The sequence below is a fragment of the Malaclemys terrapin genome, chromosome 12 (assembly GCF_027887155.1).
Source record: "Malaclemys terrapin pileata isolate rMalTer1 chromosome 12, rMalTer1.hap1, whole genome shotgun sequence".
NCBI classification, from domain to species: domain Eukaryota; kingdom Metazoa; phylum Chordata; order Testudines; family Emydidae; genus Malaclemys; species Malaclemys terrapin.
The window spans coordinates 8,843,616-9,997,048 of NC_071516.1; the positions used below are offsets into that span (position 1 = coordinate 8,843,616).

The following is a 1,153,433-nucleotide window of genomic DNA, read 5'->3' on the forward strand; positions in this document are numbered from 1 at the left end:
CAGCCATCCAAAATGAAGGGATGGAAGTATGAAGCTGTGGAAGAAGTACAGATTGGTCGAGTTTTTTCATACAAATAGAAGTTAGACATTTCTGGCTGTGATTAACACCAAGCCCATCATTCATTAGATACTAGGTCTCTGGCTTATTTCAAACCAGAGGTTTCAGCCATTAAGCCACTGAGTAACATTCCTTCAAGCAACCAACTGTTAGCCATTTACAGGAACAAAAATGGGAGAAGTGTTAAACATATACATGTTTATTACAATTTACATTACTCCATAGCAATGGGGCAGCTCTGTTCTAATTCTTAACAATGAAGTCCTAACAAAAATAAATCCAAGCTTTTACAGTAACTTAGTCAATGCATAAATTAAAATTCTGGCTTGTAATGGGTTCAGTTATCAAAGTGCTTTTTCAACAAAATTCCCCACCAACCATGAAAGGAACACGCCTAATAACTAAGAGCTTAACCCACTTATTCATGCAAACAAGTTTATAACCCCTCCCCCCAATTCCCCCCACACCTCTTAAAAAAAACTATTTACAGTTTGGGGGTTAGAGAAAACAAATTAAAAACACCCATCCGATAAGCTTCATTACATGGGCTGCCCTTTTAGTTTAGGGAAAGCAACATTCTATATAGTGTCCCATCACAGAGTACTACTAGTGTACATAAAGCTGTTTGCAGTGTATACGGTTTACACAATCTGGTACTGTTGGGGGCAATAAGTCATAAGCCATCCCTCAAATTGCTCCTTTTCAGAGGTTTCTCCATCTTTATTCTTGCTTAGTTTACAGGTAAGCTACCGCAAGAACATTTCATGGAGTATTTAACACTGCATGTAGGAGATCACTTGCTGTTCTAGCACTCTTAATGAGTGAGGATATACAGCATAGCACTCTTCCCTACATAGAACCTGGCTAGTTAGAGGCTTTGGGCTTTTTCCTCCAAACAGGACTTCAGAGACAGCCCCAAGTGACTGATTTTGTGCCATTGCATGGAATCGTGCAGTACCCTGAAAGAGTAGTGGACTTGCAAATAACTGTACACTTTTTTTACACTATCACATGATCAGCAGCCACCCAGTATCCCCAAGTCACACTATACACAACCCCTTCAGCCGTGGAAATCTATTTCCAGACCACATGCTACTGAAGTTACGCTGCCTTAACAATGAGAGATCAGCAGCAGCAAAGGGTACATTTGGTTGCTCAGAACAAACAAGTTAGCTGGTTTACTTCCAGTGAGCTTTGGTTCGGTTTTAAAGAAAGTTAAAATAGCATGATCTTCAGGGTACAGAAAGGGAGTTTTACTTTGTTTCAACTACAGCAACCTTATAGAGTCCCAGAAAGAAGAACCATATTTTAAGTTAGCCTGCACTTTGGGGGAAGAAAAAAAAAAGACGCCAAAGAAGATAACCCTGAACACATTCCCTCTTCCAAAAATATTCCAGCTCTCAGATGCTGGTTCAAATTAAGCTGAAGCCCAAAATACAAGCAGTAGTACATGAACTTCTGTCACTGACTTTCAGACAGTAAACAAGGACTTATTCTTATCCCACATTGGTACAGCAGTTCGTTTTCATCCTATATACATAATTTTCATCTTCATGGCAGAGGAATTTAGAGCCTGCAGAGAGAGAGTATTAGGCATCAAATAAAGGAGACCAATCCCACCTCTTTCCCATCCATGCCCACAGAAACACCAATCTGAGATTAGTTCCCCTGGTCAAGCTACACTTTGCTCAACTAAATCACAAATGCAACCTCAACGTTTTGCATTCTATTATCTTGGGAGGAAGGCAAGGGCCACTTTTATTCAGACTTGGTCAGAATGTCAACCACAGCAAAGAGTAACCATGAGTGGCATGACAATGACGTTGTTAAGGCTGCTCTACCCAGATACCACCCAATATGAAGAGGATGAAAGGTGCATCCATAAGGAATCACCTTTGGTCTGCTTGCAAAACTAGCAGCCAAGGTAAAAATTGACACAGCATTTGCTACAAAACTTGCCTCCACTACACTCTTCCAGTACCAGCTCTGTGAGTTGTTTGGTTTCGCCGTGCTGCTCCACTACCCCTTCCACCTCGAAATCCACCACGAAAGCTACGTCCACGAAGAAACCTGCCAGACACGCCAAATGTCTCTGTATTAAGCTTCCTTTCTTCAGCCCATGTTGTACGCCTGGAACTGAACAAGACTGCAGTCAGGCTTGAGTCAAGCATGACCATTATTCAGAAGATGTTTTGTGAAAGTCCGTCCCACTTGTGCAGGAGCAAGGAAATCATTTTACAGAGATCTAGAAAGACTGATATGCTGCACCCTGCCTTCTCTGCACCCTTACTCAAGCCTTGGACTTGTCACATATTAAGGGACGGCTCAATGGTCATATCTTGTTAGTTACCATTTCACCCCAACTGGAAGCAGGAACCACAAGTGCCTTAAAGGGACTGAACAGTAGTTTCAATAGTGCTACAGTACCCACCACCTGTTTTCCTGAAATACTATTGGTACCTTTAGAGCAATTAAGTTCTACCAAGTTTCAATCATGACAACCAGAAAAGGAGTTCCTGTTTTAGACCAGCTTTAGTAACTAGAAAGCACTAGACTACTCCTTCCCCACAGAAAGAGTAACTGTATATCACTATCAGAGTAGCAGCCGTGTTAGTCTGTATCCGCAAAAAGAAGAACAGGAGTACTTGTGGCACCTTAGAGACTAACAAATATGCATCCCAAGAAGTGGGCTGTAGTCCACGAAAGCTTATGCTCTAATAATTTGTTAGTCTCTAAGGTGCCACAAGTACTCCTGTTCTTTTTGTGTATATCACTATACTACTTATAGTAACTGTATGGAAAAACAGGATTATATTTCTGAGTTCCACTGTCAACAAATGAGACTATCAATGTTGGGCTTGAGTGCTGACACCGATAGGCAAAGTCATTGTTTAAAGATTCAGAATTACAGCAGCCCCTAGAATCAACCAAGATCAGGGCTTTTGTGCAAGCTGCTGTACAAGAGCAGTTCCTGGAATCAAGAGCTTACAGTCTAAATAGGGAAAAAGAGGGTGCAAGGAAACAGATGAAGTGATTTGCCTAAGGCCCACACAAATTCAACAGCAGAGCCTGGATTAAAGCATTAGAAGTCTGACTTCTACAACAGCTCTACTCTACACCTTCCCACCCCTTCCCCCCCCAAAAGTGTACATTGATTACTTTGCACAATTTATATAGGAAGAAAAAGAGTGCAATTATGACTTAGAAGGATAAAAATGCATCTGTTAGCCAAGGAAGTGCAGCATACAGTAATGGGAGAGGAGGTGGTTTAGAACTTCAGAAAAAAGTTAAGGGCAATCTAGCCACCAGCTGTCTGGTAAGGACACAGGAATGGATAGGTTATCAGGGGATTTTAAAACCCGGGAGAACTTTTTTTTTTTTAAACAGACATTTAAAGGGACACAATTTAGAGACAATGTTTTAAATAAAATCCTTAAATTAAGCAATTATCTTTAGGAAATTCTAATGGAAGCATAGAACAACTTGGATTTAGACTTTCCCCTACAAACACTGCAACACTTGTGTCTGGAAGAACAGCAAGCAACTCTCCATAATCTTAATGGAACAGATTCAGGCTTGGAGGACAAATGGTAAAGAATAAGTGGAAAAAATTAGGTAAAGTTAAGGATATTTTAAAACAGTTTCTAGAATGTCTAAGATATTGCAGTTTATGATATTCCAATAGTTCACCTTTTGGATGTCTTGCGTTCAATCTGATACACCAAAAGCATAACTTTAAACTCAGATGTGAACAAGTGCTTAAGTCAAGTGAATTCCCTCCCCCCCCCCCAAAAAGAAAAAAACCCAAGACTGCAATTTGTTCTAAGATCAGATATCACTATTTGTAAGTTTAGTAGTGTCTAGTGAGCTGTCGAATTCTAGGGCCACATGCCTTCCAAAAGCCTGGTTATTGATCTAAAACTTCAGAATAGAAGAAGCCTTTCAAGATGCAGTGTTTCATTTATCCATGTTCCTATAAATGGCTAGGCTTTGTCTAGCCTAGACCCTCACTAATATACTGCCGGCACTAAGGGGTATAAGACAGGCTGAGCATCAGAAAGATAATTACCTGGATTTTAGTTCTGAAGAGATGTTGTCAAAGAAAGACTTTGATTTATCATAATAGCAATTGGGTCCAAGGAGGTCTTCATCTGCATTGCCATCATTCTGAGATGCTACTCCAGGATCACTCTTTTCTTCCCCTGCCTCAGCTTTGTCATCTGAAAATAGAAGATTAATTACACACTTCCTTGCTGCATATACTGAAGAGCCATAAGTTTTCTTGCTCCTCAAACTAGATTGATTAAAATAGGGAAGAATCTCCAGTCACGTAATTTCTCAGAGCAAGAGGTTGTCTATACACCATCCTTAAAATTAGCAAAGCCACTTACATTTAATAAAGACACAAACCTTTAAAATTCAGTTTCTTCTTGAATTCTTTATCAAGTTCCTCTCTGTTGAACTGTGCATTTGCACTTTCAAAATCAAAGTCACCTTCAAACTTTATTGTGTTTTCCTTCACAGTGGCTGGTCTATTTTGTCCTCTAGAACGATTTCTGGTTCTCCTGTTTCCTGAAAGCAGGAGAGTTTAAACACTTGGTAACACGTAGGAAGGTTAAATGACTTGGTCAAGGCCAGAGAAACCAGGATTAGAACTCAGGAGTTTCTGGCTTCCAGTCCTGTGATTATGCCACACCTCTTTGAAAGAGACATCTGATCTTCACTGTAGAAGAACATTAGAGCAATACTTTAACTTTTTGGAAAACATTCTTGGCTGTTAAGTCTTACTGTTAAGTTAAAAGAAGAACGGGAGTACTTGTGGCACCTTAGAGACTAAGAAATTTATTAGAGCATAAGCTTTTGTGGACTACAGCCCACTTCTTCGGATGCATATAACTGTTAAGTTAGAGGACTACAACCAACTTTCCCTGACACTGTTGCATTCAACTACTATAAAGATAACGCCAAGCAGTCTGTGGGGAAAAAACTAAACAATTAGTTTTCCCAGGAATCTGAAGGAATTTAAGCCCATAAATCCACACACATTGGGATATGTACAGATTTGAGGAAACCCACACAAGGCTGGAACCAGTTAAATGGTTCTCTACAATACATGAGGAAGACAACTTAGATGAGTTGAGATAACATGATCTGGCTGGTTACGGCTACCTCAAATCCCTTTTGAAGATCCTTACACAGTATGAGAGGTAGCCTGTGTAAAGACAACAATTTATAGCAAGTTTACAAGATGTACTGGAGTTTCAGGGGAGACAACAGAGCAATTCTCCCCTGGTATGTTCTCTATGGCTCTGCAAGGTTCTTGCAGAACCACCTCTGGAGCTAAGGAAGCATTACTTCTGCATGCCTGAATGCTCTTTTGGCTGTTTTGTTCCATGTGCCCTCTTTATTTTATTACTATTAACGTGGTGCTGCTCATAAGCATCTTACGTTAGCCAGTATTCTCAATTATATGGAGCAGAGAATTTGAGTTCTATAAGGCAGTTTGTCTGTTTAAAGTAAAGTTAGCCTACCCGATCTTCTCCTTTGAGGTCTTCTGTTTTCATCATTCACCTGGCCTTGAGTTTGCACAGGTGGTGGCTGAACTGTGTCTACAGCAAAGAAACCAGGAAAGGAAGACTGTTTATAACCCAAGCATATAAGAACAAAGTTAGCTTTCAACTTCTAAGGTATGCCAACTTAGAACAGTCCTTAAGCCTGCTTGATAAATTACTTCAACATTTTTCTGAAGGAAGCTCTACCAAATACACATTTGAAAACAAGACTTTGGTATACCATTTGTCTTACTACTTTGCGGAATCTGCCTTCCATTGCGTTGGATCCCGGAAACTACTTTTGCTGGAGGTGGCTTTTTTTGATTCATGTTATCAACTGGACCAGTCTGAACAGCCTGCTCCACCATGGGGCTTTTGCGTATGGGGTGAACCAATGGGAAGCCAGTACCTGGAAAAACAAAGGGGTGATTACAATAACTAGTTTTTTAGTTGCATTCCAGGAAGTACTGCATGAAAGAATTACAACAGTGCTCCTGAACCCCATCTACCTCCATGATCAAAAACAGATTTCAATGCCTGCACAGAACCTCCTAGGCACTTCCATTATTCTGCTATGGGAGTTTGGTATGCATCTCACTACATATGAGTAAGTGTTGGCATACAAGTTTTGGCCCATGAGCTCAGGTCCATAAATCAAGTCAACAATTTTACTCTTGAAGAATGCAAGTTAACAATTTGCTCCTTTATAATAATAGTTAAGGACAAAGTTAATATGCATATCAAATTAAGAAGTCACTATATATGCACAATAAGCTTCCAAAATATACAAATTCCCATTTCTCTTCATTAGGTATTCTTGTTTGTGTACGATTTTACAGAATAAATATATTTTTTAGCTAAAAGAAGCTGGCTTCAGACTTTTCCTGGAAGTGCTTCCTTTTCAAAGTAGTTGTGAGTCTCAATGTGCATAACTTTTACTGTACACAGCTTTTTGATATGCAGAACCAGATTAATGTGTCATCAATGTCAGATCTATTGTTAAAATAAATGTTTAATGGCTCTAATAGTTATGGTCCATCAAGTACAAGTCACATTTATATGCCTTTGGAAGTCCTTCCATAAGGACACTACATCAAGTAGTTGGGTACTGTTAAAAAAGACCACCACCAAGAAAACCCAGAAACAAGTTGAAACTAGTCCAGTCTCAATGTATCCTAGATATTAAAGCACAGTACAGGAGTTAGAGGGTAACATTTCAACCTTAACCAACCTCCTGGACTTGGTGTAAAAAAAGGTGTTGAAACATGACACATTTAGGAACTTATCTCGACGGTGTGAAGTCTAACAAGCCATATTAGAAAGTAAATAAATGTTCAGACAAATACTCATTCCTTATGGTTGCAAAGAAGTTAAGGTTTGGTACTTCGAGACATCTCACTTAATTCTTTATATGAACATAAAATTTGATGAACAGAATGTAGGTAGTTTTGCATAAGTGAGGACAGATATTTGCTTCCATGCAATTGGTTCAGTTTAAGATCAAGAAATGCATTGCACCATTACACAAGCCAAGTCATTGCTTATTTTAGTGCATCCTGAATCTGCTTTCTATTTCTAGGAGTCTCTATTGTGCCACATACTAATCTAGTACACACTTAAGACTTTCACAAGAATAAACCAGAAATACCCTTAGAGTAGGTCTGGATAGTAAGTACTGGGAAGGCTTAATATCAGCAAGCATCATTTTGAAGCTTACTTTAATTGGATCTTTGATATGGTACACAGAGATAGAGATGGGCCAAAAAGAGGGGGGAAGCTATGCACGTTTGCTTTCTAACTTGACCCAAGCATTTTTTTTAAAGTGTAGATTATAAGCGGATTCATGACAGCTACTTGCACATGTGGATTGTACCCACACTATTTGCCCTGAAAAACACTGCAAAGCTCTTCAACCTAGTTTTCCCTGAACCTACTTGTGAACTGGATTCACTATAGTGCATAAAATTTAAGCTCGACCAACTGTCATGTCTTTGTTCAGATATGATAGTTTCCATGAATGCAGATTGTCAAACAAGAGGTTCAATGAGTAAAGCACGAATGCTGCATTCATGCACCACCTACTGAAGCAGAGAGCTATTTGCAGTGGCCCATGTCAAGTGTGGAACACATTCAAAAATTCCTCTCCAATCACAAATGGGAGAAGGCTCTAGTATTTCTTTAAGGACCTAGCTAATTAGCAGTTACCCCAGAACTTAGTACCATTATAGCCCTACCCAGAAACAAAATTTGTATCTGCATCTGTGGATGTCCACAGATATAAAGTGGATATCCATGGATTTGCAGGGCTGTAAGCATCATTCCTTCCTCTACTGAAAGGAAAGGTCCATTTCATGCCATTCTGTAAGCTGGCAAATATCTATTGTTATGTCCCAACAAGCAAACATCTTCTGCAACCAGCCTTCCCTATGAAGACTAACCACTATCCTGTACTTGTTCTCCTTCCCCAGCCAATTATCCTAGAGTAGCAGTAAGCCAGAGCTCTAACAAATGGTCCAAAACAAAGAACTAAGAACGATGTATCAGTTTTGCTAAAGTTACACACAAGTACTGTCATTTTGAGAGGGTTAACAAGCAGAATAGAATGTTTTGCAAACACCATGCAGGTTCTTCCAAACATTTGGAGTCCTCAAACTGCTGTTACCCTTGGAAGAGAGCTGATGTGGCTCGGAAGACATGTCAGGTTCTGAAACAGGTTGTGGAGACGGAGAAGAGCTAGGGCTGGAAGCAGCTGCTGATGTTGGAGGGCTTACCAGTTTCTCTAAAGAGACAGAGGGGAGAAGAGAAAGCAAAAAAGGTACACAAATAAGGCAAGGTAGCTGAGACACTGTGAGGACTTGGAAAGAGATACAAGAAGTTACCTAGAATAGTATTGAGATGCTACCTATTTGGAGTCCTTTCCTACGGTACTGAGAATTTTCTTTATCAGAGTGCAGAATCTGCAGGTCATCTTAAACTAGAAACAGACTATGTCCTCATTAAGTCAATAACCAAATGTTTAAGCTTTTTTATATATAAACTTCCAAACAGATGCTATTAGACTCATTTACTGTTCTTACTGTCTCTATACAGAGAAATTTCTTTAACATTTTTTACAATTAAGCCTCATTTCATAAGGCTGGTTGTATCCTCTGTCAGCAGTTAAAGCAAACAGTCAATTCAGAAAATGTAGTTATTAGTAACGCTAGGGCACAAACCCTTGTGAAACCACGCCTTAAAGACGGGGTACAATTTCAAAGAGCACATCTTCAAGCTTTTACTCACCTAAACCTAAGGAAGCTGCATATTGCTGGCTAAGTAAAGAGCTGGCAGCAAGCTGGCTGTAGTGCTGCATGCCTCTAAATGGACTATAAGGCACATGTGGCTGGAAGGATGATGTAGAGGCAGAGCCCAGTGAAGACTGCATAACAAGAGAATAGTGTAAGTACATTTCCACTGACAGGACCCAGCAGTTTCTGAACTCTTGCATTTCCTATTTCCCCACTGTCCTTGCAGTTGAGGATTTAGTGCTTCTAGTACTAAACACTGACTGTTTAAAATGTCAATTTATGAAAATATTTAAAGATCACTTACAGCAGTGATTTCACCTGGGTCAATTAAAATCTGGACTGCTTACCAGGTTTTCAATGCTGCAATACTTTGGCCACAAAGACTGAAGAAGGTATTGGGTTGAAAACCAGTGTTTCCACTTGAATTATGAAAGTTCTTGGAAACATTTACACAGACCTTTAGTTTTGTACCACCACCTTTATAACCCGAAGCCTGGTGGTTTAGGCCAAGCTTTGAATTGCTAGTATTTTGCCTCAAAACGGTCTACCACCATTTCAAATTGAAATTCTTACTTGGACAATAGCAGGATCCTGAGGCAGAGTATGCTGAGCTTTAGGAGGTTCACATACAGTAATGTCTTTGATGTCACTTCCCCGGAAAATTATGTATTCATAAATCTCTTCTCTTGGAGGAGCAGGTCTGTCTGTGGGTCGGTCTTCAGTACCAAATGACCGCACTGGAACATTTAAGAGAGAAAATAGTAGATATTAACCTCTATTAGTACTGCCACTTGTTTCTCCAGCACATTATAGTTTTGGGTGAAGTTTAGCTTTATGCCACAGCAAAGGGCATGTACTCTAAGGATCCCTGCTACAATATGCATATACACACACACAACCACCCCCCACCACACCCTCCCCAGAAGTCAGGTCACAGTTAGAACGAACAACTCCTGACCCTCACACATTTGATTTTTCTAAAGCCCACCTCAGCAGTAGTCCATGTAAACAGGTGATTCTTAAAGTGAATGACTTGGGCTATTTTGTATTGATGAAGCCTGTTTCTAAGATGAGCTGCCACCGCCCCCTTACCCAAGACTGATCTACTGTCAGCCTCTTAAACTGGGGAATCCAGCTTGAGTTCCTCCAACCACCACAACTGTGGCAGAACAGCACAAGAAGAGGGGCCGTCACAGGCAGCGAGGTCCCAACTACAGCTGAGCAAATAATGCACTTGTTTTGTTCACTGGCAATGCCAAAAAAAGTTAATTAGTTTTGGGCCAAACATTCTCATTTGCTGAATCTTTCCAAAGAGTCAAAAACATCCCAGCTTGATCCCCCAGCCACAATTTGGGCAATCTGCCAAAAGCAAAGGAGGACTAGGTTCACAGAACACTTAGGAGCAGCAGCTCTTATAACCTTTAGTCCAGTGGTTTGGGTACCCACCTGGGCTGTTGTTACAATTGTCACTGGAATAGGAAAAAAGTGAGGATGACTCATCTGGTGGTTAATGCCCTCACCTAGAATGTGAGATATTCAAGTTCTAGTTCCTGCTCCAATGACTAGTTTCTTTAGTAAAAAAGTGAACAGCTGCAACACAAGAGACTGAGAAGGTCTCTTATCAGAAGATGTCATAGCCCAGTGGCAAGGGCACTGGACTGTAATGTGGAAGACAAGTTAAAAATCTCTCCTCCTACCCCTACAAGTATTTTGTGAAGCTAATTTTCCTTTGCTTTTGGCAAAATGCCCCTCCCCCCCAAAAAGGTCAAGTATAGTTGAAACAAAACATTGTTTTGACATTATCAAAAAACCCTATTACTTGGTCAAAACTATTTGATGACCTCAGCACAAATTCATGAATACTTCTGGTCAATCCAAATTTGTTTTTCATAGAATAAGTTAATCAATCACCAAAAAATATTTCATCCAGCTCTAGTCCCACTCCATTTAAAGCTTTAGAGTTCAAACCTTGACATTTTTAATTTTTCATGAAAGCGTGTGATAGATACAGGTAAAGTCCAAGTTAATACATACACATTCACCTCTCTCCACTCCCAGAGAGTAATGCCATTGGTTTCATGATTAATACATATACTGCCTGCCTTGCATCTTAAGCAAAGAACTCAAACACAGCTTAACTACATTTTGCGAACATTGAGCTACCACTAAACTGCAAAGTTGCACTGAATGGACTTCTGGATTTGCAGTTTCTTGAAGCACAGACTAAGATGTTGCTCATATTTCAGCAGGACTAGTGTCAGTCATTCTCCTTACAGGTCAATGCAGAGCACTACATTATGTGGCACATCCTTGGAACAGGACTAGGACACTAGTAACTGATTAATGCTCCTCTCTGTTCCAGCACTGCTGAGTCTGCAAAAGTCTTTTAAGCTACCTCAACACCACAACCTAGGAGTGCTCTGGGATCTGCAAAGGCTGCCCATCATTCTCCAGGTGCAGTTTAACGTGTTTTGATGTGTAAAAGCCTAAATGGCCTGAGACCAGCCTATTTGAAGGACTGCCTCTCCCCATGCCATACTACCATATCTGCAGTCAGCAGGGGCTACCCAAGCTGGATCCCCTCAGAGAGGCAGCAGCTGGTAGGGTGTTCTGTGATAGCCCCAAAATTCTATAGCTTGGTCCTCCCTTGGCCTGAAATAGCCCAAATGTGGTGACCTTCCAGGCACACTGCAAAAGAAGTCTGTCAGTTTTAGAGAAAATTGAGAGTCTATGTCCCAAAATGATAAGGGGGTGGGAAAGGAGTTTCTATAGATGTCTGGGTTAGTTCCTGCTGACATGATTATTTCTGTACTGCTGAGACCTTACTGATCTAAAACGTTAGGACACCTAGGACATTGGACAGAAGTCTTATTGCAAGTCTTTTAAAGGGACATAGCTAGCATTTGCTAGCTATCTGCTATTTGAGAGATTCTGTCAAGACTTCAAAATGCTTCTCTACTTCTCCAAACAAATCAAGGTCTTATTTATGAGCCACACTTCTGTCACAATGGCATGGGTCTAAGTATGACTGCAGCACTATTATTGTCAGGCATCAGAAAACACTGACATAAATCCTGTAGTTTAAGAAATCTTAGTCTTGCAAAAAAGCAAAATTTGATTTGAAAAACTTATAAAGTAGCATTTTAACAATGGAATATGAATCTGTCAGTTAAGAAATTAAGTTACAACACAGATGTCAATACGCTGCAGGTAGTGAACCAAATTAAAAAAGTGACCAACATCCAAAATACTTTAAGACTTATAGCTTTATTTCTAAGGAAAACAGCACGTATTTTTCCCTACTAATGTAATACATATGAAGACATTCTTCTAGTACCAAGGTCCTGTGAAAGGCACTCCACTTAAGCACTGAAGTAGTGAGTGCTAGGTGGAAAACAAAGGCTACAGAGGAGACTGCTGCATCCCACTCATTACAAAGGAGGCTCTGAATCAGCAGTGTAGATAGGATAAAGGTAAAAAAATTGCATTTGTGTATATATGGATGCTAGGACCTCTACTCAAAGGACAAAGCAGCCATAGCCCTGCTGTTCCAGCTGACAGACAGCGGTGTTGGGATCCAACTGAATTCCATTCTCTTCTCCTAGCTTCCTTACATACAATCTGTTACTCAGGCTTTGTAAAGGATGTGATGAAGTACATAGCTTTAGACACAGGCATGCTTATGTGGAGGTAAATCCTGCTCAGCTACATCTTATTATTTGAAGTTAGTCAGATATCTCAAATTCAAAATAAACTCATTTTAAGTAGGTTTCAAACATCCAAGTTAGATTTTCTTTATCTGCAGATCGGCACATAAGAACTGTGGACCAGGAAAGATTGCCTGGGTCCCCTGAATACTTCCCAGTATGGAAAGACAAAAAGATGAGGTCCTTGAATCTGATGCAGTAAGAGATTGCTAGTAGAAGGATTAAAGTTTGAGACACAGGCAGAGTTCAATGATTTTAGAAGTAACATTTTCAACAGACTGGAGAGGAAGGAGTGCTGATGAGGAAAGTTAGACATTACGAAGGCACGAAGTCTTTTCCCCCATTAGGAAAATGAGGAGACGGTGAAGTGTGAAGATCGAGAAGGCAACAAAATTAAAGATACATGGCAGAGACGAAGAAAACCAAAGCTTACACTGAGACAGGAGGCTGGAAATAGGAGAAGGATAGTGGCATGATTAGAAAAGCAGCATGGAAGAAATCTGGTTTGAGAGACTGTATGAGATGGCAAACAGAACTAAGATTCTAGACAGAAGCAAGTTTGGGAGTCACTTGTGTAGGTGGTAGATGAAAATAAGGACAGCCAAAGACTAGGAGAGAATCAAGATCAGTATGCCCAAGGACAGATAGCAAAATAAGGAGTAAGTGACGAAGCAGTCTGCAAGATAGGAACCAGAAAAGCAGTGTCAAAAAAACAGGTAAACAGACTAAGGATTATACATAGGATTTAAGGGCACTGCACAAGAGACTACTATTTCAGAGCATTATTCAGTTTGAACGTAGTCCAATTCTTGATCACAAGTATTAAAATGAGGAACCAAGATTTAGGGTTTGTACATTATTTTACACAAAAAATGTAATAGAAATTAAGATTCTTCTATTTCCACAAACACTCTGATCTGTTACTCACCCAATCCAAACACTGCAGAATTATTTTATCATCCAAGTAATAGAAAGCATATGAAGTAGGGCAGTAAAAATCAATTCAATTGTTAGAACTGAATGTTATGACTAAATTATTGTAAGAGAAAGAAGTGGGGCTGTTTAAGACTAACAGGTGAACTTCAGACACTAGCAACTCTTTCACAATTTTTCATCACAAAAAAAGCTGAATTACTACGCTATGCTTGAGAAATTAAACAGGTGTCCGAAGAAGGCCTTGTAATATTCCCACCAGCCTCCAAGTAAGCGGCAGTATATCCAGCAGTTAGTTCTCTTGTGAACATTTGACTTTCTTGCATTTGACCATTTGCACTACAAGCCAGGCTCACAATACTGTAGGAGATCGCTCTGGCACTGTAAAGTAATTAATCAAATGCTGAATCATGAAAGAGGCCACAGCTAAATGAACCAGCCCCGGCTGTAATTAAGGCTTTGCTCCTCAGTCTGCCTCCCCACTTGAGCTTGGGCAGGTGGGTATTTCCGAGCTGGAGCCGGAGTCTGACTGAACTAAGACGCGGGGTCCCCGGGGCTTTCGCCAGACCACCCCTGCAGAGCAGCTTGGCTCCAGCTGCTGCCTGTTTACACCTCCCTCGGCTCATTGTCCAGGCGCGTGGGGGCTGGAAGAGCATCCCAGACACGGCGAGAGATTTAACACGGACTGAAGCCGAGGTCCAGGCACCATCGGGGGGGAGCCACGGCAGGGAGGCGCTGCCGGGGCCCCCAGCCCCCGAGTCCGGGGGTGGCCAGCCGCGGCAGGGCTCCCGGCCCCAGCTCAGCCGTCTCCGCGTCCATGGGCCCGGGCACGTCGTTCCGCAGAGCCCCGCGCCGCTGCCTCCGCCGTCCCGCCCCCTACCAGCTCCCCACCGACCCCCCGCAACCCCATTCTCCCTCGAGCGGCGGGACGGCTGCCTAGGCCCGACGTCCCCGTCCCGCACCGGGCCGGGCCTGTGGGGAGAAGCCGCCGCCGCGCGGAGGATGCCCGGCCCGGCCGCCCCTCACCTTTGGCCAGCGCCACGGTGGAGTTCTCGGTGTCGATGGTGTAGAGGATGCCCTCGTAGCGGATCTGCGCCTTGGAGATGAGGCTGATTTTGCTGCCGATGTAGGGGGTGCCCGAGCTCATGGCTCCGCCGGGGCCGGCCGCGCGGCCTGGCTGGGGGCTGAGGAGAAAGCGGCAGGAGGCGGGTGGCTCCGCTCGGCGGCGTAGGCCCTGGCTAGGCGCGGGGGAGAGGCCGCTCAGGTAGCTGCACCGCCCGCCCAGCCTCGCCCCCTCACACACTGCGGAGTCGGGAGCCCCGCCGCCGCCGTCTGCGCCTTATATAGGGCGGAGGGAGACGGGGCTGGTGCGACATCGCGCATGCGCCTCTCTCCATCACTGACCAGACGGGAGAGACAGGGTCAGACGGCAGGCACGTGATCCTGCCGGCAGTGGGTGCCACGTGCTCCTGCTCCCCGGGGCAGAGAGCGCGTGCTGGAGCCCCCCCGCCTGACCCAGCTGCGATGCCGGCGCAGGGCACAGCGCAGGGCTGTGCAGGAGTCCACTGTCAGCATGCGCTCCTGCAGCGGGTACAGACACACCCCTCTTTGGGACCCTCCTGTGCTCTAGGACCACAGGGTGAGAAGCCCACCCACCACAAGCATTAAACAATTGCTAGTCAGGCCCCCCCAAATCATGAGATTCTTAAGAGGATACGTTTTGGGGTCTCTTTGTTTGCCATCTGGTGGTTAAGCTTTGAGGTGACACTTGGGTCACATCCCTCCAGCTTGTCTCTGCAATCGCAAGGGCTAGACACTTCCTTCTGAAAATTTAAATTCTCATCTTTTGCCATCACTTCAGAAGCTGCGTGCGTCTTTAAGGATGCCACAAGACACGCTATGAGATTACCAGAGATAGCAACATGGACTGTAGGTACCTGGGCCCTGTGGACCCCATACCAGCAGTGCACTCTGCGGCTGGGAATACAGAGCACTCCACTTCCCACCCAGGGCCCCACAGTGCCCCCCTCCAGTTCTACAGCACAGCAAGGCCCTGAGAGCTCTGCAGTAGAGACAAAACAGAAGCCTCCCCCAGAGAGCTGCAGGGCCACAATAGGAAGACCTAAACGCCTCAAGGTCCCGGAGTACCTCCTTGCTTAATCCTTCAGGATTCCAGTAGGCAGAGATTCCAGGGCTCTATAACAGGGGTTCTCAAACTGGGGGTTGTGACCTCTCAGGGGGTCACAAGGGTTATTACATGGGGGGGTCATGAGCTGTCAGCCTCCACCCCCAAACCCTGCTTTGCCTCCAGCATTTATAATAGTGTTAAATACAAAAAAAGTGTTTTTAATTTATGGGGGGGAGGGGGGAGGTTGCACTCATAGGTTTGCTGTGTGAAAGGGGTCACCAATGCAAAAGTTTGAGAAACACCATTCTATAACAAGGAGAGCATGGACCTCACCTCCCTAGCCAAGGTCTGTAGTGACCCCCATGCTCCCTTCAATGCCACAGTAAGCAGAGACTCACCCAGGGCCCTACAGCAGGAAGAGCTGTCCCCTCAGGGACTGTGGTGCCCTCCAGTGCCCTGTAATATGGAGTGACCTACAACAGGGGTCGGCAACGTTTGGCACGCAGCTCACCAGGGTAAGCACCCTGGCGGGCCAGGCCAGTTTATTTACCTGCTGACACGGCAGGTTCGGCCGATCGCGGCCCCCACTGGCCGCAGTTTGCCGTCCTGGGCCAACGGGAAGCCATGGCCAGCACATTCCTCGCCCGCGCCGCTTCTCGCCACCCCCATTGCCCCGGGACGGCGAACCACGGCCAGTGGGGGCCGCGATCGGCCAAACCTGGCGAGCTGCGTGCCAAACGTTGCCGATCCCTGACCTACAATATAGAGTGCACAGATCCCTCAAAGGTCTATGTGATCCCCTGCCCTCCACAAGCTCTACAACAGGGACAGGGCCTGTAGGCCCACATTAAATGGCATGCACAGATTTCTTCCCCTTCCCCAAGGCACTGCAGTGCTGTGCTCCATGACTTGGAGAGCAGTTCTCCCCCTTTATCACAGTGCTTTATGGTTGATATAGCATGGAGAGCAGAGATCTTTCAGCATGAAGAGCACAGACATCTCTTTTCTGAGCCTGGAATACACAAGTATGTGACACACACACACACACACACACACACACACACCATTTTCACTGATGAAGTCCTGTAATTAAATGTAAAAATGTACAAAATAAAAAACCTGAATATGATATGTGAATTAAAAAACAACATATTTGAAAATAAAAGTTGCTTTTAAATTTGATCAATGTTTTCTGGTATTAAAAACCTTTCTATTGATGTTTTGATTAGATTCCCATAACCTGGTTCTAAATAGAAGATATAACTATACTGAAGCACAACAAGGCTGATTTTAAATACCTATATCCTTGAAAGCTACCAATTAGAAACTTTCCTAAATGAGAATATTCATTTAAGGTGCATCTAACTGAGGTCTGTGGAAAAGTTAAAACTGCAAAAAATAGGGCAAGCAGAAATAATGAAAATTTAATAATGAAGTCAGTTCAGAGGCATCAGGGCTCATTATTCCGTATAAGATAGTGAAGAAAATGTAGCCACGTCTGGAGAACCAAGTATTTCCTCTTTCAGTCTGTGTCCCCAGTCTTCACAATACTGTTGATCCAATAGTCCTCATTTCCAATCTTACATATTTGTAGAAGTGTGATGATGGCTTATGGGCCTCCAGTTTCTTCAGTCCACCTCCTTTTGTTTCTCACGAACATGCAGACACCAGAAGACTCCTGCCATTGTGATTCCAGCCTTCCTGGAAACTTGTGATTCCAGTGTTCCATCCTGTACCAGAAAAAGTGATCACAGTATTTTTAAACTCTCTGTTTTAAAGCAAAAGAGAGGAAAAGACCATCACTCCCTGTCAGAGCAGGCATTGTCATGTGGGGGTAATAATTAAGGTAAAAAGGAATGGAACAAAGTGGCATAAGCTTCACACTGGAAGGGAGACACTCAATAATAAACTCAGTATGGCCATAAATTTGTGCTATTGAATTACCTCAGCAGCTTCTGGATGACAAAAGACAGAGATCATAGATCAGTGAAAAGAAATATGACAGCTTGCACTTGTAATGCCCCTGTAAGCTTAGTTAAGGCTATGGCTACCCTAGAGAGCTTACGGCCGCTGTAAGCTCTCTAGTATAGCCACTCTAAGCCGACAGGAGAGAGCTCTTCCCCAGCTCTTAAGTTGGCATAAGTTATGTCGCTCGGGGGATCTATAGTGTAGCCATTGGCCCCTTAAGTGTCAGAAGATTGAATGAAGCTTCCTCTCAGTGTGTGTGTTGACTGAATAGATCTGTGTGGAAGTTTGTGTCAGTTAACAAGAGTTGCAGGGAAACCCATGATAGTGGCATTAGATGACAGTGGAGGGACAGTTGTGGCAGATGTGAGTTTGACAGTATGGCATTTGGGACAGTAGGAGGGCAACCAGTGGCAGTTGATGACAGAAACAGTGGAAGTTGGATATAAGTGGTAGTTGGTGACGGTGTGGCAACTGGTGGCAAAGTTGAAAGGACTTGTGGCATTTGGTGACAGGAAGTGGTAGTTGGTGACCGTGTGGGTCACTAACAATAGTTGGTGACAGTGTCAGTTGAAGGAACACTTGTGGTAGCTGATGACAGTTAATGGCAGTTGGAGGGTAACCTGTGGCAGTTGGTGACAGTGGAAGTATGTAGGACACCTATGGCCACTGGTGTTAGTGGCAGTTGGAAGCAACGAGTGGCAGTTGGAGGGACACATGGTAGTTGATGACAATGGCATTTAGGAGGAAGTCTGTGGCACTGTAAGTTGTTGGGACATGGGAATTGCTGACAGAATGTCAATTGGAAAGAAATCTGTAACAGTGCCAGCTGGAGGAACACAAGTGGCAGCTGTTGACTGTCTGCTGGAGAGACACTTGTGATACCTAAAGACAGTTGGAGGAAAACATATGGCAACTGGTGACCGTGGAAGCTGGTGATAGCCGAAGCTGAAGGGAAACCTGTGGCAATTGGAGGGAAATCTGTGGCAACTGGTAACAGTTATAGACAACTTGGCAGGACAACTGCAATAGAGGGACAGTTGTGGCAGTTTGAAGAGAGAGGAAGGCTATATATCATAGAGCCAGTCTCTTTCCAGTGCTGCAGTATGGGGGTGTGAGAGAGGAGGCCTTAATTTCCTCAGTGCTGCTACGTAGTGATTGGGAGGTGGCTGGGAGAAATTGTAGAGATGGCCCAGGAAAGGCTGGTGGCTCAAGAGAGGGTGGGAAAGAGAAGAGCTGAAAGGGAGAGGAAGAACTTTCTTTAGGATGGGTGAGGGAAAAAGGGGACAGATAACGTATAAAGGAGTAAAGAGATGGATGAGCCCAAGAAGTAGAACAGTGGGGGAATTGAGTAATAGGTTGAAAGAAATGAAGATGCCTGAAGAGGAGAGCAAGGATGGAGAAACAAGGTTCAGTAATTAGCTATGGAGTAGGGAATGTATAACAAAGTATAGGAGTGAGGGAGAGAAGAGAAGTGTGGAGGGTAATGAAAAGAGAAAGGAAAGATTTGAAGAAAAAAAGATGTTCTGTCAATCTGTATAAAACTGAGGATTTTTTTTTTCAAAAAAGAAATGCAGGGTGCAAAGATAGAATAAATAAAATGTAGATATACAGAGAGAATAGTAGTAACATGGAAGAAAGGAAGTGGAGGGAGAAGAAGACAATGGAAGAAGGAGATGAATGGAAAGAAATAGAAAAGTTAATAAAGAAATGGAAAAAAGGGAAAGAAAAGCCTCAAACCACAGATGCTATTAGTGTCAGAGCAGGGTCATAATTGAGTGCTCAAACCACTTGGAATAATAATGCATTTAGGAAGGTGAACATTTTTATTTAATATAGGCTGATAACACAGTAATTGAAGTCATATAGGTACAGTCACCAGGCAGTAGGTCTTCGACACAGGGGATTAGATTTTACCTCTAGAACAATAATATAAGATTCCAAAATTCTATTCAGAGTAGAAGCCGTGTTAGTCTGTATCCGCAAAAAGAACAGGAGTACTTGTGGCACCTTAGAGACTAACAATAAATTTGTTAGTCTCTGAGGTGCCACAAGTACTCATGTTCTTTTTGCAAAATTCTATTGTATTCTATTAGGTTCTTGTACTGTGCTCATCATTGTAGTATCTGAGCACCTCTAAAGAAAAACAAATCTACAGCAGTTACAATTTGTAATTGTACAAACCCTACCCCTGCTCAAAAATATAATAATAAAAAAAGGAGCAATAAACCAGATTACTATCCATACATGACATACTAAGAAAACATGGTAAACAAAAACTGCCTAACTGGGTACATGAAAATATAGCTAACCTTAAGGAGCCCCAACACCTTCATCATTTTATTTATACAGCCACAGTTTATGATACCAGATTTTTCAGTGCAACATTGGGCCCAGAAGAGGCTGGTTTTGCTAAGCTTACTGAGGTCTTACTGTGTGCGTTCTCATTGTCCAGCTTGATTTTATGCAGAAATTCAGGGTGTCAAATTTCAGGTTCCTGACAATAGGAGCAAATAAGAGATTCAAGGTAATAAGAGCCCAGTTTCTCACCATAGCTTTCCCACAACTGTTTTTAAAAAACCTCAAAGGAGTATGAAACCATCCCTCTCTTTCATAGGGCGGAGGGGATTGAGAGAACCAATCAGCAAAGAACTACTGGTTCTAGACTAGTTTGCTTATAAAGCAGTGAGATAACAGTGATGAGTTTAATACCTAGATTAAAGAAGACAAGATAAATTTAGATAGATAGGAAGATGGTGGAATCTTGTCTGAGAATGATTTTATTATCTATAAATAGGACATCAGTTGCCCCACAAGATAATTTATGTCAAGGGGAGATGGAAATAATGAAAACATGGGCAGGGAATTTTGGGACACGGTCAATTAAAAAAATTGTTACAAATATTATTACAAATAAACCCAGACTATTATTACAAATAAACCCAGAGATTAGAGAGAACATATTTTTTATTTTCTAGTTTGTTTAATTTGTGGTTTTGGTGCAAGTGTATAGTTGTCTTTCACACACCAAGAGGGGAGAGAAAAAGCTTTTATTAAAATAGAAAATGTGATTGTACAACTACGAACATTGGCAGGGGGACTTGATTTTTGATACAGTGACCTTTTTTGACTTTGTATTTGTACAGTGCCTAGCACAATGGAGCCCCAATTCCAAACGGGGCCTCTACACACTATGGTGCTATATATATTAAATAATAATAGTGTCTGAAAACGGAGGTTACTCACCTGTAATTGGAGGCTTTTGTGATGGACTTTTCACATTCACATGGTATGCCAATGGTGCATCCTAGACTGGTTCAGGCTGCATTGTTGGTGCATCTTATGAAAGGAATATACCGAGACCATTCAAAGAACTACTTTTAACTTGTTCTTTGAAGCTGTTTAGATTTCAAGTTAACTATGCCCCCCTAATGCAATGGGGAAAGGAGGGACCATATAGTTACTTCATTTAATACAAATAACACTTTTTGGACATACGTAACTACCTTTTGTCAGATGATCTCACAGTGCTTTACAATAATTAATTAATTAATCCTAACACCTCTCTAAAGTGTTTATATTTATATTACATACAGGGAGATGAGGTACAGAGTGACATACCCAACTTTAACTCAGTAGCAAAGCCAAGAAAAGAACCCAGGAGTTCCGACTTTCAGTCCCAAGTATCTAAACACTGAGCCATAATTGTTGTTAAAAGTATGCAAGAATGGCAGCCTGAGCATCTTTTATGCTGAAGTTGTTCTGAATCGGGAGAGGCAAGATTGACTAAACTATTTTAGATATTTGGATGATGATTGTTCACAGGACTGGAGGCTGTTAATGTAAAGAGATCCTTTCAAGAAGGTGGGTTAATTGGTAAAATGAATGGGATATCGAAGACTGACTCAGCTGAACCTTGCTGTTACGGCGATACAGACTGAAGACAAAGAACCCGAGGCTGGAAATAATTAGGGTACGGTGATAGCTTTTCAAGAACAGTGGGGAGTGCTGAGTCTAGGCCTAAAGCACCTGAGTTCAAGGTGGGAAAACTTGCAATTGTGTGTTTTGTTACATAGTTTGCTTTGCTTTGCTCTTATGATCTTGGGCTGCAAAGTACTTGTGGTGTGAGTCTCAGTACACCTATGCTCCTCTCACAGCTTTGCTGACTTAAAAGAAGATAGAATGGAGGCAGGATTTCATGAAGTTTTCAGGCAGAAAGTGAGGGAAGAAACAAGAATGAAAGAGAGATGTGGTACCTAAGGTTGAATGCTGAGAAGTTACAAGATGATAAAATAGAGGTGGGGTGGCCATAAACTCATCTGTGGGAAATGCAATACTACAGAAGATTAGTCTGTAAATAAAGTTTCTGAGCTTAAGATCTGCATTAACTGGGATGGCAAGAGTCCATGAATTTTGCCCTACAGTCAGTTTCCAATAGCTCCACTCTTCAGTTAAGATATCTACAGTTTGTAACAGTGATAACTAATGCTCTAAATCCAATCCCTTATGTACAAGTGTCCAGATTACAAATCCACCATCACACTGGACCAGCATTTAAATTGTGTGTGGGGCGGGTAAAGGGAGTAGTGGGGTGTCACAAGGGGTCACAGAGCTGGCAAAAATGAAAAAGCAAAGTGGATTGCTGAGGTGTGTATTTAAGCACTATCTTACCAAAGCTGCTACATCTTGATTATGATAGGATGCTCCCACCACTTTTTTCAGACACCTTTAAACACTGCATTTGATGCTAATTAGTGACCTTATCAAGTAGCCTCAGTATAGAGACTAGGGAATAGAGGGGGAGTGGAGAATGAAAACTCACTCCCTATAGTTGATTCTACAGAACAAGTCAAAGACATGTTAGTGAGCACATATATATTAATCTCGCTGGAATGTCAACAGAATAGAAAGCTTCAGTATTCCATATAAAGAAGCCTACATACCAAATTCTGAAAAACTTATTTATCATTTTATCTGAAAACTCAAAAACCTTTCAAAGAGCTCTACAAACAATATTGCTACTTCTCTCTCTACATTAGACCAATGTTTTGAGCAGGATCAGTCACAGTTGCATTGAACACTAGTTCACTGGCACCAAGTTTTAAATAGAGGCCGAAGTAGGATCCTGCCACCCATTCCTCTTGTTAGAAGAAAGCACTTCATACAATAAGTGTGAGTAAGGAGAGGACATAAGGGAAAGAGAGTTCTTTTGTTAAATATTTCAGTGTAGAGACCTGAATAGCATTAATTCTCTATAATAGACTCAGTGCTGGAGCCAGAGATATTAATCTCTCTCTCTCACCTCACCTGCAAGTCACTAGTAGATTCTCTTCCTTTCTAGTCAATGGGGGAGCAAACCATCTTATGTCGAACTAGGCGTCATGCTCATTCTTTCCACACATAACACCCACTGCAAGATCCATAGCTTGACTTTTCTCTACAATAGTTCTTGGATATGTTATAAAAGGTATGTTTCAAAAACACCTTTGAGAATGTCAATAAGTTCTCATTGTTTTTCTGCCATGGTGTTCTTTTTTTTGTATTTTACACTTACTATAAAAATGCAGCTTATCTCTAAATGGGACGTGGGTTCAAATTGTTTCTCTGTTACAAGGTGCTGGGAATAGCAATAGCTCCCCAACACAATAACCGTAATAACAGGAGGGTTTTAATGAAGTTTCAGGAGGCAGATTGTTTATTTTATTTAATTCTTATCTTTTAGAAGCCAAACTACTCTAGATCAGTCTCTGATTATAATTGTATCCCTGCACTGTCTTTCTGAATTGTCAACTGTGGCTGTTGTTTCTCCCTAATGTAGTGGCACCTTATAGTTTGCATGTGCATTTGTAAGTTGTGACCTTTACTACTTCAAAGTGTTTTGTATTATTGCACTTATTAATACCTCACATTACTCTTACAGCTGGACAAGGATTTTGTGGTTAATGACCATTAAAGTGCAGTTCTGCCCTGAAAAGTTGCTCTAATAACATATGAGATTTAGTATTCATATTTTCTCACTGCTTTCCATATCAAATGTCCTTAGTTTACAAGTAAAAGGATTCCCCACACCCCAATTGCCACCCACACAAACATATCCTGGGGTCTTTCCATCTCACTCATAATCATCAGCAGTAATTTACTATGCCCATAATGCTACCTGTGCCAACTTACTGAAAGCTCATTTGGATTCACAGTTGTCACTGAGGCATCATATGAAGACACCTTTGCACAGGTATAATCGAGGGCATGAATTGGCCTGAATAATCTTAATTACTGATGATGCATGAGCTAGAAAGAACCTAATTTGGCTTTGGCATGCACGGTGGCAATTTTTTTGTAAACTGAAAAGAAATCAGTGAGAAACTGTGAATTGGAACCCCATAATGATGTTGTATAGAATCACTGGTCAGGCTAGAACTGTCCTGTAATAGAATGGCAGTGTTCCTTGCTGATGTCTACAGGTAAAAGATTACATTGATTCTACTGTCTCATTGAATAGATGGCTCATTACTCCACCCAGGTATAATAGAGGTGGGTGTGGCTCTACAAAAAAGAGAAGATATGATGCAGGTTGAGTAATCTTGAGATAGAAACCTCAGAAGAAATAGAGCATGGGAAAAAGCCTTGAGATGAACTTTATTTTATTAATTTCTTTAATATAGCCAAACCTCAGGAAGGGGGTGAGTTTTTGATTCTATACAACCTATGTTTACCTGTCCAGAAACACTGAAAATCTCTGTATTATCAGAAGAAAAGTGATGATGAAGGGAGCTTGATGTAGCCTGTCAAGGTTTTTGTAGAACTAGCATTCCAGAGTTGATGGTGGTATATAGTAACTTCAGTTTCTAGTGGACCTGTGGTCTACATCATAATTTAGCATAATTGTTGGGAAGCTCAGCGGGGGACCAAAGAATGGAGAGAGATTTATTCCCTCACCCTTTAAAGTGGTCCTTCCAGAACTGTTGTGTTAGGCTGAACAGATAGGGGATAAGTAACAAGAGTAGATTAATTTAAGAAGTTTGTTTTTGTGCCAGTCTTCCCAGTGATATAAACAAAATGGCTTACTAGAAAGGTTTTTTAAAGTTACCCAGAAGGGGTGTGAAGCTGTTACAGGTAATTCAGACACTATCTAATACAATAAGTAATTCAAACTAAGTTTAAAATCCCCTTTGTTTACTTGTGTTCTACGTGTTTTGGAAATTTAAAACACTTGTCTTGGAAGCCTCTCTCTGCTTACCAAATTCTGTTTTACTAATGACTTTAATTGTGTGTGTCTGAAATGTAAGTGTTCTGTAGTATTAAGACTATTTTATATTCTCACGTTGCAGTGGGATGCCATGGAAGACTTGACATTAACTTTTGATTTATAACTTTATTGTTCTTTGGGTACTGTGCGTTCATGCTTCAGCTGTGCCAGGCTACCAAGTAGTAAAATTGTACTTAGCTTGTTTAATATTAAGTTCAAGGAATACTAATGGAACAATAAACTTCTTAGTTCACTGAACTGATTATTGCAGGAGACCTGGATGTCTGTTTTGCTCTGTGGACAATAATTAAGGGAAACAAAAACAATTTGACTTTCTGACAAAAGACTGAGGGATATACTTACACATTCCTTATTGCTACCACCATTACTATTCTTTTTAAAATAGTGTTCTATGCAAATTACCCCCTATCTAGCAATACATACATAGACTGTTTACACAAACACATGGGTTGGCTGTCCTCTCTGAAAAATTAACTAATAGTTACTACAGGTATTGTTGTGACTCTGCAATCATAAAAGGGATATCATGAGCAACCTCATGAAGAAAAGCACTACTATAAAGGGACAATTTAGAACATAAGACTCTAAAGGTCCACCTGGGTGTATCATCTCCTTTGAATTGGTGTTTGTACCCCATTATGTATTTTGAGGGGTAAAATATTTGTTTTTAAACTTACACTTAGTTTCTTCTTTTGCTGCCTATTGTATTTTATTCTATATTTCGGTCAGTCCTTCCTTCTGGAGTTTTGAAAACGTAGGGTGTGCTAAAAGCATGAAAAATGGGGGAGGGAAACATGGGAAGATCCTCAGACTCCATCAGAAAAGGAGATGATCTCTTAAAAAATGGGGTGAAGGAGAGATGTATGCCTAAATCTGGAAACTAACACATGCCTGTTTCTTCAGTAGAGACCGGCCTAGTGTTCCAAGTCTGACCTGTTTTTGTTATAATTTACTTGGGGCCAGATTCAGCCACTGTTATTCACAATGAATAGCACCTTACTCTGCAAGTTGGCCCACTGATTATTCTCCAACAGTCAGATTCTACCAGCCTGAAAGCATGAGTTGTTCTGGTTTTTATTTTTTAAGAAAGTTATTCCAACTATTATAGGTTAAGTCCACAAACATTTTAGACCATTACAAAGTTCAGAAAAACACCTGTTTAATAGCCCTCTTATACTATGATTTTTTTTTCATTGTGTGAGTCAGCTCTGTGAAGGAGCTATGGTGCTATTATTTTAATCAATTTCATGTCATAATCACACTTACAAAGAGAAGGAAGGAAAAAAAGGCAGAGTCTCAAGAAAATTGGTATGACTTTGCCATTTACTTTTGGGGTTCCAAATTTAGAAAATTATTAGATACAATTTAATATTTTTCTCTCTCCCTCACTTGCATCTTCTAGAATTGAGTAAATGGATAGACACTATACTCTTTACCTTAGCTATCTGGTTCAACACCTCTTGCATCCACTTCTCTTCATAAGGTCACTGAAATCAGTCTGGTGCTGCCATGAAAGATTCTGTAGTGGCCCATAGTGCTTGATAAAACCATTTGGTAGGCTTATAGTTTGGTCTTGAACATAGCCGATTGATGATTTAACCATCTCTGTCACCGTCTAATAAAGGGTGAAAGGCCTGCTCACACAATCTGCCAGTTCTTCCAGCTCAAAAATTAATGGAGTCTGGATTTTGATGTAAGCATTGTAGACATGCTGAAAGCTTTGACAAAAGCTCTTTGGGCCATTAGATACTCATCAGAACCTTTCAACAGTAAGCCATAATGTGTATTTTCAGGTACAAGACTACGTCCTGCATATGCTGCCACCTATTGCTCAACTTAATTATAAGATCTTAAGGGCAGAGAATGTCTTATTTTATGTTTGTGCAATGCCTCCGTAAGTGTCCTAATCTTGATTAAGGTTCCTAGACACTGTTGTAATACGAAAAATAAAATATCAGGTTCTGCTGAATGAATTTATTCATCTACAGCAACTGTTGGTTGATGCTGTGTCAGTTATGAAACTATACCTGTTCTTAGACACTCACCTAGGAAAAGCAAGTCAACTCTTTACCTTCAATCTTTCCTAAGTTTCCTTTTTTTTTTTTTTTTTGGTTGGGAGATATGTGGGAGGGAATGGAGGATGGTAGGAAGCAAGTGGAATAAAAGGATGACCATGATCTAGAATTGGCAAAATCAGTCACTGTAGCAGGGAAGCAGGCAGGCATGTTGAGTAGAAGCTTTTCTAGAGTGGGAGGTTGGTCCAGTGGTTTAGGTACTAGCCTAGGACTTGGGAAACCTACTTTGAATTCGTGCTCTACCACAGACTTCCTGTGTGACCTTGTGCTGCTTAGCTTTTCTGGGTGTGTCTACATGGCTACTGGGAACTGCAGCCTGGATTGACAGATTTACTGTAACAGGCTTAAAAATAGCAATGTGGATGTTCTGGCTCAGGCTGGAGCTTGGGCACTGAATCCTAGGGGAGGGAGCATGGACTTCCGAGCCTGAGCCCAAACATCAAAGCAAATGCCTCCACAACTATTTTTGTACACTACCTTGAGCCCCACCAACACCAGTCTGTCCACCTTGGCTGTGAGACTTGCTCCCAGCAGTTATGTGAACATACCCTCTATATCTCAGTTCCCCATCTGTAAAATGGGGATAATTCTTCCCTAATTCATTATTCCCTTTCTGTTGTACCTTTGCATCCAAAGACAAAGTTCAAGCGTTTTGTCAATTATTGAAATAGTTAAAATTTTAAGGTCATATTCTGCCCTTTTTAGGAAAGAAATGCAGAAAGGTTAAGATTGAGCTGGGTAAGGTATTGTATCGTTCTGTCCTGAGAACTTTTTTTCTGTGGCATGAGTAGAATCACAGAAGAGGCTGGGGGAGGGGCTATGCAGAAGCAGTACACAACTGCATGCTTAAGTTTGCTTAAGATGGTGCCTGATGACATCTAGACAGCCACTTAAACCTTTCTATTTGGGTGCATCAAAGTTTGGATCTCTACCAATAGCAAGTTGATGGTATCATTAAAGTTATCAGTTTTAGGTAGTAACTGTGTTTTTTTCCAGAGTAACATATGAAGCATTTTATCCTGACAACTCCCACATTTCTGTATTACACTTTTTGGGAGGTGCAGGGCATAGGAATGGGAAATTACTGAATTTCTGCACTGAACCACTTCGATAGTTTTAATTGGTATAGCATCATGAAGGAAGTTCCAGTTTGTGTGAGAATTTGGAGGCACATTTTCTAATATGCTGACACTCTGTAGCACAAAAGTAATGGGAATATATCTATCCTAAGGTTTCATACTGCTGCTCATAACTGAGCTCCTTCCATGTAAAATCGACAGCAATAGTGAAATCCTTAGTGCACTTCATGGAACTTCTAGCAGTTTTCCTTTTTGGTGTAAATACTCTGCTTGGGGGTGGGGTGGAGTGGAGTGGGATTTCTGTTGTGGACTGACCACTTTGTAATAAAAAGTGACCACATTCCATCTGGAGTTCACTTTTTTTTTTGCTGCCAGTCATTTTCTTGACAGTCAGACTTCCAGCAAGGTAACCATAATGATTAAATGTTATCCTAACAGAAAATAGTGATCTCTTTTTGGCCCTTATAGTAAAGAGTGCAAATTGGATGACACCCTTCAATAATAAAGTGAGACCCAGTTACGTGGGTGAGTGAATTCACTTCTTGTAAGACGTTATCAGTCAAGACAACATGGTTAAAGGATCACGGTTTGGCAAGACTGATTACTTAAAGTTACCAGAAATTATATGAATTAGCTCAGAGGCAAATATTTTCAGTTTGTCTAATACTGTAACTTGTTATCCACCACCAATATCTGAAATTGTTGAAATCAGTGTTGGTGAGCTTGAGGACTATAAAATGTTGGCATGATTACCTGGATAATATTTTAATCACTTCCATGTAACATCTTGACTTCAGCAAGAATTTTTAACTGTGGATAGAGAACTTTAAAGTACAAGATAAAACTCAAATCTTCAGTGGCACCACCTGCCTTCCAGAGATAGAATGTCGGCTACTAGAAATGCACAACCTTCCGGAATTGTTGAGACTTCTGAAACAAACAAAAATCCTAATGGCAGTTTGAATGTGTAGTTGGAATCTTCTCAGGCTGGCACTCTGCTTCTTTCATTAATATTCCCAGCTCCTTCACCCACCCACCCACCCACCCGCAGAGGACTCCTGATCTTGATACTTCCTCCCTTGGCAAGCAATAAGAGAGCAGAGTGAGGAGTTAAATTAAGAGCTGTTAGAAAGGAGAAGACCCTCAGACATTTGTGTCAGCTATAAATCCTGAAGGCATTTAGGAACAACAGGTTAAAGGACTGCTCTCTAAATGAATTGCCTGCCATGATATTTTCAGTTTGAAGAGCAAGCATATGACAAAGTAAGATGGACTGCATAGGTCCCCTAACAAGTAAAGGGGAGTTGGGTGCCTAGCTGCTCTTTTTGCCTTTGAAAAATCTTCCCTAAATTGTCAGAAGGACTCTCTTTCCAGCAGTTACAGCCTCCATGCTTTATTTGTTTCTCAATTAATCAAGAGGCCTTTGTTAGAGAATTTGAGTTTTCTGAAGAAAAAGGTTCTTCTCATACTTTCAAGAAAAGGTTGTTCTGTTAAACCACATCACATCTTATATCACTGCAACTAAATAGCCTTAATGTATAAGGAGGATGGTTCTTTTAATGCCATTGCTGGAATTCCACTGAACCTTCTGTCACTTGTATGTATGCTCAACTGGCATGAATGAATGATTATGATGTACTTGCTACATCATGGCATTACGCTATATCTGTTGTACCTGATACATTCAGTTGCAATCTAAGGTGTGGTTCTATAGCTAGTAAAGTAGGCAAGTGTCCAGATAAATGCTGTCTCTAAAGGGTAAATCGGGATTGAGTGGGTGAAGTAAGAGTACAATAGAAAGGGATTGCACAGTTCACTCCCAGGAATCTTTTGTATGTTCATATGCTGTTTATTTCACAAATAAAAATTTAGCACCTTGATGGTTAGGAATGATTTGTCATATCATAAAATATGGCAAGACTGGAAATCTGCCAGACCTAGGACAGTGCGTAGAGAAGCTTTCACCACACTTGCCTAGATCATATGTAGCTCTAACCATTGCTATTTATTAATCCATTATTGTTAAGAGTGATCATTTATTTGAATTACTTTCATAGGGGGTAAAAAAAAAACAGACTGGCCTAAAGACATTGTAAAACAAAAATTCCATACCCAGTTGAATCTACATAAGTCGATACAGAGAAACAAATCTTTAATGGTGGTTGTTTCTTGATTTTGCGATCTAATCAAGCTCTGCTCCCCATGGTTGGAGGTCACCAGAGAGCCTCCAGAGCCATTATATCCTTATAATGAAACAGTCGCTTGTTTGATCTTCATGGGCATATCTATAGTGTGTGCATTTATCCCTAAATTGAAAGTAAAATAACTGTCTTTTCCTGTAATTTTTCCTCCCGTGTATCAGTATAGGGTTGTATTTCTAATATAGGTATAATAATATTCTTGCAGTTTGCATGGAACTGATCTATACACACCATACGCTTATTTGTACAGAGACTATGCCACTTGACTCGTGCAGAAAAAATCAGCACGTGGATTTTCAGGTTGGCCTACATGTAGGCATATTGGTGTACAGTTGCATCATCTTCAACAGGAGCTATATTCTTTTTGTCCCTCTTGCTTGGCACAGCACATCTAAATTTGTCACCAGATCCTCTATCTTACATGAAGATGTGAACAAAGTGTTAAGAATAAAGGTGGGGAAAAGAAGTATTTCTGCAAAAGTAGATCCCTAATTCTGTAACAGCTGAACAGCATCAAAAAACTGGGACACTGAAATCAATAGGACAGAATATTCTCATACAGTCATGGTCTATTGTTGCTAGGTAAAATACAGAGGCTTTTATAGCACAAACATGCTGAAGTAAAGCAAACATTTATTTTGAAAACAGGAGACCTTAATTCTATGACAGTTTTTTAAAATGACTAAAACCCACTTCTGTGCTGCCTGCAACTAGTGAGTTGTCCTCTTTGTACTTATTTGCTGTAAATTGTGAAATAGTTATACTAGCCCAGTTTAAGAGAATGTTGTTACCTGGATTGATGGGCTGAACTTCTTCACACTAATATATAGCAGTAAATTCCAGCTAGGTTATCAGAAATCCTCTTAATTGGCCCATTCCATTCAGTATAATACAGGTTCTAAAGAATTCCATAAACCAATACACACATCACAGGTGCAACATGTCTCAATCAGTGAAAAGCTGTATAATTGAATAGTCAAAATAGAGGACTGAGGCAGGAGATTTCCCCCCACCCCCATTCTGTTTTCAGTTCTGTTGCTATCTCAGTGTGCAACCCTGGCCAAATCACTTGAGTGTGTTTCATGATACTTTTTTATACAGAGCACTTTAAGATAATCAGATTGTAAGTGCAAAGTCTGATTGACTTCATGATGTCAATGTCAATATTAGTATACAGAGCTCATAATTTTTAAATAGAATATCTTACTAGAATAATTACACAATATATAAAGTGCCTTGGAGTGGCTCAGATCCTTTCCAGTAGATGTCAGTTGGTATTAATGAGTAACTAGTCATCAGAACCAACAAAGTTTTCCAAGGATTTGGCATATCACCCTTAGTGCTCAGTGTGTATTTTATAGCATGGTTTGAGTTGATACACTGATCCAGGTGGGTTACTATGGTCTAATTAGGTTGAGATTCTGTCAACTTCAACTGCATTTATGGACTGAATGTGTCAATGGTTAAAACCCAACTTGTATATGTTGGAAGCACCAATGGGTGGGTTGTGTGTGTAAAACAAACAAAACCCATCAGTAGGAGGTTGGCTGTTCCACAACTCACCCATTTATTGATGGGGACACTTGCTACAGCTATGATTGATCGTGTGGGTCATTTTTCACTAGGCATTAACAGATATTCAATATGTTTATGATCAGAAATTACTCCCTCTCCATTGAAACACTTGAAAATTGTATCTTTTGCTCGGAGATGTTCTCACTCCACTAATTGATCACTGTGTTATAAGATTGTTGTAATGAGCTTTAGGCCCAGGTTAAGGACGCTTAAACAACTCCAACACCTTCAGCCTCATATGGTAACGCCTATGTGCTATGATCTTTGCAGGTTGTCTGAAGGGAACTTGCTTTTAGTATTTAAAGCTTTAAATAATATAGGATCAGTCACTCTGTGCTATAACTGCAATTAAGAGGGGGAGTACATTATAAAGGTACACTTTTGTGAGCACAAAGCAAGGCTTTGGGTCAAAGATGCAGGACTGATATTCCAGTCCTTCCCATCAGCAATTTCCATGGTTCACCTGTACGATTGATCCTTGCAGACTGAGGTGAAGACCTTTCCTTTTTAATTGTGAGGTGGACTGTGTAGTTCTTTCTGTACGTAGAATTTTGGACTTTAGGCAGTGGCACCAAAAATGAGTAATGTATTACAAGGAAATTCCCACTGTGATTCTGATTTTAAAGTCTGTTTATTGTTTTATAGCATCCAAAAGAGCAGTAGGCACATCACAGAACATAGAGAAGGCATGGTTCCCTACACTGAAGGGCTCATACTCTAAACACCTGATGTAATAAATGGCTTCCACTGAAAAACAAACCATGCAGGGAGAGTGAAAGGATAGGAGCTTGTAGGATTGCTTATAGCGTAATATACAAGTTAAATGGGTTTCTATTGAAATTTTGTATTGCTGTTACTTACCCAATAGGGTAGTTATTACCATATGATAGGAGCCTTGTCAAGTGTTTAAAACAAGGCTCTGAGAATGAAGACTTCTGGATTTTATTTCTGATTCACTATGGGTTGGATCCACAAAGGGATTTATGGGTTGCAGTGCCTAACAGCATCAAAGTGCCTGTTAGGCACTTAGAAAAATCACATGAATACTGCAATCCACAAAGCCTGAGTTTAGGTGCACAGGCACCTAAGAATGTGATCCACAAAAGCCATTCCACTTGGTGGGGAACTGCCTAAGCTAGCCAATGGGAGATGCTGACCAGAGGGGGTATGTGCTAAGCTCTGCTCCTCTCTGAGATAGGCATCTAAGTCTAGACTGCAGGGGAGGTATCTGGCTCTGATTAGCAATCCACAAATGGGAACCTGCTGTCTGGAATAAAGTGGCTTAGGTTCCTAAGCTGTTTCTTGAGAGGAGTTAGGTGCCAGCCTTACTTTGCATAAAACAGCTGGTGTGTGTGTCCCACCTTAACTTTTAGTTAGAACACTTGCATAGTATGTTGGAGACCCAGGTTCAATTTCCCCCCTTTCTTCCAGAGGGGGTCCAATGCACTCACCACTGGGCTAAAAGTTAAGGTGAGCAGCACCTTCTCCTCTGGTCAGATTTTGAATGGGATCCACTCTGGTAAGCAGCCTCTGAGCATGCCTACTGGATTGGGCCCTGCCTGCAACTTAGGCAGTCATGAATCCTTCTGGGGTTTAGCGAGGAGACAGGCAGCCAGATGCCTATAGGAAGGTACCTGTGTGTATGTCCAGAGACAAACACAGATGTCTAGGAAACTTTTACTTTGAAAACTTAAGTGCCTATGTGGTTTGACAGTAGTTTTGTGGAGTCAAAACAGGAACTTAGGCACCTATGTACCTTTCGTGGATCTGGGCCCATGTGACCATAAGCTAGGGTCTAACGGCCCTAAAAACACTGGCAGTAGAAGAATGTAGAGTCCTGCTAGCTTGCCATGTCCTTAAATCAGATGTCATCTGCTCCTCCCTGGTTGCTGACCACAATACTGTCATTTAGTGATTCCGTACGTCCCTATTGCTATTTTAATTCTGCTTTTACTTAAGTTCTTCCCTCTTACCCCCAATTCTCCCCCTCTATTGCTCATTTTCACCTTTTTCCATTATGACTACAACCTGGGGCTCTACTCAGCCCAGGTAGGCAAACAGGAAGAAAAGATGGCTTTTGGCTACCTTTGTCATCCTGACATGATATGGGCTGCTATAGTTTACATCTGTCTTCTTATGTCCTTGGAGCCATTCTGGCAGCTGCTATAAGCTAATAATCACTATCCCATTTCTGGGATGTACTTGGACCTCTACTCAAGATTTCCTGCCCCTTTTTGATTAACTGAATTGGAAAGAGCTTTAATGTGGCTAATGCCTAGATGGAGGTATGCCTACCTAAGGCAGCAGCATGGGAAGGTACCATTCACTTGTAAAAGAGGCATTTAAAAGGAGAGCTGCCCTGCCACAGCATTGTTGTTGATAAATGCAAAGTAATGCACATTGGAAAACATAATCCCATCTATACATATAAAATAATGGTCTAAATTAGCTGTTACAACTCAAGAAAGATCTTGGAGTCACTGTGGATAGTTCTCTTGAAAACATTCACTCAATGTGCAGTGGCAGTCAAAACAAACAAAAGAATGTTGGGAGTCATTAAGAAAGGGATAGCTAAGACAGAATATATTGCCCCTATATAAATCCATGCTGCGTGCAGATGTGGTTGCCCCCATCTCAAGAAAGCTATATTGGAATTGGAAAAGGTTCAGAAAAGGGCAACAAAAATGATTAGGGGTTGGAACGTGCCATATGAGGAGAGATTAATAAAACTGGGACTTTTCAGCTTGGAAAAGAGACAACTAAAGGGGGGGATATAATAGAGGTCTATAAAATCATGACTGGTGTGGAGAAAGTAAATAAGGAAGTGTTATTTACTCATAACACAAGAACTAGGGGTCACCAAATGAAATTAATAGGCAGCAGATTTAAAACAAACAAAAGGAAGTATTTTTTCACACAATGCACAGTCAACCTGTGGAACTCCTTGCCAGAGGATGTTGTGAAGGCCAAGACTATAACGGGGTTCAAAAGAACTAGATAAGTTCATGGACGGACAGGGATGGTGTCCCTAGCCTCTGTTTGCCAGAAGCTGGCAATGGGTGATAGGGGATGGATCACTCTATTACCTGTTCTGTTAATTTCCTCTGGGGCACCTAGCATAGGCCATTGTTGGAAGACAAGATACTGGGCTAGATGGACCTTTGGTCTGGCCCAGTATGGCTAGTCTTATGTTTTTATTGCTGGAATTGAGCAACAAGCCTTAGGATGATACTTATCTTTAGAATACTACAGCTGTTCTGTTCAACCAATATTGATTAGTTCAGCCAATATGGATTAGAAATAAAGCTTGGAAGATGTATGAAGAAACAGGTCCTTTCTTTGCTCCTCCTTTCAGGCTGGTGTTGAAATGGTGGATGACAAGTTTATATCAAATCATTGAAAACGAGGATAAAAAGATACATTTATTCATTTCAAAGGCTAGTTAACTGACCTGTTCGGCTAGGGGAATTTAGACACTGATTAATACATTCAAATGTCTGAAGGAGTGAGAAAACCACTTTTAGTGCTTTTTAAAATTCTTTGTGAAGAGATTAGAATTCTAATAAGGGCTGTTTGGGAGGGAAGAATAAGAACCACAACATAGAAAGTTCTGCAATATGAATAAATATCTCCAACTATTAACAGGGGAAAAACTGGTGTCACTAATTTTGGAAGCAGAAGAGCAGCAGAAGCAAGACTTTACAACCATAAGCAATGTATTCCTAAGAGAGCCAGTACCTCTTAAGGCAAATATTAATTGCAAACATGCTTACTTGGGAGTAAGATAGTTAATTGTCTGTCTTCCCTTCACATGAATGTGGATAGCTGACTTTACCATTTTATAAGATTGGCCAGCTGATTTTAGGGAGGGGCATTTGTGACTAAGATACACAAAGGATTTTTCTGTTCTTTTTTCCTTCTTGTCTCCTAACAGCTAAACATTGCTCAAGTGACTCACTTCATGTAACAGAAGTGCTGGTTACATGGATCACAGGAGATATATAATGCAGAAAGTAATGATACCCTAATACTGAGGAATTTATAAGTGTACAATTCTGTCTCTAGCCTATTTGAAGTAGAGGAGCCTTGGAGAAAATTTGAGTGTCACTCTGACATGTCTCCATCTTTGCAGCCCATCATGACATGAAGATCCACACACTGTTAAACAATAATGAACTACACAGGATCCGAGTCCTATCCTAGTGCAGCAAATTTCAACATTTAAGTTCTAGCCACTCCAAGTGAGCAACAAAACAGAGGTAAGGCAAACCTTGATCTGTAATATTTAAACAAGTTGTTACTACCTTAACTTGCCTACCTTTTAATGAGTAGTAGCATAAGTGACTGGACACTATAGCAGGAATTTTATCTTGCAATTAATGTTACTCTGGACAATGAAGGTAGTGTTCAGTAAATAACTTATCACAGTTAAAGGACAGGTTGCATTTTTACCTTAGCTGAGCTTTCTTGCTTATGATGATACACAATGTTCAAATGCAATTTCTAGTATCTCTGTAAGATTAGTGATCACTAAGAAGCATATCTACTACGATTCAGTATTGTTAAAGACTACTGTCCCCTCCAAGCACTTGTGGGAAGGGTTTATAAACTAAATGGGTACTATCCCCTCCAGTACGGTTCAAAATAGATCTTAAATTCAATGCATTTCTCTGGCTGTAATGTGGAATAGCATTTCCAGTTTGATTAAGTCACAACGGTGCATTCTTTGTTAAACTGTAGCTGCTCTGGATTCAAAGCTTTAGTTTCCTCTGAAAGGCTGAAGTTGTGGATAAGATGTTTAACAGTTGAGACGTTTGACTAAGCCCCCCCGCCCCCCCCACTTTGCTGTTGAGCTTTCAACACAGCCACCTCCCAGTTTCTTTTTCCAGGATTTAAATGCAAGTACCCCAATCCCTTCCCCCTTGTATACGCATTCGCAGCGCTCATTTATTCTAGCCTGTCTGGTTGAAGGGACTGCCCACCCCGAGGCCCCCAGTCTGCTGAGTCAGTTTCCTAAATTCACTTTCAGGGAAGCGCGACAGCACCTTGCCTTGCCCATCGATTAGTGGCGCCCTCACCTTCCTAACGCGCCCTCCTCCGCTCCGTCCCACTCCCCGCTCCAGGAGCGCAGCTTGCCCAGCCCCCGGGGCAGTGAGCTGTGGCCGGGAGCAGAGGCGCTCCAGTAGCCCCGAGAGGCGTTTGAAATCCCCGCGGAGCAGCGACACTTACTGACCGAGGGGGAAAAGGCAAAGGGTTGTTGCTTTCCTGTGGAGCCCAGGTGGGAAGCCGCAGCACAGCCCCGCGCCTCCAGCCAGGCTCGCCTTCTCCCCAGGGCCGCCCCGCAGCAAGGGGAGGCAGGCAGCACAGGCGCTGGGAAAGAGCCTGCCCCATCCTCGAGGAGAGGGTCGCGGCTACCCGTCCTGCCCCCCCAGAGCCCGCCTGGGCGACGCTGCCTCTCCGGGGGCTCTTTGCCCCCGGCCCCCCAACGGCTGCTGCTCGCTGCCCCCTCCCGCGGCTGGGCGTGGGGCCCGAGGCCGCGTCTCCTCCTCCGCCCCCCCCCCCGGTGGATCAGTTACACGCAGCTGGCACAGGTGTGGGGCGCCCTTCAGACTCGCTCCAGCGACAAGGGCCAGACGCAGGGAGCAGCAGGGAAACATGCAGCCATCTTGGGCTCAGGCGGACAAAGAGCTGCCTTCTCCACCCTCCGTCCCCGCCCCGCGTGCGGCCCCCGTTCCCCCCCGCGGCTCGAACTAGCCTCGCCGCCATCCCTGTCCAGCCACCCCCTCCCCACCTTCTGCCCACGCTGCTCCTGCAGCGTCGCGTCCGGGCCGCCGCAGCCCGACTCCTAACTAAACCTTCGCAGCCATTTGCCCAGGCTTTTATAGGCGGCTGGCGGCCAATCATCAGCGAGCGGAATCCCTCTCCGGCCGGTGATGTGAGCCTGGGCCTGCGCGCCTGCGCAGTGAGAGGGCAGCGTGTGTGGGGGGGTGGGAGGGAGGAGTGAAAGGGGAGGAGGGAGCAGCTCACAGGAACCCTCCAAAAAAAAGATGGCGGCGGGCTCGGATCTGCTGGATGAGGTTTTCCTGAACACGGAGGTGGATGAGAAGGTGGTGAGCGACCTGGTGGGCTCCCTGGAGTCCCAGCTGGCGGCCTCCGGCCATCACCACCAGCACCACAAGGCGCAGGAGCCCCTCAGGGCCGCTGGGGGGCTGCTGGGGAACCATGTTGTGAGCAGCAGTAGCAGCAGCAGCCCTAGCCCTAGCCCTGGAGGAGTAGTAGTAGGAGGCAATGCTAATGTCCAAACAGAGAGCAGCAGCAGCAGCAAGATGGGACTCAGTGCCCCAGAGATCACAAAAGCAGGTAACCTGGGCAGGGGTGGGGGGCTCTCTGGGAAAGGGGCCTCCCCTCCCCCCACTCCCAAGCTCTGACTGCCTCCTCCCTTACTGCTTTCCCCCCTTTTCCCTCTCTCCTCCTCCTTGTTGTTGTGGCAGGAGCTGGAGTGCAAGGGGTGGTATAAATCCTATTGGGGAGAGCCCCCCCGACACCAGGCCCTTTAGTATATGTCTGACTGTGCTCCTCCTCCCCCTCCTTGCTCCTGGGGTGTAGATGAGGTGTTTCTTGTCATATGGGGATACTGCCCCCCATGATAGAGCCATAAACAGACACTGATGGCTTATCAGTCTCTCTTTTTTTTTTTCTTACCTTGTTGCTGGAATGTAAAAGGGTGCTATTAATCATAGGGTCAAGGGGGGGGGGGACCAGTGGGGGGTAATTATCTCTTTGGTAATGGCTTTCCCCCAGTTTGTTTGAATGTTCCTCTGCCTTCCCTGTTGCTGGTATACATTGGATTGTGGGGTTTATTCGGGGGGATTCCCACTTAATAGTGCCTTCCAATCTCTGTCTGAGTGCTCCTTCCCCTCCCCCTTCTCTGTTGCTGAAGTGCAAAGGGGTGTTATTAATCATGACACCCGTTTCCTGTAGAGGAGGAAGTGAGGAGGGATTTCAAGGGAAAGAAGCCCCTAAAAATGCTTCCCTCCATATCTATCTGGATATTCCCCCTTGCCCCTCTTGTAGCAGGAGCTTGGAGGGGGCATTCAGCACCTTTCATTCCTCTTTTTCCCTCAAGGGGGTGGTGTGGCAACATAAGGTCCTAGTATTGGGGGGAGGATTCAGGGCACAACTTCTATCCTCCTCCTTAGAATGTCTTCTCTATATCTATCTATGAACGTTTGCCCCCTTGATGGAGGAACTGGGTTATAAGGGAATGATGTTAATCGTAATATTAGGTCTCACTTTGAGAATGGGTGGGAGGTTGTTTTTAGGGAAGGGAAAAATATCCTTATCTGCCCACTATCTATCTGTGATTCTGGTTTTCCCCCCCCCACCCACCACTTTTCTCTGCTTCTTGTTGCTGAAATGTAAGAGGATGCTGACATTAATAATAGCAGGTCTGTAATGAGGATCTTACAGGAGGGTCCTCTTAGCTACTGAGACACACATTATTAGGGTTATCTGTGACCGCTCCCTTCTCATTTCTCTTTCCTTAATTCAGGACCTGGACTGCCAAGCTGGTGTTAATCATGATACCAGGCCTCATTAAAGCGGGATGAGGAGGTCTCAGGGCAGGAGGCCACGTTGTAGTGTCCTCAGTGTCCAAGTCTGTTTTCTCCCCATATTTTTCTTTATGGTTGTGGGAGCTTGAGGAGCAGAATCACAACAGCAGGCCCTGGTATGGACGAAGTCCTCTTATGGCAACTTTTTCTTTGTCAGATTGACAGCTCTCACCCCCTACTTTTTACACTGTTGTACTAGTTGAACTCCATGATACTACTAGGTTCTACTATAGGAGATGAAAGGATTGGGGGTAGAGTGTGCAAGGTATAGAGGGCATAGAGAGAACTCTTTATTGATGTTTTCCCCACTCCCCCCCCCCCCCCCCTTGCAGGAACTGGAGTGCAAAGGATGTTGTTAAACATAATGTCAGGCCCTGGAATGGGGGAGAGAAGGAAGTGTAGGGAAAAGAAGCACCCTCAACCCCCTTTATTGTCCAGATCCTATCTTGTTGTGTGTCTATCTTCCCTTTTTTCTCTTGTTCAAGGGGGTGCTATAATTAATATCACTGCTGCCAGGTGTCAGTATGGGGAATAAATGGGCCTCAGGGTAACCTCTTTACACAGAGGAAGAGGACTTGTATTTTCAACCCCTTTTTTCTTGTCTCAATGCATGCAGTATGGGGGGGTGAAGAAGGATTGGGAGGGTGGAGGAGCACACTCCCTCTACATTTGTTTTCCCCTCCTGCACATTCTCTCCTTTGAACCTTGTTGTTGTTTCAGGAGCTGGAGGAGTGCAAGGGGGCGTTATTAATCATAACACCAGGTCCCAGAGTTCAGCTCTGGATGGAGTCACTACAACCAGCACCAGCACCACCACCGCAGCAGCAGCAGCAGGAGGAGGATCTGAAGCTGCTGCTGCTCCAGGGACCCTCAGTCAGGGCAAATCAGTGGTTATCAGTACCATGGCAACTGCCTTATCCACCAGGAATGGCAAAATTGGGACCACAACGGTGCAAACTTTGAATGGGAGTAATGTGGTGATGAACTCTCACCATTCGGGAAGTGCTGCTTTCTCTGGGACTCCTGCAACTGCTAATCCTGCTGCTGCACCTGCTGTTGCCCCTCTAGTTAACAATGGACCTGGATCTGTGGGGAAAGGAAATACAGTTAATGCTGTTTTGCCATCAGCTTCTAACACTGTCATCCAGACTTCTTTCCTCAGCACTGCTGTGTCCTCCGCCTCATCCTCATCACCCACAGTAATCTCTTCGCAACCGCCACCAAGCATTGTAGGTGGGGGGCCTACTGTAGCACTGGTGAGGCCACCAATTCACACAGCAGGACCCACGGTTGCTGCAGCTGCTGCAGCCACCCAGAATGGGAGCAATACTGTGATCAATTCAGCCATCGGTGTGGGGAGTTTTCCTGCTGTTGCTGCAGTCACTGTGGGTTCTGGAGTTTCCCTCCAAACATCACTTGTGAACAGCCAGCCTGGTTCCAGTGTGCCGGCAGCACCCACCACACAGGTCATCAAATCGGAGTCTCCTAAAACTATAGTGCATGCAGTATCCCAGCAGCAGACACTAGTTGCTAGTGGCCAGCCCAGTACTACAGGGGGTAATATGATAATTGGGCAAACTATGCAAGCTGGGCTCTCCAATGTGGCCCCCAATCCCGGTGGGATACCTCCTGCAGCTCCTGGTACCCCTACAGGAATGGTTAAGGGCACTGCCAGTACAGTGGCACAAAGTCTGCCAAGGACTCCAACAGCAACTACAAGTGGTATCAGAGCAACTTTAACACCTACAGTTTTAGCACCTCGTCTGCCTCAGGCACCTCAGAATCCAACTAATATTCAGAACTTTCAGTTACCACCAGGTAAGTAAAGACTAGAGATGTTTATTTTGTGGCTGTATATGTTGTTGAGAGTAAGATGAATGATTAATATATCTAGATTTAGTTGTAAATCATGGGGAAGCTCTTATTCTCAGATATCACTTGCTTTTGGACAGTGGCATGGGATGTGGCATGATTTTTATGCTGTTTCAGGTGAAAAAGGCATGTTGACACAGAACTATTTTAGAAATCTTACTATTGTTTAGATTTTCCTTTTTACTAAAATGCAAGTGTGAACAAAGCTGCAAACCAGCACACATGTGATTAAAATGCTATTTTAATGCACCTTGCTGTTTCATTTTCACATGATGAATTTTGACTTCAAAGCAGTTTTGTCAGTAATTCATCTAACCTAGCATGCTGCTCTGTTCCCTGTCCCTGTATGCCCCCCCGTACCATACTAGGAGCATTGCTTGGTAGTGCAGCAGCAGGTACAGCATAAGGAGAGAAGCTGCCTTCTTTTACCAGAAATAACATTAGAAATCTGAGTTATGCTCTCAGATTTGGAGCTCATGATGATCTTTTATCACTGGACCTTCAATACAAAGGCAATCTTACTCTGTCCTTACCTTACCCTGTTGAGTGTAGGGTTGCAGCGCCTGTAGTAAACTAACATCACGCTTAGTCAGGGAACCAAGCCCTAGACCAGTAGGGAGTGAGTTAAAGGCAGAATAAAAAAAGCCTTCTGTTCTGAGAACTGGTCTATGCTCTGTCAAATATCCTTGATTTTTTTTTTTTTTTTTGTCGTTTTGCTAGGTGATATTACTATACAAAGAACAGCCAATTAAATTTTATTATTACTACCTAATGAAATCAATGGTGTGCATATGCAATTCATTTCAATAGGTTTTAGAGTAGTAAACATTATATCTGTTGAAACTACTACCCAACCTTAGATTGATGCACTTATTACTAAGATACCAGCAACCATATCTTACTGTACACTGTTTCTGTATAGTACTCCATTTATAGTATGTGACACTGCATGGTTCAGTTAAGTCTCAAACATTCTGATTATTTAAATCACAATTGGGATATTAAAAATCTACATTTTTCTTGCATAGAAAGATATTGCCTGGCAAGAATAATTCATATGCTGAAGTTTCAAAACTGTTTTTAAATTTATCAAAAAGTCTTAAACCCTTGAAATCCCTGTTTTTAAGTTGGAGCCTGGTTTTTGTTTGTTTGTTTTTTAAAAACTAAACTAAAATTGCATCATACGTTTCAGGATTTGAAGATGTTATCTCTTGCTGCAATATTAATCAAATTGCCCTTATGGTTTGCAGTTGATGTTAGTAACATTTAGATATATAGCTCCATAGTGGCAATATGGCAATACTACATAGTATAGCTAATTATGGAAGATATCTACTGGACATGATCAGCAGTTTCTAATAAAGTGTTTTTAAACCACTAACATTTTTATCAACTTACTAAAATGTGCCCCATTTACCAACAAGGGCCCAGTCTTTATGGTTGAGCATGCATAAGTTACTCCTGTGCATGGTCCCAGTGAAATCAAAGTAGTGCTTTGTAGGATCTAACCTTTAATTTTTAGGAGTAAGTCCTTTACATTTAAATATGACTAAAATCTCAAAAGAACTATATTTTTGGTCTGTGACTCCATATAGCATGCCTTTTTTAAAACAGAAAAATGTACATTTCCAGTAGAAATCTAGCTCTTGGAAACTGGCCTGGATTTGATTTTTTTTTTTTTTTTTTTTTTTTTTTTTTTTTTAATGGTTGTGATATTAGAGACTATTCGGAGTGAGGCAATTATATTTTTAGGTGACAAAGTTTCAACAGAACTCAGCTCTCACTTAAGCACTTAAATGAAATGGTCAGATTTTCACAAGAGCTCAGTGCTCAGCAGCTTCAGTTGAGCACGCTGGGAGCTGCTGGAGGCTGAGCTGTTTTGAAAATCTGGTCCCAGTTATGGGTGCTGAATACTTCAGAAAATCTAACCCTAGATGTTTAGGGTTCTCCCTCTCTTCCTCAATATCCACTTAAGTGCCATTAACTTTAATGGAGTTTACATGTATGTATGAGGGGCGAATAGACTAATACAAAAACATAATGAATTAGTTGACAGGGTGACCAAATTTTCAAAGGACGTTTTACCCATCTGTCAAGTTGTACCAGCAAAGTTTGTACATTCAAGTTTTTGCACGTACAAAACCTCAAATTAGTCTCTGCAAGCAACATTTGCATGTAAAAATTGGAGAGCTGTATGCTAATACGGTTTGCTCATGCAAATCTGAGGCGTTTATGCATGATATAACTAGAGAACAAAAGCTGAATGTGCAAACAGTAGTGTGCACAGAGTAACAACAATTTAGCATCCACTTTTGAAAAATTTGCCTGTTGTGTAGCACAGTGGCTTTCAACCTTTCCAGACTACTGTACCCCTTTTAGGAGTCTAATTTGTCTTGCATACCCTCTAGTTTCACCTCACTTAAAAACTATTTGCTTACAGAATCAAACAAAAAAATACAAGTGTGTCACAGCACATTATTACTGAAAAATTGCTGCTTTTCTTATTTTTACTATGTAATTATAAAATCAATTGGAATATAAATATTGTACTTACATTTCAGTGTATACTATATACTGCAATATAAACAAGTCGTATGAAATTTTAGTTTTTACTGACTTCGCTAGTGCTTTTTATGTAGGCTGTTGTAAAACTAGGCAAAAATCTAGATGAGTTGATGTACCCCCTGGAAGACCTCTGTGTACCTCTGGGGCACATGTACCCCTGGTTGAGAACCACTGGTGTAGCATATATTCTGTATTTATTTTCCAAACAAAAATAAATTGGTTGTTTAATTTCCAGTCCCCTCCCCCAAATGTCCAATTGCTGTTCCACATAAATGACACTGAATATAAAAATGTCAATATTTTTATTAACCTGGGGCTTTACAAAAAGATTCTTTAAAAAAGTGTTTTTTGAGGTAGTCTATCTTTACCTTTACAAACAGTTTAGTTGATTTACACTTCTTAAAATATATTGCTTCTAGAGTGTCACCTGTATGGTGAATCAATTTTTAGCTAGATGGAATTTAAAATGGCCAAATTAGAAATGTGTGAAAGCAGAGAGATTAATTGTTGTGGTGCTATTGAGTTCTGCCACATTATTAATTGTTTTTCCCCTCCCCAAGGAAACCGGGTTATCAACATTCGTTTTGGTTAATAATGGATTCATTTTTGTTTTACCAAAATCTTAGGAGGGTGGGAGAAGTGTGTGTATGATATATATATACACAATGTGTGTATGTATATGTAAGCAGTATATCTGCACTTTGTCTCTTCTCCAGCAGCCCAGATTTGTAACTTGTAGCCTGAACATTTGGAGCACTGCTATACAATTCCAAAAATTGCCTAAAAGACCATCTTTTTGGCTTTAGCAGAGATGCTGAAAATACTCTTGAATTGACTTTAGAAAGGATGATTCTGTCAAGTATGCAACGAGTTTATTTAAAGATGACTTATTTTGATTCATAGTGCATTTTATGAAGTTATCGTATGTTTTTAACTACTTGCATTGTTCTGAAGTAAATAGTGTGAGGAGATCTTTTATGCACTCATCTGGTAATAGCTGGGACAATTGATATTAAAACATCATGACAGTTGGCAGTTGTTTCAGATACACAGAAAAGTATCTTAGTTGCTCATAGATGGAACAGAAGTCTGCAAGTAGAACAGAACTATGCAGCATACGTGAGATAGTAAAAAGTGACCAGAAGTTATAATTGGCAGGTGCTGCAAGTGTTTTTTTAATGATTTTCACACTTCTGTACATTTTATTCCCCCCTCCCCCCCAAAGTTAGTTTTAGGATTAGCACAGCAGTATTTTCAATTGCACCAGTATATAACCGGTTCTCAAAACTGGCCACAACTGAAATCTACAATCTTCTTACCATAACTGTATTGTCAGCCTTGAGAATTTAACAAAAAACAAAACTACTCTGTTCTGCTATCTTCTTATGGCATTATAATAAAGTGTCTTAGGCTACGTCGACACTATGCGCTAAGGACGTGGTTCCCAGCTCACAGGTACGTACTCGCAGTAGCTCAGTGACAGCTAGCACTGGTGTAATAAATGAAAGTGTAGCTATGGTAGCACGGGCAGTAGCAGCAGTGGTCCAGCTTAGCCATGCGGAGTATGTATTCACAGGGTTCAGACGGGTTTGTACGTAGCACAGCTAAGGCTAGGTCTACACTACCCGCCTGAATTGGCGGGTAGAAATCGATCTCTCAGGAATCGAATTATCGCGTCTTGTCGGGACGCGACAGTCGATCCCCGAATCGACGCTCTTACTCCACCAGCGGAGGTGGGAGTAAGTGCTATCGACAGGGAGCTGCAGAGGTCGATTTTGCCGCCGTCCTCACAGCGGGGTAAGTTGGCTCCGATAGGTCAAATTCAGCTACAGTATTCGCGTAGCTGAATTTGCGTATCTTAAATCGAACCCCACTCCCCCCCCCGTAGTGAAGACCTGCCCTAAGCCGTGCTCCTGCTGCCCGTGCTACCATGACTACACTACTAGCTCTCATTGAGCTAGCATGAGTATGTCGGTGAGCTGGGAATCACACCCTAGCTTGTAGTGTAGACCGAACCTAAGAAGCCTCCTAAAAGGTATGCAGCATAGTGGAGGGGGAAAGTACTATATGCATATATTGAATTAAAACGGTACAGAGCTGGTAGATCAGGAGAGTTTTTTTCCCCTCTCCTCCCCACCGGCAAAAGTGAAATATAGAAACCCCACTTTTTTTTCTTTTGAGTGAGTTTTAGTACTTATGAAAATTGCAGAATAGTATAGCAAAATGTAGTGACCGTTAACGCTTCCCTACACACCAGTCTGCAGGGATCACCACTAGGTGATGGGGAGGGGTAGATCATTCTCTGTGCCCATTTCATCCTCTGTTCTTTTGGCTGAGACTGCCAACAAGGATATCACAGTTGTCCACTAGTCACTGATTTGAGGAGTTTCATTGTTGTAGGGTTCTGAGTAGCTAGTGAAAATGACCAATGTTAATTTTACGCTGCTGCTGCTGCTTGGTAGAGCTATAGCTCCAGTGCTCCACTGGCACCTATGTAATCTGTATACTGAAGAAGACAACATTATCCATTTATATTTCTCACATTTGGATGGTTTTCTTCACAACCATAGAGGTTGGATACTTAATTTGTTTTAAATGGAGGTTTAAATTCTACAGAAATATATGGGTTTTGGCTCTGTCACTTGCTGAAAGAGGATACTTACTTCTCTTGGTTTTGGTTTTTGTTGTTTTTTCCAAACTCTGCTTATTGTGGTCCCATTTAGAAAAGTACTTTATGCCTAACTTTAAGCATATACTCAAGTCTCATTGACTTGAATGGTGATGCTTTCCTGAACTGGAGCCATTAAAAGCAGCTTGCACACCTGTAATATATATTTTTTGGCAAACAGTCTTTTGTATTTGTCACCAAAAATCAGCTGGGCGCATCACAATAATTAAGTCATAAAATTGGCATGAAGGCACAGAGAGACACTTTGGTCCCAATCCTGCAAACCGTTTATGTACATGTGATTGTACTCATGAATGATCCCACTGACTTCAGTAAAGAGATGTCTACTAGTGCTTTTCCGAGATTGGCATCCTAGACTAGTAAGCATAAGAGGGTGGAAAGAAAAAAGGGGGAAGCTAACAGATTTTGAATAAAATGATCTAAACAGTTTTTTTCATTGTAAAACTCTGATACTTGCTATAACTGAGCACATTGCTTTTTGGGTCCATTCTTTTTTTAAGTAGGCATCTCTGAAATGCTTAATTGCCTATTTAAGTTTCTGTGAATGTGAAAACTTGCTGACTTTCAGATGAACGATACACACAAAGTATCTGAAGGAAGAATGCTAAATATTGGAATGTGTCTCCAATTCTAGTTCCCACCAACTTGTGAGCAAGTCCAAATGTTCCCACCTGTGTACAGCATTGTGTACTATACTATAGCCTACCAGTGTTATGCCTGCTAACTGTTAGCATGGCCATATTTTGTGTGGCTTTAAAAAAAAGGTATCTAACAAGCAAGGATAATAGCAGCTTACTGTAGTACTTTCACTTTCAAAGCATATTACAAATGTTAATCCTCTCATAACCCCTGTGTGTAAGTAAGTGTATTCTCTCAACTTGAAAGCTGGGTAAACTGAGGGTGAAAAGTTGTGACTTTCCCATGGCCATTAGGGGTGTCAATGTCAAATCCAAAATTAAAACTTGGAAGTTCTGTGCTCAGATCACTGGATGATATCTGTTTCCAAGAGAGAGAATTATGGATTTCCTCTGTTCTACATTTAAAAGGGTTGGGGAGAAACTACTCAAATTATATATCAGCAAAAGGAACATTTTGCTTAATTTGAAATGTCTTTTTATATGTAGATCCATCAGGTTTACCATATATTTCAAGACTAAGGGGGGAAAAAAGTTTTAGATTTGTTAAAAATTGAAAGACCTTACCTTATTATGACAACCTTAAATTTTGTCCCAGAAGAATTTAAGGTTGAGAGGGTAATTTTCTTATTTTTTTTTAAACAGCATATCATGAGGCAGAATAATAAATTGTTTTACACTGACCAGTAAAATACAAATTGACACTTTCAGTGACCAGGCTTTATAGGATGTATAATTGTGATTCTTCAAAACTAACTTGTGGAAGCATTTAGTTATCTTGAGCTGTATATAATACAGTTCCATTTTAGAGTTAGAGTAGTTATGCAAAAATTTGTATTCACGCCAGTCTTCATAACAAACTAGGATTCCCTTTTTAAAAACGTGCTTCATTTCAGTTGAAGTTTGGTGTTTGGGGGATTATTTACCCCTTCAGTTTCAGGGCCATGCAGATGCCAATGATCAAGGCAGTTGCCCAAGAGCTGTGAATAGGGGTTGGTTGCTGCTTCTGAGGCATTCTGCACACCACTGCTAGTACAGGAACTGTCCAACACAGTGTGTTTGCTCAGCGCGTCACCATAATTTTCTATTTCCATGAATCTAAGTGGGCCACTTCTGAAAGGCACTCAAACTCTTCTGGCTTGGGGACCGAAAATTTGGATGTGGCTCTCAACTTGAGTTCACAACTTAACTGCAGTACTCTATTTTAGCTAAGCTGGCAATGGAAAATGTAAATGTGAGCACTTCATATTAATCAGAAAAAATGTGCATTGGTCAACCAACATGGTGATAAGACAAATCAATTATTACAAAATCCCTTTGAGATTGTTTAGATCTATTGAGTATTTTGATCACTTTCAGTTCTAATTACTGAAAAGTCCTTCTTTCAATGCTTGTAAATAAAATTTTAAATGAGTTTTTTTAGTTGCATGAGCTATATATATAATTCATTTCAAATAAAGACCCAGAATGCATTATTACACTACTTGAAGTTCTTTTATTAAAATATTTTTAATATGAAAGGGCTCAGTTTAAAACACTCTTGACAGTTTTAGTCACCTGGGTCAAACTCAGCCTTGGTGGGCTGGGCATATCTCTATTTGCCCATGTCTGAATATCCATGTTTGATTTTGAGATACTCAAAAGTTACTTGTCAGTCATGCTAATTAGTTTATACTTTGTTCTTGAAAAAGTAACTGAAGCAGTAGCATTATAGAAACAGTTGGTCACTTGAGAAATATAGTTTTTTTTAAAAAAAAGTTTACTACTGACCTTAGTAGTGGAGAAAATATCTTTTGACAATCTTTAAGTCAGCTAAAACATCTGATATTATCAACTGTTAAGATTCTGTGTATGGTCAGGTGTACCCCTGCGCCTGGTGGAGCCTCTCTGATGTCCAATGGGGTCTACCCATGGCCACATGGGTACACTTGTGCCAAGTCAGTTGTGCAAACAGGATCTCAGTGAGCATTATTGAAATGAGGATACCGTTAAAATCTCCTCCCTCCTTCTGAATACTTTCCTTCCCTGATGCACGTCTTAAATTAAAACTAGGAATCCATTCTGACATTTCACCTAAGTTCCCTTTAAGCTGTGCAACTGCCTATTAAGCCTATGCTGCTGTAGGGAGAGGCGCCTCTCCCTCAGCATGGACCAGAACTAAAAATGTAAATTTTGAACCTCATCTACCTGGCAATCTCCCTTTTTAACTTTACAGCATTGGTTCTTGACAAAGTATTGCTGAGAAACATTTTTCAGTGATACATTGTACCTAATACAAATTCCAGAGAGCTTGGTTTGTATTATGTAAGAAGTTTGTATCATTTTAAAACACTGTCATGCTTTGCGTGGAAGAGTTCATATGGATCCATATATAGTAGCTCATTCTTCTAGTAAGAGCAGTCTAGATAACTTTTAAACAGTACTATCCTAATATATGCCCTTGCTAGTTGTTGAATTATTAAACCCATAGCATCAGTTTATTGTCTAGAATTAAAAGTATGCTATGTACTGTACAGACAGCTAAAATATTATTATCCTTGTCCCATAAGGCAATGTTTCCTAAGTGGATTGTAGGAAGGTTCTAGGTGGTTGTCATGTGCAGGGCTGGATTAACCTATCACGAGGCCCTCAGCAAACATCCACTTCTCCTGACTCAGTGCAGAGGTGAGGCCCAGAAAGGTAATTGGGGGTCGGGGTGGAGAGACTGGAGAGCAAGCTCACCCCACAGCAGCAGCTCTAGTGCCATGGGACACTCTGGGTGTTGAGACCTGTGGCACAGAGTTGCAGAACCAGTCAGGTTTGTCCTGGCTGCCCCTCCATCACACACACGGGTGGCTGGGCCAAGCCTGAGTGGTGCTGTGACCTCATATGCCTAGTCATCACACCAGGAGTAGGCAGAAGCCATCGCTGCAGGTTGAGTGCAGGGTGGGCTTCCTCTATGCCCCCACCCCTCCATGGGGGCCTTTCCTTTACATTGGGCTAGCATTAGGGTTTTGGTTCCTGGGATGAAAGGTGCAAAAAGAGAGAGAATGCAGTTGATGGATCGCCTTAGTAAAATGTTTGGGAATCACAGCCGTAGGGCATACCATCTAAATATCAATGTAGAAAGAGAGGCTAGGCGATGGGACACAAACAAAAAGCAGATGACTGACCAATGTTTAACTTTTGAAAAGTAACTATTAATAATCAAGTGTCTATATTTCCATGAAGAAAAGCTAGGACTGGTAAACCTCTTAGAAGAAATATGTTTTCAGGGAGGACTTGAAAGAAATGAGTGTGGGGCATGATGGACCTGGTCAGGGAGGGGGTTCCAGCCATAAGGAGCAGCATGGAACAAATCACATGACAGGGGAGAGGAAAATCTAAAGAGGGTGATTAGTAGAGTGTTTTGGAAAAAAGAATGAAGTGATAGAAATAAAGCCCCAAAGGAAAGAGATAAGTTGTGCAGCACATTGTAGTAGTACAAGGAGCTCAAATTTGGTGCGGTGGTAGTTACTTTGTAATAAAGATATACACTGACACATGCAAAGGGCCTACCACAGGAAACCCAAAAGGGCTCCTATCCATGCAATATGTGTCATTCACAAATACATTGTCTTGTTCCTCTCTTCCTAGTATGCCAGCTACTTCTCCTTTTCCATGGTCCCTTTTAAAAAAGAGAAAAAACTAAGTCTTTTTACTCGTTACCCCACATTGTTCCCTTGTTAAATCTGGGTCTTTTTTTATATAAAAGCTTTTTTAAGGTTTCTTAATTGATGAGTTGTTAGAATGAGAAACCTATTTACAGATGTGGAAAGAAGATTTTACTTTTTTGGTGAGATTTTGTTTGTTTTATTAAAATTAGTTCTATTTTAAAAAAAGGGATGGTACTGAATAATGTTGCTATTATGATAGACATTTTTGTATCATGTCCATGTAACAGTTTAATTTTACTTCTAATTGACAGAGATCTTATTGGTCTCTCTTGTATCTGAACTTCCAGGAGCAGTATAGTGCTGTAAATCCCTAAAATATGAAATTCTGTGCCTGCCTAGGGAACTCGAGGCAGGGGAAAAAAAAACCCAGTGATGCCACCACTGGTTCAGTTATATATTTAGTTGGCACGGTGGTAAGTGCCACAAGTCAGAGGAATCTTGTCTACATTATGGCTCCTGCCACTGCAGCAGAACAAGTAGCACTAGTGGAAATTTTAGGAAAAATTCTTTCATGTAGACAAGGCTTTAGCATGGAATGAAAACTAGCTGGTTTGCAAAACCACAGGTGCAATTTAACATATTAAAAAAATGGGCGACCCACTTGCGAATTTTCTTCTTCTTTCCTCAGAAGAAATTAGATTCATATACCACTGGGTCATATTCCCTCATGTAACTCTTTTGAAGTTAGTGGAATTACACCAGGGATAAATTTAATCCACTTGGTTTATTGAGATCAAAATTATTGAAGTAAAAATTTGTTTACTCCTTGATAGTGGTTTGCCTTCTAAGTTCTTGCCTTCTTGGACTTTGCTAATAATGTACAATTAGGGCATGTTAAGCATGAACTTGTTACAGAAAAACCTGCTCTGTGAATTTCAGAATAAAACCAAACGTGCATCAGTTTGTTTATAGCTTGACAGAAAGGTGGGTGGTGTTTTGAAAGAAGACTTGAAAGTATGTTAACACCTTTCCAGGTAACATCGCTTTCTAGAGAGGTGTTAACATAGTTTCAAAGCTGACTGTAGTTGGGGCGTTTGTTACTTTATTATTTAATTTGCAGTGGCTGGCTACCAACACTGCTCCCTCATCTTGGAAACTTTTCAAATGAGTCCAAAGTGTGGTGGTCATTTGGCGCTTTAACATTGATATTTGCTTCAACTGTTAATTCTTAAAATATTTTCATTAGCAACCCATACTTGATTCATCTATTGAATTGGTAAGCAATATAGTAAATTAAGCTGTATGGATGCAATGAAGTTCTTGTGTAGGGTTAGTGAGAAAAAGCCTTTGGCATGAAATTAGTCTACTTTTATACATCGAGCAATTAGGAATAACAAATTTATGAAAATTACTTTTGCATTATACAAACTTGTCTGTAATTAATTTACAAAAATTAGACTGAGAGTGAACTACAGTTGGGGGCCCTATGTAATCTGTGATTCTGTAGCCATGGAACTTGCCACAGAAGTCATCCTAATGCCACAGAATTGTGCTCCAGAATCTCAGCTTTCATTTTTAAAGAGCAGTTTCTAGCCTTCACAGTTGTGAAATCTAAATTGGGGGCTTGTCTACATTGGCACTTTACCGCGCTGAAACTTTCTCGCTCAAGGGTGTGAAAAACACCCTCCTGAGCGCAGCAAGTTTCAGCGCTGTAAAGCGCCAGTGTAGATAGTGCACCATGGCAGCGCTTTAGCGTTGTTAGTGAAGACCTGCCTGCGTGTAAACTGATGTGGTCGTATCTTCCTGGGTTTGCATAGACCTGAAACAATAGTTTGTAGGGATGTGAATTGCTCCATTCATTTGTCAGTCACTCTAGTTTGCCATGGATTTTTCCTTTTTGCTCTAGCCAGACACCTGATATCCTGTTTTTATATATATATTTTTGGTGTTGCTATCTTTCTGGGACTAGCTTGCAGCTTCCTTTTGCTCTCCAGGTTTCCCCATGAGGGGGAGTTAGATTCTAGTACATGCTCCCTGCACTGTTGTATGTAACCAGGAAGAAAGAGGTTAAGGGGGAGCTGGGCTGCCTGGAAAATAGCTGAATAGTCAATGCTCAGGGAGCTGGGGAGATACGCTGCAGAAGTCAGCTACGAGTTTCCCCATTCCTTGGGAGATGGGGAGTGAAGCTAGGCTGTTTGGAGAGTATAATGGAAAAACATATTCTCAGAAATCACTGTTGAAAATGTTATTTTTATAACAATGAATATTTTTTTCAATTATGAGCCACAGTTGTGTATGTTTGCATGGATTGGGGGTATTTTGAGCAGTACAATAGATTAATACTGCAGAATAATTTAGGGGTTGTTGCAAAATTTGGTCCATTTTGCCATACATGGAGTGCCTCGACCTATGTAGCATTTTCAAGTTCTTCCCAAGCTACTTCAACATGCCCAGTGTAGTTCAGGTGCCATTTTATGCCAATGTAATGGCAAACTAGGTCCTGAAGGGTCTTTGAAAGCCTCTCATTGATCTGCTAAGTTAGAAAATTCACATTCTTAGAGAGCAAGACCTTATTTATCCAAACAATTCAAGAGGAAGTTCAACCACAGAACTGACTGGGTAAGCACAAGACACTTTCAACTGGAGTTTGGGAACTTGACCAGAAAATGTCCATTCATGTATCAAAGATGTATGTTTCCTTCCACAATGCTTCCCAGGGTAAAAAGTCCAAATCTTTGGCTTGAGGCTACTGTAGAGCCAAATGTGGAGAACACATATTGTATCTTGTGGGTTGTTGTGTTTTTTGGAAAATGTCTATGTACTTTGCCTTCTAGCAAGAGTAGCTTGGAAAATCAAGGAAGGCAAGGCCATAGTCCCCAGTTCCCTTATTTGCTGATTGTGTCAATCTATGGTCCATGGCAACTTGCTGCTTATAAGGATCTGCTGAAGGAAAGCCCACTTGTTCCATGCCTCCAGAATCTCAACTTGTTGGTCTAGAACTTGAAGCAAAAGCTCCAATAGCGTGGTTACTCATGAGAGCCAACTGACTTCCATCCTTCCTGGATTTCAGAAATGGTAGTTCTAGAGTAGTTCTGATGACTTGAATTCATCTACCTTATCTAAATATTCTAGGTGGTGCAGTAGGGACGAACAAATTATTTTGTAGACCTCCCTGTCAAATATAGAGCATGCTCTTTTCATGTTTAGAAAACAGTTATGTCTCAACTGTTTTCAAGTTCCTGTGCACAGTCTTGGACACATCAAATAATTAAGTGACATGTTTGTTGTTTATCTTTTTATTTCATGAGTTCTTTACAGAAGTAGCCAGGCTTTGCTCCTTTCAGTACTCATCAGATGACTAAGAAAACAAACCAATGGAATCTTAACTTTGTCCTCTGTGACCTGATGAAATCTCCTTTTAAGCCATTTTGCACGGGTGTCAGACCATTTCTGAACTCTGAAAGTAAGTTCTTATTTTGACTGGAGCTGGGTGAAATGGGGAAAAGACCCTCCCCATAAAACTTCATGAAAACTTTATCACTGTTCTTTCACCCCATAGATTTTGGAAGACTCCAGACTTTTTTGCAGCAAAGCACACAGGACTTTGAAGTCCTTTGCCCAAAATTTCAACCAGGGGAATAGTGTAAGTTCTACAAAAGTCTTAATTTTTTAAAAGGAGGATCCTCTGTAGAAGACGTATAGCCCTAAAAGAATGATAGGACTGGCAAATTAAGTGTATTGAGTATGAATAGTTATTTTAACATTAAACTGCCCCATTCCATATGATTCCTTAGCAGGACCCTGATCTAATTCCAGGTACTTGTTAGTTTTACTCTGTAGCTGGATAGGTTTGACAGCAGGAGAATGAGTTGTGGATTACATGTTTAACTAATTCAGTGGTGTTTTTTTGCAGTAACAGTCTAGTGGTCAGATGTTTGTTTTGTAAGGCTTTGGTAATATAATGGATCCAGTTTTATGTCATAATTAGTGCTTGAGAGCAAGACTCATTTTTTAATATGAAAGTTGTGTGGATTCTCTACACTATCTTGTCCTTCTGACTTTTTTTAAGATTGGCCGGAGATGTAGCTTTAAAAACTATTTTTTTCCCCATCTGTTCCTCTGTGAATAGAAATCAAAGGCAGTTATTCATTTAAGCTGTTTAAAAGTCATGGTACTCTTCTATTTTAAAATAGAAATGTAGGGCTGGAAGGGACCTCAAAAGGTCAACAAGTCTAGCTCCTTGCACTGAGGCAGGATCAAGTAAACGTAAGCTATCTCTGACAGGTGTTTGTCAAACCTGTTCTTAAAGTCCTCCAATGGTGGGGATTTCACAGCCTTGCTTGGAAGCCTATTCTGGAGTTTAACTACCTTTATAGTTAGAAAGATTTCCTAATATCTAACCTCACTCTCCTTTACAGCAGATCAAGCCCATCACCTCCTGTCCTACCTACAGTGGACATGGAGAACAATTGAGTCCCTGTCCTCTTTATAACAACCCTTTACATATTTGAAGACTATTATCAGGGCCCCCACCTCAGTCTTCTTTTCTCAAGACTAAACATGCACAGTTTTTTAACCTTTTCTCATAGGTCAAGTTTTCTAAACCTTTTATCATTTTTGTAGCTCTCCTCTGGACTCTCCAATTTCCCCACATCTTTCCGAAAAAGTGGTGCCCACAATTGGACACACTGGTCCAGCTGAGGCCTTACTAGTGCTGAGTTATCTCCTGTGTCTTACAAGTCTTCTGTTAATACGCCACAGAGTGCCATTAGTCTTTTTCACAACTGCATAACATTATTGGCTCATTCAGTTTGTGATCCATTTATAATTCCTAGATCCTCTTCAGCAATACTTTCTCATAGCCAGTTATTCCTCTTCTTATAGTTATGCATTTGATTTTTTTACTTGTCCTGGTTGAATTTCATTTTGTTGAATTCAGTCCAATTCTCCTTATTTCTCAAGGTCATTTTGAATTCTAATCTCATCCTCCAAAGTGCTTGTAACCCCACCCAGCTTGGTGTTCTCTGCAAATTTTATAAGCATATTCTCCACTCAGTTCTCAAAGTCATTAATCAAAATATTGAATAGTACCAGACTCAGGACTGACCCATGTGGGATCCCAGTAGATATGCCCTCTCAATTTGACAGCAAGCCATTGATTAACTATTCTTTGAGTATGGTCTTTCAACCAGTAATGCACCAACCTTATAGTAATTTCATCTAGATTTTTTGAGAATGTCATGTGGGATTGTGCCAAGTCTTACTAAAATTCAAGATATCATGTCTGCTGCTTCCCCCACTTTCCATTAGGTCAATAATCATGTCAAGAAGGACATTAGGTTTACGTGGAATGATTTGTTGGCAAATCCGTGCTGGCTGCCCCTTATGACCCTATGATCCTCGAGGTGCTTACAAATTGATTGTGTAATAATTTGTTCCAATATCTTTCCAGGTGTTGAAATTAGGCTGACTGGTCTATAATTCCCTGGGTCCTCTTTATTTCCCTTTTTAAAGATAGGTACTAGGTTTTCCCTTCTCCAGTCCTCTGGGACCTCACCCATTCTCCAAGAATTCTTGCAGGTGACTGCTAACCATTCCAAGATTGTTTCAGCTAGCTCTTTAAGTATTCTAGGATGAATTTCATTCTACTCTAAAGAATATTTAGATAAGGTAGATGAATTCAAGTCATCAATCTGTTCTTTCCCTATTGTGGCTTGAGTTCCTTGCCTCTTGTTAATGTTAATTGTATTGAGTATGTGGTCACCATTCACCAGGGGTTCTCAAACTGGGGGTCGGGACCCCTCAGGGGGTCACGAGGTTATTACATGGGGGGTCGTGAGCTGTCACCCTCCACCCCAAACCCCACTTTGCCTCCAGCATTTATAATGGGGTTAAATATGTAAAGTAGTGTTTTTAATTTAAAAGGGGAGTCGTACACAGAGACTTGGTATTTGAAAGGGTCACCAGTACAAAAGTTTGAGAACCACTGCCATTAACCTTTTTAGTGAAGACTGAAGCAAAATAGTCAAACTCCTTAGCTTTCTTGATGTCATCAGTTATTAGCTCTTTTCCCCCACTAAATATAGGGACCTACACTTTCCTTCATCTTTCTCTTGTACCTATTTATTTAACGTGTGTTAGTCGTCTAGCCAAGTGATGACAGTTCTTCTAGGCCACCGTTGAACCTAGTCTTGTAACTAATGTATATAAAGAACCTCTTATTGTCTCTTAGGCTAAGGCACAAAATGAGTTACAGTTAGCAAGGGACCTTTCTGATTTTTGTCAGTAATGCCAATAAAGGTTGTGATTATAATACCAGGATACTAGAAAGTTGTCGTCATTGATCCTTAATGTTATGGATTTCAGACTTGGATTGAGTCTGATTGGTATAAATACTATTATAAATGGTTTAGTGCATCTTGTTGAAAAGAATCCCAAGCACCTTACAAACTGTGGGCTCAATCCTTCTTGGAGAGCCCAAAATACCTATTGACCTTAGTGTGTCTGGTTTTTTTTTATGGAAATCCACTGCTTTATCAGGAAAACTGTTGGGTTTCAAGTGTTGTGGGCAGAGCAGAAGGTTAGCCTTGTACCTTGTTTGACAGTGCTCTCTGGTAGTGTACCTACTGAACTGCTGTCATATTTCTGATCTTCTGCCTCCATGATCAGAAGCAGAGGTTCCTCTGAACTTCCCTCAGGCTTCTTTCTTCCTTACGAGGCAGACTTTAATTTTTTTTTTCTTCCTTCTACTAGCTTGGCTTACCTCTGATAGGAGGACAGTCTTTACACATGCACCTATGACAGGTTGGGATTAGGCCCCGATCAACACTGGCAGTGGGTAAATTGTTCCAACAGCAACTTCAAAGGGCACACCTACTGTGTACAACTTAGCTTGTCTTAAAATATAGATGCCTGGCTTTTTTGGCAAATGTTGAGCCAAGGTCTTGAAGGGAAAAAGCTCAGAGGGGAAAAAGATGCAAACAAACATCATGGCCACCAGCACAAGCTGGTCAGTCATAGGATGAAGAAATGAGGGTTCTGTGGGATAACCTGGATCGCCACAGTGGCAGGTCCCTACTACCCCTGCTGCTGTTTCTCTGGGAAGTTTTCTAGTAACTCTGTCCTTTCTCTGATTCACTACATTGAATGTTCATCCATTATGCCGCTCTGTGTAGTGCTGTCAAGTCATGCTGTAGAAGAGACCATAGTGAAACACCTTGGTTTTGCAAGTAAAAATTGGACACCACTCCATTATTGGCTCAAGTTTATTCAGTCATTCTTCAGTCCGTCATTTCTTAACTCACTCCCTGCCCCCTTCCCCCCCAGTTTTTTTTTTTTTTTTTTTTTAAACTTATCTCTGGCCTTCTCCATTCATTTAGGGAGGTGTTCCTCTCCGTTCCTGAACATTATGGTTTTTGGTGATGACTTTGTTTGTATTCCTTGTGTAATTCAGAATGCTGTTGTTCCCCACCTCTGCTTTGTTCTCACATGCATGGGGCTGTTAGCCCTTTGTGGTGATTGCTTATAAAGTAGTTTTTCTTAAATCTGGTCTACACTCAAATTAGACTGAACAGCTATGTCACCCAGGGTGTGAAAAATTTTGTGCCCTGGGCGCTGTAGTTAGTTCGACCTAACCTCAAATGTAGATGGCATTCTTTTGTTGACATCGTTACCTCCTGTCGGAGACATGGATTAACTACGTTGATGGAAAAACCCCTTCCTTTGATGTTGATAGGAAGCACATATGCTATGGTACTACAGCTGCAGTGATGTAGCATAGACGTGTCTTTAGTTTAGACTAACAGGGACTCTGGCTAACCTAGAAAAGGTTGGTTTCCCCCCTCCCCCAAGCTTGCTCTGTTGAGTCAATTTAACTTGATTGAAAACTGCATTATACACTTACGTAGACATAGTTTTACACCTTCAGCTTGATTTTTAGCAAGTTATAATAACTAGAGTCCTGTTTTGATGAGTTAAGCTAGTCCAATTGAAGAAAACCCCACACTTTTCTCCTAGTCTAGACTCCATATGAACACCAGGTATGCTAGCGTTATATTACTGATTGACTTTATTTGGTGGCTAAGATTTCCACACTAAAAGTTTTTTCTTTGAAATGTCTTTGAATAATTTTGTATATCTTCATAAATTATCAAAATACTAACAAGCAATTTTTAATTTCTGAGCAATTTCAGACACTTAGATTTTAGTATAGGAGTGTAGCAAGGTTACAACCCTGATTCATCTTACAATATTTTTCTAGTCTTATGTTGACACAGGCTGTTTCTGTAATTTGTTAATATTAACATTATTAATTTTTATAGCACCATAGATGAACAGGACAATTTATAAATAATCCTGTAATAACCCAGATACAAGGAGGCTTAACTTATATCAATACCACAGTATGTCTTTCTCTGGAGTAACTATCTACCAACTAGATCAACACACTAACTTTAGACCAGTAAGGTTATTTGAATTATTTTAAAAAGATAAACTATATTAAACTAATTCAAAAACTATATTAAACTAATTTATATTGCTACATAAACAAGCCCCTTGAATTTGCAGTTAAGGATCAAGCTTTCAACAGCCAGGTAGGATGGACTGTAATAGAAGAGGTAGTGCTTCTCCATTGTTCAGGTTCAAGGTTTTAATTGCCAAATGTGAATTTCTAGCCTTTTATACAAATTGCGCCTAAAATTTATTTTTGCCTCCATGATGCCAGAAGTCAAACTTTCTTGGTATGCATTCTGTTGCCTGTTTGCAGTATGCGTCACAAGTGTCAGTTTCAGGCAGTTAGTATTGATAGTCTATATAATGCATATGCATGTTCCAATTCTGCTGCTTGTTAGCTCTCAGAACAAGGAATTATACTTAATGGGCTTGATCTTCAGGTGAACCAGAGCTCCATTTACTGTCTTTGTCTCTCCCTCCCTTCTTTCACCGCCTCCAGTCTTGGGAATGTGAAACAGAGGAGTCTTGAGGCTGTTCTGACTTAGGTTGACAGTAGGACTGTCGATTAATCGCAGTTAGCTCATGCGATTAACTAAAAAAAGTGAATCGTGATTAAAAAAATTAATCGCAGTTTTAATCACACTGTTAAACAATAGAATACCAATTGAAATGTATTAAATATTTTTGGATGTTTTTCTACATTTTCAAATATATTGATTTAAATTACAACACAGAATACAAAGTGTATACTGCTCAGTTTTGATTACGAATATTTGCACTGTAACAATGATAAAAGAAATAGTATTTTTCAATTCACCTCATACAAGTACTTTAGTGCAGTGATTCTCAAACTATTGTACTGGTGACTCCTTTTACATAGCAAGCCTCTGAGTGTGATCCCCCCCTTATAAATTAAAAACACTTCTTTATATATTTAACACCATTATAAATGCTGGAGACAAAGCGGGGTTTGGGGTTGGAGACTGACAGCTCGCGATCCCCTATGTAATAACCTCGCGACCCCCTGAACGGTCCCGACCCCCAGTTTGAGAACCCCTGCTAGTGCAATCTCTTTATCATGAAAGTGCAATTTACAAATGTAGATTTTTTTTGTTACGTAACTGCACTCAAACAAAACAATGTAAAACTTTAGAGCCTACAAGTCCATTCAGTCCTACTTCTTGTTCAGTCAATCACTAAGACAAACAAGTTTGTTTACGTTTATGGGAGATAATGTTGCCCACTTCTTATTTACAATGTCACCAGAAAGTGAGAACAGGTGTTCGCATGGGACTTTGGCAAGTAAGTACCTTGCACTGCTGGCTACAAGATATGCTAAACATTCATATGCCCCTTCATCCTTCGGCCACCATTCCAGAGGACATGCTGATGACGCTTGTTAAAAAAGTTATGCGTTAATTAAATTTGTGACTGAACTCCTTGGGGGAGAATTGTATGTTTCCGGCTCTATTTTACCCGCATTCTGCCATATGTCATGTTCTAGTATCTCGGATGAAGACTCAGTACTTGTTGTTCGTTTTAAGAACACTTTCGCTGCAGATTTGACAAAATGCAAAGAAGGTACCAATGTGAGATTCTAAAGATAGCTACAGCACTCGACCCAAGGTTTAAGAATCTGAAGTGCCTTCCAAAATCTGAGAGGGACGAGGGGTGGAGCATGCTTTTAGAAGTCTTAAAAGAGCAACACTCCGATGCGGAAACTACAGAACCCAAACCACCAAAAAAGAAAATCAGCCTTTTGTTGGTGACATCTGACTCAGATGATGAACATGAGCATGTGTCAGCCTTTGGATTGTTATCGAGCAGAACCCGTCCTCATCATGGATGCATGTCCTCTGTAATGGTGGTTGAAGCATGAAGGGACATATGAATCTTTAGTGCATCTGGCATGTAAATATCTTGCGACGCCGGCTACAACAATTCCATGCGAATGCCTGTTCTCGCCTTCAGGTGACATTGTGAACCAGAAGCAGGCAGCATTATCTCCTGCAAATATAAACAAACTTGTTTATCTGAGCGATTGGCTGAACAAGAAGTAGGAGTGAATGGACTTCTAGGCTCTAAAATTTTACATTGTTTTATTTTTGAACGCAGTTATTTTTTTGTACATAATTCTACATTTGTAAGTTTAACTTTTGTGACAGAGATTGCACTACAGTACTGAGGTGAATTGAAAAATACTATTTACACTGTAAAAAACAAAATAAATATTTGTAATCAAAAATAAATATAAAGTGAGCACTGTACACTTTGTATTCTATGTTGTAATTGAAATCAATATATTTGAAAATGTAGAAAACAACCACAAATATTTAAATAGTGTTCTAATATTAACAGTACGATTAATCGCATGATTAATTTTTTTAATTGCATGATTAATAGCGATTAATTTTTTTTAGTCGCTTAACAGCCCTAGTTGACATTAAGGGATAGCTCAGTGGTTTGAGCATTGGTCTGCTAAACCCAGGGTTGTGAGTTCAATCCTTGAGGGGGCCATTTAGGGGAACTGGGGTAAAAATCTGTCTGGGGATTGGCCCTGCTTTGAGCAGGGGGTTGGACTAGATGACCTCCTGAGGTCCCTTCCAACCCTAATATTCATAATGGTGTCCTAGGTGCAGTTCTGCCAGCCTAGGACCATAAAAGTACAGCACACTCCAGCCATGTAATGAGCATGACCCCTATACTGAGATGGGGCCTGGAACAAGTGGGATAGAGCTGGCTATCGGCAACGTTTGGCACGCAGCTCGCCAGGATAAGCACCCTGGTGGGCTGGGCCAGTTTTATTTACCTGCTGACGCGGCAGGTTTGGCCCATCGCGGCCCTTACTGGCCGCGGTTCGCCGTCCCGGGCCAATGGGGGCGGCGAGAAGCGGCGTGGGCGAGCGATGTGCTGGAGCGAGAGCCCCCCATGCAAGGCGACAATCACCAACCACCCCTTTAGGGATGTTTTAAACCCTCTTTGCGCTAGTAGGGCAATGCCAAGAGGACCTATTATTGGATGGAATCGCTCACGGTTTTTCTTTCTGGGGGGAGGGGAACAGAAGTTAAACTTAATTTTATATTTTTTTTGGATGAGGCAAAAAACCTAGGGAGTTCAAAAGTTGTGAATTTTAAGAACTAAGTCCATCACATGCACTTGCAAGGTAATGGCCTTTGTCACTGAAGGATTTATAGTTTCATCTGGCCTTATCAGTTGGTTTAAAAAAAAAAAAAAAATTTAAATTTCATGATTTGTCACAAGACACTGCATTTGTCTTGAACGTGGCACTTGGTGTGTTTATAAAGTACAGCAGGAGATTGATTATTTTCTGTTTTAATCGTATTCAACTATACTGATTCAGTGCTTCTTTCTAGATCTGATTAGTGCAAGATGTGACAAAGCAATGGGTGAAATGGATTTGTTGCCCAATAGTTCACATTTACACACTGGAATAAAATGTCAAGTTCAGTTTGTGTAGTGACACTTGAATATATACATAATAATACTCATTGAGGATGTGAACAAGTTTGTATTGTATCATTTTTCTACTCATTCAAAAAACATTCTGAAATTGTCCATTTTTGCAGTGATCAGTATTGTGTATATAAAGGGTGATAGGAAAAATTCAATGGAGGTTCTGACAGAAGTTAAAGTGAACAGAGAATTTGACCTGGTTGAGTATTCAAAATTTCCTGTACTGAAGTAGTGTTGCTTTTATAAGAGATTGCATGAAAGTTTAGCAGTTATTTTACCATCTCTCTAAGCTCCACAAGCATAAACATAGCAGGATACACCATAAGTTATGACACAAGTGAAGGTTTAATGCTGGTTTTAATTGATTAGCTAGACAATGTTTTTCTTTGAAATCTGATGTAGAAACTAAATCCAATTAACTCCATGATTTGCAAGTTTATAGTCATGGGGAAAAAACTAGTAACTTTTCCTCTTCAGAAAAATACACTTAAAATATTCATGCTTTGTGGTATAACTCTCATTGTGTGCAGTGGTCATAACTGGACACTAGTTGAGGGACGTCATTTAAATTGGTTCCTTGTTGAAGTAAACTATCTTCAATTCTTTTTGTGCTGATTTGCTTCTCTAAAGAGGAGTAACTACATAACTCTTGGAGATCAGTGGTTTTTTTTTTTTTTTAAATTGCAGTGTGAGGATATATAGGGGAAAACCCGTCTGAATTCAATATGTCATCTTTATCTTTGAAGTCATCTGGTGGAGAAATTAAACAAGTGTGTATAGTTTGAAAGCACTAGATTGGAAACATGCCAAGAAAATGATGACAAACCTTTGTCCATATACAGATGTGTTGAATTGTTTAGAAAAGTAACCTAGAACATGACCATTTCAGAGTCTCCTCTACTAAAAGTGCCTTAGAACAGATCTTCAGCTATAGATGGAGATCTAGAATGCTCTAACTTATTTGCTGAGTGACACGTAAGGCCGAGTCTACACTACAAAATAAAGTTGACTTAAATTACGTCAATGTACAGCCACCACAGTAATTAAATTGTTTCTGCGTGTCCATACTACGCTCCTATTGGCGGTGCGTATCCTCACCATGAGTGCTTGCACTGATTTCACTGTCAGTGTGAGGTGCTGACAGTCTGAGCCCTGTCATTGTAGGGTGCTGACAGCCAGAACAGCTTGAAAGGGAGCAACGTGATGTAAACAATGCGGTGTCTATATAGACACTGCATTGACCTAACTAAATCAACTTAACCTTTCACAGAGGTAGTTATTATGTTGGTGTAGTGGGCGATTTATTGGTAGGGAGCTACATTTTAGGTAGGTTGATGTAAGGCAGCTTATGTCAACCCAACTTTTGTAGTGTAGACGAGGCCTAAGATTTAGTTTTCTAGTCCTAATAACACCTCTGGTTTTTTTTTGTGTGCAAATAAATGTAGGTGCAGTTTTTCACTTAAGCCAAAATGTTTAGAAATGTTAACTGGTTTTGTTTTGTTTTGTTGTGTGGGGGTTTTGCCACTATTTTTGGGTCCCCAACTTGACTCCTTGGGCTTCTTCAGAGGCGCTGAGGACTTACAGCTCCCATTGGCCTGACTGCGGCACACAAAATTAATAAGCACTTGGGAAATGTTTTGGTTAGATATCCCAGGCCCCGGTTACAAAAACAAACATAGCAGCTACCATCTGAAAATCTAACACTTACAGTCTGGTTTTCCACAACTATCCAGTTGGGTTAAATGTTTGGATATGTGACTGAACGGGGAATGACTGCCTCATTGCTCTCTCTGTTATTTATCTTTTGGGGTGTAATGCAGCACAGTACCATCTGTTACAGATGCACTTGAGAGAGATTATGATTTTATAACCATTTTCATTGCTAAATTTGTTATGGAAAATTAATTTAGAAGTTAGAGAAATGTTACTGTTTCTGATAACTTTTTTTAAGCCAGGCTAATGGGAATATGGTTTATTGGCAGGATTTTCTTTCAATTGAAGCACTTCACAAAAAGTGAATACCTTAAAGTCAGAAAAGAATAAGTAAGATGTTTTCAGGATTACTAGTTTTAATCTCTTAGCTATGTAGAATGGTTATGATATTGTATATTATGTGCATGTAATATTGTACCATAACTTGCTAGACTTACTAAAGAAATGTTCTTTAGTTTTAATCAAACTAATCAAGATTTTATGATGAGTGTTGGGGATATTTAATCTTTCTCTCTCTAAAATTTTATAAATCAGTTTTGTGAAAATCCAGATTACTCGCAGTTAGATATACATTCCAGTGTACATGCTAATTTCAAATTTGTTGGTCTTTTTAACGATACTTAGAGCTGATGACTTTTTGTTCTGTAGCCACTTGCATGTGCAGAATATTTCTTGACCCCTTTCTTTTTTCACAGGCATGGTCCTTGTGCGTAGCGAAAATGGACAGTTACTGATGATCCCGCAACAAGCCTTGGCACAAATGCAGGCGCAGGCACAGGCACATGCCCAATCCCAGCCCCAAAATACCATGACTCCTCGTCCTGCAACACCTACCAGTGCACCACCAGTACAGATATCAACAGTGCCGGTGAGTTTATTAATTTACATAAGTAAGAATCATTTTCCTTAAATATTTGTCTGTGAATTTACTCATTAGGAAAGTGAGGGACTAATAATGTGGTTTTAGGCAGTAATAGATCAAGGCAGTGCTCTGCAAGCTTCACCACACAGCACCACCACCGCGCCCCAACCCTAATGTATTACACTTTGGCTGTTCACTGAAACTGATATTCACTTCCGTTGACTGGAAGTAAGTTTAAAACTAATTAAAAGAAATACTTTTAGACCAGGCATAGTTAATCCATGGAGCTCATTGCCATAATAAATCATTGAGGCCAAGAGCTTTAATATGATTTTTTTTGTTTCAAGCGTTAGGTTTTTCTATGTACGAGTCCACCATGGTTACATTAAATAGGGTAAAAAAAATCCTATTGGCAGGTTGTTCCATAATAGTCCACTATGGGGTTTCTTGCACCTTCCTCTGAAGTATCTTCTACTGGCTGCTATCAGAGGCAGGGTACTAGACTAGATGAACCATTTCTCTGGTCTTGTATTGCAATTCCTATGTTCAAACTCTAACATAGTCTGGATTCTTTTGTAGGCTCCTGGAACGCCTATAATTGCACGGCAGGTGACACCAACTACTATAATCAAGCAGGTGTCTCAGGCTCAGACAACTGTACAGCCCACAACAACATTACAGCGTGCTCCTGTAGTGCAGGTGAGTTTGCAGAAACATACATATGAACAATGAAACTATGAATTGCTAAAATAGCTTGGAGTAAAATAGTGTCTGGGAATATCTCTGGGTGAGACATAGAGTACACAGGACACTTTTCTCCACTCCCTAAAATGTTTGATAATCTTAAACTATATCAGATTTTGGACTTCAGCTACTCAGCAACATTCCTTTCAAAGTCAGCTTTCTTTCTGAAAGTCCTGTTTGTTTAAAGTACCTCCTATGCTTTCCTCCAAAGGGATAGACACAAATTTCTCTTTGGATTTGAAACACTCTTTGATGCTACGGGACTATAGATCCATTATTGTCTCTGCTTAAGCTTTTTAAAGGGTTCTTATTATAAACTTCCTCCTCCCCTGTAATTCCTCTCTAACCTTTTCAAAACATTGCTTTATCTTCTCCTGCCTCCAGCTCTTCTGCTTTTGGTTTATATATCCACAGGGATTCAATACGTCTCATGGTGCCTCCTCAACTTGGGTTGGGGGACTCGGTCCTAAGTACAGTTCTGACTAATAGGGTGACCCACACTTTCTAATCACACCACCAGAAACATCTGGAAGTAGGGATGGAGTGTTGTATGCAGTGCTGATACCATCTGATTCCTACATCCTAGCCTTCATTTTTCCATGCTTTCTTTCCCCTTTAAGCTGGCAACAGATGAATCATTGAAGTGTTTTCTTAAGTGTTCCCCTTCTTTACATTGGGCACCAAGTGCACAGTTCTTGTTCTCCTTTAACCTAGTTTTAGCCTAGACTGAGGGGGAAAACTCTGTAGTGACCTTTCCAGATTTGAGCCTTTTTCTGTGCAATAGTGCCGTCTTCATTTTCACTACTTCTGTGCTGGATGAGCAAATTCACTCTGTCTTCATTGCATTTTGGAGTGAACACACAATGGTTTTCACTTCATTCTTCTCTTTTTTTCCTGACAGCAGTGTAAATTGGGTAATCCTCTCCTTCCCCTCCTCCCAAAAAACAATTAAACATTGCTTTGAAAAGTCGAGTGCCTTCTCTTGTGTACCTTGTATAGTATGGAAGAGTAACTTTTTATAAATGGGCTGTTAATGCAAGTGCTGAAAACTAGTCCTAATGTGCAGTTATTTTCTTGATGCAAAGGGATTGTCATCAGTAGTTTACGAATACACCTTGAAAGCCAACAGGCAAGTAGTGTACATGGAAGAAGGGTCTAGTTATAATGTTAGTTCTTTAATTAAAGACATTATTTCTGCATTGTTTGGTGTTTTGTCTGTTTATTTTTTAAAAAATGCTTGGAATTACTAAATTGTTTAAAAGAGCTCTTCTCCCTTTTCTGCATGTTCTCCCTAAATTTCAGAATCCGGCTGAAGGGTTCTACCACTGCAGCCATTTTTTTTTAAAAGGAATGTTCAAATTAAAAATATTATACAAAAAACCTTGCATTTTTCTGTGTGCTAGATTAATTTTAGAAGCATATTCAATGAGTTTTGTATAACTTTATGAAGAAAATTATTCTCTTCAGCTATTCAACCAAAAGGTAATAGAAACAACTGAGAGCCAAGTCTTTACCCATTATACCTTCTAAAAAAAAATCCTCCTTTCAGGAGGAATGGCAGTTGAGGGAAACAGGTAAACAACTTTGGATGTCTAGGTAGCAGAAATACAGCACTAGCTTAATAATGCTTTTGGGATTTGAGCATGTTTTCTTGCTCAGTGTTGTACTGTCTTTTATCCTGTAACCAAAAATCATGCATTCTTTAATCAACTTTCAGTATTTTCAGTTTTAAATATGTAGTGTGTTCTGCCATCTGGTGGTTCTTTCTCTGAACTGCGACAGATGGCTGCTAGTATCAGTGCCAGTTTGGGTTTTTTGTAGCAGCTTTGAAGGCTATTCCGTAGTTCAGTGATTTGGTTATTCCTTCTCCTTTGGTTATGTGGTACAAAAAGACAGATTTTCGCACACTCCAAAAGGGATAACCCATGTCTGTATTCTCTACAGCCTCAGATTGTTCTGGGTGGTACCGCACAAACAACTGCATTAGGTACAGCGACAGCTGTACAGACTGGAACTCAGAGAACTGTGCAAGGAGCAACAGCAACCTCTACTGCTGCCACAGTAAGATCATGGTTATATATGTTTAAAATTCTGTGCTACTCTTCTCTTTATACACCTGTTGTACATACATGTAAGTAAATTAACATTATCAGAGTAAGGCGCAAATCAAGACTGAGTTTCCTTCCTATGAGTTACTGGTCTCATAGAAAATAATGAAATTTAGCAAAAAAAAATATAATTTAGGATACATGTAAGCAAGAATGAGCTGAATTTTGATTTGTAACAACCTTTTTTTGATTGGTAATGTAGCATTTATATAGAACTCTTCCTTTTTCAAAGCACTTTGTCTGCCGTCTGGGACGTGGGCAAATCATTTGCTGTGACAATTTATTCAATGTCAGAATAGGATTAGAACTCAAGAATTACTGGTTCAAGATACGTATCATATCTTCAAGATAGGCAGTGAGTGATGGCATAAGAGACAGAATCAAGCTGGAGTGCCCTTTGTTCTGTAGGGAGATAATCACCAATACCTACTTGTTTCTCATATTATAATACACTATTTAAGCATGAGGTTACATGGTGTGGTCTTGACTTCCATTCCCCAAATATCTTATATACACACCAACTTCAAACATGATTGTAAAATACTATGTTTTAATAATTGAAATATAAAATGTTTCATTGCGCCACACTTGCAAACAGTCTGTCAATTTTATTATACACGTCACACTATCTAGTATGTAAAATCTTCGCTAATATTCTGTGTGTTGTGGGGTTATAGCAGAAAGATCTAAGGTGTCAGAGGACCTTGCGTCTCATAAGCCAAAGGAGTTCTTTCTTTGTAAGCATTCATTAGAGCATGTGACCACTTTGGAAGCACCCTGCCTTTGAGAGTATCACCTGCGCAGTGCTTTCATATTTCAGGGCAGCAGGAACTGGAAGTCCCCAGGTCACTTTGAAACCAGTGCTTCCCATATGACCGAACTTTTTAGTAGGAATAAACTATTTGCTGCTTGTTTTTTTTTTGCTTTTTAACTGTCATGTAAAAGAGCATGTCAGGTAAACCTCCCACTGAAGAGGCACATCTTGCCTTCCTCTTACCTTCCCTAACTTTCTTTTCCCTCCCCAATAGGAAACTATGGAGAATGTGAAGAAATGCAAGAATTTTCTATCCACATTAATAAAACTGGCTTCATCTGGAAAACAGTCTTCAGAGACTACAGCGAACGTGAAAGAGCTAGTACAAAACTTGTTGGTAAGAAAAGCTCATTAAAAGTACTGATCAATCAGATGCTGGCTAAATTTAATTAATAAAATTAAGTTTTATGAAAAACAGTTTTTTATAAAACCTAAGATGAATAGATATTCTGCATATGGTTTTTCTTATGAATTAAAATGGACTTTTTTAAACCCAACAGTTTCCTGTAGCATTTGTAATGCAGATATCATACCACTGTACTAGAACAGGGGTTCTTAAACCGGGGTTCGGGACCCCTCGGGGTTGTGAGGTTATTACATGGGGGGTCGCGAGCTGTCGGCCTCCACCCCAAACCCTGCTTTGCATCCAGCATTTATAATGGTGTTGTTTAATATAGAAAAATGTGTTTTTAATTTATAAGGGGGGTTGCACTCAGAGGCTTGCTATTTGAAAGGGGTCACCAGTACAGAAGTTTGAGAACTCTGTACTAGAATGTGCAACTGATTAGCCTAATGTCATGCGATGAGTGGAATGCAAAAAGAATGCACTATGAATGGTGAATATTGAAATTACAGTTTTAAATTCTAAAAGTTTTACTGATCTTAGATGGTATTAACAAGTATAAGGATTTTTTAATTAAAGGCCCATTAGTATGCTGTATTTGAGTGTGAAAATTAACCATTTCTTATTTATAGATGTATTTTTGGACAATAACATTGCATACCAATATTTAAAAAAGATGAAATTATTAGTATTTGTAGAGTACCTGGCAAAATTGTATAGCCTATGAATTTTAAAACTGGATGTGCTTTTTGGGGACCCAAAAGGAAAGTTGTGTGTTAGGATCTATTCATAATATTAAAACTTTCAAGTAATGTTGCAATTCAGTTTCCACACTCTAAATCAATCAGGGCTGTGGAATTTTTGATCTTGCCTAGGTTAATTAATTGTCTGAGACTGGTATAACTTGTACTTCACAATTGGATTCTACAAAATGTGTATGACCATAATACTCTCGATAAATAAAAATAGCCAGGCATGATGGAAATGACAACTTCTCTTTAATAAATTAGTGGACCTTTGGACAGTAAGGCCCACACCTATTTCTAAAGTTCATTTATTTGGTGAATTTGAATATCTATTTTGTTTCATAGGATGGAAAAATTGAAGCAGAAGATTTTACCAGTAGGCTGTACCGAGAACTTAATTCTTCACCTCAACCTTACCTTGTGCCTTTCCTGAAGGTAATTCATATGCCCCATATTCTTTTATTATCTTTCAGTGCTTACTCATCTGAGCAGGAGCACATCAATTTAATGAGAAAGATGCTCTTCTAGAACAGTATGTGTGCATGTTTTAACTGTTACCTGATCAGATTTTTAAGAAGATCCTTTAAAATACACAAATACATGTTTTGTTTCCTAGTTTCCTGAGATTCTCTCGCCCCTACCCCCAATGTTTTATTAACTGTACTAAATGAGCAAGGTTCCACTGTAATGGCTGTTAGTTTTGTGAGAAATCTGGAACATAAATATTCTTTTTCAATGATCGAAGCCATTCATCTCTCCATGGTGCAAAACCCTTCAAGCAATTGGCAGCCTTGGATTCTCTCATTCCTAGAAGTGAACTCCGGGGAACAAGCTTGAAGCACTCTGATGGAGCAGTACGGGGAAACTTGCGCTGTTGTGTTTTATGGATAAACAAGAAAATTTACTTTCCAGGGCTGTTTAAGGGGGACAGAGTTAAGGTTGCATGTGCAACTTTCACTTTGGCATTTCCTGTCTCTTACGGTTGCATAGCTAAGCACTTAACGTTGTTATTACAGCCTTTTCCTGCCTTTGATATATATATAAGGAAATCTCTGATCTATGTAGCAAATGGAAAATTGTGGTTTAGGATTCTAAAATCTTCAAGCAGCATCCAGCGACTCAGCCCTCTGGTTGGGTCACTATCTTAAGTTTACCTCCTTTGTCTTAACACAAAACAGATCCTTCTGCCCTCTCTGGGGCTGTTTCTCAGCCTGTTGAGGTTCAGCCTGCAGCCCCCTTCCCTGGGACTGGTAGGGAAACCCAGTCCCACCTTTGGCTCTGGGTTCCAGCCCAGGGCCCTGTACTGAAAAGTGACATCTGCTTCTTTACTTGTGTTGCAGTTTTTCCTAGGCCACTTCCTACCTTGATGCTTCTTGCTTTCCGTCTGGGTCTCCCAGTGTCTTTCCTGTCTAGTCAGGCTCCCTCCCTGCTAGAGAGCTTTCCTCCCTGCTCTGAGCTTTCTATCCTGCTCTGACTTTCCGTCCATCTCTTTCCCCAACTGCGCTTTATTACTACTTTAAGCCTAGATCCTTTTTTACATAGGAATCACTTCATTCCTCTTGGGTGGGGCAATTCTTCAATCGATTGGTTTAGCTCCAGGCTCACCAGCTCCTGGGGCAAGTCACCCTGTTAATCCAGGGTTGGCAGTACCTTGCTACCACCTGCCCTTAGCACAGACCAGACTTCCTCATGCTGACTCCACCAGCCTCTGGCAACACATGCTCCACCTTCCAGGCCTCGCTATCTCTGTATCAGAAAGTGATTGGGCACACATGGACTCCTAAGTCCTCAGAACATCCCTTTGGTACGCTCAGCCCCTGTTCCTCTGAATACTCACAGAACTCTCAGATCCTCTCCTCCCAAAGGAATAGTACAGACTAGCTTGCAAGATTCAACTCTGGATCTATATTTATAGTGAAAACAAGAATAAACTTATTATCAAAGAACAGAGATTTAAATGATGGAAAGAACATAGGAAACAAATGGCTACATATAAAACAAAATATAACAAGCTTTCTGGAACCTAAACTTATAAGACAATCTCCTGTCTTCTACAAGATACCCAAAGTCCTTTCCCTAGCATTTTCAACCAGGATGGCTGAGATTGCCCCTTTTGTCAGATCAAGCCTGCTGGCAGCTTGTCTTCACCAATGGAAGTGTCTCTTTGCGCCCCCCCAGATACACTGTATTAGCCCTTTGATCTTCATCTGAAAAACAGGATTTCCCACACTCCCTGTTTTACTCTTCCTGTTAATTGCCTTCTGAAGTTTCTGCAAACTTTTCGTTAGCATTTGACTCAGTATGCTAATAGACTTCCATTGTGAGACATACAGTGGTCCACCAAGGAGATGTGTCCCATTTCCTATCTGGAGAATTTTGTCTCAAAGTAGGCTACTGTTGAATGGTCTGCATTTAACTTCAAGGCCTAGAGAACATAATTTTCAGCATATATACGTAACTTCTCACATTTTCCATATATACATCTTGCAATGATTATGATGACCAGTATGACACAGGCTTTTATTAGACTTCACATGACATTTTCTTGATGAACCCAGGGGATCCTTGTACCCATGTCTTCTGCTAGATGGTATCCAGAGGTCCTTGGGTCACACATATGATGTTTTATCTGTAAAACCAGACTCCCATTTTTGACTGAGATGAAATGCACTGATTCTTTTTTTAATTTTTTAAAATAATATCTGCATAATTCCTGTTAGAGCTCCATGGTGATCTAGGATTTTTGTACTCAGAAAAATTTTAACTTAACCAGAATTCACCTTAGTTATGTGAAAGTAAATTCTTTCCTTCTCTTTTCTTCAGAGGAGTTTACCTGCCTTGAGACAGTTAACCCCAGACTCGGCAGCTTTCATTCAGCAAAGTCAACAGCAGCAGCCCACAACGCAAGCAACAACCGCTCTGACAGCAGTGATGCTGAGCAGCTCAGTTCAGCGCACAGCGGGGAAGGCCACTGCCACTGTAACGAGTACTCTCCAACAGCCTGTAATTAGTCTAACTCAGCCTACACAAGTTGGGGTTGGCAAACAAGGGCAACCTACACCTCTGGTACGTAAACCGAAGTGCATCATCTATTGGCTTTTGAAGTATAATCACTATTCTTCTTAAATTAACAGTTTAGCTCAGCCAGAGACCTTTCTGTGAACATTTAAAGAAGGTAACTGCTAAGAAGAAAATAATGTATTTATTTTAAATACAGCAGTGATTTAAAGTCCTCTATCATTTCCTAATTATTAAAAATGAGAGAATTTGCTGTTGGCTGCTTTTTTTTTTTTTTTTTTTTTTTTTTAAATCACTGCATAGCCAGGTCGTAAATTCTTAGAACTGTTTTAAACAAAGTGACCCCGTTTTTAGGCGTGTGTAATAATATAATAGTATTGTAGGGGTTTTTGTTTGTTTTTTAAAATCTAGGTTACACAATTTGTGGCTTTTTTTTTTTTTTTTAATGTAGATCATTTGGTAGCTTTTATTAACCAGTGATAGGAAAGCATATTAATATTCCATTTAACAAAAGCCCATTATAACATAGTATTGATACCATTCTAAGGGACTTGATCAACATATTGCAATAGACCAGTTTGCCACATGTCCATGTTAAACTTTGAATTGTCCATAGAAAATACAAAAGCATTCACATCTATTTTGGGTACTAACATGGCACTTATCATCGTAGTATGGTTACAGTGATAAAATATTATCTTCGCAATACTTCTGTGATGTAGGGAGGTATTATTATCTCCATTTTGCAGCTGGAGAACTGAGGCACAGAGGGTACGTCTACACAGCCCGTGGGAGCGTGCCTTCTCTGGTGTGACAGACTCTGCGCTTGTGGGCCTTGTGTTAGTGCTTTAAAAATATTGTGTAGACTGCACTTCGAAGTTGCGGGTTAGGCTGGTTCTTGGGCTCTAAGCTGCAACTTCAAAGTGCTGTCTACATAGCTATTTTTACGGTGCTACCGAGAGCCCCACTAGCCCAAGTCTGTCAAACTGGGCTGGGACACTTGCTCTTGCAGGCTGTGTAAACGTACCCAGAGAGATTGAGATTTTGCCTAAGGTCACACAAGAAGTTTTGTGGCAGAGCAAGAATCTGGAGGTCTCCAGGCCCGGTTCACATTAACACTGACAAGGCCATGCTTCCTCTTTTGCTTTGGTCAGTTTACTGGAATGTACATTCAGATAATACTAGTTTAACTCCTAAGAGGCAGATTGCAAAATTAGGGTATTGCACTCTGATCAGAACCAATATTTTCAAATATGTCCCTCAACTAATGATCTGCCTCCAACTCTATTAGCCTGTAGTCCAAACTTCCTTACAGCAGAAAATGGTAAACTCCTAGAGTTCAGCCAGAGGACTATAGATTTGTTGTGCGAGAGAAGAATCTTTGATCCTACTATACTCTCTCCATTTAAATAACTGGTTTTCCTCTGTTCAAAAAAGGTCTGACTTAAATGCCTGGCACTTCACATTTTCAAAGAGATTTCTTAAATTAAGTAATCCTCAGAATTGACAAGGAAGTAAATTTGATTATAACTAGTTTTACACACCAGAAAACTGAGGCATAGTGATGTTAAATGACTTGTTGAAGGTAATAACAAATTTATGGTAGGACTAGATAAGACTTGTAAGTTCCCAGGTATTAGATCTTCACTCGATACATTATAAGTTCTTTGCTATTCAGAATTTTCAATAACAAATCTAAAAGGGAGTTGCTTGTAACAATCCAGTAAAAAATAGTGTTATGATACTGTCTTGAAATAAATATTTAGTGGCAGATAGGTTCAGTCTGACTAACTTATAACCTGGCATGTTGGCTTTCTATTAAGGCATTTGTAGCCTACAGAAGAGAAGGCTAAATTGATCATTTAGTCCTTAATACTTGTCTGACTTCTTTTAAGTCAAGCAACTATATGTACAGTAACTGAAGAACATATAGGGGCAAAGCTAAAGCCAGAGTCACAGCATTATGGAAGTTACGATCTTGGGTCTGGAAGGAGTTTGTAAACTATCTTTTTGTGGCAGTTTGGTAGAAAAGGATTGCGGAAAACTGAAGAATTCTAGTTGCAACAAGAAAGCTCTTTCATGCTAAATCACTTTCTTTAGTATAGCGTTCTATGGTAGCATTGACAGGTTGCAGTTAGCAGGTGGGCTAAAAAGAGAAGCTTTCTGTTAAACTTGTCTTCAGTTCATGAATCCACCACTTGAAATGTTTTCCCATCTATTTTTGAGAAGGTGACAGTGATTCTGAAAGGTAGACATGAATAACTGTCTTAAAGTCAGGTTTTTATTGAAGAATCAAATTTTCAGCTACTTTAAATTTCCATGTACGTGTTCAGATTTGGGTTAGAGACTTTAGCTGACCATTTGACCCTAAATATCTTTTGCCTATAGAGAAGAAATTTAACCTGCAGCAACCGGGCTGTTCATTTTCCATGAAATAGGGTATATCTAAAGATGGTTTAATTAAGATTGTATTGCTTCTGAATTGGTTTTGCTCAAACACATCTGTCCACCAGTCTAAAGGTTGGCATAAGGATTTGGTTTATCCATTTGATTAACATCTTTTGTATCATTTTTCCTCAAATAGTTTAACATTATTTCCTCTCCCCCTATTGGCAGGTTATCCAACAGTCTCAAAAAGGAGGGGCATTGATAAGGCCTCCACAGGTAACGTTGACACAAACCCCTATGGTAGCATTGCGGCAACCACATAATCGTATTATGCTTACAGCTCCTCAACAAATTCAACTGAATCAACTTCAGACTGGTAAGAAAAGATTTTTGATACTCTTATGCCCTTTAATAGTATCATTTTTTTAAAAATGATCCTTAATACACGTCTAAAACAGGATTGATACTTTACTTGGGAATTAATATAGCTGAAAGATTTTACTTTTCTATTAATACTTAGTTGTTATGTGGCACTTCGCATCATTAGATCTCAAAGGGTTTGACAAAGGAGGGTTTTAAAACTGGGGATACTGAGAGACAGAGGTGAAAGGACCTTTTGAAGATTACCCAGTAGGCCAGTGTCAGAGTTGGGAGCAGAACCCAGGTTTCCTGAGTCCCAGTGCAGTGCCCTATCCACTAGGCCAGTGTTTCTCAATGATTGGTCTATGGATTGGCACCAGTCCCTGAGATCTCCCTGACATGGTTTAGGAAGGCAGCAAGCTGGTTCCTGATATCAAAAAGGTTGAGAAACACTGCACTAGACAATACTGCAGGTACTGCTGTGTCTCATTAAATCATTCAGAACCAAATTCTTTCCTTAGATATGTGTGAATCTTTTATCAAGTTCAGAGGAAGCCACTAGATAAATGCACTCAGTCAGAATTTGGTTATTGCTTGTTAAAGCCTCTGTCTAGTTAGAGAATAAAACTAGAAGTCAGCAAAGATCCTGGTTCTAATTTTGCACAAGGCACTGTAGTAAATTCATGTTGCCATAGCTAGTGGTTTGCTTTTGTTTCCAATACATCTCAATCTTTCTTTAACAACAACAAAAAAAAAATGTATTTTGTGTAAGAACTGAGTCTTTTCTAGTAGTGTTGCCCAATCTTATTACACAGGAGGGCCACGTAAATCTAAGCACAACCTTGTGTGAGCCAAACAGATTTTACATAGTTTAATAAGATTTAAAGTCACTGGTATTTTTTATATTTTAAGTTCAGCTTGTTTTGTATGTATTAGACAATACTGTGTGGATAAACAGCCTATTTACAAACTTGTGTAAACTAAGGCTATGTCTACACTACGCAGTTTTTAGTGACATGGCAGTGCCACTACAGCCATGTCGCTGAAAGGCGCACAGTGTAGCAGCTGTTTGCTGGCAAGAGAGACTCCTGCCGACAAAGCGCTGTTCACACTGGCGCTTGTCGTCCACAAAACTTTTGTCTTTCGTGTGGGTGGGGAGGGTGTCTATTTTTTTTAACACTTCTGAATGACAAAAGTTTTGTCTTTCACTTGCCAGTGTAGATCAACCTCATGACAAAATGCTGATGAATCGGCTGTTAGTATATTGTGTTAAAGCAGGCTTCAGGCCTTATAAAATGCTCTTTTGGGCAGTGTATGGCCATAGGATAGATACCTCTGATTATTTGTAGTGTAAATAGGGCTCGTGGTAATTAAGTTTCTTGTGTGAACATCAGTTTAAATTCTCTGACTGAACTGAAATATCTGTTACTTCTAGACTGTTTCATGCAGGATGGTTTAATGCTCGGGGTGGACACGCTTCAGAGGAGGGTTTTTAAATTCAGCAAAAATGATTGGGAAAGAGTAACTAAAAATGTCACAATATTATGTTTTTTACTTTTGTACTGCTGCCATTTTTAAAAACACCTTTGTGCCAAAGTTGACAATGAACCTACCCAAAAATAATTAAAATGTTGAGCTAAAATCTGAAGCTCCATCACAAGTGATGTAGAGAATACAAATATTGACTTTATTTTCTTTCAGTCCCTGTGGTAAAACCAACAGTATTACCTGGAAACAAAGCTCTGTCCACTGTTTCAGCACAAGCAGCTGCCGCTCAAAAGAATAAACTGAAAGAACCTGGGGGAGGTTCTTTTAGGTAAGGAACCAAAATCCTTGTTTCTGTACACGAGGCCTGAAACCACTGGGAGGCTTTGCAGTGGCTTCATTGGTGCATTGGGTCAGGGCTATATAGATTTGGAGGGGGAGGGGGAAGTAATTTGAGGAGGCTTCCTCTATGTGCTCGTTTGTTTCTTAAAGATTTTTTCCCCCTCCAAGCTGTTGTTGGCCTCTTAGCTTACTGGTACCTAAAAAAAACGCTGTCAAATGTTCTTTGTCTGGGCAGCAAATCGAAAGTATTCCTCCTTCTGTCTACTATGCTCAGGCTTCCTCCACTCCACTTTATGCTGAACACATCTGCCACCCAGCCTTTTCCATAGTAGTGGGTGCATTCTGTTGCTGTCTTATGGAAGCAATGTAATCTGGGTTTCTACAAGATGTGAAAACCTCCAGGATGATGGAAGAGAGGACCTGTGAGAGCAGCAGGGCAGGGCAAGGCTGTCAAAGCACACTCAGGGTTCTAGTTCTAAGCTGAATGACAGTTTAAGGAACAAAAAAAATATTTCGCATCCTCTGTTTTTGTATGATCAAGCCAAATTTACAGGTTTACTTTATTGACTGTTTTGCAATGTTCTTACTTTGGTAAATGTGAAGTGTGTATCATTGTATGTACTCACGGGGAAAAGACAGCTATAACTTTTGACCTATTTCTACATGCTTTGAAAGTTATTGCTACAGTGTCGCAGTTCACGCCAACTGCACCTGTATTTCTCCAGTCTGTGGTCCTGAGGACACCTACTTCAGGCTCCCCAGCCATACCTGTTTTGGGCAGAGATGTATGCCTCTCTCCCTCTTGACTGGGGTTTTGTTCTGGGGTTTAAGACTAACAGATGTATTGGAGCATAAGCTTTCGTGGGTCCGACGAAGTGGGCATTGACTGGGGTTTTGTCCTTGGGTTCCCTGCCTACACTGTCAGACTGCCAAAACCAGCTTTGCTTCCCCCCCCCCCCTCATCCCCCCAGAGGCTATAAACAGCAGAATTGCCCATAGGTATAAGTTACCACACTTGCTTTTCCTAAGCAAGCACATTTATTCACCCACGAAAGCTTATGCTCCAATACATCTATTAGTCTTAAAGGTGCCACAGGACACTCTGTTGCTTTTTACGGATCCAGACTAACACGGCTACCTTTCTGATACATTAGTCAAGTCTTCTCCCTTGAGATGTTACATAAACATTTGCATTTTTAATACAATGAACTCCTAAAATAATTGAACTTAATTCAGTAAGATTTAACTTAATTCGATAAGGTTTGTCCAGGAAATTGCCATGTCGGTCGCAGGGTGTGCATGGTTAATGTGGGTGTGCACACAAAGCTCTGACCCCGCACTCAACAACACTAGCTTTTGGCATCCACAACTTCACACACAGATTCCCCTTAGATTAGTAAGGTTTTGCAAAGCTGCAGGAGCTCAGTGGCTCTCAGGTTTCTAATGAACTTACAGAGCACTTTAGATTCCTAATGGCTTTTTAAAGTTTTTTTTTTAATATAGATAAAAAAATTAAGCTAAAACTAATCATATGCCAGACAGGGGATGTACGTTTATATTGTGCTGTCACACATCAATTTCTCTTGTCCTCATTTTTCTCTACGAGCACCCATTTTCTGTGTCCCACCTTTTTTTGAAACAGCAGTTTTTCCTGTGATGTGTAGTACTTATGTGCAGTAGGCTAGGGGAATCATGATATGTATGGTGAGGTGGATGGGTAGAGAGTAATTCTGAAGGATATGTTAATTCTAAGTTTGATTTAATTAAGCAGCAAGAAAACAAAGTCTTCTAAAATTCTAAATTTATTTTGTGGAGTAGTAGAATTGATTGGGCATAGATATTGAAAACTGAAGAGCTTTTAAGTCAGTCTGTTATGCAGCAGGGTTGTAGAACTTGTGTTTATATACAGTTGCATTGAGCAGCATGTCTATACATGTCCTAAATATGTTGTAACGATTTTTCTCTTCCCAAGGGATGATGATGATATTAATGATGTTGCATCAATGGCTGGAGTCAACCTATCAGAAGAGAGTGCACGGATATTGGCAACAAATTCTGAGTTAGTAGGCACATTAACAAGGTCCTGTAAAGACGAAACCTTCCTACTTCCAGCATCTTTGCAAAGAAGGATATTAGAAATAGGTATGTTGACACCTGCTAGTTTAATTGTTATAAACACTAATTTTATTAAATCTGATTTCTTAAAAATGGGTTTAAAAATAATTAAATATGCCAGAATAGTTTTATGCATTGGTATCTTCTGACATTCATTTTCAACTGCTATACCTTGAGATTAGAAAAAATAACACAAGCTTTTTAGGAACTTTTCAAACTGTGGCTCTTGGATAAGAGTTGCTTGTCTTTTATAGCAAAAAAAAAAAAAAAAAATCACTAGATCTGATTGACAACCTTTTGCTGAATTTTTTTTATACTATAAGCCGATCAAAAAACAGCAATAAAATTGGGGGAAAAACTGGAAAAACATTTTGACCAGCTGTATAATAATTCACACTAATTATAAATTGTAAATTACTTACTTTTGTAATTAGTGAGTAAATAGAGCAATGATACTACATCATAAAACTTCATTAATTTTATTTGTTTCTAATACTTTATAGTATACTGGTAAATCTTCTATGACATATTTTGCAGTGCTTATGAAAATTTAGTAGAGTGAGAACTTCTCTACAGCGTCACATGTTAAATCTTGGCTGAGCAATATATAAAGGCCTCTATTTTTTGTTTGTGAATTACTTACAAATTTTTGCAGTTGGGTTAGCAAAAGTCAGCTGTATTGTAAAATATGTCTTTGCAACCGAGTGGTACTAAAAGCGTCATTTCAATTTTAACCACAGGTAAAAAACATGGAATAACGGAAATCCATCCTGATGTAGTTAGCTATGTATCGCATGCAACACAACAAAGGTTACAGAATCTTGTAGAAAAAGTATCGGAGACTGCCCAACAAAAGAATGTTTCTTATAAGGTAATTTAATTGTGCAAATGGGTAGTGTTCCACAAATGATGCTTTCACCTCTGGGCAAATGCACTCAGGTCTGATCATGGACTGCACTGAAACTAGGGGCTGCTTATAAGGAGCATTTGAAACCCCCAGAACAAGGATGGGTCTAGACAGAATCTCTAAGTAGTAGTATTTTTGAGTGCCCAACCTTGTCTACCGTTACAGCTTTTGTGGGAACTGATATTGCAGGTGGTAAGATGGCAGCTCCCAATATACAAGGGGGACTGAATGGAGGAAGGGAGGAGGAAGGTTGCAGGATGATGATATTGCAAACTAGCTTGCTTAGGCTTTCATGTTGTTTGAGGACACTGCCTTGAGAATTAGAGGTTCTCTTGGCCATGTGCCATGGATCATTTGAGCGGACAAGATAGAAAGCTTTGTTGGATGACTGAAATTTGTTATAGAAAGGTTATCTATTGCAGTTCCTTTTGAAAGAATCATATATATTTTAGTGTACAAAAAGTTTAATTAGACCTGGCCTAATTTAAAAAAAATTAAAATTGGCGTGGTCACTGTGTAGACCCTGGTTAACGTACCCGTCCAAAACAATCAAACATACTTATTCCATGCAATAGTCTTTCTATAGAATTTAAAAAGAATGTTCTGCAGTAACTAACTTTTTTTAAAAATAGGAGGTTGAATATGAAGCCTGTCAGAGTTGAGATTTCCTCTTGAGAATCTAAATAAGCTAGACTAGAGTATGCACAGTGATATTTTCTTTATTTTATAAAAAGATGTTATAAATTTAAGATAATCAGCAAAGGCGAATGAAGACCCAAACAAGATATGTGGGTGGATTTAAAGTAGCAGGCTGCAACTTTATAAACTTTTTAAATGAACTGATGCAAGGCAACTGTCCCCCTTCCCACCTGTCATGTATTAATAGGGTCCAGCTTGGGATTAACTGGCCGTAAACCAAACGACCACAAGGAAAGGAGGGAAGCCTTCCCTCAGCCTAACCCTCCATACCTGGACATGAGATTCAGTCTAGCTGCTGAATCCCAACCATCTCCCAACACAAGGGGGAATTATGGTACAGATGAAGTGCTCTAACCTGTACAAGATTTAAGACCTCACTTCCACCCCACAGGCTAACAAGGTCTATGCCAGTCATCTCCTAGGTCTCATGCTCAGGTTAACTCTAGGAGCTAGCCTCCAGAAGCCTCTTCTCCACACTGGATGTTAGTTGCATGTTGCAAAAATAGCTGAGTTTATCAACTTCTGCCCCTTCTTTTCAAATTATGATTCTTTATCCTTGCTATTCTAACCAGCCAGGCCCCTAGGATGCTGTGAGGAGTATGAGAGAAAAAACACACTGGCCACCTTTCTAATTTTGCACAGGAGGGAAAACTTCATCTCCTCCCATTGCCGTCTCCCCTCCCCCAAATAAAAAAACCTAGCAGTCTGGACATACACCCAGCAAACCTGGAAGCCTAGCACTTGCATCTACAACTTCCTGTAGGGCAAGGCAGATGGGGCAGCATCTTGGGGCACTAAATTTGGTGGGCCTACTCTGGAAGGACTACGATGGAGCCATTCTGTTCCTTTGCTTTACCCCACTTGGTCTCTGAGCAGCCAAGAGAGGTGAATATTCCTGTTTGTTCCCGCCCACCCCTACACCTACCCACGCATGTGCTCCAGATGCATTCTGGGTGGGAAGGTGCTTGGAGGCTGAATGATCATCATCTTCCTTCCAAGCAAGTGATCATCCCCTGTTGGTCTGATCAACATCTGTCACTGCTGCGATGGGGTTGGAAGTGGAGATAGCAGTCAGTCTCTTATGGAGAATTACAGACTATCGGATAAATGTGAATTCCGTATATGATTCCTGTAAGAACGGATAGAACACTGTGCCTCACAGAGCGCAATTTAAAAAAACACCTCTATGAAATGTGTTTAAAAGGCCAAAGTTATGTGATATACTTAAGTCAAACCCTGATGAGATCACAGAACAGTACAGAGTGCTTGTTTCTTTTGTTTTTGTTTTTTAAATGGGTTTTAGCCCTAGTTTGACTGGTTTAAAGATAAACTTGGTGGTTGAAAAATACTAAGTGAGCATTTGAGCTTAAAAGCATCTTCTTAAACTGTACAGGACAAGCTACTAGCTTTGTTTTTAAGATTTGTAATGAAACGCATTTTTACTGCATTTTCAGGATGATGAAAGATATGAGCAAGCAAGTGATGTTCGGGCACAGCTCAAGTTCTTTGAACAACTTGATCAAATAGAAAAACAGAGAAAAGATGAACAAGAAAGGGAAATTTTAATGCGTGCAGCAAAGGCAAGTGTTTTGATTTTACTTAGATTTGCAAAGTCACGTTGGACGTCAAAAGAATAGGGTGCTTTCTCTTCTATAAGACATGCAGCGAAAGAGAGGAGTCTCTGTTTCTAATCTCAGCTTGGAGAGCACATACTTTAGAGCTCTGCTATGCTTTCCACTGTAAATCATGTAATGTAGGCCCCTCCCTGCCCCCATTTCATTCCCATAAATCAAAAAAAAATTAAATCTAAATTTTTTTTTTTTTGCACTCCTCTAAGCAAGAGAGAGAGACTTCTGCAATATTTTTATAGTCCTTGGTCCTCCGTTGTGGACTAATCTCCTTGCTTTCTTTGAGAAAAGAAGAAACCAAGAGAATAAATTTTGCATGAGGCAATATTTGAATTGGAAAATGAATATTTATAGTTAGCGGACAGAGGAAGGGATTTGCTGACTCTTAGACCCTGGTTTTTCTGTTTCTTTAAGTGAGCAGTTACCCAATTTGTGTAAGCAACTATAGTAACTGTAGTGCAAATGGCCAGTTAGCCATTTATCTGGTCATTTGCTCAAGCAGTTACCTGATTTACATTGGCAGTTGTGGTACCTACGTTCATAATTAGGTGGGTAATTGTACGCCAAAGCGGTAACATTTCACAAAGGTCAAGGTCAAGTTCCCTTTTCTCAGGCATAGATTTAATCTGTGTTTGTGAATGCAATAAATCACAAGCTCCAGTCTGTGTAGTTTGGGCCCCTACACAGGTAGCTAGAGACACGAATTTTCAGATACTTTGGATACCATTTGAGTCCACCAGAAGAGGAATGCGCTTTTTCCTTGCTGCATATTGCTATTGCATGGTTATAGTGAAGTAGAATTTTTATGGAAGCAACCTGTCTACTTAAGTCAAATGCAAAATAGGAACTCTTTTTTTGTATTAATTGGATGCTGATTCTGAATAAAGAAATGAAAGAACAGTGATTTTTCATGTATCTAAGTGAAATACTGAAACAGTGAATGTAGCAATGATTTTTGGATTACTAAGTGAAATACTGAATGAATGTATATCATCAGTAACTGTACCTCTGGTATGCCGTAGAAATCCATAGCATCTGGGTGCCATATGTGTAATGATTCATAAAGACTTGCATTAAGAGAAGAAATTCCAAACTTGGGTACCCTAAGTTACCTAAAAATAGCTTTACATGTCTATCTACAAAGTGGTCTGATTTTTCAGAAGTGCTAAGCACCCTCTACTCCCATTGAAGCCAATGAAATAATTTCAAGAAACTACATATAGTTTAGTGTCCACTTCTTTTGCAATTTTATTAACTTATGTACTTCTTCCTCCTATACCCTTTACCAATATACAGTCTCGGTCTAGACAAGAAGACCCAGAACAGCTAAGGTTGAAACAGAAGGCCAAGGAGGTACGTGTTCAGATGAGCATGTCATTTAACAATCTAAATGTTCTCAGAAAATCAGAAGGGGGGAAAAAATGAATTGTAACTTTGTTCTGAAAAACACAGATGCAGCAACAAGAGCTAGCACAAATGAGACAGAGGGATGCCAACTTAACTGCATTAGCTGCGATTGGTCCTAGAAAGAAAAGAAAAGTGGATTCTCCAGGATCTGGATCAGGGACAGAGGTACAGTAGAATTATAACTCTTGTATGCAAATATGCTATGGTTTTGTTACCCTGTCCTCTGCAACAGTCTTTCCCTTTATTATCTTCTTCCCTTGTTGCTGAAAGTTTCCTGAGCAGCAGAAATTATTTTAAAGTGCAGAAAGAATCATTTGATCCTGAGACTAGGGCTAATGTTAGCACTGCTTCCATGAGCAGAACATAGTAGAACACAATAGATCAGGCCCAAGAAAGGAAACTTTGGAACTGTTGGCCTTGTAGCATGCTTCCCTCCCAATCCCAGCCATGTTCAGCCTCCACAAGGAGGTAGTGGTTGCTTTCTGCATGGTAATTTCTCTCTACCAAGAGGCGTGTGCGTGTTAAATAAAATCCTGTAACTTTATGGCTCTCCCATAGTAGGTTGGAATCCCCTGAAAGGGATTTGGGAAGGGGAACGTTCCAGAAGTGGAGTCAGAGGTTAGGTGTCTAGGAGGATACATGTTTCAGTGATGCAGAGAAGAGACCAGGGAAGACAGTGCAGTCAGTTACCGTGTTAACAGTAGCCAAACTGTAGGCTTTCTTTACTGCTAACCTCTTTGGGTATGTCTACACAACAGTTGGAAGTGTGCTTCCCGGTGCAGGTAGGCAGGCATGTTCGCTCTGCTCGAATTATGCTAAAAATACCAGTGCAGTCCAGGATGTGTATTCAGATGGCTAGCCCAAGGTGCCATCCATTCCAGTCCTGTCTACACTGCTACTCTCAGGGTGCTAGCTGGAGCAGAGCTAGTATGTGACTGCCTACCCACATGGGAAAGTATGCTCTCCACTACAGTTGATGTACCCCTCTTCTTTGAGTCCCTATGTGTATTCCATTGTGGGTATGCATATGTTCCATGTGCCTGGAGCTGGAGAATTTTGAAAGCAGTGTCCGTTGGTCCACACATGCACCTTGGCTCACCTCATGTATCTGACTGAGGAGATAAAGGAACCAGGCAGCCAGACCAACTGCCTCTCCATTTCCTTCTCGCCACCGTAGGGTCTGGGTCAGAACCCCCAGTGTCCAAAGCTTCAGCTTTCTCCTTTATCTGTGACTATTTAGATATCTGTAAATAGAGTTTAAAGTTTTAAAGGTTTTTTTAATCTGATAGTTTGAGTTTTACGGTTAGTCAGTCTCCCCAACCTGGTACCCATTGGGTACCAGACTATGCCCATAACATAAATTTGTGCTTCTCAGTCAGTGATGACTATTAATGCTGCTCGTACTGCCTCGGGGAAGCCCACTTTGCAGCAAGGTGCAATATCTGCCATTTGTTCCCCACCTGGAAAGGATGGAAACTTTGCCTTAGGAAGCACCTAATGGAAAAGGCCATGAAGCTGCACTCAGACCCAGGCTGGGTTACCCTTCAAAACCTCACCTCCCCCCATCAGCTTGACTCAGTAAGGAGTGGGCATCTCCTGCCACAAGGTCCAATTCAGGAGAGAGGGAGTCTACCCCCAGAGATCCCTCGGTGAGGTTTTACCAGGAGAGCAAGGAGCATTCTTACAAGCACAAGGCTAAGTCTCCAGATCCACATTGAAGAAGTTGGATTAAGCCCTGCCTAAACCAAGCAAGTCTTTTAAACTGAGCTCAAGAGAACATAGGATGTACTAAATCTCAGAGGCATGACAAGAAAGCTACATATCTAGGGCACTATCAACACCAGATCACAATCCAGTGGCACCAGTGCCTCCAGTACACTACTGGGATCTGTGGGCACCAGTGAAGACGGATTACCAAGATCCTCGGTTATTTGCAGTACTGGTTTTGTCTTCAATGGCTGTGACAGAGACTGTCTCTACTGCATCTCCAGTGGTGCAGGCGAACAGGACCTCTCTAACTCCGGAAAGAGCGGAGACCTACGCTTTTCCTGAGGATGTCTTTGCTTTCCCAAACCTGGAGTTTCCTGCTCCACTGGGTCCCTCCCTGTTGAGAGAAGCTATGACTCCACCAGGGGAGCTGGCTTTTGGGTGGAGTTTGTCTCCCATTCCATCATTGAGCTATGATTTCCCTCCAATGGCACCGTCAGTGCCACCGTTGGAACCAGAATTGGTTGTCACCTCACTGGGAGATTGTCTTGCCTGATGAACCATTATTTCCTCCTCCATGACACACCTTCCCAGTCAGAAGGCCTGGCCCAGTTTGGGACCTGCTTCCACCTCATCACCTGCCTCGTAGCCATTGATACCCCATAGCATGGGGAGCTCCTCAATCCCCATTTGATCCATCTTTTTGGCCATACTCAACACAAGCTCCTGGAAGTCCTTCAGTCCTCTGGCTTCAGTCAAATAGCGCTCCCTGTTAACAAAGCCATCATGGAGCTAGCTAGAGTGGCCTGGCATACCCCAGTTACTGCGCTCCTATTCCAAGATGGCAGGCAAGCAGTATTGTGTCCCAGCCAAAGGGATGGAATTTCTGTTCTCTCACTGCTCCTAACTCTAGTCATCCAGGCTGCAGTGGAGAGATCTAGGCAAGACTGCCCAGTTCTACTGCAACTGACAAGGAGGGCAAACGCCTTGACTTGTTGGGAAGAAAGGTCTTTTCTTATTCTAGACTCCAGTTCATGATAGCTGACTATGAGGCACTTAGAGCGAAGTATGAGTTCCTTAACTATTCCAAATTCATGTACTTTACTGACATTCTCCCACAGCAGGACAGAGCTCATTTCCAGGCTCCTCAGAGAGGAAGTCAAAATGGTTGCCAGGACCACTGTACAATCACAGTAGATACGGCTGATGCATCTTCCAGGACAATGACTCCTGCAATTGTAATGCTCAGAGAGTCATGGCTCCATACTTTGGGGTTTCCCAGGGAGGTCCAGAACACTGCTGATGACCTACCCTTCAATGAGACTCATCTGTTTAATCAGAAGACAGATGAGTCCCTTATACGCTTTTAAGGACTTCAGGACCACCTCTCTGCTCCCTAGGAATATTACACTTGCCCCAAAGAGAATTCCATCAGCAATCGTACAAGCCTAGGCTAATGGTTTAACAGTTCTTCCATCAGAGACCTTATGAGAACCCATAAGAGACAAACCCATAAGAGAGGCTAAATATTTTTGATGGCAGCTTGAGAGATGCAAACCACTATGTCCAACACCACCTGATTCCTGTGTACTCTTTGGAGGTAATCTAATACTCTTTCAACACTGGGAGTGCCATAACAATGGACGGGTTCTGAATATCCTTCATTCTTGCTATATGATAGTTTATGTTCCTACCCTCTCCATAGCCCTCATTTCCACCCCCTCTCAGGGGCTGCTCTCACAAGAACATTATCAGACAAGAAGTGGAATTTCTCTGTTATAGCAAGGAGTGATTGAGTGGGTTCCTCTTCAGTACTAAGGGAGTAGTTTTTACTCAACATACTTCCTATTACCCAAAAAGAAGGGTGGTAGCTGGAGACCCATTTCAGCCTTTGCCATCTCAGCCACTTTATTTGCAAACTCAAGTTTTGCATGGTCACATTGGCATCTGTAATTTCATCCCTGAAAAAGGACCTGTAGTTTACAGTTCTCAACATGAGGAATACCTACTTTCACATGGTGGAGAGGCCTAATCAGAACCTTTCTGCCCATAGAAAGCCTGTTTCTCAATGGGACTTGAATCTTGTTCTCTCAGTACTCCTTAGCTTCCTTTTGAACCATTAGCTTTTTGCTCCATGTCTCTTCTGTCCATGAAGGTCTCATTCCTGGTAGCTCTCACCTCAGCCACGGGGGTTGGGGAGCTTGGAGTGTTAATGGCAGATCCTCCTTATGCTACATTCCATAAGGATAAAGTCTCATAATGTTTTTACCCCTAAATTCACCCACAAAGCAGTCTGTGAACCCGTTAGTTCACACTTGTGTTCTTTCAAAGACCTCTCTCATTCTCAGAAGAAAGGAGGCTGCATTCCCTCAATGTTCAGCGAGCCTTAGCCTTTTACCTGCAGAGAACAAAACTGATCAGGAAGTCTCCTAGACTATTTGTCGCTGTAGCAGAAAGGGTCAGGCTAGATGCTATGAAGGAATCTTTAAATGCATCTCAAGCTGTATTTTGCTCTATCGACTGTCTAATCTTCCACCTCCTCTTGGGGTAAGAGCTTATTTCACAAGAGTGAAAGCGATCTCTGTGGCATCGTTTCAAGAGTTGTCTACTTGACATTAGCAAGGCAGCTACATGGTGCTCCATCAACACCTTTGTTGAGACACTGTGCCTTGGTACAGGACTGCTCTGCTGATTATATCTTTAGGAATGGCAGTCCTTTGTTGTACTCTGCCATTTACAACCTCCCACCTCCTATTTGAGTACTGCTTGTCAATCACCCACAGTGGAATACATGCAGGGACTAGAACTTGAAGAGAAAGTTATTTACCTTTATAGTAACTGGAGGTTCTTTGAGATGTGCGATCCCTATTTGTATTCCACTACCTTCTGTCTTTCCCATCTGTTTTGGATCTTCTCTGATTCGTGGTAGAGAAGGAACTGGAGAGGTGGCTGGCCCACCGCACACCTTCATCTACTGAGTCAGAGGCATGAGGTAAGCCAGGGCATATGGTGCAGACCAACTGACACTGCTTTAAAAAGTATCCAGCTGTGTGTACATGGGGTGTGTAGGTACAGATAGGGAACTACACATCTTGAAGAACCTCCAATTACTATAAGGTGAGTAACTTCCTCTTCGAGCAGTTAATGCCATTGGGAACCACTGCTGTGCTAAAATGACTAAGCAAGGTAGTTTGAAATCATACTGAATTAGGCAGCAGGAACATCTATAAAATCAACATGGTTTCTAAATATTTACTAGCCAATTTTTTTTTTTTTAACAATTTTGGACTAACCCTAGTTTTTGCTGACATTAAGGACAATCGATTCAATCATTTTTTTGTAGTTAAAACTTTAACTGTTCAGTTGCGTTTTCTGCCAGGCACAGTTGCACTAGGTTTGGGGGCGGGAGGGGGGAGAAGCTGCTGGAGATAATTGTTTGACTTTGTCAGCAGTGTACTCCATTTTTGGTAACTTTGTGTGCTCTATGCTCTGGTGCATTTGCAGACTTGTTAATAAACAGGAAATAGAGTCAGTGTTTCCTGTTGAAAGTACAATTTCTGTAATTCTTTTAAGCATTACAACTTCTTGGAGTTGGCACAGTTTTAAGGGTTTGCTCTGTAATTTTTGACTTGTGGATGGCAAAGAGGTGGCTCTCTGATGGTTCATGCAAAACTGATAGTAGCATACAAACAGTTAAATAATTCTTCCTGTATATCACTTTCTGTATTAAGCATCCCATGTTCTTTATTGGTAAGTTAATTTGCATGAAAATAAGGCCTTTGTTTCAGAATAGCTCATCTTCTTTATGTATTTTATTCTGCTTTTGAAGTAATAATTCTATGACATGATACTATATTATAACATCAAATTGGTTATGCAACAAATATGATAGTAGTAAATGACATTTTGACCCATTAAAGCATAGGCAACTTTTATTTGCATCTATCATGTTAAGCACCTTTTGACAGAAGTATATTAGTGTTCAGGTTTATTAAAATACATAAATTAGGGAGAAAAGAATTTATATAAAAATCTAAGCCAATATATATGGGTCAATTATAGCAGTATAAACACAACAGTAAAAATTGCAAGATGCTACATTCTTATCTAAGACTATAAAAATTAATGTGCTCAGAGAAATATGTAATTAAAGCATATGATTGTCATGATGTGCAGGAATAGAGTACTGGCACATGCAGTTACAATGTTGGCACTACCTATTTCTGCTGTGCAACCTTATCTCTTAGTGCCACCTAGGTTATGGAATATATTTTACATTCACTGGGAATACCTGATGTATTCTAACTAAATCTGGCTAATTTAGTTGTCTCAGATTAATCAGTTACTGGTTAACCAATTAGAAACAGGTTCCCTTAGAAATCTAATCTTTTGTCTGATTAATTAAGAACCAGCTGCTTTTGATGTGATTCACAGCTGTGCCTTTGCTGTGTTTCACTTGACATTTTTAAATTGAGCTCCACTTGTCACCATTTGTATACAGTTTGTAGTTAGGGCATATTACAAGAAGTGTGGAAAACAAGGTTTGTCACTACTTAGACACAGATTTGTAAATGTGAGCTTTTGATGTCAAAGGAATTCTGAATCTTAATTACATGTAAAGTCACCTCTACGTAGTAATTGTAGTGTTACAGAATTCAGTAATACAGATTTCAGTCGGGTTAGGGATTTCATACCTGACTAGTTCATTTAATTAAAAGTTAGCAAAAATATCCTCTTAATGCCTTATATGCCTCAACTCAAACATTTGTGGCCACACCTTTTACAGTGTTAATCTCTATATATTATGTAATGTAGGTGTCACTTTCCTTACCTTTTAAAATGTGGTCGTAAGTATTTAAGAGCCTAAAAATGCAGGTAGGCACCTACTAGGAACATCAGAAGTGTCTAACCTGCACTAGGTGCCTATCTGCATTTTAAGGCTCCTAAACACCTCTGAAAATCTGGCCCTTTAGTCCTGTAATTAGGATAATTATTTAGCTGGTGAGCCAGTGAACCTGCTTGAAAAGCACAAGTCTGATTTCATGATTAGAATTGTATGGAGCTGGGAAGAGCTACACTGAACAGTATAAAGTACCTGCAAGGGAACACGAATCTCAAACACATTAGTTTCTTAATCAATAATGTAGTCTGAGCATGAATATATTGCTTTGCAGTCTAGAGGATTGTATTACAGTCCATTTCTCAGTATCTCATTCACATGGCTTTAAATTAGTGTAATTTTTCTTGAATCTTTAATGTACAACATTTTCTCCAGAACATACCCTATAGTTTCATTTTTTTAAAAAGATATAGCTGATGTTTGAACCCACCAGTGGAACATACTTGAGACCTTTGTAATGTGTTATTTGGTACTATAGTGATCTAGGAAAATGACTATTTATGTTATGACTATAAGCATGTTATAAACATAATATGCTGTTTGCAGTATTCCAATAAAACATTGCTGCCTTTCAAATAAAGTAATATGAAATGGTAACAAAATATATAAAATGAAAATCTGCTCTCTGCGTTTTTTAAAATAATTCTTAGCAAACAGACTTGTAAAAGTGTAGTGCATTTCCATCCCACCTGCAAGGTTATTTTGACGTATCTTAGAAGCATTTATTATAAAGCAGCAGTCAAGACAATAAAGCCTTTTTAAAAGTAAGGCACAAGCCGACTTCTTGGCCTATGAATGCCATCTGCTGGTCATAGCATGTCCCCACATATATCTGAATGTTTTTAGCCTGCAACAAGGAAACACTTGACATCCATCCATGTGTACCGGCCTGGTTTTCTAGTCCAGTTATTCACACAAGTGCCAGTATTTTATTTCCATAAAACTGGTAATATTAAATTCATTTGACAAATTTTTTAATAGTAAGGCATTTTATGGAAAGTTGTTTGCTTTTGCTGTTTGACAGCATAATATAAATCAGTGAGCTTTAAAATGATGTATGGCATTTTACTGTGGCTTGCTGTGACATTTTAAACATGTGACTATTCTGGTCTCAGTATTATATTTAATTATAGCATAACGTTTCCCCCTAATTTTTTCTCTACTGCAATATTTTATATAATTTTGCCTTTTAAAGCCTCTCTACATCGTAGCATTGGCACTTTCTCTGCCATTCCCAGGCTTTCTCCAATGGGGTCCTTAATTTTTACCTGGCTTCTTCTTGCCCTTTTTTCCTATTCTTATTACTGTATATGTGTCTTCATGTTGTCTTGGGTCTAAGAAGCATGCTCTTCCCACTGCAGCCAAACCAATATTTAATCACACAGAATCTCTCTATTGCAGACAGTTAGCGCAACAGCCTCTTTCCTCTCTGGAGACTTGTCCGTAAAATAAACTGGTGTTCTTTTTTAAATGTGTCAGCATGGATCTCAGGGTAGGTGTGCGTGTGTGCGCGTCATGCATGTGAGATTGGATTTTTTTGAATAGCAGTGTCTGGTGGAGCCTGACATGTTTCCAGTGCAGCCTCGTGTTTCCATTCAAGGGCCTAAGGGACAGAGCAGTCACAACCCTCCTGCGTTTCCTTTTTCCCATTGCACTGCCACAAGTGGTATCTGGTGAGTGTCCAATCTGCTACCTTTCTTTGCTTCAAACGGAATCGAGAAGATGAGGTTGAAGAAACACTACTTGACCCTCCTCTTTGATTTATTCACTAATTTGGATGTTTTCCACACACAAAAATGTGTACCCTGTGATTACTTCCCTGGACGGTGGGGTAAGACATCTCATGCCAACTGCAAAGGTAGTGTCTAAGCCATCAGGATTTAAGCCCGACCTGATGTAGAGGGGACTCATTCCTCTCATTAAAGCATGTCGCCAATGCCTTTTTTGTCTGGGAGAGAACCACCTCCGTGAGAAGTGCTTGGTGTGTAAATCTTTCTCATTGAGGACTCGCAAGTCAAGGGACACGTGGCTGAAACTACACCTGCTGGATCAATTGATGGACGTCACCTTAGACCCAGTTTCAAGGAACCCAAAGGGTTATCCTCAGCGAGTGCTCCTCCAAGCAGACACACACCACGGCATGATCTAGCAATGAAAGGAAGGTAGGCAGGACAATTCTAGCAAAACTGATACCAGCCACATCCATGACGATCACACTGGTACCAGGGCTAACTGCATCAGGCACTGCTGTCTCAAGACTGAAGCAGGCTATCACTTCCACACTCGTACCATCAGAGTTGGCTTTGGCTGCTGTGGGACTGATGACCTCATCGGATCTGACGCTGGTGCTCAGTATAAGAGTGACACACTGTGCCAAACATTAAGGAGTAATGCATCGTTTGCCCTCTAAGGTTAGGACACCTAAGTAATCTGCCAAGGGAGTGGCAATGAGTAAACTGGCACTGTAGGCATCGGCACCGATGAAAGCGCCAGCAGCTGCAAGGATTATGGGATTGAGGTACACCCTTCAAGATCCCCATCCAGAGACATCAATGATATCAATGCAGCGACGGGCCCACAACTGAAGTTGGGCATTACTCCTCAGCACAACTATTTGAGGAATACTATTTTTCATCACCAGACTGCACTTTCTCCCCAGTGTTGAACAGGGATGTTTCGCCCATTACAGTCTGAGAGCAACCCTAGACCAGTACCAGAGATCCTCTCCTAGCACAGCCACAAATTAGACAAATGACATCGGGCTGACCAGCTGCAGCTGCGCCAGTGAACAGTGTGAAGTTGCATATGAACATCCTGGAGCTCGGGGCTATTGGACTGGCCTGTGTAGGGCCCTCCTGCCAGTCTGCTGAAATTCGTTTGTGCCGATCTTCAGACAACACCTTAACTATGCTCTACATAAGCAAACAAGGGGACACCTGCCTTTTGTGTCTGGAGGCTATCAGGTTCATCAGAGAGCCATGATCTTTCATATCCCAGGAGTCTGCAACAATCTGGCGGACTTCCTGAGCAGACAATCTTTGACCAACCACAAATGGTTCCTGCACAGATCCCTCATGGAGCCATGTGATGGGGTGTACCAGACCCTTTGAGGCCCTCTGGAAGGCCCTGTAGTCCTGCCATACCATGCCCCAGAAGGAGTAGAAGAGAAGTCCTCTAAGTGGCCTAGGGTGGTTGTGGGAAAGCAGCCAATGAGGGAGGCCACCGGGAGCAGCCAATCAGGGCCCAGCAGCCTCATATAAAAGGAGCTGTAGGGCCAGAGTCAGTCGGTTCTTGGCTGGAGCTGGAGGAGTACGGATTGTGTGGCTGGCTGAGGGAGCTACAGGACCTTGGACAGCACAGTACTGGCAGAGACCCGGGGAAGCGAGAATGACCTCCAGGCTGGCTGCTGGGACTCATCCAGAACAAGGCTCTGAGGTAAGGGTGAAGAATGTGCTAGGGCCGTGGGGAAATGGCCAAAGGAAGCGTAGCCGCGATGCAGTTTAGTTAAAGGGATATGGTGGACAGCTGCTATGTAGAGGGCCCCTGGGTTGGGACCTGGAGTAGTTGGTGAGTCTGGATCCTCCCCCCACCCCGCCCCCCCCTTCGCCACACTAGCCACTGGGAAAGTGGCCTGGACCTTGATGCACCCCAGAAGGGGAACTGAAATCTTTTAGTGGTCCAGTGGGAGAGTTGGGACCCAAGAGGCCAGCGATATTTCCTCCAGGGGGGAAGCCCTGAAGTATGGCTCGATACCAGGGCCGAGACCATTTATAGACTGCGGGACTAATTAAGGTCCTAAGCCCAAGGAGGGCTACCGGGAGAGAGGGTGCAGGTAGGCACGCACTTGAACAGGGGGCACTCATGAGAGGGGAGTGTACCCCATTATAGGCCAATATTCCATCTTTGGGAATTTCTCCTCCTAGGTTAGTTTGCCACCAAGGGCTGTGCCAAGTCTCAGAACTTTAGCTCCAGAGGCAGATGCATCTGGTAACCATGCTGGATTCTACTATAATAGAACAGGGCTGCTCTATGCCTTTCCACCAATTCCCTGACTCCTAGGGTAATCTGCAAAATCAGGAGAGACAAAGCCATGGCCATTCTCATTGCCTCTGATTGGCAGATGCAGTTTTGGTTGACAGAGCTCTTGCAAATATCCATTTAGCATCCACTCCAGCTCCTGGACTGTTTGGATCTGATCTCTCAGCACTGCAGGCCCCCCCCCCCAGACCTGGAGTTGCTGCTCTTGACAGCATGGGCTGCTGGTTAACTACTATGGACAGAGATGGCTCCCTACAGGACCAAAAAATTCTGGTTCAGCATGAAGATAACTACCAGACTGATGTACTCATTGAAATGGAAGAGGTTTCTAGTAAGGTGTGGACCTGGCCCAGGACTTGATACTGACAATCCTCTGCTTACTGTAACACTTGAAACAGTAATTTAATCTTTCCACCTGCCTGTACATTAGTGATCAATCGTTCTCAACCCACAGTATCAGTTTCTCAAGAGATTCTTGTACACTTGCTTACTGGTCAGAGACTCTGCTCCGGGCAGACTGAACCAGATTTGGCAGTCCTCTAGTCAAGCTGCTTAGAATGTTTCCTACATCACCTCTCTCTGAAGATGGTGAAAGTGATCAAGATTCTAGGGAAAGGAAGGAGTGAGAGCAGCAAATAAGGATGATGGACTTCAACAAAGTCATAGAACTTGTGGGTAAGGTCCCATAGGAAGAAAATCTTAAGAGATAAAAGTAGTTCAGGAGAGCTTGCAGTTTCTCAAGAAGACCGAAGTAAAGGCACAAAACTGCAAACTATCCCAATGCAAAGAAAAGATAGAAAGAACAGTAAGAAGCCAATATGACTCCACCAGGAGCTCTTTAATGATCTGAAAATTGAAAAAGAATCCTACAAAAAGTAGAAACGTGGACAAATTGCTAAGGGGGAGTCCAAAAAATAGCACAAGCATGTAGTGACAAAATAAAAAAGACTAAGGCACAAAGTGAGTTACACCTAGCATGGAACATAAAAATCAACAAGGAGAAGTTCTACAAGTACATTAGGAGCAAGAGAAAGAAGAAGGGAAATGTAGATCCTCTACTTAGTGGGGCAGGAGATCAAATATCTGACTACATTGAAAAGGCTGAGGTGAAATATGGAGATATACCTATCTCATAGAACTGGAAGGGACCCTAAGAAGTCATCGAGTCCAGCCCCCTGCCTTCACTAGCAGGACCAAGTACTGACTTTTTTGCCCCAGATCCCTAAGTGGCCCCCTCAAGGATTGAGCTTACAACCCTGGGTTTAGCAGGCCAATGCTCAAACCACTGAGCTATCCCTCCCCCTCCCCCCCATGCTTAATGCCTCGTGTTTAATGCCTATTTTGCTTCAGACTTCACTTAAGGGCATGTACACACTACCACCTATGTTGGTATAACTTATGTCGCTCAGGTATGAATAAGCCATCCCCCAAGTGATGCATGTTACACTGACCTAAGCGCTGGTGTGGTCAGTGCTATGTCGGCAGGAGAGTTTCTTCGACCAACATAGCTACCACCTCTTGTAGAGATGGTTTTATTATGCTGACAAGAGAGCTCTTTCTCCTGGAGATGTGCTACATTTGCACTGCTGTAGTGCTTCTAGTATAGACTAGCCCTTAAAAGGTTAATAGTGATCACATACTCAACCCAATTAATATTAACAACAGGGAAGGAATGCAAGCCAAATAGGAAAAGAAAAAGTTAAAGAATATCTAGGTAGGTTAGATGCATTCAAGTCATCACACCCTGATGAAATTCATCCTCAGATACTTAAGGAACTAGCTGAAACAATCTTAGAACTGTTAGGAATTATCTTCAAGAACTCATGGATGATGGGTGAGATCCCAGAGGGATGACAAAGGGCAAACACAGTACCTATCTTTAAAAAGGGGAACAAAGAAAATCCAGGGAGTTATAGAGCAGTCAGCCTAACTTTGGTACCTGGAAAGATACTGGAACAAATAAACAATTTAATTGGTAAGCACCTACGGGATCATAGGGTTATAAGGAATAGCTAGCATGGATTTATCAAGTACAAATTATGCCAAACCAGCCTAGCTTCCTCTTTGACAGTAGTGCATAGAGGGGAAGCAGGAGGCAGGAGAGATCGATTTTTTTTTTTTTTTTTTTTTTTTAGTTAGGCTTTTGACACAGTCCCACATTATTCTCATAAGTAAACTAGGGAAATATGGTCTAGATTAAATTAATAAGTAGGCTTGGTAGAATTTGATTTTTATTTTTTTATAATTGACAGATATTGATGGTTATTTTGAAGCATTTTTATCTATTGAAATTTTCACAGTTGAGGGAAATTGAGTCTGTGACAGGGAGCTGTTAGCATCTACAAATAGAGCCCTTTGGAAGCCAGCACCCAGGTAACTTAGCTCACTAAGGGCATCAGATGGGGTTAGAGTAGGAGGGAGTTGAGTAGTTTGAGCAGGTTTGGAAGAACAGAAGTGATCACTACCTAATGAGCTTGAGGTAATTAGCTCACCACCTGGGTAGCTGTGAGAAGAAGGCAGTATAAAGGGCTGGAGGTGTTTAAAAATAAGTTGGACAAAACACCTGTCAGGGATAGTCTAGTTTACTTGGTTCTGCCTCAGTGCAGGGGGCTGGACTTAATGACCCCTCAAGATCCCTTCCAGCCCTACATGTCTGATTCCTGCTAGATATTGTTTCAGGCAGGAGAGTGAATGAGCTTCAGGTACTTACGGTTGAACCCACCACCATGTAACATTCCATAGGGACAAAGTAGTGCTGAGACCTTCTCCAAAATTTATTTGGAAGGTAGTCTTGGAACTTGATCTGAACCAGTGAGGCAAGTTGATTTGCCTTCTTCCTGAAGCCACACTTGACACCAGGAGGAAAAACTACATGCACTTGATGTTTCCAGGACTTCACTTTATTATGTTGACAGGACCAGACCATTGAGACTATGGGCAATAAGCTGCCAGGATGTAGCCAGACATTCTAAAGGTCAAGCTATCCCTTCACAGACGATATCAAAATGGTTAACACAATGCATCTCGTTACCAGCTGGCTGGTGCACCTGTCCTATTAAACATCAAGACCAGAGCACCAGCAACATTGTCTGCTTGCTTCTGGAATGTGCCAGTATTGGAGATCTGTAAGGCAACAACATGGAGTAACCCACTGATTGTTTGTCAAATACTATGCCTTGGATTTAGCTTGTAGGTCAGATGCCAACCTTGGGAGACCAGTACTACAGTCATTGTTCAACTGATGCAGCTGGAGCTCCTCACTTCCACCATCCTGAGGGCACACGTAATGCTCACTCACCACCCACTTCCAGTGGGATCCACACTGACACCTACTCAATCAAACTGTTACCCTACAGTAACTATGGTTCTTTTGAGATGTTGTAGTCTGTGTGGATCCCACAACCTGCCCTCCATCCCCACTTCTTGGAGTCCTTGGCTACCATGGGCTTCTAATTGAAAGGGAACTGGGGGAGGGTCGTGGTCACTTTGCTCTTTATGCCCTCACGTGGCATCAGATGGAGTGCCCTGCTGGATAGTGTTTTAAAAAAAACAACCCAATCTCACGCACCTGTGATGCATGCACTCCAGCAGGGGGAGCCATACTGACTACAGCATAGGAGAACCATAGGTACTGTAGGGTAAGTAACTATTCTTTAGTTAAATCTGTCTTCTGTTCCCCACTTTTGTGTTTTAAATAAATTCCACCTGACTAATCCGTACACAGGATACCAAGCAGGTTGTGATATTTGGTGGGAAGAGTTGAAGCTAACCTGACAGTGAACTTCCAAGAAAAGCTAATCTAAAAACCAAAAGCACCTGGGTGACTCGAGCCTAAATCCCATTGAGCGTCAATAGGAATTAATCTCCTAAGGGTGAGATTTTGTGCTGTACCTCAGGGGAGGAGGGTGGCAGCAGCAGTGGGCTAAGGTGCTTTGCCTTCCTGATCATGGGCTGTTCTGGTGCCCCTGGCATAACGTACACAGCCCTGGGGGCCTTTCTAAGTTAAGTCAGCCTGTCCCCCACTGACCTGTGGGCCAGGAGCTGCCCCGACACACCCTGCCTTCAGCACACCCAGGCTTGTGAAGGGGTCCTCAGAAGGCAGCTTTTATGGCAGACTTCTGTAGTCCCCGCATTTGGGGGAATTCTCCCCGCCAGACACAAGTCTTTAGGGACTCTTTACCACAAAGGTCCTTTTACCCTGTGTAAAGGGGTTGGAGTGGGGGTCAGGATCTCATCCTAAGTCAATTTTTAAAATGGGACTGCAGAGCCTAAGTCACTCAGGCACTTCTGAAAACTTTATTTTATAGCTACATCTGTGCAGTACCAGTATCTGCTAAAGAGTGTTTAAGGACATGATTTGAATAGCTTTTCCCAACAGATGATGTGGACAATAAAAGAACTAGATTTTTTTTGCAGGTTGTATACTAGAACAATGGGTGCTTCAGTCTGCTAACTGAGCTATGCTGCTGTTTTGAAAACAAAACATCTCCCCTGTCTAATTGTTACCCTAAATTTGACATTCCTGTATGTACCCCAGAATTTGAAAGTACTGCAGTCAGCAACTTTGTATGTTTAGCAACTACCAGTTGAAAACCAAACATCACATAGCTAAGAAAATCTTAGCCCCTGAGAGGCAAGGCCAAATAGCTGCATGTTTGCAGTTTTGCTATCAGAAATGGGAGCATGGGATAAAAAGTGAACGTATTGTGAAAATAGAAGGAATGTTTGGATGGCCAACCTTGGTCTTGAGCGCCTCTGATATGTAAGTCTTTTTTATTGTTTTGATAAGCGATGAATAGTTTTGCTGAAATTAGGAGAATTGGTGACTCCATAGGAGTCACTATAGGTTATGTGCTTTGTTTGAAGTTAGTTATAAAAGATTAGACGAAAGAATTTGCTTTGGAGCAGTCTGAAGACGGTTTCTTTGGGCAAGGATCTGACAGCTAAGATCCCCAGCAGTTAGATGGAAGGCCCCCCCCTAACCCCCCCCCCCGAAGCCTGGCTGCTGATCCCTCAAAATCATCTAACTTTAGATAAATACAAATGTTTTGAAATGCTCTATGCCTACTGCAACTGTGTGTGTATGTGTGCGTGCTTAAGATGTAATAAAGCAGTTTTAGATAAAAACACTCTGGCTTGTATCAATTGTATATCAGACGGATGAGCTGTGCCCCCGTTGACTTATTCCTGACTACGCCTGGAGAGAAACAGTTACGTTACCACAGTTTTAGGTTCTGAAAACCTTGGGTAGCATAATGGCATACAGTACTGGATAAATTCCTGTGAGAAGTCCCTCGCTTTATATCACACACATTTGTTGTTTGTAGAACTGTCACAAATTCTTGTCACAAAACATACTCTGTAGATGTTTAAAAGTTCTGACTCTAGCTTTTCTTCTCACCTCCAGGGGTCCAGTACAAGTACACCAGTCCCAGGCAGCTCTGGAGTCGGAACAACCAGACCGTTTACGCGACAAAGGATAACGCGGGTGAACCTCAGGGACCTCATATTTTGTTTAGAAAATGAGCGAGAGACAAGCCATTCACTATTGCTATACAAAGCATTCCTTAAGTAAAATGGAAAAGATCAAGGTATTTTTGACGGAGAGACGCCTGAGGACATTTTTTATATATTTGCAGATTACGCCTTTTTGTAACAAGCAAATGGGATATTGTTTCAAAAACAACCACCTCTTTACATGGAACAGTTTTTTATTCTTGTTTATAAAAAAAACTCTTCAGTACAAGAGAAATACATTTCTTTAACAGTGAGGATACTTACAAGGCCTGTGGATACTATAAAAGGACAATTAAACTTAACTCATCTCTTGATTGAGTGGCCTTCTTGCCAAACAAGCCATATATAAAGACTGATGGAATCGTTTAGCAAATAACTAGCTACCCTTTGTCATACCTGTAGCAGTTTCAACATTAATTGTGCATTTTAGTTCAGTTTTACTTAACTAAATTGATTATATAGGTGTATGTCTACAGCAGATGACCTCATTTCATTTAGCTTTTTTTAAACAGTCAGTTAGCAAAGCAAACTGATTTTTAAGAATATTTATCTTTCCCCAAAACGTTCAAATTCTAGAGGGATATACAATTAATTGAAACATAACCTCAATTTTTAATCACATTATTGCTTATTAGAGGCCCTGAAATCCCATAAAGGAGGGTTACTTCTGAATGTTTTTATCAGCATCTGTAAAAATGCATTTTATTTGCTATAGTTTGTAAAGCTGTAAAGTTTGAAAAAAGAAAAAAGGAAAAAAAAAAGAAAAAGAGAAAAACCTTTTCAGCATAAATATATTTTACTTGCACTGTGTTTTTAGCTAAAGTAAAGCTTAGATTAAATAAAATCAAAGTTGAGAGGAATCATCAAAAAGACTCTTTCTCAGTGTGAATCAAGTGTTGAAAAATGGTTGGTGTATTTTGTCAGTAATTGTACATAATTTTTGGCACATAACATAAAAAATGGCTATGTAAACTATAATTATTTTGCTAAAAGACTGTATGCAAGCTGTGGGCCTACTTTAAAGATGTCCAGAGCAAAGTCCCTTCTTTGTACCTATTTTTTTATTACAAATATACTAATTGGTTCTTTATATTTTCAGAGGTTATTGTATTAAATTGTCTATTGATAGTACTTTTATGACTGTAAATACTTTGGCTTTCTTCGTGTGAACTCTCATGTTAGAATTTAACTCTCTTGCGTGTAAACTGAATGCTGATCAGTATTTTTATCAACACCTGACAACTGTTACACCTTTTATTTTGTCTTTTAGGAAATCCTGTCTTTCCATTTTTTTCATGTAAATTTTGCACAGTTACTTGTTCATATGTAAATATTTTACTTTCAAAAATGAAGTTTTTAATTGCTATTGTTTTATATAGGATTGAAAGAAAATTAACTCCTTTATTAAAAACAAATTTATCTGTATTTGCTAATGCATTTTCACTCTCTATATCTTTCCTCTTCCTGGATTTATTTTTCTTAACACAGAAATAAGATCCCTCTATGTGAGGGGATGCTACCTTCCAATGATGCACTTTATTTCTCTTAAGCTTGCTTGCTTTAACCAATATTTTGAAGGCATATAACTACCCTTGCAACGAATCCAGAAATTTCACAATCAGCCTAAGGCGTTCTGTGTAAAGATCAAGGGTAGAATATCTGTAGCCGGGAAGTCTTGTATAGAGACCGTGACATTTTATTTTGACTTAGTATTTTATGAAGAACTTTATTATGTTCACATTGAGGGCCAGACTGCCCTTAGATGCACATGTGCTACTGTCATTGACATCAATGAGAGGCACGTGTGTATCTCAAAAGAGAAAGTGGTGCTAAATTTTAAAGGGACAGTGTCAGGGAATTTATTTTCAAATAGGTAGGTTTCTTTAAGTGTGTTTTCTATGCTGTAGGTTATTAAAATCTATTGTATTTTTCACTATTAATGCTGTCCATTCACTTTTTGGATTTTATTCAGCTTGGACAGTGCAAAAAGATTGCTCACACATTCCCTTTTGTTTCCATTAGTGAGGCACAAGTTCTGCCACCAAACCGATGCAGAGTCCTGTTCATTTCAGCAGGTATCCTTGCAGGTACATAAGAACATAACATAAGAAAGGCCGTACCAGGTCAGACCAAAGGTCCATCTAGCCCAGTATCCTGTCTACCGACAGTGGCCAATACCAGGTGCCCCAGAGGGAGTGAACCTAACAGGCAATGATTAAGTGATCTCTCTCCTGCCATCCATCTCCACCCTCTGACAGACAGAGGCTAGGGACACCGTTCCTTACCCGTCCTGGCTAATAGCCATTAATGGACTTAACCACCATGAATTTATCCAGTTCTCTTTTAAACTCTGTTATAGTGCTAGCCTTCACAACCTCCTCAGGTAAGGAGTTCCACAAGTTGACTGTGCGCTGCGAGAAGAACTTCCTTTTATTTGTTTTAAGCCTGCTGCCTATTAATTTCATTTGATGACCCCAGTTCCTGTATTATGGGAATAAGTAAATAACTTTTCCTTATCCACTTTCTCCACATCACTCATGATTTTATATACCTCTATCATATCCCCCCCTTAGTCTCCTCTTTTCCAAGCTGAAGAGTCCTAGCCTCTTTAATCTTTCCTCATATGGGACCCATTCCAAACCCCTAATCATTTTAGTTGCCCTTTTCTGAACCTTTTCTAGTGCCAGTATATCTTTTTCGAGAAATTTTTGTAGAAACATTCTGGAGAGACTGGCATGGAACTGCCAGTGCAGATATAATTGCAGGCTACTGTCCCAAACTCACTCTTGGCTAATAGCAACTTACTTAAGCCTGAGAGAAACTATATGCACAGGAGTGTAGTGCCATTGACCTCAATGGGATGACTCCCAGGAGTAAATTTACTCCCCTGAGCAAGTGTCGGATTGGGGCTAAAGCGGTTCCTCTTTGTTCTTGTGCTCTATTGTAATGCTGAGTTCACAAATACTGGTGGGAAATCAAACAAATCCAGACATCTGCTTTCATTGCAAAAAAAATTTTAAATTAGTTTTTAAAAACTTTGAAACTGTTTTTAAACATAGAACATAAAAACACCTATTTTAAATGTGAGATGCCATTTAGAGTTGCAAGGAAAAACATAAAAGCAGGAATTTAGGTCTTGGCAGGTAAGTGGAGAAGAAACTAACTTAGATATCACCTCAGTTTTCATGTTTAATTCTTAAAGCACAATATGGGATGGTAAGGCTTGGCCCAGAGGTTTTACTGGCAGGGTTTGAGATGGCCATGTTATTTACAAGTGGCAGATCCATATTTGAGTAATGAAAGTTATCACAAACGTACCTAAACTAATGCTGTAGCATATTTGTATATGCCATATTTAGCAGCGAAAGCGTTGTAGAAATATTCTGGAGAGACTTAAGTTGTATTGGGGAGGGAAAAGAAGTTACTTTTTTATTTCTCTCCATCCATTGAGCTCCCTTAGTAGCGTGAGTCTACTTATACAGATTACTGAAGAGAAATTTTAACACCCTCTTTAGAAAGGCCCAAAAATCCTTGTTCTATACATACAAAGTAAATATTTTAGGACTTCTCAGGGCTAGTAAATGTGCTGTTTATCTTGCTGGCAATCTCCGCTTTCCAATAGTGCAAAGCGACCATTGGGAGCTGTGAACTCTTGTAACTGAGATACCGGACCTTAAGCCTATCACGAGTGCAGAACTGAACACTACCTAATCAGGATGTTGGATTATTAGTCTTTTTTATGGGGGGGGGGGGGCAGGGGAGAGGAGGAAGGAGAAGAGGGGTTGTGGGGGTTTCCAGAATTGGGAGGAAATGTTTTTTAGTATGTTGATTACTTTATTTAAATAACAGGGGCAACTATGAAGTTGCTCAGAAGTCTGGAATATTAGGGGAAAAGTTCTGGTTGAGAGGGATTAATGGAGAAGCAAGCAGACAAAATTGTCTGAGTTGCCTAATGAATGTGACTTTAGCCCAGGGACCCACAATTTAGCATATGGCTATCAGCCCATGTATGTGGCACGTGTGTGAGTGCATATGCATATTTTGGGGATCATAAGTGGTTGAATGTCTTTTTAGAAGATTTTCTGCTCCTGTGTAGGGATTCCAGACACAATCTAAATAAAGATATGTCGTCTTTGCCCTTATGGATGGCATCTACAATCTCAAGAAAGGAATGATGCAAATATATTGCAATTCTTCCTTAGGTCTCTAGGTGTCATGTGATTGAGATGTAGGAAAAAATAAACCAGGGAAAACTGAGTTCAAGTGACTGCTATAGAGCAGTGGTTCCCAAACTTGTTCCGCCGCTTGTGCAGGGAAAGCCCCTGCCGGGGCGGGCCGGGCTGGGCCGGGCCAGTTTGTTTACCTGCCGCCTCCATAGGTTCGGCTGATCGCGGCTCCCAGTGGCCACGGTTTGCTGCTCCAGGCCAATGGGAGCCTCTGGAAGCGGTGGCCAGTACGTCCCTCGGCCCGCGCCGCTCCTAGCAGCTCCCATTGGCCTGGAGCAGCGAACCGCAGCCACTCGGAGCCGCGATCGGCCGAACCTGTGGACGCGGCAGGTAAACAAACCTGCCCGCCCCGCCCCGCCAGGAGCTTTCCCTGCACATGTGGCGGAACAAGTTTGGGAACCACTGCTATAGAGAGATCTGCAATGCAATAAAGAAATGGTAGAATGACTTTGACTTTATTTTGTTAGCCCAAGCAGCACCAAAGGCAGTATGTAGTTGTAATGGACCTGAACTATTGATACTATTCATCTGGCATGAAAATTCAGCAAAACAATTAGAATTTAATAAGGAGCTCTGAATTCAACCTGTTTTCCTAGAATAAAATAGGGATCCCATGAACAAACCTCTCAGAATGAGATGTGTAAAACTTTGATAATGTCCATAAAATGTGCAGTAATCATTAGGCTTTTTAATATGATCCAGAAACTTTTTGTCTAAGTTCAACAATTGGTTGAGCTACTGAGTAATACAATGATTGTAATATGACTGTTGTTTCCATATTCAAATGTCTGCCCAGATAGTAAAGCCCTACTTTTCTGGGTGTGTGTGTGTGGTATAAGGTACTCTGACTTGGTTATTTGCTATTCAAGTTCGTGTGTGTATGTATATAATTATATAATATAAAGGCCCAAAGTTCAGCACAATCAAGCATGGGTTTTTGGATGTGAAGATGGAGGCTCCTGAGGGCCTCCTGAAAATATGTGCCAAGCTTCAATATTAAAATTGGTTCTAACCCGCAGAGCAAATTTTAAACGGAAGTGAGTTCAACCTAATCACTCTAGTTTTTGAAAATATAGCACAGACCTACATTTTTATAATGTCTTGTTTTTTAGTTAAGGGAGGCAGTGTGGTTGCATTGATAGAACACTGGAGTGGAACCTAGAAGAGAGGGAAGGCCCGGGCGCTCCTCTGGTTGACTGGAAAAGGCAGTGGAGAAACCCTCTCGTGCAAGAAGGAGAAGAACTACTGAGTTTGGAGCTAGGCCTTTAGGAAGAAAGCCCGGGGGGGGCATAGCTCTGCCCCAAAGTGGCAGGATGACCCTGCAGAGTCTGGGACGGGGTGGAGTGTCTGTGGAGTAGTGAGCCCAGGTAAGGGGTGAAGTTAGGTTTGTTTGTGTTTAGTTTATTGGACTCCTTGTGCCACCCATTCTGGGGTAAACTAACTGTGACCTGGGCGGAGTCACGAGTCTAGGCAGACCAATGCAGAGCCAGAGCAGCTGTTGGCCCTTGTTGCTAGAGGAGACGTGCCTGCAACGCCATGCCTAGGGACAAGGGGATGCTCCAGCAGTGAGTCCACTCAACACCCCTCTAGGCACTGTACTTTGTAGGAGGAAGTGAGCAATTAGACCAAATGCTGTGAAAATAAGTTTTACTATGTGCCATTCCACCCCAATAGCAAAATTAAGCTATTGAGAGCAATCTTAGTTTTAAGGAAATTTTCTCTAATTTATTTCAGCATGCACAGAGCAGTATGATTTCTAAGACAAACCGATACATTGCACTTGGCTTGTAGGCTAAGCTGCTGAGAACAAATACCTTCAATATTTCAAGGAGACCAACACTCCACAACAGTTAGAAATTTGGCCTCTATCTTTATGGGAGAACATTGTTTTCAAAATAACCTATCGTCCATCCACACACACAGCCTGATTCTTTTACTCTAAGGACACTGGTATGGCAAAGGGGACTTAATGTGCATATAATACTCCTGAGGACATTCTGCACCAAAAAAAAAAAATGGATTCACCAATGGCAAGTCATGACTGACTAACCTGGTTGCCTTCTATGATAGAACTGGCTCTGTGGATATGGGGAAAGCAGTGGACCTTGACTTTAGCAAAGCTTTTGATATGGTCTCCCACAGTATTCTTGCCAGCAAGTTAAAGAAGCATGGATTGGATGAATAGGCTATAAAGTGGATAGAAAGTTGGCTAGATTGTCAGGCTCAACAGGTAGTGATCAACAGCTTAATGTCTAGTTGGCAGCTGGTATCAAGTGGAGTGCCCTAGGGGTCGGTCCTGGGGCTGGTTTTGTTCTAGATCTTCATTAATGATCTGGATGATGGGATGGATTGCACCCTCAGCAAGTTCGCGGATGACTCTAAGCTGGGGGGGGAGGTAGATACGCTGGAGGGTAGGGATAGGGTCCAGAGTGACCTAGACAAATTGGAGGATTGGGCCAAAAGAAATCTGAGGTTCAACAAGGACAAGTGCAGTTAGGATGGAAGAATCCCATGCACTGCTACAGATGGGACTGGCTAGCTAAGCGGCAGTTCTGCAGAAACCTCTCCGAATGAGACACATGTAAAACTTTGATAATGTCCATAAAACTTGACAAAGCCCAGGTTGGGATGATTTAGTTGGGGTTGGTCCTGCTTTGAGCAGGGGGTTGGACTAGATGACCTCCTGAGGTCCCTTCCAACCCTGATATTCTATGACCCTGTAGCCAGCAGCTAATGTCTGCTGTCTCAGACTCCTCATTTCCTCCCTCCACTTCTTCCTATCTTGGGGTAAGTCTATACTTACCTCCGGGTCCGGCGGTAAGCAATCGATCTTCTGGGATTGATTTATCACATCTTGTCTAGCCGTGATAAATCGATCCTGGATCGATCCCAGAAGTGCTCGCCGTCGATGCCGGTGCTCCTGCTCCGCGTAGCTGAAGTTGCGTATCTTAGTTCGAAGTGGGGGGTTAGTGTGGACCAGCCCTTAGCCTTCCTTCAGGCTCTTTCCCTCAGCTGTTTCCTGGACTTTTACTGTACAGCTGCCTCTCTCTAGGGGGCATCATTTCAGAAAAAATCAAGGGAGAGGGGTCAGCAGTTTATTTATGTGTGATTATATTATATCCAGCATTTGTGGGAGGGGAGGAGTGGAAGATACAGTGGAGCGTACAGATCTATGAAATGGCAGGGGGAAAACAGCCCCTCTTGCTCCATAGCAACCAATACTGCTGCTCTAGGCTTTTCCTCTACTCTGTCACCAGCAAGGTACTGCTGAATCCTTCCCTTCTCCCTGTAGCCTTCCTCTCATCTAGGCTTCCTCCCTTTATCCCCAACACCCATCTCCTCCCCACAACTGGCTTCATCTTCAGTTGAGTCTAGCCCGCTCACCCTCCCGGTGCACCCAGCTGAACTAACTGCTCCCCCATTAACTCCTTTCATTACCCATATGGAGTACGTACCGCATCCCAAAGGAACCAAGTGCTGCTCATTAATTCATACAAGTAGTCCTACTGATTTATAAACAGGAAAGCTCCCAGGGATAAGCCAAACAAGATTTGACCCTAGCTGCTTTGTGAAAAACAGGAAGCAGTAGCAAATATGCCACTGCCGAAAAAGGAAAGGGAAAATACCATTTCATGAAGGAAGCTATTTCTGAAATAGCAGATCATACATAGAGTCTAGTAGCAGCTTAAAAAAAAAAGTCCACCCTCCTGCCCCCAAATATTGGCTGTAACATAAGCAACAGCCCCCATCTCTCACTAACCAAGAAAGCATGTAGATCAAGACTGGTAATTCCTTAAACAAATTTCACAAAGTCAGGAAGTTCTGTTAAAGGGATAGGAGTGAAATTCGATAAAGGAATATTGGCTTTCACCTTTAGCTCTCTGGTTCAAATCTAGCCCAAGCTGGTGGTGAGTGATAAGAGTTATGTGCCGGCTGTTTAGTGGCCTATGTGAAATGAGCTGGTTGTGACCTCTATTCATTTACTATAGGGCACGAGTTCATAGTATAGAAAGCTCCAGGGGGGATACTGTCCTAATTTGCACACCTAGGAATAGTCTCAATAGAACCAGCAAGGAGTGATTGGCAGTCACACCCACGGGTAGTACCACCAGGGCAAGGATGAGGCAGAGGGGCAGGGTAGTACAAGCTCTAATGCTACTGCCCCTGCTCTCCCCACTCTTTGAATAAATAAAATGTTGCCTGCTCCAGGTCTGGCAATTGATTGTCTTTCACAGACACCAAAGTCACTTACCAATAATAATACCTAGCTCTGATCTATTGCTTTTCCTCCGTCGTTCTCAAAGCACTTTAAAATGGGATTAGTGATGCTGACCGCCTTTTATCTGGATGTGGCATCTGAGGGTGTCTACACAGCACCAAAACAAAAACCTGGCAGTGAGTGTCAGAGCCCAGATCAGCACACTCAGACTCACGGTCCAGGAGCAATGGGGACAATAATACTTGCCGTTCCTGTTTCCCAGGTGCAAGCTTACTTAATGCTGAGGAAGCACTTAGAGAACCTACAATGGAAAGTGCTATACAACTTTTTATTATTTGTTATCCTTTTACCTCCCAGGTAGAAAAACAGAGGTACACAGCACCTATTCAATCTTTGCTTGTTTTACTCACATCTGGTATCCAAATGGCTTAGGAATCCAATATTGGCTGACGTGCTGATATGTGATCAGAGGGCTGTGAATTTAAACATCAGCATTTCCTGTCAATATGACAGCTCAGACTATAGTGATGAGCGCATTGTAAGAACCTATATAGACAAGAATGGGACATTTCCTCCTTTGGACAGCAGATGGTGCTGTCAGCCTATGTAAAATAATGAAATTCAATATCGGGGAAAGAAGAAATAAACTGTGATTTTACAATCCCTCTAGATCGGTCTTTGGCAAAAAAAAGTCCTTTTGAATTTGCATGCAAGGAAAAAGCTTTTCTACTTTATGTAAGATATAATGTAAATTATTCATCTACCTTGCTCTAAATAATAGAAAATGGGAAGGGGAAAAAAGAGGGGGGTGGGGGAATTAGTTTAGTTGGCAAAAATCTTCAAATAAATAAAAAGTAGAATGTCCCTAAGTATTTCAGCATGCTTGGATCAAAAGACTATTTATTTATGCATTTAAGTCTTTATGCAGGTTAGAGTAGCTGAGTTTAGCAGATGTCTGCGAGTTTACAAGTGAAACCCAATTTAAAAGCTAGGGGAAATGATGAGGGTGCGGAATAAAAGGAGCACTACAAGAATACAAGCATCTACAAAACAGGATGCAAACACTGAACGGGGACACTTGGTGATGTAGAGATGTAAAGAAATCAGTGTCAAAATGCACAGTACTTACAAGATCAACATTTTAACCTCCACCTTTTAACACCTTGATTCCGTTTTCTTTAAACTAATCTAATTTCTTCAAGTTTTGAATCTGTCCGGTTGGAGAGAAGAAAATGCAAATTTCCCTTACAACCGTTTTTCAGAGATTGGAATGTAATTTGAACCAAATGGAGCGTTTGTGGCTGTCAGAGATGGAATGTAATTTCTCTTCCAAATGTCTCTGGACTATCTTTAATAAAGGCTTTTAAATGTAGAAGCAGACAAAGCCTAGACACGCAGGAAAGACAAACACGCTCCAAACTCAGTGCTATTGAATGCAGCTCCTGGGACTTTTGGGGAGTTTGGTTTTTTTTGGAGCAAAGCTGCATTTTTCTTTCTATTGACTGTTTTCAAGGTCCTTTGCAGGTTTAGATTAGCTGGGAAGTACCAGCCACCCTCTGCTTACTTTGAATTAGTTTTAATGTTTGCACTTACTCTGTGTGTGTGTGTGTGTGTGTGTGTGTGTGTGTGTGTGTGTGTGTGTGTGTGTGTGTGTGAGAGAGAGAGAGAGAGAGAGAGAGAGAGACACCGTTATCTGTAGGGTCTTTGCTGTATGTCTTGTTCATATGAAAACAAAGTTCTCTGTTCTCCCCTGTAGGAAAGCGGCAACTCACTGGAATCTCCTCCACAGTTGTGTTGATTTATGTTCTGCAAAACCGACCAGTCTCCATTTTAAATGCCTTTTATGTCTTGATTTTAATTCATTTTCTCGTGTGTATCCTAATCAGTAAATTTCCAAACTTTGGCCTGAGTTGTCCAGGGTCTTTGCCATGGGGCTAAGCAGGCTGAGGTCTCTTGACTTGAAAGCTGTGTTGTTAACGTGACCCTCTAGCTGTATGCCCTTGATGCTCTCGGCCCACTTATTCCATCAAAATGTTGTCCGTGGACAACATGGTCCACAGATGAAATCAGGGGTTCTTTCTGCCCCTTACCCATTATCCCCGAGTCCTGCAAAAGACAAGGGGTATCCATAAATACTCCTATTGCCTCTGCTCTGCTGCCCATTCCTCCCAGATCCTCCCAGTCCTACAGTTCCTGTAGGAGTCATGCTTTCAGGGGCTCCCTCTAGCATGGCTGTCTCCAAAACCACCTCCCACCTTCCTCAGCACAGGGATGAAACAGCAAGTTACCACAGCATTGTTGCTACCCAGCTGGCTGGTAAGGGGGGAGAATTGGGAGGAGCCCAACTGGCTAATGTACCCTGGCATCCCTCTTCCAACTGCGGAGCTGGGACCCTGCAGAAGGGCTTCTGCCGAGTGAGAGCAAGGGGGAGCGGAGCATGCAGCCGAGATGACCCCGCTCCTCCTTCCATGGCTGTAGGATCCCATCCACACACTGGAGAGGAGCTGAGGCCCGAGTGCTCCACCTTCCATCTGCTCATGGGATTCCTGCCCTTCCAACACTGCTGACAACCTTCTGAGCACACACAGCTCCTGCTGCGCGAGTGTAAACGCAGGTCAAAAAGATGAGAAAATACTGTGATATTAGACAACAGCTTTAGGACTCTGGTCCACCTGGAGCTTTCTGACTGGCCGCAAATGCCGTCCTGCCTACAGCGCTAATGATCTACAGATGCATCAATTCCAGTTCATAATAGCCCCAGGGTCAGTACATTGTTAGGGAATTATTTCATTCCCCAGTTTAAGGTCCATCACCCTTTAGTTCTTTACCATATACATACCCCCAAGGTGTGTTATAATCACCCCAAAATGCAAGGTCTATTGTGTCCTGTTCCCTGGCAGGTGGGGAAGAACAGGATCAGCGTAAATCACAATAATCAAGATGTTCTCTAACAAATAAACTCCAGCATCTCTGGCGGTGAGGAGGCAAAGGCACTGTCTGGCTCTCTGTAAAGGGCCGTGTTCAGCAGTAATCTTATTTGTAATGTAATCAATATGTTTACTGAAGGGGAGAATATCATCAAGTATTACTTTAAGATACTTAGGAGATGTGACACAATCCAAAGTGGAACCCACAACTCGAAATGTAAAGGTATTAGCCTGACTGAATTTGCTAATAGAAAAAAACAGCTACAGTTTTATCAAGACTGACAGAGGAAGAGAGGTTTATTAAGCCCGCTGATCACATAGGCTGTTTTAGAGAGGAGGGTAGTAGAGGGAGAAGGAACATCATTGACAGTAAGTGAAAGAGCATTGTCATCTGCATCCATAAATCATTTTCAGCAGGCCTGGAGCCTGGCGTTCCCCAGCCACAGCTTGAATCCTGTCTGAGCAGCGCAACGTGTGGCTTAGCGGGCGTAGTGGCAGATCTTGAGCTGTAAATTGCCATTCTTCCATGGACTTCAACGGAGCAACACTGATTTACATCAGCTGAGGATACAGTCCATTACGCCTGGAGCTGGGAACTAATTTGTGAAACTCGTTATCTTTTAACCAAGGAGATCTTGACTTCAGGTTTGGCTCATGATTGGACAATTGGCTTCAATACGATCCTGGAAACACTTAGGCGTGTGCTTAGCTTTGCTTATGTGTCTTGTCTCATTGAAGTCAATGGGACTGCTCATGTGAGCGAAGGAAACTCATGTGCTTAGGTCGTCGTAGGATTTAGGTACGTCTTCATAGTCCCCTGGCTCATATCCCCAGCCAGTGGGTGAAGAGACCAGTGTAATGCTTGTCTACAAGGCATTTTCTGCTTTTTCTAGTGCTTTGTCTACAGCTTGTGTGGGAAGAATCCTTTGACTCATGTAAGAGGAAACGATTTTGAACTGGGAAATTCACACTAGCCAGCCATTTTTATTGAGCTCTGTTGAGCAAAGAGGACTGCAATTTCTGGGGCACTTGGAAGAGCAAGCTCGTTAGGCAGGAGACCAAAGGCAAAGTGAAGAGGAGGTAGATATCCTATGACGTGGTGGAGACAAATGAGTGGGCATCTGGTATGATGGACAAAATCTTCACTGGAAGCCAAAGAAAGTGCATGACCAGGGTCGTATGGAAGAGGTGGGTCACCTACATGAGAGGAACTAAGTTTAAATAACTTTCTCTTTTGAAGAAGTAGAATTGTTCATACCGCTGAGAGGAAGAAGCGCTTTTGAATGCGGAAAAAATCCTTAGAAAGTCCCTATGGAGATTTTTCGTAAGTGATTAGAGAGGAGAAATTCCAGTGGTATTTGAAAGTGAACTTTCCTAGTACTTCTGTGTGTAACAGCCACTGCGGTTTAAATCTGCTGGACAGCAGGACCAGAATTTTCAGGAAGGCTCAGTGTCCGCAGTAAGTGTCGCGATGGGAACTGCTGGGTGCTAAGCTCTTCTGGAAATCTGGCCCTTATTTGAGTGCCTTAATGGGAACTGAGTTTGGAAAATTAGAGGTTCTCTGGAAAATCTGACTTCCACCGGCTGAGCACAGGCAAGGATAGTTGTTTGGGAAAGGCTAAGATGCCGCTTTATAAAAAGACTATATTTGTACAGAATGTCACAAATATACCTGAAACTACAAGTAACCTTGTTCAAGTCACTTCTAAAGAGGCTAAAACTGTTAATCTTAGAAAAGAGATAACTAAGGGGGGATATGATAGAGGTCTATACAATCGTGAATGGTGTGGAGAAAGTGAATAGGGGAGTGTTATTTACCTCTTCACATAACACAAGAACAAATGAAATTGTTAGTTTTAAACCTGCTGCCTAAGGAAGTATTTCTCAGACAATGCATCATCAAGCTGTGGAATTCATTGCCAGGGGTGTGGTTGTGGAGGCTCAAAGTGCAACTGAGCTCACAAAAGACTTAGATAATTCCTGGAGGATAAGTCCATCAAAGGCTATTAGACAAGATGGTCAGGGATACACACCCTGGGCTCTGGGTGTCTCTAAACCTCTGCCTGCTAGAAGCTGGGACTGGATATCACGGGTTGGATCATTCAGTAATTGCTCAGTTCTGTTCATCTCTCTGAAGCCTCTGGCACTGGCCACTGTGAAAAGACCGATTATTGGGCTAGATGGACTATTGGTCTGACCCAGTATGGCCATCCTTATGTTCTTATGCTACGTAAGAGCCATGTAATAATAATAAAAAACAATGATGTAAACCCAAAAGAAACGATGCAAGTTCACCCCACCATTTTCCATCCGAGTGACAGCAGGATTCATTTGTTCTGAACATGGAGGTGTACATTCTGGCAGGTTTGACATATTGACACTGGCACAATTGATAATGGCAGCTGTGTCAAAATGTCAGTCTGGATACGATGGTTTTCAAATATAGATTCTTGCCTACAGGTTGGGAGGGTGCAACAGGGCTGAGGAAAAGGAGGAGGCTGTCTTGAACCTAACTTGCCAGTGCTATCTCCTTTGAATCACCTTGTGGTAGTATTTGGTTTATAGACATTTGATATGTCCTAACTCTATTGGAGTATGTTTGGGTTCCAGACTGTGTTTCCATTTGAGCTGGAAAGGTCCGTCCCCAGCTTCTTTTCCTTTCTTGAGTTTCAACTGCCATTCTTCTGACTGAGTAATAGTGATTACTCTTGCATCTGTAAGGCTTCTGGATCAGACAAATGATCTTACTGTTAGAGACAAGATACTAATAGAAGCAGCTGCTTCAGAGGAAGGTGTAAAACTTCCATAATGGACAAGCATGCCCGTAGAGGAAGTTTCTTCCTGACCCCAGTGAATTAGTAGTTGGCTTGTATCCTGAAGCATGAGAGTTTATATCCCTTATAATTTTTTATCTTATCTAATGCAGTGGTTCTCAAAGCCGGTCCGCTGCTTGTTCAGGGAAAGCCCCTGGCGGGCTGGGCCGGTTTGTTTACCTGCTGCGTCTGCAGGTTTGGCTGATCGCGGCTCCCACTGGCCGCGGTTCACTGCTCCAGCCCAATGGGGCTGGGGAAAGCGGCGCGGGCCGAGGGATGGGCTGGCCGCCCTTCCCTGGCTCATGCAGAAAGTGCTCTAGGATCTTTCCTGGTCAAGAGGACCTTGTGTTCACATCTCAGCATGTGAACTTCCAATGGCACAGAACTCCCTACCACCATGCTGGGATACTGAGCGTCTTCTGCTTAACCATGCGGTTGGCCTCTGGGGTCACCCTAGAATGGCCCGGCAGCAGTAGCCAGTACTATCCATGAGCAGTTTTGGTTTATGATCCCAGTGCACTGGCTACTTTGGCGTGAAGGGTATGTCTGTGCTGCCATAAAACACCCGCAGCTGGCCTGGGTCAGCTGACCGAGGCGTGCGGCGTTCAGGCTGCGGGTCTATAAAACTGCAGTGTGGATGCTCAGGCTTGGGACCCTGTCAGAGGAGAAGGTCTCAGAGCCTGGGCTCCAACCCGAGCCTGAACATCGACACTGCAATGTTAGAGCCCTGCGAGCCTGCAACAGCTGCCCTGAGCCCACCAGGGGTGTTTTATTGCAGCGCAGACAGATCTAAAGCGTCTATAGGGCAACACCGACACTGGACCTAGGAACGCAGGATGAGCAATCAAAATCTGGTTTTGTCTGTGTCTGGGCAGAGCCTCCTACTACCACCCCCCTGCACGCAGCCTGCACCAATCAACTTAAACCTGAGCTAAACTGACAAGAATGCTGGTAGGGAAATAAAAACAACACAAAAAATAAACGGCACTCGTTTAATTATTTAAATTAAGACTTCTTTGAAAGACGTGTTTCCAGCAAACACTCCCTCTTTACTTTTTAATGAGCTGCAGTGCATCGAAAGGAAAAAGCCAATAAACTTCCCACTGCAGTTTCTTAACATGTTTAATTAAACAGGTGCTGCGGGGGAAACCAGACACTGCTCCCAGAAATAATGGTATTAGCATTCCTTCCTGCACAACACGCTACGCACAACCAGGGGCAACAGCGCCGTAGGGTGTTCCTTGCTCCATCGAGCAAGGCAGAGCTCCCCCTCTTTATAGCTCCAGCTACCTCCTGTCTCATTGCCATGTTGTACAGTGGTAATTTAATCGGAGACGTTTGCAAGTGCAAGGAGATTAATTTTTTTATGTATATTTATTTCTATGATTCACTGGCAGCTGAGCCTGTTAGGGGATGCTGGTTGGACTGCAACGGAAGCTGATACACACCTGAGCTACTATTTGTAGGGATGAGAATATTGCACTTCTATAGCGCCCTTCTAGGTAGGGATGTCTCCATAAATAGATATAGCCCTTCCGGAGGAAGGAGGGAAAGGGAGTACAAATAAGGGCTTGTTTTCTAGACTGAGAAATTAATTCGGATTAAGGTTGTGGTGTGAATTTAAAGTGGAAGAGCCTGTGTGAATGCTCTTATTCTGGAATAAGAATGCCTAATTCCAAATTATCTTAGGGTACATCTACACTACAGCGGGGAGTCGATTTAAGATACGCAAATTCAGCTACGTGAATAGCGTAGCTGAATTCGACATATTGCAGCCGACTTACCCCGTTGTGAGGACGGCAGCAAAATCGACTTCTGCCGCTTTTTGTCGGCGGCGCTTACTACCACCTCCGCTGGTGGAGTTAGAGCGCCGATTTGGGGATCGATTGTCGCGTCCCGACGGGACGCGATAAATCGATCCCCGAGAGGTCGATTTCTACCCGCCGATTCAGGCGGGTAGTATAGACCAGACCTTAATCCATTTCAGTCAACACTGTCTTAATTTCCCTGGGTAGGAAGATAGTGAGCTCTCGTCCTGGGCCACTGAGTCTGGACATGGTGAGTTTTGCACCCCAGTCCTCTGGGGATAACCCTGTTACATCATATCCCAGAATAACACATCAAAAGAACTATCTTCCCAGATTCTCACAATCAGAATCCCAGAGCCTTCTTAGGTGTCCATATTGACTCAGGCTCCAGGCAGAGAGATGGGATTCATCAGAGGAACTCTTACCCACATCTGCATGCCTGCCACACTCTTATTCTGGAGTAAAAGCATCCACACAGGGAGATAATCAGTAGTAGCTATTCTGGTATAACTCCCTATGTAGACAAGCCCTAAAATCCCTTCACCACTCCTGACATTAAAATCAATGGGACTACTCTCACGTTTAAAGTCAAACACATTCTTAAGTGCATTACTGGATTGGGCCCTGGGTGGGCAGCTGGTGCTGGGAAGGATTCTTGGAAGAAATGAGCGTAAGGAGGGATCAGGAGGAGGAAGGAAGAGAGGGACAACTGGAGGTGGATGGGGCAGTAGAAAGGAAGCACTGGAAGTAGAGGGATGAAATGTTGGGAGCGGTCTGGCAGCAATATGTGGTTTAGGGGCAATGGAAAGCTTGTGGTGTGGGGCTTAAGGAAGGAGGTGACATGATGGAAAAACTGGGCTTTCCTGAGAGCTCAGAGAAACTCCCAGGAGAAAAGGCAGATTCAAGCTCAGCTGGTGGGAGTGAATCAGCAGCATCTCCTCAGGGAGACTCCAGGTGCAGCCGGCCACGTCGCTCGAGCCGTCTTTGAGGCCTTTGAAAGGAGTGTCACTGACAGGGCCCTGAAGGGTTGTGGCTGTGACACAGAGGGGCTGTAAAGCAGAGGAGAGGGCACTTCAGCTCCACCAGAGAGACAAAGTATCTCCCAGGGAAATAAAATACACCAATGGCCTGATTTGGGGCAGCCAGAGGTTTCCCGTCATCGCTGACACCAACACTAGTGAGATGGGCTCATCCTCTGCCTTGTCTAGAAAAAAACTCACTGCGGGAAACATATGTCAGCTCAATCCTCCTTTTGTCATTTTAATTGAATTGTGTCACATTGCTTTACTTTGCTAAAAATCATAATGGAGAGTTAATTAGCAGTTCACGGAGTCTGTGGGACGAGAGCAGCTTGCCAGCCGAAACAGGGAGATCTCCTGGAGATGACATTACTGCAGTAACTGCAGGCTTCTCTAGCTAGCTAAAATGGGGGAGGAAAATACAATCACAAATAATCCAGGATAATAAAATCCTCCAGCGTTGTCATACACAAGGGAGCGGGAGGTCACACACACGCTTGGGAGCCATGACCCTGCATGCTAATGGTTACCACCAGTGTATCTGTGCAGAAATAGCAGAGAGACATTTTTGGGTGCAGATTTGCAAAGGCAGTCAGGGTTGGCCTAGTGCTTGTCCCACTGATGTCAGCGGTAATGGGAGTTTTACTGGGAGCAGAATATAGCCAATTCTGAGAGCTTTTGAACAATGTCATCCTATGATTTCTGGTTTTCATCCCTTTTTTAAAACCTTTGCGGATGGGGAAGAATGGATTGCTGAAGGGACTGTCTCTAACTATGTGTGGCCTGGTCTACACTGAGGGGTGGGGGGATCGATCTAAGTTACGCAAGTTGATGTACTTAGATCGACTTACCGTGGTGTCTTCACCGTGGTGAGTCGACTGTTGCCGCTCCCCTGTCCACTCCACGAGCTGGAGTACAGGAGTCGACGGGAGACTAGACGCGATAAATCGATCCCCGCTGGATCGATTGCTGTCCGCCGATCCGGCCGGTAGTGAAGACATACCCTGAGTGTACAGTGCTTAGCACAAGGAGGCCTTGATCTTGGTTGAGGCGCTAGGCACTATTGTAATACAGACAATTAAACAGACCCCTCCCCCCCTTTGTGGTCCTGCCTTCCACTTTATCAAATAAAGAGGAGCGGTGAGTGGGTGGGGTTCTTTATTGGTCTGTGGACATGAAAAGCAAAGGAACATTCTCCTTTATACCCTACATGCAAAGAAGCTCTTTATGTGGTATACGGTGGTTTAAAAGCCAGTTGAGACAGAGTGGTTATAAACCTGCAATCCACCAGCTTTTCAGCGCTGCTACAGCCCCTCTGCAAGAATCTTTCTCTTATCGCAGTTAATCACTGAGCCTTAGGCCTGGGTACTCCGTGTCGTGTTTTTAATTGAACTTGAGAGAAGGGGTATAAAATGTGACAAAGGGCCAAATTATAAATGAAGTGCAACTCCATGGAGTTAAAGGGAGGTCACTCACTGCTTACGCTTTGGGCTGAATATGGAGTAGAGAGCTTAGCTGACTGGCTTGGAATGCAAACATCAAACGTAGGAGCTGTAAAATGGAAAGTGGGCTGAGGGAAGGTCATTTCCTCATGTCAGTCTGAATGGCAAAGACCTAAGGACAGTGCAGCACGGTTGTTGGTGCTGTATGGACAAAGGGACACAGTTGGCCTTGGTAGGATTCTGTTAATCCCAGTGGAATTCCACTGGGGTGAGTCTGGCCCAATAAGCCAATACAAAGCCTACCCCTGTCCTTTCTGCACAGCTTCAGTATTGTGGGTTCTGGCTGCAGGTGTTCTGTCCTGAGTGCGAGAAAAACCATCAGGTATAAGCGTGTGGCTGGGAGAGCCATCACATTAACACTTCTCTAGCTAACCGTGCACAGCAGTACAGTATGAACTGAGGTGTCCAGTTGTGTTAGACACTCTCATTACTCTCCCACGTTGCATTGCAGCCATGTGGTTGTGATGGGAGCCAAAGTTCAACATGTGGCCTTGTCTTCACTATGGAGAAAGGAAGGGTTTTTAATCACATGCTGGTTAAGGTGGGCTGGAATCCAACTGTAGAAAGGCAGTTTTAGTTTTAACATATGTTAGCAGGTTGAAGTAAACACTAGAATGCTTCCTTTAGTTCATTTCCATATTGAAGGTCACGATGTCAACTATCTACTAGCGGAGGCTACACCTTTTCCAAAGGGCTCTCTGCTGCATAACTTTAGCTTCTGTGAGTAAAACTGGGCTCATTAGGACAGTGAAAAGAGTGACCAGCAGTAACTCTGTTGCCATGTGTCCTTGTAATGGAGACTGGAGATGGTGTAATGTCTTCTCAATAAAAGGAAATGGGAAATAAAAATGAACACGTGGGTTTGACCATGTAGGCCCAATTGTGCAAACACATAGATAGATGTTTGACTTTACCCAGATGACTAGTACCATTAAAGTCCGTGGGATTAGTCATGTAAGTAAAGTTAAGCACATGCTTAAGTATTTGCAGGATAAAGGCCTTCTCTGTAGCATCCTGCTCTCTCTCTATAATGAACAGAAACTGAAAATAAATACCTCCTGTCTCACCTTTTTTCCCCCATTCAATTTCCAGCATTGCTGCAGAAATGGAGACCGGGGCCAAACGCCTCATGTTTTCTAGGGCAGAATCTGTGACATTCCGAAGCCAAACACAGCAGTTTCCTCTGGAGCATGGGGAGTGGTTTCTAGGAAAGGCTGCTGTATCATGACACATGCTGAGGGCTTTCCCCCTGCTCTGCAGCTCCATCTTGCTAACTGTGGACGAGGGAGCAAAGTGAGCATGATATGAAGGGGGATTAAGGAAGGATGTGAGGTGTGGAGGAGTCATTTCACAGAGAGGACGGAGGCCCAGTGTTTAGGGACTCCATTTTCTATTTTGCCACAGGCTGCCTGTGTGACTTTGGGTAAGTCTCTCTGCCTTAGTTCCTCATCTGTAAAGTAGCCCTTATCTACCACCTGGGGATATTGTGAAGAGAAATACAGTACAGATTGTGAATGGCTCCGATGCCAGGGTACTGGGAGCCATTATAAATACCCAAGATAGATAGCTGTATATCCATTTGCATGCGCTTGAAATGTCCACTTTTGATGTGTGTGTGTTTAGAAAAACACAGAGGAATAAAAATAAAACCCACTTATTGTGGGTTGCAAAGCAATTTTAAACTCCATTGTTTCAGCAAAACCGATCTTCCCAGGCACTAGAGAAAGCTGCTCAAAATAGAGTGGGCAGATCAAGTGGGCTGGGTGCCCAGCATGCAAACTGGGCCGCAAAGCCACTCTCTCATGCCAATTTATGGAGAAAGCAAGAAAAAAGAAAACAGGCGGAATTTCTAGCCCCTGGTGTTGGAGATGAAACCCTAGCTGGGTCTGAGGGCTGATGCAGGGATGTCTTCATGTGAAACTCTGCTCATTAGGATGTTGTGTAATGCAGCCAGGGTGGTTCCCAACTCTCCTGCTAAGTGACGTATCACAGGGTGATTTATGGACAGTTACTCGGGGCGGACAGTGGTGATAGGTGAGAAATGAGAGCTTGCTCGTTCAGTACCCAGCATGTCAAATTAAAGCTGTGTTTGGGGTAGGGTTGCATGGCGACCATCTCCTTCGGGCAATGTCCGTGCCACTGCAGGATTACTCGCCCCTGTTCATCACCACTGATTTATTCTGCAGTGTCGTCCCCAGCTGGATATGCTTGTTTAGTGCGGTGAACAGGTAGCAGGAGCCTGGAAGCCCCCCTAGTGTCTGAATATGGTCATTACAGTATCAATGGCAGTGCCCTGCTCTGCTTTATTGCTCCCCTGGAGAATGAACATGAGAGAGCAACCCAGCAGATTTCCCAAGACTAGCCAATCACAGAAGAAAGCTGATGACAGGAATGATCACAGCTGCAGGCCCTCAGTCTGCAAAGGGAGGCAGGCTGAGGCCAGCTGTAGCGAATGATGCCAGCTTTCTAGATGCTGTAAAAAGGTCGGGATGTGTTCCGAGCAACCATTGCATTTGGAATCAGACGTCCGTAGAGACGTGGGTGAAGTCCCTTTCGAGCCCTCAGCTTAAATGCCTGGTCCTGGGATGCTGCTTTCAGTGGGGTCTGGGAAAACCTGGCTGTGCCTCATTCAACCCTGCACGTACAGGAATTGACCGTGCCCTTTTTTGTAGGGGAGCTGATGGCCCTGCTTTGGGAAGGTGCCACTGCCTTCTAAGAGGAGAAACCAGGGCAAAGGACAGAGCTCACACAGAGCAAAGGAATATCAAGAATGTTCTCCCTACCCTACAGCCAAGCTATAAAGGGAACAAGGAAGCAGCAACCTCTCTGATAAGCCAGTTATTTAAAATAGATATACTAGCACTGGCAGATAGACCAGCCCTGCGGCAGCACTCTACAGTCTCAGGTGGGAGTCTTGCTATAATTTATTTTATACAGAGTGACTTTTCAAGGACGCAGATCTTGAATACTGTGCATTTCTCTAGCTCCTTTCCTCTCAGCCCCTCCAAGGGCTGCACATACAGTAATGACTTATGCCTCCACATACAGAAGTGACTCTCGCGCTGTGGGAGGCAATCGGTTTTGTCATCCCCATTTTATAGAGTGGAAAATCAAGGAAAGGAAGCAACCAGGTCCCAGAGAGAATCTGTGGCAGATCCAGGAGGAGAACCCAGGCAGCCTAGTCCTGTGGTTCAACCACAAAATTAGTTTCCCTCTCTCAGAAACACATTATTGCCAATAATGTCAGCGGGTCCAATAACAGAGAAACTTGGGTTCTAATAAAATGTCAGCATGGAGAAGAGGGCGAACAAAACACTTGAACTTCAGGTGGTTGACAAGTATGAATCTGGCTTGGAACCAGCTAAGACAGCCAAATCTAAACACACAAAAGTACTGTCAATCATCCAGGGCTCTTTAAAACTAACAACAATAATAAAAACTCAGCTGTAATTTACACCGTCGCTCTGTTGCCTGTCTGCTGTCATATGCCCTAACCCACAGGGATCCTGTAGGATCAAGCAGATAGAGCTGATTATGTGGGTGACTCAGGCCCTGATTCGCAAAGGTACCTAGGCACCTTAACCTGAGATTTAGGTGTCTAAAACTTGGGTTTTAGGCTCCACTCTGATCCACCAAAATTCCATCATAGCCTGTAGCCACCTAAACTCACTCAGTGCCTACATTTGCTGAGTGAAAGTTCCCTTGGTGCCTATGTGTCTGCCTCTGGGCATGAATATTGCTGCCTCATTCGGGGCATCCGGTTTCCTGTCTCCTGCCTAAGCTCCAGGGTGATTCACGGATCAGGGGAAAACAGGCGTTCAGCTGCATAAATCATGTATTCAGAACACCTACCTGATCAGGTCCCATTTAAAATCTGGCTGCTGGAGGAGATGGTGCCACCCACCTGATAACTTTTAGCCCAGTGGTTAGAGCTCTTGCCTGGAGTGTGGGAGACCCACCCCCACCACTTTGTCCAACCATTTCTCTGTGGAGCAAGGCAGGCACCTAACTCATTCCCGCAAGGAATGACTCAGGTGCCTAAGCCATCTGGCCCCAGGACAGAGGTATGCGTTCATGGATTGCTAAGCAGAAAGAGGCACCTCTCTCTGGCCTGGACCTAGGTGCCTATCTCTGAAGAGGCGGGGCTTAGGACACACCCCTCTTGCTGGCCACTCCGTTGGTTAGCTTAGGAGGCTCCCTGCCTAGCACGCTTGCTTTTGTGGATCACGTGTACGGCATCTCTCTCTCTCCCCGCTCATTATACAGGGAGTCTAGGCACCTAACTCAGGCTCTGTGAATCACAGTGTTGTCCCTGTGATTTTCTAGGTGCCACTGAGCGTTGCAACACTGCAGTCCTTTTACGGATCCAGGCCTCAGTGCTTATCCCAGTTAAAGGAAGCTGTAAGTCTGGAGGCTTCTGGCCAGTGCGAATGGTATTGTTCTGAGGTCCAATATACAGTTATATTTACTCCCCAAATCCAAACAACGGGCGCAGACTTGTATTTAACAAGAGAGTACTAATTACAGGAAAGGTACAATAAGCTTAGCAGAGCTGGTCAGCTGCAGCGCCAGTTGTAGGTATTATCAGGCAAGCTAGCCAGCATTCAAACTCTTGGGGAATAACACCTGCTCGGATGAAAGCCCAAACCAAACCATCCCTTTCGGCCTCTAGCACACAGAGGCCTGTCTTTATACCTGGATAATTGACACAGATGTTATCGCTCATTAAATGGAGCATAGCTGGGATCTGAGTTATCAACCATCTGACACCCCTTCTTTCTGGTGCTTCCCAGTGCTATGCTAACCCAGGCAGCAAGCTGAGAGCCAAACTCACTGCCTTCCCTGGCACAAAAGGACTTAAGAAACATAATTAAGGTCTAGGGCTCCCTATCCCCAGGGGGAAAGAGATGTGACATTTCTTCCATGTTATCTCCTCAGATGAGGAGGGGTTTGAACCCCACAGCTGCAACAGGTGGCCTACCCTTGGACTCAGTAGATCCCCCAGGGATCTATGGTCTCTCCTACAGATGCAGCAGGTGGCCTGGCCTTCAGACTCAGTATATTGCCCAGGATTTATGCAGACCTGTGGGATATGCTAGAGGCACTGGGCCAATTCCTCTGCATTGGCTTTGCGATGCTTTGCCTCTCCCTGCGCCAGCTCCCTGGCAGTACAACTGCAATTGAGCCTCTCGGTGCCTGTAGAACTGTCATAACAATAGTAGAGGGAACAGTTGACAACGAGTGACATATCCGATTGACTTAGCCTCTTTCCCTGCTCTCGGAATGTTGACGAGCAGCAAGTGGCTGCCTCACATTTATTTGTGATTTTAAATAATTCAAATAGTTCTTTTTGGGCCAATTTTTTTTTTCAACTCTGTGGGTTGATTGCAAACAGTTCTTCATAAGTATTCTCTATTCCAGCTGTGCTGCTTGGTTGTGATAGGTCACGTCGACTTGTTTCTGCTCCCTGATTAGATGAGTGCACAAACACTTCCAGCGATAGTGCCCAACATGCAGTAATTTAAAATTTTGGCTTCTGCAAAACCTCACACTTGGATGTTCGCTGCGGGTGGAATTCACCCAGGTGCCTTGGGCCTGCTGCTGAATCTCTGCACAGAGATGAGTTCTACTCATGCCGCAAACATCTGTGCCAGTAAACCTCAGTGGCAGAAATGCTAAAACATATTAATCTGCCTCATAGGGGTGTTTGCAAAGGTCTTTGAGATCCCTGGGTAAATGGGGCTATGTAAGTGCAAACTAAGGCCTCCCGTCCTAGCAACTGTTTGGAGTGGGCAGATTCTCCTGCAGTTCACCACCAAAGCCATGGGGTTCTGTGTTGGCACAGGAGAAAAGAGGTCTAAAGTAGAGATGTTAAGGTAATGACTTACTTAAATGAGATATATGGTAAAAACCCTGTCTGCTTGTTGAATGGATTTCAAGGTTATTTCTGATGCTGTAGAACGTGCAACTCTCGGATCGTCTTGAAAAAGTTTAACCCCCATCCCCCAAATTTAAAACAATGCAAATTAAATCTAAACATTCTAAATAGTATTTAGACTTGGGCATATTTAGAATTGGAGATATTGCAATGTCCAGGTTATGAGAATGGAAGTTACTCCTTGCTCACTGGGAACGCTGCTTTTGGACTCTGGTTTTAGAGCACGTCAGCAAGCCCCCGGGGGTGAAATCCAGGCACCATTGCTGAGAACGGAGGTCGGGATTTCATCCATGGACTGTTCTGCACACTCATGCTTACACAGACAGGAACGCCGCTTTTGTCTCTGCAGGCTGTTCAGGTTATGCAAAGTATTTTGAAGACTATGGGCTCAGCACCCACTAAGTTCTCAGAAGGGCTCCGCTCCCGTTTAGGCACCAAAATAAAGGCCAGGGGCGAAATCTTGGCCCCACTGATGTCAGGATTTCACTCCTGATTTTTCAGAAGACTTCAGCTCTGCTAATCTTGCCCCTTAGGTGTCTATAAGAATGGGGCCTCTTGTTTCTCTCGGTTGTGCATGTACTTCACACTATCTTCTCCCAAGAACTTATCTCTGCTTCCACAGGACCTTCAGTGAGAGCAGCAATGGCTCCAATAGGAGCTGTGCACCTGTGCACCCATATCAGGGTGGAATTTAGCCCTGTCGCTTTACTCCTTAACTGGAAAGGATTTGCATGTGCAAAACAGTTTTAATTAGGACCCTTGGACCTGATTCTCATTTACACAAAGGCCTCTTTACTCCATGCTGGCAGTGTAACGGGACCTTTAAGTAGGTGGCAATAATATGCACCTACTTTGAGGCAGACTTTACACTGGTACAGTGATGGAAAGAGCACTTTTTGCCTGGTCTACATTTGAAAGTTATACCCAGGGCCGGCTCCAGACACCAGCTTAACAAGCAGGTGCTTGGGGCGGCCAAGGGAGAGGGGCGGCCCCTGCGGCAATTCAGGGGCGGCAGGTCCCTCACTCCCCCTAGGAGTGAAGGACCTGCCGCTGAACTGCCGCCGCCGATCGCGGCTTTTTTTTTTTCCAATTGCCGCCGCCGATCGCGATCGCAGCTTTTTTTTTTTGCTTGGGGCAGCAGAAATGCTGGAGCCGGCCCTGGTTATACCAGTGTAATCATATTGGTCAAGGGAGCGATTATTTTTTATTTAAAATGATATCGTTATATTAGTACAAACCCTAGTGTGGACACAGTTATAATGGTGCCAATAGCTATATTGACAAGCCCTCAGTGTAGATCAGAGGTGGGCAAACTACGGCCCGCGGGACCCTCCTGCCCGGCCCCTGAGCTCCTGGCCTGGGAGGCTAGCCCCCGGCCCTTCCCCTGCTGGGGGAGGCAGGGCTGCGAGCTCCTGGGGCAGTGCAGCTGCAGAGCCAGGCCTGAACCGGTGCTCTGTGCTGCCTGTCCTGCTGCGCCGCCAGCCACTGGTGCTCCAGGCAGCGCAGTAAGGGGGCAGGGAACGGGGGGGTTGGGTAGAGGGCAGGGGAGTTCTGGGTGGTGGTGGTCAGGGGGCGGGGGTGTGGATAGGGGTTGGGGCGGGGAACAGGGGGTTGAATGGGGGTAGGAGTCCCAGGGGGGAAGTCAGGAATGAGAGGAGGGGTTGGATGGGGCGGGGGGTTCTGGGGGTGGTCAGAGGACAGGGAACGGGGTGTGTGTGGATGGAGCAGGGGTCCCGGGGGGGGGAGGGGGCTGCAGGGAACGGGGGTGGGGGTTGGATGAGGCAGGAGTCCTGGGGGGGCTGTCAGGGGGCAAGAAGCAGGGGGGGTTGGATAAGGGGCAGGGGCTGGGCCACGCCTGGCTGTTTGAGGAGGCACAGCCTCCCCTAACCGGCCCTCCATACAATTTCGGAAACCTGATGCGGCCCTCAGGCCAAACAGTTTGCCCGCCCCTGGTGTAGATACATGTTATATTGGTATAAAAGCTTCTGCTGGAAAGCTTACACCTTGAGACACACAAGTAGTCTTGGCAGAATTCAATTTTTACTTGGTATAATTGACAGATAATATTGATTCTAAAGCTTTTTTAATTTAAATTTTCATAGTTGTACAAAATTATGGATTTTAAGTTGTTTCATCAATTTAAATTTTCACAGCTGCAGGAAATTATGGAGGAATCAGACCATGGGGACAGGGGAGGGAGGGGGTTCAGACAATTATTTAATGATGGGAGATTCAAATAATTAAAGCTTTATAAAACAGTAATACACAAATTGTCAACATCATATGTCAAACTACACAAAGTAAATAGCAGTAAATCAGACTAATTAGTTCTCAAGCAGCATTTTTCTTACTTTTCCTCTGTGTACGTTTCAATTATTATTGATGGAAATATTTTTTCATCAGTTTGTGCATGTATGGTGACATCAACACTCTTCGGCTGGGGGACACTCTAGGGCTTATACAAAACAAAACAGTCCACACCAGCGGTTCTCAAATTTTAGCAGCCCAAGGACCCCCGTTTTGATTTAAATTTTTTCGCGGACTCCCAAGCCTCCCACTCAGCCCCAGGCTCCGCCCATACTCCACCCCTTCCCCCAAGGCCTCACCTCTTCCCACCCCGGCTCCAACCTGCCCCTCCTCTTCCCTGCCTCTTTCTGCCCCCTCCTGTGGGTGGGCCCTGTCCCCTGCTCCTCCCCCTCCCTCCCAAAGCCTCCCGCATACCACGGAACAGCTATTCCATGGCGTGCAGGAGGCACTGGGAGGGAGGGGGAGGAGTTGATCAGCGGGGCCAGCTCCAGACATGACTTGCGGACCCCCTGGAGTACCCTCAGACCCCAATTTGAGAAACCCTGGTCTATATATAGCTATGCCAACAGTGCCTGCTAGTGGAGATGCAGCTTATGCTATTGAAGGCATTCTTTTGGCAGTATAGTTAAACTACCTCTGAATAGCAAACTGTGTTGGCCAAAATATTCTTTTTTCGATATGTTGCATCTACACTGTGGAGTTTGCACACCCTTTGCTGACAGAGGTCTGCAAACAGAATTTTCTAATATAGACTTGGCCTCACCCCCACCCGACATAACTATCCCAGTATAAGTTTTAAGTGCAGGACAGGCTTATATTGGTGTGATGATTCCGCTTCCCATACTGGTATAGTTAAAGCAGTGCAACTTTCTACTGTAGACAGGGCCGGCTCTGGCTTTTTTGCCGCCCCAGGCAAAAAAGCCTCCCGCCGCCTCCCCACCCCCCGGCGGGGAGCGCGGCAGGGGAGGGCGGCGAGCCCGGCCGCGACCCCACTCTCCCTGGCCGGCCGGAGCGCCGGGGGAGGGCGGCGAGCCTGCCGCGGCTCCGCTCTCCCCGGCAGCAAGCCTGGCCGGGGCCCCGCTCTCCCTGACTGGCTGGAGCGCTGGGAGGAGTGCGGAGAGCCCGGCCGGGGCCCCGCTCTCCCTGGCCGGCCAGAGCACCGGGGGAGGGCGGCCCCGCTCTTCCTGGCCGGCCGGAGCGCCGTCCCCCTCCAGGTGCCGCCCCAAACACATGCTTGGAGGGCTGGTGCCTGGAGCCGGCCCTGACTGTAGACAAGGCCTTAGTGTAAGTGTAGGTCTTCTTAGCACAACATAGCTATCGTGCTCAGGGGTGTGAAAAAGCCATAACCATGAGCACCATAGCTATGGCGACATAACCCCCAGTGTAGACACAGCTAGGCTGACAGAAGAATGCTTCTGTTGACCTAGCTACTGACCCTCAGGGAGGTGGTGTTCCTGTCGTGATGGAAAGACCACTTCCCTTGCTGCAGGTTGTGTCTACACTACGGGGCTATGCCAGCAGAGCTTCAGCCCTGTAGCTTTACCACTAGTGTCCTCATAGTGTGGGCATGGTCTAGGAGTGCTTGCTGCTACAGCTATCCTGCTATAGCCAAGCACCACTTTTACTAGTATAGATTATTCCAGCCCCCTCTTGAGCAAAACTAGTTATACCAGTGTAAAAAGCCACGAGGCAGATTTACCCCATCTTGAATAACTTCCTACGGTACAGTGAACAGCTGGGGGTTACATCAGTTTTGCCAGTATAATTGTGTCTATGCTAGGGGCTCTTGCTAGCACAGCTCTCAGTCAGGGATCACCCCAGTTCACACCACTGACTGACACGGCTATGCTGGCAGAACTCTGTAGCGTAGATTTGGCCTAAATGAGACTCCGCACCCTCATCTGAAGTTTGTTTATTCAGAATATAAACAACTATGAGTATTAATGAAGTTTATTAAGCCATATTATTTATAGATTTCAAGGTACATAGTATCTGGGGGCACCTTACAAAGATTAAAGCAAAAAAAAAAAAAAATCCCAAGTATGTGAAGTAACTATAAACAACATGCCCTCCCTCTGTGTAATTATGTTATAGTCTGTAATACACTGGCACCTAATTAAAGAAAATATTAAAATGCAAACATATAATAAATATGCTGCAGCTATTTATGTATTTAAACCACTGGGAAATAAAATGATTACATTATGATTGAATGTAATCAAGACATTGAGTAAGTGATATTAATTCACAACTACAGTAAGTATCACGAGGCTGTATTTGTTTAAAAAAGATTCATTTTAATGCTAACATTGCTAGCTGTCAAAATGCCTGGAAGAAACTTGTAGAATAGGAAGCAGACAATAACATAGTGGGGGTTAAACATTTAAAAATATTTGCAGTTTTAATTTAAATTTTGCATTGTGCATTACATATTTTCACTTAATTAAAAAATCTTTTCAGCATCTTAATTATTACATATATTTATCATATGTAGATTATATGTATTCTAAAATGCATGCAGTTTTTTTGGCTGTATTTACTCCATATTGTAGTAGGATTCTGACACTGAAATCTGATTAAACCAGAGAATATATTAAAAACAATTCTGACAGACATGCTTGTCGAGAATATTGTTTATAGAATGTCTGAACATCTTTAAACACTCAGAGATTAGCCACTGCCTAGTGTCGAAATAAAAGAAATAAAACTTAAAGTGTTTTGTGTAATAAACAAGAGCATTACAGGTACTAAAATATAAAGCAAGTAGAAATGTTGGTCAAGATTCTCATGATAGGACCAGGCATTTAGGCCTCAATCCTGCAAAGGTTTAAGCATGCCTGGTACCTTTAGTCATGTGAGTAGTCTTGTCAATGGGACTGCAGGATCCGTGGTTTAGGCTTATGTACTTGGGACAGCCAGTCGTTCCTGCTGGTTTTGCTCATGTGGCTACCCCATATTTTTAGTGTGTTAGGTCAATGAGAGCTAGCACACTTATGTCTCCTTGAGCTGGGAATCTCACCCTCAGCTCCAAGTGTGAATGTGCCCTTATTCTCTGTTTCTTGGCTGTTTCCACAAATGCAGTAATATCTGACACATCCCCTCAAGCTCCATCTCCTCCCCACTCTTTACTTCCAGTTGATTTTAATAAATAAAAGTACTTAAGAAACAGTTTCCGCAGCTCCCCCGCACTACTTTGGTCAGGGGCTGGCGTGTCGCCGTGACTGGGGAGGGCAATGCGCTAGACCTGTAATATTCTGTCCTTCCTCTAGACAGGTGTTTAATGGCTACTGAATGAGTACAGGGTGCTGATCAGACTGCTGGCTGGGGGATCGGTGGGGATGTCTGGGAGCCCCTACCTTGAAAACGAAGGGAAAGGAAGTGTGACCCACGCTTACCAGGAGTCTCTGCCCTCCTCTAGCGGCTACTCCACATGTAGGGGTTTGACTCTGTGGAAACAGGGATCTTTAGCTTCTGCCGCAGAGGCTGGTAGTTTTACATCTAGAGGTCCTGGGTTCAACTGCTGACCTGTGCAGGTGTGTTGTGTTGCAAGCGGGGACCTAGCCTACATTTTGAGCTGTGGTGGATCTCTGAAGCTTGGGAGGCATTTGCTAGAGGTGCCCGTATGCATGAGATGGGTCTGGCATAGCAGGTGTGATGGGTTCGGTCACCGAGACCCCCTTGGGACTGTCACCTGCCATGCTGAAATGACCTCTGAGCCTGTTTTCCCTGTCAGCTTGGGTGCCAGCAGTCCTGCTACGTGCTTAGAACCGAGCTGAGTGGGCTGGAAACCAAAGCCAAGAAACCAGGAAGAAGGCTGGAGCTGAGGCAGGACAAGCACAAGAGCAGCTGGGGGCCAAAGCGTTGAGCAGTCTGCTGATGCTGTTCGGAGCTTAAAAGCAGGTGGGCTGAGGGGAGCTGGCAGATCAGGTGGGCTGGCCAATCAGGTGCCCCTGCTGCAACCCAGCTGAGCTCATTCATCTGCCTGCAGGATGGGGTTGGCTAGTCCTCAGGCTCATTTGGAGAGAGGTGCTCAGTCCTGACCATGGGTTATAGAATGAGTCTTGCATTTTTGGGATTGACAGCGCTAGGGAGGAATAAAGTCGTATTTCGGGAGGCTGAGGAGGGCCTGGGTAACAATATTCAGCCCTTATGTGCGGGACAGTAGCTGCCTCAGTCTTGTTCGGTATCTAAATCTTTGTGAGATTACCTGCGGCATCTCTTTGCGACAACATGGGATCTTCCGTCAGCCTGATGGCAGCTTGGTGAGGTCATAGACTTTTAGGGCAGAAGAGGGAAAATTAATCAACTACTCTGACCGCCTATATAACACATGCCTGTAGAATATCTCCAGTTGCTCCTGCATTGAGCGCATCACATGCGTTGGACTGAAGTAGATCTAAATGAATGAATTGTGAGCTGTGCTATGTTTATCACCAAGCTACTTTTTAATCATAGATTTTCCTCTTAGTGAATGGTTGCCAGCTTGCTACTTAGAGATCGATATATTTTATTCACCCTGACAGGCATGTCATTCTTTCCTATTAGCCGTTTCCATTTTAAAGCCTAATTAAGGTCACCCAATCAGCAGAAGGCTACTTAGAGACAGATTTTTTTTTTACTTGCCTAACTAATAACTTTGCGAGAGACACACCAAATATCCCGTGTTAGATCTTCCCACTACCGCAGTGTACTGAGACCCAGAAAAGAGTGCAAACATATGCTTCCTCCTACTGCAAGGGGAGACTGTGCATATGCCAGCAAATACAGATCTAAATAAAGGAAATTACAGATGTGCCCTAGTAATGTGCTCCTGCCAGCTTGAGAAATGTGAGCTCAGGAAAACCCACTGAAAGATGCTCAGCTTTTGATTTGCTCCTGAAGCCTGAATTGCTTCCCTCAGATCCGGAGAGGATAAAACAAGATGCATCTCGCCCAGTCTTCCTCCGTTGTCTTTTTTCCCCAATGCAGTTTAGCTCAGGTTGGTGTCATATCTGATTTAGTTGTGAATAACTTTAAAATCCTTGGCAGGGCAAGACGCCTGCTGAACAGATTGTAGGACCTCCACCTACCTCTCGCCAAGATTTAAATCAAACTTCTTTGAATATATTACACAGCAGAGCCATTTGTTCAGTGCCACTTCCTTCTGTATCACTTATATTTCATCCTGCTATAAGCTCTCTGAGATATATGGCTGTTGCCCAGAAAAGGAACAATGGACTCTCTGGATCTTGTCAGGCTGCAGTGAGAAATTGATTTTCAGATGGTTTGATTGAGTCACAGGTGGAAATGTCACTGTTGTGGGGTTGGGGAGATGATTTCTATCAAATATCATTCATTAAGGAATAGAGGTGTTCCCTCCACCCCAAGGGCTTGGCCAATTCACCCCTTTTTATAAACCTTGGCAGGATTACAGCTGGGTTATACAACCCAGGGAATGACACCTACACTGACATTAGCCACCGCTAGATTGGATGTGTGTGTGTGTGTGGTTTCCATAGTAACAACTTAAGAATGAAACAGATAAGAAATAAAATTAGTCTTGGGATTTTTCTTTTCAAGGGAAAGTAAGGGAAGAGAAGCGGTTAAATCAAGAGTGAGTGGTACACCCCCCCCCAATCTCCGCATCAAAACCTGCAAAGATAATGGATATTCTGCAAAGAGATACACTTAAAAAAAAAAAAAGCTTTTACTGTCCCCTGTCCCTCATTCCTTAGGGACTTTCTAACAGCATGGGCTGAAGTTCGTGCATGTAAAAGGGGTTTGCTCTGCCATGGCACAAAATCAAAAGGCAGAGGCCTCCAAAAAGATGGCGAGATTCAGATGCAACCATGTCGCGTGCTCATGTACATACTTCTGCTTTCGCGTTTCTCTTTGGCTTGGGACGTGTCCCCTGGCTTGCTTTGAACCATTTGCCAAGCTTCCCTTGGTCACGCTCTGTTCTTCACTTGAATATGCCCACACTGGAGGAACCTGTGGAATGCAAACACTTCTCTTTTCAGGTGCATTAGCGTCCCTCCCCTCCACCCCCCAATTTCCTTCTGTGAAAGGCCAGGATGATTTCAGGAGGATTCTGGAGGGTGTAAGAAAACCACAACCCAGTTTGTTTCTATGGTCTCCCAACAGGAATATCTGCCTGCAGGAATCTTTTTTTACAGCACGTCCACACTTTGGTCTCCAATTTACACATTATTACTGGGTTTAATTTAGTACTGTGAGATTTACCCGGGCCCCAAGGCAGTGGGAACCTGCACTGAAATGTCTGTAAAGCATGAACCACCTTGTAAAGTAAGGGTGAGAGTCAGGCTGTCACTGGATGGGTGCTAAGAGGAGAGTTGGGGCAGCCCTGCAGTACTCTGTTCACTAAAAGCTTCTCATGGGAACGGATCCCTGCAGGTTTGCTTGGAGTTCAATAACTCAGGCCTCCATAAGATCCCTTCTCACTCCACAACAAGAAGCCCCACGGTGCCCTTCTGACGTTAGCTATCTTCACAGCAGGAGTCCTAAGGTTTATTGGAAGAATCGGCTGTCTGGGAGAGGGAGGGAAACTAGTGCATTCCAAGAACTGACAAACCAGGCTCGAATTATTAGTACCAGGATTTCATGCTCAATTGAGAAAAAATTCTTCTGGTGTTTCATTACAGACGTAAAGGTGAGTTTTCAGGTGCGGTGAGGTGCAACCTTCCTGTTGGCATGCATAGTCTGCACTAAAAAAAACCCAATGCAGACAATTTTTGGATGCCTGCAAATGAATTGCGGGCACAGATATTAGCTTTTGGATAGCCGCAGATCAGGCTGTTTGCTGTCCAGATACTACTCTTAATTCACAGCTACAGAAGAGAAGCCAGCTTTCTGAACATGTAGGGCCAGATTTTTGAAAGATTGGAGCAACCAGCTGTTCCCATTTAGCCTAAATAACTGGCTGGACTTTCAAAAGCGCTCCAGCCCCCTTTTAGGTACCTTGATGAAGCAGACAGGCTTTCAAAAATGCTCAACATCTAGCCGCTTCCATTAAGAACTTCTGAAAGTCTCTCCACTTTGCTTAGGAGCCTAAGTGGATTTCGGAAACTCGGGCTTCACTTGTGGGTGCTGGGCACTCTTTCAAAATCTGGCTGTAAGCAGGTGACCCAAAGCCCATTGAAGTCGGTGGAAGTCTTTCCATTGACTTCAATGGGTATTGGATCAGACACTTGGTAATCAGAATATTTATCAAAGTTTTTCAAGTTAAGACCATAATTATTAGGCAAGGCTGCTCATTTGTCTCTGTCTTTATAACTTACACAGCTGTCCACTTTTGTCCCTGATTTAAAAATCATGGGGGCAGTTAGAATCCTACCGATAGCTTCTGTATCTTTGCCACCTCTTCTCAACAAGTGGGCGACTTTCCACCTCTTGTCCCATAACATCCAGAAAAGACACCACAGCTGGGTTCTACATAAAGCTGAGAGAATTTTTATGCTGATTTTTATTTTTTGGCCTAAACATGTGGAGTCAGGTTGACCAAAATGTTTTTTGTGAATTGTTTGGGTTGGGGAAAAAACATTTTTTTAAATGGTTTTCAATTTACATTTCCGTGTAACACTTGGTTGGATAAAGAAACTGTAATGTGTGAGGCTCAATTCAGAAAGGGCATAAATATGTTACTGCCTGTCATGGGGGATAAATATGTTTCCTTCCTCTCTGAGTGCTAATGGAATCTGCTAAAGACTCACTACATCACACCGTCATTAATATTAATGAGCCTCTCCTGCAGATCTGGGGATGGCGCTTAACCTATACTTGTGTCTGGCAGTTAAAATGCAGCCATGTTGGATGCGTCTCTTCTCTCCTTTTACCTTGGCACTCACATTGTTTCATGGGCTCTTTAGCACAGAGTGCTGCTGACAGACGGAGGAGCTGATTGAGAAAGGCCAGCCCGTGGCTGCACAAACCCTTTCGAAGCTGGGATGACATTTTAAAAGTTCAGGGCATCATAGTGCTAGGCGCTGTACAAATACACAAGAAGAGGTGGTCCCTGCACCGAAGAGCTTACAATCCAAATAGAGAGGGTGGGAGGAAATGAATTGAACAAGGTCAGAGGCAAAACCAGTAATAGAACTCAGGTCTCCAGAGCCCTGGTCTACTGCTCAATCTACAGGACCAGGCTGTCTCTCCTGAAATGCCTGTGCCCTTGTCATTGTACTGTGATATTAACAAATGGCAGGCTGGTGTTCGTTTTGGGTTCTGCCTGTGCACTGCCTGGATTCTTGAGGACAGTGACTTCTGCAAGCTCCCTCAATAGCTGCAAAGGTCTTACTCCTGCAATGGAAATTCTCTGTGTCCCCTGAGGATGAAGAGTTGGGTTGTAACCTGAGTAGACTGGCAGCCATAGCGTGGATGGCCTGCAAACAATTCTATCTAGAGCTTGGTGACTAGGATGCATGGATAATTCATTTGATGAGTTTTGCCCTTTTCTCTGCGCATGAATTGTCAGTGAGCAGACTGCGATTTTCTCAAATATATTGGTTTTTAAATTAAAGGACATATCCTATCTCTTAGAACTGTAAGAGGGACCCTGAAAGGTCATCAAGTCCAACCCCCTCCCTTCACTAGCAGGACCAAGTACTGATTTTGCCCCAGATCCCTAAGTGGCCCCCTCAAGGATTGAACTCACAACCCTGGGTTTAGCAGGCCAATGCTCAAACCACTGAGCTATCCATTGCCACTACTTGTTAGAAGTAATTTGCTGAAGGGGTTCAGAGAGAAATTCTGGGCCTGTAGCTTGTCGGCAAATAGTTTGTGGCAAGTATTTTACATTCTAGCTGTTTTGTTTGGACACTTGTAGGTCACATGCCATGCTTCTGCTCCCCGATTGGATCTATTGTTACTCTTACAATCAGTTTTCATGGGTGAATACTTCAGCTCTGCCCTCAAGACCCACCTCTGCTGTGTTGCCTCCAGGGACAGTTTGTTTGTGCATCAATGGGAAACAAAGGATTTTATTTTATTTATTAAAGAATCATCAAGCTGTGCAATAGCTACCCGTGGAATCATTCAATCTTATTTTCATGGTCTCCTTTCCATTCCCTCTTTTTGTTTGTCAAACATACTTGTTGCATCTTGCCTCAAATTAGATTGCCTTTGGGTCAAGGAGTGTCCATTAGTAACTGTTTGTACAGTGCTTAGCTCAATGGAGTTGCTGGGCTACTCTAACTAATAATAATGCCCCATATTCTACAAGATTCTTAAGTGTTTTCCTAACTTTAAGCATGGGAGTAATCCCAGACAAGTCGTGATGGTTAAATACTTATGCTGAATCAGAGCGATTATTTGCAGTTATGAAACTAAAACTTATTTTTTGTACCTATTCTCTAATATTGACTTAAAATGCACTGTTTTGGATAACATTCCTGCCAGCAAATTCCCTGCTAGAATATTCACAAATAGTGAATGTGAAAAGGGGTGCAAGCATAGATGAAATGAGTTCATTTAAAAATTCAAAGACCGTGACTGCAGTATTCATTTAAGCATTGGGTAATTTCTCTCTGCTCCTCCGTAATTGAATCTGTGAAGTTTGCAAGTGCATTAGTTTTGTGCACAAAAAAACCTCCCTCCACATTTGAACTTGCAATCAAAGGTTTGTTCTCTCTGACTATTATTTAAATTGTTCTGTCCTCACTTCTGTGTCTTTGCTTCAGCAAATGCCTTGGTACTGATCTGGGACTGAAATTACTCTCGTTTAGGCACACTCGTACATGAACTTGTCAGAGGAATAAAGTGTGCTTGTAATTAAATGCCTATCACACCTACCTTAACCTCAGTCTTGTTAAGTCAAAGCACTAGAAAATCCTCGAAGAGACGGGAAAGACTCGTAAATTTGCAACAAGCTTCATTTTGCACCTTGAAATGCCCTTGATTTGAGAGATCAGTGCTGCTCATGTGGAACAAAACTATATGGAATGTCAAATGCTTTTTATGTAGCATCTGTTTTACATACTGAATTTATGTGTGATCATATATTGATGCACATACAAATTAATGTGAAAGTGGCCTCTTTGATATATTAGTCCCTTTACACGTGTAGCATATCTAACATAATTATGACATGCTGTCTCTCTGTGTATATATTACATAGGGGAAAAAACTATGCAAAAAGAATTACAAAGTCCATCCCCTGAAAAGAAGGAAATGCCAGGATTAAAGTTATCCGTGCAACCTTAATTCAGGCCCCTTGTGCATACACATTGTGGTAAAGTCTTAGGTTACACTATCAAATTAGTGATCACATAAACACTTGCTCCCACAAGTCTAGATCTGGGAATAAGGCCAGTCAATGAGAAAAGCTAGTTTTTGAATAATATTTCCAGATCAGTCGGAAGTGGGATTGACAAGAAATCTCACAAAAGCTTGTTCTTGCATGATATCTAACTCACTCTTGAACTATAATGTCTGGTTAGTGTGGAAAAAGTTTAAGTAAGCACCTGGCTACCAAATTAAACCAAACTTCTGTACACTCACATTCACTCATCACTACAGGTTACGTGCACTAAACCTATTTCCCCGTTCATATTGTTTGATTCTCATATGTTTGTGTGTATGTCACAAGTAAAAATTTGTTAACGTGGAAGGAAAGGGCTACTATCTTGTTTGGATTTAAAGAAAGCATTTGTTGCTGGAAGAATTGAATGCATACGTTTTGCTTACCTGCTATGTCCGCAGGTTTGGCTGATCGCGGCTCCCAGTGGCCATGGTTCACCGCTCCCAGGGCCAGCTCCAGGCACCAGCCTGGAAAGCAGGTGCTTGGGGCGGCCGCTCCAGAGAGGGGCGGCACGTTCAGGTATTCGGCGGCAATTCAGCGGACGGTCCCTCACTCCCGCTCGGAGCGAAGGACCTCCCGCCGAATTGCCGCCGCAGATTGCGATCGCGATCATGGCTTTTTTTTTTTTTTATGGCTGCTTGGGGCGGCAAAAGCCCTGGAGCTGGCCCTGACCGCTCCAGGCCAATAGGAGCTGCTGGAAGCAGCGGCCAGTACGTCCCTCGGTCCGTGCTGCTTCCAGCAGCTCCATTGGCCTACAGTGGCGAACTGCGGCCACTGGGATCCGCGATCGGCCGGACCTGCGGACGTGGCAGGTACACAGACTGGCCTGGCCCGCCAAGGGCTTTCTCTGCACAAGCGGCGGAACAAGTTTGGGAACCACTGCCCTAAGGGACAGATTTTCAATATTGCTCCACAGCCAGCATCTCCCATTGCTGCCAGGTGGTGAGCAATTTTGCAAATCTGCTCTGGACAAAAGCTGAGGCAGGTCATGGCTTGCTCTGTTTGTTGATGGGTTGGATCAGCTCAGTTGGGGGGTTCACTGTTTTTTCTAAAGAAACTATTGGATTAATACGACAGGAGCACTGAGCCTTGCCTCGATATGTATTAACATAGGAATTGCCGCGCTGGACCAGACTGGGCTTCAGCAAGTCCAGTATCATGCCTCTGACAGAGGCCAGGACCAAATGCTTCAGAGCAAGGGGTAAGAAACCCCCAGTAGCAAATGTGGAATAATTGGAACCCCCTACATAGGTTTTATTCTGATTTCTAATAGAAATTGGCTTAAATCGTGAAGCACGAGGTTTACTTCCCATCCAAAATTTTATTCATCACTAATTAGGATTTTTCTGGGTATTTTTGCTCTCCATATACATGTCCAGTCCCTCTTTGAATCTTGCTTGTCTCTGCTCCCACTGAAGTCTATAGGAGATTTTTCTTTAGCTAGTGTGGTTGCAGGCCTTTAGCGATCAAACAAAACTTCTTTTGTCAGTTGTAGGTTCTGAAAGCAGGGCTCTTACCTCTGATTGAAAGTTGTAAACCTCTTTTTCTGTGGCTTTTCCAACCTACTGACAAGTTGGAATACAAAGCCAGGCAATCAGATTGCAAGATGGCCTATTATTAAATCACTAGCAAACTATAGAAATGAAATTCTAGCCGGTTTGTTTATTAAAACGAAGACTTTTAGGTAAGCGAGTCTTGCACTGGGTGGGGCCTGGGGAGGGGGGGCGACACCTAAATGATGTCCAGAGCCTCATGTAGACACTCTGCAATAAAGTCAATTTCATCTTGGGTAAGGCACTATCTTAAGTGCTCCCATTACCTAGTTTCTAGGTGTCAGTGCATCTATTCTAATCAGAATTCTGGAAAATAATGAGCTAGTCACCAGGGAAGTATGAGCAAGTACCATTCTTCTGTGATCAAAATTCAGCCACTGAAATGACTGTGTCTATAGCAATAATTTGCTGTGTCACAAATAATATCTTTGGAATGGCACAATGTCAGAAGATCAGTGTCTCCTGCTCTTAAAATAGAGGCTTGGCTTTGCTTCAGCATTTATGTAACAGCAGAAAAAAAATCATGACCCTGTGCTAATGCTCTATTTCATGGACATTATCTCAAATTAAATTTAGCTTGTGCAAGGTAGAAGTACAGCTCAAGGCTGTGAAAGTATGTATGCATACTTTGGAATTTTCTGAGGAAAGCAGTAACTAACTAGACTATGATAGCAAAGGCAAGATCCTTAACAGACCAAGCTGGTGAAACTCAGAGAAGGATCAGTCATGTAGAACAGGCTAAGAATTTTCTACTTAGACCCAGCTTGAATTATTGACTCATCCACAGCATTGGGATGGGGGGTTATTGACCAAATGGAAAATGTAGTCTTCAGGGATAAATGAGATCTCAGCACTCATAACAATGAGTCAAAAGGAGGAACTATTGAATGAGTGAAGTCAACCGGGTGTTTTCTGATACAGAAACCTCTTGAAGACTGGAGATGATTCCTGGGAGTTAGAATCTAAGAAGCACTCTTGCAGGAAGCTCTGCAGATGAGATATTGAAGATGACTTTGAGTCTTTGAGGAGATTCATTAACTTCTATGATGAACAGTTTTGCAAACCAAAGCGATTTCTACTCTGTGTCTTGACATTTCATTTAGAAATCTCTGAAGCTGAGAACTTTGGAGCCAGGTCTTGATTCCCAGAGATTTTGTCCTCTGAGAGAATTGATGAAATTCCATAGGGATAAACTAGATGTAAGTAACTCAGTAGTGGCTAGGTATCTTCCAACCATTCCTTTGGAGCTGGATAGTTCAAGGTGAGCTCACTGAAGTGGAGCTAAGGTGATTATACTTGTGTGCAACAATAAGCATGTAACTATGGTGTGTGTAGCTTGCTCTGTGACAGGTTGTAACTTAGTGTTCGCTGACTTGCACCTCTAAATTTCTAAGTTGTCTGCAGAGGCAACTGCCACTGGGTGATAAGGCAAAAAGCTGATGTAGCATGCTGCAGGGACCCCGCTCTGTGCTTTCTCATGGAGCCTTCACATGTGCTATTTCCCTGACTCTGAAATGGAGGCCATTTTGGACTCAAAGTATGGGATTGTTCTTGGTGCATGGACAAGCGTGATAGGAACTGTTCTGAGAAGGACATTCAGACCATTTAGTTAAAAATACAGGCTTTTAAATGTCTGTATTGATGCCTTTGGCTCCAAGGAAGCAACTGAACAATGAAGACTGTTTAAATTATACAATCTGCCTTATAAAATGTCTGCAAAGTCATCTTTACTCACAAGTCTGTTTGCGGACCTTGCTTGCCTGCTCGTCAAAAGTTCTCCTTTATGTCCTAGAACTTCTCTGGGAACAAACGGAGTGGTATGTTCTGTGCTATGCTTGTGGCACAAATCCTGCCCTCCCCAGCAGGAGGTCTAGAAAGCTGATGCATGGGATGGGGGCTGCATACCCTGGGCACCATGGAGAAGATGTGCTCCACTGGGGTTTCATCTAAAGTAGCATGTAGCTGAGTTCTTAGGAGAAGGTCTTTGGCATAGTCAATGGATACGACGTAACCCTGTGTAAGGGGGTACCTGATCCCAAGGGAACTCCTCTGTGCACCATTTTCTCAGTCGGGAAGCCGGTTGAAGCCCCAGTTCTTTTCACTATGATTTATAGCGGGGGTAGGCAACCTATGGCATACGTGCCGAAGGCGGCACGCGAACTGATTTTCAGTGGCACTCACACTGCCCGGGTCCTGGCCACCGGTCCGGGGGGCTCTGCATTTTAATTTAATTTTAAATAAAGCTGCTTAAACATTTTAAAAACCTTATTTACTTTACCTACAACAATAGTGTAGTTATATATTATAGACTTCTAGAAAGAGACCTTCTAAAAACGTTAAAATGTATGACTGGCACGCGAAACCTTAAATTAGAGTGAATAAATGAAGACTTGCCACACCACTTCTGAAAGGTTGCCACCCCCTGGTTTATAGGCTGGAATTGTTCTGTTAGAGGAAGAGTTGGGATTAGAACTTGGGACATTAAGGCTCCCTCCTCTGAGCTCAGCTCTCTGGATCGTCCTGCCTCTATAACCCCTTATTCAAACTTCTGAATCATTAATATCAGACATGCTAACATGGGCTCCATTATCAAGGATGTGTCCATCCGCGTGGGCTTTGATTGCAGATTAAGATAAACAAGAAAGGAAGAGAAAACAAAACCCCAGAATGATAAAACGATCCATCTGCAGACAAGGAATGCCTGTGACAGCTGGCTTCAGCCTAGATTGTTTTATCTGAACACTGAATGGGCTTGATTTTGTTGTTTCAAGCCAAACTCCTGAAGTTATTCTCATGTCGTTCTTTCTTTGGTAGGTTGAATACATAGCCAAGCCTGTGATGATAATTACAGGGGAAAAGACATCTCCGGGTATGGCTAACTTTCAATGCCAGACTCACAGAGGACCACTCAAGGCACCAAGAGCCTGGGACAGCACTAGCAGCACAGGCACGTGCTTGTCACTTCTGGAGTGGAGATTGCTAATGACAGCTCTCTCTCTAATGGAGAACTGCTGTTCTCTTTGCTGCACTGCCTGATTTGCTTATATAATCCCATAAAATCAAAATGATTGTATATTATTAACTAGATGGAGTTTGATGGATAGCTTTGATCCAGGCAGTGCTAAAAAGGGTGGGGGGGGGGAGAGAGAAAAAAGAATGAGATAGAAGGAGGAAAATAGAGCGAGAAAGAAAGATAAATGTCTAGACCCTAACTGACACATTAGAAGGAACTAATAAGTGTGGCAAAAAAAGAATGAAAACTGTTCCCTGCAGTTGCTCAAATAAGGGAGGATTTTAGACTGCTACTCAGTGAGGACTTGCTCTTAGACATATGCTGTGATTTCATTTGATATCATCAGATCAGTCGCAGAAAGGGAATTTTGACATCAATTACCGTAGTTCTGTTTTTTCCTTGCGTTCACAGCAGCCCACATTTTAGAGAAATATATATTGGACTTGCCAGATGTTATATAAAGTAGAAAATTAAATGCAAGGTGCGTTCAATGACTCTCTTACTACTTGAGAGAAAAAGTTGCCTAATCTGCCTGTAAGCCTACTTTAACAAAACCCTGACGTTTCAAAGAAAACAGATTTTTTTAAATAAAAAATTCCATTTTGGTGGAAAACCGTTTTTGGCAGAAAAAACATTGCCAGAAAACTTTTGACCAGCAACAATCCTGAGGGCTGATTATTTGGGCTATTCTCTGGAATTAACCACTAGCACTGTCTGTCTTCATTGCTCAGCTACATCAGTTTTCATGTACAATTGTGAGTAAATGAGCAAATGAGGCATGCAACTGTCCCCTGATTGCATTAAAATAAGCTCACAATGTATATGGTATGTGGGAGACAGTTATTATACCATTCCCTGAAATTAGAATAGGAAATAAAGACTTGACATTAAAGGGAGTTTTTCTGTTTGAATTCCATGGGCTTTGGAATAGGCTCAAAGTGCAGGGTCTGATGTGTGGTCACCATTGGTAAATGCTGTCTTTAATGGCTGGCTGTGTGAGTGCATATCCACAATCCTCTGATTCTTCTTTCTCAAGTAGCACCCTCATTACGTCTGGGGGAATGCTGCGCCACTTCGCAATGCAGAATTTTGCAGAAATTAACGTGCACGCAGAATTTCCTTTCCTCCACAGAAATGGGCTGCAGTGTTGCGGGCCGCCACTAGGGGCTTCTGGACCCATCAGAACCTAGCTCGCATATAGAAGACACTGCCGGGGAGAGGAGGGGGAGCTCGAGGGTTCCTGGCAGCTGCAGTTCCCAGCATTCCCTGAGGGAAGGAGAGGGTGGTGTGCAGGAAACTCCGTGCAAGCCTGGGACCAAGCATCAGACTGTTCCTTCCTCTGGATCCCTGGGCTCAGGGCGGGCGGGGGGGGGGGGAAGAGGGTGTTTGGGATGGTGATGGGGGGACACAGCTGGGCTCTGGGGGGAGGGGGTGGCTATCTGGGCAAGGGGGGGGCCCTGTGGCTGGATCTAGGGGAGGGGGTGCTGGTATCTGTCCCAAGGGAGAGGGTTTGGGTGTACTGGCTGGGGGGGCACACCATGGCTGGGCTATGGAGGGGAGGGGTTTTCTGGTGTCTGGTCCCACGGCTGGGTTCTGGGGGCGGTGGAAGAGGGCAGAGAAACAGGAACTGGATTGTCATAGAGGTTTCTTTAACTCTCTACTCCTGGGGGAATTTTTGTGCGTGGCTGTATTGTTACAGACATACTTGCTGACAGGTATTTTGAAATAAATTACCAAAATAATTGAAACTGGCATGATTATGTAGTGTTATTTTGACAATTAAAATTTGGAGAATTTTGCAGAATTTTTAGGTACAGAATTTTTAGTTTTTTAGTGCAAAATACCCCCAGGAGTACCTCATTCTATCTTAGGTACTTATATGGCCCCCATCACTGTGTATGAGCATCCCATAATCTTTAATCCTCACAACACCCCTGTGTAGGGGATAGTGCTATTATCCCCATTTTACAGATTGCCTGTCTGGCCCCTGATTTGCCCAGGGTCACATGGGAAGTTGGTGGCAGGACCCACTTCTCTCAAGTCCCAGGCTAGTGCAGTAACCACTGACCCATCCTGCCTTACGCCAAGAAAGGTTGTTTTCTATGTAATCAAATACTAAAACTGATTCAAAACAAGCTGGGAAGGATGGGAAACAGAGCTGCTGAATTCTATGTTAGCGAAGAAGCGAGTGTAGCATGCCCTCGGGGGGCCTTGGAAATAATGAACAACAATATTCAAGCCGTGCAGTAACAAAGGAGAAGTGTTGGTAGCCTGCCTGCTGCCTCCTCCTTCCCTCCCCAAAACAAATTCACCAGCATGTCTCCTGGACGATGCAACCACACGGTGTTACTGCACAATTTTTAAGCTCAACTTCGCACATTTGGAGGTCTGCTGTTGCATAAGGGTTTTACAAGAGTACCTCCTGATAACCTGATGGGAGCTGTGTGTGTGTAAATTCCCTGTGTACTGAATGGAGAATAAAGCTGATATAATATAATTAATATGTGATATCCTCTTTGACCTCCCTGGAAAGCAATCTCATCCCTCTCAGGGGAGATCTGATTAGAGGTTTACATGAGAGGATAGCAATTTCATCTGCACCTCCCTCCAGTGTGAAGCCAGAGCCCTATCCATTACTCAGCAGGTACCCCAGTCCAGCCAGCTGCCTCTGTTTTTGGCTTGCCTTCAGTTTCATGAAATGAAATACAATCCGGGAGAGAATGTCTCTGAGGCAGATAGTAAGTCAGATTTGCAGGCTGAAGCAAAGCGTCATCTGAATCAGATTTTTTAGTAAATGTAACCTCCACACACACATTTACTTTACTACTGAGGTTTTGATTCTTCCCCTGGATGTTTAGTAGTGGAGGCTTCTAAAAAGGGGAGTTCCTGGCATTATTTACAGTTAAAAGGGCAGGTATTGACACATTTACAGCTTAGATAGTAAATGTAATTTAGAGCAAACCAATTTACTGCATTTGTCTGAGACTGTCAGTTGCCAGGGATTTGATTGAAAATTGATGGAATTATTTGTTCTAGATACACCAGGGATCGGCAACCTTTGGCACGCGGCTCGCCAGGGTAAGCCTGGGGGGCTGGGCCGGGACGAGGGATGTACCGGCCGCCGCTTCCCGCCGCCCCCATTGGCCTGGAGCGGTGAACTGCGGCCAGTGGGAGCTGCGATCGGCCAAACCTGTGGACGTGACAGGTAAACAAACCGGCCCGCCAGGGACTTTCCCTGGTGAGCCACGTGCCAAAGGTTGCCGATCCCTGAGATACACTGAGGTCTGCATTCCACTGAGGTGACTAGATGGATGCTGACTCTGGGGTGGGGATGGGGGTGCAGGGAGTGGAATGACTGCCAGAGGCAAGTATCTGATTTCTGTGCACCACATTTCCAAAGGGGGGTGGGGTGGTGCAGATGCCCAATGGATGCAGCTAAAAAACCCATACCTGCCTCTTGCACTCCTCTTGTTTGTGCACACAGGCATTTGCATATGCAAAATGGGTAACTGCGCATGCAGATTGGTAGGGGCATAATTGATGGCGGTATGTGTGTAGGCATATATGGATTTTGTCCGCATTTCTGTGAGTGCGTCCATTGCACCCACATCTGATATTAGCCCATGGTGTCTTGCCAGGCTAACATGCTAAGTTTACTGACAAACTACATTTTTTAAATGCTGTCGTTGCCTCTGAACTAGTGTGGATTTGTTGAATGCATCTAGGGTGACCAGATAGTATGAAAAATTGGGAAAGAGGGTGGGGGTAATAGGCACCTATATCAGACGAAGCCCCGAATATTGGGACTGTCCCTATAAAACTGGGACATCTGGTCACCCTAAACACATCCAGCTTTGGTGCTGAACATATCTCCATTAGTGAATCCTGGAGAGCTGTTGCCAGAGAAATGAAGAATAGAAACAGCTGCATAAACACGTGGGTGACTATTTAATTGGCTTGGGTTGTAAGCAGGGCTAGGTCTGAGTGATCAAACTCAGATCTAGGCTTTGCCCACAATTCTGCAACCAACTCTATGCAGGCAGCTACTAGATTCCCCACTGAGGTCAGTTGGGGCTCAACACGAGTACAAGGCGCTGGCTACATGGAACTCAGTGTAGGGTCAGTGTTTTCCGGATGTTTGATTGGCGATCGAGGTCCAGTTTGGCCATCAAGGGAAGACTTTCAGAAGTGACTAATGATTCTTGGGGCCTATCTCAAAGGGTCTGATTTTCAGCAAGTGCCGAACAACCAATCTCTGAGAATCAGGCCCCCTCAAGGTGTCTCAAGTTGGGCACCCCAGAATGGAGGCACCCAGAATCACTAGTCACCTGTAAAAACCTTGGCCTGTCCAGATGTAGGCTAGCCAGGATATTTGGGCCTGGATGTGAATTTCCTTTAACTAAAGGGGTGTTGAGATGCAGGATTTTGAATAGGACTCCTCTTTACTAAGTAGGACATTTCCAGACATCCTCAAACTTTTTGGATTTATTTTGATTACTTTCTATCCTTCCCTTAGAGCCAAGTTTTATTTCTGTAAACATGGAGTCCTAACCTGAATTTATCCTATAAACACGAGAAGTATAGATCAGAAAAAAGAAAAGTTAGAAAAGGCAGCTTTATTTTTATTTATTTATTTTAGCTGATGGCAAGTGGTAAGCATGTTTTATTTATGCAGTCAGAGATCTGCCAATGTTATGGGTTTTTTCCGACTGATGCGTAAGCTACAATGACAGCTTACACCGAACCGGCTGTGTGCTAGGCTTATTTACCCTAGACAGAAGGCTTTTAAAGATTGACAGGGAAATATTCTGCACACTGAACTGCTGCTCTCTTAATGGAATGCAACTTTTTTCTTTAACAGTTATTATTAAAAATGTGATTTTTTAAAAATCCCAGTGATGGAGGTTGGTTTTCTGGATGAAAAACAAATAATCCTTAAGAATATTATTAAATACTGCCCCATGGATGTCCCGCTTTCCACTAACTAGCTGTGCATGGATGTGTACACATTATCAGATCATTTTAATAATGGATGGTGCATTCCTTCTCCCCGCCCAATCCTTAGTGGAAACAAGTCAGATTTTGCAGGGTCAAGCGTGCTGCATAGTGAGAATAGTCCCATACATTTCCAGTGTTCTGCTTGCTCATTCTCCACTTGTAATTGCTAAAAGTGTTTGTTCTGTGAAGCCTGGATATCATGTGCATCCCACAGAAAACCCTTTTGAGATTCTATCTTTGATGTATGCTTCAAAGGGAGCTCACGATACAACCCAAACACTTATCAGGCACTGTTGCTCACATTACAACACTTTCCATTAATCCTCTATGGCACCGTTAAGATGCAGAAATTGACTAGCCATCCTATATCTAAATTTGATAGGAAACTGCTTTGGCAAAATTATTGCTAATGAGGGTTTTTAGCAGCGTGTAATATGGAAAGTAGCCAGGATTCATGTTTATCAAGGTAACAGCTGAAAAAAAAAAAATAGAGTAAAGATGTGACTGTGCCTTTGTTAAGTAATTAAGGAATTCAGTCTTGCTTAAAAGCCCTAAGGCTGTGCTTCTGTGTCTGATCTGGAGTTTTTGTACATAGGTAAACAATTTGCAATTCTTGGCATCTGAATTATATTATATAAAAAGGGAGCCATGAATGTTTGTTTGTTTTCTGCCACTGAACCAGAGGATCGGTATCATAACATTCACGTTTTGTCATAGATTCACTCTTATGACACTTTATTTAAAGAAATAATTAAAGTTCAGCTATTGCAGAGAGTTCCAAATTAATCAGAGCTTGTGTTCCTTCCTTCGGAGGAGGTCTAGCCAGTGTATTTAAACAGAGGGGCTTGATACACAAAACATTAATATGCTCCTTATGTATCCTGACTGTATGCTTAAAACCTAGAGATTTGCATACTAAATTTATACTCCTGGAGCCTGCACACCTCCATCAGTAATTAAGCAATGCCCTGCGTTTCTGTTCTATAGGATATGTGGATATGTGCACATTGTAATGTGCAGGAGATAATTTTGTACTGAAGTTTCCTGTTTGTTTAACTGAGTATGAAATTAACTTTGTGGGTAAGTGCACTGCCATGATAAAATCCACATACTCTATTGTATTATAGCTACTTGTGTATGTTAACAAAAAGCTGCAATTGCTTAACTAGCAGCAATGGCCAAGACTGCTTTCCCCCTGAACTCTGCAAGAAAGGTGCAGCCATCTGGGTTTCAATTACGTACATCTTTCTCCTCTTGTGACTAGCCCACCAGAATGGGGCTGTGCCTTGAACTCATTTGAACACCTGAGCTGGTGCAGAATGTGCCTGCCCTCTTATTGCTTCAGGCAGACAGTGTATTATACTGGTGCTTTGAGATCAGCATTAGTTTCTGGGTGCTGGCTTTAGACTTTTGGCCAGCAAAGTCCTAGATGCGTTGAGAGCCAGCTACTGAGAGACTTTCCTCCCCCTACAATCAGGGGAGGTGCTTGAGCAAACAACCCCTTAGTTTTAAAGGTGGGGAGGGGAATAGCAGCAGGGCATTCTCTTTGAGGGGGCGCGTGGGTCCGGAACTTACATCTCCCTTTTGCCTGATAGAGTCTGAATTTGTTGCTCTTTGTGGTATGCTGCAATGCTTGTCTGTTCCCTTGGATGTCACCAGTCACCAATGGGAACGTGGCTCGCTCAAGCCAATAAACCTCATGCCACAGCCTCGGGCAATACGGACATGTTAAAATATATACTTCGGTGTGTTCAGCATACATATGGTGTGTGCTTTGTCCAGCCTTTAGCTAGTCACCTTGGAGTGGCTGAGAGGATAGAATGATGCTGCCGTATACTGGGGCTACGGGAGGGTGTGTGTATTTAGAGTTGCAAGGTCTCCCGTCCCTTGATTTCTGGAGTAGTAGCCAGGAGGAGAGAAGGTAGGAAAGGATTCAGGCCCAACTCCTGAAACTGCAGCCATGGAGGCAAGGGGATAATTTCAGAATTTTTTGGGTGGGGCGGGGAGGGTAAGATGGATCAGCAAATAGAACATTATATGTCACATTATAATTTATAGCCCGTGCAGTCGGGGGCAGGCAACTGCTCTCCTTGTCCAATAAGAAATGATGGCCCTGCATGGATCCTCATTGACTTCCATTAGAAGGTGGTGATAATAGGCGGGTAGGTATACATTATCCCACACATCCTGCCTAGACTGGGAAAATTACATGTGTTTAGGAAATGTGGTAGTGGTGCACATGCTAATTAACCACACAACGAACAAACACATTTTTACACATCAGGGTCTGTCTAGGTGCCCCGTGGTGTTTAAAAATGTGTTAAGTAACACCTGTTTATCACCATTTGTTAAACACGTCTCATTTTCTCAGTCCAGACTGGGACATAGTAGCTTAAGAGAGGCTGTAGAAGTGCACCAACTTCACGGGCCTGCCGAAAATCTAATCTGAATTAGCAAGAGTTTTGTGGTTATTAAATGGAAACTTTGAATGGGAAGTAAATTCTGCCGTGGCTGCTAAATTGTATATCAGCAAAAAAAGGAAAAAAGCAACGTGTGCCATTCCTATTATCTTGAAATCCAACTTCCTTCTAGGTGATGGCATGGTGCATAATCCTTGGTATGATTCCTGAATTGCTAATATTTGTAGTGACAGGATTCCTAGTTGGGAATTTTCTCTCTCCCTCTCCTGCCTTTTGAAAATATTGTTTCAGACAAGCTTAAACATTCACAGGTGGTGTCTGGGGTACATTCATTGCAGCAAACCAGCTTCTAAGTCAAAGATTTCAAGAATGTATTTGAATTCTGAGTCACTTATTGTGCGTGCGGGAAATAGTGCTTTCTTTGTTGACGTTTGAATAAGTTGTCTTCTTTTGCGTGCTGTACGTACAGCTGCAGGGGATTAGGGTTGCTGACAAAGGAGGTTGGACATCTCACTGTAGAATACCAGGACTCAAGATGATACCTACAAATGACGGGGAAGTGGCAAGTGTACATACTCAGATTCCCAGTTTGCAGAAGTGCTTACTATAAATAACCATGGCAGTTGTTTCTAATGAATCTGGTCTGTAGCTAGACATGGAAATAAAATGTAAATGCAAGAAAACAGAGGGCACCAAACTTTGTAACACCCAGCATTGTATTGGTGCCTTGCCAGAAGCCCAAAGATGGCACTCAGTATGTGTTGAATATCAAAACTAGGTTCATACAACAAAATGAGTTTAGACTGATCCTGGTCCGGATATGATGGGCCTGGTTCTCTTTACATTGAAGCCCTTTACATTGCTCTGACCGCGTAATGGGGCCTTAAAGTGGGTGTAACTTATTCCCACTTGAAGGCTGCTTTATGCTGCCAGAGTGCTGTAAAGGACCTTAATGTACATGTCCAATGGGTCCATTGCACCTGACTGATCTCTTGCTGACATTGGTGTAACTTGACAGTAACTCCCTGGGAATGAGAGCCCAATTGGGCCCAATATTGGTTTGTACTTTGATCTTCCTAGATGAATCAAAGCTTCTTGTCGTAGGACTTCTCCAGCAACCAACACCTGACGTGAATTGGCTTAGGGCCCACAGCGATTCCCGGGGGTGGGTGGCTACAGCTGCCCCTCTTATCCCCCTGGGCCTATCTGCTGCTGCACTGTGGGCACCCACACTGCGCTCTACATGGATTACAATGGGAGCGATCAGCACGGTGCTGCTCGACTGAACATATTCTAACCTTTCTGAATAGGCTACTTCAGTCCCCGGTACCTGCAGTGCTCTCGGTACATGGGCATCCAGTACTTTAGAGCCTTTACGCAGGATTGTGGCATGAAGCTGGTGCCCGAGTTGCAGATGTTTTGTGTCCCTGGAAATTCCAGTAGGCATTGGGCCGGAGGATAGGCATTAAGTGCCAGCTGTAGCTCCGGGGAGAGCAACCACAGTACCATCTTTGAAGAGGGTGCAGAATCTGTTTAGCATCCTGGTCCTGTCCCTTTGCCAGGGACAAGCTGGGCCAGCTGCACTAGCCCACGGAGGCCTTGGGCTCCCTGGGTGTAACTTAAGGATCACCATTGTGCCTGTTCCCGGGAGAGGGGGGGGGGTAGAGAAGGAGGCTCCCCTGTGCCCTGTATAGCAGCTGGGCAGAATCAGGCCCTTAAGGATACCACAGATGGCAAGACTAATGTGAGAAAGTTTCATCTACAGAGCCTAGGTTCCTAACATTCCCGTTGACTTAAAGTCCATTCAGTGGGGCATTGAAAGCCCATGTTCAGGTGATGCTCCTCATTTCAACTAAGCAGGCGATTCCCCTTCCCGTCTGTTGGGGCAGTGACTTCGCTGGCTAACATTCCCACAGGCCCAAATCCCAGCCTGATGCACTGACATCTCCATAAAGTTTAATTACAGCCATAAGCCAAGTGGTGTTGGAAACAAAGTCCCAAGTCATGGGAATTAAATCAGGGACCTCATAATTAAACTTCAGGGTAACATAGCAGTCAGCTGAAGCAGCAGAGTTGCTAATTCCAGGATTTTATATAGGCTCCTTCACAACTCTGCTGGGTTATAGGACCTTTCGTTCTCTCTCTTCTTGATAGAAGCTTTTCAAGTGCAAATGAATCTGTCCCTTTTCTACTGACACTTGATCAGTATCATTTTGGTGCTAGTTTGGGGATTGATAATCCACACCGTCTGCTGCTGAGCCGTTTCTCTTTGGAGTTCAGTTCTGCTCTTTATCGTACAGCAGAGTTGGTTGGATTTGCAGTGCTTTAGCTGATATCTCAGTTACTTCCTGTGAGCTTGTTTTCTCTTGTACTTGCAGCGTTAGGGAAGAAAGTGAAGCAGTGAGGACCTTTATGAGCTTTGGAAGATTAGTAAGAAGGTAAATATCACAACCGCGCCGTTTCTCTTTAGCTAAGCGTTATTTAGAAGTTATAATGAAGTGGCGCTGCCTTTAAATGAGCAGATGCAAAAATAAATTCAGTGGAGGAAGTTGGGGAGCAGCATGCAGTGCTCTCTTCTAGACTGAAAATAAAGCCATGATATCTCCACCTTCCGTGGTCAAACTAGGAGGAACAAGGATGGTCATTGGTGAGCTATAGTGAGTCTAAACTTATTGGGTCAGGGAATTTCTCTTTGTATTTGTCATTTTCTTCTAGGGATGACAAGAAGAAATCCTGATCAGCTAAGCATTAAGGTCCAGATTTTTAAAGTTGCTCAGCATTGCAAGGCCTAAGGTCTGGATCCTCAAAGGTATTTAGGCACTGAACTCTCATTGATTTCAATGGACGTTAGGAAGCTAAATAGCTTTGAGATCTGGGCCTAAGTGACTTAGACTACTAACTCCCATTTTCAAAAGAAGCTTAAGTCACTTTTGAAAATGGGACGTGGTGTTCTAAGTCACTTAGGCCCTGCAACACTGACTGGAGTGATACCTAAGTACCTCTTATAAATCTGAGCCTTATAGACTAGTACATCTCACTGCTACCATTACCACCATTAGCCGGTCTCTGTGAAACACAAACCTTCACTGGGGCAGAAGTCCATCCTCAATTCAGGCAACTACCCTAGTCCTCACCATGTTCCTATCATACCTAACAAGTACTAATCCCTTACCTGAATATAGTCCCTTTCTTTGAGGCACTCAGATTGCTTCGCAAAAATGGGTAAGTACCATTATCCTTATTTTAGTGACGAGAGTACTCAGCTATATAGAGATTAGGGCTCAGATTTTCAGAATTACAAGTGGTGGGAGGGAAGAAATGCATACCTAATCCTGCATGCATGGTTATTGTGAATGCATATATAAATAGCAGTTAAGAGCCAGATTTTCAGAAATAGGGGTGTGCACATGCATTTGTGCACCTAATTTGTTCTTGCATTGACTGTAGTTGTACTGCAGTAAATAGCGTATAGATAACTGACGAGCTAAAGGTCTAACAGGACATTTTTGTTTGCAGTTCCAGTGGTAATTGATGTGGAAATTAGGTGCATTTTGAAAATACAGACCTAGACCTTAACTATTCATTTGTGTGTGCAGTGCCCATGTTTTTGTGCATGCAATTACATGAACTTGGTTCTGAAAATCTGGGCCAAACAACTGGTACAAGGTCACCGTGTGAGTCAGCATACGTGTCAAGAGATTCCCATCTCCTATGACCCTTACTCCCCTGCTGTACCAACTAGACCATGATTTCCTCCTTAAGAAAGGGCTAAGAAATCAGGGGAGGCGGAAGATGACCAAAGAGAGAAATATTGGGCCTGGGGGGTGGGGGGCAGGGGAGAATGAGGAGACGGCAATAAGTCATGTGACAAGAAAAATCTGGTGGTAGGGGCTATAGAACTTTGTGCACAGATATTAAAAATGAAAATCCATAAGCAACACCGCCATCCCACCCCGCCCCTACACACACAGATACACACAGCTGTGCCAGGCAGAAAATAAATAAATAAGAAGAAAGTGACAGAGTAATTACTTGTACCTCAGTGTAGTATGTACAGATTCAACCTCTCACAGCAGCCGTGTGAATAATCCGTCCCTATGGTACACTAGCAGCCCGAGAAACACAGAGCTGCTGCTATGATTCCTTGCCTAGGACAAAAAAAACAACAAAAAAAAGAGAGAGAGTTTTCATTGTTTCTTAATAATATGGAATCAGCTTGGACTGTCTGGGCTGGGAGGGGGAGAGCGTGAGTATCTGCGTAGGAGGAGGCGAGGGTGGCTTGGCTTGTAGTTCTGACGGCTTCAGAATTGTGGTTCAATTCCCCTTGCTAACCTCTCCAGTCAGGAGTCAGAACTGTGGCGATTATGAAGTTTTCAACATGGCAGGCTGGTTTTACAATCTTAAAAAGCAATAGTTCCCTAGTGCCCTTGTGTAGTGGAAATTAAAGTGTGCGTGGTGTGGAATACTTACATTCTGCCTTTTTGGACAGGTCTCAAAGGGATTGGTGTGATGGTACGTTACCCTTAGAGGAAGGCGAATGTGGGCAGAAGTGGTGGGTGGTAGTCCTGGGAAGGAAGGCTATCTGGTGAAAGGTGAGGGGTCAGGGGATGATGTTGAGTGTGTGCTGGGCAAGGGAAAGACAGGGAGAAATTAGCCCCCTCTGTTTTCTTAAAATAACTGAATAGAGAGAAGGGGGAATATTAGTGGAAATAATTTTGGAGCAATGTTTTTGTTTAAAGCCATAACTGAAGGACCCCCCCCTCTAGATCTCCATATCTTTAAGCCAATTGCTTACCAGTCTGTGACTGACTTATTGTGATACACAACAGAAATGAAGTGCATTTACTTTAAAGCCTTCTTGGCAGGCTCTGCATCAGAGCAATTGGAGAATTATGTTCAGTACACCCCCACTGTTCGCTAGCTCTTAGCATTTTAGTCTGAGTACAGTTAAAAAGGCACAGTATTTTCTGGCCGAAGAGGGTGGCCAAAAGACCAGCATGACCCAGTCAAGTGCATGTCACCATGAACTTGAGAAGCTGGAGTTTGGTGCCAGGTGGCCTCACTGGCTTGGCTGGAAATGGAAATCTTAGAACTTGGGGGTTTGGGATCTTCATTTTAAAAGACATGAATAAATTCTTCCTCCTCGCTCCCCCCAGGGTCTCAGCAAAGTAAAGGAAGTCAGTGAAGTTCTGGGGAGCTGGCACATGTGCCTGGACCTGTCTGCATTTTAAAGAAAGTTAGAGCAGCAGCATTTGCTTCTCACTACCTGGCAACACACAACCTGGAGGGGAAAGAGAGCTTTGTGTGGGATAAGATGCTGCACTCAAAGTGCAGGGGATTTCTACTGAACTTCACCAGACAGGGCATATTAGGCATTCTCGATAGAGTTCAAGGAACTGCTGAAAGGAGGAACACAAAGAGAATTTGGAGGCTCAGTACAGTTCCCAATCAACAGGTGAGCCTGTCAGCAAATCATTCAACACTACAGCACTTCTGCAGAGAGAAGCAGGACCGCGTGTGTGTTTGGGGTGGGATGGAGGCAGCCTGAAGGCGCAGCGTTGGGGACGCTTGCCCAGCTGCTATCCATGTTGCACCTGTTCTGTGCACAAACAACAGGCTTCAGTTTGCTAGACTGCCAATCTGCCACATTTTACCAGCACAAAATTCACATGTTTTTTAATAAGTAACCCTTTGCTAGTTGGAATGTGGAGACGAGAGGGCATCCTGGGGTTTGTTAACCTTGAGGATTCATTCTACAGCATTACCAGGTTTATCTGCACTAGAGCTCTGTGGTTTCCCACCGGGTGTTGGTTGTTTCCTCCCAGGGAATACATCTCCCCTCACCCACACAGCCCTTGGGTTGTGGCCATCAGCCTTCCAGTTATCCTTGAGCTTATCAATACATAGGAATCGCTCTCGAGTGACATAACCTCTTTCTCCTCTTCAGGAGCTGAGTGTGCCATCTATAAAACTCCTAGTCCTTGTTGGGTCAGGTAGTAGGGACTGGGACTGGGTCTAAGACCAGCACAGAAAAGCAAACCTGGGTCTCCTACGTGATGGTGCAGCGCTCAAATTGTTAGGCCATTGGGTTTGGTCTTAGATCTGGTTTAGAACTTGCCAATATTGTAAACTATTCAAGGGCATAGACTTGACACCTACTGAAGTGTCACGCAAGCACAGCAGCTCCTCCTCCCCCTTCAGGAGAGTGATGAAATCTGAAGCACCTTCCCCTTGCAATTGATTGGTGTTTATCAGCTCTCTTGCATCCTAAGCAGTTCTGTAAGCCCATGGCCAATTTTGCATCTCTGATATTGATGAAAACTCCAACTCAATCAGCTTTAAGCAAAAAGGAAGAGAGCCTTATACACTTGGGAAGGAGATTAAGGTTAAATGAGAGGCTGCACTTGAATAAAGGAGACTTGGCAAGTTTACAGTTTGCTGCTGGGGCTATCGTAATAACCTAATTTGATTAAAGGACCTTTTAAAAAGTTAGCTTTATGGATTGACTGCCTTTACATGTTGCAAACAAATTAGGAATATTCATTGTGTTCCCTCCATTGCTGAAAGTGTGGCTAACAAGTATAAAGTGCTGTCAGTTTTTGGGCATGTGTATGTTCTCTCTGCGTGCTGCGCCGGCTCTGGCCAGATAGACAATATCACAGACTCCGCTCGAACTGCCTAAGAAGACCACAGACTCAGTTCAGCGGCGAAAGCGCTCAGCGAGGTTTATTGCCGATAAAGCATGGCACTGGCTCCCTGGATCAAGGTCTACAGTTACACTAGCACATGTACGCCAGTGACAATGGAGCGACTCAGTGAGCGGCAGGACTTTCCACTCCCCCTTGGCCAAAGACACCACTTCTGTGACCCCTCTTTTATGCATTAAGTCCCATTGCCATTCGATGAGACTTAGGTTCTCAAGTGTCTAACGTCACTTTTGAAAATAAGACTTGGGCTCCTAAGTCAGTTAGGTGCATTTGAAAATTTACCCCACGCTGATCAGGTGTTACACTTGGTTTTTGGGAAGATCACCTTCCATATGTGTCTGTGTGGATTCACGAGAGTGTGCTGTGAAAGTGTTACCACCTGTTGTGTGCTTTTTAAAAATTGTGCAAGGGTCAACATTGGCACCTGTAAAAAACCATGTGTGTAGATTTCAGGTTTGATCTTTGCTTCAGGCGCTTCCCCTTCAGCGCTGTGTCCCACTGACTCAATGCCAGACTTGCAATAATATGCAGGCTGCCTGAAGGATGCGAGGGAAAAATAGTTCTATCAGAATGTGCAATAAAGACCAATACCATGACTATCCATGGGAATAAAGCTACGCGTGGTAATAACCATGTGACTAATCTAGCTTTAGTGGCCAATGAACATCTCAGTTTTTGGGTTTATGGGGAGTGCATTCCCATGTCATTACACCAAACCTTCATTGCACAATTTGTGTGGATAAATGATTTGATTGATTCCTCTGATAGGACAATCCTTTCTCTCTGAGAAGGGTGAGGGACGTGATATCAATGAGAGTGCCTGGTTACAGGGCTGGTGTTTCCTGGTATAATGCACTCTTCCTAAAACTCATTGCCTGACACCTTCATTTCCGAACAAGACTGAAAAATTGCAGGGCCAGCTGCTCTTGTCTTTTACACCGTTGCACAAGATTCAAAGCTAGGAAAATGGAGCAATTTGTGTAAAATTTGTGCTGCTAGTGCCTTATGACTTGCACGTTGCTTAGCTATGGAAGCAGTGAGAGCATGATGCATCTTATGTGCTAATTAGAATGCCCTTTTTGGAGCAACAGGTACATTGTGGGAGCCGAGGGAACCCTCCAGTGAAATCAAGGACATGCCAAAACAACTGGTCCGTTATCTGAAGTGAACTCCTCTGCTTGCTGCTGATTTAATTTAGGAAATAACGATGCCAACAAAAGCACTTAAGACAAAAATGGTCACACACAGATTCCCAGGAAAGTGGAGAATACAGAACGATGCTGTAGATGCAGACAGTGTCTGATGGAAATGCTGGTGGTAAATACAATAACCTTTGAGGCTGCTTGTGGAGCTCCTGATGGCTGGATACCGCTGAAAAGAAGTGGCATCTCTCCTTGCCTCATTGACTCCCTAGCTCTTTTCAAATCTCATCTGAAAATATATCTTTTTTCCCTCTGGCCCCATTCGTTCCTCTTCCCCACTTTCCTATTTAATTGTATTATTTAACTTTGTGTGAGTGTTGTTTGAAAGATCACAAGAAAACTCTATTGCATGGTGTGTAACTCTCAGAATATTGAATGTCGTTTGTCAAGGGGGGATGCATGGGCGTGACAGCCTGTTCAAACGAGTTAATGTGCAAACGAGTGCCTAGTTTGTGTCCATAGTTTCTGTGCATAATTAGGGGTGAAATTTTACCTTCCATGCAGGGCCCAGGCACTACTTAAGTCCTCAATAGTGTTTAATGGAAGTTAAGTGGTGCATAGGTCTGTGCTGATCCTCTGCTCGGGAGTGAATTTCACCCTTAAAGTGTAGTTTATCTAAACCAGTGGTTCCCAAACTTGTTCTGCTGCTTGTGCAGGGAAAGCCCCTGGCAGGCTGGGCCGGTTTGTGTACCTGCCGCGTCCGCAGGTCTGGCTGATCGCGGCTCCCAGTGACTGCGGTTTGCTGCTCCAGGCCAATGGGAGCTGCTGGAAGCGGCGGCCAGTACATCCCTTGGCCCGCGCCGCTTCCAGCAGCTCCCATTGGCCTGGAGCAGCGAACCACGGCCACTGGGAGCCGCAATCGGCCGAATCTGCAGAAGAGGCAGGTACACAAACTGGCCCGGCCTGCCAGGGGCTTTCCCTGCACAAGCGGCGGAACAAGTTTGGGAACCACTGATCTAAACTTATATTTGGAAGAAAGCAATCATTTTCTGAACCGAGTGGAGGGACTTTCTAATGTCTCAGACAGGCCTTCAACGTGGAACATCACAGGAGAAGTTTCTGGAACTGACTAGTTAGCTCTTCTGAGTTTCTATGAAATATTTGATTATATCATAAGTATGATTGTCTATTATTCTGATAACTGACCTTGTCGTGATCGTACCAAGAGAATAGTGACCCTCATCAAATCATAGAAAGGAGAGGCTGAAAAGACCCAATTTTCAGCAGCTGTCTTGCAAATGCCGCTGCAAAATTTGAAGGCACACCCTGAATGCTCATCAACTCCTGTGTGTATAAACCCATATTGAGTTGTAGGGCATGTAAGTTACCCGATCTATGTGTACAAGTGACTGTTTGCATGTGCAAATGGCAATTAGTTTAGGCATAAACAGGGGCAGTGCATAATGTGAGCATGCGCAGATCAAACGCCTTGTTCAATGCTGGCCTTGGTAATCATCCCCTTAACAATGCAGGATTATTTCCTAACTTGTATTTTGCAGTACCTCTTTCAAACAAACTTTAAGTTGCACAAAGAGACGGGCTTCCATAACTTCCCCATGTGTCTTCAAGGTTCAGTTTTAGCCTGAAAAATGACTATGTAAAAATGGCAACAGTTTAGACTTGCACCTTGTGTACTCAGAATCTCATCTTGCTGTAGTGACCAAAAAATAAGTTTTTGGTACTGTTAACCTTTCAGTGCTAGTCACAGAGTGTTTACGCAAACACATCCCGATATCAAGTGGTACTAGAACATCCCGATATCAAGAATGGTACAAAAACATTCCCCAAGGATAACAGGAGCATGCTGACTCCTCCTGAACGATAAGGTCAGGATGACAGTATGTAATGGAGATGTTTTAATCGAACCAACATGTACAAGATGAAGGGTCATAACTAGCGACGTCAGGGAGCAGTAACTAACTACGTCAAAGGGGAAGTACTAACTTGTTTGTATTGGGATATAAAAATGTATCTCAGAAGGAATATCTTTGGCCAGCCTAGGACCAGTGGAAAGTTCCACCACTGACTGAGCTGCATCCATTGTCACGAGCATACATGTCTTAGAATCCTCGTAGAGTCTGCCAGGTGCTCTTAGGCAACAATAAACCTGGTCGGGTGCCTTTGCTGAAAACTGAGTCTGTGGATTTATTGGGCAGTTTAATCGAGGTCTGCTATCTCTGCTATCTGTGCAGAGCTAGGACAGCGCACTGAATGAACACACATGCAACCAACATCTGACCACATAGCCAATGCTGCAGGGAGAGAGGAAAGTGTGTTCCATTCTTTCTTGTGCATCATCAGCAAGATTGTTTACCAAGTTCTAACCAGTCAATGCGTTTGCACAGGCATTGCTAAGAGTTTAATTCATTATAATTTATTGTTTATATTGTGGGACAGCCTCCAAAGCCCCAGACTCCAGTTTGCTAGGTGCTGTACAAACACAGAACAAAACGATGGTTCCTGACCCAAATAACTTACAGCCTAAGTTAGAAATGTAGCCTGTGGAATCTTTCTGACGGGTGGTGCTATATTGTAAGCGAAGAACCCTGCTGGACTCTGAGGCCCAGCAGAGTTTGCAGGGCTGGCAATGAGAAAAACGATATTTTTACTTGCACAAGGATCGGTTTTGATATAGAAACCATCTAGAGGGGAAGTGGCAGGGAATTCCCCAAAGTCATTTGTACAGAGTCACTTTCCAGCGTTGAAACGCACTTTAATGCCTCCTCTTCTCAGGTCTAACTTCATTTCCCACCCTTTTCACTCAGCAATGCTTCAGTGCACATTGAAGGAAATGGTGAGGACACTAGTAATTTTGTTATGAGCCAACAGCTCAGAACTCCCTTCAACAACCTTGACAACATGAAAACACTAAGTGAAGAGGGCTCTGACAATCAAAATGTTAATGCAGACACAAATGATAATATAACTGGATACCCTCCGAGTCTTTCAAGAAATGCCCCATTGACAAGTGCTGTCCCACGTCTGAAAAGAAATGTTCCTACATAAAAAAGCATGACAGACTGAATCAACATCTTCAGCAGTGACAAAATACAAATGGAATGGGGGAATGGGCTGTGGGAGGGCGCATGTACATGTGTGACTGTGTGTGAGTAAGTGTGAATGTGTGTGTGGTTTGAAAACAAGTAATTCAAGCAGCGAATAAGAGAACTGTCTTATGGACAGGGTCGGCTCTGCCGCCCCAAGCAAAAAAAAAAAGCCGCTATCGGCAGCGGCAGTTCGGCGGCAGGTCCTTCGCTCCTAGAGGGAGTGAGGGACCTGCCGCCCCTGAATTGCCGCAGGTGCCACCCCTCTCCCTTGGCCGCCCCAAGCACCTGCTTGTTAAGCTGGTGCCTGGAGCCGGCCCTGCTTACGGACATGGGAGTCATTTGACTGCACATCAGATCAGCTCTCACTCTGCTCTGAAGGAGCTGAGGCACTGCTCTCAATACCTGAATGTTTGTTTTTAATGTTACATAGGAAGGAATTATTACAAGATTTTGAGAAGTGCACCAAAGACTAACAAAAGGATGGAAGGCCTTGTAATGCTGCACAGGTGTTCCACAGGGGGCACAAATCCTTCACTGTAGGTCACAGTGCAAGGGCCAAGAGCAGCCTTCGAGAAGCCACTACTTCCACTCTGTGTGGGCTCATGGACAAGTGGGCTAGTAGAGGCAGAGCTTTGGCTCCACCCCCATCTTCCCCCACAATGTGCTCCGGTACTCTATTCTTATTTTGTACTGATGAAATTGTCCATAAAGAGACTATTATACAAAAAAAGTTTGAAGACAGAACAAAAATAATTGGAAAATAGTCACTCCATGTCATATTTCCTGAAGTTTTCATCCCATTCTCTGGCAAATTATCTGGGCAGAACTCAAGGTGGTTTCTCTAACTGCCTTTCTGTTTACAACTGCAGTGCCAAGAGATCATTAATTCATTAGCAGTTTTCCTAAAATGGAGATAGGTTGCTAGTACTGAAGTAAAGAGATCAAACCCCATGATCCATCGCTTTGTGATGGCAGGTTGGATTATCTGCTAGAGCACATCCGTGGTAAGTTCTCAGTTTGTAGTCTCCCTCTCTATGTAGGATTTTTGATAAATTGAAGGCACACTGAGGAGTAGCAAAAGCAACAAGCTACTTATTAATATTACTGCAACACATTTGCAGGCAGAATAAAGAAGATGTGGAGTAGAAGTACTTCTAATCCAAGGTGACCTTCATCTTAGAGCAAGGGGATGACTTCTACTAGAGTCCAGTGCATAAACCTTGTGTTTTTTCTCTCCCTTTTTGTGGTTAAGATAGACGCCTAACATAAAAGCAATTGGTGTTTGTACCAGTTCGATCACTTTACTGTTAAATGATCTACATGTGCTTTCCCAGCACATACATGAAAACTGGAGGCAGTAAAATTAAAATGAGTTCACAGCCTTGTGTAGCTCTCACTTTATGTATCATGTTGTGGTTGCGAGATAATGAAGAGTCATTTCCAAACTCACTCAGTGGAATGATCCCAGCTGACAGCTCCCTTCTGAAGCCCTTGTTTATAAAAGCATGTGTAAAAGAAATCTAAGCATAATGTGTCTTTCTGGGAAGTTTTTCTGCAGCCAGCGCAGACACATACACAGTCTGCTTATCTTAAGGCCTGGGCAAAGAACTAATTATTTGGACCTAAACTTAAATCTATTTCCTCAAAGATGGATTTGTGACTCTTGCCAGCTTTCCTGAGAGGATTGCAACCTCATTTTGTTTGCTGTGAACTTCTGCTGAGGTGTAAAATAACAGCAATCTTGAGAGCTAGAACCGCTGAGGGATAGATTAAATTATAATGCAACGGCTTCTGTCTGAGACTAGCCAGGACTGCTACACACTGAAGATGGGCATCCACTTCTAGATAGCATGGTAATACCACGCCTGCGTCAGTGTCACTGTCTGAGCCAGGAGACAGTATTTCAAGGGAAGAGAGATTACATTGGCTGCAAATAAATATTTATGGGTCTGTGGCCATTTTCCTAAAGACGGAATGACATTTAAAAAAAAATCAACTTGCCACCTTTGTGGCAGTGGGGTGATTGAAGGGAAAAGGAATTTAAATCACAAATGGGAAGCAAAGATTGTCAACTCTTTGGGGCAGGGATTCTCTTACTGTGCTTTGGTTGTGCATTGGGGTCCTGGTCCACGGCTCTACCGCAATACAAATAAATAATGAATCTGACTTTCAAAGGCACAAAGGGTAGTATGGTGCCCTTTGAAAACCAGTGGGAGTTGGGTGCCTGACTCCTATTTGTGCCTTTGAAAATCTCCCCCTCTGTCCCCAGTGCCGAATTGCCAACTCGTGATTTTCTTGCAGATTTGGGGACTTTTTTAACCTGTCTCATGATGAAAACATGACAGGCTCCCACCTCAGTAATTTTCCTTTATTCAAAATGGCCACTGCCTCCTCTTACTGTCAATGAGGCTGAAGCCACCAAGATGGCTGCCATTGCCCTACAGTCTATCTGCACGTGGAAGTGAGGGTGCCCTTCATAAAGCCGGAGGCCACCTCCCACTGTTTTCAATGAGATTCAAGCCAAGAGGCAAAATGGCTGCCACTCTGTGGTTCAGGGGGCTAGACAGAACACAAGGACTGTGAGGAGCAGCCAGAGACACTGTGAAAGGGGGATGGAGGGAGTGAAGGGCTCAGGAGGCAGATTTAGGGGCTTCAGGGGAATGAGGTATAAGGCGTGAGGAGGGGAGTTGAGGGGGGATTTGGAACAGGGGGAGGCAGTGCAGGGGTCGGGAGGGGGCCCCAGAGCAGCAGGAGGCAGGGGAGCAGTGTGTGTGTGTGTGTGTGTGTTTGTGTGGAGTGCTGCCCACTTTCAGGCAGAGAAAATTGGGGGGAGGGAGGAGTCAGGGTAGTGTTGGTTCTTGCAAATGGCTAAATCAATCCTATGTTGTTTTTACTGTGATAATGTGACTTATATGAATGATTGATATAAGTTTAAAGTTCTTTAATATACTTATCTGTAACTCGTCAACCTTGAAGAGTAATATAAGTTCTGGATACAAGGGTGACTCATGATGAGCTAATTAGGTCAGTGGTTCTCACACTATTTACCATCCAGCCCTTCTTTTATCAAAGGGGATAAACTAGGAGGGGAGAGAATCAAGACAGTAATAGGAACTGGATGGCAGTTTTCCTATTTAGGGATGTTGGGAGGGAAAGTGGACTCACCATCTGAGCAACCAGGGAGAGGCATTTTTGTGCACATTGAAGGTTGATTTATCAGTCTGAAATTATCACACACACATTGGCAGAGGAACAGAGGAGAGTTAAAAAGGCAAAAGACAGATTAAAAATCATGATTCAATGGTTTTTAAAATCTCATGACTTTTGAGGATCTAACTCATGAGTTTTGATCTTTTGAGGTTGGCAATACTGCCAGTGAGACCTAAACTGAAGTCCTCTTATTCCACAAAGTAGCAGCTCTGTTACTTACATTATAGGATAATTCCTGGAGGGGAATAATGGCCAGTTCTGATGTGGGTCTCCTCTCCTGGGTCCCCTGTATTGAGCTTGTGCTTGATCCATCCATCAATCCATCCATCCAACTGAACAGTCCAGCTCTCAAGAAGCTGGTAGTCAAAGCTAGGGAAGATTATGAGGGACTATAAAGAAATGTTCCCCCCAGGAATGGCTGCTAAGTGCTACATATACCTATGGTGATGTAGAAATGAATAAAATCAATATAGTATAATTAGATGCACTCTGGATGATTTATGCCTTTTTCTAAAACAACTCATATTGGCCACCATCAGACAAAGAATTCCAGGGCTTGACGGGCTTTGCTCTAGGATGGAGTGTCAACATCCCCATTTATAATTTCATTTTGTTCATATTTTTTAAAATCCCACCTTATCAGTTGCTCAATTTTTTAAATTGTTTCACAACCTTCTGTTTCTTTGTAAACGATGGAAAACAACAAATGTAGCAGTTTTTTGTCCTTTCAGTTTTTGGTTGTTTATTATTTATGTTCTTTTCCCCCTTCCCTGTTTTCAGAGGAAAAAGGAAGAAGGGATGGAGAGAAGGGGAGAAAAAAAAGAAACAAAATAACTAAAATGCGCAATTAACTCACGCGATTAACTAAAAAAAATTAATCCCAATGAAAAAAATTAATCGCAGTTTTATTGCACTCTTAAACAGTAGAATACCAATTGAAATGTATTAAATATTATGGATGTTTCTCTACATTTTCAAATATTTGATTTCAATTACAACACAGAATACAGAGTGTATAGTGCTCACTTTATATTATTATTTTGTATTACAAATATTTGCACAGTAAAAATGATAAACAAAAGAAATAGTATTTTTCAATTCACCTCTGACAAGTATTACAGTGCAATCTCTAACGCAGGGGTCAGCAACCTTTCAGAAGTGGTGTGCCGAGTCTTTATTTATTCACTCTAATTTAAGGTTTCGCGTGCCAGTGATACATTTTAATGTTTTTAGAAGGTCTCTTTCTATAAGACTATAATATATAACTACACTATTGTTGTATGTAAAGTAAATAAGGTTTTTAAAATGTTTAAGAAGCTTCATTTAAAATTAAATTAAAATGCAGAACCCCCCGGACCGGTGGCCAGGACCTGGGCAGTATGAGTGCCACTGAAAATCAGCTCGCGTGCCGCCTTCGGCACGCATGCCATAGGTTGCCTACCCCTGCTCTAACGTGAAAGTGCAACTTACAAATGTAGGGTTTTTTTGTTACATAACTGCACTCAAAAATAAAATAATGTAAAACTTTAGCGCATACAAGGCTACTGAGTCCTACTTATTGTTCAGCCAGTCACTAAGACAAAAAAGTTTGTTTACATTTACGGGAGATAATGCTGCCTGCTTCTTATTTACAATGTCACCTGAAAGTGAGAACAGGTGTTCGCGTGGCACTTTTGTTGACGGCATTGCTAAGTATTTACGTGCCAGATATGCTAAACATTTGTATGTGCCTCCATGCTTCGGCCACCATTCTGGAGGACATGCTTCCATGGTGCTAATGCTTGTTAAGAAAATAATGCGTTAATTAAATTTGTGACTGAACTCCTTGGGGGACACTTGTATGTCTCTTGCTCTGGTTTACCTGCATTCTGCCATATATTTCGTGTTATGGCAATCTCGGATGACGACCCACCACATGTTGTTCGATTTAAGAACACTTTCACTGCAGATTTGACAAAGCAAAGAAGGTACCAATGTGAGATTTCTAAAGATAGCTACAGCACTCGACCCAAGATTTAAGAATCTGAAGTGCCTTCCAAAATCTGAGAGGGATGAGGTGTGGAGCATGTCTTCAGAAGTCTTAAAACTCGGATGCGGAAACTACAGAACCGGATCCACCAAAAAAGAAAGTTAACCTTTTGTTGGTGGCATCTGACTCAGATGATGAAAATGAACATGCATCAGCCTGCATTGCTTTGGATTGTTAGTGAGCAGAACCCTTCTTCAGCATGGAAGCATGTATTCTGGAATGGTGGGCGAAGCATGAAGGGACATATGAATCTTTAGCACATCTGGCACGTAAATATCTTGTGAAGCCAGCTAAAACAATGTCAGGTGAACGCTTGTTCTCACTTTCAGGTAACATTGTAAATAAGAAGCAAGCAGCATTATCTCCTGCAAATGTAAACAAACTTGTTTGGCTGAGCGATTGGTTGAACAAGAAGTGGGACTGAGTTGACTTGTAGGCTCTAAAGTTTTACCTTGTTTTATTTTTGAGTGCAGTTATTTTATGTACATAATTCTACATTTGTAAGTTCAACTTTCATGATAAAGCGATTGCACTACAGCATGAAAAATACTATTTATTTTTTCTTTTTTACAGTGCACATATTTGTAATAAAAATATATAAAGTGAGCACTGTACATGTTGTCTTCTGTGCTGTAATTGAAATTAATATATTTGAAAGTGTAGAAAACATCCAAAAATATTAAAATAAATGATATTCTAATATTGTTTAACAGAGCGATTAATTGTGTGATTTATCATGATTAATTTTTTAAATTTTTGACAGCCCTAATATTTAGCAAAAAATGATTTGAGTAAATGAAAAAGAGCGTCTGTTTTGACAGCTAAAGCATGCAAATTACTTTGAAATTTTGGAAACTTTTGGTGAAAATTACTTTTGAATTTTTGATCTGCTGTACTGATGTTCTCCCTCCGCCTTCCAAGTTTCTCACCTCACCTTTGTCTCTTCTGCCTAATTAATTCCATCTTTTATTCCTACCAAACTCCTTTTTAATAGAGCAGGTTGAAAAATGTCAAAATTAGAAATTTTTTTGAACTGGGGTGGAAAAGGTACAATTCTCATGAAAACCGTGTCTCTTTCCCCAACCAGCCCTGCTTTTTAATTTGGACTTACTGTTTCCATCTTCCTCTCAGTTCATGGCTAACCTTGCTGTGGTCAATTAGGCTGCCATTGTGTAATTTACTAACAAGTCTTTCTTCATCTCTAGCATTTATTGCATGATATCAAGTGTGTTCAGGAAGAGGAGAAAAGAAAACAAACAAAAAACCCCAACCAAACACCTCCCCTCCTCCAAACAACCCCCCTATTATCGCAGAACCAGGTGACATGATACTGGGGTGGGATAGGAGAACTCCTCCATTAGGCCCAGTGTGGAAAACACTCCTGTCTGCAGGTTATTATAGGGTTCAGAAGTGAGGAGTTGTCCTCCTGCAAAGACCTAAATATAGGTAGTAAAGCCTTGCACTCAGTTTGCACTATTTTTCATTAGGAAAAAGGCATGTTGTAGTGCTTTCAAATGAGTCAAACGAATGGAACAGACCAGACTGAGCATGTTCTACAATTTCAATCAAATTATTTTGTTCATGAGTATTTTAAGACCGCTCCTAGCCAGCGTTCGGCAACAGTACATGCATCATTCACCCATTGGCCACCACTGTAGCACCAATTTCCACTCTAGGATTATGGGACCTTCTGGTCTTCAGGTGCACGAGGTCAGGCAGACCTCATGTGAGACTTGTCCTGGGTCTCCTGAATCAAAGCTGCCACGGTGCTGAAATGATGTGGGGTTGTTCTGTGACGGATTTTTCTTTCTGATTGCATGTCTTTTACAAGGACACAAATGTAATCTCAAAAGAAACCACTTTGCTAATGTTCTCCAAGGTTAAATATTTTATATTGTGCTATATTTATTCAACGCATTTCCATCCTGTTGTTCTTTTATATTTTGTAAGGTCTGCTGATTATGGCAAGGGCCTGTAAGTCTGAGTTCTGTTTCCAACTCTGCTACTGATCTTGGGCAAATCCCTTAATTTCTCTCTATCTCAATGCAATGAGGATAATAATACTTTACTATTCTCACTGGGCTGTTGTGAATCTTGGTTACTTAATGGTTATCAGGTGCCTTAAGACCTTGCATCAAGAGTGCCCTATTAGTGCAAGGTGTTTATGGTAGTGTACCTTCCTGAGATGAAACATTGAGGTATAGGGTTATATTTTGGATATTAAAAGGCAAGGAGCTTAGCCAACTCAGGTCCTATCTACAAGACACACAGCCACATTTTAAAAAAATTATGGCTCCTGAAATGCGTACGTATTTGTGTCCAATTTGCACTTACAATTAGCACAGTTGTAGTAATTAGGTGGTAAATGACCTGTTAAGTGGCTGAGTGAGCAGACTCACAAGTGATCGTGTGTAATACTGAAAATCTGGGCTGTACAGCAAAGTGTCTGAGAGAGAGAAAATATATCAAGCACCTTTAAGGTATCATTACCTGCCTTAAAAAAGTAAGTAGCAATGATATCATTCTGTTACAGGCACCTGGTAAAGTTATATCTTACCACACAAATATATGTGTGACATGTCATTAAAGACATTGCATGTCGCTCCATTCTGCATTGGTTAAACCACAACCATCTGTACAGTAGTAATGAGGATATAATATCCCAAATAAAATGAAAAGATACAACAGGGCCATTTATTGCTGGTGGACTGTCTTGTGAGGAAATTACATGGAATGGTTTATGTGCACGTGCTTGGTTAAATAAAGAATGATACAACATGCCCTGGTCAGACCTTGCCTGTATCGATTCAGCGTGTTTTGTTTCCGACAGTAGCATGGGATGTTTGAAGAGCAGGAAGTTTGGTAGCACTGTAAATTGATCTCAGTAATTACACACTTGGTTTACATTTAATAGGCTGGGTATTCTGAGTTAAAAATAAATCACATGATTGATAAAAGTGTTCACTGAGGTTGTAAATGCTCTCTACTTTACCTAGTGGTTGAATGCTAGCACACAAGGTTTTCATGGTATGGAGTTTGTTATGGCACCTTTCATACTCAAGGTAACTCAAAGTACTTTATCAAGTAATGAGTTATAGATAGTGTAGCATTTTAGAGATTAATGGAGTAGCCATTGTGAACTCAAAAAGAACAGGAGTATTTGTGGCACCTTAGAGACTAACAAATTTATTTCAGCATAAGCTTTCATGGGCTTCAGCTCACTTCTTCAGATGCATAGAGTGGAACACACAGACAGAAGATATTTATACATACAGAGAACATGAAAAGGTGGAAGTACGCATACCAATTGTAAGAGGCCAATCAATTGAGATGAGCTATCAGTAGCAGCAGAAGAAAAACTTTGAAGTGATAATCGAGATGGGTCATCTCGATTATCACTTCTTCAGATGCATAGAGTGGAACACACAGAGAGAAGATATTTATACATACAGAGAACATGAAAAGGTGGAAGTACGCATACCAATTGTAAGAGGCCAATCAATTGAGATGAGCTATCAGTACCAGCAGAAGAAAAAACTTGGGTCATCTCGATTATCACTTCAAAGGTGCCACAAGTACTTCTGTTCTTTTTGTGGATACAGACTAACACGGCTGCTACTTTGAAACCTGTCATTGTGAACTCAATAATAAAGCATTCATGCAACCTTGGATATTAACCCATTTTAACGAGAATGGAAATATTGGCAGGGACATGACAATTCTCTAGTCTTTCTGAAGAATCACATGAGACTTTGATCTTCTACGACGGTAGCTTCCAGGGATGGACAGAAAGGGACTTTAACCTTTCTGTGGAAGATTGGCACCTTGAACAACATAGTCTATCACTGCCTCCACATTGGGCATTAATCCTTGGATTTTTTACTTGCAACAATCTGTCTGAGGCTAAAGTGCCATCAACTGAGCCAGTGACACACAATCATAAACCAGAGGGGATGCCTCCATAGTCTGAACATTGTGTTTGAAATAATTATGCTCCTTGAGATGTCATGAATGTAATCCAGACATGGTCAACTCAGCTCATCATCCTCACAAGATGGATAAATGGAGTTGCATACTTTTAGTGAAAAAAATCTTGAAGATGGAAGTCCTGTCCTGTCTGCATGGACAGTAGAGATCTCATGATGCTTTTTAGAGAGTAGAAGGTTTGCAGCTGTGTTCTTAACCAGCACTTTCCCTTTCCCTACTGTTGGGTATCATGCTGCCTACCCATTTATTTCCACCTCCCATCCCAGAGGGGCATGAGTTTCTCTGACTCCATATGTATATAATGCCTATGAGATTCTTTGATCAGGTAGCAAGGTAGGGCAGTATAATCAATCAATTATCAATTAAACAGAATGCACTTGCTTTATAAATAGGACAATTATTGCAACTCTGGTAGATGTATCTAAGTTTAATATTAATTTAGTGTTTGATTATGATTCTTAAAAGAATTTAGAAAGAACTAAGGGGAGATTTTCAGTGAAACAAAGAACAATCAGGAGCCCAACTCCCATTGGAAGTCAAAGGCACTGACTACAAAACGTGTACTCGTGAGATAGTCTATCATACAAAGTCATTTAATTAATAAAAACTTTTAAATATCAATTTTAAATTAAATTCTTGCATGAGATCCAAATACTAACTGGTAAAAGCAGAAATTTTCATTTCTGACATTCTGCCTATATGATATGTTTGAAATACGATAAGAAACAATCCTTAGTTAAAGTGCAGTTAGCAGCTTTCTTGGAGCATGTCTCACTATATATGAATGTTTCCTTGGAAGTTGGACGCTATGATGAACAAGTTAGGCAGCCCTCATCCATCCCTTCAAAGTCAGACAGTTTTGTAACCTTTCTTGTGCTGACGCTTCCTAGAGTGATTTGACTTATTGCCTTCAGAGAAAAATAACTCTCTGGTCTTGGATCTGACACGAAGTTCCCGGAGTGGCAGTCTGAACCGTACTGTATCAATCATACTGGTGTCCATGGTTGTGAAGCAGAGCAGCATCTAACCCAAGGAGACTGCCATGTTCCTCAGAGCAGCTATCACAACAGCTAGCCAATATCATTTAAAAAATTTCTTACTGAGCTCCTTTTCCTTTTTGTTGTGGATAAGCACAGCATTTTAAAATATGCTCCATCACATTTCGTGTTGAAGGTACCTGTGAAAGTGACTCTCAAAAAAGACATTGAGGGTTTCCATATTTATTCGCCTGGTGACATGTGCACCTATTATATTGGCTCAGATGACAAGTCAAAGGTGATATTTTTCCCACTGTAGTCTTATAAACGCCACCAGGGCTCTGAACAATCAAGGTATTATTCTGTTTGCTCCTACTTCCTCACCAGGAATAAACAGTTTGCCATCTTTTCTTAGGATCAAATACTAACTCCTGGCTCAGGCCTATACTCCTCTTTGAGCTTCTCAAGAGAAGGATGGTCTAGCAGTTAGCAGTAGCCCAGGAGTCAGGAGATCCAGGTTCAACAACCTGCCCTGCCACAGACTTCCTGTGTGATCTTTGGCAAGTCATTCAAGGTTAGAGCTACAAGGGGATTTAAGCTCAGCCTTACGAGGTCACCTGTCACTCACTGGAATCCCCAGTGCTGAGTTAGGCACCTAGGCTCCCTATAGAATGCTAGAAAATGCTAATTGCCTAAGAATGGCATTCATAGAAGCCAGCAAGTTGAGAGGAGTGCTCACCCAGGATGTGCTACATACACCTGGCTCCAATCTCTACTCCACCTGATTCAAGTAGGGACTTGAGCCCAGATCTCCCAAATCTCAGGGAAGGAGGGTGCATTTGCTTGTCAGCAAACACAGGCCATGCTCTGGCTCCCACCAGACTTAGTTATTACTTGTTGGGTGACCCCCCCAACACATTCCCCTTCCCTCCCAAAGGTGTGTTCTCTACTGTGCAGCTCTCTCCTGGACAGGTCAGATATTTTCAGTCCGTTGTCCTTGTAAGAGAACAATATGCAACAACTCGCTCCTTTTAAGGCCTAGTCTCCACTGCTGCTTACGTTGATGTAAGTTACATTGCTCAGGGGTGTTAAAAAAAAATCACCCCCTTCAGCGACGTAGCTTACATTGACCGAATGCGGTGTCTACACTGTGCTGGGTCGATGGGAAATGCTCTCCTGCTGCCTTAGCTTCCGCCTCTCGGGGAGGTAGAGTACTGAAGTCAACAGGAGAGCGCTCTGCCACTGACTTATCGCATCTTCACAACTCCTCCTGGGTCTTAGTGAGGCGCTGATTCCACTGTGCTGCAGCCACCCTGCCCCTCAGGGGCTCCATGTCCCCTGGGCATGGGCGGCTTCTCCCCATTTTAAGGGGGCATGGTATACAGAGGCCAATGAACCCGTGGGAGGACAGAAAGGTGTCCAGATCCTGGGGAAGGGAAGGGGGACTAGCACAAGGGGGAGGGGGGGAGAATGGGGAGGAGAGGAGCAGCTAGGCAGAGACAAGCAGGCTGGAGGTGTCGTTGAGCTTTTCTATGTGTCATGCAGGTTCCTGGGACGCTGAGGAGGTGGTATCTGCTACTCAGCTTCCTGGGTTCATCAGTAATCTTCCTTGAGCCCAGGGAGATTACTGATGAACCCGGGAATCTCTAGCAGATAACAGTTCCTCATCTGCCCTGGAACCTGCATGGCACATAATAAAAATGCAACATTGTTTTAAAATGGAAGGTTTTAGCACACTTTTTCCCATCAAGGGCTGCTTGCTGCTCTTTAAGGCGTTGGGGTGCATAACTACTACAATTACAGGGCAGAAGGTGAAAGCAGCTTATAAGAGCTGGGTGAGGTTGGCCCTTAACTCTTTAATCCAGAATTAAACAGAATTAAACTGTTTCTGATTTCATGCAGGAAAGACCCTTTGCAAAATGAATGGAGTGCTAGTTAATTCAGAATCATGGAACTTCTTGAGGCAAGGGTCCCCTTCGAGCCTTGTTGGCTGACCATTGAAATTCCTTTAGTCTTTGGTGAGCAAAGACTGTCAGGTTAGGAGGCCATTTGGGTCGGGCTAGATTAACCCCACCTTTCGGAGTTGAACAGACAGCTGAAAGATGGCAATTTCAGGCTCCACGCCTCCCAGCGCCCGTATCTTAGTCCTTCAGGGCTGGATGATGCGCAAAGTTATTCCATTTCCCAAATGTCAGGGAAAGAGGCATTGGCAAAAGAAGCAACCTCCTTGCTGTGATGTGGCATTAAAAAACACAACTGCTGGGTTAAAAAGGTCCTCATCCCTCATTACTGCATAAAGAGATCTCCAACCAGATCATGCGTCACGGACGGCCTGTTCAGATGTGGGAGAGGTTTGATTTCTTAGGCCCGAATGCTTTCCCTACCCTTTGCTTTCCCTTCATTGCAGTCATCTGACGGGAGATTCAGCAGAAGTAACCGCCGCTTTGGAGACTTTTCCTTCATCCAAAAGAGTCATTTGGGTGAGCTGGGGGGCTTCTCTCAATGATGCAATGCAGGGACATCACAGACTGCTTGCGGGCTGGCTGCTTCCTCCGTAGGTAGGCCAGCATGAGGCCTGCTGCTAATGTGCTGAAAGCTGTGAGCCGCAGACGATGGACCGAAGCCGGAAGCGGCTTTCTGTCATTACTCACAGCCACCAACGTGCGGCTGCTTCCAAAAAAAGCATTACAGCAAAAAATAAAAATATTTTTCTCATTAAAGGGCCGGGGGAGGGAGGAGGGGGAAGGGGCGGGCGGGAAAATGTCTACAAGCAGGATAGATAGATTGGGCTGTGGAGCTGAGATGAACGCTGTGAAGCTGTGCATTAATCACCGTGGGGGTGGGGGAAGATAATACAGCTCTATCAGGAGGAAACCATGTGTTATAAAACAATGCAGACATCTAAGCAATCAAACAGCCATGTGTGATAGGGAAGGGGGCGTTTCTGTTCAGACCAGGTAGGTGCCCCATTCTGTGGATGTTTTAATCCCCAATATGAGAGGCTGGAGAGAATAAAAAAAAAATGACTCATGGCTAGGACTCTTACCTTATGAGGATGTTATTTCTGTGAGTTTCCTGTAACCCTCCTCCTCAACGCGCACGCTTTGCGTCAAAATACAAACCTTTAATGTCTCATTAACTCTATCCCCCTGTGCAAGCTCTACAGCAATCACGAGATGAGACAGTAATAAATAATAATCGTGGCTGAGGCATCGCCGCCGTAAGCTGGAGAGAGGCAAAAACTTGTAAAGGAAGCTTGCAAATTCAGTCCCCTCTGAATACCCTCACTTGTCTTTGTTTCCTTTCAATCTACACTGGTATTAAGCGAGATGCTGCATCTCTCATTAATAAGCTGCATGAAACGTGTCACTTCCATTCCCGCAGCAAATGCACTGAATTAAAAACTAAGCAACTGAAAGCCTTTCTGTTAAAGACTCAGAAGAGAGTGCACTTAAGAGTTACCGCCGACACGATTTGCAGTTTGAGCTACCACTTATAGACACGTTGGACTATCCCGATGAACAAGCATATCTTCAGGTGGGTTCATTCAGCCTGAACTTCAGCTTTGGTCCCTTCAGTGCGTTTACTGAGGCCCCGTTTCGCTAACCGATCATTTCACTAGCGGCTGTTCTAAAGGATGGGCCCTGGGTCTCAAGGATAGCACTGTAAATCTCAAGGTCTGTGATTACAGTCAATGAATTTACAGTGTTGTAGCTGAAGGCAGGAGCCGGCCTCTAGAAACACTGATGGGAATAGGAGGCAACTCGGTTTAAAACCCCACCCCCCACGCCAGTGAAATGATGGCCATGTGCTGAAAACTGGGAATGTCAAAAGTGGGCCAAAGGGCTCCACTTCCCACTAACTTTAAATGGAAGTTGGGCATCTCTCTCTCTCTCTCTCCTTGGCTACTTAGAAAATCCCAGCTACAGCCTTTAATTTGTCAGCTCTCCCACTGAAAAACGAGTGTTTTGACTATGTAATCAAACTGTGGCTTTCTCACAATTACCTACCTTGCACTTGAAGGGACCTTTCCACGGGTCTCATTATTTTCTTTCTCCACCCCACTTTGGGCCTTCAGAAATTTGATTTCTTTTTTCAATGCTAGGATTTCCTTGCGGGGGAGGGAAGGGGCAGGGGAGGAAACCAAACATCCTGATTTTTTCTTTAATCAATAGAATAATCAATAATTGTCTCACTGCGCCTGCTAATAATGTCAGTGCTAAAGACGGCTGAACGTGCCACCTACGGAACACTGAGGCAAAAATAAAAAATAAAAAAATCTTCCTTTGGACTAAGCTAAAGTTTTAGGGCCCACGCCAGAATTTTATGTACATGCTGAACTTTAAGCTTCAGTCAGCTCTTAAAGTTAAGCACCTGTCCACGTCTTTGCAGGGCCAGGGCTTTTGGGGGCAGATAAGACACTCTTACTATGGTGACGAAGCCCACACAAGTAGCTGGAGATGGTGATGAACTAGATTTTTGTGATACAACTGTGTTGTATAAATTCCTCGGGTAAAAATAATTCTAAGAAACCGAGCAGTGCAGTTTGAAAACCGGTGACCCAAGTATACACAGTTGGCTCAGGGACAGCAGATTGGGCTATAGAGCATTTTTCAGTTCGCTTGTTTGCTTTAAAAACACGAGCCAATGGGGTTCCACACACTTGCCTGAAGCAGCGCCCGAGCATGGTGGAAGCGCTCGCTTACCAAGGAGCAGCGTCAGCAAGGTTCTTAAGCACTTGTGCTACTGCCAGCATGTGCGTCATCCTCCTGAAGGCAACAGAGTAAACTGGCGTCCTGATCAATGGTGTAAAACTGGTGTGACAGCAGAGCTGGGCCAAGACTAGGCAAAAGGGCCCTGTAACATCAGTTCTTGCTTTGGTGGGTGATCCCCACCTTGAGCCTTTACAGTTTGTTGGGAAAATATTGGAGATAGTCCTGGATAAATTCTGGATTTAGCCATGTTGGCCTCGCTAAAAATGCAAATGGTTGGCTTCAAATGTTGGCACTGGAGACCAGTTGCAAATGGGCCTGAGAACGTTGGAGGAGCTCAGGGACTGATTGGGATCAGAAGTTTGTAAACGGGTGTGTGTGATTTTAGTGCTAGTTTGAAGCAGGTATTGGCCACTGCCCGAGAAGGACATTCAGGATCTTGGAGCAATGGTCTAAGCAGGTATGACAAAGCCTATGGCATGTAGTGCTGTGTTGGTCCTAGGATATTAGTGACACAAGGTGGGTGAGGTAATATGTTTTACTGGCCCAATAGCTGGTGTGTGTGTGTGAGAGAAGGACAAGCTTTTGAGCTTACACACAACGCTACTTCAGGTCCTATGGTCACACTAGTAGCACAATTACAACAGTGTGTGTGTGCACCTGGAAGAACAAAAGATACTTTGCCTTGCTGAATGCGGCTGCAGATTTGGGTAACATATTTACTATTTTTACTGAGCTCGGCTACAAGCCTGGGTCCTTCATACTGTACTTTATAGTTGGGCTAGTTTATCACCGGCACAGCCACTGGCGTCAACATATTGTCAACTGGGGCAACAGCACTTCACTTGTGCGCATTGTCCTGTTTTACACCTTGTGACAATGTCACCAGTGTCTTTTGTGTGGGTTAGGCGTGCTCTGAGACCGTGAACTGGGTCAGGTCCTGCAGGCAAGATAGGTAGGGAACCACGTAACTTGAGACCCCCACAGGGGCTTATGTGTGAGCTAGGTACTGATCAGCTCAATGCCATCAGGACGCAGGCAACTGTGTGCACACACACAGGCAACGATTTAGGCGCCTATGGACTTTACGTGGCTAGGCAGCTGCTGAACAGGGGTTTTGAGGATCTCAGTAGTACCTAAATGCTGAACTTTGCCACCTAAAGTGGCCTAAAGGCTTGTCTACACAGTGGGGTAATGCTCCCCACAGGGGTGTGATTTCTAAAGCCCACTAACATGTTGCAAATTAATTGGTCTGCATAGACCTTGCTAGCATGCACTAAAGGTTCCCTAGTGCAAGTCAACGTAGGGCTATGTGGATCTAGCCCCAAATGCTTTACTATCATAGTAGCTGTGCTTGTGTGAGTTCATGCACAGGAGTTTCTGAATGTCTCCTAGCACTGTCTCGCCACCGATCTCTGTTACTGACACACCAGACAAAAGGAACAGCTCTCTCTGTGTGTGTGGACGCGTGTGTGGACGCAGGATAAGGGGTTGGTCGAATGCCTGTTTGAGGTTCTGCATTGACTGTGAGTGTGAAGGCATCTGACGCTATGCGACCCGCTGACCTCCATCCATTCCAAGTGACAATGTGTTTGCTGGCAGTGCAAAAACGGCTGCCCAATTAATGCTCAGTGAGAGGCCCAGGAGTGGGCTGGCAGGTTTGAAGGTCACAGACTGTTGCCAGAACACGGTGGGAAAGGTTACACAGCACCTGCCTGCGTTACGCCTTGTGCTAGCCCACTGTAAAGCCATCACTCTAATGAGCACTCAAGTCACAACCACAAAACAAGTTTGGAATATCCTGAAAACCAGGGGTTTGCAAAAGAAGTGTTGACACTATTACTATTACTATTGGCCCAGTGCAGCTGCCCAAGTACGGCAAGACATGGCTACAGTTAAGCTCATTAGTGTTTACCCTTATCTTCTTGCTTCAAGAGATGATTTGAACTCTAGTAGCTGCTGTATTTTTTGCTAAATGAACAGGGGCTGTGTATATGAAAAAAACAACAAGTGAGACTATTAAAAGGGGGATTTTATTTATTACACCGGAGCTAGGCGCTAATGCACCAGTTCAGCTTTGATACACAATAAATCAGCAAAGCTGTTACTCAGTTTTGAACCAAGATTGCAGTGGCACTAAAAACACATTGAAAACATTTACTCTCTTCCCTTTTTTTTCCCTCTTTTGTTTTTGGTACAAAAATGGTACAAACAACAATACAAAATAGTTGTGCTGTTGGCGGTTACAAAAAAAGGTTTTTGAACTTGTTTAACTGATGCACTTGCTTTTGCATTTCGGCGTGAATACATCAGAACACTAGAAGTCTTCTTGAAAACAACCACAATCATGCGGGCTGCTACACAGTTTGTCCATTTTAAAAGGAAACATGCAAAAAGAAAAGAAAAAAAAAGCGCTCCAATTATACATGGTTTTTTTTTCTTCCCCTACTTCATTTGTAGCTTTGAGCAAATAACTACATTATGTACACATTGCAGTGAGCAATTGTAGGTGGGTTTTGTGTGTACTTGAGATACCTTTTTCTTTCCATGTGAAACTGAGAGGATTTTTGCCTGGGAGAAAACTACATTGGCTCGTTGCTGTTTTTAAACATATGCTTTTAACACATACATTGTTTCCCCCAACACGTTTACATTTACACTGAAGAGTTCCAAAAGACGTTACAAATAAAGGTCCCATAGTTTCAAGATAAGTTGTCTTCAATATTTTTTTTTAGGCCAATCAAAGTTGCAACTGCTGCATGTGTGTTCTACAGACCCTTCACAGACTATAGCAATTATGCATGGGTGAGATTCACCCCTGTGTGAGGGCACTATGGATTAATTAATTCCCACTGAAACCCTATGGGGTGGCTTCAGATCTGAGCAGCACTGAATCAGGCCTTAAGGGGGTACATTGACCTTGTGGTGGCCTCTGCACATGAGTGAATTTCACCCCATTGCCTTAAAACAATCAACGGTAGCTCTCCTGGTCCAAAAACAGAAACAGAACTATGAGTAGTACATAAGGACAGTTAATAGCACCAAAGGTTACCCATTTACTGTCAGTTTCCTGTAATCTCCCATTGAGGGCATCTCTTGTTTTGCATTGTTGCAAATTATTTCCTTGACTGATGCTTAATATTTACAAGCTGCATAATAAATACATTGGATACTGACAGTTATGTTTACTAATGTTGTCACTGGCCATGTTCTGGCATGAGGCAGTCCCAGGTGGGGGAGTGACCTCAGATATTTATGATCTCGGTCTCAGAGACTATATGTAACCTTGGTCTCCGGGAGGTAGGGCAGCTTCTACATTGCATTCAGCATGCCCCTTGCTGGCCTCTTCCCCTAGACAGAGGTGAGAGGTGCTACAGTGTTTATTGGCCGTTGTAAGAGGCATAGCAGGGACAATGGAAATCACTGAATGCGGATACCAGGAGAGGGTAATGCTCCATTCTTCCTGAAGCCAGCGCTCTTTCAATCATCTCCCATGTCATATGGGAAGGGGAGGATGAAGAAGCCCATTCTCGTATGTCTGGACTCCACGTCTTTCATTAATTAGCTTGTTATGTCTACTACTATTATGCAGATTTTTCAGAGAATAAACTTTCTTGTCCCCAATATATTAGCTGTTAAAAAACCCAACAACTTACAAGTGAGTCTTGATAGCTGGTAACCTGTGCCTCTAACATCCTGCTCTAAACAGAAATGGTATGTCCCATCATGGACCATCAGCATAAGGTTCAGAGGAATGGTTTGGTACTAGGCTGGATGGGAAATGTTTTTTCCCATCCCTGGGAAATGTTCACATATCCACATTTTTTCTTGTCCTGAATCAGAATGAAAATCAAAACTCACAGTTGCAAGAACCAAAAATCTGACATTTTTTGGAGGGTGTGTGTGTGTGTGTGTTTCAAGTCAATAGAAATATTTTATTTTGACATTTTCCTCTTTCTTAAAAAAATAGTTTAATTTAACAAAGATTTTGAAACAAAAAGTTGTTTTTGACTCAATTTTTGTTGTTGAAATTTTCCAGTTCAAAAATTGGGACTTTTTGCCCCCAAAACTTTTCACATCAGAAGATTTGTTGAACCCAAGCCTGTCTTGTGAACAATTTTGGTTTTGACAAATCAGAATTTTTTGGCAAAAGAAAAAGTTTGTCAAAAAATTCCCAATCAGGTGTCTTTGATACAAACATCTTTTTAAAGGGACACTGTCAGCTTAAATGTAAGCAAATTTCCTTGCCTATCTTACAAGCCCCAACTAACTTAATAAAGGTGAAAAACTGTAAAAAGTGAATTTATTTTTGCTATTTATGCTGCGTGCTTCCCTTCTCTGCATATCCCGCAGCTTGGACAATGGGTCAGATTCTTTCCACAGTTACCCCCATGGCCGTCATTGGGGTCTTATGGGGAAAGTGTGAGTCAAATTTGGTCAGAAGACAACAGATTAATTTGTTTCATGAATGGGCTCATATGCACTAACATGGGCTGTAATATTTGGAGGGGCAAATGCTGCAGGGAAATGTTTGTTTCTTTTTAAAATTTCCAATGGAAACAGGTTATTTTATTTTAAACCACTGAAAGATTTCTGTTAGTCTTCGGATCGGTAAACACTAAATGGTGTGATACGCTTAACCCTAGCAATGTCCTTTTTACTGTTGGTGGATAAATGTCTTGTTCATCTCTATTGTAAGTCCACTTATTGGGATAATCAAATTAACTTGTACATAGTTACGCTGTACAGTCTCCCTAACCTCAGTTTCTTGTTATCACAGTTCAGGATTTTTACCTATACTACTACCGTACTGTTTTTATTTTGGAAAATCCACCACCAAAGACACAAGAGGTAACACCAATCCTTCCAGAACAGATGTTTAGACTACTTGCATTAGCCAACTGGTACCAAGTGGTTTGCATAGCATAACTTAGAACTGGGGACCATCAGGTTTGACTCCTGGTTGGCTATTCACTTAGAGTAAAGTTTTCCAGGGACTGGCTGTCTGCATAGAGGGAAAGAAACATGCTAGCTAGACAGAACGGGGTGCAGCTTGCATCTCGTGTCTATAAACTGGATAACTCCCTCCCCCCCTTTTATTTCTTCCTTCTCTGATGAAAAGGAGGTTACAATAATGGTTTCAAACAACTGAATGAGAGTTGAGAAACACTAAGTGCATGTTTTTTATTAATTCATTTTGTTGCGATTGGGCAGTTTCCATGCAGGTGCATCATCCATCCTGGTTATACTCTATTCAAGTCAAACGTTTTTCTGGAAAGAAAGAGGATCAAGACAGTACATGGATAAAGACCAACGGCCAAATCTCTGCAAGGAGACTGAAATTCAAAACGGGCTGCTGTACAAGTGCCATTATTTCCCCATGTATCAGAGCAGGTACAAACTGCTTGACTTGCCAGATGCTGTATAGAAAAGTTTGCTAGTGTGTTACATTGGGCTGGATGTGCGGTGCTAGTGAACTAAGGTTTTCAGACTCTGCAAGTGGCAAGATGAAGAAGGCTGAGTTCCCAATTATGGGGTAAATATTTTTGAAAGGCATCAGATACTGAATTTGTCATGCACTGCACTTCATCCCAGATGAGGCATCTGCTGATAACCAGCACCTTTTGAACAACAGTGATGTGTTACCACTGGACTCCTCATTGTTTCCTCAGGTATTACCTGCCGCAATTTTCTCTCCTCAAGAAACCTGTATGTATGCTTTTTGTTTTGTTTTTTTCCTGGACAGTGAAAGGATAAGCCAACCAAACCCCCTCCCCCCCGGCATACTTGGTAATTAATAATATAAAAGATAGAGATTGAGTCCTCTCAAGCATACTTTTACCACATTCCATTTCAGACAAGACACATTTCAAATGCTCATTAATTTACAGAAATTGCATTTTATAGAAAATATGATACAATGAAATATAAAATGCACTAGGAGCATTTTAAAAATCTATAGACACAATCCTGCAGCCTAGTATTCCCTCTTAAACAATGTCAATTCATTATCACGCACACACTTTCTCTCACGCTTCCCCCCTGTTTAACTCTCGGCATTCAATCTACATATCAAAAAAGCATGATCATCCCCTGGATAATCACCTTCTGATACTGTGCACATTCTTGGATTTAAATGAAAATATATCTAAGCACTTCTACAATTTTTTAGTGAACCCACTGCAAAATTGTCTGCAGAATATAAAACTTAGGTAATCCAAGATTTCATAGCACATGAATTAAGTGGCTCATAATCCATTAAATGTGGTTTATATTACACATCCATGCAGTCTAAATCATTTTACAAACATTAGACATAAAGCCACTAGTCCAAATCAGTAAAGGAAAAATGTAATAATAATAATAATAAAAAAGCTAATAACTATTTGTTATTGGTTAAACTGACCCTACATATAAACTAGGTAGTATGCTACCATTTATAATACTGACGTTGTGTCTGGATGCTGCAAAACCTCTTGCTTAATTGGCAACGTTTGAGCATGTTTACCACAAAATACTTACTAGGTCCTTGTTGCTTTTCTTCTCCAAAAGACATTTACTATAGATAGAAGTGCCTACCCATCAAATATAAAGGACACACATTAGTTGGGTTACATGATGCTGTTGAGCTTTGGCTACTGATGCTCAAAGGCATTAATATTGTACTAGACCTACTTTATTCTAATGTCATGGTAATGTACTGATAAACTGTCCGAGTTATTAACACTGCCCTAGTCTTGAGGTTACTGATTATGCTCTGTCCCTGTGTATGGTTAAGCTAGGAATACAACATTGATTTTCATACTAACAAGCATCATTATGGATGCATGACAGCAACATGTAACCCAGCTTCTATTTACACTACTCAAAAGGTTGGGGGAGCCAAAAACACATCGATAGCAAAAAAACAAACAAATGGCCTTTGGTCATTTCATGATTTACTGTAGGGTTTATGCAAAGTCTGTTTGAGATTTTTTGTTGCAATAACCAAAGGCTTATCAATGCTATAGTTCTATGCAGCTACATCAAGTGTGACCAGGTTACAGGAGAAACCCCAGTCAATATTTTGCATCTGATAAAACTGAATTATATACAACAATATGACTAATTCACCACCTGCTTAGGCTTAAAGATGGCTGTTAAGATTTTTTTCCCCCACCCCAAAACGAGTCACCCACTTAAAAAAAAAAAAAAGGCAAAAAAGAAACAATCTCCACAGTTCCTTTTGTTAACTCCTTCCCAGCTAGAACTGGCTTAGGGTCATAGAGAGTGCTGCTCAAGATGGTTGAAACATTTGTTTTTGTATGTTTGTTTTGATCACTCCTGAGATTGAAGGGAATCTGATACATGTACCAAAAGGCACTTTCAAATATATATATATATATTTTAAAAACAGTGCTTCTGTTCTAAGAAATTCAAGTTAAGACAGAGTGCCTTTCACTCTCTTTAGTCATAAAGCGGATAAATGAGTGATATCCCGGCTGACATTAAAAAAAACCAATGCAGCAGAGACAAGTGTTCATGCTAGACAGCTCAATGTTCTAAAAAAACCCAACCAAACCCATTAAAAAAACAAAAAGAAAAACCTCCTAAATCACCACTAAAAATAATACAGTCAGCAGGGGATATTAATTAAAAAAGCTGCCACTTCTGTACAGTTCTTGCTTCTTCATTGTCTCTTTTTTTTCCTGTTTTCGTCTTTTTTTAAAATGTTTTTCTTCCTTTTTTTTTAAATAAGAACATGAGGTCAGTTTAATCTTCCTCGCCTCCCCCATACATGTCCGCCAGTTTCTTGAACCTAGGCCCCCAGTCGTTAAGGTAGTCGTAATCCTGATCACCGGAGCTTGAGGAGTTGAGGGAGCTGACAGAGCCTGCAGTAGATCCACTCCCCTCGTAGTCGAAGACCAGCAAGGAATCGTAGGGTGGGGCTGTAGGGTCATTATCTGCTGCTCTCAAACCCTGGGATTACAAAGAAACTGTAGTAATAGATGCTGTTTGTTACATTCAGGGTGTACACAGAGAGAAGTTAGATAAAAATATAAATATGCTTCCTGGAAGATTGTAATGTAACCCTACTTTATTTCTTAGAATTCAGAATGATAACGCACAAGAACCCAAAACCAGAGAGAGACAAAGCAGGCTGCTCCCTAAAGCTGAGAGACACAACTCACCCCACCTTACTCTAGGCTGTCTGTCTGCAGAACTGAGTGCTGCTCTCAGATCACACACTTCACTACAGAGCCCCTCTAGTCTATAAGCAGGACCAGGAACACCACTTCCCCATAATTCTTAATGTGATACCTTGCAATTCTAACACTTCAATATATCACACTGTTAACCTTAAGAGAACTCTTCAGGGACTGTGATAATGGGGACTGTAAGTACCTAGACAGACAGATTTTAATGGGGGTGGTGGCCTTAATCCAGCAAAACACTTAGGATGAGATTTTGTGCTTCAACTGTACAAGGTGAGTCTCTTGCACATTTTAGAAAGGTCTCTTTTCTGGGTCACTCTGCACAGACCCTTTTATATGCCTGCAGTTGGGGACAGGCTGGGCTAGACTAGGGAAGAGGTCCTGGGATATGGATACAGATTTAATTCTGGTCCAGTATACGGGAAAAATAACATAATGGAAAGTACCTGATCTACAGCAAAAGTTCCTCTTTATTAATCATTTCCAGAAACTGCAGTCAAGGTATGAGTGGGTGGAATTAGTTTTACTGGACTGAATAATAGTGGAAGTGTGTCTGCACGCAGAGGTGCGTAAACATCAGTGAAAAGAAGGGGAGAAAGAATTTAATGAGAAGAATAAGAAAAAAACAAGCAGAAATTGGTATATGATAGAATTAAATTGCTGTCACATGCATATTTCTGACATATGAAATGAATCGTGTTTTGTCTCAGAGGAAATAACACATTGATTGGTTCGCAAACACACAATCATTCATTAAAAAAATTATTGGATAAACATTTAAAAAGAATTAAAAGTGCAGTAAAGTTGCAATAATCTAATGTGCTCTGCTCAGTTATGAGAAGCAGTTCTCTTTTATGAAAAGGTTTTGGTGCCAAACAGAGCTTGTTGGAGATGGAGGCATGTAAACTGATAGGGGTCTGAGAAGCAGGAGCTCCTGATAGCTTTTGTGGCTGTGAATAAGTCATTTAACCCTTCTGCCACAGCTTCTCCATCTGTAAAAAACCCTCTCTTGGTCAGAACCAGATGCTGCTTTCATTTCAGGCAATTGCGAAAGTCCTAGGCACTGAAATGGGAGCAGGATTAGGGCACAGTTCTTTGAAATGAAAAGCTACATGCTCAGTATTGCATTCTGGGTGAAAGTAGAAAATAAACCTTGGGCTTCATTGTTGCATTTTGGCTCATTTTGGCTTTAAAGCCTTTGCGAGGCCAAGTCCTGTTTCCATCACGTCCATTGACTTCTGTTTGATTACTTGACTGAGTAATGGGAGCAGAATTTTGGCCCATGGCGAGAACTGAAAATGTGTTGGTAAATTTTACTCCAAGCATTTTGTATCAGTGGCATTAGCTGACTGAACAAGCCTTGAGAAGTGAGAGAGAAAGCTTAAAATAACATACCTCATTAATAAAGTCACCAATGTCCCCAGGATGGGGGATTACTGGTCTTATAGGATACTGGGGTTCAGCACCGATGGGTCTCTCATCCACTCGTCTGACTCCAGGTGCCTTGTTCAGTACATGATCCATAGTCTCCGGCTGTTGAAGTTGGCTTAAATCATAATCCTGTAACAAATGGAGATGCACAGAGTGAAACCTAGAGCTTTTTGTTGAGATTTTCAAGAAGGTGTACATTACACTGGCATATAAATAACTTGATGGGCCCAATCCTGTTTCAACTGAAGTCAATAGCAAAATGTCACCACCATCTATATGGCATCTCTAGTTGTGTTAATCTAATCAATAAATAACTCATGAAACTGACCCATGTGTGCTCCATGAGACTAACCCCATTTAAAACAAATTTAACACCTAAGTTAAATCAAATATATTTGAAACACTGTGCGTATTTCACTTCAATACCCTATATCTTTGTGATAACTTGGATTTATTGCACATCTGTGGCTGTGGATATATGTGCAACATTTTGATCAAATACGTAATTTACTGTAAGAAAATCAATATTGGTAGCTATATTACTGCAATAATGTTTCTGTATTTTAAAAGATTAAAAACAAACTTGAATAGCATGTATGGATATAGATCTTTTGTAATGAATAGGTTCTTTTCCTATAGATCTATTATGGTAAAAATGAGACTAAGATGTAACAAGCACTAGGTAATATTTCAAATTCATAACTGTAATGGTTTTGCTACACTTTCTTTGCTGATATTTTTAAAGAATTCTTCCTAAAACCACATTACAGTTGCTTGAAACCAGATTTTTCAGCTGGTTTGAATATTTATTGCTTTGTTCTGTTGGTTAACCTGTTCCTACTACAGAGAGCTGCCCTTGGATGTGGGATGCTTAAATCTACAGGAGCAGTATTTATAAATAATTTCTTCGTGATATTAAAAACAAGAAAGAAGAAAGTGAGAGAAATGCTAATTATGAGGAGTTTTGTGCTGAATAAGAGCTTGACTGTGAGAAGCTTCTTTCCCATGGATGTCAGAGGGCTTCTGTAAATGTAGGGAGAGCAGACGATTGGAGTTGACTCTGGATTCTGTTAAATGGGTCTGATTGAGTTCATAAGTCCAGTGTTTTGACATTAGTGCAGCACTGATGCTAATACTGTTTTATTGTTTCCTTGTATTCCCCTGTCTATCTGTACCTACGTATTGTCTCTTATACTTAGATTGGAAATTCTTTGGGGCAAGGACTGTCTTTTTATTCTGAGTTTTTACAGTACCTAGCACAATGTGGTCCTGGTCCGTGACTGGGGATCTTAAGCACTACCATAATAGAAACCATAAAAAAATTCCTTTTACGATAAAAGTGATGCCAGAATAATGATATACCTAAAGGAAAATGAGATTCTAGGGCAGTTCTGTTTGCCCTTTGTATTACAGTCCCTGGCCATATTCACTTCTGGAATAAAGAAGCTCAGTTCCATTGACTCTGTTAAAGTTGAATCCATTCACACCAACAGTTAATTGGACATTGCGCATCTGTATCTATGAAGTTATGCAGCCCACAACAAACAAATGCTGATAAATCATTTATACTACCTCACAGCTTTATGCATTCTATATGAACAACAGATTTTAGAGAAGATCTATTTTAGAAATGGTTTAGAGTGTTTTTAATGGGACTATTTCTTGTATATCTCCACCTGAAAAGCCAGGGACCTTAGTTGTGAGTGCAACTGGCCAGGGATCGGAGAGAAGAAAATGAATACATTTCTAAAAGTCCCTAAAATAATCTGAGATAGGCAGGAACAAATGCATAAGCAATTTACAGCTGTACATTATATATCCATGATCTATGTACTATGATCATATTATACACACACAAATTGAAAATTCCACACACAGTATCCATCAATATTTTCTTTTTATCTGTAACTCTCCCCCTTCTACAACAGAAAAGGTGGAGGAGTTGCACTGTAGGTAAGGGAGCAGTATGATTGCTCAGAGCTCCAGTATGAAACTGGAGAAAAGCCTGTTGAGTGTCTTTGGGTTAAGTTTAGAGGCGAAAGCAACAAGGGTGATGTCGTGGTGGGCGTCTGCTATACACCACCAGACCAGGAGGAGGAGGTAGATGAGGCTTTCTTTGGACAACTAACAGAAGTTTCCAGATCACAGTCCCTGGTTCTCATGGGGGACTTCAATCACCCGGACATCTGCTGGGAGAGCAAGACAGCAGTGCACAGACAATCTAGGAAGTTTTTGGAGAGTGTTGGGGACAACTTCCTGGTGCAAGTGCTGAAGGGGCCGTGCTCCTCTTGACCTGCTGCTCACAAACAGGGAAGAATTGGTAGGGGAAGTAGAAGTGGGTGGCAACCTGGGCAGCAGTGACCATGAGATGGTTGAGTTCAGGATCCTGACAAAAGGAAGAAAGGAGAGCACCAGAATACGGACTCTGCTGGGACTTCAGAAAAGCAGACTTTGACTCCCTCAGGGAACTGACGGGCAGGATCCCCTGGGAGGCTAATATGAGGGGGAAAGGAGTCCAGGAAAGCTGCCTGTATTTTAAAGAAGCTTATTGAGGGCGCAGGAACAAACCATCCCTATGTACAAATATAGCAGGTGACCAGCTTGGCTTAACAGAGAAATCTTCGGTGAGCTTAAAAACAAAAAAGAAGCTTACAAGAAGTGGAAACTTGGATAGATGACTAGGGAGGAGTATAAGAATATTGCTTGAGCATGCAGGGGTGTAATCGGGAAGGCTAAAGCACAATTGGAGTTGCAGCTAGCAAGCGATGTGAAGGGTAAGAAGGGTTTCTACAGGTATGTAGCAACAAGAAGAAGGTCAGGGAAAGAGTGGGACCCTTACTGAATGAGAGAGGCAACCTAGTGACCGAGGATGTGGAAAAAGCTAATGTACTCAATGCTTTTTTTTGCCTCGGTCTTCATAGACAAGATCAGGTCCCAGACTACTGCACTGGGCAGCACAGTATGGGGAGGAGGTGAGCAGCCCTCAGTGGGGAAAGGATCAGGTTAAGGACTATTTAGAAAAGCTGGACATACACAATTCCATGGGGCCGGATGCAAGGCATCTGAGGGTTCTGAGAGAGTTGGCTGATGTGATTGGCTGTTATCTTTGAAAACTCATGGTGATTGGGGGAGGTCCCGGATGATTGGAAAAAGGCAAAGATAGTGCCCATCTTTAAAAAAGGGAAGAAGGAGAATCTGGGGAACTACAGGCCAGTCAGCCTCGCCTCAGTCCCTAGAAAAATCTTGAAGCAGGTCCCCAAGGAATCCATTTTAAAGCACTTGGAGGAGAGGAAGGTGATCAGGAACAGTCAACATGGATTTACCAAGGGTAAGTCATGCCTGACCAACCTGATTGCCTTCTATGATGAGATAACTGGCTCTGTGGATATGGGGAAAGCGGTGGACGTGATATACCTTGACTTTAGCAAAGCTTTTGATATGGTCTCCCACAGTATTCTGCCAGGAAGTTAAAGATGTATGGATTGGATGAATGGACGATAAGGTGGATAGAAAGCTGGCTAGATCGTTGGGCTCAACAGGTAGTGATCAATGGCTCGATGTCTAGTTGGCAGCCGGTATCAAGCAGAGTGCCTCAGGGGTTGGTCCTGAGGTTCAACAAGGACAAGTGCACTTAGGACGGAAGAATCCCATGCACTGCTATAGGCTGGGGACTGACTGGCCAAGCAGCAGTTCTGCAGAAAAGGACCTGGGGATTACAGTGGACGAGAAGCTGGATATGAATCAGCAGTGTGCCCTTGTTGCCAAGAAGGCTAATGGCATATTGGGCTGCATTAGTAGGTGCTGTGCCAGCAGATTGAGAGAAGTGATTATTCCCCTCTATTCAGCACTGGTGAGGCCACACCTGGAGTATTGCGTCCAGTTTTGGGCCCCCCAGTACAGAAAGGATGTGGACAAATTGGAGAGAGTCCAGCAGAGGGCAACGAAAATTATTAGTGGGCTGGGGCACATGACTTATGAGCAGAGGCTGAGGGAACTGGGCTTATTTAGTCTGCAGAAGAGAAGAGTGAAGGGGGATTTGATAGCAGCCTTCAACTACCTGAAGGGGGGTTCCAAAAAGGATGGAGCTCGGCTGTTCTAAGTGGTGGCAGATAACCGAACAAAGAGCAATGGTCTCAAGTTGCAGTGGGGGAGGTCTAGGTTGGATATTAGGAAAAAACTATTTCACTAGGACGGTGGTGAAGCACTGGAATGGGTTACCTAGGGAGGTGGTGGAATCTCCATCCTTAAAGGTTTTTAAGGCCTGGCTTGACAAAGCCCTGGCTGGGTGATTTAGTTGGGGTTGGTCCTGCTTTGAGCAGGGAGTTGGACTAGATGACCTCCTTAGGTCTCCTCCAACCCTAATCTTCTATGATTCTACGAACACACCACACCATACACACTCACACACACAGCTTACCTATGAAGCAAAGCTTTGCCATTATCAGCTTTGCAGTGGAAAAGAAAATCCCCAAACATATTTAGACATTTCTTACAAATTAAGGCCAGAAATTAAGAGAAATTAAAGGCACCTTAGAGACTATTAAGGAAATACAGAAAAAGCCCAAGGCTCAAGCAAACCCTGGGGCCACGGGACCCAGGGGAGGGTGGTAGCTGCTATCTGATTTTATGCAGCCATCAAAATGGAAAATGGGAAAATACACAATTTTAATTATTGAAATAATAGAAATGTTGTTTATATGTTAGTGTCAATATGTTGGTTTGTCAAATTTCCCCCAGCAGATAGGCTTATGTAGATAAATGCTGCACCTGACCCACATCACTGTCCAACATGCCTGGAAATGTCCCCTCCATGGTGCATTGTCCCAGCTACATACAATGGAACATGTTGCTTCTTATATATGCTCATGCAACACCGCTGAAGCCAACAGAGTTGCACAGGCATAAATGAGGAAAGAACTTGAACCTGTGCATATAAATCAATGAAAAAAACCCCAATATAAACTGTAACTTCGAGTACACCTCTGTAACAGCTAATGCAAATCTTGTGGCTACTCCTTGGCCAGGATGAGCCTGGCAGCCACTGCTTATCTAAAATATCACACTTGGGAGCAGAATGAAGAGTCTGAGGTTTGTAAGATGCAGAAAAATGACTCTGGGCGACCTCAGGCTGAGTGTTCAGCTCTCCTCACCTGGTCTTCCTCTCCACCTCCCTCTTCATCGTATTTCAGAATGTTGTCCCGCACATCATCTTCAGGGTCGATCAGAAGTTGCTTCGTATGCCTCTCCTTTTCCCTGCGTTTCATCCACACCACAAACAGCAAGACCATGGCTGCAACAATGAAAGACACGAGCCAGAGTAGTGAGATTTCACATAGCACACGGACGAGCTGCGTCGGTTGAAGGGAGCATGTTAAAACACCCTAACCTTTCCCCTCCCCCGCTTCCATAACAGATGGGATGTGCCTGCCAACAAAGAGCCACGTCCTGATTTATACACCCGGAAGTAGCAGAGGTATGTACCATCTCTGTGCGATTAGTTCCATTTTGCTAAGGCGACATTTATTTAGCCGTGTTAGCGGTTAATGCTGTTGTAAATAGAGCTGGGGGAACAAGTGACTTTTTGGTTTGCTGGTAGTTCCAAAAAAACGAAAAAAAAAAATCATTATAGGTGGAACTGAAACCCAATCTTTTCAGCATATTTTGTTAATCAAAAATATAAAAAAAAAATTCCTGGTTGAATGAAACTTTTCATTTCAGGTGTTTTAAATAAAACCAAAGCAATTGAAGGGCTAGATTCAATACTCAATAGCCCAGTGGCTAGGGCTTTCTCCTGAGATGTGGGACAGTCAGCTTCAGATGCCCACTCTAGAACAAGGGCTGGAACTCAGGTTTCTCCGTTCCCAGGTGAGTGCCCCAAACAGGCTATAGGATGGATATCTTCCAAGCTGTCCTGTTGAAGCTGTTCCACTTTGTATAAGTAATTAAATATCCAGAGGAGCAGGGAGTGGACCCCCTGGTCTCCTCCCACCATGAGTGCTCTCACCGCTGTGTGATAGTGTCATTCCTATTCTCTTTCTCTGGTATTGTGACCACTGAAGTATTTTATACAAAATGGAAGCACTTCAGCAAGCCACCAAAATCAACACAACAAATGTCACCCAGCTCTTGTTGTGCATACCTCCAATGATAGAATCCTCTGAATGTTTCAAGGTGTACATTTTAACCAAACAAGCCTGGAATAAATTGCAAATGCTGTAACTTTTAGCATGGATTACAAACCCCAATATGATTGGGGAAGAATACTTAAATTCTACTAGTAAGCTTCATACAATTCTAACCCGTTATTGCATGTTAAGAATATAAAAGGGATAGATCAATGGGGAGGGGGTGTAGATTCCTCCAAAAGCTCTTTGCTACCCATATTCCTTTCAGCATGTTGATTGAGGCCAAGGTTGAAAGGAGCCACATGCATAATCCAAAGAAAATGAACAGAAAATGGGAGAACAGTAGCTTTCTCCAAGTGTTTATTCTAAAACGCAAATGACCGCAAGAGCTGGAGGATGAAGGAACAGGGGAAGAGGCATCAAGATGTTAAGAAGCAACCAAGCCACAGTCTAATGTCGAGCACTTTCCCATGAGTGGGTGATTTTCAGTGGCAGAACAATAATGCCTTTTGTGTTTATAAGACGACACTGCTGTGATCTTTCCCCCCCACTTAATGATCTGCAATTTACTCAGAAGGGATGTAATGGGGTGGATAACATTAGTCCATATAATTCAATTTGGACTCATTCTCATTCTTTTTTTGGGGTGGGGGTTGGGAGAGGCTTTCTATATTTCCAAAATCACATTAACTAATCAGACACATTAGCAGCACTAAGGACTCTCACAGGTCTCCACTAACACTAGGTAATGCAACCTCTCTTGTTGTTAGCTTTAAAAAAACGTCACCATTATTCTAGTTTTTACTCAAATAATTGATATACAGCTGAGAAAAGAACAATCAGATTACGGCTCTGTCACATTATCTTCACTAGGAAAAAATGTGTTCTTAACTGGTGATAGCTAACGTGCTAACTATTATGTGGTAAAATTCTAGTGAAGATAAGGCAGCTTGTAGTTTTAACACGAGTTAACACGGGGTGGTACTCAGGGGGCAGGGGTGTGGATAGGGGTTGGGGCGGTCAGAGGGCAGGGAACGGGGGTTGAATGGGGCAGGGGTCCCAGGTGGGGCAGTCAGGAAGGAGAGAGGGGGTTGAATGGGGTGGTGGGGGGCAGTCAGGGGTAGGGGGTCTGGGGGCGGTCAGAGGCCAGGGAGAAGGGCAGGGGTCCTGGGAGCAGTAGTCAGGGAAGGGGGGGGGTTGGATGGGGCAGTGTGGGGTCCGGGGGCTATCAGGGAATAGGGGGTTTGGATGGGGCAGGAGTCCCAGGGGGGCTGTCAGGGGACAGTGAGCGGGGGGTGGTGGTGGATGGGGCAGGAGTCCCGGGGGGTGGGGTGAGAAGGTGTCAGGGGCGAGAAGCGGTGTGTGTGTGTCAGATAGGGGGCAGAGGCCAGGCCACGCCTGGCTGTTTGGGGAGGCACAGCCTCCCCTAACCGGACCTCCATACAATTTTGGAAACCAGATGCGGCCCTCAGGCCAAAAGGTTTGCCCGCACCTGCTAAAGTCTTTGCCTCACCCTGCTAACTCATATTAAAACCACAGATCATCTTGTCCTCACTAAGATTTTACCTCATGTTAGTTCCTACATATTAGCTAACTCGCCTTAAGAACACATCTTTTTCCCAAGTGAAGAGACACCCGCAGGGAGAATGCAGGGTTTTCAAATTCTATTTGGAGGCTCTGGCTCTCCCCGGGTATTTAGCTGAGCAATGGGAATGAACATTTCATATTTTGCTCTGTCTCGCTGTGGTTTTTAAAACATTTTTTCTCCTTGTCTCCTCATGGTGCCTCAGCAGCACTTCACTGAGCACAAGAGGGAAAATGAGACAAACTTGGGCTGTGCGGACTCCAAGGGACTTGCAATCAAGGCGAGCTATCCGATGTCCTTTCATCTAAAGTGGTTAGGAAGCTCTGAGTTCTTCCTCTTTCTTTTCTTCTGAGCGCGACAGTATTTATACCCAACAAGAATTCACTGAAGTGAACAGAGGAGGTCTGGACAACTAATTACTGCCATTGTGTGCCAACTGCCTGCCATCCCTGCCTGCTAGCTGTGTTTCTTTACAGCGTATCCCAGATCTATTCTGGAGTAAAATAAAAATTTGAAAAAAATGTAACTCTTATCTGTCATGTAAAATCTCTTGACTATTTAGCACATGACTGAAGTCCTTTTCTTGTCATTTTTTTCAAGTCTCTCACAACAAGCTCCCTGCCTGGCACACAAAGACAATATTATAATGGTTAGCAGGGTCTTTTTTTTAATGCTACTTTTCCATCGCGTTTTGGAAAAACGGTGCCATTAATGCCTTTACAGCTACCTTGAAGAAAAGACCTTCAAAGTGTCAATAGCAGATGTCGTGCGTTCTCTCTCTCCGTCCTTTTATTCACCCGACAGAATGGAAAGCTGTATTACTACTGTTAGATCCATTTTAACTCTGCATGTAGTTTTTCTTGAAATCTATTGTCTTCACCCTTCACAATTTTTTACTGCATAGTTCTTTCCTCAAGTGTGTTATCCAGGCAGCTAATACGTCAGGTATGAAAGGAAAAAAACATTGCACCAAGATAAAAGAAAGAAACTTTCTACCGCTTGCAACCACAGCTAGCGTATCCTAGTCAGCTAGTCAGGGGGCAGATTTAGAGAGTTAGTGGTGTCCTGTGTGCAACTTCACTGTTGCCCTCCCTACCCCCTCGGGACCCAGCCAAGAAAAAGAACATTCTCTCGTATTTCCCACCCCGTTTTTCATTCTTTTTTTCTTCCTCCTCCTCCTATATTATAAGTAATGGGAAATAAATGAAAATAAAGTGAGGTACCTTGATTGGGGCAGGAGTTTGGGGTGCAGGAGGGGGTGCAAGGGGCAGGCTGTGGGAGGAAGTTTGGGTGCTGGGTGCGGGCTCTGGGCTGGGGCAGGTGTGTGGGAGGAGGGGTGAGAGGTGAGGGGTGTGGGCTCTGGGAGGAAATTTGGGTGCAGGGTGCAGGCTCTGGGCTGGGGTAGGGGGTTGGGGTATGGGAGGAGGACAGGGGGGTGGCACTTACCTCGGGTGGCCTGACTCCCAAAGCGACAAGCACACACACCCTCTGGCAGCGGCTCCCAGGCGGGGTGGGCCAGGGCGGTCTCCGCACGCTGCTGCCTGCAGGCGTCACCCCCACAGCCAATGGAAGCTGCAGAGTCGGTGCTCGGGGCAGGGGCAGCGCGTGGAGACACACACCCCAGGGGCCTCAGGGACATGCTGGCCACTTCTGGGAGTGGCATGGTGTGGAGGGAGGGAGGCAGAGTGGGCAGGGGGCTGCATTAGCCCTGCTGCTGGCACGTCTCTGTGCGCCCCTCGGAGGTAGGGGGGCAGCGGGTCTCCATGCACTGCCTGGGGTGGGGGCAATACATGGAGCCGCTTCCCCTCCCCGCCAGGGGCGTGCAGAGACGTGCCAGCAGCCGGCTGCTTCCGGGAGCGGCATGGGGCCCCCGGCCACGGCATGCAGGCAGCCTGTCTGAGCTCTGCTGTGCCACTGACTCAGAGGCCGGTTGTCAGATATTTGTCCTGCATTTTGGGGGTCCCCCTGTCATTGGGTGCCCTGCGCCACTGCACGGTTTGTTTCATGATAAATCCATTCCTGCATCTAGTGTATCCTATTGCTTGGTCTGACTTATAAAGCTTGACCTGCCTGACTCCAGAATGGAATTACAGAGCAAAAAAATCACATGTGCCTTTTTCCACACCATCATTCAGAGGTCACAGCATAAAATATATCTTTAAAAATAAAGAGGTGAGACAGTAGGACAATGTAACTGAAAAGCTCTTCTCATCGCAAATTACATTTTTCATCACCAATAGAGGCCTTTGCAGCTCTTGAACATTAAAAAAGTCAATTAGAATGACAATGAATGTAAAAATAAGCTTTTGTAATAAAAACCATAATTTAAAATGGGCTAATGTATCTGACAATGAAAAAGGAATATCTTAAATCAAGTGTCAGCTGAAGTTAATTTTAGTCAATAGAATTTTCAAGTGTTTAAATCACACTTTCGAGTTTGATTTATACGGGAGCCAGCAAAAGGAAAGTCTTGTGGTCTATTGCGTCTGTTACTTCTGGTTCAAAGTTTTACTATGCCCTCATTCTTTTTTATGAAATCAACATTAAAGGCCAACATTTCATCTGATGGGGCTTAAATCAGGCCTGCATACGCACACACATCATGCACCTGCAAAAAGCACACCTGCTTATTGCAAAGTACAGCCATGCACTGTGCATGGACACACCACTGCCTATCACTATGTGCAAATGCAGGGGTAGCTCCCTGTACTTGCAGCTTATGTTTATGTTGGAAGAGGTGGCCATAAAAAAGCATTAATAATTTAGATGTAGGGACCAGATAATCCTTTGTACCCTGTGTAGATAATAAGGGACAGATTTTCAGAGACGAGTGTGACAAATCTGCATTGCATTTTATTCTACAAATACCGCATTTTATGAGACTTTTTTCCATGCACACGCGGACAGTTAGGTGCATAGCTGGGCATGTGCAGATGCAAATACCCTGCTTTAATGCTACACCTTTGCATTTGCATGTATAAATTATATATACAACTGTATGCTCCCATCATTGAAACTCAAGCGCTAGAGGGTTGAGTGTATGGCCAATGGAATCCCACTCTCCTAATGTACCGTAGCATATATATATTAGGCAGCATTCACGGCATAAGTTGCTCTGTCTGCTCTCCATTTAAACACATTGGGGGTAAATATTAAGTGTGATTTAGCACCAGAACTCCCATTAACTTTAATGGGAGTCCCACAGTTTCATCCTGCGTTTCCTGATGAATATTTACCTCATTGTACATTTCAGTGCTTCTTTTTATCCGTCCTTACTGTGCCAACTCCTGCTTGAAGTTATAATGATATCATTTTTATTTTTAAATGTGTATACATTTAGTTAATGTTAGTGCTCATGAAAGCCCAGGAATGATGGCACTGCTAGAAACAGGGCATCTTCCCCTTAAACCATTATGATACAGCCTCTCAACTCTTTCAGCAGGCTTGTGAATAGCAAATGTTTCTTGCCGACAATATGACAACAGTGCTCAGATACTAGAGTGATAAGGGCTGTACGAGCACCTGAATTAGAACAGAACCCAACGACAGAACTCCATTTTTACCATTCCTAGAACCATTCACAAAAACTGTAACTCTGCAAATGAATGAAGGTGGTTAGCTTGCATGAGGAGTAAATGATAGTAGATAGAAATCAAGATTTTTATAGGCATTTCGCTTCACTCAACCTAACTGAGTTAGGTGCCTATGTCTCATTTTCAAAAGTGACTTAGGCACTTAGGAGCCTCTCACTGAAAGACAGTGGGATTTAAGCTTTTGAAAACGAGATTTAGTCTCCTAAATTAGTTAGGTGTTGCAATACTGAATGGCACAACACCTAAATACCTGTAAAATTCTGGGCCAAGCAGTCTAATCTTTTGCCAGATATATCAAGCTTAATTCTGATATGAAATGATTAAGTTGTTTCATGTCTAAAAAAAAAGATATGTACAAAGGAGTAATGTAAAGAATGGATCTACTTGTACACTCGCTTCTTAAAAATGTGAGTTGGAACATTTTTATTTTGCTTGGTTCAGCCAGCTTGAGGTGGTGTATATTTACGTCTTTGTCTTAAAGACCCCAATGTATGTTTAAACGATCTTTCCTGAGTGTTCTTCAAACTTGAATTTTTACAAGGGATGGGAATATCTGTCATTCTTTTGGAATCCAACACCTGAAATAGGTACAGCAGGAACCGGTAGTCAGGGACTTGGTTTCTAAATGCCACGAGCAGCAACCTATATGCACCATAGACAGACAGACAGGTGGGTGATCTGCGTGCTATTATGTATTCTGTCACTCACTTGCTGTGCGACCTTGGACAAGTCACTTAACCTCTCAGTGCCTCACTTCACTCATCTATAAAATGGGTCTAATCATATAACTCACCTAATCTGCAAAGTTATTGTGAGACTTAATGTTTGCAAATCCATTTGAGATACTCAAATGACAGGCCTTATAGAAGCACCAAAGCCCAGATCCTTAAAGGTACCTAGGCACTGCTCCACTCAGCACTGCAATGCCTAACCCTAGTGGAATTTTCAGCTCTGAGCAAGGTACCCCATACATTGCATGGGGATAGTTAAATGCCTAAAAAAGGGACTTGCAGAAACCAGCTGGCTCAGTGGGGAGCTGTGTAACCTCTCCAGGAGTGAAAAGTTGAGGAGAGGAGTGGGGAGGAGGCGAGGAGAGGAGCTTAGGTGCCTATGTGGTTAACTGGTGTGCCTGGCTGATGAGCCGCAGACAGCCCTCTCCTTGGGATATTTAGCCACACCGCCTCTCCTGGAGTTCGGCACCTAAGCCAGGTCAGCTGTTTAGGAAACACATGCCCTTGCAGGTGAAACCGACTCTCTCTCTCTGTCTCTTGCTCAGACTCAATAGCTCTCTCATGCTCCCTGTACATTTCTCTTTGTCGCCTGCGTCTTTTGTGCAGGTACTCTGCGGACTCTTCACCTATTGGTGGCCTGCCTCTGCTGATGCTGGGGCTGGTACATAACGGGTGTTAGGTGTGCTCTGCGTGCATACCTGTAGGATTGGGTCTGGCTGGCAAGACAGGCGTTCCCCTGCCTGGTTTGAGAATCTGACTTCAGGGCCTGTGGGGCTTCATCTTGAGCCAGGGCTCTGAGTGGCTCATTAGCTGGGGTAGCGGCATCAGCACCTCAGTGGCTTGCGAATGATGACTGGAGGAATGTGAAATACCTAGCGGACTTAGGTGCCTCTAGGATTAGGTGACAACTGAGCAGCAGCTTTGAAAATATAAATGACACCTAAATGATGGACATAGGCGCCTAAAGAGGCAGACAGAGTCCTAAGTATCATTAAGGATCTGGGCCAAAGTGTTGTGGGTTAGTGCTTCAGTCCATTCTGCTTTGAATCACCAGCAATGTGGTCTGCACTTTCACCCTTTGTATGAAGCTGGAATGCACCTTGAAAGATTCAGCATGTAAGAGTGAGACTAGGGAGGAGGCGGACAGGAAGGGAAGTGGAACACTGATGCTTTTACATCAATCCTAGGAGTACCTCTTTCGCCAACAGCATTTCCAGGAACAATGTCACATAAGGGTAACCTGGCAGAAGGATGGACACAGAGGTGTTTTGAGTGGGCTGCCCGGCACCAGGTATTTTCTGTTTAGCTCAGGTACCAATTCTCTATAATACATAAATAAATAATAAAGGCGTCTGAAGTTCAGCATCACGTGGACCACGATTCACTGTAAATATTTTGCACAAGAGTTTGCTTCCAACCTGTTACTTCTCATATTGTTTGATGATGCAGCTGCTAACTTAAAAGGAGACTATGTCACCTCAAATGACAGTCCTGGCTTTATGGCCCATTTTCTTGGCCACAGCTGAATTGTTAAAGTGCAGTTAATTAGTCAAATCAAAGGAGAGAATGGAATTTTGTTGCTCTGTGATCTACCGGAGGGATCTGCTCATAAACCTTTCATTTCAATCAGAACTATTCTGACTTAAGATCTCTGCACACTGTTACCTGGTGCAACACTTACTTAGTAAAATAATGATGCATATCAAGATCGCTATGATGGCACCTGTTCCCAGGCCAGCTGCAGCGACAGCCCCGATGGTAGTGCAGTCTCCATTCTCATCACATGGACACACCTTCACTTTAATGATGGAAGTGTTGTACAAGGGAGGGTTCCCTGAATCCGTCACGACAATTGGGACATCATACATGCCAGCTTCCAGATACATTATTCGCAAACTGAGCTGGGCATAGTCACCTGGGGGCAACAGAAACAGACAGAGAGGTGACTGCAGTTCTGACAGGGGTGCTAAAAACAATACTGGTACATTGGAAACTTCACTATCAGATTAGCTCAGTGAAAAAGGCTAACCAGGCTACAATACCCTACTCCACATCTGAACCACTTGAGCTTCAGACTGTTTCCCTGAAGTCTTGTTGAATGGTCAGCCTGCCACGACTAACAGGATGAACAAGATGCGTCACGCATGCTTCATTTCAAAGTAATGCCAGTTCACTATACTATTAACCCTGCTTGATGTCGTTAGTAAACCAGTGGTCAGTTGCTTGAATTTAAAAATCGATGGCAAGGAACTAGTGAAGCACAGAGGATAATGTTGAAAACTGGCTGGAGAGATTTGGGAAATCAGTGATAAAATGGCTTTGCACCTCCCCAATTCTGGGCTGTAACGGGGCCACTACGCTGGGGCTCTTCTCTCCTGCCCCAATATTTTGCACAGCCCTATCCCAGACATCCTACCATCTTATTTCTTCCTGCCTTTCCTTTCTATTGCTACACATGTAATGACTGCAAGAGGTGCTGGATTGGCAGTTTAGGAGACTGAGAGTCTACACTCGGGGGGAGGAACGAATGACACGGCTAGGTTCTCGTTAGAGAGAGTCAAGGGAGATTATGCCAGGCTGGGGAAGACTCTCAAGGAGATAGAGGCTCAGGTTATCTTTAGTGGGATTCTGCCTGTTCCGAGGGAAGGGCAGCAAAGGGCTGATAGGATTTTGAGGATAAATAGTTGGCTAAGGGAGTGGTGCTATAAGGAGGGCTTTGGGATGTATGGCCACTGGGAGGCTTTCGGGGACAGACACCTGTTCTCGCGGGATGGGCTTCACCTGAGTAGGGAAGGAAATAGACTTCTAGGAGGGAGGCTGGCTCATCTTATCAAAAGAGCTTTAAACTAGGAAGTTTGGGGAGATGGTTGGGAGATGCACAGTTAATCTCCACGCCAGTTTCCGGTATTGGAAAGCTGAGTGTAATAAGAGGAGACATAGCCGGGGAGATGAGATTGGACATAGGAGGGACAGGGGGGACGAACACAAAGAGGCCCGCAACATACAGTGCTAGTAATGGGAGACAGGCTAAACGACATACATTAGGCTGTTTGTACACCAATGCGAGAAGCCTAGGTAATAAAATGGAGGAATTGGAGCTCTTGGTCCGAGAATTGAAACCGGATATCGTAGGAATAACTGAAACGTGGTGGAATGGCAGTCACGACTGGAACGCAGGTATGGAGGGGTATGCGCTGTTTAGGAAAGACCGGGATAAAGGTAAAGGTGGGGGGGTGGCATTGTATGTCAATAGTGAAATAAGCTGTAAAGAAATAATAGTGGATGGAATAGATAATACAGAGTCCGTCTGGGCGATACTCAAGCTGGGTAAAAGTACTACTAGAGCCTCTCCGGGGATAGTGCTTGGGGTGTGCTATAGACCGCCGGGATCGACCCAGGATATGGATAAGGAATTGTTTAATGTATTAAGGGAGGTAAATACTAATAGAAACTGTGTAATTATGGGGGACTTTAACTTCCCGGATATAGACTGGGGAACAAACACTAGTAGCAATAATAGGGCTCAGATGTTCCTAGATGTGCTTGCGGATCAATTCCTTTATCAAGTGGTAGCTGAGCCGACGAGGGGGGAGGCCATTTTAGATTTGATTCTGGTAAGTAGTGAGGACCTTGTTGAGGAAGTGGTAGTGGGGGACAACTTGGGCTCCAGTGATCATGAGCTAATTCGCTTTAAACTAAATGGAAAGAGTACCAGAATTAAGTCAAAGACTAGGGTTTATAATTTTAAAAAGGCCAATTTTAACAAATTAAGGGGACTGGTAAGGGAAGTGGATTGGGCAAACGTATTAAGGGACCTAAAGGCAGAAGAAGCCTGGGATTACTTTAAGTTAAAGATGCAAGAGCTGTCAGAGGCCTGTATCCCCAAAAAGGGAAAAAGATTACTAAGCAAGAGACTTAGACCGAGCTGGATGAGCGACCGGCTGAAAGGGGCGATTAGGAAAAAACAGAAAGCGTACAAAGAGTGGAAGAGGGGAGGGATCAGTAAGGAAACTTACCTTAGCGAAGTCAGAGAATGTAGAGATAGAGTGAGAAAGGCCAAAGGCCAGGAAGAGTTGGACTTAGCGAGGGGAATTAAAAGTAATAGTAAGAGGTTTTACAGCCATATAAATAGGAAGAAAGCAAAGAAAGAAGAAGTGGGACCGCTGAAGACTATAGCCGGAGAGGAGATTAAAGATAATCTAGGCATGGCGCAATATCTCAATGAATATTTTGCATCGGTGTTTAATGAGGCCAATGAAGGTATTAGGGATACTAGCACCGTTACAGAGGGGCATACGGGATGGGGGATTACCGCATCCGAGGTAGAAACAAAACTAGAACGCCTTAATGGGACTAAGTTGGGTGGACCGGACGATCTTCATCCGAGAATATTGAAGGAATTGGCGCGGGAAATAGCAGGCCCATTAGCGACTATATTTAATGAATCTGTAAACTCGGGGGTAGTCCCGTTAGACTGGAGAATAGCCAATGTGGTTCCTATTTTCAAGAAAGGGAAAAAAAGTGACCCGGGTAACTATAGGCATGTTAGTTTAACATCAGTAGTGTGCAAGGTGCTGGAGAAGATTCTGAAAGAGAAACTAGTTGAGGACCTTGAAGTTAATGGCAAATGCGATAAATTACAGCATGGTTTTACGAAGGGCAGATCGTGCCAAACGAATCTGATCTCCTTCTTTGAGAAAGTAACGGACTTATTAGATAAGGGAAATGCGGTGGACCTAATATACCTGGATTTCAGTAAAGCGTTTGATACAGTACCCCATGAGGAACTATTGGTTAAAATGAAAAACATGGGGATCGATATGAAAATCCAGAGGTGGATAGGGAATTGGTTAATGGGGAGAATGCAGCGGGTCGTATTAAAGGGTGAATTGTCGGGTTGGAGGGAGGTTACTAGTGGAGTGCCTCAAGGTTCGGTTTTGGGACCCATCTTATTTAATCTATTTATAACTGACCTCGGGACCGATTGCAAGAGTGGGCTGATAAAGTTTGCGGATGATACGAAGGTGGGAGGAGTTGCAAACTCGGAGGAGGATAGGGATACTCTGCAGGGAGACTTGAATGAGCTTGTGAATTGGAGTATCAGAAATAGGATGAAATTTAATAGTAAAAAGTGTAAGGTGATGCACTTGGGGACGAATAATAACAATTTTAGTTACAAGATGGGGACGCATTGGTTAGAAGTAACGGAAGAGGAGAAGGACCTAGGGGTCCTTGTGGACCGCAGGATGACTATGAGTCGGCAATGTGACGTGGCAGTGAAAAAAGCCAATGCGGTCTTGGGATGTATTAGGCGAGGTATATCTAGTAGAGATAGGGAGGTCCTGCTTCCGTTGTATAAGGCGCTGGTGAGACCTCATTTGGAGTACTGTGTGCAGTTCTGGTCTCCCATGTTTAAAAAAGATGAACTCAAACTGGAACGGGTGCAGAGAAGGGCGACTAAGATGATCAGAGGAATGGAAAACCTGTCGTATGAAAAGAGATTAGAGGAGCTTGGGTTGTTTAGTCTGACAAAGCGAAGGCTGAGGGGGGATATGATTGCTATGTTTAAATATATCAGAGGGGTTAATACAAGGGAGGGAGAGGAATTATTCCAGTTTAGTACTAATGTGGACACGAGAACGAATGGATACAAACTGGCCGGGGGGAAGTTTAGGCTTGAAATTAGACGAAGGTTTCTGACCATCAGAGGGGTGAAATATTGGAACGGCCTTCCGAGGGAAACGGTGGGGGCGACGGACCTGTCTGGTTTTAAGATTAAGTTGGATGAGTTTATGGAGGGAATGGTTTAATGATAAAACATAGTAGCCAAGGAAAACCAAGCAATGGTACATGAACAGCATAATGGCCAACAAGGGTCAGGCTAGAGACTCTTGCCTATATGCTCGGGGTATTACTGATCGCCATATTTGGGGTCGGGAAGGAATTTTCCTCCAGGGTAGATTGGCTGAGCCTCTGGAGGTTTTTCGCCTTCCTCCGCAGCATGGGGCAGGGATCACTAGCAGGAGGGTCTCAGCCGATTGAAGTCACTAAAACACAGGATTGGGGACTTCAACGGTAGAGTCCAGGGAAGGGTCTTGCGGCCTGCAGCATGCAGGGGGTCAGACCAGATGATCATAATGGTCCCTTCTGACCTTAATGTCTATGAGTCTATGAGTCTATGAGTCTATGGGAGGGGGGAATCGATCTAAGATATGCAACTTCAGCTACGAGAATAGCGTAGCTGAAGTCGACGTATCTTAGATCGAATTAAAATCACTTACTTTGCGTCCTCAAGGCATGCCGCGGCTCCCCCGTCGACTTTGCTTCCGCCTCTCGCCGAGCTGGAGTTCAGCAGTCGACGGGAGAGCGATCGGGGATCGATTAATCACGTCTACACTACATGCGATAAATCGATCCCCGATAGATCGATCGCTACCTGCCGATCCGGCGGGTAGTGTAGACGTACCTTATGTCTACACTATGGAGACTACACCAGCATCGGTATGGTGCCGTAGCTATGCCGGCATAACCCCATAGTGGAGACGCAACTTACACACACGGAAGGGGTTTTTCTGTCACTGTAAAACACTACATCCCCGAGCAGCAGCAGTTGCGTAGACCGAAGCATTCTTCTGTTGACACAGTTGTGTCTATGCTGGGGGTTAGGCCAGCAGAGTTATGGCTCTTGGGGGTGTGTTTTTTCACACCCCTAACCAACGATGTCACCCTAACTTTTAAGTGTAGGCCAAGCCTGAATCCCTCTTTTCAGCCACTGAACAAGGAGCTTTCTCAGGCCACCCTGGCAGAGTGTCTCAAACCTGGTCGGAAGTGATCAGCTTTTAAGACAAGAGGATAGTTCAGTCTCCATGACACGGAAACTGCCAGTAAGTGGGCCAATTAGAGCCAACTGAAGTTGCACACCACAATTTAAAAATCCTTCACATACTGGAAATCTTCACACTTACCTAGCCCGCCCGGTTCCATGGTAAATTAAAAGGCTGCCTTTAAGCAATTATGGTCAGAGAAATGAACATTGATCGTGATTGTGGCTCATGACAATTACCCTGGAACATAAGGAAGACTGATAATAGCTTTTTTCCCCTTGGCCATCACGGATGATTTATACCCAGTTCAGTCCTGATAACTGTTCATAATTATGAACTGCATTAAAAAAGCCAAGTGCCAAAGCTCTTAGAATTATGCTACAGGTCTGATACAAATCATTCCTGATTAGCTATCTTGTCTATAATGTTGGGCATAATGTGTTTAAAAAAATCAGATGAAGAAGCAGGGAAGTTTGAAACTGTACACGGTCCTCATTAGTGCACAGGATTCCAAATGTCCTCCGGATTGCCTGCCCCATTTACCATTTAGCCTTGTTATGGTCCAGTTCTTCCTGACTGCAGATGGCACAGTTGGCAGCTCAAAGACAAAGGGCCCAACATTTGGATCGATGTCAGCATCTGCGGCTGTTATGTTGATGACATTCAGGTTTGGCTTTTCACAGATCTGTGCCTCCTTTGGCAGAAGCTCAGGAGCGTTATCATTGATGTCAATTAGATATATCTGCAGAGTTCCAGTGCCACTTGCTGGGGGGATACCTGAACAGGAGAGGCAGATTCAAACGAGTAATGACAAATACAGCACAAGAAGTGGCATGCACAACGACGCTAGCGTCCACGCCCTTGGAAAACCTTACAGCCCCATGTACTAAAGCACGGATGAGGCCTGAAGGATTTTTTTTTGTTTCCCCCTTAGATTCCTAGCGATTTCCTTGTCCCTGTGTGACATCTTGCAAGAGGTATCATTAAAATCTGCCAAGTTCTCATGAAAAATGCTGTTTTGTTCCACTGAGTAAAATGGAGCTGTTCCATGATTTTACACTAGACCCCATGTTACACAATTCCCACGTTAATTGTGTAGTTACAGTGTGTCCCCATCATACTGGGCAGGCAAGTCATTCAGTAAGAGGGAGGAAGAGTTAACAAGAAGGGAGGAGTTCCTAAGGCAAGACATTTGGTATTAACATGATAGCTATTCATAGTAATTAGTTGGTAGGAGAACAGAGACGTTCAGAATTCGGCAAAAATTAGCCAAAGTTCAGGGTCCAGGTCTCATTTTCTCCAAAGCCCTGAAGTTTGGAGACAGTCAAATAAATGGTTCCAGATTTGGCTCAGTTCTCTAGAGAAGGGCTGAAACTGCAATGGTTTCATTCTGCATAACCTGATGGGTTAGGTTTTAGTTTTTCTAAACCATACCTAGGATCTGTGTCTCATTTTATTCAACCCCCAAACCAGTAGGAGGGTGGGGTTGAATAATTTTTACTAATTTCTGTTTGGGAGAAAAGAGCGGGAGGGCTGAAGCAAGACGGCGGGGTGGGGGGAGGGGAATAAGAAATGGGGTCAAGGATGAAAAGAAGTGTAACGCACTGGTCAGGATGTGTACATGTCCCCCTCTCTGTCCAGTGCACAGATGATATGGCTTTTAGGCACAGTCTCTCTGATTGCCAGACGCTGGGACTGGACAACAGAGGATGGATCACTTGATAATTGCCCTGTTCTGCTGATTCCCTTTGAAGCATCTGGCACTGGCGGGAGACAGGATACTGGACTAGATGGGCTAGTGTCTGACCCAATATGGCCAGTCTTATGTTTTTAGTTCAAGCTGGAGAGACACCAGTGTTTAGATTCATAGATTCATAGATTCATAGATTCTAGGACTGGAAGGGACCTCGAGAGGTCATCGAGTCCAGTCCCCTGCCCGCATGGCAGGACCAAATACTGCCTAGACCATCCCTAGTAGACATTTATCTAACCTACCCTTAAATATCTCCAGAGACGGAGATTCCACAACCTCCCTAGGCAATTTGTTCCAGTGTTTAACCACCCTGACAGTTAGGAACTTTTTCCTAATGTCCAATCTAGACCTCCCTTGCTGCAGTTTAAACCCATTGTTTCTGGTTCTATCCTTAGAGGCTAAGGTGAACAAGTTCTCTCCCTCCTCCTTATGACACCCTTTTATATACCTGAAAACTGCTATCATGTCCCCTCTCAGTCTTCTCTTTTCCAAACTAAACAAACCCAATTCTTTCAGCCTTCCTTCATAGGTCATGTTCTCAAGACCTTTAATCATTCTTGTTGCTCTTCTTTGGACCCTTTCCAGTTTCTCCACATCTTTTTTAAAATGCGGCGCCCAGAACTGGACACAATACTCCAGCTGAGGCCTAACCAGAGCAGAGTAGAGCGGAAGAATGACTTCTCGTGTCTTGCTCACAACACACCTGTTAATGCATCCCAGAATCATGTTTGCTTTTTTTGCAACAGCATCACACTGTTGACTCATATTTAGCTTGTGGTCCACTATAACCCCTAGATCCCTTTCTGCCGTACTCCTTCCTAGACAGTCTTTTCCCATTCTGTATGTGTGAAATTGATTTTTCCTTCCTAAGTGGAGCACTTTGCATTTGTCTTTGTTAAACTTCATCCTGTTTAACTCAGACCATTTCTCCAATTTGTCCAGATCATTTTGAATTATGACCCTGTCCTCCAAAGTAGTTGCAATCCCTCCCAGTTTGGTATCATCCGCAAACTTAATAAGCGTACTTTCTATGCCAATATCTAAGTCGTTGATGAAGATATTGAACAGAGCCGGTCCCAAAACAGACCCCTGCGGTACCCCACTCGTTACGCCTTTCCAGCAGGATTGGGAACCATTAATAACAACTCTCTGAGTACGATTATCCAGCCAGTTATGCACCCACCTTATAGTAGCCCCATCTAATTTGTATTTGCCTAGTTTATCGATAAGAATATCATGCGAGACCGTATCAAATGCCTTACTAAAGTCTAGGTATACCACATCCACCGCTTCACCCTTATCCACAAGGCTCGTTATCCTATCAAAGAAAGCTATCAGATTGGTTTGACATGATTTGTTCTTCACAAATCCATGCTGGCTATTCCCTATCACCTTACCACCTTCCAAGTGTTGGCAGATGATTTCCTTAATTACTTGCTCCATTATCTTCCCTGGCACAGAAGTTAAACTAACTGGTCTGTAGTTACCTGGGTTGTTTTTAGTTCCCTTTTTATAGATGGGCACTATATTTGCCCTTTTCCAGTCTTCTGGAATCTCTCCCGTCTCCCATGACTTTCCAAAGATAATAGCTAGAGGCTCAGATACCTCCTCTATTAGCTCCTTGAGTATTCTAGGATGCATTTCATCAGGCCCGGGTGACTTGCAGGCATCTAACTTTTCTAAGTGATTTTTAACTTGTTCTTTTTTTATTTTATCCGCTAAACCTACCCCCTTCCCATTAGCATTCACTATGTTAGGCATTCCTTCAGACTTCTCGGTGAAGACCGAAACAAAGAAGTCATTAAGCATCTCTGCCATTTCCAAGTTTCCTGTTACTGTTTCTCCCTCTTCACTAAGCAGTGGGCCTACCCTGTCTTTGGTCTTCCTCTTGCTTCTAATGTATTGATAAAAAGTCTTCTTGTTTCCTTTTATTCCCGTAGCTAGTTTGAGCTCATTTTGTGCCTTTGCCTTTCTAATCTTGCCCCTGCATTCCTGTGTTGTTTGCCTATATTCATCCTTTGTAATCTGTCCTAGTTTCCATTTTTTATATGACTCCTTTTTATTTTTTAGATCGTGCAAGATCTCGTGGTTAAGCCAAGGTGGTCTTTTGCCACATTTTCTATCTTTCCTAACCAGCGGAATAGCTTGCTTTTGGGCCCTTAATAGTGTCCCTTTGAAAAACTGCCAACTCTCCTCAGTTGTTTTTCCCCTCAGTCTTGATTCCCATGGGACCTTACCTATCAGCTCTCTGAGCTTCCCAAAATCTGCCTTCCTGAAATCCATTGTCTCTATTTTGCTGTTCTCCCTTCTACCCTTCCTTAGAATTGCAAAGTCTATGATTTCATGATCACTTTCACCCAGGCTGCCTTCTACTTTCACATTCTCAACGAGTTCCTCCCTATTTGTTAAAATCAAGTCTAGAACAGCTTCCCCCCTAGTAGCTTTTTCAACCTTCTGAAATAAAAAGTTGTCTCCAATGCAGTCCAAGAATTTGTTGGATAGTCTGTTCCCCGCTGTGTTATTTTCCCAACATATATCCGGATAGTTGAAGTCCCCCATCACCACCAAGTCTTGGGCTTTGGATGATTTTGTTAGTTGCTTGAAAAAAGCCTCATCCACCTCTTCCACCTGGTTAGGTGGCCTGTAGTAGACGCCTAGCATGACATCTCCCTTGTTTTTTGCCCCTTTAAGCCTAACCCAGAGACTCTCAACACTTCCGTCTCCTATGTCCATCTCTACCTCTGTCCAAGTGTGTACATTTTTAATATATAAGGCAACACCTCCTCCCTTTTTCCCCTGTCTATCCTTCCTGAGCAAGCTGTACCCATCCACACCAACATTCCAATCATGTGTATTATCCCACCAAGTTTCAGTGATGCCAACAATGTCATAGTTGTATTTATTTATTAGCACTTCCAGTTCTTCCTGCTTATTCCCCATACTTCTCGCATTTGTATATAGGCATCTAAAATACTGGTTTGATCTTTCCTCCCAGTTTTTTCCTGACTCTCCTTTCTCTCTGCCAATATAGCCCACACTCCCTCTTGTTTCCGACTCATTTCCCCGGTCTCCATGTTCCCCACTTACCTGTGGGCTTTGCTCACCTGAAGTCCTTGGTTCAATCCCCCGTGTGTTGGTCCAGATGGCCACTGTCACAAAAACACATTATGATTCTACCTGAACCATGCAAAAATAGATAGTCCCACTAAATATATCCTTCTCCTTTTCAATTCTAAACCTTGTTCCAAGTAGCAGGGGTGCTGTGCCTCTCCCTGACACAGAGGTCCCAGTCCTGCAATCCTTACTCAGATGAGTAGTCGCATTGACTTCAGTTGAACTATTTGCCTGAGTAAGGCTCCGTCATGTAAAGTTATCTGGATCAGGCTCTTAGTTTTTGTTTTACTTTTTAAGATTAAAAGCTGTCACTGTCCTGTGAAATCCTCTGCAAAGGTCTGGTTCTTCTGCTTTCCTAGCCCTGCATGCGTCAATAACCGCCCCTCTAGCAAGAAAAACAGCTAGTTTTCTTTTAAATGGTTCAGTGTTTTTCATTTCCCCCCACCCCTGAACTGCAGGCGGTTTTGTTCCAGGCCTCTGCACTACTTATTTTCTCAAACAGCTCTGCCTCAGTAATTTTTTTTAAGCTTATATTTTCAATTCATAGTCCCTTCTTCCTAGTGCTGGCATAAAACAAACTAAAAAAACACCACTTTTTCCATCATTCCATGATGCTTTCTGTTTGTTTGGGACTTCTCTATCAAACAAGTTTAGGACTTCTGTCAAACAAGGACTTGCTCCTTGTTTGTTTTTGCTGACTGTGGGGTCTCAAAGACCCTGGTGGAACCCTGAAAATCCCTCTCCCATGATTCCTTCATTTTCCCTCCCAACCTTTTATCACAGACACCATCCTTTCACCCTGGAGCTCTGCATAGATCTTCCTTTAGAACAAACACCCTTAATCAGCCCTGGAGTTTGCTGCAGAGAGATGCAAAGCCCTTGGGGCTACTAAGGCTGTACATGCAACAGAGTCATTGTTAGTATCGTCTGTGGAAAAGCGCAGGTGATTTTTCCTGTTTACATGATGCCCAGAATATCTTTAGGACTGACTACAGACTCTACATGTGCTTCTGCACCTTTAGGGACACGTTTTTAAAGGGTCTTTAAAATAAGCATCCGATACTAGGAGGCAGTAATGCAGACGTGACTGAAATAATCTGCATTGGCACATGCAAAACAGATACTTGCAAGTGCATGCACAAATGCTGATTTATGCATGCAAGTGGGTGTCTCTGTGCCCATTTACTCATTCAGCTGGTTCTTGATGTCCCTGAAGTGCATTCAGGAGCAACCCCAGGAGAGATTAAAACAGTCATAATAACGATTTAAAACAATTTATAGAAATTCCCTTTACCAAACAGATAGTTTCAAATGGTTTCAGCTACTCTAGGGGAAAGGGCAGGGAGGTGTTGATGTCCTAAAAGGATCATGGGGCTGAATCCTCAGCTGGTGTAAATCAAAACAGCTCATTTTACTTCAGTGGAGAATCTGGCTCCCTGGCTTGATCTGAGAGTTAAAATAGAAATGAGCTCGTATGGAAAAGATTTGGTACCTCTAAACGCAAGAGTAGAGGTGACAACTCTACATCTAGCCACAGTGCGAGTGACCACTGTCTTTTCCTTTTCCTTGTAATGGGCGCTCTGGAAGGCCTGCTCTAGCTAACAGCATTGGAAACGCCTGCTCAACACAGGCAGCAGCTTCTGGAGTGAATAAAAATTGTGATGCTTCCCTATTATCATTTCATTGTACCTTTGGAGGGATTTTCTAGAGTATGCATAGATCTGCTGCCTGGTGGGTCTTCTCCATTCAGGAGAGGACAAATGCCTTTAAAGTGCCCTCCTATGTACAAGGACGTTTCCCTGGGGCCTTGTAACACTGAGCTGACAAATACTGGCGGAAACAAATTAAACTGAATTTATGTGACCTGGTGCTGGGGAACCATCCACCCCCTCTTTATCACTGTGTAATGGCAGACATCCCAAGAGGACCCCCCACAGAAGCACCTGAAACTAGATGGAGCAGAGGGGAGGCTGAAAAGGGAAACAACTTGAAATAAAACCATTAAACGGATTATGATTTTTTTAAATAGAAGCTGCACTTTTTGCTCCTGTGTGAACAGCTCCTTATTGTAGTTCAGGGAGAAATCATGTCCAAAGAGTGGAACAGCTTATTAATCACATACAGAAAATATTCAAAAGGATTTAACAAAACAGAATGTTGTTTCTTCCTTCAGGGAAGGAGAAAAACCCCAAACCTGCTTTGATAAGTATGTGATGACACAGCACATGGAACTTAGGAAGAAATTTGAAAGGAGTCAATTAACCTAGACAAAACTTTCGCCCTTACCCTAAGCACTCAAAACAGCATTTTAAATAAGGGGGTGTTGTATATGCATTTTGATGGCTGCACTAGAACAGCAACAGATTATTTTTTCAAAATAAAGGAATTAATTCAGATTTCAGCTCATGGAGTTGCTGAATAATGGCTCAAGTGAAGAGAGAAGGTGGGGAGCTGAAGCCTGAAGAACTCCCTCCCAGTCAACTTTTAAAGGGGGGTGTCTGCGGCGGGACAGGAAGGGCAAAATCATTTTGGTTCAGCAGCCCCAGCGAATCTGCTGATGGGGGTCGGAGAGATATCAGAGCCACAAATTCTAACCTGGTATTTTAAAGCATGGGATGGGTGCCCAGGCATAAATTCACAATAGTACTTAGGCACCTAAACCCCAGACTTAGGTGCCTACGTCCCAGTTTTAGGTTCCACCTAAGATTTTGCAGTAAAAAGTTCCCTAAGCAGCTATGTTTTGAGACTGCTGCCTCCCACTAGGCACCCTGGCACCTATCTCCCCGCCTAAGCCCCAAAGCAATTCACAAACCAAAGGAAGACAGGCATACATCACCTAACTCATGTGTGGGGCCCAGTCTGATAGGCATGGTCAGAGGCCACATGTACATCTGCCCAGGCAAGTTCACACAAAGCTGCCAGAGATAGGGGTTCCCCCATAACTTTTAGCTCAGGGTATGCACCCGGAAGGTTGTGATCCCTAGTTCAAGTCCCCCCTCCAGCTGATGAAGAGAAAGGATTTGAACAGGGTTCTGCCATCTCTCAGGGGAGCACCATAGCCATAGGGCTATGGGGTATTCTGAGGTGAGACCCCATCTGTCTTCCCTGTTGAAGCTGTTACACTGGACACTTAACAACTCAATGGAGCAGGGGGACTGGATCGGGGGTCTCCCACATCCTGGGTGAGTGCTCTAACCACCGGCTACAGAGTCCTGCTCATGTGTGTGCGCTCTCTCTTTCCCTCACCCAAATAACTAAGTGGTTATCCACAGTGGAGCAGGTTACAGAACCATTTGTGGCAGAGAGAGAGAAATACCTGTAGCCTGGTGACTAGGGCACTCAACCAGGATGCAGGAGACCCAGGAGAGTACCCTAACCACTGGGCTAAAAGTTATGAGGGAGCTCCTCCTTCCCTTTCCCCACCCCCAACCCTCTGGCTTCTTGAAAAAAGAAGCCTAACCCCAAAGAGGGTTCACAGCAGAGCATGGCTAGCAGAACATCAGAACGGCCATACTGGGTCAGACCAAAGGTCCACCTATGCCAGTATCCTGTCTTCCAACAGTGGACAATGCCAGGTGTCCCAGACGGGATGAACAGAACAGGTAATCATCAAGTGATCCATCCCCTGTCGCTCATTCCCAGCTTCTGGCAAACAGAGGCTAGGGACACCATGCCTGCCCATCCTGGCTAATAGCCATTGATGGACCTATCCTTCATGAACTCATCTAGTTCTTTTTTGAACCCTGTTATAGTCTTGGCCTTCACAACATCCTCTGGCAAGAAGTTCCACAGGTTGACTGTGCATTGTGTGAAAAAATACTTCCTTTTGTTTGTTTTAAATCTGCTGCCTATTAATTTCATTTGGTGACCCCTAGTTCTTGTGTTATGAGAAAGAGTAAATAACACTTCCTTATTTACTTTCTCCACACCAGTCCTGATTTTATAGACCTCTATTATATCCCCCCTTAATCGTTTCTTTTCCAAACTGAAAAGTCCCAGTCTTATTAATCTCTCCTCATATGGCAGCCGTTCCAGACCCCTAATCATTTTTGTTGTCCTTTTCTGAACCTTTTCCAGTTCCAATACATCTTTTTTGAGATGGGGCAACTGCATCTGCACGCAGTATTCAAGATGTGGGCATACAATGGATTTATATAGAGGCAATATGATATTTTCTGTCTTATTATCTATCCCTTTCTTAATTATTCCCAACATTCTGTTCGCTTTTTTGACTGCCGCTGAACATTGAGTGGATGATTTCAGATAAATATCCACAATGACTCCAAGATCTCTTTCTTGAGTGGTAACAGCTAATTTAGATCCCATCATTTTATATGTATAGTCGGGATTATGTTTTCCAAAGTGCATTACTTTGCATTTATCAACATTGAATTTCACCTGCCATTTTGTTGTTCAGTCACCCAGTTTTGTGAAAACAACAAGGAGTCTGGTGGCACCTTAAAGACTAACAGATTTATTTGGGCATAAGCTTTCGTGAGTAAAAACCTCACTTCTTCGGATGCATAGAGTGAAAGTTACAGATGCAGGCATTATATACAGACACATGGAGAGCAGGGAGTTACTTCACAAGTGGAGAACCAGTGTTGACAGGGCCAATTCAATCAGGGTGGATGTAGTCCACTCCCAATAATAGATGAGGAGGTGTCAATTCCAGGAGAGGAAAAGCTGCTTCTGTAGTGAGCCAGCCACTCCCAGTCCCTATTCAAGCCCAGATTAATGGTGTTGAATTTGCAAATGAATTTTAGTTCTGCTGTTTCTCTTTGAAGTCTGTTTCTGAAGTTTTTTTGTTCAATGATAGTGACTTTTAAATCTGTAATAGAATGACCAGGGAGATTGAAGTGTTCACTTACTGGCTTATGTATGTTACCATTCCTGACATCAGGAATTGGAATTGACACCTCCTCATCTATTATTGGGAGTGGACTACATCCACCCTGATTGAATTGGCCCTGTCAACACTGGTTCTCCACTTGTGAAGTAACTCCCTGCTCTCCATGTGTCTGTATACCCTGTTTCCCCGAAAATAAGACATCCTCCGAAAATAAGGCCTACTTACAGTTTTGCCTCTAGTTGTAATATAAGGCATCCCCCCGATAATAAGACCTCCCCGATAATAAGGCATCCACCGATAATAAGGCATTTTTCATTTCTGAAAAATAAGACATCCCCTGAAAATAAGACCTAGCGCATCTTTGGGAGCAAAAATTAATATAAGACACTGTCTTATTTTCGGGGAAACAGGGTATAATGCCTGCATCTGTAACTTTCACTCTATGCATCCGAAGAAGTGAGGTTTTTACTCACGAAAGCTTATGCCCAAATAAATCTGTTAGTCTTTAAGGTGCCACCAGACTCCTTGTTGTTTTTGTAGATACAGACTAACACGGCTACCCCCTGATACTTGACACCAGTTTTGTGAGATCCTTTTGTAGCTCTTCGCAGTCTGCTTGGGACTTAACAATTTTGAGTAGTTTTGTATTGTCTGCAAATTTTGCTACTTCACTGTTTACCCCTTTTTCCAGATTATTTATGAATATGTTGAATAAGAATGATCCCAGTATAGACCACTGGGGGACAACACTATTTACCTCTCTCCATTCTGAAAACTGACCATTTATTCTTACCCTTTGTTTCATATCTTTTAACCAGTCCACAATCCATGAGAGGACCTTCCCTCTTATCCCATGACAGCTTACTTTTCTTACAAGCCTTTGGTGAGAGACCTTGTCAAAGGCTTTCTGAAATTCTAAGTACACTATATTCACTGGATCCCTCTTATCCACATGTTTGTTGGCCCCCTTAAAGAATTCTAGTAGATTGGTGAGGCATGATTTGTCTTTACCAAAACCATGTTGACTCTTCCCCAACAAATTATGTTCATCTATATATCTTACTATAGTTTTAACCAGTTTGCGCAGTACTGAAGTCAGGCTTACCAGCCTGTAATTGCCTGGATCACCTCTGGAGCCCTTTTTAAAAATTGGTGTCACATTAGCTATCCTCCAGTCATTTGGTACAGAAGCTGATTTAAACAATAGGTTACAAACTACAGTTAGTAGTTCTGCAATTTCACATTTGAATTCCTTCAGAACTCTTGGGTGAAAAGCATCTGGTCCTGGTGACTTACTATTGTTTAGTTTATCAATTTGCTCCAAAACCTCCACTAATGACACCTCAATCTGGGACAGTTCCTCAAATTTGTCACCTAAAAAGAATGGCTCAGGTTTGGGAATCTCCCTCACAGCCTCAGCCATGAAGACTGATGCAAAGAATTCATTTCGTTACTCTGCAATGGCCTTATCATCCTTGAGTGCTCCTTTAGCATCTCGATCGTCCAGTGGCCCTGCTGGTTGTTTAGCAGCTTCCTGCTTCTGATGTACTTTATTTTTTGCCATTACTTTTTGAGTCTTTGGCTAGCTGGTCTTCAAATTCTTTTTTGGCCTTCCTAATTATATTTATTTATAATTATATATACTTCATTTGCCAGAGTTTATGCTCCTTTCTATTTTCCTCACTAGGATTTAACTTCCACTTTTTAAAGGATGCTTTTTTGCCTCTCACTGCTTCTTTTACTTTATTGTTTAGCTACAGTGGCACTTTTTTGGTTCTCTTACTTTTTTTTAATGTGGGGTATACATTTAAGTTGAGCCTCTATTATGGTGTCTTTAAAAAGTTTCCATGCAGCTTGCAGGGATTTTACTTTTGGCACTGTACCTTTTGATTTCTGTTTAACTAACTTCCTTCCTGCTCTTAGACTCCTAACTCTGGGAGACGGGTAGACTTAGCACACCCTCCTCTGGTCAGCATCACCCATTGTCTATCTTAGGGGGCTCCCGGCCTAGCGTGCTGGCTTTTGTGAATCACAGTCTAATGCACCTATCTCTTCCCCTTTCATTGTACAGGGTGCTTGGGTGCCCAAATCAGGCTTTGTGAATCGCAGTGCGTTCCTGTGATTTTCTAGGCGTCTAAAAGTGAGGCTCATCCTTGCAACAGCTCAATACTTTTGTGAATCTAGCCCCCAGACGCTGGAATGGGCATCCATAAAGGCTGCTCCAAATCTAAAAGAATAATACATTAAATAACAATGTGGCAGTGTCTGGGTGTAGTTCCAAACATAGCCACCTTCGCTTATTTCTGGCCTCTCCTTGGAACTAGGAGAGATGAAGGTCAGCAGAATTTAATTACTTGAGTTTGCATTGGGTCAGGATACCGGGGTTGACACCACTAATTTCATTAAAAGTGCTGTGCTATCTTTAATGACTACAAGAGTTCAGGACCTCAGCCTGACATCTCAAGAAGATGACTAGAGGTGTTAACTGTCCACCTCATTTTGAATAGTCTCTTGCAACACGTGATAACTCCTTAACTGTTCCACCTTGTATTTAGCTGTGAGTCACACTCTGAGTACCTTTCCCAGACCTGAAGAAGAGCTCTTGTAAGCTTGAAAGCGCGTCTCTTGCATTAACAGAAATTGGCCCAATAAAAGATATTACCTCCCACACCTTATCTCTCTAATCCCAGGAAGAAGCATTGTACTGGTCACTAAGTACTAAAGCACACTAGGTACTATGGTGATGACTGGGCACTTTAGAAATGTAGATAGAGAGAGAGAGAGATCAGATCAGATGAGACAGACAGTTTTAAGAAAGTTATAGCATCTTAACATTAAAACAGGTCAGTTTCTTTTTAATACCATCCCCTCTGTCCCCTCAAATTGTTTCTGATTTCCTGATGGAACGTTTCCTACATGTTCTCAGCTGCGGATTTTGGATGATAATGAAGATTGCTGTGTTTTGCAGCACCTGGAGCTCAGACCCCTTTGGTATTTCCTTAGATATAGGCTACACTGCTACACCGAACTTCCCAAATCAATTTTCCATTTGCCCTCACTTTCCCTTAATAACACTCTCTGAATGTTGTGCACATTTAATTTACTCCAGCAATTTCCTGTCCCACTTTCACATTTTTAACCATAAAACCTGGGAAAAAGATAACTTCTACTGACAACTCTGTCAGGGCATCATTCCTGTTAATGCATCACATTAGAGTCTTATTGAAGCATGAACAATGGGAAGCTTGAGCCCACCGTTGTCAGCCGCCAAGAACGTGGCCTCATAGACATTATTCTTAATGTAGACTGACTCTCGATCAAGGACAGCAGCCGTAGTGATCTGACCGTTTGTGGCATTAATGTTCAGCCAGTTTGCAGGATCTGACAGCTTGGAGTATCTACAGAGAAAGGAAATAAATACATGGTAGTCTTTTCAGTGACATGTCCTTAATACGGCTTGAAAGAAGGGTTTTTTGGACTCCTGACCCCTGTTTTGAAGGAGCTTTGGATAACTGGTTTTGTTGACAAACAAAACGCTAATTGAGGGTCTATTGCTGGTCATTTTTTTGACCTCTGCAATTATTCAATTTTCCCATTTCCTTCCCATTAAAGGTTCTGCCTTCTGCTAAGTGCCACTTATGCTCCAGCTTCCTGCTACAGGCAACAAGCCTATTCGACAGCAAGTTGCTAATAAAGATAAAAGGGCCCTTGTTAGAGTATGAAATGGTCACTACATTCATGTGTTTGTTCCTCAGGAGCTCAGACTAAAGGAGAGATTATTTCCCCATTTCCTACTCCTGCCCTCCTACAATATAGATTGCTCCAAAACTCTGGATATACCTCCCTGTCCACCCCGCACCCCATAAGGAATTAGCGCTGGAAGGACCGTATCTACAAGGTGGTACTCCTAAGACTGACATCATTCTGGCCAATCAACATATTTTACATTAGAAACAGACGCAATTACCTCAGTGGTGTATGATGGGAACTCATGGCTGTATTCGTCATGAGGCCAAACTGAAGCAATTTTAGGTGTGCCATTTTGGAGTGTCTGCGGGGAGGTGTGTGTGTATATGTGTGTGCATGTATAGGGAATAGGATGACCAGATAGCAAGTGTGAAAAATCGGGACAGGGGGTGGGAGGTAATAGGAGCCTATATAGGAAAAAGCCCCAAATATCGGGACTGTCCCTATTAAATCGGGACATCTGGTCACCCTAGTAGGGAAATTGGAGAAGAATCTCAGACAGGGAGATGGATGGTCAGGTGAAGAGTGTTTAGCCGGTATGTGAGGACATGGTTAGCCGGTGCAGCTGTGCACTGGCTGTGGAGAGTAGAGCAACAGTGTAATGATGGGCAGGGAATTTGGGATGAGAGCTCCTGGGGAGCCAGCTCTGTGAGAAGAAAGAGTTGCAATGGAAGTGCTGAAATTCCGTGACCTTAGTAGCATGCAGGACAAATGTTTAGAGCCTATGGAAGCGGATAGGGTCAATACAGTCCTGAGAACAAGAGTAACACTTGCTGGCAATCACAGAAGGAAGTGTATTTTAGTAGTTAGTGCGCACGACTGGAAATTGGAAAATCTATTCCTGGCTCTGGCTCTGAGACACTGCATCTCCTTCGGCAAGTCACATAATTTCTCTGTGCCTTAGTTTGCCCATATATAAGATGGGGATAACAACACTTACCTATGTATCTCAGGGGTATTATGAGGCTTACTTAATTGCCTGCCAGTATACGGGCAAATGATCGGTCCTAAAATATCTAGCTAAACAACATGGTCGAATTAGATCCGAGAAGAGTATTAAAACAAATTCATTCTTTTTCACTAGCTCAGTGGTGAAAGATTCACGGCAAAACCAGGAACCACGCAGGGGTCCCCTGAGTTCCTGATAGAATTGTAGTCTTGAAATTTGGACCAGGTGGTTCAGCACAGCTTCACCTGAGGCACATTTTCTGCAATCCCCAGGGGTGCTCTGTTAGGCCCAGAGGCCAGGCAGTCTCAGCTGGAGGGCCCCCAACTGTGGAATTTATTCCACCACGGGTGCTGGAACAATTTCTACAGTTGGGGGTGCTGAGAGCCATTGAACCAAACTGTAAACCCTGTATACGTGCAGCATCCCCCGCACCTGAAGTCCCAGCACCAATGTACTCCCCTTGCCAATCTATCATAGCTCAAGTTTGTTAGCATTCTACAGGGTTGGCTCTATAGAGCTTGGCACATTCCAGTCAAACCTTTTCCAAATGGCTCTAAACAGAGGCACTCTCTTTAATTTCTTTTAACATCTCTCTTCATTGCTCATGATTTCTACCGGGCTTACTTTTCTAGTGTTTGTGTTAAAATGAATGGTTGTTGCTATCTCTCATGTGTCCAGGAGTGGTAGAAAGGACCATATTTTATGTGATTGACATAAACAAACACACCTGGGCTTATTTTAGAGACAATTTGGGCTTATTGATGGTTTTTGCATCAACATCCTGCAAAATTCAAGGTCCCCTTGAGCAGGTGAAACTCCATGGCTTTGGCTGAATTTCACTCTCAGGTTCTGGTGTGTTTGAGGTTGGAACTCAAAGTGAAAATTGAGCAGCCCGAGTCCAGTCTGGACTCAAACAACAATACATTGTCTGCACAAGCCCTTGCCAAGTGAAACTGTTACGTTGCCTGGAGCTATGTGCTTTAAGGCGATTGTTTTTTAATATCATTGTTGTCACTGTGCCCTTTCCTTGCTGAAAATGATCAGTGATCCGGCCTGCAAAGCTGCCTTTATGGATTCGTTTGTGGCTAAAGAAGATAATTTGAGATGTGACATAGGCTATGATCACTGACAAAAGCTGTGGCTTGTTGGGGGATGTTCTTAAGCCCGGATCTTTCCTTTGGGAACATTATATTTAATAAAAGACTATAAAAGCTGCTTGCAAAGATATAGTGGTTGGATCCTGTTCTCAGTTAACTGAACACTGTTTAGGAGATTAGTGTATACATATGTATCTCCCATTCATTTCACTGCTTCGAATATTTACCCTCTAGCATTTTTTTTGTCTAACTCAGCAGTGCCAGCTGGGAAGACAAGACAAAAACAGACCAAAACATCATTTTGCATTGTTCACAAAAACTGCTGGGGGAAAGTCTCAACGGAGCCTAACAATATTTTGTAGCTTCTTGCAAAGCCATGGAGTCACTCTGCCCTGATGAAACCCAGGTAAGCGAGAGCTACACTTACATTTAAAAATAGTGTGTTTCTGGATCCGAATTTTCAATGAAATGTGTGTCCTGGGAATGCTATGAAGAACAGCTCAAGTAACTTGCTGTCGATATATAGAGAAGATCATGCAAGGTCCTATATGTGCGCCAGGCAGTCAGAAGAATGGCTCAGCCCAGCCGGTCATTCTCCCCAAAACCGGAGAACGTTACAACTAGCAATTTTCATTCTGGATTACAGTCCAAACATCCACAGATCAGAGAGAGTATTTGATCAGAATGGGAACTGTTCACCTCTATGGACTTCAAAACTGGGTTTAGTGGGGAAGGGAGGGAAATGAAGACCCTTCAAAGCAGTGGTGGGCAACCTGCGGCCCGCATGCGGCCCATCAGGGTAATCTGATTGTGGGCCGCGAGACATTTTGCAGACGTTGACCATCCACAGACACTGCCGCCCGCAGCTCCCAGTGGTCGCGGTTCTCTGTTCCCAGCCAATGGGAGCTGCGGGAAGCAGCAGCCAGCATGTCCCTGAGGCCCACTGATTCCCGCAGCTCCCTTTGGCCGGGAACAGAGAATCGCTGCCACTGGGAACTGCGGGGGGTCGTGCCTGTGGACGGTCAACATCAGCAAAATGTCTCGCGGCCCACAATCAGATTACCTTGATGGGCCGCAGGTTGCCCACCACTGGCCGCGGTAACTGCATGATTCAAGCCTAACCATTTTAAAAGTCAGCCCCATAAAGTTCAGTGGAATTTGAACATGCATCTGGAAGGTGCCCAGGTGCTCCTGAAAGAGGGATGAAGGATGGTCTTGTGATTCATTCACTAGAATGGGACTCTGGAAAAGTAGATTTGGTTCCCAGCTTTGCCACGTTTTCTTTGTGACATTGGGCAAGTCACTTAGGGCTGGATTTTCAAAGGTATTTAGGCACCCAAAGATGCAGATAAGTGCTTTTGAAAATCCTGCCTATCTGCATCTTTAAGTGTCTAAATACCTTTGGAAATCTAGCCCTTAATCCTTCTGTGACACCTGTAAATTGGAATAATATTACTTCTTTCCACCTACCCTTTGCGTGTCTTGTCCATTTAGACTGTAAGCTCTTTGGGGCAGAGACTGTCTATGATCATGCATATGTACCTAGTATGGCAGGGCCTTGATCTGAGGAATAATAAATATATTTTATACTGATAAAGGGACGTAGCTCCCCAAATGATGATTGATTTCAGTGGGGGTGGGTGAAGGCTCTCAGCATTGCTCAGAATTAGACCCTTTCTGAGATTCACTTATGTGATGCGGGGTCTGACAGTGTCTTAAATAAATTAAATAAATTAATGGAGATATCCCATCTCCTAGAACTGGAAGGGACCTTGAAAGGTCATCGAGTCCAGCCCCCTGCCTTCACTAGCAGGACCAAGTACTGATTTTGCCCCAGATCCCCAAGTGGCCCCCTCAAGGATTGAACTCACAACCCTGGGTTTAGCAGGCCAATGCTCAAACCACTGAGCTATCCCTCCCCCCCTACTTACTTCACAAATAGCCCCATTCAGAATCTCACCCATTGGTATGGTCCTGAATATGAACGGCTGCTAAGTGTGTTGAGAGCTTTGGATGGAGGGTGTTAGAGAAGTGCCAGGTATTATAATTTGGATAGTCTATGCAGTAGATTCTGATTGGTGCATACTGTTGCTTTGATTGTTCTGACTGATGCATGCCCCCAGCCTTCTATATCCTAACTCTTGCTCTTGATTTTATACTCCTTCCTTTGTCCATCGGGTTTCCCACCTTACTGCTTGCTGCATGAAGCGATCGGGATCCACAGCGGAAAATGTTGTCAATGCCGTCCCCCTGGGCACCCCTTCCTCCAGCCTGATCAACTTGTGGTTCGTTGGAAAATAGGGTGCCTCATTGATATCCGTGACTGAAATGGTGACTCCTGCTGTAGACTGGAAGGACATCTGGATTCCGCTTGCTAGTGGAGCTTGGTTTGACACCATCACGGTCAGCATGAAAGCCCTGTTCATTTCGTAATCGACAGCCTACAACAAACAAGCACACAAGATAACCCCAGGTGAAGAATAAATCCCACCGGCTGGTGGAAATCTGGAAGATTTAGAATGGGGTCAATACCATAGGTCACTGTGTAATCTAATTTCTGGGTGTAGGGCCAGGTTCTGCTGTCAGCTGCCAAGGTGTAAATCCAAAGTAATAACCACTTCAGCAAACAAAGTTACTCCAGATTCACACCTGTGAAAATGAGGTCAGAATTTGGCCCTTAGATTTCTGGGAAGTAAGAAAAAGGATAAAAAAATCAGAAAGACCAGGAAAGATTTTCTCTACGTTTTGGTCAGGTGCTAAGTATTTTCCAGAAGGGAAGGAGACTGACTTTAGGGCCAAGTCTACACTAGCAGTACTTTGCCAGTGTTTAACTAACCCAGTATCAGGGATGCTGGAACAGAGGGGGCCCTGCCCCCCCCACTTTTTACCAGCGATAAGGGCAAGTGACGAGGGGGGGGGAAGAGGGCAGAAAGGAGCGAGTGGGGGGCAGAGTCTTAGGGGTAAGAAGTGGCATGGGAGTAGGGCCTTGAGGAGGAGTGGTGCAGGGGCGGGGCGTCGGGGGGAATGGGTGGTGTGAGGGTGGGGAGAGGAAGAAGGGACGGCGCCTCAGGGTGGCGCGGGGTCACGGTTCGGGCGCCTCTGTCCCCCGCCCCACTTTTAAGATGCTTCCGCCGCTCCTGCCCAGTATACTATACTGACAAGGTGCTCCTAGTGTGGATGCAGCTTTTGTTACCATAGCTGACTCCAGTCCCCCCGAGCAAAATAATCGATACCAGCAAAAGTGCAGTTTTGCTGGTATAACTGTGTCTACACTAGGGGCTTCTGCGGGCACAGCTGTCGGTCAGGGATCACACCTCCTCCCACCCCTGTCCGACAGAACTATGCTACTAGACGTTCGTAGTGTAGACCTGGCCTACCGTAGCATTCAGATTTCAGCAACCGCTCCCACCAAGGGCAGCTATAAAAGCAACAAGCGTAGCCATGTTCAAAGGAATTAGACAGGTACTTAACAGAGTTATTAGCATTTAAAGCTGCTGGCTAAGTAACTGGGTCAGACTCAGTGGACTCCTGAGCCTGTAGCGTTCCTAGTTTCCTCTCAAGTAAGATTGTACGTGAAGGTTGGGTCGCAAGGTACTAAAGCTGGTTCGGTAAATCATCCTGGCTCCCACTGGCGCCTTTGAAAGCTGGTCGCGCATGATGCTTTACGGTTACTCACAAATTTCCAAAGGTACGTTTTGCCAGTGGGTGGCTGTAGATCTCATTTCAACATACAGAAAAGGAGAGCGTCTCTTAGAAGCGAGAGGGAATAAAAAAGCTTTACCTGGCAGAACTGATTGAACTGCAGAGTAATAATAATCTCTATACCGTCCCTTGTAATTATTATGAGGGTAGCTTCTAATCATACGCCAGGGAGGCTTGAGTTATGCAGAATCACACCTCTGCCCATTAAAACACGCTTTGCCATAATTTATTAATTTAGAAGTATATTAATTCCCTCTAATATGTCTTCTAATGTGATGACTATTGACTGGCTCTAGAGGCTGAGTGCTAGCGTCTCAGCTGGTGTAAACTGGCGAAACTCTAATGACTTCAGTAGAGTATTACTGATTTGCACCAGCTGAGGGTCTGTCCCCTATGTTCCATGTAAGAAACAGGAATGCCAGGGCTGAATTCAAACCATGGAAAGGCTGGTCTGAGGCTAATGGCCACAAGGGAAAAAACAAATTCCACAGAGGAAAAATGGCAAAAGGTAAAATATTGGAATCTGTGTTTGACTGAAGTGCTTGTGCAGGGTTCCCATTACTAAATGATTTCTTGACAGGCAGATCCAACACTTACTTAATAAATAAAAGGAACTCACACAGACTGATACCCAGAACACCCACCAGCACTGGCGCAGGGACTTATGCTGCTTTCAAAAAAGGAGGCACATTAAAACTTCTTACTTCAACACTATTTGAAGCCTTGGAACTGTTCAGCTAATGTGTTTCCAGCTCCGAACTCTCCTTCTAGTCTCCTTAATTCATATTCATTAATACTTCATTTTCCTCTGCACTTGCCTTTTGCTAAATATATCAAACTAAAAAAAATTATTTATACACATTCAACCCACCGTTCTGTGGGCTGTAGCTCATCAGATGAAGATATGTTGTGGGACGGGGCCCATAAAGCAGAAGACACTACACTGATATGCTACGGGAAGCAGAGATTTGTTAATGAATTCAGAGTTGTGGCCTGGCTCTTGGTTCCAAGGGAACTAGTTCAAATCTGTCTGTTCTCATCCTTCAAGCCCTTGCCAAGGATTCCTGAGCATCCCTTTTAGAACCTTCTTCCCTACCAGGCTCAGTATTGTAGCCAAAACTTCCTTAGCCTGGGCTGGAGAGGATGCCTTCAGAATGTGACAATGATCAGACTTGATCCGCTATCAGTGCTGACACTAGAGGCCACTATCAGTTCTCTCTAATATTTCTTCCACTGTGCTGAGAATTTACTGATTCTGTACTGTGTTCCACACCCTTTGCACAAAGGGAGTGGAGACCGACTGCCAAATCCTAAGCCTCCCCTGGAACGAGGGAGTCCTCAGCAGATGCAGACTGGTGTAGCTGGTTCTTATGCCTCTCTCCCTGTGGCCCCCCTCCCCAGCAGAGGGGTGCACTGGGGCTGGAGGGAGTTGTTCAGGGGCAGAGAGAGGTGGGCAGGGGGAGTGGCTGGACTGCGATACACTCTGGTAATCCCCAGCTGGTAGATGGTCCCTTGAGGATCAAGTTAGAACAGCCTCCAATCTGCACCTGAGGTTGGTCAGAGAATCAGAGGGGTGCAACTGGCTTCCTGACAGCCCTCTCAGTCTCCTGGCTTAGCAGAGAATCTGGCTTTGCTTGTTTTAGGTATGCAAAGGGAATGCTAGGCCCGAATTCAAACCATAGAAACACTGAGGCCAGTGGAGAAAATTACATAGGGGAAAAAATGGTGAAATATGGGCTCTGTATCTGACTGAAGTGCTTGTGCTAATCTTCCCATTGCTAAAGAAGTCCATAGCAGTCAGGGCCATTTCAGCCCTACACAGACTTAATACAGCACATTCCCTGGACAGCATCCATCAGGGAGACTCTTATAGACCCCTGACTTCGACTTCGAGCTGACCCTCTGTGAAGAAACCCAATGGTGCAAACGCTGTCTGCCCTTGCCCAGGGCTGCATACCCACCGGGATGGCAAGCTATGTAAACTGCACTACCCTGCCTGAACGGAGGTCAATCCAGTTTTCAGTATAATAGCTGCGTGTAAACAGAATAATCCGCTACTCTTGATATTAACCTCAAACTTTATTTCATTTCTGTATGTCTCTGGGGTACCATATGGTTTATCTGAGCGTATGGATGGCAAATGGGTATGCAATGGGTGAGCATTAATCACATGTGACGGGACAAACCTCATCGTGGTTTGTTCCTCCAGTTCTCAATTCTTCACACTGGGCTAACACTTTCCATCTTCATGTCACTGAAAATGCTACATATTGATTAGCCAACAGCAGGAGCAATAGCCCAGAAATATGTAACATCTTGAATGAGAATATGTCTCAGGCAGAATCTGATTCCTCATGTATTTCTTTTATTATATATATGTGTGCATGAGAAAGAGATGTATGTGTATTCATATGATATATTACACACATACACAAACACAATAAAAGAACATTATTTAAGATTGCAAAGTCAAACACTCAAAAGACAGGTTTCAGAGTAGCAGCCGTGTTAGTCTGTATCCGCAAAAAGAACAGGAGTACTTGTGGCACCTTAAATTTGTTAGTCTCTAAGGTGCCACAAGTACGCCTACTCAAAAGACAGGAAATTAGCCCCCTTGTGTGTCTGCATTATCACAGTCTTTAATTACATGATCACATAATATTTCCACCACAGGACCTCTGTCTCTGTCAGCGAACAGGACTGATAGTGGTCAATTAATGAGCAGCTATTGAATAATTTTTTTCTCCTCCTTGTTCAAACCTTGCTCTGAAGACAGAATTATTAATTTCATCAGAGGCTTTTCTATGGCAGTTGTCAGTATAGCTTGAGTGCTTCACAAATATTAATGAATGTATTTTCACAACACCCTCGTGAAAGGAGGGGGTATTATTATCTACATTTTGCATATGGGGAACTAAATCACAGAGGAATAAAGTCAAAAGTATTCACCGATTTTGGGTGCCCAATTTGAGCTGCCTAGGACCTGTTTTTTCAGAGGACTTAGCATTATATAGCACTTCACACATTTACAGCACACCTCCCATTGACTTCAGCTGCTGCTGCAAGTGCTCAATACTTCTGCAAAAAAAAATCAGGGTCTCAAGTTGGGTGCCCAGAAAGTGAGTAATGCACAATTAGAGTCCACCTGTGAAACGTTTGGTTTAGGTGACTTGCCCTGCATTACATAGGAACTCTGTGGCTGAGACAGGGATAAAATCCAGTTCTCCAGGCTAGAATTCAACTGTCTTAACCACGAGACAATTTTCTTCTCTACAAAACCCCAATACATCCACAGAGCATGCAGGTCCATCTTGTGCAGTGAATGAGGCAGGGGTCCTGTGGGAAAATAGTAGGTGATCATGTAATTAAAAAACAACCACAACACATACACACAGGGGTGGGGTGTGACGTAAGGTTGCACAGGCAACTTTAATTCAGGCATTTCCTAACTTCTAAGTGCTTGACTTTGCAGCATTAATGATTTTTTAATGTAGGATTTTATGTGTAATTTCCTAGGTTTTTAAAAAAGCAAACTGAAAAAACTCTCAACATTCCATCACTTTGCCAGTGAGTTTCATGGATATTTGCTGACAGCAGAAGAAAGTGAGAGTCTGGGATTTACTGTTCCATTCCAGGTTCTGGAAGGGACTGTGCTGTAGCAGGCATCTTCTGCCAATTCCTCCCCCAAGCATAACCCCTTCTGCCTCATCCTCTCCAACCTGTCCTTGTCCCAGCTCTTTTCCACCCCTGGTTTCTCATCCTAGTCCCATTCTCCTCACCTAGCCAGTCTGAGTCTCCACTCCTCAAACTTCTCCTCCCAATCCCAATCTCCTCGCCCAGTATATCCTCGTTTCACCCCACCATCCCCAGCCAGTGCTAGTTCCTTTCCTCCCAGTTTCTCATCTGATCTGTCTCTTCCCCCAAGCCTGGCCTTCAGTTGCCTCCCTTCTGCTCACATTCCCCATCCTCGCTGGCTCCCAGTCCCAATCCCCCTTCCTAGCCAATCTCATTGTCATCCCTTCACTCCCTGCATTTTTGTCCAAGTCTCTTGGCCCTGCCAGTTCCAGTTCTCTCTCCGAACCCTAGCTCCTCATTGGATATATCTCCCTCCCCCCCGACATCCCACCCCCTTCTCTCTGTCCCCAGCTCTCAGTCTGTCTCTCCTTGCCCAGCCAGTCCCAATCTTCCACCCCACCACAACTCCCATTTCCAGTTTCTGCCCTCCTGCCCTTTGGGCTCCTTGTCCCAATCTGCTTCCCCGCCCAGGTCCAGCTCTTGTTCCCTCTGCATTTCAAGCAGGTAGCTTCCTCCTCCACATTGCCTGGGCTCAGCTGTAGGTTACTGAGAGCACAGGAGAGATAGGCTTCCTGCTCTCAGTTCAGGTATATGGACCTGGACAGGGCACAGACCGTAGCAGCCCAGAGCTGACATTGCAGGGAAAGTCCTGCCCAGTCCCAGGGCCCAGTGCAGATGGAATCTGATAGGAATTTAGCTTCTAATAGCCAAGAAGTCCATATGCATGTGCAAACTGCAATTTTTCAGAGATTTATAATGTGGCCAAATTTGGACAGATTTTCACGGGGATAACAAAAGGCACATCCCTCTTATAAAGGCCAGTCCTCTGCCAAATTTCAAGTCCCTTCTCCAAAGCATGGGGGTGCTACAACTATTAAAAAAAAAACAAAAAAAAACCCACCCCACAAAAAAGAAAACAAATCCCAGCCCACCCACCCCACATTTTTAACATTGGCAAAACAATGTATTTTTCCCAAACCTTTTTCTCAGAAATGGCTGAACTGTTTTGGCTGAAATTTTCCAAAAAAATTTAGCCTGAGGCAGACATCCAGCATGGAAAATGTCAGCCTCTCAGACTTGGCAAAGTTATAAGCAACTGAAAACAGGGTCTTCTAATGGGAGCTATTGGGCAACCTTAATAATAGATACTGCTACCAGTCCTGCCTATATTTACATTTCTCTTTGTGAGCTAGAATTAACAGCATATGAATATAGTAAATGATATTCACATTAGAACCTCCTTTATCCACGAAGTTCTCTTATCCAAAACTGGGTTATGTCACCAGACATTCATTAGTTAGATTATGAACTTCCACACTTACCTCAAATTTGTGAGAGTGACTCCTACACCCCCTCACCCATTTGGTTAAACAGCATTCAGTTCTTCTCTAGTCCAGTGCAACACATAACAGCCCCGGTTTGGGGTTGCACCCATGTAACCACAGGCAGAATTAAGCCAAGCATATATTCTTTAACTCTCTATAACACTTATGATACCCAGGGCCAAATGTCCCAAAGCACAAGCAATTTATGTGCATCTTATTTGCACATGCACAACGATCAATGCTTCACATCAGGAATTTGAACATGCACAAATGTATGTGCACAGACAAACCTGACTTGCATGTGATTTGGGTGTTGAGCCTGAGCACTTCTGCATGCATACTTACATTTTAATCCCACAGAAAAACACAAATGAAGATCAGCATACATGCCAATGAGAAACAAATCATAAACACGCTACTATTATATGTGCCAGACTAGGGTACTTATGGGGCTACCCTGTTACCTGCCACCTGGGATGTTTCTCCTTCACTTTGCCACACCACCTTGGTTGTATTAAATCAAGAAATCATTTTCAGTCTTAACCTCTAATTTGCATGACAACTGCTTGCCACCAGAAAAGTGGTTCTGCACCTGCTGCGTGTACACCAGTTGGGATCTATATATGAGGGGTGCGCCCACTTTTGCAGGCACTATCCGCTGTGTGCACAAAATTTGAGGCTGTCCACAAATATGGTTCTGACATCTTGTCTTGGGACGCACAGCTCAGCCCTCCTGTGAGCACAGTGGCTCAAGTTACCTAGGCACAGCTGGTTAAAACAGAGGGCTTACAATGTGTCCTTCTCTTCTCAACATACTTGTAACTGAAGGGAACACATTTGCTTCATGCTATTGTTATGCCAAGAGTGAGATCATTAACGGAAGTATCTCCATGCAGAGTACATAATACCGCATTAGTGAGTGGCTGCACGGGGCATCCACAGCTGCTCTTGGAGATCATGTTCAGACTCTGCTGTGTCTCTACTGAGGGGGAAGTTACTCTCTCTCCATTTACAAGGCTTGCAGTGGAGAAAAGGGCCTTGCACCCTCACAGGAATGATATGAAAAGCAAAAATGAAACTGTATCCTTTGGTGATCAGACTGGAAGGGCACAGGTGGTTTTGCTGAGAGCTGGTTAAATGCTGCAGAAACAGCCTTCACAGACATTCATTTGAGTTCTGACTAGCCGTTTGGTTTGAACAGCTTTATTAGGGTTACCATACATCCGGATTTTCCTGGACATGTCCGGCTTTTTGGTCCTCAAATCCCCGTCTGGGGGGAATTGCCAAAAAGTCAGACATGTCCGGGAAAATAGGGAGGGAGGGGTCGTGGGGCTTGGGTCCGGGCTGGAGCTGCTGGGGCCGTAGCTGGAGCCGCTGGGGCCAGCGGGTGCTCGGCTGCCGGCCGGCGCTGCTCGCTCTGCCAGGGCCGGGACTGGGGCCAGGGCTGGGCTGGAGCCGCTCGGCCGGAACCGCGGCCCGAGCCGAGCCAGCCGGAGCCACTGGGACCGGGGCTGCTCGGCCGCCGGCCGGTGCCGCTCGCCCAGGGCCGGGGCCGGCGCCCCAGGGCCCGAGCTGAGCCGGGCCAGAGACGCTGGGGCCAGAGCCTCTTGGCCGGGGCCGGCCGCCAGAGGGAGCCGCTCAGCTGGGGCGGGGGCCAGACTGGGCCGCGCCTCCTTGCGCCCCCCGCCCCCGCCCCAGCTTGCCTGTCGCCTGCCTGCTTCAGGCTTCCCGCGAATCAAATGTTCGCGGGAAGCAGGGGAGGGGGAGGAGCAGGGGGGCGAAGCGTTCAGGGGAGGGGGCGGAGTTGGGGCGGGGACTTTGGGGAAGGGGCGGAGTTGGGGCAGGGGCGGGGGTTGGGCTGGGGCCCCCTGGAGTGTCCTCTTTTTGGACACTTAAAATATGGTAACCCTATGCCTCTTTATGCCTCTTTCGGTTTGTGAACATGCACAAAGACATGTTTGGGGCGGACGAGTGTGCGTCACAAGAATACACCTATTGCATTATATTTGTTACTTCCTGTAGGCCAGGATGTGAACTCTTTTACTCACACAGTTAGTCCCATAGGTGCCGACTCCACGGTGCTGGAGCAGCCACGAAAAAAAATAGTGGGTGCTCAGCACCCACTGGTGGGCCCCGCTGATCAGCTCCTCTCCCGCTCAGCACCTCCCGCCCACTGCTGATCAGCTGTTTAGCTGGAGATGCTGGGGGGAAGGGCGAGGAGCAGGGTTAGGAAGAGGTGGAGCGAGGGGGGGGTGTACTCAGGGGAAGGGGTGGTTTAAAAAGTTTCACTGGTCCAACCAGGGAGTAGAAACAATGTAATGTGACCTAGATAACCACTCAGATGCCGTAGGATGTAATATGCAGAATGTATGTTTTGGGACATGCAAAAAGATGCCTGCTTGTCTATCAAGGAAAGCGAACAGCCAGATAAAAAGATGAGTCAGCAATTCAATCAGGTAAACAACTGCGTTAACGAACTAATCTTAGTTCTAGGCAGAAAAAAAGTGTTTATACAATATATAACAAACGGCTTTGTAACAGTGTATGTAAGGCAAGCACCTGAATATGGGGGAGCACTTGCATTTAACCCCACGCTGTGCCCTGTTTTGGTGGACTGATCACTCAATGAAGCAGCGAATCAATGACATACTTCTTCAGCCCAAGAGTCTGTCTGTGAGCCTGTGCCTTCGGGTGGTGGGAAAGAACTGGCCAATAGATGCCACAAGCAGTGATCACTGAGGGATCTGAGGTCAGTTTGCACTCAATCCCCCAACAGTAAAACATTTTGTCTTAACTGAAAAGGCTCAACAGTTTTCAAAGCAGAAGGTGAAATCCAGAGTCTTTCCTTCCCCACCAGGAACAGTTAGTCAGAGGCAGTTTTCTCTCACACTCTCCTATTGAAGAGCACTGAGAAACAGGGCTGGCTCCAGGCACCAGCCTGGCAAGCAGGTGCTTGGGGCGGCCACTCCGGAGAGGGGCGGCATGTCCAGCTATTCGGCGGCAATTCGGCAGACGGTCCCTCACTCCCACTCAGAGCGAAGGACCTCCCGCCGAAGTGCCGCCGCAGATCATGATCGCGGCTTTTTTTTTTTTTTTTGGCTGCTTGGGGCGGCCAAAACCCTGGAGCCGGCCCTGCTGAGAATGTCATCCAGTTTGATAAGAGTGAGAAACTTAGGATGTACAGAAGGAGCAGGTGAGGTTATCTACTAAAGACATTCTATATAATTTCAGGCTTTGAGCTCAGTGTGACATGATAGGATTTTCGGTGTGATTCGTTGCATTGGGATCACTATTGGTTATATAGCAATGGAAAATCAGCATTGGCATCAATGGCATCTTGACAAATCTGTCCTGCTTTTTGCCTGCAATTTCTGAATAAGGGATGGTTCATTATGCAAATGTCCTGGTGTAGCAAGGATGATCATGTAAATCCCTTGGTTTTCATTTTGATGTAGCTCTAAAACTACAGTCATGACACTTTATGCTTTGCTAGATTAGGAATAAAGGGCTTTTTTTCTTTTAGTGAAAATTGTATGAGTGTTGGCATTTCTACTTCAGATCAGCTGCCGAGGTGGAAAAAAGTTAAATTGTTTCATTTTGCCATGTTGAGTTTTTGTTTTTTAAGCAGAATAACCCCCTCCCCCCAACCCAACCAAATCTGAAAAGGTATTTTGGTGTTGCAGCAGATAAGGCTGTCAGTCATCGTTAGAGAGCAATAAGAGTGATAAATAAAAAGACCTGCTGAAATACCATCTAGCAGGTAAGATGATGCTTCCTTTAAAGTCTCAGCAAAGTGGCATTTGCAGACACAAGCACACAGCCTAAGGGGCAAAGAATAGGACAAGCTCACACATTCCTACCACGGTAATGTGAATGGCATTTCACTGATGTCATTTTTCCTAATAGTCGAAGTGAATGTATTAAGAATGACTGCAATTTGTTAGCTACGAGGGAGTGTTTTTTCACCCACAGAGTCGTTCTCTAATTGTGCATCTCTTTACACTTTGGTGCTGCTGCAGCACTGTATTTATTAAAACTTTTTTGTTAAGAGAAGGTCACACTTTTCAAAAGGTAGAGGCTTTGTTCTTGACAGCATAAATAAATCTTTTCAGGTGCAGCGCGTGGTTCATGTAGGGCAAGTTCCTTCAGATCACAGCAGCCTCTTCATGCTTTTCGCTTTCTTGAGAGTCAGTGGGAACATCCGTAGGAATCTTATCTACTAACTGATTCACTGAATGTTGAATGAATGTAGCTGTGTTCTGACTGCATTTAATATCTGCAGAGGCACTCACTGCCTGGGGCTGCTGGTCTTATGCAAGTGAATGTGAAACAAGCCCTCAAATGAAGACTGAACTCGTGCTCTTTGGAAGGGCAGGGGATGAAGGGAAATGGAATTTGATATCTATTCCAAATTCTCTTAGGGTTCCAGGTTCCAAGCTGAATTTAGGACATTGTAGAAACTGGATAACAGTGGATGAGGCAGAGCTCTGAACTTCACATTGCTCACTTCCTACTTCTGCAGCAATATTGAAAGCAACAAGCTGTAGGTTAAGAATATCCAGGGACCTGTTTCTCAAGGAATCTTTGGACCAGATCCTCAGCTGGTATAAATATGTATAAAGCCATTGATGTCAATGCAGCTGCTCTGAGTTACACCAGCTGCATATCTGGCCCACAAAGTGTGTTGATGGTTTGGTATTGGTAAAGCAATAGCTCCCAAACTTTTCAGGCAACTCTACTAGAATCATAGAATCATAGAATATCAGGGTTGGAAGGGACTCAGGAGGTCATCTAGCCCAACCCCCTACTCAAAGCAGCACCAATTTCCAACTAAATCATCCCAGCCAGGGCTTTGTCAAGCTAGACTAAAACCTTTCCTGCACCAGCTACGGATGACTTCGTCCCCTTTCCTCTTTGCCACCAACAACCTCATCCCTCCTTGTGACAACAATCCTCCTTTCCTTCCTGCTTTCATAAGATATTAGGTGTCCAGGTTTTATGCTGCTGCCCATCTCACATGCAGATGGGTCTGCTCCAACCTTCGATGGAGTGTGGTGCACTCCAAATCCTAGAATACGTCAGACTGGGCAAAGCTACAGAGTACAATCTCCACTATAGTTTGGAGCCAGAAAATGGTAAGACAAACAGGAGTAGTACCTAGAAGTGCAGCTCAGAGACTGGGTCCTACGTTCATCATGTGAGTGTTTGTGAGGGCTTGTGGTGGTGCAGCCAAAGAATGAGAGGGTGGTGAACCAAGAATTAGTGGCTTGTAGTACAGTATGCATGTCACGTGCTACAGAGAGAGATGGGAAACAGCAGATGGAGATTCAAGCACTGACATTCCCAGGCAAAGAAGACATGAAATAATGGCAGACTTCTGGGAATCCTCCTGGGAGTAATAACTTAGAGGGTCACAAAGACTGACTCGATTTGGCTCCCATTGAAGTCACCTACCTTCACCACAGTTACCATGCCTTCATTAGTAATTGGATCCGTCCGAATGGTGAAATGACCAGAAGGATCTCCACTGATAATGCGGTACACAGCATTCCAGTTGGGGGAGTGAGGCTGGTCCCGGTCCATCACAGTCAAATTTGCAACCACAACTTCCACTCTGTTCTCAGGAACCTCCCCGGAATACTGCAGTCAAAAGACAGGAATTGTTATGAAGAGTTCTTAAGGATTGCAGGGCTAAATCCCTAGCTGGCTTAAATTAGCATAGCATCCTTGAAGTCACTGGAGCTATGTTGATTTACATCAGCTGAGGAAGTGGACCTCAGTGTTCAGAGACGGTACTTGTAATAAAATAAGAGTTAAAAGTATTCTCAGTGACTACACCTGCCCCTGAGTCCCGTTGGCACTTGTCGTTTTACAATTCCATGTTCTTTTCTTTAAATGTTTTTCCCCACCCTGTTGCTGTCTGAAAGACCTACACAAACAAATGCGTGAAACTGGCTAAATGGCCAAGAGAAACAGCCAAACTATTGTCAGATGTGCAAAGTAAGCAAATTGGGGGGAAAAAAGAGATTGCCCCCCCCTTAGTAATCACGTTCAGTTATAGTAATTGGAGCTGTTAATTGTGACAATAGGAGATGAAAAATGTCAGACCGAAGTGATTTTTTTTTAAAATTTGACTGTGTCCCTTTAATGTAAAACATTTTCAGATACTCAGCTTTCAAATGATGCAATCTTAAAGCTTGATTTTTATCTAATTTTTCTTCTTTCTGCTTTTGATTTGATTTTGCCTACTATTTTTCTAGTGATTTTTTGCATCAGCCTTTCCTATAGGTTAATTCTATTATTTGTTTTCATGAACCACATCCAGTTTATGCATATTATGATGCATTATCTGCCTTTCTCTCAATTTTTTGCTTTCAAAACCTTGATTTATCACATATCGGTCAAGGACCCTTGATAGTTCATATTTCCTGCCTTTAGGGCCCAAAAGCTCCCAATTAGACACCTAAACAATGCCCAAATCTTCAAATGTGCTTAGCAGACTGACGCTTCTATTGACAACAATTGCGAATCAACACTTAGATGGGCATACAGCAAATTAAACACCGGGCAAACAATGGAGCTGCTGGCTCCAGTTCTGAAATTGAAACTCAAGTCCCAATTGTGGGCTCGAACACTTTTGAAAATCTGGCTCTTAATATGTATTTATGCAGAAGTATGCTAATTACAACAAATAATTATTTTGTTATTTAGCTGAAGAGTCCCTTTAAAGTAATATTGTTCTAGTCTGACAGCATTCAACATTTTTGTTTATATATACTTGCCACCAATATATAACATTTCACATCTGACAGCAAAAAGTTTTAATCTGCCATATGCCAATCTAAATGTAGTTTTGCCCTTTAGTGATATCTTTAATGACATTTTGCTGTCTTTTCACTTATGCCCCTGTCCTAAATAAGTTTTCATTAGCAAATACAGATGGTATTTTTGCCTACGTCCATTAGGTAGTGGAGCAAAACAGTGGGATGCCACTTATTAATTCTAGTTCTAAAATATATCATAGCTCCTCTACTTCTCTTTGTTTCCCACTATGTAGCCAGGTCTTTATGTATTCTCATGCCCAATTTGGAATCTCTGCAGCATTCAGTTTAAGCAGGGGAATATCATATGGAAATTTATCAAAAGCCTTTTGAAAAATCCATTAGATCATGTCATCTGCACACTTCTATTATCAAGCTTGTCTGAAACCTGCTCAAAAGAACTCAAGAAGATTAGTTAGGCAGGATCGTCTCTTGCTAAATCCATGATGGTTATATCCCATTGGATTAGATTAATGTTGTACTGCATGCCAATGATGACAAGTTGATGGCTCTTTGGTTTGCTTGGGCAGTTGACTGTACTGTGTTAAAATCAAGGTATCATATTTGCTGTAATTCCAAGGGAACTAAGCATGTTAAACTGAGTAATGTACATATCCCAGGTCACTGCCAGTTCCTGTCTTGAGCCCATGTGAGTCACATGAAATTTAAAGATTTAATCTATCCTATTGCTCAAATCTTAAAGCCCTCAGCCAACTTTTATTTACTCAGGCTAAACTTCTATTGCCTTTAGAAAGAGTTTTGCTTGCTTAAAGACTACAAGAAATAACTATGAACTTCAGAATTTGGTCCGCTATTCATTTAACTCTTTGTGGGACCAAGTAGGATGAACTCATTCAGAACAAATCATTGATAGAACTTTTTGCTATAACAGTGGACCAAATCCTGCAAGATACTGCACATCCTTTACTCCCAGTGGGCTACATCCTGTAAGGGGCTGAGTCTTTGAGACATCCACTGAAGTCAGTCCTTTAAGGAAAAATCCTATGGAATTTAATAGGGATGAAATCAATAGAATTTTATAGAAATAGCTCTAAAAGCCTTTAGACTTTGAGAGAGAACAATAGTCTCTCTCAGAGTTATTTTAACCCATCAGATATAATTCTCTAGGATGTGTTTTGGGGTTATTATTTTATGTCAGACTTTTCCATAAGGGTGGGAGTCACAATGCTCAGCAAGTATTAAGCATCTTTCAGGATTTGGTCCATTCAGGTCATTGGGAGTTGATGGCATCTGAGGAAGCAATCAACCCTTTACAAGATCCAGGGGTTTCCGTGGAAATTGGTCATTATGCATACAGGGCCAGACCAGTTCGGGTAGATCAGAGTAGCTGCACTGAAGTCAATGGAGCTATACCAATTTACACCAGCTGAGGAATGAATCCTGAAAGATACTTAACACTTTGAAGTCTACATCAATTTTTTATCAGCTGTGGCTCATTGTAACCCACTGCCTCAGCCCTCCGGTCTATCTGACACTCTTCCATTGTTTATGGAGGCATGTGCTGTAATGTGCCCACAATTCTGTTTGCTTTTAATAAAATTAAGTAATGAAATTAAATTACATCTGGTACTGGACGGATGGGAGTTTGGAGATGCTCAAACATATTTAAGGTCATTTCCTCCCTATCTTGAAGTAACTGAGAATGATGAGCAGTGCGATATTTTACTGTGCTTTCCCCAGGCCTAGTAAGTTTTCTTTAATGAAGAGTGCAAGGGATTTTCAAATAGCGAGAGGAGTATCTCTGCTCAAACATTGTAAAATAATAAGGGGTCCAGAGAGACGTGCTGGAATAAACAAGAACAACAACTCAGTAGTGCTTGCCCTATACTTGCTGCTTTATCACGAATGTGATTTTTATGATGTCAGGTGAAAGGAGTACAGTAATTAGCAAACAAATGTTTTCAGAAAACAGACACCCTATTCCAGCTTGTCCCATGATCTTCATAATCCAGTATGCTGTACACGGACTCCACCTGACACACATGGGAGTCAACAGAGCTCATCCCTCTTGGAAACACTTGCAGGATCAGGCCCTAAATGAACTCATCAGTGCCGTTTTATGACTCTGGGCAAAATGAGGCAACTCAGACTTATCCATGATGGGAAAGTTACAGAGATCCTGTTATTTAACCTATGAAGGGAATTGGTTTTTCTTAGCAACAAAACTTTGGTCTCCTCTTCCAGGCTAGTTTCTACAAGCAGTTGCCTCCTTCTAAGGACTGCAGTCCAAATGAGAATAGAGACAGGACATTATAATATAATGTGAATCAACAGTGTGCATGAGAACAGTCTCTGCGACACCAATGTGATCACACTGGATCCATGTAATTGCAGACCGCCCTCACCCCCTTCCTGGTGTTCCAATTGATACATCTTTCAGAAGAACAACACCAGAAAGAACCATACTACAAACGAAAAAGAAAAGGAGATTTCTCAATAAGGAAGCAAGATTTCAGTCAGAAGGATGCTTGTGAGAATCAAAACAGGCCCTCATTCCCAGTGGCCACTGCTGAAATCCAAAAGTGCCTGCTGCTTCTTGTTCTGGGGTTTGCATCATCTCTGTTTGCAGGTATGAGGATGAGGTAAGTATTTTTGAGCTGAGTTGATTGTTATGAAACAGCTGTTCAAAACTTTCATTATAGAACCTGAAACCACATGAAACACACCTACATTTTAGATGTAAGGACAAACTTGATGCCCAGCTTAGGTGTGTCAAAAGCGAAGGTTTGGGAACCTTTCAAATGAACCCAGGTACAGTTTTAATTGACCCTGGACTCATTTACGATTTTAACATGAAACGCATCTATTTTGACTGAGGTTGACTTTGAGATTGTTTATGCCTGAAATTCAAGAGGTGCAAACCCATATGCACTGAAATCAAAGAAAAGGATGCACATGGCCTCTTACAAAGCAAAACTGTAGAGTTTCACCCAGCTCTGCAGCAAGCATCACATCTGACATAAATCTCATGTCAGTTATGAGCAGGCCTCACACAGGAATCATATAGCATATAAAATATTCATTGCTTAAGATATTTTATCATCATCTACATCTTCACTTTATCCTAATATTGTAACATTTACTTGTATTCATCTGTAATTTATTTTGCTTCATTTTCTATTGCTGCATTATGAAGCTTTTCATGTTCTTAGTCCTTTATTTTAATCTCTCTCTCGCTAGTTATTTTGGAATTGATTGTTATTCAGTCCGAACATACATTATGAGATAAATAATTGCTCTGCCAATTTACCATGATTTCTTAAACCTGCCCTATTCATCTGAAGTTATGTAGGTTCCATTTTTTTTTCATATTGGTATGATTGTAAACGATCCTCTCACTGGCCTCTAGAGTTGGCCTGTCTGAAGTCATATGGTGCTGGAAAGGTAATAATTCATTTTGATTTCCAGGCGGCATCAAATTATACTGAAGTCATTTAACCCTAGAGTTTATTTTTGTCTTGCTCAGTACTTGACAGCACATATGGTCAAGCATCACTCAAAGGAGGAAATGGAAAGAAGCAGGGAAATGATAAGTTCACACACGATGACTTTGCAGCATCTCCTAAATCTAGTCTGAACTGCAGAGCCAAGCACAGTGGAATAAAACCAAGCAGCTCCCTGCAGCCACTCCCAGTGTGTGCTGATGTGAGATGGCTGAATAGGGAGAAAAATTATTCAGGTTCATTTTGGTGACTGCTACAGGGATTTTCATTTCTTCCATGTTAGCCCCTCTTTGCCTTTGCCTTTGCCTTTCATGAAGATTTGCTATTGCAAAGACCTGCTCATATGAATATTTGTAAAAAAAAGTGTATTTCTGATCTCTAACCATAATTACAACACAGAATTCGTTGTGAGTAGAAGCAGTTTAGACGGGTTAGGCTATCCACACAGAAACAATGCCCTGTCATGTAAGTGACCAACCATACACCCTGAATATCGAATCACACATACCTAATACCCATAGGAATGCTCGTAGGGAACAGTTTATGATCAGTCCAGAAGCTGAAATTTGTTTCCACAAAATATTTAGCAAAGAATTTTGAATATTAAATACATTGATAAAAACTGTAGTTTGTTGGCAATTTGTGGAAAGGAAAAAGGTTTAGATTATCCTATAAATCATTAATTGAGGGTTCTTTGCCCAGCTTCAGCACTGAAACAAGCAAATGCCATGCTAATTGACTGCTCCTATACCATGTTTATATACCTGCATTTTTACTGTTAGGATTAAATGAGTCTTCTACATCTCAGACAAGCCCAGAGAAGTAAAACAACTCCAAATTGTACTCTTTATCTGACAACTGGATATTTAGATCAATAATCCTCTATTTTTTTCTCTCTGTTTCTACTACCAGTAATTTTGCTTCTCTTCCTAGCAGCCTAATTGCTGTTTTCTTAAGCCTTGCCATCAGTTCTCTGACCTTTAATTTTCAATATAATTTGCTGTATGGATGACTGCACTAGGTTCACAAGTTATCCTATCTAATCTGGTCTCTATGCAGATTGGGATCTCAATTTCTGTGCCAGTGTAAATCTGGAGCAACTCTCAAAATAGCTTCAAAATTGTTACTCTAAATTTACACTGGTGTAGCCATAATCAGAACCTGGCCCTAAATCTCCAAATTTTGAACAAGATGATCAAGTCTTGTAAGTAATGTAAATCAGATTTTTTGTGTAAATTGGGCAGATATTGCAATTTTAAGTGCTAATCAGATTTTATTAAAGGCCTTCTCAGTGACATGTGGTCTCTTTCTAACACTGATCGTGTTCTAGCTACCCCTATCTCCACAGCCCTTCTCCTGAAGAGTAGTCCACTGAACACCTCCTGCCTACCCTATCATCAAGTGACCAATCAGCAAACTCCCTTTCCTTTTTTGTGTTCATTCTTACAGTCTCTCTCGCGCTAACACACACTGCACTACACTTCTGTGTGTATTCACTTGGATCAATTCAGTATTCATTTCATGGGTACATATGACACATCAGACTAGTTATATGCCATGTGGCAAATGCCTTCCAATGCATAAACTGCAAAAGTCCAATACCATTCTGGCCAATTTGTAGTTTTGCTCCATTGGCCCAGCTGTCACACATCCCATTATGAAATGAATTACTTGGGCTGGATACATTTGCTCTCCACATGTTCTTTAATGATCTGCAGGAGTCAGCCTTGTTTTAATGATGTTCAGGAACATGGATTTGGTAGCTCACCAACTTTTAAAGGCTGATCTGGAAGTGCTAGCTTTATCTTCACCATTTGGTGCTACTAAAATGCCCGTCTGACTGAAAAGCTCTGACACCTGTGAGTGAGGTTCTAAGGTCTATTAAAAGTGTTATGTATGCATACTACCATCTTGTTTATTTACAAATGTGTCTTGATTTAGGGCTTATAAAGAGAACAGTGAGTGACAGAATTTAAAGAGGGGGAAAAAAGGCTAGGAAAGAAGCAAACTAGTCAGAGATTGGTTCATTTGTTTACTTACAGATGTTTAGGGTATCTTTTCTATTTCTCTTTCACTCAGTGGGCTTTCTGGCAGGATCCCACTAGTATGTCAATATGCCTAGCACCAATGCACTAAGCATTTCTTCCAATTGTTCAGGTCCATTCCCTGACCCTGTTTGATGCTGCCTGGTGTTTGCAGCTAGGACTGTGGGATGACTTTGTTTTCTGAGTACAGCACCTTTCAGTTTCTAAGACCACCCCTTGACTGTGTGCAGAGACAGCAACCATTTTGATCTCAGACTTGCTGAGAGCTGTTGACTTCACTGTTGTTCTTTACCAGTGTTGCTTTCCTTAATCTCAAGTAACAACTACATTTAACTGAAACAGGATGGTTTGCTCTTTGGATAAGGAAACATAAGTTCAAACTAAGAACTTGGAAAGAAGAAAATGTTCTCTTGGGAATGGCACATCCTATCCTCCTTGCTCTGAGCACTAGAAATGGAACTTCTGTAATCTCAGACTCTTACATTCAAAAGGGCCAAGCTTGGATCCAGTTTTAACCTTGCATCAATGACTCCCAGAGTACTTGTCAAGGATTCACAGACAAGAGGACAGAATGGTGGAAGGCTTTTTTTTTTTTTTAAAAAGCTTTGCATTTCTCATAACAAAAGTTATTTTTTTCATCCTTAAGATGTTACATTCTTTTTACAGTATGAAAAGATGTTACGAAAATGATGACACTGAGACACTGCTTTGCTGCAAGATAACCATTTCTGGATAAAAATATCATATGAAACGAAGCCCACATATACATTTATACATTTAATAAAAATGCTTTACAACACAAAGGAGCTTTTAACAATGTTCGCATGAAAGGTTTAAAAAGAGATTAAAATTATGTCCTTGGAAAGGTGCACGGTCTTGTAGAAAGAAAATTCTACATTAACCCCATGCAGGAAAGTTGTATGTTATCTGTATTTAAAAGGCTATAAACTACTACTTTAATCAACCTACTTGACTTTGGGGATTTTCATGTCTCACTGAAACTCACGAAGTCTGGCAGAGCGTGGCTTCTAGAACACAAAAGCCTTTAATCTGTAACCTGGCACTCTTGTACATTCAAATCCTGATACTATCACCTTGTTAGGAAGAAAAATTGTGAATTTATCCAAAATGGGATCTCATCCAGTCTAAATGATGTAGCCTTTGCAGCAATGACCTTTAACAACGGTTGTACTCAACAATAAAAGATCTTATCTCAAGATCCAATGGAAACAGTGTATGTTAAAATTCTGATCTGATAGCAGATTTTCTATTTTCAAGTTTAGATGAGAAGCTCTTGAACAGTCCATTTGCTTTCTTGTCTAACCCACCTTTGTTTCTTGCCTGAGGAACAAATGGCATGAAAAAGAAACGGGTGCATTTCTGATGAATATTTGTCAGGTTTCATTAATAATGCTACCTTTTAAATAAGGGCATAGACGCTAAAACTGCGGGAACTGGCTACAGAAACCTACAAAGCTTAATTCTGCTATAAAATAGCAATAACTCTTTGCACTGATATAGCACTTCTTTACAATGGTAGGCAAACACTATAGCCTGCATTGAACTGAAGCACAGAGAGGCTGTGACTTGCCCAAGGTCACACAGAAAGGTCGTGGTTGCGTCAGGATTGGAACTCAGGTCCTGTGCTCAGCTGTCTAGACCAGAGTTGCCTCCTGAGAATATCGTGAATTAAAGTACATATTTTACAAACACATTCAGGTCAGTCCAGGTTAGTGTGTCCATCACCACAATGCATTGCCTTATAGCTCTGTGATAGCCATCAAGCTGTTGAGAAGCAAAAGACAAGATATGAAGCCTGGAAATGAATTGCATTAAACACTGTAAACCAATGCTGCATATCAGCTGGCTCAGCAACACTTCAGTCAGCAATTTCCTCCTCAGAGTTTCACAAGGCATTGATTTCAAAGAAACGAAACCAGAAAAAAAATCAACAGAGTTAAAACCAGCCCTGGGTTATAACCCAGCCCTGTAACAACTGGTTGTAAAGTTCTGTCTGTAGTGGCTGCAGGATCTTATCCTCCTGGACTCAGAAGCAGTGCTAATGCAACTTTCACCTTGCAACGGATGGTATGAGCAAAGCTCTTCAAAATACAGCATTAGGTCCAGATTCTGCCATTATTATTTATATTAAGCATTTACCTTCCTGAGACTTGGCTTCCCATGTGCTCAGGACCATGGTGAAAGAAATGATCAAAGAGGAATGTTTTGGGGCCAGATTCCCATTCTAGTTACACAGTTGAATAACTTTTGCTTTGGTGTAACTGAGATCAGAACCTGGCCCCCAAATTCAGGAAGGCACTTCGGCACATGCTTAACTTTAGGCATTTAAGCCATCCCATTGAAGTCAATAGGACAATTCTTGTGCTTAAAGTTAAGCATATGGTAAAATACTTTCCTGAATTGGGGATTTAGTCATTTGTATGCAAACTTTCTTTTTACACAAGTCTAACATGAAAATCCTCCTTTAACTACATTAAATCAATTTTAAACCTGATGAACTCTACTAATTTGTTGGAATGCATAATTAATAGGCCCCAAACCTTATTCTTCTTCCCTATACCTTAAAGTGGCAAATCAATATGCTTCATTTGCTCAGATTTTACAAAACCTTCCCCCCCCCCATTTAGAATATAAACCCACTATGACAGACAAAGATTCAGTGATACAGTTCAAACCACAAGCCACTGAAATGCACCCCATAGATCTGACTCAGTACTTCTTGATAAAATTTGTATAGAACAAGCTGTTTTAATTCATGCAAGTTTAATAAAGTTTCACAAAGAAGGGCCTTAAGCTGATAAATCTAGTTTAGGATTTTCTTATTAACTGCCCACCTCTCATAATGAGTTTTTAATTTATTTTTTTCAGATTTTAAGGCATATAAAAACTGTTCATGTACCTTTGGGATCTGAAGGCAGCTATTTGGGAAAGGAAGACATTTAAGAGTACCGGAACTGAATTTTTCATCTACACCATAATCCTAGTATTGAGATTTATAACAAGTTTCCTCTGTAGCAAGGCTCAATCAGTCTGCATGGTGATTTCTTCTCAACCATATTCCATACTGCAATGGAAAACTCTGTTGTTTCCAGATTAGTTTCAGAATTCGCATATGGAATTTTTTTTTATGACTGGAACGGTACAGCAATACTAGACCGGAAAATCCATAAAATCTGCTGTTTATTGATAGACCCCCCAATTCAGTGAAGTATCACTGTTCAGGAAAGGCACTTAAACACAAGGTAAAAGTAAAGCACATCCTTAGGTCCCATTGATGTTAAAGGGACTTAAACACATGCTTTTACTGAATCAGTGCCAAGATGATTATCACTATTTGCTTGTTGCTACAAAAAAATGAGTGTACCAACATACAGAAGAAAAAAAATGTAGGCCCATCTGCAAAATGCAAACATAACGTGAATGTAAGGAAATTAAGTCAGTGTTTTGATGGAGTGGCTAATATAAGGGGTAAAACAATAGTAAACATGAAGGCCTGGCTACTTAGAGTAATGTGGAATAGTAAAGAATAAATAAATAGATAAAATAAATGGCAAATAATGAATGGACCTTGGAATGAGAATGAGAGAGAGAGAGAGGACTAGAAAGAAAAGGAGGACGAGGACTGGGTCTTTTCTGAGAAAGAGAGAGAGAGACACACAGCTACATTGGAAGAGATAGGGAAGAAACAGAAGAGAGGAAGGCTGTGTGTGTTGTGTCAGGGGTGCGTGTGTGCGTACGTGTATCTGACGCTTGGTGCCAGGAGAATGGTACTTTATCTTTTGCAGTTAGATTACTTTATTATTGCGTAAAGCTGAACAGTTTGAAAAGTTCTAGCGTACTTAAAAAAGTCACGTGAAACCTTTTGAAAGTCCTCTCCATTTCTAATTCTTCCTGTACTGTGTGTTCTGACCCTTTTCACTGCAATTGGGAAATGTTAAGGCATCCTGGACAGTTAGAAATATTTGATAAAAGAAAAGTCACAGCACTACTAAATCCTTTGCTAAGTTATTTTATTTAAGTATGTCACTGAAGATTTTATAACTGAAATGTGCTTAACAGAATTCTGACTATATATCCTCTTATAATGGCATCCTTGGGAAGCAACTGTTTTTAGGCCAGTTAGGTTTTAATACTAGGTCAACAGGATGTTGAAGATTTTTTTTTTAAAAGCCCAGCCAAAGAAGTTAGCATATTTCAGAAAGAGAAGATTCATTTTTAGCCTTTTAAGACTATGGATTTACTATATGCATCCAGATTTCTCAAACTCAAATCAGAATTATTAAAATAATCTATTACAAATGGGCATTTGCCTTGAATTTGTTCCGTCAGTTGTGTCAAATCTAGGCCTATAATACTACAGCACATTTTAGTGTGGTGCCCTGGTTTACAAAGCAAAGAAGCCAGGCATGGTGGAATATAAAGGATATAAAACAATGAATTATAAAATCACAAGAGATAGAGTCTTTTTCAAAATTCCTAATTATGGATTGATGCTGAAGGTAGATTAAAAAAAAGGTCCAGGTGAGGGCTGCATGGCATTTTTGAATAGGAAAATTAGGCTGATACGGTCCTCCTGAAACTGATCAAATGAGACAGATTGGAAAGAAAACATCTGAAATCTCAGCTGCTCTGTGGTTAAACTGCAAAGCAATATTTAAAAAAAATAAGACAGTTGGAAGTGCAAGGGGTATTGAATTAAGATCTGAGTTGTTGACCCCATTTGAAAATCATTTTCTAACTCTGACAAAGCCTGCTAATGTTCAGGTCAATAGCTTACTCACCCTTTCATCGAAGGTCTAATGAACTATCAATGTTGTAGCATATATTGAGCAAGTTTCACACCTGTCTTTTGATCTGGTGAGCCTAACTTAATACATGCAGTTGAACATATGCACAAAACCTGTGCATCTCTTTGGTGTGCAAACAAAGGTTTTGCACAAGCAACTTGAGCATTTAAGGGCCCAACTATTTTGTGTTCTCAAAACGTGTCCAGTTTTGCAGTCCTCATTTGCGCACAAAACACTGGGTGCACAAAATCAGAGACCAGCTGAAAATGTTGTTCAAAATTTACTGAAGAATCATATAATATGGCATTCAAGAAATTAAGATTTTAAGAATCCTAATTTGTGACCCAAATTTCCAGGCCATGCCAACACTTTGGGTCAAGGTTCTAAAAACAGGTGTCTAAGTTACACATACACAAAATATAAATGTGCATGTGCAAAATGGATAATTGAATGTACAGCTGAATGTAGCTACGTATTTTGCATGTCCAGATCCTCAGCTGGTGTAAACTGACTTCTCTCTAATGCTTTAGAGGAGCCGTGCCAATTTACACCCAAAACATGTAAGCACATGCTTAACTTTAAGCATATAAGTAACTCCATCACATTCAGCAAAGTACTTTAAAACATGCTTAAATTCCAATGAAGTTAATATGATTTAAGCACACACCTAAAGTTAAGCATGTGAATAAATGCTTTGCTGAATTGGGGTCTAAATCCCTATTTTTGAAAATCCCCATGATTTGGAGTTCTGAGATCCAGCAGGAAATATTGGCTTTATTCCTCCAATGAAACTTTCTCAAAAGCTATTTTTTGATAGAAAGAATGCACCACGGGCTGTGGTAGTGGTGTCTCGTTGATACACATCAGTTGGATGGAGAACACTGGTGTTTTGCCTCAAGATTTACCACTCAATGTAGGTAGGGTGGAGATCATTTAATTTAATTGTGGACGTTTTGTCGGCAACAACTGGTAATGTTACATCTCATTGCACTTTGGCACTGGCCTCTTTTTTACACTCTGGACATTTCATCCACATTATTACATAATGCACATTACAAGGGTATGGTTTTATGGTTTCTTACTCCAGGTCCCCTATATATATATTAAATGGAGAAGGAAAATTGTGATGAGACACTATTAAATGAGCTATCACAGTAGGAGATGTAACACAGCCAGATGTTGCAAATGAAATAGCTCATGACAAATGGTCTATGACAAGATAATGTGAGAGCTGATGTGGTGATATTATACTACAGGGGTCGGCAACATTCGGCACGCGGCTCGCCAGGGTAAGCACCCTGGCGGGCCGGGCCAGTTTTATTTACCTGCTGACATGGCAGTTCAGCCGATCGCGACCCTCACTGGCCGCGGTTCGCTGTCCCGGGCCAATGGGGGCGGCGAGAAGCCGCAGCCAGCACATCCCTCGCCCGCGCCGCTTTAGAATGTGTACGATCACTTCGATATACAGCTTTAGTGAGCAGGTTGATAATATTGAATATGTGGCATGAGCCAACAAAAACCATCATGCTAGAATATCAAACATCCCCAACAGATTACTGTGTGTTTCTAGAGGTACGTGCATGTAGTTCATTCCCATTCATGGGAATTAGATACAGGCACTGAGAGGACAGAAAGCTCTTAGTGTTGTAAACTACGGCTGAGCACATACTTATGATGTATCCATTCACTGAGGTTATGTTGTAATTTTTGGATTTCGACTACTTATGTGTTGTGAAGCAGGGAATGAATAGTGCCATGGCCTCTACCTCCTGTCTGGCATTGTAACTCTAATTGGCCAAAACTGTGCTTTCTAGTGTAGAAAGAGATGGTTGCATTATTCTTGATTTTAAACCAAGAAATACATGGGTCCAATTTAAGAGTGATCAATCAAGCATTTTTTACTGCCTTTTTTGGGGGGGAGAAGGGGTGCAACAGGGAATTGAAATCTGTAATGAAATTTGTCATTTCCATATTTTAAATGCACTGGTCTTTGGCAATTTACAACTCCAAGGTCTGAAAAATTCATTATTAACAACTTCCATCAAGGGTGTTTCTGAAACCAAAATTACTTAATCAACTCAATTTAGCTTCTTGTGTAGACCTAATTCAGAAAAACTTTATCTTCCTGAATTGTTATTGCAATTAATTTCTTTCCCCTTTTCTTTTCTGCCGCAGACTACGTTACAGTAATTAGATATTTTATAAAAATGAGTTATATTCATTGAGGGTAGCTTCACTTTTACATTTGATTAATCATATTACCACTGAGGTCTGGGGTTTGTCTCCAAGGAAAGTTTAATGACCTCATTTTAATTCTTCTTTTAACCACAGAGCAGGTATAAATGAAAAGAAATAAAATTATCTCGCCCCCCGCCCAATCTCCAGATTACATTTGATGGTTTTGCTGTGTGACTGACCCATTTACAGGGAACAATCTATCTGATTCTAATTAGATACAGGGCAGAATCAGGCTAAATAGAGCCTTGAACTGTCTCTTAGTAACCCAAGCTCAGTATAGTGGTGAGGAATCAGTGCTCCTGGAGCAAAATGGCAGCCAGTTTTTAATACCTTGGATATCTAATTTAGGAATAATTGGGCAATAAATATACTAAAAACAAATAACCAAGCCAAAAGGCACTGAATTTAGATTTCAATTAAAGGATTTTATTTGTAAGGAAAATATATCAGGGAGACCAGATGTTTGTGTGCGTGTATAATGGGATCATTACACTTATATCACTTTAATTAGTTTGGAGGCACTCGTAGTTATGGCACCACCTTGTGGCTACATCTGGGGATTAGCACTGCCCCAGTCTGATACCCCCTCCTTCAGTTGCGCACCCTTTGGTCTCTCTCTCTTAACTTGGGGTGATTCCTCTTTGTGACACTGGACATTGGACAAACTGTTTATCTGCAGTCTCTGGCAGTCTGCTGATCCATTTCCAAGTCTGTGCCACTTTTCCAGTGGCCAATAGGGGAACCCAGGCCCCCGCGTTACTCCGGGTTCCTGCCCATGAACCCTATGCTCAGCAACCACAGTCTGAGGTGGGTGAGGCGTTGCCTGGACAAACTAAATGCTTTCCTAAGGGTGTCAGAGGAAGTGGACTCAAGTTCCAAAATTTGTATTGATTTATGGAGTTTTGTTCATTCTATAAAAAGGTGGGAACATCAGTGCAGGTCAGATCAGTATATGCTTCAGATTTCCAAAGCTTTGGTGGTCAGACCTGGGGTTTTGGTTTGGGTCTGTCATAAATATAAAGGGAAGGGTAACAACCTTTATGTATGCAGTAACATAAATCCCTCCTGGTCAGAGGTACAGAATCACTTACCTGTAAGGGGTTAATCCGTTCAATTAACTAGTTGGCACCTGACCAGAAGGACCAATGGGGAAAGAAGATACTTTCAAATCTGGTGAAGGGGGGAAGGGAGGAAGGTTTTGTTTGTGTTCTTTTTGTTGGTTCCCTCTTGGGACAAAGAGAGAGACCAAGCAGGTAACCCAGCCCCTAAAAAGATCCTGAACTGATACATCTAAAAATTACAGAAATTGTAAGTAATAGCAAGGAAATGTGTTAGATTATCTTTTGTTTTAGCTTGTGAATTTTCCCTATGCTAAGAGGGAGGGTTATTCCTGTTTTTGTAACTTTGAAGTTGAGCCTAGAGGGGAATCCTCTGTGTTTTAAATCTTTTTATTTACCCTTTAAAGTTATCTTCTATGCTGATTTTGCAGGTGTGATTCTGACAGATATTGGTTGGTATATTATTCTCAAGCCCCCCCCCCCCCCCAGGAAAGGGGGTGAAGAGGCTTGGGGGGATATTTTGTGGGAGATAGGGCTCCAAGTGGCCCCTCCCTGAATGTTTGTTTAAATCACTTGGTGATGGCAGCAATACCGTCCAAGGACAAGAAAAGGAATTTGTGCCTTGAGGAAGCTTTTAACCTAAGCTGGTGGGATATAAGTTAAGGGGTTCTTTCATGTGGGTCCCCACATCTGTACCCCAGAGTTCAGAGTGGGGAGGGAACCCTGATAGGGTGCATCTCTAACTGTCCCAAAAAAAGCCAGTATGCCAATATGAAAGCTATTGTGCAGACCTGGATTTAAAGAATTTCTTAAAAACCTCTTTTTAATCAACAATAAAGATATCCTATTGGCATTAGTCCAAAGTTGCCCAGGCAAGGCTGTATGTCAGATAAGAGGAGCGAAAAAGCACATTTTTGACCAGCAAGTCCACTCTCTCCTTTTGCTGCTGGACCAACACCCTTGCTCTAATTAATTATTTATGACAAAGGGGCACCTGGAATATAATTAAGGGCAGAAAGACCATTTCCTTTTAAAAGCACTAAATTCTTATTCAGAAGAACTAACCTGATTTGCAGTTTCTAGACTTCATTGTTTGTATATTTAATTGAAATGCGCAGGAGATTAAGAATATATTCCGGTAGCAGCCTAACCACCTGGGCATACTGCATTCACGTGAATACAGTCATTTACTTAGGTTATAAGATGACAGCTCTGTGACTGCATATACTTTACAGTGTACTTTGTCCCAACTTCATTTTCAGTGAAAAATGAGTCGAAGACTACACTCAGCTGGGATTTTCCATGAAAACGCAATTGATTTTTAATAATAAATCTCATTGGCAGAACCTTATAGAACTCCCTTGTTAGCTTTTATCTATAAACTAGTGCAATAATGTAGATTTCTTCATGATGACAGAAGGTCTTTTTCCTTGCCAGCTTTGATCTGTGCTGTTCACCTCTATCTTCATTTTTGTCTCTTGGGATAACTGTTTCCAAGTTGTGCTGGTGCCACTTTGGTGATATAAATTATTATCATTTATTATTATTTTAAAATCGACCCCCAAATTTAGTCCCACATTTTCTGAACAGTTGACATGCAATCATGGTGAATGCATATGCAAATGGCCACATAGAGGGCTGCACCACAATGGCACATGCAGTCATAGTATAAGCACTGGCAAATAAGGCACGTTGTTCTGAATATCTAAATCTTTTCCAAGTATGGACACAACTGTTTTCTACCATCCCAGTCTGGGGCAGACTACTCTTTAGGATGAGACGCACTGGTCAGTGTCCTGAACCATCACTTCAGAGTTAGGTAAATGTCGTTATCCCTATTTTACAAATGGGGAACTCACGCACACATATTAACTGACTAGACCAAGGTCACACAGTGAGTCAGTAGCAGAATCAAAAACAAAAGGTAGGTCTGCTGATTCACTGTTCTCTGCCCTAACAGACCACATGGCTGCCTTTTTGATTCAGATCTCTCTTTTTGCCATCAGCCGTACTTGACATTTGATTGATCTGATTGCTTCAGCCAAGTGTGAAAAACAGGCTACTAACATAATATTACTTAGCAGCCTGATATGATTCCAATCCGAAGCCATTAATTAAATATCCATGTGAAAAATCTCCCAGTCAATTTGGCAGAACTGCCAGAGACTGTTTTTTTTTTCCAATGAGATGTTTCAGTGCACTGGTAATGAATATGTATGCATTCCCTTCTACAGCTAGCCAACTCTTCTGCTCAAAGCAGAGTGGGATTAGGCCATGCCCTGCTCTCTGTCCTGCCCGTTTTGCAGAAGATAGCAGTGTTCATCGTACTTACCTGAGGGCTTGTTGGTGTTATTCCAGAATAGCTCTTTCTGCTTTGAATTCACATCCTACCTTATTCCAGAATAACTTGCTTGTGTAGACAAGCCCTTATAACAGTCCTTGCGTTCCCCGAGTACAAGGATTCCCACTGTGAACGGTGCCTAAGCGGGGCATGCAAAGTGGGAGAAGTTCTTTGTGCCCATTTCCCTTTTCACACCTGCGCAGGAGACAGGCCGATTTGGTGTGCGGGCAGCCCCCCCAAATTGTAATCAGGGCTACGATTAGAGAGCGAGCACTGAAAGGAAAATGGTTCCAGAGGCATCCCCTTCAAATATGCTCCTTTCTGCTTTGGATTCAGCACTGGAAGAGCGGATTCTTAAAGCAGTGCCAAAGGGCAAATTTTAAAGTAGCTTTAAATAAGACCTCCTAAGACTCAGGAGCTTAGAGAACTGGAATAGCCCAGTTTCTCTCTTTCTCTATGTTCCCTCCTAAAGAACATCTTGATTGTAAGGCAAGTTTTCCCAAGAATCCACAGCTCTGCCAATCATGAGCACTTCAGCCTTGCTAAATAATATTTCCCTTCCATGGGCTACTATAAAAACAAGTTCTGCACAGTAGGCAAATTTAAAATAACTTTTAATTAACATTTAAGTCACAGAAGTCTGATCATGCAAATTCATCTGCATCTCCACTTTGTGCCTGATTGTTCCTGATTGAATATGATAAAAATAGACTTCATGTGAGTGGAGTGTGGGCATGGAACTCCCTTTACTTCCCCTCCTCTCTGATTAAGCATTTACTTACTTAAAGTGGAAACCCTTGGATGGCTATTAACTGTGTCATGGGTAGAACGGCAGAAAGGCATCCTGTCCAGTAGGTAGTTATAGATTGCATTGTAATTAAATCCAGTTTTTCAGTCTTCGAAAATCCAACCATTTCAGTGATTTACATACACCTGGGACTAGCCAACACTGTGCTCCAAAATCCCAATTCAGAAACACAGCACTCATCAATTTATCATTCCCAGAATCAATGCTAATTTGTGTGACATGATTCAATGCACCTCCCGTATCTGAGAGGAGGGTCTGGCCAGAAGCATAGTTAAGGTTCTGTGGAAATGCGTTACAATTGTAACGTTTCTGATCATGAAGGATACTGGATAAGTGGGGATAATAAAGGTCTGGGATAATATAGGGAATTTTACATATAATTAAAATATCTCAGGGAATATGACCTTGTTATAGATAACAGGAAGTTTGGATAACTGACCTTATACTGTATATTGATTGCAAGATCTCAGTTTACTGCAACTGTCTTTGTGTCAATTGTCCTGGTAAAACTCCCTACTGGACCTTTTCAGTCTTGTTCAGTTGATTTCAGTGAAGCTAAGACAATTTATTCCAGCTGAGGATCTGACCAATGGCTCCCAATAGACAGCTATCCATATATCACAAAAAACACTACTAGAATTGGGTCTAATTGCTACCTTTGTTGGCATTCCAAGCAGAAGGGACAAAGACTGACTGAGCAAGAAGATTAAAAAACCCTCTGATCCCTAGTGGAGAACCATCCAGGACTGGGTGATGCATATTGTTCAGGCAACATGGAGAATGTTACAACAGCCAGTGCTGTTCCCTTACATCTTTTGCAGACAGAAAACTTTAATCCCTAGGGCTAATTCTGTTCACCTTTCGCAAGCACTAAATTCACACGAAAAACATTTTAGAAAAAAGAATGGGTTGCAATTATCCATCCCTTGGTCAGAAGAGTTTTCAGCAGCTCATGGTACTGCACAGCTCCAGTGCATTAAAAACGTAGTTACCCAGTAATGCCTTGGGTCAATTCTATCTAAGAAGATCAATAGTTTCACGAGGTGCCATATTGTTTCAGTGTAGATCTGGCGGCTCCAAACGCAGAAGCATCCAACATGATGCACACCCACTGCCAGCTGCTTTCTGCTGCCACAATGAGAGATAAGATACAAGAGAAGCAGGTAGGGTAGGCGGTCCCCAACAATGACAAATATGCTATTTAAAGAGTTCATTCCTCCTGGAGATGGCAAATCCCTCTCCCATATGGCTTCAGAACCCTTTACAAGAGAAGACCCTCTCTCCTTTGTCTTCCAGGTGATATATTAAGGGATATGATAAATACTTTGGTCTGGTATTAACTTAGAAACCAATCATTTCTGGGTTTTATCATACCATTTTCACTTTATAGTTTTAAACAGCTCTTGCCTGACTTTACTATTTCTCTTTCATTCCACATCTAGCACAAAGCTTTTATGACAGTGCAGCTGTGACTCTTTTTTGGTGCTCTTTAACCAAAACCTTTTTTGATCATAATATAATATAACCTTTTTTGGCCTTGGTGTGTAATTCTGACATGCATAAATCTGTCAGTTGGGTCATCTGATATATATTTATAGTAAAATCAGTCTTACAAGCAGACAATTTGCCTGATTTTTGACCACCACTGTGGTTGGTTTTCTCCTCCTTTCCAGTTGTTAAATTTTACATAGTAACATTAATTCCTGCTGCTGAACACATGAGCTGTAACACCAGCATGTTGCAACGTCCTCCTGGGCTACATTTATAGCCAGAAACTATTAAGTCTAAAACCACCCAGTTTGAATGACAGGTAATTTAGGAACACTATAGGGTGTGCTTTTGTATGTTTCTGCGCTGAATATCATCCTTGATTTCCTCTCATCTGGCAACTTTCCAAGAGCAAACCACCATTTCAATTGTTCAGCCTATTTTGTTTTTGATTGTAGTTCAGTGCAGAAATATCTTTTAAAAGGCACGGTATGCGTTCTTACCCTTAAAGAAGCTGTGGATTTAGTGGAACCTTTTTTTTTTGTTTAAAGCACAAGGGAGGCATAAGAATACATTTCAGAGTTGGCCGGGGGAGCAAAGCAGTTCACTTCAGGTTTAATTAGAATTATCGGACTGATGATTTTACCTGTGGCAGCCAAAGGTAAAGATCAGATGGCATTTTTGTACCCACCGGTAATGGGATCTTTACTATACCCAGGAGGATACAGTATTAAAGATCACATTTACTAGAGAATCATGAGGTAATATCACTATAAAATATCCTCAGGTATGAATTATGCACAGTCCCACTTGGTACTGTATAAAGGGGCCTTTTTGCCCTTGCAAAACTCTTTCTTCAGTGATTGAAATTAGAGAAATGATGGTACAAATCATTCCTGCTTAGGGGAAGAGTAGAATTTTCTGATCCATTTAACCTGATTCTATGGATAATTGTCTTAGTAGCTTTTATCCCTTCTGGATCTGATGCCTGCTGAGACTTTAAATACCCAGAATTTACCTGAATGCAATTTTCCATGAGCTCCCCTCTGTCAGATTCAGTTCTGGATAAATAAAGTCTTGGTAAGATTTTTAACATATGCTCCTTTATCTCACAAGTCTCACAATATAAATACACGGTTTCCTCCAGAAAACTGTAACAGAGCCATATGGTCACTCATAACAGGGTTAATGTTCGTGCCAAGGAGTTACCAGTCACTTTAAATTTCCTCTATTAACTTTATTTGGAGACAAGTACCAGTTTTTCTGAGATATCTTTAAGACATTCACATCTGTGCTTAAACAACTTGGCCACTAGATGTCAGCACTTTTTCACTCAAATTAAGGAGGAAGAAGTATTTACCTGGCAGCATAAGGTTCCCCCAAAGCATTAGCATGCTGGGGCACATATATTTTTGTGGTGGAAAGACTCATTGCTTGGGATATTGAAAACCAGACTGGATAAGACTCTACAAATTGTATAGGAGGAAGCAATCCTACGCCGGCAGGACAATGGATTAGATAACCCAAGATCCATCTCTGCTTTCTATGGTTCTACTAGAACTGCATGTGTCATATGCTGAAATACATTCTTTAATATACTAAATGGAAAATACCCCATTAAATATATTACCACGACAAACATCATCACATACACCCTATGGTGAGCCATACTCTGTATGCTCTGGGCTAACAATCTCAGATACTGAAAGCTGAGTTACTTCCATGGCAAATGCTGGGTTTCATCGGGTGCCTGTGAAATGCTCTCTTCCCTAACATCAGTGGAAGATGAAGGAACTCAGCCCCTTCTTTGAGACACTCAGCACCTTTCAGGTCTGGAATCATGAGCCAAATTGTGCTTTCAGTTACACCCATAGAAGCCCAATGAGTTCAGCAGAGTTTCGTGGGTGTAACTGAGGCCAGAGTTTGGCTCTGTGCTAACAACTATTGATGTACCTTATAGAATAGTATCATTCAGTATCATACAGAAGTAGCATGAACCCACTCCATATATCTACAAGAGCACTCAGTGACATGATACACAGTACAATTTTGGCTTTAAATGGTGCTGAAGAAAAGGCACCGTTCCATCTCTCTGGACTCTATAGTCCCATAGCTTCAGTGATGTTCAAGTAGGAGGCTCAAGATGATTATTTAGCGCTTTGGTTGCATTTTGAGACATATTTTTCCTTTGCAACTGAAACTTTGCTTTTCTTAATAGCTGACCTTATTACTAATGTAAACAACTGAAAGCTAATAATTCATTATTTATCATTATTTCAGCATGACATCATTATGCACATTCAGAATACTGCACTTCTCTGAGTTCCTGATATATCATTAATTCCTGCATTTATTTTTGGTAAAGAGATCAATTAAATTCTTTTATTACCTTTTTATCTCCCGCCCCCCGTTCCTTACATTACCTTGTCCACTGCAATCTCTTTATTTTTCCCAGTCAAAGAAGTTAGACCAATGGTCTTGGAGCAGAATCGGATAAACACATATTGCACTAGTATATGAAGGATTTTGAGCTAATTAAAAACAGATGCACTATGGTTTAATGCATTTACTGCCTGCACAACAAAGACATCTGTTACAGTTATCAGTGAAATACGTATGGATGACTAAGTGTTACCATTCAGACTATTTATTTCTTCTTTTGAAATTTAATCCAAGCTACAAAATATAGTTCAGGGTTTAGCTCATAAGTAATGAAGTCTGATGTGTCTACAACCACTTGCTGTGACACCACTGCAACCTCCTTAGTGAAAGTAGACACTATCCTTGCCACATTCTTTGTTTCTTCAGTATCTCAGTGAAACTAGTAGCCAAACAGCATTGCTAGTTCAGGAATCTCTCTCTCTCTCTCTCTCTCTCTCTCTTTTCCCTCTGAAAGTCTTTGTTACACAGTTATTTATCAAGTTTTTATTCTGTCTGCCAAACCAGCAAACAGAGACGAGCAATATCAAATGTCCATGAGTTACAAACACATTGTGTATGCATGCATCATTGTGCTGATGTATTGATACTCACAGTGCTGGCAGTGAATTCTGGTGGGTTGTCATTCACATCTGTCACCGTAATGATTGCAGTTGCTGTGTTTGAGAGACCATAGTTAAGATTTCCTTCCATATCAGTAGCCTGAACGATGACTGTGTACTGCTGAACTTTCTGGAAGAGAAAAAAAAAAAAAAAGAGACAAAAAATACCATTTAATATGTTGAGTTATTCCACCCCACACATTTGTAACTTAAAGGAATACCAAGAGTTATTTGGACTCAAAATGTCAATCACATTTTCAGTTTTGGACAGAAAGGTGAAGTTTTTCCACTGAAAGTTTTGCTGAAAACAAAACATTTAATGTTTGTTGAAATTTTCCACAGGGAACCTCTTCCCCCTCAATTTTCCAACTAGCTCTGATAAATTGGTTTTATAAAACCTAGGATTAGAAGAAATATTTTCATTACACACTTGAACAGAGGTAAAACTCAATCACAATTGGTTTTTGGGAGTCAATCATTCTTCTGCAGGGTTTGAAATCTAAATGTTGCCACCACATGCTATTTCATGAGAAGCAGAAAGTGAAATGACTATAAATAAAAGTGCAAACAACTAGTCTGTTTTCATTGTCCAACACAAATGAAAAATAAAAAGGAAACACATAGCATAAACATGGAAGAGTAAATAATATTTTTATAATCACTTCACTTTTGATAACCTGGAAGGGGGAAACTGACCTCTCTCATGGAAAACCATGGGATGAGCTGAAAGAGAAGGGAGAACTTTCCCTCATAGAATTGTCCTCAGTCCCGTTGGAGAATAGGATTTGCCATGTAGAAACAGCAAAAGATTTCAGCCTCAGAGATCCCATGAAATCTGCACAAATCTTGGGGATTCAGTGGAGACCTTCTGAGCTGGTTCTAGGGTTCTTTGCTGGCCCTTTGGTTCATGGACAATGCAGTTTTCTCTGCTTGTCACTGCTCCTGGGACTTCCCCTTTAGATTGGGTTTTCACAGAATGGAGGAGAGGGGAAGAGTTGTACAGACTCAGGCTGCATTAACTTTTTAGTGCAGTCTCCATGCAGTTAGAAAAGAGATGATGCTTGTCCCCCAGCTTTGGCCCAGACCTCCATCTGCCCACCCGTTCTGTCCTCTGAGCCACATGCAAAGGGGAAGATACAGTCACAGAGGGTCACCTCTATGTGCAGATCATGGGTGAATGATTTTCCTCCTATAGTCAAACCTTGGCATTCTTACTAAGTTCTCACTTATTCCCTATTCAGGCCAAACTAAGTAAGGATTTCAGAATTGGACCCCTACTGAAGTGACAGTGACACGAGGAAAGAACTTAAGATGTGTTATTCTTAATCCAGCGATTTCCCTACAATAAAACTAAAGCATTTCACAATGTATGTGAGTAGCAGAGAGCTTTCCACACGGAACTGTTCTCTGTATACCTGTTTTCTCCAGTTCACTCTCTGTAAGTGACCCATTATCACTGAAATGCAGCATAAGGAAGTTTAACTTGGTTTTCATTTCAAAAGACTGGAGCATGGGAACCCAGAGTGTATTTTAAAATGTATAGTGACATTTGTATAAAGCAGCCTAGAAAAAGGAGCTTTTTTATTTACTCTTTTGATGGTAGAATTAATGTCAGCCTAAGATGCCCATTTCTTCTTAATCAAGAGAAGGGCAGTATTAAAGCAGTAGGAAAAAAAAGATATAGGACACAAACATTTTGCCAGACAAATGACAAATTTGTGCTTAGCCAACTCAGCAAGGTCAGTGGGGAAAGCATGCTACATATGAAAAAGCAATTCAAGAAAAAGCTAACATTCCCGGTAAGGGGGATTTTAACAAGGACAGGAAGTGTAATGTAACAAATCACTTATTGGTTATTGTTTTACCTGTGCTATTTTTCATTAGCAATGTGCTTTCAGTCCCATCCTTACTGGGAATCATTTAGAACTGAATTTCCACCACGCGCTGATCTGTTTCCTTTCTTAATACTCACAACAGTCATGGGTGATCAGGGAGGAGTAAATTAACATTAATAAATAAAAGTGAACCAATTCAATGTTTGCTGCAAACTCCAGTTAAACCAAACCTAAACTTTTTGGCTGTACCAAACAGTTTGGTTAATTTAAAGAACAACCCTTAAAGAACAAACTGTGAATATCAGATGTTTGTCACTTAACAAACTACTGGAAATCACTCATATTCTATGGTGATGAGATTGGTATAAGAACCTATATTGACTAGCACAGAAATTGGCCCTCACCTTATATGTGGACAAAACACCACAGGAATCATCTACACTTCTGAATACTCAGTTGAACCAAGACAAAACTCCTAATCTTTAGAGTTGCATCCAGTGATATGTCTCCATTTGGGACTGCAAGATGTATTGTTATTGATCAATATAGTACTAACAGTATCCAAACTAGGCTAGAGACAGGTATGAAAACCAGTTCCCTTGCATGAAGTGTGTGCAATCTAGATGACGTGAAAAAAATGAGGAAGTGAGCCAATCAAAATCAGTGTGACTGAAAAGCGAAGCTAAGCATTAAGCCACAATCTCTAAGCGCATCACGCTGCCATTCTTTGGGTCACACGTCTGTTCTATGGTGGGAAAGATTCTGGAATCTATAGGTCATTTGGGGAAGGTGCATTTTGAGGAGGGATGACAAGAAGGAAAAGATGGAGGCACATTGGATTGTGCTCAGTGAGCTCAAGGCATATGAAGCTACATGGAAGAAAACCAAGACACAAGGCAACTAATTGAGTGACTTGGGGAAGTAAAGGGGAGACTGAGGTGAGTGAAAGATAGAGACAGAGTGTTACACAAGAACTAGTATGTGCAGGGCTTAGATGGTCAGGACAAGGAAGGTGAGGGACGCCAATGAAGAAAAATGAATGGGGAGACGAACATTGCTAGAGCAGCTGGCATATTAAAGTGCATGTAGGTATGATGTTTTTGTGGTGAAAATGAGCTGAAACCCTGTTTTGTTTCCATCCGCTGATGTTACAAGTAGTTATTTCAACCTATTTCAACCTGTTTTTGTATAAAAACATACCAGGGAGGAATTGGTCAAGTCACAGGACTGCGTGCCAGGAAACTGTGGTTAAGCCTAAGGTTTCCCATCTATAGGGATAATAGTACCTTCCTCCCAGGTGTAGTCCATTAATGTTTGTAAAACGCTTTGAGATCCTAAGGTGCTGTAGAATAGAAGCACAGTGTCATTATTAATGAATGTGCTCTCTCTTTATTTATTATTTAGTTCTCTCTCTCCCTCTCTCTCTCTCTCTCGAATTTACATGACCGATATTAGTGTTTGTATACAGCCCAATGATCATGTGTTGACTCAGTGGCATAGCTAGGAATGGAAATTTGGGTGAGCTCCAACTTTTGGGTGGATGGGCAATGACAGACTGTGTTAGTTCAGGTTTCAGTGGTAGCCGTGTTAGTCTGAATCAGCAAAAAAACGAGGAGTCCTTGTGGCACCTTAGGGACTAACAAATTTATTTGGGCATAAGCTTTCGTGGGCTAAAACCCACTTCATCATCTAGCCCACGAAAGCTTATGCCCAAATAAATTTGTTAGTCTCTAAGGTGCCACAAGGACTCCTCGTTTTTTTTGTGTTAGTTCAGCTTCTCCCCTGATGCCACGCTCTCTTCCTAGCCCTGGTGCCTCCAGACACAGGGCTTCACCTGCTGAGCTGAGCACGGGAATGGGGGGGCTCAGAAAATGGCAGGGCAGAGCTGCTGGAGTGTAGCTTTCTGAAGGGTGGGCGCATAGCTCCGTCCTGGATTTCAGGTGCCCAAGTGACGCTCTGGGCTGCCATGGCAGCACTATACCCCTGCTCAGATTTGGGTGGGCCTGGATGCTAAGTGAGTGGGCGGCAGGCCACCCAGGCCCACCCGTGGCTATGCCCCTGGGCTGAATTATCTTTTTAATGAGGTTCAAGCAATGGAGGGAGTGGGAGGAGGAGGAGGATTGTGGGGAGGGAGATTTAAAAGTAATCAGATTTCACAAAAATTAGAAAAATCAGATGGAAGTCCATATTAAAGGCCACAGTTCAACAATGTCTGCATTTAAAATGGTGACACCACTTCCAATGTTCATCACTGCAGCGAGATGTGAAGCAATTTAAAGCATTTCTTATTTGATGGCATAGCTGTTGCACACTATTATAAAGGCTTCAGTGCCTCAGTAACATAGCAGAAGAAAAATGTTCCTTACTTTCCATGAAAGAACAGGGCGATAAAACATTCCTCATCTGTGGGTTCTCTCTCGCTTTCTTTTTTTTAAGTTGCAGCTTTCTATTTTACCTTGTTTGCAACCCGACCCTTTCAATAGCTGTTGGGCTTAGAGGCTACCACTTACAGGTTTATCCATTGGAACAACCTGGGACTGTCAGAGCTACTCACTGCTCTTGTCTTTCTGTCTTGCCTCCAGGTAGGGCACTACAAAGGCAGTTTGGTTTCTGTGTCAAAAGCAATTCAGAAACTCATGACACTGTTAATGCAAACTTTACTCTGAACTCCAAGAATGAACCAGACCTTGGATAAGGTCACACTAGGCTCCATGCTAGGCTGAAAATCTAGATGGTATTAATTCATATTAGGCCTAAACCTGCAAAACTCCTATTACCTTTAATTCTTGGTTTATTTGCTTGCTTGTTTGTTTGTTTATTTATTTAAGTTGCTTAAATAAATAAAAATTTGCTTTGAAGAACATTTCTTGAGAAAAATCATCTGACAGAATACCAGATAAGGGACCAGAAATTCTCATTTTAAAAAAAGAAGAACAGGAGTACTTGTGGCACCTTAGATGTCTATATGCATCCGAAGAAATGGGCTGTAGTCCACGAAAGCTTATGCTCTAATACATTTGTTAGTCTCTAAGGTGCCACAAGTACTCCTGTTCTTCTTTTTGCGGATACAGTCTAACATGGCTGCTACTCTGAAACCTGTCATTTTAAAAAGTTTTATTACTTCATTATCTTGCTTTTCTTTTTGTAATATAGAGCTCAGAACCTGCTATTCATTTGCGATACCAAAAGACCCTCTCTTGATAACACCAGACTGATAGCACAGTTTATTTATTTAATAAGGTGCCTCTTGTGAAACATCTACCGATAGTATAAAACATACAAACAAAACCCAAACACAGAATATTAAAGGAAGGAAAAATAAAAACAGGGATCAAGCCAACTAAATACAATACAAAGCTGGACAATGAAAAAAATGCAGCACAAGCACAACAAATTCAACAGTCAAATGACCCCACCCATGGAGAGATTATTCTCAAGCTAGGAAGAGGAAGAGAGAAAACAAAAGTGCAATGGATACAAAAACAAGGGTAGGGGATCCAAACCCAGTCAAAAACACTACAGAGCAGCTAAAGTCAGTGAGGCTTGAAGCATGTCCTAACGACAGATAGTGAGGGACCCAGGGAATAAAAAAAGGCCTGTCTTGGATGTAGCTGTCAGTCAGGGACATAGGGTGAGAAGCAAACTGCTGGTATAAAGCTTTGCTGAAAACCAATAAAGGAGACACTGATTTCCACCAGCTGAGGATCTAGCCCACTGGGTCTAGGGTAGATAAGGGAACATGTGTTGTCTGAACTACTAAAGAAAGTTTCTAACAAATGGAAAATGCTACAGCACTATGGTTGGAACCTCAAATTGTATTAAACCTACAGACAGACAAAATATAGGAGTATGTGGTTTGTAAAACCTGAGGCATTAGGTTTGGATCCATTTCCACTGGCTTCAATGGAACTACTAACATGCTTAAAGTTAAGCATATGCCTAAGTGATTTGCCTATATCTGAATTTCTCTGCTGTGCAGAGGGCCAACACAAGGCCTATTATATCATTGAAGTCCCATTGTAAACCCTATTTTGAGGGTTTGGGAGGATTTAAGTGGTGCATAGCTTGGTCGTTTGCCAAGGGGTGAGACCATTTGCATCAGTAATAGGATAAACTATCACTTCCCATCAACTTCATTCTGAAAACGTGAAATGTTCCATACTGCTTATTATACCGATTCTGGATGCTTTCTTAGGCTTAATATGACTCACTTTATATTCCGTTGGTGAAAGGTACAAGCTTTCAAGCTACACAGAGCTCTTCTTCAGGTCTGGGGAAGGAAATCCATGGTCCAGGGTTTTGGTGTCTAGCAGAGTTATGAATTTAGGTACACAGGCTCACATTTTGAGGGTGTTGAGCAGGTTTCCTCTAAGCATGAGTATTGAAAGATCAGATATGGAGTGATCACTTTGTGAAAAGCTTTCATCCATGGGCGACAGAGTGTTTTTGTCAATTATCATTTTTCTATGCAAGCTCATTTGAAAGAGTATTGATTGCCTGGTTTAATCCACACAATTGTTATTGGGGCATTTGGTGCACTGAATGGCATACTCCACATGTTGTGAGAGGCGTTTGTAGGAACCCATGAAACTTGAAAGGTATGTTGTGGGGGGTATTGATCATCATAGCAGTGGAGATATGTCTGCAGGTTTTGCATCTGATGCTCTGGCAGGGTCTAGCTTTGAGTTGGTGTGTCCTGGTCTATGAGGAGCTGGCTTCTGATGATGAGCTTGGCAAGGCTGAGGTGGTGTGTGAAGGATAGAATGGGGGTCTGGGAAAGATTTCTTTCAGTATGTGGTCCCCATCTGTTTGATTATACCCCATAGGGGTTCCAGTGACACAACAGGGACACTGGCTTTATGGATCATTACAATAATTTGTAACACAACATACTGCCTGGTACCTTTAACTGCCTACTTCAAACCCACAGTAACAATCTAGCCCTCAATTTCCCACCTCACTTCAAGTGGCCACCTACAACCTGCACTACTCCTTAAGCTTAACAATCTGTCCCAACTTGTGTTTAGCTCAGACACTCTGATTACCTTTCCCAGACCTGAAGAAGAGCTCTGTGGAGCTCAAAAGCGTGTATCTTCCACCAAAAGAAGTTGGTCCAGTAAAAGATATTACCTCATCTATCTTGTCTCTCTCATATCTTGGAACCAACATGGGTACAACAACACAGCAAACAAACTTCGTATTTCCATCCCGGTAAAAATATCACAGATCTTATGTATTATTTTAATAAGTGATTCAAAATATTAAAAACATAACAAAACAGAGTCTTTTTGGATCATGGTGAAGTTACTTGTAAAGTATGGGGATAGCAGAAAATCAGATCTCCTGGCATGCTCTATGTACAAACAATTTTGAAAAAAAAACCAGAACAATTTTCTGTCCAAAAATCACTACATGTTTTTGCAACAAGGATTTAAGTGGAGAGGTTTTCTATTTTATGACCCCTTTTCTTAACACAAATCAATATCACTGAGCTGGCAAGTTACATGGCCAAAAACAAAGGAATCTTTGACCTGAACAAAATTACAGTTATTCCATGTGGCTATCTCCATCAAGACCCAGACTGGCATGACAGATACCTTTTCCAAGAACCTGGCAGCACAAGTTATTGTTGTGAGAGTTTATAAACAAGAGTAGAATATATTTACAAAGAGGCTCTGAAGGAATTGGGCATTTTTGAGGCAAAAAGCAACAATAAATAAAACCTATATGTGATTTATGGTCCAAATTTTCAAAAGTGCGTGCACAGTTGTTTTATGCACACAACTGTGTTCCCAATATACACCTGTAATGCATGCAAATTGGGAACTGTATGTCAAAGTCCAGAAATACAGTAATTATGTGATTAAATTAGTCCACATTACTGGATAGAGTTTGCAAAATTCAGATCTACATTTTCAAAGCACAGTTAAAATATTTTCCAATTACACCTCTACCTCGATATAACGCTGTCCTCGGGAGCCAAAAATTCTTACTGCGTTATAGGTGAAACCGCGTTATATTGAACTTGCTTTGATCCACCGAAGTGCGCAGCCCCACCCCCCTGAAGCACTGCTTTACCGCGTTATATCCGAATTCGTGTTATGTCGGGTCACGTTATATCGAGGTAGCGGTGTAATTACCACTTTCCTAGGAGTGGGTGTCTGGCTAAATTTACCACCTTGTTTGTTAAAGCAATATGAGGTTACAGGGGTATTGCTTCTGAGTGGGGAATTATTGGAGAAAGAAAGAGAAAATCTATAGGTGTTGAAATTTCCTATTTCTTCTCACATCTATCCTTACATCTTCTCTTCTGATATTTATGTGTTTTTTATCTGCTTCATACTACTGCAGTAATGCTGAATGCCAATGAACATAAACCTAGTGTAATTCTCTTTGGCTAATTTATTTTTTGGGCCAATAATAACTTGCTATTTGCTTTTCAGTATAAGGTATCTTGCGTTATCCAATGGCCTTGTGAATGTAATAAATATTGTAGCCCAATCAGGAAAGTCAGATTTTTAAAAAATTGTCTGTACTGAAAATAGTTTCTGCAGAGAGATCTAATTATCAATCACTTAAATAAAGCTCAGGAGGACAGATTTTTAAAAGAGTTTAGCACACAACAGCTCCCACTTAGACACACCTCAATATAGGGCCAGGTTTCCAAATTGCTTAACTCCCATTCAGGAAGCTAAACAAAGCAGACAGATTTCAAAAAATGTTCAGAGCATCCAGCACTCTCACTGTTCTGTCAATGAATGGGTGGGTTTGTGTGTTTTAAAATCGGATCCCTTCATTTAGGTGCCTAAATGGGAACTGAGTTCCTTTTGAAATCTGCCCCAGGTTGTGGGGGAATATCAAAGCAAGTTCGATATAACGCGGTTTCACTTATAACGCGGTAAGATTTTTTGGCTCCTGAGGACAGCGTTATATTGAGGTAGAGGTATAATTCACACGAGCAATCTGAATGTTCACTCTGATTCACGGGCCAAAGCACAGGAGGGTTCTGCCCACAATACCACGTCAGTCAGAAAAAATGCTCCATAAATCTTGGTAAAGCATTGAAAACATCGTATGTCAGGGTTTCTTGAGACAGGTAGAATTCCAGAGGCCACAACCTAGCCCAGAATTTTCATTTTAACACTGCAAAGTTTTTGAGAGCTGACCTTCAATAAATAGGTTTCATCTATCAGTGTGACTAATAATCACAAGTTCTGCTTTAAAAAAACCAACACTCTCCCTCAATGATTTAAACATGTAAAACACTCTCACACCTTATATTATACATCTCTGTTTGTTTCCTAAGCTATTACTCTTTGTCTTTTAAAATGCTGTGATATGCATACTTTCTTGTTTTAAAAAACACCTTCTGAATTGACAGATACTTGATCATTTCTTTTCCTGCTTCAGCTTTTCCGGGAATAGGTGTCAAAAGCTTAAATATAGATGTGAATCCAGCTTAATACATGTGATTTAACATTAAGGATTTCTTGTGTGGCTACTTCTGAAAGCACAGTTCTTCATTCTGCTGGTGTTTATATCATCTTGATAATGTTATGTTAACTCCGGTGCTTTTGCATGAGGAAGTGTTTTAAGAGTTATCTGAAGGAAAGTGGAAATAATATGAATCTGTTTCACTATAGAGATTATAAAGTTAATAACAGAGCAAAACCCTTCTTGGGTTCTATTCTCTGGCTCCTGAGCCATTTTGGACACAATGGAGCAGATTCTCTGCCCCTGTTTGTTCCCTTTGTGCTGCTCAGTTGGTGTGGGAATGACAACCTCCTTTTAGTACACAGCTGGTAGAGGAGAGCCCCTGGCAGGCCTGGAGACAGTTTTGAGGGCTGCTATATCTCCCCTCCTGAAGTCCCCAGTACACAAGGCATGTCAGAGGCACAATGTTGCCAAATCTCATGATTTTATCCTGAGATGTATTGGATTTGGTATTTTTCTTGAAGATCTGGTTCCAGGAATCATGTGAGCATGTGAAAAATCTCACCTCAAAAAAGTACCGGTAAGTTTCTAGCCCTTGTGGGTGTGGAGAAAGCTCAGAAACATGCTCACTAAAGGCTGGAAGACAAGAAGGCAAATAAAAAGAACCCCACATTTATTTAATGTATTTATGTATTTATTCATTATAAAATTGCATGGTTTTTAAACCCATAACATGATATTGGGGGGGCCTGGCTCATGATTTTTACTGCTTGGGGTTGACAATCCTGAGGGTCTGTCCCCTGGGGAAGGGAAGTGGCTGGAGGGTGATGGACTCCAGCTATTCCCAGTTGGTATACTTCTTACAAGTGGGTTGAATTTTTCCCCTGGAATACCAGACAATAGATTAGTGCAGTGTTTCTCAAACTGGGGCCGCCACTTGTGTAGGGAAAGCCCCTGGCGGGCTGGGTCGGTTTGTTTACCTGCCCTGTCCGCAGGTCCGGCCGATCGCGGCTCCCACTGGCCATGGTTTGCCGCTGCAGGCCAATGGGGGCTGCTGGAAGCAGCGGCCAGTGCATCCCTCAGCCCGCGCCGCTTCCAGCAGCTCCCATTGGCCTGGAGCAGTGAACCGCGGCCAGTGGGAGCTGCGATTGGCCGGACCTGCGGACGGGGCAGGTAAACAAACCAACCCGGCCCGCCAGGGGCTTTCCCTACACAAGCGGCGGCCCCAGTTTGAGACCCACTGGATTAGTGTGATCAAAGTTTTGGAAAACAAACCAAAAAGTCAGCAGACACATCCTGTTCCTGTGAAACATACAAGCAATATATATATAAAAAAGGCACTTCTCTGCTAGGAAGAGGGCCTTTTGAAAAATACCACAATCAGAGTAGTCAGTCAATCCCCATACACCCGCCAAGATTTCTATCATGCTCTGACCTTGGGCAGGCACCATAGATGGCGAAAACATGTTTCAAAAATGCTCTGTATCTAAGGTTAATAGCGAAGCATGTTCTGTTTTTACCTGATACTAGCTCTAGATTATGAGTTGCAAAGGGTGGGGTTAGAGGCCACATCATTTTTTATTCTATTTGTTTGGTTTAGGAGAATGCCATTACTTGCACATGGCTGCCTGAAAAAGAGTAGACTGTATTGAAAAACAGAAGCTGTTAAACCCAAAGAATTTTTTCATCGCTTAATAGCACCTTTAAATTCATCTCATTCTTCAAAGTTGACACAAGCACCTACTTTCTAAATTGTGCCTCTATAGTTAAGTTTGTGTCAGCGTTTTCTATTTTCAGGGGTTTTATAACAAGGCCATACAATTTGTTTATTGACTGAAACTTGGCAAAAGGCACAGCAAGCATGGAGCAAATTGAAAATAAAAGGTTGGGCTGTTTTCAAATTACAGGTGTGTGTATGTGTGTGTTCAGGGAGGAGAAGAGGAGAGAGAAAAGAAACTAGTGTTTTCAGGTGCTTTTTTGTATCCTTTTAAAAATTAAGGCCCCAGTCCTGCAGATGGGTTGCCACACCTGCACAGAGCCCTGCCACAGTCAATAGGGTCTCTGTACAGTCAAATCAATTTGTCCCGGCACAATAGATTGCAAGATCTGAACCTAAACTACCCCGGCACCAGACTAGTTTAGAAAACGTCAAAGTTTTCAGACTTTGCAAATGCTAGAATTCCTTCCGTGGAACTGTTTCCAATAGGAGAGCCCAGCCATCTGTTTCATGACTTTCCAAAATTAGCATATTAGAAAATATTGTGCTTTAGAAATGTGCACTGTGCATATGAGTCTGAGACTCAAAATAAGGCACCCGAAAAGTAATAGTGCAAGAGGCTTAAATGATGGTCAACTATATTTGGTGACCTTCTTACCGCAGCAGAAAGCAAAGAGCAACTTAAATCTATGAGCTGCCACTTTCGACTGATGTCAATATTTTGTATGCTTTATGCTCAGAAGATTCCATTTTCATTTTAGAAATCACTTGAAAATAGGATTGAGGAACAAGATTCTGGCTGTGGCAATTTTTGCAAAATTACTGTATTATTTCCAGCTTTTCCAGGGCAGAAAAATACTCAACAAAAGTTTAGTATCTAGGTGGCCATACAGCAACTGTCATTGTCAGCAGATGCCCTTCAGTAAATATGTCAGAGTTGCATTCATGCTGCCGACAGTTTGCGTTTGCCTTGTTATGACAATGGCAGTGAGTGTTAGAGAAAACCTAATCAGGTGCCATGAAGAAGGTAAAGGGAATGACGATATTTAAAAAAAAAAGTGCCCTCCTCTGGAGTTCTGCAAAGCAAATCCTTCTTGCAGTATGTAACTTCTTGGAGATTACCCGAAGGCCACGCTTTAGTTTTAAAAAATCCTAGTTATGTCCCTTGCACTTTCATAATCTGCAAAACCTTTGCTGTCAAATGCTGCCAGAGCAATTTAATAAACAGGGAGAATGCCTTAATGTATTCTGAAACCTGAAAACCACCCATCATTAGTCCCACATGCTGTTTCCCTATATTCTCTGCTTTAAGCCATTTAGCTGCTACAGCTGTTTTCTTTGCAAATCTGACTTCTGTTTTTATCAGCCTGATTTGTTTTCGGGTGTATCTGGTTTGATTAAAAAGGAAAAAAAAAAAAAAAAACGACATGATTCGGTTTTAGGGAAAATTGCCTCCTTTCTCCAACTCTGTTGGCTGGGCTGCTTAAAAAACATAATCAAGAAGAATAAGATAAATCTAGGTCGATGAATGTTGATAATATTGTCCCTCTCATTTTTGTAGGGAAACGAGAGAGGCCACAATCACGGTGCCACTTTTCATGGGTAGCTGAAAAAATGCAGCAGAGTCATAAGTTTTAAGTCCCTACAGTCTTGCGTCAATGCACCCATCTTAAAAAAACACACTAAAATATTTCCAATCCATTTCATTAAATCATTTGCTATATATATATATTCTATCTATAAGATACAACCGAATTTGCTCCAACCCCTCAGACAGAGACAAACACCTACAAGTTCTTTATCAAGAAGATAAAGTCGGGGGGGGAGGGATAGCTTAGTGGTTTGAGCATTGGCCTGCTAAACCTAGGGTTGTGAGTTCAATCCTTGAGGGGCCACTTGGGGATCTGGGGCAAAATCAGTATATGGTCCTGCTAGTGAAGGCAGGGGGCTGGACTCAATGACCTTTCAAGGTCCCTTCCAGTTCTAGGAGATGGGATATCTCCATTTATTATTATTATTATTATCAAGCATTCGTAAAACTATAATACCCACCTCGGGAAGTGAGGAAACCGATTGACAGAGCAAGACGGGACCCAGAAATCACTTACTACAGGACAGGCCCAACAAGGATAATAACAAAACACCACTGGCCATCACATACAGCCCCCACCTAAAACCTCTCCAGCGCATTATCCACGATCTACAACCTATCCTGGAAAATGATCCCTCACTCTCACCGACCTTGGGAGGCAGGCCAGTCCTCGCTTACAGACAACCTCCCAACCTGAAGCAAATACTCACCAGCAACTACACACCACACCACAGAAGCACCAACCCAGGAACCAATCCCTGTAGCAAACCTCGTTGCCTACTCTGTCCCCATATCTACTCTGGAGACACCATCAGATACCCAACCACATCAGCCACACCATCAAGGGCTCATTCACCTGCACATCCACTAATGTTATATATGCCATCATGTGCCAGCAATGCCCCTCTGCCATGTACATTGGCCAAACCGGACAGTCCCTCTGCAAAAGAATAAATGGACACAAATCGGACATCAGGAATGGTAACATACATAAGCCAGTAAGTGAACACTTCAAACTCCCTGGTCATTCTATTACAGATTTAAAAGTCACTATCATTGAACAAAAAAACTTCAGAAACAGACTTCAAAGAGAAACAGCAGAACTAAAATTCATTTGCAAATTTAACACCATTAATCTGGGCTTGAATAGGGACTGGGAGTGGCTGGCTCATTACAGAAGCAGCTTTTCCTCTCCTGGAATTGACACCTCCTCATCCATTATTGGGAGTGGACTACATCCACCCTGATTGAATTGGCCCTGTCAACACTGGTTCTCCACTTGCAAAGTAACTCCCTGCTCTCCATGTGTCAGCATATAATGCCTGCATCTGTAACTTTCACTCTATGCATCTGAAGAAGTGAGGTTTTTACCCACGAAAGCTTAAGCCCAAATAAATCTGTTAGTCTTTAAGGTGCCACCAGACTCCTTGTTGTTTTTCTATCTATCTTGTTTCTAACAAAGCATCGAAGGGTCTAGGATTTTGGATCCTAAAGATTATGGCACTTTGGAGCGCACCACAAGCCTTGGGAAGTTAAGGAGCATTGACTCTGTATGGAATGAACAAACTATACTGCTGCAAATCTAGTGTCATCCAAGATGTAAGAAATTACTTCACTTTGATTAAGTAGCTTTGCTTGCTTCTTGGTAACGGCACATCGCATATGCGCTTATACCTTATAACGAATGCAGGGGGACATCCAAAGAAAGAAGGAACAAGTTACATTGGAGAAAGTAACTGACTAATTTAAATTCAGCAAAATGAAAGGTTAGTGGGAAGTAGTAAAATAACTGAACAGCGAATGTGAGGTTCTCCCTACTCTATTTCCCCTACAATTTGTTTTATACAGTATTGGCAGGCCCACGTTGGCTCCCTGGGTCGATTTGCTGAGAGAGACTGTGATTGATATTATTATTGGAAAAGAGACTAAAAGTCAGAAAAGACTAAGAGGCGCTTCTGTCAAAGGAGAACTCTGAAGGCAAGTGACCGTTTCTCTGCCCATTGCGCGGAGCATAGCCTTCATGAGCCAAATTCTCCCAGGGAAACACCATTGACATCAGTAGGGAGTCACCGGAGTAAGGTTCAGACCCAATTTGGTTCCTGGCCAATGGGAGCTGTGGGAAGTGGTGGCCTGGCCCGTGCCGCTTCCCGCAGCTCCCATTGGCTGGGAACGATGAACCACAGCCACTGGGGAGCTGCGAGCGGCCATACCTGTGGACATTTAGGTAAACAAAGCGTCTCGTGGCCCACCAGGGCTTACCCTGAACAAGCCGCAAACCAAGTTTGGGAACCACTGCGCTAGAGGAAGACATAGAAACAATGACCAACAATTTTAACACTGTAATGAATGAGGCAGCAAAGTAATGTTGAAAGTCATATTGAACAGATTGAATCGACAAGCGGAGAATATCATCGCTGAAGAACAGGCTGGCTTTCATGCTGGAAAAAGTACCACAGAGATGCTTCCCTTGAGTCCGGCCCTTTTGCAGGGTGAACTGCAGGATCTAGTCCTGGTTCTGTAGCCCTACCCCTTTTCTTTCCCCATTGATCAGGTCCACAGCCAGTCTCTCCTCCCAGGAGAACACTTCCTCTCTCACTGACTACCTTGCACTCTTACTTTTAAGTTCCTCCTGCAACCTAACTATGCCTTCTCCAGGTGTAATAGGTAAGGTCAATAGAAGTTTCAGGCTCATTTTAATCCTTTCTGGGGTGACGTGGGGTTTATACTCCCCATCAGAGTCATGTTGCACCTGAGAGATTTCTTCATGATGAACGGGACTTTTTTTTTTTTTTAATATCGGCCCGTCAACTTTAACGATGTCCCCTTCTCTAGAATCACCCCAATGGACAGGTAAGATCGTTATTCAGTGAGAGCAATTATTACTATACATGAAACAAACTGACCATGAAACAACTACCGTAAAAGAACTTAGTGTGAACAATTTTTTTAAAAGTACTCACTCTGTGTTTTGAGGTATAACGTATTAAAGGCAAGGGTACATTTATTAATTTAAAAGGAAGAAGTAGATTTAGATGGGTTTCCTTTAATTCTAAAATGTTCCAAACGTAAAGGGAGACTTTTGGCAGCATAAATTGGGCCCTTTTTATAAGTATAAAGAATCAAGCAGTAGCCACAAGCCATTTCAATAATTGAAGGCAGGATTTAATTTTCTCAGATCAGACCCTTAATCAAGCAGTATTTAATTTCCATACTTTTTGTAATCCAAGGGATGCATACGATCATTGCAAGTGTCAAAGGCTTTTAAGTGACCAGTAAGCAGGTTCCCATTTTAGCAGGGCAAATTTCATAAAAGAATCATCCATTGACATGATCCCAGAGTCTCGTAATATGGAATTAATTTCACATTGCCACAAGGTACCAAAGAGGAACTTGCCAATCATATTTGCATGATGAAATGTAATTCATGTGGATATAAGACTGGAGAAACACTGAAGTTTCCTGTTCAGTAGCTGCAAGGGGGAGTTTCTGTAGCTAAGCTTTCTGCAATTTTAGCTACCTTCATTTAAAAAAAATTAGGCTATGGAAGACCTGAATTTCATCTGGGAAGCAAAATGACCCTGAATTTTAAAGTTGAATTTAGCAGCATATATTCTAATATAGTCAAACGTAACAAGCCTAAACTGAAAAAAAATGTGCAAAATATAATTTTGACAAAATAATTAATCGAGGTTAACTCGAGACCTGATCATATTCAATGCTTCACTGAATGCTTATTAAAATGACATACATAATGGTGGTGTATTTTATTTTATTTATTTATAGATACAAGCATTAACAATTTCATCACCATGATACTTCTGTGAGGTAGGGAAGTATTATCATGCTCATTTTTCAGATGGAGACCTGAGACACAGAGAGATTCAGGACCATATTTTTGAAAGTATCCACTAATTTGGGGAGCCCAGTTTGAGACACCCAGGCCTGATTTTCAGAGGTGCTGGAAATAGTCTTATTCAATGGTTGAATTTTCCTGGAAAGTTTGAGGCAAATTGTAAATGGTGATATGGAGACCAGATGTCTTAAAGAATGTTTAATTGCAGTGTCGATGTTCTGGTTTGGGCGGCAGCCTGAGCTCTGGAACCCTCCCACCTCTCAGGGTCCATATGAGCTCGGACCTCTACACTGCAACTAAACAGTAGCCTGAACCCTGCGCGCCCGAATTAGCTGGCATGGGCCAGCCGTGGGTGTCTAATTGCAGTGTAGACATACCCTTTAAGTCTTGAATATTTTCCCATTGGTCTGGAGGGGAAATTGTGAATGAAATAATCTTCACCCTGGAGAATGCTAGTGTGGCATCCTCTCCCTCCAAATATATCTCATGTTCTGAAATCTCAACTCCCAGCATGCTAAGGGGTTAAATAAGCATAACCTTGAAATCAGAAGTCTCAAAAACCACATTGTTATTTTCTTTAGGATCTCTTTTTGTTTCCTATCCCAACAGCAATTTTGGAAGGAGTTACCTGAACTCATTAGGATTCATTCTCTTCTCACACTCATTTTAGAATACTGTAACTCCATTCACTTTAATGAGGTTACTCCTGAGATGCACAGGTGTAAGAGGAGCATTAGGCCACCTTTATAACCATATAAAAGCCTGCAAGCAATTTATACTGATGTACCATTGACACTTTTTGAGAGGAAAATAAATAAATAAATAAATAAATAAAACATACTTTAATCTTCTATAGTGCTTTTCACCTGAGGTTCTCGAAGAGTTTTACAAACAATATAGTAATTATACTTTATAACACCCATGTGAGTTAGATGCATGCTATATTTCCTCCATTTCTTGGACAAAACTATTTTGTGAAAGTACAGAGAATGGAAGCTTTACAGCAGTGCTATATGATTATGTGCTATTCTGACCTGGTAGGACCACCCTCTTTAGGTAGGATGTGAGGGGATTTAGACCCTGGGCATGGGTCTCTCCTAAGTGGAAGCTGCAGGCGGTGATAAACTATGGGTCAAGGTTTTTGCGAAGCAGATTAGCCCCCTGCAGGGAATAAGGCGAGACCATGAAATGTATTTAATTTTATCATGAGTTGCAGTCACTTTTGTATCTCAGAGGTGAAAAGGTTTTATCTTTGCAGCAACTCGGCCCCACCAATCGCACTGCTTGCTTTACTTCCGAGTTTATGGAAGCTATATAGATTTTTTTATTTCTCCTTTCTAGTAGCAAATGTCAGTACAGTCCAGGTTTTGAAATTTATTATGTGACAGAAGAAACAAAGCGCTAACTTAAATCAGCCATAACAGGTCCTTAGTTTGAGTCCTCGGGGTCTCTAACTAAACTATTAGCCCATGGAGTCATTGATTTAGATGATACCACATAAAGTTCTGTCACTTTCAGGAAGCACAAGTGGAAAAATACAATACATGAAACTACGATCCTATTTTCAACATTCAACAGGGGAGGCTATAATACAACTAAAAGTTTTACCGATGCCTATGAATGGGGGAAAACACAAAACAAGGCTTAGACGGTAGTACCACAACTCAAGATTTATTTTGGTTTGCTTTGGAAATTACAACTCAGCCTGCAAATTAAAACTCAGCCTGCTCCTTTGAGGTGCTAAGACCCTCCTATGAGGTTGGAGTCTTTGGGAGTTGAGGGTGTTCCTGTAATAATGGGGCCTACAATTTACCCTAATTGCGAGCTCAACTGTAAAAAGTAAGTGAAAGTTCATAAAATATCACAATAACCTATAATAACAAATGCTGATGGGAAAAGGTACGAAAGGGAGACAGAGACGGAATTATTCCAAACAAAAAGGCCCCCTGATCTAAGCATTAAGATCATGCCTGGTAAACAAGAGGAACTGAGGTCTGAAAATTAATACACCAAAATTGGTATGTTGGATGTTAGGACTAATTAGTGGACAGAATAATGAGGGGATGGACCATTCACCCATCGCTCTCTTTTGGGGTCCTTAAAAAAGAGACTTTGGGGAGAAAAATTGGCTACTGAAGCGAGCTTCACAATCACTGCTGCCACTCCTACCATCGCCTGTGACCCCAGACCTTCTGCTTCCTAATCCTAAAAGATATCCTGACCAGATCAGGCCAGAGAGAAGGATCTAGAGCAGGGATTGGCAACGTTTGGCTCGCGGCTTGCCAGGGTAAGCACCCTGGCAGGCCAGGCCACTTTTATTTACCTGCTGATGCAGCAGGTTTGGCCGATCGCGGCCCCCACTGGCCGCGCTTCGCCGTCCCGGGCCAATGGGGACGGCGAGAAGCGGCGCGGGCGAGTGATGTGCTGGCCGCGGCTTCTCGCCACCCCCATTGACCCGGGACGGCGAAGCGCGGCCAGTGGGGGCCGCGATCAGCCGAACCCTCCGCGTCAGCAGGTAAATAAAACTGGCCTGGCCCACCAGGGTGCTTACCCTGGCGAGCCGCGTGCCGAACTTTGCCGACCCCTGATCTAGAGAGAAGGACCACCAGGTCCACTAATTCCAGCTGAATCCTGAACACCACCTGGGATGTGAGACTTTGTCTTCCCTTCCCCACCCTGTGTCCTTTTCCTTCCCCACCTTATTTCTTCCCTTTCCTATCCCTCTCCTTTTCCCTTCTGCCTAATAAAAATCTGGCTTAGCAGGCAAAGACTCTGTATTTTGCAACACTGCTGTAAGCCTCTGACCAGAAAGAGACAACTAAAAACAATGCCCTAAACAACCTGATGCTGGTACAAGTTTACCAAGTCCCAGAGTGGCAGATGAGACTGTGACCTGTGCCTATTTTCCTCCATCAGTGAGGTTGCAAGTGAAAGTCAACACCAGAGACAGAAGCTGCATTTTCTGTCTTTGCTTTTCTTTTCTCTTCTCTTGTGTGTGTGTTTCTCTTGTTTTTTCTTCTAGGAAACAGGCTCAGACTAACAATAATAGAACAACATCAGCTCCAGCCCATCATAACTAACTTCTTCTCTTTTCCCCCCCCAAAAGGACAGATATTACCATCTATGATACCATCTGAAAGACCATCAAACAAGCTTTTTATTTTCTTCTAAAAACTCTCTCAGGCTACAGGGAAAGGGAACAAGGGATATTGTTAAAACGAACGCCTTATTTAATACTTTACATTTCAAATGCTTTGATGGGTTTTTCTTTCTTTCTGTATTTTAATAGACATCTAAAAGGATTTTTAATTGTGTGTTTGCCACTGTGCTAAGCAGGCTGATGTCTCCATACACCAAACCCCAACCTTGCTGAACATTGCTGAATGTTGGTCAGTGACTGGGTTCTGTTTACATCTTTGGGCCCCTCCATTCCATCCAAATTAATTGAGATAGTGGTTTGGTTTTTTTTAAATGTTTTATTCAAATACTTCTAAATGCTGGGCGTGATTCTCCACTGTGTTAGGCTCATGTTTAGCACAGCTGATAGATATGGGCAAAAGTGGTTCTAAGCAGTGGTGCAGAACCTAGGGATGCTGGAGTGCTGCTGCACCCCCTAGCTTGAAGTAGTAATAACAAATACATGGTTTCCATCATCAGCAACCCCACTATAAAAATTGTTCCAGCACACCTGCTTCTAAGCAATTTGTATGCCTCTCCCTATCCTGGGGGCCACTGAAGGTCAAACAAGCTCCTGGTTCAAATGACAGCAGCCACATGGTAGCTCTAATATGTGCAGGTTTGGTACCATTCCACTGGTTGGACATTGGCAGAGTTTCAGAGAGCCCTATCCTCTCTGAGCTGCATCACAACCCCTTGTCTTGGCTCCCTGCATTGGTGGTCAGCCCCCAAAACAAGAGGAATTCTACTCACCCCTTTAGGGCAGATTTAAGGTCCCTCTGCATTGCTCGCAGGGGTATGCAGGGGCTGAGGATCTGGCCTGCTGTCATTCATCAGCTCCCTTTTCAAGTAGAGTGGAGTACTAAAAACTAAACCCTGACCCAAGAGCACACCCAGTTTCTGCTGATTTCTGCTCAGAATTGGGCCCTGATTTTTTCATAAAAAGAAACAATCAAACAAAATTGACAAACGAAAGCTTTCAGCTGGATTGTGATATATTCGGTATTTCTTTAAAAGCTGCTGATGTCTAATGGAAAATGTCCATTTAGAACCTGTGAAGGTTTCTTTAGCCCATATTTTTTGCATTTCCTTTCCATCATTTTTCATAGCTAAGAACATTTGCTACTCTGCTCACTCCCGGCACCTTGAAGTGTATCCTCTGTGGCCTCAAAACTGGTTGCTGTGGAGATGACCGATGCCACAAACAACAGTTTACATCTTTGAGTGGAGAAGGAATACTTTGGGAAATGATATGTTCGTCAGCAACAAAGGTCCACCCGCATTTTTCAAATCTTATATGGGAGAATGGAGAAGAAGATATAAGCAAGACCCTCTTTCTAAACAGAATGTTTTCCGCAAAGTTTTCTGAGAGGTGTCAGCTGCTTTTCATATCACACAGAAGCAAGGTACAGCACCTTTCTAGTTTTGACACCAAAGAACATTTTCTACCTGTATTTGAATAATGCGAATATATTAATTAAAGTTGATAATGGCTGATAATGATTTCCATCAGCAGTGGAATGAGGCTATATTTATCTTTAGCTATGAGATCCTTATGCCTAATTATAATTTATACAGAGAAGATCTGAAGTAATGTGAACTTGCCATTTTAACAAATTTCCTGAAAACACCCTTAAAGCAACAGAACGTTGTTTTCGCCGGCATCCTTTGCTGAAGATCTAGAGGGAAGGGGTTCCATGCAGGAGAGGAGCTCTAGGCAATCAGATTTTGCTGCACACAGGTACACTTGAAAAGAAGCTGATTTTGAGGCCTGTCACAGCTGGGACGAAAAATATTTGCCCACAGTTTAGCAAAAATTTATAGACATGGCTTTGCAGGCAGAACCCTACAGAGGTTCGTAGATGCAATCAGAAGTGAAAGTAAGAGGAGATCAGGGAATGGGGACCATAAGCTCAGCTAACTTTCCTCTGAAAAAATCTGAGGGGCATTCCCTCTTTTCCTCTGGGCTTTGGTGAGCAGCATTCCTCCACAGCTCCCACTCTTGCCCTGGCTTGAGTGGCAGTGCTCACCACTGCATGCCACTTGCTTTGGGATCAGCATTCCTCTACAGCTCCTCCAGCTTGGTTAAGCAGCACTCTCCCACAGTCCCCCCTTCTCAAGCTCCATAGTGCTTCCTAATGTGGTAAGAACTCCCTCTCCTCTTTCAATCTGTTTTAACCTCTGGAACGCTCAATGCCCAACAGAGTTCACACTTGGCCAAAGTCTCCTGTTTTCCCCAAGTGCCATAAGGGGAAGCCGGATGTTGAAAATCTGTCCCAAAAATCCAAATCTTGTTCCTAATGGCAAAAGTTCTCTTGACTTGAGTGGAACCAGAATTCACACGAAAGACAGAGAGTAAACAGAGAAACTGTCTTAAATATTTGTTAAGGTAAATCTAAAAAGCCTGTCTAGGACAACATTAATTACATTGTACAGCAATCAAAACAGAGATATTGAGTCTAATGAATCCCTTCTCTTACCTTTGGAACAGAACTGGAGTGTCTTGTTCACCTCCTTATTAGTCCATAAATATTCTAATTAGGAAGCAACTCCAGATGAATAGGATTAGCAATAAGGACATTTTAGACTAAGTACACAAGAGATACTCAAAATTCTCATGTCTTATCTAACACTCTCCTGACATTTATAATCATGTAGAAATGCTACATTTACATAGCTCTGCCTAATTAGACATGGTTGCAATTATGTTTGTGGGCTTTTTTTCTGCCCAAGTATGACTTAGACAGTCAAAAGAGGAATTGGGAATTGAAAAGAAGTTGCAGCAGAAAAAAAATGACATGTACAATTTTTTAAAAACTTTTTTCAATTTTAAATGTACATTTAAAAATCTAAGTTGTTTAAATCCTACACAAGACCTGGATGTCACCGATCCAATTTCAGAATCAGTTCCATGCTGCCAAATTTTCAGAATCAAGCACTAGGATGAAATAAATGTAAAGTGAGCTACAATAGCACAACTAGACAAGTCTGGTGGTTATCAACACTTCAAGAGTAGGCATTAAGTTAGGCATTGATCCTGCCAAGACTTATACGTGTGAATAGTCCCACTGACTTCGATGGCACTCCTCCCATGCCTGAAGTTAATCAGGTACACAAGTGCTTGAGGGATTGGGGCCTGGTAGTGCTATGAAGGTCTATAACCATGAAAAGGAACACTAACACAATAGCGAAGCTTCAGTTTCCTAATACACTTTTTGTGGCACCGAGTGCTGATTTTACAGATCATTTGAAGCAGATAAGCTACAGTCAGAAAGCCATTTTTTCACACATTGTGTGCAACTGAGTATTCATGTCCAGTGAAGACCTGAATGGCCAATTAATACTGTCCTACTGTCTTTAGATGGCACCCTATTGGTTCCTGATAAAGGAGTCACAAAGAACTGTAGATGTAACTCTCGGAAAAGATCCCACAATATGGTGCATGCTCTAAGCTCCCATTGAAGTCAGTAGGAATGGAAGCACCTTGCAGGATTGCACAGCATCCCACAGGATCAAACCCATTGGGCCTCATACTGTGATATGCCGAGCAGCCTGAAAGCTCGCCATGAGCACACCGTCAGGGCACTCTCTATGAGGGCCCTGTGACTTTACTACTTCCACTCCTCTCCCTGTTCTGAAATAGCCTGAATGTGTTGATGCACTAGGGATGTTACAAAGTCCGCTTACTCTCCTTGGCTTTTGGAGAGGTGGTGAGCGGTGGAGAAATTTATCACTGTGCATTTTCTGTATGACAATTGTTGGCTGTATTGGGAGAGGAGTTAGATAAATTAAGGGAGTGTGTATTACAACAGGGGTATTTCTATATATCATCAAGGGTTCCTAGAATCATGCATAGGTAGGCACTCTTACCTTATCTTGTAAGAACGTCAAAATATATAATCTACACTAAAGAGAAAACACATTCCAAATGTCAATTTTCAGGATTAGACCTCGATCCTGCAAACTCATATCTCTAGGCAGATTGCCTACAACGGTATGGAGCTCCACTGGAGTCAATGGGACATTTACACAGACGGGAGCCTGTGAAGATGTCCATCCACATGTATGAACGTATGCGATCCGGGCAAACAATTCCTCTGCCAAACCACCAAAAATCCATTTTATTGTCTGTTCAAGATCTAACCCTTGCCTCCTCAAAATGCTTTGTTTATAAGAAAAACATCCTAGCTGACAACTTGCATGCCACAGTTTGGCCTCATGCGAGTGACACCAGCTGAATTATAACGCTATGAAAAGCAGGGCTTTATGGGGCCAAAGGCAAGTGACCCTAAAGCTCAAACACCACTTTAATAAAGCCATGCGAGGAATAAGAGCAAGACTCAAGAATGTTATCAGAAACCTCTTGCTCACAAACAGCTGCGGAACAGGGGAGGGAGGATGAACCAAAATGAAGTTCAGGCTGAGGTTTGTGCTGGTAAAAAATTAGTCAATTATAAAATCCCTGATAATTAATGGAACATAACAAAATAATTTCTTCTTACCAAACTGCAGAAAAACACATTGTTCCAGTGAACCGGTATTCTCACATGTCATTTAAGTGAAAGCTTGGACCCGTAGCACATATCTGACAAACTAAGGGTCTGAGCCAAAAGCCACTGCATCTCAATGGAAGCCTTTCAGTGAGCTTCAGATCAGACTTTAAATGCAGAATTAATATCAAAATCCAAGATTTTTTTTAATATTAGAGTTCAAAAAAATGCAATAATCAACTTCTAACAATGAATGTAGGTGGCTTTCTCTTTGACTGGAACATTTACCTATGATTTACTTTGTTATCAGAGTTTTTAATCTGGAGCCTTGTAAATCAAGAAAGCTGGACCCAAAAGCTCAGGATGGCATACCAAACAGCTGAAGATGAAGTCAATAACTATTCAACCCCCAACCTCCTTCATATGCTCTGTTATATTTAAGATCAATCAATATGTACAAATGACTAGCACCAGGCACATCGGCACTAGACTAGCGCATAATCAACTTTGTCTTGTCTCTGCTTAATATAATTTTCCACCATATTAGCAGTCTTTATGATATCCTGCCTTTTCAAATAGATATAATTCAGAAGAACTACATAGTTCAATTGGATTATTTTAGTTGTGTGCATATACGCGCACACACGCAATCCTCTCTTCAGACACAGCTTCTCTTCATTTCATTACCCAATGGGATTATAACCATGATTAGAATGTCTGTGATGGCGTGACACTCAAGGCAATATCGAACCTTTACCAGTACCACTTCAGAAAAATTCTACGGGTTTAAAAGGATGGAAAAAGAAATGAACATAATATCAAACACTGTGCTGTAGCAGCCATTAAAAATGTCAAACAGATTTAATGATTTGGGAGAGGGTTGCTGTTGCATAAATTAGCTTTCCATTCATATGCCTTATTTGCTATAAATTTTACACTGTAAAATTATCAGGGCAACCCTGATGGAGTTGGAACATGCATTTAGGAAATAATTATGATTTCCACTGGGAAACCACAGAAGGTCCATTGGTTTCCAAACCACCTCCAGATTAGATAATCAGTGATAAACTAATCAGAACTCTTCTTCATACCTGTGGGTGTCCATTTCAGACAGCATAAAATTAGCAGGAAGCTCATGCTAATAAGTTCTCCACCATCATCAGAACTTTTATCTTGATTCAGGGGAGGAACCTCTGTAGCATCTGTTGCTTAGACACATAAACGCAGTCAAAACAGCATGAAAATCATTTTGTCTCTTGAATTAGTATGAGACTTTGCTTAAGCCAGCTTCTAACTCCTTGGGGTAAGAAATGTCCACCCCAAGATATATCTCTGCACGGTTGTCCATTATGGAGATTTCATACCTTCCTCTGAAGCTCTGATACTTGGCAAAGTCAGAGACAGATAACAGACTATGTGGACCATTCATCTGATCTAGAATAGCAATTTCTATATTCCTTTAAACATAGAGGTCACATCTTTTGATAGAATTCACAAGGAATGTACGGAGGGGCAAAAGCTTTAACTCGGTAGTATCTAGGACAAAGTGTGGGCCAAATTCTGTCCTCAACTACTCTATAGTGCTACTTGACTAGTCTTTACTCAACTTCCTTTCGTCCAACCGTAGGGCACCCTTCACATTTCAGATGGGACCCCGAGGATACTGTAAAGCATCAATGCTTTAACTCTTCCTTCTACCCAGGATGTCCCATACTGTAGCCACCATTCACGTATCAGCTGGAGGTCTTGCTCCCATTGCTTTCAAAGCATTCCTAGCACCTACCATCACAGAGAGCAAGGAAAGGGATGTTATGCCTACTTCTTTAATCCCTCACCCCCAGAAATCTCTCATTCTCTCCTTCCATCCTTCCATCCCTCCAAACACCCCCATTTCCTTCTACCTTTACCCTATCCCCTGTCATTTCCACAGTGTTTCTATTTCCCTCTATGGTCAGGAAGGTGAGTGGCAGATCTTGTCTCTTCCCTCATTTCTCTAGATAGTCAATAGACTGCCTGGCAGCTAGGACTATCCCCATAGGCCAGTGGAGATCACTCTGCAAAAATGTTTTAAGTACATCAGAATCAGGAAGCCTGCCAAATAATCAGTGGGCCCCCTGGATGACGAAGGCATTAACAGAGCACTCAAAGAAGACGAGTCTGTTGCAGAAAAGCTCAATGAATTCTTTGCAGAGGATGTGAAGGAGATTCCCACATAGGAGCCATTCTGTTTGGGGGATAAATCTGAGGACCTGTCCCAAACTGGCCTCTGTCAATAGAGGAGGTTTTGGAACAAACTGATAAATTAAATAGTAATAAGGCACCAGGACCAGATGGTATTCACCAAGAGTTCTGAAGGAACTCAAATATGAAACTGCAAAACTACTACATGCATCCGACGAAGTGGGTATTCACCCATGAAAGCTCATGCTCCAATATGTCTGTTAGTCTATAAGGTGTCACAGGACTCTTTGCTGCGTTTATGGATCCAGACTAACATGGCTACCCCTCTGATAACTGCAGTATGTAATTTATCATTTAAATCAGCTTCTGTACCAAATGACTGGAGGATAGCTAATGTGATGCCAATTTTTAAAAAGAGCTCCAGAAGTGACCCTGGCAACTACAGGCCAGTAAGCCAGTGCCTGTTCCTGGCTGCGGCAGGTTCAGCACTGGGCTGGGTCGGGGCCAGGGGAGGGACACCGCAACAGGTCCGGGGCTTCGGGAGAGGCCTGCGCGGCACTTAATAGGCAGCTGCGCGGCCACGCAGTTTAGAGGGAACTTAGGATATGACAGAGTTCTATAAAATCATGAATGGGTATGGAGAAAGTGAATAAGTTAGTCTTATTTACCCCTTCACATAACAAATGAGCCAAGGGTCACCCAATACAATTAATAGGCAGCAGGTTTAAAACAAACATAAGGAAGTACCTCACAGAACATACAGTCAGCCTGTGGAACTAGTTGCCTGGGGATCTTGTGAAGGCCTAAGTAATAAATGGGTTAAAAGGGAATTAGATAAGTTTATGGAGGATAGGTCCGTCAATGGCTATTAGCCAAGATGGTTAGGGATGCAACCCCATGCTCCAGGTGTCCCTACACCTCTGACTGCCAGAAGCTGGAACTGGATGAGAGGGGATGGATCATTCAATAAATTGCCCTGTTCTATTCATTCCCTCTGAAGCATCTGTCACTGGCCACTGTTGCAAGACAGGATACTGGGATAGATGGATCACTGGTCTGACCCAGTACGGCCATTCTTATGGTCTTATTTTGATTTGTGAACTCTGCCTAAACAGAGTACAATGGCAGAAGGCGACTTCACAGCCTTACATTACATTCCTGACTTGCCTTCAAATTAAAGACTCCTGGGAACCTGGCCCCTCACATGGCTGAACATCCCAAAAGCTGCCTCTGAAGTTGTACCCAGTTATCAATGAGCTAACAAATGGACAGACTACACTTTTGAAATGACATATTTATCCATTTGCAGTGTGTTGTACTTGTGTTGGTCCGAGGATATTAGAGAGATAAGGTGGATGAGGTAATATCTTGGATTGGATTAACTTCCATTGGTGAAAGAGGCAAGTTGCAAGCTTACACAGGGCTCTTCTTCAGTCTCTCTGCAAGGTCAAAAGCTTGTCTCGTTCACCACCAGAAGTTGGTCCAATACAAGATATTACCTCCCCCACCTTACCTTGTCTCTCTAGTATTTATCCATTGAAGGTAAGAGGAGGAGGAATACGAGAAGGCCTTTCTGCAGCTGAACAAAAATCAGTTAATGGCAGAGACATGCAGTATTCATTCATTCATCCATTATGCTTCACTCACAACGTGTTGCAAAGTGCGCTTAAAACCCGATTTCCACCCCAGAACAAATTTCATTCTTATTTGTAAAGAAACAAAGTACAAAACAGGGTCTCTGATTTTGATAAGTGCTTCTGTGATTATTCTTTCAATAAATGCCACAAGATTGTTCTTTCATGTTTTATTTTGGTTTGGAGCAGAGAAGAGAGAAGTCACAGAGACAAGCGCCTGTGCCTTGAATCAATTGCTTTATTTTTTTATTTATAAAACCCAGGGAACCACTAGAGCATATTTCATTGGTATTTAAGGAACTTTTGAGCAGTGGATTATACTTTGTGAACTGGACTCCCAGTGGAATATAACCAATGCCCAGCTATAGAAAGTGTCACAATTTATCAGGTAATTGCATCCTGTTAGATGATAATGCACTAACAGTAGGCTTTCAATATTATCACCACTGATCATGACACAGCACTCCCCTTGAATAGAAATAATCTTGCTTTCAAAATAAGCAGCAAGCCAGCCTGCTGCTGGAAAGTCTGTGAGCAAAAGCATGTACAGTAAAAGCAGTAAAATACTCTAGACATTAGTTCACTGCACTGGAAGGGGGTGAAGAACGTTAAAGGAAATGTAATCACCTCCTCTGACTTTTCCGCTTACATTCCCATGTCTCAAGCTAAAATGTACCATAGAATCATAGAATATCAGGGTTGGAAGGGACCTCAAGAGGTCATCTAGTCCAACCCCCTGCTCAAAGCAGGACCAATTCCCAACTAAATCATCCCAGCCAGGGCTTTGTCAAGCCAGGCCTTAAAAACCTCCAAGGAAGGAGACTCCACCACCTCCCTAGGTAACGCATTCCAGTGTTTCACCACCCTCCTAGTGAAATAGTTTTTCCTAATATCCAACCTGGACCTCCCCCACTGCAACTTGAACCATTTGGTTTGTTTACTGGATGTGCTTTTAAGGTACCCATCAACATAATATCTGGAAGCACAAAATATTAAGGATGGGATTTTCAAAGATACACAAGGATGTCCAACTCCAACGGAAATTCACTGCATGTTGGGTGCCTAATTCCCTTAATCTCCTTTGAGAACCCTAGCCTATATTCAGAGTAAACATACACTGTACATATTCAGTGGGGAAAAATCTGTGTTTATGCAATGATTCAAGCCATTCCACACACAAATGGCTGCTTAGACATGAAATGGCCTGATGTGACCATGCAAACAATAAATTATATGTCCAGACTGTGCCTTGCCCAGAAATGGGAGAAAGAGTGCAAGGAACCTCAATCCCTCTCAGGCTGGGACAGTTCCCTGTTAACACGCCTTTATGGGATAATGGAAGATGGTGAGGCTGCAGGATCAAGATTTCGGTCTTCCTGTCAAACTATCAGAATACAAAGGTGTGTAATAATAATATCTGGCTCACATGTAGCCCAGCAAATTTTCAATGGGCTGTCTAACAGGATGGCAGATTCTAGAGAAATGTAGGACTTTTTGATGTCAGGTGGTTGAAACCTTCATAGAGCTGCAATCACGTTTGCTGATTCTTTCTGAGATCAGATCAAGATGGTCCTACTGGTTCCAGCCAGATATGAAAGAGTTTGAGCAGCTCTTTAAGGCAGAGGGGCATTCTAGATGTAACCCTTCTGCCCATCTAAGTTGGCAGCAACAAGGGCCGGGTTCTGTATCTAGGGGTTCCGTTTCAATAACGCAATGCAAAACCGGCTCGAGCCCCCACCCAGTGACCTGGGACAATTACATACCACCCCCTGGGCACCTCTAAGAGGCAATACTTCCCCTCTCGCAAGCACGGAGTCTGAGTGTAACAGAAAGTGTTTAATAACATGAGGTAAACAACATCAGCATTAAATGGAAAAACACCACAACTAGAGTTTTTAGACCAAACCATGAGCGAAGACCCACCCCAGCAAATTGGGCCGTGTCCTCTCCCGTTGGTTCTTGAAAGCAGCGACCCAAGAATCACCAAAGTCCCAAAAGTCCACCAATCCCAAAGTCTCTTGGGTCCAGCAACCCAAGAATCACAAAAGTCCCAAAAGTCCGACAACCCCCCAAAGTCTCTGTCCATGATCAGTGCAGCCCCAGAGTTCAAAGGGGGGGGGTGAGCAGGGTGTTAAGGGGCACCTTACGTGATCCGAGGCCAACCGGCTGCTTCTCCGTGGGGTTCCACTGCAGCCTTCACCACGAACTGCCCCACTCCACCCGCAGTCCCACAAACTGCTCTGGCAGCTGCTCCACTCCGCTCCGCTCACCGACCTGTGAGCCGCTCCGCTCACCGACCTGTGAGCCGCGCCGCTCACCGACCTGTGAGCCGCTCCGCTCCGCTCACCGACCTGTGAGCTGCGCCGCTCCGCTCACCGACCTGTGAGCCGCTCCGCTTCGCTCCGCTCCAGCCGTCCCTTGGGCCGCTCCCACAAGGCTCTGCTCTGCTAGCTGCTCCTCCAGCCGCTCTGCTCACCGACCTGTGAGCTGCTCCGCTCCGCTCACCCCCGCTAAGCTAAGTTAGCTTAGCAATATAGCTTCAGGCTCCCCCACTAGTTAACACAGCCTCAGTGATCTCAGCTCTTAAATAGCTTTAGCTCTTTTGTGATTTCAGCTCTTAGTGATTTCAGCTAGTAGTAGGGGAGCCCCAGTGCTGGGTGCACTATTGGCCCAAAGTGAACTCAGCTCAGCAGTCTGTAACTAGACTCCTAATGGAATCAAAGTTAGCTCTGACATTCAACAGTGGAGAGAGGAGGTAGTGCAATTGGTGTTTTAACCCCCTCAGGGAGGGGGCCACACCATCAGGTACAAATACCTGTCCCCATCCTCTCTCAATTCACTGGGTTTTGTAACCCATGCCCCTTGACAAGCAAATGCTACTTAGGTAATGGTGAATGACTCACTCAGTCCTTCTGTCATACACCAGTTCCACTGGCCTTGATTCACAGAATCAGGGTAACAAAACTTTATTCTTCCTGCCCCAATAACAGAGAAACTGGGGATCCCACACCAGCCAAAGTAACCACTTTGAGTTGCTGTTGTTTCCTGCCAGGCGAGTGGGTGTGCCTATGCAAACAAGATCAGCCCCTGGAGTTCTTTTCCACACTCGCCATAATTCACCACCAGATGTCAGGGTAGAGCTCATCCTGACTCTGCTTACATAGAGAAAAACCCAGAAATAGTCAAGGTTCAGGCCAGGGTGGGAAACCCAGCTGGTTACAGGCTGTACACACATTAACTGATTAATCTGTAAATGTGTGGGGGAGGGGGAGCTGAGAACATGGAAAAGGGGGGAGATTAGACACAAAGTGTGAAATTTTGGCCCCATTCAAATCCATGGGAGTTTTGCCATTGATTTCAATGGGGCCAGGATTTCACCCAAAAAATCCAGTTGCATTAATTCACAGAAGGATATACATTATTTCTTATGTCCTGAGGTGAATAGATTGAAGCTGGTTCAAGCTCATTTATTATCGAAAATTACAAGTAACACTTTCATCCTGGGTTCCTCTATAAATAGGCCCCGATCCGAGGTCAGCAGTGATATGCAGGAAATCATCTCCAAATCCATGAGAGTTCCTTCTAGATGCTAATACCAAAGGCAGTGGTCATTTAAGTGATATCAGTAGTTTCTTACTATGGACAATGGAATAGCTTTCTTCAGTTTGGCATGTGAATAATTTAATGCTCATCTAAATATCATATGGGAAGTGGATCCACTGATAGCAGCAGCAGAAACTATGTATAAAGCAGCTAAGAGGGCATCAGGACAATCAACAAAAGCAGCCAATGTTAAGTTGTTGTCTCTCCCTGGGCTGTGAAATCATTAATTCCTGTGCAGTATATGCTGATGGAGGCTGCCTTTTTAGTTACCATGTGAAATGTACAGTCAGTCCGGAGACATACACGTTTCCTATGGACTGTGATGACCACTGGGAATCCCTCTCCTATTTTCTCTTCAGTCTCTAATATGTGGTCAATCAAACCACATCCACTTGCTGGTTTACAAGGCAAATATCATGTTTTATCTTTTTGCTAAACATCACGTCTTCTGCTGTCAAAGATCAATGGGGGGAAAAGGCATGAATTACAGATCTAATAATACATTTCCAAATCCCATCATGCTCCTCAGGAATGCAATGGCCACAAAAAAGATGGAATCAGCCAAGATCAAAGCATTTCTAAGGCTAGGAGTTAGTGGCTAAAAGAATTAGAAAAATACGTATCTCCAAAACAAACCACTCGGAGAATGAGTATTGTGTAGAGAGCTCTTCTAACTACTACTTCACCTTGGCATTAAGCTCCCATGGCAGTTAAACAAATAAATACAGATACTTCAAACATAACACATCACTACAGCTACACCAATACCACTGCAATGCAAAGTAATCATTCTCTTGGTGGTGTGAATGGCACACAATGCAACATGAGAAGCATGTCCGAATGTTCGCTACATCCTTATAAAGATCACTTATGGTAGAAAGGAAGACGATGCTTTTCAAATAACAGTTTGCCTTTGGTACATGTTTTCTTATGCAATACTAGATCTTCTCTTTCGAAAGGCAGAAATTTACCAGTCATTAGCTATGACACAAGACTTACAAACTATTAAGGTATAGACTCTATGCCAGATCATCAGTTGGTGTAAATCAGATCTGCTGAATTACAACAGCTGAGGAATTGGCTCCTCTCCTCTTTTTTAAACATTTAAAATGGTTTACTGTTCCTTCTAATGGACAGGCGTTCCATATTTGTATACATGCGAAATTGCAATCCAGAAACAGATCAGTCTGCTTGATTTTTTTTCATAGATCCACAGAATTTAAGGCCAGAAGAGACCACTTGTCACAGAATTTCAACCATCCATTCTGCCATTGGAATTTGGCTGTCAGATTTAGGGTCAGCACCTGCGTCATATGGTTATTTGAACTGAAAACTACAGACATGGCACTGGAAATATAAAATGTTATCAAGTGTGAATAAACGACCAATTTGGAAATACCAACTCTCTATGCCAAGTGCTATGTATGCACATGGCATACATACCCATGATTTCTTGCATTACCTTCACACTGAGCACTGGTTTTAAAAACAGGAGTAATAGGATGATGATGGAAAAGAACAGATTTAGCTTAGATATTAGGGGAAAAATTGACTGTAAGGTCAAATGGACAACAGAACGGACTGCCTAATTGCTACTGTAATTACTCCAATTCCTAGATCTCTAAGGAAAGATTACATGTGTTTATGGAAAAAGAAGTATAAGCACCTTCATGCTTACAGCAAAAGACTAGAATACATTACTCATTTTAAACCTATTATCTAGGGACAAAATTTTCAATCCCTGGTGCCTAATGTTAAATATTAGTGTTAATTACTTATACGCTAATTGTGTATAAGTAATTCACAATTGTCCAGTGTGAGTAGTTCCATCCCTCCTTCAAAGGGCCAGATTCTGCCACTCTTTCCCATGTTGTACAGTATGGTATTCTTCAAAATCCATGGCACTTCTCGAGGAGCAGGGTACTACCCAGTGTGAGTACAGAGTGGCAGAATCCGTCCCTATAATATTTGTCAATTCACAACCATCATGTCCTCCACAACTGTATATTTCATTTTTGTAAATAGGATCAAAAAAATTCCATTTGGAAGGTCAAACTCCCCAGACATTGTAGAGTTGCAATTGCTCTTCATTGTGTTTAAGCTGCCTTTCCCCTGCATTAGGCTGAGAAAAATGTCTGCTGAACGCTGACATGGACTGTAAATTTATTCCTGTGCCACAGACAGAGTTGCAATGATAAGACCTCTATAAACAAGGTAGCCAAAGGGTACGCTTTAAATATTGTAACTCGGTATCCTTAAATATAGCTGTGGGCTACATTTTAAAGAGATTTACTATTCAAAATGAATGTACATAGCTCTAGAAAGTAAAGAGTTAACATAGCTCCGCTTTAAAATGCTAATAACAGACAATGGTGTGTGGATAAGTTAATTAGCAGAGCCAGCTTGTGTTTAATTATTTCACTTGACCTGGTGCAGATTTATACAATAATCCCTTTTGAGAGGGGAAGGGGCTGTCGGAAACTATGTGATGTACCAGAGGAAAAACTTTAAAACTGTCTGAGCTGAGTAGGGACTCTTCTGACTAAAACTTGAATGATACACTATTCTCCACTGTAAGACAAGTTCAAATGGAAAAAGAAATGCAGGTCTGAACCACAGAGATTATGCTAAGGACCCGGTATGCTTCCCACTCTGCTACTTAACTCTCCCTGCCCCATAGTCTGCTGGGATCTTACTACTGAATAAGGCATGAACCAACCCACTTTAGTTGGCGGTGGGATTTCATGAGCAACCTGAAACAAGTGCAACCAGACTTGTACCAGAATTCAGAGCTATCTGAGATCTTCTAGCAAAGAAGAAATGGAATGAGAACTGAAGAGGCTATCTGCTCAGTTCTCATTCAGAACTTGCTAATTGGAATCCAATTAGACTCAAAGGTGTATTTTGACTCAGTAGGTCAAAGTACTTTTTGTCTGGCAAAAGAAATAGTAAGGTGCCTGAATATGAGTTTTCATGAAAAATTAATGACTCTAAAGACGTCATTACAGTTTAACATGCAAGAGCATGCACAGAGCCAAAGGATGCAATATCTTAATGCCAGCAATACCTAAATGAGACCAGGTGCAGTGGAAGAGAGTCAAACTCAAAGAGAAAGAAGTGAAAAAACTGGGAAAACAACTCTGTTAGCCAGCGACTAGATTTAGACTCACTATGTGATTGGGAAAAAAATTCCCTCCATTTGAACCAAGTACTAAGAAATCATCCTTGGTGGAGATTACTCAGGGTGGATGTAAACTGGCTCTCAAGAGACCTTTAAATGCCAGCTGTTTCTGTCCATTTTCAGATGTCACCATCCTCCTCTGCTCATCATCAGAAATGACTTACAATGACCCAAGAACCTGAGCTGAAAACTTTTCTATAGAACAATCAGACTCACCATCACCATGTGAGCAACAGCATTACCTCTGCTTTTTACTCTTAATTAAGACATCATTGATGTAGCAAGAGGTGGAGGAAAAGCAGGACCAAGGGTAAGGCAGACAGTGGCATGGGAAAATCTCTGTTTTAGGGAAAGCAGCGTGACCAGGAGGCAGATTACCCATTAGCTCCCATGGCAGCTGCATGTCACTGGAATGCCCTCAAGTGTGAAACCCCTGATTGGAGGAGTCAGAGCTTTCTTGGCAACTGGTCCACAACTAATTTCTCAAAGGGATCGGCATGCACTTCTTTGACCTAGCTAACCTTCAATGGAATTGCCAATTCTACCCTGCCTCCATACCTAAATAACAAGAATTCCCACTGACTGCAGAATGGAAAGAGAGACCCTGAGAACACTGTGTGTTCACCTTGACACATGTAAAGTGCTCAGGTAGCACATCGATTGTATAAATACCTAGCTAGATAGACTGAATGTGGCAAGGAATTATTGAAGAAAAGTTCAAAATTAAAAAAAAAAAGTTACAGCAGAACACAAAATGAACCGTGGGCTGGAGATTTTGCATAGACACTTTTGATTTACTGTCTGGCTGGTGAGTGTTGTACCAACGTTGTGCCACTTCAGCAAGTTGCAGGCAGAGCGTATGATTGAAATAGCAAGAATGCATGTGATAATCCCCCATGGAAACCACCAGATTATGGATCACCCAGCGTGGGTCACATAAACCTAAAAGCAGCTCTTCTAGCTAAACCAAACGGTTGATGTACTGTTGATTCAGCATGTCCAAAGTGTGCAGCCCTGCATCTCCTTTTCATCAGCATGACCACAGGAAGTCAAGGATTAAAATGTCACATGGATCTATTGATCTAGAACTGTTCCCAAAGATACAGGCTGGCATCTAAGCAATTTCCTCTCTCAGTGTGTCCAGCTAGGTGATTGAATGTGTGTGCTTTGCTCTGTTTTACTTAGTCTTTATTAGTGTTTATCTGTGTTTGTCAATATTATTTACTTTCTAAAACCTGTAGTGATATTAGCAGCATGTGCATTTAAACACAGGTAGTATACTTAGGGTAGGTCTACACTTACCTCCAGGTCTGGCGGTAAGCAATCGATCTTCTGGGATCGATTTATCGCGTCTTGTCTAGACGCGATAAATCGATCTCGGATCAATCCCAGAAGTGCTCGCCGTCGACGCTGGTACTCCAGCCCAGCGAGAGGAGTACGTGGCATCGACAGGGGAGCCTGCCTGCCGTGTCTGGACCCGCGGTAAGTTCGAACTAAGGTACTTCGAATTTGCGTACCTTAGTTCGAAATGGGGGGTTAATATGGACCAGGCCTTTGTGAATGGAAGTAGGGCTATGGTGACCTATCTGCCCGAAATTCAAACTTCCACCAGGGCTTTGTAGCTTATATAACTAACTGTTCTTTAGCCCATTAGGTTTGTGTCCAGCTCTCCTTCTTCCTTCACTTGATTGTATGAAACTTGTGAAATGATAACTACTGATATTAGAATTGAATGCGCTAGTCTGGCCTCCCTTCTAGGCAGAAAGTGAAGTCAGGAGAAGTCCTGGGAACATTTCTTTTTTGAAGAAGGAGCCTAACTAATTTCTGTGGGTCCTTTCTCTCTCTGTTCATAGGGCTGACACAGCTTTTAAATCTCCTTTTCTCTATCCTTTCATTCTGCTTCAGTTGAATGATCTGCTTCTCCTATGATCTTCAAATCTCTTTTCTAGGGACACTTGTGCTCATGCTCCAGTTCTCTCTCTCTTTCTGACTACGTCCACGGCTTAAAGCTCCTCCAGTCTCTCTTTAAGTCACTGATTCAACAGCTATCATTGCAGTACCTGTGAAACTTCACCATGGTAAGTGACAGACTGGGGTTTTCTAGGGCTACCTTTAACTCTATGAGTCATGGCCAGCAGTCCAACCCCGACCACTTATTCTAATATTTCCAGACTAGACACACACCTTGTCAGATACTTTAGAATGATGTTTCTGTTAGCGCCTCCCTTACTTTCCTCCTCTTTACTTGACTGATCCAGTGGCTGGCGTGGTGAGTGGATAGTCACTTATCCTCCATCTTGCTCCCCCACCTGGTCTTTAAGGGGCCATTTTAAATTTGTCTTATTTAATAATGTATAAAATGTGTCCATCAGAAATATAAGAAAGAAGATAACATATTGACCAACGTCAACTAAACTGTCTCCTCCAACACCATCTCAGCACATCATCTCCCTCATCAGGCAAAAGTCTAAATAAATAGATAATACTTATGTGATTTATTTAATTTCAACCAACACAGGGTTTTCTGGACCGACAGGGGGAGCTAAATCCAGATCTGAGGATTGGTATGCCCCAAATCTAGCCCTCTAGATTTAAAATATAGGGAAGACTTACAGAAGTGTCCCAGCATCTTCCATGATGGTTCATAGGAAAGATGCAGTCTCTCCATAAGGCAGTCAGAACCCAAACCACTCTGCAATCAAAATTCTCACCTTGAACTTCACCAGAGGCAAACAGGAAGCCAGGACAGCCTTTGAAGAAAAGGTAAAGCATAATCTTTATAGCTAATATTGCTAAGTAAGCTGGCAGGAGTCTGCTACCCTTATTGAAGCTTCTAAATCATCTTCAAGGATGGTCTCACATAGAGTGCCTTGCAGTGATCTAATTCGGGGGCACTAGGATGACTGGAAAGGGCTACATCAGAAAAAAAAAGTTGCACAGCTTGGGCAAACACAGATGGTGGAAAATAACACTTCTAGGGCCTGTGAACCCAGGACTGCAAACTTCAGTGACATACCCCCAGGTTAATAGGGGCAAACTGCATTCCGACCGGAGCCTCCTTATACATCTTCCAAATATTGGAACTCCAACTTCAGAGGGTTTGGTTCTGTGGAGCAATGCTGAATGGAGAGTATTTGGAGTGGGTTCCTAACTCTTGACATCTACAGATTACTACGAATGGCTCTACACTGAGTGTACACTGTGTTTCCAAAGGCACTAAATGGAGTTAATAAATTGACCCCTCTTCACTGAGGAGTAGTAGCACTCCTCATAATCATTTGCTGACTGAAGGTCATTCTGATCCCTAATGAGAAAATGAAATGCATGTTGGACTTGCGGAACAAGTTCAAATCAGCCCTGCATACAATGTAGAAATATAAGCTCGAATCAACTACATTTACTGGCTAAATTCAGTTTACAGCTAATCAGCTCTTCCTTTGACAGATAATGCTGCTGTGGAAGTGGGATAATTTCATAAATGAATAATTTAACCCGTTTTCTTTTAAGTAATGATATTCAGACATATTAACATATAAAGCCTCAGTATTTACATTTTTGTTACCTGGACCTGCAGAATTAAAATGTATCCAGAGTATTTGGTGATAAATGACATTTATAGAGTGGCTTTCATCACACAGGACTTCTCTGTGCTTCACAAAAATCCCTTGGATGGAGCATGACAGACAATTGGCACACAGCTCACCACATGACTGCATTAGGGGAGAACTTCTATTTTAATATCGTAGACAAACTTTTCTTCTTTCATAGGTTCACAGATTTTAAGGCCAGACGGGATCATTAGGTCATTCAGTCTCATCTCCTTCCTAACACTGGCCATAGAATTTCACCTCTGTACCCCTGTTTTGAGTGCAATAACTTGTGAGCTCATCTTCCAAAGAGGCATCCAGGCTTGATCTGAAGACAGCAAGAGATGGAGCATCCACTTCTTCCCTTGATAGTTTGTTCCAGTGATTAGTCACAGCACACTGAGATAAAAAGTGTCCTGGAAACCTTAAGGCCACATGTTCAAATACAGAGACTCAAGATCTAAACACACAGAAATACATGTGCATGTGCAAGAGTGTACCAAGCAACATATCTGCAAATCTCCACCCTTGTGCATGCAACTGCAGGAGTATTTTTCTGCGTGTGTTTTTAATGCACTGACTTCAGGGCTCCATTTTTGAATAACTTATAGATTCATAGATTCAAAGATTCTAGGACTGGAAGGGACCTCGAGAGGTCATTGAGTCCAGTCCCCTGCCCGCATGGCAGGACCAAATACTGTCTAGACCATCCCTGATAGACATTTATCTAACCTACTCTTAAATATCTCCAGAGATGGAGATTCCACAACCTCCCTAGGCAATAAACTTCCTTTAGGCCCATAAAAATCGGACAGAGCTTAGTTGTTTTAGGTCTTGTTGAAAAGAAAACAACGGAGAGAAATAAAAAAGGAACTATTCCACAGCAATATCTCTTTATTTAAGGCAAAAGATTCAGATAGTACATGGAAAATACAGCTCATCTTTAATGGTGCTTGTCATAGAATGACAAGCCCTTACCAACTTTATGTCAGTCATTGCTGCTCCTTTGAGATGGCTAATTTTGGTGAGGAAAATATGAAACAAATTCATATAACACAGACAAGCTAGTTAGATGTTATTTTCCTCTCATTCATTGTCCACTCCTCTCTATACACCCTTACCCATCTGATCTGCATAGATTTACTGAGGTATACCTTGTATCATGTCAAGATCCTTCAGTATCATGTTGCAGCAGACGTTATTATAGTCTTATTCAGGAGGAAGGAGTAGGCTTGGATAGCAGCACACTGATAAGCAGGGCGAGAAATAAAAAACACAGATCCTAACTGCAGGCTAAATCCCTTTTGTGCTGTTCCAGTAGCATAAAGGGGGATTAAAGCTGCCAATAAGGCTCTGCTCCGGATTGTCCTGTCACAGTGGATTCCCTGGTGTCGTAAAGCCAGTGAAGCCAGTCTAGGTTATCTACATCCTGTGCCTAGTGTAAAGGGCTGGCCAGGAGAGAAAAGGGGCATGGCTGGAATGCACTGCATTTCGGCAAGCTTAGGCCAGTAGAATAGTGCCCAGGGCACCATTCCAGAGGGTGTAAATTAGAGCAGTTCTGTGGCTGCTCTAACTTGCCACAGAGGCTGAACTAGCCCCCAGCTGTCCCCAGGCCTGGACATATAATGTCCTTTCTGCCTCCTCCTTCTCCTTACAGGCACTGAGCAAAACTCTGGTGCACATGAGCATCCAGCCCAATAATTCTCCAAGAAAGTTAACAATGGGTTTCGAACAAAACGGCTCCTGCAGTTACCAGAAGACAACTGTTCTCAATAGTTACCATGTAGGGCACAAACGAACCCTGACACTGACCTAGCTGAATTACACAAAGAAAGCAAGGGCATTGGTTTTTAAATGCAGCTTTTCAAAATTCTGTTCTCCCAAAAAAATTCTAGTTTCAACAAAGACATACTGGGGAAGAGGGCAGCCACATTTTCCAACCAGCGAGAAGAACCTCTCTCTCACCCCCCCCAAAATCCTGCTGTTTCATTCATAAATAAAATAAGCCACAAGCTCAGTTGCTGGCAGGCGCTCCCTTTTATCTTTCACTTGGTTGAGAAAGAGACTAGCAACATCACATTTTCAGAAAGCCAAGGGTGGTAATCACAGAACTGGTTGTCATGTATTTTTAAAAGCATTTGCAGCAGCACTGCTCCAATCATTTTAAAAAAAGAATTATAAGCATGCAGAAAATTCTGAAGAAGCAGCTTAACTCTCTTCTTTACTTATTTTTAAGATGAGAAGAATGCACTGGAAAAAGGCCACTTCCAAAAGGAGATCTCAAAAAGTTAGCACCATTTCACTACAATCACAGCAGAGCTGAAATACTCATTATCTCAAATAAGCCCGGGTGACATTTGAGATGTCTCGACAATTATTGGCCTGCCAGCCGTGTGTGGAATCAGCCAGTTCCTTTTCTCTTTTTGGTATCTTTTTTTTACATGCTCAAAGACCTCATTCATAAAATATGTAGCGGGAGCTCTTCAGAGGATGATATTGCCTATGCTGTAGACCCGATGAAGGTTACTGTGCTGCTGAGACAGATATTCTGCCAGAAGATAAATCAATGTAGCTGGTGGAGTTGAATTACTGCATCAAGAACTCAGTGGTTGGCACACTGGCCTTCAGAGCGACAGTCTGGGTTTGATCCCTGGCTGGTGGGACAATTTTGAGATTCAATGAGAGTGTAGAATAAACACTCGGTGTGGTCCTGGTCACTATCCCATGAGTGCAGGGGGAAATGCTACTTGTTAGAATAGGAAAGAGATGCGAGTTTGTGGCACACTCCCATAGGATGCACTTGGCCCATTTATCTCCTGGGTGGTGCAGACAAAGAGAGAACAACGAGGATTGGAATCTGGACATACTGCTAAATTAAGCAGATAAAATGATTAGCAATTGGCTAGCAGCTTGATATAAACCAAATAAAAGAGCATGGCTTTTCCCCTACAGTTTAGTTATATCCTGTCCATCTCATATCTTTATGGCTTTTCTTGCAAATCCAAATATTCCATGCTCTAGTCACTGCCTGATTTTCCCTTGTCTTAATATGTTCTCCAACAGCCATTTACATCTGCTTCACTTTTGCCTATTTTAGAGCAAGTGTTTGATTTTAATCTGCTGATGTTAGCCTGGTGTTTCAGTGTACCTTTGAATCTTTGGTTCTTCACATTCTAAAACCCCATCATTTTCTCCTATTAGTTCAATGGGATAGATGCTCTTTTGTTCCACCTTTGGCATTTCTTACCCTTTTGCAGGCAGGAGTTTAAATCAGACTTGCTAAACTGTCCTCTAATAATTTTTATGAAGTGCAGTCCAATTTTCTTTATCTTCCTTGGGGATCCATTCAATTAAGCACAGTCATAATGAATGAATGGACACAGAGCTTTGTAACCATATTTACATCCAGATTAATGGGAACCAGGTAAGATAACTTTAAAGCCATCAATATTTTAATACCTTTGCTTTTCATTTTGCTATCTTCAATGTCAGACACATTTAGAGGCTGAGTTTTTAATTTCCTCCTCAGTTTGTGAGAAATCAGAGTTTATACGTTGCTTTAAATTACCAGAATTTGCCTCAAAATAGATTTCTTGCAGGTCTTCCATCTTGATAGTCAGCTGAAAGACTGCACATGACACAAACTGAGTTGCAAAGCTGATCATTTATTGGCGACTGTAACGAATGTAATCTATTTATCTGCATATTGCCAAGAAGCCAGTATTTATCAATATTAATATTTAAATGAAGACTCTGAGAGAGCACTAAAAATATAATGTAGGGAACATTCAGGCAACAGAAATGCTGAACTGGATGAGCTAAAATGTCTTCTCCATCTCACCTTTACCACTCACGTTTAACTAGTTTATCCAATGCAAGGTGTTGTTGTTAGACCTCGAATATGAGCCTGATTCTCACTGACACTAAAGCTCAGACAGTTACATTTATAGAGCCGTGTAAAAGGGCCTTACTGTAAACTGAAAACGAGGCTCTATATCAATACAATCTAACAGTCCAATGTCACAGAGAGTGTGATATGTACATAAACATTTGAGAAAATTATGATGTTGGTTTGAGCCCATAGAATGTATCTTTTAGGAACTTCACCCACACGGATCAGACTTGTTAACATTATAATCCAGAGCTCAAAATCCTGCTCCAATTTGGCTCCTGCTCCTAACAATGGACAGACAACACAACCTAATTTAGTCCCCTTTCTTTCAAGAATTCAACACACATTTGCGGTCTGGTTAGTAAAGTTCCCAGATACAGGTTTCTATTTAGATTTGAGAAAAAAAGATTTTATGTTGATAAATTATAAATTCTTCACTCCAATTCCAAATATTATCTTGGTGCCACCTGAAAAGCAACAAAGACACTGTGAATAAACACATTGTATTGCTTTAGGGAGCACGAAGGACCTGAGAGGTTTGGTTTCATTGTCTTTTGTTCAACCTTGTACCCAGCTATGTCTTTTGTCCAACCTTGTACCTTGTACTATGGGACGGTCAATATTCTATTTCCAACTACTTACTGCTACCGGGCCTCAATTTCCTAGGAATAAAGTCACAGGGAAGATGGCCCAAAATGCAAGCTTCTTCTGAGAGCCTTAGACCTGGTCTACATTACGAAGTTGGTGCCAGCAAAACTGTGCTGGCTAGGAGTGTGAAAAATTGACACTTCCAGGGTACATAGCTATGTGGGCAGAACCTGCAGTGTAGACGCAACTAAACTGACAGAAGAGAGATTCTCTTGGAATAGCTAATGTCATTAGGGGAGGTGGACTTACTACGCTGGCAAAAGAACTTCTGTCAGCATATGCAGAGCCTACACAGGGGCTATCCCAGCATAGCTATGGTAACACAGGCACTATAGTGTAGACATGGCCTTAGAAATATTTCACCTGCTAGCTCAGAGATGGGCAAACTATGGCCCGCGGGCCACATCCGGCTTGCGGGACTGTCCTGCCTGGCCCTTGAGCTCCCGGCCAGGGAGGCTAGCCCCCTGCCCCTCCCCTGCTGTCCCCCTTCCCCTGCAGTTTCACCGCCGCGTGGGCAGCACTCTGGGCAGCGGGGCTGTGAGCTCCTGCTGAGCAGGGCAGCAGTGTATCTAGCTCCAGCCGGGTGGCGCAGCTGCCAGACATGCTGCTCCGGGGGGCCTGTCAGGGGGCGGGGGTGTGGGTAGGGGTTGGGGCAGTCAGGGGACAGGGAGCAGGGGGGGTTGGATAGGGGATGGAGTCCTGGGGGGGCAATTAGGGGCAGGGGTCCCAGGAGGGGGTGGTCAGGGGACAAGGAGCAGGGCGGGGTTGGATGGGTCAGAGATTCTGAGGGGGGCGGGGAGTGGGAGGGGCGAATAGGGGGTGGGCGCCACGCTTTTTGGGGAGGCACAGCCTTCTCTATCCAGCCCTCTATACAGTTTTGTAACTCCAATGTGGCCCTGGGGCCAAAAAGTTTTCCCATCCCTGCGCTAGCTGATAAAGGTGGGGGGTGGGAAGCAAAGATTCTGCCTTTGTTTTTTTGATTGTTTTGGCCAGTGAATTTTTAAGTTGATTTGCTCTTCCTTTGCCTTGCACCCCTGGCCCTACGCCACTGAAATTACTAAAAAACTAGGACCTCTCTAAGACCTAAAAGTCAGTAGGACAACTGGAGTTTTGCCATTGATTTCCACAGGATTTCATCTTCAGGATTTAGGATCCAGCTTTGGGTACCTGGTTGCTGTCCTGTCATTTCTAGGAGGGCTATGAGTGATTCCTCTGCTGCCTATAACTTCTCTTCTACCACAAGTCTGCAACAGGCTCTTGCATTGCCTGGGATAAGCTATCTGCTCATGATTCAGTTAAGTTTCTGATTGTGTAAATAGAGAGTGTGGAAATGCCCCCTGTCATGTTTGCAAAGTCGCCTAGATCAGAGTGTGGAAGAGGCAAACCACAGTGCTATATTTTTTCCTCAGCTCTGTTTCCTGTCTTCACATCCAATCTCTTGAAAGTTCTTCTTTCATTTGACCAGCTCCACAGACAACTGTTTCATTGAGCCTTCTCCCTCAGGGTCAGCACTAGCTGACACTGTGCCTTGAGGGAGCCCCAGTTCTGTGCCAGCTCCATCCAGCACCCCTTGTTTCTATTCCAAATCTTTCTGACTGCCACAGGGGCCCTCTTCTGCCTGCTGTTGCTGACTTACTGTCAATGTTTCTATCGAGTTCTCTGTGTTCACCAGCGGCCACCTTCCCTTGCTCTGAGGCTGTGTTTAGGATTTCTGCTCCCAGGCTGAACTGAGATGCATGGAAGCGGCATGGAATCCTGAAGCCTCAGTGTAGCCTCGAAGCAAAAGGCAGCCTGAGGTATTTGAGTAAAGCGTTCAGCAGCCAACTCTCCACAGAGTGCGTTGGAACCTAGATGCCTTGACACACAGTGAAGGCAGCTTGTAGTGACTGAATAAAATGGAGAAACAGTGATGGAAAATTTCAGCATCCTCCCACTCCTACAATTTTGGCATCTCAGACAACCAATCAGTTCACCGGTCCTCTGAATGGATCTCTTACCCATTTAGTCTCTATCCAGAGAGACAAATGGGTTGCATAGTTAAGGGAGGAACAAGATGATAATTTAACTCATTTTTGGAAGGCGTCCATTAAAAACATGGTACACTGGGCACTGGACTTGCACTGCAATATTTACCTTTGTGGTACTGCCACCTAGATTTAAAATGGCGAAAACCAAGAACACCTTGGTAAATTTAACTATAGCAAGGTGTGGATCCTGTTGTGTTTTTTTTTAAAGAGTGTTCATCGTATTATTAGTGGGATATCACAGTACAGTAAACAACTAGCACTACCAATCTCTTTTACGTAGTTCAGAAAATAAGATTGCCATGTTTGACATTTGAAAGGTAGTAACTCAACCAATCATAGGACAATGGAGAAAAAGACATGGCATAAATTCTTCCTCCACCACCAGCTAATCAGAATGGATTTTGAGGACAGGAATCTCCACTGCCCAGGCTAACCCAGTTGGTTTTAATTTAGGGGCAAGAAATTCCACTTCCGTTTCTGTTCTACTTAGTGACTGATTCTGGGGACAGGACATCCTAGCATTTATGCTAATCTGATCATTTTTTCTGTGAGAGGTTGGAAAGCCTCCCATTGGATTCACCCTGACTTTCTCTAATAAGAAGCGCGTTTCCCAAGAAGGTGTGGGGAGGGGACTTGTGAGACTCACTTTAGCTAATCTGTGCTGGTGGAGTGTAGTTTTTATAACTTAACATAGTTTTTTTTTTCCATTTGGAAATATTTGCATATTCTATAATGACAGCAAGAAGATCTATTTAGAGAAGAGTGCTTCTCGAAACAAAAGCACATGTGCCTTAATATACAGCAGCAGACATTTTCCTAATGTTGTCAACGTAATCACTATTAAGTGGGACCACGCTGGTTCTCTAACACTAGTGGGTGAATTTTTTAATGCCTGATAATGAAGCAGTGTTTGGGATCTAGCATTATATTTAAGAAATGTTCAGCATCCTCCCACTCCTACAATTGGTGAAGGACTGTTCTCTACAGTTTATTTTCCACGGCTTTGTTTAAGTTATCCAGGGATAAGGCTTTTAAAACTTTTAAGACTATCCCACAGTTTCATAGACGGCTGACGATTAGGACAAAAGGCCCAAACCAGAACTCAAAGATCCTCATCTCTGGACTTTGTGCAAGTCACATCCAGATCTGAACCTCATGGCTTCACTCTGAATACAAATGGCTCCAAACTTTAGGACATTTGGGTGTAAATCCGAATCTGGATTTTACAGTTCAGTAAATCAGTGACAACCAGAAACATCTATATTTTTTCTTTCAAACTCACCTCTCTGTCAAGTCCAGCAGCCACTGTGACAATGTCTCCTGTTTCACTATTAATGGTAAACATGTTTTGTGATGGACTCTGTGGGGTCTGAGTGACAATCCGATATCTCACCATCCCATTGGCTGTAGTACTATCATCAGCATCATTTGCAGTCACCGTCATCACATAGGTCCCTTGAAATAAGAGAAAACAAAACATCAATATCTTTTCAATCGGCAGTAATGCGTTGCTGGTGAGTTGGAAACCTGCGCTTCATTCAGAAATGTTATAGGCAAGAACATCACATTTGAAATCTACCTAATTAGCCAAGAAGCATATTGTGAAAATACTATCCCTGTTTGGATTGGATACGCTGGAAGGACAATGATCATATATAACCAACCTTCCCCTGTTTCATTATCAACTCCAGCCTTATAGTTTTTTCAAAGATTGTATGTTTTAAGGCAACGTTTGCCCTCTGCAGCTTCCTGTGCCTTCTCCCAGAGGTATAGATTTCTCCTTCCAAAAATCAGCCCAGTTACCTTGCTATGAGACTATTTCTAGAATTTAGCAGCACAAGGTCTCCTAGGGTTCTCAGCAACTTCAGAAGGATCCACCAACATGCACCACTGCAGCATGGCTTGCCCCATGCCTCCAAATCCTGCAATAAAGAAGTCCATCACTCCAGTGCCAGCACCATTTCAGTGCAGAAACAAGGCTTATCTGCAGAGCAAACCAAACAGCTGCTGCCCAGCAGGGAGGGAAATCAATGGTTTGGTATGTGTGGCCAGCAATGTATTGAATCGTTGGTTTGTTTCTTGCTAATCATCAGCTTCTTCATTTGCCTTGCAAAAAGCCTATTTTCCAGATATTGCTAGGAGCACAATGACAGGCTTATTATCACTGGAGTTTGGCAGCAGGGTGTTCTGCTAAAGAGGGAAATTATCATGATGATAGTAGAGGATGTTGCTTGATTGGATGGACTCCTGCAGCTGCATGGTCTTATGACCCCCCTCCCCTCCCAATAGCTGATGCACTGCAGCCTAACATTTGTTATTATTGGGTGGAAAGAATGACTTAAAAGATGGGCACACACTGCTTACAAATAACGATCTCCAATAATATATGTAACTGATGATAAGGTATACAAACAAGAGAAAGGGGAAAGCAGGCCTGGACCAAGTTTACTGGCCACAGCAACAAACAAGAATCAGTAGAAAAACGGAGGGCATCGCTATTACACTCCTCATTTGAGAGTCATGCATAGTGAGGGACAGATTATGGCTGGCAATCCATGGCCCACACTGGAGGAGGCGCTAAGGGGTCTCAGCAGGGATTCTAGCTCACTCTAAATGGGCACTCCTTCAATGGTGGCAGCACACATGTCCTTCTGAACTCAGCCAGCTATACTAGCCACCGCAGTGTGTACCGCAGTTAATCACACTGCTTTGCCCCACTTTTGGATAGCTACCACCTTTGGGGTGCTAGTGGGAAGCTCCCCAACAGTATCACATCCTTGTGCAGGTGCACATAGTCCTACAGGACTCTTTCCAGCTTGCACAACCAAGCTGTCTTTGTTCTCTATGGTACTACAGATCCCTGTGAATTTTGCTATTTTAGCTTTTTAAAAAATGTGTAAGGCAAATTCCTGTGATACGCGAAAGTCCTGTTTTTCTACAATAATCCTGGCCCTCATCTGTGAAATGAGAACAAAGTATTCAACACCTTAAATTTTTTCTGATCAATAAACTTGGGCTGAAGAAGGGAACATTGACTTGGAACAAGATTGCATGAGTTATGATTTGTTCTCCTTTCTCTTGTAGCATTCCCTTTTTTTCTCCTGTAAAAACAGTAATGATGAGAAAACTGATACCAGCAAAGAATCCATCCTTAGATAAATGCTTAATAGGAGAAATTTCAATAGAAAACATGTTGCACAAGATGTTTGATTTGAAATTTATGTTATCTTAATGCATTCCATAGAGATAATAATCTCTGAGCAGAATGTCAAAACTTATGGTTAATGAAAATGGAAGAGAAAATAAAATCTATTTTAGGAGATATAATACACACTGTAATACACTCATGAATCCAAAACACCAGGCTCTAGAGAAACAGATTTCATGATTTAGTTTTCGGTGCAAGAAAACATAACAGTTCAGAAATAAAAGTTGTTTGGTACACTACATTGCCGATAGGAAGCAAAGAAGATTCTTTTATATTCACGAGAGATGCCTAGGTGTAGGAATTTACGAAGTCCCAGATTCTGCAAATTCTTACTCATGTGAGTAATTCCATTGATCTCATTGAGACAGCTCCTATGAAGAAGAATGACAACCCAGGTGAGGCTTTGTAGGATTGGGCTTCATGGCTTTTCTTTCCCTTCACCCTTGTTTCCCTCGATGCAGCACTTTGACCAATAAAATTTTATACACTGCAGTTCTAGAAAACTATGGGAGGGATAGCTCAGTGGTTTGAGCATTGGCCTGCTAAATCCAGGGTTGTGAGTTCAATCCTTGAAGGGGCCACTTAGGGATCTGGGGCAAAATCAGTACTTGGTCCTGCTAGTGAAGGCAAGGGGCTGGACTCGATGACCTTTCAAGGTCCCTTCCGGTTCTAGGAGATGGATATCTCATTATTAATTTAAAAAAAATAATAAAACTGATTATATCAGTTGTCCTTGACCTGCAACCCCATAAGGACACACGAGACATGTTAAATGTCTCTTATGATGTGAACTGAGAACCAGGCAGCTGCGGCTCTTGCTTCAATCTGCTCTGATTCTCATGTGTGAATATTATAATTTTCTATTGTGAGATCCAAATTAGCAGGAAGCAGAAAAGGTTTGGGGAACTTGACATTAATGCCTAGCTTGTAGCATAACAAGTTGCCACATGTAAGGGTGGCAAGTAGCTGGGATGGGTTCTGTAGATTTTGAGAAAGTCACATTTCCTTCTCTGGTTCCCTCTTTGCTCCAAGAAGGAAGTCAGCTGATAGCATTCCACCATCCAATACCTAGTATACACTAGTAGCAGATTACTTCCCCCTCTATGCCATCTCTGCTCTGCTGCCTGATATGTGGATGGATGCAACCAATGTGCCCATTCCCTTCACCTGCCCACTTAATTCCTGCCTGGCTCTGTTGGAGGAGAGTAACAGCTTTACAGAATCTGCTCTGCTCTCCATGCTGTAACCCGTGTGCAAAGGTGCACTGTCTTAAGGGCACGTGACAATTCTACCATTATTGTGTGTATTCTGTATTCAGTATTATACATATTTACTCCATCTTAACCAAGACACAGCTCTTGCTGGACACCTTCTCAGGGTATCGTAGCGTACAGTTAAAAAAAGGTACATTGTTAAAATATGGCCTGCTGAAATGAATACCATAAACACACACACACATATTCTGTATATATCTAGGTGGAGTGGGATGGGCATAAGCTGCTGTGGTATTGGGCATCTTTGTGATTGCAAATTTAACTACTGTCAGCGCATCTAAATAGTTTGCATAGGGATACTTATTTGTGTATTTTTAATTGAAATAAAATATATCTATTTCTACAGTACTCATCATTGTAGTATCTAGGCACATATATCGGGCTAGACTGTACAGCCCTTACTCAGGTGAGGATTCCTACGGATGTTAATGGGGGTACTCATTTGAGTAAGGATTCACCAATGTAAGGACAGCCCAATCTAGCCCATATAGTGTATGTGTTTGAATTGAGCAGAAATGGAAGTAACAGACTAACAGTGCAGGCCGTGTGCCAGCGTGCATGCAAAGAAATGGCCATTATCATCCCACTGGTCTTTTCCACCCGACGTCATGGACGGACACTGTGAAGGCTGTTCCAAGCAGCCTTGCTAAAGTGTTGCACGCCAGACCGTTCCACTTCTGGGTCAGCCACTGCCAACTGTGATGAATTACAAGGTGGTTTTTAAGATGCAGGACTAGAATGAAATGACCAAACCATTTTCCCTCGTAACCCGAGACAGGATTTGAAGCTGTCATGGGTTTCTGATAATTAATACAACTACTCAGCACTTTACTTCTGCAAAGCATGAACTTAGTGCATTTCTGATCTAAAGAGCTAGTGCACGAACACAATGCACAACCCAGACCTCATTAAAAGAGAACACATGAACTGATGAAGCACAGAACATTGACCAAACCCAGGTAGTGTATCACATGCTGAAACACATCATCTGAAAGACGTATTCGATATAATTGCACTAAAATATACACATGATCTATGAATATCTGTAGATAACCTGTTGAAATAGAAACATTTATCACTTCAGGTACAACATATATTAAATAAAATACACCACCTAGTAAATCATGTCAATATTAAATCAAGTTTGTTACACCTGTTGAACAACCCTCCCAAGCAACTGATTGAATTATCATGCGCAGATAGTGCTGACAAGAGTACTGTACATTAGCTCTTCATTAACTAATGTGCCAAGTTCATATCTCAACTGAGTCAAAGTTAACATATGACACGGCATAGCTGATCTACCATTAAAAAGAAGACACCAGGAATCTGAACTTGACAGTGCATGCCTTCCATTTTACAACGAATGCAGCCTTCTGAACATTACTTTGTCAAGTAATGCAAATTTATTTCAACCAGATGATAGTTGAATATATGAAATAGCAAGGCATCCATTGCCCCTATCTCCTGCCTACCTGAGACAGAGGGTTTGCGTATGCTAGATCTGATGGGGTAATTCCAGCTCAGGTAGACATACCCACACTAACTCTGATTGAACTAGCATGCTAAAAATAGCAATGCAGCCGTGGCAGCGCAAGCAGCAGGTGCAAGCTAGCTGCCCAAGGATGATCCCATCTGAAACCCCGGGCACATACTCGGAGCAGCTATCTTGTCCCACTGCTAGTGCTGCTGTGACTACACTGATTGATCAGAGCAAGCATGGGTATGTTTCCCTGAGCTAAAAATTACATCTCCAGCCCCTGCCTAGACATACCCTATGAGTGTCACTATGTGAAAACATCCCCTTCAGATTGATTGGGCTTTCTGTGGGATGCGCACATGATTAGAGGAAGTGATAAAGAAACCATTAAGTGCAAGATAGAGCCTTACAGAATATATGATGTCCAGAGGAGCGGGGGCTGGTAAAGATGATTAATCCACTTAGTGCAGAATGAGAGTTTCTACACAGGGAGTTAGCTTTTGTGCTTCATATTCACATCCTAGAGACTTGGCACTAACTTCCCCAAACCCTAAGATGGTTTGGTTTGGAAATGATTACTAAAGTGCAGTTCTGCATTGAAAAGTTACTATGTAAAACTGGCTTTGTGGGGTTCCTTGTATCTCAGTGACTCAAGATCATACTGTATATACCCATTTGATAAGGAAAAATAAAAGTAAAAAAAAAAAAAGATTATATTTGAATCTCTAAATACATGCATGGATGCATGCACTCAAATGTTTAGCTCTGCAAAGTCATCCTAGGATCTGACTGGCAAGGTGGATTCTTTCTGGCTCAGATGTTAACAATAAAGAACTGCAGACTAATTGCTGCCCTCGCTTTCCCTTTGTCTTCAACCTCTGATCTCTTTCTGTGCAACCTCATTTCTGTGCAGTAAAGATTGGGTTTTCACAGTGTTAAGATTTACAATTGTGCAAACAAAATCGGAGAACAGTCGCACTCACACCTCTTTGAAAAGATGGCCTCTAATGCTTTCGTGTTACAATTGCATCATAATTACCTCTATTCTAAGCTGGATAAAAACAAGACTGATGTTTATTAGTTAGACTTAATGCAGAGCTAATGGGGCATTTATCAAGAAACAAAAAGCCTTCCACGCTGTCCTTTATGCCTCATACCAATGCAATAAGTACATAAAATAACCCCCACCGCGTCTGTTCTTGTGTAGAAACAGACACGCTAAAACTCCATGCAGTTTTCAGTGATAGCATTAATTCTTTATTGAGCTGTGTCTTACAGTTTATGTTTTTAAATGGCTGGTAAATGTTACAGAATCATTAAAGGTTGGTTAACCTTCTCAGTCTAATTTTGTCTTACAAGATACTTAATTTAATCATCTCCCCATAGAAAAGGAATGAATCATTATGTGCAGACATGTAGTGATGACCATATTACATTAGATCTTCATTAACCCAAGTTAATAATGGCTTTGAACTGATGGAATCCTCCCCTTCCTCCTTATTCTCCCCCCCCCCAAATTGCAAAGATCATGTAGTGAATGTTCTACATACCAATGTTTGGTAGAAGAATAAAGTTATCACTGATGGAAAGTTCATGCTTTAAAAGTGGCACAAAATTTGTATAATACTCTCCTAAAACTGACAATTTCTCATTTAAAAGCATCCTGATAATTGCTGTCTTATACTCCCTGGGTCAGATTCTCAAACCCTTACTCGTGTTGAATAGTACCTTACTCTTCAAGCAATACCATTCATTCCAAGAAAATCTCTTGCAGAATAAGATATGGCTCGGAGAATAAAGATGGCAAAATCTGGTCCTATATTTGTACACAACGGGATCCCAAACCTGAATATGTTCTCTGGGTTCTACAGTTATATGAATACTTCTCCTCCATTTACAATAATAACTTTTAAATATTGCTTCAGTGTTGAAGGCAGCAACCATCTGAAAATCTCAAGTTCCAGGCTGAATCAGTCCATTGTCCATCTTGGATTTGTGTATGAAAATTGCACTTTGCCTTTGTTCTCCTCTCCTTGATGATTTCATTCTGATTCCAGCAAAAAGTGAAATGGACAAGACTCTTTTTCTGAGAAGCAAACTTGTCAATTTCAATCTTCTGCCAGTTTGCCAGACCAGAGCATGATTTTCATCCAGCCTCCACGCTGAGGGACAGATTCTTAATGTAAACAAAAGGCACCAATGGAGCCACAACAATTCACAGAGAATCTGGCATTGGCATTTTTGGTCCACTGAAGCTCTTGTTTTGGAGGGCTGATATTCTTTTAAACCATCCAGGGAACAGATGAAAGCAGAAAACATGCTTATGGAGGAGTAGGACATTTTGGGATTGCCACTTTTAACCATTATCCTTTACAACTGAAATAAGTGCAAGAGTTACTCTTGTCTGTAAATGGTGCACATTACAGCTGTGACCAGCTGTGTTTGATACACCAAAATTCAGGTCCTTCATGAAGCACTGTAGAACCCGAGAACAACCCCATACATATGAATATGAAACATAATAATACCTCTTATACAGCACTTTTTAATCAGAAGATCTCAAAGTGTTTTACAAGGGAGATCACTGACCGTATCCCCATTTTACAGATGGGGAAACTGAGGCACAGAGCGGGGAAGTGACTTACCTAATGTCATCTAGAAGAAGAGCTGGGAATAAAACCCAGATCTCCTGAGTCCAGTCCAGTACTTTCTCCACTTGGAGTTAACAATATATAAAATCAAATCAGAATCAGAATAGCCCTGGCTAAACTAAGCATTATATTTTGACCTAGGGACCTTCTAAACTTTCTTGGGTGAAGGAACAGGAGTCTTGTCATTGATGTCAATGGGGCCAGGATTTCACTCCTTGTATTTTGTCAGCTAAGGATGAGGGGGGCAAAAACTAAAACCATGATCATTCAAAGTTTTAAGCACAGGAAAGGACGACAGACACAAGTGCATAGCCATAGCCTGCGAGAGTGAGAAGGAAATAAAATAAACCTACTATTTTAGTCAAATAAGGAGAGGCAAGACTTGGAAGCCACTGAAATGCCAGAATAACTATTTTCAAATCAATGAAGTATTGTCTGGATAATCAATGTAATGAATGAAGAATAGGGAGAGTTGTCATTACTAAATGTAGAAGTAGTGAAGATGATAGAAGAGGCAATTTAGAAGATATGAACTTGAGGCCAGCATAGAGACAACTGCTGTAGTACCTAAGACTAAAGCTCAACCGTGCACAAAAAATGGATTAAATAGATGATAAAAAGCCATTTTTACATTCTCATTACCCCAAATGCAAAATGAGAATCAGACCCACCAAATTTATGCAGTAGTGTCATCAAAATAAATAAATAGTGTCAACTAAATGAACAAGTGCAAGGCATGGAGATGAGACAGATGCTTGAAATTCTGTTGCAGATGTAATAAATCGCAAATATGTCTAATCTAAACTGTATCCTGCATCACATAGACAGAAAAGTAAAGTAGAAGCAGCACTTTCCTTTCAGATGCCACTCCCTGGGGAGTAGCTGATAGCTCCTGGCATGCTCTTTTACCATTTTTTTTTTGTAATCAATGGCATATTTTGACCTTTCAAGCAATTAACCTAATTCACAGACGATGTCACTCCCTAATTACTGGAGACATCAGATTGTCAACCTCAAACAAGGCACAAAGAGACAACCTAATGTGAATAAAGAGAACAAGTGGGTTTAGAGAGATGATTGAAAAAATCAGAAAGGGTGCTGTCATCTGGAACAGAAGAACAAAATAAACATCTTGGGAAAGAAAACTAATGAATGCACTGAGTACAAATCACACAGAGGTATAGCCAGATTTGAGGTTAACTCTTGTATGATTTGGGAATGTAGTCTGCAGCCTGGTGAGACTGAAAGCACCACAGAGAAGTTATATGAAGTAAAACTCGAAGAAAGACAAAACAGACTTCAGTACAAATGGATGAGCCTCAGCTTATGAGGCAGTTTAGTAAATGGAACCGCTTGCTTCTCACAGTAAACTCAAAAAGTGGAATAAGAGAGATTTAGGACAAAATATTCAAAACTGTAAGCAACCAACACAATTTGCATAAAAGCATGAATGTATTTGCATGCCTAATTTGCACATACACATATTGCACAGCTATAACTGTGCATGCAAACAGAAAGACAGATGTCCGATGGCAAATGCATATGCAAATAGTGAAATTATGCAGACATTTCTTTACAAAATCTGGGCCTCCACACACACTGCACAATACCATTGTGTATCTTGAATTTTCACTGAGAAAGTGATCTATACAATTATAAAATATAGTTTCATAATTTCCAAAATAGAATAAAAAAATGTTAGACTTTTTTTCATGACAGAGTGGAAATTAAAGTGCACAGCAGAAAATCTATCCACATTACTCTGTAGAATTGAGTTATGAGAGAGGCCATTAATGCAACTAAAGAAACAAAATATACAATGATGGTACTTAATATACACCAGATTGAGAACTGGAAGAATGTATCAGGGCAACTGCACCAATGTTTTCCCTCCATGGTCCAGCAAGGGCTCCCACTCTAGGGCCCCAGATCCTCAGCTGTCAACTCTCTTGAGCAGAGACCCATATCTCTCTTGCTCCTGACTGGAGTTTTTCCCAACCTGCACTGTTCAATACCTACACTGTCATATTCTCAGCAAGCCAGACTGCCTAAACAAGCCAGTGTGTGTGCTTTACTTTCTCTCCAAAGGTTATGAACAGCTGTAATTGCCAGCAATCACAGGTTACCACACATCTCTTTATAAGCAAGCACATTTATTCTTAAAGTGAAAGCATTATGGAGAAAACATATTAAAAAACCTACTAACATGCTAATAAGCTTACCAGAGATCACCTCCCAGTTCCAACAAGGGCTCTGGTAGGAGTCAGTCCTTCAAACCACACAAAGGAGTTTTCTGTGGTTACAAGCTTTCACAGCTTTAGCTCAGAAACGGCACACCAATGAATAGATAGTCTTTTCTTTATACAGCTTAGGTTTATGAGATTGGTCTCATGTAATAGGTGATCAGCAGACAAAAACAGTCTCCTCGGGGCATAGTTTCAAAAGACTGGATTTTTGCATAACCAGAGGTGAGAGATATGCGTTAACCTCTCCTTAGGTATTTTCCAGGAACACATGTATTGTCTGAAAAGACCATTCTTGTCTGGCACATTGTTCGATATAGTCCTTTGTTCGTTCAGGCTTCTCATCACATCTCTCCCCTAGAGAAGTTGCATACAATCCTGGCCCAGAATAATATATAAACTTTGCATTTAGTACAGTAGACCCAAAGAGACAAACTTAAGACAATAAGGATATTGAAGGAAACTGCTGGATCTGTCACAGCAGCTGCACAGGATGTCTCCAGAAAAGATGCAAGATGTGCTTGACACCTATTCCATCCTTTCAATTGTATTTAGATATTTTCATTTGCTGTAGTCTGATAAGACTTGGTGATGCTAGGTGAACAGGTAGGGCCAAAGTTCACTGACTTCAATACAGTTAGGTCAGCAGAAAATTTGTCCTTTAGTCTACAAGGGAAAACTGTGTAGATTGTGCATAGTTTTCTTGCACAATATGTTACAGACACACAGTCAGTACACACACACACACACACACACACACACACACAAAACCAACGGCAGATTCAACAAAGGACCAGATTCTTGATTGTTTTTGACTATTAACTACTTGCTGGAGGACCCCTGGAAGAATAGTTATAGCCTGATTAGCATGATGCTTCACAACTCTCCACTGCTATCAACTTATTTGTTTCTATTCTTTTAAACAATGTGTCTTGATTATGTTTTCCCCTAGGTATACATAGGCATACATACAACCATTTGTGGTTGTTTGGTAAAAACATTGCAGTGGATGGGCTACTGCATTGCTATAATTTATTTCCAGACTGGTCTCAGAAGACTATTTCAACCAATTTTTCTTTATATCAACTTGGCCATTTTCTTTGAAGGGAAAAGTATCAGAGTTTTTGGATGTGGATTTTTTTCTTCTTGAGCCCTATAATTCACTGCATTGCTACTGGGACTGGCTGTTTCTATACTAAAAAGTAAGTAAGCAAACTATTTCACAACTACCCAGTTTTGACACAAAACGGAAAGCAGTACAATGTGGTTGCATATGAGAACTTTCTTATCTCAGAATGGTGCTTGGCTGAGCAAAAGACTTGAAAGAAGATATTGTCTGTCCTAAATTTAGGTGCAACGTGTCAGAGAGAGAAGAGAGTGGGTCGGATGAAGCCATTTTTAATAGTTTACAAAATGCAAGGATGAGATTAGCCTCTATCCTGAACAGACTGAGGCAGCATTAAGATATTTAAATGGGCTGTATGATGAACATAGTGATAATGCATCTGGTAAGACTGAGAAAACTGCTGAGTCATATTGTGCTAATAAGGCAATCAGATGAGTTTTTAAGTGTTATCCCTTTAAGGACATGATATTCTTGCTATTTCTATGCTTTCCTAGCTCTAGTGCTGATTAGGAAGAAAATGCAATTAGAAAAACACACTCTCACGCAGGGTAGGATCCCCCACAAGATTTCACTGTATACATAGTAATGTGGAATTTGATCATGAATGGTAATAATGACTGAAGTGAGTAAATCTGGGTCATGTTGAGAGAGGCAGATTCTTCTCTTGCTGTGTGACACCTAAATTGCATCCATTTTAGGTCTCCTTTTTCATTTGGTAGAGAAAAGGCTTAGATTTTTAAGGGTACAGGTATCATTAATTTTGTCCAAAACTAACGAGAATAATACTCCACAATTTCAAGAGTGAAAGAAGCAGCTTATATGTTTGAGATACTTTCATCATATTTCTGGGGCTACACCCACTCACCCCACACATGCGCTTTGACATACAGTTTCAAGTATAAGTCTCTCTTTCACTGTGGATCAGATCCTTAGTTGTGTCAATCACTGTAATTCCACTGAAATCAATATAGCTATATCAATTTACATATGATGAAGACCTGGCCCTACATAGTCACATATACACATTGATGTTGGGATGTGGTAAGTGGTAATTCACTGTTTCCAGTTCATGAGTATGTTCTGATGTCTTTGACTTGTATTTTTCTGAATACGCCTCATTTACTAAGGCTCTGATAGGACAAAGCACTTGTAGACGTGCTTAACTTTAAGCACATATTTAAGTTTATCCTCATTCAGCAAATTCCTTAAGCAAGTCAGATTGGCTTAAGTGAGATTTAAGCACATGTTTAAGTGCCTTGCTGAATCAAGGCCTTAAATAAAGAATAATGAAAATTATTTGCCTCCAAGCTTGTAAAACAACACTGACTGTATTAAAGTTGCGATTATTAGCTTCAACATAGTGTTTTTGGATTAATTCAAATTCAAAAGGGAAGGAAGCGTTTTTCATTTACTGTCTCCTGCCAGCATTTAAAAATGATGGTTCTTATTGCCACTGACTCTGGAACTTTACCTTTGCCATTTTCATTTCCTCTCTCAAACAATTTTACCACCTACGGCACTCCCCCCACTTGTAATTTAAGTGGAAATACAACCTTCAGGATGATGAGCATCTCTTTGCTAACTGTACTATCAGGTAATGAGAGGAAAGAGCCAGGAATTCAGAACCTCAGTGCTTCATACAAGTCTATGTATAAATGCAACTCTATGCCTTAAAGGATTAATTTCACAAGTCTTAAATTGCAGTTTAATTTGAAAACTAATTCAGCCCCATAATTGGCTTTTCTGTTCAAATCACTGAGGCTAAAGATTTAAATTCTTAATATTCAGATGACTTTCAAGTATCTCGCCCCATCTGTGCATTAGTCCATGGTGTTAATCTCTCAAGGGAATCTCTGCTAGCATAGAAATAAAATAAATAAACAAACAACTGGGGCACTAATAGCATAAGCTGCTTTAAAAAAATCCCTGCTATTATATAGAATATTTATTTTTATGAGATTTCTTTAACTCAATTTTCTACATGTAGATTTTGCTCTCAGGTATTTAATTTTTTAGGTGACATCAATATCAAGAATCACACTATCAGAATTGCATGGAGTTAGGGGGAGGCAGCAAATTTTAATTACAACATTTTTCACTTAAGGAGTATCAACTATAATGTTCCGTTTCTTTGAAGGTTTACCCATGATGCTTAGAGCTTCTTCCAGTTCATTCAGGAATAAGAAACTGGTATCAATTCTGCCCTTCAGTTTAACAATGTGCTAAAAAATCAAATGAAAAACAGGGTGAGGTGAAATTCTGGCATCATTGAAGTCAATAGGAGTTTTGCTATGGACTTCAGAGGGTCCAGTATTTCACCTAGGCCGTAGAAAGGGGTGGAGATAAGGGATGGGTTAATATTAAAATGCCTCCCACATAGAGCTAGTAGGAAATCTTCCAACTGATGGTTCTTCCAGAGGAAAATTCCAATTTATCAAAAGTGAAACTTTTTTACAAAATTTTGACATTTCATTTTGGAAAAACAAAAACAAAAAGCTGCTGGAGCGAAGCATTCGGATAAGGTTGGTACTTGTTAGACCTTTTTGGAGCAGAATGTTTTGATTTCCTATTTCAAAACATCTTTTCATTTCAATTATTAAAATATAAATTATAATATGTAAAGTCAAAATTGGAACAAAACATTTAGATTTTATCAAAACACAACATTCTGATCACACTGAAGCTAAACTTTTGCCACAATTCCATTTCATGGGAAATTTCAATTTTTTTGTTTTGTTTTCATTCTATTTTGGAAGGGAAAAAAATTCAAACTCACAGAATTTCCCATGAAATGGAAAATCCAATTCCCAGCCAACATTACTCTCACAAGATATCCCTAGGATCCCGCAATCCTGTACAAGCACTGCTGTAAAACTCTAGTAGCTAAAGTTTGTGTCAGGCAGTAACTGGTAAAAATATTTGCAAGAGGATTCTGTGAAGAATGGTAAGAAGAAGAAGAAGAATTTTTTCCCCTGGCTATTACCCAGTAAGCTAGTTTGCCCTGATTCATAGAAATAAGTTTTAAAGGTACAAGAGAATTCATGCAGCACGTACTACAGTCAGAAAAGAAGCTGTGCAATCCATACAGCTTTATTAGCTCTTGAAAGGAAAGTTCTACAGTTATGAGGGAACTAGAACTTCGCTGATTAAGGCTGCCGGAGGGACCAGGGGAATTTCAGCGCTAGCTTGCAGCAGCATTTTTTAAACTTAGCTGTGTTCTTCACATAGAGGCAAAGTTCAAAGAAGCAGAACATTATTCAATGTGAGTAAAACATGGCCTTTTAAGATATACTTTCAAACAGTGGTGCATTAAATCAAAAACAACTTGAGTGTCTGTGTGTGTGTGTGCGGGGGGAGCTGATTCTGTGGGGAAAAATATCACACATAACTATTCATGTTCTGTGTTTGTTTGGAAGGCCCTGCATTTTAAAAACTAAAGGGTTCATCTGCATACCCTTAGACTAAATAAACTAGAAACAGCAAGGAAGAATTTATTGCAGAGTATCAAAGAAGGGAAAAGAGATACATTTCAATACAGCATCTAGCACACACTTGGGAATTGTACAAGGACCAGAGAGTGACACCCCTATTCAGACAGAGTAGTACATTACTCTGCAAGGGGCAATCCCATTAATTTCAAAGGGACTACTCATGGCATATGGTGCTATTCAATTAAAGGAGAGCAGAATCGTACTCAATGATAATAATAGATTATAATTAATAATACATGAGCTCTGGTCAGCATTCCTGTCCAGGTTTGATTACAATGGTGGCTGGCACCCTTTAGACAGTATATTCTCTGGAAACCTGGGCAGTCTGTTGGACTCGGAGTGCCATGCATTCCATTAAGGCCTGTTCAACAAAAATGAGTTTGGACCGTCTTTGAATAAGTCTCTCCATCCTTCTGCACCAGCCTTCTCCTGGTTCTTGGTCAGTCTAGATGTCCAAGGAAGGCTATTGCTATGTTTTTAGGAAGTGAATCCATCTTACACCTGGGGTGACACGCAGGGAAGCTAGGCAGACAGAGTGAACTAGCCACATTGCACACTTGTAGTCCACCCACCCATCTGCATTCCCATCATCTTGAAGCTCAGCACCTTCTTTTGGATCCTTGGCACAGAACTCTTCAGGCCATCTTTTGACTGGACCTCCACCACTCACAGCAAAGGCCAGGCACAGTTTGCGGTGCCTGAGCTCTCCTGACCATATGAGATGTTTCCTCCTGCCAGGGCCAGCTCCAGGGTTTTGGCCGCCCCAAGCAGCCAAAAAAAAAAAAAAAAAAAAAAAAAAACCCCGCAATCGCGATCTGCGGCGGCAATTCGGCAGGAGGTCCTTCGCTCCAAGCGGAAGTGAGGGACTGTCCGCCAAATTGCTGCCTAATAGCTGGACCTGCCGCCCCAAGCACCTGCTTGCCAGGCTGGTGCCTGGAGTCGGCTCTGCCTCCTGCTTGTCTCCCCAGGAGCAATAGCCACCCCAAAGGGACAGGGAGTAAGCAAAACGCTAGCTCCTCCTCACTCTGCTCACTGGAGCTTGCTGGCTGTTGAGAAGGGAGCATGCTGCACTTGGCAACTCTGTGTATGCTGTGTATGCTTGAGGCACAATCCCTTCTGCAGCTCCCCCTGGGCTGGGGCAGCTCCACTCTGCCCCTTACTCAGGGATGTGCTGTAATGGCACAACAGAGTTCTTTGTTGTTTACTTCAGAGGTGATCCGCTCTAGTGATCCTGTTAATCAGCCTCACAGGGGCTTTCCCTTGTATCTCAAGGTCACTGTGCTTTGCTCATCTGCATATATTTGATTCTCTCTGGGAAATTTCCATGGGTCAGATCTTGAGTTCTTTACTATTTTCACTTGGGCAAAATTTCCACTAAGTTCAACAGGACTTTGGCCCATGGTTGTGATTGCTATTAAAGTCAACGTTTATCCAGGATACTACAGTTACTTTCCTAAGTTAAAATACTTGAACATACCGGTGGCATTCCTCTATAATGTGGTAATTGAATAAATATAGTCTTTACAATATTGACCACTGTACATGGACACATAGCAAGTGTCAGAAAGAGTAATCCAGGGGCTAGTCAGAGATGAATAGTCAAAGTCCCAAGGAGGAGTTCAATAGGAGTGAAATGTGCCTTTTATGGCAATGAATGCAGATCTGCTATATCACATAAGAGGTTTTTTTTCAGCTTGCTTGAAGCAGAACTAAACCTATAATGTAATAAATTGCTGAATCAATAGTGAGCACATTTTGCCTTTTGTTTTCTGTAGGAATATTTGTTATACCTTTCATTTGTCGATCGTTGTGATGAATAATTAGGAATCCTGGCTGCAGTTTTTTTGCATTGTACGAAGACCTAGTGTCGTACCCTCTTATTACTGTAATTTCCTGATATAACTCGAGTGAAAAAGGATGTTTCCAAGTCTCTGGGAGCTTCATGCTTAGCTAAATATGCAGTGTACTTCATTTTAGCTATATATATCTCCAAACAAAACAGTGATGCCCTAATTTGAAGTGGGTGAGGAGTGCACAGGTTCCACAACCTAACTCTACAACCGCTCCATCATTATCTCAAAGACATAATCTCACCATTATTGACATGTTTCGCAGAAAGAGGGCATCAGACACCCAAGTCCCCAGACAGGTTTACAGAGGCAAGGAACAGAAATTCAATAACTATTATAAACCTTTAAAAAAATACTGATTAAACAGGAAAGGAGGGAAAACAAATACATCAAAGGCAAATGTAATTGCTTTTGAATAAAACAGACTGCATCCCATTTACCTGCCTTAAAGGCAGACACACTGGACTGGGATGCAGAATACCAAAAATCACTGGTATAACAGAGGCACAAGCATTTTGTAGTCCTATTCTGATTTAATGGCTTATAGGCTTATCTGGATTTCAAACAAGAAAGGGCTGCAATTTACTCCTTCCCTCATCCAAATGAGCAGAGCTAGTTAAACATTTGGGAACACTTTCAATATTGATTTGTTTTAGAATAAGATGTGGGAAGTCTGATTTGTTATGGAAATGTCATGAGCATCATGGCTTATTTCAATCAGCACTTCAGATCTTGATAACTTGTATGTGGAAGCCCCAGTGTGGCCTTAGTGTAACAGAGGGGGAAAAAAACTTCTCTGTGAAAGAGTCATTAGAATGATCAGTTCAGTTTCTTTACAGCCCAAATCTGGATGAGAACTTTGAAGCTTTGGTGCATCTCTACCTCAAACATACCAAGAGGGAAGCTATGTCATGTTCTTCCCTCAAGAAATAATGTCACACTTTGTCCCCATGACATGTCACCACAAGAGCCATTCTTCACACTGCTGAAAGACAATCAATCAGGATTGCAAGTCACCTCGTTAAAAATAGTGGCCTCAGGAGACTTCTCTATGACAACTACCTCAGGCAGTAGAGAAGTAATGATAAATGTTTGCTGACACAAACCAAAAGTCATGTGATGTTTAACCCTTCTACCTGTAAACAACTGAAGATAAATTTATCCTGGGGGGGAGGGGGGGATCTCATTAAGGCTTTAGGAGCATTGTATTTTATAGCAGTTTACCTAAAAATAGTGGCAATAGTTTTCACAACACAATCTCCACTTCTTCGTTAAATAATGAATACATTCATATTAGTTATATTCAGGAATAAGCTAAAGCAAACCATTTACCATATTGTAAACTGCCTACTTATGCTCTACCCCCAATAACAAATCAACAGTATATTTCAAAGGGAAATGTTAAAAAAGGCTAAATTTTTCCAAAGACTTCTTAAACGTGCTAATGCTTGCACCATTACCTCAATTGTATGCACAAATTAGGTACTCACTGATTTTGCATGAGAATTTGCACACTTAATTTTTTTGAAAATCTGGTCTCAGATCTCTGCATAATTCACGATCGGCAGAAAAAACACGGCACGAGAGCAGACACCATGAAGTCAGTGGGAACCTTGTAATTTACTACAACGATTTTTGGATCAGGTCCCGTATGAATAAGTTGTTTTTCCACAACTTGGGACACAGACCTTACTGGACTCTGAGTGGATGGTAAATACTGAGTTTACAAATGACTGGATTACATTTCAGTCAGCCAGATATACAGTATTTCAAGCATACAGTCAGGTAAAAGTCAAGATCATTGCAGGGTTTGCTTTTCTTTTTAGGATTCTATCATTATTACTTTACTGATTACATGCTACTGTAGAACACTGTAAATGTAACAAACATTCGAGACAGGCAACACCAGGTTTGATTTTACAAAGCTTCAGCAGGTTTCAGAGTAGCCGCCGTGTTAGTCTGTATCCGCAAAAAGAACAGGAGTACTTCTGGCACCTTAGAGATTAACCAATTTATTAGATCATAAGCTTTCGTGGGCTACAGCCCACTTCTTCGGATGCAGTTGCTTTTGCAAATAAAACTTCCAAGTAGTGTGATTTGGATGCAGCTCCCATTTTATTCAACTCTACACCTCCCCCCCTTCAACGTTTATGGTAATTCAGCTAAACTGTTCAAGTTTTCACCAATCTTTTACAAAAAACAACAATCCCTGAGCATCAAGAGGAGTCATGAAACGTGTGATCAAACCAACTTGTGCTTTATATTTGAAGACTTAGACTTATCGTAAGAGCTCTTCCAACTCTACCTGGTTTAGATCCTTCATCAACAGATCCATTATAGACTTGGTTTATAAACTCAGGCCTGTTGTCATTCATATCAATCACATAGATGTAGAGGTCAATGGGGTTCTCCACCTTGTTTCCATTCATATCCACTGCATGAGCCCTCAGCTGGAAATAAACACAGTGGAAGCATAATGTCAGTGACAGAATTCGTTGGATAAAAGAGTTTTGTCAGCGTTGACTTCAGCATTTAAATTCTTTCCAAAAATTAAACTATAGGAATGTCATTTTTCCAGTAGCAACCAGATATCTGGTTTTCATCTAGGCGCTGCAGGATACATAATGTTTCACAACAGGGCCCATTATTAAAAATCATTTTCAAATAATAATAGTAAATAGAAACAAATAATTTTATCAGCTAAAAGAAACATTTTCTCCACGGCTAACAAATCACTACTTTTAAGTAGTTTAAGAAAAGTAGTAATTATTGCCTGGCAATCTCCAAAGACTAAGTTTTGCTTACTATTATTAATGCCATGATGACATGGCTTTATTTTCCACTGGTCACAAGAACTTCAGCAATGTACCATGGCATCTCACATTGCTTTGTGGCCACAATGACCTGTGGTAATTAATAAGTAAGGAGATCTCATAATTGTTGATACTATTGTTATTATTTGTATTCTGTAGCACCTAAGAGCACCAGTTATGTACAGCAACCATGGTCCTAGGCGCCAAACACTGAACAAAAAGATGGTCTCTGCCCAATACTTATTCAATTTCTCCAAAGGGGAGACCCATGTATAATTAAGAATGGGAAGCCTGTCTCAACATTAACTACAGCATCAATGATGCAACATTATAATAGCCAGCACTGTACTGCTGAGTTCTCAATTAAAATGGCACTAGGACCCCATCTTATTAGGACTAACTATTGATAATAATGTTGGAAACTGAGACCATCAGTTTTCAGAATAAAAGGGACAGATATAGCATGTCAAAATGAGTAATTAATAAAGCAAAGCAATCAACAATACTCTGGAACAATCAGTAATCAGGTGAGAAAAAATGGATAGCTCCTTCATTATATGGAACAGATGGCTGCTCTAAATGGGTCATGTGCTGAAGGTATTTATCAAAGCTGGCTTGGAAGGAGGACTGGCTATGAAAGTCTTGTATTGTGCCTGAATTAAGTTGACCAATGGAGAGACATCTGGCTCTGGGAGAGTTTTGCAGCTTTAATTTTGTCACTTTCCCTCATTTCAGTACCAGTGAGCACTGCTGAAACCCTGCACTGACATAAAAATCAGGGACAGTGTTCAAAACCTCAGGGGCAGATTCTGAAATACTGATGAATGAAGAATGAAAACGCCACATAAAAGGAGTTTGGTGAAACTGCTGTCTAGAAAAACAGGACTGTCACTTTAACACCAGATACACAAGTAGGCTTGCCCAATCGGCCCTTAGTGAATTCCTCATATTATACCACCTGCTATCATGCTTTTCCCTACAAGATTCCTAATGTATAATGGCCTCGATGTTGAGACGTGCTGGTATCTCCAGTTCCCATTCACGTCAATTGTAGCTGCAGACACTCAGCACTTCTAAAATTCAGGCCCAATGTGTCAAAGAACGTATGTCGTTCTGATGCCTAGCAGGTAAGGGTGCTAATTGTATTAATATTGATTTCAGTCTTTCGCTTTTGCCGAGACTATGATTGATGGGATTTTACCCCTTTGTGTATGTTTTCCAAGAAGGTTTAACAAATATAATCACGCTATAGTTGATAGGCTGGACTGAGATTTAATCCAGAGAAGAGAGCAATCTGCCACACAGACTGAGGGTGGACATTTAAAAAAAAAAAAAAAAAAAGGTTAAAAATCACATTTTTTTAAACATTAAAAAGGCTGACTTCATTTTTAATACAGACTATCTCATTTGTGTTTCCTGATTCTTAGTGCTCTTAATATTTGCATTTCATGCCTACGTATAAAGTGCTCTGACTTGTGTCAGCAGAGCTATCCTTCATTATGTCAGATGTAGCAATTCAATAACTTTTACAAGTCAAAGGTCAGATTGTCTTTGAAAAAAAGTAATTCTGAGCTAAAATTAAAGTTATTATCTTCAAACTGAAGCCTCACTGGACTCCTTCTTGCTGCATTTTCAGGAGCGGAAACGGCTCTATTCAGAGATAAAGCAGAGTGCAAAGCCGATATCTTTCTCTTTCAGATCTGGCTCCCCATCCCCCCCCAAATTTTAATTACATTTGATAGCTCTTGTTTGAAATCTCCAGGAGTAAGTAATTTCTCAGCACTGCACGTCTATCTGCTTGTCACACACACATGCCCGTGTACATATGCATATGTTACTGATTCACTCAAGAAAAAAATTCAATAAGCAAGACGGTAGTTATCTCCCTAAACCTGCAGTGATACACATGCATGAGGCTCCCCTGCTCCATGGTAACATCAGCATTAGAGCCTCAAACCTGAATTCTGAAGGTGAGAACAGTACTTGAGAGTATGGACAGCTGAGCTAAGGCTTGCACCCTGGTGGATTGAATTTGGTGATACGCACCCTTTGATTTAACATGCAATCCAAACACAGAGCACCACAGTCCCAACGCTGATCGCCCCCGCACCCTTCCGGTTTGCATTGGTGACTGGGTGCCCTCACAGCTCCTCTTGTGTTGTCTCCCTTGTGTGGTTGTTACTGCCTCCTTTCTGACCATTTTTTTCTCTCTCTCTTCCCCTCCTTTTTGCCTGTTTTCCTTGTCCTTTTTTGTGTATTTTTTTATTCTTTCTGTGCTCTTTTGGTTGTTCTCACCTGGCAATGACCTTCCTCCATATCCTTTTGTAGGCTACATGCTCCTTACCTGGGGGTCAGGACCATCTGCTAGCGTCAACTACAGTTGACATGAACTCCCTGGGAAAGAGACACTCAGTCTAGCAGGCTGCTGTCTGAGTCTATAACAATGCACAACAAGAGTGACTCCTGGGACTGGCTACATTAGAGTTCTTTGCAGGAGCAGGGAGGGAAGGCAGGTGGCTTTCAAGGGGTCACCTGCGGCTTTGAGGCATGTTTAAAGGAGGGACAGGGTGGAGCAGATATTAGGGAGCTTTCCTTGCCCTCTTTCATCTTCTCTTCTGTCCTGCAATCCCTCCCACCCTCCACCCTCGAACTAGTGTGGAGCTCTCAAAATGGGAAACACAAACATACCACATCATCATGAAGCCCAGCATATTTTACATTTTCTTGCTGCACAAGTATATATGACTATGACTTATTTATTCAGTATGCATGATTTAGTCTCACACAGTGCTCAGCGGGCAGGGCAGCAATCAAGTTCCATCTGCTACACGATGGATGTTGTGATAAGACAACGGATGGGATTAGAAATTGATACACTTAAGTGCTTTTTCATAGTATGTGAGCTGTTCAGGGGGGCAGGGCGAAGAAGGTGACTAAACAAGCATCAGGTTTACTTCTGACAACTGGAACGGAGCACACACAGATTCAGGATGGGACTAAAGTCTTCCAGAACTGGAGAAACCATTGTTTGAAAGGCCAGTTACCACAGCCTTGGGTAGAAGAGAAGGTGGGAGCACACAAAAACATTACATGGGAGACCATCAGGTGGAATTTCAATTGGGTGTTTGGAGGGATATTTAGTAACTGTTTATTAAAGTTCACATGAAACATTAAAGTTGTCACAAAGTGGAGAGCATGGTGTTGACTGAAGGTTAGAGAAAGAATAAATAGGAACAATGGAAAATGTTAGAATCCAACAGCCATTGTGTAGGATTCATAAATATAAATAAAGTCTAGTGGTCCAGATCCTCTGCGGTGGAATTAGTTATAGTTCCATTTTGTATCAGCCAAAGAGCTGGCCAGTCCCCTTGAACAAATATTTTTAAAAGTATGACAGTCTTCATTAACATACTTAGGCAGCAGCTACCACTGGTCTCTGTGTTTTTTCCAGAGACAATTTCTAGAGCAAATGTAGCTGTTGGCATACAAATGCTTCAGCATCATGATTATTGATGACACTGGAGGCTGGTGCTATCTGAAGGTAGTTAGTCAAAGTCAACATAGTGAAATGTGTTAAATATAAATACTACTTCTGCACTAATACAATTAATATAAATATGTATAATCAGTAAGTGACAGATCTTTTAAAAAATTAGGAATACAATTCTGTGCCTAATTTGCACACACTTTATCATGATTAAACATCAAGTTATTATGGCACAAATGACCAGAATTACACATACGCTTTTGTAAACATGGTTCAAAATATTATTGAAATTAGTACTGGTTTCTCTGGGTCAAATTCCTTGTTTTTTTTTGTCTCCCGGAGACAGGTGGGTGAGGTAATATCTTTTATTATACCAACTTCTGTTGGTGCAAAAGACAAGCTTTCAAGGTACACAGACCCAAAGAAGAGCTCGGTGTAAGCTTGCAAGTTTTTCTTTTTCACCAACAGAAGTTGGTCCAATAAAAGATATTCCCTCATCCCCCTTGTCTCTGTAATAACCTGGGACCAACATGGCTACAACACTGCAAATAATTTTTGTCTCCCACACAGTCTAAACGATTCCCGTCTCACCCTGTAACCAATCTCCCCTTGTCCAGGCATCTCTGACTGAATGATATTTCATAAAAGTGTTAATGGAAGCAAAGTGCTGGTTGAGACTATTCCAAGCTATATCTGTATTTAAAAACAGGCATATAAACGAAACATGTTAATTGAATATCGTTGCCTGACTGCTAAATATTAGGTTTTATGGTGATGGTGTTTTGTTAACAAAGCTTGAAAATATGTGAGAGACCAACCAGTCTGTTTGCCCATCACTACTGACTGCAGTTTGATAGTAAGTTCTGGCACCTGAAATAATCAGAAAAGCACCAGGAGGCACTGATTTGCCCATGAGTGCAATCAGAGAGTCATCACCTACAACACAGAGAGCTGATGGGAACTCAGGTTGACCAGGGTCAAGAGAAGTGATCCATGTTAAACACTGATATTTCCTGAAAGTTATTTGGCACTGTTTAAAAACTGAGACATCCATGTAACAGAGAAAGTACTGCTGCAACGAATCAGAGCCTTGGAAAATCCATCCCTCTGAAGCTCAAGAGAAATATTAAAAGCTGACAAGCGAGTTCTGCTTCAGAACTACCAAAATAATTAAAAATTGATATGGTTCATCTCGGAAAAAAGGTGGGTTTCATCAGGCAAATGCTTCCTAATGTGGAGAATTAAAAGATGAGTGCTTTAGAAAGAGCAATCTTGACGCAATCAGGATAATTATACAAAAGAAAGTATACATGGAAAACATGGGAGTTAATGAAACAGAACTCTGGCATGTGTCCTCCCTAATTCTCAGGAAGATTTTTTTTATTGGCTTTTAGGTTATTTAGAAATAAAATAAACATGGACAGCATGTGATGCTAACAGAGATGCCAAAAAGATTTAGCTCCATGTGGGGCTGTAAAGAAATGGAGCTGCATATATCATACATAGCCAGCACAGCTGAACTGCTAGCCTGTGGCACACAGAAGATAACCGAATATGTTACATGCTAAAAACCAGGGGCCAGATCTTTACCTGGTGTAGATCAGTGTAGTTCCACTGATCTCAAATGGATTTATACCAACTGAAAATCTGGCCCCAGGACTCTACTATGTGAGCTAAGAAGAATCTTCATTAAGTATTAATAATACCTAGAGATGAACTGAGCTGTAAAATTCAGACCCAACTCTGAATCTGGAGCCAAATTTTCCCAAAGTTCAGATGTGTCTGGATCCGAGGTTAGGCCTGTCTCTAGTAATATTGTTGCTCATTGGCAGGACCCTCAGCTACGAGAAATTGGCATAAGCCCAACCAACTTCATTGGAGCCAAAGAGAAGCCAGCCATCGATGCCAGCAGGGGCAGAAGGAACCAAAGTAGGAACTGCTATATTGCAGGGGAGGAGGAAACATGGGGCCCAGCCAGGGCCACTCCTCCCTCAGCATCTGCCTGGTCCCAGAACTGTGCACAGTAGCAGGGGTGCCAGAATAGGGAGGGCTAAGGGGCCATGACACTCCCACTTTTCACCATGGACCCGGCTCCCTGCCCCTCCTCTTCCTCCTGAGGCCCCGCTCTCCAGCCAGGCTGGAAATTTGAGCCCGACCTGGGTAAGAGCGGCCTAAGGAGCCCTGGCAGCTGTGGGGAGCTGCGGACCCTCCACCTGCCCTGGCTGGGCTGGCCAGAGGGCAGCCCTTGGCCCGTGTGCTCACCCGCTGGGCTCTTCACCCAAGGCAGATGGAGGGTCCACTCTTACCATGGCCCAGCGGTGGATCTTTGGCCCTTGAAGCCCCGCCCCCAGGCCAGCCCAGAAGCCAGAGCCGGGTTGGGGTAAGAGCCATGCGGACAGTTCTGGGGAGTTGCGGACCCTCCACCTGCACTGGGCAGGGGACCTGGGGCTGCACTCAGCCCCCGCCCACATCCTGGGAAGGTGGAGAGGCCCAGGCTCCCTGGCCTGGCTCCAGCTTGGCTGGGGGATGAGGCTTTGGGGGAAAGAGAAGAGGCAGCGGTGGGGCCATGGAGGGGGCAAGGCCTCATGCTCCCCCCCCCCCTTTTAGAAATAATCCATCACACCTGCACAGGAGACTTCCCCCCCTCTGAGGGCACTAGGACCACATGCTGTCTCCCTTCCTCCCCCAACATGTGGGGCTTGACAGAAAACTACAGAGGGCAGCCAGCCAGACACACCCGTTGGTAGGGGCAGAAGCAGCCAAAGCTGGGACTGCTGGTCCTTTGGGGAACTTTCTCTAGTTTTGACTGGACTTTCTCTGCCCTGTGCTGATAGGCTGTTTGCTTGAATCTTCCCCACCCCCTCCCTTTCAGTCTCTTCAACTGAGCTTCATTCCACACCTGCCCCCTTACCCTATTCTCCCCTGCCCGCCCCCTTTCCTCCCATGTCCCATCTCCCTTCCCATCCTCCCATTTAGCCTATCCTCTCTGCAGTATGCCCACCTAAAGGGAAAAATAAATTCTGCATCTAACACAATGTTTGCGGCCATCACATTACTTACTCTTCTGGGGGGTCACACCTCTTCCCATACCCTATGTCTGTTGCCTACTTAGACTGTAAGCTCTTCAGAGACTGTCTTTTTGTTCTAAGTTTGTACAGCAGCAAGTGGAATCCTGGTTCATGACTGGGGCTCCTAGGAACTACAATAATAATAATGGAGCCATGCTGATTAACACCAACTAAAGATCTGACCTCTGTCTTCATTGCTTAGAGAGAGAATCACAAACAGATCTAGTTATGTCCCATATAGGGAAGTCTTGCACATAATCCTTTTCTGTCTTCCTGTAACTCTGGGACATTGGTCTCACCACAGTGTTTTGGGTTACCACTTTATAGAAAGGTACATTTATAAATGGGTTACGCAGGGTTAATAAATGCATAATCTATGGTTTAATAAATCACTTATCAATTGCTTAAAAGTGCTATAGGTCAAAAGTTTGTTTATAATCATGGCTTATAATGATCTATAAATACCTTCTTCTGATGTGTTTACCCCCATTTAAAACATAGAATCACAGAACCATGGGATTAGAAGGGACTGCAAATTTCATCTAGTCTAACCCCATGCTAAAATGCAGGATTTGTTGTGTCATATACTACTCCTGCCTGTAATGGGCTTATTATATCTATTAATCATTTATTAACCCTTAATTTGGCTGTGGTTGTTTGGTTATGCCTAGGTCTCTTGCCTTCCAGAAAAGAGACTCCCATGAATGAGATTAAAAGAAGTTCTCATTGATTCCAGGTGCTAGAAATTAAAGTTGTTTTTTGGGGAAGTGATACCAGTCACTTCACGGCAGCTTTTTCCAAGCTTTCCTGAAATTTCTAGTCTAAATATACTTATAGGATACATTTATTATGTATTATGAGTCACATAAGTCATTATTATGGGAGACACAGTCATTTTTTTTTTGGTTCAGAGTGTCTTGTACTAGACATCATAATGGTTCCATCAAAGAGGTTAGCTTGTGAATTATATCACCTGAGCTATTAAAATGACCCAGCAGCATTGAAAAAGTATCGAAAACACTGAAGTGACATAGGCTCTCTCTCAAATATTCCTTTTTCAAAATAATCCTCTTCATCATTTTCACGGGCACAGCAGACAAAATAATTGTTCTTCTTCACAGAGGATAAAATAATTTTGCTTCAGATTCTTTTTTGCCCAAGGGAAATTTCTCTTTCCATCCAACTTAAGAGGTAATCTATTTTCTTTATCCCTCTACTCTTGGCCAGAAGCATTGTCACCTTGGTTAACTGGACACCTGATAAAGCTAACAAAGTGTGCATCTCTGACAGAGCAGTTAGGAATATGATAGTGATAGTGGTGGAAGTAGTCCAGACCACTGCATTGACAGTATAGCATCTCCAGCAACAACTATTATGATATCAAAGGATGTGTCCAATCCCGATAAAAAGAATCCATGAAACAACTTTTTGTAGCTGCTGTAGAAAAGAGCTAATGGACGGATGCAGGAAGTACTGAAGTTTTGTGCAACTGGCATGCAAGGAGTACTATAATTTTTGAATCAGTTTGTGAGACTGTATTTACTATTTGGTTATACTTTGTACTACTTTGTGACTGTAATTGTGCTGTAGATTATAATACAAAGACCAATTACACTGTAATTACACTGCACATAGAACATTTTGTGAGCCAGTAGAGTCTATGGAAGCATCTCCTGGTGTTACTGATATTTATTAATTCCCTTGTATTTAATATTAGTCTATCTACTGTGACAAAGTTCTGTCCTCGTCTCCGTGGGTCCTGCGTTTCCTGACGGATTTCGCTAGCCTCAGAGGCTCACTGTGACCCTCCCCTTAACCCTTCTCTCTCTCGAGACAAGGGTCATAGTCTACTGAGCCATTTTCATCATAAGCCAGCGAAGGGGGTGAGGAGAAGCTATCCTCCCTTGCACAGTCTCTGTGTCTCCCAGTCTCAGTGATTAATCAGGGGCAAAGGCGGGGGGCGGGGAGCCCAGGCCTGCCCTCTACTCTGGGCTTCAGCCCAGGGACCCTAATAGTATCAGCTATGGTAGCTGACCTTTTAGGAACAGGACATGTACAATTCCCTGGGCTACTTCCCCAAAGCAGCCCCCACTTCCTCAAGCTCCACTTCACCCTTACCTCAGGGCCTCCTTCCTTCTACCTAGTATGGTATATACAACTCAGTCTCTCCAACAGCGCAACTTCTCACAGCTCCTGACATGCGCGCCCACCTGACTAACTGGGAGGCTTTTTAACTAGTTTCAGCCAGCCCCTGATTGGCTTCAGGTGTCCCAATCAACCTAGCAATCTCCACTGCCTTCTGGAAAGATCTTAATTGGTCCCAGGTGTCTTAATTGACCTGAAGCAGCTGCCATTTACTTATCCTGGTACCAAGGATTTGTTTAACCTGGGGCTAATATATCTATCTCCCATTACTTTTCTATAGCCATCTGGCCTTGCCCCGTCACTACCTGCTTAAGATCTTATATGATCTCCGCACTGTATTGTCTGCGTCTGAAAACCTCCAGAGGATTTAAAATGAAAAATGACTACAATTGTTACTGCACGTCCAACTGCAGTAATGAATCGGTAACTTCCTATGACACCCTACTATTGATATTGGTTTCTCACATTCTTTTAGGCCTGGTCTATACACAAACTTGACCAGCTCTCAGTTACACCACTGCTACGCTATCAAGTTACAATGGCTAAACGACATCACTCAGGACTGTGAAAAATTTCACACCCTGTGGGATGCAGTTAAACTGACCTAAGCCCCAGTGTGGATATTGCTAGGTCGATGGAAGAATTCTTCTGTTGACTAAGCTAGTGCCTCTGGGAGAGATAGATTTACTGCAGTGACAGAAAACCTCCTGTTGCTGTAGTGTCTATCCTACAGCTAAAAGAAGAACAGGAGTACTTGTGGCCCCTTAGAGACTAACAAATTTATTAGAGCATAAGCTTTCGTGGACTACAGCCCACTTATCCTACAGCTGTGTCACAGCAGTTTTCTAGTGTAGATATGCCCTAAATGAGTGTAACATTGTGTGTGGACACTACATCCGTTTAAAGCAGGCTCAGGCTATGTCTTCACTAGAAACGCTATAGTAACACGGCTGCAGTGCTGTACACTACAGAGAAGGGGTTCTTCCATTGGAGTAGCAAATCCAGCTCTCAGAGAGGCGGAACTAGATTGACAGAAGATGTTTACAATGGGGCTTAGGCTGGTTTAACCACATCACAAACAGTGTGACATTTTTCACAGCCCTACCCCCTGGTGTAGACACAGCTAGACTGACGGAAGAATGCTTTGACCCATCACTCGGGAAGGTGGAGTTCCTACGGTGATGGAAAACCTCCTTCTGTCGCTGTAGTCTGCGTCTACATACCAGGGCTACAGTGGCAATAGTGATGCTGCCTATTTAACAAGGGCAAACCCCTGGAAAGCACATTTAAAACAACACAGAGAGTCTACACGTAAAGGGTATGTCTACACTAGAGCTGGAAGGTGTAAATTCCAGCTCAAGGAGACATATCCATGTCAATAGAACCAATGTGCTAAAAATAGAAGTGTAGCAGTAACGAGTGGTGTGAGGAGATAGCTGCTTCAAGAGTGATCCTATCCAAGGTGCTAGGCATGTACTTGGGGAGGTTAGCCCCTCGCACCGCTAGCACCACTATGGCAACATTTCTAATTTTAGCATGCTAGTTTGATCACAGCTAGTGCAGGTCTGGCTCCTTGAACTGGAAATTACCCTTTCCAGCTCCCATGTAGACATATACAAAATGCACCGATTTAACCAAATCAATGCAGAATCGCACCTTTAGTGAAAGCCATGCAAATCTGTTAGGAAAACCATGCCTTAGTCCTTTTCTCAGTCACAGGGAAAGGAGTTGATCTGTGCAAAATATGTGATCAATAAATTCTGAACTGGGCAACACTTGCATGCTTTCTCATTTCCTTATAAACTGGAAATGCAAACCTGGGCCCTAATTCTGAGCAGACAAGTTGGGTCCACAGTTCTACATCTAAATTGTACAAAACATTCAGTGATGAGGTGAAACCTGCTGAAATCTAGTAATTTTAATTGTTTTACTTTGACTTTGTGAGTTCAGACCCCAAACTCAGGGAAGGAGCCAAATCTGTGTGTGTATTCTAGCCACAAAGTCCTTTTGCACTATTCTAGTGCAAAGGAGCTGGGGATTAGGGGGATACATGTACAATGCATAAAAAAAAAAAAAGATATTCTCATATACTTACATGGTAGGAGGCTCTTTCTTCTCTGTCCATTGGACGTGTTACATACATTCTGCCAGACACGGGATCAATGCTGAAGACTTCCATAGGTGGCTGGTCAGCTCCTACTCCAGTGATGCTGTACCTGATATGGATCTCACTGTCCTTATCGGAACGAATCTGTATAAATAATTAAAGATAACAGTCAGTAAGCTATGGACAATGGGTTAGTGACATTGATATTCATGCTATATAGTTAGTAGGACATTAAGGCCCAATCTTGCAAGCCTTCTATATGCAATGCTGTTAAATCTGATAGGAGATCTGCATACCAACGGCCTGGAACTAGGCTGCAGAAAAAAGATCTTTCATAAACTTTCAACTCATTTTTTTCACTTTTGTTTAGAATGATCCTTTGGAACCTAGAAAGCAGAACCCTCTGATATTCTGGCCCTGATTCTCAGAAGTGCATCCGTTTTCATGCACAATTTATGCAACTGGCATCCACGGTGATTAAATTATGCATGCAAATAATTAAGGATGAGATTTTTTAAAGGAGTCTAATGAAGTTGGGCACCTAATTCCCTCAGGTTCTTTTGAAAATCTTAGCCTAGAATTCTAAGGCTGACTAGGCATACAGACCCTACATGTTCAAAAGCAACTAGTGATGATAGGGGGCATCTAACCTGAGACACCTCAAAGGGGGCCTGACTTTCACAAAGTGTCAAACTCTTGCCCTCTAAAAATCCAGCCCCTTTTAGGTGTCTGGAGCTGGGCATCTGTAAATCACTAGACACCCACTAATCACTTTTGACAAGTCTCTGTAATCCCCAGGATTGCATTTCCAACCATTCAAAATGTGTATGTGAACACACACATGCTGTTCTGAAAACAGAAGCCTTGATTTCATTCCTAATACAAGCTTGTTGGCTTGTTAATGCAGGGTTACTAATGCCTGATGGACTGCTAGCATTATATTTGAACGTCTTCTTATGGAAAAGAGCATTACAGCATTGCTTTCAAAACCCATTCCTCCCAGCCTCCTTCCCACCTTGAGAAACACACAAAAAAATCAGATATGGCATGAAGAATTACATGAACTTTGGAATCAAATAAAAGAAAATAAAAAGGCAGGCTAAGATGTTACCCTAGCAACCTTGATTGTATTGCTTTAAATCTGAAGGTAATTTCTAGACCAGCCATTTAAAGAAGTTCTTGTAATGTCAGGGCTATTTCTGAAGGAAAATGCAAGGTACAAGGTACAAATAAACAAACTACCAGCCTCAACACTGTCACAAACTGTCTTACAAGTGAAAAACAGGCATTTTTTTCTAGCCAGGTTTATGAATGCAATAAATTAGTGGGAATATCATATAAATCCATTTTATAGATGAGTGTACGTTAGCATCTCTTTGATATGGCAGTGCATTTTCTGAAAAGTCTGCACACTCTGGAATACTATGGTGTATGTAGGGGGCACAAATAACTGAATTAAAAGAAGTTCCATTCTAGGTGAACAAAGGTAGTTTCTGAAGGGGAGATGAGGGTTTGTTTATCAGATACAGGAAATTGGGAGGGGTGGCTACTATCCTGAAACCCTCCATATGTGACCAATATATATGCACGCACTTCTTTCCATGGATTTCTTTCATTAGCATTAATAAGAGTTAAACTTTCTGTAAGTAAATCACTGCAGATCCAGGAAATGAAATATACCGTGAGATAACATATGAGTTATCCAGCTGTACTAAGAAAATCTATGAGATAATTATTCTACATTGAGCAAAACAAATACACTGTGTTAAATCTTGCAAACATTTGGCAATCACTCAAAATTTGTTGTGAATCACACCCACACCCACACTCTGATAGTCTACTACTTACCTGAATTTACTTTCCAGTAAGAAAACAAAAATACTTGGTTTTCCAGAGAAATTATCTATGGGGAAGTGGTCATAAAGACTGATGATAATGAGACATAGTATGTCTTGCCACTACTGAGGTATTCCTTGTACAAAAGCACATTAATTTTGTATCAGAACATGTAATTTTAACATTTAATGAGATTTTTTAAAAAGAATACTTTAAAAAAAGAGAATACTTCCTATCTGTAACATTCTGACCATTCCGAGTGTGTAATCTAGCAAATCTTTTTGCTCTATTAAGACTATTATGTGAATACAATATAAGCTTTGCTTATTTGTCAGAATAGTTACCGAACCAGCTTACCATATTAAAGAAAGAATCACTGGTTCAGGGAATTTCCTAGATCAGGAAAGAGCAGCTTTACATCTTATTTGTGTCGGGTAAATGAGAAAAACACAACACATGCTTATGATAAAGATTTATACGATCTGAAGAGAAACCAGAGACTACACACATGCATGCCATTCACTTAGCTTACATTTATAATGATGATGAAAATTATGCTGTTTTTTTATTTACAGAACAGATGGTGAAAGGTTAGTTTTCCTTAAATTTATTAACATATTTTAAAGCGTTATTACTGTAGCACCCAGAGGTCCCCAGGATCCTCAATGTTCTACTGTGCTAGGCGCTGTATCAGTATGTATGAAGACCTGGTTAAAGTGATGTGTGCATTAAATTACCGATAACTTATGGTGTTTGGTGATAGTTGTAATGCATTCATTCTTTATAAAAGGGTTTTCACTCTCCACAAACACATGGGAAGGAATTTAGCCTTTGGGACTGTTAATCACATCAAGAAATGCACTATCAATGGAGAGTTCGTCAGACTCAGAATCAGGACAAATGTTATAATTCTGTATATCTAGGTTCTGAAATGGCTCTCCTCACCTTATCCTGAGTGCCTCACAAACACTAGTGGAGTTTTCCTCACATCACCCAATGAGGTAGAGAAACGTTATCTACAGATGGGGAGCTGAGGACCAGAGAGATTGAGTGACATGACCAAGGCCATAAAGGAAGACTGTGGCAGAATCAGAAACTGAACCCAGGTCTCCTGAGTCCCAATCAGACCTCCCTGTTGGCTTAATGAGATGCATCATTCAGTAAGCTGCAGTATGTTGTAGGGTCAACTCCTGCTGAGCCAGCCAAAATAAAGTCCAATAATTTAATTCCCAACTCATAACTGGAAAGAGTTTGAGTCTGATTCTGCTCTCTCATTTACACTATAATACATCCAGAATAACTGGAGATCAATGGAATGACAGAGATGTAAAATCAATGTAAGTAAAAACAGAAACAGCCCTTTCCCCTTTAAAGATTCTCGGACATAATAGCCAAAATACACGGAAATGTATGATGTAAACCTTGATATAAAATTAATGTAATTCTGTCATCAGATCTGATCTTGTGGTTTCTAGCATTGCTGAATTTTAATGGACTTTCCCTTTCACATGCTAAGTATCCTTTACTGATATAGGACTTTCATGTCACATTTTTAGGCAAAATCTTAAGGGACATAAACCTCCATCAAGATTTAACATCCAGCTGTATTGTTCCTATAAGTTTTACTATTGGGTGAGATTTCAATTTAAGAGCTTGTTCAAGGTAACAGACTTTATACATCTGTTTGTTTCTACTGATCATATCCCTGTAGTCCTAGTATTCCTAATTCCTGCCCTGGGTCTTGCAGTTACTAACCTTCTCACCCTACAGGGTGACAAGAGAATAACTATTCTCTGAAGTTGACAGCACTGCTGCTTTGTTATTGGGGATAAGAGGAACAGTGGGCTGTTGAGAATTGTATAGTTGGCAATTCGGGGGGACACTAAATAACTGGTAAATTACCCGATCATGTATAATCCAAGATACCATGTAATGACACACAACTGTATTTCGCTCACAAGAGCTTCTGTGAAATATACTATATCACGATATAATATGACGTTAATATGAAGTTAACTTGGACTTATTTCTTCATTGTATAATATTTGCTATTTGAAACAAAATGAGTCATTTATGAGTCATGGGCAAGGTGTACCCAGCTGGGGTTGTATCAAGGCAAAGTAAAATGATCAATTTATCCCCTGATTCAGTTTCTACTAACAAACTGAAAAATAAGATGATAGATCATCCCACAAAACTCAATGTAAAAGATGGAACTGTAACATTAATATCTGCATGACTTCCGGATACTTGAATCTGATTTTCTGTTTTACCCAGCACGGCATAATTATTAATGGCCATGTAGAACAGTGTCAATGCTAAACAATAAATATCTTTTATTATTGAGCTCTGAGCTGTTTTGCCCATTACAAGGACCAAATGGAAAATAATTGAAGGCTATATTCTCGCATGTATTCAAAGTGTTGCATGGAAGCCAAGAAATGCAAACATATTCAAATCCTTTAAATTAGCACACTTAAGAGTCAATTTAAGCATTCTAAGTTTGGCTCATTAATTTTAGTGGAAATATTTTAATCTAGCTACATCTTATTGCTCACTGAGACTCCTACTAAGGGGTTTCTTTTTTTATTAAACTGAATTTGCTGTATGTTTAAGAATCATTCATGTAAACATTTTCAGCTATAATGTCACAATCTCTTTACAAATCAGTAAAAAGGCAGATTTCTAACACCGCATCTCCAATCATATTTTTGCCTGTTGACTTTTAAACATATTTTATTTCAGTAAGCATGGCCAAAATAAAATAGACAGATAATAATTAAGTGAGAGAAATGTGGAGAACCATTGGGTTAAGATAATGTTTATTAATTTCTGTCCTGTATTAGAACACCGTCCATGATCTCAAGCTGCTACCCAGGCAGCAAGGGAGGCACTGGAAAGAAAGAAAGAAAAAATTGCAATTGTCTTCTGAGGAATTTGTCTTTGCTGGGACTTGAAAAAAGGACTCTCAGATCTGAAAGAAAAAGTGCTACCATACCTGAGCTAAAGGAGAATTCCCATTAACTACAGCAGAAGTAGTTTTAGAGCAGTGGTTCTCAAACTGGGGCCGCCGCTTGTGTACGGAAAGCCCCTGGCGGGCCGGGTCAGTTTGTTTACCTGCCGAGTCCGCAGGGTCGGCCGATCGCGTCTCCGACTGGTGGCGGTTCGCCGCTCCAGGCCAATGGAGGCTGCAGGAAGCGGCGGCCAGCAAATCCCTTGTCCCGCGCCGCTTCCCGCAGCCCCCATTGGCCTGGAGCGGCCCCAGTTTGAGAACCACTGTTTTAGAGGTAGCACTCAGGCCTTCAATCTCTAGAACATAAAGCTATTATCAGATGTAGTGTGTTCCCAGTTTCCCGTAAGGACAGTCTACAAACAAGCTGACTGGGAGGGGACCTTTACCCCTTTTAATTGGGCTGACAAACAGAGAAAGGTTGGAAATACCAAATGGAGTTGAGTTATTGATTTCTTCTGTCTCTCTATGTAGCTACTATCAACATTCCTAAGGACGAGCTCAAAACACTTAAAAAAAAAAAAAAACCCACAAAAACCTAACTGTGGAGGTCTTGTCCATTAGCCCGGTGTTCCCTTAGCCCTAGTGGCCTGATGCCTCTCATGTGAGGTTGAATCCTTTGGAAACTCTTGCCTGTAAGATTTTTTAATTGATTTAGCTTAATGCAAAGGAGAGTAAAAATATTATACTGGAGGCCTTTGGGGCTCAAGAACCTCTTTCGCCTGCATTAAAACCTTTGCTTTTACATCGCGCTCGTATGATCTGTGTATGTGAAAGGAGATGCTTCAAAACACTAAAATACAAAGAAATAAACCTCATGGCCACTACCATACTTCTCTGCAGCTTTCAAGCAACTACAGGTACTCTCTGTAAGCGCCGATAATCTAACCACAAATCTGCTTGGCCTCCAAGCTGACACTTACCAGTAGAATTCTGTTTCCTTCACACTGACTCTCTGAATGGGGTAGCAACGAAAATTTACTAAATTATGGAATCGCACCTGTGCTTCCAATGTTTTTCAGATTCTTTGGCTTCTGCCAATCTCTCCCCAACTCAGCCTCCCAGCAGGCCAATTTCTGTTCATGAGCAAGAGCCTGTGTGGATGTGCATCCCTTGATTTCCACCCCTCCTGGTTATTCTTTTTATCCATGTCTTTCCCTCCAGGTTTTTCTGGTTTGTTTATTTAGGTTTTGTCTTTCTTCCCTGTGTATGATATAGGGGAAGATGCGGAAGATGTAACACCAAGCAGAAGGGAAAAAGGAGAGTCTAAACCAGACTTAATAAAGAGACCTTAATGTGTTATTGAAAATCTCCTATTCCAATACAATCATGAGAGCTATTACAAGGCCACAAGGCTTTGTAAAGTGGCAATACTAATTGCACTGGCTATCAGCTGCATTTTAGCTTTTGCTGTAATACCGTTTGCCACTGCAGAGCACTTGTGTTTTAGCATGAGTTAGCAGTCTGGATGCTGCAGGACTAAGTGACTGTTGGACTCATATGGCATCTCAGCTTGCTGTACTCTTATCTACTGGTGCCAGAGTTTAGAGTGGAGATAGGGACCTGCAATGGCTGACAGTTGATGCCATTGGCATCAGGTCTCTTTTTCTTTACTGGCGAAGATTCAATATACTGTAATTTGCTGCATGGTCTTCATGATTAGCTAATTAAGCAACCTTCATTACTTGTTATTATGAAGGTCAAAAAGCTAATGCATCTGTAACAGGAAGTGGCCAAAGCTAATGGGTCTTCCACATGTAATCTTAATTGATACAGAAGAGTAGTTTCTAAAGCAATATGTACTGTTCTCCAGTTCTTTTGCAATAGATTTAGTTTTCACATTAACTGTACCACATTGTGGAAACAGTGAAAAATACAGGGGGGGGGGGAAGAGGACGAGGGGGGCAAATGGATAGAAAAAGAACATTATTGAAAGTTCTAGAACATAGCAGCATGTTACCAATATTTTTTACCACAGCGAGAATTTAGATACCCAAAACTGCCAATCCCACCTTTACTAGTCTGAGCTCTTATCATGGGAGTTACTAGGGCACAAAGTCCCTGGTGATGTAATTAGGGGCACCTCCAATGGCGCAACAGCCATTTCCAGGTGCAGAGAACTTGGCCCTTTCTTCAGCTACTGGGGCTACTTCATTTAGTTTGATCTCCCATCATGCAAGATACCAGGGCTCCTTATTAAATGATGGGGGCCTGGAGACTCCATCCGTTTAATTAGTGCCATCTTGCATGATGGAAGTTGAAACCAAATGAAATTGCTCTGGGAGCTCAGGAAAGAGCACTAGTAACTGTCATGATGGGAAAGTCACTGGCCTGCATGCTACAGGAGGACATTTTCCTTTATCTATTAATAATGGACTAAAACCTGACATCTTTATTCATAATTCAGTCCTGCAACCCTTCCTCAAGCAGCTAGTCAGTGACAGCTATGCATGAGTGAGGCCTAAGTAAAAACCAAGTAAGAATATTGGGATTTTTGCCTGAAGTCTTTTCAGAGTGTGTCCTTATTGTGGGTACATCCATGAGCCTTTCATTAGCTTCCATCACAAAGCCAATGTAGGAAAGAGAGAGACCAGCACTCTCCTAGGAGTGGTACTGGGTGACGAATAAAAGCACTTGTTACATGAGGTTAGAAGAATTAGCAAATACCAACCTTAACGGGGTTAATTATATCACTGTAACTAACGAGGCCAGTCCTCAGCTAGTGTAAATCAGTGTAGCTCCATTGGCTTCCACAGAATTACATCGATTCACCTCAGCTGAGGATCTGGTCCAAGCGGTTTAAAAAAATCAAATGGCACATCATATCAGTGAGGAAAGAATAGTCTTTGTACAACCAACATACAGGCATTTCAACACAAGTAGCATTCCTCTTGTGTGGGGGCAGCACAAAGGTAAACATTAAGAAACCGACACTGCTGTATCTTCATGAAGGGAAGTTTTTTCCACTCTCATGGGATATAATTTGTCTTGGTGTGACCTTTACTTTCATAATAAGCTATATCTTTTCCCCTGTTGTCTAGCTCTCCTGACCTTAAATAGCAGTGCATTTCAATTCACACTCTGTACCATGCCTACAGATATCACTGATCACACATAGTGGGATTAGAAGACACTATCCTCAGCCTTAAATGAAACTTTTAGACCTGTTTACAAGCAGCTAACAATGTATAACACTGGAAACAACAATAAAACTCTAAATTTCGAAGTTTTGGGCTACAAAATCTGCCTAGATTAATTTTGGAGATATTACACCTCTACCCCGATATAACACAAATTCGGATATAACGCGGTAAAGCAGCGCTCTGGGGGGGGCGGGGCTGCGCGCTCCGGAGGATCAAAGCAAGTTCGATATAACACGGTTTCACCTATAACGTGGTAAGATTTTTTGGCTCCCGAGATCAGTGTTATATCGGGGTAGAGGTATACTTCATGGATGCTGGAAGGGCAGGGATTAATAATCTTGTCATTGTATCGATTCCCTCATCCGTAAATGGTCTTTTACAATGAAGATTGTATTAAGTCTCTAATGATCCCAGCTATATAACAAGATACTTTCCTCCTATAGCGTATATTACATTGTGTAGAGTATATGGAAAAGTGATTTCATTCATCAGCAAAGGGACGAGCTAAACTTGAAATGGTTGAAAGTATAATTCTCCTTAAAAGAAAATATCTATCATAGGGACAATATTAGAGGGCATTAATGCATGTTTAAATCCTCCCTGTTTTATTCTTCATTGGTGCAGTTTCTGAGAGATGGCTGTGATCCCAGTGTCCTTTCATTGAGATACTATACAACTTCTCAGATGAAATATTGTTTTTCGACCGTATCTCTTAGGGCCAAATTCTGCCCTTGGATGAACATTGTGCTTCTTCGTACCAAGGACAAAGGCCGCTCAACATGGACATCCAAGAGCAGCATTTCTTCCTTAAATTATACTGCCAAAAGAGTGTTGGGACTCCAGTAACTCTGAGAACAAAGCATAAAAAGTACTGACAAATGAGCAAACGTCAGTCACAAGTCTACAAACACACATCCGTACATGTCATATGTACCATACACACACACTGTATGTCTGGTGCATAAACACATGCACGCATATACTTCATGCACTGTGCAAAAACATACATACACACTGTCCGCATCTCACACATACCACACTTGTAAACATTATATGCACAGCGTACACTAATATACACACATGCCATTTGCACCACACACACATACGAGCATGCACGTGTGTGCACACCATATACATCACAAGAACACATGCTGTATGCATCACAAGCACTCCATATACATTGCAAATAAAACTGATCTCAGGTACACCATAAGGTATACTATGAGGTATATAATAAAACCAATTTTCAGTATGACCTCTTATAGAGTGGTAGAGTGCCTCTTAGTCTGGGACAGGCAAACCATTTTGGGAATATCACTCTCCACACATCTCCAAACACTGGGCCAGACTCTCTCTTGCACCAGAGTTCTAACCATGGAAAGGGGTGGGGAGCATCAAAAAACTGGTTACAGCCGATTCTGAATCATAGAAGTATAGGACTGGAAGGGACCTTGAGAGGTCATCTAGTCCGGTCCCCTGCACTCAAGGGAGGATTACATAATAATTAGACCATTCCTGATAGGTGTTTGTCTAACCTGTTCTTAAATCCTCCACTGACAGAGATTCCACAACCTCCCTAGGCAATTTGTTCCCATGCTTAAATACCCTGACAATGGGGAAGTTTTTCCGAATGTCCAACCTAAACCTCCCTTACTGCAACTAAAGCCCATTGCTTCTTGTCCTATCCTCAGAGGTTAACGAGAACAATTTTTCCTCCTCCTCCTTGTAAAAAACTTTTATGTATTGAAAAATGTTATGCCCCCCCCCCACACCAGTCTTTTCTTCTCCAGACTAAACAAACCCATTTTTTTCAATCTTTCCTCATAGTTGTGTTTTCTAGACCTTCAATCATTTTTGTTGCTCTACTCTGGACTTTTACAATTTGTCCACATCTTTCCTGTAATGTGGCGCCCAGAACTGGACACAATACTCCAGCTGAGGCCTTATCAGCATGGATTAGAGCAGAAGAATTGTCTTGCTAACAACATTCCTGTTAATAAATCCTAGAATGATGTTCGGTTTTTTTTTTGTTGAAACCATGCAGTGGTACGCTGTTGACTCATATTTAGCTTGTGATACACTATAACCCCCAGATCCCTTTCCTCAGTACTCCTTCCTAGGCAGTCATTTCCCATTTTGCATGTGTGCAATTGACTGTTCCTTCCTAAGTGGAGTACTTTGCCTTTGTCCTTATTGAATTTCCTCCTATTTATTTCAGATCATTTCTCCAGTTTGTCCAGATCATTTTGAATTTTAATCCTATCCTCCAAAGCACTTACAACCCCTCCTAACTTGGTATCATGTCTGCAAACTTTATAAGTGTTTGCATCCAGATTACAGCTCCTTTATAACAACCGAGTGGTGTAAAGGGGCCAGACCTGATTATAGAAATACTTACAGGTGTGGGTAAGCAATGGAAATTTGTACGTCCTCTCTCCATCCCACTCACTTCCAGCTATCAACTCCTGCTCTCCTCTGAAGGCAACTGTTGCTGAATCTAGCCTAATCCCTTCCACCCATCTGCAATTTACATTCTCCTAAAATAATTTCCCCTTACTGATCTCTACCTCTTATTCCCCTATGACCCTTTCTAGTACTATTCCACTTCAACGATCTAAGGTCAACAATTATCTGCAAAACCCTCTTCCTTCCTCATCTTCAGAGACCCTTTTGGTTCCTACTGCAGTTACCCCTCTTTTTCAAAGACAATTGCTCCAGCAACCTTCCGCTCACTGTGATGCTTCCTGGGGGTACCCAGGGCTGTGAGACACTTTGCCACCCCTGGCCCTTAGCGTGAGAAAGCCTTGTCTGTGTCTGTCGTCAGTGAGCTACCCAACTCCACTGGCCACCAGCACCACAAGCACTGCCTTTTAGGCCTTGTAGGTCCTGCTGCCATCCTACAGCTTAGCAATTGGCACACTGCAACCCTCAAGCCCTCTGAACACCTCCCTAGAGTGTCCAGCCCCTGCTCCACTGGACACTCAAAGTATTTATAGATCTGATGCTTCCAAAGAAACAAGACATCCCAGGTTACATGTTCCATCTCGGATCACTGCTCTGTTTAATGCCACAGCACTTAGAAATATTTATAGTGAAATCAGTTCTGTACTTAACAAAGCCCAGAGATTTCAGCAGTAGCAAACAGAAGTACTGGCAACAAAGGGTTACATGTAAAATAAAACCATAACATGCATTCTAGAGCCTAGACTTAATTAATAAAATGCTCTTGTGTCTGATGAGTATTGCTCACTCCAAATCCTTGGCTGTGACCCTCCTTTTATGAGACAAGCACACTGTCAGTTGCCTCCTAGGTGGAGGATCCTGTGTGTTTTCTTGCACCCCAAGATATTCCTTGCACTGTTTGTTTCACCCTGAAAAGTTCCTCTCTGGGACATTTCACAATCTTTCGTTCTGCCCATTGTTCAGTATGCGGATAGGCACGTATTGTGAGGCACAGAATACACCAATGACCAGACAGGCAGATAGGCATCGTTTCCTGTCTGAAAGGAACATTTCCAAGGTATGTAACCTCCTGGCGACCTACCTTAAAACTCCAAGACCTTACAAACATAATTTTTAGCATAGATACATAACTCCTTAAATACTATCCACACATACATTTCACAGTAATTATGACGATCAATGAGCTCTTGGCAGAGACCTCATATCCCACTCTTTTGTGAACTATTGTGCATATATCTGACCCAGGGGATCCCTGTAAGTCCCTGTGTATCCCCTGTGCCCTCTGCCAGTTGTCCCCAAGGAGTCCCTGGGTCACACTCACCCAGATGCAATTCTTACATTCATGGTCTACTTTTCAAAGGTAACTTTACCCAACCAATCCCCCTTATACAGATGTCCTCAGACTCCATCAGCCTCTGCTCCTGTCTGCAGAACTGCTTACTTAATTAGGGGTGGGAGATTGCCTAGAAGTAAATTTCAAACTTAGCTGAACTTCACTGATTTGAAATGTATTCATATGATTGAATCTCTGGCAAATTTTTCTGTTTCATTAACTAATTTTCTGGTTTTTTTTATTCCCCCAGAGCTGGTGGTCCAGTTTCAGTCTGTTAGATTAGTTCATCTCTAGCAAGACTTACATTTTACTGATATGGCCCCCATCTATTTGCCTTTAATATGGGAAACAGGACTGCTGTACCATACTGCAGCATACAACCCTCTCCTTTTAAAAACATGGTGAGCCTACAGCTTTTAGAGTGTCTATCCAATCCTCAGTATCACTTCCTTTTATGAGAGAATCTCACCATTTCCTTTTCAAACTTAGAGAGACAGATTTGCAAAACATCAGAAGCCAAGGTCCATGTGCAAAAAAGCCTAACTGTGTGCCTAAACAGTACACACATTTCCCACTACTGTAGGAGCAAACCAGGTATCTGGACAAACAGATGGCCATTTAGACAAGTATTTGTTCATGCAAGTACCCAAACTGCACATGCAGTTACAAGAAATGCACTTGCAAATTAGGCATGTGTTTGCATGTGCAGCTGTGTTTCACTAACAGGCACAATGATATCCCTTACCTACAGCATGGTGTTTTGAAGCGTAGGGCTTGTCTACACCATAGGGCAATATGCTCTACAGGGGTGTGATTTCTAATGTGCACTAACATACTGTGCATTAATTGGTCTGTGTAGACTCTACTGGTGTGCTCTAATGGAGTGCTGTTTGAAACCGTACTATGTTAAAATTCACTAGGGAAACTTTAGTGCATGCCAGAAGGGTCTACGCAGTGCAACATGATAGTGCGATTTAGAAATCACACCCTTATAGAACACATTATCTCACCATGTAGACAAGCCTTTAGTTAATGTTTCAAAGATGTCTCGAGATCATTGAAAGAAAGATGCTTTAAAGTGGGAAGGGTTACTATTAATAATATATTGAAAAAGGATATACAGTAATCTACTTACACCACCTACTTCTCAGAACTCTTCCAGGGAAAGGGCATTCCAAAAATGATGACTGCTAGAAGCACTGTGATTTTCCATGCAAGTTAGATATTTGATTGTTTTGTATATGTAGAGACCATACAGTTCAGTAAGATTCAAGATCCGAATGCATTGTCTTTATAATTCCAGATAATTGTACTCTGTCCGACAGACATGTTGACTCTCTTTGTTAATATTTTTGAAGTATTTTTGCTATATTAACCGATCATTTAATTTCAGAACTGGTAAATTACAGACAGTTCCTTCACCATCACTTAAATGCCATGTTTAGAGCAGAATAGTTTAGGTAAGCAGATTGCAAGTGCTTAAGGCTGTAAAACATAATTATGTACAGCCAACTGTATAACATGCTTGAAAAAATTATAAGCCTAGTCACTGAAATTAAAATGATTTCAAGATGAAGTTGTACAAATACAACTGCAAAAAGCTGCAAAACCCTATTAATTTATTCCCATTGCAGTGGGCAATGCAATGGAATTTCAACCCCCTTCTTCCCTGCCAAAGGGAGTTTAAGTGTAACAAAAATAATCAAAGCATGAATTTTAAAATCTGAAAGTGGCACCAGAAAATATTCAGATATCATTTTTGTACTTATTTAAACTCTTGGGCATCAGCTGGTAACTTGGCCTGGTGTTGCTTTAGTGTGTCAGGGCAAACATTAAATGCTAAATTTCCATACGTCAGCTTAGAATAGTTAATGATTCTACCATATCTTGGACAGCATGAAGGTTTTTCTGAAACTGCTGTCAAACTGAATCTTTCCCCCGATCAATAAAGAAGCACAATGAAATGTGCTATTTGTGGTGTCTGTAAGAATGGATTAGCAAAATACAGTAAATGCAGCTGGCAGGGACTAATTCTAGTTCTTAGGCAGCAATCCTACAAAGACTTAAGTATGGGACTAGTTCTATTGAGTTCAATGGGACTACTCTTGGATAAAAGTTACTCACATAACGATGCATTAGCAGCATTAGGCCTTCTGCATTACAGATCTCTCTATTATACAAACTTTAACTCAAAGTTCTGCTGCTAAACTTCCCTTCCAACTCATAGTCACATGTTAACTAGTATTCTAAGGGACAATAGTTAATTGTTTTAGGAATGTTTGATCCATAGTTAGATCTTTCAACCTCAGCTAGAAGAGGTACAAAGAGAAAGACGACAGGTAAAATGTTGAGAACGAAGGTGAATCACTAGGAACAACCTTGGAAGGTATGACAATAAAATGTCTACATGTCGTAGTTAATGTAAAGGGACACTTTAACTTGGAAATCATATTTCCATGAGAATTGTTTTCTATTACTGTTACAGCTGAACGTAATATTACTGTAAGTGAAAGAGATCATAGGAAAAACAAATGTGTGCATTTGATAGCATGCGGGCCCCGATTTTCAAAACAACTCAGGGGTTCATATTTTCAAAAAAGCTCAGTTCCCACTGAGGTGTCTGAACACAGGTCAGATTTTCAGAAGTGCTCATTTCTTAGCAGTTTCCACTGAAAGATTTATGGCCAGATTTTCAAGAGATCCCCGCCCCCAAACATACTGAGCTCTTTTTATAATCTGGCTACTTATTTTGGTGCTTAAATGGAAGCTGAGATCTTATTGTCTGATTGCTTCCTTGTGTTCCCCCCGTCTGTCTGTCTGCCATATCCACCTGCTGGCTATCATCTTATACTTACATTGTAAGCTTTTTCCACATTAGCCATATGTACCAAACTACAAATGAATGATTAAATAAATAAATAAATGGTGCTCTGTTCCCTTGCAAATCTGGCCCTTAGCGCAAAGCCTGTTTCATGATTTGTTGATGATCACTTGCACTTCCCAGTCTCAGGCACTACCAAGATGAAATTACTCATGCACAGCTCTGGGTTTTTTCCAGGCACTGTAAGAGACTTCTTACTAGTAACAGCAGTTGTGAAATTGAAATTGAAGAGGAAGGGGAGGGGAAATGAGGCTTGACCAAATGTTTTGTTGTTGTTCTTGGGCACACCTACTCTCTCCTGCTAAAAAAACAACAACAGCCCTTAAAAACATCCGTGAGGGACAGAAAAACCTCTTAGAGATTCTTTCTTTACAGGAATGCAGTAAGGTGTGTGTATGTGTGTTTGTTTAAATTCAGGTCATGCTATAAAAAGGGGGCTCGAGCACTGATTCATTTCTTTTGCAGATGTCTCCAGAAACATCTCTAGTTATATGTTTAGTTATATCATTTGAACTGGAATATTATGTGGGACTAAAGTCACGTGGGTGCATCAATCACTTGTTCTCACATCCACTCCCCAGAGCACACTAACAAGAAACAGATTTTTTTTTTTAATCACACTTCTCCTGAGATACAAGTTCAGAGATGATGGTCTGACACATGCTAGAATCCTCATGGGACATTTAATAAGCTCCACAATGGGACTGATCCTCGGCTGTGGCAAATCAGTGTGGCTTCACTGACTTCAGCAGAGCTACATCAGCTTACAATAGATGAGGATCTAGGCCGGTAATTTCGTGGTGCTTAGTGTTGGCTGTCCCTTCGTGTTTATTTCTAGGAAAAAAACACAAAGACAGCCCTCATGTCTTTGATCTGCTGTATGTGGCGTTCTGCTATTTGGGGATGATGTTTTCAAGCACTCTTGTTTTTTCTTAAATAAGGGGGAGGGGGACACTTTTCTGACCCTCAGACCTATCCGTGGTTTTGAATAAGCTACACGGTATGCCTGTAAACAGAAGAAAAAAAGTTCTTACATGAAACTCTTTAAAATGCAGAGGAAGATGGACAGCAAATGGGCTGGAAGCCAAGGAACACGACAATTAGCACACAGAAAGTTTTCAGGTTTTATTTTGTCAGTCAGCACTTAAGGAGGCTTTAGTGAGGGAGGAAAAACAATCCATTTATATATTAATCCACTCCTGCTGTACTCTTCCTCTGGTCCATGCATTTAGTGCTTAGTTGCTAAACAGCCATATGTAGAGCTTTAATAAAAGAAGGTTTGTTTATTTTAGAAATAAAGACCCCATGTCCATTAGTTGACACAAGGAAATTAAAATAAAAAAAGCTGCCGTCGTGTTGGCTGATGCAATGTTCTGAGTTTCAGTGGCGTATGGCAGCTTTTCCCCATTGGAAACTGGGAATTTTACTTAAAAATCAGGGTAACAAAAAGCCGACACCTCTGAATCTGCAACTGGTGGTCATTAGCTTGCTAAAGAGTCAGGTTGTTGTGTTGCCAACAGAAAGGGAACTCAGAGTAACCAATGGGGGAAAATACTCAACATCCTCCTCCCCCCACCTTTTCTGCCTTAATGGACTTGTCAAACTTCTGAAGAAAAGCTTTACTGTTTCAACATGAAATATTGCTTTTTTTTTTTTTTGTTATGAAACAGTTCTTGGGCAAGAAGCTGGCCAGCAGCGGGAGGCTAAGCAATGCCAATATTAATTAACAACATCCCAAATGTATCACAGTTTATGCATAGCGGGATGTTTGTAAGCATGTGAACTTTTAAAATGCTGTGTTGAGCATAATGGTTGCAGTTGTTATTTTTTTTTTAATCAGACAAAAATAAGTGTTGCTTTGGAAGGGCATCCTAGTCATTCTTTTTTATGGCCCCATTCCCAGCCTTTTGAGCTTTTGGCCACCTCTTTATTCTGAGGATGCCATTGCCCTTTGATCATCCCTCTTGCTTAGAGACTATGGCTGTGGGATACTATTTTTCCTCTAATTAAGAGAATGGCATACACAGCTGCCCACACTGAACCTTATATCTTCCAGCAGGGAGTGTATTGCAGTAGACTAAACTTGTCATCTGTGTGACCTATTTGTTTTTCTGCTGGCCAAGAAATTAGGCACTCCCGAATCTGCCTTCCCCTCACTGGTGCAATGTACTGGCTCCCTGTTACCCGGCTGCCTTTCTATTTCACAGTTTTCATAACCATGCATTCTGGTCTTTTCTGCACATTGTGCCACAGCATGTGACTCCAGAAGCAGGTAGCAGCTACAGTAATAGACTCTGTCTTGGCTTCAGGAGTATATAGGGATTTAATGGAGAGAAGCTGTAATACAAAATAAGAATATGGTTTAAAAAGTGCTCCCTTTGGGGAGAGTTTGCTGCTGCTTCTTTTCAGTGCTCTGGGCACTTGGAAGGAGTGGAGAAAGAGGAAGAGAAGAGACAGAGAGAGAGTGTATGTATAAAACCCACACTACAATGCCCAGACTTCTCTCACTGTTTCTGAAAATCAGATAGGCCTGAACTTCAACCCCAGATCCAAACACCCCTGAGCATGGGGAAGTTCAGATCCAAACCTCACACACTCATCTCAGCTAAAAAATGCCTTTTAACTTGTTAATTTAGTAAAACATGATTCATAAGGCATATAACTGTAAACATCAAATAACAGACTGTAAAATGAAAGTAAAGAAACTAGCAGACCAAATATGCAACCAACCAGAATCCAAGGATTTAGCACAACAGCAAACCAAACAACTCATGGGCAAACCATCCACCTAATAAGAATCAATTCCCATCTGATACAAACATAAAATCAAAGAAGCTGGCTACATCTCTTTAATCTGTGTCCAGTTGGTCAAGTTTACTGGCAGGTGGTTTTAACTGGTCTCCCGATGGCTAAATTTTGCTTTGTACTTCATGGGTGAGCTAGTGAAGGAAAGTCTTAGGAAGCCACTATGCTCCTGCAATGCAATTGGGCAGAATTACTACCAAATGGTCCAAAGAGCACCAAGGAGGAGGCTGGGTACTGGGCTGGATGGCACAAGAGGACTTAAAGGAATATAGGGGGAGGGATAGCTCAGTGGTTTGAGCATTGGCCTGCTAAACCCAGGGTTGTGAATTCAATCCTTGAGGGGGCCACTTAGGGATCTGGGGCAAAATCAGTACTTGGTCCTGCTAGTGAAGGCAGGGGGCTGGACTTGCTGACCTTTCAAGGTTCCTTCCAGTTCTAGGAGATGGGATATCTCCATTTATTTATTATATTAAGCCAGACACGGGTTGGGCATGCCATCTATAGCAAGCATTAGCCAACATTGAAGGCAGGTCCTTTTCCAAATGTGCAGCCTCTCAGCCACTTCTTTGCAATCCTCCATGGTAATCAGGACTGGAAGAACAGAGAAGGCAAGGGGCAGTGTTCCTGGATCCCTTTAGAGCACTAGCAGGGAGGATTTAGCTATAAGTAGTGACATCCTGAGTAACCCCTGGATTTTTATATTATAGGATATAGAGGAGATAAGAGCTCAACCTTATGTATATTGCAGAAAAAACTCCTCTGAAGGCATATTATTCGGCCTCACAGCAAAGTGCAATACCCTAAAAAGACAGAGGTCCAGGTTTAAAAATTGCTCAATGGAATGAGTCCAGGAGAAAATGTAGGTGTTGTTCTATGTGTTTAGTCATTACATAGCAAAGTTTGGGGGCCACCACAACCTAAACAACAACGATTTCAGTTTCAATGCTGTAAATTCAGAGTAACTTCATTAAATATGATGGAATTACGCCCAATGTTGAAAATCCATTGACATCAATGGAAAGATTTTCATTGATTTCAACAGGCTTTGGATCAGGCCTCTACGGCCAAGTAACCAAAATCAAAATCATGTCTTTCGAGACGATCTTATATTGCATGAAAGATCACCAGGTGGGTTTTGATAGGGTTTTATTCTTGTTTAGGAAATTCGATAATTTTATAGAAATTATTATACATATTATACAAATCACCATGTATCAACACAGGCAAAACAATGTAGGTTTCAGAATCTCATTCTCAGAAACAACTAAACTGTTTTAGCAGAAACTTAAAAAAAAAAAAAAAAGAATTCTTGCTTGAAGTAGACACCAGGCATGGAAAAGTTCAGACGGAATGGTTAAAGTTTAGCGAAGTTATAAGCAACTGAAAATAGAGTCTTATAATAGAAAGTGCTGGGAGAACTTAACTAAAGGTGCTGCCTACAATACATGTATTAGGTAAAATCCGAGCTCCACTGAGGGTTAATGGAAAACTCCCTTTGTTTTCAGTGAAGCCAGTATGTCACCAATTCTGTTCATGTGGACAGACAGACACGCATGTACACACACTTATTTGTTTTCCATTTCCCACCCATACTTCCCATTTCTACAAGAAACAATAGAAATGTAAGCAAATGTAAATAGAATTATAGATTTGTTATCTAGCAAAATATTCATGTTTAATACTAAAATATAATAACAGTTATCATATATATCCCAACATAACCTAATAATCTTTTGAGATATATGAATGTATATTCATGAATCAAAGCATATCTTTAAAACATGCTTCACACGTCTTATAAGATTGGTTTTATTTAAAGCTATGTATTTATACGGAAGCCAGACATTCCATTAAAAAAAATCCTACAGACTGGTGAGGTAGTAAAAACAAAAAAAAGATTTCGTCTTTTACATTTTATGTGGGAAAACTCAAACCTGAAGAGTGGTGGGGTGTGACTTTACTGCCCTTCACATTATTAGATGCTTCACAGAGTTGGTGTAATTAAGTACTGAGTCTGTGAAAGAAAAGTTTATTTCCCATTAAAGAGGCTGAACTGAGTGAGCTCTTTAAATATCTGGTGGGGACTAGCTGGGCCTTATTGTTCTCAGCTCCAGAATCACAGTCCTTGAGCTTTCATTGATTCAAGAGGTTTAGCAGGTAAACAGATAAATCCCACTTGAAGTCTCTTGTGTTATCCTCGAATGATGATGGAGGCTGTACTGGCATTCTTGGTCATGCGAGTGTGGAAGAAAATAAAGGCACTATTTGAAAACAAGTATTTTGGGTTTAGATTCTGCTATCTTTACCCATGTTGAATGTACCCAGTGATTTCAATGGGACTTTTTACACAGGAAGGTGTGACCCAATCAGAGGGAGGCTATAAAAATCTGGCCTTTAGTATTTTTTAAGCTAACTGATCCAAAATTCTAGCAATACCATCTCATTCAAAGGACATTAGCAGATATAGCTATATATTACATAGCTAGTTATCAGAGAATCTACCACAAGATCTCTCACAGCGTAACGGGACAGAATGGCGCTCATTCAAGATTTCAAGCTAAAACTTGTAAGTTGTCATCTAATAGCACTGAAAGGCCCACATGCCAGAGGCTGACAAATGAGACTGGACACATAGGGCCCAAGTATTAAAATAGTCAGGTCCAAAATTGCACTAATGTAATGCATGCACAGACACAGCCTGTTTGCAAGTGGGAACTGAACCATGAGCTGAACCCAAAGCACAAGCCTCTGCCACATGCACTAAAGGGGACCTAACAGCTCCACCACTGTAGTAGGTTGTTTAGTTGCTGGGATAAGCCACTAAAAGAAAGAGGATCACACAAACCAGGCCAAGCATATCATATAACAGTATTAGATCAGGATATTACACAAGCATGATGAAAAGGTGACTGCATAGCTGATTTGCACAAGCAAACACAATTCTGCTAGTTGAATGTGCATGTGTGTGTGTGTGTGTGTGCGTGCGCACATGTATAGATATATTTAAAAATGATAAATATCAGTATTAGACCTGTCTTGGTGTCTTTTATTTGGAAATGTTTGTTTACATGTTAATTTGATTTGGGTCTCCTAATTTCTCCCTTTCTACCCACTGGTACACAGAAGCCATGACCCAACCCTTCCCCCCACCTCTCTGTGGCAGTTTCTTCTTAGGTTATCAGCAGGGGTCAGACCTTGTGGTTGTGGAAGAGAAAGAATAGTTGCTGATTTTTGAAATAGGCAAGGAAAGCACCAAAAGGCTGGCGGCGCAGTTTAAGATCCCTATCTCACCGGCCATAAGGGTTAGAAGGAAATGTTGCATAGTATTGTAAAACCAGGGTCCCCAGCTTGTCGACGATGAACAGGATATGTTTCTGGTGAAGGTATTTGAACTTCCCCATGGGGTCTCTCCCTTTTCCAGGACAAAGAAACAACCTCTGGAGGAGGCTGGAGTTTCTACCTTGAATTAAAATGTGAGTTGGTGGGACCCAGGAATTAGAGCAGGGGGAACAGAGACAAACTAAATTTTAAATAGCATTCTAAAAATGGATCAAGACTGAGCTATAACTCTCCACGCCCCTCAGCTGTCAGGTAGCATGGTCTAGTGGATAGGGCACAAGAAAGGGAGTGAGGCTTCTACTCTGCCACTGACTTGCTGCATGACCTTTGAGCAAGTCACTTATCCTCCAATCCACTTCATATTCTCTGGCTCCTGCCCTTCTACCCCCCCCCGCCTCTTTCTAATGCAACCTTCAGGGCTCCTGCCCCTCCCTTTCTGCTCTTATTTACCCACCTATTCTCCACCTCCTGCTCCTCTCCCTCTCTGTGCCTATACACGCCTCAGCATCCCTCCCTTCCCCCTGTCTGCACCTATATACCCCACAACCCACTTGCCCTCTGTATCTATATACCCCTCAGCTATATACCCCCACCCAACTATTTACCCCTCAGCCTTCTCTCCACTCTGCTCCTGTCCACCCCAGCCACTGATTCCTCCCCCCCCGCAGTGTCTTCATCTGTCAAATAGTGGCCAGGATGCCCATCCTCTTTTGTAAAGCACTTTGAGATGCACAGATGAAAAGAGCTACATAACTACGAAGCGCTATTATCGGGGACATCAGTGATACCAGTCATCCTGCCATTTAAAATCTGGATGTCTTACAAATGTATTTGCTGTCTGTTAGTCTTCTTTGTGCCTCTCTCTCCTGAGAGATTCCATCTCAGTGAAAGAGACGGGGGTCTCTGTACAAAGCGCGCCCAAGCTCCACGCGGCTTGGAATCGTTACAACTGGGACTGAAAAATACAGTTCAAACATCTCTTAATGACCTATTATCTATGGATCATTGACAGTGTTGATTGTAACGGTTCTAAATGACTCCACTGGACTATTGTGTCAATAGATACTTAGGGAGTTTATAATCTGTGGATGCTTCTGGAATAACTGCACACTAAAAACCCTTATGAAATTTTGGACGGAAAGTAGTGATTGCTGAAGCAGTAAAAAAAAAAAAAAAGTTAAATGCAAAAATAGCAAAACAGCCATTTTTCACATGCCAGGCATACAAAAATTGTGTCTGAGACCAGAGATTCCTCTCCCCCATAATGTAAAAATGCTCCAAAATATTTATGCCAGGATATTTGAATGACTTGTTTTCCAACCGAGTTATAATCTTGGTCAGCAGGAATGCTATTGGTGTGCCTTGAAATGAACTGTTGCTATACTATGAAGGAAAGAAGGGGGGAAACTGTCGTAATTCTTAGCTGCAACATTCCCTGTTGGTACAATGTGTGAAAGTCTGAAAATAAGGAGCTCACAGAAATGTTCATTTTCTCTCTTTGAGAAGTAGCATTGTGCACGTGTGTTTTAGTTTTCAAGAAAAAGTAATTCACAGGTTCATAGCATCAGCAGGTAGAAGGTAGAATGTGACCAATACACAAGGGCTTTCGTGGTTAGATGAATACCAAGCATCATAGACGGCGTGTGAGTCTTTCCTTTGGGGAGCCTACGGAGTGCCGGAAGCTCCCCAGAAGTGTGTGTGTGGGGGGGGGGCATCGGCGCACAGACCGTGGCCCCGCCCCCACTCAGATTCCTCTCCTGAGGCTTTGCACCCATTCCACCTCTTCCCCCATCACTCCACTGCCCAGCCCTACCTAGCCTTATGCTCTGCTGTGGGGCTCCTCACTGTTCCTCCCCACCCCCCATGGGCTCCTCACTGCCCCCCCTCACCCTCCTTACCGCCCTACCCGCCCCCGGGGTCCGTACTGCCCCCTCTCCAGGGTTCATTGCTGCCCCACCCACCTGGGCTCCAACTGAGGTAAGGTAGCGCCGCCTCCCCACTGAGGGAAGCTGGGCATGGGCCCCTAGACTGCACTCACAGCCATGCTGACACCATCCCAGCATCCGGCCCTGAGCTCCCCGCCTGGCCGAGTGCAGCGCCATGGACTACCCAGAGACGCCCGCAGGCAGGCAAAGCCGGAGCACCCCTGAGGGCAGGCGGGGGGGAAGATGAGGAGTGGGGGTAGGGCCTCATGGGAAGAGACCAAACAGGGACAGGGCCTCGGGGCAGAGCATGGCCAGGACTTCTGACGCTTCTGGCCGGTGTAAAAGCAGCGGGCCGGCAGGCCTCCAAAGGGAGGTGACCCATGTCGCATCTGGCATTTGCCCCTTGCATGGCCAGCCTTTTTTATTTCCCCATGCCTATTATACGCACCACCCATGCCAAGCTTCTCAACTTACACTGACATTTGGCACTTTGCAGGATCAGGTCCATATGAAAAAAATTACATAGTAATTTTGTGAAAAAAAAACCCACATATGTCCACTACATACTAAAGATCAAATCCTAGGCATCTTGCTCTTATGAACGTCACATTGTTTTTGCTGCTTTTTTCCAGACAGCATGAATCAAACGGACAAGATTTACAGAATTAGAACCTAAACTAAAAGTACTAATGGCATGTTCATTTTTCACTTGAGGTAAAGAAGTACAGAAGCTGCACTGGTGTAACTCAGAGCAGATTGTGGTCCCTAAATCTGCAGAGATCAAAGGCTGTCTCATGAATCCCCCAGAAGGTGCTAGCATTTCGTCAACAAGGAAATAACTTGTATGTTAAACGAATACTTGACAGTATGTTCCAAAGCATTATTTAAATAGACTTCCATTCATGTTATTAATGTCTTTAATATGGATTCTCTTCCCCTTCTCTCTTTTTATTACTTTGTGTGTCTTTCTGATTATTTAGAGAGTTGTGAAAAGAGCTGGTCAGCACTTCGGAGTTCCCACTGCTCATCAGCGACAGATGCAGACTATAATATTAAGCCAACGAAAAGAATCCCAGCATTGCCCTTTCTTACCTCTCTAGGGAGAGAAGGTAAACACATCAGTAACCTCTTCCAACTTCCTACTATGCAACAATAACAAGTCTGCAATGACTTCACTGTGTTCTTTTGACTTGGAATATGGAAGCACCAATGGCCTTATAATTATTGAACAATACATTAAACTGACCAAATCTGAAGTCCTGGGAGATTTTAGGGACAGAAGTCCCTGAGAACATCTTGCATCATCATCAGAAGGATCTGTGAACACTTCAAGAGTTTGTTTTTGTTTTTCTCCTTACACTGGGCTGCCCTTTCCTTAGGCCAACAGCTGGTTTTGACAGCCGGGATGTTTGATGATGTAGATGTCACACATGGGGAAAGGGTCAGGGTTTCAAAATCATTTGGCAGAGTAATGGAAGGAGACAGCTCTGCAGCAGCAAAAGCCAGGACATTTCAGTGTTCAGACATAATGTCAGGACACCAGGACAGTTAAAGGAAATCCAGATTGTCTCAGACTCACTAGAACATCTGGTCATCTCCTAATATATTGGCAGAGTTTTCAGATGGCTCCAAACCTATGTGGATTTTCCCCCCCTGGATGCAATTTGCTCTTCTTTATTTTGAATTCATTTAAATTATGGATCAATTTGGTGACTTTTTAGTGATCACGAAACCCAGGACCATTATAACTTTCACTAATGTAGGCAGAAGGGTGGGCAGATACTGTCCAAACTTCCACGTTAATGAACTATGGTCCTGGCTTTTAATACCCATACTATTTTCGTGCCAGGGCTCTCTTAATAATAGTTTCTAAGTAATGTTACTTAGCATTTAGGAAGCTCTGTATATCTTCATACTACTTCATGAACATTAAGGGACCTGTTGGTGAGCATTTACTCATGTGAGTAGTCCCAAGGACTTCAATGGATCTACTCACAAGTGAATAATAAGAATAATGAGAATCCCTAGTTCACATTTTTATCAGTGGGTCTCAAAGTCCTTTACAAAGGAGATCAGTATCATCATCCCCATCATACAGATGAGGAAACCGAGGCACAAAGAGGTGAAGTAACATGCCAAGGTTACAAGGCAGAGCCAGGAATAGGACACAGATCTTTTAAGTCCTGGCCCTGTGCTCTATCCACTAGGAAACACTGCTAAATTCTTACCTGGGTGAGTAAGTGCTTCCCAGCCTGCCTCTAATTAATCCAGTTAGGATCTGAACCCAGACCTCAGAAAATGCTTTAACGTATTGCTCTATCAGCCTCCTATGTATTTACCTAATTCAGAACTTTTCCTACCACTAAAAGCAGGAAAATAGTAGGAAGGGATGTTACTAATCAACATTATGGTTGAATGAAAGAACATGCTTTGCACAGCCACCTGCTACTGGATTACATCACAATCTCTTTCTTTGACATCATCTTGTCACTTCATATCAAGTGACTTCCTTCCATGGTCTCATGCTGGGTAATTCCAAATAAATTCATAGAATCATAGCATATCAGGGTTGGAAGGGACCTCAGCAGGTCATCTAGTCCAACCCCCTGCTCAAAGCAGGACCAATTCCCAACTAAATCATCCCAGCCAGGGCTTTGTCAAGCCGGGCCTTAAAAACCTCCAAGGAAGGAGATTCCACCACCTCCCTAGGTAACGCATTCCAGTGCTTCACCACCCTCCTAGTGAAATAGTTTCCTAATATCCAACCTAGACCTCTCCCACTGTAACTTGAGACTATTGCTCCTTGTTCTGTCATCTGCCATTTTATCTAAAATAAACATGTGTGACTTCTAGATCAGTGGGAGCTGAATGACAGGAATTTTATATTATTAGGATAAAACTACTAGCTACTTTATAATACTCATCATGCTGCTCCAAGATTTAATACCTGCCTTTTCAAACAGTATCAATTCACTGAACAAATGTCAGTAGGGAATGACATTATTTTATTTTATTTTCCTTTACAAGGATCATGAACCGTTTTCTCTTTTCAAAATGTACCAATTACCCACACGCCAGCTGCCATGGAGATGCTCTGATTCTATAGTACGGACATTCCGTTCAGACCCGTACAAAGCCTTTCACATCACAAGTGTGTCTGATGTCACAATGGAAACACGGTGGACTAAATTCAGGGCTGACGTAAGCGGGCGCATTTCTGCTCACCTCAGTGGAACTGCGCTCACTTACACAGGCTCCGAATTTTGCCCTCTGCCCTAAAGAAGCTGACCAAGTTGGATGGACGTTAGAAAGAAATCTTTCATGTGAAAAATATGTTATTTAAAGAATTAACAGAGGAAAGCAACAAAGAGAGGCTGGAAATGAGAGGCAAACATGCTGAGTCAGACCCAGCCATCCACGCTCATCCAGGGAGTTGCAAATTTCATCTCTCTGTGCCAGCAAAGTGCTCCACTTAGGAAGAAAAAATCACTTTCACACATACAGAATGGGAAGAGACTGTCTAGGAAGGAGTACGGCAGAAAGGGATTTAGGGGTTATAGTGGACCACAAGCTAAATATGAGTCAACAGTGTGATGCTGTTGCAAAAAAAGCAAACATGATTCTGGGATGTATTAACAGGTGTGTTGTGAGCAAGACACGAGAAGTCATTCTTCCGCTCTACTCTGCTCTGGTTAGGCCTCAGCTGGAGTATTGTGTCCAGTTCTGGGCACCGCATTTTAAAAAAGATGTGGAGAAATTGGAAAGGGTCCAGAGAAGAGCAACAAGAATGATTAAAGGTCTTGAGAACATGACCTATGAAGGAAGGCTGAAAGAATTGGGTTTGTTTAGTTTGGAAAAGAGAAGACTGAGAGGGGACATGATAGCAGTTTTCAGGTATTTAAAAGGGTGTCATAAGGAGGATGGAGAAAACTTATTTATCTTAGCCTCTAAGGATAGAACAAGAAGCAATGGGTTTAAACTGCAGCAAGGGAGGTCTAGGTTGGACATTAGGAAAAAGTTCCTAACTGTCAGGGTGGTTAAACACTGGAATAAATTGCCTAGGGAGGTTGTGGAATCTCCATCTATGGAGATATTTAAGAGTAGTTTAGATAAATGTCTATCAGGGATGGTCTAGACAGTATTTGGTCCTGCCATGCGGGCAGGGGACTGGACTCGATGACCTCTCGAGGTCCCTTCCAGTCCTAGAATCTATGAATCTATGTTTATGGCTGGGTGGGAGGTTGAGGCAAATCGCCTGGCTGTCAATTTTGAACAGCCAGACACCAGGGCAATTAGTAGAGCACAGGTAGGTGCGCTGCGCATCAGAGAGGCTTTGAAAACCAGTTTCATGACTGGCCAGGCTACGGTGCGACAATTGTGTGTGTTTCTCCTTGATGCAAACCCGCCCCCTTTGTTGATTTTAATTCCCTATAAGCCAACCACCCTCCCCCCTTTGATCACAGTTGGCAAAGGAAATAAAGTCACTATTGTTTTGAAACCACGCATTCTTTCTTTATTAATTAAAAAAAAGGGAGATAACTGATAAGGTAGCCCAGGTGAGGGAGGGTGGGGTGGGGGGGAGGACAAGGCCACATTGCTTATTATAGCCACACTACAAATCAAAACTGTTTGAATGACAGCCTTCTGTTGCTTGGGCCATCCTCTGGAGTAGAGTGGCTGGGTGCCCGGAGCCTCCCCGCACCTCCCCGCGTTCTTGGGCATCTGGGTGATGAATATATGGAACTTGGGGAGGAGGGCAGGCAGTTGTACAATGGATGCAGCGGTGGTCTATGCGCTCCACCTGCAGCTCCACCAGACGCCTGAGCATGTCCGTTTGCTCCCCCATTAGCCTCAGCATTGCATCCTGCCTCTTCACATCGCACTCACTTAATGCTTTCCTGGACTCTGCCACTGAATGCCTCCGTGCATTCAGCTGTGCCCTATCAGTGTGGGAGGACTGCATGAGCTCAGAAAACATGTAATCGCGAGTGTGTTTTTTTCACCTTCTAATCTGTCCTCAGGAATGGAGATGATAGGGGAAGCACAGAAACATTTGCACCTGTGGGGGGGATAAAAAGGGAGAGTAAAATTTAAGATGATACATTTCTGAGAATAAAAGGGAGACTCTTTCACAGTGAATCAAGCAATTCACAGCAGACAGCACATGTACTTTAGGTACAAGGTCGCATTTTGCCTTTTATATTGACCACCTGCTGGTATGGTGACACATCACACATGGCTGGGCAACAGAATTTGGTTTCCAGGCAGCCATCGTAAGCCAAAGGGTATGCAGGTTTGGCTTCTAATGCCTTCATAACATGTGGGAATGTTTTCAAACTGCAGTACCCTCCTTTCCCATAGCAAGCAATGTTGGTTGGGTTTGCAATTTAAAAGGAGGTGCTGCAGTTTTCAGATGGATGTGCAGCACACACCTCCCCACAGTCCTGCGTGGCTATTTGGGATGATCCCTTCACCCCTCCCCCCGCCACTTGGCTATTCTCAGGGATGATCCCTTTTAGCCAAGCGCAAACAGCCCAGCATGAACGGGGTCCTTTTACTGTTCCCTTACAAAAATTCCCCTATTTCAACCAGGTGACCATAAATGATATCACTCTCCTAAGGCTAACACAGAAAGATATAGACTGAATGTTGCTTGAATGCGACCAAAACCCAGGACCATTTGCTGCCATGCTTTGTGCTGCAGTGATTCCAGACTACTTGCTACTGGCTTGGCGTGGTAAAGTGTCCTACGATGGAGGACGAAATAAGGCAGCCCTCCCCAGAAACCTTCTGCAAAGGCTTTCAGAGTACCTTCAGGAGAGCTTCATGGAGATGCCCCTAGAGGATTCCCACTCTATCCCCAGACACGTTAACAGACTTTTCCAGTAGCTGTAGTGGCCGCAAATGCATCCCAAGTCTTCAGGGCAAATCAGAGATTAAACACTATTGCTTTTAAACCCTGTACTGTAGTTACAAATGTGCACTCACCAGAGGTGCCTTCTCCGCCTTCAGGGTCGGGGATCCCGGCTTGGGAGGATATTGACTCCAGGGTGATGAAAAGGTCCTGGCTGTCGGGGAGAACGGCTTCACCGCTTGCCTGCTGCGCATTCTCCTCCTCCTCTTCCTCATCCACAAAATCCTCCTCCGTGTTGCATGAGACTTCCCCCTTGCAGGTGTCCACGGACAGTGGTGGGGTAGCGGTAGGATCCTCCCCTAGAATGCCATGTAGCTGATCATAGAAGTGGCATGTATGGGGCTCTGACCCAGAGCGACCTTTTGCCTCCTTTGTCTTTTGGTAGGCTTGCCTGAGCTCCTTGACTTTCATGCGTCACTGCTGTGTATCCCTATTGTAGCCTCTATCCATCATGCCCTGTGCGATTTTAGCATATATATTAGCATTTCTTCTTTTTGATTGGAGTTCTGCCTGCACAGATTCTTCTCCCCATACAGCAATCAGATCCAGTGTCTCCCGTTTGCTCCATGCTGGAGCTCGTTTGCAATTCTGGGGGGACTGCATGGTCACTTGTGTTGCTGAGCTCACCACGCTGACCAAACAGGAAATGAAATTCAAAAGTTCCCAGGGCTTTTCCTGTGTGCCTGGCTAGTGCAACGGAGTTGAAAGTGCTGTCCAGAGCAGTCACATTGAGCTATCACTCTGGGATAGCTCCCGGAGACCCACAACATCAATTTGCATCCGCACTACCCCAAATTTGACCCAGCAAGGTCGATTTTAGCGCTACTTCCCTCGCCGGGGAGGAGTACAGAAGTCAATTTTATGAGCCCTTTAGGTCAACGGAACGGGGTTGCTTGTGTAGACACATTCATTACAAAATTGACCTAACGCGGCTAAATTCGACCTAACCCTGTAGTGTAGACCAGGGCTAAGGAGTCATCCTTGGGGCAGGGCAGGCAAAGGCTGACTCGCCATCTCCCCCCAGGGAACATGTAGTCTGATGAGGGGAAATGGATAAAGCAGGTCAGGTTTCAGGAGGGACCTAGTTTCACGAGACACCAAAGGTACAGGTGTGAACTGGGCCAGGCTGCTACCAGAGAAGCCCAAATAATCTCTTTCTTATAACTCTGCCCCGCCCTCTGCACCACTTATGGTTAAAAGAACAAGTTATGCTAGGCAATGGTAGCTTAAATGTTCTTAGGTTTCATTGCCTGATTAACTTGGCTATGCCCCCTCCTGTGCCAATACTACCAATTTGCATGCTGGCCTCCTGTGGGTTCCTCAGCAGAGGGCAGGTCACGCCATAGCTCTCAGTAACATGGCAATGCTGGGCACCCTGCAGCAGCATCTACATTATCTAACGTCTGCCACTGTAGACCCTGAAGTGAATTGGGCTAATTTCTATTTCATCGGCAGGCTTTCCTGTGTGTGCGCAGTTCTCTCCCATGCTTGCAAAGAGCTTAGTCTGCATTGATTGAGTCATGCTGTGCAAAGTGCCACATTTACTTATCACAGAATATCATATTCCGCTTCAGGAAGAGTTTACCCTGAATTTGCTAATGCTCTTCAGTAAAATATATTCACCTATTCTGCTGTTTGCAGGGGGGGAGGGGAACAACCCTTAATAAATCCCAATTCAGGAGTAGGTTTATTAGTCCAACAACACAGCCCTGGTTATGCTAATGGGAATGATGAACGCAAATGCTCAACATGCCAAGGGGAGATGTGAGCGGAGGATGCTCCTCTAAACACTGAGGGAATCATCCCTGTCCTAAGGAAACAGCAGAATTTTTATATTTCCAAGACATATTTCTGGCATATCAAATGGGACCTGATCCCACAAGCAATGCCTCAGTAAAAGGGCTTTGCCTGTGGGAATCAGGTAAGGGCTTGGTGATTTTAGCCAGGGATGCACTGTACTCTCAGTTAGGGCCAAACCTACCAGCACACCTTATGGGGCTGAGTAGCAGGCATGACCCTCCAAGCCCCTCCTGGACCTTAGTGGTCTACGGACTCTGTGCTGAGCACAGACCCACTGGCTCCCATGACCCATGTTCTAGATCCCATTGTGATTTGCTGAAACCTGCTTTAGAGATGTTCTTGGTGGTGATGTGCAGGGGGGCTGTGAGATCCCCTGTGTGGCTGGCGACTTGGCTCCCACATGTAACAGACCCAGAGAATGTAAGGTGCTCTTGTCCTGAATGACCCCGCTTAATGGGGTTCAGGAACAGAGTATGAGCGAGCCCTACTTAAAAAAAAAAGAAAGAAAGAAAATTATTCCATTGATTTTCAAATGTTCAGAGATTCCCCAGCAGTACAGACGGAATAGGCTGAATGGGAACAATATGGGGCTGATTGTGCCACCCTTACTCAGGTCAGTGGGGACTTACTCCGGGGACTATTCCTCCTTAGTGAGACTATTCCCCCTGAGTAAGTGCGCCGCAGGCTGAGTAGGAGTCATACCATCTGACTCCTTGTATATAATTTCTGGGTAAAAACAGGGTAAGTCCATTGAGGAAAGTGTAATATAACCCTTATTGGGTTAGTGTAATGTAATATGTATACATAATAATAATAAATGTGGAGTGGAGTGTAACCCTTATTAAATCATCATAAAACTTCCTGCTATATGGTGGCAGGGAAAAATAAGAGATAAGGAAAGAAAAAAATAGAGGAAGAGAGGGGAAAGGAATGATTTGGAGCAGCAAATGAAAAGATCCCACTATTTCTGAAGGATGCAATACAAATGAAAGTCTGCTAACCAGTGGGAAAGTCATTAGTGAACATCAGATCGATCTAATAGGAAGTATCACAGACAGACAGAAAGGGTTGCATGTTATCAAAGACAGGGAAATGCAGTATTTTCATAGTAAGTGCAGTAGGAGAATAAGGTAATAAGAGGTGTTTTATTTCTCTTGGACTGCAAGTAATACTTGAATACGGTATGACCCTCAAGGAGCATTCATGAGTTTGAGTTCAACCAAAAAGACTACAGCTTTTCCTGTTATTCACTTGGCAGAGCTCCCACTTGTTGTTTCTTAGTTTTGGCTGAGAATGAGGGAGCTGGGCGACAGCCCCACTAACCCTGTCAGGCAGGCCTGGCACAGCCCAGGTCAGGCAATGAAACCCACAACTTTGGAAGAGTCACCGCAGCTTCCACACAGTGTTGACTTATAGGCTATCCTGCAACCCGAGTGATTCCTGGCACATTATAGTCAGTGGCTTTCTAACAGGCTGATCCAATGTCCACTGAAATCAGTGAGGATTGGATCGGATCCTAAATGCATTTGGAATTTGAATTAAATAAAGAGAACAGTTAAGAAGAAAGCTTTGGCCCTTTTCTCCCCCCACCAGAAGAGCCAACAGGATAGGGTATAAGGCTTCCCCTGTACTCCTCTGTTTCCATTACTATGCTTTAAAAAATAAACAGAGAACTCTACCTCAAAGAGTCCTGAGGCCATCAGCTTCCCCATCCATGGTGGCACAAAGACGACACTGCCTAGAGATGGATTTCTGTCTAGCCTCAGATAGGAAGTTTGAAGGGCTGAGAACTAGGAGTAGACTCAGATGGTGATCTCTTAACCCATTGATGGCTTCCTTCTGAACAGCCTGGCTTGTCCTGGCACCAGCAGCCAACTGTCCAGGGCATGTGGTTGGATTGGGTTCTTATTTGGTTTATCAGTCTTCATTTTGTTTTCATTATAATGGAAAAGTAAAATCTGTTATCTGAAAATCCAAACATGGTAATAATTTGAGCCATAAAAGTGCCTATCTTCTCACATTATTGCCACTGTCATATACTAGGGAGTAATATCCTCAACATTATACAGAACTGTTATTCTATTAAAATGATAAACCAGCAATGGTTTTATTACACGAGTGGTTTTTCAGGCACTGAGATGTCCTGTACTGCAGACAAGAATAATAAACACACGATTCACTAACACATTAGGGAACAATCCTGTGATTTTGGAAAACTTAGTTGTTGCAAACAAATAAGTTATTACAGTGACATCCTCAAGAATTCCCCAAATCTTACCTATTGTAACTAAATATTGCTAATGTCCAGAGAAAATACTTTGCACTTCATCACTTTGTTGTTGTTAAGTTAATAAACAATCCGTAAGAAAGGTACTGGGTACTGTTCATATATGCTTTGCAATGCCTTGTAATCTAGGCTCAGATAGTTTCTTACTGAAATACATGGGAGTTGTTGGTGATTAGCATCCTCCTGGACTGTGTTGCTGCTGTAAAACCAGCAGGGGGGGAATCAAACTGACTAACAAACCCTATGCCCAAAATGGTGCTGGCGTTATTAGAGATGTTTGCCCACTAGAAAGGAAGGAATCAAAGCAGTCATGTTGGCTTCTTCCCCGGCAGAAAGAAAACGGAGAAAAATAATACCATTGCTTGCCAAATCCTCCAGTTTCTGCCAACCAGACACAGTTCTTGCTGATTTATCTCTGAGAGGGCTATAGACGGGGCTTTCACTTTTCTGCAGTGCCTTGCTATCCATGGTCATTGCTCAACCAATTGCTTAACCTTGACCTGTGAAGATAGGTTTATGTGGGAGTATGGCTTGCAAATAATATCTAGCACATATATAGTGTTTTACAACTTCAAAGCACTTTACAAGCATGTAATACAAACAAATATGCTTTGACTGGCAAACACTGAGTTCATATTTTATTCCCCTCCCTCCCCTAACCCAGCTGAATTCATCCTTATTTTCATCCTAAGGTACCTCCGACAAAGACCTGGGACACAGTTACTCCGTGTATGTGGCTAATGAATAATAGGGTCAAAAAAGTGTATTCAAATATATGTGTCTAAGAAGTCCCAGGTCACTGCATAGATGAATGAAGTCTAATGTTATAAAAGACTACACACAACACCAATATAAGAAGTCTACATTATTCGAAGGAAAGCAAGGATCACATCAGAAAGGAAAAACATGCCATTCAGCTCTTACACATTTTGTCCTTGTCATAAAATCAAGCACTAAACAAGGACCAAGCCTTTGCTCGTACACAGTGCCTAGCTGAGAACAATTCAATAACATGCAATATGCCTCATACCCCTGAATGCAGCAATGTATGATTTATATTTGTCATTATGATCAACAATAGTTCACACACCACTGAAGCCACCTGACTCCTTGCTATGTGGTGAAGATTTCAGTGATAGTGGGAAGGTATTCTCCCCTGTGGCCAGGGGTGCCCAGATGTGCCTTTGAAGGTGTGAGGACATGGACTTTTCCCTGTGTTGGGAAGGGAGACATATGGAAGCTAGACTACATATTTCACAAGCTGCCAAACTAATTTCATAGGGTCTTAGAGTGCATATACCCCAGGGAGAGTCCCCAAGCAACGTGATGGGCTTGATGGCTAATGTTTGCTTTGTAACTTGAACACTGGTACAGCTATAGAACATACATGTGACCATTCATTTGCCTTGTGCCTCCATGAAGGCAGATGCTTTTGAACAGCAGTTTATCCATGCTACAAGTGACAAAGGTTTTCTGCATGCAAAGGCTGTGGTTTAAAAAAAAAAAAGGAACAGCAGGATGTGCATTTGTGGGCCAATTGGTTAAAAACACCCCTTTTGGACCAGATTACTCGCTCTTCTGGAGATTCTTTAGGGCCAATGAAGATGTGCAGGTGGCAGAACATATTCTTTGAAACAGGGGCGCTTCTTGGAAAGTCCAGAATCTGTGCTGCAAATGAAATGAGCGGTTTTATTAGCCTCAGGTGTGCCCTACAGAACCCACAGGAGGACAGAGCCTTACGCCTGGGCTTGATTTTCAACTTTTGTGATTGCTACTTTTCAAGTAAATACTTAGTTGGCAGTGGATCCAACAGTCTGGGCCATTTGTGGTGTTTAGGTGCTCATGAACTGCCAGCTGAAAAATCCGTAGTTTTGAAACAAATAGCTACAGCTTCTAAGTTTGTATGCTGATTCCTTTGTAAGTTAGCACGGCATGCAGATTTTTTTTGGACATCCATTCTGTATTTCAACATTTTTTGTGCAGGGTGGGGGAATTATACCCTTTAGGATCTGATATTCGAAAATACACTCAGAATTTTGAACCTGCAGTTTGTCACACATGGACATCCAAGTACCTGATTTGTACTTACAAATTATGGACCTGATCCAAAGCCCATTGACATCAATGGGAGCCTTTCCATTGATTTTGATAAGCTTTTGGATCTGGCCCTAAGGCTCTCTCTATAGTGAGGTCTTAAGCACATGGCTAGCTTTAAGCACAGCTCACCTTGCTGAAGTCAATGGGAGAACTCACAAATGAAAAGGTAAACACATGCATAACCTGGTAGGATTGGGAAAGGTACTTGAACATCTACATGAATGTTGTACAATGAACCCACAATTATTCGCAGGAGAGAAATCAAAGGCTGAGTTCAGGCCTTGCTGAAAATTAAGGCCTTAATATTTTATTTGTTTTCTTGATCCTCGTTTTTGAACATTGTGGACAGTGGAATTGTTTCCTTAATATGCCAATGTGCTGCACTTTTCCAGACAGCTGCAGCCATGCTCCCCTCAAGAACTAACATGCTGCAAAGCTGTGTGGCACAGAGCTAATGTTAACTAAACCAAATTTTTTTCTTCTCTCCTAGGCACAGCAACCCGCTCATCACCATGGATATCGATCTCTTCCAGCATTATTAAACCATGGGAACCTGGCCTGGGAAACCAAGTTCCAACTCCAGCAACGTAAACCACGTGAGTCATGCCGCTAGCATAGCAAATAAACTCTTCCCCTTTTATACATTATACTTTACAATATTGTAATCTTGATGCTATTTATTCACTTTGTATTACTTTGGCTTTCCCAACCCCTCGAGAATGCTTATCAGGACCTGAGACACACTATGTAATAATGACTAAATATCCGAGCACCCAAAAAATGCATATGTATTTCATCAATATAACTAAAATAGCTTTTTAAAAAGTTTTTCCACACAAAGCTGGAAAAAAGGGTTTGTAATTATATGTGCATGCCAAGTAGTCTACACACAGTGGGGGGTTTAAGGCATTCATATAAATTATACCAATCAGCAATGAAAGGAGAAAAAATGAGGACATCAAATGTGACACTTTCTTAAAACTGATGTACACAAATACTAAATCATGGCAAAACAGTGCCATAGAAAACAGGGACTAAAATATCATAAAATGAGTTTCTAGCTCCAGCTTTGCTGCCTCTGTAAATGCATATGATCAACTTAATGATGTATTTTGAGAAGACATGATAAATCACCAAGTTAAAGGAGTTTGTGGAATATGAATACATTTGGAAATTTTCCTTTGAAGAAACGAATGGCGTATTGTAATGAATAGTGCACAGACTATTTTGTGTTAAATCATGTGGTTAAACACCATGGTTCAGTGGTTTCTGGCTTGAAGGGGTTGCACTAGATGACCCTTTTGGTCCATTCTAACCCTATGATTCAATGAGCTAAGAGCACTATTTTGTCAAATCCAGTCTAACCAGTCCTGCGGACAAGTTGGAAAGGATTCTTCTTTTGACTCTGATGGTTTTGGAGCTCCTGCCATACTTGCCAGGGGAATCAGCATAACAAATGTTTTGTTCGGAAACCACAAGTCCTGGTGCCTTAGGATAAGGGACTTTAAGAAAAAATGTAGGATAATCTTTCCAGGCACAAGTGCCATAGCCACTCTTGATCGAACCCCAAAAGATTGCCAGGATGGGTGCATCTTATAACTGCTGCTCATCAGGAGATTTTAAGATACCATTATAAAATACCTTCTTTTGGGCTCGTGAGAGGAACCTTCTAGATCAGTGGGGCAGAAAAGACGGCCATAAAATGTTATTTGTGGCTTCTATTATATTACCATCAAGCTCTATTACCACCAGCAAAGTTGCATATACAACATAAAACCATTTAGTGAAATGTCTGAACTTTTAGATATAATTCTACAATGGTAACCATTAAAATCTCACTTCTGGTAGCTTAGCAGTATGTCTGTTGCTATTTATTATTGCACAATTCCATTAATACTGTGGTAATATTAACTAGCCCGAAGACATCAATAACTACATATTTTAATGGTGATCACCTGGAAGTTATTGTGGATAGACACAACTATTATTGAGATTGTAACTTGTTGGGGCATGGGCTGTCTTTTTGTTCTGCGGTGGTGCCTAGCACAATGGAATCCAGATCCATGACTGGAGCTCCTAGGCACTACGCAGTGCAAATAAAATAATAATTAGAGATAGTAGCCCTAATGTGGAGAGATGAAGCACGTATTTTGTATATACCATTGTCATTTTGCACCCGTGCACGCAACCTGCATTTTGCATTAGCAATTCAGGTGTCTGTTTTTTGCAAACTGGATCCATGTTATATAGTAAGGAATTTAGATCTGCATTATAAGCAATGATACAGGACACTGGGGCAGCTTAAAAGAATGTAACGTGGCAAAGCCAATGCATTGCACTGGAGAATTCAATATCGTTTTCTGCTGCTGTTACAGAGTAAAGCAACTCTTAAATAGCCTTCATGGTAATACTACATTGGCTGTGTTATGGTTGTTTAAAAACATACATTTGATTTGCTATATTTTGTGCCTGTAAAATCCCTCATGATGTTGCACACTGGCATAGTTTTTGTTTTCTGGCTTGTAAAGATGGCTATTCCACACTGATGAAGATAAGGCATGTTATATAAAGTCCATTTGATTTTCTTGTCAGTTTACGGTATGCCATCTGAATGATACTTCTCTATTTATCAGTGAGGAGATGATGAAAGTCAAGCCAGACCAATTATTGCAATGCCAGTTTGAGAAAGAAAAAAAAAATCTAGCTCTTTAATCCCTGGTGCTTTTTGTACCTCTTCCTTCCTCTTCTTATTTGTACTTGCGTCTTTACTATTATAATTGTCTGGAGTTCAATAACTAACCCAAACTCCTAGCTTTCAACGCCTGCCTCTAAACTCTAGTTTCGTGGGATGGCTCCAGTGCTTGGCATGCATGCTACATTAAACACCGCTTACAACAACCAGATGTGAGGAAGCATTCAAAAATGTTATCGCTCGCCCCAAGAATTGATTTGTGTGGTGTTCTTACACAGTTCATTCTATTTTAAGATTGCTTTGTGCAACGGCCAAAGAAAACAGCTTCTTTAAAACTTCTTTTGTAAATGAAGAGAAATTACAGGTTTGGGTAAACAGAATTATAATAGAGCATAATGTAATTTTGAGGCTCCATTTATAGCAAGTGAAGGGGGCACAGACAGCAGGTTTGACTTGACTTTCTGTTTGAAAGCTCGAATAGCCCGATCTCTTTATGTCTATTTTTTGCATGTTTTCTGATGATAATTTGGGACTAGGAGCTTTGAGAATCAAAACCTAGAAGAACAAAGTTGCTTCAGCTTAAATTTAATTCTGGAATGAATCTGGTCCAATGCCTTTGAACATTTGCCAGCTGTGGCAGAAAACATCACTGAGTGGAGTATCAATGAGTGATCTTTAAGGCCCTGCATTTTTTTTTCCTTGCTGAAAAATAAAAAATAAAGGATTAGAATGATTTGTGGCCTCACCATGTTTCAAAATATTTTACTCAGAGATACTTAAGCTATTGTACAACAAGGAGGGGTTTAATATTACAGTTCATCCCTCTTCAGATCCACTAACACGATTACGTTTTAATACCGCATCATTGCAGTCTCCTGGGATATGAGAGAGATTGGGTCGACTCTTGGTCAGGAATTAGCAATATGATTGACAAGCATTCATGTAATGCACCAGTCAGTGACTTACAGGTATGCAATCTTTGATTCAGAAACTACCAGAATATAGAAACAAAATCTCTAAGAATCAATATAAAATAACATGTAACTCTAAGATATTGGTAAATACACATTTAATATACCAGGTTGCTATTGTAATCAATATAAAGCAAAAATGAAGCTAATTAATCGTGCTAATCTTTGGCTGGGAAATTTTAGGTTAGTTGCTGATTTTTCTTACTAGCGTGCCACAGACGTGCATGATTATTTAAAGGCAAATGCGCTAAGAAAAGGTCCCTATCCTCAGGAGCTTACAAATCAATGGACCAGATTCTGTGAACACTTGCACTAAAAAGTACAGTGCTCACCATCAATGGGAATACTCAGGGTAAGTACTATGCTTGGTAGTGAGTGTTCGCAGGTTTGAGCCCTACGTCAGTCAAAAGATTAGAGGAAGTGAAGTGAGAAACGGGGGGTTAATTTGCACTAGGTTGGCAGTGGCATACATCTTGTACTTCCTTACGCTCTTCCCATCTAAGCTAGAGAGTGATTTACTGAACAGCTACTGGCTAGTCCTAAATCCCGGGGCAAATCTCTTTTGCATTTTCCTCTGGAAATCTTTGCATGACTTACCACCCTCCCATCTGCACTAGGAACAGGCCTTTGCATAAAGAATAGATTATTTTCATGAGAAGAGCTGTAGAGAGAGCTGCAAACACAATCCTGCAATGCGCAGAACCTTGTGGAGGGGAGATGCACACCTGCTGGGTTGTGCATACATGCACAGCAGATGTGCTGGCAACAGCTGTACAGTGCAGTTAAAGTTGCACTGTGCTTTGAAGGATGCTCATAAGGGTCTGCAACACACAAAAGGAGGCATGTAAGTCGACACATACACACTGGATGCTTCTGTTGCAGTGGTTCTAAGCCTTACACACAGTATGCAAATAGGCACTCAGCTGCCATTACCTTGGAGAATGTGTCTGCTAGGAGACATAGATAAGGCAGTGCTGTGTTGTTCCCTCAACAATCTCCCTGGATGCTAAATTGTATTAAATGAGCCCCACCCACGCCCTAATGCATCATTTTCTGCCCCCAAGCAGAATTGAGCCCTGAGGTAGTAAATGTTAAGTGAGTCTGGTCTATGACAAACACAAGACTCACTTGATGCTGGAGCAGATGAAGATATAAGGGAGATTTAAATGTGAGCTGGGATACAACAGGAAGAAACCTTTTTCAAGTAGAATCAAGGCTAACCTTATTCCCAATGGTCATGTACTGCAGTTCCTACTGTAGAACAGAGGAAGGAATTGTACAAAGTGAGGAGGTAAAGCAGTGCCAGCTAGTTGTGCTAACAACAGCCAGTGCTATGCATTAGAGGGAGGGGAAAAAAGCATTAAAACTGTACAATGAAGAGTGAACATTAGCCTTTTATTAAAACCATCAATGCATGGAAAATATAGGATTAATATAGCCCAACTGACCTAAGCACTGTATAATCCCATAGATGGTGAAAATAAGGCAATATTTGAAGGTTTCTTCTCTATTCAATATAACATTTCTGATCATAGACTATTTAAATACTATTTTATCAAATCCTCATCACTCAAATGCAGTAGCTATTCAATTTCCAGAATAATACAGAATCATAAATGCATAAAGATAGCAATTACAAATAGCTTCAATCCTCTAAACATTTTAGGGAAAATATTCTTTATGTCATTTCTAAACATGATTTGAGTGCTTATAGCAAACGTTCTAGAAATATGGGAGCTTTGTCTTTGGTCTGCCTTGCAAACCCGATTCTCATTTTTTATTCTGAGATTGCCAAACAGGGACGCTCCTTCCACTGCACCTCAAAACAAAGGAAAAACAAATGAAACAAAAATCTAATTTCATATGAGAAGAATTCTTATTTAATTTAGCCCTTTCCCATTTGGATGAGCAGTCAGGCAGGAGATCACTTCTGGGGATACATGGGTTAATTTAGCTTTAAACATGACTATGACTCAAACCTGCCAAAACCAAGTTTTTAATGCATGTGCCAGACACTTTGACTTTGTGGCCAACATACATCCACAAACAAACAAAAAACCATCTGGCTCTAATTTCTTCCTTCCTTCCTTCCCAGGAGATAACTCCTCTCTTTTTGATAGAAAAAGTGTTTCACTAAGACCAGATCCAAAAGTGATACCACTTCTCAGAGTCACTATTCAGCTACCAGTGTTCTCAGGCAGTACTGGGATTTCAACCAGTGTGGTGACCTCAATCTATAGTGTTGTTGACACTCCACAGCAGTTGACACTGGCTATTGAGAAGATCTGCAGACATAAGGTAATGAACATAAAGGCTAAGCCACCAGGTCCCAGATTTTTAAATGTATTTAGGTCTTGCTGCACTCAGCATTGCAAGGCCCAACTGATGTAAGAGTTTAAGGCTACGGCAACACTACATAGTTTACAGCGGTGGGGCGATTCCTTGATTCAAGGATAATCTCTACCACAGATTTACATATGGGTCCTCAGATGACTCAGGAGTCCGATCCTGGAACCACAGATCCACCCGCAGTAGGTACATAAGAACATAAGAAAGGCCGTACCAGGTCAGACCAAAGGTCCATCTAGCCCAGTATCCTGTCTACTGACAGTGGCCAATGCCAGGTGCCCCAGAGGGAGTGAACCTAACAGGCAATGATCAAGTGATCTCTCTCCTGCCATCCAACTCCACCCTCTGACAGACAGAGGCTAGGGACACCATTCCTTACCCGTCCTGGCTAATAGCCATTAATGGATTTAACCACCATGAATTTATCCAGTTCTCTTTTAAACTCTGTTATAGTCCTAGCCTTCACAACCTCCTCAGGTAAGGAGTTCCACAAGTTGACTGTGCGCTGCGTGAAGAAGAACTTCCTTTTATTTGTTTTAAACCTGCTGCCTATTAATTTCATTTGATGACCCCTAGTTCTTGTATTATGGGAATAAGTAAATAACTTTTCCTTATCCACTTTCTCCACATCACTCATGATTTTATATACCTCTATCATATCCCCCCTTAGTCTCCTCTTTTCCAAGCTGAAGAGTTCTAGCCTCTTTAATCTCTCCTCATATGGGACCTGTTCCAAACCCTTAATCATTTTAGTTGCCCTTTTCTGAACCTTTTCTAGTGCCAGTATATCTTTTTTGAGATGAGGAGACCACATCTGTACGCAGTATTCGAGATGAGGGCGTACCATTGATTTATATAAGGGCAATAATATATTCTCAGTCTTATTCTCTATCCCCTTTTTAATGATTCCTAACATCCTGTTTGCTTTTTTGACCGCCTCTGCACACTGCATGGACATTTTCAGAGAACTATCCACGATGACTCCAAGATCTTTTTCCTGACTTCTTGTAGCTAAATTAGCCCCCATCATATTGTACTTATAGTTGGGGTTATTTTTTCCAATGTGCATTACTTTACATTTATCCACATTAAATTTCATTTGCCATTTTGTTGCCCAATCACTTAGTTTTGTGAGGTACAGACATTTCCTGGTGGGTCAGCTGCCTGCTGGGAGAAAGTTCTTTCTTTTTTCCATCTTCCTCTTTCTCTTTTCAGCTTCGAGGGCAAGGCGCTTCTCCTCAAAGTGGGCCACTGCCTGATGGAGGATGTGGCACCACTGAGGTCGGTTAATGGCTTGCTCCTCCCAGCTTGCGATGTCCACATCAGTTTTCTTAAGATAGGCTTTCTGTGTGTCTTTGTAGCATTTCCTCTGACCACCCTGGGATCTCTGACCATGGGAGAGCTGAGAGTAGAGGAATTGTTTTGGGAGGCGAGAGTCTGGCATCCGCACACAATGTCCAGCCCAGTGGAGTTGGTGCATGAGGATCATTGCTTCTATGCTGGTGACATTGGCTTCAGTGAAGATGCTGGCATTAGTGCGAGTGCAGACACTCTAAGTCGATGGGAGAGAGCTCTCCCGTTGACTTCATCACTCCAGCCCCCGCAAGCGGTGGTAGCTATGTCAGTGGCAGATGCTCTCCCACTGAACTAGCACCGTCCACACCACCACTTAGGTCATTTTAACTTACATCGCCCAGGGGGTGGCTTATTCCCACCCCTGAACGATAGGACTTATACGACATAAGCTGTAGTGTGCACATAGCCTCAATTTCATTTCCAAAAGAAATGTAGGAATTTTGGGAGCCAAAATCCCATTGGCAGTCGATGGGATTTAGGCTCAAAGTGCCTAAACTCCTTTTGAAAATGATACTTAGGTTCCTCAATTGGTTAGACACCGCATCGCTGCGCACAGCAGTTCCTAAATACCTCTAAATATGTGGGCCTAGGTTTATGTTCAGTGGCCATCACCTTCAGGTTGCTTTTTAGCAGGATATAGGCTTAAAAGCCTTTTATTCATGTTCTTCATTCTCCTCCTCTTTGCGAACATTTGAAGTGAATCAAAACCCGAGCAGCCAAACAAACTATATTGTTCCAATGCAAGTACTGTAATGTTGTGTGAGGGTTGTTTTTTTTTTTTTTAAACATAATCAAAGAAAGCTTCTAACAGTTCTAAAGACTGTGATCCCAGTTCTGGGGGAAAATGCAGAGCCTTTGGTATCTAGTTATAAAAGTCTGCCAAAGCGGACTTAGGCTGACTGGTAAATATTGATTTATACTGAACCCTCATTAACTTTTATGTATGTGATCCTAACATTTCTATTTTCATTGGCCAGATTCACATTGCTACAATGAGGTTTTGATGTTCATTTTATCAGGTAGCATACGAAACAGTTTGTTTAGTGAAATATATTCTTTTAATGCTTTATATTTTCACAGGCTACAGCACTTATTTAAAGGGTTTCTTCAGCATTAAAACTGTATTCATTAGCAGGGACTAGATTACAACGAGCCCTTATGCAAAGATACAGTTCAGGAGGGGAAATGAGCCAGCTAGAAGTGCAAATTCCATTGCAGGGTTGTGCCTGAACGGTATAACCTGGCCCTAAATAATTATATGGGAGAGTGCCCAGCTGCCGCTGCTGTGATAGTAAAATAAGGAAGGATTCTCTGTATCTGTACACAAGGGCTCTGCTCTCAGTTACATCAGTGTAGCAGGGATCAAAATCTGGTCCAAGTGATGAAATGATTGCAACAACATGATAAGTTATGCAGTTATACTGAGTATACCCCGCCTGAAATGTGCTGCAATGCATGAATTCAAGTATTTAAACTGCTAACTGCACTTATGAGTTACCGATTTAACAGATATGTTATGTTTACATACGTCCCAACTAGAGCAGAACATTGCAGACTAAATCTAGTTTTGTCAAAATCTGCTGTTTTGTTGAAGCTGAAATGTTTGCAGAGGCATATCAATTTCAATGACATTTTTGATGGGAGGGTTTCTGAGATCTAGGGCTCTCTGGTCACTTCTGACCAAAGTGTTTGGTAAGTTTTGTTTTCATTCCAACTTGTAAAAAAAACAAATTTTGAAACCTCAAAAGTTGCTGCTGTGACAAACATGGCACTGCTACGTAATAAGCTGAGAATACTGACATGGTATGGGATCTGCTCAGTGAGGAGAAGTTATGGGGTTATAAGACTTTCCTGCATGAATCTATTAATCTAGCTTAACAGGGAGCTACGGGGAAAAAACAAGCAGGAAAGCAACAGTCTAGCTATAGATAAGCAAGCCTCCCACAAACACTGAGGGACAGTTACTGGGCAATGGTTTACTTCTACACTCCGGCCCAAAGTGGCACAGCTGTGTTATCATGCAGGGAGCCCATACATCCAGTTAAAAAGCCTTTCCAGGAGAGAAAGAGCGGGGAAGTTCAGATTTCAGGGGCTGTCCAGGGGGACAGGCTGACAGAGAACGTTCTATGGAGGGAGGGAGAAGAAGTTGGACACTCCCCCAGATCCAGGGAATGGGTAGCCTCAGGGCAAGGCAGATGTGTAGAGATTGGTTTCTTGTTTTAAGATGTTTTCTCTTAAATGCTTTGGTTCTAAATAAATAACACATTGCTTTAAGGAGGCTGTCGGGTCACCAGTTCCCACTGTCATTGCTCCTGAAGAGAACACAACTGTGGAGTCGGAGCTGAAATCAGACCTGCTGAGATAATCATGATCGGTACCAGGAGACTGCAGCCCAAGGGCCGGTCAGTGAGTGGGAGAATTGCATGATTCCATCCCAAGAGAGGTGGTGGCTAGGGGCCCAATACCTGAGGGGAGTGCACTCAAAGAGGTCAGAAGTGCTGTTAGCCTTGTAACTGAGACAATCACAAAACGGAATTGTTATCCTCCAGCTGCCTCTAGTCCCAACCATTATATCAGGCACTGATATAATGCAAAGTGCTATAGGGAAATCATTCCCTCATACCTATAAATCTGTAAATAAAAACCCATACTTAGCAGTGCAAGTAGTTATATTAAAAAGGAGGACAAAATCCAGCATAACCCACTGCTTCTTTTATGGCCTGAAATCAGTGGGAGCTTTTCCACTGACCTCAATGAGAGTTGGATTAGGCCGTAAAGAGAGGTCACAATTCTGAAGTTCATTTCTGTTGCAGTGCAGAGTTTTTCTTTGGTTTCATGTCACATTAAAGATTCAGCACCTCTTCTCCTAATGCTCTGAAGTGTAGTACAATCTATAGGAGGGCAGAAAACAGAACTAAGCAGGAGGGGGGAACACACACCTACACTTCATTAAGATCTACAGTTTGTCCTTAATGTGCCTGTGAACTCAAAACGAGTGTCTAAATGGAGATATTTTTTTCTGCTACAGGGTAAAATGATTACAAATGTCTCTTTGTGCAAGAGCTTAGTGGTATTTTATGCAGCTGGCATTGCAAAGCTTGAAACAAATCCAAGAAAACAGATTGTATCTTTAAGGTTAGAAATCAAACTTTCTACTGCTAAAGTGCAGATTTCCTGGTAACGGGCTAAGCCGTGATACTAGAAGCTATAGCAAACAGAATCTCTACTGCTATATTAAGTGAAGTGTATTGCTCTCTTTATTCCCTATTGCCTTTTTATCCATTCATTCCATTCCCAAACTATCATTAAATGGATACTATCACATAATTTTTTTTGTTATAGTTTTTCATATTGTATATTTCTCAACATTATTTCTTATACCTTCTCAGAAGGCTTATAGGGAAAACCATAAGTTAAAAATGACTAACTTTTCAAATAGACCTGAAAGCCACCTGGTAGTTTTTATCAAGCAGTAACAATAGCTTCAGTTTATCTATAGGAATATCAGATCTGCCACAGTGGATCAAATCATTGGCCCACCAATTCTGGGGGACCCCCATCTAGGGTGACCAGATGTCCCAATTTTATAGGGACCGTCTCAATTTTTGGGTCTTTTTCTTATATAGGCTCCTATTACCCCTCACCCCCTGTCCCAATTTTTCACACTTGCTGTCTGGTCACTCTACCCCACATCTAATACAGCTAGACAATGTATTTATTTTATAAACTTCTCTGGCACCTCCCAAGAACTGGAGAGACAAACATAATACTTTGTATGAATTTCTATTCTTGCAGTTAACAGACTCCCACAAAAGCTCAAGAAACTCTACCTAACCATATCATGAGATCCCTTTGTACTCCCCAGCCCCTCCACTTATGAACCCCTAACCTTACCAATACCCTATAAGAAAGGATGGGTTTTCAGCATGCCCAGAAGGTTAACACATTTGGCTCTGTCACACTAAGGAAGGAAACCTATTCCAAAGAGGAGGATATATGCTCGCAGAATGTCCAGCCAGCAACACACTCTCATTTAAATACATTGGGCTCCAGGCTTTGTTGATCTCAGCCTTGGCAGCATGGTACAGGAAGGGAGACTGTCCTTCAGGTGATTGGGGTCCCAAACCATTTAGTGCTTTATAGGCTAAACCAGCCCCTTCAACTCCACTGGAATCCAGCACAGCTGTGGGAGCCATGGTGTTATCTTCCCTCCACACAATGCACTGCTCATCATCTGGACAGCCGCTTTCTAGTTTGAGCGCTTGAGTAGTCCTATTGCACAGCCTGTATCAGAGAGAAAAGGTTGCCTGCTCGTAGCCAGAGACAGATGAAAAATACCCGGTTTTGGCTACACCTGCTACTGTTTGATCTTTCATGAACAGATCTGATACAACTCCAAACTCAATCCTACGCAGTGGGAACCCTGCAGTGGGGAGCAGAAGGCATGGAAGATGCAGGCCAGAAGAATGGCAAATGAGTCCATGAACTGCGTGGCTTCATGACCCACAGTCCCATGCACAGTGGTTCGTGGCCAGTATTTCCTGCTCATGTGCTATTGGACCAGCTGGTTGGCTTCTGCAGGTTGAAGATGCTTTTTCAGCTCCATGAATATATGACTGAGAAGCTCCTTTGCTGGTGCTGTGAGCTCATTTGCGGAATAGTTCCCTATGTGAACAGCACGTATCGTATATTTCAGTGTGATGGGGTAGTCTGCCATCTAGGGCAGTACTGCCTAGTGTCAACCCACCCCACGACCTGGCATGTTTCTTTGAGAGACCTAAAGGAAATAGGGATAGGGAGGAAGAAAGCCCAAGAATGAGTAATGCTTGGAGAAGGAATACTGTTACTGTACTTTAAGGGCCCAGAGCCTTTCAGAATGGGCAGGGCAAGGCTCCCCTCTCACCCAGTCAATTGGAGAGGAGTTGGGGGATGTGGAACAGCATAAAATCTGCCTACTTCCTCCCAACAGGGAAACACTACCTGGAGAAGGCTGGCCTGCTGAGCCCTCCAGACTGGAAAGCTAATTGGGAAGGGTACTCAGCTGGAAAGTTCTGGCAAAAGCTTTGCAGCTGGCTAACCTAAGGCAAGACGCCTGAGACACGAACCCCAGAAAAAGGGCAGAGAGGGAACTCTTGTTTCAAGGAGAGAGATACTGACTGTCTTAAAGCAAGGGGCAGAGAAAGCCGCCAGCAGGACAATACAGTTGCTGCAGTGAAGAGCTAAGACTGGCTTTTAGGAAACGCCTCCATAGCTGGCCCCAGGAGAAGCTGCAAGGAACCACAAAGTCAAAGTGGGGGCAGCAGAATCTGCACATCTTGTGAAGATGCTGGTGAGCGAAGTAAAGGTAGAAGCAGCACAGGGAAAATGGCGGAAGGATTGAATAAAAGAAGGCGAGAATGGCAAGTACCACATAAAGGCCAGGAGATGGGCTTGAAGGCCGTTAGATTTTGAGTTTCCTATCTTCTGTGACCCAGCCAGAGGGCTAGGCCACATACGACAAAGGACTGTTGTGGCACCAGAACACCTAAAGGGGGCGTTAGATGGAGCAAACCTTGGCAACACTCCACTTGAACACTAGGAGGCACTCCGGAGGTGAGAGGCATGATTACAGTCCAGTATACTGTATCCAGCACAAGTACATACTAGATCCACTACACAGTCCTATTGCATATAATTTATACTGTACTCACAATATTAGAAACGATATAATATAGGATCAGATTCTGATACATTTACTCATATAGAGTAGTATATAACTCCATGTTTAGTCCAACTGAAGTCAATGGAACTAACCTGATAAAGAAGATATGACAGTGTAAGCCCTGGTCTACACTGGGGGGGGGAGGGGGATCGATCTAAGTTACGCAACTTCAGCTATGTGAATAATGTAGCTGAGGTTGACGTACTTAGATCGACTCACCGTGGTGTCTCCACTGCAGTGAGTCGACTGCTGCCGCTCCCCGGTCGACTCTGCTTGCGCCTCTCGCGGCGTTGGAGTACAGGAGTCGACGGGAGAGGGCTTGGGGGTCGATTTATCACGATCCGGCGGGTAGTGGAGACATACCCTAAGTCAGGGTTTCAGAATCCGGCTCATACTATATATGTAGGTTGAGTCTATACCCATCATATGCACAAACTGTGTCCGTTATATATTCAATATATGATATATATTTTAGTATCAGAGGGGTAGCCGTGTTAGTCTGAATCTGTAAAAAGCAACAGAGGGTCCTGTGGCACCTTTAAGACTATATGCTCCCAATACTTCTGTTCGTCTTAAAGGTGCCACAGGACCCTCTGTTGCTTTTTATATATTTTAGTAATAAATCCTACTGTCCTGCAACCTCTGTCCTAAGAACTCAATTGATTCCCATTAGCCCAAACTTCCACATTTAGAGTTGAACCTGAAGAAAACAGATTATTTTTAAAGTTTTCCCATTTGGCTGGTGACCTACCATATTAGAAAGCTTGGGGCAAATATATTGTTACAAAATTCTAGGTCACGAATCCCTGCTCAAATATGACCTTGACTTCATCTTTGGCAGGCATGTGCTGTTAATAACGAACAGAAAAGCAGTTATACATATTTACATTGGTTACCCTTCTCTTTACCTCTGTTCCAGGGGCTCATAGTGCTGGAACTAGGTCCCAATTAGTTTTGCTGAATGCAGTAACCTTGTGGCATTCATTAAAGAGACACATGGGGGCGGGGGGAGAGAAGCAACAAAAAGGTCCATTCCATTTTTTGACATCAGGCATGATATACCATCACAAAAGAGGGACTGATGACACTTTGGTGGTAAGCTTACCTCTCCCAGAGGTGAAATACAAAGAGAGGGAATGATTCTTACTCGCAGACAGAGCAAGTGATTCAAGGACAGAGAGGGGAAGATGAAATGTTGTCTTTAAAGAAATGCTCCTGGATAAATGTTGGAATTTTTCACATTCTGAGAGACGCTTTGTTTTGTTTTCTGCTTCAAGAAAAACAGAACCTATGGTACCAAAAGCTACAGCATGAATTAACCTGTTAGCATTTGGCAATCAGAGAGAATACCCTGCAGATTCAAAGATGCTGCTGGTGGTGGGAATTTTGCTTGTCCTACTAATGCATATCACGCATAAGGACTTTGCTGTCATATTTTCCATTTGCATAAATTGACGTTCTGTTAAAAAGGGGTATGGAGGGAATGTAGATTAAAGGTAGATTGTCAGTCTGGCTCAGCCTAGTTTGTATTTTCACTCAAATGAGTGGAGTGTGTATAAATAACACTTTTGATTGCTTGCAGAGATGGGGCTGGTTTCAGCATGGCATTCCAATCACTGTACTTTCTTTTTTGTATTCCCTCTGCCAGTCATGAACAATATGGAACCTTTTTGTTAAAGAAGTCTTTAATTTCACATAGTAATTACCTATTTGATCAGACAAAAGGTACCATGAATGAAAGCCATTTACTTGTTTGATGCGAGTGAGATGAGAAGTGTCACTACAGCTGTGAGCCTGTCAAAGACAACACACTAGTGGTTGATTAGATAAGCAATGTTGTACAAAAAAAGAGGAGTGGTGGAAGGGAACAAAAGGAGAAAAATTCCAAGTTTTACTCCATTTAAATACATGGAATGGAGTTAATGAGAAATCCTTCTGAACATAATTAGCATAATTATCCTGAGATACAGCTCCTACAACTTCACTGGGGTCAACCTTCCATCGAGTAAGCTAAACACGCGCACATGCGCGCACACACACACACAAAACTGGCTCATAAAACAACTAACAATCTGGAGGCAACTTGACTAACACCTGCTGCAGTTTCTCAGACTCATTCATGTAGCAATAGAAATTATGCTACAAAGAGGTGAAAAATATCATTTGCTTAAGCTGATCCACTACTATTCAGACAATGATTTGCATGGCTTGAAATCAGAGCTACAGTTTGCTTTGCAGAGGGATTTTTAATTTTTTTTAAATTACTGTATCCGGGAACCTGATAATAGAATGTTGAAAAACAGTTGCAGAAAGATGCTTTTGAGGGGGGGAATTGTAGTATTTATTAGAAATGGGATGAGGAGATGGTATTTGTATCGAGATACGTTTTTTGATTGTAGAAATAATACAAGAATGAACTGAGGATGAGGGGTGGATTTCAATTTGTTGACACTGAAATCTCACTAGCAGTCCCCATAAGAATTCCTCCCAAAATGTGGAAATCTATCATGCTTAGCAAGTCTTCAGGCCTATCCAGACCAATACCAGAAGCTGCTCCAGGGACCAACCATTGGACCAAAACCAGGGGAGGAGAGAGAGAACAGGTGTTCAGATCTATGGATTCTGATCTCACCCCCCTGCACCAACACTCAGAGTTGCTCAGACCTGAGATTCCCAGTCTGGCTCATCTCTATTCTTTTATGCTATTATCTGAATTTTAGAAGGACAGAACAATGTCCTAGATGGAATACCAATATCACGCCAACAGGGCAGCACTGTGTTCTCTGTTTTACACACACAGTATGAGGACTGGTGATCTGAGCTTTCTTTTCCACCCAACTTCCCTCTCCTCCTTTGCTGCAGCTAGCATAGGAGGTGGAAAGTGAAAGGCACTGCAATTTCCAGGAGTTCCTTCACAAAGTACATTTAAAATTGAACCAGTTTTGGATGCAGTCTGTCTCATCTGTGCTGGCCTCTTGGTGCTACCTGGTTAGAGCAAGACATGTTTTTAACATTAACTGGAAATATTTTATTCTGTTGGATGACATATCAAACAACACAGCCCTGACACTTTCATTGCTTAGAAACTGTGCCTGGAGGTACTTGAGGGTTCTTGTGGTCTCTTTCACCAGCATGATACCTGAGTGCTACATCAGAACACCAGAAACCTCAGGATACCTTTTTCATGTCTTTATTTGACTCATAACAGTGACTCATGTAGCATGAAAGTTGAATACTGGTATTGCTTTCCTTGACACTCCTCACCAAGATAACACACATAAAAAAAGGAAAGCACCCGGCTAGCTGACCCCAATTGAATGCCGTCACTGGTTCACCCCAAATGCTGAGATACTATCAATACTACAGTTATAGCAAAAATGTATAGTACCAGAGCAGGGCTGTGGCTTAAGGTCTTTGTGGGAGCCGAAAAAGAATTTCTCCTCCTCCAAGTGCCACTAAACCTCATAGCTCCTGTACGCACAAATCCTCCCCTCCCCCTCCCCCATCCCTCGCACGGAGGGAGAAATGGAACCCCCTGCTCCTGCTCTGCCCCCCAACCACCACCTCCGTGCACAAGAGCTCCTGCACAGCTGGGCTTCACGGTGAAATAAGAGTTTGCATCCTTGTATGTTGTGTCCTCCCCCACTCCCACCCATGGGTGGAGGAAGGTTCGCCCTATAATGCAGGTTCTTTCTTTGCAGGTATAGATGTGCGTGCGTGTGTGTGTGTGTGTGCGGGGTGTGTGTGTGTGTGTGGTACTTCTGCTATTGCCGCACCTGTCACTACTGCTGTACCATCGAGCAGGAGAATTTCCCTAGATCTGCAAGCAGCTACTGCAGATGCAATGCTAATAAATATACCTCAGAAGCAGCTGTTCTCTAACAAAGTGAATAGGTCCATTACAGTATCCCATAGTCCTCTTTAAACTTTGCCATCAAAACCTAATTTCACAGCTTGATCAGTTCCTGTGGCCGAATAATTCTCTATATTATTTAAATCATGCTAAAATGAATACATTAACAAATAACACTAATAAAATTCATGGGATCACATAGTGGAAAAAATTACACTGCATGGAGAATTGGGTTACAGCAGTTACATCACCTGTTGAATCAGCTACAATATACATCAAATCAGATAGATGATTACTTTAATTCTATATACAGGCTATTTAATTCAATGCATCCCCTAGTGCGTGTAACTGCTAAATGAAATGCACTGGATGATCTGCAAACACATAATCACCTTGTAAATGAAATACCTATGATATTAAAACGGATATAACATTTATTAAAGCCATTATGCAAAGAATCAGTTTTGAGATTTGAATGGCTGGATATGATGACTGCCTATGGTTTTTTCAAATGCTCTGGGTGTTCCCAGACTAAGCAGCTATGCTTTTCTAAAACAGCAAACTCAGAGGTCCTTTATAAAGGTGGGGGAATGTTGTCTTGTGCATTCCAACTAGAGAGACGTTGTCCCCGTTCAGCAAGGCACTTACAAAACATGCTGAAATTTAAGCAAGTTCAGAGCTTTAGCTGGTTAGAATGAGGATTTTTCTTTTCCCGGGGGCGCACCAATGTGTCTGACTTTTTCTATGTGAAGCTGATTTAACAGTATGTTAAATCCCTCACAAAGCTGAAATGTTTGGGTTGATATTGATGTTTGTCCCCCGCCCATCTATCCACCCAGGAAAAATAAGAAAGTTCAATTTCTACCAGGAAACATGGTTTTAGGACCAGACTGTGAATGGCCTATGTGGGGAGGTGGGAGAATCAGTCTCTCCTTCTTGTAGACCTTGCATGATGGCTAGGGAGAAATGCAGACACTAGATTCAGGGCCTGCTTCATCTGTGAGCCCTAAAGTGGGCCGCAGGGGGCAAGGAGAAGACCAGATGCACTGGGGAGACAAGACAGCTCTGAACACATCTGGGATGGTGCAGCCTTCTCAACAGGCTGGTGTGGAGAAAAGGAGTATGTGTGTGGGGTGGGGGGGCAAGAGGCTATCATGACACTCCCATGCACAGCTGGCTACCCAGGGTGGGTTTTCCATCCTCCTATTTACAGTGCATTTTCAAGTTGTTTACTCTGTCACTTTTACACCACCTTTTAATTATTTTAATCAAGGGTTCAACTAGTCATGAACCTGCAGGGGCTGGACCTGAATATTCTAAAACCAGGAAGTTTTATATAGAAACCACGCGTTGTATTTTTAAGGGAAAGACTCAGCATTTTACTGTACATGTCTCTTGTTTCTAGCCTCTGACATTTTTAGCTTTTCACAAAGGATGTCTCTCTCTCTGCAGAATGTTAGCAGTTGAGCTGATTTACACACTACACACAAGCTTCTATTTGTCGTCGCATTTAAGTCTTTACAAAATGAATTTTGGTTAGATGTGAACGCAAAATTCTCCTTTTTCCCCCTAATGAGCCACTTTGAAATGCACTTTAAGAGGAGTTTGACTTTATCCTCATGTAGGGCTTGTCTACACTATCCGCCGGGCAGCAATCGATCCAGCAGGGGTCGCGACCGCTGAATGCTCTCCCGTCGACTCTGGTACTCCACCAGAATGAGGAGTGCAAGCGGAGTCGACGGGAGAGCATCCGCTGTCGACTTACCATAGTGAAGACACCGCGGTAAGTAGATATAAGTACATCGACTTCAGCTACGCTATTCGCGTAGCTGAAGTTGCTTATCTTAGACCGACCCCGCGCGGTAGTGTAGACAAGTCCTTAGAGACCAAGTGGAGTGCCTACATTTAAACCATCCTGAGGGATAGACTTTGGACAAACCACTTAAAACCAAAGAATACCAGTTCAATCCAGTGGGGAACTGCAAACTCCCTTTCCTATGCCTTTCAAAAGTCAATCTAAAATAGTGTAAATAAAATGAGTTTCCAGTAGAAAGGGATTGAATGTACTAAATATCTCCCCCCACCCCACAATGTCTGAACAGCTCTTCCAGAAAAGAATAAGTTTTAAGCACCATCATCCACTTAGTCCCCAAAAGGATCATGGAGACTGAAACAGAGGAAAAATTAAACCCAAATATTGCTTGACAACACATCCCTAGTATGTTCCAGAAAATGGAATTACGTAAGCACGGAAGCAATTCCTAATACTTACATACTTATGGAACTTATCACCACAATCAATAACGGAACACCCCTCAATAAGGTATTGCAGCTGATTTCTGTTTCCTGTCTGAAAAGTTTGTCAAAATCATATTCTGTTCATAGGCAATAACACCACCAAATCGTTCGGTCTAGTATAATCTCAGAATGTTGGTTTCAGAGTAACAGCCGTGTTAGTCTGTATCCGCAAAAAGAAGAACAGGAGTACTTGTGGCACCTTAGAGACTAACAAATTTATTAGAGCATAAATTTTCGTGGACTACAGCCCACTTCTTCGGATGCATCAGAATGTTGGGTGCCCTGCAAGAAGAGGATGCATTTTTGCTGCTCAGGTACATTTGGTAACTACAAGTATCTCACTGCTTAGTATTAGAGACCAACCTGAACAGCAAAATTTGCTTCCAGGTTATTGGTTTGGGAATAATAAATGATACAGTAGCACCTAGATGCTGCAATCAAGGACCAGGGCTTTATTGTGCTATACAGTGCGTGTATTTAGATTAAAAAGACCTCAAATGTTACAATCTATGTCCTTGTTTATTTTTGAAATTGCATGGGATTAACTAAAGATGTGCTTTAAAATCCATTTAATTAAACTGGCGCAAAACCCAGCATGGGAGACACTTACAACAGATTTAAACCTGGCATATATCCATTTAGCATAATTTGGTTAGGAACTGAATTAGGTTAAATTGATTTAAGATCATCCACACTGGATTTTGCATCAGTGCAACTTTGAATATAGATAGAAAAGGGCTTAGGACAATGACAAGATGCAATAGTTGGATGAAATAAACACATCGATGAGGCCAGGGAGAAGGAAGCTGAGGTAAGAGTTATATAAGCATGTTTTTGTGTAGCTTTGCAGAGAGTATAAGGTAGCCTATAAAGGTACTAAACTCACCCTTCTTTTTTTCAATAGTTTCTTGACTATGTTGCTTGGGAGAAAATTCTGAAGACCTCACTTGAATGTTTTTTGTATTTGCTCCCTCTTCTTTTTGTTTCTCTCTCTTTCACTGGCTACCCAATCTTTATACTTTTGCTCTTTGGTGCTCTAAGGGTTTTGGGTGATGGGGGATATCATGCCAGCAAGTACCATTTCCTGCATCCTTTGTCCACCATCTTGGAAGTACTAAAAGTACATCTCAGTTGGTATCAGCTTTATACAAATTGACACCAAACCAGACTCACCAGGTTTGCATGCTAGTACCTCCAGCCAGGACAGAGTCTTCTACACATTACCCATAATTCCAAGCTAACTTTACGTGTAATCAAATTAGAGTTTCATATTTCCAAGTAAAGCTGAGCAACAGAACTAAAGTGTCTCATTTGGGGGTTCAAACTAAATTTCAGTATTGCACGTATGAAAGGTTTTTTTAAATTTCAAATATCTAAGCACCTGGAAATGACATCATAGAGAACTCACACTGCCTGTATCCTCCTATAGAGCCTCCTATAGAGCCTGTATCCTCCTATTAATTGCAGCTTTAATGAATCGCATAATGCACCCTGAAATTTTGAACACTTTATGGTCAGACAGCATTTCTAAAAAAGGCTTCAAATCTGTTCCGGAGAATGACAAGAAAACTCTGTGTCACTCCATACACAAAGGTGTTAATAAAGACTCTCACACACTTCATTAAATAAATAGATATTAAATACCTGCCAATTAATGGATTAAAATAAAGAAACAAGGTGTTGCAGCAATCAGATTTTTTTCCTTCTGTTACCCAATAAAAAAAAATCTTCTAAAAATAACTTTTTTTACATGGTATAGAACTGATAGCTTTAGATGCACTATAGGATTCTGCATGAAATCAAAGAGCTGAAGGTCAAACAATGCCACACTGCAGAGAGCATGTATCTGAGTTGTGCTATCCCCTCATAACCTTCTGCCATCCAAACATGGCAAACATATATTCAAAACGGAGTGAAGCCGTAAATGCAGCAACCTGTTCAAATACAGGTCTGCCAGTAGATAAATCTGAAGGAAATTAGCTGTGCATTCAGAAGCAGGACAAAGACGTAAAAGCACACCGAAATCTTCATATAGTCATGGAAAATAAAAACATGCACCCAAATGAACAAACTGATAGTGGCTGAGAATTTTACTATCCCTTAAAGAAGGCTCCAGGCTGCCTAGCCGTTTGTGTGACACATTCCTATGTCTTCTCCAATTTGGGGGCAGGATTTTTAAAAGTGCTCAGCATGGGCCTAACTGTGCTCCTACTGAAGTCAATGAAAGTTTTACCGTCAACTTCAGCTGGAGCAGAATTAGCCCAACACTGAGAACTTTTTTTGAAAATCCCATTCACAATTGCTGTACCATTTCATGCCATGATCTGCTGTGATCAGAGAAAGATAACATTAATTTTTAATCCAGAATGTATCAAATAAAGGGACTCTCAATCAGTTTCAACAGAAAACTTTCAAGCAGCCCTACTCAAGAGACCTATTATTTACCCACGCCTCAATGCCCAAAATCAAATACTGGATCCGCTGGTTCGGGCACTAGCCTAGAACTTGGGAAACCTGTGTCTGCCACAGACTCCGGTATGACTTAGGGCAAGTCACGCAGGACTTGTCTACATGAACAATTAGACCCCAGCAAGCTGGGGATGTGAATCTATCCTGCACTAGCCTGTTGCAGTCTAACTGTCCATGTGCATCCTGCTGACGTGCATTAGCAGTTCGTTTGAGCACTCTGATCTTTGAAACAGGACTAGCTCAAAACACATTAATGAACTGTTAATGCACATCAGCAGGATGCCCAAGGATAGTTAATGGGGTACATTCACACCCTAACTTGCCATAGTCCAATTTTATGTGGGCAAGCCCTTAGTCCCTCTGTGCTCCACCCTACCTGACAGGGGTTTTGTGAGGACAAATGTGTTGAAGACTGTGAAATGCTCAGATAATATGGTGAGGGGCTATATAAGTATAAGACAGATTTCTAACTGAGGACTTCTGACTTGGAAACCATATGTCTCTATTAGCTAAACTAAAGAAACAACTTCACCTGGAAAGCCAATAGAAGACATACGAGTGAACTAGCATATCAAATTACAGCAGAGGGCAGCTGTATATATAAAAACTACAGATATTAGGGAAAAGCTGGCACATGAGTAGGCCCAGTCCCATGCTTCATTCCAAATAGAACACTCCTGTATTCCATTTAAATGGGGGAATGCTGTCCAACATTTTCAAGGATGGCTAGTGATTTTGTGTGCCTCCATTTTGGTGTGCCTAATGTGAAGCATCTTAAAGGAGTCTGATTTTCAGAGAATGAGTGCTTGGCATTTTCTGAAAATCAGATCCCTTTAAGGCAGGGGTGGGTAAACTACGGCCCGCAAGCTCTGCTGGGGAGCGGGGTCTGGGGATTGCCCTGCTCCGGCACTCCAGCTGGGGCACTGGGTTGGGGGCTTGCGGATGGGGCAGCAGGCAGAGCCGTCTGGCTGTGCCTCTGCATAGGAGCCGGAGAAGGGACATTGTTTTCATGAGCCGATTGAGGTAAGCGCCGCTCGGAGCCTGACCCCTGAGCCTCTCCCCACGCCCCAAACCCCTGCCCCAGCCCTGATCCCCCTCCCGCTCTCCAAATTCCTTGATCCCAGCCTGGAGCACCATCCTACACCCCAAACTCCTCATCCCCAGCCCCATCCCATAGCCCGCACTCCCAAACAGAGCCCTCACCCCCTCCTTCACTCCAACCCCAATTTTGAGAGCATTCATGGCCCGCCATACAATTTCTATTCCCTGATATGACCCTCAGGCCAAAAAATTTGCCCACCCCTGCTTTAAGGGGTCTTAAGTTGGGCATCCAAAAAGCAGGCATCCAGAATCACTAGTTGCTTTAGGAAATCTTGGACAACGTAGGTTTAGCCTGGCTCATGAAAAATTTTGTGCCTGAAGTGCCTATCACCTTAGATAGCCAAGACCAAAAGTCAGGTTGCTAGAGCCCCAAGTATTCATTCTTAGCTCCACAGCTCAAGCAGCAAGTGAAATTTGCAGTTACAAAGGGAGGATGGACCTCAAGCATGTTGGAAAATTTACAGCTGAATTTCTATTAATTCCTCATTTTATATTTTCCCAGGTGTCAGCCATAATTCAGTTGCAATAGGTTTTGTGTACTTGTATTATGAATGTGCTATGCACCGTTTACAACTCAAGACCAGTAACAGCTACTTGGATTTATATAACATTTTAGCACATCTAGTGCTTCAAAGAGCTTAACAAAAGGAGATAACTCCCTGGGATGGCAAGCTAACCTATCTATTACAAAATAAATAAATCAGTTTTAAGTTCAGACTTCAAAAGGGAAGCAGTAGATGTCCTACTAAAATCTCTGTGGGCAGGGAATTCCACAGAGCAGGAACATAATGGCTAAAAGAGCAGCCTCCCAACGTGACACATCATGGTCCTTTCCCGGTATAGATTAATGAACAGCGGGAATGGAAATGTTAATCATTAAGAAAAGGTTAAAATGTTCTTACTGTGCGTGAACGATGCATAAAAGGATACAACGACTGTTAAGAAAACACCAAATCAGCACAGAGATCTTTCGCAAACTAAATTCCAACTGGGAATATATTAAGAATGAGAAACAGCAACAGAAAAGGAAACCTCAGAGTAAAAAGTCAATGCAAAAACAGCAAGTGAAAATCAATTGGAACTGTGGCATCAAGGCACCTTGCACTTTGTAAATTAAAGCACCGTTCTGGCCCAAAAGCCAGTCATTTAGGGATTGGAAATCTAATACAGTGAAACATCCGGACATGCCAAACCCAACAACTACTGTCTGAAAAATCTGATATTTTCTATATAAAATGTCTATGTCAAAGAAATGATATTGCATTAAAGTTCCCCAGAAATGCATTTTAATGGATGGTAAGTAACATAAGTCCAGATTTTCAATTCATGCCATTATACGTGCATTTATTGCACACCCAATCATGCCAAATGCTCACACAAGTAACCCGCTGCACATCTGACTGCCCACCTGTATGTGCAATGACCATGATTTCATCATCACACTCAGTGAGTGCACATGCAAAATTGGGTCAAAAATGCAGACACAATTTTGGACATGTATTTGCATGCACTGGTTACTGAAAATCAGGCCCTCATCCCGCTGTGACTCAGTTGTACATTTTAAGTATACTGATTGAAATGGTATGGCAGGTAACTGCAAAAATTGTAAAGGGAAAAATCCTGTCCCCTCCATGAGCTTCTTAGGCCTCAGTGCAGAAGAACCAATGCGATTCCTCTGCATGGGTCAGGGCAGGATTTAGGATGCTGGTGGTCCACCCTCCTGTGTGTAACAGAAAGGTGCTGTGTGGGGTCTCTCTTGCCATAGCAGATATGGAGATTAAGAGGGTGAAAGCCAGGGTCAGTGAATTCACAACTATGCAGGTCTACCAGGCAATCTCCCCATCCATGATGGAGGGACACAGCAGCAACCGTGGCCCTGAGGCTGCAGAAGCAGCTGTGGAGTCTGTCTCCAGCCAGTCGACACTTGGGAAAGATACTTCCAACTCCAGTGCCCATGGAACAAGTCCCTCTCATTCCATTGGGCTTGGTGCTGGGACCAAGACTTGGCCCTCAATAAATATGTGACAGTCATCTGTTAGAGTCCCCTTGACATTCCTCCCTGCCTCAAACTTATCTCCTGTCTGAGGTCATTAGACCTTTCCTACGTTTCTGGCAAAGTACAATGAGAACAATATCAGGAACTCCAGGCTCATCCTTTTTAGTCAGCACCTGAGTGTGACTGACCAGCAGTCTCTCCTGAGAGGTGTCTGCTTCAGATAGGCCAGAGAGCTCTAAGTTCCTTCAATAAAATATATTCAAAAGGAAAGAGAAGATCAAATCAAGCAGTACAAATAACCCCACAAAACCCTAGGCCTCAGCCTGCACCTAGACCCACCTCAGAAGGCCAAGACCCTTTTAGCCACAGGAGAGAAAACAAACGTGTCATATCTTTAAAAAGCTTGTGTTTCAGTTGCCCACCTCTCAAGGATTCTGCATGTCAACATTTCAGCCAGGAGCGCCGCCAGCTTTTCTGCCGCCCTAGGCAGCAGAAGGTCCCACCCCGAAATGCCACCCCCCACAGAGGCGGCGGAAGGACCTTCCGCCGAAATACCACTGTGGTCGCCACCCCCCAAATTGTAGTGCCCTAGGCGACTGCCTAGGTCACCAAATGGGTTGCGCCAGCCCTGATTTCAGCGTATCCAAGCTCCAGTCCCCTGATGCTAGCAAATCACTCGGTCTCTCCTCTTGGCTCTGCAGGGCTGTCAGTTATACTTGCTGGATGCTCAGCTGTTGCCAGTATCAATGTACTCATTACCATACTAGCCAGGAAAGAACCCTTGGTTTGTGCATCTTGACAAAAAGCTTGTAGTGGGACAAATGCATTAAGCTTTGTCCCCTTTCTTGATAAAATAGCCAATTATAGACCATATTTACTGGGGGACTCCCTAGGACTGCAGTTATCTTCTCAGTTTTCCTCTGATGACCGCTATAAAATTTTAGAGTCTTTTCCATCAACAATTCCTTTTTTTTTGGTGCATAAAATAAATGTAGAATCAAGTTTGTTGGAATTAAAGGGGTCTCTTGGTGTGTGTGTGGGGGGGCAAAGTAAAGAATATGTATATCTTTGAAGTGTTAGTGGAAGGGGCATCCCCTCCTCAGTTCCAGTCTTCATTGTACAGTAATGATATTTCCCCATTGCTCAGTAATGCTCTCCTGTGTCAAATATGATTCATATAAATGAAAGCATCTAATGAATAACAGATAGTTTTTAGCCTCAACATCTGCGCATAACAAACATTTAGACACTAATTTTTTACTTGTGTACATAATTTACTATAAATTAATCCTCAATGAAAATATTTTGAATAAGTAGCTAGTATTTAACATACACTAAGGGAGTGTTCTCTATAAATTACCATTCTATTCCTAGTTCTGCTACTGACGTGTGTGACCCTAAATAAGCCATGTAACACATCTGAACCTCAGTTTACCCAGAGATTGAATGGGAATAATAGTTCTTTAGACGGTGCTTTGAGATATATGAATGAAAATGTTTATTATATAAATGCAAGTAAACAAGAATAACTACTAATATAAAATATAAAGATTAACCTAATAATCTCACTCCTCTTTAGCATTCCTCAGGTAGGTTTGTAAGGATTATTTAATCATAGAATCATAGAGTTTAAGGTCAGAAGGGACCATTATGATCATCTAGTCTGACCTCCTGCACAATGCAGGCTACAGAATCTCACCCACCCACTCCTGTATAAAACCTGTGTCTGAGCCATTGAAGTCCTCAAATCATGGTTTAAAGACTTCAAGGTGCAGAGAATCTTTCAGCAAGTGACCAGTGCCCCACACTGCAGAGGAAGGCAAAAAACCCCCAGGACCTGTGCCAATCTGCCCTGGAAGAAAATTCCTTCCCGACTCCAAATATGGCGATCAGCTAAACCCTGAGCATGTGGGCAAGACTCACCAGCTAGACACCCAGGAAAGAATTCTCTGTAGTAACTCAGATCCCACCCCATCTAACATCCTATCACAAGCCATTGGACATATTTACTGCTAATAGTCAAAGACCAATCTCATTATATCATCCCCTCCATAAACTTATCAAACTTAGTCTTGAAGCCAGATATGTCTTTTGCCCCCACTACTCCCCTTGGAAGGCTGTTCCAGAACTTCACTCCTCTGATGAAACCTTCATCTAATTTCAAGTCTAAACTTTCTGATGGCCAGTTTATATCCATTTGTTCTTGCATCCACATTGGTACCGAGCTTAAATAATTCCTCTCCCAAGACCACATTAGCTTTTTTCACGGCCATATCACATTGGCGGCTCATAGTCATCCTGTGATCAACCAATACTCCGAGGTCCGTCTCCTCCTCTGTTACTCTTTGAGAAGTGCTTTGAGATCACGAAAGATAGACACTATAAGAGTAAAAAGTATTATTAAAGTCTCATCCATTATGCATTTGCTGGATGTTAGCAAACAAAGTTTATAGCATTACCAAAAACACATGGGGAATCAATGCATAAACTGCATCACACCCATATTTCACATATTTAACTGTGGAGTAAGTGCAGTATGGCTTATAAATCGAGTGATCCTAGAGATATGTTTGTCCATGGTACATTATCCTGTAAAATACTTTAAACATTCTCCCTGCTGCACATTAGCAGTTTTGGGGAAATTACATCAGTTTACGAGAAAGCTTACCATTTCTAGTAGAAAGGTATAAATTAAAAAGAGTGATGTTACCTATCTGGATTTGCACATTGTGCATTTACAACTATGCACCTACCCACTGTGGTATTTTCATATACCTGTTTGCTTAGCTGAGATTACACACTGAACCAAATATCTTCTTTTTCAATCTTGACTGTCAATATCCACCCTTATGGACATTATCAGTTGCAAGCCTCTATTTAGGAAGGACATAAGGAGAAGTCTGTGAATAGTTCTCTTTCGAGCTGACACTAGTGTCACATTAATGAGCGTCCAAAAAGAGGACATGACCTCTAGGATATGTACAGGTCATAAGGACACTGCTATCAAATGAGTTCCCAACCACCAGACTGGCAATTCAGAATTCCACCCTCCCCTCAATCTGCGGCAAGGATGCTGTTGAAACCTGCTGATCTATTTTCCCCCTTATTAAAAATGAATTCCATTTAGAGTATCTACTGCAGAAAGTAGTACTGCAATATGGTTCAAAGAAACAAAACAATTTCACTACTCATGCACTCTTATTCATAATATCACATCAAACTGCTGAAGTAGTACCATATGGCACTTGAGCACTAAGCCAGAACAAGTTGTTCAGCTTGTCATAATCTGGAAAGCTGCATGAAACTTAAATAATCTCTCTATGAAGTGGAAGATCTTTGGCTTTAGTATAACTCACTGAAAATGGTTTCTGCATTTTCCTCCTATTATTTCCCGTGTTTTCTCTGATTCACATTCCATTTTCTAGCTCTTGCCATCAGTACAAGTGGATGCTAGTAGCAACGGGGCTGAAAGGCTGCTAAAAGCATCTTGCCCATAGGAGCTCCTTGATCCTTCATCAGCAAACTGAATGGAATAAATATCTTCCTCAATCACATTCATATATATCTGAATAAAAGAATTAAAGGGGCATTGTCAAGTCTCACATTCCAACACCCCTTAGAAGTAATGTGTTCACTTTTAAAGCATTTGCCCCAAAGTCATGGACTGCTGAGACATTTTAATGTGATATATTCGGCCATTAAGACTGAGAAGGCCCATACTGAGGTGTTGCCAGCTTTCATATTTTGCCCCAAGTCAGGTGAATATGTGAGAATCTCAGCCTTTTCTTTTTAAAGTAAGTAAGTTTCTAGCCTTCATGGCAGAGGAGAAAAGAGGAGAAATTATTTTTAAGCAAATCTCATGATTTTGGTGAGGGGCCTGACTCATGTTTTTGAACGATTGGGGTTGGCAGTATTGATACCTTCCCATTCCAGGGAGGAGATGGAGAGAATTTGACATATATTAGTGGGGAGGTTGTCCTATACATATAGGTAACAAGAATGGAAGTTTGGAGATGGAAACGGGTAAGAATACTAAATGAGGGAAGAGACAGGAGCCAAGCCTGGAATGACCATAGGGAATAGAAGGAGGACAGGGGTAGGGGTAAGAACAGAGGAGGGCAAAGATGTAGGCAGAAGCAGAGTTATGGGAGAGATTAATGTGGAAGAACACTGCAGAAGTGAGCGGGTCAGAATGACTGGAGAGAATTATTATTTTAGCAGCTGCATGTTTAATCAATTGAAGAGAGATTAGCGCTGAGCCAGATATCCCAGCAAGGTTTTCTAATCTTTGCTGGCACATACATTCAAGCCTTGTTTATGCATCCAAATAAACAGGATCCTGAATTCATTTTCAAGGGCCCATCTTGAACGCCTGGCTAAACTGGAGAACAGTATTGTACAACCATTTCCTTGGGGGAAAAAATATTGTGACTTAACTTGGCCCAACCCTGTTCAGCAAAACCACACTACCGGAAACCATCTTCAAGAACGGTTCTCCAAACCTGATTCAAATCATAGCTCATTTTGTAGTGTAACTAGAGCCAAAGGGACATATTCTGTCCTCAATAAGGTGTGGAAGCAGAGAGTTATTCTCCGACAAAGGGGATAACTTTCCATTGACTTCAACGGGCATTAGATCAGGCCCCAAATAGTTTTGTACAAAGACTGACTTCTACAAACTCTCCCTGCAACCCTCCAAATATATATGATTTCTCCTGCATTTTTAAAACAACATGAATAAAAAGGAACGAATCCAGGAAACTTATCTCAGGAATGAGTGGAAAAGAGCCCTCATGCATGGGAGAAAGAGAGAAATTGTTACGCCTGTAGTTTTGATGGAGGCAAGGGAGAGCTCTTGAAACAACTGGGACATATGGAGACAGCCTAAAATAAATAAATAAATAAAATAAATCAGCCCCACTCCCTGGATGAAACAATTGAAGTGAAAATAGATATTTTCCCAGTGATGTATGCACATTAACAGTGAACAAAAGGAAAGCTGCAGCTAGACACATCACTGTCATGTAGATACAAAGTTACAGAGAGGAAGAGGAGGGGTAGAAAATCAATGTAAAATCCCTTGCTGGAGAAAAGATGGAATCTGGTGTCAGTGGAATAAAGAGAGCCACAAGCCCTTTGTTTAAAGTAGCAAGCAATGGTTTTGCAACGGCATGAAGTTCTGCCCCTCCCCCTAGATGCTTAGCTTGGGAGCACTGTCTTGCTTTCAACTGTAGCTGTATGAACTCATCATAACCATACTGACATTCTTGCATTCCCCCTACTCCTCCCATGCTCTATGGACTTGCCACTTGGCAGGTTTTACATACCGATTTTGCTCTCTGTGTCAGGCCCGTAGGGATGGGGGCAGCAAAGGAAACCAATGTGTGGGCGCCGCGTGGCGTTTTCTTGTTCACAGCCGTTATTATTTTTGAGAGGCTTGTGTTTGAATCCTTCTCCTTTCGTAGTCAATGTTCCAGGATGGATTGGGAGAACAGACACTAGCTCCATGACAAATGGTGGGGGAGTAGCCTCAGGAAGTATGATCCAGGGTGCGGGGGAGGGAGCCGTTATGCTGGGATTCACTCCTGATTTGTGGCTGGATATGGTATATTTTCATTAAAAAAAAAAGACCTTTTGAAATTTTAAAATCTGACAATAAAAATGTCAAGAAAAGCTGGTCCTGGATTTCATTTTAAATGCTGAGGGCCAATTCCCTCTCCTCTCACATAAGGAGAGCAGGTGGGAAAGATGACCCGAAGCCACACAGGGCTAGACCTTTCCAAGTATTTAAGTGCCTAATGGGATTTTGAACAGCACCCACTAGGCATCTATCTGCACCTTTAGATGGGCAAATGCCTTTAAAGAAGAAGCCCAGAGAAGATAAGGAAATCTGTGTTGGCTAAAGATCAGCACTGAGCAATATCCCTTTCCCCATGCTGTTCTGTCTAGCAAGGTACGGATTTGGTCTCCATTACCATAGTATCTAGGCTCCTCACGATCTTTTATGTATTTATCCTCCCAACAGTTGACAAGAAGGTGTGAGTAATAGCAGGGGAAAAATTAGCATGGGGAAATAATTTTTACTTTGTGTAATGACCCATCCACTCCCAGTGTTTATTCAACCTAATTTAACGGTGTCCAATTTGCAAATTAATTCCAGTTCTGCAGTTTCTCATTGGAGTCTGTTTTTGAAGTTTTTTTGTTGGAGAATTGTGACTTTTGGGTCTGTAACTGCAACTGAGTGACCAGGGAGGTTGAAGTGTACTCCAAATGACGTCTGATTTGTGTCCATTTATTCTTTTGTGTAGAGACTGTCCGGTTTGGCTAATGTACATGGCAGAGGGGCATGGCTGGCACATATCACATTGGTAGATGTGCAGGTGAATGAGCCTCTGATGGTGTGGCTGATGTGATTAGGTCCTATGATGATGAGCCCTGAATAGATATGTGGACAGAGCTGGCAATGGGCTTTGTTGCAAGGATAGGTTCCTGGGTTAGTGTTTTTGTTGTGTGGTGTGTGATTGTTGGTGAGTATTTGCTTCAGGTTGGGGGGCTGTCTGTAAGCAAGGACTGGCCTATCTCCCAAGATCTGTGAGAGTGAGGGATCGTCCTTCAGGATAGGTTGTAGATCCCTGATGATGCGCTGGAGAGGTTTTAGTTGGTGGCTGAAGGTGACGGCTAGTGGCGTTCTGTTACTTTCTTTATTGGGCCTGTCCTGGAGTGTTACAGATGGGAAACTGAGACACAGAGAAGCTAAGTGTCTTGCCCAAGGTCACACACAGGAAATCTGCGGTACAGCAGGGACATAAACCCATGTCTCTCAAGCCTCAGGCTAGTGCCCTTACCATGGGTCCATGCTTCTTCTCACATGTCCCATCTTGTCCCCAACTCCTCTATTCATGGTTTCTTCAAGATAATGAATAGCTTCAAGAAGATGAAATTATTTTTATTTAGACAGAGAGGAGAAACAGGACAGCAGAAGTAAGTGTTTTACACTGGCTGTTCTGAGGTGTCTGGGTATAGGTTTTCCCATGACATAACCTCAAGCTAGTATTATGAGCAATCCGTATAACTAAATGGTTGACCTGAATAGCCTCCATACCTGGGAGTCTTCATTAGGCCAGTTTACCAGGATCAGAAATTCAGTCATTATAGCATTTGTGGATATTTTAAATAATCTGTCAAGTCTCTTATCTCAGTGAAAAAAAAATTGAAATGAAAAATCTGTTGTGTGCAATTAGCAGCTCCCTTTGATGAATCCATTCCAGCATTACCACCTTTATGAGAACAGTTTGCTGCCTGAGAAATGATTTGAAGTTGCCAGCACAGGCAGAACTTCAGTGAAGGATCACAATGGAGAAGAAGAGGAATTGAAAGTGAGAACACTCATTAACCTGGCCCAGAAAACACACTCAGATCTTGATTAACTCCTTGAGATCCTCGAGTGTATTTGTGCCAGGAAAATAAAGTTTCCCTGACTTTAGTTTCATATTATGCCACTCAGCATTTGTTCTTTTCCCTCATCAACATACTCTGTGCTCTGTACTTACGAATACCCGCTATCCAATTAATACCCCCATTAAGCTGCACACCTGCAGTGACTTTTTCCTCACACCACTGCATAGTAACTCCATAATTACCTGACATTATGATGATGTTAGAATACAAGGGTCTGACCCAAATAGGGTGACCAGATGTCCCGATTTTATAGAGACAGTCCCAATATGTGGGGCTTTGTCTTATATAGGCTCCTATTACCTCCCACCCCCTGTCCCGATTTTTCAAACTTGCTGTCTGGTCACCCTAGACCCAAAGCTGAAACTGATGGGAGCTCATCGCCTTTGGATCAGGTCCTAAAGGCTCAGCATACCCACAGTGAAGTGAAACAGTACCTATTCTTTTAATCAACTAGGATAAGGATGGACTAAGACACCAGCAGAAATACTGAATGCTTATTTGGAGAGAACATGGCAGCAGTGAAAACAAGAGAGACTGTGGGAAAATGATGAGAGTTATATGATATAATATCACATTAGATGAGTTAGATTTGAGCCTATATATTGCCTGATCTGTCTTGGCTCTGATGGCACAATCATGTGCGTAGAAATGGTGTAATATTGATAACCTGGCTTGCCTTTAGATTTTAGTCTTGAATTTCACTTGAAAAGTAGGATACTAGAGGCTCAAAATCAGTGTGACTCCTTCTCTAATTACTGATTAATCAGGAGCTAAGTTTGCTTAAATAAAGAATCATGGGGAGAAGGAGGAAGTCTCATTAGGAACAAGAGGTAAAAAAGGGGGTGCCTTTTAACAACTGGATGGATAGAGAAGGAGAAGGAAGTGGCTGATTTCCTAATAACATGCTATCTCCTAACGTTAAATTTTGAATTCATGTCTAATCAAAAAGTAATAAGAAAATATTCTCTCTAATGCTTGCAGATTCTGTATGAGGTGCAATTCAAAGAGAATAATGGAGAAATTATTTCCCTTTAATAACTTCAGAAATATATATAGTGTCATTCTGTCCCCTGCATGCTCCAAAGGGCCAGCAGCTGTTTCATAAATTCCAAATTGCCTTTTTCTTTAATGTACAGAAAACTGCACCATAAACATAATGCTGGCTGCAAAATATTTGGTAAACCTAGACAGTTGTTGTAACGTTTGCTCTGATGTTTAAGTTCCTCTCTAATGGGAGCTTTTCTGCAAAAACAGATGCTACCCAATAGCGCTTTTTGCCATCAAGCTGAATCTGAATGTTTTCTTGCAATATTTTTTCACAGACACATTAGAATATATTTTCCATCACTGAAAGAAAACTGGCACCTTGCTTCTCAATTCTTTGCTGTCAAATGCGTAAATAACTATTATAGCCTGCAGTAAATGATTTATGTTCTGATGATGTCTGATTCTTCTACCCTGGAAATGATTTTTTTTGTTAGACACTGGGGAATGCTATTACCAATAAGTAAATTGTATCATCATTTCCCTGTAAATCACCAGGCTTCAAATGTAAAATAACTGAACAGATTTTTTTCCTGACTACAGGAACTTCCAAATAGGGTTGTATGGGGACATACGGCTGAAGCAAACATTTTGTCCATCTACTTTGCCCCAGTCTGGTAAGTATCACAGCTTCTCTTAAATTCTTGTACTCACTCACCTACCAGCTCTTCTACCAATAAAGTTCTGAGAATGAAGGTCAATTCTGGACAGGCAATGATATAACCAGAAGTATTGGCTTTTACCTGCTAAACTTTCAGGAGTGACTTGCAAATATAACAACCAGACCATATTCTTGCAGGTACGTCCCTAAGTATTCACAGATAAGTCCCATTCTGAGGATGGACATCCAGGTGAGCTGCATTTTTAGCTCTCAAACTACTGTGACTGAAAATGCCAAATGAAGATCCATTTGGTTTTGTATGAGCCAGAAGATTGTGCCACCTTACTCAAATCGAGTAGTACCTTATTTTGTGAGTGGCTCATTGGAACTACTAAGAGAATAAGAAACTATTCCCTGTGGGTAAGAGGCATAATCTTGTCCTGCAGTCAAATCTTTTCAGAGATGCAATGCCTGGCTGTGTTTCTCAGGGACAAACAATGAGACCATGCATTTCTTCCTGCTTTATTATTTTTAATCACCCCACACATTCTGAAAATAAAATTAGCTTCTTTGTATAAATAAATGTTACAGCTCATGAAGCCTTGAAGCCCAAATCATACAAATAAGTCAATTGCAAAAAAGCCTGAAAGGATTATAGAACTGAACGCAGATGCAAATGCATCTTAAGGCCATTTCATGTTTTGATTTAAAAAAATGGATATCAAGACTAAAAAACAGATTCCCTTTTATAGACTGCTAAAGAAGCATGGGATTGGAATTATTACAATGATGGCATCATTGTAGTTAAAGGTCTGTCAGTATTTCCATCATAACCCTTCGGTTTCAGGGGTTATGATGGAAATACTGACAGACCTTTAACTACATCCACAAAATCTTCCTGCAGGCTGAAACTTGGGATACAAGGTCTCATCCCATCATTGCTATAGATCACAGGCTTACACACAAAGTTTTGGGAAACAAAGGGGTGGGGGGAGGGAAGAAGCCCCACACAACAGTTAAGTGAAAGTTTGCAAAAATGCAATGTATTGTAAAATATATCATTAGAGTTTGTCTGAGTGTGGCAGTTGTTGTCTGCAGTGACTCTGGACACAGTTGGTTCTAGGTATTTTTAGCAGGGCTTATCCGCTCTGACTTTGGCCACTGCCTTAGTTTTGCCTTCTTTTCCAGTTAATCAAATTCTAATGGGAGGGTGCTTTCTCATTAACTCCTCTGTTCAGGAGTCTGGTTTATTATGAGAGTTCACAACATCACAAAATCTTCCACCCAACCTCCCAACTGGCTCAACATCCTTCACGTAGGATTCTTAGCCTCAGTAGGGACAGGAATTTCTTCTCACTCCCTTCCAGCCTTCCTAGTTGGGTCTTGCTCCCTATAGGCCTTCTAGCTAGCTTCCTAGCTAGGTTCCCCCAGGCCTTCTAGCTAGGAGCTATGAAGAGTTACACAGCATAGACCTCCTCATTGGTCTTTCCACACTATAATGAAGCATGAACACATTCCCCAGTTTGCTTTTCATGGAGTCTTTCTCTTGAATGACCACAGGCTGCCCTTATATCCTCCCGCAGGCTGGTTCTTAGTCCTTGTATTTTCGTCCGCTACACCTGGGGAGGTGGGCTAAACCTGACACAGCTGAGTCTGAACCCCAACATTCTTAAAGGGCCGGCTCACCCTGTGACAGTATTACAAGGATCTCCAGACATGGGGAGTCCATCGGCATGCTGCTAAACATACACAAAACGAGCACAAGATTCTATAGGTTAATGGCAACATTCTAAACTTAGCTTTTCCTAACTTTATGGGCATAAATCACAGCCTGAGGGCCAAATTTTCATTGCTGGCTTCTGATTGTGTGTGTCTATTTTTGGAAATGAAACTAAAGGCACTTGCTAAAGTGGGTGCACGTTTACACTGTGTATGCAAAAAAAACCATCCCTTTGCATGTGCAGATTTGGCAACGTGGTCCCTAAATCCTTGAAATGCATGGGCAAGTTATTTTGTGCACAACACAGAATGTGCTTGTGAAGAGCTCAATCGTGCCATAGTGCTGACCACATTGGCTGACACATGGTTAACTTTCAGCCCTGGAGTTGTCCTGGAGGAGTCAATGGGACCTCGTAAGGGATGAAAGTTAAGCAGGTATTTAAAAGCTTTACTGACTCATGACCAGCATGTTTAGCACTGTGCAGGATCAAGCCCCAGTTGCCTTGAGGTTGGCCACAAATGTGTCCCTTAATATAATGCAGTTGCCTGATTATTCAGTGTGTGCATATAAAGTGTCTCAAGTGGATGACATGACCAAATACCAAATTTAATCAAAAATTTGATTAGCTGTCCCACAGGAACTTTCATCAAGAACAATTGCAAAAAGAGGGAGGGCTTGTCTACACTTAAAATGAGGCTGTGGCACAGCACAGTTGCGACACTGTAGCGCTTGTGAAGACAATATCTACCGAGAGGTGGAGCTACGTCATCGGGAGAAGCCCTCCCATGGAGATAGCACTGTCTATCCCAGGGGTTAGGATTTTCCACACCCCTGAGTGACATAGTTATACCTACATAAGTTCCTAGTATAGACCAAGCCAGAGTTTTTAATCAAACCATGGCAAATGCTAGACAGCCACACTTCAGTGGCCCATCATCTAACCACCTGGCTTACAAACCTCAACCAGCCTGCATTAGGAAAGGCTGTAAAAGGATTTACACCTTCACAACTGAAAATCTCAACTGCTAAAAATAAAACAATTAACTCCAGTAGCGAAGGCTTAAAATTAACCCAAGAGTAAGTTCTTTGAATCCTAAAAGCTGACATCTGAAATTCCAGTGTGCCGGATTTAATTCGTCAGCAATACAGATTAGAAAGAAGAAACAGATGTAATAGAAAAAAGGTGGGTGGTCTCTTCTGCTCTCCCTAAGCTATACAGACACAAAACAGCACATTTCAGAAACAGTCTTGCCATCGAGGGTATAACTGCACTATCTTTCAGGTTCCTCCGTTTCTTTAAGAATCCATTTCAAGTCAGCAAAGAAATCTAATTCCACAGCAACCTGCCACCAACATGGGTGAGGGGTGTTAGAAATGAATTATTCCAACAAAGGGACAGATTGAGATTTCTTTGCCTCATCTTGTGTCTCGGCCTTTTTATTTATTATTTGGCAAAGCATCAGCAAAACAAAACCCTTTGTCTTATCGAATTAACCTACCCTCCCTCTATACACTTTGACTTTATACATTTTGAATAGCTTTTATGAGCAGTGCACATTAGCACGGACTATGCCTTCCTGTCTTTGTCTCTACACATAATGACAGCTGTACTGAATGATTATTAGACTTGTCTCGCGTTCTTAAAAGGATGGGAAATATAACGATATGTTGCAATATGTGCTATGGACTATTACCAACTATACCAACTGCTTCTCAGAGCGATTGATAAACTCTTTACAATACGCCTGATATAATTTTCTTGAGGGAGGGGTATTTATCTTTCAGCTCTCCCCACTTTTCCATTTTTCAGGATGAACTCATCTGGAACTGGATCTACCAGGCAGGGTGTGAGTGTATGAATCAGTTCAGAATAATCAAGGAATGGGCACTTAGTCATTGATCATGCTGGATAGACAGCTTTGACCTCTCAGTGAATGCCACCCTTCTGCATTAGAGGAGCAGAGAGACAAGATCTAGCAGTCAGCTTCAAAACAGAATGAGATAAATAACTGGATATACACATTATAAACCCAGAATATAGGGTTGCTCTTATCCAAAGTTCTCAGAGTGCTTAACAATAAACAAACCCATCCTGAGATGGATGTGATCTAGGAAGCTGAGCACAGAACTGGGAGCCAATACTCAGAGAGTTCCCACCATAAATGTGTCTGTGGCCTTGAACAAATCATTCAATCTTTCTGCCTCAGTTTCCTCATCTACAAAACAAGGATAATAATTGTTATTTATGGAGGCAGGTTGGGAAGATCAGCTCCTGGAGTGGAACCCTGCCCCCCACCCCCAATGAAACAGACAAAAGAGTGATAGTATGGTGATAATTTTCAGCCAGCAAGAGTGCACAGGGTGGGGATGGCATACCAGTCTATACCCCCCAATCCCAGTTTCGCTGAGGATCATTAGTGGGTGTAAAGCACTTTGTAAATGAAGCCCAATTTTTCCGTGCCCTGCCCCTTTCCCGCATGGCATTATGTGTACTTTCAACATTTAGGCCCATAGTTTGATTGGCAATGACTTTCAGGCACATATATTAGCCCTTGCATGGCATATTACAAGATTTATGCCAACAAGTTGGTTGTTAGTCATGTAAATGGATATATATGTGCCCACAAGTCATTTGCAGACACAAAAATTACATAGGTTAAATTTTGTAGGGACACCAATGTAAGCTCTTTTGGGCAATGACTGTCCTCTTTCCCAATTTGTCTGTACAGTGCCTAGCACATCGGAACCCTGATCTGAGAGCAGGGTTCCTAGATGCTACTTTAATATTAATAATAATAGGAAAAATGAAATTCTGCAATAATACATAGTCAAATTTGGAACCTCACCTCATTTATCTTTTCCCCAGACTGAACTTTGGTCCACAAATAAATAAGATATTGCATGTATTTCTCCTTGAAGATATTATTCCATTCTGCAGTTATGGAAAATTCAGTGCCCCAGAAAGATTTAGTGTCTAGGTTTCTGCCGCAAGACTTGTATCAGTGCAAAAGCATTTGTGCTCTTGGGAATCAAACTGCGAGTCACCCATTTGTGGCAGGTGTTTTAAGCACTCAGCCTAACAGCTCACCCCCGCATGGCACTACAGCAATTCAACGACTAAATTAAATCTCTGAATATTAAATTAATGATGGAAATCTGAAATATTAATATATTCTAATTGAATATTCTCCAATAAATTATCTAGGCATTCTCAGCAATTTGATTTTACTTTCATTTCTTAAGGAACTTTCAGCTGCATAAATACAGCTATTAAAGCAATTCAAAAAGGGAACATTCTCTGCTCAGACAAGAGAACTCTAAACACAAAGGGCCTAAAAATTTCTTTCATATGATTGATTAAATCATAGAGCCCAAGACAGCTGAATCATTAAATGACTGCTTTTTTCCAGTCCCTCTGGCGTTAGCAAGGACAATATAAATTCCCCAAAGGTCTGAATACAAGGAAATACAATATGTATAATTACAGTATAGGCTTGAATGCTGTTGTAAGAACATTTCAAATGGAGCATTTATGCTGTAGTTGCACTTTTCAATCTCTACCGCTGCGTGTGTGTACATGTAATGCCCGCTTGAACATTGGGCTTCTGCTTTCTTCAGCCCAGATTCCAATTCCCAAAGTGGTGTAAATCGGTGTAGCTGCATCAATTTAAACGGAGCTATGCTGCTTTGCACCAGCTGAGGATCCGGCCTGATGCTTCTGTGAAATGACGGGAAATGTAAAATGACATCTAGTCTTGGTACTCTGGGGAGAATGCAAATGGAGGAACATTTTGTAGTTTTATGAATATATATTATGGTGCATATTTAGGAACCTACTTTCTTCTGTCTTTTTTGTTTTTTTATAAGGAGTTTTGAATGGACATGTCAAAAGAAGAGCAGTATGTTAAATCACTTTTCTCTCTTCATTCAGTCAGGGTACGTCGGGTCTTATTCTGGTAACAAAACGTGCATGATACAATCCCACACCACAGCTCGGGGCTATGGCTGCCTGTGCTTAACAAAACTGAAGTCCTGCTGCTATTTATTAATCTTTTTCTGTATAGATTTTGGGCTGGATGGTGCCAGGAAGGCACAGCCCCGAGCAGCAGACGGTTAGGCTCTGCATCGCCGCAACAACAGCGGCAGGAGAGACATCACAGCACAGGAAGATGCCTGATGGAGCTTCTCCTCTAGGGAGGTGCAGCACATGCTTCCCTCCATGTCCGGCCAGACTGCGTGTAGGCATGGTGTGAAAATGGCCCTGCCTCCTCCTCACCCAGTCAGTCTGTCATAACTCAGTGATGAGGTCAAGTTCTTCTCATTATCGGGTCTGGACTGAGCTGGCTGCCTCTAGACTCCATAACGAAGACTGGAGTGGCCAAATGCATGAGTTTCAGCTGGTGACACTCACTGAAGTTACAGAAGTGCTGGGGTAGTTCCTGGCTGCAACCAGAGAGCTGGATCCATGTTTCTTCATGGCTGGCAAAGAGTAGCAAGAAAGTACTGGGTCTTCTTTCTTGACTGAGACCATCATTACCCTCCCTCAAGGGAAGCACAGTCTGATGTCCCTTTGGGAAGCCTTTCCTAGGCCTCTGTTCAAAAAACTTTCTCTTGACTGCAGACAAATGCCATGTGTTGTGTATCCCTCTTACAGCTAGAAGTCCAAATAGTCAATTTCACAGTGGTAAGAAACCTAGCTAATACAGGGTCTATTAGGAATTCTGTACAACAAAGAAACTACTTCACAAGAAGGTGCGGGGTGTAAAGTGAAGCGTAGGCTGGGGAAAAGACCATGTTAATGTTGTCTGCCCAAATTAGGGCAGATTCTTGGGTGTGGTACAACCACTTTGCACCACAAATACTGGTGGAATCTGGATTTAGAGTTAATTTAAAGCCTAAAATCAGGATCTTACACCCTGGAGGATCACCTCAGTACAGGCAGTTACTGAGGTGGCATGGACATGACACACAAGCTCTAACACCACCCGCTCTGCTGCTGGTGTAGCAGATAAATGAGAGTGAGGTCAGGAGACCTCTCTGCCACACCAGTCCCCAGATGCCTTTGTGGCCTGTTGGGGCTCTTTGCAGCAGATGTTCCCCCTGAAACAAGGGGACTGGGCTGTCAAACAGGAGCAACAGGGTCAAGGGAGAACAAAAGATGAGCTTTAATACATTGACAGTGTATGTAGTTCAGTTGAACCCCAGAAATGGGCAACTTAATTCTACCCCCTTGTGCACATACATTATGAGACAGTCTTTTATTACACAGTAACATACTATTTTTTTCCATAGGCCTCATTCAGTGCACGAGAGAGAGCACTCAGGGAACGAGGCAACTGTTTAATACTTTCTCCTCCTTGTTCAGCGTGTGGCCCCATGCCTCATTTACCACATCATCCACATATTGTTCAGAATAGAGAGTTCTTTTCTTTACAGGTTTTACTACGGCTCCCATTGCCATAGCATCCAAGCCCCTCACAAACACTAAAGAATTTATCCTCACAGCATCCCTGTGAGAGAGGGAAGAATTATCCCTATTTCAGAGGGGGAAGCAAGGCACAGAGATTAAAGCCAAGATTTTCATAAATAGGCATCTACAAAATAAATGCACCGATGATTAGAGACTGCCCAGACACAAATGGGTCTTGTAAAGGTAACCGTACAGGTTATGAATAAGAGTTAATAATATGTCTATGGAAAGTTGACGAACGTTAATAATGTTAATACCGATACAAGTTTATTTTTTAAACGTGCTCCTAAATCCACATTCAGGCCCCTAAACAAGCTTTGGTCACTTGTGGTAGGTCACACAGGAAGCCTGCGTCAGAGACAGGAATACAACCCAAATCTCATGGGTCTTCGTGACCAACCATCTTCTAGAAACCCCCAGCCTCGCTCACTATACATCAGACACTTTCTGCAGAAAATGAGGACACACAATGCAAAAACTGAAGCATATGAGGAAAGGGTGCCCTGGTCTCCGGGCCATTTCACTATGCAGCACTGCCTCATTCTTTATCCAACACACACAGTGAATACGGCCTAGATCCTGTGGAGAAAACAGTACTGTATATGCGTATCAGAGGGGTAGCCGTGTTAGTCTGGTTCTGTAAAAAGCGACAAAGAGTCCTGTGGCACCTTATAGACTAACAGACGTATTGGAGCATAAGCTTTCGTGCGTGAATACCCACTTCGTCATACCGTATATGATCATGCAATAAAAGGTTGCACCACAGTGCATAAACACAAGGGGGCAGAGTTGACGGTGTCCAGTGTTCTAATAAGGGAAAGAGGCAGGGCTCTATATCAAAATGCTTGTGGATTTGGAGGAGTTCTGCTTTCTGTATGATGCACTCTTATGTGTGCCTCGTTTCTAATTTGAACTTGCCTGGCTTCAGCTTCCAGTCACTGGTTCTTGCTATGCCTTTCTCCTCTGCACTAAAGAGCCCTCTAAGACCCAGTATTTTCTCCCCAGGAAGGTATACACACATACCTAGCCACTTCTCAATCTTCTTTTTGAGAAATGAAACAGAATGAGCTCTTTACATCTCTCCTCTTAAGGCATGTCTCTAGCCCTCAAATAATGTTTCTGGCTTTTTTCTGTGCACACTACAATTTTTCAACATTTTTTAAAAAAATGTGTCCACCAGAACTGTACACAGTATTCCAGTAACAGTTTCACTCATGCCATATATAAAGGTAAAACCATCTCCCTACTCCTACTTCCTTCTCTCCTGTTTATACATCCAAGAATATCATTAGCTCTTTTTGCCACAGCACCACATTGTGCATGTAGAGATGCTTGTCCACAATGACCCTTAGAGCCTTTTCAGAGTCACTACTTTCCAGGATACAGCCCCCTGCACCCCATTCTGTACATACTATCTGCATTCCTTGTTCTGAGATGTATAACTTTGCATTTGGCTGTCTTGCAATGCATTTGGTTTGAGTGGACTCAGCTTACCAATTGACCCAGATTGCTCTGTATAACTACCCTGTCCTCATAATTATTTACCATTCCACTAATCTTTGTGTCACCTGCAAATTTCATCGGCAGTGATTTTACATTTACTTTCAGATCATTGATGAAAATGTTGAATATTGTCAGGCCTAGTAACACTCCCTGCAGAACCCCACCAGAAACACCCCCATTCTATAATGTTTCCCCATTGACAACTTCTTTATTGAGTTCTGTCAGCTGGCCAGTTCTTAATCCATTTAACGGGTTCCTTTATTGATATTGTATAGTGCTAATTTTGTAATCAGAAAGTTGTGCAATACTAAGTAAAATGTTCATATTACATCTATGCAGTTACCTTTAATTGTTCAAACTTGTCATCTAATCAAAGAATCAAATCCTGTTTGTTTGACAAGACCTATTTTTCATAAAACCATATTGACCATATATTAAAGGATAAGAATATAATTAACTCTCTATTAATTGAATCTCATATCAGCTTTTCCATTATTTTGTCCAATACTGATGTCAGGCTAACCAGTCTATAGCTACCCGGGTCATCCCACTTGCTCATTTTGAATTTTGGCACAACGTTAGCACTCTTCCATTCTTCTGGAATTTTCTTGATATTCCAAGGTATATTAAAAATTGCGCCACAAATCTCCCTTATCCAGCTCTTTTAGAACTCTTGGGTGCAAGTTATCTGGGTTTTCTGATTTAAAAATCTTTATCCCTAATAGAAGATATTTAATATCCTCTTTGGTTAGTAATGGGCTAGAAAGTACTTCATCACTCTCATGTGATACCATTAGGTTCGAGTTCTGTCAAATGACAGTCCCTTCCCATACAACTGGAGGAATATTCATATTCCACGACTGTACTCTCCTAGTACCAGAGTTTACTCACTCCTTGTTGGCCAATACTCAAAAGACGGTAGCTAGGAACTGTATTCAGTTCTCTTGTATGGTATTGCAGTGCGCAAACAGTGAATGACATGGGCTGGAATTCTGAATGCATTGTGATCTGCAAGTACCTACACACAAAAAATGGAGTTAATATTATGGGGGTTCTTTAAGGTGACAAACTAAATAGTAAGATTCAATGGCTAGAAGCTGAAATTAGAAACAATCAAATTGGAAATAAGATCCATCTTAAACATTGATAGTATTTAACAACTGGGACAGATTACCAAGAGATGTGGTAAATTCATCATCATCTGGAGTTTTTAAATTGAGACTGGATGCTTTCAAACAGATATGCTCTACTTCCAGCCCCAGTTATTGGGTTCAATAGTGTTCGCTTACATAGAATGGAAGGATGATTCCCTTCATTGTAGGAAAGACCAGCTGAAATTCTATGGGCGATGATGCAATAGTCCCTGGTGGTCTATTCTGGCCTTAACATCTGCGAATTTTATTCACACATTCACACAGGATCAGATCAATGAACTACATGGATTTATACCAGCTCAGGATCTGGCCTATAATTTGCTTCTGTATTCCTAATGTTTTCTTAGCAGCCAAACTCAAACTAGGGTGACCAGATGTCCCGATTTTATAGGGACAATCCCGATATTTGGGGCTTTGTGTTATATAGGTGCCTATTACCCCCCCACTCCCTGTCCTGATTTTCCATACTTGTCACTCTAACCCAAACAGATATTTGTTCTCTCTTTTATTGTATTCCCCTCGACCTAAACACAATCAAACTTCTTAGTGGTTGACACATATGAACAGACATGATGTTCTTTGAAAGAAACAAAACAAAACTCTGTAGTTACCAGAAAGAATTCTATTCCCTCCTCCAGCCCTTCCCAGGAATAACTTTATAGAAGTTTTTTGGGGGGGAGGGAGGAGTGGTTCTTTTTTGTTTTACTTTTTCATTTTGCCAGAATGAAACGTTTAACGAGCAGAGAATTACAGCTGATCCCAACTGAACCAGATAGCTCGAAATGCAGCCCTACACGGCTCCCATCAAGCTGTATTCACCATTGCTATGATTTAAACTTCATTCAGGCACAGCCTTGCTAAAAATACTGACAAGTAACTAATCAACTTCCATAAAATGGAATTTTCCCCTTCACAATAGCAAGCAGGAGTAGGAGGGCACACGAAAGATTTACCTATGCATTTCAAATTAGTCTGACCTATAAAAATCCAAACAGAATCCAGCAAGCAGTGGGATAAAAATGTACATCTAGTAGGTTGGGTCTTTTTTAACGTTTAGGTTTTCATATCATTCGACACCTCATCTTGGATATACAAGACTACTCATAGATATCATAATGGATGAACAACTTTTCATTAGCTATACTTGCATCTAAAATGTAATCTCAGACAGCACTCTCTAGACCAAAGGGAAGTGCAGGGTCTAGGAACTACAGCTAGTTTTGAAAACTTTACAAAACTGATCGCATTCTCTGACACGCACTTTTTTCACACATTGGACTCAATGCTGTATTTCTTCATGTGCTCTTTCTGCTCTAGTATGTGAACAGACGGGAACAGAAAAACCCAACATCTAATCAGCAAGAGTGTTTGAAATCAGACCAGAACTGTTCACCTAGCTCCATTAGACAGCAGAATGCCTTAGGGCAATCTGAAGATCATGTGGATTGAAATAAGCACACAGTTCTGGTCTTTGAAAACATGGGGTTGTCCTATTCTCGCCAATTAAAGGGCAGAGTCTAACTGGTGAACCTTTAACACATGCTAGCGCTCACTTCACTCAAGCCCCACTTATAGGGGCTATCAAATGGGTCGAGGGACTGGATGCCGCAGATGAGACCAAACACCATCAAATATCAAACACACAAACCAGAAACATCAGGCATTCTCATGTTCAATCAAGCTGTGCCATTTGTGCTAGGCTGTGACTTTCCCTTCCATTATAATTCCTTCTTCACTTCATGAGGCAGAAAAAAAAAATCACAGTATTTTAAATCATTTCCTCCCCTCCATGTCCAAATTTTGATTTCATTTATTTTATTTTTATTTTTGTACTACTGTCTGCACAGCAGATCTTGAAGCCATGAGGGGGTTTGCGGTGTCTGGCTGGTTCTCCCCAAGGCTGGTGTTTCTTTAAGGTGTGACTATTTACTCCTCCGTACGGATATAAAAGATAACAATTGCCTTCCCTATTTGTGAACATGACTTCACATTCTGGAGTTCTACAATCTTATCTCCAGACCACGACAACAAGTATGTGGGAGATATTAGCCACGATGAACCTATACATTTGCAGTAGGTAACCTGATAACATTAACATAGGCCAAGGTTTAATAAGCTGGAGCCAAAGCCTCCTGTCACTCTTCAGCCAAACTCATAAAGAAGGCAATGTGGGGGGGATGACCTCTTTTTGCAATTAGCCTGCTTGCTGTGTAGCACTCAAACACTGACAGGCATTCAGAAGTAACCCAAACTATCCATTTTGCTTAGTGAGGTTTTTGAGTTATTGAGTTTTTCTCCCTTTAATTCATTTGGGAAACTCAAATTACAATCAATAGGACATCACATTAAAAGGCCAGAGTGTGCCCAGATTCTGAATGCCAGGGAAGGCTTCTTGCACCCTTCCCCCCACTCGTGCACCTCAGCAGTTGACAGGCACAGTTTGGTCCTTAATACTGTGTTGTACATCATGGACCTGATTTTCACAAAGAGAAGCCTATGCTCTAAATGTACTCTGCACCTACGTTCATATGTGCAACAAATACCATTGCACATGCGTATGGCTACATAAATCCTTGAGTACTATTTTTCACCCCACATCACAGTAACTGTAGTGTGACAGTATCTGCAAAAGTGTGCAACAAAGTGAATGAAATTCAAGCCTCTTTTTTAAAAACAAAATCAGGTATTAAAATATCTGACTGTCAATAATATTCTGTCCCAGATCGGCTCTGTGCTCCTTGCAGAGATATTGTACCAACAACACAATTGCACCTGATTTTTGGTGGGTTGTGAATGCGCTTCTTTCAGACATTATATGACTTATCAAGTTTTCTGATACTTCTGTGGGATTGAGCAAACTACTCTTTCTTTCCAAGTATCATGCAAAGTATCAGCTAATCAGTGTGGAACAGGTAATGACAGCAATTCATTTTAATCCAGGAAAGGGCTCTGCAAGCATTGTTTCAAGAAGAGCGGGGTGAATTTCCTGACAAGGGATGTAAATTACACACCACTGCTTTTTCAAAATTAGTTCTTAAATTCTGCAATTATGTCACAATTTTCTTCTAAAGGAAGAATTATAAAATATCAGTCAGTGAGGCTTCATTTTATTTACATTTTTTTTGACAGCTAGTATTTTTCCTTTCCGGAAACCAAAATCAGAGCTCATAAAACAAACAGTCACATGCATTTGTAATTTTGCTACATTTATCAACAGCAATCAAATGCATCCTGTAGTCCATATTTTTGTCATCCAAATGTCAACATAATGTCCCATGGGGCTATGAGCTGATCTTTACGAACACCATAGTAAGGGAAGAAACGAGCAACATGTAGTGTCGGAGCTAGTTAATGAAGGATTTCATATAGCTTTTTACATCAATTCCCTTCTGAGGCAGGCAAATGTACATCTGGATCCTGACTCTGACTGATAGTTGAGAAAGGATGCTCTGGATGTAACACCCTTTCATACTTAGGAGTCACCATTCCTGGCTTCACACCTGCAGTCATTATCCAGTTGAGAGGGTTGGCAACCTGCCATTTTGGAGAGTGGAGCCAATTTCTCCCCCCAGGATTAGCTAGAAGGAGGTGATTAAACTCCATCTGAGTTGGATTTGAGGGGAGGGAAGACTTGTATTTGCTTCAGATCGTAAGTGCTTTACCTCCAGGAGAGACGTTGGCTCAGGAAGAGAGAGAAATGAGGCTGTGTTTGATGCCAGTTCTCCCATGCTACAGACTTGGAGTGCACCTGTTATTGTACCAGACCAACCACATTATTATTATTATTATTCTTTCAATAGTTGCACTTACCCTAACCAGCTGCTGAGGGAAGGGCCCTCTTGAGTTTTCTGGCACATTGATTGGTGGGATGACCCAGTCTCTCTTTTGCCTTCTCAGCCCGTTAGAGTTCTGGGGCTGGCGCCACGGTATTAATGTGTCACTCGGTTGCGGTGCAAGATCTGTAGATGCATTTTTCTTCCCTTTTTGCTGTTTTGGCGGAAAAAGAAAGCAAGATGCAGTTAATTCTTTCCAAGTGGGAAAAAAAAAATCACCCCTTGGGACTATTGCCACGGTGATGCTTGCTTGCATGGAATGTTAATGCGTCGCTGTAAAAATTATTGTTATTAAAATGAAGTAAACATTTCTGCATCACAGAGGCATAATAGACTTTATTGGCATCTTTGCTGCCACTTCATTTTCAATAATGTATAGAATGGTCATTACCAAATCAAACTGCTTTCCAGAATATATTGTCTTCATTATACCAATTGCAGAAAGCTTTATGAGTGTCTTGGATAAAGAAGTCTGCAATTTTTGAGTAAATATAATCTACTGGGAAAACAAAAAAACAAAAATAACAAAACTCCACAAGGATGTTTTAACTCCATTGTACAACGTTAAGCTGCTCATTGGCTTTAAGAGAGTACCAATACCTTTTAGTATATGGTTTTGTGGAAGTAAGCTGCCTGTCCTAACTAATCAGGCCTAGACAATTCTTCTGCTCTGGTGTTGAAAAGGTTAATTATCACAGATCCTTCATTCTGTACATAAAATAACGTTTTTTAAACAGAACTTGATTTGGAATATATACATATGCCTTCAGTGAAGGTGTATGCGAAAAGTTGTAATATTTCACAGCCTGTAAATCATTTTCTTTTTCAGTGCGTGTGGAGGTTCTCAAGGTTTTGTGAGGGGTATTTTGTTTTATTGCAGGTTTTTGTAAAGACAAAAGGTAGCTGAGATAAAGATTGAAGAATTTTGCATTTGGCCAATTTAGGAAAATTACTGATTTTCCTCCCGGCAAACATTGGCTTTTTATTTATTTATTTTTACAGAAAATGCCATTGCCATTGGTGAAGTAGGTGGAATCACACCTGAGCGTTACAAATTCTCATTAAAATCACAGAGGGTCCATATGTGGATGTTTGTGGAGACAAAAATGATAGTTTCCCAAGCTTCTCAATCTTTTTGCCATTCTGCAAAAAATCAAATTGTAGAAAAATTATTAGAGCCAGGAAAGTGTGTGAGTTTTGAAAACAAAGTAAAGAGCTTTGTTATCTTGTGCATCCAGCTATTTTCTATAACAGGGGTCGGCAACCTTTGGCCCACGGCCCGCCAGGGTAAGCACGCTGGTGGGCCGGTTTGTTTACCTGCCGCGTCTGCAGGTTTGGCCGATCGCAGCTCCCACTGGCCGCAGTTTGCTGTTCCAGGTCAATGGGGGCGGCGGGAAGTGGTGGCCAGCACATCCCTCGGCCCGTGCCGCTTCCCGCCGCCCCCATTGGCCTGGAGCAGTGAACTGCGGCCAGTGGGAGCCGCGATCGGCTGAACCTGCGGACACAGCAGGTAAACAAACCGGCCCGCAGGCCAAAGGTTGCCGATCCTTGACTCAGGCCCAATCCTATAAACATGCACATGCTTAACTTTAAGCACATAAGCAGCCTCACTGACTTCAGTGGGACTAATTACATGCAAAAAGTTAAGCAAATGCTTAAGTGCCTTGTTGGACTGGGGCCGCAGAATATATTTACACATTAGTGTTGAGTAGCACAATAATTTTACTCCTGCCACAAAAGTTACATTGATCGGTTTACTTAATTTTCCTCACTGTGGGATGCTGCAGGGAATAAGATATATAGGGAAAGATTATAATTAATTAATTATGTGGGCAAATTAAATTATTTAGACATCACACTACTTGATTTACAGGTGCACAGTGAGTTGGATTTGCACCTGCAAGTCACTGCTGGCTTAAAAAATATGAGTGCAAATTTGGATGATGCAAATAGTGCCTAAAAATAGGTTACCATTTTAAAATCTGGGTGGATACTGACCTTGGCTGTGATGCTGTATTCCTTGTGCACCCAAAATGCCCACTGACCTCAATGATGTTTGATGTATTTGAGAGAAATTTGGAAAAAATGTTTAGCACAAACCTTAATGATGAGCTAATTTTTCAAAATATTTAGCCCATTTTCCTTCAAAAAATTTCAGCGTGAGAAAATTTTCAACCAACTCTAACACTAATCCTGGTAACTATAGTGATCAGCCTTAGGACCTGACATGGCCATGGTTTTGTATGCCTTTACTCAAAAGCACCACCACTATTGTAGCATCAGTACTTTGCCGATCACTACTGGGATACATTTGGAAGAGCACTAACTTTAGCAAGTGATGAATAAGGAAACAGCATAATAGTATGGCTCTTGGAGGCACTTCCAGTATGTTTTAGGACAGGGGTCAGCAACGTTTGGCACGCGGCTCACCAGGGTAAGCACTCTGGTGGGCCGGGCCAGTTTATTTACCTGCTGACATGGCAGGTTCAGCCGATCGCGGCCCCCACTCTCCGCGGTTCGCCATCCCGGGTCAATGGGGGCGGCAGGAAGCGGCACGGGAGAGGGATGTGCTGGCTGCGGCTTCCCGCTGTCCCCATTGGCCCTGGACGGCGAACCACGGCCAGTGGGGACCGTGATTGGCCGAACCTGTCCCGTCAGCAGGTAAATAAACTGGCCCGGCCTGCCAGGGTGCTTACCCTGGTGAGCCGCGTGCCAAACGTTGCCCACCCCTGTTTTAGGATAAAGTAGGTGCTTTTGACATTACCACTAGTAAACCATTCATGAAGTACAATATTTCCGATAGGGTCCCTTCTACTTTAGCACCACAGATGCTTTCCCTAAACCACTGATAAGAGGCAGTATTAAATAAAGAAAATATTCAGAAATGTGTGTCTTTAGAATAGGCCTATCAGATGCTAGCTATGGGGAAGTCTATACTTCTTTTTTTTTTTTTAATTTTTAATTGGTTTGCAGTTCCCAAGCGGGGTTCCTCTGAGGAGCAGGTATTTGGATCAGTTTACATAATTGGCATGTGAGTGTGGGGACAGATTATGAAGGAACGGTCAAATAATTTGTGCTCTGCTGAGTTCACACAGTGGAACGCGTCTGAACTAAAGACAGACTTGAGAATTAACACGAATCCCAAAGCTCTGTGTATACTGAAATAATTAGTGTCAGCTCGGCAAGGCAGTACCAGCCTTTTTAGTCTTTGCTGGCAGGTGACTAGACAGTGACTAGCTTCCTTGTTGCCCTGATGATGTTTTCCTACATTAGAATACATTGTTGACATGCCTCTGAATTTGCTATGCGGAATTTCAAAAAGGGCCTCACAACAACAATCTTATTTATAAAAACCCAACAACTCTTTTTCATCTTCATTTGTTGATGTGTTCTAACGGCCTTAATTTCTCTTGTGTTGTTTAAATAAGTTGAACATGTTTTTCTGCTGTTTCAAAAACTGTGAGACAAATGTTGTAACAAAGTCTGGTGAGAATGAATGCCAGACCTGTTCATTCTTCTGACTGAAATATCTAAGAATTTCTCAGGAATAGCAACAACGATCAATTATAAACGCCAGCAATCTATCATGTTCTTCTGAACGTGCAAGGATCTAATGCCCAACTCAAATGTGGAATGTAAATATGGAAGCTTAATTATACTAATTGCTAATCCAGCTCACAATTTCATTTTTTCGCTGTGAAAGAGTTTTCGCTTAGCTTACTCCTTGGGCTCGGAGATATATGATCTATCTATCTAGATATTTACACAGGCCTCATTGTCATGGTATCTGAGCACCTCATGATCAGTAGTGTATGTATCCTCACAACATCCATGTAGAGATTCTGTTACTCCCATTTTACCTATGGAGAACGAAGGGACAGAGAGACTTGCCTGATGTCATGCAGGGAGTCTGTACCTGAGGAGGAACTTGAACACAGGTCTCCAAAGGCTGAAGCTAATGACCTAACCACTGGACCATCCTTCCTTTCTACTCTCTTAATACTGAGAGTTCCATTTTAATCTCCCCCCACCTCATTTTCTTTCAGGCCATATTCTGAGCCTGGCTCTCTGTTCTACCTGAACTGCATTTGTTGCAGGAAGAGGGGAAGGTGCGATGGTGGCTGCAATGTGGCTATTTGTACTATCAGCAGAATTTATGCTACTCTACACCAGGACCTGCTGCAAGGCAACAGCATTCCACCCACACTCCCTCCCCTTGCTACATTCCCTGGAGCAGGAGAAAGGGCCAGAATGGAATGCAGATTTGGGCCCTCTTGTCTTTTATTTATGTAGGGCCAAATTATGTTGAGGGCAGAGGACGCTGTACAGCTATAAACACAGGGAGAGACATTGCCTCAGGAGCTGTCTCCTCAGCGTGCGGGCCTCTCCTACAACCAACCAGCTCTGTGGTTCAGCGTGGATGGGATGTGTGGGGGCATCACTCCACTTTATCATCCTTTATGGAGTGATGTATACCTCGTGCAATCCCTGTGTTCCCCCAAAAGCAGGGACTATGCATGTCCCTAACCTTTGTGCTTGGGGTGCATATAGGCAAATGGTCACCTTGTACTCTCCCTACTCCCAGGCAATTGAATAAGGGACAGGCACAATGTGCCACTTACTTTGGGGCCTACATTTGCAACAGTATCATCTTTTCTCCTGCTGCTTCTCTACACACTTAGTGGATACAAACTCAGTGTGACATTTGCCTTTTGCAGATCATTACTCGGTAATCACTGGATCTATTTTAGCTGTTTATAGGGTCCCTAACAGGTTGGCATAAGTGGGATACCCCCTGGTGCATTTCAGACAGATTTAGGAGAATTCCCTGTATCATGACCATGCGAGCAATGAAAAGAGAGTCCTCTGGACTATATTTACACTGCACCTCATTCTGCAACAGGAAGGAAAACACATGCCAAACCAGGAATCTAATTCTACTTTCTGCCAGTGGTTTCTTTCCATCCTGGATGTTATGAGGTGGCATTTAAAATGTGTAGTGGTGTGGTCAAGCGCTGTACATTGAACAGTCAAATTAGGGCATCAGCAACACTTAGTCGATTAAAGGAAGCAATAAAGGAGGCACCGTAATTCAGTAACGGCACCTGTTTCCTTGGGACATTGATGAATCAGAGAAGTAGGTAGGAACAAAAGCTTGGAGTTGGACCAAAGCCCTTGAGTCAAAGAAAGGACACTGAAGACAAAGTATGGGGCCAAAGGAAAACTGTTGCAGGGCAGACTAGGCTGGAAAGCAAATTTGTTATAAATTCAGAATTAGTGTGATTTGGTGCCTTAATATTCACGTTTCAGCAATAACTGTACATACGTGTAGTTAGCACAAAGGTATCAGGGCAGATTTATTAAGAACTGCTCTGGAAAGGACTGTGACGTTAGCAATGTTATCTGTATTATTTAGATAGTAGGTTCTTTTGGGCAGAGACCATCTTTTTGTTCTGTGTTTGTATAAAGGAGTCCTTGCCCATGACTGGGGCTCCTAGAGCTACTGCACTACAAATAATCAAACAGGTAAATTTTTTGTTAATAAAGTAACATTTCTTCCCCTGAAAAGCCAAATACAAAAAAATAAATAAATCACATTTTCAGTATTCACTGTGCGCTCCCGTTATTTTAAAATGGAGCAATGGTTCCCCTTCTCTTCTAAAGGAAGGGCCAGAGTCCCACATCCTTACGCTGAGTAGCCCCTTAACTTTTCAAGCAGTCCTAGTAAAATCAGAGTGTTTGTGTAGCAAAGCTGCCATCCCAGCCCACCCCCTTGTGTTCACAGATAGCGCTGCAGCAACTTTTGCCTCAGTTTCCCCCACGGTGCTTTGTCCTACTTCAGTTGTAGGAGAGGCCTGGCCCTGCAACCAGACCACTTTACAGTGTCCAGCCCCTTGTGGGGCCTCAGAGCCTGTTACTAAAGTCCATCCAAAACTCTGAAAACAACCAAACCTTCAGCCCAGCCACCTCTTCCTCACAGACACACCTCAAATGCTGTAGTCTTTCCATGCCTCATCACAGGTTCCTATGCCTGAAACATCCCCAGTACCCAGGGGCTGGCATACTCCTCCCCTTTCTAAGCAGTTCAGGCAGGTGCCGCTCATCAGGTTTCCTGCCTCCAGTCAGACCCAGTTCATTCTGGGAGTAGCCTGTCTGCTCTTCTCCCCATTCTGAAGTTCAGCCTTCTTCCAGGCTGTTCCTAGAAAATAAGAACTCCCCACTTCCAACTGGGCTCACCCAGCTCTTTATGGAAAGCCCCCAGCACTCCCCCGCCTGAGTCTGATAACTAAGTTGAGCTACCTGGACCTCCAGCAGATGTGTGTATATGTGTGGGTGGGGGAGATAGTTGATCCATTACAGGCTAAACCCTTAAAGGGCCAGCCAGCCTGTGACAGTGCATAAAGGTGGCAGAATCTGGCCCTACATTTGTAACAAGGGGAAATGTCCTCTACATTCTGTGTTTTCCTTGCAGCATATTTACTGTTAATAGGTTTAGAAATTATCCCACAATATTTTCACTTTTAAAATATACTGTTACTTGTTAAGGGCTTGATCCAATGCCCATTGAAGTCAATGTGTGTCCTTCAATTGACGTCAATGGATACTGGGTAAAGTCCTACGTGCTAACAGGGTGCTCAGAACTGAATGAGATGCAGAAGGCAGTGTCCCTGCCTTCAATCTTTAATATTAGACAAACTCCTTTTGTTCCCAGGACAATCCATGTGTCAGCGCCTGGTCTCATTGAAGTCCATAACTGGAGCTTTGTTATTGACTTCAATGGGAGTAAGTCTGGGTCCCATGTTTCCTGGTTCATTCTCACCTTGAACTTAAATGAGTGTGGATGTATAGTCTTGTCTACACTAGGTGTTCTTCTGAACACTGGTATTTAATGCTCATGTAGACGAGACTCTAGGTGACTTCCAGATTTTAAAACTAATTTGTCTACACTATGGACATTACAGTGAGACAACTGTACAGCTGCAGCTGCGCCTCTGTAAGGTCTCCTGTGTGGCCACTCTATGCCAGTGGGAGAGAGCTCTCCTGCTGGCATAATTAAACCACCCCTAACGAGCGGCGGTAGCTATGTCAGCAGCAGAGTGTCTCCTGCTGACATTGCGCTATCCACACCTGTGCTTTTGTCAGTGAAAGTTTTGTCGGTCAGGGGTGTGTTTTTTCACACCCCTGACTGACAAAACTTTTACTGACAAAAGTGCTAATGTAGACAAAGTCTAAGCAAGTTTAGATGATGCTTCTTAAAACACCAGAGGTTCCTTGGAGCTCTGGCTTTACTGGGCTTCTGCCTGTCTATCTCCTGACTTAAAGAACTCAGAGATTCCTCATTTCCATTTTGCATTGTCTGCAAAGGCCAGGAGTACCCACTAGGCTGACGGCTGTGTTTAAATACTTGCTATTGTTAGTTTGTGGCTTGTCAAACTTTAATGGGTGGCCTGTTGTGCTAAGTGTAACTCCCATTTACAAAATAGACCTAAGAAGAAAATAACTCACATAAGATGAATGGCATTAGGGATTCCAATAACCACAATTACCATCTTAGATAGCAAAGAGAAAGCTGCACCACAATCTTTTCACTTGTCCACAAATAAAATCAGTGTGTGTGAAGTAACACCAGCTTTCACCTTCCGCTACACTTAGCAGTAACCAGTCCAGCCAGCTGGCACCTCTCCCCTTCCAGCCAACCTGTCTTTGATATCTGTCAGCCTCTGGCTACAGAGACATCTGGAAGTTATTATCCAGCAGAGCGTATCACAATCCCATTTACATAATATAATATAATATATTTTGTGTTCCTGCTTAGCTGAACATTTTGGATCGCACTAACATTTGGGTAAATAAGCCGCCATTCTCTGCATATAAATAATATTGTGTCTTAAAGTGTATTCTTTAAAGATTATTAATTTTATAGCAATCAGCCCTGGAAATGAAACATTTCCCATTCAGTGCTGAAATATATTACTCTTGCTTCGTGAATAAACAATAACCATGGTGGGAGGAGAGGGAAAAGTGTTTTCATTTCCAAAATATCAATATTATTTATGACTTGCTTGTGTTTTTCTGATTTGTTAGTCTTATTATTTTCATTGCCTCTTTATAGCTTTGGGTCAGACACATTTCAGAAGATAAATAATCTGTTTTTTTGTTTTGTTTTTATTGTCAAACCCAATATTTTACTGAGGTTAGATTTTTTTAAAAATAAATGACAAGTCTCTAGAGAACAATCTTCAATCCAGTCCTCCAACATATATCTCTTCTTCCTGCACACCAATACACATTTTGAAAGGTGGCACCATTTCCTTCCTCCCAGCATATTTATTTAAAAGTATTTATTCTGAAGCATTTTAGCTGGTTTCCATGGTAGCTATGGGAATGACAGCAGAAAATGCTATTTACCAAACCACAAAATAAAACAATGAAAATATATCTAAGTTCTTTAACAAAGAGAACACGAGAATGGTGCTGAATAAACATGTGCATGAATTCTGTTCTGAGGAGACAACAGTTTGCTGACATCAGTGATGGTAGCAGAGGAAGAATAAGGCCCTTTTCTCCAAAATACACCTTTTTTCTACTTTTGATCTTTTAGCAGAGAGAGTGATTTCATTTTGTGTTGTCACGCAGCATAATGAAAGGTTTTCAGAACAAAAGGAGAATTTATTTTAGGGTAATTGATTCTTTTGTATTTAGGTCATTGCTGAATTCGCCAAAGTTGAAGGCAGGGGGGGAAACGTGGTAGACGGATGACCCTTCTTATTTTAGACCTTCTTTTACTACAGTCAGTTTAGTTTAAGCTGTTGTGTTGGAACTGTGCAGGTGAGGAATCCAAAATCTGTTTTTCTCTGTTGTTTTCCTATCGGAAGTCTATTATGGCTACTTATCAGCCATATTTACAAATAGTTGTAAGCTCTGTGGTGAATTTAATCAAAGATAGCTTCACGTCACGTCCCATTAGCATCAAAGCATAAATTGCTATTCATGAATGATTTGTGTCAAAGTGCTCTGAAAACTGGCATTTTAGCAGCACGATGCTCCAATGTGCACAGTACTTCAGCAGGGGCATTAAATTAATGTGTTGCAGAGAAGCCACTAATTGACAATAAGACGTGATTTTGGCAGTGTATTTCCACTTTAAAGATAATGTACAGTGTTCAGATACAGAGAAGATCCCCCTCTGCTCCTAAAACTATATTAATAATTTCTGGGGCAAACAGGAATAGGAGGAACCAATCCAGCCCGGATATTTCAAGTGCCAAATCAAGCTGTTTGATCATTGCTATTTACAAAAGCGAACAGTGGAATCTGAGTATTTGTGACCTTTATCAAATCTGGCTACACACAGTCAAGAATGTTATGTTTGGTTAGGAACTCATTAAACAAAATTACCTCTCAGTTTATAGAAACCGTACAATTACAGTATAAAACATTTTTAATTAAATCAGCTAGTTAAGCAAAAATTTATTACTTTCTTTTTTTAATCTGTTAACAGTGTGGCTGTATAGAACAGATCACATTAGAGTCAATTAGTAAGAAAAATTGTCAGATTTGGCAAGTCACACAGACTTCCAGAACACATCAGCTGACAGACAGGAAAAAGTTTGAGCGAGATTCTAACAGAGCCATCTTCCCTTAACGGAGGAGATTGTGCCCTGCAAAATGCGCACACATGTATTATGCATGCCAAATCCATCACTGGCATGAGGAAACCAGTGCGCTTATGTGACCAAACCGTGCAACTGGCTGTATGCATGTACTGTTTGTGCTGTGCACAAATGCCTTGTGCATGCAAATGTAGGATTCTGCAGTCACAACAAGTGCGTGTGCATATTATGCATCTGGCGGGTTGGATAGGCTTTTGAAAATTTGGTTCCCTCTAACTAATAATGCAAATACAATCATCTTTGTGGAGATGCTTCTTAACACTGTACAAAAGCTTCTTAACACTGTAAACCAGTTTAGGAAAGAAAAGAAAGATGGATATCGGATACATCTGAAAGCACAAGAGAGAATTTTTAGGGAGGCAGAATGTCCCTCAGCCAATCTCCATGATTCAAACCCGCCCCCATCCAATGGCAGGAGTGGGCGGGACAAGTTTCATTACCTTGTTGCCGTGTGAGTTAGCCCATCCCCTGTGCATGGGGGAAGAGACTGGTATGGGAGGGAGGGAAAGAGAATGAAGCAGCATTTCCCCCATGTCCTATATACACATTCTGCGGCCCAGCGGGAGGGGAAAATACAGCAGTGTGTATAGCGCTACCCCCGCTTCTCCTGCTTGGGATCTTCCCCCTGTATTCTCCCCCGCCCCACCCAGAGAACAGAGAAAAGTGTGTTTCATTGCCCCCAGACTCATCAAAGGCACATCCTGGCTGGCAACGGCGTAAACAAGCCCTATTCTGAACAAATCTCTTCTTTCTTATTGAGGTATTTCAATCTTTTATATATGTGATCCAAGGGGTGGAAAACACTTTAGACAGCTAGCAAGGGTAAAACTCCACAGATGATAACGTAAGGGCTGTAACTCGGGAAAATAGCCTTAACAGTCAATTGGCACTGATTCCACAAGATTTTCATGTTCATGGTGTGTAGCAGCTGATTCTACATCTGGTTCCTGAAAGAATGCCAAAATGAGATAGGACGTAGCACAACGTAGGCAGGGCTTACGTGAGTATTGATTTTTTAGGCACCGATATCTCTACTTTTTTGCTTGTGCTGGTGCAAATGCATGTATTTGCAAGGTTTTAGTTGCACAATTTCCATTGACTTCACAAAATCCCTCTTCAGTTCTGAGAACTGGGGAGGACAGGGCAGGAAGACAATAGTATTTACAAAGAGAAAAACTGAAGTAAAAACAGATTTCTCCTTGGATAAGTTACTGACAGCAACAAGGGTTGCCATAACACTTCTTGTATCCCCAACCCCTTCTGCTGTGAACTCTCTTCTCTGTTTCCGTGATATCAATATTAATGTATAGAGTGATAATTACAGAAAAATTAAATACAGTAATGAAGAGAAAACAGTCTGTCACAACTGATTTCATGGGTTTCAGCACATATGTATAAGGGGGGGAAAAGTTCAGCTTGCCCTTTATGGGCCAAATCCTCAGCTGGTGAAAATCAACATAGATCCACTGACTTCAAAGAAGTGGGTGGAGAGGACTGGCATGATAGACAGCAATGAGGATCTCAGTAACTGCACTTTGTATAGACTGGAAGGGGAGGTGTGGAAGGCTAGGAAGTAGAGGGATATAGAATCATCCATAGTCTTTAGGAAGATTTCAGGGTGTGCACATATGAAACATGGGGTATTCTGAAGACTGATATCTTCAGCTCTATCACTGTTTACAAGCATATAGTTTTCATCCTTTGCATTTGGTTAATTGAATATGCATTTGATAGAAAAACATAGTACATGTTCTTAGCAAAGCCAACAATGCATAGCTAATTCCAGATAAGTAAAGCCAGCAAGCTGACTTTGTTTTCTTCTAGAATATTATCCCACTCAAGTTTATCTTTTCATAAATGCTGACGTGAGCTATAAGGGCCTAATATTAGTTCCATAAACAACAATTTCTTGTTTGCAAACTATACCCACAGGTCCCATTGACACTTTCAATTGCAACAACAGCCAGTCAGATGAGAACAGTGTGAAAAACTTTATCTTAGGTATTTACTGTTATGCTAGAATATCGCTCAGTTTCCTCTGGGGTAATTCAGCACTCCAGTGGGAAATATGTGACCTCATTTGCATTTTCTAATTGAATTGCTATCAGGTTTCCTGCAAGACTGAACAAAAAAAAAAGTTCCTACAGTTACTAACACCACTTGTACTCACCAGAAAAAAGTTTATCTTCAAGTAGTTGCTAAGAAAAAAAAATTCTCTATGGCTCATAAAATGGGTTTTATACTTACCCTGACTTTTATCATAATCTAATGAAACTTAGATTCTGTAGTTAAAAGCCTTGTATTACAGTGGTGAACACTGAAAATTTGTCAGGCCAGAGATGCCTAGGATAAATAGCTGTTACCTCATGTTTATGCAGCATTCCTTATCGATCCTTCAAGAATGAGGTTATGTTATCTCTAAGGTAATTAGCAAATTTTATGGGTGTAAAACAAATGAGAGGAAACAGAGCCATAGTGTAAGCGTTGCTCAGCTTTAAAAATGTCAGTTTTCACCAAGCGCAACCATGCTGCTGTTACTTAGGGTACATCTACACTACAGCGGGGAGTCGATTTAAGATACGCAAATTCAGCTACGTGAATAGCGTAGCTGAATTCGACGTATTGCAGCCGACTTACCCCGTTGTGAGGACGGCGGCAAAATCGACTTCTGCCGCTTTTTGTCGGCGGCGCTTACTACCACCTCTGCTGGTGGAGTTAGAGCGCCGATTCGGGGATCGATTGTCGCGTCCCGACGGGAGGCGATAAATCGATCCCCGAGAGGTCGATTTCTACCCGCCGATTCAGGCGGGTAGTATAGACCAGACCTGAGATACATGGATAATAACAAAATCTCGAATTCTCCGGTGAACAGCTTGCAGGTAGACTGCAGCAACAGCACAGTGCCCTTCTGAATCCAATGGCAGCCTCACTGCAGAGCAGCCGTCTACCAGCACGCTGTCCATTGGGAAGGCTTCTCAAACACCATGATGTTTCTGTCTAAGCACCATCTATGGCCCTGTTGTCACAATATTTGAGAGCCTCCCAATCATTAAAGAATGCATCCTGACAACACTACAGCAGGGGATTCCGGGGGCCTGGGGCAAAGCAATTTCGGGGGCCTCTTCCATAAAAAAATAGTTGCAATACTATAGAATACTCATGGGGGCCTCTGCAGGGCTCGGGGCCTGGGGCAAATTGCCCCATTTGCCCCCCCGGGCGGCCCTGCACTACAGAGAGGTAGGGCCGTGCTATTATCTCCATTTTAAGTGGCTTGCCAAAGAGCCCACACCCAGAGAGTGCATGGCAGAGCAGGGATCTGATCCTATGTCTCCTCAGTTTCAGGCTAGTGCCCTAACCACTGGATCAACCTTCCTCTCTATAAGGGTTGCACTGTAGTAACCATTAGGACCCCCACCTTTTCATGTTCTCTGTATGTATATATATATCTCCTTACTATATGTTCCATTCTATGCATCCGATGAAGGGGGTTTTAGCCCAAGAAAGCTTATGCTCAAATAAATTTGTTAGTCTCTAAGGTGCCACAGGTATTCCTGTTTTTTTTCATTAGGACAAGCTAACTTCAGAATGGTGCCCACTCCAGGTAGGCCAATAATTTCCTTATGGAATTTTAATTTATTGATAATTCTGAACCAAATTTTGTTTCCCCCTTCAATGAATATGCTGGTGGGTGGGGTGGGGGTGGGAGTGGGGATGGGGGTGGGAAGGGGCGGAGAAGCAGAGGAATATGACACTTCTATTTTGCCCAGCATACCTCTGCAAGAGTCAGTCATAGTTGGTCTGCAATACCCAAGGAGCATGAGGAGTTACAGGTCAGTGCTAACCAGCCCCAAAGGGGATGTCTGTATTAGGAATAAAGGCCAGCAAGCTCTGATAGTAGAGGGCTGGGTAAGAGACTTAATACCAGCAATTTTTAATGATCCAGGAGCTACAGATCACCTACACAAAATCGCTCACAGATTTCCAAAGTAAAATGGATGATTTTGATGGTCTACACCAGTGTTTCTCAACAATTGGTCCGTAGATCGGCGTCAGTCCCTAAAATCTCCCTAACACAATTTAGGAAGGCAGCAAGCCAGTCCCTAGTATCAAAGAGGTTGAGAAACACTGGTCTATACCGCAACACAGATCACAGGTAATGGTTTGTTGTTCTCAGGAAACATTATTGATATTTATTTGAAGTCTTGCAGGTGAATCGGAAAAGTCCCTAAAACAGTTTTTGTAAAAGCATTTTTGCTTGAGTCGTATTATACCTTATAAAAATACATTTCAAATCTTTTCCCTTAAAAGCCATGAAATGCTGTATATTAGGGTCGTGGCCTGAAACTGGATATTGTTGGTTTTTAGCACCACATTGTTATCTTTGAAAATAATCTCATGATGTTGTTCTTTTCTTTGGTAAATAAAGTCTTATTTTGCTTACAAAAAGCATAAGGATTTAAAGAAAACACAAGTCAGATGCCTGTGATGTGGCACAATAAAACTGTCTGTGACCTTGTCATTAGTCTTGTTTTCCACAATTTTTCAGCCTCAAACTATACACTAATAAGGCTTTTAGAAAGGAACGATATGAATTTTAAAAAGCTGTGGCTCGTTCTATCTTAAACCACAGTTCAGTTTATATTAACATTAGAGGAATTTCCAGTCAAATATTTTACTTAAAGCAGAAATGTGCATTCTCTGGGTTTTCCCAGAGTGAGAAGAAACTGTAGTACAGAGGCTGCATTACTTTGTTCCCCAATATTTAATCACTGTTAGAGAGAAATGGGCTTTCTTTTGCAGAGCTTTGTGATGAATAGATTTTTTTTTCAATTCATTGGCAACTCTGACTTTTTTTAAATCGCTTTTAAGCTCAAACACAAAATGAAATTTTCCAGAATTTTTAACGAATCAAAAAGTAAACCAAAATTTGTGCATCTCCAAAATGAAACATTTTGATTTGATTTCAAGAGTTTTATATATTTTTGTTTGGATTCTCTAAAATAAAATTAAAGGACATTTTTGAAAGAAAAAGTAATTTTGAACCAAACCATTTAAAATGTATCATTAGGGAAAATGTCAGAATGAAACTGTTTGATTTCTTAGGATTATTTTTTTTTTCAACTGAAACAATTCAGTGAAACCAACACAAATTCGTGGGACGTTGAGGTGTATCTGTATTTTTCTCTGAAAATTTTTGCCTAGCTGGATTCTTTTGATATAATGTACAGGGCTTAGTTATGTCTTGTACAAGACAGAGCAATGCTGCAGAAGATGGAGCAGGTGGTATATGTACATGGCTCAAAGCCTTGTAAAAGTTCTGGGTGGCTACAGAAAACAACTCCATCTAAGTGCTTTCTATCATGTCTCCCTGTAGGTGAAAACTGTCCCAAAAAGGATGGGAAGGAAGCAGGACTGTGACCGCCCAGAGAGGACTGGGTGTACTTGGGGAGGTAGAGGCACTGTCATAAAGCACGGAGAAGGACTGTGGCCTCTCTGAGCTGTCCCTGTGGTGGGGTGGCTCTGTATCATTGTCGTCTACACTACGAGCTAGGATTGTGAGTCCCTTGCTCACGTACACTTACTCACGCTAGCTCTCATTGAGTTAGCGCAGGCGTAAATAGCAGTGTCACCGCAGTAGCACTGGTAATGGCAGTGGAGGCTCAGCTGAGCCATGTGTGAAACCAGTAGGTATGTATTCAATACGGCTCAGCCATGCCTCTGCTCCTAGCTCAGTAGCTCACTGAGAGCTAGTGTGAGGATGCGTACACAAGCAGGAGAAATCACACCCCTCACTCAGAGTGTAGACATAGCCTCAAGTCCATGACGTAGCCCTCAGACTGCAGGGCAGGGACTGTTCCTTCTTTTTTAGGCACCATGCACATCTATGATGTTAAATATATAATAACTAATACACTTGAGATGCGATATCTCATGAAATTTCCCTTATGTATTGGTGGTTTTTCTAAGGCTTTGGAACTGGCCTGGGTTATTTAACTCCAGGGAGAAGGGACGTTGATGCTCAGCAGACTGAATGCCTGCCACAAAGGTGCCATGTTGTGCCTGGTTGCCCTTTTGGCCACTGAGGGAACTAGAGAGTGTTGCTTATGAGTCAGAAACAATGCTCCAGCCCTTGTTGTCTTCAAAGAAAACAAGCTAAAATCTTTTCTCTTGATCCTCACTGTGGGAGCACGCTGCATTTCCATGGGACTTTAGAGACAGACAGATTGTTCATTGCAAGACATTTATTATTATAAAATCACTGTCGAAAACTTCATGGGTCAAATTCCCCTCTCAGCTGCAGCAGTGGAAACAGAGTCAGTGGTGTTATTCCAGATTTACATCACTGCACCAGAGCAAAATGTGACCCTGGGTGTTTTGAGAAAAGGTTGCATTTAAGTTCTGGAAGGCAGTCGGTCACGGGGTCTTATTGCTATTCATTCATTCGAAGGCTTTATTTCCAGTGGAGGGACAATCTTAACTGTAAACAGCAAAGAAATTCTAGTAGGAAAAATTCTATAGACTAAAAAGCTTCTTTATATATCGGTATATCAGAACCAGGTGATCACTTAAGACTATAAAAGTATGAACTGAGGAGTTTATTCTCCTCTCTAGTAACACTAAGTGAAAGCACATGTGTCAGCAGAAGAATATACTGCTAAAGAATTGTTCACAAGATGTTGGCCATGGCTTGTGGCACTACCTATTTGAAAACCTGCCCTTTAAATACAGTCGTACAATACATGTAGTTCACATTCATACTATGTGCAACTTCTTTGAGAAATAGGCAACATAACAGGAAATAGGTCTAGGTATATTTAATCCTGCCTCAGTGCATGGAGATGGCCTAGATGACCTCTTGAGGTCCGTTCCAGCTCTACATTTCTATGATTCTATGAAACATCACAAGAGGCAATTTTAATCAAGGAAAGATAGCCTTAAAGGCCTTTACCTTGTGTCCATTGTGCTGTGTTTTCTCCCCAACCAGTAATCTGACCATTGTCTCCCATCTCTCTAGGGTTTGGTGGTCCCATGCAGTTACCATAAACACTGTCTGCTTCAAGGGGATTTGCACCTGGTGGGCAGCATATATGGTCCCATCTGTCCTTACTTTGAAGTCCAAGTTGTTGGTTTCGAACCGAATTCCGTTGTTCCCAGGACAGTCACTAAATTTCACTAGAATAGGAGGCAAGAGACAGAGAACATGCATATCAGATAAAAAAAGCAATCAAACACGAGTTTCAGACATTTAATTTTCAGCCGCATGCTCTATATCTCTAATAACCATCAAGGAAATGATTTAACTGTTTCTTTGACCTTTCAGGAATGCTCTTGTGCTTTATCTCCATCCCCAGGGAAGAAGCTGCAGGCCATTTTAAAAGTATTTGATACAGTTTCATTCGATCTAAAACACAGCTGTTCCCCATTTCCACAAGTGGATTTCTCCCTTGTCACCGTTATCTTTTACATTCAACTAGAGTCTATTACCCCACTGTGGGTATTCTTTAGACAAATGTATTTTTTTTGCCCAACCCTTCAACAATTTACCTATGAGAGAGATATGTATAGATGCTCAACTAAAATTTAAACACCTGTAACAATTCCATTATCAGAATAATAAAAAAATATTTTTTACACAAAGACAAATTTTAAATGTATCCCTCTGCTGGAGTTGGATAGAACTGTAATCTCTCGCTGATCTGACTGTTCGGCATATTACAGTCAAGTAAAAGAGTTGGAACTCTGAAACAAGCTACAAACTGCAATGTACAGTCTCCCTCTCTCTCTCTCTATATATATATAATCAGATCAAAGTTCTCTTATTTATAAATCTTTGTGTATTTTTAAGTAGAATTAATTTAAAGATGAGATTGAGAAGCACTTTTTATGCATGCCATGCTGAATATCACAAATGTTAGGTTAAAAACAAAACAAATCACCCCATATTAATTAAGCAACACAATTGACAGATTAGATAAGAATTGAACTGGCAAAGCACAATATTTTTGACTGCTCCAAGAAGCCACCAGAAAAAAACATACACGCTATCAAAAGAAACACATTACAGCAGTGAAAACATTTCAAGTGTTGCAAATGGATATACAGCTATCTGTCTTAGGTATTTATATGGCTGCCATCACTGTCCTATGTGAGCACCTCACAATCTTTTATGTATCTATCCTCCTAATACCCCCCAAGAGGTCGGACCCCTTCTTACACAGGGCATAGAGACAGAGAGACACTTAAGATATGTCTTCATAGCAAAGAAAAACCCATGCCCCTGAGACTTGGGCTGTGGGGCTGTTTCATTGCTGCATTGCATTTGGGCTCAGTCTGGAGCCAGAGCTCTAGGTCCCTGGTGGGAGGGTCTAGGTGAGTCAGCTGGCATGGGCCAGCCGCAGGTTTTTCTTTGCTGTGTAGACATACCTGTAGGATTTTGTCTAGACAGGGACACTCAGGAAAATTAATCCAAATTAACCAAAGATATGAATTTAAAGTGGATTAGCTCAGCAGCATTAAACCCCTGTGTGCATACTCTCATTCAGAACTAAATTGGCTTTAATTCACTATAGCTTAATTCATTCTGGAAGTGAATTAAACTAAACCAAATTAAGGACTCTTTAATTCTGAACTAGAGCACTCAAACAGAGGCTTTAAATAATCCACTTTAAATTCAGACCTTTAGTTAATTCAAATTAATTATCCTGAGTGTCCCTGTCTAGACAAGCCCTAAGTGACTTGCCCAAGGTCACACACAAAGCCAGTGCTGGAGCAATGAAGTGAATCTAGGTCTCCTGAGTCCTAGACTAGCACCCCAACCACTGGACCATCCTTCTGCTGCATTATGCAAAGTGCATCTCTAAATGGGTTTAGTATCGAGATCATTTCATAACGGTGCTGCTTACAAAGGCTTTCCAGATTATATATTTATTTAAACCATGTTAGTACATTTTTAAATCTATATGCTGTTGGAACTGTCAGCTAATGCTGCCATAAATTATGAGGCACCAACAGCAAGTGTCACATTTTGCCGATAAAAATACTGGATAAAGTTACCTAGTATTAAAAAAAAAAACGTGGGTATCAAAGCAATTATAGTGGGAGGATTTTGTTTTTAAGCAATTTCACTGTCACATTTTACATGATTTAATTACTGTTTATTCCAAAACCCAGGGGAAAAAAGCTCCTCACTGTTTTGTTTTATAAAGTGTGTTATTCTATGACTTCACCTTTCATTGTTGCTTGGTTTGCAGTAAATAACTTCTATGCCTGTCTCATCTGGAATATTTCAATTTAAACCTCTCCCCAGTTATCTGTGCCTCCCACCTCCGTGACACCAAATATCTTTTACATAATAGGAGTGGTCATCTTCTGCATTGCTATACGTTCAAACAAAAATAATGACTTGGTTTATCTAAGAAATAGAGTATTACATTATTGTTAGCTTTATTTTGGTTATTATGGGTACGTAACTTTGAACAGCTCTCTACAGAGGTTTGGAAAGGGAGGTACAATCCCTGCCTTTTAGAGTTCACAGTCTGCATCAAACATAGACACTGACACAGGAACCAAATATAGGAATTTTCTGCGGCCCTGGCTCTGAAGTTCTTGGTAGTCTCAGGTCCAGTCACTGATGCCATAGAAAATGGAAGATGCGCAGTAGCTTGAAGCTCAGTTCTTACTAAGGCAAAACTTCTGTTGAGATGAACAGGAGTTTTGCTGGGGTAAGGGACGAGGAACGACTACAGAATTAGGCCTTACATGATGTCAATAAAAACTGGAGGTTGCCTCAAGCCGCAAAGTTCTGATGTGGAACTGAATCACAACGTTCTCAACGTCTGTGGCTCTTTGGAGTGAGAGTTCTAATTCAGGCCCATTGCATCTTGTTAAAATCCTGGGATCACTTTGAATTACTTCATATGAATATAGAGACTGAGCCAAAACCCACTGAAATCAAGAAAAGTCTGTCCACTGGCTTTAGACTAGGCCCATAATGAGGAATACCCTAAAGTGTGAATAAGTATAAACATGTAAAGTTTGCATGGCATCACTCACAACCCAAGCTACGTTAGCACCAGAAAACCATTAAGTATTTAGCATTTTAGGGGGAGATTTCAATGCCACTATGGGATTTAGAGACTGACTTTCAATGGGACTCCTGGTCCTAAATCCATTAGGAGCTTTTGACAATCTTCCCCCAACTCTCAGCCATGGTAAATATGTAAGAACACACTCAGAGCATGTCTATATATTTAGTTTGCAGCATGCTGGAGTGTGAATCTACCCCTCACTAAGTGTCCGTGTAAACCCTGTGGACGTGCACTAACAGTTCCTTAGTGCATTTTAATCTACTCCTGTTTCAAAGCACTATTAGTGCACAGCTGGGCCCACATGGGCAGTTAGTGAGTGGCAGGCTAGTATAGGGTAGATTTGCACTCCATCTTGCTGCAAACTAAAGCTATGTCTACACTAGAGAGCTTACAGCGCAACAGCTGTACAGATGCAGCTCCACCACTGTCAGATCTCTCGTGTAGCTGCTCTACACCGACGGGAGAGGGCTCTCCCATCAACATTATTAAACCATCCCAACGAGTGGCGGTAGCTATGCCGGTAGAAGAAGCTCTCCCACCAACCTAGCGCTGTGCACACTACCATTTATGCTGGCAGAACTTATGTGCTCCCGGGGGTGTTTTTTTCACATCCCAGAGTGACATAAGTTTTGCTGGCATAAGCGGTAGTGTAGACATGGCCTAAATGTTTGTGTAGGCAAGCCCATAGTGTACTATAGCTGTATTATTGCCATTTATTTATTTTTATACTGCTCCCACCCAGCACTCTATGTACTGTACAAACGAAATCTGGGAGCATTATTAGCCCCTGATTTACGTATCACAGAATCATAGAATATCAGGGTTGGAAGGGACCTCAGGAGGTCACAGTAATGGAACTGTAAACTCTAAAATCCAAACAGGCACAGTGATAAAATTGATATATAAGAAAGAAAGAAAGAAAGAAAGAAAGAAGCTATAGTGGTTGCCTTTTATAAACAATTCAATGCTTAGTTTGATTTCATTTAAATTTAAAAAAAACACAATGTACAATGTGAAAACTCCCTTCCTATATGTACCTATTGATTCAATATTCAAAATACTTAAACATCTGTTTAAGACACAGTGCACTGCTCCAATATGCTGCTCTAGTGTCATATGTCACTGTGCCGACTTTTATGCTCCATTATCTGAAAATGGCTACCTCTTAGACAAAGTCCCTCTGTGATTCACTAATTGCTTCCATTAGTTTAAAACAAACTCGACTAGACAGAGAGAATCCTGAGAGAAATTAAGACTAATTTTTTAAACAAGCAACCTCTCTGCTCCACTTTGTTCCTCTCAGATACAACAGGTAGACAAATACACAGAGATTTATTAAACACAAGGAAGTCCTCCCCAACTGAGATCTTAGAAGGGCAAAAAGACAGAAGACTTCAAGGAGAGTATGTGGACCTCAGCCCAGCAAAACAGCCTGAGTAAGTATAGTAGGCCAAGTTCATCCTTAGTATCAGTTTATTAGCTTCAAAGGAGAGACATTAGGGCTGCAGTTAACTTATTGTGAGGACTATACTGTGAATCCTTCACTCAGACTGGTGAACAGTTACCTACTCCATTGTGGCTATCGGTTTACCAATGTCAGGGGGTCACCATCTGGCTCATTTGGGTCTCTCTTATGACTACTTACATATGCCCTAAAGTGCTGATCTAGGATTGATCTGAGAGATGCCAAGGACACTGACTTCAATGAGAGGTGTAGCCACTCAGCCCTTCTCAGGATCAGGCCCTGAGTGACTCACACTAATGCTTTTGGTAGCACTTTCATGGCTCATCATGCCCTCTGATACATACCATGTATTTATACCCTACATCTGATGACACATCATGATTGTGACAATCTACACTATTATGGTCACCATTTTTACAAAATTATGATAAATCTTGTCAAAGTTTAAATTTTCAATGATTAATTCCCGGAAGGGCTCCCCTCCCCCCAAATTCAGAGCTCCAGGCTTTAGCCCTCTAGGGGAAAGGGGAGGTGTCGGGGCTCAGGACTTCAGCACCTGTGGTGCACGGCATAGGGGCTGAAGCCCTGAAACCCGGCGCCTCCCACAGGTTTGAAAATATTTACTGAAGGTCCGCTCTGGTGGACTCTGGCTGAATTTAAGCCCTGAATCTTGTGCAAAGTATGCCCTGTGAGGTATCATGGGAAAAGTTATAATCTATTGAGCACCACTATCCTGCTAAAATGTGTGTATCATCATTGCATTTGTAGTTATGAAATTTTGTTCTATGTTTGTTACTGAAACATGTTGTGAGTCTGAGGAATGCACATAGACCAGCCCCTCAGAGGTAACAAATGATAGTGAACAAAAACCTTACATGTCAAGCCTCACATACACAAAAGGTGTTAGCAAAAGATTTGCAATTCACCTGAGAGATGCTACAAATCTCACATACAGCACAGATGGAGTGTCTGCACCCATGCGGGGGGATATTCCTAAATGCCAGGTGAAGAGTATGAATAAATGACAGTGACATCACCACTTCACCTCTCCTCCCCCACCTATTCTGAAGGCAACAAGATTGTTTGGAAGACAAAAATATTTGAATTGGGGGAGTGGTCCGAACTGGAAAAGCTTTCCAGCGAGCACAGACTGCTGTAGGCTTTTAGGTAAGAGAAGCCTTGTTGCTTCAAATTTGACTTAACCTGATAAAGTTTAGGAAATAGCTTGCATTTTTTATCTTTTATTTCCTTTTGTAACCAATTCTGAATGTCTATGTGTATACCACTTATAATTGCTTAAAATCTATCTTTCTGTAGCTGTTAAACTTATTTTAGCATTTTATCTAAGCCAGTGTGATTTTGATTGAAGTTTGGGGAATCTACTCAGGTTACAAAGGCTGGTGCATATTTGTACCCTTTGATAGTATGACGAACTAATTAACGAGCTTATTCTAGTCAAGGGGGTCTTGAGCAGTGTAAGACGCACATTTCTGGGGTGCAAGGCTGGGGTTGGGGGAATTTGCAGGTGTCTCCCTGTATACAGGGTTCAGAGTGGAAGCCGTGTCAGTCTGTATCAGCAAAAACAATGAGGAGTCCTCGTGGCACCTTAGAGACTAACAAATTTATTTGGGCATAAGCTTCGTGGGCTAGAACCCACTTCATGAGATGCAACCTGATGCACGAAACCTAGCCCACGAAAGCTTATGTCCAAATCAATTTGTTAGTCTCTACGGCTGCCACAAGGAATCCTCATTGTTTTCCCCTGTATACAGTTTGTGAGTGGCTGAGAGAGCCTGCATATAACTTTGGGTGTGCCTTCACATACTAATGTCTGTGTGAGAACAAAACCTGAAGCATCTGCTTGCCACTAGCAGAGCAGTGAGAGGAGTACTTTGAGCAAGATAGTTAAGGGGCACAGCAATTCCACAGTCCATATTGTACCTTGGGGCATGTCACAATTGTACATTACAAAAACTGCTTCAGTAAATTATGGAAAGCACAAACAACATTGCTGGGAAAAAAATCCTCTCTTGGATTGTTTTATCCGCTATTTAGATCACAATTGCTGTATAATCTCTGCTGTGGACTCTCAGGTACCTTTTCAAAGGGGTGTAGAGGGATTCAGCCAGACAAGTCAAACTTTAATGAGCGTTGTACAGCTAAATACTTTGAAAATTTATCTCACAACAATTAAATCCAAATGTCTTTAATGGAAAAGCCCATCACACAGACTCATTAAGATTGAAAGGAAGGTATTAATGTTTTATGGTCGCTAAAGAGATGAACTTGCGTGAGGGATGGATAAGATTGTCTCCGAGTTTTTGCGTTCACCTTAGGTGGAGGTTGGGCCACAGTTAAGGTAGTTTCAGGAACTTTAACAATGCATTTTGCATATTTTGTGCCACAAGGACTCCTCGTTGTTTTTATATATATATTAAAATTTTACAAATTACAGTCCATTAAAGTTAAGCACTGGTTTGATTGCTTTCCTGAATCAGGATGTCTGTATATACTGTATGAAATAATATTACATTTCAAATAAAAAATACAGCATGCACCTTATAAAATGAACTTTACATGATGCTCCTATGGAACACTGCCTCATTCAGGGTGCACTTGAGAAGACAAGCAGTGAATGCTACAATGCACTGCTCCATTCAAAGTGCACGTTACTCACAAATGAATGCAGCAGGGTGTCACAGAATCCACCCAGTCCCTAGGATTTGCAGAGTTTGTGGGTGGATATCATTTTTTGCAGGACAGCAACCTTCAGCCACCAATAAAATGCTGTGGGGGAATCTCCGGGAGTAGATCCTTTTGGATATTTCCTCCCCATGCCCAATTTTCACAGAGTTTACAGCAGAAGGAAGGAACTTCCTCGTTTGTAGGAAGTTTCAGGGAGCCAGGGGAAAATGTTTCACAGGTCATTGGTGACTGAAAGCTGGAGACTACAATGGAAACGCTTAAGCGACCTTCACCATAGCTGATGCGACTGCTCCAATCACACTATACATACTAGCACACAAAAATGCAAATATGCTTCAATGTGGTATAGCAGAATTGCTAGCACTCTACTCTGAAACCCTATTATCATTACACACACACACACTCCTCACCGCAAAAAGAGCATGCTTTTACAGGATTTTACAGAATTTCTATAGCATTTATCTTGGGGAAAAAAGCACATTACTCTATTGTAATAAATACTACGCCAATTCATCTTTTAAAATTCCTGCCTCCCCATTTTGCTTTAATTGATACAGAATTAAACTTTAAAATTTACATGATGGCCAATAACATTGATCTTTTTTTCTATAGATAGCTCTACATTTATGTCATTTGCAGTTGATGCAAATCTTGAATTAAAAAAAGAATCAAAAGACCACTGGCTATGTTTACCACACTCAGATCTCTGTGGACTTGAATCTATCTTTCTTTGACCAGTTTGAAGTCTAAGGAACACTGTATGAATTTAACATTCAAATGCAGCGGCATCAGTAATTAGGATTTCAGATAAACAGCAGAGCCCCACATCTATCATTTTTACAGGATGGAATTTTTTTTTTTAATATACTGTGGATAAATGTTCAGTGATGCTTATCGAAAGCTTATGCTGAAAACACCATCAAATGCTGGATGAAAAGAAAACCAGTAAGGCATCCTCATTAGCAGACTTTTAGGTTTAACCCTTTACCCTCATCATTTTTAATTGCTTGCTCTATGAAAGGAGGCAATATGATAAATCTGATATGGCGAAACAGGTACTGAATGCCAGGCAGAGAAGTTGCAGCAGTCTGCAGCAGACTGCCTGGAATCTAAGGAAGAAAAAAGTTGTATCTTTCTTCAAACAGGAAATGGTGTAAAAATGCAACAAGTTTATGAATTGTCCTTTTTTTATTATTTAGCTTGTTAGGCTAACTGGACAGGCTCAAATGATCACACAGTGAACATGCAAGATTTTCTGTCCACACATTGAACTTGTTGGACACCAAAATGCCTCAGAATTGGTTTTATGGGGGAAGGTCTGCTTGCATTTAATTTGGCCATGGACACTATTCACCAAAAAATTAGAATTAAGCCTTATCCTTCTGAGTTCAAAACAGGATACATTTTTCTCATTTAATCTTATTTAACTACAACTGTCACTTTTTGATAAGCCAGACAGTGCCACATGTCCAGGAATAACTCTGCGCCTTTGCCAGGAGTTGGACCATGGCAAAACAGCAATCTGCAGTTCAGGGCACCGTCCCCCAGGGAGCACTATTTTCCACCATACAGTACTGTCCAGTAAAGGCAACCATACTATCAATAAAAAGAAGAACAGGAGTACTTGTGGCACCTTAGAGACTAACAAATTTATTAGAGCATAAGCTTTCGCTCTAATAAATTTGTTAGTCTCTAAGGTGCCACAAGTACTCCTGTTCTTCTTTTTGCGGATACAGACTAACACGGCTGTTACTCTGAAACTTGTCATACTATCAATGTAAACCGTTCCCTTGGTTTTAGCCAAAGGCTGAAAAATGACAATGTAAAGCAGTCTCCTTTCTCCTGGACTTGAAAGAGTCATCTTACAAATTCTCCTACCTACACTAATATGCAAAAGTACACTCTGCCTTAGGAATCAAACTCTGATCCATTAACTGCTCCCCAAACACCCCACTTTCCCTAACAGTGACAACGGAACAGTCCATTAACTATTTAATTGTATTTGCCTCCTTTTCGTTTCAGAAGACAAGGCTTAGAAGCCAGAAGATACAATTGACAAGTTCATCTCTGTACAAACGGTGCCTTTATTTAGCACTCCATATATAGCAATCTGCATGGAACTTGTCGGAAGGAGCACCGTTTCAAGGAGCGAAAAATTTGGAGACCAGCAAGGCAGTCGGTTTGCACAAGGCTTGAATGCTAGCTGAAGTTGCAGCACCTCTGTAACAAAGTTCTTTTAATGTAAGCCAATTTCATTTTACAGGCATGGAGCGCTCTCACGTTATTACCCAGCACAAGGTGCATAAGACACTTTATAGTGTAAAGGTGTCTCTTTTCATAGTCATTCTTTGTGCGATCTTTAGCAAATCACTTGCCCTCTTGCTTTGATACTTGTAGCCCAATGCTACAATGCATCTGCATTCAAACCTCCTATTGATTTCAATGTAGGGTAACCAAAGAGCAAGTGTGAAAAATCGGGACGGGGTAGGGGGCAATAGGTGCCTATGTAAGAAAAAGCTCCAAAAATTGGGACTGTCCCTATAAAATCGGGACATCTGGTCACCCTGTTTCAATGAATCTTTGAAAAAGGAATGATGGCAGAACTGGGTCTTTAGGATATACATTAACAGCCTTTGTTTTTCATATTACAGTGCCATCCATGAGCCATTTGGAGGAGGCTAAGCTAAGAACACTAAGACTCCGTAATCAGAAAAGAGGTCACCATACATAACAATTTTAATCTCCCGTTATAGGTATTAATGGGATATTTATTGCCCCAGACAGCATCTATCTTCTGAAAAAGGTGTGAGACCATTCAGTCAAACAGGCAATCTAGCTAACAAATATTCTTGAGTATTTTATACGTAAGTACATTGTATTTATGAGTGGTGTTCTTACAATCTAGCAATGTTCATTAATCAGTAATGTTAAAAAAATTGGAGTATGTCTCATTGTAAAGTTTTATTTGTTTGAAAACAATGAGTGTGCAATAAATTTTTCGGCCAAATTTTCACAGGTTGCTTGATCAGACCTTTATTGGTGTTCATGCAATGGCATGGTACCTATATGACTAAGTAGTATTGCACCCATCTTAAATATGAGCAAACTGAGATCAAGTGAATTCCCCAAGGCCCCGTTGTGAGCCTATGGCAAAGCTAGGAACAGAACCCTGAAATTCTGACTCCCAGTTTCCTGTTCAAATTGGTAGATCACACTGCCTCATTAACTCCTTTATGATTATACCAAACCTAGGAAATGAAAGTTTGGACTGAAAACATGTTAAGTGACTTCCTCCTGCATGCCACAAAGCAAGGGGAGCAGATTTTTGCATACTGATCCCTCTCCCTGAAAAACACATTCCTTACTTAGCCTAGGAAAAAAGGGAAATGGACAAGCACCAAATATATGTTGTTTTACCTACCCTATTGTTAAGAAATCTTGCGGATAAATATGAGAAGTTTAGTTTTATGGAGCCCTTCTGGGATTGTTTGGTGTGCATTACAAAAGCTAATGGTGCCAGGTTGAAGAGAAGATGAGAACTTTGGAATGAGATTCTGTTTTCCTTTAGCCTGAGAGAATGCATTTAGCTCTATGCAATTTTTATTATCTCTAAAAAGTACTCTATACAGGTGGGACAGTCTTCTTTATAGCATTCAGAGATCTGACTGGTAATACTAGGTTTTTAAAACAAAATACAAATACTCAGCAATGCCATTCCATTTACAGCAGCTGCAATGTAAAAGCAAAATAAAAAAAACCTCTTTCTCCCTGGATTGTTTGTAATGAGTCTAATGCTATAATCTAATACCATAACTGGATTTTTTTCTCACACAGAAAATGAAATACCCAAAGCTCTCCTTGCTTTGTAGAAGACAAATCATGCATAAATAGAAAAAAATGGTAGCACTAAAACCTGATAAAAACAATGGTTTGTTAGGGTTTTTTTGCAAGATATCAACCTGATGTTACTAATTTTATGCATTACATTTTCAAGAATATCCCCATTAAAATATTGCACTAATAAACTCTGAGTGTCTTTATTTAATATTTATATCATTGTGGGCAAAACAAAGTCTACTGGTAAAAGGAAAAGCAGCAATTCAAACAACGTTGTTGGTAAGTGTGTGTAATGATCATATCCCCGGTGATCAGGTTTGACAGCATGCAGTTTAAGAAAACATTTTGATATGGTATATAAAGTGTGTGTGTGTGTGTGTGTGTGTGTGTGTGTGTGTGTGTGTGTGTGTGTGTGTAAAAGAGAGAGTTTGGATTATTAACTAACTGTCCTGAGTTTAAAAAATGCAAATGAAATATCAGTGGGTAGGGAAAAAGTGCAGTTTATGGAAGGTTATATCTATAATCGGTCTCCTTCTGAAAGTGTATTTCTATTTGAAATGTATAACTCTTATTACGAAATCCCACTATTTCCTCATCCAAATGAACCCTCCATCGCTCCCAATATCAAAAAGCTGTGCATCTTAATTTGGGTGAGTGTTTACGGAGCCCCCCGTCACCACTCTAACAACTAATGTGACAGGCGAGAATTGCAGATGCTGATCACAGAGGCTGATCTGAAATGGCTCCATCATTTACAGGGAGAACATGGTTAATTCCTAATGACTTGCTCTTGATGGGCCCAATCCAATGCCCAGTAGTGTCACTGAAATTGATCAACTGCAACAGATGTTGAATCTGGGGTGTTTTTTTCCCTAATTTTTCTTCCTGAGAGGTGGTTTAAGTCAAATATTTTTGTTACCCGTTAGAAGAAAATACGGGCTCATACTTTTAACTTGTAGGTCCAGCAGTATCCGAAAGCTGTCCCTATCTGATGGGAGGCCTGTATGAAAAACGTCAATTTCCAAATGGACAAGTGCTTCCACACACACAATCCAGTGCTGGGAACCACAGCTGGGAAGCGAAGGACTTAGTTATTCATCTCCATCTATCCTCTGACCCTAAGGATGATCGCTGTAAGGGCTAGTCTACGCCAGAAGCGCAGCTGCACCGATGATGTTCTCCATTGACGGGAAAAAGCGCTCCCGTCGGCACAATAAAACCACCTCCCTGAGAGGCGGTAGCTATGTCGGTGGGAAATGCTCTCCCACCAACATAGCGCTGTCTACGCCGGTGCATAGGTTGGTGCAAATTAAGTCTCTCAGGGGGTGACTTATTCACACCCCTGAACGACATAAATTATACTGATATAATCTAACCTAGACAAGCCCAAAGTCATTGCTGAGACACATTCCCTGGCAGGGTGGGGAACCTTTCGCTGCTGCAGTCTATGCTGCTCCTGTTCTGTGAATCATCCTCTCCAGCTGTCAATCTAGAACTTTCCACAGATAGTTAACTGATTTAAAAAAAATGTGATGAAAAAAAAAACATATCCCAGTGTATGATTTGAAGAAAACATTTGTGTGATAAGCCAGGAAATTCCTACTCTTTGCTCCGTGGGAGTCAATAATACTGTAACCTGGGGCAATCTGAACTAATCTCCTTGATCAATCTTTCTTTCTCTGTCTCTTGACAATCTCTTCCACATATGTCAATATAGGCTTGAAATATTGCATACTAGCAGCTGTCACAATGAATAATGCTTACCTTACATATAGATGGTTAGACAGCAAATTACAAAACATGGCAATATGCACCTTGTCGTGTCTTCATTTTGGCAGTTAATTATGGACATTGCATATAATCTACTGGGACAGTATGTGTAATCTTTGTGCTTATGGTCAGGGCTGGCTCTATGTTTTTTGCTGCCCCAAGCACAGCAGTCAGGCAGCCTTCGGCGGCACGCCTGCGGACGGTCCGCTGGTCCCGCGGATTCGGCGGCGTTTCTGCGGGTGATCTGCAGGTCCCGAATTGCCGCTGAAGCCGCGGGACCGGTGGACCTCCTGCAGGCATGACGCCGAAGGCTGTCTGACTGCCGCCCCCCGCAGCTTGCCGCCCCAGGAACGCACTTGCTGCGCTGGTGCCTGGAGCCGCCCCTGCTTATGGTCACTAATATTTGCCGGTCTGGCGTCAGCTTAAACCTCCTTTACACTTTAGTGTATGACCTTGTACTAAACACACTCTTATTTATGTTCTTGTAGTCTTCAGCTATAATGAATCCACATATACAGTATGCACAATAGCACAAATTGCATCACATTTGTAACATATAGTATACTGGGTTAAAGTGATTTCACCCATTTCTCAACTGGCTCCACCAGTGTTTCTCAACCAGAGATACATGTACCCCTGAGGGCATGCAAGGTTCTTCCAGCAGGTTACTCAACTTATCTAGATCAGTGTTTCTCAACCCAGGGGGTTGTGGGATGGGTTTAGGGGGGTTGCAAGTTCAGGGCCGGTATTAGGGGGTGGCAAGAGGGGCAACTGCCTGAGGCCCCACAACACAGGGGGCCCAGCGAAGCTAAGTTACATGCTTCAGCCCCAGGCGTCGGGCTTCAGACAAGGCTCACAAGTGAAAAATATGCTCAACTATCACAGTGAAATGTAAGTAAAATATTTATATTCCAGTCGATTTATTCTTTAATTATATTGGAAAAGTGACAAAGTAAGCAGCAATCGTGGGCTGTGACACTCTTGTAATTTTATGTCTGATTTTGTAAGCAAGTAGTTTTTAAATGAGGTGAAACTTGGGATATGCAAGACAAATCAGACTCCTGAAAGGGGTACAAGTAGTTTTGAAAGGTTGAGAACCACTGGGCTACGATACTGAAACAGTAAACAAGCAACAAGTAAAGGCAAAACTTATTCCATTTGACATGGCTGGTAAAAAAAAAATCACTTTTTTCTGATTGTAGAGAATTCAAAAAAATTAGATTTAAAATTTCAAAGATCATCCTCTGTTTTGAGCACACAAATTTGTGCACTCACTTTGGAGGTGCAAACATGGATGCACACCCTATACAATTTCTAAGAACCCTGTGTGCATTTTACGTATGATAAAGTATATTTTGCACCCACAAACACCAATGCCTTTCATAGGTTTTATGGATGCAAGTTGTAACCCCTGCTTATGCACAGGTGTTAACTATAAATAAAGGAATTGTGAGAGCTGGATAGAGGCCCCACTGCCTAAATCCCTACAACACCTTCTCTAGCTTTATAACTACTTTGGACAGCTCTTGCCTATACAGGATTTCAGTTCCCACTGGAATACTGTGACCAGATGCAAAGAACAGGCACAACACACTTTATCACATTGAAATTTGGATTTGGAAAGGAAACTGAACCATCCTGTTGCTCTTGTAGTTAGCCAACAGCTATGAAGAGCTGGGAGTGCATTTAAAAAAACAGCGGATATAGTTTCAGATCCAATTCCCACTTAAACAAAACCAAGCCAGCCTTATAGTAAACAAAAATCAATTCCCAGAAGGTGCCCACCTGTCTCATTCTCACCTGTGCTATTTTCCATTTATTCTAAGACAGTTCAACTAAAATAGGTGTTTTTAATGAAGGAAATGTACATTTCCCTTTGGGTTTTGGAATTGGAGGGGAATAAAGGCACCCTGGAGAGAGTGACTATAGTACATAATAGAAAAGATGAATCACAGTAGCAGCAGCCAGACATCCTCTAACTAATTTTCAGTAAGCCAGGAGCTGGTCCAGTTAATCCAGGTTCCTTGCTGTACATTAACATGCTTTATTCAGGTTTTCTTCCAGAGCGAAAGTATCAGCTGTAGACCCCAAAGACTTTTCTATTTAGGATCAATCAATCTACCTCACTGCAGTGCAAAACATATGCTGTCAGCTCTGGGGCTAGCTCAGAAAAGAACAACAGTAGAAGAATTTCTATATAAAAATTGACATGTTCTAGTAGTCGGTATGGGGATGCTTTCAACAATATAGCTTATTTTTATGGGATTAGAACTGAGCACTGGCAAAGACAGTATTTCCCAAGGTCCACACTCTCTCACTGGTATTTAGGATTCAACTAGACCTGTGCTTCAGTTCTAACCTGTGGAGCATTGAAACCAAGGGGGATAAAAAGCCTTACTCAGAGGACATCAGGGTAGTATAATTTTAAATCAAAGGGTCACTAACCCATTGTGCTGGGAAACTGTTCAGGGGCAATAGATAACATTGTGCTGGTGACAGATCAGTAAGGGATTCTGTTACCCCCTGCCTTGTAACTTTGCGGTGTCTTAATCCTGTATTGCTAGGCTCAGATCCTTGATGCCAGCAGTCAGCCTACAAGCACAAAGGTCCCACCCTGGCTATTCCTTGCAGTGTGACCCCCTTCCAGTCCTGAGTCTCCCCAAATCCTTCTACCCCGAGTTCTTAACTACCAGCACTCAGACTTTCCTCCTCTGGTTCATCACCCACGCAGGAGTGAAACCTACCCCGTTAGCAGTTCACTTTGGGATACACACTCCACACAGTTTGTACACCAGAGTACTGCTAGGGGTTTAAAAAAAAGTTTATTTAATAGAAAAATCACAGATTCAAAGATGAACTAGTAAGGAAAAGCAAACATATACAACTTACACCGAAAATAAACAAATACGCAAACTCAGGCGTCACACTTCTATATTAGACAAATTCCCTTTTCTAACAGTCGTTACCTATTGCCCCTGAACAGTTTCCCAGTTTATCCCTTGTCAGATAGAGGGGATCCAGTGTTTTGCAGACAGTGTCCCTCCTCGATGGTGGCCCTCAGTTTCTGGCTGTCCTTCACTTCAAACCTCTTATCTTTTAGGATTTCAGGTTTTTTCTTTCTCTCAGACTATGGTGATTTATGGTGGGGGAAATGTCCTACTCTTAGTTTTCCAGGACCGCGACTTTGTTTTCGCTTTGGAGTTGTTTCAGTGTTTTCCCCATTAACTTGAATGGTCCACTATGGTCTTTTCCTGGCTGGACCATGGATGGGTACTTGAAGTTAGTTTCATGTAAACAGCCCCTCCTTGCTGTCAAGTGTATTTGAAATTGCAGTACGAGTCACAAACATACTTTTCTATATACATAAATACACAGATTTAAAACCACTGTCTGTATACTTATCTCTTAGTGACCATGAAGTTCAAAACATTACAAGCTTCACAAAAGACCTTACTTGGCATGGTTTTAAACACAGTCCCATCGGATACAACCAGTTGATTGAATTGCTTACTTTTTGGGGTTCAGACCCTGTTCTCCCCTTGTGGTGTCTGGACCCTGATTGTCACACACATGCCGAATGTGTCTCTTATATTATTGAGGCCATTGCCTATCATGCTGACCAATACTGTCTCAATGTTTCCTTGTACTGCCCCATCTCTCTGTTTGTAACCACCTGCTGCCTGTCTTCCGTCTTAGGCTATGTCTACTTATGTCGCTCAGGGGCGTGAATGAGCCACATAAGTTACACCAACCTAAATGCTGGTATGGACCAAGCTTCTCCTACCAACATAGCTGCTGCCACTCTTTGAGGGTGGATTAATTAAGTTGATGGGAGCCTCTCTCCTGTCAACTTACAGCAGCTACACTAGACAGCTTACAGCAGCGGAGCTCCATTGGTGCAACTGGCCACCTAAGTTCCCTGTAAGCTGTGTGGCCATGCAGCAGCCTTCTTAGCACCGTGCAGGTGCTCAGGGAACCTGCCTGGGGACCTGCCCCTCCCTTGGCCCCAACCTAGCCCAGCCCCCAACCTGCCATGGCTGGGGCACCCCTACCCCGGCCCTGACCCCAGCCCCGGAGCTGCCGCCATGGAGAGAGGTGCCTCTCCCCACCAGCCCAGGTGCTGCTGCGGGGAGAGAGAGCTGGGGGGAGTCCTCTCTCCCCACCGTAGCCCCCAAGCATCGTCCTGCTCCCCAAACCCTTCATCCCCAGCCCCACCCCAGAGCCTGCACCTCCAGCCGGAGCCCTCATCCCCTGCACCCAACCCTCTGCCAAAGCCCTGAGCCCCTTCCCACACTCTGAACCCCTTGGCCCCACATCCACCGCATGAATTTTGTTATGTGCACCAATCTGAAGGTCATGTGTCACACAAAACCTCCATATTGGTGCACATAACAAAATTCATTTCGCACATGGGTGGGAAAAATTAGAGGGAACACTGCTGGCCACCAGATGCACCAGAACGGGGGGGGGGAGGGGAGGTCAGGGGGGCCATGTGTCATCACTTTTTACTGGCCGTAAGGTCAAGCGCCGGGGGCAGGGGGCGGAGAGGAGCGAGCAGGGGGCGGGGTCTTGGGGGAATAGGTGGCGTGAGGGTGGAGCCTACAGAGCTTGATCAGCTTGATCAGATGAGCTCCTGCAGATGAAGTGTTTGGGAAAAATACTTCAGTTTCTCTGAAGAAAAATACATCAAGTCACAGTTCATGTCATGGTACAATGAGCATAAATGACGCATAAGGGCCTGATTTACCACTGCACGGATCTCATTTTATGCAGGTGTAAGTCCACCATAGTCCGTGGGAGTTCCATTTCCATAAAGTTGGAGTAACCAGTGGTGAATCGGGCTCAGCAAATACGGTGGGCTCCATCAAAGAACCAATATATGCCTAATAGTTAACACATAATGGTAGCATATAACACATTTTCCCCTCTAGCCTGGTTTGATTTCATCTTTAGAATAGGAAAGATCTTGGTAACTCTGTGCTAGTTGTTGGCAAATGCTGAAATTTTATGGGCAATCACTGTATGAACCTGGCTCTTAAAATTCCACACCTTCATGCCATAGTATTGAAATTTACTACAGCACTAATGAGGTCATTTTGCTAGTAGAAACAAATCTCTGTCTGCTGTACAGGAAAGTTTGGGTTCTTCGATTAAGCAGCAGTAAATGAACCCACATTGCTTTTGGCCTTATTGCAGGAACTCTCTATGATTAACTCTCCAGATAAGATGGACTGATTGACCTCATGGATTAATCAATGAGTTTTCTCTGCTTCAGAGCAAAGGGCAAGATGTGAGAGCTACCTGCAGTGGCATGTGTTTTAATTATTATTACTACAGCACAGAATAAAGAAATCCCTGTGCGCTTAATCTGTAGGAAAAGACTTGAGGTTCTACTTCTTAGCACTAATTTTCATAACACTTGGTTTGTCAAGCTATCTATGCAGGGGGATGTTATAAACATCAATAGATGCTGCAGGGTGAGAAACGCAGACAGTATGGAGATGCATACTTGGGAAATAATAATTTTAATACTCTGTGGGTAAACGAAACTAATTTAACCCCAAACATCCCATGCAAAGCGTGACACCCTGTACCCCATGTTCACCACTTTTATAGGGTTATGATATATTTTGTGCAAATCATGCCTTGTGAGGTATCATTTGAAAACTCACGATCTACTGAACATCATAGTCCTGTAAAAATGGGTGCAAAAACATTGTATGTGGAGTTATGAGATTCTGCTATATGTTTGTTACTGAAACATATTGTGAGACTGGGGAATGCCCACAAACTAGCCCCTCAGAGACACAAAGGACTGCCCACAGGTGTGAGAAAACTATTGCCTGCTAACTGCAAACAAAGGATTTACACGTCACTTCCGAGACAGCACAAACTGCACGTACACAGAAAGCGTAAACAAGAATTTGCAAGTCGTCGAAGGATGGTTTGCAGAGCATGTAGGCAATGACCACAGGACCCAGCAAGGAATTTTCCAGCACAAGGAGTTGGGGTATAAAAAGGAGGAATAAGGGCTTCTGGTTCCCTAGGCTCCCCCATCTCACACATAAAAGCAAGATTGTTTGGAAGACAAAGAGAAGCATCATTGAACCGTGGGAGAAGCGGTTCCAGGCTGAAAAGAGACAGCCTGTGAAATATATTGCAGCTTGCGGTGAGATAAACTGTTTTGCTTTTAGAATTATTAGCCTTGGTAAAGTTTAGGAACTGTATTGTGATTTAATCCTTTTATTTTTGTTTGTAACCAAGTCTGACTTTTATGCCTTCATCACTTATCATCACTTAAAATCGATCTTTCTCTAGTTAATAAACTTGTTTTAGTATTTTATCTAAAGCAGTGTGTTTTGACTGAAATGTGTTTGGGGAATCTCTACTCAGGTTAACAAAGGCTGGTGTATACCCATTACCCTTTGATGGCCTGGTGGACTGATTATTGAGCTTACACTGATTAAGGTGGTCTTGAGCATTGTAAGACTCACATTTCTGGGGTGCAAGACTGGGACTCACGGATATGCGGGTTTTGCCCTGTATCTGTTCATGAATGGCTGGCAGAGCATTCATGTAACTTTGCTGGTGTACATTTACGTGCTTATGGCTGTGTGAGCGGAGCCTGGAGAGGCTGCTTTTCACTAGCACAGCAGTGTAAGAGACACCCTGGTCTGGAGAATTAAGGGGACACTGCTGTTCAAAAGTCTAGCTTGTACCCTGGGGGATGTCACACAAAGAAAGTCATCTACAGCACTAACATCACTGTTTCTAGACCCTGACCTGTCTGAGACCTCATTTGCTAACCTCATGGAGATTTCTCTTGGGTGCCACAGATGTACACCTTTTCCATCTGGTTAGTATATAAAATAAAGCAATAGAGAGCTGTAGGAACTTTTAAGAAAGGGAGGTTTGATAGAGACCCGTTTCCAGCATAGGAGTTCGGAGAAAGGGAAAGTGAAAACATAGTCCTGAGAAGGTATCCAAGTCAGGTAGCTTCATGCTTTCCTTTCTGCATCCTCTTCAAAACAAACAAACACACACACACACCCTGGAAATAGAGGATGCACAAGTCACTGAAGAAAAAATAGAGATCCAAGTAAAGAAACTGAATTCCTAGTAGATTTGTTCTACAAATAAGCTCTGAGAACAATGGGCCTGATGCTCTTCTCACTTACACTAATCTGAATCAGGATTAACTTCATTCAAATCAACGGAGTTACACTTGTTTAAATCATAATAAGCTAGAAGAGACTTGGGCCTTGTGTTCCCACCTGAAAAGGGAATGCCGACTAAAAAATACTAGCATTTGTAAACCGCCTTATCAAATGAATTAGGATAGAGTGCCTACATTTGCCATGCTGTTCAACTTGACTATGTGCACAGCGAGTAATAGTATTCTTTGACTTTCACTGTAAAGCATGTACAAAATCTTCAGGTTTCAGTGGAAATTAATATTTCACTGAATAAAGCAGTGCTCAGAATCCACTGGATTGAGCTATTTTGACATTTAAGACAACCATGCCCATAGAGCTTGCAGATTTCTTTCTGACCCAGTTGGGTTCAATTTCAGGTACGCAGTCAGCATCCCAGAGCATAACAAAGGCCAGCTTTGACTTACCACTCTATCAGAGATTAGTTCATGGATTTCAGATTGCACAGAAGAGGCTGCATCTCTCTACAAAAGGTCTATCATATTGACAGCAGTCCAAAACTTACTATTTCAGGACCAAATCATGAGTAAGGATTCAGCCTATTGGCCTTAAACTCACTTGTTGGATGTTGCAGAACCTAATATAACATTGTCAGCTACACCAAGGGAGTGCCAAAGCGGTGAATTAGAGGATGTGATAAACGTGGCACAAAGCAGTGAGATCACAGAAGGTATCTAGTAAAGAAACAATAGGAAAATCCAAGACATTTCTGAGTGTAGTGAATCAAATTAAACTGCCTGAAATTCCACATGGAATTTATTTGACAAATTTCTTTCTCCCTCTTCAGTTTTCTGTTTGAGATGAACTGTCGTCTGGCAGCTTCAAACGTCTGGCACAGTTTCAGCTTCAGTTTGCTGGGGTTGAATCCAAACAGGAACTTGAACTTTACCAGTTCTGCTCTTTTTGTAAACATATTTGCTGTGGCTGCCAAGTGCTTTCCAAAAGTACACAAACCCAGAATCCAAAAGGAAAACATTGTTTTCTCTCAATAAAGATGCATGTAAACACCTACTGGTAGCATCTACCACATATTGCATTGTGCAGCGCGGTTATATCCTGCCTCATCCTGCATTCTTTGCATGCTCCAAACAGGAATTCAGCAGGAGTTCTGGGTGCAAAAAACTGCTGGACTGGGTTCATTACTGAGCTGTGGCTGTAGTCAGATACCACTTCCAATCCTGGCTTTCCAGGCTGCGTTGTTTGCAAATTTTCTCCATAAGGCTGTGTGTTCAGCCAATAATATAACAATTAGCAGTAGGCTCATTCAGGCATACTGGATGAGACAAGCTGCAGCATATCATTCACAGGTTTGATGGCAAAGACCACTATGGATAACCTTAGTTTCCTGTTCAACTCTTATTTTTAGGTAGGTGACTTCAGGTTGAGTAAAGCCAGACACATAAATAGAGAGACGTGGTCAGGAAACTCCCAAGAGAGCAGTAAGTCACCATAAACCAGGCAGATTCTCTCTTTTCCTTTAAAAATGAATTACTGATTCTTTTTAACAACAACATAACACACATTCATAAATTTCTACTTGGCAGGATGAATGCAGTTCTTCACGACTGGAGAGGAGCTCTGAGTGGCTCAAAAGCTTCTCTCTCTCTCTCCAACAGAAGTTGGTCCAATAAAAGATATTACCTTCCCCACCTTGTCTGTTCTTCATAACAGCCAGCCATCATTCAGCAATATCCCACCTTGCAGTGCATGGCCTCTTACAAAAACCATGCATTCTGTTCTCCACCATTCTAACCCGATGAAACCAAAACATCGCATACCACTTGAGCTGTGGGAGTACCCATTTTGGCACTGGACAAAGGGTCAAATAATTGCTGTTGGGAAAACGTCCATAAAAACGTTATTATCTATAAAGGGCTGGCCTTATCTGTAAGACTCATATAAAATGCACAAAATACACAACACATAGGCCATATTTATTTTGATTTATTACACATTTATTTTTTCCTCCTCAGATTCTAATTATCTCTAGATTTTGTAATTACCATCTTACTAAAGTTTCTATCCATACAGTAATATTTTAAAGCTATTTCTTAAAAACTGAAAGATTTGCATGGGAAAACATAGAATCTATTTTAAGGTTTTGGGATGTCACCCATCACCATAATATCTCAGCATCTTTCATGTAAAATCTGTTGCAATAGAGAAGTCTCTAGTAGACTTCATGGAGTCTGTCTCTTCTCGCTTTGGGGGGGTAAACACTTGGCTTGGGGTATGTTTTTTTCTCTTTGCGTTGGTTGGTTGATGTGATTTATTGATTTATTTTGAAGGTTAAATACATGCAATGCACAATGCAAGGGAGAGTGTTATCAAGTCTTACTACTTTGCCCCAAAAATGGCAACAGGCAAAGGTCACTGCCTCCCTGAAACTATGGAGAGCAGCTGATGATCCAAAAAACTACCAGCCAAGGTCATTACAATGCATAATGCACAAGCTCTTGGTAAGGATGCTACTGCAGAGAATTACACTCATCTTTGAAGACTATAGTTCTAAAAAGCAATCTAGGTTGAGACTGAGATGAAGCACCTGCAATTGGGTAATTGCACGAACAGCCTATATCAAAACCGACTATCAATGCAGTGGCCTTTGTGCATTGTCCTTGGCATATGACATGGTTTGTCAGGACTGCCTGCTTCTAGCAGTGTCAAAAATAGCACAAAGCAGAACAACACTGCGCCTACTGACAGTCATGCTCGCCAACCACAAATTACATCTAATGGAACAGATCAGCAAACCTCGTTCACTGAGCTGCGGGCTTCCCCAGGGATCTGTCTTGGCACCATCGCTCTTGAATATTTATATCAGTGGCATGCCATCGACCCAGTCATGGACATTTGGATGTGTGGATTATCTCAGGCTTGCCATCAGGGGAGCACTTTTACCCCCGCGGAATGCATCCTCAGAGAAGATATGAAAAAACTGGAGGAGCACTGTTATGGTGGATCCTCACCTCAAGAGCACCCTTGTATCTAGTTGTTCCGGTGCAGGGGGACCTTGTCTCGAATGCCTCTGCTGGCCATTTCCTTGGCCCTGCCATGGCCTTTTCTAGGGTTACCATATTTCAGCAAGCAAAAAAGAGGACGGGAGGAGCCCCGCCCTAGCCCCGCCCCTGCCCCTCCCACTTCCCGCCCCCCCAGAACCCCCAACCCTCCCCCCGTTCCTTGTCCCCTGACTGCCCCCTCCTGGGACCCCTGCCCCTAACTGTCCCCCAGGACTCCACCCCCTATCTAAGCCTCCCTGCCTCTTGTCCCCTGACTGCCCCAACCCTTATCCACACCCCCACCCCCAGACAGACCCCTGGGACTCCCACGCCCCATCCAACCACTCCCCACCCCCTGACAGCCCCCCCCAGAACTCCCAACCCATCTAAACCCCTCTGCTCCCTGTCCCCTGACTGCTCCGATCCCTCTCCGCACTCCTGCCCCCTGACAGCCCCCCCGAGAACTCCCAACCCATCTAAACCCCTCTGCTCTCTGTCCCCTGACTGCTCCGATCCCTTTCCCCACTCCTGCCCCCTGACAGCTCCCCCCCAGAACTCCCAGCCCCCCACCCCCCCGCTCCTTGTCCCCTGACTGCCCCCTCCTGGGACCCCTGCTCCTAACTGCCCTCCAGAACCCCACCCCCTACCTAAGACTCCCTGTTCCTTGTCCCCTAACTGCCCCCTCCTAAGACCCCCCCCAACTGCCCCCCAGGACCCTACCCCCTACCTGTACCCTGACTGCCCAAAACTTTCTCCACTCCCCCCAAAAAGCCCCCCCCGGTTTCTTGACTGCCACCTCCAGACCCTCCCTGCCCCTTCTCCTGCCCCCTGGCCCCCTTACCCTGCTGCTCAGAACAGGGTGTTGGGCTCTGTGTGAGCCGGACACGTGGCTGCGCTCCCCAGCGCAACACAAAACCCGGTCCCTGGCCCTGCACAGTGCTGCCGGAGCGGGGCTGCCGGGGAGGAGGAGCTGCCGGCTCAGAATGCAGGGAGGGAGGGAGGGAGTGGGGGAGGAGCTCCTCTACAGCTGCTCCGGATTCCAGCCCGTGACTTTCCTGCAGCCCTCCCAGCCGCTCGCTCTGCTCTGCCGGGGGAGGGGGGAAATCACGGACATTTTGAGTTATTTACAAATTCCCCCCGGACGCTATTTTTAGCACAAAAAGGAGGACATGTCCGGGTAAATCCGGACGAATGGTAACCCTACCTTTTCTCACCTGTCTTTTCTCCTGAGTCTCTATCTGGTTGCTCTGTGGCCTGTTCCCCTGGCCAAGTCACAGAAAAGTTTAAACCCCTTCCTGAGTAATGAAAAGTCCACTTATATCTTTCAACTAATAACATCTTCTGCCTTGCCTCTATTCCTGGGCCCTGCAGAACTCCTTCTAGGTGGCTTCTTCCCAAGCAGCATTTCCAACTTTGCTCCTTTCTTCCTCAGGGACTCTGGCAGTTTACCTCAGGGATCTCCCTGTCACTTACAAACCCTATCTCAGGACTTCTCCCACAGGAGCCTAATATGCTCCCTGTGGCTCTCTTCCAGTCTGACTTCCCCAGGCCTTTTCCAGAAAGGACACCGTCCTTGTTTCTCTCACCTGGGTCTCCTCCCTCTGACTGAGTTCAGTTCCATTTAAGTAGTCCTCCACATCTGGGGTCAGTCATTCTAATTAAGCTCCATCACACCCATTTAGGATTACTAATTACCCCTAAATTGCTAGATCACGGGCCAGGCTGAGGGACAGCTGCTAAGTCACAACCAAGGCTGAGCTCAGCTTGTCTTAATGGGGCAGCCAGCTTATTGGTTATGGTAACTATAACCAAAACCTCAAAAACCAGCTGTCTCCATGTTCCACCTGAGCAACAAACATGCAAAGAAGTGCCTTAGTATCGCCTTCTGCAATATCAAGCTCAGGCATGAGGATTTCCTGAAATATCTCGAAGTGGTTCTGGATTGCAGCCTCACATATCGCCAACATCTGATGAAGACTGCTGCCAAGATAACAGCTACGAGCAGTGTAGTTCACCAACTAACCGGGACCAGTTGGTGAGCAGATGCTCATACCTTACAGTCAGCCACGGCCTTTGTCTTCCAAGAAGCTGAATATTGTGTGCCAAAATGGGCAATACATACAAAGTTTATCAACACACATTTGAACACTGCTATGAGAATTGTCACAGGAAAGCTGAAGTTAACACCAACAGTCTGGCTTCCTGTCCTAGCACATACCTTATTACCATCCCTCAAAAATTGAAGCAGCAATAATACAAGAATACGATAACAAACCCAGTCTCGCCCACCTATGAAGATCTCCAACCTCTCTGCCCGAGATACCACCTGAAGTCCAGGAACCCCTTCTGGTTAGTAGCCAAAGCTCTTAAAACCTTGGGTCTGTCAACAAAAGACAAGTAGCAGAGGCTGTGGGAAAATGGCGGGGGCAACGATCAAGACCTGATCACGGATCCTACAGACCAATCACTGGGCTTCAGCATGCCATGTAAGATATGGATTACAGCAAAATGCATCAGAACCTCACACGGGCATTGGAACTGCCTACTACACAAAAGCAAAATGAAGGTTCACCTGATATGTGAATGTGGAGAAGACATTCACACCATGGAATATCTAGTGAACCACTGCCCTTGAAGATCTTCCTCCGGAGGGACAGCCCTGCTTCAATCTACGTCATCAGAAGCCACAGAGTGGATGACAGATTTGGATGGCAACCTTTAATGGTGCTTTGCATGTTGCCATATGAAAGAAGATTATTTTTCAGTGACGTCTTTATGTACTTCCCTCTTGGTTCATGTCTGATGTGAGATATGAAGTCATCTCTAACATGGGCATTGAATCCTACTCTTATTTCCTGTTCCAAATACAGAGAATTAAGGCCCCAATCCTGCAAACACTTCAGCATTAATTTAGGTGCTTAACTTTACGCTTTGAAGTCAATGAGATGACTCACCTGCTTAGAGTTCAACATATTAGTGTTTGGAGGATCAGACGTATATCAGATATTAGCACTGTGTATAGATCCTGGTAAATCTCGACTGTTCAGTGGAACCACTGTGTTTCTAACAACTTGGATATAGGCTGTACGGCATACACTCACTACTAAACATTTATTTTTTTTACAGGACATGTACACATTAATTTATGCTGCAGTCTTATTTACTTTATTCTGATTTTTGATATTTAATTATTCATTCTGGACCAGTTCTCAGTTTGCACTACTATGCAAAGATAAGGAAGAATGGAGAGTTTCTTTCCACTGGGGTTTACATCACCATGCTCTCCAATTAATTCAAGTTTTTCATTAATCACACTGTTTTTCTAGAGTGAAATGGTGGGAAAAAACCCACCTGGGTTTCCTTTGTAGAAAAATCAGGACCTTGATTCTGCAACCCTTACTTGCGTGAGTAGACTCAGTGAAGTCAGTGACTGTGCTTGTGTGTGTAAAAACTACATGGGTGAGGAAGGATTGCAAGACTGAGCCAATCTGTGATTTATTTTTTTAATTACAGGATTATGAATGAACTAATCAGTTGGCAGAGTTTATGCTGATGGAATCAATACATGTCTCGTGAAGAACTTTGACCAAAAATTTGAAACCTTCCAAGCATTTGTCTCATGTTCCACACTTTCAGCCGCAGGAAATGGTAACATAGCTCACAATGTCTTTTCTAGTGGAAGATGCTATGCATGATTATTTTTTTTAAACGCAAATGAAATGTTTATTCCAAGGTAATTATCCTCTGGAAATTTTTGACATAAAACTCTCATTAAAGATTTCACAAAGAAGCAGGGACAGTATCACCCAGCCCATAAAATGTTGTAGAATTTTATTGACATTTTACCTCTGCATATAAATTAAAATTTCAGAAAGTCAAAAGAACTAAAATAGATTATTGAATTAATAAAAGAGTTAAAAAAGAAAAGCAGGAGGATTTGGATGCTTGCCAGCAAAGGACACCACTGAAAAGCCATCAGTATCCTCTCAAGCTTTTACTGGTTTCTGACATGACAAAATTCCCACTTCGAAAAAAAATGCAGCACAAACCATTGATTCAATCTTCATTTAAGTAAAACACCCTCTTGTCTGAATCATGATTATGTCCCCCAGTGTGAATTACTCACCCAGTTGTCCTTTGATTACTCAGATGTCCCAGAAACATTTCAGTTAAGTAGGGTTGCAGTGCATGTATGTTAGTTCTCTAAATGGGGGTAGGGAAACAACCTTTTTCTTTTGGACATGTGTAAATGATTGCAATAGCCCACAGCCTGTAGCTTGAAGTAATGAGTTACCAATAGATAAGTCAAAAGCAGCCACGATCTTCATCCAACAATTCAGATTAGTCCTCACTGACATCACAATTGTATCCTGACTTATGCCACGCCTTGGTACTGCGCATTTATGGATATGTCCTATCACATTTTAAAGATTCAGGGCTTGATATTTATGTGCCTAATATCGTGCACTATCATCAGGATTATATGCACAAATCAGATAATTACACTACAAATGAATCTATTAGCCATTCGTTGTTATCACCTGATTTTCGCACACATCTGGTATGCCTAATTTGTCTGAATATCAGGCCTTTAAATAAGGAATGGGCAAATCAACTCTGATTAGTCATAACCAGCTCTGATGTCAGCCCAAACCTCAAGGAATTTTGAAGGTGCAGCTCTGTGTGGCTAATTTTAAGGTTTTGCTAACCTTTATAAAAGCAAACCATTTAAAAACAATAGCTGTTCAACTGGCATCTTGAATCCCTGCACCTTGCCACATATACATCCTCCCAACTATCACTCCCATCCTTCCCTTTCACGTATCTCCTTTGGCAAGCAGATGCTGGTCAGAAAGTGGTGGGCTAATCTGATAGGGTAAAGCTATTCAGAGCTGGTTTACAGAAGTGGGTAAAGAGCAATACTGTTCTACCCTGAGGAGCTCTCATGCCCAAGGAATTGAACCTTCCTTCCCTCAGAGAATAAACTCTTGATCTGGAACCATTTTTTATTGCCTGCCATTGTTCCCTCTGTTGCCTCATTTCCTCCTCTAGTCCTTTTCTTCACCCACCCTGCCTTCCCTCTTGCTTACACCTGGCGCACACTGTTTTTGTTAACATGCATCACAGAGTCTCAGTGGTGAGTCTAGCGGATAGTTGCAAATCCTGGAACCTACCAAGACCTTCCCAGAACAGATGTACCCCAAAATACAGTGGATTGTATCCTCTGCTTTGTCCATTTACATCAGCTGAGAACTTCACACTTTGCAGGTAGAAGGGATGCTCTGGACATTTGATAAGAGCGGACGGACGCACAATGCTGAGATGCCGCCTTTGTGAGGGACTCATTCAGGATGAATGCATTCTACCGGTTTGGAGTGTGCCTGGGTTGGTGCATTTATTTCCTCATTTTCATGAGCAACAGAAAGTTACTTGAAATAATAAAAAAATAAAATAAAATAAAGGAAAGGAAAGAACACAAGTAACATGGGAAGATTCCCCCCACCTACTGATTTCTGAAAAGAAAAATATATGCTGTCTTGCTTATTACTGCTGTCAAGTGTTTAAGCTGTCCTCCTTCCAGTGTATTTGTGCTGCACAATGCGCCTGTGGAGTGGTGATATTAGATGTTATCACTATTTCCTGTTGTGCCTGATTGCTTAAGCAGCAAGTGACCAAACATCCTCTTTCATCTGTGGTCCGTTATTAGAGGAGAGGTCACTAGGCTTTCTCCCTACTACCCCACATGACTCTGTTGCCCAAATGGAGTTCTCACATGAGGTGATTATTTGTTCTGGACGTGATTAACTGAGGATTTGCATCGGGTCTCCTGGATTCTGTATTGTTGTCAATCTGAAAGGATATTTTCAGCAAGCTAACCCTCAACTTCACAAAATCTAGTGTAGACTTTGTGGAAAGAAAGCTTATTCTCCAGGTGAATTTTCTCAGGTTTACTCCCCTCCACATAAAACACCTTCTCCATTTTTCAATCATTTCCTGTTTGCTTATCTTTGGTGGATGGCTGATATTTCAGAGTTATGTATGCACTAAAGTAATTTCAGATCCTTTATAATAAAGCTGAGGAAACACTAACAATGAAAAGCCAATGCTCCTACTGGCCCATTAGCAATTCTTAGCTCACAGATGAAGGACTGTATCATCCAAAACTGTTCACTAAAACTTCATTTAAAATTAATATTATTTAAATCAGAGAGGAATGAGTGATGCTCCTGGCTTCTATCACCTCTTCTTCAATGAGAGCCATTAATTAACAGCTGTCCCTCACCACATAATCCTATTTGTGAGATCCAGACAGATTCAGATGTATAGCTCCCATTGATGCTAACATGAGCTGTGCATACAGATCTCGAAGGATGTCTGGCCCAGAAAATGAGTCACACCTCCACCACAAATCGCACAATGGAAACCCCTTCAACTATGAAAAATGATCATTTGTGCTTGTTTTCTTAATGCTGAATACAGTATCAATCAGGCCATTATGAATCAGTTCTTTATTTATAAACATAGGACTCAGAAGGATAAGCAATTTGATTTTTTTAACTTAAAAGTAAACTTTTTTTTTCAAATCCAGATTACACAGCAACAAAAAAATACATAACATAGAGGGCCAAATATCCAAAGGGTGGCAGGGGATTGATTGCATGATTATTAACATATGCAAAATAGTGGGACCAAATTTTTAGTATCCCATGCAATAGATGAGCCACAGTGTCCAGGTGTCTATTGCATAGGCAAAACCCTGAACTCTGGAGACACTTGGTATTCCTGGGAGTCTTACAGATGAGTCTGGATTCAAATATCTCTCTGTTACATTTTGCATTCATAATTGTTCACAGCTCTCTCGATTTCAAACTGAAATTATATTAGTGGGAGGGGGTATGGAAAAGGGAAGAAAAAATGCCTTATCCTCTGGTTAAGCTCTGCTCAGTGTGGAACATGAAGAGAGGGAAACAAGTTCTGTCACATCACCATTCCAAACTCTGCCCACTTCATCCTCGGTGCAGACAGGAGCCAATCCAGTGACCAGTACAATTTAGACCCACCTCAGGGCTAGTCTACACAAGCTAATAATGAACCCCACGGGGGTGTTATGCAGCTAGAGATCAATCCTTTCTGCCAGCAACACTGGTTCTGCTGCACCTGGGTATATTCCCATGCCAGGGGAATCCTTAAGACAGCTTTCCGACACTGCTGGAGTGGCCAAAGGCATAGGTGGGGGTCAGGAGCTGGCCCAAAGATGCAAGAAGGTTTCAGGATGGCCGGAAAAGGAAGCAGAAATCCTTCTAAAATTGTTGCATGTTTCCACTTCCAATTCCCCTCACATTTCAGTATATTCTATTCCCTGTCTCAGGGTTAAGGTTGGGGGGAGGTCAAATTGTGTCTGCTGACGCCAAGCCTGAATATGGCTTATTAAGACCACTCGCATCAATAGAATTATACCTGGGATGAATTTGTCCTATCGATTTTTTAGAAACAAGAAGTTAAAACATTCCGAAAAGCTTTAAGGCTTTCTAATATATTTAAGAACGTTGCTGTGTTTTTGCCCCGGAGAAAAAAAACAAAAACATCTTCATACTTGAAGCAACAAAACTGTGTTTCTTCTATTAATGAACAGTAAAAGCTTGTCTGGGGGGGAATCTAGTGATTAGATTTCAACCGCGTATTGCTTCCAAACGTAAAGCCATTTTGCCTGAGACAATATTAAGATGCTAGGATGCAAAGTTTGATCATTAATTTTGGCTAACACTACACATTAATGCTGCTGCTGCAGCCTTAGATGTTTTCTTCCCTCCCCCCCCCTGTTTTAGACAGCCTTAATGATGCTTAAAGCCAATTCTAATTGCTGAATCATATCACTCTCCACCTTCTCTAAAATGCTTGGGGCAAAAGAAATAGTGAAGATTAATGACACACGTATAATTAGAAGAAAATGTACAAATCTTTTGTTAATCATTCAGAAATAATTTGATAAATATGAATTTCTGAAAAGCTCACAGAATAAAAGATGATAAAATGAGTGCTGTAGCACACAGCTGAGCTCAGCTACAGTGCGTGGGGCAAGGGAGAATGGGGATGTATTAACATAACAGAATTCAGCATGGAAGACCATCTGTTTTAATTGAGCAAACTTATTCATACAATGCTTTGCACCACTAATCTTGTTTAGATTAATGTTAATGCTCTATTAAAAGGTAGTTTATCATCTCACAATACTGAGCTAAAGTAATCAAACACATAGCAATATTCTGCAGCTTATATAGAGGCAGAAAGCTAGATCATTACTGGGCTATTGATCTTCCTACAACACAACTATTAGGCTGGGAGCCTTTGTTGAAAAGTAACCAGGGTTCCTCTTTTTGTGTTATGGGTGAGTACACAGATGAAAACTTTTGTTTTCTTAGTTTAGAGAGGTTACTCTGCAAAAGATTTGTAATTATGTGTTTGGAAAAATACAGGAATGATCTTTGGGCTGTTGATGTCTTTCAAGTCATAAAAGGGTAGAAAATAAGCATTGTGTGTGCGTTTTCCTGTGATAGCTTATGGCGAGAAAACATTCAATCTTTCCCTAGCCTGTGCATTTAATGAGAAAGCAAAAAGTTGAGCATTACTTGGAAGCATGCCTATCATTAAAAACACAGTCAGAAGGGTAAGCCAAAGGAATCATAGCAAGTGTTGTGTCTGTGCTGTAAAGCACATTTAAGCGTTGAACCAAAACAATAAAAATGTAGGAGGCACCTGTATTTCTTGCTGAACCCAATTTTTGCAAATGTGGTGGATCCTGAAAATGTGCTCCCTCATAGTCCCTCACAGGAGAAGACTGGTACCTAAAGATTTATGGGTATTATTATGTGTTTGCCTTTATGTAACAGGACTATCCTTGCAGCAGCCAATAGAGTGATTTGATAGGTGGGGGCTAGCATCAACCAAGAGGGAAGTAGCTCATTGACAAAGCAGCCATCAGGAAGCAATATGTTTACAAAAAACCAGGGGTATCGATGGAAAAAACATTTAACTTTAAGCACATGTAGATTCCTTGGGATCACACACACACACACACACACACACACACACACCCCTAAAAAGTTAGGCACATGCCTAAATACCTTGCTGAATTGGCGCTTATACAAGGAAGATAATTTAGAGTGTGACTCATTTTTCCTTTCAAGACAGAAATGTCTTTGGAAATATGTGAGTTAGCTACATGGACAATGAACCAATGCATTGTGTTTACACATGACAAATTATGCATTCATCCATTGTTTGAAAGTTTGGAATTCACTGTTGGTGGTAAACTTTTTACTAGAACACACAGATGGTCCTGCCTGATCTCGTTAATGAAAAAACTCTCACACAGCTACAAAAACAGACGTGATCATCTGTTTTTCAATATTCTGGAAAAAAAATCTACAGAGGTGTAAGGTGCTATACAAATGAGAATAATTAGCTTGTGCCATCTGTGGACATTAAAAAAAAGGAGAATATCTGTATTCCTATGTTTTATAATGATAAGCTTTATATCTCCAGCAAAGTATGCAGTTAATAACTTTTCAATTTATAGTGACCTTCTGCTCTAATTTACTTAAGGAACTATAATACTAGCTGCCTCTCACGCCTTTTCACCTTATAATTAGCAAGTAATAAAAAATGCCATTAAAAAGTAATAAGTCTGTAGCTGTCTGACAATCCACTGATTAATTTTGCAGATTGTAAAGCACTTTGGAACTTACTTGGCTGAACCATCAGTTTTATCCAATTGTCAATTTGCTGGGGAACATTGTTCATGAGTGACCAAGTCTTCTAGCACATCTATCGGTAACTGACACCGGTGGGATGTATTAGCAGCCATTGGATCCCAGTCGTTGATAATACTATCTGAGGACACAATAATGCTTTCATGCATGGGATTTTGTACTAATTTATATTTTGTCCCTGCAAATGGGGATATTTTACTCCTCTGCTCTTTGATATGGGAGGGTGGGTACATACAATACAAGGCAGTGTGATAAGCTGATGATAAATGCAGAATCTGCCCAATGCACCAGCATCAGGGTGTGGTTGGTATGCGAGAGTATTAATGTTTATATAGTCAGTGAAGGGGCATTAGAAATAAATTGTCAATGTCTAGGAATAGATTTCACCTGGTTCTATTAAAACTCCTCAGGGGAGACCTAGAAACAAAGGATGTGCATGAGTCAAATTCAGATGTGTGTTCCATTACATTTGGAGTAATTGGGCTGCCGAGACACTGAAATCTTCAAAGCCCTGGTCTGGTTGTCTCTCTCTTTACCTCCTGCCTCACCTCTGGTTGTCAGGGTGCCATGGGTCATTCCTACATTCATTCCTTAGCCACATGAAGAGTTTGAGAACTTGTAAGCCAAGCCAGAGGACACTCCCCCAATCGTTATTGAAAGGAAGGGAACCTAAAGCCCCAGTACTGCAAGTGGTCTCCTGCACCCATGCAGAGCCCCTTGGAGTTCAAGTGTGTCTGTGGGGATTCTTTGCTCCCCCTCTGTCTGGAGAGGGTTAAAGGATGGAAAGGGTTCGCCAGGTCCAATGCAGTCAGGTCTTTTAGAAGAAAAAGTAGGGAGCATGATAACTAGCACTCTGCTAGTTCAGCCTGGTCTCTCACCTGGCCTGGACCAGGCTGGGCCAATGGAACACCAGTAGGAATGCAGAGCTTGGATCACACACACATCATCTGAATATCAGACTTAGGAAACTCAGAAAGAGTGTTCATTTTCATTCCCACCCACTATAACAACAGACTGTCATGTGGAAAAAATTCTTCCTTGTGCCATTCAGCTTCTCTCTCTGGGGTGTAATTCTGAGGTGCCATCATATTAATGGTTTTCACGTCATATTAAATGAAAACAAATAGTATGCAATGAAAAAATGCCAGTACTATGAAATGTGGAGAACAAGAATGCCATTGCTTTTGTGAAGCAACAGTAACATGGTTCACAATTCTGTATTCAGGCACGGGGTCATATATTGTTCACCTGAAGACAATTGCACATATCTTTCAAATCCAAAAAACCACCCCCAAACCCAGATTTTTTTCTTTACAGCACACGTTTTCTACACAAATCTTCACGGTGGACCATAAACACTGGTACAGGAGTCACTCAATACTGCATTTCATTTATGAATTAACATTACCATTATTTTGTTAAGAGCTGATAGTGTGCTCCATGTTGTACAACGCAATACAAAAGACAAACTCCTTGCCCCCCAAAATTTACAACATATGGATTACAATATAACATGATTACTGCTTACCTTACAATCCTAACATGCATTTTTATAAACACATGTACAGAAACCAAACCCAACCAACCAACCCAGTCTAGATTCCCCCCCCAGCCACCCCCTCACCCCCTACCCCCTCTGTTACACAGGTTTTACCACAGTATAACTCTATTGTTATCCATGGTGTTACACTGACAGTAAAGCCAGGATAATGAAATAGATAATTAGGCACAAAATCTTTATGACATAAACAAAATTGGGGACTTTTTTATGATACCAAGGTTCCAATCTTGAAGTCCTGACACAGGTAAAACCCCCACTGACTTCAGTGGGAGTTTTGCCAGGTTAAGGTGTGCACAATTTAGCATTAATATGACTGCTTCTATATCCTAATTGGGATTTGAGCAACTGTAATAATACTACACCCACCCAACGGGGGGAGGGATAGCTCAGTGGTTTGAGCATTGGCCTGCTAAACCCAGGATTGTGAGTTCAATCCTTGAGGGGGCCACTTGGGGATCTGGGGCAAAATCAGTACTTGGTCCTGCTAGTGAAGGCAGGGGGCTGGACTCAATGACCTTTCAAGGTCCCTTCCAGTTCTAGGAGATGGGATATCTCCATTAATTTAAATTTAAAAAAATGTGTTTAGAAAACACTGGTTGGCCATGATGGGCCAGACTAACTTGATAATGGAATGTTTGCCTTTAAAAGTTCCAAATGGGGCAGGCCTTGTTTATAACACAGATCTCTTCCTTGAGCCTCCTTTTGACATGCATCACTCAACTTCTAGGCATCCCATAATCACCTGGAAGATCAGTCATCCTTTGCTGTGCTGGCCCTAGGATATAGAACTCTTTGACCCTGGCATCCATCTCTTCCCTCTGTTGGTCCATCTTTCCTTCTAAATTATTGTCATTGTTGATCCCTTCCATTGATTTTATTTGGTTGAAATTTAAGGTTTTATTTCTTTTTAATATAATATTGTATAGTATTATATTTTATTTTACTGCACAGCATCTTGAGTCCCCAGGTGAGCTGATCTTTAATTTATTATTAGTTCACCTTTTTAAAAAATATGCTTGTGTTAGGTGTTAAGTGGCTTAGCATTAGTCTGAGATGACCGGGTACAGCTTGTACATACCGCAATCTTCTAAGTGCACTCAAGAAGGCAAATTGACTCACAACGTCATCATCTTAAAATAGGAAGTCATGAGAAAGGAAAGAGTTCTGTTATACAAAGACAAGGTATTCAATATGGTGCTCTAATGTAACTCTTTTCAGTTCAAGTATGTCACTGAATATACCATGCCATTAAATGCCCATATGAAATTAAAATACTAAAAGTCAGATGCTTTCTGCTATATTGTTAAAGAACCTCATAATCATCAGTGGTTTTTATTGCATGCACACTTTAGCTTGTAGAGATACCAAGAAACATTTGATTCTAATGGGAAAATGATGTTCACATCAGAATTGGACTGGCCATTAGTATCTCACCTGAGTGATGTTTTCATGGAAGTCTGAAATGCTGTACACACTGAACTACAAGGACTACAAAGATATTTTAGTTTCTATGTTGCTTTAAATGTCAGCGAGACGGAGCAATGCATGCGTTATTCAAAAACATAGCACGTAAAGGCTTCGTGTCTCTTAATACGGGCAGGCGTAGGCAATTTTTATTTTAGTTCAGTTTTTTGGCAGTAGAAACTCAAAAGTCCATTTGCCAGAATAGTTCCACCCTCCTTTAGATACTTTAGTGGAGTTTAACCATTAGGGTCTCTTTCTACCAATTAATGGTCAGAGAGTTGGACTCAGCTAGGCTGTGGAGCAGAGAAGAGCAGCAGAAGGGGTTGGAAGAGCTGTGGAAGCCTGGATCCTCTCCGACATCTCTCTGGAAATGGGCTTCCATGGCTAGAGCATTTGCCAGATTCTTGTAACCTACCTCCCTGCATTGCTTCTGTGGTGGGCCTCCTAACGCCACTGGTCACAGGAGCAGTTGATCAACATTGTTGATCCAGGCTCAGCAAACACCTCACTAGCCTAATCTCTGTGCTCTCTCTGCACACAGATCAGATATGTGAGCATACCCCCCCCAATAAACCCACCAATGCCCCACCCCACTCCCCCACCCCAGAGAGTGTACAGGCAGTCCTCGATTTTATGACGTTTGACTTAAGATGAACAGCACTTACAATGTTTCTGAATTGACACCCTGATTTGACTTACGGCCATTGGTTTCGACTTTACGATGCTCTGTCCCGCAATGAAGTGGATCGCGGTTCTGAGTTACAACGTTTCGACTTATGATGCAATTTTCAGGAACCAATTGTGTTGTAAGTCTGAGAACTACCTATATAGCCTTTTACTGAATGAAGGAACAGGTGGAAAGACCAACCAAGGGAGTGGGGAGAGGCATAGGTGCCTTTTTACTTTTACTTTTCCCCTGGAGTGCTCCAGCCCTGCTCTACCCTGAGGCCCCGCCTCTTTCCTCAAAGCCCCGCCTTCAGTCCACCTCTTACCACCCCTGCTCCTCCAAGGCCCTGCCCTCCCACTCCACCTCTTCCCCCAAAGCCCTACCTTCACCTGGCCTCTTCCCGATCTCGCTCCGCCCCCTCCCCCCAAGGCCCGTCCTCACTCTGCCTTTTCCTTTTCCCCCACTCCACCCTTCCCTGATGCTCCTGCCCACCCACCGCTCACTGCTCTCTGCCCTTCCCCAAACCCCTCCCCGAGCCGCCAAACAGCTGTTTGGTGGTGCCTCCAAACTGCTGATCAGCAGTGCCACTGAGCAGCTATGCCTGGTGGGTGCTGAGCACCCACTAGTTTTTTTTTTCTGTGGGTGCTCCAGCCCGGGAGCAGCCACAGAGTCGGCGCCTATGAGGGGATGCATGCCAAAAAGAGAGAAAAGTTCAGGGGGTGTATAGTAGTTGTGGTATGGTAAAGTGTCTGATTGTGGGAGGAGGAGTAAATGGTGTTGATTGCTGGTGACACAACTTTTCATTCCTTTTGTGGCTTAGTGTCAGGCATGTTGGATCTGTGACATCCTCCACTCATTCACAGGGAATTTTTTGTGTGTATGAATTAAAACTTCAGTGCTTCCCAATGTCTTCTAAGCTGAATACCCTTATTAAAACAATGGGGTTTATCTCACATGATTTCCAAATCTCCTGGTCTTTGCCAGTACAATACCAGCACTAGGGGCCAGATTGTCAAGAGACCAGAGCTCCAGCAGCTCCTGCTGTGTCACTTCTGTTACCTAAGTGAGGGTCAGATTTTCAAAAGCGCTCCGTGTTCCATTGTGACATACGTGGCCAGTTGTTCAAAAGAGCTCAGTCCCCAGTGTCCTGAGTTCTTGCGAAAAACCTGGCCACTAAATTAGGTGCCGGAATGGGAGCTGAACGCTTTGAAAATCTGGCCCCCAACTGTGGGCACTGAGACCTTCTGTAAATGTAGCCTTGGTTGTGAATGCTGAGCCCCTTCTGAAAATCCTGACCCTAAACCAGAGAAGGAAGAAAAAGAGCTTTCAAGCTGGTTTGAAGATGGGAGTTTGTCTTTCCAAGACAGTTTCTGCCAGGCAAAGCCGACATAGGCTTAAATGGTGTGTTTTTCAGCCTTGGAAATGTTAACAAGATTTTAGTGTTTGATTTGGGGCTTCAAATGAATGAAAACAAAATTATGGGATTTTCATGTGTGGTATTGAACACATACACTTTTGCATAAGAGATTTGTGTTTTGTAAATTATACCCTTTAGCCATAGCACTAGTCATTAGCCTAATTTAAATTTCAATAAGATTCTAAGCTTCTATCATTAAAACTAACTAGCTCTTCACTAGGAAGTTGCAATCCAGAGGGTGAGGTGAGAGTGATATTATGAAGTCAGACTATGATTAAATCCAACTTTTATTTAGCGCACCTCCTTGTTCTCCCCTGCAGTGATACAAAAGCAGCCCTTTTCTGATGGATAGCATGTCAGAGTGTCCCTTTTTAAGTGTCCCACAGGCCATTCGCTGCCTGCTGTTTCAGCTAACTGCTGTCTGTCATGTATTGCTAAGATTTATAAAGACACCGCAGGGATCATCTTACAAGCACCTTACTTACAATGTGCTCCAATGCAGAAGGTCAGTCCAGGAATTACCTGTGCAAGCGGCAAATGTAATCCTTAGAACCAAATTCAGAAAGAAGCTTTCCTACTGTATTATCCTTTGATTTGTCTTTGTATTCTTCATGTTATGGGAACAGAAAGTTGCAATCACAGGAGCTGGGTGCTCATCTAATGTGAGGCAGAGGAGGACGACTAAGGACAATATGCCTTCCATTGACGCCAATAGGCCAGGCTCTGCTCTAGGGCAGCTCTTCTACCACTGGAATGACACTGGCTGGATCTTCCCCAGGAATAAGGAGTGATACAGAGGGTGCTGGAGGTGAGGATGGGAAGGAAAGGGGTGAGTTGGCAGTGAAGGATGTGGCTGGAACAGACTGCACTCCAACTATTCTTGACAGCACAGCAGCCCATTGGGGGCTGTAGTTAGCTGCTCTAACCTATAGCAAGCAGCTCTCAGCAGGGCCCAGTGTTTGGGAGCTGAAATGGTGGCTTTGCTCCATCCCCTTGTCTAAGACAGGAAAGGAGTGTCACGGAATTTGGACAATTGTCTTTAGTGGGAGCAGGATAAAGCTCCCAGTGTCATCAGAGGAAACACTAAAAATCCCAACGTCAACTGAGAAGATAAAAACATGAAAGTGAAAGAGAAAAGTAAGCATCAGGATTTCAGGAGTGTATAAAACTTGAAGTTATTGGGATTTGTTTTTATCAAGCCTAATCATGGAAAATGAAGCCCCGTAAGTATAATTAGTCAATGACTGATGCTAGGCAGATCGCAAAAAGGAATACAGCTCTCCTACACAGATCTTGACTGTAAAGGTCCAATTCTGCAGAGTGGGCCCTCAGCTTCATGCCCTCAATTCCCCCTCCCACAGGACACGTACAACATCTTGCAGAATACGTAGCATAGAAGACACAGGCCACTAAAAGCTCATTTCTTAAGGAAAGGATGTCCTTTTTGCAAGCTTCTGTCTTCCAACAAGTAGCTTTGGAACCGCCATTTGTTGCCAATGTAGGCAACAACAGCTTGTGGAAAGACCGTCTGTCCTCTTTGTCTGACTGATTGGGCATATGTATAGGTAAGACTTTACTAGAGCTTTAGATGAAAAATGTCTTCTCTACAAAATTGTCTGAAGTGACACAGGATTCCATGGATTCTAGTTATATATTACAACATTAACAGGATTGATTATGTCATAGAGAACAGTGGGGAATTTTTTTTTAAATGTTCATTTAATTGTATATTCTTGTTCTCTTGTTATCTTAAGCACATCAACAATGCCTGTACCACTAAAGATCTACCCGGAATTAAGAGTGCTGCATTTCTTCGATTCTATTCTTGATTGAAACTTATACTAGAAATACCTTTATTCGTAAGAATAGCATATATACCAGAGTACATAAAGGACATGTTATGCTAAATGCTGTGCGGTATATTTGCTTTATGCAACAAGTGAGAGATGTAGATCAAGAATTCTAAATTCCCATCAAATGAAACTGAAGATTAATTGCAAAATCCTTCAAAGTACTTTTTTTTTTGGGGGGGGGGGGGGGGGGAATGGTAAACTGTAAGTAAGCATTATGGGACTTTTCCAAATTTCCATAGCCTATAATTAGAGTTACTGAACACTATCAAATCTGAGGCACCAGTCCAAACAAAGAGTTTTTCTTGATTTAAGATGCATACCAGATATATGAAATTTGTGTAATTATCAACAGTGGTTTTGCCTCCCCGTTTAATTTCAACAGCACTAAATAAAGGCTGTGCAAGACTTTCATATACAGTGGAATAATTAATTGCAAAATCAGAATGCCTACAAGGTTAAGCAATAAAATACAAAATGGGAAAATATTCATAAACACAGGATTAGGTAGTACTGCCCGCAGTCTCAGGATAGGGATGGGCATGCCTTCTCATTTAAAAGGAGGGATGCAACTGGATTCTATTTTGAATTTTTGCATACAGCTTAGACAAATTCTCAAGTTCTGTTTTCTAATTACAAACAGGTGTAAACAAAGGCCCCAATCCTGCAATCCAATCTATGGGAGAAGACCCTTTGTGTTCACACAGAGCTTGGTTGACTTCAGTGGAAGTCTACATAGGTGCACAAATCCACCTGCATGGATCTGATTGCAGGGTCAGAGCTAAAACAGATAATTCCTAGGATCATGGGAACTTCTGGGAAATGTCAAATTCTGCAGAACTTTTTTGTGGGGGAATTTTTGGAAGGCTATTTTTTTTTCAGGGAAATTCACTCAATCCTGCTCACCTTACTTGTGTGAGTTGTCCCGCGCACCTGGAGTCAATGGGAGTGCTGGCATTGACTTCAATGGGTGTAATATCAGACCCAAGACCTAGTCACTACTGTACTTCTCTATTTTAGAGATAAAAGGCATTTTACCCCATCAGAACACTTAGATGGGAATAAGGTACTGTAAATACCCCGATTCTGTGTTCCAGACCTAAGGTAGGAGCTTATGGTTTAATATATATATCCCATGTCTGCATCCATATGCTTTAGTGCTTTTGTATTTTTCCGTAAATGCATAATTATATATGATCATGAAACTAGAAGTCACAGCATTAAAAAAAAAACTTTCACACCTACAACTGGCAGTGACAATGTTCAGCTTCTATTGTTCTATGGAAAATATTTGCCGCTCTTGCAAAAATAACACTAATCTGTTCAATAGCTGGATTATTTTAGAATTAGCCAGAACACTTCCTTTTTGTATTATTATTGGTACTTGAATCTTTAATTTCAGAAGTGTGAATCATATAATTAAAGCTCTGTTTTGAGAAATTAGGTTTCAAACATAGCTCTCCATGCCACAATAAAATACAAAAGGCAAGATGAACAAGTGGCCACCTGCCAGGTACCCCCTCATAGCCTCGGGGCAACCCTACAAGTGTCCCCTCGCCTCAGTTTTCCTCTTGGGTCCCCATGCCAGCTTATCCTCTAGCCCATTAACTTAGTTTATTATCAAAACATAGTGCAGAGAGTCCCTAAAAAAAGTCCCAAAACATAGTCCATATTACCCCCACTGCATGGAATCCTCAAAACCTGACCTTGTTCTTACCATACCCTGGTGTCTTCTACCTCACCTCCATCCCCCTGCCAAGATAACCATCCCAGCCCTTCCTTCTGGGGTGAAAACCCACTCTTCACAGCCTCTGTGCTGGGAGCATCCCACACTACCTCTGGTTCCCTCACAGTCCTGGTCTCTGCTGCTGCCCCTACCTTCAGCCCTCTGTAGCCCTTGACTCTGTCTCTCCAGCTTAGGCCCAGCAGGCATCTCCGTCTGCTGCTCCTCCTGCCTTCAGCCCTCTGCCCCTGGCTCTCTGGCCTGGGGATGCCATCCAGCAGATACTGGGCAACAATGTGGTCCATACGGTAGCCTGGTGGGCTGCTGTAACTTAGACAGGACCCCAGGACTATCTCATAGATTTTAAGGCCAGAAGGGACCATCATGATCATCCAGTCTGACCTCCTGCACATTGCAGGCCACAGAACCTCCCCATCCACTTCTGTAATAGACCCATACCTTCTGGCTGAGTTATTGAAGTCCTCAAATCATGATTTAAAGACTTCAAGTTACAGAGAACTGACCATTTACGCTACTTTAAACCAGCAAGTAGCCTGTGCCTCAGGCTCTAAAGGTCTCTGTCAATCTGATTGGGGGGAAAAATTCCTTCCCGACCCCACATATGGTGGACCCTAATCATGTGAGCAAGACCCATCAGCCAGACACCTGGTAAAGACTTCACTGTACTAACTCAGAGCCCTCCCCATCTAGTGTCCCATCTCTGGTGGTTGGAGATATTTGTTACTAGCAGACACAGATGGGCCACATGCCACTGTAGGCAATCTCATCATAGCATCTCTTCCATAAATTTATCAAGCTCAGTCTTGAAACCAGAGTTTTGCCCCCACTGTTCCCCCCGGAAGGTTGTACCAGAACGTTACTCCCCTGAGGGTTAGAAACCTTTGTCTAAATTCAAGCCTTATCTAAGTTACACTGAGGGCCTCTCCAGACCCCGGAGCTTCCCAGGATCAATAAGGATCAAGGGTAGCTTAAAACCACAATGCCTACCCTTTCCCCTATCATCAGGCTGCATGTTCTGTTCTGCACCTCTTAGAGAACAGAATTGCACCCAGAATTTTTTTAAAGAGTAAACCTATCTTGTTCCTGTATTATTCATATTGCTGCAAAGAAATCTCTACCATTTTCTTCAGGCCCTGCCCCAACTAGAGATTTTCAGAAGCATCTTTAAGGAGAAATAAATGAACAACTAGCCAAAAAAATTGCCTGTCACTATATTTTAAAATTTTACATTGCAAAATGTGCTCGACTCAATCTTCTAGGCTCAGATTTTCAAAGGAACCTACGGGAGTTAGGCACCCAACTCCCATTGAAATTCATTGGGATTTGGGTGTCTAAATGACTTACCTCCTTTCAAAATCCCAGCATTAACTATTTGTCAGATTAAATTATTTCTCAAAGTTATATGTAAGAAAAAATGGAATATAAAATTGCTTATCCCATCTTTAAGATCGGGTCACAACCTTCTCTGCATATGGCAAGCAGACCAGCTGAATCAGTCTTACAGCTGCTTTTTGGCTTTGGCCTCTTGACACCCAGGTTATCACAGGACACATTTTATGGAAAGCCACATGCCAGTCATGTCATTACATTCAAACAATATAATGGCCTGATGCAGTGAAGTTAACCGAAGATACCTGACTTAAATTTGAGCAGCTGGCAAATAGAGGTATCATCCAACCTCTCAAACATACAGGCATTTTTGTAAGTGAACTGTTTCTACCAACAAAAACAAATCCCTTATTTAAAACCATACTAAATGATAATAGCACGTTTTCCCTTTTCGTTTATTACACTTGACAGTTCTACCCCTGCAGAGCTACTATATGACTAAACCTTTACAAACTAACTAGATCAGACCCATGGTAATGGAGGTCTGTTTATACTGTATAAGTCAACTGAATCTTCTACTCAGGATGTTGATATATTTCGCTAAATATTTGGGTACCATCTCTAATAAATTTTCAGTTCTCAGGAGCAGATTTGTAGCACCGTGTATGTGGAAATGAGAGTTAGCTGTCAGCCTAATTCTTGTCCAAGCCACACAAAATGCATCTCTGAGCTAATAACTGGGCCATCTTTCTTCCTTCCTTCCTTTCAGAACTGTAATAGGGAGATGTTCTGAGTTTTCATATGTTAGGGCAGATTAACCTTGGCATATATTTGTCCTTATGGGACTTCATACTACCATGACTGAAAAAACCCAGCTGGATACCACTTGGAGAATTTATTAAGACAGAGATAGCCCTCAGAGTCCTTCCTTATGCAGGCAGGGTAAGACACAACACCTAGAAAGGAGATGTCTAGCATAATGCAATCAGCGGGCTGTGACGTTTTACTCCATATTCTGTGTGAAAATATGCCTATGCTATGAATATGATGTAACTGAGATATAATTTATGCAAGATGGCTCATGTGAGATATTGTTGGAAAGGTTATGATTTACTGAATGTGATTATCCAATTAGTATGCCTGTATCATTTATGTATCTGAAGTTAAGAATATTAGCTATATATCTGCAGAAGAGAAGAGTGAGCGGAGATTTGATAGCAGCCTTCAACTACCTGAAGGGGGGTTCCAAAGAGGACGGAGCTCGGCTGTTCTCAGTGGTGGCAGATGACAGAACAAGGAGCAATGGTCTCAAGTTGCAGTGGAGAAGGTCTAAGTTGGATATTAGGAAACACTATTTCACTAGGAGGGTGGTGAAGTACTGGAATGGGTTACCTAGGGAGGTGGTTGAATCTCCATCCTTAAAGGTTTTTAAGGCCCGGCTTGACAAAGCCCTGGGTGGAATGATTTAGTTGGTGTTGGTCCTGCTTTGAGCAGGGGGTTGGACTAGATGACCTCCTGAGGTCTCTTCCAACCCTAATATTCTATGATTCTATGATTCTATGATCTGTATTTCAAATGTGTTACTTTAGTTGTCACCCCCAACCAGCACGACAGGTACAACAATGGAAAAGCCAGTCAAGGCTAATGGGCCATTAGCAGAGACAATGGACTATGAAAGAACTTAGTCTTCCTGTGGACACTGGGGACAGCCTATGAGCAATGGCTGCCACAGCCATGCAGAGACATGGGTCCGAGTCACCTGGTACTGGACACCCCCTCTCCCCTTTTGGAATGATAGTGGTTTTCCACTAGAAGACAAAGGGTTCTCACCTTACACAAAAGCTATATAAGGCAGGGGAGTGACATCATAATGGTTCTCCTCTGCCTCCCCACCCAAAGAGACACTGAAAAACACCTGGAAGCAAGAACTGAACTGAGGGGAGAAGGGTTGAGCCCAAGCTGGAAGGGTGTCCTGAGATTTCAAGCTGGAGACCAGTGCATCTGCTTTTCAAGACTTTCTGTAATCTGCCTGCCTGCAACAATATCTAGGGTGAGAAATTACTACTTATGTAACCAATTTCTTTAGTGAAACAAGCTTAGTTTCTGTGTTTGGTTTTATTTTCTTAGTAATCTGCTTTGTTCTGTTTGCTACCCCTTTAACCACTTAAAATCTGACTTTTATAGTTAATAAAATTTGTTTTGTTTATTATTAAACGCAGTTTCTGTAATTTCTAATGGGGAGGGGGAGGGGAGAAATTGTGCATACCTTCCTCCACATTGAGGGAGGAGGCGAATTTCCTAATATACCTTTGGGTCTGCACTCCAAGGGAGGTGGACACCTGAGTGCTGGGGCAAGTCCCTTAAGCTGAGCCTTCTCAGAGCTTATCTCATTGTCTGTATTGTTCTGCAGTTGGGTGTGGCCCTGCCTGTGTGTGTGTGCTGGAGGAGGCTTAATAGCCTGGCTCAGCAAGACAGGTAAAATGGGGGCCCAAAGTGGCAGAACAGGCAGGCTCAGTGGTATCTCAGCACATCAGGTGGCATATCTAAGGGGGGCAACCCATTACACAGGCATCCATACTTGAATTATTAAAACTGGTTTTATTAAGTGTACACCAAAATGCCAATAGCAGCGTTTGTTCCTTATCTTTTTCTCGGGGATGCTAAATAATCCCCTTTATGGTTTTATTGCTGCTACTGTGGTTCCTTTGACATTGAAGACATTGATTTTTTTAAACAATACTCTCTGTGCTCTGCAATGGTGCTTTGCCACCATTCAATGGCAAATACACCAGCTGCAGAAATCAATTACCTGCAATATCTCTTTGCTTATGTTGCCACTGCATCTAGCAACAGGCTCTGTTGTGGCTCCGTTTTCAACCTTCCTAAAAGTAACAACATTAATACACTGTGGCTAGATTTAAAAAGGGGACAGATAATTCTCTAAGCAATAATTTGCCTTTGCTGAATTAAAAACGAAGGGCAGGGTGGGGGCTTTGGGGATTGTATCGGTCAAAGGATTGGTAATGGGATAAAGAGTCCTTCATATCTTATTTTCCAGGTCATATCCAGGCTGGGTGAGTAGTGACAGAAAGCTGGTAACACCTTATCCCTATTCAGCACAATGACCATTTATGGGAAATTAGTTGGATGTCTCAGCCATTTCCCAGTGGTCAGTTTTCACACCACAGTCGGCACTAATCTCTAACCTTCAGGGTGGCTTCAATAGAAAGGGCCTGGAGAGTGAACTAACCTCAAGGTGATCTTTGCAGAACACGGAGGTGCATCATGAGGAAGCTTTAATCACCGTTACCAGTGATGGCCTCATTCTGTGGTTAGAAAACCTACTTCCTTTCCCCAGAGCTGTCAATCTGGCACCTTTCCCCAGCAATAAGTGCACAAAGTGATAAAAGAAAAAAATAACTGAGGAAAGAAGTGAAATACCAATCTGATGGCAGAGATTGTTTAGGCCACAATTGGATGTGACAAACTCCTTTCCCTTTACTCTGAGGTGGGGAGAGATAGCTCAGTGGTTTGAGCATTGGCCTGTTAAACCTAGAGATGTGAGTTCAATCCTTGAGGGGGCCACTTAGGGATCTGGGGCAAAATCAGTACTTGGTCCTGCTAGTGAAGGCAGGGGGCTGGACTTGATGACCTTTTAAGGTCCCTTCCAGTTCTAGGAGATAGGATATCTCCATTAAGTTATATTTATGAGATTAGGAAACCCATGTCTCTCCCACCCCATAACTGTAAGAAAGATTCATGCCACTTCTATTGGTTTTAAAATATCCAAAGGTGTTTCTGTCTTACCTTCTTCTTAAGGGATACAAACTCTTTTCTCTCTTGTTTCTGTGACGCTTGCATTTTCACAAGAGGTGGTAGAAATGGAAATAATAATAAAAGACTAAAGGAGTGGGGTATCAGGAGCTTTGTAACCAAAATCAGGAGAAATAAAGATGCCTACAGTGAAAGGCATATGCCTCTTCGGTCACCAGTATGACTAGTCAGTGTACGTATTCATTAGTATATTTTGTGCTGATTCTACTCTCACTTATACTGGTTTTGTACCTGTGTATTTCCATTGACTTCACTGATATTATCCCTGATTTAAACCAGGTAAGTGAAAACAGATTATGCCCTGCCTGTTTGCATAGCATCAGCAGACTCAGGTCTGCAGTAGCCTCTACAGAGAGGAATGGATTACCAACAGAGCTATCAGCCTTGTCTCAACACATGACAGATACCAGAAGACTCTGCAGAGCACAGTTCCATAACACACAGGGCTCCGTGACACGTTGCTTGGGCTCTTGGCAGCCCACACTCAGCCCGGGGAGGGGAGGAGAGGAGAGGAAGGCAAGGACTGGCCCCTAAAACTGGTATTTCTGAGTAGCCAATTGGATGACACTCAACCTATATTTTTTGTACCAGAAATATGGTAACACCAATTGATGTATATCACCACTGAAGTGCTTTGGGATCTTCCGAGCTGAAGAACAATCTATCAATATATACATGTCTATTATTAGTACTAGTCTGTAACTTAGGTGCCACCCTACTGAAATACTACCTTAACACATCTGAAAATTATTTTACTGTGTAAACAGTTGGTTAGAATATTCAGCATCGAAGTTCCTATTCTGATTGGTTAGAAAGCTAGAAAGCTGACTGGACAGGAATTGTGCAGAATCAATCTTAAAGCTATAATGACTTTATACCTTTTCCCATTCTTATTACATTCCATGTCACAACAATCCATTTTACAACAATTAATTTGTTTTCATTGCAATATGTATTACAAGATTAAGATACCAGACTTTGACCGGTCCATATATTTTCTGAATTATAGAAATGGGCTGCTCTGCTTTGACCTTATCCACATTCTGTAATTAGTTTGGTTAGCCAGTCCACTTCTCTGTTTACAACCTCTGTAACCTTTATGGAAGAAAAGAATGGTCAGCCAATTAAAATACAGAAGACTGAGAAGGTCAAAGTTCAGCCTATGCTACCATATTTCACACTAAAATTCTAAAAAAATTATTCCCATGACAGAAATTGTAATGAGAACACATAACAGCACTAAATATGTCCTTTCTCATGGCAAAGATAATGAAGAGTGGCACAAATTTAATCCTCTTCACAATATTTTGTGAAATCTGTAATCTCGTGACCCTGCTAGTGCTATAAAATAGTAAATAGTAAAAAATAGTAACCGTGCTATATTTTTAAAAGTATTTGATTTGTGCACACTGAATTGGAACATAAACCTATTTGCATTTCAAATTTTGCAAATACAAGTTGGGTACCTGTATCACCAATTTGCTTTTCCTGTGTTTATTTTGCTTTCTGCATTTGCTCTTCATGTTCTTTCTCCGTCATGTACTAAAACATCATCCCATGCTTGCATGGCTATTGTGTCTGTAAAAGCTTGGTATCTAGCTCACTTCGAAATAAACCTCAGCCAGCCAAATGCACACTTGACCTATAATGTTTCTAGTAATATTGGCATTACAGAGCATCAGTTGATCTTGAGCCATTCAAAGTAATTCCTTCATCTGCTACCTGGACTGCAGTCCTACCTGTGTGTGGTCCTTAAACAAAACAATATTAAACACATATTAAAACATACAATGGGTTCTATGACTTTGGTTTCATTCTGAAGCAAGCAGGCCAATGTTAATATCCTGAAATAGCTAGTGCACAAGGCGGCTAACAAGAAAAGATTATATTGGTACCACGGACAGTTCCAAACTCTGGAAAGGACATTTACATCGTATCTGGAATTTTTCTCCTATATAATGACAAAATCATTGTGGTACAAGAAAAATGAGAAACTTCTGACAACTGAAAGGGGGAGGGGATGTCTAATGGCTTATTTGACCCTCTTCTCCCATGTAGCCATGGCTAGGCCGGCAGAGTAAGCTGCTAATGACTCTAAGCAGGTATCAGCTGTGTTATCATTAACATTACCAATCTGGATGTCTGACTTCAAAGCATTAAATTTCTGGTCTCAGAAAACATGGCTGGTTTGATCTTGCTATGCAGCCAAGCAGTAAAAATGTTGCACACATTTTCTGTGCCTATCCAAAGAAATTTATCTTTCACACCCTACTTCATGCCATATGTTGGAAGCTGAAAGAATGAAGGATTTAGCTGTCAGTCTCTGAAGGCAGTACAGGCCTTATTCCAACTCTACAGCGCATCGGATCTGAAAGTATGACATTTCGCTTTAGCTTCTGTCAGCACTATCTGCAGTGTATCACTGGTGCACTGCTGAAAATATTCTTGATAGGCAGTTCATATGCACTGGATAAAGTGCTTGTTAATCTCTTTTTTTTTTAAAGAATTGAGAAGAGGGGTGACTAAACTCTTTAAGTGAATCTGGGATGTTTCCAAAATATAATAAATATACAAGATGTAACCACACTATATTTCTTAGCCAGTGATGAAGTGAAACTTTATGTGGTAGCTTCAAAAAGCAGCCAACAAAGTCATTTACAAGTTTTTTTTATTTTAGCTACACTTTTTTCCTGTCCTCCTATTGACCTTGGTATCACATAGACTTAGCCATGCAAATAACACCTGCTAATGACTGCCATTGTGAACTACGTAAGATAAAATGGGCTAATATTGAGGACTGAAATTCCATGTCACATATCACTTTGGAAAGACAGAAGTATTTTACTGCTCTTGTAAACTACTATTCAATGAGGCTGGTTCAGATGGGTTATGAGTCTACTACAGCTAATAGACAATGGAATTTATCCTTTGGCTCAAGTTGTAGAAGTTGATGCTTCTAAGTGCTAGAGGTTCTGAAGTCTAGGTGCTAGAGGTCTAAGTGCTAGAGCCAGGAAAAAAACATTTTTCCCCTGGAAAGTTTGAACAGAATTAACAATTAAAAATGCTTTTCCTCTAAATTTTCCACAGAAAATTTTCAGTTGAAATTCAAATACTGAAATATTTCAGTTTTGGGGCATTCGGTCTTCTGACAAAACACTGCATTTGCCACAGAAAGCAGACACTTTCTATTAAATGTTTTTTTGGTCAAAGAACCAATTTTCCAAAAAAACCCAATTCTGATGACAAATTTTCATCCAGCCCTAGTTTTGAGTTCAATCCCAGTGATGACCCAGGATGGTGGTTCTTATCCCAGCCCTTATCTTCACTACAGATAACATAACTTTATTTTTCTTCCCCCACAGCTAAGTACAACAGATTCCTGCACCAAGTCAGTCATGTTTAAGGAGTCACACGAAAACAAGAAAATGAAATTGAATAATGTATTTAATTAAACCACCCATTGCCCTAAAAATAAAATCTTTGAACATGAAACCCTTGAGATATGAAATTACTCATGAAAAGAGGCCACTAACCCCTTCTGGTGGCGATCCCCTTGTCTATATCTTACCATTTTCTCTTTGTAAGCGCATTCCTTTTGTAGGACCTGGCACAACAACAGAAGGCCACACTGAATAGTCCATAAACACTTGAAATGCTGCCTTCTGCATGAAACCAAATCTGTGTTTTGGATATAACATTCCATTAGGATTAAAAAGTTAAAGTAATTTTTAAAAAACAGGCACCCTCCCCTAGGAGGAATTTACACTCTAAACAGCATCCATGTCAAAATAATTTAGATGCCAAGTATTTTGTGTCTACTAATCTTTGCAATCAGTGCTCATCATTTATCCCACCTCACACAGCAGCGGGATGTGCAGGGCAGAACCAGATATAGTTACCTGCAAAGCAAACCAGAGTAAAAGAGATAAAAGCCTCTCTTACTCCAGCAGATAGGCAGAATCTACTTGTGTAAGAACAACTTATAGGGCCAGATGCTTAGCTGTTCCCAGCATCTGCCTGGTGGAGTAGCCAGTCGTGGCTCCCACTTCTGGGGTCAATTCAATGCTGCCAGCAGCCCCGGTGTAGAGTAGAACAGCCCAAAGACTGCACTAGTCTATGCCATCTATCTGCGCCCCTAAAGGGGCGATCCACTACCAGGGAACAGCTGCAGTGTAGCATGCATCTGGCCACGCACCCTCTCACCTCAACATGCCACCTAATCTGGGGATTGCAGGAAGGTGGCTTAGGACCTGCTATGCCAGGTCTGTGCTTGCAGGGGGCTCTGCTACACTGGGAGAATCCCCAACAGGGGAGATACAGCTGTTTTGTGCATCTTTGCGCTGTTCCAGACCAGAGAATCTGCCCTAGAAAGTTCCTGAGACTCCAGCAACACACATTCATTGGGGTGAAATGGAAGCGCCCAGACAGCATTTCACTCTACACTTGTATTTATGCCAGAATTTCCATCTCTGCAACATTCTCTGTATATTTATTTGATGTATTTATTTCAATTTGTGTAAGGCACCTGCCCTAAACTTCAGATGCACATACACTATAAAAACATACACAGGGAAATGTATCAATCTCAATAATGACTTTTTCCTCATCCCACTAACCTCTTAGCATTAACTATTAGTATCCGTCTGACCCCATGTTCACCCTCCTCAACCCACCTCATTGGAAAGACTGACAAAACAGAGCTTGCAGCAGGCCCTGAAGGTCAGCTGCTTCAGTCTGTTGCACCTAAGGGATGCTGGAAGCAAGTTCCGAGTTCCAGGGTCCTGCACTGCAAATGCCTTGCCCCCTCAGTCAGGAGGAGTTTCAACTCAAGTATCCCAGCTGCTGTGTGGAGAGAGGAGGTCTCTATGGTACTTACGGAATTGCTCCTTGCAAGAAGACACCACATTTGCGCACAAAATCACAGTAAGTGCAAGCCCAATTTTGCATGGATTTTTACATGCAAAATTGCACACATGACCTATTGAAAATCAGGGCCTAAATGTTCACAGCAGATAACAGTCTGCCCATAGCACACAGCTAGCTCCAGTCCCACCCAGAGGCGGGTCCGATAGACGAGATTACAAAATAAGTTCTCTCTTTAACCTGCCGTCTCAGGGAGGGTATAGAGGAAGGTCATTTTGGGGCATTAGGAAAAAGAACCTGTGTGAAAGATGCATACTGGGTGAGCCTAACTTGCCTGGGACAATTTAATTGTAAGACACAAAATGAATAGCACTCTCTGCCATGTCAAAGTGTGTAGCGTCACTTATCGGCGCCTAAGCCATTTTCAGTGAAGCAGAACTGAAGTGTTTATGTGAAAGCCGCTTATGTGGCCAGCTACTCCAGACTTCTCACTTTAAAGCACCATGAAATATACACCCTATAATGTTATTTTCAACCTGTGTTCCAGTCACTCTAACCAGGGCTGGGAATTAAGGATATTTCTCAACAGCTCCGGCTGGCAATCACAGGGAGACCTTGTTTCATTTGGGATTTGATTGACTTTGTGTGCCTAGCTCTGGCACGCTATATGTGTCTTTGAAAATGCAGAGAATGTCAGAGGTTTACTGTCCATCACCAGTAGCACATTATGGCTGTAACCAGTGATGTTGTAGTTATAGGGTGAGAAGATACTGTCATTTCTAAGCCTCTGTTAAAAGGCAGTTATAGTTTTATGAAAACATTACCCTTTGGGTTTAATCTTAGCCCAAAGGTGAGTGCTATTGGCATGTTTGGAAATTTGTTATATGGTTATGTTTAAAGCTACCTGATCCTATTTATCTGACATTAATTTGCTTGGTTAACTCACAATTACATTTTTTTTAAACTTCACACTTTTCCCTGATTTGTTTCTTAATGAAGGCAGGAGCCTCTGACATATTCAAAAATGTTTATTTTTCAATCATGAAGTTACAAGTGTTGGAATATTCACTGCAAGACCTGTGCACAATTCTCTGCCAACTTTCCAATATACAGCACCTAGGTGCTGCACTCCAGCTAAATGCTTTAATATACAGAAGATTCTGTTACATTTATTTCAGTGATGAGGTTTTCATATTAATATATTAAGTAGAGATGGTCAAAAATTTTCTGACAGAACAGTTTAATATCAGATCAGGTTACATAATAGATAAAGTTGAAAGAAAGTGCTTTGATCTTATTGAAACAAACCATTTTATTAAGGTTTTGATGATTCCAAAATGAAATTTTTCAGAAATTTAGTTTTGTGGGAAATTTTGACTTTTCATTCAGATTTGGGATGAAAGAAAATTTTAAAATATCCGAATTTTCTGTTACAGAAGTTATAGCTTTATGAATTCTGAGTTTCCACCAATACAATACAATACAAGGTCCAGTTCTGCCCTGATTTATCTGTATCACAGCTATTTGTATCAAGCCAATACATATTAATGAAAGATGAACATACATGTTGGAGAGCAGTCAGGTTTCTCAAGGTAAATTCATCTCTGGTGTAAGTCTACTGGGTACAATAAATTCCCGGTGCCTCCAGGATACTAAGACATAGGATTGGTGGACACATATTGAAATAGATCGTAATGTATGTGGGCATGAAAAAAAAAATCTATTTTCAGCATTTGTATTCTTCCCACATTTTTCTTCAGCATTCAGAAGCAGGTTAATCCAGTGGCTGGGGCACTGAGCCAACTATGCCAAAAAGACTGCTCTGTGACATTGGGCAAATTCTCTTACCTTTCTTCATCTCAGTTTTCTTATCTGTAAAATGGGAATATTGTAACTCTCCTTTTGATTTGTGTTTTGATGCAATGTGAGGGCTCAGTATTATTCATTTCCCTCCATTTTCAGGTGTGTTTCTTCCCCGTTTGTCTCGATCTAAGAGAGTAGTATGTTTAATGAAGGGAAAATAGCAGATTTAACAGTACTTTAAAAATACTAATACTACTCTGGTCTCGGAGTATTTTTGTCTAGTGATTTTTGTGTAAATTCAATCAATTAAGTATTACAGAATCCGTGGGAAGCAGGTAATCATTTTTTCCATTTTATAAACTGGGGAGCTGGCACAGGGAGGTGACTGACCCAAGGGACACAGTAAGTAGGAACACAGAAATCACCACACTGGGTCAGACTTGTGGTCAGTCTAGTCCAGTATCCTGTCTCCTACAGTGGTCAATACCACATGCTACAGAAGAAGGTACAAGAAAAATCCTTGTAGTAGAAACAGGAGGGGTCGGAGATGCGGTTAACTTGGAAGTTTTATAGATTGTGTCAACAAATAAAAGACGGTCAGTAACAAAGTTGAGAATAGAAGTCAGGAGTCTTGGCCCTTTTATCTAACCGTTAAGTACAATATAGACAACTTTATAAGTCATTGCACTTACTGTTGTATTAAACACAGAAGGATTTTTGAGAACGCAGGATCTTGCAAATTTGCATGGCCTCAGAAGTTTCCTGGTTCAATATGTGAAGATTTGCAATGTTGGCCTAAAATACATCTAAGCAAATAATTTGGGATTGGAGGGACTCAAATAATTTTCTTATCCTTGTTTCTCATTCTTCCTTTTGTACGCTAAAAAGGGATTAGGGCACGTTCAGTTATCTAAAGCAGATCCTTTCAGCAAAACACTGACAAAGGGGAGTTTAAACTTTTTTAAGCCCTAAAATGCATGCAGAAAAGAAGTGTTTTCTACAATATCCTAACTTCCAATAGTATTTGATGAGGCAAAATCAATTTACCTTTGCTGCATTTCATTTCATTCTGTTCTAGAATCTTCTCTGTTAAGCTGTGTCTACACTGGTTTTGTGTTCAGTTTAAAGAGCTCTAAGGACTGACCCCAAGTCCATTGCAGTCAATGACAGGCTTTCCATGAATTCAATGGGCTTTTGGATCAGGCCATTAGAGAGCCCTAAAGAGAACCGTCCTGTGCAATGATGAATTCAATATCTGAGTAAGTGCAAGTGCATAGTCTAATTAAGTTCACTGTTTTATACAGATCATAATAGGTTGAAGATGAAATGCTATATAGTATAAATATAAATCTGGAAGTCTTACACTACTAGGAAGCCAAGACTGCTGTAGATATCTGCTGGAAAATTAGTTTGTTTTCCGTTCCAGATCTATTATGAATGAAGTCAACCTCTTAAATAAGATAGCAATCATTTTAAAGGCCATATTGCTCAATGGGTACATGACTCTAGGGACGATGCTCATCTCCATTTTTATTCAATTGTTACTTGGGAGCAACAAGCCTGAACTGCTTAAATAATTGACTTGAATATTTCATCATATTAGTGAATCAGTTAAATAAGGATAACTTTTGAAGAGGCACAAGGACTAGTGTCAGGAATGATTTGTTCTCCTTTGGGATGCACTCAGTTATTCTGGAATACATTGGGAATAACGGCTTTGGCAGTCTATCCCATGCCAGGATTCAACTGTGAAAAAAATCCAACAGTGTTACCGACCTAAGCTCCACCCCCAAATGAGGCTACACCCATAGACCAGGCTTCACCCATTTGACATGTTCATACCAGGCCTCCGCTCATGGGAGACTGTGCAGAAGTTCACAGGTGAATTCTGCTGGGTAACTTGGACTTGACTCTTCAGTTGCATTCAGAAGCCCAGCTGGGCTCTTTGGGCCTTCTCCAAGGTTAGGCTCCCTTTGTATTCACTGCTGGGCTCTACCAGGCTCCTTGACTGAGGGACAGGAATGGTTCTAGGCACCAGCAAACCAAGCGCATGCTTGGGGCGGCACAATTGCAGGGGCGGCATTCCGGGAGGTTTTTTTGTTTGTTTTTTGCTTCGGCAGTTGCGCTCTCGGAGGGTTTTTTTCTTACTTGGGACGGCAAAAAACCTAGAGCCGGCCCCTGCTGAGGGGAAATAAAGTAAGTGCCCTCAACACTATCCAGTAACGTGTTCAAGAGGAGATAGCACTTAAAATAAATTGGGAGGATCTTCTTAACATGTTCGTTCCTCTCCTTTTCTACTAGCTTTGTTAGCAAGGAAATAGTTAGCAATGCTGGCATTTAAATGACCACTGTTGGGCATCTGAACTAACACTCATTAAGATGACTCAAGCAGACCTCACTGCATTACTGACACTTGATTCGTATTCTGAAGGTTTCCTTCAAAAACATAAGGGCTAGAGACTTACTTTAAAAAAAAAAAAGCTTACATTCTGGAGCACAATATACCAGCTTCAGAGAGGTGGACATATGTCATATATCAGTGTTTCTAAACCGGGGCCGCCGCTTGTGTAGGGAAAGCTCCTGGCGGGCTGGGCTGCCCTGTCCTCAGGTCTGGCCGATTGCGGCTCCCACTGGCCGCGGTTCGCCGCTGCAGGACAATGGGAGCTGCTGGCAGCGGCATCCAGTACGTCCCTCGGCCCGCGCCACTTCCAGCAGCTCCCATTGGCCTGGAGCAGCGAATCGCGGCCAGTAGGAGCCACGATTAGCCGGACCTGCGGACGGGCAGGTAAACAAACTGGCCTGGCCTGCCAGGGGCTTTCCCTACACAACCGGCGGCCCCAATTTGAGAAACACTGCCATATATTCATGTACATCCCCAATTTGTCCACCCTGTCTACTGGCTCAATCCTGCCCCCACTGAAATTACTCCAGATTTACATGCATGTCAAAGAGGAGAATCTGGCCTTCTGTGTAAGATCTGAAAGAAGAAATGAGCTGTGTGGAGCAGTACTTTGCTGATTGTAACAGAGAATACCTAAAAATAGAGGACAATAAATTGAGAATTGCACAGATGAAGAATGATTTTAAACAGATAAATGCCTTATCAGTCTCAAGAGATGTAAAGTTATGAGACTATAGGGATAAAGCCAAGAAAAGGATTTTAATGGGCATATCCTAAAAAGCACTGGGAAGGGGAAGTATCCAGGTTTAATAAGAAACTTGAAACCTTCTGGCACAGACCTGGAGAACATTAAAGCGAAGAAAATTACAGGATATATAAATATAGGTATCAAATCCAGTTCAACTGAAGTGATTATAACATTGGAGAAAGCGCAAGTGAATCACTTTGTGAATATTTGTGCTGGCCAGTTGATAATAAAATACTTTCTTTAGAAATGGGGAGGAGTAGAAGTGGCCAGCTGCAGTACACGCCTATTCTTTTCCAAAGAGTTTTAAAAGGAATCTCTTCACACACATTCCCATTTTACTTCTATTGAAAGCAGTGGTAAAATATCCAGAGACTTAAATGGGAGCAGAATTCCACTCGCAGAGAAGAGCAGACAACATGTGGAGTAAAATGCCAAAGACAGCAGCTGAAGCAAAGAATACAAAGTTATATTAAAAGAAGAAACCAGTGCAGTGCCCTGACTTGAAGAGTGCACCATCTCATGGAATACTCTGCCAAGATCTCATGCATCACTTAGCTCACAAGTCGCTGGCAAACTTGTTGGATTGGCTCATCAGAAAAGCAAATCAATTCAACTGAATATTAAGGCAAAATGATCAAACTCCATTTCCTAAAGTTTGGCACCTAAATACAAGCGGCCCGATTTCTAAAGATGCTGAATCCCTGCAGCTCTCATGGTGATTAATGGGAGCTGTGGATGCTCACCACCTCGGATGATCAGGTGACTTTTATTTAGGTGCCTACATCTGCAAAAGAAAAAGCTGACCCCAAAGCTTCATTTTTCATTGCAAATGCATTCTGCAGTACTTGAGAGCAGCTACTAGTCTAGACTCACTCCTCTGAAGAGTGAAGTCTTGCAACCTATAGCAAAAATGTTAAAAGCATTGCGAGGATAATGCTCATATATGCAATTTCCAACCACACCTCCCTAACCATTTTAAATCTTTAACATCAGTTATGGGCATAGGTGCCCAGAGTAAAGTGTGCAGGACATTGTGGTTTCCACACTGCAGATTCCCATGGGATTCAAACAGCAGACAGCTCTTTACTGTATTTGAGAGGATTTGCAGAGGGCAGGGGGAGAAGTAGAGAAAGAGAGAACTGCTGATTGGAGACTATCAGTTCTGAACGGTGGAGCAGAAAGGGAAATTTTCCTGCTCTAAATAGAATTTTCGCAAGTCAGATACACTAACATGGTGCCCACCTAAAGTGCGCATTATAACTGCATTATGGGTGGGTTTGTAGTGTCAGATATGGTCAATAAACCTTTTGTTCAACTTATCCTATTTATTTTAAGACTAGGCTGCTCAGTGAAATGTGGAGAAAAATCACTTCTCAGCAGGAAAAATATAATCAGCATACTTTGTTCTGAGACCCTGTCCTTCATCTGTGGAGAGGAATGCCCATTAGTCAAGATTGGTGGATCTGATAAGTTGAAATAGGGATTTTTGGACACCTTCCATGTACTGCACCTATATTTTATAACCATTCACAATACCCACAAAATGTTAACAGTGCTTTTCTTAAACTCGCATACTTTTGATCCAGAGGGTCATGATTAGCTGCACACCATTAATCTACTATAAAAGGCTAAAGTCAGGCAGGTGAAATTCTGATACCAGGTATGCTGCTATGAATCCAGAGTAATTGCACTGAATTCAACACAGATTTACTCCAGATTTACTGCACTGTAAATGAAATCAGAATCTGTCTCTACAGCTTTTTAGGAAAATAAGGTGAGAGTTCTAAGCAAACTATCAATTCAGAAATGTTTTAAAAAACAACAGAGGCCTTCTAATTCCACATCAGCTTACTTTAGTTTATATGATCCAGCTATCAAAGAGTCAGGTTACCCCTAGCGTCAATATTTAGGGCTTCCCTACACAGGGACGCTCAAGAAAATTAATCTGAATTAACTTTAACAATGGATTTGTTAAACTGCATTAAATCCCATGTGTGGGATGCTCTTATTCAGAAGTAAGGTGGCCTTAATTCTTTAATTCTGAATAAGGGCATCCACATGGGGTTTAATGTAGTTTAACTTATCCACTGCAAAGGTTAATTTGGATTAGTGTGTTCTCGTGTAGACTAGCCCTTATACTTTAAAAAATAATAATGTGAAAAAACATTGATCTCAGGGCAGGGGATACCCTGGTTCTAATATTGAGCATTGAGTCAACACCTGAGACCACTGGGGAATTAAAAAAAAAAAAAAAAAGAGAGAGAACAAACTAAATATATGGGGGGCACCAGTAAGTAGCTATACCTAAGAGTCATGGGATGAAATAAATTAAAGGAAATGTAGGAAAAAGCTTCCTAGCAATGCAGCTCCATTAGCCCCTAATCAACAAGGCACTAAAACAAGTCGTTTACTTTAGCGGGAGATTTACAAAGGCACAAATGGGAGTTGGGTGTCCAACTTCCATTGACTTTCAAAGAGCCTTGGATGCCTATCTATCCTTTAGGCCTTTGACAATTTTCTCCTAAACCTTTAAGTAATCCCCATTGACTTCAACAGGACTGTTCACAGGCTTAAAGTTAAGCACTTGCTTAAGTGCTTTGGTGAATGAGGGCATTAGACTGTGGAATGTTCTCCCAAAAGCAATGATGGAAGCCCAATCACATGGGACATTAAAAACTAGATTGGTCAAGGCACTAGCAAATAAACTGTAGTGACCAATCAGTCCTGCACTGGAAGACAGGATGGACAACATGACCTCCTGGTGCTTTTCGATTTCTAATTTTTACAATTCTGGGTACTTGAAATTCAGTTGTGTAACAACAACTTGAGCATTTCAAAACATTGCAAGTTGCAGCTTCAATACAAATTGAGTTCTTTCTCTAAAGTCTCCTTTTTATGCTCTAAATACAATAGTTAGTCATGTAGCTATGAACCACTGTTTTAATTTTTTTTCTTTTGCTTCATCGAGTACCTACTGAGCAGAAGGTACTACCTGTGATAAATGCTACCTGTCAAGATTTTACTTTGATCATGCTTCAAGAGGGAAGGCTTTCCAAATCATTTGCTTGGAAATTTTTAATTCTTAAGTGGGTTGTCTGTTTGCCTCAAAGGTAGCACTAACATATTTTACATAGTCAATATCTATTTTTAAACAAAGTTCTCCTTTGTACTTTAAACCTTCCCTACAAATATTTGTTAGGCTCATTTTGCAAAATTAAAATAAAATGGATGATTAAACTATCCCTTGAATCAGCAACTTGGTAGCTCACTATTTATCCACCGGCTAAGGAAGTAGGAACAAATCTTGCCAATGGCTCTGTTCACCTGAGTTAGAGTGTTGCGCTAATACTGTAATTTTTCATGGGCACTGAAGCCCCTCTAAGTGTGTCAAATCACAGACAGGAAAGATTCCTAGTTGGGCTTAAAATTCTATTTAAAGAGTTGAGTACAGAGCGAAAATGTAAGAGCCCTCTCACCAACGCTTCCACTGGTTTATATCAGGTGTCAGAAATAAAAGCAGGAAGTTTGGTATGGGAGGTGGTTTCAGGGGTCACCTCTACAGCTTACAGAAAGGCTTTGCCTTGCTTCACTAAATCCCAGACACTGTATTTCAATTTTACCAGGTAAATGTCACTTCCCTGGACTAAAAGGGAGGGGTGCGACTTATCTACTGCGGTCAGCAGAATCCATGGCACAATGCATCGCAGCATAGCATATGCAGGAACCTCATTGAGCTTGTTGGCTGATAGGACAAATTTTACAAGACGGAAAGTAAAGCTGACCATTTTCTTTTAAAGCGAAACACTTGGAGATACGCCGATTTTCTGGCTTGCATTCTTCCATTGCAAATGATGGATAGACTTTCTATTCAGGATCAAAAATAATTTTTTCAAGGCTCTACTTATGCACAAATAATAGCAGTTAGTGTGATAGACTCATTCCTTAAAAGAAATTCTACTTCTAGTATGTCTGGTTTAATCAGAAGTCAATGGAGTAGGAGAATGCTTCTCCTGGTACTGTAGCATTTGGCCAGGGCTGGCGCAACCCATTAGGCGACCCGCACTACAATTTGGGGGGCGGCGATCGCGGTGGTATTTCAGCAGCGGGACCTTCCGCCGCCTCTGTGGGGGGAGGCATTTCAGGGTGGGATCTTCCACCGCCTAGGGCAGCAGAAAAGCTGGCGGTGCTCCTGCATTTGGCATATGCTCCCCCATCTCTATGCATGTCGTCCATGTTAATGTCAATGGGAATTATATTAAGTGAGAAGGAACAGACCCCCTACTTTGCACTGCTGTGCATGGACTTAAAGATTTGATTAAAATTATCTTACGTGAAAAGAAAAATCTCTATAAGGGAGAAAAATAAGGCTGTTTTTTCATTTTATTTACAGACGTTTGTAAGTCTCCTTGAAACCTTAAGCTACTTTCACTTGATGTCTCATACCTCAGCGAAGCAGATGTGAAGAAGGCAGATATATAGCACTACAGCATGCACAGCAGGGTTGCCAACTGTCAATAAATTTATGAACAGTTTGCAGATCTACGGGAGTTTTGTGAAAATTCTTATTCTTTTAATAAAAACTGGCAAGCCTTCCTGCATCTTGGCAGAAAATGCATAAAATTACAGTCTGAGACCACACTAGTCTATTTCCACCTGGAAAACCTCCCTCATCTTCTCCCCACTCAAAACAAAACAAAACAAAAACCCACTCCTGATGCTGTTGGATCAGATCAGTTTCACTTGCTGTTCTTAAATCTGATTTAAATGTCTCTACTGTTGGGAAGGATAACTGATGTTAGAAACTATTCAGTGTATTGCAGAATTCATTTGCCACTCTGGACAATGTGAAATACGATGCAAACAGATTTTAACTAGCCATAAAAAATAGCAAAACTTTTTATTATTAAAAACAATTATCCTAAATTATTATTTTTTTTAACTCTATGGGCACCAGGAACTTAAATATTATCATCTAAAATAATCTTTATGATTAAATGCATTGGGGGGAAAAACTCTAATTTTAGCCCAAACACTGGATAGGCAGACTTTAAATGCTCAGTTTTTCACATGCAGTTATGCATTTTGTTTACACAAATCAGATTAACACAGGAAACGTGTACTTATAAATTTAAAGGCTGGGTTGAAACCATTCTGAACACTTGATCCTATATATATACAATTACAAAAGGGCAAATTTTCAGATATAGCCTACCAATTTATCTGGCATTGTTTTGTAAATGTGCCTGTTAACCAGTGTCCAACTGGGCATTTCCTTGTAATAATCAGTCAAGCTAAACTGTACAGTTGTATACCCAATGTACAGGCACAATCAGCAGACGCACACAGAGACAGGTGCAATTGCTGAGGCTAGTTTGAAAATCCAAATCCAAATACATTTACAATATAGGATACTCAGCTCCTTCCTTTTCCAGTTAAATCCTAAATGCAGAATTCTTTGCTTCTGTACATTCCAGGCATTGCAAAGACTTAAATTAGTGAAGACAATAAAGCAGGGAGACAATTGGAAGGCAGCCTTGAGCATAAGCATCCTCATAGCCATGCCTATAAATTACTATTGTAGTAGGGTGGAATTAACTCCCACTGTCTTTGCAAATGAAAGGGTACGTCTATATTTACCTCTGGGTCCGGCGATAAGCAATCGATCTTCTGGGATCGATCCCGGAAGTGCTCGCCGTCGACGCCGGTACTCCTGCTCGGCGAGAGGAGTACACGGAGTCGACGGGGGAGCTGCCTGCCGCGTGTGGACCCGCGGTAAGTTCGAACTAAGATAGTTCAACTTCAGCTACGTGAATAACTACGTGTGTATCTTAGTTCGAAGTGGGGGGTTAGTGTGGACCAGCAGAAAGTAGGAAGATCGAAGATCCTTACAATTAGGAGCAGCAGTACCTAAAGGCAGGGAGCTCATTCACATGTGCCATCCTCCCAGGAGGCTCAACACCTTGCTCACATGGTTGAAGGGATCGTGGAGTAGCTGTAAGGTGACTTCCTGAACAGGTCGACCCACCATAGAGCTAGGATCTGAGGCCCTCCAGGATTAGGACAGGTTGTTTCTGTATGATTTATTAACTACAACAACTATTACCATCATCACCGGGGGACCTAATATGACAAATGCAAGGAAGTTCAGGGTTCAGATTGAAACTCCACCCTCACTCGGGCATTCCAGGGTTTCCCATTAGTATGTGATGTTACAGTTCGTATATATACCCAGACTATCATTTTTTGTGGGAAGAAAAATTGATATAACATCAAGCTGAGATTAAATGAATTTCTGCCACTGCTGAATGACTTAGGAACTGTACTTGCTTTAATGTACTATGAGCTATCTTTCCCACCTTTATAAAAAGACACTGAGTTTCTCAAGAGCTGCATGAAAAGTATTCCTCCTTTTTTGTACTTTCCCATATTTAGCTGTATATTTTTTTTCCAGGGAAAAGATACTGCTGAATGTTAGCAGGAGCAACAGATCACTCTCGTTCTACTCCCTCCCCCCGCTTTATATATTTTATAAGGGAAGCTGGTACCAACCCCGACATTTAGGTTGCCTAACCATTTCCATTATAAAAGATTCTTGTGACCTTTTTTATGAGCTCTGCCACCTCCATTGTTTGCAGCAGGCCTTTGAAATTCAGCAGGGAAAAAACCCTGAAGGCACAGAAGTGCTTTTACTTGGCCCATGAAATTCTGTTTAGATTTGGCTGAGCTATGAGCATTTAAAAATTGCCATTTCCTTTCTATTAGGTTATCAGCAAAAGTTTGGTAAATGCCAAAATAACAACTGTACAGGAACCTTCTAAAGCGCTGGGCCACTCCCAAAGCAGAAGCTCACTGCAGTGGGGAACCTCAAAGCAGAGAGTTTGTCTAGGAAGTGGTGAGAAAGAGTGCTCAACTTTGTAACCTAACTTTCTTTTAACATCGTTTTGTAGATAACGGTTACAAATAAAAGAACATACAACTATGATGACATAGTTCTGCAATGAATACAGTTGCTTGTAGAGGCTAATGAGAGAGGAAATTATTGAGAGACAACACTCATCATTGAAGTAGGATATCACAAACCTGCAGTAACAAATGCCTTAAGAACCAGTAGCCGAGTGTGTACCAGTGGTTCTCCCTGCGTCGGTATGCATACTGTGATATTACAAAGTACAGCCGTTTCATTCACAGAGGGTTCAATTTAATTTGCCAGGAGAGGAAATTGTTTCATATAGTTTTGCACCTTCTGAGTTTGGGACAAGCCCAAAAGCAAAACTCAGCCAAAACTGCCAAGTTTCATATGTTTTGAAACAAAAATAACATAAATCCTTTCTGGCAACGTATGGAGAGACAAGTAATCACTCGAAACTCAGCGTGGGCTCATGAACCTTTCAGCAATCCTGGACTAGGCTTTATATTTGTAATGAAAACTGAGAAAACTTGAGTTTCAATAAGAACATAAGAACAGCCGTACTGGGTCAGACCAAAGGTCCATCTAGCCCAGTATCCTGTCTACCGACAGTGGCCAATGCCAGGTGCTCCAGAGGGAGTGAACCTAACAGGTAATGATCAAGTGATCTCTCTCCTGCCATCCATCTCCAACCTCTGACAAACAGAGGCTAGGGACACCATTCCTTACCCATCCTGGCAAATAGCCAGCAATGGACTTAACCTCCATGAATTTATCCAGTTCTCTTTTAAATGCTGTTATAGTCCTAGCCTTCACAACCTCCTCAGGCAAGGAGTTTCACAAGCTGTGTGAAGAAGAACTTCCTTTTATTTGTTTTAAACCTGCTCTCTATTAATTTCATTTGGTGGCCCCTAGTTCTTGTATTATGGGAATAAGTAAATAACTTTTCCTTATCTACTTTCTCCACAACACTCATGATTTTATATACCTCTATCATATCCCACCTTAGTCTCCTCTTTTCCAAGCTGAAAAGTCCTAGCCTCTTTAATCTCTCCTCATATGGGACCCATTCCAAACCCCTAATCATTTTAGTTGCCCTTCTCTGAACCTTTTCTAGTGCAGGCATATCTTTTTTGAGATGAGGAGACCACATCTGTATGCAGTATTCAAGATGTGGCCATACCATCGATTTATATAAGAGCAATAATATATTCTCCGTCTTATTCTCTATCCCCTTTTTAATGATTCCTAACACCCTGTTTGCTTTTTTGACTGCCTCTGCACACTGCGTAGACGTCTTCAAAGAACTATCCACGATGACCCCAAGATCTTTTTCCTGATTCACTGTAGCTAAATTAGCCCCCATCATATTGTATGTGTAGTTGGATATTGAGTCTTGAAATGGAAAGTTCTCACAACTCTATTTATTATGGACGCACACTAAGTGAACTTGCAATGTGATTTCTAGGAGCCGGTCTGCTAATATTGTCCTCTCCAGGGTTTCAGAGGGGAGTTTTTTACTGGTCATGTGACTACACCAAGACTTTGACTCATGCCAATTCTTTCCTCAGTTGAACCTCTTCCAATTCCTGGCTTCACGGTACAAAGCGTGCGTGCTATGCAATGCCTCATACCTGACATATTTCAGCATAGAGCCTGTGAGGTAAGTATTACCACTGTACAGATGGGGAGAACACAAATGACTTGTTTGATTACATGGGATTCAGGGTCAGTGTGCAACATATCAGGGTACAATCCAGACCAATAAGTAGCTGTGTTGCCCCTGCCCTATAAACTAGGGTGCTGTAGCCTCCAACCTGGACTGCTCAAAAACAGCCTTCAGCATGTAAGTCATTCCAAGCTATGTCTGTGTGGGTTACAGGCAGCCTTGGGTCCTACCAACCTTAAAGATTAACACAGGCTGACCCCAGCACATTCCCAGTCCCAGATTTCCCCCCCATGTCCTGGACAGCACAAACACATTAAGTCTATTATTCCTTTAAGGGGATAATATTCACACAACTTGTTACCCCAAATGGAGTTACCTAGACACTTCAACTTAAACACACTGGATTAGCTAAAACAAGTATACTAACTGCAAAGAGATACATAATGAGTGAGCACAATTAATGAGGCATAAAAGTCAGAAATGGTTACAAGAAAAATAAAGATAAGATGCTTAGTGGTGCCTAACAAACTATATTAGCTTGCTGCCACCACGTCAAAGCTAATTCCCCACTCTGGCACTCCGAGTGCAGAAAGTGGGGGCCCGCAAGAATTCTAAAAATTAATACTCGCCACTCCAGGCTTGTATTAAGCTCCCAAGGATACAGCTTTTCTCTGACCTTGGACTGGTAGATGCTGCCATCACTCAAATGCAGAACCCCTTTGAGAGCCCAGGAAGGTGCACTTGGGAATTCCTTCCTGTAGGGTACCCTCAAGCCCTTTCACCCCCCCCTTTTCCATGGAAGAGCTGAGAAAGAAAAAAAAAAGAAATCAGCTGTTGCCATCAGTTAATTAAACAATGTGCACAAACCTCTTAAGACACAAAAATCCAATTCTGTTCTTAAAAAAGGTAAATTTTATTAATAATAATAAAAAAGAAAATACATCTGGAAACTCAGGCTATTGCTAGATTTTAAAAGAGCAACTACAAAGATTAACCACCAAGAATAGCTTTCTTGAGGTTCAGCTTAAAGGTTACAAGCAAAACAAAAGCACCTGGGGGTAGCACAGAGGAATCCACAAGCCATAACGAAATAAAAGGGATAATCGCGTCTTCCTAGAAATTTCCTGATCTACTTACATATCTGGGGGTTTAAATTAGTAGTTTCTAGGTATGATACTGATGATTTTTTCACACTTGACCCAAGCTTCTTACAGCATAGCTGCTGCCCTGTCTGCCTCTCCCCGGGAGAACAACAACAGACAGTCTTCTTTTCAATTTTAAAAAGTTCTAGCCTTCCCATTGGCTCTTTTGGCCAGGTGCCCACTCCCTTCCTTTTACCTATGCATAGCAATGAGACTTTTTAACCCTTTACATGTAGCAATTAGAGAACAGCTCCTAAGAGGGATTTTATAGCTACTGGCTGCCTGGGTGTCCATAAAAGGAGATACCCCCCTCCTTCATTTAGCACAGTTTCAAAGCAAAGTTTTCTCAACAAATGTTTCAACAGGTTACTGACCAACCTCTCAGGTCAGGAGCCCTTCCCCAGAGTCCAATGGCTGCTTCCTTTGTCTTTTCAGGGCAGAGAATGCGATGGGCAGGGAGAAAGAGAGAGACACCTTGTGGTGTTTGTCCCTCTTTTTTTATCATTTCAGTCCCCCTCTTCAAAACATTTCCACCTGGGAACCAGGAGCCAAAGAGTCTCTGTGGAAAGACATTCCAAGCTGTGTCTTTGCTAAAATGTAGAGTTTTGCTCCTAGCCCCATTGCTGCAGAAGAATAACCACTTCGCAGGTAATGGTTCCTCAGTCTCATTTACACCTGGCTTAGGCATCAGCTTGCCCTTTGGCTCTGAGGAACTGGTCTGGCCACTCCCCAGACTTATCTGGAAACATACTTTTAGTCAAGATCTCAACTTGTGTTCATCACTTTACATAGAATGTTGCTACATGCCTTTTGCCATGACATCATTGATCAGGAAGTTACGAGTTTTTAAATGATACCTCGCCAGGCACAGCTTGTACAAACATTATTACAGTAGTATGTAGGGTGTGAAAACAGGGGCATATTCTGTTACACAGTGGGAATGAGATTACAGCTCAGGAGTGAATCCTTGTCCTGTGATCAGACCACTAGACCTCATCACACTCTTAATAAGATCTGAGTCTGAGTCAAGGGTTAGCTGTAGTTCTGAGTACATCAGTCATTTACAGAATACATTCAGGAAAGAACAAGAAGCACTAACGCTGGATCACAGCTGCTGTATATCTATGACAAGAACACTTTCAAAACTTTCAACTCCAATAATTCTTTCATATAGCAATAGGGACACAATGACAAATCTGATTATGTTATAATGCATCTCTTTCCTAGTTTCCCAACGTTTATAAATTTACCAGGTGATTTAATAAAAGGACAACTACATTTTTAAAAAGTAACAATTGTCTCCATTGTAATGGAGTCAGTTCTGCCTGCAAACATGTATCACTTTGTATCTTGTGAAGTCAGCTATTGCATATTCATGTACAAGCATAACTGCTTTCCCAAGGTCAAGTATTGTATCCACATGTGTATCAAAGGGTAAGACTTTAGGTAAAATTTTCCAAAGCACCGAAGTGACTTAGGAGCATAAATCCCAACTTCCATTTTCAAAAGTGACTTAGGCTCCTAGGGGAGAAATTTTTAAAGGTATTCATGTGCTTAGGTGCTTTTGAAAATACCACTAAGTGCCTAAATACTTTTAAAAATCTGGCCCTTTGTCTTTAAAAATAATAATATTGCACTAATATAGCATTACTGACCTGAGAATGATGTATAACTTTTTCATGTGCTAGAGACATTTTTGATTTTGGTAGACAACATTGATATTATTCTTTTCCCCCCGAAGGGCAAGGGTTTTCCAAGTAAATTATTCATTTATTTTATATAATGTGCTTGTATACATACACACGCACACACACACCCCATTTATGAAAATTCAGGAACTGTCTAACACATTTTGTCATCCTCATAGTAACTTAACCTTATTCTTATACGTCAGAGTAAATCTTAAAAATTCAGAGAGAACATGCTGTATGGTTTGTCAAAAGGAGAAAATTCAAACTGAGCACTGAAAATAGCTACTTAGTTGCACTGTATACAATTTGTAGGTAATTCACATCACATTAAATCACATCAAATTGTACACAGAACAAAAAGTATGCCTGGAAGCATGACAATATTACTTTTTCATGGAGAATAATAATGCACGCTCTTTCCACATATGACTCCTGGTGAAATGAACATACTAATAAAGGGTCAAATCTTGGTCACACTTAAGGGAGTTTTGCCACTGACTACAATAAGATTGAGACTTGGCTTCAGATGCTCATGTTATGTCCATAGTTGACCTAAGATTTTGAAAAAAGTTCTCTTTCTGCAGTGTAAAATTAGTGCACTATTCTGATCCTTTTTTACTTGTATATGGGTGTAAGGATGTCAGTATCAGAGGACCTTCTTCACCTCACACCTATTGTTATTGTTGGCCAAAACCCTTGTTGAGTTAAAACCTCATTGAGATTGATGCATGTGAACGCACCCTTCAGTTAATATAACTGTAAGGGTAAAATAATCACAACCCCCCACCTAAAACAAAAGAGTTATGTTAGCCTTCCCAGGACTTTTGGACGTAGTTGTGCTGATTACTGTTTTGGGTGAGAGTGTGTGTGTGTATGTGTGTGTAGGGTGGTGATTGAAGGGAGGAGGGTGGAGAGAGAACACAGAACAAGAGAGACTCAAGAAGGCAGCAAGAAAGCCAAGTGGAAGCCTATAAGTATGGTGTGAACCTCAGAGAAACCTAAAGAGAGGTTTCTAGGTTGGAGGTGTTGGCTGAAAAGAAGCTTTGGCCAGTAAACTAAGGCTTGGTCTACACTAACCCCCCAAATCGAACTAAGGTACGCAACTTCAGCTACGTGAATAACGTAGCTGAAGTTCGAAGTACCTTAGTTCGATATTACCACGGTCCACACGCGGCAGGCAGGCTCCCCCGTCGACTCCGCGGTACTCCTCTCGTCTAGCTGGAGTACCGCAGTCGACGGCGAGCACTTCCGGGTTCGACTTATCGCGTCCAGACAAGATGCGATAAGTCGAACCCAGAAGTTCGATTGCCAGCCGCCGAACTAGCGGCTGGGTATAGACGTACCCTAATAAACTACTCTTTTTGCCTTTCATTCCTCCTGCATTCTGAGAAGCAGGACTTTGTACTTCCCTTGTAAATAAACAAGATTGCTTCAGAGAAAATACCAGACTCCATCATCAATTTCTACTCCCAACTAGAACATCCTCAGGGCCCTAAATTTTGACTAGCCACTCAGGTCAAAAAGGGATAATATTATGTATATTGTTTGGTATACTTCCTTCCCAATAATAAGAAGGCAAGGTGAGTGATTATATACTGGATTCTAGGAAGGGTTTGAAGTCCTACTCATTTTACTAACAAATTCAAGTGCGGTCTTGAGGAAGAATCTGGTTTATCCTTAAAGAGGGATGGATCTTCAATCTCAGTTTGCACATACCTGCATCTGCACTTTGCCTGTGCACTAACATTTGTGAGAGCCCTTTAAAGAGTGCAGGTGTCAGCATTACCACTTGCAAAATTAATGTGTTTTGTTAATCCACATGAAGACTTTCCCACATGTAGGTGTTAAAGTATTTAAAAGGTGCACACAAGTGTTAGATATTAGCAAGTGTTTGCATCTGCAAAGTGCTGGCACAGGTTTGTGCATGTGTAATTTTCAGCACACGCATGGAGGCTGGGTAGGGGGATATTTCGCCCGTAGGTCAATGTTTAGTTCCAGGTTAAGATTCTTTTTGTCCTTCTATGCAGAAAAAAACATTGCCTCATGAACAACCTGAACTAAGTTAACTCTCTCCAAGCAGGATTTCATAAGCAGAAATGTACAGGGGTCCCTTTGTTCAGAAAAAAAATGAAAATATACAGTAAAATCTACTTACAAGAAACTCAGTAGTAGTGAATGTCCCTTTTTAGTATATGCAGTATTTTTGTAGACATGTTGATCTCAGGCTATTAAAGAGAGAAAGTGGGTGACATCATATCTTTTATTGGACCAACTTCGTTGGTGAGAGAGACAAGCTTTCGAGCTACACAGAGTTCTTCCTCAAGTCTAGGAAAGGTACTCAGAGAGTCACAGTTAAATAAAAGGTCAAACAGTTAGCATAAGTAGTTAGTATATATTCTAAGGGACCATTCAAGATGAAGTGGACCATTTACACCCCTTTAGTCAGAGGTCCAAAAGGGGGGTTAGTGGGTTACACATTGTTGTAATAAGCCATAAATCCAGTGTCTGATGATGAGTTTGGAGAAGTTGTGGGGTTGTTTGGAGGCCAGAAGTGGGGTTCAGAAATGGTTTCTTTCAGGATGGGGTCCCCATTGAGTATGCCACCACGAAGATTTTCTGGACAAATACACCATGAAACCTGAAATACATCAATGATATTTTCTTCCTCTGGACAGATGACAAACTCTCTCAGAGATTACCACCACAACTTCCCCAATCACCACCCATCCATTGAACTCTCTCTAGAACACTGCCACACCAGCATCAACTTCCCGGACACCACAATCAACTTAAACAACGGAATCCTACAGACAACTATATACAAGAAACCCATGGATCACCACACATACCTTCATAGACCCTGTAACCACCCTAACACACCAAGAAATTTGTTATCTACAGCCAGGCACTGAGATACTGCAGAATATGCTCTGAGGAGAAAGTCTGCAATATACACCTTAGCACACCCAAAACCACCTTCACCAAACAAGGACACTCCACCAGAGAAGTAGATCACATCATGGAAAAGGTATCAGAGGGGTAGCCGTGTTAGTCTGGATCTGTAAACAGCAACAAAGAGTCCTGTGGCACCTTATAGACTAACAGATGTATTGGAGCATAAGCTTTCGTGGGTGAATACCCACTTCGTCAGACGCATGTAATGGAAATTTCCAGAGGCAGGTATAAATATGCAGGCAAGAATCAGTCTAGAGATAACGAGGTTAGTTCAATCAGGGAATCATGGAATAGGCCACCATATGCTGAGAGAACCTGCTTCAGTACAGAAATAACCCCCCCTCCGTCCGCAGACCCCTATTGGTCACCTACCACCTTTGGTATCATCAAACAACTACAACCCATACTCAGTGGGGACCACATCCTGAAAGAAGTATTTCCGGAATCCCCTCCTTCTGGCCTTCAAACAACCCCCAACCTCTCCAAGTTCATCATCAGAAGCAAGCTTCCCACAGGCCAGGACACACCAACTCAAAGCTGCACCAGACCCTGACAGGACAACAGATGCAAAACCTGCAGACACATCGCCCCTGCTACACTGATCAGCATCCTCCACAACACAACTTTCAAGATCCATGGGTCCTATACACGCCATCACAACACATGGTGCACTAAATGCCCCAATAACAAGTATGTGGGTGAAATTAGACAATCACTACACTCTTGAATGAACTCACACAGGAAAATGATCAAAGAGAAAAACACCCTATCACCTGTGGTGAACACTTTTCACAAAGCGATCACTCTGTATCTGACCTATCCGTCCTCATCTTCAAAGGAAACCTGCACAACACTTTCAAAAACTGCCCCTGTGAGCTTAAATTCATAACTTTGTCACACATTAAAAATCGTGGTATTAATCAGGAAACTGGATGTATAACTTATTACAAACAATCTGTAACCCACTAACCCCCCTTTTTTGACCTACGACTAAAGGAGTGTTAACGGGCCACTTTACCTTGAATGGTCCCTTAGAAAATGTGTTAACTACTTACGCTCAACTATGTTCAAACTTGTATTTAGCTGTGATGCTCTGAGTACCTTTCCCGACCCGAAAGCTTGTCTTTCTGACCAACAGAAGTTGGTCCAATAAAAGATATTACCTCACCCACCTTCTGATCCTTCTAATATAGTGGAAGGAAAGCCCTGAATTGCTTCAGCACATTTCAGTGGGCTTTCACTTCTCTTCTACTGAAATTTCCTTCCCACTATATTTGTGCCCAGTGTGGTAATCCCCCTACTTTACATGAGGATGGTCTATTGTAGCAGACAGGCGTCACTGGCTACATTCCAAGGGGATTACCATCTCCTCCCTCTCCCCTGGACTAAACAGAGGAGGCAATGAGACTTGTCATTGTCCAATGGAGGAAGGAGTGAGGAAGAATCCATGTCTCCTTACTTTGTTGCATATTCCCAGGTGCGGAACTGCAGTTACAGCTACTTCCCCTGCCAATGGCTGCCACTGCCTCCTGCTATAGCAGGAGCTTCAGAGGGGCCCTATATTCACGGGCAGGGTGAAGGAGAAGGGAAATGTTTGTCAGGATGACCCTCTCCTATGACAGTGGAATTTGACTAAATTGCCTTCAGTGATGTTGGTCCTATTTGCACCTGGCTTGAATTTGGTCCTAAATGTCTCATACACTGCCTTCATCAAACATAAATCAAATATGTATATCCCTACATTAATGAGTGATTTGTTTCAACATCCTAATCTGAAAGAACCAAGTCTCCAAAGAGCTCTCTCAACTGGCAGATGTCTTCTGGTGTCTGATTTTCCCCCATCAAGATTTTTGCACCCAATAAGTTATTTATTTCTATTATGAGACCCCAATCCTGCAGTAAGCTCTATGGGCCAGATTTTTAAAGGTATTTCAATGGGCTTTAGGTATCCAGCTGCTTTTGAAAAATCCCTTTAGGTGCCTAAATATTTTCTAAAATCTCACCATATCTGCTTGCATCTACACAGACCTCATAGCAGGATTGAGGCCACAGAGATCATGTATGAAAATTTTGCCCAAAACATCATCCTTTTACATGCAGTTAAGCATTTCCCACTGTCTCAATGTTAAACTTATACATGGTACAATGATGTCTAGTCTTAATTGAATGTTAAAAGAAACATTTCTACTATATGGCTGCTTAATGCACACAATGGGAAGAGACAACCCTGATATAGATAATTATGTCCTACTTTGGTCTGGAGTCTATTTCAATCACAATGTGCAATCTCAGCATAGGAATGGGCATATTTTTCAGCTAGAATTGTATGTATACTCATATATAATTAATAAGGGCCCTAACAAATTTGGATTCCAGACCCCTTGAATGTTTGAGCTGAGGCAAAAGATAATGTGTATAATTGGTTTAAATGGACAAGCTGCATTCTATCAAGGCAACCCTCACTGCCTTTGTTGGATGCTCCCTCTGTAGCCTGGCATATCATATATTTATTTTGGCCCAAGACACAAGCATTTTTTTGGATGGTGGAAAATAGATGAAATGTAATATAAACAAGTGAGAGCAACAAAATGTCCAACACTCGAATACAAATCAGAGATATGTAGCATCTAGTAAGAAGTATGTTTGTAAATGCGATAGCCCTAGAGATCACTTTCAGAGAAGCGTCTAGAGGCCCAATCATGCTACCAGGTGTAGGTGTGCAATCAGGCCATATTTGATTGACCACATGTTTCTTCACTCTATTCTCTGCAATAGACCGTGCTTGACCCATCACAAAACGTTATACATCCTGGCCATTACAGAACATATAGCCTCGAGACTTGAAGCTTACTGTACATTTCTCTAACCAGGGGGCTCCCAAACTGTGATCCATGTATCTCTGGTGGTAAATGAGCTCGATGTTCTATCCATTCACTTCACAACAATTATTTCAATAAGATGATACATGAACCAATAGGGTATGGGAACCTCTGCATCTAAATCAAAACCTATCTCCATAAATAGTAACCACACTGGATAAAACTTCAAAGACAAACTATGGTGCATAGGGATAATTTTGAAATTAATTAGACATAGCAACATTCACAGAGGTACATTCTTACTTAAAACCCTCCAGCTGTCAAATAGATAACACTTAGAAACATAAATAGTACAATATATTAACAAGTTCACCAATATGGAGCATGCTGGAGTTCAGAAGAGAATTATAAATGAGTAAGCAAAATACATTACAAGTTCACTGTCTTAGGAAGCATTCATTTTTAAAGGCTTCAATGTGTTTCCACAGTGTTAAGCTCTTTAGGTGTTTTTTTTCTTTGAAAATGTACACTTTAAAAAAGTATACTTTTAATGGGTTCTGCTGCTTTAATTCAAAATCTGAATGGTGCATTAGTGTGCAATATTTACAGGAGATTTCCCCCCTATTTTGTCATATTGTCTGCAGTAGACATGTAATTTTTATTTTCCCCTTAGCAGTGAGATAATTTGCCCATGTTATTTGCTCTGTGGGCATCCTCCTAACACATTCTGAATTTATATCATGATGTCTCTTGAAAGCACTATGAATCCAAGACATGCTGAATCAAACTAATGAAGTAACCTCCATACTAACAAACCCTCCCTGCCTCAACCCCAGAAGAAGCAGAGAGGATGTAAAACCGATAGACAAATATTTAAAATATAATTCTTTTGGACTCGGTCCACAAGCTCTGCAGATAATGAGACCTTAACAAAGATGTAGATGCTCATGTGGAATATTAGAGCTGACATTTCATTTGAGGTGAAAATTGCCAGTCTTCTTAATGACGTCTTTTCTTGCCAGGTACAAGAAGCAAAACTATAAAAAAAAACTTACTGTTTTCACACCAGTGATCATGATCTCAACATGTTGCATTTCACTGAAGAGGTTTTAAATGAATACAATGGAAAGTTAGCTAAAAAAGAAAGATGCTAGTTACAATATTCACCCACATTTCTGGTTAGTTTAAAAAGAGTCACCAAGATAGAACCCCATCAATGTCACCTTTGTCTGTCAATTTGGGGGTGGCCCAGGGCCACATCATTAAAAGCAGTCCCTTTACAGACAGAATGCATTGACAGGGACAAAATGCTTTCTCCAAGTCAATGATATTTGTCCTGAGGTACTCAGGGGGTTAAAAAACAGTTTACATCAACCTAGATATTTTCATACTTCAAGTTCTATCTTCAGCTCAGTTTGTGACCTTACGATGAAATGTGTCAAAATGAAGAGGCAACTGGATATTTTATTTCAGTTGTAGTACTGGGTCGTGCATATATTTATACATTTTGTTTATGTGGAGATGTCACATCCCATTCCATATTGGTCACTCAAACACAGCTGCCAAAAAATATTTTAATTAAAAACTTTCCGTAATTGGAGTTGGGGAGGGGACTGACAGTCCTGATTGTTAAAAAAAAAAAAAAAAAAAAAGAAATAAAAATACTGAGAATGCATATGAAAAAACAACTTTCTAGATGACATAGCAGGACAACGAAATTCTGTGGTAGATGCAAACTCTGTGAAAATAAAGAGATGGCTACATGGAAAGTGCTAGTTCCTTTAGTTATTGTTCAAGAGGTTACCAGAGTTCTAAAGAAATAATTGTAACTTTCCAGAACCCTGTAGTTTTATCTCAGTAAAAAGACGGGTTCCCGGCTGAAAATGTCATCGGAAAAAGACATGAGATATCCCACAATTGGCAGCTTTTCTAATATATATCCAGACTGTAGCATTTAGCCACTGGGGTCTGGGTGGAGCTGCTGAGCACCGTGGCCTGATCCAGCAAAGCATATTCGCATGTGTTGACTTTAATCATATGAGATTTTAAATCAACAGGGTTATTCATGGCAAACACTTAAGAATATATTTAAAGTTAAGCACATCTCATTGATTTCAATAGGATTTAAACATATGCTTAAAGTCAAGCATGTACTTAAGTGCTTTCCTGAATGGGACTGAAAGTTATGCACATGCTCAAACACTTTGCTGGATAAGACTAGTGCTCAATGCCTTGCAGGCACCCATAGTTTCCAGAGTGGTGCAATCAGCGACGGAGCATGATGCAACATTAGATGAAATTTTCTTATTTGAAAGATCTCAAGAGAGCAATTTCCAAAGTTTCCATCACTCTTATTTTTGGGTTAAAATTAGGGCTGTCGATTAATCGCAGTTAACTCACACGATTAACTCAGAAAAATTAATCGTGATTAAAAAAAATAATCGCAATTAACAGCAGTTTTAATCACTCTGTTAAAGAATAGAATACCAATTGAAATGTATTAAATATTTTTGGATGTTTTTCTACATTTTGATCTATATTGTGTTCTGTGTTGTAATTGAAATCAAAGTGTATATTATTTTGATTACAAATACTTGCACTGTAAAAATGATAAACAATTCACCTCATACAAGTACTGTAGTCCAATCTCTTTGTCACGCAAGTGCAACTTACAAATGTAGATTTTTTTGTTAAATAACTGCACTCAAAAACAAAACAATATAAAACTTCAGAGCCTATAAGTCCACTTAGTCCTACTTCTTGTTCAGCCAATTGCTAAGACAAACAAGTTTGTTTACATTTACAGGAGATAACGCTGCCCTCTTCTTATTTACAATGTCACCAGAAAGTGAGAACAGGCATTTGCATGGCACTTTTGTTGCCGGCATTACAAGGTATTTATGTGCCAGATATGCTAAACATTTGTATGCCCCTTCATGCTTCGGCCACCATTCCAGAGGACATGCTTCCATGACGATGACGCTCGTTAAAAATAAGTGTTAATTAAATTTGTTACTGAATTACTTGGGGGAGAATTGTATGTCCCCTGCCATATATTTACCCATATTCTGCCATATATTTCATGTTCTAGTAGTTTCGGATGATGACCCAGCACGTCGTTCGTTTTAAGAACACTTTCACTGCAGATTTCACAAATCGCAAAGAAGGTACCAATGTGAGATTTCTAAAGATAGCTACAGCACTCGACCCAAGGTTTAAGAATCTGAAGTGCCTTCCGAAATCTGAGAGGGACGAGGTGTGGAGCCTACTTTCAGAAATCTTAAAAGAGCAACATTCTGATGCGGAAACTACAGAACCCGAACCACCAAAAAATGAAATCAACCTTCTGCTGGTGGCATCTGACTCGGATCATGAAAATGAACATGCGCCGGTCTGCACTGCTTTGGATTATTATCGAGCAGAACCCGTCATCAGCATGGACACGTGTCCCCTGGAATGGTGGCTGAAGCAGGAAGAGACAGCTGAATCTTTAGCCCATCTGGCAAGTAAATATCTTGCGACACCGGCTACAACAGTGCCAGGAGAATGCCTGATCTCACTTTCAGGTGACATTGTAAACCAGAAGCGGGCAGCATTATCTCCTGCAAATGTAAACAAACTTGTCTGTCTGAGTGATTGGCTAAACAAGGAGTAGGACTGAGTGGACTTGCAAGCTTTAAATTTTACATTTTTTTATTTTTGAATGCAGTTTTTTGTACATAATTCTACATTTGTAAGTTCAACTTTCATGATGAAGAGATTGCACTACTGTACTTGCATTAGGTGAATTGAAAAATACGATTTCTTTTGTTTATTTACAGTGCAAATACTTGTAATCAAAAATAAATATAAAGTGAACACTGTACACTTTGTATTTTGTGTTTTAATTGAAATCGATAGATTTGAAAATGTAGAAAACATCCAAAAATATTTAAATAAATGCTGTTCTATAATTGTTTAACAGCGCGGTTAATCACGATTAATATTTTTAATCACACGATTAATCGTGATTAATTTTTTTAATCGCTTGACAGCCCTAGTAAAAATCACTTTTCTGTTATGCCCATGACCCTAATATAATTGCCTGGATCAATCTCATCCCTCTGTAGCTTCCCCACATCGTTACTCCTTTTGTTTAAAAGTAATGCTCATTGTTGGCCAAAGGGATCTTAGAGGATTCCAAAAAAATTAAAAAGAGCCGGGGGTGCGGAAGGAAAAATGATTGCAGCGAATGTCAGTTAATAGTATAGTCTTTGAACATAGTAATAGTGCAGCCTTTACATTATACACTCAAAGGTCATGGACACATTTGATGTTATATGACTCCAGTGGATCATAAGACAACCTTGCTCTCCTTGGCTACACACATGCCTCATAAAAGATGAATAAACATAGGCTTGTCTGTTAGCTCTTACATACGCTCAATGTAATCTTGAGGTATTATTGTGAATCTCTCCAGACTGCCTAAGCCCCTGGAAAGGACATTTTATAAAAGGCATTCATCATTTGATAAGAGGATACATCTGGGATATTCCCTCTCTAAGGTAGCTAGTGGTACTGTTTAACAGAGGGAAGTGAGAATCAACAAAACAATCAACAGTACCACCCATGTCTTTTTACAAAGATTAAAATCAGAGTTGATTTTTAACTAAAGCCACACACACATTACAGTGATAAAAATATATTCTCAATCTGTTCCAGAAAATATGTTGACAATATGATCTGGCAAAAAGCAACATCAATAAGAAACAAAAGCAGTTTTATTGGTGATGAAATGCTGGACTTTAATTTACTAAATTGGAGAAGTTCAGAAAAGTGATGACTGTTCATGAAAAGTAACAGCATCACCCCCCCGGGATAACCATAAATATTACCATTGTCACTGGCCCTGATATAAGTCAGTATCCCTATTCAGGACAACACTTTAAGCATGTGCTTAAAATTCAGTGCTTGCTTCTTAAGTGCTGTTGCAAATCAGGCTGGACTTAAGTTTGTGCTTAATGTTCTCTTGAATTGGGGCCTTTAAAAACAACATCACCACCATGACTATTATCTTGAAAGATTTTTGACCAACATTTATTTGATAATAATAGATTTACCTTCCTAAATAGATCTATGGTATCAAAAAATACGAATGGTTATTTTTTTTTTTTACAACCTAGCAATATTCCATTTCATTTCAACGTTTATTATGGGAGAATTGTTTATCCAAAATTATAAACGGTTGTTTTGAACAGCAATTTTGATCTATGGGCAAATAGCAATTTTGTTTATTCAATACCGAAATGAACAGGCTTACAAAAGTAATTCTAATTACCAAGCCTTTGTTCAGTAATTACTTTTTTTGTTCAAATTTGATTTCTTTTGTTAATTTTAATAAGAAGTCCATTCTGTGCTTGCTGTGTCCCTCTTTTACACACGCATTTAAAAGATTAGTCTTAATTATGGATTTCAATGTACAGTGCTAAAAAACAGCAATAGATGCAATTCATGGCTTTCTGCTAATTTCTCAGCAGGAACTAACATTCTGGCATAGGAAAATAAAAGATGAAAATGACTTCTAAAGTTACAGAGGCAAAAACTTCAGCTAAAAGCAAATAATGCTATATTTATCGTTCAGAGTGTGCGTTCATTTTTCAAAACTACCTTAAGATTTTTAAAAGTATTTAGGCATTGCTCTGCTTAATGTTACAAGGGCTAAGTGACTTAGGAACACAAGTCTTATTTTCAAAAGTGACTGTGGCACTTGGGAGCCTAAGTCTAAGAGAAAATCAATGGGAGTTAGCTGCCTAGTGGGATTTTCAGAAGCACCTAGGCACCTATCTGCATCGTTCCTAAATACCACTAAAAATCTGGCCCCTAGACACTTCTGAAAATTGTACCTTTTACATTTGTGTGTCTGATCTCTTTTCAGGGTAAGAACTCTTAATTAAGTGTTTGCAAAAGCACTTTGCAGATGTATTATTTATAAACAATTCATCAATATGTGTGAAATCATTGGTCAAATGATGGGAATTTTTTCCATGAAAAAGTGCCCCTTTTTTACTACAAAATTTAAATTTTGAAAAATTTCAACCAGTTCTAGTATGTATTTACCACACACATATTATACATATATATAAATCTACATATTATACATACATAGATATACATTTCTCCTGGTGACAATTTCTAGAAAGTGGTGGCCGCCCTTAAGGACCTACACTGTCCCCCTCTTCCCCCCACCTCCAAGTCATTTAATTTATGGAGCCTGCATGTACATTTTACACTGAGAGATGTCACATTCTTCCCTCTCTCACACCAAATCCCTGTGAGTTCAGTAGCCATGCTGCCTGCTTGAATTAAACGATTCATCAGCCCCTCTCTATTTGTCCAGGATCTGAATGTGTTCATTCTTTTTTTTTTTCCTCTCTGCCCTTTTCTTCAATTCAGTTCAGTTTGAATTTCATTACAGCCTTTCTTCCCAGGAGTCTTTGTACATCCACATTCATCCACATTCATTCTGAATGGCAAAGTCTCACTATCTGCTGGGAATGCTGACAACAGATTGTTTCATAATTAATTGAAAAGCAAAACCTGGACATTCTCAGTCACCTGCTGATGGGAATTACTTTGTACAACTTCAGTAAATCAACAGTGCGCTGCAAAGAAAAACCACAGGTCAAGTTAACTACCAGCCATTTCACCGTGAGCTAACTCTACAATTTAAATTAGTGCTTATTTTAAGGAACACCTTAAAAAGAACAGCTTCTACAAAAATGAGAAATATAGAAATTTTGAGGCAGATTACATCTAGTTAGTTTAGCTAATACTTGCCTTCAGGACAAGCTTGCATAACAGTATGGATTCCACTTCGAACCAGTAAGTGCAGGTCACTGCAGATGTGCAAAATGTGTCACATGTATTTTGCCCACTGCTGTCCCCAACAGAAACCAGTCATAAACATTGTACTATATTTATGGCGCTGAATTAATTAAAAGAATTGCTAGATCACTTCAATGTGTAATGGAGAAAAAAAATACATATCCCACAAAGTAATACCTGTGTGGTATTTTGTATGCAGGATTTTTAATCTCATGTTCTTCTGACTTTGCACCAGTTTTTGGTTTCAGATACACTGGTGTAAATCTGGAATAAATTGATAGAGAGTTAATCCAGATTTACATTAGTTTATGTCAGATCAGGATTTGCCAAATAGGAATTGCTATACCAGATTAGATCAGTGGTCCATCTAGTTCAGAATCTTATTTCCAACAGTAGCCCATACCAGCTGCTTCAGAGGAAGGGTAAGAAAGCAGCTTTCAGTAGTCAATTATGAAATAATCTGCCTACTAGGGAATGTTGTTCCTAGCCCCCCCACATTTTAATTAAAGATTGGTCTGAACATGAGGATTTATTTAAAAACTCTTATTTATTTTTTAATCTTTACTGTTGTAACTTTGCCTGTTCTCATTATTCATATAAATACCTGGTTCCTTTTTGAACCCAACTAAGCTTTTTATTAGATAGGAATTTCCAGACTGGACCAGACCAGATGACAATATAGTCCAGTGGCCAGTCCCTGACAGTGGCCAGGAGCACATACTTCAGAGGCAGGTGTATGAACAAAGGTGTTCCACAAAGGGCAATTTCAAGTGCCATAGTAATTCACCACATGTTCAGAAAAGGAGCAACTAGATGTCCCTTTGAATATATACTGCACTCCACCGAAGTTTCAAACCAGGTGTGAAGACCTATATTTACAGATTTTTTTATTTGCAACAACTGACTCTTTTGACTCATTATTACCTTCTAAAGAAGTGGTACTAAAGACCGCTTTCTCTGCCTGCAGCTCTGGATTCCAAGTAGTGCTCTGCTCACTCCTCCTAAACTTGTCATGAGGAGGCACCAACAAAATACACTGCATCATCATGACATTGTAATACGTTGTGGTTGTATCACGGCTCTTTATGACTCCATTCAGAGAGGGAATGATTCTCCAGCTGTAAAAGGTGATGGTCTATACAAAATTCCATTCCCTTGGACATTCTGTAACTGCACAGAATTCATTCCACATAGAAACGAACCACAATTTAGTTTGGTGACTTTAAAAATTATTGTATTAGCTTCACCAGCCATTAAACAATTCCTTTTAAAGTCAAACTCCATTCTCCCAGTGTCCTCCAAAATCTCACATAAATAGGATATAAAATAGAGTTCCTTTTTGCTTGCAAAGCCTTCTGAACGACATATCGATGAAACTGTATGAATCCTAGAAGGTTGTAGGAGAACTACGGCTTCCAGCAGAAGTAAGCTTTTGTAGGAGGCCCAGTTCTGAAATATTTAATGCTTTGAAAGACAGACAAAGGCATCACTCTTTTGTTGAGCATGAGCTCAAAACAATTACTGCAAAGTTAGCTTCAACACCAAAAACAAAACAAACAAACAAACAAACAAACAAATGAATATTCTTAACTTCTGGGATCACCAAACTGACAAAGCTAATGACTAATAGTTTAAAAATGCTCCCTTTGTTCTGTTCAAGATGCTTTATTAAAATATGAGTTAATCTCATACTATGTAGTAAAGCATTGTGCCTAGTGACAGTATAGTAAAGGATCTGTCAGGCATTCCATTACAAAACCTCATTTTCAGCCATAAAAAGTCCCTCTGGGCTGAAACTTGGCATACAAGAAAACTTGAAAGAAATCCATTTTGTGGGTTTTGAATTATAAGAGTGAAAAGAAAATTGATTTAAAATGATTAAGGGACATTTTATGCTTTTGTAACTCAAAAATAAGATTCATGTTTTTAAACAAAATTTTTCTGGTCCCTAGTGGAAAGCACTCATTTTTGCTACTTAAAACAAGTAAGAAAGAGTTTTGATTGTAAAAAATCATCATCAACAACAACAAAATTGTGTGTCTGTGTGACAACTTAAGATTGCACAAACACTATCTCTCTGGTCTCAGTTGGATATCTGCTGTTTCTAAGTCACATTAAGGACACTCTCAAATAGGTAGGCATATATGTATGATAAAAGAAAAATAAATGGGGAGGAGGGGAGAAAAGAAATTATTCTGGGAGCCATATGAAAGAAAACTTGATTTCTGTCTCTAAATGAAGAGCACATGTTTATATAACTTGGGTAGCCAAAGATACAGCCCATGAAGTTGTGGCCTGTTGCGGACCTTTGCTCTCAACAGACTATCAAAGAAAAGCATGTTGCAAAATCGATCCATTATATGCAAATTAGGTGTTTGTGTTATTGTTCTTTCTCTTGGACTCATAGGAAGTTGCTCTGTATGCTCTGGCCCGATTCAATATACATACTGACTGCACATATAATGTACACACTTTAGGGGAAGAAAATGCATTTGTGCCCAGCAGAACTCAAAGACAAATAAAAGCTTCTATAAAAACTGTCAACACCAATAACGATTATGCCTCTTCTCTGAGGTTTCAAAACATTTGGAGTGACCAGATTAAAAGATAAAGACACTGATTATCCTCAGTGGACCAAGAGTGAAGGTCCTGACTCAGCCCTTACACAGGCAAATTCTTGCTGAAGTCAATGGGATTTTTTCTGAAAAAGGATCAAGTAAAAATGGAATCAGGACTTCAGGCGCTGGCTCTTTATAGTCTCAAACCCAAAATATTTACTGAATTCTTTCACAACCAAAACACTAATTAAAATCACTGGGCCAAACATTGAGTTACTTATTCAGTTTTTACTGTGTCCTTACTAAAGCAAATTTTCATGGACTTATAGAGCTTATCTGAGAAAGCAGCTGGAAGAAACTGAGTAAAAACTGAGCGAGGAGGTTCTGGATTTGACCCAGTGGGAGCTTTGCCTGAGTAAGGACTTGAGGAACTGGCCGAGTATCGTCTTCCCCCAGTAAGTTAAAAAAAAAAAAAAAGGGCTGTGTCATGGCTGATTGCAAAATTATTTCCCTTAAGGAGTTGCTAACACTTGCCTAGCTCTGGGTCTTTCTTCAGCTCACTGTGTCTATGCCAGTCCTGTTATTGGTTTATGTAAGGCTCTCGTTTCATTCATTCCTACAGTATGAATTTAGCTACATTTCTCTGTCATTTTTTTCTTCAGGCCTAGAAGCTCTCTCAGTGGGGAAGATCTGTAGCTGCTACTGAGTCTCTGTTTCTTCTTTCAGCGTTTGATTACCAGTGTGCTCTCTCCTCCTCTCTTTCTGCTCTCGCAGCTTCACTGTGCAGCAAGAAGTCTTGAGGTTTTTGTGTTCCTTTATTTTATTTTCCCGTTATTGCTGCCTTACACTCCCTTCAGGCTTTTTTCATCCAGGCCAGGATAGGTTATTCTTTGAGAGTGTGTAAGGCCAGTAGTAGGCTTTGACCATCTTCCTCAGTCCTGTCACATTTTATCTGCCTGTGTCTTGGGGACTGGGAGTTTGTCCCCTCTGAAATCCACTGTCCTCCTTCATGCTAGTCTGTCTTCATTTCCCACTAGCAAAGATATTAGTCTCCTGATACATCAGGTATATGATGGGGCTTACAGTGCCTATTATGTCATATCCTTTCCACCACTTCTTCTATGGGCCCTGACAGCTACTGAGAATGTCCTGCTGCTTCACACCACTCACTGTATCATATTAGATATCTGCCCCATGGGGATGCTAGCAGAAATTTGCACTACAGATTCTCTCTCATTTAGTTTATCCCTCTTCCCAAACCCCACCCCAAAAACAAACAAAAAATCCCCTCTCTTCTCTTCATATACTGCATGATCACTGGATTAGCCGATTTGGAATTTACCTTAAATAGCAAAATTTGGTTTCTGTTATCACATACAATACGAGCATGGCCCTGCTCCAGTGCGGAGCAGACTTGTCCCCTATGTTGGACAGTATCTATGTGTGATGAGCTGAAGGATGGCATTCTTGAACTCAAAGGACATTTTAAACTCACAATGTTACTAAGTGAGGAAAAAAGTGAAAGAATGTAGCAACATAAAATAGTGTCAAGGGAATATCAACATATTTTTAGGAGAGAGTCCATTCTGAAATAAAGCAACTAGTCTGTGTCAGTCAATAGCACTCTTCACATTATCCACTTTAATTTTCCACTGGTTAAGAGGATCATAAAACAAAATGATTGAAATAACCTTCTGCCATGTTTACATCTTCTCCCCTCCCCCAGAAATCAATAAGGAGTTTTGATTTACCTTGAATTCTTTCTCTGTAATGTACAATGAGCACATAACGCAAATACAGACACACACATTTCACACAGCATGCAACACCAGTGTTTTGGTTTGCATAATTTTTTTTTAAGTAACTGACTGGATATTTTTTCCCATACTGGCTAGACAGCAGGAATTCTTAGTTTACCTGTGTTATTTTGAATGTCGATATTATGAGACAAATAAACGACCATCTTTATATTCTTTGTTTGCTTTCTAATTTATTTTATCACTGAAGGACTCTTTCCATAAAATTCTCTCTTCACTGAGAATACAAAGAACAACTCGCAGGTTAAGAAATAGGGAAACATATTAATTTGTGGATTGGTTAGCTTTTATATTTTTTGTGCTCTTGCAGATAATTGCTTTTTTTTATTTGAAAGTGAAGAGGAGAATGAGCTGTATTGGAGTACTGTCCATTTTATGAAGGATCCAGGACCAGGCAAAACAGTAAATGTCTGTGAGGACACCAGGTTATAGGACCTTGCATGACAATAGAGACTATTCTCCTGACTCATCTTGTCAGTAAGACCAGATGTGTCTGATTAGTTCCCAAGCCAAGAATATAAGTGGTTGACAGTCTGTCTAAGGCAACATACTAGGAGCAGGGAATGGAGGCTTCTGCAAGGTGAAACACTAGACATAGCCAATCACACATGAATGTATGTGGTTACTTATGTTACAATAAAAGAAACCCCAGGATATGGGTACATTTGGCCCCTACTCAGTGTACATATGGTGTGTTAGAAGCAGAGGGAAATCTAGTAACTGAATGATTTCTTTTCCCTATTTATTGGTGACTTAGGCATGGTCTATATGATATTATTATTCAGTATTTACATTTTAAGTGCATTGAGAGGCCCCAATCAAGAATCTGGGTCCAATTATGCTCAGCACTGTAGTCAGAACTGATCCAGAAAGTATCTTATAGTGTAAAACAAGAGTGTTTCTTTTAATCATCATGGTGGATGAACTAAGCCTCCCAGACCCTTCCACTTAGAATTAAATATGTATTAAATAAACAATAAGTTAAACACAGAAAAATTGCATCCCATAAGCTGCTTCTTCTTGGTAGGGCTCTCCAAAAGTCGATTATACCATGGGCTTAATTAAGGAAAATAAATGATTATTCAGAATTCAGGAATAATTTTTTTTATTCAAAAACTCAAAATAACTAACAACTTCAAAGTGTGTATGGGTGAGAGAGTGAGTCAGAGATTGAATGTTCGTCTGACTGTCTGGAAATAGTGTCAAGTGGATATCACTGGAGAGAAAGGATGGTCCAGTGGTTAGTTACTAGCAAGAGACTATGAACACCTGAATTCAATGTCCGGCTCCCCCAAAGACTTCCTGCATAAGCAAGTCAATTCTCTCTGTGTCCCACTTTCCCATCTATAAAATGGGGATGATAGTACTTCCCTACCTCATGATACTGCAGTAATGCACGCCATATAATCATCTCTAGCTTGAAACAAAAGCTGCTCATAGGAGTGCCAGGATTCTAACCGACTTGAAAAGTTTTTTATGACTCTGAATAGCCTCATGAATATCAATACTACGATTGGACAAATGAGTTCAAATCTATGTAGATACAACGTGATAACTCCATGACTGGAAGCCTCTCCCGTGGATGTTTTATTTTATAAAGTGTTCCAGTGCATCACAGATAAGATATCATTGTTCTCTGATTTTCTTTTGCAGCCACTTACACACAATGCTATACGAATCCGTCAATTCCACTTTTTCTAATTGTTGTTCCAGTTACTATTCTTTTCAGCTGCCTTCAGTCCTGAATGACAGAGAGATTACAGAGTATGCAGACACACTGCATGAAAGAGGTATATTTGGAAAAAGGTATGTAGGAATTTAGCTGCATGACTCTCACTAACTTCCTGGAGGAACATGTGGCTATATCCTTAAGACCGGTTTTGAAAGGTAACCCCTTAAAAATCCTTAGACTTATGATCTCACACCAATTTTATATATATTTACTTGAGTGGAGTTACTTCAGATTTACACCTGTGTAAATGACAGAAAAATCAGGCTTTTTTTGTGTCTAATAACCACAACTACTTAGGGAACATTTACTGTCTTTTACTATCATCTTCTCTAAATCACATTATCACAAATGTGTATGCATATGACCAAATCTACTCCACGTTGTCAGAGAATTTTGTAAGGGTTATGAACTCAGGTAAATTGTAACAACTTCCCGCGTATCAGATAATAATTAATTATCAATAATATTTTGTACTTACAAACCTTTTATCCAAGCTTCTCAAAGCAATTTACAGAGATGGATGTTATCATGCCCAGTTTACAAATGGGGAAAACAGGCATAGATTTGCCCAAGCAGCACAATGCAAAACAGTAACAGTGAGAACAGAATCCAGGTGACCTCTGGTTCAAACACTACACATATCGCCTTCCCTTAGGCACACAAGTACCCGACCATGTATATATTGCACATTTTCAATGCTACTGGGACTTTAATTCCAATGTAATCCATAATCTATATGGTAAAGCTGTACTGGCTGCACCACTGTAAAGAAACAATGGCAGTTTTATTGCAATCACTGCCACCCATGTGCATATTTATATAGGGGAGGAGGTCAGTGGGAAGGATGTAAACTCCTGGAGTGAAAAAAATTAACAACATAGTAATGGGTAGGCTGATATCCATTTCTATGTTTTTCCTTCACAGAACTTGTATAATCTTCAATAATTATAAAGTTATATAAATAATTTGTGCAGTATTAATACAATTTTTCTATGTATCGCTGACAAGCCATAGAATCTGATATTTTTACCATGACCAACCATGAAATTTGTCAACTCTGCCCATGATTTACCTAGGGATCTATTTATAAAACTGTATTAAATAGAGGACCGCATCATCAGTGCTATCTGTAAACCAATTTACAGAGGAGCCTGTGTCAATATCTGATATTTACTAGATTTTATGTTTATTTTTTAAAAGGCACTGGCTTCTAGTCATTATTTTGCCTGCCATTTTTAGCATACATATAATACCCTTAATAAGGTCTTCTCAAAGAGCTGGAATCTGAAGGGGAAATCAGCAATCGACTGTTACTGTTGATTTTTTAATTTATTTAAAGTTTCTGACTTTTTTTGGTCTTTCAAATAATAATGATAATGAACATGAATACAATAGCGCTTGATGTGTAACCAACTCTTACAGTTTATCATTTGGTTTTGAGTGTTCTGTTTATGTAGAGTGTTATGATATATATATATATATATACACACACGATACATTTTTCAAAAAATGTGGCCAAAGCATCAAAAGATTGAAATGCTACATAAATAGCCATCATTCAGGTCATGACCCAGCACTTGTTAAAGACACTGGCAAATATCCCTCTGTTTTCGGAGATACTGGACCAGGGTTTAAATGTAATTGATTTAGAGGCTGAATTGACTGCGTGCACAGGACTGGGATCCAGGCTTTCCTGAATGCTAATCTCAGCTCTGCCATCGCTAAATCAGAGCCCAGTGAGGTTAACAATCTTTCCACCAGCTTCAATATGTGCAAGATGAAGCCTCTTTTCACGAGATTTATGATATTTGGTGTTCTTCTTTGGGTCCCAGCTCCAGGAGTCAAGGAATAATATGACACCTGCAGCTTTCATAAAAAAAAAAAAAAAAAAAAGTAGCTTTCTAGCACTTTTGGCAAGGGTGTTGGAGCCTTCCAAAAAGTGAGGGAGCAGGGGTCCCCACCCCTCCAATGCCCCGCCCCTCCTCTTCTCCCAGAGGCCCTGCCCCCAGCCAAGCCAGAAGCCAGAGCAGGGCTGGGGAGCCCGGCCTTCATCACCCTGACTGGGGTGCGTGGGGGGGCAAAAAGCAGCCCCCTGCCCGTGTCCCCACCCCCCAGGCTGCTCGCCCAGGGCAGGTGGAGGGACCCAGGCTCCTCACAGCTGCCCACACAGCTCTTCTGAACCTGGCTCCGGCTGGGAGGTGGGGGTGGGACCCTCAGAACCAGAGCCCGGACATGATAAAAGCCGCACAGGCAGCTGTGGGAGCCGCCGTGGACCCTCCACCTGCCCACAGTGCAGGGAGCCCTCCAAGAGCAGCCCCTGGCCTGTGTCCCTGCCCTCCAGGCCCCCCACCCAGGGCAAGTGGAGGGTCCGTGGCTCCCCACAGCTGCCCATGGCACAGCTCTTACCGTGGCTGGGTCGTGGCTCCGACCCCTCCCCCAGCTGGAGCCAGGTCGGGGAGAGCTATGCAGGCAGCTGTAGGGAGCCAGCATGGAGTCATGGACCCTCCACCTGTCCTGGGTGGGACGGGGACACAGGCTGGGGGCTGCTCTCAGCCTTTGTGCACCATGGGCAGGTGGAGGGTCCATGCGGCTCCCACAACTGCCTGGCCTCCCTGGCTGGGCTCTATGCTGGCCTAGCCAGGGGATGGGTCCTCATGGGGTCTGCCCCGGCAAAAAGCGGACAGACCAGGCCTGTCCTCTTTCGAAAAGTGGGAGGGCTGTGCCCCCCCTGGCCTCCCCTGTTCTGGCACCCCAGACTCTTGGTTATGTAGAAAAGCTTGAAAATGTGACTCATAAAGGCTCAAAAGCCAGAAGACAAATAAAAATAATCTCAAATTTATTATTTTTAAAATCTCAATACTTCTAAGCCAACCTTATAATTTTGGGGGGACTTGACTCGTGTCATAACTATAAAGGGAAGGGTAATAGCTGTCCTGTGTACAGTACTATAAATCCCTCCTGGCCAGAGACTCCAAAATCCTTTTCCCTGTAAAGGGTTAAGAAGCTCAGGTAACCTGGCTGGCATCTGACCTAAAGGACCAATAAGGGGACAAGATACTTTCAAATCTTGGTGGGGGGAAGGCTTTTGTTTGTGTTCTTTGTTTGGGAGTGTGTTCGTTCTCCGGGAATGAGAGGGACCAGACATCAATCCAGGTTCTCCACATCTTTCTAAACAAGCCTCTCCTATTTCAAACTTGTAAGTAAATAGCCAGGCAAGGCGTGTTAGTTTTCCTTTGTTTTCTCAACTTGTAAATGTACCTTTTACTAGAGTGTTTCTCTTTGTTTGCTGTACTTTGAACCTGAGACTAGAGGGGAGTCCTCTGAGCTCTTTAAGTTTGATTACCCTGTAAGGTTGATTTCCATACTGATTTTACAGAGATGATTTTTACCTTTTTCTTTAATTAAAAACCTTCTTTTTAAGAACCTGATTGATTTTTTCCTTGTTTTAGATCCAAAGGGGTTTTGGATCTTGATTCACCAGGAGTTGGTGGGAGGAAGGAGGGGAATGGTTAATTTCCCCTTGTTTTAGATCCAAGGGGTTTTGGATTTGTTTTCACCAGGGATTTGGTGAGGGTTTTTCAAGGCTTCCCAGGGAGGGAATCCATTGATGGTGGCAGCCGAACCAGAGCTAAGCTGGTAGTTAAGCTTAGAAGTTTTTCACGCAGGCCCCTACATTTGTACCCTAAAGTTCAAAGTGGGGATCTCAGTCCTGACATGGTGAATAGCGGTGGGATCATTTTAAACCCAAAAGCCAGTGAGATTTTTTTTTCCTTCTAGCTGCTTGGAAAGCCGAGCTAGAAGTAGATAGATGCATATCTTATCTCTCCTTGCCTGAAGGCAGAGGTGTTAAGTTTTTTTTACAGGTCCTTTGTTAAGAGAAGGGTTCAATTAGCAAATGACTGGTAAAAGGTATTTACAAGCTGAATTGTTTTTTTTTCTTTTTACATCCTCGGGAGTAGCTAGTTAGAAAGTTACTGTTAACTCTGCAGCAGCCAGAGCTGAGAGCTTCCCAGTTTGTCAACTGCAAAGGGGGTTACCCAGCACAAGAAAACAGGAAAATGACTACCAAAGAAGTAGCTAACAAAATAGAACTGGCCAAACTAGAAGCAGAAGAAAATGAAAGAAAACATCAGAGACTGCTTCAATTAACAAAACTCGAGACAGAGCAGAGAGAAAGAGAAGAAAAAGCCAAAGAGGAGGCCCACAAGAGAGAGATGGAGCTGAAAGAAAAAGAGATGAAGATGAAAGAAAAAGAGATGGAGGAGAGAGAAAAAGAAAGGAAGCATGAACTGGAAGTAGCAAAGGCTAAGCAGGATGCACCAGCCAATGCTAACAACCCCCCTCCAGGTACCACTTCCCATCCCAGAAGATTCCCCACCTACAAGGCAGGCGATGATACTGAGGCCTTCTTAGAAAATTTTGAAAGGGCCTGCCTTGGATACAGCATCGCTATAGACCAGTACATGGTAGAGCTGAGGCCGCAGCTCAGTGGACCCTTAGCAGAGGTGGCGGCTGAAATGCCTAAGGAACACATGAACAGTTATGAACTTTTTAAAAACAAGGCCAGACTCAGAATGGGGCTAACACCCGAGCATGCCCGTCGGCGGTTCAGAGCCCTAAAGTGGAAACCGGATGTGTCATTTACCCGTCATGCCTACCACATTGACAAAAATTGTGATGCCTGGGTATCAGGAGCAAATGTTCAATCTCTGGAAGATCTACTTTCCCTAGTAAAAATGGAGCAGTTTTTAGAGGGTGTTCCTGAGGAAATAGAAAGGTACATCCTAGATAGGAAGCCCAAAACTGTAACTGAGGCGGGGGAGATTGGAGCCCAATGGGTGGAGGTGGCAGAAAAGAAAAAAACTAGTAGTAGTTGGTGCGAATATCAGAAGGGGCAAGCCGAAACAAAACCTTACCACCGGGGACAACCCAAGGCCCCACCCACATCCCAAGGGAAACCCCAGACGCCTTCTCACCCCATCACACCAGTCTCCACCAACCAACATCGTCCCGGTGATACCTTAGCAGGGCGATGTTTTAAATGTAATGAACTGGGACATATAAAGGCTCACTGCCCCAAGAACCCCAACCGATTACAGTTCATTACACCCCAATCACACCAAAGATCCCCAAACCCAGATGCCTCTCTCATACCCTCGGAGCGAAGGGAAACCTTGAGAGTGGGCGGAAGGAAGGTTACCGCTTGGAGGGACACTGGGGCTCAAGTGTCAACTATCCACCAATCTCTAGTGGACCCCAAACTCATCAACCCAGAGGCTACAGTGACAATTCAACCCTTCGTGTCACAATCTGTAACCTTGCCTACAGCCACGTTGCATGTCCAGTACAAGGGCTGGTCAGGAATGTGGACTTTTGCAGTCTATGACAATTATCCCATTCCCATGCTGCTGGGGGAAGATTTGGCCAACCATGTGAAGGTAGCCAAGAGGGTGGGAATAGTCACCCGCAGCCAGGCTAAGCAAGCTTTCACCCCCATCCCTGTTCCTGAGCCGTCCACCAGGGCCCCGTCTGTGTTACCGGAGACCCAGACAAAGGTGGTGGAACTGGATCCTCTGCCAACGACTGCAACAGCCGTAGTGGATCCAATCCCAGAGACCCAGCCAAAGCCAGTCCCAGAACCGGAACTGGCAACGCAACCAGCACCAGAACCATTGCCAGCCCTGAGTCCAGCCCTTGCAAACCCGTCTACAACTCCAACGCCAGAGGGCACCAGCGAGCCTGAACTGGCAGAAGCAGCAGATAACCCTACCCAAGAGGCTCAGCCAGAGCCTGAGATACCACATAGTGCACCAGCGGACAGCGGTTCACAGTCAATGGAAACAGCCCCAGCACCTGCATCGCTTCCAGAGGGACCAAGCCCCAGTCCACAGTCCAAGGAGGAACTGATGTCTCCAGCATCAAGGGAACAGTTCCAGGCCGAGCAGGAAGCAGATGACAGCCTTCAGAAAGCTTGGGCGGCGGCGCGGAGCACCCCACCGCCTCTCAGCTCTTCTAACCGATCCCGGTTTGTTGTAGAACAAGGACTTTTATACAAGGAGACTCTTTCTGGTGGGCACCAGGAAGACTGGCATCCTCAAAGACAGTTGGTAGTTCCCACTAAGTATCGGGTAAAGCTCTTGAGCTTAGCCCATGATCATCCCAGTGGCCATTCTGGGGTGAACAGAACCAAGGACCGGTTGGGGAAGTCCTTCCACTGGGAGGGAATGGGCAAGGACGTTGCTAATTATGTCCGGTCTTGTGAGGTGTGCCAACGAGTGGGAAAGCCCCAAGACCAGGTTAAAGCCCCTCTCCAGCCACTACCCATAATTGAGGTCCCATTTCAGCGCGTAGCTGTGGATATTCTGGGTCCTTTCCCAAAGAAGACACCCAGAGGAAAGCAGTACGTACTGACTTTCATGGATTTTGCTACCCGATGGCCAGAAGCAGTACCCTTAAGCAACACCAGGGCTAAAAGTGTGTGCCAGGCATTAACAGACATTTTTGCCAGGGTAGGTTGGCCCTCCGACATCCTTACAGATTCGGGAACTAACTTCCTGGCAGGAACCATGGAAAACCTGTGGGAAGCTCATGGGGTGAATCACTTGGTTGCCACCCCTTACCACCATGAAACCAATGGCCTGGTGGAGAGGTTTAATGGAACTTTGGGGGCCATGATACGTAAATTTGTAAATGAACACTCCAATGATTGGGACCTCGTGTTGCAGCAGTTGCTTTTTGCCTACAGGGCTGTACCACATCCCAGTTTAGGGTTTTCACCAATTGAACTTGTGTATGGCCGTGAGGTTAAGGGGCCATTACAGTTGGTGAAGCAGCAATGGGAGGGGTTTACGCCTTCTCCAGGAACAAACATTCTAGACTTTGTAAGCAACCTACAAAACACCCTCCAACATTCTTTGGCCCTTGCTAAAGAAAACCTAAAGGATGCTCAGGAAGAGCAAAAGGCCTGGTATGATAAACATTCCAGAGAACGGTCCTTCAAAGTAGGAGACCAAGTCATGGTCTTAAAGGCAATCCAGGCCCATAAAATGGAAGTGTCGTGGGAAGGACCATTCACGGTCCAGGAGCGCCTAGGAGCTGTTAACTATCTCATAACCTCCCCCACCTCCAACATAAAGCCTAAGGTATACCATGTTAATTCTCTTAAGCCCTTTTATTCCAGAGAATTAAACGTTTGCCAGTTTACAGCCCAGGAAACAGATGACGCGGAGTGGCCTGAAGGTGTCTACTACGAAGGAAAAAAGGATGGTGGCGTGGAAGAGGTGAACCTCTCCATGACCCTTGGACGTCTGCAGCGACAGCAGATCAAGGAGCTGTGCACAAGCTTTGCACCAATTTTCTCAGCCACTCCAGGATGGACCGAACGGGCATACCACTCCATTGACACAGAACTCCAGGAAGAAATCACAGCCAGTGTGGAACCGAACATCCAACACTATCTGTGATTTGGGGGGCGTGTCATAACTATAAAGGGAAGGGTAATAGCTGTCCTGTGTACAGTACTATAAATCCCTCCTGGCCAGAGACTCCAAAATCCTTTTCCCTGTAAAGGGTTAAGAAGCTCAGGTAACCTGGCTGGCATCTGACCTAAAGGACCAATAAGGGGACAAGATACTTTCAAATCTTGGTGGGGGGAAGGCTTTTGTTTGTGTTCTTTGTTTGGGAGTGTGTTCGTTCTCCGGGAATGAGAGGGACCAGACATCAATCCAGGTTCTCCACATCTTTCTAAACAAGCCTCTCCTATTTCAAACTTGTAAGTAAATAGCCAGGCAAGGCGTGTTAGTTTTCCTTTGTTTTCTCAACTTGTAAATGTACCTTTTACTAGAGTGTTTCTCTTTGTTTGCTGTACTTTGAACCTGAGACTAGAGGGGAGTCCTCTGAGCTCTTTAAGTTTGATTACCCTGTAAGGTTGATTTCCATACTGATTTTACAGAGATGATTTTTACCTTTTTCTTTAATTAAAAACCTTCTTTTTAAGAACCTGATTGATTTTTTCCTTGTTTTAGATCCAAAGGGGTTTTGGATCTTGATTCACCAGGAGTTGGTGGGAGGAAGGAGGGGAATGGTTAATTTCCCCTTGTTTTAGATCCAAGGGGTTTTGGATTTGTTTTCACCAGGGATTTGGTGAGGGTTTTTCAAGGCTTCCCAGGGAGGGAATCCATTGATGGTGGCAGCCGAACCAGAGCTAAGCTGGTAGTTAAGCTTAGAAGTTTTTCACGCAGGCCCCTACATTTGTACCCTAAAGTTCAAAGTGGGGATCTCAGTCCTGACAACTCGTGACTTCTGAATGTTTGGAAGTTGGCAATACTGTAGCTCATTTTCTCCATCTGCAAAATGAGGTTAAATAATAATAATTACAGTATTTACCTACTCCCCAAGGATGTTGCAAGGATTAATGTAAATGTTTCCACAGTGTTTTGAATATGTAAAGCATTATATATGTTAAGTATTATTCTCATTTGCATGTGGGAGAGCAAACAAACTAGATCCTGGATCTCTATTAAAAAATAAATCTGACAAACCTAAACTTCAGTTAAAGCAGCCTACCTCATCAATAACAAATGAACCATCCATTATTAGTACTGCAGAATGTTATGGATAGTTGGACAAAAGTCACTTAAAAGAACATTTCAGAGTGTCTGAACAATCTTCATCGTCATTTTTAATGATCTCAGAAGTATTTTCTTTAACATTAGGGAATTTATCACAACAACAGTGCCATACTCCACTACTAAACACTGGTGAATATGTGGAAATAAGGCAGAGCTCTGCCATGTATCACTGCATGGAGGATAACAAGTTAAAGACTGAAGACTTGCCTCTAGCACATCAATCAGAGGAAAATGTTGTAGAAAATCTTTCTGTGTGATATTCTTCCCTCTTTAAATCATTAAAAATGGTTTTAAATAGGGTGCAATTTATCAGCCGGCCCTTGTTTTGTTTTTCCAGGATATCAACAATTGTCTAGCACCACTGTCTTGTCTGTGGCAAGACTGAAAAGAAACAGAGCTCCAGGGACTGCATGTCTGTATAGATCACAAAAGGCCTCATTCTGATTTAGGATGTGCATGTACTTCAATAGAAAACACCTGTGGGTAGCTAAAGCTAGAATATGTTTCCCACCCTGGATATACATGAACTGCAAAGTCAGAATTCTTGGCAGAGTTCTTCTATGCTTACATATATTTTACCACAATGTAGACTAAGGCTAGAGTGGAACTAGAGCTGCAAAATTTGGATCTGGACTTCCCTGAATTTCAGAGATGGCTGTATCTTGGGGTTTGGCTTAGGCTCTCCTCAAATGATTAAATATTTCTGTTTCTCAGCAACTCTGCCTTCGGGGTATGAGTGTAGAGGAAAACGAGGTGTCCCTGTACAACACTACCATTACACACAGTACATACAGTTCAAAGAGGTGGTGAGCCAGAGTGAGGGTGGGAACATTGTGTGGGTTTTGGTTACAACAGGACACAGGGGGAACGCAACGCTCTAAAGTGTCAGTGGGGGAAGGGTCACAAAGGGGAAAAGGCCCTGGGGAAGCATCTGCAAGCAGTGCTAGTGATTCCATGAAACCAAATTCGGTGCTTCAACAAGCAGGCCCTTGAATACAGAACCCCAGGGCTAGTTCTGTACATTTAAGCTTTGCGGGATCTGGCCCTCAAGCAGACCCAATCTAACAATGAGGAAAAACAGCATGTGTTTTACAGAGCATTGTGTGATGATGGTCTTCCTGGTAAGAAAACTCAACTCCCTATGTCTGTTTCAGCTTTACCTCTTTCTGTGAATATATTTTCATTTATTTATTTTTAATTACTCTTCTTTCCCTAATTGGGACAGAGACATTATGGACCTGATCCCTGGTTCTGGTTGAACGTTGCTTGGTGTAGGACCCAAGAAGGAGGCAAAAATGACTATATATCACCTTTGGACTTCCACAATCCTCATGTCTACCAGGTGGAAAGGCAGGGTTTGGTGCCCGGCTTAATTACAGCAGCCTCAATGCTGCTCTAACTTACTGTATGTAATAATAGCCCCCTAAAAGGGTCATTATGCCAGCTGGGAGTCTCTGGGATTCATTGTGATCTGGCCACACCTCTTCCCTCTGGCATGCCCCCCAGTACATCCTTTCCGGTGGCACGTGTAGGTAGCACAGAGCCACTTATGTTGGGTGTAGGCCAGACAGAGATCCTCCCACCCCAGGTGAATCCTCAAGCTGCCTAGTATGGGCAGCTTTCCAACCCCTTTGCTCCAGCATGGATAGGAAACTCATCCTCATACTTGTGGGATGGTCTTTCCAGATGAAAACAGCAGCAACATGTGAGTGTCCTTCTTGTGTAGATTACGCAAACAGGAGGCAGGCCGGGGAGCACCTGCTCTAAGAAGCTACATGTAAAATAATTATAAAATGTACGTATAATAATACAGCTCTACAGCCAAAATGCTTCTGAAATAAATGTAGTCAAACTTTACTAATTCTGGGTAACGAAAATGATGCTTAAAATTGTTGATTGCTCTAGTTTTCAAGATATGTTATTGGGTCGGTATATACGACCCTTGACTTGGGAATGGCGGAGGATAAGTGAGTTATAAAGGGAAGGGATCTCAATTTAAACCAGAAATGACTAAAATACATCTTTGACTGGATCTATGAATAAATCTATGATGGGGTTTGGACAGTACTTGCTTTTTAGGCAAAACAATGAATGATGCAATCTGAAGCTGGTATTGCGTCATACAAGATATGAACTGCATCATGTTATTCCTAGAAGTCATGGATGATGCAATCATAACGAAGCTTACATCACTCTGCTGAACAAATTGCCCTATATCAGCTCTAGAAATCATACAGTGTCATGCTCTCTTATTTGTCAGTGTTTGATTTTGCAAAGGGACACATTTCTGTTTAGCCAAAGTGAGCAGAGATGCCTCATACTTGTGTGAACAGTGCAGATAACTTCTGCTATGTTTGTGGTGAAGTTACTTTTGCATCACAAAAGCACAGTATAACCATTATGGTTAAGAAAGCCTATCACCTTTATTTTGGCTGCAAAATTGGAGATCAGGACAAGAGGTGGGCCCCACAGATATGCTGCAACACTTGTGCAACAAATATTCACCAGTGGTTGAACAGGAAAGGGAAATCTATGCCTTTTGCAGTGCCAATGATTTGGAGAGAGCCAACAGATCATACCAGCAATTGTTACTTCTGCATGGTGCCTCCAGTTGGGAAAGGTGTGTCAAAGAAGAAAAAGTGGACTGTGCATTATCCAAACATTCCATCAGCTATACGCCCAGTACCCCACGGAGAAGGACTGCCGGTTCCTGATGCACCAGAATCATTCTCACTTGAGTCAAATGAGGAAGAGGAAGAGGATCAAACTTCTGGTCCTGAACCATCAATGTCACAGGACCCACATTTTCTCCCATCCTCCTCCTCTGAACCACACCTCATAAAACAGGGTGAACTGAATGACCTTGTCAGGGATTTGGAACTACCCAAGAGTAAGGCAGAGCTGTTGGGCTCCAGACTACAGCAGTGGAATCTCCTGGCAGGTGATGTTAGGGTTTCCGTGTTCTGTGACCATCAAAAGGATCTTGTCCCATTCTTCTTCGTGGAAGGCGATCTTGTAGCCTGCAACAACATCGATGGTGTGATGGCAGCCCTCAACATCGTTCACGATCCAGATGAGTGGAGACTGTTCATTGATTCATCGAAGACAAGTCTTAAATCTGTTTTACTGCATAATGGCAATGTTTTGCCATCAATTCCAGTTGGTCATGCAGTCTATATGAAGGAAACCTATGACAACATGAAACAACTTTTGAGGTGCATAAACTATGACCAACATCAGTGGCAGTTTTGTGGCGATTTGAAGGTTGTTGCTCTCTTGCTTGGTCTGCAGACTGGATACACAAAGGACTGCTGTTTTCTCTGCGAATGGGATAGTCGTGCAAGAGATTCCCACTACATCAAGAAAGATTGGCCACTTCGACAGTCATTGGAGCTTGGGAGGAAAAGTGTTCAACATCCACCACTTGTTGAATCAAGGAAGATTTTGTTACCACCCTTACACATCAAGCTGGGTCTGATGAAGAACTTTGTCAAGGTCATTGACAAAACACAAGCAGCTTTCAAGTACCTCCGTGGAAAATTTCCAAGGTTAAGTGAAGCTAAGATAAAGGAAGGTGTCTTTGTTGGTCCTCAGATTCATGAACTTCTTCGAGATGATGCATTTGACCATGCACTGCATGGCAAAGAAAAGACGGCATGGAAAGCCTTCCAGTTAGTGGCAATAAATTTTCTTGGAAACAACAAGGCAGACAACTACAGGTTGTTGGTGGAAAACCTCCTCAAGGCATACAAAAGCCTTGGTTGCAACATGTCACTAAAGATAAATTTTTTCCACTCTCATCTAGATTTTTTTCCACCAAACTGCGGAGCAGTGAGCGACGAGCACGGCAAGCGATTTCACCAGGACATTGCAACAATGGAGAAACGCTATCAGGGCAAATGGAGCCCATCAATGCTTGCAGACTATTGCTGGACAGTGACAAGAGATGCTCCATTTAATGAATACAAGAGACAAGCCAAGAAGCGCCGAGTAGACACTGAATAGGACTAAACTATGTACATAATAGTTTTTTGCCTTTTGTTTCATAATACATTTTATTTATATAACCCTTTTGCTAATTTTTAAAGTGTTACATAAACAGGACAGGTGAAATAGTATCATGTAAAGCAACCATAAACACATGAAAAGACCTAGGTTTACAATTTATGATTAAAACTCTACTATCTACACAACATACATAGACATAAAATGTAAAAACTTAAATATCTTAGAAATAGTAGCCAATCAGTTGTTTTAACTGTCATATTTGAATTCAGCACATCAAAATACATAATAAATAGCACATTTTATCTCTGAAGCAGACGACTTCTCAAAAATTGTAGACCAGTGTAATTAGAACCGAAAGATAATATCTGCCATCTGTACCCACTCCCCAGTAGTATTATACTGTAGGCAAGAGAGGGAAAGAGAAAGGGAGAGGCAGATAGAGAGACACAAAGAGTTGTTTAGAGACAGACACCCTCGGGAATGGCACAACCACTGTGCACACACACGGGAATTCTCTCTCCCCTCAGACAGGCAAATTTCATGCCCACTAAGCTGCGTCCATCAGCAAGCAGCATTCTGCAAGTCTAGAATGGAAAATCCCACACTGCAGTCAATGTGCCAGAGAAGCTCACTGGTAAGATTGACAGGTAGCCTACAATATCATTTCTCCCTCCTCCCCCATGTTTTCATTTCTGATAATGGGATGAATGTGGTGAGTGCTATTTAGGCTGAGGACTTGCTCTACCAGTCATGTTTTACAAAAGGCTTAATCAGGGCATCCATGATTTTTCAGGCAAACACAATCATGCAGGAACCTCTGAATGAAAGGTATACAATATATAGAGCCTCAAGTTGCCACATTTAAATTAGTAGGGGGTGTGTGTGTCTTGCTTACTAGCTACATAAAGCTGAGTTACTGACAATTCTGTGTGAAAAATCCCACATTTTGGAGAAATACAGTTCCATAATGACAAGTTTCAGAGTAACAGCCGTGTTAGTCTGTATCCGCAAAAAGAAGAACAGGAGTACTTGTGGCACCTTAGAGACTAACAAATTTATTAGAGCATAAGCTTTCATGGACTACAGCCCACTTCTTCAGATGCATATAGAATGGAACATATAATGAGGAGATATATATACACACATACAGAGAGCATAAACAGGTGGGAGTTGTCTTACCAACTCTGAGAGGCCAATTAATTAAGAGAAAAAAAAAACAAAAAAACAAAACAAACAAACAAAAACTTTTGAAGTGATAATCAAGCTAGCCGAGTACAGACAGTGTGATAAGAAGTGTTCCATAACAGCACCTCAAGGCTTACATATACCATGTATATATAATAGGTTGAGCCTTATTCCTGGATACAAACATATGATCTCTGGATTACGATTCAAATCAACATTTTGCGGCGAGGACCATCTCTAGATCAACTGAATATCCCACAAACCAGGAATTCTGTGGTAGTTCTTGAACTCAGGTCACTCTCCCAAGAATGAATTCTTATAATATGCAAACCTTTTACTGTATTTTACTTTCATGTCTCTCAATCTGCAAAGGCTACAAGTGGGGTGATTAAATTGGATTCAGAGACCCAAAATGAGGAACAGAGACTAAGACGTAACAGGATCTGGGATTAATCTCTTAGCATAAATAAGAGTTTCTGTAACCTCAATTTGATTAATCAATAGTTGTAATGTAAATAATTCACACCAGTAAAAGAGAGAGAACGTCAGGTTTAACTCACAATAGAGGTTAATTTAGGAATAACATGAAGGACATCACTTAAACTGAAGGACAGTCATGAGGAATAGTTGTAGTGTACAGGGAACTGGCTGTACATATTTTATACACATTCACATGCATTGCCTATTGCAGTCCCCAGTTAAAAAAAGAATAGATAAGGGGCGCAGAAGGCTAAGGAATTGGCAGCAGACAGAGTTTAGATGCTCACATTGTGCAGCAGAAAATTAACATGGGGAAAACTGCCCTTGTGTTTGATCACTTGCAATGATACTTCATTGTTTCTTATTTAGCCAACCATTCGCTTTCATTTGCAAAGGGCAGTGACAGAAGGGTAGAATAAAAAAGCACCCCTGTATCAGATACATTGTGGTTACTCTTTATATCCACCAGTCCCTCTTTCTTATTTATGATTTCTATAACAGTAGCACGGAAGGCTCCAAATTGAGATCAGAGCCCCATTGTGCTAAATACTATACTCCAACATAGTAAGAAACAGTCCCTGACCTGAAAAGTTTACAATCTAAATAGACAAAAGGTGGGAGAAAGGAATTTTATTTTACAAATGGGAAAATGAGTCATAGGGAAATTATGTGATTTGCCAAAGGTCACATGGGAAGCTTGTGGAAGAGATTGAAATTTAACCCTGATTTCCTGAGGTTCAGTCCTATACATTGACCACAGGTCCAGCTGTCTCTATTTTTCAAAGTTTATCTAACTTTTTAATATATTCTGCACATCGGCATAGGGATCAATACTAAGTTTATTAGTATTGTATATTACATTTAAATAGCCTTTCAAATGGAAGGATCCGAAAGCACTTCGTATTCAAACACATTTTATGTATACACAAAGTATAAAAAAATAGATCACTGTTCACACAACTGAAATGCAGCCACCTCTGTGATAAAATGTAGCAACTGTATAACAATATAATGCAAACTAAACTAAAATAATAATAATAAAAAAAGTTTAAGCCAGGAACTAAAGAAGGGGAAGATTGCACTGAGCTGAAACTATGGTAAGAATTTAAATAACAGAGTGCAGAATATAATTACACAAGTTGGAATCTGGCCAGCAGTCATTAACATTTTTCAGTGTTTTCCGTTTAACTGTTATTAATTTATTTTCTTGTAAATGTTATTACAAAAATCATTAAAAAAGGAAGAGACTTTTGTTAAACAATGAGCTCTAAACAACTGAAAAACATGTGAATATGTTAGACCAAGAGAATTCTGTAGGATGTGCAAAAGGTCACATATTATTGAGGGTTGTGGGTTGTTGTTGTTTTTAAAGTAAACACAAAGTACATTATCAGCCAATAACCAATCACCACTGACTGTCACATGTTGCTCAGACTGATTTGTTCAGACTCATTTTTTCCTCTCTGTATGTTTAGTAAAATCTCTAACTACCCAATTTGACTTCAAAGGATTTTGGATCAGACCCTATGTGCTTAGTTCATTTGGGAGCTTAATTTATGAATCCTCCTGTCTGCACTTTCTTGCAATGCTATTTTATTTTTTCCAGTAACTCAACATACTGCTTCAGTTCAAGAACTATACTTCTGTACTCAGATATTTCATTGGGACATAAAAGTACCCCATACAACCTGATGTAACCTCTTGTCCCCCTCTGTGCAGATGTAATTAAGTATATTTTCCTGTGGATCTCCTGATTCTAGAAGTAGTCTAGAAGTACCATTATAGAACAACACAAAGCTAAATCTCCCTCTTCAAGCTAATTGCACCACCTCTCTAATGTTCTTGGCTCATATCATCTGAGGTACAGAGAGAACACACCTGGAGTTTGAACAGAGATCTCCTTGGTAGTAGTTCCTGGCTTTTTTAGGCCACTGCACTAATGCCGTAATGCAAAATTTTCTTGCTCTAAATGTAATGTTAAGTTTTGACAGCCCTGTTGGTAACTGGTCATGCAGCAGACTGAATTTGATACAGGCTTCATGGCATTGCTTCCTACATTTGTCTAGCTTTAACTCATGAACCAATGGATGTGTGGATCATTTCAGTGAAAAAAAGTAAAAGATGGCTGCATTATTTTTCCTAGGATCTGTTTTGAACTGATTTAGATTTCCTTTTACTATTATTTTTAAGTGCACAATTTCTTTCTGTCACTTAGAAAATGAGAGTCCCTCTCATTCTTTACACTGGGCCAAATTCTGAAGTCCTTATTTGGACAAAACACTGTGCTGGTGGAATTCCATTCTTCGTGATCTCCATATCAGTGATTTTACTCATTTTTAGAAACTGCTTTTTCTAAATACAGTGCAACAGGTCCACCCACAGTAATGCACCCCTTCTAAAAGCATGCATTTGCATGCAAAAACCCAATGCTTGTGCCCTTAAGTGGCCACAAAAGCTCACAATAATCCATTTTACCCTTGCAACATATGTGCTTGAACCATCTTTAGCAGTTTTGTAATGCTGTTTGCTGCTGCGATTGTACAGTACTTTGATATATCTGAATGGCACTTTATAAATCAGCAAATAAGAGCATATCTGTATGATGAGCAACATGAAATTTGTTATTGATGTTGCTCAGGTTCTCCTAGTAGCTTTCACATTTTCCATTCGTGTGGTGGCCTTGCTAATATATGCCCCCTCTGTCCCAAGGTTAGCTGTCCATTTAAACAATTCCATTGCTTAAAAGATAAACAGGGAGGATTGATGCCCGACCAGGTGTCATCAAAGCTGATGGGCCATCACCTATCAAGTAGCCATTTTTTGGCCAGGAAAAGGGGCAGGTCTGCATCTTGGCAAACAACTTAACAAACCTCCCCCCACCAGACTCCCTGGCTTCTTGCTTTCAGCTGGAAAGAACTTTATCTAGGGGCCACTCTCAGGAAGGTGCATTTCAAAGGGTGACTGAATTATAAGAATGAGAGGCAAAAACACCCCAAGTTGTCTCTCCTCCATCCATGTCCCTCTTTGTACCTAAGACAACAAAAGAAACAGCCATGGGATTTTGGGAGAGGGGACCTGACCTGAAAAGTTTGGTCAGTACTGCTGTCAGAAGGCTGTGGTCAGGACTTTTACTTTGTATCAAGTATAGTTGGTTAAGTTAGGCACTAGGAAACATTTTAGCTTTCTTTTTCTGGTAACCATTTCTAACTTTTACGTCTCATTACTTGTACTCACTTAAAATCTCTCTCTTTGTAGTTAAATAAACTTGTTTTATTCTTTAATTGAAACGAATCCAGTGTGTTTAAGTTAAATTGTCTGAGTAGCAAGTTGTTGTGTATTGTCCCCTTAAAGGGACAACAGACCTAATATCTCTGGATTGCCCAGGAGAGGGTTGGACGGTACAGAACATACATTTTGCGGGGCAAATCAGGGACTGGGAGTATATTGGGGTCACCCTGCAGAAGTAACCCAGGCTGGTAAAAGCCAGCGTGTAAGGCAAGTGTGGATAGTAGGCTGCAGTTATACACAGACACTCAGGGGCACCTGCATGATCGAGGGTGTTTTTAAGTGATCCAGGTTTGGAGCTACTGCAGCAAGACATTACCGGGCACCCCAGGTTACAGGGCAGGTGATGACACAGTTCCCAGAATGTCACACTGACCCATAATAATCTAGCTAATACCGTTCACCACGCTCCAAAAGTAATAGCTCCCCGACAATCATGCACAAGTGCCCAGTTATGCAGCTGGCTGAAGCTGCTTTTCATCCTCCTTAAAATGGTTGTTGATTTCTGCTAATTCAGAGCTGAACTATAAAATATTAAGACGTTATTAGTTAAAATATAGAACTGAGAGTCTCTGAAAACAGACCAATCCTTTAGCCACAGCTTTCACTGCTCTTCATACATTAATCAATGGTTCATATTTAATTAATTAGCACCAAGCTCACTCAGTGATGAAAGAATTTCTATGAATAGGAAAATATCTGAATATGAAAACCCGGCTACCAAACTGTTCTAAAGAGTCTCTCCCACTGACTTACATGTGATAATGGATGTCTCTTCTTTATATTATTAGGTGTTCTGAGCTGCTTTTTGTTCAAGGGGAAACGAAAAGCATCTTTTTTCCCAGCTAGGTAAGAAATAACATAAACTTGTCCTATAGAAAAGCCATCTGCCTGTACTCGTAATAGTTGATTTATTTGGATACACTTGTGGATGTGCTCTCAACAGATCAGCATTGATTTAAAAAAAAATTAGAATTTTTACTCAACCAAATCTTACCTTCTCAAAAGAGTACTCAGTTCTAAAATTATTGAATATTTGCCAATTAAAGTGCCAACCCATGGAGTTTATTTAAAAAAACCATGTCAACATGCCATGAAATAAACATTTCTCTGGCTGAGCAAAGCAAGTTTAATCTCAAGAGTCTATCAGCTATTTTAAGGTCTTCTCCCTCTCCCTGCAACACGAGGGCTAAGTTCAGCTCTGTTGAGTACCACTTACTCACGTGAGTCATCGCACTGACTTTAACAGGTCTGTTTGCATGAGTAAGTGCTACTCAGTGTAACCGCAACTGGGTTCCCAGCCGCTAGCTGCTCTTCTCAAAGCTGAGTTTTTAGTGTAACACAAAAATAAAAACCACCACAGAGCTATTTGTCGGACAGAGAAAGGGTGCTAAGGGTGATATATGTAAGGAAGAGAAGCAAAGGTGCCTCCATGATAAGACACCCTGCTCCCCAACTCCTCTAACATCCGTCAGTACAGGGATGTATTTTCCAAAACACCAGAAAAATAGTAGTAGCTAGGACAATTAGGGTAAATGCTGGGAGAGAAAGGACAGTTATAACATCCCCTCCTTCAGGTATCAGTGCTAATGTTTCCCAAGGGACCCAGAAGCATCTTCTGTTACGACTTAGGAAGTTAATAGATCATCATAAACTGATTTGTTGAGGACTGAGCTTTCAGTATCGACCTCATTTGTTTTCTAGGGATTTGTCCTCAGGCTCTCTCTTATTTCAGCTTTATACTTATAGTTGTAACTCTGTGTAGTAATATCCTTTATTTTCTTAACTAGAAGATACAGGAAGGTTTATGGACACTGTTGAGGAATTTCATTCAGACTAAATGTGCCATAATATTGTAATATTTTTAAAGACTATAAAGGCAACAGTTTAAAAGATTATTTTTAAAAACAATTATTATAGAAGGAAAGGTAGTCAAGTTTTTACTTTCAATCCCACCAACACTTCTAATGTAAATTAGATTAAAGTAGATGTGTGAGGTGGGGTACTTTGTAAATTTTTGTGGGCTACGGAAGAGGGCAAGGCTACTAAAAATTCTCAGATTGTTTAAGTTGTACGTAAGTGCAGTGAGTAAGCAGTTGTCTATAACCCACCTTAAGTCTACATTTTTGGTTTGGAAATTCAGAGTTTGGGGACACAGTTAGTGTTCCAATAAATCTCTAGCTTTATAAAGAAAAAAGTATATAAGTCCTTTAAGTAAGTCAGAAAGGAATTAATATGTTTTGGGAAGCAAGCCAGTTTAGCAAGCTAATTGCTGTATGTTATTTTTTTCAGGGACTATTTTTGAAAAGGTGGCTTTCGTCACCAAGTACCCCTGAGAAATGTCTAATGTGACTGATTAGTACTGCAAAGCTAAGAACAACAAATGCTGCCGGCCTTTGAGATCCACTGATTCCCTGTGATTACTTAGGGATCTTGCCATTCCCTAATTTTTGTGTACAGGGCACAAGGGTTTCAACAACGTTCAGAAACAAGTAAACATCTGAGGAGGCTAAAATGGTTTTAGGTGACATTGAGATACATAGCTCTCTTTTCCCACCAGCTCTCCCAAAGTTTTCCATCCAACATAATAACACATCTCATATTCCTTTAGGAAGATAGTGACTTCAGAACAGATTTAAGTTTGCTTGGGTAAAGTAACTGACCTAACAGCTGAAACAGTACAAAGATGATGCTGGAGAAATGTAGACCTTTCCAACCACAGTAGGGCTGCCATCTTTCGAATGGCTGGTAACCGGATCCCTGAGGCCCCGCCCCTGCTCCAGCTCTCCTTCAAAGCCTTGTCCCCCACCTTGGCTCTCCCTCCCAAGGCCCCGCACCTGCTTTGCCTCTTCCCCCCAGATAAAAAAAAAAAACGGACATCAGGGCTTGGCAAATGGCACCCAGACACACAAGCTGAAACCCAGAGTAAAAAACAAATGGGTGGCAACCCTAAGCCACATCCTGATTCTGACATTTTTAAAGCAACCCCAAGTTACTGAGAGAGAAAAAAAGAACTTATACCTCCTTGAAGATTCACTACAAGATTCTTTCCTTTAACTTGGCAAAATAAATAGGCAAGAGCAGACCAGGCCAGGAACATAGTTCCTTTCATGTGATGCAGACGAACTGGCCACCAGCTTTGTTTCACTTTGATATATTAACTGTAACATATTATTTATTGGTTAATGTTTGTAAAGGGCTTTGAAGATTAAAAGCATTATAATATAGGTTTGGGATTTTTCAAAAACACAATTTTTCTAAGAAGTTAGTTAACAAACCCTGGTTTCTTCACACAAAGGACTCATCTACACCATATGCTAATCCGCATAAGAGGAGTGTAAATTCTAGTATGTGCTAGGATGTCACGTTCTAACTGGCCCACGTGGACCCTGCTGGAGCACACCAGAAGTTCACTGGCATGTGTTAATGCAGTACTGTTTGAAGACTGTTGAAAAAACTTCGCCCTAAGGTATTACATGGGCATGGCCTGTGTGTGTGAAGGGTGGAGAATTTCCGCCCAACAAATGAAGAGCAGGAACAGGCACATTCATGTGCAGCCGGGCAATGGTCACTATTACCATGTATCAGAGATGTAGCTGAAATTCACCCTGCCATTTCGTTAGCTGGCAATTCCCCTCCAATCATCCCATGGAGAAAGCTGCAGTGAAAAAGCACCTCTGTAGGATACAAGAGCGGCAGAGACCCTTTGTTACGCAGCATCCCTGCTGAATCGTGAGCACTGTACATCCTCAGACATGTGGCTGACGTCTGGCCCATATTTTTCAATACATATTAAAGACAAGAGTTGTTCACTTGATAGAGCAGGGGGCTGGGAGTCAGGACACCCAGATATAAGGTCTGAGATCTCAGATGAGAGTTGCTACAGAAGTGAATCACATTATTAATGTAGTAAAGGCTATTATATTATAAAATACCATTCATTCCTTTTTTCAAGCATTTACACTTCAATTAACAGTGATTTTTCTTTTACCACAATATAGTGGAAACTGCAGGGCTCAAAGTATCTCACCAGGACATAAAGAAAATAATAAAACACAGAAAATTATATACAGCCATAGCGAGAAATCAATTAATTCAGGGAGACATAAGATGTTAAATTACCACACCAGTAGATAATGCCACTGGTTATTATCAATAGCCTGTTGAGTAACTGCCTATGCTACTGTTAGATTAGGATGTCAGCGAATGCACATTATATATTTTAGACACTTTACAGTCTGGATCATAATTGTATTGATTACCCCAAGTGTGGTAGGGGTCAGCTAGCTGTATTATAAATTAATGTTGATCTAGCATCTTCAATTCATTCCTTTTGATGAACTCCATGAAAAGTTGCCAGATTTTATAGAAGGTAGTAAATCTACTTAGAAATGTGCTGTGTGGCTATAATTGTTTCTGATAGTAACAACATTCTATATCCATAATCCATTCTTACGCAATGGGCAGCTTAACTTTCAAACACATTACAAGAAGCAGGCCTTTTTTTTTTTTCATTTCTATCAGTGGAGCCAGACATGACGGTGTCATTGACATTAGAGGGGAAAGCAGACGCTGCAATCAACGTTATGCTGATGTTGATTTCCTTATCAGAAAATCTAAGGAATTGCTTCAGTATCTAGTAAAGTGGGTGACCAAACCCAGTGTGACATTTGGATTACATTAGAGTATACAGAGGAAAGTGGCAACTGTGGAAGGGAAAGTAGTATATCCTAGTCAGCTGAAGAACTGGAAATTAAGAGGCAATAAAGAGGGACAGTTTTTTCCTAGCTGTATTTATGAGACTGAAGATCATTTGGAGGCAGTGGCCACTACAGGTGATTGATGAGTATAACTATGATCACCGGTCCCATAAATCAGAATATAAAAATTAAAATCTGCATAGAAGTCCTACTGAAAATATCATGGACACATACCATTCCCTTTCCCATTCCTTCTGGGTTAATCAATAATGTGGTTGAAAGCCTCCTCCAGTGCGGCATGAAGTGGGATACATGGCAATATCTTGGAACTGGAAGGGAAGTACTTCCTGGATGTTTCACTCCCTTTACAGTCCTGTTCCTCTGAACTCTCCTTTTCTGTCAAGTTCATGGGATGCTATGGCTCTCTGGAGTACAGCCTCATAGTCCTCTGAATCCATCCTGTGCTTGTTCTCTTGATATATGGTCTCAGAACCTAACAGCTGGCTCTCCTTCCAGGAGTATGCAAATTCCCTTCAGCTATGTTGCCCTGCTTTAGTTTTGCCTCTTCTCAGCGGACTGTGTTGTTCATAGTTGCATAGATTCCCAGGACAGAAGGGACCATTGCAATCATCTAGTTTGACCTCCTGTGTAACACAGGCCATAGAACTTCCCCAAAATAACTCCTAGAGCAGATCTTTTAGAAAAGCATCTTGATATAAAATTGGTCAGTGATGGAAAATCCATCACAACTCTTGATAAATTGTTGTAATGCTTAATTATTCTGACTGTTAAAAATTGACACCTTATTTCCAGTCTGAATTTTTCTAGTTTCAGCTTCCAGCCATTGGATTGTGTTATACTTATCTCTATAGATTGAAGAGGTTATCAAATATTTGTTCCCAATGTAGGTACTTATAAACCCCTTAACCTTCTCTTTGTTAAGCTAAATAGATCAAGCTCTTTGAGTCTATCACTACAAGGCATGTTTTCTAATCCTTTAATCATTCTAGTGGCTCTTCTCTGAACCCTCTCCAATTTACCAACATCCTTCTTGAATTGTAGGATGGACACAGTATTCCAGCAGTGGACACGCCAGTAGCAAACATAGAGGTAACATAACCTCTGTACTACTACTCAAGATTCCCCTTTTTCTGCATCCGAGGATCATGTTAGCTCTTTTGGTCACAGCACACCTGGAAGTGCATGTTCAGCTGATCATGCACCACAGCCCCCAAATCTTTTTCAGAGTTACTACTTCTCAGGATAGAGTCCCCCACCCTGTAAGTATGGCTTACATTCTTTATTCCAAAATGTATATATTTACCCATATTAAAAACACAAATTGTTTGCTTGCACTCAGTTTACTTAGTCACTGAATTTCCTGGATGGTCTCTGAGAGGGACACAAAATGGCATATGCACCTTCCTTCTTAATTTCTTAGGAAATTTAAGGGAAGATTTCCCCTTTCCCCTCCTTTTTTCCCCCTTTCAGCTGGAACATTTGTCCTTAGAGAATGGAAAATAGGATTCAGGGATCCTTCTAAGGCTTTTTCTGCGATAACGAGATCTCTTTGTGCCCTGTGACTCAGTGGTTCAGCAGACTGGTTTATTCAGTGGTAAATAAGACTCTCTTTAGTTCAACTTGGTACATGATGAATACTATACTTTGCTTATCCCTTTCCTACAGCTCTATCAGTGCTGGCCTGGCTGATGAAAGAAAATATTTTCGGCCTTTTTGGCAGAATGTGAGTCCCCTCACATTCCATTTTACCCTCTCCAGAAGCCCGTTTATTAGCTAGAAAACACATCATTTGAAGTACAGGATAATCAGTTTAAAACAAAGAGAAGGCAGCAGAGGCCCAACTATGCATAGAGAATTTATAATATCCATTAGACCAGGTTACCACCAAATGAAGGGCTGGAAGACCCTATTTATATTGGAGACAAGCTACCACAGAGAGCTGGGGGGAGGGAAGTCTTAAGAATGGCAATAAATGCAACACATACTGTATTCATTATCTCTACATTTCTTTTTCATCATTTTCTATCCTTTCTTTTCATTATAAAAAAACATTTGCATAGAAACCAGCCCTTAGGTTGCCTCCAGGTACTCTAGGTAGTAAGGTTTTATCATACAATTCTAACTAGAGCTAGTTGACTAATATGAGTTGAATTGCATATTTCCTGAATAATATTTTGTGGATTAAATATGTTTTTGAATTCAAAATTTCATCCATTATTTAGTAATCTGGAAGGCTCTAGCTCAAACACAGGTCACAAACAGATATATCCCTATCCAAGCTGGTCACAAAAGACAAGCTAAAAACCTACTAGCAAGAAATATATTTACACATGATTGCAGCTAGCATGGTTCTGATCCCAGTAGCAGCAAGGACCAAAGAGTTTATATGATCTTGCAGCGTATTCCACACAGAATGTTCTCATACCTCTATTTGAGACATCATAATATCCGTTGTCACAGCAGCCAATGAATATGTCACAAAAAAGGAGAATGATGATTTAGTGAGGCAAGTGCAGCAGAGAGAGTAACATGTGGCACCAATTTGGCTTGTCTCTACTAGGAATAAAAATATTAACAAAGGGGAAAAAATTCCAGAAATATCTCTAACAATTCACCTGGCATTCTTAGCTAATCTTCTGGTTCATGTAAAGTGCTCCTGGATCAAACACCAGAAAAATGAGACTCATGCAACCAATAGTGATGGATTTAGAAGGGTTTGGGATACAGACGTGAAGGGAAAATTCACAAATAATTACAAAAAGTTGGCCCTAATGATTTATTTTTAATAGTATGTCTGCTATTCCTAGCATATTAATAAATAACATAGACTATGAATAATTAACCCTTCAAACTTCTCTTCTGAGCACTAGACTGGGACTCAGGAGACCTGGGTTCCACTCTTGTCACAAGGCTGGTGGATGACCTTGGGCAGGACACTTGCATCTCTGTGCCTCTGTTTTCCCTTCTGTGAAACAGTGATCATGATACTGACCTCCTTGAGAAAGTGTTTTGAGATCTACTGATGAAAACAGCCATGTATTATTATTGGTCCACTGTAAACTGGTGAAAGGAACCAATTGGCTCAGCAATTGGAAGTAGAAGTCAGTTTTTCTCCCCAAAGTTTTATTCTTGAGAGTGTGTTGCTTGAAGAATGTTGGGCCAGAATTTCAAAAGAGCTCAACACCCAACAGCTGCCAATTTAGGCAACTAATAAGTGCTGGATTTTCAAACAAGCTTGCAGCAGTTCCCATCATTCTCAGTGAGAACAGTTTTGAAATCCTGGTAATTTCTTTTAGGAGCCTAAACAGGAGCTGAGCTTCTTCTGAAAATCCATTGCCAATTGTGGCTGTTGAACACTTTTGAAAACATGGAGCAACATGTCTTTCTATTAAAAAAAAAGAAAAACACCCCCTAGTTTGGAGAGAAAACCAGCTGTGCGACAAATGAGCATGGACCTCTACCTTCTCAAAAGCCATCCTCTGCCTCCTTTAACAATTTTTATAACATTTCTTGTTCACCCTCAGAAAGCCTAATTAGAACTTCAGTTCCCTTTCTGCCACTCCATTCTGCCCTGTAACACCTATGTGAAATCTAAGCAAGAAGTTAACACCTTGCTTGCTTGAAAACAATAACCTCTGGATCATGTTACAAGAAGAGAGCTCCAAAGTAAAATGTCTGTCCCTTCCAGAAAGCACAGTAGTAGAAGGCCATGGAGTGAAATGCTTTGCTTTGTAAGGACTATAAAGATTTCATTAGCTGCCTAGTCAAAAGCAGTGCTACTGGGAACACGTAATTCTGAGAGGGAGAAGGAGTGAAGACAATATTAAGACAAACATTAATTAGAAAAAAATTAAACCAAAAAATTAAACAAAATTAAACAAAAAATTAAACAAAAAAATTTACCTGTACATTCTACAGAAGCGACCAGCACACCTTATGCCCTTGCTTAGTGTCTGTACCACATAGCTCCCTATTAAGGTTCCTTCCCCACTCTGAACTCTAGGATACAGATGTGGGGACCCACATGAAAGCCCCCTAAGCTTATTTACCAGCTTAGGTTATTAGTAAGCTACCACCACCAAGTGTGTTTTAAATCTTAGGGAAAAGCCACTTGGAACTCTGCCTTTTCCCAAATATTTCCCAAGTCTCTAACCCCCCTTTCCTGGGCAGATTTGAGACTAATTTCTCTCCCCCACCCCGCAAAGTCCTTACAACCCTATTTCCTGGGTGAAAGGAAAGGCTTGAGAATATACCCTTACCAATTAGTTCTGGTGAACACAGATCCAAAACCTTTGGATTTTAAAACAATGAAAACATTAATTAGGTTTTTAAAAGAAGGATTTTAATTAAAGAAAAGGTAAAAATTATTTTTGTAAAATTAGGATGGAAAATAACTTTACAGGGTAATTAGATTAGAGGAACCCATCTCTAGCCTTAGGTTTAAAGTTACAGCAAACAGAGGTCAACCCTCTAGCAAAAGGAACATTTACAAGTGGAGAAAACAAAGATAAACCTAACACGCCTTGCCTGGCTGTTACTTACAAGTTTGAAATATGAGAGACTTGTTCAGAAAGATTTGGAGAGCATGGATTGATGTCCGGTCCCTCTTATTCCCAAGAGCAAACAACCCCCAAAACAAAGAGCACAAACAAAAGCCTTCCCCCCACCAAGATTTGAAAGTATCTTGTCCCCTTATTGGTTCTTTGGGTCAGGTGTTAGCCAAGTTACCTGAGCTTCTTAACCCTTTACAGGTAAAAGGATTTTGGTGTCTTTGGCCAGGAGGGTTTTTATAGTATTGTACACAGGAAGGTTGTTACCCTTCCCTTTATAGTTATGACACTCCCCCTTATTTCTGCTCTGACTAGAAAGGGTTTTATCCTGGAATGGAATCTAGTCTGATGAAGAAGTCTAACATTTAGTCTTCTCCTTGGCGGACAGGATGTGTGAGAGTCCAGGCATGTGTGAAAATTTGAGGCTGTCAGCAAAACTTGCTATTATTCTGACAGACACCCTGTGCAGCCTTCAAAATTCCTTCAGTCGATTCTCGTCTGTCAGACTGAAAAATAACCTACGTTGGTTCAAAGCTACTCACTCCCGTCCTTTTTAAACATAAAAAAGAAAGGTAAGACTGCACATTTCCAAATGGTGCAGTCTCTGGATCTCCATGGTGCTCTGTGATGCTGAGGACTTATTTTAAGCCTGTTTATTTTACAGATCACTATCTGAAAAATGCTACATATAAATCCGAATGAAGGGAATAACTTTTTCTACAAGTATTTGTATTATTGCAGTCCATTGCTGCTTGTGCTCCAGCTGCAGGTGTACTTCAGCATGGTGATAGCAGTAGGTTTTAGGTGCTTTTATAGGACACCACTGCTAACAGTAATCTGTTGATTTTTTCCCCGGTGTTGACCATCTTTCTGGGGAAATGGGGGGTGTTCTTTTTTGTTGTGTATGCATGTATATATAATTATCAAAGAAGCACTTAATGTTCACTAAGACAGATCACATCACTGAACAATTCATTTTCTACCAATGTAGCCTGGTATGACTGGGCCTTTCGGTAGTAATTGAATCCAGTCTACTGCTGTCAAAACAGAGAATTTATGAATAATAAATTGATTGTAGCCAACAAAGCTAAGTTTGAGATGGCAAGATACGTCAAGGAATCAGAGGAAATTTAAGAACACAATAAAGATTAATTTAGAATCAAACCTGCAATGCTTCCGCAATGGACAGTAAAAGCAAGTAAAGCTGTCACTCTTCTCTAACATAATCTATAGTGTCTCAAAGTAAATACGCTTTTGGCTAAAATAGGGCAGCAAAAACGTATGTATCTATAAAGTGTGTATGCTAATGTAATACAAAATGTATAAGTACGCTGGGAACATTTTGGTCTAGAATGAGACACAGTTTAAGCTTTCATAACCAATTTCACTTGAATGTACATGTATCTTCACAGGGAAAAAATACCAGGTACTAACGGGCTCTTTTACCCAGCAGACAAAGGCATAGCAAGAACCACTACCGGAAGTGAAAACCAGACACATTCAAATGAGAAATAAGGCACACATTTTTAACAGTGAAGGTGACTGTAGAATCACAGAAATTAAGGGCTGGAAGGGACCATCCCCCTGTGCTGAGGAAGGACCAAGTAAACCTAGATCATCCCTGACAGGTGTTTGTTTAATGTGTTCTCAAAAATCTCCAATGACTGGGATTCCACACCCTCACTTGGTAGCCTGTGGAACCTCCGATTAACCATGAGAACAAACTACCAAGGGAAGTGGTGGATTCTCCATCTCTTCATGTCTCAAATCCAGACAAGATGCCTTGCTGAAAGATGTGCTTTGGTCACACACAAGTTATGGGGTTCCATACAGGGGTACCTGGGTGAAATTCTATGGTCTGTGTTATACAGGAGGTCAGACTACATGATTGAATAGTCCCTTCCAGCCTTAAAAATCTATAAATATATTAGCTAAACTGGGCTCCTTAGAGCAGAGGTCCCCAAACTGTGGGACATTCCCACCCACCCCCCAGGGGGAGCAGAGGAAAGTTCAGGGAGGTGTGGATGGGGCCCAGGCCAGCCCCCACGGGAGTTGGGGAGGGAGTGCCACTCAGTTCTGCTCCTGGCTCCGACCCTGGCTGCCGGCCCCATGCCTGGGGTCCCACTCCCTGCTGGCCATGTGCCCAGGGCCCTGGCTGCTGGCCTCAGCCTCCAGCCTTGGCACTGCTCCCACCCCTGCCTCCAGCTGTGGCCCCAGCCTTGGCCTCCTTACCACTGTCTGTGTCACCCCCTCCTGGAGCCGCAGCTCTGGTCCCGGCTCTGGGGGAGGGGAACACTGACAAGGGTAAGGGCGGGTGAGGTACAAAGTTTGAGGACCACTGCCTTAAAGAAACCAGCTCAGATTCTGCAGTACAGTTGCTGGCACAAGATCTTAACAATGACATAGCTTAGCAACAGTATGATTGCCCTAATGTAAATGAATCCTCCACTAGTGTAGAACCATTATATCTTCCAGCTCCTATGCCATCCCCTCTCTCCTGCTCCCAATGACATGGGCATGGCTGAAGCTCTCTTCTCTCTGGCTGCTGCAATAGGCGCTAAATGATCACATCTGAGCTAGTTAATGGATCGGTATTGAACAAAGATCTGTGGGTTTGAGACCTGGACTGTGTTAGCTCAGTGAGTCGCTGTGAAGTACAGTATCTATTTCTGGAGCCCTTGTGAGTTCAGTACTGGGTGAACTGGTGTTTTTTCAGCATCTCTTTGACAGCTGTAGTATTTATGTTAGTAAGGTCAGTTCTATAAAGCTATACCTATTCAAACCTCTAACTCTTGACACGGCTTTTGTCACACACTAGCCAAAATCCCTGCATGCAGCCCCTGAGGTTAAACAACAGGAATGGCATACATGGACTGAGGGCAGTGCATGGCCCTATATCTTAATGGTACCCAGGAGGCCAATGGGAGGGTTAGACAAAATACGCATTAGCAACATATTATCTCGGTTTCACAAGAAGCTGTCCTCCCCCCAAGTGAGAAGCAGAAAAAGGGATCAAGCCCTGTCTTTTCTAGTTAGTCATTAACAACTGGTCAATTATTCTACTTTTAAATTAAAGGGAATAAATGAAACTCAATTTAAGTAATCAAAGCAGTAGATAAACCTTAAAAATTGATAGCGGTTTCCAATTCATCTTTCACTTAAAAAAGAAAGATCAAGTCAACTCCATGCTCAGGATACTGAATCTACTCTCTGTTACACCAGAAAATCAGAAAACAGTGCACTGAAGTCAATGGACTTACACAGGTGTAAGGTAGGTGTAAGTAAAGGAGGAAAAATTGCACCCCAGCATAGAGATAAGGTAACACCACACATTGGCTTTGAATACTATTCATTTTTTAACTTGGGGAAATTCTGTCTAATTTCTCCAAGCGTGGTACAACATGCACACCTGCAAAAATGTGCAGTCATTTGCTATGTCTGCAAAACTCTGCCTTTGCACACACAAACTTGGTAACTGCATGTGCTAATGAATGCAATCATAAATTTTGTTGGCAACACTGTCAGAAGCTTTGTAAAGCTTTGGACCTATGTTATGAAGCAGCAGATGCTTGTAATACAGACACGAAATGGCTGCTGCAAGACAACAACATCACCACTTCCGCGTGTTTATTTCCCGGATTATCCTGACAACACAGATGAAAGGACATGGTTCTCTTCTGGTAGGCCCAGTCCTGTGAGTTATGGGAACCTTGTCACTCCCACTGAGTGCACTCAGCACTTTGGGGGACATATGAGAGCTGGGACTGAGAAGGCGAGTGGGCCTATGTCTCTCTTCTCTAATTCGAGAAGTTCAAGGTTCATTCCGATGGTGAAATTCACATTTCCTGGGAAGTCACAACTACGAAGAAGCCTTCTACCATCCACCATGGACTTTGCTAAGAACACACACTCCGTCATAAGAAAGAATGAGACCTAAACTCACTGCATTTGTAGGGAAGTATGAATAACAGTCAGACCATTTTTCTCCCATCCCGACCTCTTATTTTTCCTGATCTTATTATATTCATTGTAACCTTTCTTTAATACTAGTGAGTAGTTCTGTCATGATTAAAAGAACACATTAAGTGAATGCTCCAGCATTCCACCTTACAGAATATTGAGTAGCTGTTGGGGAATTATTCCTCCTGAATGGTACCCTTTTCTTATGGCATGGTGGTGAAATTTTCCCCTGCTAAATGTTTTAAAATATATCTCATAGAACTGGAAGGGACCCTGAAAGGTCATCGAGTCCAGGTCCCTACCTTGACTAGCAGGACCAAGTACTGATTTCACCCCAGATCCCTAAGTGGCCCCCTCAAGGATTGAACTCACAACCCTGGGCTTAGCAGGCCAATGCTCAAACCACTGAGCTATCCCTCTCTCTTTCCCCTCTCCCTTTCCCCTCTCCTATGAAGTATGGAGATAAACAGGACAATGCATGGCGTATTTATTGTACAGCCCTATGAATCTGCCTTCAATTGTTTTTTCCTCTCAGATGCAGCAGTGACAAGGCATATAGAAGCCTGGGGAAGGAGGTTATATAGAGCAGCACACTTCTCTCACACACACAAACACGTTTGTCTTCACTGCAGAGAATGCCAGGGAACCCAGACATAATGGAAAAGTGGCTGGGCACAGCTGGAGGGAAGATGTGTGTCTGGAGGGACTATAACAGTAATAAAACTTGGTACATTTACAGCATCATTTGGCCGAGGATCTCAAAGTGCTTTGACAAACAAATTAAGCCTCACAAGACCGATCTCGGTTAGCTAAGTAGTATTGTGCCTATTTTTTATGGTTCCAGTCTAGTGCTAGGCCATACACACTCATGCCTCCTGGAGACTGTGGAGTATATTCCTTTAAAAAATACGTGTAACCTTTACTCAGCAAGATTCTGAGAGGTCTTTTGTCTCCTTTCAGTCAAACAGCTCTCCTTTACTACTTGCCAGCTGGTTACCTCGCTGCCTAGTGCTTAAAGTAGATGGAAACAGATAGGGAGCGCTCACTGCTTCATACAAGGAGGAGGGGAGCTGTGGAGAAATGCTGCTACTCCAAGCCAAGGAGTGGAGAGGGAACTTTCCTTTGCTTTTAGCAAAAGAGGGGTTTCCTTTCCCCGCTACTTTTAGCTCTGCTTCTTCCAGTAGCTAATGCCTCATCTCAGATTATGGGTCTTTCTTACTAATTATTACTTGTGTGACATAGAGCTGGAAGGTCCCATTGTCCTAAGTACTGTACAATCATATAGCTAGTGAAGCTTAACTAGCTGTTCACAAGTTCTCCCAAACACACAGATTGATTTCTAGTGGAGGCCCCAGGTTTAATCAACTTGTCATGTTCTCTCTAAGCTGCCCGTGGTATTTGTTCATATTACAAAAGCTGGCCAAGTAGCTGTACTAAGCCTGTGTAAATCAGAACTCTGCCTTACCACAGGATATCTAAAATGCACCTTCTGTAAATGTTCTTAATGCACTGTACCAACTGAAAACAATCACACATAATATCGCTTTCCATTAGTTTAGCATTCATCTCTTTTCGTATGCTTTAACTATGTAATCACATTGTTAGTAGTTCAGTTTGTACCCATTAAGATTTGTTTTAGTGTAATGATATTTTGAGGTCCTTGAGAAAAGGTGAATAATGAAGATATGTCTGGTAATATATCAGCCTCCTTATTAGAATTGCAGTATTAAAAGCATTACGTGTGAAATAAAATTATACATTCTTACTGTATGAGAATGATCACAGGGGCTCATCCTTGTATGAACAATGGAACAGAAATGTAGAATTTCTTTACAAGAAAATAAAACTATTCCATAATAACAAAAAAGTAAAAGTCAGTGGAACTCAGCTTTACCTTAGCCCATCATATATCTGCCCATGAACTACAATGTTGCTTGCAATGTTACTGTAGTCTGGAAACTCAAATTCATAATTCTGCTAGACACTAAAAACCATGCACTCATTACAGAGACTGGTTTGATGGCTCATTATGACAATCTAACACACTGCACTGTCTGCTAACCCTTAATTGCCCACTTCATTTTAAGTGGTCTCCTACAGCATGTGTAAACTCTTATGCTTAACAATCTAGCCCTCAATCGCCCACTTCAAATGGCCTCCCACAACAGGTGTTAACCCCTTATGCTTTGAACAATTTGTCTCAACTTGTATTTAACTCAGTCGGCCTAGCTGTCTTCTCTAGACCTGAAGAAGAGTTCTTTGACGCTTGAAAGCTTATATCTTCCACCAACAGAAGTCGGCCTAATAGAAGATATTACCTCACCTACCTTGTGTCTCTCGTGAACTATAATGTTCAATTAACTTATGAACCTATTTCAACAGGACTCATTATCTTTACTTTGACATCTGATCTAAGTAGTAGTACATACGACTGGGGGCATTCTGCATCAGAAAATTAAAAATTCTGTGCCAAAAAAATTAAAAATTCTCCAATATTCTCCAAATTGTATTTATCAAAACAACACTACATAATCACACCAGTTTCAATTATTTTGGTAATTTATTTCAAAATATCTGTCAGCAAGTATGTCTGTAACAATACAGACACACACAAAAATTCCCCGGGGAGTAGAGAGTTAAAGAAACCCTTATGACAACCCAGTTCCTGTTTCTCTGTCCCCTTCCCCACTTTCAGAGCCCAGACATGGGACCAGACAACTGACAACCACTCCCCCACATAGCCCAGCCGTGATGTGCCCCCCACAGCCAGTACCCAAACCTTCTCCCCCCAGAGCCCAGCTGCCAGGCCCCCATGGGCCAGATACCCACACTCCCCACCCCCAGAGCCCAGCCGTGGGGCCCCCCTGGGCCAGATACCTACAACCCTTCCCCCCCAGAACCCAGACATCCACCCTCCTTTTCCCAAAGCCCAGGGATCCAGAGGGAGGAACAGCCTGATGCTTGATCCCAGGCATGGAGTTTCCTGTGTGCCGCCCTCTCCTTCCCTCAGGGCATTCTGGGAACTGCAGCTGCCAGAAACCCTCTAACTCCCCTCCTCCCCACAGCAGTGTTTTCTATGTGTGAGCTGGGCTCTGCTGAGTCCTGTGGCCATAGGGGTAGTCAGCATCACTGCAGGCCACTTCTGTGGTGGAAAGGAAATTCTGCACGCACGTTAATTTCTGCAAAATTCTGCATTGCGCAGTGGCACAGAATTCCCCCAGGAGTAGCATATTGTATACTAAATGGTGATATATATATATATACATTAAGCAGCAGCATTAGCATTTATTCTGGCAGTGTAATCACTTGAAAATCATAGGCCAATTTTTCAAAGGAGCATTCTAGATTGCATCCACAAATTTGTACATGCAAAAATACTAGTAAATATGCACATAAGAGAGCACTTGTCTGCACAACTGCATATTGTGCACATGCAGATGTGCATTTGCACATGTATCTGTGTTTTTACATGCATAAACAACACAAACATAAATTTCGTTGGAAACATTTCAAAGTCTTTGTTAAAAATCTGGCTCAGTAATTCTCAACACAGGTGAAAAATACACAGACAGGTTCTTAATTAAGGATTCTGCCAGATGAAGCACTCTCCTTCAACGTTAAGTTCTACAGTTGTGACTATGATAGGTCAAATTCTGCTCTGACTCACCCCAATGTACAGTAAATCTAAGGTAAGTGCACTGACGTAGTGGATTCACTTCAGTTTTACACTAGTGACATGAGCATAACATAGCCCTATGTGTATCAAAATAAAGTGATTCTACTCCTGTTTCCATTATCACTTGATGTATTTCTGACATATAACAAATATTGGCTTTAGTCACCATACACACTGCTGATGAGAGAAATGCAGCAGACGATTGGAACCTAATTGTTAAATGATGTTTTTGATTGTCAGAAAATTAATGGCACACTACAGGCTGTGTAGTTCATGTCTTTGAAATATGGATGAAAGTTCCAAGCTTTTACACAAAGCTTGTTTTAATAAATTTGGTTTATACATTTATTTATTTTTGAAAGAAAGAAAGAAAACTTTATATGCACATGCATATCACACAAATTTCAAAGAGGGTGCTATTTTCCAGCAAATTATATGAAACGTAAAATTAACAAAATGTAAATAATATAAACAACCTAAATTAAATATTAAAACAATACCATAGCTGAATGAGTGAATTTTATTTTCATAAGAGGCTGAACCATAAAACCATTCTTACCAATGCAACACCCAGCTGTTTGGTGTTTAGCATCAGAATAACATTATTCTAGTGCAGCTGCTGTTATTGTTTGCTGTATTTCTGCCAACTTGTGGAAGCCAGAGATGTTAGTCTAGCAGAGAGGGACAGCTCTGATGAAAGCTACAGTTTGACAGATGCTCCCATCAACAACTTTGTTACTCTGATTGACTACATGGTATTTTAGGCAAATTAACCTGTCCAAAAAATTCTTTATTACTATGCTTGTGCACAGATGGAAATATGAACTTCACAATTCTGGGTATGAGCTTAGCAATTAACTGAAATGTTTCAATAGACTAATGAACTTTCATTCAAAGCATGCTCTCTGTCAGGAGGAGAGACAGGCTGTGTTTGAGAAAGTGTTATAGAATGTCAAATAGATCTTGACAGCAATGCTACTATGAAATTTGAAATATGAGAAAAATCACAGAAAGAAAATCATTTAACACCTTAGTAATCCAGAGGGATCCAAGCTAAGCCTTTATTATCTAAATCTGAAATTGTAATACATTATACATTCACTTACTGTAATTCATAATGTATATAATCACAGTGCTGCAATCACTAACATTGCTCAGTTTTTAATGGTCACCCTTTATTACCATGGGAAAAAAATATCAAGTGGTGACATTTCTAAGGAAGTTATTGGAGATGATGTTAACAATCCAACCTTAAAATTGCAGTAATCACTGTCTGAGTCCTAAGAAACTATTAAATAGAAAACCCAATTAAAGCATAACAATCCTGTGCACTGAAATGGAGGAAGAGAGAACTAGCGTATCACCACTCTACATGGATACATTTTTTTAAATGTGCTATCTGGGAAATAAATGTAACCTTTTAGGGTGCGCTGGAGAAGAAAGTGTACACACACAAAAAAGGGATTGAAACTTGGTTTGGAAAACCCAGAATGACATTTCTGGCAACATGTTTAAATTATGCATCAAGCACTCTTTATAGAGTAGCATAGCTCCAATCCAGTGTCCTATATAGGCATTCCACCCTCCCCCAAAATAAAAGCCACTGGGCCAGATTCTGAAGCCTAGTTACAACCCTTTTGCACTAATCTACTGGCACAAGGGGGCCATAATCTGGTTGCAAATCACCATCAGAGAAATCCCATGCTGGTGCAAATCTAAATCCGGGTGTAGGGAGTATGTTGGGGGTGTGGTAGTGTAGAAAGGGGCAGAGGCAGAGTTCTGCTCCATTCTCACTATATGGACCCTTCCTTGTGGCAGTAAAGGACCCCTCAGGACTACCCAGGGCCTTTCATAAAGCCTTGGCTGAATCTGGCCATGATTCTGCAAAGCTCTTAAATTTGTGTTTAACTTTAAGCACATGCTTAAATCCTGTTAACATCAATTTAAGTGCATGCTTAAATGCATTGCAGGATCAGGTTTGTAAAAGCTTTTTCTTTCTCTCTCAACATTGTCAATATACAATCAGAATGTATAAAATATATGTGCGTATATGTATTAAATATGGCCTATATTACACAGGCTGTATTACTACTCTAAACCTTTGGATCAATAAAAATCTGAGCATGCTATAACTTTAAAATAGGATGTGTCCAATGGAAATATTTCCAGTGCACTTTTATTCAAATTACAGAACATGCAATTTTTCCTCACTTGTGTTATTTTGTCTTTGTTAGAGAGGAGCTAAATTCTCCATTCCATTATGTACAGCCTTGTACTTAATCTTGGGGGAAACACTGCACTGTGACAAAATACACTTTTGCTACACAGCTTGTAAACAGCTTGACTCTTTCATAATAAAATATTAAAACCTAATGTTGTAGTTTGTTCCCTCTAAGGATCAGGACTCAGAATAGCCCCAAGCATATCAAACATGGATTGGAAATGCTACATTTTAAAACCAAAACAAGGTGTTAACTCATGTACTTTGTAATAACATGATCTAAAACCCTTGCAGAAATCTTAACATCTTTATAATATTAATTATCTGGTGAGTTAATAGCTCTAAAATAATGACTGATGTTTAAAGGAGGCATTTGGAAGACTAATGAATCTTAGAACGTAAAACTACTGTAAAGCTTCTGATATTTAACCTTATAATGAGCATACTGCTGTTCCTACACATGATGTGCAATACTCCCATTGACTTCAAAGGAAATAGGTTGGGGACCACCATTTATTAACTTATAACACGGACAACTCCATAGCACAGTGGTCTTTGTTAACATCAGAGAAATTGAGTCAAATTTTGCCCCACTCTGCTTGCACTGGTTTAACTGAGGGCAGAATTTGAACTTTTCTTCAGTGTACCTTTCACTCTATGCATCCGAAGAAGTGAGGTTTTTACTCACGAAAGCTTATGCCCAAATAAATCTGTTAGTCTTTAAGGTGCCACCAGACTCTTTGTTGTTTCTCTCAGCTGCAATCTTTCAGTGCTTGGGATATAATTCAAGGCAGCTTTTGGCTTGGATATAAATCATTTGATGAAGTTTTTATGTCGATGTTCTTACTGAATTGACATATGCATCTTATTTCTGGTCTTCCTGAGGTTATGCCCATACCAATAGCTTCTGTTAGCACAATTAGGTAGACCGTTATTATGAGCAAGACAAGCAGCATACTTACTTATCAAATTTTATGTAAAGAGCAAGTTTGTTATAAGTGACAAACTTATGCATGTTCCCAATTTGTGCCATCAAACTCTGGATAGAATTATGCAAATTTTGCAATTTCTGTTTCACAGAAGTTTGTATGAACTTGTTTGCACCAATTAATTCCAGGTAGTTTCACACGATGCTCCCATCCACCCAGTGGAATTAGCAGTAACTTTGCCTGAGCAAGGAGCAGAGGTCAAGGCACCTTACATCTAACAAATTCTGTACTATTCCTACTAAACTACTAAGATTTAACAAACTGCTAAAACCTTATTTCAGCCAAATCCAAATTCTGAATATTTCTTAGACTCCTGGGACATGATCCAACGCCCAATGAGGTCAATGGAAAGCCTTCCATATACTTTATGGGTCACTGGATCAGGCCCATGGACAGTGTTCACATGAATCTTCCCGACACCCATGTTGGAAAGCTGGTTTAAAACATTTGCTCACCTTAGTAAAGTCTGGATTAAATAGAATTAAATGAACCTTCACCTTATTTTGCCAAAACCTTGAATTATAGATTTCACATCGGGTTCTTCATTTCTTTAACACCTTGGCCAAGTTTATAAACTTAATTTTTAACCCCTGCCAAATCCCCAATGACTTTTTGCTCCCTGCGCCTGTCTCATGATCTGTAGCATGAACTCCTATGTCCACGCAGAGACCCACACTGGCTTCTCATGATGCAGGATTGGGGTCTAAATAGTCACACCCAAAATAAGATCAAGTGCTTTTCAATGAGCATTCAAAATGGCACTTGCAAAATATATTTGTGCATGCCTTTGCATTTTTCACTCTCTCTGCAAATTTAGTACAGACGAATCTTGGACAATGTAATGACATTGCTCCAGATCCTTCACTATCACCATTGCAAAGCAGCCTGAAAGCTGGCTAAACCAGCTCCCTCGTGGTTCTGCCCAGTTGGATGGAATCCCAGAGGTGGCGCTGAGTTGACATAGTGGCTCCACGCTGCCTCTCTCCTAGCATACGGGGCCTGGCTGGAGAAAGGGAGTAGAGAACACCACTTTATAGCAGAAATAGTACAGAACTTCACTCGCAGAAAGTTTAAGGTCATCTTATGCTAAAATCAGATGATATTCCAATTGCAAACACATGCGGCTGACAGAAAAAAAGATCCTGCATCCAGGAATTCAGATAGGCCTGTGAACATGATATTAATACTACAGTTAGATAGAATCTCTTTGTCTGTCAAGGCCTGGTCATAAAACAGGGGAAAATGGACAGATAGCTTCTTGACTGAGCAGGTCAATTACTTTTGTTACCTAGGCTCATACACCAGCAGTATATCAATATTTGTGGTCAAATATTCTCTCTTAAATCCGGAATGAATAGCTTGTTTTTTGAAACACTATATTATAGTAGAAGTTAATGGAAATAGTTATTGGAGCAACTCTCAGGCTGCTAAGATGGACACTATTGAGGGGCTGGGAAAAAGCCCTGCTTACAATGAAGTGGAGGTAAAAGGGCTGCTGAGGTAACTGCAATCAGATAGCTAGATTAGAGGCATGACTGGGTTCCCTAAAGTCCACACAAATTCTCAAGAAGGCCTCATATATACAATGCAAAGGCAATGTGTCGGCTGTTGCTTTTATTCTGACGGTTTCAGGAGTTTTCCTATTTCTTCCTCTACTTTACTCACATTCCACAGATGGAAGGCTTGGTGAAAGTCCGGAGTCTGGTATTTCCTGCATTACTGGGTACACAAGAGTGTACAAAAATTTTTACACTCCCATAATATAGGAGGTAAATAAAGACTACAGATTTGCTGCCAGCAGAAGACTTGAGCGGAACTAGTCGGAACATTTTCAGTGAAATTAAATTTCACCAAATTATGCTCTTTCATGAAGATGTATCAGTTTTGACAAAGTTTCTTTTGGAGATCGGGGGGAGAGGGGAAAGAGGGAGGAGAAAGACAGCCCCCTCTCACTCTCACACACACACTCAGCACATCCCAGGCCAAGTCCTAATCACCATGCTACCTACCTACACATCTTCCCAAACTGGAAAATTCAGGATTCAGTCAGAAAAGATACAACTCTGTTTTTGCAAATATGTTCAAAAGGTTTTGGAACAAAAACAAATTCTGAAACCTTAAAAGTTGACATGACATCCAATTGTCATCATCTGGTCAACTGTAGACTTAAGTCCTCATTTCAAATAGATGGAACAGAAGTACCAATAGGGGAAGTCCTGAATGTATTTTATCATGTTTTGGGTTGTTGGATGGGGCGGGGAGCATATGGAACAAATTACTTAAATGAAGTAGGTATAGCCAAAAAGGTTTTAAAATAGTGGCTAGAAGTTTTCTTAAATCAATCTGGATTTAATCTTCAGGAGTCTGAGAGCAGTGTACTCTAAACCTGTAGAACATTTTTCCTAGTTTCAACTATTACTTATTTGATATTTCTGCCTCATTCTCAAACTTCTCTATTCTCTCTAAAAATGACAGCTGTAACTTCCATAAAACCTTGATTTGATTCAAGCCACTTGCTAAATTTATTGCTAGCATTTCCAAAACAAGATTAAGGAACACCCTGCCATCCTGTTCATAGCTTAAACATAAATTGTACTTCCCGACACAGAAATTAAATGTGCTTGTTGGATAAGGTGGCCAATTGTAAGAAGATTTATATTAAGTGCAAATCTGTGACAGACCAGCATAATGAGCAGTCTTAAGTATTTATTGCTTTTTTTTAAGGACACCTCACCAATTTCACCTTTGCATTTGATAATAATTCATAAAATCTACCAGATTCCATTTTCCGGTATGAACAATATACTGTGAAGAAAAATAGCTTTGAGCTTCTATTTGAAAATAAATCTGATCTGTATCTCTTTACTCGAACTATTAACTAGCTAAACAAAACTCAGCTATTATTTAAAATTGCCTCACCAAAAATACTTTCATTTGATTCCTTTCTCACAACAGGGTTTTTAATTTGCTTTATACATTATTTCAGTTATTGCACCCACATTTACACCACAATGGTTATCACTACTATTTGTAAAGAAAGTTTCCTGTTGACGGTAAGAGTGAAATTGTAAATCTGGCAACTCTTTCTTGGCTATGATCAGTGACAAGAGAGGCTGTTTTAACTAAAGAGCTGAAAATGTAAACTTTTTTTTTAAATGCTGAATTTGTTTAAATCAAATATTTTTAGTACAGTTTTAGCAGCCAGAGCCTGAAGTTTGAACCCACACCAAGTTCAAATACAGAGAAATGTTACTCCCTTCAGAGCAACGTGGTCACTGTTAGACCCATGGGACTTCGGTAGGATCCTCCCTGTTTCATCATGGCTGGAAGGTCCAGGGAGTGGTGGCTTCATTAGCTCAGACCCTGCTCCTCCTCTGACATGCCTCTGCATCAATGCTACATCTTATGATATCAGGGTGAGCAGCTTGCAGAGCTGGGCTCTTGGGCATTAGTAGGTTGCAGATCCTCTATAAAAAATCCTGCCCCTGTGGAGCAGAACTGCAGCTGTGCCCCTACATTTAGGGCTCTCCACAGCTGCAGAGGAGAGAACATGATTGTAGCCCAGGAAATCCACCCCCTGTATCTCCACCATCTTATCTGGAGACTTGCCATTTGCTCCTTTCCCAGTAGTGCCCAGAAAGTACCTATTATAGATGCAGTACAAATTACAGGGGGCTTCTCTTTTACTATTTACCACTATTTATGGTATTTGCAGTATTCCTTACACTTGTAATGGAGAATTATTACAAACAAACAATCAGTTATGGCAGTAAACGACACGTTTTTAAGGACACCTGCTGCATTACATTTATTGAAATGTATGTTTTGTTTGGAGAGTCTTTTTTTGTCCACTGTAAAAGACTGTCTCTAATAAGCAAATCCCTGTCCATAGACTACAATACAAATTTTCCTCATTAGTGTAAAGTGAGTGGCATTTTCAACTTTCATGGGGAGAGGCATTGCAAGAAATAAGAGATCAGTGTCTGAGAGCTAACTGCCTGCTCATTACCGCTGCCCTCACTGTGGTAGCTCATCAGCAGCTCTGAGAACGGACCTGTGATAGGATGCACAGAAACCAAACCTTCCTGTTGGCTAAACGACAGCTTGAAATACATACCAGACCCCTGCACTGGAGGACAGAACCTGCTAGCTAGATGTACCATTGGGAGAAGAGAAGAGAGTTATGGACCCCATCACTGAGGCGTAGGAGCAATTAATACCCCGTCACTGCCACGCCAGGGACAAGGAAGGGGCTGGGGTTTGTACCAATGTACTCTCTCTGAACCGCATTTGAGGGCTTTGCATAAGATAACCGCTTCTGGCTAGCTTATTTCTGATACATCTGAAGCACCATCCCTCTATCAGCTGGAAAGGAGAAGGAACTTCCCCTCTGTATTCCCTCCTCCAAAACCTCATGGATACTGCAAGGGTTAGGGAGGGGTGTGTGTGCGGGGAGGGGTTGCTGGTACTATGGTTCTTCCCCAGAGCCCCCTGACTGCTGAGTGCCATCTACTGAGACAATTATCTGTTTATATTAAATCTCACTGCCAACACGACAATGGTATCATTTAACATTGGTACAGTGCTTTTCATCCCAGAGGATCCCCAAATGCTTCATCGACTTATGGCCAGTAGCTGTCTCAGAGTGTACGACTATACGGCAGTTTAGGGCAGAAATCAGAGAAGAGTTCTGCATCCAGCTGAAACTATAGGGTAGGCAAAATGTAATTATTCAAATTGCACTTTTGCCAAAATGCCCAGAGCTAACATCTCTCCACTCGCAAAATGTTGCCCTTAACAATTCTGAGGGCATTCATCTCTTGACAGAGAGAAATGTCTTTGGAGAGTCATGCAGCTTGTACAACTCAAAAGCAAACAGAAAATTATTATAAATCCTGTTCCACATTTTTCATTCATTAAAACCATGTGTGCCACGTTATTTCTAGGCATGATCAAATCGGTCTGGAAGAGCGCATTCGGTGACCATTCGCTCGGTCTCCTTATCTTTCCACACTGGACACAGTAGTTGTCTAGCTTTCCTCCATTTTGCCGGATCTCCTGGGGACAAGACAGGATTCCATTTTGGTAAGGATCATGACTGAGGGAGGAAAGTTTGGGTGAGCAGCAGTGAAAGAGAGCAGAGAACGTGTGGGGGACGGGAGGGAGTGTAGGAGGAAGAGTTGCCATTGCTACCTCCTCCCCTTCCCGGAAAAGGCAGAGGCAATGGCTGGACAGGCACCCACCTAGGGGACCACATTTCAGAGCCAACAACACAGGAGACATCATGCTATGAGAGCCTGCCTTTTAATCACAAGTACCCAAAGCCTTCACTTATATCCGGCCATCTAGATCCCAGGACAATATCACTGGGAGTGTGGAAAGAGGTTAGTAACCACAAAACAAGCTCCGTAATCTACAGCAGGAGAAGAAAAGAAGTATTAAGAGGAGAGCTACAAATGTACCTTAAAGAAGGCTTTTCATAGTAGAGAAAACTGCAAACGTCCCATGTCACAACTTGGCTGGCCTCTGTGATTAAAATAGGTTCCCATTTGGGCTAGTTAAGGCGGCAGGACTGCACCTGGGCTATAAGGGGTCAGAGGGAGTTTCAGTGAGGACAGAACTGGAAGGGAACAGACCTGGCTGAGATAGAGCCAGGAAACTGGAGGGAGTGAGAAAGGCTCCTGCAAGAAAGACCCTTACTTTGGGGGAGTTTGGAGGCCAGAGCCCAGTGAGCAAGAGGCCCCTGTGGCAGGGTTGCCAACTTTCTAATTGCACAAAACTGAATACCCTAGCCCTGCCATTTAAAATGGCCAATAGCTATAAGAATCTTGCCAGTGACATATTGTGTCAGTGAGTTCCACAGGCTAATTATGCACTGTAGAAAATAATTTCCTTTGGGCTCCCTGAATATCCCCTTATTCACAACCCAGGGGAAATAATACTTTGTAAGTGTCAGGCATTCATTATCCTCCTCCTAAATGAGCTGGCTGTAGTTAGAAACATGGAATTAAAATAATTAGCTAATATAGAGGCAATGTGTTCTTAAATTCCACCTAAAAGATTTACTGAAGGTATTTTTTGGAGGGCTACATACATCTTGGTTGCATAGACTCCCCTCCCCTTTCCACAGCACTGTTGCACCACACCGAATCACCAAGCTGTTCAACAGCCAAGTTTTAAAGTGCATTTTTGGACTTGATATTCTGCCTTTCTAGCTAGTACATGTAGCTCAATCATAGCTTCCTCGGGCTACTTGCAAATAGCTACTAACCAGAATATGAACTCTGGTGAACAGGCTCTTTTCAGGCTCACTTGGAAAATCTCACAAGCTCACTGCTGTTTTCCCCCAAGACTCAGGAGCAAAAGGAAGTCTTAACGCTGCCAATACTTATACATTAACTCCAGTTGTTTTATGTGAAACAGAGAAACACACACACACACAAGTGGGAACAGAGACTAGCATTCCAAAATAAAAATAGCATATTTAAGGGATTAATTTCAATTTTGATCCTAGTGATTTCTGTGTTGCATTTATTAATGTTCCGTGTCAGCTACTCTGCATGGACAGACTCCTTTATTTTTAAATAAAAAGATGGAGCTTGAACACTATGTGGAGTTTCCCAGCCACTCACTCCTCCATGAGCTAAATGTAGCGACATCATTTAAAGTAAATTGTGCCCTCTCTCTGCCCTCAGCCAATAGACACTGAATTTTTATGTGAAAACATTTTCAGGGCTGTTCTGCATTTATTGCCCTCCTTTCAAAGAACAGGGGAAATCCAGACCCCAACAAAGTTCAATCTTTTCCACAATGCACTCTCTGAATTCAGTCAACAAAATTAATCCATGCCCAACAATTCTGCAGAGTACAATAACAACAAGCTGGTTACACAGATGGGGATGCATTTGGAATTTAAATGAGTTCCCGTTACTCTTGCTCTCTCGAAACGTACACCGTGCTGAAGGACCCTATCTAATGCTTTTTAAACACTGAAAAAAAAAACAATTTTTTAAAAAGTATATTAACCCCTCTTCTGTTACTATGATTTGTCCTCCCAGAGGAAAGAGTATTTCTTGGAATTTCTTTTGCCACAAATAAAGGCACTCATCAAAGATACATTTTACTTTGGTTGTCTTGACAATCCCTTGTGATTAAATGGCTCAGAATAAATACCTACAGTTTATCATACATTTAGAAAAATAATGAAAACATGAAATTTTTGCAATAGGCTCAATTATTCCATCTTAATTTGGTCTATTCTGCATTTTTGGTAGTAGTATTTATAGTGTGGTAGTAGCAAGGAGCCCCACTAATGGAGCAGGGACCCCACTGTTCTACACACTGTATATGGGGAGAGGGATAGCTCAGTGGTTTGAGCATTGGCCTGCTAAACCTAAGGTTGTGAGTTCAATCCTTGAGGGGGCCACTTAGGGATCTGGGGGAAAATCAGTACTTGGTCCTGCTAGTGAAGGCAGGAGGCTGGACTCAATGACCTTTCAAGGTCCCTTCCAGGCCTAGGAGATAGAATATCTCCGTTAATTAATTTATTTACAAAACACGGAACAGAATTATTGTGTATGTTTTCTTCTTTAAGTTGCTTTCCTATCATGTATGTCTCCCACTTTGAACCCATGATATTTAATATGAGCAGGGATGGCTGGCAGTCAATCAGACTGTAGTAGCTTTTTTACTGCATAATACGCTTGAACCAGTTACTAAAAAGCTCCTTTTTATTTACAATAATCACTATAGTACAATATATTATTCCCTTGTTTTTCCCTGCCTCCAACCAGTGAAAAGATTATTCAGAATCTCACTTTGAGAAAGGCAACCATGGTCCATTCACATGGAAACTTCTGTTCAGTTACATTTCGAACCCAAGTCTATTCATCCACCTCTATGACCTCCTGAACTACAACATCAGGTTGTATATAGTTAACGTGCCTTAGACTCCCTTACTGCCTGTTTCACTAGGGAACTACTAAAATAGTGTTCATAAGGTAGGGTCCCACCCTGTTCCCAGTCATTCTTACTCCTTACATTCTTCTAAGGCCTGGTATAAGTTTTACAGACAGATGAAGGAGTCTTCCCATTGAATTCAATAGGAAGTGGGTCAGGTCTTTAAATAGATCATTCAGATATATCTGTACACAGACAGACCCACAAAAAACAAATAAATACCCAGCCTGATCTCAAGAGGGGCCATGTACTTACAAATCCCATTGACCTTAGTGTATTTTGAGAGAGAAGTAAAATACGGGATTGAAATGAAAAATTAAATAGAGATCTGAAATAATGACATCAGCTCGCCTGGTGAAGCTAAATCTTGCAGCTCTTATTCCTGTTGCTCAAGCAAAACTCCCATTAGTATCTGCAGAATTTGGCCCTAAAATTATGCCCCCCCCCAAAAGAAAGAAAAAGCATCCCAGAATCTACAGCCAGCATTTTTATAGTAAAAGCTGAGCACCACTCATGGGGGAAGCAGAATGCTTTCCAAGACCGAAATATTAAATCACATTTTCTCTGAAATCTTGGCTTTGACAATGAAAGGGAGGGGGGATCCTCACTCTCATTTGCTTGGTTCTTCCTCATGGGCTCCTAGAGCGCCTTTCCACATTTTCTTGTAAAGGAAAAAGGAAGAACTGGTAATTTAATACTTCTTCTTCATGAACCACTCTCAGCTCTTCTGTATAAATAACTACATGCTCTTATTAGGCCTAACACAGAGAGAAATACATTCCATTTGGATCAGTGTCAGTGTGAAATCCTTAGAAAAATCAACTTCTGTCTCTCACTCTTAGTTTTCCAACAAGACTCTGGTATTTTCCCCTGAACTGTTGTTTTGACAACAGGGCCACCAAAGAATCAAGAACAGAAGAGGACTGCCCTCCCCTTGGGTGTCGGCCCCCATCTTTCCTTCCATAACCAACATATCCAACTATTGCATTCATTTCAGCACAGCACATACCTATCAGCATGTAGGACAAATTCTGCTGCTCCACTGGGGCTGCTATCACTACTACCTCTAGGAAGTCTGGAGGTGTCGCTTTGGTATATACCTTCCTAGAGTGTGAGAGTCTTGACAAATCAATACATCATGCCACCATTTTTGTGTCACCAGGCTAGCCCTTTCCTTATATTTCTAATGCACCTCCATTGCTTTTAACCGAAGACTGGTCCAGGAGTTATCTGAAGAAAACTGCATTTCTCCAAAGTACCTATGACAATGGGTCAGTCGTGTTCTTGCCTAGACCTGCAACTTACATTGAGATCATTAGGAATTGCGTGAAGACAGGGACAGAACTTGACCTAGTGCATATTGTTTTCCTGCAGTTTTATAAATTAAGTACAGTAAAGAGTCATGCACTAGTGGTCTGAGCACAGGACTGGGAATCCGGAATACCTGAGTTTTAATCACAGCTCGCACGATGCCCTCTTGTCTTGGGCAAATCACAATCCTGCCTCTGTTTTGCCAACTGTGAAACAATGATGATAATATCCACTATCTATCTGAAATTAATATGTTGGGATTTATGTATTAGTTTCATAAATAAAACAACACATTTGAGTAGGACCTACAGAAATGTTTGAGCTATTGTTATCCTTTTCCATGGTATTATCCTTTCCTATAAGCACCCGAAGCCCAGTTCTGCAAGCACTCTGTCTTGATTCTCCCATTGATTTCAATGGAATTTCTATTCACAGAGTGCTTTCGGGAAGTCTCCGTGCCTAGTCATCAATGGTGTTGATAATCAGAGCAGCACATCATCAATGGGCAAACAAATAAGTATACAGTGGAAAATAAAACTTGTAAAGTGTGTTGGAAAAATCCTATAATGGGGGAACAAATCAACATTTGCCAGCAATGCTAAAGGATAAAACCAATGAAGAAAAAGTTATTTAAGTTTCCCATCCTATATTACAAACAACAGGAATTAAACAGAAAAAAACAACAAAATACCCACGTACACACAGGCCTATATTCATATATAAATGTGACTCCCTCCTTTTAAACCCACATTTTAAATTAGGAAGAAAGGCCACAAGTGAATGACTTGCTGATTGCAGTGTGAATTTAAGACTTGTCTAATCATTGCTGACATGTACACTTGTAATTTCAGCAGCTTCAATGAAAACAAAAAACAACCCCAAAACTTGACAATGATCATTGGGTCTTCCAGAGTCTCTTGTAATGTGCACTATTAACCGGCAGAATTTTTGCTTGGTTTGTTTCTGTTTATTTAACTGGTTTCATAAAATAATATCAATGGTGATGATAATACATATAAGGATAAAGAGTATTCTGCATCAGGACAAGACATGAGTGTACAGTATACAAGAGACATGGTGTTAAGTTCAAGCAGAACCCTATCTAGCTCAAGACATTTTAAATGGCTTTCTGCAGAACCTAAGCCCCACAAAGGAGCCTATACTGGCTACACAAAAGACCCAATGTGCATATAGGGGACACTTTACTGACTGCAAAGGAGGGAGTTGCAGAATGGCTTATGCACATGTACACTTTGTTCCTGGTCTCTCCCTATCCCTTCTGCTTGAGTGACACAGGGAGCAGGAGTTATCATAGCTCTAAAGCTGCTTAGCAACTTCAAGAAGAAAAAAGCAGGAGACGCGCCCACCCTAGGCTATAATCGACCCTGTTGGCTAACCTATTTCCTCAGGAATCCGGCCCTCAAGTACTGCAAATGTGGATCTCAGTTTGGACTAAACTGAACTTTTAGGACTAGACTGGGGCCCTTGGATTTTACGCCAGTACGTTCCGCATGTAGAAACAGCAGCCCCTGTGACACTGACCCCACCCTTCTTGGCCCAGAACACAGAGAGTCTTTTGCAGAGTGACAAGTATCAGAGGGGTAGCCGTGTTAGTCTGGATCTGTAAAAAGCAACAGAGAGTCCTGTGGCATCTTTAAGACTAAGAGGTGTATTGGAGGATAAGCTTTCGTGGGTGAATGCCCACTTCGTTGGATGCAAGAGTGAGTGATCCACACAGATAGTAAGTGAGAGGAGTGTTCTCTTTGTATATATGTAAATAGTTAGCTAAAAGATAAGGTACCAATAGATAGTGCTCAAGAACATGTGGTTTTGTAGGACCAAAAAAACCCCCCAAACCTTATTGTGCACCCTAAATAGAGACTGGGAGAGCGAGACAATCTTGCCCCACCAGCGTTGAAAGGAATTGCTTAGCCCCTCCTTTAAGAGGGTACATTGCAGTATAGCTTAACAGGTATAATTAAAATAAAATGTTACGAAGCATGGTGCAAAAATACATGTTTATTGGAAGTTTCTAAGGAAAAATCTTTCCCCTCCCCAGTTTCCTACCTATTCTTTGCTTCTTTTTTAAGCAAGGCATGAGTCTCTGAAGCATTTTAACTGGACTGGATCGGGGACTGTGAGTTGGCAGTCTTTTTCTGGTCATGATGCAACTTGTACAGAACAGGCTGGATGAACCTCAAGTGCGCAGCTGTTTACTTTACAATTTTATTTTTTACATTCTGAAAGTTTGTGATCTAATTAGCCATTTTATTTTATAAAAATACTTTTTGGCACCAGCAGACTCTAAATGACTCAAATGTGGGAGGAGGGGTGCGTGTGTTAGTATGAGTGGGGAGTAATGTGTGTTCAACATGAGCATTCCACTTCATTTTCACAGACATTTCAACCTGAAGGCAGAGGCAGATTATGGGTTTGTGGGGCCCTGGGCCCCTCCCCACCCCTTCAGCCTGAAGTCCCCGCTGACCCTCCCTGCGCTCCTGCCAAGGAGCTGGGTCAGGGCACCGGGGCCAGTGCTGGGCGGGGAGCAGGGCCAGCCCCCACACCCTGACCTCACTCCCTGGCAGGAGCGCTGGGCTGGGCGGGCCGAGTGGGTTGGGGCATGGGGGTTTCCATTTTTCTGGGGGCCCCCAATTGGCTAGTGCTCAGTGGTTAATCTGCCACTGCCTGAAGGCAAATCTAATCTAGTTGTGCATGGCAATTGGTGGTAGGATATCAAGCCATTAACATCCAGGGCACTGGCTTAAATCTAGCTAAGAACAAATAATAACCAACATTTGATACTTTTGAGTGGCCTATGTGAAATTAGTAGATGGTCTCAGATCCCATTCCTGGCACAGAAAAGTCTTCAAAACAAAAGGCCCATGTGCTTTTTGATGGTGCTAGTTACCAATCGCGGCAAAGAGGCCAGGGATAAAATAGGCATAAAGACTAACATATCTTCTTGCACCTAGAGCTGTTCTCTGATAAATATCCAGAAGTGAAATCCTTCAAGTCAATGTCAAAACTCCCACTGACCTCACTGCGTCCTGGATTCCACCCAAGATGTCTGGAAAAACAGAAACTTTTTGTCTCCAGTGCAGTCAAGCCAACTGCTTTTATAGATCACCAAGATAAAACTTTCTCCTGTGTGCAAAGAACTTGCACGTGGCGTGGACAATGCTTAAGTCCCACTTACGCTCAAAATAAAGTTTAAGTGGGACTTAAGAGACACACAAACCCTGGACAGGGTCTTTACAGAGTGGGTAATAACACGCCCAATGGATTAAAACATGCTCATCACACCCTCTAAGCACAACACATACATCAACAAGGAAAACCATCTCAATTAAAATAAATGAGCTGACTTTGGTGCATATTTTATTCATTATTTTCACATGATAAAACCAACGCATTAAAGTGTAAATTAGCTATAGATCTTCTGCACAGTTAAAATAATATATCTGATCTTAATTCACAGGGTCATTCCTATTGGCTGAAATCCTAGATTTATCTAGAAGGGATAAACGTTAATTTTGGGGTGAGATTTTATGGGTTTATTTATATACAAGTGGTCTGTAGAAAATATAATTCTATCACATAATGATCAGAAACACTAATTATGCTGGGATACATGTCCCAGGGCTGCAGAATTCCATTGGGAATGCAGTATTATTAGCATTCAGTGACATAATATGATTGCATTAAAAGCCTAATTCATGTAACCTGAGGCAAAATCATTACATTGGAGAGCACCTTGAAAATGAGTAAGAAGCACTTTTTAAAAAAGGCTATCTTAGTGCAAAAAGTGCCAAACCGTGTCGTGAGCAACTGACAGAAAATGTGGCTTAGCTTCAACTGACAGTGGTTGATAATAGGAATAAAGAACTTTTTCACTTCAAATAACCATCTTTCTCTCTATATAATATACATAACTTTGATGACACACAAGCATATTTCTTGATATTTTAAAAAACATCTTAGTATGTTACTTAGTACTACTATGATTTGTATTACAGTAGCACTCCAACTGAGATCAAGTCCTCGCTGAACGGGGCACCGTACAGCCATATAGTCCTTGCAAACTAAATAGGCAAGCCAAGGAAAGAAATAGTTCCGTTTTGCAGGTAGGCAACTGAAGCACAGGCGGCAATCGGTAGAGCTGGTAGAAAAAAAGCTGAATTTTCAATATTTCCCAATGAGAAAAGTGATAGAAATGTTTGTGAAAATCTTTCCCATCTTTTGATGAGCTCTGGTAACTGATTTGCTGCACATCACACGCAGAATCCGTGGTTGAGCCAGGAACTGATCCCCAGGCAGCACCTTAACTACAAGCTTCTTATTAAGGCCAGTGACCCTTCGTTACTGTTAAGACATAAAATATATTTCATAATATGTTTTAATGGCTCGATCGTGATTGGCAGAGGAACAGCTATGCTGTGTGGGTGCAGTGTGCTCTCTCCAGGGTTCCTCTAAGACACATGAACAGGGTAAGGAAGCTTGCACGATCGCTTTCCAAGGGATACAAGCTTTCTGGATAAACTGAGGCTCTCAATCTCCAGCACCCTCAAGCCAGCCACAGGGTTGTCATTGCTTAATGAGGCTAAGCATCAATTCACACTTACTTCCTCCACTTTCAAAAAGCCTGGTGGGCAAAGCTCTCAAAACTGCAATGAAAACAAAGTACTTTATTGTTAGATGCCAAGGGCATCTGAGATAGGATGTTCCGTAAACTGATATACAGTTTTTTCTTTCAGAGCGTAGGGGTGTGTGGTGTGTGGGCAAATAAACCTTTTATTGAAATTCTTATGTTCTTAAAACAGACAAGTAATTCTCTGTACTGTGAATCCACGGGAACTGGATACATTTCTCTGAGGTGCATTAATGATGCCATATCTGCTCTCATATATGCTGTGTAAGAGTGACTTCCAGCTGAGAAAAGCAGAGCATACTGCAGCTCCTGCTGGTAAAGTCAGATGGAGGATTTCCTTTAGCTCATTTGGCAGAGCTGAAGGCCCTGATTTTCAATTTCCGTTGAGGTGGCGCACAGATAATACATAAAGGGTCAAATGATCAAAACCAGGGCCTGAACTGCCTGCTCAAATGTGCATTAAACACTGTGCCCACTGCAAACTTGCCATGTTCTGAAACAGTTTTCCAGAGCCGGTCTTGCAAACGGCTTCAAGCAGCATGGTCCACTTGTCTTGAGGTGAGTTTTCAACAGTGGTTCTCAAACTTTTGTACTGGTGACCCCTTTCTCATAGCGAGCCTCTGAGTGCGACCCCCCTTATAAATTAAAAACACTTTTTTATATATTTAACACCATTATAAATGTTGGAGGCAAAGCGGGGTTTGGGGTGGAAGTTGACAGCTCGCGACCCCCCGTGTAATAACCTCACAACCCCCTGAGGGGTCCCGACCCCCAGTTTGAGAACCCCTGGTTTTCAACAACCTTCTGTCAAATACAAAGCATTGTACATCCTGACTGGCACCTGCTAGCAGTGCTGTGTTACCTGATACCATTCTCAAGATCAGTTGCTGGAAACTGATTGCAGAACCATGGCCAGTTTCCCAGTGGGGATGCAGCCTTAGGCACACAATTAATTGCATTGCATGGGTTTACATGCACAAGTTCAGCAGCCAGTTTTGGCCCACACCAGCTCCTGCCAATAGCTGGATTTCTGCCCACCATTTGTCAAATGCACTCTCTGTCATGGATGAATCCAGTACATGTTTCTTATGTAGCACTGTGCCTTTTAATTTAAGAAACCAACAACACATTTCTCTCCCACAAAAACATCATGAGCTGTATTCAGTATTTGGATACTAATTCCGAACTGAATTTAATCAACTGTCTTGATTTACTAAGCTTTAATGCCTTCTAAAGGAGGGTAATACATTCTATTCTATAAAAGGTTTTTAAACCACACTCATCACCGTAGTATCTGAGCGCCTTTCAATAGTGCATTAAGCAATGTGACTAAACATCTGTCACATGTTGTTTGTTCTCTCCTTCTCTTCCCAGAGGGAGAAACATGTGCAGTGCGGTGTTTTGTTTGGTAGGTTCTGGGTTTGTTTTTAAATATATAAATATACCTGTTACGTGTTTATGTTAGAGAAGGCAGGGGCAAAGAAATGTGCTATGCATTTGGAGTGAAAAGTGGTGAGATTTGTGATGGCCCTTGGGGGAGTTCATTCCACACACTCAGATCACCCCCGGAGAAAGTTTTGTCTCCCACTGCGGTCTGGGAATTAGCTTTTTCCTCATCTGGTGCCCCCTTCCATCAGTTGCTCATGCTATGGCCCCTCTCTCCATGACTTGGAATGCTCCCTCTTTGTGATCTGGCCAGAACTAGATAGTCCCTTTTGGGGTAACAATGTTCCACTGGACAAGCTGTCTGTATGCCGTCTCAGGTAGTCTTCTGTTCCAGCTCCAGATATATGCCACTTTGCCAGTGGATGGTAGGGGAAGCTGGGCCCACCCACAACTCTGGGTTCCAGCTCAGGGGGACCCTATGACTCGCAACCTAGGTCTTCTCAGTCTCAGTCCTGGTTGCTGTTTCTCTGGACTCCTTCCTACCCCACCTCTCCATCCCTGGGTCTACCACTGGAGCATCTTCTGCTTCATGTGACTACTTCAGCTTCTTGTAAATCTTCCTAGTCCAGGGCAGGACCCCAGGGCTTATGCTCTCCCTGGATCTCCTGCTTGCCCCCCTTAGGGAATGACTGCAGACCTCCTCCCAGCAGCCTCTTCCTCCTCTCACTTCCTGACTTTATACTCCTACCCCAGGTCCTCCTCCAGCTGGGCTACATCTGCCATTAGTGCTCATCAATCCCTGGCTTCCCTCCAGGTGCAGCATTAAGGTTAATTGGCTCCTTCTGGCCCACGTTAAGCTGCTCAGAGCTTGTGTGATATGGATACCCCATCACATCTGCGTTATTCTGATTATTGAGAGTTCCATTGTGCCAGATGAGCATAGTTGTTGAACAGGGTCTTCATCCTGAAGCTTTAGATGGTCTTTTAGATACATTACAAAACTTTCAATCCATCTTTAGAAAATTTGATCATTTACTTTGTTAAATCAGGAAAATATATAGGACTGCTAGTTGGAGCATTTGCTAATTCTTATATGCAATCGCATGACAGTGAAACATGCCATAAAAATGCATTTACTGTTTCATGTGAAACACTTAACACAATATTCTGAATGAAAATATTAGCTACAACCAATGAAAGGTCCTCTCAAATTTAGTACATGCAATAAGCTAAGAAGAAAAATATTCCAAATATACCAGAAGATTTTATACGTCAGTGATCTGCTTATGAGAAACGGAGGCCTATTCATGCAAGCTGCAGTGTTACTGATAAAAAAATGGATATCCCATAGCATTGCCAATAGCAGTGGGAACTAATTGGCCTGAGTTTACTCCTGCTGACTATCCTCTGTTCAGTTTGGCTCTCTCTGGAGGACCCAATCAATCTCAAGCCCAAGCTACATCTGACCCATAGGCAGCTGCAATTAAAAAAACTCCTGCTTGCTTAAAGGTAGGAAGTGAATGAATTTAAGATGATCTGAGCGAGGAGAGGGGACTTCAGGCTTCTCATAGTGCACAAGAGGTTATATCACTACAGACAATCCTGTTCCTTCTATCTAGTGTTTCATTTTACCTAAGACATTTTGGTAAGTAAATAGAGCAGTTTAGATGGCAATTGTCCATTGGAACAACTCCATTCAGACAGATATAAGCAGATATAGTTCCACTGTGGTTTACAGCAGCTGAGCACCTGCCCCATCATTTTAAAATAATTCACTGATACCCAGTTTAATGGAACAATACTTCCTTGACCTAAAACTCAAAGCAATGTCTATGCCCACAGGACATTGACCAATAAATCGCCAAATGGATATCAAAGTGCAACAGGAAGGCAATCCAAAAGGGAAGATCTCGGAATAAACAGCATATTATGATATATTTAGGAGATGACATTGCAAAGCACAGAAAAGACACAGGGGAAATATACATTCTCTGGTGCGAAATCAATGTCTAGTTAGTCTTCTCATGGTAGGCCAGATTTTGTTTGGCTGTGCAAAAGAGGGAGAGCGGATAAGGGGCTACTTCCCTCCCCTGTGTGTGACCTGCAGAGAATTGCAGAGACACAGGCAACTTCAACTATATCTGTGAAACACAAGGGCTGCTCCTTCCCTGCTCCCCGCACCATGGCACGTGGAAGGGGGTCAGTCAGGGAGGAAGAGAAGCCATCCTCCCCTCCTTCTCCATGGACTAGCCAGCAGAGTCATGCAGGAAGAGGCAGAGAGCAAACTTCACCTCATCTAGGTAATGGGACGCCATGTGTTTGGAGCTTTGAAAGGCTCTCTGCTCTACTGGCGCTGATGTGACTCTGCACCACCTCTTGGTAGAAGCTGAGCCCATTCAAGCCCTGTGCCTTGTGATCCTTCTTGCAAGAACTCACACTGTTTATTGTACCTCACTAAATGACAAACAATGGGCCAAAATCGGTCCTGGTGTATGTGGGGTGACACTCCACTGGAGTTCACAACAGACCCGAATTGGGCACAATGGTTGCTAAATGCACTGTAGATACAAAACACAAATAGGACTGATTCAATGATGTCAGGATGTTATTGCCTCCAGACAAAAGCTGCCCTTTTAACAGTTCAGAGGCAAATCTAAAGTAGTTAAATAGTCAGGAAAGAAAAGTATTAGCAGAGAAAGAGAAACTCAGACTATCCAGTGCATTTTTCAGAGGTCTAGTTAAAAAGTAAAATAAACCACTTAAAATGGATATCAAACTTCAAAACTGTAACCAATAACTCAGTTATGCTCCAATATAATCTCTCAATTTCAGATACTCTCTAAAATTATGTGATTTAATCCCTTGTAGGATAGCAGTGTGTCTTCTGCGGGCAATGAGATCAGCAACCAGTAATTCATATTTCGAGCTGGTCATTCCTTTGGCCAACTATAAATCCTCCTGATTGTACATTTTTATGTTTTCTCTGTTACACATAAAGCAAAGAGACACACCAAACAATCAAATAATAAATTTAGGAAGTGAAAGAACAGGAATGGCTTTGGACAGCCAAGGCATTACATATCTATGTTATTTATATAACCAAGCAATAAAACATTAAAAAAAAAAATCTAGGGATACAGCAATTGATATTCTGTGCTTAAAATGCAAAGGTTGTATAAATACATGGATTTGGCTGGGTTTATTTGCCTCCTCTGAAGCTAACACAATACATTTTCCAACAATTAAATGCTGTTTTCCATCTGCATTTTAACTACAGAGAATAAGATGTTTTCCTGGAAAGTTACATCAAACCTCTTAACAACCTGTACATGTCCAGTTTTGGAGCACTTTAAAAAATATACACAAATTCCCCTTACACTACCACAAGAAGGAAGTACGGTAATTAGCATTTAGTACAGTAGCAATAAAACAGAACAAGATGGAAGCAATTCAACTCTTGCCCAAACTAGTAAGTTTTCCAATTCAATTAGGCATTCACTCTCTGTTTTGGTGGCAGTCCCACCGAGCAGAACTCCCGGGTTTAATGGTGCAATGACTATGAACCAAACAGTCTTATTAAAAGTAGAATCCTTTCAGAGTCCAATTTCTGGGCTCTGTTATTCCCTTGAAGTTCCTTCACAGAGTTAACAACTGTATAGCACAAACTCTGGAAAAAATACAAAACCAAACTTCAAGGCTAATGAAAACGCACATTCTGATTTTCGAGTTTTACATTTCAACCACCAGTTGAAAGACAGGGAGTGACTTTCCTTGGGTTCCAGGCTCTGGGGAAACAAGATCAAATACTGAAAAGTCCACTAACACGTAAATTAATTGAATAACATCTTGCGTAGCTGAACTTGAAATTTACAAACCATGCGCACCCTGCCATACAGCCACATTTCAACAAAATTCAGCATGACAGTATGTAGCTCCAGTTGTTGTCCCCCTCCCCCTCCCTTACTCTCTCTTTGTATAGCGACTTTACTTTTTGATTCTTGCTACATCTAGATATTAGATGGTTCTGCAGGGTATTAAAGTTTCATTTAGTGGCTAAGTAGAGATATTTAAGAACAGGACAATTTGGGACCATGCTCGTGAGAAAGGCATTGTTACCACAATACACATTGTACATTGTTTCTGGATGCCTATGGCTTGTAAACAAGAGAATCACATTTTTATATCTTGAGCAGCTCAATGCAATATGTAGACATTCTATTGGCACAGCAGCATCTTGGCTTACCTCATCAATTCTGCTAAGAAAATATGTGCAAAGTTCACTTTTATCATTTTTTTAAGAGCTGAGAGAAGTGAATTTTAATATCTGGAGGCTTCAGAAGACGTCCAATTTTTATGTTTATGTCAGTCATCGGTTATTAGCAGTTAAAACTTTGTTTAAAATGTGAAAGTTCAAGTAATGAAGGTTATTACTTAAAGCAGAACCATCTCATGGTTAGAGCAGGAATTGGGGCTTTAGCACACTTGGGTTTTATTCCCAACTCTGACACCGACTCACTGTGTGACTTTAGGCATTTCACCTATCTTCTTTATGCCTTTGTTTTCATATCTATAAAAGAGGGTTAATAATCCCCACTTTTGTAAATTGCTTGAAATCGCTGGATAAGAGACATCGTATAATTGCAAAGCATTATCATCACCACATAAGGTTGGGGGAGGGATGTTTGATTGGTTTTTTATTTCTTTTTTCATGTTGGCATCCACAAAACAAATTACCAGGACTGAGGATCCACAGACATTTACAAACCAATTCTGCTTTTAATGGAATATAGCTGCCTCTATGCCATTTGGAGGTGCCCCTTACAGAACGGGACTGGATTAAGGTGGATTAAAGCATACACAGTGGGCCCACGGATCTGGCTTAACCTGTTTGACCTGCACTGGTGCTGGCACAGACCACCTGCTTTTCATTAAGGGCCTGATCCAAAGCCCACTGAAATATCCTGCAAAAACTCCTATTAATTTCACTAAAGTTTGGATCAGATCTTTAATGGTTTCCATAAAAAGATCAGTATTTTTTTTCTTTTGGTATTATCACTCATTGATTTGCTTTTACAGCCCCACTTCATTTCACTCTCACTTTGGCAACTTCAAGTGGCAAGACTGTCACTTGCCATTTGCCCATTACACACACACAGATAATCCTCTGCCCTTTTTTTTTTTTTTTTAGTTCTTTAAAAATGCACAGTGAGGAAAGGTGTTTTGTTTAATTAGCTTCAGTTAAAATTTACTTCTGCAAGGCCTATAGAACCTTGTAGATGAAAAACAAACCTGTACTTTCTTTTGCTTTCACCTGTTAAGAGGCCTTCGGGACCTCAAATTATTATTAATACACCTCTACCCCGATATAATGCAACCCGATATAACACGAATTCGGATATAATGCGGAAAAGCAGTGCTCCAGGCGGGCGGGGCTGAGCACTCCGGCGGATCAAAGCAAGTTCGATATAATGCGGTTTCACCTATAACGCGGTAAGATTTTTTGGCTCCAGAGGACAGCGTTATATCGAGGTAGAGGTGTACTAGTAAACATTTATAGTGTGACAGTTCCCAAAGATTCCATTTGGGACTGGGGCCCCATTGTGCTGAGTTAGATCCCAGTCTTGAAAATGCTTAACTTTATGCACGGTGTGTAGCCTCACTGACTTCAACATAATGGGTGCAGATAAAAGATCATCCCTGCCCGGAATGGCCTAGATCGTGCACTGCTGTGCTCACATGAAGCCCTACTGAAGTCAATGGATGGATCTAGCTACAGGATCTAGCCCTAAAATACAAATATCTTCACAACACACTAAGTGTAAGTCAGGGGGAGGGAGGTGTTTGGTTGGTTGCTTGGTTGGCTGTGTGATATGTTGTTCTGTTGTTGTTTTATTAGCACAGTATTAATCTGTGGGCAAAATCCCGCTGTCTTCAGTTCTTACTCACAATTTGGCCCTACAGTGATACACCGTGAAGATGCATTCATTAATAACCATTTCACCAATACTGTCTGATTGCAAATATCCAATCCTCTCTTAAACTTCTTCCTGGTTGGTACAAATAGTCCTGAGTTTATTAGTACCGGGCCCCCTGGGTCAGAGTGATCAGCTTGCCATCAAAGAGATGTGCGGGAGACTAACACAAACCTAAAAACTCATATAAAAAAGCCCCAACATTCTCTTTTCCAGCCCAATTGCCCTTTCCATTAATAGAAATCTGCCTTATTCAGCTGTTCTTTGTGCTTAAATCCCTTGGGCTTCTCAGCAGTGACTGCTAAATTATAAAATGATTTAGAGATGTTTTGTTATAGGAACCATTCATACACTTATGTGGGTATCATATGGGAAACATCAGGGCCTAAGAATAACAAATGTTACCCCCGCCCTTAGTCCTTACAGAATGCTCCTATACAGAAGACGTATAAGAAGTATTCACCGTGAAAAAAAAAAGGTTGGGCTCTTTCTTTTATTTAAATTGAGGAGTAGTGTCACATTAGATCTCAAAGCAAAGTGATATGAAACGTCATACACTAAAAATAATGTGTTGGAAAATGGGTCAGTGCTGAAATGTTCATGCTGTCTGCAAACCACAGATTATCAGCTTCTCCAGTTCACCAACCTAATTTTTTTGGCACAAGCATGAAAAGCAAAATGTGGGCTAAAATCTGTCCTTTGTCACAGAGCAGTAATTCAGGGGGCGTTGTACCCATGTGACTGAACAGGATTTGGGCCAATTGTGGGGAAATGATTTTGGATAGACCTGGCTGAAAACTTTTCTGACAAAACAGTTTTCCATTGGAAAATGCTGATTTGACTAAATCAAAATGGTTCATAGGAAGTCTCTACTTCTTGCACACACTAATATTGAAATGCTTAGTTTCAATAAGGTCAAAACTTTTCATTTTGACTTTATCGTTTCTATTATTATATTATATAAACTATAAAAGTCAAAACATTTTGACTTTTATATTATAGTAGGAATCCCTGTGATGTAGGGGTGTTCTTTTGTCCCACATAAGCACCCTTCGCTGGGGAAAGGGAGCTGGAATATAGCTGCCTCTGTGCCACCCAGGGAGTCCCCTTACAGAAGAGGTTGGTTAAGATGGATTAAGTAAAGCATGCGTAGAGAGGTCAAGGATGTAGCTCAATGTGTTTAACGTGCATGGGTGCTGATACAGACAATCATTGTGTTACAGCAAATCCATTGGAAAATTCATCTCCAAAATCACCGATCCCAGCACAGGCGTGTGGGAGAGTGTACTCAAGAAACAGGAACAAATGAACGAGGTCAAGGTTGGTTGCGAAGACATGTCTTCTGTGAGAGCAGAAATCAGGCTAGCAGGGTGGTGTGTGAGAGGGAAGAGAGCTGGTTCAAGCTGAGGAGAAGGGGAAGAGAGGGCTTCACAAGGTACAGAGAAGGAGATAGTCAGATAAAGAAAGGGCTCTAAGAAGAGGGAGATGATTATGATGATCTGAGGGAAGGAAAGAAAAACTGCTTTAGTACTTTATTTACCAAATGAGCTACTTACATGACAAAGGGCCCATTCAAATAAAAGAAGTGAAGGTGGTTGCCTAATGCTGGTTGTATATACATAACACAATGTACACTGAAAATATGATTCACATGGACAAAATTAAAAATACATATTGGCAAATTTGCCCAGACAATACAACATGCATCTATGTGATGGACTAAGAGGTAGTAATGGAAAAGCACCAGTTAGACAATGTAAGGAATGTGTACAATTTACCAGAATAAACACAGATTATCATATTCAACAATCAACAGTATCCAAATAGCTATCATATTTCCACAAATAATTAGCACCATCCTCTAGTAACACTCCAGGAAGTAGTTGGCATATGGATGGTGTTCAGTAACCAAACAATGACATATCCAATCCTTAGCAATAGGACTTGTGCCCATTCTAAATTATTTATTCTCTTCCCCTGCACATGCACATCCTTCAAGGAAAGGCTTTCATCCACCTGGCACCCAGAAGCATAGGAAACAATGTCATAACATTTTAGAGTTTAAAGTCCAGGCACAAAGTGCCAAATAGAGGTAGCAGATGGGGATCCAGACATTGCTAAACGCCACCTAGCAATACAACATATGCAGCTCCTGGAAATCATGACATCATCTAATGAATACCAAAAATTTGTACTGATGATGGAATTGCACAATTTATCAAGAGAAAAACTGAGAATAAGCAAGATGCCACAGTGCCCAGTTCAGGGAAATGAACGAGAAAAGAGACCCAAAACTGCCACTGGTATCTCAGTGGCAAGGCGATAGTGGGTAGTTGAGGATCAGCAATTTTTTGTGCTGTTCCAACATTCTTTGGCAGGCAAGCAGAGACAACCTGAGAGATAGTTTGTAGATACCTTTAACAGGGCAAGCCTTCATTCATTGCATTCCCTAAATATACACGGAGTTGCAAAATGTATTTTTCTTTTAGAAGACAAATAGCTATTGTACAACTAGATCTTACAGAGTCTGGTATCAGACAACAACTTATGCTGCAAAAATAGTAAAAAAAAAAAAAAAAAAAAAAACCCACACCTCTGTTCATTGTCACTGTTACCTTTTAATTATTATTTTATTTTCCTTGGAAATTAAGAAGAAGAGAAAAAAGAGGGTACAGGACATTGGGTCCCCAACCTTTGAAATTCTGGTCTTTAGTCTTGGCATAAAAATACATTATTCTGACTCAACGTTCACTTTAGAATCATGTAGTTTAATCAGATATGTTCACAGTTAATGGAACTGAAAATCCTTCCTGGCAGTGTAGCAGCTAAAACTTCAGCACTACCCAGATAATTTTTTTTATTACATTATATGGGACAGTTAGAACAGGGGTCAGCAACATGTCAGAAGTGGTGTGCCAAGACTTCATTTATTCACTCTAATTTAAGGTTTCGCGTGCCAGTCATACATTTTAACGCTTTTAGAAGGTCGCTTTCTATAAGTCTATAATATATAACTAAACTATTGTTGCATGTAAAGTAAATACGGTTTTTAAAATGTTTAAGAAGCTTCATTTAAAATTAAATTAAAATGCAGAGCCCCCCCGGAACAGTGGCCAGGACCCGGGCAGTGTGAGTGCCACTGAAAATCAGCTCGCATGCCGAAGGCGGCACACGTGCCATAGGTTGCCTACCCCTGAGTTAGAATATGCTCTTGTATAGTACAAATACAGAATATGGCCAGATTTTTAAAAAATGTGAATATGCAACTGCATGTGCAAAAATATATAATGCATGCCTACTTTGCCCAAGTAAGAAATGGTATAAAACATGCAAATCAGATAACTGCAATGACTGACCAAGCAAATGACACATGCAAATGTGTGCACAATGTTGTGCACCTAAAATTTTGAAAGTCTACCCATACTATGGGAATTTAGAAGAGATTTGTGATATTCTGTTGTTACAACCTCAGACCAGAAAATAGGCATTCAATTGTATTTTGTTGTTATGGAATTGAACTGACTACCAATGCTATTTTTTTAGTTACGAAGACAGTAACATTTAACTTCTTAATTAAACCTTAAAAACCTTTAATTAAAATCCATAAATCAAAGCCAACCATTGCAGACTAAAGTGTGTTTATTAGACAGAGTGAATTTTATTTTTAAATTCTTTATTGGCCTGTAAGAGAACAAAGCAATATAAATGCCATTCACACTTTTTAATTGACACTTTTAAGAGGGTTTTTTTGTTTTTGTTTTTTGTATTCTGCAGAACAAGCAAGGGCACTGACTAGAAAGTACCAGATACAAGATGTGTTTGGATTCTGTAAACTTCAGTCCAAGTATTCCATTATGCCAAATGATGGACAACAGTTTCCCTAGAGTTTATCTAGTATAAAGGAGTTCTAGGTGTGGAAGTGCCTAAAGCATACCTAAGGTTTGAATTTCATTCTACCCCATATTGTATTTCCTTCCACCTATAGAATTTTATTTATTTATTTATTCATTTAAGAACGGAAGTTTGATTGGCTCCCCTGACATGGCAGTGTTATTACAAACCAAGAGAGCCCTTTTGGATAGAAAGCAGGAAACACAACTGTGCTTCCCTGTGTGCTGAAGGGCAGCATAACCCTTATCTTCTTCTCTCTCTCTCTCTCTCTGCTCTGAACTGTTGTCACACACTATAGCTCAAAAGGGTTCAACATAGCCGTATATGGTTAAAAACCATGTTTTTAAAAGAATTTCACTGCAGAAAACTACAGAACGGTAAATGCAACTAAATTTACAGATATAGCTGAAACGAATGTACTCTGATTCCATATATACACTTAAGACACAATAAAAATGATAGCTGAAGAAAGAGCAAAAAATGGTATTTAAATTTGAAAACAAATTTCCAATTCAGCCATATTCATGACAGTTATTTGCTTTCCACAAACATTTAAATGCTCATGCTTTATAGCTAATGCGCACCAAAAGAGCAAATTTTGAGCCTGAACAAAATTCAGGTTATATATTTGATTTTAAATTCCACAGTTTGCTTTGTACTGGTCAATTATATAAACATATAATCCAGTAAAAGAAACAACAGTATGTGATTTGCACAGTGAACCAACAATACACAAATTGGCAATATTCACAATCCACAAATAATTTTAAAACCCAGAATTATGCGCTAACGAAATTTGCAAATAATTTTGAACTGACCAACTGTTGGAATTTTACTATTTGCTTGAGGTCAATTCTTCCATGAGGAAATAAAACAGGAAATTGAGCAAACAAAATATTTGTTATGAATTATTCGCTAAGCTCTGATAAAAAATGAATTTAAGATAGGATATTTGAAGATAAATGATATGTTTTCCTCTTTACTGAAAATACCATTATTTAGTTTGCTTTCAAATCGTAGATTATTTTCTAGGTGATTGGAATTAATACGCTGCTAACTGTTAAGTAGGTAGATACAAGCATGCCAAACCTCTTACTATCTAAGCAAGCACAATATGGGTTTACATCTGGTCTCGCGCAGTGATGGGCAGACTTTAAACAGTTTGGCTGTTCAGTTCAGATAAGTGCCCAGAAGTCTGGATACTTATCCAAAGCTTATTCAACCTACCTGAACCACTTGGTTCTGCAAAATTAGACTGGCAGTCTGGTGAGAACAGGCTTTCTCCTAACATTTCTGGCACCTCCTGCTTCCAGTTGGGCTGGAAATCCTGCAAGAACAGTCTCTCGCTTTTGACATTGCATGTTGTGGTAAACTGGAAGCGCAGAGATGCACAACATTGAAAATGAAGGAGAAAAACATTTTAATTAAACTGCACTGAAAGGCTAGTTGCAGTTTGAGGGGAAGATTTAGCCAGGATTTATCTTTTATCTGAGGCTATGTCTACACTACTGCTTTTGTCGGTAAACTTTTCTCGGTCAGGGGTGTGAATAAAACACACTCCTGGTCAATAAAAGTTTCACCGACAAAAGCGCCTGTATGGAATGTGCTATGTCTGCAGGAGACACTCTCCCGCCGACATAGCTACCGCCACTTGTTGGGGGTGGTTTAATTATGCCAGTAGGAGAGCTCTCTCCCGTCGGCGTAGAGTGGCTACGCAATAGATCTTACAGCGGTGCAGCTGCACCAGTACAGCTGTGCCACTGTAAGGTCCGTAGCGTAGACACAGCCTCAATTGCTTCACATGTTGATAAACAGGATCTACATTCCACAGCTCATAACCGGTGGATGGAACGAGAACTGACTAACAACGTATTTTCTGAAAGGAGATATCTAGCTACATGCCATGTTGTTGTAGCCGTGTCGGTCCCAGGATATTAGAGAAACTGGATGGGTGTGGTAATATCTTTTATTGGACCAACTTCTGTGGGTGAGAGAGACAAGCTTTAGTGCAGAGGTGGGCAAACTACGGCCCGCGGGAGCCTCCTGCCCGGCCTCTGAGCTCCTGGCCTGGGAGGCTAGCCCCCCACCCCTCCCCTGCTGTTCCCCCTCCCCCGCAGCCTCAGCTCGCTCTGCCATCGGCGCAGTGCTCTGGGCTGTGAGCTCCTGGGGCAGCGCAGCTGCAGAGCCTGGCCTGACCCAGTCTCTGTGCTGCGTGGTGGCGATGGCGCGGCTGTAGTGCCACCAGCCACCGGTGCTCCAGGCAGCGCGGTAAGGGAGCAGGGATCAGGGGGGTTGGATAGAGGGCAGGGGAGTTTGGGGGGGTGGGGAAGGGGAAGGGGTGTGAATAGGGGTCGGGACAGTCAGAGGGCAGGGAATAGGGGGGTTGAATGGGGGCAGAGGTCCCGGGGGGGCAGTCAGGAATGAGAGGAGAGGTTGGATGGGGCAGTCAGGGGCAGGGGTTACTGGGGCAATCAGGGGACGAGAGAAGGGGTGGTTGGATGGGGCAGGGGTTCCGGGGGGGGGGCATCAGGAATGGGAGGAGGGGTTGGATGTGGCAGCGGGGGGCAGTCAGGGGCGGGGGTTCCGGGGACGGTCAGGGGCCACGACCCTCTCCCCTAACCGGTCTTCCATACAATTTCCAAAACCCAATGCGGTCCTCAGGCCAAAAAGTTTGCCCGCCCCTGCTTTAGAGCTACACAGAGCTCTTCCTCAGGTATGGGACAGGTACCCAGAATGTCACAACTAAATACAAGGTCAAACAGATAGTTCAGTATAAGTAGTTAGCACATATACTAAGGGACCATTTAAGGTGAAGTGGCCTTGAATGACCCTTTACAATGTGTGCTAACCACTTAATGCACACTCTACTGACTTGGGCTTAAGCTACATAACTAAAAATAACTGTGTAGACTTTCGGGCTAACATGGGAGCTTGGGCTCTGAAGCCTGGCGGCATGGGAGGGTGGGCTTCAGAGCCCAAGTCCAAACATCTAAACAGCTATTTTTTAGCACTGTAGCACGACGAGCCTGAGTCTGTGGGCCTGGGCTTTAAGACTTGCTGCCATGGGTCTCTGCTTGGCATGTAGGCCGTAGCCAGAGAGCGCAGAAGAGCGCACTGGGTAGTGCTGCTAACATCTGCATCAAAAAGGTGCAGCATACATTTCTACTGATCCCGTGTCTGTTTCTAGGCACTAGCTTGGCCGGTCATGCCTTTTCGGGATCTTAAAGCCCTAACTGTGCTAATCTGTGTGGTCAGGAGGGATGCTAAAGAAATTCTGCCCGAGTCCACTGTGTGTGTGGTAAAGTTGGGAAAGACTCCCCACACTGTCCCTGGCGCAACCCAGCAGGACCAGTTGGCATACAGGTCTGAATGAGTCGAAATGTAATGGACAAAGCACTACGTGACCTTTTAACGGTGGGAAGTTTCCTCTTTAGCACGAAACATCTATGAAAAATATCCATTTCTTTGGGCAAGGTTGATATTTGTGTCAGCATCACTGAGCGTATAGACATACCCAACCTCCCCTCACAAACCACTGGGGAATGTGCACATAATGAACTGCCCCATGGCTGGCCTGAATTGACACTAATGGAATGCTGCAGAGAAGGATTTGAAATAGCATACAAACACCGCAATCCATTCTGCACCAATAGGCTTTACAAGTAGCGCATTAACAACCAACTACCCTGTGTGACCAACTAGCTGATCCTGAAAATATACGAGTAGTACAAGGTGTTCGGCTAACATTTTATTCCTGCTGTCTCTGGCAGCTCCCACTACTGGAGCTTTCCTCTGTCACAGGTTGCTGCTAAGCCTTTTCCTGCCATGGGGAAAGATTCTAGCAGTGGGGAGGCAGCCTTTCACTGATGCCTGTAGCTGCGCAACGCAGTGTGGAGACAGCTTGCTTTTCACTGTGGCCTGTAGCTACATATATCCTACACACCAGCGTGTACAGTGTAGATGGAACCTAATACGCTAATGGTCATGGAATTTTCAACAAAAATATAATCCTTCTTTAGCTTTTCACCAGTTATAGTCCTGGTGAAATAGATGTTCATGGCCTTAAATATTCATAAAGCTACTTAGAATAAAAGATACCCAGATATATAAATAGATATACAAGTGCATCTTGGAATAAATGTACAAGTGACGTTGCAAGGACAACTTCTTTGTTTACCAGAAAGAAAAGGCTATTTTATATGCTATCTATCATTTCTACATTACCAAAGAAGGCAGTGAAGACACAGCAATTCTAAATTACCCCCTAAAACCATGAGTAAACTTTGTTTAAAACATCTGGATCTAGAACTAGAGAATAAAAAAGATATGAGGTTCCAACATAGAGATGTATAAGTGACTTATCTTTAATGTTGTTTTTTTTTTTACTACAGTCCCATTGGTCTTTCTGATCTTTTGCTATGACAAATCCATTTATGTTTTCCAAAAATCAAACATGACCAGGAGTACATCCATATCCATGACTGATCTACAAAAATGAGATTGCTTTGGTTCAGAAAGCTCCTGTGTCAGAAAGACCATGGAATACATGCCTATTGCTATTGCTGCACTTCAGTCACATGGGACGAAATATTGAAGTCTTTACTCAGAACTTACTCAAGTAAAACTTTAGTGGGAGACAATGGGAGTTTGACCCTAATAAGCATTGAGCACGATTTCGCTCACAATTTGCACAATTACTTCCCTTGTGTTTGTATCCTATGACGTGGGTAATGAAGTAATGTTTAAACTCAATTAGAGTATTTAGAATGTATACATCTATTTTAATATGCAGATATTTGTGGTAACTTAGATTTAATATAGTAATGGCTGAACAAATGTTTAGGAAATTGTGTTCATAAATTGATGGTGACTGACAAAGGATCCATATTTTAAAATGTTAGCGTCTATGGTTTATGATGTGCTGCTGCTCAGAGTCTGTGTTTTGTCTGTAGTTTGTCTGGAAATGAGTAAACTGGCTTTACACTAAAGAGGGCAGTGCTTTGCCTTTATATAAATGAAAGAAGAACTGGACAAATCAAATATAGAACCGGTCCATTACACACAATTAGTTTCAATGGCCCAGATTTTCTAAACTCATTTCCACCACTGCAAATCCGGAGAAACCATTGACTTCAAGGAAGTTACTCCAGATTTGCACAAGTGTAATGAATGTAAGAGAATACATCAGCTATTTTTAAATGCCTCATCATTTACAGATTTGACTACCTTTTCCTATACTCAGTGATATGTACCACTGAACTCCATTAGACTACTCCTAATAGTAAGTACTGCTCCATATAACAAAGGGTGGCAGAATTGACTCCATATTGATCAAGAAGCTTTAACATCAAATTGACAATATCCCTGAGGAGCAAGCCAGGGAATGCAGGCATAATATGGTTTCCTGCTACACCTCACTAAATGATGACCATCAGTATTCCAATCAGTGGCTGATGGTTTTATTTCCCTGCTGAGTTTCTCCAGGTCATCCCTGACAGTTAGAAAAGTGCTTAGTCATTAAAGCTGCATTGAACAGATGGTTACTGATCAGATATTAGTACCAGAGTCTGGGGTCAGCTGGCTGCCAAAAAAAACTCATCTGAAGCCTGTCTATTTCAGTCACCTCTGGGACAGCTGTTTGCTGACTGCTATAGACAGGTGACTCACTAGGCAATGTTATTGTTCACGTTCAGATCTCTCTATGTACAACCAAAGCACACTTGCTACATAATTTATAGCCCTGTGATTTCAGTGACTGGTGCTACAATATCACTTTTGGCTCCAGGTCACTCAGACTGGACTTTTGAACGGAGGGAGGGCAAAGGTAGGAGAGAAAGAAAACGGTTTGATTTTTTTTAGTTATTCTTCATGGAATCAGAAACATAGGTCTGGAAGGAGCCTTGAGAGGTTGTCAAGCCCAGCCCCCCATGCTACGGCAGGACAAGTTAACCTAGACCAGGGGTGGGCAAACTTTTTGGCCTGAGGGCCACATTGGGGTTGCAAAACTGTATGGCGGGCTGGGTAGGGAAGGCTGTGCCTCCCCAAACAGCCTGGCCCCTGCCCCCTATCCGCCCCCGACTGCCCCCCTCAGAACTCCCGACCCATCCAACCCCACCTTCTTCTTGTCCCCTGACCGCCCCCTCCCGGGACCCCACCTCCTATCCAACTCCCCTGTTCCCTGTCCCCTGACTGCCCCGACCCCTATCCACACCCCAGCCCCCTGACAGCCTCCCCTCCTCCCCGGAATCCCATACCTATCCAACCGCCCCTGCTCCCCGTCCCCTGACCCCCCCCCATCCAATCGCCCCTTGCTCCCTGTTCCCTGACTGCCCCCCGGAACCCACTGCCCCTTATCCAACTCCCTTCCCCCCACTCCCCATCCCCTTACCATGCTGTTCAGAGCGGCCTGAGCTCGCAGCCGTGCGGCCTGGCCAGACCCAGCCATACTGCTCAGAGTGCTGGTGTCGCGTCACGCTGAGGCTGTGGGGGAGAGGGGACAGTGGGGGAGAGGCCGGTAACTAAGCCTCCACGGCCAGGAGCTCAGGGGTCGGGCAGGACTGTCCCACAGGCTGGATGTGGCCCAGGAGTTGTAGTTTGCCCACCTCTGACCTAGACCATCCCTGGCAGCAGGGCCAGCGCTTCCATTTAGGCGACATAGGCGGTTGCCTAGGACACCAGGATTTGGGGGGGGGGGGCGGCATTTTACTGCCCTTGGCGGCAATTCGGCGGCGGGGGGTCCTTCCGTGCTCCGGGTCTTTGGCGGCAATTCTGTGGCGGGTCCTTCACTCGCTCCGGGACCACCACCGAAGTGCCCCGAAGACCGGGAGCGCGGAAGGACCCCCCCCCCACCACAGAATTGCCGACAATGACTGGGAGCGTGGAAGGACCCCTGCCTACAGCGCCAAAAGCCCTGGCGCCGCTCCTGCCTGGCAGATGTTTGTCGAACCTGTTGTTAAAAATCCTCCAATGATGGGGATTCCACACCTTCCCTTGGAAGCCAATTCCAGAACTCAACTACCCTTCTAATTAGTAATTTTTTTCCTAATATCCTTATCTAAATCTCCCCTGGTGCAAATTAAGCCCATTATTTTTGTCCTACTTTCAGTGGACATTGAGAACAATTGATCACCATCCACTTTATATGAGCCCTTAATATAGTTGAAGACTGTTTTCAGGTCTCCTTCAGTCTTCTTTTCTCAATACTAAACGTGCTCAATTTTTGAAAACCTTTCCTCCAGGGTCAGGTTTCTACACCTTTGATCATTTTTGTTGCTCTCCTCTGTAGTCTCTCCCATTTGTCAACATCTTTCCTAAAGTGTGGAGCCAAGAATAGGACACAGCTCTCCAGCTGAAGCCTCACCAGTGCTGAGAAGAGTGGGACAATTACCTCCTATGTCTTACATGAAACACTCCTGTTAATACACCCCAAAATAATGTTAGCCTTTTTCACAACGGGATCACACTCCTGACTCATCTTCCATTTGTGATCCACTAGAACTCCCCAGATCCTTTCAAGCAGTACTACCACCTACCCAGTTATTCTCCATTTTGCAGTTGCTGTGCATTTTCCTTCGTATGTATAGTACTCTTGGTTTGTCTTTATTGAATTTCCTCTTGTTTATTTTGGACCAATTCTCTAATTTTCAAAGTGATTTTGAATTCTACTCCTATCCCCCAACAAAGTGATTGCAACCCCTTCCAGTCTGGTGACACCCCCCAGATTTTATAAACATACACTACATTGCATTTTCCAAGTCATTAAGGGAAATACTGAATAGTACCAGACCCAGGATAGACCCCTTCAGGATGCCTCTAGATATACCCTGACCCAGTGTGCCAGCAAACCATTGATAACTATTCTTTGAGTATGGTCTTTCAACCAATTGTGCAACCACCCTCTAGCTATGTAGGACCATAATCCCTCACAATCTCATTAAAGCCTCCTCGCGCTTTTCAAAACTTCTGATCAGCATGTCTCTTTTCATTGCACATCCCTCGGCCCGCGCCGCTTCCCGCAGCCCCCATTGGCCTGGAGCAGCGAACTGCAGCCAGTGGGAGCCGGATCAGCTGCACCTATGGACGCGGCAGATAAACAAACTGTCCCGGACCGCCAGGGGCTTTCCCTGAACAAGCAGTGGCCCGATTTTGAGAACCACTGCTCTAGAACATGGACACTGTCTACCGTGTCAAAGAACAAGGTCTGCTAGTTCAAATTCAGGATTAAACAACAGAGTATATTGGGCTATTTAATGATATAGTTTTCTCATTACCATTTTTATTCTACTTTCTTGTGTTTTAATTTCTATGTGCGTTGAATTGCATATTTCTGTGATATGTTAATGATTTAGGCCCTGATCCTGCAAATACTTACATGTCTGCTTAGCTTTATACATGCGTCGTCTCACTGAACTTAGTGGGACCACTCACGTGTTGAAACTTAACTGATCAGCATCTAATTAATTTTATTCTGAGGTTTTCCTCCTGAATAATTTCTATTATTCTTCAATATTCTGTCATTGCAGAATTTAGACGGTCATGCATTTATTTCAAAACACATATATTATTTTATGTTAAAAGGTAACCTTCTTCAGGAGTTTAATGAAATGAAATATTAATGCACCAGACTTCTCAAACAGAAATGTCTGGTCGTTGTCCTCATTTCAAACCAGCCAATTTAAAAAATCATGTCTAACCTACCTCAAGAACAATTTTATGGTCACAGCTTGAAATTTGTTTTGAATTACCTTGGTGCTAATATAGCCATTCATTTAGCAACAGTGGTTTTCTATGGCTAATATATCTCTAAGGCCCGATTTCTAAATCTCATTCCTACTTTATCATATTATTAAAAACAGTAATATTCCCTATCAGGAAGCTGTAGTTAGAGTTAATCTCCCCATCACATATGTTTGTACAGAGTCTAGCACAAGGAGATCCAACTTAGCTGGAGCCTTTAGGTGCTAATGCAATACAAATGTTAAACAACAATTAAAATGTAGATACTTGCACAGTAAAACCTTGATCCTGAAAACACGCACATCAGGAACTACTCATGTGCATGAAGTTGAGTTCAATGGGATAACTCACATGCATAACATATTATTGGGTAAGTGTTGAGATTCGAGTGTTCTCACCCAACCCCCTTGGCTGTGGGGAGGCTGTCGCATATGATTTTGCTTGTATTTAGGTGGGCTTGTGTTTCAAGTATATAACAAAGATGTTTAGATAGGCACTTTTTCACATTTTACATAAATTGGGGGGAATAAATGAAAATGACCACTGAGGACTAATTTAACATTAAAGGAATCTGCTAAAAATGTCTCAGCATTTACGAGACAGACAAGGTGGGTGGGTAATATCTTTTATTGGACCTACTTTTGTTGGCGAAAGAGACAAGCTTTTGAGCTATACAGAGCTTAGTCCAATAAAAGATATTACCTCACCCACCTTGTCTAATATCCTGGGACCACCATGGCTACAACAACACTGCAACCAGCATTTAATGTAATTTTAATCCCTTCCATGACAATTTTCAGGCATTTTGCACCTTACTCCATTACTATACTTCTGCTTGGTCTGGATTCTTAAAAATTCTTAGTAAAACTTACTGGTAAACACTGGACCAAAAAAACAGAATGTCGCATGTGACCAGTTGGATGGTTTCCACACTGTCCAGCAAACATCGTGTTAAAACCCTGACCTCTAAAGACAGCCCTGCAAACACTGCTAAGAATCCAGGGACATTCAGCTAGCTAATGTTATGGCTTCAAACAACTCTATAGCAAAGCCTATGGTCACTGGTCAGTGGGAGTTTTTTGGGAGAATGTTGATGAACTTTAATAGGCAACATGCAGCAGTAGTATAGAAAACACGCAGGTAGTTTGAAGTCCTGAAAACATGCAGAACTCCTTAGTATATTCCCACACTGGGCTTTGGCTGCACAATCTCTTTCTTTCCTTCAACCTTTGAACTACATGAATCCTTCCCCATTTACTTTTGGGGCTTGACTTCAAGAAGATTTTTCCTTTTGCAGTCAGTTCTTAAATAAACCACACATCCTTCAATTTCTGAACTACAAGTCCTGAGTAAATTCTTTTTCTACCTGCCAGCTGACCCACACCAGCTGCTGTGTTACTTGGCAGTAGCAGTATTGTTATAATACAATAATTACACAGTAACTTGCACTAATTCTAATCCCAATAAATGAACTATTTGCTTCTGTTGTCATGGCGTGCTCACTGGACCAGACAGGGGCTACTTCAATTACAAGTTCATAGAGCACTTAAGAAATTAATTGTCATTCTCCAGATAATATGGGGCAGATTTTCAAAACTCTAGCTCTAAACAGTGCCCATATGTACGCACAGAAAATGTCATGCACTAAACCAGCACCTCAGTGTGCACACTGAGTGACAGAATCTATAAGAATGACTTGTGTGCACAAAAGTGGCTTTTGTACATACAAAAGTTACTCAAAGCATATTCCACAGATCTTCATAGTATTATTGTGCGATTAGAACAGCAGTGAAATAGTAAACAATGTTGACACTTCAATTCCCATCATTATTCTTCAGAATTAAAACCCAAATGAAATGAAAAGAAGAAACACTTTTCTGTAATTTGGCTGTAATTTATGAAATACACCACTGGTGACATTTGGTTCACATTTTGAAGGTTAACTTTTTTGCAATCAAAATAACTAGTAACTTTGTAAAAAATTGTACATGAAAACTTAGATTTAAAACGACAAGTTATCAAAAAAAGTCAAAGTCCACCCCAACCTGCATTTGGCTTATTGGGCTCACGTGATTCAGGCAAGTCAGTTTCTATAGCCAACTGTACACAAAGATGCGATGTGGCCAGCACCAACATCTGGACTCGTTTCTCCTAATCTGATGTATCAAGTACCCATTTGCCGCTTGTTTGACTGGAGGTAGCCTTGCGGTGTGAGATGAAATAAGACTCAACTTCTAGAATTGCTGCTGAACACTTGAACCATGTGGCTGCCACCCCCCACAGCACAAGCTTTAGTATGTGGAGAAAAAAGTACCCGCTCATTGAATCACTGTGAATGGCCCAATGTGACCAACATAGCAAATTATTTGCTAGAACTATTACTTTTGAGTATGTCCTGTTTATATTTGGAGCTATGTACCTGGCCACCTAATGTCATATGGTATTGTTTCTGCTCCCTCATTGGGAGTGTATATTTGCAACACTTTCTTGTGCAGGAATTATCTTATGAGCAACTTGTTTGAACAAATGTTCCTGGAAGTGAATAAACGGAGGTTACAAATATGTTCAGTGATGAATATTTTTTGTTAGGTGCAATATTTACACAACTCTGCTCTCAAACCTGTTTTGAGAGTTGATTCATTCGTGTTTGTACAGCACGCCAAAGATCTAAAGCTATATATAAGTGCTAAGTATTCTTATTACTGGTATCTACTGCATGTGACCCCTATGAAATATGCATGATGAATGCTTGTATTTTTGAAAGGGAGAAAGCAAAGGTGTAGCTACAAGGAGCAGGAAAAGACATACAAATATCTACGTGCCATCTTCTTTAAATAGCACTCCAAATGTATAATCAATCTTTACGGCCTGTCGCTGCAGGGAAGGTATAATAGCATCAAGTTGTGTCATACAATTGCAAATCATGTGAATCCCCTTAAAAAATGAGATTATGCCACTCTTCATTCCAAATCAATACTGACTATTCCTTAAGGTTTATATAAAAAGTTTTTAAAAGTATACATTTCATGTGATAAAAATACACTTAATATGGGACAAAATGCTTTCTACCATACTAAAAATGCCATAACTCATTTATCAGTCTTAATTCATGAAAAACACCATTATATCTACTATTTATGTGCAATTGTTAAAATAAAGGTTATATTTTAGTCAGCTGTTGCCTCTGTTTTACTCTGTGCCACAATGACCCAGTGTACAACATAATCCCGGAGAAGAAAATCAGTGCCCAACTCAAGGTGGACACTGGGCCTGATACAAAGCTCACGGTATTCAATGGAAAGGCTCCCTTGGCTGTCAAAGGGACCAGGTTCTCTGTGAAGAAGCATGAGTGAAAAGTGAAGGTTCTCACGATGACCCTCTGGAGCTCCATCAGCAGTGAGCTGGATTTATATTTAATATTTAAAAAATTCATCCGGGAATGATTTTTGCTGGCATGAATGAAATAGGAAGTTTAAAAATTAGTCACCTGATGTACCCCTAATTTTTCTAAGCAGTAGGTGCGGGGATCTACCCATTAAAATCCATGGAAATTTTATTATTTAAAATCCCTTGCACTGCTTAGCAAATTCGGGGGTACATAATATCTGTGCGCCATTTAAACTCTCTGCAGTTCTCTCTAAACTTCTGAAATTTACAAAAAAAGAAATTTACAAAAAAAGAAAAAATCCACAACACAGCTATATTTGTGCTCTCAACAGGTTGGAGAAAAGTTACAGTAGAGTCTAGCACAGCAAGCAAAAAGTCTCTTTCATAAAGAGAGAAAATATAGAAATTATTAATTCACCAGTTTCCTCCTTGGTATGCTAATCAGCTAGAATTGTGCAGTTTGCTGAATTTAATCTAGTATTCTGCACTTGTAGCTTTATATGTGACCAATCACAGAGTCTGTTTGATCATCTGTTATTAGACAGAATGTGCTTCTGCAAAAGGAAATATGGTTTCCATTGCAATAAACCTTTCAACAGTTTTATATCACAAAAAGGACCCTTTACATTTTTTCTCTCAGCATTTAATGTACCATAAGTTTACATTTGACTTTTGATGATTAATTTTAGGACACAAAGAAAATTGTATGGGCTTTTTACCCAATCAGGACACTTACTGTTTCAAACATAACTGCATATATGGTGGGGGGCTGTTTCATTGTAAGAGAAAGACCAGTAGATGCATTAAACCTTATTTTCCAATCTTGTCATACATTGTAAATATACGTACTTTAAGAGGCAGTGTTAAGATGACAGTCCAATATTCAAACAGACACAAAGACACACTCCTTAAGACAATGTTTGCAATCAGATGCAAACAAAAATAAAAATAAACAAATGAAATAATCACTGTTTGGAGTCCAAAACAAATTGGTACAAGTACTATCAAGAATTAGTTTCGAGATTTCTTTTTAAACGGGATATCATCTACTTAGTCAGGAACAAAGTAGACGAAAACATTTGCCATCTGTTGAGAACATGGACTTGGTTTTCCTTATTACAAGAACGAATCTTAAAGCTAGGGCTTAATATCTGTAGTACAGTCACCTCTTGCAACTCAAAAGCACAATGATTTAGAGCTCTATTCATCTGAAACAATTCTCAGCCTTCCATGCAACATAAATCCATGGACCCTGGCTTTGCACCAGAACAACCTATTCATAAGGAATTTGGCCAGGCCACAGAGCCTTTTCGTGCTTTGTTATGTGGGTTGGATAGTAGAGAGGTAATCAGGAGGTGAACATTCAATGTCAACAAGTCTCTCTAGTTCACCCGTGATTGAGGAAAGTCAGAAATTGGCTGGAGGCGGCTAGGTTTTGAGTGGATTATTTTTGTTTGTTTGTTTATTTTTAACCTTGAACATTAATCTACCTCCAGCATGGATTAACGGCAATGGCAGCCTCTGTCACCAGTCAGGATGGGGACCTGCCTATATGCCAATATGTAAGATGCAGAACTTTTTTTTTGTTTTTTTTTAAATAATGGCAAAGCATACTTGACCAGCATTTTCTTTCTTCCTTCCTTTTTTACATTTTTATCAGAGAGACAGTTAAGGGTTTATGTGAATGATCTTCTTTATGGTCCTTGCTGCTCATACTTAGAGATCCTGCTCATGCTCTAATTATGAGTGAGAATGTCATACAATACTGTGATATTTCATACCTTTATGACCATAAAAGGGGACACTAGTTGGAAGAAGTGAAGTGGGGAGCATATGGTTACATCCAGCATTTGGTGGAGCCAGTGCCAAGGACACAATTAGGACCCAAAGTCCTCCATGACCAACACCCATGGAGTCAGGGAGCCTGATGGTCTTCTGATGTAACCACTGATTTTTACCTCTTAGGTAACAAAGTGGTAAATCAGATACAGGAGCTTTAGATAGGTATGTCCCTTTGGTAGAAAAAGGAAGAGAACCATCTCACCATCAGATATAAATATTTATGCATTGGAAATTATCAGGGCCAATGTTTTTGTGCATCCAGCCTATACCTTTTCAGTGGCACATGACAATTTTTTCATTGTCTGTTTTTTTGTTTTGTTTTCAATAAAATTTGTAAACAGAATAATTACAGAAAGCTGGATTTCATATTTTCAGGTATGGAAGCATAGAATCATTTACCCTGTGGTATGCAATCATACAGTACCATAAAAGGGCCAGAAAGATCATGGGTTCTCACAGATAAAAAATATTTTGAAGAACAGTATCATCATGGCTTCCGAATGGGGATGGATTCTCACATGTTTCCTTGTAATTTATTCTTATTTTTCTCCTCCTCTTTTTAAAAAAATGGTGACTTCTAATTTAAAATATTGTCTTGCAATGATACAGACACTATATTTGACATTTTACTGACTGTTTTCAAATAATTTTCCTTAAGAATTTCTAGTACAGAATTTTGCAACCATACAGTTTTAAATGTTCTTTCTTTTCTGAACAGAAATAAGATGGATTAAATCGTTTCTTATCAATATTTTCTCCAGCAACAAGGATCAAAAATTTAAAACACTTTACCTTGTCATAAACTGGGAGGACAACATATAAAGTGATCCCATTTGTTGCCTCACACAGTACATGTTTGGTTCCCTTAGTCCACTCTTTAACGATATGTACCTTTTTTCACAATTACTCAAAATAGCTTCTGATATGATGTACTTGCATATGAAACTTTTGCAGGTCTAAGTCTAACCAGCCATTTTACTGATCCAGTCTGATGCCATCTCTTCCTGTAGAAAATTGGAACCATTTGTAAATTTGAACAAGATTAATCTCTTCTGCTTTCTGAAATACCTCAACTCTATAACCATTCTCATTCATTATTACAAATAAGCCACACTGATCAACTTGTTATATGATAATGCCCCACATAGCTATTATTTATCTGGCATCACATGGCTCGCTGACATTTGGTCTTTAAAAAGTTTCCCAAGTTGAGGTATATAATTGGCAGATTATGTACTTCTCACTTCCAAGGGTCTTAAAATATGGGTCATTTTAAAAGAATACACTCGATTTGCTGAGCCTCCATTCATCTGTCTTTAAACTTTAAATAAAAATGTGGAGAGGGAATGGGGAGGTGACAGAGGGACTGCATGTTGCAATATGTAAATTGCTGGGTCCTGGAAAGCAAGATATGGGGAAAGAACAACTGGAACGATAAAAACATCTCACGAGGGGGAGGGAGAAAGTTCTCTTATCCTATTTGCCGCCTTCCATATTTTATATTGATCTAAATTTTATATTTAATCCAGTAAAGAACAAACAAGAGTGTTCCTGATGCTTTGAATAATCATTTCCCTCTCCTATTCTGCTGGATCAGATCTGCTACTTAAAACACAAATTATGGGCTATATCTTAGCTGGTGTAAATCGGTATATAGACCATTGGTGCCACTAACTGAAGACCCAGCCCATCAGGGGAAACCACTTCTAGCTTGTTTAGTGTTTTCCCTTTTCCCATCATTCCTTTTGGATATACAAGCAGCGGGTAATCTGGTTTTATAAACATTGGCACTGCATGGTTCATGGAATTGAAAATGGGATACAAGGCCTTTTTCAACTTTAGGTCAGTAGTTCAGATGCTAGCTAGACCAGTCACGACCACAAGAGGTTACTTTCTGGCAGTGATCTCAGTACATTAAGAAATTCATCATCATAACTGGCTCTAATTGACACTCGTATTGGTACACTCATCACAGCTAAATGGACCATGGATGGGATAGCTTTTCTTTTTAAAAAGGATCAGGATAGATTTCGTTTGAGCTCTGATCCCGAGCTAATAGTTGCTATAATCTCAATGAAAATACATCCTTAAGCATTGTGGACTACTGTGCCAGTTTCATGCCAGAGGTGCAAATGAGTTGGGGTGAGACATTAAAATAAGCTGCAAGATGGCATTAATTCATTTGGAATTCACTGTACTAATACTAATTATGGTGTGCTAATGGGATATTACTGAGAACATAATATACACTTCTACAGGAAATCCACTGTAATGCACCAATTAACGTACTACTATTGTGAAATGTGCTTTATCATTAGTAGTAGTATTTGAAACCCTCATTTAAAACTTCAGATTCGTGGGGTGTTTTCTGGAAAAAAAATGAGTTTTTTTTTTTTTTTTTTTTTTTTTAACATAGAGTTGAAGTCAAACATGTCGGCATAAGATACAGAACAGAGATCCTGATCTACAAAACCTGTGGGGATTGGAACGTGTGTTTTTTCTCAATATTTCAATGATCATAAATATTTTTTCTATAAGGCTTATTCTGCATCTTATACCTACTCATAAGGATCTTACAACAACAACAAAAACCCTACTTTAAATACAATACTCTGCCTACTCCCCCATTGTTACTGCCCATTTTAGAGCCACAATCCCTCTTAATATGGAAAGGTATAGATGGCTTCTTTTAGTACTTGTCAATACACCTTAAGCCAGTGGTTCTCAAACTTTTGTACTGGTTCACCCCTTTCACATAGCAAGCCTTCGAGTGTGACCCCCCTTATAAATTAAAAACACTTTTTTGTATATTTAACACCATTATAAAATGCTGGAGGCAAAGTGGGGCTTGGGGTGGAGGCTGACAGCTCACGACCCCCCATGTAATAACCTCGTGACCCCCTGAGGGGTCCCGACCCCCAGTTTGAGAACCCCTGCCTTAAGCAGCCGGCAGGTTCTCTCCCAATCCCTGTGCAGTGTATGGTGAAAGAGGCTATGAAGCATGCATTTTCTTAGTCTGAGCACAAAACGTTACCGAGAGGCCACAAAAAGTTAATTTAAACACAACTAAATCTCTTACTTTGTCTTTGCCCATCTGATTGCAAGATAAATTCTTAGAAACAGCAAAGAGAGGAAAACTAGCATTCTGATGAATGGTGAATTGCATGAGTCCAGAAACCATTAGTCAAAATTACTAACTGTGTATAGTTAAGGAACCAAGCTACATTTTTTCCTATCAGAACTAACTCTTTTTTTCTGCCTCTAATAGTTACAATAATGAGAGAGTGTATTCCTGTCTCTGAAATTCCTTTACTAGATTTAAAGGCTAAACTGCGGAAAACAAATTGACGAAGAGATTACTTTATTTCATTATTTCTTTAGCCCCACCGCTAGATTTGCTAGCATAAAATTACAACATTTGATCTCAGATCGCAAGAGTGAAGAGTTCTGCTCAACTCTTCTCTCTCTTTCACGTAGTTTATGAAAAGGGCAATGCTGATCATCTACATCTCCCTTGCCAAAAGGCTCTGCATAGCTCCAGCTGACATTTCTGCCTTTTCAGGCAAATGGACCATTTTCCTACCCTTACCTCACAGGAATAAATGCCAGTATGCCCGAAGTCTGGAACCTCACTGCTTGACACTAGGAACAATGTACTGAAATGACAAGTAGTGCCAAGGTTTTTAAAAATAAAACAAAAAAACCAAACAAATAGATCTTGAGGAGCAGAGAGGATAACAGTCTCATTTATTTCTGTTCTCAGCAACATTACCAGTTCCCTACACATTAACTTCATATCCGCAGCACTCCTAGGAATGTACACTCTTTTCTAAAACATTACCTTAAAAATAGCGGATATCTATCTAAGGCTTAAGGAACAGAGTCTCCTCTTCTCTCAAAAGAAAAATGTCTCTTCTCTGAGTGGCTTAGTATTGCCAACACCGAGAGTTAAAAAACCATGAGTCAGGCTCTAAAACTCATGAGACTGGCTTAAAAATAATGAATAAAAAAATAATAAATATGTGCCTCTTTTTATTTGCCTTCTAGTTTTTGAGCACTTGAGCCACATTTTCAAGCTTTCACCACAATCATGAGGGCAACTGTCTCGCCTTTCTTAAGGAAAGCGGAGATTATCACATAATCAAAGGACTCCAGGAGCGGGAGCTTTGAGGTCAAACATCATATACTGTGAGACTCTCAATAAATTCATGAGAGTTGGCAACACCGCAAGCTGACCCTACAGTCTGTGAAAAGAGAAGTAAATGATCCAGTAGTTAGGTTGCTGTCCTGGGACTTGAAAGACCTGGGTTCAATTCCCTGCTCTGCCACATACTTCCTGTGTGGCCTTGGTCTAGTCATTTGGCCCAGATTTTTCCACTCAACGTTTCAATGCCTAACTGACTGAAAAACCCAAGTTGCTTTTGAAAATCCTAAGTCAGTTAGGTATTGCAACACTGTGTGAAGCAATGCTTAAATACCACTAAAAATCTGGGGCTTACTCTTTCTGTATCTCAGTTTTCCATGTGTAAAATGGGGATAACAGATTTGCCCTATACCTCCTGAACACTAAATATTGTGAGATGTTCAGATACCATGGTAATTAGTTCTCTATGAGCACCTAACACGGATGGAAATGCGAAGTTCTGGGATGGGAGTACAAGCTGTAACTGTTTTTGTCTCTACTTCAGAAAAAACAGACAGATTGCAAAGTAGGTCGCTTCTTCCAAAGACACCATGGAAGCCAAACTCAACATACATTTTTTACTATCAGATTTTCTCAACATCCCGCTAACAGGAAAGTTGCCCCATAGCCTTTTGGAGAATTTTCCTCTTTTGCTCAATATTTTAGGTAGGCAAATTTATCATATTCAAGCCTGGGCCTGGAAACAGGATGAAATCATTTTACCAGCTCAGCTGCTATGTATTTAATAACTTACTCACAGTTGTAGGAGGGGAAAAAAAGTTAGATTATATGGGGGGGAGGGGACTTACCATTATTTCCTAGAGTTATAAAGGACTTTCCATAAATACTCAGATTCATAGGTGCCAGCTTCCTCTGGGCCTGGGGAGTGCCCCCTGCTCCGCCCCCACCCACCAGCTTTCCCCAAGCCACCACCCCCATCCTGCCTCTTTCTGCCCCCACTCCACCCCTTCTCTCAAGTCCCCACCCCACCCTGCCTTTTCCCACCCAGTTCTGCCCCCTACCCTGAGTGCGCCCTGTCCCCACTCCTCCCCCTTCCTCCCAGAGGCTCCTGCACACCACGAAATAGCTGACTGTGGTGGACAGTAGGTGGAGGGAGGGAGAGGATTTGACCGGTGGGCGGGAGACACTGGGGAGGAGGGGGAAGCTGGCTGCCAGTGAGTGTTAAGCACCCACTAATTCTTTTCAAGGGGTGCTCCAGCCCTGGAGCACCCACGGAGTCGGCGCCTATGCTCTGATCAACTGAGTGAGGTCTTTATACAGTAGGACCTCAGAGTTACGAACACCAAAGTTACAAACTTACCGGTCAACCACACATCTCATTTGGAACCGGAAGTACGCAATCAGGTAGCAGTAGAGACAAAAAAAAGCAAATACAGTACGGTACTGTGTTAAAGATAAACTACTAAAAAAAAGGGAAGTTTAAAAAAAAGATTTGACAAGGTAAGGAAACTGTTTCCATGCTTGTTTAATTTAAATTTTAATTTAAATTAAGATGGTTAAAAGCAGCATTTTTCTTCTTCATAGTAAAGTTTCAAAGCTGTATTGAGTCAATGTTCAACTGTAAGCTTTGGAAAGAACCACCATAATGTTTTATTCAGAATTACAAACAACCTCCATGCCCGACGTGTTCATAACGCTGAGGTTCTACTGTAACATTTTCTATAGGCTAAATTCAGAGACTGAGTTTTAATTTGCTGGTGATGGCTAATGTGTCTTGCAAGTGAACAGGAAGGAGTGTCTGTTATTAAAAAACGAAAGAAAGAAAGAAAGAAAGAAAGAAAGAAAGAAAGAAAGAAAGAAGTCAGTTTGCTGAGAAAAGGTTTTGTTTGTAGGCCAGAACGGTACTCTTGACTGCAAATGTCAAGTGTAGATTTGTCAAAAGACATGTCGAGCACCTGATGCAGTTGTCAATTGTTCCAGTGGCCAAAAATATATAGGATGACATGTGAAATGAATTTGTACAGGACTTGTGTGATGGAAATGCTTCTAGTCCTTTTTGGCGAGAAACTGTGAATGGAGTGAGGGGGCGAGGAGGGAAGCCCTACTGCACTAATAGAATGATTGACCTAATATTGGATAACCCAGTACCCAAGTGCTGATATGAAATAAAAAGCCTGGCTCCTAAGTAATTATTAAACACAATGAATTACTAAATCCTTGCATTGTACATATTCTATAATAAATTAATCATTGTGAACTCTGGAGAATACAGTTTTATAATATGAGCAGAAATAGAATAGTGCACAATAGGATATTCAAACGCTAATACAGTCAGGACAGTGAAAAGCATAGCATACATTTTAACACTGGTTTAGTGAATACTAATTATGCTCCACTAAGTAGCCATAAGTACCATTTCTATGGTATTGATCCAGCTTGTAACAAGAATAATTTGCCATAGTGTATATATCTTTAAATATATAGATCTATTATCAGATTACCAGCCCCTTTTCAAATTTGCTTTCCCTTGGATTTCCTATTGAAACAAGCAGTGGCAGTGTAATATGTGGCAGTTCAGAATCATTTCAGCTCAGCAGTATGAAATAGAGATTGAACATTAGTGTTTCCCCTTTTTGACCTGAGTGGCTAGTCAAATTTCAGGGCCCTGGGGATGTTCCAGTGGGAAGTAGAAATTGATAGAGTCTGGTATTTTCTTTGATGCAATCTTGGTTATCTACAAGGAATGTATAAAGTCCTGCTTCTCCGAATGCAGGAGAAACCAAAAACCAAAGGAGCAGTCTCTTGGTTTATAGCCCCAAGCCTCTTTAGCCAACCGACCCAAAAGCTCGCTCTCTGGCTTTTCCCAGGGTCAAACTGTACTCACAAGCTACTGCTTGGCTTTCTTGCTTATTTTTCTCTGCCTCCCTCCGTTCTTAAATAGACAAGGAGGGTGAGGTAATATCTTTTATTGGCCCATTTCTATATAAAAGATATTGCCTCACCCTCCTTGTGACTAACATCCTGCGACTGACACGGCTACAACAATAATCTCTCTTTTCTTGTCTGTTTCCATTTCTGTGTGTTCTCTCATACCCACACACTAGGGTTGCCAACTTTCTACTAGCACAAAACTGAACACCCTTACCCCGCCCCCTGTCCCTCCTCGTAGGCCCCGCCCCTGCCCAGCCCCTTTTCTGAGGCTCCGCCCCTCACTCACTCCATCCCCCCGCCTTCTGTCGCTCACTCTCCCCACCCTCACTCACTTGCTTTTTTTCACTGGGCTTGCTCAGGGGGTTGGGATACGGGAGGGGGTGAAGGCTCCAGTTGGAGGTGCGGGCTCTGGGATGAGGCCAGAAATGAGGATTTCCGAGTGTGTGGGGGGGCTCTGGGCTGCCCCTACGCCTAGGAGCTGGAGAGGGGACATGCTGCTGCTTCCAGGAGCCGTGTGGAGCCACAGCAGGCAGGGAGTCTGCCTTAGCCCCAAGGCGCCGCTGATCGGACTTTTAATGGCCTGGTCAGTGATGCTGACCAGAGCCGCCAGGGTCCCTTTTTGACCAGGCGTTCCGGTCGAAAACCGGACACCTGGCAACCCTACCACAAACACACACACACACACACACACACACACACACACACACACACGGTCACAATATGGACAGACTCTTTTAGGCCTTGCTTTAAGTGTGAGTTCTTAACTGTCTCTATGAAGGGTGTCTTCACACATCAGTTTGAATGAGGTTTTAACTCAACCCATAACAAGGTTTTACCCAGCTCATGATATTATTTCAATCTCAAACCCATTCTGCTTTACTCGACATAGCCCCCTACTTTCCACAATTTCACAACTGGCCACAGAGTATACTACATGGACTACAGTCAAAATCGAATGGCTCTACCCCAATATGTACATGGATTACCCCACATCTATCAACATTTTGTTGGTGTGTTGCTATATAGGTAACATGCATTTCAGCAAGTCCATATATGTAAGTAGTGAAGGCATTGTGTTACCCTCACCCATGTCAAGCAGTCCTTGAGTGTTCAAGCAGTCCTTTGGGGGTCATTTGGATTATTCCTGGGTATGATATTAATCAGCATGAAAATAGGGGGGGCAGAATCAGGCTCATAGCCACTAAATTTAGCTTAGCTGGGGTGGAGGTCAGCACAGAATCTGGCTCCGTGTCACAAATAAGATCACATCAAAATATGACAAACATGAAGCTGGTAAACCTCAGTAAATATATTTTAATGATAATCTCCCATTTAATTAACATACAATAACTACTGCATTAAATGCAAATTAAATATGCATACAGGATATATTTAATTTAAAATTGCTATTTTCTTTTATCTACTACATCAAAGAATATCAAAAGCATAGTGGCTTATTTTATTTTTTTTGTCTTTAAAATATAATGTTAATAGAACTGACTTAACGGGAACATGAATGCAAATGCAGATTCAACTACATTAACTTTTGCAATTTTGCTACAAAAATTGTTTTGCTTGATATTTTAATTTTAACTTGGCTGATCACGGAAAGGAAGTGAGGTCAAAACCCCTTGCTGAAGTTTCTCCAACTGCATAGGAACACTGAGTATAATTCAAGTAGTTGTGAAAAATTAGCACAGCAAGCCATGACAAATGGGTTTGTTTGTCTTTTTAATGTAACAGCATTAGGTAAAAGAAAGTACCATTTCTGTAGTTCAACTGAAATAAACATTACAAAAGGCCAATTTATACTTCCAAGATTACTTGTAATCACACAATGTTAAGGAAAGCAGCATTTTAAGGAAATTATGTGTGAGGTTAGTGTTATTTTGCTGTACAGCTGTAAAGATGCCATTTTACTTAGTTATTTAAAATGTATTTCTTAGCTGTTTTTCTTCACACCAACAAATACAGATGTGCTGTGATCTACTTTTTAGATTTATTTTTATCTCTAAAGTTAAACAGAGAATAGTGCTAGACATGCAGTGTCATAAATATAACATATTAGGGCTTTGAAATTAACAGAGGGAAGTGACACTGAGTAAAATTAGCATTTTCTCCCACCCACTAGAAGTAGCTTATTGCTAAAAATGTTACCACTGGAAGGAAGTTCCACATTTCTTTTGCTTATCCTGGTCATATTGAACTATATTGACACTCACATAACACCATTTGCTATTTGAAAACAGAATATAATTACTTTTTTAATCATTGCAAATGCATTGCAAATATCATTTAATTTGAATATCTTCAGCTCAACATGTAGTCACTAAAATATGAAAACTGGCTCTTCTCAGTTAATGTGGTAATTGAAAAAAAAATCAAACTTTAAAATATTCTCCAGCTATTTATCGTTGCATCTCACTAGCATACCTATGGAACTACTCAGCAATTCTGTATTAACCCAGATGAATGTGTCCAGATTAGTATAATTACAGTAAATAGCAAAGAAATCTAGATGAGCAGGTCACTTAAATTTTTTCCAGTTTTTCTTGATACTTTTTCAATTTGACAACTGCCTTTTCAAACTTTGAAAGTACCTGAATATACTGCAATTAACTTGATACAACAGAAAATGGTCAAATTCCCCTCCTCTCCTCCCACACTCACTTGCTTTTTGACAGGCCCCTTGATGTAACTCATTGCATAAGAAATTCAGAGATGTAATGGGTTTCAAGAGCCTGGAAAAAAGCTTTTAATGGAATGGCCTGTTTGTTTGATTATTACTATAATAGTGCAACAAAGTCAATGTAATCATTTGGAAGCCACTTAATTCTGGTACTAATGGGGAACTGCCAAAGCAATTAAGGTTACTGATTTAGCTGCTGGCAGTGAAGACATATAAAATAATCCTGTACCCAGTCACACTGTTCTTATGGGTACACACTATTGAGGGAATAATATCCAAACAACATGTTTTAAATTAGCTGCTAGAACATCTGCTGAGAGTAGATAGCTTTTGTTTGGAAGACAAAAGCTGAAATCACAAACTCATTTGTGAAAATAGTGTGAAGTCTTAGGTCCTGCTGGACTCATCACTAACTGGGCACCTAGGTGGTATCAGTGGCAAGAGATGTCTTCTTCCACATTCACCAAGGATCTGTCTACACTAGAAATGCTACAGAGGCACATTGCATTGCTGTAGTGTAGACACTTACTGCTGCGATGGGAGGGGTTCTTCCATTGCTGGAGTGAATCCATTTCTTCAAGACGTGGTCGCTAGGTCGACAGAAAAATTCTCCGTCTGCCCTAGCGGTGTGTATGCTGGGACTTAGGTCAGCTTAATTACATTACACATGAAATTTTTCACAGCCCTCGAGCGATGTAGTTAAGCTGACCTAACTGCTGTGTAGACCAGCCTCTAGTTAGGAGACTTTGCCTCTTCCTCTCTGAAAAGCCTCTGACTACAGTGGCTTAGAAGTTCACCACTTCCAGTCTCGAGACTGTGATTCACTATATCTGGGGCTGTGGATGGAGTCGGTACAGAAGCTTCAGCTTGTGCAGAAAATAGCAGATCACACATTCCACTGGCTCTCAATAGCTTCCATTGCTCATCCCAACCCTGAGTCCTAATCTTCAAAAACTGTTAGTAGGCCAGGACCTGGTTATAACAGCAATGACATCTCCAACAAGACAGCTGCACTCCTCTGGGACAGGGGCTGTGGAGCACCATTTAAAGTAGGGGGACCTGCCTAACCCTCCTCTTCCCTTCTCAGGCACCTCACCAGCACCAGCAGACTGACACCTCCCCCCCATCCCATGAGCCCCTGCACTCAACTCCTCCAACTCTGAGCGTGTGGCATTACGCCCTGGCACACAGGATCGCAGCACCACTCTGCTACCTCACGTGTGAGGTCACAACGGGTCTCACTCAAATTTGGTTCAGCCATCCGTCCGTCAAATCTGAGTGAGTGGCAGCCGGGCTAAATTTGAATGAGTGGTGCTGCAGCCTGGTGCCCAGGGTCATAGCACCACTTAGGTCTAACCCAGCCAAAAAGTGTCCCTCTGGCTCTGCGGCCTATGTTCTGGGACAATGCAGCTAACAAAGCCAAGGAAAAGCCCTGGAGAGCTGGAGATAAAATGTTCTAAGTCAAGGAGACTTCAGCACTTCAGTGAAGGTTCAGATGCTGAAGCAGCTTTTTGAACATGCTGCAAGACCCTTTCAACATATGCATCCGAAGAAGTGGGCTGTAGTCCACGAAAGCTTATGCTCTAATAAATTTGTTAGTCTCTAAGGTGCCACAAGTACTCCTGTTCTTTTTGCGGATACAGAGTAACACGGCTGCTACTCTGAAACAACTCAACATAGCTGGAAGATTTAAAAAAAAAAAAAAAACAGAATAGACAAACACAAACAAAACTTTAAAAATCTTACCCATATGCCCCACACAGTTTCCTAAAAGATGGGATGGGTGGAGAACAGAATCCTTTATGAAATCCTCTACAAGTTTCCTAATGCTAGTCCAATTTACTTGTGCAGTGCTTGCATACTACAGTGATGGTTGGATGATGTAGAAAGCACTAAGACAGATAAGCTCCTAGCTCAGTTGCATAAAACACAAGTATTTAATTTAAACGTGGGCAAAATGGGTTAGGTTAAAGAGCCAAATTCTGACAATTCCAAACCAATTTTCATTCCTTTCAATAGCATTGGTTTAAAATTGCTTACGGGTTTATTCATCCTGACCCTCTCAATCTGTTCTGTTCTGATGGGATATGGAAAGTTATACCCTGCCATCAAATTTCCCAGCCTGAATCCTTTCTCCTAATGTTGCCAAAATTCTTATGATCTCTGCTTTGGCTCCCCTTTGAACATATCAAGGTTCTTTACTTAGCACTCACTCTTTTTGAATCTGCTTCTCATTTACACAAAGGTCACTTTCCCCCATACCGGCAGCAAAAGGAGGCCTTAAAAGGAGAGCAAACATAATTTATGCATCATGAGAATCAGGCCCTTTTAGTTGACATATGGACAGAAACACACAGAATCTGAAACTATCGCTACCAGATTAGTAGATCATCCCAGAACAATAACATCAAGTGGGGTACAATCACACACAGAAGATCCCCAAAATACTGTGATACTTTCAGAGGGTTTCCTTCAATGAGCCCACAGTATTTGTGAGTACATCCATTTGTGCATGCATGCAAAAACCTGCATTTGCCTACACAAATGGGTACGCAAGCACATAAAACAGTGAAATCATGTTCAAATAGAGGAGCGCACTGCATTACACATTCTGGCTTCAATATTTGGAATTATTCTGCCTGTACACCCAGGCCAATGCAAGTTTTGGCAAGCATTTAAATGAATGCCCTTGCAGATATAATTCAGGAAGCCCTACAAATCTTAAATAATAATGAAAGATGCCTTGGATTTAGTAGGGCAGTATGCATGGGACAAATGAGCAGGTGTATGAGGGAACATGAGGAATTACTTAGGATTTAAAAATAATGTCTTTCTATTTTTAGACTGAGCATAAAACAGTAACAGGTCGGGGCTGGAGAATAGTGGTAGGGGATGGCCACATGACCAAAAAAAAAAAATCTTAAACACACACATTCATTTTGTAGTTTAATATTGCACAGGGCTACATGACTAGCAGGTCCCTTCGATGAAAGAAGGAGTGCGACTGGGCAGCATAAGAAGCTAGTCTGCTGCCAAAAATAATGGATTATATTTTAAAAACTGTGGGTGCCGAGTGTGCTGCAGCTCCAGGGCAGCAATACAAATATGCACCAGCAAGCAGGCTTTACACTGTGCTTAATATAATTATCAAAAAGAAAAAAAAAGTAAATGAGGTGTTGCCATAGCAACCGTTACCTCCTGAGGAATATGAAAGATAGGGGACAACCCTCACCCAGGGAATGCTTTTATTTACTGCTTCCTATTTTGAAGGTTCAGCAAAAGCTATGCTGCAGGACTTTGCTGTGCACTTGGTCCGCAGACCTTCATCTGGCAGCACTTGGATTGTCCCTGGCTAGGTGTGAGAGAGGGCCCTTGTTGCCATTACCATGAAGCAGGAACAGAGGGATATCTATTGACCCTTCCAGTCTGATACCCTGCCTCTATCAGCATCCTGTCCTTGGCTTCACAGGAAGGCCAAAAACTAAACAAACAAACCCCCACATAAGGACCTAAATAACTGAAAAAATGAGGGGGTAGGCGGAAATTGAGGCCCTTTCTGATAATCAAATTTATCTCTGGACTCATCAGGGTTTTTTCCCTTATCTTGGCCTAAAATCATCCAGCTTTTTACAAATCTAACTATGGTATTTGGACCCAATTTTGGGGTCCAGCAAAACTGTGCTCTGTGTAGAACCTGTGGGGAGGTGCAATCAAGGGGCAACCACCTGTGCAAATCAAAGGGCCATTCCAGCATATGGGGATAGCTGGAGTAGAGTGGCTCTCCGGCCACACCCTGGTGTTCCAGCCACAACCCTCACCCCAGCTTCACCGCCAACATCCCCCCTACACCAGAGGCTGCCACCAAGGGAAACCTCAAGAAGCTGGTTAAGCAAGCTTTATGGCCCATTTTTGCCATCAGAGCACCACACTGGGACCAATAATCTGTCCCTTTCATTCAATGAAGACCTGTGGTCATGAATTCCACCAGCTGGCTTCCCACATTTTCTTTCAGTTATTACAATTTCACTTGCCAATAATTTCATTTTTTAGGCTCTGGTGCTATATAAATAACACACACTACAACAGAATGAGAACAACCAACACATGTCTAACGAGACGCAGGTAAAGCAGAAAAAGTGAGGGATAAAGGAAATAAACAAAATCATCAGAAAGCTTGGAGAGCAATGGTCAAGCATAGACCCCAGCCTATACTCCCCTTCACAGGAGCTGAAATACCCACTCTACAGCAATGAAGCTGCTCCATGGCAACAACAAAATGTTCCAGTGTTTCCTTTATTCTGTGCCCTATGAATGTGGCATGTATTAAAGAGAGAACTACTTCTTACTACCACTGGCGTGGACATTCTGTAGCCCTACTGCTGTTCACTAAAGGATTTAAGCATGTTTTACTTATAAGAATGTGTCTACATTCCATTGACATCAACTGGACGTAAGCTTGTGCTAGTATGTTTTGCTGAACAAGGATTGATTTAAGATTGTGCTTAAAATTAAGCAGGTGCTTAAGTGCTTTGCAGAATTGTGGCCTTGAACAGTCAGATCTGGGTGTCAAATGTAGACATGAAGAAGGGCAATGAAAGGCCACTATCAATTACTGTAAGGACCAAAATATAAGGCATAAAAGGATGTTGTATTTCAAGACCATAATCAGTTTCTAGGCATGTTCTTACTATTGAAGGAGATGTGGATGCTTGTAACATACCAACTTCACTGGTATGATAAAATACAGGAGGTCATCTGAAGATGGCACCACATTTTCTGAATGCTTTATATTTAAGTGATGGACTTCCAGGGCAGAAAAGGAATGTAAAAGGAAAGCTTCACATTTTACAAGAAAATAAAAATCATCCCAGTAGCATCTAGCCTGTCTCTCAAGTCACAATCTGCTCTTCACAAAATTTGAAAATGTCTTTCACTTCAGACTTATTTGTGCTATCAAAACAGGCTGATACATCTTGTTACTTGTAGTAATTGAAGGCCAGGTTCTTCCACCCAAACTCACAGTGAGCAGTGCCTTATTCTAGGAGCATTCTCCTCCATCTTTGCTTGTACTATATCTCATACTCCACATCTGTATTGTCACTTTTCATTCCTGCTGCAGTACTCTTCTTAGATCCACTGCTAATTCAGCCAACATAGACAGTTTCACATTTATTCTTATTATCCACCATTTGCTTGAATACCAATCTAAACAATATCTGTAATCCACACAGTAATACTGCACTGGCACAGTGCAAATACATTTACATCTAATGTGTAATACTCATGTCTTCAAAAATCCATTATGTCCAGCTGGAAGTACAAACATGGTGATTATGTTCAAACACTAGATAAAGCAATTTTATTTTATTTTTTTAGGAAAAAAAACCAATAACTTGCATTATTTCATGCATTCCTAAAGTTGAACATGCTAATGGACTTAATTTAAATCCACCTAAATTTCTAGCAAATTACAAAACAAACAAAAATCCCAACCCTCTGTCTTTTGCAATAGAAACCGAATTCATGCTTCCAAAAATTCCAATTTTAAGCACAGCATACATTGAATATAGAGAGCAGGAAAAAAAACTCTTGACATTAGACGCATAATATTCACGTCGTTAGGTTATGCCGTATAAAAGAAAGAAATTCACCCTATTTTCCACCTTGAAAAACAGAGATTTTTTTCTAGCCCTATGTGATGCCTACTCAATAATGTAATAGAAGGAGACAGAAATTATGCATGTATGGAATGTAGCGAACATCAGAGGAGAGATGGTAACAGTTTCGCCACCAAGTACAGTCATCTTAAAGAAAGAAAGAGAGACAAGAAGCAGAAGTGGGGAGAGGTGGGAAGAGAGAAGGGTTTTATGCAAGAAGGATGAGTTACAGGATTGTAATACAACATGCTCTTCCCTCTAGGCAGGAGACCGTCTGGGTGTAGCAATAACAAATGTCTTGTATTGCTACAGCAGCTGTAGAAGTAAAAGCTGCAGCTTTACGACCGCCCCAATCCTGTTCTTCCTCTTCCCAGCAGGTTCCTTTCTAACTTTTTAGCCAGCTTTGCTGCCATGGCTAAAATAATATCACTCTCTACATCCCATTATCTTTTTACAGAGCACTATTAACTCCTACCGTGTCAAGCTAGATGGGAGACATAGATCTGAATATGCTGGAAGCAGGGCCGGCTCTAGGCACCAGCAAACCAAGCACGTGCTTGGGGCAGCACATTTTCAGGGGCAGCATTCCGGCCATCGTTTTTTTTTTTGGTTAGGGTGGCAAAAGCCTAGAGCCGGCCCTGCCAGCAGCAGTGCGGGGGGGGGGGGGTGTGTGCCTGGGACCGCTGTGGTTCGTGTCGGGGAGCAGCGCCCGCACCTTGTGGCTGGGTTGAGCGGGCTCCGAGCATGGGACACTCAGGCTGGGGGCCACCGAGCGGAGGGAGCTGCCTGCAGGTGCCGCAGGGTGGCCGCCCCCCAGCGCCGCAGCCGGGGCTGGACGAAGTGGCCCGAGACGCCTAGGGACTGCGGCAGGAGCAGCAGCAGCAGCAGCGGGGCCATAGTGGGGACCGGTGCCTGGGGCGCTGCCATGTGGGGCCTGCGTCCTGCTCTCCGGGGTTCCGCTCCCTCTGGGGCTACCCTGCCCCAGCTCCTCAGTCCCCTGCCGGGGCAGTCCCCCAGCTCTGCCCTCCTGGATCCCAGCCGGTCTTGGAGGCAGGAGCCCTGGCTGGAAGGGCCCTGGGCTGAGGCGCGGCCCGGGAGCCCCGCTGCTTACTCCAACCCTGCCAGCACCGGACCAGCTGGAGGTGAGGTGGGAGCGGCTGGAGTCAGCACTGGTGGGGGGAGCCCAGAGCTGGGGAGGCAGGGGCGTGTGTGGGGGGCAGCCAAAATTTTTTTTTGCTTGGGGCGGCAAAAAACCTAGAGCCGGCCCTGGTTGGAAGCAATGAGGGATCTCAGCTGAATTTTCTGAGGGGGAATCTTAACTCTCCTACGGCACACTATGCTCATGAGTTAAGGACTCTTTAGACCGTGTCCCTCTTGCTGCTTGAATGTTCAATTAATTCAGTTGCAGGTGCCCATCTGGAAGTGCTCCAGGTGTGTGGAAGCCTCTTAGCGGAGAGTTTACAGCCTATACAGTGTGGCGGACTAGAAAAGCTGCCTTGCCTGCACACTTACTTCGGAAGTGTTATCCTAATAAATTAACAGCTGTGAAGTGCACATAGATTTGGGATGGAGGCCCACTGACTTCAATCCCAGTTTATTTGTCATATTTCTAAATGGGGGAGTGTTCCTGATGCCTGGATGAAAAACACCACCGCCACTACTCTTTAGCACTCATATAGCCACATGCTGTATATCTACACTGTAGGAGGTGTGGGGTTTTGTTTTATTTTGAAAACTTGACTCTTCTGCTGTAGTTGTAAAAGCCCTCAGCTGAAAGCAGGTTTCACTCCAGTGGAGCCATCTGCAGCTTTTTACAGGTGAAGGACTGAAACAGCCTCAAGTTTCCACACTTGAGCAACACTATGGATTAGAACAAACTTTAAAATCCCAGATAATCCTTAGTTTACTAATAAGCAATTTTATCTAAATCCTTCCTTAAAATTGTGCTTCCCTGACTCATGCGAGTGGAAGAAAGTTACTATGTCCAATTTACAGACTCTATTCAGCAAGTAGGCTGCCAAGTCATGAGGCTCAATGGACCTCTCTATCTCAGCAGCTATGAAGCCTTCTCTTGATCCCTCTTAGAATTCCAGCTTCAGTTCACTCCAGGCCCCATCCCGAGAAGGGCTGGGTAACCTGAACTCCCATTGGCCAATGATGGTGCTATCTTTTCCAGGAACTTCTATGGCCCTATGCCATAGTGTCTGAATGCATCACAATGTTTAATGCATTTATCCTCACAACATCCTTAGGAGGTAGGGAAGTGCTGTTATCCCCATTATACAGAGGGTAACCGAGACAAACAGAGCAAGTAACTTGGCCAAGGTTACACTGGAAGTCTGAAGCAAAGTAGGGACGTAAACCTTCATCTCCTGAGTCTTAGGGGAGCACCCATAGCATTGGACCATCTCTTTCCTCTGCTAGCAATGGGATCTAAGTGTGCTTTTCAAGAGGGACCCAATCAAATTTAACAAAGTCACTGCATGCTAGTAGCATATGCTAATATGACTAATTAGACATATTTGTGTACAGAATTACCTGAATTTGCAGATGCAGCCACAATGATGGTGCATGCTAATCTAGGGCACACTTGGGGCATGTCTACGGTTCAGCAAAACAAAAACAACCAACTTGCAGCATCAAGTCTCAGAGCCTGGGTCTGTGGACTCATGCTCATGATACAGCACTAAAAATAGCAGTGTAGCTGTTCCCACTCAGGTTCTGAGACCTACCCCCACTTGCTGGGTTTCAGAGCCCAAGCAGGAATGTCTACACTGCTATTATCAGCACATGAGAGCAAGCCCAAGTCTGTAGACCTGGCTTTAAGACTCACTGCCACAAGTGTTTATTTGCAGTAATGTGACATATCCTCCCACGCCTCTTTTCTATTAAACCTTTATAGCAATGCATGGAATCACTCTTAGGCAGCATTCTGTGAAGAAAGTGGGTCTTCAAGGAGGAGAGTCAGGCACCTCCATGCAAGTATTGGGTTTCCCATGACCTCTTTTCTGAGGTCATCTCTGGAGAGCTCTAAATGTGATTATATTGACCCTACTTACACTGCAGAGACATGTATTGACCTGCAGCAGCCTTCATGTGTAGCTGCTAAATACATTCGCTCAAAGTATGGTAATTGGCCTACAGTCACAGCTTGAAAATGTTTTCATTGTGGAAACGCTGCCTGGTTTCAATTTTTATTTTCTGTCCTGTATGGGAGATTAACTGTGAGCCACAAGGTCGTATACCAATTGGCTCTGCTCTGAAGGAGCCAATCCAAGAGCGATATAGGACTTCTGATCTAATCCAGCACGGAACTATAATACTTCCTACACCACATGTACAGCTGTATTTTAAAACTGTGTACCTAATTTGTGAAATTGCAGGCAACAGTCAAGGTAACTGCATATATAAACATGGCTAATTGGGTGTATTTGTGCACAGAACGACCCTAATTTGCACTTGGAGTCACAATGATTGTGCATATAAATCTAGGGCATACTTTCTCACCAAACTTTGCCATTAAATCTGGCCCATAAAGAAATTACTGCAGCATGTAGTTGTAATGCAGGGTTTGAAATACACTTTCTGCTAGGGAGTATAGCATACAATTATTTTATATATTGTAATACTCAATTAGAAAATAAAAAGCAGAGGCATGGTTCATTCCTTTCCTCCTTTGGGAATAATGGGACCTGGATCTACAGAAGAGTAAATTACTGGAGTTATAAGTGATGTGGCAAGTTATATTACTGAGCGGAACCATTGGTAGGATGGGAAAATCAATTCATAATGAAAGTTCTTTCCCCATCAAAATATGCCTGTTGGGAAAATATGCCTGTTGTATGAAATTTGAAATTCTACATTAAAACTTTGTGCAAATATTTCCCTGCAATCAGGATGACTGTGAAGTCTTTGTGCCAAATCTTTGCCTTGCTCTTCTGTATCTAAAGCTGGACACATGGTATTGGTACTGCAGTGTTGCCAGCCCCAAGTAATCAAATATCATGAGTCAGGCCCCATCCCTCCCATAGACCATTAGATAGGCCAAAAAATAAGATTAAAAAAAATGGGGTTCTTTTTATTTGCCTTCTGGATTTCAAGCTTTTCTCCACATTCGCAGCGGTAAGAAACTTACGTTTTTAAAAAATGAAAACGGAGTTAATCACATGACTCCAAAAGCTGGGTCTTTAAGAAAAAACACAAAATATCCTGAGACTCATGATAAAATCATAAGAGTTGGCAACCTGATGGTTCTTTGATTGTCAGAGTAAGCAGAAGATTTATTATTTGTGAGGGCTCAGAAATAAAATGGCAGCAGGGCATGGCTTGGTACTATTTCATGTCGACATCAGTGGAGGTGGCAGAAGTGGTGATGGGGAGGCACTTTTCACTTTAACCTTCCATGTTTTCAGAGCAATAGTGGTTCTAACTGGTGGCTACTTGGTGTACGGGCCAAAGATGACAGAGGAGGGAGCAGACCACCAGTTGTTCCTAGCAAAGACAACACAAAGGAAGGGCAAGGTGGGATTGTCTGAGGACAGATTGCCATGGGGTCTTCTACACATGGCTTAGATAAGCCCCTGCACAGCCCTTTTGAAGTTCTTTTGTCATTGGCTTTACAGTTTGCCTACACTTCTATTTACAGTGACCCTGTTTGGCCACGTGATTGCTGTGCTTTGCATGGGTTTTGTTTTATTCTAAGGTCACCGGAATGAGTTAGTATTTGCCATGCTGTGAGATCCCAGTGGAAAACAGACTGGTCTACCAACGAATTACCATAAGAACAACACCAGCAATAACAGACAAACAACGCACAGCCTCAGACCTGCTTCCCTCACTACCGTTGCTAAAATTATTGTTTAAAGTCACATGACTCCTCAACGGCCACCTTTTGGGTGACTGCTGGATTCCCAGGTACTGTAGGGCAGATAGAGCAAACAGGACCAGAGGAGAAACTACGCATGATGATGCAGGAGAGGAAATACCCACATCCTCCGCCTCAGTCTCCATGGATATTCAATCAACTGCATCGTTGGCTGCACAGTGCTTGGATAGGTCTCTGCCTTCAATGAGCAGCCAAACTTCCTGGTCATTCAAGACCCATTCACGGTACTCAGTGCTCCACTCACGTTGAGTGACAGCAGCCTTCAAAACAAAGGATACTTCATTCATCTGGGCCTAGGCCTAATCCCACTTGGTGGGAAAACTCCTCCTTGTGGCTGCATGTCAGCATGGGCCACAGAACTGGCTGAAAAATGATGGGGATTCCCAAGGCACACCATGTGCTTGGTAGCTTCCATCCCCACCTGACCGGGTGTGTGTTTGTGGAAGTGTGTTTGTCTCTTTAGATATTTTAATTCATTAATTTTATTCAGAGGCATCTCCATAGTACCCGTCAGCGCAATATCCATTTGCCGTTGCGTCCTGATCTGCCATGCTACTTCACAGCGTGAATTTTTGAATGCACGAATCTGTGAGAGGTAGATTTCATAAGCTGCTCTGCAAAATAATGACAGACCCACAAAATTACACGAATAAGAGTGCCGAGGGCTCACAAAGCATATGAAAAACTGGTGGAAAGATCTGTAGGACTTTTTTTTTAAATTTTTAAATGTCAATTATTCCCAATCCTCTCAGTGGGCAAAAACCCACTGCTCTCTCCTTGCAAGCATAAGCTTAAATGATGCAAAAGGTTACACAGAATTACTTTTTAGCAGAGCCTTAAGATATCGCCATATTATTTTGTTTATTTTAAAAACAGATAAGCTGGGGATGAAAAAATTCTATCTAACTATTTACTCTATAGTCTGTTGTACAGCACCATAAAAAAGCCCTCCAGATTTCTTATAGATACAATGCATAGCATTGACACAATAAGTTAATATGACAGCATAAAATCCAATACTCACCCTGGGATCATACAATAAATAGAATCTGTTAAAGTACTCTGTAAACTCTCCTGTGAGATATTTCTCTTTGATCCAGACTTTAACAGGAACTATTTAATCATAATGAGATGGTAATAAAACAGCAGCACCTGAATAATCTGTTTTATTACCTATTTCTTAATTAGCTCCTGTTCATTATAATTCTTTCAGATATTTAAAACTTATGATGTAAGTGACACAGTGTAAAAATATTAGAAACTGTATATATCTGTTGTAAAACAGCCTTTGTACATTATCCAAAGTGTCTGAATATCTCAAAAGTGTATCGTTTTGGATCTACCAAAGTATTACACAAAAAATACCAGCAAATGAAGTGCTCTTTTTCACTAAATGTGGGGAGGGGGAGATTCATAAATCCAAAAGTGACAAAACATCTTTTCTATTTAAAAACACAGAAATGGCCAAGGTTAAATATAACACTAGCAAAAATAGTTTCAAATAACCTAAAAATAGAAAAGTCAAAAAGAAGTCTACATTGATATTATATCCAACGAAATGATATTAAAAGAATGTTAAGATTGCAAAACTGAGCAAGCAAAAATTAGGAAATGCCAGAAATAAGGTTGCCACAGTAGCCCCCGTCAGACAGGAGGAGAAACTGCAGTGAAAGCCTGCTCACCTGACACAGCTCCAGGATGGAGCATGCTCACTTGCTCTGTGTGGATGGCACATGCTGGAGCTCTGAGGCAATGCAGCATGCTCAGTACAGATGGAATCTTTGGAGAATTTAGCAGCCAAACTCTAACAAATCTTTACTGAGCATGTGCGAACTCAGATTTTTTCAGAGGCTCACAGTTTTCCCCTGTTTGGGACAGTTTCCCTAGAGATGGGAAAAGGCACATCCTGTTATCAGGGCAACCTCCCTGCCAAATTTACAATCCAAGCAAAAGTTTCTCAACAAAATGGTTGTAACTTCATGTAAGGAAATTAGTTGGTTCCACTATTAACTTTCTTTCTTTCTGGCTACATAAAACTCCCAAGTATTTCTGTACATATGCTACAAAAATTAAGAGGATTAGCACAATTATATAAAATACATTTTGATATTTCTTAATGTCCTATAGCTAAACACGTTGTAAAGTCCACCCAATTCTGTTTTGAAGACTCTCTTTGAGACTACAAAAAAGTAGTAACTGATAACTTGACAGGCCTTTGAACACTGTTGAGTTTTTAATAAAAAATTCATGCCAGGGACCAAAGCTTTTGCTGTATACATGCTAAGTCTAAGGAAAGTTTCACTCTACTGAGAGTGTAATTGGATTAAAACACATCATTTGATAATTTTGAAGTTAATCACTGAAATGTACATGTAAGTAATTTCAATTTCACAGAAAACTAGTCATCTTGGTACAGTTGTGCAGTTTGGTGAAAAGTTATTTTTAGGAAGTTTGGAAATAATACACTATTTAGAAATGTTAAAAATGTCAAATATGCAACAAAAGTGGATTTTACTCTGTTTTTCCCTTATATGTGTTCCGGTATTTCCTATATTAGGTGTAACATGTTTTTTTCAAATCATCACCTGCGCTTAGCAATTTTTATAATTTAATTCTGAAAAATGTGTAGATAATTACAGTATTAATGAAAATGAAAGCTCGGCAGATTTCTCTACAAATGTCTACTACAGTATGTCAATCTTGAACTAACACACCCTTATTATTTCAGTATTGTGCAGACTGGCACTTGTGACCTATTATATGATGACTATGGGCTGGGACCAAATAGGGACTAGGGTGAGATGCAGAAAGTCATTCTCTTTGGTGCTAATAGAAAATCTAAAATATGAATGAAATGTTAAAACTGAATGTAGAAAAATAATCAATGACAACAAACTATTATATGACATTTAACACCCTTTGCACAAATTCTAAAAGGACACTGCCAACGCCTTTATGCCTTAAATGTAGTTCTTTTGGTTACCAAATACAATGTCAAATTTTCAAAAACAGCATCCAACTTTGACCTCACAGTTTTACCTTTGCCAGTCCAAATTTAAAGGTTAAGGCCCCTTTGAAAAACTGTCAAAGCAGGGGGGGGGGGAAATCAACAAAAATGAAAACAAATTTTCTTTTTCATTTAAATATTCCCTGCAGAGCTCTAAATTAGGGTTACCATATTTCAGCAAGCAAAAATGAGGACGGGAGGAGCCCCGCCCTAGCCCCACCCCTGCCCCTCCCTCTTCCCGCCCCCCCAGAATCCCCAACCCTCCCCCCGTTCCTTGTCCCCTGACTGCCCCCTCCTGGGACCCCTGCCTCTAACTGCCCCCCAGGACTCCACTCCCTATCTAAGCCTCCCTGCCTCTTGTCCCCTGACTGCCCCAACCCTTATCCACACCCCCACCCCCAGACAGACCCCTGGGACTCCCACGCCCCATCCAACCACTCCCCACCCCCTGACAGCGCCCCCCAGAACTCCCAACCCATCTAAACCCCTCTGCTCCCTGTCCCCTGACTGCTCCGATCCCTCTCCGCACTCCTGCCCCCTGACAGCCCCCCCAGAACTCCCAACCCATCTAAACCCCTCTGCTCCCTGTCCCCTGACTGCTCCGATCCCTCTCCCCACTCCTGCCCCCTGACAGCTCCCCCCCAGAACTCTCAGCCCCCCACCCCGCTCCTTGTCCCCTGACTGCCCCCTCCTGGGACCCCTTCTCCTAACTGCCCTCCAGAACCCCACCCCCTACCTAAGTCTCCCTGTTACTTGTCCCCTAACTGCCCCCTCCTAAGACCCCCCCAACTGCCCCCCAGGACCCTACCCCCTACCTGTACCCTGACTGCCCAAAACTTTCTCCACTCCCCCCAAAAAGCCCCCCCCCCCGTTTCTTGACTGCCACCTCCAGAACCTTCCTGCCCCCTGGCCCCCTTACCCTGCTGCTCAGAACAGGGTGTTGGGCTCTGTGTGAGCGGGACACGTGGCTGCGCTCCCCAGCACAACACACAACCCGGTCCCTGGCCCGGACCGGGCTGCAGGGGAGAGCTGCCCTTGTATCAGCACAAAGTGCTCTCGCTCCCATTTTGCTACGCTGCATGGCAGAAACCGCTCCCAGTTGCAAAAGGGGAGGGCTGCACTTTGTGCTGATACACTTGCTCAGAATGCAGGGTGGATCCGTCTCCTCTACAGCTGCTCCGGAGTCCAGCCCGGGACTTTCCTGCAGCCCTCCCAGCCGCTCGCTCTGCTCTGCCGGGGGAGGGGGGAAATCCCGGACATTGTGAGTGCTTTACAAATTCCCCCCGGACGCTATTTTTAGTACAAAAAGGAGGACATGTCCGGGTAAATCCGGACGAATGGTAACCCTATCTAAATCCAACCACAATATGTATTTATTTATTTTGATCCATACCGCTACCACCACGAAAAGAACCCATCCCAGATTCTGGGTCAGTTTGGCAATCTTTTACAATATACTATTACACCAATTGTCTATTTAAATTTGTATGCGCTTTAGGGTTGTAAATCTGTTCCTATGTGTTTGCACAATGCTTCGCACAATGGAACCCTGATCTCAGTTGGTGCCTCTAGATGCTACCATAATAAAAATACAACTATTACTACTAATTATATCAATAAACAGTGCCATTGTTTTAATAGAAATAGGACAATATTTTGAGGTTAAAATATTATATTCATTTTTGACACGGTTTCTGCAAGTATAATCAATGGTTTGTAATTAAAAGATATGTAATCCTTTTTTCTATGCTACTATTAAGTTCTCCTACATCTATGACTGTGGCAATTCCCAGTAGAAGTGCCTATTCTGTACAGCTTCTGCAACTTTCCTCATAGCAGAGTCTTGCTAATGCAAGGCATTGATCCAGCAGCAATTACTAGCATGGTAGTGAAAAGTTACACTAATTCCCTGTCTTTATTTCCCCTCCCCCCCCTAAGCTGCAGGGTATCAGTTTCCAAGTCTGTGAGACTGTGTGCAATACTAGTTACTAACATTACCTTGTTCATCGGGAATCAGGGCAAACATCACAGCCTGGGTAGTAGACTCTGGGGAGGATAAGAATTAAGGAGCGGAAGAATGATCTTGTAGCTATAACACAGGCTTGGGAGTCAGAGGAACTCTGTTTAATTCCCAGCTCTGACATAGGCTCTCTCCCCGTGGGCCAAATTCAGAGGTGAGTCTAAATGAGTTAAGAGGTAGTCTAACACAGGGGTCATGCTTCAAACATTTCAATTGCTTTGAGTAGATATGTTACCTCAGTATTTGGATCATTATAAGTATTCCCTATACCAAACTCACTTCAGAGGTAACCTTATCGAAGGCAAACTTGGTAAATACTAAAGGATGGCCACTGTCCACCACCTTCTTGTGCCACAAATCTGTACATTGCAGAAACTTAGACACAAACCCTTACAGTGTGTAATTTCTGCTCCCCTTACCCTTCACTTAGAATTTGGCCCACCGAGTGAGAGTGTAAGGGAGTCTAACATGGGCCACCACCCAGTCACACATTGGTAAGATGGTGTAAGTAGATGAAAGAGAGTCTAGTTGCATCACCTTACACAACACTTATGAATTGGATTTCCTCAGTTTCTCCTTCTGCAAAATGGAGACTATAATAATTGGCCTGCTTTTGCTACCTAATATTTGTGCTCATACATGTCCACATTGAGAATAAATCAGAATAAGGTAAAGCATTCTGTATTAATATCGATGCATTTTCTCTCCCAACAAGAAAGTAAACCAATTAGAATTCAAATCTCCTCATTCCCTTGCAGAAGCCTTGACTACCCTAAAAACCCATCAGTTGTAACAGTCACTCCTGAACAGTTTATAATAGCCTAGCTCAGGCACTGGGCAATCTTAACAATGGTTGCAGTCCAGTACTAGAAAGTATTCTGAAACTTATCACAGGTTATTTTGTAGGCTTGTATCAGTTCCTGTTCAATATGTGTACCATATATCAGGACATCATTCACATATAACCAGCCGAATAAAGCATGCAATACTCTATCTTGAAGCTTACAGGACATGTAATGGCAGGCGAATTCTTGCAGCTGTGGCTCCCCGGAGCCCACACCAACAAGAGCTAGCCTCAATACTGGCTTGAATCTATGTCAGTGTTTAGAAAGGATCAGCACACAGAAGGTTAGGTGTTACCTATTTATCTCATGTATCTTCTGTGTTATAGAGACTCTCAGAAGGGGCGCAGTGAAGCAGGTTATAAGGGCACAGAGGCACCAAGACAGTCAATTAAAACAACTACTGCAGACAGTAGTGAGGAAAAAGGTGAAAAGTGCAGAAAGCTCATGGCTTGCAGCGGAACAATTTTATACAAGTGCGATATTCAAGCGAGACTGAGGGGGGAAAATGATTCCATTAATACAAATAAATTACCTTTTACCATGTTAAATAAAAGCTAATAAAAATGAAGCAGCGATGTACATGGCAGATTTATGCTAACTATAATCGCGTCATTCCAAGATGGAAACACTTTAACATGATATTAAAAAAGATCAAATTAAACTTTAATGAATACTATAGTAGGTGTCAGAAACCGCGCATTTCCTTTTACACATTTTATACTGTAAAGCATATACTTTAATACTGCCTGAACTCCAGCTTGTTAAAAAGTTGATCGGCCCCTTTGGAGAAAACTGAGTACCATTACTGCCACATTTTTTTAACATTGAAAACGGTGCACAGAAGCTAACAATCACTCTGGAGCATTTTAGGTGGCATTCCAAAATCAGAGCACAGGTTGCTAAATAAGGGAAATACTATATTTCCGCAGAATAATATGCTGTAACACCTGAAGTTGGGCCTTAATAATATATATGTGATGAAAACAGAAAACCATCAAAGAAGCCTGTTGTTTAAACACTTACAAAGCCAGCTTGACATCTTTCATTTAGCCAGAACAATGTGAGAATTCTTTTATTGGTAGAAAAGTCATAGAGATGTAGAAAACAGTAAGATTCCTTATTGCATGACCACTACCTGGGAAAAAACAGTATAATGTTAACAACAGCAGGTGCTGCACATTTAGCTGCGTGGGGTAGAAAGCTTTTGGTTATTATTTGATGGCAAACTATTGCTACTTTCAGCTTATTTACATATATATATAAATACATACATGTGTGCACTGTATTCTTATTTTGAGCAAAAACAAATCAGCAAGCAATTCTAGGGACCAGCAATGTGGTTGCCAGGAATCCATGCAGACCACCTTTAAAAAAAAAAAGAAAGACGATAAAATCAACACCAAACTATCCACAATCTTCACTCCCCAAAATTACAATGGTCTGAGTTTCTGAGGAGCACAGTGAGCAAGTGTCAGTCTAGGATCAATTCAAGGCAGTGAACAATTTGAGATCTCATAGGACTGGAAACAGACTGAGAAGGAGGTTTTTCAAAAGCACAAAGGAGAGAGAGGCTTTCAGCACCCAATGACAACTGGGAGCCTCGCTCCCCTTTGCAGATCTCCCTCTCCCCTCCTGCAGCTTTATACCAAACTGGAGATTCCAAACTTTCTAACGGGATACATGACATTTTGCTCGTTTCTGCTGAAGGGCCGGAGGTAGCAGGTCTTAAAATTACAATATTAGGCTTCAACTCTGCAATGTGCTCAGTGTGGAACTGCACAGAGCCCCACTGACTTCATGCAGCGCTCATTGCAGGATCAGGGCACTGATTTCTGTGGAAGTGCTATTTCTGATCATTAGTAGATGTTTCTAAAATTCTCTCTCTCTTCCTCTAAGGCTTGTACAATTGGATTTGCACTGTACCAAAGGCATCTTGGCTTTGCTCTGCATCAGTAAAACCTGATTGCTCCAACATTTGTAGAAAGCAAACACCAAAGGGATGCAATCATGGCCAAAGTGAATTCTTTTAAAAATTCAAATGAATACTTGTTGAACTTTTCTTTTCCTTTTTTTTGCACTATTCACCCATGTCTACCGCCAACCCTGTCTCCATCAAGAAGTGCAATGGGACTTTCAACTACTGAAGAGGGTGAGAAATCCACCAATTTAATTCTTATTACCATTTATAGCATGAGAGGAAAAAATGGAAAAAAGCAACAGTTTTTGACCAACGCCGGATCCAGCACAACACTTAGGCGTGGGTTTATCTTTTAACATGGGGTAGTCAATGGACTAAGACCTGAGATGATAAGCAAAAGATGCTCACTTTGCACACTTTAGGGGCACTTTATAAACTGCTTCCCAAATTTGCCCATAATATACAGGATCACTTCATTTCAACAGGTAATTACACATACAAATGCGAATTTACTAATGCAAAAAAAAATCTTTATGCATAAATCAGGCACTAAGCACTTACATATTACCCAATGTGGCACATAAAATTCCAATTATATGGGTGATCAAATTCTACCACCCCCAATAGTATGGGATGATGCAAACTTCACAACCTCAAGGTAGTGAATTTTTCTTTCTATGTATGACTCTGACACGTTCTCCTGCCCTCCCATGACCTCGATCCAGATTGGGACCAGTCTTCAGTTGCCCAGGTGTGAATGGAATATCCAAATTTTGGAAGGGTATACTGAGGGCAAAACTGCTTGCAAAAAATAGGCCACTATTCACCTTCCTTTCCAGGAAAGGAAAAGTCAAGTGCAATTATGTTTCATTTATTTATAATTGCCAGTAGTGCTTTTATTTTTCCCCTTGGTGACAGAAAAGGGGAATTCTGTGACCTGTATCAGGCAGGCACTGCAACTTGCTTCTGAATCAGATGGTTTGATGTAGAAGTGTTCATGAAATTTCAGTGCCAGTGACATCTCTACCTAAAACATACAGCTCAATTATATCTGCACGAAGAATACCTAGAACTGAGGAAAATATTACTTATAATTGGCCGGCATTTGGCGACAAATGGAGGAAGGGGGAAATGTGGAAATTACAACAAATCACCATTCCTCAATATATTGTGAGGTTGTTTACATTTTTGTTCATTTGTTTTGCTGATAGGAAAAAAAAAACCACCTGAGTCAACAGACTACGATTTCGATTTCACATTCTATATTTCAAGAAACACTTTGTAGTCCAGAATGTTCTAGAACAGGCTTCATTTACTGCATATTGAGAATATGATGTAGGATCATCCTGAATTACACAGTTACCATTGCTGCCAATGGTTCGTTCTGTTACTGCAATGTAAAGCCTGCTAGCAAAATTTTAACTGAAGATTTATGAGCAAATTCACAGTGACTTAAACAGGAAGTGCAGGTGCATTATTCTTCTATGGCAAAATTTAATCAAAACTGGGGGGGGAAACTAAGATCAGTAGCACAAAAAATAGCCCAGTGGCATTTTGTTCCACTGACCTTTTGCACCATCATCAGACATATGTCTACACTGCAACCAGGAGACACAACGGTAGCATGTGTAGACATGCCTGAGCTACCTTTGACTGAATTAGCTCACTAAGAATAGCAGCAAAGCCATGGTGGGACAGGCTAGCTTCCCAAATATATAACTAGGTCCTGGGTGGGATTGAACTTGGGTGGCTAACCTGTGCCCCCCTGTGGCTATACTGCTATTTTTAGCAAGCTTGCTCAATCAAAGCTAGGTAGGGTATGCCTACACGTTCTGCAATTGAACTTCCCGACTACAGTGCAGACATACCCACTGCATCAAATCCTGCCTTGCAATATGCTTGCACAGCTCCTGTTGTAATCAACAGGATTTTGCATATACATATTTGAGGGCAGAATTTGGCCCTCATACTTCACAAACTGAATCATTAGTGATCCCGCTGAAAGCAATGGGAATTGTGCAATCTCTGGGGATCTGATTTGCTTGTTTCATCACTGATATGATAAATGGCTTAAAGCAATTAATTAGAAACTGTGCCGCTATGACATTTGACCAGATTTACTGCATTCAGATTCATAGAGTTGGATTTGTATTATAGGTATCTGCGTCTGACTTAAACTGCTTCAAGCCCTAGTTGGCCCACACAGGTATGATGACTGCATGCCCCCAGTCAGGATCTGTGCACACAAAACCTACTGTGCACACAAAACCAATTGTTTGTACACACTTACTATGACACGTAAGTATGGTATTTGTAGTAATTATGCATGTACAGGGGAATGGAATAGCATGCATTTTGTGTGTGGAATTATACATGTGGAGTTACAAAAATTTAACCACATGGGCCTTGCAGGACATGAACAATCCCATGGGCTTTGTGTTATTTTAAAATGAAAATGAAAAATGTATTTTGCATAATTTAAAAAAGCCTAAATACACACACATTCTTTAGAAGTGAAATTCCCACATCCCACACAAACCGTCTAGCTCACACCTTCTGTGGAATGAGTGGTGAGTGGGTGAGCACAGCTCTCAGATCTAGCGGCCAAAACAATACAACTCCCTCAACCTAAGTAAACAGTCTTTCCTATGATATATGCTCCTGCTCACTGGGTCACCATGGAGTCTGGCAGCAGGACATGCAGGGGTTACAGAGAGCCCTTACACAGCCCCTCTGCTTCCTGGCTTTTCTATGCAATGAGGATGAGCAGGGATTCTTCTTAGCAGAGTAAGACTAGAGACTTAATCAACATTTTCTATTAAAGATAGTAAGAGCCAGATTCTGCCACCCTTGTGGAGTAAAGTGCTATTCAACAGGGCTAAGAGCATCAGAGATCATGCCTGAATGATTTTAGGAGAATTGTGCACATGATACATTTTAAATAATAGCCAGTTTGTAGAAGATGAGTAACAAAGAACAAATTCTTCATCTTTGTTCTACAGTATTTCTCTTCCACATGGTAATAATATTTTGCTCTTATAGAGAGCTTTGCATGTTCAAAGCACTGTCCAAACATTAACCAGTTAATCCTCAGATCATCCCAAAGAGTCACTATCATCACCATTGCATAGTTGGGGAAATTGAGGCACAGAGCAGTGAAGTAACTTGCTTGGGGCCAAAGAGTGAGTCATTGACAGAGCCAATAATAGAATGCAGGGCCCAGCTCAACCCTCTAGACTACCATGTTGTTCAAAGAAGCAAATACAAGTACACCGCTACCTCGATATAACGCAACCCGATATTACACGAATTCGGATATCACGCGGTAAAGCAGTGCTCCGGGGGGGCGAGGCTGCGCACTCCGGTGGATCAAAGCAAGTTCGATATAACATGGTTTCACCTATAACGCCGTAAGATTTTTTTGGCTCCCGAGGACAGCGTTATATCGAGGTAGAGGTGTAATTTCCTTCAAGACATACTTCTATAATAAGCTGCATGAAGTATTTCTTCATTTATCTTTTTAACTGAGATTTACTATTAAAAAGGGCCTTTTGAAAACTTGCTTAAGTCCATTTAATTAATCTTCTGCCAACATAAGAAATTGTAAAATGCTTATGAACACATTCATTATTACTTCACCCAACCTGTCTCCAGCTGAACGCCTACTTTTGTCTTTCATAAGGCTCACAAGAGCAGAACTGGATCATAACACAAGTAACACTGTAGTAATGTGCATTTTAGTCGACCCTGTTATTTAACCTCTCATTCTTATGTGCCCTAGACAAAATGAAGCCTATTACATGAATTGGACATGTACTGCTTGGATGAACATATGGTCAATTGAATTGATTGAATCTCATTTTTACAAAGTCTTAGTCTTTTGTGTTCATTGTGTCAAAACCATCTATGGAATCATCAGTTTTTTTCCTTAAAGTTTCTCTCTCTCTCTCTCTCTCTCACACACACACACTCACTCATCAGGTCCTTAATTTTTGCCTTTTTTGTAATCTGAGGACGGATTAATCTTCATAACAGTCATCACCACCACTGGCAGTTTCCCCAGTAAAGATATGTCAGTGCAGAGAACGCAGCTTTGTCAAACTTTGGTATGAATATGAAGTAAAGGAAATTCAGTGCATGTGAAGGGTGTTGTTTGGTTTACTGTTAAGTTTTGAAGTCCCAGAAGACAAGTCTTACAGCTCTGAAATCAAGATAAAATGAATTATATCTACTTTGCTACAGGCGGCTTATCAGCAGTGTGGAAACACTCCAGATACTCATTATATATGATATACATAAGAAAAGTGAAAATAGTTCTTTCCAATGTATTGTAATATCAATGTCCTGAGGTTATAGATTTGGTCTTTGTGAGTACTATTAAGAGCAACAGCATATGATTCTGCTGTAGATTTTTTTCCCAGGTGAAATCTCCCCCAATTAACTCAGTCAGGGTAGGTAGAAAGATACTGGCTGTTATTCAGTAGCTGCTTAAATTTACTCTCTGATGGAAATTCATCATTATGCGTGAAATTCACCCCAGTATGGAGGGTCAACACAAGGCATATGTACAGTTAGAGCCCTCCCTCCATTTAAGGTTCTGGTGAAGGCTGTAAGTGGGCTGACGTTTTGGATAAATCCGTGTTCTGCACTGGAGTGAAATTCACTTGACAGGTTCTTTACACTATTTTTCATGCATGAGGTAATATTGAAAGCATTCTGTGACGTGTCATTCCATATTATTTATGAAAATATGCTTATGGTATGACTATGACATAACTGAAATATACTTTATGCCAGATGGCTCATGTGAGATGTTATTGGAAAGGTTATGATTTCCTGAATGCAATTATCCGATTTGTATGCCTATGCCATTTCTGTATCTGAAGTTACGAATATTGACTATGTATCTGTATTTCAACTATGCTACTTTGGGTGATGCTCACTGCTAACACTTCAAGTACAACAATGGAAAAGCGAGACAGGGCGGATGCATAGGCGCTGACTCCGTGGGTGCTCCAGGGCTGGAGCATCCACAGGGAAAAATTAGTGGGTGCTGTGAACCCACCAGCAGCCAAACTTCCCGCCCCACTTCACCCCGCCTCGCCTCCTCCCCTGAGCACGCTGCGTCCCTGCTCCTCCACCTACCTCCCAGCGCTTGCCACCGCCAAACAGCTGTAGCAAGGTCTGGGAAGGAGGGGGAGGAGTGGGAACATGGCGCGCTCAGGGGAGGAGGCGAGCAAGAGGCAGGGCCGGGGATTTGGGGAAGGAGTCGGAATAGGGGCAGGGAGGGGGCGGAGTTGGGGCGAGGACTTTGGGGAAGGGAGGGGCAGGGGGCGTGGCAGGGGTGGAGTCGGGGCGGGGCCAGGGGTAGGGGAGGTCAAGCACCCACCGGCGCCAGAAGAAGTCGTCGCCTATGGGCGGATGGCCCATCATCGAGGACAATAAACTGTGAAAAGCTTGTCCTTCCTGTGGACATCCGTACTGCCACTGACTCATGGATGCTGTGATCCTACAGAGTCAGGTGGGCTTGTCACCTGATATTAAAACATTACATGGGACGACTTGTAACTTTCCACCGTAAGGGAAGGGGGGTCAAGTTTGGGAAACAAAGGATTCCTGCCTTATGTAAATCCTATTTAAGGGTGGGGAGGAAGGCAAACGGGACACCTCTTCTCCACAGCCTGTCTGCCCAAGAAGAAAAACTGAAGTCAAAGGGGGAGTCCAGACTGAGACAGGGGTCCAGTTTGAAAAGGAATCTAACTGGTCCTCTGAACCACAGAAGCTTTGCAACCTGCCTGCAATAATATTTATGGTGAGAAAAACTATTTGTAACCAATTTCTTTGGTGAAACTAGCTTAGTTTGTGTGTTTGATTTCATTTGCGTAGTAATCTGCTTTGTTCTGTTTGTTACCCCTTTTACTACTTAAAATCTGCCTTTTATAGTTAGTAAAATGTGTTTTGTTTATTATTAAACCCAGTTTCTGTAATTTCTAACAGGGGCGGGGGCGAGAAGTGTGCACACCTCTCTCCAAATTGAGGGAGGGGGCAAATTTCATACTATATCTTTTGGTCTGCAGTCCAAGGGAGGTGGACATCCGAGTGCTGGAGCAAGTCCCTTAAGCTGAGTCTTCCCAGAGTTGATCTGCAGCTGGATGTGGCCTGCCTGTGTGTGTGTTAGAGGAGGTTTTAAGAGCCTGGCTCAGCAAGACAGGTTAAAGGGGGCCCAGGCTGGCAGAACAGGTAGACTCAGTGGTATCTCAGCACATCAGGTGGCATCCCAAGGGGTCCAACCTGTCACATATTCATAAATTAATAAGTTGGTATATGATATTTAAATTTAAGGGACATGCTTAAAAATTATTAGCTGTAAAACTTAATATACTCTCCAAATGTTCATGTATTACATGTTTGGCTTTCATTGCTCCAACAATGCATTTGTAATTTTATTATTTAACAACAATATAGATGATCTGGGATGCCTTTCATCTTTAAGCATTAGCTAACAAAGCCTCACATCATGCTATGGAGATACAGTATTTTCACTATAATTATCCTTTTTAAAAAACAGAGAAGGAACCTGAGGCAGAAATGTTAAACTCCAGGCCTTAAGAAGTGTACATTTCACAGCACATAGGCATGGAAATATGCAATCCCACCTTGAAGCACTTGCATGCATCTGCCCTGTTTGCACAAAATAGACACATACATGGGTGTGCTTTTGAATATTTGAGCCTATGAGGTTTTTCCGAGGCTGCAGGAGGAGTTAGTGTCAAAGCTGGGATTAACACCCAGTTATGTCTGTTTTCTAGACCTATTCTCAGACCACCAGATCCCCTTCCTTAGCCATCCTACAAATCCCTGTCCATGGACGCTCTAGTGGAGATATCAAGGCACACAGGTCTATGGACTCTCCACACACCATATTTCCCTCACACAGAAGAACCACATCACTTCCACTGGTTATCAGGTGTTCCAATTGCATAAAGAGGAGGAGGGAGCAGTTACTTATCCCCAGTTGATCAAATTCAATTTTACATCAGGTACATCCAAACTCACGCACAGCTACTTTGCCCCACAGATTGATCAATGGGGCCAGCAAATATAATCAATTTAACTTGTTGTTATCCTTAAAGTACATTCTCCAAGATCATATCATAGAGCAGTATTTCTGGGTACAACTTTAAAAATAGAACTGCCCCCTATTTTATTTTATCTCTGATTTATAACACAGTTTTAGAGACTGATGCAAAACCCACTGAATTTAATGAGAGTCTTTTTAATTCACGCCAATGGGCTTTGGGTCAGGGCCTTTTAAACACCAAACAAGCAAATATAACTTCTTTCATGTGCCCTCGATTCACAAAAAACAATTATTTTTAAAAAGAGAGAATTAAAAACTCACAGAATCTGTGATTGTTTCTCAATCTATTTAACTGCTTAAAAATGTATCTTTTTCCCATGGAACAACATCCACACTGCAGCCTTCCCCCCTTATCATTGGTTAACCGAATATGTTTATCTGAAGATGTACTTTTTAAAACTATCTTTTTGGTCAATTTTAGCCATGCAAATTCTAAAAAGCCTCATATTGCCAGACATGTAGGAAAAACTAATGCTACAGGTGTTCGCAAAACCCAGTGATAATGCATGACAGATAATGTAGAGAAATTCATGAAATAATAATGCCACAGGAGGGCACAGCAAAATATGAATCACACGCAATCAATTCTAATCTACTACAGGTGTGACTGCCTCATTATTATTAAATAAAACCAAGCTGGGTGTGGAAAAGAAAACATGTTTTGCATTGGAAATGGAAATAGAAGCTGGCACTTTATGCTGGACTGTATTTCAGGATAGAGTCATAACTCTTAATCAGCTACAGCCTACATCCAATCCAACCAATTGTGTAATTAGAATAATAAATATACCAATCAATTCTTTTCATATAGGTAAGAAAGCAAAGACCTTGCCAAATTTAACTTGCATTGCACACGAATGTGCACCGAACATCTGCTGTCACAGTTCAGTGAAGTCAGGTTTCTATCAGTTTGGTTTTTTATACAACTTAACTCATTTAAACAAAAAATTTTAATGTTGCAAACAGTCTAGTCCATATTTCATGCATTTTGTACCTTTCACAATGAATCTTGTACACTTCAGGCCTGTGTGTAACTGCTGTAAATGGGGCTTGTAGCACTGCCTATCAAGATGGCCCAACACCATTATAAAATGCTATTCAGTTGCAAATAACTTTGCCAACACTTAACTGCTTGGGTTGAAATTTTCCATGCTGATTGCCTGCTTCAGATAAATATTTTTTTAATTGCAACATTTCAGCCAAAATGATTCAGCCGTTTCCCAGAATGAGGTTAGCAAGACATAGGTTTTGCCCACATTAAAAACATTCTGGCCACTATTTCTTTGAAACCTTCTAGTGCCTGAATGGTTTGGAACAGGGACTTGAAAGTAAGTAAGTAAGTAAGTAAGTGTGTGTGTGTGCGTGTGTGCGTGTGTGCGCGTGCACTTTTTGCTGTTCCTGGGAATATCTGCTCACATTTGGTCAAGTTATGAACCTTTGAAAAATCTCAGCCTGCTCTCAGTCGAGACTTCAAGTTTAAACGACAAACCCTGAAGATTCTATCTGCACTGAGCATGCTCCAGCCTGGACCTACATGGGACTTTCCCTGAAATTGCTGTTTTGGGCTGCTGTGGGCCATGCCAGGGCCAAGCACTGGAACTGTAAAAAGGGAGACTGTCTTTCCTGTGCTCTAAATACCCTCAGGCTGGCACCCAGACAGTGCTCAGGAGGAAGCTGCTTGATTCAAATGCAGAGGGGACACGAGAACGACCTGGGGGGAAATGGACAAAGTAGATTGGGACAAGAAGTGTATGGGGAAGACCAGGACTGGAGGCAGGTGATGGGACAAGAGGGAAACAGACTGGGAGCTGATGTGTGTGTGTGTGTGTGTGTGTGTGTGTGTGTGTGTTGGGGTGACTAGGAATGGCTGGCAAAGTCACAGGGACAAAAAGCTTGGGGGGCAGGTCATTGAGACTGTACAAAGTGCCTGGGGAGCAACGCTGGGCCTGGGAGTCAGTGGGAATGGGGAACACGGCTGGGTGCAACTGGAGGCAGGGAAGGAGAGAGACAGATTGGATGATGTATCCCTAAAGGTCTAGAATCTTCTGGCGGTTACATCAGGTTAAATCCTGGGTAGCCCAGTTTACAGGGCTGACTGAGAACAGAGTTTGGCTCTTGATTTATTCTGATGCGAGGCTCCAAAGACCCCTGTACAATAGTAGATTTTCTGATCATCTGATCAAACCCCTCTAGACACGTAACACTCCCTTGGATGCACACAAATACATCGAGAGTACTTCTGATAAGACGTAGACACCACAGACAGGGTCAATTTAATGCAAATAGTATTTTACACTAAAATGCTTTATGCCTGAATTCGATTTTGCAAAAACTTGCCTGTGCAAAGTTATATGTAAAAGACATGCCAGTGAAGATAGGCCTGACTTCTGAACTTGATAATTCACCCCTTAGTATAGTCATGGTATTATATTTTTAAAATGGAAATCTATTTCAAAGAGATTGCCTGAAGGCTATGGAATATGTCACTAGGCTAATCATAGTAAAGTAATACAGCAGACACTATTAAAAATTCAGTATGACTGACTCTCCTGGGGTCTTTGAGGTAACTGCAGCATTTTGCTGTACTGCAATCAATATAGAAAGGCCGTGTTAAGTCTTAAATGGAAACCACCCTATACTTTTTTCTCCCTGCATTTAAGAACATATTTTGTAAGGTGCTGAGCACTCTGGACCTAGTCCAGCAAAGTACTTAACCATGTGCTTATCTTTTATGGGACTTCCCCGTGCTTAAGTTTAAGCACGTGCTTTAGCAGATCATGACTAGAACACTCACTGTCTGGGCAGGATTGAGGCCTAAATGAACTAGTGCTTGTAGAATCGATTGCACAGTGAACCCTGGAGAATGAAATCCTCTGTTTACCCACAGGAAAAACCACAGCATGGATGGTGGGCATGTCTAGTGTCAGCCTCGTGTACCCCAAACCACCACCTGGATAGGATCTTCCTGCCTGCTGAAGTGCTGAAGTGAACCGCCAGCTAAATTTCATCCCATTCAATTCCTGATCTCTGCTGAGACTGCCAGTTATGTTACCACCAAAGAACCAGCAGTGGGCAAATTTTACTCATTGACCCACACTGGGTGATGCAGTGCTGAACGGCTCTGTGTTCCACTATCGAATGTAAGAAAGCAATATTTAACTAATACTGAACTGTGTCCCAGTAATACTTCAGAAATTATATATATTAGGACCAGGAGAGCCCAAACCAAAAACAAGCAGAGAAAATGTGCACAAATTTGAAGGTCTCCCAGAGTTCCAAGAATGGACCATGGCTTAGAACTCCTCTGAAACTGGCCACATAAAGCCTTATGAAACCGAATAACTTTCATAGAATCACAGGCCTGGAAGGGACCTCGAGAGGTCATCTAGTCCAGTCCCCTGCACTTATGGCAGGACAAAGTATTATCTAGACCATCCCTGACAGGTGTTTGTCTAACCCGCTCTTAAAAATCTCCAATGATGGAGATTCCACAACCTCCCTAGGCAATTTATTCCAGTGCTTAACCACACTGACAGTTAGGAAGTTTTTCCTAATGTCCAACCTAAACCTCCCTTGCTGCAATTTAAGCCCATTGCTTCTTGTCCTATCCTCAGAGGTTAAGAACAATAATTTTTCTCCCTCCTCCTTGTAACAATCTTTTATGTACTTGAAAACTGTTATCGTGTCCCCTCTCAGTCTTCTCTTTTCCAGACTAAACAAACCTCCCTGGTTGTCATGTTGTCTAGACCTTTAATGATTTTTGTTGCTCTTCTCTGGACTTTCTCCAATTTGTCCACATCTTTCCTGAAATGTGGCGCCCAGAACTGGAGACAATACTCCAGTTGAGGCCTAATCAGCACAGAGTAAAGCGGAAGAATTACTTCTCGTGTCTTGTTTACAACACTCCTGCTAATACATCTCAGAATGATGTTCGTTTTTTTTGCAACTGTGTTACACTGTTGACTTATATTTATTTAGCTTGTGGTCCACTATGACCCCCAGATTCCTTTCCTCAGTAGTCCTTCCTAAGCAGTCATTTCCCATTTTGTATGTGTGCAACTGATTGTTCCTTCCTAAGTGGAATACTTTGCATTTGTCCTTATTGAATTTCAGCCTATTTACTTCAGACCATTTCTCCAGTTTGTCCAGACCATTTTGAATTATAATCCTATCCTCCAAAGCACTTGCAATCCCTCCCATCTAGGTATCATCTGCAAATTTTACAAGTGTACTCTCTATGCCATTATCTAAATCACTGATGAAGATATTTAACAGAACCGGACCCAGACCCGATCCCTGTGGGACCCCACTCGTTATGCCTTTCCAGCTTGACTGGGAACCACAGATAACTACTCTCTGGGAATGATTTTCCAACTAGTTATGCACCCACCTTATAGTAGCTCCATCTAGGTTGCATTTCCCTCGTTTGTTTATGAGAAGGTCATACGAAAGCTTTACTAAAGTCAAGATATACCACATCTACTATTTCTTCCCTATCCACAAGGCTTGTTTCCCTGTCAAAGAAAGCTATCTGGTTGGTTTGACATGATTTGTTCAATAAATCCCTGCTGTTACTTATCACCTTATTATCTTCTAGATGTTTGCAAACTGATTGCTTAATTATTTGCTCCACTATCTTTCCGACTACAGAAATTAAGCTGACTGGTCTGTAATTCCCCGGGTTGTCCTTATTTCCCTTTTTATAGATTGGCACTATATTTGCCCTTTTCTAAGCTTCTGGAATCTCTCCCGTCTTCCATGACTTTTCAAAGATAATCGCTAATGGCTCAGATATCTCCTCAGTCAGCTCCTTGAGTATTCTAGGATGCATTTCATCAGGCCCTGGTGACTTAAAAACATCTAACTTCTCTAAGTAATTTTTAACTTGTTCTTTCCCTATTTTAGCCTCTGATCCTACCTCATTTTCATTGGCATTCACTATGTTAGAAGTCCAATCGTCACCAACCTTCTTGGTGAAAACCGAAAGAAAGAAGTCATTAAGCATCTCTGCCATTTCCGCATTTTCGGTTATTGTTTTTCCCCCTTCATTGAGTAACGGGCCTACCCTGTCCTTGGTCTTCCTCTTAGTTCTAATGTATTTGTAGAATGTTTTCTTGTTACCCTTTTATGCTAGCTAGTTTAAACGGGTTTTGTGCTTTGGCCTTTCTAAGTTGATCCCTATGTATTGTTTATATTCATCCTTTGTAATTTGACCTAGTTTCCATTTTTTGTAGGACTCTTTTTTGAGTTTTAGATCATTGAAGATCTCCTGGTAAGCCATACTTCCTATCTTTCCTACGCAGAGGGATAGTTTGCTCCTGTGCCCTTAATAATGTCTCTGAAAAACTGCCAACTGTCTTCAATTATTTTCCCCTTAGACTTGTTTCCCATGGGATCTTACCTACTAACTCCCTGAGTTTGCTAAAGTCTGCCTTCTTGAATTCCACTGTCTTTATTTTTCTGTTCTCCCTCCTACCATTCCTTAGAATCATGAACTCATTTTGTGATCACTTTCACGCAAGCTGCCATCCACTTTCTAATTCTCACCAAGTTCCTCCATATTTGTTAAAATCAAATCTAGAACAGCCTCTCTCCCCTAGTAGTTTTCTCCACCTTCTAAAATTAAAAATTGTCTCTAATACATTCCAAGAACTTGTTGAATAATCTGTGCCCTACTGTGTTATTTTCCCAACAGATGTCTGGGTAGTTGAAGTCCCTCATCACCACCAAGTCCTGTGCTTTGGATGATTTTGTTAGTTGTTTAAAAAAAGCCTCATCTACTTCTTCCTAGTTAGGTGGTGTGTAGTAGACCCCTACCATGACATCATCCTTGTTTTTTACCCCTTTTATCTTTACCCAGAGACTTTCAACAAGTCTGTCTCCTATTTCCATTTCAACCTCAGTTCAAGTGTATACATTTTTAATATATAATATAAGGCAACACCTCCTCCCTTTTTTCCCTGCCTGTCCTTCCTGAGCAAGCTGTACTCTTCTATACCAATATTCCAGTCATGCGTATTATCCCACCAAGTCTCTGTGATGCCAACTATGTCATAGTTGTGTTTATTTACTAGCATTTCGCGTTCTTCCTGCTTATTTCTCATACTTCTTGCATTAGTATACAGACATCTAAGATACTGATTTGAAACCCCCCACCCCCAGTTCTGTCTCGTCTCTCCTTTATCCCTGCTATAACAGCCCATGCTCTCCCCCCCCGCCCAATTTCCGACCCTTCTCCCAGGTCTCGATGTTTTGATCATTTACAACTGCTCAGATATCAGACACACACCATCTGAGCCCCAGCTAAATGACAATGAAGGAAATTGCTGCCAAAAGTATCTGTAGATGCTGAATACTCAACAGCACTAATAAGTATTTACAGAAAGGTCAGGAAATGTTCTATCCCCGTCTGCCATTATAGTTGCTATAGAAAGAGCTGTCCATCTTTCTGGAGATAAAAGGTCTCCTTGGCTACATTTTCCGTGTCAGCGTCTACTGTGTCAGTTACTGATGGCTTCCCCCCAACAGCATCACAAACTTTGTACTAGAGGCGGCTCTTCGAACAGAGCGAAACAGCAGCATTTCTTTGTCATGGTCATTTAGATTTCGGACTTCAGAGAAGAACTAAAAATAAAATAAAAGTAATAAAAAAAACTACGTACAAAACAGAATTGTAAAGTGCTAATGTAATGCTGCATTATCTGAAAGATAGTTATTATAATCAAGACAGCTCTGCTTTGCTCTACAATCTTTCTAATGAGCTGCACTGGCAAATGCTATTCCAATTTTTGTACAAAAATTACCTTTACTTGCTTTCACATCTGCTAATTTTTTTTTAAATATATAACCAGACAGCACAAGAGCTCACACAACCACCAGCTTTATTAGTTGTGCTTCTAAAAGTATAAGCACGCAGGCTCCTGAAATGGGTGATATTTACAAATCCTTTAATGTATTGTCAGCAACTGTTGTTATTGTGATTAAAGGCTGACTGATTTACAGTACAGCTGTGTTTAAGCAGTTAGAGGCATTTGTCTCATCACAAAAGACACTATCAGTGTTTGGTAAACTTCTAACCTAGTTTGACAAAGACTCCTTTTGCAGCTTGCTAAAATAAGATTAAAAAACAAACAAATTTAAAAACATCTTTAAATAAGGCTAAACAACATGGTGGCTTGATTATAGCATTCTGCTAGAATGATCACTCTTATAATCTTAGAACTGACAGTATATTTAGCATGCTGAGTTACAAATTATTTTGGTCTTGTTGCACATATACTCAAGGATGATGATTCTGACAATGTTATAAAGAAGTCAGAGAAATTGTTGCTGGAAATACCTGCAAATCAGCAGCACAGACTGGAAAAAAGAGAAAAGGAACAAGATGTTGAAAAACCTCTACAGTTTTTAATCTAATACTTTCAAGGATTTCTGTTGTTGATATCTACCAGAAAGAATGTCATTTAACTATAGCAGGAATGTATTCTGCAGAAGTTCCTAGCGGGGACAATCTATTTTGAAGTTCAAGTTCCATTTATCAAGCTCTATCTTCTAGATTGGCTGAGGAGAGAGAGTTTTAGTGATAGTTAACTGAAGGGTTAAAATCCATGTGCATTTTATATAACAACCTGGTATATGGATTGTGCCACCTCTTTTCCAGACCCAAAGTCCAGAGTTTGGTCTGGAGACCAGAGGCCTAGCTAATAGTGATCAGCTAAGAGAAAGCTGGGGTAAACAAGATAACATTGCCTTTGCTAAGATATGCTTGGTCAGTAGAAATGCCAGATGTTGAAGCAATAACTGAATAATTATGTTTCATCCAATGTTTCAAATTGAACAAAGGATCCCTGTTCCTATTGTGTTTCTCCTGAAGGGAAAACAGTCTTCCCACAGATCCAACCTTGAGTTTATGAAAATTGGCACATGTCAGTATAATGATATGGCATCCTTCCACCTCCCTTCCAAGGGAACAATGCCCTGCCTTAAGACATAAAGGAGACAATCTCTATTTCCATATGCTTTCACTGTTTCTTTGCTTTGACCCCTAGGAATGTACCTGTTGGACAATCAAAGGAGTTGCTCCATTCCTATGGACCCCAAATCAGAATTCAACATATATATTTTATACTAATAACATTTTATCAAAGTATTAATTAAATGTTAACTTGCTAACTTGAGACCCTGGGCGGAGACATTATGTAACCTTTTAACCATTGGCTACTGTGCTATCTTGTCTTGTTGCAAAACCTATCCCGGGGTGTGGAACTGCCTACCCCGTCACTTTCCCCCGACCATGGAAAATCTATATATTCCATTGTAATCAATTGATTGACAGTGTCTCTGAGCCTAATAAACAAGGTGACACTCCGCCAGCACTGTGTGTAATAAACTCCTTTGCTTGACCTCTACACGGTGTGGATTTACGTCCTTCATTAACTCTCCACCCCAATCCTCTCTACTAGTAAACTGGACCACTTCTGGGGTGAGAGGAGAGCATGAAAGCGGATATCTCCAAAGTGGACAGCTGTCTTTTCTATTTTCCAAGTAATTATTGCCTGGGGGTGAAAATAAACTGCAATAATCACATTTTATGTCCTAGGGTATAGAAATGAGAAGTATCCTGTATTTCGTAATTTGTCCAATATTAATATCTACATGTGGCAATTATATGCAGCAGGCCAATATTAATCTAATGTGGCTTTATTAAACTGTAATACTTCTGTGACTATATTTTTGGTGTTTTCTAGACTTTAAAGTAATTACTAGTCAGGCAGTCATTGTTTTTAACATGATGGAGAATGGTCTTGTGGTTCAGGTTCTAGAATGGTGCTCAAGAGATCTGGATTCAATTTGTGTGATGGGTCTTTCTGGGTGACCTTAGGCCAATAACATGGCATGGGGAATGAAGGGTCCAGTCCACACTGAAATGTAACAGGAGTTGGGGCCTTAACTTCACTAAGCAATTTTGATTATCCCAGCCTTAAATCTCAGTGCCCCAGTTTCCCCACTGTAAAATGAGCTGATGGAAATTTTGAAAAATTTCAGCAACAACAAAAGTTTTTGTTTCACTGGAGATTTTTCATGAGGTATTTTGTTTTTCAATGAAAAATTTTGAAAACAACTTTCATTTCATTCTGGTGGGAAAAACCCCACTCTCTTTTATTTTATTTCCTCCCGGAAAAAGGTGAAGGAGATGAAAATGAAAGTAACTAAAGGGAGAAAAGCATTCTCCCTCCCTCTGCCCCTTCCTATCTTTTTCTTGTGCAGGAAAAAAAGGGTGAAGAAAAAAATTTTCAAGTGTGATAAAGTGGGATTGTCTCACAATTCTGAAATGGAAAACTCAACAAAAATGGTTTGTGGCTTTTTTGTGAAAATTGTCATCATCAGTGGAACCCCATTGTTCAATATAAAAAAAAATGAATGTTTTTTACTAGTTCTAGAGAAGAATTATACTTCCTGTCTCACACAATATGTGTCTTGTCTGTTTAGATTATAAAATCTCTGTGCATGTACAACAACACACACAATAGGGCCCCAATTTTAGCTTGAGATTCTAGGTTCTACAATGCAGTACAAGAATAATAAAAACAACAACAATTTCCCACCTTTATTAATTTACAGAGGTAGTAAGGAAAAAAAGAAGCAGCAGCAGAAAACACATGCAGGATATAGTGAGGCAAACTTCCTCTTTCAGGTGGCCGAGTCTACTAGCAGAAGTATATTCAACAGTCTATTATTGCTTTTTCATAATGGTTTAGTGACAATCACATAAAACAGTATCTGTCCCATTACAGCAGATATAATTCAGTCTTGTCTGCTGAAATGTATCAGTATTTTTGTGCTGTTAGAAAGTAGACTCTCAGACCCCCGTAGCTATTATGTTAACTAGACCTTATGCGTCACTAAAAACAAAGTCAACTGAGAATGTGAGATTTGCATGCACTTTGAGTTACCTGCAACTTTTACATTCTCTTTGATCTGCCCACAGAATTTACTATGAAAGGCCAAGCTACCAGGGTAGGTTGAGAGCAGTAATTCTGAAAACATCTATGTTGTACTCATGATTAGTTCTGATTTTTATGACTCAAATTTGCCAGTAGTAAAATTGCAATTTCCAAGGTTCCCATGTCCAATTTCTACCCTTCCTTAGAAAAGCTCTTTTCAGTTTGCTCACCTGATGGGAACTTTAAAGTGTGATATGTTAAATCCAATCAGTTCAATACGCCTTATCGCAGTAATAGTCCTTCCAAGAATGAAAGCAGATATACATTTTAAAATAATTTCAACAATGAAAATAGCCCAAGGTCGTATTTCTTAAGCAAAATATTAAAATATAAAACAATGAATTCTGAGCAGCATAATCAAAAAGAAACACCTTCTTTTACATTAGGAATGCTCTGAACTGCTGTCTTTGTTGTTTCATCTTTTTTTCCCCCCATTAAATCAGACACTTCTTCTAAATCAAGCCCTCGGGGAGTAAGAGACAAAAGTGATGAGAATGCAGCGCGTGAATATAAAAGTGGAGCATGTGTTTTATAACTAACTCTGTTCAGAGATCAAGGGAAATGTCACTGTTTATAGCCATCAGTAAAGAATCAATGTAATTATATTTGTAGTGTCAATTCAGGTCAATATTCTAATACATACACTGTAAAGCCACAATTACAATTTACATCGGAGCTGAACTAGGGTATTTATCTCTCAACTCTTTCTTTGTGTAAAATAATATCCCAAAGCCTATTTTAAATTACAGCCGCCTGATTTCAACTGTAAAATACAAAGGTTCAGTACTGCAGCGCGATCTGTTATACAGCTTGAGTGCACACTGTACTGACTGATCTCAGAAATCTGGGTTCAAAAGCAAATGGAGAGCTTCTGGTCTTTAATCTTCTGAAGTACTACAGCAACCATAAACTCAGTCTCATCCTTGGAGCAACCCCTGTCAGATCATTCATGCCGCAGTGAATTTAAGAGCACTGGCACCAGGCTCCTCCCCCCCATTATTGGTTAGTAATATTTTGTGGAGAGGCTGAACTTTGGGAGCGGGTGCATGTGAGAGTAGTGGTATTGTTGCCCAGCTCTGCTCACAAACCAACCTCTTCCACTTGTGACACCAGAACGAGTAGATCGTGCCGATATTAATAATATGTTCATCCTCTGGTTTTACTGGATGCTTCAGTCAGCAGTAAAACAATTGAAAGTGTTGACCCTTAAATTGTAATAATTAGGCTGCATTGTTAATGACCCACACAGAGGATTCAGAACCATGCACACCTCTCAGAGATATTGTTTCAGGCTGACTGAAGCCTAAGGTAGACATCATTATATCACCTATACTCAGCTCACATTTGGTGGTTATCTTTGCAACCTAAGGGCTAAAGACTCAAACTCTTACACGGAAGCTCAAGCGTTGTAGCACCGGATGGCAACCTCCACAGAAAAGTACCATCTCAGTGAGCCACTGTTTAGCGGACCAATTCAGCCCCTGCTTTTTCATCACTAATACAATAAATATCATCAGTGTTTTGTTATGGCAGTTGGGCTGCTGGTATTTGAGTGAACAAGTTGTCTTTGGCCCAAGCACAGTGGAAGATGGAGGACTAACATTCAATCTCATAAGCGACATTCTTCACTGCCGTGATAGATGGAGTTATCTACACTTAAGTTAGCCTAGCTTGAGTGGGGGTGTTTGTATCAGCAGAACACAGTAGCTGAGTCCCCACTGCATTCCTAGCTCCTTCCAGCATCAGCAGCACTTGACCTTCCACCCCCCCACACCTGATGGGACAGCGAGCTCGAATTTAAAGCATCACTTAATTTAAGGTGGAGCCTTTTGTGGGTGCACATAAATTGGGTCAGAGGCAACAGCTGAGTTATACTTTGGACTAACAGTGCACTGAAGGCAAGCCCTCACAGTGTGAAGGAAAGAGGATGAATTGGCTGTGAATGCACTCTTTCTCTGGAAAAACAACAACAATCTGAGATGGCAACTACCACATGGCACCCTACAAAATCCCGAAATTAATTTTTTGGGGATGAACTCCTCCAGTTAATCTATTCTGGAACAAATAGTACATCTCAGCACTGAAAAAAATACTCACAGGCAGCATGCAAAACTTTGTATGCCTCTATCATAATTAATTGCCACCAGTGAAAATGATGATAGTTAACATAATATTTCAGTGGTTGTCTAACAGAAAACCCTAATGCTAGCAGCCCAACTCAGGCGAGTCACCCTGCAATAACAAACATATGATACATTGTGGAAAAAATAAACACTAGATAGAAGTTCCCCCAGAGGTTATTATAGATATTGATAACATAGTGCTAATAGCTTGCTTTGACTGTTTCTAAGATAGGACAGTCAACATCAATTGCTTTTTCTTGTTCTCTGACCATTTTTCTACCCCAGTTTGCTTTAACCAAGGAGAATACAGAAGCATTATCTTTCACTCACTATGGCTTGATTCTTGTTGCGTGGATCTCAGAGCACCACTGAGTGTACAGAGCCCTGCAGGGCTGTGGTGAGGACCTCGTAGAGCAGCACATGAACCAAAGCCCACCCATGCAACAGGGGACAGGTGATGCATGCAACACAGAGGAGCTCATGACTCTGCAACAGTGCAGGGTGGGGGATTTTGTCTGGGGTCACTTCACCAGCTTGCTGAGGTGGGGACAACATGGGCCTCTACTACATGGCAGCAGAATGCGTAGCTTTCCAAATGGTGCAACTGGGGATCTGCACCAGTGGGTCCGGTGTGTGTTCAGAACAGCTGTGGATTCCATCCATGTAGTAGCATCACCCCTTGCCCACTGGTAGGATTAAGCCCCAGAACACATGTACACCCATCCCTCCCACCTCCTCCCTCTAACGTTAGAGGTAGAGCTGGTCAGGAATTTTCTGACGGAAAATGCAGTTTCCACAAAAGCAAACATTCCCATAGGAAAATTTTGATTTTGCTGAACATCTTCAAATTTCTGTCAGGAAAATCAAAATGAAATATGTTGTTTCAGGCCTATTCAACCCAAACTGGAATTTTGTTTTATTAATTGGACTGGAAATGTTTCAAATCAGTTCAAAAAAAAATTAAGCTGCATTTTCCTAATGTATTGCCTTATGGGAGTTGCAGTTCAAGCCTATATTGTCTCCTAGGCTCCCTGAAGAACAACATCTCCCACAATGCAATGTGGACCAGTACACCAATCTGTGTGGTGCATCATAGGAGACCCAGTCAGGGAGCCTGATGCCCCCATTCTCTTTTATACTCCAGGCTCCTGTTTAATGCTGACTTGACTCAAAATTGGCCTTTCAGGTCAATTCAACAAAGTGAAAAATATCAATATCCAGAATAGCAACAGATTTTGATTGAGAAATGTCAAAACATTTCAAATCAAAACAATTTTTTTCAGAATTTCTGTTCCAAATTTTTTTTAAATTTCAACTTTTCATCCTGTTTTGGGATGAAAACAAATTCCAAAGTTTGTTCCGCTCTAATTAGAGGCTCCATTTTCAGCCAGCCTCAAGCTGGGCTCTGAATTTACATGTCCACTTTGCACAAAACATTCCCTCAAAAAGCGTTCGTGTGGAGCATACAAAACCTACAAGCTTTTGCCTGTGCACAAAATTGGAGATGAAAATATGGTCACAAACTCAGAAAATACTGAAAAACCATAATAAAAATATATCAAAACTGAGGATAATACAGGCCTTACTTCTCCACAGGGTATCCAACCTTTCAGCGCTCAGAGAACTGGAACAGTGAAGTATGTTCTCATATCTTTTGATTTACCATACATAAGGAAACTTCCATAGTCTTTAAGACCTGAGACACTTACCTAGAAATAAAGAAGAGCGCACATTAAGCAGAGCTACATTTTTTGTTCAATTTTGCTTTTTAAAATGACAAAAAACTTTGGTCAAACTTTATATTATACTTTATAATTATATACTATAAATACTTTATATGCATTATATTAATATTGCATTTATAAATGATTTATATAGTGTTAATAAATTATTAGCGGTTGTTCTAATGAATGCTTAATCAATTGTTATATTGTTCTGAAGCCCAACAAATCAGCAGGCGGCTTATAACTCTGGCATATAACCATCATTACTTGTGTGTGACATACTTACAATATTTATAAGTTTTATTAAATCTTTACTCATCATTTGTAAATGGAGACTTAATGTCAGTGTGACCACGACTTTCTTAACTGGTGCAAAGCCATATACACTAAAACAATATACAAAAAGATGGTGCTTCATTAATAGATAAGGCTGCGATTCAGGAGGCAACCCTATTCACGACAACACTTTAAAAGGTGCTTAGTTTTAAGCATTTACTTAAACTTTCACCTTTAGGACAAGACTTAACAATAGCAGACTTAATCATGTTGTTATGTTCTTTCCTGAACTGAGGCCTGCATTTGGGATATCACATAAAAAGTTAAGAGAGAGTAATGTGGGAGGATAAACCAAGAACAAAACAATATTTGGATTGTACTTCTGATTATTTATTTTAATGAAAACAGGATTCAAGGCCCAATTCTGCAGTCTTTGCTCATGTGAGTAGACCTTACTTTCAAGAATACTTCTATCAAGTTCAGTGGCACGTGTGTGGATATGGGCTACATGATCAGGCTCAAGTTTTGTATTTTGGGATTATGGCTTGTAGAACACTAAAAATGAATACAGCATTTTTGGCTTCCATTCACAAAGCCCCCTATTCAAGCGAGTACTTAAGTACCTGCTTAAGTGTTATCCAAAATAGCAGTGCTTCCCAAAATTGGGGGCAAAGTGTTTCTATTAGGGCTCTCAAACAATTTAAAAAATGTGATTAATCGTGCTATTAAACAATAATAGAACACCATTTATTTATATATTTTTGAATGTTTTCCACATTTTCAAATATATCGATTTCAATTTCAACAAAGAATACAAAGTGTACAGTGTTTACCTTATTTTTTTTATTGTAAATATTTGCACTGTAAAAATAAAAGGAATAGTATTTTTCAATTCACTTAATACAAGTACTGTAGTGCAATCGCTTTATCATGCAAGTTAAACTTACAAATGTAGAATGATGCACAAAAAATAACTGTATTCAAAAATAAAATGTCAAACTTTGGAGCCTACAAGTGCACTCAGTCCTACTTCTTGTTCAGCCAATTGCTCAGACAAACATGTGCAAGAGATAATGCTGCCCGCTTCTTGTTTACAATGTCACCTGAAAGTGGCAGATGCGCTAAAGATTCATATGTCCTTTCATGCTTCAACCACCATTCCAGAGGACACGTGTCCATGCTGATGATGGCTTCTGCTCGATAACGGTCCAAAGCAGTGCGGACCGATGTATGTTCATTTTCATTATCTGAGTCAGATGCCACCAATAGAAGGTTGATTTTCTTTTTTGGTGGTTCGGGTTCTGTAGTTTCTGCATCGGAGTATTGCTCTTTTAAGACTTCTGAAAGCATGCTCCACACCTCGTCCCTCTCGGATTCTGGAAGGCACTTCAGATTCTAAAACCTTGGGTCGAGTGCTGTAGCTATCTTTAGAAATCTCACACTGGTACCTTCTTTGCATTTTGTCAAATCTGCAGTGAAAGTGTTCTTAAAACGAACAACATGTGCTGGGTCATCATCTGAGATTGCTATAACATGAAATATATAGCAGAAAATGGGTAAAACACAGAGCAGGAGACACAATTCTCCCCCAAGGAGTTCAGTCACAAATTTAATTAACACATTTTTTTTAATGAGCATCATCACCATGGAAGCATGTCCTCCAGAATGGTGGCTGAAGCATTAAGGGGCATACAAATGTTTAGCATATCTGGCATGTAAATACCTTGCAATGCCAGCTACAAAAGTGCCATGCAAAGGCGTGTTTTCACTTTCAGGTGACATTGTAAATAAGAAGTGGGCAGCATTATCTCCTGTAAACGTAAACAAACTTGTTTGTCTTAGCGATTGGCTGAACAAGAAGTAGGACTCAGTGGATTTGTAGGTTCTGAAGCTTTACATTGTTTTGTTTTTGAGTGTAGCTATGTAACAAAAAAAATCTACATTTGTAAGCTGCACTTTCACGATAAAGAGATTGCAGTACAGTACTTGTATGAGGTGAATTGAAAAATACAATTTCTTTTGTTTATCATTTTTACAGTGCAAATATTTGTAATCCAAATAATATATAGTGAGCACTGTTCACTTTGTATTCTGTGTTGTAACTGAAATCAATATATTTGAAAATGTAGAAAAACATCCAAAATATTTAATAAATTTCAATTGGTATTCTATTGTTTAACAGTCCAATTAAAACTGTGATTAATTGCATTTGATTTTTTTGAGTTAATCGTGTGAGTTAACTGCGATTAATTGACAGCCCTAGTTTTCTTATATATATATATATTTCCTATGACATATTTATATATATATTTCTTAAACAAGTTTATAATCTTTCCCCATAAAGTACTCTGTGGCACCAACTCTACTATATTTTTATCCTTCTAAGATTGCAGGACAAGTCTTTTACAGACCAGTTATTCCAACAAAATGCAATCTATAAAGATTAAAGATTAACATTTATTGAAAAATGCCTCTCCCTAATACTATAGAGATGCCATAAAAAGTAATACTTTTCATTATTATATCATTTTATGGTACAAGAGCTTTAGTATCCCATAGTACCGGTATCTCCTTCTCAATATCTAAATGAAAAAGAACACAGATTACAAAAAGTGGTTACTTCTTTCCTCTGCCCTCCCAGGTCAGCAAATATATATTAAGTCTCTTCAAAGTGAGCTGTTTTGTGGAATGAGATAAGACCCACAGTAAAACCAAAGTTTAAACAAAATTAGTCATTGTAGATGCATTTTTACCCATTTTGACAATGTAGAATTTTAATGAGAGAATGCTGTAAGGACTTTGCACTGAAACAAGCAGTTTAATTCACTCAGCAATTCAGAAAGCTAGCCTGAGTAATGACTTTGTAATTTTTAATTATCATGGAAGAACCCTTGTTTGTGCGCTCTTTTTCTTTATTACTACTGTATATCCTATTAAAATTTAATTTCCATTCTCAAACTAGGCCAATAATATTTTCATTGTTTGGCAAATAAAAACAATAATGTAAACAAATTACTGAGGGGCACACACAGCGTGTTCACAGAATGGCATTGTCGGGTTTGTGTTTATTGTTTTGGTTTAGCATCCAAGCCATCTTATAATCGTTCAGAAATTTCTAATAGATATGTCATCCTTTATTCTATAAGAGTGAAATTCATTCATTGATGTAAGGAACATGGAAGACCTCCAGTGAAAACCACAGTGGTGTGAAGTTGAGAATGGGAACAAATGAGGAGCCTACATCTCCTGCGAATGACACAGATGGCTCAGGGCTTCATAGAGCAGTGCTGCGGTGGTGATGGCTTCAAGGTAGGGCCAGTGGCCTTCTAATTATGCAGGTAAAGTGTTCACAATGCACACCTATCTGCAGGGTTACTTCTCCAATTATTGTCAAAGTGCTGGAGAGTAGCAGACTTGTCACCCCAAGCACCTGAGAAGTTTCCTCCACAAAGGCTGTTATTTTGGGGTTGAATTTCAGCCATAAGTTTAAACTGTAGCCTGGATTTTCAAAGAGAGGTGCATCCAGATAAGCCAATTAAGGCCCAAATTTCAAAAGCAGCCTCTGATTTTGAGTGCATCAATTATTGGGTACCCATCCTGAGACACCTGAGCACCCTCGGCTCCCACCGATGTCAGCTGGAGTTGTGGGTGCTCCACCCATTCTGACAACCAGGCCAAAGATGTCTCCGTTTGGGTTCCAGAACTGAGACACTGAAAATCAGTGAGTTTGGGAAATTTTGGCCCTAACTCCCATTGGTTCTCCACTTACCTTTTGTGAAATGGGTAAAATAATTCAATAAAATGAATTAGAGTAATTAATGGCAATAATATTGACTTATCTCACAGGGGTGATGTGAGGTTTAATAGCTTGGGGACTCCTGAACAAAAGGTGGCACATAAGTGGGAATTATTATACAACACCATTAGCAATTTTGCCTCCACAACTTTTTAATAAGACTTTTTTTCACTTGCATGAGTAGATTATATACAACATCTGAGTTAAACAGCTGTAGATAACAGACAATCCATGGTTTATTTTCTCCCTGCTTCTGTCCAAATGGAAGACGGACAGAGTTTAGCACAAAAGCAGTGGATAACTGAGAACTAATACAAAGGACTGTAGTATTAATATTTATTAACTATTTGACTTACACCAGGATAAAGCTTTCTGGCATTCATTTCACAGCACGATGGGCCTGATCCAAAGCTCACTGAATAAAGGTGAGTCTTTTGATTCGTTTTACTAGGCTCTGAATCAGACCCAGCGTCAGCTTGTATCATACTGAAATCAATAACAGAAAATGTTAAAATCTATCCTAAATATACAATTTTAAAAATTGTTTAAATATTTTACTGAACTGTTTTTTTTGCAAAATGTTTCCTTATTTTTTATTTAATTTTGGAATTTACTGCTAAAATAGTACATTCATTAAAAACAATAGATTTGCTTCCTGTATACACATCTGTTACCACAGCAACTCATCATTTCCTCAGCAGAAAATGAAAACCTCCATTTGGAACACACTGAGAAGCTGGTTATTCTGAATTTCATACAGAAAGGGACACTCTTAAAAGTGAAGATGAATAATGATGCATTTGTCAAAAACCCATAAAGATTTGGATGCAAGATTTATGTAGGGCTTTGATACTCCAAATGTTGTACAGATTATATATATGCTCAGTGAGGGAAATTCACCACTGCTCCCACCCCGCATGAAAACAGAGTAAGTGAGACTAAAAAGCCAGGAATCAAATTCACCGACCATCATTAAGCCACTTCAAGCTACTCCTCTCATATCATATACAGAAGTTTTGAGACATACAGTCAGCTTATGTGAAGGTCAGAGCCGGTCAGAACATTCAAATTCCATTCTTATTTTATTTGACAAAAGAGGACTTTTCTTTTTTTTTTTTGCAAAAACTTTCACACACAAAAAAGTTTTTTTTTTTTTTTTTTTTTTTTACCAGCTCTTGTAATGATCCAGTGATCGGTGCCTGGGCTTTCACCCAGCAACGCCCTCTATTTTGTACTATTCTCCTTATTAAGGCAAATAGAGCTTGCAAGTCTGTACCCTGCACTTGGAGTTTGCCAGCTCCTGGAACTCAGGACTGAGCACTTGTCTACACACAGTTCTGCAGCTGCCCCGCTGTAGGCTTAGTGAAGACACGACCTACACTGACAGGAGAGCATCTTCTGTTGGCGTAGGTACCCCACCTCCCTGAAAGGTGGTAGCTATGTTGACAGGAAAAGCCCTCCCGGCAATAAAGCACTGTCTGCACAGGGTGTAGGTCAGTATAACTGCATCGCTCAGGGGTGTGGATTTTCCATACCCCTGAGCAACATGGTCTACACTATAGACTTATGTCAGTATAACTAAGGCTGAGCCTCTAGGGGTTCGTATTTGATGGAGTATAACAATAATGGCTACCAGAGCCCTCTAACACTTTCCCAGCAAACTTGGAGTCAGAGGTGAGGGCAGAATGGACTAGAAACTCCTGCTGAGGCCAGCTGGGAGGCTTCCGCGTGGAGTGCTCTGGCCAAGCAGTTTGCTGGGCCTGTGATGAGCTAGGCAGCTCACCTCCTGTCCTCACCTCCTCAGTGAGAGAGGACAGTCTCACTTGGGGACAAAGACTAGTTTTACTAAGTTTTCTGAGTTTGGGAGCTGTGAGAAGCAGAGCAGCTCAGGGAGTCTCTGGTTGACTCCCCCTTGCCTCTTGCACAAAGGGGGTCTTTCTGGGATCCAATACATGGGCCAGGCAGCTCCCAGCCCAGGAGAGACCAGCATCAGAGTGGCAGAGAACCAACTCAGAGAGGCAGCTGAGACCCCCATAGGACGCCAGGCCAGGAAACCAGGAGAGAACCCTGCCCCACGAGGGTCGGACACACTGTCAGAGGGACCCTTTTTGCTTAAGCAATTCACTGTGCTACAGCACTCATGTCCAGCCTCCCATCTGCCTGGGAAGGTGCTGGGATGGGTGGGGGTTGGGGGAAAAAAGGTGGAGCCTGGAAAGAGTTGTGGATGCTGGGAAGTGGGGAATTTGTTGATGCTCAGTACCTACTAGTTATCCCTAACCCTAACCCTGACCTACTAGTTATCCCTAACCCTTTCCTTCCCCAGATTCTATGTTTCTGCTCCAAATAAAGGCCCTTTTGTTAAACTGTTAATTTGGGTGTGTCATTCTTTTGCGAGGGTTAGTGTTGATGTACTTTGTTGTTTCTTGTGGACTGGGTTTTATACTCCTTGTCCATTAGGAGCATTGTTCAGTATCCCCAGGGACAGCACCCCTTGTGTCCCGGCTCAGAGGTCACCGAGGGTGGAGGTGCCGGGCGACAGAAAAAGAACCCAGGCCCCAGCCCAGGCAAGGAGCGGGGAGAAGCCACTGCAATGGCACGTGCCACGGAGGGAGCTTGAGCCTCGCACATTATTTCTATTTAATCATTACATCACTGGAACACACCAGCAAGCTGCACAGCCTCCCTGCCTTCTGTGATGCTTCCCAGGGTTGTGAGGCGCCTTGCTACCGCCCGCCTTAGCGTGAGGAAATCTGGTCTGTGCCAGCTGCGGATCAGGAACCTGACTCCGCCAGCCTCTAGCAGCACAAGCACTGCCTTCCAGGCCTCTGCAGGCCTCGCTCTCTCCATACAGGGCTGTGAGAAGCCCACACCGACTCCTGAGTCCTCTGAGCATCCCTGTGGCGTGCCGAGCACCTGTTCCGCTGAACACTCACAGAACTCTCAGATCCTCCGAAGGCACAACACACACCAGCTAGCTAGATTCAGCTCAGGGTCCCCACTCTATTTAACGCATGGCACTTGGATATATTCATAGCAAAACCAAGAATTAGTTTATTAGCAAAGAACAGAGAGTCGAATAACAGTAAGATAGAATATTGGAAACAAATGGTTACATGTAAAACAAAATCATAACATGCTTTCCAGAGCCCAAACTTAACTCACGAGACGTTCCCCTGTCTTCTACAGGATAGTTTGCCGCAAGTTCTTTTCCCATTTATGTTCAACCAGGAGAGCTGAAATCCTCCTGAGATCAAGCCCAGCGGCAGCTTTTCTTCCCAGGCTGAAGCATGCCTGGTACACCACCAAACGTTCATTGTCTTTATTCACAGGCAGGAGAACCCCTGCTGTTTTGGGTTTTTTTTTCCTGAAGCACTTGCAATCTATTAATTAGCATTTGACTCAATATGCAGTCTTCCGCTGCAAGATACACAATCGTCAACCAGGGAGATAAGTATCTCCTATATCCTCTCTGGAGATGTCTGTCTCAAGGCACGCTACCTCTGAGTGACCTGCCTTTAACTGCCAGGCCTTAAGAACATAATTTTCATTATACATACGTAACTCCTGACACATTATCTGCACATATATCTCACAAGGATTATGATGACCAGTGTGATTCATGCTTTCAGCAGAGATTTTACATGGCCCCTTTTGGTGAACTCAGGCGATCCCTGTACCCCTATGACCTCTGCCAGTGGACATCAAGAGATCCTTGGATCACACCTTCCAATGTGGAGAGACATTTGGTTTCTCCAGTCACCTCCAGTCCTTTGGAGTTTCCAGGAATTAAAAGATTAATCTTTAATTAAAGACTATTCATGTGATGAAACCTCCAGGAATATGTCCAACCAAAATTGGCAACCTGAGTCACACCTCATATTTACATAACACTAGCAGCTACTCCATGCATTCTCCAGCCTACTTGGGGCCACTACAGAATCCCCTTCTCAGCAATGCAGTGTCTACATTTAGATAGGCAATAGCAGCCATATAAATACCATCATATGCGAGCCCCTCACAATTTTTTCATGTATGTATCCTCACAACACCCCCGTGGTACTATTATCTCCATTTTACAGATGGGGAACTGAGACACATGGGCTCTGTCTATACTTTGAGCTGGGGGTGTGATCCCTACCTCAAGAAGACATATTGCAGTAGCTCCCATCAAGCTAGGAGGTTAAAAATAGAGTGGCAGCAAGACCTGTGTACCAGGGCCGGCTCCAGCCATCAGCTGAGCAAGCTGGTGCTTGGGGCGGCAGATGGTTCGAGGCGGCGTTCCGCCCAATCCTAGGGCGGCACGGCCGCTTTTTTGTTTGTTTGTTTGTTCCGCTCTAGCCGCCCTGTAGGGGGCGGCGGCGTGGAGAACCAGAGCACCCTGCAGGGCAGTCCTCTTCCTTCCCTCCCCACCGACCGGAGCCCTCGCAGCAGGCGGCAGGAGGCAGCGCAGCGGGAGGGGCTGCGTGGCCGCGCCTCTGCTGTAGCCCTGGCCGCCCCCTTCTCTCTCTCTCCCGCCCGCTCCCTCCCCCTGCCCCCCCAAGCCGGTCCCCCTGCACCTGTGCTCCGGCCGCGCCGCAGGTTTTGTTTTGTTTGTTTTTTGCTTTGCTGTTCTGGCCACCCCCACCCCTTTTTTTTTTTTTTTTTTGCTTGGGGCGGCCAAAAAGCCAGAGCCGGCCCTGCTGTGTACCCATCCAAGACCCTTGAGTGTGTTTGTACCCATCCAAGACCCTTGACAGGTACTTGGGGTGACCAGCTCCTCCCCCCTCTGCCACAGCTTCAGTCAATTTTTAGCACAGAAGCTCGATGAGAGCTATGAGTATATCTCCTTGAGCGGAAAATCACACTCATAGAATCACACCTCTGCCTCGCATTGTACCCACAGATTCTAACCGAACAACCCAAGGTCACGCAGGAAATCTGAGGTGGAGTAGGGAACTGAACTCTGGTCTTCCTAATGCCCTATCCATGGAACAACCCCTCCCCCACAACATGGCCACTACACTTGGCTTTGCCCCCACGAGCACATTGCTCACATCTAATGCAGGGCACCTCACATGTGGGTCCTTTTCACCCAGTCTGTAGAAATGGAGGATCACGTTAACGTGCAAGAATGATGGGAAATGATAGAGATGTTTACACAACCTGCCCAATGCCATAGATGGAGTTTGCATCACTTCCTGGAGAATTACTAACACTGAGGGATATTCCACCATTATGTCTGCACTGATCTGCTGTCCACCAAAGATGAAGATAGATGCCTTATCAAATACCTTGAAAGGTTGGACCAGTGATAATAGGGAAATGTTTACAGACTAACATCTTCAAAATGAAAAGTACACAGAGTTGTATTTTGTTGCAAGTTTTCACTGCTCTATCCTGAACAAACCTTTTTGTTTTTCTTTCCTCTGTATAAAGTGGAGTCAGGTGCAGTATTCAAGTTTTTTCTCTTCATAAGAGCTTGACCACAGGCTCAGAAGTGAAAACACAGACCCACATCCTGTCCAGAGATGCTGCTATGCATGAAATTTTATTGAGACAAAGCCCACAGGGAAAAGAAGCTACGTGGAACACAGCTAACTCAACCTAAAAATGTAAGTGATAAATATCAGAGCTGTTTACAGTCCAATGGCAATCCAAATGGTGCTGAACATCTCCTGTCTGGGCTATACCCAGCGTCACTCAAGCTTGTCAAACTGAAAACTTGCATAAGGATCTGTGTGCAGCATCCAAGATTATCCTCAAGATCGTAGAAATGCTCATGGTTTTGGATGGATAGTTACAGCACCATGGCAAAGTTTAACAGCCAATGATTGGAAATCTTTTAGAGTCAAAGCACGTACAGCAAATCTAAGGTATATAAAACACCCTTTTAAAGAATCAAGTTAAAGCGCTATGCAGCCTGCAGCATAAAAAATACTAATTACACTTAAAATGTCTAAATAATCCCACATTTATAGAATTTCCTGTTCCAGCTAAAACACAATTTCTGCTGTAAAGCCAGCCTCCCTTGGCCTTCAACCACATAATCTCCTTTTTAATGGGATGGTAATGAACTGAGCTTTGGTGCTACTGCGTGTTAGAGCTGTTTTGTCCCAGAGCCTACAAACAGTCAGAAGAGCAGAGCGTAAGGAGACTAACTCCCACTGAAATCAAAGGTAGCATTGGCTGAGGACGGCAGGTTTGGGCTCTGTATTTGTACGGCAGCTCTCAAGTTAAAGTACACAGATCAGAGATGAATCCGAGAACACTGTGTCTTGCAGCTTTGAAAGTGTTCTAGCATGTAAGATAGCGACTAAAGCATCAGGGGAAAGCAAAGCCTTCAGTAGTCCTACCATCAGCCAAAAGGGAATCATCTTCTAACACAACATGAACTGATGGGAACCCAAGTCTGGCCAGAATGAACAGGAATGATCTATGTGAACCTCCGCTGGTTTGAAACATTGCTAAGCAAAGTTTAAAAGGTGGAGACACACAGAGGTGCATGTGTTATATGGGAAAAAAACTCCAGCCAGGAAACAAAGCAGAGACTAACCCATTCTCTGAAGCTGCAAAGTCTGAAGAAACAAATCAATGAGAATTAAAGCAATCCTTTATTCTAATTCTTCAAATTTGTTTTTCCTAACGATGGGGGATTTTGCTACCAAGAAATAAAAATATTATTCAGATGTGTCTCTGCCCTGGAAGATCTTCATTCCCACTGTGACATGATTATTTTTATCTAGAAAGGGCAAGGTCTCTAAACAGACTTTAATCCAACAGTAATGTAGTTTCTTCCTCTAAAGAACATTATACATGGGTCCTGCTCCATTACTCTGCTTTCCTTGTGCTGATGTTTTAAGTTTAAAAGACTGTGCCCACTGTACGTGCATTAGATATAGATTTAAGATCAAATACAGGCAAAGGTTGAGCACGATTAGCAGTTGGGAAGAAGCAGAGAAGAGTAACTGAAGTGGTAGAAACCTGGATGAGTAACAATCGTAGTAACATCAGGTGGTATCAGTAAAATGTAGCCACATGTTCTTTTAGAATTATTAAACAATATTGAAGGATATTGGAACAAAATATTATATCACAAATACAACGTTTTCTGTTACCTAGAAATGTTAACTTTACAACATGCCATTAAGAAAAAAAAACACCTTACACTTACCATCTGTTAAAATTACCACAATTACAAAACCATAGCAGCTTTTAGTACTGTACTTAAGAAGAGATCCTTAAAATGAACTCACATTCCTTAAAATGGAAAGCCAGCCTAACAGAACCCTTTGTAATGAAACATTTAATACATTTACATTCTACCATAGCTACTCAGATTCCCTATGAGATGCATGTTACAAAAATGAACTAAATTATAATGGAGCTTTGTGTAGCTGGGTTACATAACATACAATTATTGTAACCTTGCCCTGAGGCATTTCACAGGGAGATAAAAAGAGAGTAATAGCCAGTATTTAATTTTTTTTTAAGGGAAAAGATAACATGTTGGTTTCCTTAGCCCTTCCTAAAAGGACAGTGGACAGTATTAATTAGGACACATCTCCATTCCTACAAAGGCATACAAAATTATGGACTTTCTTTGGTAAGTTATTAGACGTTTGCACAAGACATCCCCATGCCTGCCATTTAGGATGTTTGTTCCAGTTATAAAAAGTGTGAGCATCAGGAAGGTGACTCATAGCAAGGAATAAAGAAAGGACATAAGCCATGCCACTCAGGTCAGTCACTGCACATTGGTTTCTGCTTCTGAAGCAGCTTTGTAAAGCACATGACTGGAGAGAAGTGCAGCGCAGTAGTGTAGCGTCATGATTAGTACGTGAAAGACGCAGAAAGCAGCTACCATTCTACTGCACTGGGCCAACAAGAAACTGAACTGGCTCCTGGAGTAAGATAAGATATGTTTTAAGATATTTTAGCTCGATTGGCTCCCTAGAGACTATCCTGTGGATCTGGCACTGTCCTTGCCACTTTCCCCATGGCGCATACATTCAACCACTGTCAAGTCTTTAGCCAAGTTCAGAATTGCCCCATATAGCTAAGGGGTGGGAGAACGGATGGCACAGAGTCAACAGTGCAGCTTTATGCAGGGGATTTGTGTACAAGCGGGAACTCTCAGCTGCCCAGAATGGACCAAAGAAACTGGAAGGCTTAGGCCTTGTCTACTGCTTAAGTCAACGTACGTTACATCACTCAGGTGTAAAAAAACCACTCCCTGAGCCACGTAACTTACATACACTTAACATGGTGTCTACACCGTGCTGTGTCGATGGGAGACACTCTCCCATCAACATAGCTTCTGCCTCTCATTGAGGTGGATTGATTAAGTCAATGGGAGAGCACTCTCCCCTCAACTTATCGCGTCTTCACCAGCCCCACTAAATCGATGCTGCTGCATCGATCGTAGCGGCGCCGATTTAGCACTGCAGTGAAGACAAGCCCTTAGATATTTGTAATTAAGTAATCTTTACTAAGATTCAACATCCTGTAGAGTGCATCTACCAACAAAGACCAATCTCTGAATAAAACCAAGTTTAACTTTTTCCTTGCAAAAGAAATGTGGATATATGTTCCCACAAAATCTAACTATTATCCTTTATTCTCCTATCATCTTCCTCTTTCTTTGCCTGTTTGCGCAGGTTAGGTCTATAAAGGCTAAACGTTGAAAACCCGGTGGGACCTTTAGGAAATATGAGCAGCACGGTGTATGGAGAATTATTTATTCTCTCAAACTTTGTAGGGTCAAACACACACAGTAAAACCACTCAATTACGTTAAAACCATAACTACAAGAATTCCTGCTCAAATATACAAATTATATTTTAGAGATCATAAAATGTTGCCACTTAAAATAGCAATCTAATTACAAAGCAAACTGGCATACTGATGGGTTCTAAAAGGGAAACTTTGGCAGCTGCAGGATCCATATATTAGAGCTTCAATGCATATTATTCTTGCAGTCAGTGTCTTACTCTGTGGCAGAATTCTTGGCTGACAGTTGTGGGGACAGTACAAATTAACCAACCAAAGGGCTATTTTGGCATTCTTCATATCATTTTCCTTTAACTCTCTGCACACTACAATCTCTACAGTAGACAGCTAAAGGGAGTTTAAAAAGAACAGGAGTACTTGTGGCACCTTAGAGACTAACAAAAGCTTATGCTCTAATAAATTTGTTAGTCTCCAAGGTGCCACGAGTACTCCTGTTCTTTTTGAGGATACAGACTAACACAGCTGCTACCCTGAAACCTGTCAAAAGGGAGTTTAGTGATTGATGAGGAATTTACTTCTTTTTTAAAATCCGGCATCACAAATGCCCCTTTTCAGAGCCAGATAATCAAGGGTTTTTCATTACTTTTTTCATAGTATCAATTAATTCAGGTACTATAGAACTGATAGGTCAACTAGTCCATCTCCCTGCCAAAGCATGATTTTCCCCTGCTATACATTAGCTTGTACTTCTGTCCAATCTAATCTTAAATGTACTAAACAAATAGAGTTTCCACCACTCCACTTAAAAGACTATTTCAAAAGACCTGACTCTCTGAAAGGTTTTTCTGCTCTTTATCTGAAATATTTCACTTTTTAATTTCATCCCATTAATCCTGTTTATTCCCCCTTTACTGTTCCATTCATCTTTCTCGGTGTTTGGGTCACTCAAACATATCTAAATGTTATCACGTCTCCCCTTAGCTGCTCCTTAGCCAAGATAGACATATGTACTATTTAATCTTTCCCCATCAGTCAATCTCTTTTATTATGGGAAGAGGGGAACATTTTGCTAGGGGCTGAATTCACACATCTGTGCACCACTTAGTCCAACCTGGTGCATGGTCCTTGTCAGGTGCGGGCAATGAACTTTTAGGTTTGGTCTCAGACTTATGCTTTGGGGAGCATTATTGGCTCAGGTATTTCAATACTGGTCCACTTTTATTAGGGACTAACCTTCAACATGCCTCTGGCAATGCATGTTCAAAAGCACACAACTTTGCACCCAAATCAGTAAATGCATAGTCAACTGGCTGCTTAAGATCACAATTACTTGATCTGCATTTCCAAATGCCTCCGGAGACCTTTGAAAATCTGGTCCTTAATGTGTGCATACACTAATATATATTTTTTATTTATGTAAGACGTTTTACCAAGATTATAAATCCTTGCCACGTAAATATCAGAAACAAAACAATCATTACAACAGTTAGCTTTTGTTTAAAGACACATTATGCATGAATAGATTTTTCTATTTAACAGAGTTGCCATATTACAGAGAGAGCATCATTACAACACCTGGGTTGTTCCCAGTGATTTCATTAAATTGAGTGAAATATCTGTATCCACATATTTAACAGACCAGGTATGGTAATATTAAAACAATTGGACAGGTATGCTGGTATTTTTGTAAGTGAATGGACTTTGAGTACTGAATAAAAAGAAACCAAGTGTCTAATTATCTATCTGTTCTCTGTCCATTTTGCCGGGTACGTAACTGGTGTTAATTTTTCCATAATCACAACCTCCCATAGTTTTTGAAGCATGGTTAGGCTATTTTCTTTTTCCAGTGAGAGGCTACCAATAACAGAGCAGCTACTAGCAGGTGAGAGATTAATTTTTTCGTTTCCTTTTGTGTGACCACTTCCTTGAGGAAGCCCCAGAAGGATTATGAAAGGATCATTTGGTAATAAACATCCAACCATTTGTGATATTTGGTGACGGATTGCATACCAATACCCTCTAATGACTGGGCGTCATCACCATATATGCATAAAATCTCCTCTTTCACCAAAAATTCTCCAACATGTATCCCCATTCAGTCTATATCTATTTTTTAACCTGACTGCTGTGAGGTACCATTGAAACACTATCTTAAAGAAATTTTCTTTTATTGTGCTACACACAGGTTGCTGGTCCTCTCTGGGCCAGCGCTTCCATTTAGGCGACCTAGGTAGTCGCCTAGGGCGCCAGGATTTGAGGGGGCGGCATTTTGTCACCCTCGGCGGCAATTCGGCAGCGCGGGGGTCCTTCCGCGCTCCGGGTCTTCGGCGGCAATTCTGCGGCGGGTCCTTCACTTGCTCCATGCCCTGCCGCCAAAGTGCCCTTAAGACCGGGAGTGCAGAAGGACCCCCCCGCCGCAGAATTGCTGACAACGACCAGCAGCGCGGAAGGACCCCCGCCTAGGGCACCAAAAACCCTGGCGCCGCTCCTGGGTCCTCTTTTTCAGATAAAACTTCATTTTTTGTTTCCTAATTGACCAGATGCCATCACTTCTATTAAAGTTAATTTTTTTGTATAAAACTGGTTTTCTAGAAAGCTGAGAAACATAGTGCCCGACTTGAAAGTACTGGTATCAGGGCAGGGAAAGTGGGCCAGCTAAAATTAGTTTTGGTCTCTAAATAAGTTAGAAAAGCTTCTTTACTGAATAGCTGACTTGACATGTGTCTCCCATGGCTCTCCCAATCTTTGAAACTCTGTGGTTTGTGATTTGGGTTAAGATCTTGATTATTTGCAATGGGTCGCACTGGTGGGGGAAAAGAACTGATCTTATCTCACACTAATAATTTTGAGTGAGTATTTGTGGAGACCCTTATGCAAGACTCCTCCTAATGCAGCCTGTATCGTATAAGAACACAACATCTAGGAGAGCGAGCAATTAAGTGTTTGCTACAACAATCAGTTGTGGGGCATAAAAAAGGGCTGGAAGTAGACAGGAAGCTGGCATTTGTCCCATTTGCTGAGACAAGAAAAAATGCAGAGCAGAACTTGGTGTCTCAGGCATCACAGCATCAGCAGCTGTCACACACATCAATGACAAAGTCCTATAAAGGACATGCCAATTCATTTTGCAAATTGCACTGCTATTTAGACAAATAAGAGCTATATTTGATAACCATCACCTAAAAACGTATCTGTGGACATCTGAGATTGCAATAATGTTGCAGTACAAAAATCTCTTTAGCTAAAAAGCACATACCCGTGGAGGCTGTCAACACCAATCCATAAGTGGAGACAAGAAAACTGAGAGGATGACCACAGCCTGGTGATTTTCCCAATCAGGCCTAATTATTAAAATTAAATTGAAAATAATTGTTTTTAAGAGAACAAATCTTTTTGACTCATGTAACTTCCACATATAGCCTATGTGTCCACAGGGGATCACTTCACTGCTGAAGAACAAACTTTTGCTAGAGTCATCAAATTAAAATTAAATGTTGCCAGTTTATTCTGTATAATTGAGCTGCTCTCTGGAACCAAAGAGCTATAACTAGAGAGATCTAGTGTGACCACTCTCCGATACAGCCGCTTTAGTGTAGAGCCCTGCCATGATCGGTTTAAAATAAGACCTTCTATGGAGAGTTCCCTCCCACAGAGAATCTCAAAAAAAATCTCACCTCCTTCAAGAGGAAGAAGAGCAGAAGGAAAAGTCTGAAAATGCCTGATAACTTTTCATGCAGCATGGTTCACCAAGAATGTGTGTATGCTGAGATACCGTAGAGTGAAATAGGAATGAAGAGGACAAAATTAGATGGCGATACTGGATACTATTTCCTCACAGTGAATCTTATGGTTCCAGTTTTAACAATAATTTTGGATTCATTTTAACCTGTACTGTCTCAGGGTACGTTGATTAAGTAAAAAGCAAAAATGGCAAGTTCTTAACGTAGACCACTGTAGGTATAGTCTTTCATACGAGATGCATACCGGCAGTTCTAACCACCTCGCTCATAAAACTTTTAGCCCCGAGTTTAAGGTACAGATCTGGGACATGGGAAACCCCTGGTTCAATCTCCCCTCCAGCGAAGGGGGAAGAGTGATCTGACGAGGAATCGGCCACCTCTCAGGTAAGTACTCTGACCTTTGGGCTACAGGATATTCTGACGCTGGGTTCCCTCAATCTCTTTGCTGAAGCTGTTCCACTAGATACATAATTAAAGGGTCATTTGGGGCAGAGAGAGAGAGAGAACACATGCACAGTCATGAGAATGACTCTACAGCCTGGTGGTGAGAGCACACTCAGGTTGTTGGAGACCCAGGATTGAGTCCCCCTGCTCCAGCGACTCATTATCCACAGTGGAAGAGCTTCAGCAGGCTTCAACAGCTCTGAGGCAGAGGAAGCGGAGAAAGGCATCCAGATGTCAAGAGGGAAGCAGCAGTGTGCAGGCCCACTGGCAGAAAGGTAGGTGCCTAGTGAATTTTCACAGTGAAAATTCAAATGCCTAGTGAGTATAAGCAGAGTTAGGCAGTGGGGGGAGGTCATGCTTTGCAGTGGTGCCAAAACTGGGACTTAAAAGCCTAAATAGAGTCTAGATGCCTAACTCCCTTTATGCATCCAGTCCGTTCTGCCTGGAGTACATAAAGTTATCCGTGCAGTTTTAACTGGATAAAGTTTACATTTTCTTTCCTGAACTGTCATATAATGTTCCTGTGGCCTTATCGGTGATTTCAACCCTTTATCCCTGAGCTGACTGCATTTTAGTCTAAGTGAAGTTATTCCTATAGGGCCCTACTCCTGTATTTGTTAACCATGAGTGGAAATTCCACTGACATTAATAGGAGAGTCACAAATGAAAAGAATGAAGAATTTGATCCTATTTGGAAATCACATCATCAGACACTTAAAGATCTTTGAAAATAGCTATTTTTTCTAGATGTCAGTTATTATTAACTCTGAATTTCAAGAAATGTGACACCAAATTAGTTTAGTGTCACATCTGCAAATTTCCTGTGGAAGCCCCATTTTAATACAGTCTTGAGTTTTACAAAGCATCATGTAATATATCTAATGATCAATATTTTTGCAGAGTTAATTAAGAACCACACAGAGGTAATTTTTATTATACATGTCAGGAACAAACAGCTAACGAAGTATTTTACTGAACTTACATTTTGAAATGTATACATTATGTTGAGATTTGCAAATAAGCCTGGGGGATTTAGACACATATTTCTATTATTGGATTTAATGGAAGGTGTGTCTAAGCCCCCCAATTGCTTTGAAAATCTCATTCTATACTGTTAAATTCTGCAGATTCGCTATTTCAGGTATAATCTGAGGAAGAAACATCAGTTTCTATAAAAATATTTTTCATAGCATTAATCATTATTTAAAAGTGTATTAAAAGGAATTAAAAATGTTAACCATTTGCCTATTTTTTTAGTGATCAGACATTTTCTCACTCACTATTGTAGGAAATCAAAATCTGATCCTCTGTGCCTGTATATGTCGTTTTCACAATATGAGCAAATCAGACAGACAATTAATTGCATGGAAAGTGAAGAGTACTCTGTTTTAAATGTCTGTGCTAGGAAAATTGCAGATACCAGCCCTACTGAGCATTCCTAAACCTGTTAGTAACAGAGCAGGATATTTCGCTAGGTTTTTTTTCCAGCTCTCCTGCTGTGAATATATTGAGCCTGCTGTGGATAAATAACAGAAATGTTGAATCATCACCACACTCTGGATGATTTGCTTTTAACCTAATCAGCCTAAACTGGGTACAGGATTGTCAAAAAGTGGATATTAATATAACTGAAGCATCCTCATGCAAACCAGGTCCTGCAGATAGAAGGCTCTGAGGCACATGGTTCTACAGGAAATGAAGCATCATTGATGAACATCAGTTTTTCATTTTAAATATTAAAACAGGCCACAGGACTTTGCCCTTTTAGAGTGGGACTGAAGAGACATTTGAAAGGTTAATTAAATGACTGACATGCATGAGGGACAATAAGCAATTCCTGTAGAGAAAGGTCTACTCATAGAAGGCTCCTGTTTGAAGGGAATGTAAACATTAGGAACAAAGTTTTAGTTGTGTGGGTTTCCCTGGTGCTATCTTTGCTTTATCTTTTCATATATATCTCAGCTTTAGGTTTCTTTATTATTAAGTTTAGCTTCATCTGTTTAGATTTAGGTTTTCTTTATTTCTTGAATTTTATTTTGGATTTGAAATAATGCTGAATAATGAAATAATGAACTGGGGGTGAGAAAAAGTGGGTTCAGGCCCAACAAAATGGCTCCTCCCTCACCCTCACAATGGGGCCTCTAGTTTTCCTTCCTGTGCTACCTGCTATGTTGCCTCAGCTTCAGGTATCCCTTTGTCTACATGGCTCCCATCTCCACAGGTCATAAAAGCCATTGCCACAAATGGCATCCTTGGGGGCAACCTGAAAAGACAGACCAAGGACTGAACGAGTCACAGAGATGGAACTCCTGCTCGCATCCTCCGGTCAGGGTTGAGGCCCATTTGCAGGACAGTGATGAGGAAGCTTCCATTCCAAATATCCAGGCTGCACATGTTTAGGGCCAGACTGTGAATCCCTTACTCCCACTGGTAAGCACTTACTCAGAGGAGCAGCCCTCACTGAAGTGAATTACAACTTATTGGGAGCAGGCACGGAGTAAGATGCAATTTGTCATGAGTAAGGGTATAAGAATCTAGTCCTTAGTGGAAAGTCAGTTTCTGCAACAAGAGCTATTAGCTCCCTATCCTTCACAAGTCCCTAATTTACTCCATAGGTATGTAATAATGGGACATGAACCATTCACCTGACTTTACCATCTTTTGGGACAATGGCAGAGTAAGGAAGAATGCTTGGAGCCATAAGCTTAGGAGAGGCTTCTTTGTGTCTAAAAAAGAGGGTGAAATCCTGGTTCCATTGACTTCAATGGGAATTTTGCAATTGACTTCAGTAGGATCAGGATTTCATCCACAGACTAAGTGCCTTGAAGGATCCCCCTCCAGCAATAGGGGAGGAGCAGGTTTGTGGGGCAAACACCTGTGCCCACCAGTATTTGTGAGTGCATAGTCAGAAGCCAAAATTAGGTACTCTTGAAATTCAAGATCTTAATATTTTAAATTATTAAAAACCCCAACAAATGTATAAATATAAATATATATACACATACACATATCCCCATCAGATTTGTGCCTGTAGTTCTTTTATACCATTTATTAAAACATCTATCAAATTTTAGAGTAGACAGCCCTAAGCAATTAAACAGCTGCAAATATGCTTTAATTTTTTTGCCTGCTGGTCATGAACATTTTTAACATATGTTCTAGGTACCAGAAACGAATACTGAAAAGTTTCGTGTTCTTCGCCCTACACTTTTACTGGGGAGAAAAAAATCTATACATTTCCTGCTGGCTTGAATTCCTGCTGTGACATCTTGAAGTGCTTAATAATTTCATTAAAGCTTTGCAGAGAAAAAAATATAATAAAAATCTGCCATACAGCTACCAAGACTTTGCACTCTTGCAGCATTGGTCATAGAAGTTTTGTTAACAGAAGATATAAAAAATGCTCAAGGCATTTAAAAGAATATTTTCAAGGAGGAAAAAAGTGAATGAAATGTTGGAGGCAATCATAATTATGTTTTAAAGAGAGATTTTGATTGCTTAACCTGAGTCACCTAGGGCATAATGATTACAAAATTCATAACTCTTCCCATCTTACAGTAAATGGAAACGTCTTAATAATCTAAAAAATATTGCAGTATCTTTCTCTAGTCTGTGTGAATCAATGATATTTATAACCCTGGAGGTATTGAATTTCTTTTGTATCAAAGAACACCAATAATAATGTACTATTCCATTATAAAAGAACATCTCAGAAAAGTGAACATTTTCCAAGACCAGGAGAGTGGAGAAAGTTAAAACCTAGTATCTATGATCCCAAGAAACAGGAGAGTCTTTTTCAGCCAGTTAGAATGATCTAATGTTCTCAGTAGTTTATAGTACAGAATATAAAAATAAGATAAAAAATGTGGACTGGAAGCAAATTAGCAAGACCTGTAACGGAGTTTATTTGACAATTTAGTGGAGAGCTTTACAGTCTAAAACTAAAGAAGCATTTTGACCCAAGCTAAATAAACAGAATCGCTTACAAAAAGAATGAACAAAAGCCAACATAGGTTTGCAGTGTGATGTGATGGATAAAAGTAATCCTTTTAGAAATCGAATGGGATTAGGAGGCCCACAGAAAAGGGAAGCAGGGGGTGTCTGGCCTCATAACCTTCCCAGGGTGTGATTCCTCTGCTCATGTAAACATACTCATGGTAGCTCAACGAAAGCTACCGCAAGTATAAATAATAGCGTAGTCACAGTAGGATGGGCAGCAGCAGTGGAGATAAGGCTGGAGTGTGCTGAGTACAAACCCACCTGGAAACAATCGGCGGTAGCTCAACCAGGCCTCAGCTGCTGCTGCCCATACTACCCAGAGCCTGGGTTTCAACCTAAGTCCAAATGCCTACACTGCAATTTTAGAGCCCTGCAGCCCAAGCCCACCAACATGCGCCAACTGCGGGTGTTTAATTGAAGTGTAGACCTACCCACTGAGGTTACCTGCACACATGCTTTGTGTAGTGTCTGCCTTGGACCTGCCAGGTGTTCATCCCCACCAACCACCCATAAGGAGGGCATTAACAAACATTCTTACAATAATTAATTAGGCACAAGGGCAGAGAGACCATTCCCACAGCATGTGATATAATTTTTTATAATTTATTGTTAAGATTGTGTATTAATTATACAAAGCATAGCAGAGGAGACTGCACACATACCCCCTGAAGACACAATATCCCAATGAGCATGGTGACCATGCTAATGGCATATATGAATGGCATTTTAAATTACCCGGTTTCATTGTTGAATATCTTGTATCTTTACGTACCAGGGGTGGGATTTTCAAAAGCATTCAGGATTGGCCTAACTCGGTTCCGATTCAAGTGAACGGGAGTTTTTCCGCTGACTTCAACGGAAGAGAAGTTAGGCCAACGGCTCAGCATTTTTGAGAATCCCACTTTATGTGTATTGTTACAGATAAATATGTACCTTGCTTCCTGGCCATTAGTATGAAATTCATCCCTGTGCAGAAGACCATCAAAAGCACAACTTACATCCTGAAAATAAAGACTTAAATTATTATTGGTATTACCGGTGCACCTAGGAACCCTAGTTATGGGCCAGGAAGCTCTTTTGTGCTGGGTCCTGTACACAAACAGACAAAACCAGATGCTCCCTGCCCCAAAGAGCTTACAATCTGCGTATAAGGCAAGAGACTACAGATGACTACGAAGTGACAGTTGGGGAGTACAAGGAAATATTTAGACAATACGGATCAATTAACGTAGTGCAGGGATCGGCAACCTTTGGCACGCGGCTCGCCAGGCCAGTTTGTTTACCTGCCGCGTCGGCAGGTTTGGCCGATCGTGGCTCCCACTGGCCGCGGTTCAGGCCGCTCCAGCCCAATAGGGGTGGCGGGAAGCAGCGGCCAGCACATCCCTTGTCCCGCGCCGCTTCCCTCAACCCCCATTGGCCTGAAGCAGCGAACCGCGGCCAGTGGGATCCGTGATCGGCCGAACCTGCCGATGCGGCAGGTAAACAAACCGGCCCGCCAGGGTGCTCACCAAAGGTTGCCGATCCCTGACGTAGTGCATAGGCCTTATACTGACCCCTTGCACAGAGCAAGTTTCAGTCTAACTTTTTGGAAGGGGAGTGAAACCTTTTATTTGTTACAGAGAGGTGTGTTGCAAAGAGGGACTTTATGATGGGTTTCAGTGGAGTTTTGAGATAGATTACAGGAGTCTTCTGCGAAGGGTAGCTTATTACTTTGGGAGCCTTATAAAGAAGCAATTCCATCAGCATATACTTTGGCACAGCTAAACAGAGGACGATGCTTATATCACTGCTATATAAATAAGTCTAAAAGGTGTATCTGGTGCTTTACAGCGATAAGGAGACAAGGTCCTTGCCCCAAAATGTTTACAGTCTAACCATTAAAGAAGCACATGAAGCATAGGGGAAGGGATGTAAGAAAACAAGCAAATGAGAAGTGGAGTAAAGAAGTTATCTTGCTAGTTCCTCTGCAGCATAAGGGAATAAGAACTAAAATAAAATTGTGGGTAAAGCCATTATATGATAGGGGAAGATAAAGGATGTCTCTTCAGAAGACAAACACTTAAATCTATATGCACTAGGTATTCATATTGTCTCTTGTTATACTTTTCTACCCCTTGGAAATGACACCTGATTTTTCATCCCTATGTATCAAACTAGGAATGTGCTCTTACGTTTTGAGGCATTAAACAAGATTTAGTCCACAGTAACTTCATTCTGACTTACCGAAGGAGGATTTGCCATGCCCAGCGCTTCTGTAATAATGGAAAATCTTCTCCAAGAAATACAGAGCTTAGTGAAAAAGTTACTATTACAAATGGCTTGATACTTCGTTTTGACAGTCCAGACCATCAAACACAACTAGTCTAGAACTACTTGTAGAAAATAGGGGATTAAAGAGTTAGCACCAGCTAGACATGTGAAGAAAGATGCAGGTGCTCCTCTCAGGCTTGTTACGTGTTTAATATGTCACTTGTAGGTAAGCATAATAAACAAAAAGAATACTCTACATTCAGGGTTTTGTTTTGCATCATTGCCAACACTATGGGGTACATATTCACCACAAAGTACTTGTGAGTAAAAGGCACCAATCATCTTACATTTTATACTGGCTCTAATCCTCCATACAGTGCACTGCAAATTCAACCCTATCTGGGTGTATCAATTTCAAAATTAGCCTTTTTGATATATAGAGTCAATGTAGGTCCATCATTTCTTGCATCTTGGAGTGGTAAAGGTCAATCCTGAAGAAATGCTCTTCCCTATGCACACACCATTGTTCAGTTGGCTGGATTCATTATATTTTTGTTTTGTTTTTCCTTCTCCTCACAAGCATTAAATATTGACCAATATCAGAGGCAAGATACTAGAAAAGATGGACAAACAGCTTGATCCTATGTCCCTCATATACAGAGCTTCCTTTCCATAGAACTAATTTTGACAGCCTCGTGCTTTGCATGTCCTAATAGGATACAATAATGTTTGATTTTATCCAGCTACTTTCATACGAGTGTTATTTTAAAGGGCTTTATATAGCAATGAATGGAGTAGCTAATATGTTCTTAACAATAGCTGGCACAGCCTCAGACACTAGGGTTATCACCTACATTTGACAATTTTCATGGGAATCTTTGACTTTCACCTGAACTGTCACCAAAGAATGGCTCATAGAAGAATGAAGTCCTACTGAAGAGTGTATTAAAAAGGGAGATTTTATGATACACATTAATGGAGGTCAGAGACAAGGCTACCCTTCTCATTTATGAAGGGAGAGCACTAGATTATAACGATGGCATCAGTATGGGGAAACTAATAAAGTCATTCCCATGGTTCAGGCAGAATTAGCACATCTGGCCCCATTAAGTAAAATCTTTTTCTCCTTAAATACACAGCCTGCGGCTGCTTGTACATGTGATTCTGCAGACAGTGTAAGACTACTAACATGCATAGCATCATTTGGAGCAGGTAGCTTTTGTGAGAGAATCACAGGCAACAGACATTCCACCCAGGGAAGAAAGATTGATTCATGATTCATAGCAGTCCTTGATTAAAAGGACACCGTTCTTCATAGTAAAAAGAAAACTAAAGGTTACATGGCTGTGATCATAGGTTGTAATTCTGGGATTATATTGAGGAATTCACTAAATATACTCTAAGAAGTCATCTTTCCTGTTTAATTCAAACAGGACTAAAGTTGGACCAAGGATGGTCACACTTGGATATCTTATTTTCAGCGGCAGCACTGATGCGTGGCCAGAATAGGAAATCCTGGGCTCTGTTTTTATGAGTCTCACAACCCAACTGAACCCTGTAGATTATGCTCAGCATTTCAGACCTCATGTACATGCTCATTCATGAACGAATACCTTTGCTGGCACAGGAGTAAAAATATCTTTCCAAACAACAGCCACTCCTAACATACTCACACAATCAAAAACCTGTTTGCACTAATATTTGGGAAGAGCGAATCTCGGGGAGGATGAACGTGGTAATCTAGTATCAGGGGGTAGCCGTGTTAGTCTGTATCTACAAAAACAACAAAGAGTCTGGTGGCACCTTAAAGACTAACAGATTTATTTGGGCATAAGCTTTCGTGAGTAAAAACCTCACTTCTTCGGATGCATAGAGTGAAAGCTACAGATGCAGGCATTATATACAGACACATGGAGAGCAGGGAGTTACTTCACAAGTGGCGAACCAGTGTTGACAAGGCCAATTCAATCAGGGTGGATGTAGTCCACTCCCAATAATAGATGAGGAGGTGTCAATTCCAGGAGAGGAAAAGCTGCTTCTGTAGTGAGCCAGCCACTCCCAATCCCTATTCAAGCCCAGATTAATGGTGTTGAATTTGCAAATGAATTTTAGTTCTGCTGTTTCTCTTTGAAGTCTGTTTCTGAAGTTTTTTTGTTCAATGACAGTGACTTTTAAATCTGTGATAGAATGACTAAACACATTTGCAAAACTCCTTTTTGGAAAGTTCAACCAGCTATTCTGGGTACAGACCTGTTCTCTCCTGGACAGCTTACGAGATATAAAAGAGACCTTAAACCTTTTCCAAAATTGCATCTGTATTGATGTTTGTGGTCCACACTCAAGAATCCATTACCCCAATTTCTTTCCACGTTCAGAAATCTAATCTGAAACTATCCAGGTTAGCAATTAGAAGCCTTATATTTAGGAAGAGTCAACCAGCTATCAAAATAGCTTAAAAACCTGCCTTTCGCTGTAAGTGTTAAACATTATAGTAAAAAACAAAACAAAACCAAAACCCCTTCAGTCCAGAATAACACAGCTGGCCATGAATGGCTGAAGACACTTCATAATTAAAAAAAAAAAAGGGGGTGGGGAGTAGTAACTAAAGAGGGACCTCTTAGGGTTATGTTTACACTACAATAAAAGACCCTATGCAGGAGGAGAGTCCCTGAGCCCAAATATCTACACTGCAATGTTTAGCCCCCCGCCACCCCTGCTGTCTCAGCTCCATGAGCCTGAGTTAGCAGACCTGGGCTCTGAGACTCAGTCCCGTGGGTTTTTTAATCTCAGTGTAGACATACCCTAGGAGTCCTCTCCATAATTACTACTCTACCTTCCCCTCCTCACCCCTGCTGGGTTTTTTTAGATTATGAAGTGTCTTCAGTTGTTTGCGGCCAGCTGTGTCATTCTGGATTGAAGTGCTGGTTTAGTTATTTATTTAAACTTAACGCCGAATGCTTACAGCGAAAGGCAAGTTTTTCAGCTATTTTGATAGCGTAGGGTATGTCTACACTACAACAAGAGCTCAGGGCTCAAATTAAGACTCAAGCCTAACTCCCTTCCATCTAAACACAAACTGTGCCAGCCCAGGGCTCTGTTCCTGGATCCCAGGAAACCACAGGGCTGGAAGGTCCCACCTAAACAGTCAGGGTTGGTGTTACTACTTTTGAAGGGGCACTTTAAAGAACAGCCCCTCCCACCCCCCCACCAGGTCCCCACTGCCTCCCCAGGCTCCCTTCCATCCTCCCAGGGCACCGCTGCCTCCCCTCCCATTGTCCCAAACTCCCTCCTGCACACCCCGGGCAGGAGTGGGGGAAGCTCCCTAAGCGGAGATGCTACCAGCACCCAAATGTGGCCCTGCACCAAACATTTCCCCTGAGGCCCTGCCCCCATACTGTCCCTTCCCCCAAGGATCTGCCCACTACGCCGCCTCTTCCCCCCCTAGACCCCGCCCCCTACTTGCTCCTCTATGCCCCCTCCCCCGCATCTCTCACTCTTAAGGTCAGTAAAGAGTGGGAGGACATAGCCTTCCCACTTTTAAAAGTGATGGGGCCACGGCCCCCTGTCCTCCCCTGTTCCGGGCTTCCAACACTTACTGGAGGCTGTGGGTGAGGAAGGGACAGGACTGGCTTCCCCGTGCACCCACTGGCAGAGCTGTGCTGCTAGCCTGGCTTACCTGCTCCAGGGGACATCTAGTGGGGCTCAGTGGGATCACCAGCTGCAGTGCCTTTCCCAGGCATGTCCCTTCAGCCACACCCTGGCAGAAACGAGGGAGGATGAGCTCGGGGGAGGGAATCCCAGGGTGGGGAACCAGGGCAGAAACTGGTGGTGGTGGTGGAGATGATTATTGGGCAGGGGCATGCCCCTGTTTGTCCCCCCTTGTGCACACCCCTGCTGGGGACCCAGAGTTCAACAATTCTTAACCTGGGGTTACAAATTAGTATAGACACCTAAGCCCCAGGTTAACAAACATAGGGCCTGCTAACTCCAGTTCTACTAACTCTGGGCTTACTCCTTGAATCGTTTGTACCGTGTTTATTTTTAAATATCCTTACTGTTTTGACAGAGCGTCGTATCTCTGCCAGTACTTTGAGCTCAGTCATGCCTTGCAGGAGTGTACAGGAGATTTCCCTGATGTAGTCTCTCATAAATATACATTTTTTTCTCTAAAGGGATTTAAATTCAGGATGCCAGCATGCAGCTTTTCCCCCCACTTAAAACAAAGCAAAAAAATACCTGCTTCCCCAGCCTTCTTGCTGGGCATTCAACTTCGTGCTCCAGAAGAAAAGCCCTAATGTTGTGTCTAAAACATTCTTGTTAACTTTCAATGCCTAAAATCAAAGTTCCTCTTGAGGCTCAATGGGGATTTGGAAGCACGTTGTTTTAGATTTGAAGGCATAAAAAATACATTTTTGGAGACCTACATGAACTCTGAGAACTTGGCTAATAGGGGAATCGAATTCTACATCTCCAAGCTTTAGCTTATTAAATAGGGAGAAACATAAAATGCATGACTGGGATAAAAGAACCACTCTTTTTTGCTGATTAATTCCTACGTTTTTGAAGTCAGTATCTTTGTTCTGAGTAAAATGTGTTTGGTAGCAGCTCGGCCCCAGGGGATGCCAAGCAACATCAAAAAACTATCAAACACAAGTTGGCAAGACTGTCCAGTTCCGCTCAAGAGGTTCCTGACTAAGCATAGAGACAGAATCAAAGAAATGGAGAGCTGGAAGGAACCTGAGATGGTCATCTAGTCCACCCCTCCAACATGAGGTAGGACCAAATATACTCCTGACTCCTTAGGATGGTAAGTGGCCTAAATTGGGTATTAGATCTTTAACAAAGCTGGATACAAACATCTCACAGTACAGCTCTCTATCCTAATTCAAACTAGTAGATACATCAAGGACTTTAGTTTCTACCTTTACCCAAACCAATTAGCTCTTGACAGCATTATTCACTTCAGAGAACAAAATATAATATAACATTTTAAAGTACAGTTTAACTCATAATAAGAGTAGTTCCTCAAAGGTAATTACAAACCGATATATTCTGAGTCCCAGCATGTTACTCTCTTTACTGCTTTCTAGTGTTTACATTTGATTTCCCACAAGAAAAAAAAAAAGCGGTACCAAACCCTAGAGCCAGCATCTTATATGACAGCTGTGTCCTCGGCAGATAAGACCCATATATTTTTAAGTGGAAGGGGCAACTTGTGAGACTCATCTAGGTCAGTGTCAGGAAGGGACTCTTATCAAACCCTACGGGTAGCTATACTCCATGGAATATTTTTTCTTTTAAAAAATGAACAACAAATTTTCTGGCCCAGGCTTTACATATTCTTTGGTCTTGCACAATATGATGTAGAGCGGGGGTCGGCAACCTTTCAGAAGTGGTGTGCCGAGTCTTCATTTATTCACTCTAATTTAAGGTTTCGCGTGCCAGTCATACATTCTAATGTTTTTAGAAGGTCTCTTTCTATAAGTCAATAATATATAACTAAACTATTGTTGTATGTAAAGTAAATAAGGTTTTTAAAATGTTTAAGAAGCTTCATTTAAAATTAAATTAAAATGCGGAGCCCCCTGGACTGGTGGCCAGGACCTGGGCAGTGTGAGTGCCACTGAAAATCAGCTCGTGTGCCGCCTTCGGCACGCATGCCATAGGTTGCCTACCCCTGATGTAGAGGATGATATGCAGTGCTCATGAATGGATGACATTCATATTTGTTTATATATTCTCCCCAAATTTTGGCCTCCAGTATCAGAAGTAACAATTATTAGCCCTACACAAAGCTTGAATATGTTTATCTATGTAGGGAGAATACATGATATCTGGTAGAATAGTTTTATTGGCATGAGTATGAGGCGACCACGCTGCTCAAAAGTGGCAAAGCCCATTTATGCCTAATATCCGAATGAGTTAGAGTAAAACCTTTATACCACACTCAATATTCTCCGTTTTCCGGTTTTGCAGGAAAAGAGTACATATTTTTGGCTGATTTTTAAAAATCTGATTTGTTTAAAGATACTCAGGGGCATCAAACATTAGAATAAGTCCTTGCAAGTGCAAGAGATGAGGTAAAAGGTGCATGATAAATGGAATTTACCACATAGCTATCACAACTGTAGATGTAATATGTATGGGCCATCTCAATGAAGTTTGCTGACCAAGTACACTTTTCAGTGGTGTGTCAGAGTGCAGCCAATGAAGTAAAGTCTGCATGAGTCTGCACACACTGTGAAAGAAAACCACAGACACAAGTCAGATTTGCATCTGCAAATTAAAAAAAAAAAAAAAAAGGGAGTGGCAGGGGGAGAGATTTGGTCTTGGCCCTTTCAAAAATCTACCTCCTTAAGAATACTGTTTTTTTTTAATTATTTTATTTTATTTTATTTTATTAAGGGGCTGAGACTAAGATTGGGATCCTGTCAGCCTTGTTGTATTCCTTTAAAGCTATTTTGTTAATTTTTTCTATGATATTTCAGTTGTTCTTTCAACCCTACCATTGAGTGGCAAAGCAATGTATGCAATGTATGCATGTATAAGTTAAATATGGAAAACAACAAATCAAATTGATTTTAAGTGCAATGGTAGTAATATACATATACAGACAGGGGTGGCACGTGAACCACCCATTCGGGGAGGCTAGATATTCTACCAGATATTCTATATCAGTGATACTCAGACCTCAGTAGTTCAGGAGCCAAATTAGCTATCAACATTACTCGAAAGAGCCATAGTAGTGTGAATGCACTGTTTCATCTGCTATTTTTTAATATCTCATAGCAAAATGACTGATCAAGTATTCTACAATTGGTTAATAACATAGTAAAAGCATCCTGATTGGTTAATAATTAAATCACACCGTGTTTTAATATCATGTGCCGCAAAGCGCCACAGGAGACACATTAAAGAGGCACTTGCAGCTCCCGAGCCTCAGTTTGAGTATCACTGCTCTTTATGCATCTAGATACGTCCTATACAATAGCTATAACTAGGCAACGATATATAGTTCTGGGGATATATATGTGTGTGTGCGCGCGCGCAAAAAATATGCACTAAATAGGTGACAGACAGTGACCCTTCCTTGCTTTAATGTTTTTTCAGGCCAATGCTCATATTTTAAATCTGATACCCTCTAATGATACAAGTGGCTAGGATAATCCATTTAGGATATTCTGGGTTTTTTGTTTGTTTTAAGTCAGCTTTAAAGTTGAATTTCTAACATGCAACAACCCATTCAGCTTTCTACAGAAAATAAAATCAAGTTTCCAGTTGACCACACAGGCACAGCTAATATTAAGGGAAAAGGTGAATCCTATATGACATGTACTTTTTTCTTAGGGTTGCTGTGAAGCCCGAGGGAGTCAGAAGGACAGACCAAAATCCTTAATAAACCTGTAAACTAAAAAAAGCAATATCTGCCCCTGGAGAGAGAGAGTCTAATCAGACTGACACATCCTAACCAGTGTTTATGTATATTTCCAAAACCACTGTTCTCTGAATTTCTAAGTAAATTTCAATTTTCTTCACTTAATCAGTTTAGTATTCTGTTCTTGTCCAACTGTCTTGTCAAAAAACATTACCATAGTCTAAAAACTTTAAGTTCATAGGAGCAGTGGGGGAAGCTGAAAGAGCATCTATTAGAAAGGACATTTATTATCTTCATTTTAAAACAGATTCTACTTTTATGACTGAGGGTACAGAGCTCTGCGCCCTCAAAATTTACCCCACCTCTCAAGGCTTGGGATAGGAAAGCATGCTAAATAATTCCTCCCTTATCAATTACTAGTGAAGTGTAAAGTAAATCTGCTGCCGTTCAATAAAATCCTTCCATGAAATCACAAGTCTCTCAGTTACTGTTTCTGTCTCAGTGGCGTTGAGTATTACAGGTCACTGCACAGGTTAAGTGAACAACCTCACAAATGCGGAAATAACACAAACCGTGATTGTTCCAATTGCCTCACAGCAGCGCGTTAAAGAAGAGCGTAATCAAACCTGCCCTCTCCCTATGCTGACCTGCCCCTCCTTTTTATTTACTTTTTGGCATTGTATTGCCTCTTTTATACAACCAACTCCCCCACATCCATACATCCCCTAGTCAAACTGTTTTCTTACAAGCATTTCCATACTTCTCTAGCAATTATTTCCGAAGACCCCTTATCTCAGAGCTTGTCGAGGTTTACTCTTTTCAGGGGAATGAAAGTCACTTTTCATTTTTGGTAGAAGATATTCTAAAGAAGCTTTCTCCGACGACTGATTTGTCAAGTTCTGACACTCGATATGTTATTTTTTTACACTAATGTAGTTCATTAACCCTGCATAACTGCCAATTAAGAGATTCTCTCTTTGAGAAGCAACATCCTCTCTCTGAAACCCATTTAATTACCGAAAAATGAATAGCTTAAATATAACACCCTCCTCTCCTGTTAGTTCAGCTGTGGTGAATTTTACATACTCTTACTATTTTTGGCCACTGGTTGCAACAAAAAGTAAGGTTGGAAAAAATACCCTACTTTTTCAAAAGATATATTTTTCTGTAATGTGACTCTGAATGAGCTAAATTAAATCCTGACGGATTTACTCACATGGGGACTGTGCCCTTCCAGATCTACAAGCAGAGGGGGACTCTCTGTGCCTTTCTATCTATCTGAGGTACTTCCTTGGCCCCCATTATCATGGTTCTGAGCACCTCACAATCTAATGCAGTTATCCTCACAACACCCTTCTAAGGTAGTGAAGTGTTATCCCCATTTTACAAATAGAGAACTGAGGCACCGAGAGATTAAGGGTATGTCTACACCGCAGCTGAGATTAACTCCCAGCTCAGATAGACACATATTGGGTCATATTCTCATCTGATATAAACTGGCATTGCTCCATTGCTCCTCTGTATCTTTGCTTCTCTTTCTGTTGAAAACCCTATCAGCAGTAAGCCATGGCATTCATATATCTCTATAGAAAGAGAAAGGACAAGCATTTAATTGTTATCAAGAGCTGAGTGGAGAAATTAAAACTCGTATTTGGTGTCCTGAACTCTGGGAAGAGCTGTACAAAGTTCAGTCATTATCAAAATGCATTCTCTAAAGGAAGAAAAGAGAATTTAATTTAAATGTATTTATTCATAGGCATTGCCACTCATTACCGTATTCTCTCATTGTATGAGAAGATACAAGGGAGGCATGGTATAAACTGTTCAGCAATTTAATAAACAATATGAAATGGATTTTTCCCCTTTGCTTAAGGAATAAAAATTACACTCCCCGTCATTCCTCTGGCTGCTTATTTCCATTACATACTTCCCAATATTTTGCATCTCACCACTATGCTCACCTTCCTTTGAGACTCCCCTTCCTTGCTGTTCCATCAGTCAGGGGCTAGGGGACACTCAAAGTGATGTCTGGTCAGCATGGTCTCACTTAGAGATAAAGCAAATGAGCTGCTCAATCATGTTTAGTATGCATCCTATCAGAGAGTCCGAAGATAGTCCCTGAACTCCGGTTTCCTACAGAGCAATGCAACACAGAAATCACCAGGTGGCTCTATTATGTAGCAGTCATTAGTGAAGAACCCCAGCCACACAAGGCCTGGCTTTCATGTTTTGTAACCTTGCTTGATTACTTGAATAAAAGATGCCCTACTCTCCCTGGAGACTGCTCACTGTGACTTATACCCTGGTGGGGACAATAGAAATTAATTGAAGACATTGTTAACCTCTGAAGGATGTGAGAAAGCCCAGCTGAGGACATATAGAGAAGCGGATGACAGTGAAGACTAATTGTTTAGAGAAAGATTCCCTGAGTTTATTTGAAAACGGACTCTCATTTCAGGAAATTCATATACATCTTTATTGTCTTCAAGATACTCAGGTTCATATGAGGAACAGATTCTGACTTGAACGGAGTTCACACTGGAGTAACTGAGATCAGAACAGACCCTAAACACATGTTTAAGACTCATCTCAAAAAGACTGCACCTGTACAAAGACTATCTTGCCAATCTACTGATGAACTGAGGTAGTATGTCCTAGTGGCTAGAGCAGTGGACTGGGACTCAAGAGACCTGGGTTTTAGACCTTTAGAGCATTAGTCATCAATGCTTTGTGCCTCAGTTTCCCCATCAATAAAATGAAGATACAACAATAGTGACCTCCTTTGTAACGTGCTTTCAGCTTTACAGATGAAAAGTGCTATATAAAAATCTAAGCATCACTACTATTATTAAAGCGGTTTTATTTTTAATTTTACTCTGTTAATTAGGTTTTAAATGTTTCGCTCATTGCTACTGCAAAAGACAGGAGTTCTCATTCTGAAATGTCAGTCACGTAACTGTCCAAAGCTGCCCAGGAGATTCTCGCCTGCATTTAAAAAATCAGGTAGCTAGAATCAAAAGTAATCAGATTTGCATTCAAAGATTGTTTTGGGGTTGCAGAAACACAGGCATAAATTTTGCAGGTACAAAATTACCTCAGCCTTAGGACATGATCATAAACAGAGTTACACACATGCTTAACTTATGCACTGCGAGTACTTCCACTGAGATCATGGCACTAGTGCAGTGAGTAAAGTTAAACATGTGCATAAATCTTTGCAGGATTGGGGTCTGTGACATTGATATTATTGTTCTAGGACAGAGGTGGGCAAACTACGGCTCGCAGGCCACATCCAGCCCGTGAGACCATCCTGCCTGGCCCCTGAGCTCCTGGCCCGGGAGGCTAGCCCCCGGCCCCTCCCCCACTGTTTCCCCTCCCCCGCAGCCTTAGCTCGTTCGCTCTGCCACCGGGGCCATGCTCTGGGCGGTGGGGCTGTGAGCTCCTGGGGCAGTGCAGCTGCAAAGCCAGCCTGATCTGGTGCTCTGTGCCGCCAGCCACTGGTGCTCTAGGCAGCGTGGTAAGGGGGTAGGGGGGCTGGATAGAGGGCAGGGTGGTGGTCAGGGGGCGGAGGTGTGGATAGGGGTTGGGGTGGTCATGGGTGGGGGACATGGGTGGGGTTGAATGGAGGCAGGGGTCCCAGTGGGGCAGTAAGGAAGGAGGGGTGGGGTTGGATGGGGCAGCGGGGGGCAGTCAGTGGCAGGGGTCCGGGGCCTGGAAGCTGCAGCTGCCTGATGCAGGTAAGAGGCGGTCCCAGCCGAGTAGGGGCTGATGCGGGTTATGACGCAGCACTCCCCCCCTGCTTCGCCTGTCCTCAGGAACCAGACTTTTGGTGTCTGGTCAGCAGATCTGACCAGATACTGTCAGGTCCCCTCTTTGACTGGACTTTCTGGTCGAAAACAGGGTATCTGGCCACCCTAAACTCCACAGATGAGGGGTTTAATGCTGGAGATGCCGTTTCCTATCACTACTCTTTGGGTGCGTCACTCCTGGAAGGACTCAGACCATTTTAGTACATTACTCTGGACTTCTGCCATCTCTCTCAGCCAAAACAGCAGTATCTTGTGATCAACAGTGTCAAACACTGCAGAGAGGTTCAGAGACTGTCCTCTGTCCATTGACAGACATCTATCCATTGGACACGCATTCTTTCACACACAAATTTCAGGAGCAAAACACATGCATACACACAGTAAAAATTGCTAATGTGAACTTTTAATTGTTTAACCCCTGCACAAATGTCATGGTGCAAACAAATTCAACGTTGCAGAGATGTTAAACTATTTATTTAAAGTTTACTATTGGTTGTTTTGTTTTGGTCACATGCACACATATGCCTGCACTTTGTTGCATTAACACTTGCATTTATTGTGTGCTAGTTCTGTTATCTCCACGTGGAAGTGAATACACATACATGTGCACATTTATAAAATTGCATATGCCCAAGTGGAGCCTGGACTCTGAAAATAAAGCTCTTGATCTTTCATTTAAAAATTCTTTTAAAATGAAACTTTTCTAATATGTCACATGAAGTCATCTCTGTAAAAAAGATTTTATTAAGAAAGCAAATCAAAATGCGAAAATGAAATTTTCTGAGAACTAACCATGTCAATTTATAATAAACCACTTAATGCCAAAAGGAAATTGAAAAGTATAGTCCGCTCAGCTAAAAATCAAATTGAAGATATTATAATACACTAAGCAATTTATATGTCACTTTAATATCAGAGAAAATTAGTTATTTATATTTGTAAATCTAGGGTCAGATTCTGATCTCAGTTATATCAGTGTAAATCCAGAATAACTCAACTGGTTTGCTAGCTTTCAGTGGAACAATTATTTTTTTCATCTCTTAACATAAAGGTGCGAATCGTAACTACATGATGTTTTTCTTGTTAAATATTGGATGCATTTGTTAAGTGTATATGTATAGTATTAGACGAGTCTAGAGTGACCAGATGGCAAGAATAAAATATCGGGACAAATTGGGGGAGGGGGAAGGCATGGGCGGTGGGTGGACCCCCCCTTCGAGGAGGCTAGTCCCACGGCCCCGCCCCGCCACACGAGGCCCCACCGCCAGAGGAACCCCGGGCCGGCCCCAGCCAGCTGGTCGGTCGGAGCAGGCCCAGCCGTGGGTTGGAAGCACATGGCCCCGGCTCCAGTCTCCGCTACAAGGAGGGGGCTCAGGGCTGGGGAGGGGGTTCGGGATGCTGGTTCCAGGAGGGAGTTTGGGTGTGGGAGGGGCTCAAGGCTGGGGGTTGGGGTGTGGGTGCAGTCTCCAGGAGGGACTTTGGGTGCAGGAGTGGACTTAGGTCTGGGGCAGAGGGTTGGGGCATGGGAGAAGGTGCAGGGTGTGGGCTCTGGGAGGGAGCTTGGATCCAGGAGGGGCTCAGGGTTGGGAGTTGGGTTGCGGAAGGGGGTGCGGGCTCCAGGAGGGACTTTGGGTGCAGGAGGGGGCTCAGGTCTGGGGCGGGACATGGGAGGGGGTGTGGACTCCATGCAGGGCCTACCTTGGGTGGCTCCCCGGAAGCCTGGGTCCTAGGCGAAGGCATGGTCAGGCGGCTCCGTGCGCTGCCTCTGCCCATAGGCGCTTCCCTCTGCAGTTCGTGGCATGGGCAGCGTGTCAGGACGCAGGACAAATATCATGACAGTCCCCATTTTATCGGGATGTCTGGTCAGCCATGGTGAGTCCCTCCCAAGCTTGGGGGCAAGGGCAGGAAGAGGGGGAAGAGCAGCAAGTGATGGGAGGAGGATGGAAGAGGAGCAAACAAGTCACCCCTTGTTTACTGCACTGAAGGAAAGTGCTCCAATACTACAGTGATGAGCGCAGTATAAAAACCTATAGAATAGAATAGTATAGAAAATATTCTAACTCTGCCCTTAGAGAATTACTCATTTTAGCCCCCTAAGTGGCTGTCAAAATCAAGTCCTAAACAAAAAGCTTACCCCTTTCAAATGCTCAGGAAGAAAAGCAGTGTTTTCTTAATTTTACTGTGCAATTCCTCAGGTTTCCTTCTCACGTTGTGCAACAGGAATAAGGCTCCTACCACTGGAGTGTACACGTAATAAATTACTTTTGCAGCTTAGAAAACACCTGCGTTTCATTTTGTCATTTAATCATCATCAAAAGCTGTTTGTAGCCTCATATACTCCTCCACTATGAACATTAGCCCTTAAATATTCGTATTTTCATGCAAGGATACAAAAAGAGCCCAGAAGCTGCTTTAAAAAGTGACACTAAGGATCAACATGAGTAGACACAGTGCAAGAATTTATAGTAACCACTAGCTCATTCATCAATCATAACTCCATCATCTCAGGCACCGCTCCAATTAATGTGCCAAATAAGGGCTAGAACTAATCACGCGGCTCCGATTGTTGGTTTTTGGTTAACAACCTCTGCTGCTCCTTTATTTCAGACACTCAGCTAAATCTTCTTAGACGTTAGCTACATTCCAGACCAGTTTTGAGGTTCATACTCATTCTAATCTGTGCTCATCCACCATCCACTGTTAGGGATCTTATCATCATGCCCTACATTTGCACACAATTCATGCTTTATTGTGGTTGGTCCCAAAGTGTGGAAATGGCTTCTCTTTGAAATACATCTTAGTCTCTCTCTCTCTTTTACAGAAGTGCCTTTAGAATGACCACCATTGGTCCAATACTTATTAATTTCCTCGGTTATGCTTTTGGGTATTTTGCATGTTCAGGGTGTGTAAATGTATGCAAATATCTGATTCGCAAACACACTGAAATACTTGCACATGCAAAGTAAATGTGCTCCATTGCATGGAAGCCTGTGGGACAGCAGCCATCTGGGCCAACACAATGGGGACTGAACTGGGACCTGCAAAGCTAAAACATACAAACTGTTACATCTTGAGCTAAATCTCTCTAGGTGCTGTGTAACAGATTAATATTCTCTATGGACTGGGCACAAATGGGTAACTGTAATGTACACTGACCAGTGGGTTGCACCTATGCTTCAGCCATTTTGAATATATGACTTTAAGGAGGGTCATTTCCAGTTGTTGAAAGTAGGATTTTCAAAACTGCTTGGTGATAGTGTAACTTTGCACCACTGAAATCAATAGGATTTCACCATTAACTTCAACGGGAATAGAAATAGGCCAACGCCAAACAATTTTGAAAATCCCACCATTTATTCATTTTGATTATGTTGTACAGTGTCCTGAACACCATGGCAGGAAGTGTGGGGAGGGAACAGCCTCACAGAAGGTTTTCAAAAGGGGCTGGAGAGCCATCTGTCTTGGATGGTGTAGACACAACAAATCCTGCATCTTGGCAGGGAGTTACACTAGATGACCCTTGTGGTCCCTTCTCACCCTAGGATTCTAAATCAATTACATACCCTATGCTTACAATGGGGCTTGGCTTTGCTCCCAGGACAGAACATCACAGTGTAATAAGCACAATAAATTGCTTCAAAAATTGTTCTTTAGAGGAAAAAAAGTGGTTTACTGTATTATAGAGAAAGCTAGAAATTAGGGTACACCAAATATGATTAACATTTGTCAGAGGCGTTAAAAACAAAACCTAGGCCGAGCAATTTAAAATCAAACAACTAATAGGAGGGACAGTGCAATCTTTATTTAAAGAGTTGTTCATGCTGTGCATGTTCTGTTAATGTAATGGGGAAAAAATAAGGGAAGCAGAAAATGGTCCTTGTCAAAGAACTTGGAAAATGGGAGCGTTCTAGAACATGATTATTAAGAGTTTTAATTATTTCATCTCCTCTCAGTCTGATGGCAGCCACCTATAGCAATCTAAAGTGACTTCTGTTAAATCCGTCCTTTCCCCTGCCTTGTCCTCGTGTCTGCTCCTGAGTGTGAAACCTCCTGAGGAGCTTACTAATTTTGCAGCAAATGCTAGCCAGGCTAGCATTAGGCTGAACTCATTGTTACACTGTATTAAGCTTGGCATATTATCCTGTGGAAGCAGTAGAAGTTGACTCAACACTGCAGCATAGCAGAGGAGCACACTGCGTAGACCCCTAACTTTGTACGGTTTTCCTAATAGCAGGGCTAGCTGGAAAACAACAGTTTTGTTTTACAAATCAGGGCCTTGAACCTCTGTCTCCCATGACCCAATCCAAAGCCCAAAGCATCAGGTTTTTGGCTATTCTGGGATGGTAAATCGCTCTCTCTTCTCCCCACACTCCATTTTCAGATAATTTTTATCCCTCATACCACTGAAATAGTCTTATACCAGCTACCCCCATATTGCAATTTTCTTATTAAAGCTTTTTGATCCTAGAGTTCACGCTCTAACAGGGACATTCTCCCAGAATATGTGTAATAATGTAGAAATGAACATATTTTGTTGGCACTGAAAATTATGGTGCATTCTATTAACAAAGGGGTGAGGTGGAGGGGAGCTTTAAAACATTATCTTTGATTAAATCAAATCAATTGTTTTGTCCCTTTTAAAATACTAACAGAATTTCCAGGGAACATAATAGATGTTTGTATGCAGGCAAACTATGCAAGTATAAATGTACATACAATAACTTTATACACACTATAGGAGATTAGAAAGGAAAAAAGGCGTGTATGATGAATCAGATCTGGACAGTAACCACAAGTAACTCCATGCTGCCTTTGTGTTTAGTTCCTTTGAATTGTTATTTTGTGTGTTCTGCTCATAAAACATAGTCACGGAAAATATATACCACATTTCTGCTGTGGAAGAGCACATCATTGCTTACTGAAACCTCTTAGGGAAACAATAAAAAAAAACTATTTAAATTATGCAGCAGAAAGATAAAATGTGTTGGATTGGAGTCAGCCACAGCAATTTATGGGTTTGGAAGACTTAAAAGTAAACTTTTGTTTAGTCTGTGGCTTAACAGCAATGAGTTAAATGCACACATAGCCAAAAATAATCCTAACAAAAATTTCCCCAAAGCAATCCATTTTAAGAACCGTTACTTTAACTTATGCCACAAAACTCATTCATTTACCCAGAGGACTGAGCCATGTTGGCATCGACAGAGGATGGCCAATGCCACTTAAACAGCTTTGACAGTAAAATCATGGTTCCCTGGAAAGTGTTCAAGAATACACAGAAAAAAGTAAAAAGAAAGAAAAAATCAAATGAATTCAGATTTATCATTTTTCAGAGGAGGAGAGGCAGAAATTTAAAGAAGTGGGTGAAGGGGGAAGTAGGATTGGCCTGGAGTCTCCCGGAACTGGCTTCAATCTCCCAGTGACGATTAAAAGCAATCTGGGAGACTTTAACAGGACATTTAAAGAAACTGACATTATGTCATGTTGGAAAAAAAGATCTCCCAAAATAGCTTCAGTCAGAGTTGGCAACCCTAGGAAGGAGACAAACGCCAATATTAGGAAAGCAGTTGTGTGTATCATGGAATAAGATACATTTCTTGTTCTTTTTCAATTGTAGAAATGATACAACCTCCCCCATAGATAACCAGTCTTTAGACACTAAACAGCACTAGGCCTTAGTTCATCAAAGTACTTAAGCATGTGCTTAAATCCATCCCCACTGAGCAAAGCATTTAAGTATTTGGGTAAGTTCCATTAAAGTCAATGGGTCTTAAGAACATGCTTCAGCACTTTGCTGAATAGGAATGGTTTGCCACATTAGGGCTTTGAGAAGCAGGATAATGAAGTCTGCTTGTCATCTTTCATTTCTGTCATTCTCCCTCGGTATGCGCCTGGTCTGGAAGGTGCTGATCACTTCCTGAGATGTGCCAATAGTTCTTGGTTCCCATGAAAATCAATGGAAGATGAAGGTGCCCAGTGCCCTGCAAGGGTCATGTGTTGTCTGGTTGTCTGCACCAAAGTGCATCAGAATAGGATTTTCAGGATTCCTTTATTGTTTCAGCCATATTGCCATGCCTTATAAGTTGTAACCTATTATCTCTCTTGTCCCAGGATGCCAATGAAAATTAGATGCTCAGTCTCAGAGGGAAGAAAATAAAGGAGAAGCAAATGTGTTTACATCTAAAGCCCCTTGTATCAGGATAGGCATAAAAGGCCATTTCAGGACACCCATACAGTCTGGGTGCCACTGTGAATGAGAGTAATTGATGGGGAACTGCTAAAGCCCAACAAAAAGGGAAGGATGGTGATTTTATACCCAATGCAGTTAGCACAAATTCAAGACTAGGGGTGGGGAGGTCTGTTATTTCATTACCACTTAACACTATGGTATACCTCTCTCAATGGGAAAAATACTTTTGTAAAAAAAGAAAGAGCAATTCAATACATCATGGAATATTTTGAAGGCTGTAAAATAACCTTGTTCTCCTGAGTTGTTACAGTGGAATTAGATAGGCAGGACTCGGGGTGTGTCAGAAAGGTTTTCAGGAGATAAAATAAATAAATAAAATCAGCCACCTGAACTGTCGAGAGATACCACAGACGCTCTTTGCTATAAATCAAATGAATTTGAGTCTTCAGATATTTTTATTTTAATAACTTTGCCAGCAGGGTCTTCTTTTGAAATTAATATATCTGCTCTAGTCGTTTCAGTTTTCCTTGTAAAATAATGACAGCTAATAGGAAAGCACTGTCATGTATTCTGACTAAAGGTAATGTATATGACAGCTGTGTGATCATTAGAAGAAAGGTATTTCCAAAAGACAAAAAGAATAATTAAAATGAGCCTGCAGACCTAGCCTTGGATTTAAATGTTTAAATGTTTTAATTTGAAAGAACAATGGCTGCTTGATGCAACTTCACAACCAGTACTGACAGCCTGCCATTTATTAATCACTGTTAAATACCAGTAGTGCGGGTTTCAACACTAAAGAGTAGATTATGTCTGAGGATCTTTAAAATAGCAGTGAAGTTTCAAAGCTGGTGTATCAAATGAATGGAGTTTTCAAGGGAACCTTTTGAAATATTGACTCTAGAGACGAAGCATCTTTGGAAATGCAACGGATATGACAAGTGTGGCAAGTACGTATCATATTTTTTTGTTTAATTCTCTTGTCTGCAGTGTGGCCTTTCATGTGTCTCAGAGTAATTAGCTGACCTAGGCGTGTCTCTGAAAATAACCAGTGGACCACAATGACGAATGCCTCCTCATCAGTTGACCTGATTAACCAGTCAAAGTAAATTTTCAGCTATTTAATAAATTTCCCAGTCAGCAATCACAGTGTAATTCCTCTTTCTCCCAAAAGCAGCATGTATAGTTATTTAAGGGAACACCAATGAATCAGTTGGTACATTATAACTATAAATTTCTGGCAGAACGAAGACAGCAAGGCATACAGTTAGCTTCTATCACTGTGTACTCAGTACTCAGGGTTTAAGCCAATGTCTGATTTTTAGGGGTTAGAATGACACCTGCATGGGGAACGGATTGTGTGAGGGTTCTGGACCCTTCCTTTGAAGCATTTGGACTGGAGATTGGACTAGAGGGATCCTGGGTCTGGCAATTCCGACATACTTTGTCTCAGTGCATTTAGAAAATGTTGCTTATTGGCTATTCTCTTTGGAATAAAATCACGTTTAAGTGTGTTCAGGTGGTTTTGAATAAAAATTGGAGGGTTGAGGGACAAAATGCAGAAAGAGTCCTTCCACTTTAGGGCCCAATCCGGAATCCTTCCTCTTCTGAATAGTTTCATAGGAGTCAATAGGCCCAATGAGCAAAAATTGTCTCTAATTCTAAAAACTGAGGCACCAGTTTGAAGTCCACTTTTGAAAATCACAGCCAGCCTGACAATTCAGGTGATTATGACCTATAATGGATGTCAAAGGACCAAATTTTTGGCTATGGGTGCCCAACTGAGGAATCATACATGTAACTACCCAACTCACATGTGCAAGGGCAGGTCTTCAGTGTGCACAAGACATAAAATGACACATCCAGGAGCTTACTTTACATCTGCTGGAATGTTGGATCTAAATATCTACATATGATTTCAACCATAATTCTAGATCATAGGAGAGGTCTGAGCTTGGAAAGTACTGAACTGTCTCTCTTTTTAATTGTGTAGCATTTATCAATAGAAAACATGTATCTGTTTTGCTGCCAATATCTTCACTGTGATGTTTTCATAGGAAAACTTGTGCCAGAATATATATATATATATATATATATATATATATTCATTCTCAGGCAGAAGTGAAGGGATTAAATGAGTCCATTCCACTTACTTTATGGCATGTAAACTATTCTTCATCATCTGGCGAGCAGTGGCAGAAAACTTGGCTCTAGAGCTGGGCAAAAAAAAATTTGACAGAAAGTTTCTTCATTGAAAAATTTGGCTTAATTTAACAAATATTTTTGATGAAAGTATTAAAAACCAAAATAACTTCTGTTCTTTATGCAAATCAGAGACTTTTCTCTAAGAATAATGGTTGTGTTGTTTTAATCTCAGTTTTTTAGAGTGTGGGGGCAGAAATAACTTATCAAACAGCTCCGCCGGACAAGACAGAGGAAACAAGTTCCCGGACCCAAGACAACAGAGCAGATAAAAATGACACTACATACAGCAGCCATTCCTCTAAAGGCCTCTTCCCTTACTCCAGTATAAATCACCATCCTTATATTTAAGCTACTTGCTCCAAAGCCACAAAGAGATGTGCACGTATTTCAGAGGAGAGGAAGATGATGTTATTTCTATCTGACTGGCCTGTCACAGGCTGGCTAACCCCTTAAGGCAAGTTGGGTCCAGCATTGTCTGTGACCTAGCCACCTCAGTGATAATCAAGGTATGTCTACACGGTGAATGGCAGCGAGTCTCAAACTGAGTCTCTCCTGAGCCGAGAGACTCAGGCTTGTGAGGCTGGGGCTACTGCGCTAAAAAGAGCTCTGTAGACATTGCAGCTCAAGCTCTCAAGCCCATACCTCCTCCCTAAGCTTCTGACCCTGAGCCACAAAGTCTACACACTCTTCCAGTCCTAGAATCTATGAATCTATGAATCTATTCTTTGCACGGTAGCCTGAGCACCACAAGAATGAGTCCGTCGACCCAGGCTCTGAGACCCGGTGCCACAGGCTGCTGCTCCCCATGTAGACGTACCCTTAGTGACCCCAGCTGAAGGTTAGGGAGGTTTAATTACAATAACTAACCCCAGCTCTGGGGAGGGAATCAGGAAGGGCTATATAAACAAAGTTAAGAAGTCAGAAGAATGGTGAGGGTCCGGAGCAGCAGGGGAGAACTGCTGGGGACAGGCAAAACCAGCTGGAGAGTTGACTGAGCTCCTGAGACAAGTACAGACGCTCCCTGGGTTACGCAAAACCCGACTTATGCAAATTCGACCTTACGCAAAAAGTTCCATAAGGCAGAAATAAAATTTTCGAGTTGCGGAAAATATTGTGTAGTGTACGGGAACACAAAGTACTGTAGTGCGGTGTGCAGAGGAATACAGCAGTAGCCTCTCCTACAAGGGAAGGCTTTGAGCTCTCACAGCCTCTCAGTCCCGTGTTATTTCAGTGATACTGTATTTCTGTTATTTCACCCTATTATTTCATTCAAATCATGCCTGTCTCCTCCTTTCCTTTCTCATCTAAAAATTAAGCCCGTTGTCATCCACCACCAAAATGCAGCCTTCAGTTGCCAGGATACAATAGGTTTAAGGTAAATGCAATATTTTTGTTGTAATTGTTTTTTTTTTTATGCTTGCACAATATACTTTTCCGACTTATGTAAAATTCGGAAGGCTTTCCGGAACGGAACGATTGTGTAAGTCAGGGAGCGTCTGTAGCGTGGTAAGTCTTCAAGGAGCAGCCTGACAATTTAGAGACTACAGTCCCAGGAAGAGAGTCTTGGGAAACTCCAGCAAAAAGAGCTGGAGGAGTAGTGGGGAGACTGAGGTTTTATGTTTGGCTGTGGACAACTGACCTCAGGAAGGAGGAATGGTATCTGCCTGGTGGGGAGGCATGGAAAGACTGTTTGTCTAATGGGAGGCGGGGAAGAGAAAGATGGGTTGAAAGAGCAAAGCATCCAAATTACAGAAGACCAAGAGACACAGGCCATCACAGGGCTGAGGAAGTAGTCAAAAGGTGGCACAAGAGGTGAAGTTCTTTCTAACATCACAACTTGAAACCAGGGGAATTATGGCAGTAAGAGCAATCGCTTACATGCCGCCTCTTGTATGTGTAGACAGCTCTTGGCAAGGACTTACCCTGTTCAGGACTTTCCTATGGGATGTCTGGTCCTTCCATATACTATCACCACTAAAAAGTCAGGAAAAAGGGAATCAATAAGGCTGAAGATAGAAACGTTAATTTCATTTCAACAGCCATGTGTGTCATTATAAGCGTTGTGGCTCCAGCTCCAAGCATTTTGGGGTTTTTCCCCTTGCATCACTTCACAACAGAAGAGCACAACAGAGATTTTTAATATAGCCGAGGCCTATGAATGCACATTCACAAGGTCAAGTATTCAAAAAATGAGATTGATCATCATGTCAGAAAGGCAATGCATCACTCCTGTCAAACAGAATGAAGTGTTCCAACATTATTTAATTGGCTTTAACCGCTAGTTCAAAACAATTTTTGAGGTATTTTCTCCCTATTTTAGATTTTATGATTTTACAAACGTTGTATTAACATTCCTGTAATTTTTTTACACAAACACATTCTGATTTAGTAGATTTATGGGTGACTGAAATAAATCCATCATAGCAAAGTAAGGAGGAAAAAAATTAATTGTAAATTTGTAAATTAATTTTTCGTGAGCTTTGATTTTGACTTCAATAGATGTTTTAATTTTTGAAGCATCTCTCAATCATTTATTTCTTTTCCCCTCAACGCATACACATCATTTTTCAAAGAACAAAAAGACAAGAAACTTTTTTTTCTTACTAAACTGAGAGTCTTCTATGCTAGAACACACAGTAGTCAATTAAAAAAGCAACAAATTCACTTACAGCCCAGATATGTCAAGGGTTGCCAGGCATCCAGTTTTTGACCAGAATGCCTGGCTGAAAAGGGACCCTGGTGGCTACAGTCAGCACCACTGACCGGGCCATTAAAAGTCTGGCCAGCGGCTCAGCTGGGCTAAGGCAGGCTCTCTGCCTGCTGTGGCTCTGCACAGCTCCCAGAAGCGGCCGGTACGTCTGGCTCCTAGCCACAGAGGCAGCCATTGGGGCGCCGTTCACTGCCCCCATCCCGAGCACCGGCTCTATAGCTCCTATTGGCCGGGAACCGCAATGGCCCCTCCACCTTGGAGCCAGTTATGCTGGCCGCTTCCAGGAGCCGCCTGAGGTAAGCGCCGCCCAGAGCCTGCACCCCGACCCCCTCCCACACCCAACCCCCTGCCCCACGTCGGAACCCCCTTCTTCACCCCAAACCCCTCATCCCCAGCTCCACCCCAGAGCCTCACCCCCCAGCCAGAGCCTGCACCCCCTCCTGCACCCCAACCACCTGCCCCAGCCCTGATCCCCCTCCTGCACTCCAAACCCCTTGGCCCCAGACCAGAGTCCCCTCCAGTTCCCCAAACCCTTCATTCCAGGCCCCACCCCAGAGCCCGCACTCCCAGATGGAGCTCTCACCCCCTCCTTCACCTCCACACCCTGCCTCAGCCTGGTGAAAGTGAGTGAGGGTGGGAGAGAGCGAGCGACGGGGGGAAGGAGAGGGAGATGGAGTAGCAGGGGTCGGGGCCTCAGAGAAGCGGCTGGGAAAGGGTGTTCAGTTTTGTGCGATTAGAAAGTTGGCATCCCTAGGTGTGTCTCCAGGAACGTGAAACTCCACTGAATTCCACCTAGACTGTAATATCTGTGTGTATGTGTGCACACACGCGTGTGACTAGAGAAAGATATACCTAATAAAGGATTAGTTAATCAGTTAATGCCTGTAAAGTACTTTGATATGTAAAGCACTGTGGGCAACACACACAGAATGCTAAATTCTGTACTCAGAGCGCCCACTCAGGTCAATGGGAACCTGTTCATAACAACGAAGGTCTCTTTAGCCCACAGGGTGAACACACACAGAGAATATATAAAAGCAAAACTACAGTGCCAAAGATATATGTAAATAGGTCTTTAAGCACATTGAGATACATTAAGTAATGAAAGGTTTCAGAGTGGTAGCCGTGTTAGTCTGTATCAGCAAAAACAATGAGGAACCATTGTGGCACCTTAGAGACTAACACATTTATTTGGGCATAAGCTTCCGTAGCCTAGAACCCACTTCATCGGATGCATGAAGTGAAAAATACAGGCGCAGGTATAAATACATGAAAGGATGGGGGTTGCTTTACCAAATGTGAGGTCAGTCTAACGAGATAAATCAATTAACAGCAGGATACCAAGGGAGGAAAAATAACTTTTGAAGTGGTAAGAGAGTGGCCCATTACGGACAAGGATTCCTCGTTGTTTTTATTAAGTAATGAAAGACATATACAACCCCTCCCGACAATTCTGTTTTTTATTCTTCTCTTACAAATGCAAATAAAATCAAAAGATCAGTTTACGCTAACATTCCCACCATGTGGCTTGCAATAGAACTCACTGCATACTGAGGCTTCCTTCACAAAATCTCCTTTACTCTCTCACAAGATCTGGGGACGGGCATTTGAGTTAAATATTGATATTACTTTAGCAGCCTGACTGCCCCAGAATGCTGATAAATAAAATACAGGGTAAAATCCTAGGCCCAATACAAGTCAATACCAAAACTTCCATTGACTACAACAAGGCCACAATTTAAAAGATATGTTTCCAATCTCTTATTTTATTCCTCTGACTTTCCAAATTTATCAGACCTACTCCCAGCCAAGTATGTGGCTTAATTTACAACATAGGACAATTCCCTCCATAAAGCAAATTTTCAGGATGTGTATTTTAAATATAAATACCAGGTTCTACAATGAAGTTTCTACAGGAAATGAAATTAATGGAGATATCCTATCTCCTAGAGCTGGAAGGGACCTTGAAAGGTCATTGAGTCCAGCCCCCTGCCTTCACTAGCAGGACCTAGTGTTGATTTTGCCCCAGATCTCTAAGTGGCCCCCTCAAGGATTGAACTCACAACACTGGGTTTAGCAGGCCAATGCTCAAACCACTGAGCTATCCCTCCCCCCAGGGGAGGGATATACACTAATACAAGGCAGCATTGATAGCAAGCTATTACCATAAGCATGCCATTTTGCAACTTTGCAAATGCCCAATAAAAGTCTTCCAGAGAGTTTTTCACAAATAAAATATTTTCTTTTACAATAAAGTTTGTCCTATTGGTTTATTATGTACTTTCAAGAAGAATAAAACCTAACCTATAAAACTAAAGTTTCACAGAAAGTCTGACTAGCATCTTTAAAGAAAACACTACACAAATATCATGAGATTTCCATAATTTCTAATGAGAGTTCTTCGCAGAAGACATCCACTTGTGTTCATACCACCATAAAAAGAAATAAAAGACAAAATGGAACCACCATCTTCAAAGGAATCATACTTCTAATGTGAGGCATAATTTAAGGTAAGTTTTATCCATTAAGGAAATGCAACATGCTAAAATGCATTTAATAAAGTATTCTAGATTAGGATCTAAAACCTAAAAATAGATGTCTGGGGAAACTAGCTTCTATATTCAATAGCATGAATTTGATTTCCCACTAAAAATAGAAGTTGTTCAATATTATAGTTAGCCAGGAATATAAATAAAGTTTGAATATCCACGGAACAATGTCCATGCTGTTCTTCTGGACATTAATTTCTATTAAAGTATATTATCATCCGCTGGTACTGTTCGGTCAAGATAGGAATGCAAAGAAATTGCCAACATTTGAGAAGAGAAAATAAATTTTTTCTTGTTCTTTTTATTTGATCAAAGCCAAGTTTATAATGGTAGAAAACTCCAAAAAAATACCCCTTATAGCATGGAAAGATGTGATCCGTATTGCTGTTTTTGAGATTTATAATGTGATTACAATTGCTCTGATGATAAGAGAAGTAGAACCTGTTAATCTTGTTTAGTAAATCAGTGTGAAATTGCAAAGGATTTGTGTACCAAAAAAGTAAAACACCCCAGAGCTTTTCTATATATTCTCACTTTGCTGCAGACAGACTGAGTAGATAATATGCTACTATTGTATCGTCAAGTGAAAACTCGGATGAAAAAGGGACATGCCTCTGGACCAAAGTTTTTATGTAGATAAGTTATAAAGGCCAGCTGCAGCACCGCTTTACATATAAAATGCCCAATTATGACTTTGGTGGGAGGAATTTAGCTGTCACCACAGAGATTCAAGATGTCTAAGGCATGACTTCTGGCTCTGTTGATAATGTAGAACGTAGTGCGCATTCCCACATTTGCTGCTTGAGTACTGATTTTAACAAGACATCAGATCTACATACTGTATTTCCGATTACCTGCCCTCTGATTTCTGAGGTCTTTTTGGACACAATAATTTATGGCCAATGCAGGATGGGAGAGAAGTCTTCAGAACCCTAAACTACCTACACCCAGTGGGGAACTGATAGTTTCAAGACATACTATTCACAGATTGTGACAATTTGCTCCTAGTTGTGCCTTTCCTCAGACAGTAAGTACCCTGCTATGTAATGGTGGATGCTTGGGGAAGGCCTGACACTGTTGAGATTCCTGCTGATGTCCTTTGGAAACCGTGCTGCCTCCGCTCCAGGCTGTAGAGCCAAGGATTGACTTCTTTGCTTCCCGGCTTGTAAAAGTGAATGCTTCTTATCAAGCCTAATAATGAAAAACTGCAAGTAAAGAGTAAATCAGTCAGCAGCATTGCTCGAGAGCTAAGCTTAAGAATGCAAAAGCACATTATCTTGTATTGGCTGAAGCAATAGTTTTGCTCCTTTACCTAAATAAATAAATAAATATTTGGAAAATAGTGCCAAGAGCAGAAACCTTTGAGTCTTTGAGATAAAGTAGAAGCTGGCTCTTTCGGAACCTCCAGACAGCACAGAGGAATTAATTTAAAAACAACACTAAAAGCCTGATTGCTCTATAAAGATTCACAAAGTTTACAGGATGCCTTCTCTGCAAATAAAATTCTGAGTGCATATCCCACACCAGCAGGGTGAAGCACTATTGAGAGAGAGGGGCTTTGTGCAGTTCTTCGATAGAGATGGAGATAGACATAAACAAGGAAAAAAAGATAGGTCTGTAACTCAGGTTCATGTGGTCTCCAGCCTGGGAAGGACACACACAAGTAGGGAAGAGATAGGACTTGGGCGTAAATTTTCAAAAGTGCTTGAGTGACGTAAGTTCCTAAGTCCCATTTTCAAAAGTGACTTTGGCTTTTGATGAGATTCAGACTCTTAAGTGCCTAACTCACTTTTGAAAATGAGAGTTAAGCACTTTTGAAAATTTCTCCCTTGGTCAAGAAAGAATTTTGATGTATTGGATTCAATGTTTCTGTAATTCTCATGGGTAAAAGATACAATTGATAACTTAAATTCCTAACAATGGTATTAATTGCATAGTTAATAATAACATTCTCAATTCAAAGATGAAATTCATAGGGCTCTTGGGTGAGTTATGCAATGAAAAAATTGTTTATGGCGAATATTCAAGATTCACCTTTGGTTTTTGCATGTATTCATAACTATAAAACCTATTCACTAGAATAAAGTATTCTTAGAAGAAGAACAAAACTGAATCAAGTTTATTTGAAAGATACAAATGAATACTCACGGCATTTATTATTATTTTCAGTATTTACCTATGTCTCTTATGAGATGGTAAAAATTATTTTGGATTGCAAAGTGATCCTCCCAGCCCGACCATTCTCACCATACATACAACTGAATTGCAGATGTAAAAATGCAGACAAATTTTGTGGGTTCAACTTTGGCTTCTTTGAAAATTTGGCTCTAAATGGCCCAGGAAAAATACAAACTAACACTTAGAGCCGATGGGCCAAATTCTGATCACAGATACTCTAGTGTAAAACAGAGGTAACTCCACTGCTAATTCCAGATTTACACCAAAATAACTTCAGTGAAGCCATATTTACACTGCAGTAATTGAGTTCAGAAGTTGATCTAATTAGCTCTCCTAAGCTGTGATTGGCCAATGACCTTCATGCAGGTGCCCCTTGCAGGCTACTTAATTTTAAGTGTATTTGTAGATTCCCAATGTAAGTTAGAAATTTATGTCTCTCAGTACGCCACGTGTGTTCCATCCCAAGGATGTGGCAACGTGGGTCTTCTGGGGCCATTGCTGACACATTCCCATCACTTTCTCTCTTTGCTCTTCCTCTCTAGCAGCCAGGTGCTTCCTAGTACCGCCTGATATATTTTTTCCATGCTTCTGATAACTTCTTGGGTGCATTGGCTCTCCTATGATACCTGCTATGTACCTACATTAACACTTCGCTTTCTGGATAAGGTCTTATCCCAGGTGTAACGGAGAAAAAAAATGACACTAAATATTTTTGATACATATACTTTAAATTCTAAAAAAACACTTGCACTTCCAATTATGGAAGTTTCAATTACAAAATATTTGCAACAACTCTCCGTTGCATGAGTATCCTTATGGTAACCAGACGGTTCTGTGGTTAATTATGCATATTAATTATGCATTTTTGGACATATTGGTGCATTTAAAGGAGAAATATAATTTAGATAACAATCCTGGTTGATCAGAAGCAAAACAATGTTGGACAGTGAACAGCAGATTAGGATATACAGAAATTTCCACAGCTCAAATATTTTCTAAGTACCTTCATTTTTTTAAACATATGGTTCATGATTCCAACAATTAGATTTGTAGATACAGAACATTATAAACAGCAAGTTATTTACAGTGGTCTTTTTTAATAAAAATGAAATGCTCAGTGGAAGGAGGATTCTATCTTAACTGTTTTCTCATCCGTTACCGTTACCTCATCCGTTACCAAAATTCCTTAGTTTACTCTCTCTATGTGACGTGAAATGCTCGTCAGCCATTCATTCTCTTTGTGTATGAAAAGTAGCCTGTATCTTTAAGCCTCAGTATTCAGATTCAGTGCATTAATTACTATGGAGAGATGATGCTCAAATACATCATATGCTTACTCTAGAATGGACAGTTCTTGTCAATAACGTATTCAAGCAGCTTAAAACTTCAATAGCCTGGTTCTTATATACTGTAAGTGGTGCCGAATGTTCAGTTTTATTTCTCTGTTTCCCTGCCAGAAGCAAATAAAGAACACACTTTTAGCTAAATGAGAACTGAAGTGCATTGGAAGAGTGCTATAAATTATATGCAGGCCACCAAATAAAATTCAATTTTCAGGTAATGTGAAGGTGTAACGCGTCTGGAGAAGCTGTTTTGCATATCACACAAGACAGCAGGCAATAAGGAATGGGGAATGACTAAAAACTGATCTGTCACATGCAACTCTTTGATTGTTTCCCCTCCTTTACCTACTCTAATCGCACTGTTGCAGTGTTGATTCAGAACACGGCGGCCCATGAAAAATGTCACCGTTCTGTCGATGTTGCGGATCCGCTGGCAATTTCAGCAAGCACTGCATGCACATAAAGGGTGATAAGGCACTACATCCTGCCATGCTCAGCAGGTTTTCCATTTCCTCCTGCAATTACACATCAAACTGTTTTAGCTTCACAAGCTTCGGCACTATGAATGGCCTCAAGGCAGAAGTCTGCTTCGCACACTGATGAGCCTATCTTCAAAGCAGAGTGCAAATTCAGGTTTTGGGGAGGGATTTAAAAAAAAACAAAATCAGCCCATACAAACACCCTTTTTCCAGAGCTTTTAAGAGTGTACATAGAGATTAATCCTATCATTTTCTCCAGGTACTCCAATTAACAGGCAGTTTTATATCAACCTTAACTGGAGTTGCCTCTAAGAGGAGACTAAAGTCATGCATCAGCTAAGACTGAGCCACTATTTGCTTTGGAATTCTGTTTATAGTATTAAATCTTTACAAACCCCCATTTTTTTAAAATGAGTTAACTTGAAATTCTAGACTGACCAGGAAAATCGGCTGAAGAGATTGGTTTTCAGATATACCAAAGCCTCACAGTCCCCCAATGTTGAATCTCTCTCAGGCTGCTCCATTGCAAACAGAATTCTTTCAATACATCTCAGGCCGTTCCCTGCCCCCTGCACTGCTACATTTCATTTATAAGTGTTCTAGTAGGATGCTGCCCTTAATCTAGGCACAAGAAGAGAGTAAAACCAATATATCATGAGGGAGTGGCTCTGGCAAACTTCCCATCAGTTGTGGAAGGAGAAGAGAATTTGCAGCCACTTCTTTCCTTTCCCCACCAAATGAGAGAGAAAATGTCTCCAACATAGGGGCCTCAGGAGGTATGCAGATGGCACAAAAGAGATTACACTAGGTGACACATGCACAACACTGTACTTCGATTTCATAGCCTGCTCACATTTTGCTATTATAAAAGCAGTTCTCTCCTGCATTGTAGGCTAAGGTCTTCACAACTTTCAAAATGCATGGAGCATCTGAATTCCCATCATGCAGGCTGAAGGCTGGGTTTGATGTGGACATGGAAACAAGACACAGATACAATAATATGCACAAATCCAGAGGCCCATAACTTTATGTAACAACTAATACTGAACCTACTGATAAGCTTCCTAAAACTACCGTATATACCTGATCATAAGCCGGTTTGTTTATAAGCCGACCCTCCCCCCCACGATGGATAAGTAAAAATGGAAAAAATTTATGACCGGTTCATAAGCCGACCCTATAATTCAGGGGTCAGCAAACTTTGGTTCCCGGGCCACCAGGATAAGCCACTGGTGGGCCGAGATGGTTTGTTTATCTCGAGCATTCGCAGGCACGGAGGTAAACCTAAGTAAACAAAGTGTCCCAGTGCACCAGCTGCTTACTCTGACGGGCCGGGACAGCAACTGGTGGGGAAATTTTTTTGAGGGAAGAATTTTTTGGTCAGGGGAGTAACCCCTGTGACCACCCTCCACATGACCCCACCTCTAGCCCGGGACCCCCAAACTCTCCCCATCCCATCCCTTCCCACCTTATCTGGGGAGGGCCAGGGGAGGATGTCTCTAGCCTGGCTGGAGCTGCTCCGGCAGGCTGGACAGCGCGGCTGCAGCCTGCTCTGGCGGGTCAGACCGGGCGGCGCGGCCGCAGCATGTTCCAGTGGGTTGAGCCGGGCAACGCGGTCACAGCCTGCTCTGGGGGGCGGGGCCAGAAGCTGCAGCTGCTTCAGAGGCTTCGGAGGCTGGGGGGAGAGCAGCGTGGCCAGAAGTGGAGAGGCTCTGGCCCCGCCTCTTCCCTTCTGTCTCTGCTGGCTATGCTGCCCCTCCTTGCCCCCTCTGTTGGAGGGAAGGGCTGTGTCCCACCTCTCCCTCTCTATAACCGTTCATAAGCCGACCCCCTTCTCTGCTGCTTCCCTCTTTTACTAAAAAAATTCGGCTTATGAACAAGTATCTACTGTACTTAGCCAAGTTGTTTCCGGGTGGATCTCTATGGGCACCAATGTCTCCAGTGCACTATAAAGCAAGGCTTAGTGTGAAGTCTATGCCCCCTCTTCACCATCAGACCTGGCAAGAGACCCTAACTGGTGGCCAGAATGCTGACCCACTCCCCTCCTCAATGCCGGAGGTAAGAGAGATGAGAGAAGAGGAGCCCCAAGCAGTGTTAGAGATAGGGGGCAAGGCATACTCCCCCATATCATGCCATGTGACTGCTCAGGACCAGTGCCCTATCTCTGGGTTTTAGGACCCAACTGGACCCTCCCTAGCCCATTCTGGAAACCACCAAAGCTGTGACAATTGCAACTTAATACACACAAGCACACACACCAGACCTCCTAGATACCAAACGGAAGGTGAAAACCCCCACACAGCAGTTCGCCAAATGTGCCATAAGGGAAAATCCCTTCCAGAGTCCCAAAGAGCTGATCAGCCAAACCATGGGCATCACAGGAGATCCAGCTACTAGCTCAAGTGTAGAAAAGGTGGGGCTGAGAGAAGGAGCCTGAAATGACTACCTGGCCTGCATGCTGTGCGATACACACGCCTCCCCGGCCTCCACTTCCTCTGCTTCCACTAGAGGGGAGCCAATCACCCAGCCCTGAATGTCCTCCAGCACCTCATCTCTCAATGGCAGCAGCAGCTGACAATACAAGCCCCAGAGTCTGAGCCCACGTGCAGCATGTGACTCCCTCTTCTCTTTCCCCTTCCCACCCATGCAGCACAAAGGAACGGGGGAGAATGAAGCAGCCGACCCCACTTGCTGGAAGTGAACGGGGCGGGGGAAATGTGGACACACAGAACACGGTTTCAGCCGCTCCATGCACAGATCTCCCTCCCGCACTAGACTGGGACTTCTCTGCTCCCAGCCAATCCTGGCTGGTGGGGTGAGAATTTTCAAAGCCTAAGGGAATTAGGCACCCAATGAAATCAGGTGCCTTTGAAAATCAGCAAGATGGGTCCCCCCTCTTTACGATCTGTAAATATTCAATGGGGGGAGGTAAATACTAGCTTTCTTGAACCTACTTATGTGTTCTTCTCACATTTGCTGCCACCACGACTAATTTGGACATCTTGGGCTCTACAGCTTTCATCCCATGACAGGATGTTTTTTTTTTTTTTCAAAAAAAATCTTGAATCTACTCCTAAATCTTTGGCAGATTTTTTGTTTTTAAATCTGGCATTGCTCCTTGCTCTAATTTGAACAGAATTTACCACACACTGTTCATAATGAAATGATTATTTCCTTCTTTCTTGGCACCTTCTTTAGGTGGCATTGTTACATTTGCTTTAACTCTCAAGTGTCACTCCAGAGTTAAATCCCATCTTTGATAAAGAGTTCTTCAACTTCCAGAAAAACAACTGAATGTCAAATCATGTTCTTTCCAATGCAACGTGGTCCCAGTCCTCCCAACGTGAGCCAAAAAGTGCATAATGGGGGAAAATGAGCACCACGCTAGGCCAGAAAGCAGGTGCACATCACGAATGCCATTACATGGTGTGCAACCATCAAAGGGAAGAATCCCATGGAATGCAACGTGCCCAAATCAGCTGGACCTCTGTATTAATATATTTTCTTTAAATAGCACCAAAGTGTGCTCAGTGCTGTACATATGTAACAGCCACCAGCTTGATTAACCAGGGTTCCTCCAGAGCTAAAAGCATACATCTCTGCCACTGGAACTAAAGAGCCAGGCTCTCTCTAGCTAAGAGCAGTAACAGGCTTGCGTTCTCTGTGGACTCGTTACAGAAGGGGACAGGTAGCATATGCTGACTAGTAGGTTACACATATACAGAGGAAGACGTGGTCCCTGCCCCAAAGAGATATGCAGCCCAACAAGGAGAAAAGAGAAGAAGACTGGGGGGGGGGGCGGAACATAAAAGTAAGCATATGCAGAGTAAGCCAAGATGTACTAGCTTTTTGCAGCAGGACAATACAGACACATTAAGTAAGAGAGCGTTATTCTGTGGTTCTCACATGCGCAGTAAATGAAATTCAAAGCGATGCAGTACACCTGGGACATAGCTGAGCAGAAGCCGGAGCTTGTCACCGGGCTGCTGAACACTAACACTCTACATTTCTCAAGTATTCTATAGGAAGTGACCCTATGCCACAAGCCTATTGACAGAGCTTCTTGGGCTAGGTTGTAATTTTATAATCTACCCTAAATGGAGGGCAGCACATAGCTTCCCCACTCTAGGAGCAGACCGGAGAACAATCTCAGACACAGAGGGTTTGTCTGCATTGCAATAAAACACCCACGGTTGGCTCGTGTCAGCTGACTTTGGTTTGGGGGGCTTGGGCTATAAAATTGCAGTGTAGACATCTGGGCTCGGGCTGGAGCCCGGGTTCTGGAACCCTTGGGCACACTGCAGCTTTATGACCCCTCAGCCTGAGCCCGGCAAGCCCAAGTGAGGTGACATGGGCCAGCTGTGGGTCTTTTATTCCAATGTAGACATACCCCGAGAGTCCCCATTCCTTCTCTGCTCCCAGCTTGGGAGAATAAATTACTTCAACACTTTTGGTGGAGAAGTTTATTCCTTCCTGTGCAACCAATCTGCTATTCTGGCTGGTGAGTATGAGGGACAAAGCCAGGGTTCCACCTATTTTTTGCCTCCTTCCACCCACTTGCTTGCAGGGGGAAATAATGGGAAAGCAACCTCATCTCTCCCCACAACACATACACAAACAGCAAGAGTTGCATGCAATCTGAGCAGGGGGGAAGCGGGAAACCTTAGAAGCCAAGGAAGGGCTGTGACAATCCAGCCCCAAGTGAATAAGCAGTCTGCAATTAGCCAATTTAAGAAGAGCATTAAGAGATATAAAATAAACCTAAGGATAAGACTAAAATGAGACTAATGCTGGGAATAAAACCATTTGAGGGAATAAAAATATTACAGGCAGTAAGGCACATACCATGAGAGAGAGAGAGAGAAATCTCCTATGACAAACACAGCTGACAAACAAATACAGATACTGTGACAAATATTTCCATCAAGTTAAATACCAGAAGAAAACTGTCAAATACAGAGAGCATCAAACACAAATGTATTACCAACCTGCAGACATAAAGGGCACGTATCGTAGAGAAAGAAAAAGAAAAAAAAAGTAGGGGAGGAAGAGGAAACAGATATCCCTAATAGAAACCCAAATCTTGGTCAGATTTAGATTAGCAGCAGCAGAAACAAGTTCAGCAGTGACAAAGAGACTTTAGCAGCAGCAGTAAAAAAAGTAATACGAGGAACATAGGTGGGCAAAAGCAAATTGTCTAACGAGGGAGAGGAAAATAGATGCTCAGCCACTGATCCGGCATGAAGCCCTCTTGCACATGGCTGCCAAGCCAGAAAGAGTCAGAAATCATCTTGTGAAGTGTTCGTTATAAAATCCCCTTGCAAAAGTTTGCATGGTATTGTGGAGTCTGCTAATCAGTGGTTACATGCTATAAATAAATTAAACCAATTCAGAACCCTGTCTTCTTGGGTTTGATCCTGCATAGTGGCACAGCACTGCAGAGGAAACTTAAATCATAATCCACAGGTATCAGCTCTCACAGGTATGTTGAAGGGAAGCCTCTGGATAGCTGATTAAAGAGGAACAGTGCTGAGCTCTGAAATTGTCCTAACAAATAATATCATGAAACACTGCTGCAATGTGGTTGGAACTTAAGTGGGCATGACTCAATTTATAATCTATCACCTCTAAACAATCCCTCTTCTGCTGCAGGATGGTTCATAATGAGTTGCATTGAGATATTGCAACAATAAAAATTCTACTATACGAATTTCTACTGTAAGTGGTTTTAATTGTGGATACTGGTTGAGTTAATATCAATCAGCTGGAAAACCAGAACTGTTCTTTTGCCTTTAGAACCTAAGAAAAGCCAAAAACTCAGAAAAGCCTTTTTGAAGACTATGAAATTGCCAGCAGATCGAGGGACGTGATCATTCCCCTCTATTCGACATTGGTGAGGCCTCATCTGGAGTACTGTGTCCAGTTTTGGGCCCCACACTACAAGAAGGATGTGGAAAAATTGGAAAGAGTCCAGCGGAGAGCAACAAAAATGATTAGGGGGCTGGAGCACATGACATATGAGGAGAGGTTGAGGGAACTGGGATTGTTTAGTCTGCAGAAGAGAATAATGAGGGGGGATTTGATAGCTGCTTTCAACTACCTGAAAGGGGGTTCCAAAGAGGATGGAACTAGACTGTTCTCAGTGGATTTTGAATTTCACATGCCCTACTATTACATAAAGTGCTCTTTGGTATTCTGGTGGCTCAGACAGTATGATGATAAAAGCTTTCAGTGGTGCATGGTGTCAGCTGGGTCAAGGTAACAGGACGCAGAAGTAACTTGATTTTCATCTCTACAAGTTGTGGTTTGGAGGAGCAATAAGTATACCACAGATGACAGAACAAGGAGCAATAGTCTCAAGTTGCAGTGGGGGAGGTTTAGGTTGGATATTAGGAAAAACTTTTTCACGAGGAGCACTGGAATGGGTTACCTAGGGAGGTGGTGGAATCTCCTTCCTTAGAGGTTTTTAAGGTCAGGCTTGACAAAGCCCTGGCTGGGATGATTTAGTTGGGGATTGGTCCTGCTTTGAGCAGGGGGTTGGACTAGATGACCTCCTGAGATCCCTTTCAACCCTGATATTCTATGATTCTATGAAATACTGGGTGCAATGTAACCATGGTCATTTGTTTCTCCAAGAAACTATCAATATTGTCAGTTAAATTATGAATTGTGGTTACTTATCACATTCGTGTCAATAAGTGTTTTCAGCGAGTAGCACCATGGTAGTTGAATGTGAGATTTCAAAGATCTACCTGCAGCATATTTTATCAGGCACATTCCACCGTTCCGGACAGCAACGTCAAACATCACCACAGACAGAGGAACAGTCCAAATTAACCAGACTTGGTGTGATGATGATGTTAATGGCTCCTCTATGAATAGAACATGTTAGTAACAAACAGCACAGGTTCTGTAAAGGAAAATGGGGCCGTCTCTAATCTATTAGAATTCTTTGAGAGCTTAAATATGGTGCATCACACGCAACAAAGCTGTGGTATAGTTATTGCTCCTCCAAACCACAACTTGTAGAGATGAAAATCAAGTTACTTCTGCGTCCTGTTACCTTGACCCAGCTGACACCGTGCACCACTGAAAGCTTTTATCATCATACAACCCTATCTGAGCCACCAGAATACCAAAGAGCACTTTATGTAATAGTAGGGCATGTGAAATTCAAAATCTGGCATGCTTTCTCTCTCACTACTATCCTGTATGTAAGTTAACCTTGTAGAGCATATTCATAACATGGTACATCTCCAGCATTTTTGGACATCATATGATGTCACTAACTAAGCATGTGTAATTAGTACAATTCCAGAAGAGCTAACAGTTCAAGAGGTGAACATAAAATATTAATAAATAACAATAATGATAATAATACCATCACTTAGAATGAAAGAGTTTTCTCCCAAGCCCACCATGTGCTCCTTTGCTGCTGTGTTAGATATTGATGTGAATTCTGACAGTCAGTGAAGATTGGTATGTGTTGACAGCTGAAAATGAAAATTAATGCGGAAGGATTTCCTGTTTAAACATATGTTTTGTAACAAAGTTAAACAGCATTTCATTCCACTCAGCTGTGGCTTACAGTAATGCTCATAAAAATATTGGTTCATACACATTTTCAGTGTTTTGCATACTGGGCAATTTATATTTTCCTTACTAAAAGCTAACTGCCGATGATCTATGTATAAATTATGTACCGTGCTTGTGTAAACTTCAGTTTTAAAAAGAACTCCCATATTCCCAAATTTGCTAAAGGTGCATCTGTGTGCTGGGAAGAAGAACGGGGGTAAAAAAAAAAAAAAAAAAAAGGAAAATGGTGTCAGGAGCAAGTCAGACTAAGAAACCACACTGAATACAGAATGAGGGTAATAAAGGAGTTGACTTTTGGATGAACACTTGCCGGGTGTATTAAGAAGACGATGATTAATTTGTTTGTTTCAAAGAACATGATTTCCAATCAAGTGAATGGGTGGGTTTCCGAAAGTAAAATTTTGCTTTTGTTCCCTCCAGCCATTGTGATACTGTATGCTGCAATAAAACTTAATTGTTCAGATATGTACAAGCTTAACAATATCGAGTAATTCCAAATGCTCAACTAACCTTTCCTTTTAAGACTAAATACACACACTAGAAAATAAACAGCAGCCGACAACTTCCCCACACCTGGAAACTCCTGTTCTAACTATGACTATAGATGATGGAGCAAATGGACTATAAACGGCATCAAAATTGGGGTATTGATGGATCAAACAAGCCGTAGGTTTGGTTTAGTCCCTGAGTAAATTAAACTCAAGCCTAGAACAATAGTGATGCTTTAAAAATGCATAATGATCGCTTTTTTATCAAAACTGTTTTCTTATATATGTGGGTTTGAGGCAGGAATTATTCAGTGAGTTTCTATGGCCTGTGTTATGCTGGAAGTCTATGATCTAACACATAGGGTCCGGGGCCGCCTGGGTGGGCTGCAAGCAGACTTCAGGGGGTCCACCAAGCATGGGCAGTGTTAGACTTAGTGGGGCCCAGAGCAAAAAGCCGAAGCCTCACTGCATGGGGCTGAAGCCTGGGGCCCTGAGCCCTGCCACCCAGGGCTGAAGCCAAAGGCTGAGCAACTCAGGGCTTGGCTACACTCGCGGCAGCGCTTTGAAGTGCGAGTGTGGTCCACCTCCACGAGGGGATTAGCTTACAGTGCTGGGAGCACGTGCTCCCAGCACTGGGGCACTGTTTACACTGGCGCTTTATAGCTCTGTAACTTGCTGCGCTCAGGAGGGTGTTTTTTCACACCCCTGAGCGAGAAAGTTGCAGCGTTGTAAAGCGCCAGTGTAGCCAAGGCCTTAGCTTCGCAGGGGCCCTTGTGGCATGCAGCCTCAGGCAATTGCATTGCTTGCTAACACTCAGGGCCGGCTTTAAGCCCATTCGGCCGATTCCCCGGAATGGGGCTCCGCGCCTAAGAGGGCCCCGCAACTGCCGGCGGAGCGGGGAAAAAAAAAAAAAGCTGCGTCCTGCTTCTCCCCCCTCCCTCCAGTGCTGGCGCTGCCATACAGCTGATCAGCGCAAGCCTGGGAGGGTGGGGTGAGGAGGAGGAATGCAGCGTGCTTGGGGAAGACGCGGGGCCAGAGCAGGGATTTGGGGAGGGATCCAATGGGCCAGGGAGGGGGCGGGGCCAGGGGGCCATGGCGGGGATTTGGGGAGGCATCCAATGGGCCGGGGAGGGGGTGGAGTTGGGGCGGGGCCGGGGCGGAGTTGTGGCGGGAGGGGCGCGAGACAATTCACGTCCTGGCGTGGGGCCCTGCACCTGCTAACACTGGACCTGGCTTTTATTTGCAGAAAAACAGTTGTTGTGGCACAGGTGGGCCATGGAGTTTTTATAGTGGGGGGGGGGAAGAGGGGACTCAGAAAGAAAAAGGCTGAGAACCCCCGATCTAACACACCCTTCTGGCCTTAAAAATGTATAAATCTTTAATATATTTCTCAAAAGCTGGTGAACTATTACCATTACTTTAAAAATTTCTGGGCATACATATCATTTGGAATTAGAGAGTTATTATGTTTCATTTACTTAAACCTATAGCTCCCCAATCATTTGAAATCACATTTGAGGGTGGAGGGAGGAGTTGGGAGCGGGTTCCATCTCATATGCCCCGTCAATTAAATTCTAAGCACAATGTATTAACTTCATTAGAACTAAACACTTTAAATTGGAGTATTTAAAAAGTTAAACAGTCTTTCTGAAATTGATTCAAGGGAAGCTGCACTATGCCCCATCCCTGTCTGTCTCAACCATGGGAATCTGCTGTGATTGACTGAATGCACCCAGGAGTCAATCAGTCGTTTGACCTAGTGCTCAGGGATAGGTTACAGAGAAGAGAAGGCTGCAGCGTATTGTGTTTCACACAGAGGTGTTTCACTTTCACACACAGATATCTTATTGATGTGATGATGGGTCGTGATAGGCTCCTAAGCTAAACATTGATCTGCAGAAAAAGACAAGCGTGTTTCAAAGACAGATTGAAGTGCACTTTTTATTGAAGAAAACAACAGTATATAAACGAGATCTGCATCCCTTTATCTTTTATTTTGTAAGAATACCTGTATTTGACCTGGAATTGACTTTGGAATTTGCAAGTTAAAAGCAAGTGTCTGTTACAGTGAAAAACAAGCAGCAAGGCCACATTTACTAAACCAGTCATCTCCTTTGCTACTAGCACTGTGCAATAACATACCGATGTACTTATAACACTTTAGGGTTATTAATATTTCAGCTGCACAAAGAGAAAAATTACTCAACCTGGTGTCTGAATTGAAGTTACCTATTAGAGGGTCATTTTTATTAACAAACTGTCAATGAATGGAATTTATAACAAGGTGAATTAGAGATGTGCTGAATGGTTTTCTAATGAGTCTTTGCAGCATTAACTACTGACTTCTTTCCAGGATTGTCCAGGGCACACTGCACATTTAAATTTAATCTGTGATAAACTGCAGCTATCCACAAGCACAAAAACCCTATGAATATGACATGGCAGGTAATGGGAATCTTTCACCTACAATCAAAATTACACTCATCTCTTCTTTTCTCATAGCTTAGTTGCTTTCTGTGATCAGCAGTTGCCATGCGCGACTAAACATGAACTTTTATATCGCACAAAAGCAAAATACATTGCCTCTAAATATCTTATTTTATTGGCAATGTGCTATAAAGATCAAACACTGAGAATATTTTAAAATTCAACCTTGAGATTCATTTCAATCATACTCAATGGCCAACTGGACGCTTGTAAGACATTTCCAGCTTACCTTTAGGATTTACATTTTTAAATCCATTGTTATCGGCACTCCCACATTTGTAGAGCACTCATCTCCCATGAAGAGTGGCAGTCAATGGAAGAAACAGGACACCACAGCAGTAAGCTACCTCATAGGAGCCTTGCTAATGCAAACTGTGTTTCCAAGAGAATAAAACAGCTTAAAGGATTTTCTCCCTTTGCCTATGTGACCATAATTCCGTAAAAAGGCTATTTCTCACATATTTATATCAGAGTCTCTCTGCCACTTGGGGCTTGTCACTTGAGGAACTGCTTCAGTTTAATTAAAATCCTCTCTTTTTTGGGGGGTGGGAGGCTAATGGAGTAGCTCCAAATCAGATTCCTCCTTTTCTCTATTTTATTTTAGGAGATGCTCTCAAAATACAGAGACAGCAGTTAGATGATGTCACAGAGGAGCTCAGTAAATCCTCATCCAAAGCATGGAAGGAGGGAAGTTGTTCTTAGTGAGGAGAGACAAAAACCAATTTGCCATTAGGTTTGAGAGACAACTGGGGGGCAAATAGAGATCAGAATTAGGCTCTCTCCAATTATGAATCCACAGCCAGTGTTTGGATTTTAATGTATAGCCCCAGACCAAGTGTCATCAATTCAACTCTTACAGTCCTGTTCTTCCCCATAAAGGTATTTTTCCTAAATAAGTTTTCCAGATTTTGAAAATGACTATACAATATTTTCAACAGAGTATCCTGGACCCAGAACAGAAACTAGCTCCAGAAGCTTTCTCATGGAGCTCATTGTGAAATAATTTTTTTTCCAACCGGGCATCAGAATCTGATGAGCAATGTACAATGCTTTCTGAAAGACCCAGGAGAATTCTATTGTTTTGAGGCTTAATTTTCAATTTGCATCTTTAAAAAGGTATGATTTCATGCAAATTCACTGGCCTACTCATTTATATTTATCAGTAAGAGACCACATTTTAGTTCCTTTGAAAAGAAACACAGTAACAAATCTGATGTTCAACATTATTCTAAGAGCACTACTCCGGTTTTACTGCCGTCTGTTTGGATAAAGATGTGACTAATTTGTTGTACCCATAACTAAGGGCTTGATTTTGTAGCCACTCTATGTGCGATAATCTCACTGAGTTCCACATGTGAAGCTACTAAATACAGGATGAGGTGATGTAAGCTGGCACAGCTCTATTGAAATCAATGGTGCTCAGTTGATTTACATCAATGGAAAATTTGACTCCCCATGCTGTAGTGGAAAATATCTGCACCCTCAAATATTTTGTCCCATGCCAGACAAGTCTCTCTTTAACAGAGACAAGCGGAAAACTAACTGCAATTGGAATAAATTTAAATTAATCACAAAGCAGTTATTACCTTGCATCAAATCCCAACTAAAGGTTGTGTCTTGCAGCTTACAATATCTTGAAAATGTTCAAGCCTGATCCCTTCAGATGAAGGCTCTCCACTAATTTTCTATAATGAACTACTTTAGAACTCTAAATGCTGTTAACTAGTGATGAAGCCTTCCGGATTCACAATGGTTTGGAAAGAGAGCAATCAAATAGCTAGTTATTTTGAATCCATGTCCCTTTTTAAACTGTTTTCCATGTAGTGCATCTGGCAGAGAGCCTTGAAGGCAACCAAGAAGATGTAATGCCAATCATAAAGAGCTTTCATTACACTAACACTTTCCAAAGACCTGCACTGTTGACTATCACGAGTCCCATTAAGAAAATGCAAGTTGCTCCACTATCTTAAAACGTATTAGTTCCATGGGCATTGTGCACATAAATGAAACTGAACAGATACAGCAAGTGCAATGAAGGGAGAACTTCAGAGCTATCCACCCCTGCTGTTCTCATCACACATCTTTAGATAAATTCAGGGTCCTGCTAATGGGAGCCCAGTCCCATCTTGGCTATTTGTTGCTTTTTCTCACTAAAACTGTTGGATTGAAACAAAACAGGAGGGGGAGTGGGGAAAAGAACCCTCACAGTTCACTCAGCAGGAATGAGAAGTTTGTCTTAGTTTAACCCATGACTACCAGATGGCAAATCTAATTCTTCAAGGAAGATAAAATTTAAGGCTGAAGTATTTTCGATATACACATATGAGAAAAGAATATATAGAACGGTAAAGTAATAGTTTAACTCTAGGGTGATTTTCCCAGCACAAAATAATTTGGGAATTTATTTAATCTACTGCATATAAAGACAGAGGAAGGCTTAAATAGCAAAAAATGTTACTCTATAAAAAGTATAGCTATTCATTTCATTCACAGTTCATTATGTGTGCCACAGTTCAGGGCAACTGCACCTGTATTCCCCCTCTATGATCCAGCAGGGGCGCTCACTCTCAGCTTATGGCTCCCAGCCGTTGCATCTCTTGAGTGGAGACACATGTCTCTCTCTCTCTCTCTCTCTTTTCTGACCAGGGTATTCCCAGGCCACACAGTCCCCTCTCTATACTGTGATAACCCCACTCCAACAACAGACAGGCTGCCTAAGTAGACTTCTCTTGCCTTCTCATCAGAGACTGTGTAAAGACCATAGTTAATCTACCACAACCCTTTCTAAGCAAGCACATTTTATTCTTAAGGTAACAGCAATAGAGAGAACACATACTAAAACAATAAATAAATCTACATGCATGCTAATAAATTTGCCAGGGATCACCCCAACTCCAACATGGGCTCTGGCAGGTGAGCACTCCTTCACACCCCAACATGGTTTTCCTGTTGTTTCCTTTGCTCAGAACAAGAACACTCATGACTCTGAGTCACTCACTTATTCAGTTTGGGTCCTTGATGAGACCATGAATAGGCAATGAGTCAGACAATGGGTGTCTGCTCAAAGCACAGCTTCCGAAGGACCCCACTGCCAGAGGTGGGTAATTTGCATTCCCCTCACCTGAAGTATTTCCCAGGAAATCCATTTCAGACATATTGTCCCCAGAAGTCCACTGAAGTGCCTAATACTTCCCAGAGATTGCATTAATCCTGTCCTTTCTCCTAAAGAAGTTCTATGCGATCCCATAACAGTAAATAAAGAACTGCATTTTTAATACAATGGATTCCTAAAATACTTCAACTTAATTCAGTGAGGTTTACCTTAATTCCATAAGGTTTGTCCCAGGATATTGCAGGATATTGTCATATCCATCATAATGCCAGAAACACAATTTCTCAGAGTTTACGGCCAAAAGGGACCATTTTATCATCTGGGTATGACTTCCTGTATATCACAGGTCATTAAGTTTCACCCAGATACCCCTATATTGAACCTAATAATTTGAGTTAAGGATTTCGTTACTCAGGAGATAAAACGATTGTGTTGCCATAGGCAGAACAGATGAGACCGAGATGGTACCAATGCCCGTGGCCCCTGCCTTGATGAGGAATTGATTACGTGAGAGATGCCCGGATGATCCTAGCAGGGGATGCATACTCCATGCTGAAGAGGAGCCCGCCCTCCCCGCCCTCGGTCCCTCAATCAATGTTACCCTGTACAAGATATTTGCATCAATGCTCAAGTCCATTCTGATGGAGCATTAGGGTAAAATCCTGGTCCTACTGAAGTCAATGAGGGTTTGGCCACCAACTTCCCTATGGCCAGGATTTGAGGTTCAATATATCTGTGCTCGTGAAACATTAGATCTGGGGTTGTTCATACAATTGGGACACCAGTGACACTCCCTCCTTGCAGCTAGCCTGTCTCCATCCACAGACCACTGTCCACTCCTTTCCAACACATGTAAGGACAATCCCTCTCCAAAGACATCTCAAAAAGAGGTCCTGGGGCTTGTTACAAACTCAGCTATCCAATGAAACCTGAAAGGACTAGCTTGTCTCCAGGTCCTGCAAATACAACTGCAGGGTTTGGTTCAGAAAACCATTTAAAGAACTGCATTCCAGAGAATTCTGTTAGCCTTACTGAATATCAGTATTGTCAACTCTCTTGTAGTGAGTGTCATGACAGCTCGTGGATGTGACAGATTGCATGAGAATCTTACCTTTCTTTCATTTTTTTTTTAAAGTACATTTCTAGAATTGTGAAGAAAGGCTTTAGAACAGTGTTTCCCAAACTTGGGACGATGCTTGTGTAGGGAAAGCCTCCTGTCGGGCCGGGCCGGTTTGTTTACCTGCTGCATCCACAGGTCCGGTCGATTGTGGCTCCCACTGGCTGCAGTTCGCTGCTCCAGGCCAATGGGAGCTGCTGGAAGCGGTGCAGGCCGAGGGAGCCGCGATCGGCTGGACCTGCGGACGGGGCAGGTAAACAAACCGGCCCGGCCTGCCAGGGGGCTCTCTCGACACAAGCAGCGTCCCAAATTTGGAAAACACTGCTTTAGAACTTGAAGTGACCACACCCTGAAGACTCGGAAACCAGGAAACAAATAAGAATCACTTCAAATTTATTATTAAAATAATCTTTAAACTAATCTCATGATTTTTGATATCTTGAGGTTGGCAATACATTACAGGGGTGTGTTATAGGTCATGTCAGAATTAAGGTTCTGGTCAAAAACAAAATAAAGCAAAATAGAACAAAGATCGGTAAGATGAAATAAAACTTTTACTACTTCTCAAAATTTATTTTAAAAACTATTTTATCAACTTTCCCAGTCTATGCTGCAGCTGTGAGGGCTGCCAAATTGAGACTTTCAAGCAGATCTCAAACATAATGGCATTAAAGTAGGTGAGAACTGAATTAACAGAACTGAAGCGATCAGCAAAACCTAGCACTTAAGTCTGCCCCATCTGCTTTTACTTATTTAGGAAACAGCAGGTTTCACATATTTTAGATGAAACGAATGAGAAAACATTACAGCAACATAAGTATATATTTTCTGTTGAAGGAAGTTAACAGATTTTAAAACAGATTTCTAATACATGTAGGAAGGGTTCCCTGCTTTTTCTTTTTCTTTGTTTTTTTTAATTGGCTCGGTGAAGTACAAAGAAAATGGTTTTATTTTTCACAGGTTTACTTCTAGAACAGACATTTGCTTAACAGTTTTGCAGTGGGAATGGTGCTGCCAAATCCTGATACTTCTTCCTACATAATACTGCTGAAATTTATCCCTTCTTCTAAAAGTTTGGGTCCTGATTTTGCGAAGAGTTACACTTGTTTAACTTTACACACAAGTCACTACACTGAGTAATTCCATGAGAGCCTCACCACATACCCTGGCCTGCTCCCACCTTAATTACTGCAGCCACTCTTCCATCTCTGACACTCAATTTGTACCAATCCTCCTAATATGCTGTTCCTAGAGTCAACACTCGCCCACTGCTCTGATCACATCAGATCTGCTGCAACAAATTCTACCCCCAACTTCACCATCCAGGTTTTCCACAGCTCTGCCCTGCCTACATCTTTTCTCTGGTTTTCTGTCACTTCCCTGCTTGTCTCCCCCATCCTGTGAATTCGAGACTCTTTGTTTCCTAGATTTTCCCTAGAAGTTATTTGGTGCCTCTTTTTCCATGCTGCCTGCTACAGCTGAAATGCCCTCACTGATACTGGGTGCCAGGAAAACGCACTCTCCTCCTTCAAACCTCTTTTCTTTTGATTAGCCTTCCAATGACAACCTCTCCACCAATATGCCCTTTTGGCTGATTTGCTCTGTCTATAATATTGCTGCCCTTCTGGCCTGAGCAGTCAGCCAATATTTACAGCTTTGTTTCCATTAGGATGAGAAATCGATGATGTGAGTCAGGAATATCTTTGGTGTAATCTTGTTGGTTTACAGAAAATGTACACAAAGTCCTGTTCCCCTGAACACATAAGAAACAAACAAAAAGGCAGTTTCCTTACTCAGAAATCCCAAAGGCTGCTGCTCCATTGAGTTATGTGCCCAAGAAGTTTTGTCTATCTATTTCCTCTCAGAGTCATGTTCACAACTGCTTCTGCTGGCTTTCAGCTTCTAACACACAGGCATGCAAACCAACATCCAAGCCCCCGCATTTCCAACCAGGAAACCCCTCCGTCCTGACCTGCCATGCAAACCAGTGCCTGAGGCAAGGGCTGCCATTGTTCGCAGCCGTTTCATTACATAAAAAGGACTTAATTGCTTCTTCCATAGAACCTGAAAGAGAATGTTTGGCACCCATTGTATTAAACGAGATCTGCGATTATCTTCCAATCAAAGACCCCCTGGACGGTGGCATAGTTAGAATTGGAAATTTGGGTGGGCCCCAACTTTCAGGTGGACGGGCAATGACAGACTGTGCTCACTCAGCTTCTCTCCTGATGCCACGCTCTCTTCCTAACCCTGGTGCCTCCAGACACAGGGCTTCAAGTTGAGCATGTGCATGGGGCGGCTCAGAAAATGGCAAGGTAGAGCTGCTAGAGTGTAACTTTCTGAAGGGCGGGCGCATAGCTCCATCCTGGATTTCAGCTGGCCGAGTGACACTCTGGGCTGCTGTGGCAGCACTACACCCCTGCTCAGATTTGGGCCTGGATGTTAAGTGGGTGGGCCACCTACCCGTGGCTATGCCCCTGCCTCTTGATGGCAGCCATTAGCCCCTTTCAGCATAATATATTGACAGAAGACAGGTGACACAAGAACAAGAAGATCCAAGAAGAAAACCTCACAATCCTTCACTACCATAATCCGTGTCCTCTCCACATGCTGCCTCCCTCCTTTGCTCCGCTCTAAAACGGGTTCAAACTCTACTGGCTTTACTCATCCAAGTAGTTCCATTGACGTTCCAGTGAGCAAGATGAAGGGATTTGCTACTTGTTATTTTTACTGTGGTAGAGCCTAGGAGCCGCAGTCATGGACCAGGGCTAAGTGCTGTACAAACAGAACAAGAGAGACGATTCCCACCCATTGGAGCTTTCTGAGATGACTTCCATGCAGGGTTTTGTTGTCTTTAATGGGTGTCTGCATGGGTGCAGGGATCCATGTACTTGGAGCTCATTGCAAGACTGGGGCCTTAAAGCTCAATCCTGTGAAAATGTTCTATGTGCATTATTCCTTTGGCGGGATTGTCCATACGTGTAATGTTAAACTCAGTAAATGTTACTGAGTAATGCCTCCTCTTTGTTGACCTGTGAAACAGCACTCACACCAAGGTCACTGGAGAAATCTTAGTGATTCCAAGATACCAGGTGAAGACAAAGCAACATTTTTCCCCAATCCATCCCACGCCTGACAGCATTGCCATTTCTCTCTGTAACCACTGTCAAAAATAATCTTTTTTTTTTTTTTGCAACCCTCATAATTACAATCAAGTCTCAAAGAATGAACTCAAAACCAGGTGGTATGCACTGTTTTAATGTCACAGGTCATTTCTGAAATGTTAAGAAGTGTGAAATGTATCTGATGCTTTGATGCAAAAGCAAACCACCACTGTAGCAGAGAGTGATGGGTGTGAAAATTAAACAAATTAACCCAACCTTCAAAAGAGACGGCGTTGTTAAAGATTCTCAACAGCTGTCAGCATTGTTTTTTTAGATATTAAAATAAAAAGTGACTCTGAAAGGGAAAAAAGAATGTCTTATTGTTAGTACTATGTAGAAAATGGAAGAATGGACAAGACAAGACAGATCAGGGGGACAAAAAAAAAGCTAGTGAGCTTATAAAATAATGTGCTTCTGATTTTTTAACCCGTAGATTTCTGAGGTCCTCGTATACATCACAACTCTGCAGGCATTCTGGTCAATAATAAGGAAATCACCATGTCCCTATTACTTCAGTTTAACCGTGGTTGTCAGTCACCTAATTGCATCAATAAAATTTAATTAATTAAAAATAACATGGAAATATTTACATTAATTGAAGACTGCACACAGTAATTTCCAGATTTCACTGATTTTTTTTAAGAATCCTTCCTAACATATTTAATTATTGCTAAAACTATCAAGAGGTATTGTACAATAAACATTATTTTCTGGATAAACAAAATTTATAACTCCCTAATAGTAAAAGTTTTTCATTATGTTTTAGATCTACAAAAGTTTGTTTTAATTTACAATTTACCTGTACAAACACACTGCGTGCAAAACATCTAATATGAAAATTAATTTTGAGGTAGGAAAATTTATAAATGCATTTAAATTAGATCTGAATAAGCTGTATTTCTGTATGGTACTATACCTGAAGCACAAATATGTGACCCTGGAAAATTGAAATGATGCAATCTGACTCTACAGTTTTGTGCTCTGAATTTTAAACTAGACCTTTCACTATATATATGTAGAAGATTCTACAACTGCTATTTCTAGATCTTTGACAAGATATTCTGAATCCTGAGTTGGAAGGTTTGCAACTGGGTGCCACAGGCTAAAGAAATCTGATGTAAATAGCTTGGCCAATTTATTAGAGCTGATCAAAACATACAATTTCCATCCCATGGAAATTTACAATATTTTGAAATTTGGATTCCTCTTAACTTGGGATGAAACGCTGAAATGTTGGAATTTTACATGAAATAAAATATTCCAAAAATATTTTGTTTCAACCTTATTGAAATATTTTGTTTTGATAGGGTGAAAACACATAGCTTCCACTTTACCATTTTGGCTTTGTTGCATTACATTTCATAATATAATGTAACAGAAAACTCAAAAAGATAAAGTCAAAGCAAAAAATTTAGACCTTACCGAACTAAAACATTTTGACCTCATTTACAGTCAACCTTATCAAAAGGTCAAAGTAATTGTTTCAATAATTTGCTGTAAAAATTTTGACAAAATACATATGCTTCCGCATAACATTTTGATTGAATCAAATTAGCATTTTCTAACAGAAAAATCTGTTCTGATGGAACATTTTCAACCAGCTCTACAATACAGCTATATCTATCCAACCATCCTACATGTGGATGGATCGATGCCCTTTTTTTAAAATGTCTCTTTAATTCACTCCCATAATCTTCTAGCAAAATCAGATGGCTAATTCAAGAAAACCCCAACTTTATTGGCAAAACCTCAACGTCAATGTAATGTGAAGCTTTCTGGTGAGTCCTATTTTTATTTCAAAGAACCAGGAATAAAAAATATATTTGAATTGTAGAAAACACAGTAAAATTAAAGAATCCAAAGAATCCCTTTGAACAATAAATCAAACAACTTCGCGGGGAAAATAACATTGTATTGTTTAAAGCTCCAAAACTTCACAGGGAATCATTCTGGTGAACTCCATACAAACTATATGGGTCTAGGGTTACCATATCTCATAAATAAAAAAAGAGGACCCTCCACGGGCCCTGGCCCCGCCCATTTCCCCACCCCTAGCCCCGCCCCAACTCCGTCCCTTCTCCGCCCTAACTCCGCCCCCTCCTCCCTCCCACTCCCAGCCAGGGGGAAAGGGCTGCCCCAGCGCTACCGGCTTCAGGGTTTGCCAGGCAGCCCCCAGACCCTGCGCCCCCAGCCGGCGCTTCCCCAGCGCAGCTGGAGCCCGGGAGGGGAAGCGCCCAGCCGGGGGCGCAGGGTCTGGAGGCTGCCCGGCAAACCGTGAAGCCGGTAGCGCTCGGGCTTTGGGCAGCCCCTATGCCTCCGGACCCTGCGTCCCCAGCTGGGCACGTCCCCTCCCGGGCTCCGGTGGCGCAGGATCCAGAGGCACGGGGGCTGCCCGAAGCCGGTAGCGCTCGGGCAGCCCGGCTCTTAAACAGAGCCAAAAAGTCGGGGAGGAGCAGAGCCGCCATTTTCCAGGACATGTTCGGCTTTTTGGCAATTCCGCCCGGATGGGGGTTTGACTGCCGAAAAGCCGGACATGTCCGGGAAAAAGAGGACGTATGGTAACCCTATGTGGGTCATCACTGAAGTACTTCCAATGTGGTTTTAGGTGTAGGATTGAGGCCTGGCTGATTGGAAACATGTCTAGTGTCTACCCTATGCTACAGTTACCATGCTTGCAAAATGTCACAACTCCCTCTGTCTAAAACTGCTTTGCACCATAAAGGCAGTCAGCACAACAGATAACAAAAGCTTCAATCCTACAGCAATTTTGGCAAGTGCTGATCATTAAGCATCTAGTCAGACTACTCACAAGCTTAATGCTAAGCACATACATAAGTCTGTGCAGGATTGGTGCCTAAAGAAGCAACAATTTGCCAGTCAGTTTTTAATGGAATACGGGTAAATGTGTTTTGTACCAAACCCATGTGCTGCAGACATACAAGTACAACTGAGCCCCCCTCTCTCTCTCACATACACACATACACATACACATACACACACACACACACGATCAGGGTGGATTGTGAAGCCCTTGCTCATTCTGGTGAGCTCCCACCTCACGCAGGTAGTCCCATTGATTCCAGTGGCACTACTTATTAACCACGGTGAGTAGGCAGTTCACAATCTGGCCCCCAAGGAGCTGGAACTAGAACCTCTGACCTTCAGCTACAGAATGATAAGCCCTCTGCCTCTTGAGCTGAACAATGACTCCTATATTCTGAAATTACTTGCAGGTCTCACATCCTCTCTGACAGACATCCCCTAGACCAGTGGTTTTCAAACTGCGGTCGTGGAATGGAAGGCACTGGGTCGTGGTGGCTCTGGTCTGCACCGCTGACTGGGCCATTAAAAGTCCCGTTGGCAGTGCTGCCTGGCTCAGGCAGGCTAGTTCCTACATGTTCCTACATGTTCTGACACTGCGCTGCGCCTTGGAAGCAGCCAGCAGCAGGTCCGACTCCTAGGCGGGGACCACGGGACTCCATGCGCTGCCCCCGCCCCGAGCATCTGCTCTGCACTTCTATTGGCTAGGAACAGGGGTGGTGCCACACGGAGCTGCTTACACGCCTCCACCTAGGAGCCGGATCTGCTTCTGGCCACTTCCAGGGTGCAGCATGGTCCATGGTGCCAGGACAGGTAGGAAGCCTGCCTTAGGCCCTCCCCCTCTCCGCTCTGCACTGCTGACCGGGAGCCACCTGACGTAAGCCGGCGCCCCAATCCCTTGCCCCAGCCCTGAGCCCCTCCCAAACCCGGAGCCCCTTCTTGCACCCCTCATCCCCGGCCCCACCCCCCCAGCCCAGAGCCCCCTCCCACACCACAAAACCCTCATCCTCAGCTTCGTTGGGCCATGGGCATCAACAATTTTCTTCAACTCAGTCACCAGAAAAAAAGTTTGAAAAACCGCTGCCCTACACTACAGGGCATCACCATTCATTCACACACATAGCTAGTGCATTACACACTCCTCCATAGTTAATCAGCATCCAGACTAAGCAGCAGCTACTAAAGAGCTATGTCTCTCAAACACATACAAAGCCAGTAGTACACTGTTGTCCAGGTTTGTTCTGCCATTTTCTGCATAGTCAGTAAGTTTCAACATATATTCATCCTCCTCTTGAAATATCTTGCTAAAGGCTAACACTCATATTTATTTGTACAGACAGATATATTTCCCCACAACTGAGAAACATATTAGAGGTTCAGAAATGCATTAGTACCAAGGAAAGGGCAATTGGTTGATAAAAGAATTATGTACAGCATCAAATTTAATTGCTAAATACATTTTACTCTTCGCAAAAGGCATTAAATGGATATAATGGCAATTGATGAACTGGACAATTATTTTTTCTCTCCTGTCCAACGGGCAAAGTTCAAATTTCTAAAGCAAACTTTAATCATTTTTCTGGGGGGGGAAAAATGGCTGTAAATCAAGTTCCATGTGACTTCCTAAATGAAATGGATCATTATGTCGAGTGAAACGAGACTAAGTTCACATACCAATCCTCTCTATTAGATACACTAAATTCTCATCAAACAGAATTTAAAATTATAATGTTTCTAAGCCAGCACTCTGGCAAACCTCACAGCCTCATGTACAGTTCATCTGAAGCAAATCTATTAGCTTAAAGGAATGCTGAAAAATTACATGTAAAGTAATATAAACACCCTCATCCCCCACCACCTTCAATTTTTTTTTTAAGTTGAAGGCAGGTCTAATGGATAAATGTATTAATTTATTTGGAATGTCAGAAACGGAAGCAATTACGGTGAATTAAATAGTCATAGTACTCGTGAAAAAAAAAAGGCACTTTCTCCTTTCATATCAACCATTCCTGGGTTTCTGTAACCTTCACTCATGCCTCCCAGACCCCATCCACATCTGAAGTGGGAAGTTCCAAGCAGTTTCTCTGCATGGTAGAGCACTGAGTGGGATTTTCAGGAGTGTTCATTGTTGGCTTAATTGCTCAGACTGAATAATGGCAAAACGCCCATTGATTGCAACAGGAACAGCCTTCTGAATCCCCTTGAGCAATAAATCAAACAGCTTCTTGGGTGGAAATTACATTGTATTGTCTAAGGCCCCAAACCCGTATGCAGAATTGCAACAGTGGACTCCACACAAACCATGTGGGTCACCGCTGAAGTAATTTCCATGTAATTCTGCATTTAAAATATGAAAATGTGTGTGCTTTGTCATCGGTCCACAGTAAAAATGATCACTTACTAAAATGGCAAATAAAGCGAGATTTGACGGGATGTGTGGAATTGCACAAACATAAGAAGTGCAACCTGTCATCTTACATTCCACACACAGTAGCTATAGGAGTGACAAAGAAAGATGGGGAAATTGCTCCCATGCTACCAAAATGCATAACATTATATGTAATGTATATTACAGAAAGGAAAAATATGTTTGTACCCATTCTGTCCAACATCTCATAGTCAATAGTGAGCATTGATAAAAATGAAAAATTACATAATAAAAACCTTCATCCACATTCACAAGCATATGACAGTAAATAACATCATGGACAACTAGAAATAGCCTTGAAAATACAGGTCAATGAACCCTATATTCAGAAAGTTCATAAGCACATGCAACTGGATGTCACAGAATGAGAAGCACTTCTATCCAATGTAGCCAGCTACAAGATTGACCAAAGTGAGCCACTCACAAAGGGCATGTAGTGCTGGCCAATGGCATCTCACTCTTCTACAAGGCTAAACACTATTGGCTGGTGCCAAATTGAAGGGGGAAACCATTCTTGTAAGCCCCCTCAACTGTCAGCCAACTGAATTCCACAGAACCCTTATAAAATCAGGAAGAGCAGTTAATACATATGCATTAACGGTCCAATCCTGGTAGGTGCTGAGAGCCTGATCCCACACTTGCTGAAATCAAAGAACCCACTGACAGATGGATCAAGCCCCGAGTTTAGCACCTTGCAGGACTGGGTCACTGTAGCAATGGTATTCTGAAGTGACAGCACTTAGCAACTAAACGTCACACAACAAAACCTTCAGAATCACTTTGGTGTCTTACATAGGGCCCAACAGCTTACGCAATGAACTAAGGAGGAGATATGAATGTTTACAATCACAATATTGAAACAATTTAAACTGCCACACAAAAATGTAAAATCTGATTAATATATGAAATTTCCAAGGGAGATGTATATTCAAACGTTCAAAATAATTTATATTTACAAACGAGAACCCTCAGTTCAGTGAAGTGGAAGTAAATAAAGCATATAAGAAACATAACTGCTAACAATACACAGTAGAATCTCAAATGGGAACATGTCATGATATTTGCAATTCATTTTGTTCTAGTTCTCATAATGAGTAGATTATTCCTGGGTTCCCAATTAAATATTTTTATAGTAGTAATCAGCCTGGAGCAGCTATTCATTTAAAGGAGAAATTCTCTTTCACTTAAGCAGTAACTTTGGAGAATGGATGCATACAATCTGACCCAAAGGAAAGGCCACACAACTTTGACAACATACAGTTTTCATCTTTATTTGAATTGCTTTGATTAACCACTATTTTTCTATCCAGAACAAACTCCATCTTTTGTATCAGGCTATCACAAACCTACCTAATAGGATCTCTTCCCACTGCACAACTGAGTATGAGTCTCGACTTGTCAGTTATAGTCAGGCAGTTGCAAAGGCAGAAAACCCAGCAAGAGTTTAAATTTTCTAGCCAAGCCAGAGTAGGCTGTGTAGCAAATTTGAGAGCCTGCAAACTCAGCACCAGCTGCTACTGCAAAACACTGTTTGATAACAGAAGAGGGAAAACAAGGCCAACTAAAAAGCCCCAGTCAAATAGTTCAAAGGCAGTTATTTTTGCAAGACAAATGATAATTTAATTTGGCAGCCAAGCCAGAGTAGATTTTGTAGTGAAATAAACTACAATTTGATTACTTGCTGCAAAACACAATTTCATTTGATTTTAGAGGAAGGGCCTTTCTCTAATTCTTCGTTATAGTCTTGGAATTGCACACTTAGCTGCTTCTGCCAGGGGCTCACAATTTAATTTCCAAATCAACCCTTGATTTACACACTAGTAATTTTACATACATTGGTATAAAAGCTGTATACACCCAGACTTGGTTGATATACAACAATATATTTGAAAAGTGTCTGGAACGCACTTCAAACCACCCAGTTGGATCTTAGGGTTTAAAAAGAAAAAACCCAACCTCCATCAACTTGAATAAATAGAGGGTAATATTGAAAGCTCTGGGCTAAGTAAAAGTAAAGAACATACCACAGAAAATGTATACTAATAAATATTAAAAACTTAGAAGTAAATATACTTTCCAGAACTCGTGGAAATCTAAATAGCCATGGGTTTCATGTCAGAAAGATGAAAAGTTTTGTATAATTTGCAGAAACCATGAGCAGCTAATGGCAATCTTTTGTAACTGGAACTGATTCCTTACATGTACATGACTGTTCTGATGCTCATGTGAAATGCATAGAAGCAGAAAATGTGTAATTTTGTCCATAAGAAGACGCACTTACAAGAGTTCTCTGTAAAATGCATTATGAAGAGATCCCAAAATTTGCCACCTCATTTAAAATTACTTACACAGTCATGGAACACAATTTTAGTTTTAAAAATTTGAAAGAGCCTTTATATTGGATCAAACTATAGAGACAATTGCAGAGTCTTGGGGGAGTGTCTCAGGTTTTTTACTGTGCTTGCAGAGAGATCTACTGAGAGATCTAGGGATAAGCAAGAGTCTGCGTACATCAGTTTTGTGCAAGATGGGAAATGTACCCTCTTTATTCACACAATAGACTCAAAATATGGCACAGCTGATGGTACCACCCAAGGAATAAAGACCACTTATGGAATGGGGATAAAGGCAGAAGAACTCATCGGAGCTGGTTGGCTTGTATTTGGACGATGCAGCAACCAACAATGGGTGTTTAAGTGGCTAAGATATTACTGTGAATACAGTCTTGAGGTTGGTATTCGGGTTCCCAAAACACAAGATCATCCCTACTTTTAAAAGTTGAATCTAATTTGAAACACATTTTCAAAGTCTAATTATCCAAGTTCCAAAAGATTATGCCAACTTTCTGATGCCACAAAGATAGCTTTGAGTTAGGTGTCCATCATGTATGGTGGGTTGTTTCTCAGGCCACAGGTAATGCTCAGAATTGTGAGTGCCACCCATTTGTAACATACTGAGAACATTGAGGCAGGGGGTGAAGTACCTTGAGCTAGGGGAATTCTTAAGAATATCAAGATATAGAAGTTTAATTAAATACATTGTATACACAAAGAATTAAGCTTCACTGTGACTGAAGTTTTCCTTACTTTGTAAGAAGATGATCTCTTGTTTGAGGCTGTGCAAAAGCTAGAAAGTGCTATGCCAAAAGACACACCAATAAAAGACAAACCTGGTCTCTGGGTCTGAAAACTTACCTCTGGGGATGGCAAACTGGAAGTTGGAAACATTTCCAGGTCTACAGGCAAAGCTGCAGAAAAATCATATCTATACATGCAAATCTATAGACCCCAGTGCCAGATTCACCAGTTTTCAGTAATGCATTCATATGGGTCCAGAGCTTCAGCTTTAAACAATGATTAAGTGATTAAAAAAAAAAAAAGAATTGGCCCTTCATGACAATGAACTACTGATTATCTGGTAGACCTCTTTACACAGGTATTTACTGAGTGAGGACAAAAATAAGAGAACCATATTCCAGTGGCTGTCTGTAAAATTGCCTCAAATAAAAATAAAATCCACAATAAATTTCAGCATGCATGCATATCCAACTAAGCCTTTAACCACCAGGCCACCTATATTTCAAGATAGATACCTCTGGGTGGAAATACTCTTCTCAATGACCCTGTAGCATTGGTAGGCTAGAAAGTGGATCCACCATGAACTTCATTAAAAGAAGCCTATGAACAAAGAACATTCTAGGATTTACTGAAGATAAGAGTGTTCCTCAACCCCATCAGACTATTCTCTATTAGCTTGTAGAAGAACCAGGAATGTCTATGGGACACATCCTCAGGGAACGCTCAACAGCAACAGCAGACAACACTAGTAGAGGATGAGGTTAGAATTACACTCTGTGACCAGATTGAGATTACAAACCATGTGGGCATTACCCAAACTATTCTTTGGGGATTAGAATTTTTACTTGAATTTGAAATAATATCACAGTCTCAGTTCTGAGTCCCAGTCTCACTCTTATAATTAAGTGAGAACAACTTTAAATATGCAAAACCAAGAGATATCAGACACACTGACAACAAGAGAATAAAAAGGAGAAACCCTGGCATACAACAGTCTGCAAGAAGAGAAATGCCGAGAAATGCCTTTAAGACAATCACAGTAGAATAATATTTCGTATCACTCAATTTGAGAGAATGAGAACACCACTGGAAGATTTGGACAGCTCAGATTTTGTGCTGAACAACCAAATCTGAAGTCTAAGCTGCTTGTGGACAAGTGATCAAAAAGTTGTTTTCCCCCTAGACAGAAATACAGGCAATCCCTTACTGTAATATACAAGGGCTGTATGCATTTCCAAAACCAGCTTGCAGGTAAACAAAATTCTAACATTGTGGTTGTCACAAAGAATGAGCAATGTGAATGAAATGAACGTCCCCCACCTTATTAAATGAACTGATAAAGAGGACTTTCCAAGGGAGATTCAAATGTGCTCTGTGGGAAACTATAAGTAAAATAAATGGCAAACATCATAGCCTAATCATGCTGGAAAGCGTAATCTGTTTTTTTTAAATCATCTATTCTATTTTATTAATGCTTCAACAGAATGAAAAATGTTCTTGGTTCAAGAAGGCTCAATTTTTGGTAGCAGATATATGTTCACTTCTCAGAATTCTCCCTACACCGACAGTAGGGAAAGCTTTTCTGGTGGACAACTAGTTTTCAGTAAATAAAGTGACATGGTAAAATGGTAGCTGGATAAATGGAGGAGATTAATGCACTTGACATTTCAGAAGAACCATTGGCTGAAGTGGCATTTTTCCCCCTTCTGAAATGAATGTGCCATATTGAATTTCTGGTGAATGCTGTGAGAAACAGTCCGAGATTCTTTGAAAATGTCAAATTTAACAGCACGAGGAAATGTCTTTTGAATCAGAAGATGAGAACTCAGGGGAGTTAAATTAACAACATAGCACAACATTTTACCAAGTAATAGCCCTATATTTTTTCTTTTATGGAGCACTGCTCAGAGCAATATTTAATCTCTTGAGTTTAATGAACTTTTAAAACTACTCAATAAATACTCAAGGCCATGACAAGTACAATCATAAGATAAATTCAGCTCTACTTCAATGGGCTATATCACTTTTTGTTATGAAAAATGATAATTTTAATATTCATGGGGACTTCATTTCCTATAAAATAAGGTGTCAGATTTTCTAAATTCACATCACGATGATTGGTTTTCATTAAGTACAATGTAATTTTTAATAAAAATACATGGTGATCCCTTCTTTCTAGGCTATTAATGGGGATTTGTATAAATAGCCCTATCTATAATATGGTTCTAGCTCTCTGGAAGGCTTTCTTTAATCACACAGGAGGTTAAGATTTTGGGAAGTAGCTTAATGAATAAAATTCACACAAGAGAAGAATTTGTGATGTTCCTTCAGATGAAGAACACTGTACTAATTGTATATTCGTGCTCCTCGGTGGGGGGAAAAAAGTGTACATAGATGATCGGAGTACTAGCATTAAATTAAAAAACTAAGTGATCAGATGCTAGAGACATGTACAATATAAGACCCTACATCAGTGGTTCCCAAACTTGTTCCGCCACTTGTGCAGGGAAAGCCCCCGGCGGGCTGGGTAAGTTTGTTTACCTGCCGCGTCCACAGGTTCGTCCGATCGCGGCTCCCAGTGGCCAATAGGAGCTGCTGGAAGTGGCGCGGGCTGAGGGACATACTGGCTGCTGCTTCCAGAGTCTTATTAATGAGATGTCAAGCAACCTTAATAATAGGCAGAACTTCCTGCCCCACCTATAATATAAGTTTTTAACTAAAATTTTCTGATTTGCTCTAACAGTAATAATTTGCTCTAACATGATTTTATGAGTATTAATTGCAAGCTATTTGCATGCTATTGATCAACTAAACTCTTCAGAGTTTCACTCTGTGAAATCCTACCCACACTGAAGTCAGTTTTGCCATTGATGTTAGTGGAGCCAGGATTTTGCCTTATATCCCTCTTAATCTTGCCACTGATTAGAATAGGCCCACACTTGACCATCCACTGTGTGTTGATAAAATAATGCTTAATTGTGCCATAGGATCATCACTCAACGATACTGCTTCAAAGGACTGTGCAAGAAAAGAATAATAAGATGGCAAAGTCAAGCACTCAGAAGTTAGGACATACCACCGGAATGAACGTTGTGAATGTCTATGTTGACAATTACCTATATTAAATACATACAGATTTAACTTTCTAATTTCAAAATAGTACCAGGGTCACAATGGGGAATCTTTTACCAGTCTGCCAATAACAAGTTACAGCTGTCTGTGAATCTCTCCTCTTGGTATAGGGAGGAGACATTGGACAGGGAGACAAAACAACAGGGACTTGTGTCTTACGACAGTGACAGAAGAGTCCCATGAGAAATGGAATTCTCAGTGGTTACTAGATTAATCCCCAAAATGTTTACTACAATGCACATAAAGAGGCCTTAGATCTTAGCAAATATTAGGAACATCCCTGAATGTACTGGTATATAAATTTACATAGTGTCCCTTACGTTCCCCACGATTTTGGATATGCTTATCCCTAAATGCTTTCAGAACCTACCCTAGATGTGTGCATATGTCCTCTGAGTTATCATACCTGAAGTGTTAAGTAGTTTTTCCATTTATTTTCCATTACCTTCCTAGAAAATGGAAAGAAAAAAAAAACGGCTGCAATTCTTCTTGAAATAGATTTCTGAAAAATCTTTATATTGATTTAACCTCTTCCATGCCACATTTCTTTGCACTCCCAGGAGCATGTCTCAGTAAAATGCACCTATTCGTTTAAAATAGCAAGCTAGATGTGTGTTGGACAAGCACCATCTTCCTTGTTATAGTCTGACATGCCAAGGCACTGAATAATTCCTTATATTGTGCAATGCTTTTTACATTTTACACAGAATCATAGACTTTAAGGTCAGAAGGGACCATTATGATAATCTAGTCTGACCTCCTGCACAACGCAGGCTACAGAATCTCACCCACCCACTCCTGTATCAAACCTGTGTCTGAGCCATTGAAGTCCTCAAATCATGGCTTAAAGACTTCAAGGTGCAGAGAATCTTCCAGCAAGTGACCCATGCCCGATGCTGCAGAGGAAGGCGAAAACCCCCTAGGGCCTCTGCCAATCTGCCCTGGAGGAAAATTCCTTCCCGACCCTAAATATGGTGATCAGCTAAACCCTGAGCATGTGGGCAAGACTCACCAGCCAGACACTCAGGAAAGAATTCTCTGTAGTAACTCAGATCCCACCCCATCTAACATCCACTTCTATTTTCCCTTTGAAGCACATCGTAAGTTGCAATGGCCACTCAGACCCACCAGACACAAACACATAAACCATTTAAAAAACTCCGTCATCTATATACTTCTTTTGTCTTCAAGAAGGAAAAGGAGCTCTGCCAGAGACTGCCACAGATTGAGTCTCCAGTGCCATACAGGTAATTTGTCCTGAAAGGTTATACAAACAGCATCCAAGGTTTCAGAGAACTCATTTCGTTGCTTCCTAAATTTTTCTCTGTCTGATAAAAACGTTTAACTGAGTTTTTATGGGACACAGGAGGCTGTCATTCTGGTCCATTACAGGACGTGACAGAAGTGCCGTGCCTAATCAGTCACCAATGAAAACTGTTGTTATTCCCAGCAGGGTTCAGTCAACAATCCAGTGGGGCCACATGCTTGCACCTGGGCCTTCTTTATCAGCTGCAGTTGTCAGATTTAATGAGTTCTGCAGATACCCAAGCAAAGCACTGATAGTTTCCATTTTCCTTTAATAAACGTGCTCTGCACCTTCCCCCACTCTAAATGATGTTGGTTCTATTTGGATGAACTGTTTTACCAGATACACTTAGGCTGCAAATTAGATAATAACAGAAAACAGAGTAACTACATCAACCTATGCCTCTTTTGGGGTGTTCTGGTTTGTGTTGGATCACATGGGGTTTTAACTGATCTTTAGATATAAAACTATGAAATAGTCAAGTTAGCTTTAAAACAACAATGTGCTGACATCAACCCAGTAAAATATTTAACTGGGACTTTTCTGTGACCATAAAAAAAGTATATACTTTCCCTGGTGCCACACTGAAAGTAACATTTAAGGCTGGTTGAAAAGACCTCATTCCAATAGAAAAATATCTGCAGCCCCTCTCCCTCCTACCCAAGTGGTCAGAGGAAGTCAAGAAGGCTGGTGGAAGTCAAGAGTAACTGTGGGGCTATACTTGATTTACACCATCTTAAGTGAGAACAAAATGAATCGAGCTCAATGTTACAGATCCGGATTCTGCAGCAGGTAGACTTAGGCAGGGATAATCCTACTCCTGCTGAAGTCACTGGGAGTTTGGTCATTGATTTAAGTTTTAAATAACATGAATCATTGCTCAGTGACTTGGGGTCAGCCTGTAGCTGGTCTCCGAAAGGAGGGGAAAGCTGCAAGGAGTCTTCCCTCCTTACATACCCTTCCCTATATGCAGAGTCCAGGCACAATTGCAATCTTTATGCTTACCTAAGTGCAAGGACTGCCCTCTGCTAGGGTTGCCAGGCATCCAATTTTCAACTGGATGCCCGGTCGAAAAGGGACCCGGGCGGCTCTGGTTAGCACCACTGACCGGGCCATTAAAAGTCTGATCAGCGGCGCAGTGGGGCTAAGGCAGGCTCCCTGCCTGCTCTGGCGCCGTGCAGCTCCCAGAAGCAGCCAGCATGTCCCTAAGACTCCTAGGTGCAGGGGCAGCTAGGGAAGCTCCGCACCTCAACCCCCTGTCCCAGCCCTGAGATCCCTCCCACACTCAAACTCCCTCCCGGAGCCTGCACCCCAACCCACTGCCCCTGCCCATACTCCAAACCCCTTGGCCCCAGCCCAGAGCTCCCTCCTGTACCCCAAACCCCTCATCCTCAGCCCCACCCCAGATCCTGCACCCCCAGCCAGGGCCCTCACTCCCTCCCACACCCCAACCCTCTGCCCCAGCCCAGTGAAAGTGAGTCAAGATGGGGGAGAGTAAGCGACAGATGGAGGAGGCTGGGGTGAGTGTGGGCAGGGCCTCAGAGAAGGGGCGGGGCAAGGGTGGGGCCACAGTGAAGGGGCGGGGCAGAGATATTCAATTTTGTGCAAATAGAAAGTTGTCAACCCTACCCCCTGCTAGTGACACAGGACAGCGAACCACTCCAAAAGCAGGGGCAGGAAGGAAGTGGGCTATGGCCTTGAGGCCCTATCTCACCAGGCAGCAAAGTTGGGGTAGCCACAAAAGGGAATGCCCTTTTTAGGGGGTGTAGCAATGGGCATGGGCCCCACTGAAGCATACCTACTGTTTGACTCTGAACAGTCTTCAGTAGGCTTGTGCCCAATAGTTATGAACGCACCCTTGCAAAGGGAGGATGGTTCATGGCCCTATTGGCCATTTAAAACTAGGGCTGCTTGAAAGCTATTGCCTGGATAATTGATGTTAAAAACAACCTTTGACAGAATCCAGCACCCACCAATTCACCGCATGATCATCTGTCACAGATTTTCCAAGTGCCAGCATTAGCCCCCAGAGACACTGATTTGAATGAGAATTGTACGTTCTGCTTTCACTTATCCTGGTCTAAATCAAGAGGGACTTCACTGACTTCAGTGGCCTTGCACTAGTGCAAATGAGATGAATTTGGCCCAGACTTTTTGCTGTGGAGATGACAATTGCTTAAAGTCCCCATGATGCTGTCCCTGCCTGAGCAGAAGAGAGAATATTTCCCACTTGAGCAACAGAAGTAGCATCCACATCTGTGGGGCACAGAAGCAGCATGGAGTAGCCATGAAAGCTATTTGCAAAAATGCAAGACTCTCCATTTGAAAGCGAGGAAAGAAATAAAAGTGAGATGGCAGATTTTTTGTTCCTGGTTTAGGTTGCAGAAATAAACTAATTTTCATAAAATAAAGGAATAAACAAAAAATAATCATCACAGGATGTTTAATTAGAAAAAAGGTTGCCAAACATGACAAATCTGCCTTCCACATTAAGGACTGACCTGTGGGTTTGCCACAAGCCCTGAGTAAGGGGCAGCACATGTTGCACTGCTCCAGGAGCAGACCAGGGACCAATTTGTGAATCGGAGCCACAATCCAATTCCCGGTTCCCCACTTGTTCTAAAATGGCGTAATCTGTGCCAGCATTTGCCTGGTGCAGATTAGTTCCCCAAGCACACCAGCTGAGCTACGTGGGCCAGTGGATGGGGGAAGGAAAAAGGGAAAAGTACTCCCCACTCACCTACACAAGACGGGTATTAGCAGCTCCATAAAGGCTATTTTTGATCTAGGTAGCCAACACAGGGGAGCAAATAGGAGCTAAATGATCTCTTGCTCCCCTGCATGGGAGCCTGGTTACCTGGTCACAATCTGGTTTGAAATTTTCAAATTAAAAAAAAAAGTGTCAGAATACATACACCATTTAACAAATTAAACAATCTCACATAGACTCATGGATTGTAAATCCAGAAGGGACCATCTTGATCATCTAGTCTGATCTAGACTTGATCATCTAGTCTGGCACATCAGAAGCCATAGAACCTCATCCACTCGCTCTTGTAATAAGTCCATAACCTCTGGCTGAGTTACTGAAGTCCTCAAAACATGATTAAAAGACTTCAAGTTACAGAGAATCCACCTTTTACTCTAGTTTAAAACAGCAAGTGACATGCCCCATGCTGCAGAGGAAAGTGACCCAGACCTGCATATCGCGTGCACCCAAATTTCCTGTTGAAATCACTGATGTCAAGGAGTTCAGGATCAGGTCCAGGGACACAACAGGTAGAACTTTAAGGAAATCAGCTAAATATTTCTAGGCTATGTCTACACTACGCAGGATTTAGCAACAGGACTGTGTCACTACAGCCGTGTCGCTAAACGGCACGCAGAGTAGCCGCTGTTCGTCAACTCTCCTGACAACAAAAAACTTCCACCCTCAACAAGTGGCGTTAGCGTTGTCAGCAGGAGAGCACTCCTGCCGACAAAGAGCTGTTCTCACCGGCACTTGTCGTGGGCAAAACTTTTGTCTTTTGTGGGTGGGGGTGGTGTTTTTTAACACCTCTGAAAGATTAAAGTTTTGTTGTTCAGTTGCCAGTGTAGACACAGTCCTATAGAAAGAAATTACCACCCATCTAAGGTTGGTTTAAATTACTCAATTGAAACAGGTTCTCAGACCTGCTCCTATTTATCTGTTTAGCACTACACATCCCCACTCCCCCAAGATTTTAAAGAACTACGGTTTTGATTTTTTTTTTCCAATTCATAATTTTTTATTCTTACCATTTACCTGAAATATCCACTTTGCTAATTAAACTCTCCTCCCTTTTCATTGCTGTTTTAATGGATAGTCAACTCAAATGTTGATAATGGGTCTTTCAAGAGATTCAACATACTGTGCATCTATGTAGTATTAATTCTGGCAGCTTGTTCTAATATAGGCAATAAAGAATTAGTCTGCCTTTACCTCAGCCAATCCAGAGCAAATCATAATAACTGCTAATAAACATACACAGAATGTTCATGTTCAAAATAATTAGTCAGATCCTGCTACCTTTGCGTTGAGTAGTCCCTTATTTCATGCACAGTCCTTTGCAATGGGACTATTTGTGGAGCAAGGTACTACTTAGCATGAGTAAGAGTGGTAGGATTTGGCCCTTAGATAATATCTTATTATCCCTCACACTACTCCAGTCAGCTTTGAAAGCACCACCCCAATTTGACAGATGGGGGCAGATTGAGGAAGAGGGATTATATCTGGCCCAAGGCCACATTAGAAATTAGTATCAGAGCCATCATTTGAACTAAGGTGTTCCCATAGGTGTTCCCATCTCTCAGATCCCATTACTCAAACCACTAAATACCACCTCAGATTGCAAAATGTAGATACTGTTTTAAATGCCTTTCCCCTCCAGACCTAAAAAGAGACAATTCTCACATAGCTGACAAGATGTGTTTTTCAAAAAAGCCAATTATTTCTGTTTAACGCGATGCACACCAACAATAATCGTGTACGGTTGGTGCAGTTTTCTAAAGCACTTTCTTCTCTTGTATTACATAGGTACGGTTTCTGATTGTAACTGGGGATACGAGATGGTCAAATTGTCGGTGCATCATCAACTGTAGGTCACAAAGAGGCAAGCTAACCTTTTTGCTGCAGATGTAGCAAAGAGCCTAAATGAAACAAATCACATAGAAAACATGAGACCTAAAAATCCATTCCATAATAATTACAGTCATGCAACCCTTTTGAAAATGCATGCATGAAGCCTGTATTTCTGATTTTCTTTCAAACGCAGGACCCAATCTCAGCAGAAAATACACCCCGCATTTTGTTGGCAAACTGCCGCAGCAGAAATCTCTGTACCTCCTGCTGAGCTAAACAAACTCCTTTGTTTGTGGACTGCAGCATTGGTTGCTGAATAAATTCATCTCTGGGGAAAACTAATGACTTGTATTCTCAGCACTTGAATTCATGTAGCTTCTACGCAGTGTGGTGAGCTGTTTTTTCTTAAATCACTTAGGGCCAAATTGTGCACTGACTTACACTCAGTGCAACCCAAATGAAGTTAATGGAGCTGCACAGGGAGAATGTGAGCACAAATTTTGGCCCTTCCCCCTTAAAACTTTTCTTCCCATTTCAAATGCAGGTTTCCAATCTCATAAGATTAATGGGACACAAAAATTGACATTATAATTCAATAAAGCAAAAATAAATCCTATCTGTCACTCCATCTTCAGGTCACATAACCTCTTTTTTGCTCTTCTTAGCTGACCTCTGAACAAAGCTGTCAGCTTGGAAGAGGACCATATTTTGAGACGCTACCCCCTTTACATTTCTTCCCTGGCTCGCTGACATTCTGTCACCTAGGGAAGAACTTGCCCCAGTGATAGGATTTCTGGGAAATCCCTGACCATGCTCAGTGGAATGCCAATGCTACATGTAGTTGTCCTAGATAAATCCCCCCTCTGAAAGCCTGATCCTGCAAGGTGCTGAGAGTCCTAAAACCCCCTTAATGGAATTTTACAGAATTGCTTTTATATCAGGAGTAGCCTAGCAAGAGTGCAGAGGCTAATTTTTGCAGTATTTGGCCTTTAATAAATAAATACCAATGATTCTAACTTCTCTCACCCTCTATCTAGATTTTTATACTGGGTCCATCATCAGTGTATCTGAACACCTTACAAATACACTAAGGAGAACACAACATTCATCTTTCTTTCCTGATGAGAGGGATTTTCTTTCACTCTTTGGTGGCATTACTGAAAAAAGACTAGGACAAAGGGGGAAGAGAGGCTCACACTTCATTTGGAAAGTACTCAGGGTTCATGGTCATTTTGATCTAAACTCTGATAGGACATCGTACTGACATCCCTAGTTGACAAGCTAGAATTGGAGGTAAATCAGAGCTTTTATGAGTATCAAGCTATTTTGGAAGGGTTAGGGTTTCAGGGTTCAAAAGATAGCGGGAGTTAGAGAGATTTTTGTCAGCCTGTAATTTAAACCCATGTTTGTTACATCTCCCCATCCCTGAAAAAAAATAATGATTTGATTTTAAGAGCTTTTCTAGATACAGGAGGGCCTATTAGGCATTAGGGAGAGAAAAAGCCTCCAAAAAGTTGAGTTGGTACAGACTGGAGTCCTACATAGAGCAAACATAGTCTAGTGCAGGGGCTGGCAAACTTTTGGCCTGAGGGCCGCATCGGGTTTCGTAAATTGTACGGAGGGCCGGTTAGAGGAGGGGGTCGGGGCCTGGCCCCCATCTCCTATCTGCCCCACCCCCCACCCCCGTTCCCTGATGGCCCCTCTGGGACCCCCTGCCCCATCCACACACACCCACTCCCTGTCCCCTGACTGCTCCCCTGACCCCCGCTACCACATCCAACCTCTCTTCTCATTACCGACAGCCCCCCCCCTCCCCCGGGACCTCTGCCCCATCCAACCACCCCCTTCTCCCTGTCCCCTGTTTCTCAGATTGCTGTTAAATATGAGAAATTTCCTGCCTACATTTCTACATTGTTACTTTTACTGAGTTAAAATACATTTTTAAAGGGGAAAAATGCCTTTATTTTTATAAGAGGTATGTGCTACATAGAAAGAGTTATTCACAGTCATTAAGTGAACAATTATGAAATGCAAAAATGTAGCAATAACGAGGCTGAGAACATTATAGGAGAGACTTTACTTTTTCTAAGAACATTTGAGTGCACAATTTTACTACTATCAATGCTAGGGTTTTTTGCCTTTAGTTTCCTTAAGTTTTCGATGACAAAACCAGGAGATAATCAGATTATTCAGCATACAGAACCTTTCCCCTGAAGACCGTGTACCGTCTTGGAACTGCAGCTATAGTCAACCCTCGATTATCTGAAGCCTAGTCAACGAAAACTCTGATTTTTTCAATCAAATCATGCTTTACTTCTCTCTCTGGCTCTCTTTTATTTTTAGTCTTCATCTGAACTATTTCTTATCATCTCTTATATAGTCCCAGTATTTCCAGTGCCGTTCTGAGTGGGTGAAAGAGAACCAGTCAAACTGACAAAAGACATTAGTTATTAAAATTGTATTAACAGAACACTTTTTTTGCACCAGTACAGTCACATCAGCTGACATCGGCCCCCTTTTTGGAATATTATCAATTAATATGGTACACTACCCATGCCAGCCACCAAGATTTTGGCATTTAACAGTTTATATGTTTTTAAAAATGCATATAATTTGCTGATCAGATTGGATTTATGAATGACAGAATTTTATTTGAACTGCCTAATATCCCGCAATAAGATATTATCACTTGTCTGCTGTGTGCAGACAACATTTTAAAGGATTTGGGTGGAGGACTGCAGATTTCACTTGAAAAATCAGTTGCACTTTTTGGTAAGGTGAAGTGAAATGCCATATCTTTTGTGGATCTGTGATGCCTGAATGACACATGATTACTGGCTTCAGAAAGTTTGCCGTACATGCAAAAGCCAAGACAATTAGATTATTATATCTGTATCACAAAATGCAGCAGTACAAACTTTAGCACAGAAGGAGTGGGGGAAGCTGAGACAACTATGATTAATGTACAAACAGTGTCCACTCAACCATTGAGGCAGTAATAAAGGTATTAATTTGGCTGCAAACATTAAAATATGTACAGTAAGATGGATTTTTGAACAGTGCACCATGGCATAACCCTAATGCAGTACATTAAAATCATTCATTACAATGAATAAATAGCTTAATGAGATTTGAAACATCTAGCAGTCTCTGTATAAGCGGGTGATGAAATGAAGCATGCTATCAGCATCAATGAACACAAATTATACAAAAGTAATACTTTTAATGTAATCTATTCACTTGTATTGTTGCTATTGTTAAATATTCAAATTAGTATGTACAATAAAAAGTCTATCTAAAATACATATAAGAGTATAGTGTGTTTTTTTCAACTGATTTATTCTTGCTTCTAACCAAGCTTTTTTTTTTTATTAAAATCTTTGTTGGCATTTTACTTCCAAAAGTTCAGCTGTCAAATTAAACATGGTATGTGTATGTTCAACAGCAGGTATTTGTAATATACTATGTTAAACTGAAAGGGTATTAAAAGAACCGCTGGAGCATTTTTTTCCCTATTAATTTAAATAATTAATTAACAAATCAAGCCATTTTATTTAAATTAGGCATCTAACCATGTAATTAGTTAAGTAAAAACACTTAAGGCACATTTTTCTTCCCATTTTAGACAGTGATGTTAAAGCAGATATATGCCAAAGCAGGGGGGGAAAAATTACTTTACCAATGATTTTAAAAAAGGCGAGCACAGAAGTTCTCTGCAGCGTAGATGGAGCCTTGAATTTTGTTTAACAATCATCTATTTCTTCCCTGTGCACAGACACAGTTTTGAATTTTGGATTAATTTCAATAAATATAAAAATCTTTATTCTAACTGTTCCGAAGAACTTGTGATTTACATTTGGAAGTGCAGGATCACTTATGCATGGCTGGCTGTCAATTAATCCAATATCACCCTGTGGATTCTCCCATTTGTAATTGGAAAATAGAGAGCTTTTAGTGCTCTGGAGAGAACAGCAACCATTTAACTCCAGGTGGCATTTGCAGTGGCAATATGCACACTCATCCAATGCAACACACACACACACACACACCATATACAATTAAAAAAATCAAGAAATTTTTCAGAGACGGAAAATGCCTTGGGTGTTATTTTTCTAGTCTTTATTCTCAAACTTTTATAAGTGCTTGAAAAGCAGAAATTAGAAGAACAGCAAGGGGAGTGAAGTTAAAAGATTAAATATCTTAATTGATCTTAACTTTTTGAAATAGAGCAAGTGAATATACATTGCCTGGTATTAACAGGAGGATTTTACGATTATTTAAAAATATATCAAGGATATATCATACAGTGTTTTGGACATGATTTTATTAATGATAATTTATGTTTCTCTTTCAAACATTAATGGATTTATCCACACAACACCTCTTTGTAGGAGGGAAGCACTAGCCCCATTTTACAGATGGAAAACTGAGGCATAGCAAGATTAAAGGCTAGGTTGTGAACCCCTTATCTTGGGCTGATCAGTTACATGGGTTGAACAGTTATTTGGATGCGATGTCTGACTATTTGTGGAGTAAGACATTTTTCCGCATGAGTAAGGATATCAAGACCTGGCCCTAAGTGACTTGTCTAAGGTCACACATGAAGTCAGTTGTGCAGCTGGGAATTAAACCCAGGTCTCGTGGCACTGTCCAGCACCTTAACCATTACCACAAGACATCCTTCCTCACCAAACAGACTTAACTGCAGGATCAAAAGTAGACAACTGCAGGATCAAAACACAGGACAAGTGGAATTGTGAGGAGCAAAACTCATTCAAACAGATAAGAGCAATAGTTTCAAAAGCAGTTTGGAAAGATATTGTCCAAGTGCAGGCATTTCTTTTAAATATAAGATTAACTTCATACCAATGTGCTTCGAGGTGAAAGTTCCACTTAAGAGGAGGCTGTGCATTTGGTGAGATCCAGAGTAAAGTCACACTTATGGATTCATTGACAATGCCTTCCTAAGGTTGCCAACTTTCTAATTGCACAAAAACGAATACCCTAGCCCCACCCCCTTCCTGAGGCCCCGCCCCTGTCCTGCCCCTTCCCCGAGGCCTCGCCCCCACTCACTACATTCCCCCTCCCTTGGTGGCTCACTCTCCCTCACCTTCACTGGGTTGGGACAGGGAGTTGGGGTGCTGGAGGGTCTGAGGGCTCTGACTGTGGGTGCAGGCTCTGGGGTTGTACTGGGGATGAGGGATTTGGATGCAGGAGGGAGCTCCAGTCTGGGGAGTGGGGCTGAGGGATTCAGAGTGCGGAAGGAGGCTGTGGGTTGAGGCAGGGGGTTGGGGTGCAGGAGGAGGTGCAGGCTCTGGCTGGGGGTGCAGGAGGGGGTTCTGGGTTGGTGGGACTCAGGGCTGGGGCAGGAGGTTGGGGTTCAGGGTTGGGGCACAGGCTTACCTCGGGCAGCTCCCAGTCAGTGGCGCAGCAGGGCTAAGGCAGGCTCCCTGCCTGTCTGGCTCAGTGCTGCACCCTAGAAGTGGTCAGCAGGTCCGACTCCTAGGCGGGAGGGCCAGGAGGCTCCGTGCACTGCTCTCGCCTGCAAGCACTGCCCCCCCAGCTCCCATTGACTGGGGTTCCCAGCCAATCTGAGTTCAGGGCAGGGGCAACACATGGAGGCCCATGCCCCCCCCCACCTACGAGCCGGACCTCTGCTGGACACTTCCAGGGCGTAGCGTGGAGCCCGGATAGGTAGGGACTAGCCTGCCTCAGACCCACAGCACTACCAACAGGACTTTTAATGATCCAGTCGGCGGTGCTGACCAGAGCCATCAGGGTCCCTTTTTGACCAGGCGTTCCGGGCAAAAACCAGACACCTGGCAACCCTATGCTTTCCCTATATCCAATAACCTCCCTGCAGTGGGATTCCCCACATAGAACTATCTTCCAAGGTGCATGGGGGATACATACCCCTTTCCGGGGCTCCCCATGAATTTTGGAGGTGGTGGGAAAACTGACCCAGAGGAGCACTCAACCAGAAAGCCAAGAAAGAAGTTCTGAAAATGAAAGTGCAGAGGCCAGAAACAGCAGACAGCCACAGAGCCAGCCTGTTGTATCAAATCGAATGGAGTAAGCTGATTGCTTTGAACACTGGCTCCCAGAAGTACTACATAGTCAATGCAAAAAAGGAATGAAATAATGATAAAATAAGCATATATTCCCCCCAGTGTCCCACAGAACCTGGTATTTTTACAAGTTTAGAATGCAATGTATAAAGTTTTATTGCATGGGACCTATTCAGCAGCTATCAAATGGCCTGAAAAATGCATAAGTAACCCTTCCCAGCTGCCTGTTTGCTCTTCTGAATCTTTTAGATTTCATAGAATTTTTTTATATATACACGAATCCGTTACAACTAGGACTGTCAAACGATTAAAAACATTAATCGAGCTTAATTACACGATTAAAAAAATTAATTACGATTAATGACACCGTTCAGCAATAATACAATTCCATTTATATAAATATTTTTGGATGTTTTCTACATTTTCAAATATTGATTTCAATTACAACACAGAATACAAAGTGTACAGTGCTCACTTGATATTTATTTTTGATTACAAGTATTTGCACTGTAAATAAACAAAAGAAATCGTATTTTTCAATTCCCCTAATACAAGTCCTGTTGTGCAATCTCTTTATCATGAAAGTTGAATTTACAAATGCAGAATTATGTAAAAAAAAAAAAAAAAAAAAAAAAAAACACCTGCATTCAAAAATAAAAGAAATGTAAAATTTTAGAGCCTGCAAGGCCACTCAGTCCCGCTTCTTGTTCAGCCAGTTGCTCAGACAAACAAGTTTGTTTACATTTGCAGGAGATAATGCTGCCCGTTTCTTGTTTACAATGTCACCTGAAAGTGAGAACAGGCATTCACATGGCACTGTTATAGCTGGCATCGCAAGATATTTACGTGCCAGATGCACTAAAGATTCATAAGACCCTTCCTGCTTCAACCATCATTCCAGGGACATGCGTCCATGCTGATGACGGGTTCCGCTCGATAACAATCCAAAGCAGTGCGGACCGACGCATGTTCATTTTCATTATCTAAGTCAGATGACACCAGCAGAAGGTTGTTCTTCTTTCTTGGTGGTTCGGGTTCTGTAGTGTTGTTCTTTTAAGACTTCTGAAAGCGTGCCCCACTTCTTGTCCCACTCAGATTTCGGAAGGCACTTCAGATTCTTAAACCTTGGGTCGAGTGCTATAGCTATTTTTCGAAATCTCACATTGGTACCTTCTTTACGTTTTGTCAAATCTGCAGTGAAAGTGTTCTTAAAATGAACAACATGTACTGAGTCTTCATCCGAGACTGCTATAACATGAAATGTATGGCAGAATGCAGGTAAAACAGAGCAGGGAACATACAATTCTCCCCCAAGGAGTTCAGTCACAAATTTAATTAACACATTTATTTTTTAATGAGCATCATCAGCATGGAAACACATCTTCTCGAATGATGTCCAAAGCATGAAGGGGCATACGAATGTTTAGCATATCTGGCACGTAAATACCTTGCAAAGTCAGCTAGAAAAGTGCCATGCAAATCCCTGTTCTCACTTTCGGGTGACATTGTAAACAAGAAGAGGGCAGCATTATCTCCTGTAACTGTAAACAAACTTGTTTGTCTTAGTGATTGTCTGAACAAGAAGTAGGACTGAGTGGACTTGTAGGTGCTGAAGTTTTACATTGTTTTGTTTTTGAGTGCAGTTATGTAACCAAAAAAAATCTACATTTGTAAATTACACTTTCATGACAAAGACAGTGCACTACAGTACTAGTACAAGGTGAATTGAAAAATGCTATTTCTTTTATCATTTTTACAGTGCAAATATTTGTAATAAAATATACACTTTGCTTTCAGTTACAACACAGAATCCGATATATATGAAAATGTAGAGAAACATCCAAAATATTTAATAAATTTCAATTGGTATTCTATCGTTTAATAGTGCGATTAAAACTGCGATTAATAGTGATTAATTTTTAAAATTGTGATTACTTTTTTTGAGTGAATTGCGTGAGTTAACTGCAATTAATCAACAGCCCTAGTTACAACTCATTCTTAGTTATTTGTTGGAAAGGCTTGTAGCAGCATTTTGATCACTGGATATTCCGCAAGTGAAATTCAGTTACAGTAAGCACCATTAACAATCAGGGCCGGCTCTAGCATTTTTGCCGCCCCAAGCAGCGCAAAAAAAAAAAAAAAAAAAAAAGCCGATCGCGGCGGCAACTCTACCGCCACTTCATTCTACGGCGGCAAGTCCTTTGCTCCCAAAGGGAGTGACAGCCCCACCGCCGAATTGCCGCCGAAAGGGCCGGACGTGCCTCCCCCCTCTTCATTGGCCATCCCAGGCGCCTGCTTGCTAGGCTGGTGCCTGGAGCCGGCCCTGTTAACAATGGACATTTACCACGTGCAGTCATTCAGTTAACCACAGTATTTGCTGTACTTCCCATTCTAAGTATAGGAAATACTGCTGAGAATGCCAACAAGGTTACCAATTAGTTTTAATTGTGATCTGAGTACATGTTTACTGAGAACAGACAGAGGCCACTAAACTCATTTAACATAGACTACTAGCTATCAAATGGCTCTAACATTCAGTCACTCCTAGCCTGCACTGGATTTAAAGCAGTTACCTAGAGGGGTTCTCAACCTTTTTCTTTCTGAGGTGCCCCTCCCCCCCCCCCCAACATGCTATAAAATCTCCACTGCCCATCTGTTCCACAACAACTGTTTTTCTGCATATAAAAGCCAGGGCCGGCATTAGAAGGTAGCAAGCAGGACAATTCCCCATGAAGCTAAGTTGCTCAGGCTTCGGCTTCAGTGCAGGGCACTGGGCTTCAGCCTCATACGGTGAGGCTTTGGCTTTCTGCCTTGTGCCCCCGTGAGTCTAATGCCAGCCCTGCTTGGCGGACCTCCTGAAACCTGCTCGCAGCCCCCACAGGGGCCCCCGGACCCTTGGTTGAGAAACCCTGACCTAGAAGAGAACATTTCTCTATCCCTTGAGCCATCCAGTTCTCCTTCCAAGCAATTTCTGAATACAAACAAGCATCTGAACAATTTAACGAAAGCATGGAAAGAAAGTATTTTCCATGTTCGTCATACGTCAAATGCAGCTTTAATGAGTTTTCTTCAAACTAAAAAAAAAAAAGAAAGTCACTTCTGGAAGGAGGCTTAGCATTAGAATTTTCAGCCCAAAAGGTACGTTTTGGAAAAAATTATGAGCCATTAGAGATCAGAACATGGAGTTTGATTCTTACCTTATTTATGCCCCTTTCCAGTCTGAATGGTACACACATGCATTCAAAGGCAGAGCTCACAACAGAAGAGCCTTCTCAACACTAATGATACAGTAATAGCAACACCACCCTGATGTTAGTGCAGTGCAACAAGTGAAGTGGACAAAGACCTTTGCTTTCTTCTGCCTTTATGTTATCTTTAAAGAACAGTGAGAAACACAGGGCCAATAACTGTTGGACTACACAGCATTACACTCTTGTTCCAAGAATACACCAGAAAACAGATTATATGCTTCAGCAGCCATCTGGTTTTTGTTTTTTTAATTCAATACAAACTAATTCCTTAACAACTAGGGCAATTAAAAGGTGTGCATATTGTAAAGGAAGAATGCCTGTTGACTTTTTTTCTCCCCAGTGGCACACGTTGGGTTAAAGCCAACAGGGCCATAAGCTGAGATGCAGGGATACATATAAAACAAAGAAATTTGCAATAACCTCCTTCCACAGCTCTGATGAGGAGGCAGTTAATCTGTTTAATGAAAAACTTACTAGTTTAATGTAGTATTAATTCCAACACAGCTTGTTTTACACTAAGTTTTATGTAGTAATTACATTTTGTCCTCTCATTAAAGGGTTTAATGTCTAGTAAAAAAAAATACTCTCATTATATTCCTGGTAAAACAATATTGTTAAAACGCAGCACCGAATTATGCTCTAAATAACCGATGCAATCGGTATTTTGGATTTTACTTGTAATCATGACCACACCATTAAATATCAGTGATTTCAAACTAAAATAATTTTAAACGCTGAAACAAAAAATAAGTCATCTTGGAAAAAATATAGTGGTGAGTCAATCCCTTAACTCCACAATGTATACAGTAGCATCTTCCAGAGAGTAGGCAGGTAGTTAGGAGTCATTATAAAGGACCCCACAGTATGAACAATTTCACTGACTCCCCTTTTGGGGGGGAAATGTCATTTGTATTTTACTTAATTATTGCACAGACAATAAATTACTGATGAATCAATGACATTCATCAACAAAATCCCCCCATTTTCTTCTGTCAAAGCAGGGGAGAGGCAATTTAAGGAGAGGAATACTGGTTTGTCCAGTCAACCAGCTTGGGCCTTTAGAGCCATTCAGAGAGGAAGTCACATATCTAGGAATTATTTTGGGGAAGTTCTATGGCTTGTGTTATACAGGAGGTCAGACTAGATGATCACAATGGTCCCTTCTGGCCCTGGAACGTGCAAATGGATGAAAGTATTCCAACAGGCACAGATGCATAAAATGGGCATCTGTGCACTAAAAGTGGAATTAATGTCCAAGTGAGTTAGGAGCACAAGACTCATTAAAATCAATAGGACTTGTGCACCTCAATCTAGTGCTTTTGAAAGTCCTCTTTTAAATGCTGATGTAAGCATTCAAGGATAGGATCCTATTAATTCACCCCTATTTAAATATTGCCCCCGCAGTGTTCTCCATCAAGTCAAATCATTTCCACTTGGGAAATACCTGATAATGCCTCAAGTTTCCATGTAAGGAGGTAACTTGCAGATCTTTGGCTTTTGGACTCTCTCATAACCTCTTGCCCAAGAACCCTAGAGGGAAAGATCCCAGTGTAATAAGGCCAAAAACTGGCTTTAACTAATCTGCAGTTACTGAACAAGCTGGAGCAGGTGTGGAATGCGTGAGAGAAACTTGGTAGCATGCAGATAAATGAAAATACCAGCTTCCTGTAGCTAACAATCACACAGAACAGTGTATGCACTGGCTTGCATAATACAGTCAAAACAAAAACTGCAGGATATAATCAGAATTCTTGTACGGTTGACGTGTGGTGGCTTTCCTTCCATAACAGCTTTACTAAGCAGCTTTCAGACCATATCTGCGGTTCCTTAAGTCACACACACACACGCACATTGTATACGGCAGATCCTTGGACACGTGTTAAGACATTAAATCAAAATAAACCTTTTCTGTTGCAAGTTCTCATTTTGGGGGAAATAACCAAAATGTAGCCTTTTTCTCAAGAACAGGAGAAAACAAATCATATTTTTATTGTTCTTCTTTGGACGTTCAATGGTTTCTCGCATTTGATCTGCAATTTTGATGTCATGGTTGTATCTCCGTTTCTTGTGTATCTTTTATATGTAGTCCATCTGTAATGTTATGAAAACATTAAGATAGGGAGGAAAGACCACTCTAGGGTGGTCAGAAATGAATTCCCAAGGCTAAAAACTGCAAGGGGCATCTGACAATGTGTGTGTTTGCAGTGGATGGAGTGAGGGTTGAGTGCTCAGAAGTGTCCATGGTCCGTGATCCTTGTAGTTATGACCTAGGGCTATGCCTGTGACTCATCTTATTACCGCCTGCCTCCCGCACAAGGGAGTCTTGCCTGAGCAAGCTGCGTGTTAGCTCCCTAACACAACCAGCCTGTCAGCTGCTCAAGCACTTTCTGTGCTACACCAGCCTTGTCTTTGCCTTGCAGATCAACAATAGATGCATCCTAGTCCATCCCCCTCCCCCAAATCTCTTCAAAGGGTCCCCCTGTAGTATTGAGCCCCTGATCACTGAATACACATAGCAATCCCAGGTCCTCTGTTTTCAAGGAAGAGTGAACCTGTTTTACCCTAGACCTTTGCTCCGGTATTACACACCGCACTTGAGTTCAATTATAAAACAGAAAATTCATTTAAGAAATAATAGAGATTCAAATAAAACCCAGTGTGAGAGATGGGAACAAATGGTTATATATAAAACAAAATCGTAACAGGTATTCTTGAGCCTAAATTTAACTAACAAGTTTATGCTCCTGTCTAAAGACATTTCTCTCTCCCAAAGTGCTTTCCAGCATTTTCAACCAAGCCTGGCTGAGATCCCTTTTTCTTGAAGCAAACCTGCTGTCCACTTCTTAGATAAAGGATGCTAGGGAGTCTCTCTGCACCTCCAAATATACCAGAACAGACCTTTGATGTTCATTCAAAATAGGGTCCCCCATTGTTTGCCTTTTCCTGGTAATTTCCTTCTGAAATTTCTGCTTGCTCTTCATTAGCATTTGACTCAGAATGCTAATAAACTCTTATTGTATGACATACAATACACAATGGTCCACCATGGAGACAAGCATCTCCCATCCCCTGTTGGGAGAAGTATGTCTCAAGACATACTACCTTTGAGTGACCTGCTTTTAATTACAGATCTAGAAAACGTAATTTTTAGTACATATACATCATTCTTCACATATTTTCCATTCATACATCTTGCAACGATTATGTTTACACCAGCTTTCAGCAGTGACCTTGCATGACCCCTTTTGGTGAACCTAAGCGATCCCTGTCCCCCTATGTACTCATGTTCTCTGCCAATCAGCATCAAGAGGTGCTTGAGTCACAGTTAAATAAGAAATTAAACATCTGACACTGACTATTTGGCTTTCTTGATGCTTGGGGAGTATATCTTAATGGATGCTCTGAACCTTTTGATACATAAAAGTTGACACATAAAGCTAGAAAATAATCTCTCTCTCTCTCTCACACACACACACTTACTTTTAAAGCATTGCAATTTGAGTGCCTAATTTTAAAAATATAGTAACAAAATTTGTATATGTTTTTCATGTGATTTCATTCACACACACACACACACACACGATAGTAATGGATCTCCCTTTGGCCTAGTTTGAACAGGCAACTGCAAAAAGCAGATTTTACCTGCCAAAAATGGGGGTAGTTAGAGAGAGACTTTTTCAGAGGCTAGTTTGAAATTTTGACACTTTCTATATTGGTTGAGTTCCAAATTTAGACTCAGTTTTCTGTCACAAGCACCAATATTCATTTAGAGATGTTTCATTAGCAATAAGTGATCCCACAAGTGTGGAGGCTAGTGTAACATGCTGAGAGGCCTATGTTTGTCTGGTAGTAGCTTGCCCCCAACCTGCAGTCTAGCATCCCTGGTGTCACATCATACTAGATCCCTTCTGGAACCTGACCCTCTTTCACCAGTTGCGCTCATCACAATTTCTAAAGAAAATAAGCGACACATGAATAAACTAATTTCCAGTCACCCAAAACTACCGTAAACCAGATTACATTAGTAATTAGCCCAATCAAAATCACCTTTACCATGGACTTGAGTAGACATAACCTCAAAAGCTGGGGGGAGGACATTTCGCAAGACATTTTAGGAATAACATTCTGTTGAGGACCATCGGAATCTACAGAAATGTCTTTGACTTGTGGGTTGTGTCCCCATTCTAGATAACTCATCAGAACATGAAATAAATCCCATGCTATGGGAATATGTACTGCTCCTTTTCTTTTGTTACGTGGAACCACATTCTAGATACAAAATTCCTTCACTCCGCAGATCTGGAATTAACTATTGTTTTGATAGGAATATGTTCTGTAATACATGAGAAACAGCAGAAGAGATTGGCTGGGTAGTCATATAGAAAAATCTGATCACCCAACAATATATATTTCTATGTAACTTGGAACGTCTTGTTCTACTAATTTTCTGTTTGTCATTCAGTTTTCTTTCATATTTTATTGTAGTGTGATGGCAGTTAAGGCGATGCAGACAACAATGTAGAAGGTCTTATTAAGGGGATGAAATATGAATCATGTGATCTTATGTTGTAAATAGTGTAGCCCACTGGGCTAGCTTGCCTTTATTATATTCACTGCTTTGCATTATATTCAGCAGTAATGCAAGAAACCGACAGGCCTGTATCCTGCAAGACATTAGCTTCTTCAGCAAGTTAGCAGAAGGCTTGAAGCCTATGAACTTTGAACAGATAAACGTTGCACAGATAAATGGCGCAACAGAAAACTCCAAGTATTTGGGGAGCTGAAAATAGAAGTTAAGGGGAAGTTCTGACCACAGGTACACGATCCAACCACATTAGTGTCCTGGCAACGAACTGACATGCATAACAGGTACATGAGATGCATCTAAGGCTAGCCTGCTTGCTTATATATCTTTTCTTATGGGTTTGCTTATTTGTTTTATTATAATAGGTTTATAGGTTTATATTACAGTCACAGTTGCCAACTTTCACGTGGCAAATAAGCCCCCCAACTTTCACAATAAACCAAACATCAAGCTAATCCCATTTCAAAACAAGGCCAAAACAAGCCAATCCCTAAGAACCCCAATACTCTATGTGACTAGATCCCCCCCGGCGTGCAGTCTGGGACTGTGGTGGGCCCGCTGTGCACCCCTGACTCTCTCCCCCCCTTGTCCCTGCTTGCCCCTGCTTGTCAGGAACCGATCAAAAAATAAAAAATGACGCAACAAGCTACAAGCCAAACACTAGCCAATAAGCAACTCACAAGCCAATTAAGCCAAAAACAAGCCCAATTTCTGCCTTTTTTTTTCACGGGTTTGGCATGTCTGATTACAGTATATTTTGGCTGTAACGCAAGGGACCTACAGGCCACATCCTCTATGTTGAGCTAGGGCAAAGTTAGCATATATATGTTTGGGACCTTTCACCTAGATAGATGGCGATGAGCTAAACCATAACGTCCATATATGGCTGTGACCTTTAACATAGAGGATGCATTGAAGTAGGTTTGCATAGGGGACTTCCTAAGTTCACATCCTTCTAAACTTAACAGGTACACCAGAACTTGGAAAGAACCGAAATAACCAGGGAAGATGATGGTGATGAGGAAGATGATGGCTAACATTTCAGGTTGTTCTACAGGAGATGTTGAGAGTATATGGATGTGCGGCTGTACATTCTGTAGTATCTCTATCTACCTTACTGAGTTGGGGGGTTTGTGACTGTGCTAAATGTATTAATATACTATATTAGTAAATATAAAAAAGTTCCTATTGTGCGAGTGTTGCAACTGTGCACATCGGGGTTCCCAACTATATAATAATTTGAATATTACTGGGCCTGATCTTGGGGCAAGAACCTGTCAACCCTCAAAGTGATAACTGGGAATTCTTAAGTAATCAATATAATTAATACATAATCTAAAGATTGGGCAACAAGAATTATGAGATAGTTTTATATAAATGAGAAAAAGAGCACTGCCATTATGGGATTACAGTGTAGCCCTATGGGAATTCAAGTAGTAAGGAATATAACATTGCTCTGACAATACCCAGCATAGAAACTTTATTGTTCTCATATTTTTCTTTGCAATATCTACACATCAAATACCAAAATATTATTTTTAATATGTGTGCAAAATATATACCCTGAAGTGAGGAAAATTCTTTCATTTTTGTTTAAGGAGCAGAAGACCAAGTGCTAGACTGAGGCAGTGCATGTGTGCAAAGAACAGGACTGAAGAAGCCTCTCTTTCTGTAGTACCTCCCTACTCCAACTGCAATCCATTATAGCTGCCTCTGGGACACTAGCCACTGGAAAGGATGTGGGGAATGGCTCCACCCTTCGGCCAGGGAGTGCACGTTACACACTCAGAAGTATAATAGTGGGTATACTCCACTCCCTCTACCCCCTTAACTCCCTTTGCACCACCACCTACTCAGAGCTCCAGCTAAAAGCTATGATGCAGCCCAAAGAAAATTAAGCCTGAATTTTGGTATGCTGCACAGTGAATGTTTATGAACTAGGGAACATAGTCTGAACATTAGTTTTTAAGCAACTTATTTTTGATATTTCCCTTGCATCCATAGGGCTTCTCCTTCTGTCTGTTAATTTACCATGAATTCCCCACCCCTTTGTTTAAGATTATTTAGCCTACATGATATGGCACCTTGTTTTAGTACAGAAGGTGATGCTGGGGTTTGAATCCATTCTAACTCTTATGAATTAAACATCTGTTTATACCAGTATTTCCTCTGAGTGGGATACGGAAGAACATGGGTCCATCACTTACTTATGTTCTAAACCAAAACAAGAGAGTTTAACAATCAATAAAAAAAACTTCAAGCGTCTGATTTTTTTCCAAATGGACAGAAGCCCAAGTACACACCTAATTAGCAAGTACAGTTACTGAAATTGCACACCCAGATTAGGTGTGCATAAGTGTAACTGGGCATGTCTCATAGACTCAATTAAATGCTCCAGTGCTTCTTCAGTATTTTTTCTTCTGGTCACTGTAAACAGATCTATACAAATAGAAGCTTTTGCTCCTGTCCCATTACTTTAATTATATTGCCATTGTTTGTTTATATATTTATTTTGACACAACAGCACACTGCTATGTAAATGACGGTGATGAACCAAATTGTGGATTTCAGAATTCGGACGTATAAAGTCCATGCAGCATGGGACATTACATTCTTCCCTCCTACTCACCCTCCTACTCATAATGCTTCAGGGTCCTTTCATTACCTTATTTTTTCAATTTTCATAATCCATTTTTTTCCTCTCTCCAACAATCAGATAAAATGCATGTAAAGAAAAAATTGAATTCAGAAGTTTAGCTTAAGCTAAGCAACATGCCAATATTTTCATTTTATAATAGTGCTAGTTCATTAATTCCAAGTGAAACCAGACTTCAGGTCAGTGACTTTCTACTCTCAATCTTTTCATCTCATTAAAAAAAAATACCCTGAATCGTCCACTGTGATGGACAGGAATTTTTTTTAAAGATACTGAATAATTAAATGTGTGTCTTTTGTAAGCATCCATCTGGGAAAAGTACAGTTCACCCAATTGTTGTGTTTTGGGGGTTTTGTTGTTTGTTTTCCTTTTTCCAAGCTAACTCACGGAGATTCTTTTACTCACATTGTATTCTGAGCCCCATTTGCCAGAAATAGGATACCTGAAACTGAACAAATCTGGGCTCCTATTGCACAATTCCTCTACAAGCATTTGTCTTTAAACCACCTTAATTCCCAGTTCACTGCTCTATTGTAAACACTAGGCTCATTGCTTTCACGCTGCCTACAGCGCAATGGGTTGTGAGGATACCAAGGGGGCCTAAACTAAATTCTTTGTTGCATCTACACAAAGTAGTAAATGAAGCATGCAGCTCAAATTTCTCCTGCATTGGCCAGGCCCTTAGTGCTTTTCCTTATGGAGGTGAGGGATTTAAAGTTATCGTTTGCTTTCCCACATGCTTCATCTTTCAACTTTATCAAGCAAGGGGAAAAAATTAAGGCTTCGTTTTACACTAACTGTTCCCATCAGATTCTGACGCATATCTTGATTAAAGTTAGGCTGTGATGGAGCGAAATCAAAAGAGGAAGAAATTTCACCCCTGTGAAATTATGCTTAAAAGGAAAAAGTTCTTCATTGAGTAATTAGCCATAATAAGCTTAAGATAGACAACAGATCAAACGAGTGCTCTTAAAAGAGTTGTTGGGGGAACAAAAGAGAGAGATTTTCTGCAAGAGACTACAAACAATTCTAAAATTTTAGAAGGTGGAAATATTGGCAAGTTTCTCTGTTTAAACTATAACAAACTACACATGGTTGTCTGTCTCGCTGATCGGTTTCATGATTCCAACTTGAGCTAGGAGAACTTGGGGCGGGGAAGGGAGTACAGCCTTTTGTGCAAGTACACCTATTATTTCTTTTCCTTTTTTTCTTTCTTTCTTTCCTTCCTCAAAGCTAGATAGATCTCTAAAGCAGAAACCAATCCACCTATGGTACATCCTGGACCCCTTCCTGTAAGTTCACCTTGCTGTGAGATGTCAATGGGAGTTGAGAATGCTCAACCCTTTGTACTAATCTTCTTCAGGGTTGAAAGTCAGCCCCTCTTTCTCTCTCCTTCTCTGCTGAAAGGTCTTGCTCTCACAATGAACAATCAGATTTCCAAATATAAATATTAACAGCTTAGAAATCCCTTCATCAATGCAGCAAGGTCTCAATAGTTTTCAAGAGCCTTAAGGTCTCCATTATCCTAGTGCCTGAGCTCCCATTACCCTTGTGCCTGAGCCCATCACACTCTTTAAGGTATTTATCCTCACAACACTATGTGACGTAGGGAAGCACTATTATCCCCATTTTACAGATGGGGAGCTGAGGCACAGAGAGATTCACTCAGCATTAGACGCCTTCGAAGATTTGGGACTACATGACTTGTCCAAGGCTATGCAGGAAGTCTGTGCCAGAGCAGATGACCAAACCGAGGTCTCCAAGACCTATGCCAGCACCCTAACCGTTGAACAATCCTTCCTCTCCAATTCTAATTAACACTTTGAGATCATTTTTGGTAGCACGACAGGACACTCAACAAAACACTCATGCCAGTACTCATGCCATACTTTAAAAAAGCAAAGCAAAGTGGCAGTTGCAGAAAATTTTTCCTTTCGGGGGAGTTTCAATTATTGGATCATTGGCTTTTTGCCGACTGCCAGGCTGCAAATGAAGGCACATGTAACGCGAGGTCAAACTGACTGCCGTTTTATTAAAAATGGCTATTTGAACCAAATCAACCAAACTTAAGCCAGTCAAGAAATCCAGGCCAAACTGGAGCCAGACTAATTTCAGTTAGTAATTTGGGAGGAGTCCTGAGCCAGACCCTTGGGACAGCCTCCCCCTGCTCTCAGCCCATGCATTGGCCCAACTGCAGACAATGGCAAAACTCTCATTGACTTACTGCCACCAGGACTTCACTCATGTAGTTTTCAACGCTATGACTATAGAAACTTTCAATTGCACTCAACTGATAACGATTAACTTTATTTCTTTTTTGCGTGTATTCAGAATAGAATTATGTTCTGGAGGCTGGTAGCATCCAATTTTGGATCAGCAACGCATGCCTATAATGAAGTATTGGGAAAACACAAGGATGAAACAAAGTCACTTGTTCTAGTCACAGTGTAAACTGCTGGCCTGTCTCCCCAGCCCAGGAAGGATTGGGAATCACAGCTCAAAAGTCTGCTGCAGGCTCTTTTTCTCCAGGCTTCAGCTTTATTTCCTCTATACACCACAAATTCAGCACATCAATTGTCCCTTCTCCCCTAACTCAGGGTCTATCTATTCCCTACACGTGTACCCACCCTCTCAGTCATTTGATGAGGGTATGTCTACACAGCAGCTAGGAGATGTGATTCCCAGCTTAAATAGGCAAACATGCTAGCTCTGTACAAGCTAGTGCCTAACAATAGCAGTTTAGCCACGGCAGCATAGGCAGTGGCTTGGGCTAGCCCCCTGAGTATGTATCTAGGCATCAGGCAGGATTGTACTAGCCATCATCCATGGTGCCATGACCACTCTGCTACTTTAGGTGCTAGCTTGTACAGAGCTAGCATGTGTCCGTCTACTTGAGCTGATCCACCTCCCAGTTGCCGTGGAGACAGTCCAGGTCACCATGCTCCAGGGCCTGCCACAAGTGCCAGCCTGCTTCCTGTAGCTCTTTCACATGGTCTCCCTGCTCCTGATAGCTCTCTACCCCAGCTGAGACACTTGCTGCTTTTATAATCCTTTGCTCTCTATTTGATCAGTCTCAGCTGGCAGGTAGCTGATCCCTCACAGGTGATGCTGGGCCCTGCTCTCCTTAAAGGGCCAGCCAGCCTATGAAACACACACTTTGATTTTAAATGGTACACCCCATAATTCACAGGTAATAACCTCAGCAGGCTTTATTCCAATGTTTGCACAATAAGATCATTTGATCACACTATTTCGGAGTTCAAGATACTGCATTTTTCTCCAGAGAAAGCAGTAGTCCAGATGTTAAGAGATGTAAATAAACCATAATGCAAATTCAAAATTTACTTTTCATCTCTAAACCACTGAAATTTGTAGTCAGGACTAAATCTGAGTTATTTCCCACTCCCAAGATAGCTGACTATACAAGATTTGGCTCATGAACTCAACTTTTTTTTTTTCACATTTACTAAATTGAAGCTTTACCTAAAATGACTAATTCTGTTTTGCATTTGTGATGAAGTAAGATTCAAACAGGAAACAACCATAAATATGTTAATGCTAGACTCATCATTTAAATATAAAAGTCTAATTAAAAGGGCATCCTTGCATGGGTGAGTAAACATTGTCTAAAACTGGTGTCTTTTTGCCCTGTGGTTGTTATAAACCCAAGCCAAAGAATCAGTCTCCGCTTCCAACATACACATCGCTTGCTTTACTCTTATAAAGGTTAGGCTGAAAGTGTGTCTTTCAGTAATGGTGATCATCTCACAATGAGTTTATTTAGACTGTTGGGCTTTGGGCAGATATGCTGAAACAAAGTCATTGTGTCAAGCTGCGGGTAAGTTAGCTGCACCCACTAGATACAAAGAAGATTGAGGAGAATTGAAACTATGGTTGCTGGCAAACTAAACACAGGCCTCATGCATGGCAGAAGGGCTGACAATACCCTGACAATACTGTCAGTACCATGGAATCAAACAAAAAAAATTTAAAAACCCTATGTTGCCTCTTTTCCCCTGATCAAATTATCTGTGCTTTTTGTGAGCCTGATTCACTGCAAATTGTTCTAATTCTTTTCAGTCTTTTGCATTGTTAGTTTATTTGTAAGTATTTATTTCAGACATCTAGAAGGAACGTGCATGCAGAGACAGATAAGGACACCCAAGAATTTGGGGTGAAATTCTGGTGCTATCAAACTCAATGGTATCTCTCCCATTAACTTCAATGGGGCCCAGAATTCAGCTCTGGAAACAAAAATGGATTTGTTTAAGCAGCAAAATATTTTTCTTTATAACCATGGTATTTCATTAAAAAGGAGATCAAATTAAATATAGAATTGAAACAAATGGCAAATAATTACATTTCACTTTTGTAAATATTAAAATTCTTACTTCAAAACCAGCATGTGCAAAATCAGATTTGTTTTAATTAAATTCAAAACTAACTTTATCATATAAACATTTTATCCATTCCACCAAAAAACTTTCATGAAATGAACTATTGTGCTTCCAGACCCACAAAGACAAGCTTTCTATTAAAATGGTTTTTGTTCTTCAAGGCAAATTAATTACCCTGAATTAAAATATACAACACAGTGCAAATTATGTTTTAAACAAGTATAAATAGTAAATCCATGTAATAGAATAGAATTACAATTTCTAGGACATCTTTTTTTATTTCAGGTACGGTCCTACCCCTTACATACTTAAAGGAAATGAGTTAGATAATAGGGTGGAAGTACCTATGCAACACATACAGAGCACCATACCTGTTGTGCATGCACAGGCCAGGATTGTACTAGGACTAGATCTGCAAAGAGATATAGGCACATCATAGCCACTTCAGGCACCTATGTCCAAAACTGATCCTCATTACCCTGGCTCAGTTGCCACCTAACCCTGCAGGTGCCCATGCTTCTACCTAGATACCTAAAAATCATTGGAGCAAGGACTTAACTTGAGTCTCCCATACCTCAGGTGAATGCCCTAACCACTGGGCTGTAGGGTCATTCTCTCTCTTGCTCTCTTTCCCTGGCCCTATGCATATATAAATAGTTATACAAAGCAGAATGGCTTCAACAGAAGAGACAGAGGAGACCCATCCACCCAAGAATATCCCATATCCCAGTGGTTAGTGCACTCACCTAAGGGGCAGGAGGCAAGGGTCTAAATTCCTGCTCCAAATGAAGCAGAGTGGAGATCTGGGTTCAGGTCTCCCACATGTTGGGCAAGTGCTCTTATCATTGGGCTAATGGTTATAAGACCGACGCCTCCGCCTCCTCCGCTATAGGCTCCTCCCCACCAAAGAAAGGGTGTTACTCACCGTCCCAAAGCACCCTCTTGCAGTAAGATTCATGGCACTTCCGCCTCAATTTCCCCACAACGATCTTCAGCCCACTCCTGCTGTAGAGGTGATCTGACCCTCCAGCCAAGGCACTTTAAAGCATTCAACCCCTTCTGGAGTAGACGATTCCCTTAGTCCAAGTCCAGTACAACATCAAAACAAGAGAGTAGTTGGCCCCTCACTGGGCTCAGCCTTCAGCCCCCTTCCTCACAGGTGAGCTCCCCTTAGCAACAGCTTATCTCACTGCCAGCTCCTACTGGGCTCTAATCCTCCCAGCCATCCAGGTCAGGTCTACTCTCCTACCAAGGACCTCTGGCAGGCCACAGCCTCAATGAGTTCCTAGCTCAGTCCCAGCTTCTTGCCTCACATCAGTGCAGCCTGTTCATTCTCCTCCACAGCCAACACTCAACTGCAGCACTTTCTTCCTTTTAAGTCCTAAACCCTGCACACATGTAATGGAGGATGGGGGTCTACTGAACAGAGCTGATTGACCCAAGGCCTCTTGGCCCTTAAAGGCAGGCTGCCCTAGTACAGGCACTTAACTCCAACAGAGGTTCACAACTGTGAATTCCAAATGGAGACAGATGCCCAAATCCCTTGAGAGAATTGGGCCACACCCTTCTTGTTGGCATTTCCCATTGGCTAGTTTAGGCAGCTCCCCACTCAGCTTGCTGGCTGGCTTTTGCAGATTACATTCTTCAGTGCCTAAACTACATCCCAGGGAATTATGCAAGGAAAAAAAACAAAATTTTGTAAAATTAAATCCTATTATTATTATTATTATTATTAACAAATTATAGCACTACTTGAACCTTCTTTAGAAATATATGCAAGTATTTTGTATGTATATAGCACATCGAGCCCATTTTATCACAAAATCTGTAGTGTTTTATCACTGCTTGAACAAAAAGAAGTGACCCAGCAGGTGTGATTTTGAAAACGAAATAAAGTTGTTAAATAAAGGACTTGTTAAATTGAAATTAGTTTTTATAATTTTCAGAAAAATGACCATTTTCCTGCAGTAAATTAGATGCTCACATCTTTTCAAAGTCCATGTGCAAAACAACAAACGAATGCTTTAAGTCCCGGTACTATCTCAAGTGCTGTGCAACGTAACAAAATTATTGTGCAGCTATATTGGTTCTTCTCTCATAGTGCTTATCAAAATACTAGCACCTTCAGCAAAAATAAAATAAAATAAAATACAGCATCAATAAGACTAAATCAATGGATTTTTTTGTTAACATAAAGTCTTTTTAAATTCCAAGATTGATATAAAGGAACACCAGCTCTTTCAGTTTGTCTTCTGAAAGAGAACGACTGACTGGAGAGGAGAAGATTATGCAGCGAGTTGGTGCGTTCAGTATCTGCTGTGTTTGTTACAGCAATTATGGATCTGAAAGCTAATGTTTTCAAATTCAGAAGACAGTCGGCCATTGATGACCAAAACATGGCGATGTCAACATCCCAGATTTCTGTGTGAGCAACAGGTACTGCACATGTGCAGAAAGGCATTCACACTTCTGGAAATCTGTTTCTGCAGTTGGTTTTACTGAAAGATAAAATGCTGACCTCGTCTAAACTTCCATGTGGTCTTTAACACAGGAGAGTACTCCAAAGCTGGGCTGGGATTTTCAAAGCAACCATTCAAGGATTTACGCACATGGGCATTCAAATCCCATAGCTGACTTTGATAATCTTAGTCTTAAACTATATTGAGACAGAACATATTTATAGTGCCAGTCTAGTCTGTTCACTATTATACACTGCATTATTTAAATCAATATAAATCCATCTAAAGGTGAAATTCTAAAATTGGTTTGTCTGCCATCTCTTCTTGTACAGTTCACAAATACTCAAAGTCAAGGACTCTTTTAGGTTTCTGACAATGTGTCCATCTATCTATCAATGGCTGAAAAAAAATCAGCAGTTGCATGAAATGCATCTGGCATAAGTTCAGCCCAGAAGAGTCAGCCATGCTGTGAGCTGGAAGGGGCAAATATTCTGAGAAACATGGCAATGTGTGTCCACGAGTCAACAAGGGAATCAGACCACACTCAGTCAAGAGGGTGTGGAGCTTCTTGGTTTTGTTGGACTCCTCAATAACCCTCAGCTAGAGCTGGTCAAAATTTCTGGATCAAAATTGTGTTGTTCTTGAAATAAAAATATTTTGCAAATGTTCCGTTTTGGTAAATTTTTATTTTTCAATGAAAGAGCTCTAAACAAAAAAGAAAGAGGAAAATGTCATCGTGTGTTGAATTTAAATTTTATTTCCTTTTGAAGTTAAATTTTCTTTTTGTTTCAAAGTTTTTCCATCAAAAAGTCAACATTTGCTGACAAAAATGTGGAATGAAATTGTTCTGTTCAAAATTTTGTGGAAATAGAACTGGATTTTTCAACCAGCTCTACCCTGAACACAAAGATTGCCACAATATAGTATTTTTTTTCTTTAGTCAAACACAAGTTATTAGTCTCAACACAGGAGTAACTGGTGAAATTCAATGGCTTGGGTTATGCAGGAGGTCAGACTAGATAACCCAATAGTCCCTTCTGGCCTTAGAATCTATTCACCTTATTTCTCCTTCACTCGGCTTGCAGGCTGCACCCACACTTCTGGGTTCAGAATTTAGCCACAGGGATCCAGTCCATCATTGTTCCAGCTAAAAGGATTGTTAGTCACTCTACAGATCAGGCCACAACTCAGTTAGAAAAGCTGAAGCTGGCATATCACATAATAGCAATCCTCAATAGGGGACAAAAGATGATGTAGACACTGTGTGTTTTGCAAATTCTACTGACTCTCCATTTGCTGCAGAGCAGGTTTCAAAGGCCTGATCCTAAACCACAAAGGTCTAGAACATAACATACCTCAGAGCCCCTCCAGGACCCACGAAGATACGATGCAACCAAGGTCTGGCTGTTAGGCACTGAGAACAGAGTATTCCTGGTGGTACAACCCAGAATATGGAGCTTCTTGCAGAGGACTGGACTGAGCCTGGCGTGCTCGCTCTCTCACACACATGCATACTCTCTCTCTCTCTTTCTCACTCTCTCTCACACACACACAGGCTCCTATGCTTAGAGAAGCAGAAATAGGAAAAGTACCTCTTAGTTGTGGGCTTTTGTACTCTTCAGTTTTATGCAACCAAGTGCTACATGTAAACCTTAGGTAATTACATTACTTTATGTTAAGAGCCAGCAGAGGGAGCACAAGTGCACCAAACAAGGTGCCACCAGACTCTTTGTTGTTTTTGTAGATACAGACTAACACGGCTACCCCCTGATACTAAACAATTTTGTGTAAGTCCTACAATAACTGTTAGCTCTGTGAGTACATTGCCTTTTCACTTTCTCAGTGATGGAGTTGTGAATTTCCAAATAATTCTTTAATCAGAATTGTTGTTGATTATATTTTTGATTTCGTGACAATGCCTAGAAACCTGGTAGAGAGATATGTAAAGTGTACATGCAATGCTATTTGACTTGTGTGGGCAAGCATCATGGCTGTATTCACAAATGGAGTAACTCCAACCACAGACAGCCGGTTGTGGTCATTTGCTCATTCTGCGATTCCCAAACGGGGCACATCAACATAATAACACTGGGCACAAGTTACAACTCTTTGGAAGTCTGGCCCATATTGTCACTGATTTGGGATATTAAACATTAAGAAGAACAGCATGAATTTTTTTTTGCTCGTTTTTTTGTCAAACATTTTTGATGCACATTTTCCAACCAGCACGAACATATATTTAAATAAAGTTTCACTTCACCAGAAAATGTTTTCTTAGAAATGTACAGTTAAAATCAAATCAGACTTTTCCCACTATATCATATAAACCCAAAACTCTCAGTTTTCCAGGGCTCAAGCCATGGAATTAGACATTGTTCTATTCAGTTTTATTTGAATACCAACTTGCCTTCACTGTAAGATGTAGGAAATCTCTGTTCAAGGCCATTTGAAGGTAGGAATTCTTTAGGAAAAACCCCAACAATTAATTAGCGCTCAGGAAGGTTCCCTCCAGTCTATGATGTGAAGTAAAAGTACGTCACATATGCAGTCCCTCAGACCTGTTACAGGTCACAGATCTTTACTTGAGCCATTTCAGCACCTCAAGGTTTCTTTCTAGCAGCACTGCTATGTTGACTTCATTTCTTGAACATGACTCTATTAAAGTAGGCAGTGGAACGTTTCCTTTGGGAAGTTACAAAACTGCAAAATTATTAAAATTAAAAACTTTTGTGGCTTTGTTTTAATTTTGGAATTATGAGCCAGATTCTCAACTGATATGTCTGCAGAGCTTCCTCCAGCCGGTTAAATGGGTAGGATCTTTTGGCAAAGTCAGCATGTTACTGTTTTTACTCTTTTTCCAACAGTGATGTCTTTTTAACATGCACATTTTCTTAATTCCAGGTTTTGTCCTCCCGAAGCATATTTAGTTTATACATGAAACATCGTGACTTGTTATTTCTTTTGTGTGAGCTGTTTTTAAACTTAATTGTGTAGTACTTGCATAATAACAATAGCTTACTATTACGGAGGAGTAACAAAACCCAATGCCTTGAATGAAGGGGTAACATGTTCAAGGAAAAGAAGCATTAACTCTTTCATTCTCAAAAAGCCTTCTGGACAAAAATAAACCCATTTGGATCTAGAGCAGCCACTCAGCCAGCCCTGCTGTCAGTCACACAACACTCATTGTCTCCAGTGGGAGCTGCAGGCAGGTTGCCGACTAGGACTTGGAGAAGAGAGGCTTTTGAGGAGTTTCTCTCTTTTTACTGACTGCTGGCCGAAGTAAACTATTGATCCTTTTGATTATTTAAGGCTGCTGGCTGGTGGAGTTAATATATTGTGCATTAGTATTGCTGTTGCTGGATGGCTATCGTAAGTGTAAGGACTTAAGAATGGCCATACTGAGTCAGACCAAAGGTCCATCCAGTCCAGTATCCTGTCCACCAACAGTGGCTAATGCCAGGTGCCCCAGAGGGAGTGAACCTAACAGGCAATGATCAATCTCTCTCCTGCCATCCATCTCCACCCTCTGACAAACAGAGGCTAGGGACACCATTCCTTACCCATCCTGGCTAACAGACATTAATGGACTTAACCTCCATGAATTTATCTAGTTCTCTTTTAAACCCTGTTATAGTCCTAGCCTTCACAACCTCCTCAGGTAAGGAGTTCCACAAGTTGACTGTGTGCTGTGTGAAGAAGAACTTCCTTTTATTTGCTTTAAACCTGCTGCCCATTATTTCATTTGGTGGCCCCTAGTTCTTATATTATGGGAACAAGTAAATAACTTTTCCTTATTCACTTTTTCAACACCACTCATGATTTTGTATACCTCTATCATATCCCTCCTTAGTCTCCTCTTTTCCAAGCTGAAAATGATCAGGGCAGGCTGAGCTATGGGATGGGAGTTCTTTTATTCATGTCAAATCTAAAGTAAAAATAATAAATAAATGTAAGTGGGACTGTGACATAATATTGCCTCTCCACCACCCTTCTGCTCTCCGCCTCTGCTCTCAGTTTCTCCGACTTCCTAGAGCCAGCTCGACAAGAGAAGCATTTTCAGATCCATAGGTGGCAAGCCGGAGGTCTCTTCCATCCTCTTTCCCTCCCTTTCTGATGTTGGTATGGCCCTGACAAGACTATTAGGATGTGCTTCATTGAAGGATCAGCATAAGTGCCTAGTCCTGCATTTGTTTTCTGGGTTCCCATCTCCACTACTCTAACCAGTGACTGCGACTGCCATATTTGGAGTTGAGAAGGAATTTCTCCTACCTGGTAGATGTGCCCAACTTTCTGCCTTTCCCCAAACAGCCTAATTAGCACGTGTCTCAGTTGTCAGACTGAAAGGCTGGGGATTATCCAGTATGTATGAGAGGCACACGGAAATTGGTGTGTAGGCAGCAGGAAAGCTGAAGAGTCATGACGTGTCTGACCATGTTCCTCTTGTGAGACTGGGTGGTTTAATAGCCATATACTGTGCTCAGTAAAAGAAAGGAAAGTGGGTCAAGGGTTAAGACATTAGTCTATGACTTGGGAAACCAGAGCTCAATTTCCTGCTCTGTCACAGACTCCCCATGCGACCTTGGGGAAGCCACTTAGCCTCCTTGTGCCTCAGTTCCCCATCTGCATAATGGGGGTAATAATTCATAGATTATAGGACTGGAAGGGACCTCGAGAGGTCATCGAGTCCAGTCCCCTGCCCGCATGGCAGGACCAAATACTGTCTAGACCATCCCTGATAGATATTTATCTAACCTACTCTTAAATATCTCCAGAGACGGAGATTCCACAACCTCCCTAGGCAATTTGTTCCAGTGTTTAACCACCCTGACAGTTAGGAACTTTTTCCTAATGTCCAACCTAGACCTCCCTTGCTGCAGTTTAAACCCATTGTTTCTGGTTCTATCCTTAGAGGCTAAGGTGAACAAGTTCTCTCCCTCCTCCTTATGACACCCTTTTAGATACCTGAAAACTGCTATCATGTCCCCTCTCAGTCTTCTCTTTTCCAAACTAAACAAACCCAATTCTTTCAGCCTTCCTTCATAGGTCATGTTCTCAAGACCTTTAATCATTCTTGTTGCTCTTCTTTGGACCCTTTCCAATTTCTCCACATCTTTTTTAAAATGCGGCGCCCAGAACTGGACACAATACTCCAGCTGAGGCCTAACCAGAGCAGAGTAGAGCGGAAGAATGACTTCTCGTGTCTTGCTCACAACACACCTGTTAATGCATCCCAGAATCATGTTTGCTTTTTTTGCAACAGCATCACACTGTTGACTCATATTTAGCTTGTGGTCCACTATAACCCCTAGATCCCTTTCTGCCGTACTCCTTCCTAGACAGTCTTTTCCCATTCTGTATGTGTGAAATTGATTTTTCCTTCCTAAGTGGAGCACTTTGCATTTGTCTTTGTTAAACTTCATCCTGTTTACCTCAGCCCATTTCTCCAATTTGTCCAGATCATTTTGAATTATGACCCTGTCCTCCAAAGTAGTTGCAATCCCTCCCAGTTTGGTATCATCCGCAAACTTAATAAGCGTACTTTCTATGCCAATATCTAAGTCGTTGATGAAGATATTGAACAGAGCCGGTCCCAAAACAGACCCCTGCGGAACCCCACTCGTTACGCCTTTCCAGCATAATAACAATACCTAGTTCTTATACCATGCTTTTCATCAGTAGGTCTCAAAGTGCTTTACAAAGGAAGTCAGTATCATTATCCCCATTTCCCAGATGGGGAAACTGAGGCATAGAGAGGTGAGGTGAGTGGTGCAAAGTCACCCAGCAGGCCTCTGGCCAAGCCATCAAGAGAACCCTGGTCTCCTTAGTCCCAGTCCAGCACTCTATCTATTCGGCAACACTTCCCTACCTCCCAGGGATATTGTGAGGATATTAGACACCCACGGCTGGCCTGTGCCAGCTGATTCGGGCTCAGGCTCAGAGGTGTGGTAAGATGTTCGGCTGCGTGTGTGTTTTTGTTTTAGGCTCTCTTCCTAGTACAAGAGGCTGTTTAATTGAGGTGCTGAAGTTCTGGAGTGGGCTGCAGCCCAAGCTCCGGGACCCTCCCATCTCCCAAGGTCCTACAGCCCAGGCTCCAGCCTGAGCCCAAACTTCTCCATTGCAACTGAGCAACCCCATAGCCTGAGTCCCATGAGCCCAAATCAGCTGGCACAGGCCAGCTGAGGGGTTTTCATTGCAGTGTAGACATACACCAAAGGTACAATATGGGTCAGCTGGATTTGAGCAGACACCATGGGTATGTCTACACTATGAGAATAGTTCGATTGTACTTAAATCGAATATGTGGAATCGATATTACAAAGTCGAACGTGTGTATCCACACTAAGGACAGTAATTCGACTTTGTGAGTCCACACTAACGGGGCAAGCGTCGACATTGGAAGCGGTGCACTGTGAGCAGCTATCCCAAAGTTCCCGCAGTCCCCGCTGCCCATTGGAATTCTGGGTCGAGCCCCCAATGCCTGCTGGGGAAAAAAATGTGTCGAGGGTGGTTTTGGGTAACTGTTGTCATCCAACCGTCACTCCCGCCCTCCCTCCCTGAGAGCACCGGCGGGCAATCAGTTCGCACACTTTTCTGGTGAGTGACAGTGCGGCCGCCACAGCACTGCGAGCATGGAGCCCGCTGCGACCATCGCTGCAGTTATGGCCGTTGTCAACACCTCGCACCTTATCATCCACCTTTTACAGAGGCAGATGCTGAGAAATCGGGCGAGGAGGCTACGGCAGCGCGGTGAGGACATGAAGTCTGAGAGTGGCACAGACCTCTCACAAAGCACAGGACCCCGCGCCGTGAACATCATGGTGGCAATGGGTCATGTTGATGCTGTGGAACGGCGATTCTGGGCCCAGGAAACAAGCACGGACTGGTGGGACCGCATAGTGCTGCGGGTCTGGGATGAATTACAGTGGCTGCGAAACTTTCGTATGCGGAAGGGAACTTTCCTGGAACTTTGTGAGTTGCTGTCCCCTGCCCTGAAGCGCAAGGACACCCGGATGCGAGCAGCCCTGACTGTCCAGAAGCGAGTAGCCATAGCCCTCTGGAAGCTTGCAACGCCAGACAGCTACCAGTCAGTCGCGAATCACTTTGGCGTCGGCAAATCTACCGTGGGGGTTGCTGTGATGCAAGTAGCCAACGCAATCGTTGAGCTACTGCTCTCAAAGGTAGTGACCCTGGGAAACGTGCAGGTGATCATAGATGGCTTCGCCACGATGGGATTCCCAAACTGCGGAGGGGCTATAGATGGAACTCACATCCCTATCCTGGGACCGGACCACCAGGCCAGCCAGTACATTAACCGAAAGGTCTACTTTTCAATGGTGCTGCAAGCACTGGTGGACCATAGGGGACGTTTTACAAACATCAACGTAGGATGGCCGGGCAAGGTTCATGACGCTCGTGTTTTCAGGAACTCTCGTCTGTTTAGATGGCTGCAGGAAGGTATTTACTTCCCAGACCAGAAAATAACTGTTGGGGATGTGGAGATGCCTATAGTGATCCTCGGGGACCCAGCCTACCCGCTAATGCCCTGGCTCATGAAGCCCTATACAGGCGCCCTGGACACTGAAAAAGAACGCTTCAACTACCGTCTGAGGAAGTGCAGAATGGTGGTGGAGTGTGCTTTTGGATGTCTCAAGGGGAGATGGAGAAACTTACTGACTCACTCTGATCTCAGCGAAACCAATATCCCCATTGTTATTGCAGCTTGCTGTGTGCTCCACAATCTCAGAGAGCAAGGGGGAGACCTTTATGGTGGGGTGGGAGGTTGAGGCAAATAGCCTGGCTGCTGATTATGCCCAGCCAGACAGCCGTGCGATTAGAAGAGCCCAGCGGGATGCACTGTACATCCGGGAGGCTTTGAAAGCTAGGTTCCTCAGTGAGCAGGGTAACCTGTGGCTATTAAGTTTGTTTAAAGAGAAGCTGAACCTGCCCCCGTTTCTTTACCCACTTACTGTTGACTATCCTCTCCAGCTACATACCCCGTTCACCCCATCCCCCCCCTTCCAACACACGTTTAAAAATAAAATAAATGGAACTTTGTTAATGAACACCATTTTCTTTGTTACGGATTTTGCGGTAAAGTATTGAAACTGGGACGCAGACTGTGGTGGGGAGTGGGCGTAGTGATGGAAAGAACGCTTCTAAACTCGAGGAATGACAGGCTCCTGCTCCTAGAGTGGTCCGCAGTGGTGGACTGGTTGTTTCAACGGAGCCTGCCACCCCTCCTTTTCGGGACTCTGTGTGGGGGGGCTATGTGACTTTGTGCCGGGGGAGGACGGTTACAGATCCCCTGCTGCGTGGCTCTGTGATCCAGGATAAGGACCGCTGCATAAGATCTCTATCCGCCCTCCCCTGCCACAAAGTCACATGGCCCCCCACACACAGAACATGAAAACCACCTCCCAGACTGACCAGGGTGCCTAGTGAGTGCAATGTGTGTGTGACCTTCTGCTGAACCTGCCCCTGTGTCTGTACCCTGGTAAAGGTTACTGTCCTCTCCAATTTCCAACCCCCTTCCCCTCCTTCACACACACTCTCTCCTAAAAGAACATGATGGAAACAGTAATTAACAGAAACGTATCTTTTATTAGCAACTACACAGTTAGGGGATGAAACTGGGACGGGGGCTTGGGTGAGGCGGGAAGGAAAGGACTTATCAAATTTTTGGGAATGAGAGCCTTCTGGTACTTGAGCAGTCTGCAGAGGCGGAGTGACAGTTTTCACGGCCCCTGCCGCCCCTCCTTCTTGGGACTTTGGGTGAGGGGGAGGGCGGTTTCAGATAGACTGCAGCGGGGCTCTGTCCTCCTGCCTCTGGTCTTGCAGAACATCCACAAGGCGCCGGAGCGTGTCCGTTTGCTCCCTCATTAGTCCAAGCAGCGTTTGAGTCGCCTGCTGGTCTTCCTGCCGCCACCTCTCCTCCCGTTCGCTGTGTGCTTGCTGGTATTGCGACATGTTCTCCCTCCACTGGGTCTGCTGGGCCGCATCGGCTCGGGAGCAGCCCATAAGTTCTGAGAACATGTCGTCCCGTGTCCTTTTCTTTCTACGCCTAATCTGCGCCAGCCTCTGCGAGGGGGATGTCAGGGTAGGTCGGGAGACATTCGCAGCTGTGGGATGGGAAAAAGGGAGTGAATTCCTCACAAAGATAATTTTTTGTGAACAATGAACATAGGTGCTGTGCATGGTCTTGTTCACAGAGAAAGCCTATCACATGCGCACTCAGGACAAGGTCGAATTTTCGGCCTTCGCATTCAGTGCCTGGGGTCTTGCAGTGGAGATCAGACAAGCGGGGCAGGACAGCGGAATTTGGGTAGCAGGCTGACATGGTAAGCTGTAGACTTTTGGCTGCTTAAAACTTAAATTATAGCAGTGCCCTCCTTTCACATTCAAAGCAATGCTCCTATCGTTGGCCAGTTCTTGCTGCCAGCAATCCGGCAAGCATGAACTCTGCCCCATCCCACCCCCTCGCGGCTGTCCCCAGGAAAGATCCCTGTATGCTACCCCTCTCCCGCCTCCACCGCGTGGCTGTAAACTGCCGGTGACAGTTCTGTAAAGGAACAGGCAAGCAGTCCCAATAGTAACATTCCCCTAATTCTAAGCAGGTCACCATGAGCGACATCACTCTGCTGAGAATTTCTGAAACCGAGAATGAATGCATGCTGTGTGAAAGCCAGCAAAAACCAGGGCCGAATGCTGCCATGCTCTGCAAGACAATGATCCCAGAGTACTTGATGATAGCCTGGCGAGGAAAAGTTTCCTACCACGGAGGACACAATAAGGCCACTCTCCCCAGGAACCTCATGCAAAGGCTTTCCAATTACCTCCAGGAGAGCTTCGTGGAGATGTCCCATGAGGATTTCAGCTCTATCCCCGGACATATAGACCTTCTTTTCCAGTAGCTGCACTGGCAAGGACTAAAAAGTAGAGTGTCTAGGGCAAACAAATCATGAAAACCCATTGTTAATATTCCTGTTCTGTTCAAAATAAATGTTTACATGTTTAAAACACTTACTGATTGATCCTTCCCCTGATTCAGGGTCTGGGTTAACGCCCGGGGACGGTTGGTAGGGGATCTCTGGGAGGGTGATGAAGAGATCCTGGCTGTCTGGGAAATCAGCGTTGTAAGTGCTGTCGACTGTCTCGTCCTTCTCCTCACCTTCCTCATCTTCCCCGTCCGCTAACATCTCCGAGGAAGCGGCCATCGACAATATCCCATCCTCAGAGTCCACGGTCAGTGGTGCGGTAGTGGTGGCGGCCGCACCTAGAATGGAATGCAGTGCCTCGTAGAAACGGCATGTCTGAGGCTGGGATCCGGAGCGTCCGTTTGACTCTTTGGTCTTCTGGTACGCTTGTCTCAGCTCCTTGATTTTCACGCGGCACTCCATTGCATCCCGGCTGTACCCTCTCTCTGTCATGGCTTTTGAGATCTTCTCGTAGATCTTTGCATTCCGTCTTTTCGATCGCAGCTCCGAAAGCACGGACTCATCGCCCCACACAGCAATCAGATCCAAGACTTCCCGATCAGTCCATGCTGGGGCCCTCTTTCTATTCTGAGATTGCATGGTCACCTCTGCTGGAGAACTCTGCATCGTTGCCAGTGCTGCTGAGCTTGCCATGATGTCCAAACAGGAAATGAGATTCAAACTGCCCAGACAGGAAAAGGAATTCAAATTTTCCTGGGGCTTTTCCTGTGTGGCTGGTCAGAGCATCCAAGCTCGGACTGCTGTCCAGAGCGTCAACAGAGTGGTGCACTGTGGGATAGCTCCCGGAGCTATTAGCGTCGATTTCCATCCACACCTACCCTAATTCGACATGGCCATGTCGAATTTAGCACTACTCCCCTTGTTGGGGAGGAGTACAGAAATCGAATTTAAGAGATCTCTGTCGAATTAAATAGCTTCTTTGTGTGGACGGGTGCAGGGTTAATTCGATTTAACGCTGCTAAATTCGACATAACCTCCTAGTGTAGACCAGGCCCATATGTCATTTTGCCAGATGTGTCAAAAGTATGTCTGGTGATGTTGGTAGAGAGAAATACCCTCAATCTATGGAAACTACTTATTCAGGGGAGTAACTGCAAGATACAGAGAGAAGATATTTTCCAGTAGAGAGTTAAAAAAAATTATCCTGAAGAGCAAGATTTAATAGAGCTACTGCCATTTTTTTATTTGCTCTGCTATTACTTACGATTTTTGAATATATAAATGAAAATTACTTGACTGACAGCCTCTTTATCAATAGTATAATCAGGTTTCTTTTGTTGGAATAAGTCATTTATTTCCACAGGAGCAACATTTATTTTAACTGTAGAAATATAACCCTATTTATTTCCAGTGTGTGCAAGTAATCCTCAGTGGTATAAAGGAATTGAGAGAGAGAGATTTTTTCTTATCTCCACAAAGAATAATAATAATAATAAGACTATGGACTACACTGTTAGTGATCTAAAGATTAAGCTTATATTTCCACACTAATATTGGTTTGTGAGCACAAATTTGAAAGTCTACAATAGAATTAAATTTGCGATAATTCAGTTTTACTAAATGTAACTTTAATAGACAAATGTCTTGGCCTTTATCTGTTATTTTATCCCCAAGCTGTAAATATTCTCAGTATGGCTACGCCATTTAAGGGTAATACTGCTCTGCTACTGTTGGTGTTATTAAAATAAATTCTTCTATTTTATTTCTAAAGAAAATACAAAATAATAGAAGTATGTCACAAGAGCTATATACAGAACGTGTTTCTGCATACAGATGTGTGCTGATTCCTCCTTGACTGAACATGATCATATTTTTAGGTACTATAATTAATAGCTAACAGCTTTAAAATTCTCTCTAAATATTCATTATTAGAGGGAAAATTGTAAAGGTCTAATCCATTTTAAACATCTCTGACAGCTGCCATTAAAGCATCCTCGTGCAAGTTGTTGTAGATATTTATATTTAGTCAGCACAGAGATGGATCGTGGGAGTCCACACCCTATGTTACATTTTCCCCTCTCTATTAGACATGTGAATTGGAAGAGATGTCAGGTACATTTTAAAGAAACAACATACTCTTAAAACCTTCCCTCAAATCTATAGGTTAGCTGTAGTCTTCCATTTCAAAAAGATTATGGCCTATATTGTGCCTGTCAGGCACAGCCAAGAGTAAAGCACAATGCCTCTTGGCATTCCCAACATGTGTGGGGAGGCCACACATACAATAATTTGTGATACCCTCTTAAAGGATCATCCTATTCCTTCTCCCTCCCAGTGGCTGGTATGCAGAGCTGAGCAGCAATACAGAGGGAAGCAGAGCCATTGCTCCCCCTATTTTCATTCCTCCCTTCCCCCTTATCCAGTGAGATCCTGACACCTTAACTCGGGCAAAGCTTTCTTTACTGACTTACATGGGAATTTAAAACTGCGGTTCTTTCCTACAAGGGCTACAAGGCTGATTATTTTAAAGGTCTAAGATGCTATTGCAAATGTCACTTCTGCCCCCTAATCTGCCTGCATTTTCATATCAATTAATACCTTTTATTTTCCTTGCTAAATATAGATTTCAAAGTCAAGGGTTAAGGAATGCATTTTATGACTTATTAGGATTCTTTCTGCCTTCAGTGATAATCTTCGCTTGGCCTTGTAAAATGCCTACTTGCGAGTCTGAGGGAACCATAAACAGGAAAACCATTTGGATGTAAGCAACTGTGTACATGCTTGTTTGCATATACATTCATTTGGGGACTGTGATTTTATTTTTATTCCTTCTTTTATGAAATCATTTGAGAGTTATGCTGAAAACAGTAACTGCAGAGTGTAGTTAATCAGAATCAGGGAGCCTTTTTTCACAACACTGATATAAGTCGTATAAGTGATATGGACTGACCTTACAATCGATGTGCTCCCAGAAAGTTACAACTAACAATTTTTCAGACCAAAATGCACGACTGGCAGCAATCCATAATCCTGACACAATGTCGCTGGTGCCAAAGGGCATCCACTGAGTGCTGCCTTTGCATTTTTTAAATGTTTTATGAGCTCAAGACTCCAGGATTAAATATCTTCACTTTGGCAAGCACCCTGCCATCTACTGATGCTATGGGCACAAAAAACAAACCAAAAAAAACCTCCTTAGCCCTTAAGTCAAGTCTCCTTATCCTGAAATTCTCCAATTCAAGGGCTTTGAATGTTATAATCTAAACTCTCAGCTTCAGATCCATTACTGTTGACTATTCTTTACCCTTGTCACTAACTTGTTTTTTTGGGGGGAGCGGGAGGAGAGGCTTCCGCAAACAGTCAAAAAAAAAAAAAAAGAGAGAGAGAGAAGCCTAGCACAGATATTGTGGGTTTTTTTTCTATTTACGAGTCTCCTGTTAACAGTACTGTAGAATTAAGCAGCATGAAGATATTTACTGTCATGGAAAAAGACAGAGTGTGTCAATTCCATAGTTGTCAGTCTGCAGTATTTACCAAACCTATTCCACAGTTTCTTAATTCCCTGCTCCCAGTAAAAATATAAAACAGCTCATCTTTTATTTGTCTGAAAACACATGAAGAAAATGCCATACTCCAGCACTTCCACTTAGAGAGATTGCACAATTCCTTGGTTATTTCCAAAGACTTTGGAGGCATGGGACGGCTTAGGCAGCCCCGCAATCTCAGAGTCAGGAAACTGAGAACCTATGAGAAAGGGTAAGCGTGCAGCAGCCTAACCAGGATTCCCCCTCCACAACTCTATAAAAAACCCCAAACCCATATACTGCTTTTAAGGAGAGTCACTGCTATAATCCCGAATGAGGAAAGTACAAAGTTAGCCACAACCTCTGTTTTGTAAACGTCTCACAAGGAACTGTATTCTGGAAGGATTTCTCCATTTAAATTGTGTGCGCTAAGTTTCTTCATATAAGAGTTTACTGAAAACCAGACCACCACCATAGCATCAGGTGTTTTCCCAGTTATAGAATTTTTGTTTAAAATGGTACGTAGAGGCTTGAATTCTTTTTGTCTGTCTTGCTATTAAAAGACCATATTAAAAAAACATAGCTTGCAGCCACACAGATGAACACACAAAACTAAGCTGGGTTGGGTTAGAGCCGTAACTGGATCGGAAACCTTTAGGGAGCAGCTTGTCTAGATCTACACTAGCAAAATATCAGTGTGACTGACTCAGTGCAATTAGCAATGGTAGAGAGAGTTTACACTATTCATCCAATTTTGGGTGCACCACATCCACACATAGCATTCCCTGAGAGTACTATGTGGGCTGTGCATTGTTGTGTGTATCTCTGTCTCTGCCTGGCATAGCACCCTAGAGCAGGTGCAGAATACCTATACGTTTACACTACACGGAGGTAAAAATGCTAGGAGTCAGTCTACCCTAGTACTCCTGCAGTTACTAGGCCTGGCTGAGCTGTTCCACAGGAATGGTGGGAGACTCTCCGAAACACCTGAGTAGACAAGGCCATATCTGTTTAGTTGGCACAATAATTGTTGCAACAGGCAGAACTGTAGGGAAGATCTTTATTGAACATGCTGGGAAGCATGTGCTTGTTCAGTAGCAGCCCGGCTATCAGCTATTATTCTTGAGCTCCTGGTATCACATCAAACGAGGTACCTCCTGAAACCTGACCCTCTTTCTCCAGTCCCATTTATCCTCCAAAAAAATATGACACATAAAACATCCAACATGTTGCACTCATTTAAGATTCCATTTAAGATTTCACAACAGCAAAACCATTCATTGCTATTAGGGTAATTACTTTAAGGAAGCCAATAAAATTTAATGACACTCAGAAACACCAACTAATGCAGGCATATGTATATAGCTGATATTTGAAAGAGATTGATAGTTTCTTACACAAACCAACAGACAAAGAAAATCTTTCTGCTTCAATAACTTTTCAAAATTGGGTTAAGTGCTTACAGGGAAAGCTGTATATCCACAAATATTCCCCCAGATTGTTAAAGAATACAGACATTGTCAATGGATTTCAATCACACAGGCAATCTAGAAAAAGTGCACGAATGGTATATAGATTTTGGGGGCAAGGTGTGGAATCTGTAAGTGAGATCCATGAAAGCCTCCCCCCACAATCCAACTGAGGGTGATTTATTACATTGTAGTGCCACGTCTTGAAAAAAGCAATTTTAGGTAACGACTGATTAAGTCTTCCAGTGTATCAGTGGATTACAAGTCACTCTAATCAATTTCTATTGCATTCCTGTAACTCTAGACAAAAGCCCTCTCTCTCCAGCTCCACGATCTTTTTCCAACGCTTTCCGAGGTGGCCCAATGTGAATGAAGGAAAACATGAATGTATTAGGAAAGCTGAAATTCCAAATCATCATTGGGCTTCTTAAAGTGCCTTCCCATCCCCCTAAGAATAAGCCTCTGAGAGAAGCCACCTACTGAAGGGTCTGAGGCTTTGAGCAGCTTCCCAGATGATAATTATCCCCCTGTCACTTGAACAATAAAATCCAACAGTATAGAAACCCATATATTCCAATATTGTCTCATTTTCTCCTCTTGTGTACCATCATCTGACTGTTGTCTCTTGTCTTCTACTTAGATTGAAAGCTCTTTGGGGCAGGGACTATCTTTTTGTTCTGTGTTTGTACAGAGCCTAGCGCCATGGGGGTCCTGGTCCATGACTGTGGCTCCTAGGTGCTACTGCAATACAAATTAATAATAATCATTTAAAAACTAGGAGGTGACAAATTATGTATTTATTATTATTATTATTATTATTAAAACACTGAAGGTGAACTTCTGTACTCCTCTCATCTGGGTGGCCCAATAAGGACTCCAAGTGACACATTATTCAGCACGTAAATTTGGAAAGCAAGAAATGGGAAACATTAAAAAAATAAGAACATGATAGAATAAAAATGGTATATGAATAAAATGCAAGATGAGAGAGAACTATTGGTCCCAGAACAGAATTTAAGAGTAGTCTAGCAGCTGGCATGTAAAGTTCCAGGCCATTAAGATTTTAAATACCCTAGTTATCATAAAACCAGAGAAATTAAAAAATAGAAAGAGCTATTAGATAAAATAGCCCATCCCTCTGCCAATGCTGGATTGTTATCTCAAAGAAAAAGTCAAAATATGTAGTGATAAATGGCCATGACCTTTAAATTCGATAATATAACATCCCCAAAAACATGCCATAAAGCAGTTACCAACTAGTTATCCCTAATAATAGTGTGTAAACTTGGTAAGAGGAGGAAATACAATTGAACATTCCGGTGTTCTCTGTATTCTGACACATCTACCTGCTGAAAGAAATTTTTCCTCAGAAGTTCTCAAACGATTACTATAATTTTTATTCTTTATTAATAGCAGCCATACTTCCTCACAAAAATGAAAGCAATAAATGTCAGCTTAAATATACTAACCTTGCAGTACTGAATGCAAGAAAAGTTATTTAGTGACTATATACAGCATTTCAGTATAGGAAATAAAATAATTTCTGATATATTTTACATCAGATGTTTTTAGAAATAACTAGTATAATAGAGATTTATATTGTTGTATTTCCACATTAGGAAACTAAAACAATGAAATCAAAATGACAACAGTTAGACCGTCAATAAAAAAATTGCTGAGGCAGCTTCTAAGATTCTTCTCAGTAAGAAGTTTTAAGATGACATCAAAGCATTTGACGTGGTGCCACATGGAAAATTATTAGTTATATTCGGGAAGATGGGGATCTGTACAAGCATTGGAAGGTGGATAAGGTATTGGTTAAAGGAGAGAAGGCAACAAGTTGTGTTGAAAAGTGAATTATCAGACTGAAGGGTGGTTACTAGCGGAGTCCTTGAGGATCAGTTTGGGGACCAACCTTATTCATTATTTTTATTAATTACCTTGGCACAAAAATTAGGAGTGTGCTAGTGAAATTTGTTGATGATACAAAATTGGGAGGCATCACGAATACAGAGGAGGATCGGAACATTATACAGAAAAATCTGGATGACCTTGAAGACTAGATTGACAGAAATAGAATGAAATTCAATAGTATAAAGTGCAAAATCATGAAATTAGGGTCTAATAAATACGGATTTCTGCTACAATATGGGGTCTCATCAGTTGGAAGGAGAGACACCTGGGTGTGTAGGTCAACCACAGTGTGACTGTGAGCCACAAATGTGATGCAGCTGTGAGACAAGCAAATGCAATCCTAGGATGTATTAGATGAGGCACTTCCAGTAGAAATAGCAAAGTATTAATCCCATTGTACAAATCAGTTGTAAGACCACATTTGGAATATTGTGTACAATTCTGGTCACCCAAGTTCAAGAAAGATGAATTTAGAACAGGTGCAGAGAAGAGCTACTAAAATGATCAATGAAATGGCAAGCCTATTTTATGAGAGAAGACTGGAAGAGCTTGAGTTGTTTAGTTTAACAAAAAGAAGGATGCGAGGGGATAAGATTGCTCTCTAGAAATACACTGGGGGGTATAATACCAGAACTATTTTAGTTAAAGGACAAAGTTGGTACAAGAATAAATGGCTATAAAGTATCATGGACAAATTCAGGTTGGAAATTAGAAAGCTGCTTCTAGCTATCAGAGGGCTGAGGAACAGCCTCCCAATAGGAATTGTGAGGGCAAACAACTTAATTAGTTTTAAGAAACAGTTGGACAAATTTATGAGTGCAATTGTATGAGAGGGTTTCTTGTGATGGTCGGGGGCAGAGCTCAACAGCCCTGGGGCTCACTGCTGGTTGATGTCTTATGTTCCTAAAGCTCACACGTCAGAGTTTCAGCTGGCAACTGGCAAGGGTCAGGAAGGGATCTCTTCAATGTATTGTAAGAGAGTTTTTTATTACTCTCCTTCCTCTGAAGCATCGGGGATGGCCACAGAGATGGGACATTGGGTGGGGTGGGACAGTGCTGTATGGTGGTACTGTGCATTCTCTCTCTAGATGCTTGGCTGGCTGGTTCTTGAACTGCTCCCCTCTTGCAAAAAGTGCTATAGGATCTATAATGCTCATATCTGGTCAAGAGTTTGGTTTCAGGGCTCAGTAATAAAAGACATTAATTTAATTGAGAATTGTGTGGCTAAGCCCCATAGTCCACTTTGAACATCTCAATCAGTGCCTCTAGCTGCATGAATATAACACCATATTGGAGCACAAACAGCAGGAAGAGGTCTATCTAGTGTCTCAATAATTTCTTTTGGTGTGTTCCCTGGAAATGTCCCATCAAAATACAGACCTGGACCAACACCACTTACACTGTGAAATCCATTAGAATTACAGTATAAAGTGGCACAAGCTGCAGTTGAAAATTTGTGAACATATTGAAACAGCTGACAGATAAGAACACAAAATACGGAAAAACTCTAGCAAGTGTTTGAATAGACAAAAATATCCCTCTGCAACGTTTCTGGAGTCTGCAGTATGCAATGTGACATTAGGGCTTTCCAGTCAACAGGGAGCAGAATACTTGATTGAAAATAGTAATTTTTGCTCCATTGTACTGTGTGTCAACGCAATAAAAGCTTGATATTCTATAATTGGCACCCAGAGAAATGCTTTCTTCAACATAAACAATGTAATGCAGTGTAATTACAAATGAACAGAGGATACAGTTTTGGGCACTGAGGTCTGTACAAGCATTCTAAATAGACTCATATCAGAAAGATCTATTTCAAATCACTATTTTGGAAGTGTTCTGGACATTTGACTTTACCAAAAAGAAACTAATACAAAGGAAGAAGCCACAATGAAGAGGAATAATTGACAAGATGTTTTAAGAAAGAGAAATTTGATGGTTACCAAGTATGGACCAGGTTTATAGTTTAGAAAAATGTGGATTTATACTCTACCTCAAGTAACTTCTGCATGGTGCCCACATAGACCATACTCCTAGCAGGGTCTTATCATAGATGTGAGGTCAGGGATGAGATGGACTTGGCTAAGATCTGCACACCTATGCTGGCTAAATACTAAATGGAAGGGAACATTTGTAAAGAGGCTTTTGCTTGCACTACACTAGTTTAGCCTTCTCTGCATAGGAAAGTTGTAGCAGTTAATTTACCTGTTTTAAAACCAACTTAGTTAAACCAATGCAAACCCCATGTGCGCACTCTTCATTCAGTTTAGGAGTGGCTTATTTTGGTTTAGCTTAAACCTGTTCCCAAAAGATTTCAGCAAATCTAAAAAAAAGCCACTACTAAACCAAAATAAAAGTGTCCATACAGGGGTTTGCATTAATTTAAGTAAACTAGTTTAATTTCACACTTTTGGTGAAAATGATTCAACATTCTCATGTAGACAAGTCCTTAATTAACCCTAAGCCTTTGTCAGTACGAGGAAAATGCTACCGAGCACCCCACACTCATTAATAAAAACAACTTCTATAGATGCCTAAACAAAGGAAATTTGAGTTTTCTGTCCCAGGTATTCATTTGTACATGGTACATGGTTAACTTTTGGTACACTTCTTGAGGACAATTTTTTTTAACTGCTGTTTTTTGAACTATCACAGTGTTTTATTTAATTCCTTTGTATAATAAAAAACAGTAACTGTATTATTACACCCCGGGTTGGGTATTGTTATTCACAGACAACCACACCTGTGGAAGATCTGAAGTGTTCCAGCTGTTTCCCATGCCTGGTAATCTCCCAGAGGTGTGATTTTCTCAGGATACCAATAATCACATTTCATGTGTTCGTATAAAAGGTGCTATTTATCATCAAATCAAAATTTTGCCAACCTTGCCATGCTGAATTTGTGACTTAATCCTAAAACCACACCTAAATAAAAAAAAATGTAAGTCTGGTTTGCTGTAACTAGGTAAACTGTAACCTTTTATTCAATATATTAATTATATAATAAAACCTAATCTTGCAGTTATTGTACTGTACTTGTTAGTTACCCATTAATAAATTGTCTAAAACATTACATAGTACATACCGTATATAAATATCAAATCACATAAATACACTGACATTTCTCAACAGTCATATCTGTCTAGTGTTGCTGACTTTCCAAGATATATTTATTATGGTGACTAATACAACATCATAACATTAAGCGACAAAATCTCTTTATCTCATTAGCTTTTAGTATCAGTCATCAGGTTTATTAGCACAGGAACCATTTGTGTGTCCCCTTGAAGTCCATAAGAGATTTGCCTTGGTAAAATCTGCAGCATTTGGACCTTTCACCCCAGATGCTAAGCATTTCGGGGTTAATGTTATGTGAAAACTCAGGCACTTCCCACATCTTTTCTGCATCTGGCAGTAACAATCCTTGCATAAGTCTTCATATTCAAAGACATCAAAATAGTATGCAGTGAAGATCTGCTATTTTAATACAGTGAACCTCAATTTTATGAATACCAATCTTATGAATGACCAGTTATAGGAACCATTTTTCCAGACCAGGGCAAAAAAACCCACGTAAAGCAAGTGACGTTGCCGAAGAACAAAATGACATTCCTTTGCATTCTGATGCCTTCAGTGCATTGGGAATTGCTTTGCAGTGGCCTGAAGGACAAGAAGAAAGCAATGCTGGGCACCATGCCTACTTTAATTTTGAGATGTTCACTTTTATTATTGTTTTGATTTTGTGAACACCTCGATTTGTTTGTAAAACAGGGCTTCATAAAAACAACAACAATAGATTAGATCAGATGAATCACTGCATTGTTCTGGTATTAGCAATGCCTATGCTCCTGACCTGTTGGTTGAGTCCTTGCCAGTTCAAAAGAACTCAGCAGAGCTTGCAGGAATTTGGACCCGATGATTCTCAGAATCCAGATATTCCAAAACCAACCATTAAACTATTTCCCTCTGGTTCCATCAGAAAAATATGAACTTCAGTGGAGCTAGGCTGATTTACATCAGCTGGGGATATGGCCCACAATGTAACAGAGAATAGGTAACAGAAAGCCTTTACTTTTGGGTTGTTCCACAGCACCATGCTATTGGACTGTCTTGTAAATTTGTTTTTCTGCTTTTTAGAACTCGGCCTTTGTTTTGCATAGGTCAGTTTCCTACAGAGGCAGAATCTACAGCTACCCACAGCTTGTGCAGCTAGGAAAGTTGCATATAGACCATGCTGGACAAAAGACTACTGCATTTTTTTAAATCTCAAGACAAATACCATTCTGTATTGTAAGAACAACCAGATCTAATTCCAGGCATCCGAGGAAGATATTCCTTAAAAAAACTGATTAGATTTCCTAATATTCTGAAGTGCTGAGTGTGTGCACTGAGCAACTGGCAATCATGCACTGGGTTCACTCAGCTAATTTAATGCCCTCTGCTACCATGTCATTGTTATATTAATTAATTTCACCTAATACACATGCACACCACATGCAATGTTGTGAGGGCCTCTATCTTGACTGACACACTGGGGATTGAACTGAAGACCTACAGCGCTCATCTTCATAACTTATCACGCCAAAACCACAGTCAAGACCTGGTGGTGTCTCTTATCTTGAAGAGTTCCTCGGGGGTACAGGAAGTTGAAAGAGCGTACTACATCAGGCAACATTCAAGCATTTGCTTACACTTTCCACATTCACATCAGGGGTCATTCCTCAGCTTCAACTTGATCATATTGCCTTCCAGTCTTTGCCACCCAACCTCTTGTTCAGTTTAGAGTATACCAGTGTTTTCATTTGCGGACTGTGTCTGAGGGAGTTGTTCTGAAGAAAACAGGTACTCCAAGGTCAGTGGGATTTCCTGCCATTTTGTTACCACTGTAGAAGGCTACAAAGTATTTTGGGGTTAAGAGATTTTCAGAGGCAAAGCTGTTTCTGGATTTCAGCCTCTTAGGTAGCAGAATGTGACCATGTAGTGGATTTCCTGGATTATGCACCTATTTCTGTCTCTCCATTTTACTAAAGGCCTCCCACCTCACTGATGATGGTGCAGTCCCCATCAGGCAGTATAATGGCATTGTGGGAGTCAGTTTCAAAGTCCCGCTGATGATCCTACAGGATTGATTGAGTTCAGTATCAATTTTGTGTGCAGTGCACACCTGCAAAGCTAAATGCATGAGCTAAAGAGCCATGGTTCTCTAGCTAGGGTTGTAACAGAGTCATATGTTCTGTAGAATGGGCACGGGGGCACCTGAACAAGCACACTCCCAATGGGTTACAGTATAAATGGTGGCATTTTAGTCATATGCAGTAATGCTTTCACACCAGGCTTCCCCAACAGCCCAGAGTTTAATTTTTAGTCACTTTGATACAGAGACTATAAAACTTTATAATATTATACATTTCCACTGAAATATCAACCTGGGACCTGGGCAGAATCATAGGTGGCACTTTGTTTCCGCTGCACTTTGATATGCTATCCAAGCACAGCACATAACAGCTGCTTCCATTTTTCTAGTTTAACAATTCAGCCCCTTTAACTCCCAATTCTGCATCAACTAGCATACATTGCCAGAGTAAACTAGCCACAGGGGCAGGTCTGTGCATAAAATTATTTTTCAATGGTTGCACTGCAACAGGAGCATTTATCACCTCATTTTAACCAACCTAAACTGCATTTCGACACTGCACTAAGCATTTCCTAATTACTCAATGACCTTTTTTGTAAAATAGCTTACTATTAGTGTTCCATTAATCTATGGCTCATGGGTACCAATTTATTGCTTATACTCTTGGAATTTTAATAATAGCATCCAGGAATTGTCACAACTGTAGCTTAATTTATTCCAATGTTTCCTCTGAAAAAAAATCAATATTAAAAATACTTTAAAATGGAAAAGCTATAAAGCCATGAAGAGAATGTCTTCAGTTTGAGGGGGGTTTGTTTGGTTTTAAGAGCAATAAACTTCTGTATTCCAAATTCAAGTGATTCCAAATTCAAGTGATTGACATCTCAATATATTGCTAGACATCATGAAGAATGCTTGGTTTTAGGAAGGTTAAAAACAAATAGGCATTTCATGGTAATGCATTACTGTTTAATAACAAGGCCAATAAATATCTAAACACTATAATTCGGAACAGCAATGCCATTAAAGTGCCAATAAATACATCTTTAAAGAAATATCTGGGTCTCTTCAAATATTTCCTGGTAGCATGTTCATAACTTTTTTGGTGCTATCTAAACTTTGAACTCCTCTGATCAGTCTGATGATTATAAAAATATCAGTGCTACTTATCTCTCTAAATATCATTAGTATTTTTCTATATTTGGCGGCAGGAAGGATTTACTGCACCACAGCTCAGAGTCAAATCCAAATCTGTATCTACAACATCTTCTGTACTCATGGAGGAGTTTATGAGGACAACGTACAAGATACATTTTCCATGTTGAAAATGTGGAGAAAGCTGGTTGCAGTAAAGCAGTGTTTCCCAAACTTGGGATGCCGCTTGTGTAGGGAAAGCCGCTGGTGGGCTGGGCTGGTTTGTCTACCTGTCGCATCCACAGGTTCGGCTGATCGCAGCTCCCACTGGCCGTGGTTCTCTGCTCCAGGCCAATGGGAGCTGCAGGAAGCGGCGCGGGCCGAGGGACGTACTGGCCGTCACTTCCAACTAATACAGGAAATGGAATTTATCAGCTGCAGAAATCAACAAAGAGCATGGGAAGAATTCCATGTAGTGTTTGCAATTTGGCAAAAGTAGTACAAGTGATTCTAAATAGGAGACCTGGTTAAGAAACATGGACCTTCTGTTTACACACACTTTCTGCATTTTTTGGTAAATTTCTTTTTACATTTCCTGGTCCCATTGAAGGGAATAGGAGTTTTGCCATTGATTTCAATGGAGCTAGGATTTCACTCTTACGTCTGTATTGGTACTGAAGAGTCATACAAAGATTTGCAAGTTTTTCCCCACTCTACATACTGAAAGGGAATGTGTCAAATCATAAGTACTTGATGTACAACTCCCTTTCCTCCAGTCATACTGCATAGCATCCCAAAGAAAACTTGTAATTACATCTGGTTTATATTGCCATTTTGACCCACCAATAAGAAAGAAATGCAAGATATTTTGTTGTTACATTCAAAAATAAAATATAATGAAGCCATGTCCAATGCTGGCTATCAAAATTAAACTCATCTTATGTGAAATAGTGTGGACTGTCAGTTAATGATGGGGACCAGGCACTTGAAGGATAACAGCAGACAACATCAAGAATGATAGCCCCAAATATTAGACACTTCTACCTCCTAAAATCTGATAACGCCTCTCTTCGCTCTTTTGCTAAACTAATCACAATAAATTTTGTGACCAGCAGGCATGTAACAGTGTCTTCTTTTTATAAAGCACTTGAAATCAGCAGGAAAAAATATCACTGTACATAGTATCAGTTATTACTGTTCGCTCTACAAAAACTCAGTGTAACTAACTCTAGAAATTTTACTGACTAAAATCTCAGCCTTTCTAATAGATATTTTCAGTTTGAAATGGTCTTTTAATTACTTGTGTACTCATACCAGATGCTTTCAAGAAGTACTGAATCAAGACATTAGACTAACAAGGATCCCTGGATGTAGTCCAATAGGAAATTGAGCTCGGACTAGCTAAACTAGCCATCTGTCCTGAGCACCACAAATCAAGACTAATATTTTACATTATTTCAATCTGGTCTTAATTGCAAGAAGAAACTTACAAAGAAAGGTGACTGTGATAAGGCGGAACCCTGAGAAGTTTACATCTGTGTTACAATCTATTTCAATTTCAATACTTTAACTTCATAAATGTAAGAAAAGTCCTAGCTACTGCATCAAAGGGGCACGCAATAACAACCAAAATTGCAGTCTTTAAATTGTCATAAGAATGAATTAATGAATTACATTTGTACCAGTTACTGTTCTAGTTACAATTATCACCAGGAGAATGGATTTATAATGTGGTGGTTCCTGTTCTCATTACAATCATTCTCACGAGAACATATAATCAGAATTTTAATGACTCATCCATTCTGTGAAAGATGGCTGTAAAAATGTATTAATTGGACCTTTTCAAAGTTTTGTTATTTGATTTGTTGCTTATTCTTATTCTCTCCTGTCTCTAGCATGTATAAATTGTCAGAAAATGTACGCATGGTCAGTGAGTCAAAGCATGTCAGTTTATTTTTTTCTTCCAATGTGGAGATTGTGATCTTATGGCCCTCTTTAGATACCACACACAGACTGAGTACAGCAGTTCATTGCTTTAAGCTATCATTACAATTGTTGAATTTCTTCTTCAGTATTAAAGGAATAGTCAGACCCTAAAAGTAAATATTCAGAGCAAGGATGATAAAAAAATATTTACAATGGACAGAATACATTACAAATGATCCATTTTAGTAAGCAGACCCATACCATTGTCTTCAGTGTGTTTTCCAAAATATACAAAGTTAACTGAAGCATACAGAGCTACCAAGAGTACAACATTATCCTAAGATAGTTTAACGCGCAGATCCTTCAGACTAGCTGAACTGTGATTGGGCATATCTGGAGTGGGGAGAGGGCAAAAGTGGGATTAAGTCACCCACAGACCGCTCTATTTTATGCCAGCTGCCAGCAGTCTGCAGGGACTGTTCCTGAGCAAGGACCTTGGGGGTGACATATGAGCTGCTACACCAATCCTATGCCACCAGAATAGTCCCTTCTGCGTTCCTTTAAACCAGTTTTAAGTTTGCTTTGTACCACCAGCAGAATGCAAAGCACACTTAAAAGGCTGCAGAACCTAGTCCTCGGTCTGCAAGGCTTGTTAGAAAAATCACTACATGGTTCTATTTACACATACCACCATGAGATGCTATAAAGCTATTGTTCAATATTGTGGATTATCTAGAACTCCAGTCTAGGCACGTGAAATTTAGTTACCACCTCCCGGCCAAGCTTTTGACCTGCACTTTAAAATGCTGGTTGCACCCAGTGACTTGTGCATCTGACTAGAACCTTAAAATGGAATTTGGTCTCCTGCCTGCATTTCTTTGCAAACATCATTGAGGGAATGGATAAGTCACCTTACTGGCCTACTTTGCTGAACATCTCAATGGTTCCATTCAGCCAGTGCACATAGCTAATTATATACATCCTCTACAGGAAACTCAGTACTACAACTACTATTGTGATATGTACCACAAACTCATGTGAGAGGCCACATGTTACTTTCGGTATCAGATCAGACATGACAATCAATGCACCGAGGAAATATCAGACAAAAAGACTGTCCCTCCAGGGAAATAAGAGACAAACAAATTAGAAAAGCAACTTTCTTCTGCCCAAGCATCAGGTGGAGTTTTTAGATTTTGCTCATCCTAACATGGTCCTCCATTCTCTTACCTTCACAATAGTTTCAGATTAACTTCCCCCTCTCCTCCTCCTCCTCGTACTGCTCATTTTCTGGGTGATGCCTCCCCACACAGCCCTGGAGCATGAATGGGCGTAGGTCATCAGTACTGATACATACACCCTTTCACACTTAGGATACTAGTTGAATTCCAGACCAAGTTGGAAGGATCCCAAAATTGTTGTAGAGTGAAATTTTTAAAAGTCCTTAAAAGTGACTTAGGAGCCTAAATCCCATTGACCCAGGTCCCACTTGACACTGTATCCATCAAGCGGACATCAGAAAAGACACTGCCACATCTGGCACTACGTGCCACTTTTGTTAGAAGTCTTGGCAGAGAAATCAAGGACTGACTGGGCAACGGAAACTGAACAAGCCCACTCACCCTGAAAGGTGGTCCCTCCAAGACAAAGTTGTGACATATTTGAGGGAAAGCTCACACCGCCCTGCTCTGTGCTTCACCTGCTCTGTGGATAAATAGACAACTTCAATCCAGTCTGAAAAGAAATATAACTGGAACTCTGAACCACAGAAACTTTACAACCTGCCTAAAATAACATGTAGGGTAAGAAATTACATTTTGTAACCTGTTTCTTAAGTATATTGAGCTTAGCTTGCATATTTTGCTTCATTTGGTCAGTAATCTGCTTTGTTCTGTCTGTTATCTCTTATAGTCACTGTGACAAAGTTCCTCCTCTATCTTGGTGTGTCCTGCGCTTATTGGCGGATTTTCTTGCCTCAGAGATTCACAATGTGGGTTGGGGAACAGCCCAGAGACCTTCCCCTCTGGAAGATCTCAAGTCCAGGTCAATTGGGAGGTTTGGGGGGAACCTGGGCCCACCCTCTACTCCGGGTTCCAGCCCAGGGCCCTGTGAACTGCAGCTGTCTATAGTGCCTCCTGTAACAGCTGCATGACAGCTACAACTCCCTGGGCTACTTCCCCATGGCCTCCTCCAAACACCTTCCTTATTCTCACCACAGGACCATCCTCCTGGTGTCTGATCACGCTTGTGCTCCTCAGTCCTCCAGCAGCACACCCTCTCACTCTCAGCTCCTTGCGCCTCTTGCTCCCAGCTCCTCACACTCGCACCACAAACTGAAGTGAGCTCCTTTTAAAACCCAGGTGCCCTGATTAGCCTGCCTTAATTGATTCTAGAAGCTTCTTCTTAATTGGCTCCAGGTGTCCTAATTAGCCTGCCTGCCTGAACTGGTTCTAGCAGGTTCCTGATTACTCTAGTGCAGCCCCTGCTCTGGTCACTCAGGGAACAGAAAACTACTCATCCAGTGACCAGTATATTTGCCCTCTACCAGACTCCTGTACCCCACTGGTCTGGGTCTGTCACATCACTTAAAATTCACTTTTTGTAGTTAATAAACGTATTGCTTGTTTATAATATAACCCAGTTTATATCATTTCTAACTGCAGGGAGGGGACACAAGAAGTTGTGCCTATCTCCCTCCACATTGAGGGAGGGGGCAAATTTCATAAAACCGGTGGGTTTGTACCCCTTAAAGGGAATGGGCACGTGAGTGCTCGGGGAGCCCTCTCACACAGAGTTGACTTCAGTCTGTGTCTGCAGCGGGGTGTGACCCTACCTGTGTGCTTGGCTGTAAGAGGCTGGAGAGCCTAACTCAGCAAGGCCAGGTAAAGTGGACCCAGGCTGGCAGAATAGACTGATTGAGCAGAGGAGGCTCAGTTAAACCCCAGAACATCAGGTGACACCCCAAAGGGCCCAAACCTGTCACAGCACCCGTTGACCTTAGGGATAAAAAAATGGTGGAAGAAAAATTTCACCATGAAGCCTATTTGAAAGAAGTCACCAAAGACACATATAGCACTGTTGTAGTGAAATGAACCCTTTCTAATAGCTAGCATACCATTCATTATGAAATACATATTCACGAATCTAAGATTTACGGTGTTAAGTATTAGAAAATGAAAAAGGACAAGCATAGTGATCAGCTAAACAACAATAAAAACATAGGTCTCTACAGACCAAGATGACTTACATGCAATGCAGCTTAAAATACAGCTACTTTGGCTACAGGTTGAAGCAACCTTATTTACCTGTTGGACAACAGATCCTTCTTGTCTGTGACAGTGTCATCTTAATTATTTTTTCTTTCCCCCTAGTCTGGATGCTTTGAACAAAGCTTTGACCCATATTTAGCCTTTTAATTTTTTTTAAACAATGCATGCGTCTCATTTGTAATGGTAATGACACACAAGTATTGTCTGACCTCATTTATGTAGCTAATGAGCCATCCTTGAAGAGAGTTGTGTTGTGCTATATTTTCAAAATCCTGGGTCATTATATTGCTGACCTGATGCACATAGGAGAGTGTTATGCTGCTGAAGTTGTAGTATCAAGTGACCTTGGAACAGTAATTCCCAGGAACATTAGGGACCTGGCATATCCAAGTGGCAATGTTTTCGGCTTCCACAGAGGATGCAATATGCTCACTGCTCTTCTCTTATAGCAACCCCTACAGTCGAATACATGGAGTGGAACCAACGGCAGTCTCTCAGGAGACTATGTGTCCTGCTTCTGGAAACTGGAGGAAAATGTGACAACAAACCAATTTAGGGGATTAGAAGTAAACAGGTGAGCAGTCAGCCCGCGTTACAGAATGAGACTGAACCCATTTTGGATGGTCTGCACCTATATCTGATGACAGCAGTGACAGATTTGCAGCATGAAGTAGTCATGATATTTACCCAAACTACAGCCGTGCCATCAAAGCTGCTGCTTATTGTGGTAAAAGCACGGGATTATGAATCATGAGATCTGGGCTAGGTCTACACTGCTTTGCTGCAGATTCACAGAGAGAGACCAAAGGAAGTCATTTCACCCCAGTCTGTGCCTCGGCTTCCCCACTTATACAATCGCAATACCCACCTCACAGTATTACCACCTGCCCATGCCATCATCTAACTGCTCTTAAGAAAAGGCTGCAACACATGAAAAATTTTAAAGCAATAAACGTGGGTGTCAGAAACTCTTCACGGAACATCTTTCATCAAAGCTAATTTTCTGTAGGAGAACAGAGGCCGTGCAAACCAATTGGTATGGACAGGTATCTTAATTTGCAGTGAGGAAGCAGCCCCATGTTCTTCAAAATGCAGGTAGGGGATGGCTATAGAAATGCAAACCCAGCACCTACGTTTGACTCATAGACTCATAGACTTTAAGGTCAGAAGGGACCATTATGATCATTTAGTCTGACCTCCCGCATGATGCAGGCCTCAAAAGCTGACCCACCCACTTTCCCTTAACTCAGCTGTTGAAGTCCCCAGATCGTGATTTAAAGACTTCAAGTCACAGAGAATCCTCCAGCAAGCGACCCCTGCCCCATGCTACGGAAGAAGGCGAAAAACCTCCAGGGCCTCCGCCAATCTACCCTGGAGGAAAATTCCTTCCCGAGTTTGGATATACTGAGGTAGAAATCTCACCTGCCATAGATTTAGATAAAGGCAAGTTGATTGAGACGATTTACTCTGGGGGATAGGATCGTGTTCACAGCAGAACTCACCCAGGATACAGGGGTCTTCTGGAACATGGTCTATGGCTTGCTGAATGGCATGTAGGTGTCAGACTCAGTTTTCTAAGGGACAGGATAAGTTGGTTTTATATGCACGTTTTTAGTTTGTGTGAATCTTGCCTTTATAAAGCTGTGCCCTTTTCCTACCAAAGAAAACACCCGTGGTGCCATTATTCAGGTGTGTTTTCTTTCAGCAATGCAGCAACCTAAAATAAGTCCTAACAGACACAGAAAGGCAAGCGTTCTCTGACACAGAGTTTTCTATTCCTCATCCTGAGTACTACCTCTCCATAAATATCAGTTCTTGATATTTGCTCTTTTGATGTTTAGCCATTTCACCAATGTCACCAAATGCATTTCATTAGTGTTTACTAGCTTTTCAGTCCCACACGGCTTTTCAGTCACATGCACCTGCATGTGCGCACGCACACATCACAGTCTGTGGTTGAGTGGATCATCCATCGTTAAATCTCTTAGTCTTCCCAGTTTTACGCACACAGGAAAAAAAAACAGTTTCATAGTTCTGAAGCATTGTATTGTCCAGAACAAGAATGTGCACAGAAACATTTTGTGCTCATTAGGTTATCAGCAATTAAGACTGTTGTTCCCATCTTCTTGAACACATTCTTTCAGAAGTTTGCAATAGCATCTCTTTGACTGCACTGACAGATTCTGGCACACAGAAATATACTCTCCATGGTGAAACCCTTGAGATAGCAATGGAGAGAGACTACAGCTAATGAGGTCAACCCGGCAACGCAATGCATTGCATGCCGTCCACAACATTGTTTTGTCCAGTCAGACCCCATGATCTCAGCTTGCTAATAGACATTGCAGTCCAAGTATTGTTTGAAAGAATTTAGGGCAAGTGAGCCTAGAGACCTGCCAGAACACATACCATATTTTATTCAGCTTTCTTCATAATTAAACAGAAAGGGGAGGAAGAATTAGGGTGACCAGATGTCCTGATTTTATAGGGACAGTCCCAATATTCAGGGCTTTTTCTTATATAGGCGCCTATTACCCCCCACCCCCATCCCGATTTTTCATATTTGCTGTCTGGTCACCCTAGGAAGAATGGATTAGGTGGTGTGACGTGGTGTAAAGGTACTATCTAGCCCCAGGGAGCAAGAGGTTAATTTAAAATGAAGCTTCCCTCCTCCTTCGCCCAAGTATTCAAGGGAAGGGCTGCAGGAGAGGCTATTTGGGAGAATGCCTTTAGGAAGACAGGACTGCACTCCCAGGGTCATGTGACTGGGTTGAACCCCAACACGGGGGATAGCCAGGGTTTGTTTACTATAACAAAAGAAAGCAGCAGCAACAAGGTTCTTCTATGGTAGTGTCTGAGCACCTTGCAGGCATGCACGAAATGTATCCTCCCCATTTCACAGTCAGAACTGATGCATAGCAAGAACTTGCCCGAGGCCACACTGCACGTTTGCTGCACAGCTGGGAACATAAACCCAGATCTTCTGAATCCAGACCAGTTCCTTTGCCACAAAGCCACCTTCACTCCTTACGTTAACGTACTCGGATTTCTCATTAAAAGCATTCCTAGGAGAGAGAGTCCTTGCTGACTGCGATCGTGTTTGTTGTTTTTCTGCTGAGTCATTCCGGCAGCTCACAAGGATATATCCCCTTTTAGTTAAGACGCATGCTACGTGCTCTTCCCTGCCCTCAAAATTACAGCCTCCGAAATGGACCCTCTACAGTTTGGTTCAGTCACCACAGGAACAATTCGAGTATACGCCTCAATAATTCTAAAATGATCTATGTCGTCAAGTGTCCAATGCTCCACTCCCCTTATGTCAGCAGAGGGCAAAGCACTGGGCTGGAGAGACCCATCTGGAGGGGAGAAGCAGCAGCTTAGTAAATTGACCAAACTGTCCCAAACCTGCCCACTGTTCCAGGACTGTGCACTGGATGCTCCATAGGCAATGGACGGCAGAGTGGGATCCATGATCAGGTCAGCTGCTCTACACAATATGAACCCTCGGGAAAGGGCTGAAAGTTTGTGAACATTCATGCTTCTAGGACACGTAACAACTCTCCCGCCCCATAGCAGCCTAGGGGTGGCCATGTGCAGCCATGGTGGAGAACAGAGCATGGGAGTCAGGGATGATGTCAGATCCAAGAGGTATGCCCAGAGAGCACATCAAGAAACAAGTTGTTGGCAACCTAGAAGCTCTGAGCTAGATTCCTAGCTACATCCCTCTGCCATGGGAGCTACATTTCCATTCATCTGATGGGATGATGAGAAAGAAAAACTATGGCAAGGAGCTTTTGGTATTTGAAAATACTTTTTTCTGCTTGGCTGAGGGAGGGGGCTTGAGCTCATACTTTGCCTTTAACCCTCTCCCTCCCCCAGTCTTTGACAAATGCTTATAAAAATTCTTCTCTCTCGGTTAACTCACCCATATAATCAGCCACATAATTTCCATGACCTAATGAAAAACTCAAGCAAAATCCTATATACCGTTTTGGCCTTGATCCAAAGTCTACTGGAGTGAACAGAAAAACTTCTGTTGACTTCAATAGGCTTTGGTTTAGGCCCGTCTCATTGTTTTCACTAAATTTCTTCAACAAGGAAAAAGCACATGCTGCTGCATTGCCCCACTCTAATGTTGTCATTTAGCATTTAATTTTACTTATGAACCAGTCTGTTTCAACCAAATACCAGTACCATCAGTCAGCAACATTCCTGGCCTACCAAATTACCATAGCCAGAGACAACGGGCTCTACTTCTAATAGGCAAAGCAATTCATTTTCTCACAAGAGGCAGCATATATTAGATGAAAAAGGGTAATGTTTTAAAAACCTAATAGCTCAGAGGCTGATGAGTTTGTCCTCCTCCTTTCCCCCCCAGCAAAGATGTATTCAGTCTCACTTGAAACAATAAATTTGTTTGGTCACCCTAGACTTGATTTAGCAGGACAAACTTCCTTTCTTTGTAACACTCGACAATTGTGTTGAGTCATAAACTTTGTTAATTACAGGCTTTTTTAGCCACAAAGGTCAGTTTTTGATTTCACTCTCTCTCTCTTCCTCTCCTCTGGTATACAAGACTCCCTCCCTCCCCCCTTTCAGAGGATGATTTTGGGGGGCAACCCAGATAATAGCAGTCATAATCTGTAAAAATATCCTTTCGTAAAGTAAAGAGGGAATTATGAATTTAATATTTCACTTGTGGGTTTATGCTTGAGTGTCACCGAGACTCTTCCAATGAGCTTGGCCTGTATTATCTAATCTCAATGTCCACAGAAATCACAGAGGAAGAATAACCTGCATGATGTCTTTTTAAGAATGACTTTGTGACATGTTAGCTCATGCAGATATCAATGGGACTTACTCGTGGAGTAATATACTACTCATCTTGCATAAGAATGGAAGAATTTTCCTCTATCCAAGGTACTTGTACGGCCCTTATCACCACAGTGTCTGAGCGCCTCACAATCTTTAATGTATTTATCCTCATAACATCCCTGTGAGGAAAGGAAATGCTATTATCCCCATTTTTCAGAGGGGGAACAGGTGTACAGAAAGACCAAGTCCAAGACTAAGTGACTTGCCTAAGGACACCCAGGAAATCTGTGGCAGAACAGGGAACTGAACCCGCATCTCCCAAGTCCCAGGCTGTTATGATTACTAGTAATTGAAAGCCCATGCGGTCACACAGGTGTAATCAGTAAAAAGTCATGGCTGTAAAAAAAGCCAGAAATGGCTGAGAACTTAAAACTTGGATAGTAAAAGACTGCAGAACCCAGCGGTGATTAAACCTTGTGATAATGTGAAAGAAAAGAACTCTCTGCCATGGCTGTAGCTGTTTCCATCACTAAACACTTACCATATAGACATTTTAGGCTTCAGCATGACATTCCTGGAATCGTATTATACACACTATTTATTTGTATGATTGTAGCACCTAGGAGCCCCAGTTATGAACCAGGACTGCACCGTGCTAGGCACTCTAATACCACAGAACAAAAAGACAGTACCTGGCAGGCCTGCACCTTAGCCACCAGACAATCCTTCCTTTCTACATGATTATGAGCCTAATTCACTCAAGTCAACGGGAGCTTTGTGTAATTAAAGAATGGAAGATCAAGCTCTACATCTGGTCACTGAACTGTTTAGAGATACCAGACAGTCCAGTTTAAGTGACGGACCAGGGCCGTCACTCAGGGACAAAACAGGAAGTAGTACCTCACTATCATACCCCTGCAGGCCTTCCTGTGTCTATGAATATAGGGAAAGTGGGTTTGTGCATTCCCTACTCCCCACCCCAAGTAGATGTGTGAGAGGAGTAGCAGCAAAGAACAGAATTCCTGATGTCCTTGGTAGCACGGCTGAGTCACCATAGTGAAGGGGGAAAAGAGAATTGGTAACAAACTGCTGTTGGTCAATTTATCCCTGGGAACAAGAGTGGGAAGCAGAGAAGGACTCATGCCTGCATAAAACATGATTTATGCCCTGCATTGCTGCTGAGGCATCACTTCTATGCACTGACCCTTCAAATGCACAACTGAGCCCTAAATAATTCCCCAAGGGTATTTTGACAGTACTTCTGGGCAACCTTGCAGGTTAGATACTTTAGACATAGCCCTCTGCTAATTCATGTAAATTAGGCAATTTTCACTCTACAGCAAATAAGACCAATGATGCTGAAAAGTATTATGGGCCATCCTGGGCACCTTGCACTTCTTAAGAACAATGAGACATCTACAGTCCATAGAGGAAACTGGAATAGTATAATTTCTACACTAAAAAATAGCTCATCCCCTAAGAACAAGGACTTGTCTTCCATGATTTATGCCAATTGATCCGCGATTAACCACCACCATAATAGTGAGATTGACTGCAGTTTGTACTCTACTCTAATAGGAAGTGGACTGACCGCTCACAGTAACAAAAAAATATTGAAAATAATAAAATTACCCATAATAAAATCTGGCTTACGTGGCATTTACTCAGAGCTTTCATGAACAATATGCATTTGTCTTGCCAATCAGATGATCGCGTTTTATTGTCAATTCACACATCATATTAACAGCTTTCTCCTTTTTGCTCAGTAAACACGCATTTATTTAGAGAAGAGTTTATACAGGGTAGGGAATGAGTGCTCGACTCCCAAGAGGATCTCTGTGCACTGAAAAATTGAGAAAGCCAATATTTATCTAACGATGGGTGAAAATCTGAGACAAATGCTTTCTTTAATGAGGGAAAAGAAATATTAGCAAGCTGGTTTAATGGATTGGCTTAGACTGCTGATGCACCTAACACACAATAGACTTTACTTTAGGAGTAACATTAACATGAATCTAAGGCTTGCAGAGGTTATTGTATGTCTTAGCTCCCAATCTGCTGGAGAGAGACAATTGCATATTCTCCCTCCTACTTTTCTCCCTTTGCCCTCACCTTTGTATCGGGTTATAGATTCATGGTGCATCATTAACACTGGCCTCATGCCATAGTTGATCTTCCATTCTCCTACTTATAGACAGAAGCACATGCATCCACATGTACACTGCAGGGGTAAGGAAATACATAGGCATATGTGAATGAATGGTAGAAACCAACTGCCTTGATATGCCAAGAACACACCCTGGACAAAAAAACCCAAACAATAATAATACAATGAGCCAAATCATCAGTGGGTGCAAATCAGCATAGCTCCGTCGACGTCAATGGAGCAATACCAATGTCTGTCAGCGAAGGAGCTATATAAATATGTTTAACTTACTTCATGCAGCTGACCTACAAAGGATGCAGAATTCACATTGTGATTTAAATGCGCAATATGCTTTTTGTCTGTTTGCAAATCAACCTCTCTTATGCGCACAAGCAAAATAGCTAAATCTGAGACTGAGGGTGAAAGTAGATAAGATGTGCACTAATATAAAATGCAGCAAAGCCCCAAATACAGTACAAATAGTAGAAGGGGAATCAATAAGGATAGCATGTGTATGTTAATGAAGCCCAAGGGCAGCTTTAGTTAATGCATCAGCAAGTTGCACAGGTTTGACGTGACTATTTACTTTACAATTCTATAAAGCTGGAGTAATTATAGTACAATAACTCCCAGACCACACGCTACTTATGCTTTTACCCCTGAGATACAGACCACTTTTCTCAAACTAAATATTTTCTGGAAAAAATAAGGGGAAAAAAATTACAGGGAGAATGGTGCTGTTTACAACGCCTATTGGCACTAGGGCTGTCAAGCAATGGAAAAAAGTAATCGTGATTAATCGCACTGTTAAACAATAATAGAATACCATTTATTTAAATATTTTTGGCTCTTTTCTACATTTTCAAATATAGTGATTTCAATTACAACACAGAATACAAAAGTGTACAGTGCTCACTTGATATTTATTTTTTATTACAAATATTTGTGCTGTAAAAAAATAGTATTTTTCAATTCGCCTCATACAAGTACTGTAGTGCAATCTCTTTATCATGAAAGTTGAACTTACAAATGTAGAATTATGTACAGAAAATAACTGGATTCAAAAATAAAACAAGGCAAAACTTTAGAGCCTACAAGTCCACTCAGTCCTACTTCTTGTTCAGCCAGTCACTTAGACAAACAAGTTTGTTTTCATTTGCAGGAGATAATGCTGCCCGCTTCTTGTTTACAGGGTCACCTGAAAGTGAGAACAGGCATTCACATAGCACTGTTTAAGAGGCGTTGCAAGATATTTATGTGCCAGATGCGCTAAAGATTCATTTGTCCCTTCATGCTTCAACCATCATTCCAGAGGCCATGCATCCATGCTGATGGGTTCTCCTCAATAATGATCCAATGCAGTGCAGACTAACGCATGTTCATTTTCATCATCTGAGTCAGATGCCACCAGCAGAAGGTTGATTTTCTTTTTTGAGGGTTCGGGTCCTGTAGTTTCTGAATTGGAGTGTTGCTCTTGTAAGACTTCTGAAAGCATGCTCCACACTTCGTTCATCTCAGATTTTGGAAGGCACTTCAGATTCTTAAACTTTGGGTTGAGTGCTGTAGCTATCTTTAGAAATCTCACATTGGTACCTCCTTTGCGTTTTGTCAAATCTGCAGTGAAAGTGTTCTTAAAATAAACAACGTGTGCTGGGTCATCATCCGAGACTGCTATAATATGAAATATATGGCAGAATGCAGGTAAAACGGAGCAGGAGACATACTATTCTCCCCCAAGGAGTTCAGTCAAAATAAAATTAATGCATTATTTTTTTAACGAGAGTCATCAGCATGGAAGCATGTCCTCTGGAATGGTGGCCGAAGCATGTAGGGGTAAACGAATGTTTAGCATATCTGGCACATAAATATCTTGCAAATGCAGCTCCAAAAATGCCATGTTAACACCTGTTCTCACTTTCAGGTGACATTGTAAATAAGAAGCAGGCAGCATTATCTCCTGTAAATGTAAACAAACTTGTTTGTCTTAGTGATTGGCTGAACAAGAAGTAGGACTGAGTAGACTTGTAGGCTCTAAAGTTTTACATTGTTTTGTTTTTGAGTGAAGTTATGTAACAAAAAAACCTACATTTATAAGTTGCACTTTCACAATAAAAGAAATTGCATTATGGTACTTGTCTGAGGCGAACTGAAAAATACTATTTCTTTTGTTTATCATTTTTACAGTGCAAATATTTGTAATCAAAATAATAATATACACTTTGTATTCTGTGTTGTAATTTAAATCAATATATTTTGAAATGTAGAAAAACATCCAAAAATAGTTAATACATTTCAATTGGTATTCTATTGTTTAACAATGCGATCAAAACTGCGATTAATCGCGATTAATTTTTTTAATCGCAATTAATTTTTTTGAGTTAATCGCATGAGTTAACTGCGATTAATCGACAGCCCTAATTGGCACAATTTTCTATTGGCGACATTGTCAACTCTCATTCTTCCTATGACTTGGCTTTTAAAAATTGACTAAGATAAGAACTATTTTTTTGGTTAAAGTTAACCCTATTTAATTAAATTAAATATAAATATTAATAATCCGGGGATAAATTAATAGACCAAGGAAATCTAAAAGTAATGTCATAAATAGAGGCAGAGGAGGAGGAAATTCTTCCTTCCATTTACCTTCTGTGCAGTTAACTGGGACTGCACAAGGTATTCCGGAACACAATTTGGCCCTACCCCACTATGCACATACTGTATTTTAATAGAGAACAATCAGGATGTAAAGATATCCACTATTTAAAGACCTCTGGATATGTCAGTATAAAGTAAGAACAACTTGCAACATTATGGGCCTGTCACATAGTCCCTAATGAAAGTTTTAGTTGTATAAGGGCTGCAGGATTTGTCCCTAAACCAAAATTATTTTTGCTTTCCTCTGCTTACGGTTGTTTTTTAGCCCTATTTAAGAATAGGGACTAAATTCTCTGGTCATGTAAATTGGCCCAGCTCCACTGAAGTCAGATAAACCTTCACATTACACTCGCATGGAATCTGGCTGTAAGGTTTGTGGAGTATTAAAATCTGCATGGCTTTACCTAAATTACAATATTTGTCTTCGTATTAGTGCCCCTTTAAAGTCCAGGTGTTGTGATTTAATGGACCATATGTTGGGGTTCTCCTGTCCCTGCACCTGAGTTGCTGTTCCCCTATTCCTGCCCCTTCATCACTGCTTGTTCTGTAAGGGAAGAATAGGTGATGGATTATACTTATGGGAAGGAGAGACGTATGAAGAGTGGACAAATGTAACAGTTTATGTTGCAATTCTCTTTCGCACAAGTATTTTGCTGCTGTTGAGGAAGTACAGAAAATATGTGGTCGAATATTTACTAAACCAAGATCCGAGTACCTTCCTAGAGCAAACCATGCGGTCAGTACATACACGGGTATAAGAGATGTGTCTTGGGGTCTGCATTTGAGTACCATGCTTCAGAAGACTGTCATCCCTGCTAATATCAATTCTTGTCTGCCTAAGACCTTGGGACATCCTAATATGTGAGCTCACTTCAGCAAAGAAAAAAACCAGTAACAATTTCAATGTCCAGCTGACACCTGCTCATTCTGTAGTCATGGAAATGCTGAGAGCTGATGCATCTCCTTGATTGTCCCACATCAACAAGGGAGGCTTACTATCCACCACATCCAAACGTGACGGTTACTTTATTTCACAACAGATTTTTGATGATCACAGGTTTGTATTTAAAAAAAAAACTAGCATAAAGTTTTAACTGTACATTAAAATACAGTTTATAACATATATGGGTAAACAAACATTTTAAATTTAGTTTTCTTACTGTGTAACATATTAAAACAGCTTCCCTGCAACTCACATAAACAGAAGTACATCCCATTCTCATCTCCTTAAACCGTTTTTCCACAGGTGTAACTCCACTGACATTACGCCTAACTTACATGGTATAAGTGAGATCAGAATGGAGGCTGCTAATTGTAGGCCTGGGAGTCCTTCTAAAATTCTGTTACAGAAATAAGTCCATCACCTAGAAGGAACGTTGCACTCAAAAGTCATAATATTTATGCTAGTGTAAACGTAGTTCTCCTTTTGGTATAAAGTGTAAGATTTACCCAAAAATGGATGGAGCGCTAGTGCTTCCAAAATTGTACTTTTAAAAAAAGAGGCTGAAAATTCTTAGCTTGCAATCTTCCAAAATAATTCATTCAACTGTGGCTCAGAAATAAAAATCCTTCCAGACTGCCTCCAAAACTCTCCAAAGCCAATGTAAGAAAATGATGGACTTAACCTAGGGAGAATAGGAGTGGCACAGCTTGCCATGCATTCCTGACAGAAACAGCAGCTAAAACAAAATTCACAACAGCTGGAGCAGTTCTCTTTAAATTAAAATTAAAATGCCTGACAGTGTAATGAAAATAAAATAGCTAAGAAAAAACTTTGTGCAATGAATGTTATTAAGGCAAGGTTTACGAAGTTTGAGTATAATTACAGATAATGTGTATTTATTACCCCTATAGGATCAACCTGTGGCACAGATTTTTATATTTGAAACCAAATGTACAGATACTTACCATATCTGTAGTTATCTCCAGCGCTGAACTCCCACACGTCTCCCTAGCGACACATTTACTGTATCCATTTGTGATATATCAGCATCTTTCATTTTATTTATTTCTGTCTTCTCTTTACAAAAAGGAAAATTCACAACGGCTTATTTAAATCTTTGATACGGCTCCTAGATTTCTGAAAGGGGCAAACCCAAATAGTCAAAAGGGATATCCAGATTGTCACAGTAGCTGCTTAAAAGCCGTTTATAAAATCGGAGAATAAAAGCTTATATTTAAAGATGTGCTCAGAAATGTTACATGATCTATTCACTGGTCACCTGCCAATTAAAAGGAAACTGCGGCCTACCATCTCCCTTCACAGCCTACATACAATAGACAACTGAGCTGTATGGGAACACGATACCATTCCCCTCTGTGCTTTGAGTGCGGCGCAATCTAAGCAAGAATGTAAAGGAGTAAGGGGTATAAAGCAGTGATGAAAGCTAAATAAAAATACTTCATGAGGCTGAAGCGTCTATATATGACAGACAGAGTGAGCCGGAAGCATTATCACAACTTCCTCAAACCACACTGTCAAATCCAATAGAAATGACTGCTCGCTGCATCACTGCAATGCGGATACATTCCACTCCATGCAGTTGATTGTACAAGAGTCATTACGGTGAGATATTCTATACCAATGTTGCATCCGTTCTGTGTGGACATTGAAGATGCCATGGTGCTTTTTGTTAGGGTTTGCATTGGGGCTCTCAGCCAAAAATGGTCCCCAATGTGGACGTGTTGGAGAGCTGGGGAAGAGGGGGTATTATAGGCAAGTCTTTCTCCCACTGGTGCTTCCATGCAGGAAACACCCATTATATGGCTACCTGAACTCCCTCTGTGCAACGTGTGTGGGCAATAGCACTGCTGACAGCTCACAGTGCCCCACAAGTGGTCACGCTTTGATTGGGATGTATCCAAGGCTTTCCCCGCACCAGTCTGTCTCTGGAAGATAGCACAGGGGAAGCACGTTGTACCTTTTACAAAGGGAGTAGCCAGCAGCAAGCGTTTTCTCCATGCAACTACAAACATTATGTTTCAATCTCCCGTACACAGGGGTACTGCCTCCAGCCACGGCTGCTTGCACAGTGTGTTTTTCCCCTACCCTTACTGTGGCTCTAGATCTAACAGCTGTAACTGAGTTTGTCAAAGCATCCTTTGTAAGAAATCCCTATATAATTGTAAAATACTAGTTAACTGCAGTCATCAGATAAGGACAGGATAGTGGGGAACTATACAAACAGAAGGAGGGAAGAGTATGTCTTGGCCAAGGGATGCTAGATAATAATAGGGATGGTCTAGGTAATACTTGCCATGAGTGCAGAGGACTGGACTAGACGACCTCTCGAGGTCCCTTCCAGTCCTACAAATCTATGATTCTATGCTGTGAGAACTCAGCAGCTCTGAAAAATCAAGCCACTCTTACACTGGTGCCCCCAACTATGGATGTAGGTGGCTAACTTTAATTTTGACAACGTTGGCCCTGATCCGTAGCAAAAACTAGCTGGTGCCCTAATAAGATTGTAGGTGTCACTATTCACACAGCAAAACCCCAACATATATGAAAAAAATAAATACATTTACAAACTTTTGTCCTCATCATTTCACATACGAGAACACATTACTTAGTGGTATCTGCTTGTTTAGAAAAGGACTATCTCAGAGGAAGTCCATATCTCATGGAATGGAGGACTCCGGTGCTACCTACAAATGTTTATTGAATAGCAAAGTCTCATGCATTTGTGCCCAGTGTCGCCCGTCAATAGCTAAAATTCTAGTCTAGGTGCCCCAGTTGACAGAACTCCGCCTACACATTGTGTTGAATAGAAAGACTGTGTTTCTTTCTTAAAAGCACAGCTTGTCTCTTTTGAGTGATCCTGTCACCACTTGTTTCCACTAAGACAAATGATGGAGGAAGGTCCAGAGAATGACTTGCATTCACTTGAACAGAATTGTGTTCCGCAGTCAAACTGCATAATCGCCTTGGTTCTTGAATGTTCCCCTATGCTCTCACAAATGTGGACCAAAAACCCAGGCAAAGGGAGAGGAAACACAATCTTGATTATCCAGTGTCAGGAATGTCATCTTTTAAACATCCTATGCCAAGAACTGGTATAACAACAACTAATGCATTAAGAAAAAGTTATATTATTTTCCAGTCATTTTGACATACTGTCCTAAAACTCATCAAGGGCAGAACATATCATGCATGTCCAGTGCACCCCTAACCCTTACACCAATTCTCTCCTGTAGTTGATCTTGTTAAATATTTCAGAGAGGAACATCATCTACCTAAACATCCCTCTTGTTTCTGAAAATATTTTCTCTCCACTTGTTGCAAGTCACACCATAGAACAGTGGAACTGAGGCATTGAGAGAGAAAATATTGCTTTCTATTTTCAGTTTGTATACTTTATGCATTTGAGTATAGTCATTTTCATGTCACCCTGTTGCTTGTTTGGGGCTTTCAACCAGTAACACAGGAGGAGAAAGTGTTTTAAAAACCAAGGGTTTGTCCACACTTAAAATCCCGTAGCACTTCAGGGTAGTCACTACCTGTGCCGACAGGAGGATTCTCTCATCAGTGTAGGTAATCCATCTCCCTGAGAGGCAGCAACTGAGTTGACAGAAGAAATCTTCTATTGACCTAGCACGGTGTACACCAGGGGGTTAGACTGGTATAGCTTCATAGAATCATAGAATATCAAGGTTGGAAGGGACCTCAGGAGGTCATCTAGTCCAACCCCCTGCTCAAAGCAGGACCAATTCCCAACTAAATCATCCCAGCCAGGGTTTTGTCAAGCCTGACCCTAAAAACCTCCAAGGAAGGAGATTCCACCGCCTCCCTAGGTAACCCATTCCAGTGCTTTACCACCCTCCTAGTGAAAAAGTTTTTCCTAATATCCAACCTAAACCTCCCCAACTGCAACTTGAGACCATTACTCCTTGTTCTGTCATCAGGTACCACTGAGAACAGTCTAGATCCATCCTCTTTGGAACCCCCTTTCAGGTAGTTGAAAGCAGCTATCAAATCCCCCCTCATTCTTCTCTTCTGCAGACTAAACAATCCCAGTTCCCTCAGCCTCTCCTCATAAGTCATGTGCTCCAGCCCCCGAATCATTTTTGTTGCCCTCCGCTGCACTCTTTCCAATTTTTCCACATCCTTCTTGTAGTGTGGGGCCCAAAACTGGACACAGTACTCCAGATGAGGCCTCACCAATGTCAAATAGAGGGGAATGATCACGTCCCTCGATCTGCTGGCAATGCCCCTACTTATACAGAGGGGTGGATTTTTCACACCCTTAGAAGATAGCTGTACTGACGTAAATTCCCAGTGTAGGCCAGGCATAAGAAAATGTATCTGTGAAACCACAATAGTTGGCAGGAGGACTCGGGGCAAGTGACATTTTTTTTTTAAGTTAGATTTCAAGTCGACTGTCTCCTTTTAAATATTCAGTAGGAAACTTTGATAAGTCTCAAAAATCTCTATGCAAAAAGGAATAGCTGATGTGTAACTCTCTCTCTCGCACACACACACACACACACACACACGAAACTTGGTGTTCTGCTGGTGGTATTAAGGAAGGAAAGTGGGATGGAAACCTCTGTATAATGTCACAAAATGGACTAGTATAAGATCTCATGCCTGTTTGAATACATAGCATCCTATTTCCAAATGAATCAAACACAAAAAATTCCTGCCACTGATGAAGGCAAGTTAAAAAAAAAAAAAAATCAACTGTTTTCAGAGCTTTCAAAATAGCAAAGCACCCGCACTGGAAATAAAGTCATGTTTAATAGGATACTATTTCATATTCAACAGCCTCATCTACACCCCCCTTTTCCTCCCTAAAAATATTTAAAAATAAAACCCAAACTTGTAACAAACAAAATCAACCAAGCTAAAGAAAAATACCCCATACAGAATTTTTACCCCAGAAAGGGTAAAGAGCTTCCCACTAGGGACCTTGCTTCATCTTTTTTCATGGAAGGCTATCAAAAGCTATGGTGATGGGCAGCAGTATAAACTCCCAAGATAGATAGATTTTATATAAGTAGGATAAATTTATACAGCTCTTCTAGAAGAATATTTCTTCATACTGACTGCATCATTAAGGCTAGATCCTGCTCTCTGCAGATTGGGTGCAAGGGGGGGGGATGAAGAAGAAAGCATAGAACTCATAGTTGTGCTTGGAAAGAACTTCCATTCCTGCCCACACTGACCTCACTGGACTTTAGATCAGGCTCCTGTTGCAGTCTGGGACAGTTTAGGGCCTGAGCCAAAAATCAGTGTGCAATGAGAGCACATTCTGAGGTGTCTTTCACTTCACTTATTTGAAATAGTTGGTGCCAAAGCGTGTAAAACCTCTGTCGCAGAAAACAGAAAGACAACTGGGGTGGGGAACAGAATAAAAACTGAGGTTCTTTTTAACCCTGAATTTTTTTTAAAGACTTACTCTTGAGGAATGAATGGAAATTAACTTTTTTTTTATGCACAGCATTAAGTGATTAAAAGCTTGTTCATCACTTTGCTTAATTTTAGAAAGGCCTACTTGCAGATCCTTTGAAATGCATAATTAATTAATAGCAATATGGTTACATGTCTACTGAAGCAAACATTAGTTGCAAAGTTCTGTCGCCAAAGGAAAAAAAATGCACAGAGCATAGGCAGCAATCAGGATATTCCAAAACTTTCCTTAGCTTTCCAGTGGAATCCTATCTCCTTCTGCATGGCTATTGCGCATCATTGACAAATCTCACATACATTGTGGTATTTATGGGTCCACAACTCATTTCTACATACACAAGATTTTTTTGGTCAATTGGATCTGACAGAGAAAATTAAAATAATCCTCTTTTACTTCTGCATTATCCTTTAAGTACTTAAGTTTTAATTATCTCTCAGTCTACCTGAAGACATTTTGGGAAACTTCCAATAATGTGCATAAGCAGTTGAATACAGTGTAAAAGTGCATGTAATTTCCAAGTCCCCAGTTGTTAATGAAATCCCAAACATTCCGATTTTAATTGAACTAGATAAAGATTAAGAAGCTTAGCAGCAGCTGGCATTGCGAATTAGTTCTCAGCAGATTTTTATGTTGTACTCTAAATCATTGCTTTTGTAATCTTCCTAAATTGTCCTTTATCTTGCTAATGCAGATATGATTCTCAGAACGCATTAGACTGCCACTGTTCCCATTGCCTGTAAAATCTTGAACTGTAAAATCTTCATAGTCTTTTTTTAATAAGTATTATGATCTATATGTATAATGTGCATTCAATAAAATCTTACTGTAATTAGAAGAAAAGTTTTTAGTTTTTACGTGACCTGTTTTGCAGAATAGATTTATTAAACAGCATAAACTGTTGTAGCGACATTGAGATCTATTGAGAGCCATCCGGCACCAAGTGGAAAAACAGTACTGAATTTAATATTTGGAGGTTTATCTGCTCGTATTCTCTAACAGGGCATTAGAAGACTTCCTCATTCTTGAGGTTCAAGGAGTTATGTATAAATATGGTTGCCATACTTAAATGTTAGGATATTGTACACCAGGGTGAGCAAATATTTTCCTTGAAAATGTTTTCTAGCAATCAGAGGGAATACTCTGCTTACTGCCTGCCCCCTTACCTGATCTTTGTGCACTGCTTTCCCGGGTGTTTGTCCCTCTTTTCTAACTTAGAACCTGATCCTGCAACAGATCCTCCCCACAAGGGTCCATTTTTCAGGATCCAGGCCTTCGACTATAAACTCTGTGGGGCAAGGATCTATGTTTGCAAAAGCTTCATCACTACTCTCACAGTACTTTAGAGACACAAGGTAATATATTTTATTGGACCAACTTCTGTTGGTGAAAGAGACAAGCTTTTGAGCTGCACAGAGCTCTTCTTCAGATCTGTGCTGAACAGTTATGCCCCACCACAGAGCTGGCTGCACTTGGGGTGAATGAAGTGATTATTAACCTTTACCTACCTTCAAGGGATGACGACTGGCTCATTTAGCTGTATGATTCTTGAAAGAAAGATGCCATAAGTGGGGCTAAGCAATTTTTTCCTATCTCAAAGTAAAATGAAACCGCTAACTTTTCATGTCTCTTTAGGTCCCTTATTACTTGCCAATTCCCCCTTAGTAATCTTCTCACTTCAAATACTGACATTCTGGCAGACCTGTTATTTTCAGAAATTATCTCAAAGTTTCAGATGGTGACATTCTGTTCAATCTTTTCAAGCATTTTCAGTATCTGAACTTAAGCAAACTTACTTATTGATTCAGATGCTCACAACTCTACTTTCTTTTGTTACTATAAAACAAAGAGCAATCACTGTTCTCATTCAATTTCTTAAAGCATTAATTACAGTTTCTCCCCTTGCCCCCCTTGCATTTTTGTGCTTTCATGGACATCAGCCAAGATTTTCAAAAAAGTGTCTCCTCACTTTGGGTACCTCATTTTTTGGGTGCCCAACAAGAGATATCATCGAAGGGCTTGATTCTCAGGGGACAGGTGCTCTGATCTATCTAAAAATCAGGCTTCTTTAAGGTGTCTCAAATTAGGCAACCAGAGGCAAAAGCCACTTTTGAAAATTTTGACCATCACGTATTGGAAGATACTCCTGGGTGAATAGCAAAAGCCACCATATTGGTTCTAGTGCTGAGACTAACATGAACCACTCTTTCAAAATGCATCATACAAAACAAATCCTGACGCTGTTGAAGTCAATAGGAACTTTGCTATTGACTTTAGTGGTGCCAGGATTTCATCCACATCTCTCTTTATGTGAGGTATTTTATCTGGTACACATAAAACCATATCACTGTCCCCAAAAAAACTACCAATGTCGTGTTTGAACCAAAGTTAAAAAAATGGAAACATTTCGAGGACAATGAAATACAGTTCACGCTCGCGTACACACACGCACACACAACACAGGAGCAATCAATCATTCAACAAAATATTTATATTATTGTAGGAAAATACACAGAGGGGAAAAGAACTACAAAGAGATTCTAATTATTTGGAGTACTGTTAAATGGACTAGTGAGCCTTATAATTAGAAGCATAATAACCACTTTAAGACAAATAAAAATAATGGCTCTTTTGTACTACACGGCATGATAATTGTAATAGTACTTTGCAATGGTTTATTAGTTATTGATATTAGCTTGTTGTCCTATCAAATTTTAGAATTCTGAAACACAGTAAATTATAATCACTGCTGGCCAGACTCAAGATATGCGTGAAATAACCAAGGGGAAAGAAATGACTTCTGGGGGTGGGGAGGTAGGGAATGTTAATTGTACAAGACAACTGATCATTCAAGTCCATGTACCTTAATCTGACCCTTGCAACACACACACACACTAATTGTCTCTCTGCCAGCTAATAACCAAACCAGACACTGGTTGGCTTGAGAAAGGTTGCCCAGGGCTAAAAGCTATTGTGCTCGTGTCCACAGAAATATAGTGACTGAATACAGTGGGAAAACATCATTTCCTAATACATAACCACAGATGTTAAATTATATTTCTTCTATTACTCGAATCATAGGCAAAGGATGCTTCATTGAATACGTGAGCTATTGGAATCACTGGTACAAGTAGCACTTTCTGATGTTAAAATTCTTACTAGCATTTCATATATGTGCAACATTATATGCCAACACTGAAGCAACAAAGCAGAATAATATTGTATTGCCTCTTGTATTTGACCTGTAACCCAGAGTAGAGCTAAATAAATGAACTAGGAATTTACTGACAGTAGAGGAATCTCAGGAGCCCCAGATTAATACTTCCTAATTGTTATTCATATCACATCTGCTTTAATATATTCACTCTGTTTTCCCTACAGATAAATGCAAAGTTCAGCCAAGTACACATATTAGTTAGCTTTCGAAACCCACCAAAACATTGGGAAAAGCCCAATAAAGATTATAACAAACTACTGTTGTAGTTATCACACAAAAAATGCACGCCAGAATAAAGTAATAATTAGTGGTGCATTAAAATGCTTTACTTAATATAGTTGTGATTCTGCAGGATGTAATGTAATGTATCAGCATTTTCAAACCTTTAGTAGTATTATTTTTTATTCTAATAGCGACAAAAAGTGTGTTAGGTGCCTCGAGGTAAAAAGATAAGGGGCCCAATTCTCAGCTGTAGACAAGGAGTGCTAGGCACAGCTGAGGAAGGAAAGCAAAGGGTCCTTCATGATTCCCCCCGATCCTGGGGCCAATCTACATCAGCCTGGCCATTCCCAAATGGCTCATACAGCATCTGGGGATTGCTAGGGAACAGAGAGAGTGGTGTAGCAGAGGGGCACTATGTTAGCTGCTAAGGCAGGAAAGATCCTCCAGGGGAAAAGACTACAAAGTTTAGGGCCACTTTGTGGAACAGAATAAAGTAGCCAGAGTCCAGGCCAGGATAAAGGGCAAACTCTCTATCAGAGGAGCTCGTAAACTAAAGCTCTTCTCCTGCAATGAGCTCTGCATGGGTGGGTCCCTTGAGCCTGTGTAGAGCTCCCATGACTTCAGTGAAGCTCCACACAGAACCAGGGAGACAAGTGTCAAAGCCGTCACAAGCTTGAAGGGCTGTGCAATCCTCCAAACTGCAGAGGGATCGGGCCCTTTGTACAGGTTCCCATATGCAGCAGGGACTGTACCATGTGCCCTCATGGGCCTGCAGATATGGGCGAGGGAGTGTGCCCAGTGTGATCAAAAATTTTACACGTCTGATGTTTTATCATAGCCATTAATTTACATGAGGGAAAAAAATCTGATAACTATAAAACACCTTTGCCCGTATTGATCACTAACTGAATCTGACTGTAACTTGGAAAAAAAAAAAAAGATACATCACTTTTTAATGCAATTAAAAATACTAGCTCTGCCTTATGGCAAGATTTAAATTTTTGCTGAAAGGGCAATTTCAGGCATTGATATTTTAAGCATGACTTTGATTTTCTTAATGCTAGACGTTAACACACAATTGGCTCTAGACCTCACTATTTTCATTAGACTTTTTTTTTTTTTTTAAACCATCTTCAGACAGGGACAGGTAAGCAAATCATTCACAACAATACTACTGCCTCACTCGTTCTGCCATACACAATGATGACACCTGGATACGATCCATAATCTGACCGCTTTCTCTCTCTCTCTTTTTTTTTTTTAATAGCTGAGTGGGGAAATCTTAAAATCCAAGGAGCTTTCCTTTTACTCTTCTGACTCAAATGCATTATTTTGCTTTCCCCTGCTTACATAAGAAAACAGTGTACCTGCCTTCAGTCACTGGTTGAGATGGCTTTGTTTTCCCTTCATCTGAATACAATGAATAACTTCGGACATTGCAATACAGATAAAGCTGAGATAGCTTATATTTTCAATTGTTGTGTAGTGCAGCCGTATATTATTTCAGCTACCTGTAATGTCAGCAATGTAAACACAAGCCGAAGATACAATCTGCTTCATTTGTGGAGCTTTAACATACCAGTCTTTCAAATCCACTTCACTAATTTTTCAAACAATAGTATTACTTTTCTGGACAGCAAGTACATAACCTGGTAAGAACAGATCTATTCTGACAAGCAAGGCAAATTGTATAATGCTGCCTAAGTGGCAATGAGATTCATTAATTAGGTGGCTGCTTTAGAGTGTTGTTCCCCTGCAGCTATATTCTGCTCCAGGGTGTTTTCAATAGTATTGAATAGATGAAGCAATTACTAAACAAAATCCACTAACTGATGGCTACTGTTAGCTTCCTCTGGCTGCAGTTTCAGAGGGGTTTATGTATTTCCTGGACTATATGATTGAACTTAGAAAAATCAGTGTGACAGCACTGAAGTTATTCACATTTAGGGTGTGATTTTTAAGAATAGCCTCTACTTTTGTCAGCACAAAACTAGGGGCAGAATTAATTTGCTGTTGCAAATGCTAGCTGGAGGATATCTAACTGCCCAACAGCACATGCAAACCGGGTTGTCTGATATCTAATGGCTAGTATTTGTGCTCACTATTAACTGCAGGCACAAAACTACACAAGTAGTAACTGGTCCTTCTTTGATTGCAGTTGCCTAGTTTGTATCTGTATTTGCGATAACAGCATATGTACACCTAACTTTTAAAAAGGAATAACCTTGTGGCCAGCCAAAATGTTCTTGTTCTGTTTCATGTGCTACTCATCAGTGTACTGTAATGCTGACACTGTTTTATGGTTCCCATAAGGAGACAAAATCCTAAGCATGTAAGCAAAATAAATATAGTACAAATGAGTCTTCATTAATAACAAACATTGTTTCATATTAAAGATATGTTAATATGCTTTTGTGTCTCTGTGTTGTTTCAGTTATGATGATGTTTATATTGTGCCCCATTAAAGTTGGGAGCAAAAGTAAAACAGTCTTCAGTCAGGAACATTTCACTGAAAGTTTAGGGTATCTGTAATTGTAACCAATCTTCTGCTCAGCATTAAATCTTCAAAGAATGTCAAAGAGTGTCTTAAAAACTAGAGATGCTTGACTCTATATAGATGAGGAACAGATGCACCTCTGTAATTTGCCCATAAACAAGTAAAAAATGAACCCATCAGCTATTCAGGGATACTTGCATGCAATCTGGCAGACACATCCTTTTTTTCATTGTTTTTTTGTTACAGTTTTTAATGTCTTCCGAATCAAGCCAATGCGCAGTGCTGTTAAAAAGCTTTTACACCGTCATAGGTTTGTTTTCAGAAACTTACTAAACAGAAGTGCCATCTCAGAACTCTTGCCCTTACATAAAGGCGTTCGCCACTACTCTTAGCTTCAGAACTCAACAGAACCCACCTCTCACTGTAAAATGGGCACACCCAACATACATTTATTTTCTGAAAAATTGAGATCACCTATCCTAAAAGTTTTCTTTAAGGTCACATCAATGGGTTTGCAGAAAAGAAGTCTGCATCAGCAATTAAACCAGCTCTCAAATGCAAGAAAGACATTTAACTGAGCTCTTCTAGTTATTTTTTTTAAAAGTGCCTCTAGAGTCATGTCTGGCTTTGCAGAGAAGTGCACACACTTACTGCTAAGTATTGATCGAATAGCGCAAAAAAAAAGAAAAAAAAAGGGGGGGGGGCAGGAGACAACCCACAAATCTGAATGACTTTCAGCGAAAGCTTTCCATAAAAAGCCATTTCAAATAGAGGTTCCAAAACCAGGTTTTGGTCAATCCAATACACTTTAGAGTGTCCAATTTTTGATCTGATTTTCAACCTACACTTTAAGATTAGTAGGCACTTACTAAATGACACATTTACCAGATGAATCCATTTCCCACTGTTCTGACTGATTGCAAACACCTTGCTATGAGGCACATACACAACCTGTCACTGACATGTTAATGGAAACGGTCAGCAAAATGTAAACTAACACCTAATGCAAAGTAATCAGCACAGAAACGATGACTAATGTCTGGACTGTATTCAAAACAAAATCAGTCACAGGCCTCAGATTCAGGTAAGGCTTTCAAACCTCTGGAAATCCTATTTCCCTTCAGACCAAGGATGCTTCCATGCTTGATAAAGGCACGGATAAGCAGGTGATCAGAATGGTATCACTCTGATAGTCCACTAAAAAGTACAAACTGTGTGCTGATTTCTCTAATGAGCCAGAACATTGACACTTGGATTACCATGTCTATGAAGTAATCCTTTCATTTCCTTATCTAGAAAGAGCAGAGAGAAAAAGAATAGAAAAACCAGCTCATTTCTAACTAAAGATTTTCAGTTACAAATCATTAAACAGGACTGAGTAAGATGTACATCAGAGGCTGATAACATGTGAGCTCTTACTTTGTTGAACTTTGTTTGCTAATGATCTCCTGCCTTGACTACTGCAACTTTCTCCGGTCTGCCTTCCCTGCCTTTGGCCATGCCCTACTCATGTCTCGAAAATGTGACTGCTAAAGTCATCTCTCACTGCTACTGCTTCACCTGTGACAGGCTTCCTGTGTCTTAACACATCGGTTCCAACTCCTCATCCTCACTCGCAAGGCCCTGCATTGCTGGGTGTCCGGTTTTCAATGAGAACTCCCGTTTGAAAAGGGACCCTGGTGGCTCTGGTCAGCACTGCTGACCAGGCCATTAAAAGTCCGCTTGGTGTGGGGCTAAAAAGGCTCCCTACCCGGCTCCACACGGCTCCCAGGAAGTGGCCAAAAGGGCCGGCCTACAACATTTTGGCACCTGAGGCGGGGAGCTCAAATGATGCCTTCATGCCCCCTCGCTTGGGCCAAAACTTTGAAAGATCTCAATTCTTCCTTCTTCCTCTTCTACTACTCTCATGGTACTGCTCTGCTACCTACCCCAATAAAGGAGAACTTAAAATATCTTGTTCAAAAATGTTAAGTAACACTTAACTTTCAAACGCCTGAACAGAAAAAGTAACTTTTCTTGTCTGCATAGTAAACACTGGCATTTTTATCCATTTGAATAATCAAAGTGGTGCTTTCCGTGCCTTCTTGGTTGCAAAGATTTGAACTGCTTCCTGAAGGTCTACAGTCTGGGCCAGCTCATGCTCTATTGAGATTGTTGCAAGGCCTACCAGCTTATCCGGTGTCATTGTGGAGCGTAGATGTGTTTTTATTAACTTCAGTTTGGAGAAGCTGCGTTCTCAATGGCAACTGTTAGAAGTATGTGCAGAGCAACAAAAGCATTTGGAAAAAGGGTGGTCATCTTATTTGTGCACATATATTCCAGAACAGCCTTTGGAGTTGATCCTGCTGAAATGTATCTTGAAAGGACTTTCAGTTCATCACCTAAATCACTCGCATCAATATTGTGCATGTCATCATGTGTCATCACTGTCTCTAGTGCCCCGCATTGCTGGTGTAGGTCTTTTTCAGGCATAGTGAGGAGTTTTGGAATATCATACAACATCCCAAATATACTGCTGTAATTCCTTGAGCTGCATGAAACATTCTTCAACTGACTGTATTGCACAATCTAGCACCCGGTTAAAGGATTCAACATTGAATTGTTGCTTGGGGCCTCTGATGGGATTATCCCATGCCTCGTAATCAAAATGTCTTCTTCTTCAGTGACGCTTGTATTCTTGAATGGGTGGGAAATAGCTTCAATGTGAAGTTCCTCTGCCAACTTCTGTGCACTCTTCAGAACGTTTTGAAATCCCTCATCTGACCTATAAGACTGTAGGTATGACTTTGCTTTGTTCAGTTGTTCCATTGCTCCAGATACATCAAGGTCAACACCTTGGAGTCTCTTGCTTACAACATTTATTTCAAACAGTATGTCATGCCACAACACCAAGCCACACAGAAATTTGAAGTTATGTATGTTTCTGATGATTCCATTTCCCTCTGCCACTGTTCTCCCACGAACAGTTCCTGTCATAGCATTATCCTCCATAATGGCAACTATGGCATCATCTATCTTCCCAATTTGGTGTTTGATAGGCTTTATCACCTCCATTCGACTTTCCCATCGTGTGGCACTCAGTGGTTTCAGTGTCAGAGAGGATGTTCCCAGATGTTGCTTCAAAATTTGCCATCAATGAATTGATGCAGAGAAAAATACACAGATGCTTTGAATTACATTAAAAAATTCAGCAGCCTCACTACAAGCTGATGCTGCATCACTGGCCACCAAGTTCAATGAATGAGAACTGTATGGGACAAAAAAAGCTTGAGGTTTAACTCTCTGATCCGTTTGCACTCTTCTGTTCTTTCCTCTCATGTTGGTACCATTATCGTACCCCTGCCTCTCATGTCAGCTATCGCAATTCTGTATCTTCCAGCTTTTTAAGAAGCACATTTTTCATACCAGCTCCTATAGTATCATCAATGTCAATAAATTCTAGAAAATGCTCTCTGAAAGTCATCATTGCGGGGATATTTTCACTAGGTTCTGTTGTGGTTACAAAACGCACCTTAAAGTCATTTGTTCCGTATTGCTGATGTCAAGTGTGCAGTTCAGAATAACAGAGTAATGTCTTGCTGACTTCAGATCTGCCACAATCTTCTGTTTAACTTTTGTTGCCAGTAACTGTATGATCTCATTTTGAATTGTTTTTCCAAGGTAGTGGTGTGTGTACATTTCTTGGGGGGTGACTCTTCTTAGATGCTCCTGGAGCACAGCATCAAACTCAGCCATCAGCTCCATAATTTTAAGGAAATTTCCATTGTTTGGCACATACAGCTGATCTGAAATGCCACGCAGTGCTAGGTTTTGGGTAGCAAGCATTCTCACAATGGCAATGAGCCTTTTCAGAACATTTTGCCAGTAAAAAGACTCTGATGCAATGTTCTCTTGATGCTAATCATCTATGGTGGCCTTTAACCTTAGTCTCATCTCAAGCTCTTTCCACCTATGGAATGCTCTCTGGTGATTTGCTGCCTTCTCATGGCATGCCAGATTTCTAGCCAGATTTTTCCAGTCCCTCCCACACTCTGAACCCCTTGGCCCCAGCCTGGAGCTCCAGCCTGCATCCCAAACCCATCATCCCCAGCCCCACCTCAGAGCCCACACCCCCTCTCGCACCCCAAGCCCCTGCCCCAGTCTAGTGAAAATGAGTAAGGGTGGGGGAGAGTGAGCGACTGAGGGAAGGAGGATGGAGTGAGCGGGAGCGGGGCCTCGGAGAAGGGGTGGAGGGCAGGGGGTGGGGCAAGGGTATTCAGTTTTCCGTGATTAGAAAGTTGCCAACCCTACCCCCACCACCTGCCAATTTCTATGCTTTTGATGATCTTTGAGCCTTATTCCTCTCTTCATCTTTTCCCATTCTCAGTGCCTTCTACCATGCCAAATGAGAGCGTCTTCCTGTCCTCACGCATCAGGCCAAACAGCCTCTCTCTCCTGCTACAAATCCCTTCTTAAAACTTTCAGATATCCCTCTGGAGAGGTGCCTTTCCCAACGGCACCTAAAAAAGTCTAAACCCTGCACAGTCCACAGTCTAACATACAAAAATAAGAACAGCCATACTGGGTCAGAACAATGGTCCATCTAGCCCAGTAACCTGTTTTCTGACAGTGGCCAGTGCTAGATGTGTCAGAGGGAATGAACAGAACAGGGCAATTATCGAGTGAATCATCCCGTTGTCCAGTCTCAGCTCCTGGCAATCAGAGGTTTAGGGACACCCAAAGCATTGGGTTGTGTCCCTGACTCCCTGATTATCTTTGTTAATAGCCATTGATGGACCGATCCTTCATGAATGTATCACTTTCTTTTTTGAACCCAATTATACTTTGGATCTTCACAACACCCCCTAGCAAGGTTGTTTTAAACCTGCTGCCTATTAATTTCATTGGGTGACCCCTGGTTTTTGTGTCAACTGAAGGCATAAATAACACTTCCTTATTCATTTTCTCCACACCATTCATGATTTTATAGACCACTATCATATCCCCCCTTAACCATCACTTTTCTAAGCTGAATAGTCTGTCTTTTTAATTTCTCCTCATATGGAAGCTGTTCCATATCCCTAATCATTTGTTTGCCCTTTGTACTAATTCCAATTCTAATATATCTTTTTTTGAGATGGAGCAACCAGAACTGCATGCCATATTCAAGTTGTGGGCATTCCATGGATTTATATAATGGCATTATGATATTTTGTGTCTTGTCTATCACACACATACCCTTCATGATAATGAAGAAATTAACAATAAGACCAAATTCAGATCAAGCCTTCTCCCCAGGTCCTGGTTTTCCTAAGTTTCCTACTTCAAACCTACTCAGTTCACAGCTTAAATCCTCTCAAGAGAGCCATTCCCAACTCTCGTTGAGGTTACAAGGCACTTGGCCTGTGAGCAACAGCAGAACTTTTGTAACTCTTTCCCAAAAGATACAACACCTGCTCCCAAAGTGTGGTGTTTCAAGGAACTTCCAGGTCCTCCCTCTTCTGATGTCTTCTGTCTTGTGTGTGTCCTTTTGTGTGTGGTATTTTTCTTCTCTTATTTAGGCCACACACTTTTCATGAGAGGGAACATCTCTTATCCACGTTCTGTAAAGCACGATGTAAATTTACAGCACATCACAATTTTATTCAAATACTAAGAATTATACAAAGTGACAAAGAGTCCCGTGGCACCTTATAGACTAACAGACATATGGGAGCATAAGCTTTCGTGGGTGAATACCCACTTCGTCAGACGCAACATTATACACACAGTTAAGCACCATGACATAGAACTGCTCGGATTCCAGGATCACATTTCATTTTTAAAGAAAAGTCAGAACATGTAAAGCCAGCCCCTACAGATTAAGTCTTTGTCTCACATATTCAATGTTAATATTAATAATTACACACAAATACTAACTGGATTTCATTGGTTCTTCCTCACTTACCACTGCAATTTACCATGATGTGGCAGACACTGGTTTGTTTGTTTTTTAAACAGAAAATTAAGACCTCTGCTTTTCACTGATGTGTGTTGTAACAAAGGGAGAGCTTGTTGAAAAATGCCAACTGGGGGGTGGGGAGGGTTGCACATTTCATAGCTTGCGTTGGCCAAGCTCGCTGCATGCATCAGGGACCTCTTGCTTTCCTCCATCCCCCTCACAACTCCACTACCCTCTCTGTGTGCCTCCCATTTTCCCCTCCTCCCCATGTCAAGGGCTCTCTGGGCTCCCCGGGCTCCCCTTGCTCCCAGACCAGGTTCCCCAATCTCTGCCCCCCACGAACGATTGTGTGTGTTGTCATTTCCCCTCCGGCCCAACTGCAGAGTTGTTTGAAGCTACAGCTGTGCTTATCAGCTGGCAGGGGCTCCATGCGTCCTCTATTTTTCCCCTTTGGTTTTCCAATTTTTGCCAAAAATCAGTGAAGTTCTGGCCAATGATGCCTAGAACACTCTGAAATTTAGGGACTGATCAGATGCTGCATTCAAAAGTTATTGTGTAATGTACAGACAGAAGAATGCCATCCAATTAAGCGAAGAAGGTTCAAGCTTGGCAGATTACTTTTTGTGGTAATTTTTTTTAATTCCATTTTTTTTTAATTTCTCATGAAAATATTTTGGTTTTTCACTGGAAAGGAAAAACCACCCTCCAGTTTTCAAAACCTATTTTTTAAACCAAGAACTTAGATTGTACAACTCTTTTGGATACAGACCATCTTTCTGTTACGTGTCTGTACAGAGCAGGTCACCATGCAGCCCTGGTCCGTGAATGCGGCTTCTGGATGCTACACAATACAAACAAATAAATGATATTATTAATAATAAATTGAACATTTTAATCAATTTTGGTTCCGTTTCTAGTATGCCGGAAATCTGGAAAATTTCAACCAGCTTTAAATAAGGTATAGAGGTATTTACTTTTTTTGAAAAAATTAAATGTCCAGGTTATTTTGTTCACGACCTATAGACCTATACTATTCAAATTTCTTAAGAAAATCTGATTTGAATCCTAGCAGAAAAAATTCCAAAACATGAATACATGGACATCATACTGTAGTGTGTAACAGTTACTACTGCAAGGAAAAAGTAACCTAGTCATCAATTCAAATAAACACTCCACTAGTACTTATGACGATTTATCAGCACTGATATTGGTGGGAGTTGATGTATTTGTGCAAGATTAAACTGGCACCTCCAAAGCACATTTCGAGACTCCAAATGGGAGGAAACAGAGGAGATGGAAGCAGTAGGTGAAAACAGTTTAAAATATTAATAAAAAATTAATTCCGAAATTGTAGACTCAGATAGTGCGATGGGACTAATTCAGGCCTTTATCGTGCAAATATCATGCAAATATTACCGAGTGTACTACTACGACGACAGCCCCATTGTGTTGAATTGCAGGGTTGGTCCTTTGCATTGACCATTGGTTCTCCTGTAATGCATCTACATCATCTTGTAAACGTGTGTAATTATCAACTGTTAGAATTTCAAAAAAGACAGGGAAGGCAAGAACCACAGCTCAAGGCCACTCCCATAATTAATATAACAATACTCTGAATTTCCATTGTGGTAGCACCTAGGACCAGGGCTCCACTGCACTAGGCGCTGTACAGACACTGAACAAAAAGATGTTCCCCTAAACGTAAGACAAGAGACAAAAGATGGATACAGACAAATGGAAGACCATATAGAAACAATGAGATAATATTAGTCACATGATAGGCACTGGTCTCAGTCCACCAACTGCCTAACTATTGTCAAAGTGATATTTTTCTTAAGGTGCTCCTCAAGATCTAATTGGAATCTTTTTTACTATGATAAAAAAGACCAAAGCCATCACTATGTCACGTTATCCACCCCTTTAACCTAAAGCTAAAGGAAATATCTGAGCTGTGAAGGACATCCTTTCACTGACCCCTTTCCAACCACACTAGTTACACAGAAGCTCTTCATACTAAAACAGAGAAGCTGTCCCAAATCCATACTTGATGGCTTATTTGGAAGGAAAATGTTTGTTGCAAGCAGTATTTTCCCCTCACTCACTTCTGTGATCATGCAGATGAAAAAGTAAGTTTCACAAGTCTATGATTTGGTTTGTATTTTGTTAAAAGGGGTAGTTAAAGATGACAGGTCAAAAGCAAACTTATGATATGGAAATGCACCATTTTCTTCAAGTTTCTGGTCAATTCAAAAACTTTTCTGCGTTTCCTAACACAGTTATGGTACTCTGCATTAACCAATGCCGCAAGGTTAGCATGCAAAGCATCCATCTTTCCCAAGCCACACAGTCTACTTTCTCTTCCATTCCTATGTGGAAGCAAGTTATTGACATTTGCAGGACTCTGAACTCTCAGATGACAGGAGGCAGGAAGGCCGGCAAATTCAGAATTTAAGGCCACAAGAGACCATTAGATCATCGAGTCTGACCTGCTGAATAGGTGACAGGCCATTAAATTTCACCCAGACTCCTGTATTGAGCTCAATAACTTACATCTGGCAAAAGCATAACTTCCAGAAATATATGCAGGCTTGATTTGAAGACTTAGGGAATCCACCACTTCCCTTGGTAGTTAATCACCCTTACTGTTAAAAAAAAATGTTCCTAATTTCTGTTTATCTGACTTCAGCTTCCAGCCATTGGTTCTTGTTATAACTTTCTCCATTAGACTGAAGAGTGGAGAGACACAGCAAGCAGCAACATGGTCCGTGAACCTAAACTCAGAGGCTAGGTACAATTTTATGATAATGAGCTTCTTACATCTTACTTCATCAAGATGGCTTCTTTGCAAACTTTACTAACTGATTGCAAGCAATGTAAAACAAATCACGTCACCCACCGTTGCAATGCAGCCACCTCTGGAGTGAAATGTGGCAGCAGCTGATCAGCACAATGATAGGTTAGGTCTGGAAATGAGGAATACCATATGCAGTTGAAACACCAGAGGGCATTTAGGTCTGCAGAATATACTGAAGCATTACTAGTAAATCAAATTAGAGTATGACAGTGCAACCCCTTTACACTTGTAAATATAGCCATGGGATTCCTTTTTAAATTAATGCTCATTAAAGACCCACATTTTTTTCAATAAACACTGGTGGCAAGAACATTGGTTTTATGTCTCATTTGGAAAATGGCACCTCCAACGTTGGTGCAGTGGTTTAATTAGATGTATTAGTCCTGCGTCCCTTTCACAATAGATTGAGTATTTACATAGGTCTAGACCCTCCGGCCCTTACACAGCAAATCTCCCACTGGAATTAACGGGACGAATGATCTGAAAGTTTTGCCTGCCTGAGGAATAGTCGCTTACCATTTTCCTCTGCCATTCCCGATGGTCACTCATGGTACAAGTACTCTGTGTGCTACTGGAGATGGACAATTGTATCAAACAATATGAACCCTGTTCCTTCTGCCCCACAAATGCAGGTCTGTAGTAGTTCAGCTGACGTACTATAGCTATCAGTAGTAATAGATCCTATAGTTTGTCTGGGAGTCCGTTAGTGGAGGGCAACATCATGTTCAAAAGCACCTTATATCTGTTTGCATTATTATTTATCATTTCTATTGCAGTAGTGCCAAAGGATCAGAGCCCTGTTGCACTAGGCACTGTACAAACACAGTCCCTTTCTCAATGAGTTTACAATCGAAAAAAAACAAAAACAGAAAAGGGGGTTTCACCATAGAGCTGCATAAGACACAGGCTTGCCAGCAGGTTGATAAAACACCTGAGATAAAGTAGTATAATCAATAAGAATTGTGTAGATTTAAAAACTATTGAGTATGACATGATCAATTCATACCACAGTAAACTAGTAGAACAGAACATCTGCAGCTACAATAAGCCAATTTAATGATACTTCATCAAGTGCTCACACTTTCAACTACTGTTGTTCATGGTACAATGAAGCCTGTGTAAAAATATGTCATGAGTCAATATGGCATTGTAGAGAAAAGAAAAGACCCACACATCATTAAAATTTTAAGTAAGCCTTCATTAAATAAAATACACCAAATTAGCTCCTTCAGAAGAATTTAATTAGTCAATACATGCAGGTTAAACTCACAATATGCCATTGTTATTTTGCGAAGCCATTCATTTTCTTAAAGATGTGCCATAAAAAGGATTTTTTTAAAAAAAAGCTAGTAAAACACCACAATTCTTTTAAGAAAGAGACAAAGTATCCCTTGTAGACCATACAAACATCTCAAAACATTTCCATGTGAAAACATTTTTCATTGGTACTATGTATAGAATGCTGCCTTGTTAAGTTGATTTCAACCATGTTACCCATCTTCATTAAAAAGGTCAGGGATAAGATTCCACTTTTCACAGCAAAAAAACTCACCAGCTGCAGAATAAAGGAGGGACAACAGATTTTTAAACAGAAAAGAGGAATTACCAGCTACCTAGCTTGAACTGAAACTTTGGGAAGCCCCATCTGCAGTTTCAGACATTACAAATCATGATAATTATGTGAGTTTGCGAGCCCATAAATACAATTTCAATACCTATGAGGAACTGCAATGCTGCAATGTCCACAATACAAAAACATTGCCATCTCATTTTGAGAGGCTTCAGGCTACTTGTAACAGAGAGAGGAGATGAATCAATAAAATGTTATCAGTAAAACAGTTTGATTCCTGCACAGTTAAGCGCATGGCCACTTCTATATCTCAATCCCCTCCGGTCAATATAATTTTACACAGTTACCCAGTTCTCAGCAGTGAAATGATACTGGTGGATGTTTCAGAAATTCTAAAGCACTTATTTCTATGTGGGGGAAGGGAAAAAATAGAATACAATTTTTTTTCTATTTTGGTTCAGAACCACAGATCTTTAGCACAATCTTAAATGCTAATAGTTCTCTGCCCCAGCTCTGGTAAATTAAGTTATTCTGAAAAGGTTCACTAGGACTAATCCTGAATGATTTATTCCCCCCACTCCGAACTTCAACAGGAGATTTGGGTGAGTAAAGCAAGCAAAGTTTGGATTTGATCTTTCACTGCATGTAAAGATGAGACTTATAATAAGGGTTAGTTTCTGCCCACTTTACTCAAGCACTTTTTAAGAAAAGGGGAAAATGCTGGTGAGTAAGGCAAACAGAACTTGGCCCACCCACGAGGATTTAAGAAACCGAAAATAATACTGACACAGATGGACTCTAAAGTTAATCGAATATTCCATCATATATGCATGTAATTCCTCATGCAAACTCTTAATTTCCAGCTTCCCATCTGAGCATGTAATATAATAATGCCTACGGTTAATCACACATCTCCAAAGAGTTGCATTTCCTGGATAAATAAAACAGCAAATATACCTCCAAACACAGGAAGAAATCATTGTCATTGCTAACCAACTACAGTACTCCAGAGGCAGGTAATGTTCACAAGGAAGCTCATTTTAGACACAAATCCACTTTCCTTGATTTAATTTGATAATGGCTTAATAAATGAGTATAATCCTATTAAGGGCCCAATCCTGCTCTGACTGAAGTGAAAGGCAAATCTCCAATAGACTTTAATGGGAGAAGGACTGAGCCCCAACACCTGTGCAAGGTTAAAAATATTTCTGCTTTTTCATTTTGTCCCCATTTTCATCCAATTATCTCTCATCTATTTTCTTCTGCTTGTCAGCACCCTGCACTGCACCCAAGAGGCTAAGATAACAGCTGATCCCACAGCCATTAAAAGACAAAAGGCATTTGCTATGAGTATTTGCTGTCGTGCAATAACTCCTACTCTTACACTCAATTCCAATTAATCAAGGATTATGTCGCTAACAAAATTTCACTAAAACCAAGATCAAGCTACTTATTCTCCCTCTACCTCATAGCAAATCTGTTCTGAAAGGTTTAGTTTACAAATATTTTAAGATCATTTAAAAAATGTGCAAAGCCTATAGAATTTATGCATGGTATTTTTTTTCTCCCTTTGCTATACCTTTACATTAAGAAACACGTATAGCTACATTGTTGGCATAAAATTCTAGCTTAATGGTTAAAACATAAGCACGATGTTTTTTTCTGTTGAAAAAACAAAACAGATTTATATGATACAATCCAAGCTGTTCGAACATGTTTGGGTTTTTATGTGACAGAGATCGGTTTATAACTTTCCCCTAAATAGGCTATCATTTTAGCATTGTAAAACATTAAACTTACATTTAAATAGCAAAACTGTAGTGATCATCACATGTCCTATATCACCATTCTGCACTGTTCATCCACAACAAACCAGGATGAAGAAAGCGATTTATCATACTAGAAGATCAAACTTACCAAAATACAAACAAATAAGTCCCTTTTTTTTAAAAATAACTTCAGAAATCAAATAACTTGCTGGGGGAAGGTTAGCGCTTCCCGAATAGAGATTCCATTGGGAGAAGGAGTTTTAGATTAACACCACAATATATTCTGAAATAAATAGATAAGCCTTTTGCTCTGCAACACCAGCTGATATTGCAAGACTGGAACTAAGTCTTAGAAAACAGAGGGAACTGTTAAAAAGCATTTTTTCCCCCGATCTGTCTGCTTTTGTTTTGTAATCGAAACCATCAAATGAACCACATTTCTATATCGCATGAGGGATTATCACAATGAAAAATATTCTGACTTGATAACACTTTTTAATTGTAAAATTTTGGTCAGCTTTGTACTTAAGCTAGGAGGAAAAATGATTTTTTCACTACACTGATAGAGCTGAAAAGCAATAAGGGAACGCCAAGATAACCACATGTATGGGCTGTCTTTCTGATATAATACAAGTCCTTTAAAGTGAGAAAACAATGTGATTAGATACTTGTGCTGGGGGAGAAAGATACAGTTAGCAGTTTCACTCCATCTGTGAAAATTCCTGAAGCCTGGTTTCCACTTCATTTGAATATGTGGATTAAGAAGCACCTACTTAGATTCACCTTCAGGCTGGAAGGAGCCCAGTTTTCACTATCATTACTAATGTACAGTGTTTCTCTCCTCGTTCACCAGGGTTGGGTTTTTTTCAGACTGGTGGGGAACCCAGGTAACAGGCGAGTAGGTCACAGCAGCACCCATGCCCAGATAATGAGAATGCGCAAAATTTTGCTATGAGCCCATAGATTCCAAGACTAAAAAGCACCATTGTGATCATCTAGTCTGACCTCCTGTACAACAGACCATAGAACTGCCCCCAAAACAATTTCCAGAGCAGATCTTTTAGAAAAACATCCAATCTTGATTTAGAAATTGTTAGCGATGGAGAATCCACCACGACCCTTGGTAAATTGTTCCAGTGGTTCATTACCCTCACTGTTAAAAAAGCTACACCTTATTTCTAGTCTGAATTTGTCTAGCTTCACCTTCCATCCACTGAATCGTGTTATACCTTTCTCTGCAACACTGAAGAACCCATTATAAAATATTTGTTCCCCATGTAGGTACTTACAAACTGATCAAGTCACCCCTTGACCTTCTCTTTGATAAACTAAATAGATTGAGCTCCTTGAGTATCACCATAAGGCATATTTTCTAATCCTTTCAACTTTCTGGTGGCTCTTCTCTGAACCCTCTCCAACATATCAACATTCTTCTTGAACTGTGGACATCAGAACTGGATGCAATATTCCAGCAGGGATTGCACTACTGCCAAAGACAGAGGTAAAATAACCTCTCTACTTCTCCTTGAGATTCTCCTGTTTACTCATCCAAGGATACATTTGCCCTTTTGGCCACAGCATTGCACTGGGAGCTCATGTTCAGAGGATTATCCATCATTATCCTCAAATCTTTTTCAGAGTCACTGCTTCCCAGATTATAGTCCCCTACATTCTTTGTTCCTAGATGTATCATTTATATTTAGCCATATTAAAAACACATACTGTTGCTCAATTTAGAAAGCAATCCAGATCACTCTATATCAGTGACGAGAACTCTATATTATAAACCACTCCCTCAATTTCTGTGTTTTCTCCAAACTTTATCAGTAATGATTTTATGTTTTCTTCCAAGTCAGTGATAAAAATGTTAAATAGCATGGGCCAAAAGCAATCCCTGCAACACTCCACTAGAAAGACAATGATAATTCCCTATTTACAGTTACATTTGAAGATCTATCAGTTAGCCAGTTTTTAATCCATTTAATATGTGCCAAGTTAATTTTATATTGATATCGTTTTTTATTCAAAATGTAATGTATTACCAAGTCAAATGTCTTACAGAAGTCTGAGTGTATTACATCAACACTATTACTTTTATCAACCAAACTTGTAATCTCATCCCCAAAAAATTGAATTTATGCTCATAAATGAGCAATTCCAATTCCTCGTTTGTTACCCAAGCTCCTAGCATTGGTGTATAGGCAATTAAAGCATTTCTTCTCTTCATGTCCTTTGGTCCCTTGACTACCTTTGTTCTCAATATCTTGATTCTGTGCTAAATGAGTGCTCATCTCTACCCTCTTTTTACCCTCCCCTTTTGTTATCGCTTTAACATCCTTCTGACTACCCAAGCCGGCCTGTTCCTGAGGAGACTGGTTCCTCTTCTACTGAGGTGGAGGCCACCAAGATTATACAGTCCCCTCTACCTATGGCAGGTGGACCAATGTTCCACAAAACCAAAACTCTACAGCACTTATTTAGCCAGCGGGTCTCTTCCAGAATCTTCTGTCTTCTAGCTTCTTGTGTTCGCAGTACAGAAAGGATTTCAGACAAGATCACTTGGACATTATCATTCTTCAGCATGCATCTGAAGTCCCAAAAGTCATCTGTTATTTGTGAGCTATCCCATGATACCATATCATTAGTGCTGATTATGAACCATCACCAATTGTCTGCTGTCTTCAGAAGCCTATCCAATCTTAGAATGACATCTCATGTCTTGGCAGTGGAGCTTGGTACACCCTAAAATAAATCAGCCAGCATTCTTGCCAGTGCACAAAAAAATGTGGCCTTACCCAAATCCATACAGTCATTTCTGGGGCCATTAGCCAACCCCACTAACCCTTACTCCGTAGATACTGTACTGTACAGCTGTAATTTATAGCAAAATTTGCCCCAGTGTTTTATTAATGTTGCTTTGATGATCAATCTAGCCTGAGTGGACAAGAAATTACCACTGAGATTTTCAAAGCCACATAGGAGATTTGGAAGCCCATTTCCCATTAATTTTAGACAAGGGCTCCAATATCAAACATACAATAGCTATCATATATGCCAGAGGAGTAGCTCATCAGTAGTGATGTTGCACTTCACATATGAAATATAACACCAAGTAGCTTCCATTAACTCTCTGCATTCTTTATTATCTTATAAATTCCAAAAAAGAAATCTAAAGATAAAGCTACCACGAGAAACCAAATCCCAATGGCATTCTCATGTTAACCACAACCCTATTATGGTCCCTTGTTCAATTAATAGATCATTTTATTGAGTATTCACTGGACTATCGAACTATTTTTAATACTTCTAAGCTTTATATTTATAATGAGACTGACACACAAATTCTAAATATTATGTGCAATAAAATAAAGCTTTTTAAACAAGTAGGGAGATATGCTTAGATGCCCTGGGCTAGAATACTATATTACAAGACTGTAAAACTGTAGCCCATGGCTCCAATCCAGCCTGCAGAGTAATTTAATCCAGCACACACAGAAATCAGCAAAATGGCCTTTGCTGTATCGAATCAGCAATGCTGGTAATCATGCTGCCTTCTATCAGATACTAAGAAGAAGAACTGTTAGTCATGCCAACTTAACATAGAGCAACTATTGGGACAAAATACCAGCAGGAATATTATGGTCCAAATTTTCAGTGTATATAAAGTGACTTAATTCCACTGATATCAGGAACTACACTGATTTACATCTTGAGAATCTGGCCTTAAAATTTCATATTTTTATTTTTGTTTTAAATTAATAGCGTGATCTGGCATTGGGATGTTTCAGGAAACCAAGGTTTGGGAGGGATCGTGGATGAGTTTTGGAGTGCAAAGGGAAAGGCAATGAACCATTTGTAATTTTGACAGTCTGTTGGATGAGATAATTTTGAAGATTATGAGAAAAGGAAGCATAAAAGGAAGCCCTTTAAAATACATTTGAACCACATTTACAGCAGGTTCCAATGCATACATGATCATATCAAAGATGCAAGAGGAACAACCATTGTTCTTGGGCAAATTAAGCATGTCGGAACAAGTTTTACTATGAACTTTCAGTTTTGCAATAAATCCCTCCCTCCTTCAACACAGAGAGGAAAAAATCTCTCTTGAAAAACGTTCTTAACAAATTTCTTCATCCAATCTGGTTGTATATAATGAAAAATCATCAGCATACATGCTATCAATAGTAATGAGTCATACTTGGGGCCAACACTAGGGTTACCATATTTCAACAAGCAAAAAAGAGGACGGGAGGAGCCCCGCCCTAGCCCCGCCCCTGCCCCTCCCACTTCCCGCCCCCCCAGAACTCCCAACCCTCCCCCCGTTCCTTGTCCCCTGACTGCCCCCTCCTGGGACCCCTGCCCCTAACTGCCCCCCGGGACTCCACTCCCTATCTAAGCCTCCTTGCCTCTTGTCCCCTGGCTGCCCCAACCCTTATCCACACCCCCACCCCCAGACAGACCCCTGGGACTCCCACGCCCCATCCAACCATTCCCCACCCCCTGACAGCCCCCCCCAGAACTCCCAACCCATCTAAACCCCTCTGCTCCCTGTCCCCTGACTGCTCCGATCCCTCTCCCCACTCCTGCCCCCTGACAGCTCCCCCCCAGAACTCCCAGCCCCCTACCCCCCGCTCCTTGTCCCCTGACTGCCCCCTCCTGGGACCCCTGCCCCTAACTGCCCCCCGGGACTCCACTCCCTATCTAAGCCTCCTTGCCTCTTGTCCCCTGGCTGCCCCAACCCTTATCCACACCCCCACCCCCAGACAGACCCCTGGGACTCCCACGCCCCATCCAACCACTCCCCACCCCCTGACAGCCCCCCCCAGAACTCCCAACCCATCTAAACCCCTCTGCTCCCTGTCCCCTGACTGCTCCGATCCCTCTCCACACTCCTGCCCCCTGACAGCTCCCCCCCAGAACTCCCAACCCATCTAAACCCCTCTGCTCCCTGTCCCCTGACTGCTCCGATCCCTCTCCCCACTCCTGCCCCCTGACAGCCCCCCCCAGAACTCCCAACCCATCTAAACCCCTCTGCTCCCTGTCCCCTGACTGCTCCGATCCCTCTCCACACTCCTGCCCCCTGACAGCTCCCCCCCAGAACTCCCAACCCATCTAAACCCCTCTTCTCCCTGTCCCCTGACTGCTCCGATCCCTCTCCCCACTCCTGCCCCCTGACAGCCCCCCCCAGAACTCCCAGCCCCCTACCCCCCGCTCCTTGTCCCCTGACTGCCCCCTCCTGGGACCCCTGCTCCTAACTGCCCTCCAGAACCCCACCCCCTACCTAAGACTCCCTGTTCCTTGTCCCCTAACTGCCCCCTCCTAAGACCCCCCCCAACTGCCCCCCAGGACCCTACCCCCTACCTGTACCCTGACTGCCCAAAACTTTCTCCACTCCCCTCCAAAAGCCCCCCCCCCGTTTCTTGACTGCCCCCTCCAGAACCTCCCTGGCCCCCTTCCCCTGCTGCTCAGAACAGGGTGTTGGGCTCTGTGCCAGCCGGACACATGGCTGAGCTCCCCAGCACAACACAAAACCCGGTCCCTGGCCCTGCACAGGGCTGCCGGAGCCGGGCTGCAGGAGGAGGAGCTGCCGGCCGGCTCAGAATGCAGGGAGGGGGGGGTGGGAGGAGGAAGCTGCTCCGGAGTCCAGCCCGGGACTTTCCTGCAGCCCTCCCAGCCGCTCGCTCTGCCCTGCCAGGGGAGGGGGAAATCCCGGACATTGTGAGTGCTTTACAAATTCCCCCCGGACGCTATTTTTAGCACACAAAAGGAGGACATGTCCGGGGAAATCCGGACGAATGGTAACCCTAGCCAACACAAAGGTCACAGGTTGCTTGATTATTTTTTTCTTAATTACAATGGCTAGTGCTTCCACAGAATTGCCAAAAAAATGGGATTGCCATTGGGCCAAAAAAGGGGAATTTGAAATACAACTATTTGTCATGTGTCAAGCCAAACAGGGCAAAGTCTTGTTACCAACTGATGATTCTTCAGCGAGCTCTGTGACAGGTGTTGCTGGTTACAGCCAAGTTACTAATTGCCCATATCTCAAAGACTGCCACCAATATTGGCATTCCTTTTTGAAGTTCTCAGCAGAGCAGTCAAGAAACAAGTGCCCAATTCAGCCCCCAGAAACATGCGTGCATCTCCTGACCTCAGTGAGAACCATGCATGTATATGTGAGAGAAAAAACAGGCACAAAAAAAAAAAAACTCAGCATGCACAAAACTTTTAAATGATCAACACAATTATAGCCTGAAGGTAACAGGGCTCATTGGCAGGGCAGGGCAAGAAATACTGCACAGCCATTGTTCATGCTGCTCCTGTTGCATAATGGCTTAGTCCAAAGCCCACTGAAGTCAATGGGAGTCTTTCCGTTGGCTTCAACGTGTTTTGGATCACACCCCTGATAGACAGGGCAATCCATTTACTAGTCCTGTAAGTCTGACACATTTCATAAGCACTTAAAATAAGTGATTAAAAATTATACCGAAAGAAGAATTTAAGCCAAATTGCCTTTTCACTCAAATGTGTAGGCTCATTCCACCCATTGTTAGCATACACCAACAAACAGGTAACATGAGCATTTAAGTCCCCTCCTTCCAATGTATTAATCTTTAAATTGTCTTCAAAGGCATTAAATTTTATGCCTCCGGAGGTATTTTTATTAGCTGGGGTTGCATTAAATTGACATTTACAAGGTATTAACTTTTTTTGAGCATGTGACCTAGGTTTTTCGGATGCACACTTAAGCCGGCCAATTTTTTTTTAAAAAAAAAACAAGTGTTTGTATCATTTCATAAAGCTTCTCTATGCTTAGACTGTAAACTCTTTGGGGCAAGAATATTTGTACTGCAACTAGCCTATCTCGGAGGCTACTAGAAATAAGTAACAGAGCACAGATTCTGTAGTTTCAAGGTGCACACAGTTTCATGGCATTCATCGCTGCATGTCCCACAACCCCAGCTGGAGCCCTCACCACCACGACCCACACCTCAACCCCCTGCCCCAGCTCGGAGTGCCATCCTGCACCCTGAACTCATTTCTGGCCCCAGCCCGGAACCCGCACCCCCAGCCCAGAGCCCGTACCTCCTCCCACACCCCAACCCCCAATGCCTCAGCCCCTCCCATACTTCAAACCCCTCGGCTCCAATCCCCAGCCTGAAGCTCCCTCCTCCCCCCCAAACCCCTCATCTCTGGCCCCACCCCAGAGCCTGCACCCCCAGCCGGAGCCCTCACCCCCTCCCGAACCCCAGCTCTCTGAGCCAGCCTGGTGAAAATGAGTGAGTGAGGGTGGGGAGAGCAAGCGATGGGGGGAGGGGGATAGAGTGAGCGGGTGTGGGGCCTCAGAGAAGGGGCGGGGCATGGGCAGGGCCTCTGAGGAGGGGAGGGGCAAAGAGTGGAGCAAGAGTGTTCGGTTTTGTGTGAGTAGAAAGTTGGCAACCCTAACAGTGAGTGGGGGAATGACTACTCTAAGTCATAAACATTCATAGGTACTGGGAGAAGAACTTGGAACAATGGAACTTGCTACCCCGTCAGAAAGATGAAGCGAGCACCTCCACCAGTGCTCTGCTCTGGGGTGGCACATGGCAGCTATTTAATAGCACACAGCAGCATTGTGTAGGCGTTTAGGTCAGGAAGTGAAAATAATACCACATCCTATTGAAAATGGAGGGAAGAATTCAGAGATATAAAATGCCATTCTCTGCCATGGGGTTCTGCCGGGGTGTTGGAGTGAATATCTATATTGCCATAAAAATTGTAATGGGCTCGTAAATGAACATATGTGGTCAGGACCCCTGTTCTATGTCTCACCACAAAGGCAGCACTTCTGATGGACCATTGACCCCTACCACTATATTCGAATGCTGGTTCAGTACCGAGTCAGAGCCATGAGCACCACTTACTGAATCACTTTCACATGGTTTTCCTTGATCTGTCAAGTGCATAGCTTCCAAAATGGGACAAGATTCAAGCCTGAGCTAGCCTCAGAGACTGGACTTTGTATTTTGCAAGCAGATAGCCAGACCACATCTAACCCAGTCGGGAGGATTCTGCTTGGGATGGGTCAGAGGAAAGGGCTCTGCATCTATCTATATGGAAATTCCCACCCTCCTCGTGGATTCACAAAGATAGTGACCTCTATTCCAGTGTAGAATAGCCACAAGAGAGTTAGGATGCAGTCCACAGTCTCTGAACCCCTACTGTGCTCCCTACCCAAAACACTCAACTACTTAGGCGTTTACTCAGGAGGGGTCAAATTCTCCCTTGAGGAATGGAATGTGCTATCTTTCATGGTATATAGCATCTGTCTGTTATGTAGCTTTTTTACAACTCATTTGAACAAGTCATTTGGAAAGTCCCACAATTCACTTTACTGAGATAAACACTAAAAGCTCTCTGGTTTAGTCTCTTGCTGTAGTCCCGCTGTTCCATCAAGAAATGTTTTGGTGCATTCTGACAATTTTCAATGGCAACCTTCTTTCAGGGAAGAAGGATTTCACCACTGCATTCGACCCAACCCTGGTCTTTACACTCATCATTATATTAGTAACTCTTCACTACATCTTCCTTCAGCCTCAAACAAAAAACAAAACAAAACCCAAACTCAAACAAAAATGAGATATTCTTTTTATGTCATTTACCCACATTCCTCTATCCTTCTGGGAGGGTCACAAGCCAAAAGGGACATGGAGTCAACCAAAAAAGAAAAATGTTTAGAGTCCCATGGTAGGAGAAACAAATAAAAGAGTAATTCACCCCTGTAATGTAGGAACAAAGAATTAAGCTTTCTGGAGACAAGCGTAACAGTTGCCTTTTACATGTAATTGTGTAAACCTTCTGTTTTCAGGGGAGCGAAGCAACCAGCCAGCAAAAATTAGGCTCTTGAAAGACAAGTAGTAATACTTTCAGGACCCAAAACGTTGCCTTCTCCCATTCCCCTAGGAGAGTATTTTTAGTGGGAGCAGGAAAATTCTATAAATAATTTTCCATCTGGAAAACCACTCTCCCTACTTTTTTCTTCTCAAATGAGCGACTCTAGATCTCATCGGCAGGGGGAGTTTTTCCCTTTAACAGAGCAGTGAGCTTCTACACACACCAAAAAAAAAAAAAAAAAGCAGTCTCTAGAACACACTCACAACAGGTGAACAAGACACAGGCACAAATCAGTGTAATGGTGAAACACGGGCTGGAACATTATTAAGCTTACAGAATATAAAGTTATGATGAAAACAAGAAATGCAGCAGCTAACTGGTCCAATGCAGAGCTAACATCTTGCCATCAAGACACTACATTACATATGTTTCTCTGACGCTCAATGTTCTATATTATTGGCGAACGTCAAAGTCCCCAGCCACCTATTTCTCATTGCTGTGCCCTTCATTCCTCCAGTGGGTACCTCCCACTGTTTGTATATAGAGGCATACATGCTCCCAGCCCACACATTACCATGGGACCTGACTTTAATTTAATCCCATGGCTGTCAGTGGATGTTGAGATCAATCCAAATATCCTCCCTCTAATTAGGTTTTGATTCTGATTTGGGGAAAGTGAAAAACCCAGACTGGGAAAAGGCCTTCACAATGCCAAACCGGCAATCCTCTAAACCAGAGCGCTTAAAGAAATTAGGCAGTGAGGCAGGACAGCCTGGACAACCATCCAGAAACCACAGCCATCAGAGGCAAAGGTTGATGGGGGGCGATTGGAGCTGGTCAGAATGGTGCCCAAAGCCAGAACAGCTGTTCTTCTGCTCTCAGAGGGGCAGAGAAGCAATCAGTGGAGCCCCTGCAGCATCCAAACTGGCCAATAAGGACACAGAGTGGGACTGCTCTTCCCTTCCCACCAGCAAGAGAGAAAGCTCAACATGCCGCCTAAAGCAGAGGGGGGAAGAGAACGGGGAGCAAGGGGCAGCCCCTCCTTAAGCCCCATAAGGACACAGAGAGAGGCGTTGTCCCCTGCTGGATCAGCCAAAGGCCAATCCCAGGGAACAGGCTGGGCCTGTGATTAGCTAATTATCTCCACATATTTGTAAAGGATTATTTCAGTTCTAATCCTCAGTATGCCCCACTGTGGTGAGCAAAGGCTCAAAGCAGCCTTCCTTATACACACTCCCTCCTCCAAGCACACAATCCCAGTCTTTGCCTGTGCTCCCATCTCCCCTAAGTGCACAGACTGCTCCTTGCTCATGGAAAAATAAGGTGTGGAGCAGGCACGACCATTGCTACCATAGCCCTCTGAACCAGCTAAGAATTGCACCTCTTTTAGAAATATTACTACTATTTAACAGATATTGCGGTAGCACCTAGAGGCTAATCAGGCTGGGGCCCCCTGGTGGTAGGGGCTGTGCAAACATATAGTGCACACAGCAGTGGGAATGCTTTCTCTGCACAACTGGCAGCTAGGGTTAGGGGGCACAACGGCTCCCAGAATTTCAGCCACGGCTTTGCACCCCACTGAGGGGCCATGTCTAGAAGGCACAACTTAATTCTGTTGTTCCCCTTTGACAGAAGGGGATTGCAGGGTGAGAACAAATGTTGCCTGCACACCTTCCTGACAGTGGAATTGTTTTATGCCATTCTTTGCAATATAAAATGCCACATACACTGCCACCCGAATGTCTCATTTGCCATTTGGGTAGAAGGGAAATGCTTCGCTTTGTTCCACTCTTCTCACCTAAGCTCCACTTAAGACACCAATTGGATCATAAAACAGATCCTCCTGGGGATCGTATACATTTGTACCAGCAGTACACCACTATCCTAGTGTGTCTTCGCTATTCATTTACAATCTCAAAATGATGAAACTGCAAGTATATTGATTCTTTATTAATAGAAAAATGCTCACAATATCACCCTCACAGTGAAGTGTTTTGTGTATGTCTTCATGAATAAAGTAATGTGCATATTAGGAGGGTGTACTTACATTGCAAATATTTGCATCTGTTTTTAGGTTTTCTGCAGGCATTTTAAAGGCGGAGAGTGCAATTCATGCAGCTGAAATGACAATCTGGGCCCTCTCATGGATGTGTGTTTCTAGATGGTGAAATTTCAATGAGAAGATCACATTTTGTGTCACTCTGGCCCAAAAAAAGCTGTGAAAAGCAAAGACAAATGCAACTTGACATTTGGATTTATTTCAGTTCATGTGGAGCCCATATACACAGCCCTAGCACACGTTCTAGTTAAGGATCTGCACTGTTCTTATCTAAGTGAGGTTGCATTTCCCACTTTCTACGATTTTTCTCTCTCTAAAAGCTTACCTTAAGTCTACCTAAATCCAAGCATAAGTTGGTGCACCAAGGTACTCTGAGTTGCTACAGAGAAATACTAATGCACGTTAAAAGCAACATGGTCTAGTTGAAATTGACCAAACATCAAATTCAGCAGACGGAGGATTAAACCCCATTCTTTACCAACCCAGCAACACTGAGATATTGATGGGTCCCAGGAATGCAGGCTTTTAAAAAAAGAAGAAAAAAGTCATACAGCAATTACTGTGGTTTCTCAGAGGTGGTAAAACAGGGCATAGTTTGTATGGAGTTTTTTTCTTGAACTCTGAATTTCCTGATTTCACAGTTTAGATCAAACACCTAATGTTTGACCTGATGGTGGGCTCTCTGACTTGGAGTCAGCTGATGTTTTCCCTGTACAAATAGCTCAGATTTGGGTTCATTATTTTAAGATCAGTTTCTTCAATATACTCTTGCTTGCATTCTTTAAGTTAGCTCAGAATTATTTGGTGGCTCCTATAATGGAAGTGCAGAGAGTGATCTGTTCACCCATCATTGTGCAGGGGATTTATAGATGTATGATAACACACGTTCTCATTAATTTCCCACTTAACAGGACAATTGACTAGAAATGGGATAACTACTCAGAGATGGGGAAGCAGAATTAACTTGATAAACAGCTATCCCTAAACCAAATCATTCCCCCACACCACAGTCAGATAAACATTTTTATACCTTTCCCAGACTAGCCATATGGCTCCAACTTCCCACTGAAAAATCTGTGGCAGAGCCCAGAAATCCTGAAAGCCAGTCCCTGCTGAATTCAAATCTGGCATACTCTGGGACAAGCAGTGGTCATTAGGGGGTGCAGCCTTAGATGCCACTAAATCCAAATTTGTGTGGTCTAGGAGAAGATAGGGAGAATCTGTTAAATTGCCCACTATGATCAGACACCTCCCCTCCCACCATGACATATATGGCCCAACATTCATTGTGAAAAATTCCCCATTCCCTCTTTACCAAACTTCTCTGTCATGCCAAATAAGCAGGTGGGGAATTAGTCCCACCTGTGTGTTTGGGGACAGGGGTGTGATGCAATAAGGAAGGCGTCCGGGACTGGCAAATGTGTTTACGGAGGAAGCTAGAGAACTAGTTGATGGAGGTTTCCTGTTAAAAAGGGAGGTGGATAGGAATATGCGAAGGCAACAATAAAGAGGAAAGTGGTCTTGATCCAAGCTGTTGAACAAGCCAGAGCTCAGTTAACGAGGTGCAGCTCCCACCCCAGACCCCATGGCACCGGAGCACAAGACAAACACCACCTGAACATTTCAGCCTGTCTGCAGTGGGATGGGCCACCGTGTGGCAGCACATTTGGCAGCATTATCCAAACCAGCCCAGCATTCCACAAGGCAATGAAGAGCCACCAGATGGTAACAACTTGCTGTCATACTCAGAGCCTGATCCTGCACATGAATAGGATCTCTGAAGTCAACGGGACATCTCTCAGTAGGACTGGCCACTGCAGCAAGTGCATGTAGGAGCAAGCACTTAGGGTTGATTTATATCACAGCTATTTTATTTATTTAATTCCTGACTAAGTTGATCCTGGATAAATAGCTTGTTACATTTTACGCCGTAAATCAGTACTGATTTGGACTTATTCAAGTGCAACCGCTTAGTCAAGTGTTTGGGTTTTCACATTTATACAAACACAGAATTGCTAAACCACAATTTTGTATTTAATTAAAGCACTTGCTACTATATTTCTTGGTGGTTTTGCTTTGCATGCCAAGAATCCCAAATTACATTACTCTCTAAGACAAGAAACAGTTTTATTTGCTTCTTTGACATGCCTTTGTGGTGTCTTTCTGCGGACTTTCCATAGCAGGGATTGATTGATTGGTTTTGCCGATTAATAGCTTTGTAAGTGACAATTTTTGTAATCCTGGCTTTTTATCTTTGACTAAATGCTATGTTTATAATTATTTCAAAGGAAAAATAAAAGGGGTGATCACTACTAGACTAACTCAGGATAGCAAAGTTTTAGGCTGGAACTCATTTTTATGCCTAATCTATAAACAGCTACAAAATTGTGGTTTATAAAGGAAATGGCAAAAGCCTTAATGATAGCAATGCTTCTGAATACCAATGTAACACACAGATTGGCTCTTGATTTAAATTGAAAGGATTTATACTTTTATTTTTCTGCTGCATGGGTGACACAAATGGATTCCCAGATCCTACATGAGTACTTCCAGCCCTTCAACTGGGCCTTCCAGAAAATGACTGCTACACCAGTATGAATTTTAACAGGCTGTAGCATACCTGACCCTCAGCATAGCAGCTAGCCTCAACATAGCAAATGGAGCATTGAACTAGTCCCTGTTATTGGCTCTTGGTGTTACCAAAGGGTGGCAAATAGGAGCAGAGGCAGGAGACAGGCAATGGTAAAGCAGAAATAATTGAGCATTTGCACCAGATGGGAACAGAGGATAAGCAAGAGACAGGGCTGGCATGCAAAGAGTCAGTGTCCTGGAGTTATGTGATGTGTTGAGAAGGGAGAGCAGCAGTAGTAGTTGAAAATCTCAGTTTCTAATGACTATATGGTCCAGATGCCAAAACATTTGTTTCTCCTCTCTCCCTCCATGCACTTGCAATTTAAAATAAATAAACAAACAACATTAAGAGGCCATGAATGCAGTTCTATTTCAGACAAATATCGGCAAGAACAACATTAAAGACTGCTGCAGAAAGGAATTTTGCTCAACTAACAACTTTATTCATTTCACAGAAATTCACTTGGGAATGATTCTACTGAAGAAAATAAAGCAGCCAGTATTATTGACAAATATTTTGAGAAAAACAGATGTTTTCCTTTTAATTCAGTTCAAAACAAACTCTTTATGCTGCATGCTCTTGATTAAGTCTGATGTTTCTTTTAGTCTGGGAGACAAATCATGCCCACAGTTACGCCTGGACTTTAGAGGTGATGCACAGCAGAATTTTGGTCCCTTGTGTTTAAATTATTACCTCGTTAGAAGTTTCCCTTGCTAGAAGCTAGACAAGTACCATTCGCCTGCTAGCATCCATCTTTGCAGGCTGTTCCAATATTTCTATTTAAAGCTATTTGATCTACACAAAGCCCTTCTGCCAATTTCAAAAAAATACTTTAAAATGTCTCATAGTATCAGGGAAAAAAATGACATTACATGATACAAGGGTGATGTGGGCCATGGAAGTATCTAGATACAATCAAAAAGATAACCACAGTTTTTTTTACAATTACAAAATACGGTTTCATATAGAGAAAATACACAGAGATAGATCCTTCTGCCTCTGAGTCAGTGGGAAAACTCTCATTGACTTCAATTGTTCAGGATCAGGCCCATAGAGAACTTCATTTCTAGTCATTGGTCCTTATAAAGGATAAATCATTGAGCCATTGAAAAACTGGAGTTTTACAAATTCTATTCAAAGCATGTACTGGACACAATCCTGTAAACACATAGTACTTCAATGTGTTACCAGTATCCATGAACTGAACTAAATTTAGGTACCCTTCTTCCTCTATATTATTAAATTCTGGGTCTATGGAAAAAATAAAATGATTGAGGCTCCCCTAGAAAATCCCATCATCAATAATCCTTCTGAATCAGACTTTTAAGCCCCATCTACACTAGTAAATTCCCACTGGTGACTATCTATCTAAGGGTACGTCTACACTACCCACTGGATCTGCAGGTAGCAATCGATCTATCGGGGATCGATTTATCGTGTGTAGTGTAGACGCGATAAATCGATCCCCAATCACTCTTCCATCGACTGCTGAACTCCAACAGTGCGAGAGGCGGAAGCAAAGTTGACGGGGAGCCGCAGCTGTCGATCCAGCGCCACGAGGACGCGAAGTAAGTAATTTTAATTCGATCTAAGATACTTTGACTTCAGCTACACTATTCTTGTAGCTGAAGTTGCATATCTTAGATCGACCCCCCCCGAGTGTAGACCAGGCCTAAGGTACTCATATGGCCCCCATTTTGACAGCATTCAATTGCCTCACAATCTTTAATGCATTTATCTTCACAACACTTCTCTGAGGTAGGGTTCTGCTATTAACCCCAGTGAGCAGATGAGGTACCAAGAGACTAAGCGACTTGCCCAACGTCACACAGGATGTCTGTGGAGGAGATAATAGAAATCAGCAATGGGTCCATGTGAACTGATGGGGAGGGGGGAAGAGCTTAACCATTAGTGTGGGTAAATTAAACAATAACATTTTAAATACTATTTGAGAAAGCATTCTAGAGATTCCACACTGTTAGCAGCAGTTCAATGGGACCCCTGCTTAGTAACATGGCCAGCAACAGGTCACTTTGCTAATATAGATGTAGCTTTATGGTAACCAGGTCTTCTTGAGACTAGATGTTGATGTCAGTGGCTTAAACATAACACACACACACAGACACACACACATGTATTATAAAGGTTAACATCAAATCCCAAATTTGTCCCAATATTGAAAACAATATTGTCCCAGACATAACTAAGCCCCATCTCAGCATGCCAGGAAAAAAAATATGCTGCAAACAGAATTTTCTTCACTAGAATTTGCTGTTTCATTTCATTCTTCTCCTAAATATCACCTAGTCAGGCATGACTACTTTAAAGCAGTGCAATTCTTGAATAGTCAAATTACAGAAAAAAGAGAAAAAGCTGAATCGGTTGTTGAAAAAGCCAAGTAATTCAGATAAGGATCAGTTGCTTCCCCAGAATTTGAGCAAAATTGATTTTACTTAGGTTTGAAACTCTGATCTGGGAAGTAATATTCATTTAACAATACAAGAGGCTTAATTTGCAGGCTCTTAATAAATAATCTGGTCTCATTAAATTGATATCTAATTTTTATATTAGGACTATATGATATGAAGGATAATGCGCAATATGGATAAAATGCAATGGCTGCCTCCATCCTGAAATATTCAGTGAGTCAATGTATTGGTCCCAGCCTGGGGTCTTCCCTTGAATTCCCTATTTGTGTAGTGCATTCTGACTTGCAACAAACCTCAGGTGAAGATAAATACCTTTAAAGAGGCAACTATGGGGCTGGAGAAGCATTTCCTGGGTAGGATAAGTGGGGAGGCACCTTTTTCTGGAAAACCTCGGGCTTGAAGGAGGAGAGGACAAACCTATTGGAATGTGCCTTGAAGATTGCAGGAGGAGAAGTGGCCAGCCAACTGCCCACCAGTTAGACCAAGAAAGAGGGAGATGAACAAACAGCCCCTTCCCAAAATGTAAAAGATAGAAGACTGGTCAACATGTAGGGAAGAGTCCTGGGGCCCACCGAGCATTCACCTGGTTTCAGGTTTTAATATAAAACCTTGTAAAATTTATTAGGACAGGGTATGATCTTCTTCAATAATTCCCACTTACACTTGGATTCTTTTCTGTTCAAATACACTCCAAGTGGGGAACATACAGCCTAGTCCACTAGAAAGGTACAGTCACAGTTAACCAGATGGGGTATCAGAAATAGTTAGGACAGACAGTAGTGGAATTCCCCACTGAAGACACTAGGGCAGACTGTGGTTAGTACTAAATATGGGACCAAGTAACCCTCCCTTTGCTTCCTCGAAATTCTAGCACCAGACATATCAAAGGGGCATAATACGACATGGCAGAAGACAAGGCGATGACTGTGCGCCCTTCTGTATGAATTGATGGCATGGAGGGGGAAGAGGCATGCACACCGCACTTCTAGAAGGTGATATGGAAGTTGCCTCTAAGGACCCACCCTCAGTGGCACTAAAGGCATTCTACCTGCCTCCAGCTTCATGGGCACAACATCTCCAGGGACTGATAGTGCGCCAGGACTCCCTCTTCCCCACTAAGCTTTAGAAGCCAAAAGCCACCAAGGAGGCCACAATGCACATCAACGACTTCAAATCCCAGGAGTCATTTTGGAGATGCTGAATGCACAGGGTTTTATTTTTTGAGTAGAAAGCATTCACGACAAATCTAAAAGCCTCAGCTAAACAATTGTTTCCATTTTTAAAAAACATTGGTCAAATTCATCTCTCTCTTTTTCCCCCTCCTAAAGAGACACGGAAGAAACCACTGCTTTAAATGCCTCCAGCATGCCATGTTTGTAGTTTCCTTTCAGCAATGAGCAGATTCATAAAATTGCTTGTGATAAAAAGTAATTAATCTGAGCCCCTCAGAACAGGAGGTTATGGCCTGGGGACTCACTATGAAGCGAAGTCCTTTAAATGTTAAACATTTCAGGGGCTATGGAATATTTCAGCTACAATCCTTATCGCTCTGATTATTTCTCCAGCAGCAGCTAGATGCAACTGATAGTGAACGAAAGAACTGGGGGGGGGGGTTGTTTTTGAAAGAAAGATCTAATCAAAAGGACGTAGGGAAAAATACAGCAACCCCCAGCCAAGCCAGAAAATCCTAGAGCAGAATCAGCTCATGAGTTAGGGAGTGTTGTGATCCAGGAACAACTGTCCTTTGAGAACTGAAAAGCCAGCACCGTTAAGTAAACGGTAGGATCATGTCCCTGACTCCTAGGTAGCCCTGCAATACCTGAATGTACTCCTGCCCCGCCATGTTGGCCTTGGCTTATCCAGTTGAACTGGAAATTTAGGGGCAGGGACCATGCAAAACCCAAACATTAGATTTCAGCCAGACTGACTGGCTCACTAATTTCTAAACCAGGCAAATGGGCACCGGGAATGAATGTAAATTAAATTCAGACTGGACTAAAATGACTGACAGTGGAATGGACTTCAGTGAACTAAATTAAATTCGGAGTAATCGGAAAGATACGTATGTCACCTATTCACGTTCAGAGCATACAATTATAAAAGCCTTGTAAACGCTAAGAGTACGTCTACAGTACATTGGAACTGGAGGGTAATTTCCAGCTCATGCAGACATGCTAAAAGTAGAAGCGTAGCCAGGGCAGTGCAAGCGGCAGAAGGGCTAGCTGCCTGAGTACTTACCTAGGGGTCAGACAGGATAGTGTTTGGGGCGGCTAGCCCCTCCTGCTGCCATCAGTCAGAGCAAATGTGGGCATGTCTACCCAAGCTCCAAATTCCACCTCTAGCTCCAGTTTAGACCTACCCTAAGACAATGGAGCAGAAATGATTGAGTTGTGACAAGAATGTCTTCATCAATGTTTTTCGTGTCATGAGGCCATCAGACATTATTCCCCATTCCACACCGGGAAAAAACTGAGGTGCCTTTCAACATTTTTTATGAAAAACAAGAGAGAGCCAGACAGACAAACCCTCGAACAGCTAATAGCCGGTGGTTAGAATGCTCACCTGGGAAGTGAGAGTCTCAGCTTCAAATCCCTGCATCTCTCACACACCAGACGAGTGATCTAGCCAATGGATTATGAGACCCCCCCATCCCAGAACAGACAAAAATCTGATAATCAGGGGAATCCCCTGGGATGTGGAAGATGCAAGTTCCCGGCCCTGAATCAGGCAGAGCTGGGTCTTGAACCTGAATCTTTCACTTCACACGTGAGTGCCCTGACTAGCCACGTTTTGCCCTGATGAAAGGCTAACTGAAACTTGATTCATTGTCATAGAAATGTTTTCATTTTGACAAACTGGCATTGTGTGTTAAAAAATTCTCAACCAATCCTAGTAGTGTTTTGTTTTGGTAGGGTTTTGTTTTGTGTACAGTAACTCCTCACTTAACATTGTAGTTCTGTTCCTGAAAAATGCAACTTTAAGTGAAACAATGTTAAACAAATCCAATTTTCCAATAAGATTTAATGTAAATGCGGGGGGTTAGGTTCCAAGGAAATTTTTTGGGGGCAGACAAAAGGCATTATATACTGTACAGTACTGTACTGTGGTGGGGAGGGCTTACCCCTGGGGCTCAGGGCTGGGGGTGCAGGGTCTGGGAGGGAGTTAGGGTGCGGCTTCTCTCCAGCTGGCTTTGAAGGGGAAAGCGCTGCTTCTCTCTGGCCACTGGTTGCACGGCTGCCCCTGCTCTTCCTGAGTCCTCCGGCCCATGCTCGCAGGGCCGCATTCTGAAAGGGGCTTTAGAGCTGCAGGCCAGGGCCCCGGGGCCCCCTTAGCCCAGGGCCCTGCAGCCCCTAAAGCCCATGTTCCGGGTGGCCCTGGGAGTAGGGAGGGGGCGGAGTTGGAGTTGGGGTGGGGATTTCAGGGAAGGGGTTGGAATGGGGGCAGGGAAGTGGTGGGAAGAGGCGGGGTAGGGGTGGGGCCTCATGGAAGGGGTGGAGTGGGGGCGGGGCCGAGGGTGGCGGGGGGGGGGGGGGGAGGTGTCAGTAAATGCGGCCCATGGTCCAATGTACAAGTCCTCATGTGGTCCTCGTGGTCATTTGAGTTTGAGACCCCTGCTCTACACCAATGGGAGAGAGTTCTCTCCCGCTGGCATACAAAGAACACCTCCGTGAGCGGCAGAAGCTGTGTAGGGGGAGAGAAGCTCTCCCGCTGATATAGCCCTGTGTACACGAGCACTTATGATGGTGTACCTTATGCAGCTCACAGGGGTGGTTTATGCACGCGCTGAGCAACATAAATGATGCTGACATAGGCTGTAGTGTAGACATAGTCTAAGCACTTTTTTTTTTTAAAACCAATGTAAGTGTGTCCACACTAGGGGATTTATACCACTTGAACTATACCAAAATAGGTAAAGCACTGCCACTTTGGTGTATGGACAGGACATAAGTCATTGAAGTTAACTAGATGTGAACAACAATAAACAAAAAGGAGTTTTAAACAGTTTCACTGAAAATCCCGTTCCTTCTCAATTGCTCCACTTTCAGCCTCCTGACTCTTATGGGAACCACACATGGCAGACACTCATCGTGAAACTTATTGCACTTCTGGGAGGTGTTCAGATGCTACGGGGTGCAGGCTGCGTAAGAACCTAAATAGACTAGAACTGTGATGTCATCCTTCCACTAGCTCCCCAGGCATCAGAGTCTTCACAGTGCAGACAATGCCTGAATTTTTAATGTAAAAACCCAGATGTTTAAAAAAAGAAGCGCAATTCAACCTTTCAGACTTTATAAAGAAGCATAAAAAAGGGCACCAGACCAAATTTGTTAATTTACTTTTGCAAGTCACCTTTCAATGACACAGCCCACTATTACCAGCACCCTACTTGCTACCCACCTCTCCTGCTCTCTGAGGCTAAAAGGTTATCACTCCAATACACCTGACCCCCACTAACCCAGGGATCAAACCCCTATGGTTGCTCCTGAACTCAGCCTCCAGGGCAGCATGCATCTCAGTGCCGCCAACCCCTCCGGATAGATGTTCTCACCAGTTTAAGTTAACATTAATTATTAACAAAGCAGAGGAAAAAGATACCAGCACAGTAATTGTCCTCTGCTACACTGCAGCTTGGAGATGGTTCAGTTTTAGCCTAAGGAAAAATACTTTAACCATCCTATTTTAGACATTACCATGCATCAGTGATCATGACTGTAAGTTTATTATCCTGAAAACAAAAACAACAGACAAAAATATATATGATTACATCCAAACAACTCATAATAGAAGAGGAAGGAGCAGCATTTCTAAGGGAGCCACTGGCTTTACAGATCACATCAGCTAATGCCCCACATTAAGCTACGGCGTTTGCAATGGGGTGCCATATACAGTATTTACAGCCCTATTGGGGAAAACTATTTAAAGCCTAATTAGTAGGAATTTTTTAGAATGCAAATGCTTTTCATTTAGACATAAAACAAAATGCCATGACATTTCTTCCATCCATTTATCATAAACATGTTAATTACTGTGTAACAAATAATTCCTGCTGGAATCGGTGTGTTTGGAGGAAGTCAGAGAGCTGAGTCAGGCAAATGAGATGAGCCACAAAGTAGCAGTTAATATCTTATGACATACTGATAATAAAACAAGGACTCTGTTAAAGCTTTTGTTGTCAAATTAAGGCTAAGCTATTTCCATTGGAATAACTCAATTATAAGACGTCATTATCTATTTAACTTTATTCAAACCAGGAATGCTAGGAGCACTTTTATTTTGATACATGTATTCATAACATATACATTTGTGGGCCAGGTATTACAAAGCTTAGCATGTAAATGCTGTATTTAGCATCTCACTGCTTTTAAGTAACCTTGAAGAGGCTTCATTTATTACCACTGAATCTTATTAACGTTGGCTGAAATTCATTCCTGTCCTGAGGTCCAGCACAAGGCCTATTGGACCACATCAATCCTTTGGGGGTAAATCCTCCGCTGGTGTAAATTGTCAGAGCTCCAGGGAAGTCAACTGCAAACTACACCAGCTGATAATCTACCCCCTGGAGCTAAGTAGAATTTGTGTTGGTCATCACAGAGGTACATTTCATCTTTTGAGAGTCATTTGCAAAAAAAAAAAAAAAAAAAAACTTTTTCCCCCTTGCATCCCCAAAAATCTTGGCAGGCCAAAATCTACATGCCTTTTTCACACAAACAGTCCCACTGAGCCTGAAGAGGAATTGCTGAATACTGTTGACAAGATGGTGGTAACTGGCAGAAAAGCTTTGCTTGGCTAGATAGTGTGAAACAGTACATATGCCAATCCATCAAACACGTTAATATAAGCAACATGAACCCATTTTGGGGCTGAACTATTGTGGAATACTTCACCCAGATGGAAAGAAAGAGGTAAACATTTTATGTTGCAGACACAGAGTGTTAGGAAGTAAAATTAAATGAAAACTGGAAAACTACCAATTTTGCATGCTTGAGTATATATAAGAATAACATAAGCACAAAGTGGAATTTTATGTAGCAGATTTTTCCCCCCAATTATACAAATTAATTAGATATATTTGTTTCTCTATGATAAACAGCAGCATGTATTTGAGTGCACAATTCCAAAGGTGTAAAGAAGACACTTTAACTATTGGCAAACACAATATTTGCACTTTTTTCTCTTTCCTATAGTTGACAAAATGCTCTACAACTGACATAACACCTGGCAATGTTACATGGCACACATTTTACATATGATGTGTATATATGTTTACATATATATTTAAATAACATATTGAGGGCCAATTCTCCTCCAAGTCAATGGAAGTTTTGCCATGACTGCAGTGGGAGCTCAACAGGAGACTCTAAAGGATAAAACCAGGGTTCATTATATACATATTTTTATTCAACTCAACTAGACTGACTGTATAAATATAATTTCATATTTATTTAAAGATGACATCTGTTATTGAAATTAAATGACAGCTACTCCATTGGCTTAGCTGGCAATAACTTTGAACTCTTCTAAACAGACCTTCTGCTCCATCCCTGTTGTCCACCTACACAATATGCAGCACAATTCATCAACAGCAAATTGTCATAAATACTCCTCCAAAGTAGCAGGCTAATGCTGTTATTATTTAGTAAAATGAAAAGTAGAGAGAAATATTTGGAAAACACTGTAAATCAATAGGAGTTCCCATAGCCAAAGGGTCAAAATCTAAATGCTCAGCTCACAGACTGATCATCAAAATCCTACAGATTTGATAGCAGGGGGGGAAAAAAAGAACTTTAACTATGTAAACACCTGGTAGCATTTCTATATTACTTTATGACTTATGGTATTCCTGGATTTGTCTATGTGACGTTTCTGTATAGTTATCCTTCAAATTAAAAATAATAAAGTTTAAAAAAAATCTGCTAATTGATGCCAGGGTCAGCCAGGTGAATTCCTGCACAGCGGAACTAAGACAACTAGGCTGAAAAACCAAACTGATTGCCAGACCATGGAGAGATAAAAGGGTTATATAACTGAAGCGAAATGCTCAGTTCCAGATGATGAAGCCAGAAAGAGAACTACAGCAATCCTGTATCTCTAATGAATCCAAATGGTAGAGCTAGTGTCAGCTATTTGGGTGGCGGAGGGAAGGGGAAGAGAGAGAACAGGACATAATTCCCACCATACTGGGAAAAGACCACAAAAGTGAGAAAATAAACTTGTGAGAAAGTTTACAATCTATTCAGTATAAAACATTGAACTTCAGTGTGCTGCTTAGCCCTTTTCAATGTATTGTGATTACAAAACTCCTATATCGCATCTGTTAGAGATTACCAGTGTACAGAGGTGTCATATTTTGTCTTAAAATATTGCCACAGCAGTAAAACAAGGATACATTTCCTGTATCATGCAAATATAAAGTTTAATTATTTTTAACTTGAAAGAGAAACAGATCAATACACAGGATAATCTATTGTCATTTGGATTATGAAGAGGTCTTAGAGTTTACAATCACAAAAGTGGTTATAATCCTGCAATTACTATCAAGCTAATCGGTAGTTTCTTCCTGCTTGTGTTTTCATGTTGTCAGTGGGGCAGTAATGAAAATGAATGCCACATTTGTGAACAGAATGTCTGTAGGCTTGTTTACCACATTTCCAACAACAACGTCTGCTTTATCATGCATTTCAAAGTAGGGATAATTTAAGGATCTTTGAATTTCATACATAAAAATACTCTGTAAAAAAACAAATCTAAAGCTTCTGCAACATGATGGGGGAGTGGGAGATTAAGATGTGAAATGGATGACATCACGTACTATATTCCAATAATTCACTTGAGTCAGACAATATGTGGACATGGAATGATTCATCTAATTCACAAACTACTACTCTCAGGTAAATCACTTCAGGCTTCATCCTCCTACAAACATTAGTCTATGGATTTCACCAGCAAAACCAGAAAATTCTGGCCTTTTGCCTCTCAGATCTCTAAGCACCTCTCTCCCCCACAAAGGGAAAAAAAAAAAAAAAAAAAGAATGAGCATAACAGATTTTCACTGCAGCATCTAGGAATCGTTTCATTCCACTTACCTTTGAGTAACTTCTGCCCTTCCACGATATTTTGTGAAACCAAAGCTGTGTAATCTTCTTCTGAAAAGCCAGGCTTGCAAGTGGGTCTGACTGTAAGATCCCCATTGTGCGCCTGCAGAGAACAACCAAAGGGAAACAAACAACATGACTTGTGTTTGTTATGATATTGTTGTTCAGGTGTTGAGGAGCAGGGGAATCTGAACAACAAAGCAATGTGCAATAAAAGATGGATCCGGTGAACCTGACAAGGAGTCTGTAGGAGTGGATCCAGACCATATTAGAACAATTAAACTGGACAGAAAATAGTGGCATGAAATACAATAAGCAATCGTTATTCATAGGAAGCCTGGTTTACTGGATATGATTAAAAGGGGTGGAGAGGAAGATCAGCAATTCATCAATGACAACAGTGCTCCTATAGTGCAGGCATCCTATGCCCTGATCTTGCAACCTTAAAAATCAGTGGGAGTTTTGCTATCCTTAAGGAGGATCGGGGCCCCACACTATGGGGCTGGACTGAGATTAAAAATACTTCAGCGAGCACTGGGAAGAGGAGCACCCGTCTGAATTTGACAATTATCCTGCCCACCAACTCCACCCCAGCCCCGGAAAGTCTCTTGAAGTTCCAGTGCGCGGCTGCTTTGCATTGGAGACGTTAAGCACCGGGCACCTCGCCTAGCAAATCAGGGCAGAACTGCTGAGCAATAACCACCTGGCAAGGAGCGAGGGTGCACGCAAGCCTGAAACACAAGCACATGCCCACGAAGGTTAATCGAGAACAGCCCCCCTAAGGATGACCCCACACCTGCTGCCCCGAGCCAAGGCAGCCTATTAGCAGCGCCCAGCCGCAAACCTGCCTGCCTTAAAGGGAAAGCGCCGCCTGAAAACTTGGCGGCTGCAAGCAACTTTCTCTTGCTCCAGATGCGACGCTCTCCGCCTTACCCCGAACCTAAGGCGGGGAAGGGGGCGATGTGATGCTCTCGGACTGCTGGATAACTGCCCCTGCTCAACTTCGGCCAAAGCACCAAGCACCGGCCGGGACAACTCCCCCATAAAGCTCCTTGTCTGCAAATAAATGCGGGTGGCCAGGGATGGTCTGAAGCTCTGGGGCAAAGAGAAGATCTCTCCCGAGCATTAGCTAATGGATACAGATTCCACATGGAAAGAACCCAGTGGGCGCTAGGCTCTCACTGATCAGGGCTAAAGCCCAGATACCCAGGGAACGTGTCCCTTTTAACTCAGGAAGCGTTTGCATCCAGACACAGACACACAAGCCCACGCAGACAGAGCCCCTCAAGCCAGGAAATGAGATCAGCTCCACTCAGGTGGATTTTAAAATAATTATGAACGGAGAGAAAGCTGCATTTAAAAAGAGGAGGAGGAAAAACACCCGGCTTGTCCTTTCAGATGAGCTTACTAAGCAGAAAGAAAAGCCAATGTAATCTCGGCTAGAAATCACGCTTGGGAGACAGATGCCAGCTCCTGTATGGGAAGTGCAAGAAAGCAGCAGCTCTGTGGACTCTGACGGTCTCCGGCAAGATGTTGCAATTAGGAAACATTTCAAAGGGGCTGACGGAAGGGAAGAAAATAGCTTTTGAATTTAAAACCGCCCAGTTGTTAGAAGTGTGCCCGCTAATGCCGCTGCAGTGGGGGGAGTATGCCAGTGTCCTCCCCTCCTCTCCCCCATCTCCGGGGCTGATAACTGGGACATGATGGACATTTCCCACAGATTAAACTTGGCACACAGGGGCTCAGACTGAAAAAATAAACAATGCCACTGGTTTCTAGAACCAGCCCTCCCCAAAACAACAACATTTTCCAGGCAACGTTCTAAGAATGCATCCACGTGATTGATAGATGGTTTATATATTATATAATCGGGGGGGGGGGTCGTTTGTTCTGTCTATTTGATAGGATTGCATCGAGAAATTGAAAACAAACTTTTCAAGCCACTAGCCCGTAGGACACACCAGGCCCAGTTAAACTATACCGTAAATGATACACCCGAAATAGGGAGGTTATAAAAATAGCTCCCGTGCAGGCAAAGGAACTACTTATGAGGATTTGTACTCCACGTTCAGCACTCCGGAGCCACACCATTCAATTCGGAAGACTCCATTCCAGAGTCTACTGCAAATGTGCATTAAAAATACTAGAGAGTACCCCGAGAAGTGAGCTCTGTATTGCAGATGCGGAGTACAGAATGAAGAATACAGCGACGAGCATGAGAGTAACGCGTACACAAGCCACCGAAAGTTGATCGTAGGAAATGCATATTCAATCGTGTGCAAGTTTTGTCAACCCCCTCAACAGCTCCACTGACAGGAGCCCTTTAATGACATCAAATGGTAGATGTGAAATTAAGCGAAGGACGCCATAAAAATGGCACACAGCAAATGCTATGAGGCAGCGGACCTCGATCTACCGAAGCTGCGGAACTCAGAAGTTAAAGGACGCTGCTCAGTGGTTAGCCCACCCGGCTGTGCCTGGTCCTCTCTCTGCCGCTGATCACTGCGTGGCTTTTACTCTCTCAGGAGTCGCTGCAACACCTAGGCACACCCCGGGAGGGGGAAATGCTGGGGCTCAAATCCCCGTTTGAGCCTCAGCTCTGAAGTTCCTGCATTTAGTCGCCTTAGAACAGCCTTCCCCTTATTGCAAAATTAAAGCAATACCCCCCCGCCCCCGAGAAGAATTGGCTGCACCGAGCTGTAACTGATGGGGATCTTCGTCTCGGCCGGCCCGAGGGGTACCGTGTTACCCCTTTGCCGGACAGACCCCCCCACTCCCCCGGTTTCCATGCAGTCTCTCCGTACAGGAGGTTTTGTCTGCCAGTGCCTATGAATGGCTCGGGAGAGAGCCGTGTGAATGCGTGCGTGTGTGTGTGTGTGTTCGCTCCGGCATGAGACACACAGACCTGACATTGTTGCACACACGCTCTGCAACAAGCGAGGAAATAACGCGCGTGCTGCCACTCGCTCCAAACATGAGATGAACCACACACACACAATCACACACACACACAATCACACACACAGAGAGACGTGTGGGATTCTCTAGCTGCAGGCAGCTCTGTGCCTGGCTCGCCAGACGCGCATCTCCCCAGCTGTATGCAGATAGCTCCGGGTGTGTGTAAGGAGCTATGTTCCCAGGCTACCCCCGCCCCCCCATGGCAGAAGGAGCCGAGCCCACCCCGGGGCGAGCCCCCGCTTCCCAGCTGCATCCTCTGGGCCACTCGGCGGCGTGGGAGCCGGGCACCCAACTTACCCTCGCCGAGCCACAGAAGGGAAGCAGCAGCAGAAGTAGCATTCCTGAGCCAATTGTCATTTCCCCGGCTGCGCTCGGACTCCGGGCTGGCACTCCTCCTCGCCGCTTGCCCAGCGCCCGGGCTGCCTCCCTCCAGCCTGCCTGGGCAGTCCCAGCGCCCCTGCTTTGCTTCCCCCGCCCCCGAAAGCAACTCGCCGGCTCCCAGTCCCCCCCTTCCGCTCGCCCGCTCTGAACTGCAGGTGAAGCGCGCTCGGTGCAGCTCTGGCGAGTCCCCGCCTCCCAAGCCCGGCCCACACGGCTCGGAGGGACAGGCAGCCTTAAAGGAGCCGCCTCGGTCTGCTCCTGGCTCTGGCGTGCAGCAGAAGCGAAGAGCCAGGACCAGGCTTCCTAGCCCCCTTCTGCTCCTGACACAGGCCAGGGTAGCACTGGGCAGCTTTAGGCGTGCCCCGAGGCCCAGGCTGACCCCTGCAGGAGGTACCCCTGTTCCACGTGTGCATGGCACTAGATATTGCTGTGTCTCACCAGGATCACTTGGGTAAGCGAAGGTAGGAAGAATAAAGAGAGGAAGTGATCCCCATGGGAGCGCCAGCCTCCAAGCAGGAGCCCCACAGGACTTCATTATCTGAATGGGTATCACACAGTCACTTAGCATTATGAAACCACTGGTATTTAAAGGATGTAGCTACAGTGTTCCTAAGTTCTGTTCAGTGTACTTGGGCACAAGTGCCTTTGGTCTGGTAGAGATGAATACCTTCAACACAAGTCGACTGGTAGTTTGAAGTTAGGCAGTATCCTAAACGGAAGTACAATGTACTTCTGCCTTGGCTGTTACAAAAGTCCAGGACCACTTTAAAAGCACCTGCACTGTGTAAAGAAAAAGAAAAAAAAACCCACACATTTGTGTTCACAGAAGTCCAGCTTGCATCTGAGAAAGGATTAGGTTAACCTGCCCTCCTTCATGGTTATGCACCACACTGTAATGTTCTCTACAAGAAAACAGAAGAAAAACCAACAGACCCAGAAATCACAGTACAAATACCAGTTTGGCATAGCTTCCCTTCCTGCAAAGCTGGGAGAGTGGATGCTTATACTGAAATATTTTGAGAGTGGAAAAATGTTATATAGGTACAGTTAGATAATGTGGTAATGCCCATATTAGAAATTCCAAAAGAAAAGAGACTTAATGAAAAAAGAAAGGCTGAATTTACAAATGACTAAAGTTTGTCTGTGTTCAGTTTTAGCAAAGGGATAAGCACATTACTATTTACTTAGGTATTCTGAGGTTTCATCCATTGTGTTTGGCTGGAGACCCAGGTCTAGAGGAAGCATAGGTCCTATGTTTGTTCTAATTACATTTATGGTAGAGAGGGGAGGATTGAATAAAATAGGCATGTGCATTCCTGTGATCAAAGTAATTTGTGTGCAAGCCAATTCTAAAAACAGGTATTTAAATAAATAAATCTTGAGCCAGGTCCTTAGCTGGTCTGATTGGGCCCAACTCCAAACAAGCCCCTTATTTATTTACTTAATTTTAAAGGAAACGGATACATTTGGTCTAATTCAGAAATCACAGCAGTGTAAATTAGCATTTACTCCACTAATTCAGTGGAGTTACCTTTCTGTAAAACTAGAATTTAATCAGGCCCTGGGAGCCTCCCTCAAAGGAGGGAAACTTTGTACAGCATTTTGAAAATGTAAAGCAATGATAAGCACTATCATTTATTATTTTCAGCCAGCTTGAACCAGGCATCCAATTGTGGTCATTCTTTTTCATGCATGCAGTTCAACTGCACATAAAATAAAAGTTATCAGACACACATTTTGAGCATATATGACCAGTGTTTGCAGGATCAAATTGGATAGCTGGGCACCCGACCTCCTGATTTGCACACATAGTTGCATACCAATAGCTGTTTGTGCAAAATGCAGGGTTGAAAGTCTAGTCCTTAAATAGTTCTGCTAAATACACATATTAGAATGATTTCCATTACTTGCATCTGAAGAAGTGAGGTTCTTACCCACGAAAGCTTATGCTCCCAGTACTTCTGTTAGTCTCAAAGGTGCCACAGGACCCTCTGTTGCTTTATATTAGAATGAGACACATGTCCACTTAGTGCGTCCTTTGCTATTGGGTAGGTTTATTAGTATCATGTTAATCAAAGACCAGGGCCTTGTTAGGTTAACCTCTGTATACATCTATAATGAAAATTAGTCCCTTCCTCCCATCTTAGTAGGTTACAACCTTTACCCTGCTTGAAGGAGATAATCTGAATATATTATGTAACATCAAGTAAATATCCACCGCTTCTTTAAATTTGCACTTACTATTACTACTTTTGGCAGAATATTCCATAATCACATGATAGGGGGGAAAAAATAAAATCTCACCTAACCTACGTAGTCTAAATTTGCCCTTCCATAATTTCACCCTAAACTCCAAAATTTGTCATGGGCTGTTGTCATGGATTTAAGGGCAGCTGTTGTTGCTGCTGCTACATAAAGTTTAAAGAGCCCTGCAGACAAGCTTGTTTTTACTTCTAAGATTTTCAGAAAGTGGATTTGTATAGCTAAAATGTGACGATTCTCTTGTGAACATCTACATACTGTTGTCTCTAACTGGACTACAGCTGTTGCTGTGTCCATATTCCGTCCTCCCTCCCCCCAGCATATTATTAACATTTCAAGTTCCACAGTATTATCAAAATAAGTCTAACACCACAACTCATCATGAAGAAAAGCAGAGCTGATTTTTTTCCCCAATATGGTTAGATAAGATGTCTAATCTGATGGCATGTTGCATTTTTTTTAATCTACTGCTGCTTCTTTTAATGTATTTATACCCTAAAGTAACGGGTAGTTTTTCTTCTTTGCTTTTAACAAAGTGTCTTCTGCTCTTTCCAATGACTTGAGAAAATATTTCTCTAACCTCCTTGTATTTTGGATCTGAAAGAATGCAGTGCCCCACTGTTTCAATTTGTGCACTATTACACTGCTTGCAAAGCCTGGCCTCTTTTCATATCCCATTTAATTCATGTTTGCCAACCTTCATTTCTAAGCAGTGGCCACTGTCTCTATACTTGGGGAATAGAGACAGTGACTGGAATTCCAGTGACTGGAATTTTTCATTAACTCACCCAACAATCTGTTTGGACTAGTTTCCACTTAGGGATCTATAACTCTGACTTGTGTGATCTATTCTTTACCTTGGCTCTAAGGGCCATATTTAGTGTTTTCAGAGGGATCATGGAAGGAGAATGCGTATATAGTATAGTATAGACAATGCAAGTGCAGATAGTGTCTGAGTCCTCTCCCCCGCCCTCCCATTTCCCTACCTCAAATTTCTTTAGTAAGTTTTAGAACCAGATTAGCTGTTTTTACCTCCATTCCTCTCTGTTAATTTTAAAGTGTCCATAAAAAGGTGACCCTTCAGATCTTTAGGAAAATTGAATCATCCGGTTAAGTTGTTTATATCTATTGAAGTGCCATCAGTTATTTGAATCTAAGGGTTAGAGAGGAGATTGATAATGTGCAATTTCAGAGGGCTGTTCTCAGCTTTACTAACTATATTTTTGTATTATCCTCCTTTTTCTCCCTTCCCTCCTCACTTTCAGTCTGTTGCAGGGAACTAGTTACGAAGACTCCTGTGTAAAAAGGAAATAGGAAAAATCTATCATCTGACGTGTGAACACTACAAGATGTGGGTTTGGCCGGATGAAGGTATTCAAGAATGTACACGTGCACATTAAATTAACTTGCTAAACACCTCAGGAGCAAGACTGCTGATCCTGAGAGCCAGCTTGCTACACTACACAACACTCAAGAGAATAAAAGACTCAGAGATGAGACATTTACAGAACTGACTGTGCCAAGATAATGAGGAGAATGGAGTACACAGGGGATCTGTCTCCCCTTGATGCCCACGTGTAATTCCTATTGACAGCAATGGGAGTCACACGTGCATCTCAAGGGGACAATGGAACCTTGAGTAAAGAAGATGAGTATCAGCTGTAAGCTGCATTACTGAGGGCAGAAAATGAGATACAGGAAGGTGTGATCACCGAGGAGGGACAGCACAGTGCACAATTACATTGTCAAGCAGACATCGAATATGTGAAAGCATGAGAACAACAAATTAAATGTACAGGAGGAGGGAAAACAAAGCCAAGAGGCATATGCTGTTCCAACCCAGGCGCCCAGCTCTGAATTCCTTACTCAGGAAAGACTTCCACCCAGTTAATTAGTTTACTTCCATGGGAGGTTGAGTTCAATGAGAGGTTTCCTTGAGTAAGAAGTTCAGGCTAGGTGCTAGCAGGAAAATAGCCTATACGAAAAAAGAAAGTGACATATGGAGAGAAATGAAATTAATACAATGTGCAATCATGACCTTGGGTCTCATATAAATTTGATGTTTTCAGGTTCTGAAAGTAGGAGACAGGTGGCTGAGTCCTGATATGATCTGGAGTGGCATTGCTACCAACCTTGGTCCATGTCAGAAGCAATAACAAAGGAAGGAGGAGTTTGGAGATCCAGAGAAACAACCATGCCAAGGACTGATGGTGGTCTTCCATTAGGAGTGGCACTGTGGTCTCCTTACTGAACAGTACAGGCAGGGCCGGATGAACTCTCCTGTGGGCCTGGGGCTATTAGATTTTGTGGGGCCCACATATACAAGTCTTGTTCCTAATTTAAAACAAAATGATCATAATTATGGCATCGAGGCTATACTAAACTTGCCTTTTAATTAACATAAAGCCATTCTGTGGTTACATTTCAGTCTGGAAACATGTAGAATATAGTTAATTCAAAATAGCCTACTTCTTACTTTAGAACAGCTGTTATATTAGTTTCTTTCTGGGACGGAGTTTGGGTGCAGGAGGGGGCTCCAGACTGGGACAGAGTGTTGGGGTGCAGGAGCAAGTGAGGGTTGTAGGCTCAGGGAGCAAGTTTGGTGCAGAAGGGGATTCTGACCTGGGGCAGGGGGTTGAGGTGCAGGAGGGGGTGCAGGATCTGGGAGGGAGTTTGGGTGCAGGAGGTGATTCTGACCTGGGACAGGAGGTTGGGGGGCAAAAGGGGTGTGAGGTGCAGGCTCTGGCTTACCACAGGTGGCTCCCAGCCAGCGGCGCAGCAGGGCTCAGGCAGGCTGCCTGCCTGCATGCCATGGCCTCACGCCACTCCCGGAAGCGGCCGGCTGCTGGCACATCTCTGCACGCCCCCGGCAGGAGGGCGACAGCGTGTCTCTGTGCTCTGCCCACGCCCACAAATGCCATCCCGATAGCTCCTATTGGCCAGGGTGCAGGGACGGTGCTGGGGGCAGGGGCAGCACACGGAGACAGGCTGTCCGCCTCCCACCAGGGGCTGCAGAGATGTGCCAGCAGCTGGCCGCTTTGGGAGAGGCATCGGGCCACGACATGCAGGCAGCCTGCCTAAGCCCTGCTGTGCTCCCGGACTTTTAGCAGCCGGAGATTGCAATCGACTGGCAGAGGCTTCAGGATCGACCAGTCGATCGTGATGGACAGGTTGGTGACCACTGAATTGGATATAATTATGGATTTATTTTTGCGGGGTCCCCCTTAGCCTGAAGCCCTGGGCTGTAGCCCCTAAAGCCCCTGCATTAATCTGCCGAGTACAGGCATTGTCTGGCAGTATTCCAACACCGGTTGTATTAGAGACAATTAAAAAACCCTATTTCCAACTCATTTTCACCTTGGGTAAAGTAACACACCAACATACTTAATATGGACATAATGTAGAATTAAATTATGATGCTCGCAAAAGTGTAAAATTTCTGATCTTGTTTTTTCTACTTATATTATTTTTGCAAATGAGGTATCACCCTACACTCCTTCCCTCCTCCTCCTCTGACACCCTCCCCCCCCCAAATAAGTAATAAGCCAAAGGCAGACAAAACAGTACTTGTTTCAGGTCTGTAACCTTATGACAGATTATAGTTTAAAGCGGTGATATTTTTACAAGCCAGTTATTCTATTTGTTTTGTTCTCCGAAGGTAAGTTGTTAGGCTATTTTTATCACCATGTCCCTCTAACACTGGGGATGAAATAAAAGTTTTGGAAAAGATTCCTCTGCAAGCCACCCAGGCAAACCTGAATATGCTCACTACAGCCAGAAGTTGATATAACATGACTGAAAACAAAATGGCCACATAGGTAATTTTAATTTGTGTTAGTGCACATGGTCATGTTGCTAAGAGCTAGATTATGCCTGGGCTTGTGCCACTGTGCAAGGGAATAAAGGGGAGTAAGGCACCTTCCACACCAGTTACCTGGAGCCACTCCACCATGTTTGCTATGATCCCCATTCCTTGTGTGAATGGGCAGGATGGGGAAGGGAATGGGCAGAGCTTTGACTCCGCTCCCCATGCCCCAAATGCTGCCTAAGGTAGCTATACCAGCACACTGGAAGAAATATATTGCTACAGGTATACACCACGCAAGGGGTTACAACCTGCTTCCTGGGCTGCTCAGTGATGCTCTTCTTTTCCCTTTACTCAGGGCAACAATTAAGATGTTTATCCAGTAAAACAGAATAATATCTGTGAATTTATTTTAAAGAGATGTCTTGATGATCTCAAATATCACCAAAAACTCACTCATCATAAACTGAGCTTGATAGAAAAAGTGTTTTCAAGTAGGCTGCAGGAAGGAATTGCTTGTGCCGTCACCTCAGAAACAAAGCTACATCAGAATAGCTAATCACCACATAGGCCTAAAACTCTGGGAATCCAAGGTAGCCTTCCTGTTGTAACGATAGCCTGAGTGGGGAAGGGTATTTACCAAGATAACATACAATTGTTGAATTGATTTTTTTTCCTAAGCGAAAAGGACTTTGGGGATCAAGCCCAGTAAGCAGACATGGCTGTCAACCAGCCTCTTCCACCACCATCATGGGAAATTACAGTCTTCCCCCGCCCCAAGTTATGGTCAAACTGACAGTTTCGATAAAAAGTAGCAATAGAAAAGAGAAGGACATTGTGACGGGTTTGGGCTCTTTGGGGAGTCACCTGATGTGCAGGGATTCCACTGAGTCAGTCTGTTCTGCCCGCCTGGGTCCCCTTTACATGGCCTTGCTGGGTTAGACTCACAAGCCTCTTCCAGCCAATCACACAGGCACTGCCACACCCAGCTGCACAGAGAGACAGAGATCCGCTCTGGAAAGATTCAGCCTTAGGGGATTGCCCCAGTACTCTAGTGCCCACTCCCTTTAAGGGGTACAAACCCAAAGGTTTTATGCAATTTGCCCCCTCCCTCAACGTGGAGGGAGATATGCACAACTTCTTGCCCCCCCAGTTAGAAACTACATAAACTGGGTTATATTATAAACAAGAAGTAAGTTTATTAACTATAAATTTTAAGTGAATATAAGAGATAATAGACATAACAAAGCAGATTACTGAGCAAATAAACCAAAGTACGCAAGCTAAGATCAATATACTTAAGAAACAGGTTACAAAATAATTTCTTATCCTAAATGTTATCTTAGGTTGCAAAGGTTCTGTGGTTCAGAGTTCCAGTTATATTTCATTTCAGACTGGACCCTTGTCTCAGTCTGGACTCTTCCCCACCCCCCATTCTCTTCAGGTGGCTTTTGCAGTCTTTCTTCTTGGGCAGACAGGCCATGGAGAGGAGGAGTCCCGTTTGCCGTCCTCCCCACCCTTAAAGGATTCCCGCCTTGTGTAAATCCTATTGGTTTCCCAAACTTGACCCCCCCCCCTTCCCTTCCCGTGGAAAGTTACAAGAAGTCCCAGGTAACGTTTAGTATCAAGTGACAAGACCACCTGATTCCGTAATATCACATTGTCCATGAGTCACTGGCAGTATGGAGCGTCCCCAGGAAGGCCAAGCCTTTTCACAGTCCATTGTCCTCGCTGATGGGTCATCAGCCCTGTCTGGGTTTTCCATTGTTGTACCTGAAGTGTTATCAGTGGGCGTCACCCAAAGTATCATAGTTGAAATACAGATACATAGTCAATATTCCTAACTTCAGATACAGAAATGATATAGGCATACAAATTGGATAATCACATTCAGTAAATTATAACCTTTCCAATAAAAAATGATAAAGAGTGCTGTGGCACTTTATAGACTAACAGACGTATTGGAGCATAAGCTTTTGTGGGTGAATACCCACTTCGTCAGACGCATAAGGTGCCACAGGACTCTTTGTCGCTTTTTACAGATCCAGACTAACACGGCTACCCCTCTGATACTGAAACCTTGCCAATGATATCTTACAAGACCCATTTTGCATGAAGTACATCTCAGTTATGTCATATTCATATCATACGTATATTTTTGTAAAGACTATGGAGCGAAACGACACCTTCCCCCAGAGATTACTGCCAGAGCATTGGTCACTGACCAATGTGGAGGCAGTATGCCTAAAATCCCTTTTTCGCTTGGGTTATACAACCTCCAAGTGTTACCAAACACTGTAATGGTATCCACAGGTGCTTTTGCAAAGTCCTGGGTTTCTGTTCCCAGGTTGCCTGAAACCATTTTGGTGTGTAGCATTGAGAACATTAAAAGACATTGATATCTGCATTAAGTGTATTTGTCTTGGCATTTACGCACCAATGCCAAGGTGGTGTGCCTCAGTTTCCCCTTCCACACATCAGTCTAGATTGGTTATGCTTTCTCTGCTGTGCCCAGCTCTAAGCCTGTTTACAGGTACTAGTTGAGAAGCAGTGTTCTTATAGGACTTTGTTACCGCTCCCAGTTTGTATCAAAGATTCTTCCAAAAATCATGCATGTCACATGTCCTGAACATATAATAGATTCAGCTAGGAGAATAAGGACCAGTATATACTTAAAAGTTTTGCTTCTTTAACTTTGCAGGTATAGTTGAAGTAGTAAAGTTATCTAGTGTGGACATGGTTTACCAGCATAAGAGTTCTCATATTGGCATAATTTATTCCAGTTTGGGAACTGAAATAAGCTATACTGGTATAAGGCACTTTTATATCAGTATAACTGTGCCTAGACTAGGGCTTTTAACAAGATAGCTGTATTGGCAAAGAATCACACCACTAACCAATATCACATTGTAAATGTAGACCAGACCTAGAATATCCATGACAAATATTTTTTTCCTCTCTGAAAATTATATGTTGTTTCTCAGGGAGATTTTCAAAGCCACACATGGGAGTTAGGTGTCCAGTAACTAACTGGCTTTTAAGCCTTAACATCTTCCCCTCTGTGAACATCAATCAATTTAGCACCAGGGCAGGGTTTCTAAATGTATTTATTCTGAAGAGCTGATGTTAAGAGCTGCACAGAGGAAGCTACCATTATCTGGTTTGATATGAAGTAATTTTCTGAAGCTGTCAACATCATTGGCCCAAAACAATATGGAAGACTAGGTATTTCACAGGAAGGAACTTAAAAGCCTAAGGGTTTGAAGGGCACAACTGAAAATAAAATGTAGGTAATATGCCTTTGTAAGAGATCCACGGACAACCACTAGAAAGTTGGGACTCCCAAGAGATGGGAAGGACCCCTGTCTCAGGAAGTATCTCTAAGAGGAAGTTCAAAATGTGTGTTTGCAAGCTCAGTGGGAAACTGTTTGTACCCAGGGCTGCCCAGAGGATTCAGGGGGCCTAGGGCAAAGCAATTTTGGGGCCCCTTCCATAAAAAAAAGTTGCAATACTATAGAATACTATATTCTCGTGGGGGCCCCTGTGGGGCCTGGGGCAAATTGCCCCCCCCCCGGCGGCCCTGTTTGTATCAGCAACATAAGGGGAGCTGCCTCTGCACCCTCTTACTGTAATAAATACAGGTGGTTCTGTTACATGGAGCTCAGGCCACTCTCAGTATACTTGGGACTCTGCTTGGCTGTGCTAACCGACCAATAAGGAGACCATAGGGACACAAAAATTTTATTTTTACAGCACTTTAGCCTTTGAGAATGCATATTATTTTAGATGAGAATATTATATTCTTTGCCTTTAACAATGATCCAAAATTTTGTTTGGTTCAAGCCAAAGGCTGGATCCTGGAATCCATCTATTAGTCATTTGGGGATTTTGAGGACATTTCATTTTAGCAGTTTATTCTGAATTCTCTTGCAATAGGTAAAGGCTAAATCTTGTTCTGAAAACGATTGCAGGTTGCGGTCATTAGAATGATCCATATGCAAGCCACTGTATATTCTTAGACAACTAAATTGTTGTATTCCAAATGTGTTGCAGCCTTTATTTGTTAAATGAGAGAGGGTTTTTAATATATATTAGCTACTTAATTTGCATGCAGAATTGTCATGAATATGCATGAAAATAGGAAGGTTCATGTACAAATGACGAATTAGTTGCATTTGTGTGAGAATTTACCCACTGCATGCACGAATCTGAGTAATTGTACACACAAATCTGTGTACAATTGCATTTGCATTTTGTTCATCTAACTAATTTTAAAAAATGGCTCTGCAAGTTTATTACTGTGTAGGAACAATTGACGCATAGCACAGGATTGGAAATGCAGTATGTTGATAGGAATTATTAAAAGACTATGAGCTGTACAACAAGACTGGGATTTACAGTACAGTATCTTCTACTACTGTTTTTCCAATTTATTTACAATCATAATGTGATCTATTGAAGTGATGAACAGATAGTGCCATCACTAAAGGGAAAAAAGTCTGGAATGTAATGAGCCCTTTTTGTTCAAGTGTTGCAGAAACAAATATTTTACTTTTTACTCAGCACAGCAAACTGAAAGCTCGCATGGCAAGAAGCATTTTTCACTAAGCCGAAACTGGGGGAAAAACAGGGCTTTTGAGCTGCAAAGTTTAAATGAGTGAGAATTTAAATGTCAGAGAGACACTTTATCAAAGAAGGCTATTTTAAAACTGGCTTAAAATGACTCCAAAACTGTTTTCTCTTCCTTAGAAAACCTGAACAAAAAATAGCAGAGAAAGGCATAAAAAGATCCAATGGATGAAAGTTGAAATTGGAAAATAAGCAATTTGGAAATAATGTACATTTTAAAAATTTAACTGTATGGGTAATTTACAAGTGAAACATCTTACCAAGGAATGTGATATCTTTTCCATCAAGTCTTTAAATCAAGATCACATATCTTTCTAAAGATGTGTGCTAGAACAACTAGAACTTACTGGGCTTGATGGAGACATTACTGGGTGAAGTCCTATGGCCTATATGATACATGAGGTCAGATGAAATTATCATAATGATTCCTCCTGGTCTTAAAATCTATACATCTCTGAACCTGACAATGATTTTAATTTAAATCAATGTTTCTTATCCATTAGCTGGTGACATTGATGTGCCTGAAAAGTGAAGCTTTACGTCAGATTGCAAAACAATTTTGATATTGCTTTAGCTCTTTTTTTAAAAAGAGATTTGTTTTGTGCTATCTACAAATAAAGTTTACATATATTTATATTTTCAGGCATTAAAGTTCTCTCCTGATTGTAAAACTAGTTGCTGGAATATGTTTGCAATGTTTCCCAAAGGGTTCCCCCCGGTGGCTCCCTGGTTGCTAAAGCTATAAATGATGCAGTTTGTCAAGAAGTTGGCTGCTGTCAGCAGGAGGTTCAAAAGGGTCAATTCTAATTTCAAATGTAGTTCATGGGGACCGGATAGCCAAGGGCATTGAGAATGGGCTATACAGCATTTCACTTCTAGGATGGTTCACAGCCTGCCCAGGGGACTCACTATTCACGTGCATAAAGGATGAAATTCACCTTTCTGCACCTATGCACCACCTAACTTCAAAATAGGGTGCAAATGGGACTTAGTGGTGCATAGGACTTTTGCATAAAGGGTAAAATTCAGACCTATGCAGAAGGTCAGCACAAGCGGTAGTTCCATTCAACTCAGTAGGATTTTAAGGGCTAGATCCACAAAGGGAGTTAGGTATTGTAACACCAAAAGTTTAGGTGCCTTGCCCCCCACTGGAATCCACAGCCCTGGGTTATCTGCCTAGGCTCCCTATGCAATACATGGGGAGATTTAGGACACCCCCCCTCATACACCCTTGTAACTTATCTCGCTGGTTAGAGCATTCACCGGTATGTGGGGTACACCCCCTATATCTGATGCAGAGAAGAAATTTGAACTTGGGTGTCCCATCCCTCCACAGGAATAGTGCATAGCTCAGTGGTTACAGCACGCTCCTGGGAGGGAAAAGGGATGGGACACCAAGTCCCTTCTCCACATCAGGTGGGGGGCATGTCTCACACTCCAGGTGAGTGATCTAACCACTAGGATAAAAGACATAATAATGGGACCAGCGGCACATCCTCCTCCTCCTCTGACCATTGTGTGCGGAGATAGGCATGCCCTGAGAACACCAACCTGCACAGAGCTCTAGGCGAGACCCAGATCCCATGGGGGCTTAGGAGTGAGATAGGCACCCAAGCGCCTAGACTGAGGCAGCTGTGCACATGCTCCATGACAGAAACCTTGGTGCCTAGGGGACTGTAACAGTGAAAGTTTAGGTGCTTAGAGACTTTAGATGCCTACAGAGTTAGGCAGCAGCTGAGCGGGGGTTTTGAGGATCTCAGTGGCACCTAGAGTAGCAGTTAGGTGCCAAAGTCCTTTCATGGATCTAGCCCCACATGCCTAAGTGTTTGCAGGATCTGGTTCCAATTTGGTAGCTGCTTGAAATAAAGGACTTTGTTCATTTCCTAGAGGACAAAAAGTCCACATCATCACACCACCACCACTAGGAATTTTTTTGGTAGCTCCAGCAGAGACAACATGAAGATTGTAAGGAAGTGGAGTGCTTGTACACGTGCAGTAGACATAAAGCTACGTTTACACGGCCCACTCCTTTTGGTAATGTGTAGAACATGCCCCCCCCCCAGCATGTTCCCCCTAGCCTGGGTATAAATAGTGGTGTAGATGGCGAGGCATTCCTTAAGCAAGTAGAGCAAGGCCAGCCTGAACCCTGTGGGTACATACCCAGATACGCACCCTACTCATGCAAGCAGCGCCTCTCCCATCTACACTGCTATTTTTAGCAGTATAGTATCCTATGCCCCACACACATACACACACACACACACACACACACATTGCTGGAGCTTTTCTCTGCCTCAGGAAAAGGCTGCAGCAGTGGGGAAAGACTCAGGTGGTTGGGGAAGGCACTGGGGAAAGGTTCTGGCAGCTTCTCACTGCAGGAGCTTTTCCCCGCCTCCAGGAAAGAGTCGAAGAGTAAGGAAAGTCTCAGGCAGAGGAGGTGGGGGAGAGGGGAAGCAGTGGGGAAAAGGTCCAGTGAGGTCCCTGCTGCGGAGCTCTTTCCCGCTGCCAGAGCCTTTCACTGACACGTGTAGCTACACATGACGGTGCGGATGCAGCCTGTAGTTACACATCCCTCTGCCTGCCACCACCAGCAGCATGCAGTGTAGACCTAGCCTAAAGAGGGCAGTGGTGCCATGCTAGCCCACCTCAAGGATTTGAATAGATAGTGATTAAATTACCCTTTCTCCCCAGAGATGTTCCCCCCAGCCCAGGCTGAAGGCACATTAGGTAGGGCATTGTGGGGAAGCATGCACTGCTATTGCCTCGAAGCATGCACATAACTAGAGAACTTACCTCACAAGGACAGTTAATCCAGCATCTTTCCCACATTTAAAAAAAAAAAAAAAGGACCTTTTTTTTCTTTACTTCCCAGTCTTTGTATAGCAACAAAAACATCTCCTCTTTGGAAGGCTAAGATGGATCTGAGGAGAATATGGGTGTGTGTCTACTTTAACATTTCAACTATTGCAATTCATGCCTCTTCCCTGGCCCAAAGCTGTGGTTAGTTCACTCTGTTCCCAGCAGATAGCAAGCTTATTATGTAAAATATTTAAAAAGGCAACAGTGTAATACAAGGAAATTCTCTCAAGGTTTGGACCTTAAAACCACTTGAGTTCTGTCCCTGAACAGTGTCAATATCCTGCCGTGAAAATCTATCTTTACTGATCATGTTTGTTTATTTTAGGTCTTTTCTTCTATATTTTGTGGCTATGGGACAGAATGTTGGGCCTGCATTATTAAGCCAGCTTCCAAGTTTCTGCTCTTTGTTGTATGTGCAATTGACCATACTGGCAACGAGGCTAGTGTCCCTGTAGCGTGTGCAAGACACAGAATGGCACAACCAAGTGTTTGAGTCACAAACTTGTTCAGGCAAAAATGGTACTTTGGGAGAACAGTATTGTGTTCACAAAAAGCAGACAGGCAACATTAGAGATCGGGACAGAAAATATCCTATAGGTTGCTCAAATACCCATATTGCTTCCACTACTGTGAGTCTCCCTTTCACACATTTTGCAGCATTAATCTCAGTGTGAAAAACCAGTTTTTTTTTTTTTTAATTTAAACTTTTTTAGACTAGATTCCAGAAAGGAGGATTTGAAATCGGCTTTCTGCCACTAAGTGGTGCTGTATACAGTACAGCATCTTTATGATACCACAATTGAGAAGAAAAACAGAGCTTTGGCAGGCTGATTAGGCTGATGCAGGCACTTAACAAGTGTCCATTATACTGATTTAATCTCTCTGTGGTACTGGATAAATCAGGAGGAAAAACAGACAATCCAGATGAATAAAGAAATGCAAAGATTGGGGCATAGCATTTAGCATCAGAGGCAGAGAACTACAGAAAATTGCTTTAAAGCATTTTTTTTTTTAAAGAAAAACCTGTCTTGGTTAATCCTATTCTGATTTTTCCATTGTTTCAAGTCTAAATGTTTTTAAGGCCTCGTCCACATACAAAATCACACTGACAATTACATTTTAATCCCTGTTAGTTATTTCTAAGTCAGTCAAAAAAAATCTCATTTTTAAATATGCAAAAAGTTGAAATAGGTGATTTAAATTGGGTGGGGGAAATCCAGTTAAAGAAAATCAGAAAGGACACTTACTTGGAGTGTATACACAGATTTACACCAACACGACTAAGTGTGTCAGTTAAAAGCAATTTAATTATTTTAGTCTACATACAATGTTGCCCCAATCCAAAGCTATTTTAGTGGCATTAGTGTTTTGCAGGTTGTTTATATAATTACACATTTATGCAGATAGAACTGACTCTAATTAGAAAATTTTGCTCTGATGAACTTGGTATTTGTTTGAGTGGCTACATCCCTTTAGGAGTTTGGACTAGAACTTTAGTAACTTCTAGTTGCGTTAAACATTGCTTGGATTACCCTACAACACTTTTGATCACAGAATTAAGTTCTTAGCACCATGATAGGGAGTGTGACAATTTCTTTGCATGAGTGCATTCTCATGTAAATCTGGCCTTCTTTCGCCTCTCTGTTGAGGATGTCAAGTCCATAAGGAAAAGGCAGCTGGATATAGAATTCTTATGCCATTTGCTAATGTGCTGTAACATCTTCCTCTGGAAGTTTAAATTCCTGTTACCTGACAATCTGGAGTTGGTTGCTATTGGAGAACAATGTTTATTTTCCATGTGTATTGTATAGCACAGATATCCCCTGTGAAGGCAAACAGCTTAGCTGTTATAAACAAGGAAAGATAGTCAAAATACTTTCCTTAGCAAAATGGCTTTTAAAAGTAATGGTTAAGGAACTGTCAGGAAGATTTTAGAATAATCCAGGGTTTGTTTTCGGGATCATTAGAGATACCAAAGGAGATGTCCATCCTTTGTGTGATGACCAGCAGGTTTTAGTCAAGAGATTCTCCGCAGCCTTGCACAGTGTCATCATTAACCCCAGTGAGAGTCAGCATTTTGCAGTATGCCCTGAGTAAGGGCAGCATGTAATCGTGCTGCCCCAGAAGCAGAATAGTGAATGGACTATGTCACAAGTCCTCCCCGTACCCCTCTTACTCTAAGGAAGAAGTTATTTCACTACTTTTTTTGTGAAGCAGCTTACTCCCCACTGTGTGCCCTACCAGCCATTCTGTCCACTAGTGAGCTGGGTTAACAGGGACAGAACACGTCCTTCTCCACTGCCTACTCTTCCTTCCCCCTCCCCAACTAATTGCTTGCTATGAGGAGCATTGGGAGGGTAGTCCCTGCTCTCCCAACCATGGCTGCAATTGCAATCTGAGCAAGGGCAAGCCAAGAAAGGAAGGCTGACTCCCCCTTAACCCTCCTGCACACCTGAGTAAGGGCTGTGACAATATAGCCCAATGGTGTGATGCATGGAAGAATTGATGGGGCTCACAGATCTCACACTCCCTGTCAAACATTTTTTCAACAAGGAAAGAGGAGGGGGGGAAAGTGATGCTTGATTTGGTGCTTCCTAGGTGCAGGTTCCAGCATTGACTGCATGTGCACTAGTGTTGGTCTGTCTTCTGAACCAAATCACCTTCAGAAAGAGAATTTCTGGACAGAGCAGCAGGCTTTTCTATGCATTGTATGCATAATACACTGATATTGAGGCACAATTTCCCCCTTGTAATAAATTTAGATCAGTAGAAAGCTGAACGGGTATTTATTTTCCTGCTGTATAAGAGCGGATTACTACAGTACATTTTACCGAAACAAACTGACCCTTCGTTGATTGTTTAGTAGTTCTCTAGAAAAGGTGTACTAAGGAGGGCTGTGTTAAACCACAACAGTAGTTCCTCTTTATTTTGCATTTTCATTCCATGTGATTATTTTTAGTGCTATGTGTTAATTCCGTTCTTGAAATTATATTAACAGGCAGAGGTTTCAGATTCTCTTTGTCTATAAATCATCCCTCTATTCTCAAACAATGATAAAATATATAAAACCACAAAACTAATATTTCTTTCAATGTTTGTACATGAAGATGGGACAGAGTAGGCCACAAACACATAGTAGGAGACAGTACCTATTCCAAGCTTTCTGTTTAAAATAGGCAAAGCATGGTCCGGGAAACAGAGGCAAAGGTGAAGTAACTTGCTCAAGGTTACAAAAGCAGATCAGTGGAAGAACTAGGAATAGAATGCAGCTCTGACCCCCAGTTCAGTGTCCTATCCACGAGACAGCATTACCTTAGGGAGTTCCATTAAAGCCTCTTGGATGAGAACTTGGGAGGTTTCCAATGAAGTGAATCTGAATCCATCAAATGTCACTTCCATCAGTGGTTCTCAAAGCCGGTCTGCCACTTGTTCAGGGAAAGCCCCTGGTGGGCTGGGCCGGTTTGTTTACCTGCCGCATCCACAGGTTCGGCCGATCGCAGCTCCCACTGGCCGCGGTTCGCCACTCCAGGCCAATGGGGGCTGCGAGAAGGTCGGCCAGCACATCCCTCGGCCCGCGCCACTTCCCGCAGCCGCCATTGGCCTGGAGCGGCAAACCGCGGCCAGTGGAAGCCATGATTGGCCGAATCTGCGGATGCAACAGGTAAACAAACCGGCCCGGCCCACCAGGGGCTTTCCCTGAACAAGCAATGGACCGGCTTTGAGAACCACTGTTCTAGTGTGCTCTTATAACACAGTGATTGCATAGCTCATTTGTCTATACTTTTTTCTCATAATGAATCAATTGCAATGCCAAACAGAGAATGCATCCTTGTTTGACACCAGTGTCCATGGTGAAACATTCACTCAAGACTAATTTACTTTAACTGTGGAAGCTGCATCTTGATAATGATTTTTGTTGGCATACTGTAATACTCAGGATGTTCCAGAGTGAATCACAATGGGGGTAGTCAAATGCTTTCATAAATCTATGAAGTTTGGAGTGGCGCTTGCCATTCAGTGCTCTCTCTGATAATTATTCTGAGGATGAAAATCTAGTCAACACATGATCTTCCAGGTTGCCCTCCTTTTAGCCTTGCCTCATATAATTTCCTTTATTCTGCTTGAGATGATACTGCAGAAACATTGACTATAACTGAAAGGGAAGTAACACTTTTGACCCTTATGCCATTTCTCTCTGGAGGCTTCCTTGGTCCCACACTTGGCTGAAAAATGTGGTGATTTTAAATTGCTGGTCTCATCATCGCAAGCTTTCAACATTTCTGTGGTGACTTGGTCTTCATCTGTAGTCTTCTCAGGTTTTAAATGTTTTTTTTATTGCACCTTTCACTTCTTTGTGATGTGGGATGTTATGATGTTTAGTTCTGGGTTCTTCATTTCTTTGTCAACGTCAGTCCAGTACACACTAATTCGGATAACGAGTGTTTGGATTCACAGCACTGCTATTCACTAACATAGGGCTTCACAGGGGACTCAGTGTGGATTTGGATAGCTAGGATTTTCAGATGAAGGGAATTCAGATAATGGGAATTATACTGTAGTCTCTTGTGGTGTTGGTCTGCTTAGCACCTTATGAAAATGCTCTTCCCATCACTGTTTTTTGTGTTGCTAAGGGCAAACAAGGAAAGACCCTAACAGGTTCTGTAGCTGATGTAAGCTTGCCAGTTACAACTTTGGTGAGCTAATACAATTTTTACTATCACTGCTTTGAGCAGTAGTGTCAGTTTCTTTGGCCATGTTATCCATCTATTTTCTCTTCTCATGCTGCTTTGTCCTTTATTTTATAAATATCTTTTCAATTCTTTTTCTAAAAGGTGTCCAAGTGGTTGAGGTTTCCTTTGGCTTGTTTCCTTTCTTTCACACAGTTCCATATTTCCTCACTTATCCAGTCTATAGATTTGCCTGTCTGGAAACCAGGTACAGTTATTGCAGGATCTATGATACTGTCAGCAGAAAGGGCCATGGCATGTCAACATGGATGTCTTGTCATGAAACTAAAGTATTGTAGCACCTGATATCTGTTCAGTTCACTTGGAAATTGCTGGTGTAACGTCTTGTCTGTTAGCCTTCACTGTTAATTTTTCCCAGTGCTTTTGAATTTTTGTTTTTTAAGTTTGATTGTGGTCACTTCCAACTTTGCTCCGACATCCTGGTGAGTTGATCCTAAGCTTCCTTACAATCCAGGGATGGTCACAGTCTGGATATATTTATGTGGGAATAGTATTCCACCAAGTATGAGCCATGATACCAGGTCTGGTTCTATCAGTCTTTCCATCATTTTGATTTTGGGAACCAGAACCATGCTTGCCAGTTGTTCTCCCCACTCAGTTGTTATCCCCAAACCAGGCACTGAAGTCCGCTTTTGCAAAGCAGATGTCACACTTACACATTGTCAGAATTTGCCGTCAACTGTAGAACTGACCTTTTTGTTCATCATTATAGTTATCTTTTGGTGCAAAACATTGTGTAATTCTTATCATCATGTATTGTGTTTGAAACTTAGCTCGGAGCAACCAGCTGTTAATTGGCTCCCAGTCTATAAGCAATTTTTCTGCTTTGAAAATAATTAATTCTACTCCCTCTGAATGGTGACCATTTTGCTTCTGTGAATATATTATGACTTTATTTTCAATGTTTAATTGCATTTCATCAGCTTGTCACCATTGACATTCATTTACTCCACACATTTCGACATTATATTCTTCCATTTCTTTCATCACCTCTGTGGCTTTTGTTGTGGCAGCCATTGTTCTAATGTTCCAGAAACCAATTGTCATAGTTTGTTTAACCTTTAGTAATGAATGAGAGAAAGGCAAATGCAACTACTTATGTTTAAGGAGGAATCTAGAGAAGATCCCAGGAAGCTAAAGACCTTCATGGTTTTACACTACTAAGAGACTCGGATATTACTTATCAAACAGTGCTAGTCTCACTGACTAAAACTTATTTAAACAGTCGACATAATTCCTGCTACAGTGACTGAAATGGATAAAAAACTTGAAAGCTTTAGTTTAAAATTGCAAGAAGCTTAAAGTAAGAAAAACAGAGATAATGAGTTTGAATTATGAATAGGACATGAAGTGGATATTTTTCCTTTGTAGAATTTATATATTTTATATGCATATTCATATTCATCTCTGTACCATACAGCAAGATATTGCACAAAAAATTGATTACAATTTGGAAGATACAATATAAAAAATGCCACTCATGTCAAATATCAAATATCTATCCAATACCCCTTTCATGTATCCGGCTTTATGAATACTGGAGATAATGGTACTGAAACACCAAAGACTAAGGTAGTTAGAAAGTGAAACAATATGTCCAAGAGAAACTTCGAGCCTAAAACCATACAGGGCTCCTAGTAACATAAATGGGAAAGTTTTCTCTGGTCATCAGACAACTGAGGAGTTAGTACAAATTCTGAAGGAGGAATTCAGTTTCACACTTCTCCATACTGGGAATGTGGATATTAATGGGGTTTGCAGCCAGCGAGCTCAATGACCTCAGTAGCTCTACTGCATTGAAAGTACATTGAGCATTAATTTTTAAATGGGCCAGGTTTTCAAAGACTGATGCCTAAATTGTGGGCACAAATCCTGCCCAAGGACCTGTGCCCTGAAAACCCACATTTAAATATGTAAATCCAGTATCTAATTGCACAAAATTGTATTTACACGTGTGTTCTTAGCTAACATTTACAGGTGCCCTTACTTGTTCATACATGTATTCCATACTTTGTACAAATCATTTATTTGATGAGGAGAAAGGATGGACCATTGGTTAGGGTGCCAGCCTTGGAATTCAGAGACTTGGGTTCAACTATCTGTTCTGCCACACAGACTTGCTGTGTGATCTTGGTCAAGTTACCTAGTCTCTGACTCAGTTCCCCATCTATAAAATGGGGATAATAGCACTTCTCTACCTAACAGGGATGTTGCATGGATAAATACATTAGAGTAAGGCATTCAGACCCTATGGTAATGAGGGCTATATAAGTACTTAAGAGATATTTAGGCTCTGTGCCTTCAAAATTTGGTGAGGGAGCATGGAAGAATACAACACATGCATAAAGAAGACAGGGGTACCTGGTATTGCTTTATAAATCATGTCTTGTATTTTAGAGTGTGATGGCCTGAACATAAAAAAAATATCTGGCCACAATATACCAGAACTGGCCACATATAATCTCCTTCTCAGGGCCAACAGTTCTTGAGCCAAAACACCATGCCTGGTGACTTCCACTTACAAACTTTAGGCAGAATAATTTTGCACTTTACCTTTTCAAAACACTGTACATACATCGAAGGACACTGGGAGTGCCACATGTAGAGCACTTGGTCTATGTAATAAAGGTTTGCTTCTCAGTGCCCACAAATCCCATATTGAATTCACAAACAGCATGATACATTTCTGTTGGGCTAGTGTTGTGAGATTATCCTCATCTTCCTAAGGCTCCTTCTTCTCTTTTCTAGATTTCCTGGTTCCCCTTTTCAAACAGTGGGTGGGCGGTAAGGATACAACATTCTAAGGAATGCTAAATTAATAAAAATTATATATTTTTGACCTTGTTTATTAAACAAATAGCTCTTAAATGTCTGAAACAATTACATCACAGCTGATAAACAGCACTTGTCAAATATACTAGTTATCTACCTCTATAGTTAAGGAAATTATTTATTGAGGATGCAGCCTGGTTATGTTAACATTACTTACTTAACAGTGCAGTATTATTTAATAAACCAAATTAAAAAATGATACTGGAAAATAGGAGGAGACTTCCATTATTGTTAATGGTTGTTGCACACCTAATTCCCTGTTTGCTGTGCAAAAAAAAAGGTTAACGCTTCCACTCCTCCTAGTTAGAGCAATGAGTTATCATCACTGTAGGTTATATAACTAAATCCTTAACGTAGATAATTGCAGTGCTTCATCTTAGCATTATCATCACAGCAACAGGGACTAGCCACAGTGCTAACAATATCAGAGATACACCACAGCTAAGGTAGGAAGTTTGTCACAGGGGTCATTGAAGTCATGGGCTCAGTGATTTCCTGAAGTTGTTTGTGACCTTTCCGACTTTTAGTTTCAAGCCATCGATCTTATGTAATCAATTTCATCTATTTATATGGTCTGTCTTATTTTGTTATCCAAGTGCTCCTTCTACTCTCCTCCTCCAGCAGGGGCTAATTTGCTTTCATTTTGCAGGAACAAATATTGTGGGTGCAAACTGTTCTGCAAAAGGGAAGCCAGGTGCCCTTAAAAAAGATACCCACTTTTTAACACCACATTTTTTCTTTGCATTAAGTGCTTTTGGCATGCTCTGCTCAGAAGAAAAAAAACCATGAAAGAAGTCACAAATTAATTGGATTAAGAACTGGTTAATGGACTGATCTCAAAAAGTAATTATCAATGGGGAATCATCATCAAATGGAGTTGTTTCTAGTGGGTTCCACACTAGGCCTGACATTAGTCAACATTTTCATCATGGTCTGGAAATAAATACAAAAATCACTGCAGATGAGATAAAGTTTGGCAGAATGGTAAATGATGGCATAAAGAGTGCTTGGTAAGCAGGCCCTATTAAAAGAAAATGCAAATTTATACCTCTAGCAATAAGAAAGGCAGGCCATACCTACCAAATGGGAGACTGTATCCTGGAAAGCAGTGACTCTGAAAAAGATTTAGGGTTTATGGTAGAATAGAAGCTCAACATGAACTCCTGATGCAAGGCTGTGGCAAAAAGGGCTAACACACATCCTTGGATATATAAACAAGGGACTAGGGAGTAGGGGTAAGGAGGCGATTTTACCTCTGTGTAGAGCATTGGTGAGACTGATACTGGAATACTGTGCACAGTTCTGGTGTACACATTTTTAAAAGGATGTGGAAAAACAGAATGGGTCCAGAAGAGCCGAACAATTATTTGTGGACCGGAGAAAATGTCTTACTGTGAGAGACTTAGGTTTTGTCTACATTGCATTTATACACCGCGGCTGACCCATGTCAATTGACTCAGGCTAAGGGACTGTTTAATTGTGGTGTAGACATTCAGACTCAGCCTGCAGTCCAAGGTCTGGGATGCTCACACTCTGCAAGGTTCTAGAGGTCCAGGCTCCAGCCCGAGCGTCTACACAGCAATTAAACAGCCCCTTAAGCCTGAGAGCCTGAATCAGCTGACAGACACCCACAGCTGGCCTAATTGCAATGTAGACGAACCCTGCTTCATCTGCTCAGCTTATCAAAAAGACTGAGCAATGACTTGATTTCAGTGTAAAAGTACCTCCACTGAGAGAAAACAGGACTAAAGGACTAATTAAACAGAGAAAGACATAAGAATCACTGGATCAATGCTGAAGTTGATCAAATTCAAAGTTAAAAAATTGTGCCTAACTTCTACAATAAGGGAGATTAACCAATGGAACCAGCTACCAAAAGAGTGGTGTATTCTCCACTCTTTTGGTAGAGTCTTCATTTCAAGACTGGATGCCTTTCTGGAAGAAAAGCTTTAGCCAAACAGACATTATTGGGTCTCTTCTGGCCTTAAACTATGAATGAAAAAGCAGGCATGCTGCTGTGAATGACAGAGTTGCATTGACAAATTCTGAGGGGAATCATAGAAGATTAGGGTTGGAAGAGACCTCAGGAGGTCATCTAGTCCATCAACCTTCCTTGACTCAAGATAGTGGTAGTATTAGTCCTTCACCTTTTCGTGCACTCAGGGTTTTATCCTGCACCCCTTGAAACCAATGGCACAGAATCAGGCACTGACAAGTAGGTGATAAAGGGAAAATACAGGGCCTTAATGATGTTTTTTTCATGATGCTAATACCATGATAAATATGATGGAGGCATGTAGGTTATTTTCATGCACTTTCCCTTTTCCTTTAGTTGATACTAGATAGCATGGACAGACATCTTTAGTCACATAAAACAGAGTTTATCTTGCTTAACCCTCCTCACATCTTTTTCCTACTTCCTGATGCCCTTCTGGTGTAGTTTAGGTTTTTATTTAATTCAGCTTCTCTACTACTACTGAGAAGGCTAGCTGCTGTTGGCTATGAGTCATTTCTAATTTTTTCCTGTAGCTAACACTATCATATACATGTTCATTGCTGTGCAAAATAAGCAGAATTGCGTGGTGACATTCAGAGTTTGCATTATGGATTACGTATTCCTCAAGTTACACTCAAATGTTGTGAGTTTCATTTGCCATAGTTTGAATACCAAGAGTTGTGAAGGGTGGTTTTGAAAGGCTGAGAATTTTGTTTGGCAAATAGAGTCTCTTCTGGCCATGATGTCTGTCTATTTTATCCCTCAAAAGGCATTAGTGTTGCTTTACAGTCTAATTCTTTAACATGTATTTTTCAAGATATTGAAGTACAGTGTTACATAAACTGTCAGTGGTTTGGACAGTGGTACATTACAGTGAAGAATAAAAGCAGAACTCAGCTTTTACATATTTCAATTCTGCATGGGTTTTGGTCAGTCTAAATTTACTCAGAAAATTGACAACTTTATCATTGTACAATAGGGCAGCATTTGCACCCAATCCTCTAGATAAGAAAAACCCCCCATGCATGACTTTATAATTTCTGCATAGAGTGCTCAGTGTGTACACATTGACATAGATAGGCACTGGAAAGAACATGCCCCAACAATGCTCATGTGGGTTTGATTAATGAAGCACCACGAAATAAAATAACTATGCTGAAAATCTGGAGAGAAATGCAAACTTTTTATAGCATTATCAAAGTATTTAATCATAAAATTGCTCCTGAATTTGTTTGATGTGAAACTTCATTACAGCCTAGAATGTTAATGTGGAGTTGCAACTGCATCATAAATTACTAACTTCTTCAGTGATGCATGGCTCTGTCCTGCTATGGCCAATTGCAATTTTAATAACTCTCTCAAAAAGTGAGAAATTTACAAATAATTGCATGAACTTTAAATTAAGTTACTGTTCTAGAGATCATAAAATATAAATTGGTTAAAAGGAATAAAAACATTGCTAGTTTCACATAGGCAAATGATGCAGTTCTCATAGACTCATAGACATTAAGGTCAGAAGGGACCATTATGATCATCTGGTCTGACCCCCTGCATGCTGCAGGCCGCAAGACCCTTCCCTGGACTCTACCGTTGAAGTCCCCAATCCTGTGTTTTAGTGACTTCAATCGGCTGAGACCCTCCTGCTAGTGATCCCTGCCCCATGCTGCGGAGGAAGGCGAAAAACCTCCAGAGGCTCAGCCAATCTACCCTGGAGGAAAATTCCTTCCCGACCCCAAATATGGCGATCAGTAATACCCCGAGCATATAGGCAAGAGTCTCCTTACTCTTTACTGAGTTCTTTACTGTTGAAGCAAATTCTAGATTCTAAATGCTTATTTTTGAATGGATCCATTAATAACCAATTCAACTGACCTAGCTTTCTGCTACATGACATGCCTGACAGACAGTGAATGAATTACTACACGTAACTGGCAATTTTACCATTGGAAACATTATTGTGTGTACAACTAGTAGCTTGCAGTATCTTAAAAAAATAGTATTCAATTTTTGACAAGTCTAAAGTACCAAATTGCAGCAATGTTTATTGACAGACATCCTTGTTTAGAGTTTAATATTTAACAATACAGCTGGATAGAAGAATCAGTTGAGTATTTTTATGGTTTGTAAAAGGCAGGTGAACAGAATTGCCATGCCGTTGTGCTTTACACCTCCACAGCAAATTTCACAACGAGTTTCTAGTAGCATTTGTTTTAAATGAACTGCCGTAGCCACACCATTTTGGAATGCAAAAAACCCACCAACAGATAAAACCCCACAACTTGCTTAAGGTGGAAGTTTATTACGATAAACGTAATGTAATCCAGAGTCCACTGTAGTTGATGTAAAGATTCCCACTGATTTCAGTGGGCTTTGGACCAGGCCCTACTATCATTTCAGCTCAAAGCTAAATCAGCACAGAAAGGGAGGCAAGGAGCAACAGTTAGCCTGGATGTGGTGGTCAGAGGGCCAAAGACGTCCGTGAAAACAGGCAGTGTTGAAGTTGGAGTAGGAAATGAAAGGATTTATAGGCCAGTTCTGTTTGGTCCTGGACAAGGATACGGAGCCCCTTTTTTGTGAAATGGTCAAAATGATTGAACTTATCTTGAAAGTGATTTTTATGATATCTTCAACCTGGTCAAAATTTTCCAGGTTTCAAGGTTGATTCAGTTGGTCAAAATTTTGGATTTTTTTCAATAGATATTTTCCTCCTCCCATCCCCACCCCAACCCCCCAAAAAATTATCAGTAATACAGCTGTTCAAAATTCTTCAATAATGGAAGGAAGGGTCAAATTTTTGTAAAAAAGTAAGTTACAAAACAGCTACAAACATTTTTATTAGCTCAGTTGGATACAAGACGATCCCCAGTGGCTCCTCAGCCATGCCATTTATTAGACAGCTACATTCTTGTAGTCATCACTAAAAATGGGTCTTCATTATACAGCACTTTTGTTAATAACAAACCACATGAAACATGTAACATAAATGTTAGGGAGAGCTATGGCTTTCCAAATTTCACAGGAAGACTGACCCAGAGAATCCAAGGGGTCCACAAGATGTAAGAACAGCGACCAGCATGTGCCTAAGAAGAAATGCCAGATCCATTGTGAATATTCTTGTGAATATTCTTTCCTCATAGCCTTTGGGTGACTTATGGTTGTAAGCTCTTTGGGACCAGAACCATGCTTTCTTATGTGTACAATGCCTGGTTTGCAGTGGCTGTGATAGTTTAAAAAACACAAAAGGGAGGGACTGGGTTCCCCTACAGCATCTCTGTGAAGGTGAGTGGGAAGATATCGGACACAAGGGGCCAGGACTATTGGGCCTGAAGTGAGGCTCTGCAACTATTGAGTGAAAATTCTGCTTTACCCCAAAAGGGATGAGACCAAAGGAGAACTGGCTAGAGAGCTAAGTCCACAAGGCAAAAGGATAGCACCAGCAGACCCGGTTGGCATGACTTCAAAGGAAAAACCCTGCAACACCACAGCTAGCCAAAGTGGCGCAGTGTCTGTTGAGTCACTTTGTCACAACTGGATGACAAACCCCAGGGCCCCCCCCCCCCAAAAAAAAAAAAACACCTCACTTCTCACAGCTGTCTGGGTTTTCCCTGAAGATCTTTCATTCAAGTATTATCCAAATCAAATTTTGCTTAGCTAATGAGATCACAGCCCAAAATAATGACTGCTCAACATCCAGCCACCCGTTAGTCTATCATGCAACCACTTCCACAACATATTGAAGAATGAAAATACTGAATATATTGCACATCAGAAACAACTACAATCCAATCTCTTATATTTTGATATTTTTGTCACATATGCATCTCCAAGTTGTGATTTTTAAAAAGAAAGGAATTTGTAAAGAAATCAAGTCAACTTATGAATAATTTCTGAATAGGAAGAGACTGTATTCACCGAATAACTTCATTCAGCTCTACTTAAGTTTCCGGCCAAACACTACAAGTAGTGCAATGTGTTGATTGCAAAGATCAGAATTAAAGCGTCAGATAGAGAAGGTTAGGTGGGTTAATGGGAAACCCATCTCTTGATGGTTACAGTTGAGGAAAAAATTCAATGCCTCCTGCTTAGGAACTGTTTTTATGATTATTCATCATGATGAAAATTATATCTGGGATCCCAAACTTCAGCTCCAAAGAAGTGCAAGTTGTAGAATGTAAACAAAAAAATTAACTGCACGATAATTATTCAGGTTCTTTATTTAAAACAAGGACCAGGATGAGAACAGTGGTGTCAGATTTCATAACAAATCATTTGAATTGAATCCTTAGCATTTAATGTGACGTATAAAGAATTAACTTTTACTTTTGTTTCCTTTTGGTATAATGCATAATGACCTGCCCTGTGATATGAACAACCACTCACAGCTCACTTGTGGCTTTGCCCATTAATCTTCACCTGTCATCTAAGATGTAGTTTACTTTATGGATGCTCATTATGTATCTGTTACTCATACCCAGCAGAGAGTTAGAAGTCCATACTTACTCCATCACAAACTACCAAAAAGATACTGAAAAACTGAATTCTATTCACTAAAAATCTTCATGCTTCTGAAGAGCTTGTCAGTCTATCTGGCTGTGCAAGGATCTGTTTCCCCATTAGTGCACGTTTCCCCAGTTGAAACTTTAAGATTTTCACCCACTCTCTCTCTCTCACACACACAGCAGGAGGTGTCATTTCTAAAGACCAAGTGTTTAAGGATTGTCGAGTTGAGTATTTTATTAAGTGAAGAAATTACATTTTTGATTGAAGTCAGAAAACGGTGAGCCATTTGCAGATCAGCCTCTGAACTTTTGCAATGAATACATACTTTTTTCTTATATAAGGCATACGCCAGATTTCAATATTAATTATACACAGGTCTTTTCAGGTCACAGGCTAATTTGTCTATTTAGAAATTTTCATGATAGTTTCACCAAGGCGCTGTCATTGTGTCCTGTTAAATATTTTATTTTTATTTTCCTGAGGCATAAAAAAGCAAAACAATGAATCTGAAAGCGTTGGCAAGAGGCATCCATTTTAACCTGGGGGCGGAGGGGCTGTGCTAGTCCAATGCTCATTGAAATCAGTAGGAGATCTTATATTAACTTTAATGGGAGATGCATTGGGCCTGAAGGTGTCTCTCTGCAGTACATCATCATGGACTATCTGCAGCTTTCAGAATTTTGCCACGATGAGTGTATTACACCCATTTGTAAACAATCATGGAAACATTAAGAATTATCAGTGCAACTGAGCACGTGTGCCTGCAAAGGTGACTTAAAGCTTCCCTGATTCTGGGTTGGTTGGAATAGCACTAAGTGGCTGTAACGAGGAGAAGAATCAGAGCCTCTGTCCCCTAACAACTCAAATATAATTGTTCTACATGCTACTGCGCAGCATTTCATTTACACCATAAATGTATCATGTGACAAATATATGAGAGAAGTTATCTTTTTAAAAGCCTACTATTGATTGAGACACCAGGTGGGTAAGGGCTAACTTTTGTTGGTGAGAGAAGCTTTATGAGCTCTGTGTAAGCTCGAAAGCTTGTCTTTCTCACCAACAGAAGTTGGTCCAATAAAAGATATTGCCTCACCCACATTGTGTCTCCAATATCCTGGGACCGACACAACTACAACAATGTATTCTATTGGTTGAGTCAAATGTCATTTAAAAAGCTAGAATAAGGATTTATCACTAATTTGATGGTACGTTTATGCCACTAAAGGTTTTCAATATGTTTGCCAGATATATACGCTGTGTTTAAAGTTTCTTTTTACAATGGTCAATATTAAAAGCTCCATATTCCATGCCACGGAAATCGATCGTGTGAGTATTGCTTCAAGTCTTTTAATGTGAGTTACAATGAAATAATTAGTGATGCTCCTTGTAGGCTACCCCGATGAACACAGAGGTTCAGATTTTCAGCACACTTTCTTACTGCATCTGCAAAATTGAGAGTGTGTTCATTATCTATGCCCAAAGCCTGTTTTTCCACTCAAGAAATAGGGGATGACAAGACCAAATATGCACATAAAGCACACACTTGAAAAAAAAAAAAAATCTTACAGGCACAGTTAAGAATATCAGACAAAAATTTGGCTACCCATGTTCTTATCCACTTCCAGAAATAATCTTATAAAATACAAACATCAAATAGTATTTACAAGTTTCTCTCTAGATCAATGTGATTTTTTATTTATAAGATGTTGTTTTTGGAGGGAGAAGAAAATCTGACACTTAGCCACAAAAACAAACAAACATGTTTTTATGAGTCTCATTGGGAAACAGACTGATTTTTAAGTACATAAAGTGAATTACCCAAAGCCAAATGTGATTTGAGTTTGATGGGGCAAGACTCAGCAGACGTCGTGCGAAATAGTTTTAATAGTAACCCCAACTTCACCTCAAATATTTGTTGCCATTGTTGAAATGTGCTTTAAAATAATCATTTATGATGAGGTAACATCTTACATTTTCTCTATTTTCTTTCTTGAATATCATGCACAAGGTGTTTCTGCTTGGCTTTTGAGACATTTGCTCTGTGATGGCCAATGGCATGTTGTGGAATCAAGAGGAACTTCAGGTTGCCTTCAACACTACAGACTATAAAGCAGCACAGGACTTGGAAGCAGTGTGTTGTTCTTACAGACACTGGCCCAGATGTTCAGAAATTAGGGTGACCAGACAGCAAGTGTGAAAAATTGGGACAGAGGGTGGGGAGTAATAGGTGCCTATATAAGACAAAGCCCCAAATATCAGGACTGTCCCTATAAAATCGGGACATCTGGTCACCCTATCAGAATGCCTGTGCAAATGAAGTGCACAGGTGTGGTGCACTTTTCTGAACATTTTCTAAACAGGCCATAAGCCTGTGTAAAAATTTGGGAGAGGGGAGCAGAGAGGCAGATGACTGAGTTTCATCTCAGAGTTTTCCAACATGCATCCTCTCAACAGGCTCCAGGGCCCATCAAGTTGGCAAGTAGCCAGGCTGAAGAACCCAGAAATTTCACCCCCAGATCCAGGGACATAGGAGCCATCCAGCTTGGCCCCACTCCCTCCAGACAATAAAAGCTCCTGTGGGAGCCCTGCACCTATTAGCTGTCTCCTGAAGCTGAGCAGGGGATGGTGCCCCAAAAAGGCTGTCAGCTTCTTTGGTGTACCCTTCTGGCCTCTTCCTCAAACTTATGGAGCCTCTTCTGCACAGAATCCAGCAGAGTGTGTGTGTGTGCCGGGAGTGTGTGTGGGAGGGGGCAATCCTACCTAGTCGTCATAAGCAATGATCTAAATTCAGCTTTCCAAATAACTAGTCCTAGAAACATTCCAGAATCTCAGCTTTCATCCCTTCTTTACCCTACCAGGTGATCAAGTGGGGGGAGGGATAGCTCAGTGGTTTGAGCATTGGCCTGCTAAACCCAGGGTTGTGAGTTCAATCCTTGAAGGAGCCACTTGGGGATCTGGGACAAAATCAGTACTTGGTCCTGCTAGTGAAGGCAGGGGGTTGGACTCAATGACCTTTCAAGGTCCTTTCCAGTTCTAGGAGATGGGATATCTCCATTAATTTAATGTGTATTGCATGTGGATCTTCATATTCAGAAGAGGTTGAGGCAGATTTCAAATTAAGTCTCAAGGTAGGAAAAGCCTAGTGTTAACAGATTTTCTGTTAACTTCTTTAAAGACTGAAAGTTACATCTTTGCAATTTGGTTTCTGGCTTGGCAAAAACATGCCTATTTTAACATGAAATTGTTATGAGTTTTAATGAGGGCTCAGAGAAGCAGAAAGATTTACAGGTCAGAGTAGTATGCCAAGCTGATCCAGATCTGTGCACGGACTTGAGCAAATGAACTAGTGAAACAGCCTTGAGAAGAATCTTCTAACAAGCTGAGATGTTAATTAGGTTCAAAATGAGCTCAGTGGCAAAACGTTTGGTTCTCTTAGTGGGAGACTTCTGAGAAACTGAACACACCCGGCGGCTAAAGGAACACAGTTGTCTCTCTACTCTTGGACTCTTTTGGAAGGATGAATATTCTCCTCTTTTGGGGGGGACTCTTGGCACTTGGAAGATGCCTTGTGACACTCATGGAGTGTTATACACTCAATGATAGGCGAAAAATATGAAACCCTCCTCTCCGTATTTGTCTATTATCAAAACAGCCTTTTGAGAAAATGGGTAGTACAATGAAAGGATCAATGAAATGGGGGAAGGAGATGAGATAAAGGGCACATTTTTCCAAAGCACCTAAGTGACTTAGGAACTCAAATCCCATTGATTTTCAATGGGAGTTAGGGTCCTATGTCTCAAATGCTTTTGATTTACCCAAAGCCCATTCTGCTCAGAGTTCTCCAACATGAAGATCACAAAAAGTGTTCAATTTTCTGTAGTTCATTCTTCTGAAAGAAACAATATTTTTCAAGTATCTGGGAGAACTTCCAAAAACTACCTGAGAGACCTTAGATGCCATTCTTCTTTCAAAGAAATGCAATTCTTTTATAGTAAGGCAAAAATTCTTTTGAAGAATGTTCAAACAAAACAAACTCTTAGCCTTGTGGGTTGTTGGGAGAATAGCAATTCCTTTTGCTACAAACCTCTCCTAAAGGTAATCCTACATTAAGTATTCAGTATAAATGGCACAAACCTACTGAACATAGAGAAGACTAAGGTCGATCCTGCAGTACAATTAGTAAAGGTCACAAAAAACTAAGCAGAGGAAAAGATTCTGAATTTTCTTCACACAATTTAAAAAAAAAGAAGAATTCACTTCTGGCTGAGGACAAGGCATTTTAAAAATTAATTAATTAAGGAAAAATCCTGTCAGACCTATCCATCCAGAAGCATTGCATTACACCTGGGGACTTTATAGGAGTAACATCCCATCAAAAGATTTAAAATTCTAGAAAGGTGCAAGCTTGTTTAATTTGAGATGACAGTGTTCAGACAGTGAGTAGCCAAGAAAAAGGGTTTGAAATGGAAAATAAATCCATGCAAGTTTTTCAAACATAATGGACAATAATATTGGAGACAGGAAGTTGGATGTTCTAGAGAATCACAAAATCTAGAAGCACAGACAAGTTATTTGGGTATTAAACACATGCATCTTCTGTTAGTGAGTATTGGCAGGGCCTGATTTTCAGATGGTATCTGTGAGCAAACGCACTCAGAGTTCTTGATTCTCTTCTCATTTATCACGGTGCAAATCTGGAGCAATCCCACTACAATTTGTGGTAATACCCTTGATGTGAACACATGAGGGAAGGATCTGGCCCTCTTCACAGAAAGATTTCTCTGTTCTTTCTTGTGAAAGTTGTTCTTTGTATCAAATTCAAAACAAACAATATAGTTGGAGAACTAGTTACATGTTGCCACAATAAGTTAGAAAAATCAAATAATGACTGGTCAAGCACTTTTTGCTAGTGTAGATTGTATGCTCTTCCAATTTCTGTTGATGTGTACCTTCCCATGCTAGTGAATTTGAACCACTTCACCACAATCTTGTTCATAGCAAAGGGTGAGTAAACATTTTCAGAATACATCTCTAGCCCTCAGGGTTCACAGTTGATTTTGATATAAAATGTTATTAACTTTGGCTCCTAGTACAAAAGGTCTTGATCAATAATTGCTTCTATCTTCTAAGACACTTTTGGGCTGCTGCCAAGGCATTTCAGTTCATAAGCACATAACGTATCCCATGCTAAAAGTCTAGGAGGGTTTCTCTCACAGTTTCATTAGCTTGAAGATTTTTTTTTATCTACATAGATTAGAATTCTCCATAACTGTTTAAGGTCACCCTGGAAAAAAAAAAAAAGAATACTCCCCCACAAGCCTCAGTAAAAACCAGCTATCTTTCAACAGAAGCAATAGCCTACCATTGGATGTAAATATCTCTTTGTATCAGTGGTTTTTAAACTCTGGGAGTGAGACACACAATCCAAACTATATAAACTAATAGACTGCTGTTCACAAGGCCTTCCTTAAAAAAACAAAACATGCTGCCACCATTTTGTTAGGGGATTTAAGGGACAGATGGGAGTCAGGTGGTCCTAAATACTGCAGCACTTAGAGAAGAATCTTCTGTAACTAAGACTTACAGCATATCATCTCCAGGCCACACTGGAAACACTTGTGGGCAAAGAGAGCAACTTAGGCATATGATTTTTCCTTCAATGCTTGGAGCTAGATCGACACTGTCCCGCAGTTTGGAGGATGTTTGAAGGAGATTATATTAATGTGAAATAGGAACTTTTTAGTTCACACATGAGTCCATGAGTGGGAGTTAAAGCACAGAACTTTGGTGTGCACTGTGGTCTGTTTCCCTGTGGTCAGAACTCCAGGGCAGTGTAGACAAGCCCTTAGATCAGGGGCGGGCAAAGTTTTTGGCCTGAGGGCCGCATCGGGTTTCGGAAATTGTATGGAGGGCTGGTTAGGGGAGGCTGTGCCTCTCTCCAAACAGCCAGGTGTGGCCCAGCCCCTGGCCCCTATCCTGTCCCACTGCTTCTTACCCCCTGACATCCCCCCCCGGACTCCTGCCCCATCCAACCCTCCCTGTTCCCTGATGCCCCCCATGGGACCCCTACTCCATCCACCCCCCCTGCTCCCTGTCCCCTGACCACCCCCAGAACCCCTGCCCCAACTGCCCCTCCGCTGCTCCATCCAAACCTCCCCCCTTCCTGATTGCCCCCGGGCCCTCTGCCCCCATTCAACTCCCCTGTTCCCTGCCCTCTGACTGCCCCGACCCCTATCCACACTCTGAACTCCCCTACCCTCTATCCAACCCCCCCTGCTCCCTGCCCCCTTACCGCGCTGCCTGGAGCACTGGTGGCTGGCAACACTACAGCTGCGCCGCCCGGCTGGAGCCAGGCCACGCCACGGCCACTGCGCAGCACAGAGCACCGGGTCAGGCCAGGCTCTGTGGCTGCGCTGCCTGGCAGCCCAGAGCATTGCGCTGGCGGTGCGGCTGAGGCTGCAGGGGAGGGGAACCGCAGGGGAGGGGCTGGGGGCGAGCCTCCCGGGCCAGGAGCTCGGGGGCCGGGCAGGAGGGTCCCGAGGGACGGAGGTGGCCCGCGGGCCATAGTTTGTCTAGCCCTGCCTTAGATTCTATCCACAGAAGGGATGCAGCGCAGGCATTGGCAGGACAAGCAGCACTGTGCAAATCTGGCAGGGTTTGCTTTGCTATTGTGTTCATGGATGGAGTCCTACTGTTCAGTTCACACAGGGATGGTCATGAACCAAGCTCTGAATTTTCAACTGGAAGTTTGAGTTCTCCACCTCTCCCTCCCTTCTTGCCATTCACCAGGCTCTGTGACCAACTCACGCCTCATTGTCATTTTCAGCAGGACCTGGTAGTTTCCTACCACCTTCTATAGCCTCCTGAATCTGGAGGGGGCATTGCAGCTCATGGCTTCCCATCTTCAAGGGGGTTTCTTAGGCAGATCTCCTAATATGGTTAATGAGGAGGCCACAGCAGCAGGAGAAAACCCTCCCTCTCCCACTGAAACGGGAGGCAGGCACTAAGGTCTAGTGTGGTAGCTAGGGAACCCTTAGGAGTTCCTAGCAACTATGTGCTACAATTATGAGGCTTCACCTAGTAGCATATGGTTGCTAGGGAACCCTGAGGGATGGGTAGGTCAGGCACTTTTCTGGCTTCTGATTCAGAAGACTCTCCCAGGCCGACCCCTGAAGACAGGAGATGTGGAAGCAATTACTAAATGCGCCCTGAAGGCCCAGGTATTAGTAGGAAGGGTGGGGAAAACGGGCTTATTTTCAACCTACCAGATCTGACTCTGGTGTCACCGGAGTCAGTGAAAAGTACCAATCGGCTTCAGTGGGATTAGGGTCAGGATCCTGTATATCAGCAGTATCTTCCCTAGTGCATCAGCTCAAAATGTAAAAACAAATATAAAAACCACTTGCTGGAATCCTTCACTTTTTAAGATTGAAATGACAAATTAAGCTAATCAACAACACATGCCTCAGTATGTCCCCATGTGTATCACTGGCAATGGAGCAGAACCACCAGCGTGGTTCAAACTTGTAGCTTAAAAATATGACAGTTTGCTGAAAGCTATGATAAAAATATGCCAGGCTACTATAAATGTATTTTTAAAACAATTATCCCCTCCAGGGCCGGCTCCAGGGTTTTTGCCGCCCCAAGCGAAAAAAAAAAAAAAGCCGTGATCGCGATCTGCAGTGGCAATTTGGCGGGAGGTCCTTCGCTCCAAGTGGGAATGAGGGACCCTCCGCCGAATTGCCGCCGAATAGCTGGACGTGACGCCCCTCTCCAGAGTGGCCACCCCAAGCATCTGCTTGGCAAGCTGGTGCCTGGAGCCGGCCCTGATCCCCTGCCTTTGGCTAGTGAAGATTTATATGGGCAGAGAGAGCATGAGCTGTCTTGCCACCTAGACACATTTAAACCTTTATCTCCAAAGGACTGAGCAGGGACTCCAAAATGGAATGAATCACAATCAATCAAAAGCCTTTTTTGTTCATAAGAAGTATTTTCTGGTACACGATATTTTTTTTACAGTTATACTGTAGCTAATTCCAAGAGAGATTATTTCTTCCTTGTGATCTGCTTTTAGAACGCAAGTAAAAGATTAAAACCCTTGGGGGCAAAAAAAAAAAAAAAAAAAAAATCTCAAAGGAGTTGTTAAGTGTTCAGAAAGTAGTAAACAAAAGGCAGGGGGGAAGAAAGAAAAAGAAACATATCTGGAGGTGTTGTGAAAGTAGTTTGGATGTAGCTTCACTGTCTTTGTTTTGGTTGATAAGTGTCATACACAGTTTTACAGTTCACTCTGTATGCAGTTAGCCTTTGAAGCAGCATTTTGAGAACAAATCTACTATCATTCTTTGATTCTCCATTACTGAGAGCTGTTTTTTATTACAGCAGAATGAGCAAAGAGACTCATTATGAAGAACATTACAAAGCAAAATGCAAAAACCACAAATTGGCTAATTTGGGTGAGGAAGTGTTGTGAAAACAGTAGATGAGTTTCTGTGGCCCTCATCACTGGACTGAGTGCTTCACAGACAGTGAATTTCTCCTCACAATTCCTTTTGGAGGTAGAAAAGTAGCATTAGTCTCATTTTACAGTTGGAAACGGAGGCAAGAAGAGACTTATGTTATTTGTCCAAAGTCACACAGCCAGGAACTACATTCCTTTCTCTCCTCCAACAAGGATTTAAGTGGGATTTAATTGATGCATAGGCCTCATACCGTCCCAGAAATTAATTTCACCCAAGGTGAATAAACATATGGCATCGATACATCTTGAGACCACGTTGGGTATGCCAAGGCAGCAAAAAAAAAACAAAAAAAACAACAACCCACAAACAAATAAATATAATGAAGTATTAATGTAGGGTTCTGAAGGGTACAGCTATTCAGCCAAAAAAACAAAAAACAAAAAAACCTGCAGCAGCAAGTCTCAGAGCCCAGGTCAACTGACTTGGGCTTCTGCTGAGGGGTTAAAAATAGCAATGGAGACATTCGGCTTCTGGCTGGAGCCCAGGCTCTGAGACCCTCCCTCCTCGCCGGGTTTTGGAACCCGGGCTCCAGCCCAAGCTGGAATGTCTACACTGCTATTTTTAGCCCTGCAGCAGGAGCCCAAGTCAGTTGACCTGGGCTCTGAGACTTGCTCCCGCAAGATTTTTGTTTTTTCTTTGCTGCATAGATTTACCCTTCGGAACCCTACAGTAACACTTCATTATATTTATTTGACTTACAGTTTATTTAAAATTAGCAATGAAAATATGCAATCTCCATAATATATTGCATACTGGTCTTTGCAATCTACACAGGCTCGCAGTTGATTGGGACCACATTGTAAAAGTGTGGTCTGCAGTGCCTCTCTGTGCTCCCTGCTCATGCCTACACCACCATCTGACAGCAATCTGCTCCCCAACCCCTCCTCCTAAATAGGGCAATGTTTCACTGCAAAAGGTTGCAATCTACTTTTATCCCATGCTTTTCTGACAAGCTCACAGATATTTGTGAGATGCCTGTAATTGCTGTTCCCTTAGGCGGATGGCATGGATTAACACCCACACAAGGTCTGTAATCCCTTAATAACACTTTGCACTTAGCATCTTTCACCCAGACGCTTGGAAATGTTAATTAATGAAAGCTAGAGCTGATCAACATTCAAAACTTCCATTCCATGAAAAATTCCAACATTTTGAAAATTTCCTTCTGTACCAAATTGGACCAAACTATCCAAATTGCCCATGAGAAGAAATTTCTAAATAAAATAAATAATAAAAGTGTTTCAGAAATATCAAAACAACTTTATCAAATCATTTCATCGTTATCATTTTGACATCTATTATGACTAATATAAATTATAATGTGATATCAAAGTTGAAACAAAAAGCACTTCAATAATTTCACATTGAAAATGTTGATGAAATTGATAAATTCCCATGAAATGTTTTGATTTCGTCAAATCAAGCATTTTCCAATGGAAAAAACTGTTCTATCGGGAATTTTTTTCAACTAGCTCTCATGAGGATCTAAACCATCTCTGGGAGGCAGGTGGCATTATAACCATTTTACAGATGGTGAAAACAAGACAGTTGGCTCCATTCTACCATCCTTACTCGTACTGAGCAGTCCCTTATTTCACGAGAAATCTATTAAATTCAGTGGGACTACTTGCAAAATAAAAGGTATTTGTGAGAAGGGGACAGAAACTGGTCAGAAACCAGGACAAGGGCAGATGTGCCTAGTGGTAGAAGCAGGAGTCAAGCCTAGTGGTTGGAGCAGGAGTTGGTAGCCAGAAATAGGAGCCCAAGGTCAGATGCCAAAGCCAAGGGTCAGAGTCAAAGCCAGAAGCTAGGAATTGGAGCCAAGGTTCAGAGACGGGTTACCTGGAGTGAGGCATGGGAGACAGGAGCAGGGCTGGAACAAGGCGGGAGCAAGGATGGGGACGAGCAGGCACAGGAGCTAACAGTCATGGGCAAAAGCCTTGAACAGCCAGTGAACTGCTGCTGCTGAGTTTAAGAACTAGTCAGCTGACTCTGAGTGGTGGGAAATCAGGCAGCCGGTGTACTACAGGCCAGCTGTGCACATAAGGTTGCCCAGCGATGGGCTCTACTGCAGGCCCTGATTCCTGGACTCTTAGCAATTAAGTGATTGGACACAAGTAAGAGTCAATGGCACAGCCAGAAACAGATAATAGGAAACACACTTTGTCTGGGGATCTAACCACAGTGAAAATGAATCCGCTTCCACGTTCACCGGAGTCCACTGATTATAGTGAAATGACTCCTGATTTACACTTGTGTGATGCCACACAAGTGTTTGGGCTTATGGCTATCAAAGGGAAAAGAAATCCCCAATATCAGTGCAACTGGTTAGTCTAGCCCTCTTTTTGATTTCATAAATGCAAATTAAAAATACTTATCTGCTGTAAAAAGACTTGGCATGTTTAAATAACTATTATCCTTTAAATATATTCCAGTGATGTAGGAATCATTATTCTAACAGATAGAATAGGCATTAAATCCACAGGGGAGTCATTAAAAGATGGCTATTTCTCTCTGTTTGACCGAAGCAGCAGTTATAATGTATTTATTCAGGATTTACCAAATGGAATTCAATTAGAAATGAAACGGCATTAAATTGAGTAATTCCTATTGTATTTGTCTGACAGACAGGAATGGCATGACCTGAAAAGTTAAAAGGAACAGTATTCATCTGAGCCATCGGGATTCTGTAGCACTTGTTGACAGAATGTCACTAAACTGGTGTATATCCTACTTAACTTCTTAATCACCTGCTTAACACCTGTAGTAAAAATAAGGACCACACAGGTTTATTGATATTATGTGGTAAAGTCATACCTTAATATGAATAATCCCCTAACATTCACTGTATTACAGTCATGTTTGAGTCAGGTGCTCAGATATAATTGTATTTTAAATAACAAGGAAGAATTAAGTACTATACAGTAACTTGTTTTACTGGTACTTTCTCCCCCCCCGCCCCCCAAATGATAGTGAGATTTCATGAGACTTAAAGCAATTTGCTCTCTGTTTTGGTTGGTGCTCGAATGAGTGTGTGTGTTTATACAATATTTATATTTATACACACACACACACAAAATATACACTTCCGTAAGCAGGTCACATGTCTAAAACGTTGTATATTGACAATGTAGGAGTGTATGAGTGAGATTCACAAAATTATTATTCACAAAATAAATAGCTTCACTATTTTTCATACAACCTCTTTGAAGAGAGCAGATTGTGGGAATTTTCCCTTGATGATCCGAGAGGAATATGTATTCACCTCACTGAGCACAAGATGTCACTATTAATCAACAAAATTCCACCATAAGGGCATTTACCTGGCTGTAACTAGACTGTGTCTTTTAAAAAAGGACAACAATTTAGAGATGTTCTCTGGCATATGTTAAATATGCAGGAAAACAAAGTGGCAGTATTGGGCCATCAGATGAAGCGAGTGTTCTGGTAGATTTATGACCTCTATTAAAGAACTGGCCAGCACTCAGTTACCTTACCCATTGCTGCAATATTTCTGCAATAAAATATTGTATTAAAGTAGTAATTATAGTAGCAGACCTCATACAATGCAAATATACCGAGGCGGATTAAGATTTAATGGGGCCCTGGGCACAAAGAACATTTGGGGTCCCCGCACTTCGTTACAAACCCATGCCCGCCCATTTTTTAAGCTGGGCATAGTTTTGGGGGCAGGAGGCCGCATTGCTCCCCCAAATTGCAAGCCACAGGTAGGTGCAGAGTAGTGTTAGCAGCTGGGGCGGGGGCTTAGATCTTCCTTATCAGGATGCCCGCTCCCTCTCTGTGGACCCACCTTCCTCTTCCCCCTGAGGCACTGCCCCCTGGCCAGGCTGGAAGCTGGAGCCAGGTAGTGGTAAGCGCCGCCCAGGGAGCCCAGGCCCCTGTGGGGAGCCCCAGACCCTCCACATGTCCTGGGTGGTGTTTCCTGGGAGCCAGGACATGGACCGGGGGCCCCTCTTGGTCCCCCTGACCCCCCACTCAGGGCAGGGGGAGGGTCTGGGGCTCCTCACAGCAGCCCGGGTGGGTCTCACCACTCACAGCTTTGAGCATGGTCAGGGGCAGGGCCTCGGGGGGGAAGAGGAGGGTGGGGCCACAAGAGAGCGGTGGGGCCTTGTGGTAAACGTTGAGAGAGGGGCAAGATTCCAGTGCTCCTGCCTGGGACCCCCAAATTGGCTGGACCCCCTGGGCACAGGGCCCAAGGACCAGTGCATTAATCTGCCACTGCAAAAATAAGTTTCATTTTGAAAAAGCAGCAAGTCATATTTCTTATTTATGTATCTGGAGCACAGAATTACATCAGGCTCCCTCAGTTTTCCTTTTTACTATTTCCTGTAAGCAGTGCTGATTATCTCCAAAGACCTGACCCTGGCAGACCTTAAGCACATATATAACTTTACTCAGTCCAATTAGTCTCCAAAGCTCCAGTTCAGCAAGACCTTAAGCACATGCTTAAATTCTCTGTTGAATATGAATGAGATGCTGAAACAAAGCCTGACTATAGTGGGATTATTTATGTGAGGAATGTTATGCCCAGGCCTAAGTGTTTGCAGGATTGGGACCCAACTAACAACAAGATGACAACATAAGAACTTGATCCTTCAAACTCTTCCTCACTCTACAGCTTCAGGAATAAATAGGTTTGGTTCCTGGCAATTCTGAAAAATTGAACGAAAAATTAGCTGCAGATCGACCGATAACGGAACATTTGATTTTCAAGCTTTTTTAAAAATATTGAAATGAAGAGTCATTTTGAATTGAAATATTAAAATATTTCCAAAATGCATAAATGAAACTCTTAGATCTTTTCTGCTTTTTAATCAGGTCCCCCCCAAAAATATTTTGCAAATTTTTGGATCAACTGAATCTGCATTTATTGATGGAAAAAATTTCAGCTGAATAACATTGCCCAGCTCTGCCCTGCACAAATACTCTTTCCATAAGAAGTCCCATTGAAATCAGTGAGAGTACGGGATAGTCATGTGAATAAAGGTTGCAGAATCAGTCCCAAAATGCGCGATTGAATACAATTGCATTTTGAAAAAAATCTGAATGAAATTGGTGGTACCAAAAGAAATATCAAATAGTATGGAAATACTTCTAAAAAGTCAAGAGACATTCAGTTTCGATAAGGAACAAACTGTAATAGATTCAAAAGGGAAATAATGCTTTAGACTAATATTGTCAAAAATGGTTAGTATTTTTGAGTGCCTAACTTGATTTCCTTAAAGAGATTGATTTTCAGAGAGTGCTGAGTGCTCACGTGTTGAAAATTGGGTTTGCTTAAGGTATCTTAGGTTAGGCACCGAAAATCACTAGTCACTTCTGAAAATCTTGACTTCAGATTAGAATACAATAAGTGCCCGGCCTTAAATATGAAAGGACATAATTGTCAGAAAACTTCAGAACCACCACCTAGCAACCCAAAGGTTTTTTTAAAAATGTATAAATGAAGGCATTAGTTTAAGGACAAAAATAGATGCACTTGGCTGTTATCTAACTATTTAGATGTTCATAAAAAAGGCAAACATATGATAAAAATCCCACTGGACAGTGATGTCCCCTTTGGAGTGTTGAGAAGCAGATGGTGGGGTTTTTTTGTTTGTTTTAAGCAAAAAACAGGGCAAGGAGGCAGATGCTGTGCAGTTTCCACAAAAGAACAGTGGTAACCAATAAGTTCAGACAAACTTTTGCTGACTAGTGAATATATTATTTTTGTGTAAAAATAATTACTTTAAAAATATGTCTAGGAAATAGCCTGCAGTTCGATTAAATTATTTTTATAACCATCATCCTCTTCACATCAATCCCAAAGCACCTCCAAGACAAAACACGAAACAAAAGCTCATGGGGGTGAAACCATCATGTGGAAAGACAAGACAGAATACATTCTGTACTGAAACGTTTAAGTCAAAACAAATGTGGATGGATAAAACACATAATTTCAAAGCATTAAGAGATGCAATCTTAGATACTAATTAACATGCATCTTAGGTATTTATTCTTTGTCTATAGGGTTAACTGCACTGCCGAAATACCAAGATAATTGCTGAACGTCATGTATTATCACCACAAATCTTGCTTATAGACCTTTTTATGCACAATTCATGCTTAGAAACTGTCTGACATACAGAGGGACCAGAATGACATTTCCCATGTATAATTTAAGAACAAAAAAAACCACTCACTTTTTTGCTTTTATAGATCAGCCTGAAGAATTCACTATGGCAGAAGGTTATGGCATCATACATGGCAGGATAGGGGTAATCACGTTATGCTTTGAGGTGTATCTGATCACAGCAGGAATTCTGCACCTCTCATCTTATGGACAGCACTTCATAATTGGCCAGGTGCTTTATTGTAAGGGAAGAATTTTCCTCTGGAGCATGAGGCATTGACATGGTATTTGTCATACAATTCCATGAGCAGAAATGCTTTATAACCAGTATAAACTGGTGCAGTTCTATTCATGTCAATGGAACTGTGCCAACTGATGCCAAGAATTTGGCCCTATAGGCCTAACATCAAAATTTGATAATGTCACAAACAAGTCATCCTTTTGGTTTCCTTCACTATTGAAATTTAGTTACTACCATTCCAAAACATTTAGGGCAGGAAGTGAAGAGTAGCGAATACCACTGAAAGTACAGTGGGGAATTTAATGAGACAAATATACTACTGACCAAATACAGCTAAAACCTCTCTCCTAGAAAAATGTGGCAGGGGTTTTGCCTGTTCAGAAGCCATCAAGGCCTCATTTTGAGGCCTGATCTGAATGCTGGCACTTCTACCAGCACAGGGCCTATATGATGGCACCATCTGGGTCAACACCAGGAATTCAAGCAGGGGCCTTCAGAGATGAACACATGAGTGTCTCTACAACTTGAGCTAAAGAGCCAAGTCTGACATTTGTAACAGATCCATCCTCCTCTGTGGATCAGGCACAGAGAGGGGGACACATGTACGCACTAACCAGTGGGGGTACACCTGCATGTGTCATACTGGGGCAATTTTGTCAAAGAAGGAAGACTGCCACCTACTGAATCCATGGAACCCTGATATTTCCTGAAGGCTTCTCAAAAAGTACTGATCAGACCTGACCCCCTCAAAGGAGTTTGTGCAATCCAGCAGGATCCAAATCTGAGGTGCTGTTGCTGCACACTATTCCTACTACACCTCTACCCCTATATAACGCGACCCGCTATAACATGAATTCGGATACAACGCGGTAAAGCAGCGCTCCGGGGGGAGCGGGGCTGCTCACTCCAGCGGATCAAAGCAAGTTTGATATAACACAGTTTCACCTATAACGCGGTAAGACTTTTTGGCTCCCGAGGACAGCGTTATATCGGGGTAGAGGTGTATATAATTATATTTATATTTTTCATTCAAATTGTATAAACAAATATATTTTGCTTTTGGGCACCACCACTTCTACCCAGCCTCATGCACTGTGAAGCCTGGTCCCAATAGCTTTTAGAGTCCAGGACTGGAAACCACCCCAAGACATCAGAAGGGGAGGATTTCTAGAAGACATCAAGAAGGAGAGGATTTCTTCTGCTATAGTGTTTTCAGCACCCACGGGCCTTCTGAAACTTCAGATACAGAGTTCCTTGAAGGAGACTTTAAGAAACAAAAGAGGAGCAGTCATTGAGGTCTTTTGCTTCTGGCTTTCTCCATTCCTAGAGTATTATCTTCCCAGAAGGGCCAACAGTTTCCAGGCTGCCCTGCGGGCAGATTTCAAATAATTTATGTTTGATTCTGAAAATGCCAGAGAAAATCCCCACTTTTGAGATCTATTTGGACATGAACCCAGAACATCCCTAAGCAGAAGGCTGGTTAATCAAACCACTGACTCTTCATGTGGACTTTGGAATTAGTCATGGGACTTGTGTGGACCTGAGGCACTTAAACAGTCAGATTAAGACCACAGCCTGAACACGAGGTGCTACTGCTGAGCTGAGCCTTTCCAGGCTAACAAGTTACAAAAAAACGTATAGAAGAGGGATGGGCCTGGGATTAAGGCCTTGGATAGGCACTCAAGAGAGCTAGATTCAATTCCTCCTTCAGCCACAGACTCCCGGCGTGACCCTGGGGCAAGTCACAATCTCTGCGTACATTGACATAGTCTGCAGCAGCCTACCTTCCAGCCCAGGTTGAGGGGCTCACGCTATCATGTTAAAAATAGCTGTGTAGACAGCGCTTTGAAATTGCCTGGAGCCTGGACTCTGAAGTCCACCAGCCCTGCTAGGCCACAGAGCCACAACACCAACACAGCTTTTTTAGCATGGTAGCATGAGCCCGAGTTTGTCAACCCAGCCTGGGAGGCTCGCTGCCATGGACTCTGTAGAGATACCCTCTGTGTTCCAGTTCCCCATCTGTAAAATGGGGAGGACGATAATTCCTGGTCTCACAGGGAGGTTGTGAAGATGAACTCATTAATATGCGAGGGGCTCAGAGACTGAAGTGATAGGTCTATAGGGAGAGGCACTTAAGTACATTAGAAAAGGTGCATTTATTAGCCTGGACACTGGAAGAATGTACAGATGAGGAGCACAATTTTCATGACAGCCTCCCGGCTGCTGCACTCCAACCGGACACTGATAATTTAAATTGAAAAACATTCCCATTCTAAATTTTAAACTAGGTCTTTTACAGGGCTCATTTTAGCTTTCCTCCTAACAATACTCTATTTGGTTGGGATTCTTTTTTTCCCTCTTTCTTTTAAATCTCAAACAAACTTAGATAATAAGAAAGTTGAAAATAGAAAGATAAAGACTTTCTGCTACATTTTTCTTATTCAGGTTGGAAGATAATTTTGTTTACTTGGTTCAGGTAATATTCCACTTGTATTGCGAGCTGTTCCAGAGGAATGAAAAATTGATTTTCTCTGTTTAAAGTATAGTGTACACAAACACCTATAAGCTTTATACATTTACAATAATATAAAAAAGGGCATGGTACATAAACATGTCAAAACCATAAAAATTCTATGGGCCAAATTTTCCACATTCTCTCTAAAATATAGTTGTCGCTTTTGCATATGCAGTGGCAAAACACACTCATTTGCATGTGCAAATGAGGCACTGGTTTATGCATGAAGTACATTTCATATACCTATAAGTGCCTGCTCGCGTAGAGAAATGCAGGGCAACCAATATGCAAAAAAACTATTTTTGTATTCTCATTGAAAATTTAGCACCCTCTTCTAAGCTCCCCTTCAACGGCCCAGTGTGGTAACGCTACCCTGCCTGTTTCCACCACCACACACTCATAAACACCCAGGCTATTTTCTCTTCACCACATGTACCTTTTATGCCACAGTTCTTTTTCAAACAGAACATGGTACAGCCATATTCCAGCAAGAGTTTTCCATACCATGTCTTTTCTTCACACTGCTGACCCTCTGAGCTCCTTTCCTATACTTCCTGTTCTTCCCACTTCTGTCCTCCCAATTACTGCGGGTTGTATCAATAGCCTAGTAATTACCACCCAGGTGCTTATAATCCCCCAACAGAAAGTGGTTAACAGCGTCCAGCTCAGCCTGCAGCCTTCTCAGTGGGGAAGCAACATCAGTAATCGGGGTGCTGCTGCTAGCACTATGTCTCACATCCAATGTTTGTCAAGGTTTTCAAAAGCGACTAATAATGTTGGGTGCCCAACGTGAGCTACCTTAAAGGAGACTGATTTTCAGAAAGTGCTGAGAGCTCACCCTCTGAAAATCCGGCCCCCGTAAACTATCTCAAGTTAGGCACCCAAAACCGAGACACAAAATCACAGTTGTTTCTGAAAATTGTGGTTATGGGCTATATTGTTTCTTAAGCATTTTATCTAAAAGCAACCAAATATTGTTTATCAGCTTAACCAAGCAGAAACAACATAACAGACTTTTTTCCCCCTGGCCTGCCAGATTAATTGCTTTGGAAAAAATATGGTGAGGGTAGCACTAGATTTTGCATATTACATATTTGAGCTTTTTTATTAATATTTAGTGTGCGTCTGGTTGTCAAGTCGGCTGCTTTTGACAAAGCACCCGAAGTAACAATCTACTTCTTGATTTGGCACTGCATCTTTACATAATGCTGCTTAAATTATTTATTTTTTAGGTTTGCTCTAGATGTATTTTACAAGTAACCTGAGACTTGGAAGCAGTGCAGATGGAAAAACTGGTTCAGATAAAACAAGAACCTCAGGTCAGGTTTGGAACCTAGCATTTTTAAAGTTCTGAATCATCTGCTAACGCTTTGTCTACATGCAAAAATTGTACTGCTTTAATTACATTGTAATTAAAGCAGGACAACTCCATGGGGTGGATGATACTATACTGATATAGCTTATTTCTGTAAGAGAAGAGGAAATAAGCTATACTGGTATATAAGAATATACATGCACTCACACTAATGGTGTAACAATAAAACTATTTCAGTAAAAAAACCCACCCATACACCTAACTGAAGTACGGTAGTTATAGCAGATATAGATCAGGTTTTAGTGTTTGTTCACTGTCTGCAGTGGGAAATGAAAATGCTTTTTTTATGGCATTCCACAACAGGTCCAAGAAATGCACATTCCTTAAAGAAATCCAAACACTAAGAATGCCTATGAGCATAGGTGCTGGAACTAGGGGTGCTGCCGCACCCCCTGGCTTGAAGGGGTTTCCATTATATACAGGGTTTACAGTTTTGTTCAATGGGTCTCAGAACCCCCACTATACACATTGTTCCAACACCCCTGCCTAGGAGTGACTGAATTCTCCAATACAGTGACTTTGCCTCTGGTACCATGACAAGGCAAATGTACCTAAGCTGTCATATTACATATACAGATTCTGTGGCTTTGGATGGTTCAGGTCAACATTCAAGTTTTCTAATCCTTACCCAAACTGGGAATTTGCTGAGGTTTGCTCAGTCCTAGGATTTAAATCCCGCATCAATAAAGTCCTTGGCAATTTTGCCACTGATCACAATCACACAGGAAAAGATTTTGGATGGTCCTCATGCAGGTGCATAGTGATGGGGGAAGAAGTAAGGAGCTTACCTTCACCTTCTGCAGGGCATGTGAAATCTAGACAGAACTGCAATGCTTTTGTGTGTGTGTGTGTGTGTGTGTGTGTCACGGGAGGTGGGGTGGCACAGATCTATTACCAAGATGCTCCCAAAGGAAAGGGAGAGGAGTAGACAGAGCCATGTTTCTGTCTCCTCACACGCCAGCTCGCTGAAATACATTGCACCTCTTTAAAGGGTGTACGAGTCTGTATGTTTGGCCACACACCAGGAAACTCCTGGAGTGTCCAGTGGCAGAACGCTGCCAGTCCTTCCTTTGAGTGATGCAGCTCTGCCTTATCCCCAGCACAGATATGTTCCTAATGATATAGCCTACCCAATGGGAGCAGGAGCAGGCCCAAGTAATAGACAGAGAATCCGATACTTTGCCTAGAGAGGAAAATCAGCTGGCATAATTATACCACTAAAGTTATACGGGCCTAACTCCCCATGATTCCCTTGTATTCCAGAAAAGGAATACCTTTTTCCAGTGTCACTTATGTCACTTTGAAAGGTATAATTATCCTAATATAGTTATGCCCGTAAATTTGCCCCATGTAGCCAAGCCCTTACTTGGCATAAGCTTGTTTATTTCAGGACCAAACATTACGACTCTAGGGGTATGTCTTCACAGCCCACGTCAGCGAGTCTCCCAGCTCGGGTCAACAGACTTGGGTTAGCGGGGCTCGCACTGGCGCTCTCAAGGAAGCTGTGTAGGCAGCACTTGGAATTTGTGGCCTGGGCTGGAGCTCAAGCGCTGAAGCCGCGGGAGGTAGGTGGGCTTCGGAGCCTGAGATGCCACTTTAGAGCGCTGTCCACACAGCTATTTGTAGAGTGCTCCCGTGAATCCCACATGCCCCAGTCTGTTGACTCAGGCTGCGAGGCTTGCTACTGTAGGCTGCATAGACATTCCCTAAAAAGTATAATTCTTTCATGTCCTTGTCTGGCATGTACTGCAGGTTTGATGTGAGTACTGCTTGACATATTATTCAATCAATCAGTCTAAAATGCAATTGTTTTCCTTGAACTCCACTATTAGCGCCATTTATTTTCTTTGTTAAATGCTTTGAGTCACAAATATAAACTACCCAATCAACTAATAGTGCAGCTACTTTGCATTTCACTGCCAGATGATATTCACTTGCACCAACCACAAGACAAACACCTATCCCGTTTCCCAGAAAGCTGGTCGCTTTTCCTGCTGACTAATATTCTTTGCCTTTCTTTTCTCTTCTAATCCCACAAGTGAATTCATTTGATTCATTCACCAAAAGGTAAGTATTATACAGTTCTGGGGTCTGTTATTTTTCAAATAGCATCAAGTTATATAAAGTACATACCCAAATGTAGGCACTACGTAGACAATTTTAAAGAATTTCCTTATAAATTATCCATGAAGATATGGAATGAAACCAGTGACATAAATTGCCTGTGGCAGTAGCTTCTTTTTGTGCCTATTTGTTTCAGCAAATAGAGGCTGCAATATAAAATCAGATGCTTAAAATTTGTGCATTGCAAGCAATTTTATATCCAGGCTCCTTCAGTATTTTGGATGCCGGAGAGAGCTGATTGAAGGGAGAAAAAATTGATCGTTCTATTAAAGATCTGTAAATTCTAAACACAAAGTGAATACCCTGCAACCTTAAGCAAAAAGGAAACAAAGAGTGTGTATGTCTGAAAGAAGTCAAAGGAAATTAATGCAATCTGACCAAGATAGAACATGCTTGAGGTCTTTCCCCCCCCTGAACCAAGGTATTCATAATATTAATGTGCTACCAGTCGTAGTGCATGGATGCCACATTGATTTTATTAATCTGAAATATTTTACTTTCACCGAAACCACACAACTATATTAAGATAATGTTAAAGGTCTGACATCCCACAAAAGCACTGATTGCCAAACTGCTTCCTGAACTCACTTCATCATCAGGTCAGCAAATGAAATAGTAATGCTGACACTTTGCACTTATGCCTTTCATCAGAGGAGCGCAAAGAGTTTTATAATGTTGGGCAGCTCTTGCTATCCCCATTTTGCAGGTGGGGAAAATGAGGCACAAAGTGAGATCTTACTCTCAGTAGCAGAGCTGGGAAGAGTGTCCTGGCTCCCAGTACCCTGCTTTAAGCAGTGGGCCACATTGTTTCTCTGACAACCCCTCCCTTATCCCCACCGTGTATGTAAATGAGGAGGGTGGGACAACCCTTTACCCGATAGCTAGCTAAGGAACAGCCTTTCTCCCACACAAGTTCATATCTCAAGTTCCCCCGACCTTGCATTTCAGTAAGCCAGGTACAGCTCATCCCCTCACTTGAAAGGGGAGAGAGCTCAGCAGCAAACCTATGCTCTCCCTTGCTGCTGCACCTCTTCCTCACTGCACAGAGGAAAAGAATATAGGGGAGCTGTAGTGTATAGTAATACGGTAGCATGCCTGTAAATAGTCTGAACACACCACAAATGATTTAAAGGGCTATCACAATTCCTATACACTGCAGGAGAGGATGCAGGCTGGATGTATTCTGGGGAAAGAGAGTTCCAAGAGAGGACAGTAGGAGGAAAAGACAAATGAGGGTGAGAAAGAGATGAGAGAGGGAAAGGAGGTGGGGAATGAATATAGGACAGAGAGGGAGAGGTCTTAAAGAAAAAGAGAAAAATTGCATGAGGAAGGAAGAGTAGAAGGAGAGAAAGGGAGAACAGAGAAATAATCATGTTTATTTAAAAAAAAAAACACCTTTGTTTAGTATGTTTCAATTGGCCTATCAAATCCATGATTTACTGCAAGGGAGTGATAAAAGACAAAACATCCTGGCCTTTGGCTGGGGTGGTAGTTACTCCCTGTCCCTTGATCCACCTCCCATTGAATAATCTCATTTTCAGCCCTACTCACCTGCCTTTCTAGCTGCTACTTTCCAGGACTTTGGGGAGACTTAATTCCCTGTTGTTTGTAAAGTGGTTTGGATGACAGGCAAATGTGGGAGAAATACAAACAATGTAGGCTGCTTGTGTACATCCTTTGAGCAGACTCAGGTAATGAGTGGGAGATGGAAAAGACCACTGGGTCCTCCAAGAATAACCGCACTTGTGATTCTCCGGAATTCTAAAGCCAGCCCTTACACTGTGGGCCTGACTTACAATAGGAGCAATGTGATGTGATGCATTAGCAGCAACTTCAGTGCAAATGTTCATTTTTTAATCTGGCATCCAGGGGAACGCACATTGTGACAACACAAAGAGAGGGTGATGGAGAGCCTCAACATTTTATTAATTTCTTTGCAAATATTATTTGTTCTCCAAGTCTCAAGCGCTACATTTTCTTCCTCTGGAGAAGCTATTCTAGCTTTTGGGAAGCCTAGCTTTGTATAGCCTGCCCTTCCACATCCCTAATTGGATCTTTCAATGGAAAGAAATGTTACATCCATTTTACAATTTCAGCAAGGTGAGAAGTAACATTTTATGATTTAGTGTCTTCCTTAGCAGTGTAGCGTAACCACAAGTAAGTGCCATCCATCTCTGGCATATAGACTATAATATTCGCACCTGCTTGGATATGAATTCATGACCTTCTCTATACATTAGATATTAGGAGTTCTTGAGTGTTACTGTACTTTGTCAAAATAAAACCATCTCCCCATAGAAAAGGGACATTGTAAATTAATATGAAAATAAAGAGGTCAGCAACTTTCCAAAGCCAGGACATTGTGACCACAATACACAGTTTCTTGCAACAATAACACTACAAAATAATAGCCCTTTTATATTCACGGAATTAATAGCATTCAATAGCATTCAACCTCTGTCAATGTGGCTTGTCAGGTATTCTTCCAAAGGCTTAGCAGGCAATCTGTGATAGATTTCAGTGTGACTTTATTTAACACCACAATCACTCAAGCATGGTCTGTCATGAGTTGCTTCTTACTTTTTACTGTGGATGGTTCAACCTCATGGAGTTTGATGTTTTGCAAACTTCTGAAATGATATATCTAAACAATCTTGATGACAACAATCTTTTTTTCTTTTCCCAAAGGTGAATCACTTAACTCTCCATTTCCATTAAAAAGAAGACGAAGAACAACAACAAAACCCACTGCATTAGAAAGGAAACCTGTGCAATTTACCTATCTATCTTAAATAATGATATGGTCACCATTACCACACTTTCTGAGCACTTCACAATCTTTTTTTTAGGAATACTGGTGTTATGTTCAGAGCATACACACAGAGAAGTTGGATAAAAACATAATATAATCTTTCTGGAAGGTTGCAATGTAACCATACTTAATTCTTAGAATCCAGAACCCTAACATACAAGAACCAAAAACAGAGAGAGGCAAAGCAGGCTGCTCCCTAAGGCAAAAAGGCACTCTCAACCCACCTCAGTCTTGGCTGGCTCTTTGCAGACTGACTGCTGAAGACCCAGAGTCTGCAAGGAATCCCCTTAACTTAAAGTGATGCACAGTTTTCAATATACAGGAACTGTTTCAAAGCTAGGATATCACGGATTAGTTCTGTCTCCCTTTCTCTGTATATAAGGTCAGATTTTTAACTACTTAGCACCCAAAACTGAGGCCAGAGTTTCAAAAGTGTTCAGCATCCAGCAGCAACCATTGGCACCAAATTTTCAAGATCACAGCACCCACAATGGATAGCTTTCTAGGAACCTAATCCAAAGACCATTTAATCAATGGAAAAACTCGATTGTCTTCAATGGGCTTTGGATCCAGTCCTGGGTCTTCTTCCTTAATGAATGCTGTAGTTATTGTAACAGTGAAATTCACAGCTATTACAGTTAGTAAATTTGTGAGTTTATCCTGCTTTAACCTGAACTCGCCCTTTGGAATCCACATCGAGTGCTAGATTTCAGAACAAACCTCTCTCAGAACTGATGGACTGGCAGCATTGATTTATGGGGGTTTGTACGGTGATATACAGTGGTGATATTTATGGGCATGGATGGCCAACAGAGATACAAACACATAGCTGAAGGTGAGCAGCACTGATTAATGGCATGGATTATTAAAGCAGGTCAGGCAGCAATATTAATAATCAGTAACAACAGAAACTATCTTCAGGAAAAGCATGAGGCTAGGAATCAGTGCAAAGATGGGTTTCTTCATTTCTACTTGCATAAGAAGTAAAATTGTCCTAGCTTCTCATGCATCAGTTTGCCAAGAAGAGATAGCTGGAGAGTCTGGTCTGAGGTCAAATACATCTATGGTAAGCTGCTTCTCCTCTCTTACTACAGTAATAAAAATGGGTCTGGAGTAAGGGCTGAATTTTCCAGATTTTCAAAAGAGCTCAGTTCCCATTTAGCACTCATTGTGCTCAGCTCTTTTGAAAATTTGGCTACCTAGTTTGTTGCCTAAATGGGAGCTGACCCTATTTATCTGATCTGACAAACTATATCTATATCTCTATATATCTTGTGTACCTTCCAGTCAAATGTGTTTTAAAATGCATGTTTTAAAAAAAATGGTTTGCCCTAAAAACACAAAAATGCGGTGTACATTTCTTGGATATAATCATGTATAATTTGACAGGAAAAAACATATGTTTAAATTGTCTAGAGCTCCATCTGGATTTTCTTTAAACACAGGCACAACAGAGGCAGATGCCTCTAGAGAATGTTAAAGTCACTTTTGCCTCGCCTCTCTGAATTATTCTGAGTGCATCATGGATAGATCTGAGGATCTGATGCATATTAAAGGAAGGAAGGCCTCCTTTTGGGAAACGGTGGATAAAAGAGCTCTCAAGTGGCCAAGTCTCTGGTTCTCAATGAAAAAGAAAGAAAAAGCTCATTAATCATCTATCTGCAACTTTGTCAATAACGATCATTCTTGGGCCATGGATCAATAGGCAGGGTCACACCACTTAGGTCACTCATCACTGTCTTCCTTTCCAAATACTGGTCTACAAATGTTACTTCCAGAAAACTTGGTTAAAAAGAGAAATTAATTGTGATTTGAGAATGCATCCAACCTGGCATTTATTGTATTATGGGACACACACATCTATTATTGTATCTTATGTAGCAAAATTACAAAGTGCCCAGGACTGGCTCTATCCGCTCTAGACTAAAAGCTATACTCTGAGGAGCCCTCCCTTCCTGCTTTCTTTCTTTTGTTCTTGTCTGATGGCAAATCTTGGATACTAGTTCCAGAACAGCAGGCCCCAAATGCTCTTGTTTCTTTTCCACAAGTGACATATGGGTGCGGGCCTCGCACTCCCCATTGATGTGGGATGATATAATTGCTATGTGCCAGTTCCCAAATGATACTGCACATTCTTTACTTTTTTTTTTTGGTGCTTCAACAATGAAATGTTGCCACATTGCTCACAATACATGGGCCACCGCAATTTACCAGTGTCACTCATATAGCAGTATGAATTTGCATGATGATTTACAAGACAAAAACCGAGCGCGTCCCCCCAGTAAAGGGAGAGAACATGCAGTAGGGGAGAATGACAATGAGAGTGAAGGCAATATAATAATGCAGTAACTTTGAAGGCTGAATCATGTCTTGATGGTTACATGGTAGGGTTATTTTATACACACACACACACACACACACACACAAGTATGGCCTCAGTTGCACTCCACCATGATATAAATGGCTATAATTATATATGTACTAACAAGCACGAAGGGACAAAAATCAGAAAAAGCTAAGGCACAAACTGAGTTACAGCTAGCAAGGGACATAAATGGCCAAAAGAAGCGGATTTGTAAATACAGTAAAAGCAATAGAAAGATGAAGGGAAGTGTAGGTCCACTACTTAGCGGGACAGGAGAGTTAATAACATGACATGAAGAAGGCTGAGGTGTTTAATGCCTATTTTGCTTCGATCTTCACTAGGAAAGTTAATTGTGGTCAGATGCTTCACACAATATGAACAAGGGGGGAGTAACACAAGCCAGAATAGGAAAAGAACAGGTTAAAGGTTATTTAGATAAGTTAGATGTATTCAAACAGGCAAAGCCTGATGAAATTCACTCTAGGGTTCTTAAAGAATTACCTGAAGCAATCTTAGAGCTGTCAGTGATTGTCTTCAACAACTGATAGACATAGGTGGCGGGTGGAGCCCCCTTTTGGGGAGGCTCCATCCCTTCTGCCCACCCTCCTCAGTGGCCGGAGCCACAAGCCTCCCTCCCCCCACCCGGAGGAGCCCCGAGCACCCTTTCCCTCAGCCGGAGAAGCCCAGGGCCAGCTGCAGCCATGCTGCACCTCCCCTCTCCAGACCCCAAGCCGCCCCGGGGAAAAGTGTCTCACTCTTGTCCCGACAAAGCACATGCAGGTTCTGCGGCAGCTGTGGAGGCATATTTGCTACTCAGCTTCCTGGGTTCATCAGTAATCTCTCTGGAGTCCAGGGAGATTACTGATGAACTCAGGAAGCTGAATAGCACATACTGCCACCTCAACCACCTGGGAACTTGAATGGGGCATAATAAAGCAAAACCTTCCCCCAACAAACCCGCAAACAGGAGTCTTGCTGAGCCTCCCCTGGCTCAATACACCCACTACCCATGCTCATGGAGAACCAGTGAGGTCCCAGAGGATTGGAGAAGGACAAACATAGTGCTTGTCTTTAAAAAGGGGAACAAAAAGCACCTGGGGAATTATAGATCACGAAGCCTAATGTCGATACCTGAAAAGATACTGGAACCAAAGAATAAAAAATTTGCAAGCACTCTGAGGATTATAGGTTGATAAATAAGTAGTGATTGACTTAATCTGTAGCAAGGGAGGTTTGGGTTAGATGTTAGGAACCCCTTTCTTACTGTAAAGATAGTTAAATACTGGAATAGGTTACCAAAGAAGGCTGGGGAGTCCCCATCATTGGAGGTTTTTAAGAACAGTAAGATAAACCTGTCAGGGATGGTCAATGTTTATTCAGTCCTACCTCAGCACTGGAGGATGGACTAGACAGTCTCTCGAGGTCCCTTCCAGCCCCATATTTCTAAGATTATATGTACATACAAACATTATATATGTGTGTGTGTGTGTGTGTGATTAGAATGTATTATTTTACACTCCTTGATTCTGTTCTATTCTATATTGCTCTCATCACTATAGTATCTGAGCACATATGAAGTGAGTTGGAGTCAATCATGGAAGGAGATGCATTTGCACTGCCACAGACAGTGAAGGCTGACATGCATTGTTTATGGAATCTTTCCTGTCAAAGTATGCTGTTTTGGAATATCCTGTTTTAATGAATGCAACCATTACCTGTCAGATAAGACACAGACCTACATGCTACTTCCTTGAAGGAATACAGCTTAATTATTATCATGGTGAATATCCAACTCTACATTGTAAAAAAACAGAGTTGGCATGTGCTAGGGTAGGGTCTGATAAAAAGGCTTTGATTTTAAAAGAAAATTGGGGGCGTGATTGTGCATCTAGTGTATGCAAGAATTTATACAATTTCCATCATGGGGAATCATTAGTCACACAAAAGTCTGAATTTTTAAAAAAATGCAGGCTGTGTGGTTTTGACTGGTGGTGGGGATGAAGAAGGTAGAGAGCTCACTGTCAAAGCTGGAAAGCAGTAATGCAAAAATGAAGTCGTTCTCTTGTTATTTGTTGAAAAATATAAGGTTTAGCTGCATTTTACCATGGAGACAGTGCCTTTATTTTGAGTCCTAGTCTTTTTCTAGCAGTTAAAGACTTTTACACTAATTAAGAAAAATTGGAAATCAGTAGACACGGCAGGAACTGGATTTTCCATTTGATGGGTTTTTCCACAATTCTGAATTTTTTTCTGTTCCGAAAAAGAACAAAAACATTTTTTTTCAAGAAACGAAGAAGAAAAAAGTCCTTTTTGTATTGATGGAAATGTCTTGTCTTGATAAAACTGAAAGATTTCATCCTGATTTTGATGTTTTTATATTTTAATAATGCTCCATTCTGATTTTTTTGTCATGACAAAATTTTGTCTAAATTGACATGTTTTGCTTTTGATGAATCCACTTTTTTGTTCTTTTTTTTACAGAAGAATGTTTTTCCATTAGCAAATTTCTGACCAGTGCTAGAATTTAGATAAAATGATAAATGAAAAACTAGATTCAAATCTCAGTTACAGAAGTACATAACTCAATTAAGCTCAGTGACTTCAGTAGGGTTACTCTGGATTTTCACCAGTGTAGCTGGGAGCAATATTATGCCCTAGATTTATAATAAAAAATACCAATGTAGATCAAGTTCAATCAAGCCGCCGAGTCCCAGGTAAGAAAGATAAATAATTGGCACAAAGCGCTGAAAATTATTGCAAAAAGAGAGAGACCTAAATATGAACCTTTGCAGAAAATTTCTCATGGAGTTTAATGAAGTTAACCGTAGTGATTTTAAAAGATGGCACAATTATTTATTATTATTTATTTGTACTACTTTAGTGCCTAGAGATCCCAACTGAGATCAGAGACCTACTGTGCTAGGAGCTGTACAAACACTAGAGCTGGTAAGGGACTGATTTTTTCCCCTTCAAAAATTTTAGGTTTTTGTAAAAAAATCAAATGCTCAAATTTTTCAATGTTTGGCAATGAAAATGTTTCCAGTTTTGGCATTACAAAATAAATTATTTTTTGGTTTTCAGTTTTTTTTAATGGAAGTGCAAACATTGTCTATGGAATGGAGATTTTTGGGGGAGAAAATTCCTGTTTAATCGAAAAGCCATTTTCTCGTTGAAAGAGAATATTTTTGATCAGCTCTAAGAAACACATAGTAAAAGACTGTCCGACCCCGAATTACACACAGTCTAAATAGGCTAGGTGTGGGAGGAGAAATAGAGGCACAGAGAGGTGACTTTACCAAGGTTGCAAAGTAGGTCAACGAGAGACCCAGGAATAGAACCCAGGTGTACTTCCTTCAAGTCTGGTGCCCTGACCACTGAAGCTTGCTTCTGATTAAAATGGGGGAAAAAATCTTTCTAGAAAAAAGTGGCAGTGAAGAGGATTTTTTTCTCAAGCTTTCAAGAAATGTAATGCAAAAACTGTCTTAAATCTTCTGTAACTATTTGGAATTTCACAGTAATTCTGATGAGGTTGAATGGAGTTTTATCAGAAATATTTCTAAATGTTCAGTAAAGTGCTTCTCTGAGAACTTTTAGCCATGTAGTCTGAAAGCAAGTCACTAGGCTAAATTCTGCCCTTAAACTACAGTGGCATGACACCAGAACAACTCACATCAATCCAGGTGAGAGGAGAACTTGTCCCAGAAACTTCACAACCATAGTTTAGATCCAGGATTTGGGCTTCAGTCTTTTCAAAACCACATCTTGGGCCTGAATCTCCTCCCACTTAAACCAGTTTTACACTCAACTCCAAAGGAGTTACTCCTGGCTTACATACACCAATGTAAAAGGAGACTCAGGACTGTCATAGTCAGGTAAATTTCATTCTGGTGCATCAGTCTCAGTCTGATACAACACCCTGTTATTCCAGTTTTACACAGTTATAATTTCAAAGTTGCTTCACTGAGATACAATTGGAATAACATAGTAGTTAATCAGGTCCTTGATATTTGAGTGGACTCAGCAACTCCAGCTCCCCCAACCATTCTGTTCATTTATCCTTAGATCATAGAAGTCAGCGATGGAAAACACTTTTTTTAGCTCACGTACTCCCTGTGCAAGGTGCATCTTCAAAAATCCTCATATCACAGTTTGACAATGATATGGTAGTGTTTTTATAGGGAACTGAGAGTGGGGCCAGTTTTGAAAGCCATTGCTTTACAGGTGTCAGAAGGAACATAAGAACAGCCATACTGGGTCAGACCAAAGGTCCATCTAACGTAGTATCCTGTCTTCCAACAGTGGCCAATGCCAAGTGCCCAGAGGGAATGAACAGAACAGGTAATTATCAAGTGATCCATCCCGTCACCCATTCCCAACTTGTGGCAAAAAGAGGCTAGGGACACCATCCCTGTTATAGTCTTGGTCTTCACAACATCCTCTGGCAAGGAGTTCCACAGGTTGGCTGTGTGTTGACACGGAACATGCTAAAACATGCTCCCATGCTGATGTTTCATTGGAATTAAAATGAAAGCACATAAAAATGTCTCTTTGGTTTATAATATCCTGTTCTAAGTCCATTCAGCAACAAAAACATTCAATTTTCTAACTAATTCATAATTCATGTGTTTTGTAGATGAGGCCAGTTCTTATGACCACAATTGTCTTATCTCCCTCCTTCTGGACTTTGAGATTAACCAATAATCAATCATTTTTGGGTTAATTTGTTCGGTATAATGTGTATATTAGATTGCAAGAAAAGGAAGATTCATGCTAAAATCATGATTTGAATGTGAAGATTAGTGGATGTGAAAGTATTCAGTGTTGTTTTATGTTTCATGGCAGTGATTGTCCAGAAATATTAAAAATACAAAGGTAACAATCTGTTCTAATATTGCAGTCACAAACTTGCTATTATCTAATAACATACAGATGCTCTTAATGGTGTGATGCGCTGACTGCTTGAGATAATTAATTTCCATGTTCCCGCTTAGCTAGAATCCTGAAATGTGGTTCAGTCATTCATTATGGACTGCTGAGTACAGGAATTTGTTTTTCCAAATTTGGAAACACATCTTGCCATTAGAAGTCAGTCAGTTTTATCAATGGCTTTCAATTTTTAAGTGCTTTTATTTGCACATTGGTGTGGGGAGGAAATCAAGCCTCCATTTTGAAGAAATAAAAGTAATAGGAGGCGATCTAAGGATCAGATTCAAGATAGGAAAATTGTAGAAGATGAGAAAGTATCTGAGTTGTCCACATGCCTAAATAACATACACACTTATGAATTAATGCAAAATGAGATGAAAACAAAGCAAAAATTGGCAGTGTATTTAAAGAGCAGATACCGGAGAAAGCCAAGAGTTACCGTAGCTCTGTTTAATTTTGCATTTGCATGCCAATAATGATGACAACAAAAGTGGGAGCCATTAAAAGTTGCCATTTACCTAGAAAATCCTTTAATCCTTCTTTGCAATATTTGCAATACTTCTTCATTCTAAATAAAAGGAATATATCAAATACCATAAACAAGGTAAAAATAATTAAGGGTGCTCACTTTATTCAGATTAATTTCCACAGCATGAATAAACTCAGACACCAAAATTTATAAAATTTTCACCGTGGGGAGAAAAAAAATGTCATGGGACAAATCCATAGCATAAAAGTGATGAAAATATTTCTATTTCTGCAGTGTACTGAGAGATGATACTTTATTAAGGTGATGCTAAGGCCAAGAATACATACCACTAACTTAAGGGAAAAATCATTCTGAGAACATTGTATTTTAATAATAAATAATAATGATACCTAGGAAAATACAGAGATAAGGTTAAACCCATTTGAAAATTGGCCTTTCGTGCTGTTAGCTTAAATAGAATAGTGAAAGCATCCTCCAAAGCATGTTAGATTGCAAGCAAATGTCTTGCAGCTGCTAGGATGGGATAAGCAAGTTATTGCTAGGTACCGTAGGTTATGATAGTACATTGTACATCTCAAACAAGGTATGTAATGATCATTCCTTTTTTTTATGTCGGATGCTATCGCCACAAAATGTTGGCTTCATACATTATCCAGACTGGTATTAAAACTTCAGCCAGCCTCCTTTGATGAGCTGACCCACGCTCAAACACTGACTCTTGGCAGTGGGCCCGCATCAGCGTTCTAGCAATCTAATTTTAAAAACACACTTTGAAACAGTGCAGTGGGAAATGGCTTCCATCAGCGGAAGAACACGAATGTGCATGGTAAATATTACTAGCAGGCTGGGATCTGAGCACCCAATTTCTGCTGAAGCTTCAAAAAACAGGTGGAGACGCTGAACTTGTTTCCCATGGGATAATCATGATGTGGATTAGTCCCTCCTGAAGGCAGCAGAGGCATGGCTTTGACATGATCTTAGAGCCTTAAAAATGCAGCAGTGTAAAAATTGTAGATGTTTGTTAGCTTCTTTTTCCAGCCCTCTCTTCAAAGCTTGCAATTGTAGCTTAGTGGGTGTCAATTGGGGGTAAATAGCAGCCCCTGGCTGGCCTGGCTCAAGAGCAACAGGCCATGGAGAAATGAGTAATTGTCTCATCCCCACGTATCCGGAGATCGAGATTTGTTACCAGGGTAGTTTGAGGAAACTGTGCCACACCTAGGCAAGATACACTGCAGTATGTAGATAACATTGCGCCAAATCAGCAGCTTCTGTCCCAGAAAATATCGCAAGCCAGGATTCAGCTGTATTTTAAGAAATGCTTAGAGAGCACTAAGAATTGCACTACGCTTCACTCGAGCCTGCTATTTCAGGCCCTGCTTTTAAAAGCTTTACCTATGAGTAGTGTCACAGTGATAGGGTTAGCTGCACCTATCTCCCCTTCCTCTCAGAATGCATCCCCTTTGGTGTCTGGGCTTATACCTTGACCTATCCTGGGGTGGAATTTTGCACTGAGCCCTGGGCTTCAGATCCCTGTGTATTGATTGTTCTTACCCAGCAGGTCCAAGTGATTTCAGGTACCTGCGTTTCTTTCCTTCAGGAGTCTGTGACCAGTGGTATACAGTGATCAGACAAACTTCTTAAAGCAAAGTACTGGTTTTTCAACAGTAAGAACAAAGCATTTAGAGAAAAAAGGATTTAAAAACAACAACAGTCTACATGCCTATCTATCTTCCCCAGTGCTTAATTTGTGCCAGGTCTTGCTGGGGCTAGATTTGACAGTTCATAGTCCTGGCATCTCTGGGTTTGCCGTGTCACTTATGAAAGTAAAAAAAAAAAAAAAAAAAAAAAAATTGCTTGAGCCCCAGCACCTCTTTCATTACGAATTAAGCACGGATCTTCCATAATGGCTTAATGCCAAGAAGGTAAGTTAGGCAGGCCTAGCTTCTTCAGACACCCCTGTGTCTCAGTTTGGTTCTCCCCAACAACTACTACCCTTCTCTTGAGAGACTGCCCTTTTTAAAACTGATATAGTCTTTGTTTCTTCTGTGTTCCTGGGCCTTGGCCTTTCTGGAGAAAACCAGACCTATAGGCTCAGCAGGAGACTGAGTCATAGTCCCCAGAGCCAATGGCTTTGCCATTGTCACTTAACAGCCCTGAAGTGTTTGTTTGCTGATTAGTGGCTTATCTTGAGACATTCTTTCCCCTTCCTACTTGCTTTTCCTCACAACCCTTTCTTAAACTAAACCAATATGTTCATACAGTAAACATCGCAATGAATAGGTCAACAAAGAGCAATGACAAATTTTTACAGAGTAGCTCCACTTCCATCACAAGTAATACCTTAATCTGTGAGCAGTTCATTAAGGTTAGATGGGGTATTAGAGGAGTAAGGCATTACTAATGTGCATGTATTACAGAATCTGGCCTGCCAAAGTTAAATCAAAAGAAAAAGAAGCCCAACTATAAATAAAAAATGTGCCATATTCTGCTCTGTTACATTTATCTACATTTCAAGGAATTCCACTGAAGTCAATGGAGTTACTCCACGTTTATAATGGTATAACTCAGATCAGGACTTGCTCTATGGTTTAACATTTAATTAAGTTAATACTAGATGTAACATTTTACTTCTTTCTCTTTTCTGGCTTTAGATCATAGGTTCTGTAAAAGAAATTCATATACCGACATTACCAGCTCTACACTGTATACTACATCTGTACCCCGATATAATGCTGTCCTCAAGAGCCAAAAAATCTTACCACGTTATAGGTGAAACTGCATTATAGCGAACTTGCTTTGATCCAGTCCCGCCCCCCTGGAGCGCTGCTTTACTGCATTATATCGGAATTCGTGTTATAGCGGGTCGCGTTATATCGGGGTAGAGGTGTATATCATAATAAATGCTATTATTGTGTGGCAGTAATGGAAATGCTGTTATAATGAATAGCTGAGCAAATAAAAATAACCAATAGGTGGGAAATTAGAATGGGACTTCTGTGTCATTTCTGGAATTCTCCCAGTGGTGCAGCAGACAAGGCAGGCAACTTTTTATTGAAAGGGGGATGGAAAAAGTCTCAATTGTTTGAGTTAGCCATGGCACATGTAACAACTGCTTCACATGCTTACAGGGTTCAGCTGTACTTTAATTTTGGGAGGATGTAGGTGAGAAGTCTCTTCGGTGAATGGATTGTTACTTATAGAGAACCAATTATACCACCCTTATGTTGAATAGTACTTGTTCTCCTGGAACCAGTGAAACCATTCATGGAATAAGGTACTGCTCAGAGGAACTGGGTCAGAATCTGGCATATAATAAATAACCTTTGATCGAAGGTTCCCCCCACCATACCCACTGCTAGCCTCCTCTGAGTACTATAGAACTTCAGTGAAACCAACATAAAAACCAACATTATTGTTATAGTCCTTGCGTGAGCACACATGCACACGCATTCATGAGAGGAACTCTGTCAGTTTAGATATTTACCTACGTATACCTTGCCAAAATCCTGTCTGAGTCAAAACTCTCGTTGAAGCCTCTGGGCAAAATTCTACCCTTACTTGTGCATATATATGTAAACCTGAAGTAACTCCGTTGGATTCAGTGGCAACCCTTCACATATGCATCAGTTATCTGAGAGGAGAGTCTAGCCCGTGTGGAGTATTCGGGATTTGGCCCACTATTTGTAACATCCTCTCAGTGGCCTGAAGAACCACATTTCCCCCCTTAGCTTGGTACTGTTCTATGTGGAGAATAATCATTTTTTCTTCTCTAGGTTTCTCATGGTGCACAGCGAACACTACTCCTTTTTCATTTATCTCCTTGTTCCTGCAATTCTCTTTATCTTCCAGACTATTCAATAAAGGGCTTTGTTGTCATTTTGTGCTCCATATCCCAAGCTGTAATCCTCTGGTTGGCCTAGTTCCAAACCACTCTAGACTATCCCTGTCCTTGACAGGGACAGCTTCAATACTGTATTCTCTAACCAGGTAGAGAAGATTATTGTTGCCTTGCTCAGGAATATGGGGCTTGATCTAAAGCCCATTGAAGTCAATGGGAAAATTCCTCTAACAGCCTTGAATCTCATATAGTCATTTACACCTGTGCAAAGCGAGTCTAAAATCATAGAATTATAGAACTGGAAGGGACCATCTAGTCCAGTCCCCTGCACTCGTGGCAGGACTAAATATTATCTAGACCATCCCTGACAGGTGTTTGTCTAACCTGTTTTTTAAAATCTCCAATGATGGAGATTCCACAACCTCCCTAGCAGGGCCGGCTCCAGGCACCAGCAAAGGAAGCAGGTGCTTGGGGTGGCATGTCTGGGTCTTTGGCGGCAATTCGGCGGTGGGTCCCTCAGTCCCCCTCTGAGGGATGGACCTTGGGGCAGCAAAAAAGCTGGAGCCAGCCCTGCTCCTAAGGCAATTTATTCCAGTGCTTAACCACCCTGACAGTTAGGAAGTTTTCCTAATGTCCAACCTAAACTGCCCTTGCTGCAATTTAAGCCCATTGCTTCTTGTCCTATCCTCAGAGGTTAAGAAGAACAATTAAAAAATGCTACCTCTGTATGATTTGGAAGCACTGTATACCAATTTCATACTCAGCAGTAAATGAAAACACCAGGTGCAAGGCAGTGGAGAACTTTAGGCCCAATGGGTTTTCACAACTGCCAGGGCTGGGGCAGTCATCCTTTTCCAAGCATTGTAGCAACACCATTGATATTCATGCCATTTAGCAGACACACACAGAGGAGGGCATGTGAAACAGAATTTGACCCCAAGGCTGCACATTTTCATCCTGGGTAATATTTTACAAATTCCTCTTTTTTTACTACTGTGTTATTTTTTCCCTGGTGCCAATGACGACATTTGGCTTTTTTTTTTTTTTATCCTGGCATGATAATTTTGCAGTAATCTCTCATAAATCTCAGTGTGCTCCCTGAAAGTAAATGATGGCATAATTTATCACAATTGAAAATGCATTTTGTAGCATGACAGTATAATTAGGCATTCTTTTCAGGAGACATATTAAGTATATACCAATGTATTAAAGCTACGGTGCTGCAGATCTGTTTTGTTGATTTACTCCTTGTCTTTGGCTAGCTTGCTTTATCATGATAGCCACACAATTGTGCCTTTTCACGGAGGAAGGGGGGAAAAAAGCATGAAAAAAATTGAAAAGGGTTTCTATGTGTTAACTAATTCATGCTGGAAGGGGATGCAATTCGACTGCATTTTTGTACCAATTCATTGCACATTAATTATGCAGTGATCAAAATAATTTCACATGCATAATGCTGACCTCATTCACTAGAGGGCAACAAAACCCTAGCTTAAAAAGCCTCCACCTTCTACTTTCAATGACAGAGCACATTTAATAAGATGCGGCATGGATTTTATAATGAATACCCTATTAATTTTACATAAGTGCAAAGTTACTTTTGAAAAGCTAGTTAGGCGTTTAATATACATGTTCTAGTCTAACAGGTGCCAGGAAGACATTCTTGCAGTAACTCCCCCAACCCCTCCCCCCCCCAACTCCACAGCAGCATGTCAGTGGGTGTGTTCATTTGTTTGAGTATTATTGTTTGACTGAAGTTACCCTACTGAGCTCCATTTAATAAAGCCCTCTCGGAATGTTATACGGTTTTTGTAGATCAAAACATGTGGGTTTAAATGCAGATCACAATGTTGAAACTACTTAAAATTTTAGCAAATGAAAAGTTCCTGTTTACTGGACTGGGTTTTCGATTTGAACTGGGGGGGTTCTTTCCTCTTTTTCAGCTGCCTCTTATGGTGTCACCTTAGCATTGGTGCCTTAGGAGAATGCAGATTTTCATAAAGCAGGTGTTTGCTTAACTAACATACAACAGTCAACCCTTGCCTGAAATTTTTTGAAGAGAGATGTTATGAAATCTAAAACAGTTGATATCAACTCTTCCAAGAGTCTGAGAACTAATTAATTGACTATGAGCCACCACATTAGTCCTGCTAATTTAATTTTAAAAAGTTCACTCTGCATAATAAAATCTGGCTGCTGGACCTTCCTGAGTTGTAAATAAGAAGTAGCTATTACTGCTACGGTCTATTGAGAAAGGGTTTTATATACTATGAAAAAATCATTATGCACATACAGACCCATCCAGTTGGAAAATAATTATGTGAATTTGTCTTTTGTCCTTAGATGCAAATAATAGCTAATGCAAATAAAGCCCCAGTGAACTATTTTCACATTGTTTTTAATAGGACATCTAATACTATATTTAGTCTATTTGTAATAAATATTTTAAGTGTCATTTTTTCCCCTGTTACTTGTTATAAGAGGAAATCATTAAGACCAGCTGAAAACATCCATATTATAAAGGGATTGCTTCCATAAACATGTCCCTGGCCTTGCCTTTAAAGTGATTTCTTCCCAAGGGGTGACTGGATACGTAGAAATGCATTGTTCTGTTTCAGAGAAGCGTGAGGTGGTGGGGGAAGAGATGTACAAATACATTTTTCTATTACACAGTTGACAGCGCCTTGGGAAAACAAGTCTAAGAAATGTGCAACCTTGAAATGTGTGCATGCTGCAAGGGATATTTTCAATGTGAACCCTGTGTTCTTATTTTCAAAGTCCTTAATCATTTGGCTGTGCTGTGCAGGAAGAGCCTACTGAAGATCCTAAAACACACACAGAGTCTGGATTTAGTGTCTTTGGTGTGTGTGAGTCATTTTATCCCTGTGGAAAGGCAGAATGAAGCATCTATGCTGCACCATCTTGCCGATGCAGTGAAGCCTACACATTGCATGCCTAGTTAGCAGGATTCTCTTCCCCAAACAGTACATTGTGACACGTTCCCCTTCCTGCCGACGTATTTAACAATTTCCTTTGAAATGGAACTCATTATACAAAAGCAGAACTAAATAAAAAATACTCCAGAGAGGGAACAGATTGCTAGATATAGATTAGGTGTGTAGCTTAATCCTTCACAAGAATTAAATATTTAACATAATCACACCACAGGTGACAGGAAGAAGTATACATTGTTTCATTACACTTAATTAAGCATAAGGAAAAAATGTAATACTCATTCAGGTCTAGCTTTTAAATTGATTACCAAAAACCCCTCCCTTTTTGAAGTACCTTTGTATTGAAAGAAATGCATTCTTGCTTTCATTAACTGGGTGGGTCCTAGCCTTATAGTGTTCAAATGCTATGAAGAGACAGTCTGTTATGTTCAAAAGCCCATAGCTGACTGTGGCTTTACACCATCAGGTTAAGGACAACGCAAAAGACCTGACATTTCTAGCACTGCTGACTTATAATGCTGCGATCCTTTTGCTATAGTTGTATAAACAATTATGCTCAGGACATTTTTTTCCTATTATCTTTGTATGTACTTATTGTTTACAAGAAAATAGATAGAGCATTTAATTATGAGATGGAGCTAATATTCTATAAAAACCATTGCATGCATGGCACTGACTCTGGAATTCTGCTTACAATTCATGTTAATGCTACTAATAGGAAAAAACAGTTTAGAAGAGATGCTGCTTTGTAATACTGGGCTAGCATTTAATATTATGAATCATTTGCTGATAGCATTCTGACACCTCTCCCAGTTAATATTACATTTCAGAACTATACTAAAGTGCAGAGGAGTAGAAATAGAAATTAATGGAGATATCCCATCTCCTAGAACTGGAAGGGACCTTGAAAGGTCATTGAGTCCAGCCCCCTGCCTTCACTAGCAGGACCAAGTACTGATTTTGCCCCAGATCCCAAGTGGCCCCCTGAAGGATTGAACTCACAACCCTGGGTTTAGCAGGCCAATGCTCAAACCACTGAGCTATCCCTCCCCCACATCTGCAATGTACAAGAACTAGAAAAACGTCATGGTATATTACTTAATTTTACAATCATCTCATTTAATGACACTAGTTGGAATAGCTGGGTGAGGGCCCAGTCCAGCCAGTTTTTGCATTCATTGGCTCGAGGCCTAAGCTATTATTTATTCACACACTAGACATGAAATATGTAAAGAAAATACACTAGATGGGAAATATGAAAAGAAAAGCAACTACACAAATCCTCATGTTCATACAGGTAAACTATCCAATTCAGTGATCTTCAGCTTTGCAGAACGAAAGCCATTCAATTTTGAAGGGGAGTTGCAAAGAGCTACAAAGTTACTACTATGGAAGGTCCTTCTGATATTACAATGCCACCTTCACACTTTTATTGTTCAATGTCACCTTGCTGATGCACTGTTACAGCACAAGCATTGCAACTTCGTGAGACACTGCTCTACACTATTTCAAGGCTCTCTGGGACTCCATTTGACCCTCCCTCCCTCCTCTGACGTCCTCCTTGGGCTTCTGGGCTGGAACTCTTTTTATTTTAGTTATTTATTTATTTATTTATTTATTGAAGAGTAGGGGAACTTGTGTATCTGCTTTTGGGTTCCAGCTATGACTTATCCAGACAAGCTAACCCAGACAACAGGGTTAAAAAACTTATACAGTAGATTCTTATTTTATTAAGTTGAAACCAGTGGTCCATGCACATTTTTGTGCATCTGTTTGCATATGCAAAACCCACAACTGGATGCACAAATGAGGCATATGTGTGCACACAAATGAATATTAAGAACTATTTGAATGTGCACATATCTAATTTGCATGCATAATTATTGCTGTATTTTCACAGGTGAGACAGAACCTTGTGCCTTGATTTATGAAAATAGGTCACAAATGCACTAGAGATTTGCCCAAGATGCAAATTTGAGATCCAGATTTCAAACACTTGAAAATTCAGGGCATTTCAACTCAGAGTTTTGGTTCAGCCCTTCCTCAGACTCTGCAAAAACTTGACAATGAGCCTCCATGATAACTGGCTTCTGTATCTGGGGAGAAGGCAGCTGAAGGAAGAGATTGTCGAGATGGCTGAGAGGACAGTGTCATATGTCAATCAGCCTTGTGAGGTATTCAATGGGGAAGTGCTATCTTTGACAACATTACTTTACCCAGATTCTCAACCTGTATGGTTGTATCCAGTGTGCATTAATGGGTTGGCCAGAATATGTTGCATTCCCAAGCACTGGCCAGGTGACTTTTAGCCATGGGACTCTGTCTTAGGATTTGAAGATAGGGCTTTTTTTCCCTCATTGATTGATTAGACTGTGTAAATTCTCCATGGGTTCTCCTTTCTCCATCGCATCAAGCATAAGCTACCTCTCCTCACTTTCAGTCCCCTCATGATCTACTCACATGCTGCCTATCATCTCTCATTCACTAATGAGATGTTGGCCTCCAATAAGCCAATGATGCCAGACTTCATGGCCCACGTGTAAATTTTTCAAACAAGTACTTTTGTACTTTCTCCCATGTTGCCCCTCATGCTTGGGAGGAGCTCCTTGTAAACATCCACAAAGCTACTTCATTATCTGCCTTCATATCCCATCTTACAAATCCTCCTTTGCCTTGAGGCCTACATTGTGGTCCTGCATTGGTGAACCACACTGAACTTAACCTGCTGAGGTGTTAGTGGGCCACAGCTGTCTGGGATTTCTCCCTCAGTTCTGTCCATTAAACACCTGATAAAAGTTACAAACATATTTCTCTGTGTGATGTCTCATTCACTGTGGTGTCCTGGCCAAATCAGTATTTATCTGCAGTGAATAATTTGACCTGCTGTAAATATAATACAAACTAGAAGCCTCTGTAAACACTGTAGAGAATAGAGTGGAAGTGTACATGGGCCACAAGAATTTAAAACAATGGACAAAAGCCAATGCATTGAAGAGTGAGGCTTAATTTTTCCAATACGCAGAATACGCATGAAGGGAAAATCACTCCAAACAGAAAGTTCAAATGAGAGAATGGGGATATCAGCAGGAAATTAAACATGAACGCAGAGTGTGAACCTGTAGCATAATGCTAATCTGGGGGTTACATTAAGTCGCAACCTTGTGAGGTGCTGAGCACCCTCAACTCCCAATAAACTCAATGGGAGGTGAGGGCATTCAGCCCCTGACAGGAGGCTGTGGTCAGCACCGTGAAGCCTTGGGACTAGTGTTTGTAAGACCCTGGAGGTGATAATTCTTACTGACGTGAATTTAGCCCAGAGCTGACATAGTATCTTTGTGTTAGGGCGCTTCATTGTAGAAGGAGCATCGATAAACTAGAGACCGTTCGAAAAAGGGCAATGAAAATGATAAAGTGGATACCTTGCATGTCCTAGCAAGACAGGCTGAAGGAAATGGATATGCCCATATCTATGTAACTGTAGAAAAGCAGTGACAAAGAGGGGATAAGAGAACTATCAATAACTGAAGGTTAGTAACTGACACCCAAGGGAGAGAGTAGGGCATTTAAATGGGGCAAGATATAGATTCCTTAGGGCTAGACTGTAGCCTTAGGCAAAGCCCTGAGTAAGGGATGCTACCTAAGCTAGCTGCAGGAGGTACAGTGACTCACAGACCCCCTTACCTCCAAATCACAATTCCTCCCCACCACATTACTTTGGAGGGAGGGGAGCAGCAATTTGCCAGGAGGAAATTATGACACCCTCTTGCCCTGTCACATTGGCTCAGCTGCACTAGCTAGTGAATACAGGGGCAGGAGGGAGATGGATGGAGCCATCCATTTTTGCCCCAGTTTCTACCTGCTCCACACCGAGATTGAGTGGGTGTGCAGCACCTACTTACTCTTATACACCTAGACGCAAGACACAGGGAGTAATTATTTTCCCATACTCTCCTGGGTGGACAGGAAAGACACAATCTGGCCCTTAATTTTAAATCAGAAAAGGGAAAATTCAGATATACTATCAGGAAAACAATTCTATACATATTTCCCTGTGGTCAATCAGACAACAGAACAATTCACCCAGGGAAGTCATTGCATCTAAGTGTGTTCAAGGGAACATTAGATGTAACACATGCATGGCTAACAAGCCAGATGTAACCCTTGCATTCATGGCTGGGAGTGAGTGTCCCTTGGAGAGTATCCTGTAAGATATAAACTTTTGAAAAAAAAAAAAAAAAAAAAAGACTGACATCAATAAAATGATTCATCTTTTCACATCAGTATGTACCTTGGTATTTTTTGCTTTCTGCTTTAAACAAATCATTCCCTGCATGAAGACATCAGAGGAGCACATACTGCAGATAAACATTAACTGACCTAGCACATTCTTTTAGAAAATGGTGTCTGTTGACATTTTTTCTTTTCTTTTACAGACAAGAAACAAGATTGGATTATCTACTAATCTACAAAGCCAGAAATGTTTAGTTAGAATATATTAAAATAAATATTTCTGCTCACAATTATATAATTACATTACTGTAACTGAATGTTTAACCCAATCTCACTAAACATTCTGGTGGTCTTAACAACAGCATCTAGAGTCAGGTAATCATTTTAATAATTAGATTAATTTTTGATATTTTAAAATGTTTAAAAAGTGGGCCCTACCCTACAGTCCTTACCGGAGGCTAAAATCCCATCCAATGGAAATTAAAGTGGCAGAATAATTTGATTACTACTGAGGGCTCACCTGTGCCAGTTTTAGACCCTTCATTCCTTATCAGTGTAAGACTGTGAGGCATGAACTATACATAGCATGAACTATTTCAAGTCTGCATATAACTAAAAAATAAGATTGTCATCAAACCCTAGTCTTTTAGGCCTCACAGGCAAAGCTCCCATTGACTTCAGAGAAGTCAGGATTTCACCCGTTATGGCATTACTTTATGGCATCAGCTGAAATAGAACCCAGATCTACCAGTGATATACAGTTGTACAGTTCCGATTTCTTCCAGTCAATAGCGGTGACGCACAAAGAGACTGGACAATTTCTTACAGTGTAATTCCATTTCACTGTTAAGAGATGTGCTTTAATAGCTATATTTTAAATATGTCCAACATGTTGTTTGCATAGGAGAGAGGGAACTTAGTAACGGTGGTGCTTTTCAAATGTGAATCCAAATACTCATCAGTTATTTAATTTCCAGATGAGTCAGAGTGAGAATGTCAAGGATTAGCTGTCACATTTATACCTGATCTCTTGCTATAATAATAAACAGCACACTTATATGCCTGTCAGACTACTTCCTCTTATTCCAAAGACTCCATTTGTTCAGCATTTCAGAACAATTTAGTTGAATCAAAAAAATAAAAATATAAAAAAGCTTCTATTTCAGACTTAGTCACATAGAAAGGAATTTGTACATATTACACAACATACTAACAGATTCTGACATCTTTAGCAACTGAAATGCTAGGGAAAAAACAGTCAGTGGAGTAGGAATACAAAATAAAATATATAAATTCTGATGTCTCCACTATGATAGAGGCTCCTCATCTATTATACATGATGTAGTAGAAAAAGTCTGCAATAATAATGACATCCACACTACAGAACTTGTTTTGATTACTTGAAAATAGCAAATAGCTCAGAACTTCTTGCTCACCCTAACTATGTGAGTTTTCGCCTCTCCCTAAATTTCAACTTCAGTCATAATTCTCTTCCTGGTTTGTTCAAGAGCTTGAATTCCATCTCCAGTTGCTTTGGATTTCCTGGAAATAGAAGTGCCAGCTAAAATTGAATATAATAGGCTAACCATGGGCTCAGCCAATGGTCTCTGATAGTACAGTGACTTGTTTTAAGCTTTAAACCTGCAGGGCAAAGGAATAAAGCTCACAAAAGTGAGACATCTTTAAAGCCTACCATTTAAGCATTTTAGTCACTTAGTTTTCAACCATATTTCAACTGTTGAGTCTTGCACGTACTAGGACAGATTTTCAAGAGGGCTTAGTAGCCACAAATGGGGCCAGAAATTCCAAAGAACTTAGCTCTCATTTAGACACTTAGGGCTGGTCTACACTGGGGGGGGGGGGAATCGATCCCAGATACGCAACTTCAGCTACGCGAATAGCATAGCTGAAATCGAAGTATCTTGGATCGAATTACCTGGGGCCCAGACGGCGCGGGATCGATGGCCGCGGCTCCCCCGTTGACTGCGCTACCGCCGCTCGCTCTGGTAGAGTTCCGGAGTCGACGGTGAGCGCGTTCGGGGATCGATATATTGCGTCTTAACGAGACGCGATATATCGATCCCGGATAAATCGATTGCTACCCGCCGATATGGGGGGTAGTGAAGACATACCCCTAAATTTTCAAATTTGCTCACCATACATCATCTGTATGCAATTCAAAAATGTATTGAGGTTCGGAAAGAACGTAATAAACTCACAGAACACTGCGATGAGGCCATGCATAACGAACCTGATCCAATGACCATTGAAGTCAATGGGAGTCTTTCCATTGACTTCACTTGTTATACAATCAGACACTGTATTATTTTGATTTAACATGATGGCACTTTGCAATCCAGAATCTCTTTTAATCCCCACTCTTTCCCCCAAGTGATAGAATTCTCACAGTTAACGCTGTCAAATGAAAACTCTGTTCAGAACATGATGTTCGTTTGAAAGAGAAAAATAAATCATTGTTAAACAAGCTAGCATGTTAGCATTTCTAAAGCTGTTGAAAAAAATGCACGAAGTGTGTGAGGGGGGTTTTCCCCCCAAGAGAAAGTAGCACAACATTATTTTGATGCAGCCACTGAAAGTAGACTGACCTTTCATATTTAGTTTTCTTCATGGAACTAAGGGCAAAGTGAACTTGAAATAATGTGCCAGAAGGTGCATAGTGTACTGAACATATGTAACTTGATAGCAAAGATGCTTCCTTTATAGACAATGGGTGCATTGAATAGACAAGCAGATAGCACATTTACATGAAGACCAAACTGAAGAAATAACACAAAGCTCAGCACAGTAAAAAGATGAGACAGAACATCATTACCTCAGGCATTTTTGGTTCATTTGCATCTCTAGATTCCTCCCCACCCAACCACAACAAACAACGGTTCTTACTTCTGAGAACAAAACACAGCCCCTCTCTAAAAAGACAGGGGAACCCACCAAAGAAGTGATTTTGATAGGCGCCTCAAAGCTCCAGTGCAGAAGGGAATTTCTAGCACCTGGTGATGAATAATTAAACTGCAACTCCAAATAAGCCCATTGACTCTTACAGAGAGACAGGAATGAACAACATGGCCTGTACAGTAGGTAGATTAATATTATCCAATAACCACTGCAGAGAAACTTGGCTAACAAAACTCATTCCACCAGACAAATGAGCTGACAGAGAAGTTTCAGGGTGAAGCGATGTTGCCTATCGTAAAATAACTCTTGCATAGATGAGGTATCAAACCAGCCAAAACACATGGGAATACACAGATAGCATACTGGAGATATGTAACGCACACCAGTGCCTTACACAGCCAACATCTGCACAGATGTCAAATATGGAGGAGGAATTAGTGTAGTTAGTCATATTATTTTGTTTTTTTTGCTAAGGATGTAACTAAAGTTAGTTTAAAGCAGCTGAAATGAGCAGCCCAAGGCTTTTTGCTTGCCAGGGCAGAAAATGTTTTAGGTGGAATGGCTGAGCAAAAAAACACCAAAAACAAAATGGGCGGCGGGGGGGGGGGGGGGGAAGGGGCGGCAGGCTAGACAAAAAAAGATACAAAGTTGGTGTCCAGAACAACTGCCCTTGCCCAGCCCCCTGGCAGCTGAGGAGAGAATGAAATATGTGTGGGGACTAGAAATAATTAGAAGTTATACATAATACAATGATCGCTGTAGAACCAAATAATTTCCCGGCTGACAAAAAACATCAGAAAATATAAAGTACGAGACTTCTAGACCTCAGCATACCCACCAATCCCCATTCTCAGGCCAATGAGGCAGTTTGCTCTAGAAGAGCATGGATGAGCCAGGCATCTCTAGAAGGATACGCATTAGTCACAAAGAATATCTTAATACTATGGTTTCTATAAGGGCCTGGTCTAATGCCCATTGTGATCAGTGGGAGTTTTTCCATTTGCATCAGTGGATTTTGGTTCAAGCCTTGTATAAATAAATGAGTCAAAGCAAGCAGACATTTAGGGGGTATATTTTCAGCCAAGCTGAGTCCAGGCCGCCCTTTGCAGGTACAAGTTTTAGGGTGTAAATTGTGCCAGCAACAGAGAACGGCCCATCTGAAAATATCATTTAAAGAATTGGAGTCCTGTAACAATCTGCACATCATGGATTTACTGCAAAGATAAGTGGTATTCTATGCTACCACTAATAACTAATTATGAAACTGAATATAAAACACAGTTATATTATCTCACTGTAAAGCTTTGTGAACCATTTCCAAAATGCCCAAATCCTCCCTCCTGCCCAAAAAACTAGTAAATCTAGGGCTAATCTTATTCTTGACCTGGAGCTCCTTCTATTTGACTGCCTCTGACATCAGAATCCAAAAAAATTATTGAAAAGCAAATATTGATATTGTTTTATTGTGTTTATTGCCTTGAGCAGCATTTTACTGTTATCAATACACTAAGTGTAGTTTTTGTCATAAATCTGACACACGAATCTCACCTAAATGAAGATGATTTATTCTGGATGGAACACGGAACTATTCACATTTTTAATATAAATAGTAAACTGATTACATACATTCAATAATGTTAGACATGTTAAAATCAACCATCTTAGCTGCAGATGGTCTATTCCTCATCATGGGCACGACTACGGGCATAACAGATATAGTGGCTCCCATTTCAACAGAAAGGGTAAGTTGATGCACAGAAAAGTTACGTGATTTGTCCAAGGTCATACAGTGAGCTGCTCTTACTGTCTACTGACAATCATTTTCATCCACAGATTTAGTTCTTGAGAAAGACACACTGGCATGGATTCTCTCATGCACGACAGTCCCGTAGCCAGCTGACAGAGAATTTCCCCAGCACAGACTGCACAGGATGGATGTAGGGTGCACACATGCAAGCCCCCCTCACAAGCCTCAGCACAGGGAGCAGGCCAAGGGTGGGGCTGGGAGTAGGAGGAGTTTGTTGGTAGCCTAAAGAGCTGTGGTCATTCCAGGCAGCTCTTGGTTCTGGAGCTGCCCACATGTAGCCTAGCTCTCAGGCTGTTTCCAGGTCTCAGGCTGTTTCAGCACCTATCGCAGTCCAGAATCAGAAAGACACAAAGACGGTTTAAAACTGCCTTTGGTCCAGGTCCCCTGGGACTGTGAGTTCTGTACTGCACCACCTGAAATTGCAGCACAGAATCCCATTCACTATTTTCGTTTCTTCAACATCAAATCACTACTAGACTCCTTAACTGTCTCCCTAACTGAGGATTACAGGGATTCAGGGATGTCCTGATTGCTCTCTCTGCACCTTCGTTATGATTTCCATATATCCCAACTCTTTGATTTTTGCATGATATGATAGATGGTGGTTTGCCCACTAAGCCATAAGGGGAAATTAGAAAACATAACATCCATCTTCAGAAAATGAAGCTTCTCTGAGAATGTCCATGGTAGAAATAAATACAAAATCTCCCTTATAGACTTAATGATTTGCCCAGTTCTATTCTTCCACTCCATTCCGTTCCGCTATGCTCCTTCAAGTGCCATATTCCTCTCTGCTACCCCATTCAGGTCTTGGGTCCTTCTTCTACTCCTAAAAATGTCTCCCTACATCACAGGGCCAAATATTCAGTGGGTTTATAGATCTACACACATAGATTTTGCACAAGGACTGATTTGTGCATGCAGAATCCACATATGTGCACTCACATTGGGTAATGAAGTGTGCAATTTCTCAATCTCTAACTATAAATACCAGTTTATATGCTCAGCTGAGGGTTTTTGCACATACAGATGGATATATATGCAAATATAGTGGAAGCAATTAACAATATTGGCTGGATAGAGCAAATGTAAACTTGGCATAAGCAGTTGAAACTCTGACAAATCAATGAATATGGACCAGGGCATCTAATTTATTTATAGATATTAGCTCACCAATATTTGCATGTAGAGACTGTGATTAATATAAATAATTCCACAACAGTTTTATTGGAATATCAGAGTAAATTAAAATGTATATGGCACAAGAGTATTGAATATTTGACTGTTCAAGTAATTAATGAGCCAAGTTATCTGAGGAAGAAAAAACAGAATGATGATTATTAGAAATATTTCATGATTTTGCTACCTGCTGTTTAGATGTACTTACAGGTAGCATTTATAATTAAAACCTTCTCTGTGATTAGGCATCTCTCTCTCTCTTTATATATATACATATTATTTCTTGCATATGTGGAATCCCCTAACCATAGAAAAATAATAGAAAAAAGTTACTTGTAATTAAATTCTTTATGGGGTTTCTGATGAGCAACTCATATAAGGAAATCAGCTGCAGGTGTGAAGATGTAATATAATGTTCTTTATCAGCTGGGTGAGTTTAATCATTGATTTGACTTGATGAGAGAACACCTGGGAAGACTTATGAGTTTAGGAAGGAATTTTCAAAGGAGCCTAAGGCCTTGGCTACACTTACCAGCTAGTTCGACGGCTGGAAATCGAAGTTCTGGGTTCGACTTATCGCGTCTAGTCTGGACGCGATAAGTCGAACCCGGAAGTGCTTGCCGTCGACTGCGGTACTCCAGCTCGGCGAGAGGAGTACCGCGGAGTCGACGGGGGAGCCTGCCTGCCGCGTGTGGACCAAGGTAAGTTCGAACTAAGGTACTTCGACTTCAGCTACGTTATTCACGTAGCTGAAGTTGCGTACCTTAGTTCGAATTAGGGGGGGTAGTGTAGACCAAGCCTAAGGGAGGTAAGTGAATTTCAGAGGGAGCTCCCTTAGGCACCTTTGAAAATTCATCTTAATGTGACTGGTGTGGGGGAAAATCAGACTGAATGATTCTACTAAGATTTATACGAAGCCACCATGTGAGATTGTGGCCTATGTCTCAAGCACAGGATTTCTCAAAACTAAGCCGAGTATCAATAACCTTTGACTAATTCCTATCCTAAGTTGCAGACTTGCAATGAGTAGTCTGTTCAAGAATCTTCCTTTCAAACTGTTTTCCAGATGTTTGCTTTCCATGGGAAGTATTGATTTTTCATCAGAAAACAAAGGTCCAAAACTCAAAATATTTCAGGCAAAAGTGTATATTTGAAAATGCTGCTGCAGTGCCTCATGGGACTTGTACTTTATGTGCCTTATGTTCCAATTCTCCCCAGACAAGGACTACCATCTTACATGGTGTACCTTGTCCAGGGACTCCCATGATGCATTGCCTCCACCCTCCAAGTGGAGAGACTGTGATGCATCATGGGAGGTGTAGTCCAATTAGAGAGCATGGCCTGGAGAAGAGAAAGGGAGCATAGCACTGGAACTACAAGTCCCATGAGGCACTGCAGCAACATTTCCAAATCTAAATATTTTGATTTTCAGCCTAAATATTTCAATATTTGTATTGCCAGTGAAAACTCAAATTTGTTGTTTTGGGGGGGGGAAATAGACAGTTTTTAACCAGTTCTAACAATGAGTTTTGCCTACTTTCAGGACTTGTGGTGAAAGTTTCGTAAGTAAGGCCCTACCAAATTCACAGTCATAGGATTTTTAAAATGGTAAATTTCATCATTTCAGCTATTAAAATTTGAAATTTCACCATGTTGTAATTGTAGGAGTCCTGACGCAAAAAGGAGTTTGGGGGAGGAGGGAGGTCACAAGGGGGGGTTGTGGTACTGCTACCCTTACTTCTGCGCTGCTGAGGGAAGTGGTGCTGCCTTCAGAGCTGGGCAGCTGGAGAGCGGCGGCTGCTGGCTGGGAGTCCAGCTCTGAAGGCAGAGCCACTGCCAGCAGCAGTGCAGAAGTAAGGATGGCCTGGTATGGTATTGCCACCCTTACTTCGGCACTGCTGCTGCAGGGCGCTGCCTTCAGAGCTGGGTGCCTGGCCAACAGCCACCACTCTCCAGCCGCCCAGCTCTGAAGGCAGCACAGTAGTAGTGGTGGCAATACTGTGACTCCCCTAAACTAACTTTGTGACCCCCTGCAACTCCCTTTTTGGTCAGGACCCCCAATTTGAGAAACTCTGGTCTCACCCATGAATATAGTATAGTATAGGGTAAAAGTACACAAAGGAACAGATTTCACAGAAGGAGATCAGATTTCACGCTCCATGATGCGTTTTTCATGGCCGTGAATTTGGTAGGGCTCTATTCATAAGCTCTGGTAAGGAGAGATTTCTTTTTGGCAAATGCCCTAACATGAACTGGCATTTCTTGTGTCAAGGTCTGGGTCTTTTAAATTTGGATGGTTGTCCCTGGAACTAATATTATTGCTATAGACATAATTGTATTCCTGAAATTGCCTAAGGAGAAACACACTGTGGGCCAGATCCTTATCTCATGTAAATCAACATAGTTCTATTGACTTTATTGGAAATATTGTGGTTTACACCAGCTGAGGATCTCTCCCTGCAATTAACAGATTGTTCTCCTTTGTGAATATAAACACTAACATTCCTCCTCATTTACCTCAAGAAATGGTAAATTCTGCCGCCCCTTTCACTGGTGCTCAAAGCCCAATTGGACACAGGAGAGCTGGTTGGAAATTTCATTAAACTTGTAATTTCCTGCAAAAATGATTTGGGTTCCATGAGCTTTCAGCAAATCACAGGCAGAGTTCCATTGGAATCCTGCTTGGTTCCCTGCCAGCTCATCTGGCCTGAGCCCAGCCATGTGGACAGCCATGAGCCAGGCACCCTGGGCTTCCATGGCCTGCCGTTCCAGAATAGCTCACAGAAGGGCTCTCAGGACTTCCCAGCTCCCAGCTCTCCAGCTGTGAGCCTCAACTCTAACTGGTGTCCCTAGCCTCTGTTTGCCAGAAGCTGGGAATGAGCGACAGGGTATGGATCACTTGATGATTACCTATTATGTTCATTCCCTCTGGAGCACCTGGCATTGGATACTGACACAGCATCTGCTGGCCCTGGGGAGCAAAGTCCATTTCAGAAACACCATAGATCGGGATAAGGCCCTAAATTTGCAGGAAACAAATCCAACCCCCCTTTCCATGTGCAAGAGGATTTTCACACATTCATTACAATCAGTCAACTATGGACATTATTTATGAAGAATTATATTTGCTATTTTAAGAGAAATTCTTAAAAAGGCACTGGGAACAACTGATGTGACTTTGAACATGCAATCCAGAGCCCAAGACTGTGTGCCGGTATCTTCCAAATCACCTGGCATGGCAAACTGAAGGATCCCAATGTGCAGTGAGAGAACCTATTCACTTTGATACCAGACACCTGGTTGTTTAGTGTTTGTGCATCCTCACAGCGGTGGACTGGATTCACAAAGAACAGTAATGGGTTGCTAGAAAAGTCAGAAAGTTTGAGGGAAAGCAAAAGGAAAAATAAATGAATCAACTTTACTAAACTTTGCAGGGACAGTCTTATGGAAAAGAACAATGATCGAATAAAGGCGCCCTACTAAGTTTAAAGTGTTCATCTTGCTTTTGATGTCAAACATGCCACTTCCTCACGTGTCAAGAATGAGCAAAGACAAAGCTCTGAAGATCTTAATTCTGATTTTAAGGGTTGGGTTTTGCAGCCTAATGAAAAAACTCTATAATTATTTTTGTTCCTCCTGGCAAATTACAGAGTGGCAGAATGGTTCTGATTCAGAGCCAGAAATTCTGGGGGTAGGCTGGGTTGACTTGACTCAAACAAGTCAGCATACCACAGTGTGGGAAATAGATAGACTGGATATTTTTTAAAAAATTCCTTTAAGAATATTAGGACCAAAAGACTGATTTTAAAAATGGCTTGATTAATTTAGGGGTCTTTATTTTAGAGGCTCAGTAGGAACAGTCTGGCAGATCTGAATTCCATGGAAGACACTTGTTTGGTACCAAAACCTAACGCCTTTTGGGCCAGAATCTTGGTATTTTATTTTATGAGCCACTACAGAGGTCAAGTCCCTTTTTTAAAGCCCTCAGTTCCCTGGGCTGCCTTGTCCTCTTCCTTTGAGCTCCTGAAAGGATTCCTTTGGGTCCAAGCTTCTCCATCTCTGCCAGATGTTATCTCATTTTGTTAGGGAGTATCAAGACCAAGAGGGCCCACATTTAGGTCCTGAGGATTCGGCAGCACCCATCACAGAGCCTGTTCAGTCTAAATAGACAAGTCTTAACAGATCATTATTCCTCTTGCATACTGTCAAGGTTCCTTCCCCACTCTGAACGTTAGGGTATAGATGTGGGGACCTGCATGAGAAGCTCTAAGCTCAATTAACCGCTTAGATCTGGTCTGGCTGCCACCATTCCCAAGCACTAATTCCCTTCCCTGGGTAGCCTTGAGAGACTCTTCACCAATTCCCTGGTGAACACAGATCCAACCCCTTGGATCTTAAAACAAGGAAAAATCAATCAGGTATTAAGAAAAAGGCTTTTAATTAAAGAAAAGAAAGGTAAAAGAAAACCCTCTGGGAGAGATTAGCATACCAGCTACTCTCATAGACAACAGATTCCAAACACAGAGGATGCTCCGCTGGGCAAACCCTTAGTTACACACACAAAAAAATACCCAAATACCCAATTTGACTATTCCTCTAATTGCACAAGACAGGTTACAAAGAAATAAACATAAACCTATTTATTTCCTTCACTAATACTCACTACTTAATAAGAGGCTGAATTCTGGAGCTTTCCCACTCCAGTCTAAAGTGAAACTCACACAGACCAAGGGAACTTCCCTCCTTACCTTTGAACCATCTTGTCCTCCCATTGGTTCCTCTGGTCAGGTGTCAGCTAGGCTAGGTGAACTTCTTAACCCTTTCAGGTAAAAGAGGCATTAACCCTTAACTATCTGTTTATGACACATACAAACAATACAAACTCGGAAAGGGACGATTTGGGGTTAACTTTTCACTGCCTGACCTCCCTTTTGTAGGCATAATTGGTGCCTGTAAAAAACATGCTCCTACATCATCTGTGCCTGCAGTACAAATCTAACCAGTCACACATCTAATTCTCTGGTGGTGGATGCAAATGAAGGTTATTGGAGCAAGGCCAGAGCCACAAACTTCAGATCTAGTTCTTGTGGGTTATTTTGATCCAGGATTTTGATTCACCTCATTGTATACAAAGAAGCAAAACACAAGTTTGGATACAAATCTGGAGCTGAACCTTCCTCATAATTTGGTGATGTTTGGAGCTGGAGTTCTGGTCCAATTATGTCTTATGCATACTCAAAGGATGCTCTGTGAAACTATTGGGAGCTGAAGGTACATATGCAAGATCAGAATGTGGTCTAATTAAACACATAACTTGGAGTACCATGAAAATTCAAGAATCGAAACTGCTTTACAAAGAGATATTACAGAATGTGTCAAGAATGTGGATGTTAAATGAAAAATATTTACAGTGGTAATCACTGTAAAGTTAATTTCTCTAAAATGTACTAACCTGATGTTTGTTTATCACGGTTTGACCCACGATTCTAACAAATGGATAGCAAACACAACAGGCCACATTACAAGACAGCCAGGGTCTCCTCAAAGATTATTGCTTGTGTAAGCCATTACATATCATGCCAACCACTTTAATAAAGATGCAGCCTATTTGCATAACACTCATTTGCATTACGTTGCTAGTTTGCATACTAGCTCCACCTCTTAACCTCATTCTCTTTTCATTGCAAAAACTTACATCTGCTACGGCGACAGATATCCAACACTGTAGTTAGGAGCTTAGAATTATGTTCTTACTGAACACTTTATGACCTTGGCTTTTGCTACTGCAACTGCTATATTTAAAGTGTGAAGTTCTCAGCCAAATGTCTATTTTTTCTTGCATCATATGAAATATGTTCCCTTATAATCTATATCATTTTGGTTTCATCCAATTTGCATGTGCAAACCAGACAGTGGATGCCTAGCTTCCCAGCATATGAATAGCTGCACATGCAAAACAGGGTTCTCGCCTACTTTTATGCATATTGCCAGTTGTGTATGAAACTCACTGTGCAAAATAATAAAAATTGAACCCAATAAATGCACTTGTGTAGTATTCACGGTATATTTAAATTTAAATCCAAGTTAAGCAACACTGGCATGAAAATGTTTTAATTTAGGACTAATTGAAAAGAAAACTAACAAATAAAAATGTAGTGTAAAATGCAATACTCTATGCCCGCTTTGCATAACTTTTTTTCTGTTTACTTACAGAAGAGTATATGCCAAATGGAGTGATCACTTCATTTGGGTGGCACTGGGTTGCAGGACTGAGCACAGGATGTGGATGTTGGAAAGTTTTACAAAAGAAAAACAGACACACCATGGATCACGTGGCTAGAAGATGTCACCTAAAAGTGCAGCAATTGGAGAGCTACTGAGATTTGTTACCCACCAATCACTGATATTTGATATCCATTAGCCACCTACCTATTTGCTATCCACTATGAATACAGCATAGGTATGTGCACTATGATCTGAATTCCTAGGCTCTTACATGCGTAAAGATGGACTCGCTCATTAATCTTTATATGCTTCTTCAAGTCCCCCTGCACTTCTAGAGTACCCTATCAGGTTGATAGCCTAGAAATCAGGAGAGAGACAGAAAAAGTAAATACGATTTGCCCCCCTTTCAACTTCCTCAGCCTCCAATTATTAAATCTTTTCCAGCTCCTAAAGTTATATTATACTACCCATCAGGCACTGACTGTGGATTCAGCATCAGTGGAAAAACCTAATAAGTCTGAAGACCCTGGTCCCTTGTTCGGGATCAGGGCCCAGGTAAGTGGATAGAATGCTTTCCCTACCTTGATTTGTGTGCTTGTGAGAACCTCATGAAAAGCTTTACTGCTTCAGCCACAAAAATCAAACTCAGAACTGAACTTTCCGATAAGGCACAAGGGTTAGGACCAACTCATTAAAGAGACTGAGGAGAATCATGATATTTGGATGGGCATATAGATTTTTTGAAAGTTTGGTTTCAGGTCTTTCTTTAGAAGGAAGTCTCCAAGGCAAATGGGGAGGCGATCTGAATGACGGTGTGGCTGGACAAGTGGGCAGAGAAAAAATGACGATTGTATTATGTACAATTCAAATGATAACCCCTCTCTGGCCAGTATGACCTTTCTCTTTAAAACATGTTAATGTCCAAGGGGGCATGCGAGTGATTGCCGAATGCACAACTGACTTAACTACCAGTATCTCATTCCTTACTTCCCAGAATACCTAGCGCTACTCAAGCATAGAAGGCTGTGTATAAAAGTGAATTCGAATGCCATCATGGAAAAGGAGCTGTTCCTCAATCTTCCACAGCACACAGTTCCATGCACCTTGAGTGTGAATTGAGGTGAAAGTATAATGCTTTATTCAGACCAACTGGCAGCAACCTATGGCTACATCACCAGTAAGATATTCCTACTGATCCACTCAAAATATCCATACATTAGAGTCTCAGGAACACATCCTTTCTGGGGTAAGGATTTAGTGATAAGCAACAAAACTCTTTTCAAACACCACCAAATATAATACATGCTCTGGTTAGTATGGAGGCTGAGTTGCAGTGTATATGCACCCTGTGCAGTTGGATATTAAATCTGGGGTCTTTGATTTCAGAAAAAAAAAGAAGAACAGGAGAAACAAGGGTGATTTATATATAAGTTTATATGAAAAATGCAACATAGAATATATTAATCAAGGATATAGCATCCAATATAACAATAAAGGATTTAATTTCCTAAGAAAGCAAGTCAAGACAAACTAAAAACGGTTCATCATGCTGATTTATCTGGTAACCGGAGTTCAGGGCCAAGTCTTTAGGTAAAAGGCTAGTTCATTAATCTGCTGTTTTTCAGAACAGGTTTAAATTCAGACTTCAGATTTTTACAAGCCGATTCAAAGAAGTCAGCAAGAGAAACTCCCCTTTGAAATTATTTTTCATCTGAGGCAGCACTGAATTATACCTTTAATGACATTGCACAGCTGTGTTAATAACAGAATTCAGTGTGAGCTCCCTACACTGTTCATTTCCTGGAGAGCTTCTTTTTGTTTGTATGAATGTCCAACTAATAACGAAAAAAGGAATATAGACTTATTTTGTATTGTGGACAAATACCTCGAAATTATACACCATAGTTTCTAGTGGATTTCTGAAGCATACTGAAAAGTTCCTGGAGAGTAATGAGGCATGTGACAGTCAACCATAATGACAACACCGCTCCCAATTGGCAAGAACAGAAATCATAGCAATCCATCAAAATTCTTCCCTTGATAGAGATGGAACTTGAAAGACAAAGTGTTCATAACATTTCTGTGGGGAAGGTAGAGCTGGGCTTAACATAGTTAAATATACAGTAATTAATGAAGGAATGATTTGGTGTGGTGTTGACACCTCCTCATCTATTATTGGGAGTGGACTACATCCACCCTGATTGAATTGGCACTGTCAACACTGGTTCTCCACTTGTGAAGTAACTCCCTGCTCTCCATGTGTCAGTATATAATGCCTGCATCTGTAACTTTCACTCTATGCATCCGAAGAAGTGAGGTTTTTACTCACGAAAACTTATGCCCAAATATATCTGTTAGTCTTTAAGGTGCCACCAGACTCCTTGTTGTTTTTGTGGTGTTGAGTGACCACATCCGTCCATGACATCAGTGAGAATTGTAGGCTCTCAGCACCTCACAGGATCAGCTAGAAAGGGCTAATGTGCACATCACTGATCTCATTATGGGGAAACATTTTCCAATGAAAAAAGACTTGGCTTGCTTTTTAATGGGGTCAGTTGGAATCCACAAAATGAATTGTGGGTGCAATTTTGAGAACTTGTGCTTGCACCTACATGATTTGCATATACAGCCAAACAGTTAGAGGTGTCAGCACTTGGATGGGGGCCTGTAACTCAGTTACATGAGTAGACCACACCTGCAAAAGGGAGGCAGCTCTGTGGAAGTGATGCCTTTTATGCATGGAAGTAAATGCTAAAAGCATTCCAAGGGCAACAGTACACTTTCCCACCTTGGAGCTCAGTATCGGCAGAGCTGGTAGTGCTGCCTAGAGTTAAGGTTGCCCAACACTTTCCATTATAACTAAGACCCCATTTTCAGTTATTATAACTTTGACAACATTTAACATGTGTGCTCAAATTTCCCACAATGGGTGTCTGTCTCAGGCTAATTCATTTGCGTATTTTAAAATTTCAGTTAACATGGTTCAACTGTTTCCAAGGCTAAAATTATGGGGGGGGGGATACATGAAAATCTGCCCAAATTTTGCCCCGGTGTAAGCCTCCAAAAGAAAAAAACCCAACAAAAAACAAACACCACAGTTTTCACATGCTCAGAATTTGGCACCTAAATTCTCTGAAGTTTCTGTTCATGCTCCAGTCCAGGACTTGAGGGGTTGAACAGGACATTCCTAGTGATTGCCAGGGACAACAGTGGCACCAGGGAGACTATGGAAGAGAAAGCATGGAGATAGTCTGTCATGCCCTCTCAAGGCTCCCCTTTCAGGAGCCCAGGCATCATGAATAAGAGGAGGAATCAACCTGAGAGGAATACAGGGGGTGAGAAGAACAGGGTCAGAATTAGCATTGCCACCTTTGAGAGACAAAAACCCAAGACATCTGGAAAGATCCCAAACCCATAAAAGAGGCAACTGGCAGTGGGTGCTAAGCACCCTTATAGATGTCCTGGGACAGCTGCCTCCAAACAGGGATGATCCTAGGAAAACCTGGACAGGTGGCAACCCTAGTGACAACAGGAACAGAAGAGGAGAGGGACAGGAGGTGGTGTGGGAAGGAGAATAGCAGCATGGGTGTGTATGTAGCTGGGGCTGTGGTGGTATATAGGAGAGGGATGTGAATAGGAGCAGAGGGAGAAGAGGTAGCAGGATCTATAACCACTAGTTCACACTCCCCCATCAGAACCTGAGTCTCAAGTCTCTACATTACTCTGATGTCAGCAAATAGCTAATAGACTAACAGACGTATTGGAGCATAAGCTTTCGTGGGTAACGAAGTGGGTATTCACCCATGAAAGCTTATGCTCCAATATGTCTGTTAGTCTATACGGTGCCACAGGACTCTTTGTTGCTTTTTTACAGATCCAGACTACCACGGCTACCCCTCTGATAGCAAATAGCTACAAAATCTACTGGCAAAATTTGAGTCTAATCCCCATCTGGTGCCTGGTTCACCGAGGGTAACAACCTACTACTGTTACTCTGTTAGCCCATGTGGTAGAGGACTGTGCTGTGGAACTCAAGGTCCAAACCCTTCTAATGACTCAAGTTGGGGTCAATATGATTCCATGACGGATTTGTTTCTTCATTTTTTTTTAAATTAGCAATCACATAATTAAAGATTTTATCATACTGCATATGCACAAGAGGGCCAAATTAAGGTTACACAGGTAACTTTCATTCCAGAATGTCCTAACTTTCAAGTGCTTGACTTTGCAACTTCAATGTTGTTTTAATGTAGAGCTTTTTTACTGTAATATAGCATTTATTTTGATGAATGGAAATCAATGAGCATTAGTTACAGTATGTTTTTTGGTGCATACAACAGCACAGCATGTATGATTGCATATTATTATCACAGCAACACAATGCTACTTTTCAGATATAGATGGTACATTCAATCAGCCCTGAGAGTTTTGCCAATGTTTGATGCTATGTTGTGGTGATTTTATGGAAGAACAGCAGGAAATCAACACAAGTTGCCAACCAATATTTGATATGTTCAACAGTAGAAAAGGAGGAAGTAATTTTTAGTGGAAGAGAGGGAGAATAGTATTCATGAGATTGTACCTTCTTTTTTTGTAAACAATGTAGCTTTGGAATGGATTAATTGTAAAAAACAACAACATTTTTCAGGTACTTAGAACTAACCAGATTTTCAGAGATGGAACTGGGACTATGTAGCACTTCTGAAAAATCAGGGCAGTTGAATTTCACTGCCTAAATAGTGGTTTTTGGAAATTAATTTTAAGTACTACGTTTGAAAATTTGGGGCAGAGATCTTAGAGTAGTTTTCAACATTTAAAAGAGTTGGTCACACTTTAAATTAAGGTTCTGTTTATGAAAGGACACATGATTAATGGATGTTATAAACATGTCGCAGACATGAGTGGTGTGTGTTATAAATGGTTGTAAAAACAAGAAAGTGTTAGATGGTTTTAAGCAACCTATTGACCAGTTGGACTCTAATTCAATTAAACAACCATCTATTAAAACATTAGTTATTTATTAAACATTTGTAAGCCTTTTGTAAATAGACCCTTAATATAAAGTGTGAGCAAACAGTTTTTGAAAGTGTAGTGAATCCTTTTAATAATATAACACACTATGGATTCAGTGCTATACAGGTGCTAACGTCGTGCACTGAGTTATTAACACTGACTGATTTATGAAGTTTCCAAAGACACTAGTAAGATTTTCATGAATTCCATGAATTATTTATTGTTTGTATTGTGGTAGCTCCTACGAAACCCAGTCATGGACCAGGGCCCCATTGTGCTAGACACTACATACTCAGAAACAAAAGAAACTAACCCTGACTCAAAGAATTTACAAACTAAGAAAGTTTCTGATATATGCTATTATTTTCCTAACTCTATGAACATGGATAGGGTTTTACAGACACTTCCACTGTACTATGACAAGAATGATGTGAACACACTGAACATTTTGTAGTAGCATTTGGAATTAAACAAAGGCATTCTAGTGACATCACAAAAGGGCTCAGATTATGACCTGATTGTGCAATATAGCACAGGCACCAGCAGCAGAAGCCATAGCATGTGTAGGCAACACCTTCATATGAACAGGATAAGCAGCAGCATAAGTGAGAACAAGCAGATTCCCAACATCAGTTGGATACATTGTAACATTTCACATTTTTTGTCACTAAGCCATATGAAGCATTTGCTGTGGAATTATTCTTACATCTCTGTGGTTCATAAGCTACTTAGTAAGGTAGAGTTGAAGCTAATCCGAGTCCTATATGAGAACTGAGATGGGGTATTTTTTTGCACCACTATTTGATATTTGGTTACAGCTTTCTGTGCACTCACTGTAAGTTACGGCTGTTCCATTAAGGCCCAAATAATGGCCAAGCAAGGCTCACACAAAGGCCCTGTGAATGGGGTATAATTCTCCTGCATGGACGCAGGAGAGGCAAGGAAATATATGCCTATATTGTGCATCAGGGAGTTGAGGAAGGATTTGCCTCCTTCAAACAGATCCCTCTTTAAGTCGCCTTGGGACAACGAGACACTATGCTGTGCCCAATGTGGGTCTATGCATTAAAGGCACAATTGGGCCTTATCGTAAATCTTGTTCTGAGAGAGAGAATTTATCTATCATTTCTGCAAATACCATTCTTGTGGCCACATGATAGAAATTCCATGGGGCAGCCAGCATGTTTCTGTTGTAAGTAATTTTACAAAGTTTAAAATAAACTGGATAGTTTTAAAACTCTGATTGAGTTATAATTTCAAGGGGCTTTCATTTCTAATCAACAGTTTTATAACCTAGTGATCTTTCTTCAACAAGAGATGTGTTTATTCCAAACCATTTAAGAAAGCAGCTGTTTATTAAAGTGCCAACACCAGTGATTGATTTCTGATGCTCTTGAGTGCATCTGTTTTCTAGCTAATGACATCACTGCAATCAAGCAGATACAATATTGCAGGCTGAGACTCTAATGGAGAAATAAAGCAGGCATGCCTTTTCTATAAAAAAAATCGATTTCATTGAGAAAAAGATCTATTAATAAGTCAAATGTTCAAGTAACATTCATGCCAATTGGCATTCTTATACAAGACTGGCATTTCTTCAGAAAGAATCTGTGGGTTAACAGTGTTTATACTAAAATCTCTAAAGACGACATCTGTTAGCTTACATTCCAAAAGTGGTGATTGATTTATGATCTATTAAATCACATCTGTACAAGAAAAAATGGCCTGTAGGATGACATCTGTCATCAGTCAAATACATAACATAGGTTTCTATGATAGTGTATGAAAGATGAAACACTTCAGTTTATTTATCTATTTGTTCATTCACTTTAACATTTTTTGGGAGGGTGGGAGAGGGGCGGGGAATAAAAATGAACTTATTCTAAACCCCATTCAACAGTTGGAGAAGTTACAGAATTTCTAATTTCGCTTTCCTGGACCAAGTCCTGTGCTGATGTAAAGGAGCAGAGCTCTACTGGCTCTGATGGAGCTACACAGCTGAAGATCTGACCCTTCCAATCTCTAAAAAAATCTCTAAAGAATGCCTATGCACACAGCCTCTTTATTGCGGCAGTGCCTGGGAGCCCAGAATATGCTCCTTCTTGAGAAACTGTTTATGGTCTCTGTGGATGTTCTCTTTTTAATCCTATGTGCTCTTCGTTAATTAAAATGTAATCAATTTCCTAAGTAAATCCTAGTGCACGCAAATAAATAAGCACTGATTTGCTCCAGATGGGGCCTATTATTAATTTATTATTTGTGTTACATGTGGATTGAGTGGGGACAGAGCAGGGCTATGAACTAGCCTTCCTCAGGCTTGGGCACTCCTGGCCTGGATAGAACATTGGCTACCTTTCCAAAGGTGTATCAAGAGCCACATAGCAGTGCACTCCCCACACTGCTAGCAGAGATAAAATACCTCCCCAGGCTGTTTAGGGGCTGCCCCTACTGCTTCCCCAGTGCTTCCAAGGAGACATAATTGTCCCCTAAGACAGTTTTTCCCTTTGGATGCATTTGTGTTGGGTGAGTATGCAGTCCTGCACGGCAGTACAGTGAGAAGGGATTTGAAAAAAAAGAAGCACCAGACCTAATAAACGAGCAGTTTAAAATTCTGTACATTTAAAAACCAAGATAAATGCCAGGGAAGGTGAGATCACAGCTTAAGCCCCCCAAAAAATCTCTTACATTTCTTGGATTTTGAGTCCCTTCCTTGGCTCCTGACCTTAGTAATAGAAGTTTCCCAAATTTGGAAACACTGCTTGGTAGCTAGGCCCTGGTTTCTTACCATCGTTTCATGGTCTACTCTTTTCTTTCCAGCTCATTTCTTCCACTGAAGCACCAGGGAGCATCACTGTTCTCATTTCAAAAAGTAGGAGATGACCTATTCAGAACCTAATGAGCTTCCTCATCCAGGCTTACATGTTTAGCTTGAACACTAAACCTGACCCTACCCAGACACTTTTCACCCTTGTTATTTCCAAACTTTTCTTACATATCATAGATTTATATTTTCTTTTCCTTCTCAGCTTCTTTGGGCTGGTCTACACTGGGGGGGGGGGGAGGGGGATCGATGGCTGCGGCTCCCCCGTCGACTGCGCTACTGCCGCTCGCTCTGGTGGAGTTCCGGAGTCGACGGTGAGCGCGTTCGGGGATTGATATATCGCGTCTTAACGAGACGCGATATATCGATCCCGGATAAATCGATTGCTACCCGCCGATACGGCGGGTAGTGAAGACATACCCTTTGACAGGCTTACTGGCTTAGTGGATGTGGGGAAGCAGAGATGTGAGATCTCATGATTTTAGTAAGGCTTTTGACATAGTCCCACATAACATTCTCATAAGCAAACTAGGGAAATGTGGTCGAGATGAAATAACTATATTGTGAGTGCACAACTGGTTGAAAGACAATACTCAAAATTAATTATCAATGGTTCAGTCTCAAAGTGAAGGACATACCTAGTGGGGTCATGCAGAGATCAGTCCTGCATCTGGTACTATTCAATAATTTCATTAATGATGGATAATGGAGTGACGAATATGCTTATAAAATCTGTGGATGACACCAAGCAGGGAGGGGTTACAAGCACTTTGGAGGACAGAATTATAATCAAAACAACCTTGACAAATTGGATAATGGGTCTCAAATCAACAAGAGGAAATTCAATAAAGACAAGGGAGAAGTTTTCACTTTGAAAGGAAAAATCAAAAGCAGAGTTACAAAATAGGGAATAGCTGGCTAGGTGGTAGTACCGCTGACAAGGACTTGAGAGTTATAGGTCATCACAATACAATAACAATGTGATGCACTTGCGGAAAGGCTGATGTTCTGGGGTGCATTAAGAGGATTGTCGTATGAAAGACCCGGGAATTAACTGTCCATCTCTACCTGGCACTGAGGCCTCAGCTGGAGTATGTGTTCTATTCCAGACACCACACTTTTGGAAACATGTGGACAAATAGGAGAAAGGCCAGAGGACAGCAACACAAATGATAAAAGGTTTAGAAAACCTGACCTCTAAGGAAATTAAAAAAACAAACAAACTAGGCATGTATCAGAGGGGTAGCCATGTTAGTCTGAATCTGTAAAAAGCAACAGAGGGTCCTGTGGCACCTTTAAGACTAACAGAAGTATTGGGAGCATAAGCTTTCGTGGGTAAGAACCTCACGAAAGCTTATGCTCCCAATACTCAAACTAGGCATGGTTATTCCTGAGAAAAGAAGATTGAGGGGGGACCTGATCACAGTCTTCAACTATGTTAAAGGCTGTTACAAAGAGGATGGTGATCAGCTGTTCTCCATGTCACCAAAGGAAGGACAAGTAGTAATGGGCTTAATTTGCAGTAAGGGAGATTTAGGTTAGATATTAGGAAAAACTTTCTAACTATAAGGATAGCTAAACTCTGGAATAGACTTCCAAATGAGGTTGCAGAATTTCCATCATTGGAGCTTTTTAAGAACGGGTTGGACAAACACCTGTCAGGCATGGTCTGTGTTTACTGGTCCTGCCTCTGTGCAGGGGGCTGGATTTGATCACTTATCAAAGTCCCTTCCAGCCCTACATTTTCATGGTTCTAGCCCAGCATAACTACAACACACTAGTGTCAGTCCCAATTCCCACTAACCCAATTCACCACAGGCTTGTACCTTGTACAGTCATTTACACCTTTGTAAAGTGGGTATAAAATGCTACCATATCAGAATGGTAGTATTTTGCATTCACGCCTTGTACAGGTGCAATTGATACCACAAGGTGCAAGGCTTTGGAAAATCAGGCCCTATGACTCCAACCATCTATCCTCTCCCCTATTAAAGGGCCATCACATTAGGTTTTTGGCTCATATTTTACACACTACCTTAAAGATGCCTTTTTTAATGTGTGTTTGATCCTAGTCAGGAATTTTTTAGTTAAACTTTTTTTTTTAATTGAAAAATGCTAATTATTCAAAACCAAAAGGATTGTGAATCAGGGTTTGTTTTGATGAATCTCCCGTTGAAAAAAAATTGTATTTTTTTTCAAATTTGTCAAAACATTATGACATTTCAAAATGAAAAAAAAAATCATTATTCCAATTCAATATTACTTTTTATTTCAAAATTTAAACTAATAAGACTGGAGAAGGTTAAATAAGAAAACAGGTAAAAATCAAAATGAAACACTTTGATTTACCTGAACCAAAAATTGTTATGTTTTTTCAATTAATAAAAATGTGAGATTTTGACTTTTTGTCCCAATTTAAGACAGGAGAAAATTTCAAACTCTCAAAAACATTAAATGGATGGGGAAACTATATTCTACACAGAACTAATCCATATCCCACTGAAGAAAGTAGAAAGACTCCTCTTGACTTCAGTGGGCTTTGGATTGCTCCGTGGGAGAGAACATAGAACTTGAAGTCTACCTTCACTCACAGACTGGAACCTTATTAATGCATTTATTTATCCAATACAATCAATAACAGGATAATAAAAAGTCTGTTAGTTTCCGAGGTTTCACAGAGTATGTGAAAACATCTAAGAATGTACAAAAAAATGTTGTGTGCACTGGAACAAAAATATTTTACTAAATCTGGATCGCAGGTTATGGATTTGACCTTTTGTCCTTTTTCCCCTTGTAAACTAAAATACAATGCACCCTCTTCAGGAGAGATGTTGCTCACAATACCACAGTTACTCCAGAGCCTAGCGGCATTCGTTTCCTCGTGTCGATATTGTTGACTGACCCTTCACTTTTTCACTCTGGATATTTGGATGGGGAGTATTACCTAGTTGTTTAGAGCTAATAGGTATAAACAGGATAGGGATTTTTAGTCCAAAAAGGAAGTTGTTCTGTTTGGGAAATTTTTAATCATGTTGGTCTATGTCTGAAACAGGCAAAATTTGAATTATACAGAGAGTTTGGACGGAGAGGCGGGGAGATGATAATTTTTCTAGATATTAAATGGTACACAAATGAGGATAAAAGAAGGACCAATTTTCAAATGTGGGTTTCTTACGATGCCCACATCCCATTTTAAGTAGGGTGTTGCAATCAAGATTCTACCATACCATACCATACCATTATGTTCAAATGTGGGGCCAAAGGATAGCTGTTTCAAAAGTTTCAGAGTAACAGCCGTGTTAGTCTGTATCCGCAAAAAGAAGAACAGGAGTACTTGTGGCACCTTAGAGACTAACAAATTTATTAGAGCATAAGCTTTCGTGGACTACAGCCCACTTCTTCGGATGCATCCGAAGAAGTGGGCTGTAGTCCACGAAAGCTTATGCTCTAATAAATTTGTTAGTCTCTAAGGTGCCACAAGTACTCCTGTTCTTCTTTTTGTTTCAAAAGTGCGTAGCGATGGCTTAACTCTGCATCCATTGACTTTGAGGCCAAGGCCATAGTTGAGCATTTATGAAAATTGTTCAATCTTGGGGACCTAAATTTAAGCACCTAAAACCTTATTTAGGGACTTAAATAAATGGCCTGATTTTTTTTTTGGAGGTGCCATATCTGCAGCTCCCATTGATTTGTGAGATATCTTAAAATTTTGATGCCTAAACGGGAGCTGAGCTCTTTTGAAAATCTGGCCCTACGTATTCAGGAAAGTGTAAGTCCACTAAAGCTCCCCTCTGATCACAGTATAAATATTTAAATAAAAATCTCCAATAAAACTGAAGAAACACATTACTTTATAAACAATTTTGATCACTCGTGCTGCTGTCAAAAATCAGTGCAGCAACTTGGCAATTTTTGGATACTATTCCATCCCGTTTATTAGACCAGCTATTCAATAATGAAAGACAAACTTCTAAAAGCTTTTGAATCAGCAATAATAAGTGTAATTTCCCCATGCTTGTGTTTTGCTTTTTCATAAGTATTTGCGCTTCATAATACTCGTTGTGGAAAATTCTTCTAAATGTGGACTTTTTCTATGGCAACATACTCCATGGGTAAAGTGTTTTTGTAAGGATCCCTGATGTTGAATTTGATATCCTAAACATTTTCATTAAGCTCATTCTTTTGGGCATACTTTATCACTTCAGGCAGCAAGTAGCAATGAATTTCCTTCTGTGGTTATACAAAGTAAACCATCCAAGGAATCCATGCGATATATGGTACTGATGCCAGTTGCACAACACTGAGGCAAATCCTTTTTCAAGTTGATTTGGGGAGACTTATTGAACAGCTTGTGAATGTGGATACAACTAGTAATAGAAATAGGAAGGCCATTCAAACCAAGTAGATAACCATTTCAAAAACTTATCAATATCTGTAGCCCTTTGCAGTGTAGCATAGGATACATTATGTGGGACTGCAGAAATATGTCCAAAGGGCAGCCACACTTAAAAACAACAGTTGCAGACAGAGCTATAATACTATGTAAGTATGTCTTTTGTTAAACTTCTTTTGGGTTTCTAGAACTGACTCCAAAATTAGTGACATTGATGTACATAACCACAGACATAAACTGACTCACTGTGAACATAAGAAGTTTCTGACAGCCTTTATTTATATTTTTATGTGAAGCCACAGTGATGGGTACCAACGTTTTCCACAAGATAAAAGATGTAATGTTTCTCTAGGGAATCACACTGCATTTTTTTATACATACATGAATGGCATCTGGCTAGCCACTTTAAATATATCCTGCATTTCAACACTGACTATAGAGAGAAGAACTAATTCCGTCATTTCAAAGCTTTAGGGAGGATAATTTTGATGGCCAGTTTCATCTGATATTGAGGTGGGGAACTGCCAATTGCTCGTAAAGCAGCTGACCGGCATATGCAAACAGATGCATTCAGCGTTAGCGCTGTATGCAAGCTTTTGATGTAGCATGTTAAATCTTGAAACAGAAAATGTGAAGGGATATATTGTTGTAATGATCTAATTAGTATGTTTTTTGTTGAATGTCAAGTAAGGAGAATGTGTAACTTCAAAATCAGATGAATGTACATTGGTTTGATCCCTCAAGCACCTAGCACCATATGTACATGTTTGTGAGTGATTCCGCTTCAGCGAGCAACTTGAACAACACATAATTTCTCTGATCCTGTTTTGGTCCCTGGAGTAACACTTGCAGGTCACTGTTTAAATGAGGAGAAAATTGGTTATAGACCAGCTTAATTTTCAAATGTATTAATCCAAAGAGAACCCAATTTTGTGTGAAACTGTGCACTTCGAAAAGAGTACAGGAGACTAGTAGGAAGAAAGCCACTTGACTTACGCTTGAGTCACAGTCCCATTGAAGTAATTTCACATCTCTTTTCTTTTCCAGGTTTCTGTATTTCTGCAATGCCACAGAATGTGGAAGAAGAATTCATCACAGGGAAAATGTTAGAATTACCTTTAAACACAGTGCTTTAGAAAAAGTAAAGCTGTTCAGACATTGTTTCTTTGTATTTTCTGTGAAAATGAATGTGATGAAGGGTTGAGCCTCTTTGCCATATAGCTTCGGGTTAAAGTACACTTTAATGAGACCTGAAATCAGACTTATTGTTGATTGTAATTTTGGAGATCTTGCTTTTCCTTCTGACAAGAGATTATTTTGAACAGGAGCAAGGTGACATGGTAGGTTTTCACTACCATGAACTTGGATTTGACTTTAGTTAAAAGAAGAGCAACCTTCTCATCTCTGATCTGTCACATGAGCCTCTCTTGCATGTCCCTCAGCTGGAAACACCTCTTCCCCCATCACCACCACCACCACCGTGAGAGTTCTGCCAATGGAACAAAGGCAGAATATGTCACTTAGTTCTGCACTGTGGAACAGCAAGGAGAACGTTGCCACATAGTAAACTTGGTAGCATCATCTATATTCCTAGGAGGCCACTGCCCAAATCACAAAACCACCACACGTAATTCCTCACAATTGACAGTCTGCGCGCAAGAGAAATGACTTGCTTTGACATGATTTCAGAATTTCTCATTGTACTTTCCCTCCACGGACTCAGCAGGGAAGAATTAGTTAATTTCTCGAGGACTGCCTACAATTAATCCAGAACAACAGCTTTTTCAACTATCTTTTAGGCCCTTACACTTGTGTTTTCAGTTACAGAGAGGGATTTTCACAGGTAAATTCATGGAAGGGCTAATCCTGCAAGGTGCTGACTCCAATGGGAGTGGAGGGAACTGTACTCAGCATTCCACATGATAAGGCTGCTCTCCCTAGTAGCACTGAACCAGACTAGGTCAATCCAAGCTTCAAGCCTCCTTTGCACACGCCATTCTCCTGTAGTGCTGAGAATCTGGCCCAACACTTTCATAGTCATTTTTTAGAAATGCAGAAAAAAAGCCAGTATCAGCAGAGCTACCAAATAAATAAAATATAAAGTCCAAGGAAATGAAACTGAGAATTTAAGTCAACACACATATTCAGTCATAAGCAATTTAGATTATGTTGTTTGATTCACTAGCCAGAGGTCAAATTCGGCTGTCTCTTACACTCATGCAACTTCATCAAAAAATCAGGGGGTTTGTGGTCATATAAGTGGCAGTATAATTGGTTCAATAAATCCTTCATTACAATTTGTTTTTACCGCCAAACACAGTTCCATCCCAGGAATATCTAAAAATGACCTCTATCAATGCTTGTGTAACCCATGCCTGCTTGGTGTGGCACTCTGTCCCCCTCTAGTGGTAGCTAGACCAGCTAGGGATTGATGAGTGCTATAGGCTTGGCTAAGAGACGTATCTTTTAGCTCATGCGCTAAGCTCCAGAGGTTCCAGGTTTGATCCCAGCTGCCAATGACTGGGGTCTGTCGGTATTACACTTGGACGAAAAAAGAAAACCTACTCATGAAAATCCAAAAGACCCAGGAGGAAAAGGAAAACGAAGGGCCTGATTTTTAGAAGTTCTGGACAACCATAAATCCAAGTTTAGTGAATGGGAGCCGTGGGTGTTCAGCCCCTCTGAAATCTAGCTCCCAAAGTCTGAGGGGAGATACAGAAAAGGACACAAAGGAAATATAGATGGAGAGAACACTGGTTTCTCTGAATGAGCCCCAATGGAAATGTCCACAGCAAAATTGCCCAATAGATTTTCTGCTGAGTGAATTGGCAAACTGTGTATTCTTCAGCAGCCTTCGTATATTGCATATTGTATTGAGAGCTCTCTGTACAGGGACTATCTTTGTTTTATTTGTACAATGCCTGGTACAATGGGATTCTAAACCCTGTTTCACTTCCTTCAGTTCCCACAAACTAGAAATAAGAAATAATACCATCAGGGAAAAAAAATGGTGCTATACTCTGCTAATGAATAGTGTCTTCCTTGGCTTTTATATTTTATCATTGTGTTAAGATCATATGGTATCTTGGTACCTTAACATTCAAACCCTTTAGAAAAAGCTGTTTTCTTGAACGATCATCCTGTAGTCTTTATCCTACCATTGATCCACAGGCAAATCTCCCTACTTAAATCAATGGAGCATTCTGCATACAAATCAATGGTAGAATGTGGCAATTGAATTCGTGCCAGAGACAAGTACATGCATTTGTGCAGGCATTTACCTTATAGTGGGTCTCATTCTGGAGGTTGTGACAGCAAGGCGAGTAATACAACTGTTTTCTGGCAGTGTCCTGTTTTACTGTTTTAATTTCTTGCCTCCTGTTCCAATAGGCAGCATAGGCTAGTTGTTAAAGCACAGGATTATGAGTTAGAAGACTATTTCTAGTCCTAGTTCTACCACTGCCTTGCTATGTGATTCTGGGCAAGTCATTTAATCTCTCTGATTTAGTTTCCCTATTGAAAATGGGGATAGTACTACCCACCCATATACCTACCGCATGGGATTGTGAGGACGAATTAGGGATTATAAAAGTCTTTGAACGTGTACTAAATGAGTGCTCCTAGTAAGAGTAAACATTATTGTTCCTACTTTTCATAACCCAGCACTGCTCAGCCAAGTGTGTGTCCATTGAAGACAATCAAGTCCCTTTGAACACATGGTGTCATCCCTCCATCACATCTCTCATGCAAACAAAATAGTGATAGGTATTTAGAAAATCGATCACTCTTTTTAGCGAAATCATAGGAGGGCTCTCCTGCCAGCAAGCCAGAATATTTAGCCAGGTTCTTTGAATATTAACCTGATCTGAATAGTAATACGTAATACACGATATAGTATGTTAGTGTTTTATTGTCGTTTTGTCTTAATAAAAAAAGTTTTAAATAAGTGTGCTTCTTCCACAGATTTGTAAAACACAATGTATCAGACAAGTTTAAAATTCTTTAGTAAAAACATCTCCTGTTCGGATTAGATGAATTATGAATTACAAGAAGTTATTTTCTTGAGCATTTGCATTTACAACACTTTCATCTGATTCAAAGCATTCAAATAAAGATTGTCTAGCATACCTGGGGTAATTATGTCTATCAAAGTACATTAGCAGCTATACAAAATGCCTGGAATAGCATGCAGTGTGTGTGTATGAAGTGTGATGGAGAACTCAGGTATCTATGGTAACAACATGCAGATATTTTAATGTCACTGTACTTTCTGATAATGAGTGCATTAATGAAATAGTTGTTTGATGTTCAGTTACATATAATGATAGCTTTTTGCACAATAACTATTCAGCTATACAGATGTGTGCAGATAACTTGTTACGGAAAAAAACAACCCCCCCTCCCCCCGCGAAAAAAGCCAAAAAACCAAAACACCACAGGCATAATCATTAGGAAATGTATCATTCTATCCTTGCTTTCTTTGATTTATAGTTCAAATATTTGCAATGCATGTTCAATAACAAAACAAACAACCCGCCCTATAATTTTAAGGACATCGTGGTTATCCATATGCTACAGTGTAAAAACGTTGATTAAATTGCTGACAAGGATTTATTTGAGCTATGAAAAGAGATTTTTGTGATGGAAATAGCTGCTTGATTTTACAAATTAATGCTCCAGTTAGTAAAAATTTCCAGTGGAAATAACAGTTTATGGTCCCAGGTTATGAAATGAAAACCCTTGCAGCTTTCACCTTGTAAACCTGAGTACTAAGCCTGTTCAAGTTTAGTCACTTGATGAGTATGATTTCATGAACACACACTTCAGGACATATAGAAGCAGGCTTATAACATTCACTTAAATACTCTTGATCACCTCGGATTAATTTTTCAACTTTAGAACTTGTCAACTACTTGTTTGGTCCTGAAATTCTCTCTGTTTCCCTTAACACATTGGCTCATACTGCATTAAATTACTCACAGCATGGCTAAATAAACATGAGTTAGCAAACTATTTTTATAAATGGGTTTTAAGTGATTCTTGAAGGGCTTTCCAAACGAGAGTTATATGCATTTAGACTTTTCCAGGTTCCTTTTCCTAAACCATTATAAATCCAATCACAATTTTACATGCTGCAAAGGAAAATTTATCTTCAAAGACATAGGGCAAGTCTTCAGCTAATGTAAACTGATGGCACTCCATTTACTATAATAAAGATATGCCAATTTACATAATCTGATAATCTGGTTGATATTTTGGGGCGGGATTTTATTTACCACAATATTTTATCTTGTTTTGCAATGATTCTTATTATTTTCTCCCATTCCCTCAGACCATAATTTACCTGTTGGTAAATTCAACTAAAAGATACTCACATTCTGATCAGAATGCTTGGCTGTTTGGGGTTGTTTAGTCAGCTCCTAGACACGATGGGGCCAGGACATGAGGTAAACAAAGATCCTCCTTTCTTTCTTTTTATTTTTTTTTTAATATTGAAGGAGGAAGAAGCCTAGCTTCTTAAAGTTTTGCTCAGCACTGTCACAGGAAGCAGCACTGAAGTTCTCAATGGTCGCTTGGTTTTGAATCAATATACATTAACCAAAATGTTAGAGGATGAGTTCATTTTCACTTTTCTCCGCCCCCAGAACTAATGCCCTCATTTTTCAAAGAGAAGGAGTTTCCTAATCTCCTCAAGTGCTACTATTGAGGAATAGAGAGGCTCATTATGTATTAAGACAGCGATCCTGATGTGTAAAGCATAGCAGCTTCTTATTCTCTTCTTCAAATGGACTTAGAACCTCTGTGACAGGCTTTCAAGTGTTTGGAAGTGTTATCACAATGATTTGAGAATCTGGTTTGTTTGAAGAAAAAGGAAAGTTTTGAATGACACAATGCAGATGGTGAAGTCTGAGGGTTATGAAAACACTTTATAAGCTGCCTTTTACAAACATCCGATTTGTGACCTATTTTCCACAAGACACATTGATAAGGAAGAATTTCCAAGTTATATGTGCAAGTTCTGAAATTTTAGTATGATTTTAAAATTACAGCTTCCACATTTTGTTTCCCATTTTATCCATGTCCCTTCACATCCAGTATGTTATTATCATCCAAAGTGCAACTAGTCTCTACTGGCTGACACTAAACCCTCATTGTTACTGAGGTCCCATATCTCAGAACAGGAAGCTAAAGCTTGCAAACAACAGAATTCAAGAGATAAAAAAAACCCGAGGACTGAATGAAATCCGATGTCAACAGTTATTTGTAGAAATGTGTTACAGGGGAAGTGCTAAACCATCCGTTCCACCTTGTATTTAGCTGTGACACACTAGGTACAGGCAGGGGTGAAAGTAACTTACAGGACTTACCGCCGGAGTCCTGAGGGGGCGTGGTCTCATCCGGAAGAGGCGTGGCCTCAACCGGAAGAGGAGGGGCCTATCAAGATTTAAAGGTCCTGGGGCACCAGCTGTGGTGGTGCTCTGAGCCTTTTAAATCCCGGCCCCAGCCTGGCCACCAGAGCTGCGGGGGGAATTTAAAGGGCTCAGGGCTCCCCACAGCAGCAGGGAGCTCTGGGCCCTTTAAATCCCAGGCCCAGCCTGGCCCCTGGAGCCCAGAGTCCTTTAAATCTCCGCCGTGGAAGCCGGTGCGGTCTGGCACAGGGTACTGGCTCTTGCCAGTACACCGGACCGGACTGGCTTACTTTCACCTCTGGGTACAGGTCCCAGACCTGAAGAAGAGCTCTGTGTAAGCTCAAAAGCTTGTCTCGGTCACCAACAGAAGTTGGTCCAATAAAAGATATTGCCTCATCCACCTTGTCTCTACTATTCTGGGACCAACATAGCTACCACAACACTGCCTTACAGGGGAGGTGACGTGCTATCCTTTTAACTGCATAAGGACACAATAAAACTTTGCATGCTATTCCATAGTAACCACAAGCCAGTATTCCCTGTAAGAACGCTCACTGAAATTGCTAAGTCATACTGGCCTATGTCATACCAGGGCTACTAATGGTTCCTAAAATGCATGCAGGCCTTTATAATTGCAACCACAGACTTCATTAATGCAGCACTTTAGTAGTGGGTCAAATGAAAAATTTCTCAAAGAAAATACCCACATTCACACAGATAAATTATTTGCAATAAATAATTTGACCAGCTCTAGTGGCAATGCACATAATTCTAAAGCGGTTTTGGACAACATGTACAATGATCCAACAATGAATAGTGTAGACATTCTCAAGCCAACCCCTAACTAAAGCAGTGATAGGAAATAAACATGCAGCTGTGCATGATACAAGCAGGCAGACTAGAGTTCCACACATTTCGTGCACTTAGCAGCAACAATATGCATCCTCAGATAGTGCTACCAGCTAACAGTAAAACATGCATTAACTGACAATTAAGCAGGGTGCAACCTTTGAAATATAGGCAATATCCCCTGGCGGGGGATTTCTCATCTGCAGTTCTTTTGGCTCCTTTGGTTATGTCACATTCTGTTGCTTGTATAAAAGAAAAAGCTCTGTACATTTTACTTCCCACTTCCCACAACAGGGCTAGAATGAAGCCACATGTATTTGCACTTGAGCTATGGCACTGTATAATATTTGTGTGATACAACATTCATTAAGAAAGGACATGGAAATAAAGCAATGCTCTTTGTGTTTGAAGGAGAAAATGCTTTTTTTCTTAAAAAAAAAAAAAAAAAATCAGATACGTGTCAATGTTCCACAGGCAAGAAGGGTATGGCTCTCCTGCTAACATCAAAATATCTGCAGGGTTTGTAAATGAACGAAAGGTGGATGCCTTACAATGCATCCATTTTCACCATGAAGTCCATCAACCTTCACTTTGAGCCTAATACTATAATTGTTTGTGCGCACTCAAACACCAAAAAATGCTTCATACTTCTACAATTTTATAACTATCAGTCCTTGGCCTATGTCTACAGGAAGCAACAGAACTAGTAAACACACACACATACACACTGCATTTCTGTTGTTGTCTGAATTTAAGTTGAAATGAGTCAATCTCATTTGAGTAATTACAAAAGACTCTCAGTTTGCAAACCTTTTATGACATACCCCAGAATGTGATTTATCACACAGAAATAATAATAAAAAATGCCTCCAACAATTTATAGCTTCCTGCATGCTGTAAAAATGCTTTTCACTTTTATTATATCTCCCAGTAGAAAAATGGTTTCTGAGGCATGATTTACTGGAGATGGTTACAACACCTAGACTACTGAGAAGCCTGACTATCATTTGCCCTATTGACAAATTCAGATGTTTCTTGCTACTTGTAAATATTCAGCCATATCGCACTTGGAACAGTCTCACATTTGAGCCTGAATAACACATTTGCCACACAGGGCAAAGCTAAAGAATAATAGTTCAAAGATATAGTTACATTTGTTGCAAAATCTTGAATTTTAAACTTAATTTTTCCAAATGCTGCATTGAGCTACTCAAAACAGGACTTTCCAGAGAACGGTAGTTGGGCTACTGACTTGACTCCAAAGAGGATTTTTTTTAAAGAACGTGTCATAGAAACAGGAAAGAAACTGAGGCCAGACTGGCAATCTCTTTATAAACACTGGAGTAGACAAGAGATTGAACCACTACATTGTTTTTAAGTAGGAAAATCATCACACTAGCCTGCTATCATTAAAGATAGAGTAGTTACTCTACAAGCAGCTCCACAATGGGGCTACTCGAGGAGTAAGTGTACATGGGGTAAAGAGCTACGTAGCATGATCAGGAGTGGCAGAACTGGGCCATATGTGAGTTGGGTAGATCTCAATACAGTGTCTAGCAAAAAGTGTTCACACAGCTCACTAAACGCCAGCATGAGCAGCCCCTCTGTTGAAAGAGAAGCCAAGAAACAAATGAGCCTTGGAGACTGAACTATCTTTTCACTCTACAGGAAGTCTCACTCAGGTCAGAGCTGATGCCTTGTGCAGAAGCTCTTTCAGCTGCAGGCTATGCTATGGGTTGTGCCTTAGACACTTTGCAGTGTTGTCTTTTTGGCTAGACAAAGTTGCAGCAGTGTTTACACTGTTCACTGAATTTAGCAGTATTTTTGTTACTCTCATTACTTCGTCTAAGGACATTCTGTGACTACAGAACTTACATTAATAGACCTGGTTAAAGATGGCAAAAAGAAAGTTCACAAAATATGTTGCCAATTTTTTTAGCCCAATTTTTTTAAAAAAATCAACTAGTTCCCAGCATTATAATTCAAAGGTGCGATGAAAGGTGTGAGAGTGACAAACCATGAATTTTCATCAGCACTTGGGGAACAAAAAGCTTATTTTTCTAAGTCCAGAAGCAGCTACTTTAAGTATTTCTTTGGAGATTAATTGTAATTAAAGCTTTATTCAGAGCATCTTGGAAAAGCAGAGACTTTATTTGAGCTAAAACTAAACTAAACACCACTCAAATGCCTTTCTTTATAGCAACTTACATCACTTTCTTTACAGTACTCTACCCTAAACTCGAATACTCAGTACTTTACCCTACACTCTAATAGGGAGGTGACAAAAGCAGGATGCTGTTGGTTTTAAGTCTGGTACATAGCTCAGATCCAGATATTAAAACAAAGCTTTATTAAAGCTTCAGTGCAGCCACACTTATGGGCCTCATTCAGCTAGGCTCAGCATGGTCTGGCTGTAGTAATGAAGACTATTCAGTGATGATCTTTCAAGTCTTGCCCTTACTGGGTGGCTCAAACCTGCAAAATGGAGAACCTGACCCAGATGTACTGCCCTCTCTTCCGATGTACGTGCATACATTGGGTTGTATGCAGCCATCATGGGTTTTATGCGTCTCAGGCAGGTGCACCCTGAAATGTGCTCAAAAATAGGCTGGCATCACTTTGAATATTTGGGGTTCAGAGTGAGCAACAAGGAAATGCTAATGGCAAGGGAACGGATAGCTACTAAATATATCCTTTTCTCCCCATCGCCACTGCTAAAACCCTTGTTTATCACGTCTTTGCTCTCTGTTGACTTGTGACCTCTAAATCGCTGTTCTTCCCCACACCTCACATCGCCCTTCCTGATCTGTCCAAATTCCCTGCTGCTAATGGTCTCTTTCACCAGAAGCTGATCATATCACCCTCTGATGCATCACTGGCTTTCTGTCTTTTCCGGCACTATAGAAATAATTAATATTAGTATTATTAATAATATATATATGTACATCTTGATGAATTATTCATAACAAGTGGAACTGCTTAAATTGTTAGACATTATATTCATAATCATATATATCCAAGAAAGATTACCATATATCTTTCAAAGTCAGTTTATTTTTTCTGTTAGCCAGAAAGATTTCAATTTTCACACAGTAAAGGCAGAATGCACACAAAACTGCACCTGTAATTTGCATGTGTTTATCACAATTTTTCCCAATTGGGCAGCTGAGCATACAAACGGGGAGTTAGATTTACTTGTGCATGTAGCCAGAGTAATTGTGCATGCAAATTATTCAATTGCATGTACATTTGTGAGGCTATAAAGATATTGTGCCCAGTTTAATTTTTTCCCCCATGAATGCCGTTTTACCTCATCCAATTCATCAATCTTTTAACATTTGAAACATTCACCTCACTCATTTTTGTAGAACCGTAATTTTGGAAACTTCTTCAGTGCTTGAAATGTTTTTTTCCCCATCTGCTTCAATTATACTGGGATCCTTTAAATGAAAAAAAAAAGTGACACTTCCTGCTTCCCTTCTTCTCTGTCTTGTGTTTCAAATCACAGTTAGACTCACTGAGTCTAAAAATGGACTCAGGGGGCCAGAATCTCAGCTGTTGAAATTGGCATAGCTCCACTGATTTCAGTGAAACTATAGTTTACATCAACTGACAATCTGGCACATAGAGTTTGTGTTTATGTCAATGATTTCACATAAAAATACATAGTTTCCAAGTCCAAAGATCTTATCTACCAGCCCTGCAAACAAAACATGTGAACTTAAAGTCAAATAGAGGTCTTGCTGGTTCTGACAGCAACTATCAATGATTTTGTAATCAGAACTGAGTTAACACTTCTGTTAATTATGTCTGACCCAAAATCGAAGCAAGCTCCCTTCCCATAGTGGTCTCTGAAGTGCTAACAGGAGTAAGCCATAGTACAAACTTGATTTGCGTAGAAAATCATGCAAATATGACTGAATACACACAGGAAGCAGGACTGCTGAGCAATGAAAGTGTCATTGTGCCAGAAGCAACCCAATATGTGAGGGATGTGGTTTAATGAGGCTGCAACTTTATTAATTTAACTCATCTGGGAATTATCCAGCAGTTACACAACTGTGCAGGTCAGCATTCCTTTGTCACTCATTTCCATTTATTTGGGAGGGCTGCCATGAGTCCCAACCCTTCCAACCCTGGTCCCAGCCAACTGCTGGGACCCTAATGCCCTCCCCTCATATGAACATTTAGGGACTGGTAAAGGGGGTTATTCTCCGCTTCATTAGGATCCCCAACCCTTTCCCGTGCTTTTTCAGGGGATACCTTCCCCTAAGTCAACTTCCAACTCTGGTTTATCAGGGAACTCCCACTATGGAACAGGTACCTGCACTGGAAACCTGACCCCTGCTAAGTTTCAACAGCTTACATCGTACCTCCTATCCTACCCAACCAGGCCCTGGAGCTGCTACGGGGAAGTCAACCCTTCCCCACCCATCCCAGCCAATCTGGGGGAGGTAAAATTTGCTTCCCAGAAAAAGGCAACTAGTGCAATGCCTACAGCGGACCACAAATATTCAGTCTTACTCTAATCCCATGGGTGAGAGGATGGGGGCTGCTGATCTAAGCATGAGAGGGCTCCAGCCTGCAGAACAGTGCATATATACCCTCCTTTAGGTGTGAAGAGAAGCCAATGGCTTACCTGAGCCCCTCCGGCTGCAGCCAGCCCCCAGTTCACATGATGCATTGGAGAGGAAACCCTTAAAGGAACCATGACACCTTTCTTCCTGCTTGACCAGACACAAAGCCCCTGTACCTTTGAGGTTGTGAGGATTTGCAAATTTTCTATTGGGTTTGGGGTTGCCCTGCCTCGTACACAGCAAGTGCCACAGACTTGCCATTCAAAGGGCACTTAAACAACAGTGCACCTGTTGCTATAGAGAACAGAGATGGAGACACAATCTATAGGTTCAATTTTTCTATTGGGTTAATTAAATCTTAGTTGGGGTCATTTTTTCCAACAGCCTAGCACAGCGGATAATACAGCCTGGCTCATCATAATGGGGTCAACCAATGGAAAATAAGTCAGCTTGAAACCTTTGCGGAGCCAACATTTGTCCAATCACGTTGGCAAATCTAATAGATTCCTGTAGTTCTAGTGTTTCTGACAGGTGTCAATTTACTTGTGTGTGTGTGTGTGTGAGCTCACTCTTGCACACTTTTATTTGCTATTGCTTTCAGAAGTGTATAGCATTCAAGCCTCAACCTTGGATTTAGCTTCCTAGTATAGGGATTTGGAGGATATTTTACTATTAATTAAAACAAACTTAGAACAAACTCAGATGAGCATTAGCAATTTCACATACTTCTCATTTCTACTTTGAAAAGGAATCACATGAACCTACAGTATCTAGCTGTCAGTGGATAATAAGAAAAGAGAGAAGTCACTGGGCTAAATTAATCTCTGGTGCACTGGTGATAGGAGTGGAGTGCACTGGTGATGAATATTAGGGTCAAATGTTCACATGGTATGACTGATGTAGGTCTACTGAAGGCAATGGAGCTATGTTGACTTACATCAGTTGAGAATTGGGGACTTGTAAGTCTTTGTCTGTTGGTGGATTTAATCAAGTGAAGAGTATTTGTTGACATATAGAAAACTTTACTGGGTTACGTTTAGAGGGTGACTCCATTCTTTTATCAGTGTTCATTTCAGGGACTGTATTAACATGACTTATGAGAACAAAGTGCTCTGTTTTTTAATAATTTCTCTTATTACTATAGAAACAGAAGCAAAACAAACAGAAATTATCTATAATTTCCCATTGCTGAAGTTCACACACATGATTATACTGCTGAAGTAAATCCCTAGGAATACTTGAAAAATTATATAATTATCTCCAAAGTGTGCTAATGGCACTAAAGCAAATGGCTTTTCATCGCATTTGCTACTCATGACCTCTTAGCTGAATAATTCAGGAGAAGGTGATTGTAGCCACTTTCAGACTAATGGCTAGGGGTAACTGCTGTGTGATTTGTAGTTATTTCTGGCAATCCCTGACAATTAATTCTCTCAAACAGAGAAAGTGATACCAAATGGAAAGATAGATGGTTAAAGTACTGCTTGGCACTGGGAAAGCATTAGGAGATTAGTGCTTTAATTCAAAGCAGAAAAGAATGACAACTTTGTGCGGTGGAATTTAAATATTGCATCTACCTCCAGCACCATGAGAAAGTTAAGTTGATGGAAGAAGCACTTTTTTCTGGGTCTGACAAATTCAGCAACCTTCGGGGTGCCTCCTGAAGAAATCTTGTTCATGGTCAATAGTTTACGTGTCAAGAAAGTTGGATTCTATTCCAAGCACCTGCTGCGGGACTCTGGCAAGTCACTTCGCTTCTCTATGCCTCTGTTTTCCTGTCCATGATTTTTCTTTCTTGTCTATTGAGATTTTAGGCAGGAACAATCTCTCACTATGTGCCTGTACAATGCCTAGCACAATGGGCCCCCGATATCAGTTGGAGCTTTTAGAGGCTACCACAATACAGACAATAAATGATGAGCATAGTAAATCTTTGACATTGGTAGGCTACAGCAGGGAGATATGTGACAAATCATCCTACTGAGTTCTATTTTCTTTTTTTACTACAGTGATTCAAATGCTCTGCATACCATGTTTACAACCCTACAGCAAGTTAAGCTGCAGCCAATGAAACTATAGCTGCAAGTGTGTCTTTGATCTAATGGCAAACACACACATGGTTAGAGCCATGCTAGCCACCCTAAATTCTGGCTAAATGGAAAAGCCAATTAAACTGCTTTATGGAGTAACATAGTTGGAAACATTAAGAAGCCACCAGCCAAGACACTCTGTACTGAATGACAAGGACGGAGGAAGAACTAATTCATCAGGGAGAATGAGGGGCTTCCCTGAGTGAAAACAAAGGCATCAGGACATTGATTGGTGGACCTGTGTATGCCAGAAGCAAAAAGCAGTGAGTAAGCCAGAAGAAAGCTGGAGTAGCACTGGCAGTGTAATCCTGGGAGGGTGTAGAGACAGAGCTCCTTGGGACACAGGAAAGCAAGTTTGGGTTTCTGAACTAGGAAACTGCCTCCTGCTTTTTGTTCTTACTGTTTTCAGAGAAACAGGTCTTTGTGAGCATACTTTGTAAATAAACATGATAGAACCAAAGAAACACCCGACTTCTATCATTAATTTCTCCTCCTAACAGAAACAACCCAGCAAGGCCCCAAATATTGGCTAAACCTCATGAGCCAAGGGGCAATACTTCAGAGTGCTGTATTCATTGATTGAATGTGTAGAACAGACGGTACATTCATTCCTTCTTGCTTAGGTTGTCAGTTGGTCTCCAGCCCCCAACCCATTCTGCACCCTAAAAACAGCAGTGTCAACATAAAACTATGGCACAATAATTGGATTTCATTCTTCTTGTTAATTATTATTGCCTCACCGTCAATTCAACAACTCAAGCTTTACCCAGTGCTCTGAAGTCCTCTTATTTGGTGATATTTCATGGTGCTGATATAAAGGAAAGTATCCCATTTTGTAGGGCTCTCAGATTAGCACAAGAGCTTTGCTGGCTAGTTCGCACTGGAACATTTCATTATAGGAGAGATATACTCCACTAATTGGAAATGCAAAAAATGCTAACTATTGTCATAAACGTGGGACTAACTACAGTAAATTAGTGTGCGTGTCTCTATATCTATCACTGTAAAGGTGAGATAGCTATAACAGTATAAATTGGTCCTTTCCTTTGGGATATAAAGGACACACCATTCATCTTTGGGTAGCAGGTAGTAGCAGTGTAAATTGATCTACATCAGAGTGTGGTTGTCCCTGCCCACGTGAGTCTTGGATCCGTCTGGCCACAGTTGGTAGTATTTGATAAGTGCCCCTGCTCAGGGTACTAGCAAAGGGCAACAATGGACCCAGCAGATGAGGGCCAAGTTCTCCTAACAGTGGTGAAGGTGAATAAGCCATGACTGTGGATGCAGTGACTGTGTGATGGACACTGTTTTCTGGGGGCGCCACCTAGTGGCTAGGAGGTTAGGCCTTTGTTCACCACACCTCTACTCTTTAACCTGGGCCACCTTCATGCCTACTGGAGGTCTGTCTTTTAAAATGGTTTGATTCGACCCTGCAGTCAGGTTACCCCTCAGTCTTTCCTTTACCCGGTGTGACAGGTTCTTAGGAAGATATGGGGTTCAACTATTCAACCCCCGATGAGTGTCCATTTGCTGACGGGGGTTCAAAAGTTATTTATCCTTTCCTTCCTTCATCCTTCAACCAATGGCATGTAGCAGGAGAGTTCCTGGGAAGGGGGATACTGTCCCCCTTTTGTGCCTCCCCAGTCCCAAGGAGGCAGAATGAATTGAAGGGGCAACCAACCATGACATACCGGAACAACAGCACCATGGTTAAAGCCCCCACTATCACTGACTCCAGGAGGACAGGCATGTTCGGCATGCATAGGACGGGCATGACCCAAACCCGACTTAGGAAAGTCACAACCCCAATGACTGCAACTTCCTGGAAGTCCAAACCAGACCGTAGAGGTGTGTTCCATGTCATCACATAGACTATGTTAACACTCAGGGACACTGGATACAAGGCAGCTCTTATCTAAGAATTCACCTGTCACAAGTTCATAATCGCTTGTATCACAGAGGCCCATCTATGGAAGGAGCAGCCTCTCTCCATCCTGGTTTCCACACTGAACTCAAAGTGTGGCATTTGTTACTGGACAACCTCTAGCACAGATTTTCACCACATAGAACTCCATCTCTCCATGCTTACTCTATGTTCAGTGCCAAAATTATCGTGGACACTTATCTGTCATTGTGGCCTATGCGCCAACAGAAGATGTGGAAAAGGATACATTCTAGCATCAACTAACAGCAAAGATTGTGTCAACTCCACTATATGACACACTAATACATGGAGATATACCTATCTCATAGAACTGAAAGGGACCCTGAAAGGTCATTGAGTCCAGCCCCCTGCCTTCACTAGCAGGACTAAGTACTGATTTTGCCCCAGATCCCTAAGTGGCCCCCTCAAGGATTGAACTTACAATCCTAGGTTTAGCTGGCCAATGCTCAAACCACCGAGCTATCCCTCCCCCCACACACTCCGCCTGCTCAGAGATTTCAATGCCATGACTATCTGCAATCAAACTGGCTATAAAACGGTGATAGGTCCCTTTAGTTGAGGTACTCCAACTGACACCACCACTTGTCGTTTGACATTGTGTGATTGAAAATACATTATGAAAGTGGGCTGAACCATGCAGCTGCTGATGACTGTCCAGAGCTACAGGCAAACTGCATGGCTGCAGACCCAGAGACAAACACTGATCCTCCATCACTCAAGGAAGTATAAAAGGCCATCCAAAAGTTACAGAATCGATACTCTGCTGGACCTGCTGGTATTCCACCCAAGCTACTCAGAGGTGCCTTGTAACCAGTGAGCACTGGCCTGTAACAACTGTTCTTAAAAGTGTGGGCATCGAGCAAAGTACCAACAGAATGGAAAGACAGCATCATATTGTACAAGCAGAAAGGATTTTGCACCTAGTGTAGGAACTACAGGTTGATCTTATTATCATCAGTCCTTGGAAAGGTCTTTGCTCATGTTCTGCTTGGTAGGTCTCCTTAACAGAGATCATCATCGATTGCAATCAGGTTTCACTGGTGAGCAGATGACTATGGATGCTGTCCTTACCTCCCAGCTTCTGGCTAAGTTGCACTGAGAAAATTTAACCAACTGCTTCATGTGGCATATATCAACCTCAAAGCGGCGTTTGATTCAGTCAGCACTTTGGGTGGCTGAAAGGAGTTGGCATTCCAGATGTTATGATTTCTCCTATGGAGCTCCTGTGGGTACTTTGAGATTCCTCAATGCACAAAAGCAGCCAAACTTACACCACAGAACAAGCTTTTTATTTAAATGGCCTCGGAGCACATGAGTTTGGATTCACTTAAGCTTGCTGGCAGGTCACTCGCTTTGCTGCAACTCTGCTGTAGACCAATAAAAGCCATTACAGCTTTAAGACAAAATGATACGAAATGTGTGAAGTCTGACCCTGCTAATTATGTTGCATTGAATATGCTGACAAAAGACATGATCAGCACAGTTAATGTCTCTTGCAATCTTTTCTAACTTGGTTTTAAATGCAAAGAACACTCATAAACATTAAGGGCAACCAAGTTATAGTTAAGCCTTGACATCCACATTTAACCTTAGTGTATTGGTAAACAAGTCCAGAGAGTGCCATGTAAAGATAATGAGACAGCTGTCAATGGCACAAAATCACTATAATCACTTCAGATGACATGGAAGGATGGAGCAATCAACAGAACCTCTGAGCTAATCTTAATAAAAGATCCCAGAGTCTTTAATTATGTGCAAAATAAAAAGGCCACTGAAAGCGGATTTTTCCTCCCTTCAATTGCTTAATGAAGTGTGAATAAACAACTTATTAGGTCTATTCCACTGAAGAGATTATTTTCTGTGTTTGTGGTTTTAGATAAGAAATTTAAACCCAATATTAGCAAGCTGCAGTTAACACACATATAGGAAGCTAAGGTTTATATCTGAAGTAAAAACACATACGCACAATTCAGAAAGCAGGTCTCCTATATTGCTTGATCCTATAAAGCCTGGAGCATCCTCAGCTCCCACTGAAGTTAATGTAAGTAGAGGGAACTTACCACCAAGCAGAACTAGCTCTCAATTGCTGAGTGGCAATTTCATAACGACACCAAGAAGGCAAATTATATGTATTGTGAATTTAAGGTCCCGTCCCCCCCGCATTTGAAAGTCATTTGCAACTAATCCTCATTTCCAAGAATGTATTTTTTTTTTTATTTGAAGTATTGGCCAGATAATTTTTAGGGTCAGTTTTCAGTCTATGGCTTGTCTGAACAGTTTGCTTCAGCTCTTCTCATTGATTATCCTACTCCCGCCCCTCTCCCCCTTGTATCAGGGAGTGTGACTGCAGGTCTCTGTTACCAGCTCCCGGGCTTTATAGAAGCCCTGCTTGTTTCTGCCCAGTTAAGCTCCATTGCATCCTAGCTCCCCTCCAGGTGCAGCCTATGGTTAATTGGCCTCTCATGCTTCTAGTAACCCTTTCAGGGCTAGTGTGGGGTGAACGCCCCATCACACCGCTGCAAAGAGTTTACAATCTGAAAAGACAAACCAGGATTGTCAAAGCAAAGAGTACTGGGATAGTGGTTACAGGCAAAGAAATCAAAGTGATGGTTGGAAGGGCCTGATAATTCTATTTATTAATTATTATTATTTACAAGGGACTGTCCCTCTATTTACCCAACTGGCCCTCTATTAAGCCATTGTTACCTGGCTAAATTAATTCTTACAGGTGTTACACTAGGGCTACGTCTACACTATGAGCTAGGGGTGTAATTCCCAGCTCACATACATAAACTTGTGCTAGCTCTCATCTGAGCACAGGCTTGCCATCCGAGTGCAAACCCTCCTGAATCCCGTGGGTGCATACTCGGCATGGGTAAGCCATGCTGCTGCTGCTGCTGCCCATGCTACCATGGCTACAGGCTGTAAGGAAAAACAAGAAGGCAGAAAACAAACTGGATCAAGGTAAGCTGCTTCTCCACAAACACTTGGGGGTTGTTGAGAGACAATGCCAAGACAGGAAGAGGCAAAATAAACAATACTTTTCTTTTCAGAAGACTGTCTGGTCATTATATACACTACTGATCACAGAGTCCCAAAGATGCTAAACCCAGTTGGGCCTGCAAGTAAGCACAGATACACAGAGAAAATTATATGATTCCACCCTGAGATAGGGATAGGTCTGAGATGGTGCACTTAGAGATACCAGAAAGGGGACAGAAGGGCAGTTAACCGTGCAACTGTGACATATGAACTTTCACATTAGTTGCCTTTTAGGTTTAACCATGACTAACTAGCACATTTTCAATCACCACTGTCTTGACACTGGGTACTAAGTGGTGTTTAACAGGTGTCTATCAGCATTTTAACTGAACAATGATAGCTGACATATTTTCTAACACAACTCATTTTCCCAGTGTAGAAAAAGTTGAGGTGAGTCTTGAAGTGGGTGGACTTGTGAATCCATTCAGGAAGGAATAATCAACAACTGTTGAAAATGGATAGGAGATGGTTGTGGGAGAAGTGGACAAACTTGAGGTGGGCATCACTGGTGGAGTGGGAGAGTTAGGGGTAAAACTGTAAGATGAAGATGGATGGGTAGAGAAGGGCAGAGTTGAGTACAGCCTTGAAAGTGTTCACAAAAAGTGATGCAGTGGAGAGAAGGAGAGGTGGGCAATGGAGGGAATCAGAGAAAATGGAGATATGATCTCCTTAATGGACCAGGATGTTAGTGGATGCATTGTGTTGTTGCAATTCCCCTGAGAGCTCTTTCCACTTGGTATCCCAAGAACTTAGTTTGACACTCGGGCATTTTTATTTGGCAAAAACTATGCTGAGTTGATCAGAATGAAATGCAAGGGGTAGATATCCAGTACATCACAAATCCAAAGTTACACAAAAAAACTCTTCCTGTATACACATTTACACACACACATTGGATTACTATACATTACATCACCTACTTTGGGATTGGGTTGGTTATTTTGTAGGAACAAATCCCTGTACAGCATGTTCTGTCCATGTACTGTCCATGCACAACCTCCTCTTTACCTCATTTTGTCCTACGTTGTTCATTGTTATCTAGTCCCTTGGAAATGCTTCCCTGAGATGTGCAATGGGGGGAAGAGATAGGTAAAAAGGGACTTCCATGGGTCATCCCTATAGAATGGGAACAAGAAGTTAAAGCCATGTGAAAGGATGTCACTGAAAGACTAGGTGCAGAGAGAAAAAAGGAGGGAAGTCAGTGTCAGAGCACTCTGGGGGCTCCAGGGAAGGCAGGCGAAGGACAATATTGTGTAATATTGTCAAACAGTATATTCCAGGAGGTTAGGGAATTTTATCTCATAAAATAAAAAGTCATTCAGTAATCAAAAAGATTGGAATGAAGAAATGTGATTTTCCGCTAAAATATGCACAACATCTCTCTCTCTCTCTTTCTCTCTGCTTATAATTTTCTACCACCACATCAGCTTCAGGTTTAATGTCTCCTTTCTCTAATAAATAGAGATCTGTAGAAGCTGAGAATTTGGGGACTTCTGTCAAGAACTAACATGCAGAATAATCAGGGATAATTTGGGAAAAGTGTTTTGATTTTAACTTCTCTTCCATAAGCACTTTGTCTATATTATAACAGAATGAATTTAGTACTAAAGAAAACTCTCTTGAAGTTTATCCTTTGTGTTATTTAACCCAACTTTTCAACACTGAAAATATGTGCTTTGGAAAATTGTCTCTCACATCATTATAACATTCAGTTTCCACATATATTTTTCAGGTGCAGTTCTTCTTAATGACAAGATTTGCATCACAGACAATAGCATTTCCTAATATCATACATGTCACAATCATTATTCTTTAAATTCAAAAATATAAATCAAGTTATTATTATTGGATATATTTTCATTAAAAAAGGGGACTTCACTAAAGCAAGATTCAGATACGTTGCTTAAACCTCCACTTCAATAGAGTGCCTTAGACCTGTGGTAACTAGAACTGGTTATAAAACAGAAAAGCATTCCATGAACATTTTAACAAAAATGGTGTCCCTGTTCTCCAGTGAAAACTTTTGAAAATTTTCAGCCAGCCATAAAAAATATAGAAATTTGTTCTTCAGAAAATATGTTTAACAGGCAGATGTTTTAGGCCATTTCACACACAAATGCTGATATAATCCCTGTATTTTATGCACTCTTGAATACCTTGCCCTAAATAATTAATTGTTTGATGCCACAAATAAACACAATGTGAAATTTAGAGGTCCAAATTTGAGGTTCTCACTCAGGCAAAGTAGAAGATAGCCTGAGTAAAAATTGAGTGAAGATCTCAGGATTTGGCCCTAGAAGAATAAGAGTGACCAGTCAAATTCAAACATATTCTATTCTTTCAACTATTTACAGAGTCTCTTCTTTTCTGAACTGGCTCATAGCTAAGAGAAGTGTGGGCTGCTGTTGACATAAAAACTCAGCATCAAAGGTCTATTACCTTAACACTCAGCTTCTTGTACAGTGGGAAGCCTATTTAAATCATAATGTAATGCTAACAGAATAGGAAGGCCCATTTGTATATTTGGTTTCTAAAATGAAAGCAGCGGTCTGCCTCTCCTATAATTGCTGTCAGGTTTTAAGCTATCCTTCTTTCAGAACACACATTTTAGTGCAGCTGTGAAAAATTGTTGCCAGGCAACGAGCAAGTTCTGAGTCCTGAGAATTCAACAATGATTGACATGAAGACTTCTCAACTAGAGCATGTGAGGCTCTTGCTACTACAATGGGAACCACAACATGGCCTGATATGATGGTGAGGAGTGGTGCGTAATATCAGTGGAGGATCAGAGGCTACAAAGCCTCAAAGAATCCTCTGAACATGAATATTGGCACTTAACATTTCTAACTCGTCTGACTGTGAGCTGACCGCATAAAAGGCCAGGCATTCATTTATTGTCAAACAGGTTATTTTGTCAGTACTGGGAATGAGGACTGTGGCTGAGCTAAGATGAAGGGAGTTAGAGGACAGTAAGTTACACACAATACTTTTTCCACTCATATCAGTGAATCTCAAGTGACCTAGTACAAACAAGCCCTCAGTATATCTGGTTTGTCAGGGAAGCTCTCTCACTGAAGTTCCAAGAGGATATTCCCCATCAGGAACATGTCCTATGTCTTACCACATTGCTTATGATTGGTACTAGACTCAATTGTCCTCTGCTGCTTTCAACTACTATCTCCTAGATTGGCCTCAAGAGGAATATATGTCTTCTTTCAGTTCTGCCTTGCAGCCGGTGCACTGATGCTCTAGAGCATGGAGACTTACCTAATAAACCTACTTCTGAGAGGCAACTTATGAACACTCTCTACACTGCACAGACTTTTCATTATAAATGGGCAGAAAATGGTGAAAAGACGTGGAAGACTAGTCATGATGATATATTTTACACTAAAAGGAGTGTTTTTAAAATAGGAGCTACAGGGTGTTTAAATCATGTCTATAACAACATGAGTCACAACCATGGTTCTATAATAGTTCTCTCTCTCATACACAGTATCTCTTTGTTCACTTGTACGAATGAAAATATATATGGGCCTGATTTTCAGAGGTGCTGAGCACTAACAACTCCAGCTAAAATCAATTGGAACCATAGGTACTCAGCGGCACCTCTGAAAATCAGACCCATAAAGTTATAGATGGATATATATCAATAGTTTGTTCCTTAGAAAATATATACCACATAAGGGTCAGTCCCGTAGTTCAGTAGAATTTTTTCTCAGCATCTCTGGTAGGATATTGGATAACTTTTTGAAGCCTATGTTCTAGCCTTCAAAAGAGTTTTGACATCCATGTTTCCATGTAGATTGCATTGATTGAGATCAAAGTTCATGCATTGTATTATGTTAGTAAGAGATTGTTTTGCCCCGACCATTTTCAAAGTATTGTAGGGGACTTTGCTGGACAACTTGAGATGCTGCCTAATTCTCACTCTAACCGCCATTGATGGAAATCAGAAGTAACACAGTTGAAATCAATAAGGTTAAAATGATGTAAGGCATAGGAGAATCCATCCCTCAGTTTTTATTTCTTTCTCTGCTTGCTGTTTACAGAATGCCTAAAGAAGAAGTGGCTGAAAAGATGTGACTGTTTTGAACTGTTTCCATTACTGCATCATCTTCTACTGGCCTTGCTTTTCAGACTAATGACTTTCAGGGTAATTCTGACTTCAATTCCCTTTACACTTATCCTACATGCAGGAGTCTCCACAAGAGAATTATGCTATGCAGGGGATAATTAAGCATCTTTGCTGATGCTAGTCTTTGACTATGGTAGGAATTCCTATACCCAAAGCCTTATTTTCTGACCACTTTGTGTCATTCTTGAATTAGAATTGAGCCGTAAGATCTTTCAAAAACTCTCTTAAACCCATCTTATTGTCAAGAACTTTTTATGTATTTCTTTACCCATCAGACCTCAGCTATTCAGCCAAGTATGTGCCTGTCAACCACAGCTTTCTCTTGAATGACCAGTCTCCTGCTATTGTTTGATTAGCAATGGGAAGCTGAGACCTGTTGCATAGGGGAGAACAGAGCACTGACTTACTGTAGAAGAAAAGGGAACATTGCTGCCATTTTGGAAGTCATGGCTTGACTCTGGAGATGCTATGTGTTTCCTAAAACCTCACATTCACTGAGGTCTATGGAAATTGAGGGCTCTCAGCTTCTTGGAGAGGTTAATCATACCTCAGAGGATCAGCTCCAAGGAGAAGTCATGACCCAATCCATCTCTGAAAACTGGCTGGGGCATAAATCAGGGTACAGAAGAGGTTTTAGAGTTCGATCCCGCAAAATGTGTGCTTTGCTTTATGCACATGAGCGGTCCCAGTGAAGACAAAACCACTACTAACACGCAGAAACTTAAGCACCTTGTTAAGTGTTTTGCTGGATTGGGCCAGAATGGTCAGCAATTCATAGGATTACATCTCTAAAGTGGTTGGTTTGTTTATGTTTTATACACCAGTTTGTCCATCCCTGACAAATCATTTCTTGATTCTGTTCTGAACTTTCTTTCAACAATTTCACATAATATTTTTGTAGGCTAAAATGACCATTCTGACACCTTTTAACCACTTTTAACATCCAAAGCTGCAGCCCAGGGTAGAGTTTAATGCAACTTCACCGCAGAATCAAGCTTCATATGTCTGTGTCAATATCACAACGTGTTGAAGAGGGTCTGGGAAATAAGTGCATGGCAGCACAATCTCAACCAAACATTTGCAGAGGAGGGAAAAAAATATAAAATTGCAAGTAGGGGAAAAAATGAGTCAACCACCTTTTGACTTTATCACAGCAGAACCTTTCTATCCTGCTCATAAAAAACAAACACAGGAGGATATGAAGGAAAATCACCCACTAACAGGCTTATATGCTTCATAAACAGATACCTGAGAGAACTGCAGCTCTTCAACCAATCTGCCTATGACTGACAAAGAGTTTATTAAATCAAACAAGATGCTCTTGGTACTTCCAAAACAATTTAAATGAGGGGAAAAAAGATGAAGTGAGGCACCTTGACTTAGCAAAAACAACGGAGGTGAAAGGAACAGAAATACGCAAGCCAAAAGTCCCTGTAAAAACGGTTGTTTTTTCCTATCATCTAGCAATTTTTTGCTTTAAGATAGGAGAACATTTTTTTTTTGACAGCCTGGCCATTCTTACCCACTAATTGCGTCTCATGATAAAATACATACTATACAATTCTCAGTTAGCCCCTGCCTGCCCCCACCATCCTCAAAAACTAAAATCATTCTGACACATACAAGAGACATCACCATATTCCTGAGAGAAAACATTGTCTAGACAAACAACAAAATCTTTACTACTAGTAGCTACCTATAAACTTAACATACCAAGGCCCTGATGACACTTTTTAACCCACTAAAAATGTGCACACAGAAAAGAGATGTGTGCAACAAATTTACCACAATAAAGCGGCAATAATTACATCTCCTTATTCCACCCCACTAACCACCACCTTCACAGCAGAGACTGCATTTGTTGTAGTTAGCAACAGTGTTTCATGCATGATAAGATGAAGTCAGGGAGCAGAACTATCTGAAGGCCATTTATGGAAGCTATTGGAAGAAAAAGGAGCAGAAGCACGGTGCTGGAAAATGCCTTATTGTTAAGGTTAAGATTCTATCACAGGTATTTTTAGTAAAAGTCAGGGACAGGTCATGGACAATAAACAAAAGTTCACAGAAGCCCACGACCTGTCCCTGACTCATACTAAAAATACCCTGGGGAGTGTGTGTGTGTGTGGGGGGGGGGAGAAAGACAAATAGAGTGCTGCTGGGGGCTCGCAGCTGCTCCAGCCTTGTTGCTCCTGTGGCAGGGGCTGACCACTGCTGCTCCAGCCTCAGGAGTACTGACCAACCCTGGTCACTGCTCTGTCGGGCCCAGGAACCGCAGGGGCTGGCCGTTGGCTGCTGTTCCGATGGCCTCGGGGCCACTGCTCCGTCAGCCCCAGGGCTGACCACTGGTTAGCTGTTCTGGCAGCCCCGGAGCTGGCTACAGCTACTGCACCGGTGGCCTGGGGTTTGCTGCTCCTACTTTGGAAGCACTAGGGCTGACTCCCTGCAGCTGATCCAACCCCAACCATGGCTCCAGCCCCAGGGGTGCTGATCCGACCTCAACCACTGCTTCAGCCCATGGAATCTGGGACCTCCGTGATAGATTCGCATCCTTTCTTATCGTCTAACAAGGAGCCCTTCGGTGACAGGGATAGCACTGAAATGATAGGGCATAGGACTACATATATCAGTGTGAAGGCAGCTCAACAAAATCATACTCCTGCTGTAACACAGAGTCGGTTTCAGTAATACATATGGGCATTGGCACTCTACTGCAGCATGTGATAGACACTGCACAATCGCTGCCAGAACACCCTTTACAAAACTTAGATTCATAGATTCCAAGGTCAGAAGGGACCACTGCGGTCATCTAGTTGACCTTCTGTATGAAACAGGCCAGAGAACTTCCCCAAATAACTCCTACAGCAGAGCTTTTAGGAAAACGCCCAATGTTGATTTAAAAATGGCCATTGATGGACTGTGCCACATCCCAAGATGGCTTAGGCACTGTGCCACATTTCTCAATCATGTGTCATGGAGGGTCTTATTGTGGTCCAGTTACACCCGTACAAATTAGTGCCCAATGGCAATGGTCAGATTTGGACATCACCCTGTAATCCACCCTAGCTGGTGTGGCAAGATCCTATGTGCCAGTGCCGACCAGTGTATGATATACTTTAAAGCGGTGTTAGCCTGCTTTAAATTGCAACATGAGGTTTCAAGAAAGATAGAAGCTTAGGAATATCCTCTCTCCCCCCAAAGGACAATCATCAACATCATCTGCCCCACCCCTTGGAAGCAGTAGCAAATTCCTTTCCGGTAGCAGCTGACTGCAGGAGAATCTAAACACTTTAAAATATTTATTTTCTTTACTTTCAATGAGGATTATAATAATTAAGTTGGTTTGACTTTTAAATTGGTTTGTTTTTACACCCCTAGCTCCCTTAACTGGTCCTTATTCAACTGATAAAAGTTGACAATGTCTTCGATAAATAGATTGAAAAAGATTACATTGAAATCATCATAGTGTAAATGGGAGATGTGTCATCATAGCCTGAGTTTTGCCCAGATGCTAGTACAAATACATAAAATAAAGTGGTAGCAACGTGAACATATAGTCCAACATATGGCAGCTTGTTCAAAACTGCCTGTCATCAGCTTCCAATGAAATAATCCCATCACATGATATATTTTTCAGGAGAAGTATGTTAAATGCATGGTCACAACACACATTTGTCATAACAAGGAAACATTTTGTCTGGATTACAGCAAGGAAATAACTTGCTGAAGCACCATCTGAAGCAGAAGGTTTCAGCTCATTGAAACTACTGTATATTCATTATATGCATGAACAACTCCCGGAACAACAAAAATTAGCGCATGGCTATACAGGCAAATATAAAACAGATTTTGTACTTCCATTCACTGGAACCTGAGAGTGTCTTTTCAAAATCGTCTCTTGGGAATTTGGCACCAATGATGTATCCTTAAGTCAGTACTTCAAGATATCAGGTATCTTACAGGAGCACACATCAACTTCATGTTGGAAAACAAAGAAGAAGCTGTTGTCAGGGCAATATCAGAATGCATATCATGCATAAACTCCATAACAAGTGAAAAGTAGGACAGAGATAAAGATTAATTCCCATATTAAACAGAGATGGACCAATCTCCTATATCTTCTTTCCACATTGAGAATAATAATAATAGGATGAATTTGGTCCATTGCAAGCATTCAATTTGTGGCATTCTTTTGAATTATTTCTGCTATAGAAAGTAAAAGGAGCTTCCTGGAGAAAAAGATATTGTAATACTGAATGACACTTTATATTTTTGGCACACAACTGGCACTTAGTTATTTTAAGTTATCACATTACAGCATGTAATGGCAGAATGAGCCAAGATGATAAAACACCAGCTTCCAGTTACAAATTTGCAGACCTATTCTGTACATCTATTTTTAGGTATTAGAATTGTTATCAGCTCTTATACCATTACCAGGAGAAATAACATGACAGACCAACAATTCAGTGAAAAGACTTATACTAGCGTGTCATGCTCTGTCAAAATCAGCCAATTTGTTGGTATTCAAATGATTGGCAAACTGAATGGCCTGAATGTAACTCAAAAGAAAAAAGGAAACTATGTATCCTTAATAACCAGAAGAAAGTCACCAAAAAGAAGATTTTGTAAGGAAACTAAGATAGACCATGTCATCTATTGCTCATTCACTTTTTCCACTCTGCAGTGGACACCTTACATACATAATCTTAGTTCATTTCCCAGTAGAATATATTGATATCATGTATACTTATGCTGAATATAGAATAACTATAAGTTATTAACAATGAGTCAGCAACAGGAAAGGAATAATCATTGTATGTTAAATCATGATCGTGAGGCAAAACCCCTTTACTCTTCTAAAAAGCAAGTAGTGGTTAGCCATGCCAATGATGCTCATACAACCGAGTTTAATTTTCAGGCCCCAGGTAGATGCAAATTTGCTCACGTGCATGTACACACCCAGATACCTGTGTGCAAATTCCTGTTTCTTTACACACAGTTAGTGAGGTGAGCATTAGTTATGTGTGGGCACAGACTGGGGACTTGCACACACACATCTGGACATGCAGGCACAAAATAGGTGGATATTTGCAGATGATGGGGAGGGGTTGAAAAATCTGGTCCTATATGTCACTTTCTTAAAAAAATATAATCTGGTAATTGATTCTTACTAAGAGACAACTCTTCCTATATGTTACTCTGCAGCGAGTACAGTGGAGATTGAATGGGAAAGAAGTATGTTGACATCAGTGGGAGATGCGTAAATTTATCTGCAAGTATGAGGAAGTCTATGACTCAGCTGGACCACAAACACTAAAAGCAGAAGAACCCTTGAGAAACAAAGATCTCTTCCTATCCAAATATCCATCACACCCAAACAATGGAAGGAAACAACGCCGTCTCCAGAGAAAATACCAGATTTTCAAATAGATCCTTATATGCACCCTCCCTTACTACAGTATTTGAGCACCTCATAACCTTTCTGTATTCATCCTCACAACACCCATGTGAGATAGGACAATGCTATTAGCCCCATTTTACAGATGGTGAACTAAGGCACCGTGGCTATGTCTACACTGCAATTAAACATACATTGTTGGCCTGTGTCAGCTGGTGTGGGCTCATGGGACTCGGTCTACCGGGCTGTTTAATTGAGGTGTAGATGTTTGGCCTTGGGGTGGAGCCCAGGATCCAAGAGAGCTTGGGCTCCCTCCAGAGCCCAAATATCTTCACTTCAGTTAAACAGCCCTGTCGATTAGGCTAGCTGACATAGGTCAGCCGCGGGTGTTTACTTGCAATGTCGTCATACCCAGAGAGACTGAGTGACTTGTCCAAGGTGACACAAAAAGCTTGTTGCAGAGCAGGGAATTGAATCGTGTTCTCCTGAGTCCTAGGCTAAAGCCTTAACCACTAGACCACCCTTCTTTTCAAAATGTCAGCATTTCTTCTCTTCTTCAAGGAAGTGCGTCATTAAGAGAGGAAAAAAGGAAGGAGGCAACAGAGTATCACCATATACAGAAAAAGCAGAAGTGCAAGCATATACAAAGATCAGTGCAATATAATGCATGAAAATAATATAAATGGCTTTTAATAAAGGCAATGTTCAATTACTCAACAGGTAGAGGGAGAAAGAAAATATTTTAAATATTGTATTAAAAGGAGAAAGCAGATTAGCCTTCTTTTATAAAAATAAATCAAACAGCATTACTCATTCCCAAGACGGAGGTTTTGAAGAAGTAAAGGAATGTGGTGCGGAAAGCTCCTTTGTTGTATGTAAGCCTAGGAACAGGAAAGAACTAAAGACATCACATTGTCATTTGAAAAGGCTATTCTATTTTCTTCAGGATCTAAGACAGCACCCCATTATTGTAGTATCTCAGCATATTCAACTTTCCACTCCCAACCATGAGAAGCCTATGAAATATATATAGTTAGTTTTTATCCTTGTGCAAATGCTAACAGGTTAAGAAATTACTTTGTGGGAAAGTAAAGTTGCAGATGGGAGTTTTGAACTTGGACCTGGAACTAGTGAGGTTTGTGGTCAATCTTATTTCCTCCAGGAATGAATTCCACAGCCCCAATCCATGCACTATTTGAAGCCCCAGATTCACCCAGGTAGTTAAGCATATGCCAAACGTTAAGCATACGATTAGTCTCACTGAAACTTGAGTCTTGTTCCCTGCCCATGTCAGCTTTACTTTTGATGTTCAAAGTTCCATTATTGCCGAAGTGCGGCACTCTTGAGTGTGGTCAAGGCACCACAGACCGAGACATCCATGGTCCAGTTGATGGCTTTGGAAATAAGGATTGAAATGTGCCCCATGGGAGCTAGTGGAGTGAGCAGCAACATGCACATGGTAGTTTCTATTGCTGATGAGATGAGCTTCCCACATTCAGCACCACTTCTTTTCCAAGGATGGGCTCTATGTATGTGACCATTTCCAATCAGAATACTTGCACGAAACACACACTACTTGTAGACCATGTGTGCGGCCCCACTGGGGGCGGGGGGTGGGTGTCTATTTTCTTGGGAAGTTACCCTGATGTGGATGCCTTGTTGTCCCTCCAGGTGATACTTCCTGCAATGGTGTTGAAGCATGAGGAGCATAGAGAGCTGATGCTTTAAAGTTTCCCCGCTTTGTACCACCTTTGGAGTTGTTAATCCCAGCTGTTGCGTGTATCTGTGGGATGGCTGGTACATGCCTTGAGGAAACAGTGAGCACTACAGAAATTAGCAACTTGGCCAGTCTCCAAGTTTCCCCGCCAGCAAATATTTTCAGTTTGATTCATTATTCTTCTGCAGCTATCTCCTCTGCTATAACTTAATTCATGTGGAAGGGTTTAGGTTTGTCATTGTGTTAGATGACTAACATTAAAACCTTTTGCAGCTGATGATGTTTTCACCATTGTGTTAACCAAACACACTCTGTGGCTGAATGTCAAGGAGGGGAAAACACATGTACCTGTTTTCTCTTGCTTCAGAAAAGAAAAAAAGAAAAAAACTGAAGCACTTTTCTTCCCTCTGAATTTATGAAAAGAACATAACATCTCACAGAAACTAAGGGAATCATTGCTGCTTAGCTAGGAGCTTACATTGGTAAACTGGGTGAAATCTTTTTTCTTATCAGGTTTTAATTTAGATGTTAAACCAGTTTACAATGCATTTTGGATTCTCCAAATGTACATTTAAAATGGGTATGACATAGGGAAAAAATCTGCTTAGAAATAATCTGCATGTAAGGCTTCATTGTTTGAAGAAGTTTTTTTTTCCAAGCAGTATTCGGAATAGGTGTACCCATGAGAGAAACTGTGTTCATCATCTAAATGACTGTAATTAATTGGGGGGGGGGCGGCGGAGAATAACTGAAGGCGATTAGTAGGAAACACATGGGAAGTGAGATAGACTATTAAATTTTGTTCCAAGTGGAGAAAGTATTACATTTCCCTGTCCAAATAACCTTAGTTAATATACATTGATCAATCATTGCTTCATATATATGCACTATTTATCAGTTTATCAACATCCCGGACTTTAGTGCCAACAATTCTGACATGTTCTCGATAAATATTATAATAGAGAAAGGACAAAAAGAAAATGGGGAGATCCATCTTTCAATGACTACTACGATCTTAGCAGATCAATTCATGTCATAATGTCCTTATCATTCTGGAAACAGAAATCCTATTATGGCAATCAAGCTCTAGTATTTTAGCTGTTTATTTAGATCAGTCATGACAGACCCAGGATATTTCAGGTTGCTGCAGGAAGTAAGAATACAAAATTTGGCCGGAGTAATTGTTAAATTCATTTTCTATGTCAAGCAGAAAATTCTGCATGGTATGTGGATTTGGGACACATCCCCACGTCTTTGGGTGAGTGACTAGATTCTAATCTTGTTGCACTGGTGAAAATCCAAAGTAATTCCACTGACACCACCAGTGTTACTTCTGATTAACATGATTGTAATTGGAAAAATCTGACCTGATTTGTTTTATGTATTAGAAACATAGGAATTATCATACCACATTGGACCAAAGGTCCATTTGTAGGCACCACCAGTGTCCACTACCAGATGCTTCAGAGAAAGAGACAATAAATACCATAATGTACAAACATGGGATAAGCTAGCCAAAGGGTAAGTTTTTGCCTAACTCTGGGAAGATAATTGGCTTATGCCCTGAAGCATATACATTTATATTCCTTATAATTTTAAAATTCTGTCTAATGTAACTGTGGATGTTTTCATTTTACCCATATAATAATCTAATTCTTTCTGAAATCACATTAAACACTTGGTCTCAATTATACATGGCAGGAATTATACACATACACACACTTTGGACTTACAGGATATTTTTTATTCAAGGATCTCAAAGCACTTGCCGAAACATTAATTTTCACAATACCCTGGTGAGACAGAAATTATTACACCCATTTTATAGATGGGCAAGCTGAGACACATAGGGGTGAAATGATATGGCCAAAGTAACACAGCAAGTGTAGAGTCAAGCCCTCAGTCATCTCATCTTCTAATTACATCCTCTAAATATTAGATCTCACTTTGTATTTCGTGGTGGGACAAATGAAACACTTCCTATGCAGTTGATATAATTATGTTCTTTTTTTTCTGGTTAGAGTAAATATTGATAATTTGTGCCTGATCTGTATATGGCCAATATTACTAGTCATCTTATCCAATGCAGAATAGTATCCAGTCATTAAAATCTAGTTTACTTATGATTTTCATGCAACTTACAAAATTATTATGTAGAAGACTGGAGACTTGAGGACAGCCAGTTTATAAAAAAGAACAATGTGTGTTCATGGAACAAAAACTAAAATTTGATATGGGCATCTTTTTGCTCATCCATGGACTGGGATTTATGTGGGGCATCTTTCAGGAAAGCACCATTACTGTGTTTTGTATTTGGCTGCATTACTACAGCAACATCTTTGGCATGGGGCAGAATTGTCATGTCAGATAAACTCCAGCTGTCCTTTGCACCTGTCACTTGCTTCATCTTCAAGTGTGTGTGTGTCTGTGAAGGTGGTGGTGAGGGGTGGAGCACAGAGGGAGACAAAGGAAGGAGGAACTGGGTAGAATAGCAGGGCTGGCCTTACCATGAGGCGAACTGAGGCGGCCGCCTCAGGTGCCAGACTGGGGAGTGGGGGTGAGGGGGCCCAGAGGACCCAGAGTGTAGAAAATTGTATCTGCTGCTGGTGCATATGTATTTTCTCTGCTCTAGATGCACAGAGATGGTGGAGTGCTGAGGGAGGAAGGAGGGTACAAGAGACATAACAGGCAGGCAGGAAAAAAGGTGAGAGGGAGAACAGAAAGCGGGAGGAACTGCAGGGAGAGAGAGGAGGAGGAGCCCCTTATTTACCTCTCTAGCCCCCCCAGGAGCCTAGACTGATTAACACCAGCTTCTCAGGGAGCTTCCTGTGTCCTACTGCTTCCCTGAACCCACTTGAGGAATACAGGCAGTCAACTGAAGTAGTAGGACCCAGTTAGGCTCTTAAGACGCTGATATCTTCCCTCACTCAGGCCCTGCTACCAGCCTGCTTATTTGTCCCCTTTAATTGAGTGTTGAGAGCCACTATTGGTGGCACAGAACAGCAGTCATGAGTGAAAGAAGAAAACGTCCCTCTGGGGCAGCATTCAGAAAAAGAAAGCAAACAAAGGAAGCTTTTCTATCTAAGCAGGAAGGAGCTCTCCTGAGATACAGAGACACAAATGTTCATGGTCAGTCTTCCGGCCCCAGTGAGGATGTGAGTGGTGAGGAGATGCCTGATCTTCCAGTTAGTCAGAGTGCAGGTGACCTGGCAGCTACTGCAGCATCCATATCTCCATCTCAAATGAATGTAACCAGGCACATTCCTGAAGAAAAGTGTAGATCAGAGAAGAGTGTGGTGGAGGCACAAGAAACAGCTGCTGCTGAGTTTAGTTCCTCAAGTCTAGATGATCTAGGACTGTGGACCCACTTGAGCAATATCCTGAGGGACTTCCTTGTACTGCATGGGCCCCAGCAAGAGAAAAACTTCATATTCCCCAAAGACAATGAAAATAGAAGTTTCCATCCAACACATTACTGGCGTGAAATTCCCAATAGTGACAAAGTGGAGAGGCCGTGGTTTATGTACTCAAAAACCCAGAATGCTGCATACTGTTTTTGTTGCAAACTCTTCCAGTCTAATGTTCCAGCCACATTGGGTTCTACAGGAACAAAGGACTGGAAAAATCTGGCTAGAAATCTGGCATGACATGAGAAGGCGGCAAATCACCAGAGAGCATTCCATAGGTGGAAAGAGCTTGAGATGAGACTAAGGTTAAAGGCCACCACAGATGATCAGTATCAAGAGAAGATTGCACAGAGTCTCTTTGCTGGCAAAATGTTCTGAAAAGGCTCATTGCCATTGTGAGAATGCTTGCTACCCAAAACCTAGCACTGCATGGCACTTCAGATCAGCTGAATAAGCCAAACAATGGAAACTTAAAATTGTGGAGCTGATGGCTGAGTTTTATGCTGTACTACAGGAGCATCTAAGAGTCACCACCCAAGAAATGTACACACACCACTACCTTGGAAAAACAATTCAAAATGAGATCATACAGTTACTGGCAACAAAAGTTAAACAGAAGATTGTGGTAGATCTGATGTCAGCAAGATATTACTCTGTTATTCTGGACTGCACACCTGACATCAGCCATATGGAACAAATGACTTTAAAGGTGTGTTTTGTAACAACAACAGAACCTAGTGAAAATGTCCCCGCAATGGTGACTGTCAGAGAGCATTTTCTAGAATGTATTGACATTGATGATACTACAGGAGCTGGTATGACAAATGTGCTTCTTAAAAAGCTGGAAGATACAGGAATTGTGATAGTTGACATGAGAGGCAGGGCTACGATAATGGTACCAACATGAGAGGAAAGAACAGAGGAGTGCAGGCACGGATCCGAGAGTTAAACCTCGAACTTTTTTTGTCCCATACAATTCTCATTCATTGAACTTGGTGGCCAGTGATGCGGCATCAGCTTGTATTGAGGCGGCTGAATTTTTTAATGTAATTCAAAGCATCTATTTTTCTCTGCATCAACTCATCGATGGCAAATTTTGAAGCAACATCTGGGAACATCCTCTCTGACGCTGAAACCACTGAGTGCCACACGATGGGAAAGTCGAATGGTGGCGATAAAGCCTTTCAAACACCAAATTGGGAAGATAGATGATGCCATAGTTGCCATTATGGAGGATAATGCTATGACAGGAACTGTTCATGGGAGAACAGTGGCAGAGGGAAATGGAATCACCAGAAACATACATAACTTCAAATTTCTGTGTGGCTTAGTGTTGTGGCATGACATACTGTTTGAAATAAATGTTGTAAGCAAGAGACTCCAAGGTGTTGACCTTGATATATCTGGAGCAATGGAACAACTGGACAAAGCAAAGTCATACCTATAGTCTTACTGGTCAGATGAGGGATTTCAAAACGTTCTGAAGAGTGCACAGAAGTTGGCAAAGGAACTTCACATTGAAGCTATTTTCCCACCCATTCAAGAATACAAGAGTCACCGAAGATGACATTTTGATTACGAGGCACGGGATAATCCCATAAGAGATCCCAAACAACAATTCAAAGGTGAATCCTTTAACCGGGTGCTAGATTGTGCAATACAGTCAATTGAAGAACGTTTCATGCAGCTCAAGAAACACAGCAGTATATTTGGGATGTTGCATGATATTCCAAAACTCCTCACTATACCTGAAAAAGACCTACGCCAGCAATGTGGGGCACTAGAGACAGTGTTGACACATGATGACGTGTGATATTGATGCGAGTGGTTTAGGTGATAAACTAAAAGCCCTTTCAAGATACATTTCAGCAGGATCAACTCCAAAAGCTGTTCTGGAATATATGTGCACAAATAAGATGACCACCCTCTTTCCAAATGCTTTTGTTGCTCTGCGCATAATTCTAACACTTCCTGTAACAGTTGCCAGTGGAGAATGCAGCTTCTCCAAACTGAAGTTAATAAAAATACATCTACGCTCCACAATGACACAGGAGAGGCTTGCAACCATCTCAATAGAGCATGAGCTGGCCCAGACTGTGGACCTTCAGGAAGCAGTTCAAATCTTTGCAACCAAGAAGGCACGGAAAGCACCACTTTGATTATTCAAACAGATAAAAACACTAGTGTTTATTATGCAGACAAGAAAAGTTACATTTGCTGTTCAGGCGTTTGAAAGTTAAGTGTTACTTAAAATTTTGGAACAAGGCATTTTAAGTTGTTAGTTCTCCTTTATTGGTAGCAGAGCAGTACCATGAGAGGCATAAAAAAGGAAGAAGGCAGAATTTTTTGGCCCAAGCGAGTAGGTAGTGGTTTGAGCATTGGCCTGCTAAACCCAGGGTTGTGAGTTCAATCCTTGATGGAGCCACTTAGGGAGCTGAGGCAAAAATCAGTACTTGGTCCTGCTAGTGAAGGCAGGGGGCTGGACTCGATGACCCTTTGGGGTCCCTTCCAGCTCTATGAGATAGGTATGGGGGTATCATCTGAGCTCCCCACTTCAGGTGCCAAAATGTTGTGGGCCAGCCCTGTAGAATAGGGAGGAAAGAGAAGGGAGAACAGGACAGAGAGGGTCTGAGAGATGAGGGTGTGTGGAGAGTGGCGAGGATCTGGAACAAATGGGAGTTTGGACAGGAGATGGAATTAAGGTTGAGTGACCATATTTCCCTTTGCTGAATATGGGACACCTGGTAAAATTACTCGTATCCAAGTGAGTTTAATGGCAATCAATCAGAATTATGTAGTACAAATGTTCAAATTAACATCAAGTTGACTGAGGCCCTGTTAAAAAGAAATGCTGCGTGGTTGGATTCTTTAAGGTTCACACGGGTAGGGGTGACACACACACACGGGGAGAGGTAACACACACATGCATTCCTGCACTCCCATACGCCTCTCTCACACAGGGCGGGTGACTGACTGACCTGACCCTCCATGCCCGACGCTCTCTGTCGTCCGTGCCTGGCTGGGCCCCTAGAATGGACCCGCCTCTCCTGGTACCTTGTGCCAGGTCTTCCTGAGGCAACACATGTGGGGGAGGGGGAGGGCATGCAGGGTCACATGCCCCCCTTCCCCAGATTTCTACCAGGGTTCACACCAGAATGTGGCCAGCAGCAGCCTACGGGAGCGTGGGGGGGATGATGATGACCTGGCCCGTGTCTTTGCAGAGCTCATCTCTTCTTCCCCCCACCCCACCCCACTGTGTTCGGAAGTAGCTTGTCCCTTCCTGCCCGCACAGTGACGAAAGGCAGTTAACATCTCCAGGTTGCTGCTGGTCACTGACATAAGCTAGCCACCTCCAGCTACAGCTTGGGCAGGAAGAAGTTAAGCCCTAAGGATGCATTGTGCACCAGGCCCCAGGGAACCTGACTGCAGGGTCTTCAGCAAAATGGGCCAGAGAGGTGGCTCAGCAGGGGAGGATGCCTAGGGGACGGAGCAGCCCCGCGCTCCCTGGAGGCAATACTGAGGTGGTGAGGGTGGGGTTCAGAAGATGCTAAGTCCCTATCCTGTGGGCTGCTGTGGAGCCCGCAGGTTCAGGGCAGGAACAGGCTGGAAATCGCTTCTCCCCCTGCCACTCCAGAGCTTAGCTGAGGGGCGGAGAGGCTTCCCCATACCAGCGCTGTGTGGGGCTTTGGCACATGCAGGCTCGGCTCCTCCTGGCCAGTGCCCTGGGCCAGAGGGTCTTGGGCTTTCCTAGGGCGCCGGCCCAACCGGAGGCAGTGGGGGAAGCTGAGTGCTCTGACCAGGGGCTAGTTCTCTGCACAGCACTGGGAGCAGGACGTGCCCAGCCAGGGGAGATATGCAGGAGCAGCGGGGCTGGGGGGGGGATGAAGGGGCAAAGCAGGGAGAGGACAGCGAGAGGAGGAACACATAAAGGGCGGATCGGTGGGCAGCAGAGGCAGCATGTAACTGGTCACTGCCTCATCAACCACAGCAGCAGCCAGAAACGGGGAGCGGGACCCTGCTGGTCGAGAGCTGGCATGCAGTGGGGTCTGTGCTGATGGGCCAGCAGGGGGAACAGCTGTCCCACGTGCTGCATCTTTGCCCCGCCACCAGCCTTGCACACCCAACCCCGCATCGGCCACTGGACACCTCCCCCCTTTGCCCCCCACTAATGCTGGACAGCTGGCAAGCAGAGATTTAGCCAGTAGCAGGACCCACCTTACTGATGGGGTGGGAGACAGAAAATACAGGGCAATTTGCCTGTTCTTAAGAAAAAGTTGGGACACCTGCAGGAGGACTTTAATACAGCACTGTCCTTTTAAAAATGGGTCCCTGTAGTAGGTCCTAGCCGGGGCTCGACCCTTCCGGCAGGAGGGGAGCCACACCGACTCACTACTCTGGGAATAAGCAGTCAGTTAGTCCTGAAACTCCGGCTCTTTGGTGCAGAGTCGGAGCAACCACAGTTAAAGCTCAGGAGCCCAGGCCCTGGATCAGGGCGGGGCAAACACAGTTAGCTCAGACCCTTGCTTGCTGGGCTGAGCGGGCAAATAGTTCAGAGCCCAGGCCCTGGATCAGGGCGGGGCAAACACAGTTAGGCTCAGGTCCTTATGGCAGGGGCTGAGCGGGTAAATAGTTCAAAGCCCAGGCCCTGGATCAGGGCGGGGCAAACACAGTTAGGCTCAGGTCCTTATGGCAGGGGCTGAGCGAGCAAACAGTTCAAAGCCCAGGCCCTGGATCAGGGCGGGGCAAACACAGTTAAGCTCAGGCCCTTGTTTGCAGGGGCTGAGCGAGCAAATAGTTCAGAGGCCAGGCCCTGGATCAGGGCGGGGCAAACACAGTTAAGCTCAGGCCCTTGTTGCAGGGAGCTGAGCGAGCAAATAGTTCAGAGGCCAGGCCCTGGATCAGGGCGGGGCAAACACAGTTAAGCTCAGGCCCTTGTTGCAGGGAGCTGAGCGAGCAAATAGTTCAGAGGCCAGGCCCTGGATCAGGGCGGGGCAAACACAGTTAAGCTTAGGCCCTTGTTGCAGGGAGCTGAGCGAGCAAATAGTTCAGAGGCCAGGCCCTGGATCAGGGCGGGGCAAACACAGTTAAGCTCAGGCCCTTGTTGCAGGGAGCTGAGCGAGCAAATAGTTCAGAGCCCAGGCCCTGGATCAGGGCGGGGCAAACACAGTTAAGCTCAGGCCCTTGTTGCAGGGGCTGAGCAGGCAAATAGTTCAAGGCCCAGGCTTCTGTAGCCGAGCGTTGGGTGAGGGGGAAGCCTGCCACCCGTACGGAGGGTGGCAGGGGGGAACGCAGGCCCACCCACTCCACTGCGTTCCAGCCCGGGGCCCTAACAGCGGTTGCTGCCGCTGCTGGTCAGTGGGGTATCCAGACCGCAACACACTGACATAGGCTCACACTCAGTTGCAGCCGGACCGGGGTCGGCTACCCCCGGGCTACTTCCGTGCTCCCCCTCACAGCCTACCTCGGTCGTTGCGCCGGGATCGGGCCAGTCCACCTGCATGGGCTCCTCTCTGCCCGGGCTCGGCGGCAAGTCTGGTAGCTCTGCCGGGAAGTCCGGCCAATGGTCCTCAGGCGGCTCCTCTGGATAGCAGCAGGGGCTGAGGGGTTCGGGTCCAGTCTCACCCTCAGGGTTAGCGGGGTTCGGTTCCCAGGGGTTCTCCCAGTGGCGGGCGTGAACGGGCTCCGGCGGCTCCTCCTCGTAGCGGGCCCGGGGTAGCTCAGGCCAGCTAGGGTCTTCGACGGTCTCCTGGCCGGGAGCTCCCGGCCGCACGTCTGCTCCCTGTGGTGGCTGGCCGCCAACTGAGCTCTGGCGGCCGGCCTTTATACTTCCTGTCCCGCCCCTTGACTTCCGGGGGGCGGGGACAGGCGGTGGTGGTCCCACCCACTCTGGTGCCGGCACGTGGGCTCCCTCTTCTGGGCAGGAGGGGAGCCACACCGACTCACTACACACCCCCCCCCTTAAGACTGGCTCCCGCCTGTCGGGGCCAGGTCCTGCCATCTCCCCCATGCGGGATAGGAAGTCCGCATTCGTATGGTCCTTACCTGCTCGATGCTGGACCGTAAATGCGTAGGGTTGTAAGGCGAGGTACCACCGCATAATGCGGGCATTATTATCTTTCATCCGCATTAGCCACCGGAGGGGGGCGTGGTCTGTGACGAGGGTGAACGGGGCCCCGAGGAGGTAGAAGCGCAGGGCATCGCAGGCCCACTTCACCGCGAGGGCCTCTTTTTCCACCACGGCGTAATTCCTCTCCCGGGGGAACAGCTTCCGGCTGAGATATACTACGGGGTGGTCCTTTCCCTCCACTTCTTGGGACAGGACTGCCCCTAATCCTACGCCGGAGGCGTCGGTCTGCAGGATGAATGGGCGTTTAAAGTCTGGGCTATAGAGAACCGGCTCCTGGCAGAGGCACTTCTGCAGTGTCCGGAAGGCCGCTTCACATTCGGGGGACCATCGTACCTGCCGGGGGCTGTCCTTCGTCAGAAGCCCAGTTAAGGGTGCTGCGATGGTCGCGAACTGGGGGATGAACCGTCTGTAATACCCAACGAGGCCCAGGAACTGCCGAACGTGCCGTTTGGTTGATGGGGTGGGACAGTCCAGGAGGGCCTGGACTTTCCCGACGAGGGGCTTGACCTGCCCGCCCCCGACGGTATAGCCGAGATAGTTGGTCTCTTGCCAGGCAATCCGGCACTTTTTGGGGTTGGCGGTCAGGCCCGCCTGTCGTAGGGACCTTAGGACCGCCGCAACCCGGGGCAGATGATCCTCCCAGCTGCGGCTATAGATGACCACGTCGTCTATGTACGCCGCCGCATAGTCCTGATGGGGCTGCAGAAGTTGGTCCATCAGCCGCTGGAAGGTGGCTGGGGCTCCATGGAGACCGAATGGCATCCGTGTGAATTGGTACAGCCCCGTTGGAGTGGCAAAGGCGGTCTTCTCTTTTGAGGTCTCCTCGAGGGGGATCTGCCAGTAGCCTTTGCTAAGATCTAAGGTGGTGATATACTGGGCCTCCCCCAGGCGGCCCAGTAACTCGTCTACACGGGGCATCGGGTAGGCATCGAAGCGCGAGATGGCGTTTACCCTCCGAAAGTCGATGCAGAAGCGGCGGGTACCGTCCGGCTTGGGCACCAGGACCACCGGACTACGCCACTCGCTCTGGGACGGTTCGATGACGCCCAGAGCCAGCATGGCTCTTACTTCCTCCTCGACCGCACCCCGCATCCGATAGGGCAGGGGCCGGGTCGTCTCTCGAACCACCTTTCCCGGCTCGGTCTGTATGGAGTGTTTGACCAGGGACGTGTGGCCCGGTACGGCCGTGAAGGTTCGCTTGAAGGTTTGCAGCAGGCAGTTAGTCTGTTTACATTGCTCTTCCGTGAGCGATTGTCCTAATTGGGGTGCCGGGGGGTCATCCGTCGAGGGTACCTGGGGTCCCAATTCCGGCTCGGGCGGGCATGGGTTGATTAAGAGGCCCTCCCGGTCCTGCCACCGTTTCAGCAGGTTGACGTGATACCGCTGGGTTTCCTTCCGCTTGTCCGGTTGCCGCACCTCGTAGGTGACGGGACCGACCTTACGCACGACTTCGTAAGGTCCCTGCCACCGGGCTAACAATTTTGACTCACTAGACGGGAGGAGGAGTAGGACACGGTCTCCTGGTTGGAACTCCCGGACTTGGGCTCCCTGATCGTAGGTCCGTTTCTGCCGTTCCTGCGCCGTCTTTAAATTTTCGCGGGCCAGGGCTCCGGCCTGGGCAAGGTACTCCTGTAACTGGATGACATATTTCAGGAGGCCCTGGGCTGGGGACGCTGACTGTTCCCAGGTCTCTCTCATCAGGTCTAAGAGGCCCCGCGGTCTGCGTCCGTACAGCAGCTCGAAAGGGGAAAATTTTGTTGAGGTCTGCGGGACTTCTCGGATGGCTAGCAGCAAGGGTGGAAGGAATTGGTCCCAGTGGCGGAGGTCCTCTGCGGGGAATTTCCGCAACATGCTTTTCAAAGTGCGGTTAAACCGCTCCACCAACCCGTCCGTCTGCGGGTGGTACACGGACGTCCGGAGTTGTTTGATGCCTAAGAGGGCACAGACCTGTCGCAACAATTGGGACGTGAAGTTCGTTCCTTGGTCGGTCAGTATCTCTCGAGGCAGTCCTACTCGGGCGAAGATTTTCAGCAATTCCCCCGCGATAGACCGGGCGGTAATACTTCGCAGGGGGATGGCTTCGGGGAACCGAGAGGCATAGTCCACCAAGACCAGGATGTATTGAAACCCCGCGGCACTTTTCGGGAGGGGGCCCACGAGGTCCATGGCGACCCGTTCAAAGGGCGTCTCCATCACTGGCATGGGGACCAGGGGTGCCTTGGGGATCCCGGGCGGGGCGACCCTCTGACACTCTGGGCAGGAGGCGCAATATTCTTTCACCTCCTGAGAGATTCCTGGCCAAAAGAAGCGCGCCAGGATTCGAGCGAGGGTCTTCTCTCGCCCCAGGTGCCCGGCGGCTGGCACATCATGGGCCAACTTCATTACCGCCCGCCGGTGACACAGGGGCACTAACAGTTGGGTTTGTGGTTCCTGGGTGCGGGGGTCACGGTCCAGGCGGTAGAGCCGGTCCCGGCGTAGCTCAAAATGGGGCCACAGGGTGGCCCGCTGGGGGTCCACAACCTTCCCGTCTACTGCCGCGAGCTGCTCGTAGAAGCGGCTAAGGGTGGGATCCTCTCGCTGGTCCCGACAGAAATCGGTATCGAAGCGGGGCTGAGGGGCCGGCTCCGGCGGCGGTCCCGCTGCGTCCGTGTTGTCTATCTCGGTCGCTGGACCCTGCTCGGGGGTCTCGGAGGAGGACCCCAACCGATCAGCCTCCAGGGCCGGCGTGGACCGTAGGACTTCCTCAAAGGCCGGCCAGTCCCGACCGAGGATCACAGGGTATGCAAGATGGGGAGCTACCCCAACCACCAGGTGTCGGGTGATCCCCGCGATGGTTAGGGGGACCCGGGCGCTGGGGTATGGTCGGACATCCCCATGGATGCATTGTAGATGAATACATCCGAGGCGGTTATCACCCGGCGGTACCAGGTCCTTACGGACCAACGTCTGGCCACAACCCGAATCGATCAAGGCCCGCGTAGTCCGTCCTCCGACGGCTGCCGGGACGGTCAGCTTGGGGTTCATGGCTGGCCTGGCTCGAGTGTGGCCCACCCACACTTGCCCATAGCTGCAATCCATCTCCGGACAGTCTCGCCGGAGGTGTCCCATCTTCCCACAACTGAAGCAGGGTCCAAGTTCAGGTCGTCTGCTCCGGGGGCCTTCCCGGCTTGGGCTCCGGGGGGGGCTTCGTCGAGCCCTTGGGGGCCCCTGGCCCGGGGCCACTGGTCCGGTCCGAGGAGCCGGGTCCGCGTGCCGGGTCCGGGTCTCGCGGCGGGGGTCGGGCCTCGGTGCGGGGGGTCGTGGTCCGCTCAGGGGTTCCCCTTCCTTTTCGCCGCGGGCTGGTTCGGGCCCGGGGCGGCGGAAGGTGGGCCCTACTGCATCTTCGGCGGCTAGGAAGTCCTCCATTAGCGACACTGCCTGGGCCAGTGTCGTCGGCCGGTGGCGAAGCACCCAGGCGCGCCCTCGGGAGGGTAGGGTGTGCACGAACTGTTCCAACACCACCTGCTCGGTTACCTCCTCCGCCGTCCGGGTGCCGGGCTGTAGCCACCGTCGGCAAGCCTCTTTTAAGGTTTGGGCCACTACCCGCGGTCGGGCCCCGGTGGGGTAAGTCTGGCCCCGAAACCTTTGTCGGAAGGTCTCGGGACTGACGTCGAGGGCGTCCAATATCGCGGCCTTCACCAGGTCGTAGTCCCGTGCTTCCTCAGCCGCCAATCCACGATAGGCCACCTGGGCCGCCCCCGTCAGGTAGGGGGCTAAGAGGGTAGCCCACTGGTCCCTGGGCCACCCGGCGACGAGGGCTACCCGCTCGAACGTGACCAGGAATGCCTCCGGGTCGTCGTCTGGGCTCATCTTAGTCAAGCGAAGGGGGGCAGCTAACCGCGGCATCTCCGCAGCCTCCCCTGCCGGCCCCGGTGCGGGGCGAGGGAGCGTGACCAGCAGCTGCTGCAGCTGGACTCCCAACTGCCGCACCAGCTGTTGCTGTTGCTCGAGCTGGGCTGTGTGCTGCTCCTGCTGCAACTGGAGTTGGGCGGCATCTCGCTGCTGTTGCTGTGCGAGCTGAGCGGCCTGCTGTTGCTGTTGCTGCTGCAGCTGGGCCGTCTGCTGCCGCTCCTGGCTCTCCGCGAGCAGCTGAAACAGCCGCTCCATATCCATTCCTTAGAATGGGGGGGGGGGCAACGGCCACTCCCCCTCTAGCCCCTTCTCACAGGGGCAGGGGCTCGTGCCCCACGTTGGGCGCCAAATGTAGTAGGTCCTAGCCGGGGCTCGACCCTTCCGGCAGGAGGGGAGCCACACCGACTCACTACTCTGGGAATAAGCAGTCAGTTAGTCCTGAAACTCCGGCTCTTTGGTGCAGAGTCGGAGCAACCACAGTTAAAGCTCAGGAGCCCAGGCCCTGGATCAGGGCGGGGCAAACACAGTTAGGCTCAGGTCCTTATGGCAGGGGCTGAGCGGGTAAATAGTTCAAAGCCCAGGCCCTGGATCAGGGCGGGGCAAACACAGTTAGGCTCAGGTCCTTATGGCAGGGGCTGAGCGAGCAAACAGTTCAAAGCCCAGGCCCTGGATCAGGGCGGGGCAAACACAGTTAAGCTCAGGCCCTTGTTTGCAGGGGCTGAGCGAGCAAATAGTTCAGAGGCCAGGCCCTGGATCAGGGCGGGGCAAACACAGTTAAGCTCAGGCCCTTGTTGCAGGGAGCTGAGCGAGCAAATAGTTCAGAGCCCAGGCCCTGGATCAGGGCGGGGCAAACACAGTTAAGCTCAGGCCCTTGTTGCAGGGGCTGAGCAGGCAAATAGTTCAAGGCCCAGGCTTCTGTAGCCGAGCGTTGGGTGAGGGGGAAGCCTGCCACCCGTACGGAGGGTGGCAGGGGGGAACGCAGGCCCACCCACTCCACTGCGTTCCAGCCCGGGGCCCTAACAGCGGTTGCTGCCGCTGCTGGTCAGTGGGGTATCCAGACCGCAACACACTGACATAGGCTCACACTCAGTTGCAGCCGGACCGGGGTCGGCTACCCCCGGGCTACTTCCGTGCTCCCCCTCACAGCCTACCTCGGTCGTTGCGCCGGGATCGGGCCAGTCCACCTGCATGGGCTCCTCTCTGCCCGGGCTCGGCGGCAAGTCTGGTAGCTCTGCCGGGAAGTCCGGCCAATGGTCCTCAGGCGGCTCCTCTGGATAGCAGCAGGGGCTGAGGGGTTCGGGTCCAGTCTCACCCTCAGGGTTAGCGGGGTTCGGTTCCCAGGGGTTCTCCCAGTGGCGGGCGTGAACGGGCTCCGGCGGCTCCTCCTCGTAGCGGGCCCGGGGTAGCTCAGGCCAGCTAGGGTCTTCGACGGTCTCCTGGCCGGGAGCTCCCGGCCGCACGTCTGCTCCCTGTGGTGGCTGGCCGCCAACTGAGCTCTGGCGGCCGGCCTTTATACTTCCTGTCCCGCCCCTTGACTTCCGGGGGGCGGGGACAGGCGGTGGTGGTCCCACCCACTCTGGTGCCGGCACGTGGGCTCCCTCTTCTGGGCAGGAGGGGAGCCACACCGACTCACTACAGTCCCCCTAAACTAAGGCAAAGAGAATAAGGAAATAGGAGGCTTGAGTGAGACTTGTCATTTGCTCTTTGATGAGCATATGCACTCTGATGAGAATGTGCATTTGATTTACACATACTTATAAATGTCCTCAATGTACAGGCTCTTTTAAGGTGAGCCTGTATGACAGCTGGCTTGCTGTCATTGAGCACTGGAAAGATTCCCCCCTTGAGTAATGACATCAAGTCATGCACAATGGAATCCACCTGATGTCATCATGCATGGCCTTCCGCCATGGGGCTCCTGAGAGCAGAGCTAAAAATGGTGGGAGTCTATTCAGAGAGAAGGGCAGAGTACATTTCAGGAGCAGACCTAGTTGTCTCCTGAATCAGGACAGGTCCCCCTTGGGCACATGGACTTTGTGGAAAACAAAATCCTCAGCTTTTTGCATCCATAAGTATTGTGGGTTAATTAATGTAAAATAAATTCAGTATCTTCCACTGTTGTTTGCAGTGTTGTCGCTGTGTTGGTCCCAGGATGTTAGAGAGACAAGGTGGGTGAAGTAACATCTTTTATTGAACCAACTTCTGTTGGTGAGAGAGACAAGCTTTCACGCTTACAGAGAGCTCTTCTTCAGCTCTGGGAAAGGTAATCAGAGTGTCACAGCTAAATACAAGATGGAACAGATAAGGAGTTAACACATCCTGTGAGAGACCATTCAAGGTAAACAGAGCAGTTAACCCCTCTATGGTTGTAGGATAAAGGAGGGTGTGTAAATTACAGATTACTGTATTTAGCCATATTGCCAATGTTTTTATTAAATCCATTGTTTTTAGTGTCTAGCGGAGTTACGAATTTAAATTCCTATGCTCCTTTTTTGAAGGTGTGGTGCAGGTTTCCTTTGAGAATGAGCAGGGAGAGGTCGGATATGGAGTGATTGGTCTGTGAAAAGTGCTCACCCATGGGCAATATGATGTTTTTGTCTTTTATCATTTATTCTGTGCGTGTTCATCCGAGAGCTTAGTGATTGTCTCATTTCACCCACATAAATTGTTATTGGGGCATTTAGTGCACTGGATGAGGTACACCACATGCTTTATTAGGCATGTGTAGGACCCGCAGATCTTGAAAGGTTTGTTGTAAACGGTGTTGATCATGTCTGCAGGTTTTGCCTCTGTTGTTATGGCAGGGTGGGTGCCACTTTGAGTTGGTGTGTCCTGGTGTGTGAGCTTGCTTCTAATGATGAGTTTGGTGAGGTTGTGGGCTTATTTGAAGGCCAGAAGAGAAGGGTCAGGAAAGATTTCTTTCAGGATGAAAGAATGGATTGTAATTGCTTAATGATACCCTATATGGGTTCCACGGAAGTCAGTGGAAAAGCTCCCAGTGATTTCAGGGCCACGCTTCGGCATCAAAGATACATTTGGTTTACCTTGTACTTTTCTAATGTCCCCTTAGAAGTTTGAAAATTCAAATGTCTCACCTATTTTAAATGGACAAATACTGATATTATTATCCTTGGAGTTTGTTAAACATGGCCTTTTTTCGTTTTCTGTTTTGTTTATTCACTTGTTTGATGGTGTCTTTCATGGTTCCAGAAGGAAGAGCTCAGCATGCTCTCTGTGTGTGCATGTGCATATGCTCCTATATGAACCCTGGAAATAGTGATTTATTTGAAACAGTTTATGATCTAAGTATATATGTCTGCTATGGCTTTCCAGTGAGGGTTGGTGCAATTTCTTTGTAACTGATTTTAAATCCATTCTCCAGCCAGATTTTAATAACTGTAAATCAGGAGGTAGGGAGAGATGGGTTTGTGCCTATTAGTAGGTTGCCATGACCACTGGAAATCCATAGAAAAATTAAATATAAAGAATGAGAATGATACATTGAAAACATGCTAAGAATTGGACCTGTACTAACTGCAAATGTGGGATTGGAATGTGACTTGAGACGGCCTCAACAAGGTATGCTGCATAAATGACACCACCCATTGTACCTCAGACACTCAGCTTGAGTGACAATTCCTCCCCCACTTTCTCCTTGCTTTCGGAAGGGATAATTTGCTCCTGGCCTATACCAGCAGGGAATTATGATACACACTGCTGCTGGTTTTGCAGCACTCGCCAGTGAATGGAAGGGCAGTGGGAAGGCTTTACCCTTCCCAGACCAACTATCCTTGGGGGAGGAGTTAGCAAGCATGCAGCACCTGCTTACTCCTGTGCCCAGGGTTTAGGTAGCCTGAACAGGAGTTTCTGGAGAGTTTCTTATTCATATAATCCAAGCGATAATCTAGCCCTGAAAGGGCATCTAATCTAATGGACTTTTTTTAAAACCAGGATATTAACCCACTCTTAGTCCAGAAAAAAGTGTTTTACAAATGCGCTCTCACTCCCTCGTCAGTATGAAGAATTATTTTTCATTACTTTCTTTTCTTTACTTTCGGATAGCAGCGGGTATACTGTCCACTCACAATCCAGTGCATCTCTATCATGGATAATGGAACAAGTAGCCCAAATGCCGTCATTTCTATGCACTTCTTATCACTGGTCCTGCAGCTGGTGTTTCTTTGAAACTTTGTTCGCCTTTGTTCGAGTTTTTAAACCAGTGAACATTCTCTGCAGTATATTTGGGTACTTTATAGTCTTCTTAATCTTGACAAATCCTTGGTCCATGATTTAATGCCCAAAGATTCACCCCAGTTTTCAGAGGTTTAGAATATACTGCCATGTGGCATTTGGCCTCTTGGGAAATTTTAAATTGTCTTCTAGTCTTTAGATATGAGAAATATGTCCTGTACTCTCTAGTATATTCTTGTTGTTTAAACTGCATAGTCCTATAATGGAGATTTTCTTTTCAAAATCCCAATATGAAAGATTATTTCTTGGAAAATAATCTAAACAATTAGGTCAGATAGTTTTCTTTCAAAAAGGGGGTTCCTTTGATTTTGTTTGATTTCTGAAAACTGCGGCCCAAGATTTTCAAACATATAATATTTAAAGCCTGAATCTTTTTTTTCTGATTATGCCATCAATTGATCTTCCCCTCAGACTTAATGAGATTGATATTCTAGGCTACCAGCCAGATCATCTGTGAAATAATGAACATGAGAATCATCATGTGTGTCTATGACACAGACATTTTATGTTGCTGCAAAAATGGATGTCCTTTTTATTGCAAAGGAAAGCAGTGTGTTGTGTTCCTATGAGATTTCTATTCCTTTTGCCAGTACAGAGCAGGCTAATTTGTAGAAGAGGCAGTGAGCACCTGCTATGGGCCATTCTGTGCAGTGTTGGATCATGGCTTCCTGTAGTTGCAAGTGCAGTCTCAATGAGCCGAATACTTTGTGGGTCGGGGTGGCCCCCTGGGATTGAAGAGATGAATCTGGGTACCAACCATTCCTAGTCTGGGAGAGTTTAAGCAAGGCAGAGGAATGTAACCCGCCCCCCCCCACCACCACCACATCTCACAACAATGGCAATAAACCATTCCACTGCAGTATTTTTTTCATCTCTCCAAGTATGTCCTTGTTTATTTTTCAGTAGCTCCATAAAATCCAAGACTGTCTGAATCCTTTCATTTTGGGTTTCACTAAAATATCCAGGTCAATTACTGAATGTTTTAGCTAATTGTAGGGCAGGTGATGTGTCAGTCTCAGAAATGGACACAGTAAACCATGGAAAGGTTCCTTCAGCAAAAAATTAAGTTTTGCCAGCTCTTAGTATTTAAAGCACAACAGGTTTCCATAGCTAGGCACGGAGCCTAACCCTGACTGAGACACCCTTTACCATCCTTACAGAACATTGTGATTAGCTGTGTGTTCTTGATGCCATCCCTGAGACTCTGATTAGAAGGGTTTGCACCTCTCTGCTAGCAGAAAGATAGTCTTCTGGTTAAAACACCAAGGTGGGCTTCAGCAGATTAGGTGAGAACTCTGCGGTAAGCCCAGGTGTGGGCCTCAACAGGCTATTGTCCCCTTTTGACAGATGGGCACCTGAGGCACAGAGAGAACTGTTCAAAGTCACAGAGGAAGAATGTGGCAGACCTTGGACCTGAACCCTAATCTGCTGAGGCCCAAGGAGGGTATTTTTTTCCCAGATAAAAAAGTAATCTGAAAGGAAATTAATTCTGACCAAGTAAGAGGCACAACAAAATAAAGTGAAGTCTCGGTGGGAAAGCGCAACACATGTGTGTCTCTTCTGACAGTCTGCACTAACTGAACCCAAGAGACATAAGGACAGCAAAGTTCTTAGAGATGTGAAGGCGCAGTATGCAGAATAAATTTTTACCTGTTACATAGCTAAATAGCTACCTAGGGAACTCAGCACCCTGCAAAATTGGGCTGGAGCTCTCTACATTAAAGGAGCATTGAAGAAACTGAACTGTTATGCGCTGTCATGGGCAATTGAATCCTGCCTACTGATATGTTAACTTTATCCTTATTATCAAGCACCTTTGCCATCTGACTAGTGCTGCTTCTCAAGCTACTTCTGTGCTGCCATCTCTAAGATGAATCTTTGGGCTCAGTAAAAGTCATTACATAAACTTAATATAGAAAAAGCCAATAAGTTTTCTTTCACAACTTTTCAAATATCCCCAGTTTAAGTTAAAACTTCAAACTTCACAGGCTGCAAAGAGCCCCGGGCTTGCACAGCTACATCTGTGTCCATGGAAGGAAGCAATTGTTTCTTGAGAAAGGATAATGGAATCTGTAGTGACACAAAGGCCGCGAATAGGAGCGGATTAGAATGCCCAACATGGAACAGGAGCACTTTTACATTTTTACCGCTTGCTCCTCAGGATGTTTCTCTTTCTGCACTGGGATGAACGGCGTATGAACCACAGAAGTTGAAAAGAAAATATACAGACACTCTATAAAAGGGGGGAAAAAATCCTTGATGCTGCTTTTTACTTACAGGTCTCCACCAAATTCAAACAATGAGCCAGCAAAGCATGTCAAAAGACAATTCTTGGGGCTTTTTCATGTACCATCCTTTCCACTAACAGAATTACAGTGATGGCAGGACTGGATCGTGCACAGTTCTCCAAAGGAAATCCAGTCTCCTCTCTTTAAGATGTCAGTAGAGTCACAGAAGGAACAGGTTTTTGCCGCCCCAAGCGGTGGGGGAAAAAAAAAAGCCGCGACCGCGATCGGCAGCAGCTCCACCGTGCCGCTTTCTTTTTCGGCGGCACTTCGGCCGCAGGTCCTTCCCTCCGAGAGGGACCAAGGGACCCACCGCCGAACTGCCGCCGAAGAGCCCGACATGCCGCCCCTTCCCCTTGGCCGCCCCAAGCATCTGCTTGCTCAGCTGGTGCCTGGAGCCGGCCCTATAAACAACCTAAGCTCTTCCAGTCTCCTCTCATAAGAGGCGCCCTCTGGTCCCCAATCATCCTAGTAGCTAGTCTCTGGACTTGTTCCAGTTTAAATTAATCTTTGTTGTACATGACCAGAATTTACACAGTATTCTAAATGATGTCTTACCAATGCCTTGTACAATGGCATTTTTCTCTCTCTACTGGAAATGTCTTACCTAATACAACCTAGGGTCGCATTTGTAAATACGAGTGAGTATTAAACTATTCAACATGAACCAAACAGAAGAATCTTGCATAGGTAAAGTTGTCCATGCCATTGGAACATATATTCTTCTTGTAGTCCTTTGTTTCATCCATAAATGCATATATGCAGCCCCTTTAATTATTTAATCTGCAAAGAATAGATCCTGCATTCCCTTACTCATGAATATAGTGCCACTAAAATGAGCTTGGAAAGATTAACTAGCACTGTTAGGATCACTGGACTACCAAAGACTGTGTTATGATGAGGTTAACAGCTACCAAAATGGCTGGAGTTACGTTAGCCTGGAAGTGACTGCTGACCTTCCTGTTTCCTTCAATCAATGTTTGCAACACAGAACTGTGTGAAAAAGCAGCTTGCAAGCTCTCAGTGGGTTGCTTGAATTTCATCAACATGTTCTTCAATATAGTTAGATATTGTCTTTGCTGATTATTGTTTACATCTTGTTTGGAGGGGCTGGCCAGAATATAACATAGTGCTCAATTCCAGCTTCAAAGATATCCTTTATAATCCTTCCGAGTACTTCAGTTAGCACCCAGAGACATCTCCCTACTTCGGCTTCTACATACCTTCCTGATATAGGAATCAAATTCATAAAATACTTCTATGTCTAGCCTACTAATATCACTCATTCCCCACATGGGAAATTCACTAGCAAGAGAGCATTATCATTTCCATTTGACTTAGTGCTACGCAGCCTTATTTGGTAGAAATAAGACACGTGTAGTGTTTTCAGATATGCCTTGAAATATCTGAGCAAGATATTAGAGAGATCGTTTCTTGTCATACCTATTTCAACATTCCAAGCATTGAATTATCAGCTGAGCTCCTGCAACTTTCACTGAAATCAACAAGAAATTCAGATTTTTAGCTCCTCTGAAAATGAGGTCCTAAGATCGCCATTATTTAGTGAGTTATTACTTCCCTGAAACACTGAAACCCATTCTCTACCTGGCACAAAAAAAGGATTGCTTCTATCACCTTGTTTAGTATGATCCAGGAGATTACGTTAGCCCCTCTGCAAGTTGGTTGTTGCATATATGGATATAAAAAAATATACGTACAACATCTTTAGGTCGAATTTTCCCCGCACGGGAGCTATGCAGGGCCAGCATACTGTTTAAAGCCCATTTCAGCAAGGCATTTAAGCACATGCTTAATTTCAAGGAGATGAATAATCCCATTGACTTCAATGCAGCCATGAAGAAATATTGACTTCAGAGGGGCTACTCGTGTTTAAAGTTAAGCACATGCTTATTGGCTTTGCTGGACTGGGGCCTACAAGAACAAACGGAAACTGGCTTATTTTATGCTGTTGTTTTATTTACAGTGCAGGGGTGACATGTATTACCAGTTGTTTGAATTTGTCCCCCATACTGTAACTTTCTATTTCTTTTCTACTCCTCCCTCCTCCATTCAGATCTTGCTCCCTCTACATCACCTGAGTTGTTCTTAGCTATTGAGCCCCTCCTTCCCAAAGTCAACTAAACACAAAAGTGCCTCAGGAATTTCTACTGATATTACAGCTCCTGAACTCAGCTTCTGACACCCTCCAAATCCTCAGCTCTCCCTCCCCCTCTTACTCCACACCCTCACATGCAACCTAATTTCTGCTCACATAGACTCTAATCTTCACTACACTGTATCACCCCCAAGCTGTACGCTGATCGGCTCTACACTTGCACCCTGAGTGATGGCTGGGGAAGCTTTGTATCATAAGCTCCCCTGCCTTTTGGCTCTCCATAAAAGGCATGCTCTGATCTGAAGGAAAAAATAATTTAGTCCAGAGCAGAACAGCAACCTTCTGCAGTCTTCTGTACTATGGGAGGTTGGAGATGGATGACCAGTGCCTCAAATCTGTATGCACTTGACGAAGGAGGTTCCGCAAGTTAGAATACGTGAACGCCAGCATGTGGATGGGAGTACAAGAGCATGAGAGAAGAAAGGAGCATTTCTAACCTGCAGCATTTCTGCAGACCAATGAAACCTTGCTAACGTAATGGCGATAAACACCTGCTGTTGAAAAAGCTGGGTAAACAAAATGTAATCTTAAAATCTGTTTTGCTTGACTCTGATCCAACTGAGTAGGGAAGATGGTGCCCAGACAATAAAGGAATATATGGATTAGTCACACACTTTGTTCATGCTATGCCTCTGTTCAGTTAAACTTGCCCTTCCTGACCTGCCTTCAAGATGTGTTATCATATTTTCTCTGAGTATTATTTTGGAAAAAAAACAAGACAAGCAATTCCTTTTTTATTGATTTCTTCTGTCAGGTTTCTTGATGCAGAAGTGTATTTTATGATCAAACCTCACCCTTTTCTTTTAGTAGTAAACAATAAATGGTGCATCTTTAGTTTTTCCTTTAAAAAAAAAAGTGTTACGTGAAATAAAGGTGTTGGGAGGGCGGTGTGGGGAGAAGGGATTGTTTCAAATTATTCAAAGTTCAGCCTCCATATATTTCCTATTCCATTACTTTCAATCTACCATGAAATCACTTGCACTAGTGGTTACAGTTCATTCCTGCTCAGTAGCTGGAAGAGATGGATACCAATTCCTATATACAATTGCTACCTCCTAATTACCAATTAAATTCAATATAGTCTTATGTTATTATACACTCATAAGACAACTAAAATTCTGCCAGAGTACAAATTAGGGCATTGTATTCTTTTGATCATTTACTACTAGTAATCTATACATGAACTACATCTACTATATGTAAATCACCAGGATGTTTCCCCCATGAGAGGCAAATCATATCTATTTATATTGACTGACAAAAAAGACTTAAAATTCCCATCCTGTACTCAGCGCAATGTGCACACATTGCAATATATCTTACTCAAACTCAGGAATTGTGCAGCCGTGCCAAGGAACTGAAGGGAGGAGGAGAAAGACATGGGGTTTCTGGCCCCACTTGGAAAGAAAAAGCTTAGCTACAAAAAAAAGGTGTAGCACATATGTGCAGCCATCTTTGTCTGAAGAAAGGATTTCTATTCCTCCTGGGAGAATTTCTTAGGAAAGTTATTTAAAAGGGGAAAAAGAAAAAGAAAATCTGCTCTTCCTTTTACAGCTGACCATCTGTATTGTATTAAGAGCAAGAGCCGTTGACAATAGGCTGCTATTGATCTGTAGGTTACATTTATAAAGTAAAGAGATGATTTGAAAAAATACAGTACCGTGTGTTGAGGGCTCAGATCTGAATTCCCTGTGCCCCCGAGGGAACGATCAGGTCCAGCGTTTGAATTGGTTGAGTTTTAAGTCTGAATTCTGCAGAGAAAGGAGCCAAACTTTTATTCAGTAAGGCCTGAGGGTCAAAGGCAGAAACGTAAGGGCTACTGCATACAGGCATTTGCTGAATAATTATTGCATATCAGGTGACTGCATGAACAAATGACTAGTTGGGTGCTGTATGAATACACAGTCAAGATACCTTGATAAATATGAGGTGCAAATATAGTAGCAGTATTATATATGGAACTTAGGCCTCTCTAAATGAAAATTTGTCCTAGAGTATATATATTCTCATGCCTTTTTTACATGGTGGGCAGTCTGGAAAATATCAGCATGCTATAGGTTAAGTGCCCCTTAAAATATTATTGTAGGGTTGTATAGAAACATAGGAACTGCCATTTGGATCAGCCCAGGTCCTTGTAGTTTAGTATCTTACCTTTAGCTTGAGCTGCTTCAGAGGAAGATGTAAGAACCCCTCAATACGCAGATCTGAGATAATCTGCCCGCTCCCACCCCATCTCATTCTGATTTGTAATAGAGATTGGCTTAAACCATAAAGCACAAGGTTTAATAACCCTTCCAAAACTAGTATTGTCATTAATTATAACAACTCTTGATAGTCAATCCCTTTAAAGGTATAGGTAAACAGCAGTCTTTTGAGATGATTCAAATCCATTGAGTTCTTATACAAGGAGATGACTCTGCCTTATGAAGGAAGAAACTCAAAGAAATAGCTTAGGTTCGAAAGAGAAGTGGTTTTAAGGGCAAGAAATAAAAATTGTTTTATATTTGAAGCTGAGTTGGCAATTTGGAGTAGAGAAAGGATATATTCTGCTGCCTTTAGTGCAATTAAAAATGGTTCCAATATTATACGCTGTCATCTCTGAAGAAAGAGCAAAAGACTGGAAGGGAATTTGCCATGTACATTACCCAGCTTATGTGGCTGTTTCATGTACAGATTTGCCGTTCAGCTCGTGGCTGAGTTTTATAATGAGGAATTCACCCACAAGGACTCAAGCAATATTCTCAACAATGTTACTGATTTTTATAGTGTGCTTTTTAATGGGACAAATATTGATGTTACCCAGAATAAGTCTTTCTTGGACTGCATCCAGTTCCCTGGAGTTTTAGCAATGGAGTCTATAGCTCTATTTCTTTAATTTCACAGGACAAGCTCAAGAAGCAATTGCCTCTTTAAATTACCAAAGATCTCTAGGGATGGACAGCCACATAGCGGAATTTAAAGGAAAAAAAGAGAGGTCTTCTACTAAAAACTTTAGTGTAAAGTGCATTAAATCATTATTTGATTTCATTTTAAATTGCCCTTTAAGAAGAATCCTGGGGAGCAGTTTTGGAGGAACATGGGTAAAACAATCAGTAACTCGAAAGCTGGATTTTTTACTTAACAGCAATTGTTGAATGGCGTAAAAAGCATTGCTCAGCATTGGTTGTGCCTTTCCTATAATTAAGAAGAAATGTGAGCCATGAAGTGTGGGCTTAATGCTTCTCATTCTAAACAGAAAGACATGGATTCTCTGCAACAAATATCTGGGGAAAAGAAGCTTTGGTGTCAAAAACTGAGCAGCTAATCAATATGTAATGCAAAGTGGATAGAAGTACTCTAAAACTCTGCACATCAGCGCCTATGAAAATTGAGCCTCCAGGCTCTCAGTTTTTCCATCTGTAAAAGGAGTGAAAATTCCTGACCTCAACGGCAGCTGTTGGGTGCTCAACAGTTGCAAAAATCAGGCCTCACTTAGGCATTTAAAACCTTGCACCCCTCATTTAAAGAGCTCCAAGCCTCAGAACGAGCAGCTTTCTATCTGTGCTATGGTAAGGAAAGCTCACTGTATAATTACTCTCTAAATAGATCATGAAGTTGGGCTGGTTTGGATATTTTTCTAGCTTTAATTTTTTTATTTTATGCCTCATTGACTACACAGAAGGAAATAAATAGAGAAGATGACAATTTTCATAGCTTTTTCTTTTTATAAACATATACAGCAGAAAAGACATGAAATGTTTTCCCTGGCTTCTCCATCACAAATTTAATACAATCCAATTTTTCACCCTCGACTAAGACTCAGTTTGCTGAAGAATTCCCACCATAGGTACTTTGTTGGCTCCTCTGTTTAATTCTAGGATTTTAGAATGCTTTTATCTTTTTAAAAAAAATATTATGCTTTTTTCAATGCCAGAGCATTTCTTTCTATATCTCAACCTGGGTCCAGCTAGAAAGCAGCAGTTCCTCAAATAATGGGCTCAGGCCTGCCCACTTCTGTAACCTCAGGAATTAAGCCTGATGTTCTTATCCTCTGGATGAAATGGCGGGTGTGAGATGAGGTAGGGAAGGCTGATGGAATTAGTTTGGATAAAAGGGTAGGTGAAATCATCATAAGCCCCCTGCAGTTCATACATGCCAAATGATCCCCTCTTCTGGATGTGCCTCATTGGGATGTAATGGCCTGTGTATTGAATTCATGTGGGGTAGGTAAAAAAAAAATCATATAAACCTCACACATACATAATGTTGGGTCCTTCAGAACTCTGGTCCTTCAACCCCAAAACCAGAGGCCACTACCACTTGAGCTCAAGGAGGATTCCTCCATTTGCTGGTAGTCCCATGTGTGGTTTGTGGTCCATGCACATTACTCTTGGGATCATGCAATTGCTTGGATCCATAGTCCAGTCATGTATTACTCTCTGGGCTCAAAATGCAAGAGCAATTTGTTAGGGTGGGGCATTATGCCTATAAGGAGACCGACTGACTTCAATGGAGCATCACAGGGACGTAAGCATCACAAGAACGCAAAGGACACCCAAGCAGTCAAACCTCATGAGTCAAGCCCCCAAAATCATGAGATTAGCTTAAAAATCATGGTACCCGAAATTTTTTTTTTTTTGAGTTCTTGTTTTAATTGTCTTCTAGTTTCTGAGCTGTTAGGGTGCACTCAAGCATTCCTCTGCAACGATGAGCTGTAGGAAACTTACTTTTTTTTTTTTTTAATGAAAGCTGCAATTCTCCCATATTCACATGACTGCGGGAGTTTTAAGAAAAAACACCAAATATCATGAGACTTGCAACAGAATTCTGAGCATGAACAACTCATGAACAATGAGCCTGCACAAATCCCCTTGCCAGTACACTACTCCTGCAGCACATCTGCACTGTTATCCTTTGGTCATTGGGGTTAAGTTGCCATGCTTCCTGTTTCTTCGAGGAGCCTGCGATAGTGTTGGTGGAGAACATGCTAAAGATTAATTTCCAGTCTCCAGATTGCTCCAGATTGTAGCACCTACAAGTCCCATTGTGCTAGGCACTGTACAGACACAGAACAAAAAGCTGGTCTGTGCCCTGATGAGTTTACAGATCAGTCCAAACCATACTGATCGGTATTCTGAGCTGGCTTTTGTCCTGGCTAATAATCAAAGCAGGATACATGTCTGGGTTTGGATTTTGGTTTGGGCCCATCTCTAATATTTTTGTGCTTCTCAGATCTGTTTGTACTTATTGGCATGGAAGGATGAATTATGGCTCTTGGTGCTATTGGCTTTGCGTTCTCTTAGAATCATAGAATCATAGAATATCAGGGTTGGAAGGGACCTCAAGAGGTCATCTAGTTCAACCCCCTGCTCAAAGCAGGACCAATTCCCAACTAAATCATCCCAGCCAGGGCTTTGTCAAGCCGGGCCTTAAAAACCTCCAAGGAAGGAGGTTGTCTGATCACTATTCCTTGCTGTATGAACATGCGCTTTGCCAGTATTCAAAAGATAAGTCTTCCTGAGGAAGGTGCGTTTCCTCCTCTTGTGTTGTATAACATCAAGTAGTCTGACAGCCTTCAATAGCTATGAAATTCTAGATCAGTCAGTCACATACTTTAACTTTTTCTCTAAAGTAAATGATGCAAAATTACTGAAGAATGATGGCATTCAATATCAGCATTAACCACAGAGACAAGATGAAAGGTAAAATAAGTGATGCCTCCAGAATTAACAGCACACTCATCAACTTCCCGAACAATTGCTCTCCTGCATCCTCCTTCAGCTAGCGCCCAAGCCACAAAGGACAGACCCAGATCTGTGCATTCTCAAAGCTTCAGAGTATTCAGATCAGGGATTGTGTGTTAGGGGCTTCCCAGGAAGACTCAACACTGTGATGAGATTCCCTACTTTTGCGCTGCACAGTCACACAGCGTGACATACCAGAGATATCACAAAGATAATCTGGAAGCGAATTCATATCAACTGCTGCAGGTCTGTCGCCCCAGCATCTGGAGGAGATCTATCCTCTCACTCTCTTCCGCTTAGCTGCGGATTGCTATCAAGCTGTGTTGTCACAGTACAGATGCCTGTGGTACGTTTTCAAAACAATTTCAAGTTAACCTGGAAGCTACTTGACCTACCGTTCAACCAAATTATTCTTTGGAGACCATTAAGATCCAAATCACTATCGACTGGCAAATGGAGGGTTCAACCCCTTGAACATTTTTTTTTAAATTAAAAACAAGCCAAATGCAAACTGAGGTTAATACAATATGTACAAGAAGAAATAGAAATAGATTAGAAGTGATGTGTGTGCCAAGAGGCCTTCTGCAGGCAGTGGAAACAAGCGAACAAGGTTAACGTTTGATTTTTTTGCCCCCCTGAAGAGCCGGGAGAAGTCCTCATAGCAGCAAGGTCAATTCTAATCTTATTTCCTTATTTCTCACAGAAATTTCATTACCTTCCTCCCCATTTTTAAATTTCACAGAAGAAACGGTTTTGTTGAAGCGGAAAACAATTTTTTTGTTTCCAGAAACTTCTGCATTTCAGGATCAGTTAAATATCATTTTAAATAATTAATAGGAGACAGATACAGGAGCAATGACTCCTTTTAAACAATAGCCACCTGCGGCAAACTGTTTAAGGAACCACAATCTTTTCTTGTCTTGACTAGCTGCCGCCTTGCTTATGCAGACATTAACATGTTGCACACAAAAAATCGTGTAATTATCAAGCACTTTCTCTATTTCTGTTTTCATTATTGCTGATTACCAGAAATTACTGAGCAAACAGAAGCTTTCTCCTTTATAATCAACCTATTTCTCCTCCAGCTGATTCCTTTGATGATACACCAGAGTCTGGATCATTGTTTCTATGGAGCTTATTTTGACGGGGGATGGGATGAGGGGAGACGAGAGGTATTAGACGGTGTTTGAGTTGCCAGTGTTGCCAGCTTTCAGGATTTTATCACGTGCTTTGTGACATTGTTGGTGTTTTTCTTCAAACCCCAGCTCCTGGAAAGTTATGATCAGGTTAGACTCTCAGCTTTCGTTTAAAAATAAAAAAGCAAGTTTCCCACCCTCTTGGTTGCAGAGAAAACTTGAAAATGTGACCCGAGTGCAGGCTCAAGGCGCAGACACAAGAAATCAAATAAAAAGACCACAAAGTATTTTTTTTTTAATCTCATGAGCTGTAAGCCAATCTCATCATTCTGGGGGCCTGACTGATGATTTTTAAATGCTTGAAATTGGCAATATTGAGTTACCATGGTAGCTGACTGCAGTTTGGGAGGCCCTCTGCTGACTTACTCTTAGTTCCCATGAGAGGCAGGAAAACGCTTCCCTTGCCTTTCCTGAACCAGCACCAGGATTCCAGGAGGAGGAGCAGCAACCCAGAAAATAGTCCTCTGTTTCAGGGCTCCAGCCAATTATTAGGATAAGGTATAATATGCACCCCCTCCAACTATCTAAAAATAACATTTCCCACCACAGGCCTGCCCCTCCTGGCACAACTGCAGGTTCTTGCTCAACTGTTCTAAAACCAATTGCATATACACTTTCACTCCTAGCTGATGGGTTTTCAGCTTGCTATATGCATGGGTGAGGTCTAACATGGAAAAGTGACACTTTCTTACCCAACCCATCTACTTCCTGTGCGAGTCACAGCTGCTCATTCCACTGACCAAAGCCACCATTCAGTCTTGTTCCTAGTATTCTTCCCAAGAACAAGTTGCAGACAACTTTGGTTTGTGTACAATGAACAATGTTGGTCAGCAAAATTCTGAGTTGCGATGATAAATTATTCAGGAAAAATGCTCAAGCGCTCTATAGAAATTCCCAGTGAAAATGGCCCTCTGTCCTCCAGGAAGGAAAACCTGAGGAGCAGCAGATGCTAGCAGTGCTGTGGGCTGAGGGCCAGCCAATCGCTCTGCTTTCTCACTTCTCCCATGGTGCCAGGACATAAGAGGTGCAAATCCAGTGCAAGTTCTTCACACCCAGAAACAGCAGGGGCTTTATAGTCTCGGGTGCCTTGATAATGTCAGGAGCTCTGGACTCGATGAGCTGTTCTGGTGGGGTTGGGAGATTGTTTCTTAAGGGTAGGCAAGGGCGGTAATCAACTGTGGGTGAGGTAGGCAGGGCCTGGCAGCACCTTCACAGCCCTGGACTATAGTGACATCTGAACATAAACACCCCAGCTGATCAATGGACTTTCTACCTTTTTGCACTTGACACCTGTCCAGGGCCTCTCCTGCTCCTGACACAGCAGCACAAAGAGTGGGAGAAGTCCTGGGCTCCTGGTGGCTTCCCAGACCCCATTTAACTGCAGTTGTTTGTGAACTAAATGAATGCAAAAGAGGAGGAAGCGATCATTTTTTGGTCTTGCTCATGTATCTCACCCTTCAGAGTGGGCAAAATGATTTGCTTTTCAAAACGGAGAAGAAAGAAATACTATCTCAGGCTGAGACTTTGCATTTTAAGTTTTAGCCTGGAGCAAATTATTAAGGCTGAGTTACTGTCTAAATCCCTGGAAATAGGGGTTTATAGTGAAAACACTGACAGATCCACAACTATAGCCATGCAAATACAGCAGATAAAAATATGTATAAATGATAATGTGATTTAATAGCTTAAAAGAGTTTTTAAAGGAGGAAAAATGTCTGCTTTATTTTGACAGTGCAAAATGTCAGAGCAGAATCCTGTGGATGTAGCAGAGTCTGGCTCTATACTTCTTGGAGATTATTTGACAAGAACAATTTCAATGTTCTATTTAATGCGCTTACGACAAATTTAAGTGATGAATTGATGCCTGAGACACCATGTGGCTAGAATTAGGAGAACAAATTCCCTTGTTATGGGAGCAACTAGAGGCCACTTCAGTGCTGATAGGCATACTAAAAGTTAGATAAAGGAAACCTAAAAATAATATTATGTCAATGGCAGAGAAAATGGAAACTATATATTTATTAAGCTTTAATATCACTCAGGTTATACTTTGAAGTACCTCACAGACAGTAACTCCTTAAAGTCTCTAGTTACAAGAAAAGGATCAGAGCCGTTTTGGAAAAGTTGCTCTGCTGAAAAAAGCAGACATTACTATACAATTTCAGATGTCGCTCATAGTCAAATGTGCTATTATTCTGTGAGCTCCTCTAATGGGGAGTGGAACTGAGCAAACCATTCAGTAAAAATGAGCCTTCTCTTAATAAAGGGGAATGCAGCCAGACATCACTCAGACAGATCTAGGAAACCTAAGATTATCTCCCTTTTCATACTCAGTAAATAGCTAGTCACTCAGCACAATCTATACCCAGAGAGCTTGGATCTTGCCAACCTTTCATACAGTAATTTAGGCACACGTAAGGGATGCAAGACTGAGCCACATTCGAGAACCCTGACGAACGTTCCTTAAAGCACAATAATAATTCAAGGGAAAAAGTCATGTGGAATGAATGTAACCTGAAATAAGTCAGCTTCCAAGGATTTTTTCTGCCGACACCTTTTAACTGAGGCTGCCAGTTTATTAGTTGCACTGAAAGTGTCATGACCCCATTGGTGGGTTGAGAGGGGAGACTGAAATTGGAGACCTCTTGATCCCACAGAATAAGCTTGAGCTAAAGGACTGCATCTATTTGGTGGGAACAGTAGATTGCTCAGGTAGGCCAGCCACTAGACAGGGACAAAAACCTAGACCTGTGTTCAACTGCATTACAAAAGGATGAGGATCTGAACAAACATAGACACGTCCACAGGTTATTTTCCCTCAAAAGTGTTTCAAAATGCAGTTTGAATGAAAGAAGATGCTAATTATCTGAACCAGGTCCTCCCTAGATGGATGCAAGTACTTTGCTGAAGGTTACACAGCACATCTGCTCTAACATGTTTTCCTCACTATATGCCCCATTATGAGCCACAACACTGAAACAAGCAAGTGAAACAAGATATGATTCAGGATAATGCGCGGTATCCCTGGGATTTAGAAGTTCTTACATCATAGGACCAGATTCAGCGTAGACTCAGCCTAACTTCTGGCTAGCATAAATCCTGCAGGGGGAAGAAATTGGTGTAAAAGTGTTGCATCTCCCCATCACCTTACTCCACAATAAGGGGAGGACAAAAGTATCCCATACTCCCTAAAAAGTGGGCGATGTTGGCCTGAAAGGGAACTGAGAAGGCGGCTACCATTTGCACTACTTCAGCACCTCCCATTCGCAGTCTCAAATGGTGTGGCTCCGGAGTCACTCCAGGTGTAAACTAGAGCTGCTTCACCCAGCACAAAATTCCAAGGAATGGCATCAGAAGCAAAACTGCCTGCTCTCTGGGGCAGTGAATCCCTCTGGGGGAAATCAGACTGACCAATCAGTGTAATTCAAACTCCCACTTTGGTCAGTTTGGCTCTTGGAATCTAGAGATGGGATGGACCTATTGAGGAATTGCACCTCCATTGTATATGTAATAATCTAAGTCTTCCCTTTAGTGTCCAAAATGATTGGGCTTTCACTGATTCCTGTGGATTCCCCAAGTCCCCAGGGCAATACATCTGACTGACAGAAAGCTTTCCTCTTAAACTTTTTCATTCTTCGTACAAACCCAGGACTCCTAGTTATAACCCCCTTTATTATGCTAAATACAGAGGTGGCAAGAATCCCTTAAAATGTTTTGTTGAAACTCTTTAAGCTCTCCACACTTTTTATTTCTAACCAGCTGCTCTTTGTAGATATTCTGTGTTTGTAGCCTTGACTTTCCTTTTTTTCCTAACTCATCTCTAAGTTTGCTGTACACCAGCGGTTCTCAAACTTGCACCGTGACCCCCCTTCTGACAACAAAAATAACTACATGACCCTAGGAGAGGGGACCAAAGCCCGAGCCCACCCCAGCCCTGCCACTCCGTGCTGGGGGAGGAGGGGAGGCAAAGCTGAAGTCCCAAGGGCTGGAGGCAGGGCCGGCTCCAGGCACCAGCACAGCAAGGAGGTACTTGGGGCGGCCAACGGCAAGGGGCGGCATGTCTGGCTCTTCAGCGGCGGGTCCCACAGTCCCTCTCGGAGGGAAGGACCCGCCACCAAATTGCCACCAAAGAATGAAGTGGCAGCTGTAGAGCTGCTGCCGATTGCGGCTTTTTTTTTTTTTTCCCCGCCACTTGGGGTGGCAAAAACACTGGAGCTGGCCCTGGCTGGAGGCATGTAACCTTAGCCCTCCTTCCCAGGGCTTTGGCCCTGGGCAATGGAGCTTGGACTTTGGCCTCAGCCCTAGGCCCCAGCAAGTCTAAAACCAGCCTTGGTGACCGCATTAAAATGGGGTCCCTACCCATAGTTTGAGAACCCCTGCCGTACACATTAAATGCTTTTGATCACCTCAGGATATATACCTTCCCGCGGCTCCCATTGGCCTGGAGCAGCGAACCGCGGTCAGTGGGAGCCACGATCATCCGAACCTGCGGACATGACAGGTAAACAAACCGGCCCGGACCACCAGAGGCTTTCTCTGAACAAGCGGTGGACTGGCTTTGAGAAGCACTGGTCTAGAGTGCCTTCCCAGCCCTGGAACATCTCTAATTTTTGTATATTCATAAATGAAAGGTTGTTAGATGGCATGAAGCAGATTGTATATGCTTCACTAAGGACAGATATTATTCTTTTTAGAATATGAAAAGTCCTCATTCCCATATGAAACTCTATGATATGCTTCACAGGAAATGCCTGAATTCAAAGATATCAAGAGTTGGCTTGTTATGCTAACACTTATATAATTCTGGGATTAAACCAAATAGATGCAGATGATGTAAATTTTTTTCACATTTTCCATATTCAGGCTTCATTATAGTGGAAAAGTTAAGCCAGACAATAAAGAGAAAATAAATGCTAATGCAGTGATTTCTCTCTCTCTCTCTCTCTCTCTCTCGGTCAAGGAACCAACTAAATTTTCCTTTTTGAAAATTTAGCCAGGAGCCTGGCGAAATCAGAACAAATAGACTGTTGTTGGAGCCCTGAAATCATATATGCTCGAGGACTTCTTGCAGATCTATATTGCTCTGAGAGTTGGTGGCCTGGCCTATTTTCCTTCATAAAGAACTCTGTCTGGCTCAGGGCACTTGGATCAGAGAGTCTAACCACATTCTATGGGGAAATGCACCAGGTTTAGAAGTTTGCTTATGCTGTTTGTTTTCAGCTACGGGCAACCCCTGATTGCACTGTTAGGTGATGACTCCAGATCCCCAATTTAAGCCACAATTAAACTCCTGTGTGCCAGCTGTATTCCCATGTAAGTATCTCACTGCTGATCCATTAACAGAAAATATCAGATGGACAAGGAGGAGCGGATCCATTAGAGAGAAAGTCTACAACATAATGAACCAAATACGGACCAAATCCAACTTTTTTCTCTGAAGTCAATGGGGCAGCACAGATGTTATTGAAAGAAGAATTTGGCTGTTTTTTTCCAGCTCTTGTTTTCCTTTGTTTCACCCTTTGTTGTCTGTTGAGTTCCTCTAGCTCACATAAATATTTAGGGCCAAATCTTACTTGTCTTGAAGTCAATAGTTTTCTCCCCATAAATAAGGCAAGTGGGATTTGGCCTTTATTATATTCTAAAAGTCTTTTTTTCCCAGTGTTTGTTAAATCACACAGTGGAATTCTCTCTTCCTGGAATGAGCCAATTAATCTAGGGCATATTATAAGAAGGGGCCATGTGGTTGCCTGAAAAATATTGGTTGTTTGCAATAATTTGGACATGGGCAAGTAGCCAAAGGACTGCTCACAAACATATGGTTATTTAGTTCCACTACTCAAGCACTAATAAAGCCTATTTGCTACATTACTTTGCAACTGTAACAAGCTTTAAAAAGAAAACGGACCACAAATGCACAAAACAATTAATGGGAATGGCCGAAAAGCAGTGCTCAGGCACACAAAAATCACTGACTGATTGAAAAACTCTCCTTCACTTTCACTCAACAAATCCCCAAAGATCGACTCAAGCTTAATCTGCTGTAGCACGTTTGACTCCTTTGTTTAGCCAAATCTGAAACAGCATCTTTTCAGTGTGACACGTCAGCTGAAATAGTGTAACTATTGCTTGGAGAAAGCGACGATGTGGGTTTAATTTTGAAGGCTGAGAGAAGCATTTGTGTGTGTGCGCATGTGTGGGTGAAAGCAATAGGAGACACGGGGAACTCAATGTAAGGTCACTGACTATTTGTCACCATCCTCATGCTGGTTCTGGTGTGACGGCCTCGCTTCACAGACCTAGAAGGTCCCCCCCCTTTGTGATTTTTAAGGAAGCGGAGGTGGGCTCTACTGAAATATCCAGTTATTGAGAGGGCCAGACTTTAATGACTCAAGGAGTCTGGGAGTGGGACACGGTTTAGGGGTTTCGCTGATTTACAGAGGGTTCCCCTCTGGGTAACTTCATCTAAAGAGCTATCTGAGAAGCAAGCCAGCAAGTTAAAGAAGTATGGATTGGATGAATGGACTATACGGTGGATAGAAAGCTGGCTAGATCATCGGACTCAACGAGTAGTGATCAATGGCTTGATGTTTAGTTGGCAGCCGGTATCAGGGCACTGGCACTGGTTTTGTTCAACATCTTCATTAATGATCTGGATGATGGGATAGATTGCATCCTCAGCAAGTTCGCGGATGACACAAAACTGGGGGGAAAGATAGATATGCTGGAAGGTAGGGATAGGGTCCAGAGTGACCTATCCCAATTTGGAGGATTGGGCTAAAAGAAATCTGATGAGGTTCAACAAGGACAAGTGCAGAGTCCTGCACTTAGGACGGAAGAATCCCATGTACTACTACAGGTTGGGGGCCGACTAACTAAGCAGCAGTTCTGTAGAAAAGGACCTGGGGATTACAGTGGACAAGAAGCTGGATATGAGTCAACAGTGTGCCCTTGTTGCCAAGAAGGCTAACTGCATATTGGGCTGCATTAGTAGAAGCATTGCCAGCAGATCGAGGGAAGTGATTATTCCTCTCTATTCAGCACTGGTGAGGCCACATCTGGAATACTGCATCCAATTTTGGGGCCCCCACTACGGAAAGGATATGTGGAAAGAGTCCAGCAGAGGGCAATGGAAATGGCTAGGGTGCTGGAGCATGACTTATGAGGAAAGGCTGAGGGAACTGGGCTTATTTAATGTGCAGAAGGGAAGAGTGAGGGGGGATTTGATAGCAGCCTTCATCTACCTGAAGGGGGGTTTCAAAGAGGATGGAGCTAGGGTGTTCTCAGTGGTGGCAGATGACAGAACAAGGAGCAATGGTCTCAAGTTGCAGTGGGGGAGGTCTAGGTTAGATATGAGGAAAAAACTATTTCACTAGGAGTGTGGTGAAGCACTGGAATAGGTTAACTAGGGAAGTAGTGGAATCTCCATCCTTAGAGGTTTTTAAGGCCTGGCTTGACAAATCCCTGGTCGGGATGATTTCATTTGGGTTGGTCCTTCTTGGAACAGGGGGTTGCACTAGATGATCTCCTGAGGTCTCTTCCAACCCTAATCTTCTATGATTCTATGATGAGATTCTTTGATATACTAATAAACAGTGGGGGTTTAATAATCCATTGACTAATGTCTAAATAATATTATTCATAACCAGTAGATCAATGATATGATCACTGTTGAAGCCATGTTGATGTATTATATCAGCATAGTATCTGGATCTGATACAATACAGATAAACATTTAAGAAGCAATGAATAGGAGAAAGCTACTGTGCATATGCAGAATATGTCATGACCTACCAGTCAAAATCTAATGTCTGAATATAATTATTTAGTCTTTTGTAATATACTAATAGTTATTATCAAATAATGGCCAAATAATTCATTTTTTTTTAAATGTGGATTTTTTTAAAGAGGAACTAAAACAGCATGGAAAATTGGCAAGCCTAACATTCTTTTGCCTTCTTCTAATGAAAAATAGCTGAACTGGTTTTGAACCAAATTATATAAAGTATTCAGTCCTCGGCTATGAATATACACATAAAGCTTCGGCGTGAATCGATTTTTTCCCCCTGAGTTATAAGCGTCTCGGAAAAAGTTTACTGTATATAGAATCACTGACACCAGCTTATCTATAGTATCCCAAATGGTGTTAGTTAATTGTACTGGAGGATATGCTGTAATTTTTGAATTTGCATATACAGTAGGCTCATTAATACTGACTGCTCATTTTCATTTATCAGGCATGCCCTGAACAAATTCCATGTCTTTTTCAAATAGGAAAATGAAGGCAAAACAAGAAAGGATAGGGAGGATATCAAGCTTTCAACCCTAAGCTAGGACTGATACTGCTGTAGTAGCAGCTAGGTCATTAGAAATATGCAGGTAAATCGTACTGAGGGGGTATATTGCACAGAACTGGCATTATGTAGGCAGCTTCTGTAATTGTGTAACAGACATCTGCCAAACCCACTGCACATCCTCAGGAAAGCATGAATTACTATCACAAGAAAACAGACAATTTCTGTCACTGGATCCACCAGTAATATTGGTGAGAGATCAGGTCCTGTTCCTAGATAGCAGGACTTCAGAGGAAATATCTACGTGGTACTGCAGGGAGGCACAGTACATAAACTACACAGACTGGAGAGGATTAATTTAATTGAATGCAGAGTAAGATACTAGCGTGAAAACAGATAGGGTCTGTGACCTTTCTAATTATTCTAAAAGTATCTGTTTGTTTGCACTCTGTCAACCTGGTTGAAACTTAGGGAGATTTGAAGTCCAAATTCTCCTTTGATAAAAAAAACTCATTTTTTACAACTGGCTAAGCCTAATTTGGATATCAATGTTGAGCTCTCAGCTAATCAATCCACTGGGTATTTCCTTCCACTTGTTTTAAAACATTATTAGCAATGGGTTTAGTTAGTCTGGAGAAGACAAGACTGAGAGGGGACATTATAACAGTTTGCAAGTACATAAAAAGTTGTTACAAGGAGGAGGGAGAAAAATTGTTCTCCTTAACCTCTGAGGATAGGACAAGAAGCAATGGGCTTAAATTGCAGCAAAGGCAGTTTAGGTTGGACATTAGGAAAAACTTTCTGTCAGGGTGGTTAAGCACTGGAATAAATTGCCTGGGGAGGTTGTGGAACCTCCATCCTTACAGATTTTTAAGAGCAGATTAGACAAACACCTGCCAGGAACAGTCTAGATAATACTTAGTCCTGCCATGAGTACATAGGAATGGACTAGATGACCTCTCAAGGTCCCTTCCAGTCCTACAATTCTATGATTGTCTAAGTTCTGCCACTCTTATAAGCACAAATTATGCTCTTAACTGCCTATATTATTTGTCAGATAAATAAAGCAACAGGAAAACAATCAATGTGGTTTTAATTATATATCCTTGTCAGGAGGAAGAATCTGAATATCCAAAGTTGCACTGTTAGAAGACGTAACAAAGACACTATTAAATGCAAAATAATAATAATAATAATAATAAAAAAGCTAATGTGATGATATGGTTGCACATTTTAATAACCACCAGAAGTCAGGAGAGGCAAAAATTAAAGTTCCACCATTAACGCTAACCATAGCTATAGTTTAGTTAAGACATGAAGACTACACATTTAATAAGAAAAACAAGAATAGAATGTATGATATTTTCTATAGCGCAGCAACAAGGCTTCACTGAACAACACAACAAAACTCAGAAGGATTCATTCAGAAGTGCCAAAATCAACAGTGTCACGGACACAGTATTGCCAGTACCAAGCATTCATGTACCAAAAATCATGAATCAGGCCTAAAAAATAATTATGAGATTGGTAAAAACTTTTTAGGTTTCTTTTCTTTTGTGTCCTGGTTTTTGAGCTTCGGGGTATACATTCAAGTTACATTTCCCAGCTTTTCTCTGGAACCATGAGAGCTGCAAACTTTTTTTTCAAAAGAAAGCTCATGTTCTCATATAATCAAATAACTCCAGGTTCAGGGGGAAAAAATACCAAGTATCAGAAGACTTCCAATAAAAATTATGAGAGCTGGCAAGGCTGGGTATAGCAATGGCAAGTTGCAGTGGCCTGTTTTATATTTTGACCTAAAGCTGCAAATGTTAATAGGTGCTGATAACATCTCTGGGGTCAAATCCTGACGTTCTTACTCAGGCAAAATTCCTATTTTAGACAAAGGGCCTTTTGCCAAATTAGACCTGAGTGCTTGACTGTTTGAAGCTATCATAACTTGTCAATGCACTTCGGTTCTGCTTGTGATTTCCAGTTCTCCCCCCTTCCTCACAGATCTGTGCCTGAGCCAATCCCCTTCATCAGAACATCTTGATTCTTGTTTGGACCATAAGTATACGTTCTCTTCGTTTTCATGCACTGTTGCTGGAAGAAACCATATGTAAGTTTGCTTTTTTGGTGGCAGAGGTTTGCCAGTATATGTTTCTTTACTAATTAGCAATTACTAGTGTCTTTATAAACACATTTCTGTTGAGCTCAACATTTAACATTCATAACACGGATGCAGTGCCAAATATATACAGCACTTTATTGCGTGCCAAGCTATAAAACATAATTTACTAACATTTCATTCCTTTTTTGCTAACTTGAAAATTCAATCCAAGGTTGGGTTTTTTTGCACCTTAAAAGGCATGATTAGTTTAAATTTCTGGAAGTGTTTTTTCATTATTGATATTTAAATTAAGTTCTCTTGAGATGGAGGAAAAGCAAGGAATTTATATCAAGAGACTAATAATATAACCAGTGAAAAATCTGAGCTTTTTTATATTGAATTTATAAATCATGCTAGCAGTAACCAAACTGTTTAAATAATATATAGAGTTTAACTATAATATACTTATTGGTATAAGTAATTTTGGAGCTCTTTAATATAACAAATCACTCATAGAAAATATTCTCATTTAATCACTAGTCTACTCAAGTCTAGAGAGAGGTATATGTATCATTCATTTTATAATTTGGTAGGAATAACACTACTATAAAACTTTCTATTGTATGCCAGTTGATGCAGCATTTATTAAAGACATTCAGGGTCATTAATAAAGTATCAGTTTCTTTCTGCATTGTTAAAGACACTATCTACAGATATCAGAGGGGTAGCCATGTTAGTCTGTATCCACAAAAATAACGAGGAGTCCGGTGGCACCTTAAAGACTAACATATGCCCAAACAAATCTGTTAGTCTTTAAGGTGCCACCAGATTCCTCGTTGTTTTTATCTACAGATAGGCTAGTGGATAATTAAAACCCAAAGCAAGAGTAATTAAAATGAACATGCAGTAGAGTGCAGAAACATCTATTGTGTATTTTAGTCAAGACACATCAGAAAATACCTGCTGGCCTCTTTAAAGGTGAACTTCACCTCTCCTGCACTCTCACTCCATCCATCACAAAGTGGGAGTAAGAAAGCTTTGTGGGGGGAGCTACACAAGGATACTGGGTTATAAATTTCAGGTTGGTAGAGAGGCTGTCTGCAACCCTTGCATATTCCTCCTTGCACATAATGGTACATAGCAATTGCCATGCCACTGCTCATTCTAGCCCTCTCCAAACTGCCAGGTGTGTGGTCCTACAAGGGTGCAGGTCTGCAATGTGTAGGGAGTTTGGCTCTGCAGCTCCCCTCGCTCCTTCATACAATGGAGCTGCTACAAATTTGTAACTCAGAGGCTGTTTTCTGAACAACTAAGTGGAATCCATTTGGAGTGTTCAAGGTGAGAAGGAACCACTGCTCTTTTGAGAAGTCAAACCAGACTAACTCTGTCAGCCTCAGATAAAATTTTAATTAGAGGGGACCCGAACAGCAAAATATGGATCAACACCCAGATCTGAACTTTCCCACCCCTGCCACTTGAGAAAGGCTGACCTGATGTTCTGGTTCTGGCCCATCTCTAATTTTAATATCCGAAATATACTCTGTGTATGGTATCACTGATGCTCAAACCTACCACTCTTAGGATACTGAGTGTAGCTCTCATTAAATGCTCAGCTCCAATCTGTGTTCTTCTTGCTATTCCAAAGACAAAGATCTACTCCAGTGCCTCGGTTATTTTATTGGGAAAGCACACATGTATGTGCAAAGATTGTTGTTAATCTCAATCTACCTACCTGTTAATGGTTCTTTTCATGGGTGTCCTCGTTTCCTGACACCAGCTGTTTTCCACTTGACAGCTTCCTGGGTGAGTTTATGTGTTGACATCCAGAATACATGCCCTGATTCTAGTGGAAATGAACTGCTGGTTAGCGATTTCTCAGATCTCTTCATTGGTGGTGAAGTCTTTCCAACTAACGTCCAGAATCTTGCATAGGCCTCTATTTGCAAAGGCATCTAGTTTTCTGTTTAATGTTTTACTAGATCTCCAGCTCTCGCAGTTGTATGTTAGCACTGACATGATATTACAACTGAAAATTCCCAGTTTTGTTCTGGTGCTGTATTACTTTGATTTCCATATGTTGCTGAATTTAGTAAAATGCTGTGGATGCCTTTCTTACCCAGGATGTCACTTCCCCCTTGAGGTCTCTGTTGACTCAAGAAAGAGCTCTGGCTACACCTTGGTAGGTGGACTGTTCTACTTTCTTGATATTTCCACCTTCTAATCATAGAATCATAGAAGATTAGGGTTGGAAGAGACCTCAGGAGGTCATCTAGTCCAACCCCCTGCTCAAAGAAGGACCAACCCCAACTAAATCATCCCGCCAGGGATTTGTCAAGCCAGGCCTTAAAAACCTCTAAGGATGGAGATTCCACTACTTCCCTAGTTAACCCATTCCAGTGCTTCATCAGACTCCTAATGAAATAGTTTTTTCCTCTTACCCAACCTAGACCCCCACCTCAACCTCTCCTCATAATTAATGTGCCCCAGCCCCCTAACCATTTTTGTTGCCCTCCACTGGACCTCTTTCTAATTTGTCCACAGCCTTTCTGTAGTGGGGCCCCCAAAAAGGATTCAATACTCCACATGTAGCATCACCAGTGCTGAATAGAGGGGAATAATCACTTCCCTCGATTTGCTGGCAATGCCTACTAATGCAACCCAATATGCTGTTAGCCTTCTTGGCAACAAGGGCACACTGCTGACTCAGATCCAGCTTCTTGTCCACTGTACTCTCTGGGTCTTTTTCTGCAGACCTGCTGCTTAGCCAGACTGTAGCAGTGCATGGGATTCTTCCATCCTAAGTGCAGGACTCTGCACTGTCCTTGTTGAACCTCATTAAATTTCTTTTGGCTCAATCCTCCAAATTGGAATAGGTCATTCTGGACTCTATCCGTACCCTCCAGTGTATCTATCTCTCCCCCCAATTTTGTGTCATCTACAAACTTGCTGAGGATGCAATCCATCCCATCATCCAGATCATTAATGAAGATGTTGAACAAAACCAGCGCCAATGCCCTGGGGCACTCCGCTTGATACCGGCTGCCAACTAAACATTGAGCCATTGATCACTACCCATTGAGTCTGATGATCTAGCCAGCTTTCTATCCACCTTATAGTCCATTCATCCAATCCATACTTCTTTAACTTGCTGACAAGTATATTGTGGGAGACCGTATCAAAAGCTTTGCTAAAGTCAAGGTATATCACGTCCACTGCTTTCCCCATATCCACAGAGCCAGTTATCTCATAGAAGGCAATCAGGTTGGTCAGGCGTGACTTGCCCTTGGTGAATCCATGTTGACTGTTTCTGATCACCTTCCTTTCCTCCAAGCGCTTCAAAATGGATTTCTTGAGCACCTGCTCCATGATTTTTCCGGGGACAGACAGTTCCCCGGATTCACCTTCTTCCCTTTTTAAAGATGGGCACTATATTTGCCTTTTTCCAATCGTATGGGACTGCCCCTGATCACCACGAGTTTTCAAAGATAATGGCTAATGGCTCTGGAATCACATCAGCCAATTCCCTCAGCACCCTCGGATGCATTGCATTCGGCCCCATGGACTTGTGCATGTCCAGCTTTTCTAAATATAACGTGATGCTACTGCTTGACTTCTGGGTTTCAAGGATCTTTGTTTTAGCACAACAAATTCTGAGCCTGTTTGGCTAAGTTGTCTCTCTTTGGTTATAATTTTTGCATCCATTGGCTCTTTCATTCTGTGTAGTATCTTAAATAAGGATTAATTTGCATGAAAAGACACACTTTTGGAAATGCTTGAGATGATCTGACCTTTGCAAAACAGCCCCCAAACTACATAAATAGTCTTCCACCTATTATCCTCAGGGTAATGTTTTACAAGAAAAACAGTTGCCATCAGCAAGGTCTTTTCTTTAGGGTTACTGTCAATAACAGGGGAGCGAATCCATTCAGGTAATAAGAAAGGAAGCAGAAATCTTCTTTAGGCTGAGCTCCATCCCTGTCTCATGACTTTGCAGTGTGTAGCCTGTGTAGGCCTGAGACCTAATCAATCCCCCAACCCCCAATATTAAACCAGCCTTCATTGGAACTCTGGGAGTTCACCAGTAAAACTGAAAAAAAAGAATGTTCTGCTGCTGATAAAGCATCCCTGCCCCAGTAATGTCCCTAACGAGAGTTATAGCCCCCAAGATTGTAAAGTAGAGACACCCAGGCACTGGGAAATTAGGGCGGGATATAGAAAGAGACTCAATTAATGATAAAATAAGCTCTGACCAGTGTTTTTATGCTGACCATCTGCATAAACAGAGAAGGTCACAACTAAGTTACAATTTGGGCATGAAAGATACCATGTAAAAAACTTGTGCTGGAAGGAGGAGACATAGGGGCCAGTGTGTAATTGGTTAAAATGTTTGTTATTGAGGAGTATGGATAATGAGATAGATTTAGTACATTTGAAGGAGGGAGCTAGTTTTACCTATATAATGTAAATGGAAACCAACGCTCTTCGGGAGCCATTTCTGGACTGCAGTTCAACATCAAGCTGCTGGAACTCTTACCCCTCTGCACAACTGTGATGTGCAGAGGCATTGCCGGGAACCCCCAGAAGAGTGGATCCTGACTGGCCATTGGGTGAAATTTGTCTGTATATTAGGAGTGGTGAGCATAAGAGGTTTGCTTGGTATATATATTTTGTGTTTGTGGCTAATAAATAGATGTTTAGAGCACGGCAGTGTAAGTCATACAGACCCATATAGCCCGGAGCCCCATGGGAAAGGGTGGGCACTTAAATCGATCAGGTTTCTCCCTGAGTCCCGTGGGAAAGGGTAGGTGCCTTACACCCTGAGCCCTTGGTAGGGAAAGGGTGGGAGATGCCGAAATTGACCTGATCACGCCCTCGGTAGGGTATAGTTGGGGTGCCCTAAATTGTGTGGGTAACACCTGACTTTCCCTAAAAAACTCTACCCACCACCTGTGTCCCAAGACACCATTCTTCCAGTCTCTCGCCTTATGTAAGTGCAAAGCCAGAATGAAGCAGAGATGGAGTAAACTCTAGTGGTGGGCAACCCGCAGCTCCCATTGGCCGGGAACAGTGAAACGCGGACACTGGGAGCTGCGGGGGGCCATGCCTGTGGACGGTCAATATAAACAAACTGTCTTGCAGCCCACCAGCAGATTACCCTGATAGGCCGCAGGTTGCCGACCACTGGAGTAAGCCCTTGTTCGCCAGAGACTAGGATAGCATCCTTCCACTTTGCCACAAGTCGAAATGAAGCAAAAAATTAATAAACTCCATTAGTATTCACGGGAGTTTTTGCCTGCTTCTTCATGGCTTGTGGGAACGTGGGAAGGGAGACAGGGCTCTTTAGGGATCAGCACATAAGGGCCTCACTGTAGGATTGGGGCCTCAGTAAGGAAAATCATTATCAAGATGTTTTTCTGTGTTGTAATGATGTTTTTCAGTGTACGGTTAGGGATCTATGGAATGTTTACACAAAGAAAACAGCACACATCCGTACAATGAAAATTACCAAATCCAAGCAAGATAAGTCATTGTCACAAGGATAATATTTTAAAAGTTGCTAGGGTCTACAGCAAATTAAGTAACATCTGGAGGTACAAAGAAAACTGAAAAAAATTAAATGTAGCACAGTGTGAGCTTTCTATGAAAGAGCAAAATCTCAGCAGTTCTGTTCCTGAATTTTTTCTCCCCCATCTGGAGCAGAAGCAAATAAATAACGCTTATAAGGCAACAGATCAAAGGCACTTAAGTGAAGATGAAGAGATGAAATATTGATGCAGTTCTTTGTAATGGGATTTGGTCAGGAGGCAATAGCAGATTGAAGAGGGGAAGGTTAAACAAAGAAAAAATGAAACAGATAGAAAGTGTTGAAAGTTCACCTGTAAATAAAGATATCTAAAGATAAGCAGAGCAGAATTGCTGGAAACTTTTAAAATCCTTGCAGGAGAAAGTTGAATGTCTGCATCTAATCCCAGAGTATGCTGGGTTAAACTCGGATGTACTGGTACATAGGATGTAGCATGAATCCATAAAGGAGTTTTTCCCCATGATTTCAATATTTTAGCTGAAGTGTGCATCTTTTTCAAAGTGATGACCTCTTAAAAATATGTTCCATTGTAATTGGCAGCTTAAAGGAAACCCTGCTGTTCCTCAGGGTCCATGGTAAGGAGTAATTCACTGAGGATGATGCAGATGTTGCATTGGAAATGTATTAATCATGGGTTGTTAACAGTCAAGCTGAAACTGTGCCCTCTCACTCTTATGCTACTAAGTATCAGAGGGGTAGCCGTGTTAGTCTGGATCTGTAAAAAGTAACAGAGTCCTGTGGCACCTTTAAGACTAACAGATGTATTGGAGAATAAGTTTTTGTGGGTGACTTATGCTATTATGCTATTATGTGACTATTGTGCACCTGGTGTGAAATATGCACACTCCCAAAATAGCTACCTCTCCCTACCACTTTAACCTTCTTCCCCTTGCCCTATCTCCTCACCATTACCGCCTTATGATTTGTGGTCTTCTCCCCTCTTGCCATTATAAGGTCTGATTAACTGATGTTGTAAGTTCCATTGGTCAGGGAGCTTATCTTACTTTTATGCTTTAAAGCATCATGTATACATATGATGCTCTACAAATAAACATCTTAAATCGATGGGGCCAATAGAAATATGACAAGGTAGAGGGTTAGCGGAATGATGCTCTTCCTTTTATCTCTTACCTAGCTAGGAGGTGAACACATTGAAAATGTGCATCACTCCTACAAAGACACATCTTTCAACTGTTCTTGACTGGACAATCTTATTCATATCAACCATGAACTTCCCCATCCTTCAATTTACATCGATGGCTCCAACAAGTTTGGTCAGCCACTTGAGGTTAGATTGTACAAGGTGCTCAGCGCTCTCCCCTCTATTGTCCTCAGTGCAACTGTAAATCTCTTTGTGGCAGGGACTAATTCTTGGTATGCATTTGTACAGCTCCAGCACAATGGGGCCTTAATGTCATTAAGTAATATAATTAGATAATATTTAGGATTATGCTATAGCTATGCAATGTTTGAAATAAGTAATACATTATCTATTTGCTATGCAGATTATTTTAGTTTACTATGCAGTGCTGTTTAAATAATCATTGAAACAGATTACCCGAATCTGATTGTTTTTACTTGAAAATTCATGTTGATATTTTATTTAGGTCTGCATACAAAGGAGACACCATTTCACTTCTAGCCCAGAATAATCCTGGATGTGTAAAATACAACTTTACCCATAAATTTAATCTTAGGTTTGGCGTCCTTTTGCATAGCACTACTGGGATACACAATGGGAATCTAGACATAAAATCTATGCTTTCAGTCATCCACCTGCCCTATAAGTAGAACACATGCCTTAAAACAAGCACAAACAATCTATTCCTAAATTCCCTCTAAACTTTTATGTCATTCAGTAATGTAAATCCCGAGCAAAGATCCGACTGGTTCCAGAACCCAGCTGAACCATTATCATACATGGTGGGTGAGGTTCCCATCTCTCCTCTCTAATATCCTGGAACCCACACAGCTATAACAACATGGCAAACTACTGTCATGCATGTCTCACTAACACAAGGCTAATGCATTTCTGGGCCTTAAAACTTTTGCAAATTTTTTCATGGAAAGTTTTCAAAATTAGTGACAAGCAGGAGACAGCTCCAGTTGCCAAACTGAAGGGAAATGTGGGGTGATTTTACTGCTTTTGATGGAGTTTACCTACTCTGTAGCTTCTGCTTATTAATCCTTTCCACAAATGGCAAGGCTGAGCTGGTTTATATACTTAAGAGTATATATATTTTTTTACCTTTGGAATGCAATTGATAGCACTAAATGGCAGATATTTTAAAATAATATCCTGAGGGAGATTAACTCCAGATTCTATGAGGTCTTCAGAACTGCCAGCAAATGAAGCTACATTATCCATCTGCTATCGGTGGGGTTTTCGAAAGGGATTGATTTAACTCTCATTGAAGTCGCTGATAAAACTCCACTTGATTTAGTGGGAGTTAGGCCAGCCCAGAGCAATTTTGAAATCCCTCCTTCTGTGTATTTAGGCAGAATTGGATTTTTATTTTTTCATAATTTTTTCATAATTTTGACAAATATTGATGTTTATTTTTAAGCATTTATCCTATTTGTATCATTTAATTTTTTACGTTGTGTGAAATTATGGGTTTTAAGCTAATTTTTAGAGTTGTGGAAAATTCTGGAGGGGGTCAGATAGTTTAATGACAATAGACATTGAGATTCAGAAAATTAAACCCTTCTAACTGTTAAAACACAAATTGTCAACATAAGTTAAGATATACAAAGTAAATATCCTTAAATCAAACTAATAATTTCTCAAGCAGCATTTTTCTTACTTTGACTATCTGTAGATTTTGACTATCGATGGAAATATTTTTTGTTGGTTTCTGTGAATAGGGTGAAACGGACATTTACTGATAAAAAGTAACCCTTCCAAGCATAAGTATATTTTTCAGAAAAAGTACAAATATGTCAGCCAAGTCCTTTTCTTTCTTTTTTTTTTGACTCCCGGTTTGGCTTTTATCTTGGGAAAACATTTTTATGTTTTTGTTTAATTGTGTGTGTGTGTGGAGGGTGGTGGGCAGAGTGAAAATATTCCCCAGGCCCTCTCACTTTCCCTGCAAGTCCATGCACCCTGGGGACACAGGATTTATTACAGGCTAAAGGGGAACACTTTTGTGGGGACCCCATGTGCACAGTGCACAGAGACAAATTGACAGTTTACCCTCTTGCTAACCTGCAAGAAAAGAGGTTAAAGTGGAGAGTATTGAGTTTTTATTCCTAGAGCTCAACTCAAAAGCAGGATTAACTCAGAGAGGTTGTTGGTATCCATTGAATAAGATCTACAGCTGCCTTTTGTATTGTATTAGTTTTCAGCAACAGAACAGTAGCCAGGAGGATTAAAAGAGCAGCTGGAATGTTTCTATAAGAGATGACCCCATCAGTTGACATCCTTATGAAACTGAGGTGACTGCCTACCAGAGATCACAAATGTGCATTAAAAATGTTGCAACGTGAAAATACAATGCTTCCTAGGTCTGATTGCTGGAGTGCCATTCTGCCCTGTCTAGCAACCATTAAACAACCCCAGATGGCTAAACATATATCTTAGGATAAAAACTCTTAAAGAACTTCTCCTGACTGAGAGCTGTGGTCTGACAGCCTTGCAAACCTCTCTGGAGAGAGACGCTGGGGCTTCTGTCAGTGCTGTAAAATATTTAAAGGCAGATGTGCTTCAAGGTCATCTCTCAAATGAGGTCCCTGTACCTAGAAGAAGACACAAATCACTAAGTACTCATAAAAGATACAGCTGGTGAGGGACTCTTCGGTTTACTTGCTTTGATAACTCAGAGGTGAAGTTAGAGTGCCTGAATTTGGAAGTGATATGACAAAGTGGCAGAAGAAAGCCAACAAGTAATAATTAAAACAACGGGGCAATAACAGCAGCAAGAATAGGATGGGGGAAACTCATTGTGCAGTAACTAAGTCTAAGAGAACATACCCACTCTGCATATGAGTTTTGACCATCAGATAGGACATCAGACAGGACAGATGCATCATGAAAAACGTTGCTTTACAGCTCTTTCCCCTCCCCGCCCCCCGATTATTTTAAAATATATTTCAACATATTAAAACACACTGTCATATAGAAATGACAATATTTCTTATTTTTATTAAGCAGTTACTTCCTTTCCCACCCTGTTTTCTTGGGCCAAGAGTTTCCAAATACAGTAGTGATTTTGGGTGCCCAATTTTGGACACGTTAAAAGGGCTTCATTTTGAGAGGGTCCCAATCTTGTCTGGAAATCAGTCCCCTTTAAGATGTTGCATATGGGGGACCAAAAAAAAATGAAGACACCCAAAATTACTGGTCACTTCTAAAATCATGGCCCAAGAAAACAGGAAGGGAAAGGAGATAATTGCTTAATAAGAGCAAGAAACACATTTACTTATGTATTTATTTGATTCCAGAAAGTTGGTGAAGTGAAGAATTTTAAACCATGTAGTATTTTGCAAAGTACATATTCTGTTTCAGCAAGTTCTTTGAGTCCCACACTCAAATCACTAACTTTAGGGTACACGATGATTTATATCTCATTGAAACTTTTTTGCCATGAAGGAAGCTCAGAAAGCTACTATTTTGGTCATCTTTGGAACCATCACCTACATTTGATAGGTTTCCTAAGTAAAATATGCAAGTCTCATGCTATTTTTACAGCCATCTTTAATTAGATCCCGATGATGGGTCCCAAATAGTTTTTGCTGCAAGTGATAATTCCAGAAAAACCCCAACGCATTCATTTATAGCCTTCCAATATTATGTATCATGGCACTTGCTAATCATTCAGTAGCTAGGCGAGTTTCATGATTCAGACCACTACTGTTTGTAAACATACATAGTAGAAGTCTTCATATTGGAAGTCCTTGTGCTGATTTTTTAGCCCATTTTCAGAACTAGAGTGACTCAAGGCAGAAAAAAATGCCGATCAGCTTCCCTCATGAGCCTTTTGCTGTAGTTACTAGACCACGTCGCCTCCCGTGGCTATTATTTCTCCTCCATTCAATCAAGAAAACAAACCTGGGTTTTAGACTATCCGTGCTGGGAGCAACTTCAAGTAGCATATGCCTGTTAGGTCACATTAGCCTAGATTCTCTATTTAAGTGAAAAGACAAAGACTCAAGCCAAATGCATTTGCCGAGTGCAATAACAATTTTCACAAAGTGCTGTGTGGCTGATTTTCTCATGAGTTCCTTGCAATGTTATATTAACAGAATGGGGTTTGTGAACAAAACCAGCTATAAGTTATATTTTTCCTGTCAGCACGTTGGCCTTCTTACTTTTGGATTCTTAGAAGGCTTGTACACAAATTTGGTTTTCTTTTATCGTCTTCTAGAGACAGGCTGATATCATGGCAGTTACTCAGTCTATAGACACCTTCTCATCGAAAGGTTTTATATAGTAAGCAGCACTGCCTTATGGACTTCCATTATGTTGCAGCTTTTGTGAAGATTGCACTGAGATTGCCATTTATCTCATACCTGAAAGGATGTGGTTTCTGTAAAATAGGTGGATTTTAAGCATCCTCTCTTGGTCTCTAATGCTTTCAACTCAGCAGCTGAACACTTGTGCCAGATACTGGAAATTATTAAGAGCAGTCTTCAAAAAAAGGGATGTGCAGGGGACTAGGAAAAGTCTAAAAAATCCAGAGCCTGATATAGCAAGGAACTGAACACCTCCTGAGAGGTGCAGAAAGCCCTCACCTCCCACTAGTGTCAACAGGATTTGAGGGCATTCAGTACATTGCAGAATCAAGGTCTTAATGCATCCCAGGATGAAAATACATTCTTGTTGATATTGGAACAGGTGGAAACAAATTCCCCTTTCTGACCCTCCAATTGTTGTTGGTATATACTTTTAGATTAGAAACATCCACTAATGATGTGATTTACAATTCTTAAACCATAGAGAAAAGAAAATTTAAGCAATTATTTGTGTATGTATGTTAACTATTTGCCATATGCAGATAGCTACCATGTATTTTTAAAATTACAATATCAGCCCACTATGTACAATGAGTGCACCAGTTTGATAGAGATTCCTGGCTCTATCTTCCCCCATTTAAATTATAGGGAAGATACAAGAAACTGACAGAATCTTTAAAAAAACGGAAGAAACGTTAGTTGCAATCACAGTATCATGAAGCTAAATATACTCAATCAACCATCCTCTTTGTATTCAGGTCCCTTTTGCAAAACATATTTCCTCCGTGAAGTTTTTCAAAGAATAAACAAAACAAGGCATATATTTTCTGTATATTTATATATGTATGAATGCCACAACATTTTGTACTGGTACTTATCTGATTCTTTAGCACTTTGTGCATGTTATCTGTCTTATACAGACAAAGCTCTTTGGAGCAAGGCCAATGTTTCCTATGTATTGAACTATGCTGGGGTTGCTGTCAGTACTCAGTGAATAATAGAGCACAATTATAGAAAATATCAATAAAAGCACTTTCAGTTATAAGTATAATTATGGTACATATGATTATATTTTGTACTTTGATAGCACTGTTCACCTACTGAAGAATCTTAAAGAGATTTACACATACTAATTATGCTCACAATACTTTGTGAGACAGGCAGAATTATTACCAGAATTTGGTAAACAGAGGCACAGAGTGAATAAGTGACTTGCCCAATGTTACCGGATAAGCTTCTGGTCCTGCAGTCAAATCAGCATGGCTGGACCCTTAAGCCCCATCCAAGTTAATGGGGCTTCATATTGGCCCAAAAGCCTGTCCACACAGATTCAGTTGTGGAAGCAGGGTCCAAATCGGTTGCAAAGTTTGGAAGAGAATCCAAGGGTTCTGACATCCCGTCCCCAGTTTTAATGCCTAGCCTATGTTCCCCCATGTTAATATGAAGCCTTTGAAAAATACTTAAGAGATTTGCTTTTATAATATGAACACATTGGCATGAAAGAGTGAATGTCAAAGTTTAACATGTGTGCTGTAAACCTATCAGCAACAACTCTGAGTTGAATGGAAAATAACCTGAGTACTAAGATCTGCTCCCACAATTCATTTTAGGGCAGCAAAAATCCAGTGAGGCTGGGTCTCAGCCAGGATGAAACTTTGCTCTTTAATAACTTCTGACAGAAACAACTAATATCTGTAATCTTTGACTGTAGGAGGCTAGTCCAATGGCAGGGAACAGTTTATTTTCAAGTACAAATCATCAAGGTTTGGCACATGTAAATGTCATCAGCAATACTTTGGCACTGATTTCCAGTAGAGGAGAAATTAGATTCAGAGGATACAGATTCAGAAACATCAGCACTTTCCATTCCAACTGCCCTGGACTCTAATGTTGTTCTATTATGAATGATTTGTAGTGTTGATTTTTTTAAATCTGTTGACTGTTCCATCTTTTGCACCTTATGATAATAGTGCTTTGCACTTCCATAGCATCCTTCATCCCAAGATTTCATAGCACTTTATCAATAATGAAATAGGCCCTTTGTGAGACGTAGTCAAATTATGTGTATTTACTTGTTAGATAAACTGGGGCAGAGAATGGCTAAGTGAATTGCCCAAAGAGAGGCAGTGAAGCAGAGAACAGAACCCAGGTATTCCAATTCTCAGTCTCCTCCAGTATTAGGGATCACAAAATTTTAGTTCCGCAGAATGCTTGCTAATTGTTAGGGGAAAGTTGCCATTATTGCACAACTGGAATTCAAGCTCTCACCCTCCTTTGAAGACCAAATATTTTTAAGCAATAAAATCCCAGAACTGCATGAATCTATGAGACTAACAACTATGCTTGACAGAAAGACAACTTTCAGCCTCTCACAGAAGAGAGAGTCGAACATAGGGCCATCAGTGTGTACTGTGGCAATGGAGAGGATGGAACGTACAGTTAAACATATGCAAAAGTCAAGCTGGTTGGATAGAAACAATTGGAAGTGAGGGAAAAAGTGCATGGTATCTCAATACCTGTGCCATTGAGGAGAGGAATACAGGGCAGTTCACTCTAGTAGCAAAAGGTCAACAAGTGGCTAAGAGTTGTGTGCACAAACAAAAGGTAGAGAGAAACGTGCAAATTTGCAGAGATTTGGGGGTTTGATTTTTTTAAAAATAGAAAATATTCTTCCAGTAGGTTTTGCATGTTTTCACAGCATTTTACTTATACTGTTGCCAAAGTCGTGCTCTTCAAATCTTCCACTTGTGGTTATCCAGAAACAGCATGAGGACAAGGCATGTCTTAATAGCCCAAAGAACTGGAGATGGTCAGCAAGACCATCTAGTTTGGATAGCCAGACTCCTTACTGCTAACCTGAAGCACAGAATGCATTCATCACTGCCTATCACAGCACTAGCCTTTCCTGTGAAACGTAAGAAAATACATCGGAACGGACATACTGGGTCAGGCCAAAGGTCCATCTAGCCAAGTATCCTGTCTAAAGACGGTGACCAATGCCAGGTGCTTCAGAGGGAATGAACAGAACAGATAATCATCAAGTGATCTATTCTGTCACCCATTCCCAGCTTCTGGAAATCCTTTTCCAATTATACTCCTGAAAGATAGAATTACTAAACCCATTTATGCCAACAACATACGAAGTTTTGTTTTAATGATTAGATTAACAATCTGGTGACAGTTTTTCAATTAAGAAATTAGAAGCCTGCCAATAAAACAAACAACTAAAACAAAAAAGACATGGCTATGGTAAATAGCTTTCACAGATGTTTAACACTCTAACGATGCAATAAAGCCAATTATTGAACTGGCAACCTCTTCAGCTGGACTTAGGGCTTGTCTACACTACCTGACGGATTGGCGGACAGTGATCGATCCAGCAGTGGTCGATTTATTGCGTCTAGTATAGACACGATAAATCAACTAGTGAGCACTCTCCTGTCGACTCCAGTACTCCACCAGAATGAGAGTTGATGGGAGAGCGTCAGCTGTCGACTTACTGCAGTGAAGACACCACGGTAGGAGATCTAAGTACATCCACTTCAGCTACGCTATTCATGTAGCTGAAGTTGCGTATCTTAGATCGACCCCACGCTGTAGTGTAGACAATGACAATGGGATGCAGCTATCCCTTGTATTGTTTAAGGGTTTCACATATAATTTGTGGCTTCCTTTTTGGTTTTAACAAGTTAATTAAGAATGGCAGGCCTACACTAGATTGCAAGAGTAAGTGATACATAAATAGGAACAGAAAGAACCTCATATGAACTTCCTAAGGAATCCTGACTCTTCCCTTTGTGTGATTGTTTCATTTTTGTTTTAGCATCCAGAGGCATGGGCAGCCATTCCTTCATAGTAATTGAGATCATTGAGTCCTGCATCACATCATTTGTGTTGCTGACTTACCATAATGATGGAAAGAAAGGGGAGTATGTTGAAATCTGAGGACCTCAGGAATTTTGTCTCTTTTGCTGTGTTACCCAACAAATTTCATAAGCCTGTATCACCCTTCAGATGTGTCAGTTGCAGAATTGCATTTAACCCCTCAAAACTCACTCCTACTGAACCTGATGTCTCATAAATGCACGATGAAAGATCTACATAAGAGATCATGTTGCTTCACTGGCAAATGAGCAACTCAAAGGTGATCTTTTTAGAAAACTCTTTGTATTATAGTAGCATCTAGGGCCGCTAACTGAATTTAGAGTCCCACTGTGCTGTGAATTTTAATATACATAATAAAAGGGAGTCCTGCCCCTGGGAGATTACAATCTAACTGTAAAAAGAGGAAGAAGGAAGGGTTATATTATTATCCCTATTTTATAGATAGGGCATTGAGGCACAGAGATTAAATGATTTGCCAAAGGTCAAACAGAACAATTTTTCCAGGAATTAAGGCAGCATGGGATTTTCTACTCCGTATGATCAAAAATTCAAATGAATGATCCCAAAGCCTCTTTTTGCCATTCATAGAGTGCTTGGGCACCTAGTCAGGCCTTCTTGGCAGGGCTCTATGAGTCTGAGACTTGACTCATGAGAAGCTAGCAGTCATGTCCTAGGATTGTGCCCCTGTGAAAGGCTTTCTGTTCTCAGACATGTTTAATTTCATAAATAACTTTCGTGACCTGAATTTAAGGGTCACACCAGATACAGCAGCTTCAAAGGAAATTGTCTCCATGATGTTCCTGCAAATGTTGAGAATGGCGGATATTTTATAACCAGAGCCTTAAAAATAGATTAACTAAATGGAAAGACACTTTCCTTCCTTCTCAAAATGGTTTAAATCAAGGCCACTTAATTAATACCATCGAAATAGCATTGGCTATGAGAAATAGAATATGATGACCTGCCCCAAAATTTGGAGAATGAATTTCACTGAAGATATTTCATAATTGGTATTAATGCGGGTGATTGTTCATCTCAGTTTTCATCTTTTATCCTGCTATCCTTGATATACACACACACACACACACACACACACACACAGAGAATATGTATACAGAATCCCAACTCAGTTATTTTCTTCAGCTTTGAATTTTAATAATACTTTAGATTTCTTGAGAATTGCTAGAGATGTATAGTTATACTATCTATTGAAGGATTCATATAAGAATAATATTAACTGAATCACCATCCAAAAAGTTTTTAGGATTGAGAACAAATTCTTGATCCAGTAGCATCTGAGACACACTTGTTTGTAATTTACAAACGGAGATTTATTATTATTATCTATTGATGGAAAAATCCTTTGTCTTGAACTTTCCTCTTCTGATGTTCTCCTAGGTATCTGAAGATATGGCTAATTTATTATAATCAGAATTCATAGCACTTTTAATCTTCAAAGCAATTTCAAACATTAACCAGTTAATCCTCACAACACTCCCGAGTACTATTCATTATTCTATAAATGGAAAGATAAGGCAAAGAGGCTGAGTCTCCCAAAGCCAAAGGGAGTCAAGTGTCAGACCAGAGATGAGAACACAGAAGTTCCTGGCCCCCAGTCTTGTGTCAACCCTCACTTATTTTGCATGTTTCACTTTGTTCAACTAAGGTATACAGCTATAATCAATATATTGCACGTAAGGATGATATCTATGTGGATAAATACTATACAGTTATACAATCAGCTTTGGCTTAAATTAATACATTCTTCTGGATAAAATTTTTTGCCACAATAAAAGTCTTCAAAATGACTTTTGGTGATTTTCTTAGAAATATTATGTTATTGAAATTAATGATTAAGAATCATTGAATGTATTTTATTTGGGATATTTTCTAATTTGAAGTTCATTTTATAGCTACTTGCTGCACAACCTAATAATCAAGGAATCATATTTCTTATCGCTAGATATTTTTCAGTTACAGAAATGCATAGCCCTCTTTGAAGCAAATATTGGTGTGGTCTCTTTTTAAAGGCACCAGTTTAAATTGAGCCTTACTATAGTTATCAACAAATCCTATGGACATCAATGGGAAATCACACCCAATTACTCCTAAACTGAATTTTATGTGCAGCATTGCCAACTGTTTAAAAAAAAATCAGATTCAATTCTTCAAGTATTAAATTGCTCTGTGTTCTGTTTGTCTAATATATGTACCAGCGCTGTTGGAGGCAGATTTCAGAAGTTATCTCCTATTGCACTACTCAGAATCAAGAACAATTTACCTTTCTTTCTGCTCTGAAACAATTTGGCAATTAACTAGTGAAATGTGACTGTACATTCTGATTCACTCCTTCTACAGATAAGACCCAGTGAACGTTTTTCATCACTTCCCAAACTCTGAGCATTAAGCTGGACATGCACTGGTAATTTCCCCCGTTTTAAAACAAATGAAGGAAGTTATAAATAAAGGACAGTGAAATTCATCCATTTTCATTGGGAGAAGGAGGCAGGATGGATTTTCAACTATCATATGGTGATTTTAAGTAAATACCAATGATTTGTGTGTGCTGTAACCTGTAGAGGGAAAAACATCCCTAATGGGCTATATTGTGCATCCCTTGCTCATCCTGGTAAACTTTCAGATGAGTCAGGATGTTTATCAATGTAAGAGTGACACAATCAGATCCAAAAATGAATTGCTCTCATTATATTGTAGCAACTAGAAATGAGCTGAATGTGTCACAAAGACTAGAACTGGATCTGAATTTCCCCAGTGTCTGGAACTGTTGGCACTGGTTTTTCATTTCAGCCAGGTCGTGAGATTGGAGCTGGCCATGAAGTTTGGGTACAGATTTGGATTCAGATTCCAGGTCTTTCAATCTGTTTGGGTTTGGGAAAATCTCTAGTAACACAAAGCAAACTAGGAACTAAATCATCTGCATGTTCTATGTAAGAATCTTTATTTGGATAATATAGGCTGAATTCTCCGGTGGTGTAAAAATTGGACTAGTTCCTTTGACTTCATTTGGTCTATGCCAAAATATACTATCTGATGACCTGGCCCTATAAACTGGAAAAAGAAAAAGCAACATTAAAGTGAATGTTACTGCCTAGTGAAAGGTACCAAAGAGAATCGTTTGAGACTTCAGTCTTCCATTTGTACAGAACGGGAACATATCTGGCATGGACAGTATAAACTTCTTTCCGCCTCCCTGCCAACATGCTTCCATGCTGACCTAAGAGACCCTCTATATGACAGGAAGTGTAGTTCATTATTTCTCTCTATTCAGTCCTTGGCCTCTCTACTGAGAATGGCAGCATTCATGTTGTTGCATTTTGTGATGCAGACATGTGTCTAATATGAACTGGATTGAGACCAGCAACCCAATCCACTGCAGGCCACCAAACATTTTTGTGGTAGACCAATAGGAAGAAAAAGGATTTTATTTAATGTGATCCAGTTCACCCACGCCCACTTTCAAATAACTCAGTAAACAATTTTTGACTATAGGAATACATATCTCCATATAGTGTTCCATATTCTTGGCCTGCATTACATTAATTATGATTAGCTATATCCATGCAGTAAGCAGAATGAAAGATGCCATTGCATCTTGAGGAACTATCCATTTGAATTAGTACTTGGACTATCTGATGGCGCAGGTGAATTTATCAAATCAGCTTGAAATCCAGCCATGACTAGCTTTCCCCGGATTCCCTGATAATGAGCAACCTACGCTTGGAGATTTTGGCAGTCTCACCTGGTTACACCAGTAAATCTGAGTGAATAGTGGCTTGATTTGTTATTGATTTCCCTGAGGATATATCTGAAGCAGCAATTTTAGTGATAGGTCTTCAGAGTGGAAATGCAGGGCAAAGAAAAAGCTTTGCCCATGAAGGGGGATTCAAGTGGGCACAATCTAATAGCAACAGAAGATTCACCGTCAGTAATAAGCTGAACTTAGGTTTCTTTTTCAACTGACTGAGGCAAAGGGGTGGGAAGGAAAATCAACCCTAGCATAAAATCTACAGTTTAGGGAAAAAATTGGAAATATGTTCAGTTACATTTTCTGCTTTACTGACTATCTGAACTTGTTCAAACCTCTGACACATGACTGTTATCAGATATGATAACTGGTATTTGAGCCTCTACTCAGTGTATTTGTAACAACTATCATCTTGCCCGACACCCTGTGGATTGCACTGGGGACCGCCAAAGCTAAAAGTTGGAGCTAAAGCTTTGTAGGAGGTGCTGTAACAGATTCATATCCTGTGTGGCTCGAGCAGACTGGGGGACCTGTAACACACACTCACCAGTGGGTTACATGTTCACTTAGTAGTTTCAGATATTTCCATATTACAGTTGGGTAAAATGTCTGGGTTTTGTGGAACATGAACATTTGGCAGCATGTGTGGAATGGTAGAAAATGATAAATCAGTGGGATAGGCATGTCCGTGAGGTTTTTAAGGTCAGGCTTGACAAAGCCCTGGCTGGGATGATTTAGTTGGGAATTGGTCCTGCTTTGAGCAGGGGGTTGGACTAGATGACCTCCTGAGGTCTCTTCCAACCCTGATATTCTATTATTCTATGATTTCAGGACCGAGCTCTTGGTCTTGTGATCTGCTTGAGAACATTAATGGAATGTAAATAAATTCCCTGAAACCTCATTTTCAGGGCAAGCAAATGGTTGTGGCTGGGCAAGGGAAAGAGAATACTGTAAGAGCAGGTATCGGATCACTGTTTGTAATTCATAAAGCAATGAAGTTTGATTTTTTTTTTTTACATACACCTCACCGGCAGAGCTTTCATTATTTCTACTTTTTGTAAGTCAGAAATTCTGTCCTCTTAGCTCTGTAGTAAGGGTATTTCTATTCTTTTTATGTGAATGAACAATTGCGCAGTCCTTAAAATGGGTTGCTCCTCTTGGCTGATAATTAGGCTTGGCATACTTTTTATTCTTTATATGATTTTAATGGTTATCTATTTTTAAGTAATTTTCTATTTTTATCAATTTAAATTTTAACAGTTGTGCAAAATAATGTGCTTTACACTTCTTTTCAATTGTTATCAATTTACATTTTCACAGTTGAAATATATTGGGGGGGGAGGAACCAGGGCCGGCTCCAGACACCAGCTCAGCAAGCAGGTGCTCGGGGCGGCCAAGGAGAAGGGCGGCATATCGGGCTCTTCAGTGGCAATTCAGCGGCGGGTCCCTCGGTCCCTCTCGGAGGGAAGGACCGGCCACCAAATTCCGCCGAAGAAGAAAGCGGCGCAGTGGAGCTGCCGCCGATCGTAGCTTTTTTTTTTTTTTTTGGGCACTTGGGGCGGCAAAAACCCTGGAGCCAGCCCTGGAGCAGACAGTAATTATTTAATGACAGCAGATGTTAAGATTCAAAAAGTTAAAGTTTTATAGCCATTAAAACACAAATTATGAACATTAAATGTCAAAACATATGAAGTAAATAGCCTCAAATCAAACTCCAATAAATTCTCAACCAGCATTTTGCTTTTTTTGCCTTTCTGTAAATTTCTATCATCATCAATGGAAATATTATTTTGTTGGTTTGTGTGTGTACAGTGAACTCGACATTTACTAATAAAAGGCCATTCCTTCCCCAGCCTATGTCCAATCCAGGCTTAACACTAAAACGGTCTGCTCCAAAGCTTGTTAAAATCAAGGGGAGTTATGCTACAGCGCCAACTCGCCATGCACTTATGAACATGAGTAGCTTTAAATGGGAGTGGTTCACATATACTACTATTCTTTGAAGGATCAGGGTGCAAGTTTAGAATGCTGGATCTGTGGTACATCTGAAAGAGTATCAAATTTGATGACACCAGAAATATGGGAGACCTGTGTCTAGAAAATACCTTAAAAAGGTGATGTTTCCACTCTGAATCTCCCGTTCCCACATCTCAGTGGAGCCTGAGAAATGTGCTTTAAACTTTTAATCCTGACACATTCCTTAAGGACACAACCAATTTTAACAGATGGTGGCTAATCCATTAGAATCATGTGCAATACGAGGACAAGAGCTGGTGAAATGGATACACTAAACAAGTCCTTCCTGTTATACCATGCTTCCCATATTATATCACACAACCAGCAAATCGGTTTTCTTTTTTCTACCAAGTTCAAGCATCCTGACTTTTTCTTTTATATTTTGCATCACGAAAGATCCATGGGATTTGAAGAATATACTTTTCCTTAAATTAATTTATTCAGACATCTGATTTGTCGTGGTTTCAGATGCCATTGTGTCCAAGTTGTATCAATATGAAAGAAATAGGATTCAAAACCCAGTGGCATTCTCCCTATTCAAAGGCTAACCAAGAATATAACTTAAATCAAGCTAATGCAGAGCTTTCATCAACATTGTTTGTGGCGACTTTAGCAGAAGCGATGTTTTTCTACAAAAATCCACCATTTGGGCAGGCTGTTAAAAACAAATGAACCCTCTCCCCAACTGAATCTACTATGTTTTCCCAAATGGTGAAATATTTCCTATTCATTTTGCACTGACTAATAAGCCAGTACATCTACCCATTTTGCAACAGCATATACATGTTCTCAACTACAAAAGCAGCAAAAGAAAGAAATGTGTGTTGTGGTTGACTTGTCTCCAAACTTTTACATGACTGGAAGAAAAGCCTGTTTCACTGGCACAAGCTGAGAGGTTGCAAATTTTTCTATGAACAAATGAGGAACATTCTGTCAAGACAATGACACAGCATTTATGATTGTGCCTACTCATGGAATTTTGTCCTTTTCAAAATCAGACAACTATGGCCCTCATCCAAAGCCCATTCTGTAATGGAAAGATTCCCATTGACTTCAGTGGGCTTTGCATCAGACCGTAAATGAACAGAGACATTAGAGCTGCCCAATGTTTTTGCATGCACATATGTAGGGATTTCTGAGTGCAAACATATTACCCTCCTCTACCCTTTGAAATGTGGTCCTTAGGTTGGCAAGCTACAACATTTGCAGAGTGCTCTCTCTCCTCTGACATAAGACTTGTCTTTCTTCAGAGAAAGACAAAATGTATCTGAATACACAATTCCCACTATGCTCAATTTCACGATAATCACCACTTTTGGTGGATGCCTGGGTCACATTGTTCAGTGGTGGGTATGTAGCTGATGAAAAAGTATAAAATATATATCTCTATTATAAATGCACAAGAATGTTTGTCACTTCCAGAGCTAAGATGTTCAGTAATATTCATGATGAAGTTTGTAATGCAGGGTAATTTGATTTGATGTGAAATTCTGTTTTGCTCCATCATAACCACTTTATTGGTGTCATACTGGCTAGACATTTTATCAAGCTGTCTACTTTCTCTGATGTTCATGTTAAAACCTATTTTGAAGTACAAAGAATATTACAGCGTGCCTATTATACCACTACTCAGCGAACAATTTTAGCTTCATATACTTTAAGGACATGCTTTAAGATTTCTGCAAAATTGAGTTAAGGTTGCTCTGAAATGGAAAGACATGGATTTTACTCTTTTCTACCAAGGGACGGTTTTAACTGGTGTAAATCCACTCATTTCAATGGAGTTATTCTTGGTTTGCAACTGTGAGATCAGAATCAGTTCTCCCAAAAGACCAGGGACAGGCAGTGGATAATGGCTTATTTTCTTTCTCAGCAATGTGAGCTTTTCATACAACTCACTAAAAGCAGCTTTCCTCTTCAAGGAGTAGATTCTTACAACTTGGGTTTTCTTTGGAGAACAACAAATTAGCTCAAAATTTAAGATGAAGACTCACATTTTGGTATGTTATGTCAGGTTGCATCAGTCATGTTTCATTATATAACCGTTCACCAGGAGTGACACTATTGGAAGTAACTTTGCACAACACATGTCTGCTAAAACCATTAAAACAAATTGCTTTGTCACCACTGTGGTTTAGACAAATATACTTCAAAGAACAATAATTCACTACCTGTGGAAAAAAGGGTATAGGTAAAGTGTTTGCAAATCATACACTTTGCAGATACAGTAGAGACTGCTGGGAATTTCATTGCTGCACTGTGTGGGGTAACAAAATGCATTGTATCGTGATACAAAAATTAGGCAGAGTAAACATATCTGTACTCTACCAACCTACCACCTGCCCTTGCACACACTGAGGTCAATGACAGTTTATTTCACAGAAATGTTGGGCCGGAAATGACTTCAAAAAGTCATCAAATCCACCCCCCTGTGCTGAGGCAGGACTGGGTAAACCAAGACCATGCCTGACAGGTGTTTGTCCAACCTGTTCTTAAACCCCTCCAATTATGGGGATTTCACAACCTCCCCTGGAAGCCTATTCCAGAGCTTCTCTACCCTATAGATAGAAAGTTTTTTCCAAATATCTAACCTAAATCTCTCACTGCAGATTAAGCACCATCAGAAGCACAATTGATCACTGTCCTCTTTTTAACTGCCCTTAACATACTTGATGACTATTATCAGATCCCCCTTAGTTTTCTTTTCTCAAGATTAAACATGCCCATTTTTTTTTTAAATCTTTCCTCATAAGTCATGTTTTCTAAACCTTTTTATCATTTTTGTTGCTCTCCTCTGGACTACCTTCCATTTGTCCCCATCTTTCTTAAAGTTTGGCACCCAGAACTGGGCACAACACTCTAGCTGAGGCTTCACCAGTGCTGAGTAGAGCAGGCCAATTATCTCCCGTGTCTTACATATGACAGGCCAGTTAATACATCCCAGAATTATATTTGTCTTTTTCACAACTGTTTCACTCTGTTGATTCATATTCAAGTTGTGATCCACTGTAACCCCCAGATTCTTTTCAGCAGTACTACAACCTACTTCCCTATTTTGTAGCTGTTCATTTGATTTTTCCTTCCTACGTGAAGTACTTTGCACTTATCTTTACTGAATTTCATTTTGTGGATATCAGACGAATTCTCCAATTTGTCAAGGTTGTTTTGAATTCTAATCCTGTCCTATAATGGGGTTTGCAACCGTACCAGCTTTAGTGTCATCTGCACATTTTATAGGCATATTCTCCACTTCATTATCCAAGTCATTTCAGTGGGAGAAGGATCAAACCTAGCAGTTACTTCACATCTAACTCCATCTTGGAATCCACCCCACCACCACCCCGTGCACACATACAAGAAATTAGATCCTGTTGGATTTGAATTTGATTAAAGATCATTTCTCTCAGTGGGCAGATTCAGATCCAGGGTCACCTCAGATACCTCCTATCAATGGAGGTTCAACATGCACCAATCTCTACTGAGGGCTACTTGGAAATCCCAAGCATACCACATCCCAAACACAGATTTAGCTTTTTCTAGGCCCTGTTGGCGCACCAGGATACTCTATGACTCCAATTTTTAAAACAGGAAGTTTGCATTCTTATTTTATCACTTTCTGCTACTGAGTCATACTGCTACAAATTCAGTAATCATCATGCAGATACAGTAGCGTGTTTCAAAAGAGGGCTGCTGAAACTGAATATCATGGCATGCATTGACAACTAGTTTAAGAATTTCATTATATTATAGCTTAAAAATTTCTGTTCTTTACTCTCTCACTAAAAAAAGAGTCAGTGTCAAACTTCTCTTCGTGCCCTGCCCCCCACCCACTCACATAAGTTCTCCAATGAGAAGTATCAACTGATGCAAAATTCAAAGTTAGTTCATCAGCATGGGTTGTCATTCTGTTGCAAGTAGATGTAATGGGCATCAGGTCAAATGTTGAGCTGAATTGTGTTTGACACATCCCAGAGACTTTCTTGCACATCTGAATTGCAGAATGTGTTCTTGGCAGAGCTAATTCAATTGGTAATGGATTCTTAATGTGAACCACTACACATTTCACATGTACAATCATTTAAGCAGTAGTGGGTTTTTTTTTTTCCCATATAGCTTTATGCCACTCTAATACCAGCTTTTCGGAAACATATAACTATTCATATAATATATCAAGAAAATGGTTTAAGCATAATATTTGAAGAACTGGTACTACCTGAAACCAAGGGTTCACGTCCTGTCTTTTATACTGTGCCCCATTCTCCCAAGACAAATTAAATTCAGGGTATTTTAGCATGTAGGTCTTTCAGCAAAGTTCTTAAAACAACAATGTCCTTTCTGTGCTGTGTGAACACTGAAGACCCTATAAGACTTCCTGTAAAAGTTGGAATTTGCCTAGGGTGACCAGATGTCCCAATTTTATAGGGACAGTCCTGATATTCAGGGCTTTTTCTTATATTAGCACCTATTACCTCCCACCCCCTCTCTGATTTTTCACACTTTCTATCTGGTCATCCTAAATTTGCCCCGATGTACTTAGCCATGTATGGTAGTTGGACACATAGGAAGCTGTGGTATTTTCTGTAAACTAATTGGATTCAGGAGTAGTAAATGCCCTAACAGAGTATAGTATTTCTGGATACTAATTAACAACATGCGAGAAGCCCCTAGTCAGAATCTACACATCTACACCCAACCTATCCTTTAAAAAAAAAAAAAAAAGGATTAGAAACTACTAGTTGCATACCCTCCAGCAAAGAAAGCATTGTACAGACTGTTAATTCTTATAAAGAATTGTATACCTTTTAAATTACTATCCCCAACTTCTCTCCCACCTATAAATCAAGAAACTGTAAAATGTAGCAATATTTTATGCTGTACACAGTAAAAATTTAAAATCAGATTAGAAAACATGGTTGCCATGGCACCTGAGAACTATACTTTCATGCAAAGCAATTTAACAGATGTGAAAGAATTGAACCTTATAGCAGGCACAGTACAATTCTTAGATGAAATTAAAAAACACTGCAAGGAAATTTCCAATAGAGGCTGGTGTGGAATGGCCCTTGTTCCAGGTTTCAAGGGGCTACCCCTCTCTTATCTAATGTTTGTAACTGGACCAGTCTGGCCCTGAGGAATGATATATTCTGGGATGAGTCCCCTCTCCTGGGCTGCAACATTAGCCACCTTTATGTCAATGGGAGCTTTGCCATTGACTTCAGTGAAGCCAGATTTTCATCCCTAGTTTTATGAGAGTAGATTGCAAAACATAGCATTTAGGGAGAAGAGCACTCTCCTAGAAAAGAAGGCTGCTGGAACTGCAGTCTGATATGCCATCTTGGCTCCAAGAGACAGTTCATATAGCCTCTCCTGTTACAAATGCAGTTACTGTGGGTCTCCTGCATTAAACTTAAAAGAGAAAAACCGTATTGGTACATGCATGAGGCTAGGCGTGCTTTCCATTTCCAATATGTATGTGTGTTGCATGCATTCCCTTCCTTTCCATTAAGTGGTAATATTGAACATAGTTTGGAAGAGAAAAATAGTAACAGCGGAAATACTAAGAATGCAGCACGGCCAAATGGGAACCTGGGATAATAGTGAACAGCAAATGAGATACTAGCTTTTCATACTATTGTTGCACAACTCCTAACTCTACTTTGGGCCACATATACAGAGACCTCATATTAGGGAACAGTGAGTTGATGATCTCTCGTTATATGACACTGATGAACTTTCATGTACAGATATATCAAGGTTGTTTAGAAGAAATCCTATTATCTACAAACTGAGGACAACTCAGATTCTGAGGTAAACATACTATTGACCTGCACTGAAAGATTCTGGGCCAGATTTTAAAAATTGCTCTATACCCAACAGCTCCTATTTAGACAGCTGAATAAGTGGCCAGGAGAGCTGGTTGAAAAATGCTCCTGTTAGACGAAACAGGTTAAGGACTATTTAGAAAAGCTGGACATACACAAGCCCATGGAGCTGGATGCAATGCATGCAAGGGTGCTGGGGGAGTTGGCTGATGAGTTAAAGAGATTTTCAAAAGGAGCTGAACACCCACTAGTTCCCATTTCAATCTGGCCATTTCATGTACATAACTAAATCGTAGGAAGTTCTTTTCGAAATCTGCCCTAACTGTGGGTACTGGGCAATTTTGAAAACTTGTCCCTCTGTGTATACATTAACAGACTAGTAAGACCAGAAGCTAAATATGAAATACGGCTTCCTATCTTGAAACACCACAAATGGCAGAATAAACAATCAAATTTTCCAATTAGCCCATGTCATTAAATTCTTTCTGTGCCCCAGACACCACTCCTGAAAGACAGCACATGGTTAATGTGCAGCTAGGAAAAAGAAAAATTGGGATAACTATATTTAGTGGTTGGGCAACCAGATTTGATCCCCCTTTGGAAACTGCACCTTGATGGGAGAAGGCTTCTATATTCCAATGAATCTGATAGCTAGGTTAGCAGGAGTTTTAACTCCTGGTAGGGCCACCCAAGCTGGACAGGTCAAAGGATAGGGACCAGCTGAATGTCCATGTCCTCCAGATTGTGGGTTGAGTAATAGGCCAGTAACCTATCCCCTGAAAAAAATTATAGAAACTACTAGGTACCCATTCCAACAAACACATGATAGACAGAGCCTTGTTCATTCCCTAAGCAATGTCTGACAGCTTGGGAAGGATTCAGAATCAGATTTGATAGCGAGCCTATCCATGAGGATGTTTATCCTTTCCGAGGTGGACTCCTACTTATATCAGTACCACAGTGGGATTCACAAATGGAAGGAATTCAGAGAAAATGACAAAACATATGATTGTCCCATGTAGGTGGGATGGGCAAGATGATTGGATTTCCATGATTCTCTGACCCTAAGATATTCCAGGGAAATCCTGGAAAGGGAAAACAAGGAACGTTAATAGAGCAGTGAGAAGATGCTTGCAATTGCAGGACATCTATGTTTGTGGAAGGCCCATATGACAGCTAACTCTGGGGTAGTCTCTCCCTTTAAGTTACTTGGCAATCATTTTGGTTTAGAGGTAAAGCTCTCATGTAGCTTTAATTGCCATTAAAAAAAATAGCTTTGTAACACACATTGGAGATAAAACAGATTTATCAGGGAGTCCCTCTCCCTCCATAAATTAAATGTTTAATTTTGCAGTGAAAAAATTAGATATTGTATTGGGACAACAGGATAATATGTCGTGTCAAGTCTGTCAATACATGAACTACTGGAACAATAACTTGATATAAAATTTGATGAACTGCATTGTCCTCTGCTTCTTATAAAAGTGAACACCTTGTCGCATGTTATACTGCCAGCGAGAGCGTAACTCCCATAGAAACACTTTCTGCTCAAAGTTTCACTTTCCCTTAAAGAGGGAGTATCTCAAGGAAAACAAAACAATTAGTAATAGACAGCAAACAGAATGTGTTCCAGGACAGGAGAACATATGGGAAATCACCATGCAAGTACTTTAACAAAACACTATTTTGTATGCCTAAATCATTTATTCTTCAAGGAAATTGAAAATGTAAAAGAAAACACAGATAAATTACTTTAATGTCACATCTGCAATGGCAGTCACAGCTCAGGTATTCTCCTAACTAAACCAGGAGATAATCTTTTCCCTTATTTTAAATGTTTTAGACTGTTCTTTGAAGTATACAATGGAAAGTACAGTACTAGCTCTCAGACAAATGTTGCTCTCTGATCTGATATGCAGTTCTCATTATATGGCCCTGATCCAGCAAAGCCCTTAAGCACATGCTTAGTTTTAGTTACATAAGTGGTCCCATTGAAGTCATATGGCTGCACATCTCCCATATGCTCTCTTTCCCAATGGCCCCTATACATTAAAGACCTTAGGCACATGCTTAACTTTAAGCATGTGAGTAATCCCATTGAACTCAAGGGAAAGGCTTCCATGGTTTCATATGAAATACAAGCTTAAGTGCTTTGATAGATCAGGGCAATTGATATCAGACTCATCTTCACTACAGCCTTTATCTGCATAGTGGGACAGTTAAGAGCTCACCTTTGAGATTCTAAGAACCCTTCTGAAAAGATCTGGCAAAAATACTGAATAGTGAAAAAAAAATGACATCAACGAGGTTTGCACACAGGAAAGGGTGGGAAGGAATAGCTCAGTGGTTTGAGCATTGGCCTGCTAAACCAAGGGCTGTGAGCTCAATCCTTGAGGGGGCCACTTAGGGATCTGGGGTAAAATCACTACTTGGTGCTGCTGGTGAAGGCAGGGGGCTGGACTTGATGACCTTTCCAGGTCCCTTCCAGTTCCTTTAAAACTACTGTGCTAGTACACAGTATAAATACTTTGCAATATGGAAAACAGCCACCATGGAACTCATTTTGTCTAATTTTGAACCTAATGGAAAATCATGCATATTTCAGTTCAGCTATAACTCAGAAGTCATTAGGTTATTGCTCAGCTCAGGAGAGACTGAGAAAAAGAGAATGAGAAGGGGAAGAAAAACAGTACAGACTACGGGCCAGATTTGCAGCGGGTGGAAATCAATGTAACTCCATTAAAGTCAATGGAGATGCGCCAGCGTACCCCAGTTGAGGATCTGACCCTATATATCGTAAACAAGCTACTCTCTCATGCCAACTTAATTCTGGGGGGTTCTTCTATCCTTCCAGCAATGTGTCATCACAAATTTCTTTTTAGCACAATAAACATTCAGTTAAGAGAGAAATAAGTTTGATATTAAAAAATGAATCCAAATTACAGGAAACTAGAGGTTTATGACCTTGAAATTTTTTTATGTATGTAGAGAAGAGTCCAGGTTTCTCTCAAAGCCCACTCCTGGTTTGCATTCTCTGTACAGACAGTTTCAAATGAAAGGCAAAGGGCAAACATCTGTAATGTGTTTAGGCACCTAAAGACACAAACAGGCTCCTGGTGGGATTTTCAAAAGTCCAATGGGAGTTAGGTGCATAGGTGATTTGAAAATCCCATGAGGCGCATACCTGCAACTTTAAGTACCCAAATACCTTAAAAACCTGGCCCAAAGTACTTTACAAATAGGCTTGGCAGAATTCAATTTGAATTTTTGTATTATTTTGATAGATATTGATGTTTATTTTTGAGAACTTTCTTTGATTATCATCAATTTCACTTTCACAGTTGTACAAAATTATGGGTTTTAATCATTTCTTTAGATTTTTTCCATTTAAATTTTCACAATTTCTGGAAATTGTGTAGGGCATCAGACAATAGAGGGAGTCAGACAATAATTACTCAGTGATAGCAGACACAGATGCGAAAAGTTAAAACTTTATAATCATCAAGAACACAAATTGTCAACATCACATGTCAATATATACTAAATAAATATCCTTAAATCAATTTCTAATAAGATGTCAAACAGCATTTCTTACTTTGCTTAACTGTATATTTCAATTATCAATAGAAATATTTTTTCATCAGTTTGTCTATGTAGAGTGAAATCAACATTAACCGACATTTACCAATAAAAATCAAATCCTTCTAAGCCTATTTATAAATGTTGAGTCAAAAATCCAACTGACCTCAATGAAATTGGAATTTGGCCCATGAATTATGCCTTACGGCTCCTCTGTGAGATAGATATTCATGTTGGAATGTATAAAATAACCCATTACAAGTAATAAAATAAATTACTTTTACATCAATTTTTGGGAAAAATTGTTTGGGAGAAGAGCAGGTTACAATATAGGAGAGAGAGAATTTTGTATAATAGCCTGTGATATTAGCTGATATTAGCAATAGCTGAGTTGTGATACGATGTATTTTCCATTTGGAGTAAGAAGGAACAGTAAAGGTTTGAGTAATGAATAGAGACTGAAATCCATAAATGCTTTGTGCAAAAGCCTGTGTATTTCATCCAGATCTCTCTCATTTCTACTGATGAAGGTATGGCTGAACCCTGTGATACTGACCTTGATCAATAAGGTTCCATGTCAAGAAATGCTGAGTGTTAGGAGGATGCCAGAAACATTTCAATATTTTTCTCATCCTTTATTTTGCTTGTAACCACTTGGCCCTCTCATGAAGAGAGAAGTTTGGTGCAAGCGTAACCTATACCTGCTTGGTGTGGCACTCTGTCCCCATCTACAGCACCTAGACCAGCTAGTGATTGATGCGTTTGCTACAGTCTTGGCTAAAGAACACATGCATTTTAGCTCATGCCTTAAGTTCCAGAGGTCCCAGGTTTGATCCTGGCAGATGACGACCGGGGTCTGTCAGCATTACGCAAGGTTCTGCTGATTTAATTCCATTTCTAAGACTGCATTCAACATCACTTAAAGAGTGATACCATTAGCTGTTCATATTATCCAATACATTTCTTATTAACAATAATCTATCACACTGCATGGCGATTATTACAATCTGAGCAATAAGAGTTTTAGAATAAATGAACTGGCATACTTGACTAACCTTGAAACCGGCTTTATACATTAAAAATGCTTTTTCCCCTCATGAACACTTCAGTCACTTCACTTTCCTTATGTTCTTCAAACCTGAATTGTATTTCTTATTTTTTTTTTTTAACTCTTGCCATTGATTCACGTGAATCTATTCAAGCATGTGGAACAATTTTTTTAAGATAAACCATCATATGAAACTAAAAACACTTACTTTCTCCCTTCTTTTTAGCCATCAAAAATGGGTCCTTACTTGCCCCAATGCCCAGGTCAAGACGATAGTAAAGACAAATTTACTTTGTCCCTAAAGCATGAAGATGAACATTGCTCAAAGCAGAGATCATGGGAATTTCCCCTACCTCACTCCCATGCAATCATACTTCATACAGATATCATTTAAAATGAAAAAAGCAACAGAGGGTCCTGTGGCACCTTTAAGACTAACAGAAGTATTGGGAGCATAAGCTTTCGTGGGTAAGAACCTCACTTCTTCAGATGCAAGTAATGGAAATCTCCAGAGGCAAGTATAAATCAGTATCGAGATAATGAGGTTAGTTCAATCAGGGAAGGTGAGGTGCTCTGCTAGCAGTTGAGGTGTGAACACCAAGGGAGGAGAAGCTGCTTCTGTAGTTGGATAGCCATTCACAGTCTTTGTTTGATCCTGATCTGATGGTGTCAAATTTGCAAATGAACTGGAGCTCAACAGTTTCTCTTTGGAGTCTGGTCCTGAAGTTTTTTTTGGTGTAAGATGGCTACCTTTACATCTGCTATTGTGTGGCCAGGGAGGTTGAAGTGTTCTCCTACAGGTTTTAGAACAGTTTACAATTCACACCTGTTAACCCCTAATTCTAATGTGGACCAACTCCACTTTAATACTAAAATTAATTGGCTACATATAAAGTGTATCTTCTAAATAACCGCAATGTAGACTGACTGGCAATAAGAGTGTGTCTGTTCAATACACTAATTCTTCTCTCTACTAAATTTTGCTATGAAGACTAGGGAAGAGTTAATAGTAAAATATATTCCAAAGTGAACGATTTGATGCTAATAAAGTTAACACTTTCCACCGGGCATAGGACAAATTGGAATATCAGGGTTTAATCTTGCACTATTGAAATCAACGTCAGTGTGTGCAATCGCTACAATTGCAAGTATCACTCTGAAAACTGCTAGTCCAAGTGGCTAATTAGGCACACCTATGCATGCAGCTCACCAATTAGGCGATTGATGCTTAGCATTTTTGAAAGTCTCATCCTTAATTGCATGTATATATCTGAATTTCTAATTCTGTGAAGGAGAAAGGAAGTGAACTGACAATATTCTAACCATGAGATTAACTAAAAGAAAAGAACAAGCAGAAGAACATCAGGAAAAGAACCAGCAACTAGGAGTCAAAAGACAGAGAAGAAGATGTTGCAAAAGGTCCATAATGTAGAACAGGACATAGGTGAGAGATAGGAATTCAAAAGTAACATGAATAGGATAAGATAATAAAGAGAGTGATAGCAACAGAAATAAAACTGGGAGATGAAAGGGAAAAGAAGTGAAAATAAACCCAAGCTGTGCACTTCATACTCACAAAAAAGTGGAGCATAACGAACCAAAATGACATGAAAATCAAAATAAACAGAGGCAATTGAAACCGGATGACAAGCAAAATTAAAGTTAAGTCACTTCAAACCACAAATCTAAATGGAGAAGAATGAAACAAAACCAACAAGTACTCCAAAGAACTCAAAACAAGAGAGACATGCAAATAATGAGACCAACAGGTTCTTGGTTTATTTAATTTAACATCTAGAGCTGAGGAAGGTGGGTCCCAATGCTGCAGATGTCTGCATGGTAACATTTCTGAGCAATTCCTCTGTTAATTTTTCTCATTACAAAAGCAAACATTTTTATTAGGGCTGGACACAGAAAGCGCTAGCATTGTGAGCGAGGAGCAAAGCTATGGGATTTAGTGTCCAATATATAGATTTAAGGCTAGCCAGAAGAGACAGTGCTTTAGTGACATAGTTAATATGCCTTCTTCTGAAGGAGGTAAAGACAGGCCCAAATCCAAGCAGCCACACTTGGGAGCCTTTAGGCCATAAAATTCCACCATGGCAGTAGCTGCATTGTGGGGACTGCTGTAGATCGTTCTGTCCAAAGGGGGAAAAGGCCAATGGATCCAGATAACACTAGATCCATTGCCCTTCTCTCTGTTTTTGCTCCAACCCACTCTTGCCACCCACTCCAAGCACCAATATGTGCATGTAAGCAGGGAGTCTCCACGAAACATCCATGCAGGGCATACGCAATGTTCCTGTTTTACAAATTCTGCCACCGTCTTCCCCCATGCAGCAGAAGTGCACCAGTTCCACTAGACAGATATAGAGCGAGGACGACATGTAAAGGGAAGAGCCAAAGCAAGTTTCCTTAATTCATAAATGAAATGCCGTAAGTTCTCTCTGACCAGAAATATTCTCCCGTGTTGGGAGACCCACGTTCTGTGCTAGAACAAAATTTCCCTTGTTTTACACTAAGCCTCAGATTATTTGCGAGTCTGCATCGATACTTGATTTCTGGCACAGTCTGGCTAAAAAATGTCTAATTGTTACTGACTTCCCAGATGGTCATTCTAAATATCAGGAGAAGGGCAACCAAGCTAGCAATCAGGTCTCATTTAGTTTAAGTCAGTACCTAACAGCGGTCTTTTTCTTTCTTATACACTCATGCAGAGCTTTGTGTTTTTCCAAGACTCTCCTGCGCATGCAGCAAATAGAGTTTCAATGAGCTGGAAAGGCCTGACTTCAGGTGATGTTTTAGTAAATTGTCCCTATTCTTCTCCTCCTTCTGCTCATTTTGCTATGTGTATGTGTGTCCACTACAGTTGCACACTTAACTTTAAACTAGGGAGGAAGCGGCTTGATTTCTGTGCTGCCTTCAGCCTATTTAAGGGGTTTAGGTTCACATGCAGGAGACGCATCATGAAATACGTAGCTGCTCAAATCACACGGAAAGCGTGAAATAGTCAAAGTGCACACGAACAATTAACTCTGTTTATGATACATATCACGCTGACACTGGAGAGTGTCATTAAACCAGAAAGGAAGGTCAGAAACCACCTCTAGCTTACAGAGAACTAAGCTGTTATGTGATGATTCTTACTGAGAGCATCCACTAACAGATTAAGTAATTGTTGCAAAACCAAAAACCATGTGTATCAGGTGCATGAGGCATGAAGCCAGAGGTCAAATGCCACCAGCATCAGAGAAGTGATGCTCTTGTTCTCACTGTAATCATGAATCCAAGGAAATGTGTGTCAAATCTATGGCAGCAACAGTGGTGCCAAAATGGATACCCATCTCATTGCTTCTGTACAAACCGCTCATTCAGCATCTCCTGTGGTGACTACTTCCTCGTCACTCCATCCCCCTACCAGGCAAATATCTTTTTAGAATATCCTCATACCTTCCCTTACAAAGATTTTGTGATTTGTAATGATTCCATAATTGACTAATGTTACCTTTGTAGGCCATGTAACGCAAGGTTTTTTCTCTCATCAACGTTTCATTTATATGGATGCATCATTTTTTGAGATCCTCTAGGTGTAACCTTTTCTGCACTGGTCAATTTTTACATCCATGATAGGCAGAAACACAAACATCTGGTAGGTGTTCGGTTAGTTGTTTACTTATGCCTGGGAACCATGTACGAAGACAGAAAAACGCTTTTGACTGTGTAAGTGTGAATCTGAGCTTACGCCTCTAAACCATAGCCATTGGGCCAGAAAAATCTCAACAACAAATATAATTAGCTGGCCTCTATCGCAACATGTTTACAGCAACCAGAAGGGCATTAAGTCTGTCTGTAGCTACAGTTCCTCTAGCTATCCTCTGTCACTACATCATAACAAGGATCAGAAGATGTGTGAGAGCAGCCTGAGTGCATTCTAATTTTCATGCCATTGCACATTTAGGCCCTATCTGGCTTACTTTTTTTTTTCTTTTTGGTGCCTTAAGAACCTTTTGGGAAAAGGATTCATGTTAAATTTGTGTCTGCAGCATGAATTGGGTGTCACATTATTAAAACTTTAAAAATGTCTTTGTTTAATTACTTTATAAGCAAAAATCATACCCTAACCACACCATTGGCGCAACCTTGTTAGCAAAGTAACGGCAGAACATACAGCATAGATAGATTTACAGTGTCTTTTGCTCTTCAGAGCATTTACACTCTCTCCAAAGGTAGGTCTACACTTACCTCCAGGTCTGGCGGTAAGCAATCGATCTTCTGGGATCAATTTATCGCGTCTTATCTAGACGCGATAAATCGATCCTGGAAGTGCTCGCCGTAGACGCCGGTACTTCAGCTTGGCGAGAGGAGTACGTGGCATCGACGGGGGAGCCTGCCTGCCGCGTCTGGACCCGCGGTAAGTTCGAACTAAGGTACTGCGTAGTGGGGGGTTAGTGTGGACCAGGCCCAGGAAACCCTCAAGGGGCATCATTCATATGCCAAGAAGAGGAAATGCAATCTCAATCCCCCCAAAACTGATCTATTGCAAAACAGAAAGGTGCAGCTGTGGAATAATGGACTGGGCATGGGGCTAGGTGGCAGATACCTGGGTACAGTTCATGATTCTGTGTCTGCCTCGGCAAGTGATCTTGGGCAAATCACTCTGTCTGTCTTCCTGAGTTTCTCCCTCTCTGGGGATACCAGCATTCACCAACCCTTGTAAAGACCTTTGCTAATTTTGGATGAAAAGCTCTGTAACTACAAAATGTCATGATGCTGGTTACTAATGACAATATATAGTGAAATACAGTTGTAAACAAAAAAGCGTTTCGAACAGGTTTTATATGAGGGGGAGCTCATTCACTGACAGGAGGCCCACAGAAACATAGGGGTAAAATCGGTGCTTGTGCTTTCATTGTGACACACTAAAGGCAATAACAATGAGGAGTCCTTGTGGCACCTTAGAGACTAACAAATTTATTTGGGCATAAGCTTTCATGGACTAAAACCCACCTCATCAGATGCATGGAGTGGAAAATACAGTAGCAGGTATATTTATACATAGTACATGAAAAGATGGGAGTTGTCTTACCAGGTGGGGGAGAGGGGCGGGTCAGTCTAATGAGACAATTTAATCATCAGTAGAATACCAAGGGAGGAAAAAATCACTTTTGTAGTGGTAATGAGGGTGGCCCATTTCAAACAGTTGACAAGAAGGTGTGAGTAACAGTAGGGGGAAATTAGTATTGGAAAATTAGGTTTTGTAATGACTCATCCACTCCCAGTGTTTATTCAGGCCTAATTTGATGGTGTCCAGTTTGCAAATTAATTCCAGTTCTGCAGTTTCACATTGGAGTCTGTTTTTGAAGTTTTTTTGTTGAAGATTTGCCACTTTTAAGTCTGTTATTGAGTGACCAGGAAGGTTGAAGTGTTCTCCTACTGTTTTTTGAATGTTGTAATTCCTGATGTCAGATTTGTGTCCATTTATTCTTTTGCATAGAGACTGTTCGGGTTGGCCAATGTACATGGCAGAGGAGCATTGCTGGCACATGATGGCACACATCACATTGGTACATGTGCAGGTGAATGAGCCTCTGATGGTGTGGCTGATGTGGTTAGGTCCTCTGATGGTGTCCCTTGAATAGATATGCAGACAGAGTTGGCACCAGGATTTGTTGCATGGTTTGGTTCCTGGGTTAGTGCTTTTGTTGTGTGGTCTGTAGTTGCTGGTGAGTATTTGCTTCAGGTTGGGGGGCTGTCTGTAAGCGAGGACTGGCTTGTCTCCCAAGGCCTGAGAGAGTAAAGGATCGTCCTTCAGGATAGGTTGATCTACAGCCCCCCAACTCCATGCATCTGAAGTGGGTTATAGCCCATGAAAACTTATGCCCAAATAAATTGGTTAGTCTCTAAGGTTCCACAAGGACGCCTCGTTGTTTTTGCTAATACAGACTAATATGGCTACCACTCTGAAATTAAAGGCAATGTAAAACAAAAGACACCAAATCCTCAACTCTGTGGAAGTCAATTAAGCTATGCCAATTTACACTGGGGGAGGATCTGGCCTGAGAGTAAGGGACACAGCTGAGCCTTTGAAGCAGAGACCTTCTGCACCTCTCTCTGGTGTAAACACTGAAAACAGTTTATATTTCAGTATTAGCCCCTTCAGTCTAACTCTGACCCTTGTGACCATAGCAGAATCGGAGCTATTTGTGATGGCCACAAAAATTCTGTTTTAATTAAAAAAAAAAAAAACGTTGAAAATAGAAAAATGTGTTTCATGGTTATAAAACAATGTTGTGCTACATACAATGGCTACCATAATGAATAGTTCTGTTTTAGCAAAGTGCTAACACCATGAGGTTGTTAGTTACTGAAACTCTACCGTTACCATTCATGGCAGATCTGATTTCCAACCTACTTTCTTTTTTGGTCACATTCCATTTCCTTCCTTCTTAGACTATTTTAGTCTTGTGGACCTTTCCCCCTCCACTCAGACTAGCCATTTGTAGAAATAGTGATAAATGACACCAATATGTAATCCCAGCCACACAGCCCTCCCCTCTCTTTACCCATTCCTCCACAAAATGACACGGACCAGCGAGGTCAATACTTTTAATAAAACAAAATACCACAGCACTTCTTTCCTCATAGTGTGTTGACTGCAGCCACGCTACAAATATAAGACAATGTCAATACAAATTGTGACTGACAATTCACCATTGAAACAAGACTAATTAAGAGTCTGGAGAGGAATTAGTCAAGGGTTGTTTTTGAAGAATACATGTTACATATGCAGGGAAATTGAACAGTTATGTCCAATTTAGCCTTTGTTGTCATTTTTTTTTAAGAAGCGTAGGAAACCCTGACAGCCAACCAAGTTACAGGCGAGTCTCATCTTACGCGGGGGTTCCGTTCCACGGTTAGCGCGTAAAGCGAAAACTGCGTATAGTCAAAGTTACATTGAGTTGAATGGCGGGCGGAATCACCCGCACTACAGGTACAGTATTAAAATTGTTATTTTTCTCTCTTTTTTGTTTTGTTTTTGCCGACCGCGTAAAGCTGAAATCGCGCATGTTAAATGCGCGTAAGATGCGACAGACCTGTACAAACATATCAAATGAGTCAATTGTCATAGGTGAATTATATCACAAGGGCAGGATACTGTAGGATGACTGAGCCTTTTTTGTGTGTCATATACAACACTACAGCTATCCAAACTCAGTGATGCCAAGTCCCACATCTTACAACACTTGGTGTCTTGCTTAAAGCCCCAATCCTGAAGTCAGGTGACTGAGAATCTCGGCTTTCATTTAAAAAAAATGTTTTTAGCCCTCATTGTGGAGAATAGCTCAAAAATGTAACCTAACTCTACTTGAAAGGCTCAAAACAAGAAGGCAAATAAAAGGAAACTAAAATATATTGATTTTTAAGATCTCAATTTTTAAACACATCTTAATTTTTGGTGTTGGCAATACTGCAAACTATTTATTATGAATCATGCTCATTACAAATTGTAGCCACTTTATTTTTGCTAGCTAGTCATTTGCCACCTAGCTCTAAAAGTCTGTTGTCTGTCTGCCAGCTGGTTTTGATTAGTAATTTTCAGCCTATGGGTTCTTTAGAGGCTATTTGTTTCAAATATTTGTTCACTGTGCGTTAGTCCTGGTGTGTGATTGGTGAAATCAAGACACATGGATGAATAATGCACTTATAGCTACGCACTTTTGGAAAAATAACCTGATCAAAAATTGTGAAACTTTTGGGATTCACAAATGTTTCCATACCTACCCAGTGATTATCCAAATACTGGTGAATAGTAACCAGTATGTACCCAACTCGGCACAAAAATATTTATGGATCAGTGTTTTTACTATCTGACTAGCTGTATACATTACAACATTTGGCTTGTACCTGTTTTCAGGACTGAATACAAAGCTCCTTGGGCTGGATTTGTACTATCCTGCATGCTTGCATGACAACTGTATTTTGGTCATGACCAGCGATTGAAGCAGGGACCTCCACAATTAAAGCACAAGACTCTACAGTTTGAAGTAAAGGATAAAATTAGAAACAATGGAGCTGTAACAGACTCATAAGCTCTATAAACTGGGCACAGAAAGTGGACACAAAACACGCTGACCAGTGGGTTATATTTGCATAGCACTAGGCAGGCTGTCAATGCACAATAAATATTTATTCCCACAAAATGTTTCAAAGTAGGAGCCTAACTGAGGTTGAACATAGCTGGATCTGAATACAAGTATAACCTAATGAAGTGTTTTTATTTTTAAATTATACATTGCATTCAGGATTTTAGACTACATCAAAAATTCCCTTTGTTAACTTGGATTAATATTTTAAAGCAGGAAATATGACAAGGAGACAATGAGAGCATTGTAGCAGATTAAACTAAAAACACCCCTGCCACGTTAAAATAGCTTTAGAAATAAAAGGACAGCTGTTCACAGGATGAAAAGGAGTCGGAATAAATGAAACAACTACATGATGTGCTTATAGTCTTACACATCCTCTCCTAATGCAACACATCTCTCTTTGTACAGTATTTATATTGGTTTCTCAGTAAGATTAACTAAGTCTCTATTATTCAGTTGCATTTATGAGTCAGTTACAAAACCAGCTAAAAAAAATCCTTAACAAGAATCATCTTTCTGAGTTTAGCCTCCAAGCACGATACATGAAGAAAAACAACACCTGTGCCCTGCAAAAGAACACAATGTTCTTTTAGAAAACACACTAATGAGGGGTCAGGCCATATTCTTTAGTGTATGCTGTCTGATTGTTGGGCATGTTTTCTAATTCTTTTGCTACGGCAAAAGAGAATTGTGGGCAGTGTTGGCTGAAAAATAAGAATTTAGTTTCACGAAAAATTGAGATTTCAAAATATGTTTTCATTCCACATCAGAACAAAAATGAAACCTTTCCAAATGTGAGTGAAAAAACAACAGAAACACCCACCTCAGAACAGCCAGCATCCTAGTAGTTACAGCACTCAGATGGGATGTGGAAGACCTGAATCAGGAAGAGCAACGACTTGAGCGTGGGTCTTCTATATCCCAGGTGAGTGCCTTAACATCTGGGCTACTGTGGAGAAGCTCTGTCTCTCATATGTACATCATGAACTTGATAAACCTTCCTGATGAAAGATTAGTTGAAACCAAATCATTTCTGTGAAAAAGTTATGATTTGACGAATTGACATTTTCCAATGAAAATCGTTGTCAAACATTCCCAACCTGCTCTAGTTGTGGTGATTTTCTGCAAGCTAAATCAGATAAGTGGAAAAAAAAAAGGCAACACTGTAACTAGCAATTGGGCTTGATTGACTAGGGGATCCCCACAAAGACACCTCACAAGCTAGTGACAGTTTACATCACCAAGACCGCAACTTTATTAAAACACACAACCAACAAGAATGTAAACAAATGCAACAGAGAGAAGAAGGTAGTCTCTGCAGCAAGGCACTTATATCAAACCTGAGCCATCATTTGTCCTGATTGGCTGAATAGCCATTTGACTTAAGGGTCTGCCAGAGATATCATTCAGTTCATGCAGATCTACATGTGAACCAACCAGTGCTTCACCCCCCAAAAGGGGCTTAGACCAATCACTAGGATAGATGCCAGACACTTTCCGCTGATGAGTTTTTCAGTCTCAGCTTCACACGAATCACACAGATCTAGGAGATATATACTCCTCCCTCCTTACCATTTCAGCCCAATGAACAGAATGCACTGACTCCCCTATGAAAACTGCCTCAAAGGCTACACATACACTTAGTACTAGGGGTGTGACAGACATTTTTATTCCAGCTCTCATCAAGCTAAAAATGGTTGTGTAGCTGTGGTAGCACAGGCAGTGGCAAATAATGGCATGGGTTAATCGCCCTAAATACACACCCGCCAGGTCCAGTGGGTTTGTACTTGGGATGTCTAGCCCATGTCATTGCTGCCCATTCTACCATGGCTATGGTGCTATTTTTAGCACTCTAGTTCAATGAAAACAAGCTTGTGTATGCATAGGCGCTGACTCTGTGGGTGCTCCGGGTCTGGAGCACCCATGGGGAAAAAAAGCTGCTGAACAGCTGATCGCGGTGGGCAAGAGGCGCTCAGAGGGAGGGGGAGGCACTGATCTCCGGGGCCCCCAGCAGGCGGGAAGTGCTGGGAGGGAGAGGGAGGAGCTGTTCAGTGAGGCTGCCAGTGGGTGCTGAGCACCCACTATTTTTTTCCTGTGGGTGCTCCAGCCATGGAGCATCCATGGAGTCAGCACCTATGCCTGGGTGGGTTGGAGGGAAAACTTTGCTACGGCTGGAAGAGAGCCTGAATGGCCCTTTCCTCCTCCCCCAGATCAGCTTAAGGAGGGAATGCAGCTCCCTGGCACTTAGAGGGCTCTTTACAGCTGGGCAACCCACTAATCCCTCTTTTTGTCCTATGACAACAGGGGTGTTAATAGAGCAGGAGTACTTGTGGCACCTTAGAGACTAACAAATTTATTTGAGCATAAGCTTTCGTGGGCTACAGCCCACTTTTTCGGATACAGACTAACACGGCTGCTACTCCGAAAGGGGTGTTAATGGATCACTTCACCTTGAATGGTCCCTTAGAATATGTGCTAACTACTTATGCTGAACTATCTGTTCGGCCTGTATTTATCTGTGACATTCTGAGTACCTTTCCCAGTCCTGTGGAAGAGCTTGTTTTATTTTTAACCTAAACTAATCCAGTGTTGCGTTTAAACTGAACTGGTGACTCCAGTTAAAAAGCAAACTATTGAATGTTGACCTTCTCTCTCTCACCAACAGTAATGTGTCCAATAAAAGATATTACCTCACCCATCTTGTCATTCTGACATCCATTCAGGCAAACTTCCAACAAACCTAGCCAGCCAGCCACTGCCCTGCGAGTCTGCTTGGTTTATTAGTTTTCAAATGATATCTCACAAGGCATATTTTGTACAAAGATTATTACAATGGTGTGTAAGGTGTGAATACAAGGTCAGTCACACACATACACACACAACTATGCACCCACACAAGGGCAGACCATACATTGATTGTTCTCCAAGCCCTATTCTGGGGAAGTACATCTCCACACTGCCTCCTATGCAATATAGTTCAGACAAATGTTTTAGGGAGGAAAAGTGTTGAAATTGCAAAAATAATTTTAACTTTTGAGTACAGTTCTGGGCCTCAGTTCTATGTCTTTATCTGTACAATAAGGAATGGCTGTATGTCAAATGCTTCAGGCCTTTATCTATTCGTACCGATCTATATTTCATTAAAGTAGTACAGTATATTGGGCCATATCCTTTAGTTCACAGTAAATGGAATTTCATTCTGTGCATCTCTTCTAACTAGCATTTCATCGGTTCAGCCTTCAGAAACATGCCATTTTGTTTGCTTACAAAATTGCTACTTAGAATATTGATCTTCCCAGGCAGTGTTTTACGTTGCATTCACTCATTAGAAAGGGATAAAAGAGTAGCACATAGAGGTGTATAGTAGCATGCGAGAAATTAAACGCTACCAAAGTGAGTCAGAGGATAGAATGGATCGATGGTAAAATTCAGATGAAAGCACTTGCAGCTAACAGTGATCCAGGGATGCGGATTCTCACTGCAGGGCAACTGATGTGTTTTAAGGAAAATAAAACAAAAATGAATTTATCATACAATTCTTCACTTGAGGCAAAGTGTGAATACTTGATAAGAAAAATGCGTGAGGTTGATTATATAATATAAAGCAATCCTGCCTCTCTTTTTGTCCTCCTGATCACAGTGAAGCAATGCTCTAGAAATTATTAGCTCTATATCAAAGAAGAAAAGTTTCAAGTCTCTAGAGTGGACTTGGAAGCAGTAAGTTGGAAAAATATTCAACTGATTTTCTGCCTTTTGCTGGGCCCCGTCTGCTTATATCTAGTATTAGACACTGGTTGGGAGGGGATGTGGCCCACTATTGCCTCCATGGGTGGGAATCGTGATCAGGTGTTAAGAGACTATTATGTCCATTGTTTCATGGAGCTCCTTAAATCATATGGTTGAGACTGTACAGTGAGATATCTAAATTACGAGCTTTATGAATTCACTACATATGCATTCACACACACTCCAAGTTTGCTCCCAGAAATCCAATCCCAACACGTGCTGGGCTCAATAGAAATCCTACAGGATCCTCTTCTTGGGTTGTTCCAAATCCTGGTCAGGAATCTGGAGGGACATCTCCAGGACACTGCAAGCATTGCAACAAGAGCAGAACTTTCTTTGGAGTGGGGTGATTTTTATTTTAATAATGATGTTCAAATGCATTCAGCCATGCCCGTGGATTTAGAATGTGTCTGGGAGGCAGAAAATCCCAAACTCTGTTCCCCCTTCTCTAGGTGACAGGCCTTAATATTATTTCACACTGATTCCACTTCCACAAATATTGGGCTCGATCCTGGGCCCTGCTATCACCTCTTTGCACCACCAGACTGAGGATTCTCTTATCATGGAGGATGTTTCTGGGTGGTGGTGATGTGCCAACTTCTCTCATGGCCTCTAGGGCAAGGGGCGTTTTCAGGGATTTGGCTGGTGTGTTGGTGCATTCTGACTATCCCTAACTACTAGAACACCCCTCAAGTTTTCTAAATTGCACCAGGGGCTGAAGTTGCATTGGCGAGTCACAAAGGCAGTCTAGAGTCACCTTTTGCCACCCTACCTCTGCAACAGCCCATTATTTAGTTACAGGTAAGCAAATATCATTATCCCCATTTATAGATAGTGAAACTGAAGCTCAGAACAGTTAAGTGTCTTGCCCAAGGACTCACTGAGACAGTGCCAAAAACAGACTATTAAACAACTGACTAATTATGGCAATTTGCATGCAGAATTACTTCATTTGCACTAACTGCTTTTGCCTTTTTCTGAAAACATAGGCAGTCGTTTTAAAGGACTGTGTGGTTTTTAGGGCAGAACCTGTTTGATTTTACCTGTGTTTTTCCCAGAGATGTTCATTTAACATTCCACCCTTGTCGCAACAATCATATACGCTTACACACCAATAAGTGTTATTGTTTGTCATCACCATGCTCACCTTGCTAAATGGGGAATGTAACTGGGGAGTCCAAAAGCAGTGGGGATACATGTGCCACCACTTCTCCCCCTGGGTTTGGGTGTGAGAATAGAAGAGGAAGAGAACTTAGCTCCCTCTGGTCCCCTCTTCCTCTTTTCTCCTGATGGCCTGCAATCTGGGGGAGGGAGAGAAGATGAAGAGACACTGCTTTCATCTCATCTCATTCCCATCTCTCCTCTCACTTTTCCCCTGTTAAGCGGGGAGGGTGGCCTATCTCTCACAACACAGAGCACTGGGTGTGTCCTGCCCACTCCAGCTGCCATTGGATAGCTGGGGCCATGAGAGGCAAGCTACCTGGCTCTTGCCTGCTGAGGGGAGCCAGGAAGGATTGGGTCCGCTTGCTGCTGGCTTGTAGCCATTTTGGCTTCGTTTGCTAAATTTTATTTGGGGTCTTGAAAGATGGCAAAATTGGCAAACGTCTATGTGGGTTATTTCACCCTCCATCCAGCATGCTGGAGGTCCGGATAGGGGGTTTATATTACATTTACTACAACTTTGGTGGGGTCTAGTGCGGTCGATAGGTTAAAAAGAGTCCAATGTGAGGTTCTGGTAACCCAATGGGCTCAGAACATGACATTGCACTGTGAAGGGGTCATTCCTCCATGTTGCAGGCTGCATGGGGCTCCCCCTCAGCTCCTCCCTCCTACTTCTGGTGTGGAGGAGGAGAATGGGTTGGGACAGCTTCCAGCGAAGGGTCCCCAGACAGGCCTGGTGTGTAGAAGGGGCACAGTCCTTGTATCCATGCTCAGGTTTGTAGAACCCAGGGCCATTGGTGCCCAGGTGAATTCTTCATTGGAACAGCCCTGCCAAGTAGTTCGGGGAGGGGTTCCCTAGTGGTTGATAGTCTAATAAAGTGGCAGTCTCTGCATTTACCCGTACTCTGGTTTGTGTTTCTCATTGTGTTCATGTCTGCATCAATAAGGAACATGATAAACACCTCACTTTTTCAGATCTGTTTTCTAAGTAGGATTGACAGCGGTTCTTTTCTGTTTTCAGATTAAGTTCTTTTGCTTCAGATATGCTAGGAATGAGTAGCAGACATCAAAATGAATCTCTATCTAAGCTTTTTCTTCCATCTAATAACAACAGTGCATTGTGTTTTGTTTTGTTTTTAGCCAATCATCCTAGCTTGATGGTTTCCAGTAATTTCCCTCATATCGCTTTTGGCATGTTTCAGAAAATTGTATGATCGGTCGAACTCCACAGAACTTTCATAACAAAATTTAAAACTAGGTGAACTATCACTAAACTAATTTGGCACAAACCTGACCAAAGCAGAAATCGTGTGAAACACTGTGGTTTGAAGACATTATGTGCAATTATTCAATAAGTGCACAAAACAGGTGCAACTGAATAGGTAAACACAACTGTACATCTAAACTATCTGCAAACCTAATGGCATACAGATCAAGTTAAATAAAATCTACACATGTAAAATGCCAACTTAAATCTATTAATCTAAGACCAAAAGAAACCATTTTAATAATCTAATCTTATCTTCTGGATAACACAGGCAATATAATTTCATCAAGTGATTCCTGCATCAAGCCCATATTTTCTGGTTGACCTACTGCTATATCTTTTAGAAAGACATCCAGTCTTGATTTAAGGATTTCATGTGATAGAGAATCCGCAACATCTCTAGGTAGATTGTTCCAAATGTTAATTACCCTCACTATTAAAAATGTGTACCTTATTTCCAATCAGAGTTTGTCTATTTTAAGCTTATAGTCACTGGACAGTGACATGTTTTTGTCTGCTAAATTAAAAAGCTATTATCAGAAATTATCTCCCTATTGAGTTTGCCTATTTTTAGTCCTGGATTTCTTAAATGGGCAAATCACAGATATTTTAACTTATTTAATTTGCACTGTTGAGTACAGAAAACAAACATTTCACAGTCATCACATCAAACAAAATATTACTTTGTGTTGATCTTAGTTTGAAACCAAACCCTGCATACAAATACCCCAAACTCTGGGGGTGGACGGAAAGCATATGGAAAATTTTGATCCAAGGAGTCAATAGAAGACCCGCAAGAACCACATCATAAATTCATTGTTTATTATTGCTTTACTCTGTTTATACCCTTACAGTGTAATACCTTAATCATTATTGTTGAGCAAGAGATATTTATGAAAGACTCAGGATAAGAAACTAAATAAGTGGATGTGGTCAATGCATACACTGTGTAACATATATATTACAGAAACAATTTGAATAAAACAGAAGGGAAGCCATAATGAAGACACTACACAGTATTTGAGCTCTGGTAATTTTCTGCATGGCTGGACTTGTCCAGGAATGTTGTCCCGATTACGTTTCATTTTTAATTGTCAGTTTATCCATCGGGTGGCATGAACAAAATGTCCACAGGAACCCAAGAATTTTCAGCAACTCGGGGGTTTGTCCATATTACAATCCTTACACCTGTGTGTATTTTTTAAAGCCGAAAATAATTCACTAAATACATTTAAAAATGATCTAATTTTCTTCGGGCATCAAGTTGCAAACACACTTGTTCTGCATTATAAATATTACATTCAATCAATATTTGGTCTTTGAAAAATCTTGGAGAAAGTTTCTTTCAGAATCATGAGAAGCAATCACATGGTGGGTTGCAGCTTGAAAGCTTTCACAAGTGTGTTCATGCTAAGTTTTTCATGGCTTGAATATATATATATTTTAATTTCCCTTTCAGCAGAGAGTTTCTGTTAAAAATTAGTTCAATTGTGTAGCTATGAAACAAAGACAATATGATCAACACATGAAAACCTGGTAATTTAGAGAGGTTCCTGGCTGTGGATAAAGCTGTTTTGATATCTTTGCCACTATTCATCCAGGAAGAGCAGATTAACTTCCTCATTGCCGCTGCAATATCATTTGCCAGAGGTATCATTTGTGGGAATTAAAATATAGTACACAGAGTATACAACTGAAAGAGAGAAATTAACACCTCTAGTGTGTGCTCATTGCACGACTGCAAATCCGGTCCTGATTTTGAGCTTCCACAGTTTGTATGTGTTTACATCTGGTCCATCTGTATATAAAGTCATTAGAAATTCACAGTATACATTAGGTGATAGTACCGTAAAATCTATAAAGTATCCAACCCTCTGATTATGTTAGGGGTGGCCAAACTGTGGCTCGCGAGCCGCATGTGGCTCTTTTACAGTTAAAGCTCATGGAGCCGCTCATGTCCCCACTACTCTCCACCTACCAGACTTGGGGGCGGGAGCTTGGGACCTTTGCCTTGCAGCAGGGTGGTGGGGTAGGGGCTTTAGCCCCGCGGGGCAGCCTGCCAGGGCTTGGGGTTTCAGTAGGAGCAGGGCTGAAGACCCAAGCCCTGGCAGGTGCACCCCGACTCTTGAACGTCTGAAGATTGTTGTATGTGACTTGGAGGGTCAGTAAGTTTGGCCGCCCCGGATTATATATACCTGTGTGTGTTTATAGTTGTGTGCATATATATAAATATATATTATTCTTCGTGTGTATGTACTATATGTACATTTTGACTAGGGCTGTCAATTAATCGCAGTTAACTCACTCGACTAACTCAAAAAATTAACTGCAATTAAAAAAAATAATTTCGACTAATCGCACTGTGAAACAATAGAATACCAATTGAAATTTATTAAATATTTTGGATTTTTTCTACATTTTCAAATATATTGATTTCTATTACAACATAAAATACGTGTACAGTGCTCACTTTATATTATTTTTTTATTACAAATATTTGCACTGTAAAAATGACAAACAAAAGCAGTAGTATTTTTCAATTCACCTCATACAAGTAACGTAGTACAATCTCTTTATCGTGAAAGTGTAACTTACAACTGTAGATTTTTTTTTGTTACATAACTGCATTAAACAACAAAACAATGTAAAACTTTAGGGCCTACAAGTCCACTCAGTCCTACTTCTTGTTCAGCCAATTGCTAAGACAAACAAATTTGTTTACATATACGGGAGATACTGCTGGCTGCTTCTTATTTACGTCATCTGAAAGTGAGAACAGGCGTTCGCATGGCACCTTTGTAGCCAACATTGCAAGGTATTTACATGCCAGATATGCTAAACATTCATATGCCCCTTCATGCTTCAGCCACCATTCCGGAGGACATGCTTCCATGCTGATGATGCTCGTTAAAAAAATAATGCGTTAATTAAATTTGTGACTGAACTCCTTGGGGGATAATTGTATGTCTCTGGTTCTGTTTTACCCACATTCTGCCATATATTTCATGTTATAGCAGTCTCAGATGATGACCCAGCACATGTTCGTTTTAAGAACACTTTCACAGCAGATTTGACAAAATGCAAAAAGGTACCAAAGTGAGATTTCTAAGGATAGATACAGCACTCACCCAAAGATTAAGCATCTGAAGTGCCTTCCAAAATCTGAGAGGGATGAGGTGTGGAGCATCCTTTCAGATGTCTTAAAAGAGCAACACTCCAATTCAGAAATTACAGATCCCGAATCACCAAAAAAGAAAATCAACCTTCTGCTGGTGGCATCTGACTCAGATGATGAAAAGGAACATGCATTGATCCACTCCGCTTTGGATCCTTATCGAGCAGAACCGTCATCAGCATGGACGCATGTCTTCTGGAATGGTGGTTGAAGCATCTAGGGACATACGAATCTTTAGCGCATCTGGCACGTAAATATCTTGCGATGTTGGCTACAACCATGCCACGTGAACGCCCGTTCTCACTTTCAGATGACATTGTAAACAAGACGTGGGCAGCATTATCTCTTGCAAATTGTAACCAAACTTGTTTGTCTGAGTGATTGGCTGAAGTAGGACTGAGTGGACTTATAGGTTCTAAAGTTTTACTTTCTTTTATTTTTGAATGCAGTTATTTTTTGTACATAATTCTACATTTGTAAGTTCAACTTTCATTATAAAGAGATTGCACTACCGTACCTGTATTAGGTGAATTGAAATATACTATTTCTTTAGTTTTTTACATTGCAAATATTTGTAATAAAATAAATATAAAGTGAGCACCTTACACTTTGTATTCTGTGTTGTAATTGAAATCAATATATTTGAAAATGTAGAAAACATCCATAAAATAAATAAATAAATATATGTATTGTTGTTTAACAGTGCGATTAATTGCACGATTCATCGTGATAAATTTTTTTAATCGCTTGACAGCCCTAATTTTGACAGATACCAATAAGAAAACATAAACTGAATTTTCAGACAGGTTTATTGGTTTCATTATGAGAGATAACTAGGCCTCATTTTCCACTGCATCACACCTTGCTTAGTCATTTGCACGTGTAGAAAGTAGGTATAAATGCTATCAAATCAGCAGAGGTTGGCTTATAGAACTCCGTAAGACATATGGTGCCATAATTGATATGAACACTATGAAGCAGATAAACGCAGACTTACTCACTTCTCTTATAACTGAATAATTTCTCCACTTTTAATGTATTGCTTTTTTCCACCCAAAGACCCTTCATTGCGCTGGCTACTGCTTCTGCAGATCTGGGCTTGGATGCAACCCTCTCTGGAGACTGTCCATGCATTTTGTGGTTTGTCTGGATGGACTCCTTTGGGAGTGAAATGAGGCATCCCTTCCAAGGACTGAGTAAACTGCCTGCACTTGCATTCGCTCTCAAACCTTGTTAGCCATGCAGCAGTACGTTCCTCTGCCACCGCTCCAAAGATACTACGAGCAGTCACATTTTGACTTAAGTGCTCATAAGTGTACTCATCTCTTATTGACTTCAGTGGGAATTGCGCATTCTTATTTCAGGGCAGAATTTAGTTCCGTGAGATTGCTGCAATTTCCCATTTCACTCACATTATACTGCCTTTAAAAATCATTGACCAATTTTGAGCGTCCTTTCCCAGACACACAGGAAGGTTCAGGGGGAAATACATATTGGAAGTAAAAATAATCCCATGGGCACATTAGAAATGCATAGAAAGACAGGCAACATTTAACACTTATATACCATCTTCCATTTAGTGATCTCAAAGTGTTTCATGCAGATTAATTCTGAATGGAAATGTCATTATTCAAACTTCAAGGACCTTGTATGAAAATTTATTCAAATATTTAAAATATTTGTTCAACTCACAGACTGTAGAATATGTCTGTATTCCATTCAGAAGCTTTGGAAAGACCATGACTACATAATAAGTATCAATCCATGTTTTATTTGGGCTTTAAATATTGTTATGTTTAACGTTATGTTGCCATAGATACTGTTTTCCCAAGTGGGAAAGCTTTTCACAAAGAAAAATAGTAATTAGTTGTAGCACTGATTGATTATTTAAAGAAATAATTCCACTTCTGTGACAAGGAAAGACAATCTTTAAAACATCATATCTGTGTATGCGTTGATTTAAGTTGTTCCTGGGGTGGCGGGGAGGGTAATACCCCAAATTGGCATTGGTTTAAGCACCCAAATCCCTTTCCACCATGAGACTGGCTCACTAACACTGAAACCCCTTCTGATCCCTAAACCCCAACAACAAACAACAACAACAAGGAAATTAATACCTTTAAAGCAAAAAAACCCCAAACAAACAAAAACAAACAAAACCCCCCAAACCCTACCCCAAGCCAAGTTTTGACTTCAAATAGGTAGATATGCCACAGACCCTATGAAGTCCATGGAGACTTTGCTTTTGCTATCAATTTTACATGGAAGGTGCTCAGATACTATGGTGATGGGGGGCATACAGAACCCTATGACAGATGGTTAGATAGAAAGAATGACAAGGAGCACACTTTATGTTTATTTAGTTCCATTTTTCCTAAGGACTCACTCACCTGTCATAGAAATGGCAGCCACCTCTGCAGTAGAGCAAAGGCAACCACTTCTGTCACAAAAAAAATTCCATGGGGATGTTAATGGACACAGGTGGTCAAGACTGTGGTTTTATCATTCACATCCTAAAGCTGGCACTTCCAGCCTCATCGTGCCCCCATAAGAAAGTTGTGTCACAGAGAAGTGCTGAAAAGAGATTGAACTTTATCATCTGATCCTAGTGACATAGCATGGGTCATGCCTACAAAAGCTTATGTCCTTGTTACATAGATCCACAAACTCTGGAACTACTTTTACACCCCCCGACACCATATGGTGGTATTTGTTCAGAAATGACTCCTGCGACAGCACTTCTTCTTGATGTGTCTGAGCTCTTCTTAGCTACCTCATATCAAAATACTAACCATAATCAGAGTAGCTTGTCAGGCCTGTGAAAACCACTGCCTGAGTAGTAAAGAAAGTGACTGAGGTGGCCTTGCTATTTCTGAATGTGTAGATTACCGGGTATATTTATGTACAAGACTGCCTCAATTACCCATGAATCAAGGTTTCCAATAAGGCTGAGCCCGTTCATTCCAATAAATCACATGAATAAAATAAACACTCACTTTGGTGTCGATCCAGATTAGCAACAAAATAACTATACTGATAAATGGAAATACTAACGTGCATTCCACACTGTAAACCTCGATATAGTTCACGATTATATTCCAATTGTGCAGTAATAACCACCAAATAATCAATACTTAGTTAAATCATCTTGTTTTAGATATTGTACCACAGGGATCCCAAACACTTATATGTATCTAATTTAAAGAACTATTTATTGGTTGAACAATCAATAAGTTAGGATTAGAAACTGAAATTCTTGCTTCCAGTCAGGGTTATATATGTCTGCCTTTTCCGTCTCTCCTCTGTTTGCCTTTGTAATCAAGATCTCCATTTCTTTTACCTACCCAGCTCTCTGCAGAAGAGGCATGGTCAGCTTTTGATTATTGTGAAGACTTTTGCACTTGCTGAAGCATGGTCTTTATGAAATGGGGAATGGACTCAGTCTCCCAAATGATCCTAGACCACACCCCAATCACTCTCATCATTTTATCATTAGTCCCATGCTAGTATGCTTTGAAAATTAATCTGGAAACTAGAGATGACCGACCTCACCTGTTTTGGATAATCACCCCAAACTCTGGAAATGTATTTGAATTATCTGAATAATTACACTCCCTGTCCTACACCCATACTTTTATCCCATCGTTTTGTTGGGGAGAATCCCAGAAGCTTTCTTCCAATGTCCTGTCTGATTCATTAGGGTTTGACTAGACAATCCAGTTCCTCCAGCCTAGTTTACTTCCTAGCTCTGGTGCAGTAGGATCCAGTAATCACTACAAACATGCAAATTTAGCAGCACTTCCGACAGTGGCATAAATGCTTCTGAACTGAGTCCAGTACTATCTAATTATGGGTACAAATCAATTTACATGGAACAAAAGTACTCAGATTTATGCCCACAAAAAAGGAGGCTGTCTCTCAATCTGGCTGAAAATATGCCCTTAAATGTAATTACCACGATGCATCTGAGTAACAAAATCCCTGTAAAGGGAAAACCTATGAGAATCCCTTAGAAATTATATACATTTCACCCGAGAGCTCTAAGGTATAGAACTTTTGTTTGTTTTCCCTTTTATTCCTTTCCAATTTGAGAATGACTGGATAAGAAATGCACACTCTGTATTACCACTCACCATGTCTTATCTTGCCCTCTATTTGTTCTTTCTTCCTCTGTTCCCTTTGTCTTTTCTCTGGATACACTAACCTCCTTCTGGCTTTTTCTACAGCATGAACTGTGTTTGTTTGTAGGAGAGAATTCAAAATGGAGGCCAGTGTATTTACAGATTAGTCTCCACCCACAGTAGGGGTTATGCTAATTAGGGGGCAAAAACCAAAGTCCTTTAGACTGAGCTTTGGCCTTTTGGCAAAACTTGGTTTCTGCAAAAAGGAGGATTTGGGTTTACCCTGGCTATTTGTACTTCTCTCAGAGTGGTTAAAGCAATTGGATATAGAACCCATAGGAGCACACATGTTAATGTTAAATGTAATGGTCATTTGCTCATTAGCAATAATTTCCAATAAAATTCTACACACATGTAAGGTTAAAGAAATCTGGATGCAGCATTGTTATGTACCAACCTCTGCTTGCCTGTGTAACAAACATGGTGCCTTTAACAAATGTTGATATACGGTTCAGAATCCTGGGCTTCTTACACCTTCCTCTGACACAGCAGGTCCTGGCTGGTATGCGACTAGATGGGCTGCTGCTCTGATCCAGTATAATAATTCCTTTGGGACCCTTGCATTAAACATAAGAGTGCTCTAGAAATCAGATTTTATGATTTAGCCACAGCTAGACTGCCGCATGGATACTCATGTATCTAAAAGTGTACACGGTCAGCAAAGAGGATTGAACCTCAGACCTCTTGCTTTAAAATCACACAGTGCTATGCCTTTAGCTGAGAGACCCAGCTCTGGAAACCATAGGTTTAAGAGACTCAACAACCTCTATATGTAGTACAGTCACCACTGAGTTCCACAAAGAATGGGTTACAACTAGTGCACCATCTTGTAGCACCACTAACACACTCTCTCTACGGCTCCTCTGCTTCCCAGTATGGGGTGACAGGCCCCTGACTTCTCCCCATCCCTGTGTTATCTTGCACCTAAAGGGGTGCCAGAAAGATGAGGAGACTCTGCATTCATCAACAGCCCAGAATCTGCAATTCTGCATGCCCCTTGTGCAGAGGGCAGAACGGTCAAGATGGGTGAAAGACTACCTCTCTCTCCCTGCATGTGAAGTAGCACAAAATAACAGGAAACATTCACAATTTCCATTCTAATGTAACATAAAATGGGCAGGAAATAAAATAATTATTCAAAAGCAAAGTTTGCCACAGAAGCCATAGCTCATCAATAATCCCTTTGGTTTGTGATTGAAGTCAGTGTTTCCATGACACTTTGTTAAGGCTACAATTTAGTCATGAGTATTTTTAGTAAAAATCATGGACAAGTCATGGGCAATAAACAAAAATTCATGGCCCGTGACATGTCTGTGACTTGTACTATAAATATCCCTAACTAAATCTTAGCTGGGGGGCTGCTGCTCTGGGGGACCCCTGGGGTATGCTGCTGGGGGGGGGCAGGGCTGACCACCCGCCACTGCTCCAGCCTTCCCTGGGACTGCTGCCAGGGGCCGCTGTGGCCAGTGGCACTAGCTGCTGGGGGGCCACCAAACAGTGGCTGCTCCAGCTGCCCTCGGGGACATCCACCCGCCACTGCTCCAGCCGCACCTGGGACCGCTGCTCAGCCAGTCCTCAGGCCAGCCACACTGGCTGCTACTTGGGCGGCCCCAGGGGCGGTTGGCTATGGGGCTGCCCAAGAGACTGGTTGCAGAGCTGCTCAAACAGTGGCTTGTGTGGCTGTCCCCAGGGCCTTGGGGTCAACCACACTGGCAGCTGCAGAAGTCCTGGAGGTCACAGAAAGTCATGGAATCTGTGACAGACCCGGAGCCCTACACACTGCTTACTGTAAGTGATAATTGAAGTGAAACTGACATCCACTAGGAGCCAACTACCATGGCACTGTAAGAAAGTGTTTGTAGTGTTACTATAACCAAGTTGGTCCCAGGATATTGGAGAGACAAAGTGGATGAGGTAATATTTTTTTCGACCAATTTCTGTTGGTGAAATAGCTGAATTTTTGATCTTACACAGAGCTCTTCTTCAGGTCTGGGAAAAGGTACTCAGCGTGTCACAGTTAAATACTACTTATTTACCCTAAGTAGTTAGTGACCATTCAAGGTGAAGTGGCCAGTTAACATCTCTGCAGTCATAACACAAAATAGGGGGGAGGTTTGTGGGTTATAGATTGTGATAAGAAGTCATAAATCCAATGTCGTTATTAAGTCCATGATTTTTAGTGTCCAGCAAAGTTAAGAATTTAAGCTTCCAGGCTTATCTTTTGGAGGTGTTGTGCAGGTTTCCTTTGAGGATGAAGACTCAGAGATGGAGTGATCACTTCGTGAAAAGTATTCCCCCATGTGTGATATGGTGTCCTTATCTTTTTTCATTTTTCTGTGAATTCATTAATGAGCACAGGGATTGTCTTGTTTCACCCACATAATTGTTATTGGGGCATTTAGTGCACTGGATGGGGTACACCACATGTTGTGATTGGCATGTGTAGGACCCAGGGATCTTGAAAGCTGTGTTTTGGAGGATATCGATCATCGTAGCAGTGGAAATTTGTCTGTAGGTTTTGCCTCTGTTGTTATGGCAGAGTCTAGTGCCACTTTGAGCTTGTGGGTCCTGGTTTGTGGGGAGCTTGCTTCTGATGATGAGCTTGAAGAGGTTGGGGGGTTGTTGGAAGGCCAGAAGAGCAGGTTCAGGAAAGATTTCTTTCAGGATGAGGGTCCCCATCGAGTATGGGTTGTAATTGTTTAACAACACCTCATATGTGTTCCAGTATGGGGTGGTTGGTGACAACTAGGTGTATGCACTGGGAAGATATTTCCCCCCATATTGAAACAGGTTCTCTCGGGGTATTTGGGTGGCCCGCTCCATGATCAACTTCTCTGGTGGACTGTCCTTGTTTGGTGAAGGTGATTTTAAGTGTGTCAAGTTGTGTATCCCAGGCACAATCAATGTGTCTTGGGCATATCATTGGTTTTGTGGTGCACTGTAGGAAATTGCTGTTTGTTTAAGTTTAATTTCCTTCCACTCACCACCTTGGACTGCTGCTGTGCTTCATCACTGATGGAGGATTATTTTTCTTCTTTTCTTGGGCCTTTGAGAGGTAAGCAATTTTGCTACAAACCAAATATCAAGAGAGAATGTAATTCCCTTTCAATTGTAACACTTTTTCTTTTAGTGTTTTCATCCAACAATATTTTGCAACATGTAATTCCTTTGAAAGAGGTAGATGGTTCATTGGGTTACTACCTCATAGCGGTGGTGTTGCTGTTGCTTAGATCTTGGTTAAATTCCAACTGATAGATAAGAGAATTAATTGTCAATGGATGTAATACAGCATCCTAGATGTAATGAGTTTGGGGAACTCAGCACATTCTTTTAAGGCTATAAACTACTCACATTTTATAGAATATAGAAGCAGAGCTGTAGATAAGATTCATACTTTGTAATGCCACATGGGACCATTATTATTATCTACTCTGCCCTCCCATATAGGAGGAGAGCTCTGGTTAAGCTCAAAAGCTTGTCTCTCTCATCAACAGAAGTTGGTCCAATAAAATATATTACCTCTGTAGTAGGAAGAGAGCCTGAGACATAAGCCCTTGTATCAGAGGCCTAGTAGGAGGTCCGAGGCCAGGGCTAAAGTAGTGGTCAAAGCTTTGCTAATATAAAGCAAATACAGGCTGTGACTTAGATGCCAGGCTGCTCACAGAATCTGGCAAGAACAGAGATGATATTGCAGAAACATTCATTCCAAAGTAGTTCTCGTCACACAAATACGCACACACAAACGCATTCCAGAAGGGTGGTACCAGAACAACTCGATAACAACACAGTCCCCAAAGAAGACAGAAACCCCCTGACCCATCCTAAAGATAAGGTCAGGATGACAGCATGATGGATAGAGATGTTTTGATCAAACCAACAGGTACAAGGTAATGGGTGGTGGTTAGCTATGTTGGAGGGTGGCATCTAGCCACGTCAAGGGCAGTATGTAATTTGTTTGTATCGGTGTATAAAGAGGTATCTCAGAGGGAGTATTTTTTGCTGGCCTAGGGGATAGTGGAAAGTCCTGCCATTAACTGAGCTAGTCCATTGCAATGGGCATACATGTGTTAGTGTACCTGAGCAAGTGCCTTCATTACAAACCAAGTCTGTGATTATTGGGCAATTTGGTCAAAGGGTGGACCGGCAGCCCCCCTATCAGCTTCCTGTTCCCCTAAGTTCCCTGTGCGGCAGTAGCCCAGCAGGCTATCAATTGCCGGCAGCTTAGCTGTCCCTCCCCCCACTGCCATGTGCTGCTCCTGCCCTCTGCCTTGGAGCTGCTCCCTGAGCCTCCTGCTTGCTGTGCGTGGGGGGAGGGGAGTAAAAGGGGGGCTAATGTCAGGGTGTCCCCCTCCCCCCTGCTCCTACACCCTGCTTACCCCATCTTCCATAGAGCGGGGGGAATGGGACATGACAGGGCTCAGGATGGAGGGAGCTTCCTGGCAGCAGCTACCATCTCAACTTGCTCAGTCTGCTGTGCCAACTGTCTGTGCAGAGCTGGGACAGCACACAGAGCAAATAACTTGTCTCTCGAACATCCTGGGACCAACACCACTGCCTCCTCCTATATAACACTGGCCAAAGAACCTCATTAAGTACAGTAACCCCTCACTTAATGTTGTAGTTATGTTCCTGAAAAATGTGACTTTAAGTGAAACAATGTTAAGCGAATCCAATTTCCCCATAAGAATTAATGTAAATGGGGGGGTTAGGTTCCAGGGAAATTTTTTTCACCAGACAAAAGACTAATATATATATATATATACACACACACACACACAGTATAAGTTTTAAACAAACAATTTAATAGTGGTACACAGTGATGATGATTGTGAAGCTTGGTTGAGGTGGAGGAGTCAGAAGGTGGGATATTTCCCAGGAAATGCCTTACAGCTAAATGATGACTAGCAATTGACTGAGCCCTCAAGGGTTAACTCGTTGTTGTTAATGTAGCCTCACACTCTACAAGGCAGCAGGAATGGAGGGAGGGGAGACAGCATGGCAGACAGAGACAGAGATACACACCTTGTATGTGAGAGTGAGATGCACATTGCCCTTTTAAGTACACGGACCCCACTCTAAGTACACTGCCTTTTTAAGTAGATCAGCAAGTTGAGATGGCAGCTGCTGCCAGGAAGCTCCTTCCATCCTGAACCCTGTCGTGTCCCCTCCCCCCCGCTCTATGGAAGATGGGGTCAGTGGGGTGCAGGAACAGGGAGGAGGGGGACACCCTGATATTAGCCCCCCTCTGCACAGCAAGCAGGATGCTCCAGGGAGCAAACCCCCACCAGCTAGCTGCAACGGGCTGCTCTTCCTGCAAGCAGTAGGAACAGCTGCCAAACAATGTTATAAGGGAGTATTGTGCAACTTTAATCGAGCATGTTCTCTAATTGATCAGCAATGTAACAATGAAACAACGTTAACCGGGACGACTTTAGGTGAGGAGTTACTGTAGTCTCTGCATCAAGCCCATAACTGAAAAAGAATTTTCACCACTTCTGTGAGAAATTAAGCAGGATTTGAACCTGCCACCACATACACACACACAGCCATGCTCCACCAAGTCCCTACATGAGACAGACAAGGATGTTGGTTCTGCAAGGAACCAGTGAGGTATGCTTAAGGGCCAAATAGTCAAAAAGTTCAGCTCCTATGTAGGCGTCTTAAATAAGGGCTGGATTTTCAGATGAGTTAAGCACCCCACCAGCCCATTACACCTACTGTGCTAAATTCTATGTGAATCTATGGCTGAGACTGCACAGAGCTCAGTAAAAAGATCAAGAACCTAAGGTGCCAATCCTGTAGGTAGATCAGGATTTTGACCAAGGCTCCAGCTTGCAGGATCACAGCACAAGTGCTATCCATTTTACAAAGGTTTATGAAAGCTCAGTTTCTTAGAACAAGGGAAATTTACCAGGACAGCTAGTATTTCATATTTAGCATCTCCCCCAAATTTACATTTATGTTGCACCAGTACTTCAAATAAAATAGTAATGTGCATAGTGTCGGAGCAATCTGCTCAGTGGAGAATAGTAGAAAATAAAAATATCGAGATGTCGAGCCTTAAACACATCATTATCCTTTGCTGGCTTCTTTTATGTTTCAAGTTTACGCTCTATAGGACACCCATAGGCTGTAGCCTTTTTGTTAATTATCCTACTTTTTTCTACTTGCTTTCAGGTTCTTCAGTTGATTTGGGAGAAAAGCAAGTTTTTAAAGATTTTTTTTTCCTGCCCTAAAGACAATCATTTTTCTTTATATATTCAATTAACTGTTTTCAAGTTGCAACCTCTCTCTTGTATGTGCCTGTTCTCCTCATTTCTTTTCCCCTGTCCATTTCATGCTGGGACTGAGATTAGTTGAATCTTCCCTGATCTCTTCCTCATCCATTAATCCATAAGACTCGGAAAAATGAAGAATTAAATGGTAGAATTTGGATTCTTGTCCTCTATAAAATAAGCTTCAGAGGTGAGTTTATTTTCATCATTTGAAAAACTGTTTGAAGGTAGCACCTGACTATAGTAAAAAAGAGAACCTGAGACATAAGGCCTTTCATCAGAGGCCTGGTATTAGGTCTGAGGCCTGGGCTAAAGTAGTGGTCAAAGCTTTGCTGATATAAAGCAAAGTCAAGTTGTGAGCAAGAAGCAAGCCCTGCTCATAGAATCTGGCAAGAACAGGGCTGATATTGCAGAAACGCACATTCCCAAGTAGTTCTAGGCACAAGAATACACACCAAACACATTCCAGAAGGGTGGTACCAGAACACCTCGATACCAACACATTCCCCAAAGATAACAGGAATACCCTGACCCATCCTAAAGATAAGGTCAGTATAACAGCATGATGGATAGAGATGTTTTGATCTAACCATCAGGTACAAGGTAATGTACAAGGCACCCAGAAACGGTAGAGGCTGGCATCTAGATATGTCAGAGGGGCAATATGTAACTTGTTGTATCGGTGTATAAAGAGGTATCTCAGAGGGCGTGTCTTTGGCCAGCTGAGGGAATAGTGGAAAGTCCTGCCACTAATTCAGCTGTGTCCATTGTCACGGGCATACATGCATTGAGTGTACTTGTGGCAAGCATAAGGCACCAATACCATGCTTCATCGACAATAAATCTAATCAAGTGCCTTTGTACTTTAACGGATCTTGTGGTCATTGGGCAGTTCGCTCAAGATCTGCCGTGCCAGCTACCTGAGCAGAGCTGGGATGGCACACATAGATAACACACACACACAGCCAACATCTGACAACACTGACCAAAGAAAACTTAATGCTGATTGGCAAATGTTGTCCAGAAAAAAAATCTTTCTTTCACATCTAGTATTTTCACATATGTACAGTAAGGGATGAATGTCTGCATTTTATATTGAAAAATATTGAAGTAGGGGCCAGTCAGAGAACTCAGTCTTAGCCATCATGCATTTCTCACAGCTGACTTGATTCATTCTGGTGAACAGGAAAAAGTAAAATGGGGCTGGTGAGGCATGAGAAAGTCCAACAAATAAAACCATTTTGATTTAGGCCCCATTCCTGTAATTGCATCTGCATAAGTGGACCCCTGAGTTACTCCAGATTTTTACAATCATAACTGAGCTCAGAATCTGGTGCTTAAGTCTATGAGATTTTGGGGAAGGGAATGACAATATGCAACCTGTGTAGTATTCTCTACTCTAGTGTGTCCAGAAAAAAATGATAACGAGGTTATGTTTTCTAAACCAAGATGAAAGATTTAAAAAAAATGGGAATATTTAGTCTTGAGGAAAGAAGAATGAAGGGGAGAAGATAATCTTCAACTGTGTTAAGGGCTGTTATAAAGAGGATGGTGACCAATTGTTCTCCACGTCCACTGAAGGTAGGACAAGAAATAATGGGTTTAATCTGCAACAAGGGAGATTTAGGTTAGACGTAAGGAAAAACTTTCTAATTATGGGGAGAGATAAAATCTGGATTAGGCTTCCAAGGGAGGTTGTGGAATCTCCATCACTGGAGGTTTTTCAGAACAGGTTGGACAAACACTTATCAGGATTTACTTGGTCGTGACTCAGCACTGGGGAATTGACCATATGAACTTATGAGGTCCCTTCCAGTTCTATATTTCTATGATATTTGCTAAGGTTTTTAATGCGTGTTCCTCCCATCTTTTTCTGACTTCTCTTCTAATCAGCCGTCCCCTTTTGCTACCATTCCATGCTATCAGTACAACACTGTTGTGATTCTGTCTCCCTATTGCACAGCAGAAGTCCCTAGACAAATCAGAACCACAGCCGTTTCACCAGATGGGGGACAACAGGTCAGAAGGGGTCGTGAGCTTTAAAATGGTGACAGATTTCAAGTTGTTTCTAGTGCCCCAAAAGGCATAGAGGTACATTACCAGAGTAAAATTTTCAAAAAAAGCCTGAGTGATTCATCTTTCAATGGGGTTTAGGTGCTTTTGAAAACTGTACCCATAATCTCTGGAGCACTGAAAGTAAAGCAAAGCAAGGCCCCAATTCTGCAAATGCTTTCACAAGGATTTAAAGTGAAACACCTGCATATTTGTTTGCAGGATTGGAGTCTAATATTCTAAATCTTCACTAAATTGTGTAAAGAGAACTCAGGACATAGGACATGTTTTCACTCATTAGGAATGAACTTCCATAACCTATTGTACCTGTGTTTATGCTTTCTCATTCCTGAAAGTATAAGGTCATCCCTGTCTTGCTTAAAAAAAAAAACAAACTTTAGTATTTTCTGATACCTACAATTTTCCATATAGAACCCTATAACATTAAGAGAATTAAATGTGCAAGCTGACAAAGAGAAAAAAATTGGTGTAGCAATATTTAAATGATCACAAATGTAAGTTTAATATAAAACCATAGCAGAACAATTGAGAATCATGAGAGCTGATTTATTATTTATATAGCGCACTAAAAATTATCTGTAAAGGAAATTGTGTAATATGCAGTAAATTAGAAAAAGCTGCACTATAAATTGGGATTAAATCTTAAACTGATTTTAATATTTAATATGCCAGCATGACTCACATTTTCATTTATGGTTGTTCAGACTTCAAACAAAGACACGTAGATTCAACAGGAGGTCAACCGTGCCTATGGACAATTCTAGCTCAACTTTGTTCTTCATTGAAGAAAACAAACAAAATCACCATGGATCTTTAGACTGGGCCTGATCCAAAGCCCACTAAAGTCAATGGAAAGACTCCCATTGACTTCACCAGGCTTAGGCTTAAGCCCAGGCAGAATTATATTGTTACTTGAAATAAACAAGCTATTGTCCAGGAGAACAAAATATTTACATTTTGAACTGATTTATTTGTGATTTAGGGGCTGATCTTGTTGCCAGTGGAATCAATGGCAGACCTCAGTGGAAGCAGAACTGGGCCATTGTGTGTGTGTTTATATATATTCACACTAGAAGTGGGTCAGAGTTACAAAGATTCTGGTTTGGTCAAGTTCAGAATTAAGGGCCAGCTGCAAATTTTGATCTGGACTCAAACTGCCCCCAAGTGTAGGGGTGTTTCAATATGGAGCATTGGCCCATCTCCTTTTCTAAATGTAGAGGGTGCTATATGCATAACTCTTGGCATATTGCACGGAATTTTACTAAGTGGAAACCAATTTATGACCCTTTACATTAAGACTCCCATAAGGAATCTGCATTTCAAAGTTTCTGATTTGAGTATCTTAGTGTAGCCCTAGACATAGCTCCAGGTACATCATCATATTTATATGTTTCCATTGTAATATAAGAGCCTGTTGAAAACACTGTCAGATGCCTAAACACATTTACATGTGGAATAACTCTTTATCAAAGCTACTAGCAATATAGTTAGATGGATCCAAATTAAGCCATTTTTTTAGCCTTAGTTGCTCAAGGCAGATGCTTATGTGTTTTTTTGAACTGTGGGCGAAGTTCATAGCCACGGTGCTCCACTTATTGTCTACATTTCTATTTGGATACCACACTAAAATGCATACAATAGCCAAGTATGGAATAGGCACTACCATGTTGTGCTGAGACCACTGCCTATTATGCTGCTCAATATCATCTCATTGCTTCCTTGTACTCCACCTGTCAGTCTGTCTGTATCCATCAGCTGTGTCTTGTCTTATATTTAGATTGTAAGCTCCTTGGGGGCAGGGGCTGTTTTTTGTTTTGTGTTTGTACAGTACCCAGCACAATGGGGTCCACATCCCTGATTAGGGTTGCTAGGTGCTACAATAATACACATAATAAAACCTAGTTTTTATCCATATATTTCAAAACACTTTACATAGGAGGGTCAGTTGCATTATCCCCATTTTACAGATGGAGAAACCGAGGCACAGAGAAGTGACTTGACTTGCCCAAGGTCACCCAGCAGAGCTGGGAATAAAATGCAGGTCTCTTTCATGGGAGTCCAGGGCTCAAGTCATCTGGCCTCATATTGACTTACTTTTAATTCTGCCCATACATTTTATTTTTAGCTGTTCTCCAGTGGCAGTCATATGCAAATATCTAGCAGGTCATGAAGTGACTTAAAATGCCTACCTGTCATTTTGATTGATCTAAAACAGGCGCAAGGATGATAAATTTGGCCCACAGTGAATTGACATTACAAATAATGGTTCTTTCCAGGGCTGCTGCTGCTAGCAAAAGGCTTAGAAATGCCAATTTTAATTAAAAACTTTATTTTAAAATATATTGTTTTGCACATTTTGAAAAGGTCTCTTGCTCAGTGAGAGCTTTCAGACTGATGTGCTAAGCAACATGGTTTGAGTTCTTTTTCAAGTCCATATCCACATTGTCCTCTGGTCTACAGTCACTTGTTTCCAGTATGGAGACATTCCAATGAAAGGTGTTTCTATCATACAAGACAGCTGCCTTCTTGAATCACCTTAGCTGCTGATGTTTATTCCTTGACTGTAGAGACAAATCTAAGGTCTGTCCAGAGCTAGTTATGATCCTAATCCAAGCCTGAAATAAATTCCAAGGTTTAATGTATGAATTGAACATATTATTATTTATCTGACATTTGTCATGATTGAGAAATTCATACAAAGATAGTACATCATAAAAGCCAAACATATAGAGCAAGAGATGGGCCCAATCCTTCTCCCATAGAAGCCAACGGGAGTTTTGCCAGTGACTTTAATGAGAGCAGGAATAGTCTTTAACTGAGTACAATGTTGTCATTATGTATGAGGAAGTTTCTCCAAGGTAAAAAGTGCAGTTAGGCAGCCAATCCCCATTGCAAGTCTATGGGAGTTTGGTATCTAACTCACATTTGCACTTTTAAACATCTCCCCTTAAAACTTTTATTTATTATGCCGGGCCTGAAGTGCTGTAGAGGTTAGGTGCTTCGCTCCTGGTAATGAGGGGTTTGGCTGGTTCACTTTTCATTCAGTAGGGAAGCTAGTAATAGATACGAGGATAGCGTTAATTTCTGAAAACATCAAATCACTATTGAAAGAAACTGCCACAAATCCTCAGTTCTCAAGGGGAAGACAGATTAGCAAGAGAAGAATTCCATGAAATGTGGGCTATTCAGTTTCTGTCCCTATTGCAGTGGTTCCCAAACTTGTTCAGGGAAACCCCCTAGCGGTCCAGGCCGGTTTGTTTATCTGCCGCGTCCACAGGTTTGGCCGATTGTGGCTCCCTGTGGCCGTGGTTCGCTGCTCCAGATGGGAGCTGCTGGAAGCAGTGCGGGCCGAGGGACGTACTGGTCGCTGCTTCCAGCAGCTCCCATTGTCCTGGAGCAGTGAACCGCGGCCACTGGGAGCCGCGATCGGCCGAACCTGCGGACGCGGCCAGTAAACAAACCGGCCCCGGCCCGCCAGGGGCTTTCCCTGCACAAGCAGTGGAACAAGTTTGGGAACCACTGCCCTATGGGGACACACACCTAGCAGGCACTGCTATACCTGGCAACTTGTTTTACACATTTTTTCCATAATAATGTAAATAAAGGGGTATTGATTTCTTGAATGTATGGGCAACACTGGAGTCCATGAAAGAAGCTGCTGTTTTCCTATTGCCTAAAGATGCCTCGTGTTCCTTAGGTCTTTTTTTTTTAAACACTCTCTGCACCTATCAACTCTAGAAAATACCCTGGTTTAGCACAAGAAACATCAGTTAGCTGGAACTGTACATTTCCATATAACAGTGGGTATTTGACAGTAATAATGGAGACTGGTTGATAAGATGACAAGGGTCACTCAAAGGTCCCCACCCCATAGTAAGGCATTCCCTCCTATCATCATTCCCATAAACCAGGTTGCCAGTTGGATGTAATCAATAGGCCTGATCCTCAGCTAGTGCAAATCAAAACAGCTTCACTGACTTCAAAATTGGCTAGGTTGACTTACACTAGCTATGGATCTGGCTGTGACTTGACCCCTATGAAGGGACAAGCTTTGGTAGTCAAATAATTGTGTAGCTTTTATCTGAGGGGAAATTGGAAAAGGATAGAGTTGGTTGGAAATTTTTGACAAAATGGATGGCAGGAGGTGGGGCAGGGCATGCCCAGAATAGTCTGATTTAGTGCACAGAATTGTTGAACCTGCATCTCCCACATCCCAGGTGAGCACCCTAACTACCAGGCCATTGGCTGGTCTGGGGTGGGGCCCTCTCAATGGCTCCTGTTGGAGCTGTCCCACTTTATAATATTCATTGGACCAGAGAGCAAAACACTAATTCTACAGGCTGGTAGTCATGGCACTCATCTGGGAGATGCAGGTTCCTACTCTGAATCAGACTTGAACACCTTTATCCCACTTCCCATGTGAGTGCTCTAACCACTGGGGAAACTGTTTTCTGACCAGCTGTAGAAGAGAATTCTGACTTGTTCCCCAGGCCAGTTTCTGTAAACCCCACTGGATACAACCTGTAGATTACAGATGTATCCTATAATTCACCAAAATATTTCCACATCTACACCAATGTCTATATTATTTTTACTTTTTTATTGACAAAAGTATCTCACAGGCAAATGTGGCCCAGCTTCCTTACTGAAGAGCACGTTATGAAAATTATTTCCAATGCTGAATATAAATGCCTCTAAAAATAATTCCCTTCAAGAATTTTTTTTTGTAACTTAAAGCAAATACCAAAATTTTCATGGTGTAAAAAAGCATTATGGTCCTAACCTAGTGTTATTTTTGTGATCATGTTCCATTTAAAAAAAAATAGAAACTTGAATACAAACTGGAATTGTCTGGCCAAACCTCTCTATTTTAGTTCTTGTTATTGTGACCATTAAGTCAGTTTTCATTTCATTACTCTAATGTGCCTCGGAGCAGCAACTGGTACCTTAAAGCACATAACCTCATTTAAAACGTTCACAGCTCATTCCACCTTAAAATATATTGCACCACTTATGATCAACACAGCAGGTCAAACCATACAACAGCAGTGTTCTGATCAGAGGGCATTCTGGCAGCTAAATCAACTAAAAGAAAGACTGAGGCAATATAAAAAGTAACATTTCTCTTGCTTAAAAGATACACAGAAGTTGACATAACCATTTTTTTATTTGTATCTTAGTGTCTCCAGAGCATTTTTATTTAGGTAGAGATTTCTTACATGACATACAGTTCTCGGCACAGAACACAAACAATTCACTAGGGTGATTTTTACCATGGTGATTATGTAAAGGAAGAGCTAGCTACTTTACCTGTGAGGGAAAAATATCATTATGAGCCATATATTTATCTGTAGTATTTATATGGCCCTCCCACTCCCATAGTATCTGAGCCCCTTACACTTTAAATTCTTTCTCCTTACAACATCCCTGTGAGGTCTGGTTTACCCCCATTTTATACCTGGAGTACTGGGGTAAAGGAGCTAAATGACTTGCTCAAGGTCACATCACCACTGGACCATCCATCCTCTTCTGTATGGCTGAGAGTACTGTTTAAAAATGGATTCAGCCATTCAGCTGAAAGGGATATTGGACCATTTCATAAACATTCTGCTCAGACAAAAGAAGGGGAGATTTTCACTTGCCTACAGGGCGCTTACAGGTCCAACTCCCACTGAAAGACAAAGTCAAAGGCACACATGTAAGTTAGGCTCCCCAGCTCCCATTGAAAGGTAATGGAATTGTGGGCATCTAACTTATATTTGTGCCTCTGAGTCTCTCTCCCTAAACAATCAGACAAACGGAGTAGATTGGTAACCCTAAATAATACCCACTAAGTAATTAGACATAATCCATAGCATTTCTATAAGGTTTTTCAACTGTAGGATGCAAAGCATTATACAGTGGTGAGTAATCCACCATTTAAAAGACTGGGAAACCGAGGCACAGAACTTTTATAGAAACAATGTCTTACTTTGCAGCTCCATGCAAAAATCCTTATCAGTCTTCCCGTAAACAGTAATATTAGCCACAGTATGAATTTGGAAAATACAGGATCAGATTCAGCCCAGTTCAATAGCACAGCACGTCATATAAGACTGGACAACATGACTCACTACCCAGATAGTGTACAGACAATGAAATGCTGATATATGTCAGAAACATGCAAAAACCAAAATTCACAATGTTTTTAGCAGTTTGATTTAAGGAGGAAAAGGGATTTTTAAAAAGCCTTTTTTGCCTTTAAAAAAAAAATCAGTATTTTTAAAAAAAAATTCTCCATTTTTTTAGCATCATTGCTGTAATACTCCAGGCTTGGTAACTTCTCTATGTTACACAAATGATTTAGCTGAGAGCTTAGACATTTCAAAATGACAGTTAAAAAAAAAACACCCCGATGCCGCTTTTATAATACAATCAAATGATTGAGTGACATGTGGCTATCCTATTGTTATGACATACTGTATCATTTTTCCAAGTCAATAAAATAAGAATTTGAAAAAGGCAGTTGTTTAAACACATCAACTTTATATATAAGCATGATACCAATTATATCTGACACCTCTTTAAACTGATTGGTGTGTAAAGAGGTGAATATTCATTGATGACACAGGGTGTTCCTATCAGTGAAATTGCTGAATGCCTCCTGCATGGGGCAGGGGACTGTAAGGCCAAGTAACCTTCTGAGGAATTGAGGTTGCCATTCAGACTGTTCCAAATAGTTCAGTGAATTCATGGAAATTAGGGACCTGATTCTCCATTGCGCTGCACTTTGCAAAGTAATTTACATTAGTTCAAAGCGAGTGTAAAATGTGATCAAAACCACTTTTCTATTGCAGGATCGTTAAGCATGTGTTCGCTTGTCCTGTGCAATCTGCCGGGAGTGACATCTTTTTCACTGTGTAAAAATGAAGCCAATGTGAAATATCATGAGATTTCATGATAAGTCTCATGACGACTCCTGTGATAACCGTGTACCTACTGCAGGGTAACTCTGTTGAGGCAGGAGCATGCGGAGGAGGCTGATACTATCTGCCAGTGAATGCCCCATCAGCAGGCATTTGTACATTTCCACGGACAGTGACTGGGCACAACTCTATTCTACCTGTTTTACCTATTATGGAGGCTCATATTTTCATTCACATTCTCTTTGCTTTGTTGTAATAATTTCGTCACTGGCACTCCCAAATTTTAGCATCACTAGCTCCCAAATCTGAACCAGAATTTCACCATGATTTGCAAGGAGAGGGCACCGCTGGTTTTGTAATATGTGTTGGAGGCCTAAAAAGATCAGATTTTCAAATTAGCCTCTAAGTTTGTGCCCACTGTTCTGTATGTAGAACTGATAGGAATTCAGATCTTCAACTAGTCTATAATTGATGTAGTTCCTCGGCTGACTTCAGTTGGAGCTATGTTGATTTATACTAGCTAAGCATCTGGCCTGATAATTTTACTTGTTGTGTGGGTCCAAACTTGTGCCCTGATCCTTCAAACACTATTGAACACATGGCTTACTACAGTCGGTAGTTCCATCTGTTATGCAATTTGCTCATTCACTATGGAGCTCATGGTGCACTATGAGTAGCAGGCACAATGCCACATACTGTTTGCAGCATCAGCGACTTGGTCCATACTCAGGTTAAATTCCCAGCCACCTTATGCTTCTATGATCTAATAACCTTTTGGTGCATATTGGTTGTTCGCTTCTCAATTACTCACTTTGAAACACCAGAACTCTGGCATGTTCAGAACTGTAGATGTATCTTTTGAGAACTTGCACTATGTGTCAGGAAGATAATATGATATTAATATGGTCGATTCTGAATATTAAACCTGAGATGGACATACAAGGACTCTGAGGGCTTGTACACACTACCACTTATGTCGTTGTATAACTTATGTCACTCACTCCCCCCTGAGCGACGTAAGTTATACTGACCTAAGTGCTGATGTGGACAGCGCTATGTCAGTGGGAAAGCTTCTCCTGCCAATACCACCACTCGCAGAGGTGGGTTTATTATGCTGATGGTAGAGCTTGCTCCCGTCAGCATAGAGCATCTTCATCAGACACTCTAGAGTGGCGCAGCTGCACCAGTGTAGCGCTTCTAGTGTAGACTTCAGGTAGCCCTCAACCTGAAGAAAGAGTTGGCTGACTAGCTCATATAGGGAGATGCATTCCCTTGAATATCTACAGTAGATACACTGAATAATAATCATATCCTAGTAGATGTGAGAATGTTATCTGCATATTGTAAGCTTCTATTCTCCTTAGTTTGTAAGTTCCTTGGGGCAAGGGATCACTTTTTGCAAGATGGCGTGTAAAGTGCCAAGCACAATGAAGGCCTAGCCCCTGATTAGAGCCTGCAGGATGCTACTGCAATACAAATAATAGATAAACATTGTTCTTTATAGCAATTGCTGTAAAACTCTAACATTTCATAGGATGTTACTGTTCATAAATCTCCATAGGGACATTATTTTTGCGATGGCAAGATTTCATAATGTAGCAGGGACTGTGCTCAGTGTTCCTATCATTGCCATAGTTGTGACGTGACATGCTAGAGAATGGCAAAAACTTTATGCTGTCTCCTAAATAATTATAATATGGGGTGAGCAACAGCTTGTGCATAGTGAGGTTTGTGGTACTGTGCTACTCAATCTGCTTCAAGCACCACCACTATAATTCTTCCTAAGACCCAATAAAAGTTCCTATAAATTCATTATCAATGATAAACATCTTAATGCCTTACAACAGGGGGCTGTTTCTCATGGGGAGGAAGAGCTTCTTAATTCCTGACCCTCGTCACTTCTGTAGCTTTATTAGATACCTGGTCTAGCACCAGGAACATCATGATTGGTAACACACTCTGGAGCCACCCCTGTCCTCAATTGCCTTAGAAGAGGACATTGGAGTAATTCCATCAGTTTTGCTACTCTGATTTGCACTGATCATTGCTCATCACTGGACAGTCAAACATTTTGATATAGAGGCTGCTTCTGTTCAACGGTATTATTTTTGCAGTGAACAAAAATACAAAGAGACTTCTCCCATAACCTTCAATCATTTAAGTCTTGTAACAGAAGTTAACACATAATGTATATTCAGATAGAGTTGTTATTCTTTACTATTTGTAGTAAGATAGAGGCCCCAAAAGAACCTGAGTCCCCATTGTGTCAGGTGCTGTACAAATATGTAGTGAGACAATCTCTGCCTTGAAGAGTTTATGAGTAAATATTCAAGATATTTTTAATCTGTGTTTCATAGCCAGTTAGAGAGATTGTGACATGCTAGCGAAATGCCTAGATTTTTCCTTCTTCTTTCATTTCTCTTCCTCCCTTACATTTTTCCTTCATTGTGTATCAGACTCACTCAGAGCCACAGCCTCTGATTCACCCTTTGTGGAAAATAAGAAGGATAACACTGAAATATGGGTTCATTTTCCTTCCATTTTCTCATCAAAGGTAGTGTAAGAAGAGGAACAGCTGCAGCAGAAACAGGGACATTTTACCAATTATCAGGCACGTCTCCTGACATTGTTTTCTTCCAGCCCTGGTCAAGCTGCCTCCATCTCCACGCTACCTCAGGTTGAATCTGAGTGATAATACCTGCAGATTTAGCTTGTGAAAATGTCACAGTAAATAGAATTTATGCGTTGAACATCAGTCCCCCTCCCCTCCCTGCTGTGCTGCATGTTTCATTTTCATGAGGTGCAAAAAACATACGGATTATAATGTCCTTCTGCTGCTTCTGAAAAGAATCAATGTCTTAAAGCCACTTCAGCAAAATATCTCCCAGCTTAACATCTAACAGAATAAATGTAAATTCTTAGGGCGGTGCTTTAAGGGGCAGACAAGTATTTCTGCTTAGGGTAGCTGGAAAAATCAAGGATCCTAGCCTTGAAAACTTACTTCTGGTGGCATCCAGTCTATGAACTGAGTCTCTTCTAGAGTGGGTAGAGTAAGTATGGGATAAAGAGTTGGCTGAAAAAAATAAATGCAGACTTAAAAAACTTCCTATTTTAATTATTTCATTCTGAAGTGGGTTTTTGTTTTTTTTTTTTAATTTTTGGAGATACATTTTCCACTCTTTTTTGGGACCAAATGCCATAAAGCATATTATGTTCAGATTTCTTTTCTAGCTTCTTTGTTTTTCATTCTCCTCCCCACTCCCGTATGTATCTTTTCAAAACTTCCTCAACTTTGGAAAAGTTCCAGCATGGCAAAAGGAATAATGAAGAAAAAGAAAGAAAAGTGAAAAGGTTGAAAGGGGAACTTCCAAAAACTGGCTAGCATGTACTCTCTCGCATTCAGTAGCAAATAGGGGTTGGGGGAAGGGAGGAGAGGGTGGGAAAGAAGGAAAAAAACCCTAAATTTCAAAATATTGGAAATTTGAACGTTCCCGTTTTATTTTTAAAAATATCAAAACTTTGGAAGCACAAGTTTCTTGTTTAAAAAAAAAATCATTCAGAGTGAAAAAGATTTGAGCACGTCTAAGTTGCCAACAGAGCAGACACGCTGAGGGACCTGTGTACCTCCTGCAAAGTTTTGAGGGTCTCTGTGCCAGTCCCATATAGGCCAGTGCAGAAGGTAGCATTGGTTGGAGGGTCTAGTGCAGCCAGAGGATGAGCCATGGTGAGGTCTGTGATTATGTGGACCCAGTAGCCCTAACATGATATGCAAGTACTGTGGGACGCCCATGCTAGCCCATAGGCTAGAGTAGCAGTTGTGTGCATATGTACAGAGGGAGTGGGAGAACGGTTTTTTCCCCCTCAGACCTGGTCCCTATTTTGTGGGCAATATTTCACTGATTATTTGAGCTGTATGAAGTGACTTTCATCTTATGAGAGTAAAATGTCTTTCATTTGATTAAAATACATACCAAATGTCAACATTAAAAACTCAGCGTTCACCAGATTTTATCACACTGTTATATCTATTATGCCATAGTTATTTCCTTTTTTTTTTCTTCATACAGGACAGCTATTATGGAGTTGACTCTTCAGTATGTCTGCACTGCAATTAAACACCCACGGCTGGCCCAAGTCAGCTGACTGGGGTTGGTGAGACTCAGGCTATGGGCTGTTTATTGTGGTGTAGTCATTTGGGCTGGAGCCCAGGCTCTGGGACCCTGCAAGCCCCAATGTCTATGCTGCAATTAAAAAGCCCCATAGCCCAAGCTTCACAAACCCAGGTCAGCTGACCCAGGCCAGCCGGGCCGGCTCCAGGGACCAGCTAAGCAAGCAGGTGCTTGGGGTGGCCAATGGGAAGGGGCGGCATGTCAGGCTCGTCGGCGGCAATTCAGTGGAGGGTCCCTGTCCCTCTTGGAGGGAAGGACCTGCCGCCGAATTGCCGCCAAAGAAGAAAGTGGCGCAGTGGAGCTGCTGCCAATTGCAGCTTTTTTTTCCCCCCGCTGCTTGGGGGGGCAAAAACCCTGGAGCCAGCCCTGCAGGCCAGCCATGGGTGTTTAACTGCAGTGTAGACATACTCTTCAAGTCCTCCTTCTCCATTCCAGTCTGTCTTGCAGCAGTTCCTCAGAAACACCACAGCTAATCAAATCCTTTGGGATGACTTCCATCCATTTAGTTTTGGGTCTTCCCTTCCTTCTCTTACCTTCCATTTCTAAGTTTAACACCCTGTTTCCTATATTCTTCCATTCTTATATAGTCTTCTATTCTTTTCACATGCCCAAACCATCTAAACCTGGAATCCCTCAGCATTTCTACAATTCGTACCACCTCCATACTTCCCCTAATTCATTTGTTTAGAACATGGTCCATCCTTATAGCCCCAAACATCCATTTAAACATTTTCATTCTATTAAAGATCTGCTCCTACCTCTCCCTCAGTGCCCAGCATTCAGAGCCATCTTGGAACATATCCTGCTGGATAATATTCCGAGGCTCCTGTAGGATGCTGCGGCATCCAGAGAATATTTAACATGTAGCACTCTAATAAAGATCTCATAGAGATCTCTAGAGAGGTGTGGCTCTTGAGCAAGGGGAAAACATTAACTTAAATGCTTTTAGAAAAAAAGAATTAATGGTGACAAAGTGGTAAAGGGACTAAGTTGGATAGAACCAATTATTCATGTTAGGGGATGTGAGCAAGGGCTTACTTCAGCAATAAATGCAGTTACTGAAAGCAAGGAAAAGTAATAAGCCCAAATATGTGCTTGCTTAAGGGAAAGGTTTTCAAAATTCAATGTATGGAAGTAATTGGACTGAGGGAGAACTTGAGCCAGAAGAAAATTTATGGCAATAAGTTGTTCGAGAAACAATATAAAAAAAATGTATCTAGAGTCTATTTAACCCATGACACACACAGTTGATTAAACCTCTTCCTTTCTAATAAATGTTGCAGGGATTAGAGCGATGCTGTTAATGTTTATGGATAAATGATTGGGTTCAATTAAAATAAACCAGACCACAGACCTTAACAAACTGATATAACTCAAATGTAAGTTGTTTTGACCTTCAGGAATGTTTTTGATAAGGACCCCTCTCCATTTCCCACCCCAGGCCCCAACACCTCAAGCCTTTTCAGTATTGCTCAGCCTATGTAATTTTAAGTATATTAAATGAGACCACTTTAATGCTCAGTTGCCCTCAGTATGTTAGCATATATATTTTATTACTGGGATTAATACAAAATTTGCTATGACTATTGCCCTATTGGGGGTTAATTTAGAGAAAGAGAAAAATGATAGTCCTTTCAGACCTCTTAGGATTTTTGCTTCTAGTAGCACATATTACAATAGCAGCACAATGGAGAGACTCAGGAGTATCATCAATTATTGGGTGACTTAATAAGGCAATGGGACATACCATCCCCGAAAAAAAGATGTACATCAGTGAGATTCTTTGCTTCAGATTCCCTTTCAGTCAATGCATTGGTATAGCCTCAGTCACCCGTTGAAAGGGGCATAGTAACTTAATCTAACTAATTTACATAATGTTTTTATTAAATTTTAAATGATTTCTAGTCTTTAGTTTGGTGCACATCTCCTCATGTAAGGCATATTATAATAAGTAAGCTTAGAATTAATGCCCACCAATATAGATACTATACTCACAATACATTGTTTCCTTATATTTGAATTTAAATACATATCAAAGCATTCTTAAATCTCTCTTTCTGGGAGTGGATGACAGAATTTTCTTTCTCAGGTCCACAGGAAATATAATTTTACAGGTAACTAGAGACTCAACCCATGCCTAAATTTCCCTCATCTATGGCATCTTTCTGCTTCTAAGGGCTTGAGCCCTGTAAGGTGTGGCATGCTTTCTGAAGAGCCCAGTTTACACACAACTCCCACTGCTGGGAGTTCCTGCTCCCATCGACATCAATGGGAGATTTGCTTTTAACTTCAATAGGGTCAGGGTAGGGCACATCAGTAGGAGTTGAAGGAACTCAGTACCCCTCAAGAGGTGCTCAGCCCCTTGCAGTATTTAGTCCACTTCAGATAGCAATGCCACAAGGACTAATCAATGTGAGCTTATTGGTCCAGATCCTCAAAAGGTATTTAGGAGTTTAAATACTGTTGAAGATCTGGGCCATTGACACTTTTATGCAGGCCTCTCCAACCATCAGAAAGCAGGGCTATGATTCCATGGCTAACATTAATTGTGAACAGGTCAACGGTTTTGGAAAATTGTTTGATGTGGAACTTTTTTTTTTAAAACACAAAACCAAACCAAGCCCATAATGTCACTTCAGTTTGCCCTGTTTTTTTTCCTTTTCTTGTGTATTTGATGGAATTGTTCTTTATTACATTCATTCTTCTATTGATTTGGGGAAAAAAAGAAAAAACAGAGGAAAACTGACAAGTAGGCTGCATTTGTCCCAGCTCCTCTGTCATTTGTTTTATGGGTAAGTGAGTAGAAATGAAGAGAGCATGTTCCATGTCAAATACTGAGAGCACAGAACATGGCCTCCAGCTAGAGCACAAATAATATCTATGCATGATGAATCCTTTCAATAACAAGAGCCCTGCAAATGTGGGATCAAATCACGGTCATTAGCTCTTGGCACTGTTCTTAAATAGATGATATAGAAATCCTAACAGCATCCAGCCTTAGTCAAGTGTCACACAAACTAGCCCATATTTAAGTTACTAATTTACTCCTCTCATGAATGTACTGGTGTAATTAGAAAAAAGCAATCTGATAAGATACAATCCTCCAAAAGCCACAGTCATTTTAAGAAAATGGTGGAGCGTATTAAAATAAGAGACTATGATGGCACTCCATTGATGGCTAAATTGGCCCATTGAATATGATACGGAAATCTCAGGTTTTTTATGTGAACGCTTTTTCTATTGCAGGTAGCATGAGTTTGAAAAACTTTGTCTGTTTTTCACTCTCCTTTTTATTTGGCGGGCGGGGGGGAGTGGGGGAGTTTGTAATACCAAACCTAGGAATGAATCATGTATATGGAGTGTGCAAAATGTTTAAGGGGTATGAAGAGGTGACTCACAACTAGAGCCTCCTTGTGGCTGGGCGTAGTGTGGCGTCTCTCTCCCTATCAGGTACCTCCTGCTCTGACACTTTGGTGGCCTGCCTCTTCCTGTGACTTAGACCTCCGACTTTAAAGTCTCTCCCTTTCCAGGGTAGCCAATGAACAGAAACAAAGGGAATTAACACAAATGAATCACAAAGCTGGATTAAGACTCTCTTCCTTCAGAGGGTGCTTGTCAGGCTCTGGGCCCAATCTGAGTTGACAAGTTATAGAGGGGAATGGTTCCTGCTCCAAGTTAGTCAGCAGCTGGTCCTCCTTGGTCATCAGGCAGCAGCCATCTGGAGAGCTTTTGCCTTCACTCAGCCCTCCCTCCAGAAGCTGAGGATTAAAGATCTGCTCTCCTCCCTGGTCTGCCATCAAATGAACTGGGTTTCTCCCTGTTAAACTCCTCCCCCCCCAAATCTAATATTTCTCAAAGGTCTGATGGGGTGGAGCCACCTGAGCCTACATTAGCTCATCAACCTTAACCCCATGTTTCCCAGTGTGGGGTTTGTATACTCCAAAACAGGGACTGTTTCTCCTTTGAATGGAGGGTTACCTTGGTAACTTCATTGGGATGCTGAGCAGGTTGCTTTCTTTGAATTGTGACAGCAGACAAGGATACAGTTAGTAAAAGGCCGGATGGATAGAAGAAGATTGGAGGTGGAAGAGACCTCAGGAGGTCATCTAGTCCAATCCCCTGCTCAAAGCAGGGCCAACCCCAACTAAATCATCCCAGCCAGGGCTTTGTCAAGCCGGCCTTAAAAACCTTTAAGGATGGAGATTCCACCACCTCCCTAGGTAACCCACTCCAGTGCTTCACCACCCTCCTCGTGAAATAGTTTTTCCTAATATCCAACCTAGACCTCCCCCACTGCAACTTGAGATCATTGCTCCATGTTCTGTTATCTGCCACCACTGAGAATAGCCTACCTCCATCCTCTTTGGAACCCCCCTTCAGGTAATGTGCTGCCCAGTGCAGCAGTCTGGGAGCTGACCCGGTCTGTGAAGACTGAGGCAAAAAAAGCATTGAGTACTTCAGGTTTTTCCACATCATCTGTCACTAGGTTGCCTCCTGCATTCAGTAAGGGTGCCACACTTTCCCTGACCTTCTTCTTGTTGCTAACATAGCTGTAGAAACTCTTCTTGTTACCCTTCACATCCCTTGCTAGCTGCAACACTAACTGTGCTTTGGCCTTTCTGATTACACCTCTGCATGCTCAAGCAATATTTTTATATTCCTCCCTAGTCATCTGTCCAAGTTTCCACTTCTTGTAAGCTTCCTTTTTGTGTCTAAGCTCACCGAAGATTTCTCTGTTAAGCCAAGATGGCTGCCTGACATATTTGCTATATCATGTCTGGAATTTATGTGGCAAGTAAGATACATTTCAATTTCTTGCATCTTTAATAATCTGTGGATAGGGATAAGTGAGGGATGATTGAGGTTATGGTTTGTGGTTATGACTCTGCAAAGTCTTACTTCCTGGAGTGGGAGGAGTAGTTGAATCCTCAGACCCTGCACTGAGGGGAAAGCAGTTTCAGTCATGCTAGTATTCTTCCCACCTCGTGCAGTTGGAAAACAAAGGCAAAGCCCCACCCCACTCAAGCTCAGCTGGTGTGGGAGGGAACCTAAGCTGCTCCAGGACAATTGGTGGCACAGCTGACTTTCCCAATGGAGCAGAGAAGCAGGGATCTAGTTATTACTCTCAGAATCACAACCACAATTGGCTCCTTCCCTGCTACCTTACTCAAGGTCAACTGTATAGAACCACATGTTATTCCAGTTGCATACCTTTTGCTATAATTGCCATATACAATGGAAACAAAATAAATCTTACTTTTTGACTGAAGGAAAACAAAACCACAAATCCGCTTTATTGTCCTGTACTGTGCTTTAGAAACTAGCGCTAACTCCAGTGCAGCACATTATTTAGAAACCCAACAGTAGTAGAACTAGTAGCCTACCCACAAGAGCAAGAGGTCCAGCCATCTTCTGCAAGAGTCTCTGCTGTGAACCAAGCGCCAAACCTACAAAATGGTCTTATCACAAAGCTTCCTTTGAAGTCACTGCAGATCTGAAATGCCATGTGCCAGCTATTCTAGTGCTTCTTATTTTCAATCAGCAGTATCTTTTGAAAGCATGGTCACACTTCTTGAACCAAAACGCCTTAGACCTGATTTCAGCGTCTTTGACCAAGATCCAGAATTTTATCCTAGTCCTTAAGTACTTATTTGGAATATGCTTCCCTGTGCTTAAAACTATGGTTTTGTCTTTTGACACTGTGATTTTTGACAGGAGTTATTTTCCAATTTTTATTCTCTGTTCTATAATTCTCTTCTATCCATGGGTCATTATAGCTCCTAACAGCAGATTTATATATACACTTTAAAAAAAAAAAACTAGCTTTTCCCCAATACTCTAAGCAAGCCATGTCCTTTATAAAAATGCTTTCTATTTCCTTTGTCTTAAATCATTCACACTCTATCTCATAACTGCATGTGTATGCAGAGATACTTGGAAATTTATTATTAACAAATATTTCTATGGAATGGAAAACTGGTGAAAGATTACATTTGGCAGGTTGCTTCCGTGTCCTCATGTTATTGCTCCTGTGGGAACACCGTATAGCAAAGTAGCTATTACTATTTTAGTAAACGAGGGTCCATGTAAAATTAAATTGCAGTCTGTATCCCCATTCCTTCAGCTCAGATAAGGGACGCTTCCCCATGTCTGTATTTTCCACCAGTAAATGCACTGCACTGGCACTGCGTTCACAGAAATTGTTACATTCCCATTTTGATTTGTTAATTTGATGCAATGGTAACATCCTAGGTTCTGCTCTGGTTATGTTAAACAGCAACAAGACTCAATTTATTACCACATGAGGTTGGAATATGGCCACTAGTTAATAATTTGACACAGAGTTTTCTGGCCACTAAGCGTACTTAATTGACTCAGGCATGTTCAAGTATCCCCCTGACACCATACCAAATTTCTGGCTCTTCTGAGTACTTTATTCTGCATCCCTCAGTCCATTGGACTCAAAGGCAGCTTGACAACACACCCTAGATTGGTGGCAGCAAACCACATGATAAATAGCTCCATAAACGTTGATGCTTTTCCAGCTCCCAAATTGGCAATATCAACAAAAATCAACTATTTGATCAAAGAAGGGAAAACTTCTGTTGAACCAATATATTTTCTTGTTTACGGAAATGAAAGCAATGCACGTACCCCATTACCTCCTGGGGGAGTTGTACCCAGTAGACCATCTAGGAATGCTTAGCCTAGAGCCATTCCTCTGGCACAAAGTAGGACGCAAGTCTTGCTTTACTGAAATCAATCTTCAGTTACATAATGGAAGAGATAAAGGGTGGAGAGGCCATTAATAGGCCTGGTGTTCGACTAGCTAGGAATAAACCAATCTAATTGAAATTAACATAAACCTCATGCTGTTTGTGGTACAAATAGGGTCAAATAGAATCATATATTTTAAAGCTAAATGAATACATTTTTTATCATGACCAGCAGACCTTTATGATGCAGCATGATCTGATGAATTGGAGGATGAAGAAACCTGGGGTTTATTCCCAGTTCTGCCACTGACTTTCTGTGTGGCTTTAGGTAGTAGCATAGACGGAAAGTCAACATCCACTGATTTGGACATTTTTGAAATTTTTTGCCTTACACTTTCCATGCCTCAACTTCTTCCTCATCTATAAAATAGCATAACCCAGTTTGCAACTCATTATGAGATCTGTCGCTGAAAGGTGCTAGGTAAGTGCTCAATAGAAAAAACAAATCTATTATGACTCCATATGATATATAAGTCAGTGTCATTTCTTGCTCAAATCGTCTCATGCTAATCACATGCCATGTTAGGGGCCAAGTTCTGGTTTCATTTACACGGAAATAACTCATTTCGAGCCATTTTTCATCTGTGAAGTTACTTCTCATCTGTGATGCTAAGAACAGATTTTAGCCCTAAGTGCAATATTAAAATCATCAAAACAAAACAGGTTTGAGCCTTCTCTTTGCTACAATTGAAAGAAATCCTGAAGATCAACAATAAAGATTATGCAAAGGCTTTGTACTTTTTGTTATGCAGTTTTGTCACATAAAATATATGAATCAAATGGGATTCGAAACAAGAGAGTAGAAAACCATTGTCTCCAGCCAGTTGGTTTGGTTGATTTCTAACATTAGCATTTAGGGAAATATAACTGATGCCATATTTATTTGTTATAATGTAATTTGGAGGTCAAAGTCAGAGCAATAGTTAGCTAATGCCAGATTGTCTTGTGTAAAAGAAAAAACACAGCTTGACCTATGATGTCTCAGAGAATGGTGCATAAACCTGAAAATGACCAGGTTTATTATGTATTGAGTCTTGTTGGCAATTTGCTTGGCTGAATTAAACTCAGACACTCACCTCTCCCTTTTCCGTGACAATTCATGTCATGACATTAAAGGACATGTCCTTTCTGTTACTTTAGATTATACCATCAATACTCTGAAATGATGTGAAGGAGAATTTAGTGAGTGCTGCAGAATTGCTGAAAGCCATCCTAGGTGGCTGTTTTTCAGACATCCATGCAGTTCCATTTATGATTTCAATGACTTCAGCTAATATTTTGCATCCTTAAAAGGAAGAACAGGTGGCTTGAATATAATAGGGAGTAAGTTGAGGATGCAGGTCTTGGGAGTAGTAGTAATTTAAATTCCAGTCACGCCATTCCTACAATCATAGCAATAACACCATACATGCATTCATTAAGGAAACATTCAGTTACTTTCTTTGCAATCAGGTTTAAAATGATTTAGCTCAACACTCTATCCCCAAAAGCATACATCTGTGCTAAAATCAGAAATAAATAATTTAAAAGAATAAATGTTTATTGAAAACATTTGGATCTAACTCAATCAAGTGCTTACTTGTATACTTTTCAATGACTATTTTCCTTCTGCTCTTTTATTTTTAAAATGAGAAGTAAAGTTTCATTTTTCAAACAAAGCACCTTTCTCTTTTCCCCACCTTCTGGCAGGTAGTTGGAAAGTAGTTGTTAGAAAATGACTTGGAGTCCCCCACTGGAAACATGAATTGAAGGTATAATGTAACTTGTAAACACACCATTTATCTTAATAGTTACAATGAACCAACCTGGAGAATGAACTGCCAAGCAGTGACATATCATGTGTGCTTCCCATTTCTGAGAAAGCCATGAGTGCTCCAGGAGAAGAATAATCTTTTTTCCTTTTTACTTTTTGCTATGTGGTTGGTGCTTATGATATGGTTTTCTCCTGCAGGTTTAATTATTACAATGGCTAAAATTCTCATTTAGTAATTCCTTTAACTTAATTTGAGTCAAATTTCTAAATTTAGATAAAAAATCCTCCCACCACTTCCCCCAAACTGCACCCAATATAAGTGACCCAGACAGCAAAACCAATGTGGTTCGAAGGAGTAGTGGGGCATAATGGAAATCCACATCTGTGCAGCACACTATGTCCCCTACTGGAGGGGATGGGGCACAGGTGGACTAGCTGTGGATGGATCCTCCCACCCAGTTCCCCACTGTATAAACATCCAAAGTAAGACACTTGGACCATTGGCCTGGAGTAACCTCTGCAGAGAGCTGTGGAGGCAATTTCTAAACTAGGGCATATGATTATCTGCCTCCTGCGTAACCGCCCAGTACAAGGTCAAGCCCTCAGATTTTAGTCTCAATGGTGATTGGAAGAAATGATTTTTTGGATTAAAATTAGTAAGTGATAGGATGGAGACAAGAAAAGAGACACCACATTTCTAAATGGTCTCTGGGCTTGTCTACATGATGAGTTTGTGTCTGGCAAGTCAGGGTCTGAATCTGTAGCACACCAGCCTACCACACACTAACTGGCCACAGTTTCTATTATCCAAGCAGACAAGAAACTCCAACAGTCAAACTAGCCCAGTGCTGTTAGCTTACAACAGGACCATAACAGGCCTATGCACAATCAGGGCCCAAGTTGGCCCCAACCAATGAGATATGGCTCAAGACCAAAATTAAGCAGCCAGTCCTTTCCTCATATAAAGAACTGTTCACAACCAAAGGGCACCTCTAATCTGTGCTCCGGGTGAAAGGTCCTCCCCCTATCCTAACATTCCCTGCATCCTGTGACTTACCCACGGCCAGCTCTGTACACAGATTTGAGATAAACTATGGCGGCACCATGCCCCATTCCTGCAGCGGATTCCTCTCATTCTGACAAATACTTAAGTGCTGCCTATAGACCCTGAACAATGCAACATCTACAGAACCATCCACGCTGGACAACTCTGATCTACCCCCTAACTGCATCTACCAGATGCTTAAAGGAAGGTGAAATACTTGTCTGACAGACCTGATCAGCAGTGAAGGAAAAATACCTTCCTGACCACAAGAGGCAGTGGCCAGGGGTAGCTCAGATCTTGCCAAACCCTTAATGCCCACAGAGCTGACCCAAAGCCTTGGCCATGAGGGCAGGTGCTGGGGGGAGGATGCCAGATTCTTTCTTTCAGTGATAAGTATCCTGCCCCTGCTCACACCAGCCTCTATATACCCTTTCTAAAGTGGGCAGAGGAAGAGAGGGGACAGCCAATTGGCAGGCAACAAGCTTCCTACTCAGGAATTAGGTCCAGGGCCTACTAAAAGCTGCCCCCAGTAAGTCAGGGGCTTGCATGTCTAAACATGATTTCTATTCTGACCTTTTCCTAACCATTTCAAGTGACAGATGGAATGTTCAGCTTGGATTTCCTTAGTGGATTCAATATTTAGGCTGTCAACTCAATCTTCTGTTTTTCCTGCAGGGTAACAGGCAGCACCTCAGGTGAAACAGTTACAAGCACCAAACCACAGAAATAGATCATTCATGATACGACATCCTCAGCTTCTATTTTTAATGGGTTGCAAGTTTTAAAAAATTTACTTTTTTCTTTCCTGTGGCATTTCCTCCCCTGCGCCCCCCCAATCTATCATACACAACCACAGCCAGAATATTGTCACTCTGCAATGTGCCAGAGAAGCCCAGCTTCTCAATACAATGATCAGTTATTTATTGCTGTTATGATAATGTCCATGTTTATTTTGTCTGGGGTATTATGTCAAGAGCAGGCCCTGTTTTGTTAGGCAATGGGTAAACACATAGTAAGATGAAGATGGGGGAGAGAAGGAGAAGGACTGAGGGAGAGAATGGTGGAGTGCAGCATGCAGGGTAGAAAGACTGAGGCTGGCAGCAAAAGGACAATGAAGGAAGGGTATGCGGGGAGATGGGGGGTGGAACTTGGAGCAAGCAGGTAATTAGACATTAAAAGAATGTCAGGAACTCACTTTGTACACGGCAATCTGCTGACATCATTGATGGCAACAGGTTCTTCATCTGCTTCAACTCTGCCCCACTACTGCTTCTGGCTGAACCTCACCTCCTGTCACTGCTACTTCCAGCTAGGCCGCTTCCTATGACCCACCGCTGGTGCTGATTTTGTTACTGGGGACGTATCTGCAGCTCCTGGGATCTCTCTCTTCCTATCCAGGGGGCTCGATGTGAGAAAATGGAAGGGGTGGAAAAAGAGGAGAGGTGCTTAGGACCTGCTTATCCCTAAAGAAGGGGTTCATGTTCTTGTCCGGGTCCATGGGGGGGGAGGCAGGGGGCGGGAGGAGATGAATGGCCCAGCTGGGCCTCTCCCTGCCTCCAGGCTGTTTGTTGCTAGGGAACTCCCTAACTCCTGGGGTTGGCTCCGGTTCAAGTGCTTCTCCTTTACATATGTTGTTTGAATATTTGTCATTCAGACTGTGGATTCTACAGCTCTTCATTTGCCTGGACGGGACAGATGACCATATACTGGGTCTGTTACTGCAACTTTTACTCATATTGACCAGGCCTTACTCAGACAAGGAGTCTCATCATGGTCAATGGAGCTACTCATGTGTGCAGGTACTCAGCACAATGTAAGTAAAGGATGCTCAATCAGGCACTGGTGCTTTAGAAATCAAAAGGGCCAGATGCAACACAATCCTCCTCCCCAAAAAACACTCCATAATTGGACTCCAGTACAAACCCAGGAAGCTGACTTTAAGTCAAGGCTTGAGTGGAGCAAGAGGCAGAGATTTTGTTTAACCGACTCCTGAAGTATATAAGCCACCTCCCCCCACAATCACTGTTGCCTAGAGTTCGTTTTTAGATCAATCTAGTAGAAGTTGAAAAACTGCCCAATGTTATTAAAAATGGGGAACCTAGTACTGTATGTAACAGTAATTGTCAAAATCTGTAACTGTCAGCTCTTATATTGTTCAGATCTTACTTTTTAAACCTGCTACAGAATGCATAATTGCCACCTCTCAGATCACACCTCGCAGCCTGGCATACTGATATTTGACTCAGTAGTCAAAAATCCCACACAGGTAATTCGTAGCTCTTAGCGTAAACGTCATTGTTTTCATTCAAAGCTGCATTGCTGATTATCCAGCTTCAAATCTAATGGTCATAAATACTGAAGTAGCTATAGGAGGCTGCATGTCTCAATCTTTTCTGCCTGAATTATTATTATTAAAGGGCTGCATTTAATTTTTCTCCTGATTTAAAAAAAGGAGATGAGATAGTTTTAAATATAATTTGAAACTCGATTTCTTTGAATTCAAAATTTTTAGCCACATCCATTATAGTATAGTGCAAGCTTTATATATATATATTTTCATGCTTGTAATCCTCTCAAAAGCATGTAGTTGGATAATTTTTAGTGCACTCAGTTGCCTTCTAAAGTGCATTAGGCAGAAAGGCAATCAGATTTTTCCTTATATCTATGTTTTCTCCTAGCTAGAAAACAATGGCTGTAATACTGACCCATGTCTGGCTGCCTCCTGATTGTAGGCCTTTTCATTCTGTTCTGGAAAGCCGGGAATTGACATAAAGTACATTATCTTCACTGTTTTATTGTCAGACCTATTCTCCAAACCTAGACCCTGATCCTGCAAACCCTTACTCAAAGAAGCAGCTTTTTCTTACACAAGTAGCCCCAATATAATCAATACTTCACCTATAAAGGCAATGAGACTACCTACAAGAGTAAGGGCTAATCACTTGTGTTAGGGTTTGCAGTACTGTGCTCATAAGTCTCAGGTTAAAAGAGCATTTTCCACCCAAATTAATCTTAGATAAAAAGTTTTATTATGATTTTATACACATGCAAAACTTCTCAGTGACTCAGGACCATCCAGTTGTAGGTACTGTATTACAAACTTACGTTCCAAAACATTGTCGTCTTAACACCAGCTCTGTTATGGTTGAGTTTGGGAATGCTTTTCTGATGATTGTTTGAATAATGCAAGTTCAGAATTCATTGCATTTATACCTGTACCTTTCATTCTTTTATTGAGAAGAGGCAGAATCTAGGACACACGATTCAATTGTAGAAAAAGGATTGTGTCTGGGATGAAACCCCATGCTCTGGGTGTCCCAAAGCCTCTGACTGCCAGATGCTGGGACTGAATATCAGCAGATGGATCACTTGATATTGCCCTGTTCTGTTCATTCCCTTTGAAGCATCTGGCACTGGCCACTGTCAGGAGACAGGATACTGGATTAGATGGACCATTGGCATTCTGGGTCAGACCATTCTGATCACCGTTAAAGAAATATTATATATAAACCTGCACAGAGTTTTGGGCCTCAAGAAAAATTCAGGAGATGCTCAATGGATGGTTAAACTCTGCAGGGAATCTTACACAACTGAAGAGGAGAAACTCTGAATAATTTACCTTAAAATCTGCTTGATTTACAGCCTTCTGTTCTCCCCTATCACCAGGGGAGACTGTATATGGGAATGAATCCTCATGGTAAATCTACTTTTTTAACACATGAAAAGTTACAAAGCTCAAAAAGACTGACCAAGACAACTTAAATAACTATGACAATAAAGTACCTGGAATCCCACAACTTCCAAGTGAGAAAATAGAGCCAGAACTCATATGACGGGCATTTACACACCTTGTTTTATTAATATTTATTATTTGTATTAGCATATTGCCTAAGAACCCCAGTTATGGGACAGGACCCCACTCTGCTAGACGCTGTACAAACACAGAACAAAAAGACGATAAGCTTTTGGGGCAGGAACTAAGTATAAGACAAGAGACAACAGAAGTATACAGACAAATAGATGGTGCAGTAAAAGGAAGTAATATTGGTCAACACGATAAGCACTGCTTTCAGGACATGAACAGCCTAGCCATTGTCAATTTTTCTTGTAGACATCATAGCAAAGGAGAGTTTTATGGAAGGGTTTTAAGGAGAACTTGAAGGAGCTTTGTGAATGTTTTTGGAGAGATCCTTCTAAGCATGAGGGGCAGTGGAGGAGAAACCACAAAGGTGCAGATTGGAAAGTTGAACAGGAGGGCAATAGAGGCTGGCATCCCTGGCCAATTGTAGAAGGCAAACTACTGGTTTGCTCATTTCCATCCATTCTAGACAGGGGAGGGATAGCTCAGTAGTTTGCGCATTGGCCTGCTAAACCCAGGGTTGTGAGTTCAATCCTTGAGAGAGCCACTTAGGGATGTGGGACAAAATCAGTACTTGGTCCTGCTAGTGAAGGTGGGGGGCTGGACTCAAAGACCTTTCAGGGTCCCTTCCAGCTCTATGAGATAGGTATAGCTCCATATTTATTTTAAAACCCAAAGATCCTTACACAGGCAAAACTCTCATTGATAAAATGAAGCCTCGGACAGCAACAATAACTTTAGACAACCATATATGTTTTCTACAACTTTCTTTTTCACAGCCAGTATCTTACCAACTCTCCCTCTTCTCCCCCTGTTTGCATGGCCCCAGGATCATTGCTGACTGACTACTGACCGAGAAATGCACAGACACAGGGGCACAATGCTTTGTCCATAATGATCTCTTTTAAGAAATAGCTTTCACCAAATGCATAATGGTCGTTCATAAAAAAACTGGTAAAATCACTAATTTAGAATCATGTCTTTGTTGGGGACCCTTCTGGAGCAGAGTAGGGGCCAGATGGGAGAAAGGAAAGTTGGAGGATTTTGATAAGGGGATAGGGTATGACAATGTTGTGGCTTCACCATTATAGTTCAAACAAACATATGCACACAGAGCAATGCGTGGCCTGTTATCCAGGGAGGAGAAGTCAGCGCACATACCTACAAATGCAGCTGATCTTAAAATCATGAATGTGCCACCGGAGGAAAAGGGAAGATTAGTGGAGAGGATGGGGGGCCGTTGTAACTTACCAGCCTTGGGTTCTGGTTCCTGCTGCGGTTCAGGCTTCTCCACAAGTTCATTGCGGGGGGCTTCCTCAACCAGCTCCTTTGGGTGAAGGTGAAGATTCACATGCTTCTTGTCCTCTGGATCTCCTGCAGCATCCTCTGTAGTCTTTGTTGCCTTCTCCCTGGCCCTCATCAGATAATGAGGACAGAGGGGTTGGACAGGGAATAATGAACCACTTAAGGCTCAGTACTGGGAGTCCTAGACAGCACCTGGTCAAGCTCCTTGAGAAGGTGCACGTATGATGAGCCCTCCTGGAGTAATTGTTTGAGTCTTTGGCCTTCCTGTTCAGGCCCTCAAGTGCTTGCTGTGCTCCTGGCACTGGGCCACAGGCCGCTGAATGCCCACTGGCTCCAGCCTTTATGAAATTTCCTGGCACAGGTGAAGGAGTGGGTTTGTATCACAGTTAAAGACTTTGTAACTGTGCAAAGTTATGGATTTTGCATAACTTTAAAGTAAATAAAAGTGTGTGTGTGTGTGTGTGTGTGTGTGTGTGTGTGTGTGTGTGTGTGTGTGTGTGTGAGAGAGAGAGAGAGAAGACCTGCATTCTGTATGTCTGATGAAGTCAGTTATTTTAAGTCTCTTGATTACAGGTCCATGTGCTGGGCTATCACTGCCCCTTCCTCCTCGCAGTGCTCTAAGTAACTATAAGGACGCTGACATTTGTGTACAAAAGAGATATATCCTGATTTTGCAGAAGCACCATAACAATCTTCCCTTTCAAAGCTTTTCCAGAATAATATGTAAAGAAACATCAAATATTTCATAGCATTATTGCAGCAAACTAAAAATGTTTCATTTCATGGTTAATTTATTTTGTAATTATAAATCTGTTGGTAAACAGTGCCATAATATTCTTTGCTTGTTTATGCTTTTGAACAATTTAAGTTTTAATATGTTTTCACTACAAACGACATGATAATAACTGCTCCTGAAAATGACTTACTAGATAGGTTCATTCAAATGTAATAGTTTAGCATTCATAGATATACAGATTGTTCCTGCATATACCTGCTAGTAGAGGACATTAAAAAAATTAGATAAAAAAGAAAATGGATTCAGGCAATTTTTAAACTGCAGAATAGAAGTAATCCTTTATAACCAGAATAATTTTAATACTATCTGTATCGTAATGCTACTCACTTTTCTCAGAAAGTCAAGAAGACAGTTTTCAATTAAAACTACTTTGTGTGGAAACAAGATATGTTAAATTAACACATGCACATGCATTTCCTATTTTAAACCATTCTCTACTTGTTCCGCATAGAGAATAGACAGAACCAAAGCTGGGGACTCACATTTTACTATATTCTCATGTCTGCATTTCCAGAACAGAGATGTAATTTCCCCACCTGAATTATGAGAGGGTAAATGGTATTTTGCTTTTGCCTGGTTCTGTCCAGTACTTTGCAACAGCTTCCTAATAATGGGGCTTGGAATTTAAACACCTGCATTAGCAAAGTGAAAGAGATTAGCCCTTTCAAAGTGTGGATTCTTTAACATGCTTCTTGCATTCTATTTTGCAAGAATACATTTGTTTCAGCTTGGCTGTGGCAGTAACTTTTACAGGAGGCGTACTTGCTGAGCATATAGCAACACATAGGGTCTGATCATGAGAGTAATCTCCCTAATTATACATGCAAAATGTACAGACAGAGAGGCCTATATTTTGAAAGGCCGACCGCCTTTCTATTTCCAATAGCATGTTCTTCTATATGCTCATGTTTATATTTGCACTTCAGCCTTGATGGTGAAAGCATCACCATGTGTTCTAACATTTCTGATGCATAGGATGCTTACTTCATGTAATCTAACATTTGCACATGCACAAGTATTAGAAACTGCCTTCACATGACCCTCAGAGGACAACAGGTTTTGCAGGTGTAAATTCTTACACATGCAGATACTAAACTATGCAAAGCATGTATACAGGTATTTAAAATCTGTACAGAGGTGATTGCATCTGCAAAATGTAGGAACCAGTGTGCGCATGAGATTAGGGAGACCACACAATAGGGAGACCAGCCTCTGCAAATTTATGTGTATGTACAGAAGACAAAGAACTTGGTTTTGTCTGGCCCTACACACATCCTCCCAGGGGTGAGGACTTTGGTCAGTGTGCATAAGAAAGCTCAGGTAGCCATCTCCTTTATGCCCCTACACAGATTCCTAGCACAACTGCACAAGATACTCAAGGACTCAGCAAGTCTATTGCTGCTGCCATAGTCTTATTATCTCCCTGTCAATGTGTCCCCTCACGGAAAAGACCATATACTACATCCTCTTCAAGTGGAGTACTGCAGTGGTTACACTTTATCATCAAGTGACCATAGTTACATTGCAATTACTGTGCAATTACTTCCAGCCACTGTATTTTATAGCTTAACCTAGACTTAAAATGAATCATTTTGCTGTTCTCTTCAACTCTTCTAACAAATTTAACATAGGCCAAGGAAGCACTATGTAGTGCTTAGATCATACAATAATTCTTTTGCACAGAATAGCAACCCGTTTTTAACCCATTTGGAGAGGAGTGAGAGTATGGAAACATTATGTCCATCCTGAATCAGATCACAGATCCATCTAGTTCAGCATTCTGCCTCTGTTACTGCTCAGTAGAGTCACAGGTTAAAGCCATTAGATTATCCAGTCTGACCTCCTGCATAACACAGGCCATAGAATTTCACCCCGTTATCCTGGTATTGAGCCCAATAATGTGTGTCTGACTAAAGCAGATCTTCCAGAGAGGTATTCAGTCTTGATTTAAAGACTTCAAGAGACAGAGACTCCACCATTTGCACTACCAGATGCTTTGGAGGAAGGTGTTAATGGACAATTGCCAAATAAACTGGTCATAGGGGAATTCTTCCTAAAACTAGAAGGAGGAATATAATTATGAAGATAAATTTATGTAAGGGAGAGAATCAGTGTTATATTTTACTTAGCTAGTTTTATAGGAAATGTATATATTTTTAAAAAGGGCCCCAATACAAGGTAACAGTGGCACAGCTGAGTGGAGAGCTGAATTCTGGAATCCACTTTATTGTGGGAAGCTAAGACAGGTGGTTTGTGTAAGCGTGCTGCCTTCAACATGAAAATTATTTGTGCATTCTCCTGGGTTTTTAACATACAATTCGTATAGCGAATGATCTAGATTCTTTTTGGGTTCAGTTCTTGAATAATCTCTGTGGGAAGAAGCAGCGTTTTTTGTATGTAGGTATCTTTCAACATATAAACAGCTGACTCTGTTTGTTCAGTTCTAATAATATATTCTTTATGCTCTGTTACCTCTGTCAAGTTTTAAAATCAGTTAAGAGGGTTTTAGTTCTCATTCTGTGGCTCAGAAAGTTTATAAAACCTTTTGATGTCGTGACTATGGCAGGAGGTTGAATACCGACTTTTATGTAACAATGATGTTTTTGTTATCTAGAGGAAGAGACAAAGAAATACCTATTTAGAATATCAAAAAATGTGTTTCATTGTATTGTCTTTGTAGAATGTGGTAGAAGATTGCTGTTTGAGAAAAGCTGGTTGTTTTTCTATGGTATGACTGATACTTTTTAATGTTTATTGACTTTTTAAAATATGTATTGAAGAAATGTTAATTCATATTCTTCGAGAAGTACACATTCAAACCTAGATCTGTTTACATAATACAAAAAGTGATTCATAAATATGTTGATGAATATATTTGGCCAACTCAATCCACTGTTATTTATGGAGGCCATATTCTTCTTTCTTTGTAAGTATTCATTACTAACACAATTTTAGACATCTAACTACCTGATTTGTTGGTGCAAATTTAGAGGATGCTTTGAAAAACATGACCCTCAAAATTACCTTTTTAATAATGCATAAAAATTCTTTGGGATATGGCCCCAAGAGGGCATCAAACAAAAAACAAATTGATAGATTTCCCTATTTTTGAGGTTTGTGAGAGATTGAAATATGGCATTCCAAAAACGTATGCAACTCAAATGATATAGAAAACTGACCAATGATTGAAACACGATGTTCCACGTGTAATAGAACCCTGACAGTGGAGCTTTTCAACAGATATAGTGCTAATCATAAATTACACCTCTTTGGGGCAAGAGAAAACCCACAAATCCAACCTTCCTGTTTGATCATAGGGTTGAAAGTTAGATGATATTTCATATTGGGGTGGTTGGGAAAGGCATTAGGTTTATTTTCTTTGCATCTCCCAAGCAGAAAGTCATTTAAAAATCCTTCAAGCTGTCCATCTTGAATGATTTTGTCATAAGAAATTAATTTACAGGCTTATGCAGAGATGATAGAGCCCTAAAGACTTTTTGGGCAGAAAATAATTAACTTTGTCAGCCTCCTGAACACTCTGAATGATTTAAGGTTTCCTGAGTAACTGAGGCAAGTGGTGGTCTTATCTCATCCCTGAGCACCAATAACTTCTGCAGAAAGTAATACAAAAAACTTTGAATTGCATCATTTAAACATGGAACATCCAATTCACAACAGTAAAGGACTTTGAGTTCCTATTACTTTCCATTTACTTATGTATGTGGAGATGCTGTCTGCACAGAGGTTTAGTTCAAAGGGGATGGATATTCATGTGGGAGTTTCACTAACAGTCTTCAGAATTAGTGAGACATTAGTTGACCCTGCTCTTCCTCATTGATCCAGATCCTAGAATGAAAAAAGAAGTATGCATTGGAGATCTAAAGTAATGCTGGTTTCCTCCATTTTCTAGCCATCCCCAGAACCTAGCTTACTATAGTCTTTGAAACATACCCTCTTCTCTTTAGTACTGCAATCCAGTGCCTATGTTTATATTTAAGTACTGCAAGGACTCTCATCTGGGGATATTTAACTGCTGCTAAGGACTAGTACATTCCACTCTGCATAGAAAGGAGATAAATATCCAAGTCCTTACCTGTGAGGTGCTCAGAACTTTTTGCAAGAAGGTGAGCAATATCAACTCCTATTAGTTTCAAGTGAGGCAGGTGAATTCTGACTACTCTCACTTTCACCTATGAGTTACTCCCTTATACAGTCATAAAAAGATATAGCCCCCCTCACCCCTCAAAAAAGGGATCATACAATCTCAGAAATAAAAAAAGATCTATCAGGTCATCTAGTAAGTCACCTATAGTATGGATAATCCTGGTGAGGGCAGGATTATCCAAACTATCTACCTATCTAGATATCTATATCTATATCTATATCTATATCTATCTATATATATATATATATATATATATATATATATATACACACACACACACACACACACACACACGACATCAGCTGAATGTTTTCCCAATTTTCTCCTGAATACTTTTCTTTATTTCATCCCAAAGTTTCTTGCTATACCCCTTGGCACTATTGCAAAGTAATGTACTGTGTATAAATAGGATTTACATTTCTGAACCAGAATCTGAACTCTACCTACAAGACAAATTTGGGGCACTTAAGGGTCATAATCTCACCCAAATTTCATGGCATTTGTGTCTATCAGAGGCAAAACCTGAAGAGACTTGGAACTCTACAGAGATTTGATTCTAAATAAGTGTTTGATACTGACTTCATGACTCAGGCTGATCTCTGTCACACACATATTTGTATCTCTATCAAACACACATTCTTCCTTTCTCCATTGTACAGCTCTGAAGGGCACATGTGCATTACTCTTAGTCCATGGTGCTCTAGTATAGTCATGCATTATAAAATCCATGGTTCTTTAAAACACATGAATTTAAGGCTTCACTTTTGTCCCAGAACCAGCTAAGTTTTGATGAATGAGATCTCAGACTAGACAGGTAAACAGAAAAGGGGTGAAGTCTGTGAGCTTGCAATGTATAATTTATTATAAGTGCCACAAATACTAATGCTGAGAGAAAACAAATTATTGGCCTCTCATGCAGTGACCATGAGAAGGTGATAAATATTTCATTATATGGTACTCATCAGACATTTGAATAGCTCATCTGTCCTATTTATGCCAGCTAAAATGAATTCAGCCTATCAGTGGCAAATGTATTTTTAATGATTCTCTTTACCTTCTGTGGAAGATGCAGCTAAAAAGTCCATCTTCCACAGGGATTACATTATTCATTTCATTACATACTGTAAACTGTTTATGCTCAAATAGGTTTTTCCTACTGAAAACAAGCCTTAACATCTTAAGAAAATTTCACCTGCATTGCTCATTCTGGTTACTTTCCTTGGGCGGAAACAGAAGTTACCACCGATGTTTTCAAAGCTTTAAAAACTTGATATTTTAATGGAGAAAAAGGCCATCCTCAACCCAAGTTTTAAAATGTTCAAAGATATCTGTGGGGACTTTCTTCTTTTGAGAAGGAATGCCAAGATGGCTACCATTTTGGAAGCTTTTTCTAAGTGCTTTCTGAACTTGAAAATCATATTGCATTTCTTCGCAAAAGCATATTAGTAATGCTTCCTGTGGTGGATATTTCAAGCTGTCATATTTATGTAATGTCAAAATTTACAACATGTTTAAAAATTGTAACCATTAAATATGCAAAGACTGTAACGTGAAAAAAAAGATATAAGGCTGCAAAATCATCTTGGTGCTCTAATGGCAACACAAAAACTTATGAGCGTCTTTCTTGCTCCTACAGTCCTTGTCCTGGGAGGTGCCTAACAATGCCTGAGCAATGCTGAGTGTCTTCAAGTCAGTAGGAGTTGAGAGCACTTGGCACATTATGGGATTGTATCCCATAATAGAAATTCTTGGGTCTATATCAGATTGATCAGGAGCATCTTCTGCAAGGCACCTAGTATCTTGGCGGATTGGGCCAACAGTTACCAATATCCAAAAGAAGCATCGTGTACCCCCCAGTCATGTGCTTCTCTTCGATACAGTTTTCTACAGATTTAATATGTGGTTAGCATTACTTTCATTACCATGTTCAATTAAGTTTTGGTCAAAAGCACACTCTATTCTCATAAAGGTTTTTAAACAGACACATTTATGCCAATACTCACGCATACAGGGTTACAGGATACTACTGTGAACTTGAAAGTAAGGTTGAGAGCTTACGTTCAAAACTTCTGACATAAAAAAATTATCTCCCTGAGCTAGAAGTATGAAGTGAAAGGCACTTGCTGATTTAGACATCTGTATCTAAGAAGGGTCTTTTCATTTTTTTGCCTACATATAGTAGGGAATGAGAGGTTTGCAGTTGATTTAATCATCCAAAAAAATGTCCACTTATCTGTTTTGAGGGATGGTGACAGTTGTGTCAATAAGAAAAGGATTTAGTGGATAATCTTTTTTAAATAGCTGCATATCATCCTAATGTTGTATAGTATCTTACATTCTTCATCATATATCCAGAAGGCAGGTATTTGGGGTGAAAGAGGATTAAACACTAACAAACACAAAATATTTTCTTTCACTGTGCCCATGAATATCCAAGGTGGATATTTTCAATGTATTTAGTTACCAAAGGATATAAAGCAGGCACTATTATAAAGCTGGAATAGGATCTTATGGTTAAAGCCCTGGACTGGGAGTTAGGAAATCTTGGTTCAATTCCTCCCTCTGCCTTGGACATCCATGTGACATGTGACTTTGAGCAAGTCATTTAAAAGGGCCAGGTCTTCAACGGCACCCAGAACTGAGCCTAGTCTGCTGAGGACACCAATGTGCTGAACTCCTTGGAAATCCTGGCTGTACATCTCTCTGTGTTTCTGCAAATGGGGATAGTTCTACTTCCTTTCTCCCAGCTTTTCTTTGTCTTGTCTGTTTAGACTGTAATCTCATCTAGCGAAGGTACCACAGTATCTGAGCGCCTCACAATCATTAATATATTTATCTTCACGTCACCCCTTTGAGATAGGGAAGTGCTGTTATCCCAGATTAACAGATGGGGAACTGAGACAGAGAGACTAAGGACTTGTCTAGCTGGACACTTGGCTATGTCTACATTTATGGGGATCGACGCTGCTGTGATCAATGCAGTGCGGGTTGATTTAGCGGGTCATGAAGACCCGCTAAATCGATTACAGAGCACTCCCCGGTCAACTCCGGTACTCCACTGGAGCGAGAGAAGTAAGTCGACAGGAGAGTGTCTCCCATCAGTGCAGCGTCGTGTAGACACCGCAGTAAATCAACCTAAGCTACGTTGACTCCAGCTACATTATGGAGTAGTGTAGTGTAAACAAGGCCTAAGTAGTGCAACAAGCTGGGTGTGTAAATCTAAAGTGCACTTGTGTATCATGCACTAACTGTTCATGTGGACCCTGCTACTGTGCACTAAAGATTCCCAAGTGTGCATTGACCTACTGCTGTTTCAGATCAAGAGTAGATTAAAGCACACTGTGGACATTTTAGTGTGCAGTACCAAGGTTCAAATGGACAGTTAGTGTATGACACACTAGGGCACTGTAGACTTGCAGCCCAGATTGCTACACACTAACTTGCCATCTAGACCAGGCCTAAATGACTTACCCGAGGTCACACAGGAAGTCTGTGCAAGAGCAGGGACTTGAATGCAGGTCTCCCACGTCCTAGGTTAATGCCCTACCCATGGATCATCCTCTCATAGACAAGAACTCTCTAGTACTATGTGTTTGAACAGTGCATGGCATAATGGGTCCTCAAGCACCCCTTTACTACAAATCATTCTAATAAATGAACTATTTCGCTTTACCACAGAAGTTTATATACTTGGCTCTACTAAGCTGTATATTTGAGAATAATCCATGCTTAAAAAAATTACAGCTGCAGCTGGCTGTTTGCCAGAAACAGAAACTCTAGAGTAAACCTGACAGTTGACCTTATAAAAAGGTCCATCCTCCATTCAGACAACAAGCTTGTGTGGGACTCACAATTATAAAACCTCCCCTTTTATTTATTTTGATCCAGTTTTCTTTTCTAATTTCTCATGAAATGCTGCATGGGGCTCAAGCTATTGTAACTGCCACCCGCTTGCAAAATGAAGTTAGCAGGAAGCATTCAATAACCACTGCATCTCAACTTATTATGAACATTATGATGTGATAATGATTTTTTTCAGAGAGGAGAGAGAAAAGGTGCGACATCCACTTGATACTGATGGAAAGATGCAGCACATTATGTTTTCCTGTAGATCATGATGAACACCACTTTGAGAGCTGAAATGGGAGGCCCTGGGTTTTTAATGTAATGCTTCCTCCCATCACCCACCCTTTTGTTTTAGAGGAGGCAAAGAGCAGCCAGCTAGCATTGTGCAGCTTTGCCAGTGATTAAAAATGTAGCTCATGCAGGGAAGATGTCACAACTCACAAGGGGCCTTACATAAAAAATAAAGATTTGAAAATCCAGACTTTAATGAACAGGGAAGTCAATAACAGGACCAGCCCTACCATGTGTGTATCTCTGCAAACTAGTAGAACTCTGTAGGAGTAACTACTTGTTTTCCAGCTAAAAGGCCGGAATGCCAGAACTCGCATGGATTAGTAACTGGTTAAAAGATAGGAAAACAAAAGGTAGGAAAAAATGGTCAGTTTTCACAATGGAGAGAGGTAAATAGCGGTGTCTCCTAGGAGTCTGTACTGGGACCAGTACTGTTCAACATATTCATACATGATCTGGGAAAAGGGGCAAACAGTGAGGTGGCAAAATTTGCAGATGATACGAAACTACTCAAGATATTTACGTCCAAAGCAGACTGCAAAGAGTTACAAAGAGATCTCACAAGACAGGGTGACTGGGAAACAAAACGGCACATAAATGCAAAATAATACACATTGGAAAACATAATCTCAACTATGCATGTAAAATGACGGGGTCTAAATCAGCTGTTACCACTCAAGAAAAAGATCTTGGAGTCATTGTGTAGCAGCAGTCAAAAAAGTGAACAGAATGTTGGGAATCATTAGGAAAGCCCACATCTTGAATACTGCATGCAGATCTGGTCACCCCATCTCAAAAAGATATATTGGTATTGGAAAAGGTATAGAAAAGGGTAACAAAAATGATTAGGGGGTATGGAACAACTTCCATATGAGGAAAGATTAACAAGACACAGCAAGTTCAGTGAGCCAACAGCAGCCTGGCACTGCTAACAGAGAGCATTCTTCAGTCCCTCGCTCAATACCACCGCCATTGAGACCAATGGGAGTTTAGCTAAAGAAAAGACTGAAGGATTAGGTCAAGAATCATCAGCCATTAAATGAGCTGATCTATCAAAACAGAATGGAGAATACTCCCACTTCCCAGGGTCCTTCCAGCCTCTCTACCTTTCCTTTGAGCCAGTTCCAAGGAATTCAGTCTCAGCTGTATCCAAGCACCCAGTATCACTGGTGCAAGCAGATTTTCATATGGATCCTGAAACAACAATGAGCGAGCCCTGCCATAAATTGAAATAAGGGGTTAATAAATATGATAATCAACCAAGTAACTTTCAAAGCATCACAATGGTACCAGGTGGAACCATATAATTACATCACATATTAGACAACTTCTTCTTCCTCACAACCCCCCCACCCTTTTAGGTTGGGGTGGCATTGCTTACTAAAAGCTTGGAAATATGTACAGTAAAAGCTTTGTTATCTGGCATGTTGGGGAAATGGGGGGTGCTGGTAAGTGAAAAATTCCAGTTGACTAAGAGTTATATTTACCAATGGAGGGAGGTAGTTTGGGTGCGGGAGGGGGCTCAGGGCTGGGGGATGGGAGGGGTTTTGGGATGCTCGATCTGGGTGGTGCTCACCTTGGCAGCTCCCTGGAAGCAGCAACATGTCCCTGCTGCTCCTAGGCAAAGGTGCGGCCAGGTGGCGCTGCGCGCTGCCTCTGCCTGCAGGTGCCACCACCGCAGCTCCCATTGGCTCTGGTTCCCAGCCAATAGGAGCTGCGGAACCAGCACTCGGGGCGGGACGGGGCAAGGCGGGGGCAGCACACGGAGCCTCCGTGGCCGTTCTCCACCTAGGAGCAGCAGGGACATGTCAGTTTCCAGGAAGCCATGCAGGGAGCCTGCCAGCCCTATACCAACTGGACTTTTAATGGATATCAGAAATGCCAGTTTCTAGAGCTTTCCAGTTGGTAAAGTGCCGGATAACACAGCTTTTACTGTATATTTTTTGCTTACCCTTTTATTTTCTACCCACTATGTGTATGAAAGCAGGGGTACAAATTTAGGGCCTGCTTCTGCTCCCATTTAAATCAGCAGCAAAGCTTGTATTGATTTCAGCGGAAGCAAACTCAAGACACTTAAAGTTCACTTTAATGCCCTTTTTAAAAGTTCTCTTCAAACTTTGCAGAATCAGTCTCCCTTCGCCTTTAGAGTAAATATGGCACTTTTCAGGCCGAGCCAATTTTCCAAGCTTTTGCTTTAACAGGGTTAAAACAGGGCTTTTTCATGGGATCTGCCTGCAACAGACCACTACTTCTTCATGAAATTGGAATTTTCCATGCAGCACAAGCACGACCCATTTTGGCCTATTTACGCGTATTGGTGGACAAGACTGGTGGGTGCTCTATGCCCTTGCAATGCTCCAGGAGCAAAGCATAAGAATCATGAGTCTGCCGCTCCAGCATATCCCAGTGGGGGATATGGCTATTACATTTCAGGGTTCAAACCTGTTTCTGTTGCTATTAACATAAATGATAGCAGAATAAGGCCTGAAAACCTTTCCTTGCTTTTTTTTTAAAAATAAATATGTAAATTCATTTAAATTAATCGATATAGGTGAAATAAGGAACAACAGACGGCACTGGCTGAGGAACCTGCAGAGCATGTGGAGGGACCCATAACCTCCCCCCACCCCCCCGTTGGATTAACAACAGTTGAAACCAAAGTCCTTTACAGAAAAGTGGTACACATGGGATTAAAAAAAAACAAAAACCCAAAACAACAGGTAAAATAGGAACATTATACCCATTCTTTATGCAATAAAATTTATGATTTTTTTTTAAATCCTTATTTTCCTTAAAGCATCTATTTTACTGCTGACTCTCCATTGCTTTGCATTTATCGGCACATGATTTATGAAAGAAAGCAGTTAAATATTACAAGTTCCATATTTTTATAGCTCAGCTTTTCCCAGCAATTCCTTATATGCTTTTCTTTTATTATGAATTCCAGACTCTGCATTCAGTAATCATTCTTTATGACAACCTAAATATGTACTGCATTATTTGTGAATTAGAGAGCAATTTATTTAGGAATTGCAGAAAATGACTTTTCTTCTGGGTGCTGTTTTACAGTCTATCCATTTTTTCTTTTATCTGCTATTACCTCTTGTGTGTCACATGAGCCTTAAGAGATATTTCATTCAGATGTGAATTGCAGTGTTACAAAAATTGTTTCAAAGAAAAGTTCCTGCTTTGATTGTGGTCAGAAGGAAAATAAAAGCTCTGTGAATACAAAAGAATATGAAATGCCTAGAGAAGAAAATGGGACTCCTTAAAGGGGCACTGTCAGCACGGCACCAAACTACACTAGCAAGAGCACAGGGGACCACAATGCCTCTTGGAGCCCAGTGTTATAGTTAGAGTGCATCAGTGGTGCACAGATGGAGCACACCCACTGTCAGATCCTCTAAGGTGATTCTGGCTGGTTGGTAGACATATGGGTACAGTGCCATGGCCCTATTGCTGTCCACTCACAACCTCTTTTGAGGGCTCTAGATAGCTACCAAAATGCAGTCAGGAGAGTGCAGGGAGTGAGAAAGGGATATGACTGGGACGCGGGTGGTCAGGCCCAATGGTTAGAGCCAATGGGTGATCTGAAGATGTAGCCAGGATGCAGAGCCAGGGGTGTCAAGGATGGAGAAGGGCAGGCCCTGAAGAAGGCACAGGAACAGGCAGAAGAAGCAGGACCAAGCACAGTTGCAGGCATGGATTGCATTGAGCAGCCAGTGAGCTCTGGCTACTGCTGGGTCAAGTAGTAGCTAGTTTCATTCCTCTACCAATCAGAAAGCTCAATCAATCAGGCGACTCCTACCAGGGACAGCGGTGTCCAGTGTGTTGCTAGGAGACAGACCCTGCTGCAGCTGGCTCCCTGACAGTGTAGTTGTAAGGCCACAAGGCTTTGTGCACACACGCTTAGGCCTGATCTATACACAGATCTTGTACCAGTATAGCTATTTCAATTAGGGGGGTTACACCTGTACAACCCGTAGCGTGCAACACACTTATATCAGTATAACAATGTCTTATATTGATAAGGTTATTTCCCTTCCCTTCCCTTCCCATCCAGGAATAAGCAATGCTGGTATAACTGGGAGCAACATAGTGCTCTAGCTAGTTAAAGCAGTGCAACATTTGTGTGTAGACAAGACCTAACTTAATTATTCGGGGCCTGACCCACAGTCCATTGACTTCATGGGATTCTTTCCATTGACTTCACTGGGCTTTGAGTTATAGAATTATAGAAATATAGGGATGGAAGGGACATCAAGATGTCATCTAGTCCATCCCCCTGTGATCCGGCAAGACCAGGTGTACCTCAACTATCCCTGATAGATGTTTGTCCAACCTGTTCTTAAAGACCTCAGATGATGAGTATTCCATAACCTCCCTTGGAAGCCTATTCCAGTGCTTAACTATCCTTACAGTTAGAAAGTTTTTTGTAATGTTTAATTTCAGTCTCCCTTGCTGCTCCCATTACTTCTTCTCCTACCTTCAGTGGGCATGGAGAACAATTGATCATCTACCACTTTATAACAGCCTCTGATAGAGGGGCTTGGAGAGGAGGGCAGCTTAGTGGTCAACACACCCAACTTCTGGATGCTTGTCCCTCTGTCAGGGCAGTAGAAATATCTGTTCCTGACTTTAAGATGGGAATCTTTGGCTTCCCACTCATATCTGGGCCTCAGCCCTTATGAGGTACAGCATGGAGACCTGGGCCTTCACTCTCCACTGGGTCCCAGTCCAGTTCTGTAAGAAGCAACAACAGAGGACTGCAAGTCTGCTTCCTTGGGCTATTTCCTACCAATATGTCCCTTGGGTTTGGGGCATGGCCCCTATAGTCCAAATAGTTTTTCAACTACAACAACAAAAGGTCCAAGTGAGCAAGGCCCTGATGTTCTCAAAGTGGCTGGTGGTTGGAGAAGGCACTGCCTGTGGGCCTTACCTGCTCTGTAGTCCCCTCTCAGGCTCAACCGTCTGCCTGCCTTGCTAGAGAAGAAGTCCTCTCTCCTGCAGTCTGTCCACCACCCTTTACCTGGGCTTCTGAACTCCATTGAACCTGCTTCTCCAGCTGGAGAATCCTTGACAGGCTTGGAGAGGTGGGGCTACCTGGTGCCAACATCATCTTTTAACCCCTTTGGGCCCAATGTGAGGTTTGTATATCTCATCCCACAGTCCTTAACGTATTTGAAGACTATCAGGTTTCCCCTTAGTCTTCTTCTCTCAAGACTAGTTTTTTTAACCTTTCCCCAGAGGTCAGGTTTTCTAAACCTTTGGTAGCTGTCTTCTGGATGCTTTTCAATTTGTCCACATCTTCTTGAAGTGTGGTGCCCAAAACTGGACGCAGTACTCCAGCTGAAACCTCACCAATGATGAGTAGAGTGAAACAGTGACGTACCGTATCTTACATATGACACTCCCATTAATTTGTCCTCGAATTATATTAGACTTTTTCTCAGCTGCATCACATTGTTGATTCCTATTTAATCTCTGATCCACTATAACCTCCAGTTATTCCCCTTTTTGTGTTTGTGCATTTGATTTTTCCTTCCAAAGTGACATAGCACTTGTCTTTACTGAATTTCATCTTGTTGATTTCAGACCAATTCTCCAGTTTGTCAAGGTCATTTTGAATTCTAATCCTGCCCTTCGAAGAGCTTGCAGCCCCTCCCAGTCAGACTTTGTGTGCCTAAATGAGAAACGTGGGATGTTGAGCAATTTTGAAAATCTGGTTCATAGCCATGGTGAGACAGTTCTATGAATAGTATTCTGCAGCAGTTAACTATATAGCATTATCTCTCCCTCATTTAAGGAGTTCTCAAACTGATGTCTAACCTTTCCTTAATCAGAAGAGGCAAAAGAGTCAACCTGTCCTAATGTATGTATTTTCATTTTTTTAAAAGGGTTGGGTTGGATTTCAGTAAACATTACAGGCCAAATTCTGCTCTCGCTTTCAGTAGGGATGACCAGGATATAAATTAAAATAGAAATTGGCCACAAAAATACTAATTAAAGGGAATAAATGAAATGGTTCTGAAGTCCAAATTCCACATCTTTTGTAGAAAACATTCACATGCTATTTAAAGAGAAAAGTCTATTTTCCTTCACATTTAATGTGTTAATGTAAAATAAAGTACATTTTCTTTATTGATTAATTAACACCTGTGTTTGAGATAACAATTTAGTGATCTCATGAACAACTTAGGTGCTAAAAGTCCACTTAGGTTTGCAAAATGGGATTATCACCTCTCCCACCTCACTCTAATGAGCTCTAAATCCAATCAAAAAATGCATTCTGTTACAAAGGCCTTTGTAGCCCTCAGTATAAAATGTTGAGATGTTTTAGTATACCACCAGTTTATATCACAATCCCAGGCAAAAGACTATTAACCTGGAATTAAGATTTTTTTTAAAACCCCTTATTTCATCCCAAAACAGCGGATATCTCAAAAAGCACAAATGTCATAAAGCCAGGAGATTGCAAAATTGTTCCACTATTAAGAAAAAAACGTTTTCAAAAATAATGCACTACTGTTACTGTAAGATCAATGGAACAGGATAGCTCAGTGGAGCAACCATATTTCTCTGGTCATAACACTGAAAAGGTTTGTGGAATCCTTAGCCACATCACCAAAGCACCCCTGATTTACTCTTGAGTAGAGCTTGTAAAAATATTTCATCACAGCTTCTTTTACAACAAAAATTATTGGTTTTGTGTTGACAAAACAGAATTTTTCTTGTGAAGCTTTCCATTTTCATTAAAATGATTTGGGTTAAAATTAAAAGTCTATTTTTCAAAAAAAAAAAAATGACTTTAACAATAACCCGAAAGATTCCAAGAAAATGAAAAAAATATTTTCTTCAAAAATTTTGCACAAAATAAATTACATTTTTTGAGCCACTCTACTCCTGAATCTGTGTGATGATGGCTAAGTTTGTCCCAGAATCTCAGTTTTTCTTAAGGTGTCTCTCTCATGCTCTGGTCCCAGGCTGTACTCAGTGAGGACATGAGGGAAAATAACAAGGTGCGGGGGAAGAGCACAGATTTATGCCCATCCTGATCCTGAGAACGATTTGGCCTCTCATGCAAAAATAGAAATAATAGTATAAATTAAATGACGACAGGAGTAGGAAAAAAGGTGCACTGAATTGGCATTCAGAGGGAGAACATGTTGGGTGTAATTTACACTTTTAAGGCAGGGAAAAGCTGGCAGAGAGAAGCTACCATGAGGGTGCAAGAATCAAGAACTACTGAATTAGTCTGTTACTGTATTAAAGCTTATAGGAACCTAGGGCACAATGAAGACATTGTGAATGTTCCCCTAGTATCAAGCAATTTACTATGTAAGATTCCCTCCTGCACCAGAGCTCTGTTTGGGACAGTGCATGTCAGGTATTAGGCAGACAATAATGGCTCCCTGGTTCTGAGGGCTAGCTCCCTGACTCCAAAGGTCAGCTGAGCTGCCAGACAGGTGCTGAAGAGTTCTGTGTGGGACCTCACCAGAGGATTGGCATACAGAAACTCCACCCCATCCCCACCCTGCCCTTTCTACTGGGCAGGATGTAGAAGAACAAAGCAGCCTATTTGCACCATGCAGAGGGTCCCCCTACACCAAAACCCACTGCTGTGCATTTGTGGCCAGGTTATGACTCTTTTACACCATTCACTATAGAACCTGGGCCACTGACTCCTATGCCTATTATTAAAGTTGACTCCTCTAACGGGTTCCTCAGAGGGTCTGAACTGGGTCTGGTAGACACATTCACCTCAGGACAAAAAGAAAAGACTTGAGTAAACATCAGTAAGCTTGAAAAAAATTTATGGGCTTATTTTCCCACAGTTAATAACCTGGGTGAACTATTTGTCATGGGTCTAATGTTTATTCTGGTGGAAAACTTAGTCTGCACACTTTTCTTTCTTTTTATTTTTTGTTTCGGTCTGTAAATTTTAAAAATATCCAATGACAAATAGCAAAGATCAGAACCTTTCCCTGAAAATAAATAGTGCTTTACTGCTTTTGTATCAATAGGTTATTAAGCATTACATTCACTGAAAGAAAAACAGACGGTTCTGTCTCTCTCCCCCGCCCCATACTGCTTCTCCTCTCTCTTAAATAAACAGCAGTGCTTTCTGAAGAGAACTTGTACCACACTGAATTACTTTATTTTCAATAAAATCCAGCAGTGTGCTGCTATAGTAACTGTCTTAACCATGATTAATGTAGGAAACATTAGGAAAGCATGTTATGATTATTCTAAATTACATTTTGCTTGAATTAATTTTTATGCATGGTTACTAGGATGTAAAGAGTTCTGAATTTCTAATTGCCACGTTCATGCTTCTAAGATAAGATGAGATTCAGAACACAAGTGCACCCTGCTGAAAGATTTGTAGTTGGAGAATTTGCCAGAGGGCCAGCATATTAAAATAGTTAGTCTATAGGCCACTAAACCAATAGATTATGATGCCTATGATGTCCTTAGAGACTTTTGTTAAAACCAGGGACCTTAATGTACTTCATGGTAATTCTTAGGTTAATGATATAACACAGTGCAATATCATTCTAAAACTGCACAATATTTCTCCACCCCAAAACCAGTTAGCAGTTTGCCTTTCTTTACCACCCTATTCTCTGTTACCCAGCCTGGTGAGTGTACTCTAAAGGAATGACAAATATATATTGCTAGCTGGATGCTAAAATTCCCAGTGTTCTTTGTAATGATATGGTAGATTAATCCATATAGGGGTTATGGGCTGAATTATCCATCCCCTTGCATAGATATGGGCAGGGCAGCAGATTTCTGGAACTTGCAGATTTCTTCCATGTCTTCTCTGGAACCCCTTTGTCCCCACTTTGGTTCCCAGATAGCCGGGTTCCATTGGAGCTGTAGTGCCAGGGCTTCCTCATAGCCCCTACTGAGGAGTATTTTCCCAGCACAGAGGAATACACAGATGTTGTACCCGTAAAACTGGGAAAGAGAATGCAAAAAGCCACCTTCTTGGCCCTCCTTCTCTTGCCACTAGCCTGCGCCCTCTACAGCTACAGATCCTCAGTCCAGCAGGGGTTTTGCAGGATCCAGGGATGGCAGGAGAGGGTGCTTGGGAGGCTGCAAATGGCTGGTTTCCTCCTCCAACAGGAAGGGGAAGGATACATGCATAAAATGGGGGTTTGACCACACACAAGATCCTGCCACCCCCATCCCTCTATGCTACTGCCCAGACCATCTCACCTTATGTTAGACATACAGCAGGTCAAATCCTCTTTTCTACTCCTCACCCATGCCAGCAGGAACCATATTTTGCATGCCAGGCTTAATAGCATCAATTCTAGATGGTCAGTTTTAATGAGTGTCTTGAAGGTAGGTTGATGTTGCATTTGAGTTCAGGAATGGTGATTTGCACTCCTCATTCTTTGAGAAGAAGAACCTACTCAATGACTGATACATGCACTCAGAAAATGATGAAAATACTGCAAAACAAATCACTGTTTAAAAAACAAAAAACAAATAAAAAAAACCAATTCCCTAATCATTGCTTTCCGAGAGCTCTGACAGTTCTATTTAATGGATATATTGATCAGTCACTCATCAGGACAGCAGTAAGCAAGGATTGTTTTCTGGTCAATGGGCAGAATGGATACTTCTTGGCTTTTTATCTGCATCTAAATGAGGATCCCGTATTTGCTGTCTTTGCAATGACATAACCCAAAATGCCATTATGATTTGATACAACAGAGTTTAAAAACACATTTTTTTCCTTCATGCTTTCCCTTCATTATAAATAGCAAATACAGAAACACACTTGGAAAATCTAACGATGCTTACCCATTCTATTTCTCTCATTTCCATTTTCTCTACAGAGTCCCCTCTCCATTCTTTGTTCAAAAACTCATCCACTTCTCTCCTGAATGCACTGGTGCTCCTTGACTCAACAACTGTTCAGATTGGTAAATTATCCCAAAGTAATTTGTTGTTCTGTCACATGAAATAACTGTGCTCAGGATCCCCTAAAAGTTCAATTTTTGGTCATTTAGAGGATATATTTTCATATCCTTGGGTTGTGCAGCTCTAGAAATAGGAGACCATGTAGAAACCCTGAAAGACATTTTATAGATAACTCACCGTGTCCAAATTCTGGATTGCAATAGGACAAAGAATGCAAATAATTACTTATGATCACTTGTTCGATTTTTAAAAATATTTTTGATTCAGCTGCATTTCTGCCCCTACTGCGTGTTCAAAGATCTGGCCCAGTGAGATAACTGGCAGGAATGTTCATCAAAACAACACACGTTACAGGATATTCATGGAAAGAATACAAGGCCAGGTTATCAAATAGCATAAATTAGCATAGTTCTAATGAAGCTCAAGCCACAGCTCCATCAACACTGCTATACAGTTTATACCATCTGACAACCTAGTCCACCATCCTCCTTGTTTCCCCAGCTATTCACATCAGGGAATATATGAGTTTTGCTCATCCAGTGAAGGAACAGAAACACTGATATGTGGAAGCTTGAGTTTCATATGGCCTGTGTCAAAGCAATCCTGACAGCCAATAGTTCATGAACAACCCATAGGCTGAAATACATAATTATTTAGTGCTTGTTTTCTGTGACTATATGATGAAACAATTCATTGAAAACATAAAATGCTCACTAACAAATCAAGGAGAGAAAAAAAGGGCCCATGTTCTATGAATAAATTGCTTGTTGCAAAAAGTTCACCCCAGTTCTACTCATGTTTCCACTTTCGGAGACTTGTGCTCTAGTTATGGTGTGTTGCAATCCCCAAAGGCAATTATATATCTATATTTAAAAGCTATTGGATAGTTATCAGTGCTTTAAACAAGATTTCCAGACAAAGTCTACCCAATGCCTTATTTATTAATAATGCCTCCTCCTTTGATTTATATTGCATGTACACAGCAAAGCAACCCAGTGTCCCTTGTGGACAAAAAGCTCCCCTAATTTAGAGGATAGAGCAAGATGTTTTTACCTTCAACCTAGCTAGCGAGTTGACTACAAGGTCAACATCAACCAAATTAAAATTGTAGCTGCAGCCCTTTGCAGAAAGAACAGGGCCTCACACAAAGAATAAGTTGACAATAAATAAAATACGCATCTCGTAATAACGTGCACGCAAGCTGGTTGACAGCATGTGCAGTAGAGATAATCCTGTTAACACTAGCTGGTGGTACCATCAATTAAAGAAAGTGAAGAAATAACAGTAGCTCCTCAAGAGTCACTGCATAACCAACGGCAAGTACTATTTGCTGCTTGTCTATCTTCTTTCTATTGACTTCAGTGGGCAACGGATCAAGCCCATAGTGGGTCATTCTTTCAGAGAGATGATCCTCTGCCTAACTGCATCTTGTATATTGTTTCAAGGGCCAAAGTAAGCCATAATTAGCTCTTTAATCTGGTAATAGTGCTGCTAGCTAAGATATTTTTTACATTACCTGACCAGTCAGGAGTTTATGTACTTTCTTGCCTGTTTCTCATCAACCTGGGATGCAGTCCTCGCTCAGAGACTATTCTTCCAACTACTCCAATGGGAGTTTTCACTAAGGAAAAGTGGATTTAAGGACTGACAAAGAGATTGAAATTCATCATATGAATGTCCTCTGGATGGAAAATGGATTGATCATTTTGCTGCTTTAAAAAAAAAATCACTCAAATACTGTGAATCACTATTTAAGTTCATCAGAGAAAACATTAAAATAATGTAAAAAGAAAGGTGAGCACAGAGGAGTGGAGCAAGAGAAAAAATACATTGTATTGCATAGCCTCTGGAAGGATCCTAACTCCCTTTTACATAGCACGGACTTCCCATTAGTTGGAAACACTGTTTCCTTCAAATTAATCCCTGTTTAAAGAATATGGGCTTAGACTATGTATAGGGCAGGAAAAGGATTTAGAATCTAGAAGATGTTTTGCTAACCTCCTCCTCAGAAATTCTTAACCCTATTCACAGATAACATTTGATATTATACTGGCTATTGCTTAATGGTTATATTGCAGTAGCATGGAAAGGCCACTAATAGATTAGGGCTCATGGTGCTAGGAACAGTAACAAATGTATTCTAAGTGATAGTCCTGATCCCACTGAATTTCAGCTTCTATGCATCACAGTTATCTTGCTGACCTGTCCAATGAATAATCATCACATTTTAAGGGATTTAGCCCCATTGAATTCAATGGCAGAACTCTGATTGACTTCAGTGGAGCCAGGGTTTCACCCAGGGGTTCTGGAACATTTTGTATAGTGGGGGTTCTGAGAGCCATTAAACCAAACTATAAACCCTGTTTGTGATGGAAACTACTTCAAGCCAGAGGGTGCTGCTGTACCCACAGCACCTCTAGTTCTAACGCCTATTGGTTCACCCATTGTATTTCTCACCAGTCTTGTTAATCCAGCATCCTTTCTCGTCTTCCTTGTGCACTCATAGATTCTGCTGAAATCAACGGGAGTGTTGAGCATGGAAGGAATATAGAATTATATCTTTAAAATGCAAAGCTAAGGATGAGAGATTTTGAAAAAAGATATTTAACTTTCCAGTAACATTTTCAAAGAAAACAAAAGTGTTAATTTTGACACAAATCCCACCAAAATTAGATGAAAAGAGAAAGTTTTTCATGAACATTTTCACTTAGTCATAGACAGATAGATAGATATTTAGATATTTCACGGAAAAAAGTTTTTTATGAGCAGTTCTACAAAAGGCAACTTTAAAATACCCCCAGACATGCAATATTCAGTTTCTTGTAGTATACTCATACTGTGAGCAGCATTAATAGAATCCTTCTCAAACAAGGTCTTATGCCTTTGAAGCTGGAAGCTTCATAGCTTGTAGACATGTTCTCATCTTGATTTTCTCTTTCATTAAACTTCAATATTTTCACTGTCAACATCAGAAATTAAAAAAAAAATTAATTATTGAATAAAAATAGGAAATCAGCAAACAAAATTAACATTGGTGATTCTTAATCAGGCTTCTGAGTGATTTACAAAAGCTACATCTGTTAAACAGGGGTACCAAGAGTTTAAGGAAATGTGGTCTGGTTAATAAAGCCAGACTAATGTGACTGACTCCTATTCATTCTGTATTTATACATGTCTAGTTCAAGGGTTCAGAATGACTTTTATTTTTGCGGATACACGCACTTCCTTGTTCTGTTGATTAAGAAAAAGTTGTAAAATAAGCATATCCAAAAAATTCAAGGCCAGAATTTCAGCCCTAGGGCCAGATCCTCAGGGTATCCCATTAACGTCAATGGTGTCATGCCCATTTACACCGGCTGAAGAACTGGCCATATTATAGCCTTTATATTTGCAAACCCACTTTGCATGCACTACTCATTCCAGGCATGAAAGATACCATGCAGCTGCTTTCCCTGCAAAATTGGGCTTACTGAAATCAGATGTTAGCTGGAAATATGCCCTTCCATGTTTTAACCTGTTTAAAACATAGCTGTATCCAAAGGGAGAGAAAAGAAATGGACCATAAAAGGTCTTGCTGACCTCTTCACAATGACAAAAAAAAAAAAAAAAAAGAGTAGCAGCAAAATCTATTGTCTTCATGAGGAGTCTGTAACCTGTGAGTGAATTCAGCAAGAGTGGAACTTGAAGTCAACCAGCAGCAGGATGTGTTTAAAATGCTACTTTCTCCGGTGCACAAAAGTGATGGAAAAACAGGGAGTTGGTAAAGCTATTTTGATCAAATAATAACAAATCACCATTGCTTTTATGATGTTAAAAATATATTTTTTGGACAGCGCAGATTAGTAGCCAGTCGAATACTTCATTTTGCAGCCATCTGGCCAGAATTGCTTTTCCACTCCCTCAAATTACCGACGTTAGTAATTGGTATTTCAAAGTGCGACTTTCCACAGAAGAGCTCTGTGGCACTCTGATTAGTTTAGCTTTTACTCTTTCAAAAGTCTAGGTTTTATCTGGAAAAATGCTAATATAACTTAACTGCTAATACCTGTAAGACACGGTAAAATAGTAAATGGTAAGAGATTAGTGTCTGGACAGATGCTGTTGTAGAGTTCATCTTAAATCACTCAAGGCCAATATCTTTTATACCTATAATTGCTGCTAAAAGTTCAGTGTGGCATTTTGCTGATGTGCTTAAAATAGTTTTCATGGGTGGGCTGTTATACTTGATTTGACAGTAGTTAAGGTATAAGGTGCAATGATCCAGCTGACTGCCTGTCCAAGTCATTTTGATAAGTGAACTGCCTGTGCGGAAACTCCTTAATTGTTCCAATATTCTTCAATTGTTCCTGTTATTAGGGTCTTTGAAAAAGGTCATTCATCAATCACAGACAGTGGGAAGGTTTTATGTTTTGTTTGCTTAATAAAACACATCGTTAGGGAAGTATAGCCTTCTTCATTTCTTAGGGACTGATTTTAGTGCTCCCTTTCTGAAAAATAAATGGGGAATGTGAATCATTTAATGTCTCCAATAATAGGGAGGTGCACGGTGAGCACCCTTCCTTGCTCCATGTGCTTTTTCTCAGATTGCAAATGCAGGAGAAGCTAGCAGACTTACTTAGATGCAGGAGAGGATAATAGATGGGTTCACAACGACTATAAACCTGTAATTCTCTCAAGGGGGGGTGAAATTATCTTGTTAAGCATGGGATTAGATGCCACAAGCTTTTTAGGCCTAGTCCCATGCCGTAGGCCTGCTATTGCATCACGTGGGTTTGGACAAGTCACTTAACTAGTCTATGTCTCAGTTTCCCCATCCACAAAATAAAACTAATTCTTATGTACAGTGCTTGATGTGTGGATTAGTAACGGACTGCTTTTACATGCACAGAGCTCTGGAGATCCAGAGCACTTTATAGCCTAAAGGCTGTTTGAACTTGTGCCAGTTACCCCAGGGAATCATTGGCTGATATAATAGGCAGTGGGCACCAAAGCACAGAGGCTAGGCTATGTGACTTTTTCCTGGCTATGCTCCAAATCCAAACATTCCACTATGATAGGGTGAGGCACAGTGGTGCAAGTAGAAATCATTTCTTGCCGGTACTGCACTCATGGGATGGACAGAAGGGGGGGGCACATGACCTGTCCACGTGACCCTCCATGTGACTCCTCCCCATTCCGCCCCCAGCCCGGGGCCCCGCCAAGTGAAGGGAAATCTGTTCTCACTGTGAAAGATGGTGTTTGGAGTCACATGGGCAAGTTACATGTCCATCACCCCCACCTCTATTCTAGTTAGAACCTTCACCTTGTGGGCATTATCACAGGAGGAAACATGTAGTAAATATAGCTAATAGTCATAACTTCAGATACCAAGATGATACATGCTTAGAAATAGCATAATCATAAGTACCAACTATTTCACGTACATGATTAGTCCCAAAAGAGATTCTGAAAAATCACACCATGTATCTGAGACCTATGTGCCAGCACCATGCCCCACTGGAGTTTTGTTCTCTGTTATGGAACAGCAGAGATGGAGTCAGTGACATGACTCTTTTAGTCTAAAAGGTTTCAGAGTAGCAGCCGTGTTAGTCTGTATCCGCAAAAAGAACAGGAGTATTTGTGGCACCTTAGAGACTAACAAATTTATTAGAGCATAAGCTTTTGTGGACTGCAGCCCACTTCTTCGGATGCATAGTCCTTGCCCTTTTTAGTCTAAAAGGGCAAGGTTAATGTTTAGCTGTTCAGGTGTGCCTGAGCCTTTAGTCATGAGGGCATACTGGCTGGCACACATTCAGGTTAATGGGCTTCGGTGTTCCTTTGCAGTTAACTTTTTAATGTTCATAAACCTGGTATGTACTGAGGTGGTTTAAGCATAACACAGGTTGTTAGGTTTGCAAATGTGTGAACCCCTGCCTCTTTGAGATTTTATTATGTATTTTTTTTTATTTATTTGCTGTTCATAATGTGGGAGGGTCTCTTCTCTGCCCTCTGCTCATGAGGTTATGTATGTGTCTTGTAGTACTCTTCTGAACACCAGTTGGAAGGATTTTTTTTTCCCAGTAAGTGTGGACTGATTCTTTTCTCTTAAAAGGCATGTACTTTTTTCAGGTACCCACTGATTAACACAGAAAACAATCGGGGCTGTTAAACTTTCTTCAAATTCCATAGAAAATTAAGTTCAGCTATATTTTCCAGTACAGTGATGAAATGGGTATTTGTATATACAAACATCAACATGCTTAACTACTCACTTTACCCCCAAATATGCAGTATTTCAGTCTGTTTATGTGGAATATGGGAGTTGGGTGAGGAGCCATTTCAACATATGTATGACCTATTAAAAGACAACATCTAAGTAGGACTGTACCCTAAACTGCATTATGGAATTGTATCCAAACATTGCATTTCAATGGGAGATTCAACTTCCTTTATAGGAACAGAACAGACTCCTGAAACTCTTACCACAAAAGTGGTCCATAGTCATGCAAATAGTCCCATTGTCTTCAATGGAATTGATCAAATGATTAAGGGTTTACAGGATTAGGTTCCAAGTTGGTAAATTGTTCTGGATGAAACTGACAATGCCTGAGCTGTCAGATCAGAAGGAGCTTCATTCGAATAAAGGTGGGCAGATGTGTGATAAGTCTTAGCTCTGTTGCTAAGATGAGGAACATATTTTCAGCAAAGTTCTTGGCAGATTCCTGAGGCAGCTGGTTTAAGGCTGTCAGTGTCCAGCATTATAATCTTCACTTATAGTTCTCTCACCCACAAATCTGGAAAATGAGGCATTTGTTTTCTTTGTTTTGCTGATCCAGTTCCAGTTAACAAAATGCATGTTAGACTAGTTTGGCTGCAAAGAAGAATTCTGTGTACACTGGGCACACCACCTGATTCCTGTCAGGCTGCAGAAGTGGGCTGACATCAGAATCCAAACATCCTCTGGTCAGTGCAAACAGAGGCATTCCTCTAATGATTTGGACTAGATGTGATGCAGTATGGATGTCGTGGATAATTCAGATCAAGGGGGAGAAACAGAATCAAAAACATTGTTTAAACATCTTCCATCCCCCACCCCACCCCTCTCCTCTTGAGGACTCCTGACCAACTTAACAGCACAATACATATGTGAACACACTTAAACAAAGCCTTTAAGTGTGTTAGCATATGTATTGTGCTGTTAAAGCCATATAAAGAATGAATGCCCTCCCTAGCCACATTCTTCTCCTTTAAGGAGCAGTGCGCAGCCCCTCTCCCTCCCCCTCCCCCTAGCAGGGGGAGGGATAGCTCAGTGGTTTGAGCACTGCTAAACCCAGCATTATGAGTTCAATCCTTGAGGGGGCCACTTAGGGATCTGGGGCAAAAATCAGTACTTGGTCCTGCTAGTGAAGGCAGGGGGCTGGACTCAATGACCTTTCAAGGTCCCTTCCTTGGTTCTAGGAGATAGGATATCTTTATTTATTTATAGCCCCAAGTCTTTCCAGTACCCCGTACCCACTAAAAATCTTTTGCCGGTACTACGTACTGGAGGGCACCGCCCTACTTGCACTCCTGATGAAGCAAAGTGGCTTCACCCAAGTGGAGACTCTGATCCAGGTCTGAATTTGACCTCTGTCTGAAAAGCTCTACATGTTTCATGTGATTTCAAGGTTATCATAGTACCAATGGAATTTTTTATTGAATGGAAGAAAGTATTCAATAAGTATGATGTAGAAATTGTGTATAATTTGTTGGCACTTAATGCAGGCCTAAGGCAGCAGGCTCTTATTTCAAAAATAAACGCTAAACTGAAAAAAATCCACTCTTGACAAAATATTTAAATTTTATAAAATATTAAAAATTTTGCACTTCTTTTGGAAATGCTTATTTTATGTGTTATCTATGGTTAAGAACATTTCCTTGGGTCTAGCACAGGAGGGAGGTTAAATAGGAAGCAATCCCTAGGGAGTTATATAAGAGATCTGTAAGTAACCCCAGCCTTCAGGGCTGGCTCCAAGCACCACTTGCCAAGCAGGTGCTTGGGACGGCCACTCCGGAGAGGGGCGGCACGTCCAGCTATTCGGCGGCAATTCAGCGGACGATCCCTCACTCCCGCTCGGAGCGAAAGATCTCCCGCCGAATTGCTCCCATAGATCGTGATCACGGCTTTTTTTTTGCGCCACTTGGGGCAGCAAAAACCCTGGAGCCATCCCTGCCAGCCTTCCTATTTTTCTCACTCATGTGAAGTACTTGTGTTAGGTTGCCCATAAGGTGTCCAGACTGAAATGCAAACCCGTACAAGTGTGATTATTTTCCATTTCGCCTGCAAATATTTTTCTCATCTCTAGCTATGGCATTTCAATCACAAGGCCTTTTCTTGTAAGAAATTATAAAGTAAAATGTAAAGGTGGCATTATTAAAAAGTTTCTTTTACTCGCATTTATTTAATTTATTAAGGACCTGATCCAAAACCAACTGAAATCAATAGAAAGACTTGCGTTGACTTCAGCAGGCTTTCAAGCAGGTCCTTAATGCACCCATTCCCAAAATCTCTGGGCCACATTCTCCATCGCTCTGTACATTGTGTTGTCCCTGGTGTCACATGGTGTAAGGGAATGGAGAACATAGCCATCTGTGAGGAGAGGAAAGAGGAGGGGAATGTACACATTACAGATTTCGAAGGTGCCAAATGCAATTGTGAAAATACAGATGACTTGAGTCTGAATCTGACACCACACCAGTGTAATTCCATTGCATTCCATTGACAGTATCAGATCCATCAAAGATCTTACATGTCCTCTTACCTACTTTCCTGACAGTTCACTATAATTGAAAGAGAGCACACGTGGTGTGAGCTGAATTTCCTGCAATTCCTGGAAGCAAGCAATTATTTGGGAGAGGAAATCCCTTACCTGATGTTGGACCATGAATAAATGAAAAATATTAAAATCCCTTAGGAATTAGACAATGGTTTCTAGCTGAAAAATGGAGAGGATACAATTCCCTTAATTCCTTTATGCTTTTTGCATTGCTAAGATTGCGTATTTTTTTAAAATCTTCTTTTCCCACAATTTTATCTCCCTGATCATCCAGCACAATCAGCTCTCCTTTTGAGTGAGATTCAAATGCAGAGTTGCCAAACAATATTGACATCAAAATATAGTTACCAACATTTCTAAATTTAGGGCCAGATTTACTATACGCTATGTGACAAGGGAACATTTTCAAGTAATCATATCACAGGAAGAGAATGAAAATTATCCCCATGCAAACAAAACTACAAATATTTCATCCCTCCTTGTAATGCAGATGTGCCATGTTATGTTATTTAACTGATTAACTATGGTAATTAGTTATGTAAAATATATGCAACAGACTCTGTATATTTTTGTTTGTTTGTTTCATTTTTTAGGACAGGATTTACCTTTTTAAAAAATACCCTAGATGTCTCTTTTGGTACAGGTTTTATCTTCCTTTAAACTTGCAAGTTCCTCCAGGACATTGTAAAAGAAGGAGAGAGAAAGAGAGAGATTTTCACACATATGAAGAAGATTTATTGAATAAGAGAGCCATAGAATTTGATCATTTTGCTGCATTTTCACTCTTTTTCAGAACAAAGATAAAAAAAGAAATTCCATAAACTGAACATAACTGATTTTATGAATCTTTAAGACGCACATGCATAGTGTACACAGACCTGAAGGCAAAAGGAAAATATGCATATCTGAAAGTCTGACACTCACCGTTGTTTTAGCAATCTGAGTTATGAATGCTGCGCTTTGCTGATGGCGTGTAATTACATGAACTCTGGTGTAAAAATCTGTGGTCCCGATCACCAGCTGGTGTAAATCGATGTACGTCGATGGAATGGTGCTGCTTAGCACTGGCTGCAGATCCGTCCCTGTCAGACAGCAGAGGATTAATAAACAAAATAATAACTTGAACTCCATTAGATCCTTTCATCTGAGTAACCCAGAGCACTTTATAAGTAGCCACTCTTGCTGGGGTAAGGAGGTTTCTTGCCAGCCTAGCTTGCTGCACACAAGGGCAGGTCATGATACTGTCACCTACACTCCCTGTGGGTTTCTGTTGGGAGGGACACTTTAATCTCTGCCCAGGACTCCATGGGATACCCACAAGTTGAGGGAAGGTGCTATGCCGAATGCCCTTTTTCTCTCTTGCTAGCACATCACTTTGGGGCTTGCTCTGCTTGATTGTGGGGTCCCCTGGCAAAGAGGATGTTGTGGACAACTTAAACTATAATAATCATTCTTCAGATGGACTTTCTACCCTGGGAGACCCATTAACGAATTAAGCCTCAGAACCGATCTGTAGGGTAGATAAGGGATATTTAGCAAAGAGAGGAACCATATAGATCTGCAGCCGTGGGAACTGAGGTTCAGCCAAACATCATTACTTGAGCTGACATTTGAGCTGGATGCCTGCGTGACCCGGCAGTCGGTTATGAAAAACCCCATCAGCGAATGGTCAGGCTGTCAGCTTTACACCTTACCCACTGTCCAGAAAGGCAGCCCTCCCTCGCACGGTGCTGCAGAATTAAGAGTTCCACACAGTCAACATCGCCTCAGCTTCTACAGAGATACAGAGAGAGTGATAACTTCTTTCTTGAAATGGCTGAAACATTAATGCACCAAAGTCAAACAGTTTATGGAAATAAGATTGTTTGGTTATTTGTTTATTTCATTTCTTTCCAAGCCTATGGCAGTAACACAAAGCTGATTAATTAGGTGACACTCTGATCAGCCAAGAGGCAAAGTGCAACCCATTTATATCTAGGATAACATTTTTAAGGGCTTTTTTAAAACATAATTGTTTGTTTGCAAAGTTAAAAATAAATAGTGCCTCCTGCAACGAGCAGGCACAGAGAAACTGAGGTTCTGCAAAGATGGATTTATAATGGTGAAAAGAAAATGCCACTTTAATAAAGCACCTCATAATATAGCCGCCTGTTTTCACATACAGCTGAGAGTGACAGACCTCCACTCTCAAGGATTAGGAGGTGTAACAATATAGCAGAGAATATTGCTTAGTATTATTGAACAAAATCCTGGAGGTCTCAGGTCTGCTACTTTTATTCACATTGAATAGCCCTCACAGAAGCACTCTCATTGGGTTCAATGGGAATATTTATGTAAGGACTATTCTGTGTTTGAAATTCAGTGAGTGAGTACTCATATGAGTCAATGCAACTCGGCATGAGTAAAGGGAGGGTAGACTCAAACCTTAAATTCTTACACTTATCCCAGGGAGAGATGAGAGGGTATCCTGAATCAAATCTACATGTCTTCTGTGTATGGCCAATGGGTCTGGATGTTTATCCCTGTCCTGTTTCTTTCAATAACTTAACCATGGTGGTGACCAGATAGAAGCAGGAACATAAGGGTTAGAAACATGGAAAACAATGGGGTGGGGAAAAAAACCCAATTATCCCAAAGTTTTAGGGTCAGATACTGCTCTTGGTTATGCTAGTGGAGCTATGGCAGATTTTTTTGCCAGGGTAACAGCAGAATTCACAGCATAACCAGCGAGATATCTGATATCATCAAGACATTGAGTTTATAGGACATATGGGTCAGATGAGCTGAGGACAATTGCTGAAGCTCATGTTGCAGGGACTGGTGCTGGGTACCCGGGGATGGCTGCAGCGATGTGGTTAGAATATACGGCTGACTGGATGGGATGCAGTATGGTGCACTTCTCCAAGCTATGTGAAGACCTGCCCCATGGAAAAATCTGTGGGTAAAGGAGAACAAATCTCATCCAGGTTCTCTTTGGAGATATTTCTCCCTAATCATTCCATTGTCAGGGAAGGGGGGTTCCTATACAATTCTTCAATTGCTGAGGGGATGGATTTTCCTCTCTCCCAGAGCAGGACATTGGCCCTGCTGAAAAAAAAGTCATAGATGGGCAAGATCCGCAGCTATCTGCTGGGATCCACCAAACTTCACACCAACCCTAGGCAAGGAAGCACCAATAGATCCAGACTCACAGGGACTCCCTTGGCTGCAGCTTCCCCTAGAATGCCCCCTTACTGGAGAATCCCCACAGGAAGGAGGACAGCAGAGAAGCCTTCAGCCATGTTACTTTTCTACCCTCAGTTCTGCAGGCCCAGCCTCATCTCCTCTTTGCACCGCCTGCCCTCCCACTCACTGCCTGCCCTCTTTTCTGTGTGTGGGAGCTAGGACGACTGCGGGAAGGGGCTGGAACACTGCAGCTGAGGTATATACAGAAAGGGATGCCAGGGGACCCAAAATTAATAGCAATGGTGATAGCTTGGTATTTTCACAACACTCTGTATTTTAAATTCATTATCTTTTACATTTGAAATAATGTTATCATGTATAATTATTGTTATTAGCACTTTTAATTAATTCTCTGGTTACTCACTCTTCAGTCAAGTAGAAATTTTACTTCATAATTAAAGTATTCTGTTCTGCCTCTTAACCTCTAGCTGCTCTAATACTGCTTCAAGTAGATAACTATGAATAATCTCACTTCTATCTTCTAATAATAATTAGGAAGAATTTCAATTTGAGGGATCTTCTATCATGGAAACACAATTTGGATTTGAGCTTCCTTCAATTACACAAGCAAGATTCCCATTGACTTGAACAGCAGTTACATGCCCAGACAAAGCGGTAAAGATGATTTTTAAAATGATGTTGTGGTGTTAGTTGTGAACGTTTAGAACCACTATTCAGAGTGGCCAATGGGGGCATAGAACATGTTCAGGAAATAGAAACAGGAAATAGAGAGAGTTTTGTGTTCACTCTATCCATGGTGCTTTGGAACTCTATAATCTCTACAAATATTTCCTGATATTTTTATCATCATATTATTACGGACTACATTTTCTCCTCACATCCATACAGAGCGGGCCAAACCTCACCGTTTTCAATGAAAAAAGGCACACCTTTTAAAATGAATTATGACTGTTCTTCCCGGCTCTTGTATTCACTTTCTGTAGCATTTAGGTTGTTATGAGAGTGCTGCACAAAAGAGAGATATCCGTATACATGTGCTGGGATTTAAGAATATGAAGCATTGTTCATACACAGTTGTGGTTATGCACAGCAAATTGCGTCCTGAGTCCAGCTCTTAACACAAGTAATTGATTTCTACTCACACAAAGCTTTGCTGGAAGTGAATTTTAAACTTGCTTGCACGTATGCAGAAGTGGCATATTTTACATGGGAAGTGCCACTACTTGACTCCTAGAACTCCCTTGTCAGATCTTTGGGCACATAGGCAATTAAACAATCAAGATAAGTATTTAACTACACCCCTGACAAAGAGGATTATGTCTTTCACAACTAGGACCAAGCACATGACATTAATTTATGTCAATGCTGTGGAGATGACAGGAAGTTACAAACCTCTAAATGGCATTTGGTATATTTTATACAAGATGAGATACTACAGGATGTAGTATAGGGAAAGGGTTCCCAACGCCCCTTGCCAGAACCCTGGCAGCTCAATAAGCCATAAGCCCTATTTCTGATTGTAACCAATCTGCTTGTCCAATCAGAGAAAGAAAACAATATTATGTGACCAATCGTAACTACACAGCATTTGAATTCTATTCTATATAGGTTCTTATACCACATTCATCACTGTAGTATCTGCGTTCCTACATCTAAATATCAAGTATTGCAGCAAACTGTTCACTTATCAACAAGATTAAAATAAAACAATCCCCCAACTTTGTTGAGTAAATACAAATGTCAAATGAAATAATTTTGATCTTTTGTGGGCATTCTATAAGAATTTTCCCCCTTAAGTCCTTGCATCATGAATATGTCGTTTTATTCCAGAAGGAATCAAAAGTGTCAGAGTGAATGGATATAAAATAACTTTGTTGCTAATATTGGGTAACACTGTAAATGATTCTATCCTCTTTTCCATGCCTATTAATGCTAATACATGTGAATTGAAAAGAGAATATAATCCATAATATATGCACAAAACCTGCATTATTGTTGGTACAAGAGTCACGCTTGTCCTTGGGGGTTAGTAATATGCAGTGGTAGTACTCTTTTATTTAATAAAGTCTTCATTATTTTTTCTTTTAATTGAATATTTTATACTTTATAGTAGCATTAGTAAGACCATTTTCAGCTGTATTTTTACTATAACCCAGCCATCCTGCTGTTTAGCACTCTGTAGGGATGTGTGAATCTGCCTGTCAAAACCTGATATGAGCCAAATTTTATCTCTTTGGAGATTCAAAAAAGTTCAGCAAACTTCTCATTTATTTGTGTGTTTCTGCACTTTTTTGATCTCATATAGGTAGAAGCAGAAGTGTAGAAACACTGCGACAAAGGCAGTCACTTCTGAAAGTATTTCTGGTCAACCTGAAATGCAGAAGCAGTAGGCCCCACTGAAGTCAGTGGCAGAAATCCCATTCAGTGGGGCCAGGATTTCACCCATAGGTGTTTTGCAGAAAGCCCACTGCATTTAAAGCTTTGAACAGAAGCAAGAATCTTTCCCAGCAACCAAGCAAACAAAATAAACTGAATCCTGCAGAATTAGTCAAGACTTAATTTTCATAAGACTTCCAGTCTAGTTTTCAGACCAGAGAGGATTAGACAGGTATCTGATGCCACCAGAGGACTAGCTCATTGATCTCTCAGAAACAGCTTTAATTCCTCTATGGGTGGAGAGATTGAATATAATATATGGAGATCTACCTATCTCATAGAACTGGAAAGGACCCCGAAAGGTCATTGAGTCTAGCCCCCTGCCTTCACTAGCAGGACCAAGTACTGATTTTGCCCTAGATCCCTAAGTGGCCCCCTCAAGGATTGTACTTGTAACCATGGGTTTAGTGGGCCAATGCTCAAAACACTGAGCTATCCCTCCCCCCTCTCTCCCTCTTGAAGAATTGCCCCCCCTGCCCCTGAATTAGGTTGGGTTTGCAAAGGTTGGCCCTAGTGTGACACATGCTATGTTCAGATGTGTCCATTGTAGCATGCACAGTTACAGGTATTTGCATTAAATAGGAAAATAGAGGTTATAAGAAATGCAACACATTTGACCTGCTAGGAAGCTTATGTATTTCCAGGACCTGACCTTAAAGACTGCAGAGATAAAATAGAGCATTTCGCCATGGACACTGAAACCTGAGGCACGTGAATTAAACAAGTATGATTCTGATTCAGCAGATCCTAGCTGCAGCCTCCACTGGCCCACCTGCAATGTAAAGTTGCCATCCTCAGACAAAAAATCTGAGAGCAGCAATGGTAAAATAGCAACTTTGAGCATTCTGAAACCATTAGCCAGGCCCCAACAACCATGAGATTGGTTTAAAATAGGAGATTTAAAAAAAAAAAAAAAAAAAAAACCACATTTTATGTATCTTTTTATTTGTTTAGCGGCTCATGTTTCCAACTTTTCTCTGTAACCCGGAAGGCTAGAAACTGAGGGTGTGTTGACACTGCAAAAAAGACCCATGGCAGCGAGTCTCAGAGCCTGGATCATCTGACTCGGACTTGTGAGGCTCAGGGGCTAAAAATAGCAGTGTAAGTGTTCAGATTCAGGCTGGAGCCCAGGCTCTGAAACCCCTTTGAGGAGGTCTCAGAGCCTAAGGTTTGGCCGGAGCACAAACATCTACTCTGCTATTTTTGTCCTGCAGCCCGAGCCTGATTCAACTGACCTGGGCTCTGACTCACTGTTGTAGGGTTTGGGGTTTTTTTGGTGTATAGAGGTAACCATAGTATTTTTTAAATGAAAACTGCATGCCTCCCATAAAAATATGATGGCAGGAACTGGGGTGTTAAGTAAGCCACCCGCTATCACCAAATCCATGATACAATTAGGAGAGTTGGTAACACTTGCAAATACTCTATCTTCCCATAGGGTGCTATAATGCCCCCTGGTGTGCAGAGGTGTAGTGTCCAGAACTAAAGTCTGCATCTCCCTGCAGAGTGATTCCCACCCAATGTGTGGACGTCTCGCTGGCCATGGCCTTTGCCTCATTTGTTTTGTGGGTAAATAGCAAAGTGCCATTTCCAGTGCTATCAATCCAGGCCCTTTCTCTAGCACTAATTTAGAAATCACACAGCTTTTGGAGATTAGGCCCTCAGTAAATACAAATAAAAATTCATTGGCAATGTATAGAACGTATGCATTGGGAATACAGCTTGCAAGTCTGTTTATGCGTTGACCTTCCTATTTTGCCAGGTCTAATTCTGAATTGCTCTGCATATCCCAAAGCAACCAATTGCTTATTCTGCCCCTGTTACCAGTTTAGGGTAAGAATATGTTATTGGGTTGTTGTTGTTGTTTTTTGGCCTGCTCTATTTTCTCCCTCTCTCTTTTTTTTAATTAAACAAGACTTTTGTTTTTCCAAACAATGAAAGGGTAAAATGCCTCCCATTGTATCCAGCATTTCCTATACATTTCAACAACAATTCATGGACAAACAGCATATGCCCTGCGGGAAAAGTATTTGTACAGACAAAAGATGTTGATATATTCATGCAAATTACTACACAGTTCTCCAAACAACTGTATATGCTTCCCCCCCCCTTTTTTTTTTTTCAACTGAGGCACCAAGGTGGGAAATGTCTACATTTGGTAACAAAATAAGTTTAGCAAACAGCATTTTAGCCAAGTTCCCCTTACAGAATTCCATTAAAAATATTCTGTAGCAGCCTTTAGTTAACTATTCATGTAGATGACAGATAGTCTTCTGAGCCAAATAGCTCCTGCCCCATGTGCTCTTGTCTTCCAGCTCACAGCTCTCATAAGAGGACATTTTATTTAAATGATTTTCTGAAACACCTACACAATTAATAGGTTTCTTTTTCCCCTCGGATGGATTTGACAAAAACAAAATGAAACCAAACCCCACACACACCCCAAACCACATTTTTTTCCAGTAAACCCACAGGTTAAGACTCATGTTGCATCTCAAAGGGGAGAGAAAGAAAACTTTAAAAAGGTAGATTATTTTCAAACCATTTCTCTTATTGCTTCCTGCTCAGTCAGACTGTCAGGTTCAGCGAGGTCTCAGAACACTGTAGTGTTTTGGGATATGAATTCAATTTTCCTTTAGGGTCTCATTTAGGTCTAATGGAAATGACCCTAGTTCAAAGTCCCCGGAGTAGGAGATGCTTGCCCCTTATCATCAGTTCACATTTAATTTAAGAGAACATGAAGAAAAAAGAAAAAGAGGTACAAATCTGATCTATGTGTTTGCTTTAGCGACAGCATTTGTATGAGCAAATGTGAAAGGAGTAAAGAGCTAGCAAATGGAGTGACTTGAATATTTTTGATGGCAAAAAGCTTTGGAAAAAAAGTTTCCTTTCACCCAGCATTAAATACCGATGAGACGTAGCTCTGCATAAGTAGGGGGGCTAAGAACAGAATGCAGACTGATGTGGACACAGTGGCAAGGACAGACAGACATGGAATTAAAGGGCAGGCTATAACTTTTATTATACTTTAACACAGGGGAGGGGTGCTACCTGCCCATCACCCAGACTCTCCTATACCAGGCATTTAACTGGTTCTAGTGTGGGGTGTACAGGGCTCACTACTATATAACCCGTTAACTGGCTCCAGGATTACAGGGTCCTTACCATATAACCCATAACACAGGGTGGCTCTCCTCAGCCTACCCTCCTCCCCAGTACTGAGCTTTCTCTGTGTGCTAGTGTGTGTGCACACACACACACACACACACACACACACACCCCCCAAGCGGGACAGAGTGTGCTGGGGACCTTGGCACAAGAAGACCACAATGGCTAACCGTGGGCTGCAAAGGCCACAAGGTCTCACTCTATCACAGGGGTCAGCAACGTTTGGCACGTGGCTCGCCAGGGTAAGCACCCTAGCGGACCGGGCCAGTTTATTTACCTGCTGACGCGGCAGGTTCGGCCGATCGCGTCCCCCACTGGCCGCGGTTCGCCGTCCCGGGCCAGTGGGGGCAGCGGGAAGCCGCAGCCAGCACATCCCTCGCCGCTTCCCGCCGCCCCCAGTGGCCCGGGATGGCGAACCGCGGCCAGTGGGGGCCGCGATCGGCCGAACCTGCCGCATCAGCAGGTAAATAAACTGGCCCGGCCCGCTAGGGTGCTTACCCTGGCAAGCCGCGTGCCAAAAGTTGCCGATCCCTGCTCTATCACATGAGCCCAAGACCCATCTCCAAAATCCCAGGTCTTTTATCTCTGAGAACCATTCATTTTATTCTCTTAGCCACACTGGAAACTGGCCAGACATTCCGACGATATATAACCATCACATACTGTTACGAGTAATCGAAACAGATATAAGGGAGGTGGCATCTTTGTCCACTTTTGACAAATAAACACCACCACCTCAGTACTTCAGCTAGGTACTAAGCACATCCTTTACTTAAGTAATATAACTAGGAGCCAATAGTTAGCCCACTGTATTTATTAAACAGTGCAATAAGGGCCCTACCCAGCTACCATTGAAGTCAATGGACCTTTTTCCCAGACTTAAGAGGAAAGTGCATCAGATTATAAATGAATTACAATGCATTCATTCATATATTACAGTTGAGCAACACTTTAAGATCCCATCTATTGTTAATTGCATTTTGGAAATTTTACAATGACCATAATGATTTTCCATAATAAAATGGGTGAATTCTGGAGACCTGACTAAATGGGAACTTGGATTGTGAAGAGACTGAACAATATGGCCCCAAAATGTGAACTAATTATGTCAATCTCTTTAAATCCATGCCTATGGGCTCTGCTACCAATTCTTTTCATAAAGATATCACGTAATATCTTGAAGATGCCATTCAAATACAAAGTTCTAATAGGTGATTGTTGTCCCAAAGCACAAGGAAAAACAAAACATGTATAAGAAAAAAAAAATCACATTTGCATCAGAACAGTGCAGTGCAAATATATATATATTGTATCAGACAGTATGTAAGTCACTGTCCGTTTCTATCAATGATAGAGCAGGAAAACCCAGTATCTCATATTACTCCTCTCTTTTCTGCAGCTTCCCCTTAGGTATCACATAAATTAGTTAGCCAGATATTTACCTTTCCTCAGGAATAGGCTGTCTTTGTCAGTTTGTCCTGACTTTATCTGTGGTGAATCAAGCTGTGCCTGAAGAGTTCCAGAAGGTTCCTTGACTCAGAACAGAGAAACTTCTATTTAAATCATAATAATAATAATGGTGCCCAATTCAGTTGCCAAAGTAGGAGGGGAAAGTTTTCCTAACTGTGATGTTCCTTGCTACAACATAGGAGAGCATGGGGGATAGCTTGCCATGCTCACAAATCTAATCCAGTCAAGGAAGAACTGAAAAGTCAGAAGGTAAATGAGTTAAAGTATCTCAAAGTGACAAAGGAACACCTGAAGATCAGATAAATTTCATTCTAGAAAAGTCAATGGATGTTCATTTCAGTTATGCAAGAAGAAAGGCATGCAGAACATAGAAGAAAGAAAGTGAACAAGGCACCAATGAACTACCACACACAGTTACTAGTAATCAAAACAGATATAGGGGAGGTGGCATCTTTGTCTACTTGCTTCACATCACTGATGGAGATGAGCAAATCAATGGCAAAGTTCAATGGTTTGCAAAACCTCAGCTAGCTATGAAACAATTCCCATCCTGTTTCCATCATATGGGTTGAAATTCACCCCAGTGTTCAGAACCTGTACAAGGCCATACACACCTATTAAGCCCTCCGTATGGGGCTTAAATGGTATATTGGATGCCTTGCAGTGAGGTGAATTTCACATTTTGCTGTACGATCTCCAAAGTGACTTCTTGTGGAATGTACAAACACACTTCTCTAATGGCAGAAAAGATTTTTTTTTCTAAAATCACTAAAAATAAAAAGGAAATTTGTTGCCAATTTTAGTTATGTATCTATGCAGGCAACTAGTCCTTTCATAGAAATTCATGACTTAAACCAAGTATTTAGGATAGTCTTAGAACAATCCAAGCGTACAGTTCTATTCATTCCCAATCCCACTAAACCACTAAGCAACTATGCAATCTGAAGGACAAAACAATCACAAGACATTATATAAAAAATTCAGTTTTTGAACAAACTAGAGAGTTAGCCAGCTGTGTCTCCCATATTGTATCTCAGATGCTTATGTTGTATTCTTTCCCCCTAGTTTAGCAGATGAGTTGAAAAATTGCCAACAAAGCATTGAGAGTTCAAGATGCAGATTTGTAGATCAAGGTGGTATTTCTCTCCTTAACCACCTCCCTCAACAAGAAAATAATATCAAAGTTAAGAAAATATTTTGTTAGTCTGTATTCTGAATCAACTTTTTTAACAAGTGCCCAGGGATTTCCTCAAAATACACCTCTACCTTGATAGAACGCTGTCCTCGGGAGCCCAAAAAAATCTTACCGTGTTATAGGTGAAACCGCATTATATTGAACTTGCTTTGATCCGCCAGAGTGCACGGCCCCGCCGCCCCGAGCACTGTTTTACCGCTTTATATCAGAATCCGTGTTCTATCGGATCGCGTTATATCGGGGTAGAGGTGTATTAGACAATTGCAGACTTGAAATGTCCAGAATTATTCCTGTGGGCAAAGAAAATGGAAGTGATTGTAAAAAATAAATAAAGATAAAGCTTGCAAAAATATTATTCAGCATTGAATAATATGGACCAGATTATCCCTAATGTAAGATCACCATTAATTTGCCTGATTATCCTCTGACACTGATCTAAAGCTAGAATAACTATTCAGATGCGATCTGTCATGTGACAATTTTGCCACTGGCCCTGCAGAGACAACCCGGCCGCATCCCCTATTCCTGCTCCATGGCCCCTATGCCAGTGGGTGGGGATGAACTATGCTATGGCCATGCATAGTTCCTTATATGCTGATAGAGATCCTCCTGGAGCCTTATCTGCCTGCTTTAGGGCTCTGGATTGCTGGAGCTGGAGGATTGGGGCCACTGGAATTACAATGCTGTAAAATTGCAGTAAGTGAGAAGAGAATCAAGGACAACGTAGTCATGCTAAGGATGAGTATGGCCGCAGATTTTGCACATTCTTGGGCATAACAAAGTGGGAATGAATTGAGTTAAGCCTTACATCTAGATTTTCAGTATTCTCTGTGGATTTGCCAAACCATTAACTTTTTGTGAAAGCAAGTGGGATTGGTGTGGTTTAATAAGGAAATATTAAACCAATTTGAGCATTTCTTAAGAGTTATGCATCCAATGCTTTTAGCCACCAAAAGGAAATTGAAGATTCAGTTATCTTCATTACAAATAGCTCTGATAGAAATAGAATGTAGCATGCAGATACATTTATATCATCTGATTTAGTGAAACGCTAAAAGGAATAATTTGGAATTCAAAAATACACTAGAGCAGAGTGAGAGTCAAATTTTCTAATGAGTTGAAGTAGTAAAAGTGTAAAATTTAAAATAATTCATTTAGGGCCCAATCTAATGCTGAGTGATGTCAATAGGAAACTTCCCATTCATTTCAACAGCTAATACACCAGATCTTTAAAAGAGAGGGTCAATAGACAAATAAAACAGTGTACACACTACTTACAAATGGATTTTAGATCGGATATTCCATTATCTAAGGCCTAGTCTTTGTATTCTCATCACAGGTAAAATTCCTATTTACTTAGTTGGAGTTTTGCCTGCATACCAAATCTGGATTAAGGCTCCCACTGTTTTTCTGTGCATTGTCATGAATAGTTTTTAGGGGTTAGGGTCCATTTTACACATATCTATGCAGTCAATACACTATGGTCCTGATCTCACACCATTGAAGTCAATGGGAGCTTTGTCACTGAGCTCAGTGAACACAGGATCCAGCCCCTTGTGAAAGCAATGTTGACTTGTTGCAGGGTTTGACAAGACAATTAAAGTCGGTTTAAAAATCTTGAGTTTCTTAAAACCTACTCAACCTTAGGCATAAATATTTAATTTTTTTTTTATAAAGACAAACATAAATAATTCAAACTGAATCTATTAGGAGTGACCTCCCTATAAACAAAACATGAGCCGTCTTAGCCCCCAGTCAATAGGGACATCTGTCACTCATTCGGACATCATCCAGTACAATGACCTGGACAAACCCATTCTCCAGTCAGCAGGAAGAAGCTGTTCTGAGGTGGCTTTGCCAAGTGATTTTTGTGGTGAGAAGCAGCAGTTGATGCTGGAATGGCATCAGGCGCACTCACATTCTGTTATTTCGGTTTAAATGTTTTATGTTTGCCCTTATAAAAATTTAAATAGAACACTCTTACCCTTTAGCAAGGCGTATCAGGATTGATAAAGGAATTTGGCTTCAGAAAATAGAGAGGGACTTATCAGGGGCACCCGAAAGCTCTGGACACTATTATATTTATGGAAAGCCCTGACACTGTCTCACCAGACCAAGATTTTGCTAAGTCACATCATTTCTAAATTTGCACTGAATTTAACTCTGTGTATTAACATATATAACAACTGGGGTAGGTATGCCCCTTACATGAATGCAGTCCAAAAGGAGACATAGAAATCAGAGATCTGGCTGGATTTTTAGCCTTTATATAAATAAATCCACAGTAGTGACAATTGGATGTTCCAAAGATTTTTTAAAAAGAGTTCATGTACCTAAGAAATATAAGCATTGCAGCTTTTCAAGCAAAAGTGGTAAAAATGCCCATGTCTTGTCTACACTAGCACTTTGTTGCTTATATCATTCATCATTGCAGACCGTTACTGAAATACGGCTAGTATAAACGAGGCCAAAGAGAGAGGACAGACTACTATCCAACCATTTCAGTGGTCCAGGAGTCAGAACATCTCTGGGTGCTTTGATTCTCACCACATTGTGTCATGAAGTTGAACCTTACATGCAACATCCTTTAAGTGATAGATCAGGATTATGGACTGTCTCATATTCCGGGGATGAAGTTTAATATCATGTATCAATGTATATGTGCACAATTAGAGATATAAAACTTAACGTTTTTACAATATGGAGAACCAAGGCAGGCAAAAATTAAATAAAATGAAGCTCTGATGCACTGTTTTCAAGTCATTCCTGATCAGGCAATGCATAGTAGCTATGCAGTGCGGACCAGATGTGTATATAAAACAGTTTACCCATAGGAGGGACAGGGATAGGAAGAACCCTCCAAGCAACTGGGCACTTAATAGTATTAATGGAGTTAACTTGCTCTTTGTCATTATCCTGTCAGAAGACGAGACAAATAATTGCTTTTTCCACAGAGAGGATTCATATGAATCATGCTGGCTTCTGAAGCAGCTGGGTTTGGGTATACATATATATATATATATATATATATATATATATATATATATATATATGTGTGTGTGTGTGTGTGTGTGTGTGTGTGTGTGTGTGTGTGCGCGCGCGTGTGTAGGAGATGAATTTTTAAAGATTTGTGCTCAATAACTATGAAATACAAGAGTTCCATTTCAGAGAAAGCTGGTTTTACCGAAAGCATTTATTCCGATTGTGCTCCAATTCTACACAGCATGCATAATTTAAAAACAATATATTTTCAATTATTTTCAGCTTCCAAAACAAGACTTTTTATGGATGTTAAATATAACCAGGTAATCATTAAAATCTTGCTTGTGTTGCTATTTCCTGCAGTTCAAAGCCAATGTTAAAATTTTTTAGTAGTAAATGAGACCTCTGGAGAGAAATGGTTAGAAAGAGATTTAATCAGTTTTTCCACAAGGAAGAGAAAAAAAAATAAGCGGCAGCAAAATAGCTTTCAATTTTCCTACTTGTTTTGGAATCAAAGTCATGCTCCAATATCCCATTGAGAAGAAAATCATTCTAAGCTAGCAGATCTACAGAGTGAATCTCCATTTCCATGAAAATGTATTGACATTGTGATCTCACTAATATGCGATTATATCCAGTGACAAATTGACTGCATGACCAAAAGTGTTTGGGTAGCATTATCTAAATGTTCGGATATGTAGTTTGATGTGACCTCATGATTCTAAAATTAATTCAGACCCTTATAGGATGGTTTGAAATACCTGTCAGAAATAACAAAAGTGACAGCTTAGTAAATCATATTTCAGTGACACCTTAGTGAAAAGTCAAAAGAAATCAGCTTGGTCTTCCTAAATAAATAGTTCAATGTTCAAGCTACTTCTAGCCCTCAGACCCATGTCTGTAAAAATATATAACTTAACAATGAAAGATGCACAGACATGTAAAGGCTCACAGTTTTCCTGTGAGCATAACTGATTTCTCATTAAATTCCTATGTCCATAAAAGCTGCATTATTTCTCAAAAGTTGGCCATTTTGAACTACAGGAAAAAATCATGGCCGACACATTCAAGGCTCACAATCTACCATACTGCTGTGATTGTAGGCAGCTGGAAGAAAATTTCAGTAAGAAAAAAAAAATCGAATTGGGAAGAATTTTCAGAAGCACCTAATTAAAGTAGGTTTCTAAGTTCCACTGACTTTCACATGGACTTACATAACTTAGGAGCCTACATCCCGTTGAAAGTTAGTGGAACTTAGAGGCCTACATTAATTAGGTGTTTTTGAAAATTATACTCACTGTCTTTGGTCAGATGGGATTGATACACTATAACAACTCGGGGCCAAATCCTTAATTCTCACAATATACCTATTAGGTAGGTATAGCTCCAGTCCTATGAAACACTTGTATATGTCCTAAACTTTACTCACATGAGCAGCTCCATTGAAACCAAAACGTACAGAATATGCATTGATGTTTTTTTTTTTTTTTTTTAAACAGGCTTGGGGGCCTACACAAGCATTATCATCTCTATTTTAAGACAGAAATATCGAATGCTACACTTTCAAAAGGACTGACTCCCGGGACTTGTTGGCACTATTCAACACTCAAAATTTGTGATGGTCTTTTGAGACCCACAAAGTTAATGATGGTCACAAATGTGTGTTTTTAAGTGTCAAGCTCCCTGATTGGTGCCTATGACAGATAGCTCAAGCCAGACAGAGATTTTTGGAGAAGATTGGTAGGAATACATGTTTTGAGGCCCACAGCTATGGATAGAATTATTTCAGTTTTGATCTATCTATAGTTGTGCCCCACATATGGGGACCCTTAATTTGTCCCTTATGTCCTCCCGCACCCTATATCCAATAAGTAGCATCCGCTCAGATAAAAAGTCCTGATCCCACTGAAGTCAAAGGCAAAACTCCCGTGGACTTCAGTGGGAAAAGATTTCACCCTATGTTTTCAAATAATGGTCTATACAATCCTACACTCTTATGTGAGTATATATTTTTCTGCCCCGTTTAAAGTAGTGAGGGTGCTGACCCTTAAAAAATAAGGTGTATCCTTTATTTTTCATGCAGTTGGCCTGTGATTCCTGGAAATCTAGGTGAGGTACCCTTGTTATACAGAAAAACTGGAATGCAGCAAAATGTATGGCCTACCATTTTGCTGTGTTTTCAGGCAGGAAAATACTGATTCAGATTGCATGCACATCAGCAGCCTGCCTTCTTAACACTGGCCTTCTTGTTTCTGTAATCTAAGGAGCAAGAGGAAAACGCATGAGATCTGCAAGGTGAGAGGACTATCAGGATGCTGCAGAAGATTAGAGAGAAGTGTTTGCTGTCAAAATAAATTAAACCATCTTGGGTTCCTATTCATCTATTTCTTGTACATGGGAGGAATTAAATTGGAGAGTCATCCCAAAAAGAAACCAGAACAACAATATTAATGTTGGTGTTTAAATAGCTCGAGGACAAACAGTAATGATCTCCACAATCAACAGGATGGTTTTCTTTCTTTATTTTATTTAACGAGAGCAATATATGGTTGAATAAGTCCTATCTGATGCTATGTATGAGCCATTCTGTTTCTTTTTTCTTATTCCCCCCCTCCCTCCTTTTTGAAGGAAAATAAAAAAGTAGATATGGTAGAATTTAAGCCACCATTGAAAATCATATCCCTTTTTGTCAGGGTTTGTAGTTTTATGTGGGTGTGGAGCAATTTACATAATAAACCGACTCTGCAGCTTTGGCTTCTGGAGAAAGTCTTTGAGGAGAAGGTTGCATTTGTAAAAATCAGAGCTCAGAGCTGAAAATGTTACCTAGTGCACTGTGACGAGGTGCTCTACTCACCGCTGAGTGGCACCTCCTCCTGGCTGTTCTGGGGATTCACTCAGGCAGGCCGATGCCCTTTCCTGTGGTTGCACTGAGTCACTCTCTGTCTGCAGTCCCCCTCTCGCTCCAGGAGAAGCGGCTTCCTCTTTGTGACTTGGTTCTCCAGCCTGGTCAACAAGCGGTTTCCCCTTCTGGGATAGTCTTTCAAAGTCTCTCTCCACAAGCAGTGTCAGGCAGTCCTCACACCCGCTGCCCAGACTATGTCACTCCTGCAGTGATCTTAGCATTCTTCCTATTCATTGTCCTTAATGATACTACTCTGCAATGGTTGGTAGGGGAATCCAGGCCTGCCCTTTTCTCTGGGTTCCAGTCCAGGGCCCTTTACCAAGCAAAGTCTGCAGCTTCCCTAACTTTACTGCTCTCGCCCCTGGACTACTTCCTATTTTGCTTCCAGTCATCCTAGTCAGACCCCTCTCTCCTGGAGTCTAGTAGAGAAAGAATGGAAAGGGGAAGAGAAGAGAACACACAGGGGAAATTGAGTAAGTTATTTTGCATGTCACGTCATTATTTGATAGACAGCTTCATGCCACAATGTTACAATAAATAATCCAATAAAAACGTTAAATGATGGGATGGGATAGAATGGATTGGGGCTGGTGCATGTAATGAAGTTCACTAAGGGCCGGAAAATGCCTAGAGCTGTACACCATTTTAGGCCGAGATGAAAAGAACTAGGAAACTATCCTCAATCATGTTAATGACAGGAATTTCTAAAATATGCATCAAGTAGTGTAAAGGAGAGAGGGAAAGCTGCCCCAGTTGTCTGTAAACTCTAACCTTTGGTGAGTAGCTGTTGCAGAGATGGAGTGGTAGGAAAGCAGTTACATATGGATTAGTTGATCGCAGAGCTGACTTCTCTCTTTTGCCTCAAGGGTTGTTTCTCTATTTATGAGCACCATTTATCTTTTATCTAGCCCCAATGTAGCAGAAAGTGATATCCAAAACAGACAGCATAATTTGTTCCATTAAGCTCAGAAAGCTTGTTCCTTGAGTCCTACGGAATATCCTCTTGAATTGCCTGATTTTATTTCTATCCTAACCGAACTCAGACACCTGAGTGAAAACAAGACAGTGCCTATGCTTATCCAGAGTATCTTCACACCAACCTGTCAGGCTGCATGACCTGAAAAAAAGACCTGGACAATTACAGCTGGTCAAATATTAAAACATTTGTGACTATGTTCATGAATAAAAGTACTGAGTTTGATTCAATATTGTTCATGGATCATGTTGTTTGTTATGCATGACTATTTGGGCAGGCATGAGAGATCCATGAAATTAACTGAAAATCCCCAAACCTTCACAAATTTTAGCACAAATCAATAATCTTCTAATAATTACAGCTGGAAAGTGTCTGTTTGCTGCGTGCCATTCATTATTTGTCATTGGTTATTCTCCAGTTTTAAAGAGTTTCAAACTCATCCATTCGGGCAGCAGAGACAAAAATCACCTGACATAGGGTATGCTGACGCTTCAAACTGGGATTGTAATTCCCACCTAGAGAGGCATAAACATGTTAGCTCCGATAGCACACTAAAAACAGAGCGGAGCTATGGCAGTGCAAGTGACCAGCTGCCCCCCACACACTCCTAGCATATCAAATTTGCAGGGAGGGATAGCTCAGTGGTTTGAGCATTAGCCTACTAAACCCAGGGTTGAGAGTTCAATCCTTGAGGGGGCCATTTAGGGAACTGGAGTAAAAATTTGTTTGGGGATTGGACCTGGTCCCTTCCAACTCTCATATGCCATGAAATGGCTAACTCCTCCAGATGCTCGCAGCTACGCTCTACTTTTGGTCTGTTAGTTCGAGCAGAGCTAGCGTGGGTACATGTACTTGACCTGGGAATTATACCTCAAGCTCAAAATGTAGACACATCTTTAAGTTGACTAAGCCCACATCAAGTGTGTCGAGTTTTTAAGCAAACCACAGGCTGACATTGTTCTTCCAAATTATTTGGCAAACACAAACAATTCCATTAGCAGAAATGAAGATTATTAGGTAAAGGATTTGCACAGAAGGGCTCAATATGCAATGAATATTGTTTGTGAGTAATAATTCAACCGGTTCTAGGTTCAATGCACACAGGTGTAGATAAAATATATGCTATACTTACATACCCACAAAGTTGCTATCATCATTAATTAGCAGTAAGAATTTGAAATGTGAATTTTGTATGATTTGGAATTAATTATCCACCAAAAACTGAATTGGGTGTGTGAGCAGGAAATTAAGGTTATGTTACAAAAAACGTACTGTGTGAAACTAACCCAAAAATGTGTAGCAAAGGCTTTTAATTCTTTTGGCCTGTTGTCTCAGCTGAAAAAGGAAACAGAAGAGGCGAGTGAAGATCCTTGGACCTGGCATAATCTATAGTTGGATCTAGCTAACAAGGAAGCCATTCAAAACTTAGTTTTGGAAAAGCATGGCGGTGTCCACTGAGTTTTGCCTTGTGTTTCAGGCTGATTTGAAACTCAACATTCCAAGTAAAACCTAGTGGTGCAAACTATACCTACAAAATATGGGTCTGTCGGTGAAAAGTAGGAACTGAAATTTGTTCAGATAAAACTACCACTGACCGCAAACTTCTGCCTAGCCTTAAACTGAACACAAGTCCTTGAGATTTGAAAAGGGTGAGTTAAATTCTTTTTAAAAATTTGCAAGTGTAGTCATTAACTGACTTGGGTTGAATTGTAATTATCAAATTATAGTTAAAAATAAGCACAGAAAGTACTAGAAATCTCACCAAAAAAACCTCTGATCTTGAAACATTGTCTACTCCATATCTACAGCAAAGATATTTAGATGTGTGAATTTCCTTTTCATAGTATTCAAACCTTTCAATTCTTATTCAGACTTGACTTATCAACCTTTTGAAGTTCGCAAGCAAAGAGCAGTGCAGTCAAATAACAAATAAAAAGTGTTCTTTGTGTAGCATTGAATAGTGCATGACAGAACAACTATTTCTTGTGAAAAAGCATGTCAATGCTTTCAAGGTTGCCTATATGCTCATAATAGGCCCTCTTCAATGAGATTCTGAACACCACCATTGGCAGAATGAGCTTTCTCTCCACCAACCTCTCTCCTCCCCCCTTCTGATGAAGGAGAGAAGAAAAGATACAAGAAATCAGCATGCAAAATCAAGTTTCTGAGCCAGCACTACATTCAAACTGCTCTGATGTACTCAGCTAAGGCAGAAAGTCATGTTTAATTGGGAATATTGCTGCATTATAAGCATATTCTGAATATAATTTTTTTTGTCTGTGAGATTATGAGGCTGGGCACCGTATCAGTAGAAGAGACCAGACAAAAGAGGGAGGGATATTCATAGACCATGTTTTGGCATTTTCAAAATCCTTTTCCCTGTGAGCACAATGACCACACATACACACAGTTTGAGATGGGGCAGCATAGACTGAGCAGAAGATATTCATTAAAAAAAACAACCCAACAACCCCACAGCTCTGGTGTTCAGTAATCGCTCCGGGCCCTTTATTCAATGACACAGTTCTGTGTGCCCCTGCTTAACAGAACACTGGTTGCTGTCATGCACCTCCCACAGATTTCCTGTGCATTGGAAGCTAAACCACTTAAAGGGACTGTTCCCAATACCACGGGAGATATCCACAGTCCATTTCAGATTTTAGTTGTGTGCTCTTCAAAACAGCATTCATTTATTCGGTTTATTAATTTTTGGAGCAATGCATTGTTCCAATATGTGATAACACCTGAAAAGAGAGGGCGGTACGTCTGTGTTTTCACAATCCAGCTTCTTCATCAGAGTAACAAAAAGTTGGACCACCAAAAGAAAATATAGCTAACCTTAAACAATATTGTCTCTTCTCCTCTCCGTATTCAAGTGACATACATAGGAGCTACTGGATGGGCATGTACTTGAAGAATTAGGCACACTTGCTCTCTTGACTTAATGTCTGACACAAAAACCTCACAGCATGGTTTCTTTAATCTTCTTTACGTTGCAGCAATGTCTAGTGCAGAGGAATTCACCAAACCAGCTCAAATAATAAGATATGGATTAATCCCCCGTGACATAGGTCATTGCTTCCAGGATGTTCACAATCCAGCCTTCCCCTCCTACTAGCTAGTTAGAAAATCTCACAGTGTAAGATTTTACTTTAATTTATGCTTATACTGCAAATTCTTTGGGGGCAGGGACCATCTATTTCTTATGTGTTTACACTGTATCTTGCATGATGAGGCTCTGATCTGTGACTGGGGCCCCTGGGTTCCACAGCTGCTCAGTGTGCATACGTAACATTAGAAAAATAAGTACCCATTCCATGCACATAACAGAGAAGACCTAAAGCAATTCAAACAGAATTTAAGCCAACGATACTCACTAGAGCTTTTGTCTTCCCACTGCATTACACAGCTTTCCCTAGGACTGATAGCGAGTTTACCTTGACAACACTACTCAACTGAGTCAATGACCAATACTCATTCCTGTGGAATGGGCCAGGTTCCAAGAGGTGCAGACTTTCACAGACGTCAATGGGAGCTGCGGGTGCTCAACAGCTCTCAGGATCACGCTTTAATAAGTACTTCATTGTGCTCATAAACATCACATGCGTGCTTGAAGGACGGTGCACGTGCGTTAAATTCTGGGTTTCCATATGCCAAGAGCAGACTGAACAACTTCAGCCCTTCCCAAGAAGGAGCCGGTGAATGGGAAATGCACAAACCCTAACAATTGCTTTATGGCCCTGGGGGTTTGAAAAGGACCCTTCTCATATAATAGACAGGAGAATGGAACAGATCATCCAGCATGGCAATATCCTTAAGTACTGTAATTGTTACACCGGGGGATTCAGACAAACAGAGAATGAGATTTTCCTTGCCATGGCAACAACATGTTTATGGGGGGGGGGAGGGGAAATAGGTGGAAAGGGAGAGGGGTGCAAAGGTTTGCTGTGGAAAAATTCAGTTTGCGACTAATGCAACGGAGAAGTGTTTTGAGAATAGAAGTTCATCCATGTGAAAATATGACCCTGTGATGCTGCCAAAGTCAGCGAGACCCAGTGTGAGGTGCTGAATAAGCACTGGCAAGGAAACTGAATGCCAGCTAAGGGATGGTTGCATTAACAGATGCACCTGCATTTCCTGAGATGTCAAAGCAAATTCAGGCATGGGAATGCATGTAACTTTACTCTTTTGTGCCACTTCTGCCCCCTTTCCTACTTCATCAGACCCCCTTTTCTACTTTCTCACACCCTCTTTGGTAATTTGGAAGAGATATGCTATAAAGGAAAGAGCTGAGTTTGCTCTGTTTGAAGGAGGGAGCCAGGGCATCACATTCGCCTTGGGTGAAAACCTGAGGTACATGAGGTAAGTGAAAGTACACCAGCGCCCTTGGCTTTGTAGATTAAGGGCTTTTAATGAGCTGCAGATTTTTTTAAAAGGTAGAATAACTCTTTTTGTGCTACAACTCTCAGTTGCCTTAGAAAGAGAGAGAGAGAAAACCAGCCATTGAGAGTAACAGCAAGGAAAATATTTTCCATGGAAGATATTGCAATTTATAGACAGTCCATGATGGTGTAAAGCAGAACAAAGGTTTTGTCACTGTGAATTTGGAATGGCTGCTTTACTGATGAGTGGTGACGCTACGAATGTCTTATTCGGGTCATGAGTAGCAAGGTAACTTTTATACCACCGTCCATCACCATATACTCTGTAGTAGCCACGTATACATCAGGAAAGATATTTTAGAAATGTCTTAGTCCCAATCATTTTTAGCTCCCTATTATGCATCTTCAGGTTGCCTTAATTACTATGGGGGAGCTGGGATCCTTGTTCACACTCTCACATGGATAAGTGCTTGGTTGCCTCCATGGTATTATTCCTCTCTTCCATTTTACACTGTAGAGGGCTCTCTGTTGGTTCAGGGATCTGTGCAGAGGAGAGCATGGGTGCTGGGGGAAGAGGATACACAATGTCCCACCTTAATCCCTGAAGAATTTATTCAGAAGCAATAATTCAGCCTGCAGCTACGTTGCCTTTCCCAAGAACCACCCTCCATAGCAGAGAGGCTTCCCAGAGCAACCCTGGCTATGAGTCACTTTGATAGAGAGGGTCCAAAGAAGCCTCGTTCTGCCAGGGAAGAGGATAGCTATCAAGGGACTGTGCTACTGAGAGACTAGAACTTTCTCACCGGCCACCCCCGAGATCTGCATGATTTGTGAGTGTGTCCCACCATTCATTCTGCATAGGGACAAACCTCTGGTTACAAATGGAGCAACTTAAGTACAGTATAGCTTTGAGGGGATCCATGCAAAGATTCCAGCCTTATGTATCCAGCTGTACAGGTCTCACAGGAGAAGAAAATTATAAACCAAACATCATCTTGGAAAGTTGTACAATGACTTCAGCAACTTTTCTATGCATAAAAGAATCACAGTTTTAAAGCTTGATGTCTTGGCATTTTATGTGGCTACAAACAAGAGTTATGTATCTCATTAGAAAGATGGGAACCTCCCCTTTCTAGTGGTCTAAAACTCCCATTTCTAGCTCTCAGGAGTCACAGGACACCAGGCTTTAAATCTGCCACTAACGCAAGACTGCACACAGCCTATCTTGGGATCCATTCAGTGAAAAGAACATTGGGAGGAGAGAGTAATCTCCATTTCGGGAGGAAATAGTTCTCTGATGGGTTGTTTTTAGAAACAGAATCTGTATAATTTCCTCCAGGCTTGTGACAGAGCCAAGAACAGAATTCAGCTCTTTGGATTCCTTGTGCTGTGCTCCAGTCACAGGGGAATACATTGACTAGGTCAGTCCACCCTTTTGAAAGAGTTGACTCGCAATAGCAGGTCATGTGGCACACTCACTCACCATTGTGTGGCTACAATGTTTTTTTTCTTTTTTTAAGTTTGTGATGTTATTTAGTTTTATCGTTTTAATTGAGAGGACCACCCTTTGACCAAGAAAGGAGATGTTTTTAATTTACCTCACTGATCCTTTCTTGATGAGCATGCAGCTTCTTAGCCTCAATCTAACATTGCTTATAGATTTTGGATGCCTGTTAAAAACTGAATCAAATAATGTAAAAAATGGGTAGCCTATATATATTAATATCACAATAATATATTATAGCTCATAGAAATGTAGGGCTGGAAGGGACTTCAAGAGGTCATCTGGTCCAGCACTCTGTTTACAAGCTGAGTGAGTAATGTCGTATACTCTAATATGATACCATTGCTATAGTGCGAGTGTGACAAAGCATTCCTTTTAGCTGTATAGCATGCCCTTTTTAATGTAAAAGTGACCAATTCTAAAAAGATGGGTGCTTAAATGCAGCCTATCTTCTCCTGCATTGTTACAGTATGAATAATTCTCCCAGTTCTAAGCAGTAACATACTTACTGCGCATGAACTGCATGACTTAAATGGAACCTGACCAAAAAAATCCAGGTGACCTTTCAATAGATGGGTGACCTGGCTAATGTTCTGTCCATATTTTGAGTCCAATATGAACACTCTCGTGCTCGATTGAATGTTAACATGGTCTAGAGAAGAGGTGAACGCACTGGCTTTTATAATCCATATGCTATTCATGTACAATTTGCATTTAAATCAAAGCTGTGACCTTTTAAAGGCCTCAACCTGCTTAACAAAGCATTCTGTAAATTCAAAAATGTATCATGTTCAAGCTTACCACCCCTTCACCAAACCAGGCATCCTCATATGGTGGGGCACGCCTGTTAGATAAACCCAAGACAGCGTTTGGATATTTATAAACATGAATCACAACCCTGGATTTCTTTTGAGGGATGTGACAGTACCTGCAGGCAATACTATGTCAAATAAAAACCAGAACAAAACATGGTCATGTTTCTGCTGGTGTTTCAGGCTATGTGAACCAAGATTGTTTTAATGGTTATTGTTGTTTAGGGTGCAGTTCTGCCATCAAACAGAGAACAGCAGCACAATCCTGTGCTCAGTTAGATAAAGAGGAGGGAAGATGGTGTTTTTTAACAAGGATTTCCTATTGTCCCAAACCCTGCAAGAGTGGTGGCTGCCATCTTGGCTGACACAGCAGGGACTGAATGAATGCCTGGCAGAGTTTAAGGCAGGAGTCTCTGCAATGTGAGCTAAAGAGGCAGGATCTCAAGCTGGGAACTTCATCATCTGTGGAAGAAAAATAACCGGAGCTGGTAGAGAATTTTTCAATGAAACTGGGGGGTGGGGGGGGTCATAAAATACCAATTTGTCAGCATTAAAACTTTTCACAGGAAAGGTTCTGTTCTGATAAAATTTTCATTGCCTCAAGTCTATAAGGGGGTGGGAAGAAGGAAGAACAGGAAACTTTTTTTAATTTTGTAAATTCTCACAGGCTGGGAAATCCATTTCCCACCCCAGTTCTCCACATGACACACTGACCAGTGAGTGGGTTAAACAAACTTTGTGTGGCAAAGTACCTTCTTCTCCTCAGCAGGCTCAATCCTTTTTAGCCTTGGAGACACAGGCTTGGGCAAAGCAAATCCTTGTAGGTAGCACAGGGTCTGGCTATTCCTTCCCTCAGTCAGTCCCTTGTGCTTGTTTATCTTCCCTTCTGGGGACAGGGTGTGGCCTTCCTTGCAGGAAGGGTTCAGCACCTTGCTGCTCCTAGCTTACTGGCAGCTACTGTCACTCTCTCTCCCACATCCCTTCCACGCCGGGGAGGGTTTAAAAAGGTCCCAAGCTGTTGGAGCCAGCTGAACCTAATTAGATCCCTGGTAACCTCTTGGTAACCTCCAGCTGAACCTTATTTCCCCATGGTTCTCTCTCCTCAGTGGCTTGGGACTGATTACTACCCCCCTCCCCCACCTTTGTAGCCGTTTGTCCTGGGTTTGCTACACTTGTTATACATGTTAACGTCCAGTTCTCTAACAAATACATTATAGACTTATACAATGGGTGCTGAACTACAGGTCCAGATACAAGACAGCTTTTGTTCTTCAGAAAGCTGAGCTGATATTCAGTTTTCAAAACAACCGTAGCAGCTAAAAAAAGGAAGAATTTAGTTTCAGCACACATCTGTCTTGTAGCATAACCACAATGACAAGCAGATAAGATGGTGCATGTAGAGGTTTCTGTTCTCACATGACCCTTTTCTGCCCATCACCTGTGACCATTCATATGTGTGTAATCTATTTAGAAGGGAGGTAAGTCAATTTACATACCAATTCTGTGCTACAGAATTCCTCAAAGTATTTGCACAGACCATGAATTCCTATCCTTGCAAGAAACTACAGTTGGATTTTCAATAGGAATCCTTTAAATATTAAAATTAGAAACTATAATAGGATTCACTTTCTCTCTCTCCTTAGGAATCCAGGAACAATCTTTACCATAAGACAGTTACACATACACACAGTTAATTTCAAATTCCTTTTTATGAATAAACGCTCAAAAAACCCCAAACCTGTTACACCACAGCAGTTGCAATGCATTTTAACTAGACTAACATCACTAATTAGAATTTTGCTATTTTCTTTTAAAATTAAAACTAACATGGGGCCTACCCCCCCCCCCCACACACACACAGTGTGTGCATTGTATACACACACACATACTTTATGAAATCAAAACAGGGATTGGGTCTTCTGACAGTCTAGGTCTTCTACTTCCACGTAGGCTCACCCTGGGTATTGACAATTTTCAGAGTAGCAGCCGTGTTAGTCTGTATCCGCAAAAAGAAGAACAGGAGTACTTGTGGCACCTTAGATACTAACAAATTTATTAGAGCATAAGCTCTAATAAATGCATCCGAAGAAGTGGGCTGTAGTCCACGAAAGCTTATGCTCTAATAAATTTGTTAGTCTCTAAGGTGCCACAAGTACTCCTGTTCTTCTTTTTGTGGTATTGACAATGAAATACAACATTCAGTTGTACATAATCAGTTATTTCAGCAGCCACACTGCTGAGCATGTACAGAACTTCAAATAAGAAAAAAAAAAAGCTTGACAGTGATTGTAGCTGTTAAGCTCACACACTGTTTCCGGTTCAGTGATGTAGGACACCTCCTGAAGACATTTGGCGCCCAGTCTGTGATTGCTTCTTTATGGTGTTTCCCCAGTCTCAATCTCACTGACTTCTGTAAAATTACAGGAAACTGCCTTGAGATCAAACCCACAGTCACCCCTGGGTTGCCCCTGCCAGTTCTATTTTCTCCCTGCAGGGCTGGACTGGATCTGACTGATGCTCAAACTGGTTGCCAGTTTTGTACCCCTGACAGAACTCACTATTGATTGACCAGGAGCTTCTAATGAAGGGGGGCACATGTCTACATGCACAAATGTCTGCCCTTAATAAAGCCTTCCAGACCAGCTTCAAAACAGCTACTGAGCATGCTTAACAATTTCCTGCACTCCCTCTAGTGTGCTAAAATAGCAACTACTTCTTTGCGGTCATTCAAGGCTCAAGGAAAAACAGCAGCTGTAATAACAGCCATAAGTATTTGAGGCTGAACATCATGAAAGAAGAAAAAGATTGGGCTACTTTCTCTAGTGGGGTATTTCATAATTCTGTGCAATGTCCATATATGCACCTGCAGATATTATTGTACATAGAAAATGGCTATTTGTGCATGTTCCTTGGTGTTCAGAAAGTGTCTAGAAGATTTTGGGTGCGAAGTCAAGTCCATTTATTCTTGTCTGAACACTGGTGGCATTATAGCAGAATTTTCAGAAGCCATCTTGGTCAATTGCTAACTTTGCACACACAGCAGTTGACCTCCCAATGATCTGTGCAAACCATGTATCCATCTCTGTGCTGGTTATCCCTCTGCTACAATGACCTGCCCCCATTCCTTCCATGATAACCTTCTCAAGATTATTGCCATTTCTACACCTGCTGTGACCAAAGTACATATATTTGCACCTGTTGATTACTGAGAGCAGAATTTGCTTCTTTCTAAAATATTTCTAACATATGTGTCTGTCTTCTTTTCTGTCCAGCAGATAAGCAAGAGTCTTCACCAGTGCCACATAGCAAAGGCTTAAATTTTCCTCCTATCTGCAGCATTAGTTTCCCAGGATTCACCTCCATAAGTTTTAATGGAAAAAATTAAACTCTTCAGTAGTCAAACCTTCATATATTTAAAGATGTCACAATTTTTCCACACTTTTGTGGAGGCGGCCATGGTTGAATGAGCCATTCCTAATCTTCTTCAGATTTTTTTAAAACTGCCTCCTTGGTTAGATATGTATGATCCCAGTTAATTAAATTAGTCTACTGTGTCTACAGTTTCACTGTTAAATACATCTTATTATTGATCATGTCAATGTACATGCATTTCATTTTTGCCACATTCAAGGGATAATCCATAGTCCTCACTAACTGTTTCTACAGACTCAACATTTGTTGCATTGCATCAGTGGTTGCAGCAAAGAGCGTTATATCATCAGCATATCTGAGGTCGGTTAAGAGATGTCCACTAAAGGAATATCCTGCTCCTTCCACCTTGTCCAAACCTTCCAGGATTTGTCTCAATAAATTCTGTGCTCATTTTGAAAAGACTTCGGGATAGAATCCACCCTTGTATCACACCCTGCACAGGGGAAAACCAGTCGCTGTTGCCTGCTGCTGTTCGCACTGCGGTCTGTTGACAGTAGAGACTTGGGATGAGTTCAGTGAGATACTTTGGAATCCTCATATCTGCCAGTATCCTCTGGAAGAAGAGCTCTGTGTAAGTTTGAAAGCTTGTCTCTCTGACCAACAGAAATTGGTCCAATAAAAGATATTACCTCACCCACCTTGTCTCTCTAGTATCTTCCAGAGACAGTCATGTCAGACAAGATCAAATGCTCTGGAGTAATCAATGGGTAATTATACTCCCCACATTTTTCAATGATATTATGGGCTATTTGTGATTTGATCACATATGCCTTTCTGAAACCAGCTTGTTGCAGTGATAGTTCTGCTCATTAGTTTCATGCAATCCTGAATTATGTAGAGCAATACTTTACTCGTGTGCAATACCAGGGAGATGGTACTATAGTTACTTCACATCGTTATACCCTCTTTCGCTGGTAAGGGCAGAAATATTCTGTTTGTCCAGTCATCTGGCCAATTTCTAAGCATTCAGACATCATTGCAAATTGTCCACGTGACATCAATACTGTGGCAACCGATCACTTTTAGCAATACTGCTGATATATTATGTATCCCTGGTGTTTTCCCAATCTTTATTTTCATAACATGTACCACCTCCTCTTGCAAGATTGATGGCTCTAGCTCCATACAATACTGGACAACATAAAAAGAGAGTAAGTGGTTCTCATGAGGCATATAGATTGGCCCAATAATCTTGCAACCTGCTTTTGATATTCTCACCTTCAGGAAGAACTCTGCCATCAATGTTTTTTTTTTATTATACTCAGTCATGGGAAAAAAATTTTTAGTAAGAAGCCTGGCTTTTGTATTATTACTCTCGATAATTCTCAAGTTCCTTGCATTTTGCCCTGATGTATTCATTCCTGTCTCATCTAGTCTGCCTTTGAATCTGTCTGCTCAATTCTTTGTCTTCTCTCCTACATTCTTAAGTCTCCAAACCACTTTTTCATTCTACGATGTTTTCTTGCTAGATCAAACGCATTCTCCA

The 1,153,433-nt window shown here is 41.7% G+C and overlaps 3 protein-coding genes and 1 long non-coding RNA gene across 6 annotated transcripts; 1 reads left to right on the forward strand and 3 right to left on the reverse strand.

Annotated features, from left to right (window-relative positions):
- Positions 1-236: 236 nt before the first annotated feature.
- LSM14B (LSM family member 14B) lies at positions 237-14,900 on the reverse strand. 3 transcript variants are annotated; one of them, XM_054045665.1, is made up of 10 exons: positions 14,564-14,900; positions 9,471-9,634; positions 8,893-9,028; positions 8,228-8,389; positions 5,852-6,019; positions 5,590-5,667; positions 4,469-4,630; positions 4,128-4,278; positions 2,018-2,194; positions 237-1,631 (listed from the first exon to the last, which is right to left on the reverse strand). In XM_054045665.1, exons 1-9 carry the CDS (start codon positions 14,682-14,684, stop codon positions 2,023-2,025), a joined length of 1,314 nt encoding a protein of 437 aa, XP_053901640.1. In that variant the 5' UTR covers positions 14,685-14,900; the 3' UTR covers positions 237-1,631; positions 2,018-2,022. The 3 variants fall into 3 exon arrangements, with proteins under 3 accessions (XP_053901640.1, XP_053901641.1, XP_053901642.1); XM_054045666.1 differs by having other exon boundaries at positions 8,273-8,389; positions 14,564-14,898; XM_054045667.1 differs by lacking the exon at positions 8,228-8,389 and having other exon boundaries at positions 14,564-14,899.
- Positions 14,901-20,071: 5,171 nt separating this feature from the next.
- On the reverse strand, positions 20,072-37,148 carry LOC128847067 (uncharacterized). The gene is made up of 3 exons (XR_008446833.1): positions 37,061-37,148; positions 20,877-20,969; positions 20,072-20,127 (listed from the first exon to the last, which is right to left on the reverse strand). It is a non-coding gene; the product is annotated as an uncharacterized LOC128847067 (long non-coding RNA).
- A 726-nt stretch (positions 37,149-37,874) lies between these two features.
- On the forward strand, positions 37,875-102,483 carry TAF4 (TATA-box binding protein associated factor 4). Its single transcript, XM_054046496.1, has 16 exons — positions 37,875-38,187; positions 40,161-41,258; positions 65,173-65,345; positions 65,919-66,038; positions 68,028-68,144; positions 69,220-69,342; positions 70,440-70,529; positions 72,918-73,160; positions 75,729-75,876; positions 77,562-77,676; positions 79,660-79,829; positions 80,543-80,673; positions 82,863-82,988; positions 84,333-84,389; positions 84,489-84,608; positions 100,496-102,483. Exons 1-16 carry the CDS (start codon positions 37,875-37,877, stop codon positions 100,661-100,663), a joined length of 3,312 nt encoding a protein of 1,103 aa, XP_053902471.1. The 3' UTR covers positions 100,664-102,483.
- A 75,044-nt stretch (positions 102,484-177,527) lies between these two features.
- Positions 177,528-844,634, reverse strand: CDH4 (cadherin 4). The gene is made up of 16 exons (XM_054046370.1): positions 844,444-844,634; positions 841,180-841,291; positions 431,262-431,485; positions 414,616-414,792; positions 332,225-332,380; positions 320,922-321,066; positions 302,576-302,748; positions 256,436-256,573; positions 233,786-233,971; positions 221,697-221,950; positions 216,972-217,114; positions 204,541-204,774; positions 198,855-199,088; positions 190,290-190,429; positions 185,104-185,268; positions 177,528-183,472 (listed from the first exon to the last, which is right to left on the reverse strand). The coding sequence occupies exons 1-16, from the start codon at positions 844,501-844,503 to the stop codon at positions 183,266-183,268; spliced, it is 2,748 nt and encodes a 915-aa protein (XP_053902345.1). The 5' UTR covers positions 844,504-844,634; the 3' UTR covers positions 177,528-183,265.
- Between the last annotated feature and the right edge of the window lie 308,799 nt (positions 844,635-1,153,433).

What these genes read in the sequence shown, in the direction of transcription:
- CDH4 (XM_054046370.1), bottom strand. Translation starts at nt 844,503, where the DNA reads ATGACAATTGGCTCAGGAATGCTACTTCTGCTGCTGCTTCCCTTCTGT. An exon ending in ATGCATCATTATTTTACTAA is followed by an intron (nt 190,430 to 198,854) that starts GTAAGTGTTGCA and finishes TCATTGTTGCAG; the next exon opens with CCATGGTCTTGCTGTTTGTG. An exon ending in TTGGTGACTTTATTAATGAG is followed by an intron (nt 183,473 to 185,103) that starts GTATGTTATTTT and finishes TTGTAATCCCAG; the next exon opens with GGTTTGAGAGCAGCAGATAA.
- LSM14B (XM_054045665.1), bottom strand. Translation starts at nt 14,684, where the DNA reads ATGAGCTCGGGCACCCCCTACATCGGCAGCAAAATCAGCCTCATCTCC. An exon ending in AGGATCCTGCTATTGTCCAA is followed by an intron (nt 9,029 to 9,470) that starts GTAAGAATTTCA and finishes CTTGTTATGCAG; the next exon opens with TCTTCACTGGGCTCTGCCTC. An exon ending in GCAAAGTAGTAAGACAAATG is followed by an intron (nt 5,668 to 5,851) that starts GTATACCAAAGT and finishes TCTTTGCTGTAG; the next exon opens with ACACAGTTCAGCCACCACCT.
- TAF4 (XM_054046496.1), top strand. Translation starts at nt 37,875, where the DNA reads ATGGCGGCGGGCTCGGATCTGCTGGATGAGGTTTTCCTGAACACGGAG. An exon ending in CAACCTCTACTGCTGCCACA is followed by an intron (nt 68,145 to 69,219) that starts GTAAGATCATGG and finishes CCTCCCCAATAG; the next exon opens with GAAACTATGGAGAATGTGAA. An exon ending in CCTGGGGGAGGTTCTTTTAG is followed by an intron (nt 77,677 to 79,659) that starts GTAAGGAACCAA and finishes TCTCTTCCCAAG; the next exon opens with GGATGATGATGATATTAATG.